Genomic DNA, 1,153,433 nt, shown 5'->3' on the forward strand with positions numbered 1-1,153,433 from the left:
TCCAGTACTAGTGAGACGCTTTCATCGTCTCAATCCAGATAAACCAGGCCCTAGAGCGCGCCTGGGAGAGGGGAGTACTGTCAACACCAGGACAGTGCGCGCTCTACGGGCATCTAGAATGCAAAAACCCAACACTCGCAAGATAATGTAATATATGCATTGTGATGATATGTTATTGTTTAACCTTTTGCATTGCAGAATTCCATCCAAAAGATTCATTTTTTAAGGTGCTTATAAATACTGTACATTTGCAATGTATTGCTGCAGACATTCAGAGTGTGTTATGGTGTGGTCCCTTTCCAGGGCCTTCTAGAGACTTTCCCTGCAACATGCCTGGGCGTGGTTCTAGGCTGGGCCAAGACTCTATAAAAGAGAGTCAGCCCAACTTCCAGTGCTCACTATTCAGAGGTCCCGGTGCAGAGCAGCAGCTTCTTCCTGAGCTCCTGTCCCGGTGGCCTATTTGGATTTTCCAGTCTTCTGCACTCATCTCTCATTGGTGATCACTGTTTCCAGGCGGTAAGACGGTGTTTGGACATTTCCCAACACCGTAATTGAGAATTTTCATATTCTTGATTTTAATTCTTAAATGAATAACAGATTACTTGTGTGCTGCCTTTTTTTGACATTTGTATGGTGGTTTGCAAATAGGGAGGACGCGCAATTTATTCCATAAAGATTTGACTTTGTTATTACATTGTTGTTCATTGCGTGCTGATATTTCTTGACATTTACATGATGTTTTACGAGTTGGCAAGACGTGCAACTCGTTTCATGAGCATTTAACTTTGTTGTTCATTGCGCGCTACCTTTTCTTGACATTTACATGGTGGCATTCGAATCGGCAAAACGCGCGATTTACTTCTCGTGTTCATTGTTCATTGTTCATCTGTTCATTATGCGCTACCATTTTCTGGCATTTACATGGTGGCATTCGAATCGGCAACACGTGCGATTCTTTCCTTGAGTGTTTTTTCATGTTATTCATTGTGCGCTACCATTTCTTGACATTTGCATGGTGGCATTTGAAACGACAAGAAGCGCGATTCTTTCCCTGAGTGCTTTTCATGTTGTTCATTGTGCGCTACCATTTCTTGGCATTTGTATGGTGGCATTTGAATCGGCAAGACGCACAATTCTTTCCTCGTGTATAAATAATGTAAATTACTGTGCGCTACTATTCTAAGACATTTTCTTGGTAGCATTTCAAGTTGACACGTTGCGTGATTTATTCCTTGAATCTACGTTGTGTGATTTCATGGTGCACAATCCTTTATGGTGTTTAATACTCATATAAAAATCTGCAATGTGCGCAATTCACTTCCCAATGCTTTTTCTGAGATGAACACAACAATACCAGAGTTCTAGATGTAATGCTGTGTGTTCCTGATATATATTCTTAAAAGGAGATTCATATGGTTGTTTAGAAATTGCTCAGAATGTTTCCTGATTCTCATGCTAAAGAAAGTACTTGAATCTGAAAGTCCTATTTAACTTTTCCTGTTTCCTCCTCAGGCATTCGGTCATCTAAAGCCTAGTCAGTTTTAGGACTATTTTAGGGTTGTTCATGTTTTTTCGGAAAAGACGAAGCTTAGAGTTGTAGCATGGTACTGATTTCATGAGATATAATTTTGATGTTGTGTTTTAACCTTTTGCTTCCTACAGGTCTCCTTCCCAGCTGTTCCCGTCCTAATCCCCTTTTCGCCACTTGGACTCTCTTAGACTCCGTGATAAATCTAATCAGTATTGGAGCTGTCTTGTGGTGGAAGTGTTGGGAACATGCACAAACCCCGAGGATCTGGTGACTCTGACAACTGTGCCAACTGTCAATATATCACTAAATTTTGACCCTTCATTTCTTAAAAACCGCTGTACAGATTTAAATCAAATCACAAAAAGCACTTTCTAAACGAATATCTAGCTTTCTCCCCCATTTGGGGTTATTCTGTTGAGACATTTTTTCTGTATCACTATCTAACATTCCTATGTGAAATCGTATGGGGAAAATGTGTTTGGGACCACCTCTCCCCCACACTTTCTCAGTCTCTGCTTGACAGTTCACTCCAAAACTGCCCAGAAGGGAGCTAAGGTAGAGGAACTTGTTTTTTGGAAAGTTTTATGATAGATACTTGAGATAACTATAACCGGTGAATTTCAGTGGTTTTGTACGTTTAAAATGGCATGCTTTAACTGACACTGTCACATAACTGTAATATCATTTTCACCTTTCTTTTTCTTCAGTGAATTTCTAGTTTTTTTTAACATAATGTAATATTTTATTACCGTTCATAAAGCCAACCCCTGGCCACCCCAGAAATCACCAATATTTTAATCTAGTGTACTTTCCAGTAACTCACACAATGCAATGTAAGGCAGAACACATATGGGCAGAAGACAAAAAGAATAAAAGGGACGAAAAGAGTTTGGAAACATGATCTTGGGCATTAGAACACTAAGGCCCTCATTACAACATTGGCGGTAAAAGCCGCTTACCGCCGTGCAGATGACCGCCAACACACCGCCGCCGCCGCAGAATACTGCCACAGCTATTATGACCCACAGTTCGGAATCCACCAAAATCTAGACACCCACGCAAGTCCGCCACACCAAAGGTCAGTGATAAACTGGCGATAACAAAACCTCCACCGTCACACCAACAGAAATACGCCCACACTATCACGACCCATGAATCCACGCAGCGGTCGTTCAACCGTGGTATTTTATTGGTGGTACACACCGCCGCACTCAAAATACACACACATTTACAAAACACTGCCACATTGGACAATTCCAAATACACACACCTGATACACATACACACACCACTCCCACACACCCATTACAATATAAAACACACACCCACATCACCCACAAACCCCTACTCCCAAAAATTCAGAAAGAAGGCCAGAGAAAGACAGTACCAGCAAGAACAACAGCATCCACAGGCACACAACACCATCACCCACAGAACATCCACGCACCTCACACAACACCCCACTGCATATCAGCACACTTACTCATCACACTTATCACCACACACTCCACCCCACACATCACCTACACCACCCAATGGCACGGCAAAGACACCCCAGGTTCTCAGGGGAGGAGCTCAGGGTCATGTAGGAGGAAATCGTCCGGGTAGAGCCACAGCTATTCGGAGCACAGGTGCAGCACACCTCAATTGCAAGGAAGATGGAGCTATGGTGAATAATAGTGGACAGGGTCAACACAGTGGGACAGCACCCAAGAAATCGGGAGGACATCAGGAAGAGGTGGAACAAACTACAGGGGAAGGTGCGTTCCGTGGTCTCAAGACACCACCTGGCGGTTCAGCGGACTGGCGGCGGACCCCCACCTCCTCACCCACAACTAACAACATGGGAGGAGCAGGTCTTGGCGATTCTGCATCCTGATGGCCTCGCAGGAGTAGGTGGAGGAATGGACTCTGGTAAGACAAATCTTAACTATTACATCCCCCACCCTACCTGCATGCTATCACATACCCCCACACTCACCACCAGCACTCCAACTCCTCACATATGTCCCAACATCACAAACCACCCATCACAGCACCAAGCCCTGCATGTAACAACAAAGCATGGAAACCCATCACTAAAGCATGCCCACTGCACATACCCATACAACCCCCTAAACCACCATCACACAAGGTCCCACACAGGAATGCAAGCACTGGAGTACATGGTCACCCACCCATTGCACACCATGGCACACATAGATGTAATAACCATCCTTTTATACCCCTGCAGGACCCCTACCCAACGTCACCGGACAGGAGGGTCCACACATGTCCACACCACCAACAGAAGAGGCCCACAGTGATGACAGCAGCTCTGTCCAACTCGATCTAGATGACCAGCCCGGCCCATCGGGGACCTCGGGACAGTCGGTTCGCCTCACCCAGTCACAGGCCACCACAGACCTTCCCCCTCTGGAAACACCAGCACAGCACCCACCCAGCGGGCCCATACCTCCGTCCCCAGGACACATCAATCAGCTGTGTGTCCACCACTACAGGGAACCCAGGTTAACCCACCACCCCAACAACAACAGGGACCTGGGGGCAGTGGCAGTGGGCACACGGTCCAGGGGACGGAGGCCCAGGAACACAGGGGAACTGGGAGCGCTGCTGTGCGACAGGGGGCGGACAGGCCAAGGGAACCCACTCTCCACGAGGCCCTCTCCTCCATCATGGGAGCCTACCACCACTCCCAGGAGATGATGGCGACGGTACTGGCCAAGTTTCAGGAGACCCAGCGCCTGCAGGAGGAACAGTATATGGGCTTCAGGGAGGAACTCAGGACCATCAGCTCCACCCTGGGCACCATCGTAGGGGTGCTGAAGGAACTTGTGAACACCAGGAGGGACACTGTGGCACTACAAGTGGCCCCTGACACTAGCATGGACGATGAACTGCCCACCACCTCCGTCGGCGCTAGTGGACAGGACACCCTGCTACAGGACCACCACACCAGCACCCCATCCCCTGCAGAGGGAGAACCACCCCGCAAACAGTCCCTGAGATCCATGAACAAGACAGAGCACAATGCTAAGACCCCCGCCAAGAAATGAGACCACCCTGATTATCATCCTACTGTCCCACTTTGTCACCCTGTCCATACTTAAACTGCCCCAGTTCCACTTCCTATGCCCCTTTGAACAATGCACCTGTGAGACCAATAGACTGGACTCTGCCACGGACATTCCTCCACCTCACCCCTGACCATATTACTACCCCCTCCAATATTGAGCACTTAAATAAACACATATAAAGCACAAAACAATCTGGAGTCTGTCTGTGATTTCGAAATAGTGTATTAGCACTTACAGTGACAAAATGCTCTTTCAATTGTAATGTCAACATACCTATGTCACACAGCTCTAGTCCATGAGGAATCTAAGCAGATGTCACACAGTGGGACCCACATCTGTGAAATTGTAAGGGAAAGTGACAACTCAGTGACCATACACTGGGTGAAAACGACAGACAGTAGAGAGGTAGTAGTGTTAAAGTACTTGTACTAGGCAGGTCTGTACTCTTACCTGAGTCTCACTAGAAATATTGCTGGATCACTGAGTCCCTGTTGTTCATGTCTTCTTCCTCTGCTTCCTCGTCTCCACTATCCACAGGCTCCACAGCTGCCACAACACCGTCATCTGGACCATCCTCCTGCAGAAAAGGCACCTGTCGTCGCAAAGCCAAGTTGTGAAGCATACAGCAGGCCACAATGATCTGGCACACCTTCTTTGGTGAGTAGAATAGGGATCCACCTGTCATATGGAGGCACCGGAACCTGGCCTTCAGGAGGCCGAAGGTCCGCTCGATCACCATCCTAGTTCGCCCATGGGCCTCATTGTAGCGTTCCTCTGCCCTTGTCCTGGGATTCCTCAATGGGGTCAGTAGCCATGAAAGGTTGGGGTAACCAGAGTCACCTGCAAATGGCGAGGGACAACTGTTAGACACACTCTGACCTGTAGGGATATCCCCAGACCCAGACAACCATTCCCACTGTCTTGCATCTAGGTCCTCACCTAATAGCCACACACAGTGCCTCTGGAGTTGACCCATCACATAAGGGATGCTGCTATTCCGCAGGATGTAGGCGTCATGCACTGAGCCAGGGAACATGGCATTGACATGGGAGATGTACTGGTCCGCCAAACATACCACCTGTCCATTCATTGAATGATAACTCTTCCGGTTTCTGTACACCTGTTCACTCCTGTGGGGGGGTACCAAAGCCACATGGGTCCCTTCAATGGCACCTATGATGTTGGGGATGTGTCCCAGGGCATAGAAATCACCTTTCACTGTAGGCAAATCCTCCACCTGAGGGAAAACGATGTAGCTCTGCACGTGTTTCAGAAGGGCAGACAACACTCTGGACAATACATGGGCTGGGACATCCCTGATGTTATGGCCACTGTTGTTTGAAAAGACCCACTTGCAAGGAAATGGAGCACTGACTTGAGGGGGATTACTGTGGGATGGCGGATTGCTGACATCAGGTCTGGCTCCAACTGGGTACACAGTTCCTGGATTGTGGCATGGTCAAGCCTGTATGTGATAATCACATGTCGCTCCTCCATTGTCGACAGATCCACCAACGGTCGGTACACCAGAGGATGCCGCCATCTCCTCACATGTCTCCTCACATGTCCCAGCAGACGGTGCCTATGAAGGACAACAGCGAGCACAGAGTCAAACAACTCAGAGGTAGGTACCCACAGCTTACACAGAACACCATTCATACACAAAAGGTGGCCTGTATGTATGTTGAGTCTAGGCCTAGGTATGTGTGACGCAGTTGAAAATGAAGCCATGTTGGCCCCTGAAATGGCGGCTGCCTGACCTGTAAAGTGGGACAATGGGATGTGAGGTAACTGCGCTGGCGGTAGGCAGTCGAAGACCGCAGCACAATGCTGCATTTGTTAACATTGGACCCTATGGGTCCCAGGAGCCAATGACGATGTACGCCGGCGGTGGCGGTACGCACCGCCGTGGACGTGACCGCCTGTTCAATCACTCGATACCTGATCTTCGACAGGAGAGGACCTACACTGCAAGTGCTGCTGTGACCTCGGTCTGGAAGAGACAATGGCTCAAGTGTCTGGGGAAAGGGCCCCTGCCTTCACATCGGAGGAGTTGGAGAAACTCGTGGATGGGGTCCTCCCCCAGTACACGCTACTCTACGGTCCTCCAGACAAACAGGTAAGTACACTGGGAGCATGATGAATGGGCTATGCCTGTGTGGAGAGGGGTGGATGTAAAAAGGAAGGGGGGAGAGTGCGGCATGCATGAAAGACGGTGAATGCATGTGCCACATGGCAAGGGTAGGGATGGGGGCCAATCACTTTGAGGGTGCAGTTGGTAATTACTTACTCTTCCCTCTGTACATTTCATGTAGGTCAGCGCCCACCAGAAAAAACATATTTGGCATGCCATCGCCAAAGACGTCCGTACCCTGGGGGTCTACCACAGACGAAGCACCCACTGCCAGAAAAGATGGGAGGACATTCGCCGCTGGAGCAAGAAGACGGCGGAGGCTCAGCTGGGGATGGCCTCCCAACGTGGGAGGGGTGCCCGTAGCACCATGACCCCCCTGATGTTCAGGATCCTGGCGGTGGCCTACCCGGAGTTGGATGGGCGCTTGAGGGCATCACAACAGCCACAAGGGGGTGAGTACACAGTCATTCTGCTGACTTTGCGCGCAGTGGAGGGGTCTGGGTGGGGGAGGTGGACTGTGGTTTTCCCTAGGCCAGGGCGAGTTCCGTAGGCAAGGTCCCTCCATAAGGCAGGCCATGTGGCACCCCACCCCACCTCTGTAGAGTGCCAAGTACACCTAGTCATGCCCCTGTGTCATCTATGTGTGCAGATGTCGTCCATAGCCTTGTAGGCCATTTCCCAGGAATTGAACAGTGGAGCCCAGGAGCACGGCGTAGTGCAGGGGGCTTCTGTGTCTGTCGTGTCCGCCAACTGTAGAGGTAATGCATGCACTCAACATGTCTTTCTTCTGTTGTCCCCCCCTTTTGTTGTCTCCCTGTTCTTGTGTGCATTAGCATCATCAGACGGAGGAGCAGTGGCACCGGAGCACCAGGGGGCTGCATCCCACATGGCCATTGAGGGCCACACTACGGACTCGGACTTCACCAGTGGGACGGAGGGCGAGGGGAGCTCCACGGCAGGGACAGGAGCTGACACCAGTGACACGGACTCGTCCTCTGATGGGAGCTCCCTTGTGGTGGCGGCAAAATCTGTGCCACCCCCATCTACTGGTACAGCCGCCACCCCCCTACCAGCACCGCCCTCCCAGCAGCCCCTCAGCCTTCGCCCCGTGCCCGATCACCCGGGAGGGTGGGCATCACCTTTGCCCCAGGCACCTCAGGCCCTGCCCCAGTCACCCCTGCTGCCCTCAGTGAGGAGGCCAATGACCTCCTCAGGTCCCTCACTGTTGGGCAGTCTACCATTTTGAATGCCATCCAGGGTGTTGAAAGGCACTTGCAACAAACAAATGCATTCCTGGAGGGCATTCATTCTGGTCAGGCGGCCCTTCAGCGAGCTTTTCAGACTCTGGCCTCAGCACTGATGGCAGCCATTGTCCCTGTGTCTAGCCTCCCCCCTCCAACTTCCTCCACCCGACCCAATCCCCTGTACCTCAGCCTATCCCAAGCACACCTACAGACCAGCATGCACACACGTCAACACACAAGGGAAGCTCAGGCAAACATAAGCACCACACATCCCACAGGCACTCACGCAAGCATCACACACATGCAGACACACCAACATCCACTGCCTCCAATGTGTCCCCCTCCTCCTCGTCTCCCTCCTCCCTCCCAGTCTCGTCTACACTCACACCTGCATGCACTACCTCTACAGCCACTACGTCCCTCTCCAGCACACCCACCACCACACCCCGCTCACGTGCAGTCACCACCCCCACTACCATTCACACGCCCCGTTTCCTCTCCCAGTGTGTCTGTGACGCCCCCTCCCAAGATACACAAACGCAGGCAAACACCCACCCAACAGCCATCCACCTCACGACAGCCTCCTGCGTATGCACCTACTCCCAAAGTCAGCAAACGAACACTTCCTACAACCACCACCTCTTCCTCGACTCCCAAACCCCCTCCAGCTACCCGTCCCAGTGTGTCCAAAAAACTTTTCCTGTCCAACCTTGACCTCTTTCCCACACCTCCCCCACCCCGTCCGTCTCCTAGGTCCCGAACTAGCACCTCAGCCATAACATCTCCGGGACCAGTGGTGCCTGTAGTCACCGGAATCTGGAGTGCACCGGCCACCAGGGCAGCCAGTGTGGCACGGAGCCACAGCACAGACAGTCCCCCACCTGTGAAGCATCAGAAGTTGGCCAGTGCCCGGCGGGAGCGGGGGAAGACCCCAGCCACCAAAGGCGCTTCCAGGGGTCCCGGTGGGAGTGTGGAGTCAGCTGTGACACCTTCCAAGGTGGGGAAGGGCCACAAGAAACCCGGCAAGTCTGGGAAGAGCAGCACGGCGGAGAAGACCGCCATCATCCCCGCTGCCCAGGAGACCACCTCCAGCAGCAGCCCAGCTGCCCAGGACAGGCCCGCCAGCACAAACCCAGCTGCCCAGGACAGGACCGCTAGCACAAGCCCAGCTGCCCAGGACAGGACCCCCAGCACAAGCCCACCTGCCCAGGACAGGACGGCCAGCACCAGCCCAGCTGGCCAGGACAGGACCGCCAGCACAAGCCCAGCTGCCCAGGAGGCCACTTCCAGCACAAGCCCCGCTGGGCCATGAAGGACCGCCAGCAAAAGCCCCACTGGGCCATGAAGGACCGCCAGCAGCTGAGTCCCTGCAATGGAAACCGCCGCCTCAAGCACCGCTGAACAGGGCACTGCCATCTCAAGCACCGCTGAACAGGGCACCACCGTCTCAAGCACTGCTGCACAGGGCACCGCCATCTCAAGCACTGCTGAACAGGGCACCGCCGTCTCAAGCACCGCTGCACAGGGCACCGCCATCTCAAGCACCGCTGAACAGGGCACCGCCGTCTCCAGCACCGCTGCACAGGGCACCGCCATCTCAAACACCGCTGAACAGGGCACCGCTGTCTCAAGCACTGCTGGCCCATGAGCGGCAAGGGCACTGACGCAACTGAGTCCGTCACAGGGTGAATGATGCACTCTGGGCACAAGGCCCCGTCCAGAACCAGTGGAGACTGTCATCCACTACCTCTGTCCTTAGCAGGATGAAGAACTCTGGGCACCATGCCCCCTCCAGAACCAGTGGAGAGATCCATCCACTACCTCTGCCCTTAGCAGGACGAAGCACTCTGGGCACCATGCCCCCTCCAGAACCAGTGGAGAGATCCATCCACTACCTCTGTCCTTAGCAGGATGAAGCACTCTGGGCACAAAGCCCTATCCAGAGCCAGTGGAGAGATCCATCCACTACCTCTGTCCTTAGCAGGATGAAGCACTCTGGGCACCATGCCCCCTCCAGAACCAGTGGAGAGATCCATCCACTACCTCTGCCCGTAGCAGGATGAAGCACTCTGGGCACAAAGCCCTATCCAGAACCAGTGGAGAGATCCATCCACTTGAGAGACTGTGGCTTTGCACTCCCCAGGATTGAACAGTGGGCAAACCACCCACTGTAGAGACTTGTGAGATTGTGGCTTTGCACTCCCCAGGATTGAACATTGGGCAAACCACCCACTGTAGAGACTTGTGAGACTGTGGCTTTGCACTCCCCAGGATTGAACAGTGGGCAAACCACCCACTGTAGAGACTTGTGAGTCTGTGGGTTTGCACTCCGGGCATGTGGCCCCCTCGTGGATTTGGCGTCGTGCACTCAAGCGGCTGAGGTGCCCCCCCTTTCCCTTCCCCTGAGGTGCCTGTTTAGTTGCTCTCTGATGCCCCTGCAGTGTTCTCTCCGTCATGGTCAGGGATCTTGTGTGGGCCTCGCCCATACCGTATGGTCCCAGTGTTCCACAGACTTTATTAGAGCACTACCTGGACTACTATGCTTGGTATATATTTTGTACATGGTGTATATGTATATTTCTGCCTACTTGTTTTTAATATATTACAATGGTTACACTCATTTTCTATTGTCTTTGCATTCTTCCGGGGGGTTTGGGGGGTGTAACTGTGATGTATTGATATGCATTAGTGTGTGTATTGTAGTGGGTGAGGGTGGGGGTGTTGCGTGTGTATGTCCCTGTTTTTTGCCTCCCCTTCCCTGTGTCGTAGATGCAGTACTCACCGTGGTCTTCGCTGCCGGCGTTCGTGCTCCTGGTAGAGGAGCAGGAAGACTATTGCAGGTAGAATTTGGAGTTCCGGATCCATGGCGTTCTCGTTCCTCGTGGGGTGTGTAGAGGTGAGCGTTTCTCCTTCGGGATTCCTGTTTCCGGCGTGTTTTTATCTGCGGTGAATCCGCCCCGGAAAAGGTGGCGGATTGGCCTGTCATAATATTGTGGGCGGTACATTGTCCTCCGCCTGTCTGTTGGCGGTGACCGCCGCTCTGTTTGTTTGTACCGCCGTGGCGGTCGGAGTGTTAAAGTGGCTGTCTTTGTTGGCGGTTTCCGCCACGGTCGTAATAGCAAATATTTTTCTGCCAGCCTGTTGGCGGTCTTACCGCCGCTTTATCACCGTCCGCCAGGGTTGTAATGACCACCTAAGTAAGGTGAACAAAAATGTAAAAAGGAAAAGTTTCAGCAGTTTGGAAGCTTGATCAAGAGTCTTCCGCATGGGCTAGGGAGAAAATCTTTAAGTCTCATCATGGCATTTCAAAGGGGCAAGGGCAGAGAGGAAGATACCTCTCCAAAAATCTCAGCATTCAGGATTCAGGAATCTGGAAAGCTGATGAAAGGCCATCTGAATCTGACTAAAGTCAAACTGGTCATCAATATTTTAAAGTTCATATGGCAATCTGGTTTGTCAGGGTAACAGTCTAATTGATGTTGATAGGGCATCATAAAATAAAGATCAATCATATGACTCCAACTTGAAACATTCACATTCCTTCTCAGGTCTGTCATGAGAACCTCATCCATCCATGTAGCTTCACACAAGTTTCAAACAAATGTTTAAATTGCTAGTTCACAGTCCAGGATGTTCCACATTCAAGGTCAAGTTGTATAACTTTCTATGTGTAAAACAATAGGGATCTATTACCAAAGCTAGTCTACTCATTGGAATGGAGTCTGAAAGAAAGTTCACGTTAAGGAAATAAGTTTGCATTTTCTGCACATTCAAGAAAACAGGGCCTAGCAGGCCTCAATTATGTTAACGTAAGTCAATTAATACAGAGCATTAATACATAAAATAAGAAACAATTTTAATGCACATGCTGTAATTTCTGCATTAATATTTTTTAATTAGCATTTAGATTTCAGTAACTTTAAATTAAATAACTTTGTCAATACATTTCAGTAAGCATAATGTGAAACTGCATTGATCTATTTTTGCACAAAATATTTAAATCATTAATCATTAGAAATTCAATATTGTTTAAATACAGACTATTAGTTTAGAATCTAAACTATGACATAATATCAATTAAATTCATCAAACATGTAATTTAGTCTTAATACCACAGGGGTTTAAACACCTAGTCTAGAGTGAATGCACATTAATACTTCTTCTCAGTGCATTACTTTACAAGCATATTTCTGTGGTTAATGTAATGCATAAACTGTCAAGTATAGATGATCACTGTGACATGAGAGTCAGTACTAATATTTTGACTACATCAACCCCCCTTTGATGGCGAATCAAGCCATCACAAACTACTCCAACTCTCATTTTCAATGAGACAGCTCAAAGTTTCAGAGGCTTATTAAGGCAAGCTTTTCTGAAGTCCTCTAATGGCTTGACATTACTATAGCATATGCTCCTTCTATACTCCATTTCAATCTCCTCCTTTCTCTGTTTACTCTTGGCTCTTTTCTCTTTCAGCTTCTTGAATAATTTGCAAAAAACAACTGCAACTAGGGCACACAAAATCATTATCAACAGGGGCTTCACAATGGTTCCCACAATTCCTCTTACTAAGTTTCCATACCGCTCTCCAGTAGCTGAAAAACCACTACCTATTGCTTCCCATGCACCTTTCCCGGTCAACTCCTTCAGGTCCTGTTTTAATTCAGTTATGTTTGCAATATACCCTCTGATCTTTTTACTATTGTCAGGCATGTAAGTGCAACATTTTTAGGCAGGAAACAGTTTGCAAACTCTGCCTTCCTTTGCGAGGAGAATGTCTAACACAATGTGATTTTGCTAAACTATTGATCCTACAGCAACAATTTCTGTGCCCAGTAATAATATGGCGCCTTCAGTGTCTGTAGATACCTTATCTGCTATTGTTGACAATGTTCTCATCTTGAGATCATTCAAGATGACACCTACTGATGGAATTATATCTCCTACAATCTCTGAGGCACTAGCTCCTCTTTTGACTATGGTGTTTGTTTTCTCACTCCTGACTGGAACATTAAAATGGTCCACGTGATAATTTTTGGGAAAAACTACTCCCAAGTAACATGTACCATACCAGCCTTTCGGCAGCTTGTAATAGATGGTTTTCCCCAAAATGAAATAAACACCTGGTATGGCGGGATGTGGTCCAGCTAACATAAAAGTCCAAACACTTTTAAACAAATATACATGGCTACATTAATTAGCTCCTACAAAATGCATGTCCATCTTTGATCTAGGTCTCTATATTCATAACTTCCCTACATGTTGCCAATCTGTAGCCAGGAAACCTTGAGTTACAGTGACTATGTGAGCTTCATATTTTTCCCAATTCTGTAAAACTGCTCCCTTTTCTATGTTACCCTTCATAGCTCTTCTCCTTTCCTCAACTTTTCCAATTAATTTTTTTCAATGAATTTCTTTTCTACTTGGCTAAGAATGCAGGTCAAATTGTCCTTATCAACATTAATTTGGCCAAGTGTCAATGTAGGCTCAAAGAAACCTCCCACTGTGTCGTTTTTCGCCTTTGCAATGCTGCTAGAATTTTTCATGATAGGTACAACTGAAAACAATACATCATAATTTGAATATAATTATAGATGATACCCCTGCTGATACAACAACGTTAATAACAGGCTACAGGAAATTCCATAGGTCAGGGGTAAACTATAATATGTACTTCCCCTCTTTCACAGATGAATGCAACTGTTTTCAAATGTAACAATCCCTAACCTACATGGTATCTATGTATTCATATAGCAATTTGTAATACACATTTGCTGATAAATCACTGCTAGAACTATCAGGGTGTAAATATTTCACATCATTGTAAATTGGCTTTTGATCTGCTATGGGATTTGCTAGGTTTGGGGCACTTTTAGATTGAACCTTCTCTGAATCAGTCATTGTAGGTGGGCTCAAACTAATGAGCACTAATATAATCAAGATAACTGTCACTACCACTAAAGCTATACATGTGTGTGTACATTTACTACCTATATTTTGATTCAACCCCATGAGTTCTCTATTTTCAGGCCAAAAATCCAGATTATAAAATCACTGACTCTTTTCAGTCCTTTTTGTTTCGTCAGTAAAGAAAATATTAAAAATAGTCTTTTCAAAAGGTGCAAAATATTCACAAAAAGTTATTTGATCTTCTAGAAAGCTTGTGTTTTCTCCACTTGCAAATGTTCACAAGCTTTCTTCAAAAATTTCAAATGTCTCTTATAAAGCATAGTTCATAATTACTGATAAGCACTTCCAAAATGTAATGTCCTTGCTCATCAAGCAGCAATGAGAGGTCAAAGTTTAGCGCCACCACAATTTCAAACTCAAGAATATTTAACTGGATTCCAATTGTTAAAACAAAAAGTTGCAGTCGTTTGGAGCAAAATATATAGAGTCAGGTGTTGAGTATTTTTGGCTTGGTACTCTCTTTTTTTATCTTCTGTTTACTCTATCCTCAGCATCACTGTCACTTTAACTCAAATCTTCAGTTTCCTCAACAATTGTTGGAGGCACTTTTACAGCGGGCTCAATTTGCTCTTTAGACCAATTGTCTCCAGGTATAGCTCTTTTGCTTACAGCAGCTTGTCCTTCACCAGCATCTGCATTTTAATGAGTCAACTGATTCTGTCTCAACCCTTCTGTACCTTCCACTGTTGTTGACTCACTCAGAACCCCATCAAACCCTGTTTGTGCTGTCGCGGCCACTTGTCAGTCCCAACAGCTTGACTAATCTGATCCATGACGCTCACTCTAATAGATCGTTCTGGAACAGGTGTTTTCTCATCTAGGGGACCTAGAACTTTGCGAGTGTGCCTTGCATGTACCTAGTTGGGGAGACCTGCGCACTTCACACCTGTAGTAGTTACCAAAACCACTTGGTGAGGGTCTCTTCAAAGCGGTTCCAAGCAGGTTTTCCTTACATTCTTCTTGATCATGACCCAATCGCCTGGACATAGGTCATGACAAAGCTCTTGCTGCAGCTGTACTGTAGCTTCTCCACCCTGAGGAGACAAAGAACGAACCACATCAGCCAGTCCTTTGCAATAATATAGCACCAGGTCATCTGTATTGTTCACAAACACATTCCCAGGCACTGCTGGTAATCTCATGGCTCTCCCTGTGATAATCTGATGAGGGGATATCCCGGTATTTAAGCTGGATGTGAAGCGCATACTCATCAATACAAGAGGAGAAGGATCTGGCCATTTCAGGGTGGTGGATGCACATACTTTCACCAATCTGGACTTCAACATTCCATTTATCTGTTCTACAAGTCAAAAGCCTCAGGTCTGCAGCTGAAATGTAATCTTTGCTCAACTTGTAATGCTGCACACAATAATTGCAGGACCTCACTGCTGAAATTAGTTCCTTGGTCTGACTTTAGAGAAGTCAGGAATCCAAATCTTGGTATCAGCTCCCTAAGTAACAGCTTTGCGACTGTGAGGCTATCATTTCTCCTAGTCGGATAAACTTCAACTCAGTGTGAAAAAATGCATACAATAACCAAGACATACCTCAGTCCATTGCACACAGGCAACTCAATGAGATCCAGCTCTATTCTGTTGAACGGTCCTCCTGCTCTACATTTATGACTCAATGTAACAACTGTTCATTTTCCTACATTCATCTGTTGGCATGTGACACATCCATGGCACACAGCTTCTGCAATCGCTCTGAATCTGGTGTTAAACCATGTCCGTCTAAAAGTTCTGACAATTGTATCTCTACCTATATGTGTCTGTCCATGATAATATCCAGCCATAGGTGACAATAAGCTATTTGGCAACAATGCTCTTCCATCATTTGAAACCCAAACATCATCCTCATTTCTTTTAACATATCCTGCTCTAACACAACCCTGCTGTTCCTCTTCTGACACTTCCTCCTGCAAACTCATAACTTCCTACCATGCACCAACAGCAGTTAACAGGAAATTTTGACTTATCTCATCATTTGCCTCACTACTCCACCCTCTATTAAAGGAGGTTCAACTAAGGGCACAATATCTGCCCATTTCATCCGCATATGTATTGCCTAAAGTTACATAATCAAGACTTTGTTTATGTGCTGTAATCTTGACGACAGCATTTTTGTTCAGTCGGCTGTAATGCATTCAACAGATTGTATGAGCCATCAACAAACATGACATAGTAATTTTCACTTAGGCGACTATCTTGAATGCCAGGTCTCAGATTGGAACACAATTCAGTCACATCGAGACAGTCTTGCTCATGCTCATCCTCATCCTCATCTTCGTGGTCATTTACACTGTCAACAGGATTTGGTAATAATGTAGCAGGATTTAAAATGCAGCATCTCTTCAAGTTTACATTAGGAGAAGCAAGGATAACTTGTTCATAGCGGGTTAGATGTGCACTGGTCAAATACTGTGTTTTGGTTCAGGTCAACAGTATCTCCACAGAGTGGGGTACAAAAACATTTAGGGGATGACCCATAACAATACCTTCCCACTGTTCTATGCTGACACTTAAAGCGATGACCGCCTTTAAACAACCAGGCAGTACTGAAGCCACAGGATCATGTGTGGCCGGAAACGTAAGCCACAGTCCACATCCCCCACCCAGGGAACACCTTAACGCAAGCAAAGTCATGAATCTGAATCTGTACTCAACCCCTTGTGGCTGCTGTGATGCCTTCAGGCGCCCAAACATTTCCGGATAGGCCACCGCCAGGATGTGGAACTTCAGGGGGGTCAGGGTACGACAGGCACCCCTTCCTCGTGGGTGGGCCAGCCCCAGCTGGGACTCCGCCGTCTTCCTTGCCCAGCGGCGCAGGTCCTCCCACTGTTTGCGGCAGTGGGTGCTCTGCCTGTCAAAGACTCCCAGGGTCTGCACCTCCTTGGCGATGGCACGCCAAATATCCTTTTTCTGATGGGCGCTGACCTGCAGAAAAGCTACAGCAGAAAAGGCATTATTCATACCGTCCTGAGTGTTTTACTCATGGCCCACCATATCCCCCCATCCCCTTACGCACATACATTGCCCACCAAACATGCAGCACTCTGCACAGGACCCCTCAGACCCCTCCACACGAGGCTTACACACACATCAATCCATACATTCATGCCCCACGCATCATGCTCACAGTGTACTCACCTGTTTGTCTGGAGGACCATAGAGTAAAGGGTACTGGGGTAGGACCCCATCCACCAGTCTCTCCAACTCCTCCGAAGTGAAGGCAGGGGCCCTTGTCCCAGACACTGGAGCCATTGTCGCTTCCAGACACAGGTCACAGCAGCACTTGCAGGGTAGGTCCTCTCCTGTTGAAGGTCAGGTAGCAAGTGAGTGAACAGAGTGAAAATGGCAGTCATGTCCGCGGCGGTGCATACCGTCACCGCCGGCATACATCACCATTGGCTCCTGAAACCCATAGTCCCCAATGATAACCATGCGGTGTTGCACGGCGGTCGTTGAGCGCCGACTGCAACGGCGCACAACGCCAGTGGAATTACCTATTTCCACATGTCCCTCCTCACAGGTGAGGCAGCCGCCATTTCAGGGGGGGCTCAGGCCATTGCTCCTAACTGCGTCACAGCAGACATTGGCACATCAACTGATTTAGGAGATCACATACTGTTTCTGTAAAGCAAAAATTGCAAATTAATCTGAGAAAATGTTTGAATATGACCTTCTGCTCACCATTTTTCACCCTAGAGTTCAATCACTGAGGATGAATAGGAGATGGAGACATACCCCCGTGTACAGACCCCTGGTGGACCTGGCGGCAATGGAGGACAGGCACATTATCCTAACCTATAGACTTGATAGGGACACAATCTAAGAACTGTGTGCCCAATTGGAGCCAGACCTGATTTCAGCTATCCGCCATCCCACAGGTATCCTCCCTCTAGTGCAGGTCCTGTCAGTGCTCCATTTCCTGGCAAGTGGTTCCTTCCAAGCGACAGTGGCCATGGCATCAGGGATGTCACAGCCTATGTTCTCAAATGTGCTGACCAGAGTGTTGTCTGCCTTGATGAAACACATGTGCAGCAACATCGTTTTCCCCAGGTAGAGGATTTAGCCACAGTTAAGGCTGACTACTATGCACTGGGACATATCCCCAACATCATTGGTGCCATTGATGGTACACATATTGCCTTTGTCCCCCCCCCCCGGAAAAATGAACAGGTGTTCAGAAATAGAAAAAGTTTTCACTCTCTGAATGTGCAGATGGTGTGTTAGGCGGATCAGTACATCTCCCATGTCAATGCAAAGTATCCTGGCTCTGTGCATTATGCCGTTATCTTGAGGAATAGCAGCATCCCATATGTCTCAACTCCAGAGGCACAGGATGTGGCTAATAGGTGAGCCCATGGTCCCCACCCAGTGTATGTTGGTATGTGGGTGTGGGTTTGGCCCTAAGGGTGAGTGTGTGGCTAACAGGTCTCCCTTGATATTTACAGGTGACTCTGGTTACCCCAACCTCTTATGGCTACTGACCCCAGTGACTAATGCAAGAACAAGGGCAGAGGAACATTACAATGAGGCACATGGGTGAAAAAGGAGGATCATTGAGCGAACCTTTGACCTCCTGAATGCCAGATCCGGGGTGCCTCCATCTGACTGGGGGATCCCTGTACTACTCACCCAAGAAGGTGTGCCAGATCATCGTTGCATGTTGCATGTTGCACAACCTGGCCTTGAGACGCCAGGTGCCTTTTCTGCCGGAGGATGAGCCTGGGGATGGTCGTGTGGGAGCGGTGGAGCCTGTGGACAGCGACAAAGAGGAGGCAGAGGAAGAGGATGTGGACAACAGAACTACACTAATTCAACAGTACTTCCAGTGACACAAAGGTTAGACATTGTAACTTCACCTTCCATTGCAGTTTTGTGTTGGACATCGAACATGGCAGCCTGATTTCCATATTTCTATGGCCACTTATGTACCCTTTGGCATCTCTATTTTCAGATCTCTGTGCCCCACTCTGGCTCCTGGTGTGTTTACTGATGCCCACTACAGGTCATACCTATGTAAATATTACAGTACGTTTGAATTGCACTGTTTACAGTTTGTTGGAATAATACATATTTCAAATAATTGACAGACTCCATACGTGTAACAGTTCCAAGGGTGTTTATTTCAGTGCTGAAAAGTAAATGGGCATGTGCAATGGGCTGGGTTGATGATGGAGGAAAGTCCAGGATAGAGTTCAGTCTATTTCGATCACAGTTGCATTGTCAAGGAGGCCATAGGAAGTGGGGCAATGGCAATTCAAGGTGGACAGGGTGACAGAGTGGGACACAAGGGTGACAATCAGGAGAGTCTTATTTCCTGGCAAGGGTCTTGGCAATGTTCTCTGGCTTCTGTCTGGATCACAAGGACCCTTTGTGGGGTGGTTCTCCATCTGTAGGGGGTGGGGTGCTGGTGGCCTGTTGTTCCTGTGGCGGGGACTCCTGTCCACTAGTGTCGACGGAGGTGGAGGGCTGTTCTTCGGTGTGGCTAGTGTCAGGGGCCCGTTGGTGTGCCACTGCCTCCCTCATGGTGTTGGCCATGTCTGCCAGCACCCTGCAATGGTGACCAGGGTGGTGTGGATGTCCCTCAGGTCCTCCCTGATCCCCAGGTATTGTCCCTCCTGCAGCCGCTGGGTCTCCTGCAACTTGGCCAGTATCTGGCCCATGGTCTCCTGGGAATGGTGGTATGCTCCAGGATGTTGGTGAGTGCCTCATGGAGAGTCGATTGCTTGGGCTTGTCGCACAGCAGTCCTCCCAGCTTCCCTGTTGTCCTGTGCCTCTGTCCCCTGAATCATGTATCCACTGCCACTGACCCCAGGTCCCTGATCGTCCTGTGTTTGTGGTGTTGCCTGGGTTCCCTGTAGTGGTGGGCACGCAGCCTATTGACGTGTCCTGGGGACAGAGGGATGGGCCCGCTGGGTGGGTGCTTTGGTGGTGTTTCCTGAGGGGGGACGCTCTGTGGTGATTGGGAAAGTGCCTGGGTAATCGACTTTTCCAGAGGTCCCTGATGGGCCAGGTTAGTCATCGGGAGCCAGGCATGCAGAGGTGCTGTCATCACTGTGGGCCTCTTCAGTGGGAGGACTGGATATGGCTGGCACCTCCTTTCCAGTGACGTTGAGTGGGGGTCCTGTGGGGATGTAAATGCAGTGTTATTTTTCTGCATGTGCCATCTTGTGCATGGGTATGTTTCCCTCTATGGTTGTTATTACCAAGGCTGCTTTGGCTTGTGTGAGTTCTGATTTGGTTGGCTAAGTGATTGTCACTAGTGTGCATGCTGTGGTGATGAGTGTCCATTCAGGTCTGTGATGGGGTCCATGCATTGGTGTTGCATGCAGGGCTTGGTATTGGGATGGGTGGGTTGTGATGGTGGGGTATATGTGAGGTGGTGGGGTGATGGTGGTGAGGGTAGGGGAAGGTGTTTGTGATGGCATGCAGGTAGGGGGGATAAAGTACTAAAGATTTGACTTATCAGAGTACAGTCCTCCTGCTACTCCTGCCAGGCCCTAAGGGTGCATGATCACTAAGACTTGCTCCTCCCATGCCAAAATCTTCGGGTCGTAAAGGGTATGGGTAGTGTGGGTGTGTGTTGTATATTGGTGTGGGTGTGTGGGTGTGGTGTGTGTATGGGTATCAGGTGTGTGTAGTTTGAGTTGTCCAATGTGGTGTAGTTTTGTATGTGTGTGTGTATTTTGAGCGTGGACGTATGTAGCGCCAATGGTTTATCACGGTTGAATGACCACTGCGGTGATTCGTGGGTCATGATGCTGTGGGTGTATTTCTGTTGGCGTAACGGTGTGGGTTTTGGTATCGCCATTTTATCACTGACCTTTGGCCTAGCGGACTTGTGTGTGGGTCTGTATAGTGGTGGATTTCTATGTGTGGGTCATAATATGGGTAGCGGTATACCGCCGCGGTGGCAGTATGTTGGCGGCAGTCAGCATGGCGGTAAGCAGCACTTACCACCAATGTTATAATGAGGGCCTTTATGTCCATTCTCTTCTAAATGATTCAAGAGCACAATTGTACTTCTCACGCATGCCTCTCGGATGTTTGATACGACTAAGAAATCATTTATGTACTGCACTGAGACTGAATTACAAGACATTTTAAGGGACTCCATTTTTTTTCAAGATCTGTTTGAAAATGGACGGTGATTCTGTATACACTTCTGGAGTTAGGCACCATGCCAAAACATGGCTGTCAAATTTGAACTCAAGAGGAATTGACATTCCTCATGCAATGATATATGGAAAAGAAAGCCTGTCAAAGATCAAACACTGTAAACCATTCTGCTTCACATGAAATTTGGAATAAAATCCCTGCTGGATTCGAAACCAAGGGACAACATGGAACAAAAATTTTGTTCAATTTTCTCAGGCCTTGAACTATGCAATACTTTCCATTTGGCTTCTACAATCTTAAAATGGGTGAGTTACATGGATTTCGCATTATCTTACTCAGAATACCTTGTTCAATTAAACTATTAATCAGAGGAGTAATTCCAGCAATAGTCTTGGGTGTCATGTTATACGTGATGTTTTGAAAAACTCTGCATTTGGCTTCACTGTTATTTTTATGCGTTCAATTCCTTTGATGAGTCCTATGTCTTTTCCTAAAAAATCCCAAACTTCAGGTGTCACTACGGGGGTCATTACAACATTGGCGGTAAAAGCCACTTACCGCCGTGCATAAGACCGCCGACACACCGCGGCAGCAGCGGAATTCCGCCATGGTCATTATGACCCACTGCTCGGAATCTGCCAAAATTGAGACACCGACAGAAGTCCGCCACACCAAAGGTCAGTGATAAACTGGCAATAACAAAACCAACACCGTCACGCCAACAAGAATACGCCCACACTATCACGACCCATGAATCCACGCGGCAGTCTTTAACCGCGGAATTCCATTGGCGGTACACACCGCCGCGCTCAAAATACACACACATTTACAAAACACTACCACATTGGACAATTCCAAATACACACATCTGATACACATACACACACCACACCCACACACCCAATACAATATAAAACACCTGCCCACATCACCCACAAACCCCTACTACCAAAAATTCTGAAAGAAGGCCAGAGACAGACACCACAATCTACAAACAAGCATCCACAGGCACTCAACACCATCGCTCACACAACATCCACGCACCTCACACAACACACCACTAAATATCACCCCACACATCACAACACACACCACCCCACACATCACCCACACCACCCCATGGCACGGCAAAGACACCCCAGGTTCTCTGAGGAGGAGCTCAGGGTCATGGTGGAGGAAATCATCCGGGTAAAGCCACAGCTATTCGGATCACAGGTGCAGCACACCTCCATAGCTAGGAAGATGGAGCTATAGCGAAGAATAGTGGACAGGGTCAACGCAGTGGGACAACACCCAAGAAATAGAGACGACATCAGGAAGAGGTGGAATGACCTACGGGGGAAGGTGCGTTCCGTGGTCTCAAGACACCACCTCGCGGTTCAGAGGACTGGCGGCGGACCCCTACCTCCTCCCTCACAACTAACAACATGGGAGGAGCAAGTCTTGGCTATTCTGCATCCTGAGGGCCTCGCAGGAGTAGCTGGAGGAATGGACTCTGGTAAGTCAAATCTTAACTATTACAGCCCCCACCCTACCTGCATGCTATCACATACCCCCACCCTTGCCCTCACCCCCATCACTCCAACTCCTCACAAAAATGTCCCAATATCACAAACCACCCATCCCAACACCAAGCCCTGCATGCAACACCAACGCATGGACACCCATCACCAAAGCATGGCCACTGCACAGACCCATACACCCCCCAAACCATCATCACACAAGGTCCCACACAGGAATGCAAGCACTGGGGTACACGGTCACCCACCCATTGCACACCATGGCACACACAGATGCAATAATCATGCTTTTACACCCCTGCAGGACCCCTACCCAACGTCACCGGACAGGAGGGTCAAGACATGTCCACACCACCAACAGAAGTGGACCACAGTGATGACAGCAGCTCTATCCAACTGGATCTAGACGACCAGCCCGGCCCATCTGGGACCTCGGGACAGTCGGTTCCCCTCACACAGCCAGAGGCCACTACAGAGATTCCCCCCTCTGGAAAAACCAGCACAGCACCCACCCAGCAGGCCCATACCTCTGTCCCCTGGACACGTCAATCAGCAGTGTGTCCACCTTACAGGGAACCCAGGCTGACCCACCACCACAACAACAACAGGGACCTGGGTGCAGTGGCAGTGGGCACACGGTTCAGGGGACGGAGGCCCAGGGAAACAGGGGAACTGGGAGGGCTGCTGTGCGACAGATGGAGGACAGGCCCATGGAACCCACTCTCCACGAGAGTCTCTCCAACATCATGGGCGCCTACCATCATTCCCAGGAGACGATGGCAACGGTTCTGGCCAAGTTTCAGACCCAGCGGCTGCAGGAGGAACAGTATTTGGGCTTCAGGGAGGAACTCAGATCCATCAATTCCACCCTGGGCACCATCGTAGGGGTGCTTAAGGAAGTCCTCAACACCAGGAGGGACACTGTGGCACAACAAGGGGCCCCTGACACTAGCCTGGACAATGAACTGCCCACCACCTCCGCCGGCGCTAGTGGACAGGAGGCACCGCCACGGGACCACCACACCAGCACCCCACCCCCTGCAGATGGAGAACCACCCCGCAAACGGTCCCTGAGATCTAGGACAAAGACAGAGAACGATGCCAAGACCCCCGCCAAGAAATGAGACCACCCTGATTGTCATCCTTTTGTCCCACCTTGTCCCCCTGTCCATCCTCAAACTGCCCCAGCTCCACTTCCTATGCCCCTTTGGACAATGTACCTCTGAGACTAATAGCTTGGACTCTGCCATGGACATTCCTCCACCATCACCCCTCACCATTTAACAACCCCCTCCAATATTGAGCACTTAAATAAACACCCTTAAAGCACAAAACAATCTGGAGTCTGTCTGTGATTTCAAATTAGTGTATTAGCAATTACAGTGACAAAATGCTCTTTCAATGTTAATGTCAACATACCTATGTCACACAGCGATAGTCCATGAGGAAACAAAGCAGATGTCACACAGTGGGACCCACATCTGTGAAATCGTAAGAGAAAGTGACAACTCAGTGACCATACACTGGGTGAAAAGGACAGGCAGTAGAGAGGTAGTAGTGTTAAAGTACATGTAGTAGGCAGGTTTGTCTTCTTACCTGTGTCTCACTGGAAGTATTGCAGGATCACAGAGTTCCTGTTGTCGATGTCCTCTTCTTCTGTTTCCTCATCTTCACTGTCCACAGGCTCCACAGCTGCCACAACACCTCCATCTGGACCATCCTTCTGCAGAAAAGGCACCTGTCGTCGCAAAGCCAAGTTGTGAAGCATAGAGCAGGCCACGATGATCTGGCACACCTTCTTTGGTGAGTAGAATAGGGAACCACCTGTCATATGGAGGCACTGGAACCTGGCCTTCAGGAGGCCGAAGGTCCGCTCTATAATCCTCCTAATTCGCCCATGGGCCTCATTGTAGCGTTCCTCTGCCCTTGTCCTGGGATTCCTCGCTGGGGTCAGTAGCCATGACAGGTTGGGGTAACCAGAGTCACCTGCAAATGGCGAGGGACAACTGTTAGACACACACTAACTCTTAGGGATATCCCCAGACCCAGACAACTATTCCCACTGATTTGGTTCCAGATGCTCACCTAGTAGCCACACACGGTGCCTCTGTAGTTGCCCCATCACATAAGGGATGCTGCTAATCCGCAGGATGTAAGCGTCATGCACTGAGCCAGGAAATTTTGCATTAACATGGGAGATGTACTGGTCTGCAAAACACACCATCTGCACATTCATTGAATGGTAACTCTTCCAGTTTCTGTACACCTGTTCACTCCTGCAGGGGGGACCAAGGCCACATGTGTCCCATCAATGGCACCTATTATGTTGGGGATATGGCCCATGGGATAGAAGCACCTTTAACTGTTGGCAAATCCTCCACCTGAGGGAAAACGATGTAGCGCCGCATGTGTTTCAGCAGGGCAGACAACACTCTGGACATCACGTTGGAAAACATAGGCTGGGACATCCCTGATGCTATGGCCACTGTTGTTTGAAATGACCCACTGTAGGAGGCTGGACTGGCTTGTAGTGAGTACCAAGGGGTACTTGCACCTTGCACCAGGCCCAGTTACCCTTATTAGTGTATAGGGTGTCTAGCAGCTTAGGCTGATAGATAATGGTAGCTTAGCAGAGCAGCTTAGGCTGAACTAGGAGACGTGTGAAGCTACTACAGTACCACTTAGTGTCATATGCACAATATCATAAGAAAACACAATACACAGTTATACTAAAAATAAAGGTACTTTATTTTTATGACAATATGCCAAAGTATCTTAGAGTGTACCCTCAGTGAGAGGATAGGAAATATACACAAGATATATATACACAATAGCAAAAATATGCAGTATAGTCTTAGAAAACAGTGCAAACAATGTATAGTTACAATAGGATGCAATGGGGAAACATAGGGATAGGGACAACACAAACCATATACTCCAAAAGTGGAATGCGAACCACGAATGGACCCCAAACCTATGTGACCTTGTAGAGGGTCGCTGGGACTATTAGAAAATAGTGAGAGTTAGAAAAATAACCCTCCCCAAGACCCTGAAAAGTGAGTGCAAAGTGCACTAAAGTTCCCCTAAGGACAAAGAAGTCGTGTTAGAGGAATAATGCAGGAAAGACACAAACCAACAATGCAACAACTGTGGACTTCCAATCTAGGGTACCTGTGGAACAAGGGGACCAAGTCCAAAAGTCACAAGCAAGTCGGAGATGGGCATATGCCCAGGAAATGCCAGCTGTGGATGCAAAGAAGCTTCTACTGGACAGAAGAAGCTGAGGTTTCTGCAGGAACGAAAAGGGCTAGAGACTTCCCCTGGGGTGGACGGATCCCTCTCGCCGTGGAGAGTCGTGCAGAAGTGTTTTCCCGCCAAAAGGACGCCAACAAGCCTTGCTAGCTGCAAATCGTGCGGTTAGCGTTTTTGGACGCTGCTGTGGTCCTGGAGGGACCAGGAGGTCGCAAATTGGACCAGGAGAGAGAGGGGACGTCGAGCAAGACAAGGAGCCCTCTCAGCAGCAGGTAGCACCCAGAGAAGTGCCAGAAACAGGCACTACGAGGATGCGTGAAACGGTGCTCACCCGAAGTCGCACAAAGGAGTCCCACGTCGCCGGAGACCAACTTAGAAAGTCGTGCAATGCAGGTTAGAGTGCCGTGGACCCAGGCTTGGCTGTGCACAAAGGATTTCCGCCGGAAGTGCACAGGGGCCGGAGTAGCTGCAAAAGTTGCGGTTCCCAGCAATGCAGCCCAGCGAGGTGAGGCAAGGACTTACCTCCACCAAACTTGGACTGAAGAGTCACTGGACTGTGGGGGTCACTTGGACAGAGTCGCTGGATTCGAGGGACCTCGCTCGTCGTGCTGAGAGGAGACCCAAGGGACCGGTAATGCAGCTTTTTGGTGCCTGCGGTTGCAGGGGGAAGATTCCGTCGACCCACGGGAGATTTCTTCGGAGCTTCTGGTGCAGAGAGGAGGCAGACTACCCTCACAGCATGCACAAGCAGGAAAACAGTCGAGAAGGCGGCAGGATCAGCGTTACAGAGTTGCAGTAGTCGTCTTTGCTACTATGTTGCAGGTTTGCAGGCTTCCAGCGCGGTCAGCAGTCGATTCCTTAGCAGAAGGTGAAGAGAGAGATGCAGAGGAACTCGGATGAGCTCTTGCATTCGTTATCTAAAGTTTCCCCAGAGACAGAGACCCTAAATAGCCAGAAAAGAGGGTTTGGCTACCTAGGAGAGAGGATAGGCTACTAACACCTGAAGGAGCCTATCAGAAGGAGTCTCTGATGTCACCTGGTGGCACTGGCCACTCAGAGCAGTCCAGTGTGCCAGCAGCACCTCTGTTTCCAAGATGGCAGAGGTCTGGAGCACACTGGAGGAGCTCTGGACACCTCCCAGTGGAGGTGCAGGTCAGGGGAGGGGTCACTCCCCTTTCCTTTGTCCAGTTTCGCGCCAGAGCAGGGGCTAAGGGGTCCCTGAACCGGTGTAGACTGGCTTATGCAGAATTGGGCACATCTGTGCCCAAGAAAGCATTTCCAGAGGCTGGGGGAGGCTACTCCTCCCCTGCCTTCACACAGTTTTCCAAAGGGAGAGGGTGTAACACCCTCTCTCAGAGGACGTCCTTTGTTCTGCCATCCTGGGCCAGGCCTGGCTGGACCCCAGGAGGGCAGATGCCTGTCTGAGGGGTTGGCAGCAGCAGCAGCTGCAGTGAAACCCCAGGAAGGGCAGTTTGGCAGTACCAGGGTCTGTGCTACAGACCACTGGGATCATGGGATTGTGCCAACTATGCCAGGATGGTATAGAGGGGGCAATTCCATGATCATAGACATGTTACATGGCCATATTCGGAGTTACCATTGTGAAGCTACATATAGGTAGTGACCTATATGTAGTGCACGCGTGTAATGGTGTCCCCGCACTCACAAAGTTCAGGGAATTGGCTCTGAACAATGTGGGGGCACCTTGGCTAGTGCCAGGGTGCCCTCACACTAAGTAACTTTGCACCTAACTTTTACCAGGTAAAGGTTAGACATATAGGTGACTTATAAGTTACTTAAGTGCAGTGTAAAATGGCTGTGAAATAACGTGGACGTTATTTCACTCAGGCTGCAGTGGCAGGCCTGTGTAAGAATTGTCAGAGCTCCCTATGGGTGGCAAAAGAAATGCTGCAGCCCATAGGGATCTCCTGGAACTCCAATACCCTGGGTACCTCAGTACCATATACTAGGGAATTATAAGGGTGTTCCAGTGAGTCAATGTAAATTGGTAAAAATGGTCACTAGCCTGTTAGTGACAATTTGGAAAGAAATGAGAGAGCATAACCACTGAGGTTCGGATTAGCAGAGCCTCAGTGAGACAGTTAGTCACTACACAGGTAACACATTCAGGCACACTTATGAGCACTGGGGCCCTGGGTTACCAGGGTCCCAGTGACGCATACAACTAAAACAACATATATACAGTGAAAAATGGGGGTAACATGCCAGGCAAGATGGTACTTTCCTACACAACCCCCCCCCCCCAAACGAAGGACAATAAGACTAGCCATGACCTGATGAGTCTTCATTGTCTAAGTGGAAATATCTGGAGAGTCCATCTGCATTGGAGTGGCTACTCCCAGGTCTATGTTCCACTGTATAGTCCATTCCCTGTAGGGATATGGACCACCTCAACAATTTAGGATTTTCATCTTTCATTTGTTTTAGCCAAAGTAGAGGTTTGTGGTCTGTCTGAACAATGAAGTGAGCGCCAAACAGGTATGGCCTCAACTTCTTCAGAGCCCAGACCACAGCAAAGGCCTCCCTCTCTATGGCAGACCAACGCTTTTCTCTAGGGGTCAACCTCCTACTAATAAAAGCAACAGGTTGATCCTGGCCCTCAGAATTAAGTTGTGATAGGACTGCCCCTACTCCTAATTCAGATGCATCAGTTTGGACATAGAATTTTTTAGAGTAACAAGGGCTTTTCAGGACAGGTGCAGAGCACATGGCCTGCTTCAGCTCCTCAAAAGCTTTCCGACAGTTTGCTGTCCATAATACCTTTTTAGGCATTTTCTTGGATGTCAGGTCATTAAGAGGGGCTGCAATGGAGCCATAGTTCTTAATGAACCTCCTGTAATACCCAGTGAGGCCTAGGAAGGCTCTCACCTGAGTCTTAGTGGTAGGGGGAACCCAATCAATAATTGTTTGGATTTTCCCCTGTAGTGGTGCAATCTGTTCCCCACCAACAAGGTGTCCCAGATAAACCACCTTACCCTGCCCTATCTGGCACTTTGAAGCCTTGGTAGTGAGGCCTGCCTTTTGCAGGGCCTCCAAAACTTTCCATAGGTGGACCAGGTGATCATCCCAGCTGGAGCTAAAGACAGCTATATCGTCCAAATATGCTGCACTGAAAGCTTCCAGCCCTTGCAGGACTGTGTTCACCAACCTTTGAAAAGTGGCAGGTGCATTTTTCAAACCAAAAGGCATTACAGTAAACTGGTAATGTCCTCCAATGGTTGAAAATGCAGTCTTAGGTTTAGCATCTTCTGACAATTTGATCTGCCAATACCCTGCAGTCAAATCAAAAGTGCTTAGATACTTGGCAGATGCCAGTGTATCTATGAGCTCATCTGCCCTGGGTATAGGGTGAGCATCAGTTTTGGTTACCAAGTTGAGACCTCTATAGTCTACACAAAACCGCATTTCCTTCTTTCCATCTTTGGAATGGGGTTTTGGTACAAGTACCACAGGAGAAGCCCATGGACTTTCAGAGTGCTCAACCACTCCTAGTTCTAACATTTTCTGGACCTCTTGCTTTATGCAGTCCCTGACATGGTCAGGCTGCCTATAGATCTTACTTTTGACAGGTAAACTGTCTCCAGTATCTATAGTGTGCTCACACCAAGAAGTGGTACCTGGCACAGTAGAGAAGAGTTCAGAGAATTGATCTAGGAAATGTATGCAATGGTCTTTCTGCTCAGCAGTAAGACAATCAGCCAAAACTACACCTTCCACAAGAGCATCTTGTTCTGTGGTAGAGAAGAGATCAGGTAGAGGATCCCTGTCTTCTTCCTGTCCCTCATCTGTTGCCATGAGCAGGGTGAGATCAGCCCTGTCATAGTAGGGTTTCAGGCGGTTGACATGGAGCACCCTAAGGGGACTCCTGGCAGTGCCTAAGTCAACTAAATAGGTGACTTCTCCCTTCTTTTTAACAATTGTGTGGGGTCCACTCCATTTATCTTGGAGTGCTCTTGGGGCCACAGGCTCCAAGACCCACACTTTCTGCCCTGGTTGGTACTGAACCAAAACAGCCTTCTGATCATGCCATTGCTTCTGGAGCTCTTGGCTGGCCTGAAGGTTTTTACTGGCCTTTTTCATGTACTCAGCCATTCTTGATCTGAGGCCAAGTACATAATCCACAATATCCTGCTTAGGAGCTTTTAAAGATTGTTCCCAACCCTCCTTTACAAGTGTGAGTGGACCCCTAACAGGGTGTCTAAAAAGAAGTTCAAAGGGGCTGAAGCCCACTCCTTTCTGGGGTACCTCCCTGTAGGCAAAAAGGAGGCATGGTAGAAGGATATCCCATCTCCTGCGGAGTTTTTCAGGGAGACCCATAATCATGCCTTTGAGAGTTTTATTAAATCTCTCCACCAGTCCATTTGTTTGTGGATGATAGGGTGTTGTGAACTTGTACGTTACACCACACTCCTTCCACATGGCCTTTAAGTATGCAGACATGAAATTGCTTCCCCTGTCTGATACTACTTCCTTTGGGAAGCCCACCCTGGAAAATATTCCCAGGAGGGCCTTTGCCACTGCAGGAGCTGTAGTGGTCCTTAAAGGAATAGCTTCAGGATATCTTGTGGCATGGTCCACTACCACTAAGATGAATCTATTGCCTGAAGCAGTAGGAGGGTCAAGGGGGCCAACTATGTCAACCCCTACCCTTTCAAAGGGAACCCCAACCACAGGCAGTGGAATAAGGGGTGCCTTTGGGGTGCCACCTGTCTTGCCACTGGCTTGACAGGTTTCACAGGACTTACAAAATTCCTTTGTGTCCTCAGACATTCTAGGCCAATGAAACAGGGGAACAAGCCTGTCCCAAGTTTTCATTTGTCCTAGATGCCCAGCTAGGGGAATGTCATGTGCCAGGGTTAGGAGGAACTTTCTGTACTCCTGAGGAATCACTAATCTCCTGGCAGCTCCAGGTTTAGGATCCCTATGCTCAGTGTACAAGAGGTTGTCCTCCCAGTAAACTCTGTGAGAGTCACTGACATCCCCATTAGCTTGTTTGACAGCTTGCTGTCTGAGACCCTCTAATGTGGGACAGGTATGCTGTGCCACACTCAGCTCCTCTCTGGCAGGCCCCCCTTCACCCAAAAGCTCAGCAGTGTCTGCTTCCAGCTCCTCTGGTGTAGGTTCTGCACAGGGAGGGAATTCTTCTTCCTCAGAAGTTGAATCCACTGTAGAGGGAGGGATAGTAGGAAGTGGTTTGCTTCTACTAGCCCTAGCTTTAGGGAGCACTTGGTCCATTGTTCCAGGATCCAAGCTTCCCTGTCCTTTTTGCTTTTTGGCCTGAGCCCTTGTCAAAGCAAAAATATGCCCTGGGATGCCCAGCATTGCTGCATGGGCCTCCAACTCCACATCTGACCAAGCTGATGTCTCCAAATCATTTCCTAGTAGACAATCTACAGGTAAATCTGTGGCTACCACAACTTTCTTTGGACCAGTAACCCCCCCCCCCAGTTGAGATTAACAACAGCCATGGGGTGGCTAAGTGTGTTGTTGTGAGCATCGGTTACTTGGTACTGGTGACCAAGTAGGTGTTGTTCAGGGTGGACCAGTTTCTCTATGACCATAGTCACACTGGCACCAGTGTCCCTGTAGGCCAGAACCTCAACACCATTTATTAGGGGTAGCTGCTTGTATTTATCCATATTAAGGGGACAAGCAACTAAGGTGGCTAAATCAATAGCCCCCTCAGAGACTAACACAGCCTCTGTGGCCTCCCTAACAAGGCCAACCCCAACTAAGTTACCAATAGTGAGCCCAGCTACTCCCTTGGATTGGCTATTAGTAGGTTTGCTCCCACCACCACTGCTATTAGTAGGGACACTAGGGGTAGCAGTAGGGGTTGTAGTGGTAGGAGCATTGGTGCCTTTCTTTGGACAACTGGGATCTATTGTCCAATGGCCTTTTATTTTACATAAATAGCACCATGGTTTCTTTTCCTTGTTCTGATTAAAAGAGGATTTGGACCCACCACCCCCACCAGAGTGTTTTTGTGGGCCTGATGAAGACTCAGTTTTAGATTTGTCCCCACCCTTGTCAGAAGACTTACCATCCTTCTTTTTGTTGCCATCTTTGTCACCCCCTGTATGAACTTTTCTGTTCACCCTTGTTCTGACCCATTTGTCTGCCTTCTTTCCCAATTCTTGGGGAGAGGTCAGATCAGAGTCCACCAAGTACTGGTGCAACAAATCAGACACACAATTATTAAGTCTCAGGATCAAGTTATACAGGCTGTCATAATCAGTAACTTTACTGCCATGTAACCACCCCTCCAAGGCCTTCACTGAATGGTCAATGAAATCAACCCAGTCTTGTGAAGACTCCTTTTTGGTCTCTCTGAACTTTATCCTGTATTGTTCAGTGGTTAAGCCATAACCATCCAGGAGTGCATTCTTAAGAACTTGGAAATTATTAGCATCATTTTCTTTCACAGTTAGGAGCCTATCCCTACCTTTTCCACTAAATGATAGCCATAGGATAGCAGCCCACTGCCTTTGAGGGACATCCTGTACAACACAGGCCCTCTGAAGTGCAGCAAAACCACTTGTTAATGTCATCCCCCTCCTTATAAGGGGGAACTATCTTGTGCAGATTCCTGGAATCATGCTCTTTTGCAGGATGACTATGGGGAATACTGCTGCTGCCACCATGGGTTTCTAAACCCAACTTCTGTCTTTCCTTCTCTAGTTCAAAAGACTGTTTATCCAAATCCAGCTGTTGCTTTTTAAGCTTCAGTCTGGTTTGTTCCACCCTCAACTTATTGAGTTCCCTCTCTAACATTCTGTCATCAGGGTTGGTGGGAGGGACATTCCTAGATACAGAGGTATGATGGGAATGAACAGAAGGAGACCTGTCCCTTACAGAAGCCACCCTAACAGCTTGGCTGACAGTGTAATGTGAGAGCACATCATCTGGATGATGTGACTCCACCTCAGTACCAACTATGCTAGACTGTCTAGTAATGGTCAGGCTAAGAAGTTTCTTTCCAGAACCTTTTCCTGGGGGAGTCCCTGGATCAGATTGAGAACCATTAGCTACTTTTTCAACAGATGGGGCACTTTTAGCCTTATCTTGTTCTCTAAGCATATTAAGTAACAGTTCCAAGGAAGGATTCTTCCCTACACTCAAACCTCTCTCTACGCAGAGACTCCTTGCTCCTTTCCAGCTAAGGTGATCATATGCAATCTTAGACAGGTCAACATTTTGGCCTGTGCCAGACATTTTTAGAGAGAGTTAAAGTGATAGAAAAAGAGAAAAAAGTTTTCAGAACTTTTTAGAAAGACAGAAAAAAACTTTTTAAACTTTTAAGAACTTTTTGAAAGTTTAGAAGTACTTTTCAGCACTTAGAAAAGAGTGAAAAGAGGAAATGCAAAACTTTTTGGCTATGTGTATATACACTGACCTTGTTTTGTATATTTTTCTCTTATGAAAAGTACAATGACAAGAGTGGTAAGTAGTCTCAAAGCACTTATCCCACCGCTGCACAACCAATGTAGGAGGCTGGACTGGCTTGTAGTGAGTACCAAGGGGTACTTGCACCTTGCACCAGGCCCAGTTATCCCTTATTAGTGTATAGGGTGTCTAGCAGCTTAGGCTGATAGATAATGGTAGCTTAGCAGTGCAGTTTAGGCTGAACTAGGAGACGTGTGAAGCTACTACAGTACCACTTAGTGTCATATGCACAATATCATAAGAAAACACAATACACAGTTATACTAAAAATAAAGGTACTTTATTTTTATGACAATATGCCAAAGTATCTTAGAGTGTACCCTCAGTGAGAGGATAGGAAATATACACAAGATATATATACACAATAGCAAAAATATGCAGTATAGTCTTAGAAAACAGTGCAAACAATGTATAGTTACAATAGGATGCAATGGGGAAACATAGGGATAGGGGCAACACAAACCATACACTCCAAAAGTGGAATGCGAACCACGAATGGACCCCAAACCTATGTGACCTTGTAGAGGGTCGCTGGGACTATTAGAAAATAGTGAGAGTTAGAAAAATAACCCTCCCCAAGACCCTGAAAAGTGAATGCAAAGTGCACTAAAGTTCCCCTAAGGACAAAGAAGTCGTGTTAGAGGAATAATGCAGGAAAGACACAAACCAACAATGCAACAACTGTGGATTTCCAATCTAGGGTACCTGTGGAACAAGGGGACCAAGTCCAAAAGTCACAAGCAAGTCGGAGATGGGCATATGCCCAGAAAATGCCAGCTGTGGATGCAAAGAAGCTTCTACTGGACAGAAGAAGCTGAGGTTTCTGCAGGAACAAAAAGGGCTAGAGACTTCCCCTTTGGTGGACGGATCCCTCTTGCCGTGGAAAGTTGTGCAGAAGTGATTTCCCTCCGAAAGGATGCCAACAAGCCTTGCTAGCTGCAAATCGTGTGGTTAGCGTTTTTGGACGCTGCTGTGGCCCTGGAGGGACCAGGAGGTCGCAAATTGGACCAGGAGAGAGAGGGGACGTCGAGCAAGACAAGGAGCCCTCTCAACAGCAGGTAGCACCCGGAGAAGTGCCAGAAACAGGCACTACAAGGATGCACGAAATGGTGCTCACCCGAAGTCGCACAAAGGAGTCCCACGTCGCCGGAGACCAACTTAGAAAGTCGTGCAATGCAGGTTAGAGTGCTGTGGACCCAGGCTTGGCTGTGCACAAAGGATTTCCGCCGGAAGTGCACAGGGGCCGGAGTAGCTGCAAAAGTCGCGGTTCCCAGCAATGCAGCCCAGCGAGGTGAGGCAAGGACTTACCTCCACCAAACTTGGACTGAAGAGTCACTGGACTGTGGGGGTCACTTGGACAGAGTCGCTGGATTCGAGGGACCTCGCTCGTCGTGCTGAGAGGAGACCCAAGGGACCGGTAATGCAGCTTTTTGGTGCCTGCGGTTGCAGGGGGAAGATTCCGTCGACCCACTGGAGATTTCTTCGGAGCTTCTGGTGCAGAGAGGAGGCAGACTACCCCCACAGCATGCACAAGCAGGAAAACAGTCGAGAAGGCGGCAGGATCAGCGTTACAGAGTTGCAGTAGTCGTCTTTGCTACTATGTTGCAGGTTTGCAGGCTTCCAGCGCGGTCAGCAGTCGATTCTTTGGCAGAAGGTGAAGAGAGAGATGCAGAGGAACTCGGATGAGCTCTTGCATTCGTTATCTAAAGTTTCCCCAGAGACAGAGACCCTAAATTGCCAGAAAAGAGGGTTTGGCTACCTAGGAGAGAGGATAGGCTACTAACACCTGAAGGAGCCTATCAGAAGGAGTCTCTGACGTCACCTGGTGGCACTGGCCACTCAAAGCAGTCCAGTGTGCCAGCAGCACCTCTGTTTCCAAGATGGCAGAGGTCTGGAGCACACTGGAGGAGCTCTGGACACCTCCCAGGGGAGGTGCAGGTCAGGGGAGTGGTCACTCCCCTTTCCTTTGTCCAGTTTCGCGCCAGAGCAGGGGCTAAGGGGTCCCTGAACCGGTGTAGACTGGCTTATGCAGAATTGGGCACATCTGTGCCCAAGAAAGCATTTCCAGAGGCTGGGGGAGGCTACTCCTCCCCTGCCTTCACACAGTTTTCCAAAGGGAGAGGGTGTAACACCCTCTCTCAGAGGAAGTCCTTTGTTCTGCCATCCTGGGCCAGGCCTGGCTGGACCCCAGGAGGGCAGATGCCTGTCTGAGGGGTTGGCAGCAGCAGCAGCTGCAGTGAAACCCCAGGAAGGGCAGTTTGGCAGTACCAGGGTCTGTGCTACAGACCACTGGGATCATGGGATTGTGCCAACTATGCCAGGATGGTATAGAGGGGGCAATTCCATGATCATAGACATGTTACATGGCCATATTCGGAGTTACCATTGTGAAGCTACATATAGGTAGTGACCTATATGTAGTGCACGCGTGTAATGGTGTCCCCGCACTCACAAAGTTCAGGGAATTGGCTCTGAACAATGTGGGGGCACCTTGGCTAGTGCCAGGGTGCCCTCACACTAAGTAACTTTGCACCTAACCTTTACCAGGTAAAGGTTAGACATATAGGTGACTTATAAGTTACTTAAGTGCAGTGTAAAATGGCTGTGAAATAACGTGGACGTTATTTCACTCAGGCTGCAGTGGCAGGCCTGTGTAAGAATTGTCAGAGCTCCCTATGGGTGGCAAAAGAAATGCTGCAGCCCATAGGGATCTCCTGGAACCCCAATACCCTGGGTACCTCAGTACCATATACTAGGGAATTATAAGGGTGTTCCAGTAAGTCAATGTAAATTGGTAAAAATGGTCACTAGCCTGTTAGTGACAATTTGGAAAGAAATGAGAGAGCATAACCACTGAGGTTCTGATTAGCAGAGCCTCAGTGAGACAGTTAGTCACTACACAGGTAACACATTCAGGCACACTTATGAGCACTGGGGCCCTGGGTTACCAGGGTCCCAGTGACGCATACAACTAAAACAACATATATACAGTGAAAAATGGGGGTAACATGCCAGGCAAGATGGTACTTTCCTACACCCACTTGCAAGGAAATGGATTACTGACAGCATCTGCACTTGAGAGGGGATCCCTGTGGGATGGCAGATAGCTGACATCAGGTCTGGCTCCAACTGGGCACACAGTTCCAGGATTGTGGCATGATCAAACCTGTAGGTGATGATTACATGTCTTTCCTCCATTGTCGACAGGTCCACCAGCGGTCTGTACTCCGGAGGATGCTGCCATCTCCTCACATGTCCCAGCGGACGGTGCCTATGGAGGACAACAGCGAGCACAGAGTCAACCATCTCAGAGGTACGTAAACACAGCTTACTCAGAATACTATTCATTACCCGAAATTTGCCTGTATGAGTGTTGAGCCAAGGCCTAGGTATGTGTGACGCAGTTAAAAATAAAGCCATGTGGGCCCCTGAAATGGCGGCTGCCTGACCTGTAAAGTGGGACAAGGGGATATGAGGTAACTGTGCTGGCGTTGTACACCGTCGTGGTAGGCGGTCGAAGACCGTGGTGCAATTCTGCATTGGTTAACATTGGACCCTATGGGTCCCAGGAGTCAAAGACGATGTACGCCGGCGGTGACGGTACGCACAGCCGCAGACGTGACCGCCATTTTCTATCTGTTCAATCACTCGATACCTGATCTTCGACAGGAGAGGACCTACACTGCAAGTGCTGCTGTGACCTCAGTCTGGAAGAGACAATGGCTCGTGCGTCTGGGGAAAGGGTCCCTGCCTTCAGCACGGAGGAGTTGGAGAAACTTGTGGATGGGGTCCTCCCCCAGTACACGCTACTCTACGGTCCTCCAGACAAACAGGTAAGTACCCTGTGAGCATGCTGTATGGGCAATGCCTGTGTGGAGTGGGGTGGATGAAAGATAGGGGGGTGGAGAATGAGGCGTGCATGAAACGACGGTGAGTGCATGTGCCACATGGCAAGGGTAGGGATGCGGGCCAATGACTGTGATGGTGCAGTTGGTAATAACTTTTCTTTTGCCCCAGTACAATTCCTGTAGGTTAGCGCCCACCAGAAGAAGGATGTTTGGCGTGCCATCGCCAAGGATGTACGGACCATGGGGGTCTACCACAGACGGAGCACCCACTGCCGTAAAAGAAGGGAGGACATTCATCGCTGAGGCAAGAAGACGGCGGAGGACCAGCTGGGGATGGCCTCCCAACGTGGAAGGGGTGCCCGTCGCACCATGACCCCCCTGATGTTCAGGATCCTGGCGGTGGCGTATCCAGAATTGGATGGGCGCTTGAGGGCATCACAGCAGCAACAAGGGGGTGAGTACACTCTCATTCTGCTGATTCAGCGCGCAGTGGAGGTGTCTGGGTGGGGGAGGTGGGCTGTGGGTTCCCCTAGGCAAGGGCGAGTGTGCTAGTTAAGTTCCCTTTTTCAGGCAGACCCTGTGGCACCCCACCCCACCTGGATACAGTGCCAACTACACCTAGTCAGGCTCCTGTGACATCCATGTGTGCAGATATTGGCCATAGCCTTGTAGGCCATGTCCCAGGGATTGAATATTGGACCCCAAGTGCGTGGCGTAGTGCAGGGGGCTTCTGTGTCTGTCGTGTCCGCCAACGGTAGCAGTAATGCATGCACTCAACATGTCTTTCTTCTGTTTTCCCCCCCCTTTTTATGGTCTCCTTGTACTTGTGTGCATTAGCATCATCAGGCGAAGGAGCAGTGGCACCGGAGCAGGAGGGAGCTGCATCCCACATGGCCCTGGAGGGCGAGACTACGGACTCCGATTTCCCCAGTGGGACGGAAGGCAAGGGGAGCTCCACGGCAGGGACAGGAGCTGACACCAGTGATAAGGACTCGTCCTCTGATGGGAGCTCCCTTGCGGTGGCAGGCTCATCTGTGCCCCCCGCATCTACAGGTACAGCTGCCACCACCCCCTCCCAGCACCCCCTCAGCCTTTGCCCCGTGCCCACTCACCCAGGAGGGTGGACATCACCTTCGCCCCAGGCACCTCAAGCCCTGCCCCATTCAACCCTGCTGCCCTCAGTGAGGAGGCCATTGACCTCCTCAGGTCCCTCACTGTTGGGCAGTCTACCATTTTGAATGCCATCCAGGGTGTAGAGAGGCAGTTGCAACAAACCAATGCATTCCTGGAGGGCATTCATTCTGGTCAGGCAGCCCTTCAGCGAGCTTTTCATACTCTGGCCTCAGCACTGATGGCAGCCATTGTCCCTGTCTCTAGCCTCCCCCCTCCAACTTCCTCCACCCAGACCCACACCCCTGTACCTCAGCCTATCCCAAGCACACCATCAGACCAGCATGCACACACCTCAACGCACAAAGGAAGCTCTGGCAAACATAAGCACCACACATCCCACAGGCACTCATGTAAGCATCACACACATGCAGACATACCAACATCCACAGCCTCCACTGTGTCCCCCTCCTCCTCGTCTCCCTCATCCCTCCCAGTCTCGTCTCCACTCACACCTGCATGCACTACATCTTCAGCCACTACATCCATCACCAGCACACCCACCACCACACCCTGCTCATGTGCAGTCACCACCCCACTACCATTCACACATCCCCTGTGTCCTCTCCCAGTGTGTCTGTGAGCCCACCTCCCAAGGTATACAAATGCAGCCACACACACACCCAACAGCCATCCACCTCACGACAGCCTCCAGGCCATGCACCTTCACCCAAACTCAGCAAACGTACACCTCCTACGACCACTACCTCTTCCTCCACTCCCAAACCCCCTCCATCTACCCGTCCCAGTGTTCCTAAGAAACTTTTCCTGGCCAGCCTTGAACTCTTTCCCTCACCTCCCCCACCCCGTCAGTCTCCTAGGGCCCGACTCTCCAGGTCCCAACCTAGCACCTCATCCACAACATCGGCGGGACCACTGGTGCCAGTAGTCACTGGATTATGGAGTGCACCAGGCAGCAGGGCAGCCAGTGTGGCAAGGAGCCACAGCACGGACAGTCCCCCACCTGTCAAGCATCAAAAGTTGGGCAGTGCCCGGCAGGAGAGGGGGAAGACACCAGCCACCAAAGCCGCTCCCAGGAGTACAGGTGGGAGTGTGGAGTCAGCTGCAACACCTTCCAAGGTGGGGAAGGGGCACAAGAAAACCGGCAAGTCTGGGAAGATCAGCACAGCGGAGAAGACCGCCATCAGCCCCGCTGCCAAGGAGCCGACCGCCAGCAGCCCCACTGCCCCAGACAGGACTGCCAGCAGCAGCCCCGCTACCCAAGACAGGACCGCCAGCAGCAGCCCCGCTGCCCAAGAGAGGACCGCCAGCAGCAGCCCCGCTGCCAAGGAGCCGACCGCCAGCAGCCCTGCTGCCCAAGACAGGACCGCCAGCAGCAGCCCCGCTGCACCAGACAGGACCGCCAGCAGCAGCCCCGCTGCCAAGGAGCCAACCGCCAGCAGCCCCGCTGCCCAAGAAAGGACCGCCATCAGCAGCCCTTCTGTCCCAGACAGGACCTTCAGCAGCAGCCCCGCTGCCAAGGAGCCCGCCAGCAGCAGCCCCGCTGCCCAAGACAGGGCCGCCAGCAGCTAAACCGCTGCCAAAGACACCGCCACCACAAGCCCCGCTGCCAAAGACACTGCCACCACAAGCACAGCTGCCAAGGACACCGCTGCCACAAGCACCGCTGCCAAAGACACCGCTGCCAAGGACACCGCCGCCACAAGCACCGCTGCCAAGGACACCGCCGCCACAAGCACCGCTGCCAAGGACACCGCCGCCACAAGCACCGCTGCCAAGGACACCACCGCCACAAGCACCGCAGGCCCAGGAGCGCCAAAAGCTCTGACGCTACTGAGGCCGGCACGAGCAGGATGAAGCACTCTGGGCACAAAGCCCCCTCCAGAACCAGTGGAGACTGTTATCTACTACCTCAGTCCTTGGCAGGATGAAGCACTCTGGGCACAAGGCCCCCTCCAGAACCAGTGGAGAGATACATCAACTACCTCAGTCCTTGGCAGGATGAAGCACTCTGGGCACAAGGCCCCCTCCAGAACCAGTGGAGACTGTTATCCACTTAAGAGACTGTGGCTTTGCACTCCCCAGGATAATGCAGTGGGCAAACCACCCACTGTAGAGACTTGAGAGACTGTGGCTTTGCACTTCCAGGATTGAACAGGGGGCAAACCACCCACTGTAGAGACTTGAGAGACTGTGGCTTTGCACTCCCCAGGATTGAACGGTGGGCAACCCACCCACTGTTGCGACTTGAGAGACTGTGGCTTTGCACTCCCCAGGATTGAACAGTGGGCATGGGGCCCCCTCGTGGAATTGGCGTCGTGCACTCACCCGGCTGAGGTGCCCACCCTTTCCCTTCCCCCTGAGGTGCCTGTTTTATTTCTATCTGATGCCCCTGCAGTGTTCTCTCCGTCTTGTTCGGGTATCTTGTGTGGGCCTCGCCCATGCATTTTGGGCCCAGTGGTCCACGGACTTTAATGGTGGAATACCCTAGACTAATATTATTGGTGTATATATTTGTAAATAGTGTACATATATTTTTTTAATACTGAATTTTAATATATTACAATCGTTCACCTCAATTCCTTTTGTCTTTGCATTCTTCCGTGGGGGGTTGGGGGTGTAACTGTTATGTATCATGCTGTATTAGTGTGTGCGTTGTAGTGGGTGAGGGTGGGGGTGGGGGTGTTGCATGTGTGTGTTACTGTTTTTTCCCTCCCCCCTCCCCTGTGTCGTAGGTGCAGTACTCACCGTGGTCTTCGCCGCCGGCGTGCGTGCTCCTGGTAGAGGAGCAACAAGATAATGGCTGGAAAAATGTGAAGCTCTGGTTCCATGGTGTCCTGGTTCCTCGTTGGGTGTGCAGAGGTGAGTGTTTTCCCTTCGAAGTCCTGTTTCTACCCTGTTTTTGTTTGCGGTGAATCCACCCCGGAAAAGGTGGCGGAATGGTAGGTTGTAATTCTGTGGGCGATACATTGTGTTCCGCCTGTCTGTTGGCGGTGACTGCCGCTGTGTTTGTTTGTACCGCCGTGGCGGTCGAAGTGTTAAAGTGGCTGTCTATGTTGGCGGTTTCCGCCACGGTCGTAATTCCATTTTTTTTACCGCTGGCCTGTTGGCGGTCTTACCGCCGCTTTCACCGACCGCCAGGGTTGTAATGACCACCTATGTCTTTTAGATCATCAGGCAAATCATTACATGGTAACATTGGGTACAATTGACGGGTACCGCTTCACAGTTTTACAGGGCACATCTTAATTTGTCTAGATTGCTATTCCTTGATTCACATTTGCAATTTGATTTAAAATCTGTTGGTAAACAACCATTTGCTGTTTAGTCATTGGGGTTCGAACAGTTAGGGTTACACAGTTTGGTTTGGTTTCACTGTGTGTGAAAAACCCTTCAAAAAGCAAGTTGCCCAACATTTAAACACAGGCATAAATGACACAATTTAAATCCAAGAGTTAAGCTATTAGAGAAAGAAAAGTCAAGTAAATGTTCTTTTAAAATTGCACTGTCACATTTTGTAGCACTTGAGCTCAAGAATGATATTCCTGAAACACATTTAGGCAAGTAACTACAATAATAATGTAGAATGTTCAGAAATGCCTTTGTCTCTTCAAGATAAGCGCTCTGCCAAAATACGAGGTCTGAAATACAACAGCTGTTCTAAGAAAGTACAGCGCTCAAAGAACAAGCTACCAGGAGAATGCTAGTCACTTAGCTGCAGTCTTTTCTGTTGTGCTCAAGGAATGTCTGGTGTCAGCTGGTACAGAAACAAAGACAGGAATTGCCAGAAAAATCCTGAATACGAGGATGACAGCAGGGGCTGGACTGCCAAGCCAGATTCTGAGATGAGGAAGCAAAACAAAGCCAAGCAGGGAGGAATTCTTCACTCTGCTATTTATAGCCAATTGGGAAAGCAGTTGGGGTTCCAGATGTGGATGAAAATAAACATCACCACGCCCAATCAGAAGCACATGTCTACACCTACTCATTAGTAAACAAGCATTGGTAACACAAGAATTGATAAAACCAATTGTTTAACACATGACATTATCCTTACTTAGAAACCTGACGGTTTAACAAAGAACAGAGATATGACTTAACCCTAATCCCTGGGGATGCTGACAGATAATGTAGGAGACACCCTGGGGATTCCTGACAATAAGATGAGGTTCCCAGAGGAAACCTTGCATCAGGATTAAATCCTGTCTGACTTGTCATTAGGTTTGGATCTGCAATTCATGTAGGGGTCAATGATCTAACAAGGAAAGCGGAAGCTGTTCTCTCCATATCTGAGTTGTTAGAATATACTCTGCATGCCAATTTGTGACATCCCAGCAGATGTAACTTGTGTATCGGGAGCAGTTGAGACATTTATTGAGTGTGCTTTACTTCCAGACGTACCTGAAGCATACGCAGGAACAACCGGACCTATGTTCACAGGAACTGTTAGTGCATCTGGAACTATATGATTTGTCTGATTCTGAGGAATCCTCATCTCTGCACTCTGTCCTGTTGAGACAGTGCTTAAACTTTGGCCTGTTTGACTCGGAGTAACAGTTGGCGTTGATTGAACTGAACTAATCATTGGCACAGGTTGATTCAGAATAATTTTGAACAGGTGGACTCACATAAAGTGACTTCACCGGCGATTCATGTTAGGATCTAGCACAATCTGATTCACAACTAGACTTGGTACAGGATGAACCGCTTTAGAGTTCTGAACTGGTTGAATTACTTCAGGAATCTGTGTCACTGAATTTGCAGGTGTACCTAGCATTATCTGTTTTGGGGTTTGTGCAATAGGAGCAGTTGGCACATTCAGGGTTATGTTTGATGCTGCTTCACTTCTTGATCCTACCTCAACTGAGTGATATGGAGGCAGACGATTCACCAAGATCTGATTTATAAACTAATCATCTGAATCACTCTCGTACGTCACTGCCTTCTTCTCTTCAGCATGTTGTCTGTTCTGCCTTTCCTGTCCTTTTCTTAGTCTTAAGTTTATTGCTTTCACCACCTTCATCTGAATTTGCTGAAAACATTCTGACTCCCTCAATTATATCTGCTCTCCACATTTTCTGTTCTGCATCTCACCTAGCCTTGGCAAGGGTCTTTATTGCTTTCTGTATTACGTTCTCATACTTGTCTGTCATTTGTTGATGCGCTATAAGTTCCCAAATATTAAGGGCTTCAAATTGTACAGGTCTTGGAGGCGGCTTGATCTCATACAGTATTCACCTCAAATTAGTTAAAATTTTCAAATGAAATGTTCCATAACTGGGAAATGCTAAAGCACTTTCTTTTTCAGTAAACTTACACAATTGTTCAAGCCACACACATGCATGAAATCCTTTCACAGATGACACATAAGCCCTCATTACGACCCTGGTGGTGAGTATTAAAGTGGCAGTAATACCGCCAACAGGCTGGTGGTAAGTACCGCCAAATTATGACCATGGCAGTGAAAACTCTCATAGACAGCCAATGTACCACACCAACTGCCACCTCGGAAACAACAGTCACCACAGCAGTAGCCACCTACAGCCAGGCGGAAGACAAAGGACCGGCCACCATATTATGCCACTGCAAACCGCCACCTTTTCCGGGGCGGTACCAACGCCATCAAAAGGCTGGCGGAAACAGAGTTCAGAAGTGAAAGGACTCACCATTGGAGACACAGGGAAAAACCACGCCGCCATGGAACCGGAACTGCAAGTCTTCCTGATGACCTTCTACGTCATGCTCCACCTGGAACACCAACACCGACGAAGACAACGACGGTGAGTACAGCCGTCTAGCACACAAGGGAGGGTGGGAGGAAAACGAGAGTGACACACACAGGCACAACACACACCTGACACACACATGATACACACAACCAGCTGCACGCGTAAACCAATGGCACACAACATAATAAAACACAAACCATAATGTTGGAGTAACGACAATGTATAAGCATAGCAAAATCCACCACACAAACCAATTATATACAAATGTCAATAAAGGGCCAATGCCTAGTTCAAAGTCATGAGGGCGCACAAGGTCACAGGGCACAGTCCAAGGCCCAACCTGTTTCCTTACACAGCCGGAGAGAACACTGCAGGGGCATCATTTTGTAAGTGGGAAGGCACCTCAGGGGGAGCGGGTGGGGGCACCACAGCCGGTTACGGGAACGTCCCCACTGGTTCTGGATGGGTCAACACGCCCATTGCTTTGTCCTGGGGAGGGCAAGGCCACAGTCTCTGGAGTGGATGACTTGCCCACTGGTTCTGGAGGGGGGCAATATGCTCATTGCTTTGTCCTGGGGAGTGCAAGGCCAAAGTCTCTGGAGTGGGCACAAGCAGGATGAAGCACTCTGGGCAAAAAGCCCCCTCCAGAACCAGTGGAGACTGTTATCCACTACCTCAGTCCTTGGCAGAATGAATCACTCTGGGCATAAGGCCCCCTCCAGAACCAGTGGAGCGATACATCCACTACCTCAGTCCTTGGCAGGATGAATCACTCTGGGCGCAAGGCCCCCTCCAGAACCAGTGGAGAGATACATTCACTACCTCAGTCCTTGGCAGGATGAATCACTCTGGGCACAAGGCCCCCTCCAGAACCAGTGGAGACTGTTATCCACTTGAGAGACTGTGGCTTTGCACTCCCCAGGATAATGCAGTGGGCAAACCACCCACTGTAGAGACTTGAGAGACTGTGGCTTTGCACTCCCCAGGATTGAACAGTGGGCAACTCACCCACTGTAGAGACTTGAGAGACTGTGGCTTTGCACTCCCCAGGACTGAACAGTGGGCATGGGGCCCCCTCGTGGATTTGGCGTTGTGCACTCAACCGGCTGAGGTGCCCACCCATTCCCTTCCCCCTGAGGTGCCTGTTTTATTTCTATCTGATGCCCCTGCCGTGTTCTCTCCATCTTGTTCGGGTATCTTGTGTGGGCCTCGCCAATGCATTTTGGGCACAGTGGTCCACTGACTTTAATGGCGGATTACCTTGGACTAATATTATTGGTGTATATATTTGTAAATAGTGTATGTATATTTTTTGAATACTGAATTTTAATATATTACAATCGTTCACCTCATTTCCTTTTGTCTTTGCATTCTTCCGTGGGGGGTTGGGGGTGTAACTGTTAGGTATCATGCTGTATTAGTGTGTGTGTTGTAGTGGGTGAGGGTGGGGGTGGGGGTCATGCGTTTGTGTGTGTCACTGTTTTTTCCCTCCCCTGTGTCGTAGGTGCAGAACTCACTGTGGTCTTCGCCGCCGGCGTTCGTGCTCCTGGTAGAGGAGCAAGAAGATAATGGCTGGAAAAATGAGGAGCTCTGGTTCCATGGCGTCCTTGTTCCTCGTGGGGTGTGCAGAGGTGAGTGTTTTCCCTTCGAAGTCCTGTTTCCGCCGTGTTTTTGTTCGCGGTGAATCCGCCCCGGAAAAGGTGGCGGATTGGTAGGTTGTAATTCTGTGGGCGGTATATTGTGTTCCGTCTGTCTGTTGGCGGTGACTGCCGCTGTGTTTGTTCGTACCACTGTGGCGGTCGGAGTGTTAAAGTGACTGTCTATGTTGGCGGTTTCCGCCACGGTCGTAATTCCATTTCTTTTACCGCCGGCCTGTTGGCGGTCTTACCGCCGCTTTAACATCGACCGCCAGGGTTGTAATGACCACCTATGTCTTTTAGATCATCAGGCAAATCATTACATGTTAACATTGGGTACAATTGTCACTCGGGTACTGCTTCACAATTTTACAGGACACATCTTAATTTGTCTAGATTGCTATTACTTGATTCAGATTTGCAATTTGATTTACACTCTGTTGGTAAACAACCATTTGCTGTTTAGTCATTGGGGTTCGAACAGTTAGGGTTACACAGTTTGGTTTGGTTTCACTGTGTGTGAAAAACACTTCAAAAAGCAAATTGCCCAAAATTGAAACACAGGCATGAATGACACAATTTAAATCCAAGAGTTAAGCTATTAGAGAAAGAAAAGTCAAGTAAATGTTCTTTTAAAATTGCACTGTCACATTTTGTAGCACTTGAGCTCAAGAATGATATTCCTGAAACACATTTAGGCAAGTAACTACAATAATAATGTAGAATGTTCAGAAATGCCTTTGTCTCTTCAAGATAAGCGCTCTGCCAAAATACGAGGTCTGAAATACAACAGCTGTTCTAGGAAAGTGCAGGGCTCAAAGAACAAGCTCCCAGGAGAATGCTAGTCACTTAGCTGCAGTCTTTTCTGTTGTGCTCAAGGAATGTCTGGTGTCAGCTGGTACAGGAACAAAGAAAGGACTTGCCAGAAAAATCCTGCATGCGAGGATGACAGCAGGGGCTGGACTGCCAAGCCAGATTCTGAGATGAGGAAGCAAAACAAAGCCAAGCAGGGAGGAATGCTTCACTCTGCTATTTATAGCCAATTGGGAAAGCAGTTGGGGTTCTACATGTGGATGAAAATAAACATCACCACGCCCAATCAGAAGCACATGTCTACACCTACTCATTAGTAAACAAGCATTGGTAACACAAGCATTGATAAAACCAATTGTGTAACACATGACATTATGTTTACTTAGAAACCTGACGGTTTAACAAAGAACAGAGATATGACTTAACCCTAATCCCTGGGGATGCTGACAGATAATGTAGGAGACACCCTGGGGATTCCTGACAATAAGATGAGGTTCCCAGAGGAAACCTTGCATCAGGATTAAATCCTGTCTGACTTGTCATTAGGTTTGGATCTATAATTCATGTAGGGGTCAATGATCTAACAAGGGAAGCGGAAGCTGTTCTCTCCATATCTGAGTTGTTAGAATATACTCTGCATGCCAATTTGTGACATCCCAGCAGATGTAACTGGTGTATCGGGAACAGTTAAGACATTTATTGAGTGTGCATTACTTCCAGATGTACCTGAAGCATACGCAGGAACAACCGGACCTATGTTCACAGGAACTGTTAGTGCATCTGGAACTATATGATTTGTCTGATTCTGAGGAATCCTCATCTCTGCACTCTGTCCTGTTAAAACAGTGCTTAAACTTTGGCCTGTTTGACTCGGAGTAACAGTTGGCGTTGATTGAACTGAACTAATCATTGGCACAGGTTGATTCAGAATAGTTTTAAACAGGTGGACTCACATAAAGTGACTTCACCGGCTGATTCGTGTTAGGATCTAGCACAATCTGATTCACAACTAGACTTGGTACAGGATGAACCGCTTTAGAGTTCTGAACTGATTGAATTACATCAGGAATCTGTGTCACTGAATTTGCAGGTGTGCCTAGCATTATCTGTTTTGGGGTTTGTGCAATTGGAGCAGTTGGCACATTCAGGGTTACGTTTGATGCTGCTTCACTTCTTGATCCTACCTCAACTGAGTGATATGGAGGCGGACGATTCACCAGGATCTGATTTATAAACTAATCATCTGAATCACTCTCGTACGTCACTGCCTTCTTCTCTTCAGCATGTTGTCTGTTCTGCCTTTCCTGTCCTTTTCTTAGTCTTAAGTTTATTGCTTTCACCATCTTCATCTGAATTTGCTGAAAACATTCTGACTCCCTCAATTATATCTGCTCTCCACATTTTCTGTTCTGCATCTCACCTAGCCTTGGCAAGGGTCTTTATTGCTTTCTGCATTACGTTCTCATACTTATCTGTCATTTTTTGATGCGCTATAAGTTCCCAAATACTAAGGGCTTCAAATTGTACAGGTCTTGGAGGTGGTTTGATCTCATACAGTATTCGTCTCAAATTAGCTAAAATTTTCAAATGAAATGTTCCATAACTGGGAAATGCTAAAGCACTTTCTTTTTCAGTAAACTTACACAATTGTTCAAGCCACACACATGCATGAAACCCTTTCACAGATGACACAAAGCCCTCATTACGACACTGGTGGTGAGTATTAAAGTGGCAGTAATACCACCAAATTATGACCATGGCAGTGAAAACTCTCATCGACAGCCAATGTACCACACCAACTGCCACAGCGGCAACAACAGTCACCACAGCAGTAGCCACCTACAGCCAGGCGGAAGCCAAAGGACCGCCCACCATATTATGCCACTGCAAACCGCCACCTTTTCCGGGGCGGTACCAACGCCATCAGAAGGCTGGCGGAAACAGAGCTCAGAAGTGAAAGGACTCACCATTGGAGACACAGGGAAGAACCACGCCGCCATGGAACCGGAACTGCAAGTCTTCCTGATGATCTTCTACGTCATGCTCCACCTGGAACACCAACGCCGACGAAGACAACAACGGTGAGTACAGCCGTCTAGCACACAAGGGAGGGTGGGAGGAAAACGAGAGTGACACACACAGGCACAACACACACCTGACACACACATGATACACACAACCAGCTGCACGCGTAAACCAATGGCACACAACATAATAAAACACAAACCATAATGTTGGAGTAACGACAATGTATAAGCATAGCAAAATCCACCACACAAACCAATTATATACAAACGTCCATAAAGGGCCAATGCCCAGTCCAAAGTCATGAGGGCGCACAAGGCCACAGGGCACAGTCCAAGGCCCAACCTGTTTCCTTACACAGCCGAAGAGACCACTGCAGGGGCATCATTTTGTAAGTGGGAAGGCACGTCAGGGGGATCGGGTGGGGGCACATCAGCCGATTACGGGAACGTCCCCACTGGTTCTGGATGGGTCAACACGCCCATTGCTTTGTCCTGGGGAGGGCAAGGCCACAGTCTCTGGAGTAGGTGACTTGCCCACTGGTTTTGGAGGGGGGCAATATGCTCATTGCTTTGTCCTGGGGAGTACAAGGCCACAGTCTCTGGAGTGGGTGACTTGCCCACTAGTTCTGGAGGGGGCAACATGCCTATTGCTTTGTCCTGGGGAGTGCAAGGCCACAGTCTCTGGAGTGGGTGACTTGCCCACTAGTTCTGGATGGGGCAACATGCCCATTGCTTTGTCCTGGGGAGTGCAAGGCCACAGTCTCTGGAGCGGGTGACTTGCCCACTCGTTCTGGAGGAGAAAGCATGCTCATTGCTTTGCCCTAGTGAGTGCAAGGTCACAGTCTCTCAATTGGGTGACTCGCCCACTGGTTCTGGAGGGGCCCAACTCACACAGCAGCCCCTGGAGTATGGCCTACATGGCGACCACTGGCAGTGACGGCTGCACTGTGGTGGTGGTTGGAGGAGCCTCCTGGCCGCCCCTGCACTGTCCAATGGCTGAATTGTGGTGGTGGTTGGAGGAGCCTCCTGGGCAGCCCCTGCACTGTTCGATGGCTGCATTGTGGTTGTGGTTTGAGGAGGCTCCTGGGCAACTCCTGAACTCCCTGATGGCTGCACTTCCACAGCTGGTGGTGGAGGCCCCGTGACAGCTGGTGGTGGTGGCGGTGTTAGCCTGATAGCTTCCGCTGGCATAGAGTGCGCGGTCTCATCCTGTCCATGGGTCGTGGATTCCTTACCCATCTGGCAGAGGTGGATGGGCTCATCCCATCTCTGCCTGGTGGTGCAGGCTCCTTCCCCTTCTTCACAGCTGGTGCAGGCCCCCTTCCCCTTCTTCACAGGTGGTGGAAGACTCTTCACACTCTTCCCTGGTGGTGCAGGACTCTTCACACTCTTCCCTGGTTGTGCAGCCCCCTTACCCTTCTTCCCTTGTGGTGTTGGCTCCTTCCCCTTCTGTGCTGTAGGTCTGGTATCCTTACCACCATGAGTAGGTGGTGCTACCACTGTCCCCGTGGACTGTTTGGTCGAGGTTCTGGGCTGTGTCCTTGGTTCCCTGCCCATACGTGCAGGACAGAGGGGAAGGGGGAGGGGAGCAGTCAATTTGGGAAAGAAAACGCATTTAAGAGACATTGGGGCAGGAGGAGGGAGGAGTAATGGGAGTGGAGGATCAGGGAGTGGTTGTTGGAGGTGGATGTCTGCTGGACTTGGATGCAGGTGCATGGGCTGTATGATGATGTGAAGTGGGTGGCTGTTGGGTGTGTGAATGCTTGCGTTTGTGTCCCTTAGGAGGGGGGGACAGACACGGTAGGATAGGACACAGGGGACGCGTGCATGGTTGTTGCGGAGGTTTCTGCCAGTGAGGTGTGTGTTCTGCTTGGTGTGGTGATGCTGATAGTGGATGTAGATGTAGTGCATGCAGGTGTGAGTGTGGACGTGACTGGGAGGGAGGTGGAGAAGGAGGAGGAGGGGGAGACAGTGGAGGCTGTGGATGTAGTCGTGTCTGCAACTGTATGGTGTTGAGTGCCTGTGGGATGAAGTGTTGTGCTTGTGTTTGCCTGTGCCACTCTTGTGTGTGGCCTTGTGTGCATGCTCATCTGTATGTGTGCCTGGGATGGGTTGGGGTTGAGGGGAGTGAGACTGGGAAGTGGTAGTTGGAGGGGGGGACGGTAGAAACAGGGACAATGGCTGCCATCAGAGAGGAGGCCAGAGCCTGAATCGATCTCTGTTGGGCCGCCAATCACTGTGAATGCCCTCCAGGAATGCATTGCATTGCTGCATCTGGGATACCAGCCCCTAGATGGCATTCACAGTGGTTGACTGCCCTACGGAAATGGATCTCAGGAGCTCAATAGCCTCCTCACTCAGGGCAGCTGGGCTCACTGGGGCAAGGCCTGAGGTGCCTGGGGCGAAGGAGATGCCCACCCTCCTGGGTGAGCGGGCACAGGCAACTCGCTGAGGGGCTACTGAATGGGCGGTGCTGGTACGGGGTGGCAGTTGTACCTGCAGCTGGGGTGGTCACAGAGGTGTCCGCCACCACCAGGGAGCTCCCATCGGAGGAAGTATCAGAGTCTGTGGTGTCTCCACCAGTCTCCGCCGTGGTGCTCCACTCGCCCTCCGTCCCACTGGTTCCCTCGGCGTCAGTGAAATCTGCCTCCAGGGTCATGTGGGATGCAGCTCCCTTTGTTGCCGGTGCCCATGATCCTTCGCCAAATGATGCTAATGCACATAAGGACAGGATGACAAAACAAGAAAAGAAGAAAGGGGGGAGAGAGACCAAGGATACACTGGGTCAATGACTGCACCAACACTCACACACAGGGAACAGGCCTACACAATATGCATTGCACTACCAGTGATATGGCTAGTCACCAATCATGATGAAGAGCACACACCGCCAACTGCAGAACAGCTGGGACCCACGATGCCCTGCCTGAAAGTGACTACTAACAAGCTAGGTTACCTGTATTTGCCATGCAACCATTACTTTTCAGAGGACCCACGCTGCAATATCTGGCCTGGCCTTAGGGGCACCCATTAACACACAACCACCACCCGGGTACCACCTCACCAGCCAAAATATGTAATGATACCCAGTGTACTCACCCCCTTGTGCTGCTGTGATTCCCTCAAGTGCCCATTCACCACCAGTATGCGGGCCATCAGGGTCTGACGGGCACCCCTTCCTCATTGGGAGGCCATCCCAAGCTGGGCCTCTACGGTCTTCCGTGCCCAGAGTCTCAGGTCCTCCCACCGTTTCCGACAGTGGGTGCGCCGCCTACCATAGACCCCCAGGGTCCGCACCTCCTTGGTGATGGCAAGCCATATTCCCCTCTTTTGATTGGCGCTGACCTGCAGAGGCAGTACAGACAGGAGAACACCATTAAACTAACAGTCCAGCCTGTCACACACATGGCCCACCATACCCGCTTTCATCACCATTGGCACACACATTGCCCAGCGCACAACATGTACACTACCAACAGATAATCCCACCCTTACACAATGCCTTCACACACATCTCCATGCATCCATGCCACATGCATCGTGCCCACAGTGTACTTACTCACCTGTTGGTCTGGAGGCCCATAATATAGTCTGTACTGGGGTAGGACCCCATCCACCAGTCGCTCCAACTCCTCCGAAGTGAAGGATGGGCCCTTTCCCTGGTCACACGGGCCATGGTAGGTTCCAGACACAGGTCAGAGCAGCACATGCAGTGTAGGTCTTCTCCTGCTGAAGGTCAGGAAACAAGTGAGGAATGATTTAGAAAATGGCGGTCATGTCCGCGGCGGTGTACACCGTCACTACCTGCGTAGATCCCCACTGTACTCCATAGGGCCCAATATTATCCAATGAGGAATTGCACAGCGGTACACGACCGCCAACCGCTGCGACGCCCAACATCAGCGGAATTACCTCACTTCCACCTATGCCTCCACACAGGACAGGCAGTCGCCATTTCAGAGGGGGGGTGAACAGGCCTATTGATAATTGCTGCGTCACAGGATAAATAAGCACATACTTAGAAATTTACACTGTCCCAATAGGTAATTGCATGATGTGGACTGCTGTTGTAGTTTAGTTGTTCAAATTGTGACAGTCTACTCAGTCTTGTGTCCCTTAGATACCTACTGCTGCAGATGAATAGGAGATGGAGACATACCCTGTGTACAGACCCCTGGTGGACTTAGCTACACTGGAGAACATGCACATTATACTCACCTATAGACTGGAGAGGGGCACAGTCATAGAGCTATGTGCCCAATTGGAGCCTGACCTGATATTAGCTATCCGTCATCCCACTGGGATCCCCCCTCTTGTGCAAGTTCTGTCAGTGCTCCATTTCCTGGCAACTGTTTCTTTTCAAGTGACAGTGGGCTTGTCAGCAGGAATGTCACAGCCAATGTTCTCAATCGTGCTGTCACGAGTCTTGTCTGCCCTTGTAAAACACATGTGCAGCTACATTGCTTTCCCCCAGGTGGAAGATTTGGCCACAGTGAAGGCCGGATTCTATGCAATGGGACATTTCCCCAACATTATTGGTGCGATTGACAGGACACATATTGCATTTGTCGGCCCCCCACTAGAATGAACAGGTGTACAGCAATCGTAAAAGTTTCCACTCCATGAATATGCAGATGATGAGCCTGGAGGACCAGTACATCTCCCACATCAATGCTAAATAACCTGGGTCGGTGCATGATCCCTTTGGCCTGAGGAATAGCAGCATCCCAAATGTGATGGCCCAACTACGGAGGCACAGAGTGTGGCTTATAAGTGAGCCTTGGTCCCCACCCGGTGTATGTTAGTGTATGCCTCTGATGTTACCTAATAGGATAGTGTGTGGCTAAATGTTGTCCCTCAATACCTGCAGGTGACTCTGGCAACCCAAGCCTATCGTGGCTGCTGACCCCTGTGAGGAATGCCAGGATAAGGGCTGAAAAACATTATAATGAGGCACATGGGCAAACCAGAAGTATCATTGAGAGGACCTTCGGCCTCCAGAAGGCCAGGTTCAGGTGCCTCCATCTGACAGGTGGATCCCTGTGCTATTCACACAAGAAGGTCTGCCAGATAGTAGTGGCATACTGCATGTTGCACAACCTGTCCCTCAGACGCCATCTACCTTTTCTGCAGGAGGAGGAGACTGGAGATACCCCTGTGGCAGCAGTGGACCCTGAGGATAGTGAGGATGAGGAGGCAGAGGATGAGGATGTGGACAACAGAACATCAATTATCTTTCAGCACTTCCAATGACACAAAGGTGAGACAATGCAACTTCACATTTCTGTGACTATTGGTGTATTCTGTGTGGCTGTGGCATGATGGCATTTCCCACTTTTTCCCGCTACTTACTGTCACCTATGGATTATCATTTTAAAGATGCTGGTGATATGACAACAATGTCCTGATGTGATCACTACAGCCAGCTACAGATCATTCTTTCTATGCTCTCACTATGTACAGTTCATTTGCAATGGATGTAGCTGTTTCCATCAATACAAATTTTCCATACATGAAATACTAGTAGTCGAGTTTTTTTCCAAGGGTGTTTATTGTAGTGCTAATAAATTGAGGGTAAAGTTCAATGGAATGGGGTGATGATGGAGGAAAGTTCAGGGTATTGTTCCAGTCTGTTTGTAGCATAGGTGCAGTATCCAAAGGGCCATAGGAAGGGGAGCAATGGCAGTTCAAGGTGGACAAGGTGACCGAGTGGGACACAAGGGGGACAATCAGGAAAGTCTCATTTCGTGGTCTTGGCAAGTGTCTCTGGCTTCTGTCTGGGTAGCAGGGAACATGAGCGGGGTTGTTCACCTTTGGCAGGGGGAGTGGCCTGTGGGTCCTGTGGCGGGGCCTACTGGCCATTTGCGGCAGCGGAAGTGGACGGCTGGTCAATGGACTGGCTAGTGGTGGGGGCCCGCTGGGGTGCTGTTGCCTCCCTCATAATGTTGACCATGTCTACCAGCACCCCTGCTATGGATATCAGGGTCTTGTTAATGGCCTGCAAGTCCTCCCTGATCCCCTGAAACTGTCCCTCCTGCAGCCGCCTGTTCTCCTGCACGTTGTCTAGGATCTGGCCCATCGTGTCCTGGGAATGTTGGTAGGCTCCCAGGATCTTGGAGAGTGCCTCCTGGAGAGTCGGTTCCCTGGTCCTGTCCTCCCCCTAGCGCACAGCAGTCCTCCCAGTTTCCCTGTTGGCCCGTGCCCCTGTCCCCTGAACGGTGTGCCCACTGCCACTGACCCCAGGTCCCTGACTGTCCTTGGGCGAGGTGTGGCCTGAGGTCCCTGTACAGGTGGGCACAATGCTGATTGACGTGACCTGGTGACAGAGGTGTGGGGATGCAGGGTGGGTGCTGTGGTGTTGGATCCTGATGGGGGAGGCTCTCTGTGGTGGTCTGTGAGTGGGCTTGGGTGACCGGCTTTCCAGTGGTCCCTGATGGGCCATGTAGGTCATCCAGATCCAGAAGTCCAGAGTTACTGTCATCACTCGGGGCCTCTTCTGTTGGGGTACTGGATAGTGGTGGCACCTCCTCTCCACTGACATTGGCTGGGGTACCTGTGGGGATGTAAGTGATGTATTATGCTTCAAGTGTATGACATTTGTACATCCCTAGCTTCCCTTCTATAGCTGGTGTTGCCCTGCCAGCTTTTGCTTGTGTAGTGATGTATTGTGGGATTGTTAGTTTTCCTATGCTGTGCATGCTTTAGTGATGAGTGTCCATGCAGGGCTGGGAGGGGTGTCCATGCATTAATATGGCATGCAGGGCTTAGCATTGTGGTTAGTCAAATGTGTAGGTGAGGTATGTGGGTTGGAGTGGAATGATGGGAGTGAGGGTGTGAGATGGCATGCAGGTTTTGGGGGTGTGATGATTAGTAAATGTTGACTTACCAGTGTCCAGTCCTCCGGCTACTCCAGCAAGTCCCTCAGGATACAGTAATGCCAGTACTTGCTCCTCGCACGCTGTGAGCTGTAGAGGGGGAGGTGGGGGTCCACCACCAGTCCACTGTATGGCGAGCTGGTGCCTTGCTGCTATGGAATGTAACTTCCCCCGTAGGTCGTTCCACCTCTTTCTGATGTCGTCCCTTGTTCTTGGGTGCTGTCCCACGGCGTTCACCCTGTCCACGATTCTCCGCCATAGCTCCATCTTCCTTGCAATGGATATCTGCTGTACCTGTGCTCCAAACAGCTGTGGCTCTACCCTGACAATTTCCTCCTTCATGACCCTTAACTCCTCAGTGAAACGGGGGTGCCTTTGTGGTGCCCTGGGTGTTGTGTGATGTGTGTTGGTGAGGGAGTGTTGGGTAATGTGGTGGGGTATGTGATGTGGAGTGCATGAAGGGTGTATGGGTGTAAGTGCTGTGTGTGTCTAGTCGTCTCTGTGCTCTTCTTCTCGTCTCCTGGTGGCAATTGGTGTTGGCAAAGGGTTGTGGGTAATGTGGGTGTGTGTTTTATAGTGGTGTGGGTTTGGTGTGTGTATGGGTGTCAGGTGTGTGTATATTTGGTATTGGCCAATGTTGTGTTGTTTTGTATGTCGGTGTCCATTCTGTGCGCAGTGGTATGTACCGTCAATGGTTTACCGCCGTTGCATGTCTGCCGTGGTAATTCGTGGGTCATAATGTGGTGGGTGTTGTTTTGTTGGCATAACGGTATGGGTTTTGGGGCTGCCAGTTCATCATTGGCCTTTGGTCTGGCAGATTTGTGTATGTGGCTGTATTCTGTCGGATTGGTGTGTATGTGTCATAATATGGTGAGCGGATATCCGCCACCGCGGCGGTATGTTGGCGGCCATCAGTGTGGCGGTAAGTGGGATTTACCGCCAATGTCATAATGAGGGCCCTAATGACCTAGAGTTCCTTCGGATAGGTTCTATATACTCTCTTTAACTGGAAAAAAACACTTCTACTCCTAACCTCTTCGCTGCCAGGCCTTTTCCCCCTCCTGTGCCGAGCCTTTTTTTGGCTATTTGGGCAGTTCGCGCTTAGGCCCTCATAACTTTTTGTTCACATAAGCTACCCACGCCAAATTTGTGTCCTTTTTTTCCAACATCCAAGGGATTCTAGAGGTACCCAGACTTTGTGGGTTCCCCTGAAGGAGACCAAGAAATTAGCCAAAATACAGTGAAAACTTTGTTTGTTTTTTAAAAATGGGAAAAAAGGGCTGCAGAAGGCAGCTTGTGTTTTTTTGCCCTGAAAATGGCACCATCAAAGGGTTTGCGGTGGCAAGATCACCATGGTCCCAGCTTTCAGGAACAGGCAGACTTGAATTGGAAAACCCAATTTTTCAATACAATTTTGACATTTTACTGGGACATACCCCATTTTTACTATTTTTTGTGCTTCAGCCTCCTTCCAGTTAGTGACCAAAATGGGTGAGAAACCAATGCTGGATCCCAGAAAGCTAAACATTTCTGAAAAGTAGACAACATTCTGAATTCAGCAAGGGGTCAGTTCTGTAGATCCTACAAGTGTTTCCTACAGAAAATAACAGCTGAAATAAAAAAATAAAATGAAATTGAGGTGAAAAAACCAGCCATTTCTCTCCACGTTTTACTCTGTAACTTTTTCCTGCGATGTCAGTTTTTTTACAGCAATATACCATTACGTCAGCTGGACTCTTCTGGTTGCGGGGATATATAGGGCTTGTAGGTTCATCAAGAACTCTAGGTACCCAGAGCCAATAAATGAGCTGCACCTTGCAATGGGTTTTTATTCTATACCGGGTATACAGCAATTAATTTGCTGAAATATAAAAAGTGAAAAATAGGTATCAAGAAAACCTTTGTATTTCCAAAATGGCCATAAGGTAAGGTGTTGAGAAGCAGTGGTTATTTGCACATCTCTGAATTCCGGGGTGCCCATACTACCATGTGAATTACAGGGCATTTCTCAAATAGACGTCTTTTTTACACACGGCCTTACATTTGGAAGGAGAAAAGGTAGAGAAAGACAAGGGGCAATAACACTTGTTTTGCTATTTTGTGTTCCCCCAAGTCTCCCGATAAAAATGGTACCTCACTTGCGTGTGTAGGCCTATCGCCCACGAAAGGAAATGGCTCAAAACACAATGTGGACACATCAAGTTTTTTCACAGAAAACAGGAGTTTTTTGCAAAGTGCCTACCTGTGGATTTTGGCCTCTAGCTCAGTCGGCACCTGGGAAAACCTAGCAAACCATCGCATTTTTGAAAACTAGACATCTAGGGGAATCCAAGATGGGGTGACTTGTGGGGATCTGACCAGGTTCTGTTACCCAGAATCCTTTGCAAACCTCAAAATTTGACCCAGAAAACACTTTTTCCTCTCATTTCGGTGAAAGAAAGTTCTGGAATCTGAGAGGAGCCACAAATTTCCTTCCACCCAGCGTTCCCCCAAGTCTGACGATAAAAATGGTACCTCACTTGTGTGGGTAGGCCCAGCGCCCACGAAAGGAAATGGCCCAAAACACAACGTGGACACATCACATTTTTTCACAGAAAACAGAGGTGTTTTTTCAAAGTGCCTACCTGTGGATTTTGGCCTCTAGCTCAGCCGGCCTGGGGGGGAGCAGAAATGGCCTAAAATAAATTTGCCCACCCTACCCTCCCGGGGAGCGACCCTTGCCTACGGGGTCGCTCCCCCTGCGTGACCTTGGGGCCAGATTGACCTAAAATTGGCCGATCTGCCCCCGAGGGGGGGAGAAATGGTCTAAATACAATTTGCTCCCCAGGGGAGCGACCCTTGCCTAATGGGTCGCTCCCCATCTCTAAAAAAACAAACAAACAGAAAAAAAACACACAAAAAATTAGCCGGGGGGGGCAGAAATGGCCTAAAATAAATTTGCGCCCCGCCTCCCCCACCCCCCCCGGGGAGCGACCCTTGCCTACGGAGTCGCTCCCATTGCGTGACGGCGCAAAAAAAAAGATCCCTGCTGCCTAGTGGTTTCTGCTCCTCTTGGGGGCAGATTGACCTAAAATCGTCCGATCTGCCCCCAAAGCGGGCAGAAATGGCCTAAGTACAATTTGCCCCTCCAGGGGAACGACCCTTGCCTAAGGGGGCGCTCCCCATCTGTAAAACAACAAAAACAAAAAAATCCCCGGAGCCTAGTGGTTTCTGCCCCCCTTGAGGGCATATCGGCCTAATTAAAATAGGCTGCTAGAAATGGCCTAAAATAAATTTGCCCCCCAGGGGAACGACCCTTGCCTAAAGGGTCGCTCCCCTTGTGTGAAATTCACGAAAAAAGTCTAGTGGTTTTTGTCTCTCTTGATTGGCATCATAAAAATAGGCCAATCTGCTCCCAAGGGGGGCAGAAATGGCCTAAATATAATTTGCCCCCTTTGCCTAAGGGGTCGCTCCCCACCTCTAAAATAAAAATAAAAAAATAATACAATTTTTTTTATCCCTGGTGCCTAGAGGTTTCTGCCCCAGGGGGGGCAGAAAAGGCTTTCCAAAAAAATGCCCCCCCTGGGAGCAACCCTTGCCAAAGCTGAGCTTCCAGCGCGATGGGTGGAGGCCCTGTGACAATCAGCACGCGATCGCGCGCTGATGTCACAGGGGGGGTGGGGGGGTCGGGTGTTGAAGGGGAAGGTCTTCCCCTTCCATCCCTGCCTTGGGGGGTGGGGGGGAACCCCACAGAGGGAGCGCTAGCGCTCCCTCTGGGCTCTGTGCACAGGACGTAATGGTTACATCCTGGGCACACGAGCACTGTACCTCAGGACGTAACCATTACGTCCTGGGCACAGAACGGGTTAACACACTCTTTCAAGCTTTACAGAATTTCATTTTTCAATCAAACTCAATTCATCACAATGACTTTCTAATCGAATCAGGAAGTAACTTTAATATTTTTCTCTTGATTTTCTCAACTAATACAAACATGGCACTTTCCACCAATACCAGCGTGGCTTCAAACCAACCAAACTTTCCCATGCGGCACACAATGATATCACACTCACTTCTTTCAGCAGTGCAGTTGCTTTGCGATTGTCTCTCACACAATTGCTCACACACATCTAATGCAAAAATATCATGAATAAAAACCAATAATCTGTCTGTACACTACAGGCAGGAACACAAACACTTCAGAGCTGTTCAGATATGCACTTCCTAGCTTTAGCTTTCACAATTACACAATAAGTGAAACATGACCAGCAGTTCACACTCCAGTTGATACATATCCACTCAAGAGTCAAACAATACCAACCAATAACTCACACTCACTCAAGGAAAACTATTGGCACTGTCAACGACGTCTCATGACAAGTACCTCACTGCAGACAATAAATTACTCAAGTGTCTTCTACATTTGTGCATGATCCTGGGATCTTAGGCCACAACAGACCCGTCAACAACAGCTGCAAACATTTTTAGCAACAGGTGCCACAATCAAATGAGTTCAACGACTCCACAAAATACTTCACAATGGTACACTTTACCGCAATCTTCAGGCCAAAAGCAATGCAAGCGCAAAACCCTATCGATACTCACAAATCCATCACTTGTAGGCATGACGCTTGAACTTCATCAGTCTTCAGAACAGATCATTGGACAGAATTTGAGGTGGGCAAATTTTGGACTGGGCATTTGCATGGACAAATCCTACCCTCCTATAATTACACTTGAACGGCTCTTCCCTCTTGTGGGACAAACCATCCCTCTGCTACCAGATCTACTGTAGCATTTTTATCTTTCGCAGGAATCAGTGCTCATCGAGGCCAATGGACCATTGGACCCTGCTAAGAGTGTGGTAGAACGATTAAAACAATTTGCAATATAACCCAATTATTTCAAACAGTATGACCCATGTGGCCATATAAGGAAAACCCCAGTCAGGAATAAAGTTAAGGACTTTTATTACAAGCTCAAGCTCAAAGTCATTAGACAATTCTCAAGACAAAATTGTACAGATACAGTATCACCAAGGATTGACCAAGGCAACGAAACAGATTAAGGTGAACTAACATTAAAAGAAAAAGACATTCAATACAGAAAACACAGAACATCAACAAAAGTATCTGATGAACAGAAAGACAGAACATCAACAAAAGTATCTGATGGACAGAAAGCAGGTGTTCCTCAATTTAACAAGAATCTAGGCAATTCAAATCATTTAAGTTCACTTTGGCTGGGCAGAGGGAAACTATACAAATTAGCCAATCAAGGTATAACTTATGTGAGGCAGAACACATGCTGGCAAAAGAATCAAAGGGACAAAAATAATTTAGAAACATGATCTCGGGCATTAGACCATTAACTATGGTGGGCAAAAAGATAGGTAAAAAAGAAAAGAGTTAGCAAGTCAGAAGCTTGATCAAGAGTCTTTCACAAGGGCTAGGGAGACAATCTCTAAGTCTCACTATGGCATTCCAAAGGGGCGGGGGCAAAGAGGAAGATATCTTTCCAAGGGGTTCAGCACTCAGGATTCAGGAATCTGGAAAGCTGATGAAAGTCCATCTGAATCTTACAAAAGTCTGACTGGTCATCGATATTTTAAAGTTCATACGGCTATCTGATTTGTCAGGGTGACTGTTTGAGTTGACAGGGCGTCATCCAATAGAAATTGATCATACGATTCCAACTTGAAACATTCACATTTCTTCTCAGGTCTGTCATGAGAAACTCAGCTAAGTAGCTTCACAAGTTTGTAACAAATGTTTACATTGCTAGTTCACAGTCCAGTGTGTTCCACATTCAAGGACGAATTGTATAACTTTCTATTTGTAAAACAACAGGGATCTATGACCAAAGCTAATCTTCTCATGAGTCTGAAAGAAAGCTTGCATTAGGGAAATGACTGCGGTTTCTGCACAGTCACAAAAACAGGGCCTAGCAGACTTCACTAAGGCTAACGCAAGTCAATTAATACAGCACATTAATACATCAAATAAAACACAATTTTAATACTCAAGCTGTAAATTCTGCATTAATAATTCTTCATTAGAATTTAGAATTCAGTAACGTTAAAATAACTTTGTCAATAGATTTCTGTCAGTATAACGTGGAACTGCATTTCTTTATTTCTACATATGTATTTACCTCATTAATCATTAGAAATTCAATATGGTTTCAATACAGACTTAGGTGGTCATTACAATCCTGGCGGTCGGTGTTAAAGCGGCGGTAAGACCGGCAACAGGCCGGCGGTAAAAATTTTGCAATTAGGACCGTGGCAGAAACCGCCAACAAAGACAGCCACTTTAACACTCCGACCGCCACGGCGGTACAAACAAACAGCGCAGCGGTCACCGCCAACAGACAGGCGGAGGACAAAGTACCGCCCACAGTATCACAACCTACCAATCCGCCACCTTTTCTGGGGTGGATAAAAACACGGCGGAAACAGGATTCCGAAGGGAAAACGCTCACCTCTACACACCCCACGAGGAACTAGGACACCATGGAGCCGGAACTCCAAATTCTTCCTGTGGTAGTCTTCCTGCTCCTCTACCAGGAGCACGAACGCCGGCGGCGAAGTCCACGGTGAGAACTGCATCTACGACGCAGGGGAGGGGGGAGGGAAAAAACAGGGACACACACACTCAACACGCAACACCCCACCCTCACCCTCACCCACAACACACACACTAACACATATTGATACATCACAGTTACACCCCCCAACCCCCCCGGAAGAATGCAAAGACAAAAGAAAATGAGTGTAACCATTGTAATATATTAAAATCAAGTAGGCAAAAATATATATATACACCATTAACAAAATATACACCAAGCATAGTAGTCCAGGTAGTGCTCCAATTAAGTCCGTGGAACACTGGGCCCACACGGTATGGGCGAGGCCCACACAAGATCCCCAACCATGATGGAGAGAACACTGCAGGGGCATCAGAGAGCAAGAAAACAGGCACCTCAGTGGGAGGGAAAGGGGGCACCTCAGCTGGTTGAGTGCACAATGCCAAATCCACGAGAGGGCCACATGCCCACTGTTCAATCCTGGGGCGTGCAAAGCCACAGTCTCTCAAGTCTCTACAGTGGGTGGGTTGCCCACTGTTCAATCCTGGTGAGTGCAAAGCCACAGTCTCTCAAGTCGCTACAGTGGGTGGGTTGCCCACTGTTCAATCCTGGGGAGTGCAAAGCCACAGTCTCTCAAGTCGCTACAGTGGGTGGTTTGCCCACTGTTCAATCCTGGGGACTGCAAAGCCACAGTCTCTCAAGTGTCACAAGTGGGTGGTTTGCCCACTGTTCCATCCTGGGGAGTACAAAGCCAAAGTCTCTCAAGTCTCTCAAGTGGGTGGGTTGCCCAATGTTCAATCCTGGGGAGTGCAAAGCCACAGTCTCTCAAGTGGATAACAGTCTCCACTGGTTCTGGAGGGAGCATTGTGCCCAGAGTGGTTCATCCTGCTAAGGACAGAGGTAGTGGATGGATCTCTCCACTGGTTCTGGAGGGGGCATGGTGCCCAGAGTACTTCATCCTTCTAAGGACTGAGGTAGTGGATGGATCTCTCCACTGGTTCTTGAGGGGGCATTGTGCCCAGAGTGCTTCATCCTGCTAAGGACAGAGGTAGTGGATGGATCTTTCCACTGGTTCTGGAGGGGGCATTGTGCCCAGAGTGCTTCATCTTGCTAAGGACAGAGGTAGTGGATGGATCTCTCCACTGGTTCTGGAGGGGGCATGGTGCCCAGAGTGCTTCATTCTGCCCGTGACGGACTCAGTAGCGTCAGTGCCCTTGGCGCTCATGGGCCAGCTTTGCTTGAGATGGCGGCGCCCTGTTCAACGGTGCTTGAGATGGCGGTGCCCTGTTCAGCGGTGCTTGAGACGGCGGTGCCATGTTCAGCGGTGCTTGAGACGGCGGTGCCCTGTTCACCGTTGCTTAAGACGGCGGTGCCCTTTTCAGCGGTGCTTGGAGCGGCGGGCTCCTTTGCCGTGACTCAGCTGCTGGCGGTCCTTCATGGCCCAGCGGGGCTTGTGCTGGTTGTCCTTCATGGCCCAGCGGGGCTTGTGCTGGCGGTCCTCTCTAGCCCAGCAGGGCTTGTGCTGGCGGTCCCCTCTAGCCCAGGGGGGCTTGTGCTGGCAGTCCTCTCTAGCCCAGGGGGGCTTGTGCTGGCGGTTCTCTGTAGCCCAGCGGGGCTTGTGCTGGCGGTCCTCTCTGTCCCAGCGTGGATGACGGCTGTGGCCTCCTGGTCAGCGGGGATGACGGCTGTGGCCTCCAGGTCAGCGGGGATGACAGCTGTGGCCTCCTGGGCAGAGGGGATGATGGCGGTCTCCTCCGCCGTGCTGCTCTTCCCAGACTTTCCTGGTTTCTTGTGGCCCTTCCCCACCTTGGAAGGTGTCACAGCTGACTCCACACTCCCACCGGGACCCCTGGTAGCGGCTTTGGTGGCTGGAGTCTTCCCCCTCTCCTGCCGGGCACTGGACAACTTCTGATGCTTCACAGGTGGGGGACTGTCTGTGCTGTGGCTCCGTGCCACACTGGCTGCCCTGGTGGCCGGTGCACTCCAGATTCCGGTGACTACAGGCACCACTGGTCTCGGAGATGTTGTGGCTGAGTTGCGAGTTCGGGACCTAGGAGACGGATGGGGTGGGGGAGGTGTGGGAAAGAGGTCAAGGTTGGAAAGGAAAAGTTTTTGGGACACACTGGGATGCGTAGCTGGAGGGGGTTTGGGAGTGGAGGAAGAGGTTGTAGTTGTAGGAGAGGAGGTGTTCATTTGCTGACTTTGGGTGAAGGTGCATGCGCTGGAGGCTGTCGTGAGGTGGATGGCTGTTGGGTGGGTGTGTGCCTGCATTTGTGTATCTTGGGAGGGGGCGTCACAGACACACTGGGAGAGGACACAGGGGACGTGTGAATGGTAGTGGGGGTGGTGACTGCACGTGAGCGGGGTGTGGTGGTGGGTATGCTGGTGATGGTAGTAGTGGCTGTAGAGGTAGTGCATGCAGGTGTGAGTGTAGATGAGACTGGGAGGGAGGAGGGATATGAGGAGGAGGGGGCACAGTGGAGGCAGTGGATGTTGGTGTGTCGGCATGTGTCTGATGCTTGCGTGACTGCCTGTGGGATGTGTGGTACTTATGTTTGCCTGAGCTTCCCTTGTGTGTTGACGTGTGTGCATGCTGGTCTAGAGGTGTGCATGGGATAGGCTGGGGTACAGGGGATTGGGTCTGGGTGGAGGAAGTTGGAGGGGTGAGGCTAGACACAGGGACAATGGCTGCCATCAGTGCTGAGGCCAGAGTCTAAAAAGCTCGCTGAAGGGCTGCCTGACCAGAATGAATGCCCTCCAGGAATGCATTTGTTTGTTGCAACTGCCTTTCTACACCCTGGATGGCATTCAAAATGGTAGACTGCCCAACAGTGAGGGACCTGAGGAGGTCAATGGCCTCCTCACTGAGGGCAGCAGGGGTGACTGGGGCAGGGCCTGATGTGCCTGGGGTGAAGGTGATGCCCACCCTCTTGAGTGAGCGGGCACGGGACAAAGGCTGAGGGGCTGCAGGGAGGGCGATGCTGGAAGGGGGGGTGGCGGCTGTACCTGTAGATGGGGGTGGCACAGATATTGCCACCACCACAAAGGAGCTCCCATCAGAGGACGAGCCCGTGTCACTGGTCTCAGCTCCTGTCCCCGCCGTGGAGCTCCCCTCGCCCCCTCCGTCCCACTGGTGAAGTCCGATTCCGTAGTGTGGCCCTCCATGGCCATGTGGGATGCAGCCCCCTCGTGCTCCGGTGCCACTACTCCTCCGCCTGATTATGCTAATTCACACAAGAACAGGGAGACCACAAAAAGGGGGGGGACGACAGAAGAAAGACATGTTGAGTACATGCATTACCGCTACAGTTGGCAGACACGACAGACACACAAGCCCCCTGCACTATGCTGCGCTCTTGGGCTCCACTGTTCAATTCCTGGGAAATGGCCTACTAGGCTATGGACGACATCTGCACACATGGATGACACAGGGGCATGACTAGGTGTACTTGGCACTCTACAGAGGTGCGGTGGGGTGCCACATGGCCTGCCTTACGGAGGGACCTTGCCTACGGAACTCGCCCTGGTCTAGGGAAACCCACAGCCCACCTCCCCCACCCAGACCACTCCACTGCACGCAAAATCAGCAGAATGAGAGTGTACTCACCCCCTTGTGGCTGCTGTGATGCCCTCAAGCGCCCATCCAACTCCTGGTACGCCACTGCCAGGATCCTGAACATCAGGGGGGTAATTGTGCAACGGGCAACCCTCCCACGTTGGGAGGCCATCCCCAGCTGAGCCTCCGCCGACTTCTTGCTCCAGCGGCGAATGTCCTCCCATCTTTTCCGGCAGTGGGTGCTCTGTCTGTGGTAGACCCCCAGGGTCCGGACGTCCTTGGCGATGGCACGCCAAATATATTTTTTCCGGTGGGCGCTGACCTACTTGATTTGTAAAGGGGGAAGAGAAACTTATTACCAACTGCACCGTCACAGTCATTGGCCCCCATCCCTACCCTTGCCATGTGGCACATGCACTCACCGTCGTTTCATGCACGCCGCACTCTCCCCCCTTCCTTCTTATATCCACACCTCTCCACACAGGCATAGCCCGTAAAGCATGCTCCCAGTGTACTTACCTGTTTGTCTGGAGGACCGTAGAGTAGCGTGTACTGGGGGAGGACCCCATCCACGAGTTTCTCCAACTCCTCCGATGTGAAGGCAGGGGCCCTTTCCCCAGACACTCGAGCCTTTGGCTCTTCCAGACCGAGGTCACAGCAGCACTTGCAGTGTAGGTCCTCTCCTGTCGAAGATCAGGTATCAAGTGATTGAAGTGATAGAAAATGTCGGTCACGTCCGCGGCGGTGCGTACCGTCACCGCTGGCGTACATCATCATTGGCTCCTGGGACCCATAGGGTCCAATGTTAACCAATGCAGCATTGCGCCGCGGTCTTCGACCGCCTACCGCGACGGTGTACAACGCCAGCGCAGTTACCTCACATCCCATTGTCCCACTTTAGAGGTCAGGCAGCCGCCATTTCAGGGGCCCACATGGCTTCATTTTCAACTGCGTCACACATACCTAGGCCTAGACTCAACACACATACAGGACACTTTTTAGATTGATTGCTGTTCTGTGTAAGCTGTGGGTGCGTACCTCTGAGTTGTTTGACTCTATGCTCGCTGTTGTCCTTCATAGGCACCGTCGGCTGGGACATGTGAGGAGATGGCAGCATCCTCCGGTGTACCGACCGTTGGTGGACCTGTCGACAATGGAGGAAAGACATGTGATCATCACATGCAGGCTTGACCGTGCCAAAATCCAGGAACTGTGTACCCAGTTGGAGCCAGACCTGATGTCAGCTATCCGCCATCCCACAGGAAACCCCCTCAAGTGCAGGTGCTGTCAGTGCTCCATTTCCTTGCAAGTGGGTCCTTTCAAACAACAGTGGCCATAGCGTCCGGGATGTCCCAGTCTATGTTTTCCAACGTGTTGTCCAGAGTGTTGTCTGCCCTTCTGAAACACATGCGGAGCTACATCCTTTTCCCTCAGGTGGAGGAATTGCCTACAGCGAAAGGTGATTTCTATGCCCTGGGACATATCCCCAACATCATAGGTGCCATTGATGGGACACATGTGGCTTTGGTACACCCCCCCCCACAGGAGTGAACAGGTGTACAGAAACCGGAAGAGTTATCATTCGATGAATGTACAGATGGTATGTTTGGCAGACCAGTACATCTCCCATGTGAATGCCAAGTTCCCTGGCTCAGTGCATGACGCCTACATCCTGTGGAATAGCATGATCCCTTATGTGATGGGTCAACTCCAGAGGCACCGTGTGTGGCTATTAGGTGAGCACCTGGAAGCTAGTCAGTGGGAATGGTTGTCTGGGTCTGGGGATATCCCTCCAGGTTAGTGTGTGTCTGACAATTGTCCCTCGCCATTTGCAGGTGACTGTGGTTAACCCAACCTGTCATGGCTACTGACCCCAGTGAGGGATCCCAGGACAAGGGCAGAGGAACGCTACAATGAGGCCCATGGGCGAACTAGGAGGGTGATCGAGCGGACAGGTGGATCCCTATTCTACTCACCAAAGAAGGTGTGCCAGATCATCGTGGCCTGCTGTATGCTTCACAACTTGGCTTTGCGACGACAGGTGCCTTTTCTGCAGGAGGATGGTCCAGATGGCGGTGTTGTTGCAGCTGTGGAGCCTGTGGACAGTGAAGATGAGGAAGCAGAAGAAGAAGACATGGACAACAGGGACTCAGTGATCCAGCAAAATTTCCAGTGAAACACAGGTAAGAATACAAACCTGCCTACTAAATGTACTCAAACACTACTACCTCTCTACTGTCTGTCGTTTTCACCCAGTGTATGGTCACTGAGTTGTCACTTTCCCTTACGATTTCACAGATGTGGGTCCCACAGTGTGACATCTGCTTTGATTCCTCATGGACTACAGCTGTGTGACATATGTATGTTGACATTACAAATGAAAGAGCTTTTTGCCACAGTGACTGCTAATACAGTATTCCGAAATCACAGACTGACTCCAGATTGTTTTGTGCTTTAAGGGTGTTTATTTTAGTGCTCAATATTGGAGGGGGTAGCAAAATGGTGAGGGTTGATGGTGGTGGAATATCCATGGCAGAGTCCAGTCTATTAGTCTCACAGGTGTATTGCCCTAATGAGCATAGGAAGTGGAGCTGGGGCAGTTTAAGGATGGACAGGGTGACAAAGTGGGACAGTAGGATGACAAATCAGGGTGGTCTAATTTCTTGGACGGGGTCTTGGCATTGTTCTCTGTCTTTGTCCTGGATCTCAGGGACCGTTTGCGAGGTGGTTCTCCCTCTGCAGGGGGTAGGGTGCTGGTGTGGTGGTCCTGTGGCAGTGCCTCCTGTCCACTAGCGCCGGCGGAGGTGGTGGGCAGTTCATCATCCATGCAAGTGTCAGGGGCCCCTTGTAGTGCCACAGTGTCCCTCCTGGTGTTGAGTACTTCCTTCAGCACCCCTATGATGGTGCCCAGGGTGGAATTTATGGCTCTCAGTTCCTCCCTGAAGCACGAATACTGTTCCTCCTGCAGGCACTGTGTCTCCTAAAACTTGGCCAGTACCGTTGACATCGTCTCCTGGGAGTGGTGGTAGGCTCCCATTATGTGGGAGAGGGCCTCGTGGAGAGTGGGTTCCCTTGGCCTGTCCGCCCCCTGTCGCACAGCAGCCCTCCCAGTTCCCCTGTGTTCCTGGGCCTCCGTCCCCTGGACTGTGTGCCCAGTACCACTGCCCCCAGGTCCCTGTTGTTGTTGGGGTGGTGGGTTATCCTGGGTTCCCTGTAGTGGTGGACACACTGCTGATTGACGTGTCTTGGGGACGGAGGTATGGGCCCGCTGGGTGGGTGCTGTGCTGGTGTTTCCAGAGAGGGTAAGGTCTGTGGTGGCCTGTGACTGGGTGAGGGGAACCGACTGCCCTGAGGTCCCCGATGGGCCGGGCTGGTCATCTAGATCCAGTTGGACAGAGGTGCTGTCATCACTGTGGGCCTCTTTTGTTGGTGGTGTGGACATGTGTGTACCCTCCTGTTCGGTGACGTTGGGTAGGGGTCCTGCAGGGGTATAAAAGGATGTTTATTACATCTGTGTGTGCCATGGTGTGCAATGGGTGGGTGGCCGTGTACCCCAGTGCTTGCATTCCTGTGTGGGACCTTGTGTGATGGTGGTTTAGGGGGGTGTATGGGTATGTGTAGTGGGCATGCTTTATTGATGGGTGTCCATGCTTTGTTGTTGCATGCAGGGCTTGGTGTTAGGATGTGTGGTTTGTGATGGGACATTTGTGAGGAGTTAGAGTGATGGGGGTGAGGGTGAGGGTGGGGGTATGTGCTGGCATGAAGGTAGGGTGGGGGATGCAATAGTTAAGATTTGACTTACCAGAGTCCATTCCTCCACCTACTCCTGCAAGGCCCTCAGGATGCAGAATCGCCAAGACCTGCTCCTCCCATGTTGTTAGTTGTGGGGGAGGAGGTGGGGGTCCGCTGCCAGTCTGCTGAACTGCCAGGTGGTGTCTTGAGACCACGGAACGCACCTTCCCCCTTAGGTCATTCCACCTCTTCCTGATGCCCTCCCGATTTCTTGGGTGCTGTCCCACTGCGTTGACCCTGTTTACTCTTCTTCGCCATAGCTCCATTTTCCTAGCTATGGAGGTGTGCTGCACCTGTGATCCAAATAGCTGTGGCTCTACCCGGACGATTTCCTCCACCATGACCCTGAGCTCCTCCTCCGAGAACCTGGGGTCTCTTTGCCGTGCCATGGGGTGGTGTAGGTGATGTGTGGGGTGGTGTGTGGGGTGATAAGTGTGCTGATATGTAGTGGTGTGTAGTGTGAGGTGTGTAGAAGGTATGTGGGTGATGGTGTTGTGTGCCTGTGGATGCTAGTATTGTTGATGGTGGTGTCTCTCTCTGGCCTTCTCTCAGTAATTGTTGTCATAGGGGTTTGTGGGTGATGTAGGTGTGTGTTTTATATTGTAATGGGTGTGTGGGAGTAGTGTGTGTATGTGTATCAGGTGTGTGTATTTCGAATTGTCCAATGTGGTAGTGTTTTGTATATGTGTGTGTATTTTGAGCGCAGCAGTGTGTACCGCCAATGGAATACCGCGGTTGAAAGACCGCCGCGTGGATTCGTGGGTCGTGATAGTGTGGGTGTATTTCTGTTGGTGTGACGGTGGAGGATTTGTTTTCGCCAGTTTATCACTGACCTTTGGTGTGGCGGACTTGTGTGGGTGTCTGAATTTTGGCAGATTCCGTGCTGTGGGTCATAATAGCTGTGGAGGATTTCTATTGCCGCAGCAGTGTGTTGGCGGTCTTCTGCATGGCGGTAAGCAGCTTTTACCGCCAATGTTGTAATGACCGCCTTAGAGTCTAAATTATTACACAACATCAATTAAATCCATCAAACATGTGATTTTGTTTTAATTCCACAGTGGTAAAGACATCTAGTCTCGAGTGAATGCACACTAACATGTCTTCTCAATGCATCATTTTACAAGCAAACCATTAGTGCTGTGGTTAACATAATGCATAAACTGTCACGTATAGCTGGTCACTCTGATATGAGGGACAATACTAAGATTTGACTACATCAAGGGCCTTGCACTCCAGCTTAAGAGCATAGAGCTACACCTAAGAGTGTTTAAAAAAACATTTTGTAAGCTCTCCTGGGATCATGGTTTTATTGACATACCGTTTTTTAATGTTGCTGGGGGGCTGCTTCAGTTCCTGCACCCCGTGCAACATTAAAAAAATGTGTAGTGGTGCCCCGCCCTATTCTAGGGACATCACCAAGCTAAAAAAATAAATAAACAAAAAAGCCCTCAAGGGTGGCCACTGGGGGAATCATTTTGTAAAAACCTTTGGGGAGAGGGTCACGCACCCCCTTCCTCAAACCTTTGCGGCCCCAGTGCCTCATCCCATGGGCTATTATTTTTAAGTAAGAAGGGGGGCCATGGGACACTCATCGAGCCCACTTAGGTCCTGGGGACCCCATCCTCCAAGGCCTATTTTAATATTTAGCGGTACGGGGCATGCGCCTCCATCCCCACACCACCTTGGGCCCTGGGAACCCCATCCCTCTTGGCCTATTTTAGAAATTAAGGGAAAGAGATGAGCTGCTCCTCTCCCTGAGCCACCTGGGGCCCCATGGACCCCATCCCACTGGACCACAGGTTGGTGCCTTGGGGCCCATCCAGGCAGCTCACAAACTACTAGTTGGGGGCTGCAGGGGGAGCCCCAGGACTAGCCGCAGCCCCACTGGTTCCCCCATGCACCCATCCAGGATGCATCAGGAGCCAGCTTTGCTCCCATCCTTAGGCTGCAACTGTTTCTGTTTGCTCCCTATGTCTGGGTATAATTACAGTTTTAAAAGCTCCTTTGGCCATGCATGACTGTGGTTAGCCAGTGGCCTGGCCGCAGGCCAAACCCATATAAGCACCCAACCTTGCACCGTGCACGGCCTTCTCATGTGCAGTAGGTGTTGCCCCTAAGGGCTGGCCTGCTGTCCCGGCGGCCAAACACCCAACCCGATGCTGTGCATGACCCTTCGCGCATGCACGTCAGAAGTTGCCCGTGGCCTCTCTGGCCATGAGAATAGGTGTGAGAGGCTGTTTCTGGGGGTAAGAGTGGCTGTCAGAGTGTCTGTCTGGGTGTGAGAGTGCTTACATCAGTGTTTTAGTGGGTGCGTCAGTACCTACACAGGGCTGTGAGTGGGTGCATCAGAGTGTCAGTAGGTCTGTGAGTGGGTGTGTGATGGTCTAAGTGGGTACATAACAGTCAGAGTGGGTCTGAGTGGATGCGTGAGGGTCTGACTAGGGCTCTGAGTGAGTGCATGAGTGGGTCTGTGAGTGGGTGAGTAAGTGTCTGAATGGGTGACTGAGTGGGAGAATTGATTGAAAAAAAGACAGAGAGAGAGAAAGAAAGTGAGAGGGAGATAGAGATTTTTTTTAATTTTAGGCTTTGATGCCTTATATACTTGGAATGAGATGTTTGTCTATAATTTAAATTTAAAAAATGTATTTCTTATTTTTTTTAAATATAATAATTTGTCTTTTGTAAAAAGAAATTTTAAAAATGGAAATGAGTCCAGCCGGACTTGAACCCCCAATGATCAGCGTGAAGGGCTGTGACTTTCACACTGAGCTACGGGTCAGGATTTTTTAAATTATTTTTTTAGCCCTTTATGGGCTATCTGGGAATGTGAGGGAGACCTAAAGGGCTCCCCCATGGTCACTACTGATCTATTTATTTATTAATTATTATTATTTTTTTTATTATTAAAAAGCCCTTTATGGGTTTTCTGGCACCTGGAGCTCCCTGCTTGCTGAAGCATTTCATATCTGTCTCCTGCAATCGTGCAGGGGACAAAGATGTTTGGATTTTGGCAGTGGGACCTGCTTTGCACGTCCGGCTGTCAAAACCCAAAGTGTTTGTTGTGGCGTCACTGAAGCTGCAGAGCTGCAGCCAAGCCACAGCAAACAGCTATGTCCCAGGGGTGGGCACCGTGGGACATAGCAGGAGCTGGTCTTGGGGGGTGGCAGTCCCCAGGGCCATCTGTGGCTCCCAGAGGGGGCTGGCCCCCTTCCAATGTGAAGAAAGCTCTGGGGGATAGTGGTCCCCGGACTAACGGGGGTCTAAAACTGAAGCCCTTTCTATTGTTTTCTGCGGGCATTGCTGCACATATTTAAATAGAAGCCCCTGGGAGGTGGTGGTCTTCAGGGCTGTGGGGGGGCTGGGAGGCCCCACCACACAAAAGATTTATGGCCCCGGGACTTGGCCCACCCTGGGGCCTACAAAAAACGGGCTCCCACGCTTGTTTTTTTTAAACATTTTTTGCAGCGCATCAACAAATATCGCAAATTTGCAGCAAAAAAATATTGAAAAAATGCTTTTTTGCTCCTAGGGGTCCCTCTAGAGCTAAGGGGTGAGGGTGTCCTTATCCTGGCTATTTTTCTTTTTTTACATTTTTTTTTTTGGGACTCAGCTCAAGCCAAGTCCCAAGATATTTGCCACCACTTCCTGCTTTGAAGTGTTGGAAGTCAATCAGAGCTGTGCATTTACCTGCATGAGCTTGTTTTTGATCATGAATACTTCCCGGCCAGAGATATACAAATTTGAATTTCCCTACATTTCTCAAAAACTACTGAATGGATTTACAACAAATAACAACAAAAAAGCACAATCTGCATATTGACAGATAGCTTTCTGCAAAATTTGGTGTGATTCTGTCCAGCGATTCAGGCTGTAGGCGTGTTGGCAGATACAATGGGAATTAACGAGGGAACCATTTTTTGGAGCCCCCTTTTTCTCGGCCACGCTTGACAGATCACCCTGAAACTTTCCATGCGCACCAATGATCACCGGGCAACTTTTTTTGAAAAATGTTGTGAAGTTCATCAAATGGCGCCAAAGATATAGGCAAGTCAAAAAACACTTTTTCTACAGAAACATGGTCCTAACTATAACTACCTAGTGTGTGTGTATATATATATATATATATGTATATATCTATGTGTAGATTTGTATTCACTGAAAAAACAAAGGTTACAGTTAGGAAATAGAATTTAAAAAACATAAGTTCACTTAAAATAACAAAGGTTACAGGGACATAACTCGCAGCTCTGCCATGCACAGTTTTCTTATCAATAATTTTACTGCAAATATTACATTGATATTATCAATGATGTTATCAAAGATGTCATGAGTGTTATGCGGGGTACTTAGCAGTGCATGGCGAGGGCGCGAGTTAAAGTTACCTTAAGGCATTAGTTATAGTTACTTGAGCTAACCATAACAATAACTGCTGCATTTCTATGGTGCTGTACCTAACTTTAACATACTCGTAACCTTTGGCTTTTTTAAGTGAATTTCTATGTTCTTTTGGATTCTATTTCCTAGCTATAACATCCCTGTAACCTTTGTTTTTTTCAGTTAATTTCTACAGTTTTTTTTAATGTTAAGGAATCTTACTTACTTTGCATTAATCCAACCACCTCCAGCATGGCCTTTGGCCAGGCCCTGCGGCCGACCCCCTATAAGCATCAAATCCCTCACTACGCACAGCCTTTGGCCGTGTGCAGCAGGGGCTGGCTGCAGTATTGTTATTATACCAATCTAAAGCGGTAATAAAATGGTGAAAGGCTTTTGTCATTTTACAGCTTGGCAAGAATGGCACTAAGCCAATCCTATGCTTAAGGAGTTTGCTGTATAAATGGCAAAAGACTTAGAGGCAGATTTAAGAGCCCCTAGCATCTCCTTGTGCAACATTAGCATAATTTTTTTACGTTAATGTGGCTCAACGAGACCTAAATCGCTGCACCAAATTTACAAAGTGGAGCAATGCATGCATTGCGCCATTTTGTAATTTTACGTTACATAATGCCTGCGCCAGGCATAATGTTGCAAAGGGGGCGTTCCCCCATTAAGGGGCCAAACAAATGGCATAATTGTTTGGCACTTTTAATGCCTGCTCAGAGCAGCCGTTGAAGGAGGAACACCATTATTCATATTAGGGCTCAATGGGGTATGCAGGATTAGCGCCAACATTTTTTACGCTAATCCTGCAAAGCTCCGAACTAGTGTAAAAATGTTGATGCTAGTTCCCTAACTACCACCATAGTGTGCCATATCTTAGATACTGCACACACATGGTGCCATTAGGGGGCACTAAGGGGCGCAAGAAAAGTGGTGCTACACTGGGTGCAGTGCCACTTTTCTTAAATGTTGCCCCTTGTCCCTTTCTAGCTCAGCATGGATGGCACTGTGCTAATCCTATGCTTTAAAACTTTTCTAGAGAAACAGACATTTGAGAGAGCAAATCTAGAGTCTCGCTGGTGTTGCAGGGTGCTCCTTACTGGAGCTGCTCTGCACCTAAACTGGAAACTACACAGAGTGCTCTCTTAATTTTTGCAAATTATGAACATGATTGTAAATTGCAGGAGCTTAAACCTCATTGATGAAACAACAACAGATATACTTGTTCATCCCAAACCAAGACCTGGGCAATTTTATATGCTTCCCAAAATTTACAGAATGAACAAATCTGGATGTACCGTTCAAAATCTATGCATCCAGATGGACTGAACATCACTGACAATACCACTTGATTACTGCATATCTCAAAAGATTTCAGGACTGCATTGATTCCACATTCCTAATGGAATCTTCACTCATGATTTTTTTTTTAATCCAGCAGTGTCAGCAGTGCCACTGCGCAAACCATCTTGTATTACCAGAGGAAGGCGGAAGGTGCCGATCCCTGCAGCTGCAGGGGGACTGGGTGGCACCCCACTTTGATTTCAAATATGTACCACAGAGAGGTGGCGATCCCTAGGGCAGTGGGAGAGCCTGGTGGCCTCCACATCCAATTAGAATTATGTGCCCCGGGGAGGTGGCTTTTCCCTGAGCTGCAGGGCGGTGGTGAGCGCCTCACCCCGCATTTCATAGATAAAAGTGCCCCAGGAAGGTGGTAATCCCTGGGACTGCAGGGGGCCAGGCGACCTACCCCCCTGCATTTGATCATTCTAATGCCCCCAGGACCTGTCCCACCCAGGGCAGCATTTAAACAAGCATGGGAGCCTGCACTTGTTTTTAAAAAAAAATTCAGCAGATCCATGGATCCGTCATGCTTCTTGTTGAAAATTTAAAAAAACAAAACTTTGTTTGTTCTGGGACCCCAGCACCAGAGCTAAGGGGTCAGGGTGTCCCTACCCTGGCCCCTTTTCTGTTTTTTCATCTTTTTTTCCTGGATTCAGCTGAAGCCAATCAGATCTCAGCATGAGATTGGGAGGGTTCAAGGAGCCTTTGCCTCCCTATATATACAAATTTAGATTTTGTTTAATTTCTCTAGAACTACTAAACAGATTTATGCCAAATAATAGAGGGATGCTTTCCGAACCAAGAGCTACTTTTCTGTCAAATTCGGTGTAATTCCGTCCAGTGGTTCAGGCACTATTGCTGTTCATAATACCTATGGAAAAATGCATGGAGAAAAAGTATTTTGGGACCCCCCTTTTTTCTCTGGGCCCCGCTTGACAGATCACCGCAAAACTTTCCAGACAGACGCTGAAGTGAGCGTCAGATTTTCTTGGAAATTTTGTGAAAATTCATCAAACGGCACCAAAGTTATTAGCAAAACAAAACATGCTTTTTCTATGGAAACTAGGTACTAACGATAACTACCTAGTGGCGACCACCACTAGGTTATATATATATATGCAGATATATATATTGTTAAAAATTGGGTCTTTGGTTGGCAGTCAGGGTACGCCCTGTCCAAGCAAGGACCCTCACTCTAGTCAGGGTAAAGGAGACTCACCATCAGTTAACCTACGCTCACCCCCTTGGTAGCTTGGCACAAGCAGAAAGGCTTAACTTCAGAGTCTAGGTGTAAAGTATTTGTACCAACACACACAGTAACTGAGTGAAAACACTACAAAATGACAAGACATAGGTTTAGAATAATAGGTAATAGTTATCTAAACAAAACAAGACCAAAATGACAAAAATCCACCATACAGAAGTCAAGTTATGAATTCAAAAGCAGAGTCTTAAATCCTTAGAAAACAGTGCTAACACTGTTAGTGTGAAAAAGTACCTGGGTTGTGTCAAAATAACACCGCACGGGCGAGTGTGCGTCAGAGAAGGCCAGCGATGCATCGATTTCTCACCCGCAAGCGAGACCGTGCGTCGTTACTCCTCCGGTCGGGTCGGCATGCGTTGTTTTTTTTTCTTGGTAGGAGAGCGATGCATCGATCCAGACAGGCACCTCGGGTCTGGGCAGGGTTTGCATTTGTTTTCTGTGCCCAGCGAGGTTTGAGTCAAAAATCTGGTCGCACGGTATCCGAAAATCACGCTTTGTGGGGTTGAGATGTTAACAACCTCCATCAGCGGGTGTTGCGTGTCGTTTCTTTAGCCGCGTTGCTTCGATCTTCCAGCCGCGATGCAGGTGGAGCGTAGATTTCAGCCACGAAGCCAGCAGCACGTCGTTTCTCAGCCGCGCCTCAGAAGATGCGTCGAAAATTTCCCCCTCACAGCAGTCTGTGCATGGATTTTCAGTCTTTGGCTGCCAGCTTCACCTTTCAAGGGCCCAGGAACTGGATAGGACACCACTTGGAAGGGCAGAAGTCTCAGCAGAGTCCATGTGCTGGCAGAGGAAGTCTTTGATGGCCCTTAGACTTCAACAACAGGAGGCAAGCTCAGGTCAAGCGATTTCTTCACAAGCAGGAATGCACAACAAAGTCCAGTCTTTGTCCCCTTTCACAGGCAGAAGCAGCAACTGCAGGATAGCTCCACAAAGCACTTCTCCTCAGCTCTTCAGCTCTTCTCCTTGGCAGAGGTTCCTCTTGATGTCCAGAAGTGATCTAATTTTTCAGGGGGTTGGGTGCTCTTCTTATACCCATTTTGGCCTTTGAAGTAGGCCTACTTCAAAGGAAAGTCTCTCTTGTTTGTGAGATCCTGCCTTGCGCAGGCCAGGCCCCAGACACACACCAGGGGGTTGGAGACTGCACTGTGTGAAGGCAGGCACAGCCCTTTCAGGTATTAGTGACCACTCCCCCCTCTCTCCTAGTACAGATGGCCCATCAGGACATGCAGGCTACACCCCAGCTCCCTTTGTGTCACTGTCTAGAGAGAGGTGCAAACAGCCCAACTGTCAAACTGAGTCTAAGAGGGAATCCACAAACAGGCAGAGTCACAGAATGGTTTAAGAATGAAAATGCCTACTTTCTAAATGTGACATTTTCAAACACACAGTCTCTAAACCAACTTTACTAAAAGATGTATTTTTAAATTGTGAGTTCAGAGACCCCAAACTCCACATGTCCACCTGCTCCCAGAGGGAATCTACACTTTAATAATATTTAAAGGTAACCCCCATGTTAACCTATGAGAGAGATAGGCCTTGCAACAGTGAAAAACGGATTTGGCAGTATTTCACTGTCAGGACATATAAAACACATTAGTATTGTCTTATCTTAAACCTATACTGCACCCTGCCCATGGGGCTACCTATTGCCTAACTTAGGGGTGTCTGACATGTAAGAAAAGGGAAGGTTTAGGCCTGGCAAGTGGGTACACTTGCCAAGTCGAATTAGCAGTTTAAAACTGCACACACAGACACTGCAGTGGCAGGTCTGAGCCATGTTTACAGGGCTACTAATGTGGGTGGCATAACCAGTGCTGCAGGCCCACTAGTAGCATTAGATTTACAGGCCCTGGTCACCACTAGTGCACTGTACTAGGGACTTCTCAGTAAATCAAATATGCCAATCATGGAAATCCAGTTACACATACATTTTACATAGGAGCACTTGCACTTTAGCACTGGATAGCAGTGGTAAAGTGCCCAGAGTAACAAAAACAGCAAAAACAGAGTCCAGCACACATCAACAACCTGGGAAATAGAGGCAAAAAGATAGGGGAGACCACGCCAAGGATGCCAAGTCTAACTGGTGTCCCTCCAAGCTGAAAGCGGGGAGCAACTACCCAACCTCATGGGAGTTCTCATCACTAAGGCGGAAGATTCTGGACAGACCATCAGCATTGGCGTGTTCTGAGCCAGGGCGGTGTTCCACCGTAAAGTCCATCCCCTGTAAGGAAATGGACCACCTCAACAGTTTTGGATTCTCAACCCTCATTTGCATTAACCATCTGAGGGGCCTGTGGTCGGTCTGAACCCAGAAGTGAGTCCCAAACAAGTAGGGTCTTAGCTTCTTCAGCACCCAGACAAACCTATGTTTCCTGGGAAGTAACCTCCTGCTAATGAAGGCTTCAGGTTGATCGGGGCCCTCTTCATTAAGCTGTGAGAGTACTGCTCCTATACCATGCTCTGAGGCGTCTGTTTGCACAACAAACTCCATGGAATAGTCAGGTGCCTTCAGCACAGATGCTGTACACATAGCAGCCTTTCAGGGCATCAAAAGCGACCTTGCAAGCCTCTGTCCGGATCACCTTCTTTGGTTGCTTCTTGGAAGTCAACTCAGTCAAGGGTGTAACAATGGTGCCATACCTCTTGACAAACCTCCTGAAAGAGCTTGTGAGGCCTAAAAAGGCTCTCACCTCAGTCTGGGTCTTGGGAGGCTCCAAAGCCAGAATGGTGTCAATCTTTGGTAGGAGGGGTGCCACTTGGCCACTCCCTACCTGGTGTCCCAAGTATACCACAGAACCCTGCCCTATTTGGCACTTGTTTGCCTTAATAGTGAGGCCTTCCTTATGCAGGGCCTCCAATACTTTGCAGAGGTGTTGCAAATGTTCCTCCCATGAGGAACTAAAGACAGCAATGTCATCCAGCCCAGCCAACACCTAGTTGGCCAACCTCTGAAATGTGGCTGGGGCATTCTTCATCCCAAAGGGCATCACCTTAAATTGAAAGTTCCCATCTGGGGTAGAAAATGCGGACCTCTCCTTGGCCCCCTCAGTCAAGGCAATCTGCCAATACCCAGACGTTAAATCAAACGTGCTGAGGTATTCAGCAGCTCCCAACCGATCTATGAGCTCATCTGCTTGGGGGATGAGGTGCGCATCAGTCTTACTGAACGAATTGAGACCCCAGTAGTCCATGTAGAACCAGAGTTCTGGGGTGGCACCAGGTGTAGCAGCCTTTGGGACCAAAACCACAGGTCTGGCCCAAGGACTGCTGGAATGCTCAATAACCCCTAGAGTTAACATCTTGGATACCTCATCCTTGATGCTAGCCGTGACCTTGTCAGCCACCCTGTAAACCTTCTGTTTAATGGGTGTATTGTCCCCAGTGTCCACATCATGTGTGCACAAGTGTGACCTCTGGGATCAAGGAGAACAGTGAGGCAAACTGTCCCAGCACCTGGCGACAGTCCCTCTGCTGCTCTGCAGTCAGGGAGGGGGAGAGGTTCATTCCCTCCGCAGACCCATCTTTCTCTCCTGCAGACAGGAGATCAGGAAGAGGATTACTCTCCTCCTCCACCCGTCACCTGTTGCTAGGAGCATGGACAAATCAGTCCGCTCAAAGTGTGGCTTGAGTCAGTTGATGTGCAGGAGTCTCAAAGGGTTCCTGGGAGTCTGCAAGTCCACCAGATAGGTCACTTCACTCTTGTGCTCCACCACCTCAAATGGCCCAGTCCACTTGTCCTGAAGAGCTCTAGGCTCCACTGGTGCCACCACCCACAGTTTCTGACCAGGTTGAAACCCGACCAGAGTAGCATTCTGGTCATACCGGCTTTTCATATCCTCCTGGCTTGCTTCTAGGTTCTCCTGTGCGAGACCCCTGAAGCAGGCAGTCTGGTTTCTCAGAGCCAGCATGTAACTGAATATATCCTGGGGGGGTTTACTAGGAGCTTTTTCCAAAACCTCCTTCACCAGACTTACAGGTCCCCTCACAGGGTGGCCATAGAAAGGACTAAAGCCAAGCCCCTTTTGAGGCACCTCCCTGTAAGCGAACAGAAGGCATGGCAAGAGGACGTACCACTTCTGCCTCAAGGGCTGTGACAGGCTCATAATCATGCCCTTCAAGGTGTGGTTGAATCTCTCAACCAGACCATTGCTTTGGGGGTGGTAAGGTGTGGTGAACTTATACATTACCCCACACGCCTTCCACAGAGACTTCATATAAGTAGATATGAAGTTGGTACCCCTATCAAATACCACTTCCTTGGGGAACCCCATGCGGGTAAAACCCCCCATCAAGGCACGACCCACCACAGGGGAAGCAACTGATCTCAGAGGAATGGCTTCTGGGTACAGGGTGGCATGGTCCACCAAGACCAGGATGAACCTGTTGCCCATGGCTGTCTTGGGATCCAGAGGCCCCACAATTCAATACCAACCCTTTCAAAGGGGGTACTAACTACAGGAAAAGGTTGGAAGAGAGCCTTACATTTCCCCCGAATCTTGCCGCTTGGCTGACAAGTTTGGCAAGACCTGCAATGAGCATCTGAATGCCTGCGCATTAGGGACCAGTAGAAGTGGGTGACAAGCCGTTCAAAGGTCTTGCCCTGCCCCAATTCTCCTGCTAAAGGCACATCAAGAGCCAGCCCCAGTAGGAAGGCCCTGAAGCAATGGGGTACCACCAGCACACGGGCTGACCCAGGCTCAGGAACCTTAGGCTCACTATACAGGAGGCCGTCCTCCCAGTAGATCAGGTGAGATCCTGGCTCCTTATCAGCCGCTTGGTCTGCAGCCTGCTGCAGCAAACCCTCTAGAGTAGGGCATGTCTTCTGTGCCTCACAGAATATCTCCCTGGTGGGTCCCCCATCCTGCTGCCACTGTGACAGATCAGGGACTTCCCCCAGTTCTGCCATCTGTTCCCCTATAGGCTCCGGGGCCTCACCCTCAGGCTCCACCTCTTTCTGGACCGTGGGAACTTCTGGGGCCAGTTTCCCACGCCCCCTGCCCTTCCTCATTTTGGCGGTCCCATGGACCACTGTTTCAGGCTCCAGGGACTCTTGACCACCCTGACGGGCTGCAATTGACCTGGTGGATACGCATACCCACCCAGGCAGACCCAACATCTCCAAGTGTGACCTGTGTTCCACCTCCTTCCAAGGAGAATCCTCCAGGTCATTGCCAAGCAAACAATCTACAGGCATAGTTGGACTCACAGCTATCTTCAAAGAACCTGAGACCCCCCCATTCAAAGGGAACCTGCGCCACTCTGCACAGGCGCTCTGAGTTGTCCACTGCAACTACTTGGTGCTGTACCTGGGGATCATCTGCTCTTCAGACACCAGGTGACTCCTCACTGTAGTCACACTGGCTTTTGTGTCTCTCAGAGCCTCCACCCTCTGTCCAATGATGGTCACCCACTGCCTATACTTCTTAGTGTTCTCAAGCACTACGGTTCTCTGGACCATCTCACTGTCCCCTAGTGAGACAAGGGTCATCTCAGCTGGCTCTCACCAACCTGGAACCAACTCCTCCCCAAGCGCTACACTAGCCAAACCCTGGGACTGTGCACCAGTGGGTGCTGCTGTACTCTTGGGGCATGTGGGGTCCCCCCTCAAATGACCCACCTGGTCACATGCATTACACTTACATGGGGGATCCCCTTCCACAAGTCTCCCTTTGGAGATCCATGGCTTTTTTTCACTGGGGTGTTGGGGATCCTTACCCTGGGAAATAGGTTGGGGCCCTTTAGAGAACTTCCCCTGTTTACCCTTACCCACCCTTTCTTCGGAGAGGGACTCTGCCAACCCTTGGTGTGGTCTCTCCCATACCTCTTCTGGACCCTGGTGCTCTCCCAGCGGTCCGCTTCCTGCACAAACTTCCTGGGGTCAGTCAGTTTGCTGTCAATTAGGTGCTGGCGCAGCTCTGGAAACAACTGTAAAGCCCCTCATATGTTGTCACCTTACTGCCCTTCACCCAACCATCCATTGACCTGAAGAATGAATCAACACATTCCAACCATGTTTGGGATTCCTTCCTCTTATAGGACCTGAACGTTTCTTATACTGCTCAGGGATGAGACCATACTTTGTGAGTAGGGCATACTTCATGATAGAGTAGGTGATTTGCAGAGCCCCTGAGGATCCCCTATGGATGTCATTATCCCTCCCATCTACCTCAAAGTGCTTCCACAGTCCGCCCCCAGAGCTTCAGGGACCAGATTCATATGGAGATCAGATTCATACCCCTTGAACCACAAGAATATGTTATCCTGCCTTTTGTAATCGTTCACAAGATCTTTAGGAATGTGCACCCTCCTCTCAGGCTGCACTGTGATATTGCTGCCACCATACCTACTAGGCTAGCTCCTCTGATCTAGCTCCATCAAGCTAAGCTCATGAGCCAGCAGTATCTACCTTTCCTCAATGGCCATCTTTCTCTTTTCCCGCTCCCTCTCCATCTTGAGCTTGCTTTTCTCCAGCTCCAATTTATATTCCCTCTCTGCCTGTCTGTCCTGTAACTCTTCAGGTATCAGACCCTTGGAGGATACACTGCTACCTGCCCTGGAGACTCTCTCCCTGGACATAACAGGCCCACCCACTATACCATTGTGAATGGATTACAGCTCCTCTTCCTCCTCCTCCTCCACCTCCTCCGTGTGCCGCTCAGCTTCCTTTGCTGTTACCCAGGCCTCAGTGCGTTCTGCAGATTCTCCTTCCTGGTGGAGCATTTAATGGGACAAGCAAGGTTTTTGCAGAACTGCTTTAACTGGGCAACTGTATAGCTCTCCAGTTTCTCTAAATCAAAAGCTGGTGCATCTCCAGACTCAGAAATGATGATGAGTTAAGAATGCAAAGTTCCAAGAGCAGAAAAACACGTTCCCAAATGAAGTTAAAAAAAGGTCAATCAAGGGATCAGAAAAATATGGAAGTAGAACAAAAAGAGTCCCAAAAGATAAAAAGCAAACATCACAAGACAAGTAATATGTGGTCACACAGTGATCTGAAACTGAAAACAGTAGTGTACACTTAATCACTGTATGTCAAGTACAAATACAAGTCCAGTCCCAACTGCTGATCACCAATGTTAGAAATGGGGTCTTTGGTTGGCAGTCAGGTTATCCCCGTCCAAGTAAGGACCGTCACTCTAGTCAGGATAAGGGAGAATCACCCTCAGTTAAAGCCCGCTCACCCCCTTGGTAGGTTGGCACAAGCAGGCAGGCTTAATGTCAGAGTCTAGGTGTAAAGTATTTGTACCAACACAAACAGTAACTGAGTGAAAACACTACAAAATGACACAACACAAGTTTAGAAAAATAGCTAATATTTATCTAAACAAAACAAGACCAAATTGACAAAAATCCACCATACACAAGTCAAGTTATGAATTTAAAAGCAAACAGAGTCTTAAATCCTTAGAAAACAGTGCTAACATGGTTAGCATGAAAAAGTACCTGGGTTGCGTCAAAATAACACCGCACGGGCGAGTGTGCATCAGAAAAGGCCAGCGATGCGCCGATTTCTCACCTGCAAGCGAGACCGTGCGTCGTTCCTCCTCCGGTTGGGTCGGTGGGTGTCGTTTTCCCTCTCCGCAGGAGAGCGATGCAGCGATCTGGATAGGCACCTCGGGTCCGGGCAGGCTTTGCGTTGGTTTTCCGCACCCAGGAAGGTTTACGCTGAAAATCCGGTCACACAGTATCCAAAAACTGCACTACGTGGGGTTACAACATTAACAGCCTCTGTCAGCGGGTGTTGCGCATCGTTTCTCCAGCTGCGTTGCGTTGATCTTCCAGCTGCGATGCAGGTGGAGTGTAGAATTCAGCTACGAAGCCGGTGGCGTGTTATTTCTCTGCCGCGTCTCAGAAGGTGCGTCAAACATTTCCCCGCACGGTGGTCTTGCGTGGATTTTCAGTCTTTGGCTGCCAGCTTCACCTTTCAAGGGCCAAGGGAGCTGGATAGGGCACCACTTGGTTGAGCAGGAGTCTCAGTAGAGACTACAGGTGCTGGCAGGGGAAGTCTTCGATGGCCTCTAGACTTCAACAACAGGAGGCAAGATCAGGTCAAGCAATTGGAGATTTCTTCACGAGCAGGAATGCACAACAAAGTCCAGTCTTTGTCCCCTTTGACAGGCAGAAGCAGCAACTGCAGGATAGCTCTACAACGCACAGTCACAGGCAGGGCAGCACTTCTCCTCAGCTCTTCAGCTCTTCTCCTTGGCAGAGGTTCCTCTTGATGTCCAGAAGGAATCTAATTTTTCAGGGGTTTGGGTGCTCTTCTTCTACTCATTTTGGCCTTTGAAGTAGGCCTACTTCAAAGGAAAGTCTCTCTTGTTTGTGAGATCCTGCCTTGCTCAAGCCAGGCCCCAGACACACACCAGGAGGGTGGAGACTGCATTGTGTGAGGGCAGGCACAGCCCTTTCAGATGTTAGTGACCACTCCTTCCCTCCCTCCTAGCACAGATGGCCCATCAGGATATGCAAGTTACACCCCAGCTCCCTTTGTGTCACTGTCTAGAGAGAGGTGCAAACAGCCCAACTGTCAAACTTACCCAGACAGGGAATCCACAAACATGCAGTGTCACAGAATGGTTTAAGCAAGCAAACGCCTAATTTCTAAAAGTGCAAAAAGAACAGCTGATGGATGGAATATAGACCAAATCAAACATTCACCCCCAGTCACAGATCTGGGTTTAATCCATCAGTTTTGCTCACCATGCCATTTCAGTTTGGACCCAGCCATATGCAAATCAGTCTTGACCCTGTTCCCCATGGCAAGAGTCCATCCCAAACTGCCAGGCCAGGTCCTCCATGGACCAGAAACAAGCATTCTTGGACCGGGTTCGGGGTATCACCCCTCGTCAGTCAGGCTAGCTTGAACCTGGTGGCATAATGAGCACGGGACCCACGTCTGGGCATACCCTTTCCACTTGGGATAACAAATGCAAAAAGAGCAGTTGATGGACGGAATGCAGACCAAATCAAACATTCACCCCCAGTCACAGATCGGGGTTTAATCCATCCATTTTTTTTATCACCATGCCATTCCAGTTTGGACCCAGCCATATGCAAATCAGTCTTGACCCTGTTCCCCATGGGAACAGTCCAGCCCGAACGGCTAGGCCAGGTCCTCCCTGGACCAGAAACAAGCATTCTGGGACCGGGTTCGGGGTATCACCCCTCTTCAGCCAGGCTAGCTTGAACCTGGTGGCATAGTGAGCACGGGACCCATGTCTGGGCATACCCTTCCCACTTGGGGCGACAAATGCAAAAAGAACAGTTGATGGACGGAATGTAGACCTGATCAAACATTCACCCCCAGTCACAGATCTAGGTTTAATCCATCAGTTTTTTTGCTCACCATGCCATTCCAGTTTGGGCCCAGCCATATGCAAATCAGTCTTGACCCTACAGTGCAGCCCGAACTGCCAGGCCAGGTCCTTCCTGGACCAGAAACAAGCATCCTGGGACCCGTTTCGGGGTATCACCCCTCTTCAGCCAGGCTAGCTTGAACCTGGTGGCACAGTGAGCACGGGACCCACGTTTGGGCATACCCTTTCCACTTGGGGCGACAAATGCAAAAAGATCAGTTGATGGACAGAATGTAGACCAAATCAAACATTCACCCCCAGTCACAGATCTGGGTTGAATCCATCAGTTTTTTGTTCTCCACTCCACTCAGTGCCACGGCCCTCTGCGCCACTCCACTCTACTATGCACCACTCTAATCTACGCCACTGCATTCTACGATGCTGCATTGTATGCTGCTGAATTCAATGCCACTACACTCTACACCACTATAATATGGAAGACTCTACTCCAATGCACTCTACGCAACTCTATACTATGCCACTCCAACACACAACACTGCCACTTCACAACACTCTACTCCCTATACAACACTCTTCCCAATTCCACTCTACCACACTCCACGCCACTCTCCTTCATGCCACTAACTTTTACCCATGCTGAGCACCAGCCACACTGGTGAACAACATGGGGAAAACACATTGGCAAAGCCAATAGCTCTTGCATAAGCAAGACATGTTGAATTTGCCAATGCTTGTCCCATCTACCACTGCGGCAGTTTGGCTGATCTCCACTTCATTACTATGGCCCGTTATTCTTAAAAAACCCTCTAAGTTCACAAATGTGTTACCTGCTTTTAGCTCTCTTAAGCGGAATAAAGCCCTAATAACAATTGTCAGAGTATGTAATCCATCTCTTTTCAGCGTCCCCTCCAGGTCTTCTATAACCTACTTCCAGAATAGGTGACTGCAACTGTGCCAAGTGATCGTGACGATCATCCTATTAATTGGATATTTTTTAAGTCAGGCGTTTCTAGTGGTTTTGTACATCCACGACACTAGGTTGCGACCTTCCGATATTCTATATTTCCTCATTAAGTGCAAACATTTGTATCATATAAAAGAAATTAACTGGCTAGGAGAGCATACTTCTCCATCAGGTCCTTCGGGTTTTTTTAGGTTTTTAGCTCACTAGCTTCACAGAAGTCCTGTGCTGTTATACACAATCGATTTCAAGTATGCCAACTTTCCATCATAAAAGAAAATAAAGACGCAATCACACACATAAAGCATACATTTATATATGCATGTGTGTGTTAGTGTAAGTGTCTGAAACGTTTGTGTGTTAGTGTAAGTGAAAATTCATTATGATTAAAATCATACGTGTACCCCTCTTATACAAACAGCTATTCATATATAGGAATACACTATCATGTGATTTATGTACAGCACTGGAAAATGAACCATTGTGCATGAATATATTCAATTACAAATCACAATTTAGGTGTAAGTCCTCACAAGGTTAGTAACAAGTGCTCAAGTCCGCATAAAGATTGTTTTGTGCATGGAATCAAATAAAGCTATGTTTGCAAATTTGAAGCAAGATCTTATTTAATGATTTTCATCCTAAACATTTCTGTTATCTGGGTATTGGCTTTGTGAATATCGGTGCCAGTGGGTATTTTTTTCCTGAACACATACACCAAACTCAAACTAAATATTGACTGTGCCAATGTTTTTTTTAGGAACACTGATAGCAAGAAAGAGCATCTTAGAATGAACAATATGGGGCAACAAATAAAATGTAATTAAAGGCAATCTACATGAGAGAGGTTTAACAAACAAGTTTTCTGACAATAAGCTGCTAGGTAAGGAACAAAATCAAATATTCGGTTATTGCAAGCATTTCCAAAGAGAATTTCTGAACAAATCAGTGGTTCTTTTATTGTAGAAGGTGAGGAGGATATTACAGGGTTTCAAGATATGGCATGAGAATATTTAGTTAGAATATTTGATCTTGGTTGTTTTAAACATTTCTAAATAGTCATATGCTTTCCTCCTCACAAGCAAAGACCCCCAGCAAATTATGTTCTTTTCACAAAGTTGATGGGTTTGGCGGAGAAATAAGAGGGTGGTTTGCTCCTCCTTGCAGTAGAGTGCAGAGTGAGTTATTTTAGTGATGTGGGTTTGAATGTTTCTGTTGTTGTCAATGGTGAAGTTGGCGGATTTGGCATCCTAAGTAAGGTTGGTGTCACTCAAAGCGGCTATCATTGGTCAAGCAACAACTGCATGTATGAATTGCCTTTACCTGCGTGTAACAACAGCTAAAATTTGGCATTGGGGGGAAGATGTAACAATCCATTTTTAAGACTGGGGATTTAGTAATTCAGCCTATGAATGGTATTCAAAGAATGCACCCCGAGGTTTAATTGGGTATTCAGTATTTTGCTGAATAGTCATGCCACTGCCTTCTGAGATTAGATACTACTACTTTCCAACTAGTGCCTTAAAAATGCGAAAATGGCTCGATCTCTGAATAACTCTGCATATAACTACAGACATGCTTGAGGTCTTGATGCTTTAACCTTAGGAATTTGGTTCTCCTGATATTGGCAATGGATGATCAATGTAATAGAGAACAGCCAACGTCCATGCTAGTGCTATTTGATAGATTGTGGATTCTGTCAGAATAGAGTTGATAATGCTGGCTATTTATCTAATACTGGAGCGGTTTCTCTCCAACATGTCTGAAGAATACAGTCAGGTTCTCTGAAGCTCTGTAGTAGCCAAGGACAGCAACAACGACAACAGTAATTAGGCTAGATGTGTGCATCGGGGGAAAGCCGTATGTGTCCTCTGTTTCAATCAGTGTCCTCTGTTTCCATCAGAGAACTAAAGGCTGATCAGTAAAATATAAGCTGGATTGCTGAGGCAGTAATGCTGTTATGGGAATTTGCATTCAGGTTAGCGAGCATCAAAGCCACTGGGACCAGAGTATTGGGGTTTGCTTCTAAAGAGCATTCCAACTAAGGATTTTGAGTTGTATGTCTGCAATGCTTTCCTTTGTCGATTCCTCGAATACAGCCACAGAAAAGCAGATTCAGAGTTATTTCTGAACAATGACTCTACCTAGATGAAGGCCAAATATTGCTGTGCAGATTGGTACCTACTAAGGAATAGCTTTCGTTTCTTATTGTGCGAGTAGACCATATGCAATACGGAGCATCGATTATGTTTAGTCATTTAAGATGCGATTTATTAAAGTATTGCCCCAGGGAGGGAATAGCCAACCAACTTGCAAACATGAAACATCTTAACACAAATTCCACACTTGGAACACAGTAATAAATTCCAGATTATAATATTGTTGAGGGCGAGAACTTTCAGGTAGGTTGATACAAGCATGTTAGAGGTATGTTCAGAGGGAGCAATGCCATGCTCGCTCTACTTAACAGTAGCGTGTGAAAATGACTCCCCATAATGTCTTTTAAGACAAATATTGCGTTTAAAATATCGTCAATCTCGTCGTCATTAACGCCTTAGACATTAAATAAAATATCAGAGTTTGGTACAAAAAAGATATTTACATTTAAATAATTTAAAATAAACGTAAAGCAGATCAATACATGTTATTTAGGCTGATTACAGTGGCACTTTCAGAAACGTTTTTGCATTTTATAAACATTAGGTAATTGAGAAGGAGAAGCCAAGTCTTCAAGTACTTTATGGACTTTTAGTGCTTTTGAATGTTGGGGCGTGAACAGAGAAGTGCACTACTGCCCTATGGAACTCAAGCATAGTTGTCACTACTGTCCTGATCTTTTTGCTCAGACCACACAAGTCATGCATGTGTGCTGAGTCCTAAGCTGTGAAAGATTCTGGGATCCACTGCATGGCTCTGCGGTCTGCAGGGGCACAACAAGGGTGTTTCCCTAGGACACTGAGCTAAGGTCCATGTTAATTTATGTTACATTATGTAATGTCGATTTGCTTCCGAGATTTGTCCGAGATATAATCATGGAAAGGTGGTAGCAGACCTGCAGTGCCAGATAGGCATTTTCCCTGTGTTGGAAGAGTGAGATGCCAACAAGCCTCACTCAGTAAAAATACTGTTACCATGATGTGCCTGCGCCCTTCGCTGACTTTACCGAGTGGTCTGTGCTCAGGGAGTATACATGGTGACGGATAGTGCAAGTCCATTTGAATGCAAGATTCTGACTGTGAACTAGTTGGACCTCCTTTGGGATTGGCCTTGTAAAGCATGGCACACAATGGAGGCTCGCTGGCAGTCTTTCCAGGCTGGCAAAGCGTATCACTGTCTTTCCTGCGTTCTGTGTTTAATATCGATCGAGAAGTTGTGGGAGAATTGAGATAGGACTGTTTTAGTTATGCAGCAGTAACCTTTTAGCCGAGGCCTGCTGATCGCTTCTTCCTGAGCACCACCATATGGCTTGATGGTAGGAGGGGAGAAGGGGAGACAGGGGAGCTCCTTTGTTGTGCAGAGGGAATCATAAAGAGGACGGTGAAGCCTAGAAGTGTGGACTAGGGGGATAGTGATGCAGGAGACAAACAGTGCTGGACTGCGTCTGCCTGCACCCAAATTGCTATTTATATCATAACTAGCATGCTGCGCCATCCAAGGAGAAAGAGAAAGTATGACCATGTCCTCCTCCTCCAAAGTCTGTGCCTGACACCTGATTTCCTTCACTGACTTTGGTGGTGCACTGAGAGTAGCAGAAGACCGAGGAATCACATGCACAGGAGAATAGGTTCTTCATTTGTTTAGAATGGGAGATGCTTTTGCTTTGGGCTTGTTCAGCTGGAGCCTTCATCCGCATCTGCTGACCAGTCCCTGTCTGTATGGAGCTTCCGAACAACATCGGAGGAAGGTGAGGCCACTGCACATGCACTCTTGAGTAAAAGCCCTGTGCTGGGGACCTAGCAGCCTCTAAGCTTGGGAAACCTCTGCACCTTGACACTGTGCACGCCAGACATTGCAACTCTTTTGGCTTCAGGAACAGCTATGACTAGTGTTGCTACTGACATCCTGTAATATGTATGTCAATCATGCTGTTACCCACATGCCTACAACCATTACTGGTGCCATGTGTTTCCTCCACTTTGTATTAATCCAACTCTCTAGTGGAGACATACATTACCTACTTTAGTAGTTAGTGAAAGAGCTGCACAGATCACTATTTCCATGCCCCCAAAAGCTTCTCCAACTTGACATGCTTAACTTGGACCCAGAGAAAAATAGTTCAGAAAATACAATGAATCTTTATTTTCTTGACCATAAAAGATATATTTACATGTTTACCATATCTGGCATACACAAATATATACAAAGTCAATGTCAAATACACATTTAACTATTCTAAGAAATACAGTATCGATTAGATTCACAAATATTTGCTCCAGAGCACATTAGCAGCTGCCAAAAACACCGGTAAGCCACCTTTTAACATATACACAATTGTTTTTCTCGGCAGATCTAGGGAGGCCCTGAGCACTGCCGTAGGCCTGATAATTAAATACACATATATTTTCTTACACCTGCTGTCTGGGCAAACAGGAGAAGCAGACAAGCCATGTATGACTGTAGTGGCCCTCCCTACTGAGCGAGTGAGTGCCTATAGCAGCTCGGTCATTAGTGTGCCTGTCAGTATTCTGAGAGTTATGGTGAGCTGGATACAGACTCCAGCTAGTCCCCTTGGGGAGCAGTGCTGTTCATGGCCTAGTGAGATCGAGATATGTGATAGAAAACCTGTAGCAACAGCAGAGTAATGTAACTGTCTATAAGGTTTAGGCCTGTGCTGATATGAGCAAGTGAAAGGGAGAGGATGTGGCCTAATGGCCAGCGCTGTCGACCTTGGAGTTGGGGAACTAGGCTCGAGCCTCGACGTTGGCTCAACATCCTGTAATTCTGGGCAAATCATTTAATCTCCCCTTGCCTACCAAAAATTATTTTGTCCTTGTGTAATGTGACTGATGCTCATGTAAAGTGCTCCAATACCTTCGGGAAGAGTTCCCTATATATACAATTGCGTAAAAATGGGCATTTCATAGATTTGCCTGACCCTGACTGTTCAGTGACAGAGTCAGCAGGAAGGAGGCAGCTGATAGAGATGAACGCTTCTGAGGTGGCAGCTGCTCAGCACTCCCTGAAGTTGCCCTTGGTGAAGGTTCTGACCTGGAGAAAGACCATCCCCTTCCTCAGTGTGCCACAGGTCCTAAGCACGATCCAGGAGAAGAAGAGGTGGGCAAGTGGTGTACTCTGATCCACTCAGGGGCGACCCGTCTCTTAATATCCTGTTCCCTCAATCCAATCCTAGGACACTCAATGGAAGTAGAAGACAACAGTGATGAGAGCCCTGGGAAGGAGAACAGTAACTTGGTCAGACATGCAGGTCACCACTAATGCCATCAACACTATTTCTGTGTCAAGGACTTGGGCAACATTCTACCTTTTTTACTGGAATGCTGCTGTTCTGAGTCCTGCAGGTCTAGCAGGTACGAACATGGATGATTTTCTAACAGTCATCTTGAGCAGTCCAATCTCCTTGTTAGTTTGCCTAAAGAAGGGAAAAGAGGGCTTGCCCACTCAAGTAGACCCACAGGCTTACACTGTCTCTCCTACAGGACTGTTAAAGTGCCCCTTACAAGGAGATGTGCCTGTATGGTAGTGATGTCTTAGGGGAAATAGGAGAAGGGTAGCATAGAGAGCCTGGTGAAAAAGAACTGAGGGAGCCTACTGACAGTCTACTTTTACAATCTCATACCTTGCCATACCTTGTGTGTTGTAGCCACTAGAGCTGGGTTAAAATGAATGTAGCTCAATCTAAGACTATTTATATGACTCTAAACAGCTGTCAACAAAGGTCTTCTTAGGCCTAACCCCCTTATAAGGATCCACTATTTGTTGTCCCCTTTGGGACTGCATACCACACTTACGGAACGTAAATCCCCTAGTGATGAAGAATTCGCATAAATGTATGGATGAAATGCTTGAAATAGTCTAAGTAACTGGTAATTACAGTGGTCTCCATTCTAGTCAATAATTTCTTTCCACATTGTTCCATTACAGACAGGGACAACCCTTATGCAAATTAGCCAAAGTCCTGCACCAATTGGAACATGTCAGCACAAGCTCCCAGGCCACTCACTCTCTGAATGGGAATGGTTTCAGCTTTGTTGGGCCTCATCAGTAATATGTTACTATGGAAGATGGACCAAGGCTGTTTGCCTAACATAGAGACAAAAAAGATGAACTGGAATAAGCTGAGGAGCATTGAGGCAGCTGAGATAATTCAAGCCTTCCACCCATCACTTTATTTTGTGTTTGTACAGGTTACTTCACTAGTAGTCCTTAGGAAGAAAGGACTCAGTTCCTGGGCTGATAAACACCGGATAGAGGGGATGTGTTCTGGGACTCTGGGATAAGGGGGTTGTACTTCAGGAGCGGTGAAGTCTTCATATGTACACAAATATGCTCATGAATGCTACACCGTTTGCTCAGATTGCTTCTTCTTTACTAGGACTGCCCTCTGGACCCTCATTCAACTTATCAAGAGTCAAACGTGAGGGAACAAGGGCTACATATGCATCTAAACATCTTTCTGTAATTAGATTTGTATGGCATGTCTAGCTATCTGTCTCTCTCTCCCTCTTTCACCAACTTTCCCTCTCCCTGCAGCTCTCCAGATTTTTGTTCAGATATATTATGTTTGGTGCAAAAAATGTATATGGCTATTGTTTTAGACATCCGTATAACTCGGTTTCTCATTTTGTTATCTCTACTTTCCCTTTCTGTGGCTATACATTCATCCCCCCTTCCTTCTCTGTCCAGTTCTCTCTCAAAGTCACTGTTCCTCTCACTCTACCACTCCCTCTTTTTTTATGTGCCTGGCCTCTCTTGTCCTGAAGTTACAAATCCATTTATTACATAATATTCACAAGGATTGCCAAAGCTTTGCAGTTAGCTTTGACACCAATCAATGGGTCTCTGGTAGCTTTGCAGGCTAACTTTTTCCTGCCAGTTTTAGGTTTTCACCCAGAGGAAGTAGATATTTGCTCATCCTTCTACTATGTAAAGTCAAGAGTTATTTTGGGAAAACTCTCTACACTTTTGTTTCTGTGTTCTCCCTTTTTTTTTTTTAAAGGAGGGGGTGGATCTCATTCCAAATGGCCAAGGTCACTTTACTGACAAATCCGAGCTTGCAATGCTACGCAGTTTTTCCTGTTTTTCACTCACACTCCAATCCTTGTACTCTTTCTCTCCACTTTATCCCTATCTCTCATTTTCTCTTTCAATCTCATTCCCCTGCACAAATTGCAGATGTATGACTCTCTCTCTTTCCTTTGCTTTATTTCTTTCTTAATCACACCGTCGTTCTCATTTATGTCTCATCTTGAAAAGGGTCTGGTCAAGAATGTGATTTATCTCCAGATCCTGCGGTTTTGAAGCCAGCACTGGCCTCTGCTTTTCACTTTACTTCTCTGTATTGCCATATAACATAGATTTCCCTTTTATTTCAATAGCTGCACTTGTGTTGTATGCATTTCACATTCTTCAGCATTTCAAATAAAGTAATGATAATGACTCCCATCTTTTTATTTATCTCCAGCTCATTTTTGTAGATATACCACTCTACCTCAACTTCCACTCCTTGTTTAACGTTCATACCTATCCATCACACTTATATGATTAACTATGATTAGCAATACTGGCATATTTGAGTAGTAGCTCCAGGAGCGTAGCTTTCACTGGCACAGCAGGTACAGTAAGCCAGTGTTCTGAGGAGCTCATTTCACCATTATGACTGTCTTTTACTACCTATCCGAGGAGCAGGCTGGGTCATTTTTACGTCGAGCCTAGACATCGCTTCCGCTGTCTCTTCGAGACCTGTTGTTTTATAGTTTGTGGGGTTACACTCCACCCACTGCTTTTCATTTGTTTCTTTCAGTGTCATTTGAAAATCCTTGCTTCCAAGTGGTTAATCTTTTTTTATTTGTCCCACCTTTTCATCAGTTGTTCTCTCCCATGGAGCGGTGGCCGGTGCTCATAGCCTTCCAATTGTCCAACTAAAGTAAATGTAAAAGGGATTACTTTATTCTTTGTCTGGGAGTCCTCTTCAGGAGTGCTCGTGTTTTCACTTGCTACAGCGTCCTTGTAAACAGTGCTGTCAATCAGCCAGGTTCGAGTCTTGACGTCCTCAAAACACCCTTTGATTCTGGACAAATCACCTAATTTCCTCATGCCCTTAAAAAATATGGACTTATGTAATTGTTATTTACAGAACAAACATGTAACCGGATTTGCTAACTTGCTAGGCCTACACTGTTAATGTAGCCATGAAGTGCTCTAAGCGCTGCTCACCATCATGCACTGTGCGCAACGCGCCCTCCCTGCAGTCTGTTATAGTGGAGGTAAGGAAGAAGTTCAAACGTACATGGCTTTGGTTCCTTTTTTGGCCTTCTCTGCCAGAATAAGAGGCATGCTGTGTTCCCAAAAGTGCCTCTGCTATGACCCTGCTGTCTGTGGAGCATTTTATTGGACTGAAGGACTCCCTGCTCTTTGTGGCAGTAATTGGACGCCTCCTGCAGGTTGCTGGCAGGGCACCTGACAGCCCAACATCCACAAGCTGTGCACACTAGGCCACCTCCGCGAGTCCTTAGTGTTGCTGCAGCCACCACTATGGAAGGACAGTCTCCAAGGAGGGACACCATACGTAGACAGTCTTCTATTTACTCCAGGGTTAGAGAGTGCCCAATCCCCACCAGAGTGATGACCATCCGAGGTTTAATGCGGAACTTCGGCAAGTTGCGTTACAGCCCTTGTTTTATAGCGCTTCTTCAATTCAGCCTCTTGAGCACTGACTGCAGTGTGCCTTGATAGCACTCGGTGCGCTGCTTGTGCCACACCATTATCATGTCATTGGTTGTTTTTGACTTCACTCGGTTTTGCAGACCTTGTGCTATCTTCAACTTTATGCAGGGGTTTTACACCCACACTTGAGTTTCTATTCTGTCTTCTGCAGCACTGAAACACTTGTACTCGCATGGTGTTGACCGCGCACTTTTCTTTTTTTAAATTTGCATTACATCCCCGGCTCCTAGCAAGGGTTGCAAGATTGCGCAACAAAGTGGCTGCCAGTGGCAAAACTGATCAGTCCCGATTAAACAATTGTTAAAACCGACTTGGCACTCAAAAGGTAATCTGATGTAGAGGCTCCCTGCTCTGCTTCCGGATTTGTGTTAGCTTCTTCCAGAGTTCTTCATGCTTTAAAAACTGCATGCTGAGTAAGGTCTGATGTGTTGAAAAGATTCAGGATTCTTAATCCTACTGAGGTTCAGTACTTTAAGTGTGTGCTTGGATTTTGGGAACCCATTAGCTGAATCTGTGCGGCGCAGTATGCAGGAACATAAAATGTCTCTCCTCAGCTTAATGTAAATGTGCAACCTATAAATCCTTTGTCTGAGGTCAGAACCTGGCCATTGTAAACAAGCCTTAAATCATGTTCTTATAGTCACATTTGCTGCTGTGGTTAGACTTTTTGTGCCTAGGTATTGACCTAGCCACATCTGGGGATGTCCAGCTGCCATCTGTATTCGCAATGAATGGGCTCACCGAGGGGCAAGTCTTTATCAATGTGGTTGGGCACTACCAGCGTGCTGTTTGATTTGTCAGCTTGTGGGAGCCATTCATTTTCAGTCTTTGCCTGACGCCTGCGTGATACAGCAAATACGAATAGAAAGTGCTTTTAAAAGTGTTATGGAGCTGCATAAAGAACTTCTGACTAACAACTAAAATAAACTAAGGCAGAAAGTCATGCCAACGATGAATACACGTAAACCTCTTTAAAGTCTTATTTAGTATCATGTCTGGACCTTTGCAGGCTCTTAAAACAAAACAAATGGATGGTATTTTTCTCTTGAAAAGATGGCAACCCTGTATGCAGCCCTATCTCCCAAGCCTAGTGGACAGAGAAAAGTGTGTCATTAACCTGTTAAGCAGATGCTAAAGTAAAAACAAAATACATATCTATGCTTGTAGGAATTGCTTAAACTGGTGGTTTGTGGCTGGTTTACTCTACAATGCTGGATTAAGTCAGTAAAGTAAGGATTTCTGCTAGACTAATCAAAACTGTATCTATAAATCTGGCCACTGCAGTATGTCCAACCCGTTTCACTTATCTGCACAACACTATTCATTTATGATTTAATCACTCTGCAACTTAGTCAATAAAACGGTTATAAAACAAAAATCCAAAAATTAAGCCTTATTTATTAAGCAAGGCGAAGCACAAGGTCTTGGTCACCATGTTTTTTCTGTGCCTTTTATTATTTAGTGTATACTATTTAACCCAGGATAATATGCTATATGGTTAAATGCTTGTAAGGTCCAAAAGTAGAGACCTATTGGCTATGCCAATGCTTGTTCTTACTTGCATTAGGGTCCAAGCAAGCTTGCCATGGGTCTGGGTCCCAAAATGACCATCAGATAACAAAGCTTTTAAATGTACTTCTTGTAGTTTAACATGCTTTTGGTCACCTTGAGCTCACCCCATAGACTCAAAACCACTTATGCGGGGACAGTGCTTAATTTGTCAAAATAAATGCGCTGGTGCCCAAAGCTCTGGTCTGAAACATGCAGCTGCCGCAATTAAGTGTGCAAGCAAGGAATACTGAGGCAGCATAATCCTGAAGCCATCTTGTGGCTCTTTAATCCATTTACAGCCCCTCCCTACCCCTTCAGTTCACTCTTGCAGCTTTCTGCTTTCTTCCTTTGTGACACTTTTTTTGCTTTTCTCTTCCTCCATTTTTCCTATATGTGTCTTTTGCTCGCAGTAAGTGCTTGAGGCAGAAAAATAAGTGCTGACCCTCAAAATAAGTGCCAAAGCCCCATACCGGAAACTACAACCTCAAATTAACCACTGTTGGGGGAGAGGATGTTGCCACAGCTGGCGACTTTGGAATTGAAGAACCAGGATCGAGTCTCGGTGTTAGCTCAACATCCTGTGATTCTGGGCAAATCACTTGATGTCCCTGTGGCATAAAAATGAATGTGACTTGTGTAATGTAAAGCACTCTATCCTTCTGGCGAGTTTGCGCTACACAAAAACTGCTAAAAGAAATAGAAATGTTCCATCCAAGAATGCCTCCAAATAAACCAATAACTCTAGGCTTTCCTTGCCGCAACATATTACATGCCACCCAGCCCATTCTATTCACACAACAAAAGTCACCATCTTAATTGGAAAATATTGAAACTGCAGTTCTTAATCTCAGGAGAGGTCAAAGACTGAGTAGGCATGGAGTCTGGATAACCCCTCTCATCAGCATGAGGGTGGCTGGGATGTAGGGGATCGAGTGAGGAGCATCAGCTGGTGGCAGTATGCAAAAAGGTAAGATTTAGGGAGTCAGAGGAGCTTGTGCTGTCGGGCCATATAAGGGACTGACACTAGTTGAGAAAGGAATACAAACTTTACAGCACCCGCCTAGTTTTAGGGTTGTGTCGACAATGTTAAAGATGTTTTGCCAAGAGGACTGAACTGGAGTCCTCAAAATTGGTACATTGATGAAGTGCCCATCACCTACATGGATTCTGGGCAACAAACTATAGCCAGTGTTCTTAATAGGCAGTGTGATGCAAGACCACCACAGACTTGTGTGGCAATGGACTGTCTAAGATGCACACATCAACCAGATAATTCTCTTTGTTCTCTACTCCTTGGAACACCAACCAACCCTAGAACTTCAGTTAACTTTTTTGGGGTGGAACTCAAAAAATGTCATATCTAAATTTCTGGAAGTCATTACACTTTTTTGGAGGCCTATATACTCTGAAGCATAACATTTAGAGTTAAATAGAAAACAGGAACTCAATAGTTAAAGGATGGGCTACACAGACTCCGGATTTAAATTTTTTGGTCCGAGAGCAAAATGGAGGGCAGCGCAGCAGATTGGGATTTTCAGAAGTCTCAACATGTCCGAGTAAGTGCTAGATAGACTCATGGAGATATTGAAGTAACAAAAACTGCACTTCTGACAGTATAAGGATACACATGAGTCTGTAAATTTGAATGTCATCAGTTAATTAGAAAGTTGTTCAAGGGATGGAGTTTTTATGACTTTTTCTGGACTTAAACACAACTAGAAAAAGCTTAACTTAAGCACAACATTGGCTCTTTTAAGATGGATTAAAAGAAGGAGGTACTGTGGGTCAGACCTCATAGGCGAAGAAAACTTTTAATCATATCTACCTTAACAGGAAGCAAACTGAATGTCCATCAGGGCCGTCAGACGTTGTAGAATGACATATTTCAGGCCTTTTGTAACCCTGTATTTTGCACCAGTTTGACAGAGTGTCTGCAGGACTGCACACTTAAAATGGTTGCTTCCCCAAACCAGCAGGCCCAACACAATCAGATGTGCATTCGCACTTTTTGCACAAACTGCTCTTGTATGTGTGCACAGGCGAGCAGAATGTCAACACTGTATGACAGTTATTTGATTAATACCAAATACATCTTACTGGAAGACAACTTGGCAAACAATATGTGCTGGACACATTGGGGAGACCCTCCAGGTTTCCATCCCTGGTGCATAGCTATCCACTGACCCCATGTCCTGCATGACATATTTCCCAAAACCTGCCATTTTTGCTAACAGAACCCGCATTCTGGGAATTATAGTATTGTGTAACCAAAAGTATGTGATCATAAATCATGTACATAAAAAACAAGACCAGCTGAATCGTTCACTTATGTTACTTGGCTACCTGGCAGCTATGACTGTCATCCAAACTCCTTTCCTGCTTAAAACTTTTCAGCTTGTTTTTCACATGGCCTTGCTTACTAAGGATTAATAGACATACAGCTCTTGCCATCTCTCCTGGCGCTTAGTCATATTTCTTCTGGAGACATATGACTAAGTTGATCTCAGGGACCAAGGTCTTTTGAAATGCTTTATGGAAGCATCAACATGGACCCATCAAACTGTGCAGGCATTCACAGAATGAATCACCTCCTAGCACACCGGTCCCAAGGCACAGCCCAGTGCGTAAAGTGTGCAAGTTGTTTGGCACTATGTTTCGATTTTGCCAGCCACCTCACTGAGTCAAGGGGCAAACAGTTCCTTTCTGCTCTGAGTTGAATTAAGCCATGGTCTGTGGGCTGTCATCGCTTTTCCTTGTTACCTAGAGATTAAAAGTCCAAAACATGAATATTTAAGTTCCGCAGGCACTCCAATAGTCAAGTCTTGTAGCCAGTCACCCTGGACAATGACTCCTTTGTCCAAGAAGGCTATTTGCCACTGTAGAAAGTCAGCTATGCCCAAGTGTCTCTCAGAAAAAGTACTCTGCTCCTGAAGTTAAGGAATGCAGGAAGGCCTTGATATTTCAGAAGGTGTCTCCAGTGGTCTTTGCCCCAGCTCACACCCATGCTGCCTTCCATTCTCCTCGTTCATCTGTGACACCTCTGTGGAGGCGGCTTCAAAGCCAGGCACAGTGTTGGCCACATGCACAACATGAATCTTATTGCGTCCCTCTTTCCGCAGCAGGCAGCTGAACACCTTTTTGAAACCCTTGCGGAAGTGCTTGGAGACCAGTGCATAGACAATAGGGTTGAGACAAGAGTTGGCATAGGCCATGCAGTGGGAGAGGAGACGGAAGGCATAGGTCGCTTGGTTGAAAGGAAAGTCACCATACAGGTAGCAAAGTACCACCACGTGATATGGCAGCCAGCAAAGGCAGAACAGCACTGTTACAATTATGATCATCTTGGTCACCTTGCGCTTGGCTTTCTTAGACTCGGACATATCCTCCAAAGGGTCCACTGCCGTCCAGAGGAACTTGATGGTGCGGGTGTAGGACAGACTGACAATTAGCACTGGCAGGACATAGCCCAGCACAAATGTACCGGTGTCCATAAGCTTGCGATTCCAGGGTACCCAGCCCGGCATGCAGAACTGACTGGACCCGTATTCCAGCAGGTCATAGTAGCTCAGATAAGGCCCAGCCAAGAGCACAGAGAGGCCCCAGATGACTGCCATGGTTGCCACAGCATTGCAGGGAGTGCGCAGCTCGCGAGACCGCAGCGGGTATCGGATTGCCAGGTACCTGTGGATAACAAAAACATTTATTTAGGATAAAAGGTCATTTGTTTACATCAGCAACTTCAAGAAAGATGTTTACAAGATTTATGTCTCCTTTATTACCTTAAAAGTGCTCTTAATTCAACACTTCCTACCATTTGTCAGCCCTCCACCCCAGATACACGGGGCCTTATTTACGAGGAAATGGTACAGTGTGCTGCCACAAATCATTTTGCAGCGCTGAGCTGCTTAATTTCCAAAATACAGAGATGCGCTGCATTTACCAGAATAAGGTGCATCCCTGTGTTTTCCCCTGCGCCGGTGCTAAATCAGTTGCCTAGTGCCAACGCAGCCACCTTTGCGCCATGGTACAAGAATGCCTGCGTTGCTGGGTTGATTGTTTATATGTAGGAAAGGACACCCTCCTGCACAAAAACAATAATTAATGGCAATTTGTATCTTCTATGTGTGCTGTGGAATGCAGCACACATTGAAAGAGCAAAACACAAGCAGAAATAAAAGTATTTCTCCTCGTTGCAGCACTTTAACACCACCCTTGGGGAGGCGTTAGTTTTTGGCGCTGCTTCAGGTTTACATTTCCTTGTAAATCTGGGGCAGTGTAAAAAAACAATGGGTGTTGCGTGGGTTTGGCCACAGCAACACACATTGCATGCCCCTTTGCCGCAGAAAACTGCATCAGGGTGGCCCATATTTAAAAGGGTGCATTAAGCCATGAAATGTGGCTTAACGTCACCTTGTAAATATGGAGCAGGGCACAGTGCCACCAGAGCGTCGCAAAAAATGACGCTTCGGTGGCGCAAGGGGGTTGTAAATGAGCCCCAAGTTTTCTTACTTCTGTCTCACCTGTAGTGCTTTGCACCTTATCTTTCCTCTATCTCAGTTGAAGAACATCTTATCTTTGTCATTCCCTTCTTGTGAGTAATATCTATGCCTTGCTTACTCCTGTACAAGATCTGGCATTTTGCCTGGCAGCCCTTTTCCAAATTCCTCTCCTGTTTTTCCATTTGCAGTCTGGCTTCCTACTTTTCATCTCTATGAAACAATGTTATTTATACTCTGATGAGGTTTCTCTCCTTTCCACTTCTATGTGCATTCTCATTTCATTTCTTTTCTCACTATCTCTTGTCAAATACCTTCTCCTAAAATGCTGTACACGTTAATCATTATCTTTCGCTAACAAACAATTTGTACATTGACTGATTTGTGAGTGGATGACTTGTATGCCATTTGCCATGCAACATGTGCACTAAAATGTTACATGGCAAACTGTACATTTGCAAAGGGTTGCAAAACGACCTGCTTAATGAATATTAATTAGGCAGGAGAGGTGTACAGTAGAATGGCATAGAGTGGAGTGGCATACAGTGTAATAGTTTTGAGTGAAGTGGCGTATATTGGAGTGCCCTACCATGGAAAATCATACATTGGAGTAGTGTGGATTGTAGTGGCATACAGGGGAGTGGCATAGACTGGAGTACTGTAGAATACAGTGGTGCTGAGTGTAGTAGCATTGAGTCTAATGGTGTTGAGTGGAGTGGCATTAAGTCGAGTGGCTTACAGTGGAATATGGTACAGTACAGTGGCGTATAGTTGAGTGGGTCAGATTGAAGTGGCATAAAGTTGAAGAGCATACAGTAGCGTTGCATAGAGTGGAATAGAATACGGTGGAGTAGGATAGAGTAGAGTGTTTCACAGTGGGGTGACGTAGACTGGAGTGGTGAAGAGTGGTGTAGTGTTCACTGACATAGAGCGGGATAGTGAACAGTGGTGTGTTGTGGAGTGGGTTACATTGGAGTGGGGTAGAGTGCACTTGCCTACAGTCTAATAGTGTAGAGTGGTGTGGCATAGAGTGCAATAGTATAGAGCTTAGTTGCATAGAGTGGAGTGCCATTGAGTGGTGCAGAATACAGTGGAGTAACGTAGAGTTAAGTGGTGTAGAGTAGAATAGCATTCCGTGTAGGTGCGTACAGTGGAGTGGCATACAGTGGAACAGTGGAAGAGTGGCACAGAGTAGGGAGGCGAATAGAGGAATAACGTAGAGTGAAGTAGCGTAGCGTTAAGTGTCACACAGTGATATGGTGTCGACTGCAGGGTCGAACAATGGAGTGGCATAGAGTACAGTAGTTTAGAGTGGAGTAGTTTAGAATGGAGTAGGGTACACTGCAGTTGGGTTGAGTGTAGTGGTGTACAGTGTACTAGTGTAGAGTGGAGTGGCGCATAGTGGAGTGGCATAGAGTGCGGTCTCGTAGAGTGGAATTGCATAGAGTTTAGTGGGTATAGAGTGCAGTGGCAATCTACAGAGTGGTATGCAGTGGAGTGGTGTAGTGTGCCATACAGTTGATTGTGGCGGCCTACAGTAGAGTGGTGTAGAGTGGAATTTCATACACAAGAATAAATTTGAAGTAGCAAAGACTGGAGTGGCATTCAGTGGAATAGCGTAAAGGGGAGTGCCAGAGAGTGCAGTGCTGTACACTAAAATAGTTTATAGTAGAACGCCAAACACTGGAATGGTGTAAAGTGGAGTGCCGTACAGTGGATTAGCGTAGAGAATACAGTGGGGTAGCATACAAGACAACAGTGTACAGTGGAGTGGGGTAGAGTGGAGAGTTGCAAACTGCAGTAGTGTACAGTGTAGCAGCTCACAGTGAAGTGCCATACAGTGAAATAATGTACAGTGGACTGGCGTGAGTGGAATAGAGAGGAGTGGCATACATTGCAATAGCGTAAAGTAGAGTGGCAGAGGGTGGAGTGCAGTAGAGCACTTTAGCGCTGAGTGGAGTGGCGTAAACTGAAGTGGCCTACATGGTAAAGCACAAACCTTGGCAACCATGTGAATATATACCCATATGTTACATTATAGCTCAGGCAGATATATTTCTCTTTGTCGCAAATACCTTATTTTTACATTAGAAAATAATTAAATTTGTGCAAAATACATCTTTTATCTACAATACTGTGTACATCATACTCAAAATAGAACCTAATCAACTTGAACTCCCCATTTATTGCCACAATCTCACACTTGGACATTCAATCTCCACTCATAATCTGCATACATACTATCTTCCCTAAAACAGATAATGTCTACGGTATTGCTCACTTTTTTTACTTATATATTTTCAACTCCAATGAATCTTCACTTCATGAAAAAATTATATACAGCATTGATTTTGTTACACATATATACATATCACAATCTTTCAATTTGGATTCATGCTTTATCTTTTTCACTCAAGTCGTATTTGTCAATCCAAAACCCCCTGGGAAGCTGTGGTCAGAATCTCAGTTTCTGTGTCTTTAATTTAATTGCAGTCTTCAATCCTCAATACTGTGACTTAAACATTTTTCTACACGAGTTTCAGCACATAACGCCTTCCTCAGGAAAGCCACTTCACAATTACATTATAAATCTGTTATTTCTACAATAAGAAAAATATTCTGCTGAGCCACTACTTCTAGATATATAAAATTGGTATGTCAAGTCAAAACCCCCACCACAAATGTGCAGCCCCCACCCCCCTTCAAGGAATTTTCTCGTTGCAATCTTAAGTACCGTGCATTTGTGAACCAAAAGTGATCTCATGCAGTTAAGTATCAAGAAGTCGGCTCAAACAGCCATATTAGGTGAAATGCTTGTTGCTAACCACTCATAAAACTGCACCTTCAAACCTGTGTCCCCGTGATGTTCTTACTATTATAGAGACCAATTGACACCGTACACATTATCTTAACGGGTCCTATGTAGTTACCTTCATTCAAGTTGGAACTGGTATGAAGATAGAAAGAGACCAATATGTCCTTTTCAATGTATGACTAACTAAGCAACACAACTAAGGGCCAAAACTGAGAAAAGAAAAGGATCTAGGTTTAAAAATTCTTGAGTAAAACAAACAAAAAACTCTAAAATGTCATATAATAAGATATGTGCAGAACTTACTAAGCCCCTCTTTCCAGTGCAGAAGGGAAGGCATCCTGAGTATATTATGAAAAAAGACAAACCAAATATGCACATCCGAAATACCTTCAAGAAGTGGGCTAAAAAGCGCAAAAACCTAGGGGCATATTTATACTCCGTTTGCGCCGAATTTGCGTCGTTTTTTTCCACGCAAAACTAACTCCATATTTATACTTTGGCGTTAGACGCGTCTAGCGCCAAAGTTCATGGAGTTAGCGTCATTTTTTTGCGCGAACACCTTCCTTGCGTTAATGATATGCAAGGTAGGCGTTCCCGTCTTAAAAAATGACTGCGATGCATATGCGTCGTATTTATACTCCCGGGCAAAAATGACGCCCGGGAGTGGGCGGGTCTAAAAAACCCGCATTTGCGCCGGATTTCAGCGCCTGGGTCAGGGCAGGCGTTAAGGGACCTGTGGGCTCAGAATGAGCCCAGAGGTGCCCTCCCCTGCCCCCAGGGACACCCCCTGCCACCCTTGCCCACCCCAGGAGGACACCCAAGGATGGAGGGACCCACCCCAGGGACATTAAGGTAAGTCCAGGTAAGTATATTTTTTAATTTTTTTTTGTGGCATAGGGGGGCCTGATTTGTGCCCCCCTACATGCCACTATGCCCAATGACCATGCCCAGGGGACAGAAGTCCCCTGGGCATGGCCATTGGGCAAGGGGGCATGACTCCTGTCTTTGCTAAGACAGGAGTCATTTCAATGGGGGAGGGGCGTCGTAAAGAAATGGCGCAAATCGGGTTGTGGTGATTTTTTTGCCTCAGTCTGACTTGCACCATTTCTGGACGCCCATACGCCATTTTCCCCCTACGCCGGTGCTGCCTGGTGTACGTCGTTTTTTTTAACGCACACCAGACAGCGCCGGCGGCTAACGCCGGCTAACGTCATTGAATAAATACGGCGCCCGCATGGCGCTTCAGAATGGCGTTAGCCGGCGCTAATTTTTTTTACGCAAAACTGCGTTGGCGCAGTTTTGTGTCAAAAAGTATAAATATGGGCCCTAATACTTAAAAGTTTCCTGCGTCACAATGTTTTTAAACAGGGTAATCACTTCCTTACACAAGTGCCAAATAACGGGGGCGCATGATCTAACAGACAGCATAGCCCCTTAGAAACGCATTAAAACTATCCCAATGCATGGTGTGGTGAACCGCGACCCAGTCTAACAGCCTAATTGAGCATGATAACCCACAACATGGAATCCAATTCTACTGCTTAGCATAAACAGTGTAGCTCCTTGCCAAACTAGAGGGCCTTTCTATATGTGCCGGGTCTGCTAATATTTTTGTCAACAGTCCGAAAAACTCCTCCTATTCAGTCTATTAGCCCACCATAAAAGTACTAGTGGGAACACAAAAGACGGACTACTCGTGAATGATCCAGAACAATATAAGATTATCGTGGCTGCCATCTTGAAGCAGACAACGAATCCCACCATTATTTACAGAAAGCTTAAGAGCTAGAAAAGAGAAGCCATCATAAACCGGAGTAGTTACCCCCTGAACTGATGTGTATGGAACTAGAAAATGTTATAAGGCAAAGTTGCCTGCTCACATAGGGCCTGATTCTAACTTTGGAGGACGGTGTTAAACCGTCCCAAAAGTGTCGGATATACCACCTACCGTATTACGAGTCCATTATATCCTATGGAACTCGTAATACGGTAGGTGGTATGTCCGCCACTTTTGGGACGGTTTAACACCGTCCTCCAAAGTTAGAATCAGGCCCATAATCTGAAAATCGACAAGAATAAAATGAATTAAAAAGCAAAGGAAAAACATGCGGTCTCATTGCCCATATCCAACCTGCCTAAAACCACCAAGGGTTAAACTGAAGTGCCCTTCACCGCTTGAGACTAAGCCGTCACCCCCCTACTGAAAGGGGTAGCTACTGTACCCAGTTTGGGCATGCCTCTCACAGTGGTAGTCTCTGTGCATTGTTGTTTCTGCATGTTGTTGTTCTCCTGCTATGGTTGCTCCCCTTCTGACCTGACAGGGCTGACACACATTAAACACACTATTCCAGCAGGACAGGTGGACTTGGGTGCGTTGGGTGACCGGCTGTGGATACATGCTCCCAAGGGCGGGATTCCCTCACAACCCAAAGTATGGCCGCGCTTTGAGGCACTAGGGGCCAGATTTATACTTTTTGATGCAAAACTGTGCTAACACAGTTTTGCGTCAAAAAGTTTAGCACTGGCTAACGCCATTTCTTAATGCCACCTGTGCGTCAAATTTATACTTTTACGCTCGGTGACGCTAAGAATAGGATAGAGACATTTTTCCTGACGCTAACCATTGCGCCTTGTCGTAAGGCAAAATTAAGTTAACGCAGGAAAAATGACTATAATCCGGTTTACAACATGGAAAAATGTCGCAAAACGGATATGTGCCATTTTTCTCCCACAATAGCATCAAAAAGCGATGCAAACAGAGAAAACAGTGCTAAGGAGCCCCAAAATAGATTCCAGAAGCCAGGAGAGACCCCAGACAACCAGGAACCAGCCAGGAGGACACAAACAAGACCCAGGAGAGAGACAAGAAGAAGAGGAAGTGTAGCTCCAGCACAGAGAAGCATGAAATTCTGGTGCGAGAGGTGACAGAGCACCAGCATCAACTCTTCGTCACCTCTAAATTGCCAATTGGGAGGAGAGAGGCAGTTTGGCAACAGACTGTGGACAAGATTAACAGTGTGGCAGATGTCAGGAGAACTGTCATTGAGTGCAAGAAACGCTGGCATGACTGCAAGCACAGGACAAAGGAAAAAAAGGCAAGGAACAGGAAGGCAGCACTTCAGACCGGAGGTGGGAGTCCAGCACCGCAAGAGGACATGGAGGAGATAGCTTCAGCCATCATCCTGGAGGAAATCATCACTGGTATCGCAGGACAGGACAGCGCAGACTACCAGGAAACAACACATATGCAGGGTAAGTTGCATGGGGGACCAAAATGCCTAAATGTCAAGTGCAAGAAGGGGGAGGCACATACCTACTACACAATACATGTCAGCTCAGCAAATCAGGCAGTGGAACGGGCAAAGGGGCACGTCACAGGACTCCCTGCACTGCCCATGCCAGGTGCATGGGCTGTGCAGGTGCATCCAGGGGCACAGCACAACACAACACCAACAACCTTTGCATGGGGGTACACCGCCATGCCAAGGCTGCTGAAAATGCTGAAGCAGACCACAAGGGTAGGGTAGAATGTAAAACTGGTCTGGTGTCACAGGACAGCTGGTATTGTCAGAATGTAAACTAGAGGACAATTCCCAGTCTCAGGCCATTGGCTCAAGCAGCATTTACCATTGACAACAGTTGCCACTACTACCTGTGCTGTGTGCGCTGGTCAATTAGGAAATGGCAGTTAGGTGCCCATGGCACAAACACACTCGAAATGAGGTTCACTATGACTACGTGATCAATCCACATCAATCCCTATCCAAGTGCAACTCCTGTCAACTGCTCATGTCCATAGACTCAATAACCATCAGGCACTGTAACATACATAATGATGTACACAGCAGTAATCTCATACCCATGCTGCCCATTCCTGGGTTTACTCCTGTGCCTGTGTCACAATAGCTGCAATGTCACCATGCAACATCTCAGGTGTCAAAGTGCTAAGACAACTGCATTGAGGAGAGGACATATGTGTGTAGAAAGGCAAACACACCCGCACAGTCACAAGAGGAAATGGAACTCTGCCAGGCCCATCAGTGCAATGCAATGCAGCACACATACGCAAACATCATCACGAGAAACTACCAATGGTAACACCTGTATTGTCTCATGGAAATGCCATACATGGTGTGGTGCTAGGTCTTAGCACCACATAGGTGTATGTGAAAAATGATAGACTGGGACAGGGCCATATTGGTATGTGTGGTACTGTGGCATCAGCACACTAACAATCATTGCAAGGCCTCACCATGCTAATGGAAGCAGAGGGAGGGTTGATGAGGACAGGAAGGTGACAAGCCACAATTTGGACAGAACCCACACACAGACACACTAATTGTACAATATCCCATTGCAAAGGACGATGGCTCTCCTGTGGACCTGCCTGTCCTGGACTACCCTGATGACCTGGATAACAAGCTGACAACCATCAGACAGGAAACCCTCCAAGATGTCCTGGGAACCCTCCAGACACCACCTCCAGTCGCAAGGAGGAGCATACATTGTAGCAGCCATCCCAGAGGACCCACCCACCACCCCAATAGTATGACTTGCCAGCTCAAACACAGATCAGGACTCTGATGACACAGGGACCACCTTTGAGAGGACAGTAGTGGGAGTACAGCGGGAGCTGGCTAAGGAGGTGCGGGTGGGGATGCAAACTATGGCAGCCAACCTTGAGAGGATGTGCATGTGCATGATGATGTGGCCAGAACAGACAGCAGCCATACAGGTCACACAATCCCTACAGCAAGGAATCCAACAGGGACCTAACCACTGCAGTGAGGGAGTTGACACAACACCTGCCCTTCCAATCTTGCTGCTGCATGCATGACAACAAGCTGGAATTCATGCACCGGGAACTGGTCTCCCTCAGGGCAGACATGGCTGCCTACCACAGGGATGTTGCTGCCATACTCAAAAATCAACAGCTCCTCCTTGCTGCAATTATGCCATATGTAGTTCCACAGGTGGCAGCTGCCGGGCATTTGGTGTCCACTTCTACAACCACTGAAGTGTGTGTTGCCCCCTCACACCCATCAGCACTGCCATCAAGGCCAGAGGAGACGACACACACATCAGAGGATGAAGATGTGGAACAGATCATCTTCAACCATAGGAGTACCCAGTAGCACCAGCTCATGCCACATGGGCACTGATTTTCCTATGTCCTGTGCTTGACAACATGCCAGTGTTGCTACAGTTGGTGACATACACTCTTCACCGACACACTGTTAACCTTTCCACTATGGACTGCAATTGTCTCTCACTACTCCATTGGCAATTCATGTTTCTCTGCACTGAACGACACTTCAACTCAGCATGTCCAATGACATGTCCCTCAACCTTCCACTTGTGTTGCATCACAATATAATGCTTTACACTAATGGGGTCACAGACCTGGACTATGTAAATGCTGCACTACAGCACTTTAAAATAAACAGCACCTACACAACCACTTTGTCTCTGTGTACTGTGATATCTACTTTGCTGGATATTTGTGATGCCTGTAACATGTCTATAGTCACAGTGTCAATACAAGAGTGCAGAAATAATGTGGGCAGAGATCTACGCACAAGGGCCCTGATTTATACTTATTTTGCACTGCATTTGCGGCATTTTTCACGCAAAAGCAGCACAAACTTACAAAATATCATTGTATATTGTAAGTTTATGCTGCTTTTGCATAACAAAAAGACACAAATGCAGTGCAAAATAAGTATAAATCAGAGCCAAGGTATCTACAAGATGAAAGTCAATGCTGGCCACAACTCCTAAAAGCAAGTCATTGTGTATGTCACATTTGCTTTAAAACATACATGCCTCACCCACAACATACAGCAGGAATGGCTGTGTAAGAGTGTTTGGCCAGTAACGTCAGCTGGGAGTACAAGTAAAACACATTGGCATGAAATTTGTATACTTGACCTCTTCTGAAATTGGCACTACTCAGTTTAGCAGTGTTGACATGAACGTCAGACAGCAGGCAGACATCCCACAGTGCCCAACATCACGATACAGGATCAAAACAATGACAGTTTAAAAAGCACACCTATCTTTCCAATACATGGGAGCCATAGTCACGTCGAGAGGTAGGTACAATGGATGGCAGATGCATTGGGATTTAGATTTGTTGTAGCTGTCAATGGGACAGCTCAGTTGGAAGTGGGAATTAACACATCAAGAGAGGGATGTGGATGCAGGACGGAATTCACAGGTCAACAGACAATTACCACTGTACACTCTTGCAAAGACCCTGAGTCCCAAGCATATGACACATGCAGTAAGGGAGCACCTAAATCTTTAATAACTATGTACGAAACAGAACTTAAAACTATGTAACACACCTATACTAACCTAATCTATCCTAACTATACATTACCCACAACTGTCCCTAACTACCCTATGCTAAGCTTACTTACCACATTTAACAACACACTCTAAACATTTGCCCCCCACCCCCATTATATGACGAGACAAATGTAGGACAACATATATTAACCTAAACATATACTACCTAATACTAAACAATGATATATATATACATATTTTATTTTTTAAATACACAACAGCCCCAACATTAACCCCACCCACCCACCCACAAACTAACATATAATAATATGAACCCCCCCAAAAATACATATCCTATCTAAACAACTAACCTACTCTAACCTATCACTAAACACCTTAAACCCACTACAAAACAGGATGAGGAATGAGGAGGGAGGGAACTGAATTAGGAGTGAGGGGAGGCAAGAGTTCACAGGGTTGCCCTCCTCAGTGTCTTTTTAATTGTCTTTAGCCTCCGGGTATTTTTGTCCACATCCTTCTGTATTGTGTCAAGTTTTTTATAACACTTTCCTCATATCCCTCTGGAGCCTCAGCAATTGCGGCCATGTCCACTGCAGCAGGTGTGGTTGTCTGTGTTGCAGACATTGATGGTGCAGCAGGTGTGGTGGTCGGTGGTGCAGAGGTTGACAGTGCAGCAGGTGGGGCAGATGTGAAGGTGGCCACTGTGGTACTGGATGCAGTTGTGGTGGTGGCTACAACCTTTGTGGCCAATGCCGGTCCCCCTTGGCTGAAAGCCCTCCATTCTCCTGGGGCTCACTCTCTCTGATAGCGTCTTGCCATCCTTCAGTACCCAGACTCGAAATCCAAGATGTGTCTCTATCTCCCTTCCTGCTTCTGGAAACCCCTGATCTCTGCTACTTCCATGTAGGCAGCTGTAAAAATGAGACAGACAAACATCAGTGTCATAATTGTGTGATGCATGTACAGATGATAATCTAACACTCTGCCTCAATTTGCACATGCAGTCCAAATCACAGTCCAGATGATACAATGTCCCTGATGAATGTAATGGCAACCATGCCTACCCATCATGTCTTTTGCACCACAGCAAAGCACAACAAGAGTTGGACCAAATAAAGTGATATGTGTATTGATGTAGTGCAATGAGTCAAAATGCAAAGGCAGCAACTACTTCACATGGGCCAGGCCGAATAATCTTCATCATCTGAGTCAACTTCAAGGCACCCAATAACAGTGATTTGTAGATGTAAATGGCAGGATGGCATGCAGTTGTTAATCATAAGGGGTCAGTTTTGTTTGGGACATATGCATGCTTAAATGAGATGACTGTCATCTACACTGTGACCATCGCATCTACCTACATATATGTTGTTCCCCTATCCCTGTGCTTCAGGGGGGATGGGCATGTAATACATCATCACAACTGTCAAGGACAACCACGAAGGCATGTCCACTTGTACATGGATTTAGTGAGTGGAACACATGTGAGGAGGTCTGCCACCTAGGAATTAGGTATTCATAGGTCATTCACATCTACATTCATGTGTCCAGTTGTGGACAACCATCAACCCCTGATCTGCCAACACAATTCACAAAACACCCACATTGATGCCAGCACACGTCTGGCCTTGACCTGCATGCACGCCTATTGCATACCACCTAAGTGTCGTAAATGGGATTCAACTTATGGGGCTAGATGGTGGGAGACAGTTACTCATACAGTCCTACATGTACATTACAATACAGGGATGCACAATTTTGTGCCTAAAACTGATGCATCACTGTGTTGTGAGAATGAGGGTATGACCCATTGACAATATACTGACACTGGAGCACTTCCAAATCACAAGTGGGCCTACATGTGGCTAGTAATCACCTTGTTCACATACTGCTTCCTATTGCGCAGCACAAGACTCCCAAGATATGACTCTCTGCTTGTGAATGTCTAACCCTTGCACGGAACACTATGTCAACATCCAGTCAAGTAATATATCAGAACACGTACAAGCTCATCATATCTTGCAATGAGTGCAACACACAAGATTCACTCACACAACAGCTGCAATCACTATACAGGACAGGCATTATCACACTTACTGGATACGTCTGGGTCCTGAAATCGAGCCACTTTCCCAATGGTATAGGGGGCAGGTCCACCTGTAAGACATGGAAAGGAAATATATGCTCAATATCAGATCACTGTACAAATGTGTGGACAACATATCACAGTGTGTAACATTTTACATGTGTGAGATGGTGATCCTGCATTTAGACACTCCAACAGACTTTCTACTGCAAACTCACATTGACACTAACACTCCAGTGAGTGATAGACACACATCTGCACACATGCACTGGGCCTAACAATCATGTGGTGCTAAACCCGACTACAAACATTTGTGGATAATCCATTTCAGATGGTACTCCATGTCATGGTTTGTATTTGGGTGACAATTTCAATGGCACTTCCCTGGTGCACTGCAATACTAGTGACTCTGGTATTGTGGCTTGTGCATCAAGGGACACTGAGTTACTGTGTGATGGACATGTGGCTCAATTTTCAGTCTGCAATTATCATGCATTCAGTGGTCCATGACAGATGTGGCACAGTTGTATGTAGGTAACAAATGCCCCATTGGCAGTGTCCCATAAGCCGTGTATGCCTCCTTTGCCAACATAATGGCAGGGATCATGTGTGTGTAATGATGACAATGCAGCGCTAATCGTGGATTGGCCACTTTGCTGTCCTGATACAGTGAAATGTGGTATGCTGACAGTGTCTTATTTGATCATCATTGACAGAATGCATGGACACAGGTGTTGTCATTGCACCTGAAATGTGTGACTAAGAGCCACATGTACGAAGATCAGGTTTTGTGAGTCACACATTGCGAGACTTAGCAACTCGTAATTTGAGAGTAGGATAATCTGAGGTACAACACTGTCAATGACACTGTTTGCAAATCACAAATGGGGTAGCAACTGATCTACCTCATGAATTTTAAGGTGGTAGGTCTCCTTTTGCAAACCCCTTGGGAATGACGGCACTTACAGCGATGTTGGCCTGCTGGGCCCATCAAACCACCATATCTGTGACTGCTTTCAAATAGAGATGTATATATTTTTTTTAATGCAACCTTATTTCATCAAGATTAAACAGAAAGCACGTCAAAAACCAATATTATAACTTTAATATTTTTGTAAAGCAGATAGTGGTCCGTGGGAGCACTGCCTGCTCTAAAATAATTTTGGGGCATTCGCCATCACCAAACAATCAATCAGCAGACTGCGACTCGATAATAGGAAGGGAATGCCCCTTCCTAGATGCCACTAGCAAACCCTGTTTTGTGATTCGGCAATGTGATTGCAGAATGCCAAAATTTGGTGTGTGCATCGGAATAAACATTTTTTCTTGATGTAAACACACAAAATCTGAAAACTAGGCCGTTTGTGACAATTTAAAATAGCTTGGTACATGTGGCCCTAAGTGATAATTGTACATGACTCAACAGACCTCAGGACTGCATTGTTAACATGTATAGACAGGGGGACTAAATCTCAGTAATGGGACACTAACAGTTTGTTCTGCTTGCATTCAACATGGCCACAAACATTGCATGCAGCATGTCACGACATCTGCTACTGTCACTCAAGAGCATTCTACTGTACACATTTGTCAATGTGATACTCACCAACAGGGCCACCGATCACCACATCCAGGTGGTCCAGCAGATCCTGCTCTTTGGCCACCACGTCAGCCCAGCGATACTTTAGCTGGTGCTCATTCCTGTTCATGTGGTATACTCTTTTGAGGTGGTAGAGCACCTTGCCCCACCGCAGCGGCCTTGCATCTGAATGATAACACTGTATCACACACCCACCCATCTCCAGCATCAATGGAAGGAAGTGGCACACTAGCTACACAAAGCCCCCAAGCTCCTCCTCCCCCATGCGGGTCAGCCTCACCCTTCCCGACATGTCCTTGCACAACAAAGCAAAACAGAAAAAGTATAAAAAAGAAGGAAAAAATATCTAAAAAAGGAAACTTACAACCCAAACCTAGGAACCCCAAGTAACCCAACTACTCTAACCCCCAATAGACACCCGACAGTACAAATGCAATCTGAAAGACACTAAACTACACAAAAGCACATACACAGGTACAATAAAAAACAGAATACACAAAAGACACAAGAGAAACACCACAAGATACAAGAAACGCAATCCAGACACCAGCAACACTGAGACACAGCCACACAGTCAAGAAAAAGCACAGGCTGTAAAGTGAAAGTGAAACTACACCTACTGTACCATGACTGTAAACAGGATTTCCTATTACATCACTTCCTGTCCCATTTGCGTCCCGTTTTCCATCATGCGTGTATTTGTTTGACGCATACGATGTTTGCGTGAATATTTTCGACGCATACCTTACAGGTGGGGCAAAATACCACACATTACCTGTAGACTTCAATTTCAATGGATATCTGCATGCGTGTGGTGCGCAGGGGGAATTAACTCTAAGGGTCCATGTATGGTTAGTTAGCATTTTGCGTGATTTTTCTACGCATTTGCATCAAATCTTTTGACTAAAAATGTGATTGCATAATTTTCAAATACTTAACATGCATGCACCCTGTATCAACATGAAGATAGGATGGTATGGCCTGTGGTGTGTGGTATAGTGGTTGGCCACATGTGGTAGAGCATGCAACTGTGTGTTTTGTGTGTGAATGATCTGTAACAACAATATGTGTGTTTCTGAAGGAACGGCATGCAATACATTGGACGTAATGCTCATGTATGAATGTGGATAGGCGTCAGGGCACTCATGAATAATATTCAGACCACCACAAGTCATGAAAGTTAATGAGTATCATCCATACATCGGACCGGGATGAGAATAATGATAGCAATCCACCAGCAGTAAAAATTCTGATTTAATGTCAAAGTTCAAGTCCATTGAAATTCAAATTTTCTAAGGTCCAGAAATGGTGGTAGGATCTTGTTCACAATCTGTGATGGATAATAACGTGGCTGTATCATGAATGTCCTTAATAGACAAAACTTGATGGTCCATATTTGTATCTGGGAAGACACTCCTTTCTCTGTTATCAATATGTTGAGAGAAATGTTTTTTAAGTTTTAATCGTCTAATAAATTTGAAAAAGTCTATCTTGGTTTTTTGAAAATCACCAAAATCACCCGGACAGAAACCAAGGCCTCTGCCAAGTAATGTTATGTCATGTATCGTGAGTGCCAAATTGGAAAGATTAATGATGTTAATTGAACCATCATCAGTATTGACTATTTCCCTTTGTTCCATGACCTGGTCTTCATCCCTTTTCTTCCTTCTATGTGTACCTCCTCTCCTGCCCCTCCTGATGTACCAGGATCTATCTTGCGTCTGTTTGTTTCCCATTGCCCTTGTCTTATTCTTTGTACCTCCGCTAAAAAAAAGAAGGAGTGGTTTGTTGTAATGTGTTATCATTTCTAGATACATTAGAAACCTCACTCAAATCACTAATACTAGTAGAAGCACTGTTTAAAAGACAAGGGCAATGGGAAACAAACTGACGCAAGATAGATCATGGTACATCAGGAGGGGCAGGAGAGGAGGTACACATAGAATACTGATGCTGGGCGGGGACTACAACTGTGTTCTTGATCTCCAACTGGACTGCTCACAGCCCCAATACCACACATCTCTCCACACATACAGGCAGAGTGCTTTACAGGGTGGATCGACAATGAACACTGGTAGACACATGGAGAGTCACAAATCCAACCTCTTGCATCTGTTCATTTTATTTGGTGCTGCACAATCTGTATGTACCCCTGGACTGCATTTTATGCTCCCTTCCCCTACTGACTTCCCTTCGCCACACAGACTATCTTAGTCGAGTAGTCTCAGAACATGACACTCACATCATGGACATCAACGGAGTGCCCCGCACCCGCTGACACCACACATACTGACTTCGTAGGGACTGTCTGGAAGACCCTGTCTTCTGAGACAAACAGGAGTCCCACATATGGACCTCTTTTGCTGACAATCACAAAATAGCCTCTTCTAGAGCAGTAGATTGAGATGCATTAAAAGTTCTCACGAGAGAGGTCTGCCTATTGAAAATAGTGGGGATGCATAGGACGCAGGACAGAGAGATTCTGGAGGCAGAGCAATTATTGCCTAAGCTAGAAAGAGCCGCTGAGTGTGATGTAGCTAACACAGCTGAGCTAAATACTGCTATGACCCCCACATGCAGCCCTCCTGGAGCGCCTACAGTGTTTAAACCTTAGCACATACGTGGCCAAAACTCACAAAGGAGGCAATAAATCAGGCCGCCTCCTGGCCTGGCTGATCCGCCAAGAGCTCGTCCGTTATGGAAATCAACTCACAATCTGGGGTCATCCTTTATGTGCACCGTAGCATTTTCCAGGGGTGTCAGGGATACCGCTCCTCCCTAAACAAGGCTCCTCCCCATCACAGACGGATGTGGTAGAGCAATTCCTCTCCAACATTCCTCTCCCTAGAGTTACTGAGTCTCAGAGAGACAACCTAGACGCTGCAATCACAGCAGCAAACATCAAACAAACCATTCAAAATTTGGCGAAAAACTGATCCCCAGGGATCGATGGCTTACCCATAGAATACTAAAACAATTTTGTCACCAGCCTAGCTCGATATCTAGTGGAGATGTTTAATGACAAGCTAACACCTGGAGAATTCCCACAGTTTTCTCGAGAGCCCCTTTTGGTGTTGATTCTTAAGTCAGGTAGGGACCCCACATGCCTGTTCTAGTACAGGCCTATTGCCATATGGGGATCTGACTATAAAATCCTGGGAAAAATCCTATCCACACAGTATGCACAGATTTTACCTGAGCTTGTCCACCCAGATCAAAACGGTGTTGTCCCAGGGAGGAGTACCTCGAAGAACATCAGACATCTGTTCCACATACACAATAGATCCCTGCAGCATTTCCCCTATGCAGCATTTTTGATATTAGACCAGGAAAGTTATTTGACACATTGGGCTGGGACTACCTCTTCCAGGAGCTGTCTCAAATGGGAGTTGGCAGGCGACTCCTGGCCTACACGTGGGTATTATATACAAAACCAGTTTCCTGGGTTCTCCTGGACCAGCTCATCTCACCAGCCTTTCCCAGTGGGACGAGGCACCCGACAGGGTTGCCCATTATCTTCTGTGCTCTTTGCGATGGCAATAGAGCTGCTCGCCATCCGATCACGGGAGGTAACTCGGGGATTCCCCTGGAAGACAGAATACATGCAATATTCCTCTATGCTGATAATCTGTTTCTGTATCTCTTAGATGTCTGATCTGACCTCTCCCCCATTCACAATACACTTTGGGGGTCATTCCAACCCTGGCGGTCGGTGATAAAGCGGCGGCCAACCCGCCAACAGGCTGGCGGTCCAAAAAATGTAATTCTGACCCTGGTGGGAACCGCCAACACAGCCCGCCACTTTAACACTCCGACCGCCACTGCGGGACAGACAAACAGCGCGGCGGTCACCGCCAACAGGCAGGCGGCAGACAATGTACCGCCCACAGTATCACAACTCATCAATCCGCCACCTTTTCCGGGGCGGGAGCCCCGCCGATAAAAACACGGCGGAAACAGACTACGAATGGGAAAACGCTCACCTCTATACACTCCACGAGGACGGTGGACAGCATGGAACCCGAATTAAACATCCTACCAGCTCTTGTCTACCTGCTCATCTACCACGAGTACGAACTCCGGCGCAGAAGACAACGGTGAGTACTGCACCTACGACACAGGGGAGGGGGGAGGACGAAAGGTTACGGGCACACACATACGCCCCCCCCCCAAACTATCAACATATCAATGCAGAGCAACAACTGAGTGACTCCCCCCAACCCCCCCTAAAAAATGCAAAGACATAATAAAATGTTAAATTAAATTTATGTAAAATTAGGTTCATTGAAGTCATGGAAAATTATCGTTATGAAATATCAAAGCAAAAATCATGAACAGTGCGAAAGCTATGTACAAAGTCAATAAGTCCTGCTCAGTGTGTCAAATATCCACAGTCCGTGGGCCAATGTGTACCAAACACATGGGCAAAGCCCACACAGGAGACCTGAGTCCGTTGGAGAGAACACTGCTGGGGCATCAGATGACAAAACTACAGGCACCTCAGGGGGAAGGGAAGGGGGGTCACCTCAGCCACAGGGGTCCACGACGCCAGAACCACGAAGGGGCCACCATGCCCACTGTCCCATCCTGGGGAGTGCCAAGCCACAGTCCATCAGGTGGATTACAGACTCCACTGGTCATGGAGGAGGCAGGGTGCCCCGAGTGCAGCGTGAACACTAGCTCGACACAGAACCGGCACTGTCAATGGGCCAGCGGTGCATGACAGGAAGGGCCCAGCGGAGCGTTGCTTGAGACGGCGGGGCGGAGCGGTGCTTGACAGGAAGGGCCCAGCGGAGCGGTGCTTGACAGGAAGGGCCCAGCGGAGCAGGGCTTGACAGGAAGGGCCCAGCGGAGCGGTGCTTGAGACGGCGGGGCCCAGCGGAGCGGTGCTTGACAGGAAGGGCCCAGTGGAGCGGTGCTTGACAGGAAGGGCCCAGCGGAGCGGTGCTTGACAGGAAGGGCCCAGCGGAGCGGTGCTTGAGACGGCGGGGCCCAGCGGAGCGGTGCATGACAGGAAGGGCCCAGCGGAGCGGTGCTTGACAGGAAGGGCCCAGCGGAGCGGTGCTTGACAGGAAGGGCCCAGCGGAGCGGTGCTTGACAGGAAGGGCCCAGCAGAGCGGTGCTTGAGACGGCGGGGCCCAGCGGAGCGGTGCTTGACAGGAAGGGCCCAGCGGAGCGGTGCTTGACAGGAAGGGCCCAGCGGAGCGGTGCTTGAGACGGCGGGGCCCAGCAGAGCGGTGCATGACAGGAAGGGCCCAGCGGAGCGGTGCTTGACAGGAAGGGCCCAGCGGAGCGCTGCTTGACAGGAAGGGCCCAGAGGAGCGGTGCCTTTCTTCACGGCGGGGCCCTCTTCAGCGGTGCCTTTCTTCACGGCGGGGCCCTCTTCAGCGGTGCTTGTCCAGTCATTCAAGGGAGCCAGACCTGGCCAGGACTCTCTGCTTAGTCGCCCTCCGACCGTGCATTTGCTGGACCCTTCGGTGACGGAGTCATGGGCCCGTGAGTGTCCTCCCTCACACCCGGGATGGGGCTTGTGGGGCCCTCCTGGTCCGCGCCCCTGCTGGCTGACTTCTCCGCCCTGCTGCCCTTGCCCTCCTTCGATGAGGCTCTCTGGCCCTTGCCTCCCCTGGATGTTGTGGCAGGTGACGGCCCAGGACTTTGCTCCTTGGGGGCAGCCGTGTCAGTCTTCTCGCGGCGGCCCTTGATCTTACGGGTCCTCTTTCCAGGGGGGGGCTGGCTGTCCCCTTGCTGTTGGCTGATGTATCAGTGCTGGGAAAGGGTGGACTCCAAAACCTGTGCACAATGGTGACACTTGAAGCAGGGCTGGTGGTGGCTGAGGTGCTCTTGGGACTCTTAGCAGATGGAGGGGGTGGGTCAGGTAGGGCAAAGAGGTTAAGTTTGGAGAGGTAAAGTTTTTTAGGACCAATGTAAAGGGTAGGTGTAGTGGGTATGGGAGTGGAGGAAGAGGATGTGGTTGTAGGAGAGTCAGGTGTGCTGTCTTTGGGTGCAGGTGCCTGTGACGTAGGCTGTCGTGAGGTGGTTGGCTGTTAGGTGGGTGGCTGCCTGCGTTTGTGTGTCTTGGAAGAGGGGGTGACAGACACAGTGGGAGAGGACACAGGGGACGTGTAAATGGCAGTGGGGGTGGTGACTGCACGTGTGCGGACTGTTCTGGAGGGTGTGCTGGTGATGGAAGGACTGGCTGATGGTGGTGTGCATGCAGGTGTGAGTGGAGACGTCACAGGGAGGGAGGAGGGAGACGAGGAGGAGGGGGACACAGAGGTGGTAGTGACTGTTGGAATGTCTGCATCTGGGTGTTGCTTGGGTGAATGCTTGTGTGATCTGTGGTGCTTATGTCTGGATGAGCTGCCCTTGGGTGTTGAGGTGTGTGCAGGCTGGTCTGATGGTGTGGATGGGATAGGCTGAGGAACAGGAGACAGAGACAGGGTGGAGGCAGTTAGAAGAGGGAGGCTGGAAACAGGGACAATGGCTGCCGTCAGTGCTGAGGCCAGAGCATTGAACGATCGTTGATGGGCAGCCTGACCCGAATGAATGCCCTCCAGGTATGCATTGCTCCGATGCACCTCCCTCTCTACCCCCTGGATGGCATTCAAAAGGGTAGACTGCCCAACAATGATGGTCTGTAGGAGGTCAATGACCTCCTCACTGAGGGCAGCAGGGGTAACAGGGGCAGGGCCTGAGGTGCCTGGGGCGAAGGAGATGCCCGCCTTCTTGGGCGAGCGGGCACGGAGCGAAGGCTGAGGGGCTGCTGGGAGGGTGGAGCTGGTGCGCTGGGTGGCGGCTGTACCTGTAGAGGCGGGGGGCCCGGATGTTGCCGCCACCGCTAGGGAGCTCCCTTCCGAGGACGTGTCGGTGTCGCTGGTGTCACCACGGGTCCCCGTTGTGGTGCTCCCCTCCGTATCACTGGTGACCTCGGTGTCTGTACCATGGCCCACCGGGGCCTTGTGAGTTGCAGCTCCCTCGTGCTCCGATGCCAATTCTCCTCCGCCTGATGATGCTAATGCACCCATGCACAAGAAGATAAAGAAAAAGGGTGGGGGGAGAAATAAAAACAGGTTGAGTGTATGCATTGTCAACACCGTTGGCGGAGAGGACAGACACAGGAGCCTCATGCACTATGCCGCGCAATAGGGGTACACTACTCAGTACTTGTGACTAGGCCAACAGGTCTATGGACAACAAATGCGCACATGGGTGATGCTGGACCATCGATTGCTGTACTTGGCACCCTACAGAGGTGGGGGGCGGGGGCACAGGGCCATGCCTAAAGGAGGGGACTACACTACAGAAAGCGCCCTGGCCTGATGTCACCCACAGCCCTCCTCCCCCACCCAGACGCCTCCACTGCGTGTAAAGATAGCAGAATGTGCTGCTACTCACCCCCTTGTGTCTGCTGTGATGTCCTCACGCGCCCATCCAAATCGGGGTAGGCCACCGCCAGGATCCGGGACATCAGGGGGGTCAAGGTACGACTGGCACCCCTCCTACGTTGGGAGGCCATCCCCAGCAGTGACTCGGCGGTCTTCCTGGTCCCGCGGCGGATGTCCTCCCACCTCTTTCGGCAGTGGGTGCCCCGTCTGTTGTGGACCCCCAGGGCCCGGACTTCCTTGGCGATGGCACGCCAAATGTTGACTTTCTGATGGGCGCTGACCTATTGGACATGTACAGGGTGGGAAAGGAATTTTCATCATTTTTCTGCATGTTAGATGTGATTGCCCCCCCCTCCCCAACCCTGCCATGTGGCACATGCTCTCATCTGTCGTGCCTTGCACTCCTCATTCGCTCCCCACCCCACCATCTTACATCCACCATACACAACCCAGGCATAGCCCATTCAACGTGCACCCAGTGTACTTACCTGTTGGTCTGGAGGACCGTAGAGTAGCGCATACTGGGGCAGGACCCCATCCACAAGTTTCTCCAACTCTTCTGAAGTGAAGGTAGGGGCCCTTTCCCCAGTCGCAGCAGCCATTGTCTCTTCCAGACCGAGGTACAGCAGCACTTGCAGTATAGGTCCTCTCCTGTGGATGGTCAGGTCTCGAGTGGTTAAGCAGATAGAAAATGGCGGTCACGCCCGCCGCAGTGCGTACCGCGAGCGCCGGCGCACATCGTCATTGGGTCCTGAGACCCATAGGGTTCAATGTTAACCAATGCGCCTTCGCACTGCGGTCTTCGACCGCCTACCGCCACGGTGTGCCACGCCAGCGCGTTGACCTCATATCCCACTGTCACACTTCTCAGGTCAGGCAGCTGCCATTACAAGGGCCCACATGGCTTAATTGCTACTGCGTCACACAGGCCTAGGCCTTGCATTGCCACTCATACAAGCCTTTCAATGCATAGCTATTCGTGTACTGTGCAAGCTGGGTGAACGTACCTATGGGTTGCTTGACTCTGTGCTCCATGTTGTCCTTCCTAGGCACCGTCCGCTGGGACTTGCGAGGAGAAGGATGAATCCTCCCGTTTACCGACCGCTGGTGGACCTGTCGACAATGGAAGAACGACATATTATACTTCGATACCGACTTGACCGAGCCACTATACATGAACTGTGTGCCCAGCTGGAGCCTGACCTGATGTCCCCCATCCGCCAACCCACAGGGATTCCCCCTCTGGTGCAGGTTCTGTCAGTACTCCATTTTTTGGCAAGTGGGTCTTTTCAGACAACAGTGGCCATGTCATCAGGGATGTCTCAGCCTATGTTTTCTAAGGTTTTGTCCAGAGTGTTGTCTGCCCTGATGGACTACATGCGGAGATACATTGTTTTCCCTGAGGAGGGTGATTTGGCCACTGTGAAGGGTGATTTCTATGCCCTTGGACATATCCCCAACATCATTGGTGCCATTGATGGGACCCATGTGGCTTTAGTACCCCCAAAAGACGATGAGCAGGTGTACAGAAATAGAAAAAATTACCATTCGATGAATGTCCAGGTGGTCTGTTTGGCTGACCAGTACATCTCCCATGTAAATGCCAAGTTCCCTGGATCAGTGCATGACGCGTATGTCATGCGAAATGGCAGCATCCCTTATGTGATGGAACAGCTACAGAGACACCGTATGTGGCTAATAGGTGACTCTGGTTACCCCAACCTGCCTTGGCTATTGACCCCAGTGAGGAATCTCCGCACCAGGGCAGAGGAACGCTACAATGAGGCACATGGGCGAACTAGGAGGATTATAGAACGGACCTTCGGGGTCCTGAAGGCCAGGTTTAGGTGCCTGCATATGACAGGTGGATCCCTAATGTACTCACCAAAGAAGGTGTGTCATATCATCGTGGCCTGCTGTATGCTTCACAATCTTGCATTGCGACGCCAGGTGCCTTTCCTGCAGGAGGATGGTCCAGATGGTGATGTTGTAGCAGCTGTGGAGCCTGTGGAGAGTGAAGAGGAGGAAGACGACGGGGACGACACGGACAACAGGGACACAGTTATACAACAGTATTTTCAGTAGCACACAGGTAAGAATCACCCACGCCTTTTTACATTTACTTCTGCCCTCCTGCATCTCTACTTTCTGTGTTTCCCCCCAGTTCCTTTTAACTGATTTTTGACTTTCCTTTCCCTTTTCAGAGCTGTATGACCCACAGCGTGACTGCTGCTTTGTTTGACCATGGACTAATGCTTATAGACATTGGTATGTTGTCATCACAATGTGACTGAACATTATTGCACCGTTATGTGTAATACATTTCTAAAGAATACAAGCAGACTCCTGATTTTTTAAGTGCAATTGTGATTTATTTTAAGTGCTGCATATGGGTCCATGATAGTAAAACGGTGATGGGTGGGGGTGGAGTAATATCCATGGCAGAGTCCAGTTCTCAGTCGCACAGGTGCATTGTCCATATGCCTGTAGAAGGATGGAGCAGGGGCAGTTCAAGGTTGGACAGGGTGACAATGTGGGACAGTGGGATGACATCAGGGGGTATCTTATGCTGGCGAGGGTCTTGGCATCCTACTCTGTCTTCTTTTGTGATCCCAGGTTCCGCTTGCGGGGTGGTTGATCGTCAGCAGGAGGTGGGGTTCTGGAGGCCTGTCGGTGTGTGGGGGCCTCCTGTCCACTAGCGCCGGCGGAGGTGGTAGGCTGTTCGTGGTCCGGGCTAGTGACAGGGCCCTTTGGGGTGCCACATGGTCCCGCAATGTGGTGACTATCTGGTTGAGGGCCAGGACGATGGTCCCCATTGCGGAACCGATGTTCCTGAGTTCGTCCCGGAACCCCATGTACCGTTCCTCCTGCTGTGCCTGGATCTCCTGGAACCTGGCCAGTACCGTCGCCATCGTCTCCTGGGAGTGGTGGTATGCTCCCATGATGGTGGTGAGGGCGTCTTGGAGAGTGGCTTCCCTGGGCCGGTCCACCCCCTCTCGCAGAGCAGCCCTCCCAGTTCCCCTGTTTCCCCGGGCCTCTGTCCCCTGGATGGTGTGCCCACTACCACTGCCCCCAGGTCCCTGTTGTTGTTGGGGTGGTGGGTCAGCCTGGGTGCCCTGTAGTGGCGGACACACCGCTGATTGACGCGTCCTGGAGACAGAGGCATGGGCCCGCTGGGTGGGAGCTGTGCTGGTATTCCCAGAGGGGGTTGGGTCTGCTGTGGCCTGTGTCTGTGTGTGGGGAACCGACTGTCCAGAGGTCCCCGATGGTCCGGGCTGGTCATCAGGTTCTAGGTCGACAGAGCTGCTGTCATCACTGGGGGCCTGTTCTGGGGGCGGGATGGACAAATCTGGACCCTCCTGGCCGGTGTGTTGGCGTTCTGGCCCTGCAGGGGTAAAAGAGTATGGTTATTGCTTCTGTGTGTGCCATGGCGTGCGATTTGGCGGTGCCCTTGTCCCCCAGTGCTGGCATTCCCTTGTGGGAGGAGTTGTGAGGGTGGTTTGTGGGGGGGGGGACGGGTATGTGCAGTGGTCATGCTTAGGTTATGGGTGTCCATGGTTTGTGTTGGCATTCAGGGATTGGTGTTGTGTTGGGTGGGTTGTGCTGGTGAGACATTGGCAGGGAGGATGTGTGCTGGGGGGTTGGGGGTGAGGGTGGGGGTGTGGGTTGGCATGCTGGTGGTTGGGGGGGTAAGGTAGTTGAGATTAGACTTACCAGAGTCCATTCCTCCGCCTACTCCAGCGAGGTACTCAGGATGCAGGAAGTTCAAGACCTCTTGCTCCCATGCTGTGAATTCGGGTGGAGTGGGTGGGGGTCCGCCGCCAGTCTTCTGCACAGCGATGTTGTGTCTTGACACCATCGACCGCACCTTCCCCCGTAGGTCGTTCCAGCGCTTTCGGATGTCTTCCCGGTTTCTGGGATGCTGTCCCACAGCGTTGACCCTGTCGACGATCCTTTGCCATAGCTCCGCCTTCCTGGCAATGGTGGTGTGCTGCACCTGTGTGCCGAATAGCTGGGGCTCTACCCTAATTATTTCCTTCACCATGACCCTGAGTTCTTGGTCCGAGAACCTGGGGTGTCTTTGGGGTGCCATGGGGTGGTGTGGGGTGGTGTTTGTGGTGATGAGTGTGGTGTGTGTGGTGGTGTGTGGTGTTTTGTGCGTGGATGTAGTGTGGGTGATGATGTTGTGTTCCTGTGTGTGTTGGGGTTTTGAATAGCTGTGCTCTCTCTCTCTCTCTCTCGCCTTCTCTCCGAATTTCTAGTAGTGGGGGTTTGTGGGTGATGTGGGTGTGTGTTTTATAGTTGATTGGATGTGTGGGAGTGTTGTTTGTATGTGTATCAGGTGTGTGTATTTCAAATTGTCCAATGTGGCTGTGTTTTGGAGCTGGGTGTGTATTTTGAGCGCGGCGGTGTGTACCGCCAATGGAATACCGCGGTTGAAAGACCGCCGCGTGGATTCGTGGGTCGTAATGGCATGGGCGTGTTTGTGTTGGCGTGACGGTGGAGGTTTGGTCATCTCCAGTTTATCGCTGACCGCTGATGAGGCGGCCTTCCGTGGATGTCGGGTCTTTGGCGGCTTGGCAGTTGTGGGTCAGAATGACCGTGGCGGTTTACCGCGGCCGCAGCGGTAGAATGGCGGTCTTCTGACCGGCAGTAAGAGCCTTTTACCGCCGAGGTCAGAATGACCCCCTTTGTGTCTTTGCACAAGCAGCAAGACTACAGGCAAACTGGGCGAAGTCCTTTGCCTGCCTGCGTTTCCCACCGTGACCCCACAGAAGCTAAGCCTTGGAGGGATGCCACTTCAATGGTGTTAAATCACAGTCTGATACCTGGGTATCCACCTATATCACTCCCCAACAGACCTCATGGATGGCAACCTGTGGACCGCCTTTGCAGTGATAAAAGCACAAGTGCAATTCTGGAAGAACCTACTGCTGGCCACCACAGGAAAGATAGCACTGTCAAAATTGGTAATCCTGCCCAGACGGCTCTACTATTTTTTTAACTGATCAGTGGCCGCCCCCCCAGGAATTCTTCTGCGATCTAGACACATTACTGGGGATCTCACCTGGGGCAACAAACGACACTGCACAGCTTTGATGAAACTGAGGTAGCTTATGTATCCCGCCCTCTGAAGCCTATTACCTGGTGGCCCAACTGCAGTGGGTAGCTAAGTGGTTGGCAGGATGCAACCTGGAAGAAACAAGTTATGAGATGGGCCCCCTAACAAGGACCACAAATAGAGCCTTTTTGCTCCTCAGAGTAGGGCCCAACTCCCCTCAGTCCTTGCAAGTGCAAGTGACCTGTAAATGCCTTTTCCAGGTACATCTCCTTACACCAGTAGTTCTCCCCATATGCACCAGCATTTCCCTTGCTGGGCCTCCCACACTTTCCAAGCACATACCTGACAGCATTCGCAGTTGGCTTGAACATTTGTTGATCACTATCAGAGATCTTTTTTCTGACTGGCACCTCCACACCTTTGATCAACTCTGAGTCGACTACAATGTCCCGCCAGGACAGTTTCTCACTTACCGACAAATCCATCACACATGTCAGGTTCTCTAGTCCACACAGGATGAAGAACCAAATACCCACACTGTTCTCCAAACACTACTCACCTTTGGTGGCGACCACCACCAGGTCACTTCAATCTACAAAGCTCTGAGAGACCACACAAGCATATCCCTAATGACTTTGTGGAACAAATGGGAGAATCACCTGGGAAGCGCACTGAATGACTCTGAATGGGAACAAGCCCTAGCATTCCCCCAACAGGTCAATGCCCGCTTTAAGAGCATACAATATTCCACACTTGACAGTGCCTACATGACCGCTGAGCAGCTTAATCATTTTTTCACCCAAGCGGACATCTGCTCCCCCCAGTGCTATTCGGTAGATGCGGACCTCGGCCATATGTCAAGCACTTGAGACATATTGGCAAATGATACACTAAACAATATGAGAAGTTACTGCACTCACCATTGATTCCACCTGGAAGGCCTGTGCTATAGCCATATTTAGACTAAAGAAAGTGCTACAAAGTGAGAGTGTGCTTCACTAGACTAGCACTACTATTGGCTAGGAAAGCACTCAGAAAGTCCCTTCAGCACCTCTGGTAGAGGCATGGTATGGAGCAGTGCATAAATGGGGGAAAGCAGAAGGTGAGGCCCTACGGTATAAAGAGGTGTGTCACCTGTGAAAGCACCCAATCTCAGCAGAATGGGATGCTCTTCTGATTCTTCTTCTACACATACATCTAATGATCGTTCTCCTCTCATAAATACTAGTAGGCTCATCGACCCCCTTAGGGCAAGTCTCCCCACTAGTGGAGCCGCCGGTGACCCCGATCTCCCCACCATCCATCTCCTGCTAAGGGCCCCTAGCCAAGTCCTACCCCACCCCCCGGTCTCTGGTACAGCCAGAGCACCTATCAGCGACACTTAATGTAGTTCCACCCACTACCTTAACACACCAAGTACAACCACACTGCCACCTTTCTCGCACATCCTGTCCTGCCGCTGCCGTGATCCAAATATTCTCTCCTGCATTGATCCACCCACGTCAGGTGAAGAATTTGCTTATTGTTGGTACACTTCAAGCATCAACCTGTGATGTATGATTTGATGCATGTTTTACCCACCTTTGCAACTGTACAATTAAACCAATTATCACTTTCTTTATGCTATACTAAATTGCCAATGATTGTTCCCATGACCCCCTCGTTTGGAGGATCTCACAGTTGTACCTTAATAATTTACTGAACACCAATAAAAGCAGTTTCAAAAAAACTTGATTCACATAATCTATGCCAGAAATTCCTGCACTTATATCAGAAATTGCAGTCCTTGATAAGGGATAGTAGTAAAAGGGCTGCCACTTGACCACTTGTCAGGACAGGTCCGTCGCCCAGATTATGACACAAGAATCTGCCAGAGACAGCCTTGACTACTGCCAGGTCACCAACAAAATGCCACATTGCACCTGATGCAGACACCGAACTGAGGCCAGGAGAAAGGATATAGCCGTGTTTGTGTGTTTTCCTTTCTCAGGGAACCTTGCCATCACGCTCTCTGATAGCCGCAACATTTGTTTTCAACAAGGTATGTAGTGTGTTGCATCACCCTAAGAAAGTCTAGATTGTAAGTTTTGCTCTCTGTGCTCTTCTAGCGCAGCACATAGAAGTAGGTTGGAGGGTGTTTGGCCTTTAAATGATATTTTATGTATGTTAGAAATGTTCACTTCATTCTTGTTGTTCACAGCATGCCCATTTGATGTTTCAAAGGTATTCTATGCAGTTATTTTAGATGTGCTGAAAAACATGTTTACCTTATTGCTATTAATGCTTTTAGTTAAAAGTGTCTATATTTTCTCAGTACCATTTGTGTGTGTAATATTGTAAAGAGCAAAATTCCGGTACCATGTTACATCAGATCCCGGCTTATGGATAGTTAATAACCAAAAAGCAATGATTCCACTTCAACAATGTACTGACCACGTTTCTGCATGGCTACAATAACCTGTCTTTCACACTCAGCGTTAGTGCATTGAACCAAGTTTGCCTGTGACATCCATGGGTGGGAAACCAAACCTTGAAAAACTATGCCAGAGTGGTAGTTTACACAACAAGTGGAGGGGTGTAGAGGTAGAGTGGAGTGGCATGCTGTGGAATAGCCTAAACTGTAGTGGTCTAGACTGTACTTGAGTACATTGGAAGAGCATACAATGGATTGCCGTTGAGTGTAGTCTGGTACAGTGGAATGGTGTAGACTGGTGTGGTGTGCAGTGGAGTGGTGTAGAATGTAGTGGCATAGAGTGTAATAGTCTACAGTGGAATAGTAAAACAGTAGAATGGAGTGGGGTGAGTGACGCAGACTTTAGTAGGGTACAAAGGAGTAGCATGAAGTGGAATAGCGTGTAGTTGAGTAGTGTAGAGTGTAGTGGCATACAGTGGACTGGGGTACAGCAATGTTGCAGAGTGTGTAATACCATACTGTAGAGATGTATATAATCAAAAGCCATATAGTGGAGTGGCGTAGAATGGAGTTAGGTACAGTGTAGTGGTGTAAAGTGGAATTGCAGATGGTGAAATAGCATAGAGTGGAGTACCGTACAGTGGCAGGCCATACACTGATCTGGCATACAGTGCAGTGTCATGGAATGCAGTGACATAAAGTGGAGTGTCATAGAAGGGAATAGTGTAGACTTTAGCAGAGTAGAGTGGAGTAGCATAGACTAGAATAGCGTAGAGTGTAGTGGTCCATGCAGATAAGAAGGCAGTATCTACCTAATGGCTGTCTTTACAAAACATAAAAGGCAGGCATGTAGTTACCACACTTTGCAGTGTTCTGGGTTAGGGCTTTACATATAGGTAAGTATTGTGTTTTATATTTGTTACCTTCTTCTCACAGGTTTAAAAAAGTGATGATAAATAGAGAAATATATTTATAATTTTCTATATGTTTTTACAGCATTTAGGGAGAACTGCGCTATTTTTAAAAATGTGTTTAAATAGCGTTGTAATTATTAGGTATTACTGCAGTATTCTGTAGACTTTTTTGTGAAGATTTAAATATGTTAAAAATACACTGTAGTAAACTACATTTATACAATACAGTGTAGTATAGTGTATTTTGATTTTCTTTTTTTATTTGTTATTATTTTTGTTCAGTGCCACGGTATTCCTGAAGCAGTACTGCAGTACTCCATAATTTTTTTTAAATAAATAGAAACGTATAAGTATTTTTTCCGAGCTATTGCCACTTTAACAAAGTGATAACAGGTAAAAAAAAATATCAAACCTAATACTTACCTATAGCTAAGGGTGAAACTTTGAACACAGTGAAAGTGTACCTAAAACAACATGGCTGCCTTTAACTTTTGTAAAAGCAGTTATTAGCCTATCACATAATGACTTGTCACAGCAAGGTACCACGGTACTTCTGCAAAATACCATGAACTTCTGTGAAATTTCACAAACGTTCTTCAGCAACTGATATCACTGCACTAAAATGCCTTATAACTTAGAAATACTTTCCCTACTTAGCTGTAGTACCCTAAAGTATAGTCTGCACACCATAATGTGGAATCCTGCCAAACCTCCACATAATCCAACTGGGCCTTTGGCTGCTGCTCCTGAGTACAAAGTCTAAGGAAAAACGCATTGGTGCCCAAGCGTGTTTTGGGACCCCTTTTTTCTTTACTCCCCCTTGACCAATCACCATGAAACTTTCCACACTCTGCCAATGTAGAAAGGGGAATACGTCTGGATAGTTTAGTGGAAATTTGTCAAATTTCTCAATCCATGTTTGGTGTCCCTGGAATCACAATTTAAAAGCCTAACTTATATTAAAGCCAGATTTTAAATTGTAATTCCGAAAATGCCAGTTTTTAAAAGTTAGCATTTTTTGTGACATAGCCATTTGGTGCCTGCAGCCTCTCTTGGGTCACATGACTTGGTGTAGCTGACAGACTTTGTGAATTCCTCCCAGACAGTCACACAATAGTGAGATTAGGTGTGCTTGAAACTACCATCTGCTGACAGGATAGGGGTGGGACTGAGCACAGCCCACTCACAAATGAATAGCCTGTACTTTGCCCTCGCACAAATGGCTTAACCACCTTGCATTGTTAATGGTGCCAGCTTGGAGCCAAGGCAGGGAGTTCCATGCACTTCAAAGCTACTGTCCAGAAGCTTCTCCCACCTTCCAGAACAAGGGCACCAGGGTATAAAAGAAGGACCTCAGACATCAATTCTTCAGTACACTTCTGGACCTGTAGATATTCTGCCAGCCAGGAAGAAGGACTGCTGTGTTGCTACAAGGACTGCCACCCTCCTAGATGGCTACTCTAAAGGAACTGCTGGCCTGCTGTGTTGACCTATTGCCTGCTGCCCTCTTGCTTGAGGAAGAACTGGACTTGCAAAGTCATCTTGAACCCATCTTGAACTGTGCTAGCCTCCTGATCTAAACCTCAGGGACTTCAATAGCTTCACAACCAGCTCCTGGACCATCTGCAGCGAGTTCCTGGCCCACAAGTGGGGCCTCTCAGGTCCTGGACCCTTGGTGTTCCTCAGCAGGCTCCTTAGTCAAGATTCTGGGCTCTTGGTGACCTCAAATGGGCCAGTATGCACTGGAACCATGCCTCCTACATTAAAGCTAGACAGTCTCTTGGCACAGCAAGCACTGATCACCGTGAAGCACCAGGCCGCCCTTCTGCAACGCCCAGCCTGCTCTTCGCACCATGCCAATCACTGCCCGCTTTGCTCTCCGTTATAGGGATGTTATTGTTAGGAAATAGAATTAAAAAGCCATTCAAATGTACTGAAAAAAACAAAGGTTACATGGGAAATTATAGTTAGGCTCAGATTTTAAAAGTACAAAACCATAGAAACTCACCTGTTATAGTTAGAGTTATCTCAAGTAATTATAACTTGTGCCCTGAAGTAACTATAACTTGAGCCCCCATCATGCACAGTATTTTTGTCAACAATTTTACTGCAAATATTTTATTGATATTATCAATGATGTTATCAAATATGTCTTGAATGCCATAATGTGTGGGTTAATAAGATAACTATAACTATAACAGGTCAGTCAGTCAAATAACTTTATTTGGCAATTGTCATAAAATTACAAATTTAGATCAGGTTTCCAAAAGAACATGCAGACAGAAAAAAAGTAAAACACATCTTACATATGTTGCCAAATAAAAAGGATAACAGAATAATCTTATCCAAGTTCCTTTTTCACAAATATTCCAATGTTCTTATCAAATCGTTTACTAGTTTCGTGCAATATAATTCTAAAAACTGTTTAAATACCCTAAAATATAATAAAAACCTTTCTTCCTCTGGAATAAAAGCTATCCTAAACCACATATATAAGGTATAACATTTTGAACATAAGAATAAGAAAAAATCGGCATGAAATAAGATTAATAAATTACAGGATATTAATACCGGTTCCTAACAGCAATGGATGATCTAATAAAATTTAAGACCTAAAAACAAATTTTGTCATTTAGTAATTTCTGAAAATATATTAAAGCTTCCTTATAATGGATTGGTCTTAAAGTGCGTAAAATAGGTAAAATGAAAGTATTTCTAGGGGAGGCATAAAGAGAGCAAAAGAGAAAAAAATGAGAAGTGCTTTGCTTTGACCTGGCATCACAAGGGCAGGGTGGTAAATCTTTTTGCCAAATACACTGCTTGGGAAAGGCCACCTTAAAATGAATCAAATTTAATCTAAAAAAAGGTAAAAGAGAATATATTTTTGGGCATGAAAACCAAGTCAAGTAAGGTTCAATATGTAAAGCCGTAGCAATCTGAGTATAAGAATCTAAAGATTTCAAGTTAAAACAGCTATGAAGTCTTATGAGCAAAGCATACTCAGAGTGACGTGCTTTCAACAGGGGCTTTACAGTTGTAGTTAGCATTTGAGGTTCTTCATACATATACCTAAGCCCCAGCTTATCAAAAGATGATCGCAAGTATGAAAGCCAGGGGATCCTGTTCGAGTTAGCTAACTGTGTGCATTCAGTAATACATTCCTGCACAAGACTTGCCGCTGGGTTCGTCCAACATCTAATCCATAACAGAAGGGGGGCAATAGAGACCATGTCCTCTAAAAAGCAATGGCCCACCTCCTCGTGGTGAATTTCTATGGTTTGGTATATTTAAAATGTGAGTCTAACAATAACATTCCTGTAACCTTTGTTTTTTTAAGTGAAGTTCTATTGTTGTTTTATTCTATTTCCTAACTATAATGTCCCTGTAACTTGTGTCTTTTTAGTGAAAAAAATAGATAGATAGATAGATAGATAGATAGATAGATAGATAGATAGATAGATAGATAGATAGATGTTGTTAATATAGTTTACATTTCAGGTTAAAAGCAGGGGTCAATGATTGTGTGAACAATACATAACATAAAATTATAGATGGGTAAAAAGTAAATTACAGGTAGGTTTTTCACCTCAGGGTTCTGAGTGACATCATATACAACTCGAGCTTGTTATGTATTTGATATCACTCAGAACCTCTCAGTGAAAAACACCCCCATAGTTCACTGTTAGGACTCTTGAGAGTTTAGGGTCAAATCGTCAAGCACAACATTACAGAAAGAACATAAATGTACAGAGAAACATCTACTATCACAATGTGTGTGCCAAATCCCAGAAGAACTTTTTCCCTAACTTGGGCCTGTACCTCTTTGAACTTCTGACACCGTAGAATTCAAGGTGGAGTCTGATCTTTCTAATATTCAGTAATAGCCAAGGAGATGATGGACTCCAGTCTCACAAAGGATTTAAGTTTCACACTCAGATTGATCTCAGAAGGCTAGGGATAAGTCTTTGACTAGCTATGTCATTTTTCTTACCCACAGGAGACTGCTTCCTTCACACAGAAACTGTCTCTCAGTAGCAGAAAATTTCTTGCAGGACATTTGCTCCTCACACCAATCCCCTTGTTGGTATTTCGAATTACTTTTGAACCAAAGATATATCATGGAGTTCAATTTTGCACACAAAACCGCTAAGTTAATTTTAAGAAATTCCCCATAATTTTGTGTAATTTTCAAGCATATCTCAGTGTTGTCCAGAAAAAGATGGTATGAAAACCCAAGATGAAATCATCAAAGGAGAAAGCATAAAGAAGAATTTAAAAGTGCCTCGCCCAGAGTCCCAAAGAGCGCTAACACGATGCGACATTGGTGGTGAGAGGAAGTAGCACTAAGATTCAGAGAGCGTGAAGTTAGAGAGGTAGGAAGAAAATGGTTCAAGTGCAGTACTCAGGTGTTCCTCCTGGTTTAACTTTTGTTTTGCGTATCCTTACTTACACTCTGTTTTTCAGACTCCAGGAGAGGTGCCTTATCTCTGTAGATATGGTGCTTTTCTGCTCCCTTCTTGTAACATAAGACAGCGCAGCAAATTTGGTTTCTGTGCTGTGATTGATGACACTTTTGATCTGGGCCCAAGTGCTTTCATGCTTCGTTTTGTATATGTTGTAAAAGGTGATTGAATTCTTTAGCAGAATACACAGTAACGACAAGAGGAAAACAGTCAGAGTGGCACGCATGTAGACTTAAGAATGGTAAATTTCCAACAGAAGCATGCAAATTAGTATTTTTGTATTTTTAAGACCACAGGCACTGAAAATATATTTCAAATATTGTGCCAATCTCTTTTTTTTACGCAAATGTTTTCTAAAAATTAGATGACGAAAGATAGATTTATCCATACAATTTCATCTTTACACTTCTGAAGATCACCTAACTCTGTATGTCCTATAGAGTCAGGACTACCACTTCTGCCTAACTTTAAATCATAATTAATTGTAGTGACAAGTACCCTGCGAGACAATGCACATTTGAGGTACTGTAAAAAATCAAATCAAACCAATGTGCAATAACAGACCGTTTCTCATTTAGATAATCAGTAAATAGACAATTCTTCTCACCTCGAAAAGAAGGCACCAGCTGAGAAGTCTGCCTAGGAAACTATTAACAGCTAGTCAATCCATGGGCTTAGACTCATAACATCGTAGGGGGCCCACTTCAGCAGCCATATCTTTTTCCATTACACAGAGATCACAACACCAATGCAAATCATCATGGAAAGAGAACAATTTGAGAGCTAAACACCGGAAAAGGCGTGACGTACGCATGCCTTTCACAAATGAAAGCAAGCAATTTTAAAAGGCAAGCCCACGAACCAATGTAAGTGACTGACATGACATGGGCGTGGTTTGAAGCCCAAAGAGAGATTACAGAATGGACAGAGCGCTTTGGGCTCGCCCATAAAAAGGTTAGTGCCTGAAAGCCTTCAGTGCCAAAGAGACTAGGAAAACGTATTTTCAACTGTTTCAGAACATGAGCACTCCTGAGGTGGCATATGTGAGTATCAAAATGTCTGCCTTGTAAAATGTTGATAAATTTGCTCTACCACAGATGTGAAGCACTATACAACTTACATACTGGTTTAGGTCTCACAAGGGGAAGGGAAAGTGTTATATAAATACCAATACAAAAACTCCTTAGATAAGACTGAGCTGTGTGGATTTTGTGTCAGTCCATCGAAGAAAACACGTATGACACTTCACATTATACTTAAAGCAGATTGCTTTGTCTGCTTAGCACGCTTGTCATTTTACATTGTACATTATAATGAATAAAAGCATGTCTAACAAACATACATGTATTGATGATAGGATGTGTACTGCATAGTCAGTGTAACAACAAGCCATCCAACCTTTATACTCAGTTCATACCTCCCGGATGAATAATGTTCTTGCTGTTAGTGAGGGAGGGCGCAATCAGTATCTTCCAAGACTGGATCCGATTCGCCAGTCACAATGTGTGGTATGATCAGGCTTAGCACCTGTATCTCTCTCCGGCTCGAATGTCTGGCATGCAGACACTGGTGGGGTGGTCACAGTGGTGTATGAGTGTGCTTTTGAAACTGGTTGCGGTTGTTGTGGCACAACAGTCTGGTTTGTTTCGTAGGGGCTGGGTCATGCCTCACAGGTAACCCTTTAGTGTTGAGAGACCATGATTAAGGCACAGTGTGTCCGGTATTCTGCCCGAGGGTCTCATACACACTTAGGCCTGTAAGCTCAGACAAGCATTGCACAGTGTGGGCACCGGGACGCTCATTGTGAGGTGTGTCTCTGGAGTCACCCCCTCACAGAATCCCAAGTCGTGCAGTCTTGGCCTGTGAATTAGCTGGCGGATGCTGATCACAGGTGCCAAGGTGTAGCCGCAATACTCAGGCAGGTAGGTAAACAATGGCATCTGTGGGGCATCACAGTGAGAGAGCGTAGCTTACATAACCCATATTAAAATGAAATGCTTATATCAATGTGTAATGATGCTGCATAGAAAACAATAATAATAGCGGTTTTGCTTAAACGTGCACCTGAATTGTGATCACGGTATATGACCACCAATGTATACACAAACTACTAATAATGAATAAAATGTTTATGTTATGTTTAATTAAGTTTATAGTAACATTTATGTTATTGCATTTGCATTGAAAATCTTTATAGGCCTTAAGTTAGCGTGAGCTGCAGGTTTTAGCTACCCAGCTTTCATATTAAATGCATTTTTCTGTTTTTCCAGTGTGCTGACTCGCAAAGGGCCATGACTCTGCAAATGTTATTTTTCTTCAACTTGGAAGACGAATGTATCTATATTGATTCCGTTCCCAAGCGCATACTTGGTGCCTTGGTTTAAAAAGTTATGTGCATATTGAAACAAATGTAGATTAATGAAATGTACAAGGTCACTTAGACCGATGGACAATGAATCTGCTGACCTAAAAGACGTGCCAAAGAGTGAAGTAACGCCGGATGTGCCACCTCCGAAGACGTCAATTATGAAGACCAATCAAAGAACCACAAACTAATGTGGGGTGACAATTGGGATTACCAAATGCTAAATTTGATAGGTTAAAGATAGTGTGGTATAGTTAGTGTCCAATGGGATTTTGGGGGAATGTACTACGAAAAAGGGATAAAAACCCATGTCACAGAAGGGTCATTAGAATTAGGTAGGGAATGCTATTGATTTTATCCAGAAACTCTGTCACTCTGTTTGGTGACTTTGAGACTTATTATAACCATCCTCATCCATAGACTGCCCTTTTACACTTTTCCTCCTTACGAGGGAAGTGGCCCCTATCCCTCTAAGTCGAGTTTAGACTGATGGCGTTTTGACTGATATCCTGAAGACGAAGACTGATCCTGAATGCTGACCTAATCCTTGGAGGGTAATTATGACAATATAATTTGTCTGTTTGCTTTTTCTTTCTAGGTACCAACTGCTTAATTTTGACAGAGGCCATAGCTAGATGTTTTCCAAATTGGTGTTCTAAATTGTTTTGCATGAAGCCCAACATGCCAATGCTAATTAGTGGTTAGGACAGGTGATCATCAAATTAACACAAATAGACGAATGACTGACATTATGCTATGTTGAACTGACGAGTAATTGACACTTTGCTGTATTCTGATCTATGTTTGCGCCGTGTTATATTCTGATGTTTATGATTCTTGCCTCATTGAAATCTTACCAGAGTTGCCATATCGTAACTATGCTGTTGTGTTTCTTGGCTTTGAGATTGACGCACTTACTTTTAGATTGTAACTAATAGGGAATAAACTTCATAAAATTCTATTAAAGGTGTGGTTATTCATGGCTGAAAGGTCATGGTTGCATCGTCAATTTGATTAATGTCTTTGACCAAAGTGAAATGTATTGTGGTGATAAATATTGATGATATTATTAATATATTAATTGACATATTGATCAGCTATCTCGTCCTACGGTGTCTCTCAACTGGGTCAAAAGATTCATTGGCCTAAAACGAGTCCTAATGTGTAATAAATTAACATAAAAGGACGTGTTAACAACAGCAAGGCAGCAAATACTGCTCACAAGGCTCTGAGAGAGTCCAGACTTCTGTACTGTCAGTACTTTTATGTGCCCTGATGTTGTTTCTCTAACAAGGATCTTCACACTCCTGTTATGATGTATTTCTGGGTGTGGTGATTGGCCTTGGGCAAGTGAGGCCTTTGATTAGGATGGCCGACCAGCCTGCAATTTGCATGTTTTTTCTGGATTCGTGGCTCCCATCTTGTTGCCAGCAAATAGGCACTGACAGATACCAGTTGTCACACATTTTGGTTCCCCGTTACTTTTAGTTCTCTCAAAGGACAAGAAACTTTCAGTCTTTCTGCCCTTTATGGGCTGTGAAATAAGTAGCTGTAAGTGGTTGGATGGAGGAGCTGCTGCACAGGATATTTCCCACAACTTGCAGCTTCCGGATAAGGGAAGGTTGCAGAGAAGAAGAGGGGAAAGAGATGCTTCTGGTAGCATGCCCATAGCATTTATTTCTTCCACTAAGCATGTTCAAAGTGCTGATATATTGTCAGAAGAGTGGAGAGAGGCAAAGGGAGAATATTACCTACTCAGGATCAAACGATTTGTTAAAGTAGTAGACCAGTGACTGTAGCACATTGCAACTTGCTACAAAGGCCATACATTCACCATTGTATTGCATTTTGGTGAATATAACTGTGAAACTGTGACGTCTTCACTCCCCATGAAATATACAGCCCTTTTTCTTTAATCACACATGTGCCAGCAACTTGTACTTTGATTTTAAATACTCATAATCTTGCCAAAAAAGGGCCCGTGGAATAAGTGCACAAGTGATTGCTTAAGAGTACACAATTTAGCAAAATGGAAGACCGGGATTAGAAACTGTATCTCCCGGTTCCACATTTTCAACTAGGCCACTAGACCACAACCTGGGTGGTAGTGATTATGATGGCAAGGCTAAGGGCCACCCTTACTTGGGAAATGTCAATGTGTTGTGGGCCTTGCCCATCTTTAGAATACAGTGTTTATTTCCATCAGATTGTTAGCGCGTTGATCCTTAATAAGTAAACTTACAAGGAGACGCATATAGGTAGATTAACCTTTCGATTCGTTTAAGGTGTTCTTACCATAGTTCAGTACAGAATCAATAATTAAGACACAAATAATCAATAATAATTAGTCAAATCAACAATCAATGGAGTGAGTAAAATTCCCACACCATGACTCTTCAGCCATGAATAACCACACCTTTAATTAAAAGTTTAGTACGTTTATTTACCTTATGTTAACACTACGTCATGAATCTTAATCATCAACTCAAATCAACAATTTTAATAATGACTAGCGAGTCACAGAAAACATGATCTTATCAAAGCTTGAATCAAAAGACATTCTAAAGCATCAACACAAAACCCATTTCAACAAAGCTATGATGTCCATAAAGTTCAGCAAAATAGTTTGTCAATCATTTGTCTCTGTAAATCGTCAGTCGTCATGTGAGTAACCTCAACTAACAGAGATTAGCATCAGCATGTGGGGCTTCATGCAAAACAATTTAGAACACAAATTTGGAAAAACATCTACCTAAAGAAAGGATTTAGACAGCGCAGTTGGTACCTAGAAAGAAAAGGCATAAGAATGCAATTCAGTCACTGTCATATCTACCTATCCACGGTATGGGTCAGCAGCAGAATCAGTCTTCTTCCTCAGGTCACCAATCGATCAGCAAAACATCAGACTATCAGTCAGAGAGTATGAGCCAAATGATAGAATCTCGAAACTCCTCTTCTCCCACTGTCACTCTAGATCTCTCGTCTCGCAATCTAAAATCTGTCTAAGTTCCCTCTGTCACATTGTTATATCTAAGTTCCCCAACTAACCCCAATTTCCAATTGGTCAATTAATCATACGTTATTACTCTGCCCAATGATGTCCGTACAGTATACCAAATCTATGAATTTTAATATTTCACAGTTCACATGTCGTTGAGTGGTCTGTTTTACGATGTTCTCATCATCCAGCTCGTCAGGTATCAATTTTGTTGCATCTTCGTCTCCAGTCAGTGTCTTCATTGTTCACATCCTGGGAAAGTACATCTAGCACATATTAACACGTTTTGTTACATTCCTAGAGAGCACATCTCCTGTCCGTTGGTTCCCATAGAAAGTTTCTGCTAAGCATTTTATTAAAACAATAAGCATTTCACAGTTAGTTCATCCTGTCAGCATTTTGTATTAAACGCTAAGAAATACAGCTGCTGCATGAGGCCCGGCAAAACTAGGCCAAAACTCTTGCTAAGTTAAGGCCTACAATTAATAAGCAAGAACATAATTTGTAACCCTTAATATGACATATTACTACATTAATCTAATACATTTTCAATATTTCGTACGTATTAATTATAATTTAGCACATTTCGTGAACACTGGTGGCCATTCTTCGAAGGTCACATTTTCAAATGTGCACATTATTTTTCTACATTATTCATTTTTCTACATGCGTTATTCAAAATACGTAAACATTCATTAAACATTTCTAATTAAGACATCTGCTTCAGCAAGATATAGTTAAAGTTGTAAAGCTGGAGATTATATGTCACAAATCCTAGTTTTGTGTTTAATATATAACCACTGGAACAGGTCCTGTGGATACCTGGCTTTATTCACAGTAAATACCGGTAGTTACCGTTGATGTTTCAAAAGTTTAAGATAATTTAATTCCATTTGGATATCCCAATTGTTCATTATCTAAACCAATCTTTCAAAGTTGCAATATCGAGCAGTCAAGGCTTACTGCAGGAAAAGAGATAAAGGATTAGAACTCAATTACATTATGACTAGTAATTATTCTTGATAATCTCACAGACCAGTATCAGCCAAAAAGCGGCCCAGAATTGCAACTCTCAAATGATGCAAAAATAGCCTTCAGGAAGCATGTTAAGCATATTTTCAATTTCTATCAATATGTTCATAGTGGAAAGAGGTTCAATGGGCACTCATGCACCATCAAAGTGGTATCCAAATCTATTAATAACTACAACTTTTGAAGATTAGTCCCCACTGTGACCTTCTAACTGGCACCTTGGTCATCACAAATCCAAATCTGAACCTGGAATTGATGAATGAACTTTACAAGAGCAGGCTATAACCCACCTTTATGAAGTTCAAGCGTCAAAACATTAAACTCTTTCAGCAATGGCTCCTAAAACAGCACTTTTAACTGATCTTGCATGAATAACCCAACAGAATTGTTCACCTATATAGAGACCACCCTAGGGTCAAAGGAGTTCCAGCATGACTTGTTTGGCAAGCTGCAAGAGTTACCACAGTAAGACGAGAGGCACACTGCCTTCAGTTAAAACGTACAAAGGCCAGAAGGAGACAGTCACTCTGACAAGTCCCCTACCCTCCACTCCAAAGTCCTTCACCATGACCACTCACTTTGGCTCTAAATTGCGTCCAGGACTTACATCATTGCTATCATGCCGCAACAATGATTAGACTAAAACTCCCAGTTTTGGCTAGAAGCAGATGGGTTTGTTTGGGTTACAAATGAAAGCAATTTTTTCATAGCAGAAAGGAAAGACACCTTTCCCAAATATTTCAGTGATAACCTTCCTCCATCATCTAGACATTAAGGATCCCTCAATTTACCTGACCGTATCATCATTTTTTTAGTCCCATCCCACTCAATTCCCCTTTATTATTAGAACTGTCCCATTCTCATTCCACCATCGCTTACACACTCACCAACCCTAAAAGTGGACGGGCCCCCACCCTCATCCTCGCCATCACATTCAACACCGTTGCCCACAACACACTCATTCCCAGTCTACACACCACAGGAATACAAGGACCAGCACTCAAATGGATAGCTTCCTTCCTGTCCGGAAGAACACAATGAGTCAGGCTCACGCCTTTCACATCAGAACCCACGGACCTCATCTGCGGAGTCCCACAGGTTTCATCACTCAGCTTTTCACTAACACTTTTCAACATATGTATGACTCTGCTGACTAACATCAACAAATCTCATGGAATCAATATCATCTTCAAAGTTGATGACACCCAGCTCATTTTTACCCTCTCATACGACACCGTTACCACCAAGACAAACTTCAAGCAATGCATGACCAGCATGGCCAACTGGATGAGAGAACTGCCTCAAGTTCCACACTGGCAAAACTGAAGTGTTGATCTTCAGGAATAAGAGCTCACCTTGGAACTGCACCTTGTGGCCTGCCGAACTCGAACCCAGACCTACCTCAACTGACTGACCACGCTAGGAACCTAGGTTTCATCCTGGACACAAACCTCACCATGAAGTCCCAGGTCAATGCCGTCACATCTACATGCTTCCACATCCTCCATATGTTACATAAAATCTTCAAGTTGTTCCCAATCACCAGATATGCCATCATACAGGCCCTAATCACAAGCAGATTGGAATACAGCAATGCATTCTACACCAGTATTTCAACCCGTCTTCTTTCCAGACTACAAACTATCCAAAACGCTACAGTCAAACTCATCCTGACCTCTCGTGCCAAACCCACACCACACCACTCCTCAGAGAGTCCACTGGCTCCCCATCCAAAAGTGCTGCCAGATAAAACTTCTCACATATGTATTTAGGTCACTACATAACACTGGACCTGCATACTTCAATCACCAGCTTTACTTCCAGCATCCCACCAGACAACTTTGCTTAGCATCACTCTCACTTGCACACATCTCCCATATCCACAGGAGAGAAGCAGAATGAGAGGTCAAGCATTATCCTACCAAACCACCAAACCCTGGAACAACCTGCCTCAACACATCAGGGCCTCCACCTCACTTCTTGAATTCTGCAAGAAGCTGAAGAACTGGCTTTTCAATTAGTCTTCTTGCAGGACCATCAAGACTGCCTGTACTCAGACCCAGCCTCACCACACACCTGTTCTCACCTACTCAGCACCTGGATACCCTCAGCAGTGACAAGCAGGACTCTACAAGTCCACCTTACATTACATTATATTACCACTTACCTATCACCCATCCACAGCTTTAAGTATAACGGGTTGTAAAAATGACTAGGACATTGGTCTCTATTCCTCAAAAACAACAGTAAAACATCCTAATGTAATCCATCTCAGCAAAGCAGTCCCTATTTACATTTCATATATGTGAGTCTTGGCATCCTTGGCGTGGTCTCCCCTGTCTTTTTTGCCTCTGCCTCCCATGTTTGGACTGTGTACTGGACCCTGTTTTTGCTGTTTTTAGTACTCTGGGCACCTTACCACTGCATGCCCAGTGCTAAAGTGCAAGTACTCCCTGTGTAAAATGTATGTGTAATTGGCTGTCCTCTCATTGGCACATTTGATTGACTAGTAAGTCCCTAGTAAAGTACACTAGAGGTGCCCAGGGCCTGTAAATCAAATGCTACTAGTGGGCCTGCAGCACTAGTTGTGCCACCCACATGAGTAGCCCTGTAAACGTGGCTCAGACCTGCCACTGCAGTGTCTGTGTGTGCAGGCCAGACAGGCAGAGAGGATGCACCAGTTGCAATTAGAGAAGTTTAAAATTGAGAAGGAGGAGAGAAGGTTTGCCATAGAGGAGAAAAAGATGCTATTGGCTCATGAGCACAGTTTAAGGGAGCTGTATCAGAGGAGCCAGTCTAGTAAAGATGGTGGCAGCAGGTCCTCAGTGCAGCCTGAGAGGAGGGTACACATTCCGAAGGACTTAGAAGGGATTACAAGAGGGAGGATGACATCTATCTGTGGTTTCAGGGGTATGAGTCAGCTCTCCACATGAACATGGTGCCTGAAGCACTTTGGGGGGCGGGTCTGTGGAAGCACTTTGAGGTGGTAGAGGGTAGGGACACTCTAACATCCTTAGGGGATCGTCGGGGATTCACCTACTCTATCATGAAGGATGCCCTATTCATAAGATATGGCCTCACCCCTGAGCAGTATAAGGAAATGTTTAGGTTGTATAAGAAGAAGTATTCTCAAACTTGGTTGGAGTGTGTAGACTCTTTCTACAGGTTGCTGGATGGTTGAGTGAAGAGCAGTAAGGTGACAACATTTGAGGTGCTGTACAATTTTAAGCATTTGTATAGTCTTTGTTTTCCAGAGCTGCGCTGATTGATAGCAAGCCGACTGACCATAGAAACCTTGCGTAGGAAGCGGATCTGTGAGAGAGCACCAGGGTCCAGAGGAGGTATGGGGAGACAATGCCAAGGGTGGGCAGGGTCCCCATCAGAACAAGGTGGGGTAAGGGTAAACAGGGAGAGTTCTCTAAAGGGCTCCAACCTAGTTCCCAGGGTAGGGATTCCCAGCCCCAGCAGAAAAGAAACCATTGGTCTCTACAGGGTAACCTGCGGAGAAGGGTCCCCGCAAGTGCTTTGCATATGATCAGATGGGTCACATGAGGGGGGGTCCCAAATGTCCCAAAGGGACACAGGCAACCACTGGTGCTCAGTTACAGGGTTTGGCCAGTATAGCTCTTGGGGAAGAGTTGGTTCCAGGTGGGTGGGAGCCAGCTGAGATTACCCTTTTCTCACTAGGGGACAGTGAGATGGTCCTTGTGCCTGAGAACACTAGAAAATACAGACAGTGGGTGCCCATCAATGGACAGAGGGTGGAGGCTCTGAGAGACACAGGAGCCAATATGACTACTGTGAGAATTCACCTGGTGTCTGAAGAGCAGGTAGTTCCCCATGAACTTCACCAAGTAGTTGCAGTAGACAACTCTGAGCGCATGTGCAATGTGGCGCAGGTTCCCTTTGAGTGGGGGGTGGGTCTTTGGTTCCGTGAGGGTAGCTGTGAGTCCAACCATGCCTTTAGATTGTCTCCTTGGCAATGACCTGAAGGAGTCCCCATGGAAGGAGGTGGAACACAGGTCTCACTTGGAGATGTTGGTTTGCCTGGGTAGGTGTCCACTTGGTCAATGGCGGCCCATCAGGGTGATCAGGAGACCGTGGAGCCTAAAAGAGTGGCCCAGGTGTCTGCCAGAAGGAGGAATGGCAAGTGGCACGGGAAACTGGCCCCAGAAGTTCCCACAGCCAGGGAGGAGGCTGAACCTGAGGGAGATGTACTGAAGCCTACAGGGGAACAGGTGGCTGATCTGGGGGAGGTCCCTGAGCTGACTCAGTGGCAGCAGGAAGGGGGACCCACCTGGGAAGCATCCTGTGAGGCACAGAAGACATGCCCTACTCTGGAGGGTGTGCAGCGGCAGGCTGCAGACCAGGCATCTGGCAAGGAGTCTGGTTCACATCTAATTTATTGGGAGGATGGCCTCCTGTATAGCAAACCTAAGGCTGCTGAACCTCAGTTAGGCCGTGTGCTGGTGGTACCCCAGTGCTTCAGAGCCTTCCTACTGGGTCTGGCTCATGATTTGCCTTTAGCTGGACATTTGGGGCAGTACAAGACCTTTGAGAGGCTTGTTACCCACATTTACTGACCCCCAAAGGCACAGGCACTATGATGCATATTGTAGGTCTTGCCAAACTTGTCAGGCCGGTGGTAAGAGTGGGGGGAAATGTAAGGCTCCCCTCCAACCTTTTCCTGTGGTCAGCATCCCCTTTGAAAGGGTGGGTATTGACATTGTGGGGCCTCTGGATCCAAAGACAGCCATGGGCAACAGGTTTATCCTGGTCTTGTTGGACCATGCCACCCGGTACCCAGAAGCTATACTTCTGAGGTCAATCTCAGCCCCTGTGGTGGGACGGGCATTGATGGGGGTTTTTATCCGCATGAGGTTCCCCAAGGAGGTGGTATCTGATAGGGGTCCAAACTTCATATCTACATATATAAAGTCTCTGTGGAAGGAGTGTGGGGTGACACACAAGTTCACCATTCCTTACCACTCCCAAGGAAATGATCTGGTTGAGAGATTCAACCGCACCCTGAAAGGCATGATCATGGGTCTGTCAGAGCCCTTGAGACGTAAGTGGGACGTTCTCTTGCCATGCCTTCTGTTTGCTTACAGGGAGGTGCCACAAAAGGGACTTGGTTTCAGCCCCTTTGACTTGTTATATTGAAATCCTGTGAGGGGACCTCTGAGTCTGGTTAGAGAAGGCTTGGAAAAGGCCTCCAGTAAGCCCCCCTAGGATGTATTTCGCAACATGTTGGCTTTTAGAAACCAGACATCCCGCTTTAGGAAGCTCACTCAGGAGAACCTGGAAGCAAGCCAGGAAGACATGAAAAGGTGGTACGACTAGAATGCCACTCTGGTTGAGTTTCAGTCTGGTCAGAAAGTGTGGGTGATGGCCCCAGTGGAGCCTATGGCTCTCCAGAACAAATGGAGTGGGCCTTTTGAGGTGGTGGAGCACAAGAGTGATGTCACCTACCTTGTGAACTTGCGCACTCCCAGGAACCCTTTGAGGGTCCTGCATGCAAACTGCCTCAAACCTCACTTTGAGAGATCTGAGTTAACAATGCTCCTAACAACAGATGATGGGGTGGAGGAAGAGAGTGAGCCTCTTCTTGACCTCCTGACTGCTAAGGAGAAAGATGGGTCTGTGGAGGGTGTGAAACTTCCCCCCCTCACTGACCCCAGCGCAACAGAGGGACTGTCGCCAGGTGTTGCAACAGTTTGCCTCACTGTTTTCCTTCATCCCAGGGGTCACTCATTTGTGTACTTATGATGTGGACACTGGGTACAGTCCAGCTGTAAAACAAAAGGTTTACAGGGTGTCTGACAAGGTCAGTGCTAACATCAAGGAGGAGGTGTCCAAAATGTTAGTTCTTAGGGTTATTGAGTTTTCCAGTAGCCCTTGGGCCAGCCCAGTGGCCTTGGTCCCAAAGGCTGCCGCTCCTGGTGCCACACCAGAACTCAGATGCTGTGTGGACTACCATGGACTCAATGCTGTCATGAAGACTGATGTGCACCCCATCCCCCTAACTGATAAGCTCATTGATCGGTTAGGGGCTGCCAAATATCTCAGCACATTTGACTTTACATCTGGATGTTGGCGGATTGCTCTGACTGAGGGGGCCAAGGAGAGGTCCGCATTTTCTACCCCGGATGGGCACTAGCAGTTTAAAGTGATGCTCTTTGGGATGAAAATGCCCCTGCCACCTTTCAGAGGCTGGTTAACCAGGTGTTGGTTGGACTGGAAGATTTCAGTGAAACCTACCTGGATGACACTGCTGTGTTCAGCTCCACTTGAGAGGTACACTTACAGCACCTCTGCAAAGTGTTGGAGGCTCTGCAGAAGGCAGGCCTTATTATCAAGGCAAGTAAGTGCCAAATAGGGCAGAGTTCTTTGGTGTATTTGGGACACCAGGTGGGGAATGGCCAGGTTGCACCCCTACAGCCAAAGGCTGATACCATTCTAGCCTGGGAGCCTCCCAAGACCCAGAATGAGGCGAAAGCCTGTTTAGGTCTCAGAGGATACTATAGAAGATTTGTCCAGGGGTATGGCAGTATTGTTGCTTCCTTGACTGAGTTACCCTCCAAAAAGCAACCCAGAAAGGTGATCTGGACAGAGGCTTGCCAGACAGCTTTTGATGCCCTGAAGGCAGCCATGTACATGGCACCTGTGCTAAAGGCAACTGACTTCTCTAAAGAATTCGACGCTCAGACTGATGCTTCAGAGCATGGTGTGGGAACAGTGTTGTCACAGCTAAATGAAGAGGGCCTAGATGATCCTGTAGCCTTCATTAGTAGGAGGTTACTTCCCCTGGAACGTAGGTCTAGTGCAATTGAGCGTGAAGCACTTGCTGTGGTCTGGGCGCTGAAAAAGCTAAGACCCTACGTGTTTGGGACTCCCTTCCGGGTTCAGGCAGACCACAGGTCCCTCAGATGGTTAATGCAGATGAGGAGTGAGAACCCAAAACTGTTGAGGTAATCCATCTCCCTACAGGAAATGGACTTTACGGTCGAACATCACCCTGGAAAACAACACTCCAATGCTGATGGTCTGTCCGGATCCTTCCGCCTTAGTGATGAGAACTCCTACGAGGTTGGGTAGTTCTCACCACTTTCAGCTGGGGGGAACACGTGTTAGACCTGGCATACTTGGCGTGGTCTCCCCTGTCTTTTTTGTCTCTGCTTCCCATGTTTTGACTTTGTGCTGGACTCTGTTTTTGGTACTGTGGGCACTTTACCACTGCTGACCAGTGCTAAAGTGTAGGTTCTCCCTGTCTAAAATGTATGTGTAATTGGCTTTCCCCTGATTGGCACATTTGTTTTTCTAGTAAGTCCCTAGTAAAGTGAACTAGAGGTGCCCAGGGCCTGTAAATCAAATACTACTAGTGGGTCTGTCACACTGGTTGTGCCACCCACATGAGTAGCCCTTTAAACATGGCTCAGACTTGCCACTGCAGTGTCTGTGTGTGCAGTTTTCAACTACCAATTTGACCTGACAAGTGCACCCACCTGCCAGGCTCAAACGTTCCCTTTTTATATATGTAAGGCACCCCTAAGGTAGGCCCTAGGTAGCCCCATGAGCAGGGTGCAATGTATGTTAAAGGTGGGACATGTACTGATGTGTTTTACATGCCCTAACAGTGAAATATTGCCAAATTAGTTTTTTCACTGTTGCAAGGCCTATCTCTCTCATAGGTTAACATGACGGCTGCCTTTAAATATATTTTAAGTGCTATTTCCCTTTGGGAGCAGATAGAAATATGGAGTTTGGTGTCTCTGAACTCACAATTTGAAAATACATCTTTTGGTAAAGTTGGTTTTTAAATTGTCAGTTTGAAAATGCCACCTTTAGAAAGCAAGCATGTTCTTGCTTAAACTATTATGTGACTCTGCCTGCTTGTGTATTCCCTGTCTGGGTCAGATTGACAGTTGTGCTGTTTGTGAATACCCTCTAGACAGTGACACGAAGGGAGCTGGGGTGTAACCTGTATATCCTGATGGGCCATCTGAGCTAGAGCGAAGGGAGAAGTGGTCACTTACGCCTGAATGGGCTGTGACTGCCCTAAACACAATACAGCCTCCAAACCCCTGGTGTGAGTCTGGAGCCAGGCCTGGACATGGCAGGATCTTGTGAACAATATAGACTTTCCATTGAAGTTTGCCTACTTCAAAGGCAGAAAGGGGTATTAGTAGAGGACTCAAAACCCCAGATTTTTAGATTACTTCTGGAATCAAGAGGAACCTCTGCCAAGGAGAAGAGCTGAAGAGCTGGAGGAGTACTGTCCCTTTGCCTGTGACTGTGCTTTGCTGGGTTGGCCTGCAGTTGCTGCCTCTGTCTGAAAGTGGACAAAGACTGACTTTGTGGTATATTCTCACTTGTGAATAATCTCCAAGGGCTTGGATTGAGCTTGCCTCCTGTTTTGAAGTCTCAGGGCCATCTTTGCGGCTAAAATTGATGCTCCACCTGCATTGCGGCTGAGAGATCGATGCATCGCGGCTGGAGGAAGGAAGCAACACCCGCTTGCGGCTGCTGCTAATGACGCAAAGCCCACGCAGCACTGTTTTCCAACACCTTGCAACCAGATTTCTCATGCATCATCTTTGGGCGTCAAAGTCATCATAACCCTGTGCGGATCCAAGGTGCCCCATCCGGACATCGATGCATCGCTCTCTTGCGGGAAAGAAAAACTATGCATCGCCGACCCCACTGGAGAGGAAACGATGCACAGCCTCACTTGCAAGTAAGGAATCGACGCATCGCTGACTTTTCTGATGCACACTCACCCATGCGGCTTTATTTTTTACGCAAACCAGGTACTTCATGTAAAATCAACGTTTCCATTGTTTTCTATGGTGGAAGACTCTTATTCTTTTGAAAATTCATATCTTGACTTGTGTTTGTTGGATTTGTCATTTTGGTCTTGTTTGATTTAGATAAATATTACCTATTTTTCTAAACTGGTGTGGTGCCCATTTTGTAGTGTTTTCACTGTATTACTGTGTGTGTTGGTACAAATACTTTACACATTGCCCTTGAGATAAGGCTGACTGCTTGTGCTAAGCTACCAAGGGGGTGAGCAGGGGTTATCTAGAGTGTGTATCTCAATTGCCCAGACTACAGTGAGGGTCCCTGCTTGGACAGAGTGCAAACTGGCAGCCAACCAGAGACCCCATTTCTAACAATATATTTTACTTCAACTTTCGTTATCTAAGAGTATGTGTTTTTTTCAGATGTTTCAGGCAACATATGACTTTTATATAGGCCATATTGTGAATTAAGTTGCCTTCAGGTGTCTGAGTGAGTTCAGGTTGTTAGTGGGTATTTATGACAGGGTATGAATGAGAGCCTGGAGGCAGAAGGCAGTATCAGTTTCTCACAGTGCCTGATAGTGGATCATTATCATGTGTAGAGTAGATGCACACCAAATGTGTGCCCTCTCTACAGAGCACATTAAGCAATGCTAACCTTTATGCCAATTGTAGATTAAAGCAGTGCCTGTGCAACCAGAGCCTGGGTCACAGCTAGTTTTGTATGCCGATCTGGGCAAGGAGAGGCCAGGAATATGGGACCCTTTATCCCCCCACATTTTCTGAAATCCTCCACCTGTGTATCATGCATTTCACCTCTTTCTTCTTCAGCACCAGCTTTCCACTCTGTCCTTTTTTTAATGTACTACCTATCAGCAGTGCAGGATATAAGCGGAACCCAGGTGGAACTAGCAGCTATTCTTTATTGCGGCCACGTTTCCCAGGTTCATGTGTGATGTGCTGCTCCAGTACAGGTTTTTTCTTTGAGTTCTGGGACTTGTAGTCCTGTTTTAAAATGACTGCAAGTCCCAGAATTCAAAGAAAATCCTGGACTGGAGCAGCACATCACACTTAGCCTTGGAAACTTAGAAGCTATGATTCTTCAGCTGCATCTGTTGTGTGGCTTGTATGTAGTTGCCATTTTAGATTCAGCTCTCTAAGTTGACATCTCCTTTTCATAGTAACTTTTGCTACGCTTTAGTCCGTGAATGAACTGTACATGCGTTTCTAGGAAGCACTGACACCCTGTAGTCTGTACAGCTAGTTCCAGGGTCGCACATGTTGGAACACAATGGCCCTAATTACGACTTCGGCGGTCTTTCAAAAAGACCGCCAAAGCCACGGGCGCCACTATACTGCCAGTGCTGCCGGTATTAGTGGCTCCCTATTATGACATTTCCGCTGGCCCAGCGGAAAAGTCACAGCAACATTGCAGCCAGCTCATAATAGAGCCGGCAGCAATGTTGATGTGCAGCGGGTGCAGCAGCACCCGTCGCGCATTTCACTGCCCGAAATTCGGGTAGTGAAATGCATGATGGGGCTGTGCCTGGGGGCCCCTGCACTGCCCATGCCAAGTGCATGGGCAGTGCAGGGGCCTCCAGGGGTACCCCGAGTCCCCCTTACCACCAGCCTTTCCATGGTGGTGTTTACCGCTATGGACATGCTGGCGGTTGGGAACTCATAATCCCCAGGGCAGCGCAGCGCTGCCCTGGGGATTATGACCACCTGGCGGGAGCCGGGCGGTCAAGTGGAGGGGCCGACGGTATGGCCGTGGCTAATGCGCCACGGTCATAATAAACTGGTGGAACACCGCCAGTCTGTTGGCGGTGTTACCACCAGTGCACCGCCGGCCGCCAGGATCATAATGAGGCCCAATGTCACTTGTTTGCTTTCGTAGTGTGCTTGTTAGGAGATACCTAATTTCAGCTAGATGATGCAAATAAGCTGCTCTGCGACTCTCTCGGTGTGATGAGAACACCACTTTATTATATAAACAGCTTCCATGCTATGATTCAGCAAGAGAAGAACTTCTGGGGACATGCCTTTGGGGAGGGTGTTTGGAGTGTTACACCCCCTAATGAATGCATTATTTAACAAATAGTTGGGTACAGGAGCTTTCAGTCGGGTATGGGAAGAATTCTGTCGGATTTCACCTGGAATTTTTAAATACTCACTCAGACAAAAACACATGCATATACACTCTGGTCTCCGTTGTGAAAGTCTTAAAACATCGTTATTTTACAAAATACTGTGTTTTACATACTCTCTCTCAATCCACGCTCCTTTGCCTTTCCAGTGACCCTTAAGGAACCCTCATGCACTGCTTCTCAAACAATGATTAACATGATATGTCAGTGTGTTTGTTGGGAAATGTGAAGCTGACACCCTCGAAGTCTTCGTGACCAAGCTATGCCCTTGAGAACTTCCATGCTGGGGCTATCACAGAACCGCTGCAAGTTGTGACTGAGATGCAGCCCAGCTGATTCTGACCTCCACCCTGCCAAGAAGGATAACCTTTACAGGCTTCCAGATAATTAACAGCAAGGTATGAGGGTTACACTATCCCAACTGATCTGGCAGAAAATACTTCAGCTATGCCTTCTTTAGTATAGTGCTAAATACAGGTAGGATCACGCAAACATTAGCAAAAATTGCAATGGTTGAATTGTTTGTATTGCTCAAAGTTTTAATAATGCTGATTACAGTAGTATGTCTCATCTTTCTAATAATCGCAGCACATGCTTTTTATACAAGTATGCGATCATTTCAATAAACGTTTTGAAAATGCTTTTTGTATCTTTTTTGTGTTTAGAGTAACCATTGAAAGGGTTAAATTTGTTTCCATAGATTAGTTGGGAATCAGAGTGTCATGTTCGAGTTTGCCAACATCATCTTTCCCTGGTCTTGTTTGGGGTTGGATGTAGTACTATGAAATAGCCGAAATAGAACAACACTTATTGATGGTATATGTAGACTGAGTCTAAATATTGTGAAGTTTGTGTTGATCTAACACACAGTCTTGCTATATTTGTAGGAACCATAAGACAGAGCTTGTCCTGCATCAATGAACTATGCTGCATTTGTTCCTGTGTAATTTACTGACACTGGGAGCTACTGAGCAGCACCCACAACTAGTCTGCTTTCCTTTCAGAGCAGCAATTGTAGAGTTTCAGGGGGGTTTCTTATTTTCACTTCCAGCTGAGCCCAATACACATGTCTCACTTAATGGGCAATCAGACTTCCTTTTGTTGGACTCGGTATCTGGAGCCCAACACCTACTTGCTAATACACCTGAGGGAAACAAAGGCACTCAGCTTGTTATCACTTCACAAGCACTCAAAAGAAAATATGAATTGGAGACAGGATTTTGAGTTTGTTCAGCCCCTGCATGTAACAGATCTGAATGCACTGTAAGAATGTCAGATGTATCTCTCTGTATGAGGAATTACACAAACAATAATTTAAATAGTACTTAATATTTAAGTTATTTTGTAGCACTACTCATCCCAGGAGGAGGGTAGGGTGTCAGAGTGCTTTATATCACACACATATTGTACAGAGAAAATGAATCATTTAAGTGTGTAAATCAGTTTGCATTGAATGTTAATAAGACAATGAGAGTTACTAGGTGTAGGGGAAACATATTATCCATTCTGGCAGGTATTTTATGTTAACAGTGCTTAGTCTGGAAAAATAGTGAAAAATAGTAGTGGTCAGTTTTGTCAGTTCTAAAAATAAGTTATTACTACCCAAAGCAACCCTCTTTAACAGACTGGGAATAACAAAAGATTGGGGAAAACAACTATATGTCTCTAAAACTGTGCCTTGCAGCTTCTGGATGTGCATAATTAGAAGGATTGCAACTTAAAAACTTAAAGTAACAAAAGAAATGCAACAAGCACATTAACCCTCTATGCTTCTTTACAATAAGTCAAAACTGTGACTAGGCAAAATAAGGATTTCTGCAGTGGTTGGATTAACCACCGGTTAAATTATAATTTTCACTCATCCTTTAAACTGGTGGACATACCTGATCGCAGATCAGCAACTAGCTGAGCAGGCCGATTGGCGAGGCTTACTTTCATCTTAGGCCGAACCTCCAGGATGATGCATGATTCACTAGAAAAGTCCTTAGCCACAGGTTAGGAGGAGAGGAGACTATTCAACTCAGTCTCTGTCGGGCTGGGTCGGTTCCGAGCTTTGATTCTCCTCCTGAACAAAAGTCCTCCTGCTCACAGAGGCCTGTGTACACACAGAGGGCAGACAAATTCCTCAACAGGGCCGTCACTGGAACCAATTTATCATGATGAATTAGACTGATGGCCCTGCAAGCAAAGCACCTCTGTAGGTGGTGTCAATAATGACATGTAAAGTTATATTAAGGCGCTCCTGTCATCGCACCTTAATGTAACTTCTTGTATCACTATTGTGTGCAAACCTGGGGCATACTGCTGCTGCCTGAGATGGGGTGAGGGGGAACTCTAAGGAGGGCCTGAGCCAAGGGGAGAGTAGAGCAACCAGATGTGCCCCGAAGACGGTGCACTGGAACTAGAGACAAAAATGAACAAGCATTTACAATGCATCGGGTCTCGCGTTTGCTCATGTTAGAGCTGATCGCGTTGTAAACTCCTAACCCCACTTTTCACCTATCGGGCAAAAGTGCATTTATGTGCATAACCCTAAAAAGTGAAATCAAGTACGTAAAGCGCTCGACTTCTGCCAAGCGAGATCGAGCTCGTAAATTAGAGAAAAAAAAGTCCACAGCCCGATGGAAAACAGCGAGCCTCGCATGTTTTCTGTACTTGGTCGCTGCGCTGGAGGAGGGGTAGCCACCGGAAAAGGCATGCCATATGCGTGCCTTCGACTAATGAAAGCAAGCAGATTTAATTAGGGAAGCCCACCAACCAATTAAAAACACTGATGTGAAGTTGACAGGGCTCTGAGCCCTTTTATAAATACAAAAGAGTCTCCCTGCGAAACGCATGCGCAAGCACATGCAACGCAGGCTCCACCCTAAAAAGGGTGCCACCTAACCCTGAAAATATTCGCACACAGAGCCAAATCCAGCACAAAAGTCTGACATTAGTCAGTTGTGTTTTTTCCTGCAAAAATAGGAAATGTCACCCATTTGTGCGGGAAACAGCCCTATCTGGCAGTACTGATTAAGAGGAGGAGAATTTAGAATGAAACCGCAAAAATGGGCAATGAGGCTAATAGTCCCCCACTTCCCAGAAAATGTCTTCTGGTGTTTCCGTGCACAATGTGTCTAAACATGCATATCCTGCAAAGTGCTAATGGAAAGTTGGCCACCATAAGTCTCACGCCCAGGCTGCATGAAGCGGCTGGAGGCAGGTGTAATTCGAAGTGGTGATCAAAACTTAAGTGTAACAACCCATTGTCCAGTCAAGGACAGGCCTTGAGGTTTGGGAATGGCCTAGCCCTCTTTACTCGGATCTGAGCAGGAGGTGGTGCCATTGCAGGGGAAGGTGTGCTAGCTGGGCACTGGCACTCTGTAGATCAGGGAGAAAGAGGCTGCTCCTACCTCTGCATGCCAGGCTACATCAACAGTGCTGCAATAGTGGTGGGCTGGCAGTGGGTCTGAAATTATTTCCTGTTCCATTTGGGAGAGCTGTTGCTCAAGGTAGGTGTGTTCAGCCCTCTTGCAGTCAGTACTGGGGGGGGCAATCTGGTGGTCTCGTCTTCCTGCATACCTCTTCAGCATTGGTGACTAGTTAGAGGCTGCAGGTGAGGGCATGGCACTGATGGATACCGTGGGCCAGGGCAAGACTGAGATTAAACAAGGCCCAGACATAAAACTAAAAGCAGCCCCATTAGCAAACTAGTTACCTAAAAAAGTGGTCCACATTTTAAATCGGTGCAAGCTGTGTAGGTGGTTTGCTAGGCATGCAAGACTGCATGTATTCGGGCTTCCTGCAGGCAATGTCTGTGGGAAAATCAGGGAAACTAAGAGAAAAAAACGGCTGACATGGCCATAAAACAGCCCCCAAATCTACATATAATAACAGTCCACACACTGACCTGTCAGACTAGTAGTTCGACCACTGCCAGCTTGGACCATGCACCTGTATTTCCAGGGGAAGCCTGCATGTACCTTGCTTCCCTGCTGCAGCTGGGATGGCTCTCTTCATCAAACTAGAAGTTGGTAATAAACCTGGACATCTGGATGGGCTTTAGTCTTGAAGCAGAAAGTCTGTGGTTATTGGAGGGTAGTAGTGAGATGCCAGGATTTGTATAGCGCCGCTAATCATTCATGTGGGTATTTGCCCAGAATCACAGGATGTTAAGCCGATGCCGAGACTCAAACCTGGAACCCCACCTCTAAGGTTGGCAGCTTTGGCCGTTATCCCACAGCTTGCCATTGCGGTCACAGGCATGTTTGTCCAAGTGGATCATTTGTAGACTGGCTGGTCAGGCGCTGATTTATGAGCAGGGTCGGATTGGGTAGGTGGGCAACCGGAAGGTGTCTGAGGCCTAGTGCCTGAGGCTTGTTGTGGGCCAGTTTTTTCCTCATCAATGCCCAAGCCTACTTTTGCTGCTCTGAACTCGAGAGGCTGACCAGCCCCTTCCCAGCCCAGTTCATCTTATCTTATCTAATGGCCATTGTTATATATGGAATGACAATGGACATGCCCTGGCAGGTACAGCATGTGGTGTGAGCTCCCGCTCTGGCCTTAGAGTGTACAGGGAAGCCTCACCACGAGAGATGCTGCTTCTGAGAGGTAAAGTTTCACTCTCCTGTGAAAGGGAAGTGGTGGGAGTGAAAAAAGGGGTTCTGTTTTCGTTCCCGCAGTGGATGGCCGCACTCCAGTTCATGGTGGCCAGGCAAGGCATCCCTGCTCCTCTACCAACCTCCCATTTCTAACCCAGAATTTAACCAGAAAGCAACCTCCTGCCTTATCCGTTTTCTGCAGATTTGGCACTTAATTGAGAGGCTTTGTTAGTAGATGCCGTTGGCAGTCAGTTTCCTGGGCTTTAGTGTCACGGCATTGAAGCTTTTAAATCACTTAAGTCAAAGGAGGCCCCCACAGAAACTGTTACTATTTTTTTGGAGAGATCAAATTTTCGATCATGTAATCCTTCCTTGAAAAAAACATAAAGCCCTTTCAAACAGAATCAGTGAAACTGAAAGTGTTGACGCAGGTAGTTTACTGGCACAGTGATTAATGTGCTGTCTCGATAGTATAAGTTCATTATTTTGTCGTTTTTACGATTGTGAACAGTGTCTGGCCATTGGTTGCACCTCAATAGAACATGTTTAATACTCAAATATAGAAATAATCAATAGATTGATAAGCAGTCAAGCATTGCAAAGGGCCTTGTACTGAGCGCCAACAAGTGTTGCTGCATTTTATGTAACTTGCAGTAATGTCTGTAGCTCATTTTATTCGTCCTCATCGAACACTACACTTGTAAAGTGTCTGTCCCTTGGTTGCACCTCAATAGAACATGTTTAATACTAAAATATAGAAATTATCAATAGATTGATAAGCAGTCAAGCATGGCAAAGGTCTTTGTACTGAGCGCCAACAAGTGTTGCTGTATTTTATTTAACTTGCACCAATGTATGTAGCTCATTTTATTCGTCCTCGCCGAACACATCTCCGTCGTTTTATCGCAACATCAAAACACAGTGATTAATTTGTGCAGATCGATGGTAGTGGTTGGCACAAGAACTCGTTTTTGGACATCAAGGCTTATTTTTTTCATGAGATTTAGACCAGAGCAAGAGAGGCAAAGGGAGGGGGAACAGAGTCATAGAAAAGCATTGACAAAGGAGTAAGGAGAGAGGAAAATGAACCAGCAAATGTGCAATAAAGAGTCAGGAAGAGTAGCATGGTAGAAGAAAGTGGGATAAGGTGAAATCAAGTCTTGATTGCCTTCGTAGTGAACAGCCCTGCATCCAACAAATTCGACCAAAAGCTCCTTAAAGAAAATCTGAGTATATGCGTCACATATATATATATATACAGATAGATAGATAGATAGATAGATAGATAGATAGATAGATAGATAGATAGATAGATAGATAGATAGAAAGGAAAAAAATAAACAATTTTTTGTTTTGGTGGTTTGCATTTTCCACTACAGAATCGATGGTAAGGCCCTATCACTTCCATCCTAATGTCCATGCTGTCTCTTTCACAAAGCACTCACAATGACTGTCTCTCTCTTGCATTCCAGAAGCAATGAGCAGAGTTTATCTTTTCTATCTTTTTGTCCAAGGTAAGGGTGTGTGCCATTTTTATTAAAATTGGGTAAGTCTTTGTATCCAGAGAGTATCGAGTCATTCTTTGTCAAATTTAATTTCAATATTGATACCGCTCTCATCATTAATTCTCAACGGAGGATTTCATTCCTACAATTTCAGCTATAAAAATATCTATCATTCCCTCCTTTTATAAAAGGAAGAGAATCACTGCAATCATCTCATATCTGTTGCTCTATATATCAATACAATTCATACAAATGTAAGCAAGTCACAGGCTATTCACACTTTCATCCTCTTTTTCTATCAAATACCATTTAGTACATGGCATATCTATGAAAAAATTCAGTAGAGTAGAGAAAGTAAAATACTATTCGAATGCACAACTTCTCATTCATACATATCTACTGAATAACTGGTAAGGGGGAGACAAAAACACCAAGCAATATGAATTTCATTCAGTAGTCCCCTCTCCTTTCCAGATACTTTTTCAACAATTATTCACTTCGTACACTACGTTTTGGCTCATCATCTGTTACCTTCATAAGGGTATATATGGATTATGATTTAAAAGACAGGAGAGGATGCAGAGATATGAAGGGGAGTATGGGATAATGGAAATTCATGGACATAAAGATGAGCATTAGGAGAAGAGTTTCAGTAGAATAATGAGATTTTCAGTCCTGACCAATGTTACTGGCCATACGAGCAATACCAGACTTTCTTTACCATAAAGTTCTTCCAGAATTGTCCCGCACATATTACTAAAATATCGATGCCTCACAAAAGTTGCAGTTCGCTAGTGTGGGCCACTTTTTTGTTGGGTGCCCGTGTCCTTAATAGAATTGAAAATTCTTGACACGAAAGCTAGAACATTTTTGATTCTATGTCAGGACCAGAGGCTTTGAATATGCTTGTTCAAAGCTGTGCAACCACCACTGACGCTATATCCACAATTGGTTTATAATAATATGATTTAAACGTAGAATCAGAAGACCAATCCGCTGCCTTCATGATTTCATTCAAACTGGATCCTAACAAAAAAGATTTTGAAGCCATAGCGCCTCTCTCTGAGTGAGCCCCAACAACTGAAATATCAATACCGGCCTCCGAAAGCAACCATTGTATCCATCTTGCCAAAGTGGCAGAAGAAACTGGCTTAAAAGGTTTCTGTAAAGCAATAAGAAGTTGCCCGAGTGGTTCAGTTCGAACGTCACAGGTGGCAGCTTCATATGCTTTAAGACATTGCACCACACAGAGTTTAGAATCCTGCGGGAAACACGGATAAGAAACAGATTTAGTATTGTTCTTGTTCTTCTTGACACAACAAAAGATACTCCCTCCAGGGAAAAAGATCTACCTTTGAGATCCAGAGCTCTCACATACGCTTACAGGAAATCAGACATAACAACATGGTTAATTTGTCCGACAGCTGTTTACGAGACAGATATTTGTTATCGGGCCATGACCTAAGAAACCTGAGCACCACATCAACATCCCAAAGGGATGTATATTTTGGTTGGGGAGGCGAGGCAAAAACGAATGCCTCTGAGTAACTTGCACACCAGGAAATCCTCCCCTACCGGTTTTACATTCACTGGAACATGCCCTGCTGAGATAGCCGATCTGTAATTGTTAACCGATCTATATACTAAACCAGACTCAGCTAAAGAAGATAAGAAATTCACTATGAAGCAGACATCCGCCTTAGAGGGATCCCAATCCCTTTGGCTACACCAATTGGCCCATTTTTGCCATGCCAAAGCATATCGTTTGTGGGTATTATCGGGCCAGGCTTGATTGATGAACGCGGAAGCTGCTGACGAAATGCCTGGCATTTGCCATCTGCCCCTGAAATTCTCCACGCCACTAAGCGCAATTGTTCTGATAGAATCAGAGGGTGAAGACAGCCTACTGGGCCCAGCAACAGGTTCTGACGATGAGGAACCAGGAGAGGAACATCGAATGACATCTCCAGAATCAAAGGGAACCACAGCAGAGCCCTCCACAGGGGAGTCACTAACACCAGGTCCACACCCTCACACCTGACCTGAGCAAGAACCCTGGGGATCATGCTGAATAGAGGAAACGCGTACCCCCTGAGGGATGACCAATCCTGTAAGAACGCATCTGTTGCTGACGCTTCCTGATCTGGACGCCAACTGAAGAGCACAGGGATCTGACGATTGAGCCAAGAGGCAAAAAGATCCACAGAACATGGGCCCCAGAGGCGATTGATCTGAGCAAAGATCCGAGGGTGTAACCTCCAGTCGCTGAAGTCCCGAAGATGTCGGGAGTACCAGTCTGCCACCGCATTTGTGGTCCCTGGTAGATATTCCGCTATCAGCGATATCCGATGCTGGAAACAGAAATGCCAAAGATCCTTGGAAATCTCCGCGAGCATCCGAGACCTTGTCCCTCCCAGCTTGTTGACATAGCGTACCGCGGATATGTTGTCCATTCGCAGCAGAATGCAACAATCGCTTTTGAGGGGAGACAGACTCCTGATTGCAAACGACCCTGCCAGCAGTTCCAAGCAGTTGATGTGGAGTTGTAATTCCGACTCCGACCAGCGACCCCCCGTGGAGTGGGAACCGCACCTGGCCCCCCAGCCCCACCTGCTGGCATCCGATTCCAGAACCACATCCGGGGCGCTGCCAAAGATCGCTCTGCCATTCCAGACTTCCATGTGGCTCAACCACCAGTTCATCTCCAGCTTGGCTTCCTGAGACAGTAGGATTTGATCTGCATAGGCTAATCCCGTCTGCATATGTTGAATCTTTAGGCATTGAAGAGCCCTGTAGTGGAGGGGACTGGGAAAAATTGCCTGGATAGAAGAGCCCAAAAGACCTACAATCCGAGCCACTGATCTCAATGATATTGTCTGGGCTTGCAAAGCAGATTTCAATTCCCTCTTGATATTCTGAATCTTGTGTAAGGGAAGAAACAACTTGGAAAGAACCGAGTCTATCTTTAAGCCTAAGAATTTCATCCGTTTAGAGGGGATGAGATTTGAATTCGGTTGATTGATTACAAATCTTAGCGATTGTAGAAGGTGCACTGTCCAAGACAGGTGCTGAGTAATCAAAAGAGGATCCTGGCCCATCAGGATGAGATCGTCCAGATACACCATCAACCGGACCCCTCTGGCACGAAGGGCCTCCACGAACTGCCTCATCAGTTTGGTGAAGCACCACTGGGCTGATGAGAGACCGAAAGGGAGGACTTTGTACTCGTAGCATTGCCCCTGCCAAAAGAACTTCAGGAAGCACCTGGGAGGAGCGAAAACAGGAACCAAGAGATAGGCGTCTTTTAGATCTTAGCGGACCATCCAGTCGTCCATTAGAAGCAAATCCCTGAGAAGATTGATACCCTCCATCTTGAAGTGTCTGTAAACTATCCAGGAGTTGAACTCCTTGAGAATGAATACTAAGCGAGAGCCCCCTCCCCGCTTGTTGACCAAGAAAATGGGACTCGCAAACCCCTGGGGTGAGGGCTGGTGCAGCATATAGCCTCCTTGAGGAGAAGGTCGGAAATCTCTTGAGATATGCGCTCCTGATCGGGAAGGGAAAAATACAGATCTTGAGGAGGGGACTCCTGAACGGGGAAATTGTAAAACTCCAGTTTGAATCCCCTTACTGACTCTAGAACCCAGGGGTCCTGGGTGATCTACCTCCAGTGGTTGACGAAGTGTTGAATCCGTCCCCCCAAAATCACCTCTGAGTAAGGTAAAATGCTCACCTGAGAAACCTGACTCCTGAGAGTTTCGTTGCTGGCCTCTGCCATAACCTCTGCGGAATCGCTGGTGACCTCCATGGGGGCGGGAGGGGTAGAAGGTCGGGTCAGATGATTGGTCCTGCCAGCTACCCCTTGACCGATTGAAATTTTCCCTCTGGGGACCCTGATTGAAACCTTCGGCCTGACGAACGGGCCCTAAATCGTCCAGCCCTGCCAAAAAAGGAATTGCGAAAAACCTTCTTTAAGGATAATTGCGCTAAATCCTTTACAAAAGGACCTCCGAAAAGGAGGCCTTGAGTCACCGGACCGGACTCAGAGGATGCTAATTCGATTAGTTTCGGGTCAATGCGCACGAGGATGATCCTTCTTCTCTCAGTCGACATTGCCCCATTGGTGTTGCCTAAAAGACAGACTGCGCGCTGTGCCCATCCAATAAGTACGTCCAGGTCCACAGCCACTCCCGATTCCTTTGCCTGAAACCCAAGTTCAAGAATCTTGGTGAGAGCTCCAGACATGTCCAATAATTTGTCTTGGCAAGACCGCCAAGCTCTGTTGAGACCCTTTTTTGGGTCTTTGGACCACTTCTTCAGAAAGGTGACCATGGTGGGATCCACCTCCGGGGTATCTGAGACCTTACCAGCGAGATCTGGGTGTGGGCATTCCGAGCAAAGCCTTGCTCTGACACCTTGTCAAAACCCTGTCGAAGATGGCATTGGACATATGATGCGACCTCAGGAAGAGGAACCCAGTTGGAAGACCTGGGATGGACGATCTCCGTTGGATCAAAGGTGAGAACTTTAGGAGGGCTTGGGCCGGGATCGGAATTGCGGACCTGGCGCCGTTTCTTACTAGGACCTGGAAGATCAGCTTGATCGCTGTCGGACGAATCCTGAGACGAGGAGTCCAAACTCAGAGCGTCTGGGTAATTATCGTTGGAAGTGGACGCTTGCGAAGAGTTACTATAGCCATGATCCGCCAGTACGGAGGCTGAAAACTGTTCAAAGGCATCAGAGTGCCAGCGTTTGCCCTGGGATTTTCCTTTAGCTTTGCCACCAGGATTAGGAATTTGAGAAGTTGACTCTGAGAATGGCAGGGAAGGGAACCAGCCTTGCTGACGCGCAAGCCCCTTCAGTTGAGAGGTCAATGGTCCTAAAGCCTTCGCCAAGGCTTTATTGACAGAATATTGGACATTAGAGTCCAGAGCCTCGACAAGGCTGTCTTCAAAAGAAGGACCCATGTCCTGGGTTTCTCCCTGTGCCTCAAAAGGGTCATACTGCTCCATATTGCCTGTTTCTGAAGGCAAAGACCCCACACAAAAAGGTAAAGTTGTATATATTTTTAGAAAAAGGTATATGAATCAATATTTATAGCAGGGCTATAATTCAAGGGGGAGTGTGGCCCCTGCAGGCGAGGTATTAGTTAGAGAGTGGAGGGAGACGCCTGCTAAACACTCTAGGCAGAGCCTATTCAAAATTTTACTACCCTGGCCCAAGACAGGCACAAGGGCGTCAGGAGCCACTAACACTGCCTGAGGAGCACTCTCTGGGGGGGAAAAAAAGGAGGCAACCGAGCGGTGAAGCGCACCGCTAACGCTCTCCCCAGTCTCCTCGCCGATAGACTTGAAGCAAAACCGGCTTAAGCGCGCATGCGCGCCGCAGTGAAAACTAGTCCAAAGACTAGACTGTAAAGGTCGTGGCCATCCAAGATGGCGGCCGCGACCGGCTCCGCTCCCGCTCCACTGAATTTAGGGACCGCGAGGCACTCGCACCCTAGGGAGGCCGAAGCGCTGCCGACCTGAAAAGAGAAACGGAAGGTTAATTGATACTGGCGTAAATGAGCCAGAATAGCATACACATGCGGCACGCAGAACAGCCGCTAATACACAGAAACGTGCTTTATATAGAAAAAACAGAGAGGACTTAACTGGCTGCCGAGGAGCAAAGAAAGAGGACGAATGTTCAGGACTCGGAGTTTTATAGCCCATACTCTATGGTTGGTCATGTGATCTTAGTTATGGGAAATGAAGTTTTTTGTATTAAATGTTTTTCATTGGCTGCTGTAAAAAATAAATGCATAGAAAGAGAAGCATAATCAAAGCCTCCAGTCCTGACATAGAATCAAGCTTCATTGGGCCCCTTAGGCCTCTGGCCCTCAGTGACGCTGTACCAATGGAAACCACTGTGGCAAGGAAAGAGCAGCTCACTTTACTCATAAGCCATAAGCAGGTCAGCCTCACTTCTGTGACCTCGGCTGATTTTTTGAAAACTGATGAACAGCAGCTTCAGTCTTAAAAACACATGTACAAGGTTACACAAGTCCCGAGCTTTACCTAATATATACAAGACCATCTGGGCTCCTCGTACAGCCCTCCCTCTCCACTGACGACCAACAGATCATAACATCTCACCTCTACATTGCTCTCATCGGCCTGTCCTGCCCCCAGCCATTTAAAAGAATGAATTCCGTTAACGCCACTCTGAGCCATTACAATAGGTGCCCCGAACGCAACGTAATGGACGCTACTGTAATTCAACACGCCCTCTACTATAAATATGCAGAGGCTTGTGCCTTGAGGGCGATGAGCTTGTCCAGTGCAGCACGTGCAGCATGTTCTCTGCAAAGTATACCCCACCGGGTTAAAAACACAGATTTGGTCCGTTTTAACACCGAGCAGCAAGTAGGCATTTTTTCAGCTGCTCGAGCGTTTCATTTCTTTTAGCTGCTCGATGTTTCATTGATTTTCCTTTCCTATCTCCTAAGGCTAGTGGGGCAACGCCCAACATGCCCTTTAACACCAGCTGCCAGTGGTGTCACAAATATTCATAATCCCGAAGCCGAATGGCGGCCCTATGAAGGACGGTGGGGACACTCCATTGCAGGGCTACAGTTGACTGCGCTATACCGCTATATCTGTCAACTAATCAAAAAAACTGCATGTGATACTAATTAGATTTCTGAAATCTTATGGTACGGGGATGGAAACAGCATTAAAAGAATCAGGTTAGGGCTTACTTTAATCTGGTTAAAAAGCAGGTTCTAACACATGGGGTTGCGCAAAAAAAAAACACTAGTTTTGCCTCTCGATATGTAGTTGGATTATGGATATGAAAGGAGTCTACATGTGAATAAATGTTCTGTCATATTCTGTACGTGGCTGTGACTAATTTGCTGAGGAGATATTTAGGGTTTTTCCCAAATAATCATCATTAACATAGGTGTAAGATTTTGATTTTTTGCATGCATAGGGAGTCATTGAAGCCTTGTTGCTGCATCAGGTCTGTTCATTGTTTTGGTAAGATTTGTGCACTTTCAGGAGACAATCTCGTAGCTAACGACGTAGGCCTTAAGCAGAGACAATGCACATAGTTCACTTTGGAATTTACACAAGCGCTGATAACAGGGATGTTAGTGTGGGCTTCTGCTTGCCTTTCCTTCTGGCGACATGTTGCACTTTTAGAATTCTTATGAATAGGTGCTATTCAGCTTATGCATGTGTTTTCTGCCACAATTAGATGGGTTTCAGATGTAGTGGCTCCCTAATTTCGTTGGTGTTGTCTTGTTTTAATTTTAACATTTCCAGTTACACATATACTAGGGGCCAGATGTATCAAAGCTTTTTGCATTCGCAAACGGTGCGAATGCCCGTTTGCGAATGCAAAAAGCCCTTTCAGAATGTATCAAAGGTATTCTGAATGCAATTTTAAGGAATCGCTAAAATAGCGATTCCTTAAAATTGCGACCCTGTTTAGAGAGTCGCAAATTGCGACTCTCTAAATAAGAAATCGCAAATAAGGAATCCTTATTTGCGATTTCTAAAGCACATGTATGAAGCAATTCCTTAATGCAAATTGGGCATTAAGGAATCGCTATTACCACCAAGTTGAACTTAGTCGTAACCATGTGCAAATTTTAAAAATGCATTTAAAACGCATTTTTAAAATTTACATGTAAAGCACACATGCCCTTTTGGCATGTGTGCGCCTTACATGTTGTTAAAAAAATGTTTTGGGGTGCAGCAGAGGGGGCCTTAGGCCCCCACACCCTGGACTTTTCATTTCCCGAAATTGCGAATCCAGTTAGGAATTCGCAATTTGGGACATGAAAAATATTCGCAAATAAGGGCCGACAGGCCCATAGATGCGAATGGGGGCTGTATCGTCATTTGCGATTCGGTAATAGCATTTGCGATTTTTAAGAATTCCTGAATCGCAAATATGATACATTGCATTTTGCGAATCAGAAATAGTGATTTCTTAAAAATCACTATTTCCGATTTGCAAAAGGCATTTTTCATACATCTGGCCCTAGGTGAGATGGTGCAGTGAGTTGTGTACTTAGCCACCTGGGCAGTGTAGTTATGCCCCTGATGTCATCATGCACCGCCTTGGACAGTCCCAGAATCACACACAGAGGGCGCATGTGTCTTCATTCAGCAGGGGCGGGTTGGGGCTATACAGTGGCTGTAGGGCATCACGCCCTAATACACTCCAGCGCACCCATCCTGCACACTGGTGATGAGGGTTGACTAGTACATGTTGAACTGCGGTTCCGGGCACCACTCGCTACTACAGCCCACGTGGTCGGGCCCATACCGTAGCACTCGGTTATCGCTGCAGTGCCCCACCGGGCATGCCTGATCTGAACTTCATGTTTTGGACCAGGCGGCAAGAAGGGTGTGGCAGTTGCTTGCTGAGAAAGGGCTGCGCTATGGGGGTGCAATCTGCACCAAGCATGTGTACAGGGAAGTACAACAGGTAACCCCCACCCAGCACAGAGAGCCTACGGCCTATGCAGGGGGCCCCCCACTTTCAGGTAGACAGCATGAACCCTAACGCCAAGGACAGAGCCATGGTCTGGGGCAGCATGAGAAGGCGCTAGGAATTCACAGCAAGCGCCTAGAGGACAAAGCTGAGGGCCCCACATCAGCCCTCTCAGAGGAGGCAGATAGTTTGTGAGCAACACCCCTTGAGATCGGTAACAACCCGCGGCAGTGGGTTAGGGCTGTGCAGGAGGATGGCAATGACGGCTGTGCTGTAGAGGTCAAAGGGATGGGGCCTGGACCACACATAGCCGCCGCTGGGGCTGGAATGAGTGTGCACTCAGCTGTGGGGGTGCTGGCACCATTCAGCAAGCTGTCACACTCAACCACAACTGCCCCCAGTTAGAAAACTGGGTGGGCCGCCTGGAAAATTACTTCAGGGCTACCAGGGAACATGACACCGAGGCGAAGAGGACTCTGCTTTTACATTTTATTAGAAATAAGATTTACAAACTGTTTGAGGATCTTCCAAACATTGGGGATGAAAGGGACTATGACGCTGCAATCACTGCCCTTAACGTGCACTTTGACCCTCAATTAAACCCTGATTTTGAACGATTCAAGCTACGTCAGGCCAAGTAGCGCGGGAGGGAGTCAATTCTAAGCCCAGCTGAGAGCTTTGGTGAGCACATGCACTGATGAGGATCAGTAGAAGGAAGTCAGGTCACAGCTCATTCAGGGCTGCAGGTCTGCCACTCTTAGGAGACTGATCCTCAGACAGCCTGGGATCAAACTAGAGGACATGCTGGTGATGGTGCGCACATATGGCAAGTCCAGTGCAAGAGCGGATGAATGTAAGTGGCCCTCTACCGTGGGGCAGGACTGCTCTCAGGAAGCAGTGGGATGCCTATCAAGGTGGAGTCAAAGACAGCTATGCAAACCTGTATCCCACCACAGAGATGACGGTTCAAGTCAGGTGCAGGTGCGTCGTGTGGGAACTATGGGCAAGAAACCCACCTGCTGAGAAATGTCCGGCAGCAGGGCACACATGCTCGGTGTGCAACAAGCTGAACCACTTTGCCAGAGTGTGCAGAAGTGGCAACAGGTGGCGTCGTGCATGCAGCTGGTGGACACTCTCAAGGGCCATGCAACATCTGGCTTAAAAGGAGAACTCTCAATTCAGTGTCCAGTGTCAGAAGTGGTGGAGGAACGAAGAGTATGACAACAATGATCCCAAAGATGAGTAAGTGTTTCTCATCTCCTTTGCGGCACCAGTGCCCTGAGGGAGGCATCCCCAACAATTTGTGATGTCACCATCATGGGAATGGTGGTCCGTGCTCTGATCAACACAGGAACATTGGTCAGTGTGTTGAGCCAGCAGCAGTATCTGCAGCTATGTCCCAGACTGCTGCTGCAGCGAGCCCACACTGGAACTTAAGCATATGGAGGCACAGAGCACATCCTGATTACAGGCACTACAATGCCACGGTACAGCACAGGAACCGAGAAGTCATAACCATATTCCACGTGACCAAAGAGAGGGATGGGACATTGCTGGGATGCAGCATGGCAGAAGATTTGGGACTAGTGTTCTTTGTAAAGGAGATCCACGATGTGTAAGTGGACCACATTTATGACCAGTTCCCAGGCCTGTTCAGGGAATTATGGTGCCAAAAAGGAGCTCCTGTCAAGCTTCTCAATGCAAAACAGTGAGGGCCATTGCACTACAACACAGGAGAATACATTTTTATTTGGGAGCCCTGGTAGAGGCCAAGCTTGTCAAATTAGAACAAATGGATGTCATTGAGCGAGTGACCAAACCCACTCCGTCGGTCTACTACCCTTCTCCTGGTGGGGCTATTCAGCTCTGTGTCGATATGAAACTACCTAACTATGGGCCAGATGTAGGAAACTTTTGCGAGTCGCAAATGGCCCGAATCGCAATTTGCGACCCCGCAAAATCGGAAATGGGATGCAAAAATCCCATTTTCGACTCGCAAAATGTGACGCGAGCAATTCCCGACTCGCAAAAAATAGCGACCCCATTTTGCGACCCGCAATTAGGAAGTCGCAATTTGCGAGTCGCAAACCATATGCAATAGCCACTCGCAAATTGCGACTAGTCGCAAAAAGCCAATTTTGCACTTCCAATTTACCACTAACTCAGAGCAGGTGGTAACCATTACCAAAGTATAAAAGGAGACCCAGAAGGCATCTGGGTTACTCAAGATGGCGGAGATATATGTGATAGGAATGAGGAGGAGAGCCCACGCCGCACAGCAGAGGAGGAGGAGGAGCCAGAGACAGGAGAAGATATACAGAACCAGACAGACACTTTTCCAACAAACTGAGGAGGAGATTTATGATAAATATAGACTCAGCAGTGCAGCTATACTAGATTTAATAGAATTACTCAAACCACAGCTACAACGCCAGACTGTGCGCGGCTGCGCCATCCCTACGCATGTGCAAGTGCTTTGCTCACTGCACCTCTTGGCCTCGGGTAGCTATCAGGGGGTCATTGCCGTGGCAGGTGGGGTATCCCAAAGTTCACTCTCACGGTTCTTCAGGGCATTCCTAGATGCCTTACTCACACACATGTCCAGATACATATACCTACCCAGGAATGAGGCAGAAATCAACAGCACCAAGTTGGAATTCTACAGGATTGCCAACTTCCCCCATGTCATAGGGTGTGTAGACGGGACACATATACAAATATGCCCTCCTGCAAATCTGGAATATCTGTTCCGCAATAGGAAGTGTACCCACTCACTCAACATCCAGGTTGTATGTGACGCCCATTATGTTATCACTGACATGGTTGCCAAATTTCCAGGGAGTATACATGACTCTTACATTTTCAGGCACAGTGGGATACACCAACGCCTAGAACGTGGGGAGTTTGGAGACGGATACCTCCTAGGTATAGCTGAATACACCTTGCAGACATACACACAGGTCAATGTGGAACCCATCTATGCCCAGCTAACATTGTACATTTTGTGCCACACAGGTGACAGTGCATATGCACTTCGACCATGGATACTTACCCCGTACTTAACACCCAGCAATGAGACAGAGAGGTGATACAACAGTGCACATAAGAGGACCAGAAATATCATAGAACGGACCTTTGGACTGCTGAAAGCAAGATTCAGATGCCTCCACAGAAGTGGAGGTGCCCTCCAGTATACCCCAATAACAGCTTTCAAGATTGTTGTCGCATGCGCTATCCTGCACAACATTGCTACCAGACGTGGGCTACCTCTCACCCCAGAAGACCCAGATTTGGAGGATGAAGAGCAAGAGCTACCACATCGCCATCACGGGGATAGAAGCATCGCAAATCAAGGCAGATTGAGACGAGAACACATTGCAAACCAATACTTTGGAAGGTACGTGCTAACTGTCACCACACTCACTAATGTCACACACAAAGAGTCCAGGTGTGAAGTGGAACTAACAAGTGATTTAATTTGTGCAACCAAAAAAACTACATACATTGACAACAGTTCAGGGGCTGTAACAGTCCTCCTGGCATGAAGACACATTGACCTCATGTGCCCCAACCCCAGGACAGTGTGGAGCTCATATCCTACGCCGGCCTCGGCCAGCATGGCTGGTACCAGGGGTGTCAGCAGTGCCCTGCCTTGCGCTTCCACTGCGCAACACCCTGGTGTCACTGGCAGAGACACTGCTGATGGTGGAGCCCTCCTCTCTGTCTTGCGGCGTGTCAGCCACGCCCCTGGCCACCTGCCGTGTCTCCATAATATCAACAGGGTGGCTGAGACGGCCCAGTCCACGTGCCACTTCACTGGCAAAGTGGCCCATGTCAACTTGGAGGCTGACCGTGCGCTTAGAAAAGCCAGCAGTGTTCACAGCCAGCCTGACTATGGAGGCAGACATGCGGTCCAGCCGGTTAAGTAGCTGCCTGTCACGACGCCTTGCACCCTCTGTCTCAGTTAGGAGTCCGGCCACAAGTTGTCTCATGGAGAGTGCAAGGTCGCCCACATGTGTGTTCATTTGTTGCAACTCCGTGTGTACAAGCTGCATGCTTCTGCCTTGGTTTCGCTCCATGCGCCGCAATGCCCCTGTAATTCTCCTAATCTCCTGTGTTTGCAGGCACTGACCCCATAGGAGTGCGGCCTCAGCACGTGACATGGAGGCGTCCCCTGACTCTGCCTGCCACTCTGATGGCACATTTAGATGTCGCCTGCGACGCAGTGGAGGCTCTGTATCTTCTACAGTGGCACTGTGGCTGGGACCAGGTGCTGGATCACACACCAGTATGGCAACTGGTGTATCATGAGGGGACTGAGTGTTGGTGGTGCAGGTCTCAGTAGTGGCTGGTCCTGATTCATCTGTTGGCTGCTGGCTGACCAGTGGCCCCTGGATGCTTTGGCTGGTGGGGGTGTCTTGTGGGAGACCTGTGGGACATAGGGAACACACTGTCAGTATCAACTATCTGTTATATGCTTCCTAATAAACTGTTGCCTATCAACTGCCTACTTGACTACATTGCCCATAATGCACCATTCTGGTGGTTGCTACTCTGAAATGGAGCTATTTTGGTTGTGCATGCTACTGTGTACAAGGTGGGTGGGGGTATGGCATTATTGAGGGTACATGCATGTCTCATGGTACTCACCGGTTGATGGTCCTGGCTCTGATGTATCCAGATCTCCCATCCCGCACACTGCCTCTGGCTCAAGGGTCTCCTCAACTCTTTCCTCCAGGGGTGTGGGTGGTGGTATTGTGGACGGTCCCCCTCCAGTGCCCCTCATCTCCCGGAGCCGCTCTGCCACCCTCTCCTTGGTCCGGGAGCGCAGGTCATACCACCTTTTTTTGAGTTCTTCGATGCTCCGGTGGCTGACACCCAGGGAGTTCACTTTGTCTTGGATGATGTCCGTCCAGATTCTTCTCTTCTCCACCTCTGGCACGGTGAGGGCTGCCCTCCCAAAAAGTTGGTCATGGTGCTGGCAGCACTCCTCTGTCAGCACCTCCAGCTCTTTCTCAGCAAATTTAAGTTTGCGCTTCCTTGGTGTCTCAGCCATGGTAGCTGCTGTTCTCTCTGTTTGCAGTTCTTCTGTTAAAATGGGTGTGGTCCTCCCTCCTCCCAGGTATATTTGTAAACTTCCTGGCTGTGATGTCATCATCATGAGCCAGGAAGTGTTTTCCAGAGTGTTCTGCAGCACCTGCATTCCATTTGTGTCACAGTCACAATTTGCGACACCCACTCGCAAATTGCGTGTTCGTTTTTAGCGCGGTTGCAAAAAGCAACCTCGCAAACAGCGGACTCGCAATCTGCGGTGCGACTTCATTTGCGAGTCGCAAATTGAAGTCGCGTTTTCTTCTTGGATACCATTTAGCGAGTTGGAAATTGCGAGTCAAAACGACTTGCAATTTCCGACTCGCTAAATTTTTCCTACCTACATCTGGCCCTATGTCATCCGTTTGGAGTAGCACATCACCCCGTCGATGGAGGACATCATTGCGGCCTCAACAGAGTAAGGTAGTTCTCAAAATTTGACCGAAACTCCAGTTACCACCAACTCCTACCACACCTAGACAGCAGGTATGTCACAACGTTTTCAGCACACCTGGGACTGAAAAGAGGCTGAACTTCAGGATCTCTTCGGCAGGCAAAGTGTTTCAAAATGCTATCTGGGAAACACTGTCAGGGCTCTAAGGAGTCCTTAACATTAGTAATGACATTCTGATCTACTCGTCCACCCTAGTAGACCACTACAAATGCCTCAAAGCCACACTCCAGAGACTGAGCGACAGTGGACTGACTCTGCACAGAGACACATGCTCATTCTTTGAGCCAAAGACCAAGTTCTTCAGATTTGTCTTTTCAGTGGATGGCTTACAGGTAGACTCCATGAAGTCGGCAGGAATCAGGGCGGCCGTCGCACCTCGGAACACCACCAAGGTGCCCAGCTTCCTGGGACTAGCTACCTATTGTAGTAATTTTCAGCAAAACATAGCAGCATCATCAGACCCTATAAAAGCTCTTACAAAGGTGGGGGACCAGATAAGCATGGGTAGCAGAGGAACAAAGGGTGTTTAACTAAATCAAAGATGTGCTTCTAGCAGACGGCACATTGGCATAATTCCATGCAGATAAAGTGACAGAAGTGGTAGTTGATGGTAGCCCCATGGGGCTGGGGGCCGTCCTGACACAGGAGCATGAGTCAGGAGTAAGGCTCCCATTGGCATTTGTGAGCCAGGTGCTTATGGCACGCTATTCTCAAATTGAAAAGAAGACACTATCCATCAAGTGGGCTTGTCACCACTTTCATCTATACATTTATGGCAGATAGTTCAAGCTGGTCATGATTCATAAACCCCTGGTAAGTCTATTTGGAGGCACCATGCCTCTACCACCCCAAAAGATTGAGCGATGGGCAGTACAATAACTGCCGTACAGGTTCAGTGTGATGTACAGGCCAGAAGCCAGGAACCTGATGGACTTCTTATCCCTTCACCCCCCGAGAAAACTGATGGTGGGATCAGGGACAGGGAAGGGGTGGAGGAATTTTCCCACATGGTGGTAACAGTGGCTTGCCCAAAGGCACTGACAACAGACAAAATATTTGGTGAGCCACCAAAATGGGTGATGGATTGAAATGGGTGGCCTAGGCCGTTGAAAAGAATGGGTGGAAACAGTTTCTACAATATACCAACCAGTGGGACACAAGGGAGAAACCCCAACTGTTGCAACTGTGGGAGGTGAAGGTGAGAGACAAATTAAGTTCAATGGTTAGGTGGGTAATAATCTTGCGGGCTACCTTATTGTCATGGCAAAAACCCTGGAAGACCAGGTAGTTGAGCTGGAACATAAGGCGCACCAAGGGGTTGAGAAGACTACAGCCCAGATGCGAGAGAAAGTCTGGTTACCTGGAACAGATGCCAGAGTGAAGGAAGCTGTGTAGCAATGCTCGACCTGACAGTTCATGGGAAGCCCAATGACACCGATTCCCATCGCCATGGAGGACAGACCCACAACACCATTAGATCCTGGAGGCCTTCTGGATTGTTGACTCACAATGCTCATGGCCGATGACCAGTCAAAGTACCCAGAAACAGAATTGGTAGCCACAACAGCATTCTCTGATGTACGACCCCTGCTGGGGCAAACTAGGCTTGTGCGAGGACCTCCGCTCCACTGGCAGAGCTAACAGAGTTTTTGGAACTCCGCCCTCCGATTGGAGCGCGGAGTTATCCAAAAAACTCAGCTAGCCCCGCCAGCTGAGCAGAGCTCACCGGTGCACGCTGAAGCCCAGTATGGGCTGCACAGTGCAAGCACAGACAGTCTGCTCCTGTACTGTGCAGCCCATAATTAGGCTCCAGCGTGCACTGGAGCACAGGAGGTAGCCGCTGAAGAAGAGAATACTTGTCACGGTCGGATGATGAGGAGAGGAGGACCCCCAGGAAGACCCAGGTAAGTCCTTGTCTCTTTCTTTTGTTGTTGTTGTTTGTGCACATTGGTGCACAAACAAGGACTAAAACACCAGCTTTCACTGCTTACGGCCCTGGCCTCAATTCCGGCCTCTTGTGCACAGACCTTTCCCGTGTGCAGCTTTCACTGCTTCCTGAATGCGCCCATCATGGAAGCGCTAAGCAGGGTCTGTTTAGTGTTTCTGAGATGGGCGCATTCAGGAGGAATCCGCGAGTCATACAGTATTCGCTTCTGTAGAATTCCAGAGGTTTTTTTTCAACTCAGCGCACTACAGCAGAGCCAGACTACGTTTACTACGCCCAGGCCTAGAGAAAACACTAGCAGCCTATGGCCTGTTGAAAACCATTAAGACTGACAATGGAACAAAAAGGTGGTTAATGCCTTAAAGTTCGCACATCCAATTTCAATCATATAAACAGTTGTGAAGAAAATAGCTTGTATGCAAGCGAATTGCAGGGGTGCCAACCTGGTGTAACACCCAACCACCACGGGTGTACGAATGCTGATTGGAATGCCAATCAGACCTGAACAAAGTTAATATAAACCAGGGCACACCAAAGTAGTCCAAGAAGTTAATCCAAAGTGGAGGAATACATTCAAAGTCCAAAAACACTATTCACTAGTTGAGGTTTATTCCTTGTTAAACAATGGTACATCCGAAAACAGCCAAAACGTGTTTCGTCACATTGACTTTCTCAAGGCCAAGGATAGAAAATGTTTTTTTTTATCAGCGGATGGTATTCCGAAAGCTCGGATGATCAAGTGGGTCTGTGTTTGTAGTAGAAGATAATTATCTAGGGTCTGTAGCATGTAGTTGCTGTATTTTCAGAAACAGAGTCCCAGTTGCAATCTACACCACTCGTGTTAGCTACACAGCATGGAATACTAAGAAGAAGGCTTATCATGGCCTTGCTCCATGCAGGAAAGTACCATCTCCCCTGGCATGTTACCCCCATTTTTACTTGTGTGTCAGTTTGTTTTTGCCTGTGTCACTGGGATCCTGCTAGCCAGGACCCCAGTGCTCATAGTTTGTGGCCTATATGTGTTCCCTGTGTGGTGCCTAACTGTGTCACTGAGGCTCTGCTAACTAGAACCTCAGTGCTTATGCTCTCTCTGCTTTTAAAATTGTCACTGCAGGCTAGTGACCATTTTCACCATTTCCGATTGGCACACTGGAACACACTGGAACACCTTTATAATTCCCTAGTACATGGTACCTAGGTACCCAGGGTATTGGGGTTCCAGGAGATCCCTATGGGCTGCAGCATTTCTTTTGCCACCCATAGGGAGCTCAGACAACTCTTACACAGGACTGCCACTGCAGTCTGAGTGAAATAACGTCCACATTATTTCACAGCCATTTTACACTGCACTTAAGTAACTTATAAGTCACCTATATGTCTAACCCTCACCTAGTGAAGGTTAGGTGCAAAGTCACTAAGTGTGAGGGCACCCTGGCACTAACCAAGGTGCCCCCACATTGTTCAGGGCAATTTCCCCGGACTTTGTGAGTGCAGGGACACCATTACACACGTGCACTACATATAGGTCATTACCTATATGTAGCTTCACAATGGTAACTCCAAATATGGCCATGTAACATGTCTAAGATCATGGAATTGTCCCCCCATGCCAAATCTGGTATTGGGGTGTCAATCCCATGCATCCCGGGGCTCCAGCATGGACCCTGGGTACTGCCAAACTAGCTCTCTGGGGTTTTCACTGCAGCTACCGCTGCTGCCAACCCACAGACAGGCTTCTGTCCTCCTGGGGTCTGGGCAGCCCAGTCCCAGGAAGGCAGAACAAAGGATTTCCTCTGAGAGAGGGTGTTACACCCTCTCCCTTTGGAAATAGGTGTTAAGGGCTGGGGAGGAGTAGCCTCCCCTCGCCTCTGGAAATGCTATTAAGGGCACAGATGGTGCCCTCCTTGCATAAGCTAGTCTACACCGGTTCAGGGATCCCCCAGCCCCTGCTCTGGCGCGAAACTGGACAAAGGAAAGGGGAGTGACCACTCCCCTGTCCATCAACACCCCAGGGGTGGTGCCCAGAGCTCCTCCAGTGTACCCCAGACCTCTGCCATCTTGAATGAACAGGTGTGAGGGCACAATGGAGGCCTCTGAGTGGCCAGTGCCAGCAGGTGATGTCAGAGACCCCTCCTGATAGGTGCTTACCTGATTAGGTGGCCAATCCTCCTCTGAGGGCTATATAGGGTCTCTCCTGTGGGTTTCTCTTCAGATAACGAATGCAAAAGCTCACCAGAGTTCCTCTGCATCTCCCTCTTCGACTCCTGCCAAGGATTGACCGCTGACTGCTCCAGGACGCCTGCAAAACCACAACAAAGTAGCAAGACGACTACCAGCAACATTGTAGCGCCTAATCCTGGCAACTTTCTCAACTGTTTCCTGGTGGTGCATGCTCTGAGGGCTATCTGTCTTCACCCTGCACTGGAAGCCAAGAAGAAATCTCCAGTGGGTCGACGGACTCTTCCCCCTGCTAACGCAGGCACCAAACTTCTCCATCACTGGTCCTCTGGGTCCCCTCTCATCCTGACCAGCGTGGTCCCTGGAACACAGGAGCTGGATCTAAGTGACCCCGACAGTCCAGTGGTCCTTCTGTTCAAATTTGGTGGAGGTAAGTCCTTGCCTCCTCATGCCAGACAGTAATCCTGCGTACTGCGTGAACTGCAGCTGCTAGGGCTTCTGTGCACTTTTGTAAGGAATCCTTCATGCACAGCATAGCCCAGGTCCCCAGCACTCCGTCCTGCATTGCTCAACTTGCTGAGTTGACCACCGACTTCGTGGGACCCTCCTTTGTAGTGTTGAGACGACCGCTGTGCTCAGATTTCTTGAATGCCTGTTCAAGTGCTTCTGCGGGTGCTGCCTGCTTCTGCGTGGGCTCTCTGTGCTGCTGGGTGCCCCTCTGTCTCCTCCTCCAAGGGGCGACCTCCTGGTCATTCCTGGGCCCAGGCAGCACCCATTTTCTTCAACCACGACCTTTGCAGCTAGCAAGGCTTGTTTGTGGTCTTTCTGTGTGGAAACAACTCTGCATCCTCCAGCACGCCGTGGCACATCTTCTGTGCAAAGGAGAAGTTCCTGGCATCTTCTGTTGTTGCAGAATCTTCAGCTTCTTCCACCCAGAGGCAGCCCTTTTGCACATCCATCCGAGGTTTAGGGGGCTCCTGTCCCCCCTGCACACTTTCGTGACTCTTGGACTTGGTTCCCTTCCTTTACAGGTCCTCAGGTCCAGGAATCCGTCTTTAGTGCTTTGCAGTCAGTTGTTGCCTTTGCAGAATCTCCTATCACGACTTTAGTGTGTTTCTGGGGAAGTAGGGTCACTTTACTCCTACTTTTCAGGGTCTTGGGGTGGGGTATCTTGGACACCTTTAGTGTTTTCTTACACTACCAGCGACCCACTACACACTACACTAGGCCTGGGGTCCCTAAGTGGTTTGCATTCCACTTTCTTAGTATATGGTTTGTGTTGCCCCTAGGCATATTGCATCCTGTTGTATTCTACAGTGTTTGCACTACTTTTCTAACTGTTTACTTGCCTGATTTTGGTTTGTGTGTATATTTTGTGTAGTTTACTTACCTCCTAAGGGAATATATCCTCTGAGATATTTCCGACACATTGTCACTAAAATAAAGTACCTTTAATTTTAGTAACTCTGAGTATTGTGATTCTTATGATATAGTGCTATATGAGATAAGTGGTATAGTAGGAGCTTTGCATGTCTCCTAGTTCAGCCTAAGCTGCTTTGCTATGGCTACCTCTATCAGCCTAAGCTGCTAGAACACTATTAATCTACTAATAAGGGATAACTGGACCTGGCACAAGGTGTAAGTACCATCAGGTACCCACTATAAGCCAGGCCAGCCTCCTACATTGGTGGTGCAGCGGTGGGATAAGTACTTGTAACTGCTTTACCACTTTGTCATTTGGTGCTTTTCAGAAGAAAAACATATACCAAATACTTCAGAATATACACAGTTAACCTAAACAGTTTATCTTTCTTTCTTTAAACTTTTTAAAAGTTTCAGAAAAGTTTTCAAAAGTTTGGAAAAGTTTTCAAAAGTTTTCAAAAGTTTCTAAACTTTTTTTCTCTCTGTCCTAAACCCTTTCTAACAATCATGTCTGCAGTAGAACTTACTCCCACAGTTGTCCAGGCAACCTATGGTAGTTTAAACTTTAAATGTTTGAGGGGTCTCTGCATAGAAAAAGGTTTAAACATTGGAAAGAACCCTACAAAAGGTCTTCTCCTCAGCCTTCTCCTAGAAAGGGATGACAGAACCTGTGCCGTGGTGCCTGGGGACGCGGTGGTTGCCAGAGGAGGGGCGGAGCCAGCCCCTGAGATGCGCGTATAGCGCGCTGCTTTCTCCCGCTGCGTGGGATGTGCAGGCGGGCCCGTCTTGCACCCGTCATCGACTGTCAGAGGCTGGGCTGAGCCACCCTCTTTCATCTTTCATCTTCTCTGTGGATGGTGAGTTTACAGATTTTATTCAATATTGTCATCACCTGGAGATCCACTGGGAGAGAGACAGTGGTTAAAACTGTGACTTTTGCTGCCCTACGTTAGTGAGGTGCCATTGTTTATATAATGGGCAAGAAAAAGGGCCAGGTAACTGGAGCTATGAGTGGTGGCGGTGGTGGCAGGCAGGGTAGTGTACATTGGACTCCTTTCTTGCTAGAGCTGTTGGGGTTGTGACTAAGGAAATTGATCTGGCAGAGAGGAGGCTATCTATGGAGATGGAGGACTGGTGTCATGCCCCTGTAGTTAGTGATCCCCCGGAGGGCTTGGATGAGGAGGCGGCCCATTTTGGGGGTGACCAATGTGATGCTGCCGAGCATACCCATGTTGAGATAGTAGAGGAATTTGGTGATACAGGGCCTTCGAGAAGAAGTAAAAGGCTCCTGTTGTCCTCACCCCCGCTTGCCCCTTAGACAAATGCAGCCCCCCCAAAGGAAGAAAAAGGCGCTAAAGAAAATGGTGCCCAAAATGAAAACATCTCTTTTGGAAATCTCTAAGGGGGTAAATAGCGGCCCTAAATTTTGTCAGCCTAAGGGCTGCGATGTAACTAATTTATTATTAAAGTTTAAGGAAATGATTGAGAGTATTTTATCTCCTGTTGTGGCAAAATTATTGGCTATAGAAAAAGCAGTTTCCCGGCTATCTGAGCAACGAAACCATGGGAGACAATGTACGGGTGGTCATGTGGACCGAGCTGTTTGCCTCAACCAAGTGAGGATGCGACCTCGCAGGAGGAAGCTACTGGGTTTTTGGGGCCTTTGGGGAAAATGCCACTGCAATTGGATAATCCTGCAAATTTTGGGACCCAAGGTGCCTGTGTTGAGACTGCGTCGGATTCATCTACTGCCCTATCATTGGGCCGGAGGGCCGTAATTAGATCGAACAGTAGCAAGCAACCTGAACTTGAATCTGTGGCAGTTGGGGGGATCTGCCAACAGTTGGATGGGAAGTATACTCTGAATCCGCCGAAGAAAAGGTCTCCGTTGGTCTGTTTGGAACTTCCACCGGCATGTGCCCATTATGTGGTGGTGATGACGAATGTCCCTGCTCTGGCCCCTGGGGTTAATGAGTCTAAGGCTCAATTAATAAATAAGACTGGCTACTAGCTGAGCAGCAATTGTGACTTTTCATGTAAGGATTTTAAGGACATTTTGTTTGTGAGAAGAATTGACTGGCTTGGGCCCCAAAAAAAGGAGGGGAATGGGGATTGTATTATTATAAATGTTAGATACCCTGGTTTGGCACAACGGCTTCTCTCCACATACAGTCCAGTTTTTTCAAAAGTAGAATCAATTGGTATGGCCCCCTTGGGCTATTTTTAAAATCATATGCAACTGGGTGCTGAGTCTTCTCTTGAACTTGGCAGGCATCCTCCCCAGGTCAGAAAGCCCCGCGGACAATCAGCAGGAGAGTTGATCACTATAGAAATCCAGATCTGGATGGGGTGGACTGACAATGCACTAAGACTTTGGTGGTGCCGGAGGGGGTGATTTGAAAGTGCGGTCTTATTTCTTGGAATATTGCAGGGTATGATGCCAAGCTATCGGACCAGGCTTGGGTTAGGTGTTTGGCTAATTACGATTTTATTATGCTCCAGGAAACCTGGTCGATGAGTTGGCTGCTTGGGACGGGTACGATAGATTTGCAGTCCTGGCTGTGCAGTCCCTTGGAGGCCGTTCGGAAGGTGGTCTAGTTACACTAATCCGCTTTTCTAAGATAGTAGGGGCATTCAAAATCAACTGTAACCACCAGGGTATATTGCTTGTATGGGTGATTTTTTCTAACAATTTCAATGTTCTGTTGGTAAATTCTTACAATGCTGTGTGGGATGTGGGGTGTCAAATTGGGGCCCTCTTCTCTGTTCTTCAGGTGTTGAAGTGTAGAATGGAGGGGGTGGGGCTGGAATTCTGTGCCATTGAGTCGGGAGATTTTAATGCAAAGCTGAGACATCTTAGTACAGTAGTAAATACTTTCGAGTGTGACTGGGAGGATTACTCGGCGGATGGTGTGCAGGATTCCAGAGGCAGGGTTCTGATTAAGGAACTGAGGAAGATGGGCCTTCAGAATGTTTGTGATTTAGAAGTAGTGGATACCTGTCAACTCCCAACTTATGTGGGAAGAGGGTCTGGCACCACAATTGATTATATTTTCGTGTCTCCACTATTAAAAGATCTGTTGATTGGTGGAGAGGTGCTAGGGGAGTGCATTAGTGACCATAATCCCCTCACAGTATGCTTCAAACTCCCAGGGGCTTCATGTAAATTAGGACCGGGTGGTCCTGCATCGGTGAAGATAAGAGATCAAGGCAGGCGACTTGGTTGGAATTAGATAGATCCCCAACAAGTTGTAGAAAGGGTGGTGGGAGACAACCTACATTTGTTTATGGAAATACTTTTGGCTGATACCCCTAGCCCTAAGGAAGTTATGGATGGAATAACTGTAGTAAATATAGCAGTTGGAGATTGCTTACTTTCAACAAGTAGCCGCCCTAGTAAGCGCAGATGTGGGTGGTTTGATAAGGCCTGTTATGATGCTAGGGCAAACATGAAAACGGCCCTCAAGAAATACCTTAGAGACAGGGACCTTGTGAAAGAAGCAAGGATTAAGTATAAAATTGCTTTGAGGGAGAGTAAGATAAAACAGAAAGAAAAAGCTTGGGATGAGCTGGAGCGGGCCACAGTCTTGAAGGATCGTGGGTTGTTCTGGAAGGTGGTGAATAGAGGTTCTTTTGCAACAGAAACATCGGAGGGCCTGGGTTGCAATATCACCTCGGAGGCCTGGGTAAATTATTTTTGCAGAATTTTTGAGGGGATACCCCTAAGAAATAACTGGGAGAATGAGTATGATATGGCTCCTAACCTAGCGATCAGGTTCTCACTCCAGGAGGTTATTGATGCACACCAGGGTAATGCTAGTAATAAAGCCCCGGGCCCGGATTCGATCCCCATGGATTTGTATAAATCCTGCCCTCAGTTATGGGCACCTATTCTTTTAAATGTCCTTAATGCGGCAGTTACTGTGGGTTCCTGGAGGCTGGCTTGTATTATCCCAGTTTTTAAAAAGGGTGACCGGAATGATACTAAGTCTTATCGCCTGCGAAGATTCTGGGACGGATCATCTTAAGGCGTATTGAGGCCTGGATGGTAGAAAATGAAATTCTTAGCTGGAACCAGTACGGATACAGGGAAGGGCTTGGCACGCGGGAACAGTGCCTTAACTTACTGATGATGATTGGGAAATATACGCAAGCAAGGAAGGGCACGCTCTACCTTGCATTTATGGACCTTAGTTGTGCCTTTGACAAGGTAAATCGGACTATACTGTGGGTGAGGCTAAATCAGTTAGGATTGGATCCTAATATTGTAGAGTTGCTCCGGTATCTCCACTCAGGAACGGCTGCAAATGTGAGGGTGAGGATAAATGGGGAATGTTCTGAGGCTTTTAAGCTCACAAGGGGCGTTCGCCAGGGATGTGTTTTGGCCCCCACTCTGTTTCTTTTATATACAAATGGATTGTCGGACTTCCTGATGGAACACTGCAGGGATGTCCCTAAGGTGAATGGTATTAATGTCCCTGTGTTGACGTATGCGGATGATGCGGTCCTTATGGCCCGCACTATGAATGACCTCCGTGAAGTAGTTAGAGCTTATGCCTCCTTTATGTCAGTTCTCGGCCTAGAGATTAATTTTAGGAAATCACATTTCATGGTATTTGGTAGACCCTTGAGTAGGGTGGGGGAGCTAAGGATTGAAGATCAAATTATTAGCAGGGTCCATGAATTCCCATATTTAGGGGTCATTTTTTTACGATAAAGGTTCTTGGTAACCCTGTATTGCCAGAAGGGGTACGCTGTTCCATGCCACAGTTGGTGCTACATTTGGAAGGAAACCCATCAAGCCTTTGCTTGAAATCTACAGGCGGAAATGTCTTCCTGTCCTGTTGTATGGTGCAGCACTCTGGGGGTATGTGGAGACTTGAGCACCTACTGTAGAAGAAAATCATTTCTGTAGAAGGCTATTGGGAGTTGGCCGAAACACTTCTGGTTTTTCCCTTCATTTGGAATTAGATCTTGAGTTTGTACAAGATACTCTCCAGTTGGCTCCCTTCCTGTTATGTATCTCTATTCGGAGGAATGAACATGCTACCTTTACTAGGGAGATTTTAAGGGATTGTCTGGCCTGTGACAATGTAAAGAATATTCCCTGGCTGACGTATATAAGAAAGATGGCCCATGTTTTGGGGCGGCCTGACTTGTTTAATACTCCTGAGAGTCTGACTAGCAGTGATAAAAATTGGGTTAAGGATATTTTTGGGAGAATTCAGGGGGCAAAAAGAGAGGGGGAGGTCTTAAGGAAAAAATCGGTCAGGGATTTTATTATGTTAAAGATGGGGGTGGGCCCTGAGCTCTATCTCTTAGAGATAAATGATGTGAGGGAACGGTCTCTCATTACTCAATTTCGTTTGGAGATCATTAGAAGCAATCTATGTTTCCCGTTAGGCCAGTATGGTGAAAAATCTATTAGACCTTGTCCTTGTGACGGGGTGTCCCTGCCAACCTTATCCCATTTTACATTATTCCGTGTTTTTTATGCACCTTTTAGAACTCGCTTTTTATTACCTTTGTTGAGGCCCAAGGGTTTTGTGCAATATCATCCTGCTTTTATGTGACTGCAAATGGCCTCAGATGCACTGGTTTGGAGGGGTTGGGATCATTTCTGAGGGGAGCAATTACTTGGCACAGCAATGTAGTTTTTGAAATAATTTTTATTTTATTTTTTTTAAGAATGAGGTTTTATTTGTTTTAATCTGATGGATTTTTCTTAATATATTGTTTTATTGTTATGTGGCTCATGTAGTGTTGTTTATATGTTTTAATGGTTGAATTATTTCATACCGAATAAAGTCTTCTAACTGACCAGAACCAGTCTGACCCATCCCAGGATCAGGAGGTAGAGGAGGGGGGTACCCGGCAAGACTCAGAGGAGTCCCCTGAGGATGCTGGGGAGGGTTCATCCAAAGACCTTCCAGCTAACAGGCCATCTAGTGACACTGGTAGTGGGAGGGGGTCACACATTAGTGGGGCACCTTTCACTCCTAAAGGCCAGGTTACTAGAGTCCAGTCAGTTAGAGACAGGTCACACTCTGCCAATTCCCACATTTCTTCTGTGTCTCAGAATTCCCAAGCCTCCCACCCTGAAGAATCCACTATGGAAAGGGAACTCAGAAATCTGAGGTTGGAAGAGGCCAGGCTGAAGCTAAAACAGCAGCAGCTGGCCTTAGACAGGGAATCCCTAGACGTAGAGAGGGAAAGGCAGAGGTTGGGGTTAGTTCCCCATGGTGGCAGCAGCAGTGGTTTTGATAGCAATCCTGTGAGAGAACAAGATTCCAGAAACTTGCATAAGATAGTCCCCCCTTACAAGGAGGGGGATGACAGTAACAAGCGGTTTTCTGCATTTGAGAGGGCCTGTATGGTACAGTTGGTTCCACAAAGGCAGTGGGCTGCTATCTTGTGGCTATCTTTCACTGGTAAGGGTAGGGATAGGCTCCTTACTGCTAGAGAAAGTGATGCTAATAATTACAAAGTTTTGAAGGATGCACTCTTGGATGGATTTGGCTTAACCACTGAACAATACAGGATAAAGTTCAGAGACACCAGAAAATAATCCTCTCAAGACTGGACAGACTTTGTAGACTGTTCAGTGAAGGCCTTGGAGGTTTGGTTACATGGCAGTAAGGTGACTGACTATGAAAGCCTGTATAATCTAATCCCGAGAGAGCATATTTTGAACAATTGTGTGTCTGATTTGTTGCACCAGTACTTGGTAGACTCAGATCTGACCTCTCCTCAAGAATTGGGAAAGAAGGCAGACAAATGGGTCAGAACAAGAGTGAACAGAAACGTTCATACAGGGGATGACAAGGATGGCAAGAAGAAGAATGGTAAGTCTTCTGACAAGGGTGGGAACAAAGATAAAAAACATTCTTCATCAGGCCCACAAAAATCCTCTGGGGGTGGTGGGTCCAAATCCTCTTCCCACAATCAAAAGAAGCCATGGTGTTACTTATGTAAAAGTAAAAGCCACTGGACAAGTGATTCCACTTGTCCAAAGAAAAACACCAAGGCTCCCACTCCCACAACCTCATCTGCAACTTCTAGTGCCCCTAGTAATAGCAGTGGTGGTGGGAAGTCTACTACAAATAGCCAATCTAAGGGTGTAGCTGGGCTCACCATTGGTAGTGTAGTTGGGGTTGGTCTTGTTCGGGAGACCACAGAGGTTGTTTTAGTCTCTGATGGTGGTATTGACTTTGCCACCTGGGTTGCTTATCCCCTTAATATGGGTAAGTACAAGCAACATCCCCTAGTAAATGGTGTTGAGGTTGAGGCCTACAGGGGCACAGGAGCCAATGTAACTATGGTAATAGAGAAACGGGTTCACCCTGATCAACACCTACTTGGTCAGCAGTACCAAGTGACTGATGCTCACAATAACACACTTAGCCACACAATAGCTGTTGTGAATCTCAACTGTGGGGGCGGGGTACTGGTCCAAAGGAAGTTGTGGTAGCCACTGGATTACCTGTAGATTGCTTACTAGGCAATGATTTGGAGACATCAGCTTGGCCTGAAGTGGAGTTGGACGGTCATGCAGCAATGCTGGGCATTCCTGGGAATATTTTTGCTTTGACACGGGCTCATGCCAAGAAGTAAAAAGGACAGGGAAACTTGGATCCTGGAACAATGGACCAAGTGCTCCCAAAAGCTAGGGGTAGTAAGGGTAAATCCTTGCCCACTATCCCTCCCTGTCCAGAAGATTCCCCTTTTGAGGAAGAGGAATCCTCTCCCTGTGCAGAACCTACACCAGATGGGTTATATGACGGAACACCGAATCTTAAACTACTACTAACCTAACAACGAGGTCGGAACACCGACCTCGTCTTTACTACTAATGATTTTACCACGAATGCCTTAACAACGATATTTCGTTGTAAAGGCATTCCTGATAAAATCATTAGCAATAGGCACCATTCACCCTACATCCCTCACCCCACCCCACCCCCCCAACCCCACCCCAAAACCTAAAACCCCCTGACCCCCCACCCACTCCCCAAAACCAAAAACGCCCCCCCCAACCCCACCCTAAAACCTAAAACCCCCTGACCCCCCACCCACTCCCCAAAACCAAAAACGCCCCACCCCCCAACCCCACCCCAAAACCTAAAAGCCCCTGACCCCCCACCCACTCCCCAAAACCAAAAACGCCCCACCCCCCCAACCCCACCCTAAAACCTAAAACCCCCTGACCCCCCACCCACTCCCCAAAACCAAAAACACCCCACCCCCCAACCCCACCCTAAAACCTAAAACCCCTGACCCCCCACCCCCTCCCCAAAACCAAAAAAGCCCCACCCCCCAACCCCAAAACCTAAAACCCCCGACCCCCCACCCCCTCCCCAAAACCAAAAACGCCCCACCCCCCCAAAACCTAAAACCCCCTGACCCCCACCCCCTCCCCAAAACCTAAAACCCCCCACTTACCTGATTCGTCACCTTGTCATCTGCGTCGTCCTCCTCAGCCGACTCCCTTGTTTGTACCTTAACCATGCATGTTCGTTGTTCAGGACATGCGTGGTTAAGGCACAAAATAACGAAGTCGTGGTTAAAGAAAGCGTTGTTCCGCTTTCGTTAACCAGGACTTCGTTATAAAAAAATCGGCATAAAGGTTGTTTACCCACCAGATGAGCTGGCAGCAGACACTGCTGAGCTTTTGGGGGCAGGGGGGACTGCTAGGGAAGAGCTGAGTGCGGCATAGCAGACCTGTGCCACACTAGAGGGTTTGAGACAGCAAGCTGTCAAACAGCAGAATGGGAATGTCAATGATAGCCATAAGGTGTATTGGGAAGACAACCTCCTCCGGGAGGCTATTCCAAGTGTCTCTTGGCCACTAGAGAGTATGTCAGGATCTCTCATTCTCATCCTCTGCTGGGTTGCTGCATTGGATTCTGCTTAATACTGCCACTGTGAATTCAGGTCTTTGTTCATGGTTGTGTGCGCTTCAATGTCTGGGACACCAGGGTACTATCCTCGTACTTTAGTACACATCAAAAGAAAGGAATAAGGAATAGGAAAAGGAAGAGGGGGAAAGGGAATGCAATGCTCTGATTACATACCAGTATTCTTCATTACCTTTGCACCTACTCTTCCTTACTACAGTCCTTGTAAACCAACTGTCCACTTGCTGAATAATGATGTTATATTGGTTTTGATAATTTAGGAAGATGAAGGAAATGCTAGCAACTTTTATGGCACGCAAAATGGGAGGACAAAACTTGCTTTCTCAATATATAAAACTAGAGTTTCCTATCCTTTATGTAGGACTCATTTTTTAAGTAAGAACCAATACTAAGACTAATAAAGATGACTGGTATGTATGCCGTGAAATATATATTTCTCCAGGGACATAGTGTAGAAGCAGAATCTTTTCCTTTGGTGCCGTCTTTTTTTAAGCCACGTTAGTAGTTATGACGGCTTGACCACTGTAGGAGGCTGGACTGGCTTGTAGTGAGTACCAAGGGGTACTTGCACCTTGCACCAGGCCCAGTTATCCCTTATTAGTGTATAGGGTGTCTAGCAGCTTAGGCTGATAGATAATGGTAGCTTAGCAGAGCAGCTTAGGCTGAACTAGGAGACGTGTGAAGCTACTACAGTACCACTTAGTGTCATATGCACAATATCATAAGAAAACACAATACACAGTTATACTAAAAATAAAGGTACTTTATTTTTATGACAATATGCCAAAGTATCTTAGAGTGTACCCTCAGTGAGAGGATAGGAAATATACACAAGATATATATACACAATAGCAAAAATATGCAGTATAGTCTTAGAAAACAGTGCAAACAATGTATAGTTACAATAGGATGCAATGGGGAAACATAGGGATAGGGGCAACACAAACCATATACTCCAGAAGTGGAATGCGAACCACGAATGGACCCCAAACCTATGTGACCTTGTAGAGGGTCGCTGGGACTATTAGAAAATAGTGAGAGTTAGGAAAATTACCCTCCCCAAGACCCTGAAAAGTGAGTGCAAAGTGCACTAAAGTTCCCCTAAGGACAAAAGAGTTGTGTTAGAGGAATAATGCAGGAAAGACACAAACCAGCAATGCAACAACTGTGGATTTCCAATCTGGGGTACCTGTGGAACAAGGGGACCAAGTCCAAAAGTCACAAGCAAGTCGGAGATGGGCAGATGCCCAGGAAATGCCAGCTGCGGGTGCAAAGAAGCTTCAACTGGACAGAAGAAGCTGAGGTTTCTGTAAGAACGAAAAGGGCTAGAGACTTCCCCTTTGGTGGACGGATCCCTCTCGCCTTGGAGAGTCGTGCAGAAGTGTTTTCCCGCCGGAAGGACGCCAACAAGCCTTGCTACATGCAAATCGTGCGTTTATCGTTTTTGGACGCTGCTGGGGCCCAGGAGGGACCAGGAGGTGGCAAATTGGACCTGCAGAGAGAGGGGACGTCGAGCAAAACAAAGAGCCCTCACTGAAGCAGGTAGCACCCGGAGAAGTGCCAAAAACAGGCACTACGAGGATGCGTGAAACGGTGCTCGCCGAAGTTGCACAAAGGAGTCCCATGTCGCCGGAGACCAACTTAGAAAGTCGTGCAATGCAGGTTAGAGTGCCGTGGACCCAGGCTTGGCTGTGCACGATGGATTTCCGCCGGAAGTGCACAGGGGCCGGAGTAGCTGCAAAGTCGCGGTTCCCAGCAATGCAGCCCAGTGAGGTGAGGCAAGGACTTACCTCCACCAAACTTGGGCTGAAGAGTCACTGGACTGTGGGGGTCACTTGGACAGAGTTTCTGGATTCGAGGGACCTCGCTCGTCGTGCTGAGAGGAGACCCAAGGGACCGGTGATGCAGCTTTTTGGTGCCTGCGGTTGCAGGGGGAAGATTCCGTCGACCCACGGGAGATTTCTTCGGAGCGTCTGGTGCAGAGAGGAGGCAGGCTACCCCCACAGCATGCACAAGCAGGAAAACAGTCGAGAAGGCGGCAGGATCAGCGTTACAGAGTTGCAGTAGTCGTCTTTGCTACTATGTTGCAGGTTTGCAGGCTTCCAGCGCGGTCAGCGGTCGTTTCCTTATCAGAAGGTGAAGAGGGAGATGCAGAGGAACTCGGCTGAGCTCATGCATTCATTATCTACAGTTTCCCCAGAGACAGAGACCCTAAATAGCCAGAAAAGAGGGTTTGGCTACCTAGGAGAGAGGAAAGGCTACTAACACCTGAAGGAGCCTATCAGCAGGAGTCTCTGACGTCACCTGGTGGCACTGGCCACTCAGAGCAGTCCAGTGTGCCAGCAGCACCTCTGTTTCCAAGATGGCAGAGGTCTGGAGCACACTGGAGGAGCTCTGGACACCTCCCAGGGGAGGTGCAGGTCAGGGGAGTGGTCACTCCCCTTTCCTTTGTCCAGTTTCACGCCAGAGCAGGGGCTAAGGGGTCCCTGAACCGGTGTAGACTGGCTTATGCAGAATTGGGCACATCTGTGCCCAACAAAGCATTTCCAGAGGCTGGGGGAGGCTACTCCTCCCCTGCCTTCACACCATTTTCCAAAGGGAGAGGGTGTCACACCCTCTCTCAGAGGAAGTTCTTTGTTCTGCCATCCTGGGCCAGGCCTGGCTGGACCCCAGGAGGGCAGCTGCCTGTCTGAGGGGTTGGCAGCAGCAGCAGCTGCAGTGAAACCCCAGGAAGGGCAGTTTGGCAGTACCAGGGTCTGTGCTACAGACCACTGGGATCATGGGATTGTGCCAACTATGCCAGGATGGTATAGAGGGGGCAATTCCATGATCATAGACATGTTACATGGCCATATTCGGAGTTACCATGGTGAAGCTACATATAGGTAGTGACCTATATGTAGTGCACGCGTGTAATGGTGTCCCCGCACTCACAAAGTTCAGGGAATTGGCTCTGAACAATGTGGGGGCACCTTGGCTAGTGCCAGGGTGCCCTCACACTAAGTAACTTTGCACGTAACCTTTACCAGGTAAAGGTTAGACATATAGGTGACTTATAAGTTACTTAAGTGCAGTGTAAAATGGCTGTGAAATAACGTGGACGTTATTTCACTCAGGCTGTAGTGGCAGGCCTGTGTAAGATTTGTCAGAGTTCCCTATGGGTGGCAAAAGAAATGCTGCAGCCCATAGGGATCTCCTGGAACCCCAATACCCTGGGTACCTCAGTACCATATACTAGGGAATTATAAGGGTGTTCCAGTAAGCCAATGTAAATTGGTAAAAATGGTCAATAGCCTGTTAGTGACAATTTAAAAGTAATGAGAGAGCATAACCACTGAGGTTCTGGTTAGCAGAGCCTCAGTGAGACAGTTAGGCACCACACAGGGAACATATACATGCACACCTATGAGCACTGGGGCCCTGTGTGACAGGGTCCCAGTGACACATACATATAGGCCACAAACCTATGAGCACTGGGGTCCTGACCAGCAGGATCCCAGTGACACATAACAAACATACTGAAAACATAGTGTTTTCACTATGAGCACTGAGGCCTGGCTATCAGGATCCCAGTGAGACAGTGAAAACAGTGACAAACACCCTGACATACACTCACAAACAGGCCAAAAGTGGGGGTAACAAGGCTAGAAAGAGGCTACCTTCTCACACAACCCCCCCCCCAAACGAAGGACAATAAGGCTAACCTTGGCCAGTTGAGACTTTATTGTCTAAGTGGTGATAAGTAGAGAGTAGCTCTGCAATAGACTGGTTACTCCCTTTATCATCCACTATATGGTTACTTCCCTGTGGGGATGTAAACCACCCTGTTAGAAGTTTTTTAGCTAAGCAACAATGCGAAGATGTATTTTCAGAGTTTCTATCAGTAAGTTTTAGTTTAGAGCAGTGGGAATTGTCCACTGAACCTATTTGTAGTGATGGAAATGCCAGACAGGGATGCTGTCTCAGAAAAGCCATAGCAGGGCAAAAACTTTGTCCATATGGCTGGAAGAGAGAACAGGGATGCTGTTTCTCTTGGGTTGGAGCAGGGCAGGGATGCTGTCCTATCAGCTCCACACTAGGGCAGGGATGCTGTCCTAAGTGTTGTGAGGCAGTGCAGAGTTTCTGCACTAAAGTTTCTCTGGGAGGGTTGGAGGGATGCTCCATGTTAACTAAAATGGTGCTCTTTTTCTCACCAATGTTAGTTATCCCACAGAGAGGTACTTCCACCTCAGGGAGTACAGTTTTGCCAACTGATGATTCCCTTGGAACAGGTGCCACCCCAGGAGAGGTTTCTCCCACCACAGGAATGGTATCCTGAATGGTAGGGTGGTTAGGGGATACTGTGATACCCTTTTTACCTGTTGATGGAGAGGGATCCTGAGTTTTCAGGCCTTCTCTCCTTTGCTTTTTCATTTCAGTAGAAATGAGAGGGACCAATTCCTCAGGGATGCCCAGCATGGCTGCATGGGCATAAAACTCTACATCAGCCCAACCTGAGGCCTCTAGGTCATTACCTAAGAGACAGTCTACAGGTAAGCTAGGTGATACGACCACCTGCTTAGGGCCAGTAACTCCACCCCAACTAAACTGAATTATAGCTAAGGGAAGAAACTTAGTGGAGTTATGGACATCAATAATTTTATACTGTTGTCCAATGATGTGTTGATCAGGGTGCACTAGGTTTTCAGTCACCAAAGTGAAACTGGCACCTGTGTCCCTGTAGGCCAAGGCCTCAACACCATTTATTGAAACTGTCTGCCTGTACTTATCCATTGTAAGGGGACAAGCAGCCAGTGTGGCAAGGCCAATGCCACTAGGTGTGACAGAAACTGTCTTGGGACTGATTACATCAGTTTCCACTATGGACCCATAAGTGAACCCAACTACACCCTTTGCTTGACTGTTGCCAGCAGTCCCACCACTAGTACCACTACTGCTAGGGGCACTAGAGCTTGATGTATTAGTGGTGGTAGGCTCAGGGGGTTTACCTGGACAGGACTTATCCCCTGGCCTATGGCCTCTATTTTTACACACAAAGCACCAAGGCTTTTTAATGTGTGCAGGTTGGGAAGAAGAGGAAGAATTTGTTTTATCCCCACCCTCTGAAGAGTGTTTAAGATTTGAAGTGGGATCTTTGGTTTTACCCTTATCCCCATGCTTATCTTGAGATTTTTCACCATCTTTCTTCTTATTGCCATCTTTGTCACCCCCTGTATGAACTTTTCTGTTCACCCTTGTTCTGACCCATTTGTCTCCCTTCTTTCCCAATTCTTGGGGAGAGGTCAGATCAGAGTCTACCAGGTACTGGTGCAACAAATCAGACACACAATTATTAAGTATATGCTCTCTCAGGATTGTGTTATACAGGCTTTCATAATCAGTAACTTTACTGCCATGTAACCACCCCTCCAAGGCCTTTACTGAATGGTCAATGAAATCAACCCAGTCTTGTGAAGACTCCTTTTTGGTCTCTCTGAACTTTATCCTGTACTGTTCAGTGGTTAAGCCATAACCATCCAGGAGTGCATTCTTAAGAACTGTAAAATTATTGGCATCATTTTCTTTCACAGTAAGGAGCCTATCCCTACCTTTTCCACTAAATGATAGCCATAGGATAGCAGCCCACTGCTTTTGAGGGACATCCTGTACAACACAGGCCCTCTCAAGTGCAGCAAACCACTTGTTAATGTCATCCCCCTCCTTATAAGGGGGAACTATCTTGTGCAGATTCCTGGAATCATGCTCTTTTGCAGGATGACTATGGGGAATACTGCTGCTGCCACCATGGGTATCTAAACCCAACTTCTGTCTTTCCCTCTCTATTTCTAAAGACTGTCTATCCAAATCCAGCTGTTGCTTCTTGAGCTTCAGTCTGGTTTGTTCCACTCTCAATCTATTGAGCTCCCTTTCTAACAATCTGTCATCAGGGTGGGTGGGAGGGACATTTCTAGATACAGAGGTATGATGGGAATGAACAGAAGGAGACCTGTCCCTTACAGAGGGCACCCTAACAGCTTGGCTACCAGCATAATGTGAGATCAGTATGGTGTGATTCAACCTCTGTACCAACTATGCTAGACTGTCTAGTAATGGGCAGGCTGAGAAGTTTCTTTCCTGAACCTTTTCCTGGGGGAGTCCCTGGATCAGATTGAGAACCATTAGCTACTTTTTCTACAGATTGGGCACTTATGGCCTTATCCTGTACTCTAAGCATATTAATTAACAGTTCTAAGGAAGGATTCTTCCCTACACTCAAACCTCTCTCTATGCAGAGACTCCTTGCTCCTTTCCAGCTAAGGTGATCATATGCAAGTTTGGACAGTTCAACATTTTTTCCTGTGCCAGACATTTTTTTTTTTTTTTTAGAGAGTTAAAGTGATAGAAAAAGAGAAAAAAGTTTTCAGAACTTTTTGGAAAGACAGAAAAAACTTTTTAAACTTTTAAGAACTTTTAGAAAGTTTTAGAAGTACTTTTCAGCACTTAGAAAAGAGTGAAAAGAGGAAATGCAAAACTTTTTGGCTATGTGTATATACCCTGACCTTGTTTTGTATATTTTTCTCTTATGAAAAGTACAATGACAAGAGTGGTAAGTAGTCTCAAGCACTTATCCCACCACTGCTCAACCAATGTAGGAGGCTGGACTGGCTTGTAGTGAGTACCAAGGGGTACTTGCACCTTGCACCAGGCCCAGTTATCCCTTATTAGTGTATAGGGTGTCTAGCAGCTTAGGCTGATAGATAATGGTAGCTTAGCAGAGCAGCTTAGGCTGAACTAGGAGACGTGTGAAGCTACTACAGTACCACTTAGTGTCATATGCACAATATCATAAGAAAACACAATACACAGTTATACTAAAAATAAAGGTACTTTATTTTTATGACAATATGCCAAAGTATCTTAGAGTGTACCCTCAGTGAGAGGATAGGAAATATACACAAGATATATATACACAATAGCAAAAATATGCAGTATAGTCTTAGAAAACAGTGCAAACAATGTATATTTACAATAGGATGCAATGGGGAAACATAGGGATAGGGGCAACACAAACCATATACTCCAGAAGTGGAATGCGAACCACGAATGGACCCCAAACCTATGTGACCTTGTAGAGGGTCGCTGGGACTATTAGAAAATAGTGAGAGTTAGGAAAATAACCCTCCCCAAGACCCTGAAAAGTGAGTGCAAAGTGCACTAAAGTTCCCCTAAGGACAAAAGAGTCGTGTTAGAGGAATAATGCAGGAAAGACACAAACCAGCAATGCAACAACTGTGGATTTCCAATCTGGGGTACCTGTGGAACAAGGGGACCAAGTCCAAAAGTCACAAGCAAGTCGGAGATGGGCAGATGCCCAGGAAATGCCAGCTGCGGGTGCAAAGAAGCTTCGACTGGACAGAAGAAGCTGAGGTTTCTGCAAGAACGAAAAGGGCTAGAGACTTCCCCTTTAATGGACGGATCCCGCTCGCCTTTGAGAGTCGTGCAGAAGTGTTTTCCCGCCGGAAGGACGCCAACAAGCCTTGCTACATGCAAATTGTGCGTTTGGCGTTTTTGGACGCTGCTGGGGCCCAGGAGGGACCAGGAGGTCGCAAATTGGACCTGCAGAGAGAGGAGACGTCGAGCAAGACAAAGAGCCCTCACTGAAGCAGGTAGCACCCGGAGAAGTGCCAGAAACAGGCACTACAAGGATGCGTGAAACGGTGCTCGGCGAAGTTGCACAAAGGAGTCCCACGTCGCCGGAGACCAACTTAGAAAGTCGTGCAATGCAGGTTAGAGTGCCGTGGACCCAGGCTTGGCTGTGCACGAAGGATTTCCGCCGGAAGTGCACAGGGGCCGGAGTAGCTGCAAAGTCGCGGTTCCCAGCAATGCAGCCCAGTGAGGTGAGGCAAGGACTTACCTCCACCAAACTTGGGCTGAAGAGTCACTGGACTGTGGGGGTCACTTGGACAGAGTTGCTGGATTCGAGGGACCTCGCTCGTCGTGCTGAGAGGAGACCCAAGGGACCGGTGATGCAGCTTTTTGGTGCCTGCGGTTGCAGGGGGAAGATTCCGTCGACCCACGGGAGATTTCTTCGGAGCTTCTGGTGCAGAGAGGAGGCAGGCTACCCCCACAGCATGCACAAGCAGGAAAACAGTCGAGAAGGCGGCAGGATCAGCGTTACAGAGTTGCAGTAGTCGTCTTTGCTACTATGTTGCAGGTTTGCAGGCTTCCAGCGCGGTCAGCGGTCGTTTCCTTATCAGAAGGTGAAGAGGGAGATGCAGAGGAACTCGGCTGAGCTCATGCATTCATTATCTACAGTTTCCCCAGAGACAGAGACCCTAAATAGCCAGAAAAGAGGGTTTGGCTACCTAGGAGAGAGGAAAGGCTACTAACACCTGAAGGAGCCTATCAGCAGGAGTCTCTGACGTCACCTGGTGGCACTGGCCACTCAGAGCAGTCCAGTGTGCCAGCAGCACCTCTGTTTCCAAGATGGCAGAGGTCTGGAGCACACTGGAGGAGCTCTGGACACCTCCCAGGGGAGGTGCAGGTCAGGGGAGTGGTCACTCCCCTTTCCTTTGTCCAGTTTCGCGCCAGAGCAGGGGCTAAGGGGTCCCTGAACCGGTGTAGACTGGCTTATGCAGAATTGGGCACATCTGTGCCCAACAAAGCATTTCCAGAGGCTGGGGGAGGCTACTCCTCCCCTGCCTTCACACCATTTTCCAAAGGGAGAGGGTGTCACACCCTCTCTCAGAGGAAGTTCTTTGTTCTGCCATCCTGGGCCAGGCCTGGCTGGACCCCAGGAGGGCAGCTGCCTGTCTGAGGGGTTGGCAGCAGCAGCAGCTGCAGTGAAACCCCAGGAAGGGCAGTTTGGCAGTACCAGGGTCTGTGCTACAGACCACTGGGATCATGGGATTGTGCCAACTATGCCAGGATGGTATAGAGGGGGCAATTCCATGATCATAGACATGTTACATGGCCATATTCGGAGTTACCATGGTGAAGCTACATATAGGTAGTGACCTATATGTAGTGCACGCGTGTAATGGTGTCCCCGCACTCACAAAGTTCAGGGAATTGGCTCTGAACAATGTGGGGGCACCTTGGCTAGTGCCAGGGTGCCCTCACACTAAGTAACTTTGCACCTAACCTTTACCAGGTAAAGGTTAGACATATAGGTGACTTATAAGTTACTTAAGTGCAGTGTAAAATGGCTGTGAAATAACGTGGACGTTATTTCACTCAGGCTGCAGTGGCAGGCCTGTGTAAGATTTGTCAGAGTTCCCTATGGGTGGCAAAAGAAATGCTGCAGCCCATTGGGATCTCCTGGAACCCCAATACCCTGGGTACCTCAGTACCATATACTAGGGAATTATAAGGGTGTTCCAGTAAGCCAATGTAAATTGGTAAAAATGGTCACTAGCCTGTTAGTGACAATTTAAAAGTAATGAGAGAGCATAACCACTGAGGTTCTGGTTAGCAGAGCCTCAGTGAGACAGTTAGGCACCACACAGGGAACATATACATGCACACCTATGAGCACTGGGGCCCTGTGTGACAGGGTCCCAGTGACACATACATATAGGCCACAAACCTATGAGCACTGGAGTCCTGACCAGCAGGATCCCAGTGACACATAACAAACATACTGAAAACATAGGCCCTCATTCTGACCTTGGCGGGCGGCGGAGGCCGCCCGCCAAAGTCCCGCCGTCAGGTTACCGTTCCGCGGTCGAAAGACCGCGGCGGTAATTCTGACATTCCCGCTGGGCTGGCGGGCGGCCGCCTTCAGGCCGCCCGCCAGCCCAGCGGGAAAGAGGCTTCCACGATGAAGCCGGCTCGGAATCGAGCCGGCGGAGTGAAAGCTGTGCGACGGGTGCAGTTGCACCCGTCGCGTATTTCACTGTCTGCGCAGCAGACAGTGAAATACATTTAGGGGCCCTCTTACGGGGGCCCCTGCAGTGCCCATGCCAGTGGCATGGGCACTGCAGGTGCCCCCAGGGGCCCCGCGACCCCCCCCTACCGCCATCCGGTTCCCGGCGGGCGGAACGCCGGGAACTGGATGGCGGTAGAGGGGGTCGGAATCCCCTTGGCGGCGCAGCTAGCTGCGCCGCCTTGGAGGATTCCAATGGGCGGTGGTACACTGGCGGGTGACCGCCAGTGTTGCCGGTCCGACCGCGGCTTTACCGCCGTGGTCGGAATGCCCATTGGAGCACCGCCGGCCTGTCGGCGGTGCTCCCGCGGTCCTCCAACCTGGCGATCATGGACCGCCAGGGTTGGAATGACCACCATAGTGTTTTCACTATGAGCACTGAGGCCTGGCTATCAGGATCCCAGTGAGACAGTGAAAACAGTGACAAACACCCTGACATACACTCACAAACAGGCCAAAAGTGGGGGTAACAAGGCTAGAAAGAGGCTACCTTCTCACAACCACATTGACCATCCTGGGCAGACCTCCGTTATGTCTGGTAATAGCAAAGAGGTTGGAGCAGTGCAGACCAGGAGTAGGTGAAGATGCTTGTGCCTCTGCTCCTTCGTTTGACAACACTGAGGCCAAATGTGCGCTACTGGAAGGCCTCGGAGTGATGCACATGTAATGCAATTTGATCTTGTAGGTGACTGAAGTGCCTGTACCTCTGCCTACAAGAAAGTGACTGCAGCAAGATGCTTTGTGATCCCATTTTGCCAGATGCCAATCTTTATTTTTAGTATTAGGATGTTTTTGGCCCTTTTTGCTTTTTGGATCCCCTTGTCTGTGACATTTTTTTAGGCCTCTCCTGCAGACGGCTTTGGCTGACATATGGGCACATACCAGTGCCAGTCTGTGGGGAGAAGCTATTGATTCTATGCAGGCCCAAAGCAGATTGGATTGGAGCGCACATAGGGGACTTCAATTAGGTTTGTGAGTGCAGAAGCATTTTTAAATGATGAAAATGAATGCACTTACCATTGAAAGAAGGGCCAGATGTAGGTAGGTTCTGAGTTGCGACTTGCAAATTGCGAGTCAGAGTCGCAAATCGGAATGTAGGATAGTGTCCCTGACACCATCTGCGACTCGCAAGGGGGTCGCAAAGGCCCACCTCATGTATGTTCATGAGGTGGGTCGCAATTTGCGACCCCCTTGCGAGTGAAGGCATTCACAGAGATGGTGGCCTGCTGCGGACAGCAGACCACCATGTCTATGACTGCTTTTTAATAAAACAGTTTTTTTTTGTAATGAAGTCCGTTTTTCTTAAAGGAAAACAAGATGCATTACAAAAACGAAAAATGAAACTTTTTTGTTTCATTTTTTCAGAGCAGGCAGTGGTCCATTGTACCACTGCCTGCTCTGAAAAAATGTTTGCAGTGCCATTCACAACGTGGAAGGGATCCCCATGGACCCCTTCCCTTTTGCGAATGGGTTAGCACCCATTTGAAATGGGTGCTAACTGCGATTGGTTTTCAACTGCGTTCGCGGTCACAAAGCAATCCTGCATTGCACTGCAACACGCAATTAGGAAGGGGACACCCCTTCCTAATTGCGACTTGCAAACCTGTTTTGCGATTCGGTAACCAGGTTACCAAATCGCAAAACGGGTTTTGTGCATTGCAAAGTGCAGTTTGCACATTGCAAACAGCGAAATTCGCTGCTTCCTACATCTGGCCCTTGTTGTGTAGGCCTCAGACAAAATGCATTTTAAAAGCAAGTGAGGGCACTAGGTTTTTACATTTACCAGTGTTAAGTTTGAAAGGCTGTAAAATGCATTTTTCTTTCCTTTTGCAAACCCTGACCTACGTCAGGAATGTCAGATGTTAAACTTTCAATGACAGGAATGTACTGAGAAATGCATGACTTCATAGAAAATGTTATATTTCGACATTCTAATAGGCATATATTTCATAGAATATAATAAAGTATTAAACTGTTAAGCTTAATTTCCGTAGAGTGTTTCACTAGAACATTGAGGTTTGTTAATTTAGAAGGATGGGATCCTCATGAGGTCATAGTGTAATGCAGAGACCCAACAATGAACTGCAGTTGTCTTATAGTAAGTGAACGCTGAGAATCTTTCTCTAACTTGCAAAATGTTTCATAAAAGGTTTCAGTTGGATGTTAATATCTGTAACCTATTCTCTCTAGACTGTTTTGACAACAGATGCTTTCCTGTTCCCATGATGACCCCGCCACCTGATTGGATGAGCTGCTCGCAAAATGCAACTATTTATTTCAACTCTTGATATGAAGACTTATAAAATGTGTGTTCCTAGAGTTGACAGACAGCTCCTGTACATTAACTTTGCTGATTTCAGGCTCTCTGAAGAGCCCCTTGCAGACGCTTTTCAGATTCATTCTGAGAGACCTTTTATTTCCCCTGCCTATATCTTTGCTGCTCTTAGACTTTACAGAGTTTTTGAACCTCTCTTTATGGGAAGTTCTGCCTTGGTTAATATTTGAGATTCAATGCTAAAAGCTTTATGATTTCACCTCTCAAACTTAGAGCTCTTTACAGGTTCTGACTGATGTTTTTTTATCCTTCTTCATAGCTTAGAATAGGGACTTTTCTTTTTGGTATGTGCTTTATGCATTTGTTTTGATATTAATGATTTGCACTGATTTTTCTAATTGATTACTTGTGATGATGATTAATAAAGATTTACTAAAAGATTTTAAATAAAGCTTTGAAACCCACACCAACTGTCCTCATTGGCTCCCAAGATTGAAATTGAAATTGTGATGAACAACAGCTCCTGGTTACTCTCAGCTGCATGCTAGGTCCATCACCTGGGCAAGATTTACTCCGTAAACCAAATATTTTCTTATAGTCCCAGCTCCACCAAAGTTGGTAGCAGAGTACAGTTTACATAATGAGAAATTTGAGTTATAATAATTAAAAGTTACCCAGAGATAAATAAATGCCCACATCCCCTTGCCCAAAGCCCAGCTTGAAGATTGACAGAGTGTGGTTTTAAAGCAGTTGCTGAGTTGGAGGTGTGAGTATCAATAGGACTATGCGCTGAAATTGTTATCGATTATTGATTATTGTGTTTTGGTGTATGTGTGTTGAACAAATTATTTAAGCTTATGATTTGCTGATGCTTATGGGCTTTTGTCGAAGAAGATAAAGATGTTATCGGACTAAGAAGTAGTTCAACATCCCAAGATAGATAAACAAGAGTTGATTTATGGTTTTCTTGTCTGCTAATGATTAGTGGTGCAGGTCGTGAGATCTCGTCAATTGCACTTTTGAGACAGGGACAGTAACAAATTGTTGTGATTGTAATAATATTGGTCAGTGTTAGTGGAATCTGATGCGCAAAGGTGACACTGCATTGATTCAGGTGATTTCCCTCTGGTCGAGATTTCATTGGTGAGCGTCAAATTCTTTTTGATTGAGAAAAGCCAGAGGGTGTAAAAACCTGAATATTCCAGTTGCTGAATTGTTCTTTTGATTTTCTTTAGAAGGGGCAGACAAAGACTGTTATTTTTCCATAGAATAGTAGAATTGTAGCTTTGTGAGAATACAAAGAAATTGTAAAGGAGAGTGAGCCGCAGCAAGATGCAGGTTGGTTGTGCTAGTATTGCTTGGTTGGTTAATTTGAAACGCCGCGCTGAGATCGGTTGAGCTGTGAAAAGAGCCAGCTTGAGATCGGGAGATGAGCTTATTGAAAATTGACATATACGGAACAGAATGAAAAACATTGAAGAAGTATATTTTGTTGTTTGCTAATTGTTGATTTAAATTTGAAATCATGACATTTGTCAAAGCTATGAGAAGTTTAATGACAGGTGATGTGACTATTGCAGAATGGGAGTGCTAAGAAGCACATCCTGAAGGTGCACCAGCTTATTGCAGAATGGGAGTGCCAAGAGGCACAACCCGAGGGTGCACCGTTTTATCACATGATGTTTGAGGATGGGTTACACACATTTGGATGGCTTTGCCAATGGTGCAAGATCACTGTGAAAGAGGCTCGATTGAGCTTACCTAAATAGGGTACATTTAATTTGGGAATTATAGACAGATTAGGAGGACCGCTTTGTGACAAGAAGCCTCCTCATTGACCTACACAATATGAAGTACTAAGTTCTTGGGAGAAGATGACTCGTAATAGGGATTGACAGAAATACTAAAGACGGGCAAAAAGAGCTATGAGAAATTACACAGGTGCAGTATGGGATGAGCAACAGAAAAGATGGAGAAAAAGAACATAGTGGAGGGAGCTAGAATATAGCCTACAATTACAAATGAGAAAAATAAGCAATCTGAAAAACACGAGAAACCCCAAAAGAAAAAGACTAAAAGGGAAAAAGAGAGACAAAAGATGAAACAAAATCAGACACTGATACTGATTCTGGAGATGATATTTTGGATGAGTTATTGGCTGCACAACCACCACCATATGTGGCTCTTGTGACAAATACTGATGGAATGACAACTAATAACGTGACAGCGGCTAGAGCCCCTGTTGATTCAAATGTATCTCAATTTGAAAGACCATCACCAATGACCCAGCCTGTTGTAGCTCAACCTGTAGTAGCACAACTTGTTGTAACACAGCTCTTTGTAACACAATCCGTTGTAGCACAGCCTATTGTGACACAGCCTGTTGTACAACCTGTTATACCAAATAATGTGCCTGTCCACATTGAGACTGTACAGGAAGTGATGCCTGCAGGTGCTACTGTTTCTATTGTGACTGTACCAACACCCATTGCTAGGGTTGTAATAGTACCGCCAATAGAGATGTGCACACCAAATACTCTGATATTGTTCCAAATGGCAGGTCACGAAGCTGTTGAAGGGACGTCAGTGACATGGTTTATCACGACTCAGCAGAATTCACAGATTGTTATATGGACACCACCACAGACTATTCAATCATTAGCAGAAGGAAGGATGTTTGTCTTTATGACACAGATAACACAAGGTGGAACAAACTTGGCAAAAGATGGAATTTCTCCTCTTTGGTTTGAGGAAGCTACCAGGAAAAATGCAAAAACAGAGAATGCAGAAAATCTGAATACTAGTCAGAGTGCTGAGAAAGACCACTAAAATGTCCTGAGATTAAAAATAGAATTGGAGGATATAATTAGAGGCTGTCTGTATCTTGACCCTGCGAATCAATACCAAGAAAAAGAACTGAATTATTTGAGCAAAGAAATTGCTAGGCAAGCTGCAACTGTACATTACAAAATGAACTGAATTAGCATATAAATATGAAGCTGATCAGTTTCAGAGTACATTTGGATGAAGAATCAATTGACACTGTGCATTCTTCAGGAATGCGGTTGCACATTACCAAATTAGCATAAATGCGTCCTCAGATGGAGCAAGTTTGAGAAATTAGGAAGCAAATGGGCAATGAAACATGAATTGAAAAAGAAACCAACAGAGGTGGTTAATGTAAAGAGAAAACGACCTCCACGTCCCCCAGATGATAGAGAAGCTTTGGCTTCTCCATTAAGAGATACCAGTTATGGTATGTTCTTGTATCTTGGAGTCGGGGAGATCCTAAGTTGAGAGAAAACCATATGCAGTAGTATACACAGGTCAAAAGATTTGTTATGATTTCAAAGATGTTGTGGACCAATTAGAATGCATTCTTTTACATTGTTTTTTTTACAAATTATTTGTGTTTCTGAATATAAAATTGCTGTACATTGGCCAACTTCAGAGCCACCAAGAGATTCTCACACAAATGCACCTTCATCTTCTGTAATGGTTGAATACAATGAGGTAGTTATGTTCCTGAAAGGTAGAGTTCCTCCAAAGGATTTAGATTAATGGAGGCTAAACAATCTTCAGCAAGAAGTTAAAGAGTCTGTGCATGAGTATTACGAGAAGTTGTTGAAAGTATTTTAACAGCATATAGGTCAAATGCATCTTGAGCTGAATGATATGGGATTTTTGTTTCACAGATTGTTGTTGGATTGGGACCTGAGATTAGTCAGCATATACAGCAGAATTTGATTTGTTGGCAAAGTCCTTGGATGAGATTCTGAAATATGCCAAGTACTGCAGTGACGAACAAGTGATGAAGCAGACAAAGCTTAAGGAAAATGTTATGCTGGCACATATGAAAATGGTTCTGAAAGGTTTTCAGAATCAGTTGTTTGCAGGGAATGTTGCTACAATGCAAGGTGTAGGTTTTCAGAATGGGATGCAAGGAGTTGGATTTCAAGCTGGACTGCAAGGTGTTCAAGGAGGTGTTGATACTTCACAGTGTAGAGGTTGAGGAGTTCCAATTGATCTGAATACATGTGTGGATGTTGCAACATTGAAAAAAATGACTCCTTGTCAGTTCTGCAACAAGGTAGGGCATTGAATGATGGAGTGTATCCTTGATCCAGATATAATGAATGCTAATCATCAAATGCAAGGCGGAAATCAAGTGCACATGCAAACTGTTCAGCAAATGCAGGTGCCAACACAAACTCATGTTCCAATGATGTAGGTCCCACAAGCCCCTATGGTTCAACAGAATTTGGGTAATCTTAATATGAACATGAACCAGATGCCCGAGTAAATAAAAATACATTTCAGGTACTAAACCAGAACACAATTCAGCAACTTCCTGAGATTGAAAGTGAGAGCTTTGACTCTGATGTGTTACAATGTCAGTGCCTGAAAGAGGAGGCAGATTGCGCGCTTGGCACAGTCTTAGAGATAGACCAGAGTGAGCCATTTGCAGAAGGCGAGGTAAATGGCCACCAAGTGTAGTTTCTTATTGACACCGGAGCTACCCGTTCCAATGTTAGAACAGCGGAAGTCCTAGACCTACCCCTCTTGGGAAAGAATATCCAAGCTGTAGAAGTTACCAATGAACAGATTACAGGTCCAGTTTCAAAAGAAGTCCCTGTAAAAATAAGTTAATTTGAAGAAAATTACCAGTTTGTAGTATGTGATTTGAATCCTCTAAACTTGCTAGGATGTGATTTGTTATGCAAGTTAAATTGCACCCTTCTTGGAGATGAGTTTCAGACTCATAATGAGGATGTTGAATTTAAACTAGTTCAACAAGATACTGTAGGGCTTTACCCAATAAGAACTGTACAGGAATTGCCCCCTGATTTGAGAGAAACTGTCAATCCAGAAGTGTGTATTTCACTGGGAAAGATATCGGAATAACCAAAGGGGTAGAACTAGCCTGCATGACAGTCAAGCCAAATGCTGAGAAAACCACCATATCATTTGACCCTAGGAATAAAGAGTGTCAGGAATAACACAAATAAGTGAGGACATGCTGAAGAGAAGGAGTTTTAGGGAAATAGTTGGGAGTCATTGCAATTCACCGATTATGGGCTTCCGAAAGCACGATAGAAAGTTTAGAATAGTTCAAGATTTTTGTAAGATTAATGACATATTTATCCAATGTTATCCCATGGTACTGAATGCAGCCACCATTCTTTATTAAGTTCTGTGCACAGCAGAATGGCGTGCTGCTGTGGACCTGCCAGGCTTTCTTTTCGATTCCTTTGCATGAGGTTAGCTAGTCCCTAGTCTTGATTGTGTTTCAAGAGACAGTTTTGGCATGGTGTAGAGTCCTAGAAGGGTATAGTGAGAGTCCTTCAATCTTTAATCAGATTCTGAAGAGAAATCTGGAAACATTGATGATGCCTTGTAATTCAGTCCTTCTGCAGTACATTGATGGTCTTATTGTAGCATCAAGCACTAGAGACGCTTGTAAACAGGACACAATTGCTCTCGTAAATCACCTAGCTGAGAACACACATAAAGTGTCCCCAGGTAAACTGCAGTACTGCCAAAAAGAAGTCCAATATCTGGGATGTATCATTAAAGAAAAGAACAAGAAAAGTGTCACGAGAGAGAGTGGAAGCTATTCTAAGGATTGAGTCCTTCAAAAACACAAATAGAAGTCAGATGTTTCTGGAAATGGTTGGCTACTGTAGACACTGGATACCTAACTTTTCCCTACTGGCTAAGCCTTTACTGAGGCTCACACACAGAGATGTGCCTGATTCGTTTCCATGGGACAATGAATGCATGAAAGCTTCCTTAGAACTTAGAGAAAGTCTCTGTCATTCCCCTGCACTAGGAATGCCAGATTATACTAAAATTATTACCTTCAATCAATCAATAGTTTATTCGGTCCAAATTTGGGCCATTTAAAAGATTTAAAAATATATACATACGTACAGAAAGATAAAAACCATAAACCAGTACACAATAAAAGGAACAATAGTAAAAAAAGTAGGTGTCTAGTAGCTGCCTGAGAAAGATTGCATAAATAGGTGGGGTGAAAGAGGTGCTCGGAATAGTCTCTGGATCTTACCCTGTACATAACCCTGAACAGTAAAATAATAATAACGTAAAAGCTGTTGTGTGGCACATCTCTATATAAAATCAGGCATTGAAACTCCAGACAGTAAAACTGATTAAAAATTTAAGAAGTCAGACAGTGATAGATGATGCTCTAGGTTAATTAGTTCTTTTGGGTTAATTAATCCAATAAATTGCATCTTGACAATTATAAAATTAAATATAATTTTAAATTTATAAAACACTTTAGTTAAAATAACTCAATGTAGCACTTATTCAGAGATACGGTCTTTTGGGCTCAATAAGTCGCGGTTTACAATTAGAGCCCAAGGCTGATATAACAGGATGCTGGTTTACTGTTTTCAAGACAGCTCTTCAAACAGTGAGTTGAAATCTAGAATAGTCCTATTACGAATTTTCCATGCTGCAGCCAGATATTTAGTAACAGCGCTGATTATCAGTATGGAAGTGTCGTATTTACATATTCTGAATAGACTGTTGCGGGATAGTGGTTGGAGTGTTCTGCACAAGGGAATAATCCACTTCCCTCGGGGGCCTTTGTACAGAGGGCAGAAAAATAGGATGTGTTCAGCTGTTTCCTTGCATAAATGACAATTTATGCACTTGTCCGATGGGGAACTGTTAGTCAACCAACCAGCCGTTTAGCTATTAAGCGCCAGTGTCCCGTACCTGAGCTGGAGTAGTAGAGAGCGAGCACGGGCTGGTATGGGTAGATCCAGGGAGCTTTCAGGGAAGGGAACGTGTTTGACCAGCAGGAATTCTGCTGTCAGCCGACCTGACACATTTGAACCGAGAGATTCCTCGTTGATTTTTGCCCAATAATGTTCTTTGATCAGGCGTTTAGCACTGCCAGGAATCATCTCGGGGTTCTCCCAGTACTGGGATAGACTCAGTTTGGTCCATGCCGCTTTCATCTCCCTGAGCCACCGTACCTTTTCCCATCCGTGATGAGGTGGTAATAGTTCTAAAACTGCTGCCCTGTAGGGTTCAAGTTCGTCTGTTTTCCATAGTCTGACCCAATATAGGAGTGGTCTTAGATATGCTACGTCTTTGATACTATTTAAGCCCAGGTCCAGTCTGAGAGGGAGCATTGGCGTGCCCCTCCCCAGTCTAGATATGTGTCTGAGGAAGTTATTTTCTTTGGTTTGGAGAGTATCCATCTGTCTGTGTAATCCCCAAAGTTCTGCTCCATATAGGGCCGCAGCACGGATTTGTGCTTTATATATTTCAGAGATAAGGATCAGAGGGGGGCTTATGGCAGTGCTAGCTTTGCGTCCTATTACTCCACATCTTTGGCTAATTGTTAGTGCCCCTTTCCTTATGGCTGGCTCCCAGCTACCCTTGTCAGATAGTCTAATGCCCAAGTAGTCATATTCCATTACTCTCTCCAGGGGAGTTAAATCCATCTTTATGTTTGCGCTGAGCTTCTTGTTCGGGGCGCTGTATATCATAAGTTTGGTTTTCTTATGGTTTATGTCTAATCCATAGTTTCTGCAGTATACACCAAACTGATTTACCAAGTTTTGAATTCCCATGGGTGATTTAGACAAAAGAATAGTGTCATCTGCGTAGAGTAGGCAGGGGACTTTGGTTCCAGCCTGCTTGGGAGAATCATTTGTGCAGTTTGCTAAGTACTTGATACAGTTGTTTATGTATAATAGGAAGAGAGTTGGGGCCAGGACGCACCCCTGTCTAACTCCCCTCTCAATAGCCACTGGTTCTGTGAGATCACCCTTCTTGCCGTTCCTGATTTGGGCATAGGTATTTTCATGTAGGCGGGTAATAAGTTTCAGGAGGCCATGCGGGACACCCATATTGGCTAGCGTCAGCCATAACTGGTTTCTGGGGACCAGGTCGAACGCGGCTCTGAGATCAATAAAAACTACGTAAAGGTTACCCCTTCCTATTTCTACAGTTTTCCATTTTATTGTTAAAAATCTTAGCACCTGGTCTATAGTACTGACTGCTGGTCTGAACCCTGCTTGTAGATCAGAGATGGCGTTTGTTTCTAAAATCCAGTCTTCTAGACAGGACAAAATTTGTTTTGCAAAGATTTTTTGGAAGTTGTCGAGTAAGGAGATTGGGCGATAGTTGGCAGGGTTAGAGGGGTCGCCTTTCTTAAAAATGGGGACTATCTCTGCTCCCAACCAGGAGCTCGGAACAGGTGCTCCAGCAGCTATCTCATTGGAAATGAGGTTTAGGTATGGGGCCCATACATCTGGATTCGTCTTGTAAAGGTCTCCTGGTATTTTATCAAGGCCGGGGGCCTTTCCCCATTTCATTGAGGCAATCGCAGCCTTGGTATCTGCCAAAGTGAATTCAATTTTGGGGGTCTCGGAGGTCATGATATGGATCAGATCCCGGGAAGCAGCATCGGAGGTCCCCAGGTATAATTGGGAAAAATGGTCGGACCATTCTGCAGGGAGTATTGAGGCACCAGGCGAACGGTGTGGTTCATTGCTGGTATCAGCTACCAATTGCCAAAATTTCGTGGTGTCGTTTGTTTTGGCAGATTCCAGGAGGAGGACCCATCTTGATTCATCCCATTTCCTACGGGCTCTACCTTGTTCCTTTTTGTAGTCTTTTCTAGCTTCCCTTATATAATCCATCTGGCCACCTCTTAGGGCTCTCAGCAACTTATGCTGTGCTTCTCTGCATGCAGGGTTGAACCATCTTGCGTTAGAGTTCTGTTTAGGCTCTGTTGCCGACTCTTTAGTAAGTAGAGTTTTTAAAGAGTTAAAAAACAGTGTGTGGGCTGCTATAAGCCCACCACTATCTTTCGTAAAATTATTACCTTATTTTGCAGTGAGAGAGAGGGCTGCACTCTCTCAGTGCTTATTCAATTACACGGTGAGACAAGAAGGACAATTGCCTACTTTTCAATTACCCTTGACCTTGTTGCAGCAGGGCTGCCTAATTGTCATATCAGTAGCGGCCGTGAGCATAAATCTTAAGAAGTGTGAAAGCACAGTGATGGAATATCCTTTAACTGTAATGGTCCCTCCCTCGGTTAGGGTTTTGCTTACCAGAACCAAAACCAAATACATGACTAACCCCAGACTTGCCAAATATGGGCAGCAAATCTTCACTTCTGATAATCTGATTTTGAAGCACTATCACGTTTTGAACCCCAGTACCCTGCTCCCCCTGCCCAAAGGTGATGTATCTGATAATTTTGAACAGGACTGTCATGATGTCACAGATTTATGCACCAAGCCAAGACCCTACATAAAATATGAGCCATTAGTTGGACTTGATTATGTGCTTTATGTTGATGGGTTATGTTTGAGAACAAAGGATGGTTCCCTGAGAGCATCTTACGCTGTCTGCACAATCCAAGACATTATGAAAGCCTCCTGGCTTCACAGTGTTACCTCAGCTCAAGTTGCTAAATTAATTGCCCTGACCTGAGCTTGCAGTTTAACAGCCCAAATGAGAGTGGTTATGTTTACAGAGAGTCAGTATGGCTTTGGTGTGGTCCATGATTTTGGTTATTTATTGTCACAAAGAGGTTTCATGGCATCATCTGGTTCACCTAAATGTAACACTGAGCATGTGAGAAGACGTTTGAAGTTTTTCAGCTCCCACCTGAAATTGGTATTGTTAAATTTATAGCTCACAGGAGTGACAATGGTTATTTTGCAGTTGGCAACAGATATGCAGGTGAAGTAGCACATTAGTGTGCCATTGTGGCTTTTACATTTAGTGGAACACTTACAGATGAATCTCAACAGGACACTGTCTTTTCTATTTTGATGTGTATAGCTGACACGTGGGAAGAACTAAAAAGTTTGCAGGAAGCAGAACAGCTTGGATCAGAGCAGGATGTGGAAACGATGCAAATGACATTTGGATTTCAGTATATGGGAGACTAGTGTTGCCAGACAGTTTGTTATCTCCCAAGACACAATACTTCCATGGTCCTACACACTTAGGTAGGGATGCAATGGTCAGGTCCTTTAGACCAGTGGTTCCCAACTTGATGGTCTGGGGACCCCTGGGGGTCCACAAGCCTCCTCAGGGGGTCCATGAATGCTTAGGAAATGTAATATTATTAACCGATTAATAAAGTGTATATAAATAAAGTGGCTAAATACACAATTGAACATTTTAAAACATGCTGTAAATGAATTTGGAATTGGAGGCTAAAAATTAAATTAGTATCCTCAGGTTGATTTGTGGGAGCAGTGAAGGTGCATCAAACAGAAAATAGTGTGGACGATGTGTGGCTTTAATTAAATTTAGAAAAGTTGCAACCTTCCATTTAAATTACATTTTAAATTTGTATTTGTTTACAAATTAAATGAAATGTGTTATCATTTGTATTTGATGAATGATTGTTTCTGTATCTTTTGTGCATTGTGCATTGTTGTGAGGTTCAACTCTTCTACAAGTTTAGGTTGGGGTCTCCAGCCTTCAGTAATGACTTACTGGGGGTCCCTGGATTCCAATCATGATTCAGTGGGGGCCTCCGGGTTTGAATACTGATAAAGTGGGGGCCATTGAAGTTAAAAGGATGGGAACCACAGACAGATTTGGTTTAACCCCAGATTTAGGATGTACGCAGAAGATTTGTGCCTCCGTCGTGCCACATACCAACAGATGAATGTAGGAAAACAAACACCAGTTATACTTAGTCATGTAGGGATATTAGGTGGTCCCTTCAACCTAATGCAGATGGACTTTATCAAAATGCCTGTGTGTAATGGGCTGTCAAACGTCCTGGTTGTAGTGGGCAGTTTTCCTCAATAGGTGGAAGCTTACCCAACAAGGAGAAATTAAAGTCTCACTGTAGCTGAAATACTGTAAATGGAACTGGTACCAAGGTACAGAATGCCATTTTTTCCGGAGTCAGATCGAGGGACGCACTTTAATAGTGGGATCATTAAGATGTTCTGTGCAGCATTACAAGTGATGCAGAAGTTACATTGTAGCTATTGACCAGAAGCTTCTGGTATAGTCGAGCAGTTAAACAGAACAATCAAGTCCTCATTGGCAAAAGTTTGTGCATCCACTTCATTGAAACGGCCTGATGAGTTACCTTGGATATTTATGAGCCTTTGAAATACACCTGACAATAAGACAGGTGTATCTACTCACAGGATCCTCAAGGGAAGAGCCATGACACCATCTGTTGTACCTGCAAATACACGTGTGAACATAACTGATGGGATGGTACTACATTACTTCAAAGGATTGGCAGATGTAGGGCACTCTGTCTATTGGCAGGTTGAAGCTGTCACTGCAAATCCACATCAAGAGCAGTGCCACAACTTAAACACAGGGGACTGGGTACTCATTGAGAAACATGTGAGAAAGTCTTGTCTGGAGCTAAGGTGAAAAGGCCCCTACCAAGTGACATTAATCACAAACACTGCTGTTAAATATGTTGGAGTAGCAAACTGGGTGCATGCTTCAGGTATCCAGAGTACAAGAGAGCCGTATTCAGAAATAGTGCTTTATGAGCCAGAACAGCAAGTGGCACAACAGCAAGAAGAAAGAGTTTACGAACTGCAGACAGGTGAAGAAATCCAATTCTTGGACATCCTACAGAGTGGCATTGGAGCTTTTGGTATGGAAGGAGAAGCAGCAAAAACTCAGGCTGAAGTGACGATTGAGACATCTTCGGAGCAACAAGAAGACCCAGGATAAGGAACCAGTACTGAATCAAGATCAAGAAAAGACACACAGGGTGCTAAATGGCCAGAAACCTATTGTTGAAAGAAATTGAAATCAAGTGTGTCATTTGGATCCATACCACAAACAATTGATGAGGAGACAGAATCAAGCGGTATAAGTGACACAGAAGATGTTCAACAAACACTGAGAGGATCCAAAGGAGCAAGAATATCTTTTTGGAGGTATTCAGCACCTGAATGGTCTTAGTACATGAGTCATGTGCTAAATATCCCAATATCAGATTTGCTTGACTAGAACAAAGACCTACCTGTGCCACCTTGAAGTTGTTCTGAATTCAGTTTGGGACAAGTTGTTGAAACATTAATTGAATGAACTGTGCTAATAGATTGAAATAAAAGAAAATTATATAGCTTGCTAAGCAAAACGAATTAGGAAGATTTACATAGGCCCAAGGCTGCAGTAGAAGAGTAGGATTAACATTTTAGAAGAACATGGAGTAAGTGTGAGGAAGACTATAGGAAGATTGCTGTAAGTAAAGCTGCAAGATACTAACTGAATTAAAAACAAAAGAAGAACAATAAAGACTGGACAATTAATTAACTGAAAACAAAGAGTTAACACTTGCTGCTACACTTATTGTCTTAAAAAGATCTGTCCTTAGACCAACATGTGTGTTCTAACCAGAGCTAGGTGCAAGACTATGAGCATTACATTTCTATTAGTGGTTTTATTAGCTATTGCATTATTATTGATACACTTTACATCAGAGAAAGAGAAATCTGTATTTTCATTTACTAACATGACATCCATTCCTGACATTGATGAGGGTGAGCTGAAAGTCTCATTTGTAGACTACATGAAAGAAGATTACTCAACAAATGTTTATTCTAGATTAGTTCAAGAGTATACACAAGCTTTAGATGTTAAGGATTGTTATTTGTGTGTGCCCTTACCTACATCAGCTGATGAAGAAGTGACATGCCATGACATTCCTCTATCAAATATGCTACTTCATGCAGTATTTTACTTAGTTTAGTTTATAGACAACAACACTTTGAATATTATTATTCAAATTTTGATATGATCTTTTTAAAGTACTTTTACAAAAGCACCTGAATTTACACCCACATGTTAAAGAAATGGGGACAGGTTGGCATTATTTTAGACCTTTTCTTCCTATAAACACTGTTAAGGCATACAAGAAAGATCTAATCTGCTTAATGAGTCCATTAGAGAAAACCATTATTACCATGTTAGAGGAGAGAAGAACACACTATACATGTAGTACATGTAGTACTAATCAACATGAGGATATTTTGAAGAATGTTTGGAAAAAGGAACACAATGAGTATAGAAGGAAACTGTTTTATCGAAAATGTCTGTTAGAGAGGAGACGAAAGTATGTGTTTTTAAAAGAAGAATTCAAAATAGAAAAAGACCTGTAGGAAATAGTAATTGTGAGCACACATTTGAACTATCAGGAGGTTGAGATGATTCAACTAAACCTGGAATTTATTTTATTTGTGGGGAGAATGCATACGTAAGATTACCTGATGATTAGGAGGAAGAAATTTGCTATTTAGGTTTACTGCTTCTGAAGATGTATCATGTACATAGTTTAGATGCTTTGGTGATGGCACCTGCACACAGATATACATGTAAGGTTAATGGAAGAACACAATTAGTGTGAGATATATTTGGAGCTGTTATTTCACAAGTAAGAGTGATACTAAATGATGAAAAGATTGGAACACTTGCAAACTAGCAACTAGCGCATTTGGTGCTTTGTTAGTTGAAAACACAGAAGTAGTAGCAATTAGATCAATGGCTTTACAAAGTAGGTATGCTTTAGATATTTTACTCACAGAGATAGGCACAGTCTGCAAGATATTAAGAATTGAAAATTGTTGTACATGCATACCTAATGACAGTAAGAAAATTGCAGATAAGGCAAATGACATATCTGACATAAAATTTGATTTGGAACCATTAGAAACCATTTGTTTTGTACTATATTTCACAAATGGAGTTTCTGTAATAGACAGGTGTTGTGTGTTTCCTGACATCATTAGGAGTATACAAAACTATTAACATTTTATTACAAAAGAAAAAGAACACAGAAAGAAATAAACAAAGAAAGTTTTAGAATTAAGTGATCGAAATAACAAAGAATATAATAAAGGAAAAGAAAGAGAAATTTAAAAAAGACAAAGTGGACTTTGATTGAAATCATCTGTGAATGATTTTATGATGGTTAGAAACCATCAGAGGAGTGAGGTTGCATAAGCATTTTTAAATAATGAAAATTAATGCACTAAACATGTATAATTAACGTGTAGGCCTCCGATGAAAAGCTGTATTTTAAAAGCAAGCAAGAGCAGTAAGCTTTCACATTTACCAGTGGTAAGTTTGAAACGCTGTAGAATGCATTTTTTCTTTTTTTTACAAACTTTGACCTAGGTCAGGAATATGAGATGTTAAACTTTCAATTACAATAATGTGCTGAGAAATACATGACTTTATAGAACATGTCAGCTTTTGACCTTCCTATAAGCATTGTTTTCATAGAATATAATAATGTATTCAAATGTTTAGTTCAAATCCCATAGAATGTTTCACTTGAACAATGAGGTTTGTTAATTTAAATAGATGAGAACCTTATGAGATCTTGGTGTAATGCAGAGACCTAACCATGAACTGTAGTTGTCTTGTAGCAAGTGAATGATAGGAGTCTTTCTCTAAATAGCAAAATGTTTCATAAATGTTTCAGTTGAATGTTAATATCTGTAAGCTATTGGCTCTAGACTGCTTAGAGCATGAAAGCTTATGAACCTTATGAGATCTTGGTGTAATGCAGAGATCTAACCATGAACTGTAGTTGTCTTATAGTAAGTGAATGATAGGAGTCTTTCTCTAAATAGCAAAATGTTTCATAAATGTTTCAGTTGAATGTTAATATCTGTAAGCTATTGGCTCTAGACTGCTTTGAGGATGAAAGCTTTCCTGTTCCCATGATGACACCTCCACTTGCATTGGATGAGCTGCTCACAGACTACAACTATTTATTTCAACTGTTGATATGAGGAACCTATAAAAAAAGTGTGTTCCTAGAGTAGACAGGCAGATCCTGCACATTCACTTTGCTGATTTCAGACTCTCTGTAGAACCCTTTGCAGACGCTTCTTAGATTCATTCTGAGTGACCCTTTATTTCCTCTGCCTAAATCTATGCTGCTCTCAGACTCTATTGAGTTTCTGGAACCTCTCTTTAGGGGAAATTCTGCCTTGATTATTATTTGAGATTTAATGCTAAAAGCTTTATGCTTTCATCCTCTTGAATTTAGAGATCTTTATGGTTTATGACTAATGCTTTTCTCTCCTTCTCCATAGCTTAGAATAGGGAATTTTCCTTTTTGGAACGCGCTTTATGCATTTGTTCTGATACAAATTATTTGCATTGGTTTTTCTAATTCAATACTTAGGATGATGACTACTAAAGATTTACTTAATAAAGAATCATAAATGAAGCTTTGAAACTCACATTTACTCTCATCATTGACTCCCAAGATTGAAATTGTAATGAACAGGTTGATTGGAATTGCTGCACCTGGTTACTCTCATCCACAAGACAGGTCCGTTACCTGGGCCCAGATGAGAAAGAGGGGGCTTTTTGCTCAGATGAGTTGGTAAGATTTATGCCATAAACCAAATATTTATTTAAAGTCCCTGCTCCACCATAAGCATTGCTGGTCCTCTGATCAGGGTAACAAGTGGACCTGTATATAAACCGCTGAGGAGGCAGTGGGCACCACACATGCTTTGAGGCTGTGAATATAAACAGTCTGCAGCCCCAAGCAGGCTGTAAGAATACTCGTGGATGAGTGGATACCAAATTAGTGGGAAGAGGGATGGTGAAGCTTCAGGACCTGTAGGTGTCGGAGCGTATGTGCTGTGACAGTGGCTAGGGCAAAAGACTATGCAGATGTAGGCACACAGACTTCTGGAGGTCCCATGGGGACTGGTCCAACCACAGAGCTGCCCCGTACCAAGTGAGATGTGACACAAAATGTGACAGTGACATCCTTCTGGCTATTTCCTACTTGCAGCACAAAGTACCACAGCAACAACAGTGGGGATAGTAACAGTCCAGCCCCTAGTTCCCAGTATGAAGTGTTTAATGATTAGCTATGCTAATAGGGTAGAAGAGAAAGTGCCCAATAAATCAGTCCCCCACTTTTTCATGTTCATGCACACACTAGAGAGTGCACCATACTACATTACATTTGCCACTAAAGATGCCAGGCTATTGGGTCATAGAAATCCTCAGAAGAATAAGGAGGCAGTTTACAACTTGACACTCCAAGTGATATAGCTCAACCTCAGGCAACCTTTAATGTGAGAATGAAAATAGGAAATTGTATCTGTCAGTGCATAGCTACATATATATGAATATCACTGTGGTGCCCCTTTATTCTCTTTAACCACCAGTGTGATGAAATAAATCTGACATTCTACCATTTTTTGTAAGAATTGGTGCTGCAAAGTGAAAGAATTTATAGTAGTACCCACAGCTTAAGAGTGGTAAAACGCAGCAGAAAGCGGCTGGATTCATGAAGGGGGGAGTTGTGAGGGCAGAGTTCACGAAAGTCAGCCTTGTACTATTTTTTTACAAACTCTTCTTCAAAAGAAATAGGCAACATGGGAAATTAGATGCTAAAGGAATGTTGGCATGCTTCTTTTCTCACAAACTGACTGATTTTAAGGTAAAGAAGAGAGTTAGGGCATTTGCTGCAAAGATCTAGGAGTATCTTGCAAGTTTCAAGATAAAATACTAGTGGATAACTCTGATAAATAATGTGCATGCCATGGACATCTGCGAGCACTCTAATCACAAAATAGTTCAAAGGCAGTAATGTTTCTGCTGAACAGGACAGCACATAAATGCAGATCATACATTTATTATAAACTTACCTGAGAAGTTTCAATGTAATGGTACTCCTGATTTAGTGCCTTCCTATGTAGTGCCAGTTGTGTAGTGACTCACAAAGTACCTACATGCAGTGTAGTGGTGTATATATACTACACAGTGGTGCTTACCACTACGAAAATAATTTTTGTTTTGCTAATAACTTGGGCACCTGTAGACGAATCCTCACAAAATTCTCCAAATAAAAAAGTTTAGCCACCTCAGCTCCTTCCTGGAAGGGTTCACAGCAATCGTTCAAGCAGAAGCTAAAACAGGAGGATTGATGTCCCATGTTAATTCCCATTAGACATTTTGGGGAATGAACCCCAAAAAATGCTGAATGGAAGTTCACCAAATTTGGCAGAAAGTTAGAACTTTACTCAGAAAACGTGTGTTACATTATTTGATGTAAATCTGTTTAGTTTTGCAGGGAAATTCACATTTGGGTGGTCATGAAGTAGGCAAAAAGTTAGGTTTCTCTAGGCTGTTGGTGTCCAGACAGGCTCTGATTGGCCACTTAAATGGAGACTAGCTATTCCTGATGTTCTGGGCACAACCTGAACAATATGTTGTGACAGTTACTACAGGATTCAGGGACATGGTCCCTGCGCCCTGAAAATCAATTAATAAAAACATAAGGGGCAAGGGGAGCATACCCTGACCCCAGGGAGCATGTATGGGGATGTCCCAAAGGGTTTCCCCCTTCAATGGCTGGCCACAACATGGATAACACGAGGTGGCAGCTATTATAGGACTAATGGAGATGGTCCCACTTGAAATGCATTGTAATGAATGCCACGTTTTGAGGGCCACAAAAAGCCCTTATAAAGGGTTAAAACAGATTTTACTCATAAAATACATCATTTGTAACATGCTCATTTTGGGAATGGTGGTGTAATTTTAGCCTGTGAAAAATGCTGTCTGCCTCTGGAACTGAATGAAGCATGTTTGAAAAAAAAAACTGTTTTCTTTCATGAGTTTCTCATAGAAGGTGCTCCTGAAGATAAAATGAGAGCATATTTTCTATAGATTCATGCTATCTTCCTCACACATGTGATAATAAAGTATGATATTCTGAGTAAAGCATGTACTTCCAATGGCAGCAACGGACTGTCAGTTTATTTTTCAGTGTCCGCCAGCAGCCTCGCACAGTGTTCTAATGAAAAATTAGAGTGCTAACATTCTGTTCTTATGACAAAAGTGTAGACACTGGGAGCTATCTTGATAGAATCCAAGCTGTAAAACCTAAGGCATTTCTTTTAGAAATTAACAAAATTAGGTGTCTCTTTTGTAATAGAAAATATAGTTACCACACTAGAAAACAAAAAAAGTACACATTTTCTATGAGTTCTCCAAAATCTTTCTGATCCATTTCAGTAAAACACTCTGGCCCGCATTATAACATTGGTGGTATTGACTGCCTACCGCTGCGGTGACAGCCGCCACAACCCCGTCGCTGTGGCTACCTACCGTCCGCCATATTATGACCGTAACCGGAACTCTGCCAGAAGGATTGCGGAATTCCAGCTGCGGTCATGGCAGCGGACGGCGGTAAGGTAGCGCTGCTGCCAGCAGTAGCCTACACCAGTAGACCACCGCAGACCCATGATACCCATGATACGGCCTGGCGGTGTTCTGCTGGCAGATGCCGCTGCTGGCAGCAGCGCTCCGTCCTGTCTCCCCCCGGAGGACTCCCTCACAAAAGTTAAGTCGTGTGCTCCGACAGGGGAGGGGGTGGGGGGCGTTGTGTGTGTGTGTGTGTAGGGGTGTGGATGTATGTTTGAGTGTGCGTGCATGCGGGTGTGTGGCATGTGGAATGTGTGTGTGCATGCATGATTGTGAGTGTGCGTGTATGTTGTGTTGTGTGAATGCGTGGGTGCGTGTATGTATGTCAGTGTGTATCGATGTGTGTGTGAATGGATGTATGCATGCGTGGGTGAATTTGAGTACGAGTGTGTGTTTGCATGTGTATGATGGTGCGTGAATGTGCGTGTCTGTCGTGGGGGGTCTGGAGTGGGAGGGGGAGGGTGGGGAAGGGATCTGTGGAGCGGGAGGGGGCGAGGAGACCCCTATCAGTGACAGGGAAGGGATTCCTTGTAACTAACAGTGCCTAACACCATGGTTTTCGTGGCAGTAAGGCAGCCACGAAGATCATGGTGGTAGGCGGGGTCATAATCCCGCGGGTGGGACAGTGACGCCCGCCTGGCTGGAGACTGAAGTCTCCAGCCCAACGGCTCTTACCGCCCTGGCATACGGAGTGGTATATTGGCGGTTTGGCTTCAGCCAAACTGCCAAAGTCATATTTTGGGGAAGAGTACCGCCAGCCTGTTGGCAGTACTGTTCTCCAAAATACCGCCGTCTGCCAGGGTCATGATGAGGGCCTCTGTTATGCAGAGTGAGGCATGTACTTCAAAAACCAGCAGAAGTCTGCCAGTTAAGTAATCAACCTCAGCATCAATGCAGAGTTCTATTGAACAACTAGGGGGTTACCATTTTGAATTGAAGACAAAAGTGAGGCACTCCCAAATACCATTTATTTTGAATAGGAGCTGTAAAATAGAAAGCCTTTCCTGAATGGTAGGCTGAAGTAAATGAGCAATTTAGAGAGGCAAGAAACCAGAGGGTTACAATTTCAAGGAGAGGGATGACATGCCTATTGCCTGAGGAAGATGGCCACCTAATCGGAGAGCTCTGCTGCGCCGAGGGACAAAAAAGGCCCGCTCTACTGATACACCGCTTCCACGGACACTTTAAAAAGTGCCCAGCATATAGGAAGGTGTGGTGCTTTGAGCGACCCACTTTTGGTGAAAAAACTGCGAGAGAAATACCTCTTATAACCAAGTGTTCCACAAGCTGCCTCACAACGCCTGACCCTAAAATGGCCGACACCAGGACCCCACGTGGATGAATCTCTACTGGACTACCCCAGCATCAGTACGAACATCCTACCCCTAGAGGTGAGCACTTCATGGCACAACTCTACAATGCTCTATAAGGGTAGGAGTCTATAATATACAAAACTAACCTACTGATCAGAGCAAATATGGCACAGGCCTTCCCATCCTATGCCTGACCCTAAGATGGCCACCTCCATTTAATACAGATCTCCCTAAAGCATGCTCCAGAACTTTTTTACTTCTAAACTACACACATTGAGATCCTGAGTTACTCCACCTCAACCGCAACCCAAATTGCAGTCAGGAGTGGGCTGAGAATAATCCCTTTCACTCCAAAGTGCTGTACCTTGCTATTCAACAATATGCATTGCAACACTATATAAAATAACTTAAGTGTTACTAACCCAAGAAGGATACCAACTTCTGCACCTCACCCTACCTCGCCTCCATCAAACATCTCAAGGACTACCAACATCCCACTAGGTGCACCCAAAGCGAAGTATACAGTAAGTTCCACTCTCAAAATGGCAGGCTCGAAAACCTGATTGACCCCAAAGAGGTCTGAAAGACACCAAACCAGCACAAAGGAGACAGAAGAAGGGCCCCCTTCTGGCCCCAGACGCCCTTATAAAATCTACATCTGAGAACTTCGCAACTCTGGACCTAATTATGCAGAAACCCAACATGTTACATGTGCTTGCTCAAATTACAAAATCCACCACAGAAACTATATAGAGTGACCCTGCATCTTTGAAAGAATAAATGATACAACTGGATGGCAGAGTCTCTGAAATACGTTCACGGATAAACCTCCTGGAAGACCACAAACAGAACTCTTCTAAAACTTTATCAGACTCAACCGCTCGACTGGCTTGACGGGAAAGGAACATCACTGAACTCGAAGATAGAATTAGAAGGGGCAACTTATGCATTTTTGGACTTCCTGAAGGTACTGAAAACCAAGCTCCTTCCTGTACAACCTTCATTTAAAAATAGATCAACCAAGTACTCAATATAAACTTAGACAAGGACTTTGAAATAACCTGAGTGCACAGAGTGACTACACATAAGCCTGCAAAAGAGTGAAGCTCCAAAAGCCCTAATTATCAGACCCCTCCGTTACTCACATACTAAAGCCATCCTGACACAGACAAAGAAAATACAGAGAATTAAGTGGTAAGGCCTCTCCATTGGGATCTCTCAAGATTACTCCAAAGACACCGTCAAAAAACGAAAGGTATTCCTTTCCCAAAGGAAAACTCTGAAAGATCTGCAATACAATTTTTGTTTATTGGTCCTGCACGAATAAAAACAACTTGCAACGGCAAAATCATCATTTTTGAAGGCCCTAGGGAACTGGACTCCTATGTAGCAGAAATCCATGACCTGAAAGTGACTTCTTAAAAACTCAATAATAATGGCTAACAGTTAACGCAAATCCTTCCTACTAACTTTCACTAACTTTCTACCAACTTAGTAGCATATGATAATCAAGGCGGCTGCCCACAAACAGCCTAAACAAAACCCAATTCACATTCTTCCCATACCGCTGCAGAACTCTGATCTTTCCATGGGATCGACACATGGGCGTACAAGCTCATTCAGGCTAAAATATTTGTTTGAGATGCTTCCACTCCTTCAAACTGAGACTGAACACATAAAGTGGTCAGTAACCTACACAACATTAACTAAACTAACTAACTAGCACCTACTTATAACCTAACATTAAAGTTAACAACCTGGTGTTAACCCTAACCCATGGTAAGATTTCTCTTCTCTTCTTCAATGACCGTCAGTGTAGCTCTATAACGACCTTCAACGTGCTCTGGTTAAATCGGATGCTTTATAATTGCCTTCAACCTGATGATGGATTTATTGCAATGTTTCATCTTGTCACTTTGAACATAATTTAGATTTATCTAATCTCATATTGACATTAATTAAAATTGATACCAGCCTCACACTGATAATAATATCATTCAAATCTAGTGCCATCCAATGGGTACTTAGCTGTTGTCCAATTGTTATTGAAACTGCGTTTTAACCCACAGGTTGGACAATACAAAAATCACTAACGTTTGCCTGCACTACCTGCAACAGAGTAACCTGGGGTCACTTGACCGACTCACTTTGATATGTGTTGAATCTATGTTGAGAATATGCTGGTACTGTGTAAACATTATGCTGGTACAAGGCTGATAATCTGTTGGTTCTAGATAGACACCTTACTGATAACTCGTTGAAATGCTGTTGGCAAACTGTATATTGTACTCCATAATTATGAAATACATCAGGTACACTTTTTCACAACCCTAACTTTTGACATAAAAACGTAACTCAGAAAGCAGAAATGACACGTCACCAACACCCATCCCACAAATAGCCACCTCACTCACTACAAATATTATATTTTCTATATATACTACAACTACTATACCTGCAAATACATTGATATAAAAAACAGAATAAACATTATAATTCACTTCCATTAAGTGGTAACTAACTCACTAGGTGCCACTATAGAAACAACGCAAGACACTCCAGCCACCTTACAACATAGGTAAATATACCATACTTTGACACTGCCGTGACTCTTAATACACACTCCATTCTATACATGGTGTGGCAAGACTGCACTCCGGACCTAGGTTTGACTACTCATGGCCCCCATCTCCTCTCCTCAGTTAGATTTTGTCGGATACCTCTCCATGATATCTAGATTCACATCACAAATATTTCAGCAATCACTATACTATCATTTTTTTCTACATTTTCTTTTTACCTTTCTTATCTTTTCTCCTGTCCTGTACTGTGCTACTCTATCTCCTTTCCCTCCTCACTACCACCTGCCCTTCCTCTCTCACCCATTCCGTTTCCTCTCACCAATGCCAACCCTTCGAACCCAAACTACCACCACCTCACCGTCAAACAATAACTGGCATTTATTTGGTTACATGGACGAGAAGACTTACCTCCCACAAAAATGCAGACCATAAAAATACTCTCCCTTAATGTTAAGGGTCGAAATCACTGAAACAAAATGACAGAAAATCCTAGACTATACACACAAACTTAAGGGAGACCTCATTCACCTTCAAGAAACCAAGGTCCCCATTGTAGGAGGCTGGTCTGGCTTGTAGTGGGTACCAGAGGTACTTGCACCTTGTGCCAGGTCCAGTTATCCCTTATTAGTGTAGAAGAGGTGTTTCTAGCAGCTTAGGCCGATAGAAGGTAGCTATGGCAAAGCAGCTTAGGCTGAACTAAGAGACATGTAAAGCTCCTACTATACCACTGGTGTCATATGCACAATATCATTAAAAAACACAATACACAGATATACTAAAAATAAAGGTACTTTATTTTTATGACAATATGCCAAAAGTATCTCAGTGAGTACCCTCAGTATGAGGATGAGAAATATACACAAAATATATGTACACAAACCAAAATTATGCAGGTAATAGCAAAAGGAAGTAATGCAAGCAATGTAAAGTTACAGTAGATTGCAATAGGAGCACATAGGTATAGGGGCAACACAAACCATATACTCCAAAAGTGGAATGCGAACCATGAATGGACCCCAAACCTATGTGAGCTTGTAGAGGGTCGCTGGGACTGTAAGAAAACAGTGAGGGTTAGAAAAATAGCCCACCCCAAGACCCTGAAAGGTAGGTGTAAAGTGCACCTACAACCCCCAGAGAGCACAGAAGTCGTGATAGGGGGATTCTGCAAGGAGAACAAACACCAGCAATGCAACAACAGTGGATTTCCGGACCTGAGTACCTGTAAGACAAGAGGACCAAGTCCAAGAGTCCCGACAGTGTCAAGAGTGGGCTTGAGCCCAGGAAATGCCAGCTGAGGGTAGCAGGAAGCTGCCACCGGTTGGAAGAAGCTTAGTGTTCTGCAAGAACGAAGAGGACTAGGAACTTTCCCTTTGGAGGATGGATGTCCCAAGTCGTGAAGAAGCTTGCAGAGGTGTTCCCACGCAGAAAGACTGTAAACAAGCCTTGCTAGCTGCAAGGGTCACAGTTAGAGTTTTTGGATGCTACTGTGGCTCAGGAGGGACCAGGATGTCGCCACTTGGATAAGGAGACAGAGGGGGCGCCCAGCAAGTCAGGGAGCCCTCACAGAAGCAGGCAGCACCCGCAGAAGTACTTGAACAGGCACTTAGAAGAAAAGTGAACCGGAGTCCACCCAAAGTCACAAAAGGGAGTCCCACGACGCCGGAGGACAACTCAGAAGTTTGTGCACTGCAGGTTAGAGTGTCGGGGACCCAGGCTTGACTGTGCACGAAGGAAATCCTGGAAGAGTGCACAGGAGCCGGAGCAGCTGCAAATCACGCGGTACCCAGCAATGCAGTCTAGCGTGGGGAGGCAAGGACTTACCTCCACCAAACTTGGACTGAAGAGTCACTGGACTGTGGGAGTCACTTGGACAGAGTTGCTGAGTTCCAAGGACCACGCTCGTCGTGCTGAGAGGGGACCCAGAGGACCAGTGATTCAGTCTTTTGGTGCCTGCGGTTGCAGGGGGAAGATTCCGTCGACCAATGGGAGATTTCTTCAGAGCTCCTGGTGCAGAGAGGAGGCAGGCTACCCCCAGAGCATGCACCACCTGGAAACAGTCGAGAAAGCCGGCAGGATGAAGCGATACAAGGTTGCTAGTAGTCGTCTTGTTACTTTGTTGCGGTTTTGCAGGCATCCTGAGCAGTCAGCGGTCGATCCTTTGGCAGAAGGTGAAGAGGGAGATGCAGAGGAACTCTGATGAGCTCTTGCATTCGTTATCTGGTGAGATCCCCAAAGCAGAGACCCTAAATAGCCAGAAAAGGAGGTTTGGCTACCTAGGAAGGAGGATTGGCTACCAAGAGAGGTAAGAGCCTATCAGAAGGAGCCTCTGACGTCATCTGCTGGCACTGGCCACTCACAGCAGTCCAGTGTGCCACAAACACCTCTGTTTCCAAGATGGCAGAGGTCTGGGACACACTGGAGGAGCACTGGGCACCTCCCCTGGGAGGTGTAGGTCAGGGGAGTGGTCACTCCCCTTTCCTTTGTCCAGTTTCGCGCCAGAGCAGGGCTGGGGGATCCCTGAACCGGTGTAGACTGGCTTATGCAGAGATGGGCACCATCTGTGCCCATCAAAGCATTTCCAGAGGCTGGGGGAGGCTACTCCTCCCCAGCCTTCACACCTATTTCCAAAGGGAGAGGGTGTAACACCTTCTCTCAGAGGAAATCCTTTGTTCTGCCTTCCTGGGCCAGGGCTGCCTGGACCCCAGGGGGGCAGAAACCTGCCTGAGGGGTTCGCAGCAGCAGCAGCTGCAGTGCAAACCCTGAAAAGGCAGTTTGGCAGTACCCGGGTTCTGTGCTGGAGACCCGGGGGATCATGGAATTGTCCCCCCAATGCCAGAATGGCACTAGGGTGACAATTCCTTGATCTTAGACATGTTACATGGCCATGTTCGGAGTTACCATTGTGACGCTATACATAGGTAGTGACCTATGTATAATGCACGTGTGTAATGGTGTCCCCGCACTCACAAAGTCTGGGGAATTTGCCCAGAATGATGTGGGGGCACCTTGGCTAGTGCCAGGGTGCCCACACACTAAGTAACTTTGCACCCAACCTTCACCAGGTGAAGGTTAGACATATAGGTGACTTATAAGTTACTTAAGTGCAGTGGTAAATCGCTGTGAAATAACGTGGACGTTATTTCACTCAGGCTGCACTGGCAGGCCTGTGTAAGAATTGTCAGAGCTCCCTATGGGTGGCAAAAGAGATGCTGCAGCCCATGGGGATCTCCTGGAACCCCAATACCCTGGGTACCTCAGTACCATATACTAGGGAATTATATGGGTGTACCAGTATGCCAATGTGAATTGGTAAATTTAGTCACTAGCCTGTTAGTGACAAATTTGGAAAGCAGAGAGAGCATGACCATTGAGGTTCTGTTAGCAGAGCCTCAGTGAGACAGTTAGGCATCACACAGGGAACACATACATATAGGCCACAAACTTATGAGCACTGTGGTCCTGGCTAGCAGGATCCCAGTGACACATAACAACCACACTTACAACATAGGGTTCTCACTATGAGCACTGGGCCCTGGCTAGCAGGATCCCAGTGAGACAGTGAAAACACCCTGACATATACTCACAAACAGGCCAAAAGTGGGGTAACAAGGCTAGAAAGAGGCTACTTTCTCACACAACCCTTCCCCCAAACGAAGGACAATAAGGCTAACCTTGGCCAGTTGAGCCTTTATTGTCTAAGTGGTGATAAGTGGAGAGTAGCCCTGCAATAGACTGGTTACTTCCTTTATCATCCACTATATGGTTACTTCCCTGTGGGGATGTAAACCACCCTGTTTGACGTTTTTTAGCTAACCAACAAAGTGAAGATATATTTTCAGAGTTCCTATCAGTACGTTTTAGTTTAGAACAGTGGGAATTGTCCACTGGACCTATTTCTAGTGATGAGAATGCCAGACAGGGATGCTGTCTCATTAAAGCCATAGCTGGGCAAAATCTTTGTCCATATGGCTGTAAGAGAGAACAGGGATACTGTTTCTCGTTTGTTGGAGCAGGGCAGGGATGCTGTCCTAAGTGTTGTGAGGCAGTGCAGGGTTTCTGCACTAAAGTTTCTCTGGGAGGATTGGAGGGATGCTCCATGTTAACTAAAATGGTGCCCTTTTTCTCACCAATATTAGTTATCCCACAGAGAGGTATTTTCACCTCAGGGAGTACAGCTGTGCCAGCTGATGATTCCCTTGGTACAGGTGCCACCCCAGGAGAGGTTTCTCCCACCACAGGAATGGTATCCTGAATGGCAGGGTGGTTAGGGGATACTGTGATACCCTTTTTACCTGTTGTTGGAGAAGGATCCTGAATTTTCAGGCCTTTTTCTCTCCTTTGCTTTTTCATTTCAGCTGAAATGACAGGAAGCAATTCCTCAGGGATACCCAGCATGGCTGCATGGGTATAAAACTCTACCTCAGCCCAACCTGAGGTCTCTAGGTCATTACCTAAGAGACAGTCTACAGGTAAGCTAGGTGATACTACCACCTGCTGAGGGCCAGTAACTCCACCCCAACTAAGCTGAACTATAGCTAAGGGAAGACACTTAGTGGAGTTATGGACATCAATAATCTTGTACTGTTGTCCAATGATGTGTTGTTCAGGGGGCACTAGGTTTTCAGTCACCAGAGTGATACTGGCACCTGTGTCCCTGTAGGCCTGGGCCTCAACACCATTTATTGAAACTGTCTGCCTATACTTATCCATTGTAAGGGGACAAGCAGCCAGTGTGGCAAGGCCAATGCCACTAGGTGTGACAGAAACTGTCTTGGAACTGACTACCCCAGTTGCTATGATGGACCCATAAGTGAACCCAACTACACCCTTACTTTGACTGTTGCCAGCAGTCCCACCACTATTACCACTACTGCTAGGGGCACTAGAGTTTGATGTATTAGTAGTGGTTGGCTCAGGGGGTTTACCTGGACAGGACTTACCCCCTTGCCAATGGCCTTTATTTTTACACACAAAGCACCAAGGGCCAGATGTAGGTACCAAAAAATGAGCGACTCGCAATTTGCGAGCATGTGCGATTCGCAATTTGCGTGTCGCTAATAGGAATGCAGGTACAACTTTCGGGGACAAATTGCGACTCGCACCCGGAGTCGCAACGCAGATAGCGAGTCCGCTGTCTGCGAGGTCGCTTTTTGCAACCGCGCAAAAAACGGACACGCAATTTGCGAGTGGGTGTCGCAAATTGCGATTATCATGAAAATTGATTGCAGGTGCTGCAGAACACTCCAGAAACCACTCCAGAACACTCTCGAAACACTTCCTGGCACATGATGATGACATCACAGCCAGGAAGTTTACAAATACACCTGGGAGGAGGGAGGACCACACCCTTTTTAACAGCAGAACTGCAAACAGAGCAACAGCAACAATGGCTGACACTCCCAGAAAGAGGAAATTGAAATTTGCTGAGAAGGAGCTGGAGGTGCTGACAGAGGAATGCTGTCAGCACCATGATGAGCTATTTGGGAAGGCAGCCCTCAATGTGCCAGACTCTACTAAAAAAAGAATTTGGCAGGATATTCAGGAAAAGGTGAACTCCCTGGGGGTCAGCCACAGGAGTGTCGATGAGATAAAGAAGAGGTGGTATGACCTCCGCTCCCGGACCAAGGAGAGGGTGGCAGAAAGGCTCCGGGAGATGAGAGGCACAGGAGGGGGACCATCATCCATACTACCACCCACACCCCTGGTGGAAAGGGTGGAGGAGACCCTGGAGCAGGAGGCTGTAACAGGATTCGGAGATCTGGACACCTCTGAGCCCAGGACCTCAACCGGTGAGTACCATGTGATATGCCTGTACCCCCATCAATGCCATACCCCCACCCACCATGTACACAGGGGCATGCAAAACCAAGATAGCTCCATTTCAGGGTAGCATATACCAGCATGATGCATTATGGGCAATGTAGTCAAGTAGGCAGTCAATAGGCAAATGTTTATTAGGAAGTGTGCAACAGATAGTAGACACTGACAGTCTGTTCCCCATGTCCCACAGGTCTCCCACAAGACCCCACCACCAGCCACAGCAGCCAGGTGCCAACAGTCAGCCAGCCCCATGAGGAAAGCACAGGAGCAGCCACCACTCCCACCTGCACCACCAACCCCATCCCCTTGATGACAACACCTGCTGCAAAAGTGGTTCCGGAGACTGCACCAGCAACAGCCAGGAGTGCCACGGCACATCTCACAGGGCATCCACCACTGCGCAGGCGACGCAGGTTGAAGAGAGCAGGGCTGCAGGCCGAGTCAGGGCGTCCATCCACCACCATGACAGAGGCACAACTGCTACGTGGTCAGCGCCTGCAGAACCAAATGTTAGGGAGGATTAGTGGGGTTCTGCACCGCTTTGTAAGGAGCAATGAGAATAGCATGCAGCAGCTCCATGCACAACTGGACGTAATAGGCAACAACACTGGGGACCTAGCCCTGTCCATGCGTGAAGTGGTGGCTGGACTGCTGTCACAGAGCGAGGGTGGGCGGCACAGGGACCGCCAGCTGCTCCAGAGGCTGGACAGGATGGCCTCCTCAATTTGCAGACTGGCAGTCAACACCACTGGGCTGTCAAGAAGAACAGTCGGCCTCCAGGTGGAAATGGGCCACTTTGCAGGTGATGTGGCAAGAGGCCTGGGCCGGATCACCCATGTGATCGACCTCATGGAGTCACGGCATGTGTCCAGGGGTACAGGGGACACCCCACAGGACAGCGAAGAGGGCTCCGCTGTGAGCAGTGCCTCTGCTGGTGACACCAGGGTGCTCCGGAGTGGGAGTACGAGGCAGAGCACTGCTGAACAACCTGGGACCAGCCAGGCTGGCAGAGGCTGCCGTAGGCCATAAACTAAACACTGTCCCTGATGTTGGGGCACATGATGGCAACGTGCCCCATGCCAGGTTGGCTTTCTGAGCTCCCTGAACAGTTTGTCATAGTAAATAGTTCAATTTCTGCACATATTAAATAATTTTATTGTTCCACTTAACAAATGGAGTGTTTGGTCAATAGGTGAGTATGGTTGAAGTGGACACGTACCTTCCAAAGTATTGGGTTGCGATGTGTTGCTGTCTCAGTCTGCCTTGATTTGCGATGCTCCGATCCCCATGATGGCGATGTGGTTGCTCTTGCTCTTCATCCTCAGAATCTGGGTCTGCAGTGGTGAGAGGTAGCTGACGTCGGGTGGCAATGTTGTGCAGGATAGCGCATGCGACAACTATTTTGAATGCCGTTATGGGGGTATACTGGAGGGCACCTCCACTTCGGTGGAGGCATCTGAACCGTGCTTTCAGCAATCCAAAGGTGCATTCAATCAGGTTCCTGGTCCTCTTATGTGCACTGTTGTATCGTCTCTCACATTCATTGCTGGGTGTTAAGTACGGAGTCATTATCCATGGCCATAGTGCATATGCACTGTCACCTGTTGGGCACAAAAAGTACACTGTTAGAAAGTCCTGGTTGGTGTGCACATTGATCTGTGTGTATGTCTACAAGGTGTATGCAGCTCTACCTAGGAGGTATCCGTCTCCAAACTCCCCATGTTCTAGGCGTTGGTGTATCCCACTGTGCCTAAAAATGTAGGAGTCATGAGTACTGCCTGGAAATTTCGCTACAATGTCAGTGATGACATAATGGGCGTCACAAACAACCTGAATATTGAGTGAGTGGGTACACTTTCTGTTGCAGAGCAGATATTCCAGGTTTGCAGGAGGGCATATTTGAATATGTGTCCCATCTACACACCCTATGACATGGGGAAAGTTGGCAATCCGGTAAAAGTCCAACTTGGTACTGTTAATTTCTGCCTCATTCCTGGGTAGGTATATGTAGTGAGACATGTGTGTGAGTATGGCATCTAGGAATGCCCTGAGGAACCTTGATAGTGCACTTTGGGATACCCCACCTGCCACAGCAATGACCCCCTGATAGCTCCCCGAGGCCAAGAGGTGCAGTGAGCATAGCACTTGCACATGCGTAGGGATGGCGCAGCCGCGCAGCGTCTGGCGTTCTAGCTGTGGTTTGAGTAATTCAATTAATTCTAGTATAGCTGCGCTGCTAAGTCTGTATTTGTCATAGATTTCTTCCTCAGTTTGCTGAAAAAGAGTCTGCCTTGTTCTGTAAATCTTCTCCTGTCTCTGGCTCCTCCTCCTCCTCTGCTGGGCTGCGTGGACTCTCCTCCTCACTGCTATCAGGTATATCTCCGCCATCTTGAGTAACCCAGATGCCTTCTGGGTCTCCTTTTATACTTTGGTATTGATTACCACCTGCTCTGAGTTAGTGGTAAATGGGACATGCAAACTGGGCTTTTTGCGACTAGTCGCAATTTGCGAGTTGCAATTGCATATGGTTTGCGACTCGCAAATTGCGACTTCCTATTTGCGGGTTGCAAAATGGGGTCGCACATTTTGCGAGTCGGTAACGTCTCGCATCGCTTTTTGCGAGTCGGTAATGGGATTTTTGCATCCCATTTCCGAATTTGCGGAGTCGCAAATAGCGATTCGGGCCATTTGCGACTCGCAAACGTTTGCTACATCTGGCCCCAAGTCTTTTTAATAGGTGTATGTTGTGAAGAAGAGGAAGAATTTGACTTATCCCCACCCCCTGAAGAGTGTTTAGGATTTGAAGAAGGATCTTTGGTTTTACCCTTATCCCCATGCTTATCCTGAGATTTCTCACCATCTTTCTTCTTGCCATCCTTGTCACCCCCTGTATGAACTATTCTGTTCACTCTTGTTCTGACCCATTTGTCTGCCTTCTTTCCCAATTCTTGGGGAGAGGTCAGATCTGAGTCCACTAGATAGTGGTGTAACAAGTCAGACACACAGTTATTCAGAATATGCTCTCTCAGAATAAGATTATACAGGCTTTCATAGTCAGAAACTTTACTGCCATGTAACCACCCCTCCAAGGCCTTCACTGAACAGTCAACAATGTCTATCCAGTCTTGTGAGGACTCTTTTCTGGTGTTTCTGAACTTAATCCTGTATTGTTCAGTGGTTAAGCCAAATCCATCCAAGAATGCATCCTTCAAAACTGCAAAATTGTTAGCATCACTTTCTCTAACAGTAAGTAGCCTATCCCTACCCTTTCCATTGAAAGATAGCCACAATATAGCAGCCAACTGCCTTTGAGGGACCCACTGTACCATACAGGCCCTCTCAAGTGCAGCAAACCACTTGTTGATGTCATCCCCCTCCTTGTAAGGGAGGACAATCTTGTGCAGATTCCTGGAATCATGCTCTCTAATAGGATTACTATCAGGAATACTGCTGCTGCCACGATGGGGTCCTAACCCCAATCTCTGTCTCTCCTTCTCCAGGTCTAGGGATTCCCTGTCTAGAGCCAGCTGTTGCTGTTTAAGCTTCAGTCTGGTCTCTTCCACTCTCAACTTTTTGAGTTCCCTTTCTAACATGTTGTCTTCAGGGTGGGTGGGTTGGGAATGCTTGGACACAGAGGATAAATTGGAAACAACAGAGGGAGATCTGTCCCTACCTGCTTGGGCTCTAACAACCTGGCCTCCAGGAATAAAAACATCCCTACTATGATGGGAGCTCCTATTACTACCAGCATTGCTAGGTGGTCTGCTAAGGGGCAGATTTGGAACAGAACCCTCCTCACCTCCCTCAAGGAGTTCCCCTGAGTCAGAATGGGAGCCATCTATTAACTACTCATTTGAAGTGCCTGCTAGGGACTTATCATTCTCAATGAGCATGTTATATAGAAACTATCTTGTAGGGTTCTTTCCTATCACTAAACCTCTATATAAGCAGAGACTCCTTAGGCTATTGAAATTTAAATTGTCATAGGTAGTGTTGACCATTTTAAGAGCAGCCCCTACATCAGACATGATAGAAGAAGGTTTAGAGACAGTGAGAAGAAAGATAAAGTTTCAGGACTTTTTTAAGAACAGAGAAAAAAACTTTTTCAAACTTTTAGAAACTTTTTAGAAGTTTTAGAGTACTTTTCAGCACTTGGTAGAAAGTGTCAGAGAAGAAAAGCAAAACTTTTTGGTTAGGTGTACATACACTGAACTTGTTTTGTATATTATTCTCTTATGAAAAGTACACAATGACAAAGTGGTAAGTAGTTACAAGTACTTATCCCATCGCTGCTGCCAATATAAGAGGCTGGCCTGGCTTGTAGTGGGTACCAGAGGTACTTGCACCTTGTGCCAGGTCCAGTTATCCCTTATTAGTGTAGAAGAGGTGTTTCTAGCAGCTTAAGCTGATAGAAGGTAGCTATGGCAAAGCAGCTTAGGCTGAACTAGGAGACATGTAAAGCTCCTACTATACCACTGGTGTCATATGCACAATATCATAAGAAAACACAATACACAGAAATTCTAAAAGTAAAGGTACTTTATTTTTATGACAATATGCCAAAAATATCTCAGTGAGTACCCTCAGTATGAGGATGAGAAATATACACAAAATATATGTACACAAACCAAAATTATGCAGGTAATAGCAAAAGGAAGTAATGCAAGCAATGTAAAGTTACAGTAGATTGCAATAGGAGCACATAGGTATAGGGGCAACACAAACCATATACTCCAAAAGTGGAATGCGAACCATGAATGGACCCCAAACCTATGTGAGCTTGTAGAGGGTCACGGGGACTGTAAGAAAACAGTGAGGGTTAGAAAAATAGCCCACCCCAAGACCCTGAAAGGTAGGTGTAAATTGCACCTAGAACTCCCAGAGAGCACAGAAGTCGTGATAGGGGGATTCTGCAAGGAGAACAAACACCAGCAATGCAACAACAGTGGATTTCCGGACCTGAGTACCTGTAAGACAAGGGGACCAAGTCCAAGAGTCGCGACAGTGTCGTGAGTGGGCAGGAGCCCAGGAAATGCCAGCTGAGGGTGCAAGGAAGCTGCCACTGGTTGGAAGAAGCTTGGTGTTCTGCAAGAACGAAGAGAACTAGGAACTTCCCCTTTGGAGGATGGATGTCCCACGTCGTGAAGAAGCTTGCAGAGGTGTTCCCACGCATAAAGACCGCAAACAAGCCTTGCTAGCTGCAAGGGTTGCGCTTAGGGTTTTTGGATGCTGCTATGGCCCAGGAGGGACCAGGATGTCGCCACTTGGATGAGGAGATAGAGGGGGCGCCCAGCAAGTCAGGGAGCCATCACAAAAGCATGTAGCATCCGCAGAAGTACCTGAACAGGCACTTAGAAGAAAAGTGAACCAGAGTCCACACGAAGTCACAAAAGGGAGTCCCACGATGCCGGAGGACAACTCAGAATGTTGTGCACTGCAGGTTAGAGTGTCGGGGACCCAGGCTTGGCTGTGCACGAAGGAAATCCTGGAAGAGTGCACAGGAGCCGGAGCATCTGCAAATCACACAGTACCCAGTAATGCAGTCTAGCGTGGGGAGGCAAGGACTTACCTCCACCAAACTTGGACTGAAGAGTCACTGGACTGTGGGAGTCACTTGAACAGAGTTGCTGAGTTCCAAAGATCACGCTCGTCGTGCTGAGAGGGGACCCAGAGGACCAATGATTCAGTCTTTTGGTGCCTGCGGTTGCAGGGGGAAGATTCCGTCGACCCACAGGAGATTTCTTCAGAGCTCCTGGTGCAGAGAGGAGGCAGGCTACCCCCAGAGCATGCACCACCTGGAAACAGTCGAGAAAGCCGGCAGGATGAAGCGATACAAGGTTGCTAGTAGTCGTCTTGCTACTTTGTTGTGGTTTTGCAGGTGTCCTGAGCAGTCAGCAGTCGATCCTTTGGCAGAAGGTGAAGAGGGAGATGCAGAGGAACTCTGATAAGCTCTTGCATTCGTTATCTGGTGAGATCCCCAAAGCAGAGACCCTGAATAGCCAGAAAAGGAGGTTTGGCTACCTAGGAAGGAGGATTGGCTACCAAGAGAGGTAAGAGTCTATCAGAAGGAGCCTCTGACGCCACCTGCTGGCACTGGCCACTCACAGCAGTCCAGTGTGCCACAAACACCTCTGTTTCCAAGATGGCAGAGGTCTGGGACACATTGGAGGAGCTCTGGGCACCTCCCCTGGGAGGTGCAGGTCAGGGGAGTGGTCACTCCCCTTTCCTTTGTCCAGTTTCGCGCCAGAGCAGGGCTGGTGGTCCCTGAACCGGTGTAGACTGGCTTATGCAGAGATGGGCACCATCTGTGCCCATCAAAGCATTTCCAGAGGCTGGGGGAGGCTACTCCTCCCCAGCCCTTCACACCTATTTCCAAAGGGAGAGGGTGTAACACCCTCTCTCAGAGGAAATCCTTTGTTCTGCCTTACTGGGCCAGGGCTGCCTGGACCCCAGGAGGGCAGAAACCTGTCTGAGGTGTTGGCAGCAGCAGCAGCTGCTGTGGAGACCCCGGAAAGGCAGTTTGGCTGTACCCGGGTACTGTGCTAGAGACCCGGGGGATCATGGAATTGTCCCCCCAATACCAGAATGGTATTGGGGTGACAATTCCATGATCTTAGACATGTTACATGGCCATGTTTGGAGTTACCATTGTGACGCTATACATAGGTAGTGACCTATGTATAGTGCACGCGTGTAATGGTGTCCCCGCACTCACAAAGTCCGGGGAATTTGCCCTGAACGATGTGGGGGCACCTTGGCTAGTGCCAGGGTGCCCACACACTAAGTAACTTTGCACCCAACCTTCACCAGGTGAAGGTTAGACATATAGGTGACTTATAAGTTACTTAAGTGCAGTGGTAAATGGCTGTGAAATAATGTGGACGTTATTTCATTCAGGCTGCACTGGCAGGCCTGTGTAAGAATTGTCAGAGCTCCCTATGGGTGTCAAAAGAAATGCTGCAGCCCATAGGGATCTCCTGGAACCCCAATACCCTGGGTACCTCAGTACCATATACTAGGGAATTATATGGGTGTACCAGTATGCCAATGTGAATTGGTAAATTTAGTCACTAGCCTGTTAGTGACAAATTTGGAAAGCAGAGGGAGCATAACCACTGAGGTTCTGGTTAGCAGAGCCTCAGTGAGACAGTTAGGCATCACACAGGGAACACACACATATAGGCCACAAACTTATGAGCACTGGGGTCCTGGCTAGCAGGATCCAAGTGACACATAACAACCACACTTACAACATAGGGTTCTCACTATGAGCACTGGGCCCTGGCGAGCAGGATCCCAGTGAGACAGTGAAAACACCCTGACATATACTCACAAACAGGCCAAAAGTGGGGGTAACAAGGCTAGAAAGAGGCTACTTTCTCACACCCATGAAAGAGGCAATCCTCCTTAAGAAAGCATGGATTAGTGTTTTATCATGGACCCCAGCCACAAACAAAAAAAATGGGCTGTTCACCTTTATCTCGAAAGCCTCTGGCCTCACCTTTCTGTCCTCAGAAGCAGAGACCCGAGGCAGATGGCTTCTTACTAAATTACAGAGGGACAACACTAATATTATAGTCTTGAACATCTATGCCCCCAATAACGACAACCCTACCTTTTGGATTAATCGCAATAAAACACTCTCAACTTTACCTCCCAACTCCAGAACAATTCTAGGAGGAGATTCCAATTTACCCTGGGATGCCACCCTTGACAAGAATTCTGCATGTCAACTAAACCCAACAAATCCCATTAACAAATGCAAAACATGCAATTTGTTTAAGCTTAAAGACAATTAGAGACTATTCAATCCCACAGGGAAAGATTACTAATTTTTCTTGCATCTTGCATCGATTATATCTTAATTTACGAAACTCACATCCCAGACACCTCTTCTCCAACCACTGAACCACTTCTAGTTTCAAACTATGCCTGTATTTCATTACTCTACAATATTGAATACATCAGGAACAAAATCATGGAAAATGAACGACCTCCTCAATGAGGAATCCTCCTTCAAGGAAATAATCAAAAAAGAGATCAGTGAATACATAGAACTCAATAGCTCTTCTGGCCCAAATGCACAAATCATCTGGGACGCCCTGAAATGCACTATCCGCAGGCATATGATTAAACATATGTCAAAGAAAAACAAGCTAGACAACAAAATCTTAGACCAAATAGAACTAAAAATAAAAGCATAAGAGAAAGATCTCAAATACACCAAAGATAAAACTCACTTAAACAATCTAATTAAACTCAAGTATAAATACAACAAGTTTCTGAGTAACAAAGTCTACATAATAGTCAAAAATAGAAAGGCATGAATTTCTGTTGACGTAATTTTATCATTTCCAGCTTTATTTCGGTAAAACAATACCATAAAAGCATACTGGCAAAATTCTTACATTTCTAAAAGGAACAAAAACACTTTATAAAAGAAAGAAAAAAGAGAAAGGACAAAAAAAAAGAAAAAGAAAAAAAAAGCACTAAAAACAGATCGAGACCAGGGCTCCCTCAGGGCCATACAGTGCAAATAGGCAAGTTATGGGTATAAATGTTATTAAAGATCAACAATTAATCCATAAAACACTATAAAATATACAGTACACATCATCATGCAAATCACCATATAAATATTATAAAATTTTATAAAATTCCCCTAAAATATAAACCTTTATACAAAAAACAGTTAAAGATTGCTATCTCACTAGTAGTAGCATTAACTATGGACTAGCTCAAAAAGTGACCATTATGAAAATAGAATATATGCTTTTGAATGATTATTTGCCTCTAGTAGGTTCAAGTTGCCTCTACAATCTTAGCAGTATAGATACCATCATCACGTGAGGGGTTATTTGACTAATTTTTAAGAAATGATTAACAATCCCTAGGGCCCAACGTTTCCTTTCTTTCTTGCGTGCCTATATTACTTAGAGGTCATATGCAATCAAGTAATACAAAAAGGCACATTGTTCTAGCAGCAGCTAATATTCACTTAACTACTAGAGACAAGTTATCTGATGTTGGTCTTAAAAACAATAGATAAAAGTCGATTACAGTATTTCATTTGAAAGACCCATAAAATTTACCTCCCGTGCCATCAGGCACTTGTTTGCCTAACTAAGAGGAGATTTTTTGGGATAAAAGTAGATAAATATCAGAATCCAGGAGCAAGTTTCATAAGTGACAATGACCATTCTAGGTAACTTAATCAACCTCCCAGTAACTACGGTCCTCCCGGGCATAGACAATGTCCCCTGGGCTAGATATATCCTTGGCTGATTGTAGGTCCCAAGGCCATTGAATTGCAGAGGGTGACTCCCAATTATCGATTTCAGGACCATAGGTTAAGTTTGGGAGTTTTGCCTGAATTAAAGCGCCTACAACCTCAGGCCCGCCTTGTCTCTGATGAATGAAATTGCTATTAAAAATCGGCTTAGACCAAAAACAACATATGGTGTCGAGCTGGATCTCAAGAATCTGGCAGCTTCATTGTAGTTCCTGATTCCAACGTTCCTGCAGATGGGTCGGATCCATTTCTTCCTTAGTTTATCGTAGGCAATGCAATTTAAAAGGACATGATCCGTCGTTTCTGGTGTCTCCATATTACATAGCTCGCAGGTCGCCTCATGATTACTCCCATTCAGGAGGCCCCATTTAACGGTAAAAGCCTTGACCTGGAGAATCCCATATCGATACTTCATAAATAAAACTTTTGCTCGTCTAGGTTGAATAGTATCGATCCATTCCTCAGCGCTCGGTGATGGTTTAAAATCCAGAAAACTTAAGGTTAGTCTACCTGAATCTTTGCTATGAAAAGGGCTATTAAAGATGAAGTTCCAAAATACTTGCTTTAGTCGGATCTTTGATTGGGTTGTGAGTATATGCGGTTCATCCCAATAGAATTTCAGCCCTAAATTGTAAAAACTTTGCCTGATATAATGAAGCCACAGGAGGGAAATAGTCTTGTCCAAGCCCATGATCTCAATTAATGCTTGCCTGTATTGGATTAGTTCAGGGGTTGTCCAAAGTCTACACCAATAGAGCAGGGGCCTCAGGGCTGCCAATTTGCCTATTTGTTTCATATTAGTGTCATAGGCTAAGGGAATCAACGGAGTGGATGGAGGGAGGCCCAGTACCCCCCTCATGAAATTATTTTCCTGAGTGGTCAATGGAGTTAGTTTTGTGAATCCCCAGAGTTCTGCGCCATACAGAGCAGCGGCCTGTGCTTTGCACCTATAGATCTCGAATACTGGTGACACAGTGCTCGACCTTGAACATTTGTAATTTTTACTAATTGCCATGGAGCTATGAGTTAAGGAGATAGCAGCTTTGTTGATGTGCGGCGCCCATGACAATTTGGCATCAAGCAGTATCCCTAGGTAGTTGAAATTTTTAACTCGTTCCAGTACCTGCCCTCTAATCCAAATGTTTCTCTTGAGCGCTTTGTGGGGGTTAACAGTTAAGTATTTAGTCTTGTTTGCATTTATTTCTAACCCCTTCAAGCTGCAGTACTCACTAAATTTATCTAGTAGAGTTTGCAGGCCCATTGGAGTTTGAGACAATAGGATGGTGTCATCTGCAAAAAGGAGGGCGGGGACTGGATCATCATTCAGTCTTGGTGAGTCGTGGTTACTTTGTTTCAGATGATGAACCAGATCATTGATGTATAATGAGAAGAGTGTTGGGGCGAGCACACAGCCCTGTCTCACCCCCCTCTTGATAGGTATTGGGTCTGTCAGCTCTCCTTTTGGCCCCCACCGGACCTTTGCGAATGTATTTTCATGTAGCCTCTCCAGCTGGCCCAGGAGGTTCCCTGGCATGCCCTGTTTTCCTAATGCTGCCCATAAGGAGTCTCTCGGCACCAGATCAAAAGCTGCGCGCAGGTCCACAAACGCAATATACAGGTGGCCTTTCTTTAGTCTAGTGTATTTCCATATTATTGTCAATAGCCTAAAGGCCTGGTCGACTGTACTGGTCTGTAGTCTAAAGCCTGCTTGGTATATGGACATTATGCTGTTCTCTTCTATCCAGGTATTGATTCTATTCAGGATCTGTCTAGCATAAATTTTTTGTGTGACGTCTATGAGGCTAATTGGTCTATAATTCCCTGGGTCTTCCCTGGATCCTTTTTTATGGATTGGGATTATTTCTGCCCCTGTCCATGTCTCGGGCATTAGGCCTCCCCTTGCTATGGCGTTACTTAGAAGGTTTAGATAAGGTGCCCAGATTTCCATGCTATGTTTGAACATATCCCCCGGAATCTTATCCAAACCGGGGGCTTTTCCTGGCTTGATTGCTTCAATGGCAATCACCGTCTCCTCCAGACTAAACTGTAACTCGGGTAAAATACCCCAAGTAACTGGGGTTTTATGTCTTGAGGGATAAAAATCGAAGGTGGGGGGGTCAGAGTAAAGTTGTGTAAAGTAGTTAACCCATGTTTTGGGGTCTATGTGATGGTCTGTAGTAAATATCCCCTCTTTGCTACCATGGGTAACTATTTTCCAGAAGGTCCTTACATCATTGCTTTTTGCTGCTACCAGCTGGTCTTGCCATTTTTGGTCCTCCCAGTTGCGTTGGGCAGTAGCCAGCGTTTTCTTATAACTGGCCCTTGCCTGCTGTACGGCTAATTGATTTTTTTGCTTTAGTGCCTCTACCAGTACTCTTTTCCTCTCTCTACATCTGATAGTATACCATGGACTATTAGAGGTGGTTTGGGCCTTCTCCTTTTTGTGCTTATTCTGTAGCTGTTTGGTCAGGACAGGTCTTAACATTGTGCTCAATGAATGGTGGATAGACGTAATAGGAATGTCACTAGGTTTGTTTTCTGCATAAGGCTCCAGGAGATCAGAAAATATGTTGTAAATATTTATCATAGTGACCTGATTGCCTAATATTGCTGGCCATTTTACAACCCTTCTGTTGTTACTGAGGGTGGGTTGTAACTCCACCTTGTCATGTTCTATATATTTCGAGTCCAAATCTAAGAAGTGTGCCTTGAATTCAATTATTAGCGGGAAGTGATCGCTATCCCTTCTTTTATCGATTTTAAAGGTCGCTAGTCTTTCCCATGTATTTATACTATGCAGAATGTAATCTATTTTTGAAGTTGAGTTGCCTCTCTGGAAAGTAACCAGATTAAGGCCGACTTCACCCACTCTGCCATTACATGCCCTCAGACCATGGTTTAATGTAAGGCTCATGATTTGCAATGCGGCCACTGTGCCTGGGACAGTTTTTTCTATTGTTAGGTAAGGAATTGTTCTCATTCGGTCTTCCTCTTCTGCTAAATGTTCGAAACCAGTTATAGGTTCATAATTACAATTAAGGTCACCCCCTATCATAATTGTCTCTCCTACTGGGATTTTTTTGAGCAGGTCGTCTAGTAGAGTTATTTCTGGAGACTCCACGTTTGACTTTCTAGGTCTTATATATACATTAAACAAGTGGGTTATTATCTTATTTTTTTTTCCCATTATCAACCATAAAATGTCCTCCAACTCAGTGGCTTGCATGCGTATCTCAACATTTAATGAGATCTTCGCCCATACAACCAACCCCCCAGATCGTCTCCCTCTGGCAGCTGAAGTTGCACTGATAAAGTAGGTTTTATATCCTACTTTATACAGTGGATCTTTAAACCACGTCTCTTGGAAGAGACAGACATGGTGTCGATCAATATAGTCCTGCCATTCGGGGTCTATAAGCTTATTTTTTAAGCCAGCTACATTCCATGAAATCATGGTGATAGGACCCCTTCCGTTTAGGCTTGTGGCATTGAAAGTATGGCTCGGATAAGTTGTTAAATTTTTCCTACCATACAAGAGCTCCACTGCGCTCCCTGCCCCTATAGCATGAAGATCATTCCCTTCATGGGGCTCCCCTACTATTGGGTCCCCATTGGGTTCCACTTGTGCCTGATCTATCTGGATTAGTCAATCCACTCTCTCAAGGTTTGAATCATAATTTCTCTTTTGCAGTCCCTCATTGTAATTGTGTTTATGCCTTTGTACTCGAAGTTTGGTAATTAATGGATCCAAGCTAAACCTCATGGCATTGGAATTAGGGGCGGGGGTTCTCTGTTCCATGTCAATCAAACCTCTGATTAATCTTCCATCCTTGAGTGTTAATGCAATGACGTCAAGTTGGCCCCTCTCTCCAGGGATTCTTTCTGCCCCCCTAATATCTGATCGAATTATGGATAAACAGTGTTTTTTGGCCCTAATCCAATGTGTAAGCTTGTTTTTTAAGGAGTCCTCATCTTCTCTGCTATTTAAGGGCAATTTTGGAACATTTAACAGATGAACAACATTTGTCCTAGTAGGAAACCTATCCTCCTCAGAGTATGGATTCCATATAGTGTTTTTGTTATAATCATTAGATACTTGGGGATAGGAGTTCAGAGTAAGTTCCAAATTTCCTTTTTGGGGTCCTTTTACCAAACGGGGATCTCTTTGTGGTTTCCCTGTTCCTTGGCATAAGTTACTATCATTTCTTCTCTGGGAATTGCGTGAACCAATATGTTCCACATTGACCCCTATCGTGCATCCCTGTGGTTGTTGTACAATCTTAGCTGTAGCTGGGGTAAGGTTAGGGTTAGTAATCAAATTTTGAGGATATGTGGGTCTACCTTGTAGATGGCGTGATGTGGGGGGGGACTCCCTTTCGCATTGGGCTCTATAGGTACCCCTACCCCCCTCCTTTTCCACAATATCTGTTAAGGTTCTTACTTCAAGTTTCAAATCCCTAACTTCCTGGATTAATCCGGTGATTAGATCGTAAAGGTCTGCTATAGATCTTGATTTATTTTTTAGAGGGTTCCCTGATTCTGAATTGAGAGGAGTGGTCCTTTCATTATCTAGCTGTACAGTTGGGATAAATGGGTGTAGTTCATCCACCGGTTCCCCCTCTTGTGTATTCTGTATGTTACTGCTATCGAGTTCTGCCAGGACTGCATATTTATTGGAGCACCTAACTTCGCACTCCTGGGTATGGCCCTTCTTCCTACCATTATCAATGGTGCATAGGTGTATGGGTCTAGTTGCAGCAACCCTAGGGCTATCAGTCCTGACATCAGATGGTGCCTCCCCCTCTTGCTGGGAAACGATCTCTATCGCTTTATCATCCACTGGTCTGATTTTCTTCGTATAATAGGAGGTAATCTTTTTATCGGGACCCTCCCGAATGGTGGTCCTACTGCATAGTAGTGACTCTACCTCCTCGATAAGATCGTCTATTTCAGCTATTGTGCAGTTCTCACCCGCATTCCTAAGTTTTTTTACAGAATTCATCTTTCCCCTTGGGGGTTCTGATGCCTTGCGTTTTCCCATGGATTAAGCTGCCTAAATAGTGCTTTGGCTCTGTGAACCAGACCCCAATATGTAATTATAAAGGAGAGTAGGAGAAGGGCTAGTCGAGCGTCGCAACAATAGGTGGAGAATACGGTCCAAAGGCCCTCTATAAAAGGTCCTATTTAGGAGTAAGTATCAACACAGTACCTTCAGGCAGCCATACGTGCCCATGCAACTTTAGATGAATGTCAGGGGGTTGGCCCTGCCCTGCCTCTTCCTGGCAATGACGGGCAAGGACGGGCCCGCCCTTGGCCCAGGCTTCGCCCGGGCGCGTCCCGCACGGCGGGAGCGCGATAAGAAATTTAAAGGGCTCCTGCCCTTGACACGCCTCTCTGGACCTCCTTGCGCTTCCCGCGACGGCGGGAGCGCGATAAGAAATTTAAAGGGCTCCTGCCCTTGACACGCCTCTCTGGACCTCCTTGCGCTTCCCGCGACGGCGGGAGCGCGATAAGAAATTTAAAGGGCTCCTGCCCTTGACACGCCTCTCTGGACCTCCTTGCGCTTGACGTAATTAAGCTGGCAAAATACTTGTTCTTATTTAAAACAGACCCGCCAGAAGACAAGACAAACCTCTATATCCAACTAATATGGTGCCACATCGACAAACGAGAAGAACATACTAAATACCTTTGAAAAGTATAACCATATCCTCTACTCCAAAAGTAATAACACATTTTATAACATATGCTTAAACTACCTCAGCACAATTGATGTAACTAAGAAAGACGTATCAACAAAAGAATTACTGGAAACAACCAATTTCTTGCAAAGAAATCATAAACTCTATCAAAACAATGAAAGCCAGGAAGGCTTCGGGGCCAGACAGCTTCCCGTCGTCATTCTATCAAACTTGGGGTACCTCTCTAATCACTCCTTCAGACAACTTAGATGCCCACTTCTCCACTGGCTCCATTGAGGGCTCTGCTGTGGAGTCAATCATAATTGTTATACCCAAAGAAGGGAAAGACCCATCCAATCCCAAGAACTACAGACCCATATCCCTCATAAACGCAAAATCCTGACCCTCAGAATACAGCCTATTCTCAAAAACATAATACATACCTCTCAAGCATGATTTATCAAAGGGAGATTCAGCGTGGATAATATCAGACTTTTTAGCCATGCGATTGAAATAGGCAAACTCCTGCATCAACCAACTTGTGCGATAGCATTAGATGCAGAGAAGGCCTTTGATAAGGTATCGTGGACCTTCCTCCAAGCTTCACTCACCTCCTTCAACTTTGGCCCTGCCCTCAAAGACGATCCTTGCTCTATACAAAGAACCGAAAGCTAGAATAAACATCAATGGAAAGTTGTCTAATCCCTTCTACCTCCAACAAGAAACCAGACAAGAATGCCCTCTCTCTCCCTTACTATTTCTACTAACGCTAGAACATCTACTTACAATGATCAGAGAAAATCCATTCATCCCCAGTATCCTTTTCTCATCAGGCCCACAAAAACTAGCTACCTACAAGGATGACATTCTCCTTTTTACCACCCAAGCAGACTCAGACTTGCCACACATCATATCCACCATCAACGTCTACTCTAAGATTCCAGGCTACTGCCTCAACATTTAAAAGACAGAGGTTCTTCCTCTCAATGTGTACTGCAACAGCTCACACATCAGCCCCTATGTACTCAAATGGGCCCCAAATAGGATGAAATACCTGGGTATATGGTTCACCCATAAACTTAAAGACTCCATCGATCTCAACAAGAAAAAGGCACTTGATATCATCAAAGATAGCTTAGACAGATGGTCAACCAGGTTCATTACTTGGAAGGGTAAAAGAGAATCTATCAAAATGCTGATTACCCCTCTCATTAGCTTTTTAATCAGCATGTCCCCCATATACTTCTCAGACACCCCTTTTCACTAAAATAGACATGTTACTTACGGAATTTCTCTGGAAGACTAAAAAGCCCAGAATTGCCCTAAGGAAACTGAGACTTCCTAAAAAATGTGGCGGCTTAAATGGACTACCAAAGATACCAACATGCCTTCCTAGAGAAACAGGGGAGTCACTGGCTTCTAACCACCACCAACCCCCTTGCCACCATGGCTCGCTATTGAAATTGCCCTTGCTAAACCCACATCCCTCACTTCATTTCTAACTATAAAAAAAATTAAAACACACCACTCTATAAACATTCTATCCAGCACAGCACAGACACTCCGAAAAATTGACAACAAACTACCCAACAAAATCAAACACTCATGTTTAGCCTCACCACATTGAAAACTTAAAACCAAAAGGGAGAATGAAGTATATAGAGAAATGGGAAGATAAAGATATTCTCCTGGTGAGAGTTATCAGCACCCCCTCAGAACCCATACCGTTCTCTCAAATTAAAGACAAATTTGACCTCAATGACCTAGACTTTTTCCATTTCCTTAAAATAAAATCAGTTATAGCCAAACATAAACCTCCAACCCCCCGATCTACCCAAAACATTAGAAAAGTTTACCAAAGGCAGTCACCTAGCTTCCAAACTATACTCTCTCCTATCTCCCACAAAAACCTCACTGAATAAACCAGCACAAGACAAGCGGCAACACTCTGTAGGTCTCGCCCGACTGGCCATGTACCTGGGGTAACCTCACTTCCAACATAATAACTCCATCACTAGCACAAAGCAGATACTTGATTGCCAATATGGTCCACAGGACTCCGCCAAACTTATACACTAGGCCTCCGAAACTCAGACACATGCTGGAGCTGTGAGAATGAAACAGGAGACCAAAAACACATGCTAATGGTGTGCACCTCCACCAAAACGTTCGGTAATACAATATCTCAAATACTTCATACAAAATGGACTCCTACTTTAGCCTCTACTACACTGGGCATTCTCTCCATTAACATTAAACAGGCATTAAACAAAAAGGAACGTCTCCATTGTGACAGTCTAGTCACAACTGGCCTTAAAGTTATCCTCAATGAATGGAAACTCTCATCCAAACTATCCCCCCACACATGGTAGAAATGGGTCCAATTCACCAGAACTGCTTGTAACTCACTAAACCTATATTTGACGACAACACCAATGAAGAATGGTAAACTCTGGTGCAAACTAGACAACATTATGGGGGTCATTCTGAGGTTTCTGACCGTGGCGGTGCCCATGGGAGCACCGCCAGCCTGTTGGCGGTGCTCCCGCGGTCGTTGGCCCTGGCGGTCCATGACCGCCAGGGTCAGAATGACCCCCTATGTCTCACTCATCTATTTGACCATGATCATCTGATCACTTGATTAATCATGCATTCACTCACTCATTCTCCCCCCTCCCCCTCCTCACCCCACTCTACCTCCCCCTCCTCTCCCTACCCACCCCCTTCGCCATGTACTCCCAACTTTTCACCCCAACGCCTTCTTCATCTCTTCTCTCGTCTCCTCTTTTACTCTGTCTCATTCACCTACAATAGAGGTGCCTTAATCATTCACCACAAAATCAAAAACGCTCCATCGCAATACATACACTGATTAACCTCACCATTGCAAACAAATACCCTTATCTCTACCCACTACTTTTATAAATGTGGACAGAGTCCTCATGCAACATCCAAAACTACTGTTCCACTTAATTTGATAGTACCATACAATGTAATGTTTCTTTTCATTTATGTTATTTAATTTTCCTATTGTATAAAATCCCAATAAAACACTCTTGAAATTAAAAAAAACTGCGAGGAGATGTGTGGGCTTTTAGTAACTTGAAGCACAATGTAATTTTTAAAGGGGCTACAAAATAGTTACAGAGAGATTGGTCTGTATAAGTGCAACATCCTCATCTGTTTACTCAGCCTACCCACCTTCTCAGTCACTTAACAACTCTCTACATTTTTTATGTTTTGGTATACATGGGTTGCTGCTGTCGGTCACCTGACTGTCAGTGGTGCACAGACGGTAGCGCTGCACACCACCTCAATATTAATTCCCCCCGTCTCTCCAAAAACTCAAAACACTTGTGATTCAATTTGTAATAGTGCAGAGCTGAGTAATACAAATGAGCAGGCATTGACTGGTTTTTTTTGAGTGGCTCAAAGAGAGATCTAAGGATATAAAATTTACCATCACACAAAGAAGAGATTAATTTCCTTGATCTAAGTATCATAATAAAGGAGGGGAGACTATATACTACCATTTATAGAAAACCTAGTGAGTGAAACACACTCAGGTACACTAGTCTCCACCCATGTAACTTTTGCGATAATCTCCCCTGCGGGCAGTTCCTGTGGGTCTGTTGGAATTGTTCCCTCAAGAAAGATTTTTTCAAGGAAACTCATTTATTGATCGAATGATTAAAAGGGTTGGGTTATCCCAAAGGTTTGTTGAAAAGGTCAAGAAAAAGGGCGTGAGAGAGCGTAGTAAATGTAATCTATATTAACATGAAATGTTTATAAATTAATGTGTGATGCTGCCGCATAGAAACTATAATAATAGTAATTTTGCTTAGACGTGCGCTCAAATTATGACCACGATGAGGCGCCACCAATGTATACGCGAACTAATAATGATAATCAAAATGTTTTTTTATTACCTTTAAATAAGTTTATATTAACATTTGCGTTATTGAATCTGTATTGAAATCCTCATATGCCTTAAGTTAGCATGAGCCGGAGCTTACCGGCCTGGCTCTCATATTAAATGCATTTTTCTATTTTTCAGTGTGCTGACTCACAAGGGGCTATGACCCTGTTTATTCTTTTTCCTTCGACTTGGAAGATGAATGTAACCATGTTAGATCCGCTCTCACCATCTCTCCTCGTCCACAGACTAAATGTTAAAAGCTAAATGAAGCAATGTAGATTAATGTAATGTACAAGGTCGTTCAAACCGGTGAAGACAATGGAACTGCTGACCAAAAGATGTGCAAAGAATTACAAAGGGATGTCAATTACGAAGACCAATCAAAACTTGAAAAATAATATGGGGTGAAGAGTTAGATTACCTAATGTACTTTATGATAGGTCAAAGATAGTGGGGTATAGAAAATGTCCAATAGAATTTTGGGGGAATGTTCAAAGAAAAAGGGATAAAAACTCATGTCATGGGGAGTCACAGGAGAATTAGGTAGGGAATGCTATTGATTTTATCCAGAAACTCTGTCACTCTGTTTGGTGACTTGATATTTTATTAAGCCATCCTCGCCCTTAGATTGTCCATTTTACACTTTGCCTTCTTATGAGGAAGTGCCCTTTTGCCCCAGAGCTGAGTTCTGACTGATGGTGAATTAACTGATGTCCTGAAGACGAAGACTGAACTTGTGTGCTGACCTAAACTTTGGAGGGTAATTATGACAATGCAATTGCAATTTGTCTGTTTGCTTTTTCTTTCTAGGTACCAACTGCTTGTTTTTGACATAGCTAGATGTTTTCTAAATTGGTGTCCAAAATTGTTTTGCATGAAGCCCAACATGCAAATGCTAATCAGTGGTTAGGATAGGTGTTCACCAAAACTGACGCAAATAGACAAACGACTGAGATTATGCTCTGTTGAACTGACGCGTTATTGACACTCTACTAAACTTAATCTATGTTCACGCCGTGTTATGTTTTGATGTTTGTGATTCTTGCTTTAATGAAATCTTATCAAAGTTGCCATATCGTGACTATGCTATTATGTTTCTTGGTGTTGAGATTAACACATTTGCTATTAGACTGTAGTTAATAGGGAATTAAACTCATAAATTCTACTAAACTGGTGTGGTTATTCATGGCTGAAAGGTCATGGTAGCGTCTTTGAATTGATTAATGACTTTGACTAAAGTTAAATGCATTGTCGTGATAAATATTGATGACATTATTGATTTATTGATTGATATATTGATTAGCTATCTTGTCCTACGGTGTCTCTCAAATGGGTCAAAAGATTCATTGGCCTAAAACGAGTCCTGATGTGTAATAAATAACATAAAGGGACGCGTTAACAGTTCTGGTAGCAGAGCGACGGTTTGGCCCTTTGGGGCCCTAGGACGGAGAATAATTGTTTAAATTGTTTTTCTGAGATAATGCAAATTGGAGGTATGATGTGTTTCTAAATTCACCATGTTTCCTGGGATCTCGGAGTCTGCCTAAGTGAGTTGGGAATGTTCTCGGCGTCATAGCATGGGAGGTGTAGGATTTGCGCTTGCTGAGCTTATGCATTTTGCAGGTGAATTGTGAAGTTTGTGTGTATTTAGGTCAGGTAATGTTGTTTTAGAAGGAGTGGGCGTACTCCGCAATGTGAGAGTAGGGAAGTCGGAGTACTTCATGTGAGTGTGGTGCTTTGTGCTCAAAATTATCCACGTGGTTGGTTGTTCATGTACGGACTCGTCGTGGTCTAAGACTCCGGAGTATATTGATAAGTGTGGGAGACACTTGGGTTTATGTTGTAATTTGTGCAGTTTAATAGGTCAATCGGGCGTGGTTGACAAATCGAGTTTGAGTCAAATTGTATGTATGAAACCTTCGATGGAGATTTGGCAAGTTCTAAAGTGCACTAAGATGAACCATTGACAAGTCGAGAGTAGGATTTGCGGGTCGAATTCTGCTTGCGGGTGTGGGAACTGAGAAGGAGAGAGTAGAGGCCGAGGCTTCAAGTTAAACCTCTGTAAAGTTCTGAAGCGAATGTGTTACCCTTCCTGTAGTAAACCGGAAAATTTATGTTGTTATTAAAGGTGCTCGCAGTAATTTTGCATTAGTTTGGTGTGAATCTAGTGAGGGGCGGATGAGCCGCAAGACTTTGTCAGCTGCAGTGTGTGAGTGTGACGTCAGTGGTGCCGTGCTGAGATAGGTCAGTTGTTGAGAGGGGTCGCGCACGGATTGGCTGCCGTCCATGAGAGGCACTAGGTTGAGAAAGGTGGGTGAAGAGTGTCCTGGGAACTAAAGTCACTTTCTGATTAAATACAAATAAGAGAAAACGCAAAAATGAATTTTGTCAAGGCTTTTAAGAGTGCACTGAAAGGAGATGCATACATTATGGCGAGTGAAGGGGAGCCTACACCGCCTGAGGGAACTCCGGCTTACATAGTTATGGAGGAAAAAGGTGTCGCGCCTAGTTTATGGATGAAACAGTGGCGCAAATTGACAGAAAAAGAGGGATGTTTGGCGTTCCCAGAACATGGGACGTTCAATACGAGAGTGCTAGAAAATCTGAGGTGGATGTTAAGTGTACAGAAACCACCTCCGAGGCCAGCTCATTATGAGGCCTTAGCAATTTGGGATTTAATGGCCCTTAAACAGAGACAAGAGAAGTTCCAAAGAAGAATAAAAAGGGCAGAAAAGACTTATGCAGAAGCTAGGTGGGATAATGAAAGCAAAATGTGGAGATGAGGAATAGTTGATGGGTTAAAGTTGTTCCCAGCAATAACACAGGGAGATGAGACACAGGGAAAAAAAGCCACCTGCAAAACAGATAAAGACTCTAGTAAGCCTAAAGAAACTAAGAGATCTTGGGAAGAAGAAGATGATTCAGACGATGAAGAATTTATGGATCGAATACTACATGATCGCCCGCCACCTTATGCGGCAAGCGATAATGTACCAAGCACTAGTACGGGTCCTGGGAACCAGACGCAGGAAAAGGGAGTTACTGATACAGCACAGAATAGTGATACAGCTTTGATACAGAATGGTGTCAGTGTACCCACTGCGCCAGACATGCAGCTACAGTTGCAACCTCCACCGCAGATACAGAGAATCTATCCAGACGTCCCGGTACTCAAGACTACTACAAATCTGATAGTGCCACCAGACCCGATATATACAAAAACGAGGTTAGTGCAGATTAAGCCAACTCCGCAATTGCTTCCCCAGCCGCAGCCATAGCTGATACCGGGATATAACCTAGCAGCTGGACCTCTCTTAATACCTGCACCGGTAGAGAATCAGACCTTTGGAGTCACTACTCCACGAGGTTTGGGACCGGGTCAGACACCAGCTGCAATATAATTGCCAATTACTGTTGGTCCACCGGTGCCATTGTATGCCCAAGGTAAGCCTGGTGTATGTGATCAGGGAATAATGGCCAAAGATGTGCTAAGAGGAGGGTCCATAGGAACCCCTCAGTTAATGGCCCCAGGAGAACAAGCGGCTGAAAAACCAAGGTCCTTGATAGACCTTAGCCCAGTTGAAGCACCATTGAAAGCAATAAGGCAGGCAGGGCTGGGGGTGTTAACCCCACAGACAATAAGTACTAACGCTTCACAGTCGCCGATGATGCATGCGGGGAACATTTCACAGCAAGGTTTTACAGCACAACAGTTGAATGAGTGGTTAGAAAAGACCTATACTACGCAAAAGATTACAGTAACAGCAGTAGAACCAGAAAGATCAGAGAGAGATGATTAGCTGAACTTTGTGAGACTAGGCGTGGAAGCTGCTGAATTAGTAGAAGGAACAATCGGGGTGAACTGGCTAGAGTCATACACAGAAGCAGAATTGAGATACCTGTGCCCTAAAATTACTAAAGAAGTAGGCAAGGTACATCAGAAATTAGCGAACTTGGCAGACAAGTACAAAATTGATATTGAAAACACTAAACATTTGCAAAGGAGTTACAGGTTAGACTTTGATTCAAAAGACTTCGAGCACATGAGATCTGCCGGAATGAAGGCGCATTTAAAGGAAATACTGCAAAGTGCACAAATCTGGGGAGCGTTGGAATAGTGGGAAGGCAGATGGGCTAAGAAAAGAGACAAGGAGAAAGATGTTAGCCCAGGAGCTAGTAAAGCCAAAACTACACCAGATACAGAATCAGTAAAGATACTACCGATGAGAGAAACAGCTGGTGGGGTTTTAATTCATGTACAGTGGTCCCGAGGAGACATCCTATCTTTTACTAATGATTATCCCAGGTTGAGGGAGAAGCCGATTGAGTGGTACCAACAAACAGATAGGTTTGTGAAGCTTGCGAAATGTCTCTGGGAAGACTTGAATACCCTGTTTGAGATTATTGTTCCACCCAACTCATGGCTCGAGTGCAAGAGAGGTGTAGACTGGCCGACGAAGGAACCGGCAAGGGATAATGTGACCGGAGCACCCTCTGAGGAGGTAATGAAGTACTATCATAAGGTGATTGAGTTTTTGAAGCAGAAAGTGTCACCGAAAGTGACTGATTGGCAGAAAATTGACCGGACCTCACAGGAGGTTAAGGAATCAATACATGCTTACTATGAGAGATTGTTAAAGGCATTCAAACATTACAGTGGTACTGAGACTATTGAGCCGAAAGACATGAACCATCTCGTGTTCAGATTTGTTGAAGGGTTGAGGCCAGAGGTTAGCCAGATGATTAAGAATCATTTGATCTGTTGGCAAGTGAAGCCGATTGATGAGGTATTACAGTATGCCAAATACTGTAGTGATGAAATTGAGCTGAAGCAGAAAAAGTTGAAGGAGAAAGTGATGGTGATGCAGATAAGGGCTTCACAGGCAGGAATACAGGGAAATGGAGTTCAACAAATGATACAGCAGCAACCGCAAGGGAATGGTGTGTTTCAGCCACAACCGAGAGGTCGAGGTCGAGGTTTTATGAATCGCGGTCTAGACTTAAATACTGTTGTGGTTCAAAATGATGTGCAAGGGATGAAAAAGATGTCACCATGTCACGCGTGCGGGGTCGTGGGACATTGGAAGCGGGAATGCCCAAATGTGGTGCAGGATGGTGTCGTTCAACAAAGCACTAATGTCGGTACATTGCAAAAGATAAGAGGTCCAAAGTTGAGAAATCAAAACTCGAACTTTCACAATACATGGTTCAGATGCAAGGGTTACAGCCCATGCAGCAAATGCAAATGCCGCGTGTTCAGCCAGAGCAAATGCAGCAAGTACAACAGCAGGTTCCCATGGTACCTAGACAGCAAATGCAATTACCAATGGCTCCGATGGGACAGCAACAGGTGATTCTTCCTCAATAGGTCACAGGCCAGGTGATGAGTCAAAATAATGCAGTACAACAATTCCCATTGCGAGGTGAAGATGGAATGAATGAGGAATGGTCCGATGACAGTTCAGACAGCGAAGAGTGCAGGCTTGCAGCGTCCTTAGAAGTAGATCAGAGGGGACCATATGTAAAAGGAAAGGTAATGGGTCACAAGGTTTCATTCTTGGTTGATACTGGAGCTACACGCTCTACAGTCAGGAGTGCAGAGGTTCCGAAGTTGCGACTTTCGGGGCGTACTATAAGGGTGGTCGGAGTAGCAAACCAGTACCTGACAAATCCGATTACAGATCCAGTACAAGTTGAGATCGGCAACTTCCAAGGACTACATAAGTTTGTAGTCTGCGACTCAAGTCCGGTATCCCTACTGGGAAGGGACTTACTGTGCAAGACAAAATGTTTGATTACATGTTCCAATGATGGAATTGAGGTGCAGACAAACAGTGATGAAGAAGGAGATGATGGTCAATTCGCAGATTTAGAAACAGGAGCTACAAATGAAGATTACCCTTTGATTACATTGTTCCCGATGCTTACCGTGATTGAGTTACCTGCCTAGTTACAGGGAACGGTGACAGAGAAAGTGTGGGATTTGACAGGGAAAGAAGTAGGATTGATAAAAGGAGTGGAACCAGTTAAGGTACAGGTAAAGCCAAATGCAGTGTTTCCCCAGGTGCCACAATATCACATAGCACAAGATGTTCTTATCCAAGTGGCACAAGCCTTCTTTTCAGTACCTCTTCATGAGGACAGCCAGTTTTTGTTCAGTTTCAAATTCCTGGACAAGGTGTACAGTTGGTGCAGAATTCCTCAGGGGGTTTCTGAATCACCATCCATCTTCAATCAGATATTGAAAAAGGACTTAGAGTCCCTAGTATGGCCTTTTAATTCATCCCTAGTACAGAACATTGACGACTTGCTGATTGCATCCAGGACAAAAGATGACTGTAAATATGATACAATCGCCTTTCTGAATCATTTGGGAAAGAACGGACATAAGGTATCGCCAAAGAAGCTGCAGTACTGTCAGAAAGAGGTAAAATACTTAGGACACTTGATTGAGAAAGGGTCCAGGAGAATATCGAAAGAAAGGGTGACTGCTATATTACAAATGAACCCTCCGACAACCAAGAGAGATGTCAGGATGTTTTTGGGAATGGTGGGCTACTGTCGCCAGTGGATACCCAACTTCTCGATTATCTCAAAACCATTGATAAAGCTGACAGGCAAAGAGATCAAGGATGAACCGTATACCATAGCTTTATCCAAGGAAGAGCTTGAATCATTCATGGAATTGAGAGAGTGCATGTGCGGAGCACCAGCTTTTGGTATGCCTGATTATACGAAGCCGTTTCTACTGTTTTGTCATGAACGTGATGCTTGATCTTTGTCTGTCTTAACACAGGTCCATGGAGGTGCAAACCGCCCAGTAGCATATTTTTCAGCTACCTTGGACCCCGTCGCAGCAGCCTTACCAGGTTGTTTGCGAGCAGTTGCAGCAGTTGGTCAAAGCCTCACGCAATGTGAAGGCATAGTGATGGGACATCCTCTAACAGTAATGGTTCCGCATTCAGTTGAGATTTTGTTGACTCGAACCAAAACCCAGCACATGACAAATGCTTGACTTACCAGATATGAGACAATTATTTTGGGGTCACCTAATGTTTCATTGAAGCAATGTACTGTATTATACCCGGCAACTCTACTTCCTGTTGAGAATACTGAGATTAATAACGAAGAGGAGGTGGAGCATGATTGTCTTGAGGTAACAGAACTATGTACCAAGCCCGACCTGATATTAAAGATACGCAGTTAAAAGAAAATGACTGCATTATGTTTGTTGATGGATCCTGTTTGAGAGATTCAGTCGGAATCCTGAGAGCTGGTTACGCTGTATGTACCATAGCTGGTATCATTGAAGCTTCCTGGCTTGAGAGAGTGTATTCCGCACAAGTGGCAGAGTTAATTGCCCTTACTAAGGCATGCCACGCAGCTGAAAATCTGAGAGTCACTGTCTATACTGACAGCAGATATGGATTCGGAATTGTACATGACTTTGGCCAATTGTGGTCGCAGAGAGGTTTCATGACCTCTTCTGGTTCTCCTGTGAAAAATGGTGAACAAATCAAGGATTTGTTACATGCGATTCAGTTACCTCTTGAAATTGCCGTGGTGAAATGCAATGCTCACGTTAAGTCGCAAGACTTTGTGTCCATGGGAAACGGCTATGCAGATCAAGTCGCAAGGTTCTGCGCACTGAACTGTATATCGTTCAAGGATCAGTGGGAATTGATGCCGCAAACTGAAAAAGAAACATGCTTGAACCTTGCATTGAGGGTGGTCGATACATTAGATGAGCTAAAAACACTACAAGGTCGTGCTAGCAAAGAGGAAAAACGCTCCTGGCAAAGAATGCAATGTGTACAGAGGGCTGACGACTTGTGGGTCTCAGAGGAGGGGAAATTAGTTTTGCCAAACAGTCTTCTGTCACAATTCGCAAGGCTCTATCACGGACAGGCTCATCTTGGAAGAGATGCAATGATCAGGTCATTTAAAATAGATTGGTTTAACCCAAAGTTCAGACATGCCGCAGAGGTTACCTGTCACAGGTGCATCATCTGTCAACAGATGAATGCCGGAAAAGGAACTGTGGTAACTTTGAGCCACATAGGGAGAGCTGGTGGTCCATTTGGCAAGATGCAAATGGATTTCATTGAAATGCCTGTTTGCGGAGGATTGAAATACGTGTTAGTGATTGTGTGTGTTTTCAGCCACTGGATTGAAGCTTACCCCACACGTAGAAATAACAGTCTCACAGTTGCAAAGCTGCTGCTTAGGGAACTGATACCTAGGTTCGGGTTTCCAGTCTCTATAGAATCAGATAGGGGCAGACACTTCGACAATGAGGTGATTAAGCTCTTGTGTGCTGCATTAGGCATCGAACAGAAGCTGCATTGTAGCTACCGTCCCGAAGCATCAGGATTAGTAGAACAAATGAATGCTACTTTAAAATCGAGAATGGCAAAGATGTCCGCAGCTACCAATATGAAATGGCCAGATGCATTGCCCTTAGTGCTGATGTCAATGAGGAACACCCCTGATAAGAAGACAGGACTATCACCACACGAGATCCTAATGGGTAGAGCTATGAGGCTGCCCGCAGGACCTGCAAATGCTCTTGTGAATATCACGGATGATATGGTGTTGGGCTACTGCCAAGGTTTGGCTGATGTGATTCACTCTTTTTCTCACCAGGTGGAAGCTAACACATTGCCACTGATCGGTGATCCAGGTCACACCCTGCAAGCCGGTGACTGGGTGGTTGTCAAGAAGCACATGAGAAAGTCATGTTTGGAGCCGCGCTGGAAGGGGCCATATCAAGTAATATTGACAACAACCACTGCTGTGAAATGTGCAGGCGTTCCAAACTGGATACATGACAGTCACACAAAGAAGGTAACGTGTCCAACTGATGAGGAACTTGAAGTATCCGACTCAACAGTTCCAGAGAGGGAAGTCTCAGGGCCTGAAAATAGCCAAGAGAGAACTGAGACTGCAGGAGAGCCCACTGAGAACAGCCTTGTCCCTCAAACAGTAAACGAGTTCGGGAGAGGTTACAGTGTGCCTATCTCAGTAGAGGCAGCAGGAGAACTAAGTCAAGGAGAGGTTCTCCCAGAAGCAGACAAATACGGGTTAGAACTTGAACCCGTTACAGATCAAGAAGAAGAAGGCGAAATAATAGAAAGAGATCAAAGTACACCGGCATCCCCTGAGCCATTTGCAGGTCCATCAAGGGAAAACACCATATCACAAGAGGAGGGTGCTGTTCAGCATCCTGAAAAGACAAACTGGAAAAAGACGCATAAGGGAGATAACTGGCCAGAGAAGCAGGCTGCAAAAGCAAGAAGCGTACCAGGTGAAACAATAACAGAAGAAACCGACACCACAAGAACAGAAGATCTGAGTGAAGGAGAATTGCAAGGCGAACGCAGGTTGAAAAGAAAGAGAACTGCAAATAGAAGGTACGCAGGTCCTGAGTGGGCATATGCAACAACATCTGAATGGCAAAAAGAATTCCTAGCGTTCTGCTTTGATCGAGAAGTACCAGGCCAATACTACGGTACCTGAAGTAACTCAAAGAAAAGACTTTGTTAAAAATCGAAAACTGAAAAACTAAAGAAAAGAGACTTAGAAATTACCGGATGCGACATTGATAACCTAATTTGACTTTGAGAACCTGATTATGAGAAGCTGCTAACCTGATTTGACAAAAGGGGGTCCTGGAGTGAGTGAAACGCTGTAAATACACGCAGAGAGAGAGAAAGAGACTTTTGCATCAAGAAGAAAAAAAAAGAAAAAAAGAAGAGTTTGATATCGTCCTCAAGTTGATTATTGTTCTGCTATCTGATTCTTTACAGACATGGCTTATAATAGAGGTAGTAACAAGAAGAGTAAGGTGTGTGGTTGGTTAAGTCTTATATTAGGTATTGTGTGTGCAATAATAATTGTGGGAGTGATTGTGGGAATGCCGTGGTTGGATAAGAAAGTGACTAACAATGCTTCAAAACCTGAAACTACAACATTAACACAGTGGGAAAAGTTTGAGCAGGATGCAAAACACTTGCATGAGAGAACTAACTCAAAGGGGGAACTTTCCACTAATGTCTTTTATCGCCTGTTGAATGAGTACGTTGAGACCATGGATGCGAAAAACTATTATGTGTGCACTAAGATTCCTTCATCAGTGCAAGAAGGGGTCACTTACAATAGCCTTCCACTAACCTACGGGATAAGTTGTAGCTTGCTATTAACAAGATTCTATAATCAAGAGCATGTGCAATACTTTTATTTAAATCTGGATGTTGTGTTTTCTTTTGTACCTGTGATTGAGTTTCTGAACAAGCTAGCTAAAGAGCATAGTATAAAATTAGTTAGAGGTTTCTTTGGACCAACACTTACATTTGGGACAGCTTATGCACACCGCAACAATCTGACCTGCTTATTGACACCTGTGGAGAAAAGCTTTTTAGATCACACTGATGATAGAAGCAAAGCATTGAAAGAGAGATTAGAAAAAGGGTTAGAAAAACACACATATGCAAATGATTATGCTGACACTGCAATAAAGACGCAAGGCAAACTAGCTATAGATGCATTACATGTAGGAAGGCTTTGTATATATAGGCCGAAATCTGAACATGACACTTTATTTGTGGGAACGAGTGAATGTAGGCATGTGTTTTTGTTTCAGAGTAAATGGACATTCTTATTAAATGGACAGGATCCAGCGATCCCTGGGATCTATTATATCTGTGGACTTAATGCTTATTACCATCTCCCTAAGGGATGGTATGGGACATGTTATATGGGGATAGTGTTCCCAAAGATTTACCAGATTGATGACTTAAAGAAAATATCTAAAACGTCTGAATTACAACATGCTAGACAAAAACAAGAGACAGCGGCTGCTGTCGTTGGAGACATATTTGGAGCCATAATTCCTTTAGTAGGGGTTATTTTAAACTCCATAAAGATTCAAAAGTTGTCTACTATTGTGGATAACATGCTGACAAATTTTACAGGGGCTATACTCCTGATGGATACTGAACTTGCTGCAGAAAGAGCTATAACTCTTCAAAATCGGCTTGCCTTAGACATTATTTTAGTAAAGAGTGGCGGGGTCTGCAAGATGCTCAACGAGCGTCATTGTTGTTCATATATACCAGACAATAGTAAAAAGATTAGAGGTATGCTTACTAACTTAACTAAAGAGAGTGCAGATTTGAAGGATTTGAAGGATCCTGGAGTATGGGAGAAATTTGGGAAGGGAATTGCCAGAGTAGGGAGCTGGTTTAGCAATATTTGGAATGGGGTACTTGCAAAAATATTAGGGGGACTATTAATTGTTCTGGCCTGTTTATTAGGATAATGGGGAGCATGCAAAATAAATGAAAAAATCAAAAGAAATTGGGCAAAGAGAATCAGAAAGAATGAGGAAAATGAAAGGGAGAAAATGTTTAATGAAATTTGGGAAAGTTCACACAAGGGGCAAGATGTTGAAATGCGCATTATGCGTAAAGTGAAAAATTAAAGTGAAAGGTTAAAGGAAAGGTTTGTGATGACAAACGTCATCAGAGGAGGGACTGAGAGAGCGTAGCAAATATAATCTATATTAACATGAAATGTTTATAAATTAATGTGTGATGCTGCCGCATAGAAACTATAATAATAGTAATTTTGCTTAGACGTGCGCTCAAATTATGACCACGATGAGTGGCCACCAATGTATACGCGAACTAATAATAATAATCAAAATGTTTTTTTATTACCTTTAAATAAGTTTATATTAACATTTGTGTTATTGAATCTGTATTGAAATCCTCATAGGCCTTAAGTTAGCATGAGCCGGAGCTTAGCTGCCTGGCTCTCATATTAAATGCATTTTTCTATTTTTCAGTGTGCTGACTCACAAGGAGCTATGACCCTGTTTATTCTTTTTCCTTCGACTTGGAAGATGAATATAACCATGTTAGATCCGCTCTCACCATCTCCCCTCGTCCACAGACTAAGGGGGTCATTACAACATTGGCGGTAAAAGCCGCTTACCGCCCTGCAGAAGACCGCCAACACACTGCTACGGCCGCGGAAATCCGCCACAGCTATTACGACCCACATCTCGAAATCCGACAAAATTCAGATACCCACACAAGTCCGCCACACCAAAGGTCAGTGATAAACTGGCAAAAACAAAACCTCCACCATCACGCCAACAGAAAGACGCCCATGCTATCACGACCCACGAATCCACGTGGCGGTTTTTCAACCGCGGTATTCCATTGGCGGTACACACCGCCGCGCTCAAAATACACACACACATACAAAACACCGCCACATTGGACAATTCGAAATACACACACCTGATACACATAAACACACCACTCCAACACACCCAATACAATATAAAACACACACCCACATCACCCACAAACCCCACGACCAAAAGATTTCCCCGAAAGAAGGCCAGAGACAGACACCACCATCCACAAACTAGCAGCCACAGGCACTCAACACCATCACCCACACAACTTCCACGCACCTCACATAACACACCACTACATATCACCACACTAATCACCACACACACCACCCCACACATCACCTACACCACCCCATGGCACGGCAAAGACACCCCAGGTTCTCGGAGGAGGAGCTCAGGGTCATGGTGGAGGAAATCGTCCGGGTAGAGCCACAGCTATTTGGATCACAGGTGGAGCACACCTCAATTGCAAGGAAGATGGAGCTATGGCGAAGAATAGTCGACAGGGTCAACGCAGTGGGACAGCACCCAAGAAATAGGGACGACACCAGGAAGAGGTGGAACGACCTACGGGGGAAGGTGTGTTCCGTGGTCTCAAGACACCACATCGCGGTTCAGCAGACTGGCGGCGGACCCCCACCTCCTCACCCACAACTAACAACATGGGAGGAGCAGGTCTTGGCGATTCTGCATCCGGAGGGCCTCGCAGGAGTCGGTGGAGGAATGGACTCTGGTAAGTCAAACCTTTAACTATTATATCCCCCACCCTACCTGCATGCTATCACAGACCCCCACCCTCGCTCCCTCCCCTATCACTCCAACTCCTCACAAATGTACTAATAACACAAACCACACATCCCAACACCAAGCCCTGCATGCAGCAACAAAGCATGGACACCCATCACTAAAGCATGCCCACTGCACATACCCATAACACCCCCCTCAACCATCATCACACAAGCCCCCACACAGGAATGCTAGCACTGGGGTACACGGTCACCCACCCATTGCACACCATGACACCCACAGATGCAATAATAATGTTTTTACACCCCTGCAGGACCCCTACCCAATGTCACCAGACAGGAGGGTCCAGACATCTCCACCCCACCCACAGAAGAGGCCCACAGTGATGACAGCAGCTCTGCCCAACTGGATCTAGATGACCAGCCCGGACCATCGTGGGACTCGGGACAGTCGGTTCCCCTCACACAGGCACAGCCCACCACACCCTCTGGTAACACCAGCAAAGCACCCACCCAGAGGGCCCATACCTCTGTCCCAAGGACATGTCAATCAGCTGTGTGTCCACCACTACAGGGAACCCAGGATAACCCACCACCCCAACAACAACAGGGACCTGGGGGCAGTGGCAGTGGGCACACGGTCCAGGGGACGGAGGCCCAGGAACACAGGGGAACTGGGAGGGCTGCCGTGCGACAGGGGGTGGACAGGCCAAGGGAACCCACTCTCCACGAGGCCCTCTCCTCCATCATGGGAGCATACCACCACTCCCAGGAGACGATGGCAGCGGTCCTGGCCACGTTTCAGGAGACCCAGCGCATGCAGGAGGAACAGTATTTGGGGTTCAGGGAGGAACTCAGAACCATCAGCTCCGCCCTGGGCACCATCGTCGGGGTGCTGAAGGAAATACTTAACACCAGGAGGGACACTGTGGCACTCCAAGGGGCCCCTGACACTAGCATGGACGATGAACTGCCCACCACTTCCGCCGGCGCTAGTGGACAGGAGGCACCGCCACAGGACCACCACACCAGCACCCCACCCCCTGCAGACGGAGAACCACCCCGCAAGCGGTCCCTGAGATCCAGGAACAAGACAGAGCACAATGCCAAGACCCCCGCCAAGAAATGAGACCACCCTGATTGTCAACCCACTGTCCCACTTTGTAACCCTGTCCATATTGGAACTGCCCAAGCTCCACTTCCTATGCCCATATGGGCAATGCACCTATGAGACTAATAGACCTGACTCTGCCATGGACATTCCTCCACCATCACCCCTCACCATTTTACAACCCCCCTCCAATATTGAGCACTTCAATAAACACCCTTGAAGCACAAAACAATCTGGAGTCAGTCTGTGATTTCGAAAATGTGTATTAGCAATGACAGTGAGAAAATGCTGTTTGAAATGTATTGTCAACATACCTATGTCACACATCTCAAGTCCATGAGGAATCTAAGCAGATGACACACGTTGGAAACCACACCTGTGAAACCGTAAGGGAAATGTACAACTCAGTGACCATCTACTGGTTGAAATCGACAGACAGGATAGAGGTAGAAGTGTGAAAGTACTTGTAGTAGGCAGGAATGTTTTCTCACCTGTGTGTCACTGGAAATATTGCTGGATAACTGAGTCCCTGTAGTCAATGTCTTCTTCCTCTGCTTCCTCCTCATCACTGTCCACAGGCTCCACAGCTGCCACAACACCGCCATCTGGACCATGCTCCTGCAGAAAGGCACCTGTCGTCGCAAAGCCAAGTTGTGAAGCATACAGCAGGCCACGATGATCTGGCACACCTTCTTTGGAGAGTAGAATAGGGAACCACCTGTCATATGGAAGCACCTGAACCTGGCCTTCAGGAGGCCGAAGGTGCGTTCGATCACCCTCCTAGTCCGCCCATGGGCCTCATTGTATCGTTCCTCTGCCCTGGTCCTGGGATTCCTCACTGGGGTCAGTAGCCATGACAGGTTGGGGTAACCAGAGTCCCCTAATAGCCACACCCGGTGCCTCTGGAGTTGACCCATCACATAAGGGATACTGCTATTCCGCAGGATGTAGGCGTCATGCACAGAGCCAGGGAACATAGCATTTACCTGGGAGACGTACTGGTCTGCCAAACACACCATCTGTACATTCATTGAATGATAACTCTTCCGGTTCCTGTACACCTGTTCACTCCTGTGGGGGGGGACCGGAGCTACATGTGTACCATCAATGGCGCCTATGATGTTGGGGATATGTCCAAGGGCATAGAAGTCACCTTTAACTGTAGGCAAGTCCTCCACCTGAGGGAAAACGATGTAGCTCCGCATGTGTTTCAGAAGGGCAGACAACACTCTGGACAACACGTTGGAAAACCAAGGCTGGGACATCCCTGATGCCATGGCCACTGTTGTTTGAAATGACCCACTTGCCAGGAAATGGAGCACTGATAGCACCTGCACTTGAGGGGGGATTCCTGTGGGATGGCGGATTGCTGACATCAGGTCAGGCTCCAACTGGGCACACAGTTACTGGATTGTGGCACGGTCAAACCTGTAGGTGATGATCAAACTTCTTTCCTCCATTGTCGATAGGTCCACCAGCGGTCGGTACACCGGAGGATTCCGCCATCTCCTCACATGTCCCAGCGGACGGTGCCTAGGAAGGACAACAGCGACCACAGAGTCAAACAACTCAGAGGTAAGTACCCACAGTCTACACAGAACACCATTTAATGATCAAAATCTGCCCTGTATTTGTGTTGTGAGACAAGGCCTAGGTATGTGTGACGCAGTTGGTAATTAGGCCATGTGGGCCCCTGAAATGGCGGCTGCCTGACCTCTAAACTGGGACCATGGGATGTGAGGTAACTGCGCTGGCGTTGTACACCGTCGCGGTAGGCGGTCGAAGACCGCGGCTCAATGCTGCATTGGTTAACATTGGACCGTATGGGTCCCAGGAGCCAATGACGATGTACGCCGGTGGTGAAGTGACCGCCATTTTCTAGCTGTTTAATCACTCGATACCTGATCTTCGACAGGAGAGGACCTACACTGCAAGTGCTGCTGTGACCTCGGTCTGGAAGAGACAATGGCTAGTGCGTCTAGGGAAAGGGCCCCTCCCTTCACTGCAGAGGAGTTGGAGAAGCTCGTCGACGGGGTCCTCCCCCAGTACACGCTACTCTACGGTCCTCCAGACCAACAGGTAAGTACACAGGGACCACGTTGTATGGGCTATGCCTGTGTGGAGAGGGTTGGTTGTAAGAATGAAGGGGGCACAGTTTTGCATGCATGAAGGACTGTGAATGCATGTGCCACATGACAAGGGTAGGGATGTGGGCCAGTCACTTAGACGGTGCAGTTGTTAATGACTACTCTTCTTCCCCTGTACATGTCATGTAGGTCAGCGCCCACCAGAAGAAGGATATTTGGCGTGCCACCGCCAAGGACGTCGGGACCCTGGGGGCCCACCACAGACGGAGCACCCACTGCTGGAAAAGATGGGAGGACGTTCGCCGCTGGAGCAAGAAGACGGCGGAGGCTCAGCTGGTGATGGCCTCCCACGTGGGAGGGGTGCCCGTCGAAACATGACCCCCCTGATGTTCCGGATCCTGGCGGTGGCCTACCCTGAGTTGGGTGGGCGCTTGAGGGCATCACAGCAGACACAAGGGGGTGAGTACAACATCATTCAGCGGACTTTGCGCGCAGTGAAGGTGTCTGGATGGGGGAGTAGGGCTGTGGGTTTCCCTAGGCCAGGGCGAGTTCCGTAGGCTAGGCCCCTCCGTAATGCAGGCCATGTGGCACCCCACCTCTGTAGAGTGCCAAGTAAAGGTATTCATGCCCCTGTGTCATCTATGTGTGCAGATGTCGTCCATAGCCTTGTAGGCCATTTCCCAGGAATTGCATCTGTAGAGCCCAACAGCGCGACGTAGTGCAGGGGGCTCCTGTGTCTGTATTGTCCGCCAACGGTAGCGGTAAGCCATGCACTCAACCTGTCATTCTTCTGTCATCCCCCCCCCTTTTTGAGGTCTCCCTGTTCTTGTGTGCATCAGCATCATCAGGCGGAGGTACAGTGGCACCGGAGCATAAGGGAGCTGCATCCCACATGGCCATGGAGGGCCACACCACGGACTCTGAATACACCAGTGGGACGGAGGGCGAGGGGAGCACCACGGCGGTCACAGGATCTGCAAACAGCGACACTGACTTATCCTCCGATGGGAGCCCCCTTGTGGTGGCGGCAAAATCTGTGCCCCCCACTTCTACAGGTGCAGCCGCCACCCCCCCTACCACCATCGCCCTCCCAGCAGCCCCTCAGCCTTTGCCCGTGCCAGCTCACCCAGGAGGGTGGGCATCATCTTCGTCCCAGGCACCTCAGCGCCTGCCCCTGTCACCTTTGCTGCCCTCAGTGAGCAGGCCATTGACCTCCTCAGGTCCCTCACTGTTGGGAAGTCTACCATTTTGAATGCCATCCAGGGTGTAGAAAGGGAATTGCAACACACAAATGCATTCCTGGAGGTCATTCATTCTGGTCAGGCTGCCCTTCATGGAACCCTGCAAACTCTGGCCTCAGCACTGATGGCAGCTATTGTCCCTGTGTCTAGCCTCCCCCCTCCAACTTCCTCCACCCAGACCCAATCCCCTGTACCCCAGCCTATCCCAAGCACACCATCAGACCAGCCTGCACACACCTCACCACACAAGGTAAGCTCAGGCAAACATGAGCACCACACATCCCACAGGCACTCACGTAAGCATCACACACATACAGACACAAAAACATCCACTGCCTCCACTGTGTCCCCCTCCTCCTCGTCTCCCTCCTCCCTCCCAGTCTCGTCTACACTCACACCTGCATGCACTACCACTACAGCCACTATGTCCCGCACCAGCACACCCACCACCACACCCCGCTCACGTGCATTCACCACCCCCACTACCATTTCCATGTCCCCTGTGTCCTCTCCCAGTGTGTCTGTGACGCCCCCTCCCAAGATACACAAACGCAGGCACACACCCACCCAACAGCCATTCACCTCACAACAGCCTCCAGCCCATGCACCTGCACCCAAATCCACAAAAGTTACACCTCCTACAACCACCACCTCTTCCTCCACTCCCAAACCCCCTCCAGCTACCCGTCCCAGTGTGTCCAAACAACTTTTCCTGTCCCCCCTTAACCTATTTCCCACCACCCCCCCCTCCAACTCATAGGTCCCGTACTAGCACCTCAGCTAAAAAATCTCCGGACCAGTGGTGCCTGTTGTTACAGGTATGTGGAGTGCACCGGCCACCAGGCCAACCAGTGTACCAGTGTACCAGAGCACAGCCAGTACCCACCTGTGAAGCACCACAAGTTGGACAGTGCCCGGCGGGAGAGGGGGAAGACTCCAGCCAGCAAAGCCACTCACAAGGGTCCCGGGGGGAGTGTCGACTCAGCTGTGACTCCTCCCAAGGTGGGGAAGGGCCAGAAGAAATCTCCAAAGTCTGGGAGGAGCAGCACGGCGGAGAAGACCGCCATCATCCCTGCTGCCCAGGAGGCCACCGCCAGCCCCATCGTCACTGGCATGGAGGCCACCGCCAGAGTCACTGCCCAGGAGGCCAGCCCCATCATCACTAGCCAGGAGGCCATCGCCAGAGTCACTGCCCAGGAGTCACTGCCCCATCGTCACTGCCCAGGCAGCCACTGCCAGCCACAGCCCAGCTGGCCAGGAGGGCCCCGCAAGCCACAGCCCAGCTGACCCATGAATGACCGCCAGCCACAGCCCTGCTGGGCAATGAAGGAACGCCTTGGCAAGGACCGCTGAACAGGGCAAAGACCGCCATGGAAAGCACCGCTGAACAGGTCTGACACTGGCAACTCAAGCACCGCTGAACAGGCCAAGGACCGCTGAACAGGGCAAAGACCGCCATGGAAAGCACAGCTGAACAGGTCTGACACTGGCAACTCCAGCACCGCTGAACAGGCCAAGGACCGCTGAACAGGGCAAAGACCGCCATGGAAAGCACCGCTGAGCAGGTCTGACACTGGCAACTCAAGCACCGCTGAACAGGCCAGGGACCGCTGAACAGGGCAAAGACCGCCATGGAATGCACCGCTAGCCCATTTGCGGCAGGGACAGTGACGCAACTGGGACCGTCACGGGGTGTGTGCTGCACTCTGGGCACCAGTCCCCCTCCAGAACCAGTGGAGAACAGCATCCACTCCGTCTGTCCTTGGCAGGATGAAGCACTCTGGGCACCAGTCCCCCTCCAGAACCAGTGGGGAACAGTATCCACTCCGTCTGTCCTTGGCAGGATGAAGGACTCTTGGCACAAAGCCCCCTCCAGAACCAGTGGAGAAAGGCATCCACTCCGTCTGTCCTGCACAGGACAAAGCACTCTGGGCACCAGTCCCCCTCCAGAACCAGTGGAGAACAGCATCCACTCCGTCTGTCCTTGACAGGATGAAGCACTCTGGGCACAAAGCCCCCTCCAGAACGAGTGGAGACTGTTATCCACTTGAGAGACTGTGGCTTTGCACTCCCCAGGATGGTACAGTGGGCAAGCCACCCACTGGAGAGACTTGAGAGACTGTGGCTTTGCACTCCCCAGGATGGTGCAGTGGGAGAACCACCCACTGTAGAGACTTGAGAGACTGTGGCTTTGCACTCCCCAGGATTGAACAGTGGGCAACCCACCCACTGTAGAGACTTGAGAGACTGTGGCTTTGCACTCCCCAGGATGGTACAGTGGGCAACCCACCCACTGGAGATACTTGAGAGACTGTGGCTTTGCACTCCCCAGGATGGTACAGTGGGCAAGCCACCCACTGTAGAGACTTGAGAGACTGTGGCTTTGCACTCCCCAGGATGGTACAGTGGGCAAGCCACCCACTGTAGAGACTTGAGAGACTGTGGCTTTGCACTCCCCAGGATGGTACAGTGGGCAAGCCACCCACTGTAGAGACTTGAGAGACTGTGGCTTTGCACTCCCCAGAATGGTACAGTGGGCAAGCCACCCACTGTAGAGACTTGAGAGACTGTGGCTTTGCACTCCCCAGGATGGTACAGTGGGCAACCCACCCACTGCAGAGACTTGAGAGACTGTGGCTTTGCACTCCCCAGGATACATCAACGGGCATGGAGCCCCCTTGTGGATCTGGCGTGGTGCACTCATCCGGCTGAGGTGCCCCCCCCTTCCCTTCCCCCTGAGGTGCCTGTTGTATTTAGATCTGATGCCCCTGCAGTGTTCTCTCCGTTTTGATCGGGTATCTTGTGTGGGCCTCGCCCATGCATTTTGTGCCCAGTGGTCCACGGACTATGAATGGTGCAATACCTGCACTACTAATCGTGGTGTATATTTTGTTTATTGTGTATATATATCTGTATATATTTGCTTACTGTATTTTGATATATAACAATGGTTCAACTCATTTCCTTTTGTCTTTGCATTCTTCCGGGGGTGTTGGGGGGTGTTACTGTAATGTATAGCTATGCATTGGTGTGTGTGTTGTAGTGGGTGAGGGTCGGGTTGGGGGTTGGGATGTTGGTTGTGTGTGTGTCTGTGTTTTTGCCTCCCCCCTCCCCTATGTCGTAGGTGCAGTACTCACCGTGGTCTTCGCCGCCGGCGTTGCTGATCCTCGTATAGGAGCAGGAAGACTATCGCAGGGAGAATATGAAGTTCGGGCTCGTGGAGTGTGTAGAGGTGAGCGTTTTTCCTTCGAAATTCCTGTTTCCGGCGTGTTTTTATCCGCGGTGAATCCGCCCCAGAAAAGGTGGTGGATTGGTAGGTTGTGATACTGTGGGCGGTACATTGTCCTCCGCCTGTCTGTTGGCGGTGACCGCCGCGCTGTTTGTCTGTACCGCCGTGGCGGTCGGAGTGTTAAAGTGGCTGTCTTTGTTGGCGGTTTCCGCCATGGTCATAATTCCAATTTTTTTACCGCCAGCCTGTTGGCGGTCTTACCGCCGCTTTAACACCGTCCGCCAGGGTTGTAATGACCACCTAAATGTTAAAAGTGAAATGAAACAATGTAAATTAATGTAATGTACAAGGTAGTTCAAACCGGTGAAGACAATGGAACTGCTGACCAAAAGATGTGCAAAGAATTACAAAGGGATGAAATCACACCGGACGTACCACCTCTAAAGACGTCAATTACGAAGACCAATCAAAACTTGAAAAATAATATGGGGTGAAGAGTTAGATTATCTAAAGTACTTTATGATAGGTCAAAGATAGTGGGGTATAGAAAATGTCCAATAGAATTTTGGGGGAATGTACAAAGAAAAAGGGATAAAAACTCATGTCACGGGGAGTCACGGGAGAATTAGGTAGGGAATGCTATTGATTTTATCCAGAAACTCTGTCACTCTGTTTGGTGACTTGATATTTTATTAAACCATCCTCGCCCTTAGATTGTCCATTTTACACTTTGCCTTCTTATGAGGAAAGTGCCCTTTTGCCCCAGAGCTGAGTTCTGACTGATGGCGAATTAACTGATGTCCTGAAGACGAAGACTGAACTTGTGTGCTGACCTAAACTTTGGAGGGTAATTATGACAATGCAATTGTAATTTGCCTGTTTGCTTTTTCTTTCTATGTACCAACTGCTTGCTTTTGACAGAGACCATAGCTAGATGTTTTCTAAATTGGTGTCCTAAATTGTTTTGCATGAAGCCCAACATGCGAATGCTAATCAGTGGTTAGGATAGGTGTTCACCAAAACTGACGCTAATAGACAAACAACTGAGATTATGCTCTGTTGAACTGACGCGTTATTGACACTCTACTAAACTTGATCTATGTTCACGCCTTGTTATGTTTTGATGTTTGTGATTCTTGCTTTAATGAAATCTTATCAAAGTTGCCATATCGTGACTATGCTATTATGTTTCTTGGTGTTGAGATTAACGCATTTGCTATTAGACTGTAATTAATAGGGAATAAAACTCATAAATTCTACTAAACTGGTGTGGTTATTCATGGCTGAAAGGTCATGGTAGCGTCTTTGAATTGATTAATGACTTTGACTAAAGTGAAATGCATTGTCGTGATGAATATTGATGACATTATTGATGTATTGATTGATATATTGATTAGCTATCTCGTCTTACGGTGTCTTTCAACTGGGTCAAAAGATTCATTGGCCTAAAACGAGTCCTGATGTGAAATAAATAACATAAAGGGACGCGTTAACATTATCATCCACCGAAACCATATTGGAGGAACAAGTGAAAATTTACAATACCAAGAGAAGGTTGATATGTGTCACAACATTCTACACACGAAGCAATGACTTTAAGGTGGTCATTAATAAATACTGGGATTTATTACCTGATGAATTAGACACAGAAGCAAAACTATTGTTTGTCTTTAGATGAGGAAAAAACGTCAGAGACTATGTGGTCAGCTGTTTGTTGAAGACGCCTGCAGCCCCTAATCTGAGTCCACAATAGAATTTACCCCCATGGGTGGAGCATTACAAATGCGAGAGGTGTAAGGCTTGTGAGCTCACACTTGAAGGAAAGGATTTCTCAAATGCAAATCTGACATATACTTTGAGACACCATACCAATTGTAACAGTGTAGATGTCATATATGTAATAATATGTCAAAGCAAGAAACTGTATATAGGACAGACACAGCAGAACGTGAAGACACAAATTCTCCATCATGGTAGTAGGTAAGATTTGAAGTGCAAGGAGCCCCATTAGTTGAGCATTTCCCTGCGGCTAAACATCGAACTGAGAATTTGAGGTGGTGGATTTTGGAGAAAGATATCCCCAACCCCAGAGGAGGTGATATTGCACCTGTTCTCAACCTAAGGGAATGTAAATGGATACATAACCTTGATACTGTGAATTAGGGCCTTAATGAGCTTGAGGAAATCACGAGACAAGTGGCAATGTTGGTCAATTGTTGATTTACTTATTTTAGTTTCTGGAAAATATGTAGGGCTTACACCTATCTATTATATACTGACATAACAGATTGCAACTAGTGCTTCACTCTGTCTATGTTCATCATGTACGGTGATTACTGTGTATAACTGGTATTGACCACATAATGTATCCCGGTTATCATTTTGTGTATATTTCTGCAGAACACCACTTGATGCATGCCTGGCATTATCGCACCGTTTTGCTGTGGTATTGTTGTATGACACCCTTTAGATGTATTTCTGATATATTACACAAATATTGCAGGCTATCTCTTTGTATGACATCTACTGTATTACTTTGTGGTTGCATAAGCAGATCTCTCTGTTCTGATAATTTCAAACCATAATTTCAAAGTACATTAAACTTTGCTTTGCCTGACAATTTACAGAATTACAGTATTATTGTAGGAGACCACAACTGTGCGTTGTGCAACTGTACTGTGCAAGTTCATTTAAATGTTTATGGTTTCATTGATCCAAAACATTACTGTGGCTTTTGTCCGAGAATACATCATGGTAAGGCAATATTTTGATATTACTACCAGTGATCTCTTAGAGGTGTGGAAGGATTCCTGCCCTATGCGTCTACTGCCAGTAATCTGTAAGAGGTGTGAACGTTTTCCTGCCCTGGATCTGTTTAGTTTGGACAGAGTAGGCTTCAACACTTTTCCAGCCACATTCGTGTCCTTCATGTAATTTTTTATTTCTGTGCGGCTGACTAGTTCAGACAACGTGGGCAGCCTCGTTTTCTTGGCCACATTAACGTCTAGCGTGTGCCAATAATTAGTGCGCTATTTTGTCTTTTTTGATTAGTGTATCATGAATACCCAGTCTCATTTCCAATTGTTAAGTGCTATCATTGCATTTTCATTATATATTACTTTGGATATGGTTGGTTACAGCTGCCTCCTCATAAGTTTGAATTTTTATGCGGCTGACTGTTTCAGATAACGCCCTTGTCCTTATTTTTCCTGCCACGTTAATGTCTGACAATTGCGCTAATTGTATCCTTCATTGGCACTTGTAATGTTGAATATGACTTTAGATACACTTGGTTACCACTGTTTTGAACACCACTGTGGCTGCTTCAAAGTGAAAAGAGGTATACTTGGTTACTGTTGTAAAATAAATGACTTACTGTAGTGTTATATAAATAATTATATGTATAACTATTAAGAACTAATGTACTTCTCCCTTTCCCAAGTTAACCACTTTGGTCATGGTTCGTCCCTTCCTCCCCCACCCTCACCCACCATCCACTTGGAATCTCCGGGCGACATGATGTATTGGAGGTGTCAGGTGAAGATTAAATTACTCTACTCAACTACCAGTATCTACTGAAAATCTTAATTTCAACACTGGTGATGATGGATGGGATACAGCTGTGCAGGGAACAGAACAACACCTCCACCACTGTGATTACGGAGTTTTGCAAGCTCAGAGAAACAGCTTAAGAAGAGGTACAACCGTCATTGGGGGAAAAGGACACAGCGTTTTACAGAGGAGGTCAGTGACTTAAAAAATAAAAAAACTGAGTACATTCTGGAAGCTTACGGAAAATAAGGAAAAAAACTACTTACGCATTTAAGGGTTGCTTTATTTCCAACGTTCTTTAAACCAGCAGGAAGGTCACATGTGTTCAAACATTTTGAATGCGATGTTTTGAATCGAGGTACCGCATGTTGAGGGGAAGTCGCTCTTGAACTCTACCGCGTCGCAATCAGATCCAGCACGGGCACTGTGAGGTGGATCATCACTCTTGTCATTTGAGCCTAAACTCACACATGTAGTGGAGGAATTTTTACTAGGATCGAAATTGGTGGAAAAGGGGAGATTGCACACTGGTGAACACGCCATTATTGAGTCCTCAGCAGTGGTTTGGAGCCTGTCACGCTGACAGGCACAGCACTCGGGAAGAAAAAACATATTGAGGGTGGAAATGCTCCGCAAAAACATAAGCTGGATTTGCTGCGGAACAATCAGAGAAAGTTGGACGACTTTCTAGCCTGTCACGCTAACAGGCACAGCGCTCACTGAGGACGTAGATCAGAGGCGGAAGTGGGTTTCAAGCTCATATATTGAGTTTGATAGCGGAACCACAAGGAGAGTTGAAGACACCCTAGCCTGTCACGCTGACAGGTACAGCAGTGGAAAGGAGCCCTACTGTGAAAGGACATTTAGGAGAGAGAGCAAAGGAAAAAAAAGAAGGAAAAGAAATTGTGTTCACCCATTTTTGGCACCGATCTCAAGTAGTACTGTCATAAGGTTAACACAGACTAAAGAGTGTTTGGAAAAGAGAAAAAAAGGTTGAGGAAGTAATTTGACCTGAAAGAAATTATTTTAAGAAAACTCCAGAAATTCTATTAAATGACAGAATGAACAAGTTGCATACATCTAAGAAAAAAAAAACTACTGTAACATAGTATAAGTAGCTACCTAACATTTAACATGGCTGCTGCAAGCATGTGTCAACCACCACCTTTCTTAAATGATGTGGGTGAACCTATACTACCTTGGAAGGAGTGGGCAAATATATTCAAACCCTTCCTAGTAGCTATTGGGGAGAAAAGTTTTCACCTTTCAGGAAACAGCATATATTATTACAAACCTAGGAGTACAAGGAAGGAAATTTATGAAAACGTAGGAGAACTTACAGTAAGCATTGAAGATTCGGATGCAGAGTCATTAGATGTATACCAAACTACTTTAATAAAACTGGAAGCATTTTAGCGGGAAAATAAATGTAGTACTAGAAAGACACAAATATTTTTGTAGTGTGCAGGAAAAGAAAGAAAAAATATCTAGTTATATTGCTGGACTTAGAGGGCTTGCTAATACATGTGATTTTGGCTTATTAAATGATTCACTAATTAGGGACCACTTAGTCAGATGTACAATTAATAATAAAAATACAAGAGAAGTTACTCACCTTGAATCCAGATCTAAATGTTGCTTTAGAAATAGCCAAAGGAATTGAACATACTGCTGAATGTATGAAAGAAATTAAACCACTAAATCAAAATGAAGAAATACATGAGTTACAGGATAGCTTAGGGAATAATCCTAAAATACTGGAAGTCAAAGGGAAGCAACCAGACACCAAATATAAATATAAAACAGCAAAAAACAGTAGCAAATATAAATGTTACAGGTGTGGAAGCAATAATCATTTAGCAAATAACCTGAGCTGTCTAGCCCATCAAGGTACATGTAGGAAATGCAATAACAAGGGGCACTATACTAGGGTGTGTAAGAACAATGAGGTCAAGCAAATACAGGGGATGGTTAAAGGTGAGGAACACACTAAAGAAAAATTCGTATTTCAAGTAGAACCAGATTGTATGAATAACAAAAATGTATACCCCACGTGCACCATATATATGGATGGAGAAGATTTAACAGTCTTTGCAGAGTGGTGCTCCCCATACACAATAATTGAGAAGAAAGTGTTTGACAGTAAACTAGGCACAAAAGGCCATCCATGACAAAAAGCTGACATAAACCCAAGTGCATACAACAAAGATCCAATTCCATTGCTAGGGGATGATAACCGTATGAATACAGTTTAAAGGTCATTCAACAGTGGGTAAACGGAACAAGGGTCAAACCTGCTAGGGTGGAGGCATCAGAAATAATCAGGAATAAAGTTAGACCCAAATAATCTAGAACAAGTTCTATTGTGTGAAAGATCATCTGTGGGAATTGAGATCTGCAATGGATTTCCTAAAGAATTACCAGCACAAAATCAAACTGAAAAACAATGCCCATGCAGTAGTACACATAGCAAGGGTAGTACCACACCTCATGGAAGAACCATTAAGAGAAGAACTTAAAAGATTAGAAGAATCAGGTAGAATAGAACCAATAGAAAGTTCTGAAAGGTTGGCACCCATTGTAGTTGCCAATAAAGGAAAAGGAAATGGGATAAGATTATGTGTGGATTTAAGAGACCTGAACGCTAACATTTGGGTAGATAGATTTCCCTTGCTCAGAATAAACGAGATGTTAAGTATGATTGGTAATGCATCATACTTCAGTGTAATAGACCTATCGTCAACATACCACCAGGTAGAACTTCACAGAGACTCCAAATCAGACACTTCTTTTATAACCCCATTTGGGTCTGCAGCTGCAGACTTCCAAAGAATAATACAACAAATTCTAAACAATATTCATAATGTTTGTAGCTATCAAGATGACATTTTGGTTTAAGGAGAATCCGAAGAAGAACATAATAAATCCCTGAAGTTAGTATTCATGGCCTTAAGTGATGCAGGCTTAATCTTAAAACTGGAAAAGTGTCAAATTGGCAGGGGGTCAGTAGACTATTTAGGACACACTATATCAAAAGATGGGATAAAACCAAAATTAGACTTGATCGAGGCAGTAATGGATGCCCCTCCACCATCCACTAAGGATGAATTAAAATCATTCTTAGAGTTAATTGAATGCATGTCATGGTTTGTTCGAAATTTTGCAGACACTGTCGCACCCCTAGGAGAGCTTACAAAAAAAGGGACCAATTTAGAATGGAATGCAACACATTTTTGAAACCGTACAACAAGCTATAATCAAGGTCAACCACTGATGCAAGCAGTAAAGGACTGGGTGCAATTCTCACTCAAGTAGACAAGAAATCTCAAAGGTGCAGAACTGACCTATTTGACTGTGGAGAGAGAAGCTCTTACATGCTATTGGGCAATACTACATTTCAAGTACTTCTTTTTGGGTCTTCCTTTCACAGTAAAAACAGATCACAAGCCTTTAACATTCCTTTTGACAACTAAAGGGTTAAGTAATTTCACACCATGCATTGACAAATGGCTCCTTGCCAATGGTTCAGTTGAACGAGTCAACAGAATGATCAAAGAATGGCTCCAGTTAGCTGCTTTTTCTGGGGATCCCTTAGAAGAAGCATTACGCAACATGCTATGGTCCTATCACACTACTCCTAATAATACCACAGGCATTTCTCCTTTTACTTCTTTAAAAGGGAGGATTCTCTGGAACTAAACTGTCCCGAGCTGGTTTGATGGAGGACAACCAGTGTGGGTATACAGGGAAGAAATTGGCACAAAAGTACACGAAAACAGGTACAAGGACCATTACAACATGAGACATGAGGGCTGTCTCAGGAAGTAGAAGATAGGAGGTCTAGTAGCTGTTAAACTTCTTATTGCCTAAGAAGTTTTGCTAATAAGTTTTCAGAGACCATTACTGAGGTGCATAAAAATGTGGTTGTGCTGAACGATGGTAAGACTTGGAGTGTACATAGGATAGCTAGACTAAACCCTATAATGAACAATACTCCTCATGGATCCTCATCTTATACCACGACAAGTCCCATGACAGGAGTAAGGTTGTATAGAGAGAGAAATAAGCCTCACTGGCTCAGAGACTTCGTCACCAAGTAAATTGTAATGTAATGTAATGCAATTTCCCAGGTAGATACAATACACAAGCTTCAGATTTTACGTATGTTATGGAATCTTATCTGGTGTACCCCTATCGGTATGTTATTACATTTAAGAATGTTTTTCAAAGTTGACCTTCATGAATAAGGGACGTGTTGTAAATTAAATGACTTACTGGAGTGATATATAAATAATTATGTGTATAACTATTAATGTACTTCTCCCTTCCCAAGATAACCCTTTTGGTCATGGTTTGTCCCTCCCCCCCCACCCACCGTCCACTTGTAATCTATGGGCGTCTGGCTTGGAATGTTGACCGAGGAAATGCCAGTTGTGACATGATGTACTGGAGGTGTCAGGTGAAGATTAAATTACTCTACTCAACTACCAGCTACCAGTGTCTACTGAAAATCTTAATTTCAACAGTTACCATTTACTGTCTGTCATCGCACTTGTTCTACTTGGGGGGCATGGTACAACGTCTCTTACTGAGGCCCGCCAGCATTGCACCAACTAAAACTTTCAAGCTGTTTGATTTATCTGTATCAAATTTGGCAGAACGTTAGCAAGTTATACCTGGTGTAAGTATTTCAGGTTTTTAGCAGATCCACTAGGGGGAGGGTCAAAATATTTTTGATTTAATATTTATTTTAAAACAGTCTGCTGGTTATGCATGACATTTGACAGAGATTTAGCACAATTAGCTTACTGCTGGCATCTTCATGCTAATGAGGGGGCAGGTAAAAAGAGAGGAATTACAATGAAACGGTTTGTTTGCTTATACCACTGACCACCAATGGTTAAATGCCTTTTCCACTTAGAACTTCTAACTCTATTAATGGTATGTGAAAGTGAACACAGATGCAGAAGGCCTAGTTGGGCATGAGCATTCTACAGGAGTGTCCTCTTGGATAAAATATGCCACATAATTGTGAATGAGAGTCTTGCATCCTGTAAGGTAAGAGACCCTACTTTAAGGAGAAAATTGATTCTGAATAGCAATCGTTAAATAATTACAAAATTTGAGATGATTTTAGTTTAGATTAGTTACATTGGATTGCTTTTTATTATATAGGTTTTCTCTGGTGGAAGTGACTCAGACTCCACTGGCACAAACCCAGTGGTTCCCCCACCTCTAAATAGGGCTGAAGAACTATGAGATTGCTATTTATGGCAGATGCCCTGCACTAATCAAAATCTCAGTGACTCCCTATGCCTGTCTGGTCTCAATGCTAGAGTTATAAGGGTCTTTCAGTAGACTCATTTTATTAAATCTTTCTGTCCATTTCATTGTAGTGGAACATGACATTCAGATCCACCTGCTGGCAGAGATGGTCTGGATGGGATTGTCCTTTTCTAGATTTCTTCATCCATGTAGGTAGGAATTAAGTATTGGCGTTTTCACCATTTGATTCAGAAAGGACAGTGTCTTGCTAAGAACCACAGGGCTCTACTATTTCTCCAGTTGTATTTATTCTGCTGATGGTACCTTTTTGACCCCTTTTAGAGGAACCCCAGCATAATCTTCACTGCTTTCTATCTCCCATTCACTACTGAAGGGATAGGAACAAGCTGAAACACAACAACAGGGCAGAGGTGTTTGTTACCGGGACACAACAGTTTGCATCACTGCTCCTTATGACCCAGTGAGATGAGGTCCCATCTGCCCACTGTGCCCAAGGTCAAGAACCTTGGCTTTTATGTCAACAGGCTTCACTCTCTAGAGGAACAAGTGACTTATTTGGTCTTTGTAACTATCAGAAAAGGCTGTGAAAGAAGATTTTGAAATGTAATCCCTTACTATAGGTTGGTTTTAGAGGTCGAGGTTGCAATCCAGTACTTAATTTGAGCAAGAGAACGATGGGATAGGAGGGTTTTGGTGCTTGGTGTAAACTCCAGCAATTATGACAGTCTGCCACATGGTGGCTCTCTTCATCTAATTTAGAGATGAGTACAGCAGGTGTTTTTTTAATTCAATATGCTTTCAAAATTACGAATATTTGCCGCTTAAGCCATTCTTATAGCTTTGTGGGCCTGGAACAGTCTCAATTGTCACACTTATAAGAGTGTGATAGTAGTTGTGCTAGGACGGTCATTAGCAGCGCTGGCAGGGGCAATGAGTAATGCAAGCTGCAGTGACCCCCTAACCGTGGCCAGTCCTAGGCATGGGCAGTGTGAGCAGCTGCCCAGGGCCCCGCATTCAGGTGAAATAAATGGGGTCTGCAACCCTGTGAAAGGCCACAGTAGCAGTCAGCCCCCTGCTCCTCCTGTGCCTCTTCCCCCATCCGATCACATAGCAAATGTATTTTTTGAGTTAGGTGTCTTGAACTCACTGACCCTAGGGCGTGGTGGCATTGCTGGGGGTGCAGGAGTGGGGGGAAGAGAAACAGTAGGTGTGGAAGTGGGCAGTAGCAGAGCAATTAATTGTGTTGTCTCATAATGTTAGGGACACCACCTCTCCCAAAACCTTCCCTGATGTTGTGTCTGTCCTTTCTGTTTTGGGTTGCCAGGCAACAGAAGACCACTTTTGTTCCTATGACGAGCCGGACATTATCAGGTGAGGAAAGATGGGTTGGGGGAGGAGGGAACAACCAGATCAGAATGACATATCAGCAGTATTTATCACAGCACACTTCCCTGGGCCTTGAAGTGCTGGATCAGGCTGCAAAGTCCAGGTATGAGGCCCCCATCACTAGGCCTTGCTGGCATTATCCAGCACTGTGAGGCCCAAGATAGATGTCCTGTCTCCTTGGCCTCACAGCGCTACACTACTGTTGTGAAACCCAGAGGATGAAACTTCCTCCCCTGGGCCTCACAGCACATGAAGTAGTTTTTTGGAACTGAGGTATCAAGTACAGGACCTAGGGTTGGCTCATAATGCTGTGGTTCTGCCAATTCACTTGAATTTCCCCATACCTAAAAAAAAAAAAAAACTTTTGTAATGTAATTGGTACTTGACTAAAGCACGCCATAGACCTTGGGTCGAGGTTGCGCTATATAAAACTGTAAAAATGAAACAACACCAGGTCACAGTCACCTCACGTCCTGGCACTGTGCATCATGCATGACTCATGACTTCCAAGTTTACAGATTGCCTACATATAGGGGCATCGTTCCCCCTCCCCACCCCTTGCTTTAGAAACCAGAGGAGGGTGGAGTTCTTGATGGGCCTCTTCTGTCTGCAACTCTGCAGAAAAAGGCTCAGCTCATAATAAATGTGAAAGGGTAGGTCAGTAAGTAATGGGATGGATGTATGGTTGGATTGATGAGTGAAAGGATGAATGGATGACTGATAGGGTGGATCGATAGATGATGAAAGGATGGATGGATGGATAAGTGAATGAGTGAAAGGATGGATGAGTGAAAGGCTAAATGGATGGAAGGGTGTAGGGATGGGTAAAAGGGTGGATGGTAGATGGGTGAAACCCAGCATGAATGGATGGAGTGAAATGGTGAATGATGGACGAGTGAAAGGGTGGATGGATGAGTGAAATGATGGATGGATGGATGGATAAGTGAAAGACTGAATGTGTGGACGGATGAGTGAAAGGGTGGCTGTAAGTATGGATGAGAGAGTGAATGGGAAGGTCGATGGACAAAAGGATGGATGAGTGAAAAAGTGAAAGGGTGGATGGATGAGAGAAGGGATGGATGAGTGAAAGGATGGATGAATAATAGGCTCAATGAACGGATTAATGAGTGGATGAGTAGACGGGTGGATGGAAGGATGGATGGCTACGTGAAACGGAATGGAGAATTAAAGGGACGCTCGATGGATGGATGAGAGAAAATATGGATTTATGATTGACAGGAAGAACGAATAGATGGGTGGATAGATGAGTGAAAAGACAGATGTAGGGGTAGAAGAGTGAAAGGTATGGAGATGAGTGAAAGGGAGGCTGAAGAGATGGAAAAAAAATGGATGGATGAGTGAAAGGGTGAATGGATGGACAGATGAGTAAATGGATGGATGGATGAGTAAATGAAAGAATGGCAGGATGGGTGAAAGGTACATGGATGGATGAGTAGATGGATGGATGGGTGGAAGTGTGGATGGATGAGTGAAAGGATGGAACAAGTGAAAGGGTGGATGGATAATTGGAAGGATGGATGGATGAGTGAACGTTTGGATGGATGAGTGAAATGATGGAAGGATGGATAGTTTTGGAAATGGTTGGATGGATTTTGATATGGACGGACACACGGATGGACTGATGGACTGAATGGTAAAAGACTGAATGGTGGATGAAAGAATGAATGGATGACAATGTAAATGCGAAATGGTGGATATCAGTAGTTTGATGGAAGGATGAATTGGTAGATCCTTGATGGAAGGGAAAAGACAGCTCTTCTGGGGAGGGTTGAGATGACTTACTTTTCTTGTTTGGTGCCATAATAGCTTTGGTTCAAGTGGGAGGTATTTTAATGTTCCAACTATGTGACATTTCTGTAATTGCTGTGTGTCTATGTGTGGCATCTATACATCATACATATGACATTTTGAGTGACATCCAACTGCTACTTGAATGTTATACAAGTAATTGTATATTTTAGCATATTTTGCTTTATGTGTAAGGTTCTAAAGAGAACCTTATAGTGCCATGAGCTGTGCTTGAGATGTATACTTTTTTATGTAGCAATAGGCAAGGTGTCTAAAATAAACCGTGTAATAGTGTATCCTCAGTGCCTTCTTTAAAAAACTGCATGGGAAAGCACCTTTGTGACCTCTGTCAGCCAGTGCAGCTCTCTGCGAAGCCCCCATAAACAAAGTATGATTTCATATTTTAAGCCCCACTTGCTGACACACCCATAATGCGTCCCCTATAGTGGGTTTGTCACAGCAAACCTCTCTTTAGTTCACGACCAAACAAAGAGCTCTTTAGTAACATCCGTGCAGTACTGCAATACAAGAACCTCTTAATGACTCCAAGAGTATAAGACCAGTTCTCCAGGGAAAAGTAAGGGGTCAGATTCTAGTTTCCAGCTAGGAAACTGAGCAGTTCAGCAGTAGTATTGATGTAAAACCTAATTGCTGATATTGTTTCTCTGTCCAGAAGATACAAACCCTCATCTCATAGTAGTGGGAAAAATAAATATTGGTAAGCTGCTGCAAAAACACACACACACCTCCTCATCCTCACAATTAGCTTCACTAAGGGTTCCAAAATAAGTGCATCATCAAACTTTCTTTTCTGTCAATGTAAAAGGGATTTTAATGAAAGATTTCACTAGCACAGACCTCCACCAGCGGTGGTCTCAAGTTGTTACCGCATATAATTAGTTCATTTTGCTTTTATTTCCCTGCCTTATGTAACTTGCTTTTTTCATTCTTCTATCATAAATGCGGCAGTACAAGATTCAAATGAAAGAGCTAGGTCACATCTGCGTTGCTAAAAAAGATTCATAGTCCTGTATACCATTTTATGTGATGTCACTCTCTCTGATGTCACGTCTTGTGATTTAATCTGCAACTTAGAGGGACATCGCATTTTCCCTTTTGTCCAGGGCCCCACAAGTCCTAGGACCGGCCCTGCTCCTGACAAGGGTCCCTTTCACTTATTTGTCTTTTTATGAATTAAGAACTACTGCCATCCTGTCAAGGATGGGTTACACAAATATTTGCTTTGTAGGATTTCTGATAGGGACTACCTGTAGAAGGTGCAGAATATCGAAGTTAGGCTGTGTTATACTCTTTAAAAATCCGTTTTGGTCTCAGAAACCTTCTCTACCTTTAAATGTCTTCCAGTGGCCCAGTTAATACATTTCAAGGTCGTTTGCCTAGAGCTTTGTGCTTTGTACAACACAAGTCCCAAATCCATTTTGTCATGCCTCTTCCAGTTTCCTTTGTTCAGGGTCTCTTTCTCTGGTGGTGGTTCCTCATTTTAAGCATTCTAGGCATGGCGGAGGGATTTTTCAGTCTTTTGCCTCCAGTTTCAGAAAAATCTTCAAATTACTCTTGAGCAAATGGCTAACCCCAGTAGTTTCTGAAAAGCACTTACATTTCAACGTTTCTATTAGTCATTCTATTAGGATTCTTCTGTTCTTTCAGGCAGTCTCAGCACCATGATACCAATGGGCAAATTAATACTTCACTGTCACTCACTCACTTCAACATCACCATCCTGTGCTCTCTTGCAGAAGGTGGCACACTTCTTCAGAACAGCAGTACCTCTCACGGTGTTGAGGCTAATGAATTCCCACATGGAGCACCCATCTGTACATCTTTATGAAGACCACCTCTATGAGGAGATTGCATGTTTTGGTAACAAAAGCAAATCTCATTTCCCATTGTTTTTCTATTTCCTCTTTCTTTTCTTGGCTTGCTCATGTTGGTTCTGTTTTACACTACATATTTGGAGCATGGGGCACCAATTTGGTAGGTGAAGGTCCTGACCAAGTGAGAATGGATACTTTGTAATACTTAATGGCTTGTCCTGGCTCAGAAAAATAAGATTTTATTAAAATTACTTGTAGCTGTGTGTTCCTTTGAGATACGTCAAGGAGGTGGCTTTGCTGAAGAAGGCGCGAGTCTCCGAAATGCACGTAGAAACAGAGAAACCGAAATTTATGGAACGAAAAATGTTATAGTTAAGAAATTAATTGGAAAATCATTAAGTAACAGACTTTACAGTAAAGAAGTGGATCCTATTGAAGCAATAGATGAAGCAATCACTACTGTGGATACCACTGTTTAGGGAAGGCATGCACATTTCACAGCTACATGTTTGCAGTAAGAACTGAAGAACTGATGCATTATGATTTTTGATCTAATGTATTGTAGGTTGAATGAAATTGTATCTAATATATTTTGATACGTTTTTATGGGGTTAGGTTTTAATGTATGAAAGCATTTGAGGTACGTTTATAGTGTGATTGTGGTATGTACGAAGTGGAATGAATGTTAGGGGATGGGATGGTGTTTTGAAGGTTTTGATTAGAGAATCTGTGTAAATTGTTGACACTATGATACGAATATTATATGTGATGTTATGAAAAATAAAGAAGAATTGAGAAAAATATACTTTATTGTCTGAGCCTCGACTCTATGTGCAACAATAAATAGAGCAATTTAAATTGGGTTGCCTGTGTGGTTTTCGCTTTAAATATTTCGTTTTTTTCTCCTGCCCCAGGACCCATTAAGTATTTCAGGAGGTCCCAATATCCATTATAGTTGAGTGTGAAGTCTCCTGGACCTAGTCATAATAACTTACTCTTCAGGGGCTCTGCAGAGCTCTGAAGGGATAACAAGATGTAGATACCATTCACAGTGTTAATATACGTTTAGCCAACCTGAAGGCTGGTTTTGAGCATGTGATGGCATGTTTTGTGGTGTAGATTTGAGCTGTCATATCTATCCTCATATCTCTTAAACCTGGTTAGGAGAATGGATAATAAAATCAACACCAACATTAGAATACAGATGTAAGGGGAGTGATTGAGATGGGAGTTGAGAGAATTTTGATGGCAGAAGTTAGTAAACACAGGGGGAGAATAAATGATGCACAGGATGTTGTGGGAATAGGACAGAGGTAAACAGATCCAAGCAGAGAAAGCAACACAGGGGAAATAGGGAAAGACTGGGTTTTGAAATCGTTTCCACACAGTGGTAGTTCGATTCCAGATGTAAGAAGAGCCCTACCTATGGTAGAGCACAGTCACACTCCCAAGGAATGTATTGGGAAACTCTAGAAAACTGCTCAAATAATATGTTTTCTTTAACTAGAATCTACCTCCCAGCTTCAGAAAAATATTGAGATCTCTCGCGGGTCACACTGAATACTTGAGAGGGACTACCTTTCCCAAGCTGCTTTGAGGCCCCAGGAGGCGACCATTTTCACAAGCACCTGCACCCACTTGACACCAATGAGCGCTATAAAGCGCGTGGGGGCACTTTGCGGCGCGTGACGCGCTAAAGTCTTGAGAGGGACTACATATCCGAAGCTGCTTTGAGGCCCCAGGAGGCGGCCATTTTCACGAGCACCTGCACCCACTTGACACCAACGAGCGCTATCAAGCGCGTGGGGGCACTTCACGGCACGGGACGCGCTAAAGAATTGAGAGGGACTACATATCCCAAGCTGCTTTGAGGCCCCAGGAGGCGGCCATTTTCACGAGCACCTGCACCCACTTGACAAGAACGATTGATATAAAGCGCGTGGGGGCACTTCACGGCGCGGGACGCGCTGAAAGTCTTGAGAGGAACTACATATCCCAAGCTGCTTTGAGGCCCCAGGAGGCGGCCATTTTCACGAGCACCTGCACCCACTTGACACCAACGAGCGCCATAAAGCACGCGGGGGCACATCGTGGCGCGGGACGGGCGGGGGCCAAGGGTGGGCCCATCCCCGCCCGTTGGAGCCCGGAAGAGGCTGGGCTGGTCCACCCCCCTAACATTGACCTTTCAAGTAGGCATCACTGACCCTCGCTTTATATATTATTTTAATACTGTGCCACCCTGTAGGTTGCATCGTTATATTAACACTTTACAGAATATTTTATCACCAACCACAGTCCCAGATGGGTAAAAGGAAAGCAATAGAGACTGGGGCAGGGGCAGCGCTAAAAACTAAGCGGAAAAGGCACAAGCATGCAGCTAGTAACTGCGTTATGGACAGAACTGACACTCTTCTTGGTGAATGCGAAGGAATTTTAACCGCTTCACAGGGAAATGACTCTAACGGAATTGGGGGAGAGTGCTCCCCAACCAAGAGGAGGGCAGGCCCAAAGAAAATTGCTGAGATATTTGTGAAACGTGGACAACAGGACACAGCTACTATAGGGCAGGGAGAGGGTAGGAATGTCATCACCCACGCTGTTCCATCTTCAGTGAATGAGCCACTACTGGGCTCTAACGACTCCATCCAGTATTTAATTAATACCCCAGACCCACATGATGACCCCGACCCAGGTACCAGGGTGGGTGGGCTAGTAGCCGCAAACACACACCTAACTCACATAAACACACAGCACATTCAATGCATACAAGAACTAAAAAGGGAGGTATCAGAACTCAAGCTTATGGTTAACTCCTTAACTGCAATAGTAAAGCAGCTAATTCCTCCAGATGCCACGGCCACCATGAACTACACCCAAAGCCCAATTACAACCCTATCAGGCATTTCGATGAAGTTGCCCAAATTACCAGCACCCAGTTGTGATGGCCTCCTCTCAGCCGGCGCTAAGACAAAGAACTTCTACCAGCCTCCTTCGCACAACACCTTAGGCGCAGGAAATGCATTACATGACCATCACAAAATCCCAAAACTCATGAGCGACGCTGCCCCAAAATACCCTGCTCAGCCTGCCATGGATCAGTTTCAATCAGGAAATGTAGTTCTAATGGTCAACGTTCCAAAGTTAAACTCACTGACACAAAGGGAAGGGGCAACCTCTATTAGAAACAAGGCAATTCACTGGATCCGCCACGTAAGAGGCTGTCGCTCTGTAATACGTGAGGATATAATTAATGTAGCAAGAAGGCTTGACCCGGGGACACATTTCAACATCTTAAAACTGACACTTAGGGACAGGACCATGGTGAACAATTTGGTGGCCCTAGATGCAAGAACAAGTCCTCCAGGACACTCGCGCATCAGTTCAAATACCCTAGGCCACCCGCGTACCACAGGGTTCGCCCCAGCCACTGCCTAGCAAACAATTTATCTGCCCTCAGTGAGAACGATTGACTTAAAGCTCCATCTGGAATCTATGCTGAAATACCGTGCAACTCACATATATCAACTGTCTCTGGGTCGGCTGCAGTCTCCAACACTGTCATTGCAAGTACTCATGTTACCCCTCATGACATATCCCATCAGACCTCTGACGACTTACTGTGCAAACACGACAATATTGCATCTCTCACCTTGCAGGAATGTTATCCACCAAATCAAGAACCGATAGCTAAGCGTGCAAGCACTTCCCCCATCAGGGCCAGGTCAGCTCTACCAGAGGAACATCGCTACCTACGCCAGGTCTCACTGGGGGAACAGTGGCATTGATCCCCCTCCTCTTACTCAACTTCACCTGCCAAACCAACCCCTGTTAGCCAATCCTGTAACTACTAGGCCATTGGACAGGACAGCTCCTCCACTCACTGGGGTACGGCTTGTCTCATGGAACGTGGCAGGTTTGAAATCTATCCTCCCTCTTCCATCCTTCACCTCTTTTATCGAAGAACACAACATATGCCTTCTTCAGGAGACATGGTCAATTGATCCACTTTTCCGAACAGGCTATTCAAATTTCTAATTCCCTGCCTTGCCCAGCACCAGGGACAGGCCTTCTGGGGGCTTGACCACCTGGGTCAGAACATCACTTAACTGTCGTATATCACAGTTATCCACGGATTCCTCCAACCTGTTAGGTCTTCGCCTATCATCCGGACCTGACACAGTTGTGAACATTTTTAACATCCACACTCGAGGGGTTGGGGGGGGCAAGTCTCCATAACCCTTTGTGCCCTGGCAGCCTTTCTGCAAAACTATCCCCGCCATCATAAAACCATTGTGGCAGGTGACCTTTATGTCACATTCAAACCTGTAGACTGGGACGATCTCAGGTCCACAGACGAGGAGGATCGGGCTTGGTCTATCTCTGCCCTGACTCTCCCACCCATCAAGAGATGGACGCGGGCCGCTGTCCAAGTAAAATCGTTGACCATGGAATTTGGCCTCAGGGCACTAAATGGCAGAACCAAATCAGATGCCAAAGGCCGTCACACATTCAACATAACCAACCACACCAGTAGAATCGACTACTGTTTAGTCAAGATAAAATTATGGCCCCTAGCCATCGACATGACGATCATTGAGGGAATTGAAAGTGACCACAATCCTCTCTCTGTCCATATGCTAGATCTGGGTAGCTACCTGCCCATGATTAACTCCTCAGCAACAGCACCAGAGGGCATTAGTCTGGTTAACGACAAACGTCACCTAAAGTGGGACAAGGTTTTGGCTCGGCCCGCACTCATTAATGCAGCTAATAACACCATAAAGACTGCATTAATGGACCTAGAGGAGGGTTCCGCAATCCCCAATGAGGAAATAAGTTTAACCGACACCTCATGCTTCAGGGACATCGCGGCCCACTTCTCAGTATCCACAGCCCATGATGACAAGAGACCTAAGGGTAGGCATCAAAGGTTTAATAAAATGTGCCGGCCCTCAAACAAGCATTTAATCCAAGCCATCAAATCCAAGGATGCCAACGCCATCCGCTTAGCTAGGAAGTCCTACAAGCTAGTCATACGCAAGGCCAAGCGTGACCAAGATGATAAGTGGTGGACAGTACTCAGCGAAGCTGCGCGCAAGAGGAATAGTAGTCTTTTTTGGTCCCTGGCAGCGCGAGGCCCAGAAAGCAGTGGATTGAACAAAACAACTAACATCGCCCCAAAAGACTCTGTAGACCATTTCAGTGGGCTGTACTCCCACGATCATGATAGCCCCATTCCTGATCACATGGACCCTTGCTTAAACATTACCTCAGCACCCACCACTCAATTGCCTCAGCTGTTTTCCCAAAAAGACATAGTATATTCCCTAGGCACTATAAAGCGTGGCAGGGCCCCTGGGTCGGATGGTGTTCCAGCAGACCTGTTCTCAACTGATATTGCAATCTGGTCAAGATACATCACCATCATAGCGAATGCAATAGCATCTGGTACGCCAATCCATGAGTCCTGGAAAGGGGCTATTGCTGTCCCGATCTTTAAAAAGGGCGACAGATCACTCCCCTGTAACTACAGGCCAATCAGTCTAATAGATTGTGCGCAAAAAGTGTTCTGCCACTGTCTCTTGGGGAAGATCGAAGACTGGATGACTGAATATGATATCCTTAGTCCCCTCCAAGCTGGTTTCCGGAAACAAATATCTACCACTGAGCAAGCCCTCAGGTTCCTATTTTTATACTGGAAAGCAGTGCTGTAGGAGGCTGGCCTGACTTGTAGTGGGTACCAGAGGTACTTACACCTTGTGCCAGGACCAGTTATCCCTTATTAGTGTAGAAGAGGTGTTTCTAGCAGCTTAGGCTGATAGAAGGTAGCTATGGCAAAGCAGCTTAGGCTGAACTAGGAGACATGTAAAGCTCCTACTATACCACTGGTGTCATATGCACAATATCATAAGAAAACACAATACACAGAAGTACTAAAAATAAGGGTACTTTATTTTTATGACAATATGCCAAAAGTATCTCAGTGAGTACCCTCAGTATGATGATAAGATATATACACAAGATATATGTACACAAACCAAAATTATTCAGGTAATAGCAAGAAAAGTAATGCAAGCAGTGTAAAGTTACAATAGATTGCAATAGGAGCACATAGGTATAGGGGCAACACAAACCATATACTCCAAAAGTGGAATGCGAACCACAAATGGACCCCAAACCTATGTGAGCTTGTAGAGGGTCGCTGGGACTGTAAGAAAACAGTGAGGGTTAGAAAAAATAGCCCACCCCAAGACCCTGAAAGGTAGGTGTAAAGTGCACCTACTACCCCCAGAGAGCACAGAAGTCGTGATAGGGGGATTCTGCAGGAAGAACAAACACCAGCAATGCAATAACAGTGGATTTCCGGACCTGAGTACCTGTAAGACAAGGGGACCAAGTCCAATAGTCGCAACAGTGTCGAGAGTGGGCAGGAGCCCAGGAAATGCCAGCTGAGGGTGCAAGGAAGCTGTCACCTGTTGGAAGAAGCTTGGAGTTCTGCAAGAAAGAAGAGGACTAGGAACTTCTCCTTTGGAGGATGGATGTCCCACGTCGCGATGAAGCTTGCAGAGGTATTCCCACGCAGAAAGACCGCAAACAAGCCATGCTAGCTTCAAGGGTCGCAGTAGAGGTTTTTTGGTGCTGCTGTGGCCCAGGAGGGGCCAGGATGTCGCCACGAGGAGGAGGAGACAGAGGAGGCGCCCAGGAATGTAGTGAGCCCTCACAGAAGCAGGCAGCACCCGCAGAAGTACCTGAACAGGCACTTAGAAGAAAAGTGAACCAGAGTCCACCCGAAGTCACAAAAGCGAGTCCCACGACACCGGAGGACAACTCAGAAGGTTGTGCACTGCAGGAAGGAGTGTCGGGGACCCAGGCTTGGCTGTGCATGAAGGAAATCCTGGAAGAGTGTACAGGAGCCGGAGCAGCTGCAAATCACGCGGTACCCAGCAATGCAGTCTAGCGTGGGGAGGCAAGGACTTACCTCCACCAAACTTGGACTGAAGAGTCACTGGACTGTGGGAGTCACTTGGACAGAGTTGCTGAGTTCCAGGGCCCACGCTCGTCATGCTGAGAGGGGACCCAGAGGACCAGTGATGCAGTCTTTTGGTGCCTGCAGTTGCAGGGGGAAGATTCCGTCGACCCACGGGAGATTTCTTCAGAGCTCCTGGTGCAGAGAGGAGGCAGGCTACCCCCAGAGCATGCACCACCTGGAAACAGTCGAGAAAGCCGGCAGGATGAAGCGATACAAGGTTGCTAGTAGTCGTCTTGCTACTTTGTTGCGGTTTTGCAGGCGTCCTGAGCAGTCAGCGGTTGATCCTTTGGCAGAAGGTGAAGAGGGAGATGCAGAGGAACTCTGGTGAGCTCTTGCATTTGTTATCTGAAGAATTCCCCAAAGCAGAGACCCTAAATAGCCAGAAAAGGAGGTTTGGCTACCAAGGAAGGAGGATTGGCTGCCAAGAGAGGTAAGAGCCTATCAGACGGAGCCTCTGACTTCACCTGCTTGCACTGGCCACTCAGAGCAGTCCAGTGTGCCACAGACACCTCTGTTTCCAAGATGGCAGAGGTCTGGGACACACTGGAGGAGCTCTGGGCACCTCCCCTGGGAGGTGCAGGTCAGGGGAGTGGTCACTCCCCTTTCCTTTGTCCAGTTTCGCGCCAGAGCAGGGCTCGGGGATCCCTGAACCAGTGTAGACTGGCTTATGCAGAGATGGGCACCATCTGTGCCCATCAAAGCATTTCCAGAGGCTCGGGAGGCTACTCCTCCCCAGCCTTCACACCTATTTCCTAAGGGAGAGGGTGTAACACCCTCTCTCAAATGAAATCCTTTGTTCTGCCTTCCTGGGCCAGGGCTGCCTGGACCCCAGGGGGGCAGAAACCTGTCTGAGGGATTGGCAGCAGCAGCAGCTGCAGTGCAAACCCTGAAAAGGCAGTTTGGCAGTACCCGGGTTCTGTGCTAGAGACCCGGGGGATCATGGAATTGTCCCCCCAATACCAGAACGGTATTGGGGTGACAATTCCATGATCTTAGACATGTTACATGTTCGGAGTTACCATTGTGACGCTATACATAGGTGGTAACCTATGTATAGTGCACGCGTGTAATGGTGTCCCCACACTCACAAAGTTCGGGGAATTTGCCCTGAACGATGTGGGGGCACCTTTGCTAGTGCCAGGGTGCACACACACTAAGTAACTTTGCACCCAACCTTCACCAGGTGAAGGTTAGACATATAGGTGACTTATAAGTTACTTAAGTGCAGTGGTAAATGGCTGTGAAATAACGTGGACGTTATTTCACGCAGGCTGCACTGGCAGGCCTGTGTAAGAATTGTCAGAGCTCCTTACGGGTGGCAAAAGAAATGCTGCAGCCCATAGGGATCTCCTGGAACCCCAATACCCTGGGTACCTCAGTACCATATACTAGGGAATTATATGGGTGTACCAGTATGCCAATGTGAATTGGTAAATTTAGTCACTAGCCTGTTAGTGACAAATTTTAAAGTAAAGAGAGAGCATAACCACTGAGGTTCTGGTTAGCAGAGCCTCAGTGAGACAGTTAGGCATCACACAGGGAACACATATAGGCCACAAACACATGAGCACTGGGGTCCTGGCTAGCAGGGTCCCAGTGACACATAACAAACATACAGACAACATAGGGTCTTCACTAAGAGCACTGGGCTCTGGCTAGCAGGATCCCAGTGATACAGTGAAAACACCCCAACATATACTCACAAACAGGCCAAAAATGGGGGTAACAAGGCTAGAAAGAGGCTACTTTCTCACAAGTGCTCATTGCAAAGGGAGCTTATATGTAGCTTTTGTGGACCTAAAATCTGCATTTGATCTAGTACACCGCAACAAACTATGGGACGCTCTTTCCCGAATGGGAATTCCCGAGCACATCCTAGCACTATTGACATAGCTCCACGAGGGCAACTATGCACGCGGCAGGTGGGACAACAAGGGGCAACTAACTGATAGAATCCAGGTATCAAGGGGTGTGCAGCAAGGGTGTGTCTTTGCCCCCACCCTCTTCTCCTTGTATATCAATGACATAGTCCCCTCTCTGCTTAGAGTGGAGGCTGACGCACCATCACTTGGCACACAAAAAATCCCTTTCTTGCTCTTTGCAGATGACACTCTCCTGATATCCAAGACCCCTAGTGGATTAAGAAAACTCCTCACGTGCTTTGAGGAATTCTGCTCCACGCGGGGACATGAAATCAACCCCTCAAAAACGAAACTAATGACCCTCAATCCCCATAGATCCTTTAGAGGGAACTTCAGCTACCTGGGTATAGCATTGACTGGTAACATGTCTTGGAAACCACACATAGGAAAGCAAGCTTTAAAACTAAAGCAAACAACGGGGGTACTAATAAAGGATTTTCACCTCTCACATACAAAACCAATTTGCCCAGCCATCCAGATATACGAAGCCCAGGCTGTGACCTCAGCGTTTTACGGGGCTGAACTGTGGGGCTATGCTAAAATCCAAGATATAACCATACCTGAAAACAACTTCCTAAGAAACCTTGTGTCCCTCCCGCCAAGCACCCCACTGTTCGCCCTTTTTAAGGATCTTGGTATGAAACGCATTGGTCACAAAGCCCGCCTACGCCCTCTTCTGTACTGGCGGCATCTCTGGACCACCCCAGCGCTCGAATCCTTCACTGCAGCCCTGCAGGTCATTTTAGAAGCTGACCATCTTCATAGCATCCCCTGGCTTAGATAGATCAAGGGGTTACTCCACTCACTTGGGCTTAGAGAACTCTTGAATTCACCAACTACCTCCTCCTTCCCTTCAAAAAGCGAACTTAAAAAACTGTATTGGCATATGGTAGACTCCGAAGATCTGGGGGCCGCACTTCACACTACATTATCTTGCGACTTTGTCAACCTAAAAGAGACATGCAAGTACAAGGCTTTCTGGGACGTAATCACAGTACAAAGGGAAAGGAAACTGTACTTTCAGTTCCGCTTTGGCACGCTGGGTCTAAGACCGTTTACCAGCCGCTGGTCACATGAAGAATCAACCACTTGCCCAGCCTGCAAAGCCCTCATTGAGAACCTCCCTCATGTCCTATTGTCTTGCCCCGCGTACACTGCTTCACGTAGGAAATGGCTGGGCCTGGCATGAAGACTGCTGGGAGTCTGCAGTTCGGAAATAGCCCTCCGAATCCTCAGATCAGAAACTCGGCCAACATTAGTGATCGCCGTTGCCAAGTTCCTCGGAGCTAGTTGGATTGTTAGAGGAAAAGTTTTATCTGTTTAATGGTTCCAACAAGATTGTTCCATCACACCGTGTGAGTGTATTTTATCTTTATTTTATTCTTATTTTATCAGCCTTATGTATTGTTATATTTATTTAAATTATGTATTTATTTGTATTTATTGCTGCTATGTGCTTTTATGGCTCTTGTAGCCGAAATAAAGTTCTTTTGACTGACTGAGATCTCTTGAAAACCTGTACTTCCACAGGACTTGTGGTTTGCAGAAAATTAATAGATATACTTGGCAACTCTGCTGTGGACCTTTTTTTTTCATCAAGTCTGAACTGATATGGTCTCCAGCTTTTTTCCCAATGTTAAGGCAGTTAATGCCAGCCCAACCAGCAGCTCGGGTGCTAGGTTCCACAAAAATATTTGGAGGGGACTAAATTAAGGGTCATCTCTAAATTGTGTGTTATCCAGATCCATTGTGATGAAGTATAGCATAATGCTAGCTGTATATGTTGGATTATTAGATTCTCTTACGATGGCTGTCATTTCATAACCTTTTGCTGTAGATTGTGGATTCTGTCTAGATGGACTTCATCCAATCACAGGCAGTTATGTAGGCTGCAACTCTTCTTCCTGAGAAGGGCACAGAATACAGAGGATGTGCACAGTTGTGAGCAAATAGTCGGTGCTCGCATTTGCTTTCACAATATAGTTTTCTTGGAAGGCAACATCTGTGTGACCTCCTAGAAATTTGTTGAGTCAGTGTAGGTAAACCCAAAGGCTTTTCTTCTGCTTCATTGTAATGTCTGTAAATCAACCCCATTCCCTTGTAATACTCATAATACTAAGGAGCACTGGAGTTCAAAGAGAGCTAGAAAGACAGAGGAATGGGAAGCATCTGTGACATGGAGGGAAGAGGGAAAGAACAGGTACCTGCTAGGGCCAAAAGGGTTTTTGTGGCATTCGACTATCTATGGTAGTCCACTATCTATGTCAATGCACTATGTATGGAATCCACCATCTAAGGCACTTCACTATCTTGACCCTGTAAATAGAAGAATGCCAGGTAGGAGTATGCTTTCTCTTCATGTGAATAGCCACATGCACCCAACTGTTATGAAGCATTCAAGAGAGTGAATGGTTCCAGTTATGGATTTACATTGGGAGGACCCGTGAGCAGTCCCTCCATAGTTCTGGATTCTGTACTCCTAAAATGAAGAAATCCCACCAACCACAATGTATTCCAAGGCCTGATTATGAGGACAGTAGTTTGCCTTACTGAGAGTGATTTCTGAGAACTACCACTCAGTGAACTGACAAAGGACTCATGTCTCCCTGGGCATCAAGATACACCCTTTTAGCAGGGCAGTGATATAGTCTAAACTTTAGTAGAGCCCCTCATGTTACAAAAGTCATCAGAATGTGACAGATTAGGTTTTATGTTAATCAAAGTATAAATAAATGAACATAGAAGCTGCACTGGCATCCAATTTAAATGTGCAATTGTTTGTATGTCAGAGTTCAACTCAAATATTATTTGAATTAAATCACATGTTAGAGGGCTAAAATTGACATTATAATGTAATTTAGACTCTAGTATAACAGGACATATTGAACTGATATTGAATGTCTAATGATTAATGAAGTTAAAATACACGTAAAAATGAGAGAAATGCACTTCTCAGTTATACTACATGAAATGCGTTAACAAAGCTCTTTCGGTTAAAGTGAAATGTATTATTCATATTAATGAATTGTTATTGATGCAGAATTCATAAGTTTGCATATTACATGTGTTTAAACTGTGTTAATTGAATGTAATGTCATGATTTTTGCCGTAGCATAAGTGAGGCCTGCAGAGTCTGCATTTTGTGATTGTATTGGAAATGCTGATTCATTTTCTAACTTAAACTTTCTTTTAGGTTACATTCTCACGAGAAGCCTCAAGTTTGGTAATAGACCCCATTGCTTAAGCATAGACAGAATGTATCTTATTCTTGAGAAAGAACATTGCGGAACATGGACTGACATTGTATACGGTGGTTTCAAACTTGCGTGGAGTCTCACTGATGGACTATGTTCTCATGGAAAGTGAGGGAAAGGAATACATAAGTTTCAACTTGGGGTTGTGTGACTGATTATTACTGGATGATGCCCCTTCGATGTGATATGGACTGATACCTTTCACAAATCAGAATGCTTTGTGACTTTCGATATGCCAGTTCCCAGTTGGACTTTGGGGAGATGCTGCTTAGGTTCCTCACCCAGACGCTTTGCTGATGAAGATTCCCCTTGGAAAGGTTTCTTCTTCTATGTTTTTCCCCTTGAGAAGTCTCTTTGAGGCTTCGAAATCTTTTATTCCCCTTCAAAAGACTCTTGATCGAGCTTCTGACATGCTGACACTTTCCCTTTTTACTTATCTTTTGCCTACGTTAGTTAGTAACCTACAGTTTAAGATGATCTTTTTCCAAATTATTTTTGCCTTTTGTTCTTTTTGTATTTTGCCCAGTTGTGTTTGTCCCGCACATTTATTTCCCTAATTTGATTAGTTGTAGGGTTCTCACTGCCCACCCTAAATTGATGACTTAGCTAAATTGAATTTACTGATGATTACTAACCATGAGCAACACTGTATTTCTGTATTTCTGATATTCCTTTTATTATTATGTATTGTTTTTCTTGAATGCTTAGTTTTGTTAATATTAGGTTGCCTAAACTTATTTCAACGCCTTGGACAACCCTTGGTGATATGCAGCTTTATAATCTGCTATTGCGAATAGTTTACATGACTTTGTGTTTGTAATACATCCCTTAACATTGGTCATAGTGTTTAAATTAATTGGGTTTGTATTGAAATTGAGATAGTGGTTCTACCACACCACTTACTGGGTCCAAAGATCCACCAACCTCGATCAGCATTGATTCCTGCAAAGGATGAAAATGCTCGAGCAGCAGCCAGGGATACTTTTACCTATACAAACCTTGTTGCATCTGCCCTCCGGATGTGAGGACCTGGGAATTAAGTATCCCCCTAGTTCTCTCTCCCTCCACCTTCTGGTTCTGATCTACGCCCACAGGTAAATGTCTTCATTACGGGAAAGGCTCCATAAGAGGTTGAACGGTAGATACTGCTGGGGGAAGTGAAGGCATTCTCTTTCTCCAGAGGCTCTCCTTGGTCTCCACTGGTATTTTGTGTGTAACATGATTTTTAACAATTATGCCATGAATCCTTCCACTGTCATGCTTAATTGCTCCTAACCCCTAACTCTCTCTGCTACCATTCATTTCTGACCTCTCATGCTATTTAAGAATGTAAACTTGAAATGAGCCGCCTCATAATGTTGTGGCACAAAGCAACCCCATGCTCAGACACAGTGGAGCCAAATGGCCATGCAACTTCATTTTATTTTAAAGCTTACATCGATTGCCAATGTTTTTACACATTTTCTAACAGGGCTGCTTTCTGTTAGTGTGCATGGAGATGTACACTGAGAAAGTCTGTGCTGATTGCTAAGCTGTGTGTCTGCGTCTCGAGCCTGTGTGGAGGCTCTGGTTTGTTTGACTTCGTTTAACTTTTCAATAAAGTGACGCCATAGAAGTAAGGGCTTTCAACCACAGTACCTATCAAGTGCACAACTGGTGTTATTTTTTGAGAGAGGGAAAGCTGAGCTAGGGTAGGGAATGCAGTTTATTATAAAACAAGAGCTGAGTCAGACCCTTTGCATACATTTCCCTACCTGATGAAGGCCAAGACAGAAGGCCTGATTTAGAGTTTGGCGAATGCATTATTCCGCCACAAACTTGACTGATTTCCCTTTGGTCGTATTACAATGTCCATAGGATAAAATGGCACTATAATGCAGCTGATGAGATATCCATCACGTTTGAGACAGAGTAAGCCCATCTGCCAAACGATAAATCACTCTAAATCAGGCCCAGAGTCCTTTTCTAATTTTGATAACTGGCAGTACTGCAGCGTAGAAGCCATGAACTAGTTTTCTGTTCATAAAAAAATTGCCGTTTTCCACATTGCCCAATTAGTCAAACAACCAAGGGATACAGTGACGTTATAGTTAGGCTCACATTTTAAACATACAAATAGTGTGTCACTCACAGGCTTCTACAGCGTACACCTGAAACAGTCTTGTACTAAGTATATACCAGTGTACAGCAAGTTTGAAATAGACAAACTGGTATGCAATAAATCTGAAAATGAAAGGATGGACAGTACCCTATGTATGTAGTAACGGAGTAAATTATGAAAAAGGATAACTAATCTAAGTTGCGTTTTCACTACTTCAGAATTATATTGAGGATGTATGCTAAATCTCATCTTCATACACTTGCCTGTCTGACTAATGGGGAACAAATTTCCTTCTGCCAGAAACCGCTCGCTTTGCTCACTCGGTGGACGTCGAAGATGACTTTTATGTCCAACCACCTTCATAGGGCACTAGCCGCATTGATACAAATTCTTAATTTGTATTTATTGCTTCAGCTATCAGCCTTACAGTAATTTAAGACAATAATTTAAAACATGAATCATACTAAAACCTACAACAAATAAAACATGTACAAAGCAGTCTGCTAAATAGCGAAAAATATGTAAACACTTCATTCCAATCCAGAGGAGAATCAACAGACTCATTAAATGTATATAAAAATGCAAGTGCAATGAGACAATAAAAAATGTACAATCCAATCAAAGGCTTAAAGCGGTAAAACATATGCATCTCGAACAATAAAGAAACCTTCAGGAGCTATATTCCTTTTTGGTGTAAATGATCTACCACAAATCTCATATAAGAAAGTGCAAGTACCGGGGGATATTGGGGAACTGTGCAACTGAAGCAACTGAAGCAGGAGTTAGTAGCATAGTACATCCTAAAATCTGTGCAAATCTGCAGAGGCTATCTTGGAAAACTAATACCTAACCTAGTAGGCAGCTCTCTCAGGTGAGGCCAAGTAGCCCATAGAAATGACGCTACGGAATTGACCACATACACATCATCTGATTTAAAGCATTGCGCCATGGCTGGTTTAATGCAAAGTGTTACAAAAGGGGACAAATTCATAACCGCAGTGCAAAATCATATTTGTTGCAAAACAAAATGAAATGAGTTAGGTTGTCAATCCCTCCAAAGCTACAGTCACAGTGGTCAAATCTTAAATTAAGCATATGGGTTCGTATACAATAATACCTGGTCGGTAAAATACCCAGCCGAAATTTTATGTACAATGTGCACTTCACTTGCGGCTGCAACACATCCAGGCATTCAAAGCAAGGGCGGCAATTGGTGTTGCCAAAATAATTACTCGATATCGAACCTGGCTTCAACGCCAGGTGTTTTTTCAACTACATATTTTCAGAGTACCACTCTTTAATCTGATCCGCAGTATCCTGTCTGATTCTGCAGTTCATGTAAAACATTTCTGTACATGGGACGACCATGTTTGGCCCCAACAGGTACCGCTGACTGTGACTTATTTTTGAGTATCCAGATACACTGCAGCCTTAGGGTTCCTTACCAGTGTAACCCACTAGAAAGTAGGCCTTAGGGCTACAATTTCTGATATTGGTGTAAAATTTAGCTCCCCGTAGAGTGCCACTAGAGGGGTGCCAGGTCCAAGCCCCAGCAAAGCTCTTAAAAAGTTATTCTCAGCTGCTTGAAGTATTCGGACGTTCGCATACCCCCAAAGTTCCATCCTGTACAATGCAGTTGCCACAGGCCTTTGCTTGTAAATTTGCAAAATGACACTAATACTTGAAGCTCCAGCCTTGTACCTTAACTTTAAAACTGCACTTGCCGTTTGTTTAGGCACTAATGTTGCCTTCTGTATATGGCTGCCCCAATGCAAATTCTCAGAAAATCATATTCCCAAGTAATCAAACTGCTTAACAATTTCCAAGGGTACCCCTTCAACCGAAGGCTTCCACTTAAATCTGGGAAAGGGTCTCAAAAATATTTTACTGGCATTGATAGTCAGTGACGTCTTGCAACAGTATTGCTCAAAACGTTTTAACAACCTATGGGAGGACTTTTCTGTTTGCGCCATCAGTGCGGCATTATCCGCATAAAGTAATATTGTGGGAATATCCAAGGAATCTCCCAACAAAAAGTTCACTACATCATTTAAGGAAAGGATAAAAAGCAAGGGCACAAGCACACACCCTTGCCAAACACCTTTTTCAATGGAGAAGGGAGCTGTGCATCCGCGCCTGGACTGTACCGTACTAAAGCCATGTTACTGGAGTGCAAAGACTTTATGCCCATTACTAGGGAGGTATCAACTCCTAAAATTACCAGGGATCTCTGCAGCTTCTCTCTATCAACATCAATTAGATCAAATGCTGCTTTCAGGTCGACAAATGTTTAATACAGCAATGACCTCCTCACCGCTGTAAATTTGTAAGAGATCGTAAATAAACAGAGAGAGCCTGGTCGATGGTCCATGTACGTGGCCTGAAACCGGCTTGGACTTCCGTCATATTGTTATGGGCAACTACTCACCCCTGGAGGCTGTTAAGCAGGACTTGCCCTAAAATGTTACCTGTGCCATGCAGGAGAGAGATCAGACGGTAATTAGATAGACTAGCACAACCACCCTTCTTATGAATCGGTACGATAATAGTTGAACACCATGAAGGGGGCACCGCATTACTAGCAAGAGCTGCATTGAACACTTTGGTGAGGATGCTGGCCCACAGGTGGGGTTCCTCACAATATATATCAGTAGGCACAAAATCGAAGCCTGGGGCATTGCGTTTCTTCATATCATTGAGAGCTCTTTCCACCTCTGGTACTAGAATATTAATTACACGGGCCCCAATACAGGCACTCTCTCTGGCTGGCCTAGGGGCTATGTGGGTGGCACTATATAATGTACTAAATGACTAATCCAAACAGAAGGCCCAATGTTGGTTTGTATGATGTTTACTGACCCCTCCTCCACCCGTGAAACCAGTTCTCAGAATGCTTTGGAATTTTTCTCAAGCAATGCCTCCCTCTATTCCTCCCAGAGAGTCAACTGATGCAGCAATTTCTTAGTTCTATAAAGGCATTTGTACTCACCCCTATGCTGTTGAAATAACAATTTGCTTTGTTAGTTCTATAAAGGCATTTGTACTCACCCCTATGCTCTTGAAATAACAATTTGCTTTGTTAGTTCTATAAAGGCATTTGTACTCACCCCTATACTCTTGAAATAACAATTTGCTTTGTGGGCAACAATGTCATTCTACTAGGGCAGATGAAACAACTCCCTTTATTCTATAGCATTCATCATCATACCAGTTTACCCTTGCACTCTACCTCCCTCCAACCCGCCTAGCAGGTTTTGGACCAATGGGCTTAGATCATAGGGTCTTCGACTCATTTACCATCCCATTGTACACTGTTAAGATTGCACTATTACCTTCCTCGCAGGAGTTCAAAATTACAGATCCATACTTAGACATTATGGGCTCTAGCAGTGGGAGTTCATGTGACTATTTCTCAGTACTCCACCTTATTCTTTTACTGCCGTTAGATCACATACCCGTAGATCCTATCAATTAAATTGTTGTGTGCAATAGCGTCCCTTCTCAAGCATATTTTCAGGCAGAGTACCACTGGCTCATGGGCACTCTCCACTCTCCTGACGACAGTCATATCATGTACATGATCTAATCCTTGTATATCGATTAGGATAAAATCCATTAATGACAAACTTCCCCAGTTATTGAAAGTTGCCCTAGCAATGCTATCTGAGAGAGTACAGCCATTAATAAAACGAAACTGATAGTTTATCAGGAGCTTAGAGAATGCGCTTCCCTTCCTGATGATTCTGTGATCCTTGCTTCTGCGACGCTTCCAATGTCCTACTTCATGAGCTATAATTCCACCTCCTCTTGAGTTTCTTGCACCAAGCCTCCTGCTGTCTTTGGATTCCAGTTAAAGCACAAGATAAGGCTAAGTAACGTCCCTTCAGGTTAGTGCACACTAATCCTTTTTAATAGTAAGCAGGCCTGACTATCAGCCTCGTCAAGACTCCATACTCAAGTTCCTTCCCCATAATCTTCTTCCAGCCTCCTTGCTAGTGCTTACTCCAGACCCTCTCTCTAAACTTCGCATTTGAAATGTTGTTGCTCATGGACAGGAAACTTAATTCTGTGTTTACCAATTGAACAAAAGTGTTAAAGAAGAATGTTCTTTTAGAAACAATTGATATTTGTATGAACCTTGTAATCTCCAGTGTGTGCTTCTATCGTACCTTGGGAGTGTTATTAACCACAGCCTATGTACCTAGTGTAACCTTGGGAGTGTCAGTAACTCCAGCCTTATTCTGAGCATAACCTTGTTCGAATTATAACCTTGTTCCGAGTGTAATCTATGTACCAAGTCTAACCTTGATACTAGTGTGCCTTCGGAGTGTCCCTAGGTCCAATCCACGTATCAAGTACAACCTTGAGAGTGCCAGTAACTCCAATTTATGTTCTGAATTTACCCCAGGTGTGTCAGAGTCTTCAATCAGCATTTCAAGTTCTTCCTCAAGAGTCTCAGAAGATTCTCATCCAAGAATCTGGTTATTCTGCTCTTCTGTCGTGATTTTAAACAAACCTATAAATGCTGTTTATTGAAGCAGTGCACTGTAAATTATGTAGATGCTTGATAGTGTATTGACGTGAATTGCTTCTTCTTGTTATTCCCAGTGTATTGCGTCTTCAAAAAACCAGAGATCCTGGTCCAGTAAATGTCCTCCTTCGCATACCCAGAAGGTCCCCGGAGCAATGCATCCTGTTAGGCAGAGTAATACTGTTGCTGAGCAGATCCAGTACCGCACGTTTCTTTTTCTTATTTTGTTCCTTTCCCCCTTTCCCCTCTGGACTCTGCAAGATCTAGGAGTACTGTCTCTGTTTCTTGTGTCATCCTGAGAGGGAGTGGAGGTCCAGCACCAGCACCAGTGTCGTTTCTGTGGTTGGGACCAGGTGAGTGTGTGACAAACTGTGCTGCACCCATCAAGTCTTTCTCAGAGGACCCATGTACAAACCACACTCAGTCCATACAGTCATAGTCAAACTTGTGTCCCAATACAGTAACTGTTTAGGGCTGACTGGCCTTACCCAGTATGCCCTGCTGCTCTTCCCAGGTACTTCCTGTAGCGGCTGCTTGCTAAGTCTGACTGGGGAGAGAGTTAGCAGGTGACTCTCACAAATATGCCTGGCCAATGACAGTAGCACTTGTAAGTGCCCGACCCAAGTCTTGGCAGTCACACCATCTGTGACCTGTCTCATGAAAGCTGCCTGTGTCACCCATGTTGTGCCATGGCTGGGGAAATAGTGGAGGGTGATTAGTGATCAATGGTAACTGCTGAACAGTCCTGAGTGGAGAATCCCCTGGAGCAAGTAGAGGCTTCAACTACAAATAGCCCAGATCCGAGTTGGGGGTATGGGAGGGGTATATTTGCACCGACCTCAGGCAAGAAGGGGAGGTGGCTTAAGCAGGCTAATTGTGAGCTGTGGGTATGGACAGGGCTATGCCACTAGGGTACAGCAGACAGTGAAAATACTACTTACATCACACATACAAGTTTATTATGTGGCCCAGAGACAAAGCCACAGAGGCAATTCAGTTACTCATGATGTAACCAATATTAACTGCGATCCAGGTGAGAATAGGTACTATGATGAGTCACAGCGATGATAACCATGGGAGGAGATCATAGCACCGAATAACATCATATCTGTTGCTCTCACATCATAACTTCGCATAATGATGAAGTTGCCACTTATACAGAAATTCAATCTGAAACAGTGGCGTAGCGTGGGGGTGCAGGGGGGGCCGGACGCACCGGGCGCAACATCTGGGGGGGGCGCGCTCGCACTCGCGAGTGCTAAAATCCACGCGTTAGGGGGCGCAAATTACTTGCCTTGCCCCGAGTGCTGACAACCCACGCTACGCCACTGATCTGAAAGCCTGGGTCTAGATACAAGAAGGAGAGGTGCCCGAGGAGTTTTTGCCCCTTACATGAGGGTCAAGGTTTTTTGAGTGAGGCCTTCACAAAATCTCCGACCCTAGAAACGAATGCCTGTGCTGAGCACTGGCAAACAGGTACAATTTGAGCTCTCTCCAATAATAATGGATATTTCGAAAATGCGGCAGAATCCCAAATATCTCTGCAAAACCAAGTGGCATTGTACATGCACAATCATGCAACACGAGTTTTGAATTTGCAAAGTGCGCAGAGCTGCATAAAATGCGAACTACAGATCATTATGTCTTCACGATAATGTGAATTCACTGTGTCCTTGCCTCTACAGTATGAGACATCTGCTTTCCTTACAACTCCAACTGTCACAGTTTCTTTAAAAGAAACAAAGGTAAGTTTCTTTCATCCATACTATGACAGTCACCTTACAAGCATTACCTTATTACTTATGAAGCCCCACAGTTCAGAAAGTCGAATATGTTCCTAGCAAAAATACTTCAGCTCATATACTCAGTTTTATCGAATTCCAGCAGCCTATTTCTAAATCAAATTTATCTAATCCATAGTCTTATAAAACTGTCTAACACTGGCACGCAAATATCTACACAAGATTTCAGTTTCATGAATGCAATTATCTCTGTCCTGAAACCCACCATCTTCTTTTTCCAGCTCCTGTGGACTGGAATTCCGAATGTAATGGACTGGCTTGTGTAATGCATTTTAAAAACACATTTAAAGGCACAATGTATTTTGAATAATTGTTCCATTTAAAAAGTAATGTTAGTTGGGCGAACTATGCATTTTCACAACGCAGATGAACGGAACTGATGCTTCAATTGGGTTTGTCTTGTCTTCCTTTGTGAACCCCTGTATCCTTTTCTGTGTTTTGAGAGGTTTTGTCTTCTATTTTGATTTAAAAAGCTAACCTTCCCAAAGTTCATAAGCAGACAATCACAGAACGTCAGAATCACTATTTACAGGTATTAGCAAGGGCCATTTTGCCATGAATAAGTCGCAGAAAGTAATTGCAACAGATTCCACTTTAAAACCTCCTTACAAATAAACATACTGTAGTATGACTGTTAGTGCCAGTCAGAATACCGTGTTCAGCAGTAATGATATTCACAGCTCTGGTCAAAAATACACGAGAACACACAGGCAAATGCATACACGTGCATACAGGAGCAGACGCAGAAGGAAGGGTTGGTGTTCTTTTAAATTCTCACTGTAGATCCATCTAGTTTAAAATGTATACTTTTAAGTAACTGTTTTTATAGAATGCTACGTGTGCCATTGTGTTAACATCAGACCATCACAGGTGACAAATGTGCCATTTCATAAGGGACACAGGAGAGTAGAGTCCAGCCAGATCTAGTAGATAATTGTGTTCGTTATTCTTTAGTCACAGCCGCTAGTCTGTACAAAGCTCAATAAAAAGCAAGTGTAAGAAGTTAAGTTTTCAAGAGATCCATGATGCACTTGTGATTAGGTTCAGGTCTTACATTTTGTCAATGCTACACAGCCTTTAGCCTTGTACTGCCAGGGATCTACCTCTTTCTGAAGGATCATTGGTTGGTCAAACACTAAGTGAAGGCTTCTGGCTTGGGTTGAATGTGATGCTAATTTCAGTTGATATTCAAGGTCTATGCCCAGTAGGATTTATGAGTGGCGCACAAAACCTAATATTTTCACTGTAAGCTAGTGGAGAGCGTTCATGACAAGTTTGAAGTAGTTGCATTTTAATAGTAGAGCACATTCTAGTTGCCTAATAACATGGTAATGATTTCTTTATGGAGACCAGTGTAGGTGCTTTTACAGTATCCCAAGAATTCCAAGTATCAAAGCAAGGCCTTGCACAACAAAATACATTTCCAGAGTAGGAAGAACTGATGATTGACACTATTGATTACTGCACTGAACATGGAGAGGGAGCAATGGTTCAGAGTCACACAGTACTTCCGGGTTCCTACCCTTTGGATGGATTGATTGGAGAGCGTTCAAGTCATTGGGGCCAGTTGAAGGGTATTGAGATGGACTCAGTTTCTCACCTTACTAGAATCTCAACCTGGGCACTTGTCATGTAAACACAATTCCCCTTCATCCAGAGGAGCGCAAGGCCCAAACAAGGTAATGTTCATTTAGTTATCTCACCTGTTGTCCAGCCGGATGTCATCTGCACACATCTGTAAGTTTACCTGGTACTGCTCAAGTGACTATGCCAGCAGATATATTTATATATTGGGTTTTAGCCAAAAGAAGCTAACAAGTAAATTAACCACAAGGGGAAAGAGAGTAGTAGGCAATATTGGGCTGGCCTGAATTAGAGGAAGGATAAATATTTATGAAGCACATCTTTTAAAATTAAAGTGGCTGCCTCTCAAACCGCACATGTGGAAATGGTTCGAGTGCTTGTGAACTGTTTTTTAACAAGTCTCTCCAATCTGTGGCAAAAAAATCTCATACATAGCATAATATAGGCAGATTACTTGTGACCTCATTTAAGGAATGGTAGGCGGCCGCCAGTCTTAATGGCTATGAGGTGGTGAGTGTATGCACTTATGGTTCAGATAAAGGCCTAGTGTGCTGACGTGTTTTTCCGTTGCTCCGATTTGTTTTGTTTCTGAAAATCAAACTCCCCTAATGCTAGAATGTGTTTCTGAAAAACAAAACCGCAAGGTACTCTGCATTGCAGGGGGAAGGGCTGGGGGCGGAGCTCTCACGACTTCCTCGAGGGCACCCCTTATCCACTTTGCAGTCACAATGTACACTAATTTACAACACTTACTCTGACGCCACTGGTGTTTGGAATGAGAAACGAATTCATTGCACGGGCCTGAAAGTATCATGGCTGTGTTTGTAGGGAGTGGGCGTGGTCTCTTTAGGGTCTCCTTAGGGTGGGATGATGTGGGCCCTTAACTGCCATACGACTGTGCCAACAAGTGCGATGTTAAAGACAAAACATTACAACTGTTCCGTATATAAGGAACTTCATAGCAGTAAAATCTACAAACTTGGCTTTTAAGTGTTCCCCTTAATCAAATTGTGTTTTTATTGCCAGTTAATTTTATTTTCCTGTGTCTCGATTCGGACATTTTGCATGAAACAGGCTAATGTGAGAGGCGAACACGCACTGGCAATGCCAGTCATTTCGGATTTTTGATTTGAAAAAAGATGTCTGTGAAGTTTAGTATACAGAGGAAGATGTTATACAGTTCCTAAGAATTAAGCAGGATTGTGTATTAGGTCAGCATGAACCTTAGAATATAGGGTCTTAGTCCACATATACCAGTTGTTCCTAAACTTTTTCGATCCCCGGCTCCTTTGACCTATTGGCCGTGTTGGCCATGGCTCCCCATTATGTTACTTTTTTTTGACGGGTGGGGGAATGTAATCCAAGCCTCGGGAGTACTTCCATTTTTAGCCTGGAAAATAATTGGGATGAAACTGATGAAGGTATTATATTCATAGATGTAACAAAATAAAAATATAACAGTTGTTTAATAAAAACACTTTAATTGGTTAAGTGAGGAACAATACAAGGGAAACCCTTGAAAACCTGGGTCTGCATATGCAGTCATGGGTGTCCAAATTACTAAAGAAATTCCACAGGTGGATTCATCTTTAGGTTAGCACTTGCTTCATAAATCAGGAGATTCTACTTTACCATCTACCACTAAATTAGGCCCTAGACTGATGGACTGCAAGGGAACTATGATAGTGTGTGTGATACACCATCTATCCTTCCCTGGAGACACCCTCTCTCCTTCCTTAAGTCTTCACTTTGCATTTACTTTTCTATATGTTCTTTGGTTCCCTGGTCTAGAATTTTACTTCTCATTCTACTCTCTTTCACTTTACTAATCCATTGCTCTCATCCTCTTCTCCATTCATTCTTTCTCCATCCTTTCATTTTGCCCTGCCTTCATCAATCTGTTTCTAAAGCTTTCCCTTCCTTTATTCTGTGCTTTTTCCTCTCTTCTTTTCCATATGTTGTCTCTCTCTCTTCTTTCCTCTTCACATCTCGTCATGACAGTGTGTGTGGCAGTATGATGATGAAGTATTAGTTTACTTGCAGTGCACTTTACTGTTGTATGTTGGCCTAAGCCAATCCAAGTTGGAAATTTTAAAATCCCAAATGAAAAGCCATTAATGAGCCAGAGCTGCATTGATATTTACAATGCATCTTCCTTCCTATGAGCGAATACACATTTTTTTTCATTTCTGCTTCATTATTGTTTGAATCAAAAGCATTATACAAACTCCTTCAATAAATGAAATTGTCCTCCTGTCATGCCTGAATCGATCTCACTATCGGTCTCACAAGAGTTCAATTTACTTTACTCTGGAAAGAGAAGTCCAATTGTTTTTTTTAGAAACAATTGGACACAGTTTACCATTTCACAGTCCACAATAAAGTAAAACCCTTCTGTTGAGAATAATATTGAGATCGCTGGAGTGTACAGTGACTTAAAAAACTTCATAAAGGTGGATTCTGTGACACAAATGGGCATGGTCTGGTACGAGGGGACCAACTGCGGGAATTTTTACAAATTGAAGAATTTATATTGTCGCATTTCTAAACTTAAAATTGCATTTATGTACTAAAGATGGTGGATAAAAACATTTTAGCTTGCTCTAAGTGCTCTACTAATACCAATCCAACCACATCAGTAAACAGTAGCTTCTGTGCAAAATTCCCCAAAGGAGACTGTTTACTTAAAAAATCAACAATCAGGATACCAGGGTGTCAGACTGCAGCCTTTCTGTAAGGTCATCCCCAAACATTTTGCCTTCCTCCTTCCCTTTTTGCTAAATCCCTTTTTGTTGACTTTAGGACTCTGGGCACTTTACCACTGTTAACCTGTGCTAAAGTGCGTGTGCTTCTCCCCTAAAATATAGTTTGATTGACTTATCCACAATTAGTACATTTCATTGAACTGTAAGTCCCTAGTACAGTGCACTACATGTGCCGGTGCTTGTAAATTAAATGCTACAAGTGGGTTAGCAGCACTGCTTTTGCCACCCACTCAAGTAGCCCTTAAACATGTCTCAGGCCTGCCACTGCAGAACCTCTGTGGGCAGTTTTCACTGCCATGTTGACTTGGCATTTAAAACCTCATGCCAGGCCTTAAACTCCCCTTTTATTACTTTTACGTCACCCCTAAGATAGGTCCTAGGTAGCCCATAGGGCAGACTGCCATGTAACTAAAAGTTAGTATGTGTACTTTTAAGTTTTACATGTCCTGGTAGTGAAAAACTCTCAAAGCCATTTTCACTACTGTGAGGCTATACCCCTCTCATAAATTAACATTGGGGATTTTTTGTTATATATGATAAGCTGTGATTCCTAATTAAGATGGAGTAAGCATGTCATGCTTAGTACCTATGGAATTGTAATGGCAAGCTCTATTGGTAACATCAGACTTATTATTACAATTGTGAAAATGCCACTTTTAGAAAGTTGGCAATTTTCCAGCTCTTAGCCCTGCATGCCTTCAGTCTGTTCCCATTACACAGCTGTTTTCCTGCATTACCTCTTGACAGCCTCACACACAGGAAGGGTAGGTATGACTGTGTGGCCATCTGCATGATGATGGGTCATCCTAGGCAGGATAGGAGGGAAGAGCTGATGCACCTGAATAGGCAGTGTCCTTCTCCCACAGAGAGGGATGCTTAACACCCTGTAGTGAGTCTTGGGCAAGAGCAGGAAGAAAGGATATCTATGCACTTCAAAGACCCTTCTTTGAAGTTACCCCACAGTTCAAAGGCACCACTGGGTATAAGTACTGGACCTCTAACCCTACAAAGGCACTTTCGGACCTGTGAAGAACTCTGCCAGGAAGAAGGACTGCTGAACTGCTACAAAGACTGCCACTCCGGACTGCTGCTCTGGAAGAACTGTTTTTCTGCTTTCCTTCCCTGCTGAGGAAGGACTGGATCCATCTCACTTGAACCTAGAGTGACACCACGGGCTTGCTGGCTTGCCTCCTATTCTGAAGTCTCAGGGATATCAAAGATGTCACTCATCCCTGCTACAGCTTCTGGACCCTACCAACTGTGAGCTGTGCCCTGCCAAGTGGTGCCAATCCAGTCCTGGGCCCTTGACAGTGACCTCTGCAGCTGTTACTGCAAAAACCCAAGCATTGGCATCACTGCACTGCTCAGAATTGCCGCATCTCTCCTTGACGCATCGTTGCTACCACAGGGGACAAGGACATTGCAGCCCTTGACTGCGCGGCCCAAGATGGATGCATCACCCTCAGATCTGACACATTGCCTTCACATTACTGGCTGTGCGGCTCGAAGACAACACATCACTTTCCTCGCCATGGGCTTGACAGCGACACATCCCGGATTGTGTAGTTTGGAACCATAGCATCACCTACACCTCCAGGATCGACAATGACATATCAGCTTTGCATTGTCCCTTGCATTGCTCCACGCATCTTCCCTCACTGGTGACGCAACCCCAAACCAAGGTACTGACTTCAGTAGGCCAAGATTGGTCTCTTTATCTGATAGACGTCCCATTGCGTTCGGCCTGAACTTTTGATTTTGCCTCAGTCTAGCGTGACTTGATAGCCTCGGTTGGCTCTTGAGGCACTACAGTTTCATTTGTTTAAAATAAAATCATATCTTGACTTCTACTTATTGGATTTTTGTTGTTTTGGTCTTGTTTTACTCATAAAATTAAGCTCTAGTCTCCTACCCAGGTGTGGTGTATTTTTGTTTGGTGTTTTCGCTGTTTTACAGTTTGAAGTGTTGCACAAAAACTTTACACATTGCATGTAAAGTTAAGCCTGACTGCTCTGTGCAAGCTACCAGGGGGTGAGCAAAGGTTAATTTAGGATGTGTTTGTGATTTATGTTGACTAGGATTGTGCTTCCTGCTTGGACAGGGTGCCAACCAGAAATCCAATTTCTAACAAAGTGCATCACATTCAATGTGCCTAGCCTTGAGTGTACAGACTACATGGCATCAATGTTTCCTAGGAATAACCTGCATGCACAGTGTTTTCTTAGTACATTATTGTGTAAGTGCAACAATATGTAAAAAGTCACCATCAGAAAAAGATGTGAAGCTAAAATGTGCATTCTAAAAATGTAGATCCATATCCTTAGACTGAACCAACTGCATAGCCAGACAGAAGTCTAGTGCACATGCGAAAGGGCACCATAAACAGTGAAACATAGGCTGTACACATTGTGACCACATGGGTCTAAAAGACAAGGACCAGTTCACACTCAATTCCTGGAGCAAAGGCACTCCAAAATACTGTATCATGTGTTCGCAACACAGCAGGAGGTGTGGTAAGTCCATCACCATTTGGCAACAAAAATAGGACCAAAAAAGCAATGACCAGGAATAACACAAGCTGCATGCCTCCAAATAAACTGGGAACCAATCAGTGCAAAAAGGACAGTATAAGTCTGAATGGAGTGTGGCATGTGCTCACAAAGCCAGATCCAATTGCTTTGCAAAAGTGTACCACTCCTGTGGTAATTGAAGCATTAAACTATTCAGTGTACAAGTTCATCAAAATGCTGCAACAAGGAAAAAACCTGAAGCCCCATCACTATCACAATGGCACGTACGCGTGTGGCACGCCCTTACTATGGATATTATGACTGACTCCAGGAAAGATTTTGATTACATATGGGGTCCTCTGGTGCAGTACCTCTCAAGGGGCCTTCCTCTGTTTTCAAATCCCATCTGTACGAGGACCCTTCACCTTTACCAGATATGATCTTCCTGTTAGACCCCACAGGGTCGCGCTCTGAGACGCCCTGCTGGGATGTTCTACTCTCACTCCACCCAGATGCACCCTCCACAGAGTATTTTATAGCTCTGCCCTAATCATGCAAGTTGTTATTGTTTATCTATTTGGGTTGTAATGTGTTGTATAAATGTGTTTTTTGTTTCTACTGGAATGTACAGCATTGCAAAGTTATGGATGCAGCTTTCTATTATTGTATTTGCCATATGGGCTTCGATATGGCATTCTTCTGAATTTAACACTGTCCCTGTCACTAGCTTTACTTATGATGTAGGCCACATGAGGAGCTTTTCATCACTGTTTATGTACTGAATTGAAAAACGAATAAAAACAGTTTGACAAAATGCTGCGGCAATATTGTATGCAATAGCGACTGGACTTCAGAGGAAGACTTTGTAACTTAAAGATCAAAAGTTCCTGTTGCAGATGTTAATGCCATGTCCTTTTGAAACAAAAAGGTTTTTATTTGGCTTAACTTATTAAAGTTAATGTTAAAAATAGGAATGGACAGCAATAATGTAAGTTCCCTAATTGTGTGTGTGTGTGTGTGGAAATAACACATTATTACAACAAGTCACAACCCTGGGAACTGTTACCACATACAGCACTCTCAGTTTCATCCCAAACAACTTTGGTCATTCAGGATCAAATAACTTCCATTCAAAAGTAATCAGAACAGTGGCCGAATTAAAGAGACTGGGACAACCTACAGATAACATGCTAAATTATCCATGGAAGCATTACATGCCACATGAAGTGTTAGCTCTTTACAAACTAATGAATGGTCAAACGAAGTTTCACATCTGTTTCCGCTGTGGAAGACTTCAGTTTCCCCACTCAAACATTTGTAATCAAAAGGCAAAAACCAGGGTTTGTGATCAAATTTATACCCCATAGCTTCATATATGCCTACTTGAAAATGTTTCAAACAAGATGGAAACGGAAACACTGAGATTAGCAATGAAATAAATCCATGAATTAACCAAACAGTAGATGGTGTTTTAGCTACAGAGAAGGGCAATTTTTCTAAATGCTCTATGTTCAACAATGTATAAGTTGCATCTTTTTTCACCATTAGTCTTTATGTGCGTGTTAAATTAGAAGGCAAAAAGAACTCTGTTGCGTTCAGATATTTCCTTGGCACACAGTTTGATTTTAACACCCGCAATGTCAGATTCAGGTGCATAATAGATCTTCACTGACTTTGCCCTTGCTGGACAAGAGAAATACCATTCTGTATTATATCGAATGTAAATGTTACAATATTATTGAAATAATAAATATGAATCAACAATGCAGTCATGCCATTATCAACAACAGCCAATGCTTTTTCCAAATTAACCCTGTCAACTTGTCTCAAGGGCTCAACAGCCTCTCACTGGGAAACTTTCCAAATCTAATTTTAAATGGCACATAAGAAATGTTTAGAACATGGTGATCTAGAACCCAACAAGAAATCTTGTGAATCCATGTAATCGGACAGGAGAGCTAGGTGTTTTTTTAACTGCAGGTAAGATGGAACTTTACTACACTGCAGATGGTAACTACCCCTGAATGTTGTGACTGCATGTGCCGTTGGTCCGGTCTGCTATCTTTAAAACCTGTTGAGGAATTAAAAAGCATGTATTGCAACCATTAGGGTTGACTGGACACACTAACCACCCATCTAAACCCGAAATTGGAGAGTTATATGTACCATTCTGTATCATATCATTTAGTTGTTCTGCAAAATGTTGGCAATTGCCAAAACGTGCAATAGAGGGAATGTTAGGTGTGTTCATGTCATGGCAAGTCATTTGTTACTGTTACTATTTGTTGAGAAAGATCATTAGTCTAGGGACCAGACAAGCTCTAAATAAAGCATCTATGGCCTGAACTTGCACCTGTGTGTCTCTTTACCCAAACTGATTTAAGATCAATGTTTTCTTTCCAATATTCAGAGCCCTGTAAGGTCAATTGGGAAATAAAGAAATCAAAATAAATTCATTTTGTTTGGGTCAGCAGATTTTTCTTTGCTGGGGAAGGGGTTAGCTTATAACAGTAAGAACCTGGGTCTAAAAGGTTGTGACCTGAAAAATATGCAACTTGTTCAAATATGATTTTGAAGTGCCCACCGATGGTGTTGGGCAATGTTGGGTGTCACTGAAAACAGTATTTGGAGTACTGACTCTGTGTAAATAGTGTACAGCATAGTGATGATAGGAAAGACTTTTCACCATAATTAGCACAATTTAAATACAAATCTTCAGTTTCAAATACTATATAAGATTCTATTTCAGAAATAACTTTCTTGACAGTCTCTACGTCTCATTCATCAGAAATGGCACATGGAGTGATTATTTCATCCATAGCGACCTTAGACATAAAAGGAATTTGTAAAGTTTCTGTAGAACTGTAAATATCAAATGGGACTTCATCCCAGACAATTCCATTGGAGATAGGAAATGCAGAAATGTTCACAAGGGACAGGTCTCTCCGCACTTCATGTGATGAAGAATGAGGCTTCAGCACCGTAGCTACCAGTTCTGGAGCAGAGCGTTCTGGAAGATAATGTCTGTTCAGGAGTAAGAAGAAAACTGTAACAAATCCAATCCAAATGAATAGGAAAATCAGAAATCCAAAGATAGGACCATGGGGGAATCAGATTAGTCTATTTCAGCAAAAGAAGAAATGCACATACATCATGCAGTGAATTATGTGATGAATTTGAAGAAATATCACCAATATACAAAGTAACGAGGAGTCTGTGCAAAAACAGCGACCGCATTTGGTAAAGAAGAACTGGTAGACGCCTCTAAAGAGTGCTGGTAATAAACAACCTCATTGTTATAAGCAGCATTAGAAAACTGTAGACCCACGTCTGTTGTGTATCCTATATTAGCCATTGCAAGAGGGTCTAGTGGAAGTTCAGCATCTGAAGTCCCCAGCAGGGGAGAAGCAATATTGGTATCACTTAATTCTTGCAGAGGGCTTTCCTGCAGGGTAATGAGAGGAGGCAGGGAACTACTCAAGAGTCCTCATGGCCTACTGTGTACGATTGGGCCCATGACCTAGCTAAATCAGATCAATGGAAACAAATCTTTTGTTTCTAAAACCAGCAAGCGGTGGCAAAATCACAGTTCTGGTACCTTGAATGCCAAGGGCTGGCACTGGTGCTAGGTATGACAGGTCAATTTCCTTTCTATCTACAATCTTCCTTCAAACTAGAACCCCAACATTAGGAATCCAGCCAGAAGATACTGGTTGCTTCTTCACTTCTCCAGTGGCAGAATGTTTGGAAATGTCATTTGAGCACTCATCCCAAAAGTCTTGTAAATCCTATAAAACAGTGAAATGTTCATATATATCAAAAGGCGTATCTGCTGCCACTGTGCCAGGATTATCAAGATATGGAACATACATCTGGAAGCCAAACCAGACCTCAGAGGGATCGGGAATCCAGCCACCTAAAGATCTTCTAGGCAAATTATTTAAAGCTTACAGGACTCCATACAGGTGATGGATCCAACTACAACCTGAACCTATTACTCTAGTTGTTAAGGACTGCTTTAAGTTACGGTCCTTCATCGCTGTAGTCACTGCCATAGAAATCTAGAAAATGAATTAATGGCCAATAGAAGTCTGAAAGCACCATTTCAGTTGTACCTCAGTGAAGACAGGATTTTGCAGCCCTAAAATAGAGACACAGGCCTAAGTTAGATGTTGGTGGTAATGCGGTTGCTGTTGACTTTTTGACTGTAAACTCCCCAGCTGCCTCAACAGAATGCCCACCATATTTAGATGTTGCCAGTCCCATAGACGAAAGACTACAATTGAACCACCATCTCCACCAAGAAACACCAGCCGTGTCGACAGCAGGAAAGGGAAAAGGGAATGTTGATGGGACAGGAGCCGACTTTTTGATGTGCAGATTTAGGTTTGCCTTACCATTAAGGAAAAAGTGGCAGTCCGACCTCTACTCCTTAGTTCGAGGACTGGGGGGAAAAAGGGTGAAAACATACCTTTTTACCACTTCCTATACTGTCTTCAACTGGACACGACTGGATAACACCTGCCACTGCTGCTGCCACTGACCCACTGAGCAAACACACGGTACCTCTACTCCCGTTGACGGACTACAAAGTAGTGGTGCCAGATTGCCAGGGTGCATTGGGTGGCCACTGCGCTGGAGATGGGGACCACTGGAGGCATATACATGTCACAGTATTTTTTTTAAATCACTGTGACATTCATATGTCGGGGACACCAGTGGGTCAGACATGGGTGGGGGACACACTGGTACACAACACATATTGCACACATACACAACTGCTATTATGGTGCCAGTATTCATTGCCAAATTAATGCTGGCACCACAGTAATGGTACATTCAAACCTGTCAACTGTGTCTGTATGTGCACATTGCCTGGGGACCTATATCTGTCATGTTGTGCTGTCGGTTGTATGTGAGTCAGTACGTATATGTGTGTGTGTGAGATACAACTGGCTGGGTGAGGTGTGGGTGTTTGTAAGTGTGTTTGTGTAGCTCAGTGTGTGTATGTTGTGTCTTGGAAGTGTGTCAATGTGTGTTTCCACATGCACGGGTTGTGGTGTGTCAGACTGGCAATAGGTAATTGTGTGTATGTTTTGTGTTGTGTAGTGCAGGGGTGCACCTATGGCTAAGGGACAGTGTGTGTGTGTCACTTACCTCCCTTCCATAGCCGGTGTTATTGTATAAAGTCCATTGAGTCCCACCGCTATTTCCCGCCATCAGCAAACTACTGCCAGTACACCGCCTGCAGGACTGTTACATCTAATTAACGCGGGCAGAACATCGTTGACTTGATAGTCTTCTCTGGCCCGCCGCTGACACAGCTTAGTGGTAACACCGCCAAGATATAAATTAGGCCCAGAGTCTGTACCACTGAACAGCCTCTACTAATCCAAGCCATCCAATTCACTCATACATAATCTACACAACAATTTCACTACTGAGTTTTGCACTGTCCTTTCTCAGCTCTTTAAGCATTCTACTCATACCAAGGGAGAACAATGTACAGTCCACAGAGTGTAAAACACTTTCAAGAGAGAGCTCCAACATATAACCACACAGGGTCTGACATGACAGTGGGGATTACTGAAAATGAAAGTGGTGGCCCTATTTCAGCAGTACACTTTAACTCACAACCCTTGTGACAGAATCAGGGTTCTTTGAATGTCCCTGGCCACTGCACACAGTCCTCTTTTCATTTCCTGCTGACATTGCCTTTCACAACATAGGAAATTGACTCGAACACGACGACTGCTAAATGCAGTCTGTCGTTTATTTTTATACCTGCTTCCCGGGCACGGCAGGAGTTCTTGGGACTCAGCATCCTCCTTTTTAAACTCCTCCGCTCACACGAGGAGCATACACATGACCAGCGGGACGGGCGGCATACGGCCGGGCCCGTCACTATTTATGATCACCGGCCCTTGACACGTTTTTGACCGCTGCTCAACAACTGATCGACGCATTGTTTAGGTAAGAGCAGCATATCACCTTGTACTAGCACGGCTAGCCATAGCAATTTAAACAAACAATTATTGAGGGTGCCATTCTTTTTCTTTACGCTGTTTTTCTTTACGTTATATTTCTAGTGGCACTAGTTTTTCGCTTCTACCTGTTAGATGGGGAGATATTGATTGGTTTGGACCGTCGCGCAACAATCTATCAACGCAATTCTTAGGTAAGGGCAGTACATCGCCTATTACGAGCACGGCAAGCCTTAACAATTTGACTTTATTCTTGAGGGCGCCGCTCTCTCTCTTCAAGGTTATATTTTGAGTGGTCAGTACTGGGAGACATATACCTTATGTCAGTCCCTTTAAATGAATAATTACCGACATACATGCATGCAATATTTGTTCTTACTTTTTTCAGCTCCTTTTTAATTTAAACTGACAGATGGGAAGATATTGTAACATTCCCAGTATTTTTGTCCCTTTTTTAGGTGATTAGTGGTTACTGTTCTTTACCATATATTTACACAATTATCCTTTTGGTTTTTTCATTAGGCTCACCATATGCCCTTGTGCACTCACATATCGCAAATAACTTTCGCATCAACTGGATCACTACCTGGGTATGTTTTTCGATCCGACAATATTCTTCCTAACTTACATCATTTTTTTCACTCATGTGAGCTTTGACTTCTGGTGGAGGGATTCTCTGTTTGAATTTTCAATACTTTATGTGCACTTGTTTTCTACGAGGAACCTGTTCCATCACGCTGTCTGCACGCCTCTTTCTTTCTTTATATTCAATTCACATTGTACTTCTTGGATTTTCCTTGGGATTGATCTCTTTTCCTTGCCGGTTCTTTTGACCATGTACGATTTTATATTGGTCCAGATTAATTTATTATTCAAATTTCTTTGCACTGTATTTTTAATGTATCATTATAAAACAATCCTGTCCTGTCACAAGTATGTAAAGTAGCACTTTATATGTTAATATGGCGTTTTATTATTCCCCCATTTTTTTATGGTTATATGTTACTTTGCAGCCCTGAAGAAGCCCTTCTGTATAGGGCAAAACGCGTTGGCTGCTTTTTTCGTATGAACTTCATGTCGTAACAAGTTCTTTACGCCAATAAAAGTCTTCGGAAAGAAACTGAGAGAAGTCTTGCACCATTAATAACTTAACAGCATTCGACTCTTTCTGCTCACTGTGTGTTGCTGGATGTTCTGGAGTGGTGCCCCCCTGAATGTTTTTGTATCGTTGGGGCCTCGTTTGCCCGTTAGGCTCTTCTTTGCAGCAGGGGCCTAGGTGGAGTTGCACACCATACATTCTAAACAGTTACTATTTCACAAATATTGTGTTTCACTGGGTACTTATAGGGATTGATGCGTGTTCTTTGGGCCTGCTGCATCCTGTCTTTTTAACTCGTTCTTTGAATGTGGTCAAGGTCAACCAAGGTCTGCAGGTTTACAGGTTTGGGCTGTTAATTTGCTGCATGTTTGTGTATCAGCACAGGCCACAAAAGTAAGACTGGTGTTGATTTTTGCTTCTTCTCAAACTATAGCACTATCCGTATAAATCACCCATTCCATCTTCGATTCCCTTTAAGAAAACTGTCCAGATGTAATTAAGACAGTCTCAGTTGCAGGCAAAAATAAGGACACAATAACAGTGAAAGAATTAAAAGTCAAGTGCTGATTACAGCGAATAACAATGTAGTCCAACACTTGTGGGTTAATCGCTTTACTTCCGGTGAAGCCAAAGGGGATGCACCCTGCCTATGGCAAAGGTCAACAAGGTATTCACTGTTAGAAGTGTTTTTATGGATCCATCTACTTCCTTTCCCAAAAAGCACCTCATCATCGATACAGAGCTTATCCAATGGTTCAGAGTTTATTCAATCCTTGACTATAGATGGCAGCAGTGCCAACTACAATGCACTTTATCCTGTGCATGTGTGTTGGTATATAAAAGGGGTTGTAGTTGACATAATATAGAGTGATACCTGCTGACTAGAGGAGAGCACATGCTACAGATTGAGGAAGCTACATCCTGCAGTGTGACCTGCCTGTTCACTGCCCCATATGGTTTGTCCCTCCAAGAAGTAGGATTGGGAAGATCTCCCTATACAGGGCAGGGTGGCATACGTAAGTTATGTCTGAGAATGGACATAGAAGTACTTGATATACCACTGTAACAGACAGGCCAGACCACCTTTGCCACATCTGACTAAGATGACCGCCTTAAGAGTTAGGACAAGAAATTAAGTAAACAACAGAATTCAGGGATAAAATACACAATCGATTTTTTAAAGAATAGTGAGAGGGCCTGTTCTGTAAGAAGGACCAAGCAATATCAAAGTGCCAACAGAACAATGACTCAACGAAAGTAAAGAACTACACACTGATACGCTGTGGAAATCAAAACTACATGTCATGAGCCATTCAGCGCCACTTTGCATTCAGGCAGGCAGTTTACCTCATGTTGTGCCATTCTGGCATTTCAAAGTCCTTTGTACTAAACTGTGGCTGTTTTTATGTTTCTGCCTCCACTTGACATTGGAGCACCGCACTTGAATGTGACAATGGGCTTTATAGTGAAGGCTTCTTGGACCACCGTTGAGTCCCTATTTAACCTTCAATCTATATTTTACATTTTACATGTTTTAGCTGCATTGTTTTTAGCACAACTTTTTAGCAGTGACATTTTACACACTTCATTTGCTTGATATTATTCTAGGAGTATATTGTATGAGTTGCTTGTTTTAGTTAGCCTTTTCTCAACATATAATCAGTACATTGTGTTCAAGGCTAAGAACACAGTACACAATATCCTTGTGCTTGCGCTGCCCATTCAGGAGACAGCTTCTAACATCTAGACATAGCATTGCATCAGCGCTGTGCTTCAAACACAGTGCGGCTTTTATTCTACAAATAGTGGACTGACCCGGAAGGGGTAAAGGGGTACTCCAGCTGCGATTGTCCTGGGATGAATGCTGTCTTTGACATGCAGCTCTGCTGGGGCTGACCTATCATGGTCAGTTTATTCATCCTCTTAACCATGTTTGTAATGATATGACTACAATTGTTTCAATAAATGTACTGAAAACCTATCTTGTATCTCTCTTGTGTTTCACCTGGGCATGCATAAGTAATACAACATATGGGTGAGATCTGTTTTCACGACTTTCTTGTGAGTCAGAGTGTCATGTTCAAGTTGCCACAATCACCTTCCAGCCCAGCAGGGTTAGGGTTGTAGGGGAGGCACTGTGAGCTTGCCAGGAATTGGGCCGATGGTTTCTGATGGTGTACACACACTTAGACTCCCAAATGCTGAAGTTCTGTCATTCTAATACAGAGACCGATTATTTTAGTAGGGACCGTATAACATTGCGCCCAACTTACATATGTCAGGTACCTATTTAATGGGTCTCCTTAATAGTTTTCTATGGTGTGCCCAAGGTGCCCTATTTACCTTAATATGGACATGTCCGTTGTGTTAGGGATTGTATCCTTGTCAGCATTATAGGAAGCGCCTATATTTATCTGTAGGTTGTTCAAGTTTGAACCTTTAAAAAGATAACCCACCTTGGTACTTCCCTCTTTCAATTCCATATACTAAAATGGCAAATCCAAATAATATTCCTGCTAACTACAGACATGCAGCATATCTAAAAATGCATGGGCTACTCAATGTGGGTGGAGATGTTACCTTCATGGTTGAGGCACACACTGCATACAAAACTGAAGTATTTTACTCATGGTTCACTTATCCTGCAGTCAATGCTATCACAAATACATTTCATACATGCACAGCGGCCACCGTACCAGGCCAATACAGACCATATCACATTTAGAAATGTCCTTAAAGTTTCAGGAACATCCAAATTAATTCCAAGGCACCCTACTACATGTTTTAGAAAATGTTAGACTGGGTCCCTCAGTAATGATGAGGCCACATGTCCTTTTCTAGCTTGCTAAACATCATATCCTAGTACACACAATTTAGCTATGGGCGATTTGCACAATTTATATAATAATTTAGTTAGATTATACAGATGTTTAACACAGTTTGTTCTGTGTGCATTAACAGCTGCCCCAGGGTTGGCTGTTCAAGTTGTCCAACTAAAATTGGCTATGCCTGGGATTAACCTAGTGACCATTAATGCTATCATGGGTAAAGTACCCACCAGATAGAAGGAAATTCCGTTCTGGATTTACTCCAAAAACAAACCAGCTTGAAGCAGTGTTCCCATATGGGACCCAAAGATAAACATACAATTGTCACAATGTGCTTGCCACTTGGGATGGTTCCCTCCATTGATGTTTGTGCCCCATGTGGTATAGTCTTTGCTGTAATATATACCATAACTCATGGTACGCCAGCTCTTGCTGTTTTACCTGATGTGTTCAAATAGATTCAAAACTGATATGGGGCTGCCACGGCCCTAGATTTGGGGATCAAACCTATTGGCAACTTTGCCACAGTATCCTCAATTATTATAGGAAATATTAAAGGGGAAGCAGTAGCACTGGCAATTCATCAACAGCTTGTGCAGGTTCCATTAATACATCAGGAACGTGAGTTACCAATTTTTTTTTTCTGAAACCTATACATCTATAGGTCAAGATAATTTGATGGTTAGACAAAATAAGTTGCAGCTTAAAGGTAATTCTGAAAAAGACAAAACAAAGCAAACCCCAGAGTCTTCTAAGAAACACTGGGATAAACAAAGAAACAATAAAGAAGAAACAAAATCACTGGGAGAATCTCCACAACTGAAGAGTTCTGAGAAATATTTTAATTTACTTAACAGTGATACTTTAAAACAACCCAACAGGTATCAGTACACTGATACACGCCCTCTAGTTCCTTTCAGGGCTCATCATACAAACGGTCTGAGAGAGCAGGCAGTCAGAGTACAGACAAGAAGAGTATATGAACCTAAAAAATGACTCAAAACACTTGTCTGACATCATCCTAAAAAAGGAAGGAAAACTTCCACAACAAAAAACAGATTCAAAAAGAAGAAGGTTATAGGAATTTCAGTCAAATATGCTGCACATACTGAGAACATTACTTCAGAAAAGGACATGGGCAATGACTCTGCTAGGCAATGAGGCAGAGGCCATGATAGTTCACGTTAATCTTCAAGAGTTTCAAGATACAAAAGCATCTAATGACTCCACAGAAGTTAAAACCCTAGATCAGCAAGTAACCACTCCAGACCGAGGTGGTCATTACAACCCTGGCGGACGGTGTTAAAGCGGCGGTAAGACCGCCAACAGGCCGGTGGTAAAAAATTAGCAATTACGAACACGGCGGAAACCGCCAACAAAGACAGCCTCTTTAACACTCTGACCGCCAAGGCGGTACGGACAAACAGCGTGGCGGTCACCGGCAACAGACAGGCGGGAGACAATGTACCGCCCACACTATTATGACAGGCCAATCCGCCATCTTTTCCGGGGCGGATTCACCGCGGATAAAAACACAGCGGAAACAGGAATTCCGAAGGGAAAACACTCACCTCTACACACCCCACGAGGAACGAGGACACCATGGACCCGGAACTCCAAATTCTACCTGTGATAGTCTTCCTGCTCCTCTACCAGGAGCACGAACGCCGGCGGCGAAGACCACATGAGTACTGCACCTACGACACAGGGGAGGCAAAAAACAGGGACACACACACGCAACACGCAACACCCCCACCCACTACAACACACACACTAATGCATATTAATACATCACAGTTACACCCTCCAAACCCCCCGGAAGAATGCAAAGACAATAGAAAATGAGTGTAACCATTGTAATATATTAAAATCAAGTAGGCAAAAATATATATATAAACACCATTTACAAAATATATACCAAGCATAGTAGTCCAGGTAGTGCTCCAATTAAGTCCATGGAACACTGGGCCCACACGGTATGGGCGAGAGAACACTGCAGGGGCATCAGAGAGCAGCTAAACAGGCACCTCAGGGGGAGGGAAAGGGGGGGCACCTCAGCCAGTTGAGTGCACAACGCCAAATCCACGAGGGGGCCACATGCCCACTGTTCCATCATGGGGAGTGCAAAGCCACAGTCTCTCAAGTCTCTACAGTGGGTGGCTTGCCCACTGTTCAATTCTGGGGAGTGCAAAGCCACAGTCTCTCAAGTCTCTACAGTGGGTGGCTTGCCCACTGTTCAATCCTGGGGAGTGCAAAGCCACAGTCTCTCAAGTCTCTACAGTGGGTGGCTTGCCCACTGTTCAATCCTGGGGAGTGCAAAGCCACAGTCTCTCAAGTGGATAACAGTCTCCACTGGTTCTGGAGGGGGCCTTGTGTCCAGAGTGCTTCATCCTGCCAAGGGCAGAGGTAGTGGATGTATCTCTCCACTGGTTCTGGAGGGGGCCTTGTGCCCAGAGTGCTTCATCCTGCTAAGGACAGAGGTAGTGGATGGATCTCTCCACTGGTTCTGGAGGGGGCATGGTGCCCAGAGTGCTTCATCCTGCCAAGGACAGAGGTAGTGGATGGATCTCTCCACTGGTTCTGGAGGGGGCCTTGTGCCCAGAGTGCTTCATCCTGCCAAGGTCAGAGGTAGTGGATGGATCTCTCCACTGGTTCTGGAGGGGGCCTTGTGCCCAGAGTGCTTCTTCCTGCCAAGGACAGAGGTTGTGGATGGATCTCTCCACTGGTTCTGGAGGGGGCCTTGTGCCCAGAGTGCTTCATTCTGCCCGTGACGGACTCAGTACTGTCAGTGGCCTTGGCGCTCATGGGCCAGCAGTGCTTGTGGAGGCGGTGCCCTGTTCAGCGGTGCTTGAGACGGCGGTGCCCTGTTCAGCGGTTCTTGAGGCGGCGGTGACCTGTTCAGCGGTGTTTGAGACGGCGCTGCCCTGTTCAGCGGTGCTTGAGGCGGCGGTGCCCTGTTCAGCGGTGCCTTAGACGGCAGTCTCCATTGCAGGGACTCAGCTGCTGGCAGTCCTTCATGGCCCAGCGGGGCTTTTGCTGGCGGTGGCCTCCTAGGCAGCAGGGCTTTTGCTGGCGGTGGCCTCCTGGGCAGCTGGGCTTGTGCTGGCGGTGGCCTCCTGGGCAGCTGGGCTTGTGCTGGCGGTGGCCTCCTGGGCAGCGGGGCTTTTGCTGGCGGTGGCCTCCTGGGCAGCTGGGCTTGTGCTGGCGGTGGCCTCCTGGGCAGCTGGGCTTGTGCTGGCGGTGGCCTCCTGGGCAGCGGGGCTTTTGCTGGCGGTGGCCTCCTGGGCAGCTGGGCTTGTGCTGGCGGTGGCCTCCTGGGCAGCTGGGCTTGGGCTGGTGGTGACCTCCTGGGCAGCTGGGCTTGTGCTGGCGGTGGCCTCCTGGGCAGCTGGGATTGTACTGGCGGTCCTGTCCTGGGCAGCTGGGCTTGTGCTGGCGGTCCTGTCCTGGGCAGCTGGGCTTGTGCTGGCGGTCCTGTCCTGGGCAGCTGGGCTGGTGCTGGCCGTCCTGTCCTGGGCAGCTGGGCTGGTGCTGGTGGTGGCCTCCTGGGCAGCGGGGATGATGGCGGTCTTCTCCGCCGTGCTGCTCTTCCCAGACTTGCCGGGTTTCTTGTGGCAATTCCCCACCTTGAAAGGTGTCACAGCTGACTCCACACTCCCACCGGGACACCTGGGAGCGGCTTTGTTGGCTGGAGTCTTCCCCCTCTCCCGCCGGGCACTGGCCAACTTCTGATGCTTCACAGATGGGGGACTGTCTGTGCTGTGGCTCCGTGCCACACTGGCTGCCCTGGTGGCCGGTGCACTCCAGATTCCGGTGACTACAGGCACCACTGGTCCCGGAGATGTTGTGGCTGAGGTGCTAGTTCGGGACCTATGAGACAGACGGGGTGGGGGAGGTGTGGGAAAGAGGTCAAGGTTGGACAGAAAAAGTTTTTTTGACACACTGGGACGGGTAGCTGGAGGGGGTTTGGGAGTGGAGGAAGAGGATGTGGTTGTAGGAGGTGTTTGTTTGCTGACTTTGGGTGAAGGTGCATGTGCTGGAGGCTGTTGTGTGGTGGATGGCTGTTGGGTGGGTGTGTGCCTGCGTTTGTGTATCTTTGGAGGGGGCTTCACAGACACACTGGGAGAGGACACAGGGGACGTGTGAATGGTAGTGGGGGTGGTGACTGCACGTGAGCGGGGTGTGGTGGTGGGTTTCCTGGAGAGGGACTTAGCGGCTGTAGAGGTAGTGCATGCAGGTGTGAGTGTAGACGAGACAGGGAGGGAGGAGGGAGATGAGGAGGAGGGGGACACAGTGGAGGCAGTGGATGTTGGTGTGTCTGCATGTGTGTGGTGCTTGCATGAGTGCCTGTGGGATGTGTGGTGCTTATGTTTGCCTGAGCTTCCCTTGTGTGTTGATGTGTGTGCATGCTGGTCTGTAGGTGTGCTTGGGATAGGCTGAGATACAGGGGATTGGGTCGGGGTGGAGGGGGGAGGCTAGACACAGGGACAATGGCTGCCATCAGTGCTGAGGTCAGAGTCTGAAAAGCAAGCTGAAGGGCCGCCTGACCAGAATGAATGCCCTCCCGGAATGCATTTGTTTGTTGCAGCTGCCTTTCTACACCCTGGATGGCATTCAAAATGGTAGACTGCCCAACAGTGAGGGACCTGAAGAGGTCAATGGCCTCCTCACTGAGGGCAGCAGGGGAGACTGGGGCAGGGCCTGAGGTGCCTGCGGCGAAGGTGATGCCCACCCTCCCGGGTGAGCGGACACAGGGCGAAGGCTGAGGGGCTGCTGGGAGGGCGGTGTTGGGGTGGTGGCTGTACCTGTAGATGGGGGTGGCACAGATGTTGCCACCACCCCAAGGGAGCTCCCATCAGAGGACGAGTCCGTGTCACTGGTCTCAGCTCCTATCCCCGCCGTGGAGCTCCCCTCGCCCTCCGTCCACTGGTGAACTCCGAGTCCGTAGTGTGGCCCTCCATGGCCATGTGGGATGCAGCTCCCTCCTGCTCTGGTGCCACTGCTCCTCCGCCTGATGATGCTAATGCACACAAGAACAGGGAGACCACAAAAAGGGGGGGACGACAGAAGAAAGACATGTTGAGTGCATGCATTACCGCTACCGTTGGCGGACACGACAGACACAGAAGCCCCCTGCACTACGCCGCGCTCTTGGGTTCCACTGTTCAATTCCTGGAAAATTGCCTACAAGGCTGTAGATGACATCTGCACACATAGATGACACAGGGGCATGACTAGGTGTAGTTGTCACTCTACAGAGGTGGGGTGGGGTGCCCACCTCCCCCACCCAGACCCCTCCACTGCGCGCAAAGTCAGCAGAATGTGAGTGTACTCACCCCCTTGTGGCTGCTGTGATGCCCTCAAGCGCCCATTCAACTCCGGGTATGCCACCGCCAGGAACCTGAACATCATGTGGGTCATGGTGCGACGGGCACCCCTCCCACGTTGGGAGGCCATCCCCAGCTGAGCCTCTGCCGTCTGCTTGCTCCAGCGGCGAATGTCCTCCCATCTTTTCCGGCAGTGTGTGCTCCGTCTGTGGTAGACCCCCAGGGTCTGGACGTCCTTGGCGATGGCACGCCAAATATGTTTTTTCTGGTGGGTGCTGACCTACATGATTTGTACAGGGGGAAGAGAAAGTTATTACCAACTGTACAGTCAAAGTGATTGGCCCCCATCCCTACCCTTGCCATGTGGCACATGCACTCACCGTAGTTTCATGCACGCCGCACTCTCCCCCCTTCCTTCTTACATCCACCCCTCTCCACACAAGCATAGCCCATACATCATGCTCCCAGTGTACTTACCTGTTTGTCTGGAGGACCGTAGAGTAGCGTGTACTGGGGGAGGACCCCATCCACGAGTTTCTCCAACTCCTCCGATGTGAAGGCAGGGGCCCTTTCCCCAGACACTCGAGCCATTGTCTCTTCCAGACCGAGGTCACAGCGGCACTTGCAGTGTAGGTCCTCTCCTGTCGAAGATCAGGTATAGAGTGATTGAACAGATAGAAAATGGCGGTTACGTCCGCGGCGGTGCGTACCGTCACCGCCGGCGTACATCGTCCTTGGCTCCTGGGACCTATAGGGTCCAACGTTAACCAATGCAGCATTGCGCCGCGGTCTTCGACCGCCTACCGCTACGGTGTACTACACCAGCGCAGTTACCTCGCATCCCATTGTCCCACTTTAGAGGTCAGGCAGCTGCCATTTCAGGGGCCCACATGGCTTCATTTTCAACTGCGTCACACATACCTAGGCCTAGACTCAACACACATACAGGCCACTTTTTGAGTATGAATGGTGTTCTGTGTAAGCTGTGGGTACGTACCTCTGAGTTGTTTGACTCTGTGCTCGCTGTTGTCCTTCATAGGCACCGTCCGCTGGGACATGTGAGGAGATGGCGGCATCCTCCGGTGTACCGACCGTTGGTGGACCTGTCGACAATGGACGAAAGACATGTGATAATCACATACTGGCTTGACCGTGCCACGATCCAGGAACTGTGTACCCAGTTGGAGCCAGACCTGATGTCAGCTATCCGCCATCCCACAGGAATCGCCCCTCAAGTGCAGGTGCTGTCAGTGCTCCATTTCCTTGCAAGTGGGTCATTTCAAACAACAGTGGCCATAGCATCAGGGATGTCCCAGCCTATGTTTTCCAACGTGTTGTCCACAGTGTTGTCTGCCCTGCTGAAACACATGCAGAGCTATATCGTTTTCCCTCAGGTGGAGGATTTGCCTACAGTGAAAGGTGATTTCTATGCCCTGGGACATATCCCCAACATCATAGGTGCCATTGATGGGACCCATGTGGCTTTGGTCCCCCCCCCACAGGAGTGAACAGGTGTACAGAAACCGGAAGAGTTATCATTCGATGAAGGTACAGAATGTATGTTTGGCAGACCAGGACATCTCCCATGTGAATGCCATGTTCCCTGGCTCAGTGCATGACGCTTACATCCTGCGGAATAGCAGCATCCCTTATGTGATGGGTCAACTCCAGAGGCACCGTGTGTGGCTATTAGGTGAGCACCTGGAAGCAAGTCAGTAGGAATGGTTGTATGAGTCTGGGGATATCCCTACATGTTAGTGTGTGTCTAACAGTTGCCCTCGTCATTTGCAGGTGACTCTGGTTACCCCAACCTGTCGTGGCTACTGACCCCAGTGAGCAATCCCAGGACAAGGGCAGAGGAACGCTACAATGAGGCCCATGGGCAAACTAGGAGGGTGATCGAGCGGAACTTCGGCCTCCTGAAGGCGAGGTTCAGGTGCCTCCATATGACTGGTGGATCCCTATTCTACTCACCAAAGAAGGTATGCCAGATCATCATGGCCTGCTGTATGCTTCACAACTTGGCTTTGCGACGACAGGTGCCCTTTCTGCAGGAGGATGGTCCAGATGGCGGTATTGTTGCAGCTGTGGAGCCTGTGGACAGTGAAGACGAGGAAGCAGAGGAAGAAGACATGGACAACAGGGACTCAGTGATACAGCAATATTTCCAGTGAAACACAGGTAAGAATACAAACCTGCCTACTACATGTGCTTATAAACTACTGCCTCTCTACTGTCTATCTTTTTCATCCAGTGTATGGTCACTGAGTTGTCACTTTCCCTTATGATTTCACAGATCTGGGTCCCACAGTGTGACATCTGCTTTGATTCCTCATGGACTAGAGCTGTGTGACTTAGGTATGTTGACATTACAAATGAAAGAGCTTTTTGCCACAGTTATTGCTAATACAGTATTCCGAAATGACAGACAGACTCCAGATTGTTTTGTGCTTGAAGGGTGCTTATTTTAGTGCTCAAAATTGGAGGGGTTTGCAAAATGGTGAGGGGTGATAGTGGAGGAATGTCCATGGCAGAGTCAAGTCTATTAGTCTCACAGGTGCATTGCCCAAATGGGCATAGGAAGTGGAGCTGGGGCAGTTTAAAGATCGACAGGGTGACAAAGTGGGACAGAAGGATGACATCAGGGTGGCTCATTTCTTGGCAGGGGTCTTGGCATCGTTCTCTGTCTTGTTCCTGGATCTCAGGGACCGTTTGCGAGGTGGTTCTCCCTCTGCAGGGGGTGGGGTGCTGGTGTGGTGGTCCTGTGGCGGAGCGTCCTGTCCACTAGCGCCGGCGGAGGTGTTGGGCAATTCATCGTCCATGCTAGTGTCAGGGGCCCCTTGTAGTGCCGCAGTGTCCCTCCTGGTGTTGAGTACTTCCTTCAACACCCCTACGATGGTGCCCAGGGAGGAATTGATGGTTCTGAGTTCCTCCTTGAAGCCCATATACTGTTCCTCCCGCAGGCGCTGGGTCTCCTGAAACTTGGCCAGTACCGTTGCCATCGTCTCCTGGGAGTGGTGGTAGGCTCTCATGATGGAGGAGAGGGCCTCATGGAGAGTGGGTTCCCTGGGCCTGTCCACCCCTTGTCGCACAGCAGCCCTCCCAGTTCCCCTGTGTTCCTGGGCCTCCGTCCCCTGGACCTTGTGCCCACTACCACTGCCCCCAGGTCACTGTTGTTGTTGGGGTGGTGGGTTAGCCTGGGTTCCCTGTAGTGGGGGACACACTGCTGATTGACGTCTCCTGGGAACTGAGGTATGGGCCCGCTGGGTGGGTGCTGTGCTGGTGTTTCCAGAGAGGGGAAACTCTGTGGTGGCCTGTGACTGGGTGTGGGGAACCGACTGTCCCGAGGTCCCCGATGGGCCGGGTTGGTCATCTAGATCCAGTTGGACAGAGGTGCTGTCATCACTGTGGGCCACTTCTGTTGGTGGTGTGGACATGTGTGGACCCTCCTGTCCGGTGACTTTGGGTAGGGGTCCTGCAGGGGTATAAAGGCATGATTATTGCATCTGTGTGTGTCAAGGTGTGCAATGGGTGGGTGACTGTGTATCTCAGTGCTAGCATTCCTGTGTGGGACCTTGTGTGATGATGGTTTAGGGTGGTGTATGGGTATGTGCAGTGGGCATGCTTTAGTGATGGGTGTCCATGCTTTGTAGTTGCATGCAGGGCTTGGTGTTGGGATGGGTGGTTTGTGATAGTGGGACATTTGTGAGGAGTAGGAGTAATGGGGTGAGTGTGAGGGTGGGGGTATGTGCTGGCATGCAGGTAGGGTGGGGGATGTAATAGTAAAGCTTTGACTTACCAGAGTCCATTCCTCCACCTACTCCTGCGAGGCCATCAGGATGCAGAATCGCCAAGACCTGCTTCTCCCTTGTTGTTAGTTGTGGGGGAGGAGGTGGGGGTCCGCCGCCCGTCCGCTGAAGCGCCAGGTGGTGTCTGGAGACCACGGAACGCACCTTCCCCCGTAGGTCGTTCCACCTCTTCCTGACGTCCTCCCGATGGTGTTGTCCCACTGCGTTGACCCTGTCCACTATTCTTCGCCATAGCTCCATCTTCCTTGCAATGGAGGTGTGCTGCACCTGTGATCCGAGTAGCTGTGGTTCTACCCGGACGATTTCCTCCACCATGACCCTGAGCTCCACCTCCGAGAACCTGGGGTGTCTTTGCCGTGCCATGGGGTGGTGTAGGTGATTTGTGGGGTGGTGTGTGGGGTGATAAGTGTGCTGATATGTAGTGGGGTGTTGTGTGAGGTGCGTGGAAGTTCTGTGGGTGATGGTGTTGTGTGCCTGTGGATGCTAGTGTTGTTGATGGTGGTGTCTCTCTCTGGCTTTCGTTCGTGATTTGTGGTCGTAAGGGTTTGTGGGTGATGTGGGTGTGTGTTTTATAGTGTATTGAGTGTGTCTGAGTGGTGTGTGTATGTGTATCAGGTGTGTGTATTTGGAATTGTCCAATGTGGCTGTGTTTTGTAAGTGTGTGTGTATTTTGAGCGCAGAGGTGTGTACCGCCAATGGAATACTGCGGTTGAAAGACCGCCGCGTGGATTCGTGGGTCGTGATAGTGTGGGCGTATTTCTGTTGGCGTGACAGTGGAGGTTTTGTTTTCGCCAGTTTATAACTGACCTTTGGTGTGGCGGATTTGTGTGGGTGTCTGAATTTTGGCGGATTCCGAACTGTGGGTCATAATAGCTGTGGCGGAATTCCACAGCCGCGGCGGTATGGTGGCAGTCTTCTGCACGGCGGTAAGCAGCTTTTACCGCCAATGTTGTAATGAGGGCCAGAGTGTATACATTGGATATTCAGATTGAAGGGAACATAATGCACACAATTGAAGTAATTTTCTGGGAAACCCTAGTTATGACATTATCTTGGCTGAAAAGGATTGGCTTTCGGAGTTTGTTAGAACTCTTTCACAAGGGGAAGATGTAATATTACCACCTTTCTTGGTCCTAGTTCCTGAAGAAGTCAAACAAGCCTGTGCTGCAGAATGGGCTGTTGCACAAGCTCCTGCACTATACTGCATCTATCTTGGCTGAAATAAGAACTTGCCTTATCATGTAATACCCTTAAGGTCCAGCCCACAAGTGCAGCCACAATAGTCAGTTAAACATGAAGCAAAAGCTCCTGTGAGGGAAGCTCTCTCACAGCTCGAGTACCAGGGAGTAATTAAAGGTGTATCTTCCATGAACAACACTTTGTTTCCAGTAGTTAAACTGGACCACTCCTATAGAATAGTCTTAGATTACAGACATTTAAAGAACAACATATGCACATGTGCAATACAAAATCTGCAGCCAAATCTGCAGTTAAGACTGCAACAGTAGCTGTATTTACTCATTCTCATAGGAGGGTAGATGAAGAAATTATGGATGCAGTTAATGCTTCGAGCCACAGTACTCCTTTACCAAATGCATATTCATCAAAATATTCCTACCACTTAAGTGCCTATTCCAGGGGTGGGTGAGCAAGTGATCTCCAAACAAGACTGCATGCTAGAATTAATTAAATCAGCCCATGAGGGTGTAGCATCTGTGCATGCTGGCACAGTTTCTCTTTTACAAAAATGCTATTAGTGGCACAGTCAGCACAAACAGACAAAGCAGTATGTCCTCAGTTGTGATGTTTGCCAATAAATTAAAGGCTCCACCATCAAACACCTACCGCAGACACCCCTCTTAGTTTCAAACAAACTGCTACACTGCATGTACCTAGATCATTGTCGCTCATTAAATTTGCATGGTGCATTTAAAGACATTCTTGCTACAGAGTCCTCTGTGTGTGGCCACAGAGCTCGGCTGACACTCGCACTGTTAATAAATATTTACAAATCTTTATCAGAAAATATGCAGTAGCTGCATTCCACTCAAACCAGGGCCCTGCTTCTGTCTCTAAGACGTACGGGGACACAATGGGAAGCCTGGATATAGCTGTTTATTATTCCTCCCCATATCACCCTAAGGGGAATTCAATGTGGGGAAGGAAAAACGGATCCTCTTTAACAGCTAGAGAATTAGGCTCAGGTCAGAACTGGATCCAATACCTGTATGGAGTCCAGAGAGCATTAAATAATCTGCATAGACAATCTTTCGGTGACCAGACCCAATGTGAAATCCTATTCAGCATCCATATGTAGATGGTCCTGGTGCAGTGGTGACAGACACACCTTTTGAATCAAATGAATATTTAACTGAAGGAGTGAATGGGCAACCAGCACCTACCAGCTGGGTTACAAAAGTTGGGGATCTGGTCCAAGAATAAATTGTGGTGAAGAAAGAATTTGGCCCATCATAATGTGCACGGGTGCCAGTGGTTGGAATTCAAGGTAACAGAACTGTGATTTTGCCACTGTTTGCTGGTTGTAAAGACAAACGCTTTGTCTCCATTGATCAAGTAAAATTGTATCATGTGATCGATCCTACACAGTAGGCCAGAGGACTCCTGGGTAGTTCCCTAACCCCTCTCACTAACCTACAGGAAATACCCCTTCAAGCATTAAACAACAACAATATTGTTTCCCTCAGACTGGGAAGGGCAGAGAATGATCTTTTGTTGATTCCTGTTACCACTGCAAATGCAAGAAATACACCAGATGTAAGTCTACATTTTTCCACTTCTCGACGCAACAGAATTGTTTATGATGAACCATATTTGGAGGTGTCTACCAGTTCTCTTTCACCTGCTGAGGCTCCTGTTTTCACATAGACTGCTTCCGGGTACTTTGTCAACATTGACGACTTCTCTTCTGGTTCTTCTCACACTTCACTTCATGGTGTACGTAGTTTCCTTCCCTGGTTGAACCGCACTTATCTGATCCATCAGTGGTCCTGTTTGTGGATTATTCGCTTTGCTCCTGTGGATTGGATTTGTGACTGTTTTCTTCTCGCTAATAAATGGCATATCTTCCAGACCACTCTGCTGTAGAACTGGTATCTGAGGTGTTCAAGCCTCATTCTTTTTCTCACAAAGTGTGAAGAGACCTGTCCCCCATGAACATTTCTGATGTTCCATTTCCTGACGAAATTTTGTTTGGAATAAGATCCCCTATAATATGGTCCTACAGAGGCTATACATATTCCATATGTTTCCAAAGTGGCTGTGGATGATGTGATAACCACAGGTGTTATGCCTGATGAATGGGACATAAGAAGAGTTTCTTTGGTGCACTCTGGGTTTGAATATTATACTGTATTGGAAAATGAGGATATGCATATAAATTCTGACAATTACAGTGAAATGTTTTGTTTTCATCACTATGAACACCATTACCTACATAAAGCTAGCACTCCACGTATAGTTTTCAATTAGCATCTAAAGGCTATGAATATTGGGAAGATACAACTGATTTAAAATCGGTTTTGTGGAACAAAAAGCTGGTAAGTGCAGGGCATGGTTAAAGTGTGTCTAATTCCACCACAGATGATTTTTCTGAATGACACGGTGCAGCAGACCACTTGCCTAGGTCTAGCAAAAATTTTGTGTGCCCAGTATTCTCCCAATTGCACAATTGGAAAATTGCCAACATTTAGTAAATTACACTGAAGAACAGCTCAATGGTATGGTATGTTACAGAATGGTCCATTTAATTCTGCACTTCAGGTTCCAATGGGTGGTTATTGTGGCCAGTCGACACAAATGGTTATTATGCATGTTTTTTTAAACTCCTAACAGGGTTTTTAAAACAAGTAGACCAGGTCCTCGTTTACATTTAGTCACAGCACTCAGAGGAAGTCACTACATACAGCTTGGGAAAGCTTTGTTAGCAACGGTTGCAACATTCCACTTTATCACCGGTAAAAAAATCACCTCTCCCTCCTGTCTGATGGCATGCATTTGCAGAAGTTCTTGTTAGGTCCTAGGAAACCATGGCCCAAAAGATTCTTATATGCCGTTTACAATGACATTTGCAAGTTTTCTCAAATGAAAGCTGCTTTTCGTTTAAGGCAAAGGATCAGGCTAATTTAGAAAAAGTATTGGATGTTGTTGATAATGCAATGTGTCCATTCTTATTTAGATGTTAAATAACATTGTATCTTCTGCAACTGAGATCATACAAAATTGCATTTTTTTCACAGCATGGACAAAGTCAACTAAGATGTGTTATGTAGTTGAGTTGGACATTACAGGTTCTTAAATCTAGCCACATGCCAGCTTTGGGTATATTCCCTAAAAATGCCATGGAAGCTCCCTTTTGCAAGTAGAGTGAGCTTTTGGAGGGATAGGTAGAGTTCATTTGGTTTTAGCATAACACGTTTGGATACAATTTACAATCCAACATGAAATACTTTACTTGGAAATAGCTCTTCCTCTATGTGGTTTTAAGAATGCAACAAAAAGTTGTGTTTTTTTTAAATGACTGGGTTCTGTCAAGATAATACATGAGAACTTTTTAAAATCTGCTGTATGTAAACCTCTTTCCGCAACTGAGTCAGGTTGAGGAAAGAATATTGGTAACTCAGTAGATTGATATAAGTGGAACTGTGGGACAACTTTTGGGAGGAATTTAGGGTCGGGACGTAGTACCAGCTTGTCCTTATGAAGTTGGAAAAATGGTTCTTCTAAAGTTAATGCCTGAAGCTGACCGACACATCTGAGTGAAGTGATTCCAATGAGAAATGTGACATTCCAGGAAAGAAATTGGAGAGGGCATGAGTGTACAGGCTCAAATGGTGGACCCATTAACGTTGTTAACACAATGTTCAGATGCCAGGCAGGAGTTAGAGGTACCCTAGGTGGAATTACTCTTTTGAGGCCGTCTAAAAACCTTTCATTACAGGGCTTCTGAATACAAGGTGCGTTCTCTACATTGCAGATATGTGGCAACTGCTATTAGGTGTAGCCTTATGGAAGTGAAAGCTAACAGAGAGGTATGCAAGTGGAGTAGATAGCAGACAATGTCTTGAGCCTTTGCTGTTAGAGGGTCAAAATGTTTTGAATGGCAATAGTGAACAAAATGTTTCCACTTTGCCGCCTAACATGCTCTAGTAGTGGGTCTTCTTGCTTCTTTAAGAATATATATTCACTGTTGAGGTAGATTTAAGTATCCAACTTCTAAGACAGCAGGAGCCATTTTAGAAATGGGGTCTCTAGTTGGCAGTGGTTTGCACCCTGTAGGGACCCTCACTCTAGTCAGGATAAGGGAGTCACCCAGCTAAGATGACCCCTGCTCACCCCTTTGGTAGCTTGGCTCAAACAGTCAGGCTTATCTCAGAGGCAATGTGTAATATATATGTGCACACACACAGTAACACAGTTAAAACACCACAAAAGTACTCCACACCAGTTTAGATAAATAGCCAATACTTGTCTGATCCAAACGACAATATCCCAAACACACTAGTAAAGATACGCATATTCAAAGATTAAATCTTAGTATAGTGCTTAGAAACACAATCACTTCAACTGAGATTATCACGGCATCTTGCAGAGTTGTTCCCAACAGTTCGACGCCACTTGCGAGGGAGTGCGGGCCGGTCACTGAGTCGCAAGGACCCCAGGTACAGTACCTTGGAAATGATGAGGAAACAAAGATGTTGCACAGGGTCGTGGAGGTGAGACTTTGCTGGAGCCAGTGCGGCATTGGTTCCTTATGGCTACTGGGGAGGTGACGTGTCAGTTCCTTACTGCTAGGCAGGGGAGGTGAGGTGTTGGTTCCTTATGGCTGCAGGGAAGCTGATGTTGCATTGGTGGCAAGGCGTTGGTTCCTTACGACCCGGCTGGATCGATGAATCCAACAGATCAAGATGCAAGGTGTCAACTTTGCAATGTCGTGCTCACGACACAGGACCACAGTTGCTGCGGCAGAGCCGGGTATTCCAGATGGCAGGGACAGGGAACTCGGGACTCACACTGTGGCAGGACTTCGGAGGTGCTGGGGCGGCATCTCACCTGTGTTGTAGGTCACAGTGTTGCACTCAGCAGGGACCACGGCTCCAGTACAGGAGGCAGCATGGAGCCAGGCAGTGGTGCAGGTTCCAAACTCACTCTGGAGTCAATGCACTATTTTCTTCCTTATTGCACCAGACCTCACAGGAACTGGATTTGGCACCACTTGGCAAGTGAGGGCTCACAGCAAGAGAGCCCAGGCACTGGCCGGTAAAGTCTTTGATGTACCTGAGACTTCTTAACAGGAGGCAAGTTCAGTCCAACCTCTTGGAGAATCTTTGGAAGCAAGATGTAGAAAGCAAATTCCAATCCTGGCACTCCCAGGACAAAAGCAGCAAACAGCAGACCAGCACAAAAAAGCAACAGGCAGAGTGGTAGTCCCTCCTACAGCATCCAGCTCTTCTTACTGGTAGAATTTCCTCAGTCCAGATGGATTCTAACTATGTGGTGTCAGAGCTCCAGTACTTATACCCATTTCTGTTTTTGAAGTAGGTAAACTTCAAAGCAAAGTCTTTGTAGTGCACAAGACCCTGCCTTTCCTGCCCTGGCCCCAGACACACTCCAGGGGGGTGAAGACTGCTTTGTGTGAGCTCTGGCACAGCCCTATTCAGGTGTCAGTTATTCCCACCACTGCTCCCACCACTCTAGCTCGGGAAGACCCATCAGCCTAGTGATGGGCCATCAGGATATGCAGGGCACACAACTGCTCCCTTTGTGTGACTGTCTAGAGTGAATACACAACTAGCCAAACTGTCATCCTGACCCAGATGTGAATTCAGCAGACAGGCAGAGGCACCGAATTGTTAAGCAAGAAAATGCCCACTTTCTAAAAGGGGCATTTTCAAACTTACAATTCAAAAAACAACTTCACCAAATGTTGCATTTTTAAATTGGGAGTTCAGAGACCCCACACTCCATATCTCTATCTTCTTCCAATGGGAAATTACACTTAAAACCTAAAAGTTATTTCAAGGCAATACCCATGTTACCCTATAGGAAAGACAGTCCTTGCAATAGTGAAAAAACAAATTTAAAAGTATTTCACCATCAGGACACGTAAAACACACCAGTACATGTACTACCTAATAAATACATAGCATCCTGCCCATGGGGCTGCTTTGGGCATACTTTACCAGTGGCTTACGTGAAATAAAAGGGAAGGTTTAGATCTGGCAAGTGGATGCACTTACCAGGTCGAAATGGCAGTTTTAAACTCCACACACAGGCACTGCGGGGGCAGGCCTAAGACATATTCAGTGCTACTCATGTGGATTTCACAATTAGTGCTGCAGGCCCACTAGTAGCATTTGATTTACAGGCCCTGGTCACACACTGTGCACTGTACTAGGGACTTACTAGTGAATCATATATGCCAGTCACGGAGAAATCAATCACCAATACCTTTTAGACAGACAGCATGTGCACTTCAGCACTGTCCCAAAGCCAACAAAAACAGGCCAGGAAAAATAGGAAGAAGAAGTCCGAAAAAATAAGAAGAAGGAGACAAAACATTTGGGGAAAACCCTGCAAAAGGAGCCAGGTCCAGCAAGCCAGATCATAAGATAGAGAGATCTTGGGTTTGGATGCCTTACAGCTCTCTGGTGTTGAGTTAGAAGGTCCTGCCTGTTGGGAAGTACCTGTTGTGGAACTACTGAGAGTTCCAGTAGTGTGATGAACCATGGCTGATTCACCCATGTGGAAGCTGCTAGGATGAGAGTTAGAGACGTCTGCCGAAGTTTGTGAATTACAAATGGAAGCAGTGGAAGAGGAGGAAAGGCATAGGCCGATATCCCTGACCAACTCATCCATAGTGCATTGCCCTTGGACTGTGGAAACCTGGAGATGAAGTATGGGCCTTTGGCATTTTCTGCTGTGGTGAAGAGGTCTATGTTTGAGTGACCCCACTGTTGGAAGAATGGAAGGAGGACTCAGAGGATGAGTTCCCACTTGTGGACTTGTTGGCGCCACCTTCTGAGGAGACGTGTAAAGTTGTTGCCCACTACCGATATGTACTCCACCAAGAAGTGAAGGTTGTGCCAGAGAGCCCACCTCCAAATGGTCTGGGCTAGATGAGATAGTTAAGGTGACCTGGTGCCCCCTGTTTTGGCAGATAGTACATTGTAGTCATGTTTTTTTTTTTTATGAGAATCACCTTGCCGATGAGGTGAGGAAGAGACTCATTCAGCGCTAGAAGAACCATTAGCAGTTTGAAATGACTGATATGGAGATGAGTATGACTGGGTGTTCAGTGACCCTGTAAGGTCAACTCATGTGAGTGCGCTCCCCTACTTGTGAGTTAAGTGTCAATTTTCATTGTTCTTTGTGGAACTGGGTCTAGGACAGGCTTTCCTTTTGGAAGATTATTTGTAGTCCACCACTGCAGAGAGTGCAAAGCTTGACGGCTGAGCAGCACTAGATCTTCCAGTTGACTGTCTGCTTGATTCCATTTATGCGCTAAGCATTCCTACAATGGGTGCATATTGAGTCTGGCATGAGGCACTATGGCTATACATGATGCTTAGGAGGTGCATGCCTATTCTTCCTGCTATCTGCCAATAAGGCTTAAACTGTGGAATAAGTGGAAGGAATTAATCCTTGCTGCATTTGGGTAGCTATCTCTGCGTGAGAGTTGAGAATGGCTCCGAGGTAAGGTTGTATTTGAAGTGGTTGCTGGTGACACTTGAGTGCACTAACTGTGAAACTTAGTCGGTGAAGCAAGTGCATGGTAGGCTGAGTGTGCTGAAAACATCTCTGATAATTTGTGCTTTGATGAGCCAGTCGCCCAGATAGAGGAAAACGTGTATGTTTTGCCTGTGCAAATGAGCTGCTACTAATGACACTCTGGGGGCTATAGTGACCATGAAAGGGAGTACTGAAAGTGTTTTCCATTTAGTAGAAATCTGAGGTATTGTCGATGTGCTGGGTTAATTGGAATGTGAAAGTAGGTGTCCTTCAGGTCCAATGAGGCTATGAAGTTGGCTTGTTGTAGTAGTGTAATGATATCTTGCAAAGTGACCATATGGAAGTGCTCTGAGAGAATGTACCTATTTAGGGGTCTGAGGGCCAGGATTGGCCTTAGAGACCCATCCTTATTTGGGAATAAGGAAGTAAAGTTAATAAATCCCTGCGCCTTGGTGTAATGGCACAGGTTCTAATGTTCCATTTTGTAGAACAACTTTTACTTCCTCTTTGGGCAGTTGCTGATGGTCTGAGGAGAGTCTGTGGGTGCAAGGTGGAATGTTCAGAGGTGTTGAGACGAGCTCGAAGCAATAACCATATTGGATATTATACAACACTCACTAGTCAGAGGTCATATTCTGCTATGCAGGAAAGAACTGTTGAAGTCTTCTCCTGGCAGGTGTAGTATGACTGGATGGAATGGCAGGTAAGCCAAAGTTTTGTGGCAGTGGAGTGGTGGTTTAGATAAACCACCTCTACCTCTGCCTCTAGAATTGTTTCTATATTCTTTATAGTATCCCCTAGCGATGTATTTTGTGACTAGAGATGCTAATATGAGGTAGAGGTGTCTGATGATGTGGGTTTTGCTGCTCCATGACAAGGGAAATGAGGAAAAGTACCTCATAGCGCATATGTTTGTAGTGACCCCATAGCTTTGGCTGTCTCATTATCTTTTTTAATTTTTTCAAGTAGTTTATCTACTTGAGGGTCAAGGAGGTATGCTCGATCAAAAGGAAGTGCAATCATATTTTGCTGCACTTCAGGTTTAAACCTGAAACTTTAAGCCAGGCATGTCGTTGAATAAGCACACTTGGCTTAATGCCTCTTGCGCTGCATCTACAGCCCAGCAAATAGATGTGTTTGCCCCATGAGGTAATTTCAAACACTCATTTGTTGTACTTTTCTGGGAGATGTTGGAAGAGGCCCTCCATTTCATCCCAGTGTGCCCTGTGATAACGTAAGAGGAGAGGAGTTGGCAATTCTTCAGGGGTTAGCCAATTGTGCTGCCACTCTTTTCCCTGCAGTCTCCTTATCTGGTGGGGGGCCTCACCAGATGTTTGTGAGTTTGACCTGTTCCTTGCTGTTGTGACTACTAAAGAGTCAGGTGGTAACTGGCCCTTTACACATGTTGGGTCTATAGGGGATGGTTTATATTTGTTATGGACCTATGGTGTAATGAGTCAAGCTTTGATCGGGTCCTTAAAAATTTATTTTGTATGCAACATGCCTTTGAGCATCGGCAGGTATTGTGTTGAGCACTGAGTGGAGGTAAGTGTCTCAAATAAAACGTCATTATCCAGTGGTTCGCTGTGAAGCTGAACCTTATGATGACTGGCCGCACTACCTATGATGTCATGGTAGGTAGTGGTATCATCTGGAGCGTAAGGCTTTGGCGGATACAAATACGGGCCTGTGCCTGTATGAGGTCTTTGTCATAAGTGTCTCACAAGTCGTCTTGAGGAGGAATAGAGAATTGGTCCCCAACATCCCCATGTTCTCCAGATGAACTAATGTAATCCTGTGGGGAAAACTGTGTGTCTGCAGGAGGTGGGGTGGTGGGGAGTGTGACCTTGGTGCCACAGGTGGTGGTGGACTCATGGGTGGTGGACTGGTGGCTTATCTGCCCTCTTTCTGTGCTTGAGTGGGCAGGGGACCTCCAAAGCTTCTAAAAAAGTTATTTGTCTTTCAGCTGAGGTTCCCATTGTATAAGGTTGTATAGCTAAGTTGTGACCAGTGCTGGGGGGTATAATCAGCTGTTTCTGTCTCAAGTCGAGATGTTCCTGTTACTGTTCAAACACGGGTTCCACAGATCCAGAGCTGGCCTTTTGCTTGGAGGAGGTCTAAGACTTTGGTTCTGATGCCGCTTTTGACACCAAAGGTTCGATGCCGGATGTGTCTGCCCCAATGTAATTAATTTCATCATTGAGTATCGAGGTTTCAGTGCCGGGGCTCTGACTCTGAGTCTCGGCTTGTGACCAATGGTTGATGAGCATGGACTTTGTGCTTCTCTTTCGGTGCTGGGCTGGGCTAGACGTGTCCGATATAGCTTTTTGGTGCCGACCACGGCCCGCGGGCGGTGGTGGCCCATGTGAAGCCTTTGGTCGGTCAGCACCAGATGGTCGACCCTTTTGGGTAGTTTGCTAAGGCTGTGGCCGATATGGATGGGGCACAGTTCTCACAGTTTGTCCTGGTCGAAGGTCGTGAATCTCGAGTTCAGATCCCAAGCTGTTGTCATGCGCAAAGGAGTCCTCATCCACTGCCAACACCTGTGCTCTGGCTTCATGGTGGTAGTCTTTGGACCCAAAGATGCCAGGAGTGTTGTCAACAGTGCATCTGGACATTTCGAGGCACCTTGCGCGAGGATCATGGAGTGTTTTCTTCAATTGGAAGGATTTGGAAGCTTCACAAATGGACTCCTGATAATCCAGAGAAAAGCACAAGTTACACACCTGATATTGGTCATTGTGTAGAAACGTGGTGTGGCAGCGTGGGCAAAATCGAAAGGGCATCCGTTCCATCACCAGATGGGCATGGCATGGATGAGACATCACAAAATTAATATTTGCCCTGAAGAGCGAAGCCTCCTAGGCCTCAGCCGGGTTGGAAATGCATTAACATCAACAAGTGACCGATGTAGAGCTATAAATAACCATGATCAAGGACAATTCTGACCTTAAGGCCTAGATGGTAGGAAAAGACGATGCCAAGATGGAGCAGAGGACCAACACGTTCGAACCTGATAGCAGAAAAAAGCAATCCAACAATGTAGTTGAAGACCATGCACATTGAAAGCAAGAGGAGGAGTCATCATACCTCGTGACTCAGAAGACTTCTGTGAAGAAAAACAATTTGCACACTCCGAGCCCAACACTAGATGGCAGACTTACGCTAAGCATGTGTAGTCACAGACACACATGCCTCAAACAGAGGATTTTCCTAGTGGAAACTAATATGAAACTTCTCTAAGCCACTGAATGTTTTGTAAACAGGTGACATTGCACAGATTCTGTAACTCATCTGTGGCCAATGTAGCATGTGACTTGATGAGAGTACCAGTTTCCTTGATTCAGCCAGTGTTTCAGTTACTTTCAAATGGAAGTTACTTGATGCTGAATGATCAAGGTTGTTCTGGGATGAGAGTGGGTGCCCCCTATGTGGTGTTTGTTTCTCAAGTAGTGACATGTTGTAATAACATACTTTTTCCTTCTGCTTGTGAAATTAGGGTGGCTAGTTTGTGGCCTTCCATTCCTACCTTTAATGTTGATTTTGACAAGCTGAGCCAACTGAAAGCACTATTGTTAAAGAAAAACGTGGCAATTACATCTGCCTGTGAAACCTTTGAATTGCAAGCTGCAAGGTCGGGCTCTGAAATACAATCACTGTTAAACACCAGTTTTCCTCTACATTTTGGTGAACCTATTAGTCACATCTTTAATGTGTGCAGCACCCTAGGTGTTGTAGACTTTTTTAAAGGAGTGGGGTCTGGGTTTGTCAGTACTTACCAGACTGTTTGATAGTGTTTCCATCTTTTATACACTCTTTGTTTCGAGTGTATTCGGAGGCATACCACTTTCGTTATTCCTAATTGGTGCTATTCTCATTCTACAGTCAAAATGGGGAGCACCCTGTCTTCCATTCCAGCATTTGTGACTCCAAGGCATCATGGTAAATGCAGCGTTACAGCACTTGCTGCACCCATTTATGGTGAAAGACTCTTTGAAATATTATTCAAATTCATTCTAATGACTGCATTTATCATGATGCTTTGGGGCAATTCAAGCTGAAATGTAAGACAGGGTGCTCCCTTTTTGGATTGTGTATTTAACGGCTCCCGTGAGCCTTTGAGCTGACGAGCTCTGGTGAAGCACCTGTACGTCTACTGAGTGGTACAAAAACCTGAGAATACGTTTAGGCGGCATTTCAAGCAACCCCGTCTGCCACACTTTGCTCTCCGCTGACGACGGCCGAAAGCCAGAAACACGTGTCCGGAGATACGGTATTCGCCGCACCAACTTATGGTGAAAAACTTTCTACAACGTTACAGCACTTGCTGCACCCATTTATGGTGAAAGACTCTTTGAAATATTATTCAAATTCATTCTAATGACTGCATTTATCATGATGCTTTGGGGCAATTCAAGCTGAAATGTAAGACAGGGTGCTCCCTTTTTGGATTGTGTATTTAACGGCTCCCGTGAGCCTTTGAGCTGACGAGCTCTGGTGAAGCACCTGTACGTCTACTGAGTGGTACAAAAACCTGAGAATACGTTTAGGCGGCATTTCAAGCAACCCCGTCTGCCACACTTTGCTCTCCGCTGACGACGGCCGAAAGCCAGAAACACGTGTCCGGAGATACGGTATTCGCCGCACCAACTTATGGTGAAAAACTTTCTACAACGTTACAGCACTTGCTGCACCCATTTATGGTGAAAGACTCTTTGAAATATTATTCAAATTCATTCTAATGACTGCATTTATCATGATGCTTTGGGGCAATTCAAGCTGAAATGTAAGACAGGGTGCTCCCTTTTTGGATTGTGTATTTAACGGCTCCCGTGAGCCTTTGAGCTGACGAGCTCTGGTGAAGCACCTGTACGTCTACTGAGTGGTACAAAAACCTGAGAATACGTTTAGGCGGCATTTCAAGCAACCCCGTCTGCCACACTTTGCTCTCCGCTGACGACGGCCGAAAGCCAGAAACACGTGTCCGGAGATACGGTATTCGCCGCACCAACTTATGGTGAAAAACTTTCTACAACGTTACAGCACTTGCTGCACCCATTTATGGTGAAAGACTCTTTGAAATATTATTCAAATTCATTCTAATGACTGCATTTATCATGATGCTTTGGGGCAATTCAAGCTGAAAAGTAAGACAGGGTGCTCCCTTTTTGGATTGTGTATTTAACGGCTCCCGTGAGCCTTTGAGCTGACGAGCTCTGGTGAAGCACCTGTACGTCTACTGAGTGGTACAAAAACCTGAGAATACGTTTAGGCGGCATTTCAAGCAACCCCGTCTGCCACACTTTGCTCTCCGCTGACGACGGCCGAAAGCCAGAAACACGTGTCCGGAGATACGGTATTCGCCGCACCAACTTATGGTGAAAAACTTTCTACAACGTTACAGCACTTGCTGCACCCATTTATGGTGAAAGACTCTTTGAAATATTATTCAAATTCATTCTAATGACTGCATTTATCATGATGCTTTGGGGCAATTCAAGCTGAAATGTAAGACAGGGTGCTCCCTTTTTGGATTGTGTATTTAACGGCTCCCGTGAGCCTTTGAGCTGACGAGCTCTGGTGAAGCACCTGTACGTCTACTGAGTGGTACAAAAACCTGAGAATACGTTTAGGCGGCATTTCAAGCAACCCCGTCTGCCACACTTTGCTCTCCGCTGACGACGGCCGAAAGCCAGAAACACGTGTCCGGAGATACGGTATTCGCCGCACCAACTTATGGTGAAAAACTTTCTACAACGTTACAGCACTTGCTGCACCCATTTATGGTGAAAGACTCTTTGAAATATTATTCAAATTCATTCTAATGACTGCATTTATCATGATGCTTTGGGGCAATTCAAGCTGAAATGTAAGACAGGGTGCTCCCTTTTTGGATTGTGTATTTAACGGCTCCCGTGAGCCTTTGAGCTGACGAGCTCTGGTGAAGCACCTGTACGTCTACTGAGTGGTACAAAAACCTGAGAATACGTTTAGGCGGCATTTCAAGCAACCCCGTCTGCCACACTTTGCTCTCCGCTGACGACGGCCGAAAGCCAGAAACACGTGTCCGGAGATACGGTATTCGCCGCACCAACTTATGGTGAAAAACTTTCTACAACGTTACAGCACTTGCTGCACCCATTTATGGTGAAAGACTCTTTGAAATATTATTCAAATTCATTCTAATGACTGCATTTATCATGATGATTTGGGGCAATTCAAGCTGAAATGTAAGACAGGGTGCTCCCTTTTTGGATTGTCTATTCTCATTCTACTTTTGCTGCTCTGCAATGGATGTCCCATCTCAAAGCCAAGTTTTGATGGACCTACTGCATGTCCAGCTGTGTCGTGAATGCATGATACAGTACTTTTGCTTACCTTTATTGGAGGAACTAAATAGCGACTGGTCTTTGTCCTTTCGGCCAGTAAGGCTCTACTGCGTGCAGCCTTTGTTCTGCTGTCTTTGGTGCCCTTTAAAGTGTGCACCTGACATCTGTCTTGCAGTGCAATTGGTACAATCTACAGACATGGATCTTTCAGGGTTAATTTTTGATGCTGTCCCATGAGACTGCCATTGCTTCAGGATGTCTTTTATGATGCATTCTACATGGATGTGGATGCTGCAGCTCCAGGATTCCTTTCTTTTGGCTCACCCAAAGCGGGCACTGCACAAGTTGCTACAACCTTGATGGCTGAGGATTTTGCCAACGTTTGATTCTTCGACTTGCTTATCCAGGCTCTTGTGGTTCTGTCGTCTGCGGAAGATGGATCCACCTGGATTCTATTGACGCTGGCAATATGGATGACATCTTGGAAGCCTCCACCATTTTTCAAATTTGGCCCTTGTTTGTAAGCAAATTGTTCTGACTGATTTTATATTTTTTATTGCATCTTTTTTAATTCAGCTTGTTATTTTGCTTGTTGGAATGAACATTTTATTAGCATTAGTCCCTTAGAATTTGTATTCTCATGGCCAAGAGGAAGGGCGTAGTGAGGCCCTTTTGGACCTATGTTGGTTCTCTATTTTACCTTTGTTCTATATTTTACATTTTATATTTTTTAGCTGCATTGTTTTAAACATGGCTTTTTAGCTGTGATATGTTACACTTTGCTTGCATGATACTATTATAGGAATATATTGTATGAGTTGCTTGTTTTAGTTATCCTTTTCTCAATAAAGAATCAATATAATCTGTTGAAGGCTAGGAACCTTGTATGCGATATTCTAGTGCTTGTGTTGCCCGTCCAGGAGACAGCTTCTAACATCTAGACATAGCATTTATCAGAGTTGTGCTTCCAGCACAATGTGGCTTTTATTATAAAAATGGTGCACTGACCAAAAGGGGAACTCTAGCTGAGACCATCCTGTGATGAATGCTGCCTTTGACATTCAGATCTGCTGGTGCTCACCTACCAGCGTCCTGAGAGGATTGCCATCACACTACTGTCTGACTCCTGAAGCATTTTCCAGGTATGGTGCTAAGGCTTATCCCTTACATTGGGCAAAGGCAGAGGGTAACCTGTTATGCTCCCTGTATAGTCCTAGGTTTATGTAGGAAAATCTAGAAATCATTTATCAGGGTTTATCATATTATTCATGCTCTTTACCACATTATGTTCATAATGCTGGTTAATTTGCTTTATTTTATCTGCCTAGTTATCTCACCTCATTCTCTATATGCAAGATTACGATTGTTTCAATAAATGTATTGAAACTTATCTCGTACTCATCTCATTTCTCTCTTATATTTCTCCCTGGCATGCATGAATAATACAACGAAAGGGTGAGATCTGTTTCCACAACTTCCTTGGGAATCAGAGTGTCCTGTTTAGGTTCCACAATCACCTTCCACCCCCAGCAGGGATAGGGGTGTTGGTGAGGCACTGTGAGCTAGCCAGGAATTGGGCCGGCGGTTTCTGATGGTGTGGATGGACTTAGGGCGTGATTTAGATGTTGGCGGTAACAATTCCGGTGTCGATTTTTGACTGTAAACCCGCCTGCCACTAGGACGGCCCACCCGCCATATTTAGATGTTGGCAGTCCCATAGACGAAACATTGCATTCGAACTGCTGTCTCTGCCAAGAAACACCTGGCACGTGAACGCCATGAAAGGGAAAAGGGGATGCCAGTGGCACCGCAGCCGGCCTTCCAGCCGTGCAGTTTTAGATGTGCTTTGGTGGATTGAGTGTGAAGGGGGGTAAAAACTTACCTCTTTACCACTTCTCCCCATCTTCGACTGGACATGACTGGAAAACACCTGCCATTGCTGCTGCCACCAACCCATGGAGAAAGCACAACCACCCACGGTTGTCGGACTACAAGGTAGGGACGCTGCATTGCCAGGGTACGTTGGATGGGCACTGCACAGGGAATGGGACCACAGAAGACATATACATGTCACAGTCATTTTTAAAATCACTGTGACATGCATATATTGGGGACATAAGTGGGTCAGACATGTGTGGGGGCACACTGGTACACAACACGTATTGCACACATACACAACTGTCATTTTGGTGCAAGTATTCATTGACAAACAATGCTGGCACCACAGTGACAATACAGTCATACCTGTCAACTGTGTCCATGTGTGCACATTGTCTTGCAGCACCGCCCATGGGATTACGACCCCCCTTTCAGCCAGCTTTTACATGGCAGTTGCACCACCATGTAAAAGCTGGCGGAAAGGGAGTGCAGGAGCCCCGTGGACAGTCACATCGCACTTTTCACAGCAATGGTTGCTGTTGCACCCTACACACCACAACATTGCCGCCAGCTCAATTATGAGGCAGCATCAATTTTGTGGGCTGTTCACTGCTTGGCCCGCGGGCGCAAATCACCATGTAATGGGACCAGTGGGAAGGCAGCTGCAATGGCAGCAAACCTGACCGCAGGAGTTTTGGCGGGTAACCTTTTTCGCCCGCCAAACTCATAATGACCTCTTTGGTCTTCTAAGAGCCTATAAAATCTCAAAACTAAGTGAGACTAGCTCCTTGCAAATAACTACGACCCAAATCGGCTTTAACCCACACCAGTGGTTCCCAACCTTTTGACCCCCTCTTTATCAGTACTGGAACCCGGGGACCCCCACTGAATCATTGTTGGAATCTGTGTACACCCCCATTAAGTCATTACTGAAAGCTGAGGACCTAATCTGTTAATATTATTACATTTTCTAAGCAGCCACAGACCCCCTGAGGAGGCTCTGCGGACCCCCAGGGGTCCCCAGATCACAGGTTGGGAACCACTGATCCACACCATTAGAGGAATTGGTAAAAAAGCAACCACAGAAAACAGAAAGGTTTCATTGTTGTCCAACAGCACGGTTTCATCTCTTCTTTATGAAAACAATGGAATTTAACAACCAATATTTGGCAACAGATAAGAGGGGAAGTTAGAAAAAAATGAAAAATGTAATTTCTCCACTAACTTTATTGCAGAGGAGGAAAATGTATTTCGAAAAAAGAATATGGAAAGCCATTTTTGGACTACAAATGGAAATGTACTGGAGTGTATTTTACCAAAATAAGGAGTGTTGGTATACATGCTCTACACAAACTCAATACCAATATGGCAATTTAAATATGGCCTACCTAAATAAAAAAGGTGAATGTACACAAAAAAAACTCCCAGAGTGGATAGATCAGGCAATCATGTTTTTGATATTGGGAAATACAGCTATGAAAAGCTGTGTCTTGTTGTGCATGAAAAGTTTCGATATGATCCGTTAAGCGGAGTCTGAGAAAAAGGGGGGTGGGAATCAAAAAGTGTGTTTCCCATGTTAATTCCCATAGACTTTTTAGACTTACCTGAAGTCCGAACCGCTGGACAGAATTACACCAAATTTGGCATATATGTTAAAATATAAGTGTATGTATACATATATATATATATATATATGTGTGTATATATATATATATATATATATATATATATATATATATATATATATATATGTGTGTGTGTATATATTTACAATTTTGCTAAGCATTACAAATTTTGATTATATTAAAAATTAAATAATTTATCATCTTAAATATAAGGAACTTATTAATAAACAAATCTGAATTTTAATTACTTAAATAACTTTTATATGTAGTGGATGATAAGTGAACATTGCTAGTTTGAGTGTTTTTTTACATGTTTACATTTTGTTACAAAAAATAATACTTATAAAATAAATTAACGTATAACAATTATTTAAATATTCATTCAATATTTAATTTGATGAGTTAGTGTGCTGTAATATTTATTTGTATTAATTATAAGGTATTATTAATAATTTTCAATTAATTTACAATTTTATTTTACATTTAAATATATTTTTTATAGATTGATAAACGTTATTCATTTTCCCTACGCCATACCATAAGAAGCTCTCTGCCTCGGCTGCAGAGATCTATGCCTATGTGTTAAAAGTTATTAGTAGTAACTATATATTTGTAAATGTACTCTTAGATATTTTCACCCCCTGGTTTTAGGGAGTGAGACATGTATGTCAACACTTAGACTCAATCTACACTCAACCCCACAACGGTTTACACCTAAGTGCAAGCATAAATTTACATGTGAGTATATCTACACATGTACATTTAGCTTTCAGACTTATTGTATCTAAAAAGTGCTTAAAGTGGAGTTTGGGAGAGCGACATCAAACCATTAGCTTTTATGTTCTTCTTCTTTCAGCCAATTAGGAAATTGGCTCTCACACCTCATTCCATTTACTCTTTCCGTGTCTGTCCTTCCACTTTCAGTGGAGTCCTTGCATTTTAGGACACAGGGACTGCTTTCTATTCTCTTCCTCTCCTGCTCCCGCTCTTCCCTGACCTCCACACTCTCTCTTCCTGCCTTCCACCTTCCTTCCCACTTGTCCCTGCTGCTCTCCTGTCCCTCAGCTTCCTGCCCCCATGCCTTTTTTATTTTTTTTATGTTGGTATTGGCCCAGCAGCAGCTCATTAATATTGGCTAGCCTGACAATGTCTTCCCATGTGCGCAGTATCCCGTACTGTACTCTTAATGTGCCATTCAAAGTGGCTGTCAGCCATCTTGGAGTAGTAAATTAATAGTAAACTATAAAAAAATGCAAAAATCCAAAGCACAAGTGGCCCTCTTGCAATAGTTTTTCTCATAAACTATAACAGTAAGATACTAGGGGCAGACGGAATCCGGGTGGAATTGTATGCCACATATAGGGAAGAACTGTTGGTGGACTCTATGCAGAGGCACTACAGACAGGCCATCTCCCCCTCACCACAAATGAGACCATAGTAATACCATTATTAAAACTGGGAAATCCAGCTGAGGAAGTGCACCCCTATTGTCCATTATCAGTGTTGAAAAGGGACTATAAAATTCTGAGTAGAATACTAGATACGCACCTGCTTCCATACATGCCTCATTTCATCCACCATGATCAAACAGGGTTTTTACCACATTGTAATACTGCAATTAACATTCAACATCTCATTTCCCTCCTACACCCACTTCTGCCAGGGGCAGAGGAAACAGTGATCATAGCCATCGATATAGAAAAGGCAATACAGAAAATGGGATTGGGACAGGGATTCATCAAATGGACCAAATTACTATATGCAGTGAAAACGACTCGTATTAAAACAGGTAGAACAATTTCGGGATCCTATGTGGTGGGTAGAGGAACGAGTCAGGGATGCCCCTATTCTCTGCTCCTATTTGCGGAAGCGGTGGAATCACTTACACATGCCACTAGAGTGGGGAATTATTATAGAGGGCTGTAAGCATGTGGAAATCTGCATAGAATTGCATTATATGCAGACAATATGATCCTCTTCCTCATAACTTGCAGGGCCAAACTTGGGAAGAGTCCACATTTAAATACCTTGGAGTACAGATTTCTCATTAACCTTGCAACCTGTTGGAGGGAAATGTAAGTGCAGCAATTAGAAAACACAGAATAAATGTAGTCTTCTGGAAAACACTTCTGCTTTCTGTAGCAGGCCGCATATCGGTTGCAAAAATGGTGGCTTTGCCAAGTCTACTCTATTTCTTCATTACCCTGCATATATATCTTCCCTGATCTCTCTTCCGAGAACTGAACCCAATACTGATAGAACATATTTGGGGAAAGGGTAGGCGAAGAGTAGCTCTGGGCAAACTACAGAATCCAACAGGGGAGTGAGGACTAGCAACACCAGATATGGAACTCTACTACCTGGCCACTCAGGTCCATTGGTTTCCACAATAGTTATATGCAAGAACGCAACCAGACAGGGAGATACCTCAAAATACCCCATCCTACCACACACTACTTCGTATCCTCGTAGCACCTAGAGGAACCCATTCTGAAGACCCAGCAGAATTAAATGTCATTAAGTTCTGCTGGTTGTGCAGTTTAAAATGCACCTGGACCACATCGCCATATGCCCCAGACCTCCCATTGAGTTGTTCAGCGATACTACCCAGACTTAGAGTCCTTAAAGGGATATCCGGATGGACGGAACACAATCTTACTAAAGTAGGGGACTTATATAGGAATGGGGAGCTAATTCCTTTCGAGAACATAACTGAAGAATATGGATTACCACAAGGACAGTTCCTACTGCATCGAGCACTACTCACTACAATTAGACGACATTGGGGAAAGGGAACAACAGAACCCCAACAGCACTTGGGCTGCCAGAGGCTATGCACTATTAGTGGTAAAGTGAAAGCAATCACGCTCCTTTATGGGACACTACGAGCAGACACATTACTCGCATTGGACGCCTTACGCCTCAATGAGAAGGAGATTAAGACTCCCCAGTTGATGACACTAAATGGGCTAATATCATTTTGCCCACATATACAGTATCTAGAAATGCCCAATTTGCCCTCACTGCACCAAACAGGGAGCTGACCTATTTCACATGCTGTGGTCCTGTCCTCATTTGATAGAGTTCTGGGAGGGAGTATTCCACTGAATATCTAAAGTGACTGACAGAAGAATCCTGACTACTCTTCTGACCGGTATACTGGGGGATTTCCATGTCCTGGATCACTTAACCTCACTAAAAAAATCATTGACCTGGCCCTCCTGTTAGTAAAAAAACACATTCACGATGCATTGGAAGGCCCTTAGAAGCCCTTGTCTAGATAAATGGAGGGAAACCCTGCTCTCATGGGTGGAGCTAGAGGGACAGGTATCGTTTCAAGAAGCAGCGAAAGGACAATGTACTCCAGAGAAAGCCAGGGCCTGGGACCACTCAGTTGATAGTCTAAAAGAACCTACAACAGATTCCCCTGACACTTCTGTGACGACTTGACAGAGTACTGACAATGAGGAAGCAAGGTGCATCTAAATTACACTTCTAAAGAGCTGAGCTCTAATTGGGACTCAACACGTCAGAAGACACGGTATTGAACGAGTTAAAAGAGAGCATATGCAAGGGGGGGAATTGCAATTTTGGATAGTTATCAGTGGTGGAACTCATGTAACAAGACACTATGGCACTTATTTGGATAGCTCTAGCAATGATGATTATTCTTCCAAGTCATAAATGTGATACATAGTGTGTAAGGTTCAAATTGATATATGACAAATGTATGATGTTCTCGGCTGTGATTGTTTTACCAAAAATGGCAATAAAATATGTTTGTAAAAAAAATAAAAATAAAAACTATGAGAGAAAGAAATTCTAAGATGATGCACCTCATGCCATCGTGCAATGTTCTTTTTAATACTTTATAATTGATTTAACCTTCCAAGATGACCAATGGACATTCTTGTTCCGTAAATTAATAATAAGGTATGCACACTGCCAAATCAAACAAGTCTTTGAAGGGCTGACTGAAAACATTTGTCAAAATTTGGTGAATAGCATGTCTGGCTTCCCAGAGATTCCCTGCCTAACTTACAAATGGGACAATTACTAAGATTCCGTAGGTGGAGCCTCAGCTGACTATGACGTTAGAAACACCCTGACTACACGTCAGATGTCAAACAGCCACCAGCTCCACAGAACTGGAAGGGACTCCCTTTTTAGGGGATGGATTCAAACACTGCACTTTAGGGGAAAATCCCTACCAGCATAGCTCCGCTCTTTCACTATGACCATGAAGCCAGTGGAAGTGGGCCCTTTGCCATTCTAACGGTTTGGCGACATACCTGACAAAGTCAAACTGATCCACTTACATTTAATACTAAAACATTCTCGGTAGGTTTTAAATTCCTCGACCCTTAATATTCATTGAGCCAAGTACAACTCTTACCTGTCCACTGAGACTGCTGCCAGTGTAAAGCTGCTGGCATACATGGTGAGATAGATGAAGAAGTGCACAGCTTTGCACATGAATGAGCCGAAGACCCAGCCCTCCAGCGAGTAGATGGTGGCCTGGAAGGGCACACAGAAGATGATGAAGGAGAAGTCAGCCACACTGAGATTGAGAATGAAGAGGTTGGTGGTGTTGTGGTTCATTTGGCCATTGCGCAGCAGGACAGCCAGAACTAAGCTATTTCCCACAATGCCCAGGAGGAAGATAAGGAAGAAGACAACAGGTACGATGACGCTGGCAGGGCTAAACTGATAGCTGTCAGAGGAGTTCCAGTGCCCGGCCAGGCCAGCAAAGTCTTCGTGTTCCGTCATTCGGCTCACACAAGGATCCTAGATGGAAGAGAGACAAAGACTTCAGAAGGGAAAGGGGGAGCACAAAGTGGGAAAGAGGGTACATAGAAGTTAGAAAGAGTGAGACAGGAGCATGAGAAGAGAGACAATGAAATGCAGCATGGTACAAAGAATTGAGAGGTATAAGGTTTATTGAGTGAAAAAAGTAGAGGGATGCAAACAAGGAATGGCGGCCATTGAAAGAGTGTATTCGGTTCCATTCACTCATTGACCGTTAACGTTAGACACCCTCCCAGGACAGCTCACATAACGTGTGATGGTGAGATAAGTATATAATAAGCCAGCTAAGTAGTTTTGCTTTTTTGGATGAGCATCTCATTTCCACAGCCCACTAGAAACGAATGAATGCCATATTCACACCTGAACCCCTGGTGTGAAAAGATGTCCTTGCATTCTCAGTGCACGTAGGGTAGATATAAAGAAGAAGGGGCCTGTTTGTTATAAAAGCGTGAGCGTAAAAAGAGCATGGAGAGAATGAGCCAGGAAAACACAGTGGCCAGTTCACAAAGGCATTTATGAGGACAGGAAGTAGTACTACAGGAGTACCCATTAAAACTTCATGTGCACATCAATGCCTTTGTGAATGGGCCCTAATAAGAACAGAATTAACTATCCAGCACAAGCAGGGGCTGTTGACTACTGTACCAAATGCATCTGTTTACTAACTAGTGCTCGGACAATATCAATTATCAAATCTTTGTGATGAATATTAATGAATATTAATAAAAGTTCAGATGTATTTACTGAGATTGTGTAGTACTGATTATCTCATATTCGTACTAAATATGTAAGGTCAATGCGGCGTAGGCAGAAGCTTTGGAGTGAAATGTTCAGTGGTGGTTATGGCTCAGCAACATTATAAATGAACCATACAGCAACACCTTATCTTAAGAGAAGTTACAGGACAGGGGCATTCTTTAGTCAATTTATGGTGCATAGGGCTAATGAGAGGCATGTGGTTTAGCTCACTCTATTTACGTTCTATATCAGTATTGTAATAGCTGAAATTGAAATTGCAGGTCGGGAGCTGCGGAAGATCGTGGCCTGGGCCATCCTCATACTCATTCTCATATGCGAATGGTGTCTTAATTTTAGATCATACAAGCAAACGCCATTCAGTATGCACTGACAATGATATAGCTCTACTCAAATGAGGAATAACTTGATTTCTTTAAACCTCTCTTATTGTAATTATGAAAAACAACGGTAGATGGCACCTTGATACACATAAATAGCTATACCAACTAAATAGAAGTAGCTGGAATTATTGTTTGATGAAATATTTTCCTGGTTTCTCCATACGTGGAGGCTGGTAATATCCACAAAATCATGCTTGAATACGCCGAGGAACTTTAACGCCAAATGTGGATGTTTTGAGTGTTTGTCTCACACTGCCTCAGTGTGCTGATGTTGGTTATTGGCCTATTCTATGGCCTACTTCCAGTGTTTATAGTGAATTTTGATCTTGTAGAACATGAGTTTAGGAGGCTGGTGTTTTGTTTAAGTCACGTCACTCCTTTGAGGCTACCGGAATGGAGGTGAAGTTGCAATCAAGTATGGCTTGCTACTACTGGGGACAGATATGTTTGGTGGTAAGGCGTCCCGGGATAATGATAATACCTTGCTGTCATTGATTAAAGAGTCAGGCTAAAGGGTAGGTAACGTGCGGCAAAGTGGGTTACGAAACTGATACCTGTGTTGGCTTAGGTCTGGTGTGGAAAAGACATATTGTTTTGAACAAACACACAGAAAGCATGTTTAGGTTTAATCCCCGTCAGCCACAGGTTGCTTTGCATCAACCTCCTGCAGCCATTGCCTTATAACAATGTCATTCAGATCCTAGATCAGTGCAGATGAATATTTCTATTTCGTCCTCACTCTTGGCGACAAATAATTTTGGTTGCACCAACATGCGTTACATGAGTGACATAATAATGTAATCGACAATACATATATTGTGTGCTTTAATGTTACTAATGTAAAGTTGATCATCTAAATTGTATTACTAAAGGTACATTCATAGTAGAAGGCTAGTAGTTCATATATATGTGTGTTCTAATGTTTGATTTTAACATAATGAATTGCAGTACTCGTACATTTATATTCATATGTTCTGATTATGGTATTATGATGTAACCACATATATATTCATGTCTCATTTATAACTCTTCCTTTTATTTATAATTGTAAGTTGCACTTATAATCATGTAGTTTGAATGTGCATTGAATGTCTTATTAAGTTAGCTTAATCAAAGGCCTGAAACATTTGGGGCCATATGTACGAACACATTTTCCCATTGACACAGAATAGGAAAAACCCTTTGCTACATCTGGCCCTTGGTTTCTTGTGTCTAAACCTTTAACGTGGAGTTTTGTGCACTTAGCAATATTCTTTCTTTGCTTATGCGTCCGTGTGTGCCTACAGTTTATGAAAGGAATATTGTGTGTTAAAGATAGGGGGGTACAGGAGGATACTTTGGCAAGGACAAGGAGTGCTAACAAACTGACAAGAAAAGACTCCTGTTAGTATACCAGACACAGATAAACGTTCAAGGTCGTCCTGATGTCCAATTTGTCAGATCAGAAACCTGAGACAAGTTGCCAGTTTCAAGTGTGCAAGGGAAATGGAAAACCTCTGGTGTGGGTGACATGGTTTTCTCAAATGTTCTGTATGTTTAATTGGTATTCACCTAGTTAGCCAGAGACAGATTTCCTTGAGACTTGGAGGGGTACAGACCTCTCTACTCTTTATTCTTTTGTGTGGCTTTATGCTATGCATCACCTCTCTATCAGAAATTCTGAGGTTTCTGTTATGCTGACACGTCCTATATTTCCTGAGACTATTTTAGGATTTCCCTTTAGGTCAGTTTAGGATACTTGAATTAACTTAGGTTCTCCAATGATTAGACCAGAAGACCACAACTTATATACTGATTATCAGATTTTGTTTCTAATCTTTTGCATGGCTTCAACTGAAATTCACGTATGCCTTATGCACATACGATTTAATCCCATCAACGCTTTACTGCACCTATTGTCATTTTGTACCTATATAGCATGTTTTTGAGATTCATTTACATCAGTGTGGACCTTAATTTGTAATAAACGTTTGAATTTTACTCTCCATCTCTGGGATTTGATGTATAACCAAATAGGTTACACTGTTAGTTGACCTGAAAGGTTGATGTTTACTTCCCTTTACCTCTCAGGCATTCTAAAAAGGTCTGCCGGAAAAAGAAAAGTAAGAACATGTACTTAGAGCATAATCATTCTATTGGACAGTAGACATATTTCACCTCCTAGGAATTGCTTCCTCTGCAGTGCATGAGGTATGTTGTTTACAGAATCTATCGGCAGAGACTATTTGCTTAGTAAAGGAGCCATTTAAAAAAATCTCCCTCCCCACACTTAAGGCAATGTATTCAATGTGACATGTCAGCACTAACTTTTGTTATAAAGACATTTTTGAAATGCCCTTTTAAAATACCCCCAAAAATTTGTCAGGTGTGGTATTCCAACAAAATCATAAAGTGTTGTGTACACAAAGCACTAAATGAATAGTGTTCAAAATGTGAATTATTGACAACTAACACATCAGGCATATTATAATTTGTAGTTTCTTATGTAGCTAGTGCTCCTTGTTCATGTAAAAGCATGGCAGGAGCTAGATTGGGTTGGCCATGCTAGTCCTTGGTGTAGCCATCTTCAAATATTTCTGTGAGCAATTATTATCATTCACGGATATAGGACCACTGTGGGAAGTAAAATGTCAATAAATGCCAGCTTCATTTTTTAGTAGGGTGGCATGCTTATTCTGGGCTGTTTGTGGTAGGACTGTGGTTTCATTTGGGCTTCTTTTCAAAGAGAGCTTTATTTCTTTTGTTTTTTTCTGCATAACCTTGATTTGGTCTTGTAGACACGGAGAGTTGCACTTATTTTGGGGATTTTAGGCATTATGTTGGCTTGTTCAAAGTGATACTACACTTCTTCTGATTTTGCGCCAAGGGTAATTTTAGATCTAAATGTGATTTTTGCTTCTAAATGTGTTTATGACTAAAAAAAGTGATGTTAATGCTGAACTAAGGGTGTCTTTGCATTTAAAAGTAATTTTATACTTAAATGTGTCTTTGCCGCTATATGATTTGGATTCTCCTCCAGATGTCTCCACACTCCTATTGATGTTGCACCAAGTGTGATATTGCAGATAAATGAATGTTTGCTTCTGAATGTGATTGGTGTGACTAGAAGTGATTCCATCATCCTGCTGATGTTGCACTAAGGGTCTCTTTAAACCTGAAGGTGATTCTGTTCCTACATTTGATTTTCGATGTAAATGTGATTTGTGCTATTAAATGATTTTAAAGTTCATGCTGTTGGTGCGCCAAGGTTGGTTTTCCACATCAGTGTGCAGACAACCAAATGTGATTCTACTGATACACACCCTTTACACCAAAAGTGACAACTTACTACCACATTTCTCAGAGTGAGTTTTTATCTAGGTGGGATACTACACACCTCCTGAATTTGCTTTAAGGGTTATTTTAGCACCCAAATGAACTATGGACCTAAATGTGATTTTATTTGTCTTAAATGTGTTTTTGCACCTACAAGTGTTTCCACGGTCCTGCTGATAATACTGCTCTACTAATATTGCACCTAATAGTCACTTTTGCAGCCATGTGTTATTGCTCCTAAATGTTGTGTGCTTTGAAGTGTTTCAACATGTCTGCTAATGTTTCATATGTTCAGTTTAGTTACTTTTGGGTATCAACAACAACAGCACAAACAAAATACATAAGCATAACACTATACAAACAATCCATTGCGCAATAATTACATACATACATATTTCACAAATAATTAAGATTAAAAAAAATATTTATAGTGCCATTGCATTAAATCTCATACACAATTATTCCAGTTGCAGTTTGAAATCTAAGTCAATGGTGTTCAGTATAAAATCAATTGGACACTTTAAGATATGTACTAGCTTTAAGATGTGTACTACTGCAATACCAGGCAAACTGGAGAAATTCAGACAGTGAAAATAATCATGGTTAACGATCTATCACTTTAGCTAGAAAGACAATCTGTACTTCGTGATGCCGTATGTTTTCAAAAATGGAACTAGTCATTGCTTTACAATACATTTAATGCAGGGAGCATATAAATAGAAAATTAACTTCAGTGTCTCGCCTCCCCAAGCACAAAAAGCAATCTTTTGTGTGAATATTTGGTAAACACTGTAAGAGGTAACATCCCTAATATACATTTTAAATACAAAGATTTGGTGGAAGATACACATGCCCAATCTAGGTAGTTCTCAGAAACCTAAAAGTTCTGTTATGGTGCAGATAATTTTCAGTTAATGTTCCCTGAGTAGAGGAGGTAAGAAGTCAATGTACGGAATCCTTATCAATAGTCAAGCGATGGGACCATAATTCTACCAACCCTAATAAATCCAAAGATGCATGAGCATGCTTATAACCTTGATAGGCTCTCAGCTTTCTACGTAGATAGTAACTCTTGTACAGGGTCACAGAGAGATTTTAAAGCAATCGGGAACCATAGCTGTATTCAAGAGACCAATGTTTTAGGAAAAGCTAACTATGCTAAATTCAGCCACAAAATCAGGAGGGATAGTTGACATATTCAAGGGCCCTCGAAGAGTAGTTTTCAAGAAAATATTTTCAGCTGTTACCACATGAGAGATAAAGAGAATGTGCAGCAGTTCACACATTTGCTATTTAATCCTTAGGGAATGGAGAAAGCACTGTACCAGTATAAGCAGAAGTGAAATTAAGGAAACACAAACCCTATGGTGTAATAAAACTCTTACTTAAATCAAGTTGTTTGGATCATTTTGGTCCAGCAGCCGCAGTAATGTCAAGGTAACCCATATCAGAAACCTTTTCTTTCTTTTATTTTATCCAAATGCAAATTTGGTTTAAGTGACCGATGGGGGATAAGGGTCATGAAATTTGTTTTTGCGACACTGATCAAAAGATCTCTGAAAAAACAGAATTCAGAGAAACTATTCAACAAGTTTTGTAATCCCATCAGAGTAAGCAAGATTAAAGACTATTGTCTGCAAACAATAATGTGGGAATTTGTTACTACAGAGTAATGTTGCTTCATTTACACATTTTGAAAGAATATCAACAAATCCATTCACATGCAGTGCTAAATGAGGTGATTTTAAACCACAGTCCTGATGGACACAGTGAGTAATTGCCGACAGTTCTTATTTCCCAGAGTACATTGGAATAATTATTTTCGTGATGTCTTATCAAAATGTTCAATAGGTCATTTGGTAAGCCCATATCTTTCAAGATCCAACATTTGTCTCTAGGGACATTACTGAGAGTTGATTTTGAATCAACAAATATTATGTATGATATAATGATGACTTAAAAAATGTTAACTTTGCACCTAAATCTGATTTTGCATCTAACTATGCTTTAACTCCTAAAGTGATATTTGCTTCTTAAAGTGTATCTACACTCCTCCTGATGTTGCAACACAGGTGACATTTTCATCAAAATGTGATTTTACCCATAAATATAATTTGTGTTCCTAAAGTGTTTCCACTCTGCTTGTTCACCAAGGGTTGATTCAGAGGTCAATGTGTTGTCAATAAAATGTGCCTATCAAATGTGGGGTCATGCTTACATGCACCATTTACACCTCATGTGACATCTTACTACCTGCATATCGCAGCTGTCCCATACTAAACCTGTTTCTCGAGATCAGTTGCCTTCATATTTCCGGGTTACATTATTATGGCCACAAAAACTAAAACCAAGAGAGTTCATATCACAACAGACTTCTTTTTCACTCTGGCCCATACAACACTACCCGCTAACATAAGATCCCTGAAGGCCTATTTGAAAACCTCGCTAAATAACAAGTACTGTTATTCCAGACAGAGGGTCAGATTTACAAGGCCCTACTACCTCCTTCCTGCACATTAGTATCATATTTTTTACGCTAATGTGACGCAATAAGGCAAAAATCGCTGCACCATATTTACGCCAGGCATAATGTGTGCAAGAGGGGGCATTCTGGCATTAAGAAGCCTGCAAAAATGGTGCAATAAACTCTACATGACTTCATTGCGCCATTTATGGTGTAATTTGTAATGCCTGCTCAAAGCAGATGCTTAACGGACGCACCCATTAAAATCAATGGCCATTTTTGCCTCTAGGGCAGCAAAGCACCATAATAGTGTCAAACATTTTGACGCTATTGGCCCAACGTGCGCTGTGGTGCGCCGTATTGTAAATAGGGCAAACCCATTATGTTGCTAGGTGGTGGTCAGGGGCGGCGTAATTACTGATGCACCAGATTCTTGAAAATCTGGACCCAAGTGCTATTAAAGCTGACCTATTCAAATTTGTGAACTACATACATACCTGTTTCTATTGAAACACTATCCTTTCTTTCTTTAGCCTCAAACAAGACAAATATAAATTTTATGAAATAGTTACTACCATTAGCTTCCATATACAGAAATCTGAGCTACATATCACCCTGAACGAAAAAGGAAAGGTAACGATCAAGTCCTTGGGTATGGACCTCAATATTGTCACCACATTGATTGATACTCTGAAGACATCAAAAGCTTCTTCCAGTTAACACTGATACATGTACTATCTATACTGACTTTAAAGTCACAATCTCACCTTACTGCACTCTTTCATGTCCCCATTATCACCTGCACTCCCCTAGAGGAATAACATAAATCAAAGTAGTTTAGATGATAATTACCTATATTGACACAAACTAAAATACTATCAAGGACCAAATTCACAGCCTCCGATAGTCACCACAACCCCACAATACAGATCCCCTGTTGCATCTAATTTCCTGATCCAGTCCAGCAAAACAACAGCTCACAACTTTACTTTTCACATAAAGCCCTGACAAGACATAATATTATACCCACTCACTGGAAGCCACCCCCTACACACACACACACCAGTCCCAACTCCTCCAGCATTCCTTCATGTATTACCCAAATGCTTTGTGATCACACTTCCTATAAGGCTTTGTAATAACATAATCAGCAGAACCGGAAATCCTAAACACAATCAAAAATCATTCTGCACTACGTGACCAAGGGTTTACTCCTTGTTATTTGTACTTTACAAAAGAAAAACAAATCAATAAAAAGGTTTAAAAAGTCATCACTCTGCACAAGCCACCTCAGAAGAATTTCATTCCTTCAAAACCAAGATCCATCCATCTCCTACCCATCATATGAAAGCTGCCGTTCTGAAAAGCTCTATGATCTCTAATGTAACTTCTAATTCTGCCTTCATCTGAGACTGTGGCCTTGATTGTGATGTATTAAATGAAACCTGGTTTTGCCTTTTGATCTTATCCTTCAGTTACAATACAACACCATCCGGCTTGGTAGAGCAAATAACCTGGTGAGTTTTGCCCTTCTCTAAAATAGCTCCTATAAATGCCAAATCATTTACTCGATACACTCTTCCTCTTCCTCATTTCAGTGTCAGTCTATAGAGATTAAATTAAAAACAAGACAGCTAAGCCTCTATGTTGGATCATCTTGTATCACCAACCTTGTGTTAACGCAAAAGTCTTAATTAGAAATTATTAATGAATGTTTATGAATTTTGAATAATGAAATTGGTAGAAAATTAATTAACGTAGACAAATAATGTGTACGATTGAAATTGTGACCTCAGAGATTTGCCATCAGTATTTACGAAATGTACTAAAATATAATTAATCCACATGAAATATTGAAAATGTATTAGATTAATGTAGTAATATGTTATATTGAAAGTTATAACCTATGCTCTGCAATAATTGTAGGCCTTAACTTAGTGAGTGTCTTGGCAAAGTTTTGCCAGGTCTCATGCAGAAACTGTATTTCTTAACATTCAATGAAAAGTGCTGACAGAAGTTTTACTGTGAGAACCGAAGGACAGGAGATGATGTTTCTAGAATTGTATCAATTAATGTGTAACGTGCATGAGATGTATTTTCCCAGGACTCGAACAATGAAGACACTGACTGGAGAAGAAGATACAACATTTTCGATACATGACAAGACGGATGATGAGAACATCGTAAAGCAGACCAATCAACGACATGTGAACTGTGAAATATTAGAATTCATAGATTTGGTGCATAGGCATTACTGGTTAGAGAAATAACATACGATTAATTGACAATTGGAAGTTGGGGGATAGTCTGGGTGACTTTGATATAACAACATGACAGAGGAGACCGGATTCAGATTTTGAGGAGATTCTAGAGACTTGTCTTGATTTTGCAAAGTGATATTGTAGAAGAAGGGATTCAAGATTCTGTCATTGGGCTCATACTCTTTGACTGAGAGCCTGATGTGATGCTGTTCGACTGATGACCTGAGGATGAAGTCTGACCCTGTTGCTGATCCATACCGAGGATAGGTAGATATGACAATGAATGAATTATATTTTTGTGCCTTTCCTTTCTAGGTACCAACTGCGCTGTCTAATAGTATTCTTAGCTAGATATTTTCCTAAATACCTGTTCCTAAATTGTTTTGCATGAAGTCCCACATGCTGATGCTTATCTGGGTTAGATGAGGGTTTCCTTACATGACGATTGACAGATTACAGAGACAAGTGGTTGACAGACTGTTTTGCTGTACCCCATGATTAGAAATGATCTATTGCCTTTGATTCTCTTATTGACTTGTGTAAATGCTTTAGAATTTACTCTCATGCAAGCATTGATTAAATTATGCTTTTGGCATCTTCCAACTAATTAATGTCGTTTTCGTTTGAATTTAATTGAGTTTGAATTAATCTCATGGTTTAGTATTGCAACTAAAAGGGCAATAAAACTACTAAAACGTATACTGAGGTGTGGTTGTTCATGGCTGAAAGGCTATGGTGCGATGTTTATTGCTTATTAACTATTGATTGTTGAATTGACTAATGGTTATTGAATACTGTACATTGACTACTGAGAAACATTGGTCACATCATAGCTAGGATACTCCATGCGAATCAAAATGTTCATCGACCTATACTCGTCACCTTGTAAGTTTACTTATTAAGGACCGACGCGCTAACGCTTGCAACAAAATTCGTTTTATTGACAGTTTGCTTGGTTATAGCAACCAATCTCCTGTTGTGGGGAGATTCCAAACACCACTGATAAAACGGGGAAGACACTCACACATCTCTCTTCAAATCCTTCATGCCAGACAACAACCTTCACCAACATTAGTCCCCATATGTGTGACTCTCACTTCCCCAACCACCCAGTGTCTGTATGTCCCAAATGTGTCTGGATCTGCAGTGCCTGTAATCTTCCACTGTAAGTCATTAAGGGGGTCATTCTGACCTCGGCGGTAAAAGGTCCTTACCGCCGGTCAGAAGTCCGCCATACTACCGCCGCGGCCGCGGTCGACCGCCACGGTCATTCTGACCACCAACTGTGAAACCGCCAAAAATCCGACATCCAAGGTAGGCCGCCACATCAGCGGGCCGCGGAAAACTGGAGATGACCAAACCTCCACCGTCACGCCAACACAAACACGCCCATGCCATTCTGACCCACGAATCCACGCGGCGGTCTTTCAACCGCGGTATTCCATGTGCGGTACACACCGCCGCAGTCAAAATACACACACAGCTCCTAAACACTGCCACATTGGACAATTTGAAATACGCACACCTGACACACATACAAACAACGCTCCCACACATCCAATCAACTATAAAACACACACCCACATCACCCACAAACCCCCACTAGTTGGAAATCGGAGCGAAGGCGAGAGCGAGAGATAGCGATAGCGAGCACAGCATTAGAAAACCCCAACACACACAGGAACACAACTTCATCACCCACACCACATCTACGCACACATCACCACATATCACCACGCACATCACCACAAACACCACCCCACACCTCATCCACACCACCCCATGGCACCCCAAAGACACCCAAGGTTTTCGGACCAAGAACTCCGGGTCATGGTTGAGGAAATCATGAGGGTTGAGCCCCAGCTCTTCGGCACACAGGTGCAGCACACCACCATAGCAAGGAAGGCTGAACTATGGCAAAGGATCGTAGACAGGGTCAACGCTGTGGGACAGCATCCCAGAAATCGGGAAGATATAAGAAAGCGATGGAATGACCTACGGGGGAAGGTGCGCTCGATGATCTCCAGGCACAACATCGCTGTGCAGAAGACTGGCGGCGGACCCCCACCCACCCCACCCCAATTCACAGCATGGGAGCAAGAGGTGGTAAACATCCTGCATCCTGATGGCCTCGCTGGAGTACAAGGAGGAATGGACTCTGGTAAGTAGAATCTCAACCACTTCACCCCCCCCCCCAAACACCAGCATGCCAACCCCCCCCCCCCACCCCCAATCTCACCCCCAGCACATAACCTCCCTGCCAATGTCTCACCAGCACAACCCACCCTAAACAACACCAACCCCTGAATGGCAACACAAACCATAGTCAGCCACCACCAAATCATGACCATTGCACATACCCATACACCCCCCCCAAACCCTCACAACACCTCCCACAAGGGAATGCCAGCACTGGGGGACAAGGGCACCCAAAATGCACGCCATGGCACACACAGAAACAATAACCATACTCCTTTACCCCTGCAGGGCCCGAACGACAACACACCGCCACGGAGGGTCCAGAGATGTCCATCCCACCCCCAGAACAGGCCCCCAGCGAGGACAGCAGCTCTGTCGACCTAGAACCTGACGACCAGCCCGGACCATCGGGGACCTCTGGACAGTCGGTTCCCCACACACAGGCCACAGCAGACCCAAACCCCCCTGGGAACACCAGCACAGCTCCCCCCCAGCGGGCCCATGCCTCTGTCCCGCGGACGAGTCAATCAGCGGTGTGTCCGCCACTACAGGGCACCCAGGCTGACCCAACACCCCAACAACAACAGTGACCTGGGGGCAGTGGTAGTGGGCACACCGTCCAGGGGACAGAGGCCCGGGGAAACAGGGCAACTGGGAGGGCTGCTGTGCGACAGGGGGGGGAGGACAGGCCCAGGGAACCGACTCTCCAAGAGGCCCTCACCACCATCATGGGAGCGTATCATCACTCCCAGGAGACGATGGCGACGGTACTGGCCAGGTTCACCGAGATCCAGGCACAGCGGGAGGAACGGAACATGGGGTTCAGCAATGAACTCCGGGCCATCGCTACCGCAATGGGGACCATAGTCCAGGCCCTAAACCGCATTGAAACCACATTGCGGGACCATGTGGCACCGCAAAGGGCCCCTGTCACTAGCCAGGAACAGCCTACCACCTCCGCCGGCGCTAGTGGTCAGGAGGCCCCCACAGAACGACGGGCCACCATAACCCCACCTCCTGCTGAAGAACAACCACCCCGCAAGAGGAACCTGAGATCTCAAAGGAAGACAGAGTAGGATGCCAGGACCCCCGCCAGTCTAATATCCACCCGGATGTCATTCCACTGTCCCACAGTGTCACCCTGTCCAACCTTGAACTGCCCCTGCTCCATCCTTCCACTGCCATATGAACAATGCACCTGTGCGACCGAGAACTGGACTCTGCCATGGACATAACTCCACCCTCACCCTTCACCGTTTAATATCATGTACCAAAATATAGCACTAAAAATAAATCACTCATTGCACATAAATCATTCTGGAGTCAGCCTGTATTATTTACAAATGTATAACACATTACTTATCAATAATGTTCTGTTATATATGCGTGGACAACATACCGATGTCAATAAGCATTAGTCCATGGGCTAACCAGGCAGAAGTCACGCAGTGGGTCATACAGCACTGAAAAGGGAAGGGAAAAGTAAACTTCAGGTTAAAAGAACTGGGGGGCAATACACAAAGTAAAGATGCAGGGGGCATTCACTAAATGGTAAATGGCGTGGGAGATTCCTACCTGTGTGCTACTGAAAATACTGTAGGATAACTCTGTCCCTGTTGTCTGGGTGGTCCTCTTCGTCTTCCTCCTCTTCACTCTCCGCAGGCTCCACAGCTGCTTCAACACCACCATCTGGACCATCCTCCTGCAGGAAGGGCACCTGACGTCGCAATGCCAGATTGTGAAGCATACAGCAGGCCACGATGATCTTGCACACCTTCTTTGGTGAGTACATCAGGGATCCCCCTGTCATATGTAGGCACCTAAACCTGGCCTTCAGGAGGCCAAAGGTTCTTTCAATGACCCTCCTAGTTCGCCCATGGGCCTCATTGTACCGTTCCTCTGCCCTGGTCCGGGGATTCCTCACTGGGGTCAATAGCCAAGGCAGGTTGGGGTAACCAGAGTCACCAATTAGCCACACACGTTGTCTCTGTAGCTGTTCCATCACATAAGGGATGCTGCTATTTCGCATCACATACGCGTCATGCACTGACCCAGGGAACATGGCATTCACATGGGAGATGTACTGGTCAGCCAAACAGACCACCTGGACGTTCATCGAATGGTAACTTTTCCTGTTTCTCTACACCTGCTCATCGTCTTTTGGGGGTACTAAAGCCACATGGGTCCCATCAATGGCACCAATTATGTTGGGGATATGTCCAAGGGCATAAAAATCACCCTTCACAGTGGCCAAATCAACCTCCTCAGGGAATACAATGTAGCGCCGCATGTGTTTCGTCAGGGCAGACAACACTCTAGACAAGATTTTTGAAAACATAGGCTGAGACATTCCAGATGACATGGCCACTGTTGTCTGGAATGAGCCACTTGCCAAAAAATGGAGGACTGACAGAACCTGCACTAGAGGGGGAATTCCTGTGGGTTGGCGGATGGGGGACATCAGGTCTGGCTCCAGCTGGGCACACAGTTCATGTATAGTGGCTCGGTCAAGCCGGTATCGTAGTATGATGTGGCGTTCTTCCATTGTCGACAGGTCCACCAGCGGTCGGTACGCGCGAGGATTCATCCTTCTCCTCGCAAATCCCAGTGGACGGTGCCTAGGAAGGACAACATGGCGCACAGAGTCAAGCAAATCACAGGTACGTTCACCACTGCATGCATAGCACACGATTATCTATGTATTGAAAGGCGTGTATGTGTGGCAATGCAAGGCCTAGGCCTGTGTGACGCAGTACAAATAATGCCATGTGGGCCCTTGAAATGGCGGCTGCCTGACCTGGGAAGTGGGACAATGGGATGTGAGGTCAATGCGCTGGCGTGGCACACCGTGGCGGTAGGCGGTCGAAGACCGCTATACGAACCCGCATTGGTTAACATTGAACCCTATGGGATTCAGGAGCCAATGACGATGTGCGCCGGCGGTCGCGGTACGCACCGCCGTGGCCGTGACCGCCATTTTCTATCTGCCTAATCACTTGATACCTGATCATCCACAGGAGAGGACCTATACTGCAAGTGCTGCTGTGACCTCGGTCTGGAAGTGACAATGGCTGCTGCGACTGGGGAAAGGGCCCCTGCCTTCATGTCTGAAGAGTTGGAGAAACTAGTGGATGGGGTCCTCCCCCAGTATGCGCTACTCTACGGTCCTCCAGACCAACAGGTGAGTACACTGAGTGCACATTGAATGGGTTATGGCTGTGTGGAGTGGGGTGGATGTAAGTTGTTGGGGTGGGGAGAAAATGAGGACTGCAACGCACGACAGATGAGAGAATGGGCCACATGGCAAGGTTGGGGAGGGGGGGGCATGTACTCCAAACATGCCGAAAATTCACGTTTTCTCTTTCCCACCCTGTACATGTCTAACAGGTGAGCGCCCATCAGAAAATCGACATTTGGCGTGCCATCACCAAGGAAGTCCGGGCCCTGGGGGTCTACACCAGACGGGGCACCCACTGCCGCAAGAGGTGGGAGGACATCCGCCGCGGAACCCGAAAGACCGCCGAGTCACTGCTGGGGATGGCCTCCCGACCTAGGACGGGTGCCAGTCGAACCCTGACCCCCCTGATGTCCCGGATCCTGGCGGTGGCCTACCCTGATTTGGATGGGCGCTTGAGGACATCACAGCAGACACAAGGGGGTGAGTACCTGCACATTCTGCTATCCTTAAGCGCAGTTGAGGCGCAGTTGAGGCGTCTGGGTGGGGGAGGAAGGGGAGGAAGGCCGTGGGTGACACTAGGCCAGGGCGCTTTCTGTAGTGTAGTCCCCTCCCTTAGACATGGCCCTGTGCCCCCGCCCCCCACCTCTGTAGGGTGCCAAGTACAGCTATCCATGGTCCTGCATCACCCATGTGCGCGTCTGTTGTCCCTAGACCTGTTGGCCTAGTCAGAAGTACTGAGTAGTGTACCCCAATTTCGCGGCTTAGTGCATGAGGCACCTGTGTCTGTCCTCTCCGCCAACGGTATTGACAAGGCATACACTCAACTTTGTATTATTTCTCCCCCCACCCTTATTCTTTGTCTTCTTGTGCATCAGCATCATCAGGCGGAGGAGAATTGGCGTCGGAGCACGAGGGAGCTGCAAGTCACAATGCCCCGGTGGGCACTGGAACAGACACCGAGGGCACCAGTGATCCGGAGGGCGAGGGGAGCACCACAACGGGGACCGGTGAAGACACCAGCGACACGGACACGTCCTCGTTTGGGAGCTCCCTAGCGGGGGCGGCAACATCCGGGCCCCCCGCCTCCACAGGTACAGCCGCCACCCAGCGCTCCAGCTCCGCCCTCCCAGCAGCCCCTCAGCCTTCGCTCCGTGCCCGCTCGCCCAGGAAGGCGGGCGTCTCCTTCGCCCTAGGCACCTCAGCCCCTGCCCCAGTTACCCCTGCTGCCCTCAGTGCGGAGCTCATTGACCTCGTGAGGACGCTCATTGTTGGTCAGACTACCCTTTTGAATGCCATCCAGGGGGTGGAAAGGGAGGTGCATCGGAGCAATGCCTACCTGGAGGGCATTCATTCGGGTCAGGCTGCCCATCAACGATCGTTCATTGCTCTGGCCTCAGCAATGACGGCAGCCATTGTCCCTGTCTCCAGCCTATCCCATCCACACCATCAGACCAGCCTGCACACACCTCAACACCCAAGGCCAGATCATCCAGACACAAGCACCACAGGACACACAAGCATTCACCCCAGCAACACCCAGATGCAGACATTCCAACAGTCACTACCACCTCTGTGTCCCCCTCCTCCTCGTCTCCCTCCTCCCTCCCTGTGACGTCTACACTCACACCTGCATGCACACCACCATCAGCCAATGCTTCCATCACCAGCACACCCTCCACTACAGTCCTCACACGTGCAGTCACCACCCCCACTGCCATCTACACGTCCCCTGTGTCCTCTCCCACTGTGTCTGTCACCCCCTCTTCCAAGACACATAAACGCAGGCAGACACCCAAACAACAGCCAACCACCTCACGACAGCCTACGCCTCAGTCACCTGCACCCAAAGACAGCACACCTGACTCTCCTACAACCACATCCTCTTCCTCCACTTCCATCACCACTACTCCTACCCTTTACCTTGGTCCTAAGAAATGTTACCTCTCTAATCTTAACCTCTTTCCCTCCCCTGACCCACCCCCTCCATCGGTTAAGAGTCCCAAGAGCACCTCAGCCACCACCAGCCCAGCATCGAGGGTCCAAGTGGTGCATGGCTTCTGGAGTCCACCCTTTGGCGGCAGTGACACTTCACTGAGCAGCAAGGGGACATCCAGCCCACCCCCAGGCAAGAGGACACGTAAAGTGAAGGGCCGCCGTGAGAGGACTGAGACGGCTGCCCCCAAGGAGCCAACAACGGCCACTTCACCTGCCACAACAGCCAGGGGAGGCAAGGGCTCGAGAGCCCCATCTAAGGAGCGAAAGGGCAGCAGGGCGGAGAGGTCATCCATCAGGGCTGGAGGGCCCCGCAAGCCCAATCCCGCCTGCAAGGGACGACAGCAAAGGGCCCAGGACTCCGTCCCCGAAGGGGCCTGCCACTGCACATTCGGAGGGCGAGTGATCAGGGTGTCCAGCCCAGGTCTGGCTCCCTAGACTTCCTGGAAGAGGACCGCTGAAGAGGGCACCGCCGTGCAGAAGAGCACCACTGAACAGGGCCCTGCCGTGAAGACAGGCACCGCTGAAGAGGGCCCGCCGTGCAGAAGAGCACCGCTGAACAGGGCCCCGCCGTGCAGAAGAGCACCACTGAACAGGGCCCCGCCGTGCAGAAGAGCACCGCTGAACAGGGCCCCGCCGTGCAGAAGAGCACCGCTGAACAGGGCCCCGCCGTGCAGAAGAGCACCGCTGAAGAGGGCCCCGCCGTGCAGAAGAGCACCGCTGAAGAGGGCCCCGCCGTGCAGAAGAGCACCGCTGAACAGGGCCCCGCCGTGCAGAAGAGCACCGCTGAACAGGGACCCGCCGTGCAGAAGAGCACCGCTGAAGAGGGCCCCGCCGTGCAGAAGAGCACCGCTGAACAGGGCCCCGCCGTGCAGAAGAGCACCGCTGAACAGGGCCCCGCCGTGAAGACAGGCACCGCTGAAGAGGGCCCTGCCGTGCAGAAGAGCACCGCTGAACAGGGCCCCGCCGTGCAGAAGAGCACCGCTGAACAGGGCCCCGCCGTGCAGAAGAGCACCGCTGAAGAGGGCCCCGCCGTGCAGAAGAGCACCGCTGAAGAGGGCCCCGCCGTGCAGATGAGCACCGCTGAACAGGGCCCCGCCGTGCAGAAGAGCACCGCTGAACAGGGCCCCGCCGTGAAGACAGGCACCGCTGAAGAGGGCCCCGCCGTGCAGAAGAGCACCGCTGAACAGGGCCCCGCCGTGCAGAAGAGCACCGCTGAACAGGGCCCCGCCGTGCAGAAGAGCACCGCTGAACAGGGCCCCGCCGTGCAGAAGAGCACCGCTGAACAGGGCCCCGCCGTGCAGAAGAGCACCGCTGAACAGGGCCCCGCCGTGAAGACAGGCACCGCTGAAGAGGGCCCCGCCGTGCAGAAGAGCACCGCTGAACAGGGCCCCGCCGTGCAGAAGAGCACTGCTGAACAGGGCCCCACCGTGCAGAAGAGCACCGCTGAAGAGGGCCCCGCCGTGCAGAAGAGCACCGCTGAAGAGGGCCCCGCCGTGCAGATGAGCACCGCTGAACAGGGCCCCGCCGTGCAGAAGAGCACCGCTGAACAGGGCCCTGCCGTGAAGACAGGCACCGCTGAAGAGGGCCCTGCCGTGAAGACAGGCACCGCTGAAGAGGGCCCCGCCCTGGAGAAGAGCACCGCTGAAGAGGGCCCCGCCGTGCAGAAGAGCACCGCTGAACAGGGCCCCGCCGTGCAGAAGAGCACCGCTGAACAGGGCCCCGCCGTGAAGACAGGCACCGCTGAAGAGGGCCCCGCCGTGAAGACAGGCACCGCTGAAGAGGGCCCCGCCATGCAGAAGAGCACCGCTGAACAGGGCCCTTCCTGTCAAGCACTGCTCCGCTGGGCCCCTCCTGTCAAGCACCGCTCCGCTGGGCCCCTCCTGTCAAGCACCGCTCCGCTGGGCCCCGCCGTCTCAAGCACCGCTCCGCTGGGCCCCGCTGTCTCAAGCACCGCTCCGCTGGGCCCCTCCTGTCAAGCACCGCTCCGCTGGGCCCTTCCTGTCAAGCACCGCTCCGCTGGGCCCCGCAGTCTCAAGCACCGCTCCGCTGGGCCCCGCCGTCTCAAGCACCGCTCCGCTGGGCCCCGCCGTCTCAAGCACCGCTCCGCTGGGCCCTTCCTGTCAAGCACCGCTCCGCTGGGCCCCTCCTGTCAAGCACCGCTCCGCTGGGCCCTTCCTGTCAAGCACTGCTCCGCTGGGCCCCTCCTGTCAAGCACCGCTCCGCTGGGCCCCTCCTGTCAAGCATCGCTCCGCTGGGCCCCGCAGTCTCAAGCACCGCTCCGCTGGGCCCCGCAGTCTCAAGCACCGCTCCGCTGGGCCCCTCCTGTCAAGCACCGCTCCGCTGGGCCCCGCCGTATCAAGCACCGCTCCGCTGGGCCCCTCCTGTCAAGCACCGCTCCGCTGGGCCCCTCCTGTCAAGCACCGCTCCGCTGGGCCCTGCCGTCTCAAGCACCGCTCCGCTGGGCCCTTCATGTCAAGCACCGCTCCGCTGGGCCCCTCCTGTCAAGCACCGCTCCGCTGGGCCCCGCCGTCTCAAGCACCGCTCCGCTGGGCCCCTCCTGTCAAGCACCGCTCCGCTGGGCCCCACCGTCTCAAGCACCGCTCCGCTGGGCCCAGCCGTCTCAGGCACCGCTCCGCTGGGCCCTTCCTGTCAAGCACTCCCCAGGATATGGCAGTGGGCATGGTGGCCCCTTCGTGGGTCTTGCGTCGTGGACTCATGTGGCTGAGGTGCCCCCCCTTCCCTTCCCCCTGAGGTGCCTGTAGTTTTGTCATCAGATGCCCCTGCAGTGTTCTCTCCAAAGGACTCAGGTCTCGTGTGTGGGCTTTGCCCTTGTGTTGCTACACTTTGGCCCACGGACAAATCGTTACTACGTAAAATGTGCAGGACTGATTTCTGCAGTTGTCCACTGCTGTGTATATTGACTTTATAAATGTAAATATTCTGGCTAGTTGACCAATACTTATCGGAGGCTATTTTGGACATAAATATTTATTGACAATTTTGAAATGTCATTGCATTTTTTACGGGGGTTTGGTTGGTGTCACTGTGACTTGTTGCTCTGCATTGGTGTGTACATATTGGGGGGGGGTTGCATATGTGTGTGCCCGTAACCTTTCGTCCTCCCCCCTCCCGTGTGTCGTAGGTGCTGTACTCACCGTTGACGTCTGCGCCGGAGTTCGTACTCGTGGTAGATGAGCAGGTAGATGAGAGCAGGTATGATGTTCAATTCGGGTTCCATGCTGTCCTCCGTACTCGTGGAGTGTGTAGAGGTGAGCGTTTTCACATTCGTAGTCTGTTTCCGCCGTGTTTTTATCGGCGGGGCTCCCGCCCCGGAAAAGGAGGCGGATTGGTGGGTCATGATAGTGTGGGCGGTACATTGTCTGACGCCTGGCTGTTGGCGGTGACCGCCGCGCTGTTTGTCCGTCCCGCCGTGGCGGTCGGGGTGTTAAAGTGGCGGGCTGTGTTGGCGGTTCCCGCCAGGGTCAGAATTCCATTTTTTGGACCGCCGGCCTGTTGGCGGTTTGGCCGCCGCTTTATCACCGACCGCCAGGGTTAGAATCACCCCCTAACTTCCATTTTTGGGCCCAGTATCAGTGTCTCACCAGAGCCTATGGCTTACCAGTTTCCATGTCTCCCAGAGATATTACTTTCCATTACTCTCCAGTGTCTGTAATGTCTTAGAGAGTCATCAAATTGAATGAAATAATAAAATAAAAATAAACGAGAGCATCTGTCTTAAACTCTGTCCCACTTGAAGCCAAATTTAAGTTCAGTGAAGTTCACTGCAAGTATCGTTGAAGAAAAGTTGGAGAGGGGTGGCAAGGCCTATCTTTTGTAAAAGTAAATCATTTACTCATATTCAGGACACCTCAGAATCAGTCACTCTTCATGGTGCCAACTATGACATTTTTTTGAAATGCCATAAATATTGAACATCTAATGTTCTTAAGCAGTTGAATCTTAGGGTGTATTGTAACACGTTAAAACACAGACTAGAAACACATGGGGACAGATTTATGAAAAGTGGCGATGCACCTAGTGCATCGCCACTTTTCTTGCGCGCCTTAACGCCCCCTAACCTCAGCATGCTTGTGCCGTATTTAAAATAGGGTGGACCATGGCAGTAGTTAGGGTGACTAGAGTCATAATCTTTGATGCTAGTCTGGCCCTTTGCAGGATTAGCATACCAAACTATGACTCTAATCCTGCAGAGCACCCTAAGGCCAATTGTAATCAATGGGAGCCGCTGTTTAACGCCTGCACTTAACAAGCATTAAAAAATGCTGATAAAAATGATAAAAAAGAATCTCATAGATTCCTTTGCACCATTTGTATGGCCCCCTAGTGCTGGAATGCCCCCCCTTGCATTCATTATGGCAGGCGCAGGCATAATGTGGTGCAAGGGGTTACTAACTGGTGCAATGCAAGCATTGCGCCACTTTGTAAATATGGTGTGGCGTTTTCCCCTTCCAATGCCCCATTAGTGTAAAAAAAAAGACACTAATGTGGTGTAGGAACAGCACAAGGCCAGCATAAATCTGCCCCATGGACTTTAAAACACCTACTGGCAAGCTTTAAACTATTCATAAATGTTTATCTACAAAACTTCTGACATGCTCCTATGCCGACTATCAAGCACTTGCCCATATAGGCTTGGGCTAGAATAGTTGTAGTAATTCAGTCATGCAATATGTGGTAAGGGAGGTGGTCTGACTTTAAGACTGTGAAACAGACTGCTATCCCAGTGTGATTGACATTCTGAAAGTAGATGTTTTTCAGTCTTTGTATTTTCAGTTTGTTTTCTAATTGAACTGGGAATACAGTTATAATAAGGTTCCTTTGCTGAGTTGAACAGGCACAAATGTGTCACTGACCAGACTATTTCTATAAATTATAGTTTTAGGTGCAAGGTAATTCATTCTGTTAATTTATGTACATGCCAGTGCTTTTTCATCACAGTGATTATTCTTGTCTTTGGGCAATGCCATAGTCAGACGTACAAAAATAAACAATTTAACATACAACGTTCAAGTTAAAAGGAGTGAAGAAAGTGTTCTCATTAAATCAGATTAATCTGTTACTTTGAGTGGCACTGCCCTTGCATTGCCACCCAAGGTGACCCATATGGGTCGATGAATCAACTGATAGAAAAGAAATGTGATTACATTGAATGTGATTTGCTCCTAATATGCATGGATTTACAATTGCACTGTCAGCTCTCATGTCAATTATTTCAAGTTACAGTATTCACACCTCGTTTGAATTACATTTCAATTTATTCTACCTTGAATGATGTTTAAATTAAACTTTTACTAAATTAACCAATACATGAATTGATTTAGGTGAACTAAAAGCTTGCCCTTCTACATGTTACCCTGTGTGACACTGAAGTATTTGAATGTACTCAAATCAAAATCTTTTAGGAAATGTGCATGTTTCATTTACAGAGTTTACAAATAAATGTTTATACAACCGAATGATATGATTTTGCTTCTGATTTCTTGGCTAAGTTTGCAGAGCTATTATTATTTAATCGCCTCTCTGCCTTCTTCACTTTTCTTAGCCCTCCTGATCCCTTTCTGATTTCAATGCTCACATTCTATTGATACTGTCCTCTCCATGTGTCCACCTTGGTAACCTCAACCAAGCAAAATACTCTCTCCTCTATTCTCAAACGTCATCTCTCTGCAACATTTGACTTTGTTGCTCAGCTCACCCAACTGCCCACACTATCATATACTAACTGATTTTTATATCTTAATGGTCTCTGACCATTATTTACCACTGTTGTCAATGTTATTTTCAGTCACTTGCTGTTTCTCATACTACACTCCCCAAACACTGCGAGTTTCAACTTTCACTCCATGAAATACAGATGCACAGACACATGGTTGCCTCACACCTATCTAACAGTGGAAGACCATCCAGTCACTTATACTGAATTTATACAAACTGGAAACTATCTACTTTCTTTCTGCCTCAGCACCAGCCTTGGTAGGGGCAAGTGAAAATTCAAAGTAGCACCACGCCATGGAAAAATGATCCCACAGCGAGGTGGTCTTTTTTTAACTTTCAAAAAGAAAATCCCACTTTGGGATTTTCTTTCTTGAAAATTAAAAAAAGTTGTACGCTTGATGTCACGTTGATGGAGCTGTTCTCCAAACTTACAATGCATTTACCAGGAACTTCTGTGACAACTGTTCGTGGAAATGCAAGAGATTTCCACAGGGGCATGGGACATTTCTAAATGCAGCGGGTGGAGTGCATTCGCAATTTAAACTGTCTGCCCTGACAATGGTAATTACTCCATCCACAACTGTTGAAATGAGCCCCTATGCCCTTTGAAAGCTACTAACCATCTTTTAATAGTTCTACCCCAAGCCGACTCTCTTTACTAAGCCAATATGTCTGAATGTATTTTCTGTGCTCAGTGACCAATAATTTCCTTGTTGCGCTCAACCCTCCTTCTACGACATTTGATATTTGAGATGTTATAATGGAACCTTCTTCTTGAAGAAATGTGCTCTCTCGCTGCTTACCTCCTTCTATACTGCTCTCAATTAATACCTTAACTTAGAAGACTCTCAATGATTGAACATATTCTTACCTTATTTCTGCACAAAATCTAGTACTGTATTGTTTGAACTATCATACTTTTGCTGAGCAACCACCACCCATCAAATACAGAACTTGCATCATATGTTCTCAGCCAAAGTGCTAATGACCTAAGTATAGTGTAACTACTACTCTCTACAGCTACTTGTAATTAATAAACTTAAACAGATAAAAATACTGTTCTGCTTTCTTAACCTACAGCTTACTATTCACCTGTTTAGAGTTTAAAAACCCTGTGCACTAATTTTTTTTAATTCCCTTTGGGGCCTTTCTTAAATATTAAGAACATCAAAATACTGCAAGATAGAATATCCATTGTTCAGCTTCATATTTATGTTACCACATATTACATGTAAATTCATGTTGAAAACATTATCATATTCATTGTTGGTATGTGTAACTTTATAACACTAATGAAACATCAATATGTTAAAAACAAATGATAATTTAACCAAACTACCCAGAATCTTGGGCCAGTTCATTGATACCAGCAATTTCATCTTGTGATTCTATTTTGCTTCAACACTCTATCTATACAATTGTGTATCTCCACATTTCACTAGTTTCTCGGCACTGTGAATAGTGAAAAACTGTAAATCAATATTACGGCTTGTATGTGCCTGTGAAAAAATGTACTGCTATTGCATTTTTCATTTTGTGCTTTTTAATTTCTTACAGATGCTTTAATGTCTACATCTTAAAATGATGCTACCTAGATACAATCTGAAACAGTGCTATGCAGTCACATAAACTGTATGAGAGTTTATAAACATTTATAAAAGATTTTATTAGAAATGTAAACTACCTTCATTCTCAAATATGCTTAATTATGCATATCTGCCAGCTTTCCAGGAACCACTTGGGAATATCTTTACTTGTTTCTCTTTAAAATAGGTTTACTCAAAATATGTAATATAAATTTCACATATTAGTACATCTCTGCTTTTTACCTGAATTAGGAGGGTGTTTATTTCTCATCTCTCTATCTTTTCCTGGATTTTCTGAAATAGTTCTAACTGATGATCACTCTGTTTAAATCTGCTGTGAATCACTTTTGTTTCTGCCAAACAGTTTGTGCTGCAGTTTTGTCCCACAACTGTTCATCAGTTCTCATACTTTGACTCAATTTTGGAACATCTAGACGTAAGCATGTTTTTAGGGTACATAAAGCAGCACTACAGTGGTACTTCTCTCATGCTAGAAAATGCAATTCAAACACCTACTGCAGAAGAACTCTGCCTCTCCAATCATTTTTATATAGAGATCTCTGCCACAGTAGTGGAAATCTCCACATGCTTATGTATAATAAAATAGAAGCTATTGTGGGAGGGGCCACGGAAGGGTTTAGAAAATGTAGACTAATTGCTAGTAAACTGGAGGAGTTCAGGGAAATTTAATGAGGAGTTTGGGAGGGACATGCTAATACAAAACGCGCACCAATGAAAGACTAAGGGCCCAACTGACAAACCTCTTGTAGTACTCAAATTAGTACTACAGTAGTATTACTTGCTACAAAATTCACAAACCTTTGCTTGGAAATCTACACCTCAACCTCTCACATATATTCTATGGAGAGATGTTTGCACAATTAAGTTTACTACTTAGTAGTCGATGTAGGAGGATCTAGGGGAAGTGGTGGGAACCTGGGAAATATCTATCACTAAATGGTCAGAGTTTAAGGACCAATAAGGAAGGGTTTAGGGAGGGATAAAGAGGAGGGTAGGAAAGGGCATGTTAATACAAACATCCACCCACAAGAGAGTAAGACTATTTCTATTGAAAAAGTATACTTCTAAAGTTACTACTTATGCTAATATAACCAACCAGTAGTAAATAGCACCACATAACCACACAAGGCACTCACAGATACTGCAAAACACTCCAATTGAAAATAATGGAGGCAGGGACTTACTATAACACCCTGTAGGAAATAATGTTAAAATAATTAAATGCACTTTTAAATTGCATATTAAATTAAATTAAACACATCCATATATAATTCTTAAAACTAGTTATGAAAAATTACAAAATATTTTATTTGTTTAAAAATTAATAGTTAACTTATTAAAATAAATGACAAACACATACAAATTACACATACAAATAAAAATTACATTTACATTAACAACTTTTAGTAACATTTACTAAATATTTTTCAAAAGTACAATTGTTAGGTAGGGTGTTTTTGGTTTGCTTATAAATAATATTAAAAAAATACATGAATACTTTTTATTTCTGGAATAATTTAATAAACATTTATTTTAAAGGGGTATTCTGCTCTAACATTTCATTTTATTAGTTCTAGGGTAAAATATATTTTTTAACAATTCATTTTAAATACAATATTTTTAATTAATACATGTTTATCATTTTCCTTTTTCTTTCCCTTTGTGAAATCTTCACCATGGATTTGGTGATCTCCACCACAGTGGTGGCGATCTCCACCAAGGTGGTGGAGATCTCCATGTAAGTGTGGAAGTTGCAGACAATAACTTTAAACTTGTGGTTTCAGGGGGTAGGTACGTGCAAGTCTTCCATTTGCACTAAATGTCCACTATGAAATTTTGAACGTGTAAGTGATTCTCTACATGTTGATTTACTCACATGTAAATGTACCTTTCTGGATAGATTCCTTTGACTGCTGCAATCCACAAAATACACCTCTAAAGTTACTATAGCCCTAAAGCTGTCAAAAGAGGCTCAAATGTACTCCAGCTCTACCTTACAGCAAGTCAAACAACGCACATGGTCAACCAATGGTACTGCAACATCCCACACAAAATGATGGCGGCTGGGAATTAAACTAACACCCCACAGAAGCGAACTTTGAATTCATTAAATTAATTCAACATTTACAATTGCACTGAGTGCAGACTAAATTTTAAAAAACAAATTAAACTTTGACATTCTTTTTTTTTTTAAAGTTTGAAAGTGTTTAAGATAATAAATTACATAATGTTGGACTAAGGTTACTAAATATTCAATAACAAAATGTTTGTGAGGGTGAGTATCTGTTAAATTATTGTTAAAATAAATGTAAAAAACAATTTAATTGTTTTTTCGTTTAATACATAACCTATTGACAAATTTGTGTGCCGTAAAGTTTTATTTGACTATCTACGGATGAATAATAAAAATTTCTAAACTAATTACCCTTTATGTCATACATTAAAATATATTTATTTGGAAAACAATAAACTTTATTAAGTTCCCCTATACATTTCTTTAGTGAGCTTCCCGTCCAGGTGGTAGAGATTGCCACCAGCTCAGGAAAAGTTAATTTTACACTTGTAAATTATGATAGAGGTGGCTCTACCTCCTCATTTGAAAGGGTGGAAGCATGTAGTTCTACATTTAGGTGTACAACTCCATTCGGAAATGGTGACTAAAAATAATTGGAGCATTACATCAAGGTGTTGGAATACACAGATATGGGAGTAAATATACATGTATATAGTTACCTTTGTGAATCAGGTCTGTAACATCCTGAGAGGAAAAATGTTAAAATGAAGTTAAGATTTTGCCCTTCAACTTATTGCATCATTCCCATTTTTCATCGAACCATTACAGCACACAGCTTTGGGCAATTGGTAACCCTAGTTCAACCATTTCCTAACTTCATTATGAGTAATGGAACATCTCCCTTTCACAGGGAGCACATCCAAACACAAGGTAATTTCCTTCAGTGCCAAAGACTTCTATGGCAGTGTGTGCTTTCTGAGAGTAAAAACATTTTTTTGTTTTAAGGCATACTTTTCAGATTGACGAGGGCCCAGTAGTTTCCTCAACAATAATGTTTTGCAATAACCATAACCATAATAAAGCACGACAAGCATTGACAAAGCCAAAGGGGTTGGCAGCCAATGCCAGATGTATTGGCTTTTCAAATGCATTTTTTTTGTTGATCATATGACTGAAGTGCGAATGCAGAAGCATAGAATTTATTATCATCAGAGGCATATAAAAAATTCTGCCCAGACCAGATTGAGGCATCTCCGACGATCACCATGGTTTTCCCAACAATGCTCAAAAAGACAAATGTCCCTCCTTTCCTGTGGCTTGGTGGTGAAGGATGGATGGACGGTTAGCCTCTTTCCATCCCCAAGCAATTATTAGCTTTCCACAAATTATGCTGGAAAATAATAGCCTAGGCAGTTACCTTTTTCATATCAAGCATAAAGAATTAAAGATGGTTAACATTAAATTATGGATCAAATCACTGTGGCTATAGTTCTCACCCATCAAAGGAAACTTAACAATGCAGTGAAACATAGTCCAAGGATCGTCTCAGGTGGGAGTACACTAATTGCTTTTTGTGGGTAATTGCAAACTGATGGGACTAATAAGTCAGTTTAGTTTGTATCTTGCTGTAGAGTTCATGGCGACACTCATGCCTCCTGTCAATATGCTGCTTCTGTGCAAGACGCAGTCTCTTAGTTTAAACATGCACTTGTGTTTTACTTGTCTGGGTGGAGTGCGACTCATTGCTACAATGATGGTGATTTCACCCTTTGTGGTCATCCAGTAGTGTCTCTGGCAGAGAGAACAGGGAAATGGTGGCAGGCCCACCTCAGGGGTTATGCTGATGCATTAACAGGATTACAAACCTTGGTCTTAGATGGTGCATCTTCAGCAGTTGCTACATCTAGGCCATCAGGGAGACCTGTGCCAGAGGTAACATTTGGATTCACAGCTCATCTGCAGGAGGTGTTGATCCACTTTCTAAAGTGCTGGGACCCATTTTAGGCAGTTCACTTTCAAATATAATTTTCTGGCTGTAGTGCAGATACTACTTTCATGCAAGGGTGATGATTCTCACAAAAGGTAGTGATTATGCTTGTTCGAAGTAGGAGTATCCCACAACATGGGGACAATATATGTGAAAACTCTGCACTTGGCTGTCATCAGCATGCCTGAAGTAGCAATCAAGGAAAAACAGAAGGACAGGCCATGCCTACAACATTCCTCACCCTTACCAGCATCATCTGATGACTTACACCCTCTTCTTTAACAACTACTAAATGACAGTGCCCAGGAAGGACTAATTAACTGTCTCTTGCTAAAAGGTCCTCATAAAATTTCTAAGGGCAGCCCTATCTTCATCTCTCCCTCACTTTATTGTGTTATTCCCAACATAGGAATGGAGGCAATACACTTACACTTTCTCAGGTACCTATATCTAATCTTCTATCTTGTTCCATCTAAATATGAGGCCATACAAGATAGATTCCATTGGTCCCAGCACTTAGACTCTCAAAACACACAATGGGCCGCATGAAAATCTTGGTGGTCTTTAGGCAAGACCACCTTGGTGGCGACCGCCATGTTGGTGGTCATCCGACTGCCATATTATGACCCACACCGTGAAGACTGCCAAAAGAAAGCCATATTTCCGAAACCGCCAGGACACTGGCGGACAGAAAAGAGGCAGTCCCACCACCAGCACCAACAGCTTGACACAAATCTGCCCACCAGATTATGATCCACAAATCAGCACAGCGGTACTTCCATGGCAGAAAAACATAGGCAGTGCGAGCTGACGTGGTCAGAAACCACCACCGACAGAACACAACTCCACATTGGACAGTTTGAATACCACACACCGGACATACATCCACACACTGCACTATATAACACACCTTCACACAACCCACACTCATTTGCAACCAAAACGCCATACAGAGACACTGAGAGCTGGCACATACACAGAGAGAGCACCCTAACACTATAGACACACACACACATCACACATCTAATAAACAAACACACCACACATATAACCACCACACACATTCCACTGAAACCATCCATCCCACACAGCGCACCACCCACACCCCATCATTCACCAAACACTGCACCCTTTCATACTCTACACCCCACACCGTAAACACAGTCTCAAGCATGTCCCCACAAAAGCACCCAAGATTCACCAACGATAAGTTGAGGGCCATGGTGGATGAAATTGTCAGGGTAAAGACACAACTGTTTGGCGCACAGGTCCAGCTAACATCAATTGCCAAGAAAATTGAGTTATGGCAAAGAATAGTCAACCGGGTCAACTCAGTGGACAGCCATCCACACACAAGGGAGGACGTCAGGAAGAGGTGGAACGACCTACGGGGAAGGTGCGTACATGGCATCGAGATATCAAATAGCCATGCACAAGACTGGGGGTGGACCCCCACCTCCTCCCCCACACTTCACATCTTGGGAGGAGATGTCCTTGGAGATACTGCATCCTGAGGGCCTGACTGGAATACCTGGGGGGCTGGAGTCTGGTAAGTACCCACAACATTAATGTAACACAATTGTTGTGTCCTGCATGCTTCCTCACCACCCACCCAAATACCACATAATTCACTGATTTACCTACCTACCTACCTGCCAATCACCCAATGCCACTCTCCTGCATTCCACCATCCCACACAACCCTACTGCCTACACAGCACTTGGTAAGGGCAGGGATACCACAGCCTAATCCTATCACTACGACTCCCAAAATGCACCATACCATTAATGCTAAAACCTGCAATGTGCACATCAGGTCACATTTCATGCATGTATGACTATTGTGCAACCTACACCATCTAGAATGTACGACTGAGGATCAGTACATTGCAGTGACAGCAATGCAATGGCACACCATAATGGCAACTAAGGCAAAACACAGCAACAGAGCTGTAACTATTCAAAATGGATACTGATCCATATCCCCAAGCCTGCAATGGACTGACCATGGGTTGGAAAGTAAGGTTCCAGACTCTTTCACACAAAAAAGATCCGGAGACAGGCGTATGAGCCTTGCATACCCACACACACTGTTCCCTATGGAACATCATGGGGTGATGTTCAACCATTATGTGACACTACTACCAAGCCTGACAACACACCAGATACCAGAATCTATTTGTCAAGTATCAGATAGCTACAGAAACCCATCTGCAGTGCTATATGTACCAAACATTGATGACAGCATACAACATGGAGTATGGCACTCCTGTCACAGACTCCTCTATACCACCAAGCTATGCTGTGCAGCAACTGTCACTGTAATTGCTGGGAAGCATGCTTAGCCATTGTCTGTATCACACAACGAGGGTACCAAACATACTTTCTTAACTGTACTCTGTGTCTCACTCCATCAGCAGGTAACCCTGCCACTGCCACCATGGAGAGGATACCAGACACTGCCAGCCTTCCTCAGGATCAAGGCCCCAGTGGGGACAACATGCCTGAATGTCTAGACAGTGATGACCTACCTGGCCCATCCGGGGCATCTGGTCAGTCGAAGACGCCCAGCCTCACCTTGCCCACATCATTCCCCCCACCCTAGTTGCTCAGACATCACAGCCAAGCAAGCGCCCCCAAACCTGTGTCCCAAGGACTGTTCAAACTATTGTGTGCCCAAAGTACAAGGTCCTGAGCTTGACCTTGACACCCAAGACAATGATGGCCCTGCTAACACTGGAAGTGGGCACACCGTGCCAAGGGCGCAACCACCTGGGGGCAGGGTGCATGGGAGGAATGCTGTGGGGTGGAGGGTGGGGTAGCCATGGTAGTCCACTGACCAGGATACCATCTCCCAAGTCCTGGGAGCATACCAATCTTGCCACGACAGGATGTGCCAGATCATCACAATGTTAGAGGAAAATCAAAGGCTGCAGAGAGAATACTACCAGGAGGTCATGCAGCAATGGCAGGCACACAATGTCACCATGGCCTCCATAGCAGGGATGCTAAGGGACATCAACACCACCCTGTGTGTTATAGCTACCCACCATCAGGACCCTTCCACTAGCAACGTTACATCTGCCCCCTCTACATCAGTGGCAGATAGTGGAATGGAGGCCCTGCCAGGGGAGCCCCAAGCCTCTGTAGCAGAAGAACCCCCACCCCCTGCAAACGTGGATGCCCACCCAAACATCTGGCAGCAGCAGATGCAAAGACGAAGCCCACGGCCAGGAAGTGAACCTCTCCTGATTTGTCACCCATGTGTGCCTCTGAGACACCCTGTTGACTGTTCTGAATCCTATCTCCACTTTCCCATGGGACAAGGACACAGGACCTGTGTGACCAAATGCTGTAGCAGCTACTCTGATCAATCCATCTCCCATGACTCCACTCGTCATCTATTTATTATGTTGTACACTTTGATTTGACTACTCACAAAACTTATATGCACAATAAATTACTTATGGACACAGCTACTGTACATGTGTGTATAATAGTACAACTTGTGTCCTTCAACACAAATGTAGTCTGGTAACGGCCCCCTGATTCCAACTGGCAATGTAATGGCTATCAGATGGAGGACCCCTCAGCAGGACACACATGACAACAGTAATGTCACTGGACAGATGTCACAGTATGAATTTGAAACCCACAGTAACTCCAGGGTATAGACCGTTGAGGCATCTGCAATTAGAGCTAGACAGAGAGTACCATCAGGATGGAAGACATGGGTACACAGTAAGCACATGTACAGGTAATCGACTGTGTGCCTAATGTAATATGACTCCAAATCATGGGCATCTAGATAGGACCTATATAGCACAAGGTTCGGGGCCTTCCTAATATCATGTTAACAAGCTATCTGTCCTGAACACCTCTCAGAACTGTTATTTATAACCATTGACTACTGACTATGCATACCCCAAGCCCTAGGTAGCAGACCCATGGATGATATCCACATTCTGTGGATTTTGAGGAGCTGGCAATAGGAGAATAAATGAAATTCAGCTCAAAGCTGGTCAATCCATGAGAGAAGTGAATGTTTGAATCAGTTGCTACAACACATGTTATGGCAGAACCACTAATATTGTTTTACCAACATTCCTTCTGTCTGCTACAACAACTCACACGCAGGCGCTGAACATTATAACACCATCACATTTCCCAAAGGTCAGGAAGTGTAATGTCAGCTATCCACTTCTGAGTGTGCACTGACAAGAAATGAAATGGTCCATCTCACATACTTGTCTGTCATTGGAAGTACTGATTGATGAGCTCAGTCCTACAGTCAGCAGCTTCTTCGACCTCTGGCTCTTCATCACTTTCCATATCACCATTTGCAGGCACAGGTACCTCTGTCTCACCCTCATCAGCTAGCAATGGTAGCCAATGCCTCAGGGCTAGATTATGGAGCTTGCCTTCAGGAGGCCGAAAGTATGCTCTATTACACGTCCTGTCCTCCAGTGGGCCTCATTGAAACAGAGTTCTCCTGGCATGGCTGGGTACCACAATGGTGTCAACAGTCAAGGAAGGTTTGGATAGCCCGAGTCACATGTGAACTCAATGTTAGAACAAAACCAATTGAGGTACTGCAGTTGTGCAGATTGTGATGAAAGGTCACATAACATTTAGAAACATAACAATGCATACTCACCAACCAGCCAGGCCATCTCAGTGTGTAGTCGTGCCATCATAGTTGGGACATTGCTGTTCTGCATAATGTAGGAGTCATGCACTGATCCAGGAAACCTGGTAGTCACTTGGGAGATATGCTGGTCTGCCAGACACACCACCTGCACCTAGATAGAGTGGTAGTTCTTCCTGTTCCTAAACACCTGTTCATTGACAATGGGAGGGACCAGGGATACATGGGTGCCATCAATGGCCCCTACCACATGAGGAATCGGTCCCATCTGATAAAAGTCATCCTTCACATTGACCATATCCACTCTTTGGGGAAGTCTGTTGTAGCTGTCCAGGTTTTGCAAGAAAGCACACAGTACATCCTTCAAACCCTGCCTGAACATGGGCTGAGACAGCCCTGCTTTTAAGGCGACAGTATGCTTGAATGAGCCAGTGGCCAGGAAGTGTAGCACTGACAATACTTGAACCATTGTTCAAGTAGTATGGAATTGGGATTGCGATTGCCTGACATTAGATCTCGCTTCAACTGTTTATGTAGATCCATGATATTCTGGCGATTCAGATGGTAGGTCTGGATGGCACGCCTGTCCTCCATGGTTGCCAAGTCTGCCAGTGGATGGTACAATGGTGGTTGTCTCATTTCCCTCATGACAGGATATCTAATTTGAGAGGAGAAAATGTATAATAAGTCATGCAGTTGGCACACGACAGCAGCACATTGTATACTTGCAGACACCTACACTTGTGTAGGGGATGCAGAGCACTGCCTACATGAACATCACAGACCACAGAAATGCACATCTGACACATCATTTCAGCACATTGGCTGGAATGTCAGTCGGATAGGAGATGTGACACATATGTATGTGAACATGTGTGGGTGACTGTGCAGTCCTGCACTGATGACACATATGTTACTAAATTAGCCTACTTCTATCAGACGCCTATGTACCTCAGAGCAGCTACACAGAACTATTCACATATATGCAGGCTCAACATGTCTTTTTTCATGTTTGTTCCATAATGTAGCACTATCATGAACTCACTACATTGGGTGACATGGATTTCTGGTTGATCAGGTGTATGACGCACTTGTTTAAGAACATGCATCGAGCACATGTGCCCAAATTGGCAGGCGCCTGACCTACTGTTCTGGAAAGTTGGAAGTGACCTATGACCGCCGGCGGTAGTCGCCATGGCGGTTGCAACGACTGTGTAACTTGTCATAGGTTAACATTGCCGACTATGACAGACTTGGACCAATGGCGATGACCGCCGGCAGAGGCGTTCCTGTATGTGGCGGCTGTTACCACCATTTTCGGAAGTATTGTTTACTAGACTCCTGGCACTGTTGCTAGCAAGACCTCCACTATGTGAGCTGCTGTGTACTAACTCTGAGATGCCATGTCCTGCCATGTCCTGTCATCCTGCCATGTCCTGCAGGTGCTAAGGCTTCTGTCTCCACACAGGAAGAGCTGGATAAGCTGGTGAAGGAGGCCCTACCCCTGTTTGAACAGATATATGGGGCACCAGAGGAATAGGTGAGTCCAATACCCTAGCCGTGTGTGGTTGGTGTTGTGTGTGACAGTGAGTTGGCCATGTGAACTGTTGCTGGTGTAGGTGCATGCACATGGCATACCGTACAGGCATGTGGGCAGGGAAGATGGGTATGTGTGCCCACTTGCTGTTACAGTTGTGTTGTTTTAACTCCTGTTGGTATGGTGCATGTGTACCTGACTTTCTCCCTTTATTTGTGTCATCCATGCAGGCTAACTCCCATCAGAAGAAAAGGATCTGGCGTGCCATCACCAAGCAAGTGCAGACCCTGGGGGTCCAAAGCCGGCAGAGCACCCATCGTCGCAAGCGGTGGAAGGACCTGAGACGCTGGGCCTGGAAGTTCACAGAGGCCCAGCTGGGAATGTCCTCCCAAAAAGGAAGAGGTGCCCGTCAGACCCTGACTCCCTTAATGGCCCGCATTTTGGCCGGGGCCTACCCTGATGTGGATGGGCTTTTGAAGGCAGCACACAAACCACAAGAGGGTAAGTACTGACTGTTACCTGGTACTTGGCTCTGATTGAATGCAGTTTGCTGTCTCACTGCACCTTCAGTGACAATGTAGTAGCTGACAAATGTTTCTAGATTAGTGGTTATCAGTTGGTTCTACCTTGCCAGTATTTGAGATGTGGAGCAGCCATCATGGTTTGCTATGTGTGAGTTTTGGAATCATACATCATGACATCATTCTGAATGCATGTTGCACATCCGGCCCTTCCTATGCGTGTGAGCTGGTGTTTCACCATACCCTTTTAGCCAACCCAGACCATCCCTCAGCATATGTCCGTCAGTGGCTCTAATGCGCCTGACCACTCCCATCTGTGCTGATCACCTGTTGCAGAAACAGGTTGAGTCACTTATTTGGTACATTACCTTTTTACTGCTAAAGGTCTGGACTCCATGTGAGGCTGCCATCTCATGTACAACACAGATATAGCCTGTCTAGGCCAGTACATATCTGTTTTAGTTGTTGTAACTCGATTGTCCCTTAATATCTCCATTCAATGGGGTATGTGAAGTTAGCAACAAAAGGACATTCTACTTTGGGGGTATGTTTTGGGAATTCGTTATACAATTGCTCTTCCATGTGATTGACATGTGGGCATTTCATCTCTGTCCCAATGGGAGGGTAATAGAGAACGTTAGTGGTTTGCCAGCCTGAAACAATATACAATTTCAATGGTATGTGTGGAAATGACCTACCAATTCCTTTGCAATCTTGGTAATATTCTGCCTACATCATGTCTCAATGGTTAACTGGGGGCACACCATGTGGAGTAGGACAATCTATGTTACCCTTGGCCTAGCTGATGTGCCCAGGCAGGTGAGGAACATGTATTGCATCACTTATGTGTTCATGAAGTGATGGTCTGGTTGTACCACTATGTAGAAGGCAGGTGTGTATTGTAATGGAAGATGTATTTAATGCACTGGCAGTCGTGTTGGACCATGTGCAAATTATGTATAGATGTCATTTCCGTGTGACATGTGTGTAGTATGGAGTTAGGTGAATTTAATAACATGCCAGATATAGTGAGTGATGTAGGTGTACTCATGTTGCCCAGTCCAGGAACGTTGACTGCATGTCTGGTGAAATGGTAGGTGGCATATGATGTCTATAGTGGCTGCCTGTTGTCTAGTTGTTGTGACACTACACTCTGTGATTGGCTATGAATGTGTAAGGGGGGATATGTAGGCCATTGTAGCTGGACGTGCAATAATGAAGTGTTGTGGTGTATCTGTGCTTGGTGTGTGCTGATATTCCTCTGTGATTGTGCGAATGTCATGCCATGGCTGTTCTACATACGTTTTCTACACATCAGTTGTCACCTGAATGGGACTGTCACTTCTTGTGGCTTGATCAGTTCAGGTACCCCTGTTGGCATATATGTATTGGGGTTAGCTAGCAATGTGATATGTATGGCATGTGCTGTGTGGGATGTGAAATTGGTAGTCCACACTTTCAGGAGACATTAGTAATTGAGATGGACTGGTCAGGTGTAGTTTCAGGACATTCATGATGTGTTGGGATCACTCACCTGCTCTTCCAATTGGTGATAGGAATATGGAGAAATAGGATTTGGAATATGCATGATATATTGTTGTGGGTTACTCTGGGAGGTCCTTAGCACTACCAGTGAGGCCTTTTTCCTTAGGTCTGAAAACTCACAAACCAAATAAACTCAAGTGAGTTTGTCCCCAAAAGGTATTTATTCACGTTTGTGCACTTTTTACAGTCCTTTATAGCGTTCTTCTAATAGTCCTTTTTATGTACTTATATTAGTCTCTCTCTCTCTCTCTCTTTCTTCTGTCTCTTCTTTGGTAGTCTTTTACATTAGTCTCCTGCTTGTCTCTTCCAGAAGTGCCTTACAGTCGCGACACCGCCATACAGGAGCATGAGAAAAGAACAGAAGACAGAGCAGCAAAAGGTACGTGTATTATTCTGGGGATAGGTATATTTTACTGTGTCTGTAATGGGGAAGGTAATGAGGGACTAGTGCCAAATGTGATCACTCCGTGGGGATTATCTTAAGTTTGTGCTCATATATAGTGTAGTTGTGAATGTGCTTAATACATCATTCGTTTTCCTTGGGAATTCAGTTCACCTCATAGTTGCCTTTTTTGTTCTTTTTACTCTTATAGTAGAGCCCCTTCCTCCCCCTCTTTTATTGTTATTCCTCACTTTCTTTTCCCATTTTTAAACATTGCGGTAGCAGAGCCCTGAATACGGGCACGTAACTGGAGCTTGCCAATTTTGTCAGCGCTTTGTTTTCCCTCAACGCTCTAATTGTACCTCTGGTCCACATCCTCGTAGGCTTGGTCTGCATCTCCTCTGCTGCTGTACGCGTCTCCTCCTCCTTCCGGGTGTTCATGCTTCTCGTCAGTCTTCGCAGCGTCCTGTCCATCTTCTGCGTACGCGCGTGCCTTCTCTGCTCTCCCCGACATTTCTTCTTCCGGGTTCTTGTTGGGGACGTGCTGATGTAGGTATGGGACTCCCTCTACCGTGCCCTTGGGGCACGATCCTATCGGCCCGATCCATCAAGTGTCCCAGCAAGGCCTGTTACATTTGTCTACTTCTGCAAGGGCATGAGTAGGATGTAGACATGGCTTTACAGGTGTACAGATGCATTAATCCAGTCGTGCTAACGTACTCAAAATTTGATGTGGGTGAGAGGGATATCCTGAAGGGGTGGATAGTAGCAACATGATGTGACATGGGGTAGGATATGTCTAATGCCAACGAAGATAGCCTAGCCTGTACATGTTCACCTTCAGTACTGCATGTTTCCATGTGGGTATGTAGGGAATGTGATGACCTTTTCTCTCCCTCTATTTCTCTCCCTCCTTATCTCTCTATTTGTATGCATCAGCAGGCAAAGGAGATGGAGCACAGGCAAGTGAGGATGCTGCTGGTCACGGGACCCAGGGTGCTGCGACCAGAGACAGCAAGGGACCCAGTGGCTCGGAGGGCAAGGGGAGTGCCACGGGGGACTAGAACATCATCATCATCGGAATCCTCCTCCAGTGGACACTCCCTGGTGGTGGCAGACCCATCTGGGAACACCCCAGCATCATCTTTGTCCACCATCCCCCTTACTACCACCACCCTCCCTGTAGCTCCCCACCCCCTTGTCCATGCACGCTCACCCAGGAGGGTGGGTGTCGCCTTCTCCGCAGGCACCTCTGCCCCAGCCCCAGTCAGCTCTGCTGCCCTCAGTGAGGAGGCTATTGACCTCCAAGAGGTCAATCTCTGTCGGTCAGTCGACCATTGTGAATGACACCCAGGGTCTTGCAGCTCAAGTCCAACAAAGTAACGCGTTCCTGGAGGGCTTTCACAGTGCACTGGCTGGCCTACAAGATCCTTTCAGGCTCTGGCCTCCGCACTGATGGCAGCCAATCACCCTTTGACTTCCGTCCCCCCTCCATCTTCCTCTGCCCAATCCCACACCCCTCTTCTCCGTCCCAGCCAGAGCACACAGACAGACAAGCATGCATCCACCTCGACAGACAAGGATACCTCAGTCAAACACAAGCACCACAAGACCCACCACCGGCATGCACACAGACAACACCCACCTTCAGACACACCAACAGCCACTACCTGCAAAGACTCCCCCACCACTCCCACCTTCAAGGACACTGCACCTGCCACACCAGCAGACACCAACATTCAAAGATCCAGCCACAACTCTAATCCTACCCACAGTCAACACAATAGCAGACCCGCAGACATCCATCCCAGTCACCACATCCGCAGCCACCACAACCACCGACACACCCATATGCAGCACATCCACCATACCTGCAGTCACCACCCCAACAGACAGTCACCCTTTCAGCACGGCATCCCCCAGCTCCTCCACCCCCCTCCTCCCAAGATACATAAACGCCCACACTCACCCACCTAAAGACACACAAGCATTCCTCGCACACACCTGCATCCAAAACATCCATCAAAACACCTCCTACAAGAACTCCTTCTCCCTCCACTCCCAAACCCTTTTGCCATGACTGTCTCCATGTGTCTAAGAAGTTTTTCCTCTCTGAGTTAAACCTTTTCTCTACTCCTCTCCTTTCCCCAGTGACCCCCAAAATATCTATTTTCCTCCCCAAGTCCAGCCCTACCACCTCCAAGTCCTCCCCTGCCCACCCTGCAAGTACCAATGCCCCTTCCCCGCCAAGAAGTCGACCCCTCACAAGTGTTCCCAGCCCTCTCCTAAGTAACCTCTGAAGCCCCCACCTCCCAAACCCAAGCCCAAAGACCCCCCTCCCAAATCTAGGCCCAACCCCCCCCCACTACCCCACACCAATCCCTGAGTTGCCTGCCTGCCTGCCCCTACCCGTGGAGGTAATTTAGCAGTCAGGAGTCAAGTTGGGACAGTGTGACAAGCCAGCCTTTTTTATTTGTAAATAATGCAATCTAAAATAATTTTAACTTTATTTATACATACATCTGGGCCAGCCAGTTGCTGGTTCCAACATTATCATCTTTGTCCTGCCTTTCATTCCTCATGGCTGTTATGGTCTTTTCTGCTTCATATCATGTGTTAGAGTGTTATGTGTTTGTAGTTGTTGTGCTACCTGTTGTGTCTGCTTGTGTTGGTGTGTGCTTTGCATTTTTCCCATAGTGATAGCTGGGTATGGTGTGTTGGGCATGTATGTGTGTGGGACATACAATTAGGTTGCTTTGTATGGATTGATTGTGTTAGCTGTTGTGATTTGGAGTGTGGTGTGCCCTTGTGTGGTTGTACTTTGTGTGTGTGCTTTTATGTGGTGATTGGTATGTCCGAACTGCTGTGTGGTGTGTTTGCGTGGTGTGACATATGCCTTGTTGCATGGCTGTGTAATTGTATCTCTGGGTACAATGGTGTTTTTGTGTATATATGTATTGTCAGGTGAGGGTGTGAGTTGTGCCGTTTTGATGTTGCGTTTGAGGTGCTGCAGTTGTTGTGTGGTTGTGTAGTTTGGTGATGTTGTGTGTTGTTATGTTTGACAGTGCCGGTGCTGTGTGTCTGTGGCTCGCTATGTGTATTGGTAGTGTTTGTTGGCCGTGGTGTGTGTCCTGGGTCTGTGCGTGTGTGCATATGCCTGTGTGTGAATGTGCGTGACAGTGTAGGAGTACGTGTATGTCTCACCCTCGTCACCCATTCCGGATGTGCGACAGTGACAGGTGTGTGTATTCACGGTTTCTGCTGTTGTCGTCATCGCTGGTTCCGGAGTCATTGGGTGAGCAGGAGCAGCGGGAAGATGTATAGTTCAGGTTCCATGGCAGCTCCAGATGGGTGTGGTTTCCTGAAGGTGGGGTCTCCATTTATACTCTTGGTTTCCGCCAGGGTTTCTGTGGTAGTGCAACCGTGGCGGAAATCTTGGCTGTGTGCAACTTCGGAATCTGTCCGGCGGAAATATAGTCTCCGCTAGCTTGAAGGTGCCTTCCGCCATTTGCGGTGCCTGCGGTGGACTGGCTGTATTCTGTTGGGAATACTGCAATTGTCATAATTTGGCAGTCTTCTCCACCAGTCTGTTGGCGGTACGACCGCCACCACCAACATGGCGGTCATGGAACCGCCAACATCATAATGACCCCCAAGGTCTTGCTACCATACATGTGCCACAGCACACATCCACCTGGCATACGTGCACTCGGAATGTCAGTAGAAGGGTCTGGTTGACACATCTCAGCATACCTTAGCATAAGTGGGACTGGTAGGCAGTGATGCTCCTGAGACAGGAAAAATATTTTATGTCAGCAGCCTAGGGCATGGACAGTAGTGCCACGTCACTAAAGAAAACACACATGAAGTCCGGTCACTTAGTATACCATGCAATGCAGGGGACATTTATATCCCAACAGATGTCATCTCATTCCTTCAACTACATCCAAAAACAGAGATGTGTTTCTTTACTGCAACTTCCCTTATAGTTCTCTTCATTATATTTTGTCCCCACCAACCCGAATGTCCTTAATTGTTCTCTTCTTCTTTCTCATCTTAACTACTATTCTACCTTTTCTGAAGGTCCTCTCATATATATTACTGATCCACATCAGTCTATTCAATCTTCACACGTTCATCTTCTTCCCTCTCTTCTGTACCATGTGAACATTTCTCTTTATTTCATCCACCTACCAATAGCTTTCTATGTATCTTGATGACTCCTTTTACTTTGCTTAGTTTTAGAGTTTGTTCACTTTGTGCCCATGCTCATTTTGTTTTCTTTTGTCTCTTTGTACACCTTTTCATTGTCTTCACTCAGTTTCTTCGCCCCCTGTTATCTGTTCCAATGGTTGCCTGCTCTTCCTCTTGTTCTCATTTGTCTTACTTACAGCTAAACTGTGGCATGACCTTCCTTTGAGAGCACATCTTTAAGCCTCTTCGACTATGACTCAGGTTGTAGTAGTTGTCTCAGTTTCCTCTCACCTTTGCGCTATTTCACATCTTGTACAGTGCTTTGGATAAAGTTACTATAATGAAAAAGGTAAATAAATAGCTACATACATTTACAATGTTCCAGTATATAACACACTCTTACTGCCCATTCCCCAGATCAGTATATGCATTCCCTAGTATGTAAGGAATTATACTCAAGCCAGAATCTAAAACACTTCCATTCCTTACTGAACTGCTCCCTGACATACACCAGCGGTGGGACTTTTTTCAGGACCCCTCCATAGTATTGTCGAGTGAAGCGTGCCCTGCACTTATAACACATGCGTTGTAAAGGAAACAGCACAGTGTCATAAATCTGACTGCAAGACTGTGCAACTTTTCTCCACTGTCGGATAAAAGGAAAAATACACTCTAGTCTAGGTCAGCCTTGGGCTTCAGTGTGGCTTGGAGTAGAATCCAGAAGCCTCCGGTGAAATACTAGTGACTTTTCAGAAAGACAGCCTTTAATGTCTTAGCCCTTTTAGTTTATTTTGTTTTCCCTATCTGAGTTTCTTGATAGAAATAATACTGTCAGGGCTTTGTTGGATGGCAACATGTGACACCGAACCCTGCACAAGGTGAATTGACTGGCTGATCAAACCCACTATGATTGCTCGCAAACGTCTGCAGAGCATGAAGCCACTAAGCTCTCTCCAATAAGCGCCTAGTTTCTGACTGGGGTTAGAACCTGTGACCTGAAGGCTACACAGATATCTTGAGTTTGTATAGCACCCAGTTTACTATATCGCAATGGTCGGAACCAGGGATCTGCAAATTACACACGTACTCTGAAAATATTATAATTTTCTCATGTGATGTTTTACATTTTAACCTGCAACATACTGAGCCTGGTTAAATTTCTAGTTCTTTTGGCATTATTGTCTTTAGTCCCTCCTCTTAAGCTTGTTCTCTTTTCGCTGTCTTTCCTTTCAGCTCATGTCGTCTTTTCTTTTTTGCTGATTTCTGTACCATGATTCTACACTTTTGCTCTATTATTGCCAGCTAGTTCTGTCCGATTCCCTTGGCATTCCCAAATTTAAACTCATCTCCTAAAAATATGTGTTTTCTGTAATTTTCTTTGTCTGTTTTTTTTTTTTGGTACAATTTTTCAACTATTCATTATCACCTACACTATTTATTTAAATTATTTTCTTACCTTCTTCGCTTGTTCTGCTGTTGTTTGCTCAACACTCTGGATTCGTCCCAATTCGGCTTTCGCAGCAATCACAGCACCAAGACCGCCCTCATCACGTCAACCGACGACATCCGGACCCTCCTGGACAAAGGTGAAACAGCAGCCCTCGTCCTGCTGGACCTCTCGGCCACCTTCGACACCATCTGCCACCACACCCTGCGTATACGCCTCCACAAAGCACGGATCCGCGACAAGGCCCTGGACTGGATCACCTCCATCCTCACAGACAGAACACAGAGAGTCCGCCTCCCTCCATACCTATCTGAAGCCACCAAGACCATCTGAGGTGAACCACAGGGCTCCTCCGTCAGCCCGACACTCTTCAACGTCTACATGGCACCGCTCACCAAAATCGTCCGATCTCACAACCTCAACATCATCTCTTACGCCGACAACACCTAGCTGATCCTCTCCCTCACCAAGGACCCCGCCACAGCCAAAACCAACCTCCACAAGGGTATGCAAGCCGTCGCCAACTGGATGAAGAACAGTCGACTAAAACTTAACTCAGACAAGACAGAGGTCCTCATCCTCGGGCCCCACCCCCTCCGATTGGGACGCCTTCTGGTGGCCGCCCTCGCTGGGAACAGCACCAACGCCCACTAACCACGCCCGCAACCTGGGTTTCATCCTTGACTCATCGCTCTCCATGACCCAACAAATCAACGCAGTCTCGTCCTCCTGCTTCAACACCCTCCGCATGCTCCACAAACTCTACAGGTGGATCCCTACCGAAACCAGAAAGATGGTTACCCAGGCCCTCGTCAGCAGCAGACTGGACTACGGCAACGCTCTATGCGGGAACCACGGCAGCTATCCAGAAAAGACTGCAACGGATACAGAACACCTACACACGCCTCATCCCCAACATCCCCGCCACAGCCACATCACAGCTCACCTAAGAAACCTACACTGGTTTCCCGTCAACAAAGGGATCACATCAAAACTCCTAACCCACGCCCACAAAGCACTCCATATTGCCGGACCAGCATACCTCAACAATCGTCTCACCTTCTACACCCTGAATTGTCAGCTCCGCTCCACCAACCTCGCCCTTGCCACCGTCCCATGCATCCGCATGACAACAACCGGCGGCAGATCCTTCTCCTACCTAGCGGCAAAGACCTGGAACACCCTCCCCATCTACCTACGGCAGACCAAGGACCTACTGACCTTCAGGAGACTCCTCAAGACCTGGCTGTTTCGAGCAGTAGCAGCCCCTCCCCCTCCTCAAAGCACCTTGAGACCCTCATGGGTGAGTAGCGCTCTCTCCAAATACACTGATTGATTGATTGCCCTTCTCTCCTCATTGTCACTTTTGTGGCCGCATATACTTTTGCCATCACTTCACTCCCTTCCTCTTATCTTATTACTTCTTGCATGCATGTGTGCAGGTGGAAGGATGAGTGCAGCAGTACAATCTGCAGTAGAAGCGAATTTGAACTCTTAATAGTCTGTACAATGGGCACAGCACCACAACAGAGTCTTGGTGGAGCAAAGAGATTGGGGTAGCTTTGTGCTATGGTATATCCACTTATGGCTCTGTCAAGCTTTGCCATTGTCCTTGAGCATCAGCACTCCATCTATAGAACACGCCCTTTTAACTGACTGAAGTTCCAAGGCTTTTAAAGAAAAAAATAAAAATATGGTTAGCCACAACTTTTTTACTCGCACTTTAAAAATAATGGTGCCTAACCATCCTTCAAACTTTACCTGTGAACCCTCAGTAAATCCAGCTCAGCCACTTCTGTGTGTGTAGTCCTGTCCCGCACCTTATTGCACAGCCGCGGCTGGGCAATTGGCTCTTGTGACCAGAAATCAAGGCTGAGCCAAACTAAGTTAAGGGCAGCCTTTCTTGTCTTGCAGCAAAAGAAAACAACCTGGTCTGGTTCTCAACCTAGAGAAAACAGATCTCAGTGAAGACCTATGCTGCCCCTAACTCAAAATTCAGGATAGAGTGGATCTCAGATCTCTACAAAGCCAGATTGTTATGCTTCCTGATCGAGCCTTACCTTCCCATGTCCTTACACTGAGCACACACAGCTGCCATTGTGCATTCATTAAAAAGTTGTTTACCTTTTTTTGCAACCAAACAACTTTCGCCTTGTAATTCAACAACATTAATATCCGTGGTTGAAAATGAGGACACCATCCTAATGGGCATTTCCAAATCCTCTTCTGCTCCACTCAAGCCTATTTTAATTCACCCATCATGCTAGTTTCCAGTTGAGGAAATTCAAGTCACTGTTCTTCAGACCTAAAAGATGCCCATTGGCTTTTCTTTAAGATCAGAATAACATTCAAGCTGGTCTATATTACTTGTAAATTACCCCGATGGCCCCTTGTTGACCAAGCCTAGAGTGTAATTTTCCTTTAATGTACTCGTCCCTAAAATTATTTTTGCCATCAATCATATGACAAGGCTAGGCAAAATAAAACTTGAAGCAAAACATCAGAACACATAGGGCTGACTATCAATCCCTTTTGGCAGATGTCCAATCCTCCTGGAACTCACTCCCACGTGACTTGAAAGGATTAGATACTCTCCTCATTTCTCACAAAACTGAAAATACACCTTTTTAAACTCTATCTGAACTACTAATATTCCCTTACTGTTCGAGGCTGACCAACTGTTGCTTTTGACATGTTTTCTCCTGCTTTCCCACGACCGCTTTCATTTCTTACTTCTCCTTCTCCTCTCATAATCTGATTTCCTCTAATTCTTTTTCTCCACCTACTTCGACAAGCCATTCCTTTTCTGTATACTACTATTTCTTTCTTTCTTCTAGGAGTTTCCTCGAACTTCCATCTCTGATCTTTCCCCATCTCATTGACTCTGCATTAAAAGGATCCCGGACCAGGGACTCCTGAAGCACTTAAGACCGCTTGTGGCTGTTAGAGCCCGTCCACCTCCTGGGCTCTTGTGGTGGCTGCTGAGGGCTGAAGTCCCTCAACAGCAGCAGCGCAGCATGAAAAGCATAGAAATTCACTGCTTGCTTGGGCAGTTTCTAGGATATTCTCGAACCTCACCCTTTGCTGATACTTTTAGCAGGAGTCAATATGTTCCTCTTTCCGGTTGGCCTACAAAGGGTTGCTTAATTGTGACTTGTTCTGACTTGTTCTTCCTCCGTCACTGGACTGTTATGGGGGTACATCTGCATATACATTACATATTTCTGATAAACACTGCACTAATTTAGAGGCCCCTTTCGCCCCAGAGCCTGTGTTTTCCACTGAGCAGCCTTTCATGGAGGGATCCCAAGACCGCTTTCACTTCTCACCTCCCTTCCCCTCTCCGAGTCCGATTCCCTTTGCTTCTTTTTCTCCACCTACTTGTATAAGCCATCCCTTTGCTTGAATACTTCCAACTGTTTCTTTCTTCTAGAATCTTCCTCGCACTTTCATTCCTGGTCTCTCCCCATCTCATTGACTTCTAAACACTCACCTGTTGTTCCACTTGCACCCTAACATTTAATACCCATTACTATTGTAGCCTTATACCTCTTGACTCTTGACATGAATCCTTTTTAGCTTAGGATGTAAGGGCAACTATAATATGTTTTTTGAATCATGATGTTTCTGATTCTTTTAGTGATGATTCCATCTCAATATTTCATAGAGCTGACGCTTTACTATCTTGTCGAGTATCTCTATTTAAAAAGGTCAATACACAGTTATTGTATTGTGTATCTGTTAGCAAGGGGAGACTGAAGCTATTATACAGTTACCCGACTGCCAAAACACCACATTAACAGCCATATGTACAAACACATTTTCCCATAGACACAGAATGGGTAAAACCATTTGCTACATCTGGCCCTAAGGCACTAGTTGTTGTTATTTATTAGGGAATGGAGATGGGGCATTGCACTTTGAATGTGTCTTTGCTCAGGCTTGGGAAGGCCGCTCATGCAAACCATGGAAGGTTGTGCCACCTTTGGACTTCTTAGCATGAAAACGGATCTATCCTATGTCTGTGCTCAGTCCTGGCCCCTCCATTTTACTAAAGGAATGCATTAGCATTACAGCCATGGCCGGACTGGGCCTAGTACCACTCTTGCATTTCCCAGATAAGCTGCGGGTCAGGGGGCTGCCTCCAGAGTGCAAAGAGCTGCTGTGAGTCAAGTCAAAACACTTAATTAGTTTTTCATACTAAAACCATAAAAGTTCACATAATTGTTCAATAACATATTTATAAAAACATAACATTATATTTGATGTACTACCAGGAAACATTCATTTTGAACAGCTTACCCGCTGGGCTGTTTACATATTAAAATAACTCTCCACAGAAATTTGGACACAGCAACACAAACTTCAGGGGAATGCCATTGTTGCAAATAAGGCAAGGAGGGTCTACACTGCTTAGAATTACATTTTCATAGTAACGGCTTTATGACTCACTACCATGGAATTTCTTAATATTTACTAAGGTGCTAAGTCCATCGGTCTGAAACACCATCACACTGGCAGTTACCCAATTTAGCCGACCAATCATTTACTCAAAGGAAAGAGCTAAAAACAGGGAATAATATAATATCAACAAGAGATTGAACAAATCTATGATGGGGGATGTGCACTTGTCCCAGATAAAACTGTGTATCATTATTTGTACACAGCAGATTACAGTGTTCAGCACTAAGCTTTGCACATTCCTTAATAAACCTATCATCCTCTAACCTGTTCAATGATGATTGTTTAATCTCAGACGTAGAGACAGCAAGCAGGGAGAATGGATCATTAAAAAGAGTTGTTCTTCCCAAGCTATCAAAAAAAGGCCTTTACATATATAAACCATGGGATCCTAAGGGTGTAATCCTGAGAGAAACAATCTGTAATTATTAGCCTATTTAAAAGAGCCTCAGGCTGTGACCAGATTTTATGCTACAGTAACATTAAACAGGGCATATCCTAATAAGATCTTCTACAAAGGGAAGTCCTGGATCCTTGTAGCAAGCATAGGTAAATACACAATGCGGACCTCAAGGTACATTCTTAAACATGCATTTTCTGTGAGTTGAACGTCTCTAAATTCACATAATCCCATACATCAGCCCCATATTATGCCAAAGAGGTACATTTTGCTTCATAAATGGTAAGGTGCTCTTTGAGTGCCCCCCCATTCTAACCGCAAATATGTTGAGCCCTGCAATAGATTTATTCATTAGTAAGATTTGCATTGTAAGTAGGGGTGTGCGGGGTGCTCCACTCCACTGGCAGAGCTAATGGAGTTTTTGGAATCCACGCTCCCAAAAACTCCGCTATCCCCACCAGCAGAGCGGAGCGGAGTCTGCGCTTGGGCTGTGCAGCCTGTAACTGGGCTGCAGTTTACCGGAGCAGAGGAGGGAGGCAGCCGCGCTAAGGAGGACTCATCGGAGAGGAGGACCCCCCGGGAAGATCCAAGTAAGTCCTCTTCACTTTTGTTGTTGTTGTTTCTGCACACTGGTGCACAAACAAGGAATCAAACTTCAGTTTTCGCTGCCTACGGCCCTGGCCTGAATTCAGGCCAGGGCCGTAGGCAGTGAGAGCTGCCGTTTCAGCTCTTTGTGCTCCGGCCTGTCCGTATGTGGTGCACATGGGGCCGGCCAGTATTTAAGAGACCTGGCAGCTTTCACTGCCTACGGCCCTGGCCTGAAACACTGCACGCAGGACAGGCGAGTGCACAAGAGGCCTGAAACAGCAGTTTTCACTGCCAAGGCCCTCTCCTGAATGCACCTGACCTTGCTGCCCAGGCCCAACCCTGCTTAGCGCTCCAGAGATCAGGCGCATTCAGGACTCCGTGGGTCACGGAACTCCGTATCAGCGGAATTCCACTGAGTTTTTTTAACTCAGCTGAATTCTGTGGAGTCAGACTCCATGAACTCCTCCCAGGCCTACTTGTAACCAGCTGCTTCCATGAGTCATGGCATCAAACTGGAATCCCAAGTAGGAGAAGGTAGAATATGTTGTAAGCTTAGTGACTCCTACCCTAAACTGATAGCTTTTATCTGCCCTGCTGCCGCATTTTATAAAAAATATTTTGGGCAAATTAACTCTTAGATCTTTCTCAGTCATATATTCCACAAAATGATTAATCAGGTTCTGTAATCCTTTTGGGGTGTGCACCACAAGTACTGCATTTTCCACATACAGTAATATAGATGAGGCTTTCTGACCGATCTGAGGGACATCATAACCTTTCTCTATAAGGACCCTACTGAGGTTATTAATATAAAGAGTAAATTTAACAGGGCCAAGACACAATCCTGCCATACCACCTGTTTAATATCAAATTCCTCTGTGCATTCACCATTAATTCTAAACCTAATTCTAGCCCTAGCCTTCACATAGATGTCTCTAATAAAATTCATTAAGGTGAAATCAACACCCATCTTAATCATCAAAGTCCATAATTTATCATGATTTACACAAAGCACTGGAGAGGTTCATAAATGCCAAATAGACAGGGCCTCTCCTTGCTATATGATATTTACACTAAGTACACTTAAATTAAGAGACTGTTCTACAGTGCCCACGCCCTTTCTGAAGCAATAGAGTTTTGTTACCAAAGCCAAATTTTCTTTGGCCCAATCCTCCCATCTTGAAAGTATTAATCTGGCGGCTACCTTTAGTAGTGAATTCAGCAAAGACATTGGTCAAAAGTAAGTTGGGTCTCCCTTATCCCCTGTTGGACCTGGCCCATTTTGCAGGGTTATCCACAAACTGTGTGCCGCCTTCTCCTATTTTTTTTCACCTGCTTTTGTTAGCTTTAGGACTCTGGGCACTTTAACACTGCTAACCAGTGCTAAAGTGCATATGCTCTCTGACTAAAATGTATTGGTGATTAGTTTCTCTATGATTGGCATATTTGATTTTCTAGTAAGTCCCTAGTACATTGCACAGTGTGTGCCCAGGGCCTGTAAATCAAATGCTACTAGTGTGTCTGCAGCACTGATTTTGCCACCCATATAAGTAGCCCCGCAAACATGTCTCAGGCCTGCCATTGCAGCGCCTGTGTGTTCAGTTTTGAATTGCCATGTCAACCTGGCAAGTGTACCCACTTGCCAGGCCTGAACCTTCCCTTTTATTACCTGTTAGTCACCCCTAAGGTAGGCCCAAGGCACCCCCACGGGCAGGGTGCAGAGTATTTAAAAGGTAGGGCATATATTGGTGTGTTTTATATGCCCTGATAGTGAAATACTGCTTAATTTTGCAAGACCTATCGCTCCAATAAGGTAACATGGGGATTGCCTTGAAATATCTTTTAAGTATTATTTCCAGTTGGGAGCAGATAGAGATACGGATTTTGGGGTCTCTGAACTCACAATTAAAAAAAGACATCTTTTGGTGAAGTTGGTTTAGCAACTGTGAGTTTGAAAAAGCCACTTTTAGAAAGCGGGCATTTTCTTGCTTAGCCATTCTGTGGCTCTGCATGTCTGCTGAATATACGTCTGGGTCAGGTTGAGGGTTGGACTGTTTGTGCATTCACTCTAGACTGTCACACAAAGGGAGCTGAGCTGTGCCCTGCATAGCCTGATGGCCCATCACAAGGCTGATGGGTCTTCCTGACCTAGAATGGTGGGAGAAGCTGACACTTGCACCTGAATAGGGCTGTGCCTGTCCTCACACAAAGTAGTCACGAACCCCGTGGAGTGCATCTAGGGCCAGGGCAGGGAAAGGCAGGGTCCTGTGCACTACGAACTCTTCTCTTTTAAATTTGCCTACTTCAAAAAGACAGAAATGTGTATAAGTACGTGGCCTCTGACATCACATAGTTAGAATCCTTCTGAACGGAGGAAATTCTGCCAGGAAGAAGAGCTGGATGCTGTTGGAGGGATTGCCACTTTGCCTGTTGCTTTGTTCTCCTGGACTGCTGCTTGCTGCTTCTTTCCTGGAAGTGAAAGGACTGGACTTGGCTTTCTTTATCCTGCTTCCAAAGGTTCCTGAGGGCTTGGACTGAGCTTGCCGCCTATTAAGAAGTCCTAGGGACATTAGAGACTTCATCTGTCAGTGCCTAGGCTCTTTTCTGCTGAGGGTCCTGGCTTGCCAAGTGGTGCCAACTCCAGTCCCTGGGCCCTTGGAAGTGCAAGCTGGTGATCTGAAGAAGAATATCCACTCATCAACGTGCCGCACCAGAAGAATCGATGCAGAGCTTGTCTCTCAGCTGAGGAATCGACATAGCGCCTGCCCTGCGGCTGGAGAATCGATGCAGCACCTGTCTCACAGCTGCAGTATCAGCACAGTACCTGTTTCACAGCAGTCCATTAACACAGTGTTTCTGGTTTATCCATGCATCGTCCTCAGGGCACCAATTTTTCATCAACCCCGTACCACAGCAGGAACTGAGGCTGCATGTTTGGAAATCAATGCATCGTCTTTCCTATGTGGAAAGAATCAATGCATCGCCTCCCCTGCCAGTAAGGATCTGACTCATGGACTCACCTTTGAGGAAAGAATTGACGCATAACCTTCCCTGCACAATAAGGAACTTATGCATTGCTTTGCTTTTCCGGTGCCTCACCTCCCCTGTGGCCCGCATCATCTTTGTTTTTGACACATCTCAGTTGCTTTGGGCTAAAGAGATACATCCATTGATTCTATGGATTAAGACTTGTTTAATCTTCTAAAAAGTGATACCTTGACTTGTGTATGTTGATTTTTTGTCATTCTGGTCTTGTTTAACTCAGATAAATATTGCCTATTTTTCTAAACTGGTATGGAGTCCTTTTGTGGTGTTTTCACTTTGTTACTGTGTGTGTGTGTGTGTATACAAATTCTTTACACATTGCCTCTGAAATAAGCTAGATTGCTCATACCAAGCTACCAAGGGGGTGAGCAGGGGTTATCTTAGCTGTGTGACTCCCTTACCCTGACTAGAGTGACAGTCCCTACTTGATCAGGGTGCAAACCACTGCCAAATAGAGACCCCACTTCTAACATCCCCTGTTTTAAAAACTGGGACAATCAGAGAGGTGGACCAGGATCAAAAGGACCTATTCTATAGATCACGCTCAGAACATTTTCAGTAGTTGTCCCCATAGCTCTAAATTGCTTTTATAAAGCTCAGCAGGCATCCACTTCGGGGTACCGGGGCATTCCCACTACATGATCCTTTGATAGCATCAAGATCATTCTCTAATGTAAAAACAAGGGGTGATGTTACCTTGGCAAAGTGACTATTTCCAGAGTGGTTCAGATTCCACTCATAAGCAGCCGTGGAGTCCTGGCCATAAATACTAGGAAAATGTGTCACCCAATCTTCTTGAGGTATGGCGACTTCAATTGTTGGGGTAGCAAGGACTTGAAAATAGGGGTTGTTGACAATTTGCCAGAAATTACAACTGTACTAACATCTGCTCGCATTAATCAGTGCTGCCAAGCCTCAGCTTTAATTTCCTGCTTCCTACTTGCCAATGCAGTCTGTTATGCCCCTGTTACTTTATTACTTACTCTAGATGATCTGTTTAATGCCTCCTTCAAATGTTTTAGAGCTTTTGTACATTTGGAAAAAACATCTTTATGAAACCCAGGGGTTCGCACTGGGTTAAGAGTCAGAGTACCCATAATATACCTGGCAAGTCCTAAAAATACTTTCTTAATATGCCCTGCCTCTAAACTATCATCAATGCAGGTACTCACTAGAATGCGATTTTCCCAGACTAAAGTTGAAAGAAAATCCTCGGGGATAACCTACTCCATTTAATCCTACAACCATTTGAAGTAGCCACATCAGTAGCATTGGTGCATACTGCGTCACAGATCTTTACCTTGTTATTCAGGTAGATATCAATGCTTTGAGCATTGTGGTTGCGAAGGTCATCTAAATGTGTCCTAAAATTTGTGATTAAAAACCTAAAAGCACAAGTAACTAGGATAAAATCAATAGTCGCTCTTCATTCTCTACTCACAAAACTGCACTCAAGTGGAGCCTGCTGGTCAGAGGCCTCATTGGAAAAAGCCAGATGAAAATAAAAAAGTAGGTTCTTTAATAACTCACCATACACAACGTGACAAAAGTGAGATAAACGCTGACCCTAATGATCTACATAACTGCATATTTGCTTAGTGTGAAGGGGTGGAGGTGGGTATTAAAATTATCATCCCCCAAATTACCAAGCTATCCCTACCTTTTACAGAACAAGCTGTTTCCAATTCTTAAGATATACAGATGCATACTTCTAGAGAGTTTGAGACCAACAACCTGATAGTAATGTGAATCCAAGCTTTTATAGAAGTCTTTTCCTGAAAACAAGGTAGAAATTTAGGTAACAATACCTCCCTCTGCTCTGCCTGCTAGGGAAGCAACTGCTGGTGTGTCAAATGTGGTGTAACCATTGATATGGAAACCAACAGTGGCCTGTGTTCCCTGAAGGCACAGGATCCCAAAATCCTTAATAAAGGAGAGCCAATCATTCATGATTTTGTTTCTTACTACCACCTACATTCCAAAATAAATGCCTCATTTTATTGTCATGATTAGGAACTGACTCAGTGGTGTTGGACGCTAAGGGGTTCAAATTGCTTAGACCACAAGTAACAGTGGTCTTTTAAAATAACCTTCTGTGATCCTGTGAAACTTGATGTGTCTGAATTGGTGCTAAAAAGCTCATAATTATTGGACACAGACCTTCTTGTTTCTTCATTCCTAGGGCTCAGAAAAAAGAAGCCAGGGTAAATTTGTTGATCCTTGAGTGAGTCAGTATACATTCAATTCCCCCAAGGTAGCAAATCAATTCATGCTAGGGACATTATATAGGTATTTATCATGCCTCTTTCTCTGATCAACCATGTGCTTAGCATGATCTCATGTTTATAGAAGACACGCATGGGTGCAGCACTAATCTTTGCATTTACCAGCCATGCCCCTCTGAGACGACGGAAAACATGCCTCACCAAATGAGAAGATCTAAAATTCAATCCAAAACACAATCCCCCAAATCAGTCTTTGGACTCCTATCCATCCAAGCTATTCTACGAACCATGCTTAGATCACTGAACAGCGGAATAGTGAGGCCTGCTCTTTGACCTAGCCAGTTAATAGATTTGTTTCTAAGATTCTCCCAGGACTCTGTTTGATTAGACTCAAGCCGCAGAACATTCTTCAGAATAATTACAAACTGCATACCCTCAGGTGGCGGTCCAATTTGGTTTGATTAGTAGAGGGGAACTGGGTGAACCTTGCAGAATGTGCCAAGATGGAAGTCACACATCTCTTAGACACATTAATCCCCTTCCCCCAGGCTTCTGTACAGTAAATGCAAACCCTCACCCTCAACCACCACTCCAACCTGTTCTTTCAGGCCAGCCTCATCATTCAAAATATAGGCGCTCAAAGGTTGAACCGCCAAACGGCCGCCTATGCGACCGCAAACCCGCCAGCCGCATTTAAACATCCACATTGGGCCGGCAAGGGATGTGGGCCGCAACATTGCAGCCGGCTCCTAATGGAGCCGGCGGCAATGTGGCGGTCCGGCGGGTGCTGCAGCACCTGTCGCGCTTTCCACTGTCTGCCAAGCAGACAATGGAAATCGCAATGGGGCTGTGCCTGGGGGCCCCTGCACTGCCCATGCTAAGTGCATGGGCAGTGCAGGGGCCCCCAGGGGCCCCGCGAGTCCCCTTACCGCCAGCCTTTCTATGGCAGTGTCTACCACCATGGACAGGCTGGCGGTAAGGGGAGTCAAAATCCCCAGGGCAGTGCTGCTTGCAGCGCTGTCCTGGAGGAATGCGCCCGCTGGGTCCTCCATGGCGGTAAACCGCCGTTCCCAGCGGTCAAAATGTGTCATTTCGTACCGCCAGCCTGTTGGCGGTACGAACGCCACTTTAACCCTGGCAGTCGGTGACCGCCATGGTTGAAATGAGGCCCATAGTGTCTGACTGGTCCATTGTTATGTGTAATTTTATGAGCAGTCCCCTGAGATCCCAGCACAGACTTAATGTCCTGTGCCCTTGCCAGACTAAAGCTAGCTTTGTTTTCAACTGCCTGTTACCTAGACAAAATTAAATCCACTGAGTTTTTGACCAGCAGCCCCAAACGTCCATGGCCATTATTCCTTTATTTATATCCTTCTTGGAGTTATCATGTCTCTGCTTGAGATTTTTCTTGTTAATACAACCATTCAAACTTCCACCCTTCTTGTTGTTGGTAACTTCTTACCACTTCTTAATTGTGTTAAACTCTGTATTGGGGAGTTTAGCAAATGCTTTCCTTTTCCTTTTTGGAGGAGGGGTAGTATGAGACACATTTAAAGTTGAATTGTCAATTGCCAGTGGTTCATAGGACACACAAGGATTTGTTTGAAATAGAGTTTGTAGAAGAAGTTTCTAACACTTCTTTGGTTGAATTCTGCACCATAGCTAAACACTCTTCGGTACTGCTAACATCTCTTTCAATAACGCCCATAACACTAGTTTAAATAAGTAGTAATAGAGTTCAAAGCTTTACTTGAAGTGCTGAAACACTTGACATCCATCTTCCTTTTATCGATTTTAAGGTTTCTTAGGCACAGCAGACTGTAGCCAAGAGGGGTGGCCTAGCCCAGCCGCTTCCGGGCTCTAAAGGGTACAGATGGGCCCGTTCTTGGCACTGTCTTCTCCCAGGCATGCACCCAGGCACCTTCTGCTCTGCAAGTCTCCTAAAGTGTGGGTGTTGGAGCCCCTCCTCCTCCTGAGCTCTTGTGGTAGCAGCTGGGGGCATAGCCTTACACTGCTTGACTCATGACATGAATCCTTTGATGTAGGGCAACTATGGCCTGTTTGCTGAATTATGATGTTTCTTTTAGGGATGATTCCATCTCAATATTTCATAGTGCTGATGCCTTACTATCTTGTTGAGTATCTCTCTTTAAAAAAAAAGTAAATACACAGTTATATCTTTGTGTATGTGTTAGCAATGGGAGATTGAAGCTACTGTACAGTTACCAGGCTGCCAAAACACTGCATTAAGACACTAGCACCCATATTTATACTTTTTTAGCGCCGCAAATTCGCCACTTTTTGACTCAAAAACGGCGCTAACTTACAAAATACAATTGTATTTTGCAAGTTTGTGCTGCTTTTTTCTAAAAAAATGACGCAAATGCGGCGCTAAAAAAGTATAAATATGGGCCTAGATGTTGCTATTTATTGGGGAATGGAGATACTCCACATGTGGGCCAATGCACTTTGAATGGGACTCTGCTCATGCTTGGAAAGACTGCGCATGCAAAACATGAAGGGTTGTGCCACCACCTTTGGACTTCTTAGCATGAAAGAGGATCTACCCTCTGTCTGTGCTTGGTTCTGTGGCCTCCATTTCACTAAAGGACTGCATCACAATTACTGTCTTGGCCGGAAAGGGCATGATGCCCCTCTGGCATTTCCCTGATAGGCTGCAGGACGGGGCTGCTTTCAGAGTGCAAAGGACTGCTGTGAGTCAACCGTGTTCTCATAGCCCCACTCTAGCAACAGCCTACTGCAATATGAGGCTGATTTGAACATTTTTGCAAGGCCTAATTTTGAAGTCCATTCCGACCCTGATGACATTAAGTCAACTTTTGATGTCTGCCAGAATAAGTGTGAGTAACAAAAGCTAACAAGCATTTGCAATGCAATGGGTCTCGCATTTGCTTGAGTTAGAGCTATTAGCGTTGTAACCTCCTAAGGTCCCTGCCGAACTTTAGTGCCTTTAAAAAAGGGGAGGGGCGGGCAGGGGTGGGGATGGGATGGGGAGGGGAATAAGGTGCAAAGTTAAGAACAGTGTTTTGCTGGTGCTAACAGGCATGTTTTTTCCTTACTGCCATATGGTATAAAAGTTTATATTATACAATAATATCACATCACTTAAAGGAGCAAAATTTCGTTATTTGTACAGATATATATTTAATGCTGATTTGGCACCTTCTCCAATACAAGGCAAAAGTATCCTTGTGCTCAGCTACAAAGTTGATTGGTATGCAAGAGAAAAAAGCAAGTTCATTTGTTTCGCTTATTTTATCAGTGGGATATTCACTCTCGTATTTATTTTTTGTGCTGTTGATTATATGAAAGTAAGTTCTGCGACCGTCGTAGATTATGTATTTATGAATGTTTTTATTCTTCTAAGAAGCACAGTTTCATACCAGAATTAATTGCCACTAGCTGGCTCCAGCCATTTTCATATGGATGGGGCCATCTAGTGTAGCAAAGCATTAACAACAGCAAATAAGAACAAGTATTTGCAATGCAATGGGTCTCGCGTTTGCTCGTGTTAGAGCTATTAGCATTGTAAATTCAAAACTGGACTTTTCTTGCTACCTAAATTGAAAATGTACACTAAAACAGTTGACATAAGCAAGTCAATTCAAAGCGCCACAGCCGCCGTAAGCACGGAGAGACACAAAAGGAAAAAGAAGTTCACTCGCAGTCAAATATATCGGCAAACGTGCATTTATCCATGTAACAAGATTGGTCCCCGAGGCGGTAAAAAAACCGTCCCAAGGCAAGACAAACGTAAACATTTACCAATGTCATCAAAGGATTTTTGAAAGGCAAGCCCATGAACGAGTGAAAGTGATGGGCGTGAGATGGGTGTCGTTAACAGCCCACATAGATACCAACACGTTGGAAAAGTAGCGCTAGCCCAATGCTATGCTTGACCTAAAGATGTATATAAACGCAGCAAAAGTACACCCAGCACTGCCCTTCCCTATTCCTGATCAGATTTAAAAGGCAAAATCACACAGCTAAGTGTTCCAAATCTAAATGTTGCTTTGCTGATGTGTGTGTATCTCTGCTGCCAGGGGAACTGCAATTATGTAAGTGCGTCAATGAATATCTGTTATCGGAGAGCAAACTCTTTACGAAGTCAAGCGTACTCTTTATTTTGCTAATAAATGTAATTGCTGTCATTGAGGTTTCGACCCTCTCTCTTCTTTTGTTAAGTTAGTGGAAGGACACGGCATTACCATAAAAATCTCTTGCCATAGTATGCTTACGTTTTGTTTTTTTAAGAAAGTCCTTGACATTATATATATATATATATATATATTTATATATATATATATATATTGCCCTTAATTAACATGTGAAACGTGTATTTATCGAACACTGTATTCATTTATATCTTGAAATAAGTAAGCATCGTCCTTTGGAGGCTAAAGAAGCAATGAGCTAGTCTTTCGGTGGCTAAATTGCACAGTGTGTAACAAGGAAACCTGTAGTCAAATACCAGATTTGCCATTTAACCCGAATGGTGTGACACAAATCACTTTACTTCTCTGTGCCTTACTGTGACTGAGAGTTAAAAGCACGACCCCCTTGAAGAAAATGATTTCAGGAGGTGCACTAAATTAGAATTTACTTGTATTGATAGTATGGATTGATAGACAATATTGCTGTATCACATACAACAGTAATAGACGTTTATACAGTGCACTGACAAACTGCCATCTTTTTGCTCGCACACGTCAGGGTTGTCAGGGCACTGGTGGTGATGTAAAATACATGTTTCTAAACTACTACTTTCATCAGATGTCAATGCAGTGATATAACTTAAGGTAGTCAAGTGAAACTTGCGTTCAAGAAATAACCTACCATTTATCTGGAAGGGGCTTTATCATTTTTGCATGATGTTTGCTGTATTATTAAAATGCTAAATCTTTTGATGGCTCGGTTCGTACTTTGGCTTTTAAAGCCACGCTAGACCTCAAGCTTGGATTTTACTTTACATTTTTTTGCTGTCTTGCCTACGTCAACACATGAGTGACACTTCTTTTTGGGATCATTGGCCTGCCAGTAGGCGTCTCGAGATCCATATGGCAAGTCCAAGTTACTTAGAAAATGTCACGTGACCGCCAGTGCTTAATTTGTAAATAAAGACGTGCAGGTGCTCAAAGCCCTCCTCTTAAACACGCGGCTGCTGCAATTAAATGTGCAAGCACGGAATACTGAGGCAGCGTAATCCAGAAGCCATCTGGGGCCTATTCAATCCATTTGAAGCCCCTCTCTGCCCCTTCGGCTCACTCTTGCAGCTTTCTGCTTTCTCCCTTTGTGATGCTTTTTCGTTTTTCTTTTCCTCCGTCTTTCCCATATGTGTATTTTGCTCGCAGTAAATGCCTGAGGCAGAAAAATAAGCGCCGGCCCTCAAAACTTAGTGCCGGCCCTCAAAAATAGGTGCTGGTGCTCAACACCGGAAACAACAAGCACACATTAATCACTGGTGACCTCGTTCTTAGAAAGCAAGTACATCATCACTTCATCAATGAAACACAATAGCAGGTGCAAGACGCATTAATTCTGCAGAACCCTGAGCCTCCTGGCCAAACCTCGATCACAGCTATCCCGTCTACAATTCCCTGCAGACCTATCTCTATGAAAGGCCACGAGTGATCATCTGTCATGAACACACAAGGCAAAACGAGTTAAAGCTATTAGCGTTGCAAACTCCTAACCAGACCTTTCTTGCCACATAAACTGGAAATGAAAAATAAAACAGTTTCACATAATGAACCGATGGCCGCCATGAGCGCGAAGCAGACACACAAAAGGAAACAGAAGTTCGCTTGCAGTCAAATGTATTGGCAAAAGTACAATTATGATGTAGCCAGCAAAAGTGCAATTATCCATGTAACAGGGTCAAGGTCATGCAAAGCACTCGACTACGGCCCAGCAAGATCGCACTGCCTATGAAATAAAGAGAAAAAATAATTCAGAAACCTTACGGAAAACATGGAGCCTCGTATGTTTTCAGTAGCTGGCTGGTGCGCTCGAGGAGAGTTAAAAACCAGAAAAGGCATGACGTATGCATACCTTTCACCAATGAAATCAAGCGAATTTTAAAAGGCAAGCCCACGAACCAACCAAACTGATGGGCATGACATGGTTGAAAGCCCAAAGAGAGATTAAAACAGGGACAGAGGGCTTTGCGCGCTCGACCCTAATTACAGCTGGGCAAAAGCGGGGACTAAGCCTTATATATTTACTTGTGGAGTAGGCAATAGATGTTATGGAAGAAAGACAGAAAGAAGTGAAAACACCAAACCGATTTGATCTAAAATTACGAGTGCGTGAGTCCAGAACAATTAAGAATTGCGAGGGAAGGATTGCGCTGTGTAAAACCTTGAATTCGCCTAGGAGCTCTAGGATAAGCAATAGAATTAAACTGGTAGTCATGCAAAGCGCTTGATTACTGCCCAGCGAAATCACGCTGCGTAGGGAATAAAAGGGGAAAGTAGTCCAGAACCCATGTGGAAAACATGGAGCCTCGTATGTTTTCAGTAGTTTAATGATGCACTCGAGGAGGTCAAAAGTCCACAGAGCGATTACACCAGGGGCCAGAGCGCTTATGCGCTTGAGCCTAATAAAAACCTCAGCAAGATAATAACATTTTAGAGGTGTGGTATGAGGAAAATGTGGGCAACCGGAAAGCATTAAAAGAATGATGGAATGGAAGGGATGGTGAGAATACTGAATGGACAGAAGGACATAGATTTGGATGGATAAATGGTTGAGGGATGGCTGAGAAAAGGAGGAATGTAGTGACAGCAGGAAGGAGAGATGGTTGTGGAGAAAATGGATGGAAGGGTGAACAGATGGATCACAGGAGAAAAGTAAGAATGGGTGAAAAGAAGGATCGAAGGTGAGTAGGAAGGGTGCATCATAGAAAAATTGTTGGAGATATGAAGGTTGGATGAGAGGACAGATGGGTGGAGTATGGAAGTATTAAAGGTGAGAGGTATAGATGGGTAGATTGATGACCTGGAAGGAAGTATGACCAAATTAATTGAGAAATGAAGTGTAAGAGGCACCATTTAGCCAAATTGTTTTCATAATACACTCAGGGAAGCTGTCACACAAGTGTGACTCTTGTTTGCGTCATGTGCTCACTTCGGGCCTGATTTAGAACTCAGCAGATGGGTTACTTGGTCATAAAGGTGAGAGATATCCCGTCCGCCAAAATCTAAATCCCATTATATTCTATGGGATTTAGATTTCGGTGGAGGGACTATTCCTCACCGTTGTGATGAATACCCCATCCGCCGAAATCTAAATCAGACCCATAGTGCCATTTGGGATATGGGTCAAAGTGGGAGTTATTTTTATTTTTAAGGCTAATCCTTTCCGAGTAACTGAAGCCTACAGTTATAACAAGAACCTCTCAGAAACCCGACGCCAATCTTTAGTTCCACCTCAGCGGTTTTAAAACACATTTCAGTTTAATTACTTAACTGAACAGAAATGCAGTCATGTAATAGGATCATGGGAAGACCACAAACCAACATAGCTGGGCGAGAATCAGGTTCTGGGCACATATATAAGCAAGCTCAGGCATATATAAGTACATCAAAACTCATAAGAATGAATCGTATTAATTTTGCGCAGCAGTAGAGGACTGCAACAGGATATGATCTCCTCCCATCTCCATGAGTTTATCTGTCATCTCCCACATCGACTCCTTTTCCTACCTCGTTAATGAGAGAGAGCTTGGAAGCCATAAATGAGAAATGGCCTCCGACCTCCCAGTCCAGTCCCTCGCCACCAAATATAATTCAAGACAATTAGGAGTGCGGAAATGAGATTCAGCTTTTCGCGCTTGCTGATTTAATCAGTTTAATAGGCCACTCGATGTTTACATTAGCGTTTTCCATGTGTAGATAATTGTGTTAATTTACAGCAGGAGTGGTATAGTTGTCGAGCCAGTAAACACAACGTAGATTGAATTTGAGCAGAAGGGAGGCAAGGTGCCAGGGTGCAAAGAGAGGCAGCAGGAGGGGGGGAGCTGGAGGCATGCAGGTGGAAGGGAGGTGTCTAAATGAGTGGGAGACAGAGAGAGTGGAAAGACTTGGATACAGAATAAAAGAAAGTGAGTGGGAAACACGGAGAAGGGAAGTGATGGGCGGTGGAAAGCATCGGGAAAGGAAGATACAAAGGTGCCTACGGTGATAGAGATAGAGACAAAGAAGGAGGGAGCAAGGCAGTAGAAGTGAATAAGGCCTAGGTGAGGGGAGACAGTGAGGCTGTGAGATGGAAGAGGTGAAGCAGACGGAGGAGAGAAGTCTAGATCACAGACTGACAGAGAGAGGAAAGAGGGCGCAGCAAAACGGGAGAAGAAAGTGTGTCTAGAGAGGTAAGGGAGACGCTGAGATACAATGCGAAGGAAGAAAGCAGGAAGAGAGGAACATGCATAGGGTATAGTGAGACCCAGGAGGCGGAATGGAAGGAGCAAAGAACAAAGTAGGGGATGCCAATGACAGGAATACATGGAGGGATGTGTCTGTCATGTTATAGGATGCCTCTACCCAAAGCCCCTTCGGGAGATACCGTCTCGCAGTTAACTCTCCTGATGCATCCGTACGCCTCTGAGAAATAACATCATTGAGAACTGAGAGGGGAGGAGGGGTAGAAAGCCAATGGTTATTAACTAGATGAAGAAAGATAACATCGGCCACACAAAGAGCAGGTCATATCAAGTCTTCCTGAATTATGATGCTGTCTGAAACTGATCCATTTGCGTCTTAGCTTCGGGCTAACTTAGGTCTATTTCAAGAAGCAATTATATGCGGTCGAGAACAAACCAAAGCTCAACAATATGAGGAAACTAATCATGACACAGACAGCAGCACCATTCTCTTGACTGATGGGTTAGAGGAAGACGGCTCTTGTGTGTATGGTATTAAATGGTCGACTCTTTATTCATCTGTCAGAAGCAGAATCGCACAATCCACATCAGAAACACACATCTCAAAAAGTAAAATCAAAAACGGAATTCAGAAATGGAAAACAGAAAGCCATTAATAACGGGCAGTAGGCACTGCAGACTAACACTGGGTGAGAGTGACTGCAAACAGTGCCGGCGTGCCACTGTACTAAAAGCCCCGATTCCCCAACAAACACAGAAATGATGACGCCCAGGGCCCATATTCTTCCTTTTCTTCTTCCAACAGACCTTTTTAGGAGTCTGGAGGGGCAAAGGGGAGTAAATCAGCACTTCAAATCAATTAACGGTGTAACCTATTTGGTCACACATTATATCCCGGAGAAGGAGAGTAAAGTTCAAAAGTTTACTACAAACTAAGGGCCAAACCCATGTAACTGAATCTCAAAAATATGCTATACAAGTACAGAATCACCAAAGATGAAGTAAAGTGTTGAATGAGATTAAATCATAGAAGCATAAGGCATAGAAGCAGAATCTCAGCTGCAGCGATACAAAAGATGAGGAACAAATTCTGATGATCAATGTATAGGTTGCAGTTTTCCTGCTTAGTCATTGGAGAAACTAAGTTAGTCTAATTATCCTAAACTTAAGTGCAGGGGTGTGGAATTCCTTTGGTCTGATGCCCAGGACATATTGTTTAGGGTCACAGACAACAAGTTTTCTTGTTCGTTTTGTCCTTGGGACAGGTAGGCCCAACCTCCTGCAGCACAAACGCCTTAGCTGCCAGTTTACATGGAATGAAACTGTCTGCAGTTGAGGTGATACTTGTGTCCCTATGTTAGTGCTGTTCAAACTTGTATTTATGGTTCATTTTATGTACTATTTCTTTGAAGCATCTTTTAGTTAAATATGTTGATACACGCTGGTGTTTGCAAAAGAATATTCATAATGAAAATTAGTGTAACCATTGTCAACAAGATTATGGGAAACATGAAAATAAACAAGCACTGGCAAAGCCAACCTATTCAACATTGGTGGTCAGTCTTTTGGTTTCGTCAATACGTGCCTTGTTTAGACATGGCTTTTGGCATGACTTTATTGTTGTGGGAGCTGCCAGGCCCTAACCATTGTAACAAACGTTGGCAAATTGCAAAACAATTTTGGTCTCAAAAAGCACACATTGCAACAGTAGCTCCTGGCACTGAACAAAACTACTTTGTGTGCCAATATGCTCCTTGTGGAAGAGCAGAATGCTATCACTCACAGTAAAGCCAGCCAATAGATGGATTGAGAGAGAGGTAGAATTTTAATAAAAACAATGGGGCAGATTTACTAAACTGTCAGGCAACTCAGCAGTCAAAAATGCTGTGTTGCGTGACAGGGAGGGAGCAGGAGAGTGCCATATTTACAGAGATTTGGCTCTCTCCTTCCCTCTCCGAGCGTGGGGGCAGATTTGAGCTGCTGTGCACCATGCACACAGCTTTGCGCCATAGTCCACGGGTGTGTGCAAGAGTCTAGCATAGGTTTTGCACTGGAAGGGTTCCCTTCCTGTACAAAATACTATGCCTAGACAACATTTAAAACTTTTACTACTTTGTATGAGGGCTGCACAGTGCAGCATGCATGCAAAATACGAAAAGAAAAGGGAAATGACAGCATTTCTCCTTTTAATGCCTGGTTTTAAAAGGCGTTATTTTCTATGCAAAACATTGTCCCACATTTTTGGTAGACAAGGTTTGTACATCAAAAAGGGTGAGTAGTTGCATGGGAACTCCCATGTAATGCCCCCTTGACACTAAGTAAAGCAAAGCAGCGCTTTGCGCTGCTTTGCATTACTTTTCAAATTTCTAGTACAAAACTTGTTTTGCGCTGGAAAGTAAATAATAAAAAAACAATTTTGCACTATTGTGCGTCATTTTTTGATACAAAGCAAGTGCAAAATGTTATAAATCACCCCCAATGCCAGACCTAATTAGGGGCCCAATTCCTAAAGAAAGTCACAAAGGGGCACACATGGTGTATGTCTTTGCATTAGTGCCTTTCATGAATTCACAAGAATTTACAGAAGTAGACCAGGAAATCGAACTCCTAGAAAATATTTGTGAACTGTATTTTAGAAGAAGAAAATATGCATGTGCAGATTTGCTCATGTGAAAAAAATTTACTGAGCGTTTAGAAGTTCACTTTCCATCCAACCACATTTTACCCAACCCTAGCAAAACTTCTACTCTGCCCTTGTCAGGAGAAAATTCCCAACCTTTCTCAGTATTGGAAAACATTAGAGAAGAGCTGGTGAAAAACCTGAAAACATGCAAGTTAGTGGGTTTGCGTAGACTCAAAGGCATTCTAGGCCTGGAACTATTGCTTACTGCTTCCTCCAGCCACATCATGTACATCTACGGATAGGTGGCAAAATAAGGAAATTGCTATAGTAGGGCTTTAATTTCCTAGTATTCAAGCCCTACTATGGTATTATCCCTGGCATAATCAGACAGGCTATTATCAGAGCTCTTATATAATGAGTGTTGCCTGAATTTGTTGCTGCACTACATGGCACAAAAAGGACAAGTAGATTTTTTACAAGTCAAGGAGATTTATGAAGGCAGCTGTCCCATGTACAAGTAGATATTTTGTAAAATTCCAAACCCCCGTAAACTATAGGGGATTCTAATTATCTCTCATGAAATATAGAAAATAATGGAATGTAGGAAAGTGTCAGCATTGCAGAAACCTCTGTGGAAGTTGTGCTAGATAGGAGTTGAGAAGCAAAAAGCCACACAAAGGAATAGAATGTAGAGAGGTCTGCACCCCTCCAAGTCTCAGGGGAATTTCCCCTCGTCCAAAGCTTAAGAGAATATGCTCTTGTCTAACTAGGTGAATACCAATTAAACCTATAGACCCTTCCAGAAAGCTGCATCATCCACAAATGTAGTTTACCATCTTCCATACACAGTTGAAATTTGGCAACTCCCATCAAACCTGTGAAAGCTGAATTTATTACTAATGAATTCATGCATTTTGGATTAAGGATTTGCATAGAATTTGACTAATATAGAAAATTATTTGTGCAATTTGGGAAATGTTCCCACTTGAGTGGCTGCCATTAATTACGAAGTGTCTTTACTAAATGAATAATGATATTAATTGAAGTGCCTGTGTTGGTGCGTCTGACCTTAATAAGTAAACTTACAAGTGGACGCGAATAGGTCGATGAACCTTTTGACTACGCTTAAGATGGTCCCACCATATATCCTGTGTATACAAATCAATAATTAATAGCAATTAATAACATTAGTAATCAATGAGTCAGTAATTATCGCACACCATGACCGTACAGTCATGAATAACCACACCTTTATGTAAAAGCTAGAGTATTTATCTCCCTATATTAACAACGCTGATGTGATGTAGGATAATCTCAGAATCCATTGATAAATATACAGAAACAACACTGGCTGCCCGAAGTGGCGAAAGAAACACAATCTAATCAAGGCTTGAGCTAGTACACATTCCAAAGTTACAGTGCAAATTAATAGCAAGAATAATTGCGCAAACGATATTGCATACATTTAGATTCAGCAAAGAAAAGGCATCAAATGTTATTGCATGTAGCGAACTTCATTAGTGAGCTTCCAAACTAACACCAGAATAGAATTAGGATGTTTGGGCTTCATGCAAAACAATTTAGTCAACACAAATTTGGAAAACATCTAACTATGGCTCTATCAAAATACCGCAGTTGGCAATATACCTATCCTCAGTGTGGATCAGCAAACTGTGACAGCCTTCGTCATCAGGACATCAGTCTGGTCAGCAAGGCATCAGGATTCAGCATCAAAGTTCAGAAAAGGCAAAGTCTTTTAAGCAATAAAGTTAAGCATGTCTCTTCTCAAGATGCTCAAAAAAGTGATACCCTTATGGCAAAATAGAAAATGGGCAAATGGTGTCTTCTTCTTCTCAGTGCAGCTGGGCTAAGTTAGATTTCCTAAAACTTCTTCCCAAGTCCCTATTGTCAAGAGATCACATGTTCACACTCTGTCCAATAAAACCAAAACTTCAAATCTTCATTTCTACTAGCACATGGTTCACATGTCGATGATTGGCTCCTTTCGTCCTGTTCTCATCATCTGGCTCATCAGGTAACAATATTGTTGCAGCTTATACTCCAGTCAGAGTCTCCATTGTATTCTCCTGAGAAAGTCAGTTTTACACACATTACATAAAACAATGTTGCATTAGCAAGTACAGCATCTTTTTGCAAGCAGTTCTCATGAGAAATACTTTTAGCTACATGCACATGGACAGTACAGTGGAAAATCACAATTTAATTCTCTAAGCAGACATTTTATTAAACACATAAGAAATGCAGCTTGACATGAGGCCGTGCAACTAGACCAAGTCCTCCGCTAAGTTAAAGCCTACAATTAATACAGCTAATATATAATACCTAATCCTTAATATGATATATTACTACAGTAATCAAACATAAGCTCAACATTTCATATTAATAAGCCATTAATATGTAGACTTCGTGAACATTGATGGCCACTCACATGGTCACACTTTCAAATGCGCGTATTATATTTCTCTAAATTTTTATATTTTCAACACAAATTCAACACTCAGGATACACGAATAATCGTTAATAATTTTGTTAGAATCTCAGCGTTAGCAATGCCTCATCTGATGACTAAATATGTTATCACACCAAACCTTCTCTCACAAATCTTTGCATCAGTTAAAATTCTGTAATTTCAATCCCTTCAAATCTTTGTTCCCTTTTCGAATATTCCCTTATTCTTTGTCTTCTTCAATTTAATTATTTTACACAAAGTACATATTCCCCAAATTCCAAGTAAGCAAATCACAATAATCAATATCCCTTGTATTATTTTCAACAATATCCCTTTCCCAATGTTACTGAACCAATTTCCCACTGAAGCAAATCCTTTGACAACTTTATCCCAAACACCTGGTTCCTTCAATTCTTTCAAATCAGCACTCTCATTAGTCAGATTAGTAAGTAAGATTCTAATTTTTTACTATTATCAGTAATGAATGAACAATGCCTAGGATTAAACATTTTGTAAAATCAGCCATCCTTTGCTAAAAGGATGTCTAACACAAGGCGGTTCTGAAGAGTCATAGCTCTTTCAGCAGCTAATTCAGTATCTATCAGGATCATGGCTCCTGAAAAATTTGTCAGCATGTTATCCACAATAGTAGACAACTTACGAATCTTTATCGAATTCAGAACAACTCCTACTGAAGGTATCATCGCTCCAAATATATCTCCTACTATACCAGAAGGAGACTCTCTCCCCTGTCTAATATGATGTAACTCAGTCACTTTTGGAAATTTCTTTAAGTCAAGTTGGAAAATCTTTGAGAAAACTATCCTCCCAATAACATGCCCCATATCATCGTCTTGGAAGACAGTAATAAGCATTAGGACCACAGATGTAATATATCCCAGGAATTGCTGGATCCTGTCCATTCAACATAAAGTCCATTTACTCTGAAACAAAAACACATGTCTACATTCACTCGTTCCTACAAAGTGTCAGTGCGAAATTTAGACCTATATCAATCAATCAATCAATCATAGCATTTGTATAGCGCGCTACTCACCCGGAAGGGTCTCAAGGCGCTTGGGGGAAGGGGGCCGCTACTGCTCGAATAGCCAGGTCTTGAGTTGTTTCCTGAAGGCGAGGTGGTCCTGGGTCAGCCGAAGGTGGATGGGGAGGGAGTTCCATGTCTTGGCCGCCAGGTAGGAGAAGGATCTGCCTCCGGCGGTGGTTCTTCGGATGCGTGGTACGGCGGCGAGGGCGAGGCTAGCGGATCGTAGCTGGCGGGTGGGCATGTGGAAGGTCAGGCGGTCGTTGAGGTACTTGGGGCCCAGGTTGTGGAGAGACTTGTGTGCGTGGGTGAGGAGCCTGAACGGGATCCTCTTGTTGACGGGGAGCCAGTGCAGGTTCCTCAGGTGGCTGGAGATGTGGCTGCATCGAGGGATGTCCAGGATGAGTCGGGCGGAGGCGTTCTGGATGCGTTGTAGTCTTTTCTGTAGCTTGGCTGTGGTTCCGGCGTAGAGGGTGTTTCCGTAGTCCAGCCGGCTGGTGACGAGGGCCTGGGTGACCGTCTTCCTGGTTTCGATCGGGATCCATCGGAAGATCTTGCGGAGCATGCGGAGGGTGTGGAAGCATGAGGAGGAGACGGCGTTGACTTGTCTGATCATTGAGAGGGAGGAGTCCAGGATGAAGCCCAGGTTGCGTGCGTGGTCTGTCGCCTTGGGGGCGGTGCCCAGGGCTGGGGGCCACCAGGAGTCATCCCAGGCGGAGGGTGATGGTCCAAGGATGAGGACTTCCGTCTTGTCTGAGTTCAGTTTCAGGCGGCTGTTCTTCATCCATTCGGCGACGTCTTTCATCCCTTCGTGGAGGCTGGTTCTGGCTGTGTCGGGGTCTCTGGTGAGGGAGAGGATCAGCTGGGTGTCGTCGGCGTAGGAGATGATGTTGAGGTTGTGTTGGCGTGCGATGGCTGCAAGAGGTCCCATGTAGACGTTGAAGAGGGTGGGGCTGAGTGATGATCCTTGCGGGACGCCGCAGATGACTTCGGTGGCCTCGGAGCGAAATGGGGGGAGGCGGACTCTCTGTGTTCTTCCAGCGAGGAACGAGATGATCCACTTCAGAGCCTTCTCTTGGATGCCGGTGTTGCTGAGGCGTTGGACTAGGGTGTGGTGGCAGACAGTGTCGAACGCGGCGGAGAGGTCCAGGAGGATGAGTGCCGCTGTATCCCTGTTGTCGAGAAGGGCTCGGATATCGTCGGTGGCTGCGATGAGGGCGGTCTCGGTGCTGTGGTTGGCTCTGAACCCGGACTGCGAGGGGTCGAGGGATCCATTCGTCTCGAGGAAGGTGGCAAGCTGTCTGTTGGCGATCTTCTCGATGACTTTGGCAGGAAAAGGGAGGAGCGAGATGGGGCGGAAGTTTTTGAGGTCGGTGGGGTCCGCTGTTGGTTTCTTCAGTAGGGCGCTAAGCTCGGCATGCTTCCAGCTCTCCGGGAAGGTGGCCGTGTCGAAGGAGGTGTTGATGACGTCTCGGAGTTGGGGTGCGAAGGTGGAGTCGGCCTTGTTGAAGACGTGGTGGGGGCAGGGGTCAGTCGGAGATCCGGAGTGGATGGTGTTCATCGTGCGGGCTGTGTCTTCGGTGGTTACTGCGGTCCAGGTGCGGAGGGTGGCGGTGGGGTGTGTTGGTTCGACGATTGAGTGCGAGGATGGTGCGCCGAAGCTGTTGTGGATTTCGGCAGTCTTGCGGTGGAAAAACGAGGTGAGGGAGTCGCAGAGATCTTGTGATGGGGTGATGTCGTTGTTGCCGGTGCTGGGGTTGGAGAACTCCTTGACGATGCTGAAGAGTTCCTTGCTGTCGCGGGCGTTGTTGTCCGGTCGATCCTTCAGTGATTTCTTCTTGGTGGCGCGGATGAGCTGGTGGTGCTTGCGGGTGGCGTGTTTGAGGGCGGTCATGTTGTCAGTGGTCTGGTAGAGGAGCCAGGCTTTCTCGAGGGTGCAGCGGGTTTTCTTGGAGTCCTTGAGTTCGTCAGTGAACCAGGGGGCCTTCTTGCTTCTGGGTTTGCTGGGAGGGTTCTTCAGTGGTGCGAGGTCGTTGGCGCAGGCGGTCAGCCACTGCGTGAGGTTTCGGGCTGCTTCGTTGGGGTCCGGTGTGCTGGCAGGTGGGTTCTGGCTGAGGGAGGTGGTGAGTTGGTCGGCGGTGATCTTGCTCCAGCTTCTGTGAGGAACCTGCTGCGGGTGGTGGTGGGTGGTGGTTTTTCTGAAGCTGAAGTGGACGCAGATGTGGTCTGTCCAGTGAAGTCCGGTGAAGTGGCTGAAGACGATGTGCTTACTGGATGAGAAGACAGGATCTAGCATGTGGCCAGCGTGGTGAGTGGGGGTGTTGACCAGTTGCTTGAGTCCGAGGTTGGCGAGGTTGCCCAGCAGGGTGACGGTGTTGCGGTCCTTGTTGTTCTCCAGGTGGAAGTTGAGGTCCCCTAGGAGGATGTAGTCGGCGGAGGGGAGGGCGTGTGGGCTGATGAAGTCCGTGATGTCTTCGCTGAATTGTGTGCGTGGTCCCGGGGGTCTGTAGATGGGGGTGCCTCTGAGGGTAGTCTTTGGGTCGGTGTGAATCTGGAAGTGGAGGTGTTCGGCGGCGGTGTAGGTGTCGTCGGCGTCGGTCGTGATGCGGATGGTGTTTTTGTGGACGATGGCGATGCCTCCCCCAGTCTGGTTGACGCGGTCCCTTCTGATGATCTTGTATCCATCCGGGATGGCAATGGCGATGTCGGGGGCTGAGGAGGTGTTCATCCATGTTTCAGTGAGGAATGCGACGTCTGGTGATGTTGTGTCGAGTAGGTTCCAGAGTTCGACGGCGTGTCTGTGGACGGAGCGGGTGTTGAGCAGGATGCACTTGAGGTCGCTGCTGGGGTTTGGCTTGGCGGGCGCGGTGCATGTTCGGAGGCAGGTGAACTTGCAGGTTGTGCAGGTGAAGGGTCCGTGGAAGCGTTTCGGGGCGGCCCGGCAGCAGGCGGGGGTACGGCCGGCATTGAGTGCGTTGAGGGCGGCGGCATCGTAGGTCTGTCGGGTCGTCTTGCGACGGTGGGGGCCAGGGGTCCTGGCACTGGGCGCGGTCCAGGCGTGGACGGGCGCAGACGGGCTTGCCTTTGGCGCGCCTTTGGCGCGCAATCGGCGCGCCCGCTGCGCATGACCGATGCGCGTCCGCGCGGTCGCCATTTATGGCAAAGTGGGAGGGCGGGAGGAGCAGCTGGGAGGCGGGAGCGGGGAGGGCACAGAAGGAAAAGGGGGCGTGGCCGCTAGCACAGCGGCGGGAAGCGGGGCAGGCAGGCACAGGGGGTGGAGAGACAGAACAACAGCACAGGTAATAACAAAAAAGCAAGAACAGCAAATGGGAAACAAAAACAAGATTAACAAGATGCAGGAAAAACAAAGAGGAAACAAAATATAATCTACAGTACACGCAAATGCGGCGGGGGCGGGATCGGCGAGGCAGGCTCAGCGGGGCTGCGGGCAGCAGCGGGGCGAGTTGCACACACAACAGCTGGTGGCCGTGCGGCGCGGGGGTGTCCTGAGAACAGGTCACACTCACCTGCGCCGAGCGGTCGCCATTTATGGCGAAGTGGGAGGGCGGGAGGAGCAGTTGGGAGGCGGGAGCGGGGAGGGCACAGAAGGAAAAGGGGGCGTGGCTGCTAGCACGGCGGAGGGAAGCGGGGCGGGCAGGCACAGGTGGGCGGAGAGACAGAACAACAGCACAGGTAATAACAAAAAAGCAAGAACAGCAAATGGAAAACAAAAACAAGATAAACAAGATGCAGGAAAAACAAAGAGGAAACAAAATGTAATCTACAGTACACGCAAATGCGGCGGAGGGCGGGATCGGCGAGGCAGGCTCAGCGGGGCTGCGGGCAGCAGCGGGGCGAGTTGCACACACAACAGCTGGTGGGCGTGCGGCGCGGGGGTGTCCTGAGAACAGGTCACACTCACCTGCGCCGCGCGGTCGCCATTTATGGTGAAGTGGGAGGGCGGGAGGAGCAGCTGGGAGGCGGGAGCGGGGAGGGCACAGAAGGAAAAGGGGGCATGGCCGCTAGCACGGCGGCGGGAAGCGGGGCAGGCAGGCACAGGGGGGCGGAGAGACAGAACAACAGCACAGGTAATAACAAAAAAGCAAGAACAGCAAATGGGAAACAAAAACAAGATTAACAAGATGCAGGAAAAACAAAGAGGAAACAAAATATAATCTACAGTACACGCAAATGCGGCGGGATCGGCGAGGCAGGCTCAGCGGGGCTGCGGGCAGCAGCGGGGCGAGTTACACACACAACAGCTGGTGGCCGTGCGGCGCAGGGGTGTCCTGAGAACACAAAGCCATATAACCACAAAGCTTCCCTATGAGTTGCACATCTAAAGCTAATTTCCCTTGCTTTCTAATTGCACTATAAGCATAATCATTTCTAAAAGTCCATTCTCTAAGCCCTTCTCCAACTTTTCCTTCAATGCCTTTCTCCTGTCATCTGTGTGATCTAAGAAGTTCTTTTCTAAAGGTATAAGCAAGCATGTCAGGTTGTTCCTGTGAGCATAAGCTGTGCCAAAACTTAATGTAGGTTCGAAGAAACCTCTAACTAATACTATGTCATTATACTTAGCTACTCTACTCAGGTACATAATTATGGGGACAAACGAAAACACCACATTGTGGTTGGAATAGAAGTACTGAATGTACTCCTTGTTATAGAATCTTGTTAGTAACAGACTACAACGTATCCCATAAGTAAGAGGTAAACTGGGATATGTAACTCCTTCTTCGACTGATGAAGGAATCTGCATACACACAAAACAATTCTTGGCATCCATCGTCTCAACATACTCACTAAGCAATAGAAGACCTTAGGAGAAAGTTCCCCTTGTGCACTACTACCTGCATGCAGATACTTCTCATCTAACATAAACCTCTCTATAGCCGTTAATGCAGTAGTTGTCTCTAAAGCTGAAGTATGATTGGCTTCCCTTTTGTCAAGAACAGTCATACACACAATCAATATCACAAACAATATCACACACACAATTGACAAACCTATACTCATGTATTTACAGCACTTATTCTCCCTGCCTGCTGGCTAATGTTACTCATGATCTGTAAAGAATCAGAAAGCAGAAGAGAACAATTTAGAAACTATGCAGCAAAATCAAAAACAAAAATCTTCTTTCAGCAATTATATACATCTTTCAATCACACTTCTAGGATCCTTTTTCAAAAATCGGTTTAGCAGCTTGTCAAATCAGGTTATCTTTTGTCAAATCAGGTTATCAGAAGTATTTTCCGGTTACTTTTCAACAGTCTCTTTCTCTTTGAACTTTTTCTCAGATTGTTTCCACAGTTCAGTTTGTTACTTTCCTTCAAGTGCCAAAATATTGACCTGGAATGTCTTGATCAAAACAAAAAGACAAAAATTCAGGACCTGCTTATCTTCAACTTGCTATCCTCTTTCTTTTCAACTTTTGATCTCCATTCAATTCTCCTTCACTTAGATCTTCCCTCCTGGTTGTGTCTACTTCTTCTCGACTGTTGTTTCAGCAACTGCTTCCTTTCTCTTTGCTTGTGACTCCGGCCACTTATCTCCTTTCAGTGGACTCTTGGTCAATGCTCTTTTCAGTGTTGAACTTGAAACTTCTTCTTGCTCTGCAGTGCTTTCTCTTGATGGATCTGCAACTGGTTCAGGAGAAGTTAGATCACAATTGCTTTGATCTACCTCAACTTCTTCCCCCTCAGGGTCTGGCAATTGCTCTATTTGTCTCCCAAAATAGTCTGCTTCTGGGAGTAAACTCTCCTGCTGCCCCAATTGAGATTGGCTCACTGTCACCCTCCTGGGGGTCTTCTCCTTCGTCTCTCACAGGAGTGACTGAACCTCTCTCAATGGGTTCAGATCTGGTCTCAGTTCCTCTTTCTTCTCTTTCGGGCTCTGAGTCTTGTCTTGTCATAGTTGTTGGTATTCTCAACAACTCTTCCTCATTGTCCAAAGGACATGCCACTTTCTTCATGTGGCTGGCATGGATCCAGTTCGGAACTCCAGCACACTTCACAGCTGTGGTAGTGGTCAGTGGTCAGAACTACCTGGAACGGTCCTTTCCAATGAGGCTCCAAACACATCTTTTGCACTTGTTTCCGGACCACAACCCAGTCACCGGCTCTCAGGTTGTGCCCTGGGTCATGGATCGGTGGCAGTGTGGTAGCTTCCACCTACTGAAAGAATGAGCGAACCACATCAGCCACACCTTTGCAGTAGTCCAACACCATATCATCTGTAATATTGGCTAGTGCATTTGCAGGCACCGCCTGTAACCTTATGGCTCGGCCCATGAGGATCTCATGGGGCAACATTTCTGTCTTCCTGTCAAGTGTGTTTCTCATAGTCATCAGAACTAACGGCAGTGCCTCAGGCCATTTCAGATTTGTGGACGCACACATCTTTGCAACCCTTGACTTCAGGGTACCATTCATCTGTTCCACTAGTCCTGAGGCTTCAGGGTGGTAACTACAATGCAAATTCTGCTCAATGTTCAGTGCTGCACACAGTAATTTAATTACTTAATTGTTGAAATGTCTTCTACTATCTAAAGAGATCGGAAACCCAAAACATGGTATCAGTTTCCTAAGCAGTAGTTTCGCTACTGTGAGGCTGTCATTCCTTCATGTAGGGTATGCTTCAATCCAGTGACTGAAAATGCAGACAATCACCAACACATATCTCAAACCTCCACACAGAGGCATCTCAATAAAATCATTTGCATTCTGCTGATTGGACCGCCTGCTCTTCCAATGTGGCTCATAATAACCACTGTCCCTTTCCCAGCATTCATTTGATGGCAAATGACGCAACAATGGCAAACTGCTTCAGCAACTTGTCTAAATCTTGGGTTGAACCAATCGTGTTGAATAAACGAATCATGGAATCCCTCCCAACATGTGCTTGACCATGATAATACCTAGACATTTGAGACAATAGACTATTGGGCAAAACCAATTGACCCTCTCCTGAAACCCAAAATTCATCATGTCTCTGTACACATTCCATTTTGCTCCATTAACGTTTTTCCTCCCTGTCAACATTATTTCACAATGTTTTCAATTCTTCCAATGCATCAATTACTTTCAAAGCAAAACTTGGACATGTTTCATCTTCTTTAGATAAAAATTCCCACTTATCTTTAAATGATATACAGTTCAATGCGCAATATCCGCATATCCATTTCCCATTGACACAAAATCTTGCGATTTTAGATGTACACTGCATTCCACCACGGCAATCTTTTCAGGCATTTGGATAGCATGCAACAAACATTTAATTATTTCACCATTTCTCACTGGTGAACCAGAAGAGGTAATGAAACCCCTCTGTGACCACAATTGGCCAAAGTCATGGACTATTCCAAATCCATACTGGCTATCTGTGTAGATGGTACCTTTTAACTGAGCAGAAGCACGGCACGCTTTAGTAAGGGCTACCAGTTCCGCTACTTGTGCAGAATACACTCCTCAAAGCCAGGACGCTTCCAGGATAGCAGTAACTGTACACACGGCATATCCTGCTCTCTGTGTTCCTGTATTGTCTCTTAGAAAAGGCAATTCTAACGATTCCAAATTCTATTTCAAGATCTGATTGAATATGGAAGGTGACTCTGAAAACCCTTGAGGAATTCGGCATCAACAGTAAACTCTATCCAAAAATGTGAATCAAATGAGAAATTGTCTGTCCTCGTGAAGAGGCACAGAAAAGAAGGCTTGTGACCAGTCTATGACAGTGAACTACTCTGCATCACATGGAATCTGAAACATTATTACAGCTGGATTTGGTACCACAGGACAACATTTAATCACAATGTCATTTATTTTTCTCAAATCCTGGACAATTCGAACTTTCCCACAGGGCTTCTTCAACCCCATAATCGGTGAGTTGCATAGGCTGCTCAACACTTCTTTCAAAACCCCTTGTTTCACAAATTCTGCAATTATTTGGGCAACCTCTATAAGAATATCCTGTGGCATGTGGTACTGGGGACTCTGAGGAAAAATTGCATTTGGCTTTACAGAAACTTTAACTGGCTCAACTCCCTTTATCACACCTATTTCTTTCCCTGTCAGATCCCACACTTTCTCTGTAACCGTTCCCTGTAAGTCAGGATACAGCCCCTTCACTGTGAACAGTGGAAAAAAATTAATCAGGGGGTACTCCTCACTTATCGTCTCACACCCAGTCTCTGGAGCTGGGTCATCCTCATAGTCACGATTCGTCTGTATCTCGATTCCGTTATTTGAACAAGTAATCGAGCACCTTGTTTTGCACAGCAAGTTTCTTCCCAGTAGGGATACCAGGCTTGAATCGCAAACTAAGAATTTGTGCAATCCCTGAAAGTTGCCAATCTTAACCTGTACTGGATCTGTAATTGGGTTGGTGAAATACTGATTTGCTACTCCTACAATCTGGACTGTCTTTCCTGGAAGGGGCAAATTTGGAACTTCTGCAGATCTTACTGTGGAGTGTGTAGCTCCTGTGTCAACCAAGAATGAAACTCGGTGACCCATGACTTTCACGTTCACATAGGGACTTTTTGATCTACTTCTAAGGAAGCTGCAAGCACACACTCCTCCTCATCCGAACTCTCACTCATCCAATCATCGTTTATTCCATTCTCACTGTGTAATGGGAATAGGTGTACAGTGTTATTACTTTGGTTGGACCTCTGACCTGTGACCTGTTGAGGAAGCATCACCTGCTGCTGTTCCATTGGGGCTTGAGGTATTTGAATTTGCTGTCTAGGTACCATAGGAACCTGCTGTTGCATTGGCTGCAACTGTGTTATTAGTACATGCAGCATTTTCAACTGCCGTATGGGTTGAAAATTCTGCATCTGACTCACATTATTTTGAAAATTCGGATTATGGCCCCTCATTCTCAGTCCTCTCATGTTTTGAAACGAGTTGATGTAATTAGTTTGCTGAACGACACCTTCCTGCACCATCATTGGACATTCCCACTTCCAATGTCCGGCCGCTCCGCAAGCGTGACAAGGCAACAATTTCTTCATCCCCTGTACATCATTCTGAAACACTACAGTATTCAAATCAGGACTTCGATTCATATTACCACCATGACCTCTACCTCTCATTTGATTTTTAAACACCATGTTTCCCTGCTGCTGCTGTGGAAAATTTCCCTTTAATCTGCATCACCATCGCCTTTTCTTTCAGCTTTCTCTGCTTCAATTCAATCTCATCACTACAGTATTTTGCACATCTCATCAATCGGCTTTGCTTGCCAGCAAATCAAATGACTCAGAATCATCTGGCTAATTTCCGGTCTCAATCCTTCCACAAATCTGAACAAAAAGTGAATCATGTCTTTTGGCTCAATTGTCTCTGTACCACTGTAATGCTTGAACGCCTGCAAAAATCTCTCATAATAGGCATGTTTTGACTCTTTCGCTTCTTGAGCTGTCCTATCTATTCTCTGCCAGTCGATGTTCTTGGGTGAAATTCTCATCTTCAAAAATTCAATGACTTTATAGTAATATTTTATCACTTCAGGAGACGGTGCACCTGTGACCTGATCTCTCGCTGGTCCTTTTGTCGGCCAATCTATACTCCTCTTGCATTCCATCCACAAATCAGCTGGAACTACTATCTCCAATACGGTGTTCAAGTCCTCCTAAAGGCACTTTGCAAGTTTGCCTAACCTGTCTGTCTGCTGATACCATTCCACTGGTTTCTCTCTCAACCTGGGATAATCATTTGTAAAGCACAGAATATCACTTCCGCTCCAAGGAACATGAACAAAATTCCCTCCTGGAATCTCCCTCATTGGTAAAATTTTCACCAGATCCTTGTCCTGCTGCACATTTGCAGTCAGTTCCGCAGAATCCCTTTTTCTCTTACCTCTTTTCTTTACCCATCTGCCTTCCCATTTGTCTAATGCTCCCCATGTCTGGGCACTTTGAAGCAGCTCCCTAAGTTGTGCCTTCATGGCGGCAGATCTTATGTGTTCAAAATCTTTAGTCTCAAAATCTAACCTGTATCCTTTTCAAATGCTTCGTTATCTCTATTTCTATGCCGTACTTCTGTGCCAGTTCTGCTAGCTTTTGATGCACATTGCTGACTTCCCTCATAATCTTCGGGTACAGATATCTGAACTCTGCCTCTGTGAAGGACTCTAATCTGCTCACACCAATAGTTTCCTCAATTTGCTCACCCGCTTCCATTGCTAGTCTAGTGTAGTTCAAGTACTCCTCTCCCTTCGGAGCACTCTGCATGGTATTCAGCTTGTCTAACCATTCAGTCAATTAATGGGCAGTCAAACCCTGCAACGAGATACTGTTAGCCTGTGCCAGTTTGGCCTGTTGTACAACTTTATTCGGGGTATGCCGTGTCAGTAATTTCAGGCTCTGACTAATCTTCGACTCTATCACGGTATCCGGAGGAACTCCTAGTGGACTAAGGTCTAGCAGTGATCTAGATCCGTCAAAAGTCTGTCCCACAGGAGAGACTATTTGAATATTTTCATTAAGTCCTTCCCTCATTGCATTCTGACTCAGGACTCCCTGTCCATCTGCACTGGGTTTCTCTTGTGCAAACAAAGGTACAAACGGACCAATGGTGACTGGTACAGATACAGCATCTGGGCTTGATCTAACACTTAGGCTCTGTGGTTGCATAGCTCCACTAGTCTGGCTCATCAGTACAGAAATATCTGTCTGGGTCCCTGTTATTGGAGTATATCTCGGAATTGCTTGTGGCTGCACCTGCAGCAGTAAAAGTGGTGTTGGCTCTGTCTGAACCAACATCGGTTTCGGGAAACCCTGTTCTGTAGGCACTATTAGATTAGTGGCAGTTTCCACTATAGGCACAGCGGGTAGATTCTCTGGACATTTGGCTGTGGCACCTGAGTTTGTACTACTGGAGTAGTAGGTGCCTTAAGACTGCTCTGTATCTGGCTCTGAGTAGGGCTAGGATCCACCTGCACCAGACTCGTTGTCACATTAACCTGCGTCTGGCTGTAGGATCAGCACTGGCACTCGCACCACTCTCATGTGCTGCATATGGCAGTGGACAATTTCTCAATAACTGTAAAATAAACTCATCATCGTCTGACTCTTCCTCATATGTCAAAGATTTTCTAGCCTCTTTTGGTCTCCCCTCCCTACTCTCGGACGGGCTCCTGTTAGTCTTTCTAGTAGCTTTCCATCCTTCTCTCTCTCAGTTTTGTATAAGTGTTGGGAATAACTTAATCCCCTGCAAAGTCTTGGTTCTTCAAAATTTCTGAGCATGGTCCCATCTAGCCTCCGCTAATGTCTTTTCTGCCTTTCTCATTCTCCTCTCAAATTTCTGTTGCTGTTGCTGTCTGGCTACTAACTGCCAAAGCCTCAAACTGTGTTGGTCTCGGAGGGGGTTTCAGATCGTACAGCACCCTCCTCAGATGGTCTAAGTTCCTCAAATTAAAGGTTCCGTTGGCAGGAAACGTTAACTCCCATCCTTCTCTGTCACCTTGCACCATTGCTTTATCCAAAGACATGGTGCGACACCCTTTTCTTCAATTACAATGTAAGCTGGTGTACCTTCTGGTGGTGCAATATCCCCTATACTCCTTGTAATGTACGTGTCTCCCCTTACAGCACTCTTTAAAGCTTTGAAAGATTTCATCTTTTTGACCTCTATGCTATTCAAATCAAATCAGGAAGTGACTTTTAATCCCAGAATTCTCTTCATCCACCTTCTCAACCAATTGTGCTTCATGGAAGGCTGCCAATCCGTGCACAACCCTTCTCACTGACCAACCTATCCCAGCACAGCTCCAAAGACATCACACTCTCACATACTGTGAGCACTAAACAAAATCAAAACCCAAATTTGTCTGTTTACTACAGGTAAGTGTAGGAGGCTGGACTGGCTTGTAGTGAGTACCAAGGGCTACTTGCACCTTGCACCAGGCCCAGTTATCCCTTATTAGTGTATAGGGTGTCTAGCAGCTTAGGCTGATAGATAATGGTAGCTTAGCAGAGCAGCTTAGGCTGAACTAGGAGACGTGTGAAGCTACTACAGTACCACAAGTGTCACTTGCACAATATCATAAGAAAACACAATACACAGTTATACTAAAAATAAAGGTACTTTATTTTTATGACAATATGCCAAAGTATCTTAGAGTGTACCCTCAGTGAGAGGATAGGAAATATACACAAGATATATATACACAATAGCAAAAATATGCAGTATAGTCTTAGAAAACAGTGCAAACAATGTATAGTTACAATAGGATGCAATGGGGAAACATAGGGATAGGGGCAACACAAACCATATACTCCAAAAGTGGAATGCGAACCACGAATGGACCCCAAACCTATGTGACCTTGTAGAGGGTCGCTGGGACTATTAGAAAATAGTGAGAGTTAGAAAAATAACCCTCCCCAAGACCCTGAAAAGTGAGTGCAAAGTGCACTAAAGTTCCCCTAAGGACAAAGAAGTCGTGTTAGAGGAATAATGCAGGAAAGACACAAACCAACAATGCAACAACTGTGGATTTCCAATCTAGGGTACCTGTGGAACAAGGGGACCAAGTCCAAAAGTCACAAGCAAGTCGGAGATGGGCAGATGCCCAGGAAATGCCAGCTGCGGGTGCAAAGAAGCTTCTACTGGACAGAAGAAGATGAGGTTTCTGCAGGAACGAAAAGGGCTAGAGACTTTCTCTTTGGTGGACGGATCCCTCTCGCCGAGGAGAGTCGTGCAGAAGTGTTTTCCCGCCGAAAGAACGCCAACAAGCCTTGCTAGCTGCAAATCGTGCGGTTAGCCTTTTTGGACGCTGCTGAGGCCCAGGAGGGACCAGGAGGTCGCAAATTGGACCAGCAGAGAGAGGGGACGTCGAGCAAGACAAGGAGCCCTCTCTGAAGCAGGTAGCACCCGGAGAAGTGCCAGAAACAGGCACTACGAGGATGCGTGAAACCATGCTCACCCGAAGTCGCACAAAGGAGTCCCACGTCGCCGGAGACCAACTTAGAAAGTCGTGCAATGCAGGTTAGAGTGCCGTGGACCCAGGCTTGGCTGTGTACAAAGGATTTTCGCAGGAAGTGCACAGGGGCCGGAGTAGCTGCAAAAGTTGCGGTTCCCAGCAATGCAGCCCAGCGAGGTGAGGCAAGGACTTACCTCCACCAAACTTGGGCTGAAGAGTCACTGGACTGTGGGGGTCACTTGGACAGAGTCGCTGGATTCGAGGGACCTCGCTCGTCGTGCTGAGAGGAGACCCAAGGGACCGGTAATGCAGCTTTTTGGTGCCTGCGGTTGCAGGGGGAAGATTCCGTCGACCCACGGGAGATTTCTTCGGAGCTTCTGGTGCAGAGAGGAGGCAGACTACCCCCACAGCATGCACAAGCAGGAAAACAGTCGAGAAGGCGGCAGGATCAGTGTTACAGAGTTGCAGTAGTCATCTTTGCTACTATGTTGCAGGTTTGCAGGCTTCCAGCGCGGTCAGCAGTCGATTCCTTGGCAGAAGGTGAAGAGAGAGATGCAGAGGAACTCGGATGAGCTCTTGCATTCGTTATCTAAAGTTTCCCCAGAGACAGAGACCCTAAATAGCCAGAAAAGAGGGTTTGGCTACCTAGGAGAGAGGATAGGCTACTAACACCTGAAGGAGCCTATCAGAAGGAGTCTCTGACGTCACCTGGTGGCACTGGCCACTCAGAGCAGTCCAGTGTGCCAGCAGCACCTCTGTTTCCAAGATGGCAGAGGTCTGGAGCACACTGGAGGAGCTCTGGACACCTCCCAGGGGAGGTGCAGGTCAGGGGAGTGGTCACTCCCCTTTCCTTTGTCCAGTTTCGCGCCAGAGCAGGGCTAAGGGGTCCCCTGAACCGGTGTAGACTGGCTTATGCAGAATTGGGCACATCTGTGCCCAAGAAAGCATTTGCAGAGGCTGGGGGAGGCTACTCCTCCCTTGCCTTCACACCATTTTCCAAAGGGAGAGGGTGTCACACCCTCTCTCAGAGGAAGTTCTTTGTTCTGCCATCCTGGGCCAGGCCTGACTGGACCCCAGGAGGGCAGATGCCTGTCTGAGGGGTTGGCAGCAGCAGCAGCTGCAGTGAAACCCCAGGAAGGGCAGTTTGGCAGTACCAGGGTCTGTGCTACAGACCACTGGGATCATGGGATTGTGCCAACTATGCCAGGATGGTATAGAGGGGGCAATTCCATGATCATAGACATGTTACATGGCCATATTCGGAGTTACCATTGTGAAGCTACATATAGGTAGTGACCTATATGTAGTGCACGCGTGTAATGGTGTCCCCGCACTTCCAAAGTTCAGGGAATTGGCTCTGAACAATGTGGGGGCACCTTGGCTAGTGCCAGGGTGCCCTCACACTAAGTAACTTTGCACCTAACCTTTACCAGGTAAAGGTTAGACATATAGGTGACTTATAAGTTACTTAAGTGCAGTGTAAAATGGCTGTGAAATAACGTGGACGTTATTTCACTCAGGCTGCAGTGGCAGGCCTGTGTAAGAATTGTCAGAGCTCCCTATGGGTGGCAAAAGAAATGCTGCAGCCCATAGGGATCTCCTGGAACCCCAATACCCTGGGTACCTCAGTACCATATACTAGGGAATTAGAAGGGTGTTCCAGTAAGCCAATGTAAATTGGTAAAAATGGTCACTAGCCTGTTAGTGACAATTTGGAAAGAAATGAGAGAGCATAACCACTGAGGTTCTGATTAGCAGAGCCTCAGTGAGACAGTTAGTCACTACACAGGTAACACATTCAGGCACACTTATGAGCACTGGGGCCCTGGGTTACCAGGGTCCCAGTGACACATACAACTAAAACAACATATATACAGTGAAAAATGGGGGTAACATGCCAGGCAAGATGGTACTTTCCTACAGTAAGGTAACACAATCGCTTCAGAAACTTTACGGATTTTTCACTGACGGCATTTCGCTCTAACAGCTACGCCTTCTTTCTCAGTATCCATGATCCACAAGCGAAATTCGACCCGCAAATTTCACTCTCAACTGATCAGTGGGTCTGTCCTGGTGCACATAGGACTCACCAGTTCTCAGTCAAAATTCTCTTTCACTCACTTTTTGACTCACACTCTGACTTGTTGACCACGCCTGATCGACCTATTAAACCAGACAAATTACAACATAAAACCAAGGCCCATATTTATACTTTTTTTGCGCCACATTTGTATCATTTTTTTGACGCAAAAATGGCGCAAACGTACAAAATACAATTGTATTTTGTAAGTATGTGCCACTTTTGCGTCAAAAAGCGGCGCAAATGCGGCACTAAAAAAGTATAAATATGGGCCCAAGTGTCTCATACACTTTTCAATATACTCCGGAGCCTTAGACCACACAGGGTCCGTACATCAACAACCACTTGGACAATTGTTGAGCACAAAGTGCCTCACACATGTGAAGTTCGATGACTTCCCTACTCTCACACAGGAATACGCGCACTCCTTCTACAACTTAATTTGGAGTACGCAAACTCCCTAAACCCTCACAAACATCACAATTCACCTGCGATTTGCATAACCTGTATAAGCACAACACCTACTTCATTCACACTATCACTAGAATGCCAAAAACATCCTCAAAAAATAATTGGCAAGTTCCAAGATTCTGGGAAAGTCATTTTAAGGTCACATTTTCTCTCCAATTTGTATCATTGAAAAATAATAAATCCAAATCTTGGTGATGATGAGCTCTCAAAAGACAAGGCCATCAAACTACTACCATCTCTGGGGCCACCTGTTATTTCTCACTTACAAACTCAAGGGCCAAATATTCTACTACCTCTTTTTCTGGACTATGTGATGGGCTCTTAAGGAGACAAACCATCAATCTCTGCTACCATCTCTGTTGGCGCGTCTGACCTTAATAAGTAAACTTCCAAGGGGACACGAATAGGTTGATGTACCTTTTGACTACGCTTAAGATGTTCCCACCTAAATCCCGCTAATACAAATCAATCATCAGTAGCAATTAATAGCATTAGTAATCAATAAGAGTCAGTAATTATCACACACCATGACCGTGCAGTCATCAATAACCACACCTTTATGTAAAAGTTAGAGAATTTATTCCCCCATATTAACAACGCTAATGTGATGTGATCAATGACAAACATACAGAAACAACATTGGCTGTCTGAAGCGGCAAAAGAAACGCAATCTAATCAAGGCTTGAGCTACTACACATTCCAAAGTTACAGTGCAAATTAATAGCAAGAATAATTGCGCAAACGATATTACATACATTTAGATTTAGCAAAGAAAAGACATCAAATGTTATTATATGTAGTGAACTTCATTAGTGAGATTCCTAACTGACACCAGATTAGAATTAGCATGTTTGGGCTTCATGCAAAACTATTTAGTCAACAAAAATTTGGAAAACATCTAACTATGGCTCTATCAAAATAGCGTGGTTGGTACCTAGAAACAAAAGCAAATAGACATAGCAAACAATGTCATAGTCAATATACCTATCCACAGTTTCGATCAGGAAGCTTTGATAGGCTTCGTCATCAGGACATCAGTCTGGTTAGCAAGGCATCAGGATTCAGCATCAAAGTTCAGGAAAGGCTAAGGCGGTCATTCTGACCGCGGCGGGCGGCGGTCGCCGCCCGCCATGCGGTTACCGCCGAATGACCGCCTGCGGTCAAAAGACCGCGGCGGCCATTCCAACTTTCCCGCTGGGCCGGCGGGCGACCGCCAAAAGGCCGCCAGCCGGCCCAGCAGGAAAGCCCCTGCAACGCGGAAGCCGGCTCCGAATGGAGCCGGCGGAGTTGCAGGGGTGCGACTGGTGCAGTGGCACCCGTCGCGATTTTCACTGTCTGCTTGACAGTGAAAATCTGTATGGGGCCCTGTTAGGGGGCCCCTGCACTGCCCATACCAGTGGCATGGGCAGTGCAGGGGCCCCCAGGGTCCCCACGACACCCGTTCCCGCCATCCTGGTTCTGGCGGTGAAAACCGCCAGAAACAGGCTGGCGGGAAGGGGGATGGAATCCCCAGCGCCGCCATGGAGGATTCCCTGGGCCAGGGGAAAACCGGCGGGAAACCGCCGGTTCCCCTTTTCTGACCGCGGCTTTACCGCCACGGTCAGAATAGCCCAGGAAGCACCGCCAGCCTGTTGGCGGTGCTTCCGCTGCCCTCCGCCCTGGCGGTCACAGACCGCCAGGGTTGGAATGAGGGCCTAAATCTTTTAAGCAGTAAAGTTAAACATGTCTCTTCTCAAGATGCTCAAAAAAGTAATACCCTTACAGCAAAATAGAAAATAGGCAAATGGTGTCTTCTTCTCAGTGCAGTCCGGCTAAATTAGATTTCCTAAAACGACTTCAGAAGTCCCGTTTGTCAAGGGATCGCATGTTCACACTCTGTCCAATAAAACCAAAACTTCAAATCTATATTTCTACTAGCACATGGTTCACATGTCGATGATAGGCTCCTTTTGTCCTGTTCTCATCATTCAGCTCGCCTGGTAACAATATTGTTTCAGCTTATACTCCAGTCAGAGTCTCCCTTGTATTTTCCTGAGAAAGTCAGTGTTGCACACGTTACATAAAGCAATGTTGCATTAGCAAGTACAGTATCTTCTAGCAAACAGTTCTCATGAGAAAGACTTTTAGCTGCAAGCACATGGACAGTACTGTGAAAAATCACAATTTAATTTTCTAAGCATACATTTTATTAAACGTCTAAGAAATGCAGACTGACATGAGGCTGTGCAACTAGGCCAAGACCTCCGCTTAGTTAAGGCCTACAGTTAATAAAGCTAATACCTAACCATTAATATGACATATTACTACATTAATCAAACATAAGCTCAGCATTTCGTATTATTAAGCCATTAATAGGTACACTTCATGAACATTAATGGCCACTCAGGTGGTCACACTTTCAAATGCGTGCATTATATCTCTCTAAGTTATTATATTTTCTACACAAATTCAACACTCAGGATACATGAATAATCGTTAATAATTTCATTAGAATCTCAACGTTAACATCTGCATTTAGACAATTGTGGTAGTTATGTCATGTTAATGATTTTTCATTATGTATTTCGCTTATTAATTATAGGCCTTCAGTTAGCAGGGTTTAGGCCTAGTCTGCACAGCCACATATTAAGCTGAACTGTTAATAAAATTGTGGGAATGTATGTTCAGAGAAATAGAGATGTATTGTTCACACTGCGGTGACCAAACATTAGCAGAATTCTTTAACTTTCTCATGAGAACTGCCTGCTAGAATGTCTTGTAGTAGAAATTGCTATATTGTATAGTTTGATGTGTGAGGCAGCGATCTTCCCAGGAGCTAACAATGGATGCACTGAGTGGGGTACGGATGGATACAAAAATGTTACCTGACGAGTCGGATGATGGGAGCAGGAGAAGTGCAGCCAATCATCGACATGTGAAAGACAGTTTAGTTATATCTTAGATTTTGGGTTGTATCCTTATTGGACTAATTGTAAACATACAATTTTCTGACCAATGGCAACGTGGGAAGTTCTTTAGGTGATTTTAACTTAGCCCGACTGCACAGAAAGGAGTGAGACTTATTCTATTCTGTTTGAGGAGCTGAATAGTTCCTGATGACTTTATTTCTATCTTTAACTCTATTTGCTTAAATTTCTGATGCTGAATGCGGATCCCTTAGGTACCGCTTCTTAAATGGTTCAGATATTTTAGAGTCCCCTGTGTCTGAACCATGTCCTTTCACTGTCCATTGTTGGAGCTGACCGAACAGATGTCCAACTGACGAAGATAATCACAGCTTGCTGATTCATATGAGGAGAGGTATAACAAATGTAATTGTTCTTGTTGTAAGTTTGTTCTTTGTTTCTAGGTACCAACCGCTATTTTGGATAGAGCCATAGTTAGATGTTTTTCCAAATTAACGTTGACTAAATTGTTTTGCAGAAAGCCCAAACATGCTATTCTAATCAGAAGAATGGTGAGGGAGACCCAGAAAATACTAACTGTAGGAGGCTGGACTGGCTTGTAGTGAGTACCAAGGGGTACTTACACCTTGCACCAGGCCCAGTTATCCCTTATTAGTGTATAGGGTGTCTAGCAGCTTAGGCTGATAGATAATGGTAGCTTAGCAGAGCAGCTTAGGCTGAACTAGGAGACGAGTGAAGCTCCTACAGTACCACTAGTGTCATATGAACAATCTCATAAGAAAACACAATACACAGGTATACTAAAAATAAAGGTACTTTATTTTTATGACAATATGCCAAAAGTATCTCAGTGAGTACCCTCAGTATGAGGATAGCAAATATACACAAGATATATGTACACAATACCAAAAATATGCAGTATAGTATTAGAAAACAGTGCAAACAATGTATAGTTACAATAGGATGCAATGGGGACACATAGGGATAGGGGCAACACAAACCATATACTCCAAAAGTGGAATGCGAACCACGAATGGACCCCAAACCTATGTGACCTTGTAGAGGGTTGCTGGGACTGTAAGAAAACAGTTAGGGTTAGAAAAATAGCCCACCCCAAGACCCTGAAAAGTGAGTGCAAAGTGCACTAAAGTTCCCCAAAGGACATAGAAGTTGTGATAGGGGAATTCTGCAGGAAAGACACAAACCAGCAATGCAACAACGATGGATTTCCAGTCGAGGGTACCTGTGGAACAAGGGGACCAAGTCCAAAAGTCACAAGCAAGTCGGAGATGGGCAGATGCCCAGGAAATGCCAGCTGTGGATGCAAAGAAGCTGCTACTGGACAGTAGAAGCTGAAGGTTCTGCAGGAACGACAAGGGCTAGGAACTTCCCCTTTGGAGGACGGATCCCTCACGCCGTGGAGAGTCGCGCAGAAGTGTTTTCCTGAAGAAAGACCGCAAACAAGCCTTGCTAGCTGCAAGTCGTGCGGTTAGCGTTTTTGGATGCTGCTGTGGCCCAGGAGGGACCAGGATGTTGCCAATTGCGTCTGGGAACAGAGGAGGCGTCGAGCAAGACAAGGAGCCCTCTCAGAAGCAGGCAGCACCCAGAACAGGCACTACGAAGTGGAGTGAAACGGTGCTCACCCGAAGTTGCACAAAGGAGTGCCACGCCGCCGGAGGACAACTTAGGAGGTCGTGCAATGCAGGTTAGAGTGCCGTGGACCCAGGCTGGACTGTGCACAAAGGATTTCCGCCGGAAGTGCACAGAGGCCGGAGTAGCTACAAAAGTCACGGTTCCCAGCAATGCAGTCTGGCGTGGGGAGGCAAGGACTTACCTCCACCAAAACTTGGACTGAAGAGTCACTGGACCTCGCTCGTCGTGCTGAGAGGAGACCCAGGGTACCGGTGATGCAGTTCTTTGGTGCCTGCAGTTGCAGAGGGACGATTCCGTCGACCCACAGGAGATTTCTTCGGAGCTTCTAGTGCAGAGAGGAGGCAGACTACCCCCACAGCATGCACCACCAGGAAAACAGTCGAGAAGGCGGCAGGATCAGCGTTACAGTAGTCGTCTTCGCTACTTTGTTGCAGTTTTGCAGGCTTCCAGCGCGGTCAGCAGTCGATTCCTTGGCAGAAGGTGAAGAGAGAGATGCAGAGGAACTCGGATGAGCTCTTGCATTCGTTATCTAAGGAAATCCCCAAAGCAGAGACCCTAAATAGCCAGAAAAGAGGGTTTGGCTACTTAGGAGAGAAGATAGGCTAGCAACACCTGAAGGAGCCTATCAGAAGGAGTCTCTGACGTCACCTGCTGGCCCTGGCCTCTCAGAGCAGTCCAGTGTGCCAGCAGCACCTCTGTTTCCAAGATGGCAGAGGTCTGGAGCACACTGGAGGAGCTCTGGGCACCTCCCAGGGGAGGTGCAGGTCAGGGGAGTGGTCACTCCCCTTTCCTTTGTCCAGTTTCACGCCAGAGCAGGGCTGAGGGGTCCCTGAACCGGTGTAGACTGGCTTATGCAGAAATGGGCACCATCTGTGCCCATGAAAGTATTTCCAGAGGCTGGGGGAGGCTACTCCTCCCCAGCCCTAACACCATTTTCCAAAGGGAGAGGGTGTAACACCCTCTCTCTGAGGGAGTCCTTTGTTCTGCCTTCCTGGGCCAAGCCTGGCTGGACCCCAGGAGGGCAGAAACCTGTCTGAGGGGTTGGCAGCAGCAGCAGCTGCAATGAAACCCCGGGAAAGGCAGTTTGGCAGTACCCAGGTCTGAGCTACAGACCTGTGGGATCATGGGATTGTGCCAACTATGCCAGGATGGCATAGAGGGGGCAATTCCATGATCATAGACATGTTACATGGCCATATTCGGAGTTACCATTGTGAAGCTACTTATAGGTAGTGACCTATATGTAGTGCACGCGTGTAATGGTGTCCCGCACTCACAAAGTCCGGGAAATTGGCCCTGAACAATGTGGGGGAACCTTGGCTAGTGCCAGGGTGCCCACACACTAAGTAACTTAGCACCCAACCGTTACCAGGTAAAGGTTAGACATATAGGTGACTTATAAGTTACTTAAGTGCAGTGTAAAATGGCTGTGAAATAACATGGACGTTATTTCACTCAGGCTGCAGTGGCAGGCCTGTGTAAGAATTGTCAGAGCTCCCTATGGGTGGCAAAAGAAATGCTGCAGCCCATAGGGATCTCCTGGAACCCCAATACCCTGGGTACCTCAGTAACATATACTAGGTGTAGGAAAGTACCATCTTGCCTGGCATGTTACCCCCATTTTTCACTGTATATATGTTGTTTTAGTTGTATGTGTCACTGGGACCCTGGTAACCCAGGGCCCCAGTGCTCATAAGTGTGCCTGAATGTGTTACCTGTGTAGTGACTAACTGTCTCACTGAGGCTCTGCTAATCAGAACCTCAGTGGTTATGCTCTCTCATTTCTTTCTAAATTGTCACTGACAGGCTAGTGACCATTTTTACCAATTTACATTGGCTTACTGGAACACCCTTATAATTCCCTAGTATATGGTACTGAGGTACCCAGGGTATTGGGGTTCCAGGAGATCCCTATGGGCTGCAGCATTTCTTTTGCCACCCATAGGGAGCTCTGACAATTCTTACACAGGCCTGCCACTGCAGCCTGAGTGAAATAACGTCCACGTTATTTCACAGCCATTTTACACTGCACTTAAGTAACTTATAAGTCACCTATATGTCTAACCTTTACCTGGTAAAGGTTAGGTGCAAAGTTACTTAGTGTGAGGGCACCCTGGCACTAGCCAAGGTGCCCCCACATTGTTCAGAGCCAATTCACTGAACTTTGTGAGTGCGGGGACACCATTACACGCGTGCACTACATATAGGTCACTACCTATATGTAGCTTCACCATGGTAACTCCGAATATGGCCATGTAACATGTCTATGATCATGGAATTGCCCCCTCTATGCCATCCTGGCATTGTTGGTACAATTCCATGATCCCAGTGGTCTGTAGCACAGACCCTGGTACTGCCAGACTGCCCTTCCTGGGGTTTCACTGCAGCTGCTGCTGCTGCCAACCCCTCAGACAGGCAGCTGCCCTCCTGGGGTCCAGCCAGGCCTGGCCCAGGATGGCAGAACAAAGAACTTCCTCTGAGAGAGGGTGTGACACCCTCTCCCTTTGGAAAATGGTGTGAAGGCAGGGGAGGAGTAGCCTCCCCCAGCCTCTGGAAATGCTTTGTTGGGCACAGATGTGCCCAATTCTGCATAAGCCAGTCTACACCGGTTCAGGGACCCCTTAGCCCCTGCTCTGGCGCGAAACTGGACAAAGGAAAGGGGAGTGAACACTCCCCTGACCTGCACCTCCCCTGGGAGGTGTCCAGAGCTCCTCCAGTGTGCTCCAGACCTCTGCCATCTTGGAAACAGAGGTGCTGCTGGCACACTGGACTGCTCTGAGTGGCCAGTGCCACCAGGTGACGTCAGAGACTCCTTGTGATAGGCTCCTTCAGGTGTTAGTAGCCTTTCCTCTCTCCTAGGTAGCCAAACCCTCTTTTCTGGCTATTTAGGGTCTCTGTCTCTGGGGAAACTTTAGATAACGAATGCATGAGCTCAGCCGAGTTCCTCTGCATCTCCCTCTTCACCTTCTGATAAGGAATCGACCGCTGACCGCGCTGGAAGCCTGCAAACCTGCAACATAGTAGCAAAGACGACTACTGCAACTCTGTAACGCTGATCCTGCCGCCTTCTCGACTGTTTTCCTGCTTGTGCATGCTGTGGGGGTAGTCCGCCTCCTCTCTGCACCAGAAGCTCCGAAGAAATCTCCCGTGGGTCGACGGAATCTTCCCCCTGCAACCGCAGGCACCAAAAAGCTGCATTACCGGTCCCTTGGGTCTCCTCTCAGCACGACGAGCGAGGTCCCTCGAATCCAGCGATACCGTCCAAGTGACCCCCACAGTCCAGTGACTCTTCAGCCCAAGTTTGGTGGAGGTAAGTCCTTGCCTCACCTCGCTGGGCTGCATTGCTGGGAACCGCGACTTTGCAAGCTTCTCCGGCCCCTGTGCACTTCCGGCGGAAATCCTTCGTGCACAGCCAAGCCTGGGTCCACGGCACTCTAACCTGCATTGCACGACTTTCTAAGTTGGTCTCCGGCGACGTGGGACTCCTTTGTGCAACTTCGGCGAGCACCGTTTCACGCATCCTCGTAGTGCCTGTTTCTGGCACTTCTCCGGGTGCTACCTGCTTCAGTGAGGGCTCTTTGTCTTGCTCGACGTCCCCTCTCTCTGCAGGTCCAATTTGCGACCTTCTGGTCCCTCCTGGGCCCCAGCAGCGTCCAAAAACGCCAAACGCAGGATTTGCGTGTAGCAAGGCTTGTTGGCGTCCATCCGGCGGGAAAACACTTCTGCACGACTCTCCTAGGCGTGGGGGATCCATCTTCCAAAGGGAAAGTCTCTAGCCCTTGTCGTTCCTGCAGTATTCACAGTTCTTCAGCCTTGTAAGAGCTTCTTTGCACCAACCGCTGGCATTTCTTGGGCATCTGCCCATCTCCGAGCTGCTTGTGACTTTTGGACTTGGTCCCCTTGTTCCACAGGTACCCTCAGTCAGGAATCCATCGTTGTTGCATTGCTGATTTGTGTTTTCCTTGCATTTTCCCTCTAACACGACTATTTTGTCCTTAGGGGAACTTTGGTGCACTTTGCACTCACTTTTCAGGGTCTTGGGGAGGGTTATTTTGCTAACTCTCACTATTTTCTAATAGTCCCAGCGACCCTCTACAAGGTCACATAGGTTTGGGGTCCATTCGTGGTTCGCATTCCACTTCTGGAGTATATGGTTTGTGTTGCCCCTATCCCTATGTTTCCCCATTGCATCCTATTGTAACTATACATTGTTTGCACTGTTTTCTAAGACTATACTGCATATTTTTGCTATTGTGTATATATATCTTGTGTATATTTCCTATCCTCTCACTGAGGGTACACTCTAAGATACTTTGGCATATTGTCATAAAAATAAAGTACCTTTATTTTTAGTATAACTGTGTATTGTGTTTTCTTATGATATTGTGCATATGACACTAGGTGGTACTGTAGTAGCTTCACACGTCTCCTAGTTCAGCCTAAGCTGCTCTGCTAAGCTACCATTATCTATCAGCCTAAGCTGCTAGACACCCTATACACTAATAAGGGATAACTGGGCCTGGTGCAAGGTGCAAGTACCCCTTGGTACTCACTACAAGCCAGTCCAGCCTCCTACACTAGGGAATTTATAAGGGTGTTCCAGTATGCCAATGTAAATTGGTAACATTGGTCACTAGCCTGTTAGTGACAATTTGAAAGAAATGAGAGAGCATAACCACTGAGGTTCTGGTTAGCAAAGCCTCAGTGAGACAGTTAGGCATCACACAGGGAACACATACCTATAGGTCACAAACTTATGAGCACTGGGGTCCTGACTAGCAGGGTCCCAGTGACACATAACAAACATACTGAAAACATAGGGTTTTCACTATGAGCACTGGGCCCTGGCTTAGCAGGATACCAGTGAGACAGTGAAAACACCCTGACATACACTCACAAACAGGCCAAAAGTGGGGGTAACAAGGCTAGAAAGAGGCTACTTTCTCACACTAACCAATTGTAATTGATAAGAGTTGATGCTGTTCATTTGCTGAATCTAGATGTATGCTATTTCTATTGCACAGTTGTTTTTCCTCTTGATTTGTACTGTAACTTTCGAATGCTTAGTACTCAATGCCCTAGCGAAATTGAGATTCTTTAGACGATTTGGTCAACAGGTGTTGTTTATGTATGTATACCACTTGGTTTTGAGATTAATTTACATGACATTAGCATTGTTAATATAGGGAAATAAATGTTTTAACTTTTACATAATGGTGTGGTTATTCGTGACCAAATGGGTCATGGTACATGAAGATTACTGACTCCAAAAAGTATATGATGATGTAATTGCATTGTATTTGGGACTTATGGTGGAATCATTCTAAGCGTAGTCAAAAAGGTCTATTGAACCTCTAACATGTCCCCTTATAAATTAACAATAAAAGACCGAATAAGGACAGATGCGCTAACAAACCTCACATCTCATGATTTGGACATCAGGACAACCTTGGGCATCTTTTTAATCCCGGTACACAAACAGAAGTCTTTTCTTCTCAGTTCGTTAGTGCTCCTTTGTTCTTGCTGAAGTATCCCCCCCCCCCCCATACCCACCTATCTTGGATACACAATATGCCTTTGATTAACTGTAGATTCAGACAAGATGAAATTAGCATTTTAGGCCTTTGGTTATGCTAACTTAATATGGAAATGAATGCACATTTGAATACATCATTATAAGTGCATCTTGCTATTATAAATGAAAAATGAATAAAAACTGAAATGGGATTAATTTGCAATTTCGCCATAATATCATAATCTGAATACACAAATATAAATGTACTTGAGTGACACATTACATTTCAGCATGTAAAATCAACAACAGAATACACACACATACATATTACCTACTAGGGGTCGCCAGTAGTTAGTTATAGTTAGGACCTAGCTTCAACAGAAAAAGCATTTTTTTGTCTTGGCCGTTTGCCACAGTTTGACGAATCTTCACAAAATGTTCCAAAGAAAGTATGCCTAAATATCTTGCTGTGCATGAAAAGTTTTGTAGTGATCCATCAAGCGGAGGGGCTGAGAAAAAGGGGGGTCAAACAAAGTGTGTTTTCCCATTTTAATTGCCAGAGAGATTTTAGATTTGAGAGAGTTTAGATACGACTGCAGCCTGAATTGCTAGACAGAATTAAACCAAATTTGGCAGGAAGGTAGCTCTTAGTCCAGAAAAAAGTGCTTTTTGTGATTTGGTGTAAATCTGGTCAGTAGTTTTTGAGAAAATAAAGGAAAAAGACATTTGAATATCTGGGCAGAGCCTAAGCACAAATCTCATGGTGAGATCTGATTGGCTGTCAGCATTTCAACCAGGAAGAGTAGGCAGCCATCTTGGGACCAATATACATGATAGCACCCACTGAAATGCATTGTAGTGAATGACAAGTTTTGAGAGTTACAAAAAGGAGAATGTATAAAGGGTGAAAGCAAATTTGAGTTACTATGTAAATCATTTGTTGATGGTACGCAGGGGCGGTTTCTCCATTACGGTGGGGGGCTGCGCCCCTGTGAAATTCCTACACATTTATAGTAAAAAATAATAAATAGATCGATTTTCTCAGAGATGCGATTGTAACGTTCTTGCAGCTGGAGCGTGGCGTCTCTTGCGCTGACAGTCACACCAGGAATACAAGGAATGCGTGCGGTCCCAGGTGTCCTGTCAGCTCGTGTGAGGAGGGGAAATCAACGAAGGAATGCACGTAGCCCAATCCTACTAGGCCCTACCAACTGAGCTACACGTACCTTCTCTGCTCTCCGTCCGGGCCTTATGAGGGGAGGCTCTGGGGAAGCGCTGTCGGAGCAGCGCCCACCAAGGGCAGAAGCCCACGATTCCACCTGGGAACACCCAGAATAAATTAGAAATCTACCTTCAAAGGCCGGCGGGCTTAAACGGAACCAAAGCTGATGCTCCAAAAAGCCCGCCGGAGCCGAAAGAATCGTGTGACAAGCTCTCAGCACTGCGGTCGCCCGCAGTCGCGGTAGTGCACGCACCCACAATGAAAACACCCCGGACGAGCTAGGGAGTTTGCGGAAACCCTGAAAACCAGTAAGAAATGACAACACACTCGTTTGGGAAATGTACAAAAAAAAGGTACTCATCTTGCGCTCGAGCAGCAAACAAAGAAAGAGGAGTTCTAGATGATGTTAAGGTCTCTAATAGGGTCTAACGTTATGTGATTGGTGGACATGTTCAGTAAAGCATGTTGGGAAATGTAGTTGAAGTTTTCTGTTTTGTGATTGACTGCTGTATTTGAGTAGTAAAAGAAAGAGAAGCATAATCCTCGCCTCCGTTTCCTTATTAGAATCGAAAATTCTTGACGCGAATGCTAGCAAATTTTTCATTCTCCTGTGTTCTACTACAGCCTGCCAGAGTGTTCTAAAAACGACAACTAGAGCGCCAACTGTCTTACTTATGACAAAGGTGTGGCACACCTGAAGCCATCTTGATTGAATCAAACTGGTAAAACGTGAACCATATTTAGAAAGGAACAAAATGAGGGGTTCATTTGGTTATATAAATTATGATTTGTGCGGTAGAAAGAGAAAGTAGCATGTTTTAAGTGAGTTTTCAAATATATTTCTCTTCTATTTCATTAAAACATTCTGCCATGCAAACTGAAACATGCACTTTCAACACCAGTAGCAGACCGCCAGTTTACTCCCTGGTGTTCAGCAGTACAGTGTTCTAATGAACAACTAGTGCTAACATTTTGAATTAATGCCAGAAGTGTGCCACAACTGGATGCCATCTTCATGGAATTGAAGTGGAAAACTCATAGGATTTTCTACTGGGGATACTGCAGTAAATAAAGGAATTAGGGAACCAGGCCTTGCATCCACCCCCCACCTCACCGTGCATTCTAATGGACATCTTACTTAAAGATTAAAAAAAAACCTAGAAATTCACTGAAAAATCAAAGGTTACAGGGACGTTATGGTTAGGAAATAGAATTTTTTTAAAACATAGAAATTCACTAAAAACCAAAGGTTACAGGGATGTTATAGTTAGGTTCAGATTTTACACACATAAAACCATAGAAATTCAAGTAACTATAATTCGTACCCTAAGATAACTATAACTTGCACCCTTGCCATGCACTGCTAGTTACCAGAGATATTACATCACTCATGACATCTACTTTTACATCATTGATAATATCACTGTAACATTTGAAGGCATCGCCAATGGTGCAGTCGCACCATTCTCCACAACATCAGTGCTCTCCAACCAAGCAGGAAACCACCGACATAGCAGGAGTAATTGCAGAAGATTTGATAAATATTAGAAAAACCACAAGATGAGGTCAACGTAAATCGACTAAATGCCTTTGACTGGACATCTTACTTCAAGACCGTCCGTGGATTAAACAGTCCTTCTTACATTCCTCCTCCCGGCCTCCCAAAAAACAACTAGACCATTATCATTCCCTCCTGTAGTCTCTGTGTCTCTAAACAGGCTCTATCATAAGAAAGTCCATCTATGGCATCCATCATGTTGACACTTTTGCACCTACTCTGCTCCATGGTGAGCCATATATTGAATACAGCACACACATGTTGGGGGTAGGTGGGCGCTAAGGTGCGCAAGACAAGTAGCGTTGCTTTAGATGCTGCCCAACCTTTCTGACATGTGGCCCTTAGTGCCTTTAGTTTAGACCTGCAGAAGAGTGATGTTGTGGACATGTGTACCTATTTTGTGTGTTGTGTGCCATGTAGGAGGTATAGGGCCCTGTGTGTTGCATGTGAATCCCACTCCTTTCCCTTGAAATACCTCCCTTGCACATAGTGTTGTTGTTGGCAATTGCTGGCTGGCATACGTATGTCCATGAGGTTCATATGCCCAGTGTGGGACAGTTATATGGGATGTACTGTGATATATGCAAGATTTTTCAGACAGCTGTGGGACAAGACAGGGTATGCTGTGCTTTTCAGCACTGCCACCCTGCATCAGGATTCCAGCCCTGCTAAGCTCCATATATCCTCTCTCATATGCATTTGTGGCTTCTCCCTGTACATTGTCATTAGTTCATCTTGCCGCAGTCCATTGTTGCTACCCTTGTATATTGGTATGGAGATGTGGGATTTACAGGTATGTTTGTTGGTGTGCTGTGAGGTGTCCATTCCTGCACATGATCTTTCATTGATGGTGATGTTGTATTTCAATGTGTGCTGCACTCTATGCACCACACAAGGTAAGGTTGAACACAATGAGTATATCTATTATGTTGTGCTGATATGTAGATGGTGATCAGAACACTTTGATGGTAATTGATATCAGTGCTGCCTGAGATTTCTATAGCATAGTAAATGTGAGGCAGTGCCAATATGTGAATTGTTTGACGGCTGAATGGCCAATGCAATTCACATAGCAGGGTGATTCCTTGGTAAGTGTTATGTGTGAAGGATCTGTGTTTTGTTGTCAACTTGTGGATACGTAGTTGTTTGAGGCCATCTTTTGTATTCATAAGGGACATTACTCCACCTGTCCGTCCAATGATGTGTCAGTAAAGTGATGTCAGGGGCTTGTTGATGTGGACGCATGTGAGGGTGATGTGCATTGCATGCGTGTAGTGTGGCATGTGCGTAAATACGTTTGTGTTTTCCTGTCCATGTGTATTTGGTGTTGTGTTTGTATTGTTTGTACTAGAAGTTTGGTGTGGTGTGTGTGTTATGATTTGTATGGTATCTTACCTACAAATAGGCAATTGCCATATTGTCCATTCTGGAATTGTTGGTTTATGGTGGAGTGCCTGAAGATGTAAGCATCACGGACGCTTCTGGGATATTTTGCAAGGTTTGACATAATTCCACGGTGGTCCATGATGGCCTGCACCTTAATGGAGTGGCTATGTTCTGGTTCCTGTAGAGGTGTTCAATTGCTGCAGGAGGGACAGGTTGCACATGGGTGCAATCCATTGCACCCAGCACATGAGGGAAAGATGCAATTTGGTAGAAACCTTGCTTGGTCTCCTGCTGCAGCAGGTGGGTGTTTGGGAACCAGATGTGGTGGGGTATGACTCTGATGATGGCACCCAGGACCTTTGTAAGGAAGGCAGAGAGGGATGGTTGGGAGATCCCACCCACTTGTGCTGCAGTCGTCTGGAATTAACATGATGCCAGCAAGTAGAGGACAGCCAGCAGCTTGGCCCTGTGTTGAATTGCTGTGTGACTCTGCACTCTTGCTGTGATCTCTGGCACAATGTGGTTGAGCAGGCATACAATGGACTCCTGCTTCAGGCAATTGAGTCTGATCATCTCTTCTTCCCTGAGGGTCAGGATGGTTGCACGCTGGCTAAATTTTCTTAAATCTGGGCCTTAATGTCTTCAATGAGCAGCAAACAACATGGGAACACTTGTAGGTCTACTGTAGCAAGCTGTATTAAAATGCCCCAACCCCTGCTTGTCAGGACATCAAGCTTCTAGAGTAATAGCACAGGTCTGTCTGATCAACCTGCGTGAAGTTGCACATAGCCTGTAACATATTGCCCACTAATCACCATATTCACCATATTCGTGGGACACCGGTCCGAATGCCATCTATCAATTGTAAAAAGGCATATGATGACAATCGCCTAAACATCAGATAAACATCCCTGAGAGGGCACCCTCCTGCCCCCCTCCCCGGATTCCCACCTACCTCCGACTCTGCCAAAACGCTGTGTGCATATATATATATATATATATATATATATATATATATATATATATATATATATATATATATATAAAACAAAACACTTTGACTGCGCCGTTTTCCTTTCGGCACCTAACCGTCAACGGTGCTAATCCAGATACGCGCGCCACCGCGTATTTATGTCAAACACTTTTCTCCCAAGTGTAAAGGAAATGGCAGCACTCCACAGGCATAACGAGTTCAAACAAAATTTATTCGCCTACAGGGACGCGTTTCGGCGTTACCGCCTTCATCGACCTGCAGATCGCCATTTTGGCTCGATTTACATACACCAATCAAAATGTGCGCCGTTACCATATAATACAAACAAACTGTTTATGTTACAAATTAATCTTCCATAGACTATACAATTTTATAACCACAGTAAATGTTGACTCACATCATATTACTTTACATTTAATTATAGATATTTTATCCTAACTTTTGGTAATTCAAAATCTTTAACCTAAAAACGGCACCAATAGGTTATACAATACTTATCCAGTTAATCATCATGATGTCACCTCATATATAACTCATTTTTCACTACGCATTTACTCAATGTTATAGTTCATTACGGGTTCTCTTATGGTTACTTAATTTCACCGTAGCTCATTCTCATTTAACAAACAATATTTGTTACATATAAGTATACGTTTCAGTTAAGAATATTACTACTACTTTCTCCTACTTCAATATAAATGTATATACATCTCTTCGCTACTGTTTAACCCGTTTGGTTCTTTTGTGTCGAATGTCAATATATATTTGGATTCCAATTTTCTTAGATGTTTTTCTCTATCACCTCCGCGAATATCTTTTTTAATTCCATCTATGACACTGTATGTTATGTCCTCTATTTTGCCTCCATGCACTTCATGCACATGTCTGGCAGCTGGATACGAATCATCTTTGTTCGAAATCGCCCTTAGATGTTGCAAAATCCTTTTATGCACTTGCAATTTTGTACTGCCTACATACATTTTGGGACAGCTACACTTTAAAATGTACACCACAAAGTCACTTTTACAATTATATCTTCCTTTGATCGAGTGTATAATTTTTTCTCCTTTCTTGATATACCTAATATTTTTTCCATTCTTGAAGGCTTTACATTTAAAGCATCAGAAAAAACCATCTTGTGATTTAAGCCAACTTTTGTTGGATAATATGGGGGTCATTCCGACTCCCGCCCGCCGCGGTCACCGTGCGGCCGGCGGGAGCCGCCAGAATACCGTTCCGCGGTCGAAAGACCGCGGCGGTAATTCTGACTTTCCCGCTGGGCTGGCGGGCGGCCGCCTTCAGGCCGCCCGCCAGCCCAGCGGGAAAGAGGCTTCCACGATGAAGCCGGCTCGGAATCGAGCCGGCGGAGTGGAAGCTGTGCGACGGGTGCAGTTGCACCCGTCGCGTATTTCACTGTCTGCGCAGCAGACAGTGAAATACATTTAGGGGCTCTCTTACGGGGGCCCCTGCAGTGCCCATGCCAGTGGCATGGGCACTGCAGGGGCCCCCAGGGGCCCCGCGACCCCCCCTACCGCCATCCGGTTCCCGGCGGGAGAACCGCCGGGAACTGGATGGCGGTAGGGGGGGTCGGAATCCCCTCGGCGGCGCAGCTAGCTGCGCCGCCTTGGAGGATTCCAATGGGTGGCGGTACACTGGCGGGAGACCGCCAGTGTTGCCGGTCCGACCGCGGCTTTACCGCCGCGGTCGGAATGCCCATTGGAGCACCGCCGGCTTGTCGGCGGTGCTCCCGCGGTCCACCAACCCGGCGGTCATTGACCGCTGCGGTTGGAATGAGGGCCTATGTGTCTCACGTCACTTTTTACCAAAATATCTTTCATTGATGTTCCTTTCCTATATGTGATTAAAGGTTTACCTGCTCCCCTATCACAGAGTCACTTCTGAGCATATGCCAATGTTTTAGCAGCAGTTTTCTCAGCTTTAAATGTGCTGTGTTAAAAGTTGTTATAAACCTCACTGTACCTGTGGCTTTACTTAAATTTTGTCCTGTTCTGGGACATAACTTGGTTGTTTGGCTCCCCTGTGAGGAGAATAAAAGTGTGTCTCTTGTGCGTGATTTTACTTTTCTCTTGGCTCTATCTAGTATGGTTTTGGAATATCCTCTGCTATACAATCTATCTGTCATTTCTTCCTGTACCTCTTTAAAACTTTTTTCTGTACTGCAGATTCTTTTGGCCCTTAGTAACTCCCCAAACGGAATATTATCAATTAGTGGTTGAGGATGATAAATGGTAGCATGTAAGATGCTATTGCCTGCTGTTGGTTTTCTAAACAATGTGGTTTCCATTTTATTGTTGACAATCATTACTTTCACATCTAGGAATTCTATCTCCTTTTGATGAACTTTCCCTGTAAATCGTAAATTACAATAATTTACATTGATCTCTTCAATAAATTGTGTGGCATTATCTAAATTACCTTTCCAAATTACGAAGAAATCATCTATATATCTTAACCACATCATTATGTTGTCATTCCATTTGTCTAGTGGGGGATTATTTAGTACAAATTCTTCCCACCAGCCCATATATAGGTTGGCGTAACTTGGGGCAAAGCACGTTCCCATCGCGGTACCCCGTTGTTGCTCAAAAATCTCATGATTGAAAAAGAACATATTATACTTGAGGCAACATTGTATCATTTCTATTAACATTTTGCTGTGCTGATAAAATTTGATAGGTCTTGCACGTAAAAAATGTTCTACATATATATAAACCCAAACTTCCTCCAAATAACACAAAAGTCCTCGGACAGCAATATGTGATCAAAAAATATATATATATTTTTACAAACCGAATGCCACTACATAACGCGTTTCAGCCGTAGCCTTGTTCACGTATATATATATGTGTGTGTGTGTGTGCACCTTCAGTAATATGATTTGTGTGCTCCACTCTTCATTAGTAACATTAAAACACACAGTATATGTTTTATCAATTGCATTATGATATCACTCTTATGACGCATAATGGCACAGTCAAAATTATGCATTACCAACTCTCCCCTCCGATGATGAATTTAGTTATCACAATCATGATCAAATCTTTTAATGAGGCTGATTAAAATACTATAGTTTTCATCAGTTTCCTTCTAGATGCTTCATGCCATCATAAAATGCATACTGATTCTCCTCCAGCTCAACATCTGCTCCCTTTCTCTTCCTTTTTCAACTTTCATCCTCTGATACATTTTGAAACTCACAACCATAGCTTTTGCACAGCAATGCCCAACAATGGCTTCAGAGCCAAACCTACAACTACTCTCCCTAAGTTTCCAAACCATCTGCCTACAGCAGCAAATCCATCTCCAATAGTCTCCCATGCACCTGTTGCTTCAAACTCTTTCAAATCCTTCGTCAAATCAGAAATGTTTTGAATCTATTTCTCAAAATCCTTACTTCCATCTAGGATGTAAGTACAGCATTGCTGAACTTTTAGCATCCGACAGACTCCGCCCTCTTTGCAAGTAGAAGGTCTAGTGCAAGTCTGTTCTGCAAAACCATTGATCTCATCACTACCATCTTACTATTCACAAGCAATATGGAATTGGCTGTACTAGCTGTTAGTTTATCCAGTATCATAGACAGTTTTCTAATCTTCAAACCATTCAGAATCACACCTATAGGCAGAAACAATGCACCCAAAAAATCTTCTAACAGTTCTCCAGCACTAACACCTCTTCTAGTTCTAGGCTTCGTTTCCCATACAGGATCATTGAAATGTTCCACATGGTAAATCTTCGGTAAGACTATACCAAAATAGTATGTACCATGCCATCCCTTAGTCAATTTGAAATAAGCATACTGCCCACAAATTAAGTATACTCCAGGAATCACAAGATCCTTTCCATCTAAAAAGAATTCAGTTTTTCCTCTAATGTCAAAGTATGTTCGGATTCGCTCTTCCCTATAAATAATGGATCCAAATAACTCTGGTCAATGTATATGCACAGCTTTCCCTTACGCTGCCAATCTAAGGCTAATGCTGGTTGATTTCCCTTCACGTTCAATTCTTTCTCTATTTTACCTTTGTTGTTTCTTAAGGTCTGAATCTGTTCCAGATTTTGACTCTAGATCACTTCTTCTCTCTTCCATTAGTTTAAAAAATGTATTCTCTACATCTGTCCTTGAACAGGTTAAATTATGTCTGTGTGCATATGCAGTGTCTAGTGGCTTCATAGATGCTAAACATTTACCTGCTATTTCTGTACCTCTAAAATGCAGGTTTGTATTTAAATGTTTGAACAAAGGAACTTCTGAAAGAAACAAATCATAATTTAGAAAATAACATTGAAACTATCCTGTCCTTAAAATATACTCAACAACAGACTACTGGAGACTCCATATGTTAAGGGAATGTGGTGATAAGTGATGCCTTCTGAAACTGAAGCTGGTATTTGTGTACAAACATAACAATCCATTGCATCCATGGTATCAATGTACTAATAAGGCAGCCTAAAATATACAATTACAGAATAACCTCCTCTAGAATCATCTAAGTGCAAAGCCATATCATTTAATCTGTATAGCCTACTATCTCTAGGACTCAGTGTGTGTGTGGGGAAAACTAGACGGAAACTCACTAACTACAGAAGATGTAGGGGAAACTCTTATTATCAATAAAATGATTAATACTAGAAGGGAAACAATCAACACTGCATCTAATATGTATTTACATATATGGGTTTTGTTAGTACCCATGACTTTTCTAAAATCAGATCTTTAGGGTGGAATACAGCAGCAACAGTGTTTTCTCCATCAAATTCCACCTGTGCAAGGTTGAAAAACAAAGTCCAAGTGCTGGATAGCAACTGATTTATTCATGGGTCTTCCTTAGCTCTACTCTGTGTTCTTCTAAAGAACAACCCTCTCTTTTTCTTCAGACTCGTGCTTCAATAATGTTCTTAGGGGGTCATTCTGACCCTGGCGGTCCAAGACCGCCAGGGCCACGAATGACGGAAGCACCGCCAACAGGCTGGTGGTGCTTCAATCCCCATTCTGACCGCGGCGGTAAATCCGCGGTCGGATTGCCGGGGCCGGCGGTCATCCGCCGTTTTTGCCCCGGCTGGGAGAATCCGCCAGGGCAGCGCTGCAAGCAGCGCTGCCCTGGGGATTCTGACCCCCGTACCGCCAGCCTGTTTCTGGCGGTTTTCACCGCCAGGAAGAGGCTGGCGGTAAGGGGGGACCTGGGGCCCCTGGGGGCCCCTGCACTGCCCATGCCACTGGCATGGGCAGTGCAGGGGCCCCCTAACAGGGCCCCATGAAGCTTTTCACTGTCTGCCTAGCAGACAGTGAAAAGCGCGACGGGTGCAACTGCACCCGTCGCACCGCCGGCTCCATTCGGAGCCGGCTCCTGTGTTGCGGCCCCCATTCCCGCTGGGCCGGCCGGCGCTAACTTGGTTAGCGCCCGCCGGCCCAGCTGGAATGTCAGAATGGGGGAAGCGGTATTTTGGCAGCATGGCGGCCAAATGCCGGTTCCCGCCTGGTGGACGGCTACCGCCGCCCGCCAGGGTTGAAATCAGGCCCTTAGTTGCCTAACAAAGTCAAGGCAAAGTCTCTACATAAGGCACAGTTTAAAGTCATTAATAATAACATCCATAATGAAATGTCTCACTCTATACAAGAGGACAGAAAAAATAAAAGTACAATGTTCAGTTTGAGGAGGTTCAGTTGGGTCGACAGTGTTATCCCAAAATTCCCAAATCTTTTGCTCTCTGTCATTTGTAGCAAAATATGTCCATTCAGGTGAAGAGTGTCTTTTAGAGGTCACTCTAGTTCTTTTGGATCTCCTCAGTGGCAATCCTCACTTTCACTTAGAACAGAGTTATCAATGTCCTCTGGAATTGTATGAGGCACACACTCTTTAGGCAAGTTCACTTTTTTTCTCTCTTTCTTGTCGTCTGGGCTAATGGTCTCCAGCTTCCACTCACATTCTCACAACACTAGGTCTGCTGTCAGGGGTCTAAATCTGGATGTGACTCATTCATTACTACAGGACAAGACTCTCCTGTTTCAGCTTCAACTGCGGATCTCTCCAGACCCCCCTCAGACCAGGCATGTGCTGTTTAAGGCTCTGTTTGATCCCCGACAGCTTGACCAACCTGGTCCTGTTGTCTCTCTTTTACCTCCGGTACTCTGGAACTGGTGCTGTCGCATGAAGAGGGCATTCATCCCTGCAAGTATGGGAAGCGTTCATTCACTTAGGGAGACCTCCACATTTAACTGATGTCATTGTCTCCAAGATAACTTGATAAGGCCCACGGCAACAAGGCTCCAAACATGCCTTCCTTATGTGTTTCTTCACCAGGACCCAGTTGCTGGGACTGAGGTCATGGCATTTTTCTGATGTGGAGGGGCTGTGGCTGCTCTGACTTTGAAGAGACACAGAACGTACCACGTCAGCTCACCCTTTGCAGTAATCAAGGATCATATCATCTGTAATGTTCACAAGTGCATTCACAGGAATAGCTGGCAAAACCATAGCTCTAAGCATGATTATCTCAAGGGGGGACAATCCCATCTTCCGATCAGGTATACTGCAAAGACTCATCAACACAAGAGGCAAAGCATCAGGCCATTTCAAAGATGCCCAAGCATACACTTTTTCTAATCTGGATATCAGTGCCCCATTCACCTGTTCGACATGACCAGAAGACTCAGGCCTATAGCTGCGATGCAGTCTCTGTTCCACTTGCAATGCTGCACAAAACAATCACAGGACTTCATTTTTAAAATGAGTCCTGTGATCTGATTCCAGGGAAGTGGGAAAGCCAAACCTTGGCATGAGTTGCCTTGATAACAGTTTTGCTGCAGTCAGTCTGTAATTTCTTCTGGTCAGGTAAGCCTTAACCCACTGCAAGGAAATGCATACAGCCACCAGGGCATTTCTCAGCCTGTCACACATAGACATCTCGATAAGTTCCAACTGCATCCTGTTGAAGGGACCACCTGATCTTCCTATGTGACTAAGTGTTACTGCAGTTCTCTTTCCAACATTGTTCTGCGCTCACAACACATCTGTGACACCAAGCTTCAGCTATCAACCTGAACGTGAGATCAAACCACATTTGCCTACATAATCACACTATTGCATCTCTATGAACATGAGCTGGACCTTGAAAGTGCCAAGCCATTGAAAGCAGTAAGCTATTTGGCAACAGAGGTCTTCCATCCATTGAAACCCAAATGTCATCCACCTCTCTCTTGACACAACCTGCTCTGACCCAAGTCTGCTATTCTCCCTCTGACACCTCTTCCTGAAGCCTCTTTACTTCTTCCAGTGTGTCAGCAGTTGTTAACAAAAGATTATAATTGCTCTCATTCATTCCCTCATTTGTATATTCTCCATTAAAGGTATAGACATTGTGACCACAGTACTGTGCAACCTCATAAGCATATTTGTTGCACAAAGTTAAATGCTTAATTCCTCTATTGTGTTCAGGGTATTTGACCACTGCAACCTGCTGAGGCATCTGTAATGCTTCAAGGAGGTTTGTCACTTGTTTGCCATTCTGGATAGGGGATCCTGAGGACATCATGAACACCCTCTGGGATCATAACTGTCCGAAGTCATGCACAATACCAAAGCTGTACTGACCATCAGTAAAAATTGTCACTTTCAGCTTGTTTGAAACACAGCATGCTCTAGTAAGAGCCATTTATGAAGAAAATATTCTTTGAAATCAAGTAGCATCAACACCTCCTGAAATTGTGCACACTGCATAGGAAGCTCTCAGACTCCCTCCATTGTCTCGTAAACACGAGCCATCAACATATAGCACAAAATCAGACTCAAGTAGTGGCTCATCTCGTATATCTGGTCTTGCCTTGGTGCATAGTTCTGTGACATCAAGACAGCCATGCCTTATTTCATAATAATTTTTTTCATCATCTGGTACAGACAAAAGAGTAGCAGGATGTAGAACTGTACAGTGCTTGACAGTCACGTTCTCTGCTGCAAATATGATTTGTTCATACTTAGTTTGGCGGCTCCTTATCAAATGCTGGGTTCCTAGTCCTTGTCACCATTAACTTCACCGAATGGGGAACATAAACAGTTAATGGGTGACCCATGACTATGTCTTCACACCTCTCTATGCTGACACAGACGGCTGCCACCAAAGCTATGGATGCACAGAAGTAGGTTACAGGCCTTCTAGCATTTCTGTGTAACTGCATGAGCAATGAGTGAGCGCAACCCTCCCTCTCACAGCAGAAACGTGCAAATGACTTATTGTAATCAGGCATTCCCAGTGCTAGGGCACAACAGAGACGTTCTCCCAGCTCTAGCAAGGCAATCAAGCAATCGTTATCCCAGGGTACCGGATCAGACACATCCTTGAGTGTCAGCCTCTGCAAAGGCTTGGCCACTAGAGAAAAGCTGGTTAGCCACTGGCGACAGTAGCCCACCACTCCCAAAAACATCCTGGCTTCTCTCTGGTGGATTAATTTTCATAATTTCTTAAATCCTCTCTTTTGACACTGTCCTTGCTCCTTTCTCAATGTGATGTCTGAGAGACTGAATCTCTTTCTGACAGCATTGCTAATTGCCTGGGGACATGTTAGCCAGGTGGTTTAACAATGCAATAGTATCTTGCTTACAGGCTTTTTGAATGTTCGACATCACCAGTAGGCCATCAATATATTGAACTGGAACTGAGTTGCAAGGCATAACCAGGGACTCCAGATTCTTCATAAGAATTTGGTTGAAGACGGAGGGACTCTCGCTATACCCTTGTGGACTCTGCACCATTCCAGAACATGACTGCTGAACCAAAATGCCAAAAGGAACTGACTGTCCGCATGCAATGGTATAGAAAAGAAAGCAAGGACTAGCAATGCTGTTCACTGTTCACAAATCCTGAACAATGCAATATTTCCCACTTGGCTTCTGTAGGCCCGTAATGGATGAATTTCCTGAACTCCCCCTAATCTCCTTCATGATCCCTTGAGGGACCTTAGATCCAATTACTAGATTAATCTCACCAATCATCTCATGTGTTCTCATGTATTCAGCATTTGGGTTCACCGTGATTCGGACGAGTTCCACACCTTTGATCAACCCAATGTCCTTTCCTGAAAAACTCCAAACCTCTGATCTGACTGCATCTTTAAGGTCTGGCGGTAAATCATCAATGGTCGGCCTGGTAAACAATGTAGTAGAAGAACCATCATTTGCCAATTTGGAGGGGACATCATAAGTGTTTGCATCTTTATGCCTTTCAGCGTACAATAGATGACACAGTTCAATTTGCAAAGTAATTCTCTTCCCAAGAGACTCACTGGACTAGAATCACACACTAAAAATCAGTGATTCTCTTCGAAGGATCAATTCTCATAGGCACATCTTTAGTATCTTGGGTTGTCATTTGTTTATCTGCAACTCCTACAACTTGGATCATTTTTCCCAAGAAGGGTAGTTTTGGAACTTCTACTGTGCTCAGGGTAGAATGGGTAGCGCCAGTGTCAACCAAAAATGACACAAGTCGGCCATTGACTTCACCATCTACAAATGAACCACTCTGGTCTACCTCCAAGACTGCACCAAGTACACAATCTTCCTCCCTCCTCGGGCACCGTCAGGCTGACTGATCGGAGCCATAGCTCTCAGATGTCTCAAACATGGGGTACTGTTCAAAGAGTTTATTATCTTGAAATACATTTGAATTCAGGTTTGGAAGTTGATTAGAATTTAATCAGGGGCCATTCATAATTTGCTGTAGCATCGGAGGTTGTGGAATCTGTGCCACTGGAGCTTGTGGTACATTGTTATTCTGCACTCTCTGTCTCTGCACATTTTGCATCTGTATGAGGTTGTTATTCTGGGGTTGCGCAAACCCTGAATTCTAAAGCTGCCTGGCTGGGTTAAGACAACATTCCCTCTTCCAATGTCCAAACTTGTTGCAAAAATGACAAGGAGTTGTCTTCTTCAGCCTACCCACATCCGTTCCTGTACTTTGGTCAATTGGGACTCCTCAACCTCTAGCCTACATCACATTAGTACCCTGTTGATACACACCTTGAATAGCACCAACATTCCCTAAAAAAGGCTAGACCTGACCACCCCTCTGAGCAGCCTTCATCTTGGCAACCATTAACTTCTCCTTCAACCTCTTCTGTTTCATCTCAATTTTATCATTGCAGTACTTTGCAAACCTCAGAATCTTATCAACTGGCTTATTCTGCCAACACATCAAATGCTTTTGAATCATCATGCTAATTTCAGGTCTCCATCCTGTCACAAATCCCAATACAAAATGTCCCAAATCCTTGGCACAAGTGTCTTCATTCCACTATACTGTGTGAATGCCTGCAACAGGCTCTCATAATAAGCATGAATCGACTCTAGGCTCTTGAGTCATTCTGTCAATTTTGATCCAATCAATATCGATTGGTGACACCTTTGAATTTAAAAATGTCATGCTCTGCTGATATTTTTTCATCACCAATGCGAAGGGCCTTGGTCACTAGGCTCCTCTGCTGTTCTGAATCAGGCCATTCAACACCTATCTTGTTGAACAAAGGGTTCGAATCGATCCACAACACTTGTGAAATCTTCACAAGTCTCTCAATTTGTTTGTACAACTACACAGGATTTTCCCTCAGCTTTGGAAAGTCATTTGTAATTAATGCAAGATGACTTCTACTCCAAGGCACATGAACATTACCTCCACCGGGCACTTTTCTCAATGGGAAATTTGATACACTCGCCTCTCCCTCTACAGGAGGTGAAAGTACCCTGTATGTTGCATCGTTTTTTTCTTTTTCACCTATCGACTTTCCCACATATCAAGCTCATTCCCTTGATGGATGTTCTGAATCAGCTCTTTAGTTTGGATTTTCATATATGAAGTTCTCATACAGGCTATATCTTCCTCATTAAAGCATACGTGTTAACTCCTTTGCAATGATTTGGTCGTATCCAACTCTAATGTGCACCGTTGAGTCCTCCCAGATAGTGTGTCATAAATTTGTCCTGCATGTCTGTTAATATCGTTACACTTAAACACAAGTTCATTTTCGTGGTAAGGGTCTAAGCGAGTCAGTTCAAGAGTTTTGCTAATCATCTCGTCAAATTCTAACTTCAGTTTATCTACATACACCAAATTCTTTCTCACAAGGTGACTGGACCATTCCCTGACTCAACTCGAAACTCCTGCTATCACTCAAAGGAGTATCAGCATTAAAAGTTTTCACCCACTCATCTATTGCTATAGCACTGAGATCCTGTGAGACCCTAGGAACCCTAGGCATATTTCCACCTCCATGTATATCACTGCTGGAATTTAAAGGTGGCTCCCATACAGGTGTATCCTCTGATATGAACTTATGGAACTGCACCGTGAAAGATCCAGAGTCGAATCAGCACTCGCTACACACGGAGAACCCACATGTGTTCGTACTACTTGGTCAAATCCTCTTGTATCGAGACTTGCTGCAGTAATTCCTGAAGCACCTGCTGCACTGAGGAAGGCCAAATTATAGGTTGTCCCTCCTGGGAAATCAGGTTTATACATGGGGACCACAGGACCAATAGTAACTGGAACAGTAAGAGCATCTGCAGTTTTTGGGGCAATAGGATTAGCAGGAATATGAATTCCTGAACCATCTACCATTGGTTCATGAGGTACATTCACCTGAGTGACCTCAACTGGCCCAGGCTCACATGTATTAGACATCAGCTAATCCAAAACTTCCCACCATCATTTAACCTATCTCTTTCTTCCACTCGGGTCTCATTACACAGAGGTGGCTTTCCTGACAATAATATATCCAAAAAACTATAACCAGGATCACAGTCACTGCTCTCACTCATATCTTCTGCCTCTTTTAGCTCACATTCTTTTACTTTCATGGCCTTTTTTCTTTTCTTTCTCACTCTCAAATGTTTCAATTGTTAAGGCTGGATACAATCTAACTCTCTCTACCATGTAATTTCCCCACTTTGCTTGTTCAGCATCCCATCTAGCATCAACATATGAGCGCAATGCTCTTTGAGCTCTTCCCTGGTACTTTTCTTTCTCCCTAGCATGAGCAGCACCTTCCCAAACACCTCATACCATGCAGGTCTAGGAGGTAGTTTCAACTTGTATAACACTCTCCTCAAGTTTTCAATGATTCTCAAATTAAATGTGCCATGACTTGGAGACCTCCAAGCACCTTCCTTTTCTGTGACCTTGTGCCATTGACTAAGCCAAATACATGTATGGAGCCCTACATTTATTGCCATAAAGTGCCCTGTGATATCTTTGGGAGATGCCTCTTCTCCCTCTCTAAAAGGTGCAAGCACATCTCCTCTAAACAAATCTTGTATTACCTTGAAACAATTAATCTTTTAAGCAAATATCAATAATCACTGATAGAGTTTTTGTTGGACCAAGAAATAACTCTTTATGCACTTGTTCAACATCAGCAACCAATTGCAGTGCAACCCTCTGTGAGGTAGTTAACCAATACCAGTGCAGTACTACACCAACCGCCCAATACCAGCACGGCATACTGTGAGGTCGATCTTGCTCCTTGCAGCACCTCACCCTCCTTTACAATCGGCATGCACGCTCTTTTATTAGTATCACACACATATAACAAAATACAATACAAATAATCCTTGTCTACTCCAATAAAGAATCGAAAATGTTCAATCACACAAGTCAACAAGCACTTTGAACGAAACCAAGACCTGCGGGTATCATTGAGATTGGTACTGATTCGTCCTGCACATTAGGATCTACTACACCAACCGCCTCACATTCACACAAAGATAAGTTCCATATCTCAATTGTGCTGTTAACGATGCCTCAAAACAAGCATGACCAAACTTGGCAAAAAATTACAATATAGTGTCTTCTACACTTTTTAATACTATGCCGGGATCTTAGGTCATGTTGGACTCAATAACAACTTCAACTTCTTTTACTAATCATCACATTCATACAACATTCAAAACATATCTGCAAAACACCATCTAAACTAGGTAATCATGAACCACTGCAATTTATAAACTAACTAATCTAGAATAAATGGTTTTAGCTCCCCTTACTTTGGGGTCCTAACCATCCTCACTCAGCTACCATCTGATGATGCTCGGGCCCATATTAATTCTTCTCTTCTTCCGACAGACCTTTTCAGGCACCTCGAGGGGTAAAGAGTGGTTAAATCAACCGTTCAATTCAGATAACACTGTAACCTATTTGGTCACACATTAAATCCTGGAGACTGAGAGTAAAGTTCAAAAGGATATTACAAATTAAGGGCCAAACATATGTAGATAAATCTCAAAGACATGCCATATAAGTACTGAATCTCCAAAGGTGAAGTAAAGTGTCTAATGAGAATAAATTGTAGAAGCATAAGGCATACAACAATCTGTTACAGCACTACAAAAGATGAGGAACAAAATTTGAAAATCACTGTATAATTTGCGGTCCTCCTGCTTAACCATTGGAGAAACTAAGTTAATTTAATCACCCTAAGTTAAGCTATAGGGAATCCTAATTATCTCTCATGAAATGAAGAAAATAATGGAAATATAGGAAAGTGTCAGCATAGCAGAAACCTCTGTAGAAGTTCTGATTGAGAGGTGTTGCATAGCATAAAGCCACATAAAGAAATAGAATATAAAGAAGTGTGTACCCTCTCCAAGTCTCAAGGGAATTTGTCCTCATCCAAGGCTAAAGAGAATGTGCGCTTTTCTAACCAGGCGAATACTAATTAAACCCACAGGACTTCGAGAAAGCTAGCACACCAATAGTTTTCCAACCTTTGTGCTCAGTTGAAACTTGGCAACTCCCAGTGAGCCTCACATCCCACGATTTGACATCAGGATGACCTTGAATGACTCTTTCATCCTGATACACAAACAGGAGTCTTTTCTTCTTAGTTCTTTCTTGCCAAAGTATCCTCCAATATCCCACTATCTTAGATTCAAATATGTCCTTCATTAACTGTAGACTGAGACAGACTCATCTGCAAGTAAAGAATATTGCAATGCGAGCAAAACTACACATTGAAGGTTAGCAACATGAAACCAACATTTTAGGCCTTTGGTTATGGCATTGAATGAACATTTGGGAGCAATATGGCGGTCATAATGTTGATCGCCGCACCAGGAGTGCTGTAGCTCCTGTGAGATCATTGCTTCTCTTGCTTTGTGGGCTATCGTACTGCCAATACTGCCCTCACTGACGCTGATGACCTTTGCAGAGTAACATAACTCATGAGAACTCACCTTGTTCCTCAGAAGTTTCATAAATACAGCAATCAGTGTAGTACAAGTAAGATATGGGGTCACGGAGACTGCCTCCAAAGTACTTAATACCCCTCAGGTAGATCCTGGTGTGATGAACTATGGAACAGGCTCATAAGTTACTTACTCCCTTGCAACGTCAATCTCCCTTATGGCTATCTCTGGGGTGTTTTCAATTCTCTTCCAATGTCTTCCCTTACACTGAACCAAGGGCATGAGGTCTTTATTGGAGACTCTATTATGTCAGCAGCGTCAGCACTTATGTGCCGATAGGTACCTTCTCAGGATCCACCAAATCAACTTTTTTCTGTTTCTAATTGCCCTAGCATGGTATTAGTAGGAGATATGGGGAGGTAAGTGCTGCAGCTAAACCCCCTTCAGCGAGTTCTTCTGATGATAAAGATGAAACACCGGTTTCAGAAGCTCATGAAGTGGCTTCCTTGAATTTAATATTTTGATAGTCCTTGCATTGCATGACTGGAGAAATAGGCAAACAAGTGCCCAGGTTAACCAAAGCCTGCCAAAACCGACTATGTACTATGAATCCCACAATATGGAGGACAGGAGACAAACTAATTTCCTATGTCCAAGACGTAGCCTCCTGAATGTTCTGAGCCACACTTTCCAAGGGCCTGGCAACTCCTACAACTATGATAATCTGGAGACGTGTGTTCAGGGAGCACTCTATCTTGTCGAAGACAAAAGCCCCGGGAGCCGCAACCCAGTTGCGTCAGTGCCAGACGACTCACTCTGATTCTTATACTGCGCTAAGCTGTGCTGCCTACACCCTGTAAAAGGGGTTCTCTGAAAACAGATATGAAGGCAGGCTACAAGTACCAGTTGTACCTGATGAAGGAGAAAGGTCTGAGCCCAGTCAGGATAAGTTAATTCCTTCGGCTGTGATTCAAACCTCTCTGATTTCTGAAGTGGAGCAGTCAGAGGCAGCTTTCACCTGTTCTTGAACCTCAATAACTACCAAATCTATGCTGAAACTATTCTGAAAGAAATAAGCTTTGTTAAAAATAGCCAAGCAGCCCAAGCTGACAAGTTTGAGAGCCTGGCACTCAAAGTGCCATCTATTAAACATAAATTTACTGAATTTGTTGGCACACATAAAGTGATTAAAACCAAGCTACAGAGCCTAGAAACTCATTCAAAACAGGTGGAAAACAAAAAAGAAGTGATGATGGAGTAAATTAAGTACCTCAACTGCAAATGTGAAGACTTGGAGAACCACTCTCGTAAATTGAATTTGTAAATTGTAGGGGTACCAGAGGGATCAGAGGCTTCAGGCAGTACTGATCGCTCAGAGGCTGCCGTGAATAAATGGGTTGCTAACCTTTTCCATACCTATGTACAGTCAGGCCGGAAAGACATTGTACAGGGCATTGTTGATTTATTGTCAATTGCAAGAGTTCACAGGGTTCCATCAGGACCATACATGTCTGAGAATAGGCCTCGCACAATTGCCATTTACTTTCAGTACCATAAGGTTAAAGAAAATATTCTCTTGATTACCAGGTAATGCACAAGATTTGCCGTACCTAATGGCTTCTCTTTTTCTATCTACCATGATCTGGCTTGGGAGACAGCTCTTAAGATGCGGGAAATGTGGGCCCTTATACCTAAGTTTAAATTCCAGTATCATTCACAGGAGGATCTTCTTTAAAAATAAACTGGAAGAGCTTGTTTGTAATTTTTTCAGAACCAGAACAAGTTTGGCATTTCTTAGATACTGAATGTATGTCACGTTGATGGTTGCACGGGTGCTTTTGTTAAAATATATGATTCATGCAAACTGAGGGTGGTGGGATAGGGGCTATTCCACGTGGGTCTATGTCATTATGGATGTCACCTAAGTTCCACCCCCTAGCTGTGCCGAGCTAGAGGTGTTCTGGGGGTCCAATGGGGTAGGGGTGGGGGGAGAGCTAAAGCTGGCTGGGGAAGAGGGGTAGAGAAGAATGGGAGGAGAGGGGTGGAGAGAGTATGGGATGGGAAGAAGGGGCCTGGAGGAAGGGAAAAAGAAAAAAGAGAGCACATACTTGTATGTGAATTAAGGTTCTAGGCAAACGCAACAGAAGGTTTAACAAGTAGGATGATTAAGATCATACCATGGAATGCTAATGGTCTAAGATATTTTCAGAAGTTGTCCACATGAAACCAGATATTCTTGCTTTGCAAGAAACACATCTTACCAAAAAAATAAGCAAATATTCGTTGCATGTCTAAGTGCTGCCAAGGTTATACCGCTCCCAGAATTTATGGCTTAGTCAATGCTACATACTGTTCGGGTCAACAGGGAGTTTTTAGGTTGAGCGTTAGCATTCGGCCTGCTGTATACTAAAGCATACAATAGAGTGAGTTCCAGCTTTTTGATTTGTTAGTTGCAGTGTCCTTCAAAAATCCTTGCTTGCTAGTGGTCAGTTCTGCCTCTTTGTCCTGCCTTTTTTCACTTTGGGAGCAGCACATAGTACTGTGTAATTACGCTATGTCCTGTTTATCTCTTCTGAAGGGGACTTTTTCTTTCAGTATTGGCCTGTTTGCCTTGCACTGTGGGTGTGTGTGCAGTCCCTCCTCCTCACCAGCTCCCTTTGTAAACATAAACCAGCATCAGAGGGGGGCTTTTCCAGGGCCAGCTCGCTCTTGTTATTTTCAGTCTGTGTGGCAATAAAAGTCCAGTCAGTAATTTACAACGCTGTGAGCTCTTACTCGAGCAAACATGAGACTATTGCATTCCAAATGCTTGTTCTTTCAAGCAGTGTAATTGATTACCACTTTGCAGACCTCCAGACAGAGGTAGCCCATAAACATATAAATCATGTTTTAGTGAGAACCAGTTCACCTGACTGTGGGGCCCAGTGGCAGCCCTGGCTAAAGTGTGTGTGTGGGGGAGATGGAATTCTCCTCGCCAGGGCCAGGAGACAGCCCTTGGCACTGCAAGAAGGGCTGTGACAGGACCCTCGGTGAGGGCTAGGGAGGGTCAGGGGTCTTGCCAGGCTACACAAACACTGCCCTGATGTTAGCCTTGAGAAGTTGGCAGATGTGTCCACGCTGTGCCATGGTTCGGCGGTGCTCCATGTGCGCCGCCATGTTTTTCCTCTCCCATGTGCTTGGCACCGTCGCATGGACACTTTCCCACGTCCCCTTCCTCCCAGACCATGACCTCACTGGACTGTGAGCAGCAGGCGGAAGCTGACTGTATAGGAGGCCACTTCAGTGACACACAGGGAAATAAACTCTTCTGTAAACTACAGACCTGGTGGAGATCCAGAAAAAAAGCTCCCAGTGACCTCACCGGAGTACGGCTCCATGTACTTTTATGGCATTGGTCAAGCGTGTGCTGCTATACGCTTAAAAAAAAACCTGCTCCTGTTTGTTTGTCTTAGGGCTTGCTGCCACAGAGCGGCGGCTTCGTAGCGCTTGGGATGCTTGCCCGTAACCAGTCGGAGAGCGCATAGCTGCAAAGCTCTCACCTGGCTCTGCCCAGCCAGTATTTATAGGGTGATGAGACTTAGGGAGGCATACCACGGATGATTAAACCAAAACGGCGACTCCCAGAATCCATATGTTATTTGGGCTAAAGAGCCGCGACTGTTCAAAGGTGTCACATAAGCCTGTCTCGCAGGAGTGTGATTACTAAGCTGTCCAAACTCACTCTGAGCCCAGGAGCGCAGCTCTGCTTTTGGAATGTATTAAACAACCAGTTGGCACCCCAGCTAGAGTAAAAGTTACAGGTGAGTTACTCCATCCTGACCCCAAGATTGTGCAATGCATGGCACACAGTCCACGTCACATCTCCACCCTGTGGGTTTAGGTTTTGTGTTAATACTGGCAGGGGAGTATTACAGATAACTAGAATGTGCCTCTGAACGCAGGCTATCCGGTGATAGATTGCATGTCATTGGGACACTTTCTTTCTAGCTGTGTGTGTTTTTTGTTTTTTTTTATTACAAAGCGGTGCAGTCTGGGATTTGTAGTCTTCGTTTCTTTGTTTAGGTCAATTGCCTGTTCGCATAACCCAACTGAAAACAATGAGCAAAAAGCCTGGTGACTTTGAAGCATTTATTCGCTGGAACGTGGAGTCATCTGGTAACCCTGCTCTGGAAGTCTAGTTGCGCGGGGAGAAGTCAGTCATAGCATTACCTCTGTGTTAAATCTGACAACGCGTACAAATACCACCATTCAATAACGATGTTTCCATGGAAGAGCGAGGTAGCCGTACCTATTAGCTTTGCCATTGCCGGGTAGTGGTTGAGATGCTGATGATGATGTTGCAGGTGGTCCGGTATTGATGATGGTGTTGTGGTTTTGGTACTGATAGCACTGATGAGGTCAGATTTTAGTGTGTATATGTAGAGGTGGTGACCTTTTTGCAGGCTTATATGTGAGAAAGCACAATAAGACGCCATGCATAGATTATTATTAATATATGATACATGGAACCTTGCACTGCCATTCTGAAAACATGTGTTTAACATTCCTGTTACAGTCGGGCCGTGACATTGCTAGTCCTCTGTAATAGGAAAAAGTGTAACTCCTCAAATGTAATATGTTATTACAGTTGTGACATCATAATACCTGCAACTGGTGCCAGCAGCCAGGGTGAAAGGCAGGTCACAGAGCATCATTACAGCTGTAGTTTAAAATCTTTTTGTTCTAAAGAGCTGTCCTTAGGTTTCCCCTAGGTAGCGGTGCACTGTATCTCTGAGACTTTTGCTTACATACTGTGGGCTTATAGCCCTCGCATAGCTTCCAATTTGTAAGCTTCAGCATGGCTCTCATTTGCTTTTCTCCAGTTTGTCACAGCATGTTGGTGTCAGTTCTTCTTGTGTTTGCCCCTCTTTGGAGTGTGGACCAAGTATGTGTCCATCCACTGCTCCTGTTGGTGGACCTGCTTTTTAGGGTCGAGCCTGCTTAGCATGCGCTTGCGAGCGCACGCATATCGCCTGCGAGACGTTGTAGTAGTTAGAAAAGGGCTCGGAGCCCCATCCATGTCATGTCAGTGTCTTTCATTGGTACGTAGGCTTGCCTTTTAAAATCTGCTTGCTTTCATTAGTGGAAGGCATGCATGCGTCATGCCTTTTCCAGTGGTTAGCCCTCCTCGAGCGCAGCAACCAATTATTGAAAACATACGAGGCTCGCTGTTTTCCGTCCGGTATGTGGACTACTTTTCTCTTTTTTTTCGCAGAGCGGTCACGCTTGTTTAGCAGCGCGATTGCGCTTGTTTTTTTTCTCCATTTAATGAGGCAAGAAAGGTCCCGTTGGGAGTTTACACCTGCTAATGGCTCTAACTCGGAGAAATGAGCGACCCGTTGCATTGCAAATGCTTATTATTATTATTTTCAATAATGCCTTCAAGGCTACACGCTCTGAGGTAGATCAGGAGGGCAGATGGGCCAGAGCAGAAATAGTAGATGAACAAAGTGAAAGCCACTTTGTCCCTAATATATGTGTGCAGAATAATCAGGACCCGTGCTTTTTACTAATAAAATGATTGAACTGAGCGAGTTAGGCTACCCATTATTATAATTGGTGATTTTAATTGTACTTTGAATCCAACACTTGATGCAACTAATTCCTGTCAAACAGCGAGGCTGGGCAAGACCAGAAACAGCACTTTAGATATGATGGGCAGCTTGAATGTAATCAATATATGGAGAGATTTAAACCCCAATCTTCACAGCTTGACTTTTTTATCTAGGCCTCATAGACAGTACTCACGCATTGATTTTTGCTTAATACTCTTTTATCATACTGTAAAACTGTGATTCTACACCTACTCAATTCAGATCAGAATTTACAAAGTATATGCATAATTGCTCAGATTATATTGTGCACTTATGTCTTTACATGCAGGAATTCACTGTGAATAATCTAGGCACGGCTCGCCCTTTCATAGTCTGGAATACCATGAAAGCTTATATAAGGGGAATTTTTCTATCATTTATCACACATATTTCTAAAAGCAAACGGTGAAGAAGAAAAAAAACCCAGGACCCAAATGAATAATTTAATTCTGTGTCACACAGCATAAATTGCTGCTACCTCTACGGATGCCCAAGTGACAAACTTGCACATTATGGACCTGCAAAACCATATTTCGGAACTAACTCTGGCTCATATGAATTAAAAAGCTTTCAAGGCACAAGCTATGAATGGTGAATTGGGAGAGAAATCTGAGAAACATTTGGCCTGTTTATGCCAGCTTGATTCGCAGAGGACCAAGATCAAACGAATTCAGGATTACACAGGCAAGGTGTATACTCATCTTTCTGAGATTATTTCTACCTTTCTGGCTTATTATTCCAAGTGGTATCAGGAGGAGCTGGAATGCAGTGTCACCCACTACTTGGCTCCTCTAGACCTACTGAAACTAACCGCAGGGGATAAGGCTATGCTGGATGGAGAATTCTCAGAGAAGGAGTTTAGGCAGGTTATTGTAGCCTTACTATCAGGAAAAGCCCCAAGGACAGCTGGCATTCCATCTGAAGTGTACAAAATTCTTGCACCGGTAATCATCCCACTTTTTTGGGAAGTGTAAAGAGCGATTTGAGAGATGCGCGGGGTTCCATCCTCATGGAATGAAGTTGTCATTACAATATTTCTAAAAAAAGACAAGAATTCCACTGAGTGCACTTCCTATCGGCCGATCTCACTCCTTAATGCTGACTCAAAAATATTTACCAAGGTTTTGGCCAATCAGGTTAATAAGGTTATCTCTCAGCTTGCATCCCTTGAGCAGCATGACTTCAACCCAGGGAAGGATACGACCTCTCACACCAATTTAATCGCTGCATCAACGGAAAAAACTGAGACTCTCCAAGAACCACAAATATAATGTTACTCGATGCTGAGAATGCATTTGATCTAATTTCCTGGACGTTTCTTTGGGAATTCCTTGGCCATTTTAATTTTAATCCCAGATTAATCGATTTAGTCAAGGCTATTTATAGGGTCCCTAAATCTCAGATTAGCATAAATCAGTTACTAAACTGCCTTTATTTCCATCACATGTGGTACTTGACAAGGCTGACCGATTTCACCAGCTTTATACGCCTTATATATGGAGCCATATATAAGGCTTCAGCGTAGCACTATTCCAAGTGATCCAGATCTCCCCTTTATCAGTCTATGCTGGTGAGGTATTAATATTTTCACATTGCTTGGAAGCTATATTCAATGCATGGAACACTTAGCAGTAGACTTCAGCCAAGTTTCATGGTATAGATTAAACACCCACAAAACTCTAATTGTCTTAGCAGGTGGTGCAAGCAGCTGTGATCAGAGGGTGACACCTAGAGCCAGATATTTCTGCATTATTCTGGCACCTTCCATAAAGCAATGCTACAAATATAACTATGTGGCACAATTGTGGCAGATTAGGCTTTTGTTGGCCGAGTGGATTAATTTACCAAATTCCCTAATTGGGTGACTTAACATAATTAAAATTAATATTCTCCATAAGATTTTCTATCTTTCTCACTCTATAAGTATTTCAAGTTGTTAGATTTGGTAGTGGCAAGATTTATTTAGAAGGGAAAGAAGGAGCAGAGACCACTTAAAAGGTCATCAGCTGAAGGTGGCTGGGCACTTCTGAACTGGCGTTTTTATTGGGCCTGCATGAACAACCACATTTGTATGAAGTATGAATCCTATCCTGGGAAGTGGCTTCTTGCTATTTAATGTGCACATGTTCCCAATTCTAGTTGTTCCAAACTTCGAAGTAAAGAATTTTTCAAAAAAGTTAGACTTAAGACTATGCTTGCCCTTGATAGGATTTGGGCCAATATGAGGAGGTCCTTCAAAATTCCACTCTTCAATACCTTCACACGATTGCTAGATAACCCAGACTTACCTGACCGTTTTGCTTCTCCCTATTTAGGTTTCGGGGAAAGGTTGGGGATTAACTAGTTGTGGGACTTGATGGATTTGAATCGCAACAAAATTTTCCCCAAAAAATATGACACTTACTTCAGCGTCCTTCTGGAAGGTTTTGTGTCCATCTGTCAAGCGGGGCTGAGAAAAAGACGAGGGCCCAAAATGCTTTTTCCTTATTCCCTTTTCCATAGGGATTTTAAACAGGAATTGCGGCCGATCGACTACACAGATTTACCCCAAATTTGGCAGAACGCTAGGTCTTGGTCCAGAAAGCGACCTTTTTGTTATTTTGTGTGAATCCGTTCAGTGAATTTCTAGCTATTAAGTGGAAATTCAGAAGGTGACAAACCCACTCACACTCATACACCCATTCACAGTCCCACTCGGACACTCATGCACCCACTCATAGAATCAACCATACACAAGAGTCCCATATCTACTCACAGATCCACTGAGACACTGACACACCCACTCACAGACCCACTCATGCACCCACTCACAGACAGTGACAAACCCACTCATGCACCCACTGACAGACCCACTCAGACAGTGACAAACCCACTCACAGACCCACTCACAATAATGCACCTACTCACAGACCCGCTCAGACACTCATGCACCCACTCAGAGAATCAACCACACACCTGTGCACCCATTTACAAACCTACTCAGACACCCACTCAAAGCCCCTCTAAGACAGTCACGCATCAACTCACAGACCCACTGGGACACTCTGGCACATCCACTCAAAGACCCACCCAGACACTCCTACACCCACTCAAAGACCCACTTAGAGACTCACGCACCCACTCCGAGACCCACTCACACACTCATTCACCCACCTAGAATCGTAGTCAAATATTCACACACTCATTCACAGACCCTCTCACACACTATGCACCCACTTGCAACCCCAATGACAAACACCCAGTCAAGACCCACTCAGTCAATCATGTACTACTCAGAGACCCACTGACACTTATACACCCACTCAAAGAGCCAATCAGTCACACACCCATTCACAGACCCATTCAGACACTCATCCACCCATTTACCCTTGCATGCAGCCACAGACAGACCCCATTAGACTTCCGCTGAGGTAATCACAAAAGTATTGCGACATGGAGAGAGTGAAATGAAGACGTGAACAATATGTTGAGTGTTGGGCACTGAATGTGTGCTTTTGGTCTTGCAGATCCGCGACAAAGTTGTGACTGAATTTTTTGTGAAAAAATATAATTAGATTTTCTTTTAATTTAGATTGTGTTTGGGATATAAGGTGGCTCTAAGAAGAGCCTTTGTGTTTATTGTGTGTATATCATTAGTTCACATAAGAGCGGATGCAGAGTTTCAAGTTGCTCAGAAACACCCTTTTGCCATCCTCTGTGAAGTGCACACCAAATCTTCTATGTATCCCATGCATGTCAAAGTGCAGGTTGTTATTGTAGATAGAGCTCATGTTATGGTCTCTGAGGAATGCTGAAACAGTTTTATTAACATATTTCCTGGCTTTGTCTATATGTGGACAGAAGTTTGATGACCACTTCCATCTCTACCTCTGACATATGTTACAGAACACAAAGGCAGAGTGGGGGAAAAGTTTTATTAATTGGACAAAGGTGTCCTTCAATAAGATTTCCAGTCCTACCACAGTCAGTGTTCCCTGATCATTACCACCACAATGCCAATTATAAGGTGAGGGGTTGGCAATCTCTAATGCTTTTTAAGGGAAGGATCAGTATCACACAAGAGAAGACTGCAGCTGAATGAGGCAGTTTTCAAAATGTCAAGTGCTTAAAATAGAGGGAGCACCTGCTTTGAAAAAAATACACAAATTTGATTGAATGTTGTCAATACATTGGTAGAAACAAATAGTTAGTGAATACAAATATTAAGTCAGTACACTTGTGATTGGCTCTGATTATTACACAAACAGGTAAAGGTCTTTTGGATATGCTTATTTTCTGTAACAGTCAACCACACCAACAGATGGTACTGTGAATTTTTGAACTAGTGGTACAGTTGAGTGTTCCAAAGGGGGTTGATGTGGCAGCTGAGGTAAAAGACTGTGGGGTAAGGGCAGTTATTAAAGCAGACTTACAATCTTAAAGTAAAAGAAGATTTTGGTATAGTAGTGTTTAGTAAACAAATATTTTTCCAAATCACTATTACTAGTACATTGTAAGTGTACATGAAAAATGAGTTAAACACAATGGTAAATATATTTTCAAATCCCTGTCTGGAGTCACGACTCCATCACAAAGTTACATGGGGGCCACACTAGGTGTTGCAACGGAGTTGCAACTCCAGCCGCACACAGTAGCAAATTGGACTACTTTGCAAAACTACGAGTAAGGGTTAACAGTCACTGACCATTCGGGTACTGGATAAGAAAAATAAAATCTGAAAAACAGTTTTTGATTTGTTGACTAACAAAGTATTCCTTAACGATAGTTGAATATGTTGCCATTATTGGTCAGTTCCTGTGAGAGTGATATACCATTCTTATGCTGAGATTTATTGATTATAAAAAGCAAAGTTTTCAAGTGATATTGGGACATAATTGTATCTATCAACTAAAGCACTATACAGGTATGTGAGTTACACTGTATGTTTACAAAAAATGAGTAGTCATAGGTCTGTCTATAAATAAGTGAATTAAAAGTGTGTATGACAAAGAGAAAAATATAGTGTCTCAGAGAAACCCTGGGAGGTATTGATACTTTAATTCATATGTGCAGTAAGATATTTTTATTTAACAAAGTGATTACCACTAGTTTATTTCCAAATATACTTTTTGAGTGCGATAGCAGACGTTCTGTGCTGAGTTCAGTTCTGAGTTGACTTGCCATTTAAAAACACTTTATAAGCCTTATATTACCTTTTCACTATATATAAATTTTGTGTAAAGTAGGGTATATGTAGGTTTTAGGGAAGGTGGTATGTGCTAAATTTGAAGATTATCATATCTCCACTCTTAGGTCCATATGATGTATTATAGGTCCAGTGTCTCACCTATGCTCTGTCTCACAAACGTCTCGTAAAAAGTTGTACTCACTCACTGAATGAAAAATATATCAATGAAATTACATGTTGCTGCTCAACATAGTCACAGAGCATACTCAGGCACACACTCATGCATACAGTAAGACAGTCAGGAACACATTGATGCATACACTAGCACAACCAGGCTTACACTCATGTATACACTAACATGGCCAAGCGCACACTGATCCTTACAATGAGATGCCCAGGCACACATTGATGCACACACCTACATACCCAAATACACACTGGTGCATACAGTGACAGACCCAGGTAAACCCTCATGCATACCGTAAAACAAGAAGGCAGACACTAATACATACAGTGACAGACCTAGGCAGACACTGATGTGTACACTGAGGCAGTACGGTACATACCAATGTATATGGCACACATACACATACACTGATACATCGGTCACATAGTAATGCATACACTACCACAGCCAGTCACACACCTATATATACTGTTACACACTCAGAGATAGATGGTCACATATACTGACACATTCTGGTTTACACTATTGCATAGAGTAGCGTACCTACAAATACACTAGCGCATGTTATAAGATACCGAAACATACACTGATAGATACCCTAACACACCCAAGTATACACTGATTCACATAGTAAACAACTGTCAGACAGTGATACCTATGATAATAGTGAAAGGACTAGTCTTCTTTAAGCATGAAAACTGACAGATGTGGAGTGCGGAGAACATAGTGATGCAATTGTTTGTATTCGATTTAAATGCTTATAATATATAAATGAACAGTATGTAATGAAAATGTAAACATGTTGCCATTTCTTTTTTCAGGGATCTATTTCTGCAATAAAAGATACTTATTCTAAAAATAACTCAAACACAAAAGAAACTGAGGAAAGTATACTATCTCCTTGCAACAGAGAAATGAAAAGAACAACATGTGGACAAAGTACCTAATGATAAAAGAGCTGCTACAAGAGAAGCAAAAAATGACTTAAAGTTGTATGTGGGAAATTGCACAGTCTGCAAAATCAGCCAACAAAGGACAAAGCCACGTCAGATGAAAAGTAAGAAATCATTGAAGAAAGCAGATAGCTTAACCAGAAGACAGCAATAGTTCAAAGAAATTAGAGTTAGAATGTTTTATGCCAGGGTAATTCAGAATCTTATGAAATTTATGAATCAGCACAAAAGAAGAAGAGACATAGTCAAACAGAACGTCTTGAGGTTATAGTTGATAAGGCATGTGCCTTAAAGAGGAAGCTTTTTATTTTGATTCTCACTAGAATGAGAACACAGGATAAGACAGTGCTGGGTATGAAGAGATGCTGCCAAAGGAAAGGACTTGTTAATGAACCAATCTTTGTAAAATCTTTAGTGATGAATGGAAGCATCCCTTCAGTACAGAACCTTTCTTTAATAAAGAAAGTTATTTGCAAGAGAATGAATTAGTGCATGCAGTTGATTTAACTGGTCGCTATTATGAGATGAATGATGGCAGTCCCAATGAAAACGAAGAGATTGTTCCTAGAAATGTGGAAGAGGTAATAGCTGAAGAGGTTCAGGGAAGGAGTAGACAAGGCCCTGTTTACAAATGGAACTGTAGTAGTATTTGTAATACTCAGCAGCAATTTATCGATTTGCTATGACATTTTGTACATGAGTTTTTATGCAGACGTCTGAAGCAAAACAATTCAATTTTAGAAGGATTAGATCCATGTAAAGTAAGAAAGTATTGTAATTTACAAGGATAGTCATTAGCATGCCTATCAAAAAAGTGTGCACTTTTCATCACTTTAGAATATTGGCAGTTCACCAGTCAAAAATCCAAAATCTAACTAGAAAACTTTACATTGTGAAGACGTCAGCCTGATGTTTAGGAGAAATGAAAAGAGTACTTTTGCATAGTAGAGTAGGAGAGGTAGAAAAGTTTTGTGAGGATGTGTTGTTATGTTTCTTTGGTTCTGAAGTGGATTCTAGGAGAAATTAGGAATTTGTAGGTACAGGTACTGAAGAACAGAGCACAGGTATAAGTACTGACAATTTTAAACAAGAGATCATAGAGTTTAACACAACTTCTTGAGAAAAACCAAACTATGTTTGTGTTTCTCGTTGACACACTAACGTCAAACATAAAATGTAGATGTATTTTCCAAAAACTGAAAGGGAAAACCGAGAAAAGTGGCAAGAGTTTGCTGCTTATTTATCTGTAGATGAGCGTTTTGGCTTGTCCATGCAGCAAGTTACATGTAAGTACTGCTATAATAAGTTAGAGGATCATAAAACACCAGCTAGAGCAGTACATAACAAGTTGGAACTTGTCACTATTCCAGAACAACTGTAGTGGATCCTATTTAGTTTTAATGGGAATCCGGAGTTTAGCTTAGCCTTCTGGCTTGCAGGCCTGTGCCCCCGTCACCTAGTGACTTTTAACCTACAAAGCTTGCTCTGTTTTAGCACATTTATTTAATTATTTCTTTAAGATGGCTGCTATGTTTCTAGTTAGGAAGATGTTTTAGTTTCATGTAATAAGTATCACTTTGTAAAAGCGTCACTATCAGCGTCAAAGATAAATGAGATACGTAGATATTCACATCATGTACTTTCCCACTTTTGTGTGACGGTAACATAATGTACCTTTTCAGGGAATTGCTTATATATTTCCCGCCCCAAACATGCCTTCTTATCTATTGTTTGGGAAAATACTGTGTCAGGGGTCCTACAAGACCTGTATAAATACATCTCACACAGACAAGATTATTAGAGGAATTTCGACCAGATGCCATCAATGTTATCTATGCTACATGGCGCCTTGATGCAGACCCAACCTTCGTGTCACCACGGAGTCTGATCTAGAGACCTTATTCCAAGGTAATGCGAGTTGGGGCGGGGCTCTTCTCATGGACATGGTATTGGCAGATTAGGTTTAACACACCTATCTCTCTTTTAGGTTAGAGATTAGTTTCATCATGCTAGGGTATTAGGGCCTTGATGCAGACCCAGCCTTCGTGTCACCACAGAGTCTGATCTAGAGACCTCATTCCAAGGTAATGCGGGTTGGGGGACTCTTCTCATGGACATGGTATTGGCAGATTAGGTTTAACACACCTAGCTCTCTTTTAGGGTAGAGATTAGCTTCATCATGCTAGGGTATTAGGGCCTGTTTCACATCTATTTCATATTACATGTTATTGCAAGATGGTGGGCGTCTTTGTATTTAGGACTCTCATTTTTACAATTTTGCTTCTTGCATTGTTCATTATCCTAATTATTGCAGCCCCAGCAATTTACAGTAGATTGCTTCCTTGTTAATAAAACCTATTGAAAACTTTACTGCATCGCCTTCATTGCCTGTGTGTGACTGAGACTTGTTGCTCATGTGAGAAAAAGGTAATCTCCATTTAATCACAACTCCCCTCAGATGTAGCACTCTTGAGTCCAAGTGTAAAGGCTGTCACAAATCACCATTTATTGTTTGGGTTTTTGGTGAGGTACTGCTTGTGTGCCGGGAGGGTTGGGCCGACAGTTGCGACTTGTAGAATTGGCCTAGTCACCTACAAACAAAAGTGCTGTCATCCCTAAACTAGCAGTTTGCCTAGAGCAAGAGTCCAACTACGACATAACTACAAGACTTAAATGTATATGAATCAATCCTTATACAGTCTGTACATCCATTTCAAGCAATTATATGATTGGAACCAAAAACAGGTAAGCTACATTCAACAGAGTTATAGAAAGGCCTTAAAGGAAGAGTACTGTATTTGCCATTAGACTTTAAAAGGAATATTGAAACTGTAAGGGTGCACAAAGACACTGATGAGCCACTTATTATTCTAGTAAATGGTGTGCCAATTAAGAATACAAGAATTTAGCAAGAGCTAGTTGATGCTAATAAACTAAAACAAACAATATTATACCTGGTACAAAATAATGTTTATTATGAAAATGTTGATATTAAACCTGATATACAAATGTTGAAGATGACAGTTTGCCAGCAAGTGGACGAATACGAAAAGTGCATTGATCCTGATCAGAAGAAATTTATGAGCACTACAGCATCCATATGTTACATTACAAAGAAGTCATTGGGGATGCTGTTGAGCTGTTTCAAATGAAACAAGCAAAGGAAGCTCCCATAAGTGTGTGGAAAACAGTTTAGAGGCTCACTGTTTTCACCAGTTGCTTTCCACTGGAGTAGGTGGTTGCTATGATGACTGGACCATACAAATACCACGAGCTGAATACCTGTCAACAAAATTATGTTCAAAAGACCCAATATTCAGACAGTGTATCCCATACATATTTCACCTTCTGTTTGAGAGTGACTTGTCTGGACTTTCATAAGCAGTAAACCACATATTGAAAACTGGAGTTAATCTTCAAAATCTCACTGCAAGAGATTTTGTTAACAAAGTTCAAAAAAAGGACGATAACTTAGAATACAACTTGATTAAGCTAATGGTGTGCCAATGTGGCACCAACAAATATTTGTTCCATCGTCATAGAGAACTGAAATGTTTGCTGAGAAACCTGGGTGAACCAACCTGGTTTCTGACACTGAGCTGTGCTGAGTATGCATGGGTTGACCTCCTTCAATCCATGAGAGATGCAAACTCAAACCTAACAGACATGAATGCAAAGACAGCTGGAGGACTTTGCTCATTAGACCCTGCTAGTGTTTTGTAGATATTTCAACCAAAGGTTCCAAGCTATGGTGGCTTTTATATGCAACAAAAGCAATCATGCTCTTGCAGAAGTAAACTATTTATTTTGGTGGAAAAAGTACCAGGCAAGAGGTACTCCTCATATTCACATGCTGCTATGGATAAAAGGCGCACCCAAAGTTGGAGCACACACAGATGAGTCTGTACTATCTTTCATAGAACAGTATGTGTTATGTACCATACCAAAACACACTGGTGAAGGATGTGACATGTACCATAACAAAAAAAACTGGTATAAGAGATCTCAGAGAACAGGTTTTGCATTTCCAAACACATAGATTTGGGAAAGTACTGCTGTCATAAATACAGATCCAAAGGAAACTTTTACACAAGATGTAGATTTGGATTTCCAAAACCGGTCATTTGAAAAGGAAGAATAAACAGCTTCTTGTCTTCAGTCAGACATACACTGACACAGAAATCACCAAAGGGCACATATAACCTAAAAAGAACAGATGCTTCCAAATATATTAATGACTATAACCATGTGATTTTGAAATTGTGGAATGCTAATATGAACATACAATTTGTTGCAGACAACTCCATAGGCTCAGCCTATGTGGCTTGGAATGTCACATCCTAGACTGCAAAATTTGAAAAGACAGAAATGAAGGAGATGTGAAAGGAGATTTCCGCAGAGAAGACATTTAGCAAGCAATGATATTCTTTTAGCTTGAAAATGCTTTCCCATAGGGATGAAGCCTGTGACAGGTTGAGTTTGGCATATTTGTTCTCAAAATCAAAAGGAATTGTCTGGGTAAGTCTTGGTCTAGCTAGTACATGAAACAGAGTGTTAAAGTCTTTCTCAGATATTCAGTCCCTAGCAGAGTTTCAACCATAAAGTACAGACATTGTGAAATCAAGTATGTTGGATACATACTATAAAATAAGAAGTCCACATATAGAAGACAATTACCTTTATGAAATTCTTCAATACTACAGATATGGAAGCAATGTAATTGAAAACATAGAAGAAGAGAACTATTTAGTACGTGGATGTGATGGTTGTTTAGTCAAACATATAGGATAAAATCTAATTAACCACCAAAAATGTAGCTGACAAACTCCTGACAAAAGAGAGTTTTTCTATTTAGCGCTTCTTCAACTATTCACACCTTGGCGTAGTGAATTGGAATTACTTGGAGAGTATAACTGCTATGAAGATTCTTTTAATGCTGTCAAAGATACTATTCAGTGTTCTATTTTCACAAACTATTTATAAATGTTAAATGATGAGATACAGCAAGAAGAAATGATTGATGCTGGGGTAGCAAAGAATAGTTCTAAAAGCAGCCAAAGTTCAGCATCACTAAGTCAAGATCATCTTGACAACCTATTATTGAAAACAAAGCTGCACTAACTATGAATAAAGTGGAAACTGCAATGAAACAAGTGAGACAGGAATCGGTAGATCTAGAACAGTTAATTGCACAACTCAACAATGAACAAAAGGATATTTATAGTGAAGTAAAATACGAAATAGAACATGGATATCTTTAAGAGAAGAAAGAATGCAATTGCTCGTCATTCAAGCCAATACTTTGATATATCAGTGGCCAACCTGGTACCCGGAAAAGCTTTTAAATTAAAGTTCTCTCCAATTTTCTACACATGACTGCGGAATCAATTTTATCTTGTATAGTAACAACACCAACTGGATTAGCTGCACACAGTATCAAAGGAATAACTTTACATAGATAACTTATGTGACTGGTACAGCATGATAATAAACTGGAATACCAGACGTTATCTGGTGAAGCTTGTCATGAGGTGCCAAGAGTTTTTAAGAAATTAAGCTTTTATTTATTGACGAGGTAAGCATGGTTTCACATCTAATGCTTGCCTTTGTTCACCTAAGAATGCAACAGATTTTAAAAACTGAATATGACGTCTTGTTTGGAGGAGAGGATTTAATTGTTTTTGGTGACCTACTACCACTTACTCCTGTAAAAGGACAGCATGTTTTCAAAAGCCTATCACATGAAGAAACTTGGAACTCTTTGGGAAGAACTGGCAATGTAAACATTTAGCAGTATTTAAAATACAAGGAACTTGTGAAAAGTATGTGTCAAGCCTCTGACATGCAATATGGAAACATTCTAAAGGACATTAGGTTAGAAGTTCTGACAGAGGAGGGAAAACATAAGTTGGAAAGTTGGCTTATTAAGAAACGGTTTTCCTGTTAAAGCAGGAATGAGTTTTGTAAAGCTAATGAATGAGTTTTGTAAATAAGTCAAATCCATAGTTTCCTTAATGCCTACACTTCAAGACTGTGCTGAATTTAATGAAGAATTACTAAAACTAGAGAATGAGGAGTTTTGGAGATGACTGCTATTGACAAAATGGAACACTTTGAACTGTGTTACTAAGTGAAAAATTACAAGATAAATTTAACTCTTTGGAGAAATCTGTACCCAGGACTGCTGGACTAGAGAAGTGTTTACTTGTCTGCAAAAACTGTAGAGTAATTTTAAGACGTAATTTAAGTGTTGAAGAAGGATTAGTAAATGGTGCGATGGGTAAAGTTATAGATTTTGCTAAATACCCTAAACATGTTGAGGTTTAATTCCTAGCTATAAAGTTTGAGCAGGTTGATGGTGTTAAGCAAATAGGAAGATGTGTTGTACAGTTTTTGCTTATAAAAGGCTTATATGTCCAGCGAAAACAGTTCCCAGTTCATGTTGCTTATGCTGTAACTACCCACAAGTCTCAAGGTTTAAATGCTGATGGTGCATTTTATATATATTGGAAGTACTGTCTTTTAAGAAGGAATGTCATATGTACCATTGTCAGAAGTTCGAACATTGTCTGGTTTGTTGCTGGTTGATTTTGATGAGAAGAAGCTTAGTGCAGATGCAAATTGTGTGAGAGAGAACAACAAATGAAGAAGTAAAAATGCTCCTCATTTAGGACAGTATTCTCCTTATGAAAAATGCGTATTATGTCCTAAGCGAAAACTGAATCAACGAAAATTACAGAAACCAAGGCTAAACAAAAAGGTGTCAACAAAAGAAAATTAGAAAATGATGGAGATATTGTAGGTTACCAGTTGGATAACACTAACGGTGTAAACTGCTATGCTAATGCTTTTCTCAATGTTCTCTTCCATCTACCAGGTGTTGTAAATGCAATTCAAGAAAAAACATGGAACACCCTGTGCACAGCATTGATTCATTGCCGTCAATGGTTATCTCATGAAAGAAGTGTAATACAATCTGCTTAAGACTTTCGAGAACTAGTAGACAAATATACTGGATCTGTAGTATTTACTCTAACTACTCAACAAGATGCACATGAATTAACTATGGTGATCCTTGGAGTTCCAGAAGAAGATGTAAATATTGGTGACATATTTGGGCTGAGTTATACATGGAACCATGAGTGTGAAGGTTGCTCTTTCTCATCCACAACTGAAATCCAATCTGAGTGATTTCTGTACCTAACTCCGGATTCTGAAAGTGTGTCTTCTGATACGCTAATAAAAAAGAGTGACCAAAATATGACCTGGCCAAGTTGTAAATAAAATCTGTTGTCTACATTGTTTATACAGAGAACTGATAAATACATTATAGCAGTGCTTAATTTGTAAATAAAAACGTGCCGGTGTCCAAAGCTCTCCTCTTAAACACACTGCTGCTGCAATTAAATGTGCGAACAGGGAATACTGAGTCAGCGTAATCCTGAAGCCATCTCGGGCCTCCTTAATCCATTTACAGCCACTCCCTGTCCATTCGGCTCACTCCTGCAGCTTTCTGCTTTCTCCCTTCCTGATGTGTTTTTGTTTTTCTCTTCCTCCGTCTTTCCCATATGTGTCTTTTGCTCGCAGTAAATGCTTGAGGCAGAAAAATAAGTGCTGGCCCTCACAAACAAGTGCCAGTGCTCCGCACCGGAAACAAGAAGCACAAATTAAGCACTGCATTATAGCAATGTTTCAATGATGCAGAGGGATGGAACAAAATTGGACACCGAGATTACAAACTTTAAAGCTGGACAGATCTAAATTTCTGCTAGAACATACTGTACTTAGGCTATAATATTCCATAAAGGCCTTAATACTACAATTGGATATTATACTGTATATTTAAAGGCTCAAACTGGATGGACGAAGAGCAATGACAGCAGTCTGCAATTCAAACAAAATCTACCTCTCAAAGTTCCTAATTATTACCTGTCAGTTTTTCAGCCAAAGTTCTAAAAAGGATTTGTGGAAAAAATATGAGATATAGGCCCTCATTACAACCCTGGCGGACGGTGGAGAAGTGGCGGTAATACCGCCAACAGGCCGGCAGAAAAAAAATGTAATTATGACCATGGCGGTTACTGCCATGGTCATCGGCCACTTCTCCATTCCGACCGCCAAGGTGGTGACGACCGCTGGGCTGGAGACTTCGGTCTCCAGCCCGGTGGCCGTCACCAGACCACCGGCAGTATCACGACCCTGCAGACTGCCATGGATTTCGGGTGGTTTGGAACCGCCATGAAATCCATGGCGGTAGGCACTATCAGTGCCAGGGAATTCCTTCCCTGGCACTGATAGGGGTCTCCCCCACCCCCCACCCGAGTCCTCCCCCCACACCCACCACCCCCCTGCCACCCCCAAAGGTGGCAGGACCCCCCTCCCCTCCCCTACCCCCAACATTGGAACACACCCCCAACCTACACGCATACAGACACCACCAATAGACATACCCGCACTCTTACCAACAAACATACCAACAGACACACACACAGTCATACAGGCACACATACATACAGACATACACACACACATACTCACAGACATACAAACAGACAGACACGCACACATTTTCAAACACACAACATCCTTGCATGCATACACGCACTCACACGTACTTACACGCACACCCCCATGCACGCACACAACACACAACACCCCCCCACCCCCTCCCCTAACGGACGATCAACTTACCTGGTCCGTTGATCCTCCGATAGGGGATGGGATCCATGGGGGCTGCTCCGCCGCCAGCTCCCTGTCACCAGAACACCGCCACACCGAATCATGGGACGTGATTCGGTGGGTGGTATTCCGATGACGGGGCGGTGGAGGTGGAGCAACCTCCACTTCCCCGCTGACCGCCAGTATGACTGCTGGCGGCTCTCCATCCGAAAAAGGGCGGAGGGCTGCCAGCAGTCATAATTCGCCGAGCGGAAAACCACCTGTACTGGCCGTCTTCAGCACAGCGGTTCCTCAGCGGTCTTTGTAAAAAGACCACTGAGGTCGTAATGACCCGCATAGTCTTCTCACTATGTAGATTATCACTGTTGAAGACATAATTCGACCTATCAGGGGTGATGCCTACAAAACGAGTTGGAAAATTCAAGAGTGGATTATATTTTTTCATAGTTTTGCATTAGGTATAATAATAAGCAAAATGTTTTTAACATACAGTCTTTTGGTTACTGCAGTAAGTGTGGCTTAATTAAATAAGTTACAAAGTGTAGTGAGTGTAATTCACAGTATCACTTATTTGTAGTGAAATACTGTGGAGTTATGTTTTTTTTTCTATAATCTATATGATTATTTTTCCCCCTCTGTTCGATGATGATTATACAGTACTCTGTTTATTTGTAATAGTATAAAGGCTGAGAACAGGAAATAGGGAAAATAAAATGTTTTACTAAAATGGCATTTACTGCTACAGCATAAGTAATGTATACTGCTTTGTTTCAGATCTGTTCTAAGCTTAATACTAATTTATATTTTTGTTCTTTTTTTCAGCATTGTTTGGTGACATATGCCATTAAATCTGAGAAGATAGTAGTAGCTGTAGAGAAATATGGAGACTGTCTTCATCTATAGATATCATTTCATATGTGTTGCCATCAGTTTGTTTTCTTTCCACTGACATATAGTACCTGACCCACACACTCAGTCATTCGCCTAAGTAAGCACACATACAACTGTCCATGCACCACTTATACATTCATTCACTCACTCATTCAGTCAATCATTCACACAGATATGCTCTCACTAACTGACACATACAGCAGTCATAGTCATTCAGTCATCCATACATCGCTAGTACACTCAATCACCCACACAACATTTATGCTTTCAGTCACTCATGCACCTACTCTATTACCCATACCAAAGCTCATACAACTGCCCACTCACTCATACAATCACTCACACACCTACGCATCATACAACCACTAATGCACCATATCATTCACTCACACAGCCATTCATGCGTCCAGTCAGTCACCCATACAGCCACTCATGCAGTCACTGACCCATACAACCAATGATACACTCACTCACTTATACCACCCACTCATGTACCAACTGGCTCACCTATACACCCACTCACACGTCCTCTCACTTACTGATACACCCACTTATTCACCCACTTACTCTGTCGTACTATCACTCATGCACCCTCTTTCCCACCTATATAGCCACTCATACACCCATTCACTCATCTATACAGCTACTTCTGCACATTATCACTCACCCATACAGCCAGTCATGTATATCGTCAGTCACCCATACAGTTGCTCATGCGGTTACTTAATCATACATCTGGTTGTCCACCAACTCACTCACCTATACAACCACTCACAGATTGTCTCACTCATCTATACACCCACTCATCCACCCAATAACTCTCTCATACAACTACTCATACACCCTCTCACTCACCCATACAACACTCATGAACCCACTTACTGTGCCATGCACACAACCAGTAATGTACTCTCTCACTCGCACATACACCCACTCATGCACCCTCTTACTCATACATACAACCACTCATGCATCCTGTCACTCACCCATGCAGTCACTGATACATCCACTCACTCACCCAAAAACCACCCATGCATCCTCTCACTCACAAATACAGCCACTCATGCATCCAGTCACTTCTACATATCTCACTCATGCACCTGCTCATGCACCCATTTACTCACACATACAACCATTTGTGCACCCTCTCACTCACCCATACAGCCACTCAAGCACCCACTCATCCATAGAAACACTCATACACCCAGTCACTTGCCCATACACCCACTCATGAGCCCTATCACTCACCCATACAACCACTCACACACCCAGTTGCTCATCCATACAGCCAATCATGCACCCACTCGCTCATCCATACAGCCACACACATGCCCAGTCAGCCATCCATACAACTGCTCAAATTCCCTATCTCTCACCCATACAATCATGTATACACCTATACACTCACCCATATAACCACTCAGTGATTCACACACTACTGATGTTTTTACTCACTCAGACATAAAGCACTCATACTCTCAGCAAATTATCTAATCAATACATTCACACTTTAGCAGTGATGTCATTTGAGATGCCATTAGTGTCATGAGTGATGTAATATGTGAAGTTTTAAGCAGTGCATTACGGCTTGCAGTGGGCGGTGAGCTCTCCTCCACTGGCGGAGTTAACAGAGATTTTTCAACTCCACACTCATCTTGGAGTGCGGCCAAAAACTCCGCAAGACCTGGCAGTGGAGCGGAGCTCACCAACGTGCTCAATGCAGTGCAATTATGGGCCACACAGCGTAAACGCATACAGTCTCCGCTTGCCCATAACTGGGCTGCATTTTACACTCAGCCCAAAATGAAGACAACATTTGCCCTATGACTGGCAAGGAGACCCCTAGCTAAGGCTTTGCTTTCTGCCGGTCCGTGAGGAGCCGCTGCAAACTACTGCTGTGGGGCTGCACCAGCACCAACTCCAGATCCAGGCCTCCCTCATTTCACTGTCCTCAGCTGCCCGGGAGCAGGTGGCAGAGGGAGGCAGAGAGCCAGGCTGCTGGCAACAGGGACCCTGCTGGACACAGGTCAGACCCTTGTTTCACTTTCTCTTCTATGTGCACATGGGTGCTGACATTGGACATGGACAGTATTTGCATATGAGGGGGGTCTGTGCTTGGAAAGGAAACGTGTAAGCAGGTAGTGTAGTGTAGTGTAGTCACAGATCCACTTGAAAATAATCTGTCTCACCAGAGTCCATTGGAAAGAAAGTGGTGTTATGGGGTGCGGTGCTGAGGCCAACAGGGAGAGCTGGAGACCAGGGGAGCATCAGCTGCTGAGTGGTAGACCGGCAGCCCCTGCCACATAGAGATGCTTATGGCCTAAGAGAGTACCTCAGAGCCTAGTTGCAAGCCAGGCTTGGCACTTTTTGAAAATACCAGGCTGCTGGTGGTGAGCTGGCTTGCTGCTGCTAGTGCTGGGCCCTAAAGAAAGGGCAGTCTGAGGCTGTGTGTAAGTGCGAAGGAAGAGATTGCAAGACTGGTGCAAGACAGGGCGTGTGGTTGGCCCTCCATAACAAGTTTGTGAGAGAGGGCAGTTGTTGAAGGAAAGTTTGCAGGTGAGGAGAGCAGCAGGCAACAGGCCCGTGGTCTGTGTCAGCACAAGAGGCCTGAAACAGTTGCTTTTGCTGCATACTGCATACCACCCTGGCCTGAATGTACCCGACCTCGGAAGCGCTAAGCCGGGGTGGGCCAAAGGACCCTGCTTATCACTTCTGCGAATGGGCGCATACATGCCAGGGTGCACTCTGCCGCACGTGGAACTCCATGGAATTCCATAGAGTTTTTAGCCAACTCTGCTAAATTCCACAAAGTAGAACTCTGTGAGCTCCATCCACCACTAATTACGGGGGCCCAAGTTATAGTTAGCTCAGATAACTATAAATGATGAATTTCTATGATTTTAAACATGTGAATTGTTATCCTAACTATAACGTCCCTGTAACCTTTGTTTTTTTCAATGACTATATATATATATATATAACAAAAACGGCACTTTGGAGCAGTATACTATTGATTTGGGACTCTGGAAGTAGTCGCGCAGACCTGTACCAATGCTGCAGATGAGCGTCGGTACGAGAGAAACATCAAGAGTGAAGGCGTTCGCTGTTTGAAGAGCGATTGAAGGACGTAATCACAGTGAGATGTTCGTTTGCTGTGGGAAGTGAACGAAGGTGGTTTCGCGACTGTGAATGTACAATAATATTTATTGACATACCAGTGGAAAATTGGATGATCAGAAAAAGATTGCCATTAGATCATTAGTTACAATTGGCTTACTCTCGGCCGTATTATAAATGTTTGGAGGTGTTTTTGAACATCCCTGATGTGAATCAGTCCCTAATTGTAGCAGATTACAGGAACAGAGTGGCCAATGCATCAGATTTGAAGTTGTATTGTCCACATCCAGAATAACAACAGAGATATAAGTGTTTATTTGTTTGGAGGAAATTATTCAATTTGTCTCAGCAAGTATGGCTTCCGGACTGGAAGCACGACGAAAGGAGAAATCGGATACATTTTTTTTTGCTCAGATGGAGGATGGATCCAATGCTCAGCTGGGTGGTTGTAATATGAAGGTTGAAGTGAAATTGCAAACCCTATATGACAAAATGGAAAAATTGCACAAAAAGGAACTATCTAAATGGTGGGAGGTGGAATCACTACAAAGATATATTGATGTAGGGCGTGTCCCCAGAGGTTTGAGAATTTATACTATACCAACGTATGAGGATCCTGAACCAGAAATGCTGGAGGAGTGGGCTGAAAATTCGAAACTGAGCTCACTTAACATGATGCGTATATTGATTAAGTATGCAATAAAGGATAGAAGTAAACTTCTGGAGGAGATGGAGAAAGTGAGACTAGAGCTACTGTCATTGGTTACGCAAGAAATGTTTGATGAGTATATGAAGGGTTTGGAGAAGAAATTGTGCAAACTAGAGGAAGAGATCACTGGCAAGAAGCAAAGAAAATATATACGAGACTTTAAAGATTATCAGGCTGGTCGAATCTTAACCTTTCAACGAAAATACGACCATATGTATGAGGGTAGTACTGATGTTGATGTAAGGAATACTGAACAAACAAGTCAGCTAGTTGAGGAACAAGAAGAAAGTGACATTTCGGATGGGAACCTCTCGGATGTGCCTGATACGGTTGTGTCTGGGGCTTTGACATCAGACAAAGAAAAGGATAGATCGAATTTTTTAAAACAATTCAGACTGTTGAATCAGGGAAGGTTGGAACAACACAAAGGAATTCATCCCCAGAGGGGCAGAGGACGAGGAGTCAGAGGAAGAGGAAGAGGAACAGACAAGCCAAGGAGAGGGGGCGCAGGAGAAGACGCAAAGCCCTTGGGAGTGGTAACTCGTGCACGCAAGTAAAAACTATGAATGTCGTTAACCTCTCCAGCAGAGTATTGTCTGCTGTTGAAGAGGATCTCCTTTCTCTTGGCTTATCCTTTTGCCCAACTGGTGGTTTTAACTATACTCAAACTAGGATTGACACCTTCAAATTCATCAGAAAATTGAAATTAAAAAAGTGGTACCATACTAAAGTTAAAAGTGATGAGAAAGTGGTGGTAAGAGATAATGAGAGTAAACTATGCATTTCGGATATTGATGTACTTCACACAGCAATGGATTTGTGTGAGGGGGTGGATGCTCATGAGGATCCTATTCTAAATTTGATGGGATTAGATATCGCCTTAGACAGTACATGTCCTAGCAAGTTTAAACCGAAATCGACCTTTCTTCCTGCCATCCAGTGTGATGCTCTTGATGTTTTTGAAAGAGAAATGACCAAACAACTGAAAAAGTTTAAATATGGTGTATTGAATGTGAAAAATAGTAATCTATCGGGTGAGCAGTGGCAAGCTCTCCAAGAATTGAAAAAAGATCTCACTATTGTCATTAGACAGTCTGACAAGGGGGGCAATGTGGTTATTCAGGATACCAGCAAATATGTGGCAGAGGGAGTGAGACAGCTCAGTAATGTCCAATGTTATGAGGAAGGGAGCTGGGGTGATGTGAGATTAATGAATGAGAAATATCATGCCATGCTTATAGATTGGAAAGATCAGGGTATGATAGAATGGGACGAGTTCCTATTTCTTAAGTGTGATCATCCAAAGATCCCAGTGCTATATCTCCTTCCGAAGATTCACAAAGATATGGTTAGTCCACCGGGGAGACCTATAGTTTCGGCTATGGATTCTCTTTTGGAAAATACTTTGAAATATATCGATTATTTTCTACGCCCCTTTGTTGAGTCAATACCCTCCTATGTGAGAGACACTACACACTTTTTAAAAATCATCGAGGACATTCAATGGGATGATGACTTTTTATTATTGACCCTAGATGTGACCAGCTTGTATACAAGTATAGATCATGACTTAGGGGTAAAAGCTATTAGACATTTTCTTAGAGCGAGATCTTTGTCTTTCCTTTTTCACTCAGAAATGTTATGTACTATGATTGAGTTCTGTCTCAAGAACAATTTATTTATTTTTGATGATCATCTGTACAAACAGTTGCAAGGGACAGCTATGGGCACCTGCTTCGCCCCCAGCTATGCCAATCTATTCATGGGCTGGTGGGAGGAACAGGTGTCTGAAGTGATTACTCAATTTGATGTCAATGTGGTCCTATGGTGCCGTTTTATTGATGACATTTTTGTAATCTGGAAGGGTGATGAGAAAGGAGCTAGACAATTTGTACAAGACTTGAACAATAATGATTACAATTTGAGATTTACTGAACATGTGAATCCAAATTGTATTGAGTTCCTTGATGTGGAAGTCTATGTAAGAGATAACAGATTGGTGACCAAATTGTTTAGGAAAGCGACAGCTGGTAACAGCTTGCTCTGTGCCCATAGTGCACACCCAGGGACCTTGATACGCAGCATCCCATATGGGGAATTGCTGAGAGCCCGGAGGAACTGTAGTGAGACAGCAGATTTCCAAAAGGAATGTGAGGTAATGTGTGAAAGATTTAGAAGTAGAGGCTATGGGGTTAAAGTTATTAATCAAGCTAGACGGAAAGTAGAGTCCTTGAAGAGAGATGATGTTTTGTATAGGACGAATGAGAGTCAGGTGAAGGACAATGACCCAATCAGATTCATTACGACATACAACAACCAGTCTTATAAAATACGGTCTATTCTTAGCAAAAGCTGGCACATTCTACAGACTGACTCCACCATAAACAATTGGGTTAGTGACAATCCTCAAATAACCTTTAGGAGAAATAGATCTTTGAAAGACAATTTATGTCGTAATGATGTAACACTGAAGGGACATATGGAGAATACTAAATTGGCAGGTTTTGCTCGTTGTATGAAATGCAAAGCTTGCAGAACTAGTAACAACTGCAGAACATTAAATGTTCCAGGGATGTCAGACAGTTTTACAATTAGGGGGAACTTTAATTGTAACACAACTTATTGTGTTTATTGTCTGATATGTCCATGTGACAAATTGTACGTGGGGAGCACGATACATAGCGCAAAGAAAAGAGTTCTGGAACATAGACGAGCTATCAAGAATTATGATAAAAACTATCCGGTAGCGAGGCACTTCTTCAAGCAACACTCTGGTAATGAGAATTTATTGAAATTTGTGGTCATTGATCAAGTCAAGATCAACAAAAGGGGCGGTAATAGAGTAAGGACGTTACGCACTTTGGAGTCTAAATACATAATTGAGTTTGAGACATTGGAACCTGTAGGGCTGAATTCGAGTGAGGAACTGAGTATCCATCTAGAGTAATTAATATATTTTGAAGATATGTGGTAGATTTGTAGTACAATGAGCATTTTTTATTACAATAGTATTTTGTAGTGTTGGTGTTATTTCAATGTATATTAAGATATGGAGAGGTGTTAGTTTTTTATTATGAATGAAATTTGTATGTCCACCCACTTGGGTTAAGAAGTCATGATGCACTAGTAGAACGAGGTAGTTTATGTATAACATCAGAAATGATATGTTATCCTCCAGGATAATTACTTGCGAATGTATATGCCCACTTGGGCAGTACATGATACAATGGTAGTAATTGAGACATAGGTTTGAGTATTAAATATTTATATGAAATATTTTATAAAATATATTGGATTTTAACTTGATAAAATATATATGGATATTTCTACTCAAACGTCATGGAAATGAAATATTTAATATTTAATATTTAGTATTTGATATTTAATTGTAATATTTAATTGAGATATTTAAAAATTGAATTATTTTATAAATTTGCAATGGTGTATCAAATATTTATTTATTTATTATATTTTCTACCAATTGTTTGAAGAGTAACATCATGAGAAGTAACTTTTAATAAGTCTTTTGATAATGTAAATCTTATGAGGGATATCAGTGTGATTTAAAAACTATTTAAAAATTATTTAACATTTATTACATGGTATTAAGACTGAATGTGCACTTTAAAGATGGCCACCACAAATACGTGTTCTTCTGTGGGTGTATTAGGATTTGTCTGTTGTTTATTTTTATTTTTATTTTTATTTTCACTCTTATCTTTATTTCTATGACCAACTTGGGCTGTATATATGTGAAGCACTTTATTTATGTGATGTCCATGAGTAAGGCTGTTGCCGAAACGCGTTGGATTTTGTGCTGAAATAAACTGAATTTTCATATTGGAGGTGTCCTGGTTCTCCTGATATTGGAAGGAGTGTTTTAGGTTATATTAGGGTCTCTCGGAACCCATCCAGGACCGCTGTGTGGAGCACCTGCATTCCGGGACTTGGTTACGAATAAATATATATATATATATATATATATATATGTGTGTACATATGTGTATATATATTCACTGATAAAACCAAAGGTTAAAGAGACGTTTTAGTTAGGAAATAGAATTACAAAAAACCTGAGAAATTCACTTAAAAAAACAAAGGTTGCAGGGACATTGTAGTTAGGTTCTGAATTTACTCGCACAAAACCAGAGAAATCCAGCAGCTATAGTTATAGTTATTTCAAGGAATTATAACTTGCAGCCTAAGGTAACTATAACACGCGCCCGCCATGCAGTTTATTGCCAAAGTTACTGGCAAAACCAAAAATGCTGTGTCTATGGAAAAAATGGTTCGAACTATAACTACCTACTGGTGACTGCCAGTAGGATATATATATATATAATTCAATCAATTATTGATAAAGGGAAGTTCTAAAATGGGGGGTATATAAAATGATCCGCCTACAAAGTATCTTACTGGAGACAGCAAAATAAATGACCATCTCTCTTAAACCATCAAGTAATTAAGATTAAGACAAGGTACAAGAGTACAGTGAACTGTGTAAATAGGACGAAGAGGGTGTACAGTGTATTCAACCATGTTAGCGAGAATATGCATGGTGTCAGAGTCACCAGATCCTCGGGGTCTGTGCACGTTCCCAAAACGTCCACCACTGAACAGCTCCAAGACTCTGATAGATAAATCACAGAGACTGAGAGAGTTCAAGAGGGGAAGAGGGGATTAGGAAGGTAACAGCTGGGAAGGAGACCTGTAGTAAGAAAATGGTTAGAACACACAATATGAAAATTATATCTCCTGCAATCAATACTAGACTATGATTCTAAGCCTAGTCACTCTGAAAACATGAACAATCTAAGAGTTAAGTTTAAAATGACTAAGTTTCAAGATGGCCGGATACCTGTAAGGGAATGAAGATGAATTAAATGAAAACATTCTTATTCACGTACTTTCCTTTACATGAGAATCAGAAAAAACATTCTGACTAAATTTTAAACCAGTCATATAACTCCTGTTTTGAGAATGTATACTAGGACCATACAATATTGCATCTAGAAACTCTGGCCTTCTGTGTACTCTTAAACGTTTCAACACAAATTGCGCATATTGCATATATATATATATATATATATAGTAAACACCATAAAAGGATTGTGCACCATGAATAACACAATATGGATTCAGGAAACAAATCACATAACTTGTCAACTCGAATATTACATAATAAATATCTTAGAATAGTGGCATACAATAAACAACATGAAATACAGTAAACTTGAGGAGAGAATTGTGCGTCTTCCCGATTTGAGTGTCACCATGTAAAATACCAAGAAATGGTAGCACGCAATGAATATCAAAGTCAAATCATCATTAATCGAATCGCGCGTCTTGCCAATTCGTAAAACACGATGTAAATGTCAAGAAATAACAGCTCACAATAAATAACAAGATCAAAGTACAATGAAACGAATCGCGCTTCTTTTGCCGATTCTTAAGCCACCATGTAAATGTCAAGAAATGGTAGCGCGCAATGAACAACAAAGTTAAATCCTCATGAAACGAGTTACGCATCTTGCCAATTCGTAAAACATAATGTAAATGTCAAGAAATAGTAGCGCGCAATGGACAACAGTGTTAAACACCATAAAACAAATTGCACGTCTTGCCGATTTTTAAGCCACCATGCCAATGTCAAGAAATGGTAGCACACAATGAATAACAAAGTCAAACCTTTATGAAACAAATCGCGCATCTTTCCTATTTGTAAACTACCATATAAATGTCAAGAAATGGTAGTGCGCAAGTAATCTGTAAGTCATTTAAGAATTAAACCAAGAATATTAAAATTCTCAATAACGGTGTCGGAACAGTCCTACCACTGTCTTACCGCCTGGAACAATGATCACCAATGAAGGATGAAGGGCAGAAGACTGGAAGATCCAAATAGGCCACCGGGACAGGAGCTCAGGAAGAAGCTGCTGCTCTGCACCGGGACCTCTGAATAGTGAGCACTGGGAGTTGGGCTGACTCTCTTTTATAGAGTCTTGGCCCAGCCCAGAACCACGCCCAGGCATGTTGCAGGGAAAGTCTCTGGAAGGCCCTGGAAAGGGGCCACACCCTAACACACTCTGAAAACCTGCAGCAATACATTGCAAAGGAACAGTATTTGTAAGCATATTAAAAATAAGTTTTCAGGATTGAACTCTGCAATGCAAAAGGTTAAACCACAACATATCAGCACAATGCATAAATTACGTTGTTTTGAGAGTGCTGGGTTTTTGCATTTTTGTTGCCAATAGAGCACGTACTGCTCTGGTGTTGACACATGGGCAATAGACATCAAATATTAAGCAGCTAAAAAGTGCTATTAATCTAATATCCCAAAGAAAGGCAATCAGAAATAAAAAGTAATGTAATGTTGGAAGTATTCAATAACCCAATCTCAATGCAGACACTGTACCCTGGTTTTCGATATTAAAGGGAAAATGTACAGAAAATATTGCCTTCTGAATAGGTCAAAGCGTCTCTTCCTGTTTAAACAAATCGCATGTTTAAAAGATATTAGATCATCAGATCAGAAGGTAGAGAAGTAACTAAAGTTGAGTTCCTATCCCAATTTATTGCAAAGATAGCCTGCAAAGCAGAGGAGGAGGAATTAAGCACCCTGGCTTCAACAATAAGGGCCTGATTTACATTTTGGCAGTCACACAACCATGCCACGTCAGCAGCGGACCGGAGAAGACCGCTAAGTAGACGGTCTTCCGGCCATTGTATTTAGATATATTGCGGCTGACCCGAAGACCGCCATGACAGAGTGCTCTTCCTAGCCATCAGGTTACCGCCTGCGGTATTTAGATGTTACAGTTGGACAGGCAGTGTACTGGCGGCAGATTTCTGACTAAGGGAGGACGGGCCAGATGTAGCAAGGGTTTTGCGAGTCGCAAACGGCGAAAAACGCCGTTTGCGACTCGCAAAAGCCACTTTGCTATGTTGAAATGCATTTTGCGAGTCGGATCCGACTCGCAAAATGCATTTCCGAATCGCAAATAGGAAGGGGTGTTCCCTTCCTATTTGCGATTCGCAATGGTATGCAATTCCATTTGTGACCGCGTATGCGGTCGCAAATGGAGTCACAGTTACCATCCACTTGAAGTGGATGGTAACCCATTCGCAAACGGGAAGGGGTCCCCATGGGACCCCTTCCCCTTTGTGAATGGACCCCAAAACATTTTTTCAGGGCAGGGAGTGGTCCAAGGGACCACTCCCTGCCCTGAAAAAACCGAAACAAAAGGTTTCGGATTTTTTGAAATGCAGCTCGTTTTCCTTTAGGGAAAACGGGCTACATTTAAAAAAAAAAAAAAAAACTGCTTTATTTAAAAGCAGGTCGCTAACATGGAGGCCTGCTGACTACAGCAGGCCTCCATGTTAGCGAGTGCCTATACTCGCAATGGGGTCGCAAACTGCGACCCACCTCATAAATATTTATGAGGTGGGTCTTTGCGACCCCATTGCGAGTTGCAGAAGGTGTCTGAGACACCTTTCTGCATAGCAAATTGCGACTTGCAATTTGCGAGTCGCACGGACTCGCAAATTGCAAGTCGCAATTTGCTTTCTTCCTGCATCTGGCCCGACATCGCTAGACCCAATGGGCATCGAGCAATGCCAGTGGCCGTGGAATAGAGGTAAGAAACACACACACACTCTACCCTTCACATATGCATCCCCCTGCGTTACACATGACACTGCACCGCACCACATACACACCATCATCTATTGCCATTACACAACAACACCTACATGGGGCAAACACATATACATGTACATTCAACACACAACATACACACAACAGTGAAACTGCACCCACAATGACACAACCACAACGACCAGCACACTCATCCATATAAACACACGCACACACAAGCACACCCACACACATCACAACAATGACTGCCACACAACATTCATCTGAGTTCAGCATGCAGCAACACAACACGACGTACATGCCATATGCAAGTGGCACACATATTGACACAACCAGATCACCCACTACACCTCCCTCCACCTCATCCAGCCAATCACATCACACACACATTGACATGTACTGACACACACACACACAAATCAAGCACAACATGACAGGTACAGCCCCCCTTGCAATGTGCACACATCGGCACGGTTGACAAGTGTGAATGTACTGTCATTATGGTCCCAGCATTCATATGGCAGTGAATACTGACCATAATGACAGTTGTCTATATGTTCAATTTGTGTTGTGTACCAGTATCTTCCCACCCATGTCCGACATATGCATGTCACAGTAATTTAAAAACAATACTGTAACATGTAAATGTCTTCAGCGGTCCTGTTCCCATGTGCAGTGACCTCCCCATGTACACAGCCTATTCGGGTTGCCTACCTTCGTGTTCAGCGATGGGAGAGGTGAAAGTCAAAGTAATACTGTGTCATAGCCTATTGTAAATAGAGAGCACTTGTATATAGTTTTATCCAATGATAGCTATTTAAATGAGGACTCACAAAGTTGGTTTGAGTTAAATAACCGTTGCCCGCTTTGCATGATCATTTCAATGATGAATCCTGGCCAAACTATGTATCTTCTGCATTGTTCTCAGAATACTCTAACATTTTTCAGTTGGAATATACATGGTTTTCAGCAGTGTGCAAGGATGAGGAAATGTGAGTATCTGTTACACAACTAACTTATTTTTTTTTTTGTAGGGGACTTAGTTGTGAGAGAACCCGAATATCAATGGTTTGGATCTGTTTGTAAACCAGGTTATGCTCAGGGAGAGGGAAGATTATGCGGTGGTCTTGTTACACTGATTTCCAAAAGGATAATTAAAGTGAGAAAGATCAAAGTGAAAGTGAGCACTCACAAGTAATAATTGTTGAATTGCAAACAGATACACATTTTGCTTGCTGCATTGTGCTTCACTCTCAGCATCCATGGGTCGGCGGTAGGCCGGAGCAGAGGAAAATGTTGCTGAGCTACGGAAGGTAAACCCAGCAGATTGGAATTGCCCTCCACTTGTGTGGACTGCAAAGTAGCCCCGGATGTTTTTTAGTCAATGGCCGAAGCTTGGGCTGAATGTTATTTGAAAGGGCTGAGCCCACTTGAAAAAGCCAAGACTACCCAACATCTGAACGATTTGTCACGTCGAAACCTTCAGAGAACACTAAAATCATCCCACCTGACATGTCTGACCCGGACATCAATTCTGGTAGAATGAGGGACAAGGAGGTATGAATAAAGTTGAATCGTACTATTAAATTGCCTTCTAAATTTAGTGATTACTTGATGAAATTATTTCCCTTTCATTGTTATGAAGTAGGTGATGTAACATGTAACTTCAGTATTGTTATTTCTTACTGTCATTTCTTGTAATGGAAATTACGTTTCTGTATTTGTGTTTGTTTATTTTTAGTTTTGCTCGTGCCCTGTCTGCGTCAGCAAAACATTCCGAGTTCGAGGCAGTTGCCGACTGACTCTCGACTTCGATGCTTGTTTTGCTCATGCTGTTGTGGGTCCTTCTATTATAATAAATTCTTCCGAAATCTCATCATCGCATCGGACTTTTTCTTCTTCATCCCAACACCCATTTACGCTCCTACAAACCCCCACCTTCGCCTGGGCTGGGCCACTCTTCTTGGCTGGAGGATATTCACAGTGTTCAGTGAGATTTTTGTCTGCTGTGCTCTTTTATTTAAGTATCATTAGAGTTATCCTGTGGGGATAATGGGCAAGCGGAAGATGCTGGAGTACAGACACAGTGCTATTGCCAAGCCACTTGACTCTTTTCTGGCTCATGCAGTCAGCGTCATTACCAAAAAAACTGACTTAGCCGAGAGGCGATTATTTCTTGATTTAGGGGAGGGACCCTGTTGTCATCGCTGAATCTGGCAGGTCCTCATTCCGGTGTGGCTAGCAAGGACCCCTCCGCAAACTACAGCATTGTGGATGCGAGCTAGCCCATTCATTGATTACAACTAGTTTCTACCGTAATTCTGACCCTCTTAATACTAGTATCAGTGGACCCTCTGCCAAAAGGAAACACAAATTGAAGCAAGGGGTCAGTCCTGGAATATCCAGTGGAACATCTATTGGTCACAGGATTACAGGCAGATACAGCAACGGTCCCTCTGAGGCCGCTGAGTATACCAAGCTGCAGTCTAGTCAGGCACTCTCTAACATCAATGAGTTGAAATCTGAGGCCTTTGACACTAACTAGGACTGTATACTGGAGAAATTCCAATCTTTGTCAACTGTGTGTGTTGCCTCTTTAGTAGACAGGGTTCGTAGTCTTGAAGAAACTATTCTGCAGCCAACCACAACCATCAAAAGTTTGACTGCATTGCCAGCCCTTGTCTACCCAACCCCCAACTGGTCTTGTTAGATCTATGGCCACAAGCACTACCCATAACACAGCCTGTCACCTTCTTCTGGAGTGCCACCTACCAATTACGGCCAGCCCCTCTGCAAACTGTGGGTGCATCGAGTTACGTGGAGGGACGTGGCAGAAGCCTGTCAAGGCTTTAGGCCCAACTGGAGCTACAAGCAGACTACATTAATACCAGGGTGTTTCAAGGGTGTAACGACCTTCTAACCAGTCCAGTCCAATACTGTTTGCATCTCTCCTATGACTGCTGCCCATTTGTGACAATTTTAACTTTATATTGCATAAATTGACGTCCAACCCAATATGTTGGTGATAGTGAACCCGTCGCTAAAGGGATTGCGGAATTGGGTGTTTCTCCTAATCCCCCCACTCTTATTGTATCTGTTATTTTTTTCCTGTTACTCTTGAAGGTCCTAGATTTTTTTCTCCCAGATGCCCTTTGACATTTGTCTCTTGGAATCTTGCTGGAATAGTGGCAAAACTATCCTGTCATTGGTGTCAACAGGTTTGCTATTTGTCTTTTCTAGGAGACTTGGTCTTTGTCCCATCAGTTTCCTTCTGGCTACATCAACTATACTCAGGCAACAATTTCTTTGGGTAAGGGTGACCTTCTGGGGGGCTTACAATTTGGATAAAAAAACACTCTGACTTGCGTGGTCAAAGAGGGATGGCTGGGTTCCCTAGACATAATGGCCCATATTTATACTTTTTGACGCACAACTGCGCCAACGCAGTTGTGCGTCAAAAATTTTACCGCCGGCTAACGCCAATCCAACGCGCCATGCGGGCGGCTTATTATGGAATGACGTTAGCCGGCGCTGCGGACTGGTGTGGACTGGTGTGCGTAAAAAAAATGACTCACACCAGGCAGCGCCGGCGTATGGGAAAATGGGGGTTGTGTGTCAAAAAATGGGGCAGGTCAGGTCTGAGGCAAAATTCAGGCCTCAAACCGGATTTGCACCATTTTTTTTGATGCCCAACCTACATTGACATGACTCCTGTCTTAGCAAAGACAGGAGTCATGCCCCCTTGCCCAATGGCCATGCCCAGGGGACTTATGTCCCCTGGGCATGGTCATTGGGCATTGTGGCATGTAGGGGGGCACAAATCAGGCCCCCCATGCTACAAACAAAATCTGAAAAAAATACTTACCCGAACTTACCTTTCCTTCCCTGGGATGGGTCCCTCCATCCTTGGGTGTCCTCCTGGGGTGGGCAAGGGTGGCAGGGGGTGTCCCTGGGGGCAGGAGAGGGCACCTCTGGGCTCCTTCCGAGCCCACAGGTCCCTTAACGCCTGCCCTGACCCAGGCGTTAAAAAACGGCGCCCATCAGGCTGTGCGTCGTTTTTTAAGGCCCACCCCCTCCTGTGCGTCAAAATGACGTCTGTGAGAAAACAGGGCTGATTGCAGAGGCCCCATAACTTTTTGCCCCCATTTTCCACTTTTTGCTGGTGTTTTCCTGACTTTAAAGGTGCCCTGGGTACTGCTAACCAGTCCCAGGGCCTGTGCTCTGTGTAAAATGGATATGCAAATTAGGCTAATTATAATTGGCTAAGTTAACCTACCTATAAGTCCCTAGTATATGGTAGGGCATGTAGGTTTAGGGACCACAGCATAGGTGGTGCACACCTAGGTGCACTGCTGAGGTGCCCAGTGTCATTTTAAAAGCAAGCCTGCCTTGCTGGCTGCTTTTAAATTAAAGTTATATGCAAATTCGACTTTGGAATTAAAGGTACTTCCAAAGTCTTAAACTACCTTATTTTTACATATAAGTCACCCCTAAGGTGTGCCCTATGTACCCCTAGGGCTGGGTGCCATGTAACTATAAGCAGGGACTTTATAAAAATAGATTTATAAGCCCTGGTGAGGTAAAAACAGCCAAATTCGTTTTTCCCTCATTGAAGTAAATGGCCTTCATAGGCTAGAATGGGCAGACTTTATTTTAAATTTTAAAGTCTCCTTAAATGTAACATACCAAGAATTTGGTATCAAATTGATTGTTGTAATAAATCCCACAACTTCCAGTTGTTGGATTTAATATAACTTGTCCAGGTAAAAAGTTTAGACTTTACCTAAAAAGTTGCCAATTTCAGCTCTGCATTGTTTTTGCTGCTGTGCTCTGATTGGCCAGCTTGCAGCAGCTTCTGCCAGGCTGCCTTGATGAGGCTTCACACAAAGGAATGTGCTTGGGGGAGAGAATCTACCCTCAGCAGATGGTGAGGCAGGAAGGGGGAGGGCTGCCAAACTGGTCTTCAAAGGCAGAGAAGGACATTTGCAGCACCCAGCAACACCCCCACATCCTGCAACCCCAGACAATTAGGTGCTCCCTTGATTAGATTAGGAGAGGGCAGGAGAGGGGTGTGTTTATGATTTTTAGCCACACCAGTGGGTGGGCTCAGCCAGATGTAACCTCCAAAAATCAGATTCATCCATGTTGGATTTTTAGAGACTGTTGCCTTCTGGGATGGATTTTTGCCACACTTCCCAGGAAGTGGTCATCACAGGGGGACGACCCTGTCCCTGATTGGAGAACCAGGGCCCCCCTGCTTTTCACCCAGGAGCAAGGATAAAACTGGCAGACCTGCACCCACGCCTCAGATCCCCTCCAGAATTCAACAAGAAAGGAACTAAAGAAGAAGAAGGACTGCCCTGCTGGACCCCTGGCCTGCACCTGGAACCTGCACTCAGAAGGACTGCACCAGCTGCACACTTGGGCTTCACCACAAGAAGGACTTTGCCTGGCTTCAACTGGTTCAAGGAGGGACTCCCTGTTTGCTACAGGTGAAAAATTGCTAAACCAGAGTCCCCTGCACCAACTCCTGAAGAAAGCGACCAGCTGACCACTGTCCAGTGGCCAAAAAGGAGTTTGCGCCAGGTGCATTCTGGGAGTTGAAGTCCGCACCCCCCAAGGACCATCACAGAACTTCTGGACCCTTGGGGTGAGCTGTGGACCCCAAAAGAACCTTAAAAGAACATCTGGGTGAAGCCCCAGAAGTTTGGAAAAGATTTGAGAATTTTTGGCAAAAAGCTCCAGAGAGGGACCGACCCGCCGCGGAAATTCTAGCCGGCTTGCATCAACCGCGACCCGGCCTGACTTCGTGGTTCGTCCCGGTAAAGAAAAACATCCAAAAAAGAGACTAAGTCCGAACGTAAAAAGTTGACCGGGACCTCCCAGCCATCGTATCGAGAAGGGCTCCATGGACGTCGGATCAAGATCCAGGTTTACCCCGGTCGAAGGATTTTCATCTCGAAAAAACGACTAAGTCCGAAGGTAAAAGTCTCCACCGAGGAAACCCACATCGCGTATCCGGACAAGGGCTCCAGGAGGTCGGATTCAACTGGCAGGTTCGTCCCGGTGAAGAAAAACTTCAAAATAAAGACTAAGTCAGAAGGTAACTTTTTAACCGAGGCCTCCCGCGACCTGTAGCCGAGCAGGGCTCCATCGCGGTCGGCCTGAAAGTTTGACTTTGCCCCGGTCGAGGTGCAACCAGATGACCCGATTGGCGCTTTTTGTTTCTAAGCGCTAGAAAAGTAATAATTCTTTACAAATTCATATCTCCGGTTCCCCTGAACCGATTTTAATAGTTTTTGTGTCATTTTAAAGATAAAAATATAAACTATTTTTATAAATTGGTTTTGGATTTTTAAACTGTTTCCTGTGTTTTATTTAATTACTGTTTTGTGATATTTGAATGCTTTACACTTTGTCTCCTAAGTTAAGCCTTGACGCTCGATGCCAAGCTACCAAGGGTTGAGCTGGGATTAATTTACTGAGACCTAACTGTACCTATGTGGAGGTTAGTGGCTTGTTGCTATGTGTAGGTACCTACCTGCCCTACCAATAACCCATTTTCCAACAAGAGTATAAATATGGGGCACAGGCCTTAAAGTCATTTTTTGGAAGGGAACGCCTACCTTGCATATAATTAACGCAAGGCTGGTTCCCCCTTCCAAAAAATTACGCACAGGGTGGAATTTTGACGCCCGCGGGGTCGGACGTCAAAGTATAAATATGGGGCAGGGTTTGCACCGATTGTGCGTCAAAATTTTTGACGCACATTCGGCGCAAACAGAGTATAAATATGCCCCAATATGTGTTAGTCTACAGTTCCCACCTGGTGTCTTCTATTATATGTATGATGTTTACTGCAGGCACGGGGTAGCAAAACTGAAATGCCTATTCCTGACCTGATAGATTCTCATCTGTCGTCTTTTCCATAAAATTGTGGTGGGTGATTTCAACTGCAAATTTGAGCCACTCAGTACTAATTTTGAAAAACCTTGCTGGTGATGAGGATCGTGCCTGGTTGGTTCCATTGCCACCCATTAAGAAATGGACAGCTGCTGCAATGCAATTAAATTAATTTGCTGTGAATAATAGCTTCTGAGCATGCAATCGGAGATCAGTGTCAGACAAGGAGGGAAGGCACATGTTCAGTTATTTACACAGTACAAGTCTTATTCACTATATCCTGCTGGACGGTAGACTTTGGCCCATAATGATTGACATGTGTGTGATATCCCACCAGGACAGTGACCACAATGCCCTGGACTTAACGCTGAAAGGCGTGGGCCCTATTTTCATCAACTTTTTAACTGAACCCTTTGACAGAAGGCTTGTTCATACTAACAACCATTGAAGGCTAAAGGGGAGTTCTGTGGCACATTACTAGGTAGCTCTGAGGCAGGTTTATAAGGTAGTTGCCACTGGCCTGGAAGCTGTGCAAGCTGTTGGGGTGTCCTTGACAGAGACAGGACTGGCATCCTCTGACCATTGACCGGTGGTCACAACTAAGGATTGCTTTGCTGGCAGTGCTTTCCCAGTAGCCTCTCAATCTGGATCCAAAGTCCAACAAGCCAGCAGTGTTTCCACTGAAGTCAATAAAGCTTTAGATTGGGTCACACCTAACAAAGCACCCAACTGGGCTTCATAAGGTCCCTGGGCATCTCTTTAAGGCCAAAAAGGATATCTGGTGCCCTTACTTCGCATTGTTTTTTAATGCTATAATGAGTGGGGTGCCTATGCCCCCATCACGGGCTGGGACAGGAATAATCCTGATCTTTAAAAAGGGCTATAGTTCACTTCCATGGAATTATAGGTCCATTAGCCTTATTGATAGTTCACAACAATTGTTTATCCGGATCATACTGAATAGGCTGTTCGATTGGCTAGATGAGGTGGGAATGCTGTCTCAATGCCAAGCTGGCTTTAGGGATGGTATTAGCACCATTGACCAGGTGTTTCGACGCCAAATGCTTCATTGGAAATACGTCACTCTGAAGGGTGGTCGCAACCTTTATGGTTCTATGGTCCGCTTACAATCTTGTACCCAGGGAGACTTTGTGGAAGGTGCTGGAGGAAGTAGGGGTTCTAAAATTCCTCATGGATGTCATCATTAGGCTCCATACTAATACATTCGCACAGGTCAGATGTGGTCCCCAGGGGGATCTGACAGCTCTTGTCCCAGTCAATCAGGGCGTGAGGCAAGGGTGTGAGCTTGCCTTAACCTTACGTCTTCTATATATCAATGACAGTGAGCCAGCTTGAGAAGTGTGAGACTAATGCCATGAGTCTAGCGGAAGGGAGGGTTCTGGCCCTTCCGTTTGCAAATGATACACTCCTGATTTCAAATTGACCCAAGGGGATCCCTAAGCTTCTAGATCAATTAGGGATCTTCTACAAGCAGAGTGGCCTGCAGATCAACACCGGTAAAACAAAGTATATGGTTTTCAACTCATGTACGTCGTCTCAATCCAATCCCTCTCTTAACGGAGTCCCATTGGAGAGAGTAAACATATTTGACTATCTAGGGGTTATGCTCACTGTGAAGTTTGATTGGTTATCACAATCAAAACGGCAGGCTCAAAATAGAACAATAACAGGGGTCATTGTGAGGTTACAGAGAGGTTCTATATTCCGTCCAATATACCCAGCCTTTCATATGTGCAACCTTCAAGCCCTTGGGGCGACCCTCCATGGAAGGAAACTCTGGAGTCATAATTATGTAAGAAGCCTGGAGAAAGTTGAAAATTGCTTTATACAACTCATTACTAATATCCCTGCCAGTACCACACTTATTCCTTTATGGCTTGACCTTGGTCTTAGATCCTTGCTAACACAGAAGATCTAGGACCCCTACTGTATTGGGGTAGACTTTGGGTGACCCCGGAGCTTCTGTTGTACCGTTGGGGTCTGGAGGATCTATTGGGGCTGTTGGGGGTTTCTAAGATCCCCTTGTTTGTTTTGGGACCCCCTCCTTTTCAGCCCCTACTTGATGAATTCACCCAAAACTTTAAACACAGCAGCTGAAGTGAGTGGCGTACTTATTAAAACATTTTGTGAAGATTTGTCAAACAGCACCAAAGTTATTGGCAAAACAAAAAACACTTTTCCTAAGGAACACTTATTCCTTTATGGCTTGACCTTGGTCTTAGATCCTTGCTGACACAGAATATCTAGGACCCCTACTGTATTGGCGTAGACTTTGGGTGACCCCGGAGCTTCTGTTGTACCATTGGGGTCTGGAGGATCTATTGGGGCTGTAGGGGGTTTCTAAGATCCCCTTGTTTGTTTTGGGACCCCCTCCTTTTCAGCCCCTACTTGATGAATTCACCCAAAACTTTAAACACAGCAGCTGAAGTGAGTGGCGTACTAATTTAAAAAATAAATAAAGGACACCCCAATAGTTGGGCAGAAAGAAAGCTTTTGGTCCAGAAAGTGCCCTCTTTGTGATTTGGTTGAAATCCATTCAGCAGTTTTTGAGATATTAAAGGAAAAATACATTTGTATGTCTGGGCGGAGCCTAAGCACAGGTCTTATGGTAAGATCTGATTGGCTGTCAGCACTTCAACCAGGAAATGCTGGGAGCCATCTTGGGACCAATATACATGATAGCTCCCCATTGAAATGCATTGTAGCAGGTTTTGAGGGTCACAAAAAGGAGAACGTATAAAGGGTGATAACAGATTTTAGTCACAATATAAATCATTTGTTGATGGTACTGAGAGAGCGTAGCTTATATAATCTATATTAACATGAAATGCTTATGACTTAAGGTGTGATGATGCAGCATAGAAACTATAATAATAGCAATTTTGCTTAAACGTGCACTTGAATTGTGACCACGAAGAGTGGCCACCAATGTATACGCAAACTAATAATGATGATCAAAACGTTTATGTTACGTTACAATAAGCTTATACTAACATTTACGTTATTAAATCTGTATTGAAAACCTCATAGGCCTTAAGTTAGCATGAGCCGGAGCTTAGCTGCTTGGCTCTCATATTAAATGCATTTCTCTATTTTTCAGTGTGCTGACTCACAAGGGGCCATGACCCTGTTTGTTCTTTTTCTTCAAACTTGGAAGATGAATGTAACCATGTTAAATCCGTTCTCAAGCATATTTTCTATGCCCTTGAAATACATGTTATAAATGAATTGAAACAGTGTAGATTAATGTAATTTACAAGGTCATTCAAACCGGTGAAGACAATGGAACTGCTGACCAAAAGATGTGCAAAGAATTACCAAGGGATGAAGTCACACCGGACGTGCCACCTCTGAAGACGTCAATTACGAAGACCAATCAAAGACTTGTAAACCAATATGGGGTGAAGATTAGGATTACTTAATGTACTTTCTGATAGGTTAAAGATAGTGGGGTATAGCAAATGTCCAATAGAATTTTGGGGGAATGTACTACAAAAAAGGGATAAAAACCCATGTCACAGGAAGTCATTTAGAATTAGGAAGGGAATGCTATTGATTTTATCCAGAAACTCTGTCACTCTGTCTGGTGACTTGATATTTTACTTAAAACCATCCTCACCCTTAGACGGCCCATTTGCACTTTACCTCCTTATGAGGGAAGTGCCCTTTTGCCCCAGAGCTGAGTTCTGACTGATGGCGATTTGACTGATGTCCTGAAGACGAAGACTGAACCTGTGCGCTGACCTAATCCATGGAGGGTAATTATGACAATGCATTTGTAACTTGTCTCTTTGCTTTTCCTTTCTAGGTACCAACTGCTTACTTTTGACAGAGACCTTAGCTAAATGTTTTCCAAATTGGTGTTCTAAATTGTTTTGCATGAAGCCCAACATGCTAATGCTAATCAGTGGTTAGGACAGGTGTTCACCTAAACTGACGCAAATAGACAAATGACTGACATTATGCTATGTTGAACTGACGCGTCATTGACACTCTGCTAAACTTGATCTATGTTCACGCCATGTTATGTTCTGATGTTCGTGATTCTCGATTTAATAAAATCTTATCAAAGTTGCCATATCGTGACTATGCTATTACGTTTCTTGGTGTTGAGATTAACGCATTTGCTATTAGATTGTAATTAATAGGGAATAAAAATTCATAAAATTCTACTAAACCAGGTGTGGTTATTCATGGCTGAAAGGTCATGGTAGCGTCTTTTGAATTGTTTAATGACTTTGACTAAAGTGAAATGCATTGTCGTGATAAATATTGATGATATTATTGATGTATTGATTGATATATTGAATAGCTATCTCGTCCTACGGTGTCTCTCAACTGGGTCAAAAGATTCATTGGCCTAAAACGAGTCCTGTTGTGTAATAAAATATCATAGAATGACGCGTTAACAGTTCCATATTAATTTTAGGGATTGTGGTGTGTTCTAAGGTGATTTTTCCTGCTGGGATTTCATGAATCATGTTTGACAGAAAACTGTTTTCTCATGATCTTTCCATAGAGGTTATGGAAGGGGCGCCAGAAGCTAAAATGAGAGCATATTTTCTGTAAATTCACACTATATTTCTCAGCCATATAAGAATGAAGTCTTGACATTCTCAGTAAAACATGTACTTCCAACAAGAGCAGCCTGTCAGTTGCTTCCCTTGTGTTCTACTGCAGCCTCCCAGAGTGTTCTAAAGAACAACTAGAGTGCTAATAGTCTTACTTATGACGAAAGTGTGGCACACCTGAAGCCATCTTGATTGAATCAAGATGGTAAAACTTAAAACATTTAATTTAAGAAAGGAACAAAATGTGGGGATTCGCTTTGTCATAGAAATTATGCTTAGAGCTGTAGAAAGAAATATCAGGACACATTTTAAGTGAGTTCTCAAATATCTTCCTCTTCTATTTCATTAAAAAATTCTGACATGCAGACTGAAACATACACTTTCAACACCAGCAGCAGACTTCCATTTAACTCCCTGGTGATCAGCAGCTTTACTCTGAAACGTATCTTGATGGAATTGAAGTCAAAAAGTGAAATAATCTTCTATTGAGGATATTGCAATAAATGAGGAAATTAGGGAGCTTCATAACAAATAAGTCTCCCAAGAAGGCCACCAGAGAAACAAGCATTGGTAAATGCAATTGATTTCATCTATGTGATTATTTATTTATTTTTTATTTGTAAGTCTTAGCTTGGTAAGCAGGTGTAAAACTGATGTGGTAAACTAATATTTGAACTGGGGTATCTGAATGACAGGCATTATTTTTAAGAGGAGGTAACTATGTATACGCTATGCTCACTTAAAATGACCAGTGCTCACTGTAAATCAGCTGTGTCAACTGTGACTACCCCATAAGAACTGTAAATAATCATTGATGGCTCAAAACAGCTCGCTACATGTAAATCACCTGAGCTAACTGTTCATCAAACAAAATAACTGTGAAAACCCCATGCTATCTGTACATCAACCATGCCAACGCTGAGTAGAGAAATACGGCAGGTGGCTCAAAATCCAGTAATTATTGGCAAATTAATTATACTATCAATGCCTGGGAATGCGTCCTATTGAAAGGCAACTGTTGCACATGTAAAACGCTATCTTAAGCTGCAAAAATACATTTACAAAAATGCTTGAAATGCATGCAGCCACTGAGGGATTAAGTAAAGGGAAGAGTACAAACAAAACAAGCACTGTCCATGCAAAATGTAAAAAAAATAGTTCTGCAAAAGCACATGAAAACAGGAATTGGGCCTCAGGACACTGATAAGAGCAAACACACAAGGAACAAGCATTGGTAAATGCAGGAAATATGCTGCAGCCAATAGAAAAGGAAGAAAAGTAAGTGGCAAGCGCACAAACTAATGAAAAGCAAGGATGGTTCAAGATTTACATTAAATCCAATTGATTTCGCAAAGACCAGCGCAAGCACTGTGCAGGTGAAACCTAAAAAAGTAAGCCCAAATGTAGCACAAACATCACCCACATGTAGCCCAAGTGTAGCCCAATGACAACTGTTCAAAACACTTACTTTTTTAGAAGTTTTAAGTAGCACAGACTAGACCCAAAGGTATTGGACTGCTTTACATAAGCATCAGTTACATTACACATCAACACATTCATTTTGGTTTTGGGCAATACCACAAAATAAAATGATGGATGAAGTGTTGATTTTTTCAAACACTCCCAGTCACTGATTTCGGTTTAATCCATTGTTATTTTGCTCACCACGTCACGTCAGTTTTGACCCAGCAATATGCAAATCAGCCTTGATCCTGCTCCCCATGGGAATAGTCCAGCATGAACTGCCAAACCAAGTCCTCCCTGGACCGGAAACAAGCATCCCGAGACCAGTTTTGGTGGATCACCACTCATCAGCCAGGCTAGAATGAATCAAGAGGAGCAGAGAGCAAGGGACCCACGTCTGGGCATGCCCTTGCCATTTAAGGCGCACATAGCAATACCACAAAATAAAATGATGGACAGAGTGTTGAAACTTTTCAAATCCTCACACCCAGTCACAAATCTGGGTTTAATCCATCATTATTTTTCTCACCACCACACCCCAGTTTGGACCCAGCCATATCCAAATCAGTCTTGACCCTGCTCCCCATGAGAACAGTCCATCCCGCACTGCAAAGCCAGCTCCTTCCTCGACTGGAAACATGCGTCCTCGGACTGGTTTTAGGCTATCTTCCCTCATCAATCATGCTAGCTTCAATCCATTGGTACAGTGAGTAAAAGACCCACGTGTGGGTATACTGGCCCCTTAGGGTGACTTTAGCAACACGAAAGGATGATGGACGGAGTGCTGAAACTTTTAAAACACTCACTCCCAGGCACAGATTTGGGTCTAATCCATCATTCAGATTTGTGACTGGTGGTGGGTGTTTGGAATGCTTCAGCACTCCATCCATAATCCTTTTGTGTTGCTAGAGCTTAGTTGATTTTCCCAGAATCACAAGATGTTGAGTTGACCCCGAACATTGAACCTGGTTCTCCAGTTGCAAAAGTCTGCACACACATCCTCTCCCCTAAGTGTAACATATAATCAAGTGATCAACTGGACAAAAAAACATGAACATAGCAAATAATTTGAAAGAGGCAGTGTTTTTTGAGAATGTCTCTTATTCCTAAATGTGCTGCATTTTACGTGGTGACAAACCTGTGCTTTATGGTCTTAGTCTTCTTAAGGGGTTTCTTGAAAATTAAGTCCTCCCTCTATATGTTTAAACTTTCTTACATGCATAAACAAATTACATAAATTGAAAGGATTTTAGTTATAAACAGCTTGAAATGTGCTTCACAAATAATTTGTAATGTTATTGAAGTATTTCTTCTATTTTTTTCATTGTATTGCTCATGCTGAGCTAATTCTGCTTGTTACACTTGGGTTATTTATGAATTTTGTTAACATGGTGATGGTTGGTGGGTTTTTATCCCGTTTGAGAGTAAAGGGGAGAGGCAATATGGCACCTCTCAAGTTGAGGAAGGCACAACGTACCGAAACACGTCCTTGTGATTACTCTCTTTAAATAAAAGGCTTTGTTTTGCAATCGAAGTGCTATTGTACTTGCATACTATGTGAGAAAGTAAAAATAAATGTTGCAGTAGTGAGGCGACTGGGCGGCACTACCAGTGTTTTGGTGCTACACGGCATCATCATTAAGCAGCAGTGAGAGGATATATATATATAAACTCTAACAGCTGAATTTCTATGGGTTTGTGCGAGTATAATCTGAACCTAACTATAACATCTCTGTAACCTTTGTTTTTTGTGACATATCTATATATATACTTTTTTACAAAAAAAACAAAGATTACAAGGATGCGATAGAAAACAGAATTAAAAATCCCTTAAAATTCACTAAAAACAAAGGTTACAGCTGTCTCAATAAACTATAACTCATGCCCTAAGGTAACTATAATTTGTGCCCCAGCTATGCGCAGTTTTCTCATCAATAATGTTATTGCAAGTTTTGTTTAATTCTGTTTCCTAACTGTAACATCACTGCAACCTTTTCTTCCAGAGATTTTCTAGGGGGGTTTTAAAGTTTTAAATGTAAAGTAATATTCAATTACCTTACATTAATGCAAACGCTGCAGCGCACCGCCTTCAGCCATGCAGGGTAGAGGTTGGTAGCAGGGCCTGGCCTGTGGCCAAGTCTTGCAGCCAACCCCTGGCATGCAGCCAACACCACACTCTCAGTCTATGAGTTGGCGTGTGAGCGGCTGTATGGGTGTGTGACTGTATGTGTGTGTGGCTGTGTGAGTGGGTGTGTAAGTGCACTTATGAGTAGCTGTGTGGGTTTGTGTGTGGGTGTGTGAGTGTTTCTTTGGGTCTGTGAGTGGGTGTGTGAGTGGCAGTATGTGTGTGAGTGGGTGTGTGAGTGGTTGTATGGGTGTGTGAGTGAGCGTGTGAGTGGCTGTGTGCATGTGTAAGTGGGTGTGTGAGTGGTTGCCTGAGTGGGTGCATGAGTGGCTGTGTGGGTCTGTGAGAGGGTGTGCGACTGGTTTTATTTGTCTGTGAGTAGGTATGTGAATGGCTGTATGGGTGTGTAAGTGGTTGTGTGGGTGTGTGATTAAATATGTGAGTGGGTCTGTGAGCAGGTGTATGTTTTTTTAATTGTGGTCCAGATCCACAGATCGGCCGCAGATTCATGCGGGGCTGTACTGAGCACCGCAGGGGGTCCACAAATCCTCATGGGCACCCCCCAAAAAATGTTTTGGGCAATTTCTTGCCTATGAGGTAGGGTGACCGGACATCCTGGATTTTCTGGAACAGGCAGATTTTAGCATATTTGAGTAATGTCCAGGTGTTTAGAGGGGGTCAACTGAAAATGGTGAGAGGCACTTTTTTAGGTGTTTCAAACAAGCAAGATAGCAGTTGTTATAAGTAAGCAATTCAATTAACAGGTATGATGTTGGTTTTAAAAAATTACATTTTATTTATTTTCTTAGTGCTCCTTCTGCGTTCCGATGTTGATTAGAACTGTCACTCTGTGATACTCTGTTGATGTAAACATGTAGTCCTTCTTCTATTTTTGTAAAATGTCCCAGTTTTTGGTACACAAGATCTGGTCACCCTACTATGAGGGGTCCCTCAGAGACCCTTCCATCAGTCCCATTGGATCAGGATACCCCTACCCTGACCCTTTCTATTATTTGTAAGCTTTATTTTCCCCCTTAGGACTGAGTCCTGATACACAGAATGGTGGCTTCAACTTTCCTGTCAAGTTGCAGCCAGCCAATCACAGCATTGCTGCTGGGGCATGAATCCGCGGCTCCGCCACAGTGGATCCACAGATCTAGATAAAACTCAATCTTTTTTCTAAAATCTCCAAAATTACTGAACAGATTTACATCAAATTACAAAAATCACTCTTTCTGGACCATGATCTAGATTTCTGCCATATTTGGTGTGATTCCATTTGGGCTGTAGTAGTGTCTAAAATCCCTATTGGGAAATTGCACAGATCCGTGGCACCCTGCAGTATCACTAATGAATAAAGCACATTCAATGCACCAGCATCGGATGTAAAGTGTTTTCTCTGCTGGCGTGCCCTAAGGTAACTATAACTCACGCCCCCGCCATGCACAGTTTTTTCATAATAAATGTTACTGCAAATATTACATTGGTATTATCAGTGATGTTATCAAACATTTCATCAGTGCTGTAATTTGTGGGGTAATTAGCAGTGCACAGTGGGGGCACGAGTTAAAGTTACTTGAGATAACTATAACTGTAGCAGGTGAATTTCTATGGTTTTGTAGTTTTAAGATGTGAGCCTAACTATAATATCTGTGTAACCTTTGTTCTTTTCAGTAAATTTCTCTGTTTAAAAAAAATTCTATTTCCTAACTATATTGTCCCTGTAACTTTTGTTTGTTTCAGTGAATTTCTGTTTTTTTAACATATAGTAGTTTTCATTACCTTACGTAAATCAAACATGGCCAGGCACAGCCTTTGGCTGTGAGCATGCGGTGTCTGGCCACAGGGCTTGGCTGCAGGAGGTCAACCCCCCCATAAGCATTCATATTCGCACCATGCACAGCCTTCGCCCGTGTGTGGCAGGGGTTGCCCGCAAGGCCTGGCCTGCAACCAGATCCTGCAGCCAGCCCCCCTACCCACCCAACCCTACACTGCGCAAAAAGCCCTTTGGTCAGGCACAGTGGAAATTGGCCGTAGCCCGTCTCTTTGGGTGTGAGAACAGGTGTGAGAGGGTGTATCTGAGGATGAGAGTGGCTGTGAAAGTCTTTGGGTGTGAGAGTGCATGCATCAGTGTCTTAGTGTGTGTACCTGTGTCTATGCAGGTCTGTAATTGGGTGCATGAGGGTGTCAGTGGGTCTGCGAGTGGGTGTGTAAGAGTCTGAGTGGGTCTGTGAGTGGGTGCGTGAGGATCTGAGTGGGGCTATGAGTGGGTGCACAAAGGTCTGAGTGGGCCTGTGAGTGGGTGCATGAGTGTCTGAGTGGGTCTGTGAGTGGGTGCGTAAGGGTTTGAGTGGGTCTATGAGTGGGAGATTGAAAGAGAGAGAGAAAAAGAGAGTGAGAGGGAAAGTTTTTTAGGCTTTGATGGATGATATAGTTAGACTGAGATATTGCTAGACAAACAGAAAATATTTTTTTTGGTCAGTTAAAAGGAGTGAGATCCCCTTTCAGTATGAACCTTAAACGTCTGAAGTTTAAAAGAAATTAAAGGAGGGAAATGATCAAGGACACACCTGCTGAAGAACCCTCAGCTGTCAGTATGAGTGTCCAAGACCTTCACCATTAGGCCACAGGTTTGATGGACTGTTTCCAGACATACCTATGACATACAACCCACACATGAGAGGAGAGATATGTGAATGTTCCATTACTAGGAAGGTTTAACAGTCAAAACATTAGTAGTAGTAGAAGTACAAAACTTTATTTGACTTTCAGCCAGTCATAAAAGTATCAATTAAGAACACATCTACATATAATAACACAATAAATAGATAAAATAGTATAAAATATAAATAGTGGAACTAAAATGCATATAATCAATTGTCCATTCACGGATGGGTAAATGACCTTATTAAATTTGCACCAATGCCCCCATAGACCTGCTTGCAGTTAGTACAGAACATAAAAAATTTGCCAAGATTCCACACATTTCAATAGAGGGTAAGACTTGTATGCTGATGTACGCACTACGGCACTGACGCAAATTAAGCAATCTTAAAAAAGGAACTAAAAGACGCTTTCTCTGTTTTATATAACATTTGCAGAATAAGACCACATGAATCGTAGCTTGGGATGCCGTTGCGTCACAGGGGCATGCCCTTAAGGTTGTGCTCCAATCATTCATGGTCGGAAAAGTTACTAAACGGTGGAAGGTGTCTAACCTTAATCTCGTAAGAACAAAGCGGTTCCGAGAGTTTACCACATTTGCCAGATAGGGCTGCATACCCTCCACAGACCGAATTAATTGGTTAGACATTACACTGGGCTTTTTTGATTCTACTTCCCATCGACGTTCTTCTAGATGCTTCAGTGTTAATGCCTTCAGTTCCTTCCTAGTGATTTTTTCCAATGAGTCCGGGTTTGAATAATATTCTTTACTGCCCATGTCTTCGAAAAAGGTCAAAATATATCTCAGCCAAGGGACTCTTAATGAGTATGTTGAAGCAATGCAATCAGATAAAATACTTTTGTTTAATCCAGTGTGCTCAGAGGACCAAACTTTGTGCCATATTAACAATGGCTGTATCTTTATCAGATCAGATAAAAATGAAACCCCTAACTCCGGATGGGTTATGTACGATGATGTGCCATTTGGTACCATTAGCAGATATCTGAGGAAATCATTTTCCACCGTCTGGATCGGTTTACAATTAATATAACCCCATATACCTGATCCATACATGGCGGCCGGGGTGCACTTGGCTCTGTAGATTTTTACCATGTTCAGTGGGGGGATTTTCAGAGCCGCCGTTGTCTTAATGATCTGATCTTTTTTCATTTTCATACAATGTGCCCAGGAACCCTTTTTATCAAACATTATGCCCAGGTATGAAAATGTTCGAGCTGTGTCAACCTTCCCCCAGTGAATAGTGATGTTTTTAATCTTGCCCTGTTTTCTACCACAGTTCATTATGAAAGTTTTGGAACGATTAACGGTAAGACCCAAGTCTGTCATAAAAGTTATGCAAGTAGTTACAAGTTTTTGGAGGGCTAGTGGTGTCCTGGCCGTAAGGACTGCATCATCTGCGTAGAGTAGCACCCGGACAGCACGGTTGCCTATTTGGGGGAGATCTTTGCATCCACTTATCAGTTCAGATTCTAGATTGTTTATGTATAGTGCAAACAAAAGCGGGGCAAGTACGCAGCCTTGGCAAACTCCTCTATGTATACTAAAAGGCCTAGTGCATTCCCCTCTTATCCCGTACCTTACTCTTGCTTTGCATCCTGTGTACAGGTCACGTATGAACTGAATTATAGATGATTCTACCCCCATTCTACTTAAGATATCCCATAGCTTCTCATGTAGTACGCAATCAAATGCTGAAGATAAGTCTATAAAGGCCAAATACAAATTACTCTCTCTGGTCCTTCTGTACTTTCCGATTATAATACTTAAGTTCAAGCCCTGCTCCACCGTACCTATTCCTGCACGGAAGCCATATTGTACTGGAGATAGAATGCCATTTTGTTCTGCCCATGTTTGAAGTCTGTTCAGGATAATTCTCTCTGCTATTTTAGCTGATGTATCGAGTAAGGAGATTGGCCTATAGCAAACTGGGTTCAAACGGTCACCTTTTTTTAAATATAGGGACAATGATAGAGTTTCGCCATGATGATAGAGGGCCATGTGTGCAAAGAACCCTCAGTGTCTGCGTCCATAACTGTGTATTGGACTTATATAGATCTATCGGGACACCGTCAGGACCCAGCGCCTTCCCCGCTTTACTTGAATTTATGGCTTCCACTACCTCCTCTAAACTGAACTGAGGTGTTACAGTCGGACGTGGGCCTTCCTGGGCAACTGAATCTTTTATGTGATCTGTTGGCGCTCGATCACTAGGGTGAGAGTAAATTTTAGAAGAATGTGCAATCCAATCCTCTTCGGAAATTGCAATTTCCATCCTACGGATATCTCTATCCCCTAACACTGGAGTGTTTATTGTTTTCCAGAAGAGGATATTGTCCTTCATTCGACTGGCTTCATGTAAAGTTTCCCACAGATTTCGTTTCAGAATGGATTTCCTTTTTTTTATGGCTATCTTATATTCCTGTCTGTACATGCGTATCACGGTCTGACACCTTGTTGAGGCACTTTAAGCCTTTTTTAGTCTCTTATGTGCTTTCGTACAATCATGATCAAACCAGCCCGTTTTCCTTCTCTGTCCTACCTTTCCCGTTCTAATGGTAAGAGCTTCTTTCACACCTTGCGTGATCTGCGAAAAGGCGCTTAAACATTTCCCTTGATCAATATTCTCACTAAGACAGTCTACGAAGGCTTGGTTATGGTCATGTATTAACTGCTTAAGTAAAGTGTTTGGATCCGACTGGGCCCATCGCAGTATATATGCATTGCGTGGAGCTAATTCAATATCATTTACCAATGTGTCCTTATCAGCTTTGGCCGTTGTAGAATGGGTTAGAGAGAGATTCAAGCTCTGAGGAAAGTGATCACTTATCGCAATATCGTGTAACGTGTAGTTAATAAGATAATGTGCAAGATGAGTTGGCATTAAAACATAATCAATCACCGTATCTGCGCCCCTTCCATTAAAGGTTGGTTTAAACTGTGGTACTTCAGACAATAATTCATTTACAAAAGACAGGTTATATTTTTGGATCATTAGGTTAATTGCCTCTCCTTGAGTACTATAAGAGAAGTGAGGTCTTAAGCCAGTGTCTTCGGTGTCCCAGCCGCATACCTTCTCCGAAAGTTCTTTACAAAGATGGACATTAAAATCACCGCCCCATATGATGAGAGTCTTGCGCCTATTATTTTCACATATTTTCTCTAGGTCCTCTCCCATCTCCATTAAGATATTGGGGACTTCCCCTGGTGGGGCATTATTATAAAAATTAATGATCACTAACTGAGTCTTCTGATCCAAATTACTTTCTATCATTTGATAATACGGTCTCATAATTTGCATCTTTAAATTCTGTAGCCATAATTTATTGGAGATATATGTGCATAGGCCTCCTTTTGGCCTGCCGTGTTTTGTCTGCGAAGCTGGAGTGTGGAAAGTCTTATAGCCGTTTATGTGAACAGGGTCCAATAACCAGGTCTCCTGGACACATAGGCATGAGAAGTCTTCTATAAAGTTCACCCAAAGTGGATTATTCATCTTATTGGTTAGGCCTGCCACGTTCCAATAAAGTAAAGTTATTTTGGATTTCTGTTGGATTTGGCAGTGCACATTATTTATGGTTGAGAGGGGTGTGCCACCATCTATTGAGTGAATTACTGTTGATAGGAGGTCTCTCTGGTTTGTCTGAGTCCCAGCTATGATCCCTTCGGGTTCCACTTCAGCTGATATATCTTCATTATTCATGGGAAGCCCTTCTGTGTTTGATTCTGGGGCCAGTTCATAAAATGAATCTTTCTTATTCGTATATAGTCAATCTACGCCTTCTAGAGTTGTAAGGGGTTGGAATCTGTTGGAAAAAGGAATGGGATCTGGGCTAATTAAAAATGTTTTACTTATTGTTTGTAAAATCTCAGTATAATGCCACGCCAATCTTTGATAAAAAAATCCCAGAGGTAGTAGGGAAATTCCTTCGGGAGTAACTTGCCTGGGTCCTAGTTTGCGGATGATTCTTTCCACAAAATCCGGAGATTTGAATGAAAGAACCACGCAGTCTCCCTCCAGTGCCTTCCTACCACTTCCTACCCACTTTACTCTTCTGATCATTTTTATATCATCAAAAATGACCTCCACCATTCCGGGGCCCAAACGGGTGCCTATCCAGTTAAATGCCTTATTCCTTAGTGCCGTCCATGATTCCTGCTGTTGGTCTTCTGCAGGTGGAACATTAGCCAGGACCACTACATATGGAGTGGCCTCCGGAGGAAGGTGTAAAAAATCGCTTGGGATACATATAGGCTTCAGGGGTCTTATTCCGCTACAATGACTGCGCCCTGGGTCTGACTGGGGGTAATCTGTCCTCTTCATGGGTGGAGAATTATGTGCTGTCTTTAACGGGATGTGACTAATGTTTGATGCTAATGGGAATGGTTGTGGCTTAGTCGGAGGTTTGGAGGTTAGATGTAATTGCCTAGTGTTTAATGCTGTTGGTAGTGGTAGTGGTTGTAGTTTTCTCAGGGGCTTTGCATTCAAGTATAGGTCATCTGCCCTATCTTTTATGGCAGGTTGAGTTTTACTCTCATGATTAGAGGTCAGAGATGGTGTACTAAAGACTTTCTGACCAACATGTAAAGCCTCAGATTGTAGGGATTTTATGATTCCTAAGACTACCTCAAGATTAGATTCCACCACTTTTAGGCGCTCTAACAAAGAGTCCAATGAGGCCCCAATTGATGATTTCAAAGTATTTACTAAATCATAAAGATTTATAAGGAGAGTTCGGGTTGTATCTACTGAATTACTTGGGATTTTCTTTCGGGGTGGTTTCTTTGATGGCTGTCAGCCTGGGGTAATTACTGAGTCTTTCTTTGGTAATTTTTTGGAACCCTTGTCTGCCATTCCTGCCACCGGCTTCCTTGGGCGTTTAGGTGCCGGACACAGGTCATCCGAAGTATAAATTAGGTCCGAGGTGTTTTGAATACATCCATTAGTGTGCCTTTTCTCTGTATTTGTAGGCCAGTAATTACTATAATTAGCATTGTCTGGTGTCCCAATATGCTTTGAGGATTGGGTAGTGTGTTCTTTAGGAGTCAGCAATTTTCCCTCTACGTTAGCAATCTGTTTATCTATCATCCCCATCGCCCCTGAGATGTATTTTAGTATGGATGTACTATCTTTTAAGTTTGCGGGGTGATTCGATGTTGAATGCTTTCTTTTACCCATGTCTTATACACTAACGGGCTTGTTCCGATGTGGAGGGAGAACTGGGAGGGTGAGGACGATTTAATTTAGCTTACCAGTCAACCCTCAGCTACGCACTACCCCAATTAAATTACTTGGCCAAGGAATTGAATACACAATCAATAACACTGGACTATCAAAGCTCAAAAGTCAAATATCATATAAAGAACATTCTCACTTGTATGTCCAATGCACAAAAGAGACTTAAGATGCTTCTCGGGATAAGTATCCTTCCAAGGTTTAGAAGACTCTTTCTCCTCCTTGTCAAGTCCACTTTGCAGTTAACAATGTTACAGAGGGCTATTCCAAAAGTTCCCCAAAAGAAAAATTAAAAATTAAAGAGGGGGGCCCAGCCCAGCCTCTTCCTGGCGATGACGGACGAAGGACGGGCCCGCCCTAGGCCCGGGCTTTGGCCGCGCGCGTCCCGCGAAGCGGGCGCGTTCCTCAAATTTAAATGGTCCTCTGTTGCCCCCGGCAACACACAGCACGTCCCGCGAGGCGGGTGCGCTCCGAAAGTGAGAAGGGCTTCCTCCGCACTTCCCCAGCAACGGCAGCAGCAGCGTCAATAAGCACGTCAAAACATTTTTAAACAAACAAACACACTGCCAAACGATACTTGGACTTGAACCTTCAGCCTAGTGAGTGACATTACAAAAACATGACCATTAGGCTAGCGGTGACTCTGTTCCGCACTGCATCCAAATGTAACTATAAAGGCCCTCATTATGGCATTGGTGGTAAATGCTGCTTACCTCCGCGGTGACGGCCACCAACATACCGCCGCAGTGGCGAATATCCGTTCGCCATATTATGATGCACACACCTAACCGACAGAATACTGCCACATACACAAATCCGCCATCCCAAAGGTCAGTGGTAAAGTGTCAGTACGAACACCCATACCGTAACGCCAACAAAACAATGCCCACCACATTATGACCCACGAATCACCACGGCTGACATTCAATGGCGGTAAACCATTGGCGGTACACACCTGAGCGCTCAGATTGGCCACCCAAATACAAAAAACATAACATTGGCCTAAACAAAAATCACACACCTGACACTCATACACACCACACCCACCAACCCATTGCACTATAAAACAGCCACCCACATTACACACAAGCCTTTACGAATAGCAATAAGCACCACAAGACTAACACGAAGACCACTAAGACAGTTACACAGACACCACAAACACCCATCCATCCGTCACGCACCCCCGTCCCACACCCCACCACATCACTTAACACCCTCTGCACAACACACACCACACAACACCCATGTCCCCACTAAGGCACCCCCGTTTCACTGATGAGGAGTTGCGGGTCATGGTCGAGGAAATAGTCAGGGTAGAGCCACAGCTGTTTGGAGCATAGGTACTCCAAAAAACTGCCAGGAAGATGGAGCTATGGCGAAGAATTGTGGACAGGGTGAACGCCGTAGGGCAGCATCCAAGAACAAGGGACGACATCGGGAAGAGGTGGAACGACCTACAGGGGAAGGTACTGTCCGTGGCAGCAAGGCACTGGCTCGCCATCCCGAGGACTGGCGGTGAACCCCCACCCTTTCCCCCACAGCTCACAGCATGGGAGAAGCAAGTCTTGGCAATACTGCATCCTGAGGGACTCACTGGAGTTGCCGGAGGACTAGACACTGGTGAGTCAATATTTGCTACTTATCACCCCCATACCTGCATGCCATCTCACCCCCTCACCCTCACTCCCGTCACTCCACTCCATCCCATACACTGTCACTACACAATGCCAAGCCCTGCATGCTATACCAATGCATGGACAGCCCTCCCATCCCTGCATGGACACCCATCAACAAAGCATGCACAGCATGGAGAACTAGCAAGCACACAATCCATCACCACACACAAACAAAGGTGGCAGGACAACAGCAACAATAGAGGGAAAGCAAGGGATGAACAATATGTCACAGACATGAAGTTTAATACATCACTTACGTCCCCACAGATGCCTCAGCCAATCTCGGCGACGAGGAGGTGCCACGACTAACTATTCCCCCAACAGAAGATGCCTCCGGTGTTGACAGTAATTCTGGACTTCAGGATCTGGATGAACTACCTGGCCCATCAGGGACCACTGGTCAGTCGGCCACCCCAGCCCACTCACAGTCCACCACGGAGCCTCCGCCATCAGTATCCAACACCACAGCACCCACCCAGCATCCCCACACCTCTGTCCCCAGGACACGTCAATCAGCAGTGTGCCCACCTGTACAGGGACCTCAGTCTACACCTCACACTGAAGACAATCAGGGACCTGGGGTCACTGGCAGTAGACACACCATTCAGGGGACAGAGGCACAGGGGAACAGGGACACTGGGAGGACCGCTGTGCTCCAGGGGGAGGAATGGCCCAGGGAACCGACTCTCCAGATGGCACTCTCTAATGTCCTGGGGGCCTACCAACAATTCCAGGAAAGATGGGCCACATCCTTAGCAACATGCAGGAGAACAAGCGGCTGCAGGAGATACACCACCAGGAGATCATGGAGGGTTTGCAGGCCCTCAACACCACAGTGCTCCCATAGCAGGGTTGCTGGAAGATATGGCCAACATCATGAGGGAATGGACAGAACACCAGCGGGCCACTCCCACTAGCCAGTCTACTGACCAGCCCACCACTTCCGCTGCAGCTAGTGGGCAGGATGCTCTGCCACAGGACCCACAGGTCACCAGCACCCCTCCTCCTGCAGAAGGTGAACCACCCCGCAAATGTTCCCTGCAACCCAAACAGAAGCCAGAGACACTTGCCAAGACCAAGACCACCACCAGTAAATGAGACCCTCCTGAATGACCCACTTGTGTCCCACCTTGTCACCTTGTCCACCTTGAACTGCCTTTGCTCCCCTTCCTATGGCCCCTTGGACAATGGACCTGTGCTACAAACAGACTGGAACAATACCCTGGACTTTCCTCAACCATAACCCCATTCCATTGCACTTTTCTGTCAATTATTTGTACTACAATAAACACCCTTGAACACAACCTAAGTGTTTTATGTGATGAAAATGTGGATATAATGAAACACTCACATCATGTGCAAATAATCTGAACACTGTGATAGCATACATTTTTTATGACCTATATCTGTCTGCAGTCATCACATCAGTACACTGTTGTCATATCACCGACATCTGCAAAATGAGAAGCCATCGGTGACAGTAAATGAATGCCATCCTGCTACAGCCACAAAAAAAACATCAATAATCAGATGAATGGTCAGTTCCACTGTCTCACCTGAGTGTCATTGGAAGTATTGACGTATAACTCATGTTCTGTTGTCAACATCCTCATCCTCTGCCTCCTCATCCCGACTGTCCTCGGGGTCCACTGCTGCCACAGGGGCATTTCCAGTCTCTTCCTCCTGCAGATAAGGCACATGTCGTCTGAGGGCCAGGTTGTGCAACATGCAGCATGCCACTACTATCTGGCAGACCTTCTCGGGTGAGTAGCACAGGGATCCACCTGTCAGATGGAGGCATCTGAATCTGCCCTTCAGGAGGCCGGAGGACCTTTCAATAACTCTCCTTGTTCGCCCACGTGCATCATTATAATGATTCTCAACCCCTGTCCTGGCATTCCTCACAGGGGTCAAGAGCCACAATAGGTTTGGGTAGCCAGAGTCACCTGAAAGTATTGAGGGGCGAACATTAGCCTTACACAATGGTATGAGGTCAACACCAGAAGGCATACACTGACATAAATTGGGTGGGAAGTCAGGCTCACCAATTAGCCACACCCTGTGCCTCTGTAGTTGTGCCATCACATTTGGGATGCTGCTATTCCTCCGGACAAAGGTGTCATGCTCCAACCCAGGATACTTGGCAGTGACGTGGGAGATGTATTGGTCAGCCAGGCACACCATTTGCACATTGAGTGAGTGGAAACTCTTCAGATTCCTAAACACTTGTTCATTCTGGTGGGGGGGGAATGCAACGCAACATTGTACCGTCAATCGCCCCAATAATGTTGGGTATATGTCGCATTGCATAGAATCCTGCCTTCACAGTGGCCAAATCTTCCACTTGGGGGATAACAATGTAGCTGCATATGTATTTGTGACATTCCTGCTGCCAAGCCCACTGTCACTTGGAAAGAACCAGTTGCCAGGAAATGTAGCACTGATAGAACCTACACTAGAGGGGGGGGTCCCAGTGGGAGGACGGATAGCTGATATCAGATCAGGCTCCAATTGAGCACACAGCTCTGTGATTGTGGCCCTGTCCAATCGATAGGTGAGTACTATGTACCTGTCCTCCAGGTTAGCCAAGTCCACAAAGGGTCTGTACATGGGGTCTTGTCTGCTCCTCCGATTCCTCTGTCGTGGTAGGTATCTAAGGGACACAAGACCGAGTAGGTTGTCCCAATTTGAACAATGGAACCACCCCCTCAATGTACATAGAGCAGTAACATGATGGGACATTGGTAATGGCAATGTATGTGCTAATTATAGAAATGACGCAGTTCTCGATTATCTTAATAGTGTCCACCACCATAAAATGGCGACCGCCTGTCCTGTAAGTAGGGACAGATGGAAGTGAGGTAACTCCGCCGGCGTTGCGCGTCATGGCGGAAGGCAGTCTCGCACCGCTGTGCTATTCCTTATTGGATAACATGGGGCTCTATGGAGTACAGGGGCCAATGGGGATACCGCCGTGGACATGTCTGCCATTTTCTGTCTATAACCTCAATTGATTCCGGACTTTCCACAGGACAACACCTACACTGCGTGTGCTGCTGTGACCTGTGTCTGGATACTGCCATGGCCTGTGTGACCGGGGAAAGGGCCCTGCCTTCACTTCAGAGGAGTTGGAGCAGTTGGTGGATGGGGTCCTACCCCAGTATGGGCAGCTGTATGGGCCTCCAGACCAACTAGTGAGTACACCTATGGCACGAGGCATGTGACAAAGCTGCATGGAGATGTGTGTGCAAGCATTGTATGTCTGGTTGTAGTGTACATGGTGGGTGCTGGGTGATGTGTGTGCCAATGAGGATGGAAGGGGATTTGTGGGCTATATGTGTGACAGGCTGGATTGTGTGTCTAATGGTGTCCTCCTGTCGGTTTCCTCTGCAGGTCAGGGCCCATCAGAAGAAGGGATTGTGGCGTGCCATTGCCAAGGACGTGCGAACCCTGGGGGTCTACAGCAGGTGGAGCCCCCACTCTAAGGAGAGGTGGAAGGACCCGAGACGCTGGGCCCAGAAGACCGCGGAGGTCCAGCTGAGGATGGCCTCCCAACGAGGGCGGGGTACCCATCGGAACCTGAACCCCTGATGGCCTGCATACTGGTGGTGGCCTACCCAGAGCTGGGTGGGCGCTTGAGGGCATCACAGCAGCCACATTGGGGTGTGTACAGTGTGCATTACAACTATGATTGATAGGTGACATGGGAACCTGATGGTGGGTGTCAGTTAGTGGGTGTCCTTTAATACCAGCTCAGAGAACGCAGAAAGCAGTGTGATCCAGCTGAAGGGTAATGGTTGTAGTGCTAAATCTGGTAACCTAGCTAGGTTGCATTCCATGTCAGACAGGGCTTAGTGACTCCCAGGAGGGGTGCAATTGGCGGAGGCTGGCTCACATCGTGCTGTGGTAACTAGCCAATGTAATGCCAGTTCGATGCATGGTGCTCAAGCCTAATCCCCGTGTGTGATGGTAATGTGTATGCCATCTGTGGTGTTAGTGCTACAATTGACCCAGTGCTCCCTTTCTCTCCCCCCTTTTTTCTTCTGTCATCCTGTCCATATGTGCATTAGCATAATCTGGTGGAGAAGCGGAGGATCAGGGGCACAGGTGACATAGGGAGCTGTATCCCACAGGACTCAGGAGGCAAAGTCCACCGATGCTGAGGGAAACAGTGGGACGGAGGGTGAGGGGAGCACCACAGCGGGGACAAGAGGTGACAACACTGACTCAGATACCTCTTCCGATGGAAGTTCCCTGGTGGTGGCAGACACATCTGGGACCATCCCAGCTACAGGTACAGCCGCCGCCCCTGTACCAGCACTGCCCTCTCATTAGCCCCTCACTGAGTTGCCCGTGCCCACTCACCCAGGAGGGTGGGCATCTCCTTCACCCCAGGCACCTCAGGCCCTACCCCAGTCAGCCCTGCTGCCCTGAGATCCATCTCTGTAGGGTAGGCAACCATTGTGAATGTCATCCAGGGGCTGGCATCCCAGATGCAGCAATGCAATGCATTCCTGGAGGGCATTCACGGTGTACTGGCAGCCCAACAGAAATCGTTCCAGGCTCTGGCCTCCTCTCTGATGGCAGCCATTGTCCCTGTTCCTACAGTCCCACCTCTAACTACCACTTCCCAGTCCCAATTTCCTTGACCCCCAATCCATCCCATGCACACATACAGACAAGCATGCACACAAAACATCACACAAGAGTGGCACAGACAAAAACAGGCAGCACACTTCAGGCCACAAGCACTCACAAAAACAACAGACAGTTGCACACACAACATCATCCACTGCCTCCACTGTCTCCCCCTCCTCTTCCCTCACTGTCCCATCTGCACTCACACCTACATGCATGGCATCAACAGCCACCACCACCATCACTACACCAAGCAGCACACACACCTCACTTGCAGGCACCTCCACAACATCCATCCACGCATCCCCTGTGTCACCTCCCACCCTGTCTGCCCCTCCAAGAGACACACACACACGCACTCAGACACCCAACAGCCATCCACCTCACAACAGAACACTGCCCATGCATCTGCACCCAAGTCCAGCAGATATACAACTCCAACAACTCCCTCAACCTCCACTCCCATCCCTCCTCCCTCATCCCGCCCACCATCCCTAAGAAGCTTTTCCTTGCCCAACTTGACCTCTTCCCCCCCCCATCCCCCTGTCCTGCCTGTAAGAGCAGGGTCACAATGACCCAGCCCAGCACCTCAGCCAAACAGTCCATGGGGACAGTGGAGGCACCTCCTAGTCGTGGAGGCAAGAAAGGAAAGGATCCCACTCTACCACCCAAGAGGGGGAAGGATCCCACTCCACCACCCAAGAGAGGGAAGGATCCCACCCCACCACCCAAGAGAGGGAAGGACCCACTCCACCACCCAAGAGAGGGAAGGATCCTACTCCACGATCAAAGAGAGGGAAGGATCCCACTACCCAGGAAAGGGAAGGATCCCACTCCACCACCCAAGAGAGGGAAGGATTCCACTACACCACCCAGGAAAGGGAAGGTTCCCACTCCACCAACTAAGAGAGGCAAGAGGCCCCCTCCAACAGCAGTGGACAAGGAGCCCTCACCTCCAGCAGAGGCTGGCAGGGTTTCCTCTCCAACAGCAGTGGGCAATGAACCCTCACCTCCAGTTGGGACACAGCAGTCCTCACCTCCAGCTGGGACACAGCAGCCTTCACCTCCAGTTAGGACACAGCAGCCCTCACGTCCAGCTGGGACACAGCTGCCCTCACCTCCAGTTGGGACACAACAGCCCTCACCTACAGCTGGGACACAGTAGCCCTCACCTTCAGCTGGGACACAGCAGCCCACACCTCCAGCTGGGGCACAGCAGCCCTCACCTCCAGTTGGGACACAACAGCCCTCACCTCCAGTTCGGACACAGCAGCCCTCACCTCCAGCTTGTACTCACCGTTGTTGTCTTCGACGGCGTTGGTGTTCCAGGTGGAGCATGGCACACAAGGGCATTGGTGGGACTTGAAGTTCTGGTTCCATGGCGACGTTGATCTTCTCTGTGTCTCTGTTGGTGAATCTTTAGTCTTCTGTGTTCTGTTTCTGCCAGGGTTTTGATGGCATTGATACCACCCCAAAAACCGTGGTGGTTTTCTATGTCTTAATATGGTGGGCAGTACTTTGTCTTCTGCCTGGCTGTTGATGGCTACCGCCATGGACAGTGGTGTTAACACCCTGGCGGTTGGTGTGGTATATTGGCTGTTTATGGGAGTTATCACCGCCATGGTCATAATTTGGCGGTAATTACTGCCAGCCTATTGGCTGTATTACCGCCACTTTAACAGTCACCGCCAATGTCATAATGGCCACCAAAATGTGTACCAAACATCTTGAAAGTCTCACTATTTGAAGTCATTGCATGGAGAGACCATTGCAATGACAATCTCTCTCTCTCTCTCTCTCTTCCATCCCCTTATGATAAGGAAGAGAGAGAGTGACAGGACCGCGGGAGCCTCAAGGCCCCCGTGGTCCTAGCCAGCTCCCCAGTGATCTCATGAATGATGTCACTGATCATATCATGAATGATGTAATATAAGCAGTGCACTGCTGGGGTTTAAGTTATAGTTGGCTCAGGTAACTATAATTGCTAATTTCACTGGTTTTGTACTAGTGGAATGTAAGCCTAACTATAATGTCCCTGTAACTTCTGTGTATTTTTCAGTGAATTTCTAAGGTATTTTGTACTGTTGTTTCCTAACTATAACGTTTCTTTAACCTTCGTTTTTTAAAGTGAATTTTTAAGTTTTTTTTTCTTTATTTCCAAATGGTAGCCAGTAACCTTTGAAGGTGAGTGTGTGAGTGAGTGCATAAGTGTCTCAGAAGATCTGTGAGTGGCAATGGAAGTGCCTGAGTAGGTCTGTGAGCGGGTGCATGAACTCTTGAATGGGTCTGTGATTGGGTGTATGAGCATCTAAGGGGACTATCAGTGGGTGCGTGAGTGTCTGAGTAGGCCTTTGAGTGTGTACATGAGTCTCTGAGTGCATCTGTCAGTGAGTGCATGAGTTTCAGAGTAGGTCTGTGAGTGAGTGTATGAGTCTCTGAGTGGGTCTGTGAGCGGGTGCTTGAGCCTGAGTGGGTCTGTGAGTAAGTGCATGAATGTCTGAGAGGATCTGTGAGTGGGTGCGTGAATGTCTGAGTGGATCTGTGAGTGGATGCATGAGTGTCAAAATGGGTCTGTGAGTGAGTACATGAGTCTCTGAGTGGGTCTGTGAGTGGGTGCATGAGTGTCTGAGTGGATGCTTGCACCTGTGAGTGGGTGTGTGATTGTCTGTGTGGGTGTGTCAGTACTAGCAGCTGCGTGAGTGACTCGGCCACAAAGGAACTGCACCTGCCTGTTTATCTAACAAGACTCCACAGTTCTGCACAAAATGTCTACCCAATTGAAATACTTTCTACTGGTTAGTTGGTAAGTGCTACCTCATTGGGTAAATGCCCAGTGTGTTTTATACATTACAGCTGCGTAATGGGCCAAGAGGAAATGTCATCAGTGACCTTGTATGCATTTGGCTCCAGGGCCATTATTGGCTCCAGGAGGGGGGCCACGCGGACCCCTACAACATTTAAACAGCCCTGGGGAGGTTGGGTCTGGGGAGGTGGCGGCCCTTGGGGTTTGGAGGGGTCCACAGGACCCTCTACTATAATTAAGAGAAACGCCCCCGGGGAGGTGGTGGTCTTCAGGCCACGCACCCCCCTACTATTTCACTTAAGCCTCGGGGAGATGGCTACATGTATATATAAATATATTACCTGCTGGCAGCCGCCAGTAAGTAGTCATAGATAGGACCTAGGTATCATAGAATTTTTTTTTTTTGATTTGGCTATATCTTTAGCGCCGTTTGACGAATCTTCACAAAATATTTTTTTAAAGTGTGCCCACGAATCCTGTTTGGCATGGAAAGTTTTGGGATTATCAATCAAGCGGGAGCTGATTAAAATGGGCAGGTCAAAAAAGTGCACTTCCTATGTTAATATACAGCAATAAAAATTACGTTACTTTTAAAAAGCCGTACAAAATCACTGAAAAAAACAAAGATTACAGGGACACTACATTTAGGAAATATAATTTAAAAAAAAACACCGAAACTCACTTAAAAAATTAAAGGTTACAGGGACGTCGTAGTTAGGCTCACATTTTAAATGTACAAAACCATAGAAATTCAGCTGGTATAGTTAAGAGTTGTTTCAAGTAACTATAACCCATGCCCTAAGGTAACTATAACTCCCAAGCTTGCCATGCACTGCTAATTACTCCAGCTATTACAGCACTCACAACATCTTTTATAACACCATTGATATTGTCACTGTAATATCTACAGTAAAAAAAATCTTGTAAAAGTCTGCTGATCTATCCATAGATTTTTCTGAGATTGTTTTAAAAAAAAAAAATGCTTTTGAGTTCTGGTGGCAGCTGCGCAGAACCCTACACCAAGACTAGGGGCTCAGAACAAACTTACCATGGCCCCTTTTCTTTTTTAAATCTTTTTTTGTGGGACTCGGCTGAAGTTGAGTCCCAAGATGGCTGTCAACACTTCCTTGTTGTAGTGTTGGCAGCCAATCAGATATCAGCACAGGGACAGTTGGATCCGCTGTCTATCCACCTGCCTAGATAACAATATTTTTTAAACTCTAATTACTCCAAAAGTACTGAACAGATTTACACCAAATCACAAAAAGCACTCTTTCTGGACCAATAGCTAGTTTTCTGCAAAATTTGGTATAATTCTGTTCAGCGGTTCAGGCTGTAGTCGTGTTCAAAAATGTGAAAAATCCCATTAAAATAGAATGGTGAAAAAATGTTTTGGGAACTCTCCTTTTCCTCAGCCCCCGCTTAATAAATCATCCCTAAAACTTTCAACACAGCAGCTGAACCAAAGAAAGTATAAGTTTTGAACATTTAATGGAGATTCGTCAAACGGCACCAAAGTTATTGGCAAAACGAAAAACACTCTGTCTATGGAAAGAATGGCCCTGTATATCTATAAATAAATATCTATATCTTTATCTATATCCACAATCTGTCCTTTCATCCATCTCACGAACAGAAAAGCCGGCACACTCCAGACTTCTTTTGTCCAATCAATTTATTCTTCTTCCATCATACGCTGTATTGTTTCGGCTGACGCTGTAGTACAAGTCAGATCTTTGAAAAAGAACAGAGGAATATGGTGGCAAGGTTTAGATCCAGGGGATATCCTATGAAAGTTATTAAAGAAGCCTGTAGCAAAGTTGCTAGGATACAACAAGATAGTCTCTTGATCCCGAAGAAACAGGAAAGTGAAGACAATACAGTGAGATGCATTACCACTTTCAATTCAGATTCAGATGAAGTGCTGACGATCATGAAAAAATATTGGCATTTTATAAAAGCAGATAAAGTGATAGGACCTTTGGTGAGCCTATATCCTAGAATTACATATAAGAAAAGTAGTTAATTACGGGATATTTTGGTACACAGTTACCCCAATAAGAAGGAATATTTGTTTTTTGGCAAGCAGAAAGGTTTTTACAGATGCACTAATTGTAAGGCCTGTAAAGACAGTATCAATCGTAAAACATACAATTTACCCACAGGGGAAGAAATTAAGATCGATACATTTATTAACTGTAATTCAGATTTTACGATATATGCTATCTTGTGTCCGTGTAAACAATGGTATGTGGGTAGCACAATTTTTCCTGTTAAAAAGCGTATTTTAGAGCATTGGGGTGCCATCAAAAATAATGATGGGAATTATCCAGTAGCGCAACACTGCAGACAGGTGCATGATGGAAAAATTGATGGTATGTCTTTCTTTGGAATTGACAGGGTGTTGCTGTCACCAAGACAAGGAGACAGGGAACGCATTCTCAGGAGGATGGAGTCAGAATATATAACAAGATTAACAGCAGATTTCCGTGGGGATTGAATCAGGATGAAGAGCTTTTTGTACATGTGGGTTGACAGCGAAAATGGAGAAAATGTGAAATTGTTGCTATGAATGATGGAATATTGATTATGGATATATGGTTATCACAACACGGGTTCTGTGTTTGACTAATTGGCTGGGTACACTAGTTTTGCTGTATAATTATGCCTGTATCGCTCTGGTGCTATTTATTTATGATTTTTTAATTTTTTTTATTTATGCATGTAGTTGATGAAAATTGAATGAGATAGCATATTAATTTACTGTAAACAAATCATGCCTGAAGGAGGTAAAATGCCACTTGGCCCAGAAGAATAAATCACTTGTGAATTGGATAATTATATGAAAGAAAAGTTAGAGAGTATAAAATTTGAATTTATGAAAATGTAGAAATTTAGAATTGAGGATGTTTCTGTTTGTCAGAAATAGGATGATAATGTAATTAATAGGGCATGATGGAGTAATGTATTCGATTGTTACTAAGGGATAATGTCGATAGTAATGTTTTTTTCATGTCCAATAAACTGCAGGATATAATTTCTAGAGGCTATAGGGCTTGGGTATTGTATTATGAAATTATGGGCTATAAGTAAGACCGACACGGTTGAAACGCGTCAGCCGAAACAATACAGCGTATGATGGGAGAAGAATACATTGATTGGACAAAAGAAGTCTGGAGTGCCGGCTTTTCCTTTTGTGAGACGGATGGAAAGACAGATTGCAGATATTTACTGGTCCTGCGCTCGTGGCTGAGCACCAACCCTGATGGCAGTAGCAGTCAGTTATTAGCAGGGACTTGGATGACATCTTTACATCTTTATCTAGATCTATATATGTGTGTGTATAAATATATATATATATATATATATATATATATATATATATATATATATATATATATGCATACACCTATATACCGATAGATAGATAGATAGATAGATAGATAGATAGATAGATAGATAGATAGATAGATAGATAGATCACGCCTTATATATACTTACCTTATGTTCTAAAGGCATGCAGGTATATGTGTGAGAAAGACATGAGTGTTAAAGGTATTGCATGATAAAAGCATTGGGTGTTACAGAATCAATCGATCAAGCATTTATAGTGCATGGCAAATCACTTATAAGGTTCTTGAGGCACTGGAGCTGTATGCTGCTGCATGGAGGTATGATCATTCGAACATCCAAGCCTTTACTTCTCTTCTGGATGGCTGCAGTGACGGTGCAGTTCTGAGGTACATGGGGAGCTTGTTCCAAACCTTGGCTGCCAGGTGTGAGAAGGAGCATCATCTGCTTTTGGCTTGATGGATCAGGGGGATATCTGTGAGGGAGAGGGGAGCTGATCGGAGGTGTCTGGTTGGTTGGTGGAAGGTTAGGTGTTTGTTGATGTATGCTGCTCCTTCGTTGTACAGGGACCTGTAGGCATGGGTCAGCATCTTGAACTGACACTTCTTTTGAATTGGGAGCCAGTGTAGATTCTTGAGATGGGTATGATGTGGATCCTTCTGAGGAGGTTGAGTATGAATCTTGTCGCTGAGTTTTGTATTATTTGGAGTCTTTTCAGGAGGTGGGCACTGATTCTTACATACAGTGTGTTTCAGAAGCCCAGTCCGCTGGTGATAAGGGCTTGTATTACAGTCCTTCTAGTGTTTGCTGGGAGCCACTTGAAGATCTTGCTGAGCATACAGAGGGTGTGAAAGCAGGCGAATGAGACTGCATTGACTTTTTTCTTCATGGATAGCTTGCTATCCAGGAGGATGCCGAGGCTACAGGTGTGGTCTGTTAAGTCGGAGGTGTGCAGAGCTCTGCGAGCCATCATGTGTCAGTCCATGACGAGGTGTTGTTCCCAAAGAGGACTTCCATTTTTTTGGTGTTGGGTGAGACAGTTGTCCTTCATCCAGTCTGCTACGTTCACTATGCATCTGTGGAAGTTAGCTTTTGTGGTGGAGTGATCTTCGGACAGTGAGAGGATGAGCTGTGTGTTGTCGGCGTAGGAGATGATGTTGAGTCTCTTTGATCTTATAGTGACAGCCAGGAGGGTCATGTAGGTATTGAAGAGGGCTGGGCTGAGGGATGATTCTTGGGGGACTCCACATATGATCTTCTTGGGCTCTGAGGTGAAAGGTGGGAGACGGATCCTTTGGGTTGTGCTGGTGAGATACAAGGCTATCCATTTGAGGGTGTTTCCTTGAATCTCGATGCAGTGGAGTCTGTTGATCAGGATGTGGGGGTGACAGTGTCAAATGAGGTGGACAGGTCCAGGTGGATGAGGCTGCTGATTCCCTGTGGACCAGGAGGGCTCTGATGTCATCTGTGGCTGCGATCAGGGCTGCCTCAGTGCTGTGGTTAGCTTGATATCTGGATTGGGAAGGGTTGAGGAGGTTGCAGTCTTCTAGGTGTTGGGTGAGTTGCTTGTAGATTGCTTTCTTGAGGACTTTTGCTGTATAGAGGAGCAGAGAGATGGGCCAGTAGTTCTTCAATTCTGCTGGGTCGGTGAATGTTTTTTTGATGAGGGGCCTCACTTCAGCATGAATCCAGTCCTCAGGGAAGGAGGCTGTGGCGATGGAAGTAGGCAGGACCTTCCTGAGCTTGTTGCCGATTGTCTTGCTTCTGAGGATGGAGATGTGGTGGGGCAAGGGTCCTTAGTTGCTCCCGAGTGCACAGAGTTCATGATGGAGATAGTGTCTGGCATGGTGAGGAGTTTTCAGTGGGTGAGGAGATTGTCCGAGTTTGTGTTTGTGAGTGTAAGCTGGTTGATGCTGTCTGTGGCTGAGGGGTGGCATTCAAAGTTTTTGTAGATGGCCGAGATCTTTTTGTGGAAGAAGTCCACAAGGTTGTCACAGTTCTGTGGAGGGAGTGTGTTGTAGATAAAGGTGAGAAGCATTGCAATGTTTTGTACGCATTTATTTAATTCTCAGAAAACAGAGACCGCCGCTGTCACGTCCTCCGGCGCCGCCGTCTTCAACCGTCTCACAACACGCTCGAGAGCACGGGAGAACGCGACAGCCAGCAGCACACGAAATAGGTTCGGCACGCGGTAACATTACCGCGTGCCAAACCACTCAGAACACAACATAATATCTCCTTTTTTTTTTTTTAAACTACCAAACCAGAGAAACATAACCCAACATTAGAACAAAATAATAATAACATAACATTAAACCACTAAACAGTATTGGTGAAAATGGCCATAGCAACAAGTAGATTTCCTGCTAACAGCAATCAGATTCACTAAGTTTGAGCGGCATCCGTTTCACTCGAACAGATCTTCTAAGTGTTTGAGGAACTCCCAACTTAGTGTTTAACGCCAACCGTTCCTGAACCATACCATCTGACACCGCTCTACTACACCTTTTCATACCACCGTCACAATCGTCATTCACCTTCACAGCTTTATTCATATTCCACCACTGACCACCCTCAACCATGATAGCATTACCACACACTTTCCTCACTATAACTGGACTTCCATAACAAGCTTCCCCTTTCCTCACAAAGGTCTGTAACTTGATGCGCACTATATCACCTGGTTGAAAAGAGCGTTCTTTTGTAGAATTTTTCTGGTCATACCTAGCTTTCACCCTGTCCTGATTTTTCTTTACCTCACCCATAACTTTATCCTTGTCTACCACATCAGGAAATTTACCTGACACGATCCTGGCTAACCAAGCCGGGAAAAGTTTAGACGTACTACGCCTACCTTTCAACAGTTCAAATGGGGAGATTTTCGTCACTGAATGTGGTGTGGTACGATAAAACCACAACATCAAATTCACAGCCTCTTCCACATCCAATCTACTTGCTTCGGCCCACTTTATGCATTCCACAACCACTCTGTTCATTCTTTCGACTAAACCATTCGTTTGAGGATGGTACAGCGAACTCTTCAAATGTTTCACACCAGACTCTCTTAGGAAGGTTTCCATTTCATTGCTCACAAACTGTACACCATTATCCGAGATTAAATATTCCGGAAAACCTTCCCTCCAAAAGATCTCTTTGAGGAACTGTATGGCAGAACTTGCAGAAGCCTTAGCGAAAAACCGCACTTCTGGCCACTTACTAAAGTAATCCATCAGCACAAAAGCATAGTGCATGTGACTAGGGAGAAAATTGAAGGGCCCAACCATATCAACTCCCACTTTAACCCAAGCCTTATCTGGTAAAGGTATGGGTTGTAATGGTGGCTTCACAATCTTCAACCCCTTTTCGGCACCATTGCACACAACACATCCATGAACAACCCTTTCTACATCCTTATCCATAGAAGGCCACCAATACAGCGCCCTGATCCGTCTTTTTGTCATGGTGCCACCAAGGTGCCCATCATGCGCATGGTCCACCAATTTTTGTCTAAGCTCACACGGGGGTACACATTTATCATTCCTTAACACAATGCCATCCTCAATAGATAACTCATCAGCCACCTTGGCATACGGTTGGACTTCTGAATTCAAATTCCTTTCCCTAGGCCAGCCATTGACAATATACTGCTTAACCCTGGAAAGCACCTCATCATTACTTTCAGCCATCTTCCATACCGTATCGTGCACACTTTGGATTCATCAGCATCCACAGCCGCTGAGTCATACTGTAACAGTTTCGTGGTGAGGCGTGCTATATGCGGGGTTGTATAATTGATCTTGTCACCATTCAAAATGTACACCAATGGTTTATGATCCGTTTGAACCACAAATTTTCTTCCCCATATATAGCTTCTAAATTTCTCACTAGCCCAATAACATGCTAGCAGCTCTTTCTCAATCACAGAGTAATTGAGTTCTGACTCACGTAATAGTCTAGAGGCATAACTAATAACCTTCTCATCCTTCCCCATACCTTGAGACAGCACCGCACCCAACCCATACCAACTAGCATCAACAGTGATGGTGCATAATTGGCTGGGGTCATACGGACTCAATGGCCTAGCATCGACCAACTCCTGCTTGACCCTTTCGAATGTAGCTTGACACTCACTGTCCCATATGAACGGTACATTGTTCTTGAGCAAGTTAGACAAAATCTTCATTTTGCTAGCATAATTGGAAATGAACTCAGAATAGTATTCACACATGCCTACAAAAGATCGCAACTCATCTTTGTTCTTGGGATTAGGCGATTCCACAATCGCTTTTACCAAACCGGGCCGCGGTGTAACACCATTCCCAGACACACAATGACCCAAAAATTCTATATTTTTTTTGTAAAACTCACATTTTTCTTTCCTTACACAGATGCCATAAGACTGAAAATTTTTAAAGACAGATCTGATTTTCTCATGATGACCTTCCAAATCCCTAGTATGAATCAAAACATCATCTTGGAAAACCAGAATGCCTTGTACTTCCCCCAACATTTTGTGCGTGATACGTTGAAACGCTGACGCAGCAGAGGCTAACCCAAATGGCATCCTGCAAAACTGGAAAGTGCCAAACGGAGAATTGAAAGCTGTGTAATGACGCAAATCCTCATCCAACACCACCTGGTGATATGCTGATGCAAGATCTATTTTGGAAAACCACACAGAGCCTCTGAGCTCATTGAGCAGGTCGCTAATCTTAGGTAAAGGATATGAGTCTACCCATATCTCCTTATTGAGACTCCTCAGGTCCACACATAAAAGTAGGTCCCCATTTCGTTTCCGGGCAACCACCAATGGGGAAAGCCACAAACTGGACTCTATAGGCTCAATTACACCATTATTTTGTAGTTTGTGCAATTCAGCCTTAAGATCCTCTCTTAGACTAAACGGCACCGACCTGACCTTATGTCTCACAGGGATAACCCGATCTTTTACCTTAATTTTGTGCTTGAAACCAGCAATCTTACCCAAACCTTGAACAAAAATGCTAGGAAACTCCTCTTCAAATGGTGCCTTCGATTCTGAGTTCCCTACGACAAGGACCTGTTCTTTAGCACCAGGTTTCAACACCATGCCAAACAGCCCTTGGTGGTACCATCCTAAAATGTTCAAACCTTTATACGCCACATAAATTTTACCGAAGATCTTTCGATTCTTGAACTCAAGACTGTCTTCTATGTAGCCTTCCGGGTCAATTTTCCTGCCCTCATAAGACACCGGTGATCTATCGGGAGGCAATAATTCCCTATCACCCCAAACCTTGTGGAAGAGATCCGATGTGATCATAGTAATACGTGCCCCAGAATCCACTAACAACCAAAGCCACTTATCACCAACCCGAATATCAACAAGGGGATCTACACATTGGTTTTGATCTTTGACTCCACCTACCTTTTCAGTGACAACCACAATCATATCCTGATAGGGCTTAACAAAAAAATCCTCTTCATTTTCCCCCTCTTCCTCTACCACTGTGGAGACCTTAGCTTGCTTATTATACATGGATTGACATACTTTAGCAAAGTGACCTACTTTACTACACTTCCTACATGCAGCATTCTTTGCTGGACAACTTTTGCCATCCTTAACATGAGACATGTTCCCACATCTAAAACATATGTTAGACGACCTGAAGAATGGATTGTCATATTTTCTCGAGTCACCTTTCTTTACTGCACTCATTTTAGTAACGACATTCACATGCATTTGATCAGAGTCCTTCACCCCAGTACTTATTGAAAGTTCCTTTAGAGATATCTGCGCCAGCTCAACACTTTTAGCCGTTTTAATGACATCTTCCAAGGTAGGATTGCCCATGGTAAGTAGCTTCTGCTGAATGTGCTTATTTGACCAGTGACCGATAAACTGGTCCCTTATTAACTGGTCTTGGAAATCTCTAAATTCACACTTCGATGCCAATTGTCTCAATGCACTGACATATGTGTCAACATCCTCACTTTGACACTGCTGACGCTTGAAGAATTTGTGTCGTAAAACCACCAAACTCTGGAGTACATCAAACCTTGTGGACAACTTCTTGGTGCTCATATCATATTCATCAAGCTCATCAGTTTGCGGCAGGTCTGGTAAATGTTTGAAAATCTCTCTGCCTTCATATCCCAAAGAATGTAAAAGAAGACACTTCTTCCTTTCAGGGCGAAAACGAGAGGCTCCAATAGCTCCAAGGTAAGTCTCGAAACCGTCAAACCATTGTCTCCAAGGGATGGGAGGAGCACCTGGAGTTTCCAAAAAGGGTGGTGGAGGATTAACAGACTGCATAGCACAAATCAAAAGGCAGGTTTCAATAAAACTGTAGCACTTTAAAACACAACAGACGTATTTTCCTCGGTGGTCCCTGCTACAATGACACAGTGTAATGTAAAAGTATTTCCACTGTCAACCATAATCCTGTGGCCCAATGTACCATTAACACCAACTACATCCAAAATGGCACTTAAAATTGCCAAACACAGCACCTGCAGGGTTCCATTCCAGACGTCTGCTGCCAATTAGTCACACGATCCTCCCCAGCCAGGTTAAAATGTACAATATGCTTCCAGCAGAAAGAAGACGAAGATCTCTCTAGACAGCAATGCGTGGGTGCTTAGCGGCGGTAATGGCTCCCTCGTCGCCAAATTTCAAATGTTGTAGATAAAGGTGAGAAGCATTGCGATGTTTTGTACGCGTTTATTTAATTCTCAGAAAACAGAGACCGCCGCTGTCACGTCCTCCGGCGCCGCCGTCTTCAACCGTCTCACAACGCGCTCAAGAGCATGGGAGAACGCGACAGCCAGCAGCACACGAAATAGGTTCGGCACGCGGTAACATTACCGCGTGCCAAACCACTCAGAACACAACAGAGTGATGTAATTCACAACGGCTGTGGGATTGATGAACTCCTTCACAATGGCGAAGAGTTATTTGCTGTGGTTTGCGCTGGCTTTGACGCAGATGCGGAATACGTTGTAATGTCATACAACCCTCTTTGAATATTTCTTCTTCCAGAATCTTCATCATTGAAGCTAAAGCCAGTGTTTTGGAGTTTGAAAGGAGGAGATTAATTGATTTAGTATTAACAGAGGAAGTAACCTGTTTAATTCAGGAGTCTAGAATTCCTTCTACTTTTAGGAAATTTTCTAGAAATTGAAAAACTTGTGAGTGTTGACATGATTTATGGGGGTTACTTGCTATCTCTTGCTCCCCTACATATATTCTAGTGTTCCTTAGAGATCGACTTTTACTAGGGTTGGCGGCTTCTACATTGCGCAGTCAATGGGCTGCTATTTTAAGGCCTTCATAAAGAGGGTTTTTTTGGAAATAGAAATTCTTGCATCAAGAATACTAAAAATATTTGCCAATAAGATGCCTGCTATCCATTCTCCCATCCCTTCTTGAAATGTGCCCTTGGTTCTCAGGGCTCTACAGAGTTCTCCTTTTGAGTCATTGGAGCCAGTTCGCTAACATTCCTAACTAATAAAGGTTTCTTTGTTTCTAGTCACCTTTACTGTAACACTGGAAGGAGACTGGGAGACGTTAGAGCCATATCTTATTACGAGGAACCATATCTTATTTGTTTCTGGATAAAATAGTTTTAAGCTGACAAGGCCTTTCTACCATTTAGATGAAAATATTATCTTGGCAGTTTATCCCCTCTCCCTGCTCACAAGGGGAACAGTTGTTATATTTGTTATATGTTCATAGAGCTTTCTTTATCTATGTTTCACATACTTCTGAATTTAGGAAGGTGCAATTTTGTTTGTAAATATTGGTACCTGAAAGGGCTTCATCCATCCTTTTTCATAATTAGCAGAGGGATAAAAAAACTGTATATTTGGCTTATGACTGGAATGGACCTATTTTACAAAAATGAGAGATGTATCTACCTCATGGGCAACATACAAAAGAGTATCTCTTAAGGAAATATGCATTGCTGCTACCTGGGCTTCCCCAAATACTTTTGTATCACATTATAAATCGCAGTTGGGGTGGTCTAATTCTGCTACACTTGATTCAAGGGTTTTCGGCGCAGCATTGGCTTAACTGTTTAATATCTAATAAAGCATGTGGCGTGGCATAAAATCACTCTTGCTCTCTTTATTTCTGCTGTTCTAGCCCTATAAACTGTGGATAGCTTTGGTACATCTTCATTAATATGGACCTGAATGAGTAAGACAAATGAGGAGCTAGGTCTCGAGGTACTTAACAGTAATCTTAATTACTCTGAGACGTAGTCTTATTTGTCACAGACCTATCTGCTCACCCTTTCTTCCTTTGTTCTTCATACTGCTTTTCTTGTTTGCTTGCTTTAGTATAACAGGAGTTGAAAGTGGGTTAGTCCTTCATTTATGTAAATAGTCTGTGGGATTCTGAGAAACCATTGCCTATAAAGGCATTACCTATGTTAACATGGTCTATGCCTGAGGAAGAAGCCTCATTAGTAAGGCCTGCGACAAGAAAGACTACTACTCAGAGTAATGACGATTACAGTTTAGTAATCCAAGCATTATAATCATTGAGACAAATACAATATGAAATGGATTCAATGGAGATGTGTGTGAATTGGTACAAAATTAAAAATACCAATCCCTTACAGCTGCGGGTCGTGAAGCAAGATTTCATGGGAGTCTTTACTCTTTATGGTTTAAGGGGCATTTATCGCTAGGGGATTCTGTAATGTTACTGGTAGTAAAATTAGTTGGAACTTTGTGTCCCTAGGTTTCGAATTAGTGCTTAATTTTTTCACAAATTAATAATTGAACTTATTAAATACTTTTTAATACTCAGTTTCTGCAAATTATTTTCCCCTTCTTAGCCCTTGTAGAATATATCCCTCTCCTCTTTCTCGCTAATTTAATTTTCCTCCAGTTTACAAATATGCTCTGGGGTCTTATGTGGGCCCAGAGGCTTGGCACGTACGGTAGCGTAACAAAACTTCAAGGGGGCCCCCTGCAAAGTACATGGAGGGGCTCGCTTCCGAACTCATTCAGGAGCTCTCGGGCCAGGGTACTGTGCTTAGGCTCACCCCCCTGGAGCTCGGGGGCCCCAGCACTGTGGGGGCTGCGGAGGCTTTTGTTACGGCACTGGGCACGTGGCTGAGGGAAAACAGCTCAGGCCCTGCCCCAGTTAGCCCTGCTGCACTGAGTGAGGACGCTATTGACCTCCTGCGATCCATCTCTGTTGGGCAGTCAACCATTGTGAATGCCATGCAGGGGCTGGCCTCATCAGAGGCCTTCCCTCCGGGAAGCTCAGCTTCCAGCGCCTGATCGAAGGAGAAATGCTTTGCATTTCTCCTCCGATCACGTGGAGGGGCGGAGAAGCCTGAAAGGAGAGGAAAGGCCTTTCCTTTCCTTTCAGGCTTCTCTGAGCATTTCTGCTGCCCGATCGCGATGCGATCAGGCAGCAGAAATGCCACTAGACACCAGGGAATTTTTAATTTTTGTATTTACTTCACAAGGAGAGCGGCCCCTTGGGTAAGGGCCGCTCTCTGGTGGGGCAATTAGTTTTTTGGCTGTTTCTGCCCCTAGACACCAGGTATTTATTATTATTATTATTTTTTTTTTTTTTGTTATATGTGGGGAGCGACCCCTTAGGCAAGGGTGGCTCCTCTGGGGGCAAAATTAATTCTAGGCCGTTTCTGCAAGATCAGTCTATTTCTATTAGGCTAATCTGCCCCCAAGGGGGGCAGAAAGCACTAGACACCAGGGATTTTTTTTTTGTCAGTTTCACTTGAGGCGAGAGACCCCATAGGCAAGGGTCGTCCTCCTGGTGGGGTGGGGCAAATATGTTTTAGGCCATTTCGGCCTATTGTAATTAGGCTGATCTGCCCCCAGGGGGGGCAGAAACCTCTAGGCACCAGGGATTTTTTGTTTGTTTGTTTTGTTTTATTTTTTTATATGTGGGGAGCAACCCCTTAGGCAAGGGTCGCTCCCCTGGGGGCAAAATTATCTTTGGTCCATTTCTGCCCCCCTTTGGGGCAGATCGGCCTATTTTTTTTAGGCCAATCTGCCCCCCCTGGGGGCAGAAACAACTAGACATAAGAGATGGTTTTTTTTGGTCAGTTTCACTTGAGGGGAGAGACCCCATAGGCAAGGGTCGCTTTCCTGGGGGGGGGGGCAATATGTTTTAGGCCATTTCTGCCCCCTGTGGGGGCAGATCGGCCTATTGTAATTAGGCTGATCTGCCCCAGGGGGTGCAGAAACCTCTAGGCACCAGGGATTTTTTTGTTTGTTTTTTGTTTTATTTTTTTATATGTGGGGAGCAACCCCTTAGGCAAGGGTTGCTCCCCTGGGGGCAAAATTATCTTTGGGCCATTTCTGCCCCCCTTGGGGACAGATCGGCCTATTTTTATTCTTATACTAAACCACTAGACATAAGGGATTTTTTTTTGTCAGTTTCACTTGAGGGGAGCGACCCCTTAGGCAAGGGTCGCTCTCCTGAGGGGGGGCAATTATTTTATAGGCCATTTCTGCCCCCCTTGGGGGCAGATTAGCCTATTGCAATTAGGCTGATCTACCCCCGGGGGGGGGGGCAGAAACCTCTAGGCACCAGAGATTTTTTTTGTTGTTTTGTTATATGTGGGGAGCAACCCCTTAGGCAAGGGGCGCTCCCCTGGGGGCACAATTATCTTTGGACCATTTCTGCCCCCTTGGGGGAAGAGCTGCCTATTTTTATTAGGCCGATCTGCCTCCAAGGGGGGCAGAATCCACTAGGCACCAGGGATTATTGGTTTGCGCCAATTTCACGCAAGGGGAGCGACCCCTTAGGCAAGGGTCGCTCCCCTGGGGGGCAAATTTATTTTAGGTCATTTCTGCTCCCCTTGGGGGCAGATCGGCCTATTTCTATTAGGCCGATCTGCCCCAGGGGGGCAGAAACCACTTAGGCTCCAGGGATTGGTGTGCGTGTTGTGTTTGGGGGGGCAGCCCCTTGGGCAAGGGTCGCTCCCCATGTGGGCACATTACTGTTGGCCATATCTGCCCCCCTTGGGGGCAGATCGGCTTATTTTTGGAAGGCCCATCTGCCCTCAAGGGGGGCAGAAAGCCCACCAGAGACCATGGAAGATTTTTTTTCAAAATAAGAGGGTGGGAGTATGGCCATACCCCCACCGCAAATAAATAGGGCCAAAGTTGTTCTGCCCACCAGTGGGCAGATGGGGCAATTACCCCCGATCTACACCCCGGGGGCAGGAAGCCTACTAAATGCCAGGGAATTTAAAAAAAAAAAAATTGTGGGGTGGTGGCTACCAACCAGTATGGGCATGGTTATGCACCCACCCCAACTGAAGGGGGTAACAGTCTTTCAGCTCTCCCCCGCACACTAAATCATCTTATTCCACGCCAAGCAAGTGGGCATTTGATTATTTGGGGTTTTGGTTTTACATTAGGGCCATGAGAGCTTGGCTAACTCTCAGAATTGTCCCACTTGGAATGGTGAGGGCTGCACTTTTTGGACTTTGGGACGCTGCCATGTAGAAAAATCCACAAGACCTAGACACATCTGAAAACTAAACATCTGGGTGAGTCCATGGTGGTGTGCTTCACATGCACCCCGCACCATTTTCTTACCCACAATGCCCTGAAAACCTCCAACTTTGCAGGAAATCACACATTTTTCCCACATTTTTGTGATGGAACATACTGGAATCTGCAGGAATCCACAAAATTCCTACCACCCAGCATTGTCTCATCTATACCGATAGAAATTCTGCCCCACTTGTCAGCCTAAAAATATTTTTTTTCAAACTGCCCTTTTGGACCTGCTTTGGTTCCCCCTCAATTTTGACATGTTTTTGGCTCTTCCCTGTCACAGGCACTTGGCCCACCTACACAAGTGAGGTATCATTTTTACCGGGAGACTGAGGGGAACGTTGGGTGGTACAAAATTTGTGGCTACTCACAGATTCCAGAACTCTCTGTCACCGAAATGTGAGGAAAAGGTGTTTTTTAGCCAAATTTTGACGTTTGCAAAGGATTCTGGGTAACAGAACCTGGTGAGAGCCCCATAAGTCACCCCGTCTTGGATTCCCCTAGGTCTCTAGTTTTCAAAAATGCACAGGTTTGGTAGGTTTCCCTAGGTGCCGGTTGAGCTAGAGGCCAAAATCCAAAGGTAGGCACTTTGGAAAAAACACCTCTGTTTTCTGTAGAAAAAATGTGGTGTGTCCACGTTGTGTTTTGGAGCATTTCCTGTCGCAGGTGCTATGCCTACCCACACAAGTGAGGTACCATTTTTATTGGGAGACTTGGGGGAACGCTGGGTGGAAGGAAATGTGTGGCTCCTCTCAGATTCCAGAACTCTCTGTCACCGAAATGTGAGGAAAAGGTGTTTTTTTAGCCACATTTTGAGGTTTGCAAAGGATTCTGGGTAACATAACCTGGTGAGAGCCCCACAAGTCACCCCGTCCTGGATTCCCCTAGGTCTCTAGTTTTCAAAAATGCACAGGTTTGGTAGGTTTCCCTAGGTGCCGGCTGAGCTAGAGACCAAAATCCACAGTTAGGCACTTTGCAAAAAACACCTGTTTTCTGTGGAAAAATGTGATGTGTCCATGTTGTGTTTTGGGGCATTTCCTGTCGCAGGCACTCAGCCTACCCACACAAGTGAGGTACCATTTTTATCGGGAGACTTGGGGAACATAGAATAGCAAAGCAAGTGTTATTGCCCCTTGTCTTTCCCTACATTTTTTCCTTCCAAATATAAGACAGTGTGTAAAAAAGACGTCTATTTGAGAAATGCCCTGTAATTCACATGCTAGTATGGGCACCCCAGAATTCAGAGATGTGCAAATAACCACTGCTTCTCAACACCTTATCTTGTGCCCATTTTGGAAATACAAAGGTTTTCTTGATACCTATTTTTGACTCTTTATATTTCAGCAAATGAATTGCTGTGTACCCGGTATAGAATGAAAACCCACTGCAAGGTGCAGCTCATTTATTGGCTCTGGGTACCTAGGGTTCTTTCTGAACCTACAAGCCCTATATATCCCCGCAACCAGAAGAGTCCATCGGACGTAACAGTATATAGCTTTCAAAAATCTGACATTGCAGGAAAAAGTTACAGAGTAAAACGTAGAGAAAAATGGCTGTTTTTTTCACATCAATTTCAATATTTTTTATAATTCAGTTGTTATTTTCTGCAGGAAACCCTTGTAGGGTCTACACACATTACCCATTGCTGAATTCAGAATTTTGTCTACGTTTCAGAAATGTTTAGGTTTCTGGGATCCAGCATTGATTTCCCACCCATTTATGTCACTGATTGGAAGGAGGCTGAAAGCACAAAAAAATCGTAAAAATGAGGTATGTCCCAGTAAAATGCCAAAATTGTGTTGAAAAATTGGGTTTTCTGATTCACGTCTGCCTGTTCCTGAAAGCTGGGAAGCTGGTGAGTTTAGCACCGCAAACCCTTTGTTGATGCCATTTGCAGGGAAAAAACCACAAGCCTTCTTCTGCAGCCCGTTTTTCCCATTTTGTTTTAAAAAATGAAATTTTCATTGTATTTTGGCTAATTTCTTGGCCTCCTTCAGGGGAACTCACAAAGTCTGGGTACCTCTAGAATACCTAGGATGTTGGATAAAAAGGACGCAAATTTGGCGTGGGTAGCTTATGTGGACAAAAAGTTATGAGGGCCTAAGCAAGAACTATTCCAAATAGGCAAAAAAAGGCCTGGCACAGGAGGGGGAAAAGGCCTGGCAGTGAAGGGGTTAATACACGTATGTGCAAAGTCGAATGCAACATAATTTAACATTTTAAATGGGACCCACCAGACTGCTTGGCTTTAATGCTGTGACACAGGTGGAGCCAACAATCATATATCTCATCACTAAGCACCACAACCATTGTATAACATTCTAGCAGGAAACAATGATGTGCCCATACGGCCAACACAGAACCAAGAGCAAGAACCATATAGATAGCATAGGGATGCGTTGAAACAGCATTAAATCAAAGAACACTTGAACTAACCACGCCTATATCTTAACAACAAACAGCACAGCTGGCACTCTAGAAGCTTCAACACCATACTTTCTTTGGGCCAGCACAGCGGCAAAGGTCATACCGATGGTATGTGGTAGTTCTCCATTGGCACTAAACAAAAAGATTATGCCTCCCGTCATGAACCAGGAAACACAACTCTCATGCCGAACCACAGCACCCATCACAGCATTCGCAAACAGAAAATGGTATCGACCAACACCCAAAGGCATTTTTTTATGACATGGACAAAGTGAGCAAATGTCCTGGGCACACACCTTCCAAGGGACTTTCTTTCTCTAGGTCTCTCCTCTGTCCGTTTCTACAGGCCACCCTCTCAGTTTCGGCTTACCTCTATCTCTGACTCTCTTAGTACATTGACATCTTACGTACTTTGGGACTGCAAAATGCATATTGCGACTGTTTTTGAGTGACCCAGGTCATGGGAGTTTGGTTGGCATCATGGGGGGCCATACAAGACATAACCTTTAATGTGGGTAAAAGTGAAAAACAGGGATGTTTTTTACCTCAGGCTTCTGAGTGACATCATATATAACTCAAAGTCTGCTCTACTTTGTTTGGTGAAATAGGCAAGAGCAGACCTCCCTTGGTGAAAAACACCCGTTATTCACTTTTACCCGTCTTTAATTGTATCTGTTAATCTGCTTACGTCCAAATGATTAGGCATACATTAACTTGCATAGTATGAAAGGACATGGTGGCGGCATTAACCTTTAAGTAGTTAAAAACCATACAATCTTAAAGAGTTTATTTTCACAATCTGGTAGTAGCACATTTCTGGATTAAGGATAAATATTAACCTTAATAATTTAACTGCAGTTTTTCTTCAGAGCTGAATATCAGGGTTGCCAAATACCAAGACTACCTACTCCTGATTCCATCTCATGCCTCATTTATCCAACTCGTCAACTAGCTGTCCCTTTCTGACACCCTTGTTAGTTCTTTGTCGTCCCTGCTTTCTCCCTTAGTCACTGTTTTCCTACTGTTCTCTTCCTCCTTCTCTCTCCTTTTTCTGCCATTTTCTCTCTGGCCTGGGGTCAAAGTCTCATGACTAAAAATAAACTCCAATCCCCAACAAGTGATGCACAAGTTAAGCACTGGTGGTAGGAAAGTGTCGGTTTTGGCTGAAAAGCAGCATCACACGAAAGGTTTCCTATATCACTTAAGCGTTCAACTGCAAACTGGAGAGGCAGCGGTTAGAAGAGTGGTCGGTGTGTGCATTTCTGAATAGCTTAAGTAACAAAAACAAGCTGTTTACCATTTATTACACACTTAACTTGAATCCCGAAGGATAACTTTAGGAAGATTGGTTGGAGTAAACAAACAAGGTGACTCATAGGCACATGCCCCCCAGCAGCTGCACTGAACCTCTGCTATATCAAAGGGAATATGTTTAAAGGAGCTCAAGATGTAGTCACCACTGCCTCAAGGGCCACTGAGCAGCAGTGGTCTCGGGGCCTCATCTATTGTTTGACGACTTGCCAGCGTGTCGGGATCGAGGAGGCACTTGTCACGGCCTTCGGAGGGCAAGGACCACCTGCTTATCCTGAGAAAAAGAAATGGTTATCCTTTAACCTAGGGACGTGGGTGACGACCGTGGTGTGGACCGCCACAAGACTCGTGTAATAGTAAGAGATCTTCGAAATTAAATATATTTGGTGACCAACCAACATTTTGCAGCTCTGCCTTCTTGCAGGGGCTAAACCATGTCAGATATTAATTTTCTGACTTCTTTACCATCCAACTAGGGTGATGATTGAAAGTCATTTCCCTTTTGACTTAAAAAAGATCCTGTACAATTACTTATATTTAATAGAGATGAGAAGTAAACCGTTTAACCCTTGGACTACATTCCTTCCACATAATGTTGCTCAGATTCAAGGAACCCATATGATGCAGTCTTTTTGAGATACGGTTGTTCACGGCAGCATGAAATATATATAGTGGAAGACATACGTGTTTTATTTGTTGTTTTGTATTTTTGTCAATTGCCATTTTTTTGCTTGACAAGGGTGATAGACTGAGAGCCACCCATCTAGTCTTTTCCTTCTTGTATAATGAGGTTAGTAGTAGGAAGGGATACCTTTAATCACCATATTAAAAGTGACAGTTGTCCCGCCCCCCGGAAATGACGTCATATCCGGTGGCTGGGACTTCCGGTGTCCCAGAAAGCCCTCCCCGGAAGTGACGTGCATGGGGGTGTCACGTGGTTTGTGAACACGTGGTGTCCCATGTTAGCCCTGTGTCTGGGTCCTAGCCCCTGGGTTTTGGCCTATGAGCTGTGTAAAAAAGTATGACTTAGTGTTGTGCAAGTGGTTTCAGAGCCTGAGAGGGACAGGTCTGGACATGTCAGACATTCATGCCCAAGTGCCAGTTAGGGGGCCTCTGCACAGGGCTGCAAAGTGGGCGGTCTGGTCAAACCTCCACACTGTTGGCTAATCCAAAAAATAAATAAAGTGGGAATGGTCAAATGCTGCTTATGTTAGAGCCAGCCTATCATTGTAGAGAGGTAAATCTAAAACCGAGGTGGGCCTGCATTCTTTCATGGGTTCCCAGCTGGTTTAAATTAGAAACTGACCCTGTAATTAAAAGTTTGAAACACCCCAGAGGTTGTTGTGGCATGGCTAATCTAAAACAGAGATGTGCCTGCATTCTTTCAGGGGGTCACAGATGGTTTAAATTAGAAAACTGACCATGTAATTAAAAGTTTGAAACACCCCAGAGTTTGTTGTGACATGGCTAATCTAAAACAGATATGTGCCTGCATTCTTTCAGGGGGTCCCAGAACTGACCCAGTAATTAAAAGTTTGAAACACAACAGAGGTTGAGGGGCATGGCTGATCTAAAACAGAGATGGGCCTACATTCTTTCCAGGGGTGACAGAGGTGGGGTTAAATTAGAAACTGACCCTGTAATTAAAAGTTTGAAACACAACAGAGGTTGAGGGGCATGGCTGATCTAAAACAGAGATGGGCCTACATTCTTTCCAGGGGTGACAGAGGTGGGGTTAAATTAGAAACTGACCCTGTAATTAAAAGTTTGAAACACAACAGAGGTTGTTGTGGCATGGCTAATCTAAAACAGAGATGGGCTTACATTCTTTCCAGGGGTGACAGAGGTGGGGTTAAATTATAAAACAGACCCAGTAATTAAAAGTTGAAACACAACAAAGGACAAGTATTGCTAACCTATAACAGATGCCTATTTTCAAGTCCCACCAATCACAGAGCCCAGGCATAATTACCACTGTGATCCTAGTATAAGAACCCCCCAACTTCACAGGCCTCTTTTTTTTCTGAACTACATACTGACATTTGTGGCAAGCAGGGACGCATCAGGACATAATGGCTGGAAACATGAAGGGCAGAGCTCAGACTGGTGATGCTGAACATCTTCTACTTAAGGTCTGTAACAGTGTGATGTGTGTATGTGTTTTACTAAAGTTTAACAATGACATTAGCACCAATCTGTTTAACTATACATAGAGATGTAAAATGCCTGCTTTTAAAAAATAAATAAAAAATAAAAAATGTAAAAGCTGCTATTAGTGTATTTTTGAGATACTGTAATTACTTTGTGGGGTGATTTTGTTTAAATGGTACGAGTAGGGTCTTGTGCTATGTATTTGTCTGTATTTTTATGGGGGGCGCAATTATTTTGGGGATTGTATTGGTACTGCTTAACTTGTACCTGCTGGTTCTGGACCTGTGTATGGGCATGTATTTTTGAAAATCTGCACTCATTTTGTGGGATGGTGTTCTTTTAATGGGTATTTGTGGGGTTCGTGTGCTATGTATTTGTATTTTTTTTCGCGTGAGCGCACTTATTTTGTGGGGTGTAATGGTGCTGCCTAATTTGTACAGGATGAATCTTATGTTGAGCATTTACATGAGTTTCTGATGATCTGCACTCATTTTGTGGGATGGCGACGTGGCTTAATTTGTACTTGTAGGTTCTGGGGCTATGTATCTGTCGGTATTTTTGAGGGTCTGCACTTATTTTGTAGGGTTGCACCAAGGTTTAATTTGTACTTGCCATTTCAGGGTCTGTGTATGGGCATATATTTTTGAGGGTCTGCACTTATTTTGTGGGCTGATGGCCATGTTTAATTTGTACTTATGGGTTCTTGTGTTATGCACTTGTATGTATTTTGATGATCTGCACTCATTTTGCAGGATGGCGGCGGGGCTTAAGTTGTACTTGTATGTTCAAGGGCTGTGTAAGGGCATGTATTTTTTGAGGGTCTGCACTTATTTTCACGGGGTGTGGGGTAGTGCCTAATTTGTACAGGGCACTCATTTTTTTTTTTTTTTTTCCTTGGGGTGTATTTATTGTTCTATGTATATCAGGATTCTGTGTTCACACATTTAATGGCGGCAGTCTTATGTTTAAGAGGTGAGCTTTTGGGGGGCATAGTTATTAATTTTAGAGCTCAGCGCCATGAGTTTCGGGGTGCAGAGCTCTAAAATTAATAACTATGCTCCAAGGAGTCAACCAGCGCTCTGGGGGGCCCATGATATGAACTTTTCGGCGCGGCTCTCAAGAGACTGCGATGCCTCTTGAGAGCCGCGCCGAAATGTTCATATCAAGGGCTCCCCAGAGCCATCCTGCGCTCTGGGGGCCATCGTATTTAAGTTAGCAAAACTGTTCTCAGAGGCCTCGAGGTCTCTGAGAGCAGTTTTGTAAAGTTAATCATGCAGGTCCCCAGAGCCGTCCTGCGCTCTGGGGCCCGTGTATTTAAGTTAGCAAAACTGCTCCCAGAGACCTCGAGGTCTCTGAGAGCAGTTTTGCTAAGTTAATCACGAGGGCCCCAGAGCCGTCCTGCGCACTGGGGCCCGCGTATTTAACTTCGCAAAACTGCTCTCAGAGGTCGTAGGTCTCTCAGAGCAGTTTTGCTAATTTAATCACGCGGGTCCCCTGAGCCGTCCTGCGCTCTAGAGACCGGCGTTATTAACTTAGCAAAACGGTTCTCAGAGTCCTAGCGGCCTCTGAGAGCAGTTTTGCTGTGTTAATAACGCCGATCCCCGAGGCTGTAAACGCCCGGAGACAGCGTTATCAAGTTAGCAGATCTCTTCTCGGAGGTTGCGCTGCCTCCGAGAAGAGATCTGCTAACTTGATAACGAGGTCTCCGAGCGGCTACAGCCTCGGAGACCTCGCATGTCTGCATTAACACAGCGGCTCTCAGAAGCCGCTGGGGAACACCCCAGCGGCTTCTGAGAGCCGCGTTGAAGGTTTAATTAGAGAGAATGTCGCGCGTGTTTCAGCGCGGCATTCTCTCTAATTAAACCTTCTGACCGGCTCACAGAGACCTCGGGGTGTTCCCTGGGGTCTCTGAGAGCCGGTCGCTTGCCGTCAAAGTGCAGCAATAGTTTAAAATGTTTAGTAATAGCGCGTGGGCGCCATTACTAAACATTTTAAAATGCGTTTAAAAAAAATAAGGAGTAATGGCGGGAGGCCAGGTTCGGTGGGATCCTGACCTCTCGCGCTTGGGCCCTAGGGCCCGTACATATATAAATGAAAAATAAAGTAATAGCGTTTTGGGGGCCTTGGGATTGGGGACCCCAAGGTCCCTTAGGGCAACATTTTTTTTTTTTTTTTTTAAATAAAAATAAGGCCTGTGTGGCCTTGAGGGCCCTGAACAGGAGGCCCAGAGCTCCCCAGGTCTCCATGGGGCAGCCTTTTTAAATAAAAAATAAAATAAAAATATATATGGCAAGTGTGACCCTGGGGTTTAGGAGACCCTTGGGGCCTAGAAGGTTGTTTTTAAATCACACACATTAAAAATAAAAGATGTTGAAATCAATAAAAAATAATAATGATTAAAAAATAACTATCCCTGCTAAAAGCTTTTCAGACCCCTCAAGTACCCCAGCCCACTCACCTTAGTTCAGGATGGCTTTGGATCTGATTTTGTTGCCTTGAAAAAACCCAGGACCTCACACATGTTGCATCCACATCCGGCCATTTTCTTTTTCTTTTAAAACAAAGACTGTGTGGTGTTGGAATTGGCTCAGCTAGGAGTTTAGACTGAGCTCCGCCCCCACACATGGTTCACAGCCTTGTTCAGCTAAGGTGAAAACCAGGCCTGGATCCTAGGATCCACTTTCCAGTCTATGTCTTATAGAGACAGTCCTAGAGGTAGTATTATGCAAGAGCGCCACCATGTGGAATTTGTTTATTAAACCGTGTATAGTTTTTGAGAAAAGTTTTACAGTTGTCAATATGTATTTATACTTACAGAACATAGGGATTCAACAATTTGAATCTTGATAGATACATTTTTAAAAAAAAATTTTTTTTTTTTTTTATTTATAATTTTTTTTTTTTTATTTATTATTATTTTTTTTTTTTTTTTAAATTTATTTTTAATTTTTTTTTTTTTTTCTTTTTGTCCTACCCTTGTTGTGCTTTTATGAAGGGTTCGGACGTAGAAGATGACTTGTGGTATGTTTAAAGGTAAATCTGTCTCTCTTGTACACAGGACTGTCAAGAGTCTGGGGAACCCCCTGTGCAAATGGAGACCGTGCAGCAAGGTGAGTTACAGGCCCTTGGTCGTTCTGAACGACGTTGTCAGGAATGTTATTTTTTTATTTTACTTCTAATGGGCACCCATGTGTTTGCATAGGTTATGATGCAGAACTCAGGTGCGCGCTTGCCTCTCTCCAACAAATCCTTCATGTTCAAGATGGGTCAAACACCTTGTCACAGGCTAACGTTACTGCAGGTAAATATTAGGGTTCTTTTTGTAACCCTCTCTGAAAACCTAACAAGCCCTACAATCAGACCTATATTTGGTCATCATAGTGAGTTCGTATAGTCTATGTATTATCTTGTATGTGTAACATTATTTTTTATGTTTTTTATCCCGAGGGGTCCCTGTGGATGAAGCGATCCGGAATTTGGATGCAAAGCTTAAAAGCCAGCCCCGCAAAAGGAAGTCCCCTGGTTCTAAGGACGGCCCGCCCATTAAGAAGGGCCCCTCAAGCCGGAAAAACCATGGTGAGTTTAAGAAAATGTAGAGTTTGGTGTATACAGTGCAGCGTGTGTCTAAACGTCTTTCCGACCCATAGGTATAGCCGCTCTAACTAGCCCTAATCTATATTTTGCTATCTTTACGTCCTAGAATCATCACACCAGAGCTCCGGAGACGCCGGCCCTCAGCCTAAGCCGCAGATGTCATCTTTAAAGGTCTACACTGGGACGGTTCAAAACCCCACAAAGTCATCGGTACTCGTGAGCCAACCCGAGCACCGAGACCCGCCCTGCAACATCTCCACATCCGTCGCTCCTGGACCAGGTACAACTCATAACGACACCACATCATCCATCATAAAGGGAATACCTAGTACAGCGGGCACTTCTGCAACAACTATCCCGGGTTTGGGGTGTGACCATCCGGACATTATTGTTCTTACAACACCAAGCGCCCAACTGTTTGCACCTTGTGAAGCCTCTGGAGGGTCCCCAAAACAGTGCAGCAACCCTAAAATAAATCGGCTGTCCTTAAAGAATCGTAGGAAGAAGTTCCAGAACCCTGAGCAACAATCAGGGCCTCTAGACCTGTCTTTTAAAAATTTTGTTAAGGTACAACCGGCTCCCCCTAGGGCCCAGAGTTCTAATACCGGCGTGTCTGGCCTCGACCTAACCTCTCCAGGGTGTACAACTATCCCAGCTGTGTTATGTGACCCCTCCATGGAAAATGATCACCCTGCAGAGGATCCCTACTCCCACTGTATAGAGCTTCTTAAGGCTCTAGCTGGTACTACCCAAAGTTCTGAAGCCCCGGCATCCCCATGTCTGATGTCCCCCGATACACCCCCGGGGGCATACGACCCCACCAGTCCTGCGCCAAGTGCCCGTGCGCAATGGTCTTCACCATCATCATCAATATACCCCGACAGCAGTATAGGGTGTAGCGGAACGCAAAATCAGAGTTTTGGAACACCCTCGAGCGATGATCAGGGCTCTCAAACTCCTGGATGTTCACACTGGAATCCTGTTTTTACGTCCCGCTCTGATCCCTCAGCCGTGATTGGGGGTGATAACAACGTCCGCTGTCCTATAACTGGGGATGCTCAGGGAGTTGGCAATCACCCCTCTAGTGTCACAAGTACTGGCCTTGAAACAAACCTTTCAAGCCGGGCTAGAGTTCTAGACAACTACGTTAAAGAAATCCATCATTCGTTCAGACAGTTAAAATGCCAACTCCGTCTAAAAACTTTAAAACTATGTAAGAACGACGGTAATAGAGGGGCATCCAGAGCTAGCATAAAGGCTTTAAAACAGCTGATGGCTCGGTGTAGAAACACAATGGCCCAAACTTGCGCTTCAACAATTGTTGCCATGGGTAACATCCCGTCATGACTAGGTGAGCGTACATACCCGGGGAATGTTAGAACTACATTTACCAGTACAGGGGACCATAGGTCTAAATATGAAAAGAAGCCCCAGCACCTGCTTAGTAGAGCTCTAAGAGTTTTACGAGCGCTCAATAGTCAGAGGTCATGTCAACCCCCAAGCCCTGCACCCATAAGACCTCAAAATATAGAGTTAGGAGGTGCTGCTGGTCTTTACAGGCCGTCTGGGGGTGGCGGTCCGAGCCGTCTCAGCCTTAAGCAGTCTGGAGGAGCCCCGTCCGAAGTCGGTGTAGTGTCAGTGTCACCATTTGTAAACAAGCCAGACATTGTTCAGATCGGCGGGGGTCGTTTACCAAAAACCAGATGGGCCCATAAGAAGCCAGAGTGGCTTGGTAGCTCTAGAAAACGCAAGCTGGTAATAAAAAAGTTAAAGAAAGCCAGACTCTGCGTTACCAGAAGGTCTAAAAACACACCTACATCTAACCACACCCCTGGGAGCTCTCCAACAACCAGTAATTCTCAAACTGAGGCTTCAGAACCAGTTTTTATGGAAAGTGTGAGACGGTATAGTCGTGTTGTAGAGCGGTTTAACGCTACAGAACACTATGAGGAGTTTAGGTTCGTTAACCTAGATCGCCTACACTCCTCAGATCATGGCATCATAGCTATACATCAGGCTGTGCAAACGCTGATCGAACGATTGTTACACGATGTGGGTCCTAATGATTTCTTTCAGATGCGTTTTCAGGGACAGGGTCTCAATAGTCCCCTGTTCACCAGACGGTCATCTCGGGATGTGTTTGACGCTGTAACGTTTTTAGAAAACCTATCTAAACTTTTACAGAGCAAGGCTGAATTACTGGCGTACGGGTCCTTTAGAATCATCTCCCTCGTTGTTAGGGGGCGCGAGGGGGGTGCTTCCAGAGCCTTAAAGAGCGTTATGTACAGTAAAATCATTGACAAGAAATCACAATGGTTGCTCGATTTTAATACCGGAGCTACCAACATGTGTCTGGCCGCAAGCATTGCAGGCTTATTGATGGACCGCTCTACCCCAGACGCCGTCATTATGGCGATGGCTGTAGCAGCACATGAGGCGCTTCAGATACCGACTGACAAAATGGTCGGTTTTGGGGATCTGGGACTTTTTGAGAATCACTTCGCCGTGACGGTTAAAGTTCTATACCATGCAGGTTCTTGGAAGTACTTCACTACCAATGAAGGTGTGAAAAACAAGACCGTGTATGTGCTACACCATGAAAACCACTTTTACGGTGTCTTGAACCTGAAGGGTTTTCTAGGCGCCAAGTATGTGTGTGAGCATTGCGATCACATATACAACAACCGGACCAAACACCAGTGTGAATTACACTGTAAAATGTGTCAGAGGGACGGTTGTGTCAATGACAATGCTCTGAAAGTGAACTGTCCAACGTGCAAGCTGTTTTGTCGGTCGCAAGACTGCTTAAACACGCACATAGGCCTCGCCCAATGTGTTCTTAAAGCCGACTGTGGGACTTGCGGCCGTTATAAACCTGTCGATCACAAATGTGAAGGTATGCAGTGCCCTAGGTGTACAGCTCCTTTTATAGCCGGAACAACCCATGAGTGTTACATGCTCAGAAGTCACTACCAGAAAAAAACAGAAGACTATATCGTATTTGACATAGAGTGTACGCAAGAGACGGGGGTGCACCAACCAAACTATATTTACGCCCACCATCTAACCGGTGATGGGAGCTGGGAGTTTGAAGGTAGGGCTTGCGTGAATGATTTCCTCCTCACATTTATGCAACCCCGATACCAGGATTATACATTTCTGGCTCACAACTCCAAAGCATATGATTCTTTTTTCATTATCAGGGACCTGATACATGAAAAGCTTCCCGTTAGTCTCATAACCCAAGGTTCCAAACTAATGCTGCTTAAGGTTGTGCCTTTTGACATTAGGTTCATAGACACCTTGAATTTTCTGCCCATGAAGTTGAGCAAACTGCCAAAAGCCTTTGGGTTTGAAGGCTGTAAAGGTTATTTCCCACACTTTTTTAACACATGGGCTAATCAGAATTACTTCGGGCCTATGCCTCCGCCCGACAGTTATGGTTGCGATTATATGATGCCCTCTGAAAAAGAGAGTTTTCTACAGTGGTACGATGAAAACCGTGAAAAACGGTTTCATTTCCAAACTGAATTGAGAGCATACTGTCAGGCGGACGTTATGATATTGCGAAAAGCATGCAACCTATTCAGAGATGTTGTGGTGGCGATGACGAAGCGGGTCGTGTTTATTGAAACAGATCCGTGCGAGCGTGAAAAAAAAATAACTGTATACCTGAACCCATTTCAAAACATTACTCTGGCTTCAATGTGCATGTCTATTTATAAACACATGTTTTTAAGGTCTGAAACTATCGCCTTAATACCACCTGACCTCTATAACGGCAAGCAGAAACGTTACTCCACACCTTCTATTCAGTGGCTCATGTACGTCTCTGCGAATGAGAGCATCTTCATTCAGCACGCTTTGCAGGGCGGCGAATACCGTCTAGGCCGCTACTATCTAGACGGGTATGCATTAATTAACGGTGTTCCAACGGCCTTTGAGTTCAACGGGTGTTTTTACCATGGTTGCCCTCAGTGTTACAAACCCCATGAATTTAATAGACTGCAGGGCACCACGTTTGAACATCTGTACCGCCGGACTCTGGCAAAGGCGCAGTATATTGAGAGTTGTGGGTTTGTTCTGAGAACTCTCTGGGAACATGATTGGGTAACTGAGCTATCGAAAGATGGCGCACTGAGCACTTTTATTAAGAGCCGGCAGCTACCTTCACCGCTGGAGCCCCGTGACGCCTTATTCGGCGGCCGTACAAACGCCATTCAATTGTACCGTGTAGCTGGCCCTGGTGAGAAAATACATTACTACGACTTCACTAGTCTGTATCCATTTGTGAACAAGGTGAAGTTGTACCCTGTGGGCCACCCTACAATTGTATACAGGAACTTTAAACCTCTCAAAGAGTACTTTGGAATCATTAAGTGTCAGATTCACCCTCCGCGGAAACTTTACTTTCCGGTGCTCCCTTATAGAGTCGACGGTAAGCTAATGTTCCCCCTATGCCGTACCTGCGCTGAAAGTAAACAGCTTAGCGAATGTCGGCATAGTGATGAGCAGAGGCTGCTGGAAGGGACTTGGTGTACCATTGAGGTGCAGACGGCCCTAGAGAAAGGGTATCGTCTTGGTAAAATCCTGGAAGTCTGGCACTTTCCAAATACAACAACACAGCTCTTTTCTGAGTACATAAACTTGTTTCTTAGAGACAAGCAGGAGGCCTCGGGGTATCCAGAATGGTGTGTCGATGAGCCCTCAAAGAAAAAGTATATCGCTGATTACAAAGCTCGCGAGGGTATTAAACTGAGACCTGCGTTCATTAAGGTTAACCCCGCCCGCCGGCAGTTAGCTAAGCTCTGTCTCAACTCCTTGTGGGGAAAGTTCGCACAGCGGACCAATTTGTCAAACACATCCATCGTCACAGATCCGGATGAGCTTTTTAAGTACATATTCACACCTGTTTATGACGTATCCAGTTGTGAATTTATTGACGACGAGACGGCCGTTCTATGCTGGAAATACGCCAAAGAGTACCCCACAACGTGTAACAATATAAACATCTTTATAGCATGCTTCACAACCGCTCACGCCAGGTTAGAGCTTTACAGGTTGTTGGACCAGCTTCAGGAACGGTGTTTGTACCATGACACTGACTCTGTTATCTTTGTGAGTAAAGAGGGTGATGAAGATCCTCCGCTGGGTGATTATCTAGGGGATTTGACCAGCGAGCTCGAAAAGGGGGAGTATATACAGGAATTTACCTCATCAGGCCCTAAGACGTACAGTTATAAGACCTCAAGCAACAAGGTTTGCATGAAAGTCAAAGGTATCACTTTAAACGTCAACAATACGATTAAAATAAACTTTGACAGTCTGAAGGGCCTGGTGCACGAATACTCTGCATCGAGCGATCACAAAAATAGCAAAGCCATTGTTGTAAACCATCCGAGCATAGTCAGGTCCAAGAAAAAATGGGAAATTACAACACAGCCTATGTTTAAAACCTTAAGAGTAGTGTTTGACAAACGGGTCCTCACAACGGACTACAAAACACTGCCTTACGGTTACTAAAAGCCATTAGAGGTTTGAACATCACCCAGATATGGACACCAGACTGCAGCACCCATTCTCCTGCGTTTTAGCGGGGCCCTCCAATAGCGGTAAAAGTTTTTTTATAAAGAAACTGTTAGAAAACGCTCCCGGTGTTTTATCTCAGACCCCTAACAACATCGTGTGGCTTTATTCATGCTGGCAGGATCTTTACACTGAGCTCACCCTAAAATTTCCCCACATTCGATTTATAGAGGGTATCCCCGATAATCTCAGCGACGATGACTTGCTACCAAAACACCTTGTAAACATGGTCGTGGTGGATGACCTCATGCGTGAAGGAGGGGACCACCCCGAGCTTGAGCGGGCTTTTACGCAATATTCACACCACCGCAATCTGAGCCTATGCTATATAGTGCAGAACCTGTTTTACAAGGGCAAGAGCAGCCGGTCCATAACTCTCAACGCCTCATACCTGGTCTTATTTAAAAACCCTAGAGACAAACTTCAAATCTCAATTATAGCTAAACAAATGTACCCCGGCAACACCCAGTTTTTCATGGATGCCTTTAACGATGCTACAGCAAAACCCCACGGCTACTTACTGGTGGATTTGAAACCCAACACTTTTGAAGACTACAGACTACGATCCGGCATAATACCCCCGGACTTCCCAGTCGCCTACACGCCTAAAACAGTGTCCAAAAACTATAAAAAGAACAAGTAAAAAGCTGCTTATAACATTTACACTCTAAACCTTGTAATATAAGGTCCCCACAATGTCTGCGCGGTTACGACGTAATTTAGGACTTCTAAAAATGTTGATCACGGCCAGCCCCGCGAGAAGAAAAGCCATCCTCTGCGCTGCCACGGATGATTTAGTGGCCGCCATTTCAGAAATAGCCCTAAACACCCTAAAAGGTAATGTACCTATATCAACGCGCCAGTTCCGGGTTCTGAAGAAGAAACGCCACATTATTAAGAAGCTCAGCAATAAGAGGGCTTCACTCCTTTCCAAAAGAAAACTGTTCAAACAGTCAGGAGGCTTTATAGGGTCGTTGTTAGGTATAGCTATACCCCTAATCACAGGGCTATTGTCGCGATCCTGATGGAGCACGCCCACAAAATGTACCTCGTGCCCCGGCAACAGGTGGAACATCTGTCCCCTTCTAACACGGACGTCTGGGACATATGCAAAAACGAAACACATCGTCTCGATGCGGAAATCAAAGCCATTTTGAACCGGACTGATTTAAAACCCCACGACAAGGCAGGGCTTTACTCAGGAGCCCTTCAAAACTTTCTACAATACTACAAGCAACTCACCTCTGAAAAAACCAAACTGACGCTGTACACCCCAGATGCTGAACAGCCGCCTGGACCCTCTACGCAGGCTCATGACATAGGTCCCACACCCACAACTGATGCCTTTGTCTTAGACCTTTTAAAAAATATCAGTCAGAAATATAGAGGGGCTGCGCAAATGTTACTCAGTAAAATGAGTACTACTAAAGATTTGACCACTTGGAACGCCCGGGGTGAATTCGTTTACAAAGGGCAGCCGGTTGCTGGTTCCCATATGTATGATCTGGTCCGGGGTCTCACACACGGTAAAACCCTAACAACACGAGAAGCTCCTAGAGGCTGGGAACAGTTCCTAAATGCAGCTGCGGAACTCAACATTCCCTCCACGATCATCGGAAATGCCGAGAATCGCCGTAAGCTTGAAAGTTTAAAAGACCCGGCCCCCCCTATTTTTACAAGGAGCCCCGCTATATCGACATCGCCTTTCTTTCCACAACTAACACCCGCTCGGGACCGTGCTGATCTTCCTATGGGGCCTAAAAAGAGACTATTCAAAATGAACACATGGCTACCGATCTAATTTTGCACACATGTACAGTTTTTTTTTGTTAAAAGTTTTTACGGTTCGAAAAAATGTGCTTCATTTTATATGTTTAACCATGTAAATGTTCGTGTTGAAACATGCTTGTAATAAACACTTTTAAATTTTCAGCCGGAGTATGCCATCTTTTTATTTATGAATGGTTTGAAAATGTACACAGTACGGATTAAAAAAAAAATGCCTAGGATGAAAGCTTGTTTAAGATGTTTTTTTATTTTAGACACTCACAAGTACAAATAACAGCTTTACAAGACCTTACACTTTTGACAGAGACCCGAGTCTGTTTTAACAACGTGTGACATTGTCCTGTAGTTTTCATTCACATATTTCATAACAACATCATCGTTGTTTACTAAATCATCTGAGTATAGATTTAAAAAATTTCTAAACGTTATACCTTCAGACATTTTACTAATAAAGTATATACAATGTTCCCCACATGTGATGGCCATAGGATCCTGTACCCGTAGTTTATTATACACAACAGTGGGTGATGCTTTTTTTACATATTTGAATATCGGCTTTGTATAAATACTATGCTTAGGGAATTCAGCTAAACTATCAAACACTATAACCTTGTCCACATCCAGAAACAGTGCCGCCCAATGTGCCCCACCCTTGTAATGGGGATCGGTGTTAAAGACGAGGGTACGTGGCCTTTCCGGACCTATCTTTTCAGGTAGTCCATCGCTAGGGTATACCCCTAGAAAGTATTTCTTAGCATATTTATGTCTACTTAAGAAGTCACGTATCTCAGTAGTGTCCATTTTATATATTTTTTTTAAAAAATAAAAAAAAATTTTTTTAATTTTTATTTTACACTTTTTCAATGGTAGTCAAACATAAGCTGACGGGCGTGGTTGATCTGAATAACACTGTTGAATACAGAGAACACAACCATGTTCACATTGGCCGCCAGTGCCTGTGTAAAACGTATTTCCGCTTTTAGATTTCCGTTTTTGATCAGGTTGTAATGGTCGCCATCTTCCATGTCCGGCGTCAGGTCGAACGCAAACAGCGTGTAGCCTGCAGCATACCCTTCCCTTGAAACAACTACTCCTGAGTCCCGCAGCTGTTTCCCCGTTATCGAGACCAGTCCTAGATATTCCCGGACAAAATTTGATGTTCCAAAATTCGGCGTGAAAGGTTTTGCGGGGATCACAGCACCCTCGTGAACCAGAGCGGCATAGTTGATATCATAGTGTTTGAAGTTGAAAGGGTTTGAGTTGTAGGCGCCACTAAAAGCGGTATTGTCCACAAACCCTATGATGATGAGTTTCGGTAACTGCCCCAGAAATAGATTCTGCTGCTGCGTTAATCGGGTTCCGGCGGGGATGCTGAATATCTTCAGAGCAACTCTTTCAATGGCATACTTGGCGTTCGATAATTGTAAAGCTTCAGCATGGGCCAGTCTGACACTTGGGGACACTTTCACTCTCTTTACAAACAGGCTCGCTGACAATATAACCAGTTTATACTGCTCTGCATCACCGCTGATGAGACAGAAAGAGTCCTTGTTACGATTGAGTTTGATCTTAAGATCAATACCGTTGACTAACAGTTTGTCTTGGAAGAAAAGGTCTGAATGTACGCGCCCCAGGAGGTCAAACTGCCTACTGCCGGCGACGAAGCTGGCTCTTTTTTTAAAACCCTCGTTGTCTCCGTCCAAAGCTGTGTTCTCCAAATGCGCTTCGGTATCTCGGTAGAAGAGCCCCGCTGAAAGATGTGTGTCCAGCGCATCACGACTATAATTTAGAATACTCTCTTTGTAGGCCCTGTAGGCATACATGTTATCACTCTGTGTGACGAGGCGATCGCCTAGGTTAATGTCCACCTGATTAAACATTGTTGCGATGGGATAGGCTATAGGGGCCACTCTAGCATCATCCTCGATGTTGTCACCGTTCGCTTTGGTTATTTTACAGACGAGGTGCAGGAGAGTATTGTTGAGATCAAGGTACATATCCGTGGATCCCGACACATAAAACTCTATCGGTGCAAGGGGTGTCAGAGCGGCCATTGGTGACACTTCCATGAAAAAACTGTTTTCAATGCTTGTCTGTGTGGGTTTGAGAGAAAACAGATCTAACTCAGATTTGGCGCATTCACCCGATGCACAGTGTACGAAGGCCATGATCGATGTTTTAAAAAATATTCGCACTAGAACGAGTTCTCTTCTTCTTGGTTGATCTCTTCCGTCTTATGACTCTTCTTTTGTGAGGGCCTTTTGAAGTAGTCCGGCGCTTCTTATAGGGCCTTGGCGGCCCCCTACGCAGCGATGCCCTTCGCTTCCTTTTAACAAAACCATGCGCTTTATACAGCAACCCCGCTCCTTCTTGGGGCTGTCTATTCATGCGCTCTGCTACCGCAGACGTTACACTGCCCACAACGTCCTGGGCTATGTTTGTAGCTGCCGCTTTAACATGAGGTTTTGCAATTTCGAACCCTCTTCTCAAAAAGGGCATGGCACGTCTAAACATGCTCCGGAAGAAACCCCCCAATCCCGCCCCATACATAACCGGAGCCCCTTGAAAGTAGGGTTGGGGACCGCCATACCCGGCCTGAACTCTATAATAGTCCCTGTACATCGAGGGATCCCCGTAGGTTTTCATGGTGACCATTGCAGCTGTCTAATAGTCACCTTCGCGCCGTGGCCTTAAATGAAGCTTAACAATAACTTTCCCGTATTTAAAGGCGACCGGCTCCGACTGATCGTTGTACACCATGATGGTTATAGTGTCAAAATGGTTTTTAGAAATTGCAACATAGTCGAGTTTGTGATGTTGTATATTAACCATTGCGTTATTTTCACCCTGCACCGGGACCCACCTCAACAAAGGGGAATAACTATCCCCGACCCTCTGCGGCTCTACAATGTCGCTATAAACGTAGAGTGTATAAAAACCGCCGTTAATATCGGGGCATGTAGGGTCTGGATCCATCTGCCTTTGGTGATGCTGTACGGTCCCTAAAACCCTTTGTAATTTACCACTACATTTAAACACTGTACTGAACTCTGGGGCTTTAAGAACCACCTTTCTTCTAACGTGATCCAATACCAGATATATATTCGCATACGCTTCAGTGCTGGCTATAGACTTGTTGATGGCATCGACCACCGTTGCGACGGTAGGGTAATAGCCGTGCGGGAAAGACAAGTTATAGGTCAGTGCATCCTGAGGTCGCTTTATATGAAATTTAACATCGGCCTTTGTAAAGGTATTCCAAGTTCTAGGGTACTGTATTTCCGTTAGTGCCACCTCCCACGGGCCTTTCAAATCCACTGGCTTTGCAAGTTTCACTGTATAACTCGAAATCTGATTGTCTGGGAACATGTCCTTCGAAGCGTTGGATGGCAGCGTGATATAAAAAGGGGAGTTCTCCATCATAGCGTTTACAGCTATATCTCACACACCGTGCAGCGAGCTGGCCAGAACCCAACTGTTAAATTTCTCGGGCCACCCGCGCCATTTGACCAACGCCTGTCGCCGGGCTCCGCTCCCTTTTCTTTTCAGAACCTTTTCAACCCTGTACACCCTGTTCGGGTCGTAGGGCACCTCTTGTAACTCTTCTGTGTAAAAGACACCCGATACCTCTTCCCCAGCGTAGTCCTTTAACCTGTAAATATATACCCCTTCTTTAAGCTGCACACTTTCCACTATGAATATCTCATCGCTGAATGTTTGCTGGTAGCCTTTGGTGAAGACCCCCTTCAACTTTGAAACCCTGACATGAGCCCCTTCTTTTAAATCCGGTTTCTTGACCTTCTGTGTGAGACGCCCACCGTACACCGTTCTCCACACCGTTAACAAATTATCCCTTGTTACCTTAACAGGGGCCATTTTGATTGTCCTGTGGTAGGTGGCGTTATAAACATCTATAAAAGCCTTTAGAACATCCACGTATCTGTAGGTGTTGTTGGCGGTGAAATATCGCCACATCTTCGACTTTAAAGTACGGTTAAAACGCTCTACAACAGCAGCCTTTACCTCTGTGTGCGTTACAAAATGTTGAACAGCGTGCAGGTCTAATAATTTTTGGAAATGTTTGTTTAAAAATTCCTTTCCGGCGTCTGTTTATAGTTTCTGGGGCACACGCCCGCTAGCGAAGATGTCTTTAAAAGCAGCTGTAACGCTGGTACCACTTTTATCGTTTAACGCCTCTGCATATGCGTATTTGGACAAGACGTCTATGACGGTTAATATATACATGGCGCCATCGTTATGTTTTGCTAGATCTTGAAGACTGATTATGTCGGCCTGCCACTGATAATCGAGCTGTGCGTTAACAACGGTGGCCCGCCTCTTAAAGCGCCTCCTGGCAGGTTTGTGCAGCGAATAAGCCTCTTCCCCAGCTAACCAAGTCTTCACACTGGCACGTTTTACAGATTCATTTTCAGCTCGAGCCCTTCTAAATAGAGCTTCGGAGCCTCCGAAACTTCCAACCCCCTGTTTATCGTAATAAAGCTTCCTTAAATCAGCATCCGTCATGCTGTCTCACATCAACACCCCGAAATGAAAGACACCTGTTTTGTGTAAGGTCATTTTATTAAACATAAAAAACATACATGTGCGGCTGGGGTATACAACCAGCGTGTATTTGACATTTTGTGCTACATAGCTTATAAATGTCAAAACCCGGATCCAATGTGGCCTTTTTTACAAACGTATACATAGTACAACATTCACTACACATGTTACTCAGAGCATGTTCCTTTACAAACCCTAAGCGACACAAACATTGATATTTTTATAGCTATACTCTCAATAGCTCTAGACATGACTTCCCGTTCCCCACGTCTATAACTCTGAACGCTCAGGATACTGATATAATTCAACAGTTCATACAGTTCTAGATAGGACAATGCAGAACCTTTATTTGTGAGATAATCTACAGTCATGTTCTCCAAAGCCTCATGCACCCCCGTCTCAGGTGAAAGTCTTAACTTGCGCTTGTGGTCTTTGTCCAAGGCCCAGCATTTAACAGATGCGTTTAGCCGGCCATTGATACACCACTTGGCGATACACTCATGGCAGTTACATTGCAACAAGGCAGAAGGTTCCGAAATGTTCAGACATCGCAGAGTCACAGGCTGTATTTCAGCTATTCTTTCTTTAACCAGCACAAAAATCAATCTCCCGATACAGATGTAGCCCGGTTGTAACTCATAGACATCTTGCACCTCGATACCCGGAATCCCCTCCTAAAAGTGAGTAAGTATGGAGCGTTAAGTAACATATTTATGGTCTACTTTTTTTTTTTTTTTTTTTTAATTTATTTTTTATTTATTTCTTTATTTATTTATTTAAAACAGTTTTCGAGGGGCTAAAGACAACATTCTTCTGTTTTTATAATAAATGTCACACATTCGTCTTTCTATAACCCGTTCTACCATACGTTTGTCAAAGGGGGGACACATCCCGTGCATGCGGTCGAGTTTTGAGCATGGCTCTGCAGCGTATCGGATCTCAAGGACAGCCGCAGCCAAGACCTTCATCATGTCACAGTGGACACTTTTCTTCACAGCAGACAGCCCATACACAACCCTTAACAGCTTATATACCCGATAAGTGTCTATCCGGTTACAAACGTGACGAATTGTTCTTGCAGTGTATGTATCGTATAGACATTCGTGAGCCTCCTGTTGAGGGTCATTAATTTTATGCCCGTAGCAAAGGTCATAATAATCCCTTTTAACACAAGCGTTCACAACGGCAGCTGCAAAGCCTTTAACCGGCCATATGGTGTCACAGGGTACACCCGGAGCTTCCTTTTCAAGATCGTGGCTAGTGTAGGTGCAAACACATTTCTTACGAGGCTCTTTGTTCTGGCTTGTAATACTTTCAGACTGTCTGGAACAGCATAAGCAGAAAAAATTTACGGTGTTAACCTTTGGAGCTGACCCTTCTAGAGGCTCTCTTTCTTCTGTTATGTTCTAGGGTTCAAACAGAAAGCACAAGACACATTATTAGTTAAAAGTATGACATTAGAGTATACAGGCATAAAAAAATAAAATAAAAAATGTCTTTACTAACCTCAGCATTCGCTTCACACTCAGAGGCTCCTCTGAAATCTTGGGAGTCGCAGAGGTCCATTGGGGCAGAAACAGCGCCTGAACTCACACCTGACGGTTGTAAAATAAAGGCCTCTGCCTCGGGGTCCTCCTGGAAGCCCATGTCTTCATAGATGGGCGAATTCGGGGGTGGTACACATTCTTCAACTTCAATGTCTACGACGTTAGATGCCCCGCTTAATCCATCTTTCGAGACATCGCTGTCACTGCCGGCCCCCTTAATAGGGGATATCAAGGGCGACACATCCTTGAGGTCAAGCTTTTCAAGCCGATGGCAAAGTTCCTCTTGAAAACCTGTAACATCGGTATCCCGGGTGTCTGGGACACCCTGTTGTGCATTCTCATCCATCGTACGAGGGGCGAGGGTCCGGTAATATCTACCAATAGTGTTCAGGGCCCCTGAGGAGACGGCTTTTCTGGCGATCGGATTGTATCTCTTCATAGCGTCTTGGCAAACTGATTCAGCCCTGGTTTGCGGTTTGACAGCCGGTTCTAACCAGCTCCTTATATGCAACATTTCAAAAAAAAAAAAAGGGTGGCTCTACCAGCCAACAACACGTGTTCACAAACCACGTGACACCCCCATGCACGTCACTTCCGGGGTGGGCTTTCTGGGACACCGGAAGTCCCAGCCACCGGATATGACGTCATTTCCGGGGGGCGGGACAACTGTCACTTTTAATATGGTGATTAAAGGTATCCCTTCCTACTACTGAGGTTGCAGCATTTCTTTTTTGAGCTCACGTAATTCATTGGTGCTATATAGCTGACTAGCACCTCTATTTCATTGTCTTTCCTTTTCCTGCAATATCCTATATTTGCATTTCTGAATTCCCTAGAGCTATGTGGGGGACACCATTTTGGTCCTGCTGCAAGTTATTTGAGTAGTGCTTTATCACCGCCAGAATCTACTTATTGTTCCATATTTTATATGTATAAAGAAATCCCAGCCTCTCTACTGGGTATCCCTGTGATGTAAGTGTATCCATCAGTGAGTTGTCGAATACACTCTCATTACTGTTGAAATCATTGTGCACTACCATTTTTTGGCCCACTTTTTGCTTTACAGAAACAAGCCACGAAAGCAAATCAATAATTACACTGACATACAAAAATGATTCCAGTGCCTTGGAGCCACTGATGGTCTTCCCTTCCCGCTCAACCATGCCACATCTGTCAGTTCTGTGTGGATATACTGCCAGGTTAAAGGTTTCCTTCCAATGACAAAGCCAGCAGAAGCTCTGCCATTAGAAACCTGGTAGTTTGCCCACCTCTAAAAGAGGAGGTGGAACTGCAAGTTTGACGAGGAGGGAGGTCTGTTGAACTCGAAACGACTCTAATAGTCTGCTCTACAACATTATAGAGGTCATATGGTGAATTATGTCACAATAGATAAAAAAATTATACTGCGTATCAAACAGAAAGCGGACATTATGGGATCTTTATTCATGGTAAAGTTTGGTGATGTAGGGTTGGGTAAAGAGGACATCATTTACCCCCGATCTTCATACAGCACTGCATCCAGACTTTATTTCCCTTAAATCTTCAATTCCAAAAACTCCCATTGGAATACCAAAACGTCCTCTATCTCTGCAGTGTCACAGCCTAAATACTTCAGCTCGAAGTAGTCCACAAATTCAACAATTCATCTATTAGTGGAAAAAAACGCTATAGTAGGCATCGACCTAGGTAACATTCTGTTTGCTCCTTGTCAGACCCTGGATCTTTTTCGAAGTACTGTGCCATAACCACAAACATGCCTACAAAAAGACTCTGAATTCAAACTACACGCAGTCAGTGAATAGCATGTCCACAAAGTCTGCATCCAACCAAATTTAACACATTCTCTTTCCAGAGCTGGCTAAAAAAGTTAGCCTTCATTCATATGTTTTTAGTTGTTCACTCAATCAGCCAGAGAGGCTAAGATATTTAGTGACATGGACTCTGAATGGCAAGGTTTGAAGTTGGGGTGTTTATATAGCAGTTTCACGAAGACACTACCTCTCTCTGTCTCAGTAAAATGTGTTAGTGCATCAGTAATCTTATTTGTTTTTGGTAAAACATGTATGTATATTGACTTAATTTGAATGACCTACCTGAAAATAAGCCCCTTCTTCCGATAACCATCCTATACATGATCCTTTACCTGCTCTCTAGAAATCGGTATGAACAAACTACATGTGCACATGTAAATATGTCTACTCTCCTCAAAATAGAGACTTACTTGAATATTATTTTTAAGTAAAAAAGCATAGATACACACTCATCAATGGCTTTTGATCTTCACTTTAATTTTATTTGAGTTCAAATCAATTAGCATTTAGAATTTCCACTAATTTGATTTTATGATTTCTTCTTGATAATTCTCACATTTTAAGCACTGAATGTTAATAAACTGTCTGTTTTGATATATGTTTGAGGGAGCTGTGCCCCAAAACAAACATCTATTGATTTGATATATATATCTCCAGGATCATAGCTGTGGCATTAAGAATAGTACATGTATACTTACCTAAATAAAGCTATCTTCAAAATATGTTTATTGTTGTTATTCTTCCTGCGATATTTTTGATGCACAATATTTTGAGATTCTGACATACAACCACTGGTTACCACTAGACTTAAGTCCAAGTGATACTTTCACTATTGTAGCAATTGTGCATTGATGTTTGAGCAAAGGACCTTTTACACCAGCCGCTTTGGTCAGGGACTGCACCAAGGACATAGTCCCAAAACACCCTTAACCCTGCAGCTGATTTGTGCTATAAAGTGCTTACATCTTCCCCACGGTAAGGGCTACACGTTGGCTGTGCCTGTGCAAAGCCTGAGCCAAGAGCAGGCTCACCCCGCACCTGTCACCGCCAGGAAGAGGCACGGCAGAGACACCCACTCTGTCCCCTCTATCCAGTACCATAGTGATTACCCTACTTTGGGCAGTGGATAACAAGATCATCTAACTACACGTAAGTGAGTGAACTGTGGAGATTGGCCATTTCCGTATGGTGCAATTGTAAGCACTTGCCGGTTGGGATGATGTTCGGGACAGATTGGGCCTCATACCAGCTGTTTTAAACAGGGAAGAGATGCAACTAGTGGTGCCAAGTGTGCATTGAAATGTGTGGGTTGTTTTCTTTGCCTTACTTGTGCCAAAAGATAGTGTTGGCTTATTGCTACTTGGCTTGCTGCTCCTTTCAGTTCCTCTGCCCTCTGGCCATCCTATTGCTCACTCATTGGGTTAGGGCAGTTTTAGAGGCCACAGCTGCACAGCCGATATAAAATGGGGAAGCCGAAATGAATAGAATGTGGGGCCAAAGTGGGGGCAAACACAACTCTGGATGGATTCACCCAGAGAGCGGTGGGCCTGATTAGTAAGGAGATTTACTTAGTTGAGCTCAGTCTATCCCTATCTCCTGCACCATCTAGGCCTGATTCTAGGCTATCACCAGCTCCAGACTGCACTCCTACTCCAGGGTTGGATCCATCTGGTCTAACCAGAGCACCAAGACCCGACAGAAGGCGAGTGCATCAAATGGCTTTTTTGAGGAACCGGAATAAGATACCCTGAATGCTGCCAGCCCTGTGCCATATTCCAGGAGGACTGCCACATCTAAATGCACAAGGGGCAAATGGAAAAGAGAGACAGTGAACTCTAAAGCTAAGAGACTATGGGCCATATGAACAAACACATTTCCCCATAGACACAGAATGGGTAAAACTCTTTGATACATCTGGCCCTATGTCCTGCAATACAGGCGGGAGAGTGTGGGCGGTGGCCCAATGATTATGTCTCAGGAAGAAATGCAGGTGCTATTTGACAAGTTCCTGGCAGGTGTTAAAGAGTGCCTAGATCCCATCCACCAGCAGCTGGGCAAAACTGAAGCTCTCTGAGGTACACCCACCCACCAAATCACCCAGTGCTCGATTCTGGCCAGCAGCCTCCGGTCATTAGGGAAAGTAATGTCACAGGACTGGGGTGAGACAGCCTGTGACCCCGAGAGTGTGCCCTCTCCCAAAGGATAGTAACTATCCCCCAAGTGTGATAGGAGGCTTAGGGCAAGGACCTGCAGGCCAAGTGGTGGTGCTAAGGAGGTAGGGGGAGCAGGTGGGGTGGCTTCTGTAGAAAGGCCTCGGTGCAACAATATACATCAGAGTACAGCTAGTTTAGCAATGTCCTCGACCCACAGAGAAAATGCAAGGAGAATTGACCACAAGGCTCCATTGTCATTGTGTTGATTCACCTCTTCGTCGCTCCAGACTCTTTGTTAAGCTGGAACAATACAGGAATTAGGGGCAAACTAGGAGTTCCGGATTGGGGCACTTTTGTGGCTAATTATGACATCTGTCTCTTTCATGCATCACAGGCGTTAGAGCAGGTGAATAGGTGTGGTTTCAGAAGTTATAACATCTCAGCGATTAAATCAAGTGCTGGGCTTCCCTCTGGTGGGCTACTGGTGCTGGTTCAGGCCACTCTCTCCCATACAGTGACACCCAAGTACTTCGATTCACTGGATGTTCAAGGGTTGGTTTGCTCAGGGGCAAACTCTCATCCCCTTATGCTCATCATTATCTACAATAGAAGCAACAGCCATACACAAGAAACACAAGCACTCCTTCTCCTGGATAGAGTACTAGGAGAGTATGAGAGTACCCACTATGCGATCATAGCTGGGGGCTTAAATTTGACGTTTGAACAAAGTAGCAGAGCTGTCGAGCTGACTAGAGATGAGAACTTGGTGTGGGGTATTCCCTACTTAGGCCCCTGCAAAGCAAGGCCTCTCTCAAGAGCAGTGCTCCAGGTTGTGGACTCTGCTATCGCCCATGGGATTAGGGCATTTAATGGCCGCTCCCTCTCAGATAAGCGCCTGGCCTGACCTTTAGAAGGGTGGCTTATCAAAGCACAATTTATCGCATCCTTCTAGATGTAAGAATGTAGAGCAAGCTGGGAGACATGGCTGTAGTGGAGAGAGAAGAAAGCAACCATAACCCATTATCACTAAGGGTCAAAGTTGCAATGACCATTTTCCAACTATGCTGACGTGGAAAAGGGCCAAGGACAGCTTGTTGCCACGAATAACAGAAGGAATATGACAAGGGAAGTAGTAAGCTCCTATCCTGAGCGAGTTATGGCCCTGTATTGAATCCTTGTGACTCATATGGAGAAAATGTGTGTATTTTGGGAGAAAATGACCTGGTTCTGGCTGAACACCAAATGGCCTTTGACAAATGGAGGAATGTTGTATCTAAAGTGGGGGGTGTCCCAAACCACGAAGGTGATGGTTTAATAATCAGTGCAAAAAGTCTAAGGTAGAACTCGTGCATGTCTAAGCAAAATTACTATTATTATAGTTTCTATGCGGCATCATCACACATTGATTCATAAACATTTCATGTAAATATAGATTACATAAGCTACGTTCTCTCAGTCCCTCCTCTGATGACGTCCGTCATCACAAACCTTTCCTTTTGATCTTTCACTTTAATTTTTCACAATGCGCATTTCAACATCTTGTCCCTTGTGTGAGCTCTCCCAAATTTCGTTAAACATTTTCTCAATTTCACTTTCCTCATTTCTCTTGTTTCTCTTTGTCCAATTTCTTTTAATTTTATCATTAATTTTGCATGCTCCCCATAATCCTAATAGACAGGCCAGAGCAATTAATAGACCCCCTAATATTTTTGCAAGTACCCCATTCCAAATATTGCTAAACCAGCTCCCTACTCTGGCAATTCCCTTTCCAATTTTCTCCCACACTCCAGGTTCCTTCAAATCCTTCAGATCAGCACTATCCTTAGTTAAGTTAGTAAGCATACCTATAATCTTTTTACTATTATCTGGTATATATGAGCAACAATGACGCTCGTTGAGCATCTTGCAGACTCCCCCACTCTTTGCTAAAAGAATGTCTAAAGCAAGCCGATTTTGAAGAGTCATAGCTCTTTCCGCAGCAAGTTTAGTATCCATCAGGAGTATAGCCCCTGTAAAATTTGTCAGCATGTTATCCACAATAGTAGACAACTTTTGAAGTTTTATGGAGTTTAAGATAACCCCTACTGAAGGAATTATGGCTCCAAATATGTCTCCGACGACAGCAGCCGCTGTCTCTCGTTTTTGTCTAGAATGTTGTAATTCAGACGTTTTAGGTATTTGTTTTAAGTCATCAATCTGGTAAATCTTTAGGAAGACTATCCCCAAATAACATGTCCCATACCATCCATTAGGGAGACGGTAATAAGCATTAAGTCCACAGACGTAATAGATCCTAGGGATCGCTGGATCCTGTCCATTTAACATGAATGTCCATTTACTCTGAAATAAAAACACATGCCTGCATTCACTCGTTCCCACAAATAAAGTGTCATGTTCAGATTTCGGCCTATATATACAAAGCCTTCCTACATGTAATGCATCTATAGCTAGTTTGCCTTGTGTCTTTATTGCAGTGTAAGCATAATCATTTGCATATGTGCGTTTCTCTAACCCTTTTTCTAATCTTTCTTTCAATGCTTTGCGTCTATCATCGGTGTGATCTAAGAAACTTTTCTCTACAGGTGTCAATAAGCAAGTCAGATTGTTGCGGTGTGCATAAGCTGTCCCAAATGTAAGCGTCGGTTCAAAGAAACCTCTTACTAATTTTATACTATGCTCCTTAGCTAGCTTGTTCAGAAACTCAATCACAGGCACAAAAGAAAACACTACATCCAAATTTGAATAAAAATATTGCACATGCTCCTGATTATAGATTCTTGTTAATAGCAAGCTACAACTTATTCCGTAAGTTAGTGGAAGGCTATGATAGGTGACCCCTTCTTGCACTGAAGAAGGAATCTTTGTGCACACATAACAGTTTTTCGCATCCATGGTCTCAACGTACTCATTCAGCAAGCGATAGAAAACATTAGTAGAAAGTTCCCCCTTTGAGTTAGTTCCCTCATGCAAGTGTCTTGCATCCTGCTCAAACTTTTCCCACGGTGTTAATGTTGTAGTCTCAGGTTTTGAAGCATTGTTAGTCACTTTCTCATCCAACCACGGCATTCCCACAATCACTCCCACAATTATTATTGCACACACAATACCTAATATAAGACTTAACCAACCACACACCTTACCCTTTTTGTTACTACTTCTATTATAAGCCATGTCTGTAAAGAATCAGATAGCAGAACAATAATCAACTTGAGGATGATAAAGATTTTTTTTTTCTCTTGATGCAAAAGTCTCTTTCTTTCTGCTTGTATTTACAGCGTTTCACTCACTCCAGGACCCTTTTGTCAAATCAGGTTAGCAGCTTGTCACAATCATGTTTCCAAAGTCAATTCAGGTTATCAGTGTTGCATCCGGTAATTTATAAGTCTCTTTCTCAACTTTCCAATTTCAATATTTTAGTTCCAACACAGTCTCTTCCCCTGATTGCTTTCAGGTACCGTAGTACTGGCCTGGTACTTCTCGATCAAAACAGAATGCTAAGAATTCTTGTTGCCATTCAGATGTTGTTGCATATGCCCATTCAGGACCTGCGTACCTTCTATTTGCAATTCTCTTTCTTTTCAGTCTGCATTCGCCTTGCAATTCTCCTTCACTTAGATCTTCTGTCCTTGTGGTATCAGTTTCTTCTATTATTGCTTCACTTGGTACAGCCTTTTCTTTTGCAGCCTGCTTCTCTGGCCAGTTATCTCCCTTAGGCGTCTTTTTCCTGCTTGTCCTTCTGGACGCTGAACAACACCCTTCTCTTGTACTATGGTGTTTTCTCTTGATGGACCTGCAACTGGCTCAGGGGATGCCGGTGTACTTTGATCTCTTTCTATTATTTCACCTTCTTCTTCTTCTTCTGGATCTGTAACGGGTTCAAGTTCTAACCCGTATCCATCTACTTCTGGGAGAACCTCTCCTTGATTTAGTTCTCCTGCTGCCTCTACTAAGGTAGGCACATTGTCACCTCTCTCGAACTCGTTTACTGTTTGAGGGACAAGGCTGTTCTCAGTGGGCTCTCCTGCAGTCTCAGTTCTCTCTTGGCTATTTTCAGGGCCTGAGACTTCCCTCTCTGGAACTGTTGAGTCGGAGACTTCAAGTTCCTCATCAGTTGGACACGTTAGCTTCTTTATGTGACTGGCATGTATCCAGTTTGGAACGCCTGCACATTTCACAGCAGTGGTTGTTGTCAATATTACTTGATATGGCCCCTTCCAGCGTGGCTCCAAACAAGACTTCCTCACGTGCTTCTTGACAACCACCCAGTCACCGGTTTGCAGGGTGTGACCTGGAACACTGATCGGTGGCAATGTGTTAGCTTCCACCTGGTGAGAAAAAGAGCGAATCACATCAGCCAAACCCTTGCAGTAGTCCAACACCATATCATCCGTGATATTCACAAGAGCATTTGCAGGTACTGCAGGCAGCCTCATAGTTCCACCCATAAGGATCTCGTGTGGTGATAGTCCTGTCTTCTTATCAGGGGTGTTCCTCATTGACATCAGCACTAAGGGCAATGCATCTGGCCATTTCATATTGGTAGCTGCGCACATCTTTGCCATTCTCGATTTCAATGTACCATTCATTTGCTCTACTAGTCCTGATGCTTCGGGGCGGTAGCTAAAATGCAGCTTCTGTTCAATGTCTAATGCGGCACACAAGAGCTTAATCACATCATTGTCGAAGTGTCTGCCCCATCTGATTCTATAGAGACCGGGAACCCGAACCTGGGTATTAGTTCCCTAAGCAGAAGCTTTGCGACTGTGAGACTGTCATTTCTACGTGTGGGGTAAGCTTCAATCCAGTGGCTGAAAACACACACAATCACCAACACGTACTTCAATCCTCCACAAACAGGAATCTCAATGAAATCCATTTGCATCTTGCTAAATGGACCACCAGCTCTCCCTATGTGGCTCAATGTTACCACAGTCCCTTTTCCGGCATTCATGTGTTGACAGATGATGCACCTGTGACAGGTAACCTCTGCGGCATGTCTGAATTTTGGGTTAAACCAGTCAATGTTGAATGACCTGATCATTGCATCTCTCCCAAGATGTGCCTGTCCATGGTAGAGCCTCGCAAATTGTGACAGAAGACTGTTTGGCAAAACCAATTTCCCCTCCTCTGAGACCCACAAGTCATCAGCCCTTTGTACGCATTGCATTCTTTGCCAGGAGCGTTTTTCCTATTTGCTAGCACGACCCTGTAGTGTTTTTAGCTTATCTAGTGTATCGACCACCCTTAATGCAAGGTTCAGGCATGTGTCATTTTCAGTTTGTGGTAACAATTCCCACTGATCCTTGAACGATATACAGTTCAATGCGCAAAACCTTGCAACTTGATCTGCATAGCCATTTCCCATGGACACAAAGTCTTGTGACTTAACGTGAGCACTGCATTTCACCACTGCAATTTCAAGAGGTAACTGAATCGCATGTAACAAATCCTTAATTTGCTCACCATTTTTCACAGGGGAACCAGAGGAGGTCATGAAACCTCTCTGTGACCACAATTGGCCAAAATCATGTACAATTCCAAATCCGTATCTGCTGTCAGTATAGATAGTGACCCTCAGATTTTCAGCTGCGTGGCATGCCTTAGTAAGGGCAATTAATTCTTCCATTTGTGCGGAAAACAGTCTTTCAAGCCAGGAAGCTTCAATGATACCAGCTATGGTACACACATCGTAACCGGCTCTCAGCATTCCGAGTGAATCTCTCAAACAGGATCCATCAACAAACATAATGCAGTCATTTTCTTTTAACTGCATATCTTGAATATCAGGTCGGGACTTGGTACATAGTTCTGTTACCTCAAGACAATCATGCTCCACTTCCTCTTCATTATTAACCTCGGTATTCTCAACAGGAAGTAGAGTTGCCGGGTTCAATACAGTACAACGCTTCAGTGAAACATTAGGTGACCCCAATATAATTGTCTCATATCTGGTAAGCCGGGCATTTGTCATGTGCTGGGTTTTGGTTCGAGTTAACAAAATTTCAACTGAATGTGGAACCATTACTGTCAAGGGATGTCCCATCACTATGCCTTCACACTGCGTGAGGCTTTGACCAACTGCTGCAACTGCATGCAAACAACCTGGTAAGGCTGCTGCAACGGGGTCCAAGGTAGCTGAAAAATATGCTGCAGGGCGATTTGCACCTCCATGGACCTGTGTTAAGACAGACAAAGAACAAGCATCACGTTCATGACAAAACAATAGAAAAGGCTTTGTATAATCAGGCATACCCAAAGCTGGTGCTCTGCACTTGCACTCTCTCAATTCCATGAATGATTCAAGCTCTTCCGTGGATAAAGCTATGGTATACGGCTCATCCTTAATCTCTTTGCCTGTCAGCTTTATCAATGGTTTTGAGATAATCGAGAAGTTGGGTATCCACTGCCGACAGTAGCCCACCATTCCCAAAAACATCCTGACATCTCTCTTGGTTGTCGGGGGGTTAATTTGCAAAAGTCAATGTACTGTACTAGAGTTGAATTGAAAGGCAATATTAGGGATTCTAAGTCTTTTTTCAATATCCGATTGAAGATGGACGGTGACTCAGAAAACCCTTGAGGAATTCTGCACCAACTGTACACCTTGTCCAGGAATTTGAAACTGAATAAAAACTGTCTGTCCTCATAAAGAGGTATGGAAAAGAAAGCTTGTGACAGGTCTACAACAGTGAACCATTCAGCATCACACGGGACCTGAAACATAATCACTGCTGGATTGGGCACTATGGGGCAACACTTCACCACAATCTCGTTTATTTTTCTCAAGTCCTGCACAATTCGAACCTTACAACAAGGCTTTTTCAAACCCATTATTGGTGAATTACATGGGCTGCTCAACACTTCTTTCAGGACTTGCTTTACAAAGTCCGCAATTATTTGCGACACCTGGATAAGAACATCTTGTGCCATGTGATATTGTGGCACCTGGGGAAACAATGCATTTGGCTTCACTTGTACTTTAACTGGTTCTACTCCTCTTATCAGTCCCACTTCTTTTCCTGTCAAATCCCACACTTTCTCTGTCACTGTTCTCTGTAACTCGGCAGGTAAGTCAATCACTGTAAGCATCTGGAACAATGTAATCAAAGGGTAATCTTCATTTGTAGCTCCTGTCTCTAACTCTGTGAACTGACCATCATCTCCTTCATCATCACTGTTTGTCTGCACCTCAATTCCATAATTGGAACATGTAATCGAACATTTCGTCTTGCACAGTAAGTCTCTTCCCAGTAGAGATACTGGACTTGAATCGCAGACTACAAACTTATGCAGTCCCTGGAAGTTGCCAATCTCAACTTGCACTGGATCTGTAATTGGGTTCGTCAAGTACTGGTTAGCTACTCCGACCACTCTTATAGTACGCCCCGAAAGTGGCAATTTCGGAACCTCTGCACTCCTGACTGTGGAGCGTGTAGCTCCGGTATCAACCAAGAATGAAACCTTGTGACCCATTACCTTTCCCTCTACATACGGTCCCCTCTGATCTACTTCTAGGGATGCTGCAAGCCTGCACTGAACTGTCATCCGACCATTCCTCATTCATTCCATCTTCACCACGCAATGGGAATTGCTGTACTGTATTATTTTGGCTCATCACTTGACCTGTGACCTGCTGAGGAAGCATCACCTGTTGCTGTCCCATTGGAGCCATTGGTAGTTGCATTTGCTGTCTAGGTACCATGGGAACCTGCTGCTGTACCTGCTGCATTTGTGCTGGTTGAACACGCAGCATTTGCATTTGCTGCATGGGCTGTAACCCCTGCATCTGTACCATTTTATTTTGAAAACTCGGGTTTTGATTTCTCAATTTTGGACCTCTCATATTTTGTAATGTACCAACATTAGTACTTTGTTGAACGACACCATCCTGCACCACATTTGGGCATTCCCGCTTCCAATGCCCCACACCCCCGCACGCATGACATGGTGACATCCTTTTCATCCCTTGTACATCATTTTGAACCAAAACAGTATTTAAGTCTGGACCGCGATTCATAAAACCTCGACCTCGACCTCTTGGTTGTGCCTGAAACACACCATTCCCTTGCGGTTGCTGCTGTATCATCTGTTGAACTCCATTTCCCTGCATTCCTGCCTGCGCTGCCCTTATCTGCATCACCATCACTTTCTCCTTCAACTTTTTCTGCTTCAGCTCAATCTCATCACTACAGTATTTCGCATACTGCAACACCTCATCAATCGGCTTTGCTTGCCAACAGATCAAATGATTCTTAATCATCTGGCTAACCTCTGGTCTCAGCCCTTCAACAAATCTGAACACGAGATGGTTCATGTCTTTCAGCTCAATGGTCTCAGTACCACTGTAATGTTTGAATGCCTTCAACAATCTCTCATAGTAAGCATGTATTGATTCCTTAACCTCCTGTGAGGTCCGGTCGATTTTCTGTTAATCAGTCACCTTCGGCGACACTTTCTGCTTCAAAAGCTCAATCACTTTATGATAGTACTTCATCACCTCCTCAAAGGGTGCTCCAGTCACCTTATCCCTTGCCGGCTCCTGTGTCGGCCAGTCTACCCCTCTCTTGCACTCAAGCCATAAATCGGGCGGAACGATGATTTCAAACAGGGTATTCAAGTCTTCCCAGAGACACTTCGCAAGCTTCACAAACCTATCTGTTTGTTGGTACCACTCGATCGGTTTCTCCCTCAACCCGGGATAATCATTAGTGAACGATAGGATGTCTCCTCTGGACCACGGTACATTAATTAAAACTCCACCAGCTGTTTCTCTCATCGGTAGCATCTTTACTGATTTCGTATCTGGTGTGGTTTTAGCTTTACTCGAATCTGGGCTGTCACCTTTCTCCTTGTCTCTTTTCTCAGCCCATTTGCCTTCCCACTTTTCTAATGCTCCCCAGATTTGCGCACTTTGCAGTATTTCTTTTAAATGCACTTTCATTCCGGCAGACCTCATGTGCTCGAAGTCTTTTGAATCAAAGTCTAATCTGTAACTTCTTTTCAAATGTTTAGTGTTCTCAATATCAATATTGTATTTGTCTCACAGATTTGCTAATTTCTGATGTACCTTGCCTACTTCTTTAGTAATCTTAGGGCACAGATATCTCAATTCTGCTTCTGTGTATGATTCTAATCTGTTTATCCCCATTGTTCCATCCACTAATTCAGCAGCTTCCACACCCAGTCTCACAAAGTTCAGGTAATCATCTCTCTTTGCCGTTATTGCAGCAAGTTGTGAAGTTTTATTATTTCCCAGCCACTCGTTTAGTTGCTGCACAGAAAAACCTTGCAACAAGATATTTCCTGCCTGCATTAATGGAGTCTGTAATGTTTCCACACTCATTGTCTGAGGGGCTAACACACTTGACCCTACTTGTCTTATCGCCTCAATAGGAGCCCCAATCGGACTAAGGCTTAACAGAGACCTGAGGTGTTCAGCTATTTGTGATCTTGGTGATATTGATCGAGGGGTTCCTGTGAATCCCCCTCCCATCATTTCCTGGGTCCCCATTCCTTGATCACTTGTCTCAGGTTTACCCTGCGCATAAAGTGGTACAGGTGGACCAACAGTAATTGGCAATGATATGGCAGCTGGTGTCTGACCTGGTCCCAAACCCCATGGAGCAGCGACTCCAAAGGTCTGATTTTCTGAAGCTGGAGCAGGTATTAATGGAGGACCTGCTGCTGGATTATACCCTGGTATCAGTTGTAGCTGTGGTTGGGGCAGCAATTGCGGAGTTGGCTCAATCTGCACTAGCCTCGATTTTGTATATATCGGGTCTGGCGGCACTATCAGGTTTGTAGTAGTCTCTAGTACTGGGACGTCTGGATAGATTCTCTGTATCTGCGGTGGAGATTGCAACTGTATCTGCATGTCTGGCGCAGTGGGTACACTGACACCATTCTGTATCGAACCCATATCACTAGTCTGTACCAGTAACTCCCTTCTCCTGCATCTGGTTCCCAGGACCTGCACTAGTGCTTGGGACATTATCGCTTACCGCATAAGGTGGCGGGCGATCATGTAATATCCGATCCATAAATTCTTCATTGTCTGAATCATCTTCTTCTTCCCAAGGTCTCTTAGTTTCTTTAGGCGTACTAGAGTGTTTGTCTGTTTTACATGTGTCTTTCTTTCCCTGCATCTCATCTCCCTGTGTTATTGCTGGGAACAATTTTAATCCATCAACTATTCCCCGTCTCCACATTTTTCTCTCATTATCCCACCTAGCTTCCGCATAAGTCTTTTCTGCCCTTTTTATTCTTCTTTGGAATTTTTCTTGTCTCTGTTTAAGAGCCATTAAATCCCAAATCGCTAAAGCCTCATACTGAGCTGCCCTCGGAGGTGGTTTCTGTACACTTAACATCCACCTTAAGTTCTCTAGAACTCTCGTATTGAACATCCCATGTTCTGGGAACGCCAAACATCCCTCTTTTTCTGTCAACTTGCACCACTGTTTCATCCATAAACAAGGCGCAACACCTTTTTCCTCCATAACTATGTAAGCCGGAGTTCCCTCAGGCGGTGTAGGCTCCCCTTCACTCGCCATAATGTATTCGTCTCCTTTCAGAGCACTCTTAAAAGCTTTAACAAAATTAATCTTTGCGTCTTTTCTTTTGTTGTATTTAATCAGAAAGTGACTTTAATTCCCAGGACCCTCTTCACCCACCTTTCTCAACCTTTTGCCTCTCACGGACGGCAGCCAATCCGTGCGCGACCCCTCTTGATAACTGACCTATCTCAGCGCGGCACCACTGACGTCACACTCACACACTGCAGCTGACAAAGTCTTGCGGCTCGTCCGCCCCTCACTGGATTCACACCAAACTAATGCAAAATTACTGCAAGCACCTTTAACAACAACACAAATTTGCCGGTTTACTACAGGAAGGGTAACACATTCGCTTCAGAACTTTACAAAGATTTCACTTGAAGCCTCGGCCGCTACTCTCTCCTTCTCAGTTCCTGCACCCGCAAGCAGAATTCGACCCGCAAATCCTACTCTCGACTTGTCAATGGTTCGTTCTAGTGCACTTTAGAACTTGCCAAATCTCCATCGAAGGTTTCACACATACAATTTGACTCAAACTCGACTTGTCAACCACACCTGATTGACCTATTAAACCGCACAAATTACAACATAAACCCAAGTGTCTCCCACGCTTGTCAATATACTCCGGAGTCTTAGACCACGACGGGTCTGTACATGAATAACCAACCACGAGGATAATTTTGAGCACAAAGCGCCACACTCATATGAAGTACGCCGACTTCCCTACTCTCATACTGCAGAGTACGCCCACTCCTACTGAAACAACATTTACCTGGCCTAGATACACACAAACTTCACAAATCACCTGCAAAATGCATAAGCTGAGCAAGCGCAAACCCTACACCATACATGCTATGATGCCGAGAACATTCCCAACTCACTTAGGCAGGCACCGAGATCCCGGGAAAGTCATGGTGAATTTAGAAACACATCATACCTTCAATTTGCATTATCTCGGAAAAACAATTTAAACAATGATTCTCCGTCCTAGGGCCCCAAAGGGCCAAACCGTCGCTCTGCTACCAGAACTGTTAACGCGTCCCTTTATGATAGTTTATTACACATCAGGATTCGTTTTAGGCCAATGAATCTTTTGACCCAGTTGAGAGACACCTCAGGACGAGATAGCTAATCAATATGTCAATCAATATGTCAATAATATCATCAATATTTATCACAACAATGCATTTCAATTTAGTCAAAGTCATTAATCAATTCAAAGACACTACCATGACCTTTCAGCCATGAATAACCATACCCTGTTTAGTAGAATTATGTGAGTTTTATTCCCTATTGTTTACAATTCTAATATCAGATACGTTAATCTCAAAGCCAAGAAACATAATAGCATAGTCACAATATGGCAACTTTGATAAGATTTCATTTAAGCGAGAATCACAAACATCAGAACATAACACGGCGTGAACATAGATCAATTTTAGCAGAGTGTCAGTTCAACAAAGCATAGTCTCGGTCATTTGTCTATTTGCGTCAGTTTTGGTGAACACCTTGTCCTAACCACTGATTAGCATTCGCATGTTGGGCTTCATGCAAAATAATTTAGAACACCAATTTGGAAAACATCTAGCTAAGGTCTCTGTCAAAAGCAAGCAGTTGGTACCTAGAAAGGAAAAGTAAACAGACAAATTACAATCGCATTGTCATAATTACCCTCCAAGGTTTAGGTCAGCGGACAGGTTCAGTCTTCTTCCTCAGGACATCAGTCAAATCGCCATCAGTCAGAACTCAGCTCTGGGGCAAAAGGGCACTTCCCTCATAAGGAGGTAAAGTGTAGAAGGACAACTCTAAGGGCGAGGATGGTTTTAAGTAAACCACCAAATCACCAAACAGAGTGACAGAGTTTCTGGATAAAATCAACAGCATTCCCTACCTAATTCTCAAATGACTTCCCGTGACATGGGTTTTTATCCCTTTTCCATTGTACATTCCCCCAAAATTCTATTGGTCATTTGTTATACCCCACTATCTTTAACCTATCAAAATACACATTAGGTAACCCAACTCTTCACCCCATATTGTTTTACAAGTCTTTGATTGGTCTTCGTAATTGACGTCTTCAGAGGTGGCAAGTCCGGTATGATTTCATCCTTCTGTAATTCTTTGCACATCTTTTGGTCAGCAGTTCCATTGTTTTCACCAGTTTGAATGACCTTGTACATTACATTAATCTACACTGTTTCAATTTACTTTTAACATTTATTCTGCAAACGAGAAAAAGTGATGGGAACGGATCTAACATGGTTACATTCATCTTCCAAGTTGAAGAAAAAGAACAAGCAGGGTCATGTCCCCTTGTGAGTCAGCACACTGAAAAATAGAAAAATGCATTTAATATGAGAGACAAGCAGCTAAGCTTTGGCTCATGCTAACTTAAGGCCTATGAGGATTTCAGCACAGATTCAATAACGAAATTATTAATATAAACTTATTTAAACATAATATAAGCATTTTGGTGATTATTATTAGTCTACGTATACATTGACGGCCATTCCCCGTGGTCACAATTCAAGTGTACGTCTAAGCAAAATTATTATTATCATAAGATAGCCAAAACACTAGCAACCAGGAAGAAAGGACATAGTACTTGGGCGCTCACAGTGAATCCACATATTAATACATAAACAAAGCAGGTAAGGCACGGTGCTCCCGGCAAGAGGATCTTCCCTTGTCCTCTAAAGTTTCCGAAGAAACTGAACAAAGATAAGTCGAAAGTCAGGGCACTCATGAATTACAGTCCATATTGTAATGGTAAAGAATTTTTGTACAAATGGAAATCATGAAAACAGGATCTTCAATTTAATCTCACAAAATAAGTTATAACACAGTGATAGGAAACAATCCTTAATGTTGATATATCTGTGACTACGACAGTCGATACGTAGTCATGTAGCAACAAACGCCAACACGTGTTTCGTCTTGTGAGAGATAGATCTCAAAGACTTCATCAGGGCTGGAATACACAAAAAAACAAAATCTAAGATACTTAGTATAGTACTCCTGCATTATTAAATGCGATGAGTGACAAAAAACAGATCATCCCCACCGTGACATTTAAGTGTAAGAAAAAATGCAGTGCGTGACGTATGTAAAACACGTGGAAATGAGTTAACCCCATTTCCTGTACAAGTGATATCAACAGAAAATTATACACGCGTGTAACATAAAAACAGGAGGTCACTTATTGTGAGAGAGCAATATATCAAAACAAACATAAGCAATAGCATAAGTAATTACAAAGACTGGTATACTCTAAAGGTTATTGTGTCCTAGTTGGTGCATGTCCTCCATCCTAGATTAAAAGAAGGTGAAACCATACTATAGATCAAAACATCCATGAACCGGTACGCAGACATAAAACTAAGGTCATTGGGGTATAACGCTAACGTCAAAAAGAAACAGAGACATACCTGAGCTACAGTAAGGCCATCTATCAAAAAGTATTCTCAAGAAATAACAGGTATCTGAAAATTGTAACAAATAACCCCATGAGAATAGTGAGTAAGATCCTGAGGACATATCGGTGGTGCCGTAAAATGAAAAGCAATAAGAAAAAGGCCATAAGACCTGTGACTGACCTTGTGGTAATTGGGATACAGAAATGGCAGGTGGTTGAGACACCTATATCGCCAAAATTATCCTGAAATAAGAGAAAACGAATACCAGAAATGCCCGTCAGTGAGTGCACGAGCACTACAAGTCCACTGAGCAAGCCGCGTTTCAAAGAAACCTTAAGTGTAAGAAATTTTAATTAAGCCAATCGAGGCCTATCCCCTAAGAAAGAAACAGATGTGAAAGCTTACCTATTATGACGAAGAATAGTGAAAAAGGGGGGAAAGCCGTGTTCAGGTAATCGCACGGCGTTTCGTAGTTCCCGGGAAGCAAATAATCCGCCCATACACTCGTACGTGCTCCATTTAAGCTGTCTCTAACAAGCGTTAGTCCCCCAAAATAAAGAAAGGACTACAAAATATTCTACGGACGCCATCTTGGAGTGGTGGAAGAGTAAGAAATAAGTGGGCACGGGTGTTGGTAAATGATAAGAGAGCTTCAATCACGCAGCAGATGCAGTTGGAGAAAGACTCATTACTCATAACTCCGTAGAGCAAAATATTTAAGTTAAAGACTCTGTAGTAAAGTCCGTATATTGGTTGAAAAAATAGTGAAATTGAATGCACTAAGCATCGTGGAAACTCATTCTGTAATCATAATGTTGGTACGGGGCAATCTCAAAAAAACTGCTTGCGACGTTAGGGCAGAAAGCTAAAAAAAATAAAAAATAAAAATAAAAAATTTTGATAGTAAATGATGTATATAGATTTAAAATAAAAGAGAGGTGAAATGCACCAACTATGACACAACAATATGAAGACCTGACAGCATATAAGACCTAAGCGCAAAGGATTGTCATAAAGATAATACAATAAGTGTGACGACCTGGTTAGAAATATAGAGTAGATGCAGAATACAGAGAAACCGGACGACGGAAAAAAATACACTGTATATGTTTAAACATCATTGGGACTAAACATATCGGCGAAAACTCCAATTGATCTACTATAAGATTCTAAAGTATACAGAACAGATGTTAATCAGATGCATAAAACATAAAATTCGATACGTAATGCCAGACATAAAGGATAGATGACAAAATGTTGAAATTGCAATGTCCATATCATATCATTCCCCTAAATAATATTCCATCTCAAAATTGGTGTTAAGGCCCTCCTCAACCGCTCTGAGTTTAAGAATCCAGTAGCATTCTTTTTTCCTGAGTGCTAACTCTCTGTTACCTCCCCTAGGATCCTTGCTGATGAGATCAAATCCAAAAAACTCAAAGCCATAGATCTTATTTTGTTTCGGACAATGTTTCATATGGTTCACTATAGGGTATCTTTCATCATCCTGTCTAAGGGCCCTAAAGTGTTCGCTCGCCCTAACCTTGAGTGGCCTGATGGTACTGCCCACATAGTAAAGGCCACATTTGCAAGTGATCATATAAATGACATAACTGGTATCACATGTGATGTTATGGTTGATGTTAAATTTAGATCCAAACGGGCCCGTGAACGTGGTGAGGCCTGATTTGGCCCATCGGCACATGCCACAATGACCACACTTGAAAAATCCTTTGCTACGGCTATTCAGCCAATTGTCCTGAGTCTGTATTGTGCGGTAGCTGGGGCACAGACTGCTTTTTAAAGATTTGCCCCTTCTGAAAGTTAGAACCGGTTACTCTGAAATCACCTTCTTCAGGTTAAGATTCGCAGTTAAAAGATGCCAATGTCTATTCATGCATTTTTGTAATAGGGTGGCCGTTTTTGAATAGTTGGTTACACAGCGGATGGCATTAGCCCTAAGTCTAAATTTGTGATTCAGTGTGTCTGTTCTTTTCAAACGCATAACCCTGTCACAAGCTCTTTCAATCACCTTCGGGGGATAGTCACGTGCCCTGAATCTGGCACTCATGTCATCAATACATAAGGCAAAATCTCCCTCTAAACTGCAATTTCTTCTTGCCCGTACCATCTCTCCATATGGTATCGAGTTGATTTGGTGTGTCGGGTGCGCGCTTTGTGCATGTAGAATAGAGTTACATGCGGTACTCTTCCTGTATAGTCGACTCTCTATTTTATTTTCATGAATGAATAGTTCTACATCTAAGAAGGCAATGTTGGTATCGCTGTGTTCTGAGGTAAATTGGATATTGTACTCATTGGTATTTAGATAGCTAATAAAATCATTAAGTTTATGTAGGTCTCCTGTCCAGATCATAAGACAGTCGTCTATGTATCTACCCCAAAAAAGTATGTCCGAAATCCACGTACTGCCATTTTCACTCCAAATCATGTTTTGTTCAAATAATCCCATAAAGAGATTGGCGTAGGCTGGAGAGAACTTAGATCCCATTGCTACTCCTTGTTTCTGACGAAACCAGTCGTTTTTGAATAGAAAGACATTATTGTTTAGAATTAGGTCCACCATACTAAGTAGCATATTGGTGTGACCATAGAGGTTAGCTGGTCTTTTGTAAAGGAAATGACATAACGCTTCCTTTCCCATCTTATGGTTGATGCTGGTATAAAGGGAAGTTACATCTAATGTTACCAGGGTCATCCCTAACTCCCAATTGATGTCAGACAGTGTGCTCAAAATATGTTTTGTGTCTTTGATATAGGATGGCAAATTCATTACAAATGGCTGTAAAAAAATATCAACATACTCTGAGAGTCTTTTAGTGGGGCCACCTATACCTGATACAATGGGCCTCCCAGGTGGTGATGCCGGGTTTTTGTGTATTTTGGGTAATGCATAAATGCAGGGATATCTAGGTCTGAGGACACGAAGGTACATGTATTCTTCTTCTTTAAGAAGGGAGAGACCCATACAGTCTTGCAGAAATTTGTTGATTTTGTTGGCAAGTGAGAGAATAGGATCTGTATGAATCCTCTCATAACAAGTAACGTTACCCAGCTGTCTGTACAGCTCTTGATCGTAATCTGAGGTGTTCAAAACCACTATGTTCCCCCCTTTATCTGCTTCTCTGATCGTGATGTCTGTCCTGGAACTCAGTTGCTTCAAGCTAGTTCTCTCTGCATGGCTTAAGTTGTGATGCCAAAATGGCTGTTGTGTGCCAATGGTAGATTCTGATTCATTAAGGTCACGCCAGACCAATTTGAAAAATGTGTCAATGCTATTGCCACTACTAAGGGTTGGTGTCCAAGTTGATTTCTTCCTCAGACCACTGTAAAGTGCCTCCGATGGGATATCAAGATCTGATAGGATCCGTGATATAGTAGTAGGGTCCTGTTCGCAGTCCGTAATGGACAGTAAAGTGGCCGTATCCTGAATATCTCTGATGGACAGTGGTTGAGAAGCGTTATGACTGTCAGGGAGAATGCTAAGATCCCCGTTGTCTGTGTTCCTAGTGAAATACTTTTTTAGTTTTAGACGTCTGATAAACTTAAAAAAGTCAATTTTTGTCCTCTGAAAATCTCCAAAGTCTCCTGGGCAAAAACCTAGGCCTTTGCTGAGAAGTGTCAAATCATGTGTGGTGAGTATAGAATTGGAAAGGTTGATGACATTGATGGCATTAATGCTGGGATTGTCTATTGTCCCTTGTCCCAAGACCTTGTCTTCATTCCCTTTCTTGTCTCTGAATGCTCTACCTCTTTTGCCTCTCCTGGTTTTCCTGGGTCTACCTTGCGTCGACTCAATTCCCATTGTCCCTGCCTTATTCTTTGAACCTCCGCTAAAAAAGAGGGAGTGCCTTGTGGTGCTGAACTGTCCTGTCTCGAGGAGAAAGATGATGCACTTATATCGCTGTTGTTAGTGGACGTGCTATTCAATGAGGTCGAGGAGCCCATATCACTATTGTGTGGGTGGTCATATCTTTTAACTAGATGATCATACTTTTTGGAGAATGTAAATATTCTACCATTTTTATAATCCAACTCATCACGCCTAAGCTTGCGTATTTTTCTCTGCGTAATGTCATTCTGATGTTGTTCAATAATTTCATTGAGAATTTTGAAATTTTTAGCAGTAGCTTCCTCCAATTTCATATTCCTGATTTCTATTTCCAACTCCGAAATTTCGGTTAGTAATTTAGTCACTTTTCTTTCTGAGCTTTCAATCAAAATATTCATCAGTTTGAGTGAACTCGAGACTAATTCCTTTTCCCATGCCTCCAGCAGGTCTGGATCGAGATCGTCAAACGTGGGGAAAATATGTGATCTCAATCCCCTAGGTATCCTATTAAGCTTAATATATTGTTTTAAGGTGGCACCGTCCCACCATTTGGAGACCTCCTGTTTCTTCAGTTTCTCCAATCTGAAGAATTTATCTCTTAGACCCATTTTGGTGCCAGAGGCACCAGATGTGTGGGGTTTTGGTGTAGCACCTAAAGATTCAAAATTTCCAAACATATCTGCCGCTAGTATGTCACGGTCCATGATCCCAGACAATAAATAGTAAGGTAATTAAACACAAAAGAAAAAGTGGTCTGGAGCAGCTCCTCTATGTATAACACAAGATAGCCAAAACACTAGCAACCAGGAAGAAAGGACATAGTACTTGGGCGCTCACAGTGAATCCACATATTAATACATAAACAAAGCAGGTAAGGCACGGTGCTCCCGGCAAGAGGATCTTCCCTTGTCCTCTAAAGTTTCCGAAGAAACTGAACAAAGATAAGTCGAAAGTCAGGGCACTCATGAATTACAGTCCATATTGTAATGGTAAAGAATTTTTGTACAAATGGAAATCATGAAAACAGGATCTTCAATTTAATCTCACAAAATAAGTTATAACACAGTGATAGGAAACAATCCTTAATGTTGATATATCTGTGACTACGACAGCCGATACGTAGTCATGTAGCAACAAACGCCAACACGTGTTTCGTCTTGTGAGAGATAGATCTCAAAGACTTCATCAGGGCTGGAATACACAAAAAAAACAAAATCTAAGATACTTAGTATAGTACTCCTGCATTATTAAATGCGATGAGTGACAAAAAACAGATCATCCCCACCGTGACATTTAAGTGTAAGAAAAAATGCAGTGCGTGACGTATGTAAAACACGTGGAAATGAGTTAACCCCATTTCCTGTACAAGTGATATCAACAGAAAATTATACACGCGTGTAACATAAAAACAGGAGGTCACTTATTGTGAGAGAGCAATATATCGAAACAAACATAAGCAATAGCATAAGTAATTACAAAGACTGGTATACTCTAAAGGTTATTGTGTCCTAGTTGGTGCATGTCCTCCATCCTAGATTAAAAGAAGGTGAAACCATACTATAGATCAAAACATCCATGAACCGGTACGCAGACATAAAACTAAGGTCATTGGGGTATAACGCTAACGTCAAAAAGAAACAGAGACATACCTGAGCTACAGTAAGGCCATCTATCAAAAAGTATTCTCAAGAAATAACAGGTATCTGAAAATTGTAACAAATAACCCCATGAGAATAGTGAGTAAGATCCTGAGGACATATCGGTGGTGCCGTAAAATGAAAAGCAATAAGAAAAAGGCCATAAGACCTGTGACTGACCTTGTGGTAATTGGGATACAGAAATGGCAGGTGGTTGAGACACCTATATCGCCAAAATTATCCTGAAATAAGAGAAAACGAATACCAGAAATGCCCGTCAGTGAGTGCACGAGCACTACAAGTCCACTGAGCAAGCCGCGTTTCAAAGAAACCTTAAGTGTAAGAAATTTTAATTAAGCCAATCGAGTGCATTCAATTTCACTATTTTTTCAACCAATATACAGACTTTACTACAGAGTCTTTTACTTAAATATTTTGCTCTACGGAGTTATGAGTAATGAGTCTTTCTCCAACTGCATCTGCTGCGTGATTGAAGCTCTCTTATCATTTACCAACACCCGTGCCCACTTATTTCTTACTCTTCCACCACTCCAAGATGGCGTCCGTAGAATATTTTGTAGTCCTTTCTTTATTTTGGGGGACTAACGCTTGTTAGAGACAGCTTAAATGGAGCACGTACGAGTGTATGGGCGGATTATTTGCTTCCCGGGAACTACGAAACGCCGTGCGATTACCTGAACACGGCTTTCCCCCCTTTTTCACTATTCTTCGTCATAATAGGTAAGCTTTCACATCTGTTTCTTTCTTAGGGGATAGGCCTCGATTGGCTTAATTAAAATTTCTTACACTTAAGGTTTCTTTGAAACGCGGCTTGCTCAGTGGACTTGTAGTGCTCGTGCACTCACTGACGGGCATTTCTGGTATTCGTTTTCTCTTATTTCAGGATAATTTTGGCGATATAGGTGTCTCAACCACCTGCCATTTCTGTATCCCAATTACCACAAGGTCAGTCACAGGTCTTATGGCCTTTTTCTTATTGCTTTTCATTTTACGGCACCACCGATATGTCCTCAGGATCTTACTCACTATTCTCATGGGGTTATTTGTTACAATTTTCAGATACCTGTTATTTCTTGAGAATACTTTTTGATAGATGGCCTTACTGTAGCTCAGGTATGTCTCTGTTTCTTTTTGACGTTAGCGTTATACCCCAATGACCTTAGTTTTATGTCTGCGTACCGGTTCATGGATGTTTTGATCTATAGTATGGTTTCACCTTCTTTTAATCTAGGATGGAGGACATGCACCAACTAGGACACAATAACCTTTAGAGTATACCAGTCTTTGTAATTACTTATGCTATTGCTTATGTTTGTTTCGATATATTGCTCTCTCACAATAAGTGACCTCCTGTTTTTATGTTACACGCGTGTATAATTTTCTGTTGATATCACTTGTACAGGAAATGGGGTTAACTCATTTCCACGTGTTTTACATACGTCACGCACTGCATTTTTTCTTACACTTAAATGTCACGGTGGGGATGATCTGTTTTTTGTCACTCATCGCATTTAATAATGCAGGAGTACTATACTAAGTATCTTAGATTTTGTTTTTTTTGTGTATTCCAGCCCTGATGAAGTCTTTGAGATCTATCTCTCACAAGACGAAACACGTGTTGGCGTTTGTTGCTACATGACTACGTATCGGCTGTCGTAGTCACAGATATATCAACATTAAGGATTGTTTCCTATCACTGTGTTATAACTTATTTTGTGAGATTAAATTGAAGATCCTGTTTTCATGATTTCCATTTGTACAAAAATTCTTTACCATTACAATATGGACTGTAATTCATGAGTGCCCTGACTTTCGACTTATATTATTATCATAGTTTCTATGCAGCATCATCACACATTGATTCATAAACATTTCATGTTAATATACATTACATAAGCTACGCTCTCTCACCATCATTGAGCAGAGAGTGAAAGTGATTAAAAGCGAATGCCAATTTTGATCAAACATGGCCCATTGATAAGCAAGGATTAGTATTTTGTGAGCAGAGATGATTAGCGGCGACTTTTGTTGAGCATACAGGGCCAGTAGTGCTTAATTTCTAAGATAACAAGTGTTAGGGACCCAAGTTTCGTTCAGCAGCCCACAGCTAGTGCTATTGATGGTCAGGGTCCCAAATAACAAGGCTGCGTAGAATAGATTCCACTGTACACCTTTTAATCCACCACCTGACACTCCCTCCCTCTTTATCTGTGGCAGGTTCTTTTTCATCCCTGCTTTAGTTCGTTAGCACTGTTTTTCAATCTTTCTTTTCCTCCTTTTTCCCACTTTGGCATGCATGCCAACATTTTAATACAGGAAAGTGGAAGATTAAAAAAAAATAACCAGAAGAATACATTTCTTTTATTGACTTCTATGGAAGCAGAGGACAATTTTAAGTGGGAGACAGTAAAAATATAGCCATTTTCACATTTAAAAGTCGAGAGTCTACCGCCTGAATCGGGTCTTGTAGCATATATCCTTTGGTGGTTTTCTCTTTCTTCAACTGGATCAACGTCTGTTGAGGAAAAATGAGTGCCAGTCCCTAAAATGGAGTGCCAGTGAGACCACCTGCAACAATTGGCTCAAATTAAGCACAGCGGCCTAGTGATTTGCAAATCAGTTAAGTGATGAGCAGAGATGGCCAGGGATGTACAGGGATTGCAAGTGAAAAGCAGAGAGGTCCAGTAGTGAGGAAAGTTCAGTTATTGGCACAGAAATCTTTTGATAAGCATTAAGGGCCAGTGATGAGCACGGAGGTAAACAGGCAAACATGGAGGCATAGGATTGGCAGCTGAGCTGGTACTATGACAGTCATACCACAGAGTTCTACATGTGTAGCAACACATGACACTGGAGAGGGAGACAGAGTAGCAAGAGATCCACAGGGATACAAATTAAGACAATACCTGAGACACTTATTTAATGCCGACGTCCAAACAGCATTAGAAAATTCTGGAATCTGTGGCTTTTGTGCATGAAGAGTTCCATACAATACAGGGGAAGTAGGAGTTGTTTTGGGACGCTGAACTTCGGCATTAGGAATTTGTAGATGTGGTGAGGTGTGATAAGGTCATGCTGTATCTCTTTATTTACAAAGAGGTGCTCAACATCTTCATTGGGGCCACAGTGAGGTAGTGGGAAAGGTTTGTAGTATCACCTCCAGACTGGGTCTTTGTTTTGGTTGCCTAGCAACTTCCCTGCTGTGGCTCTAAGGGAAGCTTAAAGTTTTCCTGAGGATGCAAGGAGGAATCAAACATTCATACCAATAAACCAATATTGCTTTCATATCATTGCAGAATCGTTCAAGAAACAGAAGTTCAAGACAGTTCTGTGAAACCTAAATTATGGGCCTGCATTCCACCACCTCGGACAAGCCATTACTCTACTCCAGTCCTCACTCGCTTTGGAATTAGGTCGCTTTACGTCATGTAGGTGAAAACCTTGACTAAGGAATCAACAGTCACCTTGTGTCCGTTGGCTGATGAGAAAATAAATACATCATTCTTTTGTCAACCATGGGCACTACAAGAGGTACAGCCTCCACAAATTACATCCAATTTACTGTCGCGCTTGACCATAATCACTTTATCGGCCAGAATGCAAATGATTAAATTCTAAATTTGGGAATATTTCTATGCGTAATTTGGTGCGATTAGAAATGGAGCAAGGATTTTCGCTCCATACATGGCAAAGACGTCTTTGAGCACCTGCGAGAAAGAGCATCCGTCTATATCTCTGTAATGTAGTGGCAGGATGGTATGAATGAGGGCTTATCTTGAATTTATCATATCAAGTGGTTTTTATCTTTTTTGCAGTCCTGTGCAGAGGTGAGGCAAGAACTGGCAGGGAGGAGAGGGGCATAATTATATAACATGTCCTAGTACTTATTGGCTCAAGGGTGTTCCAGTGGCCAAAAGCTGATGGTATGAGACGTGCCTAGCACTGGCTCTCGAAACGGCTGCTGTAAATCGGCCACAATCCTATGTTTTGACTGGTCACATTACTGCCTGCTTCACGGAGTGGTACTTTGGAAAGGGGCAGAAATCTCAGGCACCCGAATTCAGCTGCTGCAGCGAGACCTCCCGACAGAAAGCTTGGTAGGCCTTGAAGCCAAGATGGCCACTGTAGTGCCTCTACAGTTAAGCCTGCCAAAGAAATGGACAGTGGGCATTAGAATTGCTGAGGAGAGCCACCTCGCGGAACCTGGCAGCCATGCCTGCTCAGGGGGAAGACAATGGCACCTAGGCCAGATCCCGGACCGCATCGCTATGGCAGAAGGCTTCAGATGGCTGACGAGCTGGCCAGTGCTTTAAATGGACGGAGAGGTACTGTTTGGTACTGAGTACCTGAACATCTTTAATTTGAAGAGTAGAGTACCTGCATTTCTCAGCACTTCTGCAATACATTATAATTGATGAGTACTGGTACATCTCAGGAGCAAATAGGTACTCTAAATAGAGTGTACTTGCACTTCTATATTTCCAGCACTTCTATATTTCCATTTAAAGCACTGAAGCTGGCACAGGGAGGACCAACCGAGGTGCAGGTCGGAGTGTTGACCAGATGGGCTTACTCAGAAGAAGTGAGCCTGAGAAGTAGATTGTGGGCAGGGCCTAGGCCATGCGAGTTTTGGGTAGAACGGCAAAAGCTGGAGCAGTCGGAGCTGGCCTACCAGTTGTTTCTGCTTTTAGGGCCAGATTTACAAGGCCCTAGTGCAACCTGAGCGTCACTTTTTGGGATGCTTTGGTGGCGCTAACCACTTCTCCATATTTACAACGAGGTGGAACGCCACTTTTTGTGACTTTACACCTCCATGTGAATATGGGCCCCTCCGATACCGTTCTCTGCGTCATAGGAGCGTGCATCCCTGCATTTCAAAACTGGTGCAGCGTGACACTACTCATTTTTGGGCAGCACCGCTCTACTTTGGATCCATGTGGTCTGGCCCATGGCTTTAGAGATTGGGGAGCAGGATTCAGTGACAGTTTAGGGCTAGGTGTTGGGCCAGGTCTGAGATGTGAGGCCTCCGACAGTGAGGTCTGGCTTCTTTGGGCGGCATACATGTCAATAGACCCAATTCAGATGGGAAACCCCTGATTGTTAAAGCAAAAAATGGCTTTATTATAGCTGTCTTTCATTTGAAATTGCCTCAGCTTCAATAGAAGTAAATGGGGGGAACATTCTCTAAATTTTTGATTTCGAAATCTCCCACTTTCCTTTTCTGAAATGTTGGCATGCATAAGGGGGGCATAAGGGGTAGATTACCCTATTATCGTAATTGAGCCTCCATTTACATTCCTGTTTCATACAGGCCTGCTTACATTCTCTCAGTTTGTCTGAGAACCAGGGCTGTGACCGAGAGGCTCCCCTGTTCATAGAGATTTTTTCTGGGGCTAGCTGTTGTTAGACCTGACAGCAACAGCTGTCTAGTAGCCCGATCCAGCCAGGAGTCACAGTTGGTGGAGCTAAAAAAAGTATCTGTTAAATTAGTGGAATCTGTTTTGTGCCCTGGGCGAGTTTTTCTTAATTTAGGTGAGGCTATGGATCTCAGTGGGATTGCTAAAGTTTTTATTTGAAACACCATTGCATGAATATTCTACCACATAAGTGGCAATGAGTCCGTAAAAGATAGCAAGTTATTGTAAGAAAAGATCCTGTTCAGTCTATGCCCAGCCGAGTGAGTAGGTGTATTGACCAGCTGTTCCAAACCCAGGCTACTCACCAGGTCGATAGGGGATTCTGATTCTTTGTCCTGGTAGTTTTCTAAGTGTAAATCAAAATCTTCTAAAATAGTATAGTCTACATAATTCACCTTGGTGTCCAACCATTTGCTAATGGATTGAACAAAAGGTGCCCTAGTGCCAGGTGGCCGATAAATGAGGAGCATGTTAAATTAGGTATTTTTATTAAGGGCAAGTTTGAAAGCTAGTGCATCACACTCAAATGTATTAAGGAAAGTAGTGAAAATACCATAAAAGATCATTTTGATAAATGCTCACAAGTCCCCCACCCTTCTTAACTGTTCAGTTATGCCTAAAAATTGAAAAGTCATTGGGAATGGCTAACACTAAATCCGGCTGTTGCTGGACGTGATCTGGATCGAGACAGGCAGAGATGGGCTTGCCTTAGGCGTGCATTTAGTGTAGCAGTGGCACGCCTGTTGTGTGCGTCTGCACCTTACATTTGCTTAAATAGAGTGCCCTGACTGCAGCCCAAAAAGTCTAGACCGCCAACCTACCCTAAATGACGACAGTCTAGTGGCCCAAAGGAAGTAGGAACATGGGGAGAACAACAGGCTCTCTCTGCATCAAACAGTGAAAGACAGTGGCAGACCGGGGAGCCAAAGCGGCAAAATGCAGACAATGAAATGTGGGCAGAAGTGACAAAATTAACAGCAACTAAGAGTTGTAAGTCTTTCACTTAAAAACATTTCAATTAAAAAGCAATTGTTAAAAAACAGCATAATCCAAGCCATTCCCTTCTATCAGCCATGCGCATCCGCACCCTGCAGCCACTTAAATGCAGTTCCCTGACTGGAGCCCAAAAAGTCTAGATAGCTGACTTACCCAAAATGGTGATGGACTAGTGGCCCAAAGGGAGTAGGGACATGGGGAGAACAACAGGATCTTTCTGCATCAAACAGCGAAAGACGCAGTGGACCAGAGGCAAAGTGCAGACAAGGAAATGGGGGCAGAAGTGCCACAATAAAGAGAAACTAACAGTTGTAAGTCTTTTAATTTAAAACATTTCAATTAAGAAGCAGTTTTAAAAAACTGCATAATCCAAGCGATTCCATTCCTTCAGCCGTGTGTATCTGCGCCCTGGAGCTGCTTAAATGAGGTTCTATGACTGGAGCCCTAAAAGTCTGGATGGCTGACCAGCCCAAAATGGTGGCGGTCTAGTGGCCCAAATGGAGTAAGGTCATGGGGAGAACATAGGCTCCATTTCCATCAAACAGTGAAAGACGACGGCGGCAGACCAGAGAGCCAACGTGACAAAGTGCAGACAAGGAAATGTGGGCAAAAGTGACACAATAAACAGCAACTAACAGCTGTACGTCTTTCAATTTAAAGCATTTCAATTAAAAAGCAATTAAAAATAACAGCATAATCCAAGCAATTCCCTTCTATCAGGCGTGCATATCTGTGACCTGGAGGCACTTTACTGCAGTTCCCTGATTGGAGCCCAAAAAGTATAGACCGCCGACCAACTCAAAATGGCAGTGGTCTAGTGGCCGAAAGAGAGTAGGGACATGGGGAGAACAACAGGCTCTCTCTGCATCAAACGGCCGAAGTAAGCTGCAGACCAGAGAGCCAAAGTGACAAAGTGCAGACATGGAAATGCGGGCAGAAGTGACACAACAAACAGCAACTAACATTAAAAAAGTTTTGAGCTTTCGCGTCAAGAATTTTCAATTCTATTAAGGACACGGAGGCGAGGATTATGCTTCTCTTTCTATCCTTTATCAACAGCAGCCAGTAGGAGAAGATGTTATTCAAAGAAAACATATCCCAGCATTCATGGGATTAACGTCATAACCATAGAGAACACAGCATATATAAACCTCTGAGGCAATAACACTTCCTCTTTCTTTGTGAAACTCAGTCAATAAAAGTTAAAGAAGTCTATTAAAGATCGAACCAAACCAGCACAGTCCAAATCCAAGGAAAAAAACAGCAACTCCAGGGAGAGGGAGTAATCGAGGATCCCTCGAATAAAGGCACATCATTTCTGGTCGAAGCCTAGGAAAAAGGGGAAGAAACAAGAAACTAATCATAGTATATGGCCAGAAATAACTGGTAACAATAATGTGACTAATAATGCCATAACATTTGGGGGTAAAGCAATGAGATATAAACACCAGAACAAGATACTTAACTCGTAAATCGATGTCTTATTGCTAAATTAGGGAGGGATAATCCTCGCCTACGTGTCCTTAATAGAAATGAAAATTCTTGACGCGAAAGCTCGAAAATTGTTCATTCTATGTCATGACCGAAGGCTCAGATTATGCTAGTTAAAAGCTGGTTAACCACAATCGATGCAATGTCTAAAATAGGTTTATAGTAGAAAGCCTTGAAAGTAGATTCTGAGGACCAGTCTGCTGCTTCCATAATGTCCTCCAATCTCATTCCCTAATTAAAAGATTTTGAGGCCATAGCTCCGCGAACAGAATGAGCTCTGAACATGGACACATCAATTCCTGCTTCAGCCAGAATCCATCTGATCCATCTGGCTAAAGTAGCCATTGAGACTGGGTTGAAAGGTTTCCGAAGGGCAATTAATAATTGACCTCTAGGGTCTCTACGAAATTCCTCTGATAGTCTTTTGCAAGAAATGAGGCATAACAACAGAGTAAGCTTAGCTGAAAGCTGTTTGCGTGACAAAAATCTATTTTCTGGCCAGGAGGAAATAAATGAAAGTACCACATTATCGTCCCAAAGAGACAAATATCTAGGAGGATTAGTCATACGAATGCCTCTCATCAGTTTGCAAACTACAAAATGTTCACCAACCGATTTACCTAAAACTGGTAGATGACCGGCTGATATAGAGGACCTATAATTATCAACAGATCTGTAAGCCAGACCAGACGCAGCAAAAGATGCTAGAAAATTAACCACTGGACTGACATCAGCCTTAAAGGGATCTGCGTCCTGTTCCGCACACCAATGAACCCATCGCTTCCAAGCGGAAGTATATCGTTTATGAGTGTTGGTAGACCAGGCCTGATGGATGAAGTTGGAAGCCTGTTCAGAAATGCCTGGCAAGAGCCATTGTTGCCGGAAATTCTCCAAGCCACCAGACGTAATTAGTCTGCCACAATTAAGGGGTGAGGAATCCGTAGAGGGAACATCAAAAGGTTGCGCTGCGGAGGAATCAGAAGGGGAAAATCGCACAACAACTCAAGAGCCAAGGGGAACCAGGCTTGAGCTCTCCAAAAGGGGATTATTAACACAATCTCGGTTCCCAGACGGCGAACCTGAGTCAAAACCCGAGGGATCATGCTGAAGGGGGAAAGTCATATCCCCGATGGGGTGACCAGTCCTGAAGAAAAGCATCAGTGGCCACTGCTTCCAGATCCGGTCTCCAGCTGAAGAACAGGGGCAGCTAGCGATTCAGTCTCAAAGCACAAAGGTCTATCGACCCCACTTCTGATTCAGAACCTAAAACACTTCTGGGAGGAGCATCCAATCGCTGCCATCCCGAAGGAATCTGGAATTTCAATCTGCTACAGTATTGTTCGCTCCTGGCAGATACTCCGCAATCACTGAAATGCGGTGGCGTAGGCAATACTGCCAAAATTCCATGGCAACTCGAGCCAAGATCTGGGACTTCGTGCCCCCAAGTTTGTTCACATATCTGACTGCTGAAACGTTGTCCATTCTCAGAAGAATGCAACAATCCGACTTCAGAGGTGAGACACTCCGGATCGCAAAGGATCTGGCTAGAAGTTCCAGGCAGTTGATGTGAAGGTGGGGTTCCTCCTCCAACCAACGACCTCCTGTGGTCAGATCCCCGCAACGGGCTCCCCGCCCCATCTGCTGGCATCTGATTCCAAAATCACATCCGGGGAGGTGCCGAAAATCGCCTGCCCGTTCCAGGCTTCCATATGCTCTAGCCACCAGGCTATCTCCGAGCGGGCCTCTGCGGACAGAGGCACCATGTCCGTATAAGACAGGCCCTTCTGCAGGTGGAATATCTTGAGGTGTTGGAGTGCCCTGTAGTGAAGGGGGCCCGGAAAAATTGCCTGGATCGAAGAGGATAAAAGCCCCACCATCCTGGCTAAGTTCCTCAAGGACAGTCTCTGTCTGGATAAGAGAAGGCACAATTCTTTCTTGATATTGCGAACCTTCTGAGGGGGGAGAATCAGCTGAGCTTTCATGGAATCTATCCGGAAACCTAGAAAATCGATCTGTTGAGATGTTGAGATGGTTGAAGGCACGATTTGGATTGGTTGATTAAGATTCTGCAGGAGCTGAATTGTCCATGTCAGGTGAATTTGAAGGAGATGGGGATCTTGAGCCATCAGGATCAGATCGTCGAGGTAAACGATCAGGCGCACACCTCTGGGGCGAAGAGATTCCACTACTGGTCTCATCACCTTGGTAAAGCACCAAGGAGCGGAGGAAAGCCCAAAGGGTAGGACTTGAAACTCGAAACATTGGTCTCGCCAAAAACATTGAAGGAAACGACGATGTGGACAGAAGATAGGGATGCTCAAATAAGCGTCCTTTAGGTCTAGACGTACCAACCAATCTGCTTCCTGAAGAATATCCCTCAAGAGGTGAATACCCTCCATTTTTAAATGCCTGTAGACTATCCAGGCATTGAATTCATTGAGACTGAGAACCAGCCTTGAGCCTCCGCCTTTCTTGTCTACCAGAAATATAGGGCTTAAAAAGCCCTTTCGATGGGGAACGGCATGACAAATCGCCCCTTTTTTGAGCAGAGTTTGAACCTCCAGACTTATGGTGTCTTGATCGTGAAGGAAAAATGGAGAAGGGGGGGTGTTGAAGGGGGGACTGATGAAACTCCAATCTGAAACCTTGAACTGTTTCTAACACCCAGAGATCTCTGGTTAGCTTTTGCCATTCTGCTAAACAAGTCTGAACCCTGCCCCCAAGAATCACCTCTGAAGGCTGAATGAGTCTCACCTGAGTTGGAAGAGTCCTGGGAAGTTCCCTGTTGTCCCCTGTAGAAGTTCTTTCGATAGCGGCCCCTACCTCCTCGAGGCCGTGAGGGGTAGAACGTAGAGTCTGACTGTTGTTCCCTGTAATACCCACGTCCGCGGGCAAAGGAATCATGTCTGGGGCCTTGATAATAGGAGCAGCCTGACGAGCGACCCCGCAAATGTCCGGCCCTCCGAAAAAGAGTCTCTCTGAATACCTTCTTAAGGGATAATTGGGCTTTGTCCATGGAATTAAAAGTAGCGGCAAACTTGGAAAGATCTTTAATGAAGGGGGCTCCAAAAAGGAGGCCCTGAGCTACCTGTCCTGCTTCAGAGGTAGCGAATTCAGTAAGTTGAGGGTCTATGCGCATGAGGATGGAGCGCCTTCTCTCAGTGGATATGGCTACATTAGCATTCCCAAGGTGACAATTGGCTCGTTGAACCCAGCCCACTAGGACATCTGGGTCAATAGGAGTATTCAACTCTTTTGCTGCAAAACCTATTTCTAGGATTTTTGCTAAGGGCCCGGAAAGGTCAAGAAGTTAGTCTTGGCATGACCTCCAAGCACGGTCAAGCCCTTTTTTGGGATCCTTAGCCCACTTTTTCATGAAGGTAACCATTGTCTGATCAATATCCGGAGAATCGGAGACTTTACCCTCAAGATCTGGTCTAGGGCACTCTGCACGTAATCTGGCCCTCACATCCTTGTCAAACCCGGCCCTGATGTGATCCTGGAGGTAAGAAACTACCTCCGGAGGGGGAGTCCAGCTTGAGGACCGAGGATGTATGATATCCTCTGGATTGAATGTCAACACCTGTGGGGCCTTGGAGACAGGATTTTTGTTTTTCTGTTTTCTTACATTTGCTCAGGCCTGGACGGTCCCCGGGTTCCACATCCGAATCTGAATCAGATGAATGTTTGGAGGAAGAATGGTCAGAAGACTGATCAGAATCGTAAACATCCTGTAAATGCGAGGAACTAAATCCATGTTCCTTTTGAATGGAGGCAGAAAGTTTGTATAAAAATATCAGAGTGAGCCCACTTCTTGGCCTTTGATTTACCCTTGGAGGTAGAGGGTTGGGCCGTTTGCGCTTCCTCAGATATAGTAATGGGCAGAAGCAAAGCTTTATTGCGCGCAAAGTTTTAAAAATGGTGAGTGAGAGGGCCGAGAGCCTTCGGCAACGCCTTATTCACCGATAGTTGAACTCTATTGTCCAATGCGCCCACCAGATTTTCTTCAAAAGAGGGGGACTCACCCGCAAAATATTCATCCTCCTCATAGGAGTAGTGTTGGGCCATAATAATACAGGCTACGTCACAAGGAGTGTAAAATTCAGGGGTAGTCAGAGACTACAGTCAGGGGGAGTGCAAACCCCAGCAGGCTAAGTGAAACTTAGATGTAAAGCGTGGAGAGAGCAGCCTGCAGCACTCTAGGCAAAGCCTATGCGTTCATTTTCCAACCCTGAGCCAGACCAGTGGATCCAGGGTGTCAGGAGCCAAGGTAGAGCCAGTGTAGAAGGGTTGAAACAAGGCTGGGTTCCCTCACGCTTGCTAATTCTCCCACCGCACCGTTGAAATCCTCCAGAGTAATGGGGAAAACGGGCGGCAGAGGAAAAAAGCGCGCATGTGTGCTACAACCGTGCTCTACTCTCGAGGCAGAAAGCCTAGTAATTGACAATACGGGTGAAGCCCTGTAAATATATAGGCTCCCGCTCCCACTCCACAATGAAAAGCACGAAGCATGGCAAGCGCTAACGTCGCAATGCAAAATAAGGCACAATAGTAATATCGGTGATAGAGAAATAAGAGGCACTTAACTGGCTGCAGAAGCAGCAAAGAAAGAGAAAGTGTTATTGCCTCAGAGGTTTATATATGCTGTGTTCTCTATGGTTATGATGTTAATCCCATGAATGCTGGGATATGTTTTCTTTGAATATTATCTTCTCCTATTGGCTGCTGTTGATAATAAAGCATAGAAAGAGAAGCATAATCTGAGCCTCCGGTCCTGACATAGAATTGTAACTCTTTCTATTTAAAACATTTCCATTAAAAGCAATTTTTGAAAAACAGTATAATCTAAGCAGCAAATCTCTTTTTATCAAACTTGCTGATTAGCCGGGCCGCATACACTGAACAAGATGCAAGGCAGCTGGGAGAGGGTGCTAGTGTAGCATGGCACTGTGTCAGTTTGATAACCATTTTTTCTCCCCTTTACCAAATAGCCACAGTGATTCCTTTTTTACACCCATTTGTTGACAGTACAAAGTTTGTACCCATGCACAGGTTCATGCAGCGGGGGAGATTACAGTGGGCACAAGCTTGTTTGAGGCCCGGCCCTGTAGAGAGGGTTATAGATGGGGAAGTTTCTTTAAGTTGGGTGGCCAACAATCATAATACAAACTGCAATGACACTAGGGTGCAGTGCCTTATGGGGGAACAGCAAATGAAGCATCAGATGGCAGGTAATGTAAAGTCTACATTAAATGGAGGGATGGTCTGGCTGGATCTTTGGTTAGGATAATAGTTAATATTAAAATGAGCGCACAACGCTAGACTCAACAATTACATACTGCCAACATGGAATGTCAGGGTTTTAAGCGCTATTTCTCGGAGACATCAGATACACTCCTTTATAAACTGCAGATGTGGTGATTCTGCAAGAAATACATCACACACTAACTGGGAGAATAAAACCACAATACAATGGGTAACTCTACAGCACAACCTATTCCGCATGTGCAAGAAGTGTCAACATCTGGATATGCCAGGGGTGCAATATAGGGTAGTGGACCATAACATAGATAAGAATGGCAGATAAATGTGCAAACACGGTCAGCTAGTCGGTGGGCACTGCACTCGATCAATCTCTCCAAATGTGGAACTGGTGGCTCACTTAGAACACATAACACTGGCGGCTGCTTTTAACGGGTGAGGTGGGTGTTGTCCTATCAGCATCGGGTAGGAGACAAAAGGGAGAGAATGAACACCATGGAGCAGCTTCAAAAGAAGTGCTCAGTGCTGGGTGCTCCCTGTAAGCAGGGTCAGCAGAACGCCATTCACACATAATGGCTAAGGGTCAGGGCTGCCGATTGTGACACAGTGCAGTGGGTGGCATCAACTAAAGCACTCCTTTCATTTCTGCACTACAGTTTAGGATTCCTAATTGGATAATAGAAGATGGGAGTGGACTGTGGAAGCGGTCAGCAGCACCTAATTCAAGCAAGTGTGCTGTAGTGTGTACATGTTGGCTCAGTTGTGAAAAGGTATGGGGTGCAAGAGAGGCTGATTGGAGAAAGCTATACAGCAGACTCCACCTTCCGGCAGTCAGAAACACTACACAGACTTCTGTCCGCAATCAGCAGCTATCAAATCCAGTGCCTGGTGGAATCATGTTGGATTGGTGTTCAGTACCTCAGTCTGCAACACCAAAACTCACCAATTACTGAAGGTGATGTCTCTACCCAGGACTTGGACAGAGCGGAGTACAAGACTCAAGTCGGATAGGTAAACTATCTTTACCTCTCCTGTCCTCTCTCTTTATCCTTTTCTTTGTGCTTGTTTTTATTAAATCTTCCACCTTCAATCACCCTGCCTTTTTCCATCTTCATCTGTTTCTCTTTTTCTCTGTACAATCCCACCCCTTGGTCTCTAGTGCTCTTGCTTCTTTCTTTCCCCGCTTCACCCGTAATTCATCACATAAGAATAATTAATTGGCCAGAGCTACGAACTTTGGAACTGGCTGGTGAGGTGGGAGTCTCAGTGTCTGCTCCACTCGTGCGATTCTGGGTTAATCCACATTGGTAAAACTGAACGTTACAGCCTCAGGATTAGAATATGAGTTTATGTAGTGTAACTGCTTCTTGGCCTACACAATCTCCCTCACTGAATCAGTTCAAGAAGGACCTCAAGACCTGGGTCTTCGACTGATCAGCACCCCCTCTCCAGCGCCTTGAGACCCCATGGGTGAGAAGTTGCGCTATACATATGACTGATTCATTGAATCCTGTCAAACCAAAGTGATCTGAAGCCAGCAAGCGGATTTATAAAATCTGTACAGGTTGCTGCATACAAATGGAAGTCGAATTTGGTTTATTAATTGTTAACACTTAGCAGGTGAGTTGGTTGCTTAAGGCAGTCCTGTTTTCTAGTTTCTGCATTTCAAGACCAGGTGTTTGAAACACACCTGTAATTTGTTCATGAAAGCATAACTAAGTAAAATAGCCCACGGATGCGTGAACTCTTTTACCTATTTCTAAAGGGGAAGATTTATGGTGACCTCTTTAGGAGACTAACCATCCTACTCTGTTACCATCTCTGTAAGTGCATCTGTCCTTATTTGGTCTTTTATTATTAATTTATAAGAGGATGCGTTAGAGGTTCGATAGACCATTTGACTATGCTTAGAGTGATTCCAACACAAATCCTCAACACAATACAATTACATCAACATCAATAAACATCAGCTCATATTATTTGGAGTCAGTAATCTTCACGCACCATGAACCATTTGGTCACGAATAACCACACCTTTATGTAAAATTAGAATGTTTATTTCCCTATATGAACAACGCTAATATCATGTAAATTAGTCTCAAAATCAAATGGTAAACATACATAAACAACACTGATTGGCCAAATCTTTTAAAGAATCTCAATTTAACTAACACATTGATAATTAAGCATTAAAGAGTCACAGTACAAATCAAAAGCAAGAACAATTGCGCAATAGAAATAACATATATCTAGATTCAGCAGGTGAACAACATCAACTCTTTTAGCATTTGCTGGGTGTCCCTAACTAACCTTCTGATTAGAATAGCATGTTTGGGCCTCATGCAAAACAATTTAGTCAATATTAATTTGGAAAAATATCTAGCTATGGCTCTATCAAAATAGCAGTTGATACCTAGAAACAAAGAACAAACTTGCAACAAGAACAATTGCAATTTGTTATACCTATTCTCTTATGGATCAGCAAGCTGTGATTATCTTCAACAGTCAGACATCTGTTTGGGCATCTTCAGCAACGGACAGTGAAAGGGAATGGTTCAGACACAGGGGTGTCTAAGCAATCTCTGAACCATTTAAGAAGCGATATCTAAGGGATCAGCATTCAGCATCAGCTTCTCAAACAGAGTAGAATGAGCACACCTCCTCTCCATGCAGTCGGGCTAAGTTAAAATATCCTAAACAACTTCCCATGTTGCCGTTGATCAGAAAATCATATATTTACAATTAATCCAATAGAAATAAAAAAACAAATCTAAGATATAACTAAGCTGTCTTTCACATGTCGATGATTAGCTGCTCTTCTCCTGTTCCCATTGTCAGACTCGTGAGGTAACCTTTTTTGTATCCATCCGTATTCCAGTCAGTGAATTCATTGTTAGCTCCTGAACACATCGCTGTCTCCCGCATCAAACTTTACAATGTAAAAACTACTAATACAAGACATTCTTGCAAGCAGTTCTCATGAGAAAGTTAAAGACATCTGCTAACATTTGGTCAACACAGTGTGAACAATACATCTCTACTTCTATGGACGTACATTCCCACGATTTTATTTAACATTGCTGCTTAATATGAGGCTGTGCAGACTAGGCCCAAACCTCGCTAACTTATGGCCTATAATTAATGAGCTAATACATAACATGAAATCATTAATATAACACACTACTACAATGTTCTTAATACATATACTTCAATTAGTATTAATATGCATTTAATAAATACATTACGTATTTCATGACAGCCACCCAAGTAGGCACATTTTCCAAGTCGCACAATACTTTCTATATTAGTCAAATTCTATGCAGATTCTTAACCCAAAATACATCAAATTAATTAGTAATAAATTTAGCGTTCGCAATCCCAACTCTGATGACTAAATATGTCATCACACTTTACATCATTCCATACATATTTATTTCACCTAATATTTGTTTTCCCTGTAACTTCTATTTCTTCTTTCCCTTCTCGAATTTTCTCAAAATTCCTTTTCCATTTTAATTTCTTCCCTCCTCTGATCATTTTTCAATTGCCTCATTTTAATCACAATACATTTGATAAATTGCCCATGTTCCAATTATACAACTCACAATAATCAATGTTACCTGTATTATTTTCAATATTATTCTATTCCCTAGGCTGCCAAGCAAATTTCCCACAGAAGCCAAACCTTTGCCAACATTTTCCCAAACTCCTGGTTCCTTCAGCTCTTTCAAATCAGCACTATCATTAGTCAAATTGTTAATAAGGCTTCTAATTTCCTTACTATTGTTAGGTATATATGAGCAACAATGTTGCAAGTTCAGCATTTTCCAAACTCCACCCTCCTTTGCTAAAAGAATGTCTAACATAAGGCGGTTCTGAAGAGTCATAGATCTTACCGCAGCCATCTCTATATCCATTAGGATCATGGCTCCTGTAAAATATGTCAGCATGTTATCCATAATAGAAGACAACTTTCTAATTTTCAAGGAATTCAGAATAACTCCCACTGAAGGAATTATTTCTCCAAATATGTCTCCAACTATGCCAGAATAAAATTCTCACTTTTGTCTAACATGATGCAATTCAGTCATTGTAGGTATTTTATTCAAGTTCTCAAGTTGATAAATCTTTGGGAAAACTATCCCCAAGTAACATGTGCCATACCATCCTCTTGAAAGACGGTAATACTCATTGGGTCCACAGATGTAATAAACGCCTGGAATTGCTGGGTCTTGTCCATTTGACATGAATGTCCATTTACTCTGAAACAAATATACATGTCTACATTCAGTCATTCCCAAAAACAACGTATCAGTTCTAGATTTAGGCCTATATAAGCAAAGCTTTCCTACATGTTGCACATCTAAAGCTAATCTCCCTTGTATTTTTATGTCACTAAATGCATAATCATTCCTAAATGTCTTTTTCTCTAAGCCCTTCTTTAATTTCTCCTTTAATGCTTTTCTCCTGTCATCTGTCTGATCTAAGAAACTCTTTTCTACAGGTGTGAGCAAGCATGTGAGATTATTCCTGTGAGCGTAAGCCGTGCAAAATGTCAATGTAGGTTCAAAGAATCCTCTCACTAGTTCTATAGTGTTTTCCCTAGCTATAAACTCAGGTACCTAATTACAGGAACAAGCAAAAATACCACATTGTGGTTTGCACAGAAGTACTGAATGTCCTCCTGGTTATAAAATCTTGTTAGTAAAAGACTACAACTTATTCCATAAGTAAGAGGCAAACTGTGGTAAGTATCTCCTTCCTCCACTGATGAAGGAATCTGCGTACAAACATAACAATCTCTCTCATCTTTCGTCTCAACATACTCAGGCAATAAACGATAGAAAACATTAGACGAAAGTTCTCCTCGGGTACTGTCAGTATAGAAATATTTCTCATCTATCCTAAACCTATCTAATTCTGTGAGTGCAGTAGTTGTCTCTAAAGCCAAGGTATGGTTGGCCACAATCTTCTCAAGAAGAGTCATGCTCACAATCAACACCAGACACAATATCATGAGTGCAATTGCCAAACCGATACCTATGTATTTACAGCACCTATTCTTCCTAACCTGTTGGCTATGATCTGTAAAGAATCAAAACAAAGCAAAACAAAATCTTAAATCTTCAGTTATGTACAGCTTTCAGTCTTTCTTCCAGGACCATTTTTCTGTCAAAAATAAGTAGTTAGTCAAAATTGGAAATTTTTCAAAATCAATTTAGCAGCTTGTCATATCAGGTTTTTTAAAGTCTCTTCCGGTTACTTTCAACAGGCAATTATCTCTGGTTCACAATTTTTACAAAGTTCAGTATTCTTCACGTGCCAAAATATTGACCTGGAATTTCTTGATCAAAACAAAAAGCCGAAAATTCACTCTGTCATTCACTTGTCGTTGCATATGCCCATTTAGGAGCTTCGTACCTTCGATTTGCAATTCTCTTTCTTTTCAATTTTCGATCTCCATTTAACACTCCATCACTCAAATCTTCTCTTCTTCTTGTGTCTATTTCTTCTTCAATTGTTGTCACTGTAATTGCTTCTTTCCTCTTTGCTTGTGATTTCGGACATTTATCTCCTTTCAGTGGGCCTCTCATCAATGCTCTTTTCGGTGCTGGACTTGTAACTTCTCTTTGTTCTGCAGGATTTTCTCTTGACATACCTGCAATTGGTTCAGGGGGAGTCAGATCGATTTGGCTTTGATCCGCCTCAACTCCTTCCACCTCGTGGTCTGCAGTTTACTCTGTTTGTCTTTCAAGACCGTCTGCTCCTGGGAGAGCCCCCCTCTGACTAGACTCTCTTGCTACCTCAGTTGAGGTTGGTTCACTTTCACTCTCCTGTAGGTTCTCCACTTTGTCTCTCACAGGAGTGTTTGCACTATTTTCAGTCTGTTCAGATTCAGTCTCTGATTCTCCTGTCTCCTTCTCTGAGCCAGGGTTTTGTCTGGAAGTTGTTGATACTCTCAACAACTCTTCTTCATTGTCCAATGAACATGGTACTGAGTATTATTGGCATGAATCCAGTTCGGAACTCCAGTGCACTTCACAGCTGTAGTAGTAACCAGTAATACTTGGTAAGAGCCTTTCCACCGAGGCTCCAAATAAGTCTTCCTCACGTGTTTTCTGATCACAACCCAATCTCCCGCTCTCAGGTTGTGGCTTTGATCTTGAGACGGTCGCAGTGTGGTGGCTTTCACTTGATGAGAGAAAGAGCAAACCACATCAGCCAGACATTTGCAGTAATCCAACACCATATCATCTGTCATGTTCACAAGAGCATTTGCAGGAACCGCTGTCAATCTCATTGCTCTGCCCACGAGGATTTCATACGGCGACAGTCCAGTTTTCCTGTCGGGTGTGTTCCTCATACTCATCCGAACTAACGGCAGTGCGGCAGGCCATTTCAGATTTGTGGACGCACACATCTTTGCAATTTTTGACTTCAAGGTATCATTCATTTGCTCAGCAAGTCCTGAGGCTTCAGGGCGGTAGCTGCAATGCAACTTCTGCTCAATGTTTAAAGCTGAACATAGTAATTAAATTACTTCATTATTGAAGTGACTTTCTCTATCTGATTCTAAAGAGACCGGAAAACCAAAACGCGGTATCAGTTCCCTAAACAGTAATTTTGCTACTGTAAAGCTGTCATTTCTTTGTGTAGGGTAAGCATTAATCCAGTGGCTAAAGATACAATCACCAACGCATATCTCAATCTTTCACACAAAGGCATCTCAATAAGATCCATCTGCATTCTCTTAAATGGGCCTCCCGCTCTTCTAATGCGGCTCATATTGACCACAGTCCCTTTAGCCACGTACTTCTGCTGACAGATGATGCATCAATGACAAACTGCTTTGGCAACCTGTCTAAACTTTGAATAGAACCAACATTGCTTAAAAGTTTGAATCATCGCATCCCTTCCAACATGTGCTTAACTATGATAACACCTAGCCATTTGAGTCAACAAACTGTCTGGCAGAACCACTTGTCTTTCCCCGGATAGCCATATGTCATCCTCACATTGGACAAATTTTAACTTTAGCCAGTTTTTCTTTTGATCTCTGTCAACATTATCCTTAAGTGCTTTCAATTCTTCCCAAGTATCTATGACATGTAGTGCATAATTTGGGCACATCTCCTCTTCTTCAGGTAACCGTTCTCATTTATCCTTGAACGATATACAGTTCAATACGCAAAACCTTAAGACTTGATCCACATATCCATTTCCCATTTAAACAAAATCTTGTGATTTCAGGTGTGCACTGCATTTCACCACAGCAATCTTTTCAGGCATTTGAATAGCTTGTAACAAGTCATGGATTCCTTCACCATTTCTAACCGGTGAACCCAAAGAGGTCAGGAAACCTCTCTGTGACCATAGCCGGCCAAAGTCATGGACTATTCCAAATCCGTACTGGCCGCCTGTATAGATGGCAACTTTAAACTGTGCAGAAACATGACATGCTCTAGTAAGGGCTACCAACTCCACCACTTGTGCAGAATACACTCCTCAGAGCCAGGACTCTTTGAGTATACCAAAAATTGTGCACACGCCATATCCTGCTCTCAGCGTTCCATGTTATCTCTTAAACAGGAACCATCAACAAAAATAACTTGGTCATTTTCTTCCAATCAAGTATATCGGATATCAGGTCTCAGAAATCAGTAACCTTCAGACAGTTATGTTCAACTTCTTTCAATTTGTCAACCTCAGTGTTCTCTTTTGGAAGTAAAGTTGCTGGGTTATGCAGGGTACACCTTTTCAAGGATACATTTGGTGACCCCAGGATGACAGTTTCATATTGGGTCAACCTGGCATTAGTTAAGTGTTGCGCCTTGGTTCTGATAAGTAAGACTTCAATGGAGTGAGGGACAATAATGGTTAAAGAATGTCCCATCACAATGCTCTCACTCTGAGTGAGGCTCAGTCCAACAGTGGCAACTGTGGGTAAACAGCCAGGTAAAGCTGCTGCAACTGGGTCCAAAGTAGCTGAAAAATAAGCTTGCATCAGAACAGGTAAAGAATATGTGTCACGCTCATGGTAAAACAACAGGAAGGGTTTTGTGTAGTCAGGCATACCCAAAGCCGGGGCTTTGCAAAGACTCTCTCTCAACTCGGTAAAGACTTTCATACAGGCTTGGCCTAACACTAAGGGATTAGTAACTTCTTTGTGAGTCAGCTTCTGCAATGGCTTTGAAATGACTGAAAAGTTGGAAATACACTGACGACAATAGCTCACCATTCCAGGAAATATCCTGACATCTCTCTGTGTTGCTGGGGGATTCATTTGCAAGATGGTTGTGACCCCACTCTAGAATTTTTCCTAATTCCTTTTTCAATTAGGTGCCCCAAATATTTCACCTCTTTCTGACAGTACTATAACTTCACTGGGGACACTTTGGGGGTCATTCCTACCCTGGCGGGCGGCGGAAGCCGCCCACCTGGCGGGAACCGCCAAAAGACCGTACCGCGGTCAAATGACCGCGGCGGTCATTCTGACTTTCCCGCTGGGTCGGCGGGCGACCGCCAGAAGGCTGCCCGCCGGCCCAGCGGGAAAGCCCCTTCAACAATGAAGCCGGCTCCGAATGGAGCCGGCGGAGTTGAAGGGGTGCGACGGGTGCAGTGGCACCCGTCGCGATTTTCAGTGTCTGCAAAGCAGACACTGAAAATCTTTATGGGGCACTGTTAGAGGGCCCCTGCACTTCCCATGCCTGTGGCATGGGCAGTGCAGGGGCCCCCAGGGGCCCCACGACACCCGTTCCCGCCATCCTGTTCCTGGCGGTATTTACCACCAGGACCAGGATGGCGGGAAGGGGGCCGGAATCCCCATGGCGGTGCTGCAAGCAGCGCTGCCATGGCGGATTCCTTGGGCCAGGGGTAAACCGGCGGGAAACCGCTGGTTGCCCTTTTCTGACCGCGGCTTTACCGCCGCGGTCAGAATGGCCCTGGAAGCACCGCCAGCCTGTTGGCGGTGCTTCCGCGGTCCCTGGCCCTGGCGTCATGGACCGCCAGGGTCGGAATGACCCCCTTTATGTCCATTCTTCCCTAAGTGATTCAGTAAGGCAATAGTATCATACTTGCATGCTTCTCCTGTCTTGGATGCAATTAACAGATCATCAGTGTACTGTATCATAGTCGACTGGAAAGGCATTTCCAATGACTCCAGGTTCTTTTTCAAGATCTGGCTAAAAATGGATGGTGAAAACATACCGCAAACAGAGGGCTCTTTGGATCATCCCTTTATGCAAACGAATGGGTTTTAGGAATTGTTTACCGGCTTTGAGAATATTCAAATCGGATTCATCTGTGCTATTGGCGTGTTCCTTGGCAAAATGTTTTGAATCTATCTGGCATTTTAGACTTGGAATTTTAAATGATAAAATTTAGCTATAGATATTAGTAGCAGGCAATGCAGCTTATAGTTGTGAAACATAACGCATGGTTAGCAATACATCTTAGATAATGTATAACTAATATTGCATGCCCTAACTATATCTGAATATTTGTGTAAATTTTCAGGTACTGTATCTCGCTGTTTTACGTTTTTATGATTTTCGAGTATTATCCCAAACTTCAACGTTTTTATGTCTTACTTCTATTTTTCTAAATGTTTTGTATTGTGCTTTTATGGTATATTTTTACCGAAATAAAGTGATAATGTTGATGACTCTGAAAACCCTTGTGGAATTCTACACCAACAGTAGACTCGATCTGAAAATTTAAAACAGACGAGAAAATTTACTATCCTCAGGAAGAGGTACAGAAAAGAATGTGTGTGACAGGTCTATTACGATGAACCATTCAGCATCGAATGGGTACTGAAACAATATCACAGCTGGATTTGGCACCACAGCACAACATTTAATCACAATATAATTTACTTTCCTCAAATCTTGGAACAATCCGAAATTTCCCACATGGCTTTTCCAATCCCATTATCTTTGAATTACATGGGCTGCTCAACACTTCTTTTAAAACACCTTGGTTTACAAATTCTGCATTTATGGGTGCAATCCCTTCAATCGTGTCCTGTGTCATGTGGTATTGAGAAATCTGGGGGGAAATCGCATTTGGCTTGACTGGGACCTTAACTGGCTCAACTCCATCAATCAGACCAATCTCCTTTCCTGTAAAATCCCACACTTTCATTTGAACTGTTCCCTGTAAATCATAAGGAAAATCACGTACTGTAAAGACTGGAAAGAAACTGATCAAAGGGTACTCCTCATTCACTGTCTCACAATCTGTTTCTGTGGACAAGTCATCTTCATAATCACTATTGGTCTGAATGGCAATTCCATCATTTGAGTAAGTAATCAAACATCTTGCTTTGCACAGCAAGTCCCTTCCCAGTAAGGATACCGGACTCGAGTCACAAACTACGAATTTGTGCAATCCTTTAAAATTGCCAATTTTAACCTGAACGGGCTCTGTAATTAGGGTTGCAACTCCCACAATCTGTAATATTGGTTTGTAACTCCCACAATCTGCACTGTTTTTCTTGAAAGGGGCAGGTTTGGAACTTCTTCAGTCCTCACTGTAGAGGTGATAGCTCCTGTGTCAACTAAAAATGAGACTTTGTGACCCATCACCTTTCCCTTCACATATGGACCTTTCTGATCTACTTCTAGTGAAGCTGCTAACACGCATTCCTCCTCATCCGAACTCTCACTCACCCAATCATCATTCGCTTCATCCTCACTGTGCAGCAGGAATTGGTGTATGGTGTTGTTGCTCTGATTGAACCTTTGACCTGTGGCCTGCTGAGGAAGCATCACCTGCTGCTGCTCCATTGGGGCTTGAGGTATTTGAATTGGCTGTGTAGGTACCATTTGAACTTGTGGTTGCATTTGCTGCGACTGGGGCATCTGCAAACGTGGCATTTGCATTTGTTGCATTGCTGGAAACCTTGGATTTGATTCACATTACTTGGAAATTTGGACTGTGACTCCTCATTCTCGGTCCTCTCATATTTGGGAAATAAATGATTTCGTTCGTTTGCTGAACAACACCTTCCTGACCTAGCATCGGACATTCCCATTTTCAATGTCCGAGGCCTCCGCAAGGTTGACATGGTGACATTCTTTTCATTCTTTGCACATCGCTCTGAACATCCACAGTATTCAAATCAGACTACGGTTCACATTTCCAATTCCACCACAACCTCTACCTTGCGCCTGGTTCTGCAACCACATGTTTCCCTGATGCTGCTGTTGCAGAAAACTTCCCTGCATTCCTGCCTGTGCCGATTTAATCTGCATCTCCCTCGCTTTCTGCTTCAACTTTCTTTGCTTCAACTCAATCTCATCACAATACTTTGCATACTGCAATACTTCATGAATCGGTATTGTTTGCCAACAAATCAAATGACTCTTAATCATCTGGCTAATTTCGGATCTCAGTCCTTCAACAAATCGGAACACAAAATGAATCACGTCTTTCGGCTCAATTGTTTCTGTGTCACTGTAATGTTTGAACACTTGTAACAGTCTCTCATAATATGCATGTATTGAAACCTTTGCTTCCTGTGCTGTCCTGTCCATTCTCTGCCAGTCAATGTTCTTGGGTGAAATTCTCGTTTTCAAAAATTCGATTACTTTATAGTAATATTTCTTTACGTCAGGAGATGGTGCACCTGTTGCTGGATCTCTCTGAGGTCTTATTGTTGGCCAATCTACACTCCTTTTACACTCAACCCCTAAGTCTCCTGGAAACACTATTTCTAACAGGGTGTTCAAATCCTCCCACAGGCGTTTTGCGAGTTTCACAAACCTATCTGTTTGCTGGTACCACTCTACTGGCTTCTCTCTCAACCTGGGATAATCTTTTGTAAATACCAAGTGTCACTTCTACTCCAGGAGACATGGACAAAATTCCCTCTGGGAATCTCTCTCATTGGTAAGATTTTCACTGGATCCTCAACCTGCTGCATGTTTGTAGTAAGATATGCAGAACCCCTTTTTCTCTTGTCTCTTTTCTTTGCATGTCTGCCTTCCCATTTGTCTAATGCTCCCCATGTTTGGATGCTTTGACTTAGTTCTCTAATGTGAATTTTCATTCCCGTGACTCTTATGTTCTCAAAGTCCTTTGTGTCAAATTCTAACCTGTAACTCCTCTTTAGATGTTTTGTCTTCTCAATTTCTACATCATATTTTTCTGCTAAGTCTGTCAATGCCTGATGTACTATTCCTGCTTTGTTAGTAATCAGCTTGAACAAGTAACGTAACTCATCTTCTCGGAAAGAGGCAATTCTGTCCAACCCTATCATTCTCTCAATTAGGTCTTCTGCTTCTAGTCTAAGCCTGGTGAAGTTCAGTGCACTTCCTACACTGAAATCTCCTTGGGTGCTACCCAGTTTCTCTAACCATTCAGTTAACTGCTGAGCTGTCAAACCTTGTAATGAAATGTTGTTAATGCTTACACTGGGCACTTGCTGTAATGTTAGGCTCAGAGTTTCTGGTGTCACCATGCTTAAATTGGAACAAGTCTCAAATCTTCCTTGTCTATTTGGAGGAGTCCTAAAAGAACCTGAATCGATTAACTGACCTGTTCCATCAAATGTCGTTCTCATGGGGGGTCTTCATTCTTGCACTTTCTTCAAACCTCTCCCTCCCTACGCTTGGGTTCAGAATTTTCTGCTCACTGCTCTCATTGTTTCCTTGGGCAAACAACGGTATGACTAGACCTATTGTAACTGGTACTTACACTGCATCTGGACTTGATGCAGCACTTGGGTCTCTCGGGTGCATCGCTCCTGTATTCTGACTTATCAAGGCAGACTTTTCAGTCTGTGATCCTATTATGGAAGTGTATCTCGGGATCGTCTGTGTCTGTATCAAGGTCATTAAATTTGGTGTGGACTATGTCTGGATCAAAGTCGGCTTCTGGTAAACCTGTCCCGTTGGCACTACTAAGTTTGTTGCAGTATCTATAACAGGTACATATGGATAAATGTTGGGTATCTCCAGCCGCGGCATAGGCCTTTGAATTGCAGAAGTAACTGGAATATTATGATTATCCTGAATCTGGCTCTGTGTGGATTCAATTGGTACCGGAGCTGTAGGGTTTACACTGGTACTTGAACCTCTCTCATGTGCTGTGTATGGTGGGGGACGATTTCTCAGTAACTGCAAAATAAACTCAACATCATGTGACTCTTCATCGTATGTTAAAGACTTCCTAGTCTCTATGGATTTCTGCTTTCTGAATCTCTCTTCTTAGTACTCTTTTTAGCCTCGTCCCCGTTCTCTTGGGTAATTGCCAGAAACAGCTTAATTCCCTGTAAAGACTCAGTTCTCCAAAAGTTTTGCTCACTATCCCATCTAGCCTCTGCTAGAGTATTCTCAGCTTTCCTCATTCTTTTCTCAAATTTCAGTTGCTGTTTCTGGCTACTAGTTCCCAAATCGCTAATGCTTCGCATTGTGCAAGTCTCGGAGGAGGCTTCAAATCATACAGTACTCTCCTCAAATTTTCAAAAATTCTCAAATTAAAGGTTCCATGGACCAGGAATGCTAAACTCCCCTCTCCCTCTGTTTCTTTGCACCACTGCTTCAGCCAAAGACATGGTGCAGCAGCTTGGTCCTCAAATACAATATAGGCGGGTGTACCTTCTGGCAGTGTAATTTCTCCTATTCTAGTTGGAATTAACATATCTCCCATTAGGGCACCTTTTAAAGCTGCAATTTGTTTTATTTTTGTAGTTTACACTGCTTTCAATCAAATCAGGAAGTGACTTTAAATCCCCAAATCCTTTTTCTGACCTTCTCAACCAATTACGCTTCACGTTGTCCACCAATCTATTGCGACCCCTCTTAATAACCAGCCTATTCCATCGTGGCTCCAATGACGTCACACTCACACGTAGAGCGCTGACAAAGTCTTTCGGCTTACTCAACTCAAATTTATGCAAACTATATGCAAATATTGCAAGCACTGAATAAAATCAAAACCCCATTTTTCTGTTTACTACAGGTAGGTTAACACAATTGCTTCAAGAACCTTACTCATTTTTCACTGTGGCATTTTGCTCTGACAGATACTCCTTCTGTCTCAGTTTCCCTGACTCGCAAGCAAAATTCGACCAGCAAACTTCACTGTCAACTAATCAATGGGTCTATCCTGGTGCACTTAGGACTCGCCAAATCTCAGTCGAAAACCTTTCACTCACTTTAACACGCGCTCTTGGGTTTCTCAACCACGCCCGATTGACCTATTAAACAGACAAATTACAACATAAACCAAGTGTCTCATACACTTATTCAATACTCCGGAGTCTTGGACCACAAGGGGTCCGTATACCAACATCCATGTGGACAATTTCTGAGCACAAAGCACCAAACACATGTAAAGTTCAACGACTTCCCTACTCCCACAATTTGCAGTATGCAAACTCCCTAAACAACTTCATCTGGAGTACTCAAACTCCCTAGAAACTCTCAAACATCACAATTCACCTGCAATTTGCTTAAGCTGTGAAAGCGCAAAGCTTATTTGTTCATACTGTCACTAGAACGCCGAGAACATCCTCAAACAAGCATCGGCATGCTCCAAGGTTTTGGGAAAGTCATGATAGGTTCTTAGGGAGACATAAGGGGTCATCATGACCCCGACAGTCAGGGTTAATATGGAGGAAAGTACTGCCAACAGGCTGGCGGTACTTTTCTCCATATTATGACATTGGCGGTTTGGCTTTACCACACCAACCACCACAGCAGTAATGACAGCTGGGCTGGAGGCTTCACTCTCCAGCCCGGCGTCTGTCTCTTGCCCGCCTGCGGGATTATGACCCTGCCTACCGCCATAATTTTCGTTCCATCCTTACCGCCACAAAAATCATGGCGGTACGCACTATCAGTGACAGGGAATACCTTCCCTGTCACTGACAGGGGTCTTCCCCGCCCCTCTCCCCCTCCACAGATTTCCCCCACCCACCTTCCTCTCCAGATCCCCCATACACGCCCCTCCCTTCACACACTCACACACGCATGCACACACCCTTTCCAACATACATCCGCGCATGCATACATCCATTCACACAGACACCTGCACACACTTACATACATACAAGCACACACGCATTTACACACCTAACATACACGCACTCACACACCCATACATGCACACACACACAACACGCAGCACACAACCACATACACGCATGCACAGACATACACACACACACCCCCAAACACACACATAACACCCCCCTCCCCTGTCGGAGCACCCGACTTACCTGTTGTCAGGGGGTCCTCCGGCAGGAGCCGGGACAGGGCGCTGCTGCCAGCAGCAGTGTCCGCCAGCAGAACACCGCCAGGCTGTATTATTGTCATAATACGGCTGGAGGCGGTCTACTGGCGTGGCGCTGCTGCTGGCAGCAGCGCCACCTTACCGCCATCCGCCGGTGTGGCCACAGCCAGATTTCCGCCATCCTTCTGGCGGAAATCCGGCTGTGGTCATAATCCGGCGACGGCTGGTAGCCATCGCGACAGTCTATTGGTGGCCGTCGCCGTGGCGCTAGGCAGTTTTTACCGCCATGCTCCTAATGAGGGCCATAATCTTGTCACTTTGTATCATCGAATCTGGAAATCTCAAACGTTACCAACTTCTCAACCCAACCTATGAATTATATTGATCGCTTGGAGAGACTACCCATCCGACTCCTCTAGCACAATCTAAGGGAACATGGACTTTATGGTAACCTCTTAAGGAGGCAAACCATGCAACTCTTTTACCTATTTTTTAAGGGGAAGATTTATGGTGACCTCTTTAGGAGACTAACCATCCTACTCTGTTACCATCTCTGTAAGCGCATCTGTCCTTATTTGGTCTTTTATTATTAATTTATAAGGGGACGCATTAGAGGTTCGATAGACCTTTTGACTATGCTTAGGGTGATTCCACTGTAAAGCCTCCACACAATACAATTACATCACCATAATCACTAAAACATCATCTCATATTCTTTGGAGTCAGTAATCTTCACATCATGACCCATTTGGTCACGAATAACCACACCTTTATGCAAAATTAGAATGTTTATTTCCCTATATTAACAGCTTCAAAATCAAATGGTAAACATACATAAACAACACTGGTTGACCAAATCTTCTAAAGAATCTCAATTTAGCTAACGCATTGACAATTAAGCATTCAAGAGTCACAGTACAAATGAAAAGCAAGAACAAATGTGCAATAGAAATAAAATATATAAATTCAGCAGGTGAACATCAACTCTTTTAGTAATAAAATGTTAACATTTTCTGGGTCTCCCTAACTGACATTCTGATTAGAATAGCATGTTTGGGCCTAATGCAAAATAATTTTGTCAAAGTTAATTTGAAAAAACATCTAGCTATGGCTCTATCAAAACAGCGGGTGGCACCTAGAAACAAAGAACAAACTTACAACAAGAACAATAGCATTTTGTTATACCTCTCCTCTTATGGATCAGAAAGCTGTGGATAGCTTTGTCAGTTGGACATCTGTGCAGTCAGCTTCAGCAACAGGCAGTGAAAGGGGATGGTTCAAACACAGGGGTCTCTAAGCAATCTCTGAACCATTTAAGAAGCGATATCTAAGGGATCAGCATTCAGCATCAGGCATTAAAGTTAAAGATAGAAATAAATCGTCAGGAACTGATCAGCTCCTCAAACAGAGTAAAATGAACAAGCCTCCCCTCTGTGCATTCAGGCTAAGTTAAAATGTCCTAAAGAACTTCCCACATTGCAATTGGTAAGAAAATCATATGTTTAAAATTAATCCAATAGAAATAAAAACCCAAATCTAAGATATAACTAAACTGTCTTTTACATGTCGATGATTGGCTCCTCTTCTCTTGTTCCCACTGTTAGACTCATCAGGTAACCTTTTTTGTTTCCATCCGTATTCCAGTCAGTGCATCCATTGTTAACTCCTGGGAACATTCGCTGGCTCACTCATCAAACTTTACCATGTAACAACTACTAATACAAGACATTCTAACAAGCAGTTCTCATGCGAAAGTTAAAGACATCTGCTAAAGTTTGGTCAACACAGTGTGAACAATACATCTCTACTTCTCTGAACACACATTCCCACTATTTTCATAAACATTGCAGCTTAATATGAGGCTGTGCAGACTAGGCACAAACCTTGCTAATTTAAGGCCTATAATTAATAAGCTAATACATAACATGAAATCATTAATGTGACACACTACTGCAATTTTCTTAATACATATCATTAAATTAGTATTAATATGCATTTAATGAATGCATTATGTATTTTATGACAGCCACTCAAGTAGGCACATTTTCCAAGTTGCATATTATTTTCTATATTAGTCAAATTCTATGCAGATTCTTAACTCAAAATACATAAAATTCATTAGTAATAAATTCAGCGTTCACAAATGTAACATCCTAACAAGGTCAACAAGTAAAATGAGAAGACCACTGCAAGATAAGGGGTGAATAAACATGCTTTATATATATCAGTGAACAGCAGTTTGGATGCAATTAGTTAAGTTCACATTCTCAATGCCTGATGATAGGCTGGGCCCAAGACTGAGTAGATCATAGATATCATGTGTTCTGGTGAAGAGGATGTGGCCGGAACTGCAGGAGTTGAGACTGTAAAGCCAGGTTCGAGACTCTGTGTTAGCTCAACTTTGTGAGATCTTGGACAAATCACTTAGGGCCAGATGTAGCAAAGAGATTGCGCCTCGCAAATAGCGAAAATTGCCTTTTGCGAGGCGCAAATGCCTCTTTGCTATGCAGAAATGCATTTTGCGAGTCGGATCCGACTCGCAAAATGCATTTCCGACTCGCAAATAGGAAGGGGTGTTCCCTTCCTATTTGTGAATCGCAATGCGATTCAATTCCATTCGCGGTCGCAAATGGAATCGCAGTTACCATCCACTTGAAGTGGATGGTAACCCAGTCGCAAACGGGAAGGGGTCCCCATGGGACCCCTTCCCCTTTGTGACTGGAATAGAAAATATTTTTTCAGAGCAGGCAGTGGTCCAAAGGACCACTACCTGCCCTGAAAAAATCAGAAAAGAAAGGTTTCGTTTTTTTTTTAAAGTGCAGCTCGTTTTCCTTTAAGGAAAACGGGCTGCACTTAGAAAAAAAAAACTGCTTTATTTAAAAGCAGTCACGGACATGGTGGTCTGCTGTCTCCAGCAGGCCACCATCCCCGTGAGTGCCCCTACTCGTATTAATGAGGTGGGCCTTTGCGACCCCATTGCGAGTTGCAGAAGGTTTCTGAGACACCTTTCTGCATTCCAAATTGCGACTTGCAATTTGCGAGTCGCAGGGACTCGCAAATTGCAAGTCGCAATTTGGAGTTTTGGTACATCTGGCCCTTAATTTCCAAGTTCCTCAAAAATATTGTTATAGCACTGTAATGTCAGCTTGTGTAATATAACTGCTTCTTAGCCTGCAAGATCCTGTCAAACTGTTCCATGCATTGTTTTGAACAATACTGATTTGCAGCCTGCAAGCGAGTATACCAAATCGGTAGACTACGGCATACAAATGAAAAAAATTGGTTTATTTATTCTTTTTCAAAAGTGTCAGATGAGGTTGTTTGAAGCAGTCCTGTGATTAATCTGTTTTCTAGTTTCTGTGCCTTAAAGACAAGGAGTTTGCTAGGTTAAACCTCATGTTCCAGGTTTGTAAGAAACCAAACTAGGGCCCAGATTTAAGAAGTTCTAGCACCACATTAGCATCATTTTTTTTTACACTATTGTTGCGTTAGGCTTCAGAAATCGCAGCGCCATATTTACAAAGTGGTGCACTTTGTAACTCTTTGCGCCACATTATGCCCGTGCCAGGCATAATGTAATGCAAGGGGGTTGCTCACTCATTAGTGGGGCCGAAACAAATAGTGCAATAAAATCTAAAAGATTTCTTTGTGCCATTTTTAGCACCATTTTTTAACACCTGCTCTGAACAAGAGTTAAAAGGAATCACCATGTATTATAATGGGCCTCTATGTACTTTGCTTTGGTGCTAGTCCTGCAAAGTACATCAATAGCATCATAAATGTTTACGCTATTGCCCCTACCCTGCGCCTTGGTGTGCCGTATATTAAATACGGCGCACACATGGTGGCAGTAGGGGGGTGCTGAGGGGCGTGAGAAAATGGGGGCTGCGCTGGATTCAGGGCCACTTTTCTTAACTATGTCCATAGGTCTCTTTATACATTTTTAATGCTTGTTACTGCACCATTTTGACTGCCCCTCTGCACCTACATGTTTACACTTCTCTTTGATTCCCGAAAAATGAGTTGGTGTTTTCACTTTCAGTTCTGTATCAGCCATAATGAGACCAACAAACTGAGGGCTATGGCACTTTAAGTCAAGCCTTTGTGTTGGCCTTTATCAATGCCTGTAAGAACTATATTTTTGGTCCTTTAATCACAGAAATAGTGCTTAAAAGTGCACCACTATACCACATTTTTAAATCAATTTCTCAGGTGAAGAATCACTTAACTCGTTTGCACACAAAAAATGAATTGCTTGTCCCACCACTTTGAAATTCCACCAGCCCCCACTGCCACATAGCATGCTTTTGGGCCGTTGCCGTCAAGACCATGGATGTCATTTACGACACAACTGCGACCCACTGTTTGCCCCTTTCAACTACAGGTGCTGCCCCTGCAACCACTCAGGTTTTAACAACAATGTTATTTTTCTGTTCTAAATAAATCTGCTCTCTGTATAAACAGCAACAGTTCCAGGATGTACTTGCTGAGGGTCAGTGCACAGTTCAAACTGTAACTTGTTTCAATTTGTCCCATTAAGTCAGGTGTTGCCTAGCAACACTCACTTCAAAGTCTCTCACAAAGCACAACTTTGTTTGGCCTGGCAACCCTTGTTACTTCTGCAGCACAACATAATTGACAAGTTTTACATTTGCTTATGTGCACAGACATCTTTAAGTGCTAGCATGCATGTCAACAGACTTGGCTCAGGTGGTTGTCCAAAAATGGCTATATTTTTGCTGTCTCTCACCTAAAATTGTCTCCACTTCAAAAGAAGTCAATGGGAAAACACATTCCACCGATGTTTTTCAAAATCACCCGCTTCCCTGCATGTATGGGATAGCAAGACACTGCATTTGAAACATATATGCTTTGGCTGTCTACCCTTACAAGGCTGCTTGCTACCCATGCCAATTAAGTTTGCAACACTCAACTAACTTGGCTAGCAAGAGTTCTTTCTTCTCTGCTTTTCAGCTGTGAAAGTGGACAAGAGCCCTGAATCCCAGTTAGCCCCGATTGCTGTCTTAGGTTGATATTTCAAAAGAGAAAGAAAACATGTATTTCACAGATTTTACAAATTGCTATTGATATATAGATATAATAGCCAGGCTGGTAAAACACCAGTCAGATGCCAATTTAGTCATCAGACTAAAAGCCCTCCTGTCCGTAACTGTGCACAGTCCAGTGATGCCTATCGGGTGATGGAGCATTTCAGGTATGTTTTAGACAAGGTTGACAGATCTTTTCAGCAGAAGCAGAGGGAGTAAGAGCAGCTACCATAAAATTCATATCATTATTTAATTTACAGTATGACCAGTTTGGCCACAAAAAAAAACCAAATCGGAAATAAAGGTAAAGGGTTCTATCATAAAGTAATATTCAGGTTAATATAATCAATTCTCAACACCAGGCTACAAAGATACAGTATCACCATCGGGTGACCAAAACGTTGAAAGAATCTAAGTTTGATCAACATGAGACAGACTAAACCCTCGATTAATGCAATAAAGAACAATGGAAGCAACACCTGGTGCTTCTAAAATAAACACTTACCAACTCTTCCCAACATTTCAGAAATTTTAGGAATCATCTAAATTGCTAACTAAGCGATGGGAAATCCCTCAATTCCTCAAAGACAGCAAGTCACTAAATGACATGTGCTGGGCTACAAAACACCGACAAAAGGAAACAAGCATTGGCTAAGCCAATAGGTTTTGCCTATGCAAAATCTATTGGCTTTGTCAAAGTTTATTTTACATGTTGCATAGTATTTGAGTTGCTGTACAACATGGCTTAAAGTTTTTTAAAAATGCTGATGCAGTCAATGCCGGCCACGCTATAACGTTTTATTTTGTTTTTTTCTTACTTTAAGGCATGGTGCACTGCAACTCAACTGTATGGTTATGCAAGCTAATGAGTACATTGATTAAATCATACTGCCAACAAAGGTAGCTATATCAGTCACAATCAATAAGTTATGAATCCACACAAGATAATACTGCATATGAAAAATACAAAGAAAATAGCTTGTCAATGAAATTGCATCCAGCCACAGAATGGCATGCTTATTTGACCTCTACAAGCAAACACCCAAAAAGATGAATATACACATCGCTTGAATTCACCTTCTGCTACCAAGTGTAAGTATAAACATTGATTAAGGAAATAAAAATACAAATTAGGTGAACCAGAAGTCACACAATACAACTGTGGAGGTATTCTGACTTAATGTGAAACGGAAAGGGATGAGAAAGCATTCCAACAAAAATCTGCTGGAAGGGGGCACCTGTATACAAAATTCAGTAACTTAGTGTGAGGCCATATCACAAACATTTAAGAATTTATGTTTTCTGGCAGAAAGTGGGGGCTGTGATCTCAAAATCATACACAGAGTTTGTCTCTGACCATCAGTCCGTTTACCTTGACGATTTATTAACAAGGGTAGAAAAAAAATTTATAAACAACTCAAAATAAAACAAGCTCACTATTACTTAAATGAAAGCTGCAAACTAAAAGGGTTGTAACCTTAAATTGGGTCAAGACGGAGGGTTGTTCGTTTACTAATTTGAATATCAGGATAAACCACATTTTCTGCTTTAGGGATGGAGTATTAACAAGCCCGAAGATGCCGGGTAGAAGTGAAAATGAAGAGCTGCAAATAAACAGATTGCGAAGAATACTGCTGAGCATTACAGTTAACTTTAAACAAGACTATATAATCACACCACCTTTATTTAACCAGTGAGGCAGAAAGAGACTTAGCATAGAGTGGAAAAAATACTGAATAGAGAATATTAATTCAGATTTCACAAAGAAAACAACAGTAAAAGAAGTAATGGTCCATGTTGTGATGTCAGCACATCCAAACCTGGATGCTTCAACTAGTGAGATAATCAACCCTTTTCTAATACCGTTCCATGTTTTCAAATTCAACATAAAGGAGAAGTAGAAAACGTATTTATTACAGGGTGGTGCGTTGGAGATAAACACTGCTTTGGGTGCAGCTAGCTAAATGAAAACAAAATGTCAAGAAAAACCTAGAGCCTTCCATGAGAGGCAGACCGTGCATGTAAACAACCCATGTCACTGTTCATGGCAGAAGGAAGACAGTGTTTGCTTTCTGATGCGGGTCAGCCTTCTGTGTGTGTGTGACAGCAATTGGGTGTTTGATGCTAATCCTACATGAGTGTTTGAGTTATGAAGACACCATTAAAAGCAGATTAGGTTTAATTATGCTAGCAGCAGAGACAGGCACCACTGCGGCTTACTGTATAATGCATAATGAGATGAAACCCATGCGCTGGAATTCATTAGATCCCGGGTTGTAAAGAAAATCGAGTCCTTTGCTGTGCATGTCACCACAAAAAGGCCTCAAGCCTCCCTGTGTACAGCCTCCAGAAGAACATTCGTCCCGGGTCACCAAAGCTTGCCTCGGCCTCGAGGAACAAAAAGAAAGGATTGCCCATTAGCCCCACTGTGAAGAAAGAAGATAAAGAGGACAGCAGCGAAGTAAGAAGACAGTGAAGAAAGAAGACAGCAAAGAAAGAAGACAGCATGCAGCATAGAAAGATGGCATGCGCTGAAGAAGAAAGAAGACAGTGAAGAAAGAAGACGGCACGCAGAAAGAAAAAAATGTACCTTCAACGTCGTAGCCAGAGGAATCACTCTGCCAGTGTCTAATGGCAAGGTACTGGGTGGAGTACTTGGTCCCAAGGCAATATGACGGCATAGATGAGAAAGAATAGAGCAGGAAGGGAAGCCGACGACATGCAGATGACTTGCTGGCCAATAGGAAGCACATACATTAGTGCAATGTTGGACTAAGCCAATGGTAAGTTCAGGCAAGTAAGGGGTGGTTTCTAAGCCCCTTTTACGTTTTTTTGGCATCAACAAAAAATTTCACAAGCATAGTACACAAACACCCACATGGAGGTGAAACCTAAAAATGATTTAAAAGGCAAAAAGTACTTAAAAAGGGAAGGTGTCAGCATCTCAGAAGCTCAGTCAGGAGTCTTATTATGGGTCAAGAAAAAACTAAGGTGGTCATTCTGACCTCGGCGGTAAAAGGCGCCTACCGCCGGTCAGAAATCCTCCATAATCCCGCCGCGGTCGCGGAAACCCGCCACGGTCATTCTGACCCGCAGAAGGCAAACCTCCGAAAATCCGACCGCCACAACAGACCGCCAGACCAGCGGTCGGCGGAAAGGTGGAGGTGACCAAACCTCCACCGCCACGCCAACAGAAATACGCCCATCCCATTACGACCCACGAATCCACGCGGCGGTCATTCAAACGCGGTATTCCATTGGCGGGACACACCGCCGCAGTCAGAATACACACAAACGAACAAAACTCAGCCACATTGGACGATTTGAATCCCACACACCTGATACACATACACACACCACTCCCACACACACAATACAATATAAAACACACACCCACATCACCCACAAACCCCTACGCTAAAAAATTCGTCAAGAAGGCAAGAGCGAGACACCAGCATCCAAAAAATAACAGCCACAGCCACTCAACACCATCACCCACACACTATCCACACACAAAACAACACACACCACCACACTCAACTCACTTAAATACACATACTCCACCCCACACATCATACACACCACCCCATGGCACCCCAAAGACAACCCCGCTTCACAGACGAAGAACTCAGGGTCATGGTGGAGGAAATCGTTCGGGTAGAGCCCCAGCTGTTCGGCACACAGATACAATACACCAGCATTGCCCGGAGGACGGAGCTATGGCAGAGGATTGTCGACAGGGTGAACGCAGTGGGACAGCACCCCAGAAATCGGGAAGACATCAGGAAGCGATGGAACGACCTACGGGGGAAGGTGCGTTCCATGGTATCCAGGCACAACATCGCCGTGCAGAAGACTGGCGGAGGACCCCCACCTCAACCCCCACAATTCACATCATGGGAGGAGGAAGTCTTGAACATCCTGCATCCTGACGGCCTCGCAGGAGTCGGCGGAGGAATGGATACTGGTAAGTTGAAGCTTCAATACTGCTTCCCCCCCACCTGCATGCCAAATCAGACCCCAACCCTCACCCCCATCCTCGAACCCCACCCTCACCCCCACCCCCATCCTCACCCCCACCCTCACCCCCACCACCATCCTCACCCCCACCACCATCCTCACCCCCACCCCCAGCACACCTATTCCCCGCCAATGTCTCACCATCACAACCCACACATCCCAAAACCTAGGCCTGCATGCGTCCACTAAGCATGGACACCCATCACCAAAGCATGCCCAATGCATATACTCATCCCCCCCACAAGCCACCCTCACCAAAGCCCCCACACACGAATGCCAGCACTTGGGGACATGAGAACCCACAGATACACCCATATGCCACACATTGAAACTATAACCATACCTCTATACCCCTGCAGGACCCGACCGTCAACACACCGCGGCGGAGGGGCCAGAATTCTCCACACCCCCCACCCAAGAGGCCGTCAGCGATGACAGCAGCTCTGTCGACCTGGACACCGATGACCAGCCCGGACCATCGGGGACCTCTGGACAGTCGGTTCCCCTCACACAGGCCCAGGCCACTACAAACCCAAACCCCTCTGGGAACACCAGCACAGCTCCCACCCAGCGGGCCCATGCCTCTGTCTCCAGGGCGCGTCAATCTGCGGTGTGTCTACCACTACAGGGCACCCAGGATAACCCACCACCCCAACAACAACAGGGACCTGGGGGCAGTGGTAGTGGGCACACCGGCCAGGGGGCAGAGGCCCAGGGAAACAGGGGAACTCGGAGGGCAGCTGTGCGACAGGGGGGGGAGTTGAGGCCCAGGGAACCCACTCTCCACGAGGTCCTCACCACCATCATGGGAGCATACAACCGCTCCCAGGAGACGATGGCGACGGTACTGGCCCGGTTCCAGGAGATCCAGGTACTGCAGGAGGAACACTATCGGGGGTACAGGGAGGACATCAGAGCCATCAACACCACCCTGGTTACCATGGTAGGGCTGCTGCAGGACCTCGTCAACAACAGGGCGGACACTCAACAACACCCAAGGGCCCCTGCCACTAGCCTGGACCAAGAACAGCCAACCACCTCCGCCGGCGCTAGTGGACAGGAGGCCCCCGCACAGCAGCAGCCCACCAGACCCCCACCTCCTGCAGGAGAAGAACCACCCCGCAAGAGGGCCCTGAGATCTCGCAAGAAGACAGAGTAGGATGTCAAGACCCCCGCCAGCAATGGATACCACCTGATGTCATCCCACTGTCCCACATTGTCACCCTGTCCATCCTTGAACTGCCCATGCTCCATCTCTCCACAGGCCTCTGGACAATGCACCTGTGTGACTGTTACTCTGGACTCTGCCATGGACATTCCTTCACCATAGCCCCCACCCACTTGAAACCACCCATCCCATTTTGAGCACTTCAATAAACACCTATTTTGCACCAAAATATCTGGAGTCTGGCTGTGATTTCAATAGATTGTAATTGACATGACAGTGCAAATATGTCCTTGTACATGGTGAAGTCAACAAACAGCTGCCACAAAGCTGTAGTCCATGGGGAAACGAAGCACAGGACTCGTAGTGGGGACCCCAGATCTGAAATAGGGAGGGAAAAGCCAAAACTCAGTCATCATACACTGGGGCAAATAGACAGGCAGCAGAGATGCTGGAGAGTAGTTAACATTTACTAAATTATCTTTGAAATGTTACCTGTGTCCTATTGGAAGTACTGTTCAATGATTCTGTCCCTGTTGTCTGTTTCAGCCCCGTCGTCTTCCTCCTCGTCACTCTCCTCAGGTTCCACCGCTGCCACAACACCACCGTCTCGACCATCCTCCTGCAGGAAAGGCACCTGGCGGCGCAAAGCCAGGTTGTGAAGCATGCAGCAGGCCACGATGATGTGACACACCTTCTTAGGTGAGTACATTAGGGATCCACCTGTCATATGCAGGCACCGAAACCTGGCCTTTAGGAGGCCAAAGGTGCGTTCGATCACCCTCCTAGTACGCCCATGGGCCTCATTGTACCGTTCCTCTGCCCTGGTCCGGGGATTCCTTACTGGGGTCAGTAGCCACGACAGGTTGGGGTACCCAGAGTCCCCCACTAGCCATACACGGTGTCTCTGTAGCTGTTCCATCACGTAAGGGATGCTGCTATTCCTGAGGATGTAGGCGTCATGCACTGACCCAGGGAATTTGGCATTTACATGCGAGATGTACTGGTCAGCCAAACACACCACCTGGATGTTCATTGAATGGTAATTTTTTCTGTTCCTGTACACCTGCTCCCTGTCTCTTGGGGGAACCAAAGCCACATGGGTCCCATCAATGGCACCAATTACGTTGGGAATATGTCCAAGGGCGTAGAAATCACCCTTCACTGTAGCCAATTCGCCCACCTCAGGGAAAATGATGTAGTTCCTCACGGATTTCATCAGGGCAGACAACACTCTGGATAACACCTTCGAAAACATGGGCTGATACATCCCAGAAGCAATTCCCACGGTTGTCTGAAATGACCCACTTGCCAAGAAATGGAGTACTGACATGACCTGCACCAGAGGGGGAATCCCTGTGGGTTGGCGGATGGGGGACATCAGGTCGGGCTCCAGCTGGGCACACAGTTCATGGATAGTGGCACGGTTAAGACGGTAGGTCAGGATAATGTGGCGTTCTTCCATTGTCGACAGGTCCACCAGCGGTCGGTACACGGGAGGATTCATCCGTCTCCTCGCCCAACCCAGCGGACGGTGCCTAGGAAGGACAACATGGAGCACACAGTCAAGCAACCCACAGGTACGTACTCACAGCTAGCACAGTATACGATTCTCTATGCAGTGAATGGCGTGTCTGAGTGGCTATGCAAGGCCTAGGCCTGTGTGACGCAGTTGAAATTGAGCCATGTGGGCCCTGGAAATGGCGGCTGCCTGACCTGTGAAGTGTGACAATGGGATGTGAGGTCAATGCGCTGGCGTGGCACACCGCGGCGGGCGGCGGGCGTAGACCGCGGCGCGAAGCCGCATTGGTTAACATTGAAGCCTATGGGTTTCAGGAGCCAATGGCGAAGGGCGCCGGCGGTGGCGGGACGCACCGCCGCGGTACGCACCGCCGCGGACGTGACCGCCATTTTCTATCTACTTATCCACTTGCGACTTGAACTTTCACAGGAGAGGACCTATACTGCAAGTGTTGCTGTGACCTCGGTCTGGAAGGGACAATGGCTGCTGCGCCTGGGGAAAGGGCCCCTGCCTTCACTGGAGAGGAGTTGGAGAAACTTGTGGATGGGGTCCTCCCCCAGTATGCGCTACTCTACGGTCCTCCAGACCAACAAGTGAGTTTAATTCAATATGGATTTGGGGCCACTGGCTGGCTTGGGGGCCTGGCGGGGGGCCTGGCGGGGATGGGGGGCATGTTGGGCCTGGCGGGGGGCATGGCGGGGGGCCTGGCGGGGATGGGGGGCATGTTGGGCCTGGCGGGGGGCATGGCGGGGGGCCTGGCGGGGATGGGGGGCATGTTGGGCCTGGCGGGGGGCATGGCGGGGGGCCTGGCGGGGATGGGGGGCATGTTGGGCCTGGCGGGGGGCATGGCGGGGGGCCTGGCGGGGATGGGGGGCATGTTGGGCCTGGCGGGGGGCATGGCGGGGGGCCTGGCGGGGATGTTGGGCCTGGCGGGGGGCCTGGCGGGGGGCCTGGCGGGGATGGGGGGCATGTTGGGCCTGGCGGGGGGCATGGCGGGGGGCCTGGCGGGGATGGGGGGCGTTGGGCCACTGGAAAGGAAAATGCTGAGAAACTTGAACGTGGTATTTCTCCCTCCCTGTACGTGTCACATAGGTCCGCGCCCATGAGAAGATCGGGATTTGGCGTGCCATCGCCAAGGAAGTCCGGGCCCTGGGGGTCCACCATCGACGGGGCACCCACTGCCGCAAGAGGTGGGAGGACATCCGCCGCGGGACCAAGAAGACCGGCGAGTCTCTGCTGGGGATGGCCTCCCAACGTAGGCGGGGTGCCTGCCGTCAACTGAGCCCCCTGATGTTCCGGATCCTGGCAGTGGCCTACCCTGAATTGGATGGGCACGTGAGGGCAGCACAGCAGACACAAGGGGGTGAGTACAAGCATTATCTACTCTGTTGTCGCGCAGTGGAGGTGTCTGGGTGGGGGAGGAGGGCTGGGGGTCCACCTAGGCCAGGGCGATATCTGTAGGCTGGGCACCCCCGTAAGCCCCTGTGTCCCCAGCCACCACCCTCAGTAGTTAGTCAGTACAGCCATCCCGGGGCCGTGTCATCCATGGGTGCAGTTGTCAACTCTAGGCGTGTAGGGCATGTTCCACGGAATGCGTAGCGTACCCCAAGTGCGCAACTTAGTGCAGGGGGCATCTGTGTCTGTCATGTCCGCTAACTGTACCGGAGATCCATGTACTCAATATCCCTTTATTTCTCTCTCCCCCCCCCTTTTTGTTTGTCTTTCTGTGCTTGTGTGCATCAGCATCATCAGGCGGAGGAGAAGTGGCATCGGGGCAGGAGGGAGCTGCATCTCACATGGCCCAGGAGGGCCATGCCACAGAGTCAGACTGGACCAGTGAGACGGAGGGCGAGGGGAGCTCCACGACGGGGACGACTGGACCCTGCAGCGACACGGACACGTCCTCGGAAGGGGGCTCCCTTGCGGGGGTGGCACCATCCGTGCCCCCGCCATTACAGGTACAGCCGCCACCCAGCGCACCATCTCCGCCCTCCCAGCAGCCCCTCAGCGTTCGCCCCGTGCCCGCTCTGCCAGGAAGCCGGGCATCTCCTTCGCCCCAGGCACCTCAGGCCCTGCCCCTGTTACCCCCGCTGCCCTCAGTGAGGAGGTCATTGACCTCCTCCGAACGCTCATTGTTGGGCAGACTACCCTTTTGAATGCCATCCAGGGGGTGGAGAGGGAGGTTCATCGCAGCAATGCGTACCTGGAGGGCATTCATTCGGGTCAGGCTGCCCATCAGCGATCTTTCAACGCTCTGGCCTCAGCACTGACGGCAGCCATTGTCCCTGTCTCCTGCCTCCCTCTACTAACTCCCTCCTCCCAGTCTCCTGTTCCTCTGCCTGTCCCACCCACACCATCAGACCAGCCTGCACACACCTCAACACCCAAGAGAAGCTCATCCAAACATAAGCACCACAGATCACGCAGACATTCACACACGCAACATTCCGATGCAGACATGCCAACAGTCACTACCACCTCTGTGACCCCCACCTCCTCGTCTCCCTCCTCCCTCCCTGTGACGTCTACACTCACACCTCCATTCACCTCACCATCAGCCAGTGTTTCCATCACCAGCACACCCTCCACTCCAGTCCGCACACGTGCAGTCACCACCCCCACTGCCATTTACACGTCCCCTGTGTCCTCTCCCACTGTGTCTGTCACCCCCTCTTCCACACCACACAAACGCAGCCACCCACCCACCCAACAGCCGTCCACCTCACGACAGCCTATCCCTCCTGCACCTGCACCCAAAGACAGCAAACGTGACTCACCTACAACCACATCCTCTCCCTCCACTCCCATTCCCACTGTACCTACCACTCTCCATTGTCCCAAGAAGCTCTTCCTCGCCACTACTAACTTCTTTCCTGACCCTGAGCCCCCCCCTCCTTCTCGTCGGGGTAAGAAGAGCACCTCAGCCACCACCAGCCCTGCAGCCCCCTTGACAAGGGTGCAGGGGTATTGGAGCCCGCCAGCCCGCATGTCTGGATCTTCGCCCAGCAGCAAGGGGACAGCCAGCCCACCCCCTGGGAAGAGGAACAGAAGGCGGAAGGGTCGCCGCAGGAGCCCGCCTTCTACATCCCCCCCGGACACCAGCCAGAGACAGTCACCAGCCACAGCTCCAAAGGGAGGAAAGGGCCACAGGCCCACGACTAAGGAGGGCAAGGGCAGCAAGTCGGAGAGGTCAGGCAGCAGGCCTGCTGCCCAGGAGGAGCCCACAACCCCCATCGCCGCTGCCCCGGGAGGAACCGGCACAGCTGCCCCGGGAGAGCCCACCACCCCCATAGCCGCTGCCCAGGGAGGACCCAGCCCAGCTGGCCAGGAGGGCCCCACCACCCACAGCCCAGGTGGGCAGTGAAGGAGCACCATCCCCGCTGCCCAGGAGGGCACCACCAGGCAATTAGCAGTTGGCCATAGACCGGCCGCCGTCTCAAGAACCGCTGAACTGGGCCCTTCAGGGCAAGGACCGCTGAACTGGGCCCCGCCGTCTCAAGAACCGCTGAACTGGGCCCCGCCGTCTCAAGAACCGCTGAACTGGGCCCCGCCGTCTCAAGAACCGCTGAACTGGGCCCTTCAGGGCAAGGACCGCTGAACTGGGCCCCGCCGTCTCAAGAACCGCTGAACTGGGCCCCGCCGTCTCAAGAACCGCTGAACTGGGCCCTTCAGGGCAAGGACCGCTGAACTGGGCCCCGCAGTCTCAAGCACCGCTCCGCTGGGCCCCGCCGTCTCAAGAACCGCTCCGCTGGGCCCCGCCGTCTCAAGAACCGCTCCGCTGGGCCCCGCCGTCTCACGCACCGCTCCGCTGGGCCCCGCCGTCTCAAGAACCGCTGAACTGGGCCCCGCCGTCTCAAGAACCGCTGAACTGGGCCCTTCAGGGCAAGGACCGCTGAACTGGGCCCCGCAGTCTCAAGCACCGCTCCGCTGGGCCCCACCGTCTCACGCACCGCTCCGCTGGGCCCCGCCGTCTCAAGAACCGCTGAACTGGGCCCCGCCGTCTCAGGAACCGCTGAACTGGGCCCTTCAAGGCAAGAACCGCTGGCCCTTTGGCAGACGTGGCAGGGCAGGATCTATCTCGGGCAGGGCTGCAGGATGTCCTCTGGCCAACTTGCCTCCTCCAGTGCCAGTGGGGTCTGTTATGGACTGTATGGACTGTGGCTTTGCTCTCCCCAGGATGGCCCAGTGGGCAGGCCACCCACTGTATGGACTGTATGGACTGTGGCTTTGCTCTCCCCAGGATGGCCCAGTGGGCAGGCCACCCACTGTATGGACTGTATGGACTGTGGCTTTGCTCTCCCCAGGATGGCCCAGTGGGCAGGCCACCCACTGTATGGACTGTATGGACTGTGGCTTTGCTCTCCCCAGGATGGGCCAGTGGTCATGGAGTCCCCTCGTGGATCTGGCGTTGTGTACTCAAGTGGCTGAGGTGCCCCCCCTTCCCTTCCCCCTGAGGTGCCTGTCCTATTTTCTTTCTGATGCCCCTGCAGTGTTCTCTCCGTGGAGTTCTTGTCGTGGGACTGGGCCTTGCCCCTTTGCACAGGACCCCTGTGATCCACGGACAGTGGTTGGACTACATTTAGTAGCTGTATATATTTTGTACATAGTTTGTTTATTTATTGGGATTACTGGTGTACATATTTCAATATATCTGCCCGTTTATGATCTCTTCTTTTGGTCTTTGCATTATTTCGGAGGGGGGTGGTTTGTGGGTTGTGACAGTGATCTGTGGGAATGCATTGATGTGTGTGTTGTAGTGGGTGTGGGTGGGTGGGTGTGTGCCGGTAATCTTTTCCCTCCCCTGTGTCGTAGGTGCAGTACTCACCGATGTCTTCCGAGCCGCCGGGCGTGCTCCTGGTATATGAGCAGGAATAGGAGTGCGGGGATGACCTGCAACTCTGGTTCCATACTGCCGGAATCTCGTGTGGAGTGCGTAGAGGTGAGCGTTTTCCCGTTCGTAGTCTGTTTCCGCCGTGTTCTTATCGGCGGTGCTCCCGCCCCGGAAAAGGTAGCAGATTGGTGGGTCGTAATAGGGTGGGCGGTACATTGTCTGCCGCCTGGCTGTTGGCGGGAACCGCCGCGCTGTTTGTTTGTACCGCCGTGGCGGTCGGAGTGTTAAGTTGGCGGGCTGTGTTGGCGGTTCCCGCCAGGGTCAGAATTGCATATTTTAGACCGCCGGCCTGTTGGCGGCTTGGCCGCTGCTTTATCACCGACCGCCAGGGTCAGAATGAGGGCCTAAGTCCTCTCAGTTCTATATTTGGGGAGCGCAGGGAGAGGGCAAACAGGATCTGTACCTCCTAAAGTCCAAGGGATTTCTTCCACTGATGCTAACTAAAAACAATAAGTCCAAGGTGAATGATGCTTTGTCCATTGGTAATGCCATATGAATCTAAAGATTTTAATTGTCTAATCATGGCACATCATACAACAGGTATCTGCAACATCCAGGCAAATTCCCAGGACCATCATGGGAAGGTATCCATCTTTGATCTCCTGTACAAATTTGCAACAATTATGAATAGAATCAATCTTCATGTTCTTAGTCTCTGGGTGTACTGTCTTCAAGGTTAATTGCTCAGGCCTTCTATGAATAAGATAATAGCACATCTATTTCCAAACTAACAATGAATGTGAGCAAAATGTGGAGCAAATGACATGTTAGCAAGAACAAAATTAACTTTCCCACATTCTGTGAAGCTGGGGCCTAACAGGGCTTGGCACGACTAAACTAAAAAAGATTAGAATGGCACACTTTATTCATGTTCAACATACTCATATAAATGCTTCAGTAATAAATTTGTCACTAATAAATCTTGTCTAATTTCATGTTGAAGTAAATTGCAAAAGTGAAACAAATTGTTAATGCATGTCAGTAAATATGAGAGGGAACTACATTTTTCAACATTACCCTACAACATTAAATACACATCCATCAAGAAATTAATTATAGTTTCAATAACTATTCTCTAACACCTAAGGAAACATACAGAATCAAATTAAATGATTATTTTTCAATTAACATGACTCTTATGCATGCATTAAAATACTAATCTACAGTGAATGCACCTTAATACAGACAACTAGTGCACCACTTTACAATTAGCTTGTTAATAATCCACACAATATAATGCCATTATGGTCACATTTAGATCAAAATTGTGACGTCAGAGGTCAAATCGCAGCTGCACCATGGGGCTTAGGATGCAGAATGCTTAGACTGTGGAGGTAAGGAGCAGTGAGCAGTAAGGTGAGGAGCAGCCTAATACAAAAGAGGGAGCTGAGAAAGAATTAGGCAGAAACTCCTTGAGGAGGAGAAAGGAAATAAGTGGGTAAAGAAAGTGGTGAAAAATGTAAATAGCAATGGTAGGAGAGGGGTACAAAGAAAAGTTAAGGGAACGAGATTGGGAGTCTCATTAAGGGAAACAGAGTAAGAGAAGATAGTTGAGAGGCATTTAGAAAGTAGTACACTAGTAGAAAATTGAGAAGGCCAGATGGCCTAAACAGAGAGTCATGTAAAGAGAGAGTGAGAGAAAGAAAAGGAGCTAGTGGTATAGATAGAGAGCAAGGGGGCCAGATACGGGAAAGATGGTTAGTTGGGCAAGAAAGAGAAATGAAGGGGGGAGACAGAAAACACAAGAATGAGACAGGAGAGAGTTGGGAAAAAGACATGTAGGGACAAATAGACATAGCTAGTAAAGTTACTCTCTGCTCCGTAGGCACTGCTGGCAGCCTGCTGGAACACCCCCATCTCTGTCCCCCTTCTTAACTGTTTATGTGCTGCTCTTTGATCTCGTGAAGCTCAGGAAAATGAGTCCCACCCTCACAAGGACCCTTATCAGGCTTTCCTTAGAAACATGTGGCAGTGGGATTTTCGTAACCTCGTTGTCTTTTTTCATTACTATAAACAGTGAGACTGATTACATGTTATTTACTCCTCAACTATTTTTAATATCTGGTAGCCCTTTTTTAATCTCCCATGTCCCAATTAGTGAACACTGCTTGGTGGATTAAGTGATTTTCTTTTCTCATGTGAATACAAACAAGGATAACTGTAGCCTGTAGGTAGGCAATGAGAGAAACCATGTTGACCTAAATTAAAGGTCTTGGTTTGCTTTCTAGGCAAAGAGGACCTCTGATGTGGGATCAATCTTTTTCCCTTTTCTTCTGGGAAGAGGAGCCTTTGGCAACCTCCAACTTTGTTCCAGTTTTGTTCTTGATAGGAAATTCAATAAGTGCTTACACTTAGAGGCAAAGATACTGGACACCTCACAATGACAAAATTGAACCTCACAACCAAGGGCCAGACTTATCAAGATTTGATGTAGGGCAAAGCAGCAAGATAACTTACTGTTCTGCATTAAATAGAGAGGGCAGAAATGTGCCATATTTATTAACATAAGACGCATTCCTGCTCTCTGTGTGATGTCGCACTTGTCACTGCCAACCATGGTGCAAGGATGTCAGCATTACAGGCAGGATTGTTTTTGTGCAGGAAGGGATACCTTCCTGCAAAAACGTAATCCTAAGAGGCATTTTCTTCTTTCTAAGTGTACTGCAAAATGCAGCACACTTAGAAAAAGGAAAAAACAAGGAGAAATAAATATATTTCCTCTCCTGGAAAGGCATAGCATTTTGACGCATACCCAGGTTTACTAGTGTTTGGAAATCTGATAATTTGGTGGTGGTGGTTCGGGGGGGATGGCCACGGCTACGACGACTAAGATGGCAGTCACATTTCAGCAGAGCTTCGACAGCCCCGTTGTAACTCTTCTGCATCCTGCCTGACAGCACCTTAGTGGGCCCCCCTTCACACTTGGACTCAGCGGAGCAGGTCTGGGTGATTCCCGCCAGCAGGGAGGCAGAGGTGCCCAGGGACGGCCTGCTTCATTTGGAATCTGAGGCCTCAATATCATGCCGGTGACGCTGGAGTCCCCAATTGGCAGTGCCTAATGCTGTGCCCCAGGTGGATGACTGGGCTCCCTCGCCCGACTTGGTGCTCCTAACTGCCCTGGGAGTAGAGGTGGGCAACTTGAGCCCTTCTGGAACAGCAGATGGACATCGCAGTTAAAAGTGCGACCTGCACACAGCAGGTGAATCAGGCCAGGAGTGCTGCAGGGCTTTCTCCTCTCCTTCTGCCAGGGCAGCATGGCAGACATAGCTTCTCCTGAATTAATGTTCCCCATATGCTGCCTTCCCTGCCCACAACAGAGATCTTTACAGCCCTGGGCCCTCCCCACCTGATGAAACTGTTCCTGCTACAGCCTGGCTGCTGCCCTGCAGGGTGGGGAGATAGGGGCAGATTTGAGCCCTAGTGGACATTAGCGCACCTCGGCCAGAGGTGCCTCGGGGTGCCCTGGGGCTGTTGGCTTTGGTACTTCATACTGAGGATCCCCTAGTAGTATGTTTTATCTGGTTCCTGCTATGTCTGCTGCTGCACACTCAGGACACTATTGACACTCCAGCCCTCCTTGTGCAACAGTGCAGCCTGCTGTTCTATTTTGTGGATCTCTCTGGTATTTGGTAGAGCCCTCAGCTTTGGATGTCGGTGGAGGGAACTTTGTTACCACCATTATCATCCTCACTACAATCCCGCCCCACTCCCCTCCTCATCAGCCTGGTTGCTCACCTGGGGAGTGCCTGCTCTGCAATTAGGGGAGATTTGGGGAACACACAATGGATTGTTTGATTCTGTGGTTGGTGTGGCAGACCTCCTTGTCTTCCTTTTACAATAGCATCTGGGATCGCCGGAGCTGGTAGTGGTACCCAGAGCTGTGTTAGGCTGGGGGTGATTACTGGGATCTGGGAATTGTGTCTCTCTGGCTAGCGCTGGTGAGGGGGGTCCTGTTCTCTCCTGACTTCTCCAGGTGTGGGTGCACTTCTCCACTAACTGCTCATGCTGTCATTGGGTATGCAGGTCAACTTTTAACATATATTGCCTTGGCTGGTCTCGTGCTTTGTGCTGTGGTGAGAGGATTCAGATTTGTGTGGACTGCATCCTAGGGTACAGGCTGATCGTGCTGCCTTGTGGCAAGCAGGCCCTCCAACTACAATCTTTTTACCTTGGGATCTGGCCCCTCTCATCAGGGTGACGGGGTGACAAACCCTCACAATCAAAACCTGCTCAAACTAAGATGGACCGATATACCACATCTACATTGGATAACCGAGGAGCTACCAGGGATCTGCCTTTGAATCCACCAGCGGCACCCCCTGCAGATTTGGCGATCATCCTTAAAGCAATCCAGGATTTTGGGAAGGCTGTGGAGTCCAAGGTGGAGGCTGTTCGAGTCGACCTCTCACTTCTGCCACAAGACCTCTGTAATGTAGCTGACAGGATCATGGAAGCAAAGACCTGGATATCCACACCGGAAGATGAAGTGACAACTCTCAAGCGGCAGATCCCCCAATTAGGATCCAAGGTGGTGGTCCTTGATATTCAGGCAGAAGACGCCAAAAATTGTCCTTGTAGGAACAATCTGTGCCATATAGGATTTCCAGAGGGGGTGGAAGATGCCAACATGGATAATTTCCTTGAAGACTGGTTTCGTTTGTGGGTTCCCTCCGATAAACTATCTGGCTGTTTTGTTGTGGATTGGGCAGGCCGGGACCTGTTTAGGAAACCTCCTGTGGACCAACCCCCACAGTCCGGTCACAGATCCCAGACTAAATTATCGTGACCGTGATGTTATCCTCTGGGAGGCCCAGAATCACCAGGACTTAAGATGCTCAAATACAACAATTCTTATTTTTCCAGACTATATCAAGGTCAAGCAGCAGCACCGCTGCTCCTTCGAGGAGGTGAAAATAAAACTCCATGCCCTTAATATTCTTTACATGCTCTTTTTCCTGCTCAATTCAAGGTCATTTTTGCCTCCAATACAGATTTTTTTGATACTCTTGAACAGGGTTGGGAATGGGCCACAGAACAATGTTCTATCCATCCTTTGGGCACTGCTGGCTCCTAGGGCAGTAAAACTAGGAAAAGCCTGTCATCGCTCCCTCCCCAGGAGCCCCGTAAGATGCACAACAGACCCCCGAGGTGCACGCTGTAATGAGGTGGGCACTCCCATTCAATGAGTCTCCCTCCTGCTGATCATCTACAGCAGCATGTGGTCTCGATGGTCTCATTCTCAGCTTCTCCAGTGATCTTCAAATCCATGGAGACTCTGTTGTGTTCTCCTTCCTGACTACACGAGAAATGCAGTTGGAAACACCAGGCAGCCATGCCATAGATACATTGTAGTGGGCATGACCCATCTGTAATTGACAGTGTGTGTTCTCAACTAGGTGACTGAGCTCTGCAGAGGCCACCTATTACTCTTCCGTGAGCTAATTCTTTACTGACCCTTGGTGTGGGGGGAATCATTTCCTATTGTTTGCTAATGCTGTCATGCACAATATCCGTATCAGGGCTTGTTGACCTCCAGATCATACAGGTTTTTTCTTTCTCCCATTTTGTTTCTAAATGTTCTATATAGGGGTGACAGATGCTTTGAGGGAGGAAGTATGGGCGGATATGTTGTTTTCATCATTATTGTTATTGTTCTTGTTTTCCTTTACAGGCAATCACCACATTTGCCTTAGTTGGTAGGAGCTCTGAGCATAGTGCACAGGCTTTTACAACCACACCATAGCCTCGCTTCGAACGGGGGGTAGAGTGCCTCCCTGTGACCTTGAAACCCCCCCATACACATGGTTAGAGTCCTTTCCTGGAATGTAAATGGCCTCGTGGACTGCATTAGGAGATCTGCAGTGCTATGAGACATCAAACATTTTAGGCCGTCTGTAGTCTTCCTCCAGGAGACACATATTCTAGACATTCAGGGGGTGATTCTGACCGCCGCGGACGGCGGTCGCCGCCCGCCAAGCGGTTCCCGCCGAAAGACCGCTCCGCGGTCAAAAGACCGCGGCGGTCATTCTGGCTTTCCCACTGGGCTGGCGGGCGACCGCCGAAAGTCCACCCGCCAGCCCAGCGGGAAACACCCTTCCCACGAGGAAGCCGGCTCAGAATGGAGCCGGCGGAGTGGGAAGGTGCGACGGGTGCAGTTGCACCCGTCGCGAATTTCAGTGTCTGCAAAGCAGACACTGAAATTCTTTGTGGGGCCCTCTAACGGGGGCCCCTGCAGTGCCCATGCCATTGGCATGGGCACTGCAGGGGCCCCCAGGGGCCCCACGACACCCCATACCGCCATCCTGTTCACGGCGGGCGAACCGCCAGGAACAGGATGGCGGTATGGGCTGTCAGAATCCCCATGGCGGATTCCCATGGGCAGCGGAAAGTCGGCGGTACACCGCCGGCTTTCCGCTTCTGGCCGCGGCTGTACCGCCGCGGTCAGAATGCCCGGCGGAGCACCGCCAGCCTGTTGGCGGTGCTACCGCCAACCTCCGCCATGGCGGTAATTACCGCCAGGGTCAGAATGACCCCCTCAGTGTCCCTTACTAGCTAAATTTGAATATGATCGATAAAGATATTTGTTTTTGGTATTTTAGCCATCTAGCATTAGATTTCAAAATTATGTATCATTTTACACTCATTTCCTTCATGTCACTTCTTGTGGCTCCTTCAGCGCCATTCATGCATGGTATCTCACTAGCCAAGAATGTGTAGATTTTGTGGAAGGGGAGCTTTGCACCTTCTTTCAAAACAACGAGTGCTCGGTGCCTTACGCAGGGACCCTGTAGGCAGCTGGTAAAGCGACTTTATGTAGGGTCTTAAAGGCTATGTGAGGGGTATAGTGCAACAGTGACAGGTGCAGATTATTGCAACGGAGACACAAATAGTGGATCTGGAAAGACTCGCTAAAGATGCAGGAGACAATGAGGTGTGGCACCAATTGGAGCTGGCGAGAGCTCAACGCAGTGAGGACTACCTGGAGGAGGCCCAGCAGTGTTGAAGTGCATCCACCCTAGCAGGTATACGCTTCAGGTGATAAATTGGGCAAGTTGCTGTATTGGTTGGCGACTAGGGGAATATTCGATAGGCTGGTTCTAGCCATTAAAGACTCCTCTGGTACACTTCACGAGGAATTGCCAGCGATTGCTCGAACATTAGCAACCTTCTATTGTGACCTTTATGTGGCATGCCCAGTTCCACCTAGCGAGCTTGCCCATTCACTTCTTGGGGACATCCCTCTGCAAATTATTTCCTCCTCCTTGGCCTAGGAGCTGGATCAGCTGCTGTCAGCAGAGGAGGTAGGGCTGGCCATCACAGACTTCCAGTCTGGCAGGATCCCAGGGCCCGAAGGGTTCCCCATTAAATATTTTAAGCGTGACATACTGATGCCTCATCTGTTGGCCCTCTACACTGAGGTGTTACAGAATGGCACATTCCTTACCAACCTGGACACCGCCACCAATTTAGGCCTACCCAAAATGAAACAACTAACGGGCAACTGCTCCGCCTATTGTCCAATTTCTCTTATTAATGCAGATATTAAAATATTTGCAAAGATACTGGCAAACAGGCTGACCCAAAGTCTTTTTTTCCTCCTTCATCCGGGCCAATGTGGCTTTATGCCCAGGAGGAGCACTTGCCACTGCATCAGGAGAGGACAGATGGCTCTTTCACAAGCACCTCACCTTCAGAGTCACTGGCCGTCCTCTTGTTCGACTTTCCTAAGGCATTTGACACGTTTTGTGGTCATTTCTTGAGACGGTGTTCCAACAGGCTGTCTTTGGGCCTAAGTTCTGTGGCTTGGTACAGTTGTTCTACAATGTCCCCTTCGCACAAGTTCATGTGAATGGCATTCTTTCATCACCCTTCCCATTTAGTAGAGGGACGCGACTGGGTTGTTACCTATCCCAACTATTGTTTTCCCTTGATATTGACCCCCGGCATGCTTCATAAAGTGTGATGTGCAGTTGCCTAGTTGGCGTTGGGGAGACAGCTTCGAAGACCAAATCGCCTTCTATGCAAACAATGTCCTGTTGTTCTTTGCAGACTCACAGGTGTTGGGTCCTCGGTTTCTCAAGATTCTTTGGCTTTACACTGAAGCGTCTGTTCTGTGTATGAATACAAACAAATCGGTTCTGGTTAAGGTGGAGGGAAATGAGGCAGGCCGCCTTTGGTGCCCCAACGTACTAGTCAGACGCAACTGCTTCATGTATCTAGGAATACACATTGCCATCCTTCCTGACCTGGCATGGTCCCTGAATTTCCACCACCTTGCCTTAAGACTTGATCATGACCTTATTTTGTGGGCCCGCCTGCCATTGAACCCCCTGGGGCGGATTGCGGTCTTTAAAATGATGTGTCTCTGTCATTATTTATACATCCTGGTGAATTATCCCTGTCCATTCCATGCCAATGGTTTTGGTCCATCACAACAAGACTCACATTCTTTATATGGACAAATAAATGTCACCGGATGGTCTTTGCTTTGGCTCGTAAATCAATGTTTGATGGTGGCCTTGGCATCCTGGACCTATATGGCTATTATCTTGTAGCACATATGGTCCCGATAAATGAGTGGTTTTCCAGGGGTTGATACGATCCAACATACAGACTCAAATTACAGCATCTGGGGTTTGATGAACTCACTCTATCGTAGGCCCGTGCCCTCAACGGCACCTTCCTATACTCGATTGTCGTTGCTCTGTTGGAGAGCATCCCTGCGCCTCATCAAGTGGGCCGGTCGCCTTACAGACAATAGAATATAGACCGTTGGAGGCTGAGCTTCTGATGGGGCGCATGGGTAAAGGTGCAATCTCTTCGACCTATGGCTTCTTGATGATTAATGCACCCGACATGCTCACTCCTTTTCTCAGTCGATGAGAGAATTGGGTGGGAGAATTAGATAATGATTAATGGCGGGAGGCCTGTCTGGCTCCAAGGGAATTAGCGATCTCCTCACGTCTAAGAATGGTCCAAATTAATTATTTATATGCAACATACGTATCCTCTCAGCACTTGCAGAAAATTAGCAATTTGAACCGCCCAGCTTGTCTGCATTGTTCTGTTCCTGCTGCAGACTTTTATCATATAGGGGGTCATTCTGACCCCGGCGGTCATGGACCGCCGGGGCCAGGGTTGGCGGGAGCACCGCCAACAGGCTGGCGGTGCCCCGCAGGGCATTCTTACTGCGGCGGTTTGGCCGCGGTCAGAAGTGGAAAACCGGCAGTCTCCCGCCGGTTTTCCGCTGCCCAAAAGAATCCTCCATGGCGGCGGCCCCTGGGGGCCCCTGCAGTGCCCATGCCAATGGCATGGGCACTGCAGAGGCCCCCGTAAGAGGGCCCCACTTTGAATTTCACTGTCTGCATTGCAGACAGTGAAATTCGCGACGGGTGCAACTGCACCCGTCGCACCTTCCCACTCCGCCGGCTCCATTCAGAGCCGGTGTCCTCGTGTGAAGGTTGTTTTCCACTGGGCTGGCGGGCGGCCTTTTGGCGGTCGCCCGCCAGCCCAGTGGAAAACCCAGAATCACCGCAGCGGTCTGACGCCCGCGGTGCGGTGTTCTGGCGGGGGTACTTTGGCGGGCGGCCTCCGCCGCCCGCCAAGGTAAGAATCACCCCCATTGTCTGGTCCTGCCCAGAGTTGCAGCCCTACTGGGGGGGGGGGTGGGGGGTGAGTCAATGAGATATTGAGGGTGCTGAGGTATCAGATTGACTTAGGCCCTCATGAGGCACTCTTGGGCTTCTTGGAGGGTATTGGCGAATCCTGTTATGAACATTTGTTTATTGAAGTGACCTCCTTAGTTGGGAAGCGAGACATGGCATGCAATTGGACCACTGCTGGGCCTCCCACCTTGGAGGCATGGTGGAGAGATGTTAACAGGTGAGCATGCCAGGAACAGCCCATATACCAGGCCAGGGGATGTCCTAAGAAACACGAAAAGATATGTGGTGGGTGGTGTGCGTTTTATGTTTTGTCAATGTGAGCTATGTAACAAACTGGGTACTGTGATCATTGATATTGTGGATTGCAATGCTTTTATCTCCTACTTGTCCCTTTCGATGGCTGATCTTTGTGGTGTTAAAGTTTGTAAATTCAATAAACTCAAAAAATTGGTTATTAAAAAACAAATCTGACAATGTGCTAAAACACATGGGTGGATGCATGGTAACACCAACTCTCCACCCACGGAGCTTCTTCCCGGGGCAGAGTAATGCAAGGCAGCCACTTGCGCTGCCTTGCGGTTTTCCAGATATACAAAACCACGCTGGGCCATGCAAGGTGGCTTTGCATGGCTTGATAAATCTGGCCCCAAGACTTTAGTAAACCAAAAGTGACGCAAACTAAACACGCTTTGTTGTCACATTAAAGTTTGGCACTATTGCTGTGGTTATCTCATGTGGTCCAGTCAGTTTGTTTTCTGTGGCCCTCCTCAGTTCACACTGTGGTGGACCCCATGATTATCTTCTCAAGTTCCCCTTTCAGAGGAAATGATGTAGCTACCCAGTGCTTGCAAAAATATATGTCATTTTAATCAAATGTTCCCATATGTAGATGGTAGATAGGGAAATCAAACAAAATGTACTTAATGGAAGCAATGTGTAATGTTTTGTCCATCAAGATCATTGTGGATGGGATAATATGTGGTTTGTGAGTGGCAATAAGACTATAGACAGCATCCTAAATTAAGGGAAATTTATATACATTTTGGGACCATGTACGTGTCACCCATTACCTGCCAAAAAATGAGATTATTAATTACCCATTTCTGTAGAAATCTATGAACTTCTAGGCAGAGTACAAAAAGGTATCCTTCAACTGGCCTGATGATATGTACCAAAAGCATGAGTGGGATATGAGATAAAGATATATTTTTTTGGTATTTTAGCCATCTAGCATTAGATTTCAAAATGATGTATAATGTTACACTCATTTCCTTCATGTCACTTCTTGTGGCTCCTTCAGGGCCATTCATCCTATAATGTGACCTCCTGTGATATCACCATGGCAAAAAGTAATGTAATGTCATACGGGGTTCATGGACCATGTGGTGTCACTTCTGCTATGCCTGCAGTTTGGCCGAATTGACATTCATGTTCAAGACCTCTATTTTCTGGCCGCAACTTTAATTGTATAAGGAAAGTCAACACAGACAGATGTAACCCACCACTGCCGGGAGGCCAGTGAGGAAGCTAGAAGAGAAAGTATTGGCTTGGGTGCAAGGTTTGGACCTCACAGACTACTGGAGAGTGATTATCTCTTTGGGCAGGGAATGTTGCTACTTCTCTGCAATACATGTGTTACATACTCAAATCAATTTGTTTTTTGTCATGCTATTGTTGAGGGGTGGACTGGGGCTAGATTATCTTGTGCAGACAATGTCTGATCATAACCCATTATCAATGACTCAATAATGGGGATGTACAACAGTGAAGATTCTGACTTGTTGGTTAAAGATGCAGAGGTTGGATAATGCAGTATTCAGAAATACACAATAAACATTAATATTGGCACTGTGGAGGAGCTGTTCAAAGCATGCAAAATGTAGGGGAAGTGAGGAAGGCTCTGAATGATCACCTATGAAACCTATAAAACAACATTTACGCTTTGGAGTATGAAGTGCCAAATCAGTTGGAGGCTCATCAAAGTCTGTCTGATAAGTTGTACTCCTATAGGGAAACATGGGAGATACTCAGCCTATTTGATTACATGGAGTGTCTGACACTCTTGTTTGTGACAAAACTTGCCATCTTCTAGGAAGTATGCTCCAAAAAAACAGCCCAGCATGCAGACATTATAGCAGTCTGATGTGGAGTTGGCCAATTGGTACATTCCCAGTCAGACATTAATTGGTCTTCTTTCATGAACTACAAGAAGTTATGTGCAAGAAATTCCGAGAAGAAGGTTGTATTTGACAAGTGCATTTGGGTGCCTGACAAAATCAAATTGGCCATAGCACAACAGGCCTCAAATAAAATAAATAGAAGCAGAGGGTTTTCCCTGGAGATCAATAGCGTTACGGGGGCAGTTGGCCAGCTATCTGGTGGCATTCAATAAGGGTGAGCCCATCCCACTACCAGAGAGGCCATTGTTGTGGTGCTGTTGAAAGCAGTCCATCAATCTCCTAATGTGTGGTTGTATAGTCCTTCTATCATTATTACATTTAGATTGAAAAAATCTTGGGGAAGGTATTAGCAAACAGGATAATTCCTATGCTGCCATATTATGTCCACTATAACCAAAGTAGGTTTGTTCTGAACAGAAGCAACACTCACAATCTTTATAGTCTGTTCCAAATTATCAGTAGTGATCCTCCATACTGAAAAGGGAACACAGCCTCCCTAGATATAGAGAAGGCTTTTGACACCTTGTATTGGGGGTTCTGTGGATAGTTTTGGGGAAAATGGGTTTCGGGGTGAACATAGTAAGATGGGTGCAAATATTGTACATGCTTCCCACCATCTGGATGGAAACAGGCCAAGTTGCGTTGGACACCTGGGCTGTTCAAAAGGGGCTGAGAAATGATTACCCATTTTCCCTCCTTCTTTTCATGCTAGCAATGGAACCGCTTGCATCCCATGTGAGACAGACAAGAAAGTTCTACTTATAAGTGTTGCAATTGAGTTCTGCTCATTCAGTATGCCCAGATTTCTTCCTTTTTGGACCCCCCGGTTTTGGACTTTTTACAATGGGTGAGTGCCACTATACGTGTCTCACCCACGGTAATCACATGGCAAACGGACTGCATATGTTTACCACCAGTGCCCACCTTTTACAAAAATAAGGCCGCTATGACACAACAAGGGTAAGGGGCACTTGACTGGTTACATGTGAACATGTGTACAAATGCATGTGCACAAGTGTGAGGGCTGCACATGTGAGACTACTGTTGTGCGCAGCCTTAACTGTGCAGAGATAGCCTGGGACAGATGGGACTCTGCAGGATTATATACTGACCTGGGATAGGCCTTATACTGTTAGTGCACACTCACATGGAAAGTAAGTGTGATTTATTGTCTGTAGTGGCACTTTATTATACACACAGGGGGAAAACTGCCTTAAAGTGCATTTTCGCTTCCCCTTGGCCTACAAAGTCCAGTGAAATATCAAAATGAGGTGGAACCTGTCTGAGAAAATCAAATCTTCGTGTTCTAAGAGGAAATCTGTAAAACATATGGGTGACCAGAATCATCATGTTTCTCTGGCTAAGCTCAGGATTAGAGCCCAGGCCTTTTGTCACCCTGCCTTGCCACCTTAATTATATTTCTCTCCAGCAGCAGGAACAAAGAACACCCCGCACAAATGGAGTAATTAACAGTGCTTCCCTCAGCTCCTGAGGAGGGAAGGTTGTGGTTAAAAAAACCTGCATCTGTTAATTATCTGACATACTGCATTAGGGATGGGGACAGCCCAGGCCCACTGAACAAAGAAGGCAGCCCAGATTACTGGAGTAACCCAGGAGGGGGGATCCTCTTTGAACTTTTGGTGGGAAAGGCCCTGCAGTGATGTCTGTGAGGGGTGAAGCTGAGACCCTGGGAGCAGATGTGACCAGTGACTCCTGGATGATGCCATCTTGAACTGGCCCAGCATGCTGAGTAGGAGGGCTGAGACAGGGGTGGAAAGAGGTGATGCTGCACCTCAGGATCGGACAGGGATGCCTGGTTTCTTCAGCCTTCCATCCATTTAAAAACTCTTGCACAAAAAGAGACTCTCTCTTGCTGGGTGTTTATCTGCACTTCGCTACTTTGCCCTTGGCTGCAGTGGACAACTGGGAGAAGGAACCCCCTAATGTCCAGGAAGGACTAAGGACTCTGCCCAGCGTACCCCAGAACCAGTGGGTCGTCCCATAGGCCAGTGAGGCTGGCACTCTTACACTACCCGAGGACCAGTTGAGGAAAGCCCTGGACTTCTGCTCCCCAAGGCAAAGACCAGGAGGACGGCTGGTGCAGGGAGCCAGAAGAACCAGCTTTGTACTACACCACTTTGGATTATACCACTTTAGCAGTGAGAACGTCTCCTTAAAGTACCCCTGGTGGCTAGAACTTGCCGCCAGGAGTAAATTAAGCCCAGGATCATCCACATTGGCCCTGGGGAGACCAAATTATTGCATTCAGAAGAATGGCAACCTTTGACCACTTTCGAAACCGAGCCTGAGGGCTCCACTGCCCAAAATTCTCCCAGGGATGAATCACGGCCCAGGGGTTGGTGCAGGATGTGTTTGTTAATTGTTTCCATGAAGCACCCCACCCCAGACCCTCCTTTGGCCTGGGGACCCCATCGGCATGGCCGTAGCTGCCAAAGAGGGGGCCAGGACCCATCCCTGATTTCCGAGAGCAGAAGGAAGGAACACCACTCCCCAGTGCTGGTGGCTCTGCCCCAGTCCTCATGCCTGTGTCTGAGGGAGCAGGGAATATGTAAAAAAGTATAATGACAAGTTATGTTCATTGAAAAATGCTTTATTGGTATAATAACGTTGACAATGATTATTTTTTATGTTTTATTTTCATTTTAAACAAAACATTACACGCAAGACTTAGTAGTAGGCATTGTCACAGTAAACGAATGTAACAAATACACAGGACAATCAATCATGTTTTGCAGCATAATGTACAAGCAGCTGCACACAAAATGACCCAGCACCACGCAGCTTTCCGGTGCGTGGAGAGCTTTCCTATTGTGTAGTGGAGGAAACAGAGTGCACAGTAGACCGTTTAGCAGGAATACTAAGCGATGTGATTCAGGCCCACTAAAAAAAGTATGTAGTGGGCCTCATTTGTTTTTAGGCCTGGAGAGGGCAGAAGGAGCAGGTTCTAGGTTTCTGCATTGTGAAAGCAGGTAGTGAGGTCTTTAAACCATTGGGCATATCTAGGGGTTGATTGAGACTTTCACAGCATGACAATTCTGTGTTTGCCCAGAAGTAAGGCCAGGGCCACAAGTTTGCAGTAGGTTTGTGAATCTCCTTAACCTAGCCTAGGAGTGCCACTACAGGCGTTACGGTTAATGTGGGAAACGTCATGGATTGAAGGTCTGTAATCAGATTCTGCCAGTTTGCATTTATCTTGGGGCACGTCCAGGTCATATGCAGAAAGATAGCGTCCGGGATCCCGCATCTCCAGCAGTTTGCATTAGAAACAAGACCATAGTTAAGCATGGCTGAGGGAGTGTAGTATGTCCTAGATGAAAGTGATTATTGATCATTGTTGATATGCTTTAGTAATATTAATAATTTGATTTACACATGATTATTACTGATGATTGCTTTTTCATACAAAATGATGGTGTTTTTAACATGTTGTTTTTTGATCTTGAACCCTTGATAAAGCTAATAGGCCTGTTTTACCTAAAGTGATACCTCCTATATTGTGATATCAGGGGGCATATTTATACTCCGTATTTGCGCCGGATTTTAGCGCCTGGGTCAGGGCAGGCGTTAAGGGACCTGTGGGCTCAAAATGAGCCCACAGCTGCCCTCCCATGCCCCCAGGGACCCCCCCTGCCACCCTTGCCCACCCCAGGAGGACACCCAAGGATGGAGGGACCCATCCCAGTGACATTCAGGTAAGTTCAGGTAAGTATAATTTTTTATTTTTTTTATAATTTTGTTTGGCATAGGGGGGCCTGATTTGTGCCCCCCTACATGCCTCAATGCCCAATGACCATGCCCAGGGGACATAAGTCCCCTGGGCATGGCCATTGGGCAAGGGGGCATGACTCCTGTCTTTACTAAGACAGGAGTCATGTAAATGGCGTCTGGGCGTCGTTAAAAATGGCGCAAATCGGGTGGAGGCGATTTTTTGGAGTCAACCTGACTTGCACCATTTTAAGACGCCCTAACGCCATTTTCCCCAACGCCGGCGCTGCCTGGTGTACGTGGTTTTTTTCCACGCACACCAGGCAGCGCCGGTCTGCTAGCGCCGGCTAACGCCATACAATAAATACGGCGCCCGCATGGCGCTTCAGAATGGCGTTAGCCGGCGCAAAACTTTTTGACGCTAAACTGCGTTAGCGCAGTTTAGCGTCAAAAAGTATAAATACGGGCCCTTATCTGGTATAGGTGGGGGTACTGTGATTTTGGTGGCCGTGACACTTGAGAGGTCAAATGTGATTATGCAATGTTACCTATGGTATTTTCAATCTGCCTAAGGTATATATTTGTTAATTAATGAGTATTTTGTAGTGTGTGTAATAAATCTACATTTCCTTTTTTTACGGAAAATGCTGATTGGACAATAATTTATTGAGTGTTATAACTGCATGCCAGTGAACGGTGATTACCAGCTCACATCACCTTCCCTGAGTAGGACCTTGGGACTGCTCTGTTTTGCTACGCTACAATGGGGTGCCTGGTTCCCAGTAAGGATAAATTGTGGACCTATTACTTGTGCAGGCCACGGATCTCATTTCCGAATTTCCTATAATGAAGGATTTGAAGGAGTACTGACAGTTGGTGTTGCAGGACCTGGTTGAGTTTAGCAAGGTATCAGGAGCTATTGGTCAACACGGCCAAATCATACCTTTTCCCACTAACCGAAAGAGGGCCATGTGACATAGGCCGCACATGGGCTGCCACTAGAAATAAAGCTTTTCAAGTACTAGGGGTGAGAAGCTACAGGGATCGTTATGATGTAATACTTAGAAATTTAGGTTGGGCAGTGACTGCAGCCAAGTCATTGATGGCTTTTTGAAGCAGATTAGCGCTTTCGGTGATGGGGTGTGTAACAGGGGTACCGTAAGGAAGACTCGCAGCCAAGCGGTTTACTGTTAGTTTGTCTTTATTAGTTAGTGCCATTATTCCATAGTTTATGGTTTTGTTCGTTTCTTTTTTGGTTTGTTGGATATGAGTTATTTTCCCTGTTCTTCCTTATGGGTTCACAGGGTGTTCATCCTCTTCTGTTTCTTCCTTCCCGATTGTGTCTCAGGAGGCCCATGGGGAAAAGAAGAAGATAAAGACAACTGTTGGTGGATTGGTAAGTTTCTTTTTTTTTCTAACCTGTTTTTCTCTTTCTCTGACTTTTTCTTACTGTCTACTGTTCTTATTTTCTGATTCTGCTATCATTCTCTGGTATTAGCTTTCCTTATCTTCTTTTCATCTCGGCTATCTTCTGTTCTTCTGAGTTTTTCCTCCATCTCTGTCCATGTATCTGGGGTATCTTCTCTTACCCCTTTCCTAGCCGTTGCTCTTCTCAGTGTTGTATAGAAACCAAAATAACAATAAATGACCAAAATAAGTCATTTTTTAAACACAAAATTAATAATAAACTAAGGGTCTGACATCATTCTGTCTTGTGTTTTTCTTTGTTCTCTTGTACGTCTTCTGGGAGTTAACGTAGTGGTATATACTACTCTTGTAGAGAAACCATCTTATAACACTCAAACCGAAGAAGGGAACAAAAAGAAAGCCTCCCGCCCGTTCTGAAAGTTTTTTATACCACCGGCCATGCTCTCCCCAGAGCGTGGCCGGTTTTCTGGTCTTGCCGCCTCCTGGTCCTCCACCTGTCTCTGGAACGGGGAAGAAACCGTCTTCGTCACGTTCCTCTTGCAGGGCCTGGGGTTTTGCTCCGAAGGTGCTGACTCGGACGGCCCGTCTGTCCTATCTGTGGTGTCCGTCGCGTTCCTCCTCCTTGGCCGCCTCCCGAGGTATTCCTGTTGGTGCTGCCGCTGCCGTCCATGTCCCGTCTAAGAGGGTTTTACAAACCCCACCGTCACCCGGATGTGTTGCCTGATTGGTTGACGTCGTCATCGCATCCGGGTCAGGCAGGCCGGACGCGATGGTGCCCTCTGGGTACTGCTGGGTCGGCTCCGTGTTGGTCGGCCCGTTACAGGGTGCTTGGCCCTTTCCAAAATAGTGCTGTTACCAAGAATGCTGTACTTCTTTGTGAACATCCCACTGAAACTCAAGAGGCCCTTTTTAGGTCTGGCTACTTTTTAAGTCTGGCGTGCAGTGTAGCAGTAGCCAGACCTTATGTGATCAACCTGAAAAAATAACTTTCAGGAGAACTACATAGAGGGATGTTGGCTCCACCAACATGTTGGTTGACAGGATTAAATGCTTATGAGATGTCATCGGTCAGATCTGCCTATTAATAAAATTAGGACAAATCCATTTGGTCTAGTTTATTTATTGAGAAAAGCATTTTTTAAAGCATTTAGGCCTCTGACTATTAGTTAGCACATTATGGTAAAGGAGGTAGACAGGTATTTATATTGTGCATGTAATCTAATAGATTACCATAGTAGACAAGGATGTTGGTGTTGGCCAACCACCCTGACAAATCCTGGGGGTTGCCACTCTGATGATCCTTCTTAGGCCCTATTGAGAGGGGTTGTATGTTGTTTTGCAAACTGTATTTATCTACATATTTGCAATATTATAACTATATGCAAATGATTCCTGTTTTATATGCACTTGAACAAGCCTATGTTGGTTATGGTGTAAAGCCAACGGTAAAGGCTATAGGTCTTATCGGTTAATTGTGAAAAGTCATGACAGATTCCATTACTTTGATCTGCTTATAGTGAAACGTTATGACAAAGTAAGTAGGCACGACTTACTAATTTGGAAAAGCTTGTGTTAGAGGCAATAGCCTTTTAAAAGGTGTATTGTAATTACACTGTGCTAAATCCTGTAAGCAGATATATTGTAGAGGTGTGTGACATGGTGTAGTTCGCTTTCGTGGCGGTGCAATTACATGGCGTAATGGAATAATTTTGGGAATGGTGCATAACAAGGGCAAGGCAACATTAAAAAAAATACGGGAATTATTTCATTGTAATTTAAATTTCGGCCAGGCCTAGTATTTCGTTGCACAAAATCTTGATGATTATTGTACTAGGCAAGGGCTTTGGTGATCCCCCAAACAAACCTTGGCGATAGAAGATTTGCACTATGTTAACCTTTATTAGGCTTTATGAGTAGGTATGTTATATTGTTTTAACAACTGTAACCTTGTACATATTTATAATTTTATATTGTGGTATACCTGATGGATGCCTTGTGGGAAAGCTAATGACTATCGCAGTAGGTCGCAGATGATTATGGTGACAAACCAATGATAATGGTTATAGGCCTGATTGTTCATAATGAAACGTTACAATAAAGGCAATAGGCCTGACATATTGTTCGTGAAAAGCATAAGTTAAAGTCAATAGGCATTTAAGGGTGGATTGTTATTACTCTGTATTAAAGCCAACAGATAGGTATTTTGTTACATGAAATCTCACAGATTACCTTTTTAGGAAATGATTTTGGTGTTGGTTACCCCTTTGAAAAACCGTAGCAGTTGAAGATTTCTATTATAATAATTCTTACTAGAATCTATTCATAAGGCCTGGCACACCTAGCTCTGTCAGTATCTTGTAACTAAAAAAAGTTAAATGATACATACACCCATAGATATAATATATCCTTATAGATACATATAGGGCCTTTGGGTCAGCTTTCTTCTGCTATTGGTCTGCTTGAGTGTCATTTACACTGTGCTTCCATCCATGACAGTGTAATGCATGGAGTAATGGTTCAGTCCAGTGAATGACAGAAGTTTCTGATCACATTTGCACATCCACCTGGAAATTAGTGTGCTTCAGTGCCAGGGCTGGCTGACCAGTCCTTTAATTATCAATCTTTTCTGTTTATAGTTCCTCTTCCATTTCCTTTCTTCTTCTCTTATTTAGGCCTCAGTGAATTTTAAGTTAAGAATAATCAGAGTAGTAATTACATGTTCCTCTTGTGTCACAAAATTACTGGAAATTACATAATTATCCCATTTGCATATTTTTGCATAATTCCAGGCAAAAATTCCTTCGCAAGGGCACAGGAACAGAGCATAATCAGCCACTGACTTCTGCTGTTCCTGTTATGTTGCATTTAGCACTATTTTCTTAGTGCAAAATGCATCCTTGAGGCTATTTTGGACACAAGGGTGCATTTTGTGATAAGAAAATAGAACTAAATGCAGAGTTATGCTCCTCACTTAATCCTGCATAATCTCACATAATTTTACTGTAAATTTGCTTAATTACATTGCAGAAAATTACACGAGTTATTCCCGCCCAGTTTATTCCAATTGTTCTTAAGAGGATGCTACAGCTGACTAGGCCAGTGGTTCTTAACCTGCAGTCTGGAGATCCCTGGGGGTCCACAAAGCCTATTCACGGGGTCCACGACTGTTCAGAAAATTAAATAATATTAATTGATTAATGAAATGTATACAAATAAAGTAGCAATTTGTAAAATTGAACAATGTAAACATTCTGTAAATGTGAACGCATTTGAAATTTGATGCTAAAAAAGTAGTTAGTATCCTCAGAATGATTCATGTGAGCAGAGCATCAAATAGAATATAGTGTGGATGATGAGTGGCCTCTATCGAATTTAGGAAAGTGACAATCTTCCCATTAAAATGTTTATGTTTTTGTGAATTAAACAAAATATTTCACCATGTGTGTATGTGCTTGATGAATGCTTAGTTCTGTCCCCGGCTACCAGTAATGACTAAGTGGGGGGCCCTGGAAAACAATAATGATTCAATAGTGGTCCCCGAATTCCAGCAATGATTAGGTTGGGGTTCACACAGTGCTTAATTTGAGTCAATGGTTTCTGGTGGGGGGCACTGGCACTTATTTTTGAGGGCCAGCACTTATTTTTCTGCATTAGGCATTTGCTGTGAGCAACAGACATATATGGGCAAGATGGAGGAAGAGAAAAACGAAAAAGCAGCACAAAGGGAGAAAGCAGGACACTGCAAGAGTGAGGTAAAGGGGTAGGAAGTGGTTGTAAAAGGATTAAAGAGGCCTGAGATTATTTTAGGATTACGCTGCATCAGTATTCTGTCCTTAAACATTAAATTGCAGCAGCCGCGTATTTCAAAGGAGAGCTTTGGGTGCTGGCATGTTTTTATTTACAAATTCAGCACTGGGTCCACAGTCATCAAAAAGTTAAGAATCATTGTTCTAAGCAGTGCTAACAGGTTGCTTGCTTCCCATTGCTTTCATGTGCATTGGGCGGCATCCTGCATGGCTGCTTCTTCTAAATCAGGCGAGCATTATGGAATGCTGCTGTCCATAGTGTATCATTGGTTCTAAACCTGGCGGCTAGGCTGGAACTTTCAAACAATGATAGGCTATGAAAATAACACCTGCAAGACACCGACCCACTGCTATGTTTAGTTTCATAATTGCAAAGATGTGCTGACAGTCTTTGGACTGTAATATGGCTGCTTCATTGTCTAATAGTATGCTTTTTAATTTATCTTGTATATGTTGTTGATTGTGTGTGTTTTATTGTGGTTGCGACAGTGGGGTAGTCAGTGGATGGATGAATGGATGCATAAGTGCGATGATAAGTGACAGATTGCATGTATGGTGACATATTGAGTGCCTAAGCCCATCAATGACACACAAGGCACTTTCATTCATAAGCTAGGCCTATTGGCATTGCCAATGCTTGTTTCAAGAGTTATCCACCGTTCTGAAAGAGTTGATATGGGGAGTGTTTTGCAGCTGGAGAAGCTGAAAAAGATGTATGTGTGGGAGTTGCACTGTCTAGCAGTGCAGCTACAAAGCTTGACATGAAGATTTTAGATGCAGGGCTTCTCCGGAGTTGGCTTATGTGTGCAAAGATTTAGCTCCAGTAGACGCCAAGGGGTATATCTTAAACACCCAGGTCCTCATATAGCCCACTTCAGTTCTCCTTGAGAGCAAACGTCTACAACCAACCAGGCTTAAAATATAGCTGGAATCGTTATACAAAACAGAGTGAGGCAGAGACCCCCTAGACTCCTAAATTACCATTGTGGGTATTGCACAGAATTAGACAGAAGTGTCAGACAAATCTTCATGGTCCATATCTGAGGTGACCTCATTTGGCATGCTTTATGACCCTAGCACCCTTATGGCATTTGAAGAGCTGAACCCTTCATATGTGGTTACCCCTGGTGCCATTTCTTGTACACGCAGCACTGACTAAAATAATAACACATACATGAGGCATAGGCAGTGCTCTATGAGCTGGTGGTTCACGGTGCTCGGCACCGGCGCTTAATTGTCAACACTGGCACTTATGACAGTCTGCCACATGGTGGAGCTCTTTGCCTAATTTACAAATGAGCACAACAAAAGTAGTTTATTAATTCAGCATACTTTACCTATGACTAATACCTGCCACCCAAGCCATTCTTTAGCTTTGGGTGCCTGAAATAGGCTGAACTGTCACACTTGTAGGACTGTGATGGTTCATAGTTGTATTGGTACTATAATTGGCAGAGCTGACAGGAGCAATTAATGGTGCAAGCTGAAGTGGCCTCTTGAGGTGATCTGAAATCAGAAGAGGATGACGAGAGGAAGATCTTTTTTACATGACACAGGGGGAGTTAATTTATTATGGCTGTGTACAAGGCCATTATGAACACATGGAAATAGAGCTTAGATGTGTTAAGAGCTAAGTGGAACAGGAATGGATTACCAATGGGCACAACCAAAAAGGCCTGTCTCAAACTCCTGCAGGTTAATTATGTTTACCAGCACAATTACATATTATGTTTCCCAGCATTGTATATAATTGTCCTAGATGTAATAAGGATGTAGCCACCTTTGGCTATATAGTTGGGCCTGTGTAATAATCAGGCACTATCTCACACTGAAGCACTGACTGTATTGGCAAGAGTAACATAGATAAGACTAAAATGTGCTTAGTAGGGATTATGCCAGTACTAAAGGTGGACAAATACAATAGTAAATTTATTGACCTGTCATTAGTCCTCATGAACAGGCTGATTTTGATGAATTGGAGATTTTCACAGCCAGCGGATCACAGATGTGAACAAGACTTATGTAAATTTGCACAGCTGAAATGGATGCCAGCAGCCACTCTGCCCAAACAGCATTTGCTTTTGGGTAAATTATGCAACGTTTTGGGAAAATTATGTAATTGTAATTGCACTTAGGTAGTGTTTACTACCCCTGATGAGTCTTTGAAGCACTTTGCATTGGATGGTGTGCTGCTCCGGAACCCATGGTTAGTGTTAGTCCAGTGGTTATTGTTGGTTATTGTGATTATACGTTTGATCTCAAGGAGATCATTCCATGCAATTAAACCAATGCCTTTGTGGTGGATTAAATTAGTAGGAGTTAATTGTGATTTAGTGGAGGTTATTTGAGTTCATGCAGATAGTCTGTGGGATTAATAAATGAGCAAAAGGAGACTATGCATTGCAGGGTATGACTTTCAGGGAAGTGAAGATTGTAACCTTAGAGAGGAGATATGGGCAATTGGCAGAAATATTAATAGAGATTACTGCAGACATGCACATGATTTAGAGTACACAACAGTGGCATAACAAAGGCCCTGTGGTGCGGGGTGAGCCCCTCAGCACCTTAACTGGGCATGAGGGCCTAGAGGGGACCCCTTTGTACTTTGCAGGGGGCCTCCTCATGTTTCGTTACACCAGTGGTAGGCATTCAAAACATCGAAAGTAAGGAGAGAGTCATTCAAAGAAAAAGAAGTGTGGTAGGAAGTTTTTAAATTAAGGTCAAATTTTTCATGCAAGGGTTTAGGAATAAAGAGTAGACTTTCGAGGTAGTATGCAATCTGATGAGGCAAAACTATAGAGAGAAACATAATTATTTGCATGTGAATTAGTGCCATATTAGGCGTTTTTGACATGCCCTAGAAAAGGGTGAACAATCTGTCCAAAGATAGGGTACTGCTACACAACCTCTAAAGCAAAGATAGCTGATCTGCTCAGTTGCTGGAAATGTAAATTAATGGCTGGACTCAAACATAGGGAAATATGGGGAGCTCTAGGCTGCTCTTGAATGAAGCTGTAATCTCCTGATAAAAAGGAACATGAAAATATATACAAGGTAAATAATACAAATGTAATCGAAAAGGTGATTTTTGAAAGGCGAGAGTGGGTGTCATTTTTTGTGTTTACCTTTAACGTTTGCCTCACATTATTAATCACCAAGGCTAAGTGTGGTCCAGTTGGATGCACTTTTTAGTATGGCACAGCATATGGGCAAGACGGCGGGCCAAACATACAGGTGCACTCCCCTCCATGGCTGTCATACCCCCATGGCCCCCCTCTTTTAAAAAAATAAAACGATTATAAACATTATTTATTATCATTTTATTTTTAAAGGTTTGCAACTGCTACTGGCGGGGAGGGCGACGCTCCTGGGGACAGGTCAACATGAAACTGTGCTCAATTAAGCTAAATGCATATCAATGATTTAGCACTATATTTAATGCAAATGTGGCTTTACATCAATTTCAAAGCACGGGCACATTTCGAAGTAAAAAAAACAATGACAAACACAACTGGTGAGCGCAACAGCCACTTGCATTCTGGCCATTCGCATTCCCCATTGATTGCGGTAAATGTACCACGAACGGTGCATAATTCTGTGACAAGGCATAATGGAGTAATTTAGATAATTTCAGGTAACAAGTAACACAAACAATCCCCAAATTACGCCGGCGTAATAAAAAAACATTCTCAGGCCTAATTGTCAGTCTCTGCTACAAGCTGTAGACACTAAAACGGAAGAAAACCCTGCTTAGCTGTTGTACATTGCTAAATCATGGCAGCAGGGGTGGGGCAAACCTTCCTTTTGGATGGAGAGTGCTACTGCCCACTCTCTAGCTGTCACCCTAGTTGTGGACGGATCGATACCTGGTTTCGCAAAACTATGAGCATTACTAGTTTGCGAACATCCACTTGTAGGATGTTACTACTTAGTGGTTGGTTGCTCAGGAAAGTTGGATATTTCATTTTCCTTCTCTTGTAGCAACAATAGTCTTTTTGCTGTAATGTGAATGTATTCGAAATGCATAAGATAAGTAACAAAATGTTAAATAATGTATTTAGGATGGCTGAGTACAATGTTACAGCCGTTGTGTTATAAGAGATGCAAGAATTGGGTTGTATTGAATAAGGGTGAATTAAAAAAATGGGAGCATTCTACGAAAAAAAAAATCTGGTCCTCTTGAAAGAAATAAAGGTTTCTCAAATGGCTTGATATTTATAGGCCTTTCTTGGAATGTTTCAGGTAAATAATGAGTTTTAAAAATTGCATACACACAACATGTTACTGTTATGGCACTGTTAACAGCAGTATTTTGTAGTTCATTTCCAACTTTATCAACTGGTGGGGACTTTGTTTCATGGTTTCAATGAATCGCATGATGCTTGTTTAGACTATCTAAATCCAGTTATTTTACTTTTATTTTGTTATTCTTTCTCAAGTAGTTTGGTGCACTTTTTCAAATTTCTCTTGGTCTGCAATTTTTTTTAATAAGGTCTCTGTTTTGCTACACAGGTTCTAAAATCACTTCACTAAGATGGTCTTTTGTAATACGAGAGGGACTTAGATGCTGTCATTCATCTTCCAGCTCTCCTTTCCCAACCAAACTAGCTTGGGTTGAAACAGAGAGTAGATCTTGCTATTCATTCTCTTAAGCTTTCCTTTAAATATGTTTGCTGCAGGTGTGTGCTGCTGTTCCTTCTCTCCCAACAGTTATGTTACAATAGATGCACACAGAGTTTCGCTTAAGCCCTGGCATGATCTTTCCAAATCCAGCCTCTGTAAAGGACAGTGATGTATGTACAGATTGCTATTAAACACCAAAGTGGTGCAGATAAAAAGCAAGTAAAGAAAGAAATCCTTTAAGATATAAAAAATGTACCTTTAAGCATTAATTTATCTTAAAAGTGTATCATAAAAATAAAAAATGAAATCATTGACATGTATGTACTGCTCCCATCACACCAGCAGAAAAGCTACAGGTCTGGAAGCTCTTATATAACTTTCCCACCTACCAATACCTGAAAACATCCAACGTGTGAAAGCAATTTAGAGGTTAGTAAATGACAGACTGAGAGGATGAGAAGGCACAGTTTGAGTCGTTCATGGTACTAAGTTAATCAGGGTCTTTCAATGAACTGGCATGTATCATTAGTAAGGACATAGTTAGGCACCTAGGGCCAGATGTACGAAACGTTTTGCGACTCGCAAACGGCAAAATTTGCCGTTTGCGAGTCGCAAAACGCGTATCCCAATGCAGAAATGCATTTTGCGAGTCATTAATGACTCGCAAAATGCATTTCAGACTCGCAAATAGGAAGGGGCGTTCCCTTTCTATTTGCGAGTCGCATTGGGATGCAATACCATTTGCGACCGCATATGCGGTCGCAAATGGCATCGCAGTTACCATCCACTTCAAGTGGATGGTAACCCAATCGCAAATTGGAAGGGGTCCCCATGGGACCCCTTCCAGTTTGTGATTGCACCCAAAAATATTTTTTCAGGGCAGGGAGTGGTCCAAGGGACCACTCCCTGCCCTGAAAAATCTGAAACTAAAGGTTTCGGTTTTTTTTTGTAGTGCAGCTCGTTTTCCTTTAGGGAAAACGGGCTACACTTCAAAAAAAAAAAACCTGCTTTATTGACAAGCAGGTCGCTAAGATGGAGGCCTGCTGACGTCAGCAGGCCTCCATGTTAGCGAGTGCCCATACTCGCAATGGGGCCGCAATTTGTGACCCACCTCATGAATATTCATGAGGTGGGTCATTGCGACCCCATTGCGAGTTGCAGTCGGTGTCTGAGACACCGTACTGCATAGCAATTTGCGACTTGCAAATTGCGAGTCGCAGGGACTCGCAATTTGCAAGTCGCAAATTGCTTTTTTCGTACATCTGGCCCCTAGTTTCTAAATTTGACATCTGATTCCAAAAGGCATTCTACATGACCACAACTATCTGAGACTGCTGTTAATTAGAGGGATTGGATTATTGCATACAGATCAGTCAGACAGTATCTCTACTATAAAATTATTTGCCACCTCTATGACCATGGTAACCACATGGTTGAAATCCAGCTGTCTCAAACTTAACACAGATAAAACTGAAATGGTGATCTTCAGAAGGAGAGAATTGTCTTAGGACTCCTCCTGGTGGCCAACTGACCTCAGTACCACACTCACCCCCACTACCCGCACCAGAAATCTTGGATTCATCCTGGATGATGTAAAAGCTGAAAGAATTATGAATGATTTTTGTTAGAAATTGGTTCTTCGGTTGGCATTCAGGTTACCCCCTGTCCAAGCAATGACCCTCACTCTAATCAGGGTAAAAGAGAATCACCCTCAGCTAACCCTTGCTCACCCCCTTGGTAGCTTGGCACGAGCAGGCAGGCTCAACTTCAGAGTGCTAGGTGTAAAGTATTCGTACCAACACACACAGTAACTTAATGAAAACACTAGAAAATGACACAACACAGGTTTAGAAAAATAGACAATATTTATCAAAACAAAACAAGACCAAAACAACGAAAATCCACAATATACAAGTCAAGTTATCAATTAAAAACCAAAAAGAGTCTTCATGTAATTTTAAACACAATGCTAACGCTGTTCGCGTGGAAATGTACCTGGGTGCATCAAAAATGACCCCGCACAGGCAAGTGTGTGTCAAAAAGGGCTTGCAATACCTTGATATCACTCACGAGTGAGACCGTCCGTCGTTTCTCCTTCAGCCGAGTCGGTGTGCGTCGTTTCTTCTCTCCACAGGAGAGCGATGTGTCAATTAGAACTGCACTCTCGGGTCCGGGCAGGCCTTGCGTCGTTTTTACACGGCCAGCGGTGTTTGCGTGGGAAATCCTGCTGCACGATGATCCGAAAACCACGCAGCTCTAGTTGTGATCTCACCAGCCTCCATCAGCGATGCTGTACGTCGTTTCTCCAGCCGCAGGCGGCAATCTTACGGTCGCGTTGCAGGCGTGAGTTGATTTTCAGCCGCGAAGTTGACAGTGTGTCGATTTTTCAGCCGCTGATTGGAGTCGCGTTGATCTTTTCACCGCACGGCGGTCGGTGCGTGGATTTCTCACTCTTGGCCTGCCAGCTTCTTCTTTCAGGGTCCCAGGAACTGGATGGGCACCACTTGGCAGAGTAGGAGTCTCAGCAGAGGCTCCAGGTGCTGGCAGAGAGAAGTCTTTGTTGTCCCTGAGACTTCAAACAACAGGAGGCAAGCTCTAAATCAAGCCCTTGGAGAGTTCTTCACAAGAAGGAATGCAACACAAAGTCCAGTTTTTGTCCTCCAGCACAGGCAGAAGCAGCAACTGCAGGAGGGCTCCACAAAGCCCAGTCACAGGCAGGGCAGCTCCTCTTCCTCAGCTCTTCAGCTCTTCTCCAGGCAGAGGTTCCTCTTGGTTTCCAGAAGTGTTCTAAAGTCTGTGGTTTTGGGTGACCTTCTTATACCCATTTTGCCCTTTGAAGTAGGCCTATTTCAAAGGAAAGTCTCTCTTGTTTGTGAAATCCTGCCTTGCCCAGTCCATGCCCCAGACACACACCAGGGGGTTGGAGACTGCATTGTGTGAGGGCAGGTACAGCCCTTTCAAGTGTGAGTGACCACTCCTCCCCTCCCTCATAGCACAGATGGCTCATCAGGAAATGCAGACTACACCCCAGCTCCCTTTGTGTCACTGTCTACTGAGAGGTGTAACCAGCCCAACTGTCAAAATGGCCCAGACAAGGAATCCACAAACAGGCAGAGTCACAGAAATGGTTTAAGCAAGAAAATGCTCAGTTTCTAAAAGTGGCATTTTCAAACACACAATCTTAAAATCAACTTTAATAAAAGATGTATTTTTAAATTGTGAGCTCAGAGACCCCAAACTCCACATGTCTATCCACTCCCAAAGGGAATCTACACTTTAATCATATTTAAAGGTAGCCCCCATGTTAACCTACGAGAGGGACAGGCCTTGCAACAGTGAAAAACAAATGTAGCAGTATTTCACAGTCAGGACATATAAAACACATTACTATATGTCCTACCTTAACCATACACTGCACCCTGCCCTGGGGCTACCTAGGACCTACCTTAGTTGTGCCTTACATGTAAGAAAATGGAAGGTTTAGGCCTGGCAAGTGGGTACACTTGCAAAGTCGAATTTACAGTTTTAAACTGTACACACAGACACTGCAGTGGCATGTCTGAGTCATGTTTACAGAGCTACTAATGTGGATGGCACAACCAGCGCTGCAGGTCCACTAGTAGCATTTGATTTACAGGCCCTGGGCACCTCTAGTGCACTGTACCAGGGACTTACTAGTAAATCAAATATACCAATCATGGATGAACCAATTACATACACATTTTGTAAAGGAGCACTTGCACTTTAGCACTTGTTAGCTGTGGTAAAGTACCCAGAGTAACAAAAACAGCAAAAACAGAGTCCAGCACCCATCAACAACCTGGGAAACAGAGGCAAAAAGTTAAGGTAGACCACGCCAAGGGTGAAAAGTCCAACAGTTTTCATTTGTTTTGGGTTAAGAATTTGCATAGAATTAAGCTAATATAGAAAATAATGTGTGATTTGGAAAATGTGCCCACTTAAGTAGCCGCCATGAAATACGTAATGTTTTAGTAAATTAATATTATTATTAGTGAAGTGCAGGTTTAGAGAAAATTATAGTAGTATGTCATATTAATGATGTATGCCATGTATTTGCTTATTTTACTATAGGCCTTAAGTTAGCGAGGTTTGGGCGTAGTTTACACAACCTCATATTAAGCTGTAATGTCTAATAAAATAGTGGGAAATGTATGACCTGAGAATTAATGCTTTTTGTTCACACTGTGCTTACCAAATGTTTAGCAAATGTTTTAGACTTTCTCATGAGAACCACTGCTAGAATGTCTTGTATTAGAAATTGCAACTTTGTAAAGATTGATACATGAGACAGTGATGTCCCCAGGAACCAACAATGGATGCACTGACTGGAGTAGGGATTGCAACAAGAAGGTTGCCTGACGAGTCTGATGATGGGAACAAGAGAAGAGGAGCCAATCATCGACATGTGAAAGACAGTTTAGCTATATCTTAGATTTGGATTTTAGTTTCTATTGGACTAACTGTAAAGTACGATTTTCTGACCAATGCCGAGTGGGAAGTTTCTTTAGGACATTCTGACTTAGCCGGACTGCACCAACGAGAGGGAGCTCTTTTCTACTCTGACTTTCCCCGTAGTGGTTCTGTTTGAGGAGCTGGATAAGTTCCTGATAACTTTATTTCTAACATTGACTTTATTGCTCAATTTTACGTGCTGAATGCTGATCTCTTATTGATTGCTTCTTAAATGGTTCAAATAGTTTAGAGTCCCCCATATCTGATCAATCTGCTTTCACTGCCCAATTGCTGAAGCTGACCAAACGGATGTCCAACTGACGAAGAGAATCACAGCTTGCTGATCCATATTGAGGAGAGGTGTAACAAAATGCTATGGTCCTTGTTGTAGATTGTTCTTTGTTTCTAGGTACCAACAGCGATTTTAACAGAGCCATAGTTTAGATGTTTTCCCCAATTAACTTTAACTAAATTGTTTTGCATGAAGCTCAAACATGCTATTCTAATCAGAAGGTTAGTTAGGGAGCCCTGGGAAATGTTAACAAACTGCAAATAACCAAGAATACATGTTGTTCACCTGTTGAATCTAGATGTATGTCATTTCTATTGCGCAGTTATTTTTGCTATTAATTTGTACTGTGATTCTGGAATGCTTAATTATTAATGCTTTGGTTAAGTTGAGATTCTTTAGAAGATTTGGTCAGCCGGTGTTATTCATGTATGTTTATCATTTGGTATTGAGACTAATTTATGTGACATTAGCGTTGTTAATATAGGGAAATACACTGTCTAACTTTTACATAAAGGTGTGGTTATTCGTGGCCAAATGGTTCATGGTATGGGAAGATTATTGACTCTAGGTGAAATGTTTGTTTATTGATTAATGTTGAAAGGATTGTTGTTTAGATATGAAGCTCATAGTGGAATCACTCCAGCATAGTCAAAAGGTCCATTGTACCTCTAACGCGTCCCCTTATGAATTAAATTATAAAAGACCAATTAAGGTCAGACAGTTCTTGGTAGCAGAGTCAGGTGGTTAGTCTCCTTGTGAGGCTACGAAAGTCAGATGGATTGTCTCCTTAAGAGATCACTATAATTCATACATTTTGGTAGAAATGTTGAATGGTTAGTCTCCTTAAGAGGCCAATAGAAGGTCCTTTTTCTCCTCAGATCTTGCTAACAGAATTGGATGGTTCATTTCCTTAAGAGACCACTATGATCCCCCAAATATAAAGGCTATAATTTCGTAGATTTGGTAGTGCAAATACAATATTATGTCTCTCTATGAACTTACCATGACTTTCCCAAAACCTTGGAGTTTGACAATGGGTGTTTGAGGATGGTCTAAGCATTTCTAGTGACAGTGTGAATGAAATATGTTTTGCTCTTGCACAGTGTAAGCAAATCGCAGGTGAATTGTGATGTTTGAGAGTATTTAGGGAGTTTGTGTAGTCCAGATGAAGTTGTTTAGGGAGTTTGCATACCCCAAAGTGTGAGAGTAGGGAAATCGTCGAACTTCACATGTGTGTGGCGCTTTGTGCTCAAAAACTGTCCTTGTGGGTGTTGGTATGTGGACCCTGCGTGGTCTAAGACTCCAGAGTATTGAATAAGTGTATGAGACACTTGGTTTATGTTGTAATTTGTCTGTTTAATAGGTCAATCGGGCATGGTTGACAAACTCAAAAGTGCATGTTAAAGGAGTGATAGTTTTTTGACGGAGATTTGGTGAGTCCTATGTGCACCAGGAGGATCCAATGATCAGCTGAGAGTAAAATTTGCTGGTCGAATTTTGCGTGCGAGTCAGGGAAACTGGGATAAGAGGAGTATCTGTCAGAGCAAAATTCCGCAGTGAAAAATCAGTAAGGTTTCTGAAGCAATTGTTACCTACCTGTAGTAAACAGACAAGTTTGTGTATTGATTTTTATTTAGTGCTCGCAATATTTGCATTTAGTTTGCGTGGATCTGGGTTTAGGAGGGCATGCCGAAAGGCTTTGTCAGCTGCTGTACGTGTGAATGTGGCATCATTGGAGCCGCGCTGGGATAGGTCGGTTAGTATGAAAAGCCACAAATGGATTAGTGGACAACCGTGAAGCGTAATTGGTTGAGAAGGTAGGCAAAAAGGATTTTGGGATTGAAATTCACTTCCTGATTTGAATGAAAGTAGCATAAGTTACAAAGTTTTAAAGTGTGCCCTAAGGGAGATACGTTCATTCCAGCTAGAATAGGAGAAATTACACTGCCAGGAGGTATTGTATTTGAGGAACAAGGTGCTACGCCATGTCTTCGGCTGAAACAATGGTGCAAAAAAACAGAGAAAGATGGGAACTTAGCATTCTCTGCCCATGGAACATTTAATTTGAGGATTTTAGAGAATTTGAGGAGAGTACTGTATGATTTGAAACCTCCTCCCACACCTGCACAATTTGAAGCTTTAGCTATTTGGCAATCAGTAGCGAGACAGCAACAGCAACTGAAATTTGAGAGAAGGATGAGAAAGGCTGAGAAGACTTTAGCTGACGCAACAGAAGTTTTGAAGAATCAAGACTTTATAGGGAATTAAATTGTTTCCTGCAATTACACAGACAACGTGAATGAGACTAAAAAAGAGTACTAAGAAGAGGGATTCATATCCTTCAGATGACAGAGAGCAGAAATCCACAGAGTCTAGGAAGTCTTTACCTCATGATGAGGAGTCAGATGATGATAAATTAGTTTTGCAGTTACTAAGAAATCGTCCCCCACCATATGCAACAAATGAAAGAGGTTCAAGTACTATTGTAGACCCTACAGCTCAAATACCAATTGAATCAGCATAGAGCCAGATACAAGTTAGCCATGGTGTTCCGACTACTTCTGTGTTTCAAAGGCCTATGCCGCAGATTGATATACCCAGAATTTATCCAGATGTACCTATTATAGATACTGCAACAAACCTAGTAGAGCTGACAGGCTGCCCACATGAGACAGGTTTATCACAAGCCGACGCTGATCCAGATAGAGTCTACCCCAAATTTGATGTCCCCAATACAGGCACAGAAGATCCCGAGATACACCCCATAACAGGATCACAGACAGAGATGTCTGCATTGACCAGTCACAATGCAGGAATAATGTACCCTATAGATCCAAATGTGTGATCAAGTCCAGATGCTGTGTCAGTTCCTGTTACCATATTTAAAAAAAATAAAACGATTATAAACATTATTTATTATCATTTTATTTTTAAAGGTTTGCAACTGCTACTGGCGGGGAGGGCGACGCTCCTGGGGACAGGTCAACATGAAACTGTGCTCAATTAAGCTAAATGCATATCAATGATTTAGCACTATATTTAATGCAAATGTGGCTTTACATCAATTTCAAAGCACGGGCACATTTCGAAGTAAAAAAAACAATGACAAACACAACTGGTGAGCGCAACAGCCACTTGCATTCTGGCCATTCGCATTCCCCATTGATTGCGGTAAATGTACCACGAACGGTGCATAATTCTGTGACAAGGCATAATGGAGTAATTTAGATAATTTCAGGTAACAAGTAACACAAACAATCCCCAAATTACGCCGGCGTAATAAAAAAACATTCTCAGGCCTAATTGGCAGTCTCTGCTACAAGCTGTAGACACTAAAACGGAAGAAAACCCTGCTTAGCTGTTGTACATTGCTAAATCATGCCAGCAGGGGTGGGGCAAACCTTCCTTTTGGATGGAGAGTGCTACTGCCCACTCTCTAGCTGTCACCCTAGTTGTGGACGGATCGATACCTGGTTTCGCAAAACTATGAGCATTACTAGTTTGCGAACATCCACTTGTAGGATGTTACTACTTAGTGGTTGGTTGCTCAGGAAAGTTGGATATTTCATTTTCCTTCTCTTGTAGCAACAATAGTCTTTTTGCTGTAATGTGAATGTATTCGAAATGCATAGGATAAGTAACAAAATGTTAAATAATGTATTTAGGATGGCTGAGTACAATGTTACAGCCGTTGTGTTATAAGAGATGCAAGAATTGGGTTGTATTGAATAAGGGTGAATTAAAAAAATGGGAGCATTCTACGAAAAAAAAAATCTGGTCCTCTTGAAAGAAATAAAGGTTTCTCAAATGGCTTGATATTTATAGGCCTTTCTTGGAATGTTTCAGGTAAATAATGAGTTTTAAAAATTGCATACACACAACATGTTACTGTTATGGCACTGTTAACAGCAGTATTTTGTAGTTCATTTCCAACTTTATCAACTGGTGGGGACTTTGTTTCATGGTTTCAATGAATCGCATGATGCTTGTTTAGACTATCTAAATCCAGTTATTTTACTTTTATTTTGTTATTCTTTCTCAAGTAGTTTGGAGCACTTTTTCAAATTTCTCTTGGTCTGCAATTTTTTTTAATAAGGTCTCTGTTTTGCTACACAGGTTCTAAAATCACTTCACTAAGATGGTCTTTTGTAATACGAGAGGGACTTAGATGCTGTCATTCATCTTCCAGCTCTCCTTTCCCAACCAAACCAGCTTGGGTTGAAACAGAGTGTAGATCTTGCTATTCATTCTCTTAAGCTTTCCTTTAAATATGTTTGCTGCAGGTGTGTGCTGCTGTTCCTTCTCTCCCAACAGTTATGTTACAATAGATGCACACAGAGTTTCACTTAAGCCCTGGCATGATCTTTCCAAATCCAGCCTCTGTAAAGGTCAGTGATGTATGTAGAGATTGCTATTAAACACCAAAGTGGTGCAGATAAAAAGCAAGTAAAGAAAGAAATCCTTTAAGATATAAAAAATTTACCTTTAAGCATTAATTTATCTTAAAAGTGTATCATAAAAATAAAAAATGAAATCATTGACATGTATGTACTGCTCCCATCACACCAGCAGAAAAGCTACAGGTCTGGAAGCTCTTATATAACTTTCCCACCTACCAATACCTGAAAACGTCCAACGTGTGAAAGCAATTTAGAGGTTAGTAAATGACAGACTGAGAGGATGAGAAGGCACAGTTTGAGTCGTTCATGGTACTAAGTTAATCAGGGTCTTTCAATGAACTGGCATGTATCATTAGTAAGGTCATAGTTAGGCACCTAGGGCCAGATGTACGAAACGTTTTGCGACTCGCAAACGGCAAAATTTGCCGTTTGCGAGTCGCAAAACGCGTATCCCAATGCAGAAATGCATTTTGCGAGTCGTTACCGACTCGCAAAATGCATTTCAGACTCGCAAATAGGAAGGGGTGTTCAGTTTCTATTTGCGAGTCGCATTGGGATGCAATACCATTTGCGACCGCATATGCGGTCGCAAATGGCATCGCAGTTACCATCCACTTCAAGTGGATGGTAACCCAATCGCAAATCCAGTTTGTGATTGCACCCAAAAATATTTTTTCAGGGCAGGGAGTGGTCCAAGGGACCACTCCCTGCCCTGAAAAATCCGAAACTAAAGGTTTCGGTTTTTTTTGTAGTGCAGCTCGTTTTCCCTTAGGGAAAACGGGCTACACTTAAAAAAAAAAAAACCTGCTTTATTGACAAGCAGGTCGCTAACATGGAGGCCTGCTGACGTCAGCAGGCCTCCATGTTAGCGAGTGCCCATACTCGCAATGGGGCCGCAATTTGCGACCCACCTCATGAATATTCATGAGGTGGGTCATTGCGACCCCATTGCGAGTTGCAGTCGGTGTCTGAGACACCGTACTGCATAGCAATTTGCGACTTGCAAATTGCGAGTCGCAGGGACTCGCAATTTGCAAGTCGCAAATTGCTTTTTTCGTACATCTGGCCCCTAGTTTCTAAATTTGACATCTGATTCCAAAAGGCATTCTACATGACCACAACTATCTGAGACTGCTGTTAATTAGAGGGATTGGATTATTGCATACAGATCAGTCAGACAGTATCTCTACTATAAAATTATTTGCCACCTCTATGACCATGGTAACCACATGGTTGAAATCCAGCTGTCTCAAACTTAACACAGATAAAACTGAAATGGTGATCTTCAGAAGGAGAGCCTTGTCTTAGGACTCCTCCTGGTGGCCAACTGACGTCAGTACCACACTCAACCCCACTACCCGCACCAGAAATCTTGGATTCATCCTGGATGATGTAAAAGCTGAAAGAATTATGAATGATTTTTGTTAGAAATTGGTTCTTCGGTTGGCATTCAGGTTACCCCCTGTCCAAGCAATGACCCTCACTCTAATCAGGGTAAAAGAGAATCACCCTCAGCTAACCCCTGCTCACCCCCTTGGTAGCTTGGCACGAGCAGGCAGGCTCAACTTCAGAGAGCTAGGTGTAAAGTATTCGTACCAACACACACAGTAACTTAATGAAAACACTAGAAAATGACACAACACAGGTTTAGAAAAATAGAAAATATTTATCAAAACAAAACAAGACCAAAACAACGAAAATCCACAATATACAAGTCAAGTTATCAATTAAAAACCAAAAAGAGTCTTCATGTAATTTTAAACACAATGCTAACGCTGTTCGCGTGGAAATGTACCTGGGTGCATCAAAAATGACCCCGCACAGGCAAGTGTGTGTCAAAAAGGGCTTGCAATACCTTGATATCACTCACGAGTGAGACCGTCCGTCGTTTCTCCTTCAGCCGAGTCGGTGTGCGTCGTTTCTTCTCTCCACAGGAGAGCGATGTGTCAATTAGAACTGCACTCTCGGGTCCGGGCAGGCCTTGCGTCGTTTTTACACGGCCAGCGGTGTTTGCGTGGGAAATCCTGCTGCATGATGATCCGAAAACCACGCAGCTCTAGTTGTGATCTCACCAGCCTCCATCAGCGATGCTGTACGTCGTTTCTCCAGCCGCAGGCGGCAATCTTACGGTCGCGTTGCAGGCGTGAGTTGATTTTCAGCCGCGAAGTTGACAGTGTGTCGATTTTTCAGCCGCTGATTGGAGTCGCGTCGATCTTTTCACCGCACGGCGGTCGGTGCGTGGATTTCTCACTCTTGGCCTGCCAGCTTCTTCTTTCAGGGTCCCAGGAACTGGATGGGCACCACTTGGCAGAGTAGGAGTCTCAGCAGAGGCTCCAGGTGCTGGCAGAGAGAAGTCTTTGTTGTCCCTGAGACTTCAAACAACAGGAGGCAAGCTCTAAATCAAGCCCTTGGAGAGTTCTTCACAAGAAGGAATGCAACACAAAGTCCAGTTTTTGTCCTCCAGCACAGGCAGAAGCAGCAACTGCAGGAGGGCTCCACAAAGCCCAGTCACAGGCAGGGCAGCTCCTCTTCCTCAGCTCTTCAGCTCTTCTCCAGGCAGAGGTTCCTCTTGGTTTCCAGAAGTGTTCTAAAGTCTGTGGTTTTGGGTGACCTTCTTATACCCATTTTGCCCTTTGAAGTAGGCCTATTTCAAAGGAAAGTCTCTCTTGTTTGTGAAATCCTGCCTTGCCCAGTCCATGCCCCAGACACACACCAGGGGGTTGGAGACTGCATTGTGTGAGGGCAGGTACAGCCCTTTCAAGTGTGAGTGACCACTCCTCCCCTCCCTCATAGCACAGATGGCTCATCAGGAAATGCAGACTACACCCCAGCTCCCTTTGTGTCACTGTCTACTGAGAGGTATAACCAGCCCAACTGTCAAACTGGCCCAGACAAGGAATCCACAAACAGGCAGAGTCACAGAAATGGTTTAAGCAAGAAAATGCTCAGTTTCTAAAAGTGGCATTTTCAAACACACAATCTTAAAATCAACTTTAATAAAAGATGTATTTTTAAATTGTGAGCTCAGAGACCCCAAACTCCACATGTCTATCCACTCCCAAAGGGAATCTACACTTTAATCATATTTAAAGGTAGCCCCCATGTTAACCTACGAGAGGGACAGGCCTTGCAACAGTGAAAAACAAATGTAGCAGTATTTCACAGTCAGGACATATAAAACACATTACTATATGTCCTACCTTAACCATACACTGCACCCTGCCCTGGGGCTACCTAGGACCTACCTTAGTTGTGCCTTACATGTAAGAAAATGGAAGGTTTAGGCCTGGCAAGTGGGTACACTTGCAAAGTCGAATTTACAGTTTTAAACTGTACACACAGACACTGCAGTGGCATGTCTGAGTCATGTTTACAGAGCTACTAATGTGGATGGCACAACCAGCGCTGCAGGTCCACTAGTAGCATTTGATTTACAGGCCCTGGGCACCTCTAGTGAACTGTACCAGGGACTTACTAGTAAATCAAATATACCAATCATGGATGAACCAATTACATACACATTTTGTAAAGGAGCACTTGCACTTTAGCACTTGTTAGCTGTGGTAAAGTACCCAGAGTAACAAAAACAGCAAAAACAGAGTCCAGCACCCATCAACAACCTGGGAAACAGAGGCAAAAAGTTAAGGTAGACCACGCCAAGGGTGAAAAGTCCAACAGTTTTCATTTGTTTTGGGTTAAGAATTTGCATAGAATTAAGCTAATATAGAAAATAATGTGTGATTTGGAGAATGTGCCCACTTAAGTGGCCGTCATGAAATACGTAATGTTTTAGTAAATTAATATTATTATTAGTGAAGTGCAGGTGTAGAGAAAATTATAGTAGTATGTCATATTAATGATGTATGCCATGTATTTGCTTATTTTACTATAGGCCTTAAGTTAGCGAGGTTTGGGCCTAGTTTACACAACCTCATATTAAGCTGTAATGTCTAATAAAATAGTGGGAAATGTATGACCTGAGAATTAATGCTTTTTGTTCACACTGTGCTTACCAAATGTTTAGCAAATGTTTTAGACTTTCTCATGAGAACCACTGCTAGAATGTCTTGTATTAGAAATTGCAACTTTGTAAAGATTGATACATGAGACAGTGATGTCCCCAGGAACCAACAATGGATGCACTGACTGGAGTAGGGATTGCAACAAGAAGGTTGCCTGACGAGTCTGATGATGGGAACAAGAGAAGAGGAGCCAATCATCGACATGTGAAAGACAGTTTAGCTATATCTTAGATTTGGATTTTAGTTTCTATTGGACTAACTGTAAAGTACGATTTTCTGACCAATGCCGAGTGGGAAGTTTCTTTAGGACATTCTGACTTAGCCGGACTGCACCAACGAGAGGGAGCTCTTTTCTACTCTGACTTTCCCCGTAGTGGTTCTGTTTGAGGAGCTGGATAAGTTCCTGATAACTTTATTTCTAACATTGACTTTATTGCTCAATTTTCAGTGCTGAATGCTGATCTCTTATTCTCTTGCTTCTTAAATGGTTCAAATAGCTTAGAGTCCCCCATATCTGATCAATCTGCTTTCACTGCCCAATTGCTGAAGCTGACCAAACGGATGTCCAACTGACGAAGAGAATCACAGCTTGCTGATCCATATTGAGGAGAGGTGTAACAAAATGCTATGGTCCTTGTTGTAGATTGTTCTTTGTTTCTAGGTACCAACAGCGATTTTAACAGAGCCATAGTTTAGATGTTTTCCCCAATTAACTTTAACTAAATTGTTTTGCATGAAGCTCAAACATGCTATTCTAATCAGAAGGTTAGTTAGGGAGCCCTGGGAAATGTTAACAAACTGCAAATAACCAAGAATACATGTTGTTCACCTGTTGAATCTAGATGTATGTCATTTCTATTGCGCAGTTATTTTTGCTATTAATTTGTACTGTGATTCTGGAATGCTTAATTATTAATGCTTTGGTTAAGTTGAGATTCTTTAGAAGATTTGGTCAGCCGGTGTTATTCATGTATGTTTATCATTTGGTATTGAGACTAATTTATGTGACATTAGCGTTGTTAATATAGGGAAATACACTGTCTAACTTTTACATAAAGGTGTGGTTATTCGTGGCCAAATGGGTCATGGTATGGGAAGATTATTGACTCTAGGTGAAATGTTTGTTTATTGATTAATGTTGAAAGGATTGTTGTTTAGATATGAAGCTCATAGTGGAATCACTCCAGCATAGTCAAAAGGTCCATTGTACCTCTAACGCGTCCCCTTATGAATTAAATTATAAAAGACCAATTAAGGTCAGACAGTTCTTGGTAGCAGAGTCAGGTGGTTAGTCTCCTTGTGAGGCTACGAAAGTCAGATGGATTGTCTCCTTAAGAGATCACTATAATTCATACATTTTGGTAGAAATGTTGAATGGTTAGTCTCCTTAAGAGGCCAATAGAAGGTCCTTTTTCTCCTCAGATCTTGCTAACAGAATTGGATGGTTCATTTCCTTAAGAGACCACTATGATCCCCCAAATATAAAGGCTATAATTTCGTAGATTTGGTAGTGCAAATACAATATTATGTCTCTCTATGAACTTACCATGACTTTCCCAAAACCTTGGAGTTTGACAATGGGTGTTTGAGGATGGTCTAAGCATTTCTAGTGACAGTGTGAATGAAATATGTTTTGCTCTTGCACAGTGTAAGCAAATCGCAGGTGAATTGTGATGTTTGAGAGCATTTAGGGAGTTTGTGTACTCCAGATGAAGTTGTTTAGGGAGTTTGCATACCCCAAAGTGTGAGAGTAGGGAAATCGTCGAACTTCACATGTGTGTGGCGCTTTGTGCTCAAAAACTGTCCTTGTGGGTGTTGGTATGTGGACCCTGCGTGGTCTAAGACTCCAGAGTATTGAATAAGTGTATGAGACACTTGGTTTATGTTGTAATTTGTCTGTTTAATAGGTCAATCGGGCGTGGTTGACAAACTCAAAAGTGCATGTTAAAGGAGTGATAGTTTTTTGACGGAGATTTGGTGAGTCCTATGTGCACCAGGAGGATCCAATGATCAGCTGAGAGTAAAATTTGCTGGTCGAATTTTGCGTGCGAGTCAGGGAAACTGGGATAAGAGGAGTATCTGTCAGAGCAAAATTCTGCAGTGAAAAATCAGTAAGGTTTCTGAAGCAATTGTTACCTACCTGTAGTAAACAGACAAGTTTGTGTATTGATTTTTATTTAGTGCTCGCAATATTTGCATTTAGTTTGCGTGGATCTGGTTTTAGGAGGGCATGCCGAAAGGCTTTGTCAGCTGCTGTACGTGTGAATGTGGCATCATTGGAGCCGCGCTGGGATAGGTCGGTTAGTATGAAAAGCCACAAATGGATTAGTGGACAACCGTGAAGCGTAATTGGTTGAGAAGGTAGGCGAAAAGGATTTTGGGATTGAAATTCACTTCCTGATTTGAATGAAAGTAGCATAAGTTACAAAGTTTTAAAGTGTGCCCTAAGGGAGATACGTTCATTCCAGCTAGAATAGGAGAAATTACACTGCCAGGAGGTATTGTATTTGAGGAACAAGGTGCTACGCCATGTCTTCGGCTGAAACAATGGTGCAAAAAAACAGAGAAAGATGGGAACTTAGCATTCTCTGCCCATGGAACATTTAATTTGAGGATTTTAGAGAATTTGAGGAGAGTACTGTATGATTTGAAACCTCCTCCCACACCTGCACAATTTGAAGCTTTAGCTATTTGGCAATCAGTAGCGAGACAGCAACAGCAACTGAAATTTGAGAGAAGGATGAGAAAGGCTGAGAAGACTTTAGCTGACGCAACAGAAGTTTTGAAGAATCAAGACTTTATAGGGAATTAAATTGTTTCCTGCAATTACACAGACAACGTGAATGAGACTAAAAAAGAGTACTAAGAAGAGGGATTCATATCCTTCAGATGACAGAGAGCAGAAATCCACAGAGTCTAGGAAGTCTTTACCTCATGATGAGGAGTCAGATGATGATAAATTAGTTTTGCAGTTACTAAGAAATCGTCCCCCACCATATGCAACAAATGAAAGAGGTTCAAGTACTATTGTAGACCCTACAGCTCAAATACCAATTGAATCAGCATAGAGCCAGATACAAGTTAGCCATGGTGTTCCGACTACTTCTGTGTTTCAAAGGCCTATGCCGCAGATTGATATACCCAGAATTTATCCAGATGTACCTATTATAGATACTGCAACAAACCTAGTAGAGCTGACAGGCTGCCCACATGAGACAGGTTTATCACAAGCCGACGCTGATCCAGATAGAGTCTACCCCAAATTTGATGTCCCCAATACAGGCACAGACGATCCCGAGATACACCCCATAACAGGATCACAGACAGAGATGTCTGCATTGACCAGTCACAATGCAGGAATAATGTACCCTATAGATCCAAATGTCTGATCAAGTCCAGATGCTGTGTCAGTTCCTGTTACCATAGATCCAGTTATACCATTGTTTGCCCAGGGAAAGAATAAGTGAACAGAAAATCCTGAACCCAAGCCTAGAGAGGGAGAGGTTCAATGAAAGCGCAAGAATGATGACTCCCATGAAATCGAGATTTGATGGAACAGGTCCGTTAATTGATTTGAGCTACCCTAGGACGCCACTGAATAATTTGGGAAGACAGCAATTAGGTCCTAACCCATTTACAATGGCACCAGAGACCCCAAGCTTAACGTTACAGCAAGTACACGGTGTGAGTAATAACAACATTTCATTACAAGGTATGAGAGCTCAGCAGTTAACTGAATGGTTGGAGAAGTTGAGTAGCACCCAAGGAGATTCCAGTGAAGGAAGTGCACTGAATTTGACCAGGCTTAGACTAGAAACAGAAGCCCTAATTGAGGGAACAATGGAGTTTGAAAGAATTGATTCTTACGGTGAAGATGAGTTACGTTATTTGTCCAAGCTGATAACCAACAAAGCAGGAATAGTACAACAGAAATTAGAAGATCTGACTGAAAAATATGACATAGAAATTGAGAAAACAAAACATTTAAAGAGGAGTTACAGATTAGAGTTGACTCAAAAGACTTCAAGAACATGAGAATATAAGGGATGCAAATTTACGTTAGGTAATTATTTCAGAACATTCAAACATGGGGAGCATTCGATAAGTGGGAAGGAAGATGGGTGAAGAAAAGAGACAAGAGGAAAAGGGATTCTGTGAACCTTACTGCAAATGTGTAGCAGGTTGAGGATCCATTGAAAATATTACTGATGAGAGAAATTCCCAGAGGGAATTTTGTTCATGTCCCTTGGAGCAGAAGTGACATTTTATAATTTACAAATTATTATCCCAGGTTGACAGAAAAGCCAGTAGAATGGTACCAACAAACAGATAGGTTTGTGAAACTCGCAAAATGCCTGTGGGAGGATTTGAATACCCTGTTAGAAATAGTAGTTCCAGCAGATTTGTGGATTGAGTGCAAACAAAGTGGAGATTGGCCGACAAGAGAACCTCAGAGAGATCCAGTAACAGGTGCATCGTCTCCTGACGTAATTAAATATTACTATAAGGCGGTTGAATTTTGGAAAACAAGATTTTTCGCCCAAGAATATCAACTGGCAGAGAAAAGACAGGACAGCTCAGGATGGGAAGGAGTCAATACATGCGTACTATGAAAGATTGTTGCAGGCATTCAAACACTACAGTGAGACAGAAACAATTGAGCCCAAAGACATGATTCATTTTGTGTTCAGATTTGTTAATGGACTGACACCAGAAATTAGCCAGATGATTAAGAGTCATTTCATTTGTTGACACGTGAAGCTGATTGATGAAGTATTACAGTATGCAAAGTACTGTAGTGATGAGATTGAGTTGAAACAGAGAAAGTTGAAAGGAAAGGCAATGGTGATGCAGATTAAAGTGGCACAATCAGGAATGCATGGAATGTTTCTACAGCAGCAGCAGGGGAACGTGTGGTTGCAAAACCAGGTGAAAGGTAGAGGTCATGGTGGAACTGGAAAGGTGAACCATCATCCTGATTTGAATACTGTGGTTATCCAGAATGATGTGCAAGGGATGAAATTAATGTTAACATGTCACGCTTGCGGCGGCCTTGGACATTGGAAACAGGAGTGTCCAATGTTAGTGCTGGAATGTGTTGTTCAGCAGATGAATGAAATCAATTCTTTCCCAATTATGAGAGGACCGAGAAGGAGAGGTCAAAATCCAAATTTCCAAAGTAATGTGAATCAGGTACAAGGATTTCAGCCTATGCAACAATTGCAACTGCCATGTTTGCAGATGCCACAGTCACAGCAAATGCAACCCCAAGTTCAAATGGTACCTAGGCAGCAAATTTAAATACCTAAAGCCCCAATGGAGCCGCAGCAGGTGATTCTTCCTCAGCAGGTCACAGGTCAAAGGCTTAACCAGAGTAATAACACAATAAGGCAATACCCATTACACAGTGAGGATGAAGCGAATGATGACTGGGTGAGCGAAAATTCAGATGAGGAGGAATGCATGTTAGCAGCTTCTTTAGAAGTAGATCAAAAGGTCCATCGAACCTCTAATGCGTCCCCTTATGAATTAAATTATAAAAGACCAAATAAGGTCAGTGTCGCTCACAATGACAAGCTCGACATAACAACCCAGGTAAACGCTGTGGCTTCCACATCCTTAGGATGCTGTGAACATTTTTCTTGTGGCTACAAGAGAACACCAGGAAAATGGTTACACAGGGCCCGATTATCAGCAGACTTGACAACACACTCTACGAAGGAATCACTAAGAAGCTCCTGAACAGACTCCAAACCATTCAAATCGCTGCAGCAAGACTCATCCTCAACCTATCTTGTTGCACAAACATCACTCCACATCTCAGAGAGCTGTGCTGGCTCCCAAATCACAAACACGCCCTGTTCAAACTGCTCACACACACACATACAAGGCACTACACAACATTTGCCCAGTCTAGTTCACAGCTGCATACACTTCCACACACCTCCGAGGCACCTCTGCTCAACCAGACTCTCGCTGGCACACATACCCAGCATCCATAAAGCCACAGCCAGAGTCTGTGCCATCTACTATAGCTCGACCAAAGTATGGGACAATCTCCTTCACCACATCAGAGCCTCCTCATCAGTTTTTGAGTTCCGCGAGAAGTTGAAGACCAGACTTTTGGAATAATCTCACCAAGGAGACAGTTTCCTAACTCACCTACAAAGCACCTTGATGCCCTCACAGATAATTAGACAGTAGAAATATATAAAACATACCATCAGCTAAATTCATCAGGAATGGTGTAATGATGTTCAGTGCTCCAGGCAAGGCAATGCTTTGCCACTGAGGTGCTTCTGATCTACTGAAAAACTGCTTTTTTGGATGTTTTTTGTTGTCCAATTTGATTCCAATTAGTAGGAAGCAACTTTGCTATGAAAGATGGATTCACCGGACCTCAAACTAGTATCCTCAAAAACAAGCTATTTAAAAAGTATTCCTTTGCATTGCTTAGTAGCAAGTCCTTTAAGGTACTGCATTCCGCTTTTATAAAGTATACAATCTGATTAATAAGATTAAATGCATACCCATTCAAATGGGATGACAAGTAATGTTACCATGTTGTCCATTGACAAGAAATAGTAACAGTGCTCAAATTAACAGCTTTAGAAAACCCAGCACCAAAGAGGCAGAGGTAATGCAGTGTACAAGTTTCAGTCTGGATCTCGTACTCCCAGAAACACTGCTTTACCCAAAGTACAGGAACATCTGATAAGGCCACTAAATGCATGGCGGTTGCCAGGTAAGATCTCATTAACACACAAAGACAAACTGATATATTTGCAGGTTTGAAAGAAAACCTGCAGGAAATATCTTACAAAGACACACCACACCATGTCAGTTATATTACTAGCCATGACTTTTATATCAGCTGCATGTGCTTTCTAAGGCTTTTTATTTCACTTTTAACTAGCCCAAGCAAAATTCCTGTTACACTGTTGTTATATAATGTAATTTTAGTGACTTTGGTTTATTAAAATGTCCTAAATTATGCTAATACGCAAATATTTTGTTTAATGATGTGATGTTAGTGGCAAACATTTAGCATGAGAGGACAGTACAGTAGCAACATGAATATCTAGAATGCAGTTAGCTGTTGTTGGCAGTGCTTGCATTTTTGTGCCGTTTTTAGGTTTCAACTGCATGCACGCTTGCGGGCTACTTGTGAAAACTTTTGTTACAAAAAAAACCTTAATAAGGGCTTAGATCCAGACCCCTACTTACCTGAACTTACCATTGGCTTACTCCAACGTCCCTCTGATTTACGTGCTTCTGATAGACCAGCATCTTGTCTGCAGGTCACTTCCTGTTGTCTTGCTTGCCCATCTTGCCGTCAAGTTGACTCTGGACCAAGTACTCCTTCTGGTCACTTCCCATTGCACACTGGCCAGTGTCCTTCCTCTAGCTACGACGCCGAAGGTACTTGTTTTTTCTTTCTGTATGCTGTCTTCTTTCTTCGCAGAAGTCTCCTTTGTTTGCTGTCATTTTCTCTCTCTTCTTTCTTCGTTGTTGTCTTCATTTTTCCTTCTGATGCTGTCTTCTTACTTCGCTGATATCTTCTTTCTTTGCTGTCGTCTCCTCTGTCTTCTTGCCTCGTTGCTGTCGTCTTTTCTCTTTCTGATGCCGTTTTCTTACTTTTTGACTTTCTTCCTTGTCTTCTCACTTCTTTCTTCGCTGCCATCTTCTTTTTTCTTTCTGTTGCTCTCTTTGTACTTCGCTGATGCCTTCCATCTTTGCTGTCGTCTTCTCTGTGTTCTTCCTTTGTTGCTGTCTTCTTTTTTCTTTCTGATGCGGCCTTCTTACTTCTCTGGCGTCTTCTTTCTTCGCTGCCGTCTTCTCTGTCTTCTTTCTTCATTGCCATCTTCTCTTTTTTTTGTTGACATATTTTTCTTTCTTATGCTGTCTTCTTACTTCGCTGACGTCCTCTTTCTTTGCTGCTGTCTTCTTTCTTTGTTGCCAACTTCTTTTTTGTTGCCATCTTCTCTGTCTTCTTTCTTCGTTGCCGTCTTCTCTCTTCTTTTTCGTTGCCATGTTTTTTCTTTCTGATGCTGTCTTCTTACTTCGCTGACGTCTTGTTTCTTCGTTGCCATCTTCACTCTTCTTTTCTTGTTGCCATCTTCTTTTTTCTTTCTGATGCTGTCTTCCTACTTCGCTGACGTCTTCTTTCTTTGCTGTCATCTTCTCTGTCTTCTTTCTTCGTTGCTGGCTTCTTTTTTCTTTCTTCGATGTTGTCTTCCTTTTTGTTTCTGCATGCTGTCTTCTGTCTTCGCTGTCTTCATTCCCGCATGCTGTCTTCTGTCTTCTTTCTCTGCTGTCTTCTTTACCGCATGTTGTCTTCTGTCTTCGCTGTCTTCTTTATCGCATGCTGTCTTCTGTCATCTTTCTTCGCTGTCTTCTTTCTTCTTTACCACATGCCATTTTTGATCTTCTTTCTTCACTGACTTCTTTCTTCTTTACCGCATGCTGTCTTCTTGATTCATTGTGTAATTTCTTATTTACCACGTCGTCTTCTTTCTTCTTCGCTGCATGACTTCATGCATTAGGTTTCATCTTTGCTTATTCTTTCTATCTAACTGGATTACACATATTAGAAACTGTTGTAATAATGTTTGTTTTACATTTGATAAACCATTAACGGTTTATCAAATTTAAAACAAACATTATTATAACATTTTTTCTAATATTTTAGAATCCAGTTAGAAAGATAAAACAAAGGAGAAACCTATTGGCTTTGCCAATGCTTGTTTTTTTTAGTACCAAATGCTTCCTGATACCCAAAATGGGCACGAGAACACATTTAGCACTAAAATATATTAGCAAATGTCAATTTTGCATTTCACGTAATTACACGTAATTTTGTATATATATTTTTTTTAAATGTGTAATTATGTAAAAACAAATTACACAAATTTCGCTCTCCCCTGCATGAACATTGCACGTAATGCCCAAGTATGCTTGTGTGCACATACTGTTAGCTCAATAAAGTAAGGATTGACTGAAATTGTCATATATGGAATACGGCCAATTGGCAAATAGGCCTACGCCCATAAACTTGCAGCCCACAAACATCTACTTGTGGATGCCGAACCCAAATCAAAACAAAACAGATCTTCACACACAAGTAAAACTCTCTTACACATGCTGTCATTTAGAAATATCTAAATGAGAGATCAAGTGAATAAAAGGATGTATGTCAGAACGATGCCTGCCGGAACAACGAATGCCTGAACAACGATGTCGGAACAACGACCTCGTTGTTACCACTAATGCCTTTACCACGAATGCCTTAACAACCATTTTTCGTTGTAAAGGCATTCCTGGTAAAGGCATTAGTGATAGGCATCCATTGTTCCTGCATGAGTCCCCCCTGTCCCCCCACCCCTAAAAATTACTGCGAGCCCCCCAAAACCACACCCACCCCCCACCCTTGCCCCTAACAACTCCCGCCCCTAAAACTGACCCCCACCCTACCCCTAAAACCTAAAACAACCCCAACCCCATCCCTGAAACCTAAAGTCCCCCACCAATAAAACTACTCTGAGCCCCTCACCCTGCCACTAAACCTAAACCCCACCAACCCCCCACCCTGCCCCTAAAATTACCCGGCCCCCCACCTGCCCCTAAAACCTAAAACCCCAACCCCCCACCCCGCCCCTAAAACTGACCCCCACCATACCCGCAAAACCTAAAACAACCCCAACCCCCACCCCTGAAACCTAAAGTACCCCAACACCCACCCCTAAAACTACTCCGAGCCCCACACCCTGCCCCAAAACCTAAACTCCCCCAACTCCCCACCCTGCCCCTAAAATTACCTGACCCCCCAGCCCACCCCTACAACCTAAAACCCCAACCCCCCACCCCGCCCCCAAACCAGAAAATACCTCGACCCCCCACCCCCGGCCCTAAACCTAAAACCCCGACCCTCCACCCCGCCCCCAAACCAGAAAATACCCTGACCCCCCCACCCCCAGTCCTAAACCTTAAACCCCGACCCCCGCCCCCAAACCAGAAAATACCCCCACCCCTAAACCTTAAACCACTACCCCCCACCCCACCCCCAAACCAGAAAATACCCCGACCCCCCACCCCAGCCCTAAACCTTAAACCCCGACCCCCCACCCCGCCCCAAACCAGAAAATACCCCGACCCCCACCCCCAAACCTTACACCCGACCCCCCACCCCGCCCCAAACCAGAAAATACCCCAACCCCCCACCCCCTGCCCTAAACCTAAAACCCCAACCCCCCACCCCGCCCCCCAAACCAGAAAATACCCCAACCCCCCACCCCGGCCCTAAACCTTAAATCCCGACCCACCGCCCCCAAACCAGAAAATACCCCAACCCCCCACCCCACCCCCAAATCAGAAAATACCCGACCCCCCACCCTGACCCTAAACCTTAAACCCAACCCCCCACCCCGCCCCCAAACCAGAAAATACCCCGACCCCCCCAGACCTTAAACACCGACTCCCCACCCCGCCCCCAAACCAGAAAATACCCCACCCCCCCCACCCCCTGCCCTAAACCTAAAACCCTAAACCCCCACCCCCCAAACCAGAAAATACCCCGACTTCCCACCCCCGGCCCTAAATCTTAAATCCCGACCCCCCACCCCGCCCCCAAACCAGAAAATACCCCGACCCCCCACCCGACCCTAATCCTTAAACCCCAACCCCCCCCCTAGCCCCCGGCCCCAAACCAGAAAATACCCCAACCCCCCACCCCCGGCCCTAAACCTTAAACCCCGACCCCCACCCTCGCCCCCAAATCGGAAAATACCCCAACCCCCCACCCCCGCCCTAAACCTTAAACCCCCACCCCCACTCTCAAACCAGAAAATACCCCGACCCCCCACCCCCGGCTCTAAACCTTAAACCCCGACCCCCCACCCCGCCCCCAAACAAGAAAATACCCTAACCCCCACCCCCGCCCACCAAACCAGAAAATACCCTGACCCCCCACCCCAAACCTTAAACCCCGACCCCCCACCGCGGCCCCAAACCAGAAAATACCCCGACCCCCCACCTCGCCCCAAAAACTAATACCCCGACCCCCCCCGTCCCACTTACCTGAGTCGTCGCCTCGTCCTCCTCAGCCGAGTCCCTTGTTTGTGCCTTAACCACGCATGTGCGTTGTTCAGCACATGCGTGGTTAAGGCACAAAACAACAAAGTTGTGGTTAATGAAAGCGTTGTTCCGCTTTCGTTAACCAGGACTTCGTTGTTTAGGAGTCGGCGTTGAGGGCGTTTACCGAATAAAATGGTGTTCCCAAAATACCTTACATTGGAGTCAAGGATGCTTTAAAAAGGGTAACGCTAAAATATAATTGCAGCTAACTAAATAGGCGTGCTGGCAGTTATGATGGGCCATATCAAACTGAGCAGCAGAAAAGGTAATAAAAAAGGGCGACATGTGACTAGGTTATAAAACTCTAAATTAGCGGTATAGTGGAGTCATTCTAAATGTAAACAAACGTAAATACACAACGAATTTACAAATGGACTCTTTCTGACCTCGCTGAAATATTATACTATTATAAGCAAGGAAATTGCATTATCAGTCAAACTCAAAGAATGTAATCATACACATCAGGGGGCCCTCAAACAATCTCAGATAAGTAACTTTGGAAGTATCAGGCAACAGGGCTTCAGCAGAGTACCATGGATTAAAAGTTAAACTGGTAGTATATAACCTTTCATCAAGATCACCTGAGAGATAAATTCTAAGTGAAATTTGGTCTTTTAGAACCCATTCTTTATCAGCAGAGGCCCAGCCCTGAACGATGGGAGCGTGTATGTTTTTATGATCTTGCCGCCCTTCTGAATCTGGAAATTAATCAGACCTGTGGAGCTGCTTTAGACATCCACAGCTGGTCCTTAAATATCAATAGTCTCTCTTCAAAGTTTCAATGATCCCCGACTGGCACTCAGTTATAGCTGGGCAGCCCACTGTAGGAGGCTGGACTGGCTTGTAGTGAGTACCAAGGGGTACTTGCACCTTGCACCAGGCCCAGTTATCCCTTATTAGTGTATAGGGTGTCTAGCAGCTTAGGCTGATAGATAATGGTAGCTTAGCAGAGCAGCTTAGGCTGAACTAGGAGACGTGTGAAGCTACTACAGTACCACTTAGTGTCATATGCACAATATCATAAGGAAACACAATACACAGTTATACTAAAAATAAAGGTACTTTATTTTTATGACAATATGCCAAAGTATCTTAGAGTGTACCCTCAGTGAGAGGATAGGAAATATACACAAGATATATATACACAATAGCAAAAATATGCAGTATAGTCTTAGAAAACAGTGCAAACAATGTATAGTTACAATAGGGTGCAATGGGGAAACATAGGGATAGGGGCAACACAAACCATATACTCCAAAAGTGGAATGCGAACCACGAATGGACCCCAAACCTATGTGACCTTGTAGAGGGTCGCTGGGACTATTAGAAAATAGTGAGAGTTAGCAAAATAACCCTCCCCAAGACCCTGAAAAGTGAGTGCAAAGTGCACCAAAGTTCCCCTAAGGACAAAATAGTCGTGTTAGAGGGAAAATGCAAGGAAAACACAAATCAGCAATGCAACAACGATGGATTCCTGACTGAGGGTACCTGTGGAACAAGGGGACCAAGTCCAAAAGTCACAAGCAGCTCGGAGATGGGCAGATGCCCAAGAAATGCCAGCGGTTGGTGCAAAGAAGCTCTTACTAGGCTGAAGAACTGTGAATACTGCAGGAACGACAAGGGCTAGAGACTTCCCCTTTGGAGGATGGATCCCCCACACCTTGGAGAGTCGTGCAGAAGTGTTTTCCCGCCGGATGGACGCCAACAAGCCTTGCTACACGCAAATCGTGCGTTTGACGTTTTTGGACGCTGCTGGGGCCCAGGAGGGACCAGAAGGTCGCAAATTGGACCTGCAGAGAGAGGGGACGTCGAGCAAGACAAAGAGCCCTCACTGAAGCAGGTAGCACCCGGAGAAGTGCCAGAAGCAGGCACTACGAGGATGCATGAAACGGTGCTCGCCGAAGTTGCACAAAGGAGTCCCACGTCGCCGGAGACCAACTTAGAAAGTCGTGCAATGCAGGTTAGAGTGCCGTGGACCCAGGCTTGGCTGTGCACGAAGGATTTCCGCCAGAAGTGCACAGGGGCCGGAGTAGCTTGCAAAGTCGCGGTTCCCAGCAATGCAGCCCAGCGAGGTGAGGCAAGGACTTACCTCCACCAAACTTGGGCTGAAGCGTCACTGGACTGTGGGGGTCACTTGGACAGCATCGCTGGATTCGAGGGACCTCGCTCGTCGTGCTGAGAGGAGACCCAAGGGACCGGTAATGCAGCTTTTTGGTGCCTGCGGTTGCAGGGGGAAGATTCCGTCGACCCACGGGAGATTTCTTCGGAGCTTCTGGTGCAGAGAGGAGGCAGACTACCCCCACAGCATGCACAAGCAGGAAAACAGTTGAGAAGGCGGCAGGATCAGCGTTACAGAGTTGCAGTAGTCGTCTTTGCTACTATGTTGCAGGTTTGCAGGCTTCCAGCGCGGTCAGCGGTCGATTCCTTATCAGAAGGTGAAGAGGGAGATGCAGAGGAACTCGGCTGAGCTCATGCATTCGTTATCTTAAGTTTCCCCAGAGACCCTAAATAGCCAGAAAAGAGGGTTTGGCTACCTAGGAGAGAGGAAAGGCTACTAACACCTGAAGGAGCCTATCACAAGGAGTCTCTGACGTCACCTGGTGGCACTGGCCACTCAGAGCAGTCCAGTGTGCCAGCAGCACCTCTGTTTCCAAGATGGCAGAGGTCTGGAGCACACTGGAGGAGCTCTGGACACCTCCCAGGGGAGGTGCAGGTCAGGGGAGTGGTCACTCCCCTTTCCTTTGTCCAGTTTCGCGCCAGAGCAGGGGCTAAGGGGTCCCTGAACCGGTGTAGACTGGCTTATGCAGAATTGGGCACATCTGTGCCCAACAAAGCATTTCCAGAGGCTGGGGGAGGCTACTCCTCCCCTGCCTTCACACCATTTTCCAAAGGGAGAGGGTGTCACACCCTCTCTCAGAGGAAGTTCTTTGTTCTGCCATCCTGGGCCAGGCCTGGCTGGACCCCAGGAGGGCAGCTGCCTGTCTGAGGGGTTGGCAGCAGCAGCAGCTGCAGTGAAACCCCAGGAAGGGCAGTCTGGCAGTACCAGGGTCTGTGCTACAGACCACTGGGATCATGGAATTGTACCAACAATGCCAGGATGGCATAGAGGGGGCAATTCCATGATCATAGACATGTTACATGGCCATATTCGGAGTTACCATGGTGAAGCTACATATAGGTAGTGACCTATATGTAGTGCACGCGTGTAATGGTGTCCCCGCACTCACAAAGTTCAGTGAATTGGCTCTGAACAATGTGGGGGCACCTTGGCTAGTGCCAGGGTGCCCTCACACTAAGTAACTTTGCACCTAACCTTTACCAGGTAAAGGTTAGACATATAGGTGACTTATAAGTTACTTAAGTGCAGTGTAAAATGGCTGTGAAATAACGTGGACGTTATTTCACTCAGGCTGCAGTGGCAGGCCTGTGTAAGAATTGTCAGAGCTCCCTATGGGTGGCAAAAGAAATGCTGCAGCCCATAGGGATCTCCTGGAACCCCAATACCCTGGGTACCTCAGTACCATATACTAGGGAATTATAAGGGTGTTCCAGTAAGCCAATGTAAATTGGTAAAATTGGTCACTAGCCTGTTAGTGACAATTTAGAAAGAAATGAGAGAGCATAACCACTGAGGTTCTGATTAGCAGAGCCTCAGTGAGACAGTTAGTCACTACACAGGTAACACATTCAGGCACACTTATGAGCACTGGGGCCCTGGGTTACCAGGGTCCCAGTGACACATACAACTAAAACAACATATATACAGTGAAAAATGGGGGTAACATGCCAGGCAAGATGGTACTTTCCTACACAACCCCCCCCCCAAACGAAGGACAATAAGACTAGCCATTACCTGATGAGTCTTCATTGTCTAAGTGGAAATATCTGGAGAGTCCATCTGCATTGGAGTGGCTACTCCCAGGTCTATGTTCCACTGTATAGTCCATTCCCTGTAGGGATATGGACCACCTCAACAATTTAGGATTTTCACCTTTCATTTGTTTTAGCCAAAGTAGAGGTTTGTGGTCTGTCTGAACAATGAAGTGAGTGCCAAACAGGTATGGCCTCAACTTCTTCAGAGCCCAGACCACAGCAAAGGCCTCCCTCTCAATGGCAGACCAACGCTTTTCTCTAGGGGTCAACCTTCTACTAATAAAAGCAACAGGTTGATCCTGGCCCTCAGAATTAAGTTGTGATAGGACTGCCCCTACTCCTAATTCAGATGCATCAGTCTGGACATAGAATTTTTTAGAGTAACAAGGGGTTTTCAGGACAGGTGCAGAGCACATGGCCTGCTTCAGCTCCTCAAAAGCTTTCTGACAGTTTGCTGTCCATAATACCTTTTTAGGCATTTTCTTGGATGTGAGGTCATTAAGAGGGGCTGCAATGGAGCCATAGTTCTTAATGAACCTCCTGTAATACCCAGTGAGGCCTAGGAAGGCTCTCACCTGAGTCTGAGTGGTAGGGGGAACCCAATCAATAATAGTTTGGATTTTCCCCTGAAGTGGTGCAATCTGTTGCCCACCAACAAGGTGTCCCAGATAAACCACCTTACCCTGCCCTATCTGGCACTTTGAAGCCTTGATAGTGAGGCCTGCCTTTTGCAGGGCCTCCAAAACTTTCCATAGGTGGACCAGGTGATCATCCCAGCTGGAGCTAAAGACAGCTATATCATCCAAATATGCTGCACTGAAAGCTTCCAGCCCTTGCAGGACTGTGTTCACCAACCTCTGAAAAGTGGCAGGTGCATTTTTCAAACCAAAAGGCATTACAGTAAACTGGTAATGTCCTCCAATGGTAGAAAATGCAGTCTTAGGTTTAGCATCTTCTGACAATTTGATCTGCCAATACCCTGCAGTCAAATCAAAAGTGCTTAGATACTTGGCAGATGCCAGTGTATCTATAAGCTCATCTGCCCTGGGTATAGGGTGAGCATCAGTTTTGGTTACCAAGTTGAGACCTCTATAGTCTACACAAAACCTCATTTCCTTCTTTCCATCTTTAGAATTGGGTTTTGGTACCAGTACCACAGGAGAAGCCCATGGACTGTCAGAGTGCTCAACCACTCCTAGTTCCAACATTTTCTGAACTTCTTGCTTTATGCAGTCCCTGACATGGTCAGGCTGCCTATAGATCTTACTTTTGACAGGTAAACTGTCTCCAGTATCTATAGTGTGCTCACACCAAGAAGTGGTGCCTGGCACAATGGAGAAGAGTTCTGAAAATTGTCCCAGGAGATTTATGCAATTATCTTTCTGCTCAGCAGTAAGACAATCAGCCAAAACTACACCTTCCACAAGAGCATCTTGTTCTGTGGAAGAGAAGAGATCAGGTAGAGGATCACTGTCTTCTTCCTGTCCCTCATCTGTTGCCATGAGCAGGGTGAGATCAGCCCTGTCATAGTAGGGTTTCAGGCGGTTGACATGGAGCACCCTAAGGGGACTCCTGGCAGTGCCTAAGTCAACCAAGTAGGTGACTTCACCCTTCTTTTCAACAATTGTGTGGGGTCCACTCCATTTATCTTGGAGTGCTCTTGGGGCCACAGGCTCCAAGACCCACACTTTCTGCCCTGGTTGGTACTGAACCAAAACAGCCTTCTGATCATGCCATTGCTTCTGGAGCTCTTGGCTGGCCTGAAGGTTTTTACTGGCCTTTTTCATGTACTCAGCCATCCTTGATCTGAGGCCAAGTACATAATCCACAATATCCTGCTTAGGAGCTTTTAAAGGTTGTTCCCAACCCTCCTTTACAAGTGTGAGTGGACCCCTAACAGGGTGTCCAAAAAGAAGTTCAAAGGGGCTGAAGCCCACTCCTTTCTGGGGTACCTCCCTGTAGGCAAAAAGGAGGCATGGTAGAAGGATATCCCATCTCCTGCGGAGTTTTTCAGGGAGTCCCATAATCATGCCTTTGAGAGTTTTATTAAATCTCTCCACCAGTCCATTTGTTTGTGGATGATAGGGTGCTGTGAACTTGTAAGTTACACCACACTCCTTCCACATGGCCTTTAAGTATGCAGACATGAAATTGCTTCCTCTGTCTGATACTACTTCCTTTGGGAAGCCCACCCTGGAAAATATTCCCAGGAGGGCCTTTGCCACTGCAGGAGCTGTAGTGGTCCTTAAAGGAATTGCTTCAGGATATCTTGTGGCATGGTCCACTACCACCAAGATAAACCTATTGCCTGAAGCAGTAGGAGGGTCAAGGGGGCCAACTATGTCAACCCCTACCCTTTCAAAGGGAACCCCAACTACAGGCAGTGGGATAAGGGGTGCCTTTGGGGTGCCACCTGTCTTGCCACTGGCTTGACAGGTTTCACAGGACTTGCAAAATTATTTTGTGTCCTCAGACATCCTAGGCCAATGAAACAATGGTACCAATCTGTCCCAAGTTTTCATTTGACCCAGGTGCCCAGCTAAGGGAATGTCATGTGCCAGTGTTAGGAGGAACTTTCTGTACTCCTGAGGAATCACTAATCTCCTGCCAGCTCCAGGTTTAGGATCCCTATGCTCAGTGTACAAGAGGTTGTCCTCCCAGTAAACTCTGTGAGAGTCACTGACATCCCCATTAGCCTGTTTGACAGCTTGCTGTCTGAGACCCTCTAATGTGGGACAGGTTTGCTGTGCCACACTCAGCTCCTCTCTGGCAGGCCCCCCTTCACCCAAAAGCTCAGCAGTGTCTGCTTCCAGCTCCTCTGGTGTAGGTTCTGCACAGGGAGGGAATTCTTCTTCCTCAGAAGTAGAATCCACTGTAGAGGGAGGGATAGTAGGAAGTGGTTTGCTTCTACTAGCCCTAGCTTTAGGGAGCACTTGGTCCATTGTTCCAGGATCCAAGCTTCCCTGTCCTTTTTGCTTTTTGGCCTGAGCCCTTGTCAAAGCAAAAATATGCCCTGGGATGCCCAGCATTGCTGCATGGGCCTCCAACTCCACATCTGACCAAGCTGATGTCTCCAAATCATTCCCTAATAGACAGTCTACAGGTAAATCTGAAGCTACCACAACTTTCTTTGGACCAGATACCCCCCCCCCCAGTTGAGATTTACAACAGCCATGGGGTGGCTTTGTGTTATGTTGTGAGCATCGGTTACTTGGTACTTGTGTCCAAGTATGTGTTGTTCAGGGTGCACCAGTTTCTCAATCACCATTGTGACACTGGCACCTGTGTCCCTGTAGGCCTGGACCTCAACACCATTTATTAGGGTTAGTTGCTTGTACTTCTCCAAGTTATGGGGGCAAGCAACCAAAGTGGCTAAATCAATAGCCCCTTCAGAGACTAAAGTAGCCTCTGTGGTCTCCCTAATCAGACCAACCCCAACTAAATTACCAAAAGTGAGCCCAGCTACTCCCTTGGATTGGCTATTAGTAGGTTTGCTCCCACCACCACTGCTATTAGTAGGGACACTAGGTGTAGCAGTAGGGGTTGTAGTGGTAGGAGCTGTGGTGCCTTTCTTTGGACAACTGGGATCTGTTGTCCAATGGCCTTTTATTTTACATAAATAGCACCATGGTTTCTTTTCCTTGTTCTGATTAAAGGAGGATTTGGACCCACCACCCCCACCAGAGTGTTTTTGTGGGCCTGATGAAGACTCATTTTTAGATTTGTCCCCACCCTTGTCAGAAGACTTACCATCCTTCTTTTTGTTGCCATCTTTGTCACCCCCTGTATGAACTTTTCTGTTCACTCTTGTTCTGACCCATTTGTCTGCCTTCTTTCCCAATTCTTGGGGAGAGGTCAGATCAGAGTCCACCAAGTACTGGTGCAACAAATCAGACACACAATTATTAAGAATATGCTCTCTCAGGATTAAGTTATACAGGCTGTCATAATCAGTAACTTTACTGCCATGTAACCACCCCTCCAAGGCCTTCACTGCCTGGTCAATGAAATCAAACCAGTCTTGTGAAGACTCCTTTTTGGTATCTCTGAACTTTATCCTGTACTGTTCAGTGGTTAAGCCATAACCATCCAGGAGTGCATTCTTAAGAACTTGGAAATTGTTAGCATCATTTTCTTTTACAGTAAGGAGCCTATCCCTACCTTTTCCAGTAAATGATAGCCATAGGATAGCAGCCCACTGCTTTTGAGGGACATCCTGTACAGCACAGGCCCTCTCAAGTGCAGCAAACCACTTGTTAATGTCATCCCCCTCCTTATAAGGGGGAACTATCTTGTGCAGATTCCTGGAATCATGCTCTTTTGCAGGATGACTATGGGGAATACTGCTGCTGCCACCATGGGTATCTAAACCCATCTTCTGTCTTTCCCTCTCTATTTCTAAAGACTGTCTATCCAAATCCAGCTGTTGCTTCTTGAGCTTCAGTCTGGTTTGCTCCACTCTCAATCTATTGAGCTCCCTTTCTAACAATCTGTCATCAGGGTGGGTGGGAGGGACATTTCTAGATACAGAGGTATGATGGGAATGAACAGAAGGAGACCTGTCCCTTACAGAGGGCACCCTAACAGCTTGGCTACCAGCATAATGTGAGAGCACATCATCAGTATGATGTGATTCAACCTCTGTACCAACTATGCTAGACTGTCTAGTAATGGGCAGGCTGAGAAGTTTCTTTCCTGAACCTTTTCCTGGGGGAGTCCCTGGATCAGATTGAGAACCATTAGCTACTTTTTCTACAGATTGGGCACTTATGGCCTTATCCTGTACTCTAAGCATATTAATTAACAGTTCTAAAGAAGGATTCTTCCCTACACTCAAACCTCTCTCTATGCAGAGACTCCTTGCTCCTTTCCAGCTAAGGTGATCATATGCAAGTTTGGACAGTTCAACATTTTTTCCTGTGCCAGACATTTTTTAGAGAGAGTTAAAGTGATAGAAAAAGAGAAAAAAGTTTTCAGAACTTTTTGGAAAGACAGAAAAAAACTTTTTTAACTTTTAAGAACTTTTTGAAAGTTTAGAAGTACTTTTCAGCACTTAGAAAAGAGTGAAAAGAGGAAATGCAAAACTTTTTGGCTATGTGTATATACACTGACCTTGTTTTGTATATTTTTCTCTTATGAAAAGTACAATGACAAGAGTGGTAAGTAGTCTCAAGCACTTATCCCACCGCTGCACAACCAATGTAGGAGGCTGGACTGGCTTGTAGTGAGTACCAAGGGGTACTTGCACCTTGCACCAGGCCCAGTTATCCCTTATTAGTGTATAGGGTGTCTAGCAGCTTAGGCTGATAGATAATGGTAGCTTAGCAGAGCAGCTTAGGCTGAACTAGGAGACGTGTGAAGCTACTACAGTACCACTTAGTGTCATATGCACAATATCATAAGGAAACACAATACACAGTTATACTAAAAATAAAGGTACTTTATTTTTATGACAATATGCCAAAGTATCTTAGAGTGTACCCTCAGTGAGAGGATAGGAAATATACACAAGATATATATACACAATAGCAAAAATATGCAGTATAGTCTTAGAAAACAGTGCAAACAATGTATAGTTACAATAGGATGCAATGGGGAAACATAGGGATAGGGGCAACACAAACCATATACTCCAAAAGTGGAATGCGAACCACGAATGGACCCCAAACCTATGTGACCTTGTAGAGGGTCGCTGGGACTATTAGAAAATAGTGAGAGTTAGCAAAATAACCCTCCCCAAGACCCTGAAAAGTGAGTGCAAAGTGCACCAAAGTTCCCCTAAGGACAAAATAGTCGTGTTAGAGGGAAAATGCAAGGAAAACACAAATCAGCAATGCAACAACGATGGATTCCTGACTGAGGGTACCTGTGGAACAAGGGGACCAAGTCCAAAAGTCACAAGCAGCTCGGAGATGGGCAGATGCCCAAGAAATGCCAGCGGTTGGTGCAAAGAAGCTCTTACTAGGCTGAAGAACTGTGAATACTGCAGGAACGACAAGGGCTAGAGACTTCCCCTTTGGAGGATGGATCCCCCACACCTTGGAGAGTCGTGCAGAAGTGTTTTCCCGCCGGATGGACGCCAACAAGCCTTGCTACACGCAAATCGTGCGTTTGGCGTTTTTGGACGCTGCTGGGGCCCAGGAGGGACCAGAAGGTCGCAAATTGGACCTGCAGAGAGAGGGGACGTCGAGCAAGACAAAGAGCCCTCACTGAAGCAGGTAGCACCCGGAGAAGTGCCAGAAGCAGGCACTACGAGGATGCGTGAAACGGTGCTCGCCGAAGTTGCACAAAGGAGTCCCACGTCGCCGGAGACCAACTTAGAAAGTCGTGCAATGCAGGTTAGAGTGCCGTGGACCCAGGCTTGGCTGTGCACGAAGGATTTCCGCCGGAAGTGCACAGGGGCCGGAGTAGCTTGCAAAGTCGCGGTTCCCAGCAATGCAGCCCAGCGAGGTGAGGCAAGGACTTACCTCCACCAAACTTGGGCTGAAGCGTCACTGGACTGTGGGGGTCACTTGGACAGCGTCGCTGGATTCGAGGGACCTCGCTCGTCGTGCTGAGAGGAGACCCAAGGGACCGGTAATGCAGCTTTTTGGTGCCTGCGGTTGCAGGGGGAAGATTCCGTCGACCCACGGGAGATTTCTTCGGAGCTTCTGGTGCAGAGAGGAGGCAGACTACCCCCACAGCATGCACAAGCAGGAAAACAGTCGAGAAGGCGGCAGGATCAGCGTTACAGAGTTGCAGTAGTCGTCTTTGCTACTATGTTGCAGGTTTGCAGGCTTCCAGCGCGGTCAGCGGTCGATTCCTTATCAGAAGGTGAAGAGGGAGATGCAGAGGAACTCGGCTGAGCTCATGCATTCGTTATCTAAAGTTTCCCCAGAGACAGAGACCCTAAATAGCCCGAAAAGAGGGTTTGGCTACCTAGGAGAGAGGAAAGGCTACTAACACCTGAAGGAGCCTATCACAAGGAGTCTCTGACGTCACCTGGTGGCACTGGCCACTCAGAGCAGTCCAGTGTGCCAGCAGCACCTCTGTTTCCAAGATGGCAGAGGTCTGGAGCACACTGGAGGAGCTCTGGACACCTCCCAGGGGAGGTGCAGGTCAGGGAAGTGGTCACTCCCCTTTCCTTTGTCCAGTTTCGCGCCAGAGCAGGGGCTAAGGGGTCCCTGAACCGGTGTAGACTGGCTTATGCAGAATTGGGCACATCTGTGCCCAACAAAGCATTTCCAGAGGCTGGGGGAGGCTACTCCTCCCCTGCCTTCACACCATTTTCCAAAGGGAGAGGGTGTCACACCCTCTCTCAGAGGAAGTTCTTTGTTCTGCCATCCTGGGCCAGGCCTGGCTGGACCCCAGGAGGGCAGCTGCCTGTCTGAGGGGTTGGCAGCAGCAGCAGCTGCAGTGAAACCCCAGGAAGGGCAGTCTGGCAGTACCAGGGTCTGTGCTACAGACCACTGGGATCATGGAATTGTACCAACAATGCCAGGATGGCATAGAGGGGGCAATTCCATGATCATAGACATGTTACATGGCCATATTCGGAGTTACCATGGTGAAGCTACATATAGGTAGTGACCTATATGTAGTGCACGCGTGTAATGGTGTCCCCGCACTCACAAAGTTCAGTGAATTGGCTCTGAACAATGTGGGGGCACCTTGGCTAGTGCCAGGGTGCCCTCACACTAAGTAACTTTGCACCTAACCTTTACCAGGTAAAGGTTAGACATATAGGTGACTTATAAGTTACTTAAGTGCAGTGTAAAATGGCTGTGAAATAACGTGGACGTTATTTCACTCAGGCTGCAGTGGCAGGCCTGTGTAAGAATTGTCAGAGCTCCCTATGGGTGGCAAAAGAAATGCTGCAGCCCATAGGGATCTCCTGGAACCCCAATACCCTGGGTACCTCAGTACCATATACTAGGGAATTATAAGGGTGTTCCAGTAAGCCAATGTAAATTGGTAAAATTGGTCACTAGCCTGTTAGTGACAATTTAGAAAGAAATGAGAGAGCATAACCACTGAGGTTCTGATTAGCAGAGCCTCAGTGAGACAGTTAGTCACTACACAGGTAACACATTCAGGCACACTTATGAGCACTGGGGCCCTGGGTTACCAGGGTCCCAGTGACACATACAACTAAAACAACATATATACAGTGAAAAATGGGGGTAACATGCCAGGCAAGATGGTACTTTCCTACACCCACATAGACCATTATTTTGCATCAATATTCCATGACACATAACACATTGCACTTCCACTCAGAGGCCCTTGGCATGCACTTAGGACAGTGTTCCCCAGCATGTTTACCTTAGTTTCAAAGGTCGATATGCTCATGCATTTCAGGAAATCTATGTCTTGAGACATCCTTGAACACCCCACAACTCACACCCACAAACTGGTAGGAGTTAGATTTAGCACAACCAGTGCGCTAAAGGTGCATGAGAGATACGTCTTCTTGAGCCTCAGTTAGCTGTCACAGAAGTCATTAGTAGAGATTCACTTAGAAAGTATACAGTTTTAAGAGGACAGGAGACAGAGACATGAACTGGTAGGAAAAAAGTAGATAATGTGTGCTTTCACAGGGATATCACAAAGGTACAACGCAGATAGTCAAGGTACTAGAGATACACATGCTATCACTTCATCTTCACCAACAGATTCAATCTCATCAGTGCCGCTCTCAACCCAATACTCAATTACTCCCTCACTCAACTAAGCAGATGACTCCAACCCATACAGAACACAGCAGCCAGGCTCACCCTCAACTTTCCACCATGCACACACCCTGCACCTCAAACAGTTTTACTGACTCCCCATCCACAGTTTTCTTCAAACTCTTGACACACAAGTTTAAAGCTTTAGACAACACTGGACCAATATATCCCAACAGCTGTCTCAGTTTCAAAACCCTTCCAGACAACCCTGCTCAGCTATACTCCTGTTCTCTCACATCCCATGCATACGCAGCACCAGAACAGGCCGTAGTGCCTTCTACCTTGCTCCAAAAGCCCGGAATGACCTGCCACTTTATATCTCTGCCCCCCTAAAGTTCCTGCATTAAGCAGGAAGCTGAAGATTTGGCACTTCAGCTAGGCACGTCCAGGCCTTACAGTCACAGCATTGTAAATGACGGTGGACAGGACGTATGATACATTTCCACTGAGTACCCTATGTGCCAAAAACTTAGAGGTTTAGGGTGTGCTCTTTAGGGAACTTAGTATGGCCTTCCCCAGCATGTTTACATTAGTTTCAAGGGTAGATATGCTCACTCAGTTTGCAGAGTCTAAGCACAGATGCATCCTCAGACACCCCTCAAGTCCCATCAACAAATTGGAATTAGTCGGACTAACCACAGTGAGAGACTGTAAGGCACATGAAAGTCACGTCCTTCTGAGCCTAATGTGGTTCTCACTTGAGCTGTTAGCAAAGGTTAAGTAGGCACATGTTTGGTAATACATGTTCAGTGATGCTCACATCGATAGAGGCAGATACTTAACAGGTAATAAAAACTTAGCCAATTTTTTTTTGTTATTTGTGAAGGTTGTTGAGGTACCACCTTTCAACATGTTTGCCAATAGGTGTGCAGAGTGTTACACCTCGCACTTCTTGCACAGTAGGGGGCATATTTACAAGCCCATTTACTGCGCCACATTTACAAACTGACGCAATTGCACCACTGCACCTGATCCACATTATACTGTCGCCAGGTATGATGTAAGCAGGGTGGGCATTACAACGTTAAAAGCCATACAAAACTGGCACTGTCAAATTTACTACATTTAACTGCGCCAGTCTGCACCTTCACAGTGTCACTTTTTTAATGCCAGACTTTTTAACATTGGCCCCTCCTCGCATTGCTGGAGTAGCATCAGATTACCGACGCTACTCCAGCACTGCGCACTTCTGCAGCAACAGATGTGCCAGAATTTCTGGTGCATCTGTGAAATCAAACACCATTGAGCGTTGTATCATAAATACATCGCTACCATGGCATCCTTAAGGGGTCTGGGGCTAGCACTAGAAAACTGTTAAATCAATGCACCAGTTTTTTTTTGTAAATGAGGTCATAGGTCTTCCGCACACATTTAGTGTTATGCCCTTAAGTGACCCCCTAGGCCTGATCCCTCCTCCCAGTATCTGACAATGTTAGACCTTGAGGAAAAACGTACACTTGTTATGGTTCCACTAAATCCCTGTACCTTTTATCTCTGCTCTCAATCCATTACACTCTGCTGACCTCCCCGTAAGGGTTGAGGGAGTATGAAAGACATGTAGGAGGGACATCCTGGAGTGGGCGGTGGCCCTGCTGTTTACGCTGCGCCTATGGTCTTATCCATGCTTGGCTTCAAGTTTCCTGTTTTATCTTGTTACCCCGCCTCCTTGCTTTCAAGTGTTTTGGAGCTTTTCCTGCATTTCAGCATCTGCACCCATTGATGTTGCAGACTCGCCTTCGCCAGCCTCCCTGGATACCCTGCATCTGCCTTCAGTGCTGTTGATGCAGTTTTTAATTTCGGTCATTTTTTCTTCAACACCAGTCCTGTTCTTTTCCCTGCTTTAAGCCGCACTTTCCATCTGGCGGCTTTCTGTGCTATTAGGACTCCAGCAATCCTGCGCTAGAACTGTGAATTTCGTTCAACATCACTTTTCCTGGTCCTGAGCACCATGTGTTTAATTTATTTGTGGTCATCATTACTTTTTTAAAATTACTTGTATTGCTTTTCATTCCCATGCATCTACAATATACATAATATTCCAAAGCAAGACAGACAGAGTCAAGAAAAAAAGATGTATCTAAATCAATCGAAAAATAATTATCGAGCACATCTGATGCACATCAGTTAGATACTATTTGTTTTCTTATAAAGTGCTGATGCAACATATAAAAAAAAGCTCATTTCAGACAGAGGACACATCTAATCCAATATGGCAGATAAAAAAAATTGTTAGGTTTGCTAAAGTGCTAGGTTAACGTGCAGATGCAGTACAAACAAAATTCAGTTGGTAAAGAAGTCAGATATACGACCCTATAGACAGTCTTTAAATACATTACATCAGATTAGTAAAAGAGCTGAATAAAAGTACAAATTCATAGTGCAAGCAATAGACTTAAATCTTAGAGAATCAGATAAATAGATCTAAGAACAACCATAAGAAATGTCATTATGTTTGATAAAGTGCTAGATTAAAGTGCCAGTGCAATAGGAACAATCAAACTAGACATGACTATAGTAATACTTTTAAAACATTTTGAAATACGGTGCTGGGTCCGTTGTCCCACCCAGCTACTGGCATTCAGCTTCACTTTCCCTCTAATGAGTACTTAAATCCTTCATCCCCTTCCCCGCTGCATACAGGCCAGTAAATTCAAGCGCAGATTATTAAAACTTTCCCGCTTTCCTCAAGGAATGTGAGTTTCCTGCACACATACTACATCTGATGGAAATACTCTTAAAACTAGCGCAAATCTGTTCCTCTTATTCCTATCATTTAAGACACAAATATTAATTGAACAGATACGACCAATCATTTTATTTCCTACTAAATGCCATCTCTAATGACTTTGTCTTATTACATTTCAACACATGACTAGAACTGCACCTTACAATGGACCATCGGAAACACCTCCCCTGACAGAGCCTGCAGTAGAGTAAATCAATCAACATTGGACTTTGTTTTTCAAACTGCTTTGTGCTATATGTCTGTAAAAACAAAAGGTTTTGCTGTTTTGCTTAAATCTATTGTGATCATAACTTATCAACCTACACCCAATCCTTGTGGCCCTTCCTCTTTCCATGCTCCCCCCCCCCCTCTAACCGCTCCCCACCCTTATCCTGTGCTCCCTGGTGTAGGCGGCTGGCCTGGCTTGTAGTGGGTACCAGAGGTACTTACACCTTGTGCCAGGTCCAGTTATCCTTTATTAGTGTAGAAGAGGTGTTTCTAGCAGCTTAGGCTGATAGAAGGTAGCTATGGAAAAGCAGCTTAGGCTGAACTAGGAGACATGTAAAGCTCCTACTATACCACTGGTGTCATATGCACAATATCATAAGAAAACACCATACACAGAAGTACTAAAAATAAAGGTACTTTATTTTTATGACAATATGCCAAAAGTATCTCAGTGAGTACCCTCAGTATGAGGATAAGATATATACACAAGATATATGTACACAAACCAAAATTATGCAGGTAATAGCAAGAAAAGTAATGCAAGCAGGGACTGTAAGAAAACAGTGAGGGTTAGGAAAATAGCCCACCCCAAGACCCTGAAAGGTAGGTGTAAAGTGCACCTACTACCCCCAGAGAGCACAGAAGTCGTGATAGGGGGATTCTGCAGGAAGAACAAACAGCAGCAATGCAACAACAGTGGATTTCCGGACCTGAGTACCTGTAAGACAAGGGGACCAAGTCCAATAGTCGCAATAGTGTCGAGAGTGGGCAGGAGCCCAGGAAATGCCAGCTGAGGGTGCAAGGAAGCTGCCACCTGTTGGAAGAAGCTTGGAGTTCTGCAAGAAGGAAGGGGCCTAGGAACTTCCCCTTTGGAGGATAGATGTCCCACGTCGCAATGAAGCTTGCAAAGCCACGCAGAAAGACCGCAAACAAGCCTTGCTAGCTGCAAGGGTCGCAGTTAGGGTTTTTGGGTGCTGCGGTGGCCCAGGAGGGACCAGGATGTCGCCACTTGGAAGAGGAGACAGAGGGGGCGCCCAGCAACGTAGGGAGCCCTCACAGAAGCAGGCAGCACCAGCAGAAGTACCTGAACAGGCACTTAGAAGAAAAGTGAACCGGAGTCCACCCGAAGTCACAAAAGGGAGTCCCACGACGCCGGAGGACAACTCAGAAGGTTGAGCACTGCAGGGAGGAGTGTCAGGGACCCAGGCTTGGCTGCGCACGAAGGAAATCCTGGAAGAGTGCACAGGAGCCGGAGCAGCTGCAAGAATTGTCAGAGCTCCCTATGGGTGGCAAAAGAAATGCTGCAGCCCATAGGGATCTCCTGGAACCCCAATACCCTGGGTACCTCAGTACCATATACTAGGGAATTATATGGGTTTACCAGTATGCCAATGTGAATTGGTAAATTTAGTCACTAGCCTGTTATTGACAAATTTGGAAAGCAGAGAGAGCATAACCTCTAAGGTTCTGGTTAGCAGAGCCTCAGTGAGACAGTTAGGCATCACACAGGGAACACATACAGGGCACATACTTATGAGCAATGGGGCCCTGCCTGGCAGGGTCCCAGTGACACATAGACTAAAACAACATATATACAGTGAAATATGGGGGTAACATGCGAGGCAAGATGGTACTTTCCTACACCTGGCACTTCCCCCCTTGCTCCACCACCCCTTAGAGGCAATAGGACCAAGCTGGCCCATTTATGATGGATTGCAACCCTTTAACCCCGAGCCTCATTGGCTCTAATCTCAATCACTGTAGATAATCATAGACCATTCCTTAACCCTGAGCGGCTATCACAAAAAAGCTAAGTCATCTTATTCAATTTTCTTTTTTCGCTTCCCCCCATGCACTGTATGTCTAATTAACTAAGACTCAAAGTTTCCAAAAACTCCTTTGCCTGAACGTCAGAGGTGAAGTGAAACTTATCATGATCACTTTGAGTTTGGCCCCCTTATTTTGAAATAGTGGTATCAGTTGATGGAGTTGGCTTCTTTCTTCAACTGTGACCTGGCAGTAGTCTGGTCTAACAATGCACTCATATCCCTTCACAGACTGCTTTGTATCCGGATGAGCCAAGTCATAAAGGGCTTGACCGAGCAAAACATTATTCAGACAGATCATAACTGCCTTGGGTTTTGATCCTTCTTTCCCCGTTCAAGACTTCTGTTTGAACGGGAACCTGTGGGCTCTCTGCACTTCAGCATCCCAATTCCTGAGGGAGAGTTCCATGATGGCTTCCTTAAAAAGTTCCACAATAAACCTATGGGTATCTCCCCCTTCACCCCTTCAGGGATTCCAGGACATGGTGCTTGTACTGCCTGAGTCTATTCTCAAAATCAGCAAGCTTCCATTGTGTGTCGTCCACATGAGCTTTCAGCATGTTGATTGCTACCTTCTGGAGCGTTGAGTCATCTTTGAAATTCTATTCTCTGCTTCTCCCTGTTTGGTAATCACTGAGTGGCAACAGATGATGAAAAGAAAGGCACAGCCCAATCACGTTACCTGCTTCCTGATTCCTAATGTGGCTCATTGGGTGTCTCGCAAGGTAGGACGTCGCTCTACACGTCGGGCACCGAGATGCCTGCTAAGATCGCAAGATGATCGAAAACTTGTGGCGGTGCTCAGACAGCACTGAGATCGGATATGGGGGCTCACCACTCAGGGGTATCCAACACAAAGAAAAACAGCAGTGGTTGCAGCCTGGAGGTGCCTACATCTGTAGGAGCCACAGGGGCTGTGAAAAAGCAGATAGCAGTGCAAGTTTACATATTCCCTCTCTAGAAGCGGCACAGGAGACAGGAGCTGCGATGGCAGAAGGAAATACAGGAAACCTGCAAGAGGTGAGTGCCGATCAGCACCTGACTTTGGGACAGGCAGGTGTGAGAACTCTTGAGAGATTTGAGGAGGGTCTGAGTGACTTAACTGATACCTTAAGTGTCCCCCTGTCTTCTCACTGCCCCAGTTGCTATGTCTGAGGGGGAGGTGAATTAGGTTTAGAGCAGCAATTCGAAGGGGGATGTTTCTATCTTGGTTACCGAAGTTGCGCCTCAGACTTTAGTAGAAAAAAGTATTACAGCTGAGAGCTGTGCTAGGAATTCGACACACCAACAACAAGTTTTTTCTGAGCAATGCCCCAAGCCAGGAGCAGACACAGAGGAAGTAGATACGTTTTTTTCCCCCTTTTCTGACCATTCAAACTGGTCTAGCGAGGATGACTCAGATATAACTGGGCAACATCCCACAGGGAACTCGCTGGGCAGCGCCTGGAGTGATGTGATCAGCCTGGGAGAGAAACAAACCCCCAAATCTAGAGCAACATGCTTGGAGTCTACCGACACTGTAAGAAAAAAAAAGGGGTGATGCATTCAGATGGTTCTAACATAGGGGTAAAAGAGCTGGTTTGGGACTATTCTCCTATCTCTAGTTTGGAGGTGTCGGCCCTGGGCGGTCTGAGGCCATCCCTATTGCTCCTGGTGCGATATCACAGGAAACTATCCATCAAAGAATCATGGTGCACCAGGATGAGATAAGAACAGAGAGTCCAAGAATGCAATCAGCCTGTGGCAAAGTGCGGAGCACAACCCAGCGTGTAGCAAAATCATGCTCTGAATTTGCAGAGAGAATAGGAGAAGCAGAGAATAGAATTTGTGTTCATCAGTCTTGTGGAGACAAACTCCTTCGTCAGGAATGCGGATTGCTACCAACCCAGGTCAGACCACCTCCCTAGTGTGGGGGACCACACAACCACCCCGCAGCCCTTGGGACCACTACCTGCCCAGGGCACTTTGCAAATTCAGTGCAGGTGGGCCGCATGCCCCCCCTCCCAGCCCTGGGGACCGCTACATCTCCAGGGCACTTTGCATGCTGGAGGGGGCCGTGCAGCCCCCCTCAAGGAGCCAATGATGGCTCTGAGGATAGTCAACCCCCGGTGCCTGTTCCTGCTATGTCCTGAGTTGCCCACCCCCAGGACATAGCTGTTTGCTGTGGCTTGGCGGCAGCTTTGACAGCTGCTGCCAAGTAACAGCACACACTCTGATCACAGCGAGGGAGAGCTGTCAAATAGATATCACTCGCTGTGAGCAGAGGTTCCCTCTGTCTCCCTACCTGCAAAGATGCAGGCAGGGAGACAAAAGAAACTGATCCCTCTCTGTGACAGCAATGCTGGCTCCCACAGGAGGTGGGGAGATGGCTGGGACCGCCGGGGCCTTCAGGCTCCCATCCATGGTCCCCAATATTATCACTGGGGGGCAGCAAGGTCACATGGCCGAGCCAGGGGGGTTGGGGTTCCCTGGGCCAAGATAGGCCCTACCCCCAAAAAATAAATGTTTATGCCAGGCTCCAAGGGATTGGGTTCCTGGAGTGAGATCGGCATGGGGATGAGCAGGAGGGGCACACAGCCCCCCTCCCCCCAAAAAATGAAATGTTTAGGCCAGGCTCCAGGGGATGGGATCCCCAGGGCTGAGATCGGCCTGAGGGGGGCCATGTGACCTCTCTCCCCCTAAAACATTTAATATTTACAATGGCCCCCGGGGATGAGTTTTCTGGGGCCAAGATTGGTCTGGAGGGGCCATCTGGGTTTGGATTGTTATAGGGCCTCGTCACAGGGCCTGGCCGCTGCAGCCAACCCCTGCTCCGCACAGCCACTGTTCGTGGAGTTGGATGGTTATAGGGGTTGGCCAGAGGGGCTGGCCACAGACCAGGCCCTGTTGGCAACACCCGCAGCACACGGCCAAAGCCCGCACACAGCACAGGGTTGGGTGTTTATAGGGGTTGGCCGCAGGGACCATCCCCAGACATACATGGCTTAAAGCCATGCGCAGCATGGGGTTGAGTGGTTATAGGGGTTGGCAGCAGGGACCAGCTGCAGGTCAGGCCCTGCAGCCAACCCCGCCGCACACAGCTGAAGGCCGTGCCCTGTGCGGGGTTGGGTGGTTCTAGGGCTTGGCCGCAGGGACTGGCCGTAGGTCACACCTTCCGGCCAGCCACACACAGCCGAAGACTATGTGTGGTGGTGGTTGGATTAACGTATAAAATTGAAAATTACTTTATGTTAAAAAAAACTATAGAAAGTTACTGGAAAAAACAAAGGTTACAGGAAAGTTATAGTTAGGAAATATAATTTAAAAAACATAGGAATTCACTTAGAAAACCAAAGGTTACAGGGAGGTTATAGTTAGGCTCACATTTTAAACGTGCAAAACCATAGACATTCACCTGTTATAGCTAGGAGTTATCTCAAGGTAATATAACCTGTGTCCTAAGGTAACTATAACTCGCACCCAGCCATGGACAGTTTTTTTGTCAAATATTTTACTGTAAGTATTATATTGATATTTTCACTGATGGTATCAATGATGTCATGAGTGCCGTAATTTGTGGAATAATTAGCAGTACATCGTAAGGGCAAGAGTTATAGTTACCTCAGGGCATGAGTTCTAGTTACTTGGGATAACTCTAACTTTAACTGGTGAATTTCTATGGATTTGTAGGTTTAAAATGTGAACCTAACGACGTACACACACAAATATATATATATATATATATATATGTATTACCTATAGGTAGTCACCACTAAGTAGTTTTCGGATCTAGTTACCATACAAAAAGCGTTTCTTGACTTGGCTATATCTTTGGTGCTGATTGCTCTTCACAACATTTTCCGCGTGCCGCGTGGCCCCCTCTACCTTTTTAAGAGAAAAAAATTGCATTTGTAAGGTGGTGGTTCCCAGGGCCCAAGGGGGTCCATGTGGTCCCCAAATATTTTTTTGCAGTTAGCCTTGGGGAGGTGGTGGTCCCTGAGATATGTGGGGTCCTCATGGCACCCCCATATATTTATTAAATGTAGCCCCAGGGAGGTGGTTGTTCTAGGGGTTCGGTGGGGGGGACCATCCGTTCCCTCTAACTATTTTTTATATCTTTCCCCAGTGAGGTGGTGGTCCCCGGGTCAATGGCCAATTTTCGTTAGGTAGCCCTGTGGAGGTGATTGTCCCCAGGGCCAAGGGGGGGGGTCTGTGTGGCCCCCAACATTTTTTATTAGGTAGCCCCAGGGAGGTGGTGGGCCTCAGGACCTGGCATGTCTGCATAGCCCCCGAAACAAAAGTTTTAGGTAGCCTAGGGGAGGTGGTATGTGGCATGGGGTTGGGTGAACTACCACGGCGCTTGCCGAAGGCAATACATGGCGCGGGGTTGGGTGGTCATAGGGAATGGCCACAGGGCCTGGCCACAGGGCCTGGCCGCAGGCCGAGCCCTGCGGTCAACCCCGCCCGTGAATGGGCAAAGGCCATGGGAAGCAGTGGTTAGATTACTATATAGTTATTAAAATAGCTTTACGTTAAAAAACATAGAAATTCTTTGCAAAAACAAAGGTTACAGAGACATTATAGTTAGGAAATATAATTTTAAAAAACATAGCAATCCACTTAAAAAACCAAAGGTTACAGGGACGTTATAGTGAGGCTCACATTTTAAACATACAAAACTATAGGAAATAAGCTGTAAGATTTATTTCAAGTAACTATAACTCGTGCACTAAGGTAATTATAACTCGCATCCTCCCCTTGCACTGGTAATTACCCCAGATATTACAACATTCATGACATCTTTAATAACATCATTGATAACATCAATGCAATATTTGGAGTCAATTTTTTGAGGAAAAAAAACTGTTCATGTAACTATAACAGATGAATTTCTATGGCTTTGCATGTTCAAGTCAAGTCAAGAAATCTTTATTTAGTCAAATGTATGACCGTAAAAGCACATATGTAAAAGACAAAAATCAGAATAAATCCATATCGTAATACTTCAGTTAAAAATGGAAACACTTTTATATCACCGGTCAGAACAGCATAACAAACAGTTTGAGACTCAAGGCGTTGCAGTACCAGTAAACCCTCTTGGTATGTTTTAAAACATTTTCTACTTAAAATGCGGCATAAAAAAACGAATTCTAAAAGCAGAATAGAAAGTACAAAATAACAAAGTGCTTAGTTGACTGGCTAGAAACACCATCGCCTGGGCAACCTGGTAATGAAGCAAACCAGGACCCGGTGACAGGAAAAGCCCCCAAAAAGTAATCATGTTAGCTCTAAGATGTGTTAAATAAAATCTGGATCCTTGGTCCACATTAAATAGGACTCCATGCCATCGCAAGTTGAGAACGGTATGTACGGTTGGACTGAGACCATGTCAACAACTTTCATAAATCTCAGATTTTCTTTAAGGGCAGCATACGTTTCCTTTACCAGGGCCTTGGTTTGTGGGCTTATTTTATCTGGAGTATCTGAGAAATTGCTTATCCCTAGATCTGGGAAAGTACTTTTTGCATAATTAATCCAAGGAATAGCTAACATGTTGCTTTGTTTCAAACAATCCTCCACAATTCTGTGTTTAAAATTCAACCACGGCATAGACCAAATTTTAACCCACAATACAATGGGCACCAGGCCCATCATATCTTCCAAAAAGCCTAACCTCACTTCATAATGAGATATAAAACTCAATGTGGATCTCGAAACAGAATTCAAGGTCCTAAAAGCTTAATTAAAAACCTATTCTCAGCTGCATGGATGGACTTCACAGACTTATGCCCACCACACCAACTCCACATGTTCCCGTAGAGAGGCATTTGCTTTTATTTAACAAAGTTAATTCTTTAGGGGGCTTATGTCCTAATTTCTTTGCAAATCTAAAACGTGTTTTGCACTCCACCTTCATCATTTGGGACCGCTGAGTAATTAACCAGTCCCAACTCAAATTGTCATTTAATAAAATGGCCAAGTAGCTAAAATTAATTCTTTTTATTATGGATGTTTCTCCAACAAAAAATTTTTTGCATGCGCATTCTTTGGGCCACAAGTTAGATTATAAGATTTATCACTATTAACCTTGAGCTTCAGCCCCTGCATAAAACTGTAAAACACATCTAAAAGTGCTTGCAAACCATTTGCAGTATGAGCTAGCAGCACAGGGTCATCATCATACAAAAGTACGGGAACTGGACTCGAACCAATTTTGAGGACATCAGAGGTGCAGGTTCTTAAAAAAGAATACAAAGTGTTGATATAAAATATAAATAAAAAAGGAGCCAGAATGCAACCCTGTCTCACCCCACAAGTGACGTGAATAGGGGGCGTCTGATCACCTAACTGGGAATAGCGTCCTCTCATGATGTCTTGAAGGAGGCCTTTTAAAACATACAGTGAAGGATGATTGAGACCTGCCTGGCCCATACTCTCCCAAAGTTTATCTCTATCCACTAGGTCAAAGACACAGGAAGGGTCCATGAAAGCCATATCTATGACCTCTACTGGCCTGGACATATGTTCCTAAAATCAGGGAGAGATTTAAAGCTTGCTTGGTAGTACCCATATTGCACTTCTGTGAAAACGATTTTTCACCGGCCCAGGCTTCCAGTTTCCCTGGAATAACCCTACCAAAAATGTTAACAGTTGAAATGAGCAAAAAAATAGGCTGATAATTTATATGGGCCTTTTTGCCTCCCTTCCTATATAAAGGTACTGTAACTAAATGTCTCCACAACTCCAGCGGCACCCCCAAATATTATAGTCCTAAAAACATTTGTAAGCAATGGAGCCCAGAATTCAAGGTTATATTTGAAAACCTACCCTAGGTCCCCATCTGGGCCTGATGCCTTTCCTGTTGTGGATCACAAAATGGCTAGTTGCACTTCTCCCACTGAAATGGTCTTAATAAATTCAACTAGGGCCATTGGCATAGCAGCGGAGTCAGCTAGCAGGGGTGGCCTTGTGTCAGATTTCAGGATTAAATACTTTGGTAAAATAAGAAACCCATTTGTGCTCCATTATGTGACAGTCTGTCAACAAGGAAGTTTTTTCAGTTAGAAAAGGGTCTATACTAGGAGTGTGAGAGGAGCTGTGCTCAGCTGGTGGAGGTAGCAGAGTTTTTGGAACTCCGCACTCCACTTGGAGCGCAGTGTTCGTCCAAAAAAAGGGTTAAAAAATAATTACTTGATGTACACATTCCCATCTGCTGTTGATACAAGGACTAAAAGTCCACCCTCCCCCTACCAGGAGTAGAAGGGGAAACAGAAAGACCTGCATCCATTTACTGAGATATCGTCGTAGACCCAAGTCTCCTGGTAGCAGATAATAGCAAAAGCTTCAATAAAACTCAACCATTTCTTATTACATAGTTAAGATCAGAGCCCTGCCTTATTCCATGAAAGCAACCATAAACCCTTTGTGCTCTGTGTGGAAGAACTATCCCAAACTGTCTCAGTGTTAGATCCTTTGGGCTGGGAGTAAGTGTCAATGCCTCTTCTGCTTTACAGGGGGCAGACAACCCTTACAGTGATGGTCGTACCCTGCCTTCCCTGATATTGCTATCTGACACATTTAAAAGAGCCGGACTGTAGCCTGCTACAAGCACGTGGCCTGAGCTAAACAGGCTGGTTTCTCTGGAGATTAAGGACACCGTGACCTGATATCAACCAGGTTGTAGGCCACTCCTGTAGGAGGCTGGCCTGGCTTATAGTGGGTACCTTGTGGTACTTACACCTTGTGCCAGGTCCAGTTATCCCTTATTAGTAGATTAGAGGTGTTCTAGCAGCTTAGGCTGATAGAGGTAGCTATAGCAGAGCAGCTTAAGCTGAACTAGGAGACATGCAAAGCTCCTACTATACCACTTATATCACTTAGTACTATATCATAAGAAAACACAATACTCAGAGTTACTAAAAATAAAGGTACTTTATTTTAGTGACAATATGCCAAAAGTATCTCAGAGGATATACTCCCTTAGGAGGTAAGTAATATACACAAGATATACACACACAAACCAAATCAGGTAAGTACACAGTTAGAAAAGTAGTGCAAACATGGAAGAACACAATAGAATGTAATGGAGAAAATAGGCCTAGGGGCAACACAAATCATACCCCACCCCAAGACCCTGAAAAGTAGGAGTAAAGTTACCCTACTATCCCAGAAAGACAGTAAAGTCGAGATAGGTGATTCTGAAAGGACAACAACTGACTGCAAAGCACTGAAGACGGATTCCTGGACCTGAGGACCTGTAAAGGAAGGGGACCAAGTCCAAGAGTCACGCAAGTGTCAAGGGGGGGCAGGATCCCACTGAACCCCGGATGAAGGTGCAAAAGGGCTGCCTCCGGGTGGAAGAAGCCGAAGATTCTGCAACAACGGAAGGAGCCAGGAACTTCTCCTTTGGTCACAAGATGTCACACGGCGTGCTGGAGGATGCAGCGTTGTTTCCACGCAGAAAGACTGCAAAGAAGCCTTGCTAGCTGCAAGAGTCCCGTTGAGGATTTTGGCTACTGCCAGGGCCCAGGAAGGACCAGTAGTTCGCCCCTTGGAGGAGGAGACAGAGGGGGCGCTCAGCAACACGGAGAGCCCATGCAGAAGCAAACAGCACCCGCAAAAGCACCTGAACAGGCACTTAGAAGATCTGAGGACGACGGTCAACTCAGAACAACAAAAGAGGGTCCCACGACGTCGGAGTCCAACTCAGCGAGTTGGGCAATGCAGGACGGAGTGCTAGGGACCTGGTCTAGGCTGTGCACAAAGGAAGTCTTGCAAAAGTGCACAGAAGCCCGAGCAGCTGCAGTTCACACAGTACACAGGATTACTGTCTGGCGTGTGGAGGCAAGGACTTACCTCCACCAAATCTGGGAAGAAGGGCCACTGGACTGTCGAAGACACTTGGACCCAGCTCCTGTGTTCCAGGGACCACGCTCATCAGGATGAGACTGGACCCAGAGGACTGGTGATGCAGAAGTTTGGTGCCTGCGTTGGCAGGGGGAAGATTCTGTCCACCCACAGGAGATTTCTTCTTGGCTTCCAGTGCAGGGTGAAGGCAGACAGCCCTCAGAGCATGCACCACCAGGAAACAGTCGAGAAAGCCGGCAGGATGAGGCGCTACAATGTTTCTGGTAGTCTTCTTGCTACTTTGTTGCGGTTATGCAGGCGTCCTGGAGCAGTCAGCGGTCAATCCTTGGCAAAACGTGAAGAAGGAAGTGCAGAGGAACTCTGGTGAGCTCTTGCATTCGTTATTTGGTGAGATACCTGTAGGAGGCTGGACTGGCTTGTAGTGAGTACCAAGGGGTACTTGCACCTTGCACCAGGCCCAGTTATCCCTTATTAGTGTATAGGGTGTCTAGCAGCTTAGGCTGATAGATAATGGTAGCTTAGCAAAGCAGCTCAGGCTGAACTAGGAGACGTGTGAAGCTACTACAGTACCACTTAGTGTCATATGCACAATATCATAAGAAAACACAATACACAGTTATACTAAAAATAAAGGTACTTTATTTTTATGACAATATGCCAAAGTATCTTAGAGTGTACCCTCAGTGAGAGGATAGGAAATATACACAAGATATATATACACAATAGCAAAAATATGCAGTATAGTCTTAGAAAACAGTGCAAACAATGTATAGTTACAATAGGATGCAATGGGGAAACATAGGGATAGGGGCAACACAAACCATATACTCCAGAAGTGGAATGCGAACCACGAATGGACCCCAAACCTATGTAACCTTGTAGAGGGTCGCTGGGACTATTAGAAAATAGTGAGAGTTAGAAAAATAACCCTCCCCAAGACCCTGAAAAGTGAGTGCAAAGTGCACTAAAGTTCCCCTAAGGACAAAATAGTCGTGTTAGAGGGAAAATGCAAGGAAAACACAAATCAGCAATGCAACAACGATGGATTCCTGACTGAGGGTACCTGTGGAACAAGGGGACCAAGTCCAAAAGTCACAAGCAGCTCGGAGATGGGCAGATGCCCAAGAAATGCCAGCGGTTGGTGCAAAGAAGCTCTTACTAGGCTGAAGAACTGTGAATACTGCAGGAACGACAAGGGCTAGAGACTTCCCCTATGGAGGATGGATCCCCCACGCCTTGGAGAGTCGTGCAGAAGTGTTTTCCCGCCGGATGGACGCCAACAAGCTTTGCTACACGCAAATCGTGCGTTTGGCGTTTTTGGACGCTGCTGGGGCCCAGGAGGGACCAGAAGGTCGCAAATTGGACCTGCAGAGAGAGGGGACGTCGATCAAGACAAAGAGCCCTCACTGAAGCAGGTAGCACCCGGAGAAGTGCCAGAAACAGGCACCTCGAGGATGCGTGAAACGGTGCTCGCCGAAGTTGCACAAAGGAGTCCCACGTCGCCGGAGACCAACTTAGAAAGTCGTGCAATGCAGGTTAGAGTGCCGTGGACCCAGGCTTGGCTGTGCACGAAGGATTTCCGCCGGAAGTGCACAGGGGCCGGAGAAGCTTGCAAAGTCGCGGTTCCCAGCAATGCAGCCCAGCGAGGTGAGGCAAGGACTTACCTCCACCAAACTTGGGCTGAAGAGTCACTGGACTGTGGGGGTCACTTGGACGGTGTCGCTGGATTCGAGGGACCTCGCTCGTCGTGCTGAGAGGAGACCCAAGGGACCGGTAATGCAGCTTTTTGGTGCCTGCGGTTGCAGGGGGAAGATTCCGTCGACCCACGGGAGATTTCTTCGGAGCTTCTGGTGCAGAGAGGAGGCAGACTACCCCCACAGCATGCACAAGCAGGAAAACAGTCGAGAAGGCGGCAGGATCAGCGTTACAGAGTTGCAGTAGTCGTCTTTGCTACTATGTTGCAGGTTTGCAGGCTTCCAGCGCGGTCAGCGGTCGATTCCTTATCAGAAGGTGAAGAGGGAGATGCAGAGGAACTCGGCTGAGCTCATGCATTCGTTATCTAGAGTTTCCCCAGAGACAGAGACCCTAAATAGCCAGAAAAGAGGGTTTGGCTACCTAGGAGAGAGGATAGGCTACTAACACCTGAAGGAGCCTATCAGCAGGAGTCTCTGACGTCACCTGGTGGCACTGGCCACTCAGAGCAGTCCAGTGTGCCAGCAGCACCTCTGTTTCCAAGATGGCAGAGGTCTGGAGCACACTGGAGGAGCTCTGGACACCTCCCAGGGGAGGTGCAGGTCAGGGGAGTGGTCACTCCCCTTTCCTTTGTCCAGTTTCGCGCCAGAGCAGGGGCTAAGGGGTCCCTGAACCGGTGTAGACTGGCTTATGCAGAATTGGGCACCTCTGTGCCCAACAAAGCATTTCCAGAGGCTGGGGGAGGCTACTCCTCCCCTGCCTTCACACCATTTTCCAAAGGGAGAGGGTGTCACACCCTCTCTCAGAGGAAGTTCTTTGTTCTGCCATCCTGGGCCAGGCCTGGCTGGACCCCAGGAGGGCAGCTGCCTGTCTGAGGGGTTGGCAGCAGCAGCAGCTGCAGTGAAACCCCAGGAAGGGCAGTCTGGCAGTACCAGGGTCTGTGCTACAGACCACTGGGATCATGGAATTGTACCAACAATGCCAGGATGGCATAGAGGGGGCAATTCCATGATCATAGACATGTTACATGGCCATATTCGGAGTTACCATGGTGAAGCTACATATAGGTAGTGACCTATATGTAGTGCACGCGTGTAATGGTGTCCCCGCACTCACAAAGTTCAGTGAATTGGCTCTGAACAATGTGGGGGCACCTTGGCTAGTGCCAGGGTGTCCTTACACTAAGTAACTTTGCACCTAACCTTTACCAGGTAAAGGTTAGACATATAGGTGACTTATAAGTTACTTAAGTGCAGTGTAAAATGGCTGTGAAATAACGTGGACGTTATTTCACTCAGGCTGCAGTGGCAGGCCTGTGTAAGATTTGTCAGAGCTCCCTATGGGTGGCAAAAGAAATGCTGCAGCCCATAGGGATCTCCTGGAACCCCAATACCCTGGGTACCTCAGTACCATATACTAGGGAATTATAAGGGTGTTCCAGTAAGCCAATGTAAATTGGTAAAAATGGTCACTAGCCTGTTAGTGACAATTTGAAAGTAATGAGAGAGCATAACCACTGAGGTTCTGGTTAGCAGAGCCTCAGTGAGACAGTTAGGCACCACACAGGGAACATATACATGCACACCTATGAGCACTGGGGCCCTGTGTGACAGGGTCCCAGTGACACATACATATAGGCCACAAACCTATGAGCACTGGGGTCCTGACTAGCAGGATCCCAGTGACACATAACAACCATACTGAAAACATAGTGTTTTCACTATGAGCACTGAGGCCTAGCCATCAGGATCCCAGTGAGACAGTGAAAACAGTGACAAACATCCTGACATACACTCACAAACAGGCCAAAAGTGGGGGTAACAAGGCTAGAAAGAGGCTACCTTCTCACACAACCCCCCCCCCAAACGAAGGACAATAAGGCTAACCTTGGCCAGTTGAGACTTTATTGTCTAAGTGGTGATAAGTAGAGAGTAGCTCTGCAATAGACTGGTTACTCCCTTTATCATCCACTATATGGTTACTTCCCTGTGAGGATGTAAACCACCCTGTTTGAAGTTTTTTAGCTAAGCAACAATGTGAAGATGTATTTTCAGAGTTTCTATCAGTAAGTTTTAGTTTAGAGCAGTGGGAATTGTCCACTGAACCTATTTGTAGTGATGGAAATGCCAGACAGGGATGCTGTCTCAGAAAAGCCATAGCTGGGCAAAAACTTTGTCCATATGGCTGGAAGAGAGAACAGGGATGCTGTTTCTCTTGGGTTGGAGCAGGGCAGGGATGCTGTCCTATCAGCTCCACACTAGGGCAGGGATGCTGTCCTAAGTGTTGTGAGGCAGTGCAGAGTTTCTGCACTAAAGTTTCTCTGGGAGGGTTGGAGGGATGCTCCATGTTAACTAAAATGGTGCTCTTTTTCTCACCAATGTTAGTTATCCCACAGAGAGGTACTTCCACCTCAGGGAGTCCAGCTTTGCCAGCTGATGATTCCCTTGGAACAGGTGCCACCCCAGGAGAGGATTCTCCCACCACAGGAATAGTATCCTGAATGGTAGGGTGGTTAGGGGATACTGTGATATCCTTTTTACCTGTTGATGGAGAGGGATCCTGAGTTTTCAGGCCTTCTCTCCTTTGCTTTTTCATTTCACTTGAAATGAGAGGGAACAATTCCTCAGGGATGCCCAGCATGGCTGCATGGGCATAAAACTCTACATCAGCCCAACCTGAGGCCTCTAGGTCATTACCTAAGAGACAGTCTACAGGTAAGCTAGGTGATACCACCACCTGCTTAGGGCCAGTAACTCCACCCCAACTAAACTGAATTATAGCTAAGGGAAGAAACTTAGTGGAGTTATGGACATCAATAATCTTATATTGTTGTCCAATGATGTGTTGTTCAGGAGGCACTAGGTTTTCAGTCACCAAAGTGAAACTGGCACCTGTGTCCCTGTAGGCCAAGGCCTCAACACCATTTATTGAAACTGTCTGCCTGTACTTATCCATTGTAAGGGGACAAGCAGCCAGTGTGGCAAGGCCAGTGCCACTAGGTGTGACAGAAACTGTCTTGGGACTGATGACATCAGTTTCCACTATGGACCCATAAGTGAACCCAACTACACCCTTTGCTTGACTGTTGCCAGCAGTCCCACCACTAGTACCACTACTGCTAGGGGCACTAGAGCTTGATGTATTAGTGGTGGTAGGCTCAGGGGGTTTACCTGGACAGGACTTATCCCCTGGCCTATGGCCTCTGTTTTTACACACAAAGCACCAAGGCTTTTTAATGTGTGCAGGTTGGGAAGAAGAGGAAGAATTTGTTTTATCCCCACCCTCTGAAGAGTGTTTAAGATTTGAAGTGGGATCTTTGGTTTTACCCTTATCCCCATGCTTATTTTGAGATTTTTCACCATCTTTCTTCTTATTGCCATCTTTGTCACCCCCTGTATGAACTTTTCTGTTCACCCTTGTTCTGACCCATTTGTCTGCCTTCTTTCCCAATTCTTGGGGAGAGGTCAGATCAGAGTCTACCAGGTACTGGTGCAACAAATCAGACACACAATTATTAAGTATATGCTCTCTCAGGATTGTGTTATACAGGCTTTCATAATCAGTAACTTTACTGCCATGTAACCACCCCTCCAAGGCCTTCGCTGAATGGTCAATGAAATCAACCCAGTCTTGTGAAGACTCCTTTTTGGTCTCTCTGAACTTTATCCTGTACTGTTCAGTGGTTAAGCCATAACCATCCAGGAGTGCATTCTTAAGAACTTGGAAATTATTAGCATCATTTTCTTTTACAGTAAGGAGCCTATCCCTACCTTTTCCAGTGAACGATAGCCATAGGATAGCAGCCCACTGCTTTTGAGGGACATCCTGTACAGCACAGGCCCTCTCAAGTGCAGCAAACCACTTGTTAATGTCATCCCCCTCCTTATAAGGGGGAACTATCTTGTGCAGATTCCTGGAATCATGCTCTTTTGCAGGATGACTATGGGGAATACTGCTGCTGCCACCATGGGTATCTAAACCCAACTTCTGTCTTTCCTTCTCTAATTCAAAAGACTGTCTATCCAAATCCAGCTGTTGCTTTTTAAGCTTCAGTCTGGTTTGTTCCACCCTCAACTTATTGAGTTCCCTCTCTAACATTCTGTCATCAGGGTTGGTGGGAGGGACATTCCTAGAAACAGAGCTATGATGGGAATGAACAGAAGGAGACCTGTCCCTTACAGAAGCCACCCTAACAGCTTGGTTAACAGAAACATTACTACCAGTATGGTGAGAATAAATGCTTTTGCTATGATGTGAGACAACACTATTTCTATGGTGTGGCTCATCATCATTACCATCTATGCTAGACTGTCTAGTAATGGGCAGGCTAGGAAGTTTCTTTCCTGAATCTTTTCCTGGGGGAGTCCCTGAATCAGATTGAGAACTATTAGGTACTTTTTCAACAGATGAGGCACCTATGGCCTTATCCTGTTCTTTAAGCATGTTAAGTAACAGTTCCAAGGAAGGATTCTTCCCTACACTAAAACCTCTCTCTATACAGAGACTCCTTGCTCTTTTCCAGCTAATGTTGTCATATGCAAGTTTGGACAGATCAACATTTTGGCCTGTGCCAGACGTTTTTTAGAGAGAGTTAAAGTGATAGAAAAAGAGAAAAAAGTTTTCAGAACTTTTTGGAAAGACAGAAAAAAAACTTTTTAAACTTTTAAGAACTTTTTTGAAAGTTTAGAGGTACTTTTCAGCACTTAGAAAAGAGGAAATGCAAAACTTTTTGGCTATGTGTATATACACTGACCTTGTTTTGTATATTTTTCTCTTATGAAAAGTACAATGACAAGAGTGGTAAGTAGTCTCAAGCACTTATCCCACCACTGCACCACCAATGTAGGAGGCTGGACTGGCTTGTAGTGAGTACCAAGGGGTACTTGCACCTTGCACCAGGCCCAGTTATCCCTTATTAGTGTATAGGGTGTCTAGCAGCTTAGGCTGATAGATAATGGTAGCTTAGCAAAGCAGCTCAGGCTGAACTAGGAGACGTGTGAAGCTACTACAGTACCACTTAGTGTCATATGCACAATATCATAAGAAAACACAGTTATACTAAAAATAAAGGTACTTTATTTTTATGACAATATGCCAAAGTATCTTAGAGTGTACCCTCAGTGAGAGGATAGGAAATATACACAAGATATATATACACAATAGCAAAAATATGCAGTATAGTCTTAGAAAACAGTGCAAACAATGTATAGTTACAATAGGATGCAATGGGGAAACATAGGGATAGGGGCAACACAAACCATATACTCCAGAAGTGGAATGCGAACCACGAATGGACCCCAAACCTATGTAACCTTGTAGAGGGTCGCTGGGACTATTAGAAAATAGTGAGAGTTAGAAAAATAACCCTCCCCAAGACCCTGAAAAGTGAGTGCAAAGTGCACTAAAGTTCCCCTAAGGACAAAATAGTCGTGTTAGAGGGAAAATGCAAGGAAAACACAAATCAGCAATGCAACAACGATGGATTCCTGACTGAGGGTACCTGTGGAACAAGGGGACCAAGTCCAAAAGTCACAAGCAGCTCGGAGATGGGCAGATGCCCAAGAAATGCCAGCGGTTGGTGCAAAGAAGCTCTTACTAGGCTGAAGAACTGTGAATACTGCAGGAACGACAAGGGCTAGAGACTTCCCCTATGGAGGATGGATCCCCCACGCCTTGGAGAGTCGTGCAGAAGTGTTTTCCCGCCGGATGGACGCCAACAAGCTTTGCTACACGCAAATCGTGCGTTTGGCGTTTTTGGACGCTGCTGGGGCCCAGGAGGGACCAGAAGGTCGCAAATTGGACCTGCAGAGAGAGGGGACGTCGATCAAGACAAAGAGCCCTCACTAAAGCAGGTAGCACCCGGAGAAGTGCCAGAAACAGGCACCTCGAGGATGCGTGAAACGGTGCTCGCCGAAGTTGCACAAAGGAGTCCCACGTCGCCGGAGACCAACTTAGAAAGTCGTGCAATGCAGGTTAGAGTGCCGTGGACCCAGGCTTGGCTGTGCAGGAAGGATTTCCGCCGGAAGTGCACAGGGGCCGGAGAAGCTTGCAAAGTCGCGGTTCCCAGCAATGCAGCCCAGCGAGGTGAGGCAAGGACTTACCTCCACCAAACTTGGGCTGAAGAGTCACTGGACTGTGGGGGTCACTTGGACGGTGTCGCTGGATTCGAGGGACCTCGCTCGTCGTGCTGAGAGGAGACCCAAGGGACCGGTAATGCAGCTTTTTGGTGCCTGCGGTTGCAGGGGGAAGATTCCGTCGACCCACGGGAGATTTCTTCGGAGCTTCTGGTGCAGAGAGGAGGCAGACTACCCCCACAGCATGCACAAGCAGGAAAACAGTCGAGAAGGCGGCAGGATCAGCGTTACAGAGTTGCAGTAGTCGTCTTTGCTACTATGTTGCAGGTTTGCAGGCTTCCAGCGCGGTCAGCGGTCGATTCCTTATCAGAAGGTGAAGAGGGAGATGCAGAGGAACTCGGCTGAGCTCATGCATTCGTTATCTAGAGTTTCCCCAGAGACAGAGACCCTAAATAGCCAGAAAAGAGGGTTTGGCTACCTAGGAGAGAGGATAGGCTACTAACACCTGAAGGAGCCTATCAGCAGGAGTCTCTGACGTCACCTGGTGGCACTGGCCACTCAGAGCAGTCCAGTGTGCCAGCAGCACCTCTGTTTCCAAGATGGCAGAGGTCTGGAGCACACTGGAGGAGCTCTGGACACCTCCCAGGGGAGGTGCAGGTCAGGGGAGTGGTCACTCCCCTTTCCTTTGTCCAGTTTCGCGCCAGAGCAGGGGCTAAGGGGTCCCTGAACCGGTGTAGACTGGCTTATGCAGAATTGGGCACCTCTGTGCCCAACAAAGCATTTCCAGAGGCTGGGGGAGGCTACTCCTCCCCTGCCTTCACACCATTTTCCAAAGGGAGAGGGTGTCACACCCTCTCTCAGAGGAAGTTCTTTGTTCTGCCATCCTGGGCCAGGCCTGGCTGGACCCCAGGAGGGCAGCTGCCTGTCTGAGGGGTTGGCAGCAGCAGCAGCTGCAGTGAAACCCCAGGAAGGGCAGTCTGGCAGTACCAGGGTCTGTGCTACAGACCACTGGGATCATGGAATTGTACCAACAATGCCAGGATGGCATAGAGGGGGCAATTCCATGATCATAGACATGTTACATGGCCATATTCGGAGTTACCATGGTGAAGCTACATATAGGTAGTGACCTATATGTAGTGCACGCGTGTAATGGTGTCCCCGCACTCACAAAGTTCAGTGAATTGGCTCTGAACAATGTGGGGGCACCTTGGCTAGTGCCAGGGTGTCCTTACACTAAGTAACTTTGCACCTAACCTTTACCAGGTAAAGGTTAGACATATAGGTGACTTATAAGTTACTTAAGTGCAGTGTAAAATGGCTGTGAAATAACGTGGACGTTATTTCACTCAGGCTGCAGTGGCAGGCCTGTGTAAGATTTGTCAGAGCTCCCTATGGGTGGCAAAAGAAATGCTGCAGCCCATAGGGATCTCCTGGAACCCCAATACCCTGGGTACCTCAGTACCATATACTAGGGAATTATAAGGGTGTTCCAGTAAGCCAATGTAAATTGGTAAAAATGGTCACTAGCCTGTTAGTGACAATTTGAAAGTAATGAGAGAGCATAACCACTGAGGTTCTGATTAGCAGAGCCTCAGTGAGACAGTTAGGCACCACACAGGGAACATATACATGCACACCTATGAGCACTGGGGCCCTGTGTGACAGGGTCCCAGTGACACATACATATAGGCCACAAACCTATGAGCACTGGGGTCCTGACTAGCAGGATCCCAGTGACACATAACAACCATACTGAAAACATAGTGTTTTCACTATGAGCACTGAGGCCTAGCCATCAGGATCCCAGTGAGACAGTGAAAACAGTGACAAACATCCTGACATACACTCACAAACAGGCCAAAAGTGGGGGTAACAAGGCTAGAAAGAGGCTACCTTCTCACAATACCCACCCGAGAGACCCTAAATAGCCCACAGAGGAGGATTGGCTACAGAGAAATGTAAGCACCTATCACGAGGGGTCTCTGACATCACCTGCTGGCACTGGCCACTCAGAGGTGTCCATTGTGCCCTCACACCTCTGCATCCAAGATGGCAGAGGCCTGGGACACACTGGAGGAGCTCTGTGCAGTGTAAAATGGCTGTGAAATAACGTGGATATTATTTCACTCAGGCTGCAGTGGCAGTCCTGTGTAAGAATTGTCTGAGCTCCCTATGGGTGGCAAAAGAAATGCTGCAGCCTCTAGGGATCTCCTGGAACCCCAATACCCTGGGTACCTAGGTACCATATACTAGGGAATTATAAGGGTGTTCCAGTGTGCCAAACAGAATTGGTAAAATCAGTCACTAGCCTGCAGTGACAATTTTAAAAGCAGAGAGAGCATTAACACTGAGGTTCTGGTTAGCAGAGCCTCAGTGATACAGTTAGGCACCACACAGGGAACACATATAGTCCACAAACCTATGAGCACTGGGGTCCTGGCTAGCAGGATCCCAGTGACACATATCAAACACACTGACAACATAGTGTTTTCACTATGAGCACTGGACCCTGGCTAGCAGGATCCCAGTGAGACAGTAAAAACAACCTGGCATATACTCAGAAACAGGCCAAAAGTGGGGGTAACAAGGCTAGAAAGAGGCTACCTTCCTACACAACCCCCCCCCCAAACGAAGGACAATAAGGCTAACCTTGGCCAGTTGAGTCTTTATTGTCTAAGTGGTGATAATTGGAGAGTAGCTCTGCAATAGATTGGTTACTCCCTTTATCATCCACTATATGGTTACTTCCCTGTGGGGATGTAAACCACCCTGTTTGAAGTTTTTTAGCTAGCCAACAATGTGAAGTTATATTCTCAGAGTTCCTATTAATATGTTTAAGTTTAGAGCAGTGGGAATTGTCCACCGGACCTATATCAAGTGATGAGAATGCCAGACAGGGATGCTGTCTCAGTAAAGCCATAGCTGGGCAAAAACTTTGTCCATATGGCTGCAAGAGAGGACAGGGTTGCTGTTTCTCTTGAGTTGGAGCAGGGCAGGGATGCTGTCCTATGTGCTCCACACTAGGGCAGGGCTGATGTCCTAAGTGTTGTGAGGCAGTGCAGGGTTGCTGCACTAACGTTTCTCTGGGAGGGTTGGAGGGATGCTTCATGTTAACCAAAATAGTGCACTTTTTCTCACCAATATTAGTTATTCCACAGAGAGGTACTTCCACCTCAGGGAGTACAGCTGTGCCAGCTGATGGTTCCCTTGGTACAGGTGCCACTCCAGGAGAGGTTTCTCCCACCACAGGAATGGTATCCTGAATGGCAGGGTGGGTAGGGGATACTTTGATGCCCCTTTCATCTGTTGTTGGAGAAGGATCCTGAGTTTTCAGGCCTTTTTCTCTCCTTTGCTTTTTCATTTCAGCTGAAATGAGAGGAAGCAATTCCTCAGGGATACCCAGCATGGCTGCATGGGTATTAACCTCTACCTCAGCCCAACCTGAGGCCTCTAGGTCATTACCTAAGCGACAGTCTACAGGTAAGCTAGGTGATACTACCACCTGCTTAGGGCCAGTAACTCCACCCCAACTAAACTGAATTATAGCTAAGGGAAGGAACTTAGTGGAGTTATGGACATCAATAATCTTGTATTGTTGTCCAATGATGTGTTGTGCAGGAGACACTAGGTTTTCAGTCACCAAAGCGATACTGGCACCTGTGTCCCTGTAGGCCTGAGCCTCAACACCATGTATTGAAACTGTCTGCATGTACTTATCCATTGTAAGGGGACAAGCAGCCAGTGTGGCAAGGCCAATGCCACCAGGTGTGACAGGAACTGTCTTGGGACTGACTACCACAGTTTCTATGATGGACCCATATGTGAACCCAACTACACCCTTATTTTGACTGTTGCCAGCAGCCCCACCACTATTACCACTAGTGCTAGGGGCACTAGAGTTTGATGTATTAGTGGTGGTAGGCTCAGGGGGTTCACCTGGGCAGGACGTATCCCCTGGCCTATGGCCTTTATTTTTACACACGTAGCACCAAGGCTTTTTAATGTGTGTGGGTTATGAAGAAGAGGAAGAAGATGATTTATCCCCACCCCCTGAAGAGTGTTTAGGATTTGAAGAAGGATCTTTAGTTTTACCTTTATCCCCATGCTTATCCTGAGATTTCTCACCATCTTTCTTCTTGTCATCCTTGTCACCTCCTGTATGAACTTTTCTGTTCACTCATGTTCTGACCAATTTGTCTGCCTTCTTTCCCAATTCTTGGGGAAAGGTTAGATCTGAGTCTACCAAGTACTGGTGCAACAAATCAGACACACAATTGTTCAAAATATGCTCTCTCTGGATTAGATTATACAGGCTTTCATAGTCAGATACTTTCCTGCCATGTACCAAACCCTCCAAGGCCTTCACTGAACCGTCTACAAAGTCTGCCCAGTCTTAAGAGGACTCTTTTCTCGTGTCTTTGAACTTAAACCTGTATTGTTCAGTGGTTAAGCCAAATCCATCCAAGAGTGTATCCTTCAAAACTTTGTAGTTATTAACATCACTTTCTCTGACAGTAAGGAGCCTATCCCTACCCTTACCAGTGAAAGATAGCCACACAATAGCAGCCCACTGCCTTTGAGGGACCAACTGTACCATACAGGCCCTCTCAAGTGCAGCAAATCACTTGTTAATGTCATCCCCCTCCTTGTAAGGGGGGACTATCTTATGCAGGTTTCTGGAATTTCTGGAATCTTGCTCTCTAACAGGATTGCTATCAAAAACACTGCTGCTGCCACCATGGGGAACTAACCCCAATCTCTGCCTTTCCCTCTCTACATCCAGAGATTCCCTGTCTAAGGCCAGCTGCTGCTGTTTAAGCTTCAGATTGACCTCTTCCAACCTCAGCTTTCTGAGTTCCCTTTCCATTAAGTTATCCTCAGGGTGGGAGGCTTGGGAATTGTGAGACACAGAGGAAATTTGGGAATTGGCAGAGAGAGACCTGTCCCTAACTGGCTGGACCCTAGTAACCTGGCCTTTAGGAGTGAAAGGTGCCCTACTAATGTGCGACCCCCTCCCACTACCAGTGTCACTAGGTGGCCTGCTAGCTGGCAGGTCTTTGGAAGAACCCTCCCCAGTCTCTTCAGGGGACTCCTCTGAGTCTGACTGGGTAACCTCCCTTCCTACCTCCTGTTCCTGGGATGGGCCAGACTGGTTCTGGTCACTTTCTAGGAGAAGGCTAAAGAGAAAGTCTTTAGTAGGATTCTTGCCAATGCTTAAACCTGTTTCTATGCAGAGACCCCTCAAACTTTTAAAGTTTAAATTCTCATAGGTTCCCTGAACAACTCTGGGAGTAAACTCTACTGCAGACATGATAGAAAAGTTTTAGGACAGAGAGAGAAAACGTTTTAGAACTTTTAAAAGAACAGAAAACAAAACGTTTGAAAACTTTTAAAAGTTTTCAGAAACTTTTCAGAAACTTTTTAGCAAGTTTTAGAGAAGGAAAGTTAAACTGTTTAGTTCAATGTGTATATCTTTAAGTATTTGGTATATGTTTTTCTCTTGAAAAGCACCAAATGAGAAAGTGGTAAAGCAATTACAAGTACTTAACCCACCGCTGCACCATCAATGTAGGAGGCCGGCCTGGCTTATAGTGAGTATCTTGTGGTAATTACACCTTGTGCCAGGTCCAGTTATCCCTTATTAGTAGATTAGAGGTGTTCTAGCAGCTTAGGCTGATAGAGGTAGCTATAGCAGAGCAGCTTAGGCTGAACTAGGAGACATGCAAAGCTCCAACTATACCACTTATATCACTTAGTACTATATAATAAGAAAACACAATACTCAGAGTTACTAAAAATAAAGGTACTATATTTTAGTGACAATATGCCAAAAGTATCTCAGAGGATATACTCCCATAGGAGGTGAGTAATATACACAAGATATACACACACAAACCAAATCAGGTAAGTAAACAGTTAGAAAAGTAGTGCAAACACTGTAGAACACAATAAAATACAATAGGAGAAAATAGGCCTAGGGGCAACACAAACCATACACTCCAAAAGTGGAATGCGAACAACAAATGGACCCAGGCCTAGTGTAGTGTGTAGAGGGTTGCTGGGAGTGTAAGAAAACACTAAGGGCGTCCAAGATACCCCACCCCAAGAACTGTGTCCATTGGGCCCTCACACTTCTGCATCCAAGATGGCAGAGTTCTGGGACACACTGGAGGAGCTCTGGGCACGTCCCCTGGGAGGTGCTGGTCAGGGGAGTGGTCACTCCCCTTTCCTTTGTCCAGTTTCGCGCCAGAGCAGGGTTGGGGGGATCAGTGAACTGGTGTAGACTGGCTTATGCAAGGAGGGCAAACTCTGCCATCTGTGCCCTTCAAAGCATTTCCAGAGGCCAGGAGAGGCTACTCCTCTCAGGCCCTTTACACCTATTTCCAAAGGGAGAGGGTGTGGCACCCTCTCTCAGAGGAAATCCTTTGTTCTGCCTTCCTGGGACTGGGCTGCCCAGGCCCCAGGGGGGCGGAAACTTGTCTGAGGGTTGGCAGCGGCAGTAGCTGCAGAGAAAACCCCGGAAAGTTAGTTTGGCAGTACCCGGGCTCTATGCTGGAGCCCCGGGATGCATGGAATTGTCCCCCCAATACCAGAATGGTATTGGGGTGGCAATTCCATGATCCTAGACATGTTACATGGCCATGTTCGGCGTTACCATTGAGACGATATATATAGATATTGACCTATATGTAGTGCACGCGTGTAATGGTGTCCCCGCACTCACAACGTCCAGGGAAATTGCCCTGAACAATGTGGGGGCACCTTAGCTAGTGCCAGGGTGCCCTCACACTAAGTAACTTTGCACTTAACCTTCACTAAGTGAGGGTTAGACATATAGGTGACTTATAAGTTACTTAAGTGCAGTGTAAAATGGCTGTGAAATAACATGGACGTTATTTCACTCAGGCTGCAGTGGCAGTCCTGTGTAAGAATTGTCTGAGCTCCCTATGGGTGGCAAAAGAAATGCTGCAGCCCATAGGGATCTCCTGGAACCCCAATACCCTGGGTACCTATGTTCCATATACTAGGGAATTATAAGGGTGTTCCAGTGTGCCAATCAGAATTGGTAAAATTAGTCACTAGCCTGCAGTGACAATTTTAAAAGCAGAGAGAGCATAAACACTGAGGTTCTGGTTAGCAGAGCCTCCGTGATACAGTTAGGCACCACACAGGGAACACATATAGGCCACAAACGTATGAGCACAGGGGTCCTGCTAGCAGGATCCCAGTGACACATATCAGACACACTGACAACATAGGGCTTTCACTATGAGCACTGGGCCCTGGCTAGCAGGATCCCAGTGAGACAGTAAAAACACCCTGACATATACTCACAGACAGGCCAAAAGTAGGGGTAACTAGGCTAGAAAGAGGTTCCCTTCCTACAACCCCTTCCTTACTTGCACAACAATTTGCCCTTGGGGGTGGGTAAGGGAGATATTAAACACTGCTCCGGCAGACACTCCTCTTTAGGAACTTTGCCCCTTGGGATGAACAATATGCCATTTGAGTCAATCTCGATCTCTAAGAGGATCTGAAATCTGTTCTAAGTCTTGATCCCAGGGACTCCCTGTGGATATGCACTGGTACCAGGGCAAAATCCTACCATTTCCCCTCACCTGCTGGGAGCCAATGGGTGATAAAAATAACCCAATAGAACAACAGACAGCTGATCAGGGTTTCACATAACCCCACTGCTTTTAACAGATCTTATCGGTTGGTGCACCAGCCGTAGATACATGTAGTTACCAACAACACATTCCCCTTCTATGGTTTTTGGCGAAGGTCCAAAACCAGCCAAATCTCCTCACCATGAGGGTATCATCGCTACCCGAGAGGTAACGTCCAAATTTCTGGCAAGCCAGTGATATACTTTGTTTTTTAAGGCCATTTAATTCTCATCTATGTGAGATGGAACTAGGGGTACTGACACCAGCACTGCCACATAAGGGCAACATCCAGGTGGCAAGTGTACGGACAGTTGTGCAGGTAGTTGCCTTGCCTGGAGGGTATGGCCATTGGTGACTGGAGGGTCAAAAGGCCTGTAGTGCTGGGTCCTGCTTGTGTTTGGGGATAATCGGGGGCAACACACGTCTCTGTCTTATGGCAGAGCCAGGATTTTTCACCAGAGCAATAACAGAGCCCACTGGCCTCATTAGTTTCTGAGCTTGCTTGCCAGTGCCCCTACTGGCACTCAAAGAACTAGAAAAGGTTGCTGGTTCATGGGGAGACATAGGGACTGGGGAAGCTGAGGTAGACTTATTTTGAGAGAATAGTAAATTGATTACTCCTTCCAAAGCACCTGTCTCCAAAATAGGAGCAATAGAAGAGACAAGAATGGCCCTTACTTTGTCCACCAAACAGGATAAACTTGTCTCCTCTTTGTTCAGAGAGGAAACCAGCGGCGTGTAAAGTTCCGTATTGGGTCAAATAGATTTTGGGCATAGATTTTTAGAATTAACTGCATCTGGGCCTGATTTAATTTTCCTTTTCTTTTTTTCTGACGGCTTGCACAAGTGGTTTTTAAAATCGGGAGACCAGGTGTGGGTCCTCCTTCCCTCTGTTCCGCTAACACAGAAGTACAATCCTCAGCAAGCAATATATTTATAGGGTCCCCTAAAACTGTGTAAGCACGGTAGAATTGTGCAGGGCTAGACTATGATGTAATGGGGCTTGGATTAACCCCCAGCTCAAGTGTCAGCCGCCTTTACCCCAGTTCGATTTCCTTTGATACTACACTGACGGTCTGTACCAAAAACCTATATTAGTACCAGTATTAGAATTATTTGGTGTGATGTCCTTCCATACTCCCAGTTTGCATTTGCCCATGATCAGTATCAGTATCAGTTACTCTAGGAAGTAAGAGAATAAAGTCAAGCTTACTGCTGGATGACACCAGCCCAGTATGGCAAAATCTGTAAAAGAACTTGCAGCACAGCAGCAATATCAGCAGCAACCACAGATGCCCACTTACCTCCTCTCCTAGGCACCGCCTCCACCCACACCACCAAACAGCTGTGAAAATGGATCTAGGTCAAAAAGGTGAAAGGCAGAGGTGCAGAGTATAAGGGGCAGAGGCAACAATGGGTGTCCTCTGCACTCAAAGTCCTCAAAGTGGGCAAACCATTGGCAACCCATTACAAACCACTAGGCTCCCATCATGAACTTGCTTGCCAGTGGGAGACGGAAGGACCGCCAACCAGAAAGACTGTCAGAGATTCTGCCAAAAAGGCTCCTGCTGACACAGTCACAGTCTCAGTTTAAGGGCCATGAATCCAAAGAGTCCAGGATAAGGTGCCACAACCAGTTGCAGTGTGACAAATGCAAGAACACCTAAGCCTGCACCTAAGGGTGCAGTCTACCGCCCAACCATCCTTCCGTACACACAAGACCACCGCCTCATAGTGAGCAGGTTGGGTACAGTGACAGCAGTGGGGAGCTGCAGCAGGTATCAACAACGGTGTTGCAACAGTGCTGAAGGACGCAAAGGACAGCTCGAAAATAAATGTAAAAAGGTCTGAATAGGGACTGCAACAGCTTATTACAATCCAATTCAATCTCCTGTTCCATCTCCCGTGTCACGAGCAGCCGGCAGCCACAAGCTTCCCCCGTGGCTCTCCTCTCCGCCTATGGCGTGTGGGCGGGCACGAGCATATCATCCGGGGGAGGTTACTATCAATACGTCACTGGTGGGTTTTAAATTGTGGGTGTAAAAGGAAGGTGTCAGAAACATCACAGTCTATCCTGGAGATAAGGACTCTCCAACTAATCAGCAGGCTTTGGTCCGGTGTCCAGAAGCCTTGAATGAACACCCAAAAAACCATTATCGGATACAGTACTCCAACATATTTATATTGCAGGAAAAGGCACCGTCCAAACCATTAATTTAGCAGAGTAGCAAATATAAGTAACTGGGACCACTCAATAATTGAGTTTGCAGTTAGGACAACAATGGGATGGTCATCTTTGGTCCAAAGGAGTTGAGTCAGTTTGCATCCGAGGATGAACGAAGTGAAGCAGGATGGTAAGTGAAGCAATTGCAGTCGAGGGAGAATGTAGATGACTGGCCAGTACAGGGATATTCACTGGAGAGTGATCCTAGCCCCAGGAGCCTTGTTGGGGCTCGCCTTTATGTTTTGTATCTTTGAAATGTGAGCCTAACTATAACGCGCATGTAACCTTTGGTTTTTTAAAGTGAATTTCCATTTGTATTTTTTTTTTTATATCCTAACTATAATGTCCCTATATCCTTTATATATCCACGACTAGAAAAGTCTACTGGACACGTACCAGTGTACCAGTCTTTTGATTTTGTAAATCGCCGATCATGAAAATAAGTTACAGATGAAAATGTTGTCATAAATTACTGTTCCTACTAATTTTTCACATTTTTTTTTTCAACAGTTACTTTCTCTCAGAAATCCCAGAGGAAAGATCCCTTGCTGAATTCAGACTTTTGCCTACTTTTCTTAAATATATAACTTTCTGGCATCAACTATGGTTTTTGCAAGCGGGAGAAAGTACAAAAATTCAGAAAAATGAGCTACCTGTTAGAAAAATGCAAAACTGTGATACACAGTTGTTTTTTCCGTACACCTCTATATGTTCCTAAAATCTGGGAAAATAGTGTTTTTAGTACAGCAAACCTTGATGACATTTTTAGGAAACAAATTAGACACTTTTGGGGCAGAGCATTTTTTTCCCAATTTTTAAAAAAACAAACACTTAGGCTATTTTCCCAGTCCCCTTCAGGGGAATCTAAAACCCTAAGTACCTTTAGAATTCCCAGGATATTCGAAAAAAGGATTCAAAATTGACATAGCTACATATGTGAATAAAATGTTATGGAGGCCTAAGTGCAAGCTACCACAAATAGCCGAAACGAGCTGAGCTCTGGGGTAAAAAAGCCTCGTAAGTTAAGAGGGTAAGCCTAGTGCAAAGTAGGATCTGCCAGGCGGAAAATAATTACATCAGGACAGGACTCAGACATAGGCTCCGATGCATGGTACCCACATGCATTCCTTGGGCGTGCAGAATTTCAAATCTACTATGTCAAGTAAGACTTTTATAAGCTCGAGCTCAGCACTGGGGTAAAAAAGCCTTGGAAGTTAAGAGTTTAAGCCTAGTGCAAAGTGGGATCTGCCAGGTGGAAAAAATGTACATTAGGACAGGACTCAGACATATGCTCCGATGCATGGTACCCACATGCATTCCTTAGGCGTGTAGATTTTCCAATCTGCTATGCCATGCAAGACTTTTATAAGCTGTTGAGCAGATGTCCCACTGAAGGTAGCAAATACAGGAGATAGCACAATTGCGAAAGAATGTGACACAACATAGGAGAATATACTTAGTATTTTCATTATTCTTTCATTTTCCCCTCAGACAAATCATGCTCTGATTAGTATTTTTAATTGAGAAGGGCTTAAGCATTGAAATTCTTAGCATTTCATTTTCACCGGGTCTATACTGACAGAGTCAAAACCAGGGGTGTGGAATTCCTGTAGTCTGACACACAGGACATGTTGTTTGGGGTGAAGGACAGCAGGTTTTCATATTTATTTTGTCCTTCGAACATGTAGGCTCAACACTTTGCAGCACAAACCCTTTGCTGCCAGTTTACAGTACCACATTATGGATAAGGGAAGGGCACTGTCTGAAGTTAAGGTAATATTTGTGTCCGTATGAAAATGCTATCTGAACTTGTATTTATGGTTCACTAAAGCAAAGCCTTTATTATTATTATGAGCTCTCTTAGGAAATGTAATCTTGGATTGTACTCCTGCTGGTAGTTTCAGAATAAAATTGTGTACTCGGGTTTGCAAACTTTAACAATATGAGTCTATATATAATGCTCATTGAATGCTCTTTCATTAGATGCAAATATTTGCAGAACCTTGAAAACAAAATTGAGGATTATTTGCTTTCAATATAAAACGTTCACAACAACAACAAAAAATGAAACCAGGAAGAAAAAAATTTTTTGCAAAACTGCTGTGAAATTTTATGTAGCCTTTAGTTGAAGCATCATTTAGTAAAATGTGTTGATACATGCTAGTGTTTCCAAAATATGTTCATAATGAAAAATTCAGTATAACTGGTTTCAATAAGATTATGGGAAGCATGAAAATAAACAGGCGTTGGCAAAGCCAGTAAGCAAGACATTGGTGGTGAGCCTTTTGGTTTTGTCAAGGCGTGTCTTGTTTTGACATGTTTTTGTAAAACTTTATTGTTCAGGGAGATGCCAGGTCCTCACTATTATAACAAACACTGAAAATAAGCAAAACAAATGTTGGTCTCAAAAAGCACATATTGCCCCATAGTTCCTGGCATGGAACAAAACTACTTTGTGTGCTGATATGCTCCTTGTAAAAGAGCTAAATGCTGTCCCTTGTAGTGAAGTCAGCCAACAGATGGAGAGACTAAATTTTAATAAAAACAAAAGGTATTGGTTAACACCAGACATAATTAGGGGCCCAGTTCTTAAAGAAAGGTCTTGATTTAGGGCATTCTTAAAGAATGGTCTTGATTTAGGGCAGATTTACAGATTTCATGAATTACCAAGAATTTACAGAAGTAGGCCAGGAAACGGTACTCCTAGAAAATATTTGCGAACTGCAATTTAGCATTAGCAAATATGCATGTGTAGATTTGCACACGCAAAAATATGTTGAGCGTTTACAACTTCTCTTCGCCTCCAACCACTTCTTTCCCAACCCTGAAGAAATTTTACTTCTGCCTTTGTCAGAAATACATTTCCAAGCTTTCTCAGTATGGAAAAAGAGTAGAGAAGAGCTGGTGAAGACACCTAAAGCATGCAAGCTAGTAGATTTGCACAAACTCAAAGGGAATTCCAACCCTGGCACTATTGCTTACTGCTACTCCAGCGTGCACATCTGTTGAGAAATAAGGGAATTGCTAGTATTTAAACCCTACATGTGTGGTGCCATATAATCAGAGGCTGTTATCAGAGCTCTTATATAATGAGATTGCTGCCATAATTTGCTGCCGCACTACATGGGACCAACAGGACAAGTAGATTTTGTTACAGGACAAGTAGATTCAGCATCCGAGCAAAACACTGTGTGCTTTAAGGCTTCTTGCCCTCCATTTGACATAGTCCGAAATGGGTTCATGGTATGCATCTGTCTTTATTAGTTTCTGTGATTTTGATTCGCTTTAACATATTAGTGCAGGCCTTGCTCAACACAACATCACATGCTGTATTACTGTGGTAAAACAGTTCTTAAACAACTGATTTTAATCCTCAACTGCAACAATTATTGTTGATCTTTCATTCTTTTTTAATTCAGTAATTCTTTATTGAAGTTTGAATGCGGCAGGTAGTAACAAAACATACGTAACAAAAAAGAACTATACACTTTATGCATAAATTGTATGAAAGATCTTTACAAGCAAAGGAAATAACATTCTTACATAATAATCAAGTCAGGCTAATAACAGACCACTCACATTTTGCACAGCAAACGGGTAACAATAATCTAGTACAGTGGTGCCCAACCTTTTGACTTCTGTGGACCCCCACTTTATCATTACTGGAACCCGTGGACCCCACTGAATCATTTTTGGAATCTGGGGACCTCCCACTTAGTCATTACTGGAAGCCGGGAACCCAGGTCTATGATGATTTGAACCTCAAACCAACACACAAAAAATACAGAAACAGGCATTCCATCAAACACATACACAAATGATAACACATTTTATTTTATTTGCAAACAAATAGAATAAAAAAATGTAATAGGAAGGTTGAGCTTTTCTAAATTCAATTGAAGCCACCCATCACCCAAACTATATTCTGTTTGATGCACCTGCACTGCTCCCATGAATAAATCTGAGGATACTAATTTATTTTTTAGCCTCCAATTGCAAACTCCTTGACATGTATAATGTTTTAAAATTGTCAATTGTACATTTAGCCACTTTATTTATTACACTTTATTAATCTGTTAATGTTAGCTAATTTTCTAACCGGTCATGGACCCCCTGAGGAGGCTTCGAGGACACCCGAGAGGTCACCAGACCACAAGTTGGTAACCACTGATCTAGTAAGTACAACAGTTGGTTAGCAAGAGCAACTCAAAGATATTTCCATACACAATAATTTCCCAATATGAGCTACGGTGGGACCAACTAAAGAACTTATGTTCTGCTGTTCCATAGACTACATTGTAAGTCCAACAGGCTTCATTATCACAGAATGTTAATCTGTATAGGTTAACCAGAGTCCCATGGAAGTAAATGCATAGTAAAAAAACTTAGACTAAGTAATGAAGGGATGATTTTGTTTCATAGTGCTGGGTCACAGATTTTGGTCCAGTTTTCTAATGGAGCCAAATGTATGTGTAGGGTCTCCAGCTGTTTGGCCTATTTTATTTGCACAGGTGTTGAAACTTTGGTGACGTATATATGTTCGATGCAATGTGCCCCATTGATTACCATGATACCAGGCAGGAGACAATGTGAGGGTGGTCAAATAGGCCTAATTTAGATAATTTAGCTTGAAGTTTCAGAAAAACATAAAATTAATTATTGTCCAAATTAAATTTTGATTGAAGTTCTGCAAAAGAGCGGGGAATGGAATTATCATTACATAAGTCTTTGATTAAACATAAACCCTTGCCGGCCCAGGGTGGTCCAAGGTTAGTGACCGCTTCTGTTTAATTTTTGAGTTATGCCATAATGAAACGAGTGTTGACTTAGAAATCAAATTTGGCGTATGTTTATTTAGAATTTTCAATGATTTGATAGTGTCTATAAGCATTTGTCAGGAGCATGGAACCATGTACACAAACATGGTGATGGTGGAAGAGATATGGTAAGGATCACATAATGTGCGCTCTATAACTAGCCATCAAGGATGAATAGTTGAGTCTTCTAGTAACCAGTGAGCACACTGGGCTGCCAAAAAGGCAGTTTGGTAGTTGATCCAGTTCAGAAATTTGCAACCACATTGCGCAAAGTCAAGTCGGAGAGTTCTGTAAGCAATTCCGGCTCTTTTGGCATTTTATAGAAACGTCAATATTACTTTATCTGTGGTGTAGGAAAGGTAGGTAAAAGATGCATGGGAAGCATGGGTGTGTCAAAGTTTATCACAGGGGCATTCATCATTTTGAGGGTTACCAACCTACCCCACCATGATATGTGTTTCAAGGTCCAGGAGGAAAGATCTTTGACTTTAGCTATAGTTTAGGTTTCATTATGTTAATTTCATTTTGGTAATTCAGTTAAATCGTTGGTAAAATATATGCCTAGATATTTGATGAATTTGGGTTGCCATTTATGTCCAGAGTGTAGGAGGCTGGACTGGTTTGTAGTGAGTACCAAGGGGTACTTGCACCTTGCACCAGGCCCAGTTATCCCTTATTAGTGTATAGGGTGTCTAGCAGCTTAGGCTGATAGATAATGGTAGCTTAGCAGAGCAGCTTAGGCTGAACTAGGAGACGTGTGAAGCTACTACAGTACCACTTAGTGTCATATGCACAATATCACAAGAAAACACAATACACAGTTATACTAAAAATAAAGGTACTTTATTTTTATGACAATATGCCAAAGTATCTTAGAGTGTACCCTCAGTGAGAGGATAGGAAATATACACAAGATATATATACACAATAGCAAAAATATGCAGTATAGTCTTAGAAAACAGTGCAAACAATGTATAGTTACAATAGGATGCAATGGGGAAACATAGGGATAGGGGCAACACAAACCATATACTCCAAAAGTGGAATGCGAACCACGAATGGACCCCAAACCTATGTGACCTTGTAGAGGGTCGCTGGGACTATTAGAAAATAGTGAGAGTTAGAAAAATAACCCTCCCTAAGACCCTGAAAAGTGAGTGCAAAGTGTACTAAAGTTCCCCTAAGGACAAAATTGTCGTGTTAGAGGAATAATGCAGGAAAGACACAAACCAGCAATGCAACAACTGTGGATTTCCAATCTAGGGTACCTGTGGAACAAGGGGACCAAGTCCAAAAGTCACAAGCAAGTCGTAGATGGGCAGATGCCCAGGAAATGCCAGCTGCGGGTGCAAAGAAGCTTCAACTGGACAGAAGAAGCTGAGGTTTCTGCAGGAACGAAAAGGGCTAGAGACTTCCCCTTTGGTGGACGGATCCCTCTCGCCTTGGAGAGTTGTGCAGAAGTATTTTCCCGCCAGAAGGACGCCAACAAGCCTTGCTACACGCAAATCGTGCATTTGGCGTTTTTGGACGCTGCTGGGGCCCAGGAGGGACCAGGAGGTCGCAAATTGGACCTGAAGAGAGAGGGGACGTCGAGCAAGACAAAGAGCCCTCACTGAAGCAGGTAGCACCCGGAGAAGTGCCAGAAACAGGCACTACGAGGATGCGTGAAACGGTGCTCGCCGAAGTTGCACAAAGGAGTCCCACGTCGCCGGAGACCAACTTAGAAAGTCGTGCAATGCAGGTTAGAGTGCCGTGGACCCAGGCTTGGCTGTTCACGAAGGATTTCCGCCGGAAGTGCCCAGGGGCCGGAGTAGCTGCAAAGTCGCGGTTCCCAGCAATGCAGCCCAGCGAGGTGAGGCAAGGACTTACCTCCACCAAACTTGGGCTGAAGAGTCACTGGACTGTGGGGGTCACTTGGACAGAGTCGCTGGATTCGAGGGACCTCGCTCGTCGTGCTGAGAGGAGACCCAAGGGACCGGTGATGCAGCTTTTTGGTGCCTGCGGTTGCAGGGGGAAGATTCCGTCGACCCACGGGAGATTTCTTCGGAGCTTCTGGTGCAGAGAGGAGGCAGGCTACCCCCACAGCATGCACAAGCAGGAAAACAGTCGAGAAGGCGGCAGGATCAGCGTTACAGAGTTGCAGTAGTCGTCTTTGCTACTATGTTGCAGGTTTGCAGGCTTCCAGCGCGGTCAGCGGTCGTTTCCTTATCAGAAGGTGAAGAGGGAGATGCAGAGGAACTCGGCTGAGCTCATGCATTCGTTATCTAAAGTTTCCCCAGAGACAGAGACCCTAAATAGCCAGAAAAGAGGGTTTGGCTACCTAGGAGAGAGGAAAGGCTACTAACACCTGAAGGAGCCTATCAGCAGGAGTCTCTGACGTCACCTGGTGGCACTGGCCACTCAGAGCAGTCCAGTGTGCCAGCAGCACCTCTGTTTCCAAGATGGCAGAGGTCTGGAGCACACTGGAGGAGCTCTGGACACCTCCCAGGGGAGGTGCAGGTCAGGGGAGTGGTCACTCCCCTTTCCTTTGTCCAGTTTCGCGCCAGAGCAGGGGCTAAGGGGTCCCTGAACCGGTGTAGACTGGCTTATGCAGAATTGGGCACATCTGTGCCCAACAAAGCATTTCCAGAGGCTGGGGGAGGCTACTCCTCCCCTGCCTTCACACCATTTTCCAAAGGGAGAGGGTGTCACACCCTCTCTCAGAGGAAGTTCTTTGTTCTGCCATCCTGGGCCAGGCCTGGCTGGACCCCAGGAGGGCAGCTGCCTGTCTGAGGGGTTGGCAGCAGCAGCAGCAGTGAAACCCCAGGAAGGGCAGTTTGGCAGTACCAGGGTCTGTGCTACAGACCACTGGGATCATGGGATTGTGCCAACTATGCCAGGATGGTATAGAGGGGGCAATTCCATGATCATAGACATGTTACATGGCCATATTCGGAGTTACCATGGTGAAGCTACATATAGGTAGTGACCTATATGTAGTGCACGCGTGTAATGGTGTCCCCGCACTCACAAAGTTCAGGGATTGGGCTCTGAACAATGTGGGGGCACCTTGGCTAGTGCCAGGGTGCCCTCACACTAAGTAACTTTGCACCCAACCTTTACCAGGTAAAGGTTAGACATATAGGTGACTTATAAGTTACTTAAGTGCAGTGTAAAATGGCTGTGAAATAACGTGGACGTTATTTCACTCAGGCTGCAGTGGCAGGCCTGTGTAAGAATTGTCAGAGCTCCCTATGGGTGGCAAAAGAAATGCTGCAGCCCATAGGGATCTCCTGGAACCCCAATACCCTGGGTACCTCAGTACCATATACTAGGGAATTATAAGGGTGTTCCAGTAAGCCAATGTAAATTGGTAAAATTGGTCACTAGCCTGTTAGTGACAATTTGAAGTAATGAGAGAGCATAACCACTGAGGTTCTGGTTAGCAGAGCCTCAGTGAGACAGTTAGGCACCACACAGGGAACATATACATGCACACCTATGAGCACTGGGGCCCTGTGTGACAGGGTCCCAGTGACACATACATATAGGCCACAAACCTATGAGCACTGGGGTCCTGACCAGCAGGATCCCAGTGACACATAACAAACATACTGAAAACATAGTGTTTTCACTATGAGCACTGAGGCCTGGCTATCAGGATCCCAGTGAGACAGTGAAAACAGTGACAAACACCCTGACATACACTCACAAACAGGCCAAAAGTGGGGGTAACAAGGCTAGAAAGAGGCTACCTTCTCACACAGAATCCCCAAGGTGGATAGATAAACAATGTGGGTTAAGAGGTAAAACCTCGGTTTTGTCTTTGCTTAAGATAGACCCAGATACTAAAGGTGAACTGGTGGATTATATTAGAGATTGCTGGTATGGCTTCCACAATTTCACTGGAAAATATGAGACTATCATCTACATATGCAGCGGTTTTGTATGATGTTGTGCCAAAAGGAAATCCTTCAAGTTCTGGTGAGTTGTTCAGCATTTGTGGCAATGTGTAAATGGATAATAGGAAAAGCCGTGGTGTCAGAGGTAAGGAATGATGTGGCCCTTGATGTAAACTAAAGGGAGTAGGCAATGTGCCATTACTTCTGATTCTCACCAAAGGTTTGGCATATAATGCCATAGTCATTTTTATGAATGAGGCATTAAAATAATGAGCTGGATTCACAAGGCCCTAGTGCCACAGGCATTACTTTCAGTGATGCTTCAGTGGAGCTTTTCACTGCATCATATTTAAAAGGAGGCGTTAGGCCACTTTTTGTGGCTTAATGCCTCCTTTTAAATATGCCCCCCTGAGGCAGTTTTCTGCGTCAGATGGGCGTGAAATGTGTGTTGCTGTGGGCGTTCCACCACAACATCCATTGCTTTTGACGCTGCCCCAGATTTACAAGAAGACGTAAATCTGTGGCAGCACCAAAAACTAACACTAAAGTTAGCATGGCACAATGAAGAGGAATACTTTTATTCATCCTCGTTTTTTGCTCTTTCTATGCGTGCTGCATTGTGCAGCACACATAAAAGGAGCAAAAGGCAATGAATGATTGTTTATTTGCACGACGGTGTCCCTTCACACACATAAGCAATAATTCCAAAATGATGCTTTGGTACTTCTATTTGTGCTGCATTTTGCAGCACACACAGAAGTACCAAATCACCATCGTAGATTGTTTATGTGCAGGAAGAGACTCATTCCTGCACATAACCAATCTATCCCCTCAACACAGACACCCTTGCACTATGGTGCAAGAATGCCTGCGTTGGTGCAGGCAGCTTAATTCAGCACAGGGAGAACCACGGGGATGTGCAATATTCAAGTAAATACGGTGCTTCCCTGTGGTTCAAAAGTGGCCCAGCTATTTTTGGTGCAGGACCCCGCTGTGCCACTTTGTCATACATCTGGGCCTATGTGTCTTGACTACAGATTCCAGAAATGTCCATGAGACCTTATCAAAGACTTTTTGCGCTTCAAGGGCTATTCTAGACGCCAGGTGTGAGGACAGTTGGGCCTTCTGTACAATATGAAAGAAAGTGCGTTGACTGTCACTTGCTAATCTGCCTTTACCAAACCGCATTTGAGAATTATGTATGAGTTTGGGGATGAGTGGCTCTAATCTTCTAGTAAGAATCTTTGCATAGATCTTAGCCTCCATGTTTAAGAGGGATATCAGCTGGTAGTTCCTGACTCCAGTGTGATCTTTACCTTCTTTGGAAATCACTACGATTGTGGCCTCTGATGGTGTTCCTGAGACCTTAGCCAGCAGCACTAAGAGACTAGGGGCATCCTTCAATGGTGTTACAATAGGGTTTGTCAATTTTTTATAGGATATTATGGGGAAGCAATCAGGTCCTGGATCTTTACCAGAACAAATTGATTTTATTGCTTCTGCAAATTCTCCTGTCTCTCGAGATTTATTTAATCTATCTTTTTGGGTGTTTGAAATAATTTTTGGTGCCGAATTATTTAAGAATGTGAGACAGTCTTTTTTGGCCACTAAAGGGCTGCATAGAAATGTTTAAAGACCTCCAGAGTATCTTCATTTTTTTTTGTGAACCATCTGGGGCTTTGATGTGGGAGATTAGGTAACTGATTTTTCTAACATTTGAGGGCAGCTGCAAATGCCTTTCCAGCTCTATTAAGGTAGAGCAATGTATTGGATATTTGTCCGTGCACCCACAGATATGCCCATTTACTAGTTATGGTATTGCAGTTATATTTCAGTTGTTTAACATCATTTAAGAGGTGAGTGCCTCTAGAGTGTCGAAAAAGTGACCACTTTCATCTTTATGGTGGTAGTTCAGTGGTGAAAGGATTCCTTAATGTCCCTGTTTTTGTGGCCATGAGTGGTGCATAAGTTGAGCAGTTGTTTATGTGCTTTGGGGGGTCTTTCTGTAAATGAGGAATTGAAGCTCTCCAGATTCTTTGCTGTTTTCATCAGGTGGTAATAGGCACTCTTCTATCCTCATGCTAACTTATTTCATTTTGCCTGTAATCAAAACGTTTGTGCCTCCCGAATTAACACAGTTTTGAGCAGGGTGATTAAGCTGTTTCTTAGGTTTTATTAGTCTCGTATCAATAACAGGCTTTTTAATCTACACTTTAAGTACCTACATTACATAAACTGTGGCCACAGTTGGCAGGCATCACGTGGTCCGCATTAAGGGAAGTGGTGTTGACAGAGACAAATCTTGATCTCCATTATTTGCTGCTTATGTCCTTTTGTGTTTTACAGTCCCTGAGAGCCTTACCTTCCACTCTCTCATGTATTCTAATTATAGGGTACAGCGCACCCTGAGCTGAAGCATAGCACCTCATGTTTGCGAGTTAGCTAATCTCTATATTCAAATGTGATATCAGACTGACTGTGCAACTATGTTGTTCAACACTTTATGTGAAATTAGTTTGGATGCATTATTTCTTCTCTACCTAAAGACTGTACATAACACTCACAACTGAGCTGAGCTTGCAATGGCACGATCTGGTAGGTGCTGCTTGGGTTTGCAGACTGAGACCTAGTTTACTTTGGTATTTCTACAGGTTAATTGCCAGTGGATCAGTTAAAACTACAGTGAACCACTTAATGGTTTTGTATAATTCCTTCTACTAGTACGCCTATTATTACAGAAGCATTATTTCACAGGTCCTGACGAATGCCGCTACATCTCTTTATGAGGGTTTGTAAGGCATAAACCTGTAGACCTGTACCACTGACACACCCAAGCATGGTAATCAGCCTCTGCAGTTGTTTTCTTTCTTTTAACCCTAACCCAGGACACACATGAACAAATCTGGACACATGCCTTGGAGTCAGTTTTAATTAACACTTACACTTCATTCAGACTCAGCACACCTCACCAACCTCTAGCTCACCAAAAGGCTTTCCATTAGTCTTTGAAAACATCCAAATAGCTCCTTCTTCTCTGTGAAGGAGCTATAGCCCACACTGTGATCAGCTGTCACAGTGTGAGGAGATTCCTTATGATGAAGCAAGCCACCTCTGGGACATGAGGGAATTCATCCTTAAGAAGAGATATCCCCGTCCAGCCAGGTTACTTTTCTCCCCACTTTCGTGAAGACACAGCTTTTTTTCTGCGCTTCTGTTTAGAATTTTGAGTTAACAACTGCAGGTCTATAAATCTCCCTTGGCCCTCTTTTGTGCTTACAGCCCTATTCTCTGCACCGTCTGGGAGGCCAGATTCGTAGATTATTCCTCCTATTTCGGTCGTCAATTTCAGTCATCTCACTTTTAAGGGTAGACAGTGAACTCTCCAATAGCTGAAGGCACTTAGATTGTACATTGTTGTACCCCTCAACCAAGCTAATTCTGGATTCGGCGTTTGATTTTCGAATACCCCCACTTCAATTTGAAGTAGATCAGTATTTGTTTTGGTGCTTTGGGCTATATCATGTAACGTATTCAGTTTCTTAAGAACAGCTTTGAGTTTCTGGTTGGTTCTTCACAGGTGATTATGTATTCGGAGGGTATTGTTGTGAACGTTTGAGTTTGCCCTAATTTATTTTATCCTTTATACTGGTGTATTTGGGATCAGCCAAGGTTGGAGTTTTATGAAACAAGTTTATTATCTTAAGGTCGGAGTTTCCGGAGCAGTGGAGCTAGCAAGGTGCTTATATGTAGTTCTGAGGATGGTGCCACAGAGATAAGACAGAAAAACTAGATAATTGTGAGATAAATTGAAGTGTTCATGTGGGATTTCGAGGATGCGTTCTTGGTTGTACGTGTGAAATATCAAGATTGGTATCACCAGAGTCAAGTAATGCCAGAGCACTGCTGTGGGAAGGGGTCTGGTAGTGCTTTGTTGGCCATTTACCAAGAGTCTCTCACATAGTCCTTTCCCCCAGCCAAGGGGTTTTATATGCCGATCTAGGCCCTCTATTTCACGCTGCTGCTCGCCTTAGCTGGAGGTATAGAATGGGGGAAAGGTGGGTATCACGCTACTACTGATGTCACTGCTAGTGAGAGCTGGGGGGAGCTGAGATCTAGGATCTACTACACAGAGGAGCTCATTCTCTGGGGTTCTTGTATGGAGCTCCTGAAGTAGGTGCCGCCATTTTGTATGAAGTGTCAGGATCAGAGCCATCTCAGAGCTGCCAAGGTAACCACTGTTAAGGAGCCCTGAGTGTCACCAAATATCGACCGCACAGCTTAGGGCTTCCTCTGCCACAATTTCCTTTCATTGGTAGCCCCATCATGTGTTTGGTGATGGGAACTTACTGAGGGCGCACCGGAGCTCAACAGAGAGTTGTCATCTTGGCACCAGGCCAAACCATGCCCCGATACACCTTTCATTCTTAATATCCTACCACACAACTGTCTGAAAATAAAATTCAGTAGAGCCAATATATCAGCGCAGCAGGGGCCAAGGTCTTCAAAATTCTTCGTAATTAAAATCAAGCCTCGATTCACCCCCAGGAATGGTCACCCCATGCCCTTAACTATTTCCTTCGCTATAAGATTTACTTTCAAAATACTATGTTTTACATGGCATTAAATTCAAAGGGACCAATATTACTACAATAAAGCTTAACGTTACTCTCATAATAAAATACATTATTCCAGATTAGTAGCTCTTCTACTAGCTAGGCAGGCCTACAAGAATAAAACTATTGCTGGTACATCGTTCATCGTCCAGACACCTAATAATCGAAGTCACTTCCGACAAACATTCAAACCATTGAAAACCACCTGGTGGATATTCAGTGGGATAGTGAAACTACCGGCCTTTCCTGAGCTGTATTTTAGTATTCAGAAGGACAGTGAACGTCTTTTTTTTGTAAGACTTCATTTTAAAGAAACTTTCCAGCCTCCTTCTACTACTGCTCTAGCTGTATAGGATCCACTGGATCCTAGTTGGTATAAGAGAAACCAAACTCGTATGACTCAGCCAAAATTCCATCCCTCCATCACCAAGTGCATAAGACATAGGATGCTACAGGAATTAATACCTCGATGATTAGACACTGCAGAGTATTTGAAATACATCTGGCTGCCAATAACCGGAACAATGATTTGATGATCCAGAGCATACCATTACCTAACTCTAATAAATTCATAGGATACCTACTGAATAATTCTGAATCTTTATTTTATAAATATACATTCTGCATGATCATTACTTGCCTGTTCTATGTGATGCTGTACTAACCACTCACAGTAAGCCTGAACTACAAACTGAATAAGTGCATGAATTAATGCTTTGCGGCAGTCCAAATAAAGATCTGTTTACTAAAGCTTGAAACAATATTTAGCAGGCTAATTGGTAGTTTTGTAAAGTTTATATATAACTAATCTACTTCCACAACCAAATGTATAAAGAACCAAACACGGTTAAATTCATATACTTGCACAAGGTGAATATTACAAAATACAGAACACTAAATAAAAACAGCATTTCATACTGTTAGAAATGGAGTTTCTGGTTGGCTAGAGTATGCACCTAAGCCAGGCAGAACCCACCCACTCTAGTCAGGGCGAGGGAGTTACACACCCAAGATAACCCCTGTGCACCCCCTTGGTAGTTTGACATGAGCAGTCAGGCTTATCCCAGAGGCAATGTGTAAAGGGATTGCACAATACACAACACATGTAACACAATAAATCCACCACAAAGGAGACACAACACCAAGTTATATAAAAATAAACTGTATTACATAAATCATCATTAGACCAAATATTGTAGTGAATCCTAGTTAGCTTTAATGGGATACAGGAGTTAGCTTACCCTTTGCTTTCAGACTCGTGCCCCCGTCACCTAGTGACTTTTACCCTACTTAGCTTGCTCTGTTTTAGCGCATTTATTTAATTAAATCTTATAAGATGGCTGCCTTGTTTTTAGTTAGGCCCATGTTTTAGTTTGCGTTATCAGTGCCACCGCAGTAAGGTGTCAATATCAAGCGACAAAGATAAACAAACTGTAGGGGTTCACATTAGGTACTTTCCCTCGTCACGCTTTCGAGGGAATTGTTTGCATAAATTACCGCCCAAGCATGTCTTGTTACCTATTGTTTGGGAACAGACCTCAGGGGTCCAAGCAAATCTGTATAAATACTCCTCACTTAAACAGATAGTCAGAGGGATTCCAACCAGATGCCATCGCTGCTATTGAAGCTGCATGTCGCCTTGACGTTGACCCAGTCTTGGTGTCCCTACGGAGTCTGAGCTGGAGACCTCATTCCAAGGTAACGAGGGTTGGGGGGCTCTTCTCATGGAGATGGCTTTGGCAGATTAGGTTGAACATAACTAGCTCTCTTTTAAGTTAGAGTTTAGGCTCATTATGCTAGGGTATTAGGACATATCTCATACTTTATGTCATTACATGTTATTGCAAGATGGTGGGGGTCTTTGTATTAATGACTCATCTTTACCATTCTATTTCTTGCACTGTTCATTATCCTAATCATTGCACCCATCCAACTTATAGCAGATTACAGTTTTGCTAAAAAAAAACTATTGAAACTTTACTACATCTCCTTTTTTTGCCTGTGTTTGATTGAGACATGCTGTTCATGTGAGAAAGGGGTAATCTCTGTTTAACCACAACACTCCTTGAAATGCCACACTCTTGAGTCCATGTCTAAAGGTTGCCACAAATCATCTTTTACTGTTTGGGTTTTTGGTGATGTGCTGCTTGTGAGCCGGGAGGGTTGGGACGACAGTGGCGATTTGCTGTAGGATTGGCATAGTCACCTACAAACATAAGTACTGTTATCCTTAAACCAGCAGGCTTGCCTAGAGCAAGAGTCAAACTACGACATGGCACCACCAACCATGGAGTTTAGGCACTAATTTACGGACACCCTGACTTTCACTGTCTCCCAAACAACAGGGACCATAGGTACCATTATACGGAGACGTCTGTGGACTTGGGAAAGATCCTCATCAGCTGAACAGAGAGCACCCAATTAGGCTGTAGGTTGTTTGGGCACAAACTATTAAAAGGACTTTAATCCCCATTTGGTTTCCATCTCTTATACCCATTATTATACAATATAGTTAACGCCATAGACATTCCTGAGAATGCTAGAGAAGCATTAACACTACACCTAGAAGCACATGGCTTAACAGATGAGGGCAGGGATATCACATTTGTAGTAGAAGCTAGTGAAGCTTACCAAACAGAAACATTCTACTCTTGGGTCACCTTTCCTGAGGAAGACCAAAGATCATTTACATTCCACACATACAGAATTGCAAACGTACCTCAACGGTACCAAGCATACCAGTATCTTGAGATTCCGATTACTTATCAAGAATACCAAAACTGGTTTAATGGCGCCCTACCACATGTAATACAACCTGTGAGATTAGGTCCCTTAGGTAATGATGGACCAACGTGGCCTATGTTTGCCACATACACACCTCACCCAGATATACAAAATATGCAGGCAGCAGACCTGCAAAACGTATATCTTGAACTAGTAACACTTTACAGGCGACTTGTTCAGTTCATAATGCGAACTTTGATCACGACACCAGCACGTCCAGCCCCACCAGCACCTGCTGGATATCAATTGGCTACTTGGATTAATCCACAAACAGTACATACTATCATGGGAAGGTACCCACAGAACGAGAGAAAATACAGTTCTGGATAGCCCAGAAAACAAATCAGCTGGAAGCTGTGTTTCCCCATACAGGACCACAGGAGAAACATAGAATTCTCACAATGTGCTTCCCCTTTAGGATGGTTCCCTCGGTGCATGACTGCGCCACATGGGGTACAGTCTTCGCTGCAATTTATACTACCACCATGGTATCCCAACACTTGCCAATTTACTGGAAGTGTTAAATCAAATACAGAATGAGCACGGGCTGCACCAGTCCTGGATTTGGGAATTAAATTAATGTGTAACTTTGACACAGTCTCCTAAATCATACTCAGTAATATCAAAGGGGAAGAGGTAGCACTGGCTATACATCAGCGCCTCCGAGAGATTCCACATTTGGACCGGGAGAAAGAGCTACTGAAAATTATTTCCGACACCTATACTAATAAAGGACCGGATAGTTTAGAAGCCAAGCCGAAGATGCTTGAAATACAGAGTGCCACCCCTAAGGAAGGTACTAAACAAGCACAGGAGGTTTCTAAGAAGCGCTGGGATAAACAAAAGCATCCAGAGAACTCTGAAAGGAGATACACTATCAGAAATAGAGAAAATATAAGAGCTCCTGACAGATATACTGATGCACGTCCCTCTCATTACTTTCAGGACGCACCGGATAGACATAGCGAGAGAGGGGGCCATCCTGACCTACGTCATGAATACGTGAAACAGAAGAAAGACTCACTACAGTCTTCAGACAAAAAAGAAGGAAAGTCCCCACAACCAAAGCCACAGTTTAAAAAGAAAAAGGTGGCAGCACTGTCAATTAAAAATGTCAGTACACTTGAGAACATTGCTGAAGAACAAGACATAGGCAGTGACACTGTTAGACAGCGCAGCAGAGATCACGATATATCGTTAGAGTCTGAAAGATCATTTGGATGCGACAGCAACTAGTCATTTCATTGCAGTTGAGACTGCGGACAGCTGCGTTCTTCCACCTGTCAGGGTTTATGATTTGAATATCCAAATTGAGGAAGACGTACAGTGCACCATTGGTGTGATATTTTGGGATGAACTTAGTTGTGATATCCTGTAGGCGAAAGGGACTGGCCACCAGAGCAAGTCAGTAAGCTCCCACATGGGGAAAATGTAATTTTGCCTTCTTTCTCTGAGATTGTTCCAGAAGCGGAACAACAAGCCTATGCTGTCAATTGGGCTTTAGCGCAGGAACCTGCGCTGTACCACAATCATGTAGGTTGGGACAAGGATTCTCCTTGTCATGTAATACCTATCAGGTTTACACCCCAACCTCAGCCACAATATCCTGTTAAAAATGAAGCAAATGCTCCAGTGAGAGAGATCCTTACTCAGCTCGAGTACCAGGGAGTAATTGAGCCCTGCGTCTCTGCAATGAATAACCCGTTATTCCCCGTTGCACAACCCGACCATTCTTATAGAAAAATACAAAATAACGTTGGATATTTCCAACAGGTTTTTCTACCAGAATTTGGCACATGAAAGTCGGGACCTGAGTGCATTCTCTTTTGGCTCGCAGAAACGCTTCTGCCGTTTGCCCTAAGACTACAAGAATAGCCCAGTGCTGTTCTCAGCCCGAATAAAATCAATATTGCATGATATTGATCCCGAGGCATTGTCCTACATGGATGACATCTATCTCACAGATGACGACCTCAACGTTCATGTTGCCAGGGTCGATCAGATCGTCTTAGGATTCGCAGCACTTGGCTACAAATTCAATTTTAGAAAAACTAAAATAGCCTTTCTCAGCGTACTGTTCCTGGAATACAAGCTATCAAACGAGGGGAAGTGCCTGGCCCCGCACTTTCTAGAGAAATGTTCTCAACTCCACCCACCTAACACTCTAAAGAAATTACAGTCTTTACTTGGTTTCTTCAACTTTGGCAGAACATACATTCCTGACTATGAACAATGTATCAAGCCACTCTATGACTTAATATGCCCTGATTTTTCTAGCCGACACTAGACAGTTGAACACACAGGGCTCCTTAGGGAATTGCAATAGGACATGTTAGAAGCAAAACACTTGCACATACGTGACCACAAAACAAATGTGGTTATCAGAATAATTGCTGGTGCCATTAGGTTCACTTATGTCACCTTTAACGAAGGCAACACAATGCCCATAGCATATAAATCACATTTATACTCGAATGCAGAATAACGTTTTACACCTACAGAAAAAATTCTTACTGCAGGTCAGATGGCTGTCATTAAGGAGAGGCCACTTCCCCACGGGAAACACATCATTGTCGTTACCCCGGTACCAGCCTTAGAGGCGTCACCAAAGCACGTGTTCCTAACGGTAAAGCATTACATCCACGCTGGATTCAGTGGGCAACCTCCCTGACTGGCGCCAATGTTGAGTACATCTTTGGTTCAAAACTTCAGATACAAGAATTTCTCCAACATGAACAGGAGTACCACGCTCCTCTACATATTTTACCACTTGACAGATACCATACTGTCATTTAAACTGATGGTTCAGCACAACAGCTGTAGGTACCAAACATCAATATTCAGCCGCTTGTGCAGCCATGAGTTGAGTGATGAAGGATGGAGTTTTCCACCCTCACAATACCTACACGCAGACCCTAGTTGACTGCTCAGCTCAGCTGGCTGAACTCAAAGCCATTATTTTAGCGCTAGAACACACTTAGCCAGGATTGCTGACTTTAATTATTTGTGACTCATACTACTGTGTCCAGTCCTATAATGATTATCTCAATCATTGGAAGCTGAATGGGTTTAGAGATTCCAAAGGGAACACCATAAAACACAGGACTCTGTGGGGGAGGGTGGCTTATCTCAAGGGTAAGCTACAGTGTGTCCATGTAGTACATACACTGGGCCACCAATGTGTACGAGTACACGTTGTCGGCAACCCTTTGGATGATGAAGCACCCAAATCCGCAGTAGCTACGGCTTCTGTGGCTGCAGTGACTCGTTCTCAGATGAGATTGGATAATGAAATTCTGATTGCTGTCACAGGTTCGGCTGAAGACAAGTCTCTTCCAAAAGCATAGCCTACAAAATATTCTTACCACATCAGTGCGCAGAATGTTGCTTATGCAACACCTCCTGGAGTTGGAGATCGAGCGATCCCCAACGAAGAACAGAGATTAGATCTATTAGAAGCAGCGTATGAGGGTGTTGCTTTTGCTCATGCTGGTATTTCAGCCACAGTAACACTCTTACAGAAACGCTTCTGGTAGACAGGTCTATTCAAACAGACAAAACAGTACATCCTTTGTTGTGACATTTGCCAGAAAATTAAGGGCTCAAACATCAAACGCCCACCGCAGACATCCCTCTTAGTGTCTAGCAGGCCACTACAATGTGTGTACCTGGACCACTGAGGTCCACTTCAACCTGATGGTGCATACAAATACAACTTAGTCGCTGTAGATTCTTGTTCTAGATTCCTGTGGATGTGGCCTCAGCGGTCGGCTAACGCTAGAACTGTTATAAAAGACTTGCTGATCTTTATCAGTACATATGTGGTTGTAGCATTCCACTCGGACCAGGGCCCTGCATTTGCCTCTAAGGCATTCAGGGATACCATGGGGATGATGGGTGGTGAACTCAATTACTCCTCTCCATGCCATCCCAAGGGAAATTCGGTCATGGATAGGTGGAACCTTAACAGCTAGAGAATTAGGTTTTGGCCGCAGCTGGCATCATCACCTCTATCAGGTCCAGAGAGCACTGAATAATCTGCCAAGATGGTCCTTGGGGAGAAGCACTACCTATGAGGTTCTCTTTGGGATGCCTATGTATGTCCCAGATCTTGATGGCCCTGGTTTGGTCGCAGCAGACACACCTTTTGACATAGATGAACGTCTCACTGTTTTACAGGAGCTCCACTGGCTGGATTTCTAAAGTCAGGGATCTGGTTCGTGAGAAGATCACTGTGAAGAAGGAATACGGTCCATCCTACAGAACACCGGTCCCAGTCCTGGGAGTACAAGGAACCAGAACTGTCATCTTACCACCGCTGCCAGGTTCCAGAACAAACAGATTAATTTCCATTGATGACGTCAAAGTTCACCATGTGGCCGATCCTGCACAGTAGACCCAGAGATCCTTTGGGTAGTTCCCGGTCACATCTCACTACCCAACAGGATATACCTCTTCAAAGAAGAAATAACCACACTACTTCTGACTGCACAGCCATGACAAACGATGCTAAAAATACCTCCACGATCAGGGGGAGGGTGGAAAATGAGCTCTTGCTGATTCCAGTTACCACATCAACAACAACACCTGTCCAAGATGTGGCTGTTTTCTACACCAACAGTACACAGACTGAAGACACCATCTACTATGAACCTCCACATCAAGTGGATCCATCCACCAGTAATGCATCTGCTCCTGCATTTACAGAGACTGATTCTGGTTACTTCATCGACATTGATGACTTTTCTTCAGACTCATCCACTCGAGTAATTGAAAATGTTTCAAACACATGTAAGCTGTACCTTTGGCTTAAAAATAACTATGTAATACACCCATGGAACTATTTATGGTTCTGCTTGACATTATTTCCATTGATTTTATGGATTGGTTTTGTGACCGTTTTCCTTTTACTTATAAATGGTCATTACCTCCCTGAACGCTCCTCTGTTGAGCTTGTGGATTAAGTCTAAACTCCATATCATTCCTCACATAAGATCCGAAGAGACTTGTCCCTTGTAAACATTTCAGCTGTACCAATTCCTGATGGGATTGTGTGAGACAACTTTCCATTTGATATATACGGGCCTACTGAGGTCATTCAAATTCCATATGTATTCAAAATTTGTATGACAGATGTAATTACACCTGGTGTTGTGTCTGATTGGGATGTCCAGACAGCTGATTCTATGTTATCTGAAATGAAGGATTATTCAGTATTTGAAAGTGATTATGTATATAGACATACAATGATTTATGGGGAAATGTTCAGCTTTAATATTTGGGGACACTACTACCTGCACTGTGCCACTAGACACAGAGCAGTACTTAACTACCGCAGTGGGAACACTGTTCAACACCACCTGTGGGGAGCCCAAGACATTATACAGATAAATTTACGTATTTTTCTGGGCATTACACAAAACATCCAGAGTCATACTATTTCAAATTACCTCCTTCAAAAATTAGGAAAATTTCGCTAACTGACACAAAGCTCATTTATTCAGATTCCTTTGATTCCAGTCTTGCAGTTGAAAGTTACAAATACTGGAGGAACACTGTTGATTTAAAGTGTATATGGGGAACACAAGATTGGCAAATACAGGGTAGGAAAGCTTTATTTAGAGCATGCCTGATTCCTGCGCAAATTATCTTTTTGAATGACACCATCCAACAGACATCCTGTCTGGGGTTAGCAAAAATAAAAGAAATTAACACGCCCAGTATCCCCACACCAGCAAAGTTTAATGATTGGTAATTCTTCTGAATGTCACTGAGGAAGAGCTAGATGCAAAGGTTCAGGCTGGTACCTATAACTCTACACTTTCCAGTCCCGGCGGGTGGTTGTTTTGGCCAATAGACACCAATGGATGTCAGGCACATTTTATTAATTCAAGATTAGCCGGCCAGACCCTTGCTTCGTCTCGGGTCAACACACGGGTATAGTTACAACATATAGGGGGTTATTCTAACTTTGGAGGAGGTGTTAATCCGTCCCAAAAGTGACGGAAAAGTGACGGATTTACCACCAGCCGTATTACGAGTCCATTGTATCCTATGGAACTCGTAATACGGCTGGTGGTATATCCGTCACTTTACCGTCACTTTTGGGACGGATTAACACTCCTCCAAAGTTAGAATAACCCCCATAGTGTGGGTAAACTGTGCCAACAATGGGTACAGTCTAACATGTTAGCCACAGTTAAAGAACATCTTAACACTCTTTCTGAGGATATAGACTTGCAGGACTTTTTGCTAGGTCCAAGCAAGCTACGCTCTAAAAGATTAATCTATGCTATGTATAATGAGATCTGGAAGCTGTCTCAGATAGAAGAAGCTGCGCGTTTAAGGCAGATAGACATGGAAAACCTTAGAAAAGGCTTTAGCTGTTGTTAATATTGGCATGAACACTCTGTCCAACAGGATTTATTCACTAACAGACATAGGCCCTCATTACGACCTTGGCAGACGGCTGAAGCCGCCCGACAAGATCGGACCACCAGGCGGCCGCCAATGCAGCCGCACTCCCGCCTCACTCCCGCCGCAGCCATCAGGAAATCCCCGCTGGGCCGGCGGGCGGAAACCTAGTTTCCGCCCGCCGGCCCAGCGGGGATCTCGGGCACAACACAGGAGCCGCCTCCAAATGGAGCCGGCGGTGTTCCGGCCGTACGACGGGTGCGACGGGTGCAGGGGCCCCGCAACTCCCCGTACCACCAGCCTTTTCCTGCCGGTTCAAACCGCCAGGAAAAGGCTGGAGGTACGGGGACTTGTAATCCCCAGGGCAGCGCTGCAAGCAGCACTGCCCTGGCGGATTAAAACCGCCGCGCCAATGTGGCGGGAAACCGCCGGCCCCGGCGGTGCGACCACGGCGCTTCCGCCGCGGTCGTAATGCCCTGTGAAGCACCGCCAGCCTGTTGGCAGTTCTTCCTCCGCCAGGGTTGTAATGAGGGCCATAGTGTCGTCTGTGATTAATATTATTCAGACAGACGTCCCTTTTATATCATGGACAAAGTCAGATGCGTTCCATCTTGCAGTTAGGTTGGACGTTACAATCTTTGATAAATGGCCGAATTCCATGGAAGTACATTAACGGTAGTGAATTGTTCACTGCCTTTAATTTATCCAGGGAACAACGAACAATGGCTAAAAGGTAAGCGAGTTTCACCATGCTTCTCACAGAAAAGTTGCCTTTCACAGTTGCAGGACGTCCTTCAACATTATGGCTCCTACACTGCAACATCTTGCCGTGGGCAGGTATGAGTGACTAGGTGATAGCTATATTAAAGAAGAGTGGGAGTTGCCCTTTGATTACAAATGTCTGAATGGCGAAACAGAGGTCTCAGTGGAAGCGAATGTGAGACTACTGTTAGTCATTCAATGATCTGCAAGCATGTGTCCCTTCACGGCCTTTGCAATGTGGGGGTTGCAAATTTGGCCTGTTTTCTGAAGTGTACTCCTGTCCCTTTGATTCAACCAGTATTTCATGTACTTTCGAATGGAAGTTATGTGGTGTTGAGCGACCAAAGCTGTTGCGGTATGCAACCCGGAATTGCCTATGCAGTTACAGTCTCTAAGATTGTTACGTGTTGTGGACAAGTTATATTCCCCCCCACATGAGAGATAAAAGTATCAGAAATGTGGCTTCACATTGATACTGTTAATGTAAATAATCATAAGCTGAGCAGACTAAAGGTGCTACTGTTTCAAAAACAAGTCGCGTGACAGCAGCTAGAGAGACGTATGCTCTCCAGATTGCGAGATCATCAGCCGAGATACAATCCCTATTAAATACCAACTTCCCCAAGCACTTTGGAGACCTGGTATCCAGAATATTCAACGCCTCGAGCACTACTGGGATTGTCCACTACTTTAAGGCTGTTGGGTCTAGATTTGTGTCCATCTTCCAAACTATCCTCGGAGTCATCCCATCAGCCACCCATTCACTCTTTTCAAGTGTGTTTGGCAGCTTTCCTATAATTTTGGCCTTGATTGGCGGAATACTACTGCTATTTCTTTTGATTCGCAGTGGTTGTGTCTTTCCAGCTACACAAAGCAATGGAGCCGCTGCCACCAGCTCAACTGTGCCGTGAACACATGGTTCAGGTCTTTGATGCTTCCTTGCTGGAGGAATTGGAGTGTGATTGATCATTATTATTCTGACCACTCCTAAGTTGCGTGCAACCAGTCTTTTGCAGTGTATGGTGCCTCTTTGAACACTTGCCTACAGTGTGTCTTGCTGTTACGCCAGTGCCTCCTGTGGACCAAGCACTGCTGATGTCCCCGATGAGGGTTCATTCACGGTTCTGCCCCTTGAGACTAAGGCTGATTCGTGACGCCACTTATGGGCCACCCTTGATGAACGATTTGGCTCTCTTTGGCATTATGAAGGATGCCGCTCCTGCAGCTGGACCTGCATAAGAGACTACTATGCACTACTGCTCAATGGATCCGTCTGCCTACCCTGTGATCAATCTCAATCTAACATCTGACGATGTGGCCTCTTTCCTGATGTCATTTCCATTCAATGGCTTCAAAGATGCTCTTCACGATCATGAATATTGTTAGAAAATTTGATGATTGGCTTATGATACCAAATTCAATATTTGCATTCCTTGCCCTTACTTTGGCCTTCTGTGCTTGTCATGATCGACATTATGGGCCTCATTACAACCATGGCGGGGGGCCTCCGCCGCCTGCCAAGGTTTAACCGTTGTGCGGCCGCACTCCCGCCGGCCCCATTTTAACATCCCCGCCGGCCTAGCGTGGATGTCGGCCGCAACATGGGAGCCGGCACCTATTGGAGCCGGCGGTGTTGCGGCTGTGCAACGGGTGCAGCTGCACCCATCGCGCTTTTCACTGTCTGCTGTGCAGACAGTGAAAAGCAGTGTGGGGCTGTGTTTGGGGGCCCCTGCACTACCCATACCAAGTGCATGACAAGTGCATGTGCAGTGCAGGGGCCCCCAGGGGCCCCGCGACTCCCCTTTCCACCAGCCTTTCCATAGCGGTCTCTACCGCCATGGACAGGCTGGCGGGAAGGGGACTCGTAATCCCCTGGGCAGCGCTGCCCTGGCAGATTAAAACCGCCGGGACAACCATGGCGGTAAACCGCCGGTCCCGGCGGGGCGACCGAAGCGCTTCTGCCGCAGTCGTAATCCGCAAGATTGTACCGCCAGCCTGTTGGCAGTACAATCTCCAAAACAGCCCTGGCGGTCTCTGACCGCCAGGGTTGTAATAAGGTCCTATGGTGGTCATTACAACCCCGACGGTGTAGGAAAGTACCATCTTGCCTGGCATGTTACCCCCATTTTTCACTGTATATATGTTGTTTTAATTGTATGTGTCACTGGGACCCTGGTAACCCAGGGCCCCAGTGCTCATAAGTGTGCCTGAATGTGTTACCTGTGTAGTGACTAACTGTCTCACTGAGGCTCTGCTAATCATAACCTCAGTGGTTATGCTCTCTCATTTCTTTCCAAATTGTCACTAACAGGCTAGTGACCAATTTTTCCAATTTACATTGGCTTACTGGAACACCCTTATAATTCCCTAGTATATGGTACTGAGGTACCCAGGGTATTGGGGTTCCAGGAGATCCCTATGGGCTGCAGCATTTCTTTTGCCACCCATAGGGAGCTCTGACAATTCTTACACAGGCCTGCCACTGCAGCCTGAGTGAAATAACGTCCACGTTATTTCACAGCCATTTTACACTGCACTTAAGTAACTTATAAGTCACCTATATGTCTAACCTTTACCTGGTAAAGGTTAGGTGCAAAGTTACTTAGTGTGAGGGCACCCTGGCACTAGCCAAGGTGCCCCCACATTGTTCAGGGCCAATTCCCCGGACTTTGTGAGTGCGGGGACACCATTACACGCGTGCACTACATATAGGTCACTACCTATATGTAGCTTCACAATGGTAACTCCGAATATGGCCATGTAACATGTCTATGATCATGGAATTGCCCCCTCTATACCATCCTGGCATAGTTGGCACAATCCCATGATCCCAGTGGTCTGTAGCACAGACCCTGGTACTGCCAAACTGCCCTTCCTGGGGTTTCACTGCAGCTGCTGCTGCCTCAGACAGGCAGCTGCCCTCCTGGGGTCCAGCCAGGCCTGGCCAAGGATGGCAGAACAAAGGACTTCCTCTGAGAGAGGGTGTTACACCCTCTCCCTTTGGAAAATGGTGTGAAGGCAGGGGAGGAGTAGCCTCCCCCAGCCTCTGGAAATGCTTTCTTGGGCACAGATGTGCCCAATTCTGCATAAGCCAGTCTACACCGGTTCAGGGGACCCCTTAGCCCTGCTCTGGCGCGAAACCGGACAAAGGAAAGGGGAGTGACCACTCCCCTGACCTGCACCTCCCCTGGGAGGTGTCCAGAGCTCCTCCAGTGTGCTCCAGACCTCTGCCATCTTGGAAACAGAGGTGCTGCTGGCACACTGGACTGCTCTGAGTGGCCAGTGCCACCAGGTGACGTCAGAGACTCCTTGTGATAGGCTCCTTCAGGTGTTGCTAGCCTATCCTCTCTCCTAGGTAGCCAAACCCTCTTTTCTGGCTATTTAGGGTCTCTGTCTCTGGGGAAACTTTAGATAACGAATGCAAGAGCTCATCCGAGTTCCTCTGCATCTCTCTCTTCACCTTCTGCCAAGGAATCGACTGCTGACCGCGCTGGAAGCCTGCAAACCTGCAACATAGTAGCAAAGACGACTACTGCAACTCTGTAACGCTGATCCTGCCGCCTTCTCAACTGTTTTCCTGGTGGTGCATGCTGTGGGGGTAGTCTGCCTCCTCTCTGCACTAGAAGCTCCGAAGAAATCTCCTGTGGGTCGACGGAATCTTCCCCCTGCAACCGCAGGCACCAAAAAGCTGCATTACCGGTCCCTTGGGTCTCCTCTCAGCACGACGAGCGAGGTCCCTTGAATCCAGCAACTCTGTCCAAGTGACTCCCACAGTCCAGTGACTCTTCAGTCCAAGTTTGGTGGAGGTAAGTCCTTGCCTCACCTCGCTAGACTGCATTGCTGGGAACCGTGACTTTTGCAGCTACTCCGGCCTCCGTGCACTTCCGGCAGGAATCCTTTGTGCACAGTCCAGCCTGGGTCCACGGCACTCTAACCTGCATTGCACGACCTCCTAAATTGTTCTCCGGCGACGCGGGACTTCTTTGTGCGACTGCAGGTGAGCACCGTTTCACGCATCCTTGTAGTGCCTGTTTCTGGCACTTCTCCGGGTGCTACCTGCTGCTAAGAGGGTTCCTTGTCTTGCTTGACGTCCCCTCTACCGCCTGATCCAATTTGCGACCTCCTGGTCCCTCCTGGGCCACAGCAGCATCCAAAAACGCTAACCGCACAATTTGCAGCTAGCAAGGCTTGTTGGCGTTCTTTCGGCGGGAAAACACTTCTGCACGACTCTACAAGGCGAGAGGGATCCGTCCTCCAAAGGGGAAGTCTCTAGCCCTTTGCGTTCCTGCAGAAACTGCAGCTTCTTCTGTCCAGTAGAAGCTTCTTTGCACCCGCAGCTGGCATTTCCTGGGCATCCGCCCATCTCCGACATGCTTGTGACTTTTGGACTTGCTCCCCTTGTTCCACAGGTACCCCAGATTGGAAATCCAGCGTTGTTGCATTGTTGGTTTGTGTCTTTCCTACATTATTCCTCTAACACGACTTCTTTGTCCTTAGGGGAACTTTAGTGCACTTTGCACTCACTTTTCAGGGTCTTGGGGAGGGTTATTTTTCTAACTCTCACTATTTTCTAATAGTCCCAGCGACCCTCTACAAGGTCACATAGGTTTGGGGTCCATTCGTGGTACGCATTCCACTTTTGGAGTATATGGTTTGTGTTGCCCCTATCCCTGTTTCCCCATTGCATCCTATTGTAACTATACATTGTTTGCACTGTTTTCTAAGACTATACTGCATATTTTTGCTATTGTGTATATATATCTTGTGTATATTTCCTATCCTCTCACTGAGGGTACACTCTAAGATACTTTGGCATATTGTCATAAAAATAAAGTACCTTTATTTGTAGTATAACTGTGTATTGTGTTTTCTTATGATATTGTGCATATGACACTAAGTGGTACTGTAGTAGCTTCACACGTCTCCTAGTTCAGCCTAAGCTGCTCTGCTAAGCTACCATTATCTATCAGCCTAAGCTGCTAGACACCCTATACACTAATAAGGGATAACTGGGCCTGGTGCAAGGTGCAAGTACCCCTTGGTACTCACTACAAGCCAGTCCAGCCTCCTACATTGCTTGTGCAGCGGTGGGATAAGTGCTTTGAGACTACTTACCACTCTTGTCATTGTACTTTTCATAAGAGAAAAATATACAAAACAAGGTCAGTGTATATACACATAGCCAAAAAGTTTTGCATTTCCTCTTTTCACTCTTTTCCAAGTGCTGAAAAGTACTTCAAACTTTCTAAAAAGTTCTAAAAAGTTTAAAAAGTTTTTTCTCTGTCTTTCTAAAAGCTCTGACAAACTTTTTTTTCTCTTTTTCTATCACTTTAACTCTCTCTAAAAATGTCTGGCACAGGCCAAAATGTTGATCTGTCCAAACTTGCATATGATCACCTTAGCTGGAAAGGAGCAAGGAGTCTCTGCATAGAGAGAGGTTTGAGTGTAGGGAAGAATCCTTCCTTGGAATTGTTACTTAACATGCTTAGAGAACAAGATAAGGCAAGAAGTGCCCCATCTGTTGAAAAAGTAGCTAATGGTTCCCAATCTGATCCAGGGACTCCCCAGGAAAAGATTCAGGAAAGAAACTTCCTAGCCTGCCCATTACTAGACAGTCTAGCATAGTTGGTAATGATGAAGAGCCACACCATACAAATAGTGTTGTCTCACATCATAGCAAAAGCATTTACTCACACCACAGTGGTACTGATGTTTCTGTTAGCCAAGCTGTTAGGGTGCCCTCTGTAAGGGACAGGTCTCCTTCTGTCCATTCTCACCATACTTCTGTTTCAAGGCATGTCCCTCCCACCCACCCTGATGACAGATTGTTAGAAAGGGAGCTCAATAGATTGAGAGTGGAACAAACCAGACTGAAGCTCAAGAAGCAACAGCTGGATTTGGATAGACAGACTTTAGAAGTAGAGAAGGAGAGACAGAAACTGGGTTTAGAAACCCATGGTGGCAGCAGCAGTATTCCCCATAGTCATCCTGCAAAAGAGCATGATTCCAGGAATCTGCACAAGATAGTTCCCCCTTATAAGGAGGGGGATGACATTAACAAGTGGTTTGCTGCACTTGAGAGGGCCTGTGTTGTACAGGATGTCCCTCAAAGGCAGTGGGCTGCTATCCTATGGCTATCATTTAGTGGAAAAGGTAGGTACAGGCTCCTTACTGTGAAAGAAAGTGATGCCAATAATTTTACAGTTCTTAAGAATGCACTCCTGGATGGTTATGGCTTAACCACTGAACAATACAGGATAAAGTTCAGAGAGACCAAAAAGGAGTCTTCACAAGACTGGGTTGATTTCATTGACCATTCAGTGAAGGCCTTGGAGGGGTGGTTACATGGCAGTAAAGTTACTGATTATGACAGTCTGTATAACTTGATCCTGAGAGAGCATATTCTTAATAATTGTGTCTGATTTGTTGCACCAGTACTTGGTGGACTATGATCTGACCTCTCCCTAAGAATTGGGAAAAAAGGCAGACAAATGGGTCAGAACAAGGGTGAACAGAAAAGTTCATACAGGGGGTGACAAAGATGGCAACAAAAAGAAGGATGGTAAGTCTTCTGACAAGGGTGGGGACAAATCTAAAAATGAGTCTTCATCAGGCCCACAAAAACACTCTGGTGGGGGTGGTGGGCCCAAATCCTCCTTTAATCAAAACAAAGAAAAGAAACCATGGTGCTATTTATGTAAAGTAAAAGGCCATTGGACAACAGATCCCAGTTGTCCAAAGAAAAGCACCAAGCCTCCTACTACTACAACCCCTACTGCTACCCCTAGTGTCCCTACTAATAGCAGTGGTGGTGGGAGCAAACCTACTAATAGCCAATCCAAGGGAGTAGCTGGGCTCACTATTGGTAACTTAGTTGGGGTTGGCCTTGTTAGGGAGGCCACAGAGGCTGTGTTAGTCTCTGAGGGGGCTATTGATTTAGCCACCTTAGTTGCTTGTCCCCTTAATATGGATAAGTACAAGCAGCTACCCCTAATAAATGGTGTTGAGGTTCAGGCCTACAGGGACACTGGAGCCAGTGTGACTATGGTCATAGAGAAACTGGTCCACCCTGAACAACACCTACTTGGTCACCAGTACCAAGTAACCGATGCTCACAACAACACACTTAGCCACCCCATGGCTGTTGTTAATCTCAACTGGGGGGGGGTTACTGGTCCAAAGAAAGTTGTGGTAGCCACAGATTTACCTGTAGACTGTCTACTAGGAAATGATTTGGAGACATCAGCTTGGTCAGATGTGGAGTTGGAGGCCCATGCAGCAATGCTGGGCATCCCAGGGCATATTTTTGCTTTGACAAGGGCTCAGGCCAAAAAGCAAAAAGGACAGGGAAGCTTGGATCCTGGAACAATGGACCAAGTGCTCCCTAAAGCTAGGGCTAGTAGAAGCAAACCACTTCCTACTATCCCTCCCTCTACAGTGGATTCAACTTCTGAGGAAGAAGAATTCCCTCCCTGTGCAGAACCTACACCAGAGGAGCTGGAAGCAGACACTGCTGAGCTTTTGGGTGAAGGGGGGCCTGCCAGGGAGGAGCTGAGTGTGGCACAGCAAACCTGTCCCACATTAGAGGGTCTAAGACAGCAAGCTGTCAAACAGGCTAATGGGGATGTCAGTGACTCTCACAGAGTTTACTGGGAGGACAACCTCTTGTACACTGAGCATAGGGATCCTAAACCTGAAGCTGCCAGGAGATTAGTGATTCCTCAGGAGTACAGAAAGTTCCTCCTAACTCTTGCCCACGACATTCCCCTAGCTGGGCATCTAGGACAAATGAAAACTTGGGACAGACTTGTTCCCTTGTTTCATTGGCCTAGAATGTCTGAGGACACAAAAGATTTTTGTAAGTCCTGTGAAACCTGTCAAGCCAGTGGCAAGACAGGTGGCACTCCAAAGGCACCCCTTATTCCACTGCCTGTGGTTGGGGTTCCCTTGTGAAAGGGTAGGGGTTGACATAGTTGGCCCCCTTGACCCTCCTACTGCTTCAGGCAATAGATTCATCTTGGTGGTAGTGGACCATGCCACAAGATATCCTGAAGCTATTCCTTTAAGGACCACTACAGCTCCTGCAGTGGCAAAGGCCCTCCTGGGAATATTTTCCAGGGTGGGCTTCCCAAAGGAAGTAGTATCAGACAGGGGAAGCAATTTCATGTCTGCATACTTAAAGGCCATGTGGAAGGAGTGTGGTGTAACTTACAAGTTCACAACACCCTATCATCCACAAACAAATGGACTGGTGGAGAGATTTAATAAAACTCTCAAAGGCATGATTATGGGTCTCCCTGAAAAACTCAGCAGGAGATGGGATATCCTTCTACCATGCCTCCTTTTTGCCTATAGGGAGGTACCCCAGAAAGGAGTGGGCTTCAGCCCCTTTGAACTTCTTTTTGGACACCCTGTTAGGGGTCCACTCACACTTGTAAAGGAGGGTTGGGAACAACCTTTAAAAGCTCCTAAGCAGGATATTGTGGACTATGTACTTGGCCTCAGATCAAGGATGGCTGAGTATATGAAAAAGGCCAGTAAAAACCTTCAGGCCAGCCAAGAGCTACAGAAGCAATGGCATTATCAGAAGGCTGTTTTGGTTCAGTACCAACCAGGGCAGAAAGTGTGGGTCTTGGAGCCTGTGGCCCCAAGAGCACTCCAAGATAAATGGAGTGGTCCCCACACAATTGTTGAGAAAAAGGGTGAAGTCACCTATTTAGTTGACTTAGGCACTGCAAGGAGTCCCCTTAGGGTACTCCATGTAAACCGCCTGAAACCCTACTATGACAGGGCTGATCTCACCCTGCTCATGGCAACTGATGAGGGACAGGAAGAAGACAGTGATCCTCTACCTGATCTCTTCTCTTCCACAGAACAAGATGCTCTTGTGGAAGGTGTAGTTTTGGCTGATTGTCTTACTGCTGAGCAGAAAGACCATTGCATAAATCTCATAGGTCAATTCTCTGAACTATTCTCTACTGTGCCAGGTACCACTTCTTGGTGTGAGCACACTATAGATACTGGAGACAGTTTACCTGTCAAAAGTAAGATCTATAGGCAGCCTGACCATGTCAGGGACTGCATAAAGCAAGAGGTCCAGAAAATGTTAGAACTAGGAGTGGTTGAGCACTCTGAAAGTCCATGGGCTTCTCCTGTGGTACTTGTACCAAAACCCCATTCCAAAGATGAAAAAAAGGAAATGCGGTTTTGTGTAGACTATAGAGGTCTCAACCTGGTAACCAAAACTGATGCTCACCCTATACCCAGGGCAGATGAGCTCATAGATACACTGGCATCTGCCAAGTATCTAAGCACTTTTGATTTGACTGCAGGGTATTGGCAGATCAAATTGTCAGAAGATGCTAAACCTAAATCTGCATTTTCAACAATTGGGGGCCATTACCAGTTTACTGTAATGCCTTTTGGATTGAAAAATGCACCTGCCACTTTTCAGAGGTTGGTGAACACAGTCCTGCAAGGGCTGGAAGCTTTCAGTGCAGCATATTTGGACGATATAGCTGTCTTTAGCTCCAGCTGGGATGATCACCTGGTCCACCTATGGAAAGTTTTGGAGGCCCTGCAAAAGGCAGGCCTCACTATCAAGGCTTCAAAGTGCCAGATAGGGCAGGGTAAGGTGGTTTATCTGGGACACCTTGTTGGTGGGGAACAGATTGCACCACTTCAGGGGAAAATCCAAACAATTATTGATTGGGTTCCCCCTACCACTCAGACTCAGGTGAGAGCCTTCCTAGGCCTCACTGGGTATTACAGGAGGTTCATTAAGAACTATGGCTCCATTGCAGCCCCTCTTAATGACCTCACATCCAAAAAAATGCCTAAAAAGGTATTATGGACAGCAAACTGTCAGAAAGCTTTTGAGGAGCTGAAGCAGGCCATGTGCTCTGCACCTGTCCTGAAAAGCCCTTGTTACTCTAAAAAATTCTATGTCCAAACTGATGCATCTGAATTAGGAGTAGGGGCAGTCCTATCACAACTTAATTCTGAGGGCCAGGATCAACCTGTTGCTTTTATTAGTAGGAGGTTGACCCCTAGAGAAAAGTGTTGGTCTGCCATAGAGAGGGAGGCCTTTGCTGTGGTCTGGGCTCTGAAGAAGTTGAGGCCATACCTGTTTGGCACTCACTTCATTGTTCAGACAGACCACAAACCTCTACTTTGGCTAAAACAAATGAAAGGTGAAAATCCTAAATTGTTGAGGTGGTCCATATCCCTACAGGGAATGGACTATACAGCGGAACATAGACCTGGGAGTAGCCACTCCAATGCAGATGGACTCTCCAGATATTTCCACTTAGACAATGAAGACTCATCAGGTCATGGCTAGTCTTATTGTCCTTCGTTTGGGGGGGGGGGATTGTGTAGGAAAGTACCATCTTGCCTGGCATGTTACCCCCATTTTTCACTGTATATATGTTGTTTTAGTTGTATGTGTCACTGGGACCCTGGTAACCCAGGGCCCCAGTGCTCATAAGTGTGCCTGAATGTGTTACCTGTGTAGTGACTAACTGTCTCACTGAGGCTCTGCTAATCAGAACCTCAGTGGTTATGGTCTCTCATTTCTTTCCAAATTGTCACTAACAGGCTAGTGACCAATTTTTCCAATTTACATTGGCTTACTGGAACACCCTTATAATTCCCTAGTATATGGTACTGAGGTACCCAGGGTATTGGGGTTCCAGGAGATCCCTATGGGCTGCAGCATTTCTTTTGCCACCCATAGGGAGCTCTGACAATTCTTACACAGGCCTGCCACTGCAGCCTGAGTGAAATAACGTCCACGTTATTTCACAGCCATTTTACACTGCACTTAAGTAACTTATAAGTCACCTATATGTCTAACCTTTACCCGGTAAAGGTTAGGTGCAAAGTTACTTAGTGTGAGGGCACCCTGGCACTAGCCAAGGTGCCCCCACATTGTTCAGGGCCAATTCCCCGGACTTTGTGAGTGCGGGGACACCATTACACACGTGCACTACATATAGGTCACTACCTATATGTAGCTTCACAATGGTAACTCCGAATATGGCCATGTAACATGTCTATGATCATGGAATTGCCCCCTCTATACCATCCTGGCATAGTTGGCACAATTCCATGATCCCAGTGGTCTGTAGCACAGACCCTGGTACTGCCAAACTGCCCTTCCTGGGGTTTCACTGCAGCTGCTGCTGCTGCCAACCCCTCAGACAGGCAGCTGCCCTCCTGGGGTCCAGCCAGGCCTGGCCCAGGATGGCAGAACAAAGGACTTCCTCTGAGAGAGGGTGTTACACCCTCTCCCTTTGGAAAATGGTGTGAAGGCAGGGGAGGAGTAGCCTCCCCCAGCCTCTGGAAATGCTTTCTTGGGCACAGATGTGCCCAATTCTGCATAAGCCAGTCTACACCGGTTCAGGGGACCCCTTAGCCCTGCTCTGGCGCGAAACCGGACAAAGGAAAGGGGAGTGACCACTCCCCTGACCTGCACCTCCCCTGGGAGGTGTCCAGAGCTCCTCCAGTGTGCTCCAGACCTCTGCCATCTTGGAAACAGAGGTGCTGCTGGCAAACTGGACTGCTCTGAGTGGCCAGTGCCACCAGGTGACGTCAGAGACTCCTTGTGATAGGCTCCTTCAGGTGTTGCTAGCCTATCCTCTCTCCTAGGTAGCCAAACCCTCTTTTCTGGCTATTTAGGGTCTCTGTCTCTGGGGAAACTTTAGATAACGAATGCAAGAGCTCATCCGAGTTCCTCTGCATCTCTCTCTTCACCTTCTGCCAAGGAATCGACTGCTGACCGCGCTGGAAGCCTGCAAACCTGCAACATAGTAGCAAAGACGACTACTGCAACTCTGTAACGCTGATCCTGCCGCCTTCTCGACTGTTTTCCTGGTGGTGCATGCTGTGGGGGTAGTCTGCCTCCTCTCGGCACTAGAAGCTCCGAAGAAATCTCCCGTGGGTCGATGGAATCTTCCCCCTGCAACCGCAGGCACCAAAAAGCTGCATTACCGGTCCCTTGGGTCTCCTCTCAGCACGACGAGCGAGGACCCTCGAATCCAGCAACTCTGTCCAAGTGACTCCCACAGTCCAGTGACTCTTCAGTCCAAGTTTGGTGGAGGTAAGTCCTTGCCTCACCTCGCTAGACTGCATTGCTGGGAACCGCGACCTTTGCAGCTACTCCTGCCTCCGTGCACTTCCGGCGGAAATCCTTTGTGTACAGTCCAGCCTGGGTCCACGGCACTCTAACCTGCATTTCACAACCTCCTAAGTTGTTCTCCGGCGACGTGGGACTTCTTTGTGCGACTGCGGGTGAGCACCGTTTCACGCATCCTCGTAGTGCCTGTTTCTGGCACTTCTCCGGGTGCTACCTGCTGCTAAGAGGGTTTCTTGTCTTGCTCGATGTCTTCTCTACCTCCTGGTCCAATTTGCGACCTCCTGGTCCCTCCTGGGCCACAGCAGCATCCAAAAATGCTAACTGCACGATTTGCAGCTAGGAAGGCTTGTTGGCATTCTTTTGGCGGGAAAACGCTTCTGCACGACTCTACAAGGCGAGAGGGATCCGTCCTCCAAAGGGGAAGTCGCTAGCCCTTTGCGTTCCTGCAGAAACCGCAGCTTCTTCTGTCCAGTAGAAGCTTCTTTGCACCCGCAGCTGGCATTTCCTGGGCATCCGCCCATCTCCGACTTGCTTGTGACTTTTGGACTTGCTCCCCTTGTTCCACAGGTACCCCAGATTGGAAATCCAGCGTTGTTGCATTGTTGGTTTGTGTCTTTCCTGCATTATTCCTCTAACACTACTTCTTTGTCCTTAGGGGAACTTTAGTGCACTTTGCACTCACTTTTCAGGGTCTTGGGGAGGGTTATTTTTCTAACTCTCACTATTTTCTAATAGTCCCAGCGACCCTCTACAAGGTCACATAGGTTTGGGGTCCATTCGTGGTTCGCATTCCACTTTTGGAGTATATGGTTTGTGTTGCCCCTATCCCTCTGTTTCCCCATTGCATCCTATTGTAACTATACATTGTTTGCACTGTTTTCTAAGACTATACTGCATATTTTTGCTATTGTGTATATATATCTTGTGTATATTTCCTATCCTCTCACTGATGGTACACTCTAAGATACTTTGGCATATTGTCATAAAAATAAAGTACCTTTATTTGTAGTATAACTGTGTATTGTGTTTTCTTATGATATTGTGCATATGACACTAAGTGGTACTGTAGTAGCTTCACACGTCTCCTAGTTCAGCCTAAGCTGCTCTGCTAAGCTACCATTATCTATCAGCCTAAGCTGCTAGACACCCTATACACTAATAAGGGATAACTGGGCCTGGTGCAAGGTGCAAGTACCCCTTGGTACTCACTACAAGCCAGTCCAGCCTCCTACAGGCGGTCCGTGTTAAAGCGGCGGGAAGACCGCCAACAGGCCGTCGGGAAAAAAAATGGAATTACGACCGTGGCGGAAACCACCAACAAAGACAACCACTTTAACACTCCGACCGCCACGGCGGTACAAACAAACTCTGCGACGGTCACCGCCAACAGACAGGCGGGAGACAATGTACCGCCCACAGTATCACAACCTACCAATCCACCACCTTTTCCGGGACAGATTCACTTCAAACAAAAACACAGCGGAAACAGGACTTCGAAGGGAAAACGCTCACCTCTGCACACCCCACGAGGAACCAGGTCGCCATGAAACCAGAGCTCAACATTTTTCCAGCCTTTATCTTCTTGTTCCTCTACCAGGAGTACGAACGCCGGCGGCAAAGACCACAGTGAGTACTGCACCTACGACACAGGGGAGGGGGGAGGGAAAACACAGTGACACACACACGCAACACCCCCACCCCCACCCACGACAACACACATGCTAATACAGCATGATACATTACAGTTACAACCCCCAAGCCCCCCAGAAGAATGCAAAGACAAAAGGAAATGAGCTGAACGATTGTAATATATTAAAATTCAGTAGTCAGATAATAATCATACATAAACTATTTACAAATATATACACCAAGAATTTTAGTCCAAGGGATACCACCCTTAAAGTCCGTGGACCACTGGGCCCACACTGCATGGGCGAGGCCCACACAAGATAGCCGAACATGACGGAGAGAACACTGCAGGGGCATTAGATAGAAATAAAACAGGCACCTCAGGGGGAAGGGAAAGGGTGGGCACCTCAGCCGGTTGAGTGCACAACGCAAAATCCACGAGGGGGCCCGATGCCCACTGTTCAATCCTGGGGAGTGCAAAGCCACAGTCTCTCAAGTCTCTACAGTGGGTGGGTTGCCCACTGTTCAATCCTGGGGAGTGCAAAGCCACAGTCTCTCAAGACTCTACAGTGGGTGGGTTGCCCACTGTTCAATCCTGGGGAGTGCAAAGCCACATTCTCTCAAGTCTCTACAGTGGGTGGGTTGCCCACTGTTCAATCCTGGGGAGTGCAAAGCCACAATCTCTCAAGTGGATAACAGTCTCCACTGGTTCTGGAGGGGGCTTTGTGCCCAGAGTGCTTCATCCTGCCAAGGACAGAGGTAGTGGATGTCTTTCTCCACTGGTTCTGGAGGGGGCTTGGTGCCCAGAGTGCTTCATCCTGCCAAGGACAGGGGTAGTGGATGTCTTTCTCCACTGGTTCTGGAGGGGGCTTGGTGCCCTGAGTGCTTCATCCTGCCCATGGCGGACTCAGTGCTTTTGGCGCTCATGGGCCTGCGGTGCTTGTGGCGGCGGTGTCCTTGGCAGCGGTGCTTGTGGTGGCCGTGTCCTTGCCAGCGGTGCTTGTGGCTGCGGTCTCTTTGGCAGCGGTGCCTGTGGCGGCGGTGTCTTTGGCAGCGCTTCAGCTGCTGGCGGTCGCCTCCTGGGCAGCAGGGCTGATGCTGGCGGTCCTGTCCGGGCCAGCGGGCTGCTGCTGGCCGGCTCCGGGGCAGCGGGGCTGATGGCGGTCTTCTCCACTGTGCTGATTTTCCCAGACTTGCCGGGTTTTCTTGTGCCCCTTCCCCACCTTGGAAGGTGTTGCAGCTGACTCCACACTCCCACCTGTACCCCTGGGAGTGGCTTTGGTGGCTGTTGTCTTCCCCCTCTCCCGCCGGGCACTGGCCAACTTTTGATGCTTGACAGGTGGGGGACTGTCCGTGCTGTGGCTCTTTGCCACACTGGCTGCCCTGCTGCCTGGTGCCCTCCAGAATCCGGTGACTACTGGCACCACTGGTCCCGCCGATGTTGTGGCTGAGGTGCTAGGTTGGGTCCTGGAGAGTCGGGCCCTAGGAGACTGACAGGGTGGGGGAAGTGAGGGAAAGAGGTCAAGGGTGGACAGGAAAAGTTTCTTAGGAACACTGAGACTGGTAGCTGGAGGGGGTTTTGGAGTGGAGGAAGAGGTAGTGGTTGTAGGAGGTGTACGTTTGGTGACTTTGGGTGAAGGTGCATGGGCTGCAGGCTGTCGTGAGGTGGATGGCTGTTGGGTGGGTGTGTGCCTGCGTTTGTGTACCTTGGGAGGTGGCGTCACAGACACACTGGGAGAGGACACAGGGGATGTGTGAATGGTAGTCGGGGTGGTGACTGCAAGTGAGCGGGGTGTGCTGGTGATGGAAGTAGTGGCTGTAGATGTAGTGCATGCAGGTGTGAGTGGAGACGAGACTGGGAGCGAGATGAGGAGGAGGGGGACACAGTGGAGGCAGTGGATGTTGGTATGTCTGCATGTGTGTGATGCTTGCGCGAGTGGCTGTGGGATGTGTGGTGCTTATGTTTGCCTGAGCTTCCTTTGTGGGTTGAGGTGTGTGCATGCTGGTCTGATGGTATGCTTGGGATAGGCTGAGGTACAGGGGATTGGATCTGGGTGGAGGAGGTTTGAGGGGGGAGGCTAGAGACAGGGACAATGGCTGCCATCAGTGCTGAGGCCAGAGCCTGAAATGCTTTCTGTTGGGATGCCTGCCCAGAATGAATGCCCTCCAGGTATGCATTTGTTTGTTGCAAATGCCTCTCGACACCCTGGATGGCATTCACAATGGTAGATTGCCCAACAGTGAGGGATCTCAGGAGGTCAATAGCCTCCTCACTGAGGGCAGCAGGGCTGACTGGGACAAGGCCTGAGGAGCCTGGGGCGAAGGAGATGCCCACCCTCTTGGGTGAGCAGGCAAGGGACACACGCTGAGGGGCTGCTGGGAGGACGGTGCTGGTGAGGGGGTGGCGTCTGTACCTGTTGATGGGGTGGGCACAGAGGTGCCCGCCACTGCAAGGGAGCTCCCATCAGAGGAGGAGTCACTGTCACTGCTGTCTGCTTCTGTCCCCGCCGTGGAGCTCCCCTCACCCTCCGTATCACTGGTGGCTTCAGACTCCGTTGTTTCGCCCTCCAGGGCCAAGTGGGTTGCAGCTCCCCCCTGCTCCAGTGTAAATGATCCTCCGCCTGATGATGCTATTGCACACAAGAACAGGGAGACCACAAAAAGGGGGGAAAGACAGAAGTAAGACATGTTCAGTGCATGCAACACCACTACAGTTGGCGGACACAACACACATGGAGCAGCCCTCTGCATTACGCCATGCACTAACAGTTCCTAGAAATTTCACCTGACCATGGGGTACGAGGCCTAACACCAATTGCTGCACACCTGGAAGTCACGGGAGCCTGACTAGATGTAGATGGCTCTTACCACTGTTGGGGATGGGGTGCCACATAGCCTGCCTCACAAGGGACCTTGCCTACAAACTTTGCCCTGGCCTAGGGCAACCCACTGCCACCTCCCCCACCCAGACACCTCGTAATGTGCGCAGAGTCAGCTGAATGAGAGTGTACTCACCCCCATGTGGCTGCTGTGATGCCCTCATGCGCCCATCCAACTCCAGATACGCGACCACCAGGATCCGGAACATCAGGGGGACATGGTGCGACGGGCACCCCTCTCACGTTGGGAGACCATCCCCAGCTGGCCCTCCGCCGTCTTCTTGCTCCAGCAGTGCAAGTCCTCCCATCTTTTACGGCAGTGGGTGCTCCGTCTGTGGTAGAACCCCAGGGTCCGGACGTCCTTGGCAATGGAACGCCAAATACCCTTCTTCTGGTGGGCGCTGACCTAGAGGAATGGTACAGGGGGAAATGGAAATTACTTACCCGTCCGGACCGTCATACTCATTGCCCCCCAGTTCCCACCCTTGCCCTGACGCACATACACTCCCCATCCGCACATGCAGGCCTCAGCCCCCCCATGTATCTTCCATCCACACCACTCAAAACAGGCATTGTCCATGCAGTATGCTCACAGTGTACTCACCTGTTTGTCTGGAGGACCGTACAGTTGCGTGTACTGGGGGAGTACCCCATCCACTAGATTCTCCAACTCCTCCGAAGTGAAGGCAGGGGCCCTTTACCCAGACACATGAGCCATCTTCGCTTCCAGACTGAGGTCACAGCAGCACTTGCAGTGTAGGTCCTCTCCTGTTGAAGGTCAGGTATCAAGTGAGTGAACAGACAGAAAATGGCGGTCACGTCCACGGCGGTGCGTACCGTCACCACCGGCGTACATCGTTATTGGCTCCTGGGACCCATAGGGCTCAATGTTAACCAATGCTGAATTGCGCCACGGTCTTCGACTGCTCACCGCGACGGTATAGAACACCAGTGCAGTTACCTCATGTCCCCTTGTCCCACCTTACAAGTCAGGCAGCTGCCATTTTTAGGAGGCCACATGGGATGGATGTTAACTGCGTCACACCTATCTAGGCCGGGAATATAGACAGATACCGGCATATTGCGGATTAATTAAGTTTCTGAAAATAAAACATTGTGATACCTCAGTGTTGGATGACTCTCTGCTCACTATTCTCCTCCATAGGGCACGTCCGCTGGGGCAGGTGATGAGATGGCGGCATCCTCCGGTGTACAGACCTCTGGTGGACCTGTCGAAAATGGAAGAGAGACACATCCTGGTCACATACAGACTTGATCGTGCAACAATCCAGGAACTGTGTGCCCAGTTGGAGCCGGACCTGATGTCAACTATCCGCCATCGCACAGGGATCCCCCCTCTAGTGCAGGTCCTGTCTGTACTCCATTTCCTGGCCAGTGGGTCTTTTCAAACAACAGTGGCCATGGCATCAGGGATGTCCTAGCCAATGTTCTCCAACGTGTTGTCCAGAGTGTTATCTGCCATGCTGAAACACAGGCGCAGCTACATCGTTTTCCCTCAGGTGGTGGATTTTCCCACAGTGAAAGGTAACTTCTGTGCCCTGGGACCTATCCCCAACATCATTGGTGCCATTGATGGGACATATGTGGCGTTTGTCCCCCCCCTGCAGAAATGAACAAGTGTACAGAAACCGGAAGAGCTACCATTCGATGAATGTGCAGATTGTGTGTTTGACAGACCAGTACATCTCCCATGTGAATGCCAAGTATCCTGGCTCTGTGCATGATGTTTACATTTTGAAGAATAGCAGCATCCATTATGTGATGGGCCAACTCCAGAGGCACCGTGTGTGGCTAATAGGTGAGGACAAGGTCCCAATACAGTTGACATAGGTGTCTGGGTATGGGGCTGTCCCCAAGGGTTAGTGTGTGTCTAACAGTTGTCCCTTGACATTTGCAGGTGACTCTGGTTACCCCAACCTGTCATGGCTACTGACCCCAGTGAGGAATCCCAGGACAAGGGCAGAGGAATGCTACAATGAGGCACACGGGTGAACAAGGAGGGTGATCGAGCGCACCTTCGGCCTCCTGAAGGCCAGATTCCGGTGCCTCCATCTGACAGGTGGATCCCTCTACTACTCACCGAAGAAGGTGTGCCAGATAATCGTGGCCTGCTGTATGCTGCACAACCTGGCTTTGGGACATAGGGTGCCTTTTCTGCAGGTGGATGGGCCATATAGTGGTCTTGTGGCAGCTGTGGAGCCTGTGGACAGTGAAGAAGAGGAGGGAGAAGAAGAGGATATCGACAACCGAAACAACATCATAAGGTAATACTTTCAGTGAGACACAGGTAAGAAGATGCCACTGCTTCCCACATCTCATTCTATTGTTGGAACTAGCATAAGTGTGTCATTTTCATTTAGTTTATGGACCCTGACTTGTCACTTTGACTTTCCATTTCACAGATTTGGGTCCCACTTTGTGTCCTCTGCTATGTTTACTGCTGGCCTACAGCTGTGTTACATTCGTATGTGAACAAGTAAATTGACATTGCTATATTCCATAGTTATTGCAATTACACATTTGTGAGAGCACAGACTGACTCCAGATTGTTTTGTGATTGAAGTGTGTTTATTCCTGTGCAAATAAGTGGAGGGGATTGTACAATGGGCTGGGGGGATGGTGGAGGAATGTCCATGGCAGAGTCCAGTCTATTTGTTTAACAGGTGCATTGTCCAAAGGGGCGTAGGAAGTGGAGCAATGGCAGTTTGAGGATGGACAGGGTGACATAGTGGGACAGAAGGGTGACATTCAGGGGGCTCTCATTTCCTGGTGGGGGTCTTGGCATTGTTCTCTCTCTTGTTCCTGGATCTCAGGGACCGTTTGAGGGGTGGTTCTCCATCTGCAGGGGGTGTGGTGCTGGTGTCCTGTTGTTCCTGTGGCGGTGCCTCCTGTGCACTAGCGCCGGTAGAGGTGGAGGGCTGTTCATCGTCCAGCCTAGTGTCAGGGCCCCTTGTTGTGCCACTGTGTTCCTCCTGGTGTTGGTGAGGTCTGCCAGCACCCCTGCAATGGTGACCAGGGTGGTGTTAATGGACTTCAAGTCCTCCCTGATCCCAAGGTATTGTTCCTCCTGCAGCCGCTGGGTCTCCTGAAACTTGGCCAGTACAGTTGCCATTGTCTCCTGGGAATGATGGTAAGCTCCCATGATGTTGGAGAGTGCCTCGTGGAGAGTGGGTTCCCGGGGCCTGTCCTCCCCCTGTCGCACAGCAGTCCTCCCAGTTTCCCTGATATCCTGTGCCTCTGTCCCCTGAACCGTGTGCCCACTGCCAATGCCCCCAGGGCCCTGATTTTCTTGTGTTGGTGGTTTTGCCTGGGTTCCGTCTAGTGGTGGACACACTGCTGATTGACGTGTCCTGGGGACAGAGGGATGGGCCAGCTGGGTGGGTGCTGTGCTGGTGTTTCCTGAGGGGGGAGGCTCTGTGGTGGCTTGTGCCAGTGTCAGGGGATCCGACTGTCCCTGATGGGCCGGGCTGGTCATCTTGATCCAGTTGTGCAGAGCTGCTGTCATCACTGTGGGCCTCTTCTGTGGGGGGACTGGATATGTCTGGCACCTCCTGTCTGGTGACGTTGGGTAGGGGTCCTGTTGGGGTGTAAATGCATAGTTATTGTATCTGTGTGTGCCATCGTGTGCAATGGGTGGTTGACCCTGTACTCCAGTGCTTGCATTATTGGCTTGGTCCTTGTGTGATTGGTGACTTTGGGGCATGAGTGAGTCTCTGTAGTGGACATGTTTGGGTGATGGGTGTCCATGCATTGGTGTTACATGTAGGGCTTGGTTTTGGGATGTGTGGGTTGTGTTGGTGGGGTATCTGTGGGTTGTTGGGGTGATGCGTGTGAGGGTAAGGGTGGGAGTATGTGATGGCATGCAGGTAGGGTGAGGGGGATATAGTAGCAAAGATTTGCCTTACCAGAGTCCAGTCCTCCTGCTACTCCTGTGAGGCCCTCAGGATGAAGTATATCCAAGACTTGCTCCTCCCATGTTGTTAGTTGTGGGGGAGTAGGTGGGGGTCCACCGCCAGTCCTCTGTACAGCAATCTGGTGTCTGGAGACCACAGAGCGCACCTTCCCCCGTAGGTCGTTCCACCTCTTTCTGATGTCATCCCGTGTTCTTGGATGCTGTCCCACTGCGTTTCCCCTGTTGACGATTCTGCGCCATAGTTCCATCTTCCTTGCAATGAATGTCGGCTGCACCTGTGATCCGGATAGCTGTGGCTCTACCCGGACGATTTCCTCCACCATGACCCTGAGCTCCTCCTCAGAGAACCTGGGGTGTCGTTGAGGTGCCATGATGTGGTGTGGGTGATGTGTGAGGTGGTGTGTGTTGTGATGTGTGAGGGGGGGTGTTGGTGTGTGTTGTTTGAGGTGCGTGGATGTTGTGTAAGTGATGGTGTTGTGTCTCTGTGGATGCTGGTGTTGTTTTTGGTAGTGTCTCTCTCTGGCATGGTTTCAAATTTCTGGTAGTAAGGGTTTGTGGGTGGTGTGGGTGTGTGCTTTATATTGGATTGGGTGTGTGGGTGTGGTGTGTGTATGTGTATCAGGTGTGTGTATGTCGAATTGTCCAATGTGGTTGTGTTTTGTAGATGTGTGTGTATTTTCAGCGCAGCGGTGTGTACCGCCAATGGTTTACCGCGGTTGAAAGACTGCCGCGTTGATTAGTGGGTCGTGAAAGTATGGGCGTATTCCTGTTGGCGTGACGGTGTCGGTTTTGTTATCGCCAGTTTATCACTGACCTTTGGTGTGGCGGACTTGTGTGGGTGTCTGTATTGTGGCGGATTCCGGGCTGTGGGTCGTAATAACTGTAGCGAAATTCCGCAGCCGCAGCGGTATGTTGGCGGTCTTCTGCACGGCGGTAAGCGGGATTTACCGCCAGGGTTGTAATCAGGGCCTATGTCTTGGCCATCCAGAGATTAGCTCAAGTTTAGTTTATGGCTAAATCCCTCTGGGCCAATTCAGCCTTTCACCCTTCCAGGTTCATGAGCACGAGATCAATTGAATTCTAGCACACGTTATTTAAAAACATTTTTGTTAAAGTGCACTTGAAGGCCTGTTTAACTCATCTTGGGAAGAGACGGTCCAGGAAAGTGTTGTGTTTTTAAGGCACTGATTGTAAGTAAGCACATGGCAGATGAACACATTACACATTAATGAACAAGTTATGATGAAAACAAACCACAGGTTGCAAATCCTGAACAGAATAAGTACAAATAATGTATTCTCCGTGAAGCCAAAATACTTTTGTGAAAATGAGATGTACCACACGTTGGCTCCCCTTTTAGTACAATGCTCTGCTGCTTTGTAGGGCCCAGTACGTCACACACAGACAGTGCTTTACGTACTCACGGTTGCCTGCGTTTCTACGCATGCTTGTAGTTCTGCTTTAAATCTCTGATTGAAACATGAAGGGTGATTTGAGAATATGCCCTCCATTTTGGTCTTGGTCAGCACGCTTGCGTTGGCTGGCCCACAGCTGCGTCCGGTGGATGGCCGGACAGGGATGAGTGCATGCACTTGTGCAGTCCTTTGTCCTCTCGATTGCACAACCCTGTCAGAGCTTCCGAAAACAGTGCTGCACAAGACAAGCAGACCTCTCTAATGACTTCTCAGAAATAAATGCGTACTGGGTCAAGGCGAGTACTTTACAGGAACATGATGTGTCTACCACGTCTTTGGAGTTGCCAAACAGGTGTGAATCTTCAGCTTCAGAACAGAGCGAGCGAAGACAGCGAAGAAAGAAGACAGAAGACTGCATGCAGGAAGGAAAAAAGCTAAGAAAAAAGACAAAAGATGGCATGTGGGAAAGAAGACAGTGAAGAAAGAAGAACGAAGGGGGCATGCGGTAAAGCAGAAAGAAGACAGCAAAGAAAGGAGACAGAAGGCAGCATGCAGTAAAGAAAAAAGAAGACAGCAAGGAAAGAAGACGGCATGCAGTAAAAAAGAAAAAAGACAGTGAAGAAAGAAGACAAAAGGCAGCATGGTGTGAAGAGGAAAGAAGTCAGCGATGGAAGAAAACAGAAGACGACATGCAGAACAAGAAAAGAAGACGGCATGCAGAAAGAAAAAAAAAGACAGCAACGAAGAAAGAAGACGCCATGCAGAAAGAAAAATGAAATACCCTTAGTGACGTAGCCAAAGGAAGAACACTGGTCAGTGTCCAATAGGAAGTGACCGGAAGGAGTATTTGGTCCAGAGCCAACTCGATGCCAAGATCGGCGAAGAAGACAACAGGAAGGGACGTGCAGAGAACGTGCTGGCCAATCAGAAGCACATAAATCAGAGCAATGTTGGAGTAACCCAATGGTAAGTTCAGGTAAGTAAGGGGCTGGTTCTAAACCCCTTTTAAGTTTTTCTAAAATTAACAATAGATTCGACACCAAAAAATGGTGTTGCTATTCTTTTCTAAAAAAAACTTCAGCTCCATATTTTACAAAAGCAGGGTCGATTTCTTATAGTGAAAATCAAGAGTGATAATACAATTTCACATTTGATTAATATGTACAGTCTAACAGCAGGTGATCCAACTTTTTGGTCTGATTTCACCTTTGAAGCGTGCAGATTAGGTAACGTCCCTCCTATTATTGAAGTAGACTTTAATCTGATATGTGATCCTCTGTTAGACAGAACTTCTTCAGCTGCATATCGTCCTCCCAAATAATTTTCTGCTCTTAAACCTTTTTTCAAACTACCAAACTTGTAGGTATTTGGCACTTACATCATCTAGCAGATACAAATTTTACTTTTTTCTAACCCTCATAATTCGTATTCTTGAATTGTGTATTTATTAAACTCTCGTAATTTAATCAATTAAATTTTAGATACTATTATTCATAATATTGAGATTCTGACTATGCACTCACTTCTTTAGTGTTACAACTAGAATTTGCTCAGAATTCTCAACAAACATGGTGTATGAATGATAATGTTGCTTTTCAAAAATGTTATCTGTCATTAATGATTATTTTTCATTTAATCCAGATGGATCTACTTCACATGTCAATCGTTAGGATGCCTTTAAAACCTATATCAGAGGTGTAATATCTATAATGGCATACAACAATAAATAATTTAATACTGACTTTAAAGAATTGAATAAACAAATAGCTAAATATGAACACCTATTTATTACCTCTAATAATCTTACCTAGAAACTACACCTACAAAACATTTGCTATGAATTACATTTATTGCTGAGCAAAAGAGCTGGCATCCAAGTTTCCAATAATAAGACTACATTTTGTGTCAGTGCTAACAAATCTGGGAAGATTCTAGCAAATTGCCTCTGTATTACATGAGATAAAAAAACAAATAAATGCTATTCATGTTCCCAATGGAAAAATTGCATTAATCAATACAGAAATTATAAATTAATTTTTAGAATATTATTTTACCCTATACAGTAATCCTTCTTCTAATGATACCCATAATACTGAAATATTTTTAGAGCCTTACTGTTTATCTAAACTAGACATGTCAGTCTCCTAAAAATAGATTACATCAGCCATTAAATCACTGAAACCACCTAATGCTACTGGTCCGGATGCAGAATTCTATAAAGAGTTTTCTCCTCGCCTTTTATCTTATGTACTCCAATTATTTACTCACTTCATTATTTCGGGGACAATTTCTGGCTCCTTCAATGAAGCCTTGTTCATTGTTCTCCCGAAACCTAACAAAGATCTTACCAAAGTTTAAAACTTTTGACCTATATATTTAATTAACCTAGGATGCAAACTTTATGCAAAACTTCTATCTACTAAATTATCATCTATTCTCGATAATGGTATTCATGTAGACCAAACTGGTTTTAAACTAAATAGTCTGTTAATAATTCTAGATTGTTATTACATGCAATTGAAGATGGTCCATATTTTGACTTTCCTCTGGCCTTCTGGTACTTGATGCTGAAAAAACTTTTGATAAAGTCCATTGGCAATATTTATTTCATACTCTTGCAGCATTCAATTTTGGCAAGTCCTTTCTTTGCATGATATCAGCACTCTATTCATACCCCTCTGCCAGACCATTCATTAATGCCTGATTTTACAATACTTTTCAAATTCAACATTCTAGAGGCACTAGACAAGGATGCCCTTAGAACTGTTGCTTTTTTACTAGCTATTGGACCACTACTTTCAGCCATCAGGTATTCTGATGAAATCTAATGTCTTACTATAAACAATGTTACTATTAAAACCTCAGCTTATGCAATGCTCAATTTTATACAAAATTATTCCCAAGTTTCAGGATACAGATTAGACACTAATAAAACAGAATTTCTTCCTTTGAATATTCACTGCGCCACAGATATGTTTGCCAACAATGATATAATATGGCAAAAGGAAAAAAAGAAAATATTTAGGTATTCTATTCCCCGAAATCTATTAAATAATCAAATACTTTCAATTCAGACCATATTCTCAATTATATTAAGATACATTTCACATTTGTTCTTTCTTACATTTATCTTGGTGGAGGGAAACTGAATCTATCAAAATAGTTATTGCACCACATATTGTTTACTTTTTATCTATACTACCGACTCAATTACCCCTTCGGTTTTATACAAATGTTTATAAACTTATATCTACATTTACATTGAATAACAAAACACCTTGTTTAAGCTATAAAAAATTAAAACTTGCAGAAAAAATGGGGGGATGTCTTAAACGATGTTCTTAATTATCAAAAAGCGTTTCTTTGAAAACAAGGTTCTCTTTGTTTCAGTCATATGGACCTAAGCACCCACCTGTCTTCTAATTGAACAAGGATTGGGTTCACCTTTTCCTTATTCTGCATTATTAACTATGTTAAATTCTACCACCTTAGTAAAATAATCTGCCATTCCTAAATCAACAAAATTTATTTTACAAGACTACAACTCACTATTTCAACCTCCTATTCCAACTACCATAAAACTGTTGTTCTGGTGTAACCCATTGCTAAAGCGAAATCGTACCATTAAATTCTGGCAGTCTTGGATTAAAGGTGGTATTTCTTTTATTTAAAAGATATTTATCACAATAATAAATTATTAACTTTCACTGAATTGCAGCAACAATTTTTTGCCCTCCACTGATAGCTGTAAATATGAACTTTTGTGTAATTCCATTCTTAACTCTTTTCAAAATTACACATAACCTGAGGTTGTCACCTCTGATTTAGAAATTTACATTCAAACACTTGCAGTATCCCTGAAAGCCGTTTCAAACTTTTACAAAAAATTTAATAATTTAAATGCAGACTTTCTGGAATAATGAGCTTGCCATATCTGTTTCATTGAATACATGGAGGAAAATGTGGATAATAAATATTTCTGGTTTACTTCCTGTCACTTTATAGCAAACTAACTCATTTATCACATTTAATAGACGCCTATGAAATTATATACCTCAAAGCTTTTAGATTACCCAGATTGTTGGCATTGTAACTTGAATCCTGGTTCTTTGAGACATGTTTTGTATGATTGCCCTATTGCTTCAAATTTTTGAAAGGAGGTCTGGGATGTTATTAATAAAAACACAATACATTTCTGATATTCTTTCTTATGACTTGTGGGATTGTAAATATATTTTATTATCCACAACTATGTCAGATTTGCATAACAAATAATTTGATTTTTTGCTATTATCTTCTGCTCTCAAATCAGTTACCACAAACTGGAAAATGCTTCCTTATTATCAGTCCATACCTGGTGCTCTTGGATAAGTTTTACTACATAAGGAGCTAATTTAACTCTTACGGTGTTCCTCACAATACCTCTACTTATCTACTATTTTGTACTATTTTGTAAACTAGTTGATGAGTATACTGCATCATATTTATAAGATATACTATTATATAAGCTAGGGTATTAAAATGTAATATGTTTGCACTGCAGTTTAGTAGCTATACTTTGTACAATTAAGGTCTTCCTTGTTTCTGTCCAATTTTAAATTGCTGCTTCTTATGTATTTAAAATTTTACAGGTACATTCCTCATAACGTTCTGTATTGTAATGGTTTTAATAATTAACTACCTTGTTGGAGCCCTTTTTTGGATGGTCTTTTCATCTTACCATAAAACGCGATAAATTATATATTGAACAAAAAGGAAGGCTTGGGTATGGCAAAATGTTTATTTTTCCAAGTCAAAATGGCAGTTCAAAACTGCACACAAAGGCTCTGCAAGGCCAGGCCTGAGACATGTAAGTCAGTGGCACAATCCATGCTGCAGGCCCACTCGCAGTGTTTAATTTACAGGCCCTGGGCACAAGTAGTGCACTTTACTAGAGACTTATAAGTAAATTAAAAATACCAATTGAGAATATGCCTGAGTTACCATGCTTTAGGGAAAGAGCATAAGCACGTTAGCACTGGTTAGCAGTGGTAATGTGCCCAGAATCCCAAGGTTGGGGGAAAACAACACCAAGGATGCCAGGTCTAAAAAGGGTGACAGCTCCAAAACAAAGGTAAATTGACAGATTTGATTTCCCTGTACTGCATCATTCAATTATGTAATTTAAATTGAACTAAGACTCTTTACTGATAATTTGATTTGTGATGTAGGTCATTCTAAAACGCAGTTAATTACAAATGTATATTATAACTTCATCATAGTTTACACAGATAGGTGTGAATTTACAGTGTGTGAATGATGTTGTGCTGGGAGCACTGTGAAAGGGAACACTAAGTGGGCCCTTAAATCAGATGTGGTGTGTGAAGCAGCTGAGTGAGGTTCTGGACCTAACACAAAAATAATTGTAAGCAGTTGCAGATGAGTCACAAGCCTCCTCACACACAAAGCTTTTGATTACAGTTGGCCTAGAAAAGGCTGTGATATTTATAGCACCAGATAAACTTCTACACCAAGAAGATCGAAATGCATTAGGTGTGATAAATAGCACCCAACTAACATTACCACTCTAACAAAACACAGCTGTCAGGGCACCCATGAATCTATAATTCCAAGTAAGTAATATATCAATATGTAATGTATAATGGCATTAATACCATGGAGAGTTTCAAGCTCAATATATTGTTCAACAAAAAAGTTCATCATAGTAACCACAGAATTGTCCTTTGACATCCATGTTCATGTAGTAAACACAGTATTGAAGTCAGTATCCATGTAGCACATACAGCCACAGCCAACACGTGTTTCGTCCTATGAGAACAGTACTCTCACGGACTTCATCAGGGCTGAAATAAAATGAGAACAGTCACTAATTCATAACATGTGTACAGAACCGTCAAGAGCAGACCATAAAGTATATCTTATCGTGACAATTTGTGAGATCCTAAAACGAAAACATGTAATTTGTGACTTCTTGTGATCATTCATCTGGTGGGAACTAACATATAGTCCCATCACCACAATAAAATTATTAAAATTATCACAAAATATGATAACATTGCCTATAAAGTTAAAGCACAAAATGGGAATATATATATGAATAACCCATGTGTACAAAGTTTGATCACAATATGAGTGTGCATGTTTCCAAAGTCCAAAGAAAAGTCACCCCAGACACCCAGTCAACACCAAAGTGCGCAATGTAATAATAGCTTGCCCAGTGTAAGATAACAGAAACCAGGAAAATCAGGCGGGGTGGCAGAGGAGGAACACGCAAATACAAGACAAGGAATGCAGACAAGATCATGGAACAGGGGGAAATAGCCAATTCTGATATTGGTTCTATCAATGTAATTAACCTCTCCAACTTGGAGCTTACTTCTCATGACCTTACACTTCTTGGCAAGGGACTAGGGTTCTGTCCAGGAGAATTTGGAGACTTTCAGAATACGAAAATTGATTTTTTCAAATTTATTAGACGTCTAAAACTGAAAAAATATTTTGCGAATCATTCTGATAACAGGGACAACATCATCTCCCTGGATGGTCTCAATGAAGACCAACAGTTGTCCATTAAGGATATTCAAGACACGGCCACTCTATTGTCTATAGCGGACTGCGAACAGGATCCTACCACTATAACTCGAATTTTATCGGATCTAGATATCCCATCTGACTCACTGCCTAGTGGTTTAAAAAGCAAATCAATGTGGACACCAACCCTGAATAGGGATAACTGTATAGAAACCTTTTTCAGAGTGGTCTGGCGTGATTTTAATAAACTAGAATCAAAGAATGACAGTCGCCATTATATTTGGCATCAGAACCTCACCCAAAAGGAAATGACAAACTTAAGACTATTGCGTACCAATGGGGAGATTACCATAAGAGAGGCAGACAAGGGGGGAAATATTGTAGTAATGAACACCTCAGATTATGATCAGGAGATTTATAGGCAACTAGGGGATGTGACTTGTTATGAAAAGATGATATCAGACCCTATCCCCGCACTTACGAATAAAATCAAAAAATTTCTACATGACTGTTTTACTCAATCACTTTTAAAAGAAGATGAGTATATGTACCTTCGTATTCACAGACCCAGGAACCCTTGTATATATATACTACCTAAAGTACATAAGAGTCTCACTTCCCCTCCTGGCAGGCCTATTGTTTCAGGCATCGATGGTCCATCTGAGAGACTGTCGGAATATGTTGATATTTTTTTACAGCCTTATGTAGGAAACTTACCTTCCTATATTAAGGATACGAAACATATTCTCAGCATACTCATGGATATAACATGGGAACCAGGGATGATTTTAGTTACACTAGATGTCACCTCCCTTTATACCAGCATTAACCATGAACAAGGAAAGGAGGCACTACGTCTCTTCCTCTATAAAAGACCGGCGAACCTATATGGCCATACCCAAATGCTAATAAAAATGGTAGATCTGATCTTAAACAATAATGTATTTTTATTTAAAAGTGATTGGTATCGCCAAAAGCAAGGTGTAGCTATGGGATCCAAATTCTCACCGGCCTATGCGAATCTCTTTATGGGAATGTTTGAGCAAAATATGATCTGGAGTAAAGAGGGTAGTAAATGGATCTCTGATATACTCTATTGGGGCAGATATATCGATGATTGTTTGATGATCTGGACTGGCGACTCACAAGAACTTGACAACTTCATTAACTATTTAAATAATAATGAGTATAATATTCACTTTACTTCTGAACGAAGTGTGACTAACATTGCCTTTCTTGACGTGGAACTTCTGATTTGCAACAACAAAATAGAAAGTCGTCTTTACAGAAAGAGTACTTCCTGTAACTCTATCCTACACGCAAAGAGCGCACATCCAGTTCATCAAATTAATGCGATACCGTATGGTGAGATGGTTAGGGCGAGGCGCAATTGTAGTCTTGAGGAAGATTTTGGCCTATGTATACAAGATATGAGCATGAGATTCAAAGCACGGGGATACTCCACTAAGGTGATAGACAAAGCTCGGATTAGGGCTTTACGTCTGTCCAGATCAGACACACTGGGTCAAAAATTGAGAACTAAGGATAATGGTATCCGCTGTATTGTGAATTTCACAAAAACGGCTACTTTATTACGTAAATGTATGAACAGACATTGGTCTATTCTAACAGCAGATCCTACTCTGAAAAAAGTGATCCCGGCTACCCCACTGTTTACGTATAGAAGAGGCAGAACCCTTAAGAATTTGCTATGTTCTAATTTTCGCTGTAAACCAACTCAGACTAACTGGCTTACCAGCCGTGGAAAGGGTTTCTTTAAGTGTGGACATTGTGGAATGTGTAGATGGGCCAAGTCAGGCATCTCCACATTCACCAGCTGTACTGGGACGCCATACAACATTAATCACAATATTACATGTGATAGTAATTTTGTCATCTACATGATTATGTGCAATTGTGGCCTATACTATGTAGGCAGTACTATCAGACCACTCAGAGTTAGGGCGGGTGAACATTTCAGAGCTTTGAGACAAGGTGACGAGAGATACCCTATAGTAAACCATATGCGACACTGTCCAAAACAAAAAAACATTGTTGGTTTTGAATTCTTTGGATTTGATCAGGTAAATAGAGACCCCAGAGGTGGCAATAGGGAACTAGCCCTCAGGAGAAAAGAATGTTATTGGATTTTGAAACTCAGAGCGGTGGAGGAGGGTCTCAATACCAACTTTGAAATGGAATACTATTTGGGAACATAAGAATAATTACTGATATTTATGCATCATCTTTACAATCTACTCTCCTCTCATTCTGACTTACTAAGTTCATTAAGCATATGTTATTCATGAATCTACTGCAAGTGTAGTCTTTTGATTATATTGTGTCTCATCTACATACAAGTCACTGGGTCAAATGCTATGTGAATTGATTATACTGACTGGTACCCAACTCAGAGGGACATATACTCTGTATTTGCGGCATGCATAAATACTCATTTGGAGAGATCAGATACATATATTGTGTTAGAACAGGAATACATAGTAATGCAATGGTAGATCATCATTAACTGTCTCAGGTTTGCTTGTTTGTAATCCAAACCATGGTGTAATTTATATGTTTTAGGTATACTTGACAGTGTGTTGTCTATACATAATATGAGTGGGGCATGAGACGGTCACGTGTACTCTTCCCCTTTCTCCTTTTACACCAAACACTAACGTATAGACCACTGGGTTTTTCGTATTAATCTATTCGGTTGTGCTGTGCGAGGGATACTACTACTTCACCTACATATATCTTGTTAGATGCGGCAATAAACAATTATGGTTACAACCAGATATCTTGGGGGAAGGAGTTCTCCCCATAGGCTATTATCTTGACACGGATGGTGGCGGTATGCAATTTAAGGAATTCCTTACAATTTTTGCTTTATTGCATGACTTAGGCTAATAAGAATTTGGGAGGATACTTATTTATTCGTTATGTTTTTGTTGTATATATCGATTATTAACATACATCAAGCTCGGGGTATATGCAGTTCCAAAATGACGCCCATTACGGGAGATAGTCCTTCTTTTCCTCTCGTGTCCTGTTGAAGGCTGGTCCTTCTCTCCTTTTCTAAGATGGCGCCCATACTCATGGGTTAGTCCATTTTCTATTACTTCACTACCAACGCGCGGAGGTTTTAAATTTCTATCCTCCTCCGTTAGTTCGACGTTCGAGATTAATGTACCGATACAGAGGACGCCGCGGGGGGATTTCGACCGCGGTCGTTGCCTTTCTTGATGATGGCTACTTACGTATACGATAGGTGAGATACTGAATTTGGTTATTGGGGACCTGGTGACTTGATGTCTCATTATTACTTTTGGGGATATTTCCTAATCGTGTTGATTTATATTTAGCATGCCTCAATTGCAGCATATAATAATTTTTCTTTCCGATTTCTTTCTTCACTCTGCATACTTAGGAAACGGTTCTTGAATACTTCATTTGCATCCTAATGTTGGATATTATATATATTTTACTCAGGTCAGTCTGGGACCTTTTGGTCACATTTGCTTGTACCCTTATTTGGGGACGTTTTTCTATTTAGACATGTAGGAGACTTAGTGGATTATATAGTGGATCTATGATTATTTTCCACAGACTCTGGACGGTTCTTAATGATACTGGTTATACATGTAGATAATTTGAGTTAAGGTATGTTTCGATTTATGGGTTTTTCACTGTTTATTATGAAGGGCTCTGGTGGTGTTTCTGTTATCTTACACTGGGCAAGCTATTATTACATTGCGCACTTTGGTGTTGACTGGGTGTCTGGGGTGACTTTTCTTTGGACTTTGGAAACATGCACACTCATATTGTGATCAAACTTTGTACACATGGGTTATTCATATATATATTCCCATTTTGTGCTTTAACTTTATAGGCAATGTTATCATATTTTGTGATAATTTTAATAATTTTATTGTGGTGATGGGACTATATGTTAGTTCCCACCAGATGAATGATCACAAGAAGTCACAAATTACATGTTTTCGTTTTAGGATCTCACAAATTGTCACGATAAGATATACTTTATGGTCTGCTCTTGACGGTTCTGTACACATGTTATGAATTAGTGACTGTTCTCATTTTATTTCAGCCCTGATGAAGTCCGTGAGAGTACTGTTCTCATAGGACGAAACACGTGTTGGCTGTGGCTGTATGTGCTACATGGATACTGACTTCAATACTGTGTTTACTACATGAACATGGATGTCAAAGGACAATTCTGTGGTTACTATGATGAACTTTTTTGTTGAACAATAAATTGAGCTTGAAACTCTCCATGGTATTAATGCCATTATACATTACATATTGATATATTACTTACTTGGAATTATAGATTCATGGGTGCCCTGACAGCTGTGTTTTGTCATTGTGAGTTTCCCTGGAAACATTAGAGGAGTTAGGAAGATCCTCTTGCCAGGAGCACCATGTTAAAATTGGAATGTTAATGCTATTATATTGACTCACTGTGAGCGCCCATATCCTATGACTTGCTTCCTATGTGCTCTCAATTTTCTTTAACATTACCACTCTAGTATTGGGGCATAACATGGAGATTGGGGCCACAGTGTTTATACAGCTAAGGCAGGAGTAGTAGAAGCTTAACTTACAGACAGATGGTCACAGTACAGACAGCAATGGTGGGTACTTTCCATCTAGCACACACAAGGAGAACAGAACAATCAGGCCTAAACATTTGTAATACTTCTGCATTACCAAAACAGCATGTACATGAATAACATGCAGCAGCAGTGCAGAGTAACAAGTAGAGCTGAGGCAACAGCAGTGCAAATGTCCATGACTTCAGAACACATATCAGGAGTTATATTAAAACAATATTTCCTGTTAGAAATGGGGTCTTTGGTTGGCAGTCAGGTTACCCCCTGTCCAAGCAAGGACCCTCACTCTAGTCAGGGTAAAGGAGAATCACCCGTGGTTAACCCCTGCTCATCCCCTTGGAAGCTTGGCACGAGCAGGCAGGCTTAGTTTCAGAAGCAATGTGTAAAGTATTTGTACCAACACACACAGTAACTCAGTGAAAATGCTACAAAATGACACAACACAGGTTCAGAAAAATAGGTAATAGTTATCTACACAAAACAAGACCAAAACGATAAAAATCCAACATACACAAGTCAAGTTATGAATTTTCAAAAGAATAAGAGTCACTGGGCCAGATATATCAAGATTCCAGGTAGCTATTTTCCAAATTGCGAATTTTAAGAAATCGCAATTTTAGAAATGCAAAACGCGATGTATCAAATTAGAAAATCTCAAATAGCGATTTCTTAAAATTCGCAAATGCTATTTGCAAGATGCAAATACAGAATCGCAAAAAAACTTGCGATTTGGTAACTGAAAATCGCAAATAGCGAAAATGGCAAACCGGAACAGCCTCACAACCAGGAAGCGAGTCAGCCCATGCTGTTTCCAGATGCCACACCCATAGGAGCAGTAAGAGAGACACAGCCCAGCACCAGGGAGTCAGCATTGTGAGGAAGCCAGGATCAAACTGCAACATGGCCAATGCTGGCAATGGGAAGGAGAAGGGAGAAAGGAAGCGGAAGCTGAAATTCAGTGAGAAAGAATTGGAGGTGCTCATTGAGGAGGTTGTTGGGAACCATGATAGACTCTTTGGCAAGACCTCACTCCAAGTACCTGAGAGTGAGAAGCAGAAACTGTAGTCTGACATACAGACAAAAATATCCGCAGTGGGTGTTGTGCAGCGCTCTGTGGAGGAGATACGCAAGCGATGGTACAACTTGCGGTCCTATGCCAAGGAGAGGGTGGCCAGCAGGCTTAGGGAGGCAAGGAGCACCGGAGGCGGTCCATCCACCCACACACCGTCCGCCCCTATGGAAGACCTGGTGGAGTCCACATTGCTGCCAGAAGCTGTCAGTGGTGTAACTGACATTGACACCTCAGGGACACCCAGCACCAGCAAAGGTACGGCCAGTGATTATGTGTATCCCCACAAGTGCATGTACACATGCCCCTTAGGAAATAGAACATAGCTTGATGCACAATGAAAAGTAGACCTTTCGCATCTTACATACAATACAACAGTGCCTTGTGGGAGTGGTAGTACACAACCCTAAGGTGAATACACAACATAAATAGCAAGATAGTGGTCAGCCGCATAGAGAAACACCACAAACGACTCAAGGTGACACAATTTAATTGTACATTTAAAGCAACACTGTGGAAATCTGTGAAAAATGCTAGAACTGACATGCTGCACATTTTCCTTGCAGATGACTCAGTCCCTGCTGCTGCAGGATCTGAAAAAGTGGGGGAAGCAGAAACACAGCCACAGTCAGACTCAAATACCAGTGAGTCCTACAGTACTGTTCCGACTAGACGCAGGGCAAGGGTGTTACCACTGCCAGAGTACAACCTGGACTCAGATGAGATGCCAGGACACAAACCCACACCACCACCAGAGGCGAGTCCCACAGGAGGACAGCAGTCCCTGCACCAGCACCAGCGTCAGTCAACTCCTCTCAGGAGGTGCCACAATGCAGGCAGACAGTTCACAGAAGAAGGAGTGGGCCTATCAATCTTTGGCGGCCTGGAAGCTTCCATGCTGAAGGGGCAGCGCCTGCAATGCAAAATTTGAAGTCACTGCACAGACAGTTTGTGTCTCACAATAGCAATGTGGGCTTACAAAACAAGCACTTGGAGACCCTGATTGAGGGACAGAAAAGAGTTGCTGAAAACACCAAGGAGTTGACACAGGCCATTGGGGAACTATGTACTGAGATATGGCAGGAGCGCGTCAGCCAGCGCAGGCGCCATCACCAATATTTGGCAAAGTTTGATAGCTTTTGAGGATCAGTCAATCGGCTTGCAAGTTCACCAGTCCAGATATCACTGCGTGCCGTTGCCACACAGGTGGAGATGGCACATTGCACTCGGGACATTGCACAGGGACTGGTGCAAATTACCATCGTAGTGGATGCCATGCAAACAGCACGCAGTGCCACAACCAGAGAACTGGGTGTAGGTGACAGTGAGGAGTCCTCTAGCCTCAGCAGTCTGACAGTCCCTGTGATTGATCTGAGGCGTCACAGTGCCAGACACAGTACTGCAGGTGAACCTGCTACTAGAGGTGCCAGCAAGGGCACTGAGCACTCAAGTGGAGTGCGTGGACGTAAGAAGTGATGTGGAAGGCTACAGGGGACCACCTCAACATGTAGAAATAAAGTCATGCTATGATGCTAATAGTGTGACACTGTTAATAGATCATGTCTGCCCATTGTGAATAGCTATGTCCTAATGACACATTGTTTACCTGAAGTCAAGGTAATAAAGATGCTAACTACTGAAATACATATTATTGAAGTGGATTTGTCATTACTTACATCAAAAATGGTTGTGCGTGATGTCAGCACGTCTTTGCCTGCCTTCTGCTGCACTGGTCTGTCTGCTGGTAGAAGGGGTGGTAAGGGATCATCATCCTCATCTGAGTCTGGCTCTGTGAGTTCCACTGGTATGCCCCTAGTGGTTGCTATGTTGTGCAGGATAACACAAGTGGCCACAATTTTGCATGCTTTCTCAGGGCTGTACTGTAGTGCACCTCCACTCCTATGGATGCACCTGAAACGGCTCTTCAGCAGCCCAAAAGTGCGCTCCACCACATTGCGGGTAGCCCTATGTGCAGCATTGTATCTGCTGGAGTGGCAGGGCTCAGGTAGGGCATTAGCATATAGGTGCGCACTGCGTAGGCACTGTCTCCTGAATGCACAGAGAGTAAAATGAGTACATTTGCTGTCTGAAGTCATGCTTACATCAATGCATTATTGTGAACTATCAAATTACCTTTGGGATATCCTTTCCCAAACTCCCCAGCTAGCAGTCTTGTGTGCTCCCTGGGTATCTGGCCACGTGATCGGTAATGATGTAGGAGGCATTGCATATCACCTGTGTGTTCATAGAATGACGTTTTTTACGGTTGCGATACACATACTCGGTGGCCGATGGTGGACAGATTGCTACATGTGTCCCATCAATGTCACCAAGCACATGTGGGAACTGTGCTATCTGGTAACAATTAACTTTGGTTTGTTGTAATGTCTGTGGGGTGTTGGGGAATCTTATGTACAGATGTATTCTGCTCAGCATGGCATTGGGAAATGCGTTGAAAAATCTAGAGAGGGCACTCTGTGATACCCCTCCATCTGCTGCTATGACCCCTTGATAGCTCCCTGAGGCTAGTAGGTGCAGGAAGCATAATACCTGCACATGTGTAAGTATGCTATTGGCCCTGTGAGTTGTGCGCTGCAGCATGTGTTGTAGCTCAGCTATCAGGTCAAGTATCATGGCTGAACTTAACCTGTGCTTATCATAAATGTCCCCTCAGTCTGGTCGAAAAGGGTTATGCGCACTCGGAAAATGCTCTCCTGTCTCCTCTCTCTCCTCAAACCTGCCAAGATCCTCATTCTCCTCACCATGACGTAGAGTGCAGCCATTGTGGAAGAGGGGCTGAGGCATTCTGGGCCTCTTTATATAGATTGCAGCTGGTTACCACCTGGTTTCAGTTTGTGGTAAATTGCATGTGCAAACGGCCATTCTGCGAATAATTGAAAATTGCGATTTTTTGCTACATCACATTGCGAATCCATTTTTGCGTGTCGCAATCTGCATCTCGCAAATAGCGGCACGATTTAGGAGATCGCTATGTGCGATTCGCTATTCTGTATTGCAATTAGCGTTTCGCAAAAAGCGATTCGGTAAATCATATCGCTATTTGCGATACGCTGTTTGCGACATGCTAATTCGTGTCTGATTCGCAAAAAATCACAATTTTTGTGATTTCTTATTTTCCTACTGCAAATGCGTTTCATACATCGTAAAACGCATTTTTGCATTCGCAAACGGACATTCGCACCATTGCGAATGCAAAAACGCTTGATACATCTGGCCCTTAATCCTTACAAAACCGTGAGAATGCTGCTATTTCACAAAAGTGCCTGGGTAGCGTCAAAATAAAGCTGCACAGATGAGTGTGTGTCGAGAAAGGTCAGCGATGCGTCGATTTCTCACTCGCAAGCAAGACTGTGCATTGTTCCTCCTCCAGTCAGGTCAGCGTGCGTCATTTCTTCTCTCCCGCAAGAGAGCGATGCATCGATCCGGACAGGCGCCTCGGCTCCGGTCAGGCTTTGCGTTGATTTTCCGCACCCAGCGAGGTTGCGCACCGTATCACAAAACCACGCTGCGTGGGGTTTGCATCATTATCAGCCTCCGTTAGCGGGTGTTGCGTGTCGTTTCTCCAGCCGCAATGCGTCAACCTTCCAGCCGCGATGGAGGTGAAGCATTGATTTCAGCAGCGAAGCCAGCAGCGCATCCTTTATCAGCCGCATCACGTAAAGCATGTCGATAATTTCCCTGCATGGCAGTCTGTGCGTGGATTTTCAGTTCTTAGCTGCCAGCTTCACCTCTCAAGGACCCAGGGACTGGATAAGGCACCACTTGGCAGGGCAGGAGTCTCAGCAGAGTCCAGGTGCTGGCAGGGGAAGTCTTTGATGGCCATGAGACTTCAACAACAGGAGGCAAGCTCAGTTCAAGCTCTTGGAGAGTCTTCTCAAGCAGGAATGCACAACAAAGTCCAGTCTGTGTCCCCTTTCACAGGCAGAAGCAGCAACTGCAGGATAGCCCAATAAAGCACAGTCACAGGCAGGGGCAGCACTTCTCCTCCACTCTTCAGCTCTTCTCCTTGGCAAAGGCTCCTCTTGATTCCAGAAGTGATCTAATTTTCAGGGGCTTGGGGGGCTCTTCTTATACCCCTTTCTGCCTTTGAAGTAGGCCTACTTCAAAGAGAAGTCTCTGTTGTTTTCAAGATCCTGCCTTGCTGAGGCCAGGTCCCAGACACACACACCAGGAGGTTGGGGACTACATTATGTGGGGGCAGGCACAGCCCTTTCAGGTGTGAGTGACCACTCCTCTCCTCCCTCCCAGCACAGATGGCTAATCAGGATATGCAGACTACACCCCAGTTCTATCCGTGCCACTGTCTAGAGAGAGATGCAAACAACCCAACTGTCAAACTGAACCATACAGGGAATCCACAAACAAGCAGTGCACAGAATGGTTTAAGCAAGAAAATGTCTACTTTCTATAAGTGCCATTTTCAAACACACAATCTAAAAAACAACTTCACTAAAATATGTATTTTTAAATTGTGAGTTCAGAGACCCCAAACTCCACATGTCTATCTGCTCCCAAAAGGAATCTGTACTTTAATAATATTTAAAGGCAGCCCCCATGTTAACCTATGACAGGGATAGGCCTTGCAACAGTGAAACCCGAATTTGGCAGTATTTCACTGTTAGGACATGTAAGCCACATAAGTACATGTCCCACCTTTTACATACACTGCACCCTGCACCCTGCCCATGGGGCTACCTAGGGCCTACCTTAGGGGTGCCTTACTTGCATATAAAGGGAAGGTTTAGGCCTGGCAAGTGGGTACACTTACCGAGTCAAATCAGCAGTTTAAAACTGCAAACACAGACACTGCAGTGGCAGGTCTGAGCCATGTTTACAGGGCTACTGATGTGGGGGGGGCACAACCAGTGCTGCAGGCCCACTAGTAGCATTTGATTTACAGGCCCTGAACACCTCTATTGCACTATACTAGGGACTTGCTAATGAATTAAATATGTCAATCATGGAAAGTCAATTACACATACATTTTACATAGGAGCACTTGCACTTCAGCACTGGATAGCAGTGGTAAAGTGGCCAGAGTAACAAAAAAAAGCAAAAACAGAGTCCAGCATACATCAACAACCTGGAAAACACAGGCAAAAAGTTAGGAGAGAGCACGCCAAGGATGCCAAGTCTAACATTTCCAAATACTAAAACCGCTATAATACAGGAATCCGTCTCCTGCACCCTCATTGCGCCCCACTGGACTCCAGTCAGACAGGCATTGCATTTTCAGTCAGTCCAGACCTTGAGTCACAGAAACGTTATATGCATTATAAGTGAGTCGTAGTAGTGTTGGGTGGTGAGCTCCGCTCTGCTGGCAGAGTTAACAGAGTGTTGGCACTCTGCGCTTGGTGCACGGAGTTCGGCCAAAAGCTCCACTAGCCCCAGCAGTGGAGCTGAGCCCTCCGGCATGCCCTGCAGCTCTGTTATGGGCCCCACAGCGTAAGGGCCGTGTGGCCCACAACTGTGCTGCAGTGCACAGTCTCAGACCAAAACTTGGAATGGAGCTGCTGCAAGCTACTGCTGAAAGGGCTGCACCGGCACCTGATCCAGGCCTCCCTCCTTTTACTGTCGTCAGCAGCACAGGAGCAGGGGGCATAGGGAGGCAGAAAGCCAGGCTACTGGCAACGGGGACCCTGGCCTGGACCCAACATCCGAAATAGCAAAGAAAATGCTCCATTGGTCACCCATTGGATACAACATGGACATAAAATTGAGGATCTCTCTTGGATTGTCTTAGAAAAGATTAAGAATTCTGGACAGAGAGAAGATCACATAATTCGGAAAAAGAGAGAAGTCTTTTGGATATTTACATTAAATAGCTGCGAAAAGGGATTGAATGAATATACTCCGTGGGAAAATGCCATCATATAAATTTATCTTCTATTATAATCTTTACTTCCACCTTTACCTTTTATCACGGTACTAGTTTTAGCATAACTTGTTTTATGCTAAAATAAGGAGATTTGTATTTGGAAGTGAGTCTGTCAGTGTTTAACTTCTATCCTACTACCATTTAGAGTATACCCTATAGATGTAGTATAGCCAACAGTGTCTCCGGCTTCTTGAATTACTATCTCATGGCCAGTCTCAGTAACATATACTATATATGCAATTCACGTTCTGTCTACGATAATATTTTATTTAACATCGATATTTTGGATGCCTCTGTGGAATATTTACAGGCTGTTTCTTAAAACTACTTGTTTAAATATTTAAATTGGGGAGTAAGAGGTATTGATCAAAGCATATTTACTACCCGTTTTGCTCTACTCAAATACTCCCGATACAACCCCAATATGGCCGCCATAGTAGCCTGCCTATTTTTTCCCTTCTGTGCGGCCTAGTAACAGAGATAACATCTCTGCACGGCCGCTTAAATGCGTCCTTTATCGGCGGCAGCTGACTTCGTCAGCGAACGCGGGAAGATCCAACGCCGAGACCGGTATGTTTTTATTCGAGTCTGTAGCGCTCGTTTCAGTATATTTGTATTACCATCATTTGATTACTGTTACTTAGCTCTACATGAGCTATAACCACATAAGGGTCTAACTATCTTGGTTTTTTCCTTCTTGTCTGTCTTCATTTATTGTTATCTATAAGAGCCCAAATTAATGTATCCAGGCTTTCACTTCCCGAAACCACTCAGTCCATCGGCAAGATTCTGAGGATTTATATCTATACACAGGGGCTCATTTGCACCCGAATTTAGAAACTGACATCAGCCTATATCGAGGTGATTTGTAGACTATATTATTAATAGTAATAATATATATTGATTAAATTTTCCATCTATTATTACTATCTCTTTATTTATCTATTTATCCACTTAGTGTTTCTAGGTTCTTATCCAGTCTATTTTCCTGTATCATAATAGGTACTATTATGTTCTGCAGCGAAGCAGTTATGGTCAGAAGAATCAATAGCCTATAAAAACGCTAGACAAGACTCTCCAAACAAGGTCTGTCTGTATTAAAATCTATCATTTTTCCACCATCCTGCATGTACCGAGCTGCATGTTCTTATTCTAAGGGAACTAAGGTATACAGATTAATATTAGACACTTATCACTGTGGATATACTAACTATTGCAACTTTTAATGGCATTAGGCATGCACGGCAGTAATTGACATCGCATGAACTACTCTCATGTTCTCCAATTAAGCAATTTCAGTCTATATTTGTTTATACTCTATACCTTATGACCTATGCATCTTTCCATTAACTACACTATATACAATTCATTCTACTTTCTTTGGGCATGCCTTTTCGATAAGACAATATGCCACTGCCGGTAGAGATATATATGTCATGCTCACAGAGGTGACCACTAGACTACTAGCACGAGAATTTTATACACAATGTTCATATAAATCAATTCTCCCATTAGATTTTTGGACTACATTATCAAAAAGAATATCATGAATTTACAATTGATCTGACCAGAAGACTTGGCTGCCAAGATTCGAGTATTACACATTATTACCACTGGGAACGGCCCTGAGGAAGGTTGTCTTCTATATTACATAACACCGAAACGCGCGTAGGCCTTCGGTCCCTATCGTATCATTGGTTCCTTAATATGTTGGTTCACTTGTAAATAAGACACGTTTTTTTATTTGAATTATTTAATGTCTATGTGGTATGTTCGACTTAGGTGCTTTGTATGTATTTTCTTCTATTTTTTTGATTTAATGTATATACTTTTTATGATTGTATCATTATGGAATAATAAAATATCTATATTTGTAAAATAAGCTTGTATCAATTATGTAATAGGATTCTGTTATTTGAGTACCTAAACTGAGTAGCCTATTAAAAATACTCTACTGGTCAGTCACATATAGTTAGTATCATCTCAGACCATAGTATTGGTACGTGAAGATGATGGTATCTTCATGGCTATCTTAGTAGCTTTTGTAGTAGTTTTTACCTACTCTGGACCCAGGTAAGACCCTCATTTTGCTTTCTCTCTATGAGCACATGAGGCCGGCAATCGGCATAGAAAGTATTTGCATCTGAGGGGGGTCTGTGCTTGGAAAAAAGGAAACTTCCAGGCACAGCTCGACTTGAAAAAATCCTGTCTCCTCAGAATCCCTGGGAAGGAAGTGGTGTTATGGTGTATGGTGCTGAGGCCAGCAGGGAGAGCTGGGGACCAGGGGAGCATCAGCTGATTACTGGTAGTCCGGCAGCCCCTGCCAAATAGAGATGTGTGTGGCCTGAGAGATTTCCTTAGAACCCAGTGGCAAGCAAGGCCTGGCACTTTGTGAAAATACCAGGCTGCTGGTGGTGAGCTGGTTTGCTGCTGCTAGTGCTGGGCCCTAAAGAAAGGGTGGTCTGAAGCTGTGTGTAAGTGCAGAGGAAGTGATTGCAAGCTTGTGCAAGACAGGGGGGGTGCTTGGCCCTCCGTAGCAAGCTTGTGAAGGAGGGCAGTTGATGAAGGGAAGTGTGTAGGTGTGAGATAAGCAGGCTCCAGGCTGGTGGGATGTTTCAGCAGTCAGCACCAGAGGCCTGAAATGGCAGCTTTCGCTGCCTATAGCATACAATTAGCCCGAATGCACTTGATCTTGGAAGCGCTAAGCAGAACCTGCTTAGCACTCCTCAGATTGGGTGCATTCAGGCCAGGGTGGCAGGGCAGGAGGCATTCCGTCATTAGCCATCTCGGTGGAATTCCACATAGTACTCCGTGAGCTCAGCCCACCCCTAGGGTAGCCCTGCTGCTGTCATGCTGCCTCTACGCCCAGGGAGCAGCATGTAATGTTGTGACATCTTTCTGTTAAAATAACAGCTAATTATTTATGGTCCGAAATTCCGGAAGGGAGTGGACAATTTCTAATACGATTACTGTGAAATCCTCTGTATTCTTTTTAACATGGCCTCCCTCCTCTGTTTAACTACTATTAGGAATGTTTTTGATACTTTAAAGCACTTTTGAAAATATTTCGTTTTAGATTAAGATTACATTTCAAAGAGAATATTAGCTTTTACTTTTATCTCACTTTCCTCACCAGCTTTGATTTTAAAATACCAGCTGCAACAGTAGACCACTGGCCCAATGGCAGTCTTACATCTTAAACCTGATATTATCTGAGTTAGTTAGTCGCACGTTCAGGACTGGGTATGTTACTCGAAATTCATATCTATAGGATTTTGAAAACTACCAAGAGAGAAATTTAAGAAAATGATTGAGAGAATTTCATTTCCCTATTAACCGGAGTGAGGTAAGTTTAAAATGTGAGAAATTGGAAGTGTTGTAATGCATGAGAGCAAAAATTAGGGTTTAGCTGCAAATTTGTCGAGTCCCTTGTGCTTTTGAGTGCACTGCCTCTTTCGGTAGGGGAAGTCAAATATGAAGCAACTTGCTTGTGACTAAAACACTATTATGACTGGCTGAGGATTTCACAAATGACATGGGGCCATCTGGCAATGTAGGTCGCTTTCAAATCCTTTCATACTGGTAGAGTAGCTGGTGGCAGTGTTAGTTGGGAGAAGGATCAGTGGGATGCATTGGCATATCTGACAATAGGATCATTGGAAACTAAGTAAATAGCTCTTTGCATTTCAGAGCCATTGTCTCTGCGATAACTGAGTTCTTCTGCATTACTGGCCCTATTAAGTAACCAGATGTCACCTGTATTCGAAATTGGTGGTGGTAAAAGCTAGTGTTGTTTTTTAATTTATTGCACAAAATATAATTTATTGACATGCCATTGGCAATAATGAAAAATACTTTTTGTTGTGTAATATTGTACTAACATCCATCGCTGTGCAATTTCCTTGTGACAAATCAAAATGCCATTAATAACTGTTACTTCAATATGGTCATTACTGCCAATAGATTCTAAAGCCACTAATCCTCAGACAACTGCATGTAAGAATACTGATGGCGGAAACACTGACCTATACAAATATTGTAACCTAAATATCGACTACCAAAATATACTGTGACGGTATATATAGATATATATTTAGATATAGCTATGTATGTGTTTACAACACCTAGCTCCACTTATATGTGCCTTGAATCGTCAGAACAACATACATATATATGGAGTTAAGTATCGTAAATAGTATTCTGGCACTTTACCCCTCAAACTATGGGGGTGATTCTGAACCCGGCGGTCACGGACCGCCGGGGCCAGGGTCGGCGGGAGCACCGGCAACAGGCTGGCGGTGCCCCGCAGGGCATTCTGACCGCGGCGGTTTGGCCGCGGTCAGAAAGGGAAAACCGGCGGTCTCCCGCCGGGGGGATTCTGACACCCCATACCGCCATCCTGTTCCTGGCGGTTCTCCCGCCAGGAACAGGATGGCGGTATGGGGTGTCGCGGGGCCCCTGGGGGCCCCTGCAGTGCCCATGCCAATGGCATGGGCACTGCAGGGGCCCCCGTAAGAGGGCTCCAAAAAGAATTTCAGTGTCTGCTTTGCAGACACTGAAATTCGCGACGGGTGCAACTGCACCCGTCGCACCTTCCCACTCCGTTGGCTCAATTCTGAGCCGACGTCCTCGTGGGAAGGGTTTTTTGCACTGGGCTGACGGGCGGCCTTTTGGCGGTCGCCCGCCAGCCCAGTGCAAAAGCCAAAATACCCTCAGCGGTCTTTCGACCGCGTAGCGGTATTTTTGAGGGGGGAAGTCTGGCGGGCCGCCTCCGCCGCCCGCAAGACTCAGAATGACCCCCTATGTTTTTTATGATTCTTCAGGGCACTTAGGTGGAGAAGTGAGCCTCAGATCGGGGAAAGGCAAGCAGGCTTTTGTCCCACACATCTGGAGAAGTTATTTCACCAGTGGAACAGCAGTGCATGCAGACAAGCCCGGCACTTTCATAGTGTCAGTCACTCACTCAGGTGTTGTCATGCAATAAAATGGTTTATCTACTTGCATTAGTTAGCAAAGTTGAGTAGCAGGAGCTCCATGATGGCTGGAGCAGAAACTGATGGAACAGTATACTCAGGTCAGGATATGAAATACTGTTTGTGAAAACATGAGCATCCATACGAGGCATTCAGTTACATTGCAAAGGAAAAATAGATCAGATGTTTTTAAACAGATTTTTGTAAAAATATTAAATTAGTAATCACAACTGACTAGATTTCTACTCTATTAGATGGTTGGAATATTTATTGGCAATTTCATTTATTAAGCACATAAGTATACAGCAGGAGTAATTCAACAATTTGTAACAGAGTTTATAACAGTGGCAGGCAGACTATAGAATAATGTGGTGTCCACTTGGTTCCTCAGATCCTAACCGTTTGTGTTGTTGATATTTTAATCTCTTTGATGATGATTTCATATCTAAGCGCAGCTACAACAAGTGAAACACAACAGAAAAAAGCAGTAGCTTGGCGAGCTTCAAAAAGTATGTCCTTTTGAGTGGCAGCCACAGCGTGGACGGGATGACCTCGCTGCTACTGAGCCAGTAAATACATCCACCGTTGGTGAAGCCCACCTCATCCAGTATTAGAGTTTTACAAGCCATGCCGGCAAATACACACTGAGGAACTCATAAAGACGATAGCCAATCTTCACCAAATATCGCAACCAAAAACAGCGAACTTTGCAACTAATCATGCCTTATGGCATCCTATTGCACACAATATACATGATTGGAATTAAAATGCGCATCCAACCTGTCAAAAATACTATTTTTTTCCAAATCAGCTCATGTTGATCATCCGAGTGCAAAGAAAGGCAAAGAGGTTTATTAGATGCTGCTTTCAAATAGGAACTAAAAAGGATAAATATTAATATACCACTTTTATTTATTAGGCTATTACAGTCCATATAACACTGCATTTAAATACAATCATTAGTTTAAAATCATTCACGTTCATCTATTTAAATAATCGTACAATATTTTTGAACTAAAAGGCAGTGCTCATGCCACCTACAGATCTTTCAATGCAAATAGGTAGTCTGTATCAGTTGTACCAGTTCTAACTAGATTAGCTCTAAACAAAGGTTGCTTGCGAATCTGTCACCGTTGCAAGCAGTTAGGGAAACAAAGTAAAATATAAGTCTGATAAGGCTGGCGCTTAAGACTCTATTCACATTTCTTAATCATCTCCAAATTATCAGTGTATGAAGTCGTGATAAGCAGAACTGGCGAACCCATGTGCATCCTAACTGGAATATGTCTAAATCTGTAGTCAGAGATGTTTTTAAAAAGAGATATATTTTATTGATTTTGCAATCAACAACAAAACACACATTATGGTAACAAGCGCCACAGGAATAACAAGCAGGGTGTAAATGAGTAAAACAGGATTACACAGATTCATGGTCATAGCATATGGCCCCAGGGTGTAATTAAGGAAGAAGGAAATACAAGGCAGGAACCCAGGAAAGGATATTTAAAGAGAGTTTTGTGGGCACATAAATATATCTAACTAACGAGGAACCGTTGGCAAACTGGGGAGGGGTAAGGAGAGATTGGAGGTATCCCTGGGGGTTCCCGAAGGACTAACAATGATGTTACAATGATAGGGTGGGAATGTCAGGTGACCACGCGATGGAACCTATCCCATAGGAATGGCCCTCGGTACAGCAGGAGAAAACAGGCAGTAGGTAAAATGCTCTTAGGATTTGCCAGTAAAGGAGTAAAAAGGGCACACATGCCCTCCTCACACGCCCTGTTGTGTAGCTATTTTAGTTATAGCTTCATACACTTTATTTTAGCAAACTAGGCCTGCCACTGTGCACTTTAACCTAGACATATTATTTTATTCAGCTCCGTTTTTTTATTTTAACAATAGCCACATTTGCATTCTTGTTTTATTTTCTCTATCTAGCTGTTCTTTGCCTAGGCCAGCACTGCGTTCTTAAACAAGACATTTCTTTCACTCTGTGTTTTTCTCAAGGCTGCAGTAAGATAGGTTGCCGGCTAACGTGGTACGCTTTGGCTCTAGTGCTCATAGAAACATACACACTCTTACGTGGGAATCCTTTTTTAGAACACCAGCTGTTTTATTGTAATAGCACTACTTTGACCAATGTACGTTAGAGGGAGATTCCAGCCAGATGATCAAAACTGTATGCTGATTGCAGAGTGCTTCGCTGCAGCTGCTTATGTAGACTACAGGCCTCTTGCTCGGGTATGAAGAATGATGTCTTCCCAGGGGAACCTGAAGGGCAGAACTAGAGCTTAACATGCTGTGCTTTAACTTAGCCTAGGTAGGAGCTATTTTGATGATTCTAGTGACAACATGGTAGTGTTATTTTTATGCTTCACTCTCCTTTTTGCAATTTTAATCCTGTTATGCTTCACCGTCCTAGTTATTGCAGTACATGCTTTCTATCTAAAATGCAGTTACTTCAATAAAAACGTATTGAAATATATTCTGCCTCTGATTGTCCTTGTATATGTGAGAGTAATGTAACTGAGAGAAACGGATGAGATCTGAGTGACCACGATTTATCTGAGGAGTCAATTGTGTCATGCACTCGGTTGCCCAATCATCCCTGCTCTTGGGTGGAGATGAGGCACTGCTAGTTATCCGGAGCAAAACCTGGATTAGGCCGACAGGTGTCACCTGTAGTGGACTTAGTCTCCCAGTGTAAGTGATTCTGCCACCCAAATCCAGTAGTCTCATTAGGATAATGAGAGGCTACGTGACTTGGCACCACCAACGTTTGGTCAGGCTCTAATTTTCAGGTCCTCCTGAATATCTCTGTCTCACTACATACAAAGACACCTCAGTACTATATACAGAAACGGCTGTGGTATTGAGGATTTTCCTTCTCAGCTCAGTAGGGAGCACCTAACTAACGCTGTAGGTTGTTCAAGCTTGAACCCTAAAAGGATAATCCCCATTTGGTGTGCTTATCTCTGAACAAAATTCACTATTCTTTATGGCGAACCCGCAACAGGTAGCAATTGCAGTCAATATGCGGCCACCCCTTACTGCACATTTATTGGCCCATTACATAACTGCTCAGGGGGGTCCAGTTACATTTGTTGTTGAGGCTCATCCAGCCTATAGTACAGACATTTTTTATTCTTGGGTCACATTTCCAGCCGCTAATGGGAACACAAATACATTTCATCACTATACACCTGCAAACATACCTGCACAATACAGAGCATATGCATATCTAGAAATACCTCTGTCTTATCAAGAACATAATAATTGACTTGATGGCGTCCTCCGCCACACGATTCTACACGTTAGGTTAGGTCCTCTAAGTAATGATGGTCCTACCTGGCCTGTAATGGCCACATATACACCTCGTCCTGCTGCAGTGAACTTGACAGTAGCTGAAGTCCATTGCTTATATGCTGAGCTTACGGCAAACTACAGACGAGTAGTACAGTTTGTAATGCAAACATTAAACACAAACCCAGCACGTGATGCTCCGGCGCAACCACATGCAGTAACACCAGGCAACAGTCCTGCGACTGTACATTTGATCATGGGTAAAGTACCCGCCAAATGAGATGAGATTCCGTTTTGGTTAGCTCAGAAAATAAACGCACTGGGAGCAGTATTTCCCCATACAGGACCTCAGGATAAGCATGGAATATTAACTATGTGCTTGCCATTTGGGATGGTTCCCACAGTAGATAACAGCAATACATGGGGCACTGTATTTGCCACGCTCTATATTACCGCACATGGTACACCTACACTTGCCAATTTAGCAGAAGTGTTAAAACAAATTCAAGATGGATACGGGGCTTCCCCTGCCCTGGACTTGGGGATGCAACTAATGGGCAATTCTGCCACAGTATCCTCAATTATAAACTTTAAAGGGGAAGCAATTGCACTAGCAGTGCGCATGCGGCTCTGGGATGTTCCTCCACAGGATCAAGAACGTAAGCTGCCAAAGATTATCGCAGAGACCTACTCTAGTATTGGTCGAGAGAGTCTGGGGACCAGACCTACAAAACCACATATTCAGGGTAAATCTAATAAAGATTCTACCAAGCAAGCTCCTGAGGGTTCTAAAAATCGCTGGGATAAAAAAAAAAAAACTAAAAAAGAAAGTGGAGAATCTCCATATACGGAGACCCCAGAGAACAGATATAATCTCAGAAATAGAGATAATATAAAAACGCCTGATAGATATCAATATACTGATACACACCAATCTTGTTCCTTTCAGGACTCACCGGAAAAATGCAGTGAGAGAGGTGGGCAGTCAGAGCAAAGAAATGAGTATGTGAAACCGAGACAGGAATCACAATGCTCTACAGAAGTTTCTGTTAAAAAAGAAGAGAAACTTCCCCAACAAAAACCCCAATTTAAAAAGAAAAAAGTGGCAGCAGTTGCAGTTTGACACGCCACTCAAGAAGAGGGCTCTATTGAAGAATAAGCAGTGGGCATTAGCGCTATTAGACAGTGCGGCAGAGGTCACAATAGTTCGCCGGATTCTTCAAGCGCATATGGAGGTGAAAGCAACTGATGACTTCTTACAAGTTGAAACTGCAGACATGCTGTCTCCACGCCTGATCGGGTGAACAAAGTAACGTTACAGTTAGGAGACATTGAATGCACAATTGATGCACTCTTTGGGGACTGCGTTGTAAATATATATGATATTCTACTGGCCGAAAGGAATTGGCCACCAGAATTTGTCCGTACTTGCCCATATGGGCATGTTGTTATCAAACCTTCTTTCTCGCCCCTTGTTCCCGATGAGCTTGCAGAATCCTATGCCATCGATTGGGCATTGGCGCAGGGACCCGCATTATATCGCACCCACGTGGGGAGGGATAAAGATTCCCCCTATCATGTAATTCCAATTAAAAATCAACCTCAACCCCAGTATCCAATAAAACATGATGCTAAAGCACCCGTGAGGGAAATCCTCACAAAAGTGGAGTACCAGGGCGTAGTCGAACTCTGCGTCTCACCACTGAATAATCCCTTATTCCCAGTAGCTAAACCGGGCTATTTGTACAGAATAGTCTTAGACTACAGACATTTAAAGAGTCATACACGCACATATGCTATACAAAACTCTCACAGCACAGCACTCATAAACAACAGTGTGCAAAAAATATAAAACAACACTAGATATTTCCAATGGTTTCTTCTGCCAAAATACAGCGCCTGAGAATAGAGACGTATCAAGTTTCAGTGCACTAGGCTCCCAGAAAAAATTATGTTGTTTACACCAGGGGTACAAGAACAGTCCAGGACTGTTCGCGGCTCATGTGACTTCAATACTGCACGACACTGACCCTGAAGCACTGTCCTATGTAGATGATATCTATCTCACGGATGATGAATCACTGTAACATCTAAGACGGGTAGCCTGCATTGTTGTAGGATTTGTCGAGTTCGGCTATAAATTCAACTTCAAGAAAACAAAAATTGCCTTCCTTAGTGTCCTGTTTTTGGGATACAAATTAGTAAGTGAAGGAAACAGCCTAGCACCACAATTCTTGGAAAAATGCGCACAGTTACAGCCTCGAAATACCATTAAAAAACTTCAATCACTATTGGGTTTCCTAAATTTTGGAAGAACTTACATTCCAGATTACGCATCATGTATAAAACCATTATATGACTTAATACGTCCTGACTTTTCCAGTAAATTTTGGACAGTCGAACATACATGCATTCTCAGAGCTTTGCAAACAGACATGCTTGCAGCACAACACTTACATACAAGGGACAATGAGAAAAACATCTGGACATCAGAGTAATTGCTGGTGCCATTGGTTTCACCTATGTAACCTTCAATGAAGCTGAGACAGTCCCGATTGCATACAAATCACATTTGCATTCAGCAGCAGAACAGCGCTTTGCTCCCACTGAGAAAATTCTCACTGCTGTTCAGATGGCTGTCATTAAAGAAAGACCACTGGCCCAGGGGAAATACATTGTTATCGTATCTCTGATTCCAGCCCTTGAGGCTGTTACCAAAGCCAGCTTTCCAAATGCTAAAGCATTACATCCATGTTGGATTCAATGGGCAACGTCTTTGACAGCCACTGATGTTGACTATATCTTCGACCCAAAATTACAAACTCAAGAATTTTTGCAATATGAGGTAGAATATACAGTTCTGGCAAATACACTGCCTATTGATCAATATCAAAGAGTCATGTACACCGATGGCTCAGCACAACCAGCAATAGGCACGAAGCATCAAATTAAGGGTTCCACTGTCAAACGCCCACCACAGACACCCCTCCTAATTTCCAACAAACCATTGTTGTCCCCTAACACCGGACAGTGGACACAAATAAATTTTAGTCGCTGTTGACTCCTGCTCTAGATTTCTAATGGTGTGGCCACAACGCGCGGCTGACGCTTGGACTGTTATTAAAGATTTGCAAGTCTTTATTGGCACATATCCAGTTGCCGCTTTCCACTCGGATCAGGGCCCTGGTTTTGCCTCAAGGGCATTCAGGGACGCCATGGCTTTGTCAGGGGTCCAACTCCATTACTTGTCTGCATTTCATCCTGAGGGAAATAGTGTCATGGAGCGACAAAACCATGATTTAAAGCAGTTCTTAACAGCCAGGGTATTAGGTATGGGTCATAGTTTGCTTAATTACCTGTATGGAGTCCAGAGAGCACTTAATAATCTGCCTAGAAGGTCCCTGGGGGGTCGTACTTCATAGGAGTGCCTGTTTGGAACTCATTTGTTTGCAACGCTGACAGCTCTCCAAGCTTTGGGAGGGTGGAAAATGATCTTGCATTAGTTCCACTAACATCTGTTACAACAAACGATATAGAAATTACTGATCGATTTGACACAGCTTCTACACAGATGGATGGCGTCATTTATTGTGAACCACCCCAGGAGACCCCTACCAATTCTCCTCCTTCAAATACAGCTCCAGTTTTTGCACAAACTGCTTCTGGATATTTTGATGACATCAACAACATTATCTCGGACTTATTTGCCACTTCTACACCTGAACTGCCAAAAAACATGTAAGCTGATAAATTGGCTTAAAACAAATTACTTTATTTTCCCATGAAACTATCTGTGGCTTTCCTTGACTATATTAGCTTTCCTCCTTTGGATCAGCTTTGTTGTTACTTTCTTTCTACTAATACATGGTCATTACCTTTCTGAAAGATCAACAGTTGAACTGGTGGATGAGGTCCTAAAACCCAATTTTTCTTCACATAAGGTCCGTAGAGACTTGCCTTTCGTGAACATTTCCGCTATACCAATTCCTGATGGGATGGTTTGGGATAAAGTCACATTTGATATGTACGTCGCAACAGAGGTCATTCAAATACTATATTTGTTTAAACTTTCTATGAACGATGTAATAATACCTGGAGTTGTTTCTGATGACTGGGATGTGAAAACAGTTTATTCTATGGTGACAGCGTTGCAGTATTTTACTGTATTTGAAGGTGAGGATGTTTATCAATCTAAAGAGAATTATGGTGACATGTTTTGCTATAATTATTATGGACACCATTTCATTCACAAAGTAAGTACCCCAAAGAATATTTTTAATTACACGCAATGAGAACATTGTCCAACTCCACTATAAGGGAGTTCTAAAACATATTCTGAAGAATTTGCATATTTTTCTGGGCACAATGTTAAAAATGCTAAGTCATACTATTTTAAATTTCCATTGATGGAAAATGTACACATATTATTGACAGATATGACATTAATTTATCTGGATTCCTTTGTTTCCCGGTTGGCTACAGAAGGCTATGGATACTGTCTGAAGTTGATTGACTTAAAAAGTGTGTGAAGAACAGAAAATTGGCAAATAAGGGAAAAGGAAGCTTTATTTAGAGCATGCCTGATACCTGTTGTAGTAGGCTGGCCTGGCTTGTAGTGGGTACCAGAGGTACTTACACCTTGTGCCAGGTCCAGTTATCCCTTATTAGTGTAGAAGAGGTGTTTCTAGCAGCTTAGGCTGATAGAAGGTAGCTATAGCAGAGCAGCTTAGGCTGAACTAGGAGACATGCAAAGCTCCTACCATACCACTGGTGTCATATGCACAATATCATAAGAAAACACAATACACAGATATACTAAAAATAAAGGTACTTTATTTTTATGACAATATGCCAAAAGTATCTCAGTGAGTACCCTCAGTATGAGGATGCCAAATATACTCAAGATATATGTGCACAATACCAAAAATATGTAGTAATAGCAAAAGGAAGTAATGCAAGCGGTGTAAAGTCACAATAGATTGCAATAGGAGGACATAGGTATAAGGGCAACAAAAACCATATACTCCAAAAGTTGAATGCGAACCACGAATGGACCCCAAACCTATGTGAGCTTGTAGAGGGTCGCTGGGACTGTAAGAAAACAGTGAGGGTTAGAAAAATAGCCCACCCCAAGACCCTATAGGGTAGGTGTAAAATGCACCTACAACCCCCAGAGACCACAGAAGTCGGTGATAGGGGGATTCTGCAAGGAAAACCAACACCAGCAATGCAACAACAGTGGATTTCCGGACCTGAGTACCTGTAAGACAAGGGGACCAAGTCCAAGAGTCGCGACAGTGTCGAGAGTGGGCAGGAGCCCAGGAAATGCCAGCTGAGGGTGCAAGGAAGCTGCCACCGGATAAAGAAGCTTGGTGTTCTGCAAGAACGAAGAGGACTAGGAACTTCCCCTTTAGAGGATGGATGCCCCACGTCGTGAAGAAGCTTGCAGAGGTGTTCCCACACAGAAAGACCGCAAACAAGCCTTGCTAGCTGCAAGGGTCGCGGTTAGGGTTTTTGGATGCTGCTGTGGCCCAGGAGGGACCAGGATGTCGCCACTTGGATGAGGAGACAGAGGGGGCGCCCAGCAAGTCAGGGAGCCCTCACAGAAGCAGGCAGCACCCGCAGAAGTACCAGAACAGGCACTTAGAAGAGGAGTGAACCGGAGTCCACCCGAAGTCAGAAAAGGGAGTCCCATGACACCGGGGGACAACTCAGAATGTTGTCCACTGCAGGTTAGAGTATCGGGGAACCAGGCTTGGCTGTGCACGAAGGAAATCCTGGAAGAGTGCACAGGAGCCGGAGCAGCTGCAAATCACGCGGTACCCAGCAATGCAGTCTAGCGTGGGGAGGCAAGGACTTACCTCCACCAAACTTGGACTGAAGAGTCACTGGACTGTGGGAGTCACTTGGACAGAGTTGCTGAGTTCCAGGGACCACGCTCGTCGTGCTGAGAGGGGACCCAGAGGACTGGTGATGCAGCCTTTTGTTGCCTGCGGTTGCAGGGGGAAGATTCCGTCGACCCACGGGAGACTTCTTCAGAGCTCCTGGTGCAAGAAGGAGGCAGGCTACCCCCAGAGCATGCACCACCAGGAAACAGGCGAGAAAGCCGGCAGGATGAAGCGATACATGGTTGCAGTAGTCGTCTTTGCTACTTTGTTGCGGTTTTGCAGGCGTCCTGCGCAGTCAGCGGTCAATCCTTTGGCAGAAGGTGAAGAGGGAGATGCAGAGGAACTCTGGTGAGCTCTTGCATTCGGTATCTGAAGAATTCCCCAAAGCAGAGACCCTAAATAGCCAGAAAAGGAGGTTTGGCTACCTAGGAAGGAGGATAGGCTAGTAAGGAAGGTAAGAGCCTATCAGAAGGAGTCTCTGACGTCACCTGCTGGCACTGGCCACTCAGAGCAGTCCAGTGTGCCAGCAACACCTCTGTTTCCAAGATGGCAGAGGTCTGGGGCACACTGGAGGAGCTCTGGGCACCTCCCCTGGGAGGTGCAGGTCAGGGGAGTGGTCACTCCCCTTTCCTTTGTCCAGTTTCGCGCCAGAGCAGGGCTGGGGGATCCCTAAACCGGTGTAGACTGGCTTATGCAGAGATGGGCAGCATCTGTGCCCATCAAAGCATTTCCAGAGGCTGGGGGAGGCTACTCCTCCCCTGCCATCACACCTATTTCCAAAGGGAGAGGGTGTCACACCCTCTCTCAGAAGAAATCCTTTGTTCTGCCTTCCTGGGCCAGGGCTGCCTGGACCCTAGGAGGGCAGAAACCTGTCTGAGGGGTTGGCAGCAGCAGCAGCTGCAGTGGAGACCCCGGAAAGGCAGTTTGGCAGTACCCGGGTTCTGTGCTAGAGACCCGGGGGATCAGGGAATTGTCTCCCCAATGCCAGATTGGCATTGGGGTGACAATTCCATGATCTTAGACATGTTACATGGCCATGTTCGGAGTTACCATTGTGACGCTATACATAGGTAGTGACCTATGTATAGTGCACGCGTGTAATGGTGTCCCCGCACTCACAAAGTCCGGGGAATTTGCCCTGAACAATGTGGGGGCACCTTGGCTAGTGCCAGGGTGCCCACACACTAAGTAACTTTGAACCCAACCTTTACCAGGTGAAGGCTAGACATATAGGTGACTCATAAGTTACTTAAGTGCAGTGGTAAATGGCTGTGAAATAACGTGGACGTTATTTCACTCAGGCTGCACTGGCAGGCCTGTGTAAGAATTGTCAGATCTCCCTATGGGTGGCAAAAGAAATGCTGCAGCCCATAGGGATCTCCTGGAACCCCAATACCCTGGGTACCTCAGTACCATATACTAGGGAATTATAAGGGTGTTCCAGTATGCCAATGTGAATTGCTGAAATTGGTCACTAGCCTGTTAGTGACAATTTGGAAAGCAGAGAGAGCATAACCACTGAGGTTCTGGTTAGCAGAGCCTCAGTGAGACAGTTAGTCATCACACAGGGAACACATACATGGCACACTTATGAGCACTGGGGCCCTGCCTGGCAGGGCCCCAGTGACACATAGACTAAAACAACATATATACAGTGAAATATGGGGGTAACATGCCAGGCAAGATGGTACTTTCCTACACTATTCAAATGATATTTGTAAGTGAAACTGTACAACGGACAAGCTGTTTAGGCTTAGCAAAAATTAAGAAATTGAATGCGCCCAGTATTCCTGTCCCAGCAAAATGTTACAGATGGCAAAAGTATTTAAATGCAACTGAAGATCAGCTCGATGAATGAGTCCAGAATGGCACGTTTAATGCTTCACTTTCACGTCCTGGAGGGTGGTTATTGTGGCCAATAGATACCACTGGGTGTCATAAAGGTTTTATAAACTCCACTGGGGTTTTTAGAACAAGTAGGCCAGACCCTCACTATGTGTCGTCTCAACATGCGGGTATAGTAACAACATACAGTGTAGGGAAACTATGCCAGCAACGGTTGAAGAGTTCCTCGCTAGATGCAGTTAGAGAACACCTCAGTCTCCTGCCTAATAACACTGACTTACAGGATTTCCTGCTAGGCCCCAGAAACCAACGCAGCAAGCGCTTCTTATATGCAGTTTATAATGAAATTTGGAAGCTTTCTCAACAAGAAGCTGCTGCCCGGTTAAGGCAAATATAGTTTATGAAAACTTACAGAAGGCATTGGCTATTGTAGATAAGGGGATTAATACCCTGTCCGACCGAATATACACCTTAAACAACATTGTTTATTCTGCAATACACATAATACAAAGTGATATGTCTTCTTTACACCATGGACAGAACCAACTAAGGTATATTAAGCAGTTGGGTTGGACACTACAAACACTGAAGGCAGGTCGCATTCCCTGGCAACACGTTTTACGCAAGCAACATATTTTCCACTTTTAATTTAACAAGACAACAACTAATGGCTAAGAAAGAAGAGACTTAGGTCATGTTAAATATTGAGAAATTAGAAAAGTTGCCTTTTACTGTGGCTGAAATACCATCTGCTGAGTGGTTAATACACGGGGTCATTAATCTGCCTATTTCAACACTTCAATTCAAGTCCTGTTTAAAACACATTCCAGTAGGCAGATATGAAAGGCTAGGAGATAGTTACATCCATGAGGTGTGGGAGCTACTCTTCTCATACAAATGTCTCAGTGGCATGAAAGAGGTCTTTCTTAGTGGTAGTGAATGCAAGACTTCTGTCAGCCATTTAATGGTTTGTAAACAGCTGTCCTTGCACGTGCATGTAGCGCTTCGGCAGCGAACTTGGCTTGTTATCTGAAGGGAGTTACAGTCCCCTTGATTAGACCTGTGTTCCAGGTGCTCTTGAATGGCAGCTATGTCATCCTCAATAGTGAAAACTGTTGTGGGATGCAAGCCGGAATAGTTTATGTTGTTTCAGTCTCTAAGATTGGTACATGCTACTGGAACATACTTTTTCCTCCTACACGACAGAGGGAAGTAGCTGAGATTTGGCCTTATATTGCTACTTCAAATGTGAATTTTGACAAGTTGAGCAGACTCAAGGCTTTGTTTCAAAAACATGTGGTGCTCACATCTGCACGCAAGACCTAAGCACTTCAGGTTGCAAGGTCATCAGCAGAGATATAGTCCCTTTTAAGTACCAACTTTCCAAGACACTTTGGTTAACTTGTGGGATGAATATTTAATGCGTCCAGTACTACTGGAATCGCAAATTTCTTTAAGGCTGTTGGTTCTGGTTTCATTCACACCTTCTCTATATTCAGCTTAATACCATCAGCCATCCACTCAATATTCTCCAGCATTTTCGGGGGATATCCGATAACTTTGGCTATTATAGGTGACATTTTACTGTTGTTACTTTTTCTGCGCAGTGGCTGTCCTGCCGCTACAAGGAGGACTGAAAGAGCTTCCACCAGCCCAGTTGTGTGGGGAACGCATGATGCAGTACTTTGGAGCAACACTCTTTGAGCCATTGGAGTGTGACTGGTCCATGTCATTCAGACCGGTTTTGTATTGGGTGCAGCCCGTGTTTCAGTGCTTCTGCTGCTCGTTCGAACATGCACTGAAAGTTTGTCTTTCTACGCAGTGTTTGCTTTCATTGGACGCTGATCTGTTGATGTTATTGCTGAGGGCTCATTACCAGACATGCGCGTTGAGGGTGCGTTTGCTAGGGGAAGCTGCTTATGAGTTTCGCTTTGTGGATTATGCAGCTCTAAACACATTGTTGGGCACACCACAGAATGCTGCTGCCTTGGCTGGAGCTCGGGCTTTGGAACACAAATGCTCCTTGGTTTTCCTTGGCAATGAACTTCTTACATTACCACCTGCCAAAGAGGAAGATTTCCTGTCTTCAATATCCCGGATTCAACTGGTAACTTCCCAAATGACTCTGACTTTTGAAATTCTGCATTTTGGCGCCACACTTAACATTTTAAATGGCCCTTCTAATACATGCTCAAGTGTCTTTTAACTTGTCATTATTGACATTCTTATATATATATATTCCTTAGGTTGAATTTTAGTAGCTTTGATACATAATTAGGCTTTGAACCACCTTTGAACCGGCAAGGAGAGGGTGTTGTGTAGCCATTTTAGATATAGCTTCATACAGGATATTTTAGCAAACTAGGACTGCCGTTGTGCACTTTAAGCTAGACATATTTTATTCAGCTTTGTTTTATTATTTTAATAATAGCCACATTTGAGTTCTTGTTTTATTTTCTCTATCTAGCTGTTCTTTGCCTCGGGCAGCACTGCGTTCTAAAACAAGAAATTTATTTCACTCTGCACTTTTCTCAAGGCTGCAGTAAGATAGGTTGCCGGCAAACATGGTATGCTTTGTCTCTAGTGTTCATAGAAAAATACACACTAACCTGGGAATCCTTTCTTGGAACACCCAGCTGTTTTACTATAAAACACTACTTTGACTCATGTACGTTAGAGGGAGATTCCAGCCCGATGACCACAACTGTATGCTGATTGCTGAGTGTATCGCTGCAGCTACTTATATAAACTACAGGCCTCTTGCTCAGGTATATAGGATGATATCTTCCCAGGGGAAACTGAACGGCAGAACTAGAGCTTAACATGCTGTGCTCGAACATAGCCTAGGTAGGAGCTATTTTAATGATTCTGGTGACAATATGGTAGCGTTATGTTTATGCTTCACTCTTCTTGTCACAATTTTAATCCTGTCATGCTTCATTGTTCTAGTTATTGCAGTACATGCTTTATTATCTAAGATGCAGTTACTTCAATAAAACCTTATTGAAATATATTCTGTCTCTGATTGTCATTGTATATGTGAAACTAATGTAACTGAGAGAAACGGATGAGATCTGAGTGACCACGATTTCCCTGAGGAGTCAATTGTGTCATGCGCTCGGTTGCCAAATCATCCCTGCTCTTGGGGGGAGATGAGGCACTGCTAGTTAGCCGCAGCAAAACCCGGATTAGACCAACAGGTGTCACCTGTATTGGGTTCAGACTCAGTCTCCCACAGTGCAAGTGATTCTGCCGCCCAAATCCAGTAGTCTCATTAGGATAATGAGAGCCTACGAGACAACCCCATGGCTGTCTCTGGCAGAGAAGCCACATTTAATGCACATACAAGGTGCCCACAAAGACGTGCAGTGGGGCAGGTCTGGAAAGGGAAACTCATGAGGTCGAGGCATTATCCTCTTGAGGGTCCGTCAACTGCGATTGCAACTGATCCTATTTCTGAGCTGTTGAGCGGCACTGAAGCTCCCTTGCCTCATCCCTATGTAGGGCCATCATCTCAGCCCATGCCCATAATCTTAATTTGAGCTGGTGGTTTCCAGTGCTCGGCACCAGCACTTAATTGCCAGCACTTGAACGTATGATACCCTGCCACATGGGGGCATTGTTTGTCTAATTTTGTGCTTCAGTGGGCTGAGGACTTTGGTACTTATTGATGGAGCCCTGGCACTTTTTTTCCAACACATTAAGAACGGCATATGGCACTTTCCATTTCGGTATGATTGGCTGTTTTACAAGAACTAGGGTCAGGTCCAGGAAATTGATGGCAGTCTTCTGTCTCTGACCATTCGTACATTTCCTGAGCACCAACCTTCCAAGAGTCCAACAGAGGTAGGCTTGTGTTGTCAGATCTTTTGAGTGACCTCTGCCTGCAGACTATGTCAGTCTCACAGCACATGTTTGTGTTCTGCTGCAGGGGGAGTACAGCAGATACATGAATCCAAAGCCTCCGTAAATATTCTGTGAAGCTCTTAGGGGTAAGATGCGCCCTACATAAATGATAAAACTGTATAACTTGCAGGCGTCCATTATGGGAAAACCTTCACTGGTACTCTAGAGCTCTAGACCATTCCTTAGCGTGTAGAGCCCTGCCGAAGTCTGCCTTCCAGTTGTCCCACAGGGATTGTAATAAGACCTGGGTATGGGTGACCAGCAACTTGTATAGCCAAATGATGAGCCTTCTGCCAGTACCCAAGTTAAGGAAGAACTGTTAGAGGCAGTGGTTAGTAGGCTCAGAGCTTTCTTTTTGCAAGGTGCCTGTGAGGAAGTGGAGGAGTAGGCCTTAGACCAAAAACTGACCTCTGTGGAGGTCATTTTGTTATTGTTCCATGAGGTCCTCAAAGTACAGCAACTGTCCATTCTAAAAAATGTCTCCCAAAATAGAAAGTACCACTTGGTCACATAGTTGCAAAACTCACCTTGATAAGCTTCTAGAACCCTGAGGGAGTTCCATGATTGTAATGTCAAGGCGTAGGAAGAGAAATCCATAGTCAGCTTACAGCTTTTGGCGAGACAATGTAAAGCCACCCATAAATGGGGGGTTCTCATGATGCAGGTTTTCAAAGCCTTTAGGACCAGGACCGTAGCTCAGCAAAGATGGGGGTCAAGATTAATTGTATCTCCCAGGACGTGACTGGCTAACTAGTGGAAGAGCCATTGCCAGACAGTACAATTCATAGCTGGGGGCACCGAGACCCCAGAAGCTTTAGTTTACATAAGGTCACTCACTCAGGGGCGTCAATTGTTCCAGATGAGTTCACCCAGTAGGGTATCAATGTTGTGAAAGAAGTTCTGGGGTGGAATTATCTGGAAGTTGGAGAAATAATAGAGGAAACTTGACGGCACGACCATCTTCAATAATGAAGTGCACCTCAGGACGGAGATTAGGAGGGACTGCCAAAGTGTGACCTGACCTCGAAGGGATGCCATTGCAGCTGAGAGGTTACCATCAAGGAGATCCTGTTTGGCGTGGAACATTTGGATGCCCAGATAGCGAAAGGACCTGCAAACCCATCTATCTGGATTCTTGCCACAATCCAAATAAAACAGGTCCATTGTGGGGACTGAGGGGAATCACCAGGATTTAGCCCACTTCACTTGCACACCTGAAAGGTCACTGAATTGCTTTAGAAGATGGGCCACTGAAGAAAGGTCCAAACTCAGGTCCTTAGGGAAAGAATAACTCATTATACACATATAAGGAAATAGTGTGCATCCTGCCTGGCAGGGGAATGCCCCAGGTTCTTCCAGAGACCCGTGTGTGTGCAGCAAGGGGCTCAATCACCAGAGCCAATAGAAAAGGGGTAAGAGGGCATCCACGTCCGGTGCCTGGCCTACTAATATAGTTTTGGCGATTGAACTCCGATCATACTTTAGGAGTGGTATCTGTATACAGTAACCAAGTTAGCTGGATGGTGCAGTACCAAAAGCTGAATGTGGTTCAGGACCCTGAAGGGATAATCCGAGCTTAAAGAGTCAAATGTTTTTTCTAGATATAGTAAAGGGGCAGCAGGTCAGCAGGCCTATACAACTTCCATAATGCTTTATGGTCGTCTAATGTTTAAGTATGTACTCCTACTGTGTACACGTGAACCAGATGGGGATGCACCAGTAGAATACAGTTTGCCAGGATCTTATTTAAGATTTTAAAATCCAGATTCAAGATGGCTATGAGACAATAGGATGTGGGTCTTTCCCAGATTTTAACAAGGGGGGCAGTAAAGGCTCCCAGATGGTGTCGATGAGGCGCCCGGCCTCCAGGGCAGAGGAAAACAATGTATGCACTTTTGGAGCTGGGGAACTTACTAAGGTTTCAATGGAATTCTGACGGGAAGCCATCCATGAGTGGGATGTTCTGAGCCGTTAGTACAGCAATCATGGGTTTAATGTTGTTGGTTGTAATGTGATCTACATCCCTTTGTCCATTGGAGTCAGGGACAGGAGGGGGTACCCTACAAAAACATCTGGATACTCAGCAGTGTAACCACCTGCGATGGCGAGTGCAAGGCCCTGTAGAATGCTATGAAAGCTTCCTGAATGTCATTTTGTGAGTAAGGCATAGTGTCATCTGGCCAGCAGACACCCATTTTTATCAACCAGACCAGCAAGTGGCAGGATTTGTCACCTTCCTTGTGCATGCAGAAAACATCATCTGAGCAGTCTAGGCATCGCAATTGTTTCATCAGCCTGGCGATGTCCTTACAGGTTGTAACTGCCAGGTGTGGTCTGGGGCAAGTCAAGCCCAGCAAAAGGGGGTTCTGGTGGGACAGGTCTCTGCCAAGATAGTTAGAGGACATGATGGAAGAACAGAGGGCAGTTCAGCACACACACTTCTGTCCAGTCAAGCGTAAAGATAATGAACTGGAGATTAAAATGAATAGAGTTTCATCACAGGATTATAATGCCTCCAGACATGCTGCAGGGACCAGGTGGCTAGACTATCAGCATTATGGGTGGTGGGGTTGTGAAAGGGGGTGCGCACAATCCAGACAAGTGTCCAGGACACAATTGAAGACCCCCCATGATCCACAGGAGGTGTGACACTTTCACTAAGTGAGCTGAGAGACGGTGAAAGAAGGTATGTTTGTCAGTATCAGGGACATACACACTGCCAAGAAGGAGAGGAAGGCTGTTGAATCTGATCTCAAGAAATCTGGTCCACTTCATATGTCAAGACATGTAAAGGAGTACCTGCCCAGATCTAATTAAGGGTCCCTGTAGTGTAAGACTGAATAATAAGTGGTCTAGACCTGACCCCGCCACTGCTTCTGTAGTCTATCCCCTTCTTGTTATGGAATATGAGATACTTGCAGTGGTGCAATAAAGGCCTTTTTGTGCTTCTTGAAGTAGTGGATTTTATAATGCTGGGATGTCGTGTGCATTGTTCTAAAGTTCCAGGGAATTATTTAGAATGTCTCAGTGTGGGTCACTGAGTGCAAAAGAAAAACATGGGGGGTCTGAAGCCAGTCCCCTGTTACTTTTAGAGGCCTTGAATAAGATGGGTTATGGAGGTGCAAGCTCCTGGATACAAAATTGTGGAGAAACAACTAACAAAAGTAAAATCAAATTGAATATTACGGACAAAAGGCCGAACACCCACTGTCCAAACCAGTCAGGAAAACTCCAGTGAGAGGAATAGGGTTGGCTGTGAGGCATGGCAACTGAACCACACCGCCAAGGCTATTATCGAAACTGGATCAGTGTGACGATGGGGGAGCAGAGGCACATAGGGAGTGAACAAAAGGACCTCAGCGAAGACCAGCCAGTAAGCCCACTTTTTCCCTAAGGGGACACACCCTATGAAAACAGCAAGTATGCCATTCCTTCTAAGAGATTGTACAGGATGTCAGAATGAAAGTGGATAATCATCTAAGTATATCTCCTTTATCGGGTGGGGGATGGAACCAGCCTTCTCATGTAGATGAGAAGGTCAGCTGAGTGAAGCTCCCACGCCAAGAAGAGAGTCACTGGGAGATAGGGGCTAATCAGCTGTCACCACAGTCAACCAGGATTGAGACCCAGTCTCATGGTGAAGTGCAGATGAAGCACTGCCGTCTTTATATTCCATTTCTATTGATCCATCTGATTACTTCGGAGGTTACAGAAGAAGGCTGACTTCCATCTCTGGCAGAATGCTGGCTGCTATGAACCTGTTCTGGAGATCACCAACCGAGGAAGATGAAGCCTTGTCTGCTTCTCCCTGTGAGCAACAATGGTGGTGTCTATGCAGGTGAGGTGGTCGGCCCTCGGTCACCCCAGTGCCAGTGGGTCCTCCGCTGGCCTTTCCCAGGTTGACATATTGGAGGGATCCAAAATACATTGTGTGGTATATAGCATATGTGCGCTCAGCAGGGGTGGAACGCTCACATAGCTCTGCCTCAAGATGAGGTCACATATGACCTCATGATGGAATGTGGAGTGATGATCTTGTTGGAGGAGAACAGAGAGGAGAGCTGTTGTACAGAGCTGTTGGTGGATGGGATGCTTCCATAAAGGACCTGCATTATACTTGAAGAATGTGAATGAATTCTTTTCTACACTGGCGACGAGGGTCTTTGGAGCATCTCAACACAAGCTGTCACCTCAAGGAAGTCATCTTTGAACTCTGGGAGTCAACACCGTTCGCAAGCTTCCTTTTGTCTTTAATAACGATTGCTTTCATTCCTGTACTCATTGGATTACATGATACCTTTATTTGGATTACAACTGCTTACTTGAATTTCTATTAAATTAATTTTCCTGCACTCTCCTGCTTCAACGGCTAACGGCTCTCTGGCCTCGAGCTCTGAAGCGCGCGCTCTACTTGCTTGTGCAGCTTTATTGCTGCACTCGCGTTCTTCTACTCACGCTGAGGACCGCGTGAGTTCCCTCACCTTGCTACGGCTCGCGCTCCTGTTTCAGCCGTCTTTTCTCTCGTGCTCAGGAGGGCGCGAGTAACAGCATGCGCGCTGAAGTCTTCTTGTCTCTCACGCTCAGGAGAGCGCAAATAACAAAAATAGGAGCCGTCTGGGATTTCCACTCTGCTTTCCTGAGTTCTGACGTGCTCGTCAGTGGATCTTCTTCGATAAAGGAAGTGAAAAAAAAAATAGTGAATAATGAAGAACAAGGACTACTTCCTATAGAAAACAAGCCTAATGAAACAGTTATATTAATGGATATGGATCGGTCTGCATGAGAATTTTGGTATACTTACCAACTAAGACTCTTAGACTTAAAAAAATGTTTTAATTCGTTTTATCTTGCAGTGTTACAGAAATTGTGTTCAACTTTCTGCAATTTTCTATTCTGAAGGAAAATAAGGTGAGAATAATTAAAGAACAAGAGAATATTTAAAAAAAAACCATAAACACAATAAGTACCAACTGCAAGTTTAATACAAACCCATCATAATGCAGAATATTCCTCCACCGCCTTTCTTTTTAACCCCTCCTGGCGAACCACTGATAAAATGGTCCAACTGGAAAAAAACGTTTCTCCATTATTCCAGGGTTTGTGGAACGAATTTATCCAATGAGAGAAAGACAGCGCTTCTTATGCATTGTCTGGGTTTTGGGGGTCAAGAAATATTCGAAAACCTTCTGGATCCTGGCGAAGAGGCTACAGATCTTAATAAGTTTGAGATGTGTTTGAAGAAGCTTGATTTACCCTATTTACCTACGATCAGTACTATTTTGGAGCGCTATCATTTTGGCATGAGGGAGCAAAGACCAGGTGAAAGCATTGAGGAGTATGTTACTGCCCTAAGGAAACTTGCTTCTACATGTAAATTTGGAAGCACTACTGAAGAAAGGATCCGTGATCAGTTCATGTTAAGGTGTGCTAGTGACAAAATCAGGCAGGAGTTATGGAGCAAGGATGATCCAACTTTGCAAGAGGTCATCATCCTTGACAAGAGTGTGGAGCACACCTTAGCCTGTGTTGAGGAACTGGAAAAGGGTAAAAATATAGATGTGAACAAAATCACTACAAAGAAGGAACCTACTGGTGCAAAAGGCAACAGCGTTGAACGAGAAGAAGACAAAGTTGATCAAGGAGTTGCGAACAGGTACAAGGATGGAAAGTGTTCCCGTTGTGGAAACATAGGACACTATGCATCGTACAGAAAATGTCCATCTTTAAACTCAATCTGTAGGTTGTGCAACAAGAAAGGACATTTTGGTAAATGCTGCAAATCTCAAAGGAGTTAGACGACGGTAAAAGTAGTTGAAGACTGCATATTATCAGTTTCCATGGGAATGGAAAAGAAGAAGCATCCAAAAGAGATAGTCACAATTCTAGGAGTATCAAGTGAAATGTTGTTCGACTCTGGGGCTTGGTTGACGTTGATCTCCGATAATGTTTTTGATGAACAACTGAGTCACAAAGTAAAGTTAAAAGATCCTGACGTGGTTCCGGGGGGTTATGGAGGTTAAGTCATTGATCAAAGAGGTTACTTTGAGGCTGAGATTGCTTTCAAATCAAACACTGTCAGTGGGAAGGTTTATGTTCCTGTTAAAGGAGACAGTGTCTTAAGTTGGCCTCATCAGAAAGGTCTGAGGGTCATTCTGGATCCTAACGCTCCTTCTCCTGTCATGATCAAGGAAGACTATGTTAACACTTTGCATCACATATGTGAGTTGGATGTACAAGAGCGTGTGTCTGTGCCAGCATTTGTTGAGGAGTTCAAATACATTTTTAACGAGAAATTAGGCTTTTTGTAAAAATATACTCATCAAATAAGATTGAAAGAAGGTTCGGTCCCGGTGGCGTCTAAGGTGCGTCCTGCACCTATTTCTCTAAAAGACGATGTGGAGAGAGAAATTAAAAGATTGTGTGATGAGGGTATTATTGAGCCTGTAAAGTCATCTGAAAGGATTTCGCCTATAGTTGTGGCAAGGAAACAGTCTGGAGAGCTGAGACTGTGCATTGACCTGAGGAACCTCAACAGATGTGTGGTCAGCGACCAGTTTCCTTTGCCTAACATCTCAGAAATGGTCATGATGCTGTCCGGTTCCAAATAGTTCAGTAAATTTGATCTGACTTCTGCATACCATCAGATTAAATTGCACCTGGATTTGCGTGACTACACTACGTTCATCACTCCGTTTGGCACATTTAGATTCATAAGGATGCCTTTTGGCTTAGTTTCAGCAGCTGCTGTATTCCAAAGATTTATGTGCAATCTGTTTGGCTCCGAACCTGGAGTGAAGTGTTTCCAGGATGATATTTTGATACATGGAAGCACTTTGGATGAGCATAATTTGAGAGTAAGGAAAGTTCTAAGCATCCTCAGAGACCTAGCTTGACTCTCAAGTTAAAGAAGTGTTCTTCGGGAAAACTGAAGTTGAGTATCTTGGACATAAGATCACAACAGGAGGGTTACGTCCAAAGGAAGAACTAGTAGAAAACATTTTGAACCTGCGTGTTCCTGAGAAAAAAGAAGAATTGTTATCGTTTCTTGGGATGATAGAATTTCATGCAAAATTTTTACCCAATTTAGCATCAAAAACGGTCTGCATGCGTAAACTTTTGAAGAAAAATGCTGAATTCTTGTGGGACAAAGAGTGTCTGAGAGAGTTTGAGGATATCAAGGCAGAGTTATCTTCTTTTGGGTCTTTGAAATCGTTCGATCCTGATAAGAAGTGTGTGATAATGACTGATGCCAGTGAGAGAGGACTGGGGGCAGTGTTATTACAGGAAATGGGCAATCATGACCATAAACCCATAGTATTTTGTTCCAGGAGGCTGCGGGGACCAGAAGTCAACTACTCCACCATAGAAAAAGAGGCTCTGGGTGTGTATTGGGCGATTAATAAACTCAGGAATTTTGTATGGGGAAGAGAATTGCAAATCTTTACAGATCACAAACCTTTGGTGGAGGTGTTTATGAGGAAGGGTCTGGACATGATTTCAGGGAGAATTAGTAGATGGGTTATCAGTCTACAAGATTACAATTATACTGTGCACTATGTCCTAGGGTCTTACAACAAAGTTGCGGATTGTCTATCCAGATTAAGTTCAGAAGTAGAAGAGTTTCCTGAGAAAGAGGGACAAAAGGATATATGTGTGTGCAGCATAACTGGAAGTGTAGTGAAACAGGAAGAGTGGGTAAAGGCTGTAGCAGAGGATAGGGTATTGCAACAGGTGTGTGAGGAAATCAGATTCGGTTGGAGCAATAGTACTAAACGGGATAAGGATCTGTGTGGATTCTGGAAAGTGAAAGATGAATTGTCAGTGGATGATGGTATCCTGTTATGTGGTTTAAGGTTGGTAGTTCCAGTAGGGTTGAGAGGAAAAATTATTGAGCTTGGGCATGAAGGGCACCAAGGAATGAGTAGAACGAAGGCAAGGATTCGTCTTAATTATTGGTGGCCAGGAATGGATTTGATGGTGGAGAGAGTGGTAAGGGAGTGTGTAGACTGTTGCAACAGTGACAAGGTTTACAAGACCAGGGTGCCTCCTATGTGAGTAAGGGACATGCCGCACAAACCATGGGAAATAGTGGCTGTTGACATTGTAGGACCTGTGTATGGAAGAGGTGGTTCAAACTAACTTATTGTTTTGATTGACCAATTTTCAAGGTGGGAAGAAATTGGTATTTGCGGCACCACTGAGACTAGAAGGATAATCAAATTTTTCAAGGATATTTTTGGTCCGGAGGGTTTACCCAATACTATAGTGACAAACAACGGACCACAGTTTGTTTCAAGGGAAATGGAGGATTTTCTTCAAAAGTTTGGCATTAAGTATAAGAGGTGTTCACCATATCATCCAGAAGGGAATGGTACAGTGGAGAGATTTAACAGGTGTGTAAAGGAATGTATACAGCAGGAGGTTGCGTCTAATAGGGACTGGAGAGACGGTCTGAAAAGATTTCTTTATGCTTACAGGGTAACACCACATTCTACCACGGGTAAGGTTCCTTTTGATCTTTTCAGAGGTCACAAAGCCAATACTTCCCTTTCACCTGCGTAGGTGAGTTGGGGTAAAAATGATAGGTCACCTGAGAGTGTTTTGGATGTGGAGAATGAGTATGAGAAGCTATGTGTACAGAAGAGGAAGGTGTACTATGATGAAATGAAAAGTACACATGACATTGATGTGAAAATTGGGGATCAAATTCTGGTTAGAAAACCAACTTTGTATAAAGGTGGGGGTAAATGCTTAGGACTGTTTGAAGTTATTAAAGGAATGCTGTGAAAATTAAGGATGGAAGAGTGTGGAATCTTAAATAGAGTTGTCAAATCTAAAGGGAGGAGATAATTTTTGCTGTTAGTAGTTTTCTTAGTTACTGTGTATTCTTATTTTTGTTTCTATTTTATTTTATTCTTGTTTATCTCTATGTATATATAGGTATATAGTTTCCTTATGAGGTTTCTATGTAAAGAGGGAAGGTGTGTGGTATATAGCTTATGTGGGCTCAGCAGGGGTCGAACACTCACATAGCTCTGCCTCAAGCTGAGGTCACATATGACCTCATGATGGAATGTGGAGTGTGGATCTTGTTGGAGGAGAGCAGAGAGGAGAGCTGTTGTACAGGGCTGTTGGTGGATGGGATGCTTCAATAAAGAACCTGCATTATACTTGAAGAATGTGAATGAATTATTTTCTACACATGGGTTGTCTGATCTGCCGTTATGTTGAGTTTGGCTGGGAACAGGCAAGCATATTTAAGTCCCAGCACATGAAGCTTCCATTTTACCACCAAGAAGGAGACAAAAGATCCTTTGTGGTGTTGCAGCATGAGCAGCCCAATGTCTTCTCAGCTCGTACACCCCTTCATTTGCAGGTGGAGGAGTTCATAGGTTGAGACTGAAACATTCCATCCAGGGTACTTCTAGAACCCTCGTAGTGGAATCTAGGGACCCTCTGCAGCCCTCAAAATGTCTGGGCATGGGGCTGTATAGAGTCCCCACAAGAAGAGAGAAGCAGCAGGTCTTGGGGCGACACCACCTATCACCAGGATCAGGGCTTCCTTCACACAGGCCAGGGGTCACACTGGATATCAGGGAGGCATCTTCATGGTGGAGCTTCTCATCTAGCAAAAAACAATCCGCTCAGTTGGGAGACCCCAGCTGCTAGCCAGCAGAGTGAAGAAATGTCTAGAAGGGGCCAACTGGCTACACAGAAGGGCTTTATATAGGTTCCCCCTCCAACGGCTCAACTTACTAGTGGTGCCGGATCAAGCCACTGTAAAGCTAGTGGTAGTTACAGAGGCCCTCGGGTTTCTCTCAGGCCCCAGCTGGTATTGCCAGTCACCTTTTGCTATGCACAGCCAAGGTGAAAGAAAGGCAGTCCAGCAGCTCCGGTGGCCTGTAGACAGGGCTAGTCATGCGGCCTCTGGGCCTCGCTCTCCCCAGACCTCAAGCACAGGCTACAGGCTTCCTCCTTGATTCTAGAAAGGGCTCCTGTTCCCCCTAGTTTCTCCGCTCTCTGCAAGTAGGAAAGACTGGTAGATGACCCACCTGGTTGGGGGATGTATGGATAAAGGGTCCTTGAGCCAGGAGCAGTACAATTAAGCAGCTGCCATCATGACCTCATCAGACACGCCCTTAGGGTCACAGACTGTTTCTAAATATTATGATGCTCTCAAACACCTTTTACTCCAAAACATTTCTGGTGATTTTTCAGTTGAGCAATAATACAAAAACGACCATGCTTTGGATAAAACATGACTTTCTTTTAGCTGCAGTTTACTTACAAGGAGGACCTTTTGTTTTGATCTTGATTTAAAATCACGATTTGTTTTAGCTCCTTATTGCAAGATATTGTTTATCGTGTGGAAAATGTCCTCTGGAGAGTGCTGCAAACTTCCTTAACCCCCCACCTACGTTAGTTACATTATTCTTAATTAAATATTAATTCTCAAATGTCACATAAGGTGATTATAGGCCCAATTATAAATGTAGTGCCTGTGCTGTGGCTCAAGATGGGAGACCAATCCCTCTTTTTTAACAAATTCCACTCAAATTTAACAAATTTGTAATTCAAGTGTAGAATAGTCACTGGGGGATGGTGATAAAGAATAACAGACTATTTTTGCTTTTAAAACTCACAAAATCAGAGTCAATGAACATCTTCTATATAGTGTGTTAAATGTTGTTAGACCACCAAAGAACAATACTGCCTTACTCAGCATTGCTTCCTCCTGCATTTCCCTTAGAAGGTCTCAAAAAGATAACACCCAAAGTATTACATTTTTCACCGCCTATGTACCAAATACCATGCATTCCTGAGCTCCTAAACAAAAAGGCAGTTTGAGTTTTCTGCTAATGGTGTAAACCTACTTTGGCCCTAACAAAGACAGCTAGGCTGACCGCAAATAACAAAACCTGCATCAGGTAGTTTTCAATTGGACCTTTGGTGGATAGCCATGTATGAACAGTGTAAAGAAGAGAGATGTCTGCACACATTCCTTTCTGAATAGGGATGGGAGCTGACTGGACATCAGAATGGCCCAACTGGAGTCATGCTCATGTCATCAAGCGCTTTTAGCAAGAACAATATCGCTGAGGAAATAGGAGTATGAGTAGAAAGACCATAGTTAGCTGTTGTATTCTTCACAAGAATCTGTGCACTGCTTTGGGTTTCTTTATTTTACAGAACACATTGTGGACTCAGTGCAGTGAGTTCTAAAGGCTGGAAATGTATAAAATGTTGTTTTTTAGGTTGTAGCCTACCATACAGTGCAGCTCTCTGGTTCGCTAAAGAAATCTTAGTAACATTCAGAAAGTTCACTTTGAATGCATTCTGCCCATTACTTGCTGTTGCACTGGGTTGTGCCCCAGCAGTAGGACCAGATTTTTTGCTATTTTGATCACCCAGTTTTTGGACTTTTTACTGTGGGTGAGCCTCACAGTAATTGCATAGTAAATAGGCTGCGCATGTTTACCAAGAGTGTAAGCCTTTTAAGATAAGACCACTGCGATACAGCAAGGGTAAGGGGAACTTGGCTGGTTACATATGAATACGTGTGCGCACACATGTGCACACATGCTGGCAGCACGTGGGAGACTACTGTCCTGCACAGTAACAGCACACAGGTTACCTGGCACAATAGGGACTCTGCAGTGATAGGTATTCACCTAGGATAGGACTCATGAGGGTAAAGTAAACTAATAGGGAAAGTGAGTGTGCTTTACTGTTTTAACTATAGTGACACTCCATTATACACATAGGGAGGGAACTGCCTTAGAGTATAGTTTCCCTTCTCCTTGGCCTACAGAAACCATGTACATCTTGAATTAGATTGTAATCTGTGCATGAAAACAACATTATCTAACTTCAAAAACCATACTGTACATTTCATGGGTCATTGAGAGTTTTCATATTTTCCTGACTCAGCTCAGGATCATATCCCGGGCCTTGTGTCACCTTGCTGTGCCCAGTAATTACATTTTCTGCAGTAGCAGGAACAAAGGCCATCCCCACACAAAAGGAGCTATTAGCACTACTTCTCCTAGCTCCTGAGGAAGAAAGGGGTGGGGTGGAATGATTTGTGTTAATCACCCAGGTGTCACACTGCACCAGGGATGGGCCTGCCCAAGCCCACTGAACAAAGGAGAGTGCGCGACAACTGGAGCCAACCTACCGGGGGTGGGGGCTCTTTGACAAGTCCCTGGCAGTGATGTCAGTGAGGGGTGGAGCTGAGACCCCACGAGCTGATGTGACCAGTGGCTCCTGGATGATGCCATTTTGGATTTTCCCAAAATGCTGTGCAGGAGGTCTGGGACAGGGGTGGAGGTGATATGGCATCACAGAATTGGCTAGGGGTGCCTGTCGTCTGGAACCTCCTCCCCCCTTTATAAACTCTCACACAAGGAGAAGACCTTCTTCTTGCCTGCAAATGTTCTACCTTATTCACTGCTGGATCCTGGGACTGCCATGGAGAACTGAAAAGAGGAACCTACTGATCCTCAATCAGGACCCAGGGCTCTTTCCAGCTGACCCTGAGGATCAATGGGTCTCCCCGAGGGCAAGTGAGGCTGGCCCCCTTCCTCCTCCTGAGGACCAGTCTGGGGAAGCCCTGGGGTTGTTTGCACCCACCAACAAAGCCACAAAGGAGAATTGGTGTGGGGAGCCAGGAGGACCAGATTTTGGAGGACTACACTGCTTTGGAGGTGAGGAAGGTTTTAGCAGCTGCCCCTGGTGGACAGAGCGTGTCACCAGGAGTAAAAATTGCTCAAGATCATCAAAATTGGATAAACGAGGGCCAGAGTTTTGGCATTTTACAGTTTGGTAACTTTTGAACTATTTTTCCTCTCTCGGACGGCGTGGGGCTCTGCTGTCAATCACATTCCCCTGGGGCAAAGTGCAAGAAAGAGGGATTTATCATTTGAAGGCGAGGGTGTGCATGTGTCCCCCTATCCATGTTTGTGTCCCCCTATCCATGTTCCTATCTCGCCTGAGGAACCCATCCCCTAGGAGAATTCACAGTGCAGGGGCCGAGACCCCATCCCTGACACTGTGTACTTCTATTTGCTGGGAAGGGCTGTTGCGCTTCCCCAGAAGGGATCCAGGACCCCAGTCCTGGGTCTTGTTGTGTCCCTGGGCCCCAGGAGGCAACCTGAACCACAGCCATCTGCCTGCTGGAGTGGGCAGACACACAGAAGGATTGTCATCGCCTGTGGTAGCATGCAGATAGGGGTACCAGCAATGGCAGCCAGGGCTTGGCTCCCCGAGCTGCCCTCATATAGTGGAAATCTCTGGGGTGCCTGGGTGGGATCAGGCACCCCTTTCAACACAGTGGAAAATGCAGCGCAAGGCCATTATAAAGCAAACAAAGCAAAAAAAGAGCTGATACAACACTGCTTTCGGAAGAAACATCCATTATGCTTTGGGAGCTGTTTGCTTTATTTACCATTTTGCCAATCTCTTAGCCTGTAGTGGTCCTGGTACAATGGGACAGCCACCAAACTGTCCAGCATGACATGCTCTTTATCTTGAGGTCATCTTCAGGGTCCTCACCCGAAGTTGGGGGGGGGAATTATCACCTTTCCCACTATTCAAGGCCTTTTCAAGCTCCCCCATGGTTGGCCCTTTGCTCTACAGCAAGGAGTAGTTCACCCTCTAGAAGCCGTGTGTATAGTAACATTTTAGAATACTTGGAAGGCCTAAAAACCTGGGGTCATATCCTCTAGGAGCTGGTTATAAGGTTACACTACAGTGCATTTTCATGTGGTTACGCTCTCTAGGGGCTTACTAATGGTTGCACTGCAATGCTTTTTCACCATGCTGTTTTATTGTGATGTTCCCTAAGAGTGGTTTTGATCACTACAGGTTAATGTCAAATATATGAAAGAATGCACAAACACAAACTTGATTCCTGATAAAGGTTTTATAAAGTCTTCATGATGAATGCACATGTTTAATGGATACATCATTATCATAGTTACAATGATTCATACCAAAGTAATATAGTTATTGCACAGTGACTGTTGAAACTCACTTGATATGTTTTGGTGACCGCTCTAGGGGGTCACCAGTGATTACACAATGTCATCTAGGGTATGTTCCATCTGCCAATGTATACTTGTATATTATTGCATAGTATTTATTGGTGTGTACGTAATAAATGCACTTCTCTTTTTTCTAAAGAAAAAGTACTGACTGGACAATAATTTTTTCAGTGTTATTACTGTGCCAGTGATTGACGAGTCTCAGCCCACACCACCTCCCTTGAGTAGGCCATGGACTCCTCCGCCTCGCTACCCTGTGAAAGTCAAGCATTGTAATGGGGTGTTTGGTTTCCACTGAGGACAATTGTGCAACCATTACTTGTGCTAGCCACGCAACTAATAACCCAAATTCCAAACACTTGCCATTGGCTGTATGGTTTGTAACTCAGACTTTCTTGCTCTCTATTTGCTGTTTTTATTTACTTTAGGCTGTCCAGCTTGAGTTCGTACCTTCCCTTGCCGTAACTTTATTTACAGTATCCTTTTGAGTGCTCTCTTTCTGTAAACAGGCCCTCACCACATCTTCAACAAAGCCAGCACATCATCGCACCCAAACTCCGGCATACCATTAACCGGTCCATCGAAACTGCCACATTCCCAGAGATTTGGAAACACGCCGAGATCAAAGCTCTACTGAAGAAACCCACCGCCTACCCGACAGACCCAAAGAACTACCGGCCTATCTCCCTGCTCCCCTTTCCGGCCCAAGTCATTGAGAAGGCAGTCAATGAACAACTCACCACGTTCCTGGAAGCCAACAACATCCTTGACCCTTCTCAGTCAGGATTCAGAACCAACCATAGCACTGAGACCAACCTCCGACATCCACACCCTCCTTGACCAAGGCAAGACCGTCGCCCTCATCCTCCTGGACCTTTCTGACACCCTCGACACACAGTCTCACATGACACGCACCCGCCTCCACGACGCCAGCATCATAGACTCAGCACTGCAATGGCTCTCCTTGTTCCTCACCGGCAGAACACAGAAGGGCCGACTCCCCCCTTCCTCTCGGAAGCCACCAAGATAAGCTGCAGCCTCCCACAAGGATCCTCGCTGAATCCCACCCTCCTCAACCTCAACATGACCCCATCAGCAACCATCGTCAGAAGCCACGCACTCAACATCGTCTCCTACGCCGATGACACCCAACTGATAGTCTCTCTTACCAACAACCAGGCCACCGCCAAAAACAATATCCACGAAGCAATGAAAGCAGTCACCGCCTGGATGAAAGATAGTTGCCTCAAACTGAACTCGGACAAAACAGAAGTCCTCATCCTCAGCTCCACACTCTCCGCCTGGAACGAGTCATGGTGGCCCACCGCCCTCGGAAACGCCCCCAACCCCACGACCTTGCCCGCAACCTCGGCGTCATCTTAGACTCATTGCTCTCAAGGGACCTACAGGTGAGCGCAGTCTCATCGGGTTGCTTCCACGCCCTGCGCATGCTTCGAGAAATCTACAAGTTGATCACCACTGAAGCCAGAAGGACAGTCACCCAGGCCCTTGTCAGCAGCCGCCTCGACTACGGCAATGCACTTTACGCCAGAACCACTGCCAAGACCCAGAAAAGACTACAACGCATCCAGAATGCCTCTGCCCGTCTCATCAAGAACGCTCCACGACACAGCCACACCTCCGCCCTTCTAAGAGACCTACACTGGCTGCCTATCGACAAGAGAATCACCTTCAAGCTCCTCACCCACGCCTACAAGGCCCTACACGACGCCGGACCAGCCTACCTCATCCACACACTCACCTTCTACACTCCTGCCAGACAACTCCATTCCGCCGACCAGGCTTTCTCCAACATCCCTCGCATCTGGAAAACTACAGCCGGAGGAAGATCCTTCTCCCACATCACCGCCAAGACCTGAAACACCCTCCCCATCCATCTCAGGCAACCTCCCACCCTGTCTCAATTCAGGAAGGACTTTAAGACTTGACTCTTCAACTGATCCTCAGCACCCCTCCACCTACCCTAGCACCTTGAGACCCTCACAGGTGAGCAGCCGCGCTTTACATATCCCTGATTGATTGACTGATTGTTTATAATACTTGTTCTTATCTCATCACATTTGCAGTGCATTCAATGACTGAGGTCAAATGTCAGACAATGTCTTCTGAGGGCACTTGTTTACTTTTCTTTCTCTGAATTCAAAGAGGATTTATGTGACAATCTTGCTGGATAGTGGAGGTAAGAAAGAGTTTTATTTCTAGCACAAAACAACATTTAAATGAACTGTGTAAGTATTTCAGAATATACCAGATTTAGGAACACACATGAAGCACACTTTTTGTTATATCTCAAGTGTGTTTCAAACTAATACTTTAATATGATCAAAACAAATCATTACACTAGGTGATGCAATATCTACTCATTTTCACGTGTGCACTGTATAGTTTTATTAGTAAAACTGTATGTCTGTGCAAATGTAATAGTCATTTTCATTGAAAATGTGTTGTCTGTAATGGCAAAGTGCTATCACACCATAAATACTTAACTCTACTCCTCTCTGCACCAAGCCACACCATTGTACTCTACTTTGCACCACTCCACTTTACACCACTCCATGCCACTGCACTCTGCACCACTCCACGCCACTGCAATCTACGCAAGTTCCCGCTATGACTCTCTACTCTGCACTGCACCACTTACTCTATGCCAATGCACTCTTCCCCACAGTACTTGACACCACTGCACTCTTCGGCACTGCACTCCACGCCACACCACACCAGTCTAGGCCACACTAATCTACTCTTCACAACTCCACTTTATGCCATTGTACCTTAAATCACTCTGCAACCCTGCACTCTATGCCAATACACTCTACGCCAATGCACTTTACTCTGTAACACTCATCTCAATGCCCCTCGATTCTACACAAATCCACTGTATGCCACTATAATCTACTCTGCACCACTGCACTCTTTGTAACTGCACTCTATGCCTCTCCACGCAACTGCACTCCACCCTCACCACTCTACTGTACATCGCTTTTCTCTACTCTGAAACAATCTAAACAATCTAGTCTATGCCACTGCACTCTATGCCCCTCTACTCCACTCTATGCCTCTGTACTCTTTACCACTCTATGTTACTCCACTCCGCAACACTCTACTCCACTGCACTCTATGCCACTGGACTCTACTTTGCACTCTGCACCACTGCCCTCTGCATCTCTCAACTCTATGCCACTCCACTCTGCACCAATCTACATCACTCTACTCTGTGCCATTGCACTCTACACCACTGCACTCTGCCACATCACCCTTACACCACTGCACCACTCTGTGCCACCCCACTCTTCACCACTTCACTCTACTATGCACCACTCTAATCTACGCCACTGCATGCTATAACATTGAATTACACACAGCTGAATTCAATGCCAATGCACTCTACGTGACTATACTCTGCAACACTATACACAAATGCACTCTACACCAGTCCACTCTATTCTAAGCCACTCCAGTGTATGCCACTCTACATGACTCCATACTATGCCACTTCAATACATGACACTTCACTCCATTCTTCGCCATTCCACTCTACAACACTCCACACCACTCTCCTCTACACCAACAACCTTTAGCCATGCTGAACTGCAGCCACGCTGGTGTACAACATGGCTTAAACACATTGGCAAAGCCAATAGCTCTTGCATAGGCAAGACCTATTGGCTTTGTCAATGTTTGTCTCAAAATGAAGTTTGTGCTTAGCATCAGAGTTCATGTTAAAATACTGCACTAGTCAAAAAGAAGTTAGGAAGGTTGATTTTGAATTACAAGAAGAGACAAGGGGCCAGATGTATGAAACTTTTTTGCACTCCCAAACGGTGCGAATCGCAAAAATCGGCCGTTTGCGAGTGCAAAAACGTGGTCTGCGATGCATGAAAGGCATTTGCAGACCAAAAATAAGAAAAATTTAGATTTTTTTCGTTGCGACCTGGTTTTGCGAGTCGCATTTTGCGATTCAGTATTTCCAGTAGGAAATTGTGAGGCGCAAATTGTGAGTAGCAAAATCCAAGTCGCAAATAGATGCAGCAAAAAAATCGCAAATTGCGATTTTTCGCAGAATGGCATTATGCACATGCACAATGATGAGAGACCCACTTGTGTTGGAATCAGAGGCTGGATGGGTGTCAGTCTCGCCTACGCTGGCTGATGCTGTGGCTGCTGGGCCTGGCCCACCTGCGATGACAATATGCAGCATGTCAGTTATGTTTGTTGCAAGTAAGGGCACACAATGGTAATAAAGGTACAGGTACTTCTCTTCATTGTGTTGTGGGTGTTGCTTTACTTAATTACATTGTACGTGCTACTTTCAGCTCTGGGTTGTGGACTGCCACTCCCATAATGCATTGTTGTGCTGCTTCTAAGATGTGGAATGGACTACTTCTCACAATGTTTAATATTACTTGCTAATTCCCAAGGGGTTTTGTGCATAAACTAATATGGGGTTACAATTCAATATTGCCCTTACCTTGGCTGGTACTTGGTGTGCCGGAGGTGTCTATCTCTGTGACCCCAGTCACAGCTTCAGGGAGGAGTGTCGACTCCACTAGGTCCTCTAATGGGGTGGATGGTGCCTCTGTGGGTGGACCGCCTCCTGTGCCCCTGGCCTCCTGCAGTCTTCTTGCCACCCTCTCCTTCGCACGGGACAGCAGGTCATACCACCTCTTCTTAATCTCGTCGACCGAGCGCTGTGCCACTCCAATTGTGCAGATTTTAGATTGAATATCTGCCCAGAGTCTTCTTTTCTCACTCTCCGGCACCTGGAGTGAGCTTTTGCCTAAAAGGCGTCATGGCTCCTGACCACCTCCTCTGTCAGCACCTCAAGCTCTTGCTCGCTGAATTTGAGCTTCCTCTATCTCTCTCCCTTCTCCTTTCCTTGGGCTGAGGTGTTCATCCTTGCTCAGGTGTGCTGCCTCCTTCAGAGTGATGCTCAGTTTTGCTGGGCTGCTCTCTCTCTGGATGCTGGTTTGGGTGTGGCACCTGAAACTGCCTGGGATGACTCACTTCCTGCTTGTGATGCAATCAAGCTCCTCCAGGAGTGCTTTCTCGAAATTTGCGATTTTTTACCGAATCGAAAACAGAAATAAACCACAAAACCCAATCGGTAAAAAATCGCAAATTGCGAAAATGCTAATTGCGATTCGGTAAATGGGCCTCGCAAACCACAAATAGCGATTTTTAAGAAATCGCTAATTCCGATTCGCAATTTTGTTACATGGCCTATTGCAACTCGGAATTAGCGATTTCTTAAAAATCGCTATTTGCGATTCGCAAGGCCATTTTTTCATACATATGGCCCCAAATGCAGATATTGCCTGGTAACCAGTAAATGCCCACGATCCAGCAAAAGGACCTTACCATCATGTCTTCTCTTAATCAGGGGTGAATTGGGAATGCAAATCAGCTCTCCAAATGAATTTAATACTAGCCCTAAATTGCACAGAGAAAGTGAACTAGACCAACCCTTTCCAAGAAGATCCTCTGGGGACAAACCCTCACCCCCCACCCAAATAATCAAAATATCAACTTAACTGATATTAGGGAATACATTTACCGGCAGATATAAAGAAAAACCAATTGAATATTACTGTGTTCCAGTATTTAAAGTGCCATCCCTAGGCCAGTATAAAAAATGTTCCAGTGTGTAACGCACAATGTCTAGGCCAGTTACAGTAATGCCCTAGTACGTAATGTACTATCCCTAGTGCCATCAATTAAGTAACAAAACAAATCATGTGCCTGCAAAGTCCCAGTATACAAAGCATTGTCTTTAGCCCAGTATACATGAATCTCCAGGATCTTAAAGTTCTATACACTCAGGGACAGATTTACAAAGATTTGACGCAACACAGTAAGACAACTTGCTGTGCTGTGTGAATTAGAGAGAGCAGGAAAGCGCCATATCTGATAAGTGCTGCCTAGCACCAATGCAGACACCCTTGTCCCATGGCACAAGGAGCCTACGTTACAGGCAGGATTGTTTTGCGCATGAATGGGGATACATTCAATATTATAAGGGCCTTGCCCATTATACCTGCAAGAACGAAGCACCTGCTGTCTGGGTCCGTAATACCTGGGGAAATCACCAAGAGGGACCATCCTAGCCTGCCCAAGAGCCTGCACTGTAACCCTCAAAGTACCAGGGTAGCCCAACAGCCCAACAGCTACTGCTGCCATGGCTAATATTCCTTCTATTGAGCCACTGCTGGTGGAAGAAGCCTCCTCAGCACAAGCGACCACGAGATAAACTGGGAAGAAAGGGCAGAGCACTATTTTGAAGCCACAGAAGTTGCAGACAAAAGGAAAAGAGCTATTATCCTTCATCTTGGGGGCAAGACCATTCATAAAATTTCAAAGACAATGGTAGAACCAACCCTGAAGACACATGTCACACCCATAGCAGCTCTCAATACTTACTTCGAACCAATGACCAACCAGGTCTATGAAACATTTATCTTGCCCCAGGCCCAGCAACACATGGATGAATCAAGGAATACATTTTACACCCGATTGAAAGAATTGGCGAGCACTTGTGGGTTGGCTGATGAAAGGGAAGAGATACGAAGCCAGATAATTCAGGGCTGTGCATCAGTGAAACTCAGATCATATCCTGAAAAAATCAGGGAAGTCACTAGCAGACATTCTGACTATGGGCTGGTCCATGGAACTGTCAAAATCTCAGGCTTCCCACATCGAAGTAACAACAAGCAGTCAAAACCATCCCAGTCAATGCTGATATTCTCCAGCAAGGCCCAGGAAAACCCAAAAAACTACAATGTCAGTTTGACCATGTGGCTACTGTGGTGGCCTGGCTCATCGTCAGAGCGTAGACTCACAGATCTATGTCACCAAGGGTGGACATGGCCTGTTACTTCGCTGCCGTGCAATAGAAGCTCCTGGAGTTGTCACTTTTGCATTTGGGGTCCTCAAAAAAGCAGTTCCTGACATATTGGCAGAGTTCCCAGAAATGTTCAAGATACAGCACTCAATTACAATATTTATAAAGCGCGCTACGTACCCATTAGGGTTTCAAGGCGCTGAGGGGAGGGGGGGCTGCTATTGGTCGAAGAGCCAGGTCTTGAGGAGTCTCCTGAAGGTGAGAAGGTCCTGGGTCTGGCGCAGGGGGGTCGGGATGGAGTTCCAGGTCTTGGCGGCGAAGTAGGAGAAGGATCTGCCGCCAGAAATCTTGCGTTGGAAGCGGGAAACAATGGCGAGGGAGAGGTTGGCAGAGCGGAGTTGGCGGGGGGACGTAGAAGTTGAGTCTGTTGTTCAGGTAGGCGAGTCCGGCGTTGTGGAGTGCCTTGTGCGCGTGGGTGAGGAGCTTAAAGGTGATCCTCTTGTCCACGGGGAGCCAGTGGAGGTCCTTCAGGTGGTGGGAGATGTGGCATCGGCGGGGTACGTCGAGGACCAAGCGGGCGGAGGCGTTTTGGATGCGTTGGAGTCGTTGGATGTCTTTTGCTGGGATGCCTGTGTAGAGTGCGTTGCCGTAGTCAAGTCTGCTACTGACGAGGGCCTGGGTCACTGTTTTTCTGGTTTCCGTCAGGATCCATTTGTAGATTCTACGGAGCATGCAGAGGGTGTTGTAGCAGGAGGAGGAAACTGCGTTGACCTGTTTGGACATGGTGAGGGCGGAGTCGAGGATGAAGCCGAGGTTGCGTGCATGGTTGGCTGGTGTTGGGGGGGGTCCCAGCGCGGTGGGCCACCAGGAGTCGTCCCAGGCCGAGGGGGTGCGTCCGAGGATGAGGACCTCCGTCTTGTCGGAGTTCAATTTCAGGCGGCTGTTTCTCATCCACTCGGCGATGGATTTCAATCCCTCATGGAGGTTGGCTTTGGCGGTGTGTGGATCTTTAGTGAGGGAGAGGATGAGCTGGGTGTCGTCGGCGTAGGAGAGAATGCTGAGATTGTGCTGACAGGCCAGTTGTGCGAGGGGTGCCATGTAGACGTTGAACGGCGTCTGGCTTAGCGAGGAGCCTTGGGGGACGCCGCAGATGAGGTTAGTGGCTTTGGAGCGGAAGGGTGAGAGTCGGACTCTCTGTGGTCTGCCGGAGAGGAATGAGGAGATCCAATTGAGGGCTTTGTCTTGTATCCCGGCTTCGTGGAGGCGTGTTAGTAGGGTGCAGTGGCAGACCGTGTCGAAGGCAGCGGAAAGGTCCAGGAGGATGAGGGCTGAAGTTTCGCCGTTGTCCATTTGCTGTCTGATGTCATCAGTGGCGGCGAGGAGCGCAGTCTCGGTGCTGTGGTTGCGTCTGAAGCCGGACTGGGAGGGGTCCAGGATGGAGTTGTCCTCGAGGTAGTGGGTGAGTTGGGTGTTGACGATCTTCTCGATGACCTTCGCTGGGAAGGGGAGGAGGGAGATCGGGCAGAAGTTTTTGAGGTCATTGGGGTCAGCCTTGGGTTTCTTAAGGAGGGCTTGGATATCGGCGTGCTTCCAGCTGTCCGGGAAAGTCGCGGTTTCGAAGGATAGGTTGATGATCTTTCGAAGTTGGGGGGGCGATGGTGGAGTCGGCTTTGTTGTAGACGTGGTGTGGGCAAGGGTCTGAAGGGGATCCTGAATGGATGGAGTTCATGACGTTGCGAGTTTCGGCGTTGTTTACGTGGGTCCGGGTGGTGAGGCAGTTGGCGTAGGAGGAGTTGTCGGGGGTGGGGTCTGGCGGAGGTGTGGTGTTAAGGCTGTCGTGGATGGCGGCGATCTTCTGATAGAAGAAGGTGGAGAGTGCGTCGCAGAGTTTCTGGGATGGTGGGTCGTCGTTGACGTTGGCGCTGGGGTTGGAGAGCTCCTTCACGATGCAGAAGAGCTCCTTGCTGTCGTGTGCGTTGTTGTTTAGGCGTTCTGTGAAGTGGGAACGTTTGGCGAGTCGGATTAGTTGGTGGTGCTTGCGGGTGGCTTCCTTGTGGGTTGTCAGGCTGTCGGGTGTGCGTTCGAGAAGCCATTTCTTCTTAAGTTTCTGGCAAGTGCGTTTGGAGGTGATGAGTTCGTCTGTGAACCATGCTGCTTTTTTCTTTTCTTGGTTGACGGTGGGCCTCTTGAGTGGTGCAAGGGTGTTTGCGCAGTTGAGGATCCACTGTTGGAGGTTGACGGCGACGGTGTCTGGGTCGGTAGGCAGGTTCTGGGCGAGGGTGCTGGTTAGTCTTCGGTGTCTTTGCTCCAGCGGCGGTGAGGAGGTAGTGGGGTGCGGTGGTGCTCGGTGTGTTTCTTGAATGTGAAGTGGACACAGTGGTGGTCGGTCCAGTGGAGTTCGGAGGTGTGGCTGAAGGTGACGTGGTTGCTTGCGGAGAAGACCGGATCGAGCGTGTGGCCGGCGATGTGGGTGGGTGTGTTGACCATTTGTCTGAGTCCGAGGTTGTAGAGGTTGAGGGTCAGTGATGCGGTGTTGGCGTCGTTGTTGTTCTCCAGGTGGAAGTTGAGATCTCCAAGGAGGATGTAGTCCGTAGAGGCGAGGGCGTGGGTGCTCGCGAGGTCGGCAATGGTGTCACTGAAGGGGGTTCTTGGTCCTGGTGGTCGGTAGATGAGTGTTCCTCTGAGGGTGGTGTTGGGGTCCGTGTGGATCCGGAAGTGAAGGTGTTCAGCTGTCTTGAGGGTGTCGTCCGTGTGGGTGTGGATCTTGAGGGTGGATTTGTGGACGATGGCTATTCCTCCTCCGATTCCATTGGTGCGGTCTCTTCTGGTGATCTTGTAGCCGTCAGGGATGGCGATGGCGATGTCAGGGGCCGAGGAGTCGTTCCACCAGGTTTCGGTCAGGAAGGCTACGTCTGGTGCGGTGGTGTCGAGCAGGTCCCAGAGCTCGATGGCGTGCTTTCGTGCAGAGCGTGTGTTGAGGAGAATGCAGTGGAGGTGGTTGGTGTTGGTTGTTGCAGGCTTCCTTGTTCTGTTGCAGGTGAAGTTGCAGGCGCGGCAGGAGAAGGGGCCTTTGGTGTGCTTCGGAGTGGCCTGGAAGCAGGCTGTGGCGGAGCCGGGGTTGAGGGCGAGGAGTTTGCAGGCTGAGTAGTGAAGTCTGGTGGTGCGGGGGGCGTGCGTCCCAGGGGGGGTGGCGCTGGGCACGGTCCAGGCGTGGACGGGCGCGGACGGGCTTGCCTCTGGTGCGCCTCTGGCGCGCCAGTGGCGCACCCGCTGCGCGGACGCGCAGCGCCAGCCATTAAGAAGGGAAGGGGGTGGGAGGAGCAGCTGGGAGGCAGGAGGTGGGAGGCGGGAGGCGGGAGGGAGCGGCGAATGGGGGCGCGAGGGGGGCGGGGCCGCAGGGAGGCAGCGGCAGGGGAAAGCGGCAAGGGGAAGCGCCCAAGGGGCGAAAAAAAGCACAAAAAGGCACAAGTGAGAAAAAAACAAGCACAAGGCAGAGACATTCTCAACTCATGTTGGCCTGCAGCGCTACAGGAGGCTGAACTTTGGAATCTCGAGCGCTGCTGAGGTTTTCCAAAACACCATAAAAGAACTGTTGGTGGGTCTGCCAGGTGTAGTAAATGTCAGTAAAAGAGCACAACACTAGACTAAGGAAGCTTATCCAGCGGATCTGGGACTCTGGGCCCACACTACATCAGAGCAAATGTGAGTTTCTCAAACAAAGAATTAACTTCTTTGGCTACACCTTCTGAGCGGAGGGTGTGGCGCCTGACCCCAAAAAAATGTGAGACACCAAAGAGGCATCCCCCACCTTCCACATTATCTGAGGTACGTAGTTTTGTAGGAATGGTGAATTACACTGGTCGATTCACCAAAGATTTAACAAATTAACCCAACCACTCCATGATCTAAATAAATCCGTAGTCCCCTGGAAATGGAATGAGGACAAGAGCGTTCTTTTCAAGAGATCAAAGACGCTCTATCAGCAGACACCACTCTTGTGTACTTTGATCAACGAGGGACACCACCATTTCTGTGAATGCTGGCCCCAAAGGCCTGAGGGCAGTGCTGACGCAACAACCAGAAGAGCGGTAAAGGGCACCAGTGGCTTTTGCAAGTGTATCCCTCACACCCACAGAACAGCTGCAATTTCAAATTGATAAGGAGGCGATAGCCATACATTGGGATGCCGTCATTTCCATTTGTATGTGTATCGACACCCTTTTGTGGTCATCATGGACCACAAACCCCTCATCCTGTGGTTCGGGTAACAGTCTCCAAACCACCCCTATGGATTGAGAAATGGATGCTGCAGTACAATTGTCAGGTGGAGTAATGACCAGGAACGACCATTCCAGTGGATTATTTGTCACTGCATCCTAGGGCAGCCACTCCAGGGGAAAAGGAAGAAGCAGATGAGACTGAGGAAGTTGTACAGTATGTCGCTGACCACTCATGCCATCTTCCCATATCAGTGAAATCTGTACGCCAAGCCACCATGCAGGATGAGTGCTTGCAGAAAGCACTGCAGGGTACAAGAAGTGGTCAATGTCATCAGTTGAAAGCCTAATAGACGCAACGGACACCTGTCTGGCGCATTCTTGACAATTGTACCATGTTCGTCATGAACTGGCCGCCGACCTTAATGGAGGCCTCCTGGAAGGACATCGTCTTGTCATCCCCACATGTCTAACCAACAAAGTGGTACAACTGGCCCATGCTAACCATCAAGGATGGTCACAACCAACAGTCGTCTTTGCACAAAGGTATGGTTCCCGCTCATGGACAAGCTGTCAAGACAGTGGAAAGTTTGTGTCCTTAGTACCAAGCAGCAGAAGGGCCTACCTAGCCAGCTCCAGTGTTAACCGAACAAGGACCCCAACAAGCCTTGGGTATGCACCAGCTTAGACTTTGGAAATCTCTCCGATGGGAGGCATGCTACTTTTCTCATAAATGATTACTCTAAACACTCCGGGGTGGAGAACCTCACCTCTCAAGGGGCGCACAAAGTGCTACCCAAGTTGGAAAGGATGATGGCCACCCATGGCCTACTCCGAGAACTGAGGACATATAATCGTTCACTATTTCAAGGACAATAGGTAGCCTCATACCTATGATTCCTGACCATCACACACAAAAAGATCACTCCTCGTTGGCTACAGGCAAATCGAGAAGTAGAGAAGTTCATGAGGACTCTAAACAAGGTTATCAGGATTGGACACGCAAATCAACAACCATACGAATTGGCCATCTACTCCTTTTTGTGTGAATATCAGCAAACCCCACACTCCACTACGGGGCAAGCCCTTGGACATCTCCTCATGGGGCGAGTAGTTCAAGACTCCAATCCTCACCATCCTTCATGGACTCCTGATCCTCTTGATGACCAGAAGGTCCTAGAAAAGAGACGCCTGAACCTGTGACAGTAGGCGTTGGAGGGCAAAGTGGTCTAATTTTAAAATGGGAGATCTGGTACTAGTCAAGGACAGGTCCACTGGGAGCAAGTTCAGACTACCGTTTTAACGCCACCCCTGGACGATCATCCATCTGTGCAGCACCAAAGTGATCACCCGTTGGGGTGGAGAAGAAGCCACTAGAAACATCACACAGTTCAAGTGGTTCAAGCGGTTTTATCCAGCAACTCTCCCCAGTGGTGACGCAGAGGAGGCAGAAGGGAACATGAGTGATCTGGACGATGCACCTATAAGCGTGGGTTCTCCGACAGACACTTCCAAACTAGTGGGTGACACCCGTACTGATAGCACTCTTTCTGCAGTCCCAGCAAAGGGAGATGGACTCAAGAACCTGACAGACTAGGGAGTCGAAGCACCTGCACCAGGTTGAATTACAAGGCAACCCAGCTCCCTCAACCCGCCTGCACGATCATGTGGTGTAATACTCTAAGCACTTTAAGGTGACCAGAGTCTCTGTGTGAATTTTCCTAAAGGAAATTATTGTTGGACATGTGTATGGCCTAGTGTGAAGTGTACTGTTGATAATTTGTTTAATTGCATTTTCTTTCAAATAAAGGAGGAACATAATGTAGTACCAGTGAAGTAACTGGTACACACGTGACTTGGACACATGCATATGTCAAAGAGGGGCTATAACAATTTTACCCACTCTGCTGGTGTGTTTGGTGTGGTCCTGCGATCACGTGGACAACGTGTAATAAATAGTGGCATGGACAGTCGGAGTCGGGAAGAGTACTTGTGTCGCGACCCAATTTACCAGCACCATTTTTGTCTTTCTTGCTGCAGGCCTCAGGCCCAATGGTCCAGAACACACACCGCTTAACACCGTCGGCAGTAATCAGCATGCTGACCTGACAACATAACAACCAGCGTTAGTAAATCTGGGAATGCACCAAAAATAATCGGTGGATGTGTAGGATCACCCACGCTCCATCCATGAAACACTGTCCCTGCAAGGGAGAGACTTGCACTGCCTTGTGTTACTCTGGACATACTATACTATGCAGAGCCATGCAAGGTGACTCTGTGTGGCATAATAAATCTGACTTAAGGCCTTGTGTTGCTTCTGTCACCTTGCGGGATACAATGGCGAAGCAAGCCCTAAGTAAATTTGGGCTTCAGTATGTATTTTCACAGGTTTCCACCATTTAAACCTCTAATACAACTCAGTCTCTATGCTTGTGTCTGTAAAACTCAAGTATGTGAAACACTATACTCTATTATCAAAACATTCCCATTCCTCATTGAGCTGTAGTGCTTGACCTATGCCAGTGTGGAAAGTTTTTAGGGTAATTTCAGCATGATTTATTGTAGCACTTACTATGAAAGCTCTGCAAAGCAAGCAGCATGATGTCAGAGCTCTACTGAGGAGATTGAGGCGCTTCCTGTCCAACGGCAGATTAAAAGCAGGGACATTAAAGGCAAGACTGACAGAGGTTTAGGGTTTGCAAGGGACACAGAGCTGGGTGGTTAGAGTTTGCGCTCGCCTCTGGTGCAAAACGGATGAATGTTAGCAGTACACTGTTAAAAGGACTCTATTGTTCAGTGTTCGCGCTGTTACTGCGGTGCTGGGTGGCAGCTCTCCGCCTTGGATTGGAACCTGAGATAAACATGTTAGACACATTTCCATGCAGTAGGTGAACTGGATAATTGATCTGTCCCACTGTGATTAGAATCTGCGGCCTATGCGATTGCTCATAAATTGCTGCATTAGGTACATTACGTCAGTATTCTTTCTTAAGGGGATGTCCACTTGCCATGAAAGATAAATACAAAAAAGGTCTCTGCAGTAGGTGCATGTACTAACAGTATTTGGAACTTGTGACGTCAAGACTACAGAAATCTTTGCAGTTGGCATGTTAATCCACTGTACTGTCTCAAAATGACTGACACCACTGCCTTTCAGATTACTCATAGGATCCATGCTGATATTTATGAAGTGACAAGTGCAGGAAACTGATCTTCAGTGGGACGTGACTTTGCGCTCGTAAACATCACTGCATAAAGTGCACAGGCTGAAGCAGTGCAAAAGAGTCAATGAGGAGCACAGAAATTAGGGCAACCATTTGCAATTGTATACCGTCCTGTGAGTCCCTCTTGAGGGTTGCGCTCATAACCACAAAGCTCTAGCTATGGAAAAGGCCATATTCTCTGGCTGTATCCTCGATGTTCTGTGATATTGAGACTTCTGACTGCAAAGCGGACATGGGGAGAAGGAACACTTGCTCATACAATACTGCCTTTTGAAGCAGTCTCCCCAGCCTCGAGCACGTTGAGAGTCTGCAATTGGTCTTGATCAGCCACCTGCAACAAACACTCTTTCTTTCTCTAGATAAAGTTCTAACCTTTGCCATCGGCATTTTTTAACCATCTGCATTCTATCCCACTTGCTCTTTTTGTCAACAAGTCAGCTAGCTCTCAATGTACAAGAAGATTCTGTACAAAATCTACTGGAGTTAAAATCACCTCATGGCCTGGCAACTCATCCCTACCTTGAACTGTGACACCCTAAATTGTCCTCGAGCTCAAACACTCAACAAAGCTCCCTTGGTCCTAAACACGTGTGCAACTACCAGATTAGTACCGTTACTCTACAACCACCCTTGCTCTGCACTACCGTACTCATGCTCCAACCTTTGGATTTATAATCTGGACTTATCTGTGTGCTTTCAAAATCAAATTTCGATCTCAGGTTTTCTTCTACCCCTTTGTTGTAAAGCTTGTGAATTAGGTTATCCTTCCCTGCCCAACAGTACAAGCTTGATTAGCGACATAAAACTGCCTTGGGGACTCTAGGACCAGATCCTGGTAACATGATGACTTGTGTAAAACAGAATGGATATGCTGTGCCAGAACACTCTGTAGCGGTAGGTACACCCCAAATTGTATACTGTGGGCCTAGTCAGAGCAGAGACAAAGGTCTGTTTTAATAATAAGCAAACCTGCAAACCTCATGAATTAAACAAGCATTGGCAAACCCAGGAGCTATATCCTGCGAGACCAATTGGCTTTGCCAATGGTTTTTAGCAATGCTGTGCAGCATGGATATAGAGGAATAAAAAAAAAGAAATGGTGTGGCCACACACCACCGATGCACACACCTACAAAATGACACAGGTGCTCTTTTTTCTTTTTATGTACCAATCTGAGTTGGGTCAGTAAATAAAAACAAAAACATGTGTGAAAGTGAAAAACGGGGGTAGAGTCAACAAGGGGGCATGGGTGAAGGAAGCAACACAGAAGGCATGGGTGAGGGGTAGAGACTAGCAATCATGCATGCGAGAGAGAGCAATGTGGAGCTAGAGGGCCGGAGCACACAGGCAAGAATCAAATTTGCGGTCAAGTGGTGCCTGTGTCATAGCGCTTTGTTTTTCTTCCAGCCATGCCTCACTGCAGAAGCGCTGCTGTACAACTTGACCTAACAAATTTACAAATATCTTGCATTAACAATGCAAATTGGCTTTGCCAATGCTTATTTTCTTATTGCTAGTGGGAGACAGTGCATTACGCAAGGCAATATGAAGGGAAGGGAGGGAGGCAATATAAAGGGTTGGTTGGCTTGGTGAAAAATCGATATGACAAGGCCAGCGGTGTCCGTGTCATTGCACTTTTCTATTGCCGGTCTTGGAGCAACATGGGTGGGTGGGGTCAAACCAACATGAACAGCAGGCAAGGAGGATGGGGGCAAAGCAACATGGATGGCGTGCAAGGATGGTAGGGGCAAAGTAACACTTATGATAGGCAGGAAGGGTGGAGGCAAAGCAACATAGATGGCAGACAGGGAGGGTGGGGGGCAAAGGAACATGGCGATCAGGGAGAGTGAGGCAAAGCTAAGCAAAACAGCACATGGAGGGTGGGAGGAGAAAGCAACAACACGAGCAGCAATAATGCGGGGAATGCTGGGCAAGCAGCAGAGCGGGATAGGACAGGGGAGGTGGCCTGCTAACTCATGCACTTTATGGAGTGCTGCCATGAAAATAAAAAAAATAACTATGAAAGTTCAAGCAGTGTAAGGACACTCGCAAAGGAAGCAATGCTTGGGTCATGCGCCAGTGGAGGGGAAAGCACATGAAGAAAAAGTGAAGCCAGCACTCGATGACCAAAGAAAAGCAAGTAAATGAGAGTTACCATGAAGCCAATCAATAGTAAGCAATGGGCAGGCTCCACACTCCCTTTAAGTGAACAAAATATCTTGCAAGTGACAGCGCATGCGGTGTCTATGGCGAGACCTAAAATGTAGTTCCCTAAAAGTGTACAGTGGAAGGACACATTGGGGGTCATTCCGACCCTGGCGGGCCGGGGACGGAGGAAGCACCGCCAACAGGCGGGCGGTGCTTCAGGGGCAATTCTGACCGCGGCGGTAAAGCCGCGGTCAGAAAAGGGAAACCAGCAGTTTCCCGCCGGTTTTCCCCTGCCCCAGGGAATCCTCCACGGCGGCGCTGCAAGCAGCGCCGCCATGGGGATTCCGACCCCCTTCCCGCCAGCCTGTTCCTGGTGGTTTACACCGCCAGGAAGAGGCTGGCCGTGAACGGGTGTCGTGGTGCCCCTGGGGGCCCCTGCAGTGCCCATGCCACTGGCATGGGCACTGCAGGGGCCCCCTAACAGGGGCCCATTAAGATTTTCAGTGTCTGCAAAGCAGACACTGAAAATCGCGACGGGTTCCACTGCACCCGTCGCACACCAGCAACTCCGCCGGCTCCATTCGGAGCCGGCTTCATCGTTGCTGGGGCTTTCCCGCTGGGCGGGCGGGCGGCCTTTTGGCGGTTGCCCACCTGCCCAGCGGGAAAGTCAAAATGACCGCTGCAGTCATTTGACCGCGGTACGGTCTTTTGGCGGTCTCCGCCAGGTGGGCAGCGCCCGCCGCCCGCCGGGGTCGGAATGACCCCCATTATATTGAAAATGAATAATGGGGTGGACAACACAAGTTGAACAAGGCACACAAGAGTGATAGGACAATCAACTATTGGGTAGCAAGACCTTCTATATGCTTGGTAACCCCACAATATGTCTTTCACAACCAGACAGCTGCTGTGCTGTGCTATCTGAACGCATTTGTTTTGTTCCCTATTATTATAAAGGTAAATGCAAGGAAAGCAATGCTCACTTGTTCCATTTCATTTAGATTTTTTTATTGATATGGTCAATAAAAACCTTTAGAACATCATATTACAATTAATCTGCTATCCATGTGTTCGCACAAAAAAACAAAAATGCATTATTCATAGGAAACATCACACAAAAACAGAACGAAAACCATATGCAATGTTTTTAAAACCTCATACATGACCATTCAGTCCGTGTTTGATGTACAATTCCATGCTGGTTAAACATATACATTTATCAATAAAAGCTCTTAAAACATTCATGAATAGAGTTGCATGACTTAGAGATATAAATCTATTAAATTAGCTAACAATTCAAACATTTCAAACGGATATACCCCTTTGTGTTCTGTTTTTTGCTCCAGTGCAAATGCTCCATACTTTAAGCAAGGCGTGCCTTGGAGATTTGGAAAGGTTTAATAGCAATAATTTGGGCGAAATCACTCACAAGTTCAGCAAGAAGCACACTGACCTCGAGCCTCATTTAGAGATTGCAGGGGAGCCAGTAGGCCTGCCATATACCATATTAGCAGAGCTCCATGCCTCTGCTCCACGAGCAGAGCACTGGACGCACTACCAAGAAATCCCATCATAGGGGGTCTCTATTCCAAAAGTGAATTTGATCTATGGTGGGACTTCTGCTCCTCAAACTCTAAATGACCACTACCTTATCCTTGTGTATCTCCTATCACCACTGCCTCTGCCCAAATAATTCATAGGCAGCGCAGAGGCAACAAAAAATATGTTATCCAAGTGTCTCGCAAACACAGTGTTTCACCACTACCCTCAAAACATGTTGTTAGCTTCATACTATGGGAGCCTCAAACAGTGCTAAGCACACCTTCACTTTATAAATATCTTTGATCCATGTCTTGGCTATGACAATTCAGTTCATGTGACACTTGTGTGGGTTTGAGGTTTTCTTTGTAAATGCGTGTCCCTCAATGAGATTAAAAATACCACTACTCCCCCAGGTATGTTAAAGAAAAACAATTTTATCCCACTTCTCCAAAGTAAGTAGACTGTGACAAAAATAAATGTTGTCTATAGTTACATATGTCTTGTATGTTTGTATGTATTTCTTCTTTTTTCCTGATAGAAGATATTTGTCAGTGTCTGATAGAAGATAATATATCTTATATGTCCTGAAGAAGATGGGAATTATAAAACTACTCCACTGAAATGCGTAGACAAATATGTGTCACAACCTACTTACTATGGACATTTGTACACGTTCAACAGAAGTCATAAGTGCATAGTGATAATTTTGTAGACATGACCAATTCTAAAGACAAATTACATTTTCTGATTTATGTTTCTTTTTGAAAGATTGGAAAATCCTTTATTATACAGATGTATGTTGAGTGCGGTGCTGAAGCACCCACAAACTACATCCTAGAAAAGCCTACTACCAATTTGCCAAGTGCTGAACGGTTTTCGCTCTGCCCAGTTTGCAGAGTCACAGTAGGCAGATAACAGATAGCAGAGGCAAACAACCTTATCCCCCATGCTTGAGGTCCAGTTGACCCTGCTTGCCTCATGCCACCTTGAACAGGATCTAACACAGACCAGACGTCTTCAGAACCTGGACCACAACTCACCAGAACTATACACATAGGTCATGAGAACTGGAATGTATTTCCAAAGAACAAGTGTTCAAATGAAGTAGATCTATGACCAAGACTCAATTATATTGGCTCGAACTTCAAGAGAACCGAGTTCCAACGTGGATGATCAAATTGTTTAACTAATAGTTTAATTCAGTTTGCATCAATTTAATAACCCTTAGGTTCACTTAAAAGCGGAATTCAACCAAAGTCTAAAATGGCTGTTTTAAATAACAATGTCACCTAAAATTAACTACAAGCACATTTTTGGTTTGCAACAGCTCAAGCCAGTTCGAATCACCATACTGATGTTTCCTTTGGGCTTACTTTTTTGTTTAACTTTGTCTTGAGGGAGTGACAATGAGGAGACAGAGAAGGAAGAAAAGGAGTACAGTAGACTTAATCAAGTTGTGTTGAGTTGAGCTGAGTACAGTTACAAAGAATACCATACCTATCCGTGGAGGAGAGAATGCAAGAATAAATGAGAGAAGGAGAGGTTGCTCAGACTGGAGATGACAAGGTCTTTTTATTTTTCAGATTTTTCAATAGTAAAATGAAAAAGTTAACACTCAAATATTGTTTAAAATGTCTATTATTTACAATGAAGTGTTAGTGTCTTATAAATAACTGACCAGAAAGTTAATCAAACATTTTGAACCAAGTATTGTCATTTTAGTTGTGCCCTCCTGGAGGTCTAATCAAAGAGACATTTTCAGCCCAAGTAAACACAGAAAAAGTCTCACTCTGATGTTTCTTTTCCGCACAACAGGCTTTCTTTTATTCAACTATCCATTGTATCAATATTGTACCAAGTGACACCGAAACACAGTTTAGTGATCTAATAACAGAAACAGCCAACACATGTATTAAGGTAAACTCCCGTGTAACTACTTCCCAAGGAAATTGAGCAATTTAAATGAGCTCCAGCCTGACTATTAGTATCTGGTTATTATCTCTTACCCATGAGCAGATTGAATTCAGCGTCCTGCATGGTAGCTCCTTAAACAGCCGTACTTACATTGAGGCCCACTTCAGTTATTGCTCCCTTGGAAGTGTCACTCACGTTTTCGATCAAAAGAGGAAAGCCATGCAATATTTGGGGTTCTATGAAGTGTAAGTGATGGTACTTTGACTGTTTAGATGTAAGATTGCATGGCAAAGGTGTAGAACGGAGAGAAAAATTAATCTTGAATTGTTAGACCTGACATCCTTAGGGTGGTCTTACCCCAGACTTTTTGCCTTTCCTTCCTGTTTTGTTGCGGTATCTTTTTGTTGGCCTTACGACCCTGAGCACTATACCACTGCTAATCAGTGCTAAAGTGCATGTGCTTCTCCCCCTACAAACATGGTAACATTGGTATACTCACAATTGGCATGTTTAATTTACCTGTAAGTCTTTTGTAGAGTGTGTACTCCAGGGCCTGTAAATTAAATGCTACTAATGGGCCTGCAAAACTGATTGTGCCACCCATCTAAGTAGCCCTGTAAAACTGTCTCAGGCCTGCCACTGCAGATACCTCTTAAATTGTAATTCCTGATCTGAGAAGAGTGGCTGGGTCATCTTTAGTACCATTGGAATGGTAATAATAAATCCTCTTTACTGGTAAGGTTAGACTTATTACTGCTAGTCTAGAAATGCCACTTTTAGAAAGTAGACATTTCTCTGCACTCCCTGTCCTGTGAGCCTACAGCCTCCCTCCAATACACGTCTGGCTTGGGTGGGGTGACAGTTCCACTTGTGGATTCCCTTCAGACACCCACAACACAGGAACTCAGCCATATCTACATAGTGATAGGCCTTCCTGGGGAAGGGGAGGGGAGGATCTCACACTTACATTTCAAAGGGTTAAGGACTGGGGCACACACAAAAGGGCTGATTACCCCCCACTGGCTGTCTGGAGCCAAGCCTAACTTGAAAGGGAGACCTGTGCACTTCACAAGATTTCTTTGTGGTCACCCTGTACATCAAAGGCACATTATAAGTAGTGTGCCCCTTGACCCACTCAAGCAGTACACTCCTGGACCGCGAAAGACTACGCTGGAGCAAAGACTGCTCTGTGTCAGGATCGCCACCCTGCCAGACCTGACTGTTCCAGGAACTGCTGCTCTGATCTGCTGTGCTGCCATGATGCCTGCTGATCTCTGCCTGCACTTTCCACATCCTTCCCCAAATCAACCCCAGAGTGTCTCCAGGGTCCTGCTGGCGTGCCCTGCCTTCACAAAGCATAGGGAGACAGTGAGCTACTGGCCATTCCGTGCTGGAGCCGGACCTCACCAAAAGCCTTCCCGGCCACTCAAAAGAGGGAAAGAGCAACCAGGAGAAAATCACTGTATTGCTCTGAGGTGACGCACCTCTGTGCCTGCCTAGTCTGTGCTGGAGCAAAACTGCATCAATCATCTGCCCCAGCTGCTTGAGTGAGGAAGAGAGCTAACAGGGAAAATGAGTACCACATTTCACCAAAGCGAAGCGCCTCCAACCACTGTACGCCCTTTGTTGTAGTTTGGACTCTTGCTCTAGGCAAGACTGCTGGTTAAAGGATGACAGTACTTTTGTTTGTAGGCGACTATGCCTATCCTACAACAAGTCGCAACTGTTGTCCCGACTTTACCAGCTCACTAGCAGCACCTCACCAGAAACACAATAGTAAAAGGTGATTTGTGTCAGCCTTTACGCATGGACTCGTGAACAAGACATCTCAGGGAGTGTCATGGTTAAACTGAGATTACCCCTTTATCATAGAGATATCATGTCTCATACAAACACAGGCAATAACAAAGATGCAGTAAAGTTTCAATAGTTTTTATTTAACACAACTACAATTTGCAATATATTGCATGGTCTGCAATGATTAGGATAATGAATAGTGCAAGAAACAGAATTGTGAAGACGAGAGTCATTATTACAAAGACCCCCACCATTTTGCAATGCATGTAAAAGACATATGAGATGTTATATGCCCTAATACCCTAATGTGATAGGCCTAACCTCCCACCTAAAGGAGAGCTGGGTTTGTTAAACCTAATCTGCCAATGCCATGTCCATGAGAGGAGCCCACAACCCTTGTTACCTTGGAATGAGGTCTCTATCTCAGACTCCGCAGGGACACGAAGACTGGGTCAGCGTCAAGACGACGTGCAGCATCGATATCAGCGATGGTGGCGATATCCTCTGGTCGGAATCCCTCTGATTATCTGACTAAAGTGCGATGTATTTATACAGATCAACCAGGACCCTTGACGTAGGTGTGTTCCCAAACAATAGATAACAGACATGCTTGGGACGGCAATTATTATAAACAATCCCTCAAAAGTATAGAGAGGGAAAATCGCTATGTGTGAACACCTACTGTTTGTTTGTCTTTATTACTTGATCTTGACGCCTTAGCGCGGTGGCACTGATAATGCAAAGCATCACAAGTAGCCTAACTATAAACAAGGCAGCCACCTTAGATGAATTAAATAATTTAGGGCCAGATGTAGGAAGGCTTTTGCGCCTCGCAAACGGCGAAAAACGGCATTTGCGAGGCGCAAAAGCCCTTACGCGATGCAGAATCACATTTTGCGAGTCGGTACCGACTCGCAAAATGTGATTCCGACTCGCAAATAGGAAGGGGTGTTCCCTTCCTATTTGCGACCGCATCGAGATGTAGAGTTGATTTGTGACCGCAAAAGCGGTCACAAATCAACTCGCAGTTACCATCCACTTGAAGTGGATGGTAAATCATTCGCAAACGGGAAGGGGTCCCCATGGGACCCCTTCCCCTTTGTGAATGCAAACAAAAATATGTTTTCAGAGCAGGCAGTGGTCCTATGGACCACTGCCTACTCTGAAAACACCGAAACAAATGGTTTCGGTATTTTTTCTGTTTGCAGCTCATTTTCCTTTAAGGAAAACGGGCTGCAAAAAGAAAAAAAAAAACTGCTTTATTAAGAAAGCAGTCACGGACATGGTGGTCTGCTGTCCCCAGCAGGCCACCATCCCCATGAGTGCCTAGACTCGCTATGGGGTCGCAAACTGCGACCCACCTCATAAATATTCATGAGGTGGGTCTTTGCGACCCCATAGCGAGTCGCAGAAGGTGTCTGAGACACCTTACTGCATTTCCCTTTGCGAGTTGCAAATTGCGAGTCGCTGGGACTCGCAATTTGCAACTCGCAAAAGGAAACCTACCTACATCTGGTCCTAAATGGGCTAAGACAGAGCAATCTAAGTACGTTAAAAGTCACTAGGTGACGGGGGCACAAGTCTGCAAGCCAAAGGCTAAGCTAACTCCTGTAATCCCATTAAAAGAAACTAGGATTCACTACACCTTCAGGACCCGGGCGGCAGCAGTGATTTCCCCCTCCCCCGCGCAAGTGGAGAGGAGCATGACCGGGGAGGCTTTTCTTACGACTGAGGCAAGCAACTCCAACCACCACATGCCCTTCAGGACCTGAGCTGCAGCGTTGACTCCCCCTACCCCAACCGCACAAGCAGAGAGAAGCGCGACTGGGGAGGCTTTCCTTATGACTGAGGTGAAGCGCTTTCAACCACCACACACCATTCAGGACCTGGGCAGCAGCGGTGACTCCCCCTCCCCCGGCTGTGCAAGTGGAAGGAGAGTGTGGCAGAGGAGGTTTTACCCGAGACCGAGGCGAAGCGCCACTATGCCTGCCAAGTCCAGGCAGCAGCCGGACTTCTTCAATTACTGATTCCTAGCCGATCGAGAAAAGGAGAGAGAGACTGGGGTAAAAACTACAGTATCACCCCGTGTAGAAACACCTCAACAATTTCTCCTACAGCCCTGTGCTGGTGTAAGCTCATTGCAATGCTTGTTTTGGGGCCTAGATAGTTTTCTTTTATCATTGCATTTCCCAGAGTGTTGCCAGATTGACTATCCCAAAACAGACCTGAAGGATTAGTGTTAACCTGGTTACTACTGCTTTAACCTGAAGCACTGCCAATTGAAACTGTATTGCCTTGGAAACTTGGTATGATTGGCTTACACCTGATTTGAACATTTAATCTACCTGTAATTCCCTTTTCCAGTGGTTTCCCTTATACTCAGGGCCAGTAAATTAAATGCTACTAGCGGGTCTGCAGCGCAGAGTGCACCACCCACAGAAGTAGCCTTTCCAACCTGTCTCAGGTCTGCTAATGCAGAGCCAGCATGCACAGTTTACTGTGACAGGGACCTGGCATCTAAGTTTACTGGTCAGGCCTGCAACTGCCCTTTTACCACATTTAGGGCCAGATATAGCAAAGGTTTGCAAGTAGCAAATGGCCCGAATCGCTGTTTGCGACTGCGCAAAATCGGAAATGGGATGTAAAAATCCAATTTCCGACTCGCAAAAAGCGATGCGAGCCGTTACCGACTCGCAAAATGTGCGACCCCATTTTGCGACCCGCAAAAAGGAAGTCGCAATTTGCGAGTCGCAAACCATATGCAATTGCAACTCACAAATTGCGACTAGTCGCAAAAAGCCCAGTTTGCATGTCCCATTTACCACTAACTCAGAGAAGGTGGTAATCATTACCAAAGTATAAAAGGAGACCCAGAAGGCATTTTTTCAGCAAACTGAGGAAGAGATCTACGACAAATACAGACTTAGCAGCGCAACTATACTAGAATTAATTGAATTACTCAAACCACAGCTAGAACGCAAGACTCTGCGCGGCTGCGCCATCCCTACGCATGTGCAAGTGCTATGCTCACTGCACCTCTTGGCCTCGGGGAGCTATCAGGGGGTCATTGCTGTGGCAGGTGGGGTATCTCAAAGTGCACTATCAAGGTTCCTCAGGGCATTCCTAGATGCCATACTCACATACGTCTCACTACATATACCTACCCAGGAATGAGGCAGAAATTAACAGCACCAAGATGGACTTTTACCGGATTGCCAACTTTCCCCATGTCATAGGGTGTGTAGATGGGACACATATTCAAATATGCCCTCCTGCAAACCTGGAATATCTGTTCCGCAACAGAAAGTGTACCCACTCACTCAATATTCAGGTTGTTTGTGACGCCCATTATGTCATCACTGACATTGTAGCGAAATTTCCAGGCAGTACTCATGACTCATACATTTTTAGGCACGGTGGGATACACCAACGCCTGGAACATGGGGAGTTTGGAGACGGATACCTCCTAGGTAGAGCTGCATACACCTTGTAGACATACACACAGATCAATGTGCACACCAACCAGGACTTTCTAACAGTGTACTGTTTGTGCCCAACAGGTGACAGTGCATATGCACTACGGCCATGGATAATGACTCCGTACTTAACACCCAGCAATGAATGTGAGAGACGATACAACAGTACACATAAGAGGACCAGGAACCTGATTGAACGCACCTTCGGATTGCTGAAAGCACGGTTCAGATGTCTCCACCGAAGTGGAGGTGCCCTCCAGTATACCCCCATTACGGCATTCAAAATTGTTGTCGCATGCGCTATCCTGCACAATATTGCCACCCGATGTGGGCTACCTCTCACCCCTGCAGACCCAGATTCTGAGGATGAAGAGCAAGAGCAACCACATCGCCATCATGGGGATCGGAGCATCGCAAAACAAGGCAGACTGAGACGGCAACACATCGCAACCCAGTACTTTGGAAGGTACGTGCCAACTTCAACCATACTCACCTATTGACCAAAAACTCCATTTGTTAAGTGGAACAAAAAAACTATTTAATATGTGCAGAAATTGAACTATTTACAATGACAAACTGTGCAGGGAGTTCAGAAAGCCAACCATGCATGGGGCACATTGCCGTCATGTGCCCCAACATCAGGGACAGTGTTTAGTTTATGACCTACGGCGGCCTCTGCTAGCCTGGCTGGTCCCAGGTTTTTCAGCAGTGCTCTGCCTCGTACTCCCACTCCGGAGCACCCTGGTGTCACCAGCAGAGACACTGCTCACAGTGGAGCCCTCTTCTCTGTCCTGTGGGGTGTCCCCTGTACCCCTGGACACATGCCGTGCCTCCATTAGATTGATCACATGGGTGATCCGGCCCAGGCCTACTGCCACATCCCCTGCAAAGTGTCCCATTTCCACTTGGAGGCCGACTGTCCTTCTTGACAGCCCAGTGGTGTTGACTGCCAGTCTGCTAATTGATGAGGCCATCCTGTCCAGCCTCTGGAGCAGCTGGCGGTCCCTGCGCCGCCCACCCTCGCTCTGTGACAGCAGTCCAGCCACCAGTTCCCGCATGGACTGGGCTAGGTCCCCAGTGTTGTTGCCTATGATGTCCAATTGTGCATGGAGTTGCTGCATGCTGTTCTCATTGCTCCTTACAAAGCAGTGCAGAACCCCACTAATCCTCCCTAACATTTGGTTCTGCAGGCGCTGACCACGTAGCAGTTGTGCCTCGGTCATGGTGGTGGATGGACGCCCAGACTCTGCCTGCAGCCCTGCTCTCCTCAACCTGCGTCGCCTGCGCAGCGGTGGATGCCCTGTGAGATGTACCGTGGCACTCCTGGCTGTTGCTGGTGCAGCCTCCGGAACCACTGTTGCAGCAGGTGTTGTCATCAAGGGGATGGTGGTGGTGGTGCAGGTGGGAGTGGTGGCAGCTCCTGTGCTTTCCTCATGGGGCTGGCTGACTGTTGGCACCTGGCTGCTGTGGCTGGTGGTGGGGTCTTGTGGGAGACCTGTGGGACATGGGGAACAGACTGTCAGTGTCTACTATCTGTTGCACACTTCCTAATAAACATTTGCCTATTGACTGCCTACTTGACTACATTGCCCATAATGCATCATTCTGGTGTTTGCTACCCTGAAATGGAGCTATCTTGGTTGTGCATGCCCCTGTGTACATGGTGGGTGGGGGTATGGCATTGATGGGGGTACAGGCATATCACATGGTACTCACCGGTTGATGTTGTGGGCTCAGAGGTGTCCAGATCTTCGAATCCTGTAACAGCCTCCTGCTCCAGGGTCTCCTCCACCCTTTCCTCCAGGGGTGTGGGTGGTGGTATGGATGATGGTCCCCCTCCTGTGCCTCTCATCTCCCAGAGCCTTTCTGCCGCCCTCTCCTTGGTCCGGGAGCGGAGGTCATACCACCTCTTCTTTATTTCATCCACACTCCTGTGGCTGACCCCCAGGGAGTTCACCTTTCCCTGAATATCCAGCCAAATTTGTTTTTTAGTTGAGTCTGACACATTGAGGGCTGCCTTCCCAAAAAGATCATCATAGTGCTGACAGCATTCCTCTCTCAGCACCTCCAGCTCCTTCTCAGAAAATTTCAATTTCCTCTTTCTGGGAGTGTCTGCCATTGTTGCTGTGTCTCTGTTTGCAGTTCTGATGTTAAAAAGGGTGTGGTCCTCCCTCCTCCCAGGTGTATTAGTAAACTTCCTGGCTGTGATGTCATCATCATGTGCCAGGAAGTGTTTCCAGAGTGTTCTGGAGTGGTTTCTGGAGTGTTCTGCAGCACCTGCAATCAATTTATATGATAATCGCAAATTGCGACACCCACTTGCAAATTGCATGTCCGTTTTTTGCTTGGGCGCAAAAAGCGACCTCGCAGACAGCGGACTCGCTATCTGCGTTGCGACTCCGGGTGCGAGTCGCAATTTGTCCCTGGATATTGTACCTGCATTCCTATTAGCGACAAGCAATTTGCGAGTCGCACATGCTCGCAAATTGCGAGTTGCTAATTTTTTTGTACCTACATCTGGCCCTAAGTCACTCCCAAGGTAGGTCCTAGCTAGCCCTAGGGGCAGGGTGCTCTGTATGTGAAAGGTAGGACATATGTCTTTATGTACTACATGTCCTGGTAGTGACAAACAGCTCATGTAATTTCTCACTACTGTGAGCACCGCTCCTCTCATAGGATTGCATTAGAAATACCCTAACAGTAGTATTGTCTGATCGATGAGGGATGGCGTAGGCACCTTTGGTATGGTTATAATGGTAGATAGAAATGCTGTTTACTAGTGTAGGTGGATTTTTATTACCATTATAAAAATGTCACTTTTAGAAAGTGAGCATTTCTCTGAACTTATGACTCTGGTGTTTTGCAGCTTGCCTCCAATCCACTTCTGGGGAAGAGTGACAGCTGGGCTTTTGGCATACTTTTCAGACAGCCGGTACACAGGGAGGGGGGAGGTGTCACAATAGCACAACTGCATGCTGAATGGTCTTCCTGGGCTGGGAGAGGTAGAGGCGGGGCACCCCTTGCATCTGTAAATCCTGTGCCCTGGCCTCACACAAAGGCTTGTTTACCCCCCACTGATGTCTGGAGACAGTGCTGGAGGAGAGAGGGGATATTCCTGGAACCAGTTAGTGCTAGTTGGAACTCCCTCTCTCCCTTTTTGGAATCTGCGTAAAATTAGTATAAGTGCAGGGGGCTGTCCCCCACATTTTTAGAGCACATTTGGAACTGGGACCAAGCCTCTGCCAGAGGGACTGCTGGACTACACAAAGAAATCATCTGGACTGATCTTTTTTGTTGTGCTGCTGCCTGGTTTCTACTGGGTGTCCCAAATGAATCATCTGGATTGCTTTTCTGTATGTTGCTGTGCTGCCTGCTGGTTCTCTGACTCTGGGATGACAAGGTTCGGTGGGATTACCTGGAGGAAAAGCCACCGGAACCTCTTCTTGTGTGCTGGCCTTCCTGGCCCATTGGGTCCCCTCTAGTGCCCCAAGGAGCCCAGTGCATGCGGGGGTGTCCTGCTTCCTGGTCTCCTTTCAGCTTTAACACATGGAGAGCGCTCACCTTTCCCATGAGTGGTCCAGGGTGTGAGGGGTGCTTCTCTAAACCTGGAATTAGCACGTGGCTAGTGCTTTCCTCGTTCCCCCGCACCTTGGCGGTTCTGGCTCCCTGTGGTGAGTGCAGTGCCTTTTTCTACCACCTTTGGAATCCCTCCTCAGGGAGGCCCCACTCTCTTGCACCGGCTTTTGGTGATAAGCGTGGTGCCTTCTCGCCAACTGTCAGAATCCTCTCTCATTGGGCTCCACTCCTCCAGTGAGAGACGAAAGTCAGACTTGCCTCCCCTTTGCCAGCTCGGAGTGACCGAGCGCGGCATGACAGGCTGTGTCTAGCCTGCAACATGAGCACTGCAGCTGCTCAGAGAGCTGCAGTCATCTCCCTGACGCTGGGTGGGGATTGGCACCGTCGACGGGGAACCACGAGTGGACTCCCAGCCTTGCCTCTCCTTCGCCAGCTCGGCGAGACCAAGCGCAGCATGACAGGCTGCTTCTAGCCTGCAATGTGGGCCCGCTGCTGCTCAGGGAGCCACAGTCATCTCCCTGAGGCGATGTGGGGATTGGCCCGGTAGACAGAGAACCACCGCTGGGGTCCAAGCCAGGACACCAGGTATGCAGTGGGAGACCCCGGGGACATTCTCATCGCGGCTCACAGGTTGGGAGGGAACCCTCAAAGGAGGCCCTATACCTGCTGAGCCCAGCTGACCATTTTTACCTTCAGTATTGGTCGTGCGCAAGAGCTCCTTAGCTGACCAGGGTGAGTTGGATACCACCCCGAGTGTAGGCGCACCACAGGAGCGCGATGTCCTGCATGTAAAAAGCCCTAGTTGATAGCCGATGCCAGGTGGCAAGGTCCCCCTTTGTGGCATTCCTGATGATGTTTGGGGGCATTCAGGACAATGTGTCTTTCACCAGTGACAGTGCCATTATTGTTTATGCTGCAGCCTCCTAGATGGATTCAATCCAGGATATAGAATGTACCTTTCCCCTTGATATTCTGGCCCTCAGGGTATCTGTTGCATTTCTTTTTCTTTAATCAGGAGGCTGGTTTTGCCCTGATGGATTATACTGTTTCTCCTTGCTACTACTGACAAAGGTATTTCAGTTTTCACATGATGTGCCTTGGGGGGGGGACATATTTCGGGGATGCCCTGTGTTCGGGAGAGTAATGTTTTCTGACATATGCTATAGAAAGATGTTTCCCTTTTATGGGCTCTCCTGGGAATGTTTCATGTTATGTACATTCATGATGAGGTCTGGGTATTCCGGATAATCTCTTTATTCTGACATGCTGTTTTGGTGATACTGACAGCCTGACTCTGGCAGGTGTTGCAGAATACCTATAGTCTATATGTTTACCTGACTACTGCTTACTTTCGCAGAGTACTAGTAACATGTGTGATGTACTGACAACTGCTTGTGTAGCAGGGTATTACTGATACATATTGTTTTTTGGTCTAATGAATTACAGTTTATTTTTATATAACTTGTTGTTGTGTTTCTTTTGTGGTGTATTTATTGTGTCACATGTGTTATGTGTGTTGTGCAAACACTTTGCACATTGCCTCTGAGATAAGCCTGACTGCTTGTGCCAAGCTACCAAGGAGGTGAGCATGGGTTAGCTTGGGTGTGTAGCTCCCTTACCCTAACTAGAGTGGTATGTTCTGCCTGGCTTAGGTGCATACCATAGCCAACCGGAAACCCCATTTCTAACAAAAACTAAAAAGCTTTTTTTTTTTTTTAAATAAGCTTGAGTTCCATAAAGGAACAGGAGCAGCTTTGAAAAAATACACATGTTTTCTGTTTTGGAAAACTTCAGTGAGAGATGCTACTCCCTCTGTAGCGGCATCCCCGCTTCCCAAAGGGGAATCTGAGAAACCCTTCACCCTTTGCGAATCAGTTTCTACTCCAGCTCGAGAGTCAGAAACCAATCAATAATGCACATTTCAGCCACACACCACTGATACATAGTTTACCAAATGGCAAAGTTTAAGGAACGCCACTAGCACACCCCTTCCAAACTGCAATTCAATATGATTCTAGGCCCATTTTGCAATTCTGAGAAACTTTTCAGAACCTCAAAATGGGTTTAGTGCACATGTAAAGGTTTTTTTGCAGGTGCAAACCCTATATTTCACCAAACTTGAGGGCTTGCAACTGCAAAAACCAGATCTCTCCCATGCTCCCAACACTCCACTGTTTCGGTTTGCTTTAATTGTAAAACTATCTGCTAGCTTAAACTCATATGCTACCTCTTCTGCCTATTTCGGTTACAAACCAAATTTACACTATACCAAAGCTAAAATGACTGTCATTGTTAATGCTTGGTAAAACTGTCAATCATTCAAAATTGTGTTGCACTGAATAACCAGACCTGAGGTTTATATATCAGGCAGTTCCAATTACTGACAATCCCCTGATTGAATGAAGAATGGTCGGAAATAGTGTGGTGAAGAGGCTTGGAATTTCTGTCACACTGTAAAAAACAACAGCAGTTTATTTACTCCTTTGATGTTACCTTGTATTGCTTGCTCACCCCTCCAAAATCATCACCTTTTGGGTGAAGCAAAAGGGGTGGAGCAGGAAGGAGCAACCAACAGTGGCAGGAAGAGAAAGGGAAGATAATAAGTTCATTGCACATGGAATATGCCTGTGCCACACTCGTCCTTTGCTTGTCTTGTACCTGCTTTCACATCTACTGTGTAATGCTCTGTCTATTTTAGGTCGGCTGCATTCAGCTACTGCCTTGTTTTTATTATATCAGGCCACAGAACAGCATACTTCCAGCAGGGCAATGGGTCAGTCCACTTAAGTCGTAGGGCCTAAGTTTTGGGCAGAGCCTCTAATAGAGGGCCCAGTGACAGCCAGAGAAATTCATAGAACCTTGATGAGTGCCAGAATCTCAGTGATCACTACAGTTTATCAAAACATGATAAACAATCTGAGTGACCACTTGTACTTTATAGTAGGCCTATGCGTAATTTCAATTACACCAGAGTAATCGGAGTAATTTTGCTAATTCCTTGTTACTCTTTGACGTGCAATTACTGATAGTCACGTAAATACTTCTGCAGTAATTATAAGTAACTTGGGGGGGGGGGGGGGTCCTATTGCAAGAGCACATTAAGCAAGTGCCAGAAGTTGCACATGCTTGCTTTTCATATTCTACTGCATTTAGGACTATTTCTTAGTGCAAAATGCATCCTTGCTTCCATTTTGTAAACAAGTGTACATTTTGCTCTAAGCAACTAGCGCTAAATGCTGGCAGTAAATTGGGAGAAAATCCTTCCCAAGAGCACAATTTAGCATGATTTCTTAGCACAAAAGAATCTACATCAAGAGCACATTTAGCGCTATTTCTTAGCGCAAAATTCATTCTTGCACCCATTTTGGATGCCAGGGGGCATTATGTGCTAAGAAAATATCAGTAAATTCTGGGAGTAAGTTGGAGGAAAATGCCACCCCAAGACTACATTTACCTAGCATGAGCAGCTGTTTGGGCTGGCTATTCATGTTCTGTTGGATTTAGCGCTATTTCTTATCACAAAATGCATTATATGAAAGGAAGGATGAAAGGTGAAAGAATGTCTGGATAGAAGTGTGAAAGGATTGGTATATGGAACAATAGAAGGCTGGATGGAAGAGTGAAAGGATTGACTGGTTAAAGTGTGAATAGATGTAAGCACAGATGGAGAAGATTGAATAGATGGTTTAAAGATGGATGGATACATGAATGGATAGATGGATGAAAGATGGATGGGGCAATGGGCGGGTAGGTGAAAAGTTGAAAGCATGGACAGATGGATCGATGAATAGCTTGAAGGGTAAATAGAAGGATAAGTGGAAGGAGATAGGGGTTTGGTTGCATTACAGACTCGGTCTGATTAGAGGTATGTTTCAAGTGGGTGGAATTTTTTTCTGGTTACTCCCTTGAGCACTAGGCAGCCACAAGTGCGCCGGCGCAGGGAGAGAGCTGAGCAGTGGCATATCTTTGTAAATATGGTGCGGTCAGAATGTCTGACTTATGGCAAGCATAAAACTATACATCTTTTATTGACCAACAGTTGAAATTGTTTGTCCAAAATAAAATAAATTTTCCTAAATATTGTCAGACGTATTTTAAAATATCTATAAAAGGTATTGTTTTAGGCGTCAATGACAACGGGATAAACTGCTATATCAAGCATGCTTTACTTTTTTTTAAATAATTTTTAATGGCATTTACTTTCTTTTCTCTTTAAGAAATGAAGAACGTATACAATGAATGCAGTGTAATAGGTACAATGTGGTGCAGTCCTTACATAAGTCGTGTTTCCTTTTAAACTGCATTGTGAGTCAGCGATTCGACAAGTAATGTTGCATTCCAAACATGCGAACCACTTGTGCGTGTAAAACGTAATGTGAAGCAGCTAATGCAATAATGGAAGTGGCAAAGAAGCCTAGCATTCTTATAATCGTACATCGTAAGCCTAAAGGTCAGAGCTTTATTGACGAATACCGGTGAGGGGGACCACTTTGAACAAAGAAAGAAAGAGATAGTGTAAAAGCAATGGGAAATAAAGGAACCTGGAACAATAAACAGTGAATGCACTTGGTCTAGGCGTTGAAGGTGGTACAGCACAGTCTTGAAATCCGTGAGGGCGTAATAGGAAGAGAGGGGAGAAGGAAGCAGGCCAGGGCATGAGGGAAGGAAGGGGGGGAGCATAGTGTGCATTGATGATTAAGAGGTGGGGGTTGTGATGAGGGTCCCCTATCAGAATTTCTCCAAAGAGCATCCCATGCCTCTGTAATGGGGTATTTATTGCGTCCCTCTACCTTCTACCTATGTAGTAGTGCGCTCTCCGCCTGCGCCCACGACATCATGGATAAAACCATATGGAAGCTGCGGGAGAGCCACCACCTTCTATTTCCATGTAATCATTCCATGTTTCACCAGAAGGAGGGCCAGGTCAGCAAATGGTGCCATCACCCTGCACTTTTTACTGAGCCGGTAGAGCCCTAGAAGGCAGACCTCCCAGGATATGTGAGGACAGAGCTAGTGCAATGGGTTAGGTGCATCGTGACAGTGTGCCAGTATTCAACCAGGAGAGGGAATGACCAGAGCAAATGAACTATACCTACATCTGGAGCCTTACAACGGGGGCAGGTGGTGTCAGTATGGTGAAAGTATTGATTGATCTTGCTAGGAGTCAAGTAAGCATGATGTAGGATAAGTTGGATCAATTTCAAGAGTGAATTACGAGACACCAGAGAAGTATATGACAGTAGGATCTGCCAGTCGCTATCTGTACAGTCACATCCAAGACCTGTGTCCCAGCAACCGAGCAGTGTAGCAAGGGGTGGTGCCGTGTGGGAGCGTAATGTGCCAGCGATCCACCGGGTCTGGTGTCTGCCTGTGCCCAGTACATGCAAGCACTGGAAAACTAGATGTTGCTGGGGTTCCTCCTGTACTTCACTCCATGTTCGAGTCAGAATGTCTATGATGGAGGTGTGCAGTAGAAACTGGTCTGTCACAAGTTTGGTGCTAGTTGCCAGGTCATCCATAGAGAGAAGAGAGCCATTTCTATATAAATCGCCTGCGCTGTACAAGCTCACAGAGTGCCATGATGTCTGTGCCCTAAGGGTGGTACGTGTTTGTCTGCGTGGCATGGCAAGAAGAGGCAGTGTGGGGCATAAGGCGTGATTGAAAGGGTAAGGAATATCAAGAATGCTTTCCTTAATGCAATTCTTGAATCAATAATCCCATCTAAGTCACTACTTGTACTTATTTAATACTATGTTGGCTAACAAGCACAATGGGTAAACATCCGGAACCACGATGCCAGAACCACAACAACGTTGTTAACGCAAGCGGAACCACGCTTGCAATAACAGTGAACAACAGCTGAACAACACACATGCATGGTTAAGGCAGAGAAAAAGGGAGTCAGCACTGGGAGAGGGTGCGGTCAGGTAAGTGGGGCTGGGGGGTGGTTTTGTTTTTGGGGCGGGGTGGGGAGTCGGGGTAATTTTGTATTTACCAGTCGGTGGGGAAGCTTGTTTTTAGAGGCGGGGTCGGGGTCATTTTGTATTTAGGGCGGGTGGGGGGTGGATTTTAGGGCGGGGTTGGGGGGGTCGGGGTAATTTTGTATTAAGGGCAGAGGGTCAGGGTAGGACGCAGTCAAGTAAGTGGGTCTGGGAGAGGGTTGGGGTAGTTTTTAGGGGTGGGGTGGTTGGCTTATTTATTTATTTTTTTAAGGGATGGGGTGAGGGGGTCCGGGGTACTATGGTTTTTAGGGTGGGGTGGGGCGGTCGGGTAATTTAGTTGTTATGGGCGGGATGGGGGTCTGGGTAATTTTGTATTTAGGGCAGGTTTTTAGGGGTGGGGTGGGGGAATTGGGGTAATTTTGTTTTTAGGGGTGGTGGTCGGTTGTTTTTTATGGCGGGTGGGAGGCTGGGGTAGGTTTTAGGGCTCAGGGTGGGTGGGGGTCAAGGTAGTTTTATTTTTAGGGCGGGTGGGGGTCAGGTAGTTTTACTTTTAGGACGGGGTGGGGGGTCGGGTAGTTCTGATTTTAGGGGCAGGGTAGTTTTATTTTTGGGGAGGGGTCAGTTGTTTTTAGGGCAGGTGGGGGTAGGTTTTAGGGCTCAGGGTGGGTGGGGGTATCAGGGTAGTTTTTAGGGGCAGGTGGGTGGGTCTGGGTAATTTTATTTTTACGGCTGATGGGGGTTGGGGTAGTTGTCGGGGTATTTTTAGGGCGGGTGGGGGGTGGCATGCGAAAACCACGCATGCCTTTACTAGGCATGCCTTTACAACAAAAGATTGTTGTAAAGGCATGCGTGGTAAAGGTATTCGTGGAAACAATGCGGTCGTTGTTCCGAACACGTTGTTCTGGCATGCGTGGTTGGCGCATGCATTGTTCCATCATACATCCCTAACGCAAACCATAATTACACTAACCAGGCTTAAAGCACAGAAAGATCAAACACTTTATGACTTCTATATTCCACCATCCAAGATTGCAAAATAGAGCAGAAAGGTGTATACATTTCTAAGGTGTGATGTGCCTTACTATACTATACCACAGAAATTGTGGGCAGAGTAATATTTTTGTACCTGTCAGGCTTCAAATGACTTTTGGGTAGTTTTAGTCCAGTGACCTTTTGCAAACATGTTATTACCCCAGAATCAACTGGGGTGTTTTTTAGACTTCCTAATAAGAGATGGGTGCTCTGCACTGTACCATGACTCTTGCCTGTTTGCTGATTGCCATGAGTTGGAAAAGAAAGTAATTGCCCACTGTATTTGAATATGGGAGGTATATAAACAAAACTTTCGATCTTGAACAGCAAGTAGCTCTAACGCATGGGAGTGTGACTAAACCTTCTTGCCGTTGAGAAGAATTGGCTCATTAATTATAACTTAGGATGCTGAGAAAATGGTGTAATATTCATTTTGTATATGCATGATACACTATGATTTGCTGAATCTCATAATAATACCAAGCATTGACAAAGCCAATGGGTCTGGGGTTGTCTGCCAGCCTTTGGTCAATTCTTGTTTAGTCATGGTTTTTACAAACTTTTGTTTGGGAAGTGTTGGGCATTTGCCTAGCTAAAAAAAACACTTACATGTAGTCTCCAAAAAGCACACATTACCATAGTACTCCATTGCTCTGAAGGAAACTCATTTATGTGTGGGTGTGCTCGTAGTGAAAGGGCAGCATGCCATAACTCATAAGGTCAGCCAATGGCTGAAGTGGGGTGATGCATTGCCCCTTGATGTGAGCTTCAATGGGTTGGAGACAAATGTGAAGGACACAACCACAGTAAAACAGATGTAAAGTAGCTGAAACCCCTATGGATAAATGTGTGTCTTACACATAATTTTAGTAAAATCAAAAGGTGCACAGACCTAAAAAGACAATTGTTCAGCCACTGGCTGCTCATCTCTTGCTGTAAGAAAAGAAAGAAAGAAAGAAAGAAAGAAAGAAAGAAAGAAAGAAAGAACGAACACAGGGCAAGAAAGAGAAGACAGAAGGCATGAAAGAAAGAAGGCGCAAAAAGAGGAAAAAAGAATAGAAAGATGAAAGGAAAATGAAAGAAAAGGGAAAGAAAGAAAGCAGAAAAGGAAGTTAGCATAGAAAGCGAGAAAGAAGAAGGAAGACAAGAAAAAAATACAGAAAGAAAGCAAAAAAGAAGGAAAGACAGTTAAAATAAAGGAAGAAGAAAAGAAAGAAAGAAATACATTTTTTCAAGTGTTACAAGCGCTGCACATTAAACAGGATAAAGGCTAGTTTTCTTCCTGGGCACAGTTTATTGAAGCAACATTGGTGAAACTGAGTCCAGGATACTATCAGCCACACCTGCAACCTACGTCACACTTGAGGTGGGACTGCATCACCAGGGGGCCACATTTGCAGGAGGTGGGACTTTGTTTTCAATTGCACTGTAAAGCGGTTGGCCGCACACAGCGGTGGAGTACGCACACGTGGTGACGCCTGGGCACGTGCCCGGGTGAAGAGCAGGCACGTTTGTGCCCGGAGGAGGCCGGGCTTTTGGTTTGGCCCTGTGATAAGATAAGATACCAGCAGGTAATTACATCTCCCTTCAAGTAGGACTCTTATATATCTGCCATCCATAAGTAGCTGATAACTGCTGACTACTGTATTTCAATGTCTTTTAATTATTGGGAAGAAAAAGCCCACTGCCCAGCAGGTCCGGCTCTAGGATTTTTTGTTTGGGAGGCCCGTAAACAAGCATAGGTGGGCCATGAAGATGAATGGGTACCGGCCAAAAAACAACAAAGTATTTAATGATCTGATATTTTAGGTATTTGCATTTGTCCGCTTTTGACATTTTTGACACAATAATCAGCACCCAGTACCTCCTTTGCTTTCTCTGATGTGCTTTGGGAAAGGGGAGGGAAGCTGCTTATCAGATCCTTAAGATGCAGAACTTTGACTGCAGCATGCTTCTCCTGGTCATGTGCAGCAGAAGAAATGTCTCTGCTTCCATACATGGCCACTTTACAGCTTTTCATGTTTTTAAAAAATGTTGCCCACTTGCTACTTTGCAAAGCATTGAAGTTTAACAATTCGACACCTTAGGCCAAGAATCTTAATTTACTTTTCCGGCTATCTATGCTGGTGATTTGTGCATCAAGACTGCTCAGCTGATTTAACACCTCTCCCCATGCCTGAAAGTGTCCTATGTCAATGTTACTAATCAATAAAATAAACTACAATGGAGAGCCCATGTGGATACACGCCCATTTGAAAGATTAAGGTGAAAAACGTGTGTTTTTCAGTTCTGAATGGCCTTGGGTGGGTCCGGGTAACCCTTGGGTGGGCCTAGCCCACCCTCTAGAACCAGGCTTGCTGCCCAGCCCTGCTCGTATCTGTTGTCTGCTATAGGGGCCATCCCTATAGAATTAGAACTTCTAGAGACTCGTATAGATGCAATGCAACAAATGATAAATGTTTCGGATAACCCATTGACTGATGAAAATGCTATTCCATCAGATAACCTAGTGGAAGTGAACCAGCGGGCAATTCCAGCCATGACTAATAATCCATGTATTAGCCACGATCTTGTAGACGATATTTCGATTGATGACTCGGGCTCACCTGCCAGTGTCTCAAATCCCCATGCTTAAACGCAAACACAAAGAGGCCAAACCCCAGGAAAGGGTGGCAAAAGCAAGTAAATTAAGAGATACATGAGCCCCCTCCACCAACAAATCCAGACCTAATTTACTCTTTTGGACCCAAGTTTAGTTCTGACTTTGTGAATCTCTTTACGACCGTCTGTAAACCCATCTTTGATCAAATGAAATCGTCATTAAAATCTTTTGAGCAGTCGCTGACAAGCCGGCTTAATCACTTACAGGCTAAGGTAGAAAGTTTATGTGATATTCAACAAAGTACCGTTCAGTCCAACTAAAAGATTATTCTTACTGGCCACACCAACCCCTCGCCCTGCCCCACAGCTGAAGGTATTGAGCCGAGTAATTCATCTGCCATCAATGCTTTATGATATTTAGCCGATTTAGTACAAGGTACCAGAGTAAGAGAACGTTGTCCAGGGAAATAATACTTATAGTTATAAGGATCATCTACAATTACAGCCCGACTGCACGCCTTTTGTTATAGCCCTTACAGGCGTCAGCGCCACCAGTGCTGATTCGCAAAATGATTGACACGTACTTAAACGGAGAGTTGACCATTGGTTTATTACTAAATCTGGCTGGGACCATGACTTGATGGGCAATATTCTTACTGTCTGATGGTTTGGCTGGGTAGGCACCGCTCCCAAGACTATTCTATGAGATTTGTATTGTTGTGTATTTTAGAAACAAGTGCAATCCCTACGTCATCAGGCCGCCTGAAGGGTGGGCGGCCTTGGAGTTTTAGTTTCTCTTAAGTTAGCCAATGTAATGTATCCATCACCGAATTGCGGTGTTGCCCCGGTATCACATCTTGTCTCTGAGGCTGCCTGATTCCTGTTTCCTCCTTTCGATTAATTTCTACTTTAATTTATTTTCAAATTACCCGATTGACCTGATTTATGAATAAGGATAAACATTTCTCAGAGTTTCTGGAGAAATACCCTGATAGGGCCTGTGGGGATTTTAATATAACGAAATATCTCTTACTGGGTGACTGTGTCTGTGGTTTTACTGATTAGCTGGGGCGATGTATCCCACTTTTTACATAACTCTTATGGGAAGGCACTGAACCAACTTATTTTTGTTGGGTTATTGTTTAATACAGATGGTGAAAAATCGCTTACAGTTACTGCAAGAGGAGTAGGATATACTACCGATTTTATTCCATTTTCTTCAATGTTATGTCCTTTAGTCCTAGACAGTAAGATTTTGCCATCTAATCTGAGTGATTTCAACTTAGTTACCCCACGAGTTACGTTTTGGGTACAAAACCATCCATTTCACAGGGCTCTGACAATTTGTATATTGAAAATTTTATAGTGAAAATGAGGGGATCCGCATTAGATGGGAAAATATTGACCATGATAGACTTTATAACAACTGCAGGGATGGATTCTTCATTAATCGACATTCTAAAACACTTACATTGGGATACCTTGCCCCAAGTTCCAATACCCCTGAGGAAGAATGTACCCTCTGTTTTAAGGTCAGCGAAGCAGTCAGACAGGGCTGTATCTTAGCCCCCTTTCTTTTCCTTTTTTATATAAATGCACTTGATCAATTTTGACAAATTACAGGAAAGATCTACTGAGGGTTGGGAGGCGATTGGTGCCTATTTACATTACGCAGATTATGCAGTACTTTTATATAGACTCCAGTCTCTCTTCGACTCTTTTGATAAGTTTATGGGGGATTCTCACCCGAGGGTAAATCATAAGAAACGTTTGTGATGATTCTTGTCCCTAAAACTAGTAGCTCTCTGACATTTTCTATTGATGAGGTTCCAATTACCAAAGTTCAACATTTTAATTACTTAGGAATCCCGTTTGATTAAAATTTTAAATTGGACAACCTCTTGGCCCAGAGAAGACTAAAGAAAGAAAATGTGGCTGATGCCACTTTTAAATTTGCCATGAAGCTCAAACAAAAACCAATTGGTGTACTCTTTTCCCTGTATAAATCGAAATTTCTTTCTTTGTGTATGTATGGGGCTGGATTTTGGTGATATGTGGATTGCCAGCCCCTATAGGTCACCGAGAACAAATTTCTAGCCAGATTGCTTGCGGTACCTAGGAGTACTGCCAGCATTATTACTCATTTAGAAGTTGGCTTATCCGATATAGAGGATTTGGTTCCTTTAGCCCCACTTATGCTTTGGGTAAAAATCTGGTGCTCTCCATGTACCAATTTTTCTCGCCAAATTTCGAAAGACTGTATAAACTTAGAGCAGAGGCAAATAATTGTTTGGCTATCTTTCATTAAAAAACATTTTTAGATTTGGGCATTCCACATTTGTTTCATTTACCAGAGACAACTGAAGCTAATTCAAGAGCTCTCATTTGGGTTTTTAACAGTAGGGACTTGCAACGGGCTGATAAGTCCCAGCTTATGGACACAGTTGCCTTGCACCTACAAATTACAACCCCCAATGGTATCAAGCCATGATTGCACTGGGTTTCCAATCCGGAGCATAGGTTTCATCTGACCAGTTTCAGGCTGTGTCACATTTTTGGGTAGCTGACCCTGTTCAAAGTAGTTGGTTCTCTTTCTTACCATGTTGTCCATGTAAACAGATTAGCCAGCAATCATTTATTCATTTTATTTTTTTCTGTAAATGTTACTCAGTTCCAAGAGACAGATTTCTGCGCCCCAGTTTGTGTTCTTTAAATTCCATTTCTGCAAGAGTGAGTTTGAAAATCCTTCAGCGTTTGGGGGAGTCTGTTTATTTGTCAGTCGTCAGATGTTCCCATAGGATCAAGAATACGTTGGGGGTTTCTGTGCACTCTTTATTTTAGCTAGGCAATTATTTTAATGTTTTGATTTCATTTTAATGTATTGAAATGTATTTGTATTTTACATATTATATTCTATTTATTATGTTTCTTGTTTGTTTTGTGTTTTATATGGCTAAAAATTAGACGACTAAAAGTACTTGACTGACTGAGTCCAGAATAAAGGTGCTTTGAAGAATTGTCCGATTATGAATTCACATGTATAACATTGAATCTTTTGGCCTGTGTAAGTCAAAAGAGGATAACAATACAGAACATTTTCAAATGGATGTAACCTGGTTTTCTGTGAGGTGTGTCACTCCAAAAGGAATTTACAATGGCACTGTCAAGACAGGGGAACTGATAAAGCATGCAATGTGGGCTGTGCTCACATCTGGCATAACGTGTCCTGCGTTCATCACAGGCTCTAAACACAAAGGCAATACTAAAGTAATTATAAAGTGAAAACAAAAACATTGTCACTGAAGGAACTATATTGTATGTGGATGTGTCATTGTGGAGAGCTAAATGCAGTCACTCAAAGTGAAGTTAACCAGTGGTGGAAGAAGACTCACCCATTGCTCCATTCTGTATGCTATAATGGTGGAAGCAAGATGTGAATAACACAACAACAGACCATGGATGAAGAAAGGTGGCTGAAAACCTTTTAAGTAAGTATATTATACATATAATTGTAGTGCAATCAAAAGGACTTGGCTAAACCAGACCTAAAAAGTCAAATTAAGAATCAAAACAAATTAGAGGGATATATATAAAAAAGAAGCATAAATCACACCTAATAATAATCTGCAGAGCAAAAGAAAACTGGTGAAAAACCCCAAAGAACTAACATTCTCATTTGCAACATATTAATGAAGAAATTCTACTGTAGCCAGGAGCAGAACTAATCGGACAGAATGTAAGATAAAATAAGAAACACAGTGAGTAGAACTCGAGTCAAACGGAATATAAAACTGCATATACAGCTCAACAGCTCAACAGAGTTGCTGAGTGTAGAGAATGCACGTCCAACTGTCTGTTTAAAAGAGAAAACCTCACATGCAAAAGAATGCGTAGCCAAACAAATCAAGCCTGAAATAGATGAATTAGCTGAAAGATACCCTAAATTCAACAATACAAGGACAAAAAGTAACCAAATAAAAGACAACTCTTAAGCTGGACTAAAAATCGACAACACTTGGACCAAAGTGCTGCACACCCGAAGCACAAAGATGCAGTAACAAAATGTAACCAATTATTAGTTTAATATTTCAACATAAATGATGCCAAGTTCCAAAAAAACAGAAGCCAGTCCCTAGTGTAATAGATCACACACTAGCACTCAATTGATACAGATATAACATAAATTGCAACTGCTGGATTGAACAAGCAAAAGACATGTTTAGGACTGATGGCCAAAAGAGGTGATGATAACCAGGAGAAACCAGGAATAAACCATAGTAAATGAGAAACAGTCAGGACTAACACGGAACAGTACGAAAGAGGGAAGCTCAACAAATTCCAGTCCAGTATCCAAAATATCCCAGGTTAATGCCCAATGAATCCAAGGCCAATACCACAAAGATCCCTGGTCACAGATCTTATGTCAACATCTGGCATATCCCAAATAAACATTTATAAAATTCGAAAAACACTCAAAGCCCAAGATCACTAACCAACAAATCCAGGACTGGCACAATACATTCTGGGGCAAGGTAAATGAACAATATATACAGGAATAACATGCAGATGTTCCAATCACAACAACAGAAACCCTCAACAGATACTGTCAGCACAAAAAAATACCTAGAACCAAAATCAACCACACGAGGACACCATGCCGAAATCCGTTTGCATTAGGCAGACACTCAAAAAAATCAGATCCAATACCACTAAGATATGTTGAACCAACAAATAACAAGTTCATGACAAGTTGCAACACCCACCGGATCCAAGACCCCACCTTTGTAGAACCAGTACTGAAACCTTAATTCACTTCCAAAGATTGACAGTTCAACACAACTAGGTCCAAAGCTTAAGTTATAGAAGCCCTATGTTTAACAATAACAATCAAAATATGTAATCTGTGAGAGCTCACATTGGATACAGTTAGCAATACACCTGTGACAAACCTCAACAAAACTAACGAAACAAAAAGAAGTAAAGTGTGGAATAAGGCTCAAGAAAAGTCGTAAAATAAGTAGAATAAGAAACTAAGAGTTGAATCAGAATTGAACAGGACCACAGACACAAAGAAACAACAAAGCAAATATAAAATGCCTCCTAAATGGGAATGATAAATGTCGAAATATGTCGCAAGAATAACAAAACGCAGTGAGAAAGGAAATGCCGACAGAACTTACACCAATTGTCAGTAGAGTTCGGATCAAACCCCACAGAGTAGAATTTACACTAGAATACAATAACAGGAGAAAACAGGAATCACTGTCAAGACAAAAAATAATCACAACTGGGACACGAGCTGGAGAGGATCAGGTCCACGAATAAGCAACCAGATTACCAAAACCGAATATATCTTCCACCAAAACTCAAAGCTCCAGCAACTTAGACAATAATTGTATAAAACACAATCCAAAACTCAATATACGCTGTGCTACATCCTAACATAATAAGGGCAAGCATGTAGCACAACGGAGAAAACCTAGAGAACACTGTGAATAAACCTCCACAAATAGTGCTTGAAGGCAAAAGAAGTGGCTAATGCTGAGCTGACTACACCTTAATTTAGCTGAGACCAGCAATCAAAAGAACAGGGATCAAACTAAACAAGCCTGGGGCTGAATCTGAAATAATTGGCACTAATACTTTACAATAAGGGAACAAAAACTGAAAATGAATACATTAGAGCGAAGCCGAATCGGAAACAAAACTGAACGTAACTGAGACCGGAATTCAACGAGAACGGTGCCTTTACCTACTGTGGAGAGTGGCGGGGGTGTCGCCAGGGAGCGCTGGAAAGAGTGACACATACCAATACTGCGTTTCTCGCGGAGATGCCACAGGGGTCAACGGCTCTCCATTTCATTACTTTTGCCAAGTAGCCCAACCCCCTTTGACCTTCCTCGATACAAAGTATAGGAGAGACCGGGTGGCTCTCTACACCGTCCAAAATCTGAGAGTCATAGGACGCATGGAAGGAAGCATTTCATCTGAGAGGGAGAAGAGTGGGGTGTTCCTGTTTGAGCTCCCTGAGGCTCCTCCTCTGTGACTGGAGCAGGGCTGCCTGCGTCAAAACACAGGCGCTCTCTACCGCTGCCGCCAGACCACCTCTGTGGTCCTCCTATGTCTCTTCCTCCTCAGCCCTGTTGTACCTTTCACTCCTCAGTTCTACTACGACTGTCACTCGTCAGTCCGGCTACGACTGCCACCCCTAAGCACTCCTGTGACTGTCCCTCCACAGATCTCCTCATGTCTGTGCCTTCTGAGCTCTCTCGTCACTGCCCTTCTCGCAGTATTTTTTGACTGTCCCTTCACAGTTCTCATGCCACTGTCCCTTCAAAGTCTCCTGCGGCTGTGCCTCCTCAGAGCTGCGACTGTCTTTCCAGAGTCCTTTTCTAACTGATCTTCTCCAGGTCCTGCAGCTTTACCCTCATACTCCTGCTGCACACGCTCCTTCACAAGTCTCCTACAACTGTTCCTCCTCAGTGCCCCTGTCACTGTCCACCCTCCTCTGTCCCTCTGTCGCTGTCCCTCATCACTCCCCTTGTGACTGTCCGCTTCAGTCCTGTGGACACTCCGTGCACTCGTGTGACCGTCTCTCAGTACCGAATATACTGTACCCGAACCGTCTTAGACAACAACCGGTCACTGCTTAGATGTAAGTGTCAGTCATCAGTTCAGTGGAAAACCCTCGAAGCAGGGGCATCCTCACATCTACCACATCTCCGCCACACAAACGGGTGATAGGAAGTGAGCCCCTTCTCCAGCAGAGTGACACAGCAGACCCACCTCCGCTCCCGGGTACAGGTACACTGCCCGCAACACAGTGCAGACAGCGTCCTCGTGCCCCCTACCTTGTCCCAGCGCGCGCTGTGATCCCAGGTCAGCGGGACGAACGTCCTCAGACAGCAGAGCTGCTCGGAGTGATCAGATCGGTGGGATCGCAAGTCTGCCTCGTGCTACGCCCCCGCCCATACCCAGCGCAAACTGCAACAGCCAATCACCCCCCTTATGTCTCCAGGTTTTATCAAACACACTCTAGGATTTTCTTCCCTCCTCCTCTTCATTCCCTCCCTGCGCAGTCTGTACAGTGCAGAAAGCAGGTCGCCTTCCCACTCAGTCTACGCTTCTGCTTTCCTGTTTCAAGCCCGGGGTCTGGTTTTATGATCCACGACCATAAGTCTCCGTTCCTACCTCTGCGTCCAGCCATCAGTCATTTCCTTCTCCGTCTCCAGCCCTTACACTACACGAGTTCATCTCTCTCTTCCACTCTCCATCAGTCTCCTTTCCTGTGATAGAGCGTTCCGTACCTAATAAATTACCTGTATCTGGACGCTCTTGGGTCGATGAATCTTTTGACCAAGTGGGGCTCTCTTCACCCAAGAGTAATCAATTTAATCAAATCAATAATCAATAACGAACATAAGCAATGCCCTGATCAACATAACACTTCACAATTAATCCAGAAAACATTTCGGCGAACCATGACCTTTCGGCCATGAATAACCACACCAGTTCATTCAAAGTTAATGAATTTATTTCCCTATATTAACAAAGCTAGCACGATATAAATGTGTCTCAACACCAAATGGTATATGTAAATGAACATTAATAGCTGTCCATAACGGCGAAAAAGATGCAATCTATGCAGCATTTGAATAACAATACATTCGATAATAGCAACGCAAACCACTAAAACTATAATCTGTAATGGGCTAATTGCATACATTAGTCAGCATAACAAGGTCTCAAATTGCATCGTGCAACAAATGAATCCTCATCTAACCTCAAATTAGCATCTGCATGTGGGACTTCATGCAAAAACAATTTAGCAACATTAATTTGGAAAACTCCTAACTAGGGCTCTTATCAAAAATCAGCAGTTGGTTACCTAAAAAGAAACACAATGCAATTGTACATTTTCATTTCATATTTACCAAATTCAATCAGCATTCAAGGAAGTCTTCGTCTCACAGGTACCGGTTTCGATCAGCATGGGACGGGGGCAAAGGGCAGGGTGGACGGGGCAATTGCCTCACAGCGGCAAGATAAAAGGACAAAACTACTACTTTATGCAAAGGGGCAGATCAAAGTTAAAGTCTCTAGGGCGAGAATTTCTTAAAGTCTCTTTCTCTCGATTAGAGAAAGCATCAAAGTCTCATTCAAAAGGGCGTCGAACATCAATTGGCATCGTAAAAGATGGCAAAATGACGAAGTCGGCAAGATGGGCCATAATGGCTGCAATGGGCAATAATGTCCAATGTCCTCAATGGGTCCAATGGGTAATGGCCAAGGTCCTAAATGGATAATGGCTAATGGCTGGTAATGGCTGCTTTCTTCTTGTGCACCAGGTTTAAATAAACAACAGTTCAAATCCAGTAGGGTCTTCCATTGGAGGGTTCATAGGTTGGCTTCAAATTGTCCAATCAAAAACAACAATTCACAAGCTTCTACCTAGGCATACATTATCCTTGGGGTCGGGAACGTAAGTTGCTACATATTTTACCAATTAACTCACTTTCAGAGCTTCCATTGTCTGCACCTGCAGATTGACCTTGAAGCAAAGAAGAAGATGCCAGGCTGGCACGAAACCTTAAAGATAAGCATGTGAACCGATCTCACTGGAAAAGTACAGCTTCAAGCAAGAATACACGTTTTATTAGCACATTAGAAAAACACGAGCATCTAAACCGTGAGACAAGGCAACTAGGCCGAAGCCTCCACTAAAGTTATGCTAAGTTAAAACATTTCAAACAAGCAAATCATGGCACACGTTTACGGTTATGTCAGATTAGTACAATTCTAATACATCACGTTATATAAAGCACGCTTATAAATGTTGGCGAACTACTCTGAGGGCACATTTGTCCCCGTACAATCTTTATTAGTTCGGTTAATGTCACACTTGATAATTGCAGCACTACGTTTATGCGCTAATAAATGTAAAACCTTTGTTTCTGCGTCATCAATCCCTCCTCTGATGACTATTGTCATCACACAAAACTATTCCCACAAATTTTATTCCATTAAAATTCTGTCAGTTCTCTTTGCCTTTTAGTTCCCCTTGTTCTTGCCTTGTATTCTTCTGCCATTCTTTTCGTCATTTTCTCTTCCTTCCTTCTCTTAATTCTTGCCATGATCATTAGTATTCCCCTCTTTATTCCCCAAATCCCAAAGATGCAAATTAGTACTATTAGTATTCCCTGTATTATTTTTAGTAATATTCCATTCCAAATGCCACCAAGCCAATTTCCCACTGAAGCAACTCCCTTTCCAACCTTCTCCCAAACTCCTGGTTCTTTCAATTCCTTCAAGTCTGCACTCTCTTTTGTTAGATTTGCAAGCATTGTTTTAATCTTCACACTGTTGTCTGGTATATACGTGCAACAGTGACGCGCACCAAGCATTTTGCAAACGCCGCCATCCTTTGCTAAAAGAATGTCTAGGGCAAGCCTATTTTGAAGAGTCATAGCTCTTTCTGCTGCAAGTTCAGCATCCATCAGGATTATAGCACCTGAAAACTTTGTCAACATGTTATCCACTATAGTAGACAACTTTCTTATTTTGATGGAATTCAACACAACTCCCAATGAAGGAATCATGGCTCCAAATATATCTCCTACCACAGCAGCTGCGGTCTCTCTTTTCTGGATACGATGAGATCCAGGCGTCTTTGGAATCACCGATAGGTCATCCAGTTGATAAACCTTTGGGAACCCTATACCCAAATAACATCTCCCCCACCATCCTTTTGGAAGACGATAATAGGCATTATGCCCACAAATGTAATATACACCAGGTATGACAGGGTCAAGTCCGTTCAGCATGAATGTCCATTTGGCCTTAAAGATAAACGTATGTTTACATTCACTCGCTCCCACGAAAATGTTATCATAATAAGATTCACCACGATATATACAAAATTTCCCTACATGCCAAGCGTCTAAAGCTATTTTCCCTTGTGTTTTTATTGCGGCAAAAGCATAATTATCTACTGAAGTCCTCTTACTTAGCTCTTTTTCTAATTTCGCAATCATTTGTGCCCTTCTATCATCTGTGCGATCTAAAAAGCTTATTTCTACTGCAGAGAGCGAGCAGGTAAGGTTTTCCCTATGAGCGTGAGCTGTTTCAAAAGGTTGCATTGGCTTGAAAAATTCCCTCATTATTTTAGCATCCCAATCTTTAGCAATCTGGCTTAGTTGCGTTATTATAGGAACATATGCAAAGGTAACATCATAATTTGAGTAAAAATACTGTATGTTAGTCTGACCATAAAATCTAGAAGTTACTAAACTACATGTAATCCCATATGTAAGAGGCATGTGGTGATAAGTCACCCCTTCCGTTACCGATGTCGGTATCTGTGTACACACATAACAATCTTTCGCATCCATAGTCTCAACATATTCTGTTAGTAGGCGATAGAAAACATTATTCGAAAGTTCCTTCTTATCATGCAAGTGTCTCTCATCTAATTCTAGTCTTTTCAATGCAGTTAGTTCAGTGACAGTAACAGGAGCAGAAGTAGAAGCATCAATTTTCTCATTCTCACCCTTACCACGCGTTGCAAGCACTATTGCCATTAATATTAGTACACATGCAGTTATCAAGCCTATACACGCATATTTACAATATTTCACTCTACTGTTTTGTGTAGCGTACTTAGTCATGATCTGTATAGAATCAGAGAGCTAGAAGCACTTATAAAAGAAACGATTTAGCAATTTGTTACAAAGCTGAACGAGCGCAATGTTCACACAGTTTTCTTCAGGAGCCCAGTCACTTATCGGTTAGCAGCATTTGTCTCAATTCGGCAATAACTCAGTCTTTTATCAGTTAGCAACGTTGTCTCAATCGGGTTTAAGAGTCAATCAGGTTATCAAAGTGTTATCAAGTTAGCAGATGTCTCATCCGGTTTAGCAATGTCTCGGCTGGTTGTATCACGTTAGATTATAGCAAGCAATGTCATTTATCAGTTTTTTTTTTTTTTTTTTTTCAGTCAATAGTGTCCATAAAACTTTTCTTTTCTATTGGTATCTCTTCTTCTTCGTTCTCGAGGCTAAGAGATACAAATTCGTCGGTCCAATCGTCATTGACTACATATGCCCATTCTGGACCGGAATATCTCCTGTTTGGTATCCTTTTCCTTTTCAATTTTGCATCTCTCTTTGATTCTGCCTCACTGGTACTTTCCTCTTTGGCCAAGTCTTTTTCTTCACTTGATGTTGGTACCACGACAGACACTTCCTTTCTTTTCTCTTTCACTCTTGGCCCTTCACTGTCGTTCAACGTTTCTCTAGTTCTTAGTTTTACTGGTGATATACTTGGTCTTCTCTTTGCACTGTGTCCACTTGATGGACCTGCGATCTCTTCTGAAGAAGTTTGAACAGTTTCGTTCTGTTCTGCCTTGTCCCCTCCTTCTGGGGAGTCAATCAGGTTTTCCTTTTCTTTTTCTGTACCGTCTGCTTCTGGGAAAGCCCTCCTCTGATCAGGCTCTCCTGCTTCTTCACCTCTTTCGAGCCCTTTGTCACCGTTACTTTCTTCAGGCTCTTTGTCACTTTCAGCTGCTTCAGGCTCTTTGTTACCTTCAGCTGCTTCGTCGCTGTCTGAGGTTTCTCCTTGGTCTTCCCCAAGTGAATCGGTTGTTTCGTCCTCAGAGAATATTTCTCTCTCCTCTATTTCTGCCTGTTCACTTCTAGTTCTGTTTTGCTCTGTCTCAGCGCTCGGCACTTTGTTATCAGGTATTGGCAGTTTCAGCGCTTCAACTTCCTCATCTGTGGGACACAACACCTTCTTTGTATGACTGGCGTGAATCCAGTTGGGAACTCCCGCACACTTCACAGCGTTAGTGGTCGTCAGGATCACTTGGAAAGGGCCTTTCCAACGGAGTTCCAGACACGACTTCCTCATGTGCTTCTTTATCACGACCCAGTCACCTGCTTTCAGTGTGTGTCCTGGACCTTGGATCGGTGGCAAGGTGGTTGCTTCCACCTGGTTAGAGAAAGAGCGAACCACGTCAGCCAGACCTTTGCAGTAGTCTAACACCATATCATCTGTAATATTCAAAAGCGCGTTTGCGGGAACTGCAGGAAGTCTCATGGCCCTGCCCATGAGAATTTCGTGCGGGGACAATCCAGTCTTTCTGTCAGGGGTGTTTCTCATTGACATTAACACCAAAGGCAATGCGTCAGGCCATTTCAAATTTGTCGATGCACATATTTTCGCCATTCTTGATTTCAGTGTACCATTCATTTGTTCCACCAGTCCTGAGGCTTCAGGGCGATAGCTACAATGCAGTTTTTGCTCAATGTTCAGCGCTGCGCAAAGTAACTTTATCACCTCGTTATTGAAGTGACTTCCTCTATCTGATTCTAAAGAGATCGGGAATCCGAAACGTGGTATCAACTCCCTCAACAATAGTTTTGCAACTGTAAGGCTGTCATTTCTACGTGTGGGGTATGCTTCAATCCAGTAACTAAAAATGCACACAATCACCAACACATACTTCAGACCTCCATGCACAGGCATCTCAATAAAGTCCATCTGCATTCTGCTGAACGGGCCACCCGCCCTGCCAATGTGGCTCATGTTCACAACCGTTCCCTTTCCTGGGTTCATCTGCTGACAAATGACACAACGATGGCAAACTGCTTCTGCAACTTGACGGAATCTGGGGTTAAACCAATCAGTTTTGAACAAACTTATCATGGCATCTCTCCCTAGGTGAGCCTGCCCATGATAGAACCGCGCTAGCTGCGATAAGAGACTATTTGGTAAAACAAATTTTCCCTCATTTGAAACCCATAACTCATCTGGTCTCCTTGTACATTGTGACTTAATCCAGGAAGCTCTTTCATCCTCCCTGACGCTATTCTGTAATGCTTTTAGTTCATCCATTGTATCCACGATCTTCAAGGCAAATGCTTCAGCTGGTTCGAGCTCTGGCTCACTTATCAAATTCCATTCATCCCTGAGCAATATACAGTTCAAGGCACAAAATCTTGCGACTTGATCCACATATGCATTTCCCAGGGAAACATAGTCCTGTCCTTTTGTATGAGCACTACACTTTACCACTGCAATTTCGGCTGGCATTTGAATGGCGTGTAACAATTCCCTTATTCTCTCCCCGTTTTTCACTGGGGACCCTGAAGAGGTCAGGAAACCTCTCTGTGACCATAGTTGCCCAAAGTCGTGCACAATTCCAAACCCGTACTGACTGTCAGTGTAAATGGTAACCTTCATCAATGTAGACAGTTGGCATGCTCTTGTAAGGGCTACAAGCTCTGCTACTTGTGCGGAATAGACTCCTTGAAGCCAGGACGCTTCCAAGACACCTGTTACAGTACATACAGCATATCCTGCTTTCAAAATTCCCAACCCATCTCTTAGACATGAACCATCAACAAAAATAATATGGTCATTTTCATCAAGCTTGGTATCCCTAATATCAGGTCGGGGTTTTGTGCAAAATTCAGTCACCTGAAGGCAGTCGTGCTCGACGTCTTCAGCGTTCTCAATTTCAGCATTTTCACCGGGAAGCAAGGTTGCTGGATTCAACGTAGTGCACCTTTTCAGCTGCACGTTCGGTGAGCCCAGAATTATTGTTTCATACCTTGTGAGTCTTGCTCCAGTCATGTGTTGCGTTCGGGAGCGGGTCAAAAGTATCTCAACTGAGTGAGGGACCATGACTGTTAATGGGTGTCCCATCACTATTCCTTCACTCTGAGTGAGGCTGATACCAACTGCTGCTACGGCGCGCAAACACCCTGGCAGTGCTGCTGCGACCGGATCCAAAGTAGCTGAAAAATACGCTACTGGTCTGTTTATGCCACCATGGGCTTGGGTCAAGACAGACAAAGAACATGCATCACGTTCATGACAAAACAATGTGAAAGGCTTTGTGTAATCAGGCATACCTAAAGCTGGAGCCCTGCACATGCATTCTTTCAATTCAATAAAAGCATCCATCTCATCTCCTTTCAGCTCAATTTCATCCAAGGCATCCTTCTGGGTCAGTTTCAGTAAAGGCTTTGCTAGAGTTGAGAAGTTGGGAATCCACTGGCGACAGTAGCTCACCAGCCCTCAAAACCTCCTCACCTCCCTCCTTGTCTTTGGTGGACTCATTTGAAGTACACTTGTTATTCTTTCTTTCATTATTCTCCGTGACCCTTTCTCTATTTGATGACCCAAGTATTTCACTTTCTTCTGACAGAACTGCAACTTTGAAGGAGACACCTTGTGTCCATTCCTCCCCAAATGGTTCAGTAGAGCAATGGTGTTGGCTGTGCAGCCACTTTCTGTCTTAGATGCAATCAGTAAGTCATCAATGTACTGTACTAGGGTTGACTCGAATGGCAATTCTAACGCTTCCAAGTCTTTCTTTAGAATCTGATTGAAAATTGACGGTGACTCAGAAAACCCTTGAGGAATTCGACACCAACTGTAAACTCTATCTATGAATTTGAAACAAAAGAGAAATTGGCTGTCCTCATGAAGAGGCACCGAAAAGAATGCTTGTGACAAGTCGATGACTGAGAACCACTCGGCATCGCAAGGGACTTGAAACATTATCACAGCTGGATTCGGTACTACAGGGCAGCATTTAACTATGATGTCATTTATTTTCCTCAAGTCCTGCACGATTCGGACCTTTCCACTCGGCTTTATTAGTCCCATGATTGGTGAATTACATGGACTGCTTAACACTTCTTTCAGTACTCCCTGTTTTACAAACTCGTCAATGAGTTGGGCGACTTTCATGAGGGTGTCTTGTGCCATGTGGTATTGTGGGGTCTGGGGAAAGGTTACATTGGGTTTTATGGTCACTTTCACTGGTTCCACTCCTTTCACCAATCCCACCTCTTTTCCTGTCATATCCCACACTTCCTTTCCGACTGTTTCCCGTAATTCAGCTGGAATATCTTCTTCAGTTATCATCGGAAAAAGGTTAATCAGAGGATATTATTCATCGACAGTTTCCATCTCATCCCCTTCTACACTGTCCTCTTCTTCCTCATCACTGCTCGTCTGAATTCTAATTCCATCGTTCGAACACATAATCGAACATCCCAATTTGCACAATAGGTCTCTCCCTAACAGTGCTATCGGGCTTGAGTCACATACCACAAATTTATGTGACCCTTGATAGTTACCAATTCTGACTTGTACTGGATCTGTGATTGGGTTCGTCAGGTACCTGTTTGCTACTCCCACTACTTGAACTGTTCTCCCTGAGAGTGGCAAATTTGGTACTTCAATGCTCCTAACAGTTGAACGTGTGGCTCCTGTGTCAACCAAGAATGAAACACGATGACCCATAACTCTTCCCTCCACATATGGACCCTTTTGATCAACTTCCAAGGATGCTGCAAGCACACAATTTCCCTCCTCATCTGAACTTTCACTCTCCCATACATTGTTTATTCCATTCTCACTGTGTAATGGGAACTGTTGTACTGTGCCATTTGTATTCATCACCTGACCCGAGACCTGTGGAGGAACCATCACTTGCTGCTGACTCACTGGTGCCAAAGGTATTTGCATTTGCTGATTAGGTACCATGGGAAACTGCTGTTGCATTGGCTGCATTTGCGTCATCTGCATACGGGGCATCTGCATCTGCTGCGGCTGCATGGGCTGTAATCCCTGCAGCTGATTTATGGTCTGAAAATTTGGGTTTGGACCTCTCATTTTCGGTCCCCTCATTGTCTGGAATGCATTGACTTCATTGTTTTGCTGACCAACACCTGCACCTTCCTGCACCACCATCGGGCACTCGCATTTCCAATGTCCGACGATTCCGCACACGTGACACAGCATCACCCTTTTCATTGCCTGCACACCATTCGGAATCGCAACAGTGTTCAAATCCGGACCATTACTCCCAAAGCCTCCTCTGCCTCTGCCTCTCGCCTGTGGCTGAAACACCATATTTCCCTGCGGCTGCGGCTGCGGTATCTGCTGTTGAAACCCTTGGAACTCTTGCAAACCTGTCTGAGCTGCTTTAAGTTGCATCATCATCACTTTCTCTTTCAACCTTTTCTGTTTCACTTCAATTTCGTCGCTACAGTATTTCGCATAATTCAACACCTCATCAATAGGTTTCGACTGCCAACAAATCAAATGCGTCTTTATCATCTGACTTATCTCTGGTCTCAGCCCTTCCACAAATCTAAACACAAAATGAAGCATGTCCTTCGCCTCTATTGTTTCCGTGTCACTGTAGTTCTTGAACGCCTTCAACAACCTCTCATAGTAACCATGAATCGACTCTTTAGCCTCTTGAGCAGTTCGATCAATCTTCTGCCAATCCACATTTTTCGCGGCAACCTTCGTCTTCAAATGCTCAATCACCTTATAGTACAAGCTCATTACCATAGGTGATGGTGCACCCGTATCCCTGTCTCTCTCTGGTTCACTTGTCGGCCAACCTACAGCCCTTTTGCAGTCTTCCCACAAATCTGCCGGAACCACAATCTCAAAGAGGGTGTTCAGGTCTTCCCAAAGACATTTTGCAAGCTTCACAAACCTATCAGTCTGCTGATACCATTCAATCGGTTTCTCTCTCAGTTTGGGAAAATCATCCGTAAAAGACTGAATGTCGCTTCTGTGCCACGGTACATGTATTAATTTTCCCCCTGCTGTCTCCCTCATTGGTAACATGGTTATTGCATCACTACTCTGTGGTCTTCTCTCCTTATGCTCTGGGACACTATCTTTCTTCTTTTCCTTTTTCTTTGCCCATCTGCTTTCCCATTTGTCTAAGCACCTCCACACTTGTGCACTCTGCAGCAATTCTCTAAGGTGCGTTTTCATGCCTGCTGACCTCATGTCTTCAAAGTCTGTGGTCCCGAAATCCAATCTATAGCTCCTGCTCAAGTGTTTTGTCTTGTCTATCTCAACCCCGTTTTTGTCAGCTATTTCTTGCAACCTTCTATGTACCTTGTTCACTTCTCTCGTAATCCTGGGACATAGATAGCTCAGCTCTTCTTCCGAGTAGGACTCTAACCTATTCAAACCCATAGTCCCTTCCACCAATTCTTCTGCTTCCATGTTCAACCTTACCCTATTCAGATAGTCCTCTCCCTTCCCACTGGCTGAGCTTTGTGTGGAATTCAGACTGTTGAACCACTGTGTCAGCTGTTGCGCATTCAACCCCATCAGTGTAGCATTCACATCGACTGCCATTGATGGTAGCGGCAACTTTTCAGTGTTCGATGATAGCGGTATCATCAGTAGGGGACTCAACCTCACCACTGTTGACTGAGCACATATGGGACTAAACTCCATCAAGGACCCAGATCCAGTTGGCAGAGCCGCTATCGGAGTTGTCTCTGGAGTGTTTTCTATGCACCTCCTTTCCGTCCCATTCTGCATCACTGATCCTTGACCGCTCATACCTGAGTTAGGCTGAATGTACAAAGGTACCGGTGGACCTACAGTAATGGGTAGGGATATCGCATCTGGGTTCTGTCCATTCCCCATGTTCTGAGGCATGTTCATTCCCACACTATGAGTCATCATTGCCGGCATGCCCGTCTGACTCCCCGTCATCTGAGCATGTGCGGTTCCCCCCTGCATCTGCTTTTGAGACATCAAAGGCTGGGTTGATTCAGCTTGTGCCAATGTTGGGTTGCGACCATTCTGTACTCCCATTACGGGTGGATCTATAATCATTCCCGTACTGTTGTCACTGCTGTAGTACCTTGGGACCTGCGGCTGATAATTTTCTGCTGTTTTCAACATAGGCACATCTGGATATATTCTCCTAACCTGTGGTATCTGCGGGGTGAACAGTAAACTCGGGTCCTTAGATCCCGATGGCGTTTCTAAATTCGGAGTTTCATTATTCTGTACCGGTGCCGGAGGGGCAGAACTGGTACTTGGACCTTGTTCACTCTCTACATAAGGTGGTGGACGGTCGTTCAGCAATTGCATGATGAACTCCTCATCCTCTGACTCGTCTTCTCTATCTTTGGAACACCTCCTGTTTGTCTTACAGGTAGCTTTCTTGCCTGTCGCCTCTTCTTCCTTAGTAATTGCGGGAAACAATTTTATCCCCTGCAATATATCTGACCTCCACACCTTCTGTGCATTGTCCCACCTAGCGTCCGCTAGTGTCTTTTCTACCTTTCTTATCCTGGCCTCGAACTTCTTTTGCTGTTGCTGTCTAGCCATTAGTTCCCAAATCGCTAGAGCCTCAAACTGTGCTGGCCTTGGAGGTACCTTCATGTCGTACATCGCGAATCTCAAATTCTCTAGGATCCTTATATTGAATGTCCCATGGATCGGGAACGCTACACTCCCATGTCTCTCTGTCAGCTTGTGCCATTGCTTTAGCCAAAGGCACGGAGCTACCCCCCTTTCCTCCATTACAATGTAAGCTGGTGTACCTTCGGGTGGCGTCTCCTCTCCTACGCTTGCTTTAATGTAAGACTCCCCCTTCATCGCACTCTTTAATGCTTTAAAAAATTTCATTTTCTCGTCTTTTATTTCACAAAGTTTGTAATCAATAGGTGACTTTAATTCCCGGAATACTCTTCGCTTGCCTTTCCCCTTCCAATCGAGCCCCACGGACTGCGTCCAATCCGTGCGCGACCCTTCTCTGCAACCAACCTATCCCAGCGCGGCTCCTAGTGACGTCACACTCACACACACTGCGGCTGACAAAGCCTCGCGGCTTGTCCTCCTTCACTCAGCTCCTCTCGTAACAACTTCTAGCATGTATCGCGAGCAACCAAATAATAATAAAACAGATCTGTCGGTTTACTACAGGAAGGGTAACACAATCGCTTCAGGACCTTAGGGATTTTTCACTAGCCTCGGCAGTTATTCCATCTTTCTCGGTCCCCACTTTCGCAAGCAAATTCTGACCCGCAGACTCTGCTCTCAACTTGTCATTGATCTATTCTAGTGCACTTAGAATTTGTCAAAGCCAGAAGTCGAAGTTTTCTTTCACTCCCTTAACACACGTACCGACTCGTTGACCACGCCCGGTCAACCTATTAAACCGACCAGACCACAACATAAAACAAGTGTCTCATACACTTTTCAACATACTCCGGAGTCTCTTGACCTCGCAGGGCCCGTCTCAACAACAACAACCACGTGGACCTTTTTCTGCACAAAGCGCCACATGCACATGAAGTTCGACGACTTCCCTACTCTCACACTCGGAGTCGCACCTCCGCTATTCTCTAAAATCCTCGCAACCTTTTCAAACAATCTGCGGCAATAAGCTGTGCAAGCGCAAAATCCTAACTTCACTCATACCGTCACTGGTACCGCCAACGCCAATTTCACACCTCCATTCTCTCCATTCGCAAGCTCCGAGATCCCGGGAAAGTCGCGGGGGACTTAGGGCATCATCATTCTCTCAATCTGTTTTACCCAAGAAAAATCTAATTCAACACCATATACTTCTCGAGTGGGGTCTCAAAGAGCGTAACCGTCAATTCAACACCATATACCTCTCGAGTGGGATCCCCAAAGGGTGGAACCGTTACCTCTCGAGCGGGGTCCCAAAGGGTGAAACCGTTACCTCTCGAGTGGGGTCCCAAAGGGCGAAACCGTTACCTCTCGAGTGGGGTCCCAAAGGGCGAAACCGTTACCTCTCGAGTGGGGCCCACAAAGTGCGAAACCGTCCTCTGCTACCATCTACTGATAGAGCATTCCGTACCTAATAAATTACCTGTATCTGGACGCTCTTGGGTCGATGAATCTTTTGACCAAGTGGGGCTCTCTTCACCCGAGAGTAATCAATTTAATCAAATCAATAATCAATAACGAACATAAGCAATGCCCTGATCAACATAACACTTCACAATTAATCCAGAAAACATTTCGGCGAACCATGACCTTTCGGCCATGAATAACCACACCAGTTCATTCAAACTTAATGAATTTATTTCCCTATATTAACAAAGCTAGCACGATATAAATGTGTCTCAACACCAAATGGTATATGTAAATGAACATTAATAGCTGTCCATAACGGCGAAAAAGATGCAATCTATGCAGCATTTGAATAACAATACATTCGATAATAGCAACGCAAACCACTAAAACTATAATCTGTAATGGGCTAATTGCATACATTAGTCAGCATAACAAGGTCTCAAATTGCATCGTGCAACAAATGAATCCTCATCTAACCTCAAATTAGCATCTGCATGTGGGACTTCATGCAAAAACAATTTAGCAACATTAATTTGGAAAACTCCTAACTAGGGCTCTTATCAAAAATCAGCAGTTGGTTACCTAAAAAGAAACACAATGCAATTGTACATTTTCATTTCATATTTACCAAATTCAATCAGCACTCAAGGAAGTCTTCGTCTCACAGGTACCGGTTTCGATCAGAATGGGACGGGGGCAAAGGGCAGGGTGGACGGGGCAATTGCCTCACAGCGGCAAGATAAAAGGACAAAACTACTACTTTATGCAAAGGGGCAGATCAAAGTTAAAGTCTCTAGGGCGAGAATTTCTTAAAGTCTCTTTCTCTCGATTAGAGAAAGCATCAAAGTCTCATTCAAAAGGGCGTCGAACATCAATTGGCATCGTAAAAGATGGCAAAATGACGAAGTCGGCAAGATGGGCCATAATGGCTGCAATGGGCAATAATGTCCAATGTCCTCAATGGGTGCAATGGGTAATGGCCAAGGTCCTAAATGGATAATGGCTAATGGCTAATGGCTGGTAATGGCTGCTTTCTTCTTGTGCACCAGGTTTAAATAAACAACAGTTCAAATCCAGTAGGGTCTTCCATTGGAGGGTTCATAGGTTGGCTTCAAATGGTCCAATCAAAAACAACAATTCACAAGCTTCTACCTAGGCATACATTATCCTTGGAGTCGGGAACGTAAGTTGCAACATATTTTACCAATTAACTCACTTTCAGAGCTTCCATTGTCTGCACCTGCAGATTGACCTTGAAGCAAAGAAGAAGATGCCAGGCTGGCACGAAACCTTAAAGATAAGCATGTGAACCGATCTCACTGGAAAAGTACAGCTTCAAGCAAGAATACACGTTTTATTAGCACATTAGAAAAACACGAGCATCTAAACCGTGAGACAAGGCAACTAGGCCGAAGCCTCCACTAAAGTTATGCTAAGTTAAAACATTTCAAACAAGCAAATCATGGCACACGTTTACGGTTATGTCAGATTAGTACAATTCTAATACATCACGTTATATAAAGCACGCTTATAAATGTTGGCGAACTACTCTGAGGGCACATTTGTCCCCGTACAATCTTTATTAGTTCGGTTAATGTCACACTTGATTATTGCAGCACTACGTTTATGCGCTAATAAATGTAAAACCTTCGTTTCTGCGTCATCACCTGTCACCAACGCTTCCCATCACCCTAACTACTGACCTTCGTTTCTCTCACTGTCTCTCTCGCTTATCATAGAGAAGAGGCCTTGCTTTTTAGTCCTCTCCTGAACAAAGACGTTTTAAGACGTGCATGGTCACTGGAATTTTGCGACGGGGTGCATCAAATTGTGCGGCAGAGGTGCCTAAATTATGCGTCAAGAAAAGCCAAATTATGGGACATATCACGATATATATATAGTATTACTTCATTACTTCGTAATTTTTATACATGGCAATACTGTCTAGGCACATATTTCACCCAATTAACATCCAAATACAGAAATAAGAAACTGAAAGATTACCAGTTCTCTGTGAAGGTCCTGCCACTGCTCACCAGCACATTGCCACGTTTTTAGTTGTTTTGATCCGTTTGACCTAAAAAATGTTTGTTTTTGTTAAAATCTGCTGACTATGCAGTAGAAGATGGATTATGTGACAACTGCAGCAAATTAAGGCAAACTCAGTCTTCAATCTAGAAACAAATATCTTTGTATCCTAACTTAAACAATCTCTGGCAAGGCCAATATCTCTGATGTTGTCTGGTCGTCTTTTGACTTTGTCAATGATTATGTTGTTTCGCCATTGATTTAGCAAAACTTTATTGTTGCAGAAGTTGCTGGGCCCCATCAATCAATCAATCAATTTTTGTAAAGTGCGGCTATTCACCCGTGAGGGTCTCAATGTGTGGGGGGAGAGGAGGGACCTCTTCCGAAGAGCCATGTTTTGTGGTTCTTCCTGAAGATGGGGAGCGACGGGCTTTGTCTGAGGTGCAGGGGGAGGTTGTTCCAGCTCTTTGCTGCAGTGTAGGTGAAGGATCGTCATCTGGCGGTGGTTTTGCGGATGCGAGGGATGGTGGCCAGAGCCAACTGCGCAGAGCGGAGGGATCTGGTGGGGTGTGAAAGGAGACTCGATGGTTAAGGTAGGCTGGTCCTGAGTTTTGTATGGCCTTGTACGTGGGGGGGGAGAAGTTTGAAGGTGATTCTCTTCTCGACCAGTAGCCATTGGAGGGTCCTCAGGTGTTGGGAGATGTGTTCTTGGTGAAGGAGGTCCAAAATGAGTCTGGCGGTGGCGTTCTGGATGAGTTGTACTTTTTTTATATTTCTCGTTGCAGTGCCGATGTAGAGGGCGTTGCCATAGTCGAGCTTGCTAGTGACTAAGGCGTGGGTGACTGTCCTGCGACAGTCTGCTGGGATCCATCTGAAGATCTTCCGAAGTTTGCAGAGTGTGTGCCAGCAGGAGGAGGCAACAGAGTTTACCTGGTGGGTCATGGATAGGGAGGAGTCGAGGATGATTCTTAAGTTGCAGGTGTGCTTAGTCGGTGAAGGGGGGCGCTGAGGGATGTGGGCCACCAGGAGTTGTCCCAAGCTGAGTTGGCATTTCCGAAGATGATGAGCTCATTCTTTTCCGAGTTGAGCTTGAGGCAGCTTTCTCTCATCCAGATGGAGATGGCTTCCATTCCTGAGTGGAAGTTTCTTTTGGCCATGTCCGGGTCTTCGGTGAGGCAAATGATGAGTTGTGTGTCATCGGCATATGACACAATGTTCATACCATGGCTTCTGACGATGACAGCGAGGGGGCCATATATACATTGAACAGTGTGGGACTCAGTGAGGATCCTTATGAGAATCCGCAGTTGACTCCTGTGGGTCTGGAAGTGTAGGGCGGGAGTCTGACCCTCTGCATCCCACCGGAGAGGAAGGAGTGGATCCATTCCAGGGCTCTTCGGCGGATTCCTATGTCATGGAGTCTGGTGCGCAGAGTGCTGTGGGAGACTGTGTCGAATGCTGCTGAGAGGTCGAGGAGTATGAGCGCTGCGGTGTGGCCGCGTTGTAGAAGTAATCGGATGTCGTCGGTGGCTGCCAGGAGGGCTGTCTTCGTGCTGTGGTTGCTGCAGAAGCTGGACTGGGGGCTGTCCAGGGAGTTGTTGGCCTCAATGAAATTTTGTAGTTGTCCGTTGATTGCTTTCTCTGGTGCTTTGGTGGAAAGGGTAGCAGCGAGATGGGCTGGAAATTCTTTAGTTCTGATGGGTCGGCTGAAGGTTTTTTCAGGAGAGGGCGTATTTTGGCGTGTTTTCAGTACTCGGGGAAGGTGCCCCTGTTGATGGAGCAGTTGATTGTGTTCTGGAGCTCGGGGGCGATGGATGCACTGGCTCTGATGTTTATGTGGTGCGGGCAGGGGTCCGAGGGAGCTCCGGAGTGGGTGCTGTTCATGATGGTGACTGTTTCCTCTGTGGTGAGCATGGACCAGCTGTGGATGGTGTGGGTGGGTTCTGTGGGGGTGGGTCGGTCACAGGTTCCAGTGTCAGGATTTTCCAGGAGGAAGCTGTCATAGATTTCCTGGATCTTGTGGTGGAAAAAGGTGGCAAGTTTGTCACATAGGTCATGTGATGGGGGATGCTGGTAGCTTCAGAGGGGGGATCTGTGAACTCATTGATGACTGAGAAGAGTTCCCTAGAGTTGTGTGCAGAGGAGTTGATGCGTTCTTGGAGAGCGTCCTTCCTTGCATTCTTGATTTTTTGTCAGTGGGCAGTGGTTGTGGCTCTGAATGAGGCAAGGTCTTCGCTAGTTTGGCTGTTCCTCCGTTTTTTCTCTAACCATTTGCGGGTTCGCTTTGATTCTTGGAGTTCTGTGGTGAACCAACTGCCATTGGCGAAGTCAACCAATGGCAGAAATGGCCTGAACCAATTGCCCCATAGTGTCTGCTGTACTGATCTAAAGAAAAATGTGACTCATACAATAACAGAGCAATAGATGAAGAGAGACTGAAAGTTCTTGCAAGTATGTACATTATGCATATAATTTTTGTAAAATCAAAATGTGTGGCTAACACCAGATCTAAACCATCATTTCCATAATTTCTTTGAGAAGAAGTAGAATATTACTTTCATGCCTTTGTAGGCAGGCTCCATATTCTCCCCTAATACAAGAATACATCACATTTTTCCATACCTTGCACACCAACATAATCTGTAGGCCATTCTCACACTTGTAATCTCTAAACTTGACTATGCCCACAGCCTACACCTTGGTACTCTGCATTAATTATATGTAAAATACAGCTCATCCAAACTGCTTCTGCAAGGCTTCTTCTCTGCATTCACCCAAGAGAATGCATAACCCCAGTCCCACAATCACTCCACTGGCTACCCATAAGTAGAAGCACATGGTTCAAGGCACTCTCCATTGTCCACAGAGCCTCTCATGGAAAAGGACCACTATACCTACAAGTTAATTTCAAGCACTACAAACCAAACAGAACAATGCACTCCAGGCTTGAACCACTTATCATCATACCACCTTACCATAAGAAATCCGTATGAGGCACTGCTGTCTCAGGGCAAGTTTCTGAGCTCTGGAATTCACTGCCAGCCAGCATTACATACATCCAGGATCATATGTAACTTCTGAAGATAGTTGAAAGCTTGGCTACTTCATGGATAAATGCACCTACTACAGACAGGCAACAGAGCCGAAAAAACAGTCACACCCGCAAGCACATTCCTCAGCTTACAACCCAAAAATTGCAAACAATTCAACCAGCAAACTATTTTCATTAAGCAGGTATGTAAAAAAGGGCTGATCTATGGGTCGCGTGACATCATAGTTATGTACTTCTATATATATCTGTTATCAGTGCTTAATTTGTAAAAGAACACGTGCCGGTGCCCAAAGCTCTGCTCAGAGAAGCATGGCTGGTGCTATTAAATACAGGTTTGCCAAATAGGAAGGCTGCTGTTAGAAATGGGGTTTCTAGTTGGCTAGGGTGCGCACCTAAGCCAGACAGAACCCACCCACTCTAGTCAGGGCGAGGGAGTTACACAGCCAAGATAACCCCTGCTCACTCCCTTGGTAGCTAGGCATGAGCAGTCAGGCCTATCTCAGAGGCAATGTGTAAAGCGATTGCACAACACACACAACACGTGACACGTAAATCCCCACCACAAAGAAAACACAACACCAAGTTATATAAAAAGAAACTGTATTGTACACAACATCATTAGACCAAACACATGTCAGTAATACCCTGCTGCCCAGGCAGTTGTCAGAACATTACACAGTACTAATACTCTGCGAAAGCCCGCAGTTGTCTCATAAAACACATAGGTTACTGATTATTCTGCAACGTAAGCAGTAGTCAGGAAAACATTACTAAAGAAATGCACATGTCATAGCAAACATAAATGCCCATAAAAGGAACATTGGAGAACACATGGCATGGCACAACAGCACCTCCTCATAAGTATATTTATCATACCTGTACATACATTATTAATAATGCACTTGTCTGAGTGAACATACCATCATGAATGCCCAAAAAGGTGAAAGTCACTAAAGTAGGCTTACCCTAGATCGGAAAGCTGTTACCACCCAGGCGCAAAACAGGGCGATTCTGGAAAACAAAGGGATGTCCGTTCCCCAACAAGGGACCTCTCACGCTCCAGTTCTGGCTCCTGCGGGGTGGTAGTTAATCATGGGCAGGAACAGGGACCTCCATTGAGGGTCTCCACCCTGGCCTGCTTATCTGCCTTAAGAGGCAACCAACAGGGGCCTCGCCCGACCCTCGCGGGGCCGGCAAGCTCAGGGACCAAAAAGTACTACGGGTGCATTCACGCCCCTAGCACATTGACCAGGGAGAGGGACTCACCCTCGCTTCCCCCTTGTCCTGCTCTTCATCAGGGAAGGGGGCTCGGCGGCACAGAGGCCTCTGATGAGGCTTTCTTCCCGTCCACAGACCTCTGTGGCAGTAAGGGGGCCGGCGGGCGTGTGGCCTCCGATGAGGTCCCTGCCTTCCTCAGCAACTGCGCTCCTGCCAGCGACACGCCCGCACCCGACATGTTGCGCAAGCCTTCCTCGGGCCCTCCTGGGCCGCAGCAGTGAATTTGGTCACAAGTTAGTGCCGGCTGGTGCCCCGGGGGTGCTCTCCTTAGTGCGCCTAGCCCTGGGGGCATCGCTCCAATCTTTGTTTCCTCGTGCCCCGGGGCACAGAACACAGCGTGCTTCAGATTTGCTTTGCAAAACACGAGCAACTGGGTCGCGGCAGTGATTTCTGCACTCAGCAACCACCGACAAGCGCTCTCAAGGCGCCATGACAGTGAAAGGCAGGACTCTCTTCAGGTGCCACTAAGCAAACAGAGAAGCGCTCTCAGGCGCTTTAGTAACTTAAGAACAAAGCACTCTGCAGGGGATTAGTTTTAACACATGGGGCTTCCAGCACAGTACTGTGCTTGCCCTAGGAGACCAAGGGCTGCAGAAGGCAGGGGCCACAGCACCCAGCCTGTAGAGACACAAAGGAAGCACAGGGCAGCAGGGCGGCAGGGCGAAGCAACAGGCCAGCACAAGGGGGATACAGTCAGTGGCAGTTCCTCCTAGTGAACCAGTAGGTCACAGGTCAGCACAGCAGCAGCAGTCCAAGGCAGTTGCTGGTGAGTCTCTCCAGGAACATTCTGTGTCCATTTCATCAAGATGTTTCTTGTGCACTTTTACATGGGGAAAATCCCCTGTACTTATACTCAGTTTTGCAAAGCATTTTCATAGAGGGGGAGAAGAAGTTCCAAACAGTTACAACTGGTTCTAGAAGTGTCCCCTCTCTCTTCCAGCACAGGCTCCAGACATCAGTTGGGGCTAAACGAGCCCTTTGTGTGAGGCCAGGGAACAGCTTTTACAAAAATAGGTGAGCCCTGCCTCCCCTTCTCTCAGCCCAGGAAGACCATTCAAAATGCAGATGCACCTCTGTGACACCTCCACCCTCCCCGTGTACAGGCTGTCTGAAAAGTATGCACAAAGCCCAGCTGTCACCCTGCCCCAGATGTGGATTGGAGTCAAGCTGCAAAACCCCAGTCATAAGCACAGAAATGCTCACTTTCTAGAAGTGGCATTTCGATAATGGTAATAAAAAATACACCTACACCAGTAAGCAGCATTTTCCACTACCATTACAACCATACCAAACATGCCTATGCTACCCCTCATAAATCAGGCAATACCCCCTTAAATATAGCAAGGCAGCAGTCACAGCAATGAGAAACCAAATAGGCTGTTTGTCACTACCAGGACAGGCCAAACAAGCAGGCACATGTCCTGCCTTATAGCACCCTGCCCATGGCGCTAGCAAGGACCTACCTTAGTGGGGACTTTCATGTAGTAAAAGGGGAGTTCTGGGCTTGGCAACTAAATTTAGATGCCAGGTCCCTATGGCAGTAAATGGTGCATGCAGGCTCTGCGCTAGCAGGCCTGAGACAGGTTTGAAAGGCTACTTCTGTGGGTGGCGCAAGCAGCGCTGCAGGCCCCATAGTAGCATTTGATTTACAGGCCCTGGGTAAAGGGATACCACTGTACAAGGGACTTAAAGGTAAATTAAATGTGCCAATTAGGTGTAAGCCAATCATACCAATTTTATAAGGGAGAGCACCTGCACTTTAGCACTGATCGGCAGTGGTAAAGTGCTCAGACTCCTAGGCAAAACGTTTGGTGATGACCCTGCCAAAAGGGCCAGGTCCAACAGCTGCTATTCTGGAATTCACCTAAGGCCTCCTTAATCCACTACCAGACACTCCCTGCCCATTTATTTCACTCATGCTGGTCCCTGCATTCTACCTTTGTGAGTTTGTTTCTGTCTTTCTCTTTCATTCCAGTTTCTGTGTTTTCCCTCTCATGCTCTCAGTCAATATCTAATAAGGAAAAATAATTGCAGGTTCCCAAAAAAGAGTGCCAGTGGGCCTCACTGACAACCACCAGCTCAACTTAAGCACAGATTGTAATGGCTCACAAAAAATCCCAAACTATAATACGCAGAAGTCCAGAAATTGTAATGTGTATAGCTATTAAATTCACATGATAAATGTCTGCAATCAAGGTTGTCAATAAACATCACTGTACAGCCAAAAACCAAACATCATCAATGAACAGGCATGGAATAACTGAAGACATCTGTGGCACATGAACAATTTAGAATACTTTGACATAAGCCATTCACTGCAGGTTCCAAATAGCTATACAATGTGATTGCTTCCTTATATCTCACCTAGACACTGAGATGTGGGAGTATAATAGAAATCCTTATCCCTACAAATCCCTCCACTTCTCTCTTCCCCCAACCTTGCCAGCCCCAGACCACAACTATACACAAAATCTCAGATTGGACAACCCAGTGAAGTAACCAGCTAAGCAGGCTATATCATGTGAAGTACCATATAGGGACTTGTAGAGCTGTTCAAAGCTAACAGCATATTGAAAACTTTACAGTTCATCACCACACACTGCTACACACTGTGCCCCATAACATGATAACCACTCCTCGGTGGTCATCAGGCACAACATAGAAACACTTCCCCACTAGGATTATATAAAAAAAAACATCCTTCCAACCACACACCTTATATTGTGTAGCCTGCTATCCATTAAGGCAACCACTTCAGCACCCCACATAGGGGTAGTAAGCACTATATAAATGCTGCAATACAATAAAATGCAAAGAAACCTAAGTCATTTTGATTCCAGTGCCCCAGGAGATATGGCATGGGTTTCTTTTATCTGGCAGCTCCACCTTGTGTTTGAGATTCTTGGAAAAGCTTTGGTCTCAAATAACTCACATCTCCTGCAGCACTATTACTCCATTCTCTCCTGGTTCACAACTCATGTTGGACACTCTTTTAGGCACCACAAAAACCTTTGTTCTGACTATAGACCCCAGATAGGAACTTAAAGAATTTCCTAGCGTACTTGTACAGTTTAGATTTTTTGCCTGTCTTCCATGACAGGCTCCTCTGGAGATGGCCTGGGCCCTGCGGATAATACTGCCAACATGTATGTTGGCTTTGGTTGTTGCGCTGCTCAGCGTTACTGTTAGACCAGCCCGTGGACTAAGATTTCTACTTTCGAAGCTCAGAGCCTTTGCGAAATGGAGGACAACATTGGGATCTTCCACCATAGTGGTGACAAGTAGTCTGCTGCGTCTTGTCTCAAAAAAGTTGCAAAAGGAAGACCGGTACAAAGTGCAAAAGAGGGTATGCAGTAGAAGTAGGGCACTTAGCCCAGCGAGAAGAATGACAGAACAGAAATAGGGTGGACATAAATGCTTGATCGATTTACATCTCACCTCATTGGAAGCATAGTGTTAGCTTGGCGCATCAATAACAGTTGAGCGACCATGAAGATGTAGTTGGAGAGAAAGCATGGACAGCAGGGCCGACTTTTGGGCAGTGCAAGCGGTACGGCCGCACCGGGAGCTGACCTCAGGGGGACGCTGTATTTAGCAATAACTTCCAAAACCTGTGATTTAAAAGCACCTGCTGAAAAGTTCCTTGTGCGTCCAGCCTTCAGGAAACAATTAAATGTCAAGATACCTCTAGTGATGAATGTTCATTCTAGGGAGAGAGATGGTAGTTTTGCCTAGTGGCCGGTTAGACTCAACATAAAGTCGCATAGAGGGTTAATATGCCTGCTGCAAAAACACAGAACTATGAGGCATATTTAAGAAAATTGGTGCTGCACACAGTACAGCGCCACTTTACTTCTACCCCTCAGCACCCCCCTAACGCCACCATGTGTGCGTCATATTTAAAATACAAAGCACCACGGCGGTAGTTAGGAGACTAGAGTCAGAATTTTTTATGCTGGTCCGGCGCTTTGCAGGATTACCGTCAAAAATGTTGATGCTAATCTTGCAAAGCACCCAGAGGTCCATTGTAACCAATGGAAGCCTCCTTTTAATGCCTGCTCTGAGCAGGCGTTAAAAGTGCCGGAAAAAGATGACGCAAAGAAATCTGACAGATTTCTTTGCGTCATTTGTTTGGCCCGCCTAACGGGGGATGTCCCATTTGCATACATTATGCCTGGCACAGGCATAATGTAGCACAAAGGGTTACAAAGTGGCACAATGCATGCATAGCACCACTTTGTAAATATGGTGCAGTGTTTTTGGCCTCCTAACTCCACTTTAGGTTAAAAAAAAATTACACTAATGTGGCGTTGGAATGGCACTAGGGACTCTTAAATATGCCCCTATATTAGAAAAGCTAGCCTTTACAAGAGCTTTAAAACACATGAATGTATGTGAAAGGGGAGCGATGGAGAGATGAGGGACACATTTGCCGGGTGATAGTGAGTGAAACCGAGGAGGAGGTCATGGGGTGGGGGGCGCCAAATAAACTGTCGCACAGGGCGCCACCAGTCCAAAAGCCGGCCCTGATGGACAGGAAAAAAGGCAAGGGCTTATGTGTAGCAGAGGATGGCCGGCATCAAAGATGGTGGCTCAAGTGAACAATCTGAAAAAGGATGAAAAGAAGACAAATAGGACAACATGAAAAGGGAGGAACGAGTACTTGAAGTGTAAGGCATGAAACGCATGAAAGTCGCTAGGGGGCACTGCAACCCAATGCGAGATATATGTAATAGGAGAGGAATGAGGTGTTTCAATGGGGAAGGCAAAGTGGTGACAGAGAGGTGACAAGGACATGTGATAATGAAAAGGGACTCAGCCTTAGAAGAAACCTAGAAGCCGGGCATGACACAGCAAGCGGTGCTTAGACATCAAAAGCTGGAGGAGGGACAATCAGACTGATGGTGCAAGGCAGCAACAGAGTGAGTATGAATGCCAGCAGCTTTGTGAGAAAGGGTGCAAAAGGAGGAGGAAATAGCAAGAGGTGTTGAAATGAAATTAAACGGTTGTCAGAGATACTAAAGAATGTGATGGGCGCAAATCATATAATTAGCTAAATGAGGTTGGGAGTCAAGGGAACGCAAAAAGAGGAAGAACAGTAAAGAGAAACAGGAAGAGGCGCAAACAGGGGCAAACTGTGTAGAACGATACAAAAGAATGTCTGTTCCCTGGCGTCACATACAGAGCGGTTATCTAAAGCCGTGGCAGAAAAAGAGCCTAGCAGGGAAAGGAGGGTTGCGAAAGGAACAGAAAAATCTGTAAGCACGGTACAAGCTAGCCCACATAGGTATAACAGAACCCCTATGGTTGCATCAGATGATGGCAACAAACATGCATTATGGCATATATATTTATTTCAGTAGTTCTTTAGTCTACTGCATGGAGAAGTGGGATGCAAGGAGGAAGAGAGGGAAAGGATAGACGCCAATCAGAAAAAATAGACATTTGCAGAATACACGCGTGGGATATGCAAAAAAGTTCCCGATATGACCCTCACTTTATTTAGTTATGTTAAATACATGCAGTTGATTACCAAAACACACATAAATTGGGATATAGCATAGCAGGGGTATGATGAAGAGTTCAGAATTTTTATTGGGAAGATAAGCTGATAAAATGAAGAGAGTTGGACATGAACTTATTTTACTTATTCATGGGCACTGCGCATCCAAAGCTAGCTGGTCACATGGCGAGTGGGTTACCCCCCCCCCCCCCTTCCTTTTGAGGGCATCTCACTAAGGGGGAGTTGGACTTTTGGTCAAAGCTGGTATGCTCGAAGAGTAGCATGCGCTGGGCATTCGGTAGGGGGGCTGCAAGACACATCCATGTAAATTCAAATATGGATGTTCAAAGGGTGGGGTTTACAAGCAGCCAACCCATGTATGGCATCTCACGAGAGGGATTCTTAAGGGACAGGGGATCGAGATGTGCAGGCAGACGTTTGCTGGGAAATGGCTTGTATTATAAGTAAACACTTAGAAACCAAGATACCACTGACTCACAATGAGTGCATAAAAACTAGAGGAAGATGTAAGTACGGTCTGTGTTTCTGTACGCTTGACAGAAGGATAGTAGGTGGCTGGAGACCTTGGCATTTGTAAATGGAAATTATGACATAGTCTGGGGTACGTAGTGGGGTGAGGAGGGGCTGACTGTTCTGTACTTTGGTGTATTTGAGTGTGGACAGACCACAGGAATGGTTAAGAAATATGGTACGTCTACAGAGGCGGAGACATTTGATATGGAAATCTGCATACCGATTTTAACTAATGTAACGGGCTTATTTCTACTTTTTTGGATTCAGAGTTATTATATAGAGCATACGGAGTGCATACATACAATTACAAAATACTAATGCACAATTCCAAGCTACCACTTCTTCCGGTATAGAACTCAGCAGAAATCATATAACTACTACCTCTCACTCAAGCCATTATGAGATACATTTGCAGAGAATAAGAAATGGAGGTGGGGAGGCGTTCATTCCCACAAACAGTGTTCTCATTCTTAGGCACTATCGCAGTTCTTCACCCAACCCAGCTACGATTCTAGGAATCCTATCACACAGGATGTAAAGAAGTCTATGACAATTAATCTGGTAAGGCCAATTCTTCATAACCCTTCCATTTGCTTTCAATAAAGTTTCCGGCTACTTGGATCTGATTGAAAATTTCAGTTATGCCATTCTCTACCTTTCTCAGTTTGTCTGGGTACCACATATTGGCATGAAGGTTTAACCAAATTAAACCATTTTTCACAGCCTGCTGTTCTTGTCGTTTTCTCCGGGTCACTCGCTCGAGTCCAGGAACACAAAACCCCTACACCCTATGAATTTCAAGTGATCCACATCTTGTTCCTGTGTCATGCTTTCCCACTGGTCTATATTCCCGAGCTCCACAATAATGACCCCAACCTCAGTATCCCTCTTCCCAGAGCCTCCTGTTAGGATCCTTACAGCATTGGTGACATTGACCACACTGTCAGCAGCTTCTCACAACATTTTTGTTTGGAAAAATCACTGGACTAGGGTCACCAGGTCCTCTCCCTCAGTAGATGCGGAAACCGGAGAATCAGACCATATTCGACCTCAGTCCATTCGTAAAGATCTCTCTATATCACTCTCCATTTTTGACATGACTGTAATAATGTTATCGCTGAATGACATTCTCACAACAAAACTGTACAAAGTCAGCCAATTTCTCCATGCCTTTCTACAGGATTTTGATTTGCTTTCAATACTTCAGATTCTCGAGACCAGATTCTGTAGGCAAGTTTCGATCTTCAGTAGCCTCTGATACAGGTGAGTCACTGTTTCTGTCAATTCTGATAGGGAGTCCCTAGTAAGTGTCTCACCCTTTATCAACTGGGCCACTCCCATCTCCATTTTACTACTCGTCGTAGAATACGCAGTCCCTCCGGTGCCCACCACTGGCTGAAGAAAATCTGTTTTCTTCTGGTTGCCTTGGGCTTCTGTTACTCAGGAAGCATATTATACACAAACTGAGGAAGGAAGCTCCCCACTGTTCCCCGGGTAGCTGTACCCTCACTCCCTTCCAGGTCCAGATCAGTCTTGTTAATCACTCTCTCATGGCCCTTGGTCATCAATTAGTGGTCCTACCCTCATTAAATTCAGGGGAGGAATACCCAAGAGTTCTTCTGGAGAAGGAGTCAGGGATGGGGGCAGGGTGGGTGTTTGAGGTGGGTGGTGGCTCCAACGCCTCCTGTGGCCATCCCAGATAGGTCAGCAATGAGAACCCATGGCACTGGCTACCTGGAGGGATCTTTGAAGTTCTGTAACTAGAGGTTTCATCGACCTCAGGCACAGCAACAGTTGTAGGGATCGTTGGGCTACTTCCAGAATCTCAGGCTCAATTCTCCTCTACCTGCTACAATGCAGATACTTATGGTGCCATTTTGGATCGCTTCCCTAGAGGGGAGTTTCAGATTTTCTGCTGCCACTGAAAGCGGCGTCCTTCTAGGACTGCTCCCTGACCTCCTAGGACAACACCAGCCTATACTAGCTCCAACCTGGATGTAAGAAAGGAAGTTCTCCCAGAACTCTGGATTTAGTTTCAGAGATTGATTTGAGGAGCAAAACTATGTCTCGGGATGTTCTGCCTCATTGCCAATTTTAGCTCAGCACATTTCTACAAATGGCAGTGAAATGGATGTCTCGATCAGATCAGATATGAAGGCTATTTGGGGGACGTTTTGTTTGTGGGTTTGGTGAAGGATCAGGATCAGTTTGCAAATCTTTTAGAAAAGATTGAAGTAATAGAAGATGAACTCAGGGTCCCTTTGGCATAGAGAGAAAGGCCAACCACTAAACGGACATGTCTACAACTGAGTTGGACTCGGTCTTTATAAAATCCAGACTTTCACATCGCAAGCATAAATAATTAAGGGACAATTTGTTTGAAGTAAGAAGAAAGAAGAAATTAAACCAATGCCAGTAGTACAAATATGATATGAGACAGTAGGAACCAGCTAATATCAGAGCATGCCCCCAAAACACTCTATGAATAAAGCCCATGCATGCTCCCCATACTGACTAAAAGACAGAAGTCACTCAACCGAGCTGAACATTGACACCAGCAGAATCGACAGGTCAGAAGCAGAAGAAACAAAGAGAAGCTGTGGGGTGGACCTGTTGTGCCTCTTTCCTATCTTCTGACATACTGCAGCTGCCTGAACGTCCCTCATGATTTATGAACAGGGTTCTTAACTATCATCTTGTAAGGCACCAGTTGAACCCAAGCAGTCTATTTTAATTACACGTGCACACACCATCATGTAAAAAGAACTTCCAGCACATACCAGCGTCATTGCAGAAACCATCATCTCTGGCACTGTGGGGCATATACACAACACACAGAGCTTACCTATAATACGTGCTAACACAATCTTGGCTTTTTTTCTTTCCTCAGTGTGTTTACAATCCCTCTTAATTTCACAGACACAGAATTGCCATCAAATTACAAACCTTCTTCTGTCTCCTTCTCTAGCTAATGGACTCACACTGACTCTTTATCTAGCCCTTCAAAGATCTGACTGAAACACATTGTGTACCTTCCATAATACGGTATATTTTCTGAAACCTTACAACTATTTGTTGTAAATCGGTTTGCACCTATATGAGTTGAAAGTATGGGGAACAAGCACTGGCAAACCTTTAGATCTGGCCTGTTGGAACTATTGGCTTTACCAGTGAAGTTTACGGTGGGTTGTGTGGTGGAAAGTACATGGGAGAGAGAGCGAAACACAGAGTGCTGGGGTGCTTTTGGTGGAAGAAGCAGACGATGGGAAGACCAACATGGATCGTAGTGGGGGGCGAAAGAATGCAGGGGAAGCTCACGAGGAATAGAGAAACATGGAGCGAGGGGAAAGCACATGAGTAAGAGAGCAAGATGGAGCATTTGCTCGTGGTGTTTTCATTGGAGAAGCACTGAAGGGAGAGAGCAACACGGAGCTCAAGGTAGTGGGACTATACAGTGGCCTAAGTATCTAGGTAAGAGAGCAACACAGGATGCGGGAACAGGGTTTATGACTAGGGAAAAGCACACAAAGGAGAGAGGTGGGAGACACATGCACTCCCATGGAGTGAGAGAAATGTAATGAAACTGCACTTACACAGAAGATAGTTGATAACTAAAGTGCAAGTGTATTTTAGAACACCTCGCCCATTAAAAGCTAAGAGCAACTGACACTAGAACACTAGTCAGAGCAACTGACCCTAGAACACTAGTCAGAGCAACTGACAAAGAACACACCACATGATCACATTCCATGTTCTTCTATGCACGTGATTCTACGTTGGAACTCACCTCCTGAAGACATCACAGAGGGCTTAATCAAAAAGAAAAAGGAGTTCCCTAAAACCGAGCAGTGGAATGGTACAAATTAGTAAAACTAGAGGGTGGTAAAGAGGCTATGCTCCAGATGAGATATTATTATAAAATCTAAAGTGATCAAATAAGAAGCAAGCAAATTCAAGTGACAATAAAGATAGCCAATGGTAGACAGTGGACATGCTATGAGCAGCCTTTAAGTCCTTGGTGAGCCCACAATAGGTCATTAGCAACCAGGGAGCTTCAGCTGTCTGGTAGGCAGGACCTAAATCGTAAGAGCCGAATGAACTGCAGGACCATCACAGTGGTTTGCAAAAAACGTGATAAGAGAAGCAGTTTGAAGTGGCTTTACTCTAATATTTTTGGTACTTAATGCTGTTACTAACTTTCTCGTTGACATTCAATTGATCATATTCTATGGCTTGCAATTAGTCCTTCAAAGGATTAACATTTATGTTGAGTATCTCACATGAAGATGTTCACAGCAAACACAAAACCTACTGAATTACTTCTCAGGGAGGAAGGTTGTGTCCAGCTAGTTACTGAAAGATCCCCATAAGAGCAGAATAGAACCCACTGGACTATTTCACTAGTATTAAAAGCTGTGATCCACATATTAGGCACAGTGCTGCGCCATTTTACCAAACTGCAGGACTGTAAAAAAAGCTGCATGTGAAGTGCAAATTTGAACCTTATTTTTGTGTGAGGGAGTCTCTCTATTAAGAAGAACAAGCGTGCTCGGTGAAGTAGCAACGGTGCCTTAAGCCCTTCTGTAAGCATGGGAAATTGGACTTTTAAACCCCACTTGGATTGTGAAAGACCGACATGATTGTGTTAAGCAAGGCCCCTCCAACCTGCTGCCCTAATGACAGCCATGCCCCTGCTTACACTGCTGCTACGAGTGATGTGCCTATTCGCTGTGTGTGTTTATGTATGTGTAGGGAGCTTGCACTAGCAGGTTCTGCATACACTTTTGGGCGCAGTTTACATTATTTTTTTTAAGTAAGTAAGTGGGAACTAAGTTACCGCTAATGCAATATCTTGGCAGTATGTGTCATTTGCAGCTAAATATTTTACCAGGTTACTTTTCTAGAGACTAGTCATCATTTATTTTAGTCAAGTGGGACCTGGCATAAAAAAAGTTTGAAGATCCCCAACCTAATGTAGTTATTTCCAGAGATTCAAACCCTCATTGTTCCTACATTTAGGCCCATATTTATTCTTTTTTTGCCCACATTTGCTTAATTTTTTAACCCAAAAGCGGGCAAAGTTACAAAATACAATTATATTTTGTACGTTTGCGCCGCTTTTTCGTAAAACAATTACGCAGATGCAGCGCAAAAAAAGTATTAATCTGCCCCTTAGTCTCATTTTTGTTGTTGCTTCTAGTGAATAGATTGTAATCCGGTGAAACTCAATCCAGCACAGGATCTTGAAAATATCCGCCTACAGACGCCCACTCTGCTATCCATGAAGAAGTACCCTGATTAAATGTTGTCCCCTGCGAATGCTAGGGAAAATCAAATTAATTGGGTAGGTATTGATCACAGCAACTGGCTCAGATGCCACAATTGGCTGCAAAACAATCCTGTCCAGAAATCAGGTGTTCCTCTGGTTGTCACTTGCAACGCTCTCAAACTCATCTTCTTAACTGTAGCTCTCTAGCAAGGCTTCCTACTGTTCTATGAAATTCACCCATGAAGATCCATTGGGAAGGCAGCAAGCTAGCAAGAGAAAAGACACAAAGTTCAGGCTGTCTCAGGCAGATACCAGGAGCCATCTCAGTTCACACATTAAGGACGATAATGAGGCGACTATTTCAACTGGGACAGATCCTTCATCTGGGAAGTCAAACTGTAGGAAACTGGACTTCCTTGCAGATGTTCCCCCACTTTTTGCCCCCATTAGAACTATTAGGTGCTGGTTTTCGACTCTGACAGCGCACTGATGCCGGCTAATCAGACCTTTGTGCAGTGCTCTTTCCTTAAAACAAGGTGATTTCTAATTGTTGTACAATTGGCACAGGACTTTAGCAACATTGTAAACCACTAGTAAATGGAACCCCTGGTACTTAGGGAATGGGTACTAAAGAGGATCCCTAAGGATTGCAGCATATTTTATGCCACCCTAAGGGACCCACACACAAATTGCACACAGCCTTCCATCGCAGACTGCATGTCAAGGTGCAAGCCCTGAGTGAAAACACGACATTGCTCACTCGTGTGCCATGCCAAAGTCATTAGATGTATTATATGCGAGTCACCCCTACAGCAGACCTTAAGAGCCCTAATGCAGAGTGCACTATAATACATGTGAGGGCATGTCAGCATGAACAGATATGCCCTTGTGATGTCTACTTCTATTCCTAAATAATGCAATTGACTGGGCAGCCATCTTAGACCATATACTGGACACTGGTCATCACAAGTGATCCAGCTACATGATGGCTGCATGGAAAACATTGGTGTTTGGTATCACACTCCACATCTTCATAAACCAACACTGTTGCCAGTGTTGGATTTACTATGACATGCTCCCAGAGGGTACCTCAGAGGTGCCCCATGAAACGTATTAGTCCTCTAGTATGCTGACTGACTGGTATCAACCAGTTTGCAACCACAGATGAGTATCTGAACCCCTGGAGGTGAGAGTCCCGCACTCAGAGGCCAAAAACAATGCCTGCTCTGGAAGTAGGAGGTGTTATCACCTCCGCCAGCAGGATGGCTAGTAAATCTGCATACCAAGGCCATGAACTTCAAAGTCCCTGCTGCCTTTGATATGCAAACCCAGCTTCCCCCAGAAGTGGGAGATGCAACTCCCTGCCCGGAGGCCCATTTGACACCAGGATAGGCGGGAAACTTGATTGTCAGGAGGCGTGTTGCACTTGTAGGTTGGACACACCCCTAAGGTGGGCAGCCTGAAGTGAACATGAAAAGGAGAATTCCACCATCTTGTTTGTGGTGGAATGAGGAACTCTGAAACAGAGTGATGCCCACTCCCCACAGGAAGTGGTCATCTACTGGGCATAGTGACTCCAAGGGTAAGTAGCCTATTGGCTAATAGACTTCACTCCTTTTAATACCCCTAAATTGAGTAAAACAGAGCAAGTCAAGACTTTACTACTGGGAACCGAGGAAGAAAGAAGAAGGACTGGACGGGAGTGAGAATTGAAGACCTGCACCAAAGATTCTCACAAAACCCTGGCAGGCTGCTTACACTTCGACAATGGTTGGACAAACTTGGCAAAGAGCTGAACGTCCTCCCCAAAACCCTTTGAGGACTGCCTAGCACCTCAACAACCAGAAAAGATCTCCCTTGGAGCAGAGGAGCTAATTTCCTGTATCTGCAGGCACTGCTTGCAAAGTCCAATACTCTGTCATGTTGGCCAGCAGGCCCACAGAGGGAACAATGAGCCAGGAGAAGATTGTTTGGGGCTCAGCCCCCCACTTCACTAAAGTCCCAAGACGCTGACCTCTCCTGGAGTCTCCCTGCACTTAGAACTGGGGTACTGGACCCCTTGTAGCAACCAATGCTTGTTGGTGGTCCAAACCAGACTCCAGCAGCACCAAAGCAGACCTACCATCGAGGGACATCAGGAACCACAAGGTCAGATGGGAGAGTGGCCCCACAGCCCTCTTTCCCCCTTCACAAAGTTACCAAGACACAGAGTGGGTCTCTGACCACTAGAACCCCATGCCTCAAGGCACCACTGCACCCAAGCCCCACACCCCGAGTCTGAGAGAGGAGACAGTGCCAACGGAGTCCTGCTACCCTCTAAAGCTCAGCCCTCTCTTGCATTTGGCCAGACTGGTCCCTCAGTTGCAGTCCAGAGCCTCTTTATGCAGGAACCAAGAACCGCAAGAATCTTCAGCATCCCGATCCAATGCCTCAAAGAACCGTTGCACAGAAGCCCCACACCCTGAGTTTGGGTGGACTAATGGCATTCCTGCTCAAAACCTGAGCCCGACTGGTCACCCATTCCCCACTTCCAGCCTCTTTTCCCCAGGACTGTTTCCCATTAAAGTGAATGGGATACCTGACACTGTAACACACCTCTGCAGCGGGGCACCCCAGTGCCTCCTGAAGTGACCTATTGCTGTTGGCTCAGACTTTGTCCCATACTCACCTTAACTCCCGAGCACTGGTCCTGTAAGTCATTGCTAAGTGCCCAAATGCAATATATGTTTATTCCCCATAGGATAACATTACCATTTGAAGTCACAGTTGTTAGCGCATTTGACCTTATTTGGTTTCTGATCGTTAGATTATAAGGGACCGCGTTAGAGGTTCGATGGACCTTTTGACTGTGCTTAGAGTAGTTCCCATCATAAGACTCAGTTCCAATATAAATCAATAGCAATACCAAACAATATCATCAATAATCTTGGGAGTCAGTAATTTTCACACACATTGACCCCATGGACATCAATAACCACACCTTTATGTAAAAGTTAGAATGTTTATTTCCCTATGTTAACAATCGTAATATCATGTAACTTAGCCTCAAATTCAAATGATAAGCATACAGAAACAATACTGGTTGACTGAATCTTCTAAAGAATCTCAATTCAATCAAAGCTTGGATCACTACACATTCTAGAGTTAAAGTACAAATCAATAGCAAGAATAACTGCACAATAGAAACGGCATACATTTAGATTCAGCAAGGAAAAGACATCAACTGTTGTTAATATTTAGCAAGTGTCTTCTGTGAGTCCTCTAGCTAACCTCCTGATTAGAATGTCAAGTTTGGGCTTCATGCAAAACAGTTTAGTCAACCCAAATTTGGAAAACATCTAACTATGGCTCTATCAAAATTAGCAGTTGGTGCCTCAAAAACAAAAGCAAAAGATATAGCAATCAGTAACATCGTCTTATACCTTGCCTCAGGTTTGGTTCAGCAAGCGGTGACAGTCTTTGTCAATTGGACATCTGTTCCGTCAGCAAAGCAAAGGAATTCAGCAATAGAGTTCAAGATAGAAATATCTCGGGAATGGGGATAATCAGAAAATCGCTTCTTGGCAAAAAAGTTAGGAAAATGTTAAGCGCGTCTCATCTCAGGACGTTAGGAAAAATGGGGCTGTCTCCTCTTGGTGCAGTCTAGCTAAGTTAGATTCCCTAAAACTACTTCCCACATTGTTATTGGTCATAGAATCGTACGTTTACGTTTATTACAATGAAAGTAGAACCTCAAATCCAAGAACCTACTAAACCATTGTTCACATGTTGATGATTGGCTCCTCTTCTTCTGTTCCCATCGTTGGGCTCGTCAGGTAACAAAACTGTATCAGCTTATACTCCAGTCAGTGCATCCATTGTTTGTTCCTGGGAACCACGCCTTTATTTAAAATAAGTTTTATAAAGTATCCGTAGCTAGTACAACATATTTTAGCAAGCAGTTCTCATGGGAAAGAACTCTAGCTACTGTCATTCGGTCAACTCAATGGAAAATCACATTTTAATTCTCAAAGCAGCCATTTTATGATTCGTCTAAGCAATGCAACTTGACATGAGGCTGTGCAACTAGGCCCAAGGCATTGCTAAATTAAGGCCTATGATTACTAAAGCAAATACATAATACATGACCATTAATATGACATACTATTACATTAATCCAAACATGAGCATGACATTTTACATTAATAAGCTATTAATAAGTACACGTCGTGATTATTGGTGGTCACTCAAGCAGGCACATTTTCAAACTCGTGTATTATTTCTCTATGTTAACTCATTTTCTATGCAGATTTTAACATTCAGGATACATGATTTTTCATTAGTAAAATTTCAGTGTTAACTCAGTATAAGTATATTTTATTGTGACTTAAAAATTGACACCTCAAAAAGTACTTACCGGATTATGATGATCTTGGTGTCTAAAATAATATAAAAATCTATGTCATTTTTATAAATTAGTGTTGAATTTATTTGAGTGTGTGTCTCGCTTACTGGCTCTGCGTGTGCAATAAATGCTTAACACTATTCTCTGATAACCCTAACTGCTCGTCCTCACTACCACAAAAGAGAGCTTCAAGGGTTATTATTTTAACCCTTGGCAGCCAATAAGGGACACCTTGGACTATCTGCGTAGTGTCCCCTTACACTGGTACACTACATAGATAGCAAACCTCCCACACAAATCCTTCACCAGTCTGAGAAGATCCACTACAAAGAACACAAGGCCCACAATTCCACCCACCAATAGATGCAGCAGAGTCTTCCTTGTCACTATTTAAGATAGCCCCATGTCTTTAGTGGATATTCACTGAGGGCCGGGAGCCACCCATGACTGCTTTCCTTCTGTGTTACAGGCAACAAGTAAAGGACATGAAAATGTAAAAGGCTGACTGGGAGAAAGTCGGGGAAAAGAGAGAGAAGTGGAAAGGATCATTTGCTGGAGACCTGGGGCCATCCCTGACTGCTTTCTTTTTTCTTTACAGTTTTCGGTATCACAAGTTGGACCTAAGAAATTTGAGAAACCTTATTGGAAAGATGAATCAGAGTCGATTTTTTGTTGACACCTGTTCCCAATTGCTGCTAATTATGGGGAAATAAAGAACCAGATCATTATCACTAAACCTCAATACACTTCATCGACATCCATTTATTTGTTTTTCTTTCAAATGAATATTTTTCTAGTTGACATGGCGTTTTAGTGGTAGCTCGGCGTGTCCACAGACATGTTTACATTTGTATTTATACCAACAGCCCTTGTTTCCCAACTTAGGCACAAACTGTGTCCCTGGTTCTGTTTGTTGCTTACCTGTAGAGGAAAGGGGTCCAACACATGAATTGCACTTAGTTATGGAACTACTCATATTCAGCTGACTTGGTGCTACACACCGAAAGTTTAAAAGTCACAGCAGGAAGGCAAATTACATAACTGTAGACAGTGACAGTCCTCTTAAAAGCTGGGGAATATGAACACTCACTTGGTAAACATGTAATTGGACATAACTCATCACACCTTCTCAAGCACTGGTGGCTCAACCAGGTGCAGGGTCAGCTCCATCCTCCCCAGTGCTATTTACCCAGAAGCCAGTACCTAAATCGACGGTGAGCCACAAAAGCATGATACACTCTAGAAGATTTCTGGTTTTGTCCTCTAAATCTTGGCTTGGTCTACTTACTTAAATGTAGGCGTCTGCAAGGATTCCTATGGCTGATATATGAGACTTGTCTCAGTTGTTTTCCACAAGAGCAGAACCGAAAGCCTAAATCCCTGTGTGGTGAATTAGGATACCCCGTGCTCTTAACATGCCCCACAGAGTTGTTAAATTTTAATGGTGATTGGCTGCATGCTGCCCCATGTCGCCCCTTACTACCAAGACTAGGAATCCGTGGGTTGAGATCTACCAACTCCTCTCCATCCTCTATGCATCATTGTCGCCTCACAGGGACAGGCCACTATCACAGAGGGCCTTGTAGAATCTGCCCAGCTGTTGTTCCATCAACCCAACTGCCAAGGGTGTCCAGCCCTTGGTTTCCCGAAGCCTTTTGCCTTTCCCTAGGAGGGTAACCAACCCACTAGGGTGGTCTTAAATAGGTGACAACTCTCTCTATGCCACTTATGTGAGGCTTAGCATGGAAACAGCAATGGGTGGTTGCCCTAAAGCCAGCGCCCGCAAGCACCAAACATATCTCCCTGTAGAATGACTTGTTACTAATGCCCTCTGAATGGGTCCAAGTCCACACGCCTTAAGTTCCTACAGATGTAGCCATTCAAGAAACAGAAGTCCTCATCAATCATCCTGGTGAAATAACTGCCTGCATTGTCTTCCTGAAGTAGATACATTGTTTGACTTCATCCATGATCTCAAACCACATGGCTTTCCCTAAGTTGTGCCAACCTTGCACATACTGCACAGCACTGTGTATTCACAATCACACATTCACACATTCTGACAAATATTAGGCTTTTCATTCCTTTGTTAGATGTGTCCTTTATTTCTCTGCACTGCATCATTACATTGTACTTGTTGATTCCTGCATCCCACAGCACTTGTTGCAGAGATAAGTCACGTACTTAGCCAAAACTACCAAATAAATAGCCAAGAGATACTTTAGAGAATACTGATCACATCCTTTCATCAGTAGTTGGATCTGCACCTTATAAATGATAAGCCAGGGTGCACTCATTCTCAAGTTTCTAAGCCACCTCCATTCTAAATATGTGATGACCGGAGATAGATGGGATATCTAGAAGTGCATTGATCTACACCACTGCTTCTGCTTAAGTCATATTGCTCCAGAAAAATGGGTATCTTCTTCGCCTACCTACACTGGACATAGATGTAATGATCCCACTAGAAGACATCTCCCTAACGCCTTGATATTCCGAGTGTTTCCTATGGTTGATTCTTTTGTGGAGGGTATTACAATGCTCAGAGGAGAGTGGATGTGTGATGGCTTCGAGGATTTGTTTCCTCTGGAGGCAGAGGGAAACGCATTTAAGCATTCAAAACCCCAAAGTAATGGGTGAAATTCTTGCAGAAATTTCCCCAAAGCCATTTCTGACAGAGTCAAACCTTATAAAAATCAGTTTAGACCTCATACAACTGGGGAAGTCAAGCACAGTTTAGCAGGACATGCCACAGACCAGTTTTAGCCTTTATGGGAACTGTCAATAAAGTGCAGCTTAAGTCCTGTGCAAAAGTGAGTACCGACCCAATGTCTGGGCAAAAGCACTGCACTTGGAGCCTCATATATTAAAGCACAAATGTGATGGATGGAATGCTTGCAAAAGTCCCAGCCACTGGCAATCACTCATGTCCATCATTTTTTAACACATTATGCCTCTCCACAAAGAAACCAAAAATATGCAAATTAGTCTTGTCCTGCTTCCATAGGAACAGCCAAGTCTAAACTGTCAGGTCCCTCTGAACAAAACCAATCCCAGTCCCCTTTCAGCTTTGTTAGGCCTCATCTGTGAGGTGTAGCGTATGTCCTGTGACACAGTGAACCCAGTAACCACATATTGGCATGCATATCACATTTAGTGCTGTTAAATTGCTTGTGTCTGTTAAGAAGTTTGTCTGTGGTGTATGTACTAAGTGTTAGAAATGGGGTCCTTGGTTGATAGTCAGGTTACCCCCTGTTCAAGCAAAGACCCTCACTCTAGTCAGGGTAAAAGAGAATCACCCTCAGCTAACCCCTGCTTACCCCCTTGGTAGCTTGGCAGAGCAGTAGGCTTAACCTCAGAGTGCTAGGCGTAAAGTATTTGTACCAACACACACAGTAACTCAATGAAAACACTACAAAATGACACAACACAGGTTTAGAAAAATAGGAAATATTTATCTAAACAAAACAAGACCAAAACGACAAAAATCCACCATACACAAGTCAAGTTATTAATTAAAAATCAAAAAGAGTCTTTAAGTAGTTTTAAAAACACACTAGCGCTGCTAGAGTGAAAATGTACCTGGTGTGTGTAAAAAATAACCCCGCACGGGCGGGCGGTCGTGCGTCGAAAATAACTCCGCACGGCGGTACTCGAGTCAAAAATCCAGCCGCACGATGAGTTGACGATCCAGCCGCGCAGGTTGCGATCTCCCAGCCTCCGTCAGCGATGCTGCACGTCGTTTCTCCTGCTCCGTGCGTCGATTCTTCGGTCGCGTTTCCTGCGAGCGTCGTTTCTCAGCCGCGGAGATGGCGGCGCGTCGTTTTTCAGCCGCCGATCGGATTCGCGTCGATCTTTTCCCCTCATGGCGCTCTGTGCGTGGATTTTCTTGTCCTTAGGCTGCCAGCTTCTCCTTTCAGGGTCCCAGGAACTGGATGGGCACCACAGGGCAGAGTAGGAGTCTCTCCAGAGACTCCAGGTGCTGGCAGAGAGAAGTCTTTGCTGTCCCTGAGACTTCAAACAACAGGAGGCAAGCTCTAGATCAAGCCCTTGGAGATTTCTTCTCAAGATGGAAGGCACACAAAGTCCAGTCTTTGCCCTCTTACTCTGGCAGAAGCAGCACTGCAGGAAAGCTCCACAAAGCACAGTCACAGGCAGGGCAGCACTTCTTCCTCAGCTAACAGCTCTTCTCCAGGCAGAGGTTCCTCTTGATTCCAGAAGTGTTTCTAAAGTCTGTAGATTTGGGTGCCCTTCTTATACCCATTTTAGTCTTTGAAGTCACCTTTCTTCAAAGGGGACTCACACCTACTTGTGAAATCCTGCCTTGCCCAGGCAAGGCCTCAGACACACACCAGGGGGTTGGAGCCGGCATTGTCAGAGGCAGGCACAGTCCTTTCAGATGAGAGTGACCACTCCACCCCTCCCTCCTAGCAGAGATGGCTAATCAGGAAATGCAGGTTACACCCCAGCTCCCTTTGTGTCACTGTCTGGTGTGAGGTGAAAAACAACCCAACTGTCAAACTGACCCAGACAGGGAATCCACAAACAAGGCAGAGTCACAGAATGGTTTAAGCAAGAAAATGCTCACTTTCTAAAAGTGGCATTTTCAAACGCACAATCTTAAAATCAACTTTACTAAAAGATGTATTTCTAAATTGTGAGCTCAGGGACCCCAAACTCCACATGTCCATCTACTCTCTAGGGGAATCTACGCTTTAATCATATTTAAAGGTAGCCCCCATATTATCCTATGAGAGAGACAGTCCTTGCAACAGTGAAAAACGAATTTAGCAGTATTTCACTGTCAGGACATATAAACCACATTACTATATGTCCTACCTTATCCATACACTGCACCCTGCCCTTGGGGCTACCTAGGGCCTACCTTAGGGGTGCCTTACATGTAAGAAAAGGGAAGGTTTAGGCCTGGCAAGTGGGTACACTTGCCAAGTCGAATTTACAGTGTAAAAATACACACACAGACACTGCAGTGGCAGGTCTGAGACATGATTACAGAGCTACTTATGTGGGTGGCACAACCAGTGCTGCAGGCCCACTAGTAGCATTTGATTTACAGGCCCTGGGCACCTCTAGTGCACTTTACTAGGGACTTAACAGTAAAACAAATATGCCAATCATGGAGAACCAATTACGTACACATTTTAAACAGGAGCAGTGGTTAGCAGTGGTAAAGTGCCCAGAGTAACAATAGCAATAAAATCAGAGTCCAGCACACATCAACAACCTGGGCAACAGAGGCAAAAAGTTAAGGGAGACCACGCCAAGGATGAAAAGTCTAACACGTGTCCCCCCCAGCTAAAAGTGGGGAGCAACTACCCAACCTCATGGGAGTTCTCATCACTAAGGCGGAAGAACCTGGACAGACCATCAGCATTGGCGTGCTCTGTACCAGGACAATGTTCCACCGTAAAGTCCATCCCCTGTAGGGAAATGGACCACCTCAACAGTTTTGGATTCTCACCCCTCATCTGCATTAACCATCTGAGGGGCCTGTGGTCGGTCTGAACTCGGAAGTGAGTCCCAAACAAGTAGGGTCTTAGCTTCTTCAGTGCCCAGACCACAGCAAACGCTTCGCGTTCTATGGCACTCCACCTACGTTCCCTGGGTAGTAACCTCCTGCTAATGAAGGCTACGGGTTGATCTAGGCCCTCTTCATTAAGCTGTGAGAGTACTGCTCCAATACCATGCTCTGAGGCGTCTGTTTGCACAACAAACTCCTTGGAGTAGTCAGGTGCCTGCAGCACAGGTGCTGTGCACATGGCAGCCTTCAGGGTATCAAAAGCGTTCTGGCAAGCCTCTGTCCAGATCACTTTCTTGGGTTGCTTCTTGGAAGTCAACTCAGTTAAGGGGGTAACAATGGTACCATATCCCTTAACAAACCTCCGGTAATATCCTGTGAGACCTAAAAAGGCTCTCACTTCAGTCTGGGTCTTGGGAGGCTCCCAAGCCAGAATCGTATCAATCTTAGGCTGTAGGGGTGCCACCTGGCCACTCCCCACCTGGTGTCCTAAGTACACCACAGAACCCTGCCCTATTTGGCACTTGCTCGCCTTAATAGTGAGGCCTGCTTTCTGCAGGGCCTCTAACACTCTCCAGAGGTGTTGCAGGTGTTCCTCCCATGTGGAACTAAACACAGCAATGTCATCCAGGTAGGCGGCACTGAACTCATCCAGTCCTGCCAACACCTGGTTGACCAACCTCTGAAAAGTGGCAGGGGCGTTCTTCATCCCAAAGGGCATCACATTGAAGTGGAAGTGCCCATCTGGGGTAGAGAATGCTGACCTCTCCTTTGCCCCTCAGTTAAGGCAATCTGCCAGTACCCAGATGTTAAATCAACCGTACTGAGGTACTTGGCAGCTCCTAACCGATCAATGAGCTCATCAGCTCGGGGGATGGGGTGTGCGTCAGTCTTGCTGACCGCATTGAGACCCCGGTAGTCCACACAGAACCTAAGTTCTGGAGTGGCACCAGGAGCAGCAGCCTTTGGGACCAAGACCACTGGGCTGGCCCAAGGACTGCTGGAGCGCTCAATAACCCCTAGGGTTAACATTTTGGAGACTTCCTCCTTAATGCAAGCCCTGACCCTGTCAGTCACCCTGAAACCTTATGTTTAACAGGTGTACTGTCCCCAGTGTCCACATCATGTGTGCACAGGTGTGTGACTCCTGGGATCAGGGAAAACAGCGAGGCGAACTGTCCCAGCACGTGGCGACAGTCCCTCTGCTGTTCCTCAGTCAGGGAGGGGGAGAGGATCACTCCCTCCACAGACCCATCTTTCTCTCCTGCAGACAGGAGGTCAGGAAGAGGCTCACTCTCTTCCTCCACCCCGTCATCTGTCGCTAGGAGCATGGATAGCTCAGTTCGCTCAAAGTGTGGTTTGAGGCAGTTGACATGTAGGACCCTCAAAGGGTTCCTGGGGGATTGTAAGTCTACCAGATAGGTGACCTCGCTCTTTCTTTCCACCACCTCAAAAGGCCCAGTCCACTTATCTTGGAGAGCCCTAGGCTCCACTGGTGCCATGACCCACACTTTTTGTCCAGGCTGAAACTCAACCAGAGTGGCATTCTGGTCGTACCACCGTTTCATATCCTCCTGGCTTGCTTCCAGGTTCTCCTGAGCGAGACTCCTGAAGCGGGCAGTCTGGTTTCTTAGTGCCAGCATGTAGCTAAATACATCCTGGGGTGGTTTACTAGGAGCTTTCTCCAAAGCCTCCTTCACCAGACTGAGCGGTCCCCTCACAGGGTGGCCATAGATGAGCTCAAAGGGGCTAAAGCCAAGTCCCTTTTGAGGCACCTCCCTGTAAGCGAACAGAAGGCATGGCAAGAGGACGTCCCACTTACGCCTCAAGGGCTCTGACAGGCCCTGAATCATGCCTTTCAAGGTGCGGTTGAATCTCTCAACCAGACCATTACTTTGGGGGTGGTGAACTTGTAGGTTACCCCACACACCTTCCACAGAGACTTCATATAAGTGGATATGAAGTTTGTACCTCTATCAGATACCACCTCCTTAGGGAACCCCATGCGGGTAAAAACCCCCATCAAGGCACGTCCCACCACGGGGCAGTGACCGTCCTTAGAGGAATGGCTTCTGGGTACCGCGTGGCATGGTCCACCAAGACCAGGATGAACCTGTTGCCCATGGCTGTCTTGGGATCCAGAGGCCCCACAATGTCAATTCCTACCCTTTCAAAGGGAGTACTGACTACAGGTAAAGGTTGGAGGGGAGCTTTGCATTTCCCCCCACTCTTGCCACTTGCCTGACAAGTCTGACAAGACCTACAATAAGCAGCTGACTGCTTGTGCATCAAGGGCCAGTAAAAGTGGGAGACAAGCCTCTTATAGGTCTTGTCCTGCCCTAGATGTCCTGCCAAAGGCACATCATGAGCCAAACCCAGTAGGAAGGCCCTGAAGCACTGGGGTACCACCAGCATACGAGCTGACCCAGGCTCAGGAACCTTAGGCTCACTATACAGGAGGCCATCCTCCCAGTAAATCAGGTGAGTACCTGGCGCCTCGCCAGCCGCCTGGGCTGCAGCCTGCTGCCGCAGCCCCTCAAGAGTAGGGCACTCCTTCTGCGCTGTGCAGAATGCTTCCCTGGTGGGTCCCCCTTCCTGCTGCCACTGTGACAGCTCAGGGACCTCCCCCAGTTCAGCAACCTGTTCCCCTGTAGGCTCCGGGGCATCACCCTCAGGCTCTGCCTCCTCCCGGACCGTGGGAACTTCTGGGGCCGGTTTCCCACGCCCCCTGCCCTTCCTCTTCTTGGCGGTCCCCTGGGCCACTGTTTCAGGCTCCAGGGGCTCTTGACTACCCTGATTGGCTGCCATAGACCGGGTGGATACGCATACCCACCCAGGCAGACCCAACATCTCCAAGTGAGACCTGTGTTCCACCTCCTTCCAAGGGGAATCCTCCAGGTCGTTACCTAGCAAACAATCAACAGGCATGGTTGGACTCACAGCTACTTTCCAGGAACCTGAGACCCCCCCCCATTCAAAGGGAACCTGCGCCACTCTGCAGAGGCGCTCAGAGTTGTCTACCGCAACTACTTGGTGAAGTACCCGGGGATCAATCTGCTCTTCAGACACCAGGTGACTCCTCACTGTAGTCACACTGGCTCCTGTGTCTCTCAGAGCCTCCACCCTCTGTCCATTGATGGTCACCCATTGCCTGTACTTCTTAGTGTTATCAGGCACTAGGTTTCTCTGGACCATCTCACTGTCCCCTAGTGAGACAAGGGTCATTTCTGCTGGTTCCCACCCACCTGAAACCAACTCCTCCCCAAGCGCTACACTGGTCAAACCCTGGGACGGTGCACCAGTGGGTGCCGGTGTACTTCTGGGGCATTTGGGGTCCCCCCTCACATGACCCACCTGGTCACATGCATAGCACTTACATGGGGGACCACCTGCCACTGGCTTCCCTTTGGACAACCATGGCTTCTTTTCACTGGGGGGTTGGGAATCCATACCCTGGGAATCAGTTTGGGGCCCTTTAGAGAACTCCCCCTGTTTGCCCTGACCCCCCCCTTTCTTCTGAGAGGGACCCTGCCCACCCTTGGCGTGGTCTCCCCCATACCTCTTTTGGACCCTGGTGCTCTCCCAGCGGTCCACTTCCTGTGCAAGCTTCCTGGGGTCAGTCAGCTTGCTGTCAATGAGGTGCTGGCGCAGCTCTGGAAAACATAAACTGTACAAGTGCTCCCAAGCAATTAAATTGTAAAGCCCCTCATACGTGTTTACCTTACTGCCCTTCACCCAACCATCCAGTGACCTGCAAAAAGAATCAACACATTCCAACCATGTTTGGGATTCCTTTCTCTTGTAGGATCTAAACTTCTCCTTGTACTGCTCAGGGGTGAGACCATACCTGGTAAATAAGGCCTCCTTCATGACAGGGTAGGTGAGATCCTGAGCATCCCCTAAGGCTGTCAGTGTGTCCCTCCCCTCTGCCTCAAAATGCTTCCACAGGGCTGCCCCCCAATGAGCTTCAGGGACCAGGTTCATGTGGAGAGCTGACTCATAACCCTTGAACCACAAGCAGATATCATCATCCCTCTTATAATCCCTCACAAGGTCTTTTGGGATGTGTACCCTTCTCTCAGGCTGCACTGTAGGATTGCTGCCACCATCTCTACTGGACTGACTCCTCTGATCTATCTCTTTTAAACTGAGCTCATGAGCCATGGCTAACTTCTTTTCCTCAATGGCCAGCTTTCTCTGGTCCACCTCTAGACTGAGCTTTTTCAACTCCAATTGGTACTCCCTCTCTGCCTGTCTGTCCTGTAACTCTTCAGGTGTCAGACCCTTGGAGGATACACTGCTACTTGCCCTAGAGACTCCTTCCCTGGGAATAACAGGCCCCCCCAATATACCATTCTGTACTGATTGCTCTCTCTCCTCATCCTCATCCTCCTCCTCCTCAGTGTGCCCTCCAGTGCTTCTGGTTGTCACCCAGGCCCTCAGCGCCTTTTTCAGCTCATCCTTCTTGGAAGAGCTCTTAATGGGACAACCAAAATTTTTACAAAACTGCTTTAGCTGAGCCTTGTTATAACTATCCAATTGCTTCAGGTCAAAAACAGCTTCAACTGGTGCATCTCCAAGTAGAGACATGATAAAAGGTTAAAAGAGTGCAAAGTTCCAAATGCAGAAAAGCAAGTTCTCAAATGAAGTTCCAGAAAAGTCAATCACCGGATCAGCGAAAAAAGAAACTGAATTCAGAGCAAAAACAGTCCAAATAGAAAAAAACAAAAATCACAAGACTAGTAGTATGTGGTCACGTAGTGGTCTGAGATCAAAACAGTAGTGTACACTTAATTACTGTATGTCAAGCACAAATACAAGTCCAAATCCCGACCGCTGATCACCAATGTTAGAAATGGGGTCCTTGGTTGACAGTCAGGTTACCCCCTGTTCAAGCAAAGACCCTCACTCTAGTCAGGGTAAAAGAGAATCACCCTCAGCTAACCCCTGCTTACCCCCTTGGTAGCTTGGCAGAGCAGTAGGCTTAACCTCAGAGTGCTAGGTGTAAAGTATTTGTACCAACACACACAGTAACTCAATGAAAACACTACAAAATGACACAACACAGGTTTAGAAAAATAGGAAATATTTATCTAAACAAAACAAGACCAAAACGACAAAAATCCACCATACACAAGTCAAGTTATCAATAAAAAATCAAAAAGAGTCTTTAAGTAGTTTTAAAAACACACTAGCGCTGCTAGAGTGAAAATGTACCTGGTGTGCGTCAAAAATAACCCCGCACGGGCGGGCGTGCGTCGAAAATAACTCCGCACGGCGGTACTCGAGTCAAAAATCCAGCCGCATGATGAGTTGACGATCCAGCCGCGCAGGTTGCGATCTCCCAGCCTCCGTCAGCGATGCTGCGCGTTGTTTCTCCTGCTCCGTGCGTCGATTCTTCGGTCGCGTTTCCTGCGAGCGTCGTTTCTCAGCCGCGGAGCTGGCGGCGCGTCGTTTTTCAGCCGCCGATCGGATTCGCGTCGATCTTTTCCCTGCACAGCGCTCTGTGCGTGGATTTTCTTGTCCTTAGGCTGCCAGCTTCTCCTTTCAGGGTCCCAGGAACTGGATGGGCACCACAGGGCAGAGTAGGAGTCTCTCCAGAGACTCCAGGTGCTGGCAGAGAGAAGTCTTTGCTGTCCCTGAGACTTCAAACAACAGGAGGCAAGCTCTAGATCAAGCCCTTGGAGATTTCTTCTCAAGATGGAAGGCACACAAAGTCCAGTCTTTGCCCTCTTACTCTGGCAGAAGCAGCACTGCAGGAAAGCTCCACAAAGCACAGTCACAGGCAGGGCAGCACTTCCTCCTCAGCTAACAGCTCTTCTCCAGGCAGAGGTTCCTCTTGATTCCAGAAGTGTTTCTAAAGTCTGTAGATTTGGGCGCCCTTCTTATACCCATTTTAGTCTTTGAAGTCACCTTTCTTCAAAGGGGACTCACACCTACTTGTGAAATCCTGCCTTGCCCAGGCAAGGCCTCAGACACACACCAGGGGGTTGGAGCCGGCATTGTCAGAGGCAGGCACAGTCCTTTCAGATGAGAGTGACCACTCCACCCCTCCCTCCTAGCAGAGATGGCTAATCAGGAAATGCAGGTTACACCCCAGCTCCCTTTGTGTCACTGTCTGGTGTGAGGTGAAAAACAACCCAACTGTCAAACTGACCCAGACAGGGAATCCACAAACAAGGCAGAGTCACAGAATGGTTTAAGCAAGAAAATGCTCACTTTCTAAAAGTGGCATTTTCAAACGCACAATCTTAAAATCAACTTTACTAAAAGATGTATTTTTAAATTGTGAGCTCAGGGACCCCAAACTCCACATGTCCATCTACTCTCTAGGGGAATCTACGCTTTAATCATATTTAAAGGTAGCCCCCATATTATCCTATGAGAGAGACAGTCCTTGCAACAGTGAAAAACGAATTTAGCAGTATTTCACTGTCAGGACATATAAACCACATTACTATATGTCCTACCTTATCCATACACTGCACCCTGCCCTTGGGGCTACCTAGGGCCTACCTTAGGGGTGCCTTACATGTAAGAAAAGGGAAGGTTTAGGCCTGGAAAGTGGGTACACTTGCCAAGTCGAATTTACAGTGTAAAAATACACACACAGACACTGCAGTGGCAGGTCTGAGACATGATTACAGAGCTACTTATGTGGGTGGCACAACCAGTGCTGCAGGCCCACTAGTAGCATTTGATTTACAGGCCCTGGGCACCTCTAGTGCACTTTACTAGGGACTTAACAGTAAAACAAATATGCCAATCATGGAGAACCAATTACGTACACATTTTAAACAGGAGCACTTGCACTTTAGCACTGGTTAGCAGTGGTAAAGTGCCCAGAGTAACAATAGCAATAAAATCAGAGTCCAGCACACATCAACAACCTGGGCAACAGAGGCAAAAAGTTAAGGGAGACCACGCCAAGGATGAAAAGTCTAACACTAAGCATCTCAGATCATCCTTCCAGATACTGGTTTCAACCTACTTACTTGTGTCCTGAACATGCCCTAAGAAGGAACTGATGTGTCTGAACAGTAGCAAATTTGATGAAAAGTTCCTAAAAAGGTAAAGTTCAGTGGGGAAACACAGCCAGTGGTGTGAGAGGAGGAGGGGCCATCATCAGGGAGGCACTGGATGAAGTTGTGTAGAAGTGAAGATTTCCACGCTTGGACTTTTTCACTTATTTGGAAGTTGAAAACCTCCAATGGGACCAAGCTGCAGAATTACCCCTCCTGAGAGGACCTGCTGAACATCATTTGCTGTTGTGGAGAACAACATAGTAGGAGCTACAAAAAAGTCAGGATGACCAGCAATGCACCTCAATGGATCGGGGAACAGGTATGTCTCAGTCTTCTGTTGGTTCTCAGGTCACTTTTTGATGAAAAGTTTTCGAATTCCCAAGTTTCAGGTTTTGGCTGAAGAAACACATTTAGTACCACTTCCAAAGGGCCAGTACTGGTTGAGCACTGCTCGAGTGGTCAGGTCTTACTCTAGTCAGAGGCCAGGTGCAGGGTTCAAGGTCTCTGGAGCTTGTTATGTGCCTGTAGCTAAACCAGGAGGCCAACCAACTAGCCCTTGGAGTCACTGTGGTAGTCCTGGGATCAAGCAGCAAGGCACACCTCGAGTAGCAGGGCAGTCCTCTTTGTGTACAAAGCAGGCTTCAAGCAGCAGGGCTGTCCTCTGGTAGCAGCAGGGCAGTGCTCCTAGGTACAAGGCAGTCCTTCTGGGGGTCCTCTGTGGGTCCAGATTTGCACTGAAGAGTTGGTCTGAGGTTCCAATATTTGTACTTGGTGCCATTCTTTGAAGTAGGAAAAACCTCTTGGCTTTCTCACCTATCTGGTTCCCCTGCCCAGGCTACAAGTGGTCTAGGATGAAAAAAAGTCTGGTGCCAAGTTCCTTTGTGAGTGTGCTGGAGGCAGCAATTTGAAAGTAAGTGTGGCAGGGAACAGTTCCACTTCACCAATCATGGCAAGGTGGCCCGTCCTCAAAAACAACTAGTCTCTCTTTGTCTCACTGTCTGGGAGGAATACACAAAGGCCAACTGCCTACTATTCACAGTCATGTGACCCAGGACACAGGCTGCCGGCACCAAATTGTTATGTCAAGGAAATGCCAACTTTCCCAAAGTGGCATTTCCAGAATTGTGACTTCAAATCTGACTTTCCCATTGGCAAGGATTTTTTATTATAATTATTTTGTGACCAGAAGTGAAATTTGTACCTTTTCCCAATCTAAAGTTAGCATTCATTGAATGTAATAAGGTAATTGAATGTTATCCTATTGGAGAGGGAGGCCTGACGGCAGTGAAAAAACAAATTTGGGAGCACGAGTAAGACTTGAAAACACATGTTCTCCCAATTGAATTCAATGCACTCTGCCCTATGGGCTATTTAGGGCCTAGCATAGGGGTGATATATGGATTAAAAAGAGAGGTTTAGGCTTAGCATAAGGTTTATTTTGCCAGGTTGAACTGGCAGTTTCAAACTGCACACAGGCTGCAATCGCAGGTCTGAGGGCTACTTAAGTGGGTGGGACAATCAGTGTTGCAGGTCACTAGTATGATTTAATTTACAGGCACTGGGTACATGTAGCACCATTTTACTAGAGTCTAAAAGTAAATTAAAAGTGACAATTGAGTTTAAACCAATTTTACCATGTTTAAAGGTGAGAGCATCAAACACTTTGGCACAGTTAGCAGTGGTAAAGCGCACAGAGGTCTAATGTCATGAAAATCGTATTGCACGAAACAGGAGGGGAGTAGACAAAAAGATTTGGAGAAGACACCAAAGACTGTCAAGTCTAAGACCAGCGCATGTAGCTAATATATGGGGTTAAAAAAAGAGTAGCCCAGTCAATCAGAGTGCTCAGACGGCATTCTACAACAAGCTGTTTTTCCTCCTTTTATTATCCTTATAACATCCAAGATAGAAAGGCTAGACTTACCCTAATGTGTGTGAGCTAAAGCTAAAGTTTTCTGTTTTTTCGGTGTGCTCCTTATCTGAACAGCTGGGTCGTTTGGGAGCAATGTCATCTGACCTCTAAGTGCATAGGCCCATAAGCTGAGCAGTCTGGACTCCATACAGCTTAGAATATACAGAAGGCTCTCCGCAGTCTTAAATTGCAACTGCCACAGTGGGCTTGTGTCAACTGCTCACTGAAGGTGTTAGTCTCCTCTGACATACACAGTTCTGAGTGCTTAATTTGTCAAATAAAAGGTTCTGGCTTGCTGGGGCTCAAAGTTTTTCGCGGACACCTACTGCCTGAGCACTGGAGAGTGTTGAATGTCAAGAGTATGCAGTCTTACTTCTATGTCAATTTTCTTTAATCCTCACCAGACATTCCCTGCCCTTTTATGTTACTCTTTCATGTAGAGACTGATTTCCAGGGAGAGGAAACGGCCTGTCATCTTCATGAGGCTTGTCATCTTTATGAGGGAGTGCAGACCTGCTGATAATTGAGGGAGGGTACTTGATCAATACGCTCTCAGTGATGATGAAATCTTAAGGGACATATTTAGTTAGTATTTTGTGTTGCTTTTACGCCATGCAAGGCGGTGCACGGTGACGTAAAACCTATAATGAGATTTTCCAAGCCATGAAAGGCCACCTTGCGTGGCCCTGCATGGCTAGGTAAATCTGGAGCAATGCAAGGCAGTACAAGTCACTACCTTGCGTTTCTCTGCCCAAGGAGGCGTTCAATGGCTGGAGCATGGGTGTTCCCACGCATCCACCCATGGATTCTGAAGCATTCCCAGATTTACCAACACTGGTAGTCCTGGAAAATGTCAGAATGCTACGCCTTCCCAGGGCAGGTGTAATGAGGAGAAATAAATTTATTTCTCCTCTTAGATGGCTCTAGGCAGCAGTTTGTGTGCCAGCGCAGGTTTAGAGGAGGAATGCTCCGTATCTTGTTAGTTATGGCGCATTCATGCCCTTTCACGCAGTGCAGCAAAGTGTCTTGCTGTATTGTGCGAAATAATGATAAATATGGTCCTGGTTATTTAAGCATCTATAAGGTTGTCAGGACTGGAAACAGCACCTACACAAGTCACAAGGCAGTAGGATGATCTGTGTCTGACTCTCCTCAGGGGTTGCGACCAGCACACTCACACTGTATGAAATGACCCCTAAATCCTCAGCTCTCTGTCTGTGTCCTACCACTTATGCAACAACACATTTCTTTGATACCAGATTTGTTATATGGGGGTCTTAAAATTCAACTTTTTGTGATTTTTATTTGGTGAGATTATTTTCATTTTATTTGGCACACTTTGCACGTGATTTTAGCTCTGGGTTGGGTCTGTTACGCCTAGCCTCTTCAAGGCAGAGGGATCACTTTTCCTCTGTGGGCAATTTTGGGTGAGGTCACAGAGGTTAGCACGTTAGTGGATCAATGGATGTGCCCAGGCACTAATAAAAAGCGGCCTGAGGCGTAGCAAACAACTTTAGGTAGAAGTTCCCAATAAGTACTATCTATTTACTGTTTGAGTTTATTGTACAAATATACTTCTGGGAGGTCTTGAAATCTGACATATTGTGATTTTTATTTGGGGATTTTATTTGGCACACTTTGAAGATAATTTTAGCTCTGGATAGGGCCTGTTAGAGCCCGCCTGGTGCCTTTTATGGCTTGCCTCTTGAAGGCAGAGTGATCACTTTTCCTCCATCGGCCATTTTGGGTGAGGCCACGGAGGTTAACGTTATAGTGGATTAGTGGATGGGCCAAAGCACTAATAACAAGCATTTGCAATGCAACGGGTCTCGTGTTTGCTCACGTTAGAGCTATTAGCGTTGTAAATCCCTAACTGGACTTTTCTTGCCACATAAACTAATAATGAAAAGTAAAACAGTTTCACATATGCGAGCCAATAGTCGGCTTGAGTGTGAGGGAGACACAGAAAAGGAAACAAAAGTTTGCTCACAGTGAAACTTATCGGCAAAAGTGCATTTATCCATGTAACCAGCAAAAGTGCAATTATTCATGTAACAGGGTCGATGTTGTTGGAGTGTGTCTTTTAAAATTAATATTAACATGAAAAGCTTGCTATATATTGTGTAATGAAGCTGTATGTAGAAAATAATGCACACGTTTGAAATGTGCCCACGGGGAGTAGCCACCAATGTATACGAAGACTAATGAAACTTATTAATGATGAGTCAATTATGTACTAATGTTATGAATTTGTATTAGCATATTATAATTAGAATCATATATTAGGGGTTTGTTAACTAAATTACTAGGTCTTAGTTAGCGAGGGTCTGGGCCTAGCTGCCTGGTCTCATATTAAACTGTGTTTTTCCTAACGTGCAATGTGCTGTCTTCCTGAAGGACACGAAACTGTACTTTTCCAGAAGCTAGAGATGTGTGTGTAGCCGTAGTAAATTCTTTCTCATGGGACCCGACTTGCTCAAGGAGACATTCTTGCTGAATGCAACAGTGTAATTCGTAACAGGTGCAAGGCTGCCTGGAGTAGGAGAAAACAATAGGACTACTGACTGGAGCGTAAAGTGTAATTTTCTTACCTGACATTCCACCCGATGAAGACGTCAATAACGAGGGCCAATCAACGGCATCAGAACTGTGTTCCGTGGAAAATTCTAGTAGGTGTGTGAAGAATTATTGGACAGAGATAATGATGCACCAAATATTATCCAATGGGGAATTAAGGGCTAGTTCGACAGTTTTTATATATCCGCATGACCCGAGGAGAAATCGGACATTATTGGCCATTATTCGGACCTTCTACTTTAAGCCATTGCTCTTTTGAGCATTTGCTGTTTATTCTTCCTGATTCTTTACACCATCCTCTATCCAATTCTTACCTGATGCTTACTTCTCCTCCCTATGAGGGGAAAGCCTTATTCTTTAGCTGTGCCATACTGAGACTTTGCCCTGTCCTATCCTTGCTGATGATGAATCGGCTGATGTCCTGAGGACGAAGACTGACGCTGTTTGTTGATTCATTGGAGGGGTAACTATCTAATGGAAATGGTAATTGTCTGTTTGCCTTTTCTTTCTAGGTACCAACTGCTCTTTGATAGAGGCCATAGTTAGATGTTTTCCAAATTTGTGTTTGCTAAATTGTTTTGCATGAAGTCCAACATGCTGATGCTAATTTGAGGTTAGTTAAGGTGTTCATAAATACCGGATGCAAATAGACAAATGACTGAGCTCTTTCTTTGTTGAATTTTGCACTACTGAGACTTTGCAAAGCTGCTTCTTATTAATGATGTGTTAATGCTGAATGAATATTCTCTATGCGTTGATTAACTGTGTTCAAGTTATGAATCTGAAGAGTTATTAATGAGACTGATTGCTAATGAGTTTAACGGAGATGATTATTAGATTGTAATCAATAGGGAATAAATATCCTAACACTTAACTAGATTTGTGTGGTTATTCATGGCCGAAAGGTCATGGTGTTCTCATTTATTGATTCTTATTAAATGTTATTGATTAACCTGTTGATTAGCTACTAAGAATATTGATTGGGTTATTGATATATTGATTTTATGATGCCAGAAAGATACCTCGTACTGGGAAGTCTCCGAACGTTGTCAAAAGGTTCATCGGCCTAGGCGTGTCTCCTTGTGAGTTTACTTATCAAGGTTCTGACGCACTATCAATGTCATGCAAAGGTCTTGACTTCTGCCCAATAAGATTGCGCTGCGCAAGAAATGAAAAGATAAAGTAGTCCAGAAACCAGCTGAAAGCACAGAGCCTTTCACAATTGGATTCAATCGATTTTTAAAAGGCAAGCCCACGAACTAATGAAAATGAAGGGCGTGACATGGACGTGGTTAGAAGCCCACATAGAGATTAAAACATGGTCCAGATCACTTGCACGCGCTCCACCCTATAAAGCGTCCCAGTGCATGGCAAACAACTTTAGGAAGAAGCTCCTGATAAGTATGATCTATTTACTGTTTGAGTTTATTGCACAAAGGCACTTTTGGGGGGGACCTTAAATTCGACCTTTGTGACTTTTATTTGGTGATTTGGGGCCAGATGTAGCAAAAAATTTGCGAGTCGCAAATGGCCCGACTCGCATTTTGCGACCCTGCAAAATCGGAAATGGGATGCAGAAATCCCATTTCCGAAGTGCAAATTGCGATGCGAGCCATTACTGACTCGCAAAAATTGCGACCCCATTGTGCGACCCGCAAATAGGTAGATGCAATTTGCGAGTTGCAAACCATATGAAAAAGCCAGTCACAAAAAGCCCATTTTGCACACCCAAATTACCACTAAGTCAGAGCAGGTGGTACCCAGAACCAAAGTATAAAAGGAGACCCAGAAGGCATCTGGGTTAGTCAAAATGGCTGAAATATATGTGATAGCAAGGAGGAGGAGAGTCCACGCCGCACAGCAGAGGAGGAGGAGGAGCCAGAGACAGGAGAGGATATACAGAACCAGGCAGACACTTTTCCAACAAACTGAGGAGGAGATATATGACAAATACAGACTCAGCAGTGCAGCAATATTAGAATTAATTGATCTACTCAACCCGCAGCTTCAACAACAGACTGTGTGCGGCAGCACCATCCCCACACATGTGCAAGTGCTACGCTCACTGCACCTCTTGGCCTCGGGTAGCTATCAGGGGGTGATTGCAGTGGCAGGTGGGGTATCCCAAAGTGCACTCTCACGGTTCTTCAGACGTTTCCTAGATGCCATACTCACACACATGTCCAGATACATATACCTACCCAGGAATGAGGCAGAAATCAACAGCACCAAGTTGGAATTCTACAGAATTGCCAACTTCCCACATGTAATAGGGTGTGTAGACGGGACACATATACAAATATGCCCTCCTGCAAATCTGGAATATCTGTTCCGCAATAGGAAGTGTACATATTCACTGAACATCCAGGTGGTATGTGACGCCCATTATGTCATCACTGACATGGTAGCCAAATTTCCAGGGAGTACACATGACTCTTACATTTTCAGGCACAGTGGGATGCACCAACGCCTAGAACGTGGGGAGTTTGGAAATGGATATCTATTAGGTATTGCTGCAGACACCCTGAAGCCATACACACAGGTCACTGTAGAAACCATCCATGCCCTGCTAACATTGTTAATTTTTGCCAGACAGGTGACAGTGCATATGCGCTACGACCATGGATACTTACCCCGTACCTAACACCCAGCAATGAGAATGAGAGGCGATATAACAGTGCACATAGGCGGACCAGAAATGTCATAGAGAGGACCTTTGGACTGTTAAAGGCAAGATTCTGATGCCTCCACAGAAGTGGAGGTGCGCTCCAGTATGCCCCAATAACAGCTTTCAAGATAGTTGGCGCATGCGCTATACTGCACAACATTGCCACCAGACGTGGGCTACATCTCACTCCTGAAGACCCAGATTTGGAGAATGACGAGCAAGAGCTACCACATCGCCAGCCTGGGGATAGAAGCATTGCAAATCAAGGCAGACAGAGACGGGACCACATTGCAAACCAATACTTTGGAAGGTACGTGGTAACTGTCACCACAAACACCAATGTCACACACAAAGAGCCCAGTTGTGAAGTGGATCAAACAAAACATTTTAATAAGTGAACCTAATAACAAAATAACTGAACTGTTGGTAAGGGGATGCACATGTCCACCCTCAATGAGGACACATTAACTCCATGTGCCTCATGAGTCCTGCAGTGTTTGGGCCTAACACCTCCTCCTGGTACGCCCAGCATGGCTCGTGCTAGGTGGGTCAGCAGACCCCTGACGTGCACTGCCACTCCGCAAGACACGTGTGTCTGTGGCAGATGCGCTGCTGATGGTGGATCCCTCCTCACTGTCCTGAGGTGTCTCTGCCGTGCCCCTTGCCACCTGCCTGGCCTCCAGCATGTCCACAGCGTGGCTAATGCGGCCCAGTCCCCGCGCCACATCCCCTGCAAAGTGGCCCAGGTCCACCTGCAGGCTCACGGTACGTTGTGACAGGCCTGTGGTGTTCACTGCAAGACGGACAATGGATGCTGCCATGCAGTCTAATCTCTGCACTAGTTGGTGCTCACGGCGCCTTGCACTTTGTCTCTCTGCCACCATTTCCGTCACCAGTTGGCATATTGATAGTGCTAGGTCACTGACATTGACATTCAGTCTTGTGAACTGTGTGTTCACTTCTGCCAGGCCAAGAGTAAAATTGTGCTCCATCCTCTGCATTGCCACAGAAATAATCCTCAATTGTCTTGTTTGCAGGCGCTGACCAGATAGGAGGGATGCCTCAACTGCAGACATGGATGCATCCCCTATATCCTCCTGGGACACTGCCTGGACCTGGAGTCTGCGTCTGCGACGCAGTGGTGCTTCTGGCTCTTGCTGTCTCATACTGTGGCTGTGACCAGGTGTTGTGTCTCTTTCCTCCATGTCCACTTCTTCATCTGGAGGGAACGGTGGTGGTGTGGTGCTGAGCCCTGTGGCGGCTGCTGCAGCCTCCTGCCCTGCCTGTGGCCTGCTTTCTTCACCCTGGATGGTGTGGCTGGTGGGGGTGTCTTGTGGGAGACCTGTGGGACATAGGGAAAACACTGTCAGTATCTAACATCTGTTGTATGCCTCCTAATAAACATTTGCCTATATGCTGCCTACTGTACTACATTGCCCATAATGCACCATTCTGGTGGTTGCTAGTCTGGTTGTGCATGCTGCTGTGTACTGGGTGAGTGTGGGTATAGCATTTATAGGTGTACATGCATGTTTCATGGTACTCACTTTTTGATGTCCCTTGCGCTGACGTGTCCAGTGCTCCCATTCCTGACACTGCCTCAGGCTCCAGGGTCTGCTCAACCAATTCCTCCATGGCTGTGGGTGGTGGGATGGTGGATGGGCCTCCTCCTGTGCCCCTCATCTCCCTGAGGCGCTCTGCCACCCTCTCCTTTGTCCTGGAGCGCAGGTCATACCCCCGTTTTTTAATTTCTTCGATGCTTCTGTGGCTCACCCCTTTGGCATTGATCCTCTCCTGGATGTCCTGCCAGATCCTCCTCGTTTCAGTGTCTGAGACACTCAGGGATGCCTTTCCAAAAAGCTGGTCATGGTGCTGGCGGCATTCCTCTGTCAGCACCTCAAGTTCCTTTTCAGAGAATTTAAATTTCCTCTTCCTTCCTGCACTGCCTGTGTCTTCCATTGTTGCAGCTCTTCCTCCAGGTAGTTGCTCAGCAGTTTGAAAAGGGTGTGGTCCTCCCTCCTCCCAGGTGTATTTGATGTCTTCCTGGCTCTGATGTCATCAGCAAGAGCCAGGAAGTGTTTTTCCAACTGTTTTGCTGCACCTGCATGCAATTTGCAGCACAGTCGCAATTTGCGATACCCGACTCGCAAATTGCGAGTTCGTTTTTAGCGAGATCACAAAAAGCGACCTCGCTATCAGCGGATTCGCAATCTGCGGTGCAACATCATTTGCGAGTCGCAAATTGATGTCGCTTTTTTTGTTGGATCCCATTTTGCGAGTCGGAAATTGCGAGTCGCAATGACTCGCAATTTCCGACTTGCAAATTTTTTCCTTCCTACATCTGACCCTTAATTCTGAATGTTATTTGGAACACTATACACGCAATTGTAGCTCTGGGTGGGGCCTGTTAGAGCCGGCTTGGTGCCTTTTAAGGCTTGTCTCTTCGAAACAGAGGGATCACTTTTCCTCCATCTGACATTTTGGTGAGGCCACAGAGGTTAGCAGTATAGTTGATCAGTGAATGAGCCAAGACGCTAATAAAAAGTGGCCAGGTGCATGGAAAACAACTTTAGGAAGAAGCTCTCAATAAGTATGATCTATTTACTGTTTGCATTTATTACACGAAGGAACTTTTGAGGGGCCTTGAAATTCGACTTACGGTGATTTTTGTTTGGTGATTTTATTCTGATTTTATTTAACACACTTTGCATGTGATTATAGCTCTGCTTGTGGTCTGTTAGAGCCCGTCTGGTGCCTTTACGGCTTGCTTCTTCAAAGTAGAAGGATCACTTGTCCTTCATCTGCCATTTTAGGTGAGGTCATGTAGGTTAGCAGTATAGTGGGTCAGTGGATGGGCCAAAGTGCTGATAAAAAGCAGCCCGTGTGTGGCAAACACGTTTTGATAAGCTGCTGATAAGTGCAATCTAAGTACTGTTTTAGTTTATTGCACCAAGGCATTTTTGGGGGTTCGTGAAATCCGAGTTATTGTGATTTTTATTTGGTGACTTTATTCAGGTTTTTATTTGCCACACTTTGCTTGTAATTTAACTCTGGGTGGGGCCTGTTAGAGCCCGTCTGGCACCTTTACTGCTTGCGTCTTCAAGGCAGAGGGATCACTTTTCCTCCATCGGCCATTTTGGGTGAGGCCACGGAGGTTAACAGTATAGTGGATCAGTGTATGGGCCAGGGCACTATAAAAAGGAGCTGTGCCGAAGGCATGTTAAAGGCAAGTTCGTCTGTGCCCGTCCAAGCCCAGATGGGGCCAGGGAGGCTGTCCGTCGCACATCAGAGGATAAGACAGATTTTCACTGCAGGACAGAATTATTGGGGTTGGAGACCAAAAAGAGGGAAAAAAGAATGTAAAATGCTACATTTTGAAGATGGGGATCCTGTACAATGTGCACAGTGCCACTGGGCTCCAAAGACTCTTGTAAAATCTGGGGGATCAATATACAACTCTAAGGGAATGGGGAAAACTAGGACTGATCCGGGACAAAAGGGCACCATATGTGCTTTGGTAAATGCCAGGTCCTTGGTCAAACATTGCCTTGAAATACATGAATAAAACATTTTAGAGCTTTCGCGTCAAGAATTTTCAATTCTATTAAGGACACGGAGGCGCGGATTATGCTTCTCTTTCTAGGGTTTATTATAAACAGCAGCCAATAGGAGAAGATGTTATTAAATCAAAACATATCCCAGAGTTCCAATATGCAACGTCACAACCATAGAGTCTACAGTATGTAAACATCCGAGGCCAATGAACTTCCTCTTTCTTTGCAAAACTGGTCAATAAAAGTCTATCAAAAGCGAACCCGTAGATGAACATGAATCCAACATCCAAGGAGAACAGAATTCCAAGACGGAAGGACCTACAAGAATTCATCAAATTGTAGCAGACATAATTTCTGGTCGAACCCTAGAAAAAATTGGAAGTAGCAAAAACAATCATACCATATGGCTAGTAAAATCTGGAATCAGTAAACATGTTTAATATATGGCCACAACACTGGGTGGGTAATACCATAAGACAATAATACAAGATACTTAACTCATAAGATGCTGTCTTATTGGTAAACATAGGGAGGGATAATCCTCGCCTCCGTGTCCTTAATAGAATTGAAAATTCTTGACGTGCAAGCTCGAAATTTATTATTCTATGTCAGGACCGGAGGCTCAGATTATGCTAGTTCAAAGCTGATTTACCACTATCGATGCAATGTCTAAAATAGGTTTACAATAGAAGGACTTAAATGTGGATTCCGAGGACCAGTCCGCTGCCTTCATAATAACCTTACCTTACTCCCAAATTAAATAATTTTGAGGCCATAGCACCACGAACTGAATGTGCTCAGAAAATGGAAACATCAATTCCTGCTTCAGAAGGAAGCCATCTAGTCCATCTGGCCAAAGTAGCTGATGAGACTGGATTAAAGGGTTTCTGAAGAGCAATCAATAATTGACCCCCAGGATCTCTCCTGAATTCTTCTGTGGCAGCTTCATAAGCTTTTAAACATTGAACAACACACAGTTTGGAATTATGGGGAAAAGCTGGATAAGACACAGACTTAGGGGGTCATTCTAACTCTGGCGGGCGGCGGAGGCCGCCTGCCAGAGTTCCCCCTCCAGAACACCGCTCCGCGGTCAGAAGACTGCCGCGGTGATTCTGTGTTTCCCGCTGGGCTGGCGGGCGACCGCCAGAAGGCTGCCCGCCAGCCCAGCGGGAAACCCCTTCCCACGAGGAAGCCGGCTCCGAATGGAGCCGGCGGAGTGGGAAGGGTGCGACGGGTGCAGTTGCACCCGTCGCGAATTTCAGTGTCTGCTAAGCAGACACTGAAATTCTTTGTGGGGCCCCCACGGGCCCCACGACACCCCATACCGCCATCCTGTTTCTGGCAGCCAAACCGCCAGGAACAGGATGGCGGTATGGGGTGTCGGAATCCCCATGGCGGCGCAGCAAGCTGCACCGCCATGGAGGATTCCTAAGGGCAGCGGAAAACCGGCGGGAGACCGCCGGTTTTCCCTTTCTGACCGCGGCCAAACCGCCGCGGTCAGAATGCCCTTGGGAGCACCGCCAGCCTGTTGGCGGTGCTCCCGCGGTCGTTGACCCTGGCGGTCAATGACCGCCAGGGTCAGAATGACCCCCTTAGTGTCTGTCTTGGTGCGTCTGGAAATAGAAAAAGACACCCCATCAGGGGAAAAATTCCTTCCCGCTAAGTCAAGAGCCCGAACATCAGATACCCTTTTGCAGGAAATGAGACATAGCAACAGAGTAAGTTTAGCCGAAAGTTGCTTACATGACAGGAATCTATTGTCTGGCCAGGAGGAAATAAAGGCAAGAACCACATTAACGTCCCAAAGAGACGAATATCTAGGTAAAGGAGGATTAGACAGACGGATGCCTCTCATCAACTTGCAAACCACAAAGTGTTCACCAACCGGTTTACCCAATCCTGGGAGGTGGCCGGCAAATATAGTTATTAACAGATCTGCAGGCCAGGCCCGACTCCACCAGAGATGCCAGAATATTAACTACATGACTGACATTGGCATTAAAGGGATCTGCATCTCGTTCCGCTCACCAATGAGCCCATCGCTTCCAGGCAGAGGCATTTCGTTTATGTGTGTTAGATGACCAGGCCTGGTGAATGAAGTTTGAAGCTTGTTCAGAAATGCCTGGCAAGAGCCATTGTTGCCGGAAAGTCTCCACGCCACCAGACGTAACTTGCCTGACACAATTAACGGATGGGGAATCCCAAGAGGGTCCAGCAAGAGATTGTCCCTCGGAGGAAACAGAAGGGGAAAATCGCACAACAACTCCAGAGCCATAGGGAACCAGGCTTGAGCTCTCCAAAGGTGTGGTACTAGAACAATCTCGGTTCCCTGACGGCGAACTTGAGTCAGGATTCAAGGGATCATGCTGAACGGGGGGGAAGGCATACCCCCGATGCAGAGACCAGTCCATTGCTTCCGGATCTTGTCTCCAACTGAAGAAGAGAGGGAGTTGGCGATTCAGTCTCGATGCAAATAAGTCTATCGTGAGAGGACCCCAGTTCCTGTTCAGGTACAAGAACACTTCGGGAAGGAGCTTCCAGTCGCTGCCATCCCGAAGGAATCTGGAATTCCAATCTGCAATGCATTGTTCACTCCAGGTAGGTATTCCGCAATGACAGAAATCTGGTGATGGAGACAAAATTGCCAGAACTCCATGGCTATCCGAGCCAGGGGCTGAAATTTTGTGCTCCCTAGTTTGTTCACATATCTGACTGCCGAAATGTTGTCCATCCTCAAAACAATGCAAAAATCTGATTTCAGGGGTGATACACTCCGGATCGCAAAAGAGCCGGCCAGAAGCTCCAGACATTTGATGTGGAGGTGAAGTTCCTCCTCCGACCATTGACCTCCTGTGGTCAAGGAGCCGCAACAGGCTCCCCAGCCCCATCTGCTGGCATCTGATTCCAGAATCACATCTGGGGAAGTGCTGAAGATCGCACGCCCATTCCAGGCCTCCATGTGATCTAGCCAAAAACTATTTCTGAACGAGCTTCCGCTTAAAGCGGAACCGTGTCCGCATAGGACAGACCCTTCTGTAGATGGGAAATCTTGAGACGCTGGAGGGCTCTGTAATGAAGGGGACCCAGAAATATTGCCTGAATTGAAGAAGATAAAAGTCCCACCATACTGGCTAAGTTCCTCAAGGACACCCTCTGTTTGGGTAAGAGAAGACGCAATTCCTTCTTTATATTGCATACCTTCCGAGGGGGAAGAATTAACTGGGCCTTCACTGAATCTATCTAAAACCCAGGAACTCTATCTGCTGGGACGGCAGAAGACAAGACTTGGGTTGATTGATCTAGAAACCCAGACTCTGAAGGAGATGAACTGTCCATGCCAAGTGCTCTTGAAGGACTGAGGGGTCCTGTGCCATCAGGATTAGATCTAGGTAAACAATCAGACGCATCCCCGGGGTGCGAAGAGACTCCACCACTGGTCTCATCACCTTGGTAAAGCACCAAGGAGCGGAGTAAAGTCCAAAAGGAAGCACCTGGAATTTGTAAATTTGGTCTAGCCAACAAAATTGAAGGAAGCGACGATGAGGAGGGAAAATTGTGATGCTCAGATAGGCATCCTTTAAATCCAGGCATACCAACCAGTGTCCTTCTTGAAGGATATCCCTTAGAAGATGAATTCCCTCCATTTTGAAATGCCTGTAGACTATCCAGGCATTGAATTATTTGAGATTGAGAACTAATCTTGACCCTCCGTCTTTCTTGTCTACCAGAAAGATAGGGCTTAAAAAGCCTCTTGGATGAAGAATATCATGGCAGATCGCTCCTTTTTTTAGTAAGGCTTGAACCTCCAAGCTTATGACCTCTTGGTCATAATGGGAAAAATGGGGAAGGGGGGGCGGGAGTGTTGAAAAGGGGACTGATAAAATTCCAACTTGAAGCCCTGCACAGTTTCTAACACCCATGGATTCTTGGTTAATTTCTGCCATTCTGAAATGCAAGTCTGCACCCTGCCCCCAAGAACCACCTCTGATGGAGGAATGAGTCTCACCTGAACTGGTAGAGTCCTGGGAGTTTGCTTGTTGTCCCTTGTTGAAATTCTATCGATAATGTCCCCTGCCTCCGCGGGGCCGAGAGGGGTAGAATGTTGAATCTGTCTGTTGGTCTCTGTTATACCCACATACGCGGGCAAAGGAATCACGTCTGCGGCCTTGATAATAGGAGCAGCCTGACGAGCGACCCCGCATACGTCTGGCCTTCTGAAAAAGAGTTTCCCTGAAAACTTTCTTGAGGGATAACTGGGCTTTGTCCATCGAACTGAAGGTAGCTGCAAACTTAGAAAGATCTTTAATAAAAGGGGCTCTGAAAAGAAGACCCTGGGCTACTTGACCTGCTACAAAGGTAGCGAGCTCGTTAAGCTGGGGGTCAATGCGCATCAAGATGGAGCACCTTCTCTACGTAGAGATTGTCACATTAGCGTTTCCCAGTTGGTAAATGGCTCGCTGAGCTCAATCCACCAGAATATCCGGGTCAATAGGGGAGCCAGATTCTTTCACAACAAATGCCATTTCTAGTATTTTAGCTAAGGGTCCAGAAAGATCAAGTAACTTATCCTGACAGGACCTCCATGCACGGTCAAGGCCCTTTTTAGGGTCCTTGGCCCATTTTTTCATAAACGTGACCATTGTGGGGTCAATGTCTGGGGTGTCTGTGACCTTACCCTCCAGTTCTGGTCTAGGACATTCCGCTCGTAACCTTGTTCTTACATCTTTGTCAAATCCTGCTCTTATATGGTCTTGGAGGTACACTGCTACTTCCGGAAGGGGGGTCCAGCTCGAGGAGCGAGGGTGGATAACATCCTCCGGATTAAAGGTCAATACCAGAGGGGTCTTAGTAGCAGGACTATTAGAACTTTCTGTCTTTCTGCATTTGCTTGGGGCGGGGCGGTCACCGGGATCCGCCTCCGAATCAGAGTCAAACAAGTGTTTGGAGAAAGAATGGCCAGAAGACTGATCGTCCCATAAGCGTCATGCTGTTGAGAGGAGCTAAATCCATGCTCTTTTTGAATGGAAGCTGACAGGTTGTCAAAGATTTCTGAATGAGCCCATTTCTTGGCCTTCACTTTACCCTTAGATGTAGAGGGTTGGCTCATTTGAATGTCCTCGGAAGGCGTAATAGGAGGAAGCCATCCCTTATGACGTGCAAAGCTCTCAAAGTGGTGCGTGAGAGGGCCAAGAGTCTTTGCTAAAGCCTTATTTACTGAGAGTTGTACACTGTTATCCAAGGCACCCACCAGGTTTTCCTCAAAAGATGGAGATTCACCTCCAAAATATTCCTCCTCCTCGTAGGAGTAAGAGTGAGCCATAGTAATAATAAGAAACACGTCACAAGGCGTGTAAATTCAAGTGTAGCCAGAGACTACAGTCAGGGGGGAGTGCAAAAAACCTCAGCAGGCTAATAAATTTGAATGTAAAACGTGGAGGGAGCAGCCTGCAGCACTCTAGGCAAAGCCTATGCTTATTGTCCAACCCTGAGCCAATCACCAGGTCTCAGTGCGTAAGGGAGCCAAGTTTGTAATATAAAGGCCCAGTGTAGGCAGAATGCTGAAGGGAAATGCAGGGAATCACTTGTTTAACTTGTTCTACTAAACTGCACCATTCCGATCCTCAGCCAAGGATTTCTAAAACGGGTAGCAGCAAAAACGAGTAAACGTGAGGGCATGCACGTGTGTGAGCGTGCCTACAGATCTGCCGGCCAAGTCCCAAAGGACTAAAAATAATTTTACGGGCAATACCTTGTAAAAGCTCCCGCTCCACAAGGTTAAAATAAACACAGCGTGGTAACACTAGCACGCGCGATAACGATCAACAATTCAAACATACAAAATGAAGTAAAGTATTAGAACATGCAGAGGCACTTAACTGGCTGCAGAAGCAGCAAAAAAAGAGGAAGTTCATTGGCCTTGGATGTTTATATGCTGTATACTCTATGGTTATGACGTTACATATTGAAACTATGGGATATGTTTTAATTTAATAACATCTTCTCCTATTGGCTGCTGTTTATAATAAAGCATAGAAAGAAAAGCATAATCTGAGCCTCCGGTCCTGACCATATGTGCTTTGGGAAATGCCAGGTCCTTGGTCAAACATTGCCTCGAAATACATGAATTTATAGAACTACACGAAATAGAATGTTTATCACTGAATCAAGGACTAAGGAAGATTCTGGCCCTGAGCTAGTTACAGCCACCCCCCCTGGGTACCTGATTACCAGAATTGGTTGGTGTTCTCAGAGGAGAGGTGACCTAGTAATTATTTCGAAATTCTTCCTAAATTGCATGCTAGAATCAGTGCTGACAGAATTAACCGATAATTGTGAAATGGCCCAATTTAAACTAAAAGATAATCTGATTTTTTTATTTTCTGGCTCCTGATGTCTCGTCCCCCTCCCCGGCTGTCGCTCCCAGTTTTTAAACAAATGGGACCAAATTATAGAACCTAATATTACCAGCCACAATGTGGAAATTGTAGGTGATTTTAACTTACATTTTGGAGGATAAGGGGTGCTAGGAACCTATTACCTTCCTCAACCACAGGTATAGTTTTAGCTTTACTTTCTTGGTGAATGCCTCCACTCATAAGGTAGAACACACCCTTGATGGTATATTTTCAAACATTCCAGATGATGAAATTGGGAAAATGCTCCCGCTCAGTTGGACAGACCACAGGGCAATTAACTTCACAATTCTACCACGAAGGGCAGAATAAATTACTCTCCATGAGCCAGTCATAAACAGCAGTTAGAATAGTATTTCCCATACCAATTTAGGAGATGCATTAAATACATTTTTGGAGGGAAGGAATACCATGCATAATCTCAGTCCAGAAGCGTTTAACAACTTGATCAGATTAGCAATTGAGAAGATTGCCCCTTTAAAAAGCTCTAAAGCATCAGCACCCTGGTTTTCTGAAGAATTAAGAGTCTGCCTGAGACATAAACGCATAACTACATAGTCCCAGTAAGAAAGGGGCAAACATAAAGATGCAATGGCCACCTATCAAAAGGCAACTGCAGAAGCCAAATCTGCTTATTCCACAGACAAAATAAGGACAGCCTGGAACACTCCAAAAAAGCTTTTTAAAACAGTGACAGACATATCTAACCTCCAATGCAGCATTCTCTTGAAAACTCTCAGACTTTCTGTGACAGCATAGCAGATTATTGTAAAGAAAAAAATAATGAAAATCTTCTTAGAAATTAATCCCTCTGTAGATGAGGTTCATCGATTAGGAGAGACAGAGAATTAAAAAAACAATGAACCTTGTAGCCTTTTGGCTTCTTTTCCACCCATAACACATAATCAAACAAAAAAAAACATAATGCAATCGATGTCAGGATCCCCCGATGACCAATGTCCCTCTAAAGTTCTCCAACTGGCACCAGATTTGGTTGCTACCTTTCTAGAAACATTCTTGGATCAGATGATTAGAACAGGGATCTTTCCTCAGTTATGGAACAAGGCGTTAGACAGCCCTCCAAAAAATAAGCCTAGCGGAGTATCAGGCAATCTTAAAACTTAAGACCCATCTCGTTGCAACCCACCCCTGCTAAAATTTTAGAAAAACATATCAACCAGAGTTTAACAGAATTAATTGCCACACAGAACATTTTAGATTCTTCTCAAAATGGGTTCTGTAGTGGACACAGCACAGAATCAGCTTTGGTGGTTGTAGTAGTCCTTATATGGATTCAAGTGAAGCTGCCATCTTGGTGATACTGGAGACCTCCAGACTTGCTGTGGAGGTCAGACCGCCGCAACTATGGTGGTCCGATCGCCACATTACCACCCTGGCGGTCGGACTGCCCAAAGACCGCTGTCTCTGCCAGGATCTTTGATCCCAACAGGATGACAGCAGTCGTGGTTGTAATCAGCCAAGTAAGGTGCTGAGATCAGGAAGCAAAAAAAGTCAAGCAGGGAGGCATGCTTCACTCTGCTATTTATAGTGAATCAGGAAAGCAGTTGAGTTTCCACATGTGGATGAGTCACCACACCCAATTAGAAACACATGTCTACACCTGCTCACATTAGCAAACAAGCATTGGTAAAACAAGCATAGATAAAGCCAATTGTGTAACACAGCACACTATAGGGGTTATTACAACGGATATACCACCAGCCGTATTACGAGTCCATTATATCCTATGGAACTCGTAATACGGCTGGTGGTATATCCGTCACTTTACCGTCACTTTTGGGACAGATTAACACCTCCTCCAAAGTTGTAATAACCCCCTGTGTTTACTTAGAAACATGAAGGTTTAACCAAGAACAGAGATATGATTTAACCCTAATCCCTGGAGATGCTGACAGATAACGCAGGAGGCACCTTGGGGATTCCTGACAGCGGTCTGCTCATCAGAAGTTTGGAAGTAGGGTTTTACCGACTGCCAAACTCGTAATCAGCCCTATTTTGTTCAGAAATATTATCCAGTGGTTTATGCATTAGGTTCAAAGATGTAGAAAAATTCCTCTGAGCCGAGATAGACAAACTAGGTGAGCTTGAAAACAAGGCCATGGCCTGTTTCTGTTGCTTTGATGATTCCAACTGTGACTCCTCCCTCCTGTTTGGGACCAGAGACTCAGGTCTGAATGGCGGGATCTCTGGTAAAGTATAATCCAAACTTAATGAAGTTTGAGGACTAGGAGGGGCGGCTGTCCTCTCCTTGCTACTTCCTGCCACCAAACATATTGAGGACATCTCCCCAGAAAGACGCCGGCCAGATATGCCCAGAGGAGACGCTCAATAAGATCGGCAAGTTGGAGATTGCTGTTGAAGTAGCAGCTTGATCTCCCCCCGGGCCACCCGATCTTCATTAGAAATAACTTCCACCTTGGACTCCCTCAATAAAATTGACTGGACCACTTCTGTCATGTCTTCTAACATAGTAGCTTTATCCTCAGTCAATTGTCGGAAAAAGACTGGATTTTGCCCTCTCCTTTAAAAATACACGAATGGGAGTGGGGGCTCTATTCCTCATCGGGTTTCCCTTAGTCTTTTGGCACGATCGAGTAAACCATGTACGGCCTGACCTCAATTGTTTAGCCGTCATCTTTGCAGTAACCACTGAAGAGACAGTTCCTTTGAATCACTGGGGGTCAAGCTTCGCAGGCACCACTAGCAAAGCCCAGGTGCACAGACCCTAATCAGACTCTCTCAAGTGAAGGTGTCACAATGCCATAATACTATCAAGCTGCAATGTATGCAGACTCAGCCACTTTGAATTCTCTCAATTCTTGAGCTTGTTGACAGCTTCTATTTTCCATACACATAGGTGACGTGCTGCTTCTAGCAATTCAAACATGCAGAAAAAACCTGGCAAAGGTATAGATGAACAAGCCGTCGAAGTCCATTTATCAAGACGTACTATAATAATAGGCCAAGCAGGGCACGCCAGAACCACGAAAGCCCCACTCAGGCCTAGCTGACCGCTTCTGCGAGGACTGGGGCACACACTCAGCAGTGGCTAGCTACTCCCAGCACCCTGGCCACTCTGTTACTGTGTTTTCCCCTACTGCCCCCTGCCGTATCAGTTCCTTTCGGCTCTTCATCAGTTGCCAGAACGGAAACTACTATATAAAGCCCAGTGAGTACTAATGCATGAAAAAGCTTCTGCTTAATATCGCAGCCTCTTTGATGTACCTTTAATGTATCTTGCGTCTGGCTCAATGGGCCCACTGTGGGAAGAAAGAGTCAGCTGCGCCAGGCAGAAGCAGAACGGCAGAGGTGCCACTCATCCAACTCACCTACTTCTAATGTCCCTCTGTGCTCGCCGCACCTCTCCTCAATTACAGGCCATTTGCACTGATACAGACCACTTTCAAATGTTGCAGGCCCCCACACGGCCCCCCTGATGCACTGTGACCTACAGGCCTGGGGAGTCAACGAGTCGCTGCGCACACTCCCTGTGTGCTTACCTCCCCGGTCGTGTCCTCAGCTCTGGCTCGGTAAGGGAGGGAGGTGCAGCCCCCTAGGAAGGCAAGGGTGAGGATGAAGGTGAGGGTCACTAGCCGCGCCAGTGCTTCTGCAGGGGCACCCCCCTTACCCTACTGTGTAGAACAGTGTTTCCCAAACTGTGGTCCGTGGACCCCCAGGGGTCCGTGACACATTCCCAGGCGGTCTGCAGGCCTGGGATGACAGAAAGATACTTCTCCAGCTGGGGCCTGACAGAAACACCTGCATGTTTTTATTTGTGCAGCAGTTGTAAAAGCACTTCAAAGTTCCTTGTACAACAAGTAATTTTCGGGTGAAAATAAAAGCGTCAAGATAACTTTGGTAATTAATGTACCTGCTGGAGAGAGATGGGAGTTTTGTCTAGTGACAGTTTCTAAGGTAGGCAGATGGGTAATGTGCCTGATGCAGAGAATGTGTATCATGCAAAGAAAATTATTTTATGTGCATAGCACAGTGGGTTACTGCTTCTGTCACAGAGATTATTTTGTTATTGTGCAGTTCATAAGTTACAATCGTATTCTAGCACAGTGAGCTATGAATTGCCATCAAAGAGTTGTATGCAAACTGCATGGCACAAATTAGAAAGTTTATTTTTTTCTCTGCCTATCATTATCCTAATGCTGCTAAAAAAAAAGTTTGCTTGCGTAGAAATACATTCTTATTAAAGTCAACGTTAACCACTGTGTTATGTTCTGAATCCTGAGTTTGTGCTTCTCCAGACCAAGCACTCTTAGAAAAGGCCTACCATTGGGAATGAAATGTGAATTCTACACCTTGTAGTCACTGGAAAAGTGCTCCAAAACCCTACACTGGTATGCGATGTGCTATGAAACAAATGAACTACATGTGACAGATAGAATATGGAAACTTGAGAGGTCCTTTTGGTTTTACTTCCTTTCCCCTCAACATACTTATGTGAAAAAGCTTTCTTAGATCTTATATACCTAAAAAAATAAAAAACGAAATTGCTTGGGAAATGTAGAATCTGACCTGAGGAGTCAGCTTTCCTAAATAAAACCAAATAATGAAAAGTTAGTCACCAAGATGCAGCAGCAAACTTCTCATTTTGATTTCTGCAGAAGTTTTCTATTTAAAATAATTATATCATTAGTAATTGGAGTATTTGTTTGGTGTGTACTTGTTTGTGTATTTTTTGTGAATTACTGTTTTAATGTTTGAAATTTAACTTGTACAAATTGTTTGGGGGGTCCCCGGCTTCCAGTAGTGATTCAATGGGGGTGGGTCCTCAGGAGTAAAAAGGTTGGGAACCACTGGTGTAGAACCTTCCAAGGGCCATGGCCGCAGTGCTGAGGCTTCTCAGACGCTTTCCCAACTGCGGTAGTTGGCGTCCTCTCCCAGCTTACTCCCTCTGGCTTGCTCTCCTGCTCTGGCTTGTGATCTCTCACTATGCTCTGCCTCCAACCGAGAACTCCTGCTTGCTACACATGGTTGAGCTCCAACAGCATCCTATTGCTATCAAAAAAGATAATCAATATATCTGATCCAAAAGTAAAATATACTCAGTCTGTGGTTCATTATCAGAAGTCTATACCATCCTCACCTCTCACCAGTCTCTGAACAAATTAGCATAGATGAGGAAGAAGCAGATGCCAATGGCTGTGTTAGTACATTGTTTGAAATAGGTTTCCTCAAATACAAATATTTTCATGTAAATAGAAATCCATCATTTGCAACAACATAGTAGTGTGATCATATTGGTTGATGGGTCTACCCCTAAAATAATAGTTTTATGCTCTTAACCTTTTTTCATGATGTATACACACACATATAAACAGCGTACATCCATCGTAATCATTAAAAATCTGGGCTCCCAACCATGTCAGCAATTTTCTTCAAGAAAACACTACTATTGTTTCAATATGAAGAGATGACACAAAAGGGTAATAATATAATTGGAAGAAAATATTGGTCTCACTGGAGGATTTGTGGGATGACTATTTATCTTTGTTAGTAAATAAAAATAATGGACTCTATGTTTATCATTTTTTAGAAAACAATATTCATCATATTCGTCAAAGGATACCCAGTCTATGGTATCCTTTTATGGCTGAAATTAGCCTGAACATGACAGACATTTCCATTGGGCATTATGAGATGCCTGTCATTCTCAAAACAATCTGAAAATAATATGCAGATTCTGTAAGCTGGTTTCATGGAGCTCAGCAATAACTTCACTAAGAAGGGCTTGATGATGAATGAAATACAACACACACCAATAAATAAACATTAAAATATGTAATATATTTAAATACATAATTTAAAAATCAAAACATTAAAATTAGTCTTTCAAAATTACAAATATATCAGAATTGCACAAAATAGTTTTTCTTTCAAGAAATATATATTAATTTAAATAAACAAAATCCATCAACCATCACCAACATAACACAAACAATAAGGAAAAGTTGTAAAATCTGAAAAGATAAAATACATTTTTTAAGTTTTATTTAAATATAAATGAACTATTTTTAAAAAAAAATAAAACAACATGCGCTCATACCCCAATATATCCCGAACACCACAAATTATAAAATATTAAAAGAAATAGAAAAACATTAACATTTTAGAATACTAAGCAAGTACCAGTAATTAATATACACTTTGAAAAATAACAGTGACCACCCTAGCCCCAATACACAAATAAAAATAAAATAGTAATTCCAAAAAACATATATACAGATGTCTTAAGAAGTTCAATATTTATATAGGTTAAAACCTAAAACTAAAAATAGCACACTACATGAATTAATTCACGTCAAATCTTAAATATTTTTAACTCACCCTTTCTAATTTTCTAATGAGCCACCCAAAAGTAAAATTGATTAACTAATTTGATATTTGGTGAATGTGTAAACAAATGCATTCAAATATGAATATAAGATTAATTATTAAAAATTAAACAAAATCATTACCAACCCAAACCTTCTGTAAGCCCCACAGCCCAACATTAATATTTAACAAACATTTAACAAATAAATAAAAAAAATCAAATTCATCAATTAGATTAATATATTTTTAAAAAGTACTGCCCACCTAGTTCCCCAATAAACTCAAATAAGTGCTGCTATACAGAGAATAATATTTTAATAGATAAAATAGATTTCACAGTAATATAATGAAATAATAACATTATGGCCCTCATTACAACCCTGGCGGTCGGTGGTAAAGCGGCGGTAAGACCGCCAACAGGCTGGCGGTACGAACAAACAGCTTGGCGGTCACCGCCAACAGACAATGTACCGCCCACACTATTATGACAGGCCAGTCCGCCACCTTTTCCAGGGCAGATTCAACGCGAACAAAAACACGGCGGAAACAGGACTTGGATGGAAACCTTTCACCTCTACACACCCCACCAGGAACCAGGACGCCATGGAGCCGGAACTTCAAATCCTCCCTGCGATTGTCTTCCTGCTCCTATACCAGGAGCACAACCGACGGCGGCAAAGACCACGGTGAGTACTGCACCTACGACACAGGGGAGGGAAAAGAGAGTGACACACACAAGCAACACGCAACACCCCCACCCCCACCCTCACCCATAACAACACACACACAAATACATGCTGAAATGTTACATTTCCCCCCTCAATCACCCCTGGAAGAACGAAAGGACAAAAGGAAATGATTTGAACAAATGTAATCAAGAAAAATCCATTACTCAAAAATGTATATACAATATTAACAAATATGTACAGCAAGAATTCAAATCCAGGTACTGCACCTATATAGTCAGTGGACCACTGGGCCCAAAGTGCATGGGCGAGGCCCACACAAGGTACCCAATCCAAACGGAGAAAACACTGCAGGGGCATCAGATCGAAATAAAACAGGCACCTCAGGGGGAAGGGAAGGGGGGCACCTCAGCCAGATGAGTGCACGACGCCAGCTCCACAAGCGGGCTCCATGCCCATTGATGTATCCTGGGGAGTGCAAAGCCACAGTCTCTCAAGTCTCTCCAGTGGGTGGGTTGCCCACTGCTTTTTCCTGGGGAGTCAAAGCCACAGTCTCTCAAGTCTCCCAAGTGGGTCGTTTGCCCACTGCTTTATCCTGGGGAGTGCAAAGCCATAGTCTCTCAAGTCTCCCAAGTGGGTGGTTTGCCCACTGCTGCATCCTGGGGAGTGCAAAACCACAGTCTCTCAAGTCTCTTCAGTGAGTGGTTTGCCCACTGCTTTATTCTGGGGAGTGCAAAACCACAGTCTCTCAAGACTCTCAAGTGGGTGGTTTGCCCACTGCTTTATCCTGGGGAGTGCAAAGCCACAGTATCCCAAGTCTCTCAAGTGGGTGGTTTGCCCACTGCTTTATCCTGAGGAGTGCAAAACTACAGTCTCTCAAGTCTCTCAAGTGGGTGGTTTTCCCACTGCTTTATCCTGGGTAGTGCAAAGCCACAGTCTCTCAAGTCTCTCAAGTGGGTGGTTTGCCCACTGCTTTAGCCTGGGGAGTGCAAAGCCACAGTCTCTCAAGTGGATAACAGTCTCCACTGGTTCTGGAGGGGGCTTTGTTCCCAGGGTGCTTCATCCTGCCAAGGACAGAGGTAGTGGATGCCTTTCTCCACTGGTTCTGGAGGGGGCTTTGTGCCCAGAGTGCTTCATCCTGCCAAGGACTGAGGTAGTGGATGCCTTTATCCACTGGTTCTGGAGGATGCTTTGTGCCCAGAGTGCTTTATCCTGCCAAGGACTGAGGTAGTGGATGTGATACTCCACTGGTTCTGGAGGGGTCTTTCTTCCCTGAGTGCTTCATCCTGCCAAGGACTGAGGTAGTGGATGTGATATTCCACTGACGGTGGGGCAACATGGAAGCTGCCCAGGCCCCTGGAACTGACCACCAGCCTCGTACGAATGACCACTGGGGATGGCAGCCATGTCTGCAGTGGTGCCACTTGCTCAGGATGTGGCGTGGCCGCTCGCGGTGCTGGCGGCGGGCTCAGTAGCAGGGGTGCTTGTGACGGTCATTGGGCAGCAGTGCTGGTGGGGGGCTTACTGACCTCGGTGCTGGTGGCGGTGTAACGAGCGGTGGTGAAGCTGGGGGGCTCACTGACCTCAGATCTGGCGGTGGTGTCATGAACGGCGGTGCTGGTGGGGGGCTCACTGACCTCGGTGCTGGCGGCGGTGTCATGAGCGGCGGTGCTGGTGGGGGGCTCACTGACCTCGGTGCTGGCAGCGGTGGCCGTGGCAGCGCCAGTGGCGGTCTTGTCCGCCGTGCAGGTTGGCGGCGACTTGCCTTTCTTTTTCAGGTCCTTCCCCACCTTGGATGGTGGCGCAGCTGTCTTGCCACTCCCAACTGTTGTCTTGGTTGAGCCCTTGGTGGCAGGTGTTTTGGCCTTCTCCCTCCGGGATGTTTGCAACTTCTTCTGTTGTGGAGGTGGGGGAATGTCCTTGGACTCGCTCCTTGAGACACTGGCAGCCCTGCTGCTTGGCGCACTCCAGAAGCCAGTTACTGCTGGCACCACTGTGCCCGGTGATGTGGTGGCTGAGGTGCTGGGTTGGGACCTGGAAAGGCAGGCCCTAGGGGACGGAAGGGGTGGGGGAGGTGAAGGGAAGAGGTCAAGGTTTGACAAGAAAAGTTTTTTATACACACTGGTACAGGTAGATGGAGGGGGTTTGGGAGTGGAGGAAGGGGTAGTGGTTGTGGGAGGTGTCCGTTTGCTGACTTTGGGTGAAGGTGCATGGGCTGGAGGCTGTTGTGAGGTGGATGGCTGTTGGGTGGGTGTGTGACTGCGTTTGTGTACTTTGGGAGGAGGGCTCACAGACACACTGGGAGAGGACACAGGGGATGTGTGAATGGTAGTGGGGGTGGTGACTGCACGTGAGCGGTGTGTGGTGATGGGCGTGCTGGTGATGGAGGTAGTGGCTGAAGATGTAGTGCATGCAGGTGTGAGTGGAGATGTGACAGGGAGGGAGGAGGGAGACGTGGAAGAGGGGGATACAGTGGAGGCAGTGGATGTTAGTATGTGTGCATGGGTATGATGCTTGTGTGAGTGCTTGTGGGATGTGTGTGCTTATGTTTGCCAGAGCTACCCTTGTGTGTTGAGGTGTGTGCAAGCTGGTCTGATGGTGTGCTTGGGATAGGCTGAGGTACTGGGGATTGGGTCTGGGTGAAGGAAGTTGGAGGGGGGAGGGTGGACACAGGGACAATGGCTGCCATCAGTGCTGAGGCCAGGGTCTGAAATGCTCGCTGTTGGGCTGCCTGGCCAGAATGAATGCCCTCCAGGTATGCATTTGTCTGTTGCAATTGCCTCTCTACACTCTGGATGGCATTCAGAATGGTAGACTGCCCAACAGTGAGGGATCTAAGGAGGTCAATGGCCTCCTCACTGAGGGCAGCAGGACTGACTGGGGCAGGGCCTGAGGTGCCTGGGGCGAAGGAGATGCCCACCCTCCTGGGTGAGCGGGCACAGGCAACTCGCTGAGGGGCTACTGGGAGGGCGGTGCTTGTACGGGGGTAGCAGCACACCACCATAGCTAGGAGGATGGAGCTATGGCGCAGAATCGTGGACAGGGTCAACGCAGTGGGACAGCACCCAAGAACACGGGATGACATCAGGAAGAAGTGGAACGACCTACGGGGAAGATGTGTTCCGTGGTCTCAAGACACCACATTGCGGTTCAGAGGACTGGCGGCGGACCCCCACCTCCACCCCCACAACTAACAACATGGGAGGAGCAGGTCTTGGCTATACTGTATCCTGAGGGCCTCGCAGGAGTAGCTGGAGGAATGGACTCTGGTAAGTCAAATCTTTCACTACTTCATCCCCCACCCTACCTGCATGCTATCACATACCCCCACCCTCGCCCTCACCCCTATCACTCCAACTCCTCATATATGTCCCACTATCACAAACCACACATCCCAACACCCAGCCCTGCATGCAACAACAAAGCATGGACACCAATCACCAATGCATGTCCACTACACATACCCACACAGACCCCTAAACAATTATCACACAAGGTCCTACACAAGAATGTAAGCACTGGGGTACAGGGTCACCCACCCATTGCACACCATGGCACACACAGATGCAATAATCATGCCTTTACACCCCTGCAGGACCCCTACCCAACGTCACCGGACAGGAGGTTCCAGACATGTCCACTCCCCCCACAGAAGAGGCCCACAGTTATGACAGCAGCTCTATCCAACTGGATCTAGATGACCAGCCCGGCCCATCTAGGACCTCGGGACAGTCTGTTCCCCTGACACAGTCACAGGTCACCACAGAGCCTCCCCCTCAGGAAATACCAGCACAGCACCCACCCAGCGGGCCCATACCTCTGTCCCCAGGACACAACAAGCAGCAGTGTGTCCACCACTACAGGGAACCCAGGCTAACCCAGCACCCCAAGAACAACAGGGACCTGGGGGCAGTGGCAGTGGCAGTGGGCACACGGGTCAGGGGACAGAGGCCCAGGACAACAGGGAACTGGGAGGTCTGCTGTGCGACAGGGGGAAGACAGGCCCAGGGAACCGACTCTCCAGGAGGCACTCACTGCGATCCTGGGAGCACACCGCCATGGTAGGAGACGATGGGCCAGATACTGGACAAGATGCAGGAGAACCAGTGGCTGCAGGAGGGACAGTACCTGGGGATCAGGGAGGACTTAAAGGACATCAACACCACCCTGGTCACCAATGTAGGGGTGCTGGCAGTCATGGTCAACACTATGAGGGAGGCAGTGGCACACCAACGGGCCCCTACCACTAGCCAAACCGGTGAACAGCCCTCCACCTCCGCTGCCGCTAGTGGACAGGAGGCCCCGCCACAGGACCAACAGGCCACCAGCACCCCTCCCACTGGAGAAGGAGAACCACCCCGCAAACGTTCCCTGCGATCCAGGCAGAAGTCAGATACAATTGCCAAGACCCCCGCCAGGAAATAAGACTCTCCTGACTGTCACACTTGTGCCCCAATCTGTCACCATGTCGACCTTGAACTGCCATTGCTCCCCTTCCTATGCCCCCTTGGACACTTCACCTGTGATCCACATAGAACGAACTCTATTCTGGACTTTCCTCCACCATCACCCCAGCCCATTGCACATCCCCCTCTACTTATTAGCACTTAAATAAACACCCATTGAAAAAATACTAGTATGGAGTATGTCAAATGATTTAACTATGTATTTGTTCAACAAGGTTTAAACACTGCAATACAACTGTACAGTAATGTATACATAGGAATGAACCTGTAGTTGGCTGCAGTCAACACACCAGGAGCGATAGTGGGGCACAAATATCTGCAAATAGAGATGCCAAAGGGTACAGTGAGTGGCCATAGAAGTGGGAAAATCACCCTGCCAGTGACCATGTCAAACACAAAACTATCAATTAAAAGTGAAGTTACACTGTCTTACCTGTGTGTCATTGGAAGTATTGACGAATTATTGCACTTCTGTTGTCCTCATCCTCATCCTCTGCCTCCTCATCTTCACTGTCCACAGGGTGCACTGCTGCCACTCGCCCATCTCCAGCCTCAACCTCCTGCAGAAAAGGCCCCAGGCAATGTAAGGCAAGGTTGTGCAACATACAACATGCCACGATGATCTGGCAGACCTTCTTGGGTGAGTAGCACAGGGAACCACCTGTGAGATGAAGGCAATGAAACCTAGCCTTCAGGAGGCCGAATGTCCTCTCTATAATTCTTCTTGTTCACCCATGTGCCTCATTGTAACATTCCTCTGCCCTTGTCCTGGGATTCCTCACAGGGGTTAGTAGCCATGAGAGGTTGGGGTAACCAGAGTCACCTGCAAATATCGAGGGACACCTGTTAGACACACACTAACCCTTAGGGCCCACACCATACCCATACACCAACATCCACTGGGTGGAAACCAGGGCTCACCTATTAGCCACACCCGGTGCCTCTGGAGTTGAGCCATCACATATGTAATGCTGCTATTCCTCAGGATAAAGGCATCATGCACAGACCCAGGATACTTTGCATTGACATGGGAGACCTACTGCTCCGCCAGGCAAACTATCTACACATTCATTGAGTGAAAGCTCTTTTGATTTCTGAACACATGTTCATTTGTCCGGGGGGGGACAAATGCAATTTGTGTACCATCAATTGCCCCAATAATGTTGGGGATATGTCCCATTGCATAGAAATCAGCTTCCACTGTGGCCAAATCCTCCACCTGGGGGAAAACGATGTAGCTACGCATGTGTTTAATCAGGGCAGACAACACTCTGGTGAGCACGATTGAGAACATTGGCTGTAAAATCCCTGCTGCCAAGCCCACTGTCACTTGGAAGGAGCCAGCTGCCAGGAAATGGAGCACAGATAGGACTTGCACAAGAGAGGGGATCCGGATGGGGTGACAGATAGCAGACATCAGGTCAGGCTCCAATTGGGCACAAAGCTCTGTGATTGTGGCCCTGTCCAGTCTATAGGTGAGGATAATGTGTCTGTCCTCCATTGTTGCCAAGTTCACCAGGAGTCTGTACATGGGGGGGATGTCTCCATCTCCTATTCATCCGCAGCGGTTGCAATCTATGGGGCAAAACGGTGAGCAGCTAGTCAGTATTGCATGATGTGATTGTAACAGTATATTGTTGGATAAGTCCAAATGGTGCTTATGTGTACTGTGACGCAGTAAGGTTCCATGGCCTGCCCCCCCCCCTGAAATGGCATCCGCCTGTCCTGTATGGAGGAACATGTGGAAATGAGGTAATTCCACTGACATTGTGTGCGGTTGCGGGAGGCGGTCGAGAACCGCTGTGCAACTCCTCATTGGTTATCATTGGGCCCTTTGGGTTACAGTGGCGATGGTGATGTACACTTGCGGTGACGGTACGCACCGCTGCGAACGTGACCGCCATTTTCTATCTGTTCACTCACTTGCTACCTGACTTTCAACAGGAGATGACCTACATTGCATGTGCTGCTGTGACCTGTGTCTGGAACCGACTATGGCTCGTGTGACTGGGGAAAGGGCCCCTGCCTTCACCACGGCGGAGTTGGAGAGACTAGTGGATGGGGTCCTACCCCAGTACCGAATGCTGTATAGTCCTCCAAACCAACAGGTGAGTACACTGTGAGCACGATGATTTGGGCATGAATACATTGAATGGTGTGTGTGAAGGCCTCATTTATGGGGGTTGGTGGAAGGGCCCTAGGCAGCGTGCTGCATGTATGTTTGGCCATGTCTGAGCGTAAGGGGATGTGAAGGGCTATGGTGGGCCATGAGTGTAACATGCAGGACGGTTTGACTGATACCTTTTCCTATGTGCATTTCTTTGCAGGTCAGCACCCATCAAAAAAAGGGTATATGGTGTGCCATCGCCAAGGACGTGCGGACCCTGGGGGTCTACGGCAGGCGGAGCACCCACTGTCAGAAACGGTGGGAGGACCTGAGACATTGGGCACAGAAGATGGCGGAGGCACAGCTGGGGATGGTCTCCCAACGAGGAAGGGGTGCCTGTCGAACCCTGACCCCCCTGATGGCCTGCATAATGGCAGTGGCCTATCCGGAGCTGGATGGGCGCTTGAGGGCATCACAGCAGCCACAAGGGGGTGAATACAGTGCCCCAATATACTACTTGCGCGTGGTGGGGTGGTATCCTGGTGGGGGATGTGGGCCTGTGGGTGCCCCTAGGCCAGGCCGGACATTGCAGGGTAGGTCCCATGTTGGGCAGGGTCTGATGTAAACTTCCTCCAACCAAGCTAGTAGGCATCACTACTGGGCCGGGGTCTGTGGGTCTCTGGTATGCTGCAATTGGCATTAGGTGTCCCTGTCCATGGGCTGGCGACTAGCATTGTGACTGGTAGTGCATTGCCTAGTGTATAGTACTGTTCCCTGTGTGTGTGTGTGTCTGTCGTGTATGCCAATGGTGGTGTTATTGCCGCCATTGACCAAGTGTATCCTTTGTCTCTTCCCCCCCATTTTTGTTTTGTCACCCTGTCCTTATGTGCATTGGCATCATCTGGTGGAGGAGCAGAGGCACCGGCGACGGAGCTGTATCCTACAGGGCCCAGGAGGCCGAATCCACCGACGGTGAGGGCACCAGTGGAACGGAGGGCGAGGGGAGCACCATGGCGGAGACTGGAGGGGACAGTTCGGACAGTGATACCTCCTCCGATGGAAGCTCCCTGGTGGTGGCGGACACCTCTGTGCCCACCCCACCTACAGGTACAGCCACCACTCCCATACCAGCATTGGCCTCCCAGCAGCCCCTCAGTGTGTTTCCCGTGCCCGCTCACCCAGGAGGGTGGGCATCTCCTTCGCCCCAGGCACCTCAGGCCCTGCCCCACTCAGCCCTGCTGCTCTGAGTGAGGAGGCTATTGACCTCCTGCGATCCATCTCTGTTGGGCAGTCAGCCATTGTGAATGCCATCCAGGGGCTGGCAGCCCAAATGCAACGGACCAATGCATTCCTGGAGTGCATTCACACTGGCATGGCGGCTCAAAATAGATGAATCCAGGCTCTGGCCTCCTCTCTGATGGCAGCCATTGTCCCTGTCTCTAGCCTCCCCCCTCAAACTTCCTCTACCCAATCCCATTCCCCTCAACCCCCACCTATCCCAAGCACACAGGCAGACCAGCATGCACACAAGACAAACAGACAGGAGTGGTTCAGGCAAACCCAAGCACCATAGAGCATCCCACAGGCACTCACACAAGCACCATCCAGTTGCAGACATACCAACATCCACTGCCTCCACTGTGTCCCCCTCCTCCTCCTCGTCCACCTCCCTCCCAGTAGCGTCTACACTCACACCTGCATGCACTACATCCTCATCCACTACCACCATCACCATCACTACACGCTCCTCCCTGGCAGTCACCACCCCCACATCCATGCACACATCCCCTGTGTCCTCTCCCACTGTGTCTGTGCCCCCTCCTCCCAAAGTACACAAGCACTCAGACACCCAACAGCCATCCACCTCACAACAGCATCCAGCCCATGCACCTGCATCCAAAATCAGCAGACACCTCCTGACTATGTCCTCTTCCTCCACTCCCAAACCTTCACCCTCTTCCCGCCCCAATGTCCCTAAGAAGTTTTCCTCTCCACCGTTGACCTCTTCCCTACCGCTCCCCCCTCCGTCCTTCACGTCGGGCCAGGGTGGTCAGAACCCAGCCGAGCACCTGAGCCAACCAGTCCACAGCCACAGTAGTGTCGACAGCTACTCTAGGTGGGAGAGGATACCAGGCACCAGGCAGCCACACTGAAAGGGTGCCTGCACCAGGTGCTGCAAGGAAGGCCAAGGAGGCATCACCAGCTGCGTCAAGGAAGGGCAAGGAGGCACCCCCAGCTGCTTCAAGATAGGGCAAGGAGGCACCCCAGCTGCTTCAAGGAAGGGCAAAGAGGCACCACCATCTGCATCAAGGAAGGGCAAGGAGGCACCCCCAGCTGCTACAGGAAAGGGCAAGGTGCAATCCCCAGCTGCTGACAGGAAGGGCAAGGGGTCTGCACCAGCAGGCAGAAAGGACAGGAGACCTGGTGCTGGAACTCATTCGGAGGCCCCTCCACCAAACATAGGGGTTCAGACGTCTGAGGCTGCAGGGGATGGGCTGGAGCCTCCCCCCACCACTGCTGGCACCGCCACCAGCACCACTGCCAGAAGTAGCAGCCCCAGTGGGCAGCCGTCCGAGGCTGCAGGGGAAGGGCTGGGGCCTCCCCCTTTCCACTGCCAGCACCACCACCAGCACCACTGCCACCACTGAGCAGCCGTCACCGCCGGCGGACAGTGTGTAGTCCTGCATCCATGGGCTGTTGTGCAGCCTTGCCCCTGCAAATCCTGTGGGTCTGACACCCAGGTGAGAGACTGTGACCTTGCACTCCCCAAGATCTGCATTACAGGGCACAATGCCCTCTCCAGAAGCAGTGGAGAAGCCATCCACTCACCCCATCCTTCCAAGGATGAAGCACACTGGGCACAATGCCCCCTCCAGAAGCAGTGGAGAAGCCATCCACTCACCCCATCCTTTCCAGGATGAAGCACACTGGGCACTATATCCCCTCCAGAACCAGTGGAGAAGCCACCCACTAGAGAGACTGTGGCCTTGCACTCCCTAGGACCAAGCAGTGGGCAAACCACTACTTGAGAGACTGTGGCCTTGCACTCCCCAGTACCAAGCAGTGGGCAAACCACCCACTTGAGAGACTGTGGCCTTGCACTCCCCAGGACTAAGCAGTGGGCAAGTCACCCACTAGAGAGACTCTGGCCTTGCACTCCCCAGGACCAAGCAGTGGGAAAACCACCCACTTGAGAGACTTTGCCCTTGCACTCCCCAGGACCAAGCAGTGGGCAAACCACCCACTTGAGAGACTGTGGCCTGGCACTCCACAGAACGGCGAACAGGGCATGTTGCCCCCTCCAGGACCAGTGGTGTTGTACCATCTTCCGGCTGAGGTGCCCCCTCTATTCCCCGTCCCCCTGAGGTGCCTGTCTATTTTCGACCTGATGTCCCTGCAGTGTTCTCTCCGTGTTGTTGCAGGAGTGCGGTGGGGCCTTGGCCTGTGTGTTGTGGTCCTGTGGCCCACAGACATTGAGGACTGGATAGTGTCCCTACATTTGTAAATATTTATATATGTTTGAATTTTGATGCACTTATTTATAGTATTTTATAGTATTACACTCACTTTCTTCAAATCATTTTGTCCATGCATTATTCCTGAGGGATACGGGGTAAATATGTTATGTTGCTGCATCTGGTTGTGTGTATGGTGCTGGGGGTGGGGGTATGTGTGTTGTGTGTGTGTCTCACTCTCTTATTCCTCCCCCCTCCCTTGTGTGCTAGGCGGAAGTACTCACTGTGGTTGTCTTAACCGGCGTTGGTGTTCATAATGAAGCAGAAGGTAGACGAGCAGGGGGAACACTTGCAGCTCGGGCTCCATGGCGTCGTGGTTGTTCCCCGAGTCTCCACAGGTGAGTCCTTTGACTTCTAAGATCTGTTCCCGCCAGGCTTTTGATGTTGTTGGTACCGCCTCAGAAAAGGTGGCAGATAGGCAGGTCATAATAGAGTGGGCGGGACATTGTCTTCCGCCTGGCTGTTGGCGGTTACCGCCGTGGTGCTCGTTGATTCCGCCCTGGCGGTCGGTGTGTTAAAGTGGCTGTCTGTATGAGTGGTTTCTGCCGTGGTCATTATTCAATTTTTGTTACCGCCAGCCTGTTGGCGGTATTACCTCTGCTTTATCACCGACCTCCAGGGTTGTAATGAGGGCCTATGTAGCTTAAACTCACTGATATTTAATAAAGGTGTTGTTACCCCAAGGATTTTCCTGGCACTGAACAATTTGTAGGCCTTATCCAAGCCAACCTATCCAGAAGCACACCTAGTTAGGATGTTTAAAGCAAGATCTTAAGATACTTTCAAAATGAGAGGTAGGTCTCTTCGAGTCACTGGGGCAGAGTCAAAGTGTTCCTTGTTTAGGCTGCAGAGAACAAGAATTATTAGAAAAGCCAACAGGACTACCAGAAAGTACTTGGTTGCTTTCATCAATATTGTCACAGATTTATAAGGCCATGCACTCAATCACTCATTCTTGCACTCATATCCATCAACTAATTCTTGTATTTGCACACTCAGCAGTCCATGATACCATACATAAACACACAATTCAATGAATAGACACTTCCAGTTATGAACAGAATTTATTGGCTTTGCTGCTAGTTTGCAGGAGTACTTCCAGAAGAGAAAGATTGCTAATCTGTGAGAGATGTGTGAGTGCTGTCAACAGTGTGAGACTGCTAGTCTGTGAAGGTTGTGAGGGTGCTGTCACTGCTTAGAGTGTGTTGATTTTCCACCACAAAGGAATTAATATTTCCTTTTGTTATCCTTGATCACATGGCTCAAGACAGACTCTGTACTTGTTAACAATGGACAAGTCTTAAAACAATGCTGCAGCAATAGTTCCTCAGTGAAGTGCTCTTTCTCCTCTTTGGTGGTCTGCTTTCCCTAATGAGACTCCCCAGAGGCTATGTATAGCATTTCTTACCCAGACCGTCCATTTATCATACCACAGACAAACCTTCACCTCACACCAATCCTAGATGCACAAATCACTGATTATGACCATATGCATAACCATTTACGTTTACTGTCATCACCAAGTTCCAATTATACCACTGAACAGTCTCAATTCCTCTCTCCCTGGATCTATCAGTGCTCACAGATGCTCACCCTCTCTTGCATGACTCTTCCCCTGGTCTCGCATCAGAAGCCCCAGAGCAACTCCAACTCCATCTCCCATGTGATTGTACACAAAGAGGGCACATTTATCAGTATTTCATGGAGCGCTGCACAGCAAGTCATCTTGCTGTGATGCATGAAAGAGAAAGAGCAGGAATGCGCTGTATTTAACATAATACAGTTCATTCCTGTCCTTTCCTTCCCGTGGTGCCCTTTGAGCTGGTGACCTTTTGGCTGTTGTGTATACTTGTGAAGGTTAATTTCACCAACAAATCAAGAAACGTTTTTTGTTGTTTTTGAATCTGATGAGTACAGTTTTTTTGTCAGTACTTGTTCGATTCACAACGGATACATAGGGTAATAGTGCAGTGTTTAGGCTCCTTTACCTTCATCACCGGTGAGTGGTCTAAACTCCGTATATACTTAGGGCCTCATTTACGATGCCTTGGCGATACACTACACCACCGGAGCATCATTTTTTATGCTCCAGTGGCACTCTGTGCCTGCCCATATTTACAAGGCTACACAAAGCTACCTTGTGTGGTTTTTCATGGTCTTGTATATTTGGACCCCTTTCAGACACAATACTGCTTGAAAGGGGCCTTTCATGGGTGTTGCTATGGGTGTTCCCATGCAACACCCATGGAACCGGAAGGAATCTGATGCATTCCCAGATTTTAAAGTCTGATAATGCGTCAGATTTCTAAGCCACCTCAGGGGTGTCGTAAAAATGGCGCATCAGGGAGAAATATCTTTATTTCTCCCTGTTTTTTACTCTTTCATGTGTGCTGCATACTGCAGCACACATAGAAAGAGGAAAACACCTCTTGTGACTGTTTTTGTGCAGTAGGGTGTCCCTTCCTGCATAAAAGCAATCATCCCCACAAAACAGGCATCCTTGCACCATGATGCAAGGGTGCCCGCATTGGTGCTAGGCAGCAATTTGTGCGCCAGCACAGTGGGAGAGGACAGAAATAAGCCGCATCTTGTAGATACAGTGCATTTCTACACTTTCCAGGAGGCGCAGGGCAGCACAGCAAGGCACTTAGGGGGTCATTACAACATTGGGGGTAAAAGCCACTTACCGCCGTGCAGAAGACCGCCAACACTCCGCCGCGGCTGCGTAATTCTGCCACAGCTATTACGACCCACATCTCGAAATCCGACAAAATTCAGACACCCACACAAGTCCGCCACACCAAAGGTCAGTGATAAACTGACGAAAACAAAACCTCCACCGTCACGCCAACAGAAATACGCCCATGCTATCACGACCCACGAATCCACGCGGCGGTCTTTCAACCGCGGTATTCCATTGGCGGTACACACCACTGCGCTCAAAATACACACACATCTAAAAAAACAGCACCACATTGGACAATTTAAAATACACACACCTGATACACATACACACACCACTCCCACACGCCCAAAACAATATAAAACATACACCGACATCACCCACAAACCCCTATGACCACCATTACAGAGAGAAGGCCAGAGAGAGACACCACCATCAACAAACTAGCAGCCACAGGCACACAACACCATCACCCACACAACTGCCACGCACAAAACACCACACACCACTACATATCACCACACTTATCACCACACACACCACCCCACACATCACCTACACCACCCCATGGCACGGCAAAGACACCCCAGGTTCTCGGAGGAGGAGCTCAGGGTCATGGTGGAGGAAATCATCCGGGTAGAGCCACAGCTATTTGGATCACAGGTGCAGCACACCTCCATAGCTAGGAAGATGGAGCTATGGCGAAAAATAGTCGACAGGGTCAATGCAGTGGGACAGCACCCAAGAAATTGGGACGACATCAGGAAGAGGTGAAACGACCTATGGGGGAAGGTGCGTTCCGTGGTCTCAAGACACCACCTGGCGGTACAGCGGACTGGCAGCGGACCCCCACCTCCTCACCCACAACTAACAACATGGGAGGAGCAGGTCTTGGCTATTCTGCATCCCGAGGGCCTCACAGGAGTCAGTGGAGGAATGGACTCTGGTAAGTCAAATCTTAACTATCATATCCCCCACCCTACCTGCATGCTATCACAGACCCCCACCCTCGCCCCCTCCCCTATCACTCCAACTCCTCACAAATGTACTAATAACACAAACCACTCATCCCAACACCACGCCCTGCATGACAAAACAAAGCATGGACACCCATCACTAAAGCATGCCCACTGCACATACCCATAACACCCCCCTCAACCATCATCACACAAGCCCCCACACAGGAAAGCTAGCACTGGGGTACACGGTCACCCACCCATTGCACACCATGACACACACAGATGCAATAATCATGCTTTTACACCCCTGCAGGGCCACTACCCAAAGTCACCAGACAGGAGGGTCCAGACATCTCCACCCCACCCACAGAAGAAGCCCACAGTGATGACAGCAGCTCTGTCCAACCGGATCCAGATGGCCAGCCCGGACCATCGTGGGCCTCGGGACAGTCGGTTCCCCTCACACAGGCACAGCCCACCACAGACCTTCCACCCTCTGGTAACACCAGCACAGCACCCACTCAGCGGGCTCATACCTCCGTCCCCAGGACACGTCAATCAGCTGTGGGTCCACCACTACAGGGAACCCAGGATAACCCACCACCCCAACAACAACAGGGACCTGGGGCAGTGGCAGTGGGAACACGGTCCAGGGGACGGAGGCACAGGAACACAGGGGAACTGGGAGGGCTGCCGTGTGACAGGGGGCGGACAGGCCAAGGGAACCCACTCTCCATGAGGCCCTCTCCTCCATCATGGGAGCATACCACCACTCCCAGGAGACGATGGCAACGGTCCTGGCCAAGTTTCAGTAGACCCAGCGCATGCAGGAGGAACAGTATTTGGGGTTCAGGGAGGAACTCAGAACCATCAGCTCCACCCTGGGCACCATCATAGGGGTGCTGAAGGAAATACTTAACACCAGGAGGGACACTGTGGCACTCCAAGGGGCCCCTGACACTAGCATGGACGATGAACTGCCCACCACCTCCGCCGGCGCTAGTGGACAGGAGGCACCGCCACAGGACCACCACACCAGCTCCCCACCCCCTGCAGACGGAGAACCACCCCGCAAGCGGTTCCTGAGATTCAGGAACAAGACAGAGCACAATGCCAAGAACCCCGCCAAGAAATGAGACCACCCTGATTGTTATCCTACTGTCCCACTTTGTAACCCTGTCTATATTGGAACTGCCCCAGCTCCACTTCCTATGCCCATATGGGCAATGCACCTGTGAGACTAAGAGACTGGACTCTGCCATGGACATTCCTCCACCATCACCCCTCACCATTTTACAACCCCCCTCCAATATTTAGCACTTCAATAAACACCCTTGAAGCACAAAACAATCTGGAGTCAGCCTGTGATTTCGAAAATGTGTATTAGCAATGACAGTGACAAAATGCGTTTTCAAATGTAATGTCAACATACCTATGTCACACATCTCAAGTCCATGAGGAATCTAAGCAGATGACACACGTTGGAAACCACACCTGTGAAACTGTAAGGGAAATGTACGACTCAGTGACCATATACTGGTTGAAATCGACAGACAGGATAGAGGTTGAAGTGTGAAAGTACTTGTAGTAGGCAGGAATGTTTTCTCACCTGTGTGTCACTGGAAATATTGCTGGATAACTGAGTCCCTGTTGTCAATGTCTTCTTCCTCTGCTTCCTCCTCATCACTGTCCACAGGCTCCACAGCTGCCAAAACACCGTCATCTGGACTATCCTCCTGCAGAAAACGCACCTGTTGTCGGAAAGCCAAGTTGTGAAGCATACAGCAGGCCACGATGATCTGGCACACCTTCTTTGGTGAGTAGAATAGGGAACCACCTGTCATATGGAGGCACCGGTACCTGGCCTTCAGGAGGCAGAAGGTGCGTTCGATCACCCTCCTAGTCCGCCCATGGGCCTCATTGTAGCGTTTCTCTGCCCTGGTCCTGGGATTCCTCACTAGGGTCAGTAGCCACGACAGGTTGGGGTAACCAGAGTCCCCTAATAGCCACACACGGTGCCTCTGGAGTTGACCCATCACATAAATGATGCTGCTATTCCGCAGGATGTAGGCGTCATGCACAGAGCCAGGGAACATAGCATTTACCTGGGAGATGTACTGGTCTGCCAAACATACCATCTGTACATTCATCGAATGCTAACTCTTCCGGTTCCTGTACACCTGTTCATTCCTGTGGGGGGGGGGACCAGAGCTACATGGGTCCCATCAATGGCACCTATGATGTTGGGGATATGTCCAAGGGCATAGAAGTCACCTTTAACTGTAGGCAAATCCTCCACCTGAGGGAAAACGATGTAGCTCCGCATGTGTTTCAGCAGGGCAGACAACACTCTGGACAACACGTTGGAAATCATAGGCTGGGACATCCCTGATGCCATGGCCACTGTTGTTTGAAATGACCCACTTGCAAGGAAATGGAGCACGGATAGCACCTGCACTTGAGGGGGGATTCCTGTGGGATGGCGGATTGCTGACATCAGGTCAGGCTCCAACTGGGCACATAGTTCCTGGATTGTGGCACGGTCAAACCTGTAGGTGATTATCAAATGTCTTTCCTCCATTGTCGACAGGTCCACCAGCGGTCGGTACACCGGGGGATTCCGCCATCTCCTCACATGTCCCAGCGGACGGTGCCTAGGAAGGACAACAGCGACCACAGAGTCAAACACCTCAGGTATGCACCCACAGTCTACACAGAACACCATTCATACACAAAATGTGGCCTGTATTTGTGTTGTGAGACAAGGCCTAGGTCTGTGTGGCGCAGTTGGTAATTAGGCCATGTGGGCCCCTGAAATGGCGGCTGCCTGACCTCTAAAGTGGGACAATGGGATGTGAGGTAACTGCGCTGGCGTTGTACACCGTCGCGGTAGGCGGTCGAAGACCGCAGAGCAATGCTGCATTGGTTAACATTGGACCCTATGGGTCCCCGGAGCCAGTGACGATGTACGCTGGCGGTGATGGTATGCACCGCCGCGGACGTGACCGCCCCAGACGTGACCGCCATTTTCTATCTGTTCAATCACTCGATACCTGATCTTCGACAGGAGAGGACCTACACTGCAAGTGCTGCTGTGACCTCGGTCTGGAAGAGACAATGGCTTGTGCGTCTGGGGAAATGGCCCCTGCCTTCACTGCCAAGGAGTTGGAGAAGCTCGTGGACGGGGTCCTCCCCCAGTACACGCTACTCTATGGTCCTCCAGACCAACAGGTAAGTACACAGGGAGCACGTTGTATGGGCTATGCCTGTGTGGAGAGGGCTGCTTGTAAGAATGAAGGGGGCACAGTTCTGCGTGCATGAAGGACTGTGAATGCATGTGCCACATGGCAAGGGTAGGGATGTGGGCCACTCACTTTGACGGTGCAGTTGGTAATGACTTCTCTTCTTCCCCTCTACATGTCATGTAGGTCAGCGCCAACCAGAAGAAGGATATTTGGCGTGCCATCGCCAAGGACGTCCGGACCCTGGGGGTCCACCACAGACGGAGCACCCACTGCCGGAAAAGATGGGAGGACATTCGCCGCTGGAGCAAGAAGTCGGCGGAGGCTCAGCTGGGGATGGCCCCCCACTTCTACAGGTACAGCCGCCACCCCCCCTACCAGCACCGCCCTCTCAGCAGCCCCTCAGAGTGTGCCCTGTGCCCGTTCACCCAGGAGGGTGGGCATCACCTTCGCCCCAGGCACCTCAGCCCCTGCCCCTGTCACCTCTGCTGCCCTCAGTGAGGAGGCCATTCACCTCCTCAGGTCCCTCACTGTTGGGCAGTCTACCATTTTGAATGCCATCCAGGGTGTAGAAAGGGAATTGCAACACACAAATACATTCCTGGAGGGCATTCATTCTGGTCAGGCTGCCCTTCATCGAACCCTGCAAACTCTGGCCTCAGCACTGATGGCAGCCATTGTCCCTGTATCTAGCCTCCCCCCTCCAACTTCCTCCACCCAGACCTAATCCCCTGTACCCCAGCCTATCCCAATCACACCATCAGACCAGCCTGCACACACCTCAACACACAAGGGAAGCTCAGGCAAACATAAGCACCACACATCCCACAGGCACTCACGCAAGCATCACACACATGTAGACACACCAACATCCACTGCCTCCACTGTGTCTCCCTCCTCCTCGTCTCCCTCCTCCCTCCCAGTCTCGTCTACACTCACACCTGCATGCACTACCACTACAGCCACTACGTCCCGCACCAGCACACCCACCACCACATCCCGCTCACGTGCACTCACCACCCCCACTACCATTTACACGTCCCCTGTGTCCTCTCCCAGTGTGTCTGTGACGCCCCCTCCGAAGATACACAAACGCAGGCACACACCCACCCAACAGCCATCCACCTCACGACAGCCTCCAGCCCATGCACCTGCACCCAAATCGACCAAAGTTACACCTCCTACAACCACCATCTCTTCCTCCACTCCCAAACTCCCTCCATCTACCCGTCCCAGTGTCTCCCAAAACTTTTCCTGCCCCCCTTAACCTATTTCCCACCCCACCCTTCCAACTCATAGGTCCCGTACTAGCACCTCAGCCAAAAAATCCCCGGTACCAGTGGTGCGTGTTGTTACAGGTATGTGGAGTGCACCGGCCACCAGGACAGCCAGTGTGGCACAGAGCCACAGCACAGCCAGTCCCTCCCCTGTGAAGCACCAGTAGTTGGACAGTGCCCGGCGGGAGAGGGGGAAGACTCCAGCCAGCAAGGCCGCTCACAAGGGTCCCGGGGGGAGTGTCGACTCAGCTGTGACTCCTCCCAAGGTGGGGAAGGGGCAGAAGAAATCTCCAAAGTCTGGGAGGAGCAGCACAGCCATCATCCCCACTGCCCAGGAGGCCACCGCCAGCCCCATCGTCACTGGCCAGGAGGCCACCGCCAGAGTCACTGCCCAGGAGGCCAGCCCCATCGTCACTGGCCAGGAGGTCACCGCCAGCCACAGCCCAGCTGGCCAGGAGGGCCCCGCAAGCCACAGCCCAGCTGACCCATGAAGGACCGCCAGCCACAGCCCTGCTGGGCAATGAAGAACCACCTTGGCAAGCACTGCTGAACAGGCCAGGGACCGCTGAACAGGGCAAAGACCGCCGTGGAATGCACCGCTGAACAGGTCTGACACTGGCAACGCAAGCACCGCTGAACAGGCCAGGGACCGCTGAACAGGGCAAAGACTGCCATGGAATGCACCGCTGAACAGGTCTGACACTGGCAACGCAAGCACCGCTGAACAGGCCAGGGACCGCTGAACAGGGCAAAGACCACCATGGAATGCACCGCTAGCCCATTTGCGGCAGGGGCAGTGATGCTACTGGGACCGTCACGGGGTGTGTGCTTCTCTCTGGGCAACAGTCCCCCTCCAGAACCAGTGGAGACTTGCATCCACTCTGTCTGTCCTGCACAGGATGAAGCACTCTGGGCACAATGCCCCCTCCAGAACCAGTGGAGAGATAAATCCACTTTCTCAGTCCTTGGCAGGATGAAGCACTCTGGGCATAAAGCCCCCTCCAGAACCAGTGGAGAGATACATCCACTTCCTCAGTCCTTGGCAGGATGAAGCACTCTGGGCACAAAGCCCCCTCCAGAACCAGTGGAGAGATACATCTACTTCCTCAGTCCTTGGCAGGATGAAGCACTCTGGGCACAAAGCCCCCTCCAGAACCAGTGGAGAGATACATCCACTTCCTCAGTCCTTGGCAGGATGAAGCACTGTGGGCACAAAGCCCCCTCCAGAACCAGTGGAGACTTGCATCCACTTTAGAGACTGTGGCTTTGCACTCCCCCGGATGGTACAGTGGGCAACCCACCCACTGCAGAGACTTGAGAGACTGTGGCTTTGCACTCCCCAGGATGGTACAGTGGGCAACCCACCCACAGCAGAGACTTGAGAGACTGTGGCTTTGCACTCCCCAGGATGGTACAGTGGTCAACCCACCCACTGCAGAGACTTGAGAGACTGTGGCTCTGCACTCCCCAGGAAACATCAATGGGCATGGAGCCCCCTCGTGGATCTGGCATCGTGCACTTAACCGGCTGAGGTGCCCCCCCTTCTCTTCCCCCTGAGGTGCCTGTTGTATTTCTATCCGATGCCCCTGCAGTGTTCTCTCTGTTGTGATCGGGTATCTTGTATGGGCCTCGCCCACGCATTTTGGGCCCAGTGGTCCACGGACAATGAATGGTGCAATCCCTGCACTACTAATCGGGGTGTATATTTTGTTTAATGTGTATATATATGTTTATATTTGCTTACTGTATTTTGAAATATTATAATGGTTCAACTCACTTCCTTTTGTCTTTGCATTCTTCCGGGGGTTTGGGGGTTGTTACTGTAATGTATAGATATGCATTGGTGTGTGTGTTGTAGTGGGTGAGGGTCGGAGTGGGGGTTGGGATGTTGGTTGTGTGTGTCCCTGTGTTTTTGCCTCCCCCCTCCCCTATGTCGTAGGTGCAGTACTCACCGTGGTCTTCGCCGCCGGCGTTGATGATCCTCGTATAGGAGCAGGAAGACTATCGCAGGGAGAATATGGAGTTCCGGCTCCATGGTGCCCTCGTTCCTCATGGAGTGTGTAGAGGTGACCGTTTTCCCTTTGAAATGGCTGTTTCCGCCGTGTTTTTATCCGCGGTGAATCCGCCCTGGAAAAGGTGGCGGATTGGTAGGTTGTGATACTGTGGGCAGTACATTGTCCTCTGCCTGTCTGTTGGCGGTGACCGGCGCGCTGTTTGTCTGTACCACCGTGGCGGTCTGAGTGTTAAAGTGGCTGTCTTTGTTGGCGGTTTCCGCCACGGTCATAATTCCAATTTTTTTACCACCGGCCTGTTGGCAGTTTTACCGCCGCTTTAACACCGTCCGCCAGGGTTGTAATGACCACCTTAGTGTGATATCCGGGTCACCTCTTAGAGGAAGAGTGCATGAAGGAGTTCGATTGCACTGCACGGCTTGCTATCATCGGCATTCTGCATGTATGTAGACCTGTCAGCCTTACGGTGGACTTCCCCAAAACTTTTTGCCTGCTTGCCTCCATTTTGTCTGGATTTTTGGTCTGTTGGCCTTAGTACTCTGTGCCCTTTACCACTGCTAGCCATTGCTAATGTACATGTGCTCACTCCCCTAAACTAGGGGTGGGCAATGAGCTCTGCTCCGCTGGCAGAGCTAATGGAGTTTTTTGGCACTTTTCGGTCCGCTTGGAACGCAGAGTTTGTCCAAAAAACTTTGCTAACCCGGCCAACAGAGCAGAGCTCACCACGTGGCCACTGCAGCCCAGTTATAGGCCACACAATGCAAGTGCAGAAGTGTGTGCTTGCGCTGCGTGGTGCATTACTAGGCTGCAGTGCGCACTCACCTGATGAGGCATGGAGCTGTTTGCTGGCAGCCCAGCCCTGTAGCTCTGGATCCAGGGTCAGGAGGCAGTGACCCAGCCAGCCCGCAGGGGACACGGACCCCCTGAGAATGAGGACTCAGGTAAGTCCTTGGGTTTATTTCAATGTGCAAACTGGTGCACAAAAGACCTGAAACATCAGCTTTTGCTGCCTATGGCCCTGGGCTGAATTCAGGCCAGGGCCGTAGGCAGTGAAAGCTGCCGTTTCAGGCCCCTTGTGCACCAGCCTGCCTGGTGTGCAGTCAGGGCTCTTGTGCACCAGCCACCGGGCAGGCAGGTGCACAAGAGGCCTGAAATGGCAGCTTTTGCTGCTTATGGCCCTGTCCTGAAAGCGCCCAATCTTGGAAGTGGTAAGCAGTGTCGGGCCTAACAAGTCCCAACCCTGCTGAGCGCTACTGAGATCGGGCACATTCAGGTCCACACCGCAGCTCACGGAACTCCACCTCCCCAGAATTCCATGGTTATTAACCAACTCGGTGGAATTCCGCAGAGTGGAACTCCATCAGCTCCGCCCACCCCTACCCTAAACATGGTTTGATTGGCATATACCTGATTGGCATATTTAATTTACATGTATGTCCCTTGTAGAGTGGTATACCATACCCAGGGCCTGTAAATTAAATGCGACCAGTGAGCCTGCAGTACTTATTGTGCCAGCCACTTAAGTGACACCTTAAAGCTTGTCTCTGGCCTGCCATTGCAGCCTGAAGGCAGTGTCTCACTGCCAAGTCGACTTGGCAATTTAAACCCCTTGCCAGACCCTAAACTCCCCTTTTATTAAATATTTCACCCCTAAAATAGACCCTAAGTAGCCTATAGGGTAGGGTACTGTGTAATTAAGATGTAGGACATGCGATTTTTAGTTTTACATGTCCTAGTAGTGAAAACGTCCCAAATTTGTTTTCTCACTACTGAGAGGCCTACCCCTCCCATAGGGTAACATTGGGGATTCCTTATCAAAATGGTAGATATGTCAGGTTTGGTACCTATGAACTTGTAATGACAAACCCTCTTTAATGGCAAAGACGTGTTTATCATCACAAGTTAAAAAATTGGCATTTTCCTTCCCTTAGTCCTCTGCGTCTGTAACCTGCCCTGGATCACATGCAGGGCTGGCTCTAGGGCTGTGTGACTGGTGCCAACACACCGAGTGCTGACTTCGGGTGGGGGCACTGTGTTTGCAGGTATCATATGATTTTAAAAGCACCTGCAGGTGTGTTCCTTGCCTCCAGCAATTTCCAGGCAGCAATAAATATGTTGAGATAACTCTGGTGATTAAAGTTCTGCCTGGATAGAGATCGGAGTAGATCAGTGGGTTACTACTTTTGTCAGAGAGGTCCTTCTGTTGCTTGCAGTTTCGAAGTTAAAATCCTCATATAGAAAAGTAAGCCATTAACTGACATAATAGAACTCCATGCAAACTGCAAGGTATAGATTAGGTCGTTATAATTTTTTCCAGTCTTTCATTATCCTAATTTTGCAAAAATGGTTCATTTGAGTCAAAATCAATGCTTATTATTAAAGAGAACCCCCAACAATGGTGTTACATTTAAAGTCTGAGATTGTGCCTCTCCAGACCAAGCACTCAAACTTTATAGTCTATCAGTATCGATGACATGTGACTCCTACACCTTGTAGTCCTATCTTATGTAACATTTCTTATACACTGATTTACACACCTACAATTTATTGTCTTTGTGTAATGTGTGTGCAATGTAAAGTGCTCTGACACCCTACCCTGATATGAATGGTGCTATAAAACTGATTAAATGCATCTGAGAGAGAGTGGTAGTGGAGACTTGAGGGGCCCTGTTAAAAGGTGGTAGTGAGGGAATCTGTGGTGCAGGTGGGCTTTAGGGGGTGCAAACAAACATTGTTGCATGGGGGACCACCAGCGCTAATGCTGACCCTAGTCACATGACTGGGTGCAACTGACAGTTGGGACTTTGTGAATTCACCCCAGACAATCATATAATATTGGGGTTAGCAGAGCCTGAATGGGCCATTAACTGACTTGATGGGGGCGGAGCTAAGCAGAGTTCCACTTGCAACTGAATGGGTTGGACTCTGCCACCACACAATAGGCTTAATGACCCTGTACTGTCAGTGCAGCCAAGTAGGAGCCAGGGCAGGAGAGGCAGGAAGTTCCTAGAACTTCAGAGAACCCTTCTGGAAACTTCTTCCAACTTCTAGGAGCAGGACATCAGAGTATAAAAAGAGCGTTCTAAGACCTGCTTCTCAGTTCACTACTGGACCTGTGGAAGGACTCTCAGAGGACTGCCTGCTGCGTGACTAGGCTAGGGTGAAAAACTCCACTTGGCTGGTGGAGTTTGCGGAAATCAGCAGTTACCGATAGACTTTGCAACATAGCAGAGTTTTTTCCTGTTTTTCACCCGCTGGTGCTCATTTACTATCATTTTGCGAGCATGAGAAGTGAGAAGAGAGACTTGCGGTCTCTCACGAGCACAAATGAGAACTCTTACCCACTCACGAAAGTTATCTTCGCTCTAGCAACTTCCAGCACATTTTTTTGTGACGTATTCGAGTGCAAGTGAGTGCGATCGGCTGCTGCTACAAGCTGTTGAAGCTGAAGCAGCTAAAATCTACAACTTCAAGTAAAAAATCTTCTCAAATTGACCGTTCACATTGATATTATGGGAGGAGTACTTTAAAAAAAAAAACAATTCCAATAACAGGAAGTTCCCCAAAGATCCAACTTCTTGTTCCTGTGCAGCAGGCTCCTCCCACTGCTTTGTCCATCTTCTGGTCACTTTTCACTTGGATTTTGAGATGGAAAGATCACTTTTTTGTCTCCTGGATACACCATTGAATACTTGTTGTATTTAAGATTAAAGAGATTAAAAACACGTGTATAAGGTTGTTGCACAACTTTGTTTGTTTGATAGACGGCATGCACCAGGATTTATCTGCACTCTTATTAGTTTTTATTTATTTATTGTGGTAGGTGGTGAGTGCCCTGCATTTGGGGCCTATTTATAGATTTACTTGTAATTTTTGTTCTACAAAGGAAAAACGTTTTACAGTTCACTACATTTTCTCCATGTTTTGTTTTGTAAATTTGCAATATTCATTAAAATTCACTATGTTAATGGTAAGTGGCCTAACCTGCTAATAGAATAGACCTTCCAGCTGTATGGCCAGTACTAGTCATGGGTGCATGATGAAACAACTATTTGTGGTGTCTGTGGAACTGAAGCACCATAGATGACATTGGATTAAAGACAAAAAGTTGTTTGGTGGTATTTCACATTTTTTGTTCTGCAAACTGTGAATGGTGGGGTTATAGTACTTGATGCCTTTGTATGATGTATGTTGTTGTTGTAAAATATTTAGCCCCTTCAATTTTAGTTTCTGGAATTAATGCTTTTTTTCTCCTGTACCAATGCCTTCTTTGTCTGACTGCCAGAACGTGAGAGTGTTTGTCATAAAGCACCATTTGTCTTTGTTCCCCATGCCACATGACCAGGTGCCCTTTTTGTATAGTCAATTATAGTCGTTTCCTATATGTGCTTTTTGTTTTCTATTCATCCTGCTTGTTGTTTGACCATGTGGCGGGTGGCCATTTTGTGCAGGTAGCCAGTAGTCCTGCATATGTTCTTCTTTGCTGTGGTGCCTATGCCTCCGTGCTGGTTGTAGTTTGACTATGTTGGCTGGCAGCCATTTTGTGTATGCAGCCAGTGTGCTTTAGGCCTGCAAGTGTTCTTCTTTGTTGTGGTGGCCATGCCTCCATGCTGGTTGTTTTTGACCACGGGGCTGGCTGCCATTTTATGTGCTATTGAGGCCTAGTATGTCAATACTTATTACTGAATGCATTGTATGAGCAGTTTTTTTATATTTTATTATATTCTTTTTTTTGCATTTTTCACCTCCACCACTCCATGCCTCTCAAATCCCTGTGGTTTTTTATGGTAGTCCCCTTCCCCTAGTACATCAGGAATTGAATCTATTTTAAAAAGATTTTATTCTTTTTTTCTAATTCGTTTCACAAACTTTATTTTATTTAATTTTATAATAATAGTATAATAATAACATTATTTAAATTTAGAATTGTTAAAAAAGTAAGTTATTTAAAAAAATTCCCCTATTTTCCCCATTAGCCCCATGTCTGCCTTAGGAGTACTTTTGCAATACATTACATTATTCAAGGATTATTATTCCATTTGTCACCAGCACCTCCCTGAGTGCCACATGCCAACTTGATGCAGACAGATAAAGCTAACAGTTACATTTTATATGTTGTATTTGTTGCTCTTTCTTTATCCTTCATGACTGTACATGATAATGAAAGTTAATGTTGGTGTGGTTTTTTGAATGGATACACTGTATTTAATAATTATTTATACGTTTAGTTAAGTAACCATTAAATGATATTGTTTCTACTACTAATGCAACTGCAACAATGCAATGTTTCACTGATCCTTCTTGCATGTTTGCTTTGAAGTGCACGGAGAGAAAGAAACATCACCCACAGTCCTGCCAGACTGAAGGCCTGTGCAGGATGTGACACGTGACCACACTCTTCAGCTTCTGAAGCTGAGTGATACTGCCTACAGAAAGCTTCAAAATGGCCTAAAGAGAGCTGCTACCAAGAAAGCGGGCAGTGAGGAGAAGGAGCTTCCCACCACAGGTATGTCACCCCAGACCTTTTTTGGGCAAAGGCATGTGCCTGCCGCACCAGCCTCTGGGGAGAAAACTGGGAACAGCATTCCCGCATCAGCGGCCCCATTCCAAAGTAGGCCCAAGCCCATGTCTGACACATAGGCAGCCTCTCTAATCACAGGAACGCCAATGAGCAGTGATGTTGAATTGGACTTATCTCTTTCTCAAAGTAGTACGCAATTGTTGCCGGAAACACAGGCTAGTGGACAACAACAGCCGCAGCCATCAATAGCAGTTCCTCCCGAAGTAGGAACCCATCAGGAGCTGGTGCATTACTGGTGGATGGATCCACTTTGCGTGGAGGCTCATAGTAGAGAATTTCGTCAGTTTGTGTTGTGTTGGAATAGAAGACAGCCACATCTTGGACAGGTGTTATCGTTGAAGCGGTAACAGGTATCAGCAAAAGCTCATTTTTCACCCTCCCCATGCTGGAGGAGGCATTTGTAGCATTGTTGGACATGCTTGTGTAGTCAGAAGTGTTATTGTTTCTTCTTTGAAGAGGTATGTCCTGTTGGATAGTGAGAGGAAACTGGGAACTAGCCAAGGGACCTCTGGGTCTACGGTGCAGAATCAGCCACATGGTGAAGTGTGATGTTGTTATTGGAGATCAATCTGTTTGCTTTAGAACCAGGCAGCGGTGAAAGGATGACAGTTCTGATACCTTGTATCCTCAGGACTTGGACCGGATCTCTGTATGACAGGCTGAATTCCTTCTTTACAGCAATCTCCTCACAAACCAGATACCTGACTTTAGGAATCCAGCCAGTAGAAGTGGTCGGCAAATTCCTTGTTCCTAAGGTGGCAGCACTGGTGGATGATTTATGATCACAAAATTGCTGAAGCTCCTGTAAGACAGTGAGACGTTCATTTATGTCAAAAGGTGTATCTGCTACCACCAAACCAGGGCCATCTAGATCTGGGACACACATAGGTATCCCAAAGAGAACCTCATAGGGAGTGCGTCCCCCCAAGGACCTTCTTGGCAGATTATTCTGTGCTCTCTGGACCCCATCTAGGTGATGAAGCCAGCTGCGGCCAGAACATAATACTTTAGCTGTTAAGGACTGCTTTAGATCAGATTTCTCCTCTCCACAAGCAAATTTCCCTCTGGATGGTAGGGTGAGGAGTAATGGAGTGCAGCACCCATCGTCCCCATGGTGTCCCTGAATGCCTTAGAGGCAAAGGCAGAACCCTGGTCTGAATGGAATGCTGCAACCTCATATGTTCTGATAAAGATCAGCAAGTCTTTTATAACAGTTTGAGTGTCAGCCGACCGCTGAAGCTATACCCACAGGAATCTAGAACAAGAATCTACAGCGACTAAGATGTATTTGTTTGCACCATCAGATTGAAGTGGACCACAATGGTCCAGGTACACACATTGTAGTGGCCTGTTGGACACTAAGAGGGATGTCTGCGGAGGGCTTTTGAGGTTTGAGCCCTTTATCTGCTGGCAAATGTCACAGCAAAGGACATATTGCTTGGTCTGTTTGTATACACCTGGCCACCAGAAGTGTTTCTGTAAGAGTGATATTGTGGCCGCAATACCTGCATCACCCAATCTCCAACCCCAGAAAGTGTTGCATAGGCAACATTCTGTGCACTGACGTGGTATGCGTATTTTGTAGGGTATGCTTTTGGGAGAGGCTTGTCTTCAGCCAAAGCTTTCATGGTAGCCATTATTTCATTATTTAATCTCATCTGTGAACGAATCACTGCAGCCACCGAAGCCGTAGCTACTGCAGATTTGGCCGCTGCGTTAGCCAAAGTGTTGCGCCAATAACATGTACATTTACACATTGGTGGCCCAATGTATGGACTACATGAGCATTCGTTAGCTTATCCTTCAGATCAGCCACCCTCCCCCACAGAGTTCTGTATTTTATGGTGTTCTCTTTGGAGTCTCTGAACCCATTCAATCGCCAATGATTAAAATATCATATTGGAAAAATTCTTGTGTCTGAAGTTTTGGATCAAAGATGTAGTCAACATCTGTTGCAGTCAGGGAGGTTGCCAGCGTGGATGTAATGCTTTGACGTTAGGAACGCTTGCTTTGGTGATGGCCTCTAAGGCTGGCACCGGGGTAACAACAATAATGCGTTTCCCTGGGGCAAGTGGTCTCTCTTTGATGACAGCCATCTGTTCAGCAGTTAGAATTTTTTTCTGTGGGTGCCAAACGTTGTTCTGCATTGGAGCATAAATGTCATTTATATGCTAAGGGCACCATGTTGCCCTCGTTAAAGGTGACATAAGTGAACCCAATGACACCAGCAATTATTCTGATGACCAGTGTGTAAGTGTTTTGCTTCTAGCATGTCCTGTTGCAGCCATCTAAGGATGCATGTGTGTTCTACTGTCCAGTGTCTGCTAGAGAAATCAGGGTGTATTAAGTCATAGAGTGGCTTGATACATTGTGCATAGTCAGGAATGTAAGTTCTTCAAAGTTAAAGAAACCTAGTAAAGACTGGTTTCTTGATAGTATTAGGCTGCTGTAGTTGAGCACACTTCTCTAAAAGGTGTGGGGCCAGGCCCTTACCCTTGTTTGATAGCTCATATCCCAGGAACAATATGCTGAAAAATGCTATGATAGATGTCATCCACATAGAACAACGCCTCAGGGTCAATATCATGCAATATTGATGTTACACGGGCTGAGAAGAGCCCTGAGCTGTTTTTGTAGCCCTGGGGCAAACAACAGAAGTGTTTTTGTGAGCCAAATGAGAATGCACTCAGGTCGCAACTTTCGTGAGCTAAGTTCTAACAGAAAAAAACATTGGAGATATCCAATGTTGTTTTGTATTTTTTATGCACTATATTGTAAAATAGTGCTGTGTTATGTGAATTGTGTATTGCATATGTGCCAGTGTGGTTGTTTTAAGTGTCAGTAATCTAAGACTATTCTGTATGAATGGTCTGGGTTTGCAACAGGGAATAATGGGTTAGTCACTGCAGAGACACAGGGCTCAATTACACCCTGGTACTCGAGCTGACTGAGGATCTCCCTCACTGGAGCTTTGGCTTCGTGTTTAACAAGATATTGTGGCTAAGGCTGAAGTGTAGACCTAATAGGTATTACATGGCAAGGAGAATCCTTGTACCAACGTACGTGGTTGTGGTATAGTGCAGATGCCTGCGCCAAAGCTCAGTTGAAAGCGTAGGCTTGTTTTACCACTTCTGAAACAAGATCAGAGAAAGAAGGCAAAATGACATCTTCCCCATGTGGGAGCTTATGGACCTGCTCAGGTGGCCAGTCTCTTTCGGCCAGTAGGATATCACAACTAAGTTCATTCCAGAATATCACACTAATGGTGCGCTCTATGTCTCCCTCAATTTGGATATTTAAATCACATAACCCTGTCGGGTGGGAGAATGTGCCCGTCCACAGTCTCAACTGCAATAAATTAGATAGTTGCTGTCGCATCCAGATGATCTTTCAAACTCTGGTGACATATCGTGACCTGTGCTGCACTGTTTAGCAGTGTTACTGCCCTTATCTTGTTCTTCAGCAGTGTTCTCAAGTGTATTGGCATTTTTAATTGACAGTGCTGCCACCTCTTTCTTTTTAAACTGTGTTTTTTGTTGTGGGGACTTATCTTCTTTTTTTGCCTGAAGACTGCAGTGAGTCTTTCTTCTGTTTCATGTATTCAGGACGTCACTCTGACTGGCCCTCTCTCTTGCTACGTCTATCCGGTGCATCCTGAAAGGAACAAGAGGGATGTGAATCAGTATATCTGTCAGACGCTTTTATATTCTCTCTATTTCTGAGATTATATCTCCTGTCGGAGTTCTTCGGGTGCGTAGAAACTTCTTTCTGACCTTGTCTATAATGTGCTTTTGTTTATCCCAGCGCTTTTTAGATTCCTCTTGTGCTTGTTCAGTACCTTCGTTTAGGGTGGTACTCTGAATTTCGGGCTTTTTCAGCTTACCTTCCAAACCATCCCGTCCTATACTGGTATAGGTGTTGGAAATTATTTTTGGTAGCTGTTTCTCCTGATCCAAATGTGGAATCTCCCAGAGATGCTGGCGTAGAGCCAACGCTACCACTTCCCCTTTAATGTTTGATTGAAGAGTCTGATTGAGGATGAGTATGATTGAGGAGACTGCGTCAAAGTTATGCATTAGTTTCATCCCCAAGTCTAGGGCTGGTACAGCCCCGTGCTCATTCTGAATTTGTTTTAACACTTCCGGTAAATTGGCAAGTGTCGGAGTACCATGTGTGGTAGTTTAAATTGCAGCGAAGACTGTACCCCATGTGGCACAGTCATTCACCGAGGGAACCATCCTGAAGGGCAAGCACATTGTGAGAATTTTATGTTTTTCCTGTGGTCCCGTATGGGGAAACACAGCTTCCAGCTGATTAGTTTTCTGGGCTATCCCAGAACTGGATTTTCTCTTGTTCTGGTGGCACTTTACCCATGATAGAATGTACTGTTTATGGATTAATCCCAGTAGTAGCCAATTGGTATCCAGCAGGTGCTGGTGGTGCTGGACACGCTGGTGTTGTGTTCAGAGTTCGCAAACTGAACAAGCCGTCTATATAGTATTACTAGCTCAATAGCTGCCTGCATGTTTTGTACACCGGGATGAGGTGTATAAGTGGCGAACATAGGCCATGTTAGTCCTTCATTACCTAAGGGACCTAATCTCATGGGTTGTATTGTGTGTGGTAGGGCGCCATTAAACCAGTTGTGATGTTCTTGATAAGTAATCGGTAGTTCAAGATACTGGTATGCTTGGTATTGTTGTGGTACATTTGCAATTCTGTATGTGTGGAATGTGAATGATCTTTGGCCTTTCCGAGGAAAGGTGATCTACAAGTATAATGCTTCTGTTTGGTAAGCTTCATTAGCTTCTACGATAAATATGACATCCCCTCCCTACTGGGTGTAGTGTGAATGCTTTTCTGGCATTCTCAGGAATGTCTATGGCATTAGCCTTATTGTGTAATGGGTAAAGTGATGGAACACCAAGTGGGGAGAAATTCCTTTTAATAGTTCTAGCTTGCACAACCTACAGCCTAGTTAGGTGCACCCTGTTCAGCTGAGGATGATCTACCCCAAGACCACAGACGTCTCCGTATAATGGTACTTAGGGAACCTGTTGTGTGTGAGGCAGTGATAGTCAGGGTATCCGTAAATTAGTGCCTAAACACCATTGTTGGGTCACCAAGTTGTAGTTTGACTCTTGCTGTAGGCAGGACTGCTGGTTTAGGGATGACAGCACTTTTGTTTGTAGGCGACTAAGCCAATCCTATAACAAGTCTCAACTGTCAGCCCAACCCTCCCGGCTCACAAGCAGTACCTCACCCAAAACCCAAACAGTAAAAGGTGATTTGTGGCAGCAGTTATGCAAAGACTCTATAGTGTGACATCTCAGGGAGGTCGTGGTTAAACCGAGATTACCCTTTTCTCCCATGAGCAACAAATCTTAGCCATACACAGGCAATGAAAGAGATGCAGTAAAGTTTTCAATAGGTTTTTTTATTAACATGATTGCAATCTACTGTAAATTGCAGGAGCTGCAATGATTAGGATAATGAACAATGCAAGAGACAGAATGGTAAAAACAAGAGTCATGAATACAAGGACCCCAACCATCTTGCATAACATGTAATATGAAATGGATGTGAAATAGGCCCTAATACCCTAGCATGATGAACCTAATCTCTAACCTAAAGAGAGCTAGGTATGTTAAACCTAATGTGCTAGTACCGTGTCCATGAGAAGAGTCCCCCAACCCTCATTACCTTGGAATGAGGTCTCTAGATCAGATTCCGTGGTGACACGAAGACTGGGTCAGCATCAAGGCAACGTGTAGCAGAGATAGCGTCAATGGCATCTGGTAGGAATCCCTCTGATTATCTTGTCTGTTTGAGATTTATTTATACAGCTCTTGTAGGACCCCTGACACAGGTATGTTCCCAAACAATAGATAAGAAGGCATCCTTGGGGTGGCAATTACATAAAACAATTCCCTGAAAAGGTACATTATGTTACTGTCACACGAAAGTGGGAAAGTACATGATGTGAATGCCTACGTATCTCATTTATCCATGATGCTGATAGAGACGCCTTTGCAGAGTGGCACTGATAACGTGAAACTAAAACATCTTCCTAACGATGAACATTGCAGTCCTCTTGGAAGAAATAATTAAATAAATGTGTTAAAACAGAGCAAGATGAGTAGGTTAAAGTCACTAGGTGATGGGGCACAGGCCTGCAAGCCAGAAAGCTAAGCTAAACTCCTGATTCACATTAAAACTAAACAGAATCCACTTAATAATCTGAGAAAACACCACGCAATCCGCTGGTAGGCTCACCTTAGTGGCCAAAAGCCTGCAAGTGGTGTTAGTGAAGGTGTCACAAGCAGGAAATCTGATCGGATCATGGTGGAAGGTGAAGGTGGAGAAGAGGATGACATTTTAGTTACACAAATCAGCCCTCTCCCCAGTAGTGCAGTAGTATCGTCGTCCATATCAGCAACATTGCAATGGTCGAAACACCAAGGCAAGAACATACAGTGTCTGCCCCCCTGAGACAAACATTGAGCCTACCACCACCTTCTAAGTTGCCTGCATCAGTGGCACTGGCAAAGAAAAAAATCCAGGCTAAGATTACTGCCATGTTTAGGCAGGAGGGGCAGTACGAACGCAACCACCCAACGACACGTTTGTACAATGGGAAGTTGGCTAAAATGTTAACGTTGGACCTCCTCTCTTTTTCTTTTGTGGAAGGAGTGGGTTTTCTAGAATTTGTGGTGGCTATCTTCTGAAAATGGAAGGTTGTCAGCCAGACCTATTTCACCAGAGTTGCTGTTCCAGCGTTATATCACGATGTGCTGGAATTGGTTTCACAAGCTTTGCAGCAGAGTGCAAGCCATACAATCCACATGAAGACAGACTTGTGGACCCTTGGCCAAGCCACTGATTACATATGCATCGCTGCACACTGGATCTCTTTTTTGGGGGGATGAGAAATTATATTTGCAGGTGCTGACACAGCTGAAATTTGTAATGAGGCTCGGAAGCAGGCAATAGTAGCTTTGTTTGCCAAGGAAAAATCCCATACAGCTGCAAACATCTTGGTGACTTTAACAACAAGGTCTTTGAATGACTGCACCCCAGAGGGCTTAACATTGGATTTGTTGCAATGGACAATGGTAGTACTATAGTTAAGTCCTTGTCAGATGGTGGCTATTTCAAGGTTCTGTGTTTGGCGCACTGCATAAACATCATTGTAGAAGACTTCCTCAAAAAAGAACCCAGAGTCAACAACTTACTGTCCATGTGCAGAAGAATCTGCCCTCATTTTAGCCATTCTTTTAAAGCCCACAAGCTTTTGAGGACTATCCAGCGTGATATGTGAATGCCAGTTAAAGCCCTCATACAGGCATGCCAACAAGTTGGAATTCTACTTATTACATGTTACAACATCAGTTTGAGGAGTGCAGACCGATCAAATAATATGTCATGCAAAGAGGGGGTGCAGCTGTGAAAGGCATGATCATTGAGATGGACCAATGGGACCTGGTCAAATGCCTGACAGAGATACTGGTTCCTTTTGAAATTTTCACATGGGAAGTCAGCAAGGAGGACTATACCATGGGCCAAACTATCCCTTTGGTGCATATGCTGCAGAAACAGCTAACGGAGGTGTCTGAAATGCACGCAGGTGTGGATGAAAAAACAGATGTGCAGGAGTTGGCATAGAGCTTAATCCTTTGCTTATCTGTTAATACAAGGCTGCAAAGAGACATTGGCCCTCATTACAACTTTGACGGGCGGCGGAGGCCGCCCGCCAAAGTTGCGCCGCAGGAATACCGCACCGCGGTCTGAAGACCGCGGCCGGCATTCCAAGTTTTCCCCTGGGCTGGCGGGCGGCCGCCGAAAGGCCGCCCGCCAGCCCAGGGGAAAACGACCTTCCCACCATGAAGCCGGCTCGTAATCAAGCCGGCGGAGTGGGAAGGTGCGACGGGTGCTACTGCACCCGTCGCATATTTCACTGTCTGCTATGCAGACAGTGAAATACAAGCGGGGCCCTCTTACCGGGGCCCCTGCAGTGCCCATGCCATTGGCATGGGCACTGCAGGGGCCCCCAGGGGCCCCGCGACTCCCCCTCCCGCCATCCGGTTCCCGGCGGGAGAACCGCCAGGAACTGGATGGCGGGAGGGGGAGTCGGAATCCCCAAGCCGGCGCAGCAAGCTGCGCCGGCTTGGAGGATTCCTTGGGGGCAGCGGGAAACCGGCGGGAAACCGGCGGGAAACCGGCGGGAGACCGCCGGTTTCCCTTCTCTGACCGCGGCTAAGCCGCCGCGGTCAGAATGCCCCGCGGGGCACCGCCGGCCTGTCGGCGGTGCCACCGCGTCCCGCGGCCCTGGCGGTTACAAACCGCCAGGGTCGTAATGAGGGCCATTGTGTCATCCAAACATTACATCTGTGCCACAATTCTGGACCCACAGTATAAACAATTACTGCCCACTTTAATGCCTTTTTCTGACAGCGATGTTTCAAACTACATGACCTGGATTGCTGAGCAAGCCAGAGACCTAGCAAAAGAACGGCTGGAAATTAGAGGCCCATCATGGGCAGAATTTCTGGGGGGCATCCTATAATTTCTATACAGCCTGCCAACAGTGCTGTTGGCTCACAGCAGCCAAAATCAAAACCAAAATCAACAACAGGAGCAACAGCCCCAAAATCAGCATTTGATTGATTTCTAAAGGCAGGGCTTAAGTCCACTGCAGAGGCAAAGGCAAAAGAGCTCGGGCAAGTTGGAGCACCAATGACTATTGAGAGGATGGTCCAGGCCTACCTGGATGACCCAACAGAGGTCTATCTGGTTCAAAACTCATTGGTGTATTGGTATGGGAAGAGGCGCCAATGGCCAGTACTCAGCAGGCTTGCAATAAAGTATATAACTTGCCCTCTAGCCAGTGTGTCTGCTGAGCATGTGTTCAGTGCATCTGGTGTAGGTGTAACAGTGAGAAGGACCAGCCTTTCACCCAAACAGGTCAAGAGGTTGACCATGATCAAAATGAATCAGCACTTTATACCACCAAATTACAGCATACCTGAAGTACAACAGGAGGTGGATGAGGATGATGATTGGTCAGACTCAAGTCATAGTAGTGTGTTAACTGACCAACTTCTGGGTGAACCACCTGAGTTTGAGGATGAACTCTACTTACCTGACTACATCTGGGGCACCATAGAACTTTCTACTTTCCACTATTGATTAACTGCTTTGAGAAAACAAATAGCTAGCTGGGGGATGTAGAAAGCTGGCCTGGTGTGTGGTGAGCGCCTAGGGTGTTATCACCTTATACCAGGCCCGGGTATCCCCTATTGGTGAGGTGAGGACAGTGTATAGGAAGCCAGGGCTCTCTAGAGGTAGCTGTGGAAGAGCAGCCAAGACTTATCTAGGAGACAGACAAAGCATATCCAATACCACTGTAGTCGCACAGCATTCACACAGATGAAAGAACCACAGTGTTGGTACTATATTATGGTAACATAAATACAAAAATACTGTAAAGGCAATACTCCACTAGCAGATGAATAAACACACTATTATATACACATTAGAAGTCAGGAATTGGCATAGAAAGCTATAAAAAAATATGATATAACAGAAAATAATGGAGACCCTAGGGGGGAGACCAAACCATATACTAACTAAGTGGAATGCGAAATTCAGTCCCCCACCCAAGGAAGTGGAATCTGTAGATGGGAGCTAGAGGAACTAGGAACCCCAAAAGTTAAGTACCAGGGTGCCCCCCAGCAACCAGGGGAGAAGAGGTAAGTACTTGGTTTTTCCCCAAACCCATGGGTAAAATTTGGAAACGACTGTGCAAGACCCAAGCAAGACTGAAAGAAGTCAAAGGTGGATCCTGGCACATAGGTACCCAATTTTCACTGTTTTTCTTTCTTGATATAGCTATTCCTGCTGGTCCACCATCACGGCAGAAAATACCAGCCTGGCTACGGTAGATGAAGCCGCACCATATTTCAGTTACAGGTTCTCTTCTATCAAAATATCAGATGGGCATTTTGTTGGTTGGCAATTTTTTAAAAGCCAGGTAGTAAAGTAAAAACATAAAATTGGTAATGGAGGGTCAGGACTAGCTATTGATGAATCTGAATTTTTCAAGAGAGATAAAAGGGTGCAAAAATTGTTCAATTAAGGACATATGTCTAGGTTGGCTAATGCAATGGGGCCATCCTCCTCATACTTCCATCCATGGTGCACCATCATCAACTGCTAGTATACTAATAATACATACACAACATTGGGGGGTACAAACAATTATATGACCATGTTCAAAAACATTTTTTTTCTTTTTTCTTTTACTGATTGAGCTTGAGCAAGAAACATGTGTAGAATACCTTACGTGAGCATGCAATCTTCAGTACATCTGCTCTCTGAACATTACCACAATTCCACAATTTAAGATACATAAGCAAAGAGAGAAAGCTCACTGACAAAGCAGAAAAATGGAAGCTACAGACAGACTAGTACAGCCAGACAGTTTGAAGTAAAGAAACTTGAAATATAGAAAATAAGTAAATAGGATAATGCAGTGATAAGAAGATTTAACGAAACAGATAAATCAAAGTGGGGTCTGAAAAGAATTAGGAGACAGCCACAGTAAAAAGGGAGAAAATAATTAAAAGTTTGGAGCTATAAAAGTGAGATAAATAAATAGTAATATTAACAACATGAGGACTTACTGTGGCCAGCAGAGCCATCTGCCCTGACACTTGTGGAGGGGCCACCTTCAGCTGCCTCACCCATCTTGTCACCACCGGCCCACTCTCTTCCCCTGGATGGTGGATGATGTAATAAAAATATTAGAAAAGATTAGTATTACTGTTACAAATAATCTCTCCAAGACTGTTATTTTTAGGAAAAAGCAAACACAGCAACATTTCTACATCAGAGGTTCAGATCACCTGTATAATAATAATACTAGTATCATGGACCATCCTATTCCACATTTCCTAAACTACATTCTGGAATTACTAATAAATTGCAATGAATGATTTCTACAGTTCTCATCTCATTCTCAATCTCTCAATGCATAGATTGGGTGCATGCAAAACTACTACATATCACTGGGAAATTGCTTGGCAGTTGGCACTGTACGAGCTACAAAAAATAAAGGCACAGAGAAGTGAGAGAACATGCAAACTCACTAATACTAATATATTAATGATGACTATCTGAGACAGGGCAGAGGAGGAGTCTCTGTATTACTTTTTAATCATCCCAAGCAAGCGCCAAAAACAAGTACAATAAGGTAGCGCTGAGTACCTGTCTAGATGACGATCTCATAATATTATATTTGTAACATAAAGTTAACTTCCCTGTGTGTGAGAAGCATGCTTTCTATTTAGGAAGAAACGATTAGCTTAGAACACAACTAATAATTATTACTCGCTGAGCCCCACAACCTTGATGCCTAGCAGGTCGACCAGGTCCGTCTCCCGATCCAGGATGTCGGCCCACCAGTGCGTCAGCTGTTGTTGGGTGCGCCGAACCCCAGAGCTGCGGTGCACAGCCCGGTGAACCTCTCCCAGCATTGCTGGCTCTCCCGGAGGCCGTACCCTGACCTGGGCCTGCCGCCTGCTGCCAAGGCGGAGGGGAGGTGGCGCTGCACATAAAAAACCAATCCAGCCACCTCAGAAAATATGGTGCTGGCCACACCTCTTGATGTCGCTGCCACCCGCAAGGAAGGCAGCTAACGTTTGGGGGCCTTGTAGCTGCTGCTCCCCTGCTGTGCCATGTAGCTGTGGACTTGGTGGGGGAAGAGATAAGGAAGGATTAGGAAAAAGGAAGGGAAAAAAGTAAAGCAAAAAAATGAAAAAGTAAAAAAGTTGCAAAAAATAACCAACATTTGGAGAAAAGTTAAAATATAAAAAGAGAAAAGATAACATAATAAAAAAGAAACTAGGGGAAAATAGGTTTTAAAACAGAGGGATGACAGAGATATAGTGGGATGGAAAAGTAGGCCACCATAAGAAACAAAAAAAACAAGATGGCCGTGCCCATGCAAACCGTGTGGTGCGTTTGTGCAAGAATTCCAACGCGAGGACGTATTCCACATTGCCAGTGATGTTAAATGTCATGCGAACGGGCGTGGCAAGAAGCTCCGCCCACTAGCGGAACACCACGTAGAGGGACTGACTTTTTTTTAAACTTCATGGAATTCCAGGTAGCGCTGCTACGCAAATTCTGCCCAGGCCTTGCTGTGACCTGCTGCGCACTCTGCCAGACTGCCACTGTACCTGGAAGGACTGCTTTGCTGCCTGGAGCCTGCTTGGGACCTTCAGAGACCAGCCCTTCTGCAGAGCCCTGCATCACCACCTACACTCAGAACTCCACAAGCGACTCCAAGGACTAGTTTAGCTTGTCTCCTGTTTGGAGCCACAGGGACACAACAGGCTCCCACCCGCTTAAACCTGAATCTGAACCCAGCCTGAGTGAGTCTTGCACTCCCAATAGGTCTCCCTCCACTCCTGGACCCTTGGTAGTGGTGCTAAAGGTGCCCAGGTGGCCATTTTCTAAAACTGAGGACTTGCTATTTTGAACCTTAAACTTTAAAAACATAACCCTGGTTCTACTAGTTGGATTTTGATTGTTTTGGTGTCAAATAATTTATTAAAATGATCTCTATTTTTCTTAATTGGTTTGGAATTTTTATTGTGTTGTATTTTCACTGTGTTGATGTTTGTGTACTGCGTGAATACTTAACACATTGCCTCTACGTTTAGCCTAGCTGCTCCTTGTGCGTAGCTGCCCAGGGTTAACCACATGTTAATTTAGTGACTTTTTGTGGTTCACCCTGTAAGAGACTGTTGCTGTTGCCTGACCAGGGTTTACACCCCAGTCACCAAACAACCCTGTTGCTCACAATGTGAATCTTCGCATTTAACTGCAGGTTTTTTTCACAGTTGTTATTTTCACATTGGGCTGGTCACTGTAATTATTAGGCACAATGTTAAATCACTGGGCATCATATGGTTGTCTCTTTCAACAATTGAGCTACAACTATTTCTTTTGATGTAAACATGATGCTACTACAGTATGGACCATGAGTCACATATTTTTTGTTTAGTGAAGTTTTAGTGTTGAAGTTCGGGGGCATTTCTAAAAACTGTAGGCATGTCACTGCATGCGGTGTTGTTTTGGCGTTAGTTGCATGTTTGCATTTGTCTGCATGTGTGTGACAAGATATTGCAGCATGTGTTTCACAATTGGATTTGATGCGTCCTCAAAATGCATATAGTCTTATTCATGTATTTATTTAATTGTATTTCTGTTGCACATTTCCTTTTTTTGCACTTTTTCGGGACTTGTATTCTCACACACCTAATCATTATGACAAGAATTGTGCTATGTGATTCTGTACAGTGAAGTTGAATTTGTTTTAATCTAGGGTCTATGACCCGAAATGCATTGGGTCCAGAGAGTTTGTCATGCAATGCAGCAGACTATTTTGATTTATGCAATGTCAATGCAACGATAGAAGAAGTGCCAATCATCACAAATATAAATAATTGTGGAGAAGACTTAAGCTTGTGATTAAATAGATAACTAAAACCTTATAGGTTTCTCGTTTTCTTTAAACTATGTGGAACCACCAGGAAGCTGGTCAGTAGTTTCACCACCAGCATGTCATCTGGTCTAAATGACACATCACCCTCTTGAAGTCTCCCCAAAGTGCCATGTTGCTGAGAGAATACCTTGTGACGTCCTGGGTGACGGTATTTAACTTTTCTCTGCCAAGGAAAGCATATTATTTCCTCCTTTCCTCCCAGGACCACTCCTGCCAAGTACACATTGCTTGTCCAGAGTTTGGGAGGATAATTGCAATGTTGGTAGAACTACTGAATTGCCTTGGAAAGTCCATCCCTTGACTCCGGAAGGTCGGCCAAGGTGGCCAGATAGCATAAAGATGTTGTGACATTCATTGTTTGGAGCGTTCAAATCTAAACAGAAAATTATTTGAGAGCTTTTTGCATTCATTCTTAACTGAGTGGTTATATCACTTCCAAAATATACATACCATGAGTCTTTTTAAACAACTCTAATGTAGTGGTTACTTAAGTCATATCTTGACTTCTGAAATGTCTAAGGCCTTTGTGTTTGTTTTGTTTATCTACTTTTTAACAATGCTAAGTCGTCTAATGAAGGGTGAACGATCTACTTCCATTTCTGGTGGTGTCAACACTGTGAAAGACCACCATGCAAAAGAGAATTCCACTGAATCGGACATGTTACCTGTCACGAACATCATAGACCACAGTTTTGTGGGTATGTTCCCCTTTACTCACCTGTGGTGGTGAAAACATCTGAATGCTCTAAGGGAATGGTGGAATTTTGCAAATACGTTTTTCTCCTGAAGAGGCCTCCTACATGGGTAATCACTTTACAGGGTAACCTAACGGCCACTGTGCCCAACTTAAAATTCTCTGGATCTTCTCATTGTCAGTATGATAGGGGCGTTGACTCTGATAGACGGGAGCCACAAACGGCTGCAATGGAAAAATCATAAATTGGTCTTGGGACCTCCTTTTTAATTGCCCGCTAATTGCATTTATTTATTTATAGTATTTATATAGCATGTCCTTGTGTTCATGGGCAGCGGAGCCCTTCACAGAAAACTAGATATCAGTACACTGAAGGAATAAGATAAGTTAGTGGTTGATAAACATGGTCATCAGGGTGTTAAAGAGGAGCAGAGACACTCCTGGGGAAAGGATTTGTAGATACATTCTGTGTTCTTGTTAATGGAAAATCCTCCAAGCTATTGGGAAAATTATAAGTTTTGAGGCGAATCCACTAGTAGAATGTCCTTCCTCATAGAGAAGGTATGGTGGAAAGAATTTCATTGGTGGATTTTCTTCCTGTTTCGCACTTCTTCCGGAAATAGGAGGGTTTTCATTATACCTCAGCTCAAAACCGGTAGCGCGTGCCGTTCGCCACAGCCCAGCATTTTATCGACATTTTCACACCAGAATAAAGGCATACTCCAAAGCGGTCTAAATGCAAATGGTGATAGAGGGAATCCCAAATTTTAGATTAAATTATTATCAGCAAAAGCTTGAAAAGTATTATCCATTCATTCCAGTTTTAGCATAGAACCACTCAAGCAGAAACTGTGATTTTCCCCAATGAGAATGTACGTGCCCATAGCCACTGCGTGTGCGTTGTATTATGCAAGAGGGAGGGTGTAGATTTAAACGGACAATTAGTTGCTCCTGTATAGCATTGCAATTGGGTTTATATAGCACTTTTACGGTGAGAAACGCGCTGGGATTAATTTTATGCTCCTAATAAAAAATGATTCCATAAATTTGCTAAAGCTTCCCTGTAGTAGATTACTAGTACAGTGAATTTAAATTTAAAGTAGCGTTTTCGAATTACAGGTACTGTAAAACCGGATTGTACTATTTCATACATTTTAGAGTGCAGTTGTGTGATTGTTTTGTATTCCATCGTGCTATTATGCATAAAACAATTTATAAAAACGATAAAGCAAGGGTGCATGCGAGGCTCCGCGACCCTGTCCTTCTCTCACTCTTGTTCCTGTCCTACCACCGACACTTCAACAAAGCAGATGCTTCTTTCGATGACAACAAACATCTGCCAGCTGTTCCGTGCCCCATGGGCCTAGTACTCACACTGTCTGAAATTGACGTTATTCCCGTACACTGTCAGGGAAATATTTTCCTATAACGATAAGCATCACCATCTCCCGATACCGAACGCATTCATCCGTGTCGTTAACAGCATATATTCGTTGACTACTAACAAGGAAGAAAAGGTTAATGTGTCTGTGCTATTGAAGACACTGCAGCAGCGAAACCAAATATAACTCCACATTAGGCTGCAGTGGCTTCTGCCACCCCCGTCATGTTTCATAGGCCTGGCTGCAGCTGTGTGGGTGTCTGTCCCAGGGAAAGCCTGGGCGAAGTCAGCTGGAGGAGTGCGTTGGAATAAACATTTTCCACAGACCGCTTATCTTGCCGTATGCAGTTCTCAGGTAATTCACAATATCGGGGTGCTAATTGTGCAAGGAAGTGTGCTTTATTGACCACCCTTTGTTTTAAAGCGTACAATGCTTGCCCACTGGCGCTGGTATGTGGGACCACATATGCATTTTAAAGGCAATCTCTGCCATCTTCCTGTGCTTGCATTTATATAGTACTTACTACTTATGTGAAGGGTAATAAGCACTAAATAAAGGCTAAAAAGGGAAGAAGGAGCTGTTTTTTAAAAGCAGTGACCATCGCAGTCCAGTCGTTTCTGTCAATAGGACGGAGGGAATTTGGGATTTTGGTTCTTAAAGTGCCAAATACTGACTGAAACGTAAGAACATGCAAAATTATGTTGGCAAAATAGGGGTGGGGTGGATGGATAGCAAGGAGAGCCAGTGGGTAGGAGTCCCAATCCTCCAGGTAAAATGTTTATGTCACCTGTCATTTTTTAATGCATTTATATAGAGCAAATGCATCAGGGTTCATTACATGAGCCACTAAAAAGAACACGCTCCTATAGTTCAAGAGTCCCTGAGAATCAAAATTTCTTTGAGCAAGAGCCCTCACTCACCAGTTGGTGACATGCTTCATCATTGGGCTGTGCTCCTCGCCGGGCCGGCACTGCAATGCCTGACGGGCCCCACACGGGGGCTCTTTGCCAGAGATCTTTTTTGATGATAGATAGTAGCCGGTCAATGTGTGAGCTAATGTAGGATTGGTATGAACAAAAAAAAAAGTGCTGTTAAAAATGACGAGGTGAAGTGCATTTTACTGAAGTATCCAACTTCTGTCATGATTAAAAACAGAAGTGTGGGGAGGAAATAAAATAAGGACTAATCTCCTCAAAACAAAAGAAGGTGTTGGTGGCTATCACTAAACCTCTCAACTAAGAGTGTAGTTAATGTAGGTACAGATTCCCTGTACTACTAATAGATCAAGGTCAACATGTTTCTCGCATTTTAGTCTATAAGATCTAGTGCGATTCTTCAGGACCAATAAACCTACCTAATCCTAAAGTTGTGTGGAACCCGTAATAGGGTAATGTCGCAGTAGGCAGGGACCCTCCTCATATTAGTGGGTGGGAGTATACTTCCAGGAGCATCGAGTCGGGGTAAGTGAAACCGCCAGCATTGGATTCCGGCAAAACGGGACTGGACCACGCAAGCTTGGTGTCTTACCCGATGGGGCCCATCCACTAATATGAGGAGGGTCCCTGCCTAATGGTGTGGGGCCCGTCAGGCATTGCAGTGCCTGCCCGGCGAGGAGCACAGCCTAATGATGAAGCATGTCACCAACTGGTGAGTGAGGGCTCTTGCTCAAAGAAATTTTGATTCTCAGGGACTCTGGGACTATAGGAGAGTGTTCTCTTTAGTGGAACTGTGTATACTTTTGATTTATACGTTAGATGGGAGTATTACACACAGGACCAGGACTTCGTTTCTGAACCTCCCCTGCCTTTCAGCCCCTCTTTTTCTTGGTGTTTTGATGCATTACATGAGCACCAGATTACATTACACAAAATCAGAATTTTGTTTAAAAAAAAATGTAGGCATGGGGAGATTATGTGATTTGCCCAGGATCACAGGATGTTGAGCTGATACTGAGATTCAAACCTTGTTATCCTGTTCCAAAGTTAGCAACTCAGGCCGGTAGGCCACACCTCATCAGTTAGTATTGGTGTCAGTGGTGGCTGGTGATCTTTGAAAGTAGCGAAGCTCAGTACCCCACAGGAGTTTACTCCATTCTTTTAAAATGTTGCCTCCCTCGTACACATTCTTTTTCACATTTAGACCCAGATTAACAACCATTCTGCGCTGGATTTGTGTCATAAAAGTGATGCAGACCTGTGCAAAATGTTTTTTTTTAAATTTACTTTCCAGTGCCAAACCTGTTTTACACTGGAGAGTTGCCTGAAAGTAATGCAAAGCAGTGCAAATCATTGCTTTGTGTACTCTGCTTTAAGGGGGCATTTCATGGGTCAGAGACGGACATTTGAAATGCAACCACCTATGGTTTTTGACCTAAAACCTTATCTCCTAACAATAGTAGACACTGTTTTGCATCAAAAAATAAATGTCACCTGGAGGCAGGCATTAAAAAGGAGAAATGCTTTTATATCTCTTAACAGCACAAATTCCAAGTAGGAAAAGTTAGTCAAAGCATAGTATGTTGTAGTGGGATGGCACTCTCCAGTACAAAACCTAAGCTAAACTCATGCAGGCACCTTTGCACTATGGTACAAAGGTGTTTGCATGGCGCTAGACAGCATGATTCTGTGCCAGTGCTAGAGAAAGAGTAGGATGGTGCCATATCTTTGTAGATATGGTGCTTTCCTGTTCTCTCCCTCTCGCAACACAGCACTTTTGGGTGCCCTGCTGCATTGTGTGAAAGTTTGGGCAATCATGGGCATTAGTCTCTTTTCCCTCACTCACTCTAACTCACATTCTCTCACTTGCTCATCCTCAGTCATACTCATTCCCACTCACTGTTACGCACAAACATAATCATACTCATTCTCACTTACTAACATACACATACTAACTCAGGGCCCTGGTGCAACTGCACATGCTGCACCATTGACAGCTACACACACAATTCACTTCCTTTGACAACCTCCAATCAATAACACATTCTGACACACTCACGCTCCTTTACTCACTCCCTGTACTCACTTTCAATTATGCATTCACATTCCCAAACTCTGATTCTCACTTTCACTCTCATTGACAGACTCAAACACATACATTTTCACTCAATCCCATTAACTCTCAATCACTCACAAACACATTCACAAGCACATACACAAACACATAGAGAAATAACATGTTTGTTTTACTTGCCTGGCAACTCGGAGGTTCCATGGCAGCAGCAAGCAGGAATCTGGTGCCGGGCTTTGGAGCTAGAAAGCCATGATTGCCAACGAGGGGCTGGATGGAGCAGCAAGGGCAAGATTGAAAAAGGGTAGACCCATCTCAGTACCTCTTCAGCTTCTTGATAAGCAGGGCCAGTGGATTTATGCTTCAGGGGAGGGCCAAATAATGCGGCAGTGTTGACTAAATTATGCATCAAGAAAAGACAAATTATGAAGCGTAATGAAGCAAATTTTGTGATAGTATCATTTCATTATTTCCTAATTTTTATACTTGTTAACTCTTTCTGGGCATAGGTTGCACCTCATTAGCACCAATTTAACACCTACATGTAGAAAATTGACCAGTCAACCTTTGCAAAGGGACTTCTTCTACACAGCACCACGTCACTGCTTTTTTTGTAACTTTTGAACCGTTTGAGGTAGAAGCATATTTTTTTGTTAAAATCTGGGAATTATGCAGCAGATGATGGATTATATGTCAAATGCAGCAAAATAATAATTATGTGAAAAACTCCACAGCCACACAATCACATATTTCCAGTGGCCCTGTTGATAGGACTGGAAGCACAGACCTCAACTGGGATAGTACTAGGGATCCTGCCTCTGCTGCACTTTGTGGCTTTTCACTGGCTTCATTTTAAAATGTACTGTGCTGTCTGAAATGTGCAGTATGTCTGCTAAGTAAAATGGATTGTGCCTGTATTAGGGAATCATAGTTGAGACAAGCCTCTCAGACATTTCACAGTCCACCTCCCAGAAGTCCTTGTGTGCTTCTTGCCCTTTTTATTTGGTGGAAAAACATATAATAGATTGAAGGAGCATATCAGAATGATACTGTGGATAGACAACACCTGGCACTTCTCCCACCACAGAAGCGTAGTGTTCCCAGGCTGCTCTGCCCTCAGGTGTTCTATCTCTTCAGCATCCTTACTATCTCTCCAAGTGGTAGATAGTGGTTGGAAAACCTTGAGCCAAAGGGAGAACTGTGCCTGCTTCAAATCCAAGACACATTCACATATCAAAGGATTCAAACGGGTAAGGATAGTCCTTTAGATTAACACACCTACTTCAGAGACATGGTCCACCCGACTACCCTATTTTCAGAGTCCACCTGTTTTAAAGCTCAAACTTGCTGCTCAGAGACAAGAGTTCATATTTTCTGTTTATTCTTTAACTCTGCTTTTCTGCTCAGGCTCACTCTTTCCTTCCCACGTGATACAGTGTAGTCACTTGGACCTCAGCAGTGCTCATCCTACCCTATGTCCCTCTTGTCTACATGTCGCCGCCTTTTCTCCTGTTCCCTGTTATGCTCCCTTTTCATTTTTCTCAACCTGCCCCTTTCCTCCCCAGACATTTCATCTTTGTCTTGTGTCATATTTAACATGGTCTCCTTGTCTCAGACTGATCTTCCCTGCTCTTTCTAAGTTTCCTCACTACAAATGTAGTCCAAAAGCACATACCAAAATGACATAAAATCAGTGAACTTCAAGAAGACGTTCACAATAATGCACCCTCTGGGAAGGAAGAGGATGTGCCATTGAGAGGGGATAAGAAGACAGGGTGAGATCAGCACCATGTGGGCACACTCCTGCAGCTCAAAGTCAATTAAAAGAAAATCACCATTCAAAAGAGTGATGTCTGCTTGGTATCAAGAAACTCATTTTGGTGCCTATTTTATTAAGGGAGGAAGTTTGTTGTTCTCCTGGGGATAGGCTGAATACTTAGAAGACATAAATTGAAAAGTAGGTTTTTGTGCACACAGAGAGAGTAAAGCTCTGCTACAAACATATCTTATCAACTTTTAGAGCTGAACTCATTCCTCTGCAGATAGACCTAAGCTCCAGCACAGATGCAGTCTAGTCTCTGCATACATAGTGCTGTACAAATCCACAGCTAGAGCAGAGACTGTGTACATACAGGTAATTTCTTTCATTGAGCTGAAACTGGGAAAAGAGCTGAGCTCCACTGAGAGTGAGACTGAAAAAACAGGGCTGGCTAATATTCTTTGGGAGTTTTACACGTCTCTCACCTGGGTTAATCTTCCACAATGACTGATTCTGATAAGGAGAGAGGAGGAGAAGGTGGGAGGGAGGATGACAGTGAAAGAGAAAGGATAAAGGATTGAGAGAAGCGATTAAGACAGACAGAGAGAGAGAAGGTAGACAGTAGTGAAAGAGAATTAAGCATTTGTGTGAATATGGGCAGAAAGATGAGAAATAAATAAGTGTGTGACCTAGAGGGAAAAGAACGGAAACAAAGTGTTATCTTATGTTAAGGGTATTTGTGAAGTGCACAGCTCACCCTAGAGAGTATCTTGGTGCTGAGAAAGCAGGGAATATGTCGACTATAACTGGGACTTGCCCAGGTGAGAAACCATATTTTCAGATTCTTGCTAAAATACTGAGGAGGTAGCTCTAATGTGTAGCTGCAGGTCATTCCAGGCTTTGAGCAGGAGGTACGGGAAAGCACAACAGTTGACTCTGGTTCTTTGTATGTGGGGGATGTGTGTGAGCAGGATTCTGGCTGAGCAGAAGTGTCTGGTGAGTATGTGGTGTGTTGGTTAGTGCGGGTTAGTCAATGAGTGGCACAATATAGGTCTTTGTTGGGTGGGGTGATGTGAACACAGGGGAAAGCCTAAGTGTGAGTCTGGCCACACAGTTGTGTATGGTGTGAAGTCTTCTAGCAGTTAGACAGTGATTCCGACAGAGTGTGTTGCCATAGTCCAGCTTGCTGGTGATGGGGGCCTCGGTGACCATTCTGTATGTGCTGACTGGGAGCCATCTGAAGAGTACAGTGAGCATTTTGAGGGTGTGGAAGCAGGGGGTGGTGACTTACTTACATCATAATACACCCATTCCCTTTGTTCCCTCATAAGAAATCTGCCTTTCACTATGTCACTGGGCAGTGCTGTTTGTGAATGGTCAGATACCAATCTTCAAAAGAAACATTTCGGTCACCAGCATACATGTGTTTAACAAATTAGGCACTGGGCTGGGGTGAAGATGTTACTTATATGTGACACATTCACTTGGCAGCTATGTTTTAGAATTGTAAAAGTTGGCCTAGTCAATTTTGAAATTGTGTTTCACAAGAAACATCAAATGTAAAGCCTTCACATACTGAAGGCGTATGGCATTTTATACTTCCTTCCTTGGTGTGGTTGAAGCAGGCAAACCCCAAAGAGAGAGGATGGAGGAGTAATGCATAAAGCTTGTGAGGGCAGGTCAACTTCAAGGGTGCAATAGGATGGATTTCTTGCAGGACCCTCTGTTAGTGCATGCATGCTAGTCATTGTATGTATGGCTTGGTGGCACCACAAACAAAAGGAACAACTCCAATCATAGTGCCCTCAAATCAGGGTGCTCTGAGTGAACAAAAGCTCTTCATACTCCCCAATTCTGCTATCTGTACCATTAACCTGCAAGAGAGCACCAGGCATCTGTTCATGTGAAGGAACCGGAGCTCTGCACTGCCTGTGGGTGCAGGCATTGCGCACTGGCTGGAGGTACAGGAGCCCTTTGAGAGTGGTGCTGCAGAATTATGGGCCTGCCCACACTTTCCCATCTGGCTATATGAGTAGATTAAGAGGTGTCTAACATTGTTGATGCTCACCATAACAAGAATAAATGTAACTACATGGCTGTAGATCCTTCACTAATATGGCTGCCAACACTACTTCCCATAATAAATTTCTGTTGCAGGAAGCACATATTTAGATCTGTGAATATTTGTCTAACCTTCCTTCATTTGGAGAGAAAGAAACAGTGACTGAGTGCAAGTTTGGCTTAGGGGTACGTATGTATTTTATAGGACAATTAATCTAAAGCTAACAAAACAGGAACTGGCTGTATAGTTGTAATTTATAATATAGCCTAATTTCTCGCACAGCAATGTTTAGTCATTTTAAAGAAGTATTGCAGGGCAGAGGACTGAAAAAATATTAATAGTTTCAACACTACCTTAGAAGACATAAAATACCACATTAAAAGATACTGATGGCTACAATGGAGATTATTGAGAGGTCATTACATCTTCAAGTAAAAATGCCTGTATTACATATTGTGGTGCTTTTATTGCACAAAAGCAGATGTATTAAACTCACATATTACTAAGGAACCGTGAAAAATGGAAAATATTTCACTGTTACTCGTGAAATGCAGATTTCGTTGCCACTGTGCAAAGTGTTTTACGTTGTTCAGGCTACTAGAATTATGCAGCTTGGAGGACCAAGGTTATCAAAATGATGTGTAAAAATTGCAAATTGTGCAGTACCTTGGCTGTATTATTTTCATTTTTTTGAGCTGAAAACATCAATTTTGGTGAAGTCGGCATATTTTGTAAATTATGTGGCAAATTCAGTAAATCCATAACTAAGCTGTAAACTCTGCAGCCACAGAGGCACATAAATCCACTGATCTCACATTGCCTATAGTTTTATCAATAACTGTTTTGTGACAGGTAAACAAAACCATAACATTTTAATACCAGTCAATGCCCATTGTTATCTGCACTTTAATAAAACAGCTTGTAATATAAAAAATACATAATGGGCATCTCCGACTTCTGGTGGCATTTACAAACTACAAGGCCAAGGAGATCACCAGAACCCTTCAATGGTAAAATTGGACCAGATTACACAGTTACCCCTTATGCATGCTATGTATGTACTTAACTTTAAACCATTGCATATATACAAATATGTAAACCTCAACCTAAAACAAGAGACAATTCATTTAGGTGCTACCCATTTATAAGCATGAAGACCAAAATAATTGGCACTCGGTTTACTCACTAGACAGCTTTAGGAATGCAGCCTAATGGCTATGTTGAAGCATCAACAGAAATGAGTGTTCACAAGGAGTGGTGAAAATGAATGTTTGAAGCTTTTTTGAAAATTCTAGTACATCAACTAAGGAAGGAGATGTGGTCTAGTGGCTAAGCTAGCAATCTGAGGACCTTGATTTGAATCCAGATTGGCACTGACTGAAAATTGTGCAGTTCTGGGAACTTAATCACAATGTGCCTTCAACTTTAAATGTGAGAGATACTAGTGCAAATGTGTGTAACAAACAGATACAAGCCACCACTTGATGAATACAATCTTGCATCATTTTCCATCACCTCCCATAATGGTCAACACCCTTTTGCTCTTACGCAAGGTCCATGATGTGGAAATACCAACATGTGCATGCTTTTACATTGCAAACAGGTATCTGGGTTATTATTCTAAGTATAGTATACCCCTTCCTTTTGAGCTGCTGGTGACTCACCTCATTTTGTGACAGCCAGAGAGAAGCTCCCAGGATTTTCTTTATCCCAGTGTATTCCTCACACCTCAAGTCTACTTCCCAATGTCTGTAGAAGCACTTTATAGGGCACAGAGAAAGATTCCTACACACATCTTCTTGTTCCCTGGAAGCATTTGATCAATATGCAGTTCATGCTACTCCTAATCAGAAAAAAAATGTTTCCAGTATGTCTTCAGTGCTTTCATTTCTGACATGCACAGGACTCCCTTGGTACCAAACATCCTGCCGACATTCGATGCTCACAGGTCTGCTTGACACACTGAGTTCCAACAGTGCTCGGTGTCTCAAAGGAATGCATTAGTGAAGACAAAAGATCTGGCTTTAATGTGTTACTGCAGGAAAGAGCAGGCATGGGCAGATGCCTTTTCCATGCGTTAGCACATTTAATCTGGACCTATTGGCATTCCAAAGGTGTATTCGAATACCGCCTCGGCCCCCAGTGTCCGAAGTGGTAGCCCCACCAACAATGATTAGTACCAGCAAGTCCCCTCCCCAAGTGCGGGTCTAGTTGCGCCACTGACTCCACAGAACTACTGCCTCAAAGTTAGAAGCATTGCTGATTCCAAGGTCTTATCATGCTCTTTCAGAACAAGTTCAAATGAGGCATGTGTTGTCAACTGGAACGTATGACGATGCTGCTCATCGCGGTTAGAGAAAAAGAAGGTCATAGACATTTTTATGTGAAAAAGTCCACCTTTTAATCCTGAAGCAGGTTGAGGTCACTAAATCACATCATGTGTCAAAGTCATACAAATTAAGCATGCCATGTTCACATTCTAATGATGAGCATTAAATTGCCCTCTGCCCTCTAAATAACTCAACCCAACCTTTGGCTTTACAACCAGTTTCCACTTTCCACCTAATAGTAAGTTTCCACCAAATTCTTCCTTTAGTCTGGACCTACCAGCCCTTTCTAGGTCCACTGACCTCCATTGTTTCTCTATCCCCACCACTCAGGGATCCATCAAGGGTCACAGCAGACTGCTGTCTCGAAGCCCAGGGCTGGCTTTCAATTTTTCTCCTAACTCTGATCTCACTACCTTTTTTTGACCCTTCAACTTTCCCTACACCGTGACATAATGCTTACTATGAGCACTCTTACTATCTGCTTCTTGCAACCATTTGTAATATAATACTTCCCTGCCCTTATCTGCTTCCAAAAAATCCATGCACAGTAGTTTAATGCTTCAAGGTGGGAGGTGGACATAGCTGAACGGTAGAAAGCGAATGAGATTCCCTATGCCGTGCACATGGCATCATATGCCAGCAGTGGTTGTGTAACTGTCTCGGTCCTTAGTGTAACATCCCTTGCCTAGAAGAGACACTCGGAGACAGGCAAGTTGGGGATGATGATTCTTTATTCGTGTGCTGGCAGCGGTCAAAGTGCATAAAAAAATTAATGTATGGGATCTGTGATGCTGCATTCAGTGGGTCGCAGGGTCAGTGAGTATGGAGGCAGGCTCAAAGGTGTGGCTAAACAAATAAAATATTCTGTATGCTTTTTTGGTCTTTCACCATCAGGTAGCTACATATAAAATAACATGCAGCTGAAATGAAAAACACATTTAAAAAGTTGTTACTCATTGGAAACTGCACTATATGTAACCTCTATTAGTTAATGCACTGTAGAGGCCTATGTGTAATTAGAGAGCCACAGAATTAAGTCTTGGTTGGTGCAGTGGATACAATGTGCTAAGAGGTCACAGCCTGTGACAAAAAGCACTGTGAATATGTAATTTAAACTTGCATTACACACAGTATATGGTAGACTGCAACAAAATGTTGAAAATGTTTAAGATAAAATGGTGCCTCTCAATATAGATTTTAGCAATACCTAGAGTGTATGTAATGCCATTATTTTACATTACTGTCCCTTCAACAGCTCCAGGTGTAGTAGGAAATATAGATACAATTACAATTAAAAGCACGCACTTAACAGCCCAGTTGTTAACTCTTTGCACTACCATCCAAAAAGAATACATTTTTGTTATCACAAAGCTTTGAGTGATTAGGTCAATTAAAGCCAGTACTGGCTCCAAAGCATCTTTTACATTTGCAGATGAACTCATAGTGAATATTTGCATTTCTTTCAGGCAAGCTGGCACTCTGGCAAGAAGGCGTCTTCAGCTGTCTGCTCGGCTTCGGTTTTACCGAACAGGAGACTCATTGAATGATTCTTAAGCTGAGGCATTTAAACTGTCAACGTTAACCGTCCTGTGATGCTGCCTTTTTAAAGAAAGTAGTGGAACAGGGTTTCATAAATCATAAAAGTATGGGTATGTTGTGCACCTATGATCCTGCACACTTCAATCACTGTGTGCTGGTCAGGATGTCTACATGGGTAGGGAGGACCCTTTGCACACCTCTTGCCTCTCTGTCTGTGTGCAGTGTCTGTGTGTCCCCTCGAGGGTGCTACCCTGTACATCCTGCTTTGCCCCTGCTGACCGGAAGCCATGTCCAGAGCAGTGCTCAGTGTGTGCAAGGTCCTAGTGCCCTGCCACATTCCATCACTGCAACATTTCCCCCCTTTGTCAACAAATAACACATTCCCTTGGATGAAAATGAGAGGGAAGAGAGGAAGAAAAAAATAGAGAAAGAGAGAGGGAGATAAAAAGTGAGATCAGTAGCCAAACAATAAAACCTGCTTTGTCCTGTACCTACACATTATGGGGCATTTTTACAAGGAGCTTGAGCCGCCGCTTCATCATTTATTTTGACGCAGAGGCAGCACATTCAGTGCTTCATATTTACAAAGTAAAGTGTTAGACAAAATGTGCAAGGTAGGTGTTCCCTCTTAAAATCCCACGCTGAACTGATGCATTCATATTTACAAGTTTTTTTGAAAAGTGACACGTTATTGGCAAATGACGCGCAGAGTCCAAAATGTGTCAAAATTCCTACGCCTCCTTAACCAAGACATAAAAATGACACAGTGGATTTTCAATAGGAATCCAACTAGCTGAAGTCACTTTACACACTGGAATATGTCACTTTTCCTCTACTACTAGTGGATCTACACATGTGAGAATCATGTTGTAGGGCCCCTTGTCCAAGATGGGACTTTCGAAACTATGATTTCAGCATCCACAGTGACGTTGTGTACTTTTTGTATGGGAAAGCCCAGGATTGTCACTTCCAATTGGAGGAAGGAGTCCTGAACTCCAGGGCTGCATACTGCAAAGGACAACAGGTAAGTACACAGGTAGGTAAAACATTTATTGACACTTTTCAGCCAACATATACTTGTATTCACTTACATAACCCTTTTACTTCCAGGACCAATGTAAAAGTGTAAAAGGTGATATTCCACCATTTCACAGTCTTTTATATTGTTCCTAAAACTTTAGGCCACTTGCGTCCATTAATACTGACGCAGCTCTTTTGAATTTTGACGCATCTGTGAAGTTGCATCAGTTGTAAGGCCAACTTCATCAATGCACCACTTTTAGAGCTGATTTGTTACAGCAAAGTTCCCACAGATGCGTCAGAATTTCTAACGCACCTTGGGTCCTTGTGCCATTGTGCCCCATATTGGAAATACAAAAAGAACAGGTTATGGACAGAATGTTGAACAATGCAAACATTCACCCCCAGTCACAAAGATCTGGGTTTAATCCATAATTTTATTCCCACCATGCCGCCCCAGTTTGGACCCAGCCATATGCAATTCAGTCTTGACCTTGTTCCCCATGGGAACAGTCCAGCCCAAAGTGACAAGCCAGGTCTCCCTGGACCTGAAACAAGCACCCTGGAACCGGTTTCACGGTATGTGAGAAAAATGAGCTGATTGCAGAGGCCCCCTAACTGTTTGCCCCAATTTTTCACTTTTTGCTGGTATGACTCTGATGGTGCCCTGGGTACTGCTAACCAATCCCAGGGCCTGTGCTCTGTGTAAAATGAGTATTGAAATTAGGCTAATTATAATTGGCAGCATCAACCTATCTATACATTCCTAGTACATGGTAGGGCAAGTAGGTTTAGGGACCCCAGCATAGGTAATGCACCCATAGATGCACTGATGAGGTGCCCCTTATCCTTTTAAAGGCAGGCCTGCCTTGCTGGTTGCTTTTAAACTAAAGTTATATGCAAGTTCGACTTTAGCATTAAAAATACTTACTAAGTCTTAAACTACCTTATTGTTACATATGTCACCCCTAAGGTGTGCCCTAAGTGCCCTAAGGGTTGGGTGCCAAATAACTACAAGCAGGGAACTTATAAAAATTGTTTTATAAGCCCTGGTGAGGTAAAATAGCCAAATGTGTTTTTTCCTCACTGTAGTAAATGGGCTAAAATGGGGAGACTTTATTTTAATGAACAAAGTCTCCATAAGAGACAGATATCTTGAGTTTGGTTGGTTGTTATAATAAATCCCACAACTTGCCATTGTTGGATTGAATATAACTAGTTCAGGTAAAGAGTTTTAAAACCCTACCTGAAAGTTGCCAACTTGAGCTCTGTAGTGCCTACTATAATTGGCCAGCCTCTGGCAGCCTGGCCAGGTTGCCCTGATGTGGTATGAAGTGGCCTGGGCTGAACACAGAGGATGTGCCTGGGGGTGGAGATCTGCCTCAGCAGATGGTGAAACAGGAGGGGGGAGAGCAGCTAAACTAGTCTTTGAAGCATGGAAGGACATTTGGAGCAGCTCAGGACCTCTCCCATTTCCTGCCACTCCAGACAAGTAGGTGCCCTCTTGATTAGATTAGAAGAGGGCAGGAAAGGGTTGTGTTTGGGTGTTTAGCCTCACCAATGGGTATGCTCAGCTAGATCTAACCACCAAAAATCAGTTTCAGCCATGTTGGAAGTTTGAAGAATGTTGCTCCCTGGGATTGTTTTTTGCCACACTTCCCAGGAAGTAGTCATCCAAGGGGGAAGTGGTTTGCCTGTGATTGAACATTCAGCCCCTGTGTTTTTCACCGCAGGAGCAAGGATAAATATGGCAGAGCTGCACCCACACCTCAGATCCCTATAAGGAACAAGGCAAAGAAGAAGATGGATTGTCCTGCTGGACCCCTGACATGCACCTGGACACTGCATTGTGAAGGACTGCACCAGCTGCACACTTGGGCTTCACCACTAAAAGGACTTTGCCTGTCTTCTACTGCTTCAAGAAGGGACTCCCTGTTTGCAAAAGGTACAAAGGAGCTGACCAGAGTCCCCTGCATCAAGTCCTACAAGCACAGCCCATCTGACCAGCGTCCAGTGGCTATTTGAGGATTCTGACCAGGTGCATTCTGGCAATTGTAGTCCCAACTCCCAAAGAGCAACTCATCTTCTGGAACCTTGGATCAAGTTTTGGACACTTCAAGGACCCAAAAAGGACCTCTGGAATACGATCCAGAAGTTTGGAAATGTCTGGAGCAACTCCATAAGTAGAAGAGGTGCATTGTGGGAGTTGTAGTTCCAGACCCCAAGAGGCAAACCAGAGCCTATGAACCCTTGGCTGGTGTTCTGGAGCACGTTCCTGAAGGTATGTGTAACAGTGTTACCTCGTGGGTGGCCTGAACTACTGGACTTTTCTCCCTGTCCAGTGTGACCCCTTTTAACCCTTTGAGCGCTAGTTGCTTCTATGCGCTAGAAAACATTAATTATTTAAAAATTCATATCTCCAGTTCCCCTTATCTGATTTTAGTCATTTTGGTGTCATTTTAAGGATCAAAATATAATCTGTTTTTATAAATTGGTGTTGGATTTTAATTGTGTTTTACCTATTTACTGTTTTGTGATTTTTAAATGCTTTACACACCTGTCTCCTAGGTTAAGCCTTCTCACTCATTGCCATGCTACCAAGGGTTGATCGGGAATTGATTTATTGAGACCTGACTGGACCTAGTGGGGGTTAGTGGCCTATTGCTTAGTGTAGGTACTTACCTGCCCTTGCCAGTAATCAGCCAGGCTAGCTTGAATCCAGTGGCGCAGTGAGCATGGGACCAATGTCTGGGCATACCCTTCCCACTTAGGGCGACAAAAGCACAAAGAATAGATGATGGATGGAATGCTGAACAATGCAACTATTCACCTCCAGTCACAAAGATCTGGGTTTAATCCATAATTTTCTTGCCCACCATTCCACCCCAATTTGGACCCAGCCATATGAAATTCAGTCTAGACCCGGTTCCCCATGGGAACAGCTCAGCCCAAAATTGCAAACCAGGTCATCCCTGGACCTGAAACAAGCATCCTGGGACCGGATTCAGGGTATCACCCCTCATCAGCCAGGATAAGTTGAATATATTGGTGCAGTGAGCAGGGGGACTAACATCTGGGCATACCCTTCCCACTTAGGGTGACAAAAGCAAAAAGAACAGGTGATGAGGGAATGCTGAACAATGCAAACATTCACCCCAGTCACAAAGATCTGGGTTTAATCCATTACTTTTTGCCCACCACATGTCTACACAGATGCATATTTTTTGTGATTGTTTTTTCTTGGGCACAGCAAAAATGGGGAATATCCACAGAGTTGGCCCTTCAACAGACTCAATGATGTCTTGCGCTAGTAAGCTCTTGAGTTCTTCCTCCACCTGCGGTTGAAGGTGCACTGGAACTTAGCAGTGTTTCTGAGCTGCGGGTTTAACTGCTTCATTGATATGAACGATGACCTGCCTGTCTTTCAACTTTGCAAGCCCTCTGAAAAGTGCTGGGTAGTCCTTCAAAATACTGTGATGCTCTGACACATGATACGTCATGGCCAGAAGTCCCATGAGTTGTGCAGTGACATTGCTTAACAAGCATGGTGCTGGGATGTCTCGCCATAGGACCTCTATATCTTCCTGCACTGATGTGTCACTGTATGTGAGTGTCTCCACAAATTTGCCTAGGTTCATTATCAGGCATTTTGCACCCCAAACTATCAGAGTATCTGCCCCTCTGCTCTGGGGTTTGCTTGGGTTAAAAACAAGGACGTCAACTCTGTGTGAAGAAGGTTGCATTTTGTTTCAGAAGTAGATTGAGCTCATAAAATTCCATACTTTAGCAAAATCGTACAATCTAATCTATACCTCACTGGCAACCCTCAAAAATTTGAACAGTGCACCTCTGAGGCTGGGATTGTACAAAGCTTGAAGCACACGTATTCAGATTTTTTCTGAAGAAGTTCACACCCATGTGCCAGTTAAAACATAGTTGCTTAGGCTGCGATCGGGTAAAACACAAGCCCCTGGAGCCCCCTGCGCTACATGTAGGGGCCCTCAAACCCTTCAGGGGGGCCCTTATTCAGCCAAAGGCCATTGGATATCCATGTGAATTGGGATACTTAGGGGCCACTCATCACATTCTGCAGGGGGCCCCATCATTTTGCGTTATGCCACTGGCAGTGGTGAGTCTGTTCCAAATAAGTGAAAAATCAAAGAGCCGATCTAAGAGTGACAGCAGCAGGATTTTCATGGTGCTGACCTGGAATATCACCTAATGAACCTGTGAATGGTGTCAGAACTTGTGAATTCACTCACTTACCCACCTATACATTCCTATCAGTGAGTTAAGCTCCTGTTTCAGATATTGGTCTGTAAGCTGCATGTCACTCATGTCTTTATTGTACATGTTCTGTGAGAGAAGAAAGCTTGGACTAGTCTGCCCTGTTGGAACTGTTCTGAGGAAATGGAAGATTGCACTCATTGCCTGCCATCAGAGAGGGAAATTTGCTTTGCTAGTGCCAAGCTGTCACTGTTCTATGGGGAACTAAAGCTTGCACTGCTGTTGCCCAATCTGTGTCTTCTTTCTTGTGCTGATGCTATACTAGCTGTACCTGTCCTCTGAAGAGGGATGCTTGCAGTTTATCTGCCCAAGATATGGCTGTTCTATGATGAGAAATGTTCCTACTGCTGTTGCCTAGTCCTATATAAAAACAGTCAAAGGATGACTTTAATGCCCTTGCATAACATGTACAGGCCAGCCATGCTTTTATTGGACCCAGGGCAAAATTAGGTGTGAGACTCTGACCTAGAGACCATTGCTTCCGCCACAGCTTCCCAGCTTGTCCAAACTGTGCGAACCAAGGGGGTTACTTTTCTTCCATCTGCCTCATTTTCAGAGATCATCACATTTGAGGGCAACTTGAAATAATTTAGTTAAGGATGTGCACTGTACAAAAACCTCTCTTGTATGTGTTTCAATGGACCACAATGTTCCACCATGACAACAGTAAATGTCTTGTATAGGAGGCAAAGACAGCTGACTTGCCTCTTGGGTCACTAATAATCTTTTCAGCGAGTAAGAAGGAGTAAAGAATGTAATATCCATCCAGGATCTGAATTTAACAAAGTCAAATCAGGAAACGTGGTTTCATCCCAGCTGCCAAGCTCAACTAAGCATCGTGACAGTAGGCGATTACTTTTCTCCACTGAGCGTCCTTTTCCTTGACCACCACATTTGTGAGCACCTAGAAATTGTTCAGGTTGCACACTGTACAACCACATCTCTTGTAAATGGTTTAATAGTCCATAATGTACCTCCATCTATAAAAATAAAAAGCTTATACAGGAGAAACCAAGACAACTGACTTGCCTCTTGACTTATTCATACATTTTTCACAACAGAAAGGGTGATAATGGCTTATCCACAACTTGCATATTTAATGTACTTGTAAGTCCCTAGTAAAGTGTACTATCTGTGCCCAGGTCCTGTAAATTACATGCTACTAGTGGACCTGCAGCACTGATTTTGCCACCCACCTAAGTAGCCCTTTAACTGTCCCAGGCCTGCCATTGCAGAGCTGGCAAGTGCACCATCTTGCCAGGCCAAAACCTTCATTTTAATTACATATACCTCACCCCTGGAGTAGGCCCTGGTTAGCCCCAAGGGCAGGATGCAGTGTAGTTAAAAAAGTTGGGTATGTACTATAAGTTTTACATGACAGGGGTCTGATTTTGATTTAATATGAGCTTTGCAGACCTCTAGCCATTTTTCATCTCACACACTCATATCTTTCTATGGCAGTCCCACATTCCAGCACTCAACGACCGGCATCTCTATATCCAAAAAGATCTCCGGCAAAGAATCCCCATGAGGGGCCCATTAGGCATTGTAGCGCCGGCCTGACATGGAGCAAAAGTGAAAACGGGTGTAGTGTGGAACCACACATCTTGATGCTGATCAGAACTGTGCCACTACAGAAAATATGTACCACAGATAGCAAACTCTAGGTCACAACATATACAGGCTGAGCCCACAACTACTCTGACACAACCAAGTGAGACACATAGGAATGGGGAAATAACCACACACATACAACACATGGTGTATGATTGTGAACACAATGGTGTACAATTTCACACTGACGGGCTGGGAATGGTGCATGGGCAAGTCTGGTTACGTGAAAAACAATTGAAATTCGTGTTTTACTATTACAAGGCCTATCTCGCCCATAAGTTAACATTGGGGTTACCTTGAAGCAATTTTTATGTATAACTTCTAATTCCGAAAAGATAGAAATTTAGAGTTTGGTATCTCTAAACTCACAATTTAACATCTCAACTTATGGTGAAGTTGGATTTTAAATTTTAAGTCTAAAAATGTCACTTTTACAAAGTTCGCATGTTCTTACTTTAACCATTCTATGCCTCTGCCTGTCTCTGAATACACGTCTGGGGTGGGTGACAACTAGGCTTTGTGCATTCCCTCTAGGCAGGCACACACAGAGGGAGCTGGGGTGTGACATTTGCATCGTGATATCCCATCACCAGGCTGATGGGTCTTCCTGGGCTAAGTGGGAGGAAGAAGCTGACGCATACGCCCGAATAGGGCAGTGCCTTTCCCCACACAAAGGGCTACATAACCCCCTGTACAGGGTCTGGAGCCAGGGGATTAAGGGCGTGGACCTTGTGCAATTCCAAGGCCTCTCTCTGAAATCTCCCCCACTTCAAAGGCTCAACTGGGTATAACTACTGGATCCCAAAACCACCAAATCAGAACTTTGCTGGAACCAAGGAGATTCTGCCTGGAAGAAAAGCTGCTGTGCTGTACGAGTGACTACCAATTTGCTAACTTCTCTGCTGTGTTGGCCGGCTGCCTGTTGATTAATGTGCTGTAGGAGGGATGCCACTTTGTTACTTGCTTTGTTCTGTTAGACTGCTGCCTGTTGCATCTTGCCTGTGAGTGAGAAGGACTGGACCTGCTCTCTATATCCTGGAACCCAAGTTTTTCCAAGGGCTTGTTGGCTTGCTCCCTGTCTCAGGGTCTTCAAAGACTGCCTGCAACTCTTCTCCTGCTGCTCGACTCTGTCAGCTGGGAGTTCTACCTTTTCTTGAGGTGCCTATCCAGTCCTGGGACTTAAAAGTGGGTTTTGTAGTTGTTTCACAGCAAGAACCGACTCATCACAGCCGTTGCGCTCCTCAGAACCAATGCAGTGCACTTTGACACATTACCGATTCTACAAAGAGAGACCCAAATGTGAGGTTTGACACTGATGTAGTGCTGATTCATTTAAGCAACTGATTGGATCGGAACTGACGCATCTCCTTTGCACTGCTTATCGACGCTTGCTCCGTCCAAAGTACTTTTTCAACAGGCTCTGCATGAGTCCTGTAGCCAGCCTGCCCTCCATTGCGGTCGGCCTGAACTTTGGATTTACCCCAGTCTATTGAGTTCACTGAGTAACTGTAATTTAACTCTTGCACAAATACCTGATACATTGCCTCTTACATTAAGCCTGACTGTTCTGTGCCAAGCTTCCAGAGCGTGAGCAAAGGTTAATTTAGGTTGTGTATCTGACTTATCCTGACTAGGATTGTGTTCCTTACTTGGACAAAGTGCATATCTCAGCCAACTAGAAACCCAATTTCTAACACTGGGAAACATACTGTGCACTGACAACCTCACAATAGACTGATTTGAGGCGTGTTCCATCGCCCCCCCACCTTCTGAGGCTGGTAAGCATGCCTTATGAAGTTGGGATGGTTACACAATATTTGATGTGATGCATCAGAATTTCTGGGGAGCACTCCTGACCCTAAACGGGTAATATTCAAGCACCAAAACATGTTGATGGGAAAGGGAAGTACGGTCTGTTGAACAACCCTTCTGTTTTTAGCTAACCCACATAAAATTGTGTTATAGGTCTGACAGTTTAACCATGGGAGTACATAAATATTGACATAAGTGACATAACCTACCCCAAACTAGTGAGCATAAATAGAAGACTGGACCATCAGTGGACACTAGTACTCTTGAATGCTTCCCTTTGCAAGTTCTGGACCCCTCTGATAAAGCATAGCACATTAAGTAGGTGTCTATGCATCATCCTTTATGAGTACATGAATGTATGGTAATTCTATGACAGGTTTGGCTGTTTCTCTCAGGAGTGTTATAGTTTCTGTTTGTTTATGGCTGTTTCTGAAAATGATACCACAGTCTTTAAAGCTCTCTCACTCACTCTTCAGTGCGTTAACTACCTGTGTTGTACCTGTCCTGTATTTGTGAGAGAATCATCTGATGTTCTTTCTGCTGCTGCCTGTCCTTAAGTTATTATTTGTGTTATGGAAAGTTGTTTTGTGCCTATCCTTGTTGTATCTTTATTGTGTTTTGGAACTCGACATAAAACTTTCCTTTTCACATAAAAAATGATCCACATTGCCAATCCCATTGTAATGCATCATCTGAGTGAAAGAGGGAACCTCACAAAATAAGTGAGCAGAGTTTACTTTTGGTTTTACACACAAACACGTTGTTTTTGACATGAAGTGGGAGACTTTGTAAAATTTTAAAACCTAGCTCACAAATGCCTCCACATTATGCACATCATGTATAACACCTCTGGCATTAAATTCAACTGCACTTTGCATGCTGGGGCTTTGAAGCCATAATGAATCTGTTAAAAGCAAACCTACAGACCTCACAATGCAACATGTTGTTAGATGGAAAAAAATACATGTTGGTAATCTATGTAATAGTGCCAAAGTGCAGATATATAAATGCAAAATAAAATTTAGTTCCTGCTCCCTGCCTTTTTTTCTTGTATGTAAGCATGGGTTAAACGTCCCAGTAGGTGGAGGACAGAAATAGTCTTTTAGATGCAAATAACAGCATCCCTTGCTAATGGGGAAACATTAACACTCCTTGGAAAACCAGCTTTCTAAAATGGCATATTTCCATAACAATACAAGCATCATCAAGTTACCTGTGTCTAAAGACAAAAAAGAAAAATAATTAGCTTTCACACCCTCTTCTACAGACCAGTTGTGTGATGTAAGTGGCATGCTCACAACATGCTCACAACATCTCTATGATGCATCCTGCCTCAAACAAGCAGAGCACAGGCTGCCGATGCTGCCGCGCAAGTGCCACCAGTGGTATACCTCCACACTCTAAACAACTTAACATGCCTCTTGGCTCTAAAGCCCCCACATCTTTTCTCCCTTATAATAACCTTCCACCAAATTCTTCCCCTAGTATTCATACCGACCTGCCTTGCTCCGCCTCTTTTGATACACCATCCTCCCCTCTCCAGGATTTCTCTAAGTTTATGGGAATCTGTCCTCCCCAGGCCCAGGACTTTCTTCCAATTTTCCCCCTAACGTTGGTATCACTTCTCTTGTTGTACCCTTCAGCTTTCCCTTCACCAGGACATACTGCTTATGCTTAATGACTTCACCACCAGCAGAAAAACTCTCCCCTAAGATGTTCTTTCTGGAGGGGCAAGGCCGAGTTGCCACCAAAATGGCAGCGCGGAGTTGAAGCTCCGGTGGACTACACCCAACTACTACCTTAAAACAGGATCCATGTGTACATTCAGCACCATATGATCCCTGCAGGTCCCCAGCACATGGAGGGTGAGCCCACAGTCATTAGAAGAGCACAGGGTCCCGGGGGGGAAGACTCTGAACGCAAAGGAAGACAGGGCCTTCAGGAATTAGCAATCATCTGTATAACTCTGGCTGCCTTGTACCTCGGCACCACGTGGACGGGCCAGTTTTCCCCAATCATCATATCTGGCAGACTCGAGTAAATTGAATTAATTTTGAAGACCCCCAGCCTGGATGCAATTCTGAGCTTTGCAACAGCGCTTGGAGTCACCTCAGCACTGCCTGGGCTTCTCTGCCCCATTCAAGATTGTAGTGCCTCCACTGCATACCTTTACAACTTTGTGTAGCACCTGCATTTACGTCCTGCTGTGCATTGTCCTCACTGAGCTGTGCTCCTGAACTCCTCAGAGGCCTTCTGATCTGGGTCTTAAGCATTGCTGACCTGGCCAACCCCCCGGGATAGAAGACGTCTCCTGATACCGGTGACTGGCGGTTAGCAAAATGCATGCATAGGAGGGTAAATGTTACTGGAATAGTACTCTCTGCTTCTTATGTAATCCTTGTTGTGGACCCTGAAGTGAGGCCTCGGCCACAGGTACGATGTTATTTACACTGCGTCTAATGATTACAGACTCTCATTATCTAAGTTACCCAAATAGGTCAAATTAACGCACCCCCGTGGTTATCGGTAGGACGCACTAGCACAAGATGTTTTCTTGCTCATCTCACTATTCACTGACTTTAAGGACTATCAACCAGCGCACTCCCTTGAGTCCCAGAAGGCTATGGTGAGCGGACACCTCAAACAAGTGCACCTGAACTTTTAAAAACAGAAGTCCACAGGTCCCACGCAGCCTCCAAAGATGGAGGAAGATCAGGGTGCACGCAGCACTGACTAGAACCCACTATCTAGCACTGATGCAATCATGGCGGAATTTAGGGCAGGATTCAGGGCAATTGATGGACCCTTTGATACCCTCACCAGATGACTGGATATCATGACTAAACGACTTGATCGCCACGAGAATCGAATAACCTCCACAGAGGGTGTCTGGTTTAGAGGACGGTGCTGTGCAATCCATGAAATGACTGGAATGTATGGAGAAGCTATTAAAAACCATGGTTATGAAAAATAAAGATTTGGAATCGAGGGGCCAGCGTAAAAACCTACGCATACTGAGAATAGCGAGGTTTACCAACATAGGCCGACTTTATCTTTTTGTTGAAAATCTATTGACAGATTTTTTGATGCGCAGCAATTCACCCCAGCCTTTGTTTTTTGAGTGGGCGCACCACTCATTGGGCCTGCTCCCAAATCTGGGATGTCATCCTAGACCTATAATTGCATGCATGCTGAACTTTAGGGACCATCTCCCTATTCCTGAACTTCACAGCCATGGTCCAGAATGCACGCCGTAAATTCTCTGATGTCAAATCTACACTCCAAAAGCTGGGATTTCGTTATGTAATGCTGTATCTGATGCACCTTTGAATTGATGTTAATGGCAAACCACATATATTTGAGCTCCGTCGGGAGGCACAAGAGTTCAGTAAATGGCAGATGACTGTTCTGCCTCCCACCGCACCACGCCGGATTGATCACTGCCAGATATCCACTACAGTACAAGTAATGATCTTTTTCCTACTGGATGATGACAGTGGCCTTCCTGATCTTTGGCACTCTCATTGTTGCAGACCTGGGACCTTGCTTTGGATCTGTGTCTATTGACAACTTTTGTAACTTACCTTACAAGAAGACTCTTGGATCCCGATAGCCATTCTATCACTTGCTCCTTTCCAAAAAGGGTGTCCACCATGGCGTTGCCACCCCCAACTGGTACACACATATATGGTCACCATGTTGTTTTTTAATGTTTAATTGGGTTTCTGGTAAGGAATGGTGCTGGGCCTATTTTAGCCTGGATTGGGAGGTGGGGGCAAGGTTGTTATTGACAGCGTTTGTATTACTGATTGGTGTTCCTTTCAATACCACTGTAAGATTCATGGTCGCTTCTTATCCTTGTTCCTATATGCCATCCACTGCACTAGATGGTCCGCACACAAGTTCATAAGATACACAAACTCACCCTTATGCATATATCCTGGAACAGTATGGATCTTAATGACCGCCTTAAAGGAAAACAGGCTTTACAATACATTAATCAACACGGTGCACAAATAGCATTTCTCCCAGGGAGTATACACACACCTTTGCTTCAACTTGGGGAACACATCGATTCTTTGCCAATTACAGTTCCTACTCCAGAGGGGTAGGTACCCTCATTCACAAAAACATACAGTTTAAGCATACTGATGTTGTCGCAGATGCCTGTGGTCGATATGTACTTGTGACTGGTATCCTGGCGGGACATTCCATTCTCCTGGCTTACATGCTCCCAACATCAACACCCCTGATTTTCTTTGTCACTGTCCACCCAAATTTGGCACTTAGACTTTGATCACCTCATAATAGCTGGGGATTTCTACTAACTAATGGACTCCACTACAGACACTACTGTATTGACTCCGACCACAAAAACAAAATTGTTTCTCGAGGTCATCTGCAATACTTACCTACTACGTGATGTTTGGCATCTTAAGGGCATCTGAAACTTACGCTTGACTCATTATTCAGCCCACCCACAATATATGGTCAGGAATCGACTATTTTCTTTTCACTATCACACTCTCGCCCCTGGTTGACCTCCAAGCACCATCCTTCCTGCACATTATCCGACCACTTTCCTATATTGATCACACTTAACATTCCCTTTGGGGGAAACTGAGAAAGATAGGGCCATATTTATACTTTTTGACGCTAAACTGCGCTAACGCAGTTTAGCGTCAAAAGGTTTTGCGCCGGCTAACGCCATTCTGAAGCGCCATGCGGGCGCCGTATTTATTGAATGGCGTTAGCCGGCGCTAGCAGACCGGCGCTGCCTGGTGTGCGTGGAAAAAAACCACGTACACCAGGCAGTGCCGGCGTTGGGGAAAATGGCGTTAGGGCGTCTTAAAATGGTGCAAGTCAGGTTGACGCCCAAAAATCGCCTCCACCCGATTTGCGCCATTTTTAACGACGCCCAGACGCCATTTACATGACTCCTGTCTTAGTAAAGACAGGAGTCATCCCCCCTTGCCCAATGGCCGTGCCCAGGGGACTTATGTCCCCTGGGCATGGTCATTGGGCATTGAGGCATGTAGGGGGGCACAAATCAGGCCCCCCTATGCCAAAAAAAAATATAAACAAAATAAAAAATTATACTTACCTGAACTTACCTGAATGTCCCTGGAATGGGTCCCTCCATCCTTGGGTGTCCTCCTGGGGTGGGCAAGGGTGGCAGGGGGGGTCCCTGGGGGCATGGGAGGGCAGCTGTGGGCTCATTTTGAGCCCACAGGTCCCTTAACGCCTGCCCTGACCCAGGCGCTAAAATCCGGCGCAAATGCGGGGTTTTTTGCCCCGCCCCCTCCCGGGCGTGATTTTTGCCCGGGAGTATAAATACGACGCATTTGCGTCGCAGTCATTTTTTTAGACGGGAACGCCTACCTTGCATCTCATTAACGCAAGGAAGGCGTTCACGCAAAAAAATGACGCTCTTTCCTCATACTTTGGCGCTAGACGCGTCTAACGCCAAAGTATAAATATGGCGTTAGTTTTGCGCCGAATTTGCGTCGAAAAAAACAACGCAAATTCGGCGCAAACGGAGTATAAATATGCCCCACAGTGTTGCTTTCCTAGACTAGTGTTGGAGGATGAATTGTTCTGTTCAGAGTTACGCACTGCCATATTGGAATATTTGTAGCTTAATGAAGGCACGTGGACTCTCACGCCACCCTTTGGGAGGCATTAAAGGCATATATAACAGGTATCCGCATTCCTAAGCATTCAGGGAACCTCAGAGACATCTGTGGGAGTCTCCGGCCTTGAAGAACAATTGGCGGATCTCGACACTAATGCATCCCCGTGTACTAACGCGCCTACCACTCAGGATCGAGAGGTCCTTTTACTGAATATCAAAACATAGCTGAAAGGGAAGTCCTCTACCTGGGCAAACATGCTAGAGCATGTAGATATGGCGAGTGCCCTGCATTGCGTACTATGTCCCCGAGGGGCAACTCCTACATTACAGAATTGTATAGCGATGGAACCAGACATTGCACATCTAATAGGGATGTACTAGACATCCTACTCCACTAATTACACTCAATAATACACCTCCTGTCTAGTGGAATATGCAGCAGCTCAGTCGGAATCCTTGGAGGAGGTGGCAATGGTCTGGCTCCCCAATCCACAACAACAATTCCTTAGTGAATCTATCTCATGTGAAGCGATTGTTCAGGCAATAGACTTACTTAATGGATCCAAAGCCCCCAGTCTTGATGGTTATACCGGGGAGTTTTACAAATGCTTTAAACATTTCCTTGGGGGGGCGTGGCCAAGATAGTGGGCATGTAGGATGAATTATAGGTCCGCTCCCCGTTTCTGGCAGGCCAGGCTGAACCCCCCTCCTCTGAATGGTGAACATAACAAGCTTATCCACCCTGTGCCCACACCTCACTACAGCACGGGCAATCAGGACTTCAAGACTCCTGCCCACCATCCCACTGTGAACTGGTGGCATGGACCCAGCGAAGATGGCGGGTGCCAGGGGCTTACAGTGAGGTCTAATCTGAATAACCCGTCCCAACATCGCCGCAGGTGTCAGTGGGGAATAGAGATTGGCCTCCGCATCGGAGGACAACCCAGGAGATGAGGAGACCTGGAAGCCTCCTCTGACTCTCAACTCACTGCAGCGGCCCAGCAAGAGGTGCGGGCTGCACAGATGAGGGAGAGGCATGGCCGGGGAGCAGACGGTGGGCTAAGGACAAAACTGTGTGTGACCCACATCTACGGAGCAGAAGGTGAGCGGGCGGTGCACTCCTTCTCGTCCTGGGAGCCCCGGGCTCCTGCTTCTCAGTGGAAATGCGAGAGGGCAGGGTCTGTGCCAGCGGACAGAGCTCATTACCCAGGGGCCAGGCTGCCCTTACTCTTGACTCAGGGGGCCACGGGGCTCCTCCTCCCTCATGCCCACCCCCTAGTGAACAACTAACTCTATGCGGAGCAATGGCATTGTGGCAAAGGAGTCTCTTTGTGGGTCTAGAGGTGCAGAGGGAAGCCACGACATCAAGGACTAAGGGGTCAAGAAAACAGAGGCCTTGGAGGGGAGATGTGACTGGCAGTGCCCTCTCCCTTTGAAGGATCTGGTGGCGTTGAGGGAAGGCCTAACTAACAGAAAGACCAGGGAGCCTCAAGACGACAGACCCACCTTCTGTGCCTGAGCCACTGAGGGATGCCAGCCTATTCCCAGGAGGAGGTGGGCAGCTAGACTCCATGCATTGCAGGCCGTCCTGGGCACAGCACTGGATCTGGTTGTACCACCTGGCAACGATTAGCTTAAACACACCACACCATACCTAGTCACTGGTCTGCCCACCGAGTCTAGGACCCCTGAGAAGCGGAGAGGCCATAGTGGACCGAGTTGCCCACCCATTCTGTTCTTCACATCCTACACACAGACAGGCCAGACCTCCCAAAGTTAGCCCTTCTCTGTTTCGGAGGAGTTGAAATGACCTTCTTGCACAGTGCTCCCCCGCTGACTCTTGGCCACGTGCAACACCCACAATAAGCCCTGGCAGCAGCCTACAGCCTGGGTGAGCATCCAACCTGTCATTAGAGGTGACAGGTGGTGGGTCAAGACAGGAGAGTGGGAACAGTATGGGACTCTGAGCAGGTACAACCTATAAAGAAGGTAACTTCTCCTAAAGAACTGAACACTGGACCACAAGCACTAGACATGTCATGACCCCCTTGGTGGGGAGGAACGCAGAGACCCGGCAGTGAAACAGGTCACCAAGGTATACTCTCTAACTGATATCAGGCTGGAACAGCATCAACAAGTCCGTCTGCTGCTTAGTCCTCTAAGACACACAAGATCCAACCATGGCATTGGCGTGAAGTAAAAAAGACTGAACCACTAAAGCAATGCTGGTGAAATCGTCAGTGGGTCCGAGCTAGATTGTCCACCCGCTAAGCAGGATACATCACAGGAGGGTGTGGAGACTGAAACCCCTGTCACTCGGTCCCTCTTAGAGGCGTTATTTGCATTTTTCAAAGACGATGTCTAAATATTCACAAAGGACCTCTCCCAAGGCATAAAATTTTGTAAACACCAATGAGTACCACTTTTCAGCTGGACCGTGCACACAGCGTCGGCCTCCCACGCTCCGAACATGCCCTCCCGGCTTACATCCTGGTCTGCATTCATCATTTTCCTTTGAAAGAGCAGATTTTGCGTAAAGCACTGGACCAACATCCCCTTCACTTTCAGGGACAAACAGTGATGCTCTACCAAGGCCACTGACCTTTGACACTGCAAAAGCGTAAAGACTTCCGCCCTGTGACCTTCTTCCTCCGGGAACAGAACATCTCCTACTCGTGGGGACATCCGTTCCAAATTATCTTCTGCTGGGATGGGAGGCTCCATCTGGTTTGCTCTCTTACTGCAGCTTGTGAACTCTTGGGGATAAACACAGACTGAGACAGACCAACCTCACCAATCCCCAGGAATGGGAGAGCCACAAAGCACTCCAGATGGTGGAGGAGTCCCAATTCATATAAAGATCTCTGACCTGAACCGGATACTATTGCACAGGAGAGCAGTTCTAGAGACAATATCAAGAGACCCTGATAAATAATCATAGTGGTAATTCAGACGGTCTCTAGTTGATAACACAAACTCTGGGGGAGAGGGCCGATCTAACCATAGTTGGATGAAATGACCAAATGGAATTGGACCGACAACCCCGATTCTGAAGACATCACTGGACAACAGGTAGCACTACCTTGGGCTCTTGACCTATCAGGGACACTATGGGGCATATTTACAAGAAGTGGTGCAGCGCGGCCACTGCTCCAAAATTGGTAGCACTACGCTGCATCACTTCTAAAATGCAGGGATTGCATTACTAGAATACAGAGCATCCCTGTGTTTCCACCTGTGCTAAATTAGCTGCCTAGTGCCAACGCAGCCACCCTTGCGCCATGCTGCAAGGTTGGCTGCGTTGTGGGGGAGATTATTTATGTGCAGGAAGGGATACCTTGAAAAAACAATCTTCAAAAGCGATTTGCTCTCTCTATGTGTAATGCAGAATGCAGCACACACAGAAAGAGCAAAAACAAGGAGAAATGAAAGCATTTCTCCTCGTTGCACCACGTTAACGCCACCCTTGGGGCGCTGCCTCAGGTTTACGATATCTCATAAATCTGGGTTAGCATCAAAATCCAATAGGTGTTGCTGTGGAGCACCCAGAGCAATACCCATTGCATGCCCCTTCCAGACACAGTGCTGAGTGTGAAGGGGCCTGTTAGTGTGAAGGGGCCTGTTAGAAATTACCAAGGGTGTATACCTCTGCCAAACAGTTGGCAGAGGTATACACCCTTGTCCATGTAGGGACCATAACCCTAGTCAGGGTAAGACACAATCCGAATTATCCTGTGCTCACCCTCTGGCAGCTTGGCAAAGAAAGGGAATGTGTACAATATTTGTGCAGTAACTCATACAGTAACACAGTGAAAACACCACAAAAAGTATTTTTTTATTTTTATTTGAATTAATTCGGTCTAGAAATCTGGACCATTTAGAGTAATAAAAATAACAATCATACATGATAAAAAATATATGTTAAAAACATAATAACAATATAAAAACCAATAATAGTCGGAACAATATAGCAATAAGATCAACAGGACTAAGCTTTTGTTCATGAATATAAATACAATAAATAGGACATGGATAAAAATGGTAAAAGAGAAGAAGATAAAAGGTAAGGTATGAAACTTTTGTTTGACAAACCAATGTGTGCAGCTATTTTCCCATAAAACCTGGCCCTCGTCAATCCAAAAAACAAATAGAGTTCCCATTTGGATAAAAGATACTTTATCAAAGAACCTATCAGAGTTCAACTATGAAAGCTATAAAAAAAATGGCTCTATAAGCTTGTACAATCTCTATTGATCATATAGAGGGCAACAAGTACCTACTGAAAATTCCTACTGGTACTACATAAAAAATAACAGTTGAGACTCCTTCTATAGACTGATACCAGGATGGCTCAAGTGCCCTTTGATACAATAAACCTACGACGGATGTACCAAGCCTCCGATAAATATTTGGTGACTGTAATAGCTACCACGGAGGATGAATCGTATGTACAGATTCTGGTGGCGTTTGCTCTATCCTGTAATGACATGTTTTTGCAGAGGGGAATAATCCACCTCTCTCTGGGACTCTTATACAAAGGGCAGAAGAATAATACATGCTCTGTTGATTCTTTACAGTATTGGCAAGAGATAAATCTATCATTTGAAGCGGTGTTAGATGGCCAGTGGGCCGTAAAACCATTGATAGGCAATGTACCATATCTTAGCTGGAGATATAGAGCACGGGCATACGGAGGCATGGGAAGGTTCAAGAAATTCTCAGCCCAGGGTTCATGCTTGAGTTGAAGAAATTCCATTGTTAGCCTGCTCGCCCCCTTTTGGTGCAAGGAGTCTTCATTAACTTTCTCCCAATATCTGCTTATAACAAGTCTCCTAGCATTATCGGGAATTTGATCCGGATACTTCCAGTAATGGGGAAGACCTATTTTATCCCAGGCAGATTTCATCTCCTTCAGCCATGGAATTTTCTCCAGTGCCTGGGGGGCGGCTATGAGCTCTCTTATAGCCAGCCTATATGGTTCGAGTTCAACAGATTTCCATAGACGAATCCAATAGGAGAGAGGTCTTAGGGCCGCTGTGGTTTTAATGCTATTTAAACCTAGGTCGAGCCTTAGAGGGGTCATTGGTGTGCCCATACCTAACCGGGACACCTGCCTAAGGAAATAATTTTCCTTGGTTTGCAGAATGTCCAGGTTTTTGTGGGACCCCCAGAGTTCTGCTCCATATAAGGCCGCTGCTCTAATTTGGACATTGTAAATCTCCGCAAGTATGTTCAGGGGGGGGCTCGGAGCCTTTCTAGATCTATGAACAAGGGCCCCGCCTCTTTGGCTTATAATAAGAGCCCCTTTGTCAATGGCTGCCTTCCATTTGCCTGTGGTCGATAGTCTGAAACCCAAATAGTCGAACTCTTCTACTTTCTCCAATGGAATCGAGTTCATTTCTATGTTAACGCGCAATCGTTTCTTGGAAGTACTGTAAATCATAAGTTTTGTTTTCTTGATGTTTACATCCAGACCATAGTCACTGCAATAAACACAGAATTGATTGATCAAATTTTGGATTCCCATTGGCGATTTTGATAGCAGAATTGTATCATCTGCGTATAGCAGACACAGGATTTTTTCCCCACCCAATTTCGGTGAGTCATTTATACAATTCTCTAAGTAGTGAATACAATTATTAATATAGAGCAGAAAAAGAGTGGGTGCCAGAACACATCCCTGTATAACTCCTTTTTTAATAGCTACGGGGTCAGTCAACTCACCCCCCTGACCACATATAATTTGAGCGAAGGTGTTTTCATGCAGTTGGGCAATGAGTTTCAGGAGACCAAGTGGCACTCCCATATTTGATAATGTTGACCACAGCAAATTCCTGGGGATCAAATCAAATGCGGCTCTGAGGTCTATAAAGACCACATAGAGATTACCCCTCCCCAGGTCGACATTCTTCCATTTTATTGACATGAATCTTAGGGCTTGGTCAACTGTACTCACTGCAGGTCTGAATCCCGCTTGTAGGTCAGAGAGAGCTTCAGACTCCATAATCCATTCCTCACGATGGAGCAGAAGATGTTTCGCATAGATTTTTTGGGAGTTATCAAGGAGACTAATTGGACGATAGTTGGCAGGAGTATTTGGATTTCCTTTTTTAAAAATGGGTACAATTTCAGCCCCTTTCCAAGTAGGTGGAGCGGGGGCCCCGCTGCAATTGCATTGCAGATGAGATTGAGATATGGTGCCCATATGTCGGGTCTTGATTTATATAGATCGCCTGGGATCTTATCTGGGCCAGGGGCCTTTCCCCATTTCAGAGAATCTATTGCTGCTCTAGTTTCGGTTAGAGAGAATATAATCGGGGTGGTCTCTTGATTTATTGCGTCATTAGGGGCCCACAGAGAAGCTTCAGATGGTCCTTCGTATAGTTGCCCAAAATGCTCTACCCATGATGCTGAGAGAATTGAGGAGCCAGGCGCGGCAAGGGAATCACTACAGTCATCAGCTATTAGTTTCCAAAACCTAGATGTATTGTTGGATTTGGCAGTCTCCAGAATGGTAACCCATCTGGCCTCCTCCCAGCTTCTGCGTGCCTTGGAACATTCCTTCTTGTAAGCCTTCCTGGCTGCTCTCAACAGCTCAGCATGGCCTTCTTTTATTGCTTCCAGGAGAGATAGTTGTGCCTCTCTGCAAGAATTGTCGAACCAAGGAGCGCAGTACTTTTTATTTGAATTGTTGAGAATCTTTTTTGTAAAAAGGTGTTTTAAAGATTGGAACAGATCAATGTGGGCTGCTAAAAGTCTGTCGCCCTCCCCGTTCTCATTAAGCCAGATCATACACTCCATTTGGTTGGCAAGCAGGTTGTAAATAGATGCCAGGTGTTTAGGGGAAGAAATAACAGATTCCCATTTTAGGTTGCATCTGTTATTTGTTAGGGCCAGCTGGGAGACATGGGTCTTGGAGTAGGGCACTTTAAACGAAGGAAAAAGTCCTCTGGTTGATAAGATCAATGGGTCATGATCGCTTTCAATCTGCTCTTGGACCCTCATATCCAACATGTGACTCCACAGTCGGATGTCAAGAAATATGTAATCAATACGACTACTATGCCCTCCGCGCCTAAAGGTAGCTCGCAAATTTGCATCCGAGTGCGAGCGACCGTTGCAGGCTCGGAGGCCATGGGCTAGTGTGATATCAGCCAGTAAGCGCGCAGATTTATTCAATCTTGGTCTTTTGTTGGAGACTAGCTGAGGGATGCCCCAATGGGCATCCTCTTCTTTACATATTCCTTGGACTAAAGGATTGGGTTCGAAAGTGACATTAAAATCCCCTCCAATCAAGACAAAGAAGGAGGGATTGTTTTTAAGAAAACTGTCCAAAATGGACAGAACATCGGGATCAGGGTGGGAGCTCGCATTCCTGTTATAAATATTAATTAAAAGTAGAGGTTTTTCTTCAGAAATCATTAATAATAGGGCTTGCAGATCAGGGCAACCCATATCTATTTCTTCTATCTTGCACCTAAGAGAAGTATTTATCCACACAAGCAACCCTCCCGATGGTCTCCCAGAGGATGACTTGCGTGCCGGAACCCAATAGCTTTTAAAACCTAGTCTATATTTGGGTTCTAATGCCCACGTTTCTTGAAAGAGGCAGATCAGGTGATCATCAATAAGGTTACCCCATCCTGGGCTTTGTAATTTGCTTTCCAACCCTGCTATATTCCAGCTGAGTACCTTATCGAGAGCCTCTGTTTTTGTGGACCCAACTTTATTCTGAGGGGGGGGAACTGCTAGGAACCATGCTATTTCCCTCAGGTATATTAGGACCAGTAGCTTTCTCACTCTGTGTCTTGTAAACCTCGCTAGATGTGACCCCAGCTATATTTAAATTTGGTAATTTAGCCATGCGGGTAGACCCCAAAATGTGAGGAGCAATTGACAGGTTTGGAATACATTCCTCGCTTGCTTGGCATACAGTGCTTTTGGATGGTCCCTGGTTAACAAAATCTGCCAAGGTCGGAGGGACAAAAGGGTTAGAGATGTTGAGGTCAGTAGGGTGAGTGATCTCAACTTCACAATTACTCAGAGCCACTTCCGAAAGGTCATCTCCTAGTCAGTCTGCCTCCGAAAGAGATGACGAAGGGCATCTAGGGCCGAGTGCAGGGATAGACAGTGTGTGGATAGCCGGGCCAGCCCCGTATAACGGTGGCGATTGTCTACTCCAAGACGGCATGAGAGGTGGATAAAACACTTGTAGCCTGCAAAGAGAAACTTTGCCAGTTATAGGATAAGGTCTATTAGCATTTAGAAAAAGCCATTGAACAAGGTCAGGAGAGTTAAAGTTGATGACAATGCAGTCCCCTGAACCGATCTTCGCTAGGGAACCCACCCACCCGACCCTTCTCACCATCAGTATTGAGGGTGACATGGAAAAAACAAACCCCGCGTTTGCGTGCAACCAATGGATAACCTTGTTTTTAAGTTCGGTGAAAGATTCAGGAGAATGAGGTTTGAGTTCAGGAACATTCGATATAATGAGAACATAAGGGCATGATTCTGGTGGTAAATGAAGCACTTTTGGTTCTAGCAAATCCCTGGTCTTGTCCCTCTTCTGGTGTTCTGGTTGTGGGTGCTCCCAAGTAGGGATACCATCTCCCGGATTAGTTACTGGGTTGTTCCATGGGGCGGTTCCTTTTGAAAGGGGAGCTAAGACCATATGGGGCTTATTCATTAAGATACTAGGTGTTTTGACGGAGCTGGGCCAATCTTGGTTTGAAGAGGAAGAAAGGATTTTGGGTATTTGGCCAGTGGGTCTGTTAGCAGTAATGGGATCATGATTGGGGAGGGGATGGAATTGAGTTTCTACAGGTGGAGAAATTATTGGTAGCTGGCTATTAATAAGACTTTCCAGTTTGTCCTCAATTGTTTGGAGACGGGTAAAAATAGGAAGGAGTAGTTTTGAAAGCTCATCTCTTATGAGATCCCTGGTATACTCATTTGCATGAGGGTCGTTGGTGTTGTGTGAGGGGATTAATACCATATCCTTAATAGAAGGTTGAGCCAAGTTAGAGGGGCTCAAAGTCCTGGATCGTTTGTTTTTAAAAGCGGGTTCCCTTCGTTTCCTTTTTCCTTTAGTATTAGAATCTGTTAAAGTAAGGGAGCCTTCAATTGAAGGACTCTGAGCCAACAAAATTGGTGCAGCACGGGTGGTGATTACAATTGGAGTTTCATCTTGGATCTCCTGGGGGATTTTAGACGGGGAGGGGAAAGGGGTAGTCAGTGCAGACTGTAATTCTGATCGCAGGTTGGGCTGTGGGGCTGAACTATCATGAACTAGGCTATTAATTGAAGAAGGGGGGGCAGATAAACGTCGCTGCACTAATTCTATTTCTTTTTCAAGTTCCCCAACAGCCTTTTGCAGAAAACCATCTAGGGTTTTGTTAGAGTGCTGCTTTCCTTCCAACCCCCCCCCCCCCACGTCGTCGGCCCATTTTTCTTGAAACCAGGGACCTTTAGTGAGCTCCCGGTTTATAGTGGTATTTAGGCCTTTGGGACCCACCCTCTACCCCTATAGCACGATTGATGAGCTTCTCAGACCCTACTGTTTGTAGATTCCAAAAACAAGCCCACAATCAAATATCCCAAGTGTATATGTATATAACCTGGCCCAACCACTTTTCGGGCGCAGACGGGCGCAGAACGGGAAATTAATTTTAGGCTCCTGCCCCTGGAAGAAGAGAGGTGCCGCCTCCTTCCGCCCTCCAAGAAGCGTGATTCAATAGGGAATTATATGGTAGATTGAGGAAAATTCAACTGAGTACACAACAAAACCTGCGAGTAACCGGTTTGGGTTGATAGTTTTCCACGTGCTTGGTGGGGCCTGGGGCTCTATGAGAAAGCTACCCACACACCGAGAAAAGGAACTTAAATTCTCCTTCAGGCAGCCAAGGGCAAGTTAGTTGTCAGGACCACGTCTTTGAATAGATGACAGGGGGGTGGCCCTGCCCTGCCTCTTCCTGGCAATGACGGGCCCGCCCTTGGCCCGGGCTTCGCCCGGGCGCTGCCCGCGTGCGTCCCGCGATGGCGGGAGCGCAAATTCAGTTTAAAGGGCTCCTGCCCCTTGACAAGCCTCCTGGCACCAATCAGCGCGTCCCGCGACGGCGGGAGCGCGAGTACAATTTAAAGGGCTCTTGCCCCTTGTCCTTCCTCCCGGCACAAACATCGCTTCCCGCGACGGCGGGAGCGCGAATTCAGTTTAAAGGGCTCCTGCCCCTTGACAAGCCTCCCGGCACCAATCAGCGCGTCCCGCGACGGCGGGAGCGCGAGTACAATTTAAAGGGCTCCTGCCCCTTGTCCTTCCTCCCGGCACAAACAGCGCTTCCCGCGACGGCGGGAGCGCGAATTCAGTTTAAAGGGCTCCTGCCCCTTGACAAGCCTACCGGCACCAATCAGCGCGTCCCGCGACGGCGGGAGCGCGAGTACAATTTAAAGGGCTCCTGCCCCTTGTCCTTCCTCCCAGCACAAACAGCGCTTCCCGCGACGGCAGGAGCGCGAATTCAGTTTAAAGGGCTCCTGCCCCTTGACAAGCCTCCCGGCACCAATCAGCGCGTCCCGCGACGGCGGGAGCGCGAGTACAATTTAAAGGGCTCCTGCCCCTTGTTCTTCCTCCCGGCACAAACAGCGCTTCCTGCGACGGCGGGAGCGCGAATTCAGTTTAAAGGGCTCCTGCCCCTTGACAAGCCTCCCGGCACCAATCAGCGCGTCCCGCGACGGCGGGAGCGCGAGTACAATTTAAAGGGCTCCTGCCCCTTGTCCTTCCTCCCGGCACAAACAGCGCTTAAAAAAGTACTCCACACCAGTGTAGAAAAATAGATAATATTTATCTGAATAAAATCAAATCAAAATGACAAAAATCCAGCATGCACAAGTCAAGATATCACTTTTTAAAGGTTCAAATTAGTCTCAATTCTGTGGTTGTATCCTTGTAACACACAGTACCGGTAATGCGTAAAAAATAACAATGCATGGGGGCCACAGAGTAGGAGTTGTGTTGAAAAATAAGGCGCTGATTCAGATTTTCCAGCACGGCACAGACATAGCGTTGTTTCTTTCCACTCTGTGTGGTGATGCGTCGAATTCCAGAAGCGCATCCAAGGTTCCTCGCTGCAATGCGGGGATATTTTGATGCCAAGGGATGATGGGTTAAAAATCCTTGACATGCTGGTAGAAGTAGCGGGTTCTGTGTCGATTCGGTAGGCGATGAGGTGAATTTGCAACGGGATTTTCTTCATTTTGGTGAAATCTTTGTGGTCTGAGACTTCAGAACAGGAGGCAAGCTCAATCCAACCCTTGGAGAGCACTTGTGGGTAAGGCAGAGTCTTTCCAGTAGAGTCAGAGGCCCATCAGGCAGCAGGGCAACAAGCAGGGTAACAGTCATTCTCAGCAAAGCAGTCCAGATGAGTCCTTTGGGCAGCCAGGCAATCCCTCTGAGTCCAGGTCTAAATCCTGAAGTGTCTGATTTGGTGGGGTTAGAGACCCAGTATATATACCCCAAAATGCCTTTGAACTGGGGGAAACTTCAAAGAGTGGTTTTGAAGTGCACAAGTTCCCCTTTCAACCCAGTCCTGTCTGCCAGGATCCCTGTGGGGGGTTATCAGTCCTTTGTGTGAGGGCAGACCACTGGCCTTTGAAGTGTCAGAGAGAGCCTCTCCATACTACCTGCTCAGGGAGACCCGTTCAGTATGCAGATGATTGCATATGTGACTGAGGTCCTCATTACAGCTTTCGCGGTCCGAGGACCGCCACTGTGGAGGTGGCGGTCACACCGCTGTGGCCCTGGCCGAGCTGGCCGCCATATTATGAGCACAGGGATAGAACCAACAGAACAGAGCCACGTTGCTGTCTGAACCGCCTCTGCAGATGGACCGCGGCGGCCAGGGGCAGGCATATCCAGACTGGCGGTGAGGCTGTTTCCAATGACTGTATTATGAGGCTGCACACCGCCATGATTTCTGGGGCGGTCATACCGCCAAGAAAAGCCTGGTGGAAACGATTCACTCAAAAGGGAGCACTCACCTTCAGGAACACAGGCACATCCACAGGCGCCATGACACGCAAATTACAAGTTTTCCCAATGCTCCTTCTGGCTATTGAACTCCAGGACCAGCGACGAAGTCACCATCCGTAAGTACACTCGCCTAGCACACACTGGAGGGAAGGATATTACTACACACACAACACACACACACGGCATGGCAAGCCACGCCCACACATGCGCGCAAACATCTGTGCCAACAGACACACACATACACACACTCACAGATGCTCAATCGCATATACACCACACATACATGTGGAAGGAAAGCCTGGACAAGGTTGTTACCATCTACAACAATGGTGCAGTGCTGTATATATATGTGTGTGTGTGTATATATATATATATATATATATATATATATATATATATATACTTTACAAGCAACATAATGAACTATGTACAATGGGGCAAAAGGCCCAGTCCATCAAGTCCATTGTGCCCCTTGCACACTAGGCACAGAATGAGGGCACAACTTGACTCCTGACTGCAAACTGCTGACCTCCACTGGGTAGGGGCAACAATGGGGCATGCAGGTACCTCAGGGGTAAGAGGGTCGGGGGTGGTGGTTTGAGTTTGGAGGTGGGGTCCTTAGGCTTGGGCTTGGAGGGAGGTACTTAGGCTTGGAAGTGGAGTGGTTGGGTTGTACTTAGATTTTGATGGAGTGAGTTTGGGTCTGAGCTTGGGAGGGGTGACTGTTGACTTGGTGGGGTGGAAGTATTAGGCTGGGGGGCAGGGTGACGACCAAGGGAGGTGGAAGGCAGGGGTGTGGGGAGGTAACAGTGTGCTTGGGGGGGCAGGGAGAAGTCCACTCATGGGGAAAAGGGAAATTCTCAAAGGAAACGTTTCTTAGGGGCACGAGGACAGTCATGGGAGTAAGGAATGGGAGTGGAGGTAGAGGGACTGGTTGAGAGGTGAGAATCTGGAGGTGATTTGGGTGCAGGTGTGTGCTTGGATGCCAGTGTGTGTGCTGTGTGACTGTTGGGTGGGTGACTGTGGGCGTTTAGATGTAGCGGGAGGAGGGGGGAGGAGATGCAGGGAGATGGCGGGGGATACGTGAATGTATGCTGTGGTGGTGTCTGCAGGTAGAGTAGGTGTGCTGCATGTGGGGGTGTTGACAGTCGTGCTGAGTGTGCATGTGGTGTATGGGGTGCATATGTGCTAGTCTGATGCTGTGGTGACAGCAGTGAGTGCAAATGTGGCAGGATCTGGGACTCATGAGGTGGTAACTGTAGGTGTGAGTGGTGTAGTGGCGGTGAGGTGGGTGGTGGTGAGGGAGTCGGTGTAGGGAGTGGATGTTGTTATGTCTGCATCTGAATGTTGTGTGTGTGCATGGTGCTAGTGGGATTTGTGGTGCTTATGTCTGTACTTGCGTACGTTGTCTGTTGATGTGGATGCATGTGGGTCAGAAAATGTGCCTTGGGTGGGTGAGGGGAGAGGGATGTGGGAATGGGAACAGGTAGCTGGAGGGGGGCAGAAGAAGCAAGGACACTGGCTGCTGTCAATGAGGAGCCCAGAGCCTGAAACAATCTCTGCAGGCCAGCCAGGGCACCGTGAATGCCTTCCAGAAATGCATTGGACTGCTACATCTGCGATGCTAGTCCCTGGATGGCATTCCCAATGGTTGACTGACCCACAGAGATGGACCTCAGGAGGTCAATAGCCTCCTCATTGAGGGCAGCAGGGTTGCTGGGGTGGGGGCAGAGGTGCCTGCAGCAAAGGAGATGCTCACCCTCCTGGGTGAGCAGGCACGGGCAACTGGGTAGGGAGCTATAGGGAGAGCAGTGCTGAATGGGGGGTGGCAGATAAGGATGTAACTGAAGTGGTCCCAAATGGGTCCACCACCACAAGGGAGCCGCCATCGGAAGAGGAATCTGAAGTTGGTGTGGTCGATCCTGTCTTCCTGTGGCACTCCCCTCACCCTCTTTCCCACTGGTCCCCTCGGCTCCGCTGGATTCAGCCTCCTGGGTCCCGTGGGCTGCAGCTTCGCCACTTGCTGGTGCCCCTTCTCCTTTGCCAGATGATGTTGATGCACACAAAGACAGAGGAGAAGAGGGAGGGAAGGAGGGTGGGAGAGAGAGACAGGGTGTCATGCCAGCACAACAGTCAGACAGTGTAACAACATCATCATCTGCTGCCATTCCATGCCAACGCCATGCCCTCACCTATAAATGCTACAACAGTGGGACACCATGGGGCAAACTACAGCTATGCTGATCTGTACTGCTGATGGTGCTACAATTGTACCCATGTACTTTATGTGAGTCACAGTAGTCACACATGCCCAGTACTTGCCAGCTCCACATGGCCGTTAAGGGAAGCAAAACCTCTACACCTAAATCAACTGAATCCTGCATGGGTAGGCAGCATGCCCACTATCCCAGTGACATCTACAACACTGACATCTTGCCCCACTCTGCCTGACTACACATACAGTACAAGGCAGCAGAATGAGGACTCACTCATCTCCCCTGGCACAGTGTTTGGGAAACACAGATGACAATGCCCTGACACCTCAGGTCAACTGGTGACGTTGGCAGAAGCTTGCTACCAAAACGTGGTTGAGGGTGACCACACACATTACACATTGGAAGTACTTGCCCTCATAAGTCACTAAGTGAATGGAATGGGCACACATCTGTGATACAAATCCTGGCAGGGTGACTGAGACCCATAGTGGACAGGCATCTACGTAGTACCTGTGCTACAGCTTCCCACTAGTCCACAACCCAAAACACCTAAGGAACACATTAACAAGGTGGGAGTCTGAACTTACACCTCATGACTGCTGTGCTGCCACCAAGCGTCCATCCACTTCAGGGTGGGCCACCACCAAAATTCAGGCCATTGGGTGGTCAGGGTCCAATGGGCACCCCTCTCTCTTTGGGAGGACGTCCCTAATTGGGCCTCCGCAGTCTTCCAGGCCCAGCGTCTCAAGTCCTCCCACCTCTTTGTGCAATGGGTGCTCCGCCGGGCATGGACCCCCAGGGTCCTCACTTGCTTGGCAATGGCCCGCCAAATCCCCATCTTCTGATGGGCACTGACCTGCATGGGTGATACAGACAGAAGGACAAAGTCATGTAGAGTGGCATCCCAGGGACAGCAGTGGACAGCATACATCTCACACATCTCATGACAACACACAAGTCTGGATGCCACTGACAGTCAGACTCCTCACCCATCTCCATGCTCCACTGTATCTGCCACGTCCCAGTGCCTTACATCCACATACACATCGCTATCAGACAGGACAGTGACAATAGACTCACCTGCTGCTCTGGTGCCCCATACAACTGTCCATACAGAGGTAGGACTCCGTCTACAAGCTTCTCTAATTCCTACTGGGAGAAGGCTGAGGCCCTATCATCTGCAGGTCATGGCATTTTGGCTACCCGAGTTAGAACACAGCAGCACACGCAGTGGAGGTCTTGTGAGCACGAATGTCAGGAGTTAAGTGAGCATTGCCACATGAAGTGGCGGTCATGTCAGCTGCAGACATCACCGTCACCTCTGGCGGTGATCACCATTGGCTCCAGTCTCCCGTGGACAACCATGTTATCTAATGATGAGTTTGCATGGCTGTTGCGACTGCCTACCGCCATGACGTCTAACACCGGTGGGATTAGGTCACTTCCATCTGTCCTGTGCATGCAGGACAGATAGCTGCCATTTTACATGTATGTTGTGCATAGGGGCTGAATGTTAGCTGCGTCATGAGTGAAAATTGTAACTTTTACACAGCTTTACTGTGTCCACACAGTCAATTCAGCTTTTTCTGACTTTTCCCCCGTCTATTCCCAGATACGGTGAAATGTTGTGGATGAGACATGCTCCTGTGTACCGGCCCCTAGTCGACCTTGCCACCCTGGAAGAGCAACATGTCATTTAGACGTTATTGCCTGAACCGTCAGACCATCATGGAGTTGGTGACCCAATTGGAGCCTGATCTGTTGCCTGCCACCCATCATCCCAATGCCATCCCTCCCACAGTACAGGTGTTGTCAGTCCTCCACTTTCTTGCCACAGGGTTGTTCCAGATGACAGTGGGCTTGGCAGCAGCCGATGTTCTGTAAAGTTTTGAGGGATGTACTCTTTGCCCTGTTAAGACATCTACCCTGCTACATCACGTTCCCCCAATGTGCTGATTTAGCCACTGTCAAAGGTGCCTGCTACGATTTTACACATGTCTCTCATTTGATAGAGGTCATGGATGGCACACACATTGCCTTGGTGCCACCCAGGAGAAATGAACAGGTGTTCAGGAACCGTAAACATTTCTATTCTATAAATGTGTAGGTTGTGTGTCTCGCTGACTAAAGTATCTCTCAAGTGATTGCCATGTTCCCTGGTTCTCTGCATGACTCCTAAATTCTGAGGAACAGCAATGTCCTACACATGATGGCACCACTACATGGTATGTATCCAATTGTATGTGTGCCCCTGTACACTCAACTCTCTTCACACCCTGACCTATCTCCTTTCCGGTCTTGACATGCTTCCTACCTTTGTGAACACAGGTGACTCTGGCTATCCCAACCTTCCCTGGCTACTGACACCTGTGAGACATCCGACTACAGATGCTAAAAAACATCTCAATGAGGCCCACGGTAGGACTAGGCGTGTGATAGAAAGAACATTCGGGCTACTGAAGGCCAGAATCCGGTGTGTACACATCTCCACGTGTGCCCTACTCTACAAACCACAGAAAGTGTGCCAGATCATGGTTGCCTGCTACATGCTACACAATCTGGCCCTGACACGTCACATTTCATCGGTGGATGCGGAGGAGGTGGCAGCTGGACCAGTGGCTGATGAGGGGGACATGGGGAGTGAAGAAGATGATGATGAGGAGGACACAGCTAACTCCAGAGCAGAGTTGATACAATACTTCTACTGAGCTACAGGTATGTGTCAGAGGTATATTATGTGACCTGTACTCCTGGCTGCCTTGTGACATTGATCCTCCTGGAGTCTGTTAGCACTGGTGTAATTGGGTTCAGTCCTGCCTCTGGGTGACTTGGGGGGTCCCATTTCACCATCAGTGGGGTTGTTACTGTACACATTTCAGTTCAATCATCTCCCTGCTGTTGTGTTGCTTCAAATTTGACATGTTTGTACTTTACCATTGTTCCCTGTACTGCCACTTCAACTGTACTATGTGTGCTACACACTGTGGTGTCAACAGTATTGCTGCTCCTGAGTTAAATTTTGTAGATGTTTTTGTCGGCCACATCGTGTGATGCATGGTGTAGCCTAACTTGCTTCCTGTGATGGCAATGACAGCTGCAGTGATGCAGATATTGCTTGGGGGATGCAGATTGTGCCATTGTTTCCATGTGCGATTGAGGGTTGAGGATAGTGGATGACATTGCTGTCATTGCCATGTGCTGGAACGCAGTCGAGGCTGCCAGTTGGTGTGGCATGTGGATTGGTTTTCCATGCATGTGTTCCACTGTGAAGTGTGGCTGTCTTCCTTTGATGTGTAGGGAGTGTTGCATTGTAGGAGTTGTGGTGCTTGGCATTTTGCTTGGTATCCGTATATTTGGGGGTGACTGTGTGGGGACAGTGGCAGTGGGGTGGTGTGGCATGAGGGGTGGGGTGTTGGGTGCCTGGGGGGTGCAGAGGTGTGGGATAGGGATGATTGGGGAGTGATGGGTGGTGGTGACGCATGCTAGGCAGGAGTGGCTGATGGCTGGGGAGTGTTGTTGACTTACCAGAGTCGATCCCTCTGATGATTCCAGTCATGCCCTCAGGATGCATGATATCCATGACCTTCTCCTCCCAGAATGTCAGCTCAAGGGGTAGAGGTGGGGGCCCATCGCTAGTCTTGTTCGGAGCGATCTGGTGACTGGACACCATGGAACGCAATTTTCCCTGTAGGTCGTTCCACCTCTTCCTGATGTTCATCCTTGTGCATGGATGTGTGCCCACTGAGTTGACCCTGTCAACGATCCCCAGCCATAACTCTGTTTTCCTTTCCATTGATGTTTGCTGGACCTGGGCTCCAAAAAGTTGTGGCTCTACCCTGACGATTTCATCTACCATGAACCTCAACTCACTGTCAGTGAAACGTGTGTGCTTTTGAGGTGCCATTTTGGTGGGGTGGGGGTGTTTGGTTGTGGATGCAGGTGGGTTGGGTGTTGGTATGTGAGTGTGATGTGTGCCCAGTGCAAAATGTGCAGTTCTGTGGTGTGTGCTGAGTGTTCAGTGTGAATATGCCTGTGGTGTATGGGTTCTGTGTAACTGGGTTGTTGCTATGTGTGCTGTTCATAGGGTTCGCAAGGGATTGTGGGTGTGTGAGGGGCTGATTTATAGTGCCGTGAGCAGGTGTGTGTAGTTTGTGTCTGTGTCTCAGGTGTGGGTTATTCAAACTGTCCAATGTAGTGTTGCCTACTATTGGTGGTACCTTTTTGGAGTCGCAGCGGTGTGCACCCCCAATCGTGTTCCACCTTGCATGATCCGCTGGGCACGGATCTGACACGTGATAGGGCGGACACAATGGTGTCGGTGTGGCAGGGCTGGTGGTCGGACAGTTATTCTTTTGCCATTGGTTGGCCTGGCGGTGTTGCATTTATGGCTGATTTTGGGCAGTTTTCACTTTGTGACTCGTAATACTCGTCTCTGTACCGCCGGCACTGACAGTATGGTGGAGGTATTCTGCTCAGCGGTCTTGCACGGAAACTGCTAAAGTCGGAATCAGGGTCTGAGTGTCTTGTGTTTATAGTTTTCTGGGTGGAATGCACAAGGAGAGCTGTCAACCAGCACAGACCAGATGTGGACTGTAGACAGGCTGTAAGGCACAGATGGCAGTAAGTGCAGAGAAATGCCCAATTTCAAAAAGTGGCATTTCTAAAATAGTAACATTAAATCCAGCTTCACCAGTAAGCAGGATTTTCTATTACCATTCTGGCCATATTAAACATGACAGGGCTACTCCTTTCAAATCAGAATCTGCCACTTAAAAGTATATAAGGGCAGTTCTAATGCTGGCCTATGAGAGAAGCAGGCCTCACTAAAGTGGAAAACAAATTTGTGAGTTTTCCACTACTGTGACATATAAAACACATAAGTACAGATCCTGTGTTTTACTCACAAAGCACTTTGCCCTGTGGGTAACCTAGGGCCTACCTTAGGGGTGACTGATATGCAGAAAGGGGGGATTTTACGGCTTGGCAATTAGTTTTAAATTGTCGTAGTTGGACTCTTGCTCTAGGCAAGACTGCTGGGTTTAAGGATGACAGTACTTATGTTTGTAGGTGACTATGCCTATCCTAAAACAAGTCGCAACTGTAGTCCCAACCCTTCCAGCTCACTAACAGTACCTCACCAAAAACCCAAACAGTTAAAGGTGATTTGTGAAAGCCTTTACGCATGGACTCAAGAGTTTGACATCTCAGGGAGTGTTGTGGTTAAACTGAGATTACCCCTTTCTCACAGATATATCATGTCTCAACCAAACACAGACAATAACAAAGATGCAGTAAAGTTTCAATAGTTTTTATTCAACACAATCTGCGGTAAATTGTATTGGCTGCAATAATTAAGATAATGAACAGTGCAAGAGACAGAATGGTAAAAACAAGAGTCATGATTATAAAGACCCCCACCATCTTGCAGTAACATAGAAAGACATAGAGGCCCTCATTCTGACCCTGGCGGTCGGTGATAAAGCGGCGGCCAAGCCGCCAACAGGCCGGCGGTCTAAAATATGCAATTCTGACCCTGGCGGGAACCGCCAACACAGCCCGCCAACTTAACACTCCGACCGCCACAGCGGTACAAACAAACAGTGCGGCGGTTCCCGCAAACAGCCCGGCGGCAGACAAAGTACCGCCCACCCTATTACGACCCACCAATCTGCCACCTTTTCCGGGGCGGGAGCACCGCCGATAAGAACACGGCGGAAACAGACTACGAACGGGAAAACGCTCACCTCTACGCACTCCACGCGAGATTCCGGCAGTATGGAGCCAGAGTTGCAGGTCATCCCCGCACTCCTATTCCTCCTCATATACCAGGAGCACGCCCGGCGGCGCGGAAGACATCGGTGAGTAGGGCACCTACGACACAGGGGAGGGAAAAGATTACCGGCACACACTCACCCACCCACACCCACTACAACACACACATCAATGCATTTCCACAGATCACTGTCACAACCCACAAACCACCCCCCTCCGAAATAATGCAAAGACCAAAAGAAGAGATCATAAACGGGCAGATATATTGAAATATGGACACCAGTAATCCCAATAAATAAATAAACTATGTACAAAATATATACAGCTACTAAATGTAGTCCAACCACTGTCCGTGGATCACAGGGGTCCTGTGCAAAGGGGCAAGGCCCAGTCCCACGACAAGAACTCCACGGAGAGAACACTGCAGGGGCATCAGAAAGAAAATAGGACAGGCACCTCAGGGGGAAGGGAAGGGGAGAGAAAAGCCACAGTCCATACAGTCCATACAGTGGGTGGCCTGCCCACTGGGCCATCCTGGGGAGAGCAAAGCCACAGTCCAAACAGTCCATACAGTGGGTGGCCTGCCCACTGGGCCATCCTGGGGAGAGCAAAGCCACAGTCCATACAGTCCATACAGTGGGTGGCCTGCCCACTGGGCCATCCTGGGGAGAGCAAAGCCACAGTCCATACAGTCCATACAGTGGGTGGCCTGCCCACTGGGCCATCCTGGGGAGAGCAAAGCCACAGTCCATACAGTCCATACAGTGGGTGGCCTGCCCACTGGGCCATCCTGGGGAGAGCAAAGCCACAGTCCATACAGTCCATAACAGACCCCACTGCCACTGGAGGAGGCAAGTTGGCCAGAGGACATCCTGCAGCCCTGCCCGAGATAGATCCTGCCCTGCCACGTCTGCCAAAGGGCCAGCGGTTCTTGCCTTGAAGGGCCCAGTTCAGCGGTTCCTGAGACGGCGGGGCCCAGTTCAGCGGTTCTTGAGACGGCGGGGCCCAGCGGAGCGGTGCGTGAGACGGCGGGGCCCAGCGGAGCGGTTCTTGAGACGGCGGGGCCCAGTTCAGCGGTTCTTGAGACGGCGGGGCCCAGTTCAGCGGTTCTTGAGACGGCGGGGCCCAGTTCAGCGGTTCTTGAGACGGCGGGGCCCAGTTCAGCGGTTCTTGAGACGGCGGGGCCCAGTTCAGCGGTTCTTGAGACGGCGGGGCCCAGTTCAGCGGTTCTTGAGACGGCGGGGCCCAGTTCAGCGCTTCTTGCCTTGAAGGGCCCAGTTCAGTGGTTCTTGAGACGGCGGGGCCCAGTTCAGCGGTTCTTGAGACGGCGGGGCCCAGTTCAGCGGTTCTTGAGACGGCGGGGCCCAGTTCAGCGGTTCTTGAGACGGCGGGGCCCAGTTCAGCGCTTCTTGCCTTGAAGGGCCCAGTTCAGCGGTTCTTGAGACGGCGGGGCCCAGTTCAGCGGTTCTTGAGACGGCGGGGCCCAGTTCAGCGGTTCTTGAGACGGCGGGGCCCAGTTCAGCGGTTCTTGAGACGGCGGGGCCCAGTTCAGCGCTTCTTGCCTTGAAGGGCCCAGTTCAGCGGTTCTTGAGACGGCGGGCCCAGTTCAGCGGTTCTTGAGACGGCGGGGCCCAGTTCAGCGGTTCTTGAGACGGCGGGGCCCAGTTCAGCGGTTCTTGAGACGGCGGGGCCCAGTTCAGCGCTTCTTGCCTTGAAGGGCCCAGTTCAGCGGTTCTTGAGACGGCGGGGCCCAGTTCAGCGGTTCTTGAGACGGCGGGGCCCAGTTCAGCGGTTCTTGAGACGGCGGGGCCCAGTTCAGCGGTTCTTGAGACGGCGGGGCCCAGTTCAGCGCTTCTTGCCTTGAAGGGCCCAGTTCAGCGGTTCTTGAGACGGCGGGGCCCAGTTCAGCGGTTCTTGAGACGGCGGGGCCCAGTTCAGCGCTTCTTGCCTTGAAGGGCCCAGTTCAGCGGTTCTTGAGACGGCGGGGCCCAGTTCAGCGGTTCTTGAGACGGCGGGGCCCAGTTCAGCGGTTCTTGAGACGGCGGGGCCCAGTTCAGCGCTTCTTGAGACGGCGGGGCCCAGTTCAGCGGTTCTTGAGACGGCGGGGCCCAGTTCAGCGCTTCTTGCCTTGAAGGGCCCAGTTCAGCGGTTCTTGAGACGGCGGGGCCCAGTTCAGCGGTTCTTGAGACGGCAGGGCCCAGTTCAGCGGTTCTTGAGACGGCGGGGCCCAGTTCAGCGCTTCTTGCCTTGAAGGGCCCAGTTCAGCGGTTCTTGAGACGGCGGGGCCCAGTTCAGCGGTTCTTGAGACGGCGGACGGTCTATGGCCAACTGCTAATTGGCTGGTGGTGCCCTCCTGGGCAGCGGGGATGGTGCTCCTTCACTGCCCACCTGGGCTGTGGGTGGTGGGGCCCTCCTGGCCAGCTGGGCTGGGTCCTCCCTGGGCAGCGGCTATGGGGGTGGTGGGCTCTCCCGGGGCAGCTGTGCCGGTTCCTCCCGGGGCAGCGGCTATGGGGGTTGTGGGCTCCTCCTGGGCAGCAGGCCTGCTGCCTGACCTCTCCAACTTGCTGCCCTTGCCCTCCTTAGTCGTCGGCCTGTGGCCCTTTCCTCCCTTTGGAGCTGTGGCTGGTGACTGTCTCTGGGTGGTGTCCGGGGGGGATGTAGAAGGCGGGCTCCTGCAGCGCCCCTTCCGCCTTCTGCTCCTCTTCCCAGGGGGTGGGCTGGCTGTCCCCTTGCTGCTGGGCGAAGATCCAGACATGCGGGCTCCAATACCCCTGCACCCTTGTCAAGGGGGCTGCAGGGCTGGTGGTGGCTGAGGTGCTCTTCTTACCCCGACGAGAAGGAGGGGGGGGGCTCAGGGTCAGGAAAGAAGTTAGTAGTGGCGAGGAAGAGCTTCTTGGGACAATGGAGAGTGGTAGGTACAGTGGGAATGGGAGTGGAGGGAGAGGATGTGGTTGTAGGTGAGTCACGTTTGCTGTCTTTGGGTGCAGGTGCAGGAGGGATAGGCTGTCGTGAGGTGGATGGCTGTTGGGTGGGTGGGTGGCTGCGTTTGTGTGGTGTGGAAGAGGGGGTGACAGACACAGTGGGAGAGGACACAGGGGACGTGTAAATGGCAGTGGGGGTGGTGACTGCACGTGTGCGGACTGGAGTGGAGGGTGTGCTGGTGATGGAAACACTGGCTGATGGTGAGGTGAATGGAGGTGTGAGTGTAGACGTCACAGGGAGGGAGGAGGGAGACGAGGAGGTGGGGGTCACAGAGGTGGTAGTGACTGTTGGCATGTCTGCATCGGAATGTTGCGTGTGTGAATGTCTGCGTGATCTGTGGTGCTTATGTTTGGATGAGCTTCTCTTGGGTGTTGAGGTGTGTGCAGGCTGGTCTGATGGTGTGGGTGGGACAGGCAGAGGAACAGGAGACTGGGAGGAGGGAGTTAGTAGAGGCAGGCAGGAGACAGGGACAATGGCTGCCGTCAGTGCTGAGGCCAGAGCCTGGAACGATTGCTGATGGGCAGCCTGACCCGAATGAATGCCCTCCAGGTACGCATTGCTGCGATGAACCTCCCTCTCCACCCCCTGGATGGCATTCAAAAGGGTAGTCTGCCCAACAATGAGCGTTCGGAGGAGGTCAATGACCTCCTCACTGAGGGCAGCGGGGATAACAGGGGCAGGGCCTGAGGTGCCTGGGGCGAAGGAGATGCCCGGCTTCCTGGCAGAGCAGGCACGGGGCGAACGCGGAGGGGCTGCTGGGAGGGCGGAGATGGTGCGCTGGGTGGCGGCTGTACCTGTAATGGCGGGGGGCACGGATGGTGCCACCCCCGCAAGGGAGCCCCCTTCCGAGGACGTGTCCGTGTCGCTGCAGGCTCCAGTCGTCCCCGTCGTGGAGCTCCCCTCGCCCTCCGTCTCACTGGTCCAGTCTGACTCTGTGGCATGGCCCTCCTGTGCCATGTGAGATGCAGCTCCCTCCTGCCCCGATGCCACTTCTCCTCCGCCTGATGATGCTGATGCACACAAGCACAGAAAGACAAACAAAAAGGGGGGGGGAGAGAGAAATAAAGGCATATTGAGTACATGGATCTCCGGGACAGTTAGCGGACATGACAGACACAGATGCCCCCTGCACTAAGTTGCGCACTTGGGGTCCGCTACGCATTCCGTGGAACATGGCCTACACGCCTAGAGTTGACAACTGCACCCATGGATGACACGGCCCAGGGATGGCTGTACTGACAAACTACTGAGGGTGGTGGCTGGGGACACAGGGGCTTACGGGGGTGCCCAGCCTACAGATATCGCCCTGGCCTAGGGGGACCCCCAGCCCTCCTCCCCCACCCAGACACCTCCACTGCGCGACAACAGAGTAGATAATGCTTGTACTCACCCCCTTGTGTCTGCTGTGCTGCCCTCACGCGCCCATCCAATTCAGGGTAGGCCACCGCCAGGATCCGGAACATCAGGGGGCTCAGTTGACGGCAGGCACCCCGCCTACGTTGGGAGGCCATCCCCAGCAGAGACTCAGCGGTCTTCTTGGTCCCGCGGCGGATGTCCTCCCACCTCTTGCGGCAGTGGGTGCCCCGTCGATGGTGGACCCCCAGGGCCCGGACTTCCTTGGCGATGGCACGCCAAATCCCGATCTTCTCATGGGCGCGGACCTATGTGACACGTACAGGGAGGGAGAAATACCACGTTCAAGTTTCTCAGCATTTTCCTTTCCAGTGGCCCAACGCCCCCCATCCCCGCCATGCCCCCCGCCATGCCCAACATGCCCCCCATCCCCGCCAGGCCCCCCGCCATGCCCCCCGCCATGCCCAACATGCCCCCCATCCCCGCCAGGCCCCCCGCCATGCCCAACATGCCCCCCATCCCCGCCATGCCCCCCGCCATGCCCCCCGCCATGCCCAACATGCCCCCCATCCCCGCCAGGCCCCCCGCCATGCCCCCCGCCATGCCCAACATGCCCCCCATCCCCGCCATGCCCCCCGCCATGCCCAACATGCCCCCCATCCCCGCCAGGCCCCCCGCCATGCCCCCCGCCATGCCCAACATGCCCCCCATCCCCGCCAGGCCCCCCGCCATGCCCAACATGCCCCCCATCCCCGCCAGGCCCCCCGCCATGCCCAACATGCCCCCCATCCCCGCCAGGCCCCCCGCCATGCCCCCGCCATGCCCAACATGCCCCCCATCCCCGCCAGGCCCCCCGCCATGCCCCCCGCCATGCCCAACATGCCCCCCATCCCCGCCAGGCCCCCCGCCATGCCCCCCGCCATGCCCAACATGCCCCCCATCCCCGCCAGGCCCCCCGCCAGGCCCCCCGCCATGCCCAACATGCCCCCCATCCCCGCCAGGCCCCCCGCCATGCCCAACATGCCCCCCATCCCCGCCAGGTGCCCCGCCATGCCCAACATGCCCCCCATCCCCGCCAGGCCCCCCGCCATGCCCAACATGCCCCCCATCCCCGCCATGCCCCCCGCCATGCCCAACATGCCCCCCATCCCCGCCAGGCCCCCCGCCATGCCCCCCGCCATGCCCAACATGCCCCCCATCCCCGCCATGCCCCCCGCCATGCCCAACATGCCCCCCATCCCCGCCAGGCCCCCCGCCATGCCCCCGCCATGCCCAACATGCCCCCTATCCCCGCCAGGCCCCCCGCCATGCCCAACATGCCCCCCATCCCCGCCAGGCCCCCCGCCATGCCCAACATGCCCCCCATCCCCGCCAGGCCCCCCGCCATGCCCCCCGCCATGCCCCCCATCCCCGCCAGGCCCCCCGCCATGCCCCCCGCCATGCCCAACATGCCCCCCATCCCCGCCAGGCCCCCCGCCATGCCCCCCGCCATGCCCAACATGCCCCCCATCCCCGCCAGGCCCCCCGCCAGGCCCCCCGCCATGCCCAACATGCCCCCCATCCCCGCCAGGCCCCCAAGCCAGCCAGTGGCCCCAAATCCATATTGAATTAAACTCACTTGTTGGTCTGGAGGACCGTAGAGTAGCGCATACTGGGGGAGGACCCCATCCACAAGTTTCTCCAACTCCTCTCCAGTGAAGGCAGGGGCCCTTTCCCCAGTCGCAGCAGCCATTGTCCCTTCCAGACCGAGGTCACAGCAACACTTGCAGTATAGGTCCTCTCCTGTGAAAGTTCAAGTCGCAAGTGGATAAGTAGATACAAAATGGCGGTCACGTCCGCGGCGGTGCGTACCGCGGCGGTGCGTCCCGCCACCGCCGGCGCCCTTCGCCATTGGCTCCTGAAACCCATAGGCTTCAATGTTAACCAATGCGGCTTCGCGCCGCGGTCTTCGCCCGCCGCCCGCCGCGGTGTGCCACGCCAGCGCATTGACCTCACATCCCATTGTCACACTTCACAGGTCAGGCAGCCGCCATTTCCAGGGCCCACATGGCTCAATTTCAACTGCGTCACACAGGCCTAGGCCTTGCATAGCCACTCAGACACGCCATTCACTGCATAGAGAATCGTATACTGTGCTAGCTGTGAGTACGTACCTGTGGGTTGCCTGACTGTGTGCTCCATGTTGTCCTTCCTAGGCACCGTCCGCTGGGTTGGGCGAGGAGACGGATGAATCCTCCCGTGTACCGACCGCTGGTGGACCTGTCGACAATGGAAGAACGCCACATTATCCTGACCTACCGTCTTAACCGTGCCACTATCCATGAACTGTGTGCCCAGCTGGAGCCCGACCTGATGTCCCCCATCCGCCAACCCACAGGGATTCCCCCTCTGGTGCAGGTCATGTCAGTACTACATTTCTTGGCAAGTGGGTCATTTCAGACAACCGTGGGAATTGCTTCCGGGATGTCTCAGCCCATGTTTTCGAAGGTGTTATCCAGAGTGTTGTCTGCCCTGATGAAATCCGTGAGGAACTACATCATTTTCCCTGAGGTGGGCGAATTGGCTACAGTGAAGGGTGATTTCTACGCCCTTGGACATATTCCCAACGTAATTGGTGCCATTGATGGGACCCATGTGGCTTTGGTTCCCCCAAGAGACAGGGAGCAGGTGTACAGGAACAGAAAAAATTACCATTCAATGAACATCCAGGTGGTGTGTTTGGCTGACCAGTACATCTCGCATGTAAATGCCAAATTCCCAGGGTCAGTGCATGACGCCTACATCCTCAGGAATAGCAGCATCCCTTACGTGATGGAACAGCTACAGAGACACTGTGTATGGCTAGTGGGGGACTCTGGGTACCCCAACCTGTCGTGGCTACTGACCCCAGTAAGGAATCCCCGGACCAGGGCAGAGGAACGGTACAATGAGGCCCATGGGCGTACTAGGAGGGTGATCGAACGCACCTTTGGCCTCCTAAAGGCCAGGTTTAGGTGCCTGCATATGACCGGTGGATCCCTAATGTACTCACCTAAGAAGGTGTGTCACATCATCGTGGCCTGCTGCATGCTTCACAACCTGGCTTTGCGCCGCCAGGTGCCTTTCCTGCAGGAGGATGGTCGAGACGGTGGTGTTGTGGCAGCGGTGGAACCTGAGGAGAGTGACGAGGAGGAAGACGACGGGGCTGAAACAGACAACAGGGACAGAATCATTGAACAGTACTTCCAATAGGACACAGGTAACATTTCAAAGATAATTTAGTAAATGTTAACTACTCTGCAGCATCTCTGCTGCCTGTCTATTTGCCCCAGTGTATGATGACTGAGTTTTGGCTTTTCCCTCCCGATTTCAGATCTGGGGTCCCCACTACGAGTCCTGTGCTTCGTTTCCCCATGGACTACAGCTTTGTGGCAGCTGTTTGTTGACTTCACCATGTACAAGGACATATTTGCACTGTCATGTCAATTACAATCTATTGAAATCACAGCCAGACTCCTGATATTTTGGTGCAAAATAGGTGTTTATTGAAGTGCTCAAAATGGGATGGGTGGTTTCAAGTGGGTGGGGGCTATGGTGAAGGAATGTCCATGGCAGAGTCCAGAGTAACAGTCACACAGGTGCATTGTCCAGAGGCCTGTGGAGAGATGGAGCATGGGCAGTTCAAGGATGGACAGGGTGACAATGTGGGACAGTGGGATGACATCAGGTGGTATCCTTTGCTGGCGGGGTCTTGACATCCTACTCTGTCTTCTTGCGAGATCTCAGGGCCCTCTTGCGGGGTGGTTCTTCTCCTGCAGGAGGTGGGGGTCTGGTGGGCTGCTGCTGTGCGGGGGCCTCCTGTCCACTAGCGCCGGCGGAGGTGGATGGCTGTTCTTGGTCCAGGCTAGTGGCAGGGGCCCTTGGGTGTTGTTCAGTGTCCGCCCTGCTGTTTACGAGGTCCTGCAGCAGCCCTACCATGGTAACCAGGGTGGTGTTGATGGCTCTGATGTCCTCCCTGTACCCCCGATAGTGTTCCTCCTGCAGCACCTGGATCTCCTGGAACCGGGCCAGTACCGTCGCCATCGTCTCCTGGGAGCGGTTGTATGCTCCCATGATGGTGGTGAGGACCTCGTGGAGAGTGGGTTCCCTGGGCCTCTCCTCCCCCCCCTGTCGCACAGCTGCCCGCCGAGTTGCCCTGTTTCCCTGGGCCTCTGCCCCCTGGCCGGTGTGCCCACTACCACTGCCCCCAGGTCCCTGTTGTTGTTGGGGTGGTGGGTTATCCTGGGTGCCCTGTAGTGGTAGACACACCGCAGATTGACGCGCCCTGGAGACAGAGGCATGGGCCCGCTGGGTGGGAGCTGTGCTGGTGTTCCCAGAGGGGTTAGGGTCTGTAGTGGCCTGTGCCTGTGTGAGGGGAACCGACTGTCCAGAGGTCCCCGATGGTCCGGGCTGGTCATCGGTGTCCAGATCGACAGAGCTGCTGTCATCGCTGACGGCCTCTTGGGTGGGGGGTGTGGATAATTCTGGCCCCTCCGCCGCGGTGTGTTGACGGTCGGGTCCTGCAGCGGTATAGAGGTATGGTTATAGTTTCAATGTGTGGCATATGGGTGTATCTGTGGGTTCTCGTGTCCCCAAGTGCTGGCATTCGTGTGTGGGGGCTTTGGTGAGGGTGGCTTGTGGGGGGGATGTGTATATGCATTGGGCATGCTTTGGTGATGGGTGTCCATGCTTAGTGGACGCATGCAGGCCTAGGTTTTGGGATGTGTGGGTTGTGATGGTGAGACATTGGCGGGGAATAGGTGTGCTGGGGGTGGGGGTGAGGATGGTGGTGGGGGTGAGGATGGTGGTGGGGGTGAGGATGGTGGTGGGGGTGAGGGTGGGGGTGAGGATGGGGGTGAGGGTGGGGTTCGAGGATGGGGGTGAGGGTTGGGGTCTGATTTGGCATGCAGGTGGGGTGGAAGCAGTATTGAAGCTTCAACTTACCAGTATCCATTCCTCCGCCGACTCCTGCGAGGCCGTCAGGATGCAGGATGTTCAAGACTTCCTCCTCCCATGATGTGAATTGTGGGGGTTGAGGTGGGGGTCCTCCGCCAGTCTTCTGCACGGCGATGTTGTGCCTGGATACCATGGAACGCACCTTCCCCCGTAGGTCGTTCAATCGCTTCCTGATGTCTTCCCGATTTCTGGGGTGCTGTCCCACTGCGTTCACCCTGTCGACAATCCTCTGCCATAGCTCCGTCCTCCGGGCAATGCTGGTGTATTGTATCTGTGTGCCGAACAGCTGGGGCTCTACCCGAACGATTTCCTCCACCATGACCCTGAGTTCTTCGTCTGTGAAGCGGGGTTGTCTTTGGGGTGCCATGGGGTGCCATGGAGTGGTGTGTATGATGTGTGGGGTGGAGTATGTGTATTTAAGTGAGTTGAGTGTGGTGGTGTGTGTTGTTTTGTGTGTGGATAGTGTGTGGGTGATGGTGTTGAGTGGCTGTGGCTGGTATGTTTTGGATGCTGGTGTCTCGCTCTTGTCTTCTTTACGAATCTTTAAGCGTAGGGGTTTGTGGGTGATGTGGGTGTGTGTTTTATATTGTATTGTGTGTGTGGGAGTGGTGTGTGTATGTGTATCAGGTGTGTGGGATTCAAATCGTCCAATGTGGCTGAGTTTTGTTCGTTTGTGTGTATTCTGACCGCGCCGGTGTGTCCCGCCAATGGAATACCGCGTTTGAATGACCGCCGCGTGGATTCGTGGGTCGTAATGGCATGGGCGTATTTCTGTTGGCGTGACGGTGGAGGTTTGGTCACCTCCACCTTTCCGCCGACCGCTGGTCTGGCGGTCTGTTGTGGCGGTCGGATTTTCGGAGGTTTGCCTTCTGCGGGTCAGAATGACCGTGGCGGGTTTCCGCGACCGCGGCGGGATTATGGAGGATTTCTGACCACCGGTAGGCGCCTTTTACCGCCGAGGTCAGAATGACCCCCAGAGTGTATAATATGTCCTAATACCCTATTCTGATAGGCCTAACCTTCTACCTAAAGGAGAGCTGGGTATTTTAAACCTAATCTGCCAATGCCATGTCCCTGAGACGAGCCCCCAACCCTTGTTACATTGCAATGAGGTCTCTAGCTCAGGCTCCATAGGAGCACGAAGTCTAGGTCAGCGTCAAGGCAACGTGCAGCATCTATAGCAGCGACGGTATCTGGTCGGAATCCCTCTGATTATCTGTCTAAAGTGAGGTGTATTTATACAGATCTACTTGGACCCCTGACGTAGTTTGTTCCCAAACAATAGATAACACGGCATGCTTGGGACGGTAATTAATATAAACAATTCCCTCAAAAGCGTGAAGAGGGAAAGTACCTAATGTGAACACCTACAGTTTGTTTGTCGCTTGATTTGACGCCTTAGCGCGATGGCAATGATAACATAAACTACACAAATGGCCTAACTATAAACACGGCAGCCCTCTTAGAAGAATTAATTAAATGAATGGGCTAAGACAGAGCAAGCTAAATTGGTTAAAAGTCACTAGGTGACAGGGGCACAAGTCTGCAAGCCAAAGGCTAAGCTAACTCCTGTTATCCCATTAAAACAAACTAGGATTCACCACAAAATGGCAAGTCGAAGTGGCAGTGAAATTGCACACACAGGCCCTGCAATGGCAAGACTGAGACATAGTTAAGAGACTACTTATGTGGGTGGCACAATCAATGCTACAGGCCTCCAGCAGCATTTAATTTACAATTCCTAGGCGTATGCAGTGTGCTTTACTAGGGATTTACAAGTAAATTAAATATGTCACTTGGGTATGAGCCCATGTTACCATGTTTTTAGGGGTAGAGCACGGGCAATTTAGCACTGTTTAGCAGTAGTAAGGTGTCCAGAGTCCTAATCCCAACAAAAATGAGGTAAGAAAATTGGCAGGAAGAAGGCAAAAGGTTTGGGGTAACCCTTCAGAGAGGGCCATTTTCCAACAGGGCTGTATTTACAAGGTGGCGTTAAGCCACAAAAAGTGGCTTAATGCCGTCTTGTAAATATGGTGCAGTGCACAGCGCCACAGGAGCATCACTAAACAAACGTAATCATACTATCCACACATCACACGAAAAGTTGCAAATCATTTCTATCAATGTAAAAGGGCAGAACAATCCTGTTAAAGGAAAGGCTTTTCTTTTATATCTAGAGCAAACCGGGGCTAAGATATGCTTACTCCAAGAAACACACTTGGTATCTAGAGATTGGCATTGCCTCAAATCTAGATCATTTTGGCAACAATTTCTTTCAGCCAGCCCTACCAAGAAAGCTGAGGTAGGGATATTGATCTCTAGTCAATTTCGGGGGATAATTGTTGCTAAAATAGCTGAAATTAGGGGACGAATCTTGGCCTACCGCATGCAAATGGGAGATCAGGCTTTTGTACTGGGTACTATATATGCCCCCAATGAAGGTCAGGAATCCTTCCTCCCCAGATCGATAGCGGAGGTAAAGACAACCTGAAGCAGGATGGTGCTACTAGGAGGTGACCTCAACATAAACTTTAGTAACAAGCTTGTCCGCTCCGCACAGAGGCAGGGGAGTACCGGGGAACTGCCTAATGAGAATTTGTAATGGCTTTTAGAAATGGGACTGAGAGATCTATGGAGAACATGCAATCCAAACACTTGTGACTACACATTTTACTCTCATGCATACAAAATCTATGCACACCCATGTGGTCAGTCAGATCCAGGTGGTGCTCACTAACCACCTGCAAACCAATGATATAATAAATATACCCATTACTCTACTATGGGACACTCTGAAGGTAGTGCGAAGGGGCAATTCATAGCTATATCTTTGGCAGACAATAAAACATGCAAGAAATAAAAGGAGAGGCTGCAGAATCAGGTGAGGGAGCTGGAGCATATCCATCAATGCACAGGTGCCTAATGGTCTGGCAACAGTTATAAGCTGCTAGGAAGCATCTAGCAGGTCTAGATACAGGCAGGGCTGTATATGCACTACTATGCCTTCGAACATACCTTGTACCTGGGGAATAATAAATGAGTCAGACTTCTAGCTAACCGGCTGTGAATGCAAAGACAAATAACAAGAGTTGAGGCCCTAGAGGGAGAGAATGGGGAAGTGATCACAAAAGACAGTCACATAGCAGCTCGTTTTCAGAGGTTTTAAGCAGATGTATTCATGGCTCAATCCCTCCCCAAGGATTGTCCCGCCCAGTAACTCCAGGAGAGAATAACGACCTGGCTTACCCAGGTCTCTCACTTAGACTGCCCAATCCAAATTGAAGAGGTTAGATCAGCCTTAGCATGACTGCAGCCCCATAAATCTCCGGGACCAGACAGATTCCAGGCTAAATTCTACAAACTCTTTTGCATAGCCCTGGCCCCGATTCTGACCAGACCGTTTAATTCATTTACAGGCCCAGCATCAATGTCACCGGAGATGGCAGAAGCCTCTTTTATCTTCATTCCATAATCGGATGAGGACAGGAACCAATGTGAGTCTTATAGGTCCATCTCTGTCCTTAATGTAGACTTCAGTTTCTTCACGAGCATCTGAGTGGCCTGCCGGAACCCGCTTGGGCCAGGTCTGATAGTTTCGGACCAAGCTGGTTTCGTAGAGTTAATGGCTCTATTACAAACCCATTTCCCATCTCATGAGCTCCCCATTGGGGATGGCCCCTGTCACCTCTGCTCTTTGTCATAGCGATGGATCCCTTAGTTCGACACCTTACCCCTAGCCATTCACATTGTGGTCTGCAATTTAAATCTGTCCCATTACTTACTTCCCTTTATGCAGACGGCATTCTATTTTTCACCCAGAAACCAGAGGAAAATCTTACCCCTTTACTGCACGAAATGACATGATTTGGGGCCCTATCTGGCCTTCAGATCAATTGGTCCAAATCTGAGTTATTTCCTATTACCCCTGTTACAAGGCAAGTCCCATGTGAGTACCCATTGACCTGGTGTGAACACTCAGTTTAATATTTAAATAGCTTAATACATACAGATAGACAGGGTGATACAACTAAACTACGGTCCTGCTGTTGACACATTATCAACGCAAATTTATTGATAGAGTGGAGAAGTGCAGCACAATGGTTAGAGCGGCAGACCCTGATGCAGAGATCTGGCCCGGGACCAGGACTCAAGTCCTGCCTCGGCGGGTCTTGGGCTCAATTCCCTTGGACCAGATAATTCTCGCCTCGGTGCCTAATATAATTATTGGGTCCCACTCTGTAACTCTGGGCAATAGCTTGCTTAATCTCCACATCGGACCTGACAGCACTTGGATGCCTGGCTTCACCCTGGGGGTGCCCAGGAGTGGGCGCCTCACAGGGAAAAGCCAGGAGGGGTTCCATAGTGGTATGCGTACAGTGCCTTGAGACCCTAACGGGTGAGGAGTGCGCTATACAAGTGCGAAGTTTACAGTTTACAGTTTTACATGGACCACTTCATTTTACACTGTATTGACAATGCATTAAAAGCCGCGATACCTACCTGCCCGATCGCCCTGTATGAATTTCCACCTTTGACATTAGTTATCACAGACCCAGAGGGAATATGACTGATATCCAAAATATATCAAACTAGTATCACACTGCTTCCAGTTCATGATAACAAACTTAGATTACATTGGGAACAAGAACTAGGAAGGCCTATTACAGATAAAATATGAGCAGCATGCTGTGCACAAACCAAACTGGTGTCTCCCAACCATCGACATAAGCTACTCCACTTTCTATGGCAAGCCTACATATCCCCGGCAAATCAACATAAATATGATCAAACTCACATCTCAAACTGTCCTAAATGCCATACTCCTGGAGCAAACTTCATCCATATGGCTTGGTCTTTCAGGCTTGTCCACACATACTTGGGTGAAATTTTGCTAAAACTGTCTCAAATGCTTGAATTCGAACTAGATGCAGACCGGCTAACTGCCCTTATGGGCTACACGCTAAATCTCCCAAAAAGCACCAGGGCTTTCATGGCCATTGCCCTCTTTCTGTCTAAATGAGAAATTGCGATCCATTAGGGTGGACATTTACCCTGCCTATGCGGCCAAGTGGCTCACAAACATGACATATTGTCATACTACTAGTGGAATATGCATTCCTACAACCACTGACCTCTAGGACTAAAGATATCTTGCACCCAGTGTGCTCCTATTTACTGTCAAACGCATCCCAGTACCAGGAGTCCTGCCCCGACGGAACCCCCTCCACCTACTTAAGGTACTTTACACTAATCTGCCTTAAGCCCTATGCCGATTACTCCTTTTTACATTCCATCCCAATGATAAGTCCCACACCAGGGATATAATATAAGGCCCTTTCTCTAGTACACTTATTTGTACTATACCCTACACTAGTCCACATTTTTGGAAGAGAAACAAGACCTCACCAATTCATGCGCACAATGTTACGGACGTTATAGTGATGCGACCACCTTAATTCATCAATTAAGATATCATTTTACTCTTTTGGACTTTCTGTGTATATCATTGTTGTTGTGCTAGTTTCATCCCACAGGGCAGATGGCACATATGGAGAATGTTATACTCCTCTATCACTAACTTTGACTGGATATATGCTGCTGCCTATATATATATAACTGTTGGTATTGCTACATTGTAAACCTCTGAACTTCTTCCTTTGTGGGAAACTGAATAAAACGGTTTTAAAAAAGATGTTCTTTCTGTACCCACCAGCCCCAACACTCCTCCTTCCCTCAATCCAAAACAAAACCTAAACATATCAATCAAACATATCACAAACAGTATACTCTCCAATAGTCCAAACTGTACTCCATCATTCCAGAACAAACTGGCTATTTCAATACCACCTCCATGTAAATGACCAAATCAATGTCTTTTGCTGTACATAACCCATAACCTATCCAATCCATTTAACTATGGGCCCAGTAATTGTCCTCAATTTCTTTCACCTCTTATATTATTTTTGTCAAACACTATTATGAGCACATTCCCCGCCCCCCCTTGCAACAGTGTCCTATCCTCTGCAGCATAATATTCAGCACCAGGCTAGCTGAATGAAGCAAATTAGTCTTACCTAAGTGAACCTCCTTTGATCCCTTTTTAAGCCCCATGCTTTCAAACTCCCATCTGGGTGGTCCCAATCATAGCCTTCTTTCCTATACCACTCCCCACCTCCTCTGATTCAACAGTGTTTTCCCGCACCCAAATGTGCAAAAGGTAGTCAGATGCCTTCACATCCCTCCACTACAAGCCACCATTTGCTTTGGCTTCCAAACCACTGTACATCGTGAATGCCCTTACCTATGAGAAACCCCTTCTTTAATAAAATGCAGTTACTGGCTGAAGTACATGTACATCTATCCATTCACACAACCTCTTTACTGACGGAATTAATGAGCTCTGCTGGAGCAAGGATCCTATTTAAATATTGGTTTCCGAGGAAATGCTTATTAACTCATCAGGGAAAAAGCTCTGCTTTCTAGGCCAAATGGATCTTTGACTTTAGATGAGATTAACCAGGAGCTGTACTTAAGTTAATTTATCATCAGTATCAAAATGCATTAATATCAATCATCAGTTTTGTCAAAGATCACCAGTAAGCAATCAGTAGTACATAATCCATACATAAAGCATGTTCCAAAAGGAAAGAATGCCTGTTCTAAGAATGAGGATGGTCAGAGGAAAAGGGATAAAAGGTGTCAGTCAGAACCCATAAAGAGCTCCAATTAGAGAGATCAAGGCATAAAGCTTTGGCATCAAATATCAGTTAAATAATTCAATAAGCAGCTAAAGCAGAATTTCCCAGAAAGAGAGGTTCAAGAAACTCAGCTGAATCTCAGCATGAGCAGCATAGATTCGAGGAGGGGAAAGTGGCAAGTGAATGAGGCTGACCTACTCTAGGAACAAACATTATTATAGACAGCATATTGTCAGTGTTGGCAACATGTTTCTTCTTTTTGCTCTAATCAGTCAATCAGCTCTTGATGTCTTCTTGGGAACAGGACCACTCTCTCTTCTTCTCACCATGAATACAATAGTCCTCAGGTAGCAATTTGTAATGAAACACTTATCAAATACACTAAAATACAGGTGGTTTGTTCATTATTCTACAGTGTTCTTTGTGTAAGTAGAAATATTTGCATGGTTAAACAACATTTAGTTCAATTATAGTGCATCATGAAAAATATGCCTATGAAAGGCCAGAAACATAACAATTCACATTCTTGAACCAGGTCAGCTTGTCAGGAAATGCTGCTTCAGCTATTTAAACCAAGTACATGTAAATGTGATAGCTTAGTACATTTCCCTGCATTTTAAAAGCATTCATGTCTCATTAAGGCCTACATGTTAATTATGCATGTTATTGCATTAATTTTTACTCATTTAAAAACCTCTTTGCAACCTCCCTCCTCTGATGATTATCAACCATCATGAATTCTTCACAATTTAATTTTCAGAGTCCACTGTAATTTTCCTGTTGGGTCTTTTCTTTTTCTTTTTAAACTCTCAGATTACTGCAAATTTTTGTATTCTCAAATAATCTGTTCATTTAATTCTAATTCTCTTTTTTATCCATGTGTTTCTTTGTCTAGTCTTTCTTTTTTCAAGATAATATTTGATATCTTTATGCAATCCTAATAAGGTCAGGTAACAAACTTCAAAAATTAATATGGGTATTAATATTGCTTTGATGACCCCTCCTCCATCTGTGGTAAACCAATTGCGAATTGCAGAAACTCCTTTGCCAACACTTTCTAATACACTAGTGGTTTCCAAAGATTCTAATTCAGGTTCCAGATCAGACATGTTCTTTATGTATTTTAATATTTTCATGCTCTTGTCAGGTATGTAAATGCAGCAGTGCTGAGCTCTCAGCATCTTGCAGACTCTGCCTTTTTCTTTCAATTTTGCAAAACCATTGATCTAACAGCCACTAATTCTGTGTTCAACTAATAAAGCTCCAGAAGTACTGGTTGTTAATTTGTCTACCACTGTTGAAAGCTTTCTAATCTTCTCCTCATTAAAGACAACTCCCACTGGTGGGATGATTACTCCAAAAATATCTCCAACTAACTGTATTCCTTCCCTTATACTATATGCGTGTCTAAGTGATTGTGTCATTATCAAAGCATCTCTACTATTTACATAATACAACTTGAAAAAAGTAAAGCTAAATAGCAAATACCCTTCCAATCAGCTAGCAATTTGAAATAAGCATCCTGTCTGCAAACAAAATAAACTCCGGGTATGACTGTCTTTCTCGTGTAAAATTTGCCATGAGCCTCCAGATAATTCAAATGTGTGTTACTATTTTCTACAGGTATCTTTCTTATTTGGTTTGTTCTTCTAAAAACACATATTTTACCCTTTTCATTTCTGTCTAATTTCAACTATGGATAAATCAGTTTATTTCTGAAATCTTCTTTTTCCTTTTTCCAAACATTTTTCCAAACACCTTCCTCTTTATTTGTACTGTGTGAAATGTGGCAACTTCTTTCTTCTAACATCATGATGAATGTTTTCTCAAATGGTTTCATTAAACAAGTCAAATTTTTTTGTATGCCTTACCAGCGGCTATGGGTAAGAATGGCCTAAAATAATGCCAAGAGGTTTCGATTTCTTTAGCCTGCGGAAGTAAATTCATGCTGTTCAGTAAAGGAGCTTTTGAAAGAATCATATCGAAATTAGAATGATCATTTTCAAAGTGTTGCTGCCTATAAACTAAACTAAGCAAAATACTACATGTAATAGCATATGACAAAACATGTGATGGTATGTCACCTCCTCTGCAGCTGATGAAAGAAGTGGGCATACACATAGTAATTTTTGCATCTAAGGCCTGGGTGTATTCTTGAATTAACCAAGAATAAACATTTATTGTGTAATCTTCTTTCATGTAATCTACAAATTAGGCTTTCGATGTATCCTCATCTAATACATGTGCAGATGCCATGTTAGTAAATTTAAATGTGGATTTATCTGTCTCTAGTGTGGAGTGTATTACTAATAATAATACAAATGGTACCAATAAAGATACTAAAAATGTAATAATCATAATAATTTTGCATCTGGCTTTTGTTCGGAAACACGTTTGTCTACAGTCAGATCTCTTTCAAATGGGGAGCATGACTATGACGCGACCCAGATGACTACACGAACATGAAGCTTCGCACCATTGGCCTGGGCAAGATGGATTCTAGGCCCTAATTACATCTGGCGATATCCTATACAATGAATGGGGATGAGCTGTGCCAATAATGTTGCGGAAAGGCCACTCAGAGCGGAGAACTGGGAGCAGGCAGAGATGGCCTAGTGCAACTTTGGAGGCCCCCATGGCGACAGTGGCCACGGGTCAATCAACAGCCCTTGTGATGCAGTCCAACAGAGAGTGGCCCCGATGGTGCATGCTCACCTGAGCCACGAGTGTTGAAAAGACTTTGCAGAGAGTAAATAATTGCATCCAATTTATTAAATTGAAGTATACAAGGACAACACCTTGTTACTCGATCATCCTCAGTGAGCAACTGACATTCCTGGAATGGCAAAAGCCCACAAGAGCATTACCTATCAGAGTTCTATACTATGTCGGTAAAGCATTCAAGTACAAACAACACAGCAAATCTTACCCCACTTTTAAACTTAGCTTTGAGAATTGCAATAATCAATAAATGACAAAAATATTGAAAAGAGAAAAACACAAAAAATCTAAACTTCTAAGAAGCAAGATAATTAGACTACAATGTTACTAATAATACCTAAAATCAAACAATGATATACATTGGCATTAAATAATATAAATATGCAGGTATGTAAACCTTTAGATTTTTCTCCCATTCCTGCTATTTCACTGTGCATCTTGAATTCTTTCTTCCGCATTTCTAGTCTCCTTTTGTGCATCCTGAATCTTCTCTTCCATCACATCCTTCTCAACAGTACCATCTCCTTCAATCTCTTCCCCCTCCAGACAACAATCATCCAGAAAACAATCATCCAGAAAACAATCATCCACACCTTGACTATCATCGTAACTCTCACTCGATTTCCACAATTCATCTAACCAATAATGTTCTTCCCAGTCTCTCTCTATCTTCGTTTCTCCTTCCTTGGATTTCATCAACTCACTCGTGCCATACCTTACCATCACTTAATCTTACTGAATTAGTTAAAATCTTCTCCACCTTCTTGAGTTCAGAGAACTTAGGATGACCATTGTAGACCCTAAAAGGAAATTTCACTCCAACTACATCTCCCTTCTTAATCTTACACTCTTGGGTACCGTTTTTCTTGTCATAATACTCTTTGTAAATCCCTTGTGCTTCCAAAATATTTTCTCTAACTTCAACAGGTGACCAATGTCACAATCTGGAATGCAATTACCATCCTTGATTGGCCTTCATGTAAGGAAGTCTTCCCCTCATTATAGTAAATGGACTAAATTCTGTAACCATCGGGGTAGTGCAATGCATCCTCAAATAATCTAACACAACCAAATACGTCTTGCCACCTGCGAGGATTCTTTTATCATCTTATTGAATCTCTCAACTTCTCCATTCCTAGTTAGATGATAAAGGGAAGTTAATTTGTGTTCAATTCCATTGCGCAAAAGAAAATCTTTTATGGCTTTGCTCCTGAATTGTACCCCATTGTCTGTCACTCCACTTTTTGGAATAACTCCTCTTTGGAAAATCTCATCTAAGATCTTCACCACTGATTCTGCATTGGCAAATTCCACTTCTAGCCGTTTTGAAAAATAATCCACAGCTACCAACACATACCAAGTACTGCCATCTTCCTTACATATTGGACTCATAATATCCACCCCAATTATCTCCCACGGCATCAGAGGACCCGGCATGAGACGCAAGGGTGTCCTCAATGTCACTAGTGACTTGTCAGCTCCGTCACACAATTTACGCTCTGTAATTAGTGCAGACTGGTTTGTTTCTGGATTGTTTAGAGAGCAGGTTTACACTACTACTCCTTTCTGCTATGCCTAGTACACATTCATCCTTATCAACAGAATATTCTTCAGTAGATTTATCTGAACATGAGTCTGAATCAGAATCAGTCTTATCTTGAACTAAATTCACTTTCCTTCCAAACTTGTTCTTCCTAAATATTTTAGTGAAGTGCCAGAATAATCCAGATTCATCACATTTTTTATTGTGAGCTGGACACTGTAAGCTAGATGGTCTTTACTACCACATCTGTAACATCTCTTTTCCTGTTTTTAGATTATACTTTTTTAGTGTCTACTACTTCTCGGACCTCTTTCCTCTTCTTTTGTTTGCTTTTAAATACAACTTCTTTTTGTTCTTCTTTTTGTTTTGTCTCAGCTGCTTTGGCACATTTATTTGGGAACTCTGCTTTTTTGATCACTGTGGTGACTTCACTAAGTGCTGCTTCACCATAGAACCATAACCTCTACTGCACGCGTTTGTTATTTACATGCATTATTATTTGAAATTTCACAAATTCATCATGCAATGTACCAAACCTGCAGGTGAGGACTAGTGTCTTCAAGGCAAAGATATATTCCTCTATAGGACCTTGTTTCTACTGTTTACTTGTAAAGAAATTATGTCTTTCCATTGCTATCCATACCTACATAGAATAATATATACCCAAATCTTCTAAAGCATTTCAAAATACATCAGTTTCACTTGTACTACGGGGTTTTTTCTCCATCGCATTATACACAATAAGCGCCTGAGGTCCTAGTGAATAAGCCACTAGGGACAATAAGTCCCTGATGTATCCAACAGGCCAGCATGAGGGGAAAATACCTAGCCACCCTCCATCAATGTCTCTACACTATTGCATGCTGATTGAATCACCCTAAGGATTTGCTTGTGTGATGATTTGTGTCATTCCTTATGTACACAACATCACATTTACTGAGCAGTCTTAGTAATGTTATGTGTACAGGATATTTGGTCATACACTGCCATTTTCTATACATACGATATTGAACCAAGAGTACCTTTGCATCATTACATTTGGAGATGTCTACATGCCTGAAGAGTCCATATCATTTTTACTGTCCCAAGTGTCAATTTGGGTCAGGACATGGCAAATGTGATGTTTTTGTTGACCAAAGACTAATGTTGAATATAGTGGGTACAGTGCAGCTTAGTCTGATGCATATTTCCTTCCTCTCCAACAGAAAACATGACCCCAAAGCAATCCAGAGCCCATGGGATCAGGATGTGCCACCGATATGTGGAGGAAAGTCAACCAGCGCAGCCTCACTGACAACTGGCAACAGCTGGATTCAGCTATGCTGATGATGTTCACCATGGTGGGGATGATGGATCAGGACTCAGCACCACTACCGGTCCAACAGTGCATTTTACCCAGTCACAAGCATCAACCCCAGGACAGCCATCTGCCTTTGAGCAGCAGCCCATGAATGACCTTGCTGAACAGAAACGGCATGTAGGTAGTATTGAGCATCAATTGGAGGTCATAATACACAGCATTAACAGCCTGCAGCACGGGGTGACCAGGATGGCTGTCCACATTTAAGACATTGGCCCTCATTACGAGGCTGGCGGTCCTTTGTCCGTGGAGCTGGCGGTAAGGACCGCCACATTAAGAGTTGTGGGGCTAGGCAGACGCCAAGTCTCCACAACCCCGCCTGGCCCGCCGGTGCAGTCGCACCGCTGCGGCCGGTGGTGAGCACCTCCAACACGGCACCAGGCCTCAGCCTGCTGGCTGGATTACAAGGCTGCAAACCGCCAGGCTTTCCGTGGCGGTCACCCTGCCACGAAAACCCTGGCGGTCACGCACCCGGCGACAGGAATCTCCATTCCTGGTGCCAGCACACACATGCACACGTCCCCACACATGCACGCACACCCCCCCACCCATCCACACACTCACAAACACCCCCCACCCCTTCACACATGCATTCATTCACATACACAACTATTCAGCATATGCATACATCCACTTAGACACCCCCACTCACTCGCATACATGCACTCAGACACCCCCATACACGCACATACACATTCACATTCACTCACATAAACACACACATTTTCCACCCCCTCCGCAGACACGCAGACATGCCCCCAAACACACAGACAGCCTCCCCCCCCTTTTGGATGCCCACTTACCTTCTCCGTCGAGGAGGACATCTGGGAGGGGATGTGTCCTGGCAGTCTTGCATCTCCAGCACCACCACGCGAGCAGGACTCCGCCAAGCCATATTACGGCTTGCAATACGGCAGGCGGAGTCCTGCTGCCGTGGCAGTGCTGGAGATGGAACCACCTCTGCACCGCCGACTGCCAGCACGACTGCCAGCGACTTTCCACCTCAAGTATGGCGGACGGCTGTCAGCATTCGTATTGTGGCAGTCTGCAGACCACCAGCACTGGCGGTCTAGTGGCGGGTTTGGCTTTGGCGATCAGGCAAATTGACCGCCAATGTCAAAAGAGGGCCAATATTTTTAAATCTGCTGTTACCCATTTCTTTTCTGTCTTTTATATTGTTTGTACTGTAGGTTAGGTTAGATTTTAGCATCAGAATAGTTTAGGATAGTTTAGTGTTAGTGATGTTTTAGGATTTATAGTTTTTATCTTGTTAGGTGGAGATATGTGTGGGTTGTTTGTTAGGAGAGGGTGATTTTTATTATATGTTTTAAAAACTAAAAACAAAAAAACAAGAAAAAAAAATACATTTTGAAAAAAATACAAAAAATAAATGTGCTTAGATTTAAATCTATAGTTAGTGAATAGGAGTAGTTTATGTTATGTGTGAATATGTGTCTTAAGGAGGTGGCGGGTTGATGTGTAACATGTATGGTGTGGTGTATGTGTAGGATTAGATAAGTGTATGTATATTAATCTAGTTTTAAGAAGAGTTAGTGCACGTTAGATAGGCTAGGTTAGTTTAGGATTATTTAGGTTAGGATAGGTAAAATAACTTACGGAAGTTAGATTTAGAATTTAATGTTGTTTTAGATATTAATAAATGTGTTTGCTACTTTATCAAATGCTTTGCGACTAACTGCGTAGGAGTTGACATATATTGTTAGGTTATGTTAGACACATTCTGTGGGTTTTCCATGTAGTGTTTGGTTCCATGTGTGAATACGTAGAATACCTACAGACCTGAACCAGTGATGTTTATAATGGATTGATGTAAGGGATCCTCACATATGATTTGATTAGGTAAGTGGCACTCCTTCTATGAATGGGCCTATGAATGGGCACACAGGGCAAAACAGATATTCCCATACTGTTGCAGTGTGTATGTGAATGGTGCTAGATGTATTAGATCATTGCTTATGTCAAACTATTGTTATAAATGGGTGCAGTTTTGGCTCACACGCACTCACCCTTGCATCACCGGCTTGTCACAGCAGTGTTGTTTGCTGGCTAGTATCCATGGATGTGCTCACCACCAGTAATGTGACGTCATTCACTATTACCATTGACTGAGTGCTAGTTGTTGGACTTCATGCTTGTGACTTTGAATAGCTACTTGCTGTTCTTGATACACATAGGTTTCTCCAAATATATATCCTTCGGCCTGTGTAGCTTTGTCCATGGCTCTGTGACACATGCCCATTTGGGTAGTAGTTGGTGTCTTTGGGTCACAACATCCACCATGGTATACTTAGTCCAGACACCACAGACATACAACACACAGTTTGAACTCAGTGTATTTATTTACATGTGCAAAAATGTTTAAGATCATAGGCACAGTTCTTTCTGCAACAATCCCAACAGTTTTTTGAGCCATAGGATGTTCAGAAAGTGGGCCTTATTTAGATATTCGCAGATGGGTTACTCCATCACAACAGTGATGGACAACAAATCTGCCAAAATGTGAATCCCATTGGAAATAACAGGATTTAGATTTCGTCAGGCTGGATATCCATCACTGTTGTGATGGAGTAACCCATCCCCCGCATTCTAAATCAGGCCCAGAGTCCATAGGGGGATGCATTGCATGGGACATGTGGAACAGAGTAGTGTTTCAGTCAGGAAGAGGAGGAGCAGATTGCCAATATGGAAGACATGCCATATCAACAGTCCACAAATGGGTGAAATCAAGAGGTGGGACAGCAAATTAAGGACAGTACCAATTGGAAAGTACACTGGCATGGTCATCAGCATTGTGCAAAGGAGAAACTGGCCATTTGGCACACAGAAATGCTACCGGGTAGTTTTTGGTGGAAAGAGGTGAAGTCCACATTTTCCTCCTCTGATGCATGTGTGTTTCCCATGATGAGGGTGCTGTTGGTGCCAGTAGTGACAGAGGCACACACCCATCAAGGGCTGAAGATGTGGATCTCATGTCCGCAGCAGCATTTCTCTGTGCCAGCAAGTTAGGCAGCACTGCACTGCACTAAAAAGGGCCTGCTGGTTTGCCAGCACAGCACCAACTTTTCAGTGATAGGAACCCATTGTTGCTATGTGCCGCTCTTCTGCTCCATGGACTTGAGGGTGTTACAGATCACCCCCAGCTGGTTGCTAGTGTCACTTTGGCAAGGAAGCTGCTCGTGCCTCTGCCTCATGACGCCAGCGATGTCAGTCAGGAACTGTTTGAGGCCACAGAGCAGATGTTATGTGCCTCTTATAGCCACCAAGGTATTCTTATTGGGACTGAGGCACCTACGGACTGCCTCTAACATGCTCCCCATGGTCTCCATCCCCACCCACACCACTTCTACCATCTCCCGCTGGACTCCTACCGCATGGCGTTGGAATTCAACTTGAGGGTCTTCAGAGTCCAGGGCTGGGCGTGAACTGGCAGGTGGTGTTTGTTGGTTGATGGGTGGATCCTCTGGAGACCCTGCAACACTGTAGGCCCTTCCGTCAACCAGGGAAGATGTATCAAAGGAGGCTTGGATTTACCAGAGGATGTCTTGGTCAAGGGTTGGCAGGGTATCTTCCTAAGCAAGAGCCTCATCCTAGACAGGCAGCTGGTCAGAAGGTGTAGGTACCGTCTCTGCAGTGAGATAGAGATATGTTAATGATGATCTATCTTAGATGTTGACATGAGTAATCTGATTGACAATGTGACTTGCTACTATTTGACTTTCAGTACAACATTGACACATAAGACGTCTGCAACACAGAGGTATTGAGTCCTAGTTGCACGGTAGTTGCTTTTCCGACAAAAGTATCACTGCATTGTTCATACAACCACTGTGTGACAAGCGTGACTTTTTGTGTCATGACACACATTGCAACACAGTCACACAACTCACTGGGCCTACCATTCCTGCCCATATGATAGGAGGTAAGATCCACATCTGCCAGGGTGAATTGCATTCTTTTTCATGATGCCTATACTGATTGTTTTGACATATTGACACCACTACTGTGCACATTGTACCTATCCCCCAGGATGCCTGCATTCCCTGTGGACTGTATTCAACCCACAGCTACTATGCAGCTATTGTGGGTCTGGACTTGAATTAGTTATGATACTGCCATCTGGCTTTCACACTGTAGACTATGGAACTCTGCCTTGTTATGTTTTCTTGCATGCACATTTGCATTAATGTGGCCAAAGTATTATTTTTCCACACATAACCTGCACACCTCTACACACCGACCAACCTTGCTACACTGCAGGAATATGCATGTATTTACTGTTTGTGTATACTCATGTGATTGCATTCTATACACATTTGACTTCATATTTGTGGACAGTGGGCACTGTGTGGCAACTCTGAGTGGTTGTGCCCAGGCATAATATGTGGTGCTAGCACTGACACCACAGTTGATATTTTCCAGAGTTGGGTATTTGCATAGTATCACACATCCTTTGACTCAGGCCTGCTCACTTGTACATGTACATGCCTCCTCTGCCACTCCTCATTTTGGGCCAGTGACTCTACATAATGCCACACATTGATGAAACCCAGATCATACATTGACTGTCATATGCCTGCAACACCAACAATATGTGTGACCATATCCAGTGGACTGACATGGCTGGCTGTTATTGAGGGCTATGGGTCAAGCTGTACCCCACATGGTAGTAGTGCTGGAATTGGTGACCCAGGTTTGCAACATAACTGGGCACATCCTCCTCAGTCTCCAACCATTGCTGGCTCCTCACCTTTGTGGTGGCAGACTAGTTTTTCTTGTACCTTGACAGTTCCCTGTTTCACATCATCCCCCTGAGACTTATATGGCATGGTGAGACAATTCCCCGACATACTCCCTCCTGCCACATGCTACATCTTCACCCTAGACCACATCATATGTAAGGTGTTGTATTCCAATGGGTTTTTCTCTGTCATCCCCTCCCAGCTGCAACACAAGTGTGACACTGTCAGACATAGCAGTGCATGTGTACTGGTCAGACTACCTTGCAGAACATATAGCCATTCTGACCTCCTTGATATGCAATGTCTTCCCATTCGGACACAATGGAAGTTCAGCCCACTCTGACAGTGCTAACAATGAACTGCACAACCAGGGGCCCATCATGATCACACAGCATCTTTGGTTTCAACACACATGGTCCTCTGGTGTGCATCACTTCCATTCACCTGACCCAGTTCAATTTAGAACGTGGCATAAGTTCTGGTGGTCCCTACCATGGCAGCTGACACCTGTGTGATCTCATCCCGCACGTCGGGACAGCTTCATGCTATGTAGTGTCATGCCAGTTAAAATACACATGGCTCTAGGCATGTTCCTGTGTGTTGATACTTCACATGCCCCATACCTGACTCCCCTCTCAGGTAAGCTGTTTCTCCTTTGACAAGCCTATTCCATTGATTTACATTCCAGATATGTGTGCATGGACCAAGGTAAGACACAGTGGCCTCATGGTTCAAGGTGGCCTGCATTGTCACTGTCAGGTTGTGCAGGGTTCAAGTGTCCGTGCATGATGTGTTCCAATCCATATTTTTTACTTTGCATTGTGGGACTTGTAGTTCTGGTGACACATTCCACTACGCATGCCAGTATACAATGCTGGACCAGGACTGGTGCTGCACTTCACACATGGAATGGAGAAACGTGACGGAGCAGGACTGAGCTGTGCAACAGGTAACTGGGCAGTGTTACTGGCAATTCTGTGCCATTTTAGGGGACATGAGCCAGATTCCTGCCATTTGCCTTGCACAAAGTGCAGGTGAGTGCTCAGACATAGCTAGCTGTACTGCACAACATGACCTTTTTTCCAGCATTTTTTGCAGTTGGTAGCAGTCCTCTTCACTTGTCCCACGCTGTTGACCTTTTCCACTATGGACTGCCAAGTGTCCTCTTTTCTCCCTAGTAGCAATTATGAGGTGACAAAGAGCTGATGTTGGTGCTTTATCACCTCAGTGATCAAGATGTCATTCTCTTCCTCCCTGAAATTGCACTTCCTCTTTCTCCTCCTCTTCTCCTGGGAGTCTGTCCAGACATCCTGGCTGGTGCTGGTGTTGTTCTTGCTTCTGCTGTCTTCTCTCGGTTCCATGGCTGCCTTCTGTGAAGTGTGCCATTTGTTTCCCATATGCATCATTTTTTGTACTATTTTTTAAGCATTCCGCACTCAAAAGTGACACAGGGCCAAGTAGCATTACTTTAAAAGCCGCAAATTAGTCCTGCATCACTTCTGTAGGAGAAGTGTCAGATTTCCTTATGACATGACGCACACAGATGTGTCTTTTTATTTCATGCAGCCAGGATCCTTATGCCATTGTGCACTGTGTTGTTAATATGACACATCCATGGCATAGGATTCTGTCATACCCAAGCGCAAGTTATTTTGACATATCACTGCCGCAACACAGAGATGTTGTAAATATGGCCCTTAATCTGGAGCGAGTTCTCATGGTTGCCAAAGCTGAAATGTGTTCTAATAGACAAGCTGCTGACACGAAGTCCGGAGGTGCCCAAAGTGAGTCAGTCATGAACATGAAAAGCAAGCAGAAACACAAAGCTGAAGGACACAAGGTGATCTCTTCAAAGAAAAAAAAAGTTGTGTTTCAGGTGTGGATTGTTGTTTCCACAAAAAGGTAAATGTCCTGCCATTGGACAGATATGCAAAGGCTGTGGTAAGGAGAACCATTTTCTAATAGTTTGCAAAGCAAAGAAAAAAATAAGTGCATCACTGTAAGACAGCAAAATGACCAACCTAACGTTACAGAAGGGACGTTCGACGCACACCCACAAGGCCAAGCAACAACATCAACTGAGATAACTCATAACCAAAGTCTATTTTCATCTACATCATCGTCAACAAGTTTGTCAGTATCAATGTGAAAGTGAAGAAGATGATTATGCAATGTTGATGTTGACCTCACAAAAATGTGCACATGTTGGATGACCACATACAAAGAAAATACCAAGCAAAGAAAACTCAACATGAAAAAGCACCAAAGCTATTCAAACATTGTCTGAAGATTAAAGTGAAAATAAACGGATGTTCAGTACCTTTCATTATCGATAGTGGTGGGTCAATAAATAGTATGCCTGAGGAGAAATATAATGAACTATCTCCATTGCCACAAATGACGCCATTGAAAACTAAAGGGTACACTTGGGCTGCATCAACACCATTGAAAAGTAAAGGTTCACTCTTAGCGACAAAACACAAGAAAACAAAAAGTACAAGCGCCCATCCACATGCTTGAAGGTATGGTGTCAAGTGCCTCTTTACTCAGTTTCAGCACAGCTGCTTATATGGGACTGATCTCAGTGAACTACAACATGAATGCTCATCATGAACTAGTAAGTCAGTTCCCTTCATTCTTTCATGGGTTAAGAAAACTCAAGACTATGAAAGTACAAGTGCATATTAATGAGGATGTCTGTCCTGTTGCTCAAAGACACAGAAAAATTGCATTTCATTTACAAGAAGCTGTTGAAAAGAAACTCAAATCATTACTTAAGCATGATATCATTGAGTGTTCTACTGGTCTGACACCATGGGTTTCTGCCATCGCGATAGTGCCCAAAAAGGACAGTGAAGGAGCTGTGCGCATCTGTGTGGATACGCATCAAGCGAACAAGGAAACTGAAGGAGAATGACATCCAGGTCTGCACATTGCTGACATGATAACACAATGGCATGGTGCAAAAGTCCTCTCTCGCCTTGATCTAAATAAAGGGTATCCTCAATTGGAACTCAAGGAGAATTGCAGGTACATTACAACCTTATCTACACATATTGGTCTGTTTCAATACAAAAGACTCTGTTTTGGTGTGTCATCAGCTGCAGAGATTTTTCAAGATGTCATTAGACGTATCATGCAGCCTGTCATAAATGCTTTCAATTACAGGGATGATATCCTAGTTTTCAGACCTACACAGAAGGAACACTATACAGCTCTCATGCAAGTGTGCCATTTACATATTGATGATGCAGATTTAACATTGTATTCTGAGAAATGTGAATACAATAAGACAAAGCTAAAATTCTTTGGCCATATGTTTTCTGATGGTGTCATGACACCAGATCCAGCTAAAGTACAAGCGGTCAACTGCCAGTCCTCCACAAGATGTTTCCATGTTACGCTCATTCCTTGACATGACCAGTTACTGTTCGAGATATATACAAGATTTTGCCACTGTTAGTGCTCTGCTGAGAGAGTTGAGGAAAAAGAATGTTTCGTTTTACTGGTCACATGAATGCGAGCAAAGTTATAAGAGAATCGAACAAGCTACTGAATATGTTACTAAAAAGGCATATTTTGCTCCAAAGCTACATACAGAAGTTGTTGTTGACGGTAGCCCCGTGGAGTTAGGTGCAGTACTTGAACAGCACAACGGACACACAAATACTGGAAGACATATTGTGGCATATGCAAGCACAATTTTGTCCCAGACTAAACGTGCATGTTCATGCCTGAAAAAAGAGAGCTTAGCAGTGGTATGGGCTTGTGAACATTTTCATGTTCCTATATGGAAAACCTTTTGTGCTTGTGACAGATCATCAAGCATTGCTGACCATCTGTGGCAATCCAAAGGCAATCCAAAGGCAAACCTGCCTCCGTGCATTGAACGTTGAGGTCTAGGATTACAATAGTACAACTACACAATTGTGCATTGTCCAGGGAAAGGTCAAAACCCTGCTGACTATGTCTCCAAAGTTCCTATATGGTGTCAATGTAACACTTCTAAGAAAGCTGAAGTCTTCATAAATTTCATTGTGAAGTCAAAGACTCTTGCTGCCATTTCTTTGGAACAAATTATCACTGCCATGAATCAAGATAGTGACATATTAAAAAAGAAAGACATTATTACACATCACTCATGGAGCCAACACACTCAGGCGGTCATTCTGACCGTGGCGGGCGGCGGTCACCGCCGAATGACCGCCCTGCGGTCAAAAGACCGCGGCGGCCATTCCAACTTTCCCGCTGGGCCGGCGGGCGACCGCCAAAAGGCCACCCGCCGGCCCAGCGGGAAAGCCCCTGCAACGAGGAAGCCGGCTCCGAATGGAGCCGGCGGAGTTGCAGGGGTGCGACGGGTGCAGTGGCACCCGTCGCGATTTTCACTGTCTGCTAAGCAGACAGTGAAAATCTTTGTGGGGCCCTGTTAGTGGGCCCCTGCACTGTCCATGCCTGTGGCATGGGCAGTGCAGGGGCCCCCAGGGGCCCCACAACACCATTTCCCGCCATCCTGGTTCTGGCGGTGAAAACCGCCAGAAACAGGGTGGCGGGAAGGGGGTCGGAATCCCCATGGCGGCGCTGCGGATTCCCTGGGCCAGGGGAAAACCGGCGGGAAACCGCTGGTTCCCCTTTTCTGACCGCGGCTTTACCGCCGCGGTCAGAATAGCCCTGGAAGCACCGCCAGCCTGTTGGCGGTGCTTCCGCGGTCCCCGGCCCTGGCGGTCATGGACCGCCAGGGTCGGAATGACCCCCTCAACCTCTTACCAGTGGCAGTGAATATCAGAAGTTTAAAAATGTCAAAGATTAACTTTCAGTGACACAAGAAGGCATTATCCTTTGGGGTTTGAGAACTGTCATTCCAGAAAGTCTGCAACAAAAGATAATTGAAGTGGCCCATGAAGGACATTGTGGAAATGTTGAAACAAAACAAGCTCTCTGAGATCAAGTTTGGTTCCCTCATCTCAATGAAAGAGTTGAAAGAGAATTCAAGGCCTGCCATCTATGCAACTCCCTGGCATTGAACACCACTCAACACTTAAGCACGTCAGAGTTGGGAAAGAGTTGCTGTTGACTTTGTTGGTCCTATTGACAATGGACATCACTTGATGGAGATTGTGGATGAATACTCCTGTTTTCCATTAAAAGATGGTCTCTCATCTATTACTCAGTAAAGAATAATTGAGAGATTAGATGGCTTCTTTGCCACATGGGGCATTCCTGTGATTTTAAAATCTGATTATGACCCACCCTTCAATAGACCAGAATTCAGAAACTTTCTCAATCTGATTAATATTAAGCAACCGAAGAGCACACGTCTTTGGCCATAGGCTAATGGCCTTGTGAAACCTTTCATGAGTACATTGAAGAAAGCTGTTCAGTGTGCTGCATTAGAAAAGCTCGACCTTAAGACTGTCTTGAATTCTACCCTAAGAGCTTACCATTTGACTGGTCATTTAGCCACAGGTGAAAGCCCTGCAATGTGGATTTTTGGGAGCAAAATGACGACCAAGTTACCTCAGTGGACCAAAACAAGATTGAGAACTGAAGAAGAGACTCGTACCAAAGACTTGGATCATAAAAAGAAAATGAAGGACTATGCAGACAAAAGACAACATGCAAAATACATTGTCTTCATAAGAGGAGTTTGAATGCTCATGCGTCAGAAAAGAAACTTAAGTCTGATGTTCCATTCAATGTGGAGCCATTCCATATCGTAACCAGCAAAGAACCCCTGGTGACGTGCAACCTCCTGGGAAATCCATTACATGAGATTCCTCGCATTTCAGGCAGTTGGTTGATCACCCATCAGATATTGAGGTCAATGTAGAGACTTGTTCAGAAAGGACAATTGGAAAATCCCAGACTGCTGCTGTTCCTACATTGCTAGATCATGGACACTCCTGTTGCAGATTCGCAGTTTTCGAAGGCACAATCGGGACGAAGTCTTATCAAAGAGCTATTATTGTGTAGATGTTTGTAAACAAAATTGTTTTTTCTATTTAACAGAGGGGGAGATGTAGTGTCGTGCGAGTATGAATGATGGAACCCTTTTTGGCTTTTGAAGAACTTGGTAGAGCTATGACACAAGTGTTAGAACATTGTGAAGTGCATGCAGGTTTAGAATGTTGAATTCATAATTAAATGCAAACGAATAAAGACGTATAAGACATAGCTCACTGTGTGGCGTATTTGCTGGCGGGTACCCACACTGGGGACGACGCTACACCACCCTCCTTTCCAATGGGATGATCTCCTTGACATACCACTCATGGAAGACATCTCAAGAGGCACTGGGGATACTTACTTACATCTGCATTGCAAAATGCCTGCTGGCAGTGAATTGGAGAACAGCTGCAGGCTTCAGAGAGATGATCCACAGGTCAGAGTATGAGCAGTGCAGCCAAGAAGGCAAAGACAGCTCCAATCAACTTTGAAGCTCTTCAGTGCAGAAAAGAGAAGACGTGTTCACCAAGGCTTGCTAAATGTTAAATGGCATTTTAAAGCATGCTAGAAATGATCATTATATTCTAGTTACTTATAATGTGTCTGCTTGCTGATTCTATAATATTCTGTGTGATTGTTTTAGACGTACTGAGAAACAGTTCATTTTTCTTAGAACAGTGTGCACAAAAAATTAAATAAGGTTTGTTACTGTTTCCACTGAGCCCCTGATCCCTCTATAAGATTGCTAGTAGCCCAATGGCAATGCTTTTCTGTCAATTACACATTGACTAGTGTTTTGCTGGGCTTCAATATTCTATTTTTCACATTCATCGCTAGTGCCTTGAACCGTGTATGCTCTTGTCAAACGTCGGTAGGAAAGCACACCTTGTAGAGTTAAGCCAAAGTCAAAGTCACAACTTACGCAACATTTCCTGATAGTGGTGCCCAGAAATAGTACATAGGTCAGAGGTACGTGGAGCTCTTTTTTGACAGATTGTTATAGTTCAGATATTAGGACAATGCCATGAAGTCATGCCTATCATATATTATGCCTGGTACTTTTTCATGTTTGTCTGTGCTAGTCTTGTTATATGAAGCATCCATATTACACTTTATCACTTTACTGATGGAAATGTAATTAAGAATAAATATTTATAAATACAGACATTTTAGGAAAGTAGTCTTTGACTCTTAAAGCCTATTTGGGACAGTGTAAAATAAACGTTTCTCGTCTATATTTCCTATGTGTTTCCTGCATGATGACAAAAGCAAAACATTGACAAAAATGGATCCCAGCGATTGGAAAATCATACTTGTTTCAGAATGTTGAGGCGAAGTGACTATGAGCCTTCCTCACTATACATGAACAAATTCACACTATAGTATTAATAGGTTTCTTTGTGGTGCTAGCTATTTTCATGGCCCTTTGGGCAAGACTTCAACTAGAACCCATGACAAGACATAGGTCCTCATTACGACCATGGCAGTGAGTGATAAAGTGGCAGTAATACCGCCATCAGGGTGGCGGTAAGTACTGCCAAATTATGACCATGGCGGTGATAACTTCCATAGACAGCCAATGTACCACACCAACCGCCAGGGCATAAACAACAGTCACCATGGCGATAGAAGTGAAAGGACTCACCATTGGAGACACAGGGAAGAACCACGCCACCATGGAACCCGAACTGCAAGTTTTCCTAATGATCTTCTACGTCATGCTCCACCTGGAACACCAACGCTGACAAAGACGACAACGGTAAGTACAGCCGCCTAGCACACAAGGGATGGTGGGAGGAAAACGAGAATGACACGCATGACACACATACACACCATACACACAACCAGCTGCAAACGTAAACAAATTGCAGAAGACACACGGCATAATAAAACACGGACCATAATGCTGGAGTAACAACAAAGTATTAGCATAGCAAAATCCACCACACAAACCAAATATATACAAATGTCCATAAAGGGCCAATGCCCAGTCCAAAGTCATGAGGGGCACACAAGGCCACAGGGCACAGTCCAAGGCCCAACATGTTTCCTGACATAGCTGGAGAGAACACTGCAGGGGAATCATTTTGTAAGTGGGAACGCACCTCAGGGGGATGGGGGGTACCTCAGCCAAATACGGGAACGTCCCCACTGGTTCTGGAGGGGGCAACATGCCCATTGCTTTGTCCTGGGGAGTGCAAGGCCACAGTCTCTGGAGTGAGTGACTTGCCCACTGGTTCTGGAGGGGGCAACATGCCAATTGCTTTGTCCTAGGGAGTGCAAGGCCACAGTCTCTGGAGTGGGTGACTTGCCCACTGGTTCTGGAAGGGGCAACATGCCCATTGCTTTGTCCTGGGGAGTGCAAGGCCACAGTCTCTCAAGTGGGTGACTTGCCCACTGGTTCTGATTGGTGCAACATGCCCATTGCTTTGTCTGGGGGAGTGCAAGGCCACAGTCTCTGGAGTGGGTGACTTGCCCACTGGTTCTGTAGGGGGCAGCCTGCACAGCAGCCCCTTGAGGGTGGCCTACATGGCGTCCACCGGCGGTGATAGCTGCACTGTGGTGGTGGTTGGAGGAGCCTCCTAGGCAGCCCCTGCACTGTTCGATATCTGCACTGTGATGGTGGTTGGATGAGCCTCCTGGGCAGCCCCTCCACTCACTGATGACTGCATTGTGGTGGTGGTTGGAAGAGCCTCCTGGGCAGCCCCTGCACTCACTGATGGCTGCGTTGTGGTGGTGTTGGAGGAGCCTCCTGGGCAACCCCTGCACTCACTGATGGATCCCGTGACCACTGGTGGTGGTGTTAGTCTGACAGCTTCCGCTGGCGTAGGGTGCCTCGTCTCCTCCTGTCCATGGGTCATGGATCCCTTACTCTACCTGGCAGGGGTGGAGGGGCTCTTCCCCTTTCTGCCTGGTGGTGCAGGCTCCTTCCCCTTCTTCACAGCTGGTGCAGGCCCCTTCCCCTTCTTCACAGCTGGTGCAGGACTCTTCCCTTTCTTCCCTGGTGGTGCTGGCTCCTTCCCCTTCTGTGTTGTAGGTCTGGTATCCTTACCACCACGAGTAGGTGGTGCTACCACTGTCCCCGTGGACTGTTTGGCTGAGGTGCTGGGCTGTGTCCTCGGTACCCTGCCCATACGTGCAGGACGGGGCGGAGGGGTAGGGAAGAGGTCAATTTTGGAAAGGAAAAGCTTTTTATGGGAGTGGAGGATGAGGGAGTGATTGTTGAAGGTGTATATCTGCTGGATTTGGGTGCAGGTGCATGGGCTGTATGCTGATGTGAGGTGGATGGCTGTTGGATGTCTGAGTGCTTGCATTTTTGACCTTTAGGAGGGGGGACAGACACAGTGGGAGAGGACAGAGGGAACGTGTGCATGGTTGTTGTGGAGGTGTCTGCCAATGAGGTGTGTGTTCTGCTTGGTGTGGTGATGCTGACAGTGGCTGTAGATGTAGTGCATGCAGGTGTGTGTGTGGATGTGACTGGGAGGGAGGAGAAGGAGGGGGAGGCAGTGGATGTTGTTGTGTCTGCAACTGTATGGTGTTTGTGTGAGTGCCTGTGGGATGAAGTGTGGTGCTTGTGTTTGCCTGTGCCACTCTCGTGTGTTGCTTTGTGTGCATGCTCATCTGTATGTGTGCCTGGGATGGGTTGGAGTTGAGGAGAATGGGACTGGGAAGTGGTAGTTAGAGGGGGGACAGTAGAAATAGGGACAATGGCTGCCACCAGAGTCTGAATCGATCTCTGTTGGGCCGCCAATCCACCGTCAATGCCCTCCAGGAATGCATTGCATTGCTGCATCTGGGATGCCGGCACCTGGATGGCATTCACAATGGTTGACTGCCTTACAGAGATGGATCTTAGGAGGTCAATAGCCTCCTCACTCAGGGCAGCAGGGTTCACTGGGGCAGGGCCTGAGGTGCCTGGGGCAAAGGAGATGCCCACCCTCCTGGGTGAGCGGGCACAGGCAACTCGCTGAGGGGCTACTGGGAGGGCGGTGCTTGTACGGGGGTGGCGGCTGTACCTGCAGCTGGTGTGTTTACAGAGGTGTCCGCCACCACCAGGGAGCTCCCATCGGAGGAGGTATCAGAGTCTGTGTTGTCCCCTCCAGTCTCCGCTGTGGTGCTCCATTCATCCTCCGTCACACTGGTTCCCTCGGGGTTGGTGGTCTCTGCCTCCAGGGTCATGTGGGATGCAGCTCCCTCTGTTGCCGGTTACCCTGCTCCTCCGCCAGATGATGCTAATGCACACAAGGACAGTATGACAAAACAAGAAAGGGGGGGAGAGAGACAAAGGATACACTGGGTGAATGAATGCACCAACCCCACCGTTGGCGTACACAGCACCCTCACACACAGGGAACATGCCTATGTACTATGCATTGCTCTACTAGTGATATGGCTAGTCACCAAGGCATGATGAGGAGCACACACCGCCAACTGCAGCACAGCCGGGACCCACGCAGCCCTGCCTAGAAGTGACTACTAACAAACTAGGTTACCTGTATTTGCCATGCAACCATTACCCTTCAGAGGACCCACGCTGAAATGTTTGGCCTGGCCTTAGGGGCACCCACTAACACACAACCACCACCCGGATACCACCCCACCAGCAAAAAAATTTAATGATACCCATTGTACTCACCCCCTTGTGGCTGCTGTGATTCCCTCAATCGCCCATCCAGCTCAGGGTAGGCCACCACCAGTATGCGTGCCTTCAGGGGGGTCAGGGTCCTACAGGCACCCCTTCCTCGCTGGGAGGCCATCCCCAGCTGGGCCACTGCGGTCTTCTGTGCCCAGTGTCTCAGGCCCTCCCACCTTTACCGACAGTGGGTGCTCCGCCTGCCATAGACCCCCAGGGTCCGCACCTCCTTGGCGATGGCAAGCCATATTCCCTTCTTTCGATGGGCGCTGACCTGCAGAAGCAATAAAGACAGGAAAACACCATTAAACTAACAGTCAAGGCTGTCACACACATGGCCCACCATACCCGTTTCCATCACCATTGGCACACACATTGCCCAGAGCATGACATGTACACCACCAACAGATAATCCCCCCTTACACAATGCCTTCACACACATCCCCATGCATCTATGCCACATGCATCGTGCCCACAGTATACTCACCTGTTGGTCTGGAGGCCCATACAGCAGTCTGTACTGGAGTAGGACCCCATCCACCAGTCGCTCCAACTCCTCCGAAGTGAAGGCTGGGGCCCTTTCCCCGGTCACACGGGTCATGGCAGGTTCCAGAAACAAGTCACAGCAGCACATGCAGTGTAGGTCTTCTCCTGTGAAAGGTCAGGAAACAAATGAGAAATGATTTAGAAAATGGCGGTCACGTCCGCGGCGGTGTACACCGTCACCGCCGGTGTACATCCCCATTGGCCACTGTACTCCATAGGGCCCAATATTAGTCAATGAGGAATTGCACAGCGGTTCAGGACCACCTACCGCCACGACGCCCAATGTCGGTGGAATTGCCTCACTTTCACCTGTCCCTCCACACTGGACAGGCGGTCACCATTTCAGGGGGGGTTGAATAGGCCTATCAATAACTGCTGCGTCACAGGATAAATAGGCACATACTTTGACAATTACTCTGTCCCAATACATAATTGCACAATGTGGACTACTGTTGTGGTATAGTTGTTCAAATGGTGACAGCCTACTCTCTCTTGTGTCCCTTAGATACCTACCGCTGCGGAGGAATAGGAAATGGAGACATACCCCGTGTACATACCCCTGGTGGACTTAGCTTCCGCTGCTGAGGAATAGGAGATGGAGACATACCCCCGTGTTCAGACCCCTGGTGGACTTAGCTACACTGGAGGACAGGCACATTATACTCACCTATAGACTGGACAGGGCCACAATGACATATCTGTGTGCCCAGTTGGAGCATGACCTGATCTCAGCTATCCGTCCTCCCACTGGGATCCCCCCTCTTGTGCAGGTGCTTTCAGTGCTCCATTTCCTGGCAGCAGGATCTTTCCAAGTGACAGTGGGCTTGGCAGCAGGAATGTCACACCCAATGTTCTCAATTGTGCTGGCAAGAGTCTTGTCTGCCCTGGTAAAACACATGTGCAGCTACATTGATTTTCCCCAGGTGGAAGATTTGGCCAGATTCTATGCAATGGGACATATCCCCAATATTATTAGTGCGATTGACGGAACACATATTGCATTTGTCCCCCTTCGGCAGAAAGAACAGGTGTAACAGAATCGTAAGAGTTTCCACTCCATGAATGTGCAGATGGTGTGCCTGGCGGACCAGTACATCTCCCCTGTCAATGCTAAATATCCTGGGTCGGTGCATGATGCCTTTGTCCTGAGGAATAGCAGCATCTCAAATGTGATGGCCCAACTACAGAGGCACAGGGTGTGGCTTATAGGTGAGCCTTGGTCCCCACCCAGTGTGTGTTAGTGTATGCCTCTGCTGTTAACCTAATAGGATAGTGTGTAGCTAAACGTTGTCCCTCAATACTTGGAGGTGACTCTGGCTACCCAAACCTATTGTGGCTGCTGACCCCTGTGAGGAATACCAGGACAAGGGCTGAAGAACGTTATAATGAGGCACATCGGCGAACCAGAAGGATCATTGAGAGGACGTTCGGCCTCCTGAAGGCCAGCTTCAGATGCCTCTATCTGACAGGTGGATCCATGTGCTACTCACCCGAGAAGGTCTGCCAGATAGTAGTGGCATGATGCATGTTGCACAACCTGGCCCTCAGACGCCATGTACCTTTTCCGCAGGAGGAGGAGAGTGGTGATGCCCCTGTGGCAGCAGTGGACCCCGAGGACAGTGAGGATGAGGAGGCAGAGGATGAGGATGTGGACAACAGAACATTAGTGATCCGTCAGTACTTCCAATGACACACAGGTGAGACAGTGCAATTTCACATTTCTGTGACTATTGTATTCTGTGTGGCAGTGGCATTCTGGCATTACCCACTTGTTACCTCTACTTACTTACTATGGATTATCAATTTACAGATGTTGGTGATATGGTAACAATGTCCTGATGTGATAACTACAGCCAGCAACAGGTCATTCTTTCTATGCTCTCACAATGTACAATTCATTTGTAATGGATGTAGCTGTTTCAATCAATACAAATTTTCAATACATGAAATACTAGTAGCCGAGTTTTTTCCAAGGGTGTTTATTGTAGTGCTAAGAAATAGAGGGGAAAGTGCAATGGAATGGGATAATGATGGAGGAAAGTCCAGGGTATTGTTTGAGTCTGTTTGTAGCACAGGTGCAGTGTCCAAGGGGCCATAGGAAGGGGAGCAATAGCAGTTCAAGGTGGACAAGGTGACTTAGTGGGACACAAGGGGGACAATCAGGAGAGTCTCATTTCCTGGCGGTGGTCTTGGCAAGTGTCTCTGGCTTCTGTCTGGTTCACAGGGAACGCTTGCAGGGTGGTTCACCTTCTGCAGGGGGAGGTATGCTGGTGACCTGTGGGTCCTGTGGCAGGGCTTCCTGGCCACTAGCGGCAGCCGAAGTGGAGGGCTGTTCAGTTGACTGGCTAGTGGTAGGGGCCAGCTGGTGTGCTTTTGCCTCCCTCATGATGTTGGCTATGTCTGCCAGCACCCCTGCTATGGAGATCAGTGGCCTGCAAGTCCTCCCTGATCCCCTGACACTGTCCCTCCTGCAGCCGCCTGTTCTCCTGCAGGTTGTTTAGGATCTGGCCCATCGTATCCTGGGAATGTTGGCAGGCTCCCAGGATCTCGGAGAGTGCCTCCTGGAGAGTCGGTTCCCTGCTCCTGTCCTCCCCCTGGTGCACAGCAGTCCTCCCAGTTTCCCTGTTGGCCTGTCCCAGTCCCCTGAATGATGTGCCCACTGCCACTGACCCTAGGTCCCTGATTGTCTTTGGGGTGAGGTGTGGCCTGGGGTCCCTGTACAGGTGGGCACACTGCTGACTGACGTGTCCTGGGGACAAGGTTTGGGTATGCTGGGTGGGTGCTGTGGTGTTGGTTCCTGATGGGGGAGGCTCTGTGGTGGTCTGTGAGTGGGCTTGGGTGACCGGCTGTCCAGTGGTCCCAGATGGGCCAGGTAGGTCCTCCAGATCCAGAAGTCCAGAGTTACTGTCATCACTGGGGGCCTCTTCTGTTGGGGGACTGGATAGTGGTGGCACCTCCTCTCCACTGACATTGGCTGGGGTACCTGTGGGGATGTAAATTATGTATTATGCTTCAAGTGTATGACATTTGTACTTCCCTAGCTTCCCCGCTATGTTTCGTGTTGCCCTGCCAGCTTTTGCCTATGTATGGTGATGTATTGTGGTTATGTTAGTTTCCCTATGCTGTTCATGCTTTAGTGATTGGTGTCCATGCAGGGCTGGGAAGGGTGTCCATGAATTGGTGCGGCCTGCAGGGCTTGACATTGGGGTTAGTGAGATGTGTAGGTGAAGTGTGTGGGATGGAGTGGAGTGATGGGAGTGAGGGTGTGTTTTGTGAGATGGCATGCAGGTATTGGGGTGGTGATAGGTAGTAAATATTGTCTTACCAGTGTCCAGTCTTCTGGCAACTCCAGTGTGTTCCCCAAGATGCAGTATTGCCAGTACCTGCCCCAAGCTGTGAGCTGTGGAGGAGGAGGTGGGGGTCCACCCCCAGTCCTCTGTATGGCGAGCTGGTGTCTTGCTGCAATGGAACATGCCTTCCCCCGTAGGTCGTTCCACCTCTTCCTGATGTCGTCCCTTGTTCTTGGGTGCTGTCCCACGGCATTAACCCTGTCCACAATTCTCCGCCAGAGCTCAATCTTCCTTGCTATTGATAACTGCTGTACCTGTGCTCCAAAGAGCTGTGGCTCTACCCTGACAATTTCCTCCACCATGACCCTTAACTCCTCCTCAGTGAAACGAGGGTGCCTTTGTGGTGCCATGGATGTTGTGTGATGTGTATTGGTGAGGGTGTGTTGGGTAATGTGGCGGGGTGTGTGATGTGGAGTGCATTAACGGTATATGGATGTAAGTGGTGTGTGTGTCTAGTTGTCTCTGTGCTCTTCTTCTCAGTCTCCTGGTGGCAATTGTTGTTCGTAAGGGGTTGTGGGTAATGTGGATGTGTGTTTTGTAGAGGTGTGGGTGTGTGAGCGTGGTGTTTGTAGGGGTGTCAGGTGTGTGTTTTTGGTATTGGCTAATGTAGTGTTGTTTTGTATGTGGGTGTCCATTCTGAATGCGGCAGTACGTATCGCCAATGTTTTATCGCTATTGAATGTCCGCTGTGGTGATTCGTAGGTCATAATGTGATGGGCGTTGCTTTGTTGGCGTAACGGTATGAGTTTTGGGACCACTACTTTATCACTGACCTTTGGTCTGGCGGATTTGTGTATGTGGCTGTATTCTGTCGGATTGGTGTGTGTTTGTCATAATATGGTGAACAGATATCCGCCACCGCAGCGCTATGTTGGCGGCGTAAGCTTGGCGGTAAGCAGGATTTACCGCAGGTGTCATAACGAGGGCCATAGTCTCTCTCATTCAAGGCCAGATTTATCCAGTTATCCTGATGAGAGACATCTTGGGGCAGTGTTAGAGGCAATCATGGAATGCCAGCTTTGGTAGGTGGTTTCTTTTGGAAGTTGGTCAATCCTCAAATAGGGATGAGCGGTCCACATTTGGACAGCTCCTCTAATCATTTGTATCATGCGTTTAGGGCGGGACTGTGGTACTAGAGACCAACAACAAAGAGTTCAAGGCTTTGTGAACAGACAGGTAACAGCCGTCAGGGTCTTGACTTCTGTGGCATATCAGATTGTTTCATGGGCAGAGAGGAATTTATATTCTCAGAATGTCATCCACAGCAGCCATCTGGACAATATGCTTGCAGACTGGTTGAACAGATTGTTTCCTAATCTCAAGATTTTTATTTCAGCCTGGAGTTGTTTCCCACCCTGTGGAGGTGTTTCAGAAATCCAGTCGTTTATCTCTCTACAGAAAAGGACAATGTCTAGCTTCCTAAATTTTGTTTTAGGCTTCAGAATAAAAGCAGTTAGGAGGTGATTACATTTTCCTGGTAATTAGAAAAGTGTTTCATTTACAGGCAGATTCATTATATGCAGGAGACATAAGAAACATTACAGGCCTTCTTCTCACTGTCAGACCTCTCTGAAATGGGTAGTTTGACTTCAGCTTTACCTATGGGCTCAGTTTCAGACGTAGACTCGTAGACGTTGAATATAATGTTCAATGGAAGCACTCAAACCTAGGACTTGAGTGCTTCCATTGAACATTATATTTAGGGACAGCCTTAGGGCTTCCCAATTGAAGGGTGTTTTGGGTATCAACCTTGGTTAGCACCGTCCATAGGATACTTTGAATGCAACTATTGGTGAGCGCCCTACTCTCTTAAAATCCCCTTTCGTAACAGTTTGATATCGTAGAAGTCGAATGCCTACCTGAACAGGAGAGGTCCAAGAAGTCACCTATGTCCGAAAATAGAGGCATAACAAGCTGAGACTAAACAAAACGGAAAACAAAGCTGGGATGCCCCAAAGAATTCAGCATCTGCAGCAGGTACACTTCATGGGCTCACCTGTTCTGGCGTGGATGCTGAAAATGTGGGCTGACTAATAGGAGATCCTGAGGGCACTGAACTTACTTATACCAATTCAACCAGTCCAGGTCTAGGGCAGAGGATCTTTCTTCAAACACAGTTTATTGGCACTTTACAGTGAGAAACAAGGATGAAACATGTCAAGTGCTATCACACATAGCATGAATAGCTACAGTACAGGCAGTACTATTTTGAACATATATATATAACACAGCATACATCTTGTTAGAGGCACAGCAGGCCCATATCAGTGTCTGTACTTCATTAAGTACTACAGTAGTGTACTGTAACACCATCATTAACCCCTTTAGTGCCAGGCCTTTTCCCCCTCAGGTGCCAGGCCTTTTTTTGGCTTTTTGGGGTAGGTCACGCTTAGACCCTCATAACTTTTTGTTCACATAAGCTACCCATGACAAATTTGCGTCCTTTCTTTCCAACATCTGAGGGATTCTAGTGGTACCCAGACTTTGTGGTTCCCCAGGAGGAGACAAATAAATTAGCCAAAAAACAGCAAATATTTTGTTTTTTTAAAGAAAATTGGAAAAAAGGGCTGCAGAAGGCGGCTTGTGGTTTTTCCCTGAAAATGGCATCAACAAAGTGTTTGTGGTGCTAAAATCACCATCGTCCCAGTTTTCAGGAACAGGCAGACTTGAATTACAAAACTACATTTTTCAACACAATTTTGCCATTTTACTGGGACATTTCCCATTTTTACTATTTTTTGTGCTTCTAGCCTCCTTCCAGTTAGTGACAGAAATGAGTATGAAACCAATGCTGGATCCTGGACAGCTAAACATTTCTGAAAAGTAGACAAAATTCTGAAAGGGGTAATTTGTGTAGATCCTACAAGGTTTTCCCACAAAAAATAACAGCTGAAATAAAGAAATATTGAAATTGAGCTGAAAAAAACAGCAATTTTTCTCCACATTTTACTCTGTAACCTTTTCTTGCAATGTTAGATTTTTGAAAGCAATATACTGTTACGTCTGCTGGGCTCTTCTGGTTGCGGGGATATATAGGGCTTGTAGGTTCATCAAGAATCCTAGGTACCCAGAGCCAATAAAGGAGCTGCACATTGCAATGGGTTTTCATTGTATACCAGGTATACAGCAATTCATTTGGTGAAATATAAAGAGTGAAAAATAGGTATTAAGGAAACCTTTGTATTTCCAAAATGGGCACAAGATAAGGTGTTGAGAAGCAGTGGTTATTTGCACATCTCTGAATTCTGGGGTGCTCATACTAGCATGTGAATTACAGGGCATTTCTCAAATAGACGTCTTTTTCACACACTCTCACATTTCAAAGGGAAAAATGTAGAGAAAGACAAGGGGCAATAACATTTGTTTTGCTATTCTGTGTTCCCCCAAGTCTCCCGATAAAAATGGTACCTCACTTGCCTGGGTAGGCCTAATGCCTGCGACAGGACCGCAACATGGACACATCACATTTTTACTTTGAAAACTGACATGTTTTTTGGAAAGTGCCTAGCTGTGGATTTTGATCTCTAGCTCAGCCGGCATCTAGGAAAACCTACCAAACCTGTGCATTTTTTAAAACTAGATACGTAGGGGAATCCAGGATGGGGTGACTTGTGGGGCTTTCACCAGGTTCTGTTACCCAGAATCCCTTGCAAACCTCAAAATTTGGCCAAAAAAACGCTTTTTCCTCACATTTCGGTGACAGAAAGTTCTGGAATCTGAGAGGAGCCACAAATTTCCTTCCATCCAGCGTTCCCCCAAGTCTCGCGATAAAAATGGTACCTCACTTGTGGGGTTAGGCCTAGTGCCTCCAAAAGGAAATGTCCCAAAACACTATGTGGACACATCAAAAGTATCAAATACAAAATTACCTGTTTTTGCAGGGGGGAGGGGGCACCTGCGTTTTTGGTCCTGGGCTCAGCAGCCATATAGGGAAACCTACCAAACCCAAACATTTCTGAAAAATAGACACCGAGGGAGTCCAGAGAGGTGTGACTTGCGTGGATCCCCAGTGTTTTCTTACCCAGAATCCTCAGCAAAACTCAAATTTAGCAAAAGAAATCAAATTTTTCCCACATTTCTTTGTGGTATCACCGCACCAGGACAAATTTCCTACCACCCAACGGGACCCTCAGTCTCCCGGTAAAAACAATACTTCACTTGTGTAGGTGGGCCAAGTGCCTGTGACAGGGAAAAGCCAAAAACATGTCGAAATTGACGGGGAACCAAAGCAGATCCAAAGGGGCAGTTTGAAAAGAAATCTTTTTAGGCTGACAAGTGGGGCAGAATTGTTATCGGTATAAATGCGCCAATGCTGGGTGGTAGGAAATGTTTGGATTCCTGCAGATTCCGGAAGGTCCCAGCACAAAAATGTAGGAAAAATGTGTGATTTCCAGCAAAATTGGAGGTTTGAAGGGCATTGTGTGTTCGTAAATGGTGCGGGTGCATGTTAAGCACACCACCCTGGACTCATCCAGATGTTTAGTTTTCAGATGTGTCTAGGTCTTGTGGATTTTTCTACATGGCAGCGTCCCAAAGTCCAAAAAGTGCAGCCCTCACCATTCCAAGTGGGACGATTTTGAGAGGTAGCCAAGCTCTCATGGCCCAAATGTAAAGCCAAAACAATCAAATGTCCTCTTGCTTGCCGTGGGATAACATGTGTGCAGGGGAGAGCTGAAAGACTGTTACCCCCTTCATTTGGTTTGGGGGCATAACCATGCCCATATTGGTTGGTAGCCGCCAGCCCACTATTTGTTTATTTTTTTAAATTCCCTGGCATCTAATAGGCTTTCTGCCCCCCAGGGGAGTGGATCGGGGGTAATTGCCCCATCTGCCCACCGGTGGGCAGAACAACTTTGTCGCCATTTATTAGAGGTGGAGGGGTATGGCCATATCCCCACCCTCTTTTTAAAAAAAAGAAATCTTCCCTGGTGTCCGTGGGGTTTCTGCTCCCCTGGGGGGCAGATGAGCCTTACAAAAATAGGCTGATCTGCTCCCAAGGAGGGCAGAAATGGCCTAAAATAAATTTGCCCCCCACAGGGGAGCGACCCTTGCCTAAGGGGTCACCCCCTTGTGTGAAATTGGTGCAGAAAAAAAAAATCCCTGGAGTCTAGTGGTTTCTACCCCCCTTGGGGGCTGATTGGCCTAAGAAAAATAGGCTGATCTGCCCCAAGGGGGGCAGAAATGACCTAAAAACAATGTGCCCCCCGAGGGGAGCGACCCTTGCCTAAAGGGTTGCTCCCCTTATCAATGTAAACAAATAAAAAAAAATCCCTAGTGTCTAGTGGCTTCTGCCCCCTCTAGGGCAGATCGGCCTAATCAATATAGGCACATCTGCCCCCGAGGGGGGCAGAAAAGGCCTAATAAAAAATTGCCCCCTGGGGAGCGACCCTTGCCTAAGGGGTCGCTCCCCTTATGCCAATTTCATTTAAAAAAATCCCTGATGTCTAGTATAGGCCTAATAAAATTATTGCCCCCTGGGGAGCAACCCTTGTCTAAGGGGTCGCTCCCCTTATGACACAAAACAAAAAGAAACAAAAAAAAAAATCCCTGGTGTCTAGTGGATTCTGCCCCCCTGGGGGCAGATCGGCCTAATCAATATAGGCCGATCTGCCCCCGGGGGGCATAAAAGACCTAATAATTTGCCCCCCTGGGGAGCAGCACTTGCCCAAAGGGCCGCTCCCCTTATGCCCAAACACACAATAAAAAATAAAAAAATCCCTGGTGTCTAGTAGGTTTTTCTGTGGCCCGATCGCATTGCAATCAGGCTGCAGAAATGCTCAGAATGACAGCAAGAGAAAGGAAAAGCCTTTCCTTTCTTTTGATGTCTCTGCCTGCCCTCTCCTCCCGAGCGGAAGAGAAATGCTTAGCATGGGAGGCGACCTCTGATGAGGTCAGCACGTGATCGCGTGCTGATGTCATCAAACGTCACTGGGAGGGATCCGGGGGTGGTCGGGGGTGGAAGGGGAAGCGATTCCCCTTCCATCCCTGATGGGGGAGGGGTGTGGGTGGGCCGGGTGCAGGATGAGCTGGTCTTGTCCTCGGCACACGAGCGCTGTGGCCGAGGGCGAGACCAGCTCATCCAAGGCACCCAAGGGGTTAATGGCATCTTTATAAAAACCGGAACAACAATTATAAACACCCCTCCCACTTGCCCAGTCCATTTGTTGTCCAAGGGGAAGAACACAGATAGGTCCTTGTATTGTCACTGTTGGGTAGGTATGTTGATGGGGACCACACCCGAGCAGACTCCTAGAGTTGCCACAGAGAATGTCGGCAGTCTGGGCGTCACGTCTGTCTGGGGAAATGAATGCTATATATAGATAATGTCACCAGGTCCCACTAGGGCATGGCGGAACCTTTACAATCAAGAGCCTCATCTTTCTTAAATTCATCCAGCAGACTTTTCTTGACTCAGGCCATCTCCATCGGGACCCTCCCACATTTCGGATCTCTCATCAGGATCATAGCCTCCAGGATCCAACGTGTGAGGTCTTTACGGCATTTTTCTAAGCGTGAGCCCCTGGTGCTTTCCCAATGAATAGTTATTTGTCTCTTGGCCAATATCAGCACAAAGTCTATAAATTTGGTAGTCACCTTGGGCCAGATGTATCAAGCGATTTTGTATTCGCAAACGGTGCGAATCGCAAAATTCGGCCGTTTGCGAATGCAAAAATGCCTTTCAGAATGTATGAAAGGCATTCGCAGTGCAATTTTAAGGAATCACTAAAATAGCGATTCCTTAAAATTGCGACCCCATTTAGAGAATCGCAAATTGCGATTCTCTAAATAGGAAATCGCAAATAAGGAATCCTTATTTGCGATTTCTTAAGCACATGTATCAAGCATTTCCTAAATGCAAATTGGGTATTTAGGAAATGCAATTACCACCAACAAAAGTTTGGTGGTAACCATGTGCAAATTTTAAAAATGCATTTTAAATGCATTTCTAAAATTGACATGTAGCGCACACATGCCCCTAAGGCATGTGTGTGCTTCACATGTCCGTAAGAATATTTTTGGGGTGCAGCAGAGGGTGCCTTAAGCCCCCTGCACCCTGGGATTTGCATTTCCTAAATTGCGAATTCCTAACTGGAATTCGCAATTTAGGAAATGCAAAAACATTCACAACAGGCCCAAAGGTGCAAATGGGGTCAGATTCTCTATTTGCGATTCGGTAATAGCATTTGCGAATTTTAAGAAATCGCTATTACCGAATCGCAAAATTCATACATACCATTTTGCATTTCTTAAATAGTGATTTCTTAAAATTCGCTATTTAAGAAATGCAATTTCGTTTTTTGATACATCTGGCCCCTTGTGCTTGGCTGGCCTAGGAAAAATACCCAAAAAGCACACGAAGGCAACAGTGCTATTCTGCGGTCAGTGATATGATTAATGAATGTCATCACATCCATCCAGAAGTCAGTAAGGTGTGGGCAGTCCCATACTATATGTAACAGCTTAGCACCCTCCTCACCACATCTAGGGCACGCACCCTGAGTAGTAGAAAAAAATTGTTTTATTTTGCCTGGAGTGAGAGATGCTCTATGTAGGTAGTAGAAGTTAATTAACTTGAAATGGGTATTCTGTGATACTCGGGGGATATTATTGAGGACCCGTATCCAATCCTTATCTGATATCGGATACTGAAGTCTGTTGCCCAAATGTCTTGCAGATCCTGAAGGGCGGTGAGCAGCTCCTCTACCAGTGTGTCATGAAGGCCTGTAATAGCTTTGTGTTTGCCTGAAGTTGTACATAGAAAATGACATCCCTAGTACATCTTGGATTCAGCATCACCACCTCCCCTGTATGACCACCTCCCTTTTCCTTCCCAATACAGCAGAGAGTCCCAAAAAGTAAGAATTGCCCTACCAGCAAGTTGTACACAAGCTGCAAGTCATCAAGGGACTGCAGTTGCCCACCAACTTATAAGCTGCCCAGTGTCTCAATACCCAAGGCACCCCATCAGACGCGGTCAGGCTCCTGAATGGAAATGGACTGAAATCCAACTGAGGGGTATCACCAGTGAGCAGGGGTTTACTGTTTTAGTTTTCTGTATGTAGTGATGTCGTGGGTCCATTTTAGCTGGTCATTTGGGCACAGTGATAGCTTAGCCTAGGCTTGTGGCCTTTGCCCTTTTACCCAGTTAGCATGTTCTGTTGTTTTTATTAATTTTATTGTCCTAACACCTTAAGTGGTATTGTTTTAATTCTATCAGCTGCTATTCTGCGAAAGCGTCATTATCAGTGCTAGGGATGACATACTTGCATTATGTTCTTTTCCTCAGAATCGCAAGAACAGAATGTGAGGCATACAAAATAATATTTTATTGCACCACCATGGAACACCTTTACTTCCTGGTCCACTCCAACCACAACTCCTCCATCTGCGGCACCCTCGTGTACAACCCCCCAGCCCCGGCCCAGCTTTCATAGACAACGTCGTAGACATCGCTACCCTCCAGGCCCTGGCATCAGTCGACTACCTCCTCCTCGGCAACCTGAATTTCCACCTCGAGGGCCGCACCGACCCAACCGCCACCACTCTACTCGACAACCTTGCCATCCTCAGCCTCAGACAGGTGGTCTCCACACCCACAAACATTGCAGGACACACATCGAGACCATCTCCACACCAGACTGGACCAACCACTGCTGCATACACTTCACAGGTACCACACCCAGCAGCCACTCCTGTTCCTCACAGGAAATGGAACAAAATCACCAATGAGCAACTCACCTCATTGCTTGCCAAATCCCTCCTTCCCCCCTCTGACGACGCCAACACAGCAGCCCGCAATCTCAACGCATGGATCACCGAATGCGCCAAAACTCTAGCCCCTCTCCGGCCGACATCAGCCAAAAGTGTAGCTAAGAAAGTCAGCTGGTTCACCACTGAACTTCAAGAATCAAAGCATAGCCGCAGATATTTAGAGAAAAAATGAAGAAATAGCCAATCCAACGAAGACCTCGCCTCAATCAGAGCCGCAACCGCTGCCCATCTACGATAGCAAGAATGCAAGCAAGGACACACTCCAAGAGCGCATCAACTCCTCTGCACACAACTCTAAGGAACTCTTCTAAGTCATCAAAGAGTTCACAGATCCCCTCTCCGAAGCCACCATCATCCCCCCTTCACAGGACCTCTGTGACAAACTTGCCTCCTTTTTCCACCACAAGATCCAGGGCATCTGCGACAGCTTCCTCCTGGAAAATCCTGGCACCGAAACCTGTGACTGACCCACCCAGATCATCCACAGCTGGTCCACGCTCACCACAGAGGAAACAGTCAACATCATGAACAGCACCCACTCCGGAGCCCCCTCGACCCCTGCCAGCACCACTTATACATCAGAGCCAGCGCATCCATCGCCCTGAGCTCCGTGCATAATCAACTGATCCATCAGCACGGGCACCTTCCCCGAGGATTGGAAACACACCGAAATACACCCTCTCCTGAAGAAACCTTCAGCAGACCCATCAGAACTAAAATATTTCCAGCCCATCTTGCTGCTACCGTACCCCACCAAAGTACTAGCAAAAGCAATCAATACACAACTCCGGAATTTCATCAAGTCCAACAACTACCTGGACAGCTCCCAGTCTGACTTCCGCAGCAATCACAGCACTGAACAGCACTCCTGGCAGCCACCAACGACATCCGATTACTCCTAGACCGCGGCCACACCCCAGCACTCATGCTCCTCAACCTCTCAGCAGCATTAGACATGGTCTCCCCTAGCACTCTGCACACCAGACTCCACGACATAGGAATCCGCGGAAGAGCCCTGGAATGGATGTACTCCTTCCTCTCCAGGAGGACGCAGAGGGTCAGACTCCCGCCCTACACTTCTAGACCCACAGGAGTGAACTGCGGAGTCCCCCAAGGATCCTCATTGAGTCCCACACTGTTCAACGTATACATGGCCCCTCTTGCTGCCATTGTCAGAAGACACAGCATGAACATCGTGTCATATGCCAATGACACATAAATCATAACATAATTTCCCCTCACGAAGACCTGGACACAGCCAACTGGAACTTTCCCTCAGGAATGGACGCCGTCGCCTCCTGGATGAGAGAAAGAGGCCTCAAGCTCAACTTTGAAAAGACGGAGCTCATCATCTTCGGAAACACCACCTCAGCTTGGGACGACTCCTGGTGGCCCACATCCCTCAGCGCGCCCCTGCACCGACCGAGCATGCCTGCAACTTAGGAATCATCCTCAAATCCTCCCTATCCATGACCTGCCAGGTAAACTGTGTTGCCTTCTCCTGCTGGCACACACCAAAAACTTCAGAAGATCTTCAGATGGATCCCAGCAGACTGTCACAGGACAGTCACCCACACCTTAGTCACTAGCAAGCTCGACTACGGCAACGCCCTCTATGCCGGCACCTCAACTAGGAACATCAAAAAAATTCTACTCATCCAGAACGCCGCTGCCATACTCATTTTGGACCTCCCTCATCGAGAACATATCTCCCAACACCTGAGGACTCTCCACTGGCTACTGGTCGAGAAGCGAATCACCTTCAAGGTTCTCACCCACATGTACAAGGCCATACATAACTCAGGACCAACCTACCTGAACCACAGCGTCTCCTTCCACACCCCACCAGATCCCTCCGCTCTGCCCAGATGGCCCTGGCCACCATCCCTTGCATCTGCAAAACCACCGCCGGACGATGATCTTTCACCTACGCTGCAGCAAAGAGCTGGAACAACCTCCCCCTGCACCTCAGACAAAGCCCGTTGCTCACTATCTTCAGGAAGAACCTCAAGATGCGGCACTTCGGATGAGGCCCCTCCCCCCCAGCGTCTTGAGACCCTCATGGGTGAGTAGCCGTGCTCTACAAATATTGATTGATTGACTGATGTATTGCCAGCCCCAAGCCTGAGTAATTAGTCAGTGCTTAGGTACATACCCGCGTCAGGCTTCTGTGCATGAACATAAACATGTCCCATATAAAAACATCTTGTAGGACAAAGGGCATCAGAAAGGGTTCCAGCCAGAATGTCCATCCATGCTGCATGCTGGTTTTCCATTGACTTCAGCCTTTGTGTCTCTCCACCGATCCTGATCGGGAGACTGGCAGCCTGACCATGTACCAGGGTAACGGGGTGGGGTGTGCTTTTCATGGACACTGTACGGACAGATTTGGCTTACATTGCCATGCTCTCACTTTGGGGCTAGAGATTAGGCTTCAGGTAGGAATTGTATATTCATGTTATGACAATATGTTGGGTTTGTTTATATTCATATCTCTAATTTTCACAATCCTGATTTTGTTATTCCTCATTATCCTATTCATTGCAGCTTATGAATTTTATGATAGATTGCAGTCTTTTCAATAAATGTATTGAAAACTGTCCTGCCTCTTCTTCCTTGCCTATGTGTGTGTAAGAAACTTGTATCTGGAGACAAAAGGGTGAGGCTTGTTTCCACCACGATTTCCCTGAGGGGTTTTCAGAGTCCATGTAAGGCTGCCACAAATCACATTTACCGGTTGGGATTTGGTGAGGTACTGGTAGTGAGCCAGGAGTGTTGGGCCAACAGCTGCCAACTGGTGTGGGAGTGACTCAGTCACCTACAACGCAGAGGTGCTGCTGCCCAAAATCCAGCTGTCTCGTCAGAGAACAAGAGTCCTTATGACAGTGTATCCAGCAGTGTTTAGCCACAAACTGTAAGCTCCCAGGCTCAGCTCTAAGCTTCTTGGGTTTCAGGATCAGCTGGGACAGCTGTTAGGGGAATGGCATGCCTGTCCCCACCTCACTCCCTCCCCTAGTTCTGGCTGCTATCCAGCGTGTCATCTGAGCCGCTAAAAATTTGATTAAAAACTTCTGCCCGCTAGACCTTCATCGAGGTCAGGGTGCTGGAGTTTTGCGAGTGCCACTTGACACCGGTCCCTGTTCCAAATCAGATCAATTAACAGTGTTTTCAGTTCCCTAAATTAATTCTGGATATGTCTATGGGGAGAATAGCACAGTAATATAACAGCGTAGGTAAAGCCACCATCTTGGCAACCTCAACCCTACCCATCACTGATAGGGAGAGCATCTTCCAGAACCCCAGCTCGGAGTGCTGTGATCTCTCTCCCAACATTACCCTCCAGGATATCAAGATTGTTTCTATAGAGTTGGACCCTGAGAGCGAAACAAGGTCTGGTTCCATCTGGGCCCCCCAGGGTCCATGGTATACTCTCCCATGGGATATAAATAGAAAAGCAGGTCTTTTGCCAATTCACGTGCAGTCCTGACAGAGCTCCAAAATCGTCCTGGAGTTGGGAAGCTAGGTCAAAGTCAGTTTGTTTATCATTGAGAAATACTAGCATGTCATCTGAATACAATGCAATGTGATGTGTCTCCCTCAGGACATTAAGGCCAGCAGAGTGTGTGCCCTACCGAGCCCTGCATGTTAGAGTTTCCACTGCAATAGCAAAGAGCAGTGGGGTCAAAGGGCATCCTGGTCTTGTGCCCCGCTCTGCACAGTAAGCATCAGAAATCACCCCACCAACCCTCACTCTTGCTATGGGGGAGGCATTTAACAGTTTGTACCAGTCAATGAATCCCCTTCCCAGGCCTACCTTCTCCATCACACAGTAGAGATACTCCCAGTCTATACTGTAATAGGGTTTCTCTATGTCTGCAGACCTCACTACCACCTCAGGATTTAGTTGTGGAGCTGCCAACAAGAGTATTGTGACTCTCCGGATGTTTAGGGACATATTTCACTCTGGTATGAAGCCTGTCTGATCTGCATGGATAATGGATTGCATATAGGGCAGGAGCTGTGTGGCCAAGATTCTGGCTAAGAATTTGCAATCAACATTTAGCATCAACAGGGGTCTTTGATCAGGAAAACGATCAACGTGCCCCTCATAGTTGGTGGCAGGGAATGAGTGTCTCTTCCATTTCGTACAGCTCAAGTAGTCGGGGGTTAATCATCCACTGTATGTCGCATAGAACTCCATGGGGAGTCCCTCAGACCCTGGTACTTTACCACGGCCCATGGCAGAAATAGTGGCTGTTATTTATTCGCTAGTTGCATCTGCCCCCAGCTTCCATGCAGCATCCTGGGGAAGGGAAAGCATGGGGAACTGCGCAAGGTATGACAGCGTGGCCGTGGATGCTTGCCTGTCATGTGGGACATATAAGGTAGTGTAGTATTTCCTAAACAACTTGTTGATTTCAAGCAGCTTGTATACCCTACCAGCTTGATCATCTTCTAGTCCTAGTATTAGGGACACCCTCTTCAACGGATTTGGCAGTCAGGCCAACAGAGTCCCCTATGTATCCCATTCCGCATGTGCTTTGGCCATGTATTGCCTATAATCAAAACAGATGAGTCTTTCCACTAGTTCTGCCAGTTTTTCTTGTTCTTCTAAGAGCAGCGGGTGCACAGTAAGGTCATCATGCCTGTCCTGTTCCAATTGCGTAGGATTGCGTTCTTGTGCTAGAACCTCATTTATGAGAGTTTTGCCGACCCCACGCTCATTTGCTATGCACTGACCTCTGATCACTACCTTAGAGGCTTCACATTACGTCACAACAGAAAAAGTAGTTTGTGCATTCTCAGTGTAATATTGATGGATTCCCTCCCCTATAGCGTGATGAAAAGTCGGGTCTTCTAAGTTTTCACTTTTGAGTCACCACATCGGGAAGCTAGATGGGGTCTGCATCCAAGTCAACATCAGGAGCAGTGGCTTATGGTCAGATATGGTTCTATCCAAATACCAGGAATGAGGCACTAACGTATGTACTACTACTGACAGTGCACACAGGAAGGTATCTCATGGTACATCATGGTACATTTAGGTCATGTAATGAGGAACGAAAGGAGTTGTCCCTCAAATCCTATTGAGCCAGTCTTTATGTGTCTAATACACCCCCATGAGTTTGCCAGGCTTATAATCTATCCGCTAAACGCATCACAGGAGAGTCACTCTGTGGGGGATGCGAGCGATTTAGTAAGTAATAAGTGATACAATTAAAGTTGCAGCCAAGGATAATAGGGTGTGGCATGAATGGTATCAATAAAGGGGAAAAATCAAGCTTGGTCATTGTTGGGTGCACACAAATGAATGAGTGTGATATATTTGCTCCCCAGTGACCTGCTAATTACGACACATCAGGCGTCTCCATCAGCCTTCACATCTAAGGCCTGGAAGGGCACACCTGGTCTAATCCATGTAGGAACCCCTCTGGCAAAGGCAGAATATGTTGTGAAGGAAATCTGCCCTCGCCATCTTCTATGAAGGTCAGCACCTTCGGTTTCTGAAGCAGAGCAAAATGGGCTCCCCTCCATTTAAGGTATGCCTGGACCTTGAATCTCTTTGCCATAGTGTTGAGCTCCCGAACATTCAACATTGTTAGCTTATATACTGTGCAAATTCCAAGCCATTTGAGTCATACGACTAGATCATGAAAGGTTAAGTGTGGCATCAGAAGCCCTCAAGTAAGCCCCCTCCAGGAAGAGAGTATTGTAATATAAAAGGGAAACATGTTCCTGGCCCACGACAAGTACTTCCCCCCTTCACCCCAGGATAGAGAGGCAACGACCCCCCCATCCAAACTAAATAGAACAACAAACAATTATATCAGGAACTCCGGCTGAGTGTAGGCCCATTTTGCATAAAGGATCCCTGGGGTCCCAGCATGCCAATCCGACATTTGAACAACAGCAATGTACCTCATGTGTGGAATCCACACCCTAACAGTCCCTTCAACATGTAGCAACAACTGGTAGAAACAGTATACCCCTCTTGTCTCAAGGTCTTAATGCCGCAGTGGATGAACCTCATTCAGGTGGTCTTATCAGAGTTCATCTACTGATCCTGGTGTGGTCTGTGGCATCTAAGCTCCTGAGGATGTATGCAATGTCGATTTTGGGCCCAGGTCCCCATCCATCCCCTCATTGAACCCCTCACTACTGACCCAGGAAGATGATCCAATGTTTGCTACAGCCTCCACCACCCTCTTTCAATCCCACTTGGTCTTATCCTTCATGGGTAAATTTCTCCACAATGACCTGTGTCAGGTAGTACAGGGTGAATGACGCGGCCTCCATGAGGAGGACCTTGGGCCGCCCCGCCACCCAGCAATGCATCCCTCCAGTCCTACATTTCCTGTGGCTAGGTGAAAAACTTGGTGCAGTTATCAGTAAAGAATTTCAACTTCACAGGAAATAGCACTGCATACTTGATCTCTAGCTGGTGGGGTGTTTTTTAGCATCCATTAAAGGGGCCGTTTGCTTCTGGACTGCTGTAGAGAAGACTGAGAATATCATCAGTTTATGAATATTAATCATAAGTGCCTCTTTGTTGCAAGCCTCCTTCAGAATGTGGTCTATATCTCGGAAATACAGCAATCTTGCCATCACTGGAAGTGGTGTAGTACCAGGCAGAGGGGAAGTATCGCTGGCGCTGTCAGAGTCACCAGATCCTCGGGATCTGTGCACGTTCCCAACACGTCCACAACTGAAGAGCTCCAAGACTCTGATAGATAAATCACAGAGACTGAGAGAGTTCAAGAGGGGAAGAGGGGATTAGGAAGGGAACAGCTGGGAAGGAGACCTGTAGTAAGAAAAAAGGTTAGACCACACAATATGAAAATTATATCTCCTGAAATCAATACTAGACTATGATTCTAAGCCTAGTCACTCTGAAAACATGAACAATCTAAGAGTTAAGTTTAAAATGACTAAGTTTTCAGATGGCCGGATACCTGTAGGGGAAGCAAGATGAATTAAATGAAAACTTTCTTATTCAAGTACTTTCCTTTACATGAGAATCAGAAAAACATTCTGACTAAATTTTAAACCAGTCATATAAATCCTGTTTTGAGAATGTATACTAGGACCATACAATATTGCATCTAGAAACTCTGGCCTTCTGTGTACTCTTAAAATGTTTCAACACAAATTGCGCATATTGCATATATATATATATATATATATATATATATATATAGTAAACACCATAAAAGGATTGTGCACCATGAATAACACAATATGGATTCAGGAAACAAATCACATAGCTTGTCAACTCGAATATTACATAATAAATATCTTAGAATAGTGGCATAAAATAAACAACATGAAAAAAACTTGAGGAGAGAATCGTGCGTCTTGCCGATTCGAGTGTTACCATGTAAAATACCAGGAAATGGTAGCACGCAATGAATATCAAAGTCAAATCATCATTAATCGAATCGCACGTCTTGCCGATTCGTAAAACACGATGTAAATGTCAAGAAATAACAGCTCACAATAAATAACAAGATCAAAGTACAATGAAACGAATTGCGCTTCTTTTGCTGATTCTTAAGCCAACATGTGAATGTCAAGAAATGGTAGCGTGCAATGAACAACAAAGTTAAATCCTCATGAAACGAGTTGCGCGTCTTGCCAATTCGTAAAACATCACGTAAATGTCAAGAAATAGTAGCGCGCAATGGACAACAATGTTTAAACACCATAAAACGAATCGCGCGTCTTGCCGATTCTTAAGCCACCATGCCAATGTCAAGAAATGGTAGCACGCAATGAATAACAAAGTAAAACATTTATGAAACAAATCGCGCGTCTTGTCTATTTGTAAACTACCATATAAATGTCAAGAAATGGTAGCACGCAAGTAATCTGTTACTCATTTAGGAATTAAATCAAGAATTTGAAAATTCTCAATTACGGTGTCGGGACAGTCCAACCACCGTCTTACCGCCTGGAACAATGATCAATAATGAAGGATGAAGGGCAGAAGACTGGAAGATCCAAATAGGCCGCCAGGACAGGAGCTCAGGAAGAAGCTGCTGCTCTGCACCGGGACCTCTGAATAGTGAGCACTGGGAGTTGGGCTGGCTCTCTTTTATAGAGTCTTGGCCCAGCCCAGAACCACGCCCAGGTATGTTGCAGGGAAAGTCTCTGGAAGGCCCTGGAAAGGGGCCACACCCTAACACACTCTGAAAACCTGCAGCAATACATTGCAAAGGAACAGTATTTGTAAGCATATTAAAAATACGTTTCCAGGATGGAACTCTGCAATGCAAAAGGTTAAACCACAACATATCAGCCCAATGCATAAATTACTTTGTTTTGCAAGTGCTGGGTTTTTGCATTTTTGTCGCCAATAGAGCGCGTACTGCTCTGGTGTTGACAGGCGCCCTGTATGCACTTTCCAATTGGAAGAAAAAGGACAGGCCCTGAGGTGCAACTGTGTCTTTCAGCGAGGTCTCCAGGAAGGTAACCATAACCTTCCCTTCGCTCAGCTCAGGCAACCCACACACTTGCATGTCATTCCTGTGTGCCCTACCTTCTGTGTCTTCCATTCTGTATGCTAGGATTCAAAGTCTCTCCATAACATCAGTCATGCAGTCCTTGAGGGACCCTACCACATCTGTGTCTCCCCAGCATTACTTTCTGTGTTGGTTAGTCTCTCTTATAAATTGCGCTGGTCATTGTAGAGTATACCCAAGTCTGCCATCACAGTACGCTGTATCTGTTAACAAGGTGTCTAAACTTACATGTAGGTCATGTAATAAGGACTGAAAGTAGAAGTCCCTGTAATCCTGTTGAGCCAGTCTCCATGTGTCCAGTAGCCCTCATGAGTTTACTACGTTCGGAATCCTTTTGCTAAGCGCATCACAGGAGGATCCCTCAGCTGGGGATGCGAGTGATTTAGTAAGGGATCAGTGATAAAATTAAAGTTACAGCCAAGAAAAATAGGGTGTGGAATGAGCAGTATCAGTACAAGGAATACTTTGACAAAGAATCAAGTTTAGTCAGTGTTGGGTGCACACAAACAAACAAGTGTGATATTCTTGCCCCTCAGTCACCTTCTAATTACCACACATTGGCCGTTTCCATCAGCCTTCCCATCTAAAGCCTAGAAGGGCACACCTAATCTCACCCATATAAGAACCCCTCTGGCAAAGGCGGCATATGTTGTGTAGTGCATTTGCCCTCACCATCTTCTGTGAAGGGCAGCACCTTCTAGTGAAATCAGATGGGTTTCCTGCAGCAGAGCAATATGGACTCTCCTCCGTTTTAGGTATGTCTGAACCTTGTATCTCTTTTCCATAGTGTTGAGCCCCCGGACATTCCACCTTATTAGCTTATATCCCTTGCCATGTCCAGCCATTTCAGTCATACAAATAGATCATGAAAGGTCAGGTGTGGCATCAGAAGCCCTCAAGTGAGCCCCCTTCAGGAAGACAGCATTGTAATATAAAAAGGCAACATGTTCCTGGACCACAGCAAGCTCTTCCCACTCTCCAGCCCAGGATAGAGAGGCAATGAAACCCCCCTATCCAAACTATATAGAACAACCAACAATTACATGAGGAACTCCAGTTGGGCATAGGCCGATTCTGCGGAGAGAAGCCCTGGGGTCCAAGCATGCTAATCCGACATTTGAACAACAGCAATTTACCTCAAGTGTGGGATCCACACCCCAACAGTGCCTTCAACATGTAGCGGCAACTGACAGCAGCAGTATACCCCTCTTACCCCAAGGCCTTAATGCTGCAGTGGATGAACATCACTAGGGTGGTATAAGCACAGGTCATCCACTGATCCTGGTGTGACATGTGGCATCTCAGCTCCTGAGGACGTATGCAGTGATGAATCCGAGCTCAGTTCCAAATCCGTCCCCTCTGCTGTACCTTCACTCCTCACCCAGGGAGACGGTGCACAGGATGATCCAATGTGGGCTGCACCCTCAACCACCCTCCTTCGCTCCCACTTGGTCTGCTCCTTCATGGGAAAATTTCTCCACACAGACTTGTATCTGGTGGTAGAGGGTGAATGGTGCTGCCTCCATGAGGAGGGCGGTGGACCCCCCGCCACCCAGCAACAAATCCATCCAGTCCCACACTTCCTGTGGCTCGGTGAAACATTTGACGCAGGCATCAGTGAAGATTTTCAACTTCACAGGAAATAACATGGCATACTTGATCCCTAGCTGGTGGAAGTGTGTTTTCTGGCATCCATTAAAGAGGCCTTGTACTTCTGGACCACCATAGAAGCGCAGGAATATAATCACTTTATGAATATTAGCAATACATAGCTCTTTGTTGCGAGCTTCCTTCAGAATTTGGTCTATGTCTTGGAAATACAGCAATCTTGCCATCACATTATGTGGTAGAGCCCCAGGGGTGGAGAGGGCTACACTGGCACCCTGTGGGGCCTTTCCAGTGCAAAGAAAGGGGATAGGCCCTCAGGTGCAACAGTCTCTTTCAGCCAGGTCTCCAGGAAGATAGCCACATCCTTCCCCTCACTCTGCTCAGGCAGCCCGACTACTTGTAGGCCATTCCTGTGTGCCCTACCTTCTGCGTCTTCTGCTCTGTATGCTAGGATTCAAAGTCTCTCCATCACATCAGTCATGGGGTATCGTTTCTCCAGCCGCGTTGCGTCGATCTTCCAGCTGCGATGCAGGTGGAGTGTTGATTTGAGCACGCCGTTTGTCAGCCACGTCACGGAAGGTGTGTCGAAAATTTCCCCGCACAGCGGGATTTTGCATGGATTTTCGGTCTTAGTCTGCCAGCTTCACCTTTCAAGGATCCAGGAACTGGACAGGGAACCACTTGGCAGGGTAGGAGTCTCAGCAGAGAGTCCAGGTGCTGGCAGGGAAAGTCTTGTCTTTGATGGTCCTGAGCCTTCAACAACAGGAGGCAAGCTCATTTCAAGCCCTTGGAGATTCTTCACAAGCAGGAATGCAGGAATGCACATCAAAGTCCAGTCTTTGTCCCCTTTCACAGGCAGAAGCAGCAACTGCAGGATAGCTCCACAAAGCACAGGCAGGGCAGCACTTCTCCTCAGCTCTTCAGCTCCTCTCCTTGGCAGAGGTTCCTCTTGATTCCAGAAGTAATTTAATTTTCTGGGGTTTTGGGTTCTCTTCTAATACCCCGTTCTGCCTTTGAAGTAGGCCTACTTCAAAGGAAAGTCTCTATTGTTAGTGAGATCCTGCCTTGCCCTGGTCAGGCCCCAGACACACACCAGGGGGTTGGAAACTGCATTGTGTGAGGGCAGGCACAGCCCTTTCAAGTGTGAATGACAACTCCTCCCCTCCCTTCCAGCACAGATGGCTCATCAGGATATACAGGCTACACCCCACGTCCCTTTGTGTCACTTTCTAAGGAGAGGTGCAAACAGCCCAACTGTCAAACTAACCCAAACAGAAAGAGTCATAGAATGATTTAAGCAAGAAAATGCCTACTTTCTAAAAGTGGCATTTTCAAACACACAATCTCAAATCCAACGTTTCTAAAAGATGCATTTTCTAATTATGATTTCAGAGACCCCAAACTCCATATTGCCTATCTGCCCCCAAAGGGAATCTATGCTTTAATCATATTTAAAGCAGCCCCCATGTTAACCTATGAGAGAGATAGGCCTTGCAACAGTGAAAACCGAATCTGGCAGTATTTCATAGTCAGGACATATAAAACACATTAGTATATGTCCTACCTTCAACATACACTGCACCCTGCCCATGAGGCTACCTAGGGCCTACCTTAGGCATGTCTTACATGTACGAAAAGGGAAGGTTTTAGGCCTGGCAAGTGGGTATACTTGTCAAGTCAAATTGGCAGTTAAAACTGCACTCACAGACACTGCAGTGGCAGTCTGAGCCATGTTTACAGAGCTACTAATATGGGTGGCACAACCAGTGCTGCAGGCCCACTAGTAGCATTTGATTTACAGGCCCTGGGCCTGTTCAGTGCGATGTACTAGGGGATTACTAGTAAATCAAATATGCCAATCATGGAAAGTCAATTACACTTACATTTTACATAGGAGCACTTGCACTTTAGCACTGGATAGCAGTGGTAAAGTGCCCAGAGTAACAAAAACAGCAAAAACAGAGTCCAGCACACATCAACAAACTGAGAAACAGAGGCAAAAAGTTAGGGGAGACCACACCAAGGATGCCAAGTCTAACAGAGAGGATATCCATTTTGTGTTCCAATGCACTCTTATTGATAGTGAAGAGGATGTAGTGCAATGTGGTTCCAGAGGGGGGTAGTAGGAACACCAGTGATCCCCCCTCCTCCAAGTTGCTGACAGTGTGGTGCTGCACCCCCTCTGATCCTCGAAGCTGCGTGTGTCTCCCCATAGTCACCAGGGGTTAGGAGTGCCAGGCAAGAAGGGATGCCCCGGCGATTCACAGGTCACTCCCCCAGTGCGCTCTACACAATGTTGAAGCTCCAGGTCCCCCATACAATGGTAAAGAGGGGGGTAGTGCGCCACCATTCCCAGGATCATCGCTAAGTCCACAGTGGGGCAGAACCGGCTCCCAGTTTGATGCAAGTGGGCCCCTCAGGATGCCCTGCACTCTCTCTGATGTTCAGCAGGCCAGTTCCTGGAGGGAGGGGATTTCATGCCCCCAAGGGAGCCCAATGCACTGTTGTAGGAAGCTGGCTTTCTATATGGTGCACTAAAAAGAAGTACTCCATGCAGAGTCCAGTGGCTCCCCAATTGGTTTGCACAGGCAAAAGTAGATAGGGCTAATGCTCTATTTTGTGGTAGTGTAGGCGAGCAGTAAGGCTTAAGTCAACACCAGAATATTATGCGCTCTATTGGCGACTAGAATGCAAAAACCCAGCACTCTCAAAACATTATAACGTATGCATTTTGCTGATAAGTTGTAGTTTAACCTTTTGCATTGCAGAATTCAATCCTGAAGACTGATTTTTAATACGCTTACAAATACTGTTCCTTTGCAATGTATTGTTGCAGGTTTTCAAAGTGTGTTAGGGTGTGGTCCTTTTCCAGGGTCTTCCAGAGACTTCCCTGTAGCATGCCTGGGCGTGGTTGAGGGCTTGGCCAAGACTCTATAAAAGGAGAGCCAGCCCAACTCCCAGTGCTCACTATTCAGAGGTCCCGGTGCAGAACAGCAGCTATTTCCAGAGTTCCTGTCCCGGTGGCCTATTTGATTTTCCAGTCTTCTGCTTTTCATGCTTCATTGGTGAATCTTGTTCTTGGGCGGTAAGACGGTAGTTGGGTTTATTCCTAACACTGTTTATTTTCAGAACTCTCGTATTCTAGGGTCTAATTGTTTATTTGATTAACATCTCACTTTGAACGCATTGAAAATGTGCATTTGAGTGTTTACTTGCTTGGAGGTTTATGAATCGGCAAGACGCGCGATTCGTTTTATAAAAATGTAGAACTTGTATTTCATTGCGCGCTATCATTTTTTAACTTGTACATGGATGTTTACGAATCGGCAAGACGCGCGATTCGTTTTATGAAGCTTTAAAGCTTGTGTTTCATTACGCACTACCGTCTATTGACATTTACACTAAGGCTACGAATCGGCAAGACGTGCGATTCGATTAAAGATAATTTTAAAGCTTGTTATTATAGCGCGCAACCATTTCTTGACATTTACATGAAAGCTTACGAATCGGAAAGACAAACGATTCGTTTCATGATGATTTAAACCTTGTTATTTATTACGCGCTACCATTTCTTGACATTTTTGCATGGTGACATTTAAATCAATAAGACGCGCGATTTTCTCATTGAGCCTATTTCATATTTTTTATTGTATGCTACCATTCTAGGATATTTGTTTGGTAGTATTCGAGTTGGCAAGTGTGTGATTTATGTCCTGAATTCATATCATGCTAATCATTGAAGTATAATTCTTCCATAGTGTTTATTTTATATATAAATATATAATATATATATCTGCAAAGTGTGTAATCTGTGTTTGATACATTTCTAGAAAATACAAAAAAACAGGCCAAAGTTTCTGAATGTAATGTTTTATGCTTCTATTATGCATTCATAAAATAAGGTTTTATACGACTGATTTAAAATTTTGTCAGAATATTGTTTCTGATTCTCATGTAAAGGAAAATGCTTGAATAAGAAAGTTTTCATTTAATTAATCTTGATTCCAGTACAGGTATCTGGCTATCTTGAAACCTAGTCATTTTAAAACTTCATTCTTAGACTATTCACGTTTTCAGAATGACTATGCTTAAAATCATAGTCTAATATTGCTTTCAGGAGATACATAATTTTCATATTGTGTGTTCTAACCTTTTTTCTTACTATAGGTCTCCTTCCCAGCTGTTCCCTTCCTAAATCCCCTCTTCCCCTCTTGAACTCTCTTAGTCTCTGTGATTTATCTATCAGAGTCTTGGAGGTGTTCAGTGGTGGACTTGTTGGGAACGTGCGCAGACCCTGAGGATCTGGTGACTCTGACAGCTTACCAGAGGGTAGTATTAAGCATTTCTTATACTCACAGAGGCAATAAGTGAGACACACACTCAAAGAATAAATCTGAGTCCAAGTTTCTATATATATATATATATATATTAAACCCAAGAACTTTGTTATAAGGTAAGTACGGTTTCAAGCATAAACTCTTTTCACTTGCAAAAATCAAAAGTGCAATTTCAAAGTTCTTCAATGTTAACCTAAGGAAGGAAAACACATTCATCAAACAAGAATTTTACGATGACTCATAGGACCAATCTTGTAGACTTAAGGTGAGTACTGAGTAAGGGTCAGGACCACACCAACAGGTCACTCTGGGTAGCATGGGAGCATCCGGGTGCAGAGGTGGAGTACAGCGTCAGGTGACCTAAGTGTTTCAATGGGGATTGGTCTCCCTGGATTTAGGCTGCAGGCTCTGCCAGGGGGTGCAGTCAGGGATTACAAACAGGTAAGTTGCAAACATGGGGTGCTCAGGGACGTAAGTGCATCTTTGGGCCTCTTCTCTAGGGGTGACGGATGAAGGGGTGTTCTTTGGTGTCGGGTTTCCTTGTCCAGGAGCACTCGCGCTTTGGGAGGTCCTGAGGGCTGAGGCTGCAGACGCTGTCGTGGAGTCCAGACAGGGTGTACTTGAGCTCAGGAGAGCTGGGGGATGTTGTTGACCCCAGAGGTTCATTTCAACTCGGGCAAGAGGCTTTGGGTGTAGTGGTTGTTTGAGGCGTTGGGCTTCTCTCACCATAGAAGCCATGGGAGAGAGGGCCTGCGGGCAGAGGCTGCAGGTGACTTCAGGGAGTCCAGGAAGGGTGAACCCACAATGGACTCTGACTCTGGACAGCTGGGCAACCTTGTTGTCACCGGAGGTCCACTCCCACTCAGGTAGGTGACAGCAGGTGCAGTAGTGACTTCAGGCATCGGGTCTTTGTGGTTCTGGAGGCTGCAGAGTTCTTTCTTTAGAGTTGGATGGGGAGTAGGTCCGCTGCTCACGGGTGACTTGAGTCTTTTTCAAAGGCCGGCTGTCCTCCCAGATTTTTGGAAGTTTAGCTGCAGGACAAACCATCTTTTGGTGTAGAGACTGCCGAGTGTTGCAGATAGGCCTGTGGGGTTGGTACCAGTCCAGCTGCTTCTCTTCTCTTCTGTGGGTGTGACTGTTCTTTGTCCTTGGTCTTCTTAAGTCATCAGGATCTGAGTTCTGGGTTTCAGGGGTGACACCTAAATACTCAATTTAGGGGCATTACCGGGAGTGCCAGGTGCAGCCACCTTTAGGATGACTACACCCTTTCTGTGACCACTTCCGTTGGGAACCGGTAATAACCCTGACCCTAGTGGTCTAAATCCTTCCAAACCAAGATGGAGGAATTTTAAAAGTGGTGTCCACTTCTTAGGGGTGGGAGTGGCATAAAGTGGGCACACCTCCTAATCTGACTAATTTTCCCACCTGTCTTACCACCAAAAGTGGGGTCAAGACAGAGGTTTGGTCATCTCTGCCATTTGGAGAGACCTGGGTCGCATTACAAAGGTGTTTATGTCTTTGTAGCTTCCCGTCCTGGAATATACATCCTGCCAGGAGGAGGTGTCAACACCCCCCGCCCAGTGCAGTCTTTTGTCTCTAGACCCCAAAAGTGCTGCCTCTCACTTTAGGGGGTCAGAAATGTAATAAGGTGGGTGAACTGGTCAGCACCAGTCAGTTAACACACTAGTAGCTGGTAGGTTTTCCGGGGGCATCTCTAAGGTGCCCTCTGGGTGCACGTATTAGTAAATTCAACACTGGCATCAGTGTGTTCAACTATATGATACCAAACATCCCTATCTTCAGTGAAGCCATCATGTAGCTGGGGAACTCGTAGTGACCAGTGCCCAGCACATATATTTAAAATGGCTTCTCTGGTCACTTACTATGTCTGAGAATTGACAAAGACATAGCAAGGGCATATCTGCTTGTGCAGATATGCCCTCACATGTAATATAAAGCACCCTGCCTTTGTGTTGTAAGGCCTGCTAGATGGGTGACTTACATATATTATATGCAGTGTTAGGGAATATGGCACACAGGCTGTGTGAAATGTTGTGTTTTCACTTTTGTCTGCACTAAGACATGCAGCCTGCAATGGCAGCCTTTCATGTGCTTGGTGAGGGATCCCTCAGGGTAGCACAATTCGTGCTTCAGCCCTTAGGGACCCTTTTTAGTACCCCAGACTGTAGGTACCATGGGTATCATTTGCTAGGGATTTACAGAAGGTGCTAAAGGTTTAGCCAGCTGGGGAAATTACTGTGCTGATTTCGGGGAAAGAGATCTGGCACTGGGGACCTGGTTAGCAGCAACTCAGTGCACTGTCAGTCAAAATTACATCAGATACCAGGCAAAAAGTGGGGGCTAACCATGCCAAAAGTGTGCTTTCCTACAGCTATGCCCATCCCTACAGCAGTGCTGCAACAGGGGTGTCTGCAGTCATCTCCTCAGCTGGAGCCCCCACGAGGGTCAGTACATGCAAGTCCTCAATACTCCAGACCTTGGGCACCCACTGCACTTCAAGCAGGTAGCTATGGCAGCTCCCCTACATCAGGATATGGTCAGAGTGGCACTGCATAGCCATGCCCACAGTCACTGCCGCATCAAGTAATCTCTCCAGGTGCTGGGGGGTCAGAGCAGGGTAGGCAACAGGGGCAAAGCCCTGAGTACATCACGGCCTCCGCAGGCCGCAAAGAGCGAGTCCAGCTGCACTCCAGAGGCACAACGAGGAGTCCAGCAAGGTGTCCTCACCTCAATGGGAGTGATCCAAGGCAGCACCCCAGGGCCGCTTGCGCAGCGCCACTGTGCTCCTCAATTGTGTCCTGCGCCGGGTGTCAGGGAGGGTGGTGGGAACCAGTGGCAACCCATGGGCACTTCGTTTTCCTTTCAGGCGGCGAGGGAAGACCCTGAAACACTCCAGTGGCTCTCTAGGCTTCCCTCTCTGTGCACTGCAATGTAGGCTGCTATCTTGAATTTCCCCAGCTCGGGCCCAGGTCCACCAACAGCTCTGGCTGTGTCATCACTAGAGCAAACAGCCGGCCCACCCACGCGAGCAAATAGTGGTGAAGGTTGCTCTGCCAAGGTTGTGGTTGATAGGGCTGAGTATTCGGCAGGATGGCGCTGGATGGTCGTGGGACACCCAGAAGCTCGCAGACCATGCTGCTCACTCCATCAGCGCCAGGACATGCTCCACCGTCAGGGTAGGCACTCTTGTATTGAAATCTAGCTTCAATACCTGTCCTGCAAACACCCAAAAACTCGCTCCCACACCAGAGCATGTGTTCTCACAGTCAAGGTATAAAAACAGGCAGAAAGGAGGATACTCCTTCTGTCATTTATCTTTGACCTATTACAATTGCAAAGAGAAGAATATAAGAAAAACTCTTCAGCCTTGAAGTCTTCGCATCTGAAAACACCGTTCATTCTTCGTAAAATGTCCAGAAATACAGACATAATCCAGATTCAGCTGAGGGAAACTGAATCGCGTTCATCGAGCTTGTTGGAACCTGTTAGCTCTACCCAAAGTCAAAGTCGGCTAGCATGAAGTCAGGATTAAGAGCATGGCTTTAAAGATAGAGCATATAGGGCCAGATGTATCATTATTCACAATAGTGGTTACCTAATTGCGATTTTTAGCGAATCGCAATTAAGTAATCACTATTGGAATGTATGAAACTCCAGGAGTTTCATACTGCAATTCCCAAGGGCTCGCAAATGGCCCTACCTCATCAATATTCATGAGAAAGGTCGCAATTTGCGAGCCATTGCGAATGGCTACAATCATAGGGATGGTGGCCTGCTGTGCTCAGCAGTCCACCATGTCTGTGATTGCTTTTCAATAAAGCAATCTTTTTTTTTTAATGCAAAAAATGAAAAATGAAAAGTTTTCTTTTAATTATTTAACGTTTTTCCATGCATTCACAAAGGGGTCCCTTGGGGACCCCTTCCCCTTTGCAAATGGTTAACCACCTACTTGAAGTAGGTGGTAACTGCAATTGTTTTGCAACTGCATTCACGATCACAAAACAATCAGACATACCTCTGCGATTCGGTATTAGGAAGGGACGCCCTTGACACGCCCCTTCCTAATACCGAATCGGTATGTAGTCGCAAATCCAATTTGCAATTCGGTAACAAGTTACCGAATTGCAAATTGGATTTGATACATACCAAAATGCATTTTTGCGATCGCAAAAATGTTTGATACAACTGGCCCATAGAGAATCATATGCAGCACAATAACCTTTGAGTGCTTGCAATTCCGGAGGAGCCGAGTGGGTGATGCTAAAGCGTACATAGTGCATCTGTTATGCAGTCATTCCCTCAGCTCAAGGACTTGGATAAAGATTGTCAGTTTCAAAGAGCACACAAATTCTCCGCACACTGAGCAAAGGTAGAGCAGAACAATATCTGTGCGCAATTCTTATCTATGTTGGGAACTACATCTTTTGACAGCGTATCTTTCAACTGGCACTCCCACGTAACCCCAATAAAACATGCTGGGTAGAGTTTTTTGTACGTTTGGACTTTTGTCTCAAGACCGTAGAACGCCAGTGGTGGCCATCTTTGTAGAAGTACAATCTCTCAAGAAAAATGGAGCCACAGTCTCGCTGCTCAAACCTGCAAATCTGAGGATCAACTATAAGGGCCATATTTCTTTCTGTCAGGATCCTGTCAAGACATAAGATCTTCTAAGTCAATGGAAAGAACATGAGACAACTATTTAAGTGTTGGTACTATTGACTAGCGTCTGACTGGCAATTGATCATTAGTCAGCTTTTCTTTTTCTTTCTCTCTGTCGCTCTTTCACTCTTGATTTTATTTCTATCATCCCTTGTTTTTCTCTATCCTTTTCTTCCTGTCTCCCCTCTTTCCTCTGCCCCCTCCCCCTGGCGAAGCACCTTTCCCACCTCCCCAGCTGAAAGCTCTCCCCGCCCGCTCACATTCTTAATGGCAGCCGCAGCGCTGTGAGAGGGCAACTGCACTGACCTCCTGGTCAGCATCTGCTGCCCTACCTGGCTCCTCTGGCTGCTGTTGCCTCTGCCTTTGCTGGAACAAACTGAGAGTCTCCTGACTCTCAGTTCGAGGACCTCCTCCACCCGCAGGCTCGTCCCTGTGCCTCATCCCTGGTGGTCTTGTGGCCATCACAAGTAAGTATTTACTTTTCATGTTCTTTCTCTCTGTCGCTCTTTCACTCTTGCTTTTTCTGCCTTTTTTTCTATCATCCCTCATTTTTCTCTATCCCTTTTTACTTTCTCCCCTCTTTCCTCTGTCCCCCCTACCCCATGAAGCACCTTTACCAGCTGACCGCTGACCCCCTCCCCTCCTCTTTTTCATGGCGGCGCACCAAAGGCAAGCCCGTCTGCTCACCGTCTGCACCTGGACCGCGCCCAGCGCAGGAACCCTGGATCTCCGTTAAACCAACCCCTGGACTGCCTCCGTTATGACTCCGAGACCCTCCTCTGCCTCAACACCGGACGCCTTAACAATTGCTGCACCATCTCGCCCAAGGACACCCACGGACCTTTCACCTGCAGGAACTGCAACTTCAGCGCTAGCCTCAACAAACCTAAGGTACTCACCTCACACAAAGATACCAACAACCTCCACAGCCCCATCAACTGCCTGCTCCTGAACATCTGCTCTCTCCACAAGCACGCCACCGAACTCTGGAACCTGATCGACACCATCCGACCGGACATTGCCTTCCTTACCGAGACCTGGAACAACCCCACCTCGGGTCCAGACATTGCCATCGCCGTTGCTGACGGTTACAGCATCCTAAGGAGGGACTGGCCTCCCACCCGGGCAGAGGACTCGCCATCGTACACAAGTCCTCACTACGTGTCAAGGTCTTCCTAGAAGAACACTGCACCACCATGGAACACCTCCACTTCCTGGTCCACTCCAACCACAACTCCTCCATCGGCGGCACCCTGGTTTACTGTCCACCCAGCCCCCACGCAGCTTTCATAGACAACGTTGTAGACATCTCTACACCCCAAGCCCTTGTGTCAGTCAACCACCTCCTCCTCGGCATCCTGATTTTCCACCTTGAGGACTGCACCGACCCAAACACCACTGCTCTACTCAACAACATCGCAACCCGCGGTCTCAGGCAGCTGATCTCCACACCCAAACACGTCACAGGACTCATACTGGACTCCATCTTCACCTCAAGCAACCAGATCTCCACCCAGACTGGACCGACCACCGCTGCATACACTTCACAATCATCGCACCCAGCAGCCGCACCCACACCTCCAGGACCCCCCATAGCAAATGGAACTAAATCACCAACGAGCAACTCACCTCATCGCTCGCCAAATCCCTCCGACCCCCCTCTGACGATGCCAACACAGCAGTGCGCAATCTTAACACATGGAACCGAATGCGCAGACACTCTCGCCCCTCTCCGACTGACATCGGCCAAACGTGTACCTAAGAAAGCCAGCTGGTTCACCACCGAACTCCAAGAATCAAAGCGTGCCACAGACGTTTAGAGAAAAAATGGAAGAACAGGCAATCCAGCGAAGATCTCGCCTCATTCAGAGCTGCATCTGCCGCCCACTAACGAAAAATAAAGAACGCAAGGAAGTACGCGCTCCGGGTTCACAGATCCCCCCTCCAAAGCCACCAGCATCCCCCTGTCACAGGACGTCTGCGACAAATTTGCCTCCTTTTTCCACCACAAGATCCAGGATATCTACGACAGCTTCCTCCTGGAACATCCTGGCACTGGAACCTGTGACCGACCCACCTCCCAGAACCCACCCAGACCATCCACAGCTGGTCCACGCTCACCACAGAAGAAACAGTCAACATGAGGAACAGCACCCACTCCAGAGCCCCCTCGGACCCCTGCCCGCACCACATACACATCAGAGCCAGCACATCCATCTCCCCAAGCTCTTGACACAATCAACTTCTCCATCAGCATGCGCACCTTTCACGAGTACTGGAAACATGATGAAATACGCCCTCTCCTGAAGAAACCTTCGGCCGACCCATCAGATCAAATACATTTCCAGCCCATCTCGCTGCTACCCTACCCCGCCAAAGTACTGGAGAAAGCAATCAACACACAACTACGGAATTTCATCGAGGCCAGCAACTCCCTGGACAGCTCCCAATCTGGCTTCCGCAGCAATCACACCACTGAGACAGCACTCCTGGCACCCACCGACGACATCCGATTACTCCTAGACTGTGGCCACACTGCAGCACTTGTACTCCTCGACCTCTCAGCAGCATTTGACACGGTCTCCCACAGCACTCTGCGCGCTAGACTCTATGACATAGGAATCTGCAGAAGATCCCTGAAATGGATCCACTCCTTCCTCTCCAGGAGGACACAGAGGGTCAGACTCCTGCCCTACACTTCCAGACTCACAGGAGTCAACTGCGGAGTCCCCCAAGGATCCTCCCAGAGTCCCATACTGTTCAACGTATACATGGCCTCTCTTCCTGCCATCGCGGGAAGACATGGTATGAACATTGTGTCAAATGCCGATGACACACAGCTCATCATTTCCCTCACCGAAGACCCGAACATGGCCAAAAGGAACTTTCACTCAGGAATGGAAGCCGTCGCCACCTGGATGAGAGAAAGCTGTCTCAAGCTCAACTCCGACAAGACGGAGCTCATCATCTTCGGAAACGCCACCCAAGCTTAGGAATCATCCTCGACTCCTTCCTGTCCATGACCCGCCAGGTAAACTCTGTCGCCTCCTCCTGCTGGCACAAACTTTGGAAGATCTTCAGATGCATCCCAGCAGACTATCGCAGGAGAGTCACCCACGCCTTAGTCACTAGCAAGCTCGACTACGGCAATGCCCTCTACGCTGGCACCTCAAATAGGAACATCAAAAAACGTCAACTCATCCAGAACGCCGCTGCCAGACTTATTCTGGACCTCCCTCGTCAAGAACACTTCTCCCAACACCTGAGGGCCCTCCACTGGCTACCGGTCGGGAAACGAATCACCTTCAAGCTTCTCACCCACACATACAAGGCCATTCACAACACAGGACCAGCCTACCTGAACCACCACATCTCCTTCCACATCCCCGCCAGATCTCTCTGCTCCGCCCAGATAGCCCTGGCCACCATCCCTCACATCCACAAAGCCACAGCCGGAGGACAATCTTTCACCTGTGCTGCAGCAAAGAGCTGGAACAACCTTCCCCTACACCTCAGACAAATCCTGTAGCTCACTATCTTCAGGAAGAGCCTCAAGATATGACTCTTGAGATGAGCCCCCCCCCAGCATCTTGAGGCCCTCACGGGTGAGTAGTCGCGCTTTACAAATATTGATTGATTGATTGTGCTTAGTTAGCCATCACATGTATGTAGCGAGATTTCGATAACAACCTTTAAAAGTATTTCTTTTTTTTCTGCTAGCTTTCATATACTGCTAATCCTTTCAATGATTTCTTTAACTGTTCTATTTTTTATTTATATTCTCTCTTGACATTTTTTTGCCACTCAACATTTTATACCTGCAGTTTAAGGTGTATTGCTGCGGCTGCTGGCAGCGGTCATCTTAGTGCTTGCCACAGTGAGCACTGGCTGAATGGAATCAGTTAACCACCAACAGCCTGAGGTCACAGAGGTCCTAATTCGCCTTAGAATTAGGACAGGAATGGTTTGTTGGAGGATGAGGTATCGTTCTTTTGGCACAGTGGGTTAGGAAATGGAAGGGGAGGGTTTTTTGGTTGGTTTGACAGTAAGGTGTTACAAAGGGGGGGGGAAATAGAAAAGTTGCTTAAGCAAACATTGAGTCATATGTGTAAGCTTTACCAGCTGCCAATGCTTGAGTTTAATTGTATACCAGTGTGTAATCTGGACCTACATATACTTAGCTGGAACATTATAGGGATGAGATCTCTGGATAAAATTAAAGATATCAAAGAAGAATTTACACTGAAACTGAAAATTCTTTGTTTTCAGGAGACGTATTTCACGTCACAGGAATCATACATTTAAAGATCTCTGTTTTCTAAGAATTTAGTGCCATCTGGTTGTACTATGCCACGAGGTGGGGTTGCCCTAATTTCACAAGGAGAAGATTGATTTGTGGCTCAAGTTAAGGCTGATAATACTGGTCGTTGGCTAATCACTAATATTAATAAGGTGGGGGTTAAACTTAATATCTATATTGCCCATGCCCCAAATGTTGACAACCCTGCAAAAGTTATTTTTTTCCTTAGAGAACTACATCATTGGCCCTAACCAATTATGCTGTTCTAATATTTTAATTTGATCATTTCGCCTGGTTCTGATTCTGCATCACTGGAGGAGGTCAGGCAATTGCGGATGATGAATGCAAGTCTAGTTTTAAAACAGATCGCTGATTCATGCTCTACTTCAGTAGTTCTTGACCTGTGGTCCAAGGATCCCTTGGGGTCTGCAGGGTCTTCTCAGGAGGTCCGCGACTGTGTGCAAAATTAAATGAGATTAAAATAATAGATTAAAACAAATAAAGAAGTAAAGTTAAAAAAATTGAAAACGTCCTATATTTGATTGTTAATTTAACAAAATATTTCAATATTTGAACATGTATTTAGAGTATACTTGTTTTTGTATTTTTGTGTATTGAGGTTCAAATCATAGAAATGACTTAGGCTAGGGGCCCTTAGCTTCTAATAAAGGATCAGTGGGGGTCACCAAACTCCAGTAATGGTTCACTGGGGTTCCACAGAAGTCAAAAGGTTAAGAACTGTTGTTCTAGTTGATTTGTGGAGAGTATGCTGCCCACATGTATTTGGCTTTACTTTTCATATGTTATTCGATACTTCGATATAAAAAGTAACCTGAGGATCATTTTGGATCATAATGCCTTATCATTATACAACAAGGTCAGTTATTTTCAAGTGTCTGCTGTAGCAGCTTCTGTATCACCTTAATGGACTTTTGATCTTAGAGAGTTCTTATATCGCTTTTATGTAGGAACGTCTCACAGAATGTATCGATCTAAATGTTGGCACAATGGCAATCACAGTAGTGTTGCATACTGTTAAAGTCTTCACTCATGAGCAGACTCTGAACTTTGCCGTACATCAGTAGAATGTGGATAGAAAAACAGAGGCCCGTTTACAATCTAATGCCCTGATTTATACTTTTTTGCACCGCATTTGCATCATTTTTTTAAGCAAAAGCGGCATAAACTTACAAAATACAATCGTTTTCTGTAAGTTTGCACTGCTTTTGCATCAAAAAATGACGCAAATGCAGCAAAAAAAAAGTATAAATCAGGGCCTAAGTATCTTCAGCTCAAGCTCAAATATTCATTAAGTATAGGGGGTCAAGCAACGTCTCATCTGGTTCCTCTTATTTCTGATCAGCTAATTATAATTCAAATGCTGTTAGAAAAAGGATATGGGACAGGGCCTGTCAAAATTTACAGCAGTAGTGCCTCTCGGGCTGCGGAAGAGGCGGGGAGGAGGCGTGGGGGGGCTGCTAAAATGTAATTTTATTTTTTATTTTTTAAATGCACTTACCTGTTCCGCACGGTCCCGCGCAACACTCCTCTTCCTTGCTGGCTGGATGCAGGCAGGCACAGGCTCCCAGCCTGCCCTGTGGCCAATCCTGAAGCTGCCCAAAGTGGCGTCAGGATGGGCTAGGAGCACCCAGCCAGGGCGGCCCCAGGCAGACTGGGAGCCTGTGCAGGCTCTCTACAGCCTACAGCGCATGTGTGTTTGGCCGGCTCGAGACGGCCGGCCGAACACACATGCGCTCTGAGGGGGAGTGCTGAGCACTCCCCCCAGTGCACGTCACCCCAGTGGCTCGCCTCCTTTTAAACATAGTTTATCGTTTTGTTTAAAAGGTTTTGCAGCTGCTGCTTCTGGCGGGGGCGGCACTCCTCCGCCCATACAGAGGAGCCGCCACTGAGTTACATGCATATCAGAGTTTACGTTTTGAAAATAGTGAAGAAATAGGCCATCTGTTGCTTTTCCAAGTTAAGGACAGAAAGATTTGTAGTTCAATTTTGAACATTAGGCATGCAGAAGGTGAGGCAAAAGTAGGCGTTCTGATACACTGGCTGTACTTTCAGTAGTAAAATTCTAATCTTTTTGTAGAGAAGATCGTATTGTCTCTCAAGAGGAAATAGGTAGGTACTTAGATACTGGTCAATTTCAAAGGCTGACTGTTCTATAGCGTGGCACCCTGGATTCACAGATCACCCCCGGTGAGATAGAGAAGGCTATTTTGCTGCTACTCTGGTTAATTCCCTACAGAATTCTATAAGTATTTTTTTAGAATTGTGACTCCACTGCAGCTTGAACTGTTTAATTTAGTAGCGTTTCAAGAGGCAGTACCTACCCCGTTGGGAGAAAAGCATATAAAATTTTTCTTAAATAAGAACAAGGATCCTTTAGATTGTGGTTTGCATCAGTGAATTTTGCGCAATAATACGGATTGAAAAATGTATACGCAATTTCTGTCTAACCTAAAAACGTATTGAGGATCCCATCAGTCTCAGCTATGAAGCTTTGTTTGTTAAATCTATTCCTTTTTTTCAAAGAAACTGATGGATGGATTTCGTTTGGGCCTAATTGGTAAATGTAATGTGATAAAAATGATCATTTTGGCTTGATTTCCTGATTTCCTTCTTAACCTGTTAGGTCCATCTCTTTATATCTTCCTAAAGCTTTCTTTAAGAACGCTGGAGCTAGCTGGTGAAAATTCTTCTGGAAATATAGGAAACCTAGAAGTGCAATTCATGTTCTACAACACCCTTGCAGTGTGGGTGGAAAGTCACTTCCAGTACCTTGGATATACTATGGGCCTCATTTACAAGAATCTGATGCATCAGATTTCTTGCTCTGCCCTGCGCCCTCCCTAATGGCACCATGGTATCGCTGTATTTATGATACAGCGCTCTATGGCACACAGTGTCCACAGATGTGTCCGAAATTCTGACGCATCTGTGACTCTAAACTGACTCATTGCTGGACTAGGGTAAAAAAAATGACGCTATTCCAGCAATGACAGGAGGCCCCCATTCAAAAAAGCCTTTTGTCAGTTTAATGCCTGCTCTGAGTAGGTTTCACTGCACCAGTTCTGCGTGGCTTCTACCAGGGGAATTCCTACCTTCCATACATCATAGCTGGCGCAGGTATAATGTGGTACAAGGAATTAACAAACCGGTACAATGGTCCCATTGCACCAGTTTGTAAATGTGACGCACTGTGGGGGACTGCTTTGTGCCATGACTGTGTGTCAGGATCAAGGCTTTGTGCGGTCCAGGTTCCACCCGAAGGTCTGCTGCACGGTTTTGCAGCGCTTTATGCGCACCTCTGGTCATCCCCGCTTGTTCCAAGAATGGCCAGCAGCGTCATTTGCCCTGTGGTAAAGCTCACATAGCTGCCGGTTCAGGCCATTGGTGGTCAAGATGCACTTATCAGTGCTATTTTATGAAGGGACTATATTTCCCATGTTCTTAGAGGCAGCAGCCATCTTGGGGTGTGGCTGGCCTTTAACACCCAGCCACACTCAAGCTTGTGGTTTACTATTTTGAAGACTTCGATGCAGTCAGACCTCAAGAGACCTTCCTCTGGAGCAAAGCAGAATTTCTTCAAAGGCAGCTTGGCAGAAACTCAAAGGTTCCTGTTATTCCATTTGGAATTCAGACATGAGTAGGTCGTACTTGTCGGCAGTAAGGTTGTGAAGAGCCCAAGTCAGAAGGGAGTTGTTTCTCTCTAACTTTCAGCATTCCCCTAGCCTAACTAGCATGGCGTTTTAGGCCATTTGATTTTAGCGCTTCAGTGCATGGCAGCAATGCGCTCAGTAAAGCGCTTCAGTTCACGGCAGCAACGCGCTCAGTAAAGCGCTTCAGTTCATGGCAAACACGCGCTCAGTAAAGCGCTTCAGTTCATGGCAACAACGCGCTCAGTAAAGCGATTCAGCTCACGGCAGCAACACGTTCAGTAAAGCGCTTCAGTTCACGGCAGCCACACGCTCAGTAAAGCGCTCCAGTTCACGGCAGCAACGCGCTCAGTAAAGCGCTTCAGTTCACGGCAGCAACGCGCTCAGTAAAGTGTTTCAGTTCACGGCAACAACACGTTCGAGTAAAATCGCTTCAATTCACAGCAGTAACGCTCTAATGATAAAGCGCTTCAGTTCACAATAATAACGCGCATTGACATAGCGCTCCAATCAAAAGGAATAAATGCGCATTGGCATAGTGCTTTAGTTCCAGAGGAGAAAAAAGGTGCTTTGGCCACAATATTTGAAAGCACTTCAGTTCACAGAGGGGTAAAGTGCCCTTGGCTCAATACTTAAAGCGCTTTTCATGTACAGGAGAACATTTATCAAAAAAGGGTTTCAAAGATAAAGAAATCACAGTTTTATTGTTCTAGGATGCATGATATGTGAGATACATATTAAGGTGTTTTATATTGTGTGAAAAGACCTCTTTAAGTGTTTACGAGTCTTCTAAAACTGAGATCTAATGTTTAGAGTTTTATCAATGCATAAGTGGTTCTATGATTGATATTATCAGTGCATAAGTGGTTCTATGATTGATATTTAAGAGAGTGTCCGTGGTCTAAAACTCTGGTCTTCTTGGGACTCGGACGTCTCAGTTCATTCTAGTGTTGTGATTTACAGAAGGGGCTATTTCCCAATCACAAAGAGTTTCAATCTGGTGTTATGGAGATGCATGTACGCTAAGGCTCTAATGGTGAATTAGATTGTCATTAATGAGTATATGCATCTTTGTTGTGACCTTTTCCTTTTCAGATCTCTCTCCCAGCTGTTCCCTTCCCTAATTCCCTTCCCCCGCCTGGCTTCATCATAACTCTGTGCTATTAAAGCTTTCTGAGTTGGTGACGACGGGACGTGGGCCTTCTTGTTCAGCAGCGTGCAGATCCCGAGGAAAAGACACAGTGACACTGTGTCAACAAAATTATGCAACTGTGGCACAAGGGACTTGGTAATAAGCCTGTATATTTATTTTTTCAAGATTAGACTATTGGTAGTTATGAGTGGTTGAGAATGGTGGGCCATTTTCCTGATTATAAAACCAATGACCAGGTCTTCATACCTCAGAAAGGTGTGATTGATACAGCCTATTTTAAGGGTGCTTGATTGGAAACACTTGAGGTATATAATAAGATCTGGCAGGCCCTTAAGTCAGTCTGTGATATCTCCAGTTTGAATCCATATACCTTAAACCATAATCTGAATATGCTGTCATTTTACACAAGAGCTGTTTAAGATATTGGCAAGAACTGGAGCTAAGCACTATAGGCTAGGTCGCCAAGGATGGTTGATTACTTTTGTTTGAGGATCTGCAAAAAGGCTATGCAATATTCAGGGATGGATTTTTTAGATACCTGCAGTTGCGGGACTTTTTACAAAATCTTCCAACTAAAGATAGAAATTTAACACATAATGCGTTTTTGAAATTTTCTTAAAGATATTCAGATTTAGGTGAACCTCTTGTAATTGAATAATATTAGAGGATGTAATTTTGACAATTTGGCAGTTAAACAGACAAGTAAAATGCATATGCAAATTTCAGCAGAAGATATTTGAATTAGTAATCAGTTAGCACAATCAATCCTTATCATTTCCCTCCACAAAGTCCAGAATTTTAAAATACTCAGTGATTTACTCTGTTCAGATTACATAAATGGGGGCTTCGTGATACTACTAGGTGTTTTTGCTGTAACTCTAATAATGCAGATACTATCCATATGTTTGCTTCTTGTCTGAGCATTGTGCCGTACTGGTCTCAGGTCTTCGACCAACTTAATCAAATATTTAGGATACATATCATCTGGGATTACAAAATGATAACACTTGGTCACTCAGCTGGGATTCCTTTTTCCAAGTCAAGTATTCTCTTTTTTGCTATTACTTTCACAAGATTCAGAATTGCACATACCTGGCTTCAAAATGATCCACCTGATCATAAGGCATAGTGGCCTGAATTTGCATGTGTTTGTGGTTCAGAAATTTCAGTCATTCAACGCAAGACTCAATGGTGCAAATGTAAAAGAATTTGAGATCCTAATATAGAATGAATGTTCTTGATCACTCATGGTTATTGCCAGGAAATTATACGAAAATCATTTGTTCAATGTTGTATGGACTTAAATCTATTTTGTAATACTGTTTATTAATTTATGACTTATGTGGCATAATGATTTCCCTTTGAAATGTATGATGTATCAATGTATTCATGTAATAATGTGTACACATTCATGTGTATACTTCTTTGAAACTTTTCTAAAACAAATTATAAAAAGGAAGATTGTTTGTGGGAGCTTCATACTGAGCAGAACTATGTCAAATTCATGGTGAATATAACTGTGAAATATTAATTTGGAGTGGAACTATAAAAGGTGTTATGGTTAGAGCTGGTGAACATTTAGGTAAACAAGAGTAATTACAATTGATGAGGAACAAAACTGTTAAAAGTTCAAGAAAGATTGGAAATTTCGAGTTGAGCAGCAAATTTGGAAAATTCGAACTGAGAACCATTGTTGAATTCTACTTTTATTTAATAATTATTTTATAATGCATGAGCTTGCGACCCCTGTAGTAAACCCTGTCTCTAATTTTCTTATTGCTCTAGTTGTGACATCACTAGTCACCTATAACAAGAAAATGTTGTATGTGCACAACTGTAATTATTATTGCAGTTCTGTTGTGATATCACTATGCCTATAACTAGAGACAGCAGAAGGTGCAAAAGACAGGTCACAGAGCATAATTAGAATGCCTTTTAACCATTCAAAGGAGAACTAGCTTTTTAATTATTCTTCCTCTGAACTTTTTTACTGAATTGAAGTTATTAACAGAAACGAGACAATTAGGGATACATGCTTATTTTTTTCACAGCTGGAGTTCATTACACTAAAGCATGGATCTCACAGTATGTCACCACGCATTACAAAATACAGCTGTTTTTTTCAAATTGATTTACATTAACTGTTTAACATATGCTTTTGCATAATGCTAGCTGTTTATTTATGTGTTTTAGCATGTGTTCTACTTATTTCAAAGAATACTTGTTAGAACTGCATTTTCATCCTTCGCCGGAATCAATGCTCTTCGAGGTGAGTGAATCTTTGGACCCAGTAAGTCATGTGGTAGAACCATCAACAGAATGTCAACAACACCCCAAACAATTCAAACACCATGACCAATTTAGCCATGGAAGATAAACCCCAATCAGAAATAAGTTTAAGTTATGACAAACACAAGCTCAAAGTGATGTAGCCAAGACACAAAACCAAACTATAAAGATACGCAATCACTACAGGTTGCCGAAGGCAACAAAATAGATTTAGGCAGACTATAATAACACAAAGCATTCAAGAAGAATAATGTATATCATCAATAAAAATATCTGAGTTACAGATATGATACGTTGCTCAGAGTTAACAATCATTAGTCAATTCAAATTTAGCAGAATCAATAATCTTTAGCTGGGCACAGGTCAAACTACAACTACCCAAATCAGGGAAATACGTGAGTGGGAAGGAACACATGCGGGCAAAACACAAAAAGTACAAAAAGAACAAAAATAATTTGTAAAAAGATAATCTTGGAATGCAGGTCACTAACTAAGTTAGGCAAAAAATAAGAAAAAGGGAAAGTGTCAGCATATCAGAAGCTCGTCAAGAGTCTTCTGATGGGGGGAGTAAAAGGGTTTCTAAGTCAAAAAGGGCAAGGTAATGGCAGAGAGGAAAATACCTCTCCAAGGGTACAGCATTCAGGAAATCTTCATCAGCAAAGCTTTAGGATCACAAAGACATTTGCAAGCATAAAGAGTTCTCTGTAAGCTGCTACACAATGTAGAGAATGAAAGGGTCCACTCTGGACTGCTAAAAGTTCAAGGGCCATATTTATACTTTTTGACGCAAAACTGCGCTAACGCAGTTTTGCGCCAAAAAAATTAGCGCCGGCTAACGCCATTCTGAAGCACCATGCGGGCGCCGTATTTATTGAATGGCGTTAGCCGGCGTTAGCCGACCGGCGCTGCCAGGTGTGCGTGAAAAAAAACCACGTACACCAGGCAGCGCCGGCGTAGGGAAAAATGGCGTTTGGGCTTCCCAAAATGGGGCAAGTCAGGCTGAGGCAAAAAAATCGTCTTAACCCGATTTGCGCCATTTTTTTTGGGCGCCCAGACGCCATTAACATGACTCCTGTCTTAGCAAAGACAGGAGTCATGCCCCCTTGCCCAATGGCCATGCCCAGGGGACTTCTGTCCCCTGGGCATAGCCATTGGGCATAGTGGCATGTAGGGGGGCACAAATCAGGCCCCCCTATGCCACAATTTTTTAAAAAAAAAATACTTACCACAACTTACCTTTTCTTCCCTGGGATGGGTCCTTCCATCCTTGGGTGTACTCCTGGGGTGGGCAAGGGTGGCAGGGGGTGTCCCTGGGGGCAGGGGAGGGCACCTCTGGGCTCATTCTGAGCCCACAGGTCCCTTAACGCCTGCCCTGACCCAGGCGTTAAAAAGAGGCGCAAATGCAGGGTTTTTTGCCCCGCCCACTCCCGGGCGTGATTTTTGCCCGGGAGTACAAATACCACGCACATGCCTGGGAGTCATTTTTTAAGACGGGAACGCCTACCTTGCATCTCATTAACGCAAGGAAGGTGTTCACGCCAAAAAATGACGCTAACTCCATGAACTTTGGCGCTAGACGCGTCTAACGCCAAAGTATAAATATGGAGTTAGTTTTGCGTCGAATTTGCGTAAAAAAAAACGACGCAAATTCGGCGCAAACGGAGTATAGATATGCCCCCTAATGTCCATATTTTAGGATACACAAAGCATTCTGACTTGTCAAAGGTATCAGTTCATGTCACCTTGAATGGGTATCATCCAATGGAAATGAATTGTATGACTCCAAATTGAAAAAGTCCAATTCCTTCCCAAGTCTGCCATGTGAGCATCTACCTGTGAGACTCCACACACATTGGAAACAATTGTATACAATACAAGTCCATGTTTCACACTGTTCTTCCATCAAGGACGGTAGGCTACATTATTTCTATACTTAAACAATAGAGACTACTGCCAACTAGCTAACCTTCTCATGAGAGCATAACCTGAAAGAAACTTGGCGTTATAAAACAAATCAGCATTTCTAGCACAGTCACAAATTACAAACTTCAACAGTTCTCACTAATGTTAATGCAAAGGACTCATAATAATGCATTTAGTTATTATGTTTTAATAAAACACATGTTATATGCCAGCTTAAAGATTCAGCATTAATAATATTTCATTAATATGAATAATGCATTTCATTTCAAACAGGAAAACGTTGTTACTGAATTTCATCAGACACAACAGAGAAATGTATTTCACCCTCTTTTACACATATTAATAAACTCATTAATCATTAAAAACTTCAATGTCGTTTCTATATGCACTGTTAGTCTGGAGTCTAAATTACATTATAACATATGTTTTAGCCCTCTAACATATAATTTAGTTCAAATGCCACCTAAGTCAAACTCTGAAATACAAGCAAGTGCACATTTACATTTTCTGTCAGTGCAGCTTTCTGAGCTTAACTATTAAAACTAAAATTATCATAAACTGTCATATTCTGACGAATTTTGAGACAGGAGAGACTCTACTAATGGTTAGACTGCATCAATATGAATGAGCAAAAAATGAAGGCCCATATTTATAATTTTTCACGCAGCAAGCCACCTTGCTGCTCTGGGTGAAAGGAAAAAGGCAGTAATGTGATGTATTTAACATTATACAGCACATACCTGTCCTTTCCTAGTGGCAGTTTTGGCTGCCTAGCACCAACACAGGCACGCTTGCGTTATGGTACAATGGTGCCTAGGTTATAGGCAGGATTGTTCCTGAGCAGGAAGGGGCACCTTCCTGCACAAAAACAATCCTGAGAGGCATTTTCCTTTTTCAATGTGTGCAGCAGAATGCATCACACATAGAAAGAGTAAAAATATGAGGAGAAATAAAGACATTTGTCCTCGTTAACGCCTCACCTGGGGAGGTGTAGCATTTTGATGCATTCACAGGTCTGCCACTAAAGGTAAGTCTGGAAATGTGTCAAAATCCATGGTGGATGCCTGGGAACATCCATGCTCTACCCATGTAACCCCTTCCTGGGACCCCTTCCTGGGGCTTCCTAGATTAATCAAACCATGCTGTGTCACGTAAGGTGGCCTTGCATGGCTTTATAAATCTCACATGCGTGGCACAAGGGCAGTGCCAAACCTTGATAAATCTGGCACTAAGGGACAGATTTATCATTCTTTCAAACAATAAAGCAAGCCATCTTACAGTGATGCACTACGTTAAAGGGAAAGGGCAGGAATGAGCTGCACTTACAATTTTACAACATATTCCTGTCCTTTCCCAGCACTGGGGCACTGTTGGCTGCCTATCGTCAATGCAGGCACCCTTGTGTCATGTTGCAAGGGTGCCTGTGTTGTAAGCAGGATTGTTTTTGTGCAGGAAGGGACACCTCCCTGCACAAAAACAATCCTGAGAGGTGTATTCCTCTTTCTATGTCTACTGCAGAATGCAGCTTATGTAGAAAACGCAATAAAATAGGAGAAATAAATATATATCTCCTCCTTACTCTTTACCTGGGGAGGCATAGCATTTTAACACATTCCCAGGTCTACCATTAATGGTAAATCTGGGAATGCACCAACATCCATGGGTGGATGCATGGAAACACCCCACTCCACCCATGGAACTCCTCCCTGCTGCAGAGTAACTCAAGGCAGTGATTTGCGCTGCCTTGTGTTACCTAGCTATGCAGGGCCATGCAAGGCGGCCTTGCGTGGCTTGATAAATCTCTACATATTAAGTCACACTTGCACCCTCTTGTGTGGGCGAGGCAAAACCTTGATATATATGAGCCTCATTATTTAAGCTTTTTGGCTGAAGAGTAATGGTGCTTATTTGAGCCAGTGGTTGCCAGTGGAGACCACCAGCACTCATTTTTGTTGACCAGGACTTATTTTTCTGCCTCAGACCTTTACCGAGAGCAAGAGGGAGAAAATGAAACAATGTATAAAGACAGAAGATGAAAAAGATGGAAAAAACATCATAAAGAGAGAAAGGAGAAACCCGGAAGAAAGAGACAATAGGGCGGAGAATCTTGGGTCGTGGATTCAAAAAGCATTAGGGGGATTTAAGACTACGCAACCTTGGTATTTGGCATGCTGACATTTAATTGCACCAGCTGCAGGCTTCTGAGCAGAGCTTTGGGCACCGGCACTTGTTCTTTTACAAATTAAGCACTGCAACCATGTATTAAAAGGAATAAATTACCCTCTGCCACATGGTCCCTGACCCTATAAAGGAACTCGGCCTCATTCCTCTGTAAGACCTAGGAACTCCTTGGTGGCAATATCCTTATAAACCATGGCAGATGGTACTTATTGGATAAATATTTATTAAAAACTCTCAGGCCTGGTAGTTGCAGAGCACTAATCTTTCATGTTTCTTTAAAGAGAGAACTCAATAGTACTAGAGAAATAGCAACGTTTTCAGTCATCTGCTGACCGTTAGAATGTCAACGCATTTCAAAACTCTTGCTTTTAGGGTCTTCTTAGGACTTTGAACTGGGGAAAGCTGCAGATATAATGCAACATTGAAAAGGATAAGTTGGATAAACTTGCCCTTTTGGGAAAGATATTAATGTGTAAATATAATTTTCCTTCATCTGGCATTGTGAACAAACTCCCACACCCCAAACCCTTTCAGTCTGTTCTCCTCGTCAGAGCCACCAATTACTGGCTTGGAAACCTTAAGGCAAGAATAGAAGGTGGAGGTAACTATCAACTTCCAAATAAAAGCTTAAGGCTCACATTATGAAACTCTTTGAAATAAGGAATACCTTAATTTGTTTGTACACTCAGTTGGGATGCGGCGTCGTGGCTAATGTCGTCTGTGCTCAGAGTGGTAAGACTGCAAGGCCAGAAATGAAAATGTTAATCGCTTGGGAAACCTTAAAGCAGAAATTGTAGGCTGTAACTGGTAACCTCTAAAATGTATTCTAAGGCTTACGTAGACAGGCACTCATTTGAATCAGGGAATACCTTTGTTGGTTTGTAAACTCCGTGAAAGTCCAGAAGCATGACCGTCGTGGCCCCCGCTCAGTGGGGTACAGCAGCAGGTCCTGGTAGTAGAATCAGTGAAAAAAGGAAATTCCCCAATGGGATCAATGAGATTCAACCCTACACGGCACACAATCTCAACCGCTCAATATCTATAATGATCAATCTCAATAAAGGAATCGGTGATAAACAATATAATTTTAATTAATATAAACCCATAAAATTATAAAACCCCACATTACACACTAAGAACAATGATAAAACCATCACATATAAAAATCAGACAAAATGGAGACAAAACAAAAAAACATCCACTCTGGTCTATTATATACGAGCTGTCCCAATTTTGGTATTCGGATATTGGCCTATTGACTTCTGTCCACAGTCTCTGTTCAATTTTAGGCCCGTTCCAATGGGTCCAGCAATCCAATTTGCGTTGACGTGTTTCGGTGGTTTTTCAAAAGTCCTTCCACCACCTTCTTCAGGACATTAAGATATACTCCCCTCATATATTCTTCAAATCTGCATGTACCATAAATTAAGTAGATATCAATTAACCAGTCATCCCAACTCCATATGTTTAGACACACATAGGTTTTAGTTTCACGATAGTCCACAGACTGGATAACCTCAAAGAATCCACTTAGCTCCCAAATCAATATATTCAATCAAACGAATGTGTGAAGAGGACGAGGACGGAGCTTCGCCACTCGGATTTAAAAGATTGGGAGCCTTTTTATCAATAACGGGCCCTATGTGATTTTTTCACTGTATCACGGTGCCCTGTCCCCTTTGGGTGATAGGTTTTGGAGGGCCCTCTCTCTTTTCTTTTGAACCTGGTAGTAGAATCGCCATTGCGTGTGTTGGAGTGTAGTTTTATAATCAAAATTAACATGAAATGTTTACGAATTAATGCATAATGATGTCGCATAGAAAATCTATTGATGTGCTTTTACTAAAACGTGTGCTTGAAATGTGCCCACGGGGAGTGGCCATCAATGTATACGATGATAAATGAAACTGACTAATAATGAAATATTAATGTACTAACGCATGATTTTGTATTAGTATTAAGAGTTATATGTTAAGGTTTTGCTAATTAATCACTAGGCCTTAGTTAGCATGAGTCGGGTCTAGCTGCCCAGTTTCATATTAAATGTGTTTTTCTAAAGTGCAATGTGCTGACTTGCTGAAGGGCATGTAGCCGTACTTTTCCAGAAGCTAGAAGATGTGTGTAACCGTAGTAAATTCTTTCTCATGAGACTCGACTTGCTCAAGGAGACATTCTTGCCGAATGCAGCAGTGTAAACTTGCAACAGGTACAAGGTCGCCTGAACTGGTATAGACAATGGAACTACTGACTAGGAATGTGAGAGGACTGTGAGAACATGAAATTCTACCTGTCATTCTACCCGTTGTAGACGTCAATTACAAAAGCCAATAAACTACATGAGAACTGTTCTAAGGTGACAATCTTAATGAGGCGACAAGTAAACCATTGGATGGAGATAATGGTGCACCCAAAACTTGCCCAATTGGAAATTAGGGGACTGTACAACAAGATCGATATAATTCTTGGACACAAGGAGAAATGAGCCGTTACGTGCCTTTTTGCTCTTACTCAGCCATTTTGTGACTCTGACTTTGCTGTTTGATTCTTTGAACCATCCTTACTTTGCCTTGCCCAGTTCATACTTTTCCTCCTTATGAGGGAAGTGTCCCTTATTGCCCGTCTTGCTGAACTTTGCTGTGCTGATGGCGAATCAACTGATGTCCTAAGGACGAAGACTGACTCTGTATGCTGACTCATTACGGAGGGTAACTATAAGATGATGAAATTGTAATTGTCTGTTTGCCTTTTCTTTCTAGGTACCAACTGCTTTCCTTTTGATAGAGACCATAGATAGATGTTTTCTAAATTTGTGTTGCTAAATTGTTTTGCATGAAGCCCAACATGCCAATGCTAATTCGAGGTTAGTTAAGGAGTTCACTAAACGGACGCAAATAGACAAATGACTGAATCTATGCTTTGTTGAATAAGGCGCTATTAAAACTCTGCTAAGATTAACCCATGTTGACGTTGTGCTTTGTTCTAATGTTTATGATTTTTGCATCGATGAAGTCTTATTCGAGTTGCCATATTATTACTGTGTTGATGTGTTTTCTGGTATTGAGACTAATAAACTTACTCGTAGAGGTGTAATCAATAGGGAATAAATTTCATAAATCATACTAAATCCGTGTGGTTATTCGCAACTGAAAGGTCATGGTGGTTTTCGATTTTTACCAATGTCACTATCTGTGTTGAATCGATTTGTTAATGAAAATATTGTTGATGTTATTGAATTATTGATTGGCATGTTGATTAATTGTCTTGTTCTAAGGTGTCTTCAATCAGGGTCAAAAGATTCATTGGCCTAAAACGAGTCCCAGACTAAATAAATTATCTAGAAAGGGACGCGTTATCACGGGCAAGTTTTTTCAAATTATTATTTTCAAAACAGCATTATAACTGCAGCTCTCCCCAATACAACGTCCTGAGGAGACTCAAAGCGAGAGAGTCGAAATATGTTGACATTCTATACTAGGGAGTTGAACAAACATATCCTGGAGAAGTTAACCTTTGAGAACTTGTGTCTCTCCCTGTAAAAATAACTTTCAACCCCTGGTTTTTGCAATTAATAATAGGCATTGACAATGACGTTTGGGACATTACACTCCGCACGGTTTTCTCCAATTAATTGAACTGGAATAGAACAATGTTTTGGTTCATTTCTAAACGTTTGCACACAGAGGTTTTGTGTTTGTGTAAATTTGAATTATGTGGGCTTATCATGCACTAGTCATGTTGCAATGTGTGGTATTTTGATGTACATGATTTGTGAGTTTCCTTTTCCTAGCCGCAAAAATGATGCATCAGGTGCTAAATTACAAATGGTGATAAAACTATAGACTTATTCAAATTAAATTCCTGATCATGAGGACAAATGTGTTTTTTAAAATTGTATGGGGAAGGAACTTATTCTTTGTTTTCAGTGTTCTAAACATGGCATTTTCAGAATTACAATTTAAAATCCGACTCCACCATAAATTGTGATTTTAAACGGTGATTCCGGAGACACCAATCTTGGATGTCCCACCTCTTGTCAATTGGAAATCACACTTATAAATTGTAATAAGACAATCCCAAAGTTATCCTATGGGAGAGATAGGCCTTGCAGTAGTGAAAAATGAATTTAAGATTTCTTCACTACTAGGAAAAACCCTGCCCATGGGCTGTTTAGGACTTACCTTAGGAGTGACTTATATGTATTAAAAAGGAAGGTTTGGGACTGGTAGGAGGGTTAACTTGCCAGGTTAACATGGCAGTTTAAAACTCCCCACACAGGCTCTGCATTGGCAGGCCTGAGACATGTTGACGGGCTATGTAAGCGGGTGGCACAATCAGTATAACAGGCTAACTAATAGCATTTAATTTACAGGCCCTGGGCACAGGTAGTGCATTTTACTAGGGACTTATAAGTAAATCAACTATGCCAATTGTGGATAAGGCAATGTTACCATTTTTTAAGCAGAGAGCACATGCACTTTAGCACTGGTTAGCAGTGGTAAAATGCCCAGAGTCCTTAATCCAGCAAAAACGAGGTCAGCAAAACAGGAGGCCTAAAGGCAAAAGAGTCTGAGGATGATCCTGCAGAAAGGCCCATTTCCAACATGCATCCAATTCGAAAAAAAAACAAAAAAGTGCCGGTGCTAACTGCACATTGGAAGACATAGACTTCCTCATTGAAGAGGTTGAGTCCATTCTAAGAAACAAAGACTCAGTCCTGGTTGTCAAGCCTGGCCACAAGGCAGTGTATGACATGTTTAGATGGAAAAAGGTGCATGAAAGTGGTGATATGTAATGGGGGAGGAACTCCTCAGATCACTCCTGGATGTAATGCTCTGGATGAAATTGTGGAATCTGATGGACCTTCTTTGACTCTGAATGGACCGCTCTCCCCCATAATCACTAGTCTTCCCATATTCCCTGTTTTAATAAGTTTGCACAACTGGATGAACCCAGCCTCTTCCTCTAATTAATCCCCGTGGGCATTGAGCAGGCTACCACCCAGATTACCACCCAAGCCAATAATACCAGTGCTATAACTCATGGAGACGGGGGCAGAGGATGGTGAATTAAGCACTTTAAGTTGTGATGTAGAAAAATTGAAAACTTTAGTTGGGAAGCTTATTGCACGAATTGTTTAACTTGTGAAATTCCAGCTTAATGCAAACTCTATTTTCAGCTGTGGTGTATGAAAGGCCTTAATTGGAAATCCTAGCTTAGTTGGTGATCTCCCTGATCTAGGCAGGTCTACGATGACCACCGTTCCTATACTGCAGCCACACACTGTGACCTTATCTCCCACTCCCACCAGCCTAGTTCCTGTGCCTACAGCTAGGACAAATCTGGGGCAGTTGCCGTCCGGTAGGGTTCTGCATATAAACCACTACCATGATAATACCAATCCAGACATCAGACTTAGGTTACATTCTCCCTGTGACCCCAAAGTATCTAACCATCCTGGGTCCCATTGTAATCCCCTGGGCACTCTAAAAGATGATGAAGGGGTCGGATTCAGTACCAACACAATTGATTGACTAAGTGGGCAGGTTGGCAGTTTGACCAAAAATGCAGAATCAGGTGCAATCAACAGCGTGAGTCCTCATGTAACACGACCAAGAGTTGCCCTTTTGGTGGAGCTGGAGCGGGGGGGTCTGGCTTCTGATTGTTTCAGGGGAATTGAAAGGGCAATCCGTTTCACTAATAATAGACAACGAGGTGTAATTGACAGTGCTGGTCTTTAGGTAACACAATCAAGCGTTGTCTATACAATGGCGCTCAAGGGGGGGGGGGAAGTCTCTGAGCGCCTCAGTGGGACTAAAGGGGTGAACTGAATCAGACACACCCAGGTGAAGTGTAGGACAAACAATGCATCAAACCAAGAGAGTAGAACCCTAAAAACCGATTTTACCGTGATGTAATGGAACCTGGCTGGTATAAATTCCAAACTTTGTGATGCTGAGTGGAGCACTTACATAGGGGAATTGGATGTATGTGCATTTCACGAAACCTGGGCCGTGGACAAGGTGTATCTCAATGGCTTTATTTCTTATAATGTAGAGGCTACACCACCCCAGAAATCAAGTCATGCCTCTCGGGGTTACTGGTTTTGATTAAGAACACTGCCACCTGTACCCACACGTTGTTAAATGTGCATTCACATGATCTAATGTGGGTTTGCCTCACACTTTTCTCTGGATTTACTAAAGTAATTTTGAATGTCTACATAAGATCAGCATCTACTGATTTGGATTCCCCAGTTTTAGAGCTCTTAGATGGTTTCTTAGAATTCCACCAGAAGCATGCCAAAATCTTTATTACTGGGGATTTCATTGTTACTTTTGAGCCCTGGGCTTGAATTAATTCATTGACTGAATTGATGAATAGTGGAACATACTGATTCTATCATTGAAACCACTAAGGTATCTCCCTAATGTTGCTCTTCAGCTAGTTTCAACTGTAATGGAGAGGGGCCTAAGAGCCTGTAATGGGTGTACACGCTCTGATCCTGAGATGGCACCCACCTTTAAAAGGGAAGTGTATAGGAGTAACATTGATTATGTCCTTGTGGTTTTAAATTCATGGCCGCTCCTTGAGGACATGGAAATTGATAATCTTACTGTTAGTGATCATAATTATCTGATCACTTCTTTTAAAGGGGATGCTTTCAGCTCCCTAGTCACTTTGCATTATACTGAGGTGCCTCTTCCACTGTTTGCTAACAGTTACAGACTGGTTACATGGCCTCAAGTCTTGTACAATCCAAATTTGTTGTCTAAAATTTATTACTGGTTTGCTGAATATTCAGCTGATTTTGTTAGCTGCTCTGTAGATGAAATCCTCATTATGGAGGTCAATGCCAAGTTATTTCCCAAACTGCAGGAGCTCTTCTAAAACAAAGTTAAGCATAAGTAGGTCTCTTGTGTCTAAAAGAAACCATGGTTTAACTATGAATGAATGCAATCTAAACAAGCACTACAGCTGGCTGTTCAGTCGCACTCATGCCTCAAAATTACAAAGGCTAGAAGCCAGTATAAACTGGCACTTGAGAAGATGAGGAGAGCCTGGAAAGATAAACATTTGAAAGACTTAGGGCCTGATTTAGAATTCGGCAGACAGGTTACTCTCTCACAACGGGGAGGGGTATCCCATCTGCCGAAAACTCAAACCCATAAGATAGAATGTGATTTTGATTTTGGTGGACGGGATATTGGTCACCGTTGTGACGGAGTAACCCGTCCACCAAGTTCAAAATCAGGCCCTTAGTTTGTGCTGCTAGTACCAAAAATAATAAAGCATGCTGGAATATATTGTTCTAAGAAAGCCTCGACAGGACTAACACTGTCTCTCACCATATCCAACCAGACAAATGGGTTTCACATTTTACATTTTTGTGTGCTAAGGTTGATACTGACACGTGCCCTCAGGTTCATGTCCCGTGGGTACTACCACTACTGTCACTTTTAATAAAGCTGTGATCCATTCTGCTACCTTTAGTTTATCTGATACAATAGGTGCCATTGACCCCCCTCAAGTTGGCAAAGGCACCAGGTCCAGATAAGATCCCATGAAATCTATTTAAATCAAAATCTACAATCTGGTCTAGTTAAGTTAACCTTTAATCCAATGCCATTGCAGCTGACAGCGAAATCCCTGATACCTGGAGGGGTATCAACTCCAAGGTTTATTTTGACTCCAAAATAAAAGAATGGTGATGGTGGCAATCCTTCCAACTATCACCCCATCAACCTTATCGATAATTTGCGAACAATCTTTACCAGACAGGTTCTTTTCAAACTGCTGGAATGGGTGAATGCACATCACATATTGTCCCCTCTACAACTAGGCTTTCGTGCAAAGATCAGCACTGTTGATCAAGTATTTAGGTTTGCCATCATGTCTTGCTTAACAAGCAAAATATTGATGTGGCATTCATAGATCTACGCGCAGCATTTGCTCTTGTCCTACAGAAAACTATGGAGTGTTCTTGGTGAAATGGGTGTCCCTCCTGAATTAGTTAATCTAACTGCATGTCTACATGAAGATAAATACGCGCACGTGCTTTGGGGTGACAAAGGCAAACTTATCAATCACATCCCAATAAACAAAGGCATCCATCAGGGGTGCATTTAGGAACTACTTTATTTTCTTTATTTGTTAATAATGTGGCTACTTCCCTTTTGTATTGCCTGAATGATTCCCCCACTTTAGATGGCTCAAAGGTACCAATTGTATTTTTTGCAGACAATTCTTTGATTATCACCAAGACACCAATGGGTTTCCAAAAATCCAATTGATTCATTTGTTAAGTTTTGCGATCTGTGAGGGCTAGAGCTGAATGCTACAAAAAATAGGTTTATGGTTCTTAGGGCAAGACCATCCAGAAAGTGCACTGTGAGGGTGGTGTATATTGTGCTGGAGCGTGTCTATAGCTTTTATTACTTGGGGATAAAACTGTCTGACAATTTTGCCTGGGGACCCAACTGAACAAGGGTTTTTTACTCATTCAACATAGGTCCAAAGGTGTTTCACGTATGCACTTTAAAACTAGTTCACACTAAATTTCCCCTGCCCTGCAAACATATAGAGCAAAGGCCCAGAATACTGTATTCTGCAGCGCTGAGTTGTGGAGTTTTAATGACATGCAGAAATTAGATATCGCTTAGAACAACTTTATAAGATCCCTCCTCTCAGTTCCAGTTAGTACGCAGGAACTGCAGCAAACTCATATAAAGTTCCCTGGTTAAAGTATGTATCCAGATGGCTCATCAAATGGGGTCTAAAAGGGAAGTGTAATATCCCAACAACCACTAAAAAGGCTGATGTCGAAGTTCTAAAGTCCTGCTATTAGAATTTTGTCTATGACCATTATGTATTAAATGAGGGCAATGGGTATCTAACCAATCAATACTTGTGATTTTAATTTTGAACAGTGCTTGGTATCTTTTGTAGATAACTTAAGACCCCTTTGATTAATCCTATTGTACTTGCATTTTTATCTATCCTGCACTTTACATTTGGCATGTTGTACAACACCCTTAATGCTTTTAATGTAAATAGAGCGTATTGTCAAGCTCTGTTTTTGTGTACAAAATGTATATATATCATATATATCAACCAACCTCACGGCGTACTGCCTGTGGGCTCTAGAACGGAGGCAGTGCTGAGAGCAGCGCTACACAGTGGCTGTTAGTAGGCAAAATCCAACTCGGTAACACTCGTAAAGGAAGATTGCAGGAATTTTATTCAGTGAACGAGTGAACGGAGTTTTTTTATTTATTATTTGTAACGCATTTTGGCACTTTATACATTGCTAAAGTATTGAAAATGTATTTTATGCCAAGTAGGCTAGACTGAGTGCAGCACCCAGTTCCGTGGGCCACTAGATCTCCAACGAAAGTGAAAAAGGGTTTCCAGAGATAACCTAAATTAAATCTGATCTGAGGTATAAAGAGTTGTCTTCTATCAATAAGGCAATAGCAAAACAGTTTTATAAACTCATTTCAGCCCTAGAGGGATCACCGTTCATGAGGATATTAAATTGTGTGTTGTCTGCATGGGAATGGAAATTGAGCACATGATTGTGAATTAGGGTTGTGAGAGATGGTACATAAATATTCAAGAGTGTGGGGCTTAATGTTAATGTTGAGTCCTGTGGTATCACGCGGGTCACAATTTTAGATTATATGGAAGGAGACAAAAATACTGCTTGTGTGCAATCTACCAAAAAAGATTTGATCCTGTCAAGTGCGCATTCCAAAGGAGTAAAACAGTAAACTGGAGTGTCATTGTTGGCCGGATCGAAGGGAACAAATGAGTCAAATGGGATGAGAGTTGCTGCTGTGCCCTCATCTAGTCTCATCCTCAAATCATCTGAGGCCCCACAACCAAAGAGTTTTCTCCATGGGAAGGGAAGCATCTCCGGTACCATCATCTAGGCTCTTTCTCAAGTCATCTGAGGCCCCACAACCAAAGAGTTTTCTCCTTGGGAAAGGAGGCACCTCCTTTGCTTCAATATATTTGGATAGTTGTTCACTAACCACACTTTCTGTGATCTTGGACATCAAAAGAGAGATTAACAGGAGGTTTTTTATAGTAAGAATATGAACAGGGCTTTTTTTCCCTGAGAGGAGGACATAGTTTTTCTGTAAAAACTCATTACAGAACAGTTTTAAGAAATAGGAAACAGTAGGTCAGATGTATCAAAGGATTCTGCATTCGCAAACGGTGCGAATCGGTAAATTCCACCGGTTGTGAATGCAAAATCGCCTTTCACGATGTATGAAAGGTATTTGCAGTGCAATTTTAAGGAATCGCTAAAATAACGATTCCTTACAATTGCGATGAGATATTGCGAATTCGCAAAACCCGAATCGCAATGCAATGCATCAACAAGTCGCAAATTGCAAATATTTGCAGAATGGGTTTTTGCACGTGCAAATTACCAGAATTTGAAATCAGGTGGTAAACAGGTGAAACCTATATAAAGAGGCCCAGAATGACTAAGCCTCTTTTCCACAAGGGCTGCACTCTACGTCATGGCGGAGGAGGATAAGGATCCTGGCAGATTTGAGGAGAGGGAGGAGGAGACAGGAACGCATGTACAGAGTGCGCATTACCCTTTTTGACCAGACAGAGGAGGAGATATATGATAAGTACAGGTTAAACTCAGCCATGATAATTGACCTGATAGCTGATCTACAAATCCTACTGCAATGAAACACACACAGGACCAATAGCCTACCCACTCATTTGCAGGTAGTATGCTCCCTGCACCTCTAAGCCTCAGGGAGCTATCAAGGGGTCATAGCAGCAGCTGGAGGTGTCTCACAGAGTGTGCTTTCACGCTTCTTCAATGCATTCCTCAATGCCATGCTTAGCCAAATCCATCTGCACATGAGATTCCCCAACACCCCACAGGATTTGCAACAAACCAAATACAATTTCTACCAGATTGCCCAATTCCCACATCATTGACTGCATCGATGGAACACATGTAGCTATCTGTCCACCATGTGCCACAGAGTATGTTTATCCCACCAGAAAGAGTACACATTCCATGAACGTACAAGCCATAAGCAATGCCTCTAAACGTTATAACGGATCTTTTGGCCAGATATCCAGTTAGCACACATGACCCCTATATCTTCAGGCACAGCGGAATACCCACAAGACTACTTGATGGGGAGTTTTGCAAAGGAGACCTACTTGGTAATGTAACAGTTGACAATGTCGCCTTGATGTATATGTGATGTCACAGATAACAATTACTCATTTTACTCTCCTGTCATTCTAGGAGACAGTGCCTATGCAGTGCAGTCCTTCATACTAACACCCTATCTGAATCCTGCCACGCCAGGCGAAAGGAGGTACAATGCAGCACACAGGATGACACAGCGTTGTAGAGAGGACCTTTGGCCTGCTGAAGAGCTGTTTCCGATGCCTGCACAAGAGTGGTGGTGCACTGCAATGCAACCCTGGAAACACCTGCAAAATCGTGGCTACATATGCTATGTTGCACAACATCACAACAACGAGGGGCATACCAGTGGAACCCACAAAGCCTGACTTTGATGAGGATGACGATCCCTTGCCACCCCTTCAGCCAGCAGACAGAAGCAGTGCAGCAGAGGGCAGACAAAGACGTGCTGAGATCATGCGCAACTATTTCTGATATCAGTAATGACAACACCACATCAACATTTATGTATTGCTGTAGGTAGCATCTTTATTGCCTTCAGGTAATGAATGTGTTATTCCTAGTTACAGTGTCACTCTATTAGCATCATAGTATCACTGCATTGCTACATGATATGCAAGTCCCCTGTACCTCTCAACATTACTTTCTACATCCACACACTCCACTTGAGTGCTCAGTAGTCTCAGTGGCACCTCTTGTTGCGGGTTCCGAGACAGTACTGTGTCTGGTACTACGATGCCTAGGATCCATCACAAGAGCTGTGAGACTGTGGAGGCTAGAGAGTTGTTCACTATCCCCAGCACCCAGTTTGCTGTTTGTAGCACTCCGGGCTATCTATATTGTCTCCAAAACATTGGTGATTTGCACCAATCCTCCTGAAACATCCCGACTACAATGTGCCACCTCCACTTGCATGCCCACAGCACGTCGTGGCTCCAAAGCAGTTGTGGTAGTGAGCCGATTGACAGGTCTGCAGAACCCCTCAAACCTGCCCATCAATTGGTGATGGCGCCTACGGTGGCTGACATGCTCCTGCTGCATAACAGTGCAGAGTTCCCTTATGGCATTTGTCGACTCCTTTGCATGTTCTGCCTCTGTTTGCTGTCCCTCATGCAGCTTGCACATGTTGTCATTGAGAGACTCCAACTGCTATGCATTGATCGCATGTTGTCATTGAGAGACTCAAACTGCTTGTTCATTGATCCCATGTTGTCATTGAGAGACCCAAACTGCCTGTGCATAACTCCAATGTTATGACCGATTGACACCAACTGCCTGTGCATTGACCTCATGTGTTTACATTGCAGGTGCTCCACTTTCAGCATGGAAGCCTCAAGGCCACCAAACAGTGATGGGCCCTCACCTTCCTCTGTGCACTGTCTGCCTTTTTCACGACACCTCCTGTGGGGGGTGGACTGATGTTGGGGCAGGGACTGCTGTCTGTGGGTGCTTCTAGCCTCTGGGGGTGGTGTGGGTACTTCATCCCGCATTTCTTCTGAGTCCAGGTTATACTCAGGGAGGGGTAGCACTCTTGCCCTGCGTCTAGTTGGTGCTTGTATGATGGACTCACTGGTGTTTGAGTCAGACTGTAGCTGACTTTTGCAATCCCCCACATTTCCACCTTCTGTTGCTTCATGGCCCGGAACATCTTCAACAACAATGCACAGCATGTCATTCTTGGATATGTACTCTCACAGTTGAGTAATAGGATTAAATTTACCCTGGCATAGTATCTCTGAAAGTCTTTTGTGTCGTGTATCTGTTTGGTTTTACACTATCTCGCTATTTATGTGGTATATGCACTTTAGGGGTGTGGACTACCAGTCCCATAATGCATTGTTGTGTTGTATGTAAAATGTGGCATGGACTACTTATCACACTGCATAGTGCCACTGCTATTTTCTAAGGGCCATTTGTACATGCACATTTGGGGAAACACATCATTACTGTCCAGACCTTTGCTGGTGCTGGCTGTGCCTGAGGTGTCAATGTCAGTGACACCACTGACAGCTTCAGGAAGCAGTGTGGACTCCACCATGTTTTCCATTGGTGTAGACGGTGTCTGGGTGGGTGATCCTCCTCCAGTGCTCCTTGCCTCCTTCAGCCTGCTTGCTACCCTCTCTTTGGCACGTGAACGCAAGTCGTACCAGTGCTTGCGTATCTCCTCGATGGAGTGCTGCACAACACCCACTGTGCATATTTTGGTCTGGATGTCTGACCACATTTTTCTCTTCTCACTCTCCGGCACCTGTAGTGAGTGTTTTCCAAATAACTTTTCATGGTTTCTGACCACCTCCTCTGTGAGCACCTCCAATTCCTGCTCACTGAATTTAAGTTTGCGCTTCCTCTCTCCTTTCTCCTTCACATTCCCATCAGTAACCATTGTTTTGTTTGGTCCTGCCTGACTCTCAAGGCTGCCTCCCTGGTGCTTGCCTGGGTCTCTCTGCCTGCTCCTGTGGCTGGGGCTTCTGGAAACAGCATGCACTGAGTCACTTCCTGGTTGTGATGTCATCAGGCTGTTCCAGATTGCCGGTATCGCAATTTGTGATTTCCAAAAAACGATTCTCTATTTTTGCGATTCGGTATTTGGTACTCGCAAATTGCGATTGTGATTTTTAAGAAATCGCTATTACCGAATCACAAATTTAATACATCCCAATTTGCATTTCTTAAATAGCGATTTCTTAAAATTCGCTATTTAAGAAATGCAAACCGGGAGCTTGATACATCTGGCCCAGTATCTTTGCCACATTTAGTTATGTGTACTGGACAAGGGGAAGTGGCGAGCTGGAAGTAAGAAACGTGTTTATTAAGAATGGTGCAATTATCTAGCTCCCAAACTAAGCAAGAGGTGTACAGCATGATCCAAGGCCAAGGGTAAAGACTGGCATTCCTCCCTGAGACCATGGTCATCTGATGAGGAAATAGTCTGCATTGTGATTGAAGTTTAGTAATTTTGGCCTGAAAAATGTCAGAAAGTTATTGCAACGTGCTTGTGTAGGGGTATTTGGCGTGGAACAGGCCTCAGTAGTGCCTTAACAATTTTAAAAACCTGCTTTGAGACATTAGTGGGAATTAAGATTTTTTTGTGATGTTAAACGGTCTTTGCATTCCTGATATTTTTTACATATATTTTTAGATAGATTTTAGATTAACAACAAATGCTTATCTAACATTGCTCTGATTTTTTTGCCCCTTTATTTGAAAACCACTGCTTGGCAGAACTCAAGAACCTTTGTGTGTACACTTAAGCAAAGATTGGGCATTAAACTACATCATCCTAGGCCTTGTAGTCATTCTAGAGCTTTTCGATGTATTCCCCCTCCATAGTATCCTGCCCGAGGTAATTCCTACTTTTCTTGTCAGTAACCCATTTTATCCTTAACAGCACAAATGTTTCTTAAAAGTTGGAGTCCCCTTACCTATACTCAGTTTTTCCATGGCTTGTTGCCAAGTCCTGACCAAGTCCTGACCAGCGCAGTAACAGGTCTGAATCTGTCCCCAGTCATTCAGATGGTTTGTCACCACTGACACGTCACAAGCATGGTTGTGTTGATGTGCAAGGAAGGGGACTGTCGTAGTTGTGCATCGTTGTTATATTTCTTTAAATGGAGCATTTGTCTCATGCCAGGAATGTTACAGTCTTCTCAGTGGGCACTGGTCTAATGAGTGTCAGTTATAGACTGGTAGCAGCCATCGTTGGTGGTGTATCTCATTCGGCTAATAAAGCTTTTAAACTTATTAACAAGTAAGAGCCTTCTTAACATTGGTGACGACGCGATGAACACCAAGCTTGACTGGGGAAAGCACACCAACAATTCCCCAAGGACCCAAGAAGGCATATGAAGATCGGAAGCTGGAATATTGGAAGTCTGGTTATCATTTTATTGGAACCGAACATTTAAGAAGACGGAACATTTCGGAGGGTCTCTACTAACTAATTTAATAAGCAAATTGAACTTTTTACTTACTATTAATTGTTCCTCTCTCTAGCACCAGAGAGTGAAATACGGTTTTGTGTGGCACGAGAAACCTTGCCGCGAGCTAACAGTGGACATCAGCAACAGGGGTAGGCCCTAGTGACCCCACTATAAATGGGCAAATCTATATATAGAAAGCAGAAATTATAAAGCAGGGAAAAATCATACAAACATCGTTACAGCAGTGAGTACATAAATTATTCACTGGTAATATAAAAAAACCTTTATAAAAAACACATTTATAATAAATCCATCGTAACCACGCAATGTCCCATTTCGTTTGAAACCTAAGCTATGAAGCTATCATATATGCTTCCAAGAACATATAGCAAACATTAATACATAACTTAAACATAAAAAAAACAAAAAATATGCCAGACTTCAGGCTAGAGATTGTATCCAATACAATCTTACTTCAGTCTCCCAAGTCACTAGATATGATGTGACTGTAGTTCTTAATTTCAAAACTCAGTCCACATAGGAGATAGTTTACATAGGGGGCACATCAAAAGGACGCTTCAATCCACTCTGTTACAAAGATGTGAGTCCCAAGCACAATTAAATAACATTTCTAGTTTCAAGTGACTCCTGTAAGAAAGGTGTTTATGCGTTTCGGCCTTTATCACTTGCGGGCCTCCTTAGGACCGTGGAAGAAAGAAGTACCTATTGTAATCAACTGGGTGGACACGAAAAAAATCCACTTTGAAAGAGGCCACCAAGGCTCTGCGGAATCTTTTAGGCGTTGAGCATTGTGCACCAAGCATAGGAGACCAACATACACATCCGAGGGAGTCTAAATTAATTAGACCTTATACGTCAGGCTCACACCACCAAACATCAGTGTCCTGGGAAGGTGTAGCGTAACCTCTGTTGAGTGCTCACAGCAGAAAGACCTAACGTTCAATACGCATATGAGTTTGACTCAATCCAGGATGCTCGGTCCCAACTCCGACTCTGAGGAAGGAGACCTGGTGTGTTTGATTCATGGTGGGCTACAGGTGTGAGTTCTTCCACACCATGCTATAGAGAGGGACAAATGTGGTGTCCTGCAGACACATCTCAGTAACATAATGATTTTGCCAAGCGCCTGACAAGGAGCAGTATATGCAGCACGTGCTAACCAGGACCAGAGGGACTCCATATCCCAGACTGCTTTGCGGCCCCAGGTGGTGGCCATCTTGTGCATCACCTGCTCTCACTTGCCAGATCCAACGAGCGCTATAAAGCGCGAGGGGGCATACCGCAGTGCGGGAATCGCCCAGGCAAGCCCTGGCCAAGGGCGGGCCCATCCACATACGATTGAGGCCGGGCAGGGTCACCCGCTTGAATCTGGCTCTCTTTTTCTGCAACCCCGAATAGTTTTGTCCCCCTCCGGCCTTCCCCCTAACACCTTCCCAGGCCCCTTAACCCATCTCAATACATTGTCATATATATGGGCAAAACTAAAGCAACCCAGGGCGGGGCTGTGGTTGGTGGGCAAAAGCATATTTTTTTCTCCAAAAAGTCGGGTTGCAACGAAGTACTTGACCACATTGATGACCTCCTAGTTGATTGCAGTGAAATCTTAGTTTTACCATCCAGTGCAGACCAACCATTGAGTCCCAAACCGTGCCCCACAACATTGATAACCTCCTCGTTGATTGCGGGGAAATATTAGTTCTACCATCCAGTGCAGACCAACCATTGAGTCCCAAGCCGTGCCCCACAACCCAACCATCAACCAGCAATCAGGAAAGCATATCTAATATGTTGAACAAAGCCAGGGTAAGGATGAGGAACAAGATCAGCACAGCACCCCATAGCCCCGCAGACCCAGTTCCTAGCTCTGGCTCCCCTCATGACTCAGCAATGGTGCCTCCTCCCTCACCCATTCCCTGTACCAATCTCTTTCTTCCGTTATCACGCCCCTCAGACTCACCTACAACTCAGGATCTCGCAGCTCCACCTGTCCAGGGTAGGGCAGGCAGTTTCCCTAATAACCAGCCATCCTCCCCCCCACCAAATGACGACTTGGTAGGTTGCATACAAACACTCAGGGAAGAAATAGCAGCCCTTAAGTGTATGACAGGAGACCTTGCTGTTACAGTGGGGCATCTCATGGAAGAGAGAGAGAGAATAGCTAGGGAAAGTGCCGCCACCCCAGTTCCGACCAACATCGCTGCACTGGCACCATCTGTTTCCACTATGCTCCATCATACAAAACACCATAGAGGCCACCCAGGTCTACCACGTGAGGACTCCTTTTCTAGGATCTCGGTCCGAGACCGTACATCGGGTCCCCGTACACCAGTAGGTGTGCAAATGAATCTCCCTTCACCAACTCCCAGAACAAAAGTTTCAATTTCACTCCTCTCACAGTAGCGGTGGGTTGTCACCTTGGCAGTACACACGTTCCCAAGACCACCACTCTTCCTCCTCGGAAAATCATTATGACCAACGTGCCCAGATCTAATTCTCAGGTGGGGAGGGAAGGGGAAGATTCCCTGATTAACAAAGTCACCCACTGGATTCGACACAGTGGAGGATGTCTCTCAGTAATTAGGAAAGATATTCTTAGGGCCAGACGGCACAGGTCTCTGAGCACTCTGTTTGACCACATCGAGCTTCTCCTAGACAACAGGCAGCTAGCCTATGACTTAGTAGCCCTAGACCAAAGAGCTAACCCCCCGGACAGGTCCACTATACAGTTCAAAATCGAGTCACCCACCCAATTTTGTGTGTCACCCTCCCAAGTTGCTTTAGATGATGCCACAGTCTGTTCCAAGATAGATTGACCAACAGAGCCGGAGGCGCAGGCTTCCTATGATAGACCTGATAGCAGCACAAGCTCTGACAATTGCCTCCGCACCATCAGCCACCAAGCGGACATCTCCGATCAGAGAATTAGGATGGCCCCCACCTCTTCTCTCAATATCGTTGCACCAGCCACCCTAGATCTCCAGGCAAACCTGCTCCCATCGCCCAACCCCATGACCACCAGTTGGAAAGTAAAGATTGTCTCCTGGAATGTGGCAGGTATCAAATCCAAACTCTCTTTGCCTCATTGGAGCACCTTTATCTACCACCACGACACATGTATCTTTCAGGAGACCTGGCCAATCAAAATTGCCCACAAACCTGGCTATGCAACCTACCACATACTTGCTGTTCCCAGCAAGGCGGGCCGTCCATCGGGGGCCTCCTAGTATGAGTGAAAATTGTACTACAGTGTGCAGTGAAACTGATACCCACCGATAGCCCTGATATTCTTGGTATCAGTCTCAAGGGAACAGGGTCCACTGTCACCAACATTTTCCACTCCTATGCCAGGGGGACAAAGGAGCCCAACCACTCTGTCACCTTGCAGTCTGTAGAGACCCAATTGGGTGAAAGACCCTCCAGACATGTCCTTATTGTAGCGGGGGACTTCAATACCACCTTCGAACCCCTCGGTCTGGACCACATAGGCAATTTCAGGAAAGAAGATAATATATGGCACATACCTAGGCTGGAGCTTCCCCCCATCAAGAAGTGACACTCGGCTGCCCTGCAACTAAACGCCCTGACCCTCAGCCATGGCCTGAGGGCTGTAAATAGAAGAACCAAATCTGATAAGCATGCCACCCACACGTTCACTGGCACACAGTGGAAGAGCAGCATCGATTATATACTGATGGACCTTAGATACTGGCACTTGGTACATGACATGGTAGTCGGGACCCAATTGGACAGTGACCACAATCCACTCTGTCTTACTTTAGAACCACCATGGGGTAGGGCGCCCATTGCAACAGCCACTGCCAAAGTAGCAAAGGTGGTCCAGGCTGAGAACAGGCGACTTAAATGGAGCAAGGTGATCCTGCGAGATGACAGTCTCTCTTCCATCGATTTAGACCTGACACATTGGTTAGTATTGATATCCACAATGGGAGAAGACGTAGGAAACAGTTCCTCTCTAATCGAAGTACACACTGAGGCCCTCATTACAACCCTGGCGGTCGGTGTTAAAGCGGCAGTAAGACCGCCAACAGGCCGGCGAAAAAAAAAATGGAATCACGACCATGGTGGAAACCGCCAACATAGACAGCCACTTTAACACTCCGACCGCCACGGTGGTACAAACACCGCAGAGGTAACCGCCAACAGACAGGCGGAAGACAATGTACCGCCCACAGTATTACAACAGGCCAATCCGCCACCTTTTCCGGGGCGGATTCACCGAGAACAAAAACACGGCAGAAACAGGACTTGGAAGGGAAAACGCTCACCTCTACACACCCCACGAGGAACCAGGATGCCATGGAACCGGAACTCCAGATTCTACCTGCCTTTGCCTTCCTGCTCCTCTACCAGGAGCACGAACGCCGGCAGCGAAGACCACGGTGAGTACTGCACCTATGGCACAGGGGAGGGGGGAGGGAAAAGAGAGTGACACACACACGCAACATGCAACACCCCCACCCTCACCCACTACAACACACACACTCTAATACATGTTGATACATTACAGTTACACCCCCAAGCCCCCCGGAAGAATGCAAAGACAAAATTGTAACGATTGTAATCAATTAAAATCCAGTACTCAAAAATATATATACACTATTAACAAATATATACACCAGGAATACAAGTCCAGGTACTGCACCATTTATAGTCCGTTGACCACTGGGCCCAAAATGCATGGGCGAAGCCCACACAAGATACCCGATCAAAACGGAGAGAACACTGCAGGGGCATCAGATAGAAATACAACAGGCACCTCAGGGGGAAGGGAAGGGGAGGCACCTCAGCCTGATAACTGCATGACGCCAGATCCACGAGGGGGCTCCATGCCCACTGCAGTATCCTGGGGAGTGCAAAGCCACAGTCTCTCAAGTCTCTCCAGTGGGTGCTTTGCCCACTGCTTTATGGTGCTTTGCCCACTGCTTTCTCCTGGGGAGTGCAAAGCCACAGTCTCTCAAGTGTCTCCAGTGGGTGCTTTGCCCACTGCTTTATCCTGGGGAGTGCAAAGCCACAGTCTCTCAAGTCTCTCCAGTGGGTGGTTTGCCAACTGCTGCATCCTAGGGAGTGCAAAGCCACAGTCTCTCAAGTCTCTCCAGTGGGTGGGTTGCCCACTGCTTTATCCTGGGGAGTGCAAAGCCACAGTCTCACAAGTGGATAACAGTCTCCACTGGTTCTGGAAGGGGCTTTGTGCCCAAAGTGCTTTATCCTGCCAAGGACAGAGGTAGTTGATGCCTTTCTCCACTGGTTCTGGAGGGGGCTTTGTGCCCAGAGTGCTTCATCTTGCCAAGCACTGAGGCAGTGGATGCCTTTCTCCACTGGTTCTGGCGGGGGCTTTATGCCCAGAGTGCTTCATCCTGCCAAGGACTGAGGTAGTGGATGCCTTTCTTCACTGGTTCTGGAGGGGGCTTTGTGCCCAGAGTGCTTCATCCTGCTCGTGGCAGCCTCAGTAGCGGTGGTGCTTGCAGCGCTCATTGGCCTGCGGTGCTGGTGGGTGGCTCAGTGAGCGTGCTGGTGGCGGCAGTGTCCTTGGCAGCGGTGCTGGTGGCGGCGGTGTCCTGGGCAGCGGTGCTGGTGGCGGCGGTGTCCTGGGCAGCGGTGCTGGTGGCAGCGGTGTCCTTGGCAGTGGTGCTGGTGGCGGCGGTGTCCTGGGCAGCGGTGCTGGTGGCGGTCTTGTCCGCCGTGCAGGTTGGTGGCGACTTCCCTTTCTTTCTGTGCCCCTTCCCCACCTTGGATGGTGGCACAGCTGTCTTCCCACTCCCAACTGTAGTCCTGGGAGAGCCCTTGGCGGCAGGTGTTTTGCCCTTCTCCCTCCGGGCAGTGGCCAACATCTTATGCTTCTGAGGTGTGGGACTGTCCGTGGTCTTGCTCCTTGGCACACTGGCTGCCCTGCTGCTTGGCGCACTCCAGATGCCGGTTACTGCTGGCACCACTGTTCTCACTGATGTGGTGGCTGAGGTGCTGGGTTGGGACCTGGAAAGGCGTGCCCTAGGGGACTTAGGGGTGGGGGAGGTGAGGGGAAGGGGTCAAGGTTGGACAGAAAACGTTTTTTAGACACACTGGGGCAGGTAGATGGAGGGAGTTTGGGAGTGGAGGAAGAGGTAGTGGTTGTAGGAGGTGTACGTCTGCTGACTTTGGGTGAAGGTGCATGGGCTGGAGGCTGTCGTGAGGTGGATGGCTGTTGGGTGGGTGTGTGACTGCATTTGTGTACCTTGCGAGGTCGGCTCACAGACACACTGGGAGAGGACACAGGGGATGTGTGAATGGTAGTGGGGGTGGTGAGTGCACGTGAGCGGTGTGTGGTGATGGGTGTGCTGGTGATGGACGTAGTGGCTGAAGATGTATTGCATGCAGGTGTGTGTGGAGACGTGACAGGGAGGGAGGAGGGAGACAAGGAGGAGGGGGGCACAGTGGAGGCAGTGGCTGTTGGTATGTCTGCATGGGTATGATGCTTGTGTGAGTGCCTGTGGGATGTGTGGTGCTTATGTTTGCCAGAGCTTCCCTTGTGTGTTGAGGTGTGTGCATGCTGGTCTGATGGTATGCTTGGGATAGGCTGAGGTACAGGGGTTTGGGTCTGGGTGGAGGAAGTTGGAGGGGGAGGCTGGACACAGGGACAATGGCTGCCATCAGTGCTGAGGCCAGAGTCTGAAAAGCTCGCTGTTGGGCTGCCTGACCAGAATGAATGCCCTCCAGGTATGCATTGGTGTGTTGCAACTGCCTCTCTACACCCTGGATGGCATTCAGAATGGTAGACTGCCCAACAGTGAGGGATCTGAGGAGGTCAATGGACTCTTGGAGAAGTGTGGCTCAATGGTTAGAGCGGCAGACCCTGAAGCAGAGATCTGGCTCAAGACCAGGGTTCAAGTCCCGCTTCGGCAGGTCTTGGGCTCAATTCCCCTTGACCAGATAATTCTCGCCTCGGTGCCTAATCTAATTCATGGGTCCCACTCTGCAACTCTGGGCAATAGCTTGCTTAATCTCCACAACGGCCCCAACAGCGCTTGGATGCCTGGCTTCACCCTGGGGGTGCTCAGGAGTGGGTGCCTCACAGGGAAAAGCCAGGAGGGGTTCCATAGCGGTATGAGTACAGCGCCTTGAGACCCTAACGGGTGAGTAGTGCGCTATACAAGTGCTAATTTACATTTACATTTACTGAGGGCAGCAGGGCTGGCAGGGGCAGGGACTGAGGTGCCTGGGGCGAAGGAGATGCCCACCCTCCTGGGTGAGCGGGCACGGGGCACACGCTGAGGGGCTGCTGGGAGGGCGGTGCTGGTAGTGGGGGTGGCGGCTATTCCTGTAGATGCGGGGGCACAGAGGGGCCCGCCACCGCAAGGTAGCTCCCATCAGAGGAGGAGTCCGTGTGTTAGAGTCACCAGATCCTCGGGGTCTGCACACGTTCCCAACACGTCCACCACTGAATAGCTCCAAGACTCTGATAGATAAATCACAGAGGCTAAGAGAGTTCAAGAGGGGAAGACCGGATTAGGAAGGGAACAGCTGGGAAGGAGACCTGTAGTAAGAAAAAGGTTAAAACACACAATATGAAAATTACATCTCATGGAATCAATACAAGACTATGATTCTAAGCCTAGACATTCTGTAAACATGAACAACCTAAGAATTAGGCTTAAAATGACTACGTTTCAAGATGGCCGGATTTCCTTTACATGAGAATCAGGAAAACATTCTGAATAAGTTCTAAACCAGTCATATGATTCCTTTTTTGAGAATGCATACTAGGACCATGCAATATTGCATCTAGAAACTCTGGTCTTCTGTGTTCTCTTGAAATGTTTCAACACGAATAGCGCACATTGCAGATTTTCATATATATAGTAAACACCATAAAAGGATTGTGCACCATGAATAACACAATATGGATTCAGGAAACAAATCACACAACTTGTCAACTCGAATATTACCTAATAAATGTCTTAGAATAAATGGCATACAATGAACAACATGAATTAAGCTTGAAGAGATAATCATGCACCATGAAACGAATCGCGCGTCTTTTGCCGATTCTTAAGCCACCATGTAAATGTCAAGAAATGGTAGCGCGCAATGAATAACAAAGTCAAATCATCATGAAACGAATAGCACGTCTTGCCGATTCGCAAGCCACCATACAAATGTCAAGAAATGGTAGCGCGCAATGAATAACAAGATCAAATCAGCATGAAACGAATCGCGCGTCTTGCCGATTCGCAAGCCACCATGCAAATGACAAGAAATGGTAGCGCGCAATGAATAACAAGATCAAATCAGCATGAAACGAATCGCACGTCTTGCCGATTCGCAAGCCACCATGCAAATGTCAAGAAATGGTAGCGCGCAAAGTAACCTGTTAATCATTAAAGAATTAGGCCAAGAATCTGAAAGTTCTCGATAACGGCGTCGGGAGGTCAGCCCAACCACCATCTTACCGCCCAGAACAAGGATCACCAATGAAGAATGAAGGGCAGAGGCCTGGAAGATCAAATAGGCCATCGGGACAGGAGCTCAGGAAGTAGCTGCTGCTCTGCACCGGGACCTCTGAATAGTGAGCACTTGGAGCTGGGTTGGCTCCTTTTTATAGAGTCTTGGCCCAGCCACAACCACACCCAGGCATGCTGCAGGGAAAGTCTCTGGCAGGCCCTGGAAAGGGACCACACCCTAACACACTCTGAAAGCCTGCAGCAATACATTGCCAATGAACAGTATTTGTAAACACATTAAAAATAAGTCTTCAGGATTAAACTCTGCAATGCAAAAGGTTAAACAACAACATATCAGCACAATGCATAAATTACGTTGTTTTGAGAGTGCTGGGTTTTTGCATTCTAGTCGCCAATAGAGCATGCACTGCCCTGGTGTTGATAGTACTCCCCTCTCCCAGACGCGCTCTAGGGCCTGGTTTTCCTGGATTAAGATGATGAAAGCGTCTCACAAGTACTGGAGCATGAACATCAGATGCGGAAACCCATGATTTACTTTCAGGACCATAACCTTTCCATGAGATTAAGTACCATAGATTACGCCCTCTCAGTTTAGAATCCAAAATTTCTTAACTTCGTATTCTTCTTCCCCTTGTACTAGAACAGGAGCTGGATGAGGGTGGACCTTTTGGACTGCCTGCTTCAAGAGGGAAGTGTGGAACACTGGATGAATCCGGAAGGATCTGGGCAATTGTAGTTTATAGGTCACCGGATTGATTTGCTGGAGGACAGTGTAAGGACCTATGAATTTGGGGTTAAACATGTGCTTCTTCTTGAAATCTATATGTTTTGTGGAAAGCCACACTTTGTCACCTGGTTGATATTGCGGTCCCTCACAATGTTTCTTGTCATAATGCCTTTTGTATTTTTGTTTGGCTTTTTCTAAATGCTGTTGAATCAGTTTCTGGGTTTGATGCAAATGCTGAATGGTTTCTGACACAGCTGGAGTAAGAGAACTTTATTGAGGAATTGTGATGGGCAAGGTGTCAGGATGATAGCCAAATAAACCAAAAAAGGGTGTAACGCCAATAGAAGTGTGGAATGAGGTATTGTAGGCTAACTCAGCTAACCAGAGCATAGATGTCCAAGAATGAAGTGCCTTTTCAGCGTAGGCACGTAGGTATTGTTTCAAAGTCTGATTTAGGGGGTCATTCTGACTTTGGTGGGCGGCGGAGGCCGCCCGCCAAAGTAACCCCGTCGGAAGACCGCTCCGCGGTCAAAAGACCGCGGGGTTCATTACGACTTTCCTGCTGGGCCGGCGGGCGACCGCCAAAAGGGCGCCCGCCTGCCCAGCGGGAAAGACCCTGCAACAAGGAAGCCGGCTCCGAATGGAGCCGGCGGAGTTGCAGGGGTGCGACGGGTGCAGTTGCACCCGTCGCAATTTTCACTGTCTGCAAAGCAGACAGTGAAAATCTTCATGGGGCCCTGTTAGGGGGCCCCTGCACTGCCCATGCCAGGGGCATGGGCAGTGCAGGGGCCCCCAGGGGCCCCACGACACCCGTTCCCGCCATCCTGTTCCTGGCGGTAAGAACCGCCAGAAACAGGGTGGCGGGAAGGGGTTCGGAATCCCCATGGCGGCGCCCTGGGCCAGGGGAAAACCGGCGGAAAACCGCCGGTTCCCCTTTTCTGACCGCGGCTTTACCGCCGCGGTCAGAATGGCCCTGGAAGCACCGCCAGCCTGTTGGTGGTGCTTCCGTGGTCCCCGGCCCTGGGGGTCATGGACCGCCAGAGTCGGAATGACCCCCTTAGTCTCTCATTTTGACCATCTGTTTGAGGATGGTGACTAGTAGATAGTGTAGATGTCACTTGGAGTGTTTTACACCATGTCTTCCAGAAATTGGAGGCAAATTGCAACCCCGATCAGAGAGGATAACTTTTGGCAGTCCATGATAACAAACCACTCTGTTCAGTAAAATAGTTGCCAATTCACTAGAAGTGGGCAATTTCTTACAGGCAATGAAATGTCCATATTTCGTGAGACTATCTACTACCACCAGAATTACTGAATGCTGTTGAACCATTGGCAGACCGGTAATAAAGTCTAAAGAAATGTGTTCCCATGGACGACTTGGGGCTGGAAGTGGATGTAACAAACCTTTTCGTTTTGAATGACTTGCTTTAGTGCGAGCACAGACTTCGCAGTTGTTTACCATTGCTTTTACATCTTTTGTTAGGGTAGGCCACCAAAAATAGCGTTGGATCAGTTCAATCGTTTTAGGAGTACCTGGGTGACCTGCTGTAGGTATAACATGCAACCAATGAAACACTATCTTGCGAAGTTTGGTAGTGGGTACGAACAAACGAGCGTCGTGAAAGGGTAGTCCTTGCTTGATTGACCTTTTGGGGTCTGCTTGGGCCCGTGTTTGCCATTTCTCAACAGTGAAAGAGTTGCGAATTTCTTCAAAGAAATCTTCAGTTTTTATGATACATAGAACCTTGTCAGGAGCAATGATAGCTCTGGAGGCTTGAAATGCAGGCAACGTGGTAGATTCTTGGCGGGACAAGGCGTCAGCTTTGCGATTATCTTTACCAGGCCGGAAGGTTACTACAAAATCAAATTCGGCAAAAAAAAGCATCCAGCGTAATTGCCGAGGAGTCAAAAGTCTGGCGGAACTCATGAATTGAAGATTACGATGATCAGTATATACTGTGACAGTGTATTTGGCACCCAACAAATTATGTCTCCGTTCTTTAAAGGCGTCACGAATCGCCAGAAGCTCTTTTTCACAATGACATAGTTCTGTCGGCTTCGTTTAACTTTCGAGACATATAAGCTACAGGATGGAGTTGACCAGTGTCTTTATTTCGTTGCAATAAGACGGCTCCTATTGCTACATCTGAAGCATCAGCTTCCACTATGAAAGGTCGATTCGCATCAGGATGAGTCAAGACTGGAGCAGTGGAGAAAGCTTCCTTCAAAGTAGAGAAGGCTTGATCAGCTTCTGGGGACCATACAAACTTTTCTTTCTTTCTTAATAGCTTAGTGATTGGAGCCACTGTCTGGGAGAAATGATTTATGAACCTCCGGTAAAAATGTGCAAACCCCAGGAAACATTGTACATCACGAACAGTCTTTGGGGTGGGCCAATCAGATACGGCTTTTACTTTCTTTTCTGCCATCGCCCTACCTTGAGGGGTAAGAATAACCCCTAAAAACTCAACTATGGTAACATGAAACTCACACTTGGTTAGTTTGCAATATAAATGGTGTTTTCGAAGGGCTGCAAGAATTTTCTAGGCATGTTGGACATGTTCGTTTTCATTGTCTGAGTAGATCAAAATGTCATCGATGTATACTATGGCAAATATGTCGAGGTACTCTCCAAGAACGTTATTCAAGAAAAATTGAAATGCTGCTGTAGTATTACACAGACCAAAAGGAGTGACGGAATATTCAAAAAGGCCATATCTTGTCTTGAACGCTGTTTTCCATTCATCACCCTCTCTCATTCTGACCAAATGATAAGCACCTCGAAGGTCAAGCTTTGTGTAGATTTTTGCTATTTTTACTTGTTCCAATAAGACCAGAATTAGGGGTAAAGGATATTTATTCTTGATGGTGACTTTGTTCAATCCCCTATAGTCGATACAAGCTCGAAGTTCTCCATTAGCTTTTGGAACAAAAAACAAAGGCGAAGCTGCAGGAGACTTAGAGGGGCGAATGAAACCATTCTCCAAAAATTGATCTAGGTATTTTCGTAAATGTTGATTTTCATGTTCTGACAGGGCATACACATGACAGGTGGGAAGTATCGCACCTGGGGCTAGATCAATTTGACAGTCATAAGATCTATGAGGAGGTAGGGTCTCTGCTCCTTTCTCATCAAATACATCTTTGTAAGATGAATACTGTTTGGGCAGCTGAATTTCTTTCTCCACAGCAGCAGCTATGTAAGAGTTGCAGACTTTTGGTACTTGAATCTTTTGGAGACATTGTTCTTTACATAGCACAGATGAGAACATGATTTTTCATTCTGCCTAAATGATCTCTGGATTGTGATGAGTTAACCATGGCAAGCCAAGTATAATCCCATATTGGGGAGCATGGATCACGTCAAGGATGATTTTCTCTTTATGTTTCTTTCTTTGATTCTTATCTTCACAAATCATCGATTAGAGAATAGTCTGAAGAGTTACTGGACCTCCAGTCAAGAGTTTTCCATCGACTGCCTGGATGATTTCTAGGGTCTTCTTTTCAATACATGGGATCCCCCATGCAGGAACCAATTGGGCGTCAACAAAGTTCCCAGTAGCCCCAGAATCGACTAGAGCTTTTTTTAAATAGATCTTTTTCTTCACCTGAACTCTTATTTCCAGTTTAAGATGTCTAGATTGTGAAGGGTCCACGGTGACACCCAAGAGCAACCCTTCTCTGCATCTCGGGTGTTTTAGTTTTCCAACTCGACTGGTGCATTGGCTGCGACCTTCTGAACTGGACCTTGCTTGCTCTTTGGTTTGATTGGGCAATCTTTGGCAAAATGACCCTTCCGCCCACAATAAAGACATTTTCCATTGTTTCTGCGTAGGTCCTTTTCATCTTTAGTCAAAAGTCTTTTGATGGTTAAATTTTCCATCGATTCCGGCGTTCTTTCTTTCGGAGTTCTTGAGTCTCTGTTATCATGAACAGGCCATGAATATTTTTCAGTCTTTTTGCACATTCCTTTACGTTCTCATAAACGATGATCAAGCCTCAAGACAAGGTTTATTAATTCTTGACAGTCTGTAGGTTGTGGGTCGATTTGCGCTAAGATATCTTTTAGTTCCTCTTTGAGTCCCTTGTAAAACAAGACCGCTTGTTTTTCTTCAGGCCAGGATGTCTCGGCAACCAGCCAGTTAAAGTTGGCTAGATACGACACTAGGGGGGTTATTCTAACTTTGGAGGAGTGTTAATCCGTCCCAAAAGTGACGGTAAAGTGACGGATATACCACCAGCCGTATTACGAGTTCCATAGGATATAATGGACTCGTAATACGGCTGGTGGTAAATCCGTCACTTTTCCGTCACTTTTGGGACGGATTAACACCTCCTCCAAAGTTAGAATAACCCCCTAGGTCCTGATTCCCTTGGCGTAAATCTAATAATTCACGATCTGCTGACTGTGTTACAGTTCTACGATCAAAAACTCTGTCAAACTCACGAACAAAATTTCTCCAGTTGTACAACAAGGGCCAATCTTTACGCACAAGAGGAATTGCCCAGGTAGCTGCATCCCCAGACAGATATGATAACAAGAAAGCTACTTTGGACTGTGCATCTGGGAAAGTATGTGGTCTACAGGTGAAGTGTAGTTCCACTTGAACCAGGAAAGATTGCGCTTTCAAAGGGTCACCTGAAAAACGTTCTGGGGGAGCTAAAGGAATTGCGGAAGGAACATTGAGGGAAATACTTGTTGGATTACTTCCAGAAGTCTGAGAAGAAGTACCTGACCAAGACACTCCTGTGGGACTTTGTTCCTTCTTCTCTACCTCATCTTGTAACTGACTCACTCTCTCAGCTAGGCTATTTGTCAATTCTTTGGATGATACCACCTCTGCCTGTAGCTGGGTGATAGCCTTGGCTAACTCGTCCAGCATGGCCATGCTGAGAACATCCACAAACCGGGAGGATAATAATTCGTGGGCTCACTATTCTGTCAGAGTCACCAGATCCTCGGGGTCTGCGCACATTCCCAACACGTCCACCACTGAACAGCTCCAAGACTCTGATAGATAAATCACAGAGGCTAAGAGAGTTCAAGAGGGGATTAGGAAGGGAACAGCTGGGAAGGAGACCTGTAGTAAGAAAAAGGTTAAAACACACAATATGAAAATTACATCTCATGGAATCAATACTAGACTATGACTCCAAGCCTAATCATTCTGAAAACATGAACAACCTAAGAATTAGGCTTAAAATGACTAAGTTTCAAGATGGCCGGATACCTGTAAGGGAATCAAGATAGATTAAATGAAACTTTCAAATTCAAGTACTTTCCTTTACATGAGAATCAGGAAAACATTTTGAATAAGTTCTAAACCAGTCATATGAATCCTTTTTTGAGAATGCATACTAGGACCATGCAATATTGCATCTAGAAACTCTGGTCTTCTGTGTTCTCTTGAAATGTTTCAACACGAATTGCGCACATTGCAGATTTTCATATATATAGTAAACACCATAAAAGGATTGTGCACCATGAATAACACAATATGGATTCAGGAAACAAATCACACAACTTGTCAACTCGAATATTACCTAATAAATGTCTTAGAATAAATGGCATACAATGAACAACATGAATTAAGCTTGAAGAGAGAATCGTGCGTCTTGCCGATTCGAGTGCCACCATGTAAAATGTCAAGAAATGGTAGCACACAATGAATATCAAGGTTAAATCACCATTAAACGAATCGCGCGTCTTGCCGATTCATAAGCCACGATGTAAATGCCCAAAAAATAACAGCCCACAATGAATAACAAGATTAAAGCACCATGAAACGAATCGCGCATCTTTTGCCGATTATTAAGCCACCGTGTAAATGTCAAGAAATGGTAGCGCGCAATGAATAACAAAGTCAAATCATCATGAAACGAATCGCGCGTCTTTTGGCGATTCTTAAGCCACCATGTAAATGTCAAGAAATGGTAGCGCGCAATGAATAACAAAGTCAAATCATCATGAAACGAATCGCGCGTCTTGCCGATTCGCAAGCCACCATACAAATGTCAAGAAATGGTAGCCCGCAATGAATGCCAAGATCAAATCAGCATGAAACGAATCGCGCGTCTTACCGATTCGCAAGCCACCATGCAAATGACAAGAAATGGTAGCGTGCAATGAATAACAAGATAAAATCAGCATGAAACGAATCGCGAGTCTTGCCGATTCGCAAGCCACCATGCAAATGTCAAGAAATGGTAGCGCACAAAGTAATCTGTTAATCATTAAAGAATTAGGCCAAGAATATGAAAGTTCTCGATAACGGCGTCGGGAGATCAGCCCAACCACCGTCTTACCGCCCAGAACAAGGATCACCAATGAAGAATGAAGGGGAGAGGCCTGGAAGATCAAATAGGCCACTGGGACAGGAGCTCAGGAAGTAGCTGCTGCTCTACACTGGGACCTCTGAATAGTGAGCACTTGGAGCTGGGCTGGCTCCCTTTTATAGAGTCTTGGCCCAGCCCACAACCACACCCAGGCATGCTGCAGGGAAAGTCTATGGCAGGCCCTGGAAAGGGACCACACCCTAACACACTCTGAAAGCCTGCAGCAATACATTGCAAATGAACAGTATTTGTAAACACATTAAAAATAACTCTTCAGGATTCAACTCTGCAATGCAAAAGGTTAAACAACAACATATCAGCACAATGCATAAATTACGTTGTTTTGAGAGTGCCGGGTTTTTGCATTCTAGTCGCCAATAGAGCGTGCACTGCCCTGGTGTTGACACCGTGTCGCTGGTCTCAGCTCCTGACTCCGCCGTGGAGCTCCCCCCACCCTCCGTCTCACTGGTGGCTTCAGACTCCGTTGTCTCACCCTCCAGGGCCATGTGGGATGCAGCTCCTTCCTGATCCAGTGCCACTGCTCTTCCGCCTGATGTTGCTATTGCACACAAGAACAGGGAGACCAAAAAAAGGGAGGGAAAGACAGAAGAATGACATGTTGAGTGCATGCAATACCGCTACCGTTGGCGGACCCTACAGACACAGAAGACCTCTGCACTACGCCGTGCACTTAGAGTTCCCTAATTAATTTAATTATTAAGTAAGTTGACAACAGAACAAAACCAAACGACTACCGCACATTCCTATATTTGAGAGTATGGTTGTGGTGCTCAAACATTCTAAACACGTCCGTTGTCAAACGTGTGTATAGGTACAGGAAAAACCTGTGCCAACAAGTTAATATTAATTAGAAAAGGAATGGAGCACACAGGGCATCAATTAATATATCAAACAAATTGCAACATTTTTTACCCAATAAATATATAAAAATGACAAATAATATGTACCTATCAAGGTGATATCAATATAGTGCCTAATCAATTTAACAGATTGTCAATGAGACTCATGATTGAATGATTGAATATATCATAAATGTAAGATTTAATGTGAACGTAGAAAAATATAGAAAATATTAAGAATAGAAAGGAGAACAGTGTCACAATTGACAATCAAAATATTCAGTGGTACATGACCTATTTGTAAATCAAATGTAATCACCAACAAAAAATTGTCACATCAACCAATAAGTACTGAATCCCCTCTTTGGAGAAAAAATATACAGATCTCATATAGTAGTGAGATGAGCAAAAGATGTCCATTCCAAAGAAATAACTGAAAGATGATCACAGGAACATGGGGTACAAGGCCTATGCCTGATTGCTGCACACATGGAAGTCACACAAGCCTGACTAGGTGTAGTTGGCTCTGAACATGTCTTCTTGCTCCAGCGGCAAATGTCCTCCCATCTTTTCTGGCAGTGGGTGCTCCATCTGTGGTAGACCCCCAGGGTCTGGACTTCCTTGGTGATGGCACGCCAAATATCCTTCTTCTGGTGAGCGCTGACCTACAGGAATATTACAGGGGAAAAGGAGAAGATATAACCGTCCGGACTGTCACAGTCATTGGCCCGCGTTCCTACCCTTGCCATGACGCACATGCACTCACCGTCGTTTCATGCATGCCTCATTCTCCCCCTCCCATCTTCCATCCACACCACTCCACACAGGCATTGCCCATACAGCATGCTCACAGTGTACTTACCTGATTGTCTGGAGGACCGTAGAGTAGCGTGTATTGGGGGAGGACCCCATCCACTAGTTTCTCCAACTCCTCCTTGGTGAAGGCAGGGGCCCTTTCCCCAGACACTCGAGCCATTGTCTCTTCCAGACCGAGGTCACAGCAGCACTTGCAGTGTAGGTCCTCTCCTGTCGAAGATCAAGTATCGAGTGATTGAACAGATAGAAAATGGTGGTCACGTCCGCGGCGGTGCATACCGTCACCGCAGGCGTACATCGTCATTGGCTCCTGGGACCCATAGGGTCCAATGTTAACCAATGCTGCATTGCACCGCGGTCTTCGACCGCCTACCGCGACGGTGTACAACGCCAGCGCAGTTACCTCACATCCCATTGTCCCACTTTAGAGGTCAGGCAGCCGCCATTTTAGGTGCCCACATGGCTTCATTTTCAACTGCGTCACACATACCTAGGCCTAGACTCAACACACATCCAGGCCACCTTTTGTGTATGAATGGTGTTCTGGGTAAACTGTGGGTATGTACCTCTGAGTTGTTAGACTCTGTGCTCGCTGTTGTCCTTCATAGGCACCGTCCGCTAGGACATGTGAGGAGATGGCGGCATCCTCCGGTGTACCGACCATTGGTGGACCTGTCGACAATGGAGGAGCGACATGTCATTATCACATACAGGCTTGACTGTGTCACAATCCAGGAACTGTGTACCCAGTTGGAGCCAGACCTGATGTCAGCAATCTGCCATCCCACAGGAATCCCCCCTCAAGTGCTGTCAGTGCTCCATTTCCTTGCAAGTGGGTCTTTTCAAACAACAGTGGCTATAGCATCAGGGATTTCCCAGCCTATGTTTTCCAACGTATTGTCCAGAGTGTTGTCTGCCCTTCTGAAACACATGCGGAGCTACATCGTTTTTCCTCAGGTGGAGGATTTGCCTACAGTGAAAGGTGATTTTTATGCCCTGGGACACATCCCCAACATCATAGGTGCCATTGATGGGACCCATGTGGCTTTGGTCCCCCCCCACAGGAGTGAACAGGTGTACAGAAACTGGAAGAGTTATCATTCAATGAATGTACAGATGGTATGTTTGGCAGACCAGTACATCTCCCATGTGAATGCCATGTTCCCTGGCTCAGTGCATGATGCCTACATCCTGCGGAATAGCAGCATCCCTTATGTGATGGGTCAACTCCAGAGGCACCGTGTGTGGCTATTAGGTGAGCACCTGGAAGCAAGACAGTGGGAATGGTTGTCTGGGTCTGGCGGATATCCCTACAGGTTAGTGCGTGTCTAACAGTTGTCCCTCGCCATTTGCAGGTGACTCTGGTTACCCCAACCTGTCATGGCTACTGACCTCAGTGAGAAATCCCAGGACAAGGGCAGAGGAACGCCACAATGAGGCCCATGGGCGAAGTAGGAGGGTAATCGAGCGGACTTTCGGCTTCCTGAAGGCCAGGTTCCGGTGCCTCCATATGACAGGTGGATCCCTATTCTACTCACCAAAGAAGGTGTGCCAGATCATCATGGCCTGCTGTATGCTTCACAACTTGGCTTTGCGACGACAGGTGCCTTTTCTGCAGGAGGATATTCCAGATGGTGGTGTTGTGGCAGCTGTGGAGCCTGTGGACAGTGAAGACGAGGAAGCAGAGGAAGAAGACATGAACAACAGGACTCAGTGATCCAGCAATATTTCCAGTGAGACACAGGTAAGAGTACAGACCTGCCTAATACATGTACTTTAACACTACTACCGCTCTACTGTCTGTCGTTTTCACCCAGTGTATGGTCACTGAGTTGTCACTTTCCCTTACGATTTCACAGATGTTGGTCCCACTGTGTGACATCTGCTTAGATTCCTCATGGACTAGAGCTGTGTGACATAGGTATGTTGACATTACAATTGAAAGAGCATTTTGTCCCTGTAATTGCTAATACACTATTTCGAAATCACAGACAGACTCCAGATTGTTTTGTGCTTTAAGTGTGTTATCAGGCGGAGGAATGTCCATGGCAGAGTCCAGTCTATTAGTCTCACAGGTGCATTGCCCATATGGGCATAGGAAGTGGTGCTGGGGCAGTTTAAGTATGGACAGGGTGACAAAGTGGGACAGTAGGATGACAATCAAGGTGGTCTCATTTCTTGGCAGGGGTCTTGGCATCGTGCTCTGTCTTGTTCCTGGATCTCAGGGACCGTTTCTGGGGTGGTTCTCCCTCTGCAGGGGGTGGGGTGGTGGTGTGGTGGTCCTGTGACAGGGCGTCCTGTCCACTAGCGCCGGCAGAGGTGGTGGGCAGTTCATCGTCCATGCTAGTGTCAGGGGCCCCTTGTAGTGCCACAGTGTCCCTCCTGGTGTTCACAAGTTCCTTCAGCACCCCTACGATGGTGCCCAGGGTGGAGCTGATGGTTCTGAGTTCCTCCCTGAAGCCCATATACTGTTCCTCCTGCAGGCGCTGGGTCTCCTGAAACTTGGCCAGTACCGTTGCCATCGTCTCCTGGGAGTGGTGGTAGGCTCCCATGATGGAGGAGAGGGCCTCGTGGAGAGTGGGTTCCCTTGGCCTGTCCGCCCCCTGTCACACAGCAGCCCTCCCAGTTCCCCTGTGTTCCTGTGCCTCCGTCCCCTGGACCGTGTGCCCACTGCCACTGCCCCCAGGTCCCTGTTGTTGGGGTGGTGGGTTGGCCTGGGTTCCCTTTAATGGTGGACACACAGCTGATTGACGTGTCCTGGGGACGGAGGTATGGGCCCGCTGGGTGGGTGCTGTGCTGGTGTTTCCAGAGGGGGGAAGGTCTGTGGTGGCCTGTGACTGGGTGAGGGAAACCGACTGTCCAGAGGTCCCCGATGGGCCGGGCTGGTCATCTAGATCCAGTTGGACAGAGTTGCTGTCATCACTGTGGGCCTCTTCTGTTGGTGGTGTGGACATGTGTGGACCCTCCTGTCCGGTGACGTTGGGTAGGGGTCCTGCAGGGGTATAAAAGGATGGTTATCACATCTGTGTGTGGCATGGTGTGCAATGGGTGGGTGACCGTGTACCCCAGTGCTTGCATTCCTGTGTGGGACCTTGTGTGATGAAGGTTTAGGTGGTTGTATGGGTATGTGCAGTGGGCATGCTTTAGTGATGGGTGTCCATGCTTTGTTGTTGCATGCAGGGCTTGGTGTTGGGATGGGTGGTTTGTGATGTTGGGACATATGTGAGGAGTAGGAGTGCTGGGGGTGAGGGTGAGGGTGGGGGTATGTGCTGTCATGCAGGTAGGGTGGGGGATGTAATAGTTAAGATTTGACTTACCAGAGTCCATTCCTCCACCTACTCCTGTGAGGCCTTCAGGATGCAGAATCGCCAAGACCTGCTCCTCCCATGTTGTTAGTTGTGGGTGAGGAGGTGGGGGTCCGCCGCCAGTCCGCTGAACCGACACGTGGTGTCTTTAGACCACGGAACGCACCTTCCCCCGTAGGTCATTCCACCTCTTCCTGATGTCCTCCTGATTTCTTGGGTGCTGTCCCACTGTGTTGACCCTGTCCATTATTCTTCGCCATAGCTCCATCTTCCTTGCAATGGAGGTGTGCAGCACCTGTGATCCGAATAGCTGTGGCTCTACCCGGACGATTTCCTCCACCATGACCCTGAGCTCCTCCTCCGAGAACCTGGGGTGTCTTTGCCGTGCCATGGAGTGGTGTAGGTGATGTGTGGGGTGGAGTGTGTGGTGATAAGTGTGCTGATATGTAGTGGGGTGTTGTGTGAGGTGCGTGGAAGTTCTGTGGGTGATGGTGTTGTGTGCCTGTGGATGCTGTTGTTCTTGCTGGTGCTGTCTCTCTGGCCTTCTTTCAGAATTGTTGGTAGTAGGGGTTTGTGGGTGATGTGGATGTGTGTTTTATATTGTAATGGGTGTGTGGGAGTGGTGTGTGTATGTGTATCAGGTGTGTGTATTTTGAATTGTCCAATGTGGCTGTGTTTTGTAAAAGTGTGTGTGTTTTGAGCGCGGCGGTGTGTACCGCCAATGGAATACCGCGGTTGAAAGACTGCCACGTGGATTCGTGTGTCGTGATAGTGTGGGCGTATTTCTGTTGGCGTGACGGTGGAGGTTTTGTTTTCGCCAGTTTATCACTGACCTTTGGTGTGGCGGACTTGTGTGGGTGTCTAGATTTTGGCGGATTCCGAACTGTGAGTCATAATAGCTGTGGCGGTATTCCGCGGCGGTGTGTTGGCGGTCTTCTGCACGGCGGTAAGCGGCTTTTACCGCCAATGTTGTAATGAGGGCCATAATGTCTTGTTTTTCCAGGACGACATTCTCCTCTATGGCAAGGATGAACATAAAGGGTGAACATAATGGCACATTAAAATATTAAACATATTAGCAGATATAGGACTCATTGTAAAGAAATAAAAATGTAAAATTGGTGTAACATCAGTGATATATTTGGGTCATGTGATATCAGGTGAAGGAATGCAACCAAAAATGAAATTGTTTGATAGCGATGTAAATGCTCCCACCCCATGTGACAAGGAACAGGTGTGGTCATTTCTAGGGCTTGCAGAGTTCTATTACGAGTTCATCAAAAGATGTGCAAGTGTAGTAGAATGCTGTAAAAACAGGGTATTCACTGTGAGTGGTCAAGAGAATGTGAAGAAGTGTTCCAAACTGTAAAAAAGGAGACCAGTGACATGCTCACATTATGTCACTTTGTCACCAGAAAGAAAACGATTTCAACCACGGACGACAGACTTAAAGGTTTGGGTACATTACTAACCCAAGTGGTGGATGATGCTGAAAAAGTAGTAGCCTTTGCATCAAGAGTGCGCAAAAAAGGGGAAAACACTACTCGTGTATTGAAAGAGAAGCCGTGGCCATACAGATGACAATGAAACATTTAAAATTTTATTTGTGGGGCATTCCTTTTTTTGTGAGGACAGATTGTTGTCCTCTGGTTCAAATTTTTTCTTGTAACCTCAGTGAAAGGTTGACACCAAGAATCAAGCTTTGGAGTGAAGGATTGGAGGAGTTTAATTTCCAGGTGAAGTACATTCCAGGGTTGGTTAACAAGGCAGCTGATTGTTTGTCACGACTGCCAGTGGAAGGAAGCAATGAAGTAGTCATTAGTGATATAAATTGTGTAAATTGGGTGAAGGAACTTACAAACGCACAAGATGAAAGGGAAGATAGCAAGGTGAAGGATGAGTTATTTCCCACAATCAGCACATTTATGGTGAAAGGTTGGCCTGACTACAAGGGATTAGATGCAGAATTTAGACCATTTTGGGCAGAACTCATGGTTTATCAGGGTGACCTAATGAGAGGAGAAAGAATTGTTCCTCCTAGGAGTATGAGAGAAAGAATAATAATCAACTTAGCTTATGAAGGATACCTTTGCAGGAGCCTCACAAAAGCCTGTGTGAGAGAGAGATATTGGTGGCCAAGTATGGGTCATCAAATAGAGGAGGTGGTCAGAGAATGTTGTTTGTGTGCTTCTAATGATGAGTCTTGTGTTACCATTTATGCTCCTCTGTCATCAGTGGTGGTTCCGGACAATGGACCAAACTGCACCTAGACATCATGGGCTCTTTCGAGTTATTACCTTCATCAGAAATATTTTCTTGTTATTAGTAGATTACACTTCTGAATGGGTATCCACCAGATGTGTGACCATGGTGACCACTCGAACAGTTTTGAATTTTCTTAAGGATGAATTTACAAGTGAGAGAATACCACAATTTCTGGTTACGGGCAAAGGATGCAGTTTACCTTACTTGAAATGCAAGAGTCTCAAAAGTAATTTGGGATATGTTAGAAATGGAGTCTCTAGTTGGCAGAGGTATACACCCTTGTCCAAGTAGGGATCACAATCCTAGCCAGGCTAAATCACACACAACCCAAATTATCCTGTGCCCATCTGCTGGTAGCTTAGCACTGAGCAGTCGACTTAACTTAGAAGGCAATGTGTAAAGTATTTGTGCAATAAATCATGCAATGACACAGTAATAACACCACAAAAATACACCACACAGGTTTAGAAAAATATAAGATATTTAGCTGATTAAATTAAGGTCAAAACGATCAAATTGAAATTTCACTTTTGCAATGTTAAGAAGTGTCTTAAGGCTTTACAAATCAACAATTGTCTCTTGTCTGTACAAAGTATCTGGGTTGTGTCAAAATTACACGCACTGAGACCACAGATGATGAGATGGGTGGGAAAAGTGCATCGGATTTCCTGCCACGGCACAGATGATGTGCCTTTTCTTCCCATGCTGCAATCGCTTTTCATCGATTTCCGGAGTGCAGTCTTGGATCCTCACTACGATGCGGGGTCTTTTGACAGCCAGGGGCGATGCATGGAAATCCTGGGTGTGCAGGACGAAGTCACAGGTGCTGCATTGATCCGGAGTGCGGTGCGTCGGAGTTTCTGTCGCACGGCAGAATCTGCATCGATTCTTCACTCAGGAAGTCGGGCTGTGTCGCTCCAGCTCGGCTGTGCGTCGATCTGGTATGGCTGTGTGTCAAAGTTCAAGTCACAATGCAGGTGCTGCGTCGATCTCCATTCGGGAAGCCGACTGTGCCGTTCCGGTTCGACAATGTGGCGATTTTCTCATCACTGGGCAGGCTGTGTGTCATTTCCGGCAGGCTGTACATCGATTTTTGCCACAAAAGGAGTTTCCTTGAAGAAAGGAAATCTTTTTGGCCCTGAGATTTCAGAAAAAGGAGGCAAGTTCAATCTAAGCCCTTGGACAGCACATCTCATCAAAATAGGAGGCTAGCAAGGCAGCAGGGCAACAGCAAGGCAGCAGTCCTTAAAGCTAAGCAGTCCAGGTGATTCCTTTGGGCAAAACAAAATAATAGTGGAGCACACTAAGGATCAATTACTAATTGTCAAGTTGTTAGACTGGGATTTAGTATAACCATAAAGATAATCCAATTAAGTACTCAGATTTCACACAAAAACGGGGGAAAAATCTCAATTATTAGACATCAAGGTGTATATTATATTGTTCCTTTTGTTTACTGCACCAGTTAGGAAAAATACTCTTTACAAATGTTCATGTATGCATTTTTTGTAATCTAATATAGTCACATAATTTCAAACATTTGAAGCAAGCTGACAGCTAATACAAAAGTATTATTTTATAAGCAATGATTGTAGGTTTGAAGCTGTACAGCCTTTACATATTTTTAGCCAATGATTGGAGAGTTCAGCCGACACGTGTTTCATCCCATTACAGGACTTCCTCGAGGCTGATTGAATATCAACATGAAAAGAAAATATTAGACAACATGTTCCATATGTCCACTTATTCAAAAATTATTACAAAAAAATTGAAAATGATTAAATTAAAAACTGTAGAATTGGGCATGAATATAGATAATGAAATGCACTATTTTTTATCATTATATATCAGTTGGGGAAGGTGTGATATAACTTTATTTGATGATATGGTATAGGTATGATCAATGACTAGATGCAGATATAAGATGTCATTGTCTATGAATCTAATAGCTGATATTAATTGGGAACTGTGTCAAGGGTTTGGAACATCAAAATGTATGTAGGGATAATGATTCACTTTAAAAACTTTAGAAAAATATCATAATATGTCAAAGTCCATAAGTGATGTATTTTCCCTTTATGACACCTCTTCTATTATATATACACAGGGACTTTCTTTCCTTCTATCTCTACTCCTATCTAGTTTGGAGATTTGGTATACTTTAATTACGTCCCTAATTAATTGTTACCTGTTTTCTTGTTATTAACTACAAATAGCAATATTTCAGGACTGATAATAGAATAATTTATGTCCATCATAAATTTGAGAGGTGACCATTGAATTTTATGGTACGATGATGGACACATTGATACATAGCCCTTTTGCTGGGATACGATCAGCTCATGAGGATAATTCAAAATTAACATTAAAATGTTTCTAATATACACCTTTCCACTCCAATATGGCGACCAACGGAATGTCGGAACACTCACGGGTTACTTTTTGATATACCGTATATCCAGCTGTATTGAACTTTGGACACTTCGCTACTAAATAAACAGTTTTCACGATGTGCACTACCTCTGTGAATATATGTTATGGATTTTAAATAAAATCCATTTGTTGCATGCTATTTACACCTGGAGCATTGATGATACTATTTTCGGATGTGGAATCAGGTTACTTTTGTTGTTAATATATATTGTTCAAAATAATTCTACAGTGGACTATAGTTTATTTTTCACAATATATAGATATCTTTGTTATACCCTCATAGGATAAAACTATGTAGTTGATGGGCACAAGTTCAGTTCCTCTTCAATATGGCAACTGATTATGTGTTAAGACGGCTTGGGGTCTCTTTCTGATTAAAGGCTCAATGATCCTTGTTCTAATTGGACATCTCGCCTTTCAAAATGGGGCTGCCGCGAGTGGTTCAGGTTTGCTGCAGAGTGCTGGAGGTGCTATTTTGGGTCTCGCATAGAGCGACGGAAATACGGGTGATAACGCGTCCTTCTATGTTAATTTATACACATTAGGACTCGTTTTAGGCCGATGAATCTTTGGACCCAGTGGTGAGACACCGTAAGACGAGGTAACTGATCAATATATCAAGCAATATATCAATAATATTGTCAACATATATCACCACAATGTATTTCACTTTAGACATTAGTTAAACCTTCG

The 1,153,433-nt window shown here is 45.7% G+C and overlaps 1 protein-coding gene and 1 long non-coding RNA gene across 2 annotated transcripts; one reads left to right on the forward strand and one right to left on the reverse strand.

The window, feature by feature from the left end:
- Window positions 1-93,963: 93,963 nt before the first annotated feature.
- On the reverse strand, window positions 93,964-870,029 carry LOC138261580 (galanin receptor 2b-like). Its single transcript, XM_069210663.1, has 3 exons — window positions 869,945-870,029; window positions 349,556-349,947; window positions 93,964-100,705 (listed from the first exon to the last, which is right to left on the reverse strand). Exons 2-3 carry the CDS (start codon window positions 349,927-349,929, stop codon window positions 99,958-99,960), a joined length of 1,122 nt encoding a protein of 373 aa, XP_069066764.1. The 5' UTR covers window positions 349,930-349,947; window positions 869,945-870,029; the 3' UTR covers window positions 93,964-99,957.
- On the forward strand, window positions 551,358-551,938 carry LOC138261578 (uncharacterized). The gene is made up of 3 exons (XR_011199117.1): window positions 551,358-551,502; window positions 551,649-551,777; window positions 551,902-551,938. It is a non-coding gene; the product is annotated as an uncharacterized lncRNA (long non-coding RNA).
- Window positions 870,030-1,153,433: the final 283,404 nt, after the last annotated feature.

This window comes from Pleurodeles waltl, chromosome 10 (genome assembly GCF_031143425.1).
Source record: "Pleurodeles waltl isolate 20211129_DDA chromosome 10, aPleWal1.hap1.20221129, whole genome shotgun sequence".
Lineage (NCBI taxonomy): Eukaryota > Metazoa > Chordata > Amphibia > Caudata > Salamandridae > Pleurodeles > Pleurodeles waltl.

Bases quoted from the DNA above. Each gene is read 5' to 3' on its own strand.
- LOC138261580 (XM_069210663.1), bottom strand. From the start codon at position 349,929: ATGACGGAACACGAAGACTTTGCTGGCCTGGCCGGGCACTGGAACTCC. The intron at 100,706-349,555 runs GTAAGAGTTGTA...TGTTATCCACAG, and splicing joins GCAGCAGTCTCAGTGGACAG to GTACCTGGCAATCCGATACC.